The sequence below is a fragment of the Typopeltis vanoorti genome, chromosome 13, assembly GCF_054136105.1.
Source record: "Typopeltis vanoorti isolate ZY-2024b chromosome 13, IOZ_Tvanoo_1.0, whole genome shotgun sequence".
NCBI classification, from domain to species: Eukaryota; Metazoa; Arthropoda; class Arachnida; order Uropygi; family Thelyphonidae; genus Typopeltis; species Typopeltis vanoorti.
Window position 1 is genome coordinate 91,021,567 of NC_143561.1, and position 1,096,360 is coordinate 92,117,926.

General features: G+C 36.1%; 5 protein-coding genes across 10 annotated transcripts; 4 read left to right on the forward strand and 1 right to left on the reverse strand.

The window, feature by feature from the left end:
- Positions 1-8,728: 8,728 nt before the first annotated feature.
- On the forward strand, positions 8,729-220,090 carry schlank (ceramide synthase schlank). Of its 3 annotated transcripts, XM_090402722.1 has the most exons (10): positions 8,729-8,971; positions 29,177-29,297; positions 40,742-40,854; positions 50,583-50,640; positions 100,098-100,148; positions 129,842-129,934; positions 145,750-145,878; positions 184,924-185,030; positions 204,055-204,211; positions 218,543-220,090. In XM_090402722.1, exons 1-10 carry the CDS (start codon positions 8,787-8,789, stop codon positions 218,636-218,638), a joined length of 1,110 nt encoding a protein of 369 aa, XP_090258848.1. In that variant the 5' UTR covers positions 8,729-8,786; the 3' UTR covers positions 218,639-220,090. The 3 variants fall into 3 exon arrangements, with proteins under 3 accessions (XP_090258848.1, XP_090258849.1, XP_090258850.1); XM_090402723.1 differs by lacking the exons at positions 204,055-204,211; positions 218,543-220,090 and adding an exon at positions 194,507-197,032; XM_090402724.1 differs by lacking the exons at positions 204,055-204,211; positions 218,543-220,090 and adding an exon at positions 194,253-194,465.
- Positions 220,091-374,039: 153,949 nt separating this feature from the next.
- On the forward strand, positions 374,040-380,050 carry LOC150100362 (actin 403-like). Its single transcript, XM_090403143.1, has 4 exons — positions 374,040-374,194; positions 375,068-375,225; positions 377,284-377,770; positions 379,240-380,050. The coding sequence occupies exons 2-4, from the start codon at positions 375,100-375,102 to the stop codon at positions 379,755-379,757; spliced, it is 1,131 nt and encodes a 376-aa protein (XP_090259269.1). The 5' UTR covers positions 374,040-374,194; positions 375,068-375,099; the 3' UTR covers positions 379,758-380,050.
- Positions 380,051-401,769: 21,719 nt separating this feature from the next.
- Positions 401,770-516,244, reverse strand: LOC150100363 (prostaglandin E synthase 3-like). Its single transcript, XM_090402875.1, has 8 exons — positions 516,099-516,244; positions 489,789-489,905; positions 464,187-464,256; positions 461,307-461,405; positions 451,209-451,295; positions 428,431-428,487; positions 421,293-421,320; positions 401,770-403,574 (listed from the first exon to the last, which is right to left on the reverse strand). Exons 1-8 carry the CDS (start codon positions 516,122-516,124, stop codon positions 403,555-403,557), a joined length of 504 nt encoding a protein of 167 aa, XP_090259001.1. The 5' UTR covers positions 516,125-516,244; the 3' UTR covers positions 401,770-403,554.
- Positions 516,245-516,516: 272 nt separating this feature from the next.
- On the forward strand, positions 516,517-915,321 carry LOC150100364 (nostrin-like). Of its 4 annotated transcripts, none has more exons than XM_090402920.1 (14): positions 516,517-516,743; positions 555,310-555,395; positions 583,998-584,078; positions 599,286-599,348; positions 651,330-651,411; positions 678,935-679,108; positions 696,852-697,076; positions 727,031-727,147; positions 755,135-755,237; positions 804,744-804,817; positions 821,068-821,202; positions 860,727-860,853; positions 867,278-867,394; positions 915,061-915,321. In XM_090402920.1, the coding sequence occupies exons 1-14, from the start codon at positions 516,711-516,713 to the stop codon at positions 915,111-915,113; spliced, it is 1,470 nt and encodes a 489-aa protein (XP_090259046.1). In that variant the 5' UTR covers positions 516,517-516,710; the 3' UTR covers positions 915,114-915,321. The 4 variants fall into 4 exon arrangements, with proteins under 4 accessions (XP_090259046.1, XP_090259044.1, XP_090259045.1 ...); XM_090402918.1 differs by lacking the exon at positions 915,061-915,321 and adding an exon at positions 884,728-885,380; XM_090402919.1 differs by lacking the exon at positions 915,061-915,321 and adding an exon at positions 884,728-885,380 and having other exon boundaries at positions 804,747-804,817.
- A 28,703-nt stretch (positions 915,322-944,024) lies between these two features.
- Positions 944,025-1,074,873, forward strand: LOC150100365 (ras-related protein Rab-18-B-like). Its single transcript, XM_090402412.1, has 7 exons — positions 944,025-944,392; positions 968,889-968,944; positions 999,882-999,943; positions 1,024,755-1,024,827; positions 1,042,288-1,042,406; positions 1,044,165-1,044,290; positions 1,073,997-1,074,873. The coding sequence occupies exons 1-7, from the start codon at positions 944,322-944,324 to the stop codon at positions 1,074,105-1,074,107; spliced, it is 618 nt and encodes a 205-aa protein (XP_090258538.1). The 5' UTR covers positions 944,025-944,321; the 3' UTR covers positions 1,074,108-1,074,873.
- The last annotated feature ends 21,487 nt before the right edge of the window (positions 1,074,874-1,096,360 follow it).

The window sequence follows — 1,096,360 nt, forward strand, 5'->3', positions numbered from 1 at the left end:
AATCTCTTCTGGTCATTCACCACTCTCCAAGCATAAAGTCCAGTCTTCACTTTCTTACTGACCATACACTTACTCAATTTTCATGGATGACCTGTAGTTTGCCTCACATTAATCAATTACTGAAACATTTCGTACCCACGAATCCTGCAAACTCCCTAAGAAATTTATGTCTTCATCATATTCCCCAATCCACAGACTTCCAAAACTCACAAATCTTCAATATCGCGTATTATTGAGCATTACACGGTCCTTGGGCCATATTAATTACATTCTTCTGAGTCTGCTCTACCTCATCCACATCTCCAAGAACCCAGGTGGCCAGATCTGTTTGCAATAATCCAGGGAAGATTAATGAAAGCCTTATAAAGTGGAATAATATCCTTCTTATCTCTGCATGTCAGGGTATACTTTAATAACTAGGCAGTCCTCTAAGCTGTTTTAGGCAGATTTGCAATATGCCCTGTGAATTTCCACTCCCTGTCCACCAGAACCACTCCCAAATTCCAGGGCTCATCAAGTTCTTATACAGTTCAGACGAATTAATATGCTAGTACACAGATGGTAATCTCTTCACTCCAAAATGCATACCTTTACACTTTAACCCATTAAATTGGCATCTGTTCTTCTTTCCAAACACTGCCAGTCTATTTAAATCATTCTGTAAAATATAAAGATCATCCTTATTGACTGTACCTAATTTTAAATAATCAGCAAACAACTGAATATTTCCCTTCAAATCATTTCCTGCACCATTAATAAATAAGTTAAATAGCATGGTTCCAAGTACAGATGCTTGTGGCATGACATTAATTACAGGCTTTCTACAGAACTATGCATCTATATCCACGTCTATCTGGTATTTCTCAAACTGATCTATTCTGCACATCCCCAGCTTCATGTTATTTTGATGTAAATTATGTATCGGGATTCCATGCGGAATCCTGTAAAACACCTTTGCGAATTCCAGCAGTATGACTGTATAGCTGTTAACTTTATCCAAGTCAACTATCACCTTATTATAGAAAGTGAGTACCGGTAAGTTACTGAAGAATGACCAACCCTTCCCAAATCCATGATTCCCTACATACACTATCCCACCCTCTCCACCCATTCCTGAGAAGTTGTCATTAACGAACTTTTCCAGTACATTGACCACCTACTCCTGAAATGCTAATTGGTCTTTGAACCACCTTTAGGCAATGGAATTCTTTTTACATCCTTCCATTCCCTTGGGAACATGTGTAGCCCAGTAGAAGTGTGTTGGCACTCCTCAGCACTTTAAACCGCCCATAAAATAAACTAAAGTTCAAATCAAGTCGCCGACTAAAGGAAATTTTTCTAAACCCTTAACAGACCGGTTCCCGAGTTAGTCGATCTCTGTCACGGGCAATCAGGATTTTTCTTCTGAAAACTCGAGTTTTTCGTCCAGAAAACTTAAGAAAATTGACCATAGAACACACTATTTCAAACATGAAAAGCATTGTGTTAGGGTTATGGACCACGAAATTGCGCCACTTGTTGAGCAGTCTCTCCACTGCTGGCTACTTAACTTAGTGATAGCCTTGGGCCAGCTATCTATGGTTGGCTACCAGTGGAGATTGCACAGTCCAAACAGTCTCCAAAAGTTAGATAGGGCTAAAACAGCCTCGCCTACTCCCTATACGGGAATAAAAGGTGGTCGATAATTTTCTTATTATTCCCTTGGGACATTACATAAGCTAGCAGTCATATTAAACAATGTAGTCATAGGGACTATGAATTGCCTAGCACATTCTCGTAATACACGAGCTGATATGCCATCCATACTCATAGCTGTATTGACCTCCAGATTCCGTAATGTTCTATGCTCTTCGACTTCCTCTATACTTACTTCCATCTTAATCTCTGTCATATCTATTACTGTAATATGAGTGGGATTAATCAATAAATCAACAATAGTTAATCAATGAATTAATCAATAATTCAAAGAGTTCATCTGCTTCAGTCAGTTGTTTACCCTCTGCATTCGTTAAAACCATTCTATTGGGGTCATTCTTTCTTTTCTCTGTCGGATTACTCTTAGCTCGTTATGCCAATCTCCTCTCATCCTCCAATTTTCGTTTCACCTTACCATATAAGTCACACTTCTGTCCTGTGCTTTACGTTGCTCATGGGCTTGATGGTGTCCTACATCTATGGATCTCTTAGACATGCTTCTCTTTCTTTTTAACTTCTGCTTAATTCTGTACCTCATCCATTTAATTCCTAGTTTATCAATTCTCTTACTTCTTGGTATGCAAGTAGCTATTTGTTCCTTCAAACATCCCTTTACCACAAATTTTGAAAGAAACTGTTTCGGATAACTCTTGGCTCGTATGGCTAATCTCCTCTCATAATCTTATTTAGGGATGGTGGCAGAGAGAAAGTTAAAGGTTAGAGGACATATTGCTATGGTTTATAAGGTAGTACATAAGATCACTTGACTAGTGAAGAGCACTTTAACAATTAGAGATAAGGAATTTGTAATTTCAGTTTATAAGACCTTGATACGCCCATGTCTGGATTATTGTGCTCAAGTCTCCTGTGGAGGAGAAGGTTCAAAGGCGAGTGACCTGTGGAATGTGTTCTATGAGGATAGATTTAAGATGTGTGGCTTGCAGAAGTTGGTTGATACGAGAAAAAGAGGGGATTCGATAGAAACATTTAAGTTGCATAAATGATTTTATAGGATTCAGGGGAAATATCTGAGCATTTGACTAGAGGAAGGGATCATCATAGAACAAGGGATCATCCCTGGAAGTTGAATAAAGGTGTGGTCAGTAGCCGTGTGAAGAATAGATTTCTTGCTTGGAGAGTGGTAAATGAGGAATCGGTTGCCTCATTCAGTTGTGAGTGCTTTTTCTGTTAATGGGTTCAAGGAGAGGTATGATAGAGAGTTGGGGTCTCCAGTGATGCGTCTTCGAACTCCAATGAGGTGCCCGTGTCTTCTTCAGGTGTGGTAACACTTAAACAAATTAAAAAACATAAAAAAAACATAAAAAATCGTGCTCATAGCCGTGTGAAGAATAGATTTCTTGCTTGGAGAGTGGTAAATGAGGAATCGGTTGCCTCATTCAGTTGTGAGTGCTTTTTCTGTTAATGGGTTCAAGGAGAGGTATGATAGAGAGTTGGGGTCTCCAGTGATGCGTCTTCGAACTCCAATGAGGTGCCCGTGTCTTCTTCAGGTGTGGTAACACTTAAACAAATTAAAAAACATAAAATAACCATAAAAAATAGTGCTATTATAATAACAGACTTGTGAACTGAAGTTAAGTTTGAATTGCCGTTATAATCCGTTTTGTAGTTCTATTGTTGGGCAAATACGAGCGTATGAGTTCACACATACGCCAGTACCTGGACAAAAAACAAGCCTCACCACGACCCACACCAGTCATAGTTCGTCTGACAAACAAGGCTACAAGAGACAATCTCATAAAAGTCAGCAGACTGAAAAAACCAGTAGTCAAGGATTTAAATGCATCACAAGACAATACGCCATTCTTTCTATCTGAGTATTTAACATCTTTCAATCAGAATCTTTTGAACCAAGTAAGAAAATAAAAAACAGAAAAAAGTATCAATTTTTATGGATCAAAGACGGCAAAATATTCTTGAGAAAGTTACAGACTTCAACGTCCATACAAATAAAAAGCTCGGAAGATATAGACAGGCTGCCAGAGTGAAACAAAAGACTCCAACTTAGTTGTTCAATAAGAAGATCTCAACACAACAAAAATGAATGTGAACAATCAGACAGATGTAATTACACCAGAATATCAGTAATTGTATTTTCGAATCGCTTGATGCATGGAAACAACACACAGTGCAAGCGAGAGGTCTCTCATTCTTGCATATTAACATCAGAAGCATCCGAAAACATTGATTATTGTTACAGGCTCTGAGGAATTACACTGATATTATTGATATATTGATTCTTACAGAAGTATCCATAATTAATGACGAAGCGACTGTTTTCCAAATTCCAGGATTCCAACAACATAGATCATGCCGGCAAACAAAAAGAGAGGGTGGAATATTAATATTTATAAAACAAAAATTAATAGCAAAAGAAACGGCCTATCAGTTTGAGCATGCTGAAACCCTTTGCCTCGAAATCACTAATACCACCAATAGACATCATCCCATAATAAAAATACTACTTACAGGCCACCAAACCTAAACATGATAAAATTCTTGCACGAACTCAATTGCTGGCTTTCATGCCAAGAAATATGTTCAACCGAATACCTAATGATAATTGGCGACATAAATATAAATATTGCAAACGAAAACCAGAACAACACTGTACAATACCTAGACCTACGCTATCCATGTATAATCTAATATCAACAATAACATCATGTACTAAAAAAGATCGGAAATACTATCACTGCCTCCTGTCTAGATCATATAAACATCCGAGCACCACAAAACAGTTACAATGCATCAGTCATAAAGTGGAAAGTGGCAGACAATTACTTCACCGCTTTCAACCTGCACACCAAGACAATATCCATGCAATGTCCCACAGAAGAAAAGCAACAGAAAACTATAATAGACGAAGAAATAGTTAACCACGAAATAAGAAAAAAAGACTGCAAACACCTGGCATCAGATATCTTATTCAACAACATTAAATTCACACTGGAGGATATACAGTATAAGAAAGCTACAAAGAATGTCAGAATTCGTTCAAAAACAACACAAAATCCTTGGATAACACAAAACTTAATCCTAGAAATACAGAAAAGACGCTTTATGGAAAGAATTAAAGCGATATCCAAATAACACAGATCTAAAAACTGAATATAAGATAACAAAGAATCGCCTTACAACACAAATTAGAAATGCAAAAAGAAGCTACTACAGAGACAAACTAACCTCTGCACAAAACAACATGAAACAAACCTGGCATCTGATCAATGAGATGCTAGATTTTGTTTCCATCACCACCGCCTCAGAAACCATAAAACAGCTTCATGAAAGACGCAAAACCTATCCAACAATGCAAATGACTTTAACCAATACTTTGCAGACTCCATCCAAGAACTGCACAGAAATATTCCCCCAATCACAAAACGAGACCCTCCACTTGGACCACAAACAAAACAGACATTATGGTTCCCAACCATAAAAGAAGCAGAACTTCTCTATGCAATACTTCAAATCAAACCAAACAAAGGCCCAGGAATTGATGGTATCAGACCTAAAGTTATAAAGAAACATGCTACTAGTTTAAGTCCTATCCTACTAAAATTAATAAATAAAATATTTAAAACAGGACAGATACCAAGTATGCTAAAGACCGCCATAATCACACTCATATACAAACATGGAAAAATAAATTTAATCAGGAATTACAGATCCATAGCAACATTACCAATTATCAATCAAATTATGGAGCGGATTATACTGAAAAAACTCACAGCATACACTGGGATCTTTCATATTATCCCCAATACACAATATCGTTTTTAGAAAAATAAGGGAACAACACCTCTCTTGGAATACTTTACAGATGTAATTAATACCGCCTTAGACAAAAACAAATTTGCCATTTTAGTCTTTATTGATCTAACTAAAGCATTCGATACACTTACACATCAAACTTGTTAGAAAAGCTGGGGCATGTTGGAATAGACAGGCCTCTTCACAGGTGGTTTACAAACTACCTTCAAAATAGAAAGCATATCACACGTATCGGGTCAAACCGAAGCAGAGAGCTACCAGAAACATGTGGAGTACCACATGGAGCTGTACTCTCCCCAACTCTATTCAACATTTACACGCACGATATTAATCAGCTACCACTCAAAGATAAGATATTCCAATACGCAGACGATACAGCAATAATATCCATCCATAATAACGCAAGCATATCCCAAACAAATATGCAACATGACATAAATCTGATCATAGACTTGCTCACGAAAAACTCCATACACCTAAACTCAGAAAAGACAAAATTAATGATATTCAGAAATCCACTGACTCGACCAGTTGATAACAAATATATAACCATCCAATATCCACTTTCCAACATAAAAAATACACAAAACAGCAAAACCACTACAATCACTCAGGTTGAAACAATACAATACCTTGGAATTTACTTCGATGCAGATATGAACTGGAATAACCACATAAACCATCTACACAACAAACTCCGAACAATAAGTGGCAAACTCTACAGGTTAAAAGACATAGTTCCCATACGCTTAAAAACACTAATATACAAAGCACTATGCCAAAATATACTAAGATACGCTATAACAACGAATGATTTTTTTTTTTGTGTACTCTACAAATTAAATAGATTAATGTCGCTACAGTACAAAATGATAAAAATGATCTTTTGGGAACAAAGAGAAAATAACGACCTTATAGACATTGCAATGTCAGAACACAAAATACTGACAGCAAAACATTTATGTCACTATGCAGCTTTGCTAAAACATTATTTCGATGTCAACTACAGGACAGTCAGAAATACATACCGTATAACAAGACCTCAGACTACTAATTATATCACATATAAATACAATAATCACTACGGAAAGGCCATGCAAAACTTCTACATCCCAGACATGATAAACAAATTACCTTCTGAATACAGAAACCTTACAAACTACAATAGCCTGAAAAGAGCTCTAAGGACATACTATGAACAAGAAACACGCACTCAAAATACCATACAAACTTAATGAAACACAATATATTCGTTCAGGCTTCCAGTTCAGTGACGCATCAATACATTCAAAATTATTGTGTGTGTGTGTGTGTGTGTGCGTGCGTGCGTGCGTGCGTGCGTGCGTGCGTGCGTGCGTGCGCGCCCGCGAATTTCTCAATCATAGATTTCGTAGTTTCCCAACACAGCAAAAAAAAATAAAAAATAAATAATAAATAATAACCAACTGGTGTTATCCTCAGATAAGTTTACATATAAGTTTCGAGGATGAAAGCAGAGAAATCAGTTCTCATCCAAGATGTATCATATCTAACCAAGTGCATGTAATGTACGTATCACATGTAAACCAAAGTATTTAATGTATAATTATATGTAAACAAATCTATGTAAAGTAAGTATCATATGTAAACAAATATAAGTAATGTATCATATGTAATCAAATGTATGTAATTTATGTAATAACTGTAACAAAATTATGCCATATAGAGTGATTATATCCATTGATATTGTATATATAGAATGTAGAATTGCAGTTAAACATCTGTAATAATCATCGTTATGAATATTATAATAATATATGTTGTAAACAGTTATTGTTATTATTATTATTTAAAAAAAAACTTTAAGTACGAGAAAGTATTTGTTATGCATAATTGTCTTCATATATTGTATGTAATTTATCTGAGAAATAATAATAATAATAATAAAATTATTATTATTATTATTATTATTATTATTATTATTATTATTATTATTATTATTATTATTATTACGGGCGATTCCAGGGAGTCCTTAGACTCATCGAGGGAGGCCTTAAACATAATGTCCACACAACTATATAACATTCTCACAGTATCTATCATACCTTGCCTTGAACTCACTCACTGTCACAGCACCCACAACAGACTCTGGCAGCTTATTCCACTATTTACCACTCTAAAAGTAAAGAACCCAGCTTTACTAAAAGTAAAGAACCCAGCTCTAACACCCCTGCTAACTACACTGTTGTCCAGCTTCCATAGGTGTTCCCTAGTTCTCCCACCACCAGTCCTGATCTCAAAAAATATCCTCTGAATTAATCCTTTAGAAACCCTTTAGCCATTTGAATGTCTCAATCATATCTCCCCTTTTCCACCTATCAACTAATTTCTGCAACCCACAAATCTTCAACCTGTTCTCATATGGTTCATTCGATAGACCTGCTATCGTCTTAGTCACTCGCCTCTGAATCCTCTCCACCTCCTCCCAATCAAGAAGGAACCTAGGTGACCAAATCTGGGCACAGTAGTCGAGATGAGGTCTTATCAAGGCTCGGTACAGAGGTACAATAACTTTCTTGTCTCTGCTCGTCAAAGTATTTTTCAACAACCAAGTGAGTTGATGAGCTGATTTAGCTACTTTTGCAATGTGCCCCTAAACTTCATCTCCCTATCCACCAACACTCCCAAGTCCCTGGCCTCATCAATCTCCTGGTAGCATTGGCGCACTCGTGGCAGCTCACGCACGTAGTCAGCTTTAATTTAGAACTCAAGCTCGCATTCCTGTTTTTAAAATGTACCATTGTCTTTTATACTCTATCTGTTGATGTAATTTTATCATATCTCTATCATTTTTTGTATAATTCTTTGCCTGTGATACCTGAAGAAGTTGAATCATTCAACGAAACTAGTTGTATCTTAATATTAAACCTTGTTGTTTTGTCATTCTCGGTATATAGTCATTTAAACTAGTTTTATAATATTTTCTACTGAGTAAAGATGAACAATTTTATATATATATATATATATATAATATATATATGATAAATTTCATGATAAATAAAACATAAGAGTTTTGTCGGAAAAATTATTATAAAACAACTATTTCTATTTTTTTATTATACAACTCAGATAACTTGCAAATTTAAGAATGTTTTTTATTTCTTTATTTTAAAGTTTATATGTTTTAAATAGAATAATATGTATTGGTTGATAAAATGCGAGCTTAGTAGCAAGTCGCTGAAGTTGTTGAGTAGCTGTTTAACGGATGTGCGGTTCAGGTTTGATGGGTGTTTGTGTTAGATGTAGGAAAGGAGTACACGATGAGTGACGGTCCGTGGATGAAATTTCATAAATGGTTTTGGAATGATGATGTGTGGCTTCCACCAAATTTTACCTGGGAAGACACAGCAAAAACAGACAAAATACAGTATGCCCAATTTAATGACCTGTATTATGCTCTATTAGTTGCAGTCGTTTTATTAATTATCCGCGTTATATTTGAGCGGTAGGTATTTTTCAAGTGTTTTCTGTTAGTACGTCTAGTTTATTGAAGTTCTAATATATATAAAAAACAACCATGCTTTTTACGCAGTCTAACTTAATGTAAATAACAAAGTCCATTATGGATAAGAAAACAAGCGGTCACTAATGTAAACACTCATGCATTAATATCACCGAGTCTCACCCAAAATTCTAACAGCATGCATCCAAGCATACTTTTGTTTATTATGTAGAGATTCTATAGATGGCCTTTAACGCTACTCGAAATTTATGTTTGTAACTAATTATGTGTAAAATATGTATTGACAATAACATAAAACATCATACTCTTTCATTGCAATATTTTTTTTATTTGTGTATGCCGTGTTTTTAATAGTTGTATTCGGTAGAAAATGTTTTTTTTTTTATCGGTATGAATTATACCAACTATGTGTGTGTTAAGTAAAAATCCAATATTCGAATTTTCTCGGGAACACTACTCTTCAGAAAAGTAGATCTCACATGTGAAAATAAAGTAACATTTGCACTAGCAGCTTGATATCTTCCCCTCGTTGATTACATGCGACACCTGTTAACCGTTGACCAAAGGGTTAGCCAAATTTTTCTCTGAAGAGATAACTTATAAGACGGATTATATATCTTTGCTAAATAATTATGTATGCTTGAGATATATAGGAAATGGCTATTATGCTTGATAGTCAAGCTGAAATCGCGTTCAAAATTGTTTCTGAAAGCAAAACTGATAACTATCCCACACCACTTTATCTAGGTGTAGAAATGAAGGTCTTATTTGTTTAATGAAATTGGAATTAAGGATTTAGAAATAATTTGATTTCAGTTATTATTTAGCATCTGCTTACATATGCAGATAATAAAAACCCAAATCAAAGAAAATACCCATAAGTTAGTGAGGTTTGGTAAATGCCAGATAAAATATGATGAATACAGTAAATCAGAATGAGCTGATGATTTCAAATGAATGCCGTGTAAATGCAAGAAATAAGAATGCATATAGAGATTTACTTTATTAAGAATGAGAACATTTCTTTGGAATATGCCAACCTTTGCAGCCTTTTCTTAATTGGATTTTTGTGAAATCTTTGGTCAAAATGGCTGGTCTAGCATATAAATACTTATGAGGGGAGGGGTTCTGGAAAGTTCTGATATGCACCTAGAACAAACATGATATTAAAGCAACTGATATAACCACAAGAAAGAAAATATCTTAAAACCCTTTAACTCCCATGTTTCATCAAATTGTAATAATTTATTCTTTTTCTTTTAGGATATATAAGAAGAACATAAAATTAATTTTTGTTCTAGGTGTTTATTTATTTGTATTGACACAGGAAATGGTAATTGGCAAAGTGTGGGCTCAGACCTTGTCAATAACATTAGCAACTTTTTATGAGTTTCTTTAAAAACTGAGTTCGGCAATCTCTGACAAGATTGGCAGTTTTTATTTTTCTTCTTAGCAACTTTATTTCCTTGTCTCACAGAAATGAAATATGCCTAATAATATACACTGCTTGGAAAGAAATCAACAGATACCATGGTATGAGGAAGAAACAGCCATGGCCCCCATCTTAATAAGATGTAGGACCCATTGCTACAGTGACTGTAGTAGTCCTACAGGGAATACTTTCCACAAGTGTATGGTAGTGAGTGATCAGTGGAGATTTTGGATCATTCTTCCTGTAGGCATGTAATCAGGTCCTAGACTTGTGGGATGGATGTCCCTTGACCTCACCCGATGCCTCAGTTCATCCCATAGATTTTCAGTTTGGTTCAGATCAGTGCTCTGTGGAGGTCAGTCAAGTGTGGTGTCTACAACCTATGCAGTTATGTAGCAGCTTCATGACATTGTGCATTGTCTCACTGAAAGAGACAATGATCAGTTCTGTAGAAATGCCACAAAGTAGGAAGTATTGTAGTGTCCAGAATGTTCAGATACCTCTTGGAGTTCAGTGCCAATGGCACCAAAAACAGAGATCCTATGCCAAACCAGGAAAAACAGGGTTACCATTGCACTGCCACTTCAAATTTCATAGTTGGGGTTATGCACTCTGGTAAGAAATATTCACCAGGCATCTCCCACACCCGTCTATCTGTTTGATAGAGGGTATAGTATGAGTTATCACTATAGCATAGCTTTCCGAGTTTCCATGTTCCACTGTATATGCTCTTTTCAACACTGCATGTTGATTTTGGGTAACGTGGGGCTTGCATATTGCTGTCCTACCATAGAAACCTATGTTGTAAGCTTTGGTTCTGAAGAATTTTTGTGCAGATAATTGTTCCAGTCGATGCCCACATCCAACATGTTGGCCAACAAATGCTGGTTTCACATATTATCCTTCGTAGTACCATGCAGTCACATTCAGTGAGTGTGGTGGGTCATCCACTGCACTTGCTGACTCTGCATTTTTATCTCAGTATGGTATCACTTTTTGTTAACCATGGATGGCCCAGTTTGTTAACAATTTGCCGAACAGATAACCTTGCAACATGGTATCCTATCACAATGCTCTTTCAAACTCCATCAGTTCCTTTCTTGCAACCATTTCACTTGGACACAGTTGCACTGACTTGGGAGCATCATATTCCTCAATTTATTATTATCTAACACCTCCAAGTATTCCAAAGACTCATCGAGGGAGGAAACCTACTCTATAACTCAACGTCTCTACTAACTACAGCAAACTGCTACTACCATCATCACCTACACCAACACTGTCTCTGCCCACCACCAACACAAGTATTTTTTTGTCTGAAAATTGCATGTATTCTCAATGCCAATTTGTCTGTATGCATGATGAAAAATCCAAGTTTCTGGGAGAAAAAACCTCTACTACCTTCGTATGAGATAAGTGAACTCACCTTCAATTGAAAAAAACCCATATGAAGATTCCGGTAATGATGATGATAATCAAATATAGGCCTTTTACAATCGAAGGGATGTAACATGCCATCATTCTTCTAATTGCACTATGGAAGTGCTTTCTTTATAGAGGCTACAAACACGACTCTCTACGTGGCAGGATGCACCTTGCCCATGGCGGTGTCCATTGACTTCTTTCCAAGCATTGTACATGATTGGTTGTATGTTACCCTCGTATGACTTATCAACTTTGTAAATAATTTAAAGCAACATAACCCCACCTAAAATGTGCAGATTGCATTCATATATATGTGTATATATAAGGGTGGTCTGAAATGTTCTCGGCCTCGACCATAGATGGCAACACTGTCAGCAAGAGTTTTTTTTTCTAAGTTGGTACATCTGTCATAAGCATCCATGTGAAATTGAAATTAATTAACCAGTAGTTTGTTTTATAGAGCTGTCCGAAACAAAAGTGTTGTCTGTATCCCTGTGAAATGGATAAAATTGAGTATCGTGTGGTTATAAAATTCTTTGTAAAAGAAGGTTTAACGCCAAAAGAAATTCATTCGAAATTCATAAAAGTTTATGGGCACTCTTCTCCTTCGTTTTTGACAATTAAGAAATGAGCCGCCAAGTTTAAACATGGTTGTACCAGCCTTGAAGATGATCCATGTGAAGGACATCCAAAAAAGTGTTACAACACCAGAAATCATTGATCAAGTGCATGATATGATATTGGATGACTGGCGAGTCGAAGTGTGTAAAATTGCTGAGACTATAGGCATTTCAAAAGAACGTGTAGGATATATTTTGCACAAAGAATTGCAAATGAAAATGCTTTGTGCAAGATAGGTGCCGTGCTTGCTCACAGCAGATCAAAAACGCACTCTCATGAAAATCTCTGAACAGTGCTTGGAGCATTTTAACAGGAATAAAACTGATTTTGTGCATTGATTTATTACTATGGATGAGACTTGGATTCACTATTACACAACAGAATCCAGACAGCAGTCAAAACAGTGGACAGAAGTTGGTTGTTCAGTACCAAAGAAGACAAAGTCGGTTCCATCAGCAGGAAAGGTCATGTCATCAATGTTTTGGGATGCTAAAGGCGTTTTGTTTATTAATTATCTTGAAAAGGGTAAAACAATAACTGGGGAATATTATTCTGATCTTTTAACCAGACTAGACAAAAAAATTCGTGCGACCCAGTTTGCAGAAGAAAAAAAAATCATCTTTCATCAGGACAATACACCTGCTCACAAATGTGTTTTGGCAGTGGGAAAATTAAGGGATCTGCACTATGAATTGGTGGAATATCCACCCTATTCCGCAGATTTGACTCCCTCTGACTTATATCTCTTCCCAAAACTATAACTCTTCCTCACTGGTCAGCATTTTTCTTCAAATCAAGAGGTGATTGCAGCTGTAGAGGGGTTTGAAGATCTTACTGAGAACCACTACAGGGATGGGATAATGGCACTGGAGCATCGCTGGAATAATGTATTAGTCTTAAGGGAGATTATGTTGAAAAATAAAAATAATTTTGAAATTATAAATTTGTTGCAACTTTTCAGACCACCCTCGTGTGTGTGTGTGTGTGTGTGTACAGACAGAGGCGGACTGGGTTGGTTGCCAAGAGACAAATGGGGCCCACCCACAACTATAAGGCTATAATTTAATTTTTATAAGAAATAAATACAATTTTCAAAAAATACATAAGTGGAAAAAAAAGATACAATTAAAATTTTTGCAAAATAAATGTATATATTTTTTAGTAATTATAGTGTACGAGTACATATATTGTACATATTACTGGCAGTATACAGTAGATACTAAATGTAAATATAGATGGTTATAATTGAATTTTTAAATTATTATTTTTTTAATTTTAAATAAATGGTGGATATTTTAAAATAGTTTGCTTGTACTGAATATTTTACACATTAACAGGTAGTTCAAAAGCATATTTCATGCAGTCCACTATATTAAGAGCAATTCGTTTGAATTCACTAGATCAGCGATTTTCAACTGGTGTGCTGTGAGAGGTCTTCAGGTGTGCTGCGAGATTTATGAAAACAAATTAATTGTAAGAAATAGTGTTGTAATTTGCACATTTATTTATTAGTGTCTGGTCTTCCATCTTCTTGTGTGTGTAAATCAATCAAAGTTATGCCTATTTTTTGCTAGATCATCAAAAAAATTATAAAAATATTTTTAGTGTACCGCAGAATTTTAATAATTAGTCTAGGTGTGCCATGTTATGAAAAAGGTTGAAAATCACTGCACTAGATGATTGTGAGAATCTGCCAATAATTATTTCATGCATCCAATTCATCTAACAATTGCTTTCCATTGGATAGCAACATGTATGATTCCAAGTTCTCCTCAGACAGTGAATTTCTTAGCCTTGTCTTTATGATCTTTAGCTTTGAAAATGTCTTCTCACATTGGACTTGAATAACTGATAGTGTGCAGATAACTTTTATCAACTTTAGAAACTCATCTTATGCCTTGTCATGAAGTCTGTTGAATGCCAGAATTTTTAGTACACACGATGGGCAAGTGCTACAAATTTTACATTTGTTGCAACTGGAATCCATATTCTCACCATCATTAAGCAATAGCTTTAATACATCAAAGTTCGAAGCAAAAGAAAACAATTCCAATATTACTTGATCTTTGCTGATTTGTGGAGACAGCTTAATATCTTCCAATGCTTCATCTTCAAGTCCCTTCTGTGCAATACTTTTAAACTTTGTTGGGTCCAAGCAGGATAAATCTTTATACAACTTTTTGTGTTGTACAAAGCATGAATCTAGTGACTGGACAATGCAATCCATGATTAGGTTAAACACATTTACTTGAAAATCAGCTAGAGAATCTGAGGAATTTCCTTCATCATCTGTAAGCATGTCTGTATTATTTTCTTCTTCCTCTGCCTTAACTGACAATGCCGTTTCCAAAGAGTTAATTTCCAATGTTTGATTTTCATCCATATTCAACTGTGAAATCTTGTCATTACATTTATGTACGAATTCCAGTGCCTTGCCCTGAATGTTACTAAATGTTCTTGTCTGCTCCTTCAACTTTGTTGTATCTGAATCTATTAAACTCCATGCAGTAAACATATCTAAACCACTTGTCTGTAAATAACTTGATAACGCAGCTGTAGTTTCAAATATATACAAGTAAATAAATGCTGTCAATAATGTTTCAAACTTTAGAAGACTTTGAAGTAAAACATTTGCTACTTGTTTTATTTTTGCATCGAACTTGTGTGAATCTTGTATCATTGATAAGCATGTCAATAGATTTACAGAAGTATTGACAGCGACATCATCAAAACATCCAGATATAGTTGTTGTTGCATTGGATTTTCCTGACCATCTTGTCTCACCAATTAGCTTTAATTGTTTCATTTTTTCTTGTCCTAGATGTTTTCCAACAACTTCTATCCATACAGCTATTCTCGTGTATGACGTTTTCACAAAAGTTGCTAAATTCTGGAGCAAATTGAAAAAAATAAACTGTAGGCACACAACATTTTGTTGTTTCAGTTATCACGAAATTCAAGACATGGGCATAGCACCATATATTATTATTATTTTCGTGACACCTCCAAGGAGTCCGAAGACTCATCGTGGAGGACACCTATTGTACAACTCTCCATCTCCACCTCTACACCGAACCTCATCTAATCATCTACATCAGCGCCATCTACTGCCCACCACCACCAAGCTAGTATTTTTTTACTGTAAATTGCACATGTTCTGAAGGGCCGATTTGTCTGTATGCGGGATGAAAAACCCGAGTTTCCGGGAGAAAAAACCCTGCTACCTCCATATGTGATCAGCTAACTCACCTTCAATTGAAAAAGTCCATATAAAGATTCCTCTCGTCATGACGAGACTCGAACTTAGGCCTTTTCCAATTGAAGGGCGCAACGTACCGTCGTTCTTCCAATTGCGCTACGGAGGCACTTGTGTTTATGAACATGTTGATCAGCTGCATCAGTAATTTTACTTTGTAAACCATTATACTGGCCATGGTAGCTTGCAGCTCCATCTGAGCTACCAGATAAGCATTTTTTGGGATCAATTTTAAGATGCTGTAATGTTTCAGTCACTAGATCAAAACGTCCCTGTCCTGTACCATCATTACTTGGCACAACTGAAAGTAGTCGCTCACAAATAACACCTTTAAACACATACCGAATAATAATGCTCAACTGATTGAGGGATGAATTATCTTGTGTTGAAACAACTTGAATAGAATAATATTTTGCTTGAGAAACTTCACGACTAATTCTTTCTTTTATCATTCTCTATAATTTGGATTAACATGTTAATAGTTGTTTTTACTCAGGTATGTAACAAGTCCACCACAGCCTTTACTTTTACCCTTTCCTTGTTGTTCTAATTGTTTGATTCTTTGTGTAGATCGTTTTGTACTGCAGAAACGTGAGGGGTCATATTTTGCCATCAACTGCACTGTAGCTAAAAGTTGCCATGATTCAGAACCTCATTATCCAGAGTGTAGACCGATTCATTTCTGTGACCTCAAAAAGGAATTGCTTGCTTGCCTAACATCTTTATAATGTCTATAATCCTTGTGACAATACTCCTCTGCTTCAACACTGCTTCTTTCTTTTTAATTAGTGAAGATGCAAAAAATTATCTAAGAGGCCATCATTAACCACACTGATAAATTTTTGAACATTTCTGACATGTGTTGTTGTCGATTCATGTAAAGCCAAGCTCTGGCTAATATGCCTGTAGTCACTAAAGCCGTACAAAGGGTGATAGATTACATGGGAGACTCAAAGGCCTAGCAATATGAACAATATAAGCACCTATTTTCTTTGTTGTATGTTAGCCATTTTCTTGGGACTGAGTTCAAAATTTTCCTCTCATACAAATGAGCACCAAATGGCTGAAATGGATGTTCAGCAGAAAACTGTTTCAGATTTGCTCGTGATGGATATTGGAAGATTCCAGCAGTTGGTCTTTCATTTTCTTGTGTAGGTTTATTTATAGGATGTGCTTCAGAAACCAAGTCGGATTTATGCTTGAAGGTATATCTGATTCCCTGTAACTAGTTTAAGCTATGTGTTCAGATGTTGCAACTACAGGTAGTAAAGATACTGGAACAATGAAGCCAGAAGAAGTACTGGGCCTGGATTGGTGAGTAAAGGATGCTGTTGTATTTGTCTCTACATTCAAAGTAGCTATTTCCTCTTCTTGTAACTCACAAGTCATTGCATCATCACCATGAGTATTGTTTCTTGCTTCTGGATTATTTGTTGCAGAACTGTACATTGATGTGGATGGTGGTTGTGGTATTATAAAATCTGTAATAGACCTGCATTGCTTGGCTGATTCCTGCCTTTCTGCTTCTTGTTGCTCTTTGCGTTTCAGTGATCCAAATTTATCCTTTTTCTTTTCCATGCTGGTAGGGGTAATATTTCTGAAATTAAAACTTAATTAAAAATGATCCACATTGGGAAAAATGAACATCTACAATTTTATACAATAAAAGAATATACAGTATATTTAAATTAAAAGGCATAGGGCCACAGTGTATAAAAATATTAATTAAATACATTTTATAAAACACATAAAACAGCAAGCACGAGGTGAACAGCTGACGAAGCACACTCAAACTGATGCCGATGCAGTGAAAAATACTTGCTGTCTTTGCAATGTATGCAATAGCTAGATACAAAGTTGACTCTGGCTGCACGTCACAATCACATGCTGGGATTCCCAGCTAAGCTTCATTGTGCAGTCACAATATTAAAGATCCACGCCTACATAATGTATGGGTCGGCCTCACATAACCCAAATCAGAATTACTTTTTCAGAGCTATTTATTACATTCTTAAACATAAAGTATTCTCGAAAAATTATTTCATTAAAATTTTTTTATTAAAATGGTAATACAACGTAATTTTAGTTGCATACAGTAATAATATTGGAACTTCTATTATATTTTCAAGCTACTAAAAGGTGATTAACATTTTTAACATATTGTCTAAGTTTTAAGAGAGCCCATTTGCCATCGGGCTAGCGGACACCCTGGCAGTCTGCCACTGTGTATGTATATATATATATATATATATATATAAAACTGAAACATATCAAGTTGATTCTAGTTAATTGGATCACATTGGGAATACATAATTTGGCCCAATTAATTGTCTGCACCAATTCTATCAAAGCTGCACATAAAAAGTTTCAAAGGTGTATGTGCATAAGAGAAAAAGGTTGGACAAATTTTTTGTTTATTGAGTTAAAAACAATTGGCTTCAATTAAAGTAAAATAATTGCTTTAAAAATAATTTACTTTATGTATGTATTATGCACCCATGCAATTAATGATGTTCTAGGAACTTATCGATTGTCACCTGCTGGGAATTTTTATTACAAATGAACAAAATCAACAATTACAAATGAATAAACAAAAAAAGGGGTGCTTAAGGGTCAAAGCTGTATAACTGAGAGGAAACCTCCACATAGCCTTTAAAGGAATGCAGAGAACCGACCAGGGCTTCTGACGTAATGTCCAATCCTCACCTTCTCACGGTGCACCCTTTTGGGTATCTACTTGGATACTGAACGAACAAGGATGGGCTGGCAATTTGGGATTTAGCCGACCAAATTGTATTCTTATTGGTTAAACCAAAATAAAAAAATGATGGTACAACATGACAAAATTTCATGCTGGCTGGGGCGTCGCCCAGTTAAACAAATCCCCCCCCGTTGTTTTCGCCAGGGAACCAGGGCGAACAGCGAAAAGTCAGCTACTGGAACAAATCTGAAAACAAACCCCAACTCAACATCACCAGAGTTAAAGATTGATACTATCAACATAAGAAGCCTGAATGGCAAAGAAATGGAGCTAGCTGAGGAATTAGATAAGTACCAGATCAACATAATAGGGGTGACTGAAACAAAAAAGACAAAAACTGGTGAGATCTTTCTGAGCAATAAATACAAAATGTCATATTCAGGCAATGACAATCAAGGAAAAGAAGGAGTAGCCATATTATTCGACATAAAATACGAGGCTAATCTTCTTGAATGGCAGTCAGTCTCAAGTAGAGTAATGTGGGCAAATATGAGAATGATGAACTGGACAATGAGACCTATTTGTGCCTATGATCCCACAGAAGGTTCTACTAAGGTAGAAGTGGAGGTTTTGGGGCTTTAGAAAAAGCAACTGACACAATGAAAAAGGAAAAGTTGGTCCTTGATGGGGATCTAAATAGCAGAGTAGGAAATGATTGTGAGACATACAAAAATATTTTGGGAAAATTTGGAGAAAAGAACAAAGCTAATAATAATGGCAAATATCTGTTGGATTTCTGCTCAGGACATGGACTGGTTATTACTAACACCATATTCCAACATAAAAATGTGCACAAATTCAGATGGAGAGAAGAGGCTAGGAATAAGATAAAGTCTCATTGACTATGTTATTGTTAATAGTGATGTTTTCTCCCTGGTGCAGGACACCAGAATGTACAGACGATTTGAAATTGGAAGCGATCACCATTTAGTCTTGAGCAGGATAGAATTGAATTTCATATTGAAAAGAATAACATGTAAGAAAGTTTTAAAGCGAATAAAAGTTGAGCAGCTCTCAGATGTGAACTGTAGACTAAAATACACAAAGATTATTGAAGAAAAAATGAAAGAGTTTGAGAACAGGAATCAAACATTGGAGATTCAGTGGCAAACTCTGAAGAAAACATTAATTGATTCTGCCAGAGAGGCATGTGGTGAAGTTGTCTGCAAGGATAAAAAAATCAGAACTCCCTGGTGGACACAGGAAGTTAAAGAGACAGTGAAGGAAAAGAAGAAAGCATATCAAAAGTTCCTGTCAAATAAGTCAGCTTGTGCTCTTAGAGAATATAGAGACAAATGCAAGAATGCTATACACTGTGTAAAACTAGCTAAACCAAAGTTATGGGAGGACTGGTAAGAATATAGAAAATAAATATCAAGAAGGTGGCAAAATATTCTGGAGGTTGATGAAGAAGCTTAGGAATGGAGGAAAGAGTGCTGTAAAAGGAGTTAGAGATAATAAAGGTGACATGAAAATGGGAGAAAAAGATATCCTTGAAGTATGGAGTAATTAATTTGAAAAACTGCTAAATGAAACAAGCAGTGATGACAGTACAGTGGTAAAAAACACTGATCAGGCATGCAGGCAGGAATACATATATCCATACTTGAAGTAGAAAAAGCCATCAAAGGCTTGAAATGTGTAAAGGCAGCTGGAGTAGATGATATTCGACCAGAAATACTGAAGTATGGTGGTATAAGAGTCTTACAGTGGCTGCACTGCATAGTTCAGAAAGCCTGGACAGAGGGACGAATTCCTGATGATTGGAGTAGAGCTCTCATAGTACCCATATATAAAAAGGGAAATAAAACTGAATGTGAGAATTACAGAGGTATTTCACTACTGAGTGTTCCTGGCAAGATCTATGCAAGTATACTTGAGAAATGGTTGAGAAGAATTGTGGAAGAAAAGCTTGGTGAAGAACAAGCTGGATTCAGGCCAAACAGAGGCTGTCAGGATCAGATCTTCACTTTACGACAAATAGTCGAGAAAGCTTGGGAATATAACAAAGATCTGTATTTAAGCTTTGTCGATTTGGAAAAGGCATATGATAAGGTGCCAAGAGAGAAGCTATTCAATATGCTGCAGTTGTATAGTGTCAATGGGGCATTATATCAAGCAGTACTTAATCTTTATTTGAGTTGTAAGTCAGCAGTTAGAATTGAAGGAAGTACAGGAAGATGGTTTAATGTTAAATCTGGTGTGAGACAAGGATGTACATTATCCCCTCTATTATTCATTATCTATATGGATCACATTATGAAGGAAAGTGGTATTAAACATGTTATCAAAATTGGAGATGTTAATGTCAGCTCTTTGCTTTATGCAGATGATGTTATACTTCTAAATAAATCCGCTACATGTCTGCAAGATTCTCTGACTAAATTGAATAGCTGTTGTAATAGATATGGTATGAAGGTCAGCAATAAAAAGAGAAAGACAATGAAAATAGGCAGAATCATTGAAAATGTCAACTGTGTTGTGAATGGAGAACCTGTGGAACAAGTAAAACATTTCAGCTACTTAAGCAAGATTTTTACCGAGGATGGTAAATTAAATATAGAAATAGACAACAGAATCAGCAAAGTTTGTATGGTGGGAAGTCAATTGAATAAATTCATATGGAATAAGAGAGAAATTAGTCGGAACACTAAATTAGCTGTATACAAGACAGTGTTCAAACCAGTTTTAACTTATAGATCTGAGAGCTGGGTCAGAAGTAAAACACTTGACCAAAGACTAGACACCGCAGATGTGAGAGTCCTGAGAAAGATTATAGGCGTGAACAGATGGCATCAATGGCAATATCATATTAAAAATGTGGATATTAGGAAAGAAGTTGACATTGTCAGCATCGAGGAATGCGTTAGCAGAGCTAATATCAGGTGGTATGGTCACTTAAACAGAATGGGTGAGGAAAGATTAGCAAAACAAGTGTTCTCTGCCAGGTTGGCAGGAAAACGACCCAGAGGAAGTCCAAGATATAGGTGGATTGATACGGTACAAAGTGCCTTAGACGACAGAAATATAAGATCTGATAATGTTGGAGTCTTGACAAGTAGCAGACTGATTTGGAGGAAAATTGTAGATAGGAAATTAGTAATGATATAATTTTTTCATGTAGTACTATCACATCCTGTACACCCCTTGTGGGTACATGGCAGGAATTTGATGATGATGATGAACAAAATCAGTGCAGGTGTCTAGTAGATATAGAACTGCATTCATTGACTTCCTGCATGAAATAGTTATAATCCAGCACTAAATTTTCATGTCTTGGATAGTCATTTATTCAACTTGTGGATTGTCCTAGTCATCATATCTTGTTCTTCTAATGTCCTCTGATGTTTTGCTGCAATTTCCTCCACAGTTTTGTTCTACAAAATTTTCATTTGTCGCATTGAAGATTGTCAATGGATGCAAACTCTTTGTGTTTTTTGATGTGGCTCATATGTAATGAATTTTTATTTTCACTATCAGCAGAATCTGGCATATCTATGATTGAATGCTTAAAACAACAGTGGCAAGAGAATTTTGAATGGTCTTATCAGCCATAACCTGTAAAATAATAACATTTATGCTGGCTTCCTTAGTAATTTTGTCCCAACTGATAGCCAATTCTTAAAAACATTGGCTATTATTCATTCATTTTTGTCAGCATTGTAGTGAACTGGTAAACCCCCATTCAGATACCTTTTTAAAGCAGTGCTTTCCAAACTTATGAATGTGAAGACCCCTTTGGAAAAATTTAAATATTTCACGGCCCCATTGGAAAAAAAATCGTAATACAAACATATCTTATTATAATATTTATTGTATTTATATTCAATACAAAACATACTTATCAATATAAACATACCTATGAGCCTGTGTAGCTCAGTGGATGTGGCGTTTGCACACCATCGCGCTAGGCCGCACGAAGGAAGTCTTGGTTTCGAGTCTAGTCGGCGACTAGAGGAAATTTTTCTAAGCCTTTTTTCGATCGGTTCCCGAGTTAGTCGATCTCTGGCACGGGCAAGCAGGTTTTTCCTCCCGGAAACTCGGGTTTTTCGTCCTGTAAACTCAAGAAAATCGACCGTAGAACCCACATTATTTCAGACATTAAAATATATTGTGTTAGGGTTAGAGACCACGAGATGGCGGCACATTTTGAGCCGTCTCTCTTCACTGCGTACCGCTTAATTAGTGATAGCCTTGGGCCATCTGTCTCTGATTGGGTACCAGTGGAGATTGAACTGCCCACTCAGTCTCCAAAAGTTAGATAGGGCTAAATGGCCTCGCCTACTCCCATATATACGGGAATAAAAAGGCGTTAGCTGATTTTTTTTTTTTTTTTTTTACAAAACATACAGTGAATATTGTAAAAATTCACTGGATTGTTTTTTTTTAATCCACTTATTTTAGCCACTTATCCATCTTAGGGTTATATTTTTAACATAGAATAGATCAAATAATAGCACCATGTACTGATACCGGCACACCACAGACTAACAAGATAAAATTAGTGAATTACGTGAATAAGGAAATCCCTGGCATTTATAGTTCTGATGCAAGTGATCTGTGCTATCAGCACAGTTGTCCTGCAACCCAAGTGTATTTCTTTCCAGCTCATCGCCTTCATCTGTGTACACTAGCAATAAAACATTAATTTAAAGCTAAAAAAAATTGGCCGTTTAAATGAGTGTAAGATCTATACCGGGTGGGTACTTTGCTGGTTAAACAAGGCCCCCCCCCTCTTTTTTTTTTTTTTTTTTTGCCAGAGAACCAGGGTGAACAGCGAAAAGTCAGCTACTGGAACAAATCTGAAAACACACCCCGACTCAATATCATCAGAGTTAAAGATCGTACTATCAACATAAGAAGCCTAATGGCAAAGAAATGGAGCTAGCTGAGGAATTGGATAAGTACCACATCGACATAATAGGGGTGACTGAAACAAAAAAAGGCCAAAACTGGTGAGCAATAAATACAAAATGTTATATTCAGGCAATGACAATTAAGGAAAAGAAGGAGTAGCCATAGTATTCAACACTAAATACAAGACTAATATTCTTGAATGGCAAGCAGTCTCAAGTAGAGTGATGCGGGCAAATATAAGAATGGGGAACTGGACAATGAGACTTATTTGCACCTATGGTCCCACAGAAAGTTCTACTAAGGTAGAAGTGGAGGAATTTTTTGAGGCTTTAGAGAAAGCAACTGATACAATGAAAAAGGAAAAGTTGGTCCTTGTTGGGGAACTAAATAGCAGAGTAGGAAATGATTGTCGGACATACAAAAATATATTGGGAAAATTTGGAGAGAAGAGCAAAGCTAATAATAAAGGCAAATACCTGTTGGATTTCTGCTCAGGACATGGACTGATTATTATTAACACAATGTTCCAACATAAAAATGTGCACAAATTCGCATGGAGAGAAGAGGCAAGGAATTCTCATTGACTATGTTATTGTTGATAGTGATGTTTTCTCCCTTGTGCAGGACACCAGAGTGTACAGAGGTTTTAAAATTGGAGTTGATCACCATTTCAGTCAGCTTGTGCTCTTAGAGAATCTTCTTCTGGTTCCCATCTGCCATACGGCCGCGGGAGAGTAGCTATATGCTATCATTCTAGGGAGAGATGATTATGAGCAAGGTGGTTTCCCGTTGCCTTCCTTGCCGTAAGTATTTATGACTGTAACCTGTGTGTTCACGGGGCCGGTTTGCCTGCTTGCGGGATGAAAAACCCCAGATAAACTGGCGGAAAAAACCCTGCTGCCCACACCCAAGACCGGCTAACTTGGCTATGGCTGAGGAAGATCCTTCAGCTCCTCACATCGTGGACGAGAATCGAACCTAGGACACTCCTTCCCCAGGCATATGGTTGCGAAGCGCAAAGCCACTAGGCTAACCGCACGGACTCGTAGAGAATACAGAGACAAATGTAAGAAAGCTAAACACTGTGTAAAACTAGCTAAACAAAAGTCATGGGAGGACTTTGGTAAGAACATAGCATATAAATATCAAGAAGGTGGCAAGATATCCTGAGGTTGTTGAAGAAGCTCAGAAATGGAGAAAAGAGTTCTATAAAAGGAATTAGAGATGATAAAGATGACATGAAAACTGGAGAAAAAGCTATCCTTGAAGTATGGAGTAATTATTTCGAAAAATTGTTCAATGAAACAAGCAGTGATGACAGCACAGTGGTAAAAAGCACTGACCAGGCATGCAGTCAGGAATACATATCCATACTTGAAGTAGAAAAACTCATCAAAAACCTGAAATGTGGAAAGGCAGCTGGAGTAGATGATATTTGACCAGAAATGCTCATGTATGGAGTTATAAAAGTATTACAGTGGCTGCACTGCATAGTTCAAAAGACCTGGACAGAAGGATGAATTCCAGATGATCGGAGCAGAGCTCTCATATTATCCCTACATAAAAAGCGAAATAAAACTGAATGTGAGAATTACAGATATTTGTCTACTGAGTGATCCTGGTATACTTGAGAAATGGATGAGAAGGATTGTGGAAGAAAAGCTTGGTTAAGAACAAGCTGGATTCAGGCCAGATAGAGGCTGTCAGGATCGGGTTTTTCACTTTATGACAGATAGTTGAGAAATCATGGGAATATAACAAAGATCTGTATTTAAGTTTTGTAGACCTGCAAGAGGCATATGACAAGGTGCCAAGAGAGAGACTATTCAAAACACTACAGTTATATGGTGTCAATGAGGCATTATATCAAGCAATACTTAGTCTTTATTTGAGTTGTAAGTCAGCAGTTAGAATTGAAGGAAGTACAAGAAGGTGGTTTAATGTTAAATCTGGTGTCAGACAAGGATGTACTTTATCCCCTCTCTTATTCATTATCTACATGGATCATATTATGAAGGAAAGTGGTATTAAACCTTATATCATAATTGGAGATGTTTCTCTCAGATCTTTGCTTTATGTGGATGATGTTATACTTTTAAATAAATCCTCTACAAGTCTGCAAGATTCCCTGACTAAAGTGAATAACTGCTGTAACAGATTGGTATGAAGGTCAGTATTAAAAAGACAAAGACAATGAAAATAGGCAGATACATTGAAAACATCAACTGCATTGTGAATGGAGAACCTATACAACAAGTAAAACATTTCAGCTGCTTAGGCACGATATTTAGTGAAGATGGTAAATTAAATATGAAATAGACAACAGAATCAACAAAGCTGGTATAGTTGGAAGCCAACTGAATAAATTTATATGGAATAAGAGAGAAATCAGCCAAAACACTAAATTAGCTGTATATAAGACAGTATTCAAGTCATGACTAAATTTAACACATATGACCCACAGTAGTAGGTTTTTTATTACATAAATATTTTGTCCTGTGTATTTTAGGACATCATCAGTACAGTATGGCAATTCTAGGAATGACAAAAGAAAGGACGCATACTTACAAAAGAATCCAAATCGCATGCAGTGGCGTGTTGCGGCCTGAACTTAAATTAAAATTAATTACAATTAAGTTATTATTTTACACGATTTTGTATGACAATTTCCCATACTTTAGGGATGGCAAGAACATCATTGTAGTTTAGATTTGGTCTGTGGAGTAGTGCTTGAGCACTTTCTTTATATAAGCGTTCATATTGATATGAAGATCTGTGTAGAAGTTTTGTCTTTTTCCAATGGATCTTGTTGTTTGGGTTTTTTGTGTTGTTTATCCAGTAAGTAGTGCAACACTAAGGCCTTAGTGTTGCACTACTTACTGGATAAGATAGTACAACACTATATTTAGTCCTGAAGATATTTTCAGGCGCAAACTTTGTTTGCTCTCACTGGGATAAAGGATTAAACTAAATCTATTATAGTCTAACCTAGTGATAAATAAATTTTCAACATCTTTCTCTAAATCCAAAGTAATTTTTAAAAAAGGTGATAAACCTTTTGGCAACTCCCATAGGCACAGATGACTTGCTACTGCTTCTGCCTGGTATCTCCAGCTCTGGGCCTGGCTCCCACTGAAGAGACCTCAATAAAGGTCGAAACTAGTCTGGGTAGATGGCCAATCCCTTTAATGCATAACAGTATACATATCCATATAGGAAATGTGTTTTGCATTATGGGAGATACTGGGTTAGAAGTGCCTGGTAGCTTGCTCCACCTTTGCCACGAGTTGCCTTAGTGTTGCACTACTTACTGGATAAGATAGTACAACACTATATTTAGTCCTGAAGATATTTTCAGGCGCAAACTTTGTTTGCTCTCACTGGGATAAAGGATTAAACTAAATCTATTATACTTGGACCATTGTTGTTAATATCTACATTAATGATTGGAAATCACACTGACAGAAGATCTTCAGTTTTGCTTATGAAACAAAGACAAGCAGAGCGATCAGAGATGCTACCGATATACGTTCAGTAGGCTGGAAGCATGTGCAAATGATAATGACTATCACTTCAAAGTTATTGGATGTAAAGTTATACACCTTTGGCTTGATATGATATCCAACACCATATTATATTGATGAGAGTATGCTTGCAATACGCATGAGATCTTGGAGTTATGGATTAAAAGTTGAGAGTCAAGTGTAACTTGGCAAACGTTGCAAATAAAACTCGGAGGATAATTGTCATATTGAACCTAACATTGTTGTGTAAGTACAATGCTTGGAAAGCAGTCATAGTACATCATTGTTTGAGGAACAAATAGCCATGTAGGAGCAAAAATCCTTAATGAGATCCAGGACCTCCTTACACTGCATTCATTATAACAATTGCCGTGAAATATTTATAAATCACCCATGTTAGTCATAACAATTCATATGTAGCTTTGATGTAACTTTTTTTAAATATAAAAAGACAAAATATTGTCCTTTATATTTTGTCTCCAAGCTGCAAAATTTTGCAGCTTATCTTAGAGTATTTTTCCTGAATATTCTAAATTGCCCAGCAATATTGTCTGTGTTCAGCCCAATTTTTGAGAAATTCAGATCACAGACAATATTGCTCAGGTGTGCTTGGAGATCTTAAATGACTCTTCTGCAAATTGTTTTCATCTCTGAATTACATTTTGCATTATCTCTATTTTCCTTTGACCTTATCACTGGTCTAACTATATTAAGATTATGAAGATGGTTTCAGGTATTACACCATATGTTTTTCTTATTATTAGCTTTCCACAGAAATATGGAAAGCTGCAGTTAAAGGCAAAGCATTGGAATATTTTTAACAGTACTAAAGATTGCACATTTGAAAGTCATCCTGGCATTGGGGGAAACATTTCTGCCAGTTCCAAGTCTTGGTTCTTCGTTTGCCAAGCCTGTTTAAACAGGAAGGGGGGGGGATTTCAACTTTGTGATGTTCCCTCTTTACCATATAGCCTACACTGAAGCACACAACTATCTGTGTACGCTGAATGTGACAAAATATAGAAATCTTACCTCCTTCTCAAACAGTATTCTGTTATCTGGTATCTCGTCATGGCCATTGGATGCAACCGCTGATATTTCCATGCTTCTATTCCCATCTCTCACATACACACACAGACCCAGATGGTACCATGATAATTTATTTTGTTATGACACTGCTAACCTGGTATTATTCTTCACCTCCTAGAATAATACATCCTCCTCTCATCAGAATGACATCAGAAAAACTTTGAATAATTGGTCCTGATAGTGTTTCATGAATTATGTCCAAAACTCTTGTTCTAGAATCCAGCATTCCCTCAGCTATAATCAACCCTTTCCAAAAAAATAAAGAGAAATAAAGGTGTACTATCCAGCTGTTTTTTTTTTTTTGGTCTGATTGTCTCTACTGTTGGTTTACTTTTCTCAGAAATAGTGTAGAAAGTCATCACTAGCCAACTTCATCTTAAAGGCCATCCAATTTTGATTCACAGAAGATTTCCATGAAAAGATTTGAAAAAGTTACATAGTTACTATTGACATACTCAATCATTTGATCATTCTTGGAATAGGTAATACTTAGTAAATGGCCATTTTATGATTTCTCTTTCATTCTTTGTGATTGCATGGATGAATTTCTGTCTTCAGATTTACTGCTCAGTGCCACAGTTTTTCAACACTACTTACTGCATCAGAGCTGTGTGTTTTTATCATATGTTCTTCCTAATACATGTTACTTATCACTGAACTCGTCCTGCTCATAGGTATTTGCTGATGACAGTATATTTTTTGCCCATTGCCTTTTCATTTGAAAAACCTTACAGTGCTTAAAAACATTGATCTCCTTGACATTTTTCACTGGGGAGTGAGGACATCATTATGAAGTTGCTATCAGAACACAGCCATGTCTTCTTACCTGCAAGAAAGTTCTCACTTCATTGTCTATTACCTTTGAAACACTTGTCCATTTAAATGATATTTCCATTACAGGCTTACTCCAATTTCTCTCAGATGTTGTGTTACTACATTTTCTACAGGCAGTTGCTTATATTTTTTTGCTGGTTAACATTTATTCAGCATCTAACTTCAAATTCACTAAAGAGGAAGAGTTATTTCTATTTTATTTCTATTGTTTATTCCATTCCATCTATCTCTGCCTTTCACAGTTTGTTCCTCTCCTTTTTTTTTTTTTTTAATCACATCTCATTATTTGGCTAGTTTTATCAGTTAATGTATTCTAAATGCATTATTTTTTCCCCCATAAATTGATATTTTATAATGTATAGCTAATGCATATCATAATGAATTATAGGTTTATCTTTACTCCAATGGGAATATATTTTGGTCTCAAAACGTCACGACCAAGAAAAGCTCCTGAGAATCCATTATTAGAGAAAGCTTTTCGTGCTAATGGAAGAATTGGATACAGACAGGTAAGATTAAACTAATATCTCATCTTCCTTTTCCCCTCTTTTACCTTGCAGCGTTGAGGGTTTATTAATCATTGGACCTCAAACTGTTCACAGGATAAGGTGGTCAGCCTTGTGCCCCAGTGTATCGTATGACCATAGTGTTGAGTTCTCAAGGCCGGTTTGCCTGCTTTGCAGGATGAAAAATCCCAGGGTAAACTGGGGGAAAAAACCCTACTGAACTATTAAATTAATATAACAGGTATATTTTTTTACATAGTGATAATGAAGAAACCAGTGTCATTTCTATTTTTGTAACATGTTTAGATGCTCAACACATGAAAAACTTTTGAATTATTACTCTGCTTCAGCTTTACTATGTTGGCAATATGGACATAAGGCATGAATCATATGTATATATGAACATTATCTGTACAACAGTAGCTATCATGATTATCCTGTATTCTTCACTCAAATATTGTCAGTGAATAAGACATCCATTTGTAAAAACTTCTTTTTTTTATGCATTTAATTGCATTTCAAAAGTTATTTGCCTCTAACAGTTTCACATAAGAGGAAATTAATGATGGGAGATAAATGAGGAGAATTTATCAAAATCAGCCAAGTTTGGGAAATCCCTTGAATTCATCTATAGACAAAACTGTAAAATTTGATGGGAATTAAGGGACATGATTTGACATGTACTATGTAGAGAAGCTGTATTAAATATTTCAGTGATTGTGGAAAGTTAGAGTTATTGCTAGATACTACGGGCCTTCTACACCAGTTATTTTCCTCAGAAAGAACCATTCATCAGGATCGCAAATGAAGAGAAGTGTTTGAAAAGCCAGACATCAGTGTTAGCAAGGGAAAGCAAAATAATTTGGCCCATATAGTCTACTAATTAAAATGAATTAGGTCAAATATATGAGTTGATCTGCACAAAAGCAAAGTACAGACTATTTCTAAAAATGTAGTTTTGTTATATTTATTATACAACATGTGACATGCATCATTGTGTTTGATTAATTCAGCAAGCACAGGAAAATAGCTTTCATTCTCTCATTCAAATGAACAAATTTTTAATATGTGTTTATTTGAATGAGATAATACTATCAGCATTCAGAATAATATTCGGATTATCTTTGGAAATTTTGTGCGACTCTAGTTAGATTTCATTCGCCACTACTCAAATTTCTTTAGTAATATGAAAGTTGTTTCTGTAAGCAGTATTCTTTAGAGCAGTGCTTCCCAAATGGATGCCAAGGCCCACTTTGGAAAAATTAAAATATTTCACTGCCCCCATCGAAAAAAAAAATCATAATATAGACATAATATTATTATAATCTTCTTCATCATGTAGCTTCCTCAGTGAGAGGGCGCAGCACATGTCCTTCCAGTTCTCTCTGTTGGTGGCTTTCCTTTTTGTTTCTGCATAGCCATGTGATCCTATCCATAATCGTATAATTATTATAATATTTATTGTATTTATATTCAAGATTATGAGTTTGTAATCTTTTTTGTATTTTTTTTTTATCAATACCTTTGAAATGAAACTTATATGAATAAGCATATATTTATTAATATTCATTAATCACTGAAATATGCAGCTAAATTTGTGATTTAACACCAGTGTGCGATTTTTTCCATTAAAATTAAAAAAGAACAAAAAAAAATAATAAAAATGAAACACGTTTCTTTTAAAATAAATAAAATCTACTTAGTCTTAAAACATTTTAAATTAGTTTTCATTATTTCACGGCCCCCTCAACAAAACTTATGGTCCCAGCGCTTCCCAAATTGTGGGCCGCAGCCCACAGTTTGGGAAGCGCTGCTCTAGAGAGTCTTGTATGAAAATATGCATAGGTTAAAAGAACATGGTGACCAGATTCATTTATTCATGCTAAAAAGCATGCAGGAAATTAATATGACTAAACTCATGAAAATGATCATTGAGCACTTCCAACTCTATTTACTGCATACAGTTGGTGGCTATACCTTGGCTATTTCTAAGTCCTGAATAATTTCAGGACTTAGAAATAGGTCAACGTTTTAAGAGAAATTGGCTCAAAATAGCATGTATTGAAAGAGTGCACCACACTGTGTAATTTTGTGTACAATGTCATCTCTATTATTATTTTCTTTAAAGAAGTTTACACACAAAAACTCAAGAAAATATTAATTTTTCTTGAGTTTCAAATTTATAGCTTTTGTGATAACAAGCAGTGACTTTTATCTCATACAGGTCTACATTATCTGTTATGCAATATGGATAAACATGCGAATCATGGAAAATCAGCATTTCATGTTTGTTTTCCATGACCTATAACTTTTCATATTCTATTTGTTAATAATAAATTTAGTTTAATTCTTTATCCAAGTGTGAGCAAACAAAGTTTGCACCTGAAAATATCTTCAGGACTGGGGTAAGGTAGTACAACACTAAGCAACTCGCAGCAAAGGTGGGTCAAGCTGTCATCACTCCTTGTCTCAGTATCTCCCATAATGCAAAACACATCTCCATGTGGACATGCATACTGCTATGCATTAAGAGAAGGGCCACTACCCATACCGGTTTTGACCTTTATTGAGTTCTCGTCAATGGGAGCCAGGCCCAGAGGTGGAGATACCAAGGCAGAAGCAATGGTTCTGCCTTGGTATCTTACACATCTCCCTGTTGTATAAGAAATCTTACACCACATGGAGATGAAATCTTACACATCTCCCTGTTGTGTAAGATTTCACTGCCCAGTGAGAGACCACTAACAGTGGTCTCTCACTGGGCTGTGAAATCCATCTCCCACTTAAAGACATTCCCAACAATCTATGCCCACAGCAGGATTTAAATCCTAAGTTTGTTGGTTGGAGAGCAGATATGCTAACCAGGATGCATTGCTGTTTTATGCACCATCTTGCATATTCTCCTAACTTACTTGGTTATTAAACAACAAACACATTGTGTTTTCTTTATTTTGGTAAACAAATACAGTTAAAATTAGAGCATTTTTCCAGAAGCACCATGAATTAATCCAGCCATTTATCTTATTCTGTAAGATGAGGTATACTATACTATACTGTACTGTACTATAATCTTATGATATATCCTAATCTCTTCCACAGTGGCTTAGCTATTAAGCTTTTGTCTGGAAATTGTGCAAGTTGTTTATTTACTTGCAAACTGAAAAGTTCAGTTTTCTAGAGGATGATCTCACATAGTTGTGAGAAATTAACACATCTTTGGCTGAAAAACGGCCTTATAAAGGGTTCTCACATTCCACTCTTTTCATTTCATTCACTTATAAAGGATTCCCACATTTCATTCTCTGTCAGATGAAACCCAGTTTTTTTCCCCATCGAATGGGTGCTATTGCTGCCAGCTGTCTAAATGAGATAACCAAAGATTATGGTATGATAATATCAACAGAAAAATCAAAAACTATGGCCTTTAAAGGACAAGATCCAGGAAGAACTAAAATAGTAATAGATAACAAGATCTTAGAACAGGTGAATTCATTTAACTACCTATGATGTATGATCACATATGAAAAAGATATAAATGTAAAAATTGCAAAATATTTAAAAATAACAGATGTAATTAACTCTATATTTAAACCAAACCTAGTTCAAAAACAAACCAGACTAAAAGTATACAATACATTAGCCCTACCAGTCTTAATGTATGGAAGCGAAATCTGGACAAAAAGACAAAGATTAACAACAGCAGAAATGAAGTTTATGAGAAAAACTGCAAAGTATACCCTATTTGATCACAAAAGAAATGAAGAAATTATGAAAGAATTAAACCAAGAACCAATAATAGAAAAAATTAAAAAATATAAACATAAATGGATGGAACATGTTCAAAGAATGGAAACAGAAAGATTATCAAAACAAGCCTTAAAGTACAAGCCAGTAGGAAAAAGAAAACCAGGACATCCTCTTAAATGATTCAACGATGACTTCTAAGGCTGGAACAGGCCATGCTAGGCCTAAATCCTTGATACTTTTGTTTTGAAGGTTTTGAAGAGACATTCTCTGTCAGATGAAAACCAGTTTTTTCCCCATTGAATGGGTGCTATTGCTGCCAGCTGAGGTATGACTCTGAAATTGTTATATTAATCCGTTACTGATATATATTAAACATAGAAAAGGATTGGACTTGATGTTTGGTGGTAAGTATTCAGGTTTTCTAACCAGGGGAGAAAGTGGGAAAACACGTAATCATTGTAACAATATTGCACTGTAATTGAAATAGCATCTGCTGTTACGAGAAGGGGTATTTCACATAACTGGCACTAGCAACATAACTGTAAAATTCTTTAGGGTTTTGCTTTACTTCTTCTTCTTCTACGCGTTATTCCCGCTTCCCATGCAGGGTCCGCGTGTTACTTTAGATGCGACTTCTTTGTTAGTACTACTCCCAACCGACCTGTCGCCTGGTCTGCCGCTGGGGGGATATATTTTTGACTGTAGAGGCGTATGTTCACGGGCCGGTTTGCCTGTTTGCGGGATGAAAAACGCCAGATAAACTGGCGGGAAAAACCCTACTGACCGCGCCCAAGACCGGCTAACTTGGCTATGCCTGAGGAAGATCCTCAAATTCCTCACGTCTACAACGGGAATCGAACCTGGGACACTCCTTCCCCGAGCATATGGTTGCGAAGCGCAAAGCCACTAGGCTAACCGCGTGGTCGGGTTTTGCTTTACTGCTTCAGCCAATTTCTTCTCATATACCAATTTCTTTCCTTACTACACTCTTCACCTCACTAACCTGCACCTTATACTCCTAATGCTGTTGAATACCTTTTATACAAATTTCATTTCTTTTTATTTAATTATCCCTAGTGTGTGTGTGTGTGTGTGTGTGTGTGTGTGTGTGTGTGTGTGTGTGTGTGTGTGTGTGTGTGTGTGTGTGCAATTGCCATTCTTTTATAAGCAGCCAAGAATCAAACACTAATGCATTGAATATAACTGCTGCATCATCTATTCATTGAACATCATTAAATGCCATACGGTCACTCTGTAGCTCAATGATGTGCCATACCAGTCCTTGCCAGCTAATCCTGTTTTATGCTTTTCTGCAGGCTTCAACTCTCTGATGGTCAGTCACTTCAGACACAATATCTGTCCATCTCATTTAGGGTCTACTCCTTTTTCCAGGAACTTTACCTGCTGTTACTGTTTTGAGAAGTCCTCCTTCTGTCCTTTCAGTGTGTCCAAAGTATTTCAATTATCTTCTGTCAATATTCTTAAGTAGCCTTAAAGTTCTAGCATCTTTTCTAACCCATCCATTTGTCTGCTTTTCAGCATATCATATAATAATCAACAGCAGTGGCAGCTCGTAAGAATTTGTAGTGGTGGGGCTGTAGCAATAAAAGTAAAAAAAAAAAAAAAAAATCAATATGGATTGAAAAAATTATATCGTTCACTTGCTGAGTCAAGTTATACACATAAATACAATTGAATGTAAAAAGTAAAAATCAAAGAAAAACAATGTCAATAGATAATTATCTATTTATATTTAAATTCCATTCTTAGTTCTTGATTTACAAATTTATCTATGACCTTAAAATTTGTCATATTTGTAATCATGTTTTTCTTTATACTTAACATGACTAAAGCAGTAAGTCGATTTTGTGCCATTGAATTTCCTAAAGTTTTAATTCTTTAAGAAATTCAATGGTTGTTAGATATAGTAATTATTATTTGTAGCAATTTAAATACTTCAACGAAAGATTCACAAATTCCTGTCATATACTGTATTTATGAAAGGAATTTATGAATTTCATGCCTAGAACTGCAGGAAATATATGATATAATGTATAATTATATCATATATTTCCTGCAGGAAATATATGATATAATTATACATTATATCATATATTTCCTGCAGTTCCAGGCATGAAACTTTTATGTTTAGCAAATATATCACAGAATTCTTCTCTTCATTCATTTCTATAAAGATATAAATTAAATGCTAGCAAATGCACAATACTTACCCACGATAACAACGTTAATTTGTGTTGTTTGTGCACGTGTAGTATCTTGGGCTGCAATACTATCAGCCTAAACTGCATGTAAATCATTCATTACTCCCCACTTGGTACCTGCTTGGTGCAGTCTGCAATGAATGCAGCTCCAGGGTTCAATATATTAGCCAGTACTGATACTAGCCCTAGCCTACATTTACTATTGCGAAATACAACTATTGCTACAAAATGAATTATATAAAATACTTTCGAGTGGTATTATATTAAAAACAAGAAAGTGATGTTTTTAAGATAAATATAAAAAAATTTAAGAGTGGCGATAATAAAACAGGACCTTTCATTTTGTACTGGAGGGGCTGCAGCTGTTATAGACGAGCCACCACTGCTCAACAGCCTTCTATAATATCAAATCTCAAAAGTAGCTATCCTTTTTCTATCACTTTTTTAGGTTACAAGTCTCACATCCATAAGTCACTGTTGGAAAAGTAGCTACATCCAGAATCCTCAACTTTGTTCTTGTGGAGATAGATTTCAAACAAGTCTCTGACTGTTGTTTGTGCACATGTTTTAGCCATTCCTAATCTTCTTCTGAATTCTTCACATTAATAATGGATCCCAGGTAATTGAACTTGCTGACTTCCTCAGTTCTTTTTCCATTAAGGTACCTTGTTTTTCAAGAGTTTCTCTCTCTGTATTTCCTTTAAGAACCATAATCTTTGTCTTGCTAGGATTGAGCTGAAGTCCTCTGTTCTTCTTACAGATATCATTAACTTTGTCCAGGATTCATCCTACTTCTTCATTATCATTACAGAGGAATACTGTATCATCAGCATACCTCAGATTACTGATCAATCTACCACCTATACTAAATCCAGTCTTAAGCTGCATAACTTCTACTAAATATGAAGGACAGAACTAAATATTGATCATGATCAGCAGACTGATAAGTTAGTTGATTGGCAGTTCTTAATTTTAATAAGAACTTTATTATTTAATTTAATATTTTTAAAGTAAAGTTTTTGTATTAAGTTGCATTTTGCTGCTAGGAAATATGAAGTTGATAATCTTTTCAGAACATAGAATAGATTTTTTTTTTTTTCAAAGAATGCCAGTGGCAGGGAGATAACTGAATCAATCAAACTGGTAGAATTACTAAGTGAACTCTTTGCAAGAGTATATCATCCAGTTGGTGATATTGCAGGAATGAGAGAGCCAAAGGCTTCTATGGGAACTGAGGTAAATGAAATGGAGGTGCATAGCATATTACAGAACCTTATGTGAATAAAACTGTGGGATTGGATGGTATACCAACTCTAGTTTTACATGAAGTGGCAAGGGAATTGTCAGTGCCCTTGACCATATTGTTTAATCTAAGTCTCAGTTCTGGGTTAGTCCCAAGGGGGTGGAAAGAGAGGAAAATAGTTCTATTGCATAAAGGAGACTCCAAGACAGATGTAGCAAATTATCGACTGATCAGCCTATCAGGAGTTATTCTCAAAGTATTGGAAAAGTTGGTCAAGAGCAAAATACAGGAATGGATAGATGGAAATAGGATATTGTATGGGGGAGAGGGGGGGCAGCATGGTTTTGTGAAGGGTAAATCATGCCTCACAAATTTGGTCACATTTTATAATACAGTGACAACTGAGTTGGATAAAGGTAATTGGTTTACACTGATACTGCTGGACTTTGTAAAGACCTTTGACAGAATGCCACATGGAATTCTAATCAGTAAACTGCAGCACATAGGGACGGATATTGGGTTGGTGAAATGGATGGGAGGGTGGTTGATGGAAAGATATCAGAGAGTAGCTTATTCAAGAGTAGAGTCCGCAAGAAGGCCTGTGACTAGTGGCAGGCCATAGGATTCTTGGACCGCTACTATTTAATTTGTTCATTAATGATATAGGAAAGGTTCCGAGAGGAACTGTCAGTTATTTGCCAATGATGCAAAGTTGGGTAAAGGCAATAGTTAATACAGATGATGTCAAAACTTTGCAGGATGATTTGGATAGATTGGCACACTGGGCAAAGGAGAATGGATGTCAGTTTAATGTGACAAAGCATAAGGTTATTCATTTTGGGGTGAAAAGATTACCAACTGAATACCACATTTTGTGGAACTGTACTCCAGGAAATTGATGAGGCTAGAGACTTGGTAGCGTTAGTGGATAGGGAGTTAAAGTTTAGGAGGCACATTGTAAAAGTGGCTAAAGCAGCCATTCAGATCACTTGGTTACTGAAGAATACTTTGATGAGCAGAATCAAGGCTCAATAAAGAATTCCTCTTTATCGAGCCTTGATAAGATCCCATCTTGACTACTGCATGCAGATCTGGGCACCAGGGTTTCTTGGTGATGAAGAGGAGGTGGAGAGGATCCAGAGGCAAGTGACCAAGATAGTATAATAAATTTAGTTTAATCCTTTATCCAAGTGTGAGCAAACAAAGTTTGCGCCTGAAAGTATCTTCAGGACTGGGGTAAGGTGATACAACACCAGGGCAACTCATTGCAAAGGTGTGGCAAGCTACCAACACTCCTGTCTCAGTATCTCCTTTAATGCAAAACACATCTCCTTGCGGATATGTCTAATGTTATGCATTAAGGGATGGGCCACTACCCAGACTAGTTTTGACCTTTATTGAGGTCTCTTCAGGGGGAGCCAGGCCCAAGCTGAGATACCAGGCAGAAGCATTTGCAGGTCATCTCTACCAATAGGAGTTGCCAAATGGTGTGCCACCCTTTTTTTTAATAAATTACTCTGGATTTAGAGAAAGATGTTAAAAGTTTATTTTTCACTTGGTTAGAGTATAATAAATTTAGTTTAATCCTTTATCCAAGTGTGAGCAAACAAAGTTTGCGCCTGAAAGTATCTTCAGGACTGGGGTAAGGTGATACAACACCAGGGCAACTCGTTGCAAAGGTGTGGCAAGCTACCAACACTCCTGTCTCAGTATCTCCTTTAATGCAAAACACATCTCCTTGTGGATATGTCTAATGTTATGCATTAAGGGAAGGGCCACTACCCAGACTAGTTTCGACCTTTATTGAGGTCTCTTCAGTGGGAGCCTTCAGTGCCACACCTTTGCAACGAGTTGCCCTGGTGTTGTATCACCTTACCCCAGTCCTGAAGATACTTTCAGGTGCAAACTTTGTTTGCTCACACTTGGATAAAGGATTAAACTAAATTTATTATACTCCAACCAAGTGAAAAATAAACTTTCAACATCTTTCTCTAAATCCAGAGTAATTTATTAAAAAAAAGGGTGGCACACCATTTAGCAACTCCTATAGGTAGAGATGACCTGTAAATGCTTCTGCCTGGTATCTCAGCTTGGGCCTGGCTCCCACTGAAGAGACCTCAATATAGGTCGAAACTAGTCTGGGTAGTGGCCCTTCCCTTAATGCATAACATTAGACATATCCGCAAGGAGATGTGTTTTGCATTAAAGGAGATACTGAGACAGGAGTGTTGGTAGCTTGCCACACCTTTGCAACGAGTTGCCCTGGTGTTGTATCACCTTACCCCAGTCCTGAAGATACTTTCAGGTGCAAACTTTGTTTGCTCACACTTGGATAAAGGATTAAACTAAATTTATTATACTCTAACCAAGTGAAAAATAAACTGACCAAGATGGTAGCAGGATGGAATGAACCTTATGAGAACAAATTGAAGATTTGTAGGTTACAGAAACTGGTTGATAGGTGGAAAAGGGGTGATATCATTGAGACATTCAAATTATTGAGGGATTTTTACAAGATTAATTCAGAGGAAATTTTTCAGAACAGGTTTGTTGTTGGGAGAACTAGGCCATCCATGGAAACAGAGTAAGAGTGTAGTTAGCAAGGGTGTTAGAACTAGGTTTTTTGCTTGGAGAGTAGTGAATGCATGGAATAGGTTGCCCGAGTCTGTTGTTGGTGTCATGATTGTGAATGAGTTCAAAGCAAAGTATGATAGATGTTGAATAATTGTTGGATAGTTCTTGACATGATATCTAGGGCCTCCCTCGATGAGTCTAAAGACTTCTTGGAGTTGCCCATAATAAGTTTTCATTTTCTGACATGTATCGTGAATGAGTGTACAGGATACTGTGTGTTAGTAATACATAATTAAGTTTGTTTTAACTAGCTTCCTGTAAACAGGATTTTTCTAAATTAATCTTGTCAGTTCTCTGATACTGTGATATTTTACTTTTCAGTCTTCTAAGGTTACTAATTATATCAGCCTGCCTAGATGTCAGTTTTTTACCATCAAGCACATGTTTGTTAACTTTCCTCCCATTTTATTTAAGTAACCATACGTATTGTACCTCTGCTTCATAGATTACAAAAAGGCATTTGACAATGTTCAACATAAGCAATTAATTGAAATAATCCTTTCAAAATAGGCATTGATGGAAAAGACATTAGGCTAATAACTAATCTTTACCGGGAACAGACTGTATTTTTGAGCATAAACAGAGAGACCTTAGAAGAATTCGCAGTTCAGAAAGGTATGTGACAAGGCTGTATCTTGTTTCCGATTCTCTTGAACCTATACACTGAAGAAATATTTAATTAAATTAGTAACCTCAAAGGAATCACTGTAGGGAGCAGAAATATTAATGACCTAAGATATGCAGATGACACAATTTTTATAGATGAAACCTTCAAGTGCAGTGAACAGTATGGCCTCAGTTTCAGCTTCAATAAGACAAAAATTATGATAATTTCAAGAGAAAAGGAAATACCAAAAATATGCATCAATATTAAAGGAAATAAATTAGAACAGGTGCAAACATACACATACCTCGGACACTTGATCACAGAGAATGACAGTACAGAAGATGAAATTAGATGGATTGAAATCTCAAGGTCAGCTTTCAATAATATGAAAAATCTACTGAAATCTAGAGAATTAAATCTGAAAACAAGACTAAGAATCTCCAAATGTTACATATGATTCATATTGTTATATGGAGTAGAGACATGGACACTCAGATTTGAGCATGAAAAAAACTGGAGGCCTTTGAAATGTGGATGCTGTAAAGAATTATGAGGATATCATAAAAAAAACAAATGAGGAGTTGCTAGAGATCGTAGGCAAAAACAGAAGCCTGATAAATTAAAAAGAGAAAAGTCAGCTATTTCGGACATATTCTCAGTCTCTTGTACGAGGAATGCAGCAAAGGGGCACAGAATAGGACATGTTGGAGACGCATGGTAGTCGATCTCCTGGAGGGAGAAGACACCTAACAGGAGAGGAAATGTTATTGATGCCAAGTTCTTTATAAATGCATTTCAGCTATTTCAATTGAGAATGCATTTTCTGTCTTTATCTTCCTTCTTAATTTTTGTACTTTGTTCTTGTTTTATGACTTATTTTCATACCAGCTTTTTTATTTTTTATATCTTTTGTATCATTTATTTATATTACCAATATAGAATTTTATATCTTTCCACAATTATCAAGCTTATTGAACTTTATTTCCTTAACCAGATTCAAGGGTTAGCAAAGCAGCTTGATTGGACCGAAAGAAAAGTTGAACGGTGGCTCAGACAACGGACCTTACAGGAAAAACCTACAACACTTACGAAATTTACAGAGAGTTCGTAAGTAAATTTGGATTAAATTGAATAGTAGTGACTAAAATCTTAAGATATCAGTATTATATATCATAATCAACATTCAGAGTAAAATGTATCAGAGAAAGATATATAATTTCTTCTTGAATTTTGTGCTGACCATTAAACGAAAATTACTTTGTGGTTTATTTAACTCAGTTATATATAGGAAAAGTTAATATTTTAATTATTTATTTATAATATTAAGATGCTTACATGATATGTTTCAAAATATGTATAGGTTAAATAAAGAATATAAAAATATAACAAAATATCCTGTAAATGGTTATTGAAGTTGTTTTAAGCACTCAGTCCAAGATATTGTGAGTTACCAAGAACACAGATGCCGGTGTCAGTTAATTATTTTGAACTTAGAAGAAAGCTGAAAAGAAATACTGAATTTACATTCAAATACCGTGAATCAGTAAATTATAAAAAAAAATCAGGAAGAAAAGAACATCTACCCTGGATAATTTTTCCATAATGTTCAGCACAGTATTATATAGGAGAATTTGGTCATAGGCATTTTAAAACAGTTTTTCCGAATCCCTTGTTTTGCAGTTTGAGGATATTGATGATGATTGGTTCCCCATTCCTGAAATAACCATTATTAAGTAGGGTGCTATCAGGATTGGTTAAGAAGCAAAGATCCTCAAAAGTTGGATAACTAGGATACCTCTAAATTTCATAAAGAATTCAAAAAATTGAGACCAGGATTATCCACTATCCATTTCTCTTCCTTATTTTTAAGTATCTATATCTATATATATATATATATATATATATAGATTAGTAAAAGTGTACTCCTTCCTTCATTAATATATATCTGTTTTGGATATCATTATGCAGAGATGAGTATGGACTAGTAATTTGGAACTTCTGTTCTGCATTCTGCAAATCTATTTTATGCCATGGTTTATGCTCACTCCTTTTTGTTGTCTGGTAACTAGGTAAGTAATGAAAAGTCAGTGACTACTTTCAGTGGGTAAATTGAAATCGTTAAATTTACGCAACTTACTACAATTGTTCCTTTGAACTCTAATAGTGTGATATCATATACTTCAGTTGCAACCAAGACGAGCTAATACACGATTTATGACTTATTATTTTGATTCATCTTTTGAATGTAGTTAATGGTCTATCTCCTTGATGATGTCCACGTACGTTGGATGAAATTGTATTGGCATTTTTGAACAAATTCTGTATAATTTTTGTTACATGGGTAAGCTGTGAAACTTATTTTGATGTCTAATGCACATGTACCATTAAAGTTATTAATTACTGAAAGTAGATGTCAGTAATTAGAGCATGAAAAATTTTCTGCTAGCTCACAGTCAGATGTTGACTTAATGCACTCTATCCACAGTTGTCTAATCTATCATAGTTGCATTGTCAATTCCAGATCTAAAAACTTATATTTTATTGGTGATACATGACCATTTATTATTTATTAATGATACATGATCATTTTCACACATGCTTTCAAATCATTCTAAATCTTCAGCAAAACCTTGAATCAATCACTCTTATGGGAAAAAAAAGTCAATTTTCTTCTCTGTAATTATAAAAATAATCTCGAAGGTGAAAACATTCATAAAAACCCTCAATGAAATAAAACTCTTAGATCTGTACACATGTTAACTACATTAGTGAATTTTATGAATTTTGACTGGGCTCCAAAACATTGTCAGAGAGAGAGAGAGAGAGAGAGAGAGAGGGCCAACAGTGTCATGTGACACCACAGCAACCGAGAAAACAGTTAAAAAACGTTTGTGAATTTTTTTTCGAAAGAAAATTTTTTTTCCTTTGCTTCCCAAGTTGTCTAATGTTTAATATCTACAATTAATAATTCAAATTCTGCATAACCCAATGAAATAAGCTAATAAGAAATACAAAATATTTCTTATTAACTTATTTCTGTTATCTGTTTTCTGCTCATTTATTTTAGGAAATCTATTTTACATGATTAGTTGTTTGGTTCATGGTATGAGTGAGTTCCTTCTAAGATTCCTCTTATTGTCTGTGTGTAGAGGCTTAAGTGCTGTGAGAACATCATGTTGGAGGCTTAATGGATTGTATACAGCACTCAAAGGATTAAAAACAGAATTTAATACTTCCTATATTTCGTCTCAGTCACTGAGACATCTTCAGGGATTACAAAAAACTAATGTAACATAAAAATAAATAACAAACAATACTAAGCCCAACCACGTGGGAGACACTAAAGTCCTATCTAGGTGGAGTGCCCTCTAAGGGCGGTTGTAGGTGGCCTGGAATGTAAAGTGGGACCTCTAGTGATAAGCGTTTCCCAAATCTTAGGAAGCTTAATGCAACCATATTTGTTAAGATTTGGTTGATTCCTAAGAGCTGTTGCTGATTCTAAGAATAGTCTCTCTTTTTTGAATTTGCTGTGGTGGAGCATGGTGGTTTTTTCCATGAGATCCTGTGGGTTGTATCCAAGACATGGTCAGCCAGGCCTGACTGACCATAGTCGTGCTTGCAGATGCATGACTATGGTCAGTCAGGCCTGGCTGACCATGTCTTGGATACAACCTACAGGATCTCATGGGAAAAAAAAACCACCATGCTCCACCACAGCAAATTCAAAAGAGAAAGACTATTCTTAGAATCAGCAGCAGCTCTCAGGAATCAACCAAATCTTAACAAATATGGTTGCATTAAGCTTCCTAAGATTTGGGAAACGCTTATCACTAGAGGTCCCACTTTACATTCCAGGCCACCTACAACCGCCCTTAGAGGGCACTCCACCTAGATAGGACTTTAGTGTCTCCCACGTGGTTGGGCTTAGTATTGTTTGTTATTTATTTTTATGTTACATTAGTTTTTTTGTAATCCCTGAAGATGTCTCATTGACTGAGATAAAATATAGGAAGAATTAAATTCTGTTTTTAATCCTTTCTGAGTGCTGTATACAATCCATTAAGCCTCCAACATGAAGTTCCTCTTATTGGTTGTAATGTCCAGCATTCTTCCTGGACACAATAAGTAAAAATACAAAATACTATTTGATATAAAACATGAAAAGAATGAGCATTATGTAAATGAAATTGGCAGTTAAACAAAAGTCATCCTCTGATTTTTTTTTTACTCGTCAATGTCATAGGTGAATACTTTTTTCAAGTAGTGTATAAAGACCAAATTCAGTATTAATCAACTTCTTTTTAAATATCGCCTCCTCCTTTCCCACAACTTTCACCCACCCACCCACACACACACACACACACACGAGAGGCTACAAAACCCATAGCACAATAATGCCAAGTATATATATATGATTATAAAAATAGAAAGGAACCTGTTGATGGATTTCTTTAACAGCTGGTGGTTGTAGTCCTGATTAACTCTAGAGGGCCAGAGGTGTTTGGTTCTTCCCATGTTTCTAGTGCTTGATTGTTGATATCCATGTTTATTGGGTATCAAGAACCAAACACCCATGATATTGGTGTTTCTGTTTGTGATTGGATGTATGTTGGTTTCATTGACTTGAAATGGTGAGGTTAGTTCTCAAGGTATTTGGTTATTGGTATGCATGTTTCTGACACTGGATTCATGTCCATGATGTTTGCATTCTGTTTATGATTGGGTGATATGTTGGTTTCTCTGACTTTAAAGGTTGCGTTAAGGGCAGGCCAGATGTGTTCAATAGTGTTGTTGTGGTGGTGGTGCTTGGTGTGTGCATTTCTGATTATGGGCTTTTTTTTTTATATTAATTTTGCTGTTTTTAAGGGATGATATGTTTGTTTCCATGTTGCATTCTATAAATTGTTTTTTCTTGTATTTATTGTTAATGCCATTGGTGTTTGTCTTTTTTCCGTTAAAGTTTGTGTTGGGATTCTTGGTATTCCTGGTATCTCTTCATTTGAAGGGTCCTTCCCCCCATTATTTATGCTATGTTTATGTGGATATTGTTAACATGTTACCTCTCCCTGTACAAATTAAACATCTTATATTGTTTGCTGTATTAGCTGTTGTTTCTTCATTTTGTAATTGGGAGTGGTGATATTGTTCATGCATTTGTGATTTGTTTTGTTACTATTATATTATTTTTTATCATATGTTGTGTGATTTCATTAAACATTTTGTAGTTTGATTTAGTTTTCTTATCTGTCACATTTTTTTAATCTTTTTTTTATCTCCTTAGTGCAGTAGCACATGATTAGTGCAACTTCTGGCAATATCAGTCATATGATGTATATGCATATCACATGGTTTAATTTCTCAATTATCAGAAGCAGTAGCAGTTGTGTACTTGTACCTAAAAGATTGTTTTCCATATTTAGTATATTACAGTTTGTGAATATTACTTTCAGATTATTGAGATTTTTGGTTGTTCACTAATAAGTATCTAAAATATAAACAGCTGAATGTTGCAATTTGTAGGGATTATACTTGAAAATTGCTGTAAAAGCAGAGTGAAATTTTTATGATTGTGGGTGGCAAAGGGAAAAGTGTTAACATCTTTCTATTATTTTGTACGATTTTCTTAATGCTTAATCAAAAGGAATACAAAGAAATAAAAAAAATGTTGTATATTATTCATAATAAAGTCACACATGAAATAGCAGGCCCATACACCATTGTTTCAGCCTTAAAAGAAAAAATGTAACAAGCATTAAAAAAAATTAGAAAATGATCTAAAGATTTACAAAAAATTTCACTGCTAGAACTTAAACCTCTCCCTATATGTTTATTAAAGATTCATAAAGATGATTATTCTGTGCTCCAAGGCCTTATTTTTTAATGCTATGTTTTTTCCCAGATATAGATAATCTTTAAAAGTAAGTGGAGGTTTCTGTGGTTTAGAAGTTCATAAGGCATATTCCGGTAATTGGACCACATTTTTTTATTTAGCTAAAAGCACAATAAAGAAATAAAACCCGACAAGTTTTGTAAGTACTTAGCACTGCTTTGAATCTGCACTCTGATTTTTTAATTTTATAAACAGTCAGACAGCTACAACTGTATAGTATGAACTATTAATTTCTCTTTTTTGTTATTTTAACTTTCAATTACCTTTTACCCCTGAAGATGTAAGTCAAACAACTTACGAAACTTGTCGGGTTTTATTTCTTTATTGTGCTTTTAGCTAAATAAAAAAATGTGGTCCAATTACTGGAATATGCCTTATAGATAATCTTTATTCTTCAGCATGAGACTACTCTGTTTCTTATTGATATTGGAGGCCTGAAGTGGCCTCCAATATCTTACTTGTCTATTTTCTTACTTGTCACATAACAAAAGAACTTTTTTGGGATTTCCTTTTTCTTTCTTAGTTAGATTCTTCTCATAATCTGATTTTGCCTTCCTTGCCATGTTGGTCACCTTTCTCTTTATATATCCTCCACACCATTTTCTTCTTCTGTAGCTCATGCTTAATGATAATGATTTCCTTTCAATTTATATCTCCATAGTTGAAGTCCCCCCCCCCATAATAATCACTTGACCTGCGCTCATTTTCTAATTTGGTGATGCATGTCTTCCAGATCATCTGCGGAACTCTCTGGCCTATAATGACAACCAACTGTATAAGTTGTCTTACTGGCCTCGATTTCACACCAGATTGTTTCAAATGAACAGCCATCCTCCCACCTGGCACCTATTCTTTTTGGCTGCAGTTCATCTGCTATCATCACTAGTATTCCTCCCTCCATACTATCTTCTCTATCTTCCCTGAAAATACTACACCTAAAAGTTAGATGACAAAAGATATGTTTACACTATACAAGCTAGCCATAACGAAATCAACAGTTAAAAAAAGATTTAACAATAGACATGATATCACATGTACTTAGTAGGAATAGTTACATTTAATTTTTTTGAATTTCCTGATAAAACAGTCATGATCTGTGTAAGGCATTTCAATTTTCTGTGATAGTTAAAAATGACTATAAAGCTTTCTGGGACCAAGATTTCTGAAGGAAGCTTTAGATAGGTTATGCACGCCTGTCAGTGCCATTAAAAAAAAAGGGGGGGGAGGCATTCATTGAAAGCTTGATACATAGGCCTTGGATATTATGCTCATCATGTTTTTAAACACAGCTGTTTAATCAACACTTGACAGATTTTATACTTTACCGTTAATCATTAATCATCTGAAAACATTGACTATCAGCAACTGCAATACATTACAAATATTACACATACATTTTTAAAAGTTTATTGCATAAAATTAAACTTAATTTAATACAATAAATTTAATTACCTTGTTGTGGAGGTAAGGTTAAATTTAAGATACGAGGAATGCTAATTGCTTTGAATACATACCAGTCTGTCTCAAGTGATAATAAAAAAAAAAGGTTAGATAATTGCATGCATTTACTTTTTATCTTTTCCTTTTAAAATAACACCAAATGCATGTGCACACATGCAGTTTGTTCGAAGAAATTAAGTCAGATGAGAAGATTATCAATTGTCTGAAGTAGTACATTGCTTTTAGGTCAGTGTTATATAATTTATGATATTCCATATGTCTAAAACTTATAATCTATAATTCTGAAATTCAAAAGTAATCTATGGTGTAGTGAGGATACCACAGGGATCTGTATTTGGGCCATTCTTGTTTATTTTGTATATCAATGACATTGGTATAGTCTCATTAGTAATATACAATGATTTGTTAATGGCAATGCAAAATTAGTTAGCATGATGGACATTTCCAATATAGTTTCCTTGCAGGTTCATATGTACAAACTGTTTGAGAAAGGCTTAGGTATTACTGATTATTCATAATAATGCCGCATGGTATAACAACACCATGGAAAAATAAGTTTATTTAACATTAATATTTCATTGTTTTTTCTACCTAATGTTGTCAGAGCACAATTATAACTGTGACAGACACACACCATTGAACTAAGTAATTGTGAAAATCAATTCAAATTGTAACTGAAAACAGAACTATTGTTCTTACATGGCATCCACTATGGGCCGGATAACCATAAAGTTAATATAAAAAAAAGTCAGGATATCAGCTCGCAAAATGACATTCTCACAGATCTTTGGTAAATTCATGCAACCATACTTATTGAGGTTGAGAAAGTGCTTCATAGCTGATTCTGAAAATAGTCTCTCAGACCTATAACATCTTCTATGTAATACAATGTTTTCCTCTATCTAATCCTATGTGAAGGGGTATTCAGAGCATGGTCTGCCAATCCTGATTTGATATACAGATGATCTATAATAAGTTTAGTTTAGTTTAATCCTTTATCCAAGTGTGAGCAAACAAAGTTTGCGCCTGAAAGTATCTTCAAGACTGGGGTAAGGTAGTCTCCAGACTACCTTACCCCACCCTACCTAGACTCTCTCCAGACTCTCCACCTTTGCAACGAGTTGCCTGGTGTTGCACTACCTTACCCCAGTCTTGAAGATACTTTCATGCGCAAACTTTGTTTGCTCACACTTGGATAAAGGATTAAACTAAACTTATTATAGTCTAACCAAGTGAAAAATAAACTCTCAACATCTTTCTCTGAATCCGGAGTAATTTAATAATAAGGTTGCACACCCTTTGGCAGCTCCTATAGGTTAAGATGACCTCTCATTGCTTCTGCCTTTGTATCTCCACTACTGGGCCTGGCTTTCACTGACGAGACCTCAATAAAGGTTGAAACCTGTATGGGTAGTGGCCCTTGCCTTAATGCATAGCATTACACATATTCGCAAGGATGTGCTTTGCATTATGGGAGATACTGAGATAGGAGTGATGAGACTTTCTCCACCTTTGCAACGAGTTGCCTGGTGTTGCACTACCTTATCCCAGTCTTGAAGATACTTTCAGGCGCAAACTTTGTTTGCTCACACTTGGATAAAGGATTAAACTAAACTTATTATAGTCTAACCAAGTGAAAAATAAACTCTCAACATACAGATGATCTATATGGCAAGGACATTAGTTCTGTTTTCAGTTACGATTTGAATTGTTTTCCACAAGTACTTAGTTCAGTGTTGTGTTCCTGTCACTGTTATCATTGTGCTCTGATGATGCTGGACCAGTGAATTATTAGTGAGTTTAATAAAGGTGTTTTTTCCTCTCTTGGTTTGTACATTCATAATAATGCTTCATGCATTATTATGAATGTTCAAACTGGTTCTTTTTGCAAATGATAATGAATGTCAGTTTCTAAGAACATGGTTATGCATTTTGGACTGAGGATGTTGCAGGCAGACATTATGTTAATGATTTTTACTACACTTGGTCAGTGAGGTTAGAGATGTAATGGAAAATAGTTAAAATTTAATCAGTGTTGAAGAGAACTAACTTGTATAAGACCACATATTGAATACTCTGCTCAGATATAATCACTTGGGTTCAGAGGAGATAATTGCAAAGATATGAGGTGTGATCAAAAAAGTACAGTGAATGTAGTCACTGTGTTTGATCTATCAGAGGGAGAGCTAAGTTGAGAGGAATCACATGATCTTGTATTCATCTGTCAGTCGTGATATTTTTCAAGTTGATTGGTTCACTTGCTTAGTTGTACATACAGTTTTTGTGTACCTGTGTTTTGCATTATTGTTGCAAAATTGGAAAGTAGTGATTGTGTGACTTCAGATCCAAACTTTTTCCATAATGCCATAACAAGAGACAAATCTCAGGTGCAGTTATGATCTTGAGACCAAGATTCAGAATTCACAGCAGGAAAACATCCAGTCACATTGGCCAAAGAATGCACAACAATCGAAATCCAATGTCAGAGTCTACTGTCTTTTTCAGTGGCAGGCAGAGTTTGTATCTAGAGGTGCTATAGTGAACTCTTATAAAGGAGTACTGGAATGTTTTGCAGAAATGTGCATCAAAGAAAAGCACAGAGGTGAGCAAATGGTTTTTCATGACAACTCTCTGTGCCACACATTTCTTCTTATTCAATAGTTCTCGTCAGACAGAAAAAATTGTTGTGTGCCCACATCTGTCATATTGACATGATTTGACACCCTGTGACTTCTGGCTCTTTCCTAAGTTGAAATCAATGAGGAAGGAAAATATTTTGCATCAGTAAAAAGAAATTGAAATAGCCATGACAATGCACCCAAAAGAACTAAAGAAAGATGACTTTTCCAGTACTGTTTCAAAAAGTGGCTGGAACGTTGGGACAAGTGTGTGTGTGTGACAAGCCAAGGAGACTACTTTGAATGAAATTAATTTATATTTAGGTTAATAAACTTTTTTGAATTCTAACATTCACTGTACTCTTTGGTCACACAGACACCTCATAGCAGAGGGTAACCCAGATATCTGACCTTTGAATTTTGCATGTGAGAACAGACTAAAGGAATGTGGTCTTAGTTTGAGTAAGAAATGGAAGAGAGGAGATATGATAGAAACATACGAATTGGAAAGTGGATCTCATACTTTAAACAGCTGAGCTTGTGCAGCTCTTAATGTGAGAACAGAGTTATTAAGTGTGGATGTGGTTAGGAAGTATGTGAGGTACAGGTTCTTGTCATGGCATGCGATGCATTTGTGCATGAATGTGTATGAAATGGGCTATCAGTGGATGTTGGGAGTGCATCTTTGGTGAATTTTTTCAAAGAAAGATATGATAGGTATTTTGGCATTATACTACCTGGAAAAAGCCCTCCCTTGATTAGTTCTTGACTTCTTGGAAGAGCCTGAATAGTAGTTATAATAATAAAAAATAAGTCAAAATTGTGCATGTGTTTATATACATTTAATAGTATTGTTTTGGTTTCAGATGGAGGTTTACATTTTACTGTAGTGCATTTGCATATGGCTTATATACTCTGTCTGATGTAAGTATCTAAGTATCATTGTCATTATTAAGATAATAATTTTAACATAGAAAAGAAACTTTTGAGTGAGCAAAACATTTTATAGTATAGTGATTTTATGATTAACAAGTTCCTGGATAATGGGGAAAGGTGCTTTTAAATCAGACAAATCCATTTAAAATAAGTTGTCCTAATTTGTTTTGGTTTGGAGGATTCATTAAATAATGTAAAAAAAGTTCATTTATATTGTTTTAAGATTATGTTTGATATAAACAGAATTCCATGCTCCAAATTGATACATAGTGAACTCAAGATACAATGTATCCCTTTGGAGCTTGCATGTTTTACTCATAGCAATATACACACACACACACACACACATACACACAGTGGAACCTCGGTTGTTGAACTTAATTCGTTCCCGAAGGCTGTTCGGAAACCGAAACTATTTTCCCATAAGAATTAATGTAAAATGGATTAATCCCTTCCCGAACCCCAGATAATTGTTTATTTAAACCATTACAACAGTACTTCATGCATAAGATCGTATACAAACATAATGAAAATGCATAAAATCTTACAAAAAGAATAAACACAATAAATAGATAAAATAAAAATTTAACTTCACTTTAACTATACATACAGAGGAGAGTTGATGACATGAGTGGAAGGAGGTGAGTAAGGGGAGTGCCCTTCCATAAAAACATTATTTATTTTTTATTTTATTTATTTATTTATTTTTGAGTATTGTGCATTATCGTTGATTTCGCCATACCTCAAACTGCATAGCAAGATTCGAGACACGAACACCGATTTCATGTTTGGATATGATTTATTTTTTCATTTCTATCGTGGTTCTAACAACTTTTCTTTCTGCTTTGCTGCTATCCCTATTCTTCTGCAGTCCCATGGTGGCTTAATTAATAATAATTTATGAAAAAAAACAATAAAACAGAAAGAAAACTCACTGCAAATTCGAGCAGGCATCTGCACTGAACAAAGGCTGACGCTTTCCCGCTTTACAGCTCAGCACGTATAGTGGACCAAAATTCTGTTCGGAAACTGAATTGTTCGAGAACAGAGACGTTCGACAACCGATGTTCCACTGTATATATATAATTTTTTTTTTTTTTTTTACTTTGTATATTTATTGCATTTTTTATTTTATACTAAATACCAACTAGATACAGTGGTTAAAAATAAAGAAAACCTACTAATAACATTTTATTATCAAAAATATCCAGTTTCCTTTTGAATATTTTCTTCTTTCCAACAAGATAAGCATATTAGGCTGCTTATCAGATCATCATATTTTACATCAAATGTTTCATAAATTCATGTTTAATTTTTTTGTATCAGCAAAACATGAAAACATCAACTTATGAGACATGAAAAGAAGAAGATAGCTGCATATCTTGTTTAAGAATATGACAATTCACATTTTTTTTTCATCTCTAAAACAATGCTTTGATCTATGAGCTGTCCTTTGCTCACCCTACAGAAAAGAAATAATGCCCTTATTTTATAAAAACACAGGTATGTGTGTTTATATATATAGTACAGAATATAAGAACCCTTTATAAGGGACTCCAAGTGAAGGTTGATCTTTTACAAGAGGTAGAGGGATTTCTTTGAAACTCAGGATTTACTTCCTGTAAATTAGCCAGAGAATGCATAGACTGTGCAGATACGATTAATAGTCCTATCATGGCATTAGTTGGATTTATACAATGCCAAGTTACCTAACTATGACAAGTTATTGATCCTAATTATTATGAATACTGTGGCTGACACAGGAACCCTGAAACAGGACTTCTTGTGTGCTCACATGTGTAAATCAGGAATCCTATTAATAGATGCTTTTGCTTTTGTAATCACTGTCCTATTAAATTAATATAAGTAACTTCATTTAGTATAAGCATATAGTAATCTCCTAGTGGTGGTGTTGTGTTTACAGAATGGATGAATTTGTAATAGCACACACAACTGAAGTGCCGGCCTGTTTGGCTGAGTTGTTAGTGTATCCACTCTCCAGCCAAAAGGCTGCATGTTCGAATCCTGCCATGGGCATGGATGTTTATGATTGTCTGTGAAAATACAAGTGGTGGTGGGCAGTTCTCTGTAGTTGGTGGATTGAGTGACAGAGAGCTGTAGAGCAGGTGCTCTCCCTTGATAAGTCTTTGGACTCCCTGGAGGTGTCACATAATAATAATTAGCAGAATCTGCTACCATCATGTGATACTTGTAGAAATTTTGTCACTTGATTAGAAAGTAAATTATACTAGGCAAGAAATTAAATTATTGTTTTTATCCTTTACCCATGCATGAGAAAATGAAGATAGTTCAACTGTAAAAGCACTTGAAGTATCTTTATGACTATAGTACTGTATAGTACTGTACGCACATCTGAAAAGAAGTGTGATGTGCATTATGGGATACTGAGGTAATTGATGTGAAGTCAACAATTCTATATACAAATAGCCCAGTCTTAATGATATTTCATGTACAAACTTTGTTTATTCAAAGTAAACTTATTAAAAGATTAAAAATGACTAATATCTTGTCTAGCATAATTTATTTGTGATAATTAACAAGGGAATCTAATACTTGGCAGCTATAGAAGTAAGAATTTACTTATTGACAGCCACAAAGCTGTCTCTGCTCAGGTGTGCCTTACAGTTGATTGATTAATCATATGACATAGCTACCATATGAAATAAGCATATAATTAAAATTATGTGAATTTATGTGATGCACAATTGCTCTGAAATCAAAAACTTTTGTTCAAGATGCATGCAATGATCCTAATATATATTGCATCTATCTTGAACCTCAAACACCGTAAGAGAAAGTTTTATATAGTTTTGGACTATTTCCAAAATTGATATTAAGAGATTATTCCATGAATTGTGTTTACTCAGTCATACCTTGTAATTTATATATTTAATCATAAATAATTCATTTACATAACCATGCATTCACTGGGAATTAGGTGACAACAATAAAACCTTCTACATATTGCATTAGGAGAGTGATAGTGTTATTCAAGTTTAAATCATATCATATCACATTGATTGAAAGTTGATATAGCTGGTATGACTATTCTTTTGGTTATATAGCATGATTACTTCACCTGAAAATTGCAAGTGACCTTAATCATTTGTTTTTGTGGGTCATTGTTTGTTGCAGAATCAAATGAACTATTATCGGTTTTTTTTTTTTTTTTTTTTTTTTTTTTTTTTTTTTTTTTTTTTTTAAGAATATAATTGCTTGTAATAACCTTGCCATCTGCTTTTTAAATTCTTCCACTCTCGATCTCTTTGTTAGACATTCTGATTTTCAAATCATTTCCTCTGTTTTAATGAATAATTAAGTTTAATTTGAATGTGCACTGAAAGGTAAATACGAGAGGCCAGTGTTGATGGATTGATTATCCTGGCTTATTCCTGGTTATTGCAACTTATTAAATGTAAGAAGGAACATTTGGCATATTGTGAGTGCCCAAGCATTTATTTTGTGTGTATGATGGAGTCATTAGCAGACTATCTGGTATGTAAAGAGGCTGTGCTGTAATAACTCATCAAAAATGATGTTATTTCTTGTGTCAGTTCATTCTTATTTTTGTGAATGGTTTTCATAATACATCAGGCATTCATCCAACATTACACCTAAATACAGACCTTAATGTTTAATTGCATAGTTTTCATGAATTTACTTAAACTCATCAAAACAGTTAGTGATAATACTTCTTCTATAAGTGCTAAGTGATGCACAGTGAGTTTTTAAATTAACATCCAATTCCACTTAAATGAACTTGTGTAGTATTGAAATCAAAACATTCTCAGTATGAAAATAGCTAATACTCTTTTCATTATCATCAAATTCCTGACGTATTTTTAAAGTGTACAGAATATTATGTTAGTACTATATAAAAAAGTTACATCATCACTAACTTCCTATTGACAATTTTTCTCCAAAAATTTCCTCTGTTAACTGTCAATTATCCAATGTTTTCAGATTATATATTTCTGTCTTCTAAGGCACTTTTTACTGTATTAATCCAGTCAGATCTCTGTCTTCCTCTGGGGCTTTTTACTGCCATCCTTGGAAATAACAGTTTTTTTTTTTTTGCTAATTTTTTCTAACCCATTCTGTTTGAGTAACCATATTAGCTGAAATCATTCCTGAATGCTGACAATCTCAAGTTCTGTCCTGTCTCCATTTTTAAATTGATACTGCTATTGATGCCATCTCTTCACTCTCCTAATCTTTCTCAGAATTCTCATATTTGTGGTCTCCATTCCTTGATCAGTTGTTTTATTTCTACCCCATCTCTCAGATCTAAAATTAAAATTGGTTTGAAATCTGTCTTGTACACAGCTGGTTTAGTTTTCGACTGATTTCTCTCTTATTCAATATAAACATGTTAAGTTGTTTTCCTATCCAGCCTTGCTAATGCTGTTGGTTATTTCCATATTTAATTTGCACATCTTTACTAAAAATTGTGCCTAAATAGTTGGAATGTGTTACGTGTTGTATAGGTTCTCTATTCAGGATGCAGTTAATGTTTTCAGTGTTTCTTTCTATTTTCATTGTGTTTTTATTTTATTGCCAACTTTCATATTGAATTCATTATAGAAGTTATTCAATTTAGTCATGGAATCCTGTAGACTTGTACTAGATTTCTTAATAAGTATAACATCATCTGCATAAAGTAAAGAGCTGAGATTAACATCTCCAAATTTGATAATCATCAGGTTCAATACCAGCTTACTTCATAATGCAATCCATACAGATGATGAATAACAGTGGAGATAATGTACATCCTTTCTCACACATGGTTTAACATCAAACCGTCTTTCTCTACTTCCTCCAATTCTAATTGCTGATGTACCACTGAAATATAGACTAACTATTGCTTGATCTTGTATCTTATTTACACCATGTCTGTAGCATTTTGAACAGCTTTTTCTCTTGAGCATACGAATTCTCCAAATCTACAAAACATAATGCAGGATGATTTAAATAAGCTGGTAAAATGGGCAAAAGATAATGGATGTCATTTCAATGTGGAAAAGTGTAAAGTCATGCATTTTGGGATTAAAAGATTACCAGCTGTGTACTACATTGATGGAAAGGTACTCCAAGAGATTGATGAGGCTAGGGACTTAGGGGTGTTGGTAGATAGGGAGATGAAGTTCAGAGGATACATTGCTAAGGTGTCCAAGATTGCACATAGGATTACTTGGTTGTTGAGGAACACACTGACATCCAGAGATAAAGCGGTTATTATTCCCCTTTATAAGGCATTGAAAAGTGTAAAGTCATGCATTTTGGGATTAAAAGATTACCAGCTGTGTACTACATTGATGGAAAGGTACTCCAAGAGATTGATGAGGCTAGGGACTTAGGGGTGTTGGTAGATAGGGAGATGAAGTTCAGAGGATACATTGCTAAGGTGTCCAAGATTGCACATAGGATTACTTGGTTGTTGAGGAACACACTGACATCCAGAGATAAAGAGGTTATTATTCCCCTTTATAAGGCATTGATACTTCCACATTTGGATTACTGTGCTCAGGTCTGGTCACCTGGATTCCTTGGAGATGAGGAGGCTGTGGAGAGGGTTCAGAGAAGAGTGACCAAGTTGGTGAGTGATATAAAAAATGCCCCCTACATTGATAGATTGAGAGCTTGTGGATTGCAGAGATTGGTTGATAGGCGAAGAAGAGGGGATATGATAGAAACATTTAAATTACTGAAAGGTTTTTATAGGATTGATGCAGGGGAAATGTTTCAGCTGTGTGATAGTGATGGAAGAACAAGAGGTCATCTCTGGAAATTAAAAAAGAGTGTGGTTAACAAAGGTGTCAGAACAAGGTTTTTTGCCTGGAGGGTGGTGAACGAGTGGAATTCATTGCCTGACTTAGTTGTGAGCTCTTCGTCTGTAAATGAATTCAAGAAGATATATGACAGATATTGTTTTGCTAGTTTAGGTCTCCCGCGATGAGTCTACTGACTCCATGGAGATGCCCGTAATAATAATAAATATAAGCCCTTGTTATATTTATATGATTTCTCAGCTATTTGTCTTAAAGTGAAAATCTGATCCTGACAACCTCTATTTAGTTTGTATCCAGCTTGTTCTTCTCCTAACTTCCCTCCCACAAATTTTTTTAACTGTTTCTCAAGTTTACTTGCATTGTTCTTAGTAAGATTTATGCAAGTAAACTTGAGAAACTCAGTAGGGAAATTCCTCTGTAATTTTCACGATCAATTTTATTTTCCTTTTTATAGATGGTACTATGAAACCTCTACTCCAATCATCTGAATTTCTACCCTCTCACTAGGTCTTCTGAGTTATGCAGTGTAGCCACTGTAAAACCTTACACCTCCATATTTCAGCATTTCTGGTTGAATATTATGTATTCCAGCTGCCTTCCCACATTTCAGGTAGAAAATCGTGGATTTTCTACTTCAAGTATTGATATGTATTTCTGATTGCATTCCTATTCAGTGCTTTCTACCACCATGCTGTCACTACTTGTTTCATTTAGTAATCTTTCAAGGTAATTACCTCTGACATCTAGATTTTTTTTTTTTTTTTTTTTTCTGGTTTCACGTTGCCTTTATCATCTCTGATTCCTTTTACGGTATACTCTTTCCTCCATTTCTAAGCTTTTTCAATAGCCTCCAAAATATTTTCAACCTTCCTGGTGTTTACTTTCTGCATTCTTGCCAAAGTCTCTCTATGACTTTTATTTAGCAATTTTGAACAGTGCTTCACTTTTTAATAAGCTGACTTACTTGCCAGGAACGTTTGATACACTTTCTTCTTTTTCTTCACCGCCTTCTTTAACTTTGAGTCTGCCATGGAGTTCTGATTTCTCTATCCTTGCAGATAACCTCTTGTGTGACCATAGGCACAGATGAGGCTCATTGCCCATATCACTCTACTTGATATTGCCTGCCATTCAAGAAGATTATCTCATATTTAATGAGATAATCTTAATAACATATTAATGAATTAATATGTTAATAATATATTGAGTACTATGGCTACTTCTTCTTTTCCCTGATTGTTATGGTCCAAATATAACTTCTTGTATTTGTTGCTTGGAAAGATCTCACCTATTTTTGTCTTCTTTGTTTCAGTAACACCTATTACATCAATCTGGTACTTGTCCAAATCTTCTGCTAGTACCATTTCTTTTCTGAACTTCTTATCCTGATAGTGCCAACTGTATGGTTACTTTAAGTATAACTTTACGGTTTTCACTCTGTTTCCCTGACGAAAACAACAGGGGGGGGGGCCTTGTTTAACCAGACAATGCCCCATCCAGCATGAAATTCTGTCATGTTGGACAATCATTTTACTTTATAGTTTAAGTCAGTACAATAAGAATACAGCTTAGTTGACTAAATCCCAAATTGCCAGCCCATCATCATTCATTGAGTATCAAGTAGATATCTAAGAAGGTGGGGATTGGACAGAAGTCTGATCAGTTCTCTATATTCCTTAAGCTGTGGAAGTCTCATCCTGGTTATCTAGCTTTGACTCTTAAACACCCCTTTAGATTCTTTTATAGATCTTCTGCATGTATTTATTCTAGAATTACCACAGTTATTGAAGTAAAATGGTACCATCAGAGGAACCATAACTGATTTAATGAGTCATTATTGGTTTCAGCTTTGTTTAGCATGTATTTAATGTACTTAGACATTAATGCATGGTTTAATCTTTGAAGCAAACATGGCTACTAGCAGGATCAACCAGGTTGCACTCGACGAACGAATGCAGCACAGTGTTGCCATGGTTCACTTGGTTTCCACTGCTTTGCAGTTGTGGTATATTGTCTTGCAGTGCGTCACATAACTTAACATTGCAGATATCTCTGCAGGACACTGACCTGCAGAGATAAGAGGGTTATCATTCCGTTGTATAAGTCTCTGATCAGACCACACTTGGACTATTGTTCTCAGATTTGGTTCCCAGGATTTGAAGGGGATAAATTAACTGTGGAAAGGATACAAAGACGGATGACAAAGATGGTTTCAGGACTGTACAAGCATAGTTATGAGGATCGGCTGAGGAAATGTGGACTGCAGAGTTTGGTGGATAGAAGGAGGAGAGGTGATATGATTGAGACTTTTAAACTGTTGAGAGGTGGTTACAGGGTTGACACTGGGGAGTTCTTTCGCTTGGTTGAACAGCGGGAAGGAGTGATGACAAGAGGCCATCCCTGGAAGTTACGAAAGGAAACTGTGAGCAAGAGGGTAAGGAGTGGTTTCTTTGTGTGGAGGGTGGTTGAACTGTGGAATCTCGCTCCCACCACTCCATCAGGCAATGTGGAATGCATTGCCTGATGGAGTGGTGGGAGCGAGAACGGTCAATGAGTTTAAGGAGTGGTATGATAGACTTTGTGTTTCTTAGAGGGGGGACCTCCCCCTCAATGAGTCTTGACAGACTTTATGTTCTTAGGAAGGACCTCCCACGATGAGTATTTTGACTCCATGGAGGCCTGAATAATAATAATAATCTACATCTGACCTCGTATTAAGGAATGTTTTTATAATAAATTTAGTTTAATCCTTTATCCAAGTGTGAGCAAACAAAGTTTGTGCCTGAAAATATCTTCAGGACTGTAGCAAGGTGGTGCAACTGTTAGCAACTCGGAGCGAAGGTAGACCAAGCTCTCATCACTCCTTGTCTCAGTATCTCCCACCATGCAAAGCACATGTCCTTGCAGACATGTGTAATGCTATGCATTGAGGTAAGGGCCACTACCCAGACCAGTTTCGACCTTTATTGAGGTCTCATCAGTGGAAGGCAGACCCAGAGGTGGTGACACTAAGGCAGAAGCAATAGAGAGGTTTACCTATATGAGTTGCCAACTGGTGTACCATCTTATTATTAAATTACTCTGGATTTAGAGAAAAATGTTTGAAGCTTATTTTGCACTTGGTTAGACTATAATAAATTTAGTTTAATCCTTTATTCAAGTATGAACAAACAAAGTTTGCACCTGAAAATATCTTCAGGACTGTAGCAAGGTGGTGCAACTGTTGGCAACTCGGAGCAAAGGTGGACCAAGTTCTCATCACTCCTTGTCTCAGTATCTCCCACCATGCAAAGCACATGTCCTTGCGGACATGTATAATGCTGTGCATTGAGGTAAGAGCCACTACCCAGACCGATTTCGACCTTTATTGAGGTTGCGTCAGTGGGAGGCAGACCCAGAGGTGGTGACACTAAGCCAGAAGCAATAGAGAGGTCATATTTACCTATATGACTTGCCAACAGTTGCACCACCTTGCTACAGTCCTGAAGATATTTTCAGGCACAAACTTTGTTTGCTCACACTTGGATACAGGATTAAACTAAATTTATTATAGTCTAACCAAGTGCAAAATAAACTTCCAACAATAGGAATGTTTCACCTTGACCTCAATCGATGAAGTGTATGGAAATTGACTTTGAATGAAATCTTTGACTCACTCACAGAAGCAGCAAACTTGTTGAATTGAAATGGAACTCTAGAGCCACTTGCTCTTTTTTTTTATGCACTTTAAAAAAAAAAAAAAAATCAGTTTTTGTAGTGATTTTGCAATTTTCTCGCATACTGTTTTCGAAATGATGTAAGAGCAGAATTTCATGTAACATGGGAATATGAGTATAATGTGTTGTATTATATTGCAGGCATTTACATTACAGTCATACCCCGACTTATGCGAATCCGGAGTTACGCGGTTTCATATATGTACCTATTCATGTCCTGCTTTACGCCTCACCACGAGTCATATCTTTCCGGCGCCATCTGCATTTGCCAGTGTCACACATGCTGTGAACAAGCACTGACATGTTTCGTGTGGTCTCCATTCATACACGATTTTTATAGTTTACAAACCTTGCGATTGTTTAATGTTATGTTCTTGATAAAAATTTTATCACATAAAAAATAATAATGTCGTCCAAAGGAAGCAAGTCCAATTCTTCTACAGCTAGCAAGAAAAGAAAAACATTGACTTTAGAAACAAAACTCAACATTGTTAAGGATTTTGAAGGCGGAATGAAAATTTGTGAGCTAGCAAAGAAGTTTGATCTACAGGAATCCACAGTAAGAACAATCATAAAAGAAAGGTTTACAGATTTTGGAGGACATAGATTCTAACAAGGAACGAATTGTAGCCACGAGGTAAGGAATAAAAAAATCATTAGCTTGCTACGAAGAAATTCTGCGTGACAAGAAAAAGACATTATGCCGTCAGACGAATCTATTAGATTTTATGAAACTATTGACATCGAAATAACTTTCTTTTTTTTTTATGTACAAAAAACTACAATTATGATTATATTTCTTAAAAAATATAGGTGTTTTTGTAAACCTTTGGTCCCAATTAACTAATATTTTGTATGTTTGTATGCAAAATTATACCCGAGTTACGTGAATTTGACTTGCGCATTTTTTGTTGGTCCCACCTACTGCTTAACTTTGGGGTATGACTGTATTTGTCTTCATAGGAAACTTCAAGAACCAGCAAACTGAAAAATTCTGAAGATTTATGAAGGCATATTTTTGAGGGGGGAAACTAATCAATCACTGCATAATATGATAGAAAATACAAAATCGACTCAAATACATTAAAAGATATTATGTGTGAATATGTGTTATGTGCTTCATTGGCCAAATTTATAATAGAAATATAAATTACAACTTTTACTTTATGCAAATAAGCATTATGTAATTAAATACGAATCAGTTCACGTATTTTTGAATACATTATGTATTTATAAGTACATGTTTTCTTAATTATTATTATTTCACATATTTTTTACTTTAATTCAATAACAAAGTAATAATGGTGGCAAAGCACTCTTTTCGAGAGAAGGAGTAATATGCAGTTTTGATACACAATTTTTTTTTCTTTAAATAACTCAGTTCTGAATTTTGTATAAAAATGAAACCAAATCCAATTTAAAATTAAAAACAATACCCATTAAAGTTAGTAAATATTAGCTTCCTTTCCACTTTGATTGTTTCTTGAATGGTTGCATAGGAATCGTACCATCTCTTGTCACATGGCTACATTAAAAAAAAAAAAAAAAGGCCAATAACCATTTTAAATGTTAATGAGCATAAGAACATCAGATAGATTAGAAATTATGAATATATAAATTATAAATATATACTATATAACACGATATAACTGTGGTTGTGGTCAAGGTGTTGGAGAGATTGGTTGAAGAATAAAATACAGGATTGGGTTGGTAGATATAGCATTCTTTATAATAGTCAGCATAGATTTGTAATGGATAGGTCATGTTTTATCAATTTACTTGTATTTTATGATAGGGTAGCAGGTGTGTTAGTTCTTGGACTTTGCAAAAGCATTTGATAGATTATCACATGATAAAGATAGTACAAGCAGACATTCAAAAATCCGGCCATCAATAATCCGGTTCCTTCAGATCTCCGGCATGGATTTCGGAGCGCACATTTTCAAATTTACCGCGTTGGCACGCCAGTGTTTTCTGTTTATGTTTATGTTTTGATGTCGCTGTAGTCGATAAGCATTGGGATAACCTGCTTATTCCTTTTCATTTTATCATTTATTTGCGCTGTATAGCCCCATTATGGATTCAGCAAAGAAAAGAGGTGGCGTGAAACGTAAACATCGTGCGTTGTCAATCGCAGAGAGAGTGGAAGTGCTAAAAAACTTGATAGCGGCGTGTCTGTGCGAACCATTTGTGAAACATACGACATTGGCTCTTCAATAGTGCATGATATTAAAAAAAACTTGAACAGAAAAAAAACTGTTAAAGTTCTTTTCTGACAGTGTATCAAAAAAGCAAATGTTTGTAAGGAAGTCAATGACGGAGGGGAAAAGTTCAGAACTGGACTAAGTTCTCATAGCCTGGTTTAATTTTCATGTAAGTGAAGGTGTGGAAATTTCTGGTGATTTATTAATGGAACAAGCCAAAATGTTTCATGAAAAGCTGGGATTGCAACACAAGTGTGAATATTCAGAAGGTTGGCTGCATCGTTTCAAGTCGCAACATGTCTTATGGTTTCGTGCAGTGTGTGGGGAAAAACATTCAGCAGACAAAGATGCAGCTAATGCGTATGTGGATGAATTTGCAAAGTTAGTTAGTGATGAACATTTAAGTCCTGAACAAGTGTACAATGCTGACGAGACCGCCTTGTTTTGGAGATGTACACCAAATAGAACTCTAACAACTGAGGATGCAAAATCGCCATCGGGGTTTAAAGCTTTGAAGGATCGCGTCACGGTAATGTGCTGCTCTAATGCTGCGGGTACCCATAGATGTAAGTTGCTCGTTATCGGAAAAAGTTTACATCTGAGGGCCTTCAAGAGTATGACACAGTTTCCTGTCCATCACCGTGCCAACAAGAAGGGGTGGGTTACCACTGATATTAAATTGGATTGGTTTCAAAACTGTTTTGTTCCTGAGGCTCTAGGGCTCAGTGTAACTCGGTTGGATTAGACCCTAATTGCAAGATACTTCTTATTTTAGACAATTGTTCGGCACATCCAAAAGCCTGTCTTCTAGTGAAAGATATTGTTTTTGTTATTGATTTAGTGAAAGATAATGTTTTTGTTGTCTACTTCCCACCCAATTGCACATCACTAATTCAACCACAGGACAATGGTATTATATGTTCTATGAAGTGTAAGTATCGATCCCTGTTAATGAGGCACCTAGTGAGTTCAGTTAATTCAGGCATCCCAGTACAAAGTTCATAAAAGAATTCAACATTAAGGATGCAGTGTACTGTGCTGCCGATGCGTGGAACTCTGTGAAAACATCAACACTGAAGAATGGATGGCATAAATTGTTTAATGTTTAATGTTTACTTCTAATGAAGACACTGAAAATAATATAGCAGGGTTTAGGGTTCCCAAAGAAAAGTAGCTTATACAGGAACTTCTTGCTTATGTTCAAGATATAACTAATCCTGATGCCAAGGAGCTTTCATCAAGGATAAATGAAGATGTTTTAACAGAATGGATGAATGTCGATAATGTGCCTACAGTTCATCATTACACTGATTCTGAAATTGTAGATATGGTTAAAAGTCTGGAGAGAAATGCCTCTACATGCAGGTAGTGATGAAGATGAAAGCAGTGACGAAAATGATGAAGATGTGAGAGAAAGAATCTCTTTTGACAGGTTAATTACGTTGACAACTGAACTGCTGGCTGGACTAGAGCAACGAAGTTTTGTAAGTGAACAAGAAATCATGAATGTTTACTTGCTCCGAGATAAACTTATTAGAGAAAGACTCAAATACATGAAGCAGCAGACACTGCATGATATATTCAAGAAAATAGCAGGGAAGCAGGAAGAAACAGCAGTGGTGTCCACACTTGATAATCTGCTGCCATTAACTTCAAGTCAACCAGATGTGCTGTCACCACCATCAACATTTTATTAATTAAAGTTCTGAGGAACTATTTTATTCAGTTGAACTAAAATTCTGTAGAACCGTTATATTTAGTTGGTGAACATTAAAATTTCATAAGTTTTTCATTTAGTGTTTAATTTTCTTTCTTTAAAGGACTGTACAGGTAGTCATTTTCTGTTAAAAATATACATCATATATAACCATCCGAAATCCGGCACCCTTCAGGTCCAGAGGTTGCTGGATTTTTGAATACCTATGTGTATATCATATTTGATAGATAGTATATTGGTTAGATGGATCAGAGATTGGCTCTCTGGACGATACCAGTAGGTGTATTTAGTTATCGTATGACATATACACATAGTTAAAAGGAAATAAAATAAAATACATATGAATATAGATAAGATACAATATATAAAATTACAAATAAGAAGTAAAACATAAGCAGATAAAATCATCATCATCATCAAATTCCTGCCATGCACCCACAAGGGGTGTACAGGATATGATAGTACTACATGAAAAAATTATATCATTACTAACTTATCTACAATTTTCCTCCAAATCAGTCTGTTACTTGTCAAGACTCCAACATTATCAGATCTTATATTTCTATCATCTAAGGCACTTTGTACTGTATCAATCCACCTATATTTTGGTCTTCCTCTGGGTTGTTTTGCTGCCAACCTGGCAGAGAACACTTGTTTTTGCTAATCTTTCCTCGCCCATTCTGTTTAGGTGACCATACCACCTGAGATTAGCTCTGCTAACGCATTCCTGGATGCTGACAATGTCAAGTTCTTTCCTAATATCCTCGTTTTTAATGATATTGCCATTGATGCCATCTGTTCACGCCTATAATCTTTCTCAGGACTCTCATATCTGCGGTCTCTAGTCTTTGGTCAAGTGTTTTACTTCTGACCCAGCTCTCAGATCCATAAGTTAAAACTGGTTTGAACACTGCCTTGTATACAGCTAATTTAGTGTTCCGACTAATTTCTCTCTTATTCCATATGAATTTATTCAATTGACTTCCCACCATACCAGCTTTGCTGATTCTGTTGTCTATTTCTATATTTAATTTACCATCTTCAGTAAAAATCGTGCCTAAGTTGCTGAAATGTTTTACTTGTTCCACAGGTTCTCCATTCACAACACAGTTGACATTTTCAACGATTCTGCCTATTTTCATTGTCTTTGTCTTTTTATTGCTGACCTTCATACCATATCTATTACAACAACTATTCAATTTAGTCAGAGAATCTTGCAGACTTGTAGCGGATTTATTTAGAAGTATAACATCATCCGCGTAAAGCAAAGAGCTGACATTAACATCTCCAATTTTGATATCATGTTTAATACCAATTTCCTTCATAATGTGATCCATATAGATAATGAATAACAGAGGGATAACGTACATCCTTGTCTCACACCAGATTTAACATTAAACCATCTTCCTGTACTTCCTTCAATTCTAACTGCTGACTTACAACTCAAATAAAGACTAAGTATTGCTTGATATAATGCCCCATTCACACCATATGACTGCAGCGCATTGAATAGCTTCTCTCTTGGCACCTTATCATATGCCTTTTCCAAATCGACAAAACTTAAATACAAATCTTTGTTATATTCCCATGCTTTCTCGACTATTTGTCGTAAAGTGAAGATCTGATCCTGACAGCCTTTGTTTGGCCTGAATCCATCTTGTTCTTCACCAAGCTTTTCTTCCACAATTCTTCCCAACCGTTTCTCAAGTATACTTGCATAGATCTTGCCAGGAACACTCAGTAGGGAAATACTTCTGTAATTCTCACATTCAGTTTTATTTCGCTTTTTATATATGGGTACTATGAGAGCTACTCCAATCATCGGGAATTCGTCCCTCTGTCCAGGCTTTCTGAACTATGCAGTGCAGCCACTGTAAGACTCTTATACCACCATACTTCAGCATTTCTGGTCGAATATCATCTACTTCAGCTGCCTTTCCACATTTCAAGCCTTTGATGGCTTTTTCTACTTCAAGTATGGATATGTATTCCTGACTGCATGCCTGGTCAGTGTTTTTTATCACTGTGCTGTCATCACTGCTTGTTTCATTTAGCAGTTTTTCAAAGTAATTACTCCATACTTAAAGGATATCTTTTTCTCCAGTTTTCATGTCACCTTTATCATCTCTAACTCCTTTTACAGCACTCTTTCCTCCATTCCTAAGCTTCTTTAACAACCTCCAGAATATTTTGCCACCTTCTTGATATTTATTTTCTATATTCTTGCCAAAGTCCTCCCATGATTTTTGTTTAGCTAGTTTTGCACAGTGTTTAGCATTCTTGCATTTGTCTCTATATTCTCTAAGAGCCCAAGCTGACTTATTTGACAGGAACTTTTGATATGCTTTCTTCTTTTCCTTCACTGTCTCTTTAACTTCCTGTGTCCACCAGGGAGTTCTGATTTTTTTATCCTTGCCGACTACCTCCCCACATCATACCTCTCTGGCAGAATCAATCAATGTTTTCTTCAGAGTTTGCCACTGAATCTCCAAGGTTTGATTCCTGTTCTCAAACTCTTTCATTTTTTCTTCAATAACCTTTGTGTATTTTAGTCTACAGTTCACATCTGAGAGCTGCTCAACTTTTATTCGCTTTAAAACTTTCTTACATGTTATTCTTTTCAATATGAAATTCGATTTTATCCTGCTCAAGACTAAATAGTGATCACTTCCAATTTCAAATCCTCTGTACACTCTGGTGTCCTGCACCAGGGAGAAAACATCACCATCAACAATAACATAGTCAATGAGACTTTTCTTATTCCTAGCCTCTTCTCTCCATGTGAATTTGTGCACATTTTTATGTTGGAACATGGTGTTAGTAATAACCATTCCATGTCCTGAGCAGAAATCCAACAGATATTTGCCATTATTATTAGCTTTGCTCTTTTCTCCAAATTTTCTCAATATAGGTATTAAATATATGACAAGCAAAAAATTTAGCCATATTTTTACATTTAGATTTTTAATTCAATTGATTGCTTCTGGGGATAAGTCAAAAATGTCCTTTAGTTCACCTGAATATGCCATTAACTCACATTCCTGAACTATATAACGAATGGTTTGGGTCTCAGCTCCACAAGGGCAGTGGGGGATTCGGAATCTTTCCCCATTTTGATAGTAAATCTCTGCATATACCATGACCTGTATGGATCCTGTTAGCAGTCTTCCATATATTCCTGAGCAGGTCAAATCCAGATGGTTTTTGAAGAATATTTATGTAGCTGCAGACGTCAGATGATACTGCTCGAGTCCACAGTGCATCCCACTTATTCATCAAGCTGGTATTTTGACTGAGAAGATTACAGGCAGTTTTAATGGCAGGTCTTCTGGATTTTAATCTATCAGATAAAGCATCTGGAATAAACTCATGTATTGGGAGATTTTGGTTATTTAGGATTCTTTTATATTCATGAAGCAGAGCTTCCTGTCATCGCAATTCTGTAGGAGAAATATGGCTCAGAATGGGGAGCCATTGTAAGGGTGTGCTTGTGATACAGCCTGTTATTAAGTGCATAGTGAGATTAAGTTGAACATCTAATTTGTTGACGTGATGGCTATTAAGCCAGACAGGGACACGATACTCAACTGCAATGTAGACCAGTCCCAAAGCGGTGCACCATAGAGTTGTTGCACTTGAGCCCCATGTAGTACCACAGAGCTTCTGAACTATATTATTTCTAGTATGTACTTTAGAAGCTATATTAATCATATATTGTTTATATGACAGAGTTCTATCCAAAGTTATCCCCAAGTATTTAGGTGTTGGATTAAATGAGATTAATGTCCCATCAATATATATCTCTGGTTTTTGATTTGCAAGTCTGTTATTAAGATGAAAACAAGAACACTCAATTTTACCAGGATTTGGTGTTAATCTCCATTTTTTTATAGAACTGTCATAAGGCCGAATATCATTTATCAATATTTCTTCAGTTTTTTCTATAGATTTATCACTGATTACCAAAGCTAAATCATCTGCATAAGCAAACTTTCTACTAACTGTTTCAGGGATGTCTGCAATGTAAAGACTGAAAAGCAGTGGTGCTAGCACCGAGCCTTGTGGTAGCCCATCTTTAAGCGCACTCTGTTTACTGATACTCACCCCATTTACCACTCTGAAATATCGATCACATAATAATTTGTTTATGAGTTTGCCCCAGTGTTTTACATGGGATGATCTTAAGGAATTTGTATATGAGTCCCTCTCTCTCTCCAGACAGTATCGTAGGCCGCTGTCAAGTCAACAAAGACTGCAGTAGTCTTCAAGGTTGTGTATAATGGGCAGTATCATGAAAAAGGAAGGTAACCAGTGGCATGCTCCAGGGTTCTAATTTTTGGGCCCCTGTTGTTTAACTTGTTTGCAAATGATATATCATGTGAACTGACTGGGATCTTCAGTTGTTTGCTGATGATGCAAAGTAATAATGATAAGAAGAATTATAAGTAGCAATGCTGATGTTAATTCCCTTAAGGAAGATTTGAGTAGACTTTTTACTTGGACAAAGGAGTAGGGTTGTAGTTTTTATATCAGTAAGTGCAAGGTTGCATTTTGGAGTGCAGAAATATAATGCTGTGTGACTGTGCTGTACTGCAGAAAGTGGATGAGATTAGAGATTTGGGGGGAATGGTTGACGGTAGACTGAAGCTTAGAAGGCATATTGCTAGTGTTGCAAAGGCTGCACATTGTAGTGCTGCTATGAAAAGTACTACTCTAACATGTAGGGATAAGGAAGCAGTTGTGCCACTGTATAAAGCACTGGTCAGGCCACTCTTTGACTGTTATGCTCATGTCTGGTCACCTGGTTTTCAGTGTGATGTGGAGACATTGGAAATGGTCCAGAGGCAAGTGACTAAGAAAATATCAGGACTTTGGACTGCTGGCTATGGAGAAAGGTCGAAAAAATGTAGAGTTTGGTAGATAGAGGAAAAGAGGTGATGTGATAGAGACATTTAAGTTAGTGAGAGGAGATTATTAAAAGAGTAGAAAGCGAGAGGGGGGGGGAAACAGAGGTCATCCCTGAAAGTCATTTCCCCTCCTCACTTTGTAAACAAAATTAAGGACATCACACTTGAAAAAAGTGATTTATTAGTCAGTTTTGGCATTTCTGCCCTTTCACAAATGTCCCACTTCTTTTACAGGACAAATTCCCATCCGATATCACAGCTCTCTTTGCAAATGTACTATGTTTGGGCTATTTTTTGTGGCAAAATACTTTTTAGCTGCAAAAAGAAGACACAGCCATGGGCTCATTGTTATTCCCCCCCCCCTCCAATTGCTAACTTTTATATGGAAGCTTTTATACAACATACTCTAGATTCTTTTACTTTAAAATCTAAAGTCTGATATATGTTGCCGATGTTTTTGTTAACTGAGAAAATGCCGTCAAACATTAGACACTTGACTCAGCCATCTAAACAGACAACATAAATGCATACAATTCATGATTGAAATTGAATATTTGAATGTTAGAACACACTTCCTTTTCTTGATACACTTTTCTTCATACGTCTTCCTTTCGGCAGTCTTTCCTTCACTGTTTACCCGAAGCCTACACAACACACTGGCCAATATATACACACACACAAACTCTTAACCACCCAACACCAAAACTAAGTACACACTAAAAAACGGGGCTTTGAAAATTTGCTCCAGTGAACAAGTACTTAAACTTGAATTAAAAGTTATCAGCAATACCTTCCTGAAAAATGGGTAGAGGAAAAATAATAAAATTCTTCACAAGACTCCACTTAAAAACAAAAATAAACTAGATTACAGTTAAACTGTAGCCATTCCATACACTAATATCAGATAAAATAAACAGAATACTACAGAAATACAACCTTAATGCCACCTTTAAACCTTCTGCAAAATTAAAGAATTGATGAATTGGAGGAAATGGATCCTTGGATGAGTTGATGACTCAACTCATCCAAGGATCCATTTCCTCCACTGGTCCACCCTGGAGTATACCATATTCGTTGCACCTGTAATCTTCCCTATATAGGTGAAACAGGACACACAATCCCTATCCAATGGAACATAAAACAACGTATTAAATTTATGTAATTTAATGTAAATCTGGCCTTTCTGATCATGTCCTGAACAGTCTACATAGGACTGAGAAATGCGCCTGTTAATTACATCATGCCAAAGCATGTACAAACATAAATTTAAAGAGGCCTGCACAATTCTTATCAGCTGCTACCCTAATCTTAACAATAATGATGGTCTAAAAATTCCAAAAATATGGATGGCACATTCTACCCATTTTGGTGTAAGAGTTAATTAGGACGGAAATTATTTAGGATCTCATCTTTAATATAACAAACACCTATGTTGCATTATTGATTAAGCCACCAATTTTGCTGTATTAAAAGTATTTATATGAATTGTTCTATGATGTTATAAATAGGGTATAGCTTTGACTTTGATGTAGGTTTTTTGTTACTTTGGCATACTGTTTGAATTGTAATATTGCTTTCTTTCTATATATGTGTGTGTGTGTGTGTGTGTGTATATACTCCAGATGACCTTCAATGTGAAGGTTGAAACATTGGGAAATTAAAGTAACACTAAAAAGAAAGGATTACAGGCCTTTAAGGCACATAACCTGTCAAGATTAACTTTCGTAACCATAATTTTAAGATAAGGTATACCTGTATATATAATTTATGTGTAAATTGCTTGCTTGCAAGAGGAAAAACCCTGCCATCTCTGCATGGGACCAGCTAACTCATCTTCAACTTGAAAGCCATGATAAAAGTTCTTCATATCCTATATTGAATTCTAACTCTGGTCTTTTCAACCAAGTGGGAGCTTCATTGAAACCGACTGAGGAGGCTCATATCATTATTACTAGATGAGCATCTTGATGAAGCCCAAAGACTAATCATGAGAAGCCCACTAACTATTATTAATGCAGTGCTTATAACTTGTTTACTGACAAGGCACCGACTACTTCTGGCCACCAATTTCACTAATTTTACCAAATCTTATCCTTACACTGTTACTGACTGCACTCTTTTACAGTTTCCAGGAGTGATCCTTGTTCTCACCAATCATTGTATTGAAATATTCATTTTGAATATATTTTGTAATATCCTTTTTAACCCTTTAACTGCTACGGTCGAGTTAACTTGAGCATGGAAAAAAATGGTGCCCTTGCTACGATCGAGTTAACGCAATTTGAATGGTTGGCGCGCCTCCCATATTCAGACAATTTTTTTGTGTGGAAAGAATCATCATAAGATATTCAAACTTCGTGGGTAGGTTCCTCCATCTATTGCCAACCAATTGAAGTTTATTTGACTTGGGTTTCTGTCCTTGTATGATATCTAAAGAGAAAAATTTGAACTGGTGCAACTAATCATATTAAGCATAGCGCAATTGGAAGAACGATGGTACATTTCGCCCTTTGATTGGAAAAGGCCCAAGTTAGATTCTCGTCGTGATGGGAGGAATATTTATATATGGACTTTTTCAATCGAAGGTGAGTTAGCCGATCTTATACGGAGGTAGCAGGTTTTTTTTTTCCAGTAATATCTGCGTTATCTTATTGATGATCAAATTGATGAATTATTAACAAATGAGTCGGGAGAAGAATTATCTGAGTTAAGTGAATTGTGTACTTCAGATGATCCTAGTGATTCTACATAAATTAATGTGTGTAATTTGCATAATCAAGTGGACACCCCTTGATTATACAAATTTAAAGAACACTATTGCTATTTTTGTGAGTGAACAAGTGTATATCAAGAATATATGATGCTGTTTGGACTTCTTACTTCAGTAAGAAATTTAATTGATTTTATTCATAAATTTTTTGCAAAAGTAAATCAGCATATGGGACAATGTCAGTAGAATATAAAATCGGCAGTTAAAGGGTTAATAAAACTGTGTTTCTATCCCCTCCTCTTTTGTGCTTATCAGCTAAACTTTGTAATCCACATATTTTCAGTCTGTCTTCACATGCAGCATTCCACAAAGCCAATTACTGTTTTGGTCATTCATCTCAGTGCTTTCCACCATTTGCACATGTGCAAAAAAACTCAGCAGCCAAATGTGTGTGTGCACTGTGCAAATCTGTGTGCAGTAGTTCTGCAGATGTGAACTATTGTAAAAAGTCATATTACAGCCTTATAAAGAGAAATAATAACTTCCTTATCAGTGCTTGTTAATGTATTTCTTAGGATCCTAGTTATCCTTTGAGTTATCTTACCCACTTTAGTAATACATTTTCTGAACTGTCCATTCCCTGAATCCTTTATCAGTTTTTCTATGTGATACCCATCACGAGTGCTTTCATGAGGTGTATCACATAATCATGCATAGTAGGTATTGGGATATTAAAACTAAAGAAGCTGAGTAAAAGGCAAGTTTTCTTTTTTTCAGCACAAGGTCTTTACATATGTTGATTTAGATGTGTTGGTTATTTAAAGATATTGCAGGCTGAATTATATGCTGATTATTATGATTAATTATATACTGTGATAATTATATATTATAATAAGTTATATACTATGTTAATTATATAAATCATTATATACTTGTTTAGACGACACATAGTTTAACCAAGCAAAAAAACTTTCAATATCTATCTCTTATTCCAGAGTAAATTAATAATGTGATACACCTTTTCACCATTTGTATGTGGGAAATATAAGACTTCTGCATTACTTCAACCTTGGTATCGCTTCTGGGTCTGGCTCCCACTGATGAGAACCTCAATAAAGGTTAAAACCAGTCTGTTATGTGAAATGTAGTGGCCCATCCTAATAATGCTTATTCATTGCTACCTTGAATCTAAAATTAAAATGCACACCCAAAAGGATGGGTGTGTGCATTGCAATATGGGATACTAAGGTAAGTGATATGAAGTCATTAGCCCAGTTGTGAAGAAACTTTACATGCAAACTTTGTTTGCTTACACTTGGATAAAGGATTAAACCAAGAATATTATTTCTTGGCATCTTTAACTTACAGTTTAACCAAGTGAAAAAACTTTCAACATAAAACATCAGTTAACTTTCCTAAGACTAGATGTCTTCCGGGAGCTGATATTGGGCAGTAACCACAACATGCTCGTTACAACCTTGAATCTAAAGTTAAAACAAATAAAAAGTAACCAAAAACAAAGAAAAAGATAGTGTTAAGAAGTTGGAATCACCTTATATCAGAGAACATTAAAAATCTCACATTATTAAGTCTTTGAATACTTTCCTAGAAGAATTCAGAAATATTGAAAATTAATACAAACTATTTTCCAAAGCAATTTTAGAAATAACTGACATCGTCATAGGAAAATCTTGCAGGATAATCAAACCCTGGATTACAGAACACATTTTACAACAATGTGATCAAAAGAGACTCCTAAAATCCAATCTAAACAAGGATAATGATTGCGGGATAAAATATAAAGAACTAAACAAAATAATGAGAAATTAAATTAGAACAGCTAAAAATTAACTAGCTTCTGAATGAATGTGGAAAGAATCAAGAGGAACTACAAAGAAACAACCCTAGAAGTGCTTTCCAAATGATAAGTACAGGGTGGCCATAAAATAACTTTCCTTCTTTGGATGTAGCTAAAACCAATAAATGGAATGAGACAAAATTTTATATTGAGACTTTTGAAGGCATGGAGAGATGAATTCCGTGAAAAAAAGATTTAGTACCAAAAGTCGCCGACAGGGGAAATTTTGGCCTGGCAGAGCCAAAAACAAGCGGATAATTACATTAAAGGCAGATAAAATGGAATAATAACATTTCGACAGTGTAAGCGACAGCCGCGTCTCTCATTCCAGCTGGACATGTGGTGCGTTACAGTGATAATAATAATAATAATAATAATAATTAAACTAAAACAACTTGCGAGACACAGAAATTAACTCACAGGAAATAAAGTTTTATTCATCAGAATCATGGTCCCTTAGACCACATACACTATTTTCAATGTGCTAACCTTTCTTGTGTACAACAAATTGCATCCGGTGTGCAACATGCTCTACAGCTGAGTGTAAGGAGTCGGATTGGATGTTCATAACAGCCTGTTTTATGTTCTCTTTCAAGACATGCAAGTTGGGAACGCTACCAACATACACAACGGATTTCAAATACCCCCACAGCCAAAAGTCACATAGAGTGATGTCTGAGGATTGCCGTCGGAAAGAACTGACTGATAATCCTCTCGTTACTGAAATGCTGGCATAAAAGGCGCTGTACTGAACGTCAATGTGTGGCCGTGCTCCATCCTGCATAAACATTATGGAGTCCAAACATTGTCTTTGCTGCAATGCAGGAATGACAATTTTCCAGCATTCGTCGATAAATCTCTCCAGTAATGGAGCAGGTTACAGGACCTATAGGGGTAATATGCTCAAAAAAATATGGCCCTATTATGAAATTGGCTGTGAAGCCACACCACACGGTTACTTTTGGAGAATGCAGTGGTACTTGCTGGATCGCATGCCTAAATTCTGCAGTTGTGAGTGTTGACCGACTCATTCAGATAAAAATGAGTCTCATCACCCCACAATATTCTCCAAGGCCAGTCATTGTTGACCTCCATTCGGGCAAGAAACATTAGCACGAAGGTCATGCGCCTATCATAATCTGCGGTAGTTAGTGCTTGCACACGACTGAACTTATACGGATAGAAGTGAAGCATTTTCCGGACTGTACCATAAGCCATATCAAGTTTGAGAGCTATGGCATGAGCACTTGGACCAGTACTGGTCCCTGTGTCATCAAACACTGCAGTAGCAATGTCTGTTACTGTCTCTTCTTGCACTACTTCCCATTCTCTGTCAGGTCTAACTCCTAGTGATCCAGTTTCTTCAAACTTCTTAATCATAGCTCAGTGCTACAGCTGACATAGGACTGTATGCAGGTTATGAAGCCTTTCTAAATTCCTGAAGGGCTGCTATGGCATTGCGCTGTTTAAGGTAAAACAACTTAACAAGAGATGAAAGTGAACAGAAAATTCAAGATGTTTTGTGTTATGAAATGTTGTCGAGCGTGAAACCTGCGAAGCTGAGGCCAGGTAGGACGCATATTGAGCACAATTCGTCAGTCATTCGAATAACTGCCTGAACATTCCCAATCCCTTTTTATGTGGAATTGGTGTCGCTGCTGTCACGTACGCACAGTAAAATTTGCATAAACCTTTTTACCTGTGTTTACTACAAATATTTGATTGCTTTCGGCTCTACCTGCGCCAAAATTTCCCCTATCAGCGACTTTTAGTACTAAATCTTTTTTTTTTTTTTTGCAAAATTCATCTCCCCATGCCTTCAAAAGTCTCAATATAAAATGTAGTCTCATTCCATGTATTAGTTTTAGCTACAGGTACCTCCAAAGAGGAAAAATTAATTTATGGCCACCCTGTAGATCATAGGTTGCCAAACTTTTTCGGGCCACCAACCACTTTGCAAGACATAAATTTTGTAATGTCCCCCCATTATAACAGTTTGAATAAAACCATATTTCAAATATTTGAGACGGAATAAAACCATATTTCAAATACTCAATACTGTACTGTCGACATTTCTTCTTATATTCAGACATAATGAAGTAATAAAATTTACAAAAATATTCACAAAATAAAAGATTTAATTTACACTTTGTATGACTCCACTTATCTATCACACTTTCGTCTGATGATTGTTGGCAAAGCACACAAAAAATAATGAAACTTATTCCTAAACCACTGGTATTTATAGATTTGAAATCTAACCCGAATCGACTTGCATGCATTGACTTGTTTGCGATACCATCATACTTGTGCTTTGAACAAGTCACTGCAAGCACCCACATTCCTGTCAAAACACGCTGAATTGAGTGAATTACCTACGTAATAGTTGACCGACATACTACTAGTTAAGACTTGTCTGCTGCGTGGATAGACTAAAGTCTGTATGGCACGATCAATTTTTACAATAGCAAAAAATGAATAAATTTTTTAAGTATATAAAAAATAAGTTAAAATATCCTGTATGACACGTTCAATTTTTTATTTTGCATGCAAGCACATTTTGTTTGTCCAACCACGACATTGTCCGAATAATTATAAATAATTAATAAATAAAATAATTACACAAGATATAAACAACAAACCTACAAAAGTTAACCACAGAAAACAGTATAATAAGTTTCGAATAATATTTGCTTTGTTTTTTCCCTCTAGTTAGCAATATAAGTTAGTACTAACTAGTTTAACTAAAATTTACGATTTTATTTCTTTCCTACCATTATTATTTTTACTTGTAATATTAAGTTATATAAAATTGGGTTTATTTTTCTATAAATCAATTAGAAAAGTGGTTTTATATATTTTATATATATTTTGAAATGAAATATAACGAATATATTTGCTACTGTAAACATAACCTATTATACATATATACATGCTCTATTTTCTCATTGACATAGAAAATCTATTTCTATCTGACATGGTAAATTTTCAAATGATTTGATAAAAAAAAATTGATCGTGTAAGACGGGCATAAGATGAATTAAAATGCAATATTTAAATTTTAAATGATTATCTAATCGCAAAATCACGAAAATAATTAATTTTTAAATATATATTATTAATTTCTTCTATAAAGAGCTACCGACCGCTGAACGTCCCCCAAATGCTTCTGATCCCACTATAGTCCCCCCCCCCTAGAGGGCTTCAGCGCCCACTGGGGGGGGGCAGTACCGCCCACTTTGGGAACCTATGCTGTAGATTAACAAAACCCTTCAACACTGATTGGTCATTGAGGATGAAAATGGTAGGCTTTTGACTGAAAAGGATGAAATCTTATAGTGTTGGCATGATTACTCAGCTAACCTTTTCTCAGTAGCATTAATGTAGTGTACATAAATAGTAGCATTAATAATCAAAGCCTTGAAGACAATACAAATGACACTGGATGAAGGAGACTTCCCTATTAACATTTCTGAGAACTGTAAAGGGCTTTAATTACATATATTATTTTATTATTCATGTTAGAGGTTTAATGGAATGTTAACAGCACTGAGAAAGGATTGAAACTAAATTTAATATTTCCAATATTTCGTCTCCGTCACTAGACATTTTCAGGGATTACAAAAACTTTTTGTAACAACACACACACAAATACAATACAAAGTGAAACTAAAGGCCTATCTAGGTGGTGTGCCCTCTATGGGCATTTGCAGGCCTGGGATTTTACATCCCAGGCCACCTGCAAATGCCCATAGAGGACGCACCACCTAGATAGGACTTTAGTTTCACTTTGTATTGTATTTGTGTGTTGTTACAAAAAGTTTTTGTAATCCCCGAAGATGTCTCTGTGATGGAGACAAAATGTTTTAAGTATTAAAATTTTTTAATCCTTTCTCAGTGCTGTTAATATTCCATTAAACCTTTAATACAGCACTGTGAAGTGTTAAGTGCTGTGAAGAACAAAATCTTCACAGCACTTAAGCCTCAACACACAACTATTTTATTATCTATTCAATACTGAATCAAAGGCCTTCTGTATATCTATAAAACTGTAATATAGTCTTCTATTATGTTTAATATATTTTTTTCCAATGAGATGTAGTGTAAATAAACAATCTACTGTACTTTGTTTTATTTTGCTAGATTCTCTGAAAGTATACTTTCTATTTTCCTCTCAATCCTAGAAAGTAAGATTTTCAGGAAAATTTTGCTTGGATGACTGATTAAACTGATAGTTCATAATTATAATTACCAGGTATAGATAGTTTCATCTATGCTAGGCAATTTTCCCATTTTCAAAGAATAAATTGCTACGTCTACTTCCTCTCTTAAAATAGGGAAGTCTCCTTCATCCAGTGTCATTTGTATTGTCTTCAAGGCTTTGATTATTAATGCTACTATTTATGTACACTACATTAATGCTACTAAGAAAAGGTTAGCTGAGTAATCATGCCAACACTATAAGATTTCATCCTTTTCAGTCAAAAGCCTACCATTTTCATTTTCATCCTCAATGACCAATCAGTGTTGAAGGGTTTTGTTAATCTACAGCATAGGTTCCCAAAGTGGGCAGTACTGCCCCCCCCCAGTGGGCGCTGAAGCCCTCTAGGGGGGCAGTACTGCCCCCCCTAGAGGGCTTAGGGGATTTGAGATATCATGAAAGATAAAGTCTCTCATTCCAGTAAGGATATTTCTATAGAAATGAAAATGTGGATCATGTTATAATAAGAGTTACCTAGAGTAAAATGGACATATAAGTAGTATATTTAGAAGGAACCACTAAGAAAAGGTTTAGTGTTGGGAATTTGTGGAAAATTATCTGCTATTAACTGGATTGATGGACAATTTGTGTTAGTCATTGCTGACAGCATCTCTTCGAGCTTGATCAGTGGACTTGGAGAAGGGTTGGAAACCAGTTTTGAGTTGCCAACATTGATGTTCCCAGGGAAGATAATCACATTTGGGTATTTAGACTGCAAAAATTATGTTATGGATATGTTAGATATTAATGAAATTGATTTCGAGCTGCCTATCATGTTCTAATGAAGCAAATGAATGTTTACATTGTCTTTCTCAGTTTATCAAAATCCCACTTTTACAGAATGGTATATACAATACAGTATATTTAATGTACTAAATGTATTAACATCTTTTCCAAAAAGTAGAGGTTTAGTAAGTATGGATTTATTATTGCACAGAGCTTATACCACACTTTAATCTTCAGTGTTTGTCAAATACGACAGATGATTGATAAGTATGCACCCTCCACTCCTCTATCTAATGACAAAAGGATTTCTTTGTATCTGAAAAATATTCTAAGAATACTTACATTTCTGTTTCTCTATCTTTTATATCTTCTGTCAGTAATGCTGTTATATTCTTAGTACCAACTGCTTTATATGATTTGTCTTATTATATAAGAACAAATAACATGTTTTATTTTTTATAGCATGTTTTGCTGAGGTTTTTAAAATATCTATACATTAAACAATGTACGTGCACTTTTTGCAATCTGATAAAACTGGCATGGCCAAATAGGAAATTGGCATTTAGACAAGCCACAGGATAATCAACAGGATGGAAAATGCCACTATTTTACTATAAATTTTAATGCTTGTTCAAGGAAAGTTGTGAAGCGCTTCTGCATCATTTTGATCTTAGGAAAGATTACCTTTGTTTGTCAAAATTCAGAATTGTTATCTTAAAACCATCTTAATTGTTTAAAATAATTATGTAAATAAGTGTGTATTAGTTCATTTCTCTTGTATTTAGCTGGCTTGGAATTGTATCATTTGCACAAATTAATTCCTTGTCTTTTTTTATTCAGCTGTCACACATTTTGATGTCAAGCAGTTAAATTCAGTTGTTAATATACTGATGATACTTCCTGAAACAGGAAGTAAAAGATCAGTATTAATTTAAGGAAAACTGTTTGTCTGCTGCTGTTGTGATTACAGATATATTTATACTAATAATTCAGTTCATCTGCCTTGAGGTAAACAAGAAATGTTATATGTCTCGTTTGCCAGAAAGAGATTGGAAAATCTTAAATAACAGAGATACCAAAAATTTTACAATTTCTGATGGTATCAGAGTTGCTAAAAAGAATTGTGCTCAGAACTAACATCAATCCTGTATGGTCTGTGCATCTTATTATATTCAGATCTGGCCACCCTACCTCATGAAAGTGAGCATGTATTCAGTCTATTCCAAATAAAGAGAGATAGTCTAGCATCAAACTTTCAATCCATTGCTTTCACATGAGTCTTCTTGTTCTCTCTAAAACAGATACTAGAGGTCATCAACAGTCAACTTCTTTACTACTCTACATGGAGACTCACCAGTTAATCAGTGATGTTCAGTATAGAGTCGATTACTTTAGAACAGTGTTTCCCAATGATTTTTGGATTATGCCCTGCCTCAAAGATTTTGATGCTCCACCTTAACTCTGATAGTTGACTATATCAGTGATGAGGTGACAAATGCAACATATTTTCTAATTGCCCCCACATTAAGAAACACTGCTTTAGAAACATTGTACATCTCCTAATCTATATCACATACCTCTGGACATCTGCCATGGAAAGGTTTGGAGAAACCTAAGTTGTTACTTTTAACTTTTCCATTGCATTTGGTTGAGCCTGCTCAGCAAATTGCTATCCTTTGTACCTTACACTTCCTGTACTTAGGTAGCCAGGTTTCTGTCTTGTTAATCATTACATGAGTTGGTGACTTCCTTTCAGACTTCACCACCAGTACTCTGTTCTACCTACCTTCTTTCTCCTATATATTAATGACCTTCTCTCACTAAACAAAACATTATTTGGAAAATTTTGCAAGAAAGATTGTTCTGTTCTGGGATATGTGGCAGACAGAATGAAAGAGGAAAGGGAGAAACGGATTCAGTGGTTTGCAGTTGGACTATAAAAAGGATGTTAGATTGCTGTTGCTCACATATTAACAGGCTTAAGTTCTGCAAACTAGCCACCTTAATTCATCATTTTCTTCCAAGGCTCTAAGAACACAAGCAGCTGCTGTTCACCATTCATTTACTGCTCAGCTTGAAACTTTCCAAGTCAACTTCTGTTCCTTTCCTCTTTCATTCCATTTTCCTTTGTCTTTTGAAACAGCAACTAATATATCAGACTTTACATACACACAGAGAAAATTACAATATCTATAGCACATCACTGTTGTGTGTGAGAGTGAGAGACATGTTTCTTGAACAACTGAAGGTATGAAAAAAAAAAAATATGTATATATATATATCTACCCTATATATATAAAATGATAAGCCTTTTTTATGTCACGTTTTTTGAAATGTTTTGAAACTCGGGCTACCCTGAGTGTCGAGTCATCAGAATTCAAGGAGAACCGGCCTACTGGTCCGGAACTTGGGGGTTGAGCGCCAGGGTGGGGGAGCATAATCCCCCCCCCCCTTCAAGTCATCAGAATTCAAAGAGAACTGGCCTACCAGTCCAGAACATGGGGGGGGGGGGAGCCCCCTAATGTGTATATATACACACACACACACACACATAGAGAAAAAAAAAAGTAAAATGATATACATGCCAGTTTAAAAGTGACATGCTGGCACTTTAAAAATATAAAGCATAAACATTATCCATAAGATAGTGATTAAGGAAAGAAACTGAAATGGGAATTATTGATGAGATATTTCATGCACCATCCCCTAACATGAAAACAGTATTCTATGTTTGTGTAGATTTGTAATTTGTACAGAGCTAATAACTTGATTGGAGAAAAGTAGCATTTTCAGGAAAATAATACTTTTTTTTTTGAGGCTGAGAAGGCTATAATTACAATAAAAATAGCCTCAATACTAAGATTATGAGGCTAGTGCATTATGTCTGTTAATTTTTTATATTCTTCTGGCTGGTTTGTCCCTTTTGCAGGATGAAAAACTCATGTTTCAGGAAGAAAACTCTGCCACTACTACTACATAAGACATCCGACTCACCTCCATTTGAAAAGACTTTTCATCCAAGATGGGATTGCCTTTGATTGGAAAGGGGCAAATTTTTTCAATCTAAGGACATCATTGAACTGACAGAGCTATAGAGCCGGGTAAGCTGTTGATATGATATTTATGCCAAGAAAAGTTAGAAGTAAATATCAGTCTAAAAGAAGAGAGCGATCTGATCCTGTTTGGTGACTGTATGTATCAAAAGTAAGAGATGACATTCAGATGCTTTTTATGAGAACAAAAGGAGACTGAGTTTTGGTAGTTGAAGAATGGCATGAAGGGTCTATTTTAAGTCTCTAGTTGTAGAAAATTTTGAAACTTAGGATGTTTGTACAGTGTAGGGTTTGTCAAATGAGTTGCAAGAATGAAGTGGACTTACTATCGTTAGCTAAACTAAGGATAGGATTATTTGTCAGTGAGAGAAGGTCATGTATGTACACTGGCTTCCATAAATTAAGGAAAAAAACATAACTCAAAAATTGTGAATTTCTTTCATATTAATTTTTGAAAAAATGAATTTTACAATTTTCAGCCTTCACAACAATGTCTCATACTGTTTAGGTATGATGTCTCTTTTTGAAGATTTTGGTCCACAAGCTTCACTCAACGAGGAAGAGCTTTGTCACAGGATAAATGTGTCTCTCCTATCACACCTGTATATGGAAGAACACAAGGCTCCAGGACCTCATCTCTGAATGTTGCAACATTCATGGTTTTGTTAGGAAACACATACAGATTGGTGTATCCACCCAACACGATTCCTCTCCAAACCATCATGCTACCATTACCATAAGTGTCCTTTTCATGGCTATCAGAGGATTGATAATGTGTTCTTGATTCTCTCTACAAAGTTATACAAGGCATGCTCTAATCAGGAGAGAACAAGGACACATTATCATCCTCTGATATCCATCCAAAGGATGGAAATTTGCTAAGCAGACCTCGATACCAGATTGGATCAAATGCTATGGAAGATGGTATGTGATTATAGTACACACACACCATTCCTCCTCATTTCACAAATCTTTGTATTGCACAAACATCCCTAGCTTGAAGATCTGTAGCAGCACCTTAAACAAAGAGCTCTTCATATCACAAACCTTCATATGCCATTCTTTAGTGAGATGGGTTATCCTTCAAACCAAAACAGTTTGTCCTACCTTCTTTCTTTCAACAGGGTCTCAATTTGCATTTATCTTTAATATACAAATCATCAGAATCAGCTCTCTCTTTTTGAAGCTGATATTACCTCTAGTCTTTACTTGCATAAACGTGTTATTTGTTGTGGTTATAGCCTTTCAGCTATTTAGGGGCAGTTATATATGTGCCACCATCCAGGAAATGACTATGAGCAAGGTGGTTTCCCGTTGCCTTCCTTGCCGTACTATATCCTATGTGTTCATGGGGCTGGTTTGCCTGCCTGCTTGCAGGATGAAAAACCCTAGATCAACTGGTAGAAAAAACCCTGCTGTCCACGCCCAAGAACATATTTTGAGGAGCTTAAGGATCTTCCTCAGCCATAGCCAAGTTAGATCCTTAAGCTCCGTCATTGGCAGGAATCAAACCTTGGACACTCCTTTCCCAGGCATATGGTTGCAAAGAAGTGCATAGCCACTAGGCCAGGGGTGGACAACATTTTTAAGTGTGTGTGTGTGCCAAAATCGGCAAATCTTTTATGCAAAATTTTCTCACATGCCAACCGAAATTTTGGGGAACATATTATTTGGTGTCATATAAGTATTGGGAAAACATTTTTCAAATAATCAAAAATCGCACTAGAGCTGTAAAATCAAAGAATATTGTAAGTCGTAAGATTGAATGAATATAAAAATTAGTGATAGAATTTTTACTTAAAAGTCCTTCTACCCTGTTGATAGTGTGGATTTTTTTTTATTCGCCTTTAAATGTAATTCTAGCTGCCATACAATTTAAAGATGCAATTTTTAACATCAGCAAAAGAGTAAACAATAATTCTGAATTTTTTGTTTTTGTTTTTCTTTTTTTTATAAAGAATAATCAGATAAGTTTTTTCAAGTTTTTCCAATATATTACAGTGCACAATCTCATGATCATTTTACTTGACTAAAGCACAATAAAAGAAAATAAAAGTAAAGATATTCTTTTATTAATTCTTAATCCCTTACGAATAATGCATAAAATTACAGATAAAAATATTATTTTACCTACATAATATAATAAACAGAAGTTAATCATTACACTTTTTAGCAGAAAACATCAAATCAAAACTAGAGAAAGAAAAATAGTGGAGGTTTTATTTATTTAGCATCAATGAGACCTGCTGCTGCATCACTGATGGCAGATAATTTATATGAGGTTTATATTTTGTAGCCTTTAGAGATATGCATGCGCTACTAGTTTCATCTGTAAGGATACTCCTATTACGAGACGTAACAAAGTTCATCACTGAGAACAATGATTCACAAGAATATGTAGATGAAAAATGGATAGTAATGCTCTTGCAAGGGTTTTTAATACATACAAAAGTTTCTGGAATAGCATTCCAAATCCTTATTACCTCGTTTTCTGCACTTCTCTCTGTTGCTCCTGTCTCTAATCGCTCCTTTTCAGTATTTTCCAAGTCAACTCTGAGGTCAACAAATTTCTGCCTTCAAACCAATCAACTGCATTTCAAAATCATCCATATTTATCCACGAAAGCATCTGCAAATTTAATTCATCCAGTTTTACAGTGTCTGGAAACTTAATGAATTTTGCAGTCTCTTCTAATTCTCTGAACTTAACAAATTTGAGAACTATTCACCAGTTGACACAGTGATGTTTAAAAATAGCTTTTGAAGACATTGGCAATCTCTTTTGTCATCCTTTTGGAGATCATTGATGTATTTCTTTAGGTTTGGAAAATATCTAAATCTCTCGCTGTTTCTGTTTACATCCCTCTTAAAACTTCCTAGTTTCATTTCAAATGCCTTTATGTCATCAAACATAACATCAAGAATCTTACCAAAGCCCTATAGGTTCAAGTCATTTAAATGTTTGCAAAAATCTGCAAAAACCATCAGTTTACAAGCTCACATGATGTCATACATTTCTTTATAAGACATTTGCTGTTTAGTCAAAAAGAGATTTATCTCATCCAGTCATTCAACCAATCATTTCAGAACATGACCTTGACTAAGCCTATGTACATTATTAGTCCTTTTGTACACCAAATCCACCTCATTTAATAGATTCTGAAATTGTCTTTTATTCAAAGCACGTGAAGATATGTAATTAACAACATTGATTACTCTTTGCATAACTTCTTGAAGTTCCTTTAGTCCTGCTTTTGCACATAGTCTCCTCATGTATGATGCAATGAAAACCTATCAGTGAATGACCATCATGTTTTGCAAACAGATTTACAAATCCTGCTTCCTTACTAATCATGCTGGGTGCACCAACTGTTGTGATGACTGATACCACTTTTGAAATATCAATTTGCTGAATAGATGATTTGTTCATAACCACTTTACATATTTCACACCCAGTGATATGCTCAGGTAGTGTTACAAGGTTAATCATCTCTTCGCATACTTTGTCAACCCTACAAAATCGAGCAAAGATTACTAGCCTAGCCTAGCTGATGATGTAATGTCTGTGCTCTCATTAACACAAATAGAAAAGAACTTGCATGAAACCAAATCTTTTGTAAATTGTTCTCCTGTATTCCTTTCCAACTTCAGTATCCTATCCTTAACTGTTTTTCTACTCACAGACAAATCTTTAATGCGCTGAATAATTTTTACCTTTTCTGAAAGATTGTCAAAAAGGAAAGGAGCACATTCTAGTCATGCTTCTTTAATATACTCCTTATCACTGAGTAGTTTTCCATGTTGGGCAATAACTTTTGAAACCTCAAAACTAGCAGCAACTAAGTTGGAACTAGGCCCACCTGGAATAAATTTAATCAACGTATCGGATGTTTTTTTTGTCTTGCTCACTTCACAAGAAATTAATTCTCTTTGTTCTTGCAGCATCACTTTTATTACTTAAGTTCTTATGAGCAGTTTCTCTTTACAGAAGTCTTACACACAACTGATTTGGAACATAAAATGCATGATGCTTTATTATCTTTCTTAATCGTACCAAATTTTTCAGTCCGGTATTCTTCAAATTCTCTAATATCTTCTTCATTTGAATGTCTACCGGTATGTTTCTTTGCTGGTGGTTGTGACATTCTCTACAATCTGTAAAGGGCAGGATGCAAATAAAAATGTATAATAATGGTATATTTATATATATAGCATAAATATGAATAGAAAAAAGGAGGAAGAAAGAAAGGAAGTCAAGAAGGGAATAAGGCAAAAGGAAAAAAGTAAATTATAACTGAATGACCAAAGTTGTACAACCATGAGGTACATACAAAAAAAAAAAAAAAAAAAAAATGCTTTCTTCATACAGCTTCTGACTTTAATGAAAATTGAGTCATGAGGTGTAAAAATGTAGACAGAGACATATGGACACTGACAAGAATTATAATTTGGACTCAGAAAATCTCATCATAATCACTCTCTACATACACTTACCAGGTTTAAGCAAACCAAAACTTAGTACAATTACGAGTCTACCTACACATGCAAATGAAAGAGAAGAGTACGCATGCCATCTAATCACGTGCAGATAACACTTTATAATCCTGAATATTGATAATACATTTCACATAGCTTTAACAATAATTTAGGTTTATGGCAATGTAAAGAAAATTTGCATTTATATCTAATAAATTAAACATATTAATTGACAATAAATACTTCCAATCCATATTTTAATGACTTATGATTTAATTAAATCCAAATCCACATATACACACTTTAGAAAACCAATAAATTCTTTATGAAACACGAAAAAATATATAAAATGATGCTAAAGGATCACCACGTCTGGCTGCCTGGAGAATGACGCAACAACTGATCGGGACAAAACTTGTAGGTCAGTATATTGCAGAGATAGATGGCTTGGAAATAGAATGCTTGTGTCATTTTCTTATTACTAAAACAGTTGATAGTATTTGTTTCTTTATTACATTTTTATTATTGGTATTGCTCTACTCAATAAAATTGTATTCTCTTAAGTTAAAACATACAACTCAGCGAAGCTGTTGAATATGTGTTTGTTTATTTAATTATTATTTAAGGTGAGCCCTGGGTTGTGTGCCGGAAAAAAGTCATTGGGACGCTTGCCAAGGGTTCCCCACCCCCTGCACTAGGCTAACTGCGCAGACAAACATGTTATATCGGTTGCTAAAAAATTCCTAAGCATCCTTTCCTGTGTTTTATGTCCTTCCTGCCATAAAAATGTTCTCATGTCATTAGCTTCCTCAGCATGTCAAAAACTTGATATTGTTTTCTACTCAAGATGTTACTTTTTCACCCATCCAGTTATTAACTTTACACAAATCTCAAATCCACCTAACCTTTTTTCATATTTTGGATGGTACATCAAAAATATTTTTAAAGATTGCATTATTTTCCAAAAGAGGACAATTTAGCTAATTGATAATCTCTCTCAGTGACTCACCTCAGTTGCTCTCCATGTTTCTGATTTATCTTATCTACATTTTTCCAGAGCACAGTTTTTACACTGAGCTGGTATCCTATTTAAACACAAGTGGTAGCTACCCAGCATCCTGCAAACTCATCTGAACCTGCTTCTTTTCTTCCTTTTTCATGACGTTTGTCTCTTTGCTTTCCTCATAAAGTGTTCCCCAAAAACTATAATATCCATCTCTTCAAAACCTTTGCCTTCCCTATGCGAAAATGATATTTTTTTAAAAAAAGAAAAAAGCTTCTGAGCCACTTCATGTCATGTGTCCTAGTTCAATCCTGTCATTACATTATTAATCCACTGTATAATACTGCTTTCCTCTGCTGAATGTTGCATTTGCTATAGAATAGCCTCTTTGATGGATACCATTTCCTTCCAAAACTGCTTTATGTTTTTAATAAGCATGCTGGTATAAAGAATTTCTCTCTGTATGCTATGAACTACTATAGTTACAGTATAACATAAAAAAAAAATAAAAAAGTATATAATTCTGGTAATTATATATATATATATATATATATAGATAGATAGATGGTGATATAATTCCAAATATGTCATATTGATACATCATGTGCAGGAGGTATATCCTTTAAACTAGAGTATAAGTAGGACTTAAAAATTTTTTTGCATGAACATGTCTTGAATCATTTCATCAGAGGATGTAATTGTGAGTGATCGAAGTGAACATATGGGTTGTGGCTAGCCATATGAAGATTTCTGTGAGGAAAAGATATATGGGAAGTACAAGTCTGGTGATTATGACATGCTTAGGAGGCAGCTTGGCACTATAGCATGGAATGAGGAGTTGAGCAGTAAGGAAATAAATGCTGCTTGGGAACACAAAGAAATACATGACAGCATCAATGTACGAACATATTCTGAAGGTTAAAAGGCTGAATAAGGTAGGTGTAAAATGGATAAACAAGGGGATTTAGCATGGAAGAAGGCTATTTGGATGCAGCACAAGATGAATAATGGTAATAATCAGTTGTACAAAGAGTATAAAGAGCAGATCAGGAGAGCGACTCAAGTTGGTAAGGACAACAAAAGTGCAGTACGAGCGCAAATCAGACTAAGAAAAACCCTGATGAGTTTTTTGATTTATTATGGTTAGATGCTGTTAATGGATGAAAGTGGGAGATTGGTGACTGCTGCAGAGGACAATTGAGGTGTTCAGTGAGCGGTTCATCAGGGTGTTTCATTCTCATTGGGAAATCATAAGCTCAAGTGTAGAAAATGAAATGAAAGAAGACTTAATGGTGAGAGAAGCTAAGTAAGCTAGATGTCACTAAGGCAATAGGACTTGATGACATATCACCACATCTCTTGAAATGAGATGAGAGAAGACTTAATGGTGAGAGAAGCTAAGTAAGCTAGATGTCACTAAGGCAATAGGACTTGATGACATATCACCACATGTCTTGAGGGAATGTTCCAGTGGTATGAATCAGCCTTGGCCAACCTGTTTAACAAGAGTCTTACAACAGCACATCCCAAAGGAGTGGAAGAAAGGCAAAATCATTCCACTTCACAAAGGTGGTGGTGATAAGGCTAAGGTAACATATTATAGGCTGATCTGTATATCTGGAGTTGTAGTTAGGTATTGGAGAGGTTGGTGAGATATAGGATATAAAAGTGGGTTGATAACTGGTATTCTTTGTGCTTGCCACTATGAGTTTGTTAAAGGGAAGGTTGTGTTTTACAAATTTACTTATGTACTATAACAAGGACAAGGGGGATGCATATGCAGGAGTATACTTATATTTTACAAAGGTTTTTGATAGATTGCCACACAAGTTGGTCACTAAACTGAAGCAGATGGGATCGGATGATAGACTAATGAGTTGAATAGGTGAATGGCTATTTATTTATTTATTTATTTATGCTTATGACTACATGAAACTGGTAAGTGAAGAGTACAATCACAATTTCCAGCAACAAATGACAAATGATGAAAATCTTAGGTTGTGTAACATAAAAGGCACAACCAGCTTTCTAAATATCTTTTTTTTTTTTTAATATATAGCAAAAGTAACTTGTCATAATCAAGCTAGGGGCAATTATCACCCTACTGTAACATGTATGACAAGACTGCATGTTCTCACAACATAAATGTAGCTGTATCCTAGGTTTAATTAGAGCAGTTGTGTCTTGCGTAAGAAAACTTGATCCATTAGAGGGGGCCCGTTTTACATTACATCTAACATGAGGAGTTCTGTTGATACCATGACGAGGACTATGAGAGTGACTACGAGAATAACGTCTTCGTGGTGAGACGGGACCGTGATCTTCTGTTTCCTCCATAACCACCGCCACATCAACTACAGGTCGAGGTCCAGGCTGGAAAGCCAATTTAAGCCTCATCCGCCACTTTGTGATGTCCAGTAGGCCACCACCATGAAATTGGCGCCTTGGGCAGTCGTACACAATATGAGTAATTGAGCTCATATTGTGTATGACTGAGCCACGGGAGAACAATCACAATAAGGGTGATCTGACAGCCTCCATTTATGTAGAAGGTAGCCACATCTGCCCTGACTAGTTCTGATCCTGTTTATTGATGACCAAATCTTCATAGGAAGATCAAAACCAGGCTGCAGAGCACAGGGATCTTCTACCAGGAAGCCGTTTGTTGGTAGATTGCTGGACCAGTGTTCTCTCCATATGTCAGATATTGATGGCAATGTATTGATGTCAGATATTGATGGGAGCTGAAGAGAGTTCGTCCATGGACCAGAGAGGCTTTCTAGATTTGAGGCGTAGACTAGGGTTTATGAGAGTCTGATATAGGGGCAGGAGTGGGTTGCTCACTGCTTTATTAAATTCCTTAATCGAGGCTTGTCTTCTCTGTATGTGTGGTGGAGCAATGTTAGAAAGAACAGGCAGCCAGGAGAGAGAGAGGGGGGGGGTGCTTCTCACTGTCCCACTAATTGTGCACATGGCAGAGTTTAGCTGGGTGTCTATAATGTTAGTGTGTGTACTTCTTTCCCAGACAGGGCACAATATTCTGCTGCAGACAATGCGAGGGCTAGTGCAGGCGACCTTAGGACTTCTGCACCACAACCCCAGGTTGTTCCAGCAAGCCTTGAAATGATATTATTTCTGGTTTTAATTTTATTGGAGAGGTTGATGATGTGCCTTTTATAGGTTAGGCTTCTGTCCAGGCTCACCCCAAGGTATTTTGGGTGAGACTCGTGTTCTACCATTTTTCCACAGAAAGAGAGGTTGAGTTGTTGATTTGCCTCTGCATTGTACAGATGGAATACTGAGGACACTGTTTTCGTTGGATTTGGCTTCAAGTACCACTGCTTAAAGTACTCTTCCAGGGTGTTCAGGTCTGTATTCAAGGTTGATTCTAGGTTGGTAAAGGAGGTGGATTGATGTCAGATCGCTAGGTCATCAGCATACATATACTTGCTTGATCTGGTATGAGGTAGATCATACACGTAGATGTTAAAAAGTATAGGGATAACACAGAGCCCTGAGGAAGACCGTTGTGAAGGAATCTGGACCTACTCTTTTTTCCGCCAATACAGACCCGGATCTTTCTGTTGGAGAGAATAGAATCAAAAAGTTGTAAAGTTTTTTTGCACTTTATAATATTTCCTAGTTTTAGGAGGAGGCCTCTGATCCAGACAGTGTCATAAGCAGATGTTAGGTCAATGAAAGTGGCTCCAGATTTAAGTTTCTTCTGGAAGCCTGCTTCAATTTGAGTTGTCTGGGCCAGGACCTGGTCACAGCAACTTCTTCATGGTCTGAAGCCAGCTTGTTCAGTCGGAAGTGCTCTTTCGATGAGTGGTGAAATTCTTTTAAGGAGAATTCTTTCAAAGAGCTTAAAGGTGGTGCAAAGCAAGGAGTTAGGTCACAGGTTTTTCACATCATTCGGATCTTTCCCTGGTTTGGGCACGGCAATTATTTGGCAATGGCTATTAAATAGGTATCAGTAAGTTGTGGGGGGGGGGAGACTATCTTGACAGAGGAAAGTCACTAATGATGTGCTGCAAGGATCGAATTTGTTATTATTGTTATTTACTTTGTATATTAATAGTGTTGGGAAAGATGCTGAGATACAACCTGCAGTTAATGCAAAACTGGGGAGAGTGATGATGAATCAAGCAGATACAGGAGGACTTGAATAGATAACAGTGGGCAACAGAGTATGGAACTGTCAATTCAATGTTGCCAAGTGGTAAGGTTCTGAAATTTGTTAGGAAACAATGGGATGCAAAGTATACACTTGGCAAGGAAATTTTGGAGGAAGTTGAGTAAGAGACCTTGGAGTGGTGGTGGACAACATGAAATTCAGAGGTCAAGTTGAAGACATCACATCAGATTATGGCAGTGATTCGGAGGATCTTGTAGAAACAGAGGGTTCTGGTTCATTGTATAAAGCCTTGATCAGGCCTCATGGATTATTTGTACAGATTTGGTCCCCCCAGTTTTCATGGTGAGGCGGATATCTTGGAAAGGTCCAGAGAAGACTAAGGTTGTTAACTAGTATTTGGGATCTAGGATATAAGGGCAGGTTGATGGATTTTGCATAGCCTTGTGAATAGGAGGAAGAGAAGAGATATGATTAAGACATATAAGTTGGCAAAGGGTTGGTACCAGAATTAATATGGAAGAATTTTTTCTTAGAATGGGGGGAAGGGGTTAGAACAAGTCGACATACCTGGAAGTTGTATAAGTAGGGTGTAAGCAAGGACATGAGCAGTAGGTTTGTTGCACGGAGAGTTGTTGGTCAGTGGAATACTTTGCCTGACACTGTGGTGAATGTAAATACATTGAATGAGTTTAAAGCACAATTTGATGGGCTTTGTGTATAATAGTGTTTGTCTCCCATGGTGTATCTTTAGACTCCATGGAGGACTGGTGTTAATAACAGCGTGCAATACAAACATTTGGAGAAATCTATGCTGTTGCTTTTAACCTTTTCTGTGCATTTGATTCAGCTTGCTGAGCAAATTGCTCAGCAGGCTGAATCAAATTATCCTACAATTATGTAGTCAGTTTTCTATCTTGTTGATCATTAAATGTTGGATATATTAGGGTTGGATGACTCCTTATTTGAGACTTCACCAATGCAGAAGTGTCCCTGCATTGGTGGAGAAATCCTCAGTTGATAGTAACACCCCCCCCCCCCCTCCTGAAAAGGGATTTGCTGCCAACTGAGGAAATTTTCTGATGCCCATGCCAGAAATATTTTTCCTGTTACTGCTAACCCTTATACATTTCACTCCTATCATAAATCTTATAAAATTTCTACTGTACAACTCAGAACTAATGAAAAAATTCCAATAAACATAATTCTGAAAATCTCACATTTCCAAGATGCATCCCTTTATAGTGGCAGGCCAAATATGGACAACTTGCAATGTAGAAAGAAGGCAAAATGTCAGGAAATAAGCATATATCCTTTGGCAACTGGCATAAAAAACACTGTAGGATAAACAAATCTCACAGCAAATGATAGGTGTTGAAAATGACCTTCATTGCCAGCCAAGCAGCTATTGAGATGTCTCTCTATTCGCAGCCTCATGTGCTAGAGTTTGTCTGATGGTCATGCATGAGCTTTGAATGCAGTTCTCAAGTTCATTAACATTTCCCAATCAGGTAGAGCACCAATGATTTCAAATGATCATATAAATAAAAATCCAGGAATTTAGCTCAAGTGCCATGAGGACGTGTGTTGGTATATATTAACCAATTCATCATTCAGAAATTCATTGATCAATATATCCTTGGGCCTCTGAACTTAAGTATGGAGCTTTTTCATTCATCAAGTGCATGTTTCCCCTCCGTGCCAAGGGAACACCATCAAGCACATTATGGAAGAGAGATTTTCTACCAGATTTTGTAAGAAGTTATGTTACAAAGGATCTATAATCCTGTTGCAAAACATATGGCCCTGTTAAGCTGTCTCCAAAAATAACTGCCCAACTTTTGAGATTTGCTGCTGATTTTAATTGATCCACATAAGATTTTTGGGTTAATTGAAAATCTCATCTTAAGAGAACATTGGTATTTCTTACATGCTGTTCATGATGCAATTAGCAGCTATGATTGTCTGATAATAATGCTTGAATTTGCAGAAAGTCTTTTTCGTTTTTAATCTGAATCCCACACACACACGAGAAGTTGCATGGCATGTTTGGGTAAGTGAACAAGAAGAAACACCCTGGTCAGTTTTTTGAACTGAAGATTGTAGTGATTAAGGAAAATGGTGTTGGGAATTATGATTTCCAGAGTACAGAGTGAATATATGAAAGAGTAGGACAAGCAGTTGATTTAGTATGTTTGAAGCTGGACAGTGAATGAATGTTGATCACCTGTGTTTTTGGGTTTGAGGAATGGTGTTAGCCAGTTCAGCAGAACAGTGCTCATGAAAATACCTCAGAAAAGGCACAAAGTGGAAACAGTCAATTTGAGATAGTGGCTGAAGTGAATTTGTATGAGAAGCATCGCCAATCAAATGAATCATCTTCTGGACACCACCAAGAATTTTTAGCTTTCAGTGCATCATCCCATTTGTAAGAACAGTATTCTAAGGTAGGGTGGATTTGTATACGGTGTTAGGAGTTGTACAAGTGAGAAATGATGTCTCAAATGGAAAAGTATACACTTAATTTTTTGGATGCAAAGGAGGCTATGGATGTAATGCACTAATGCATCACAAGGTTTTCAAATGAAAAAGACAAATGGAGTTTTTACTGTCATTCATCAGAACTTTGGATAGGTTTGAAGTTAGTGATAAAAGGTCATTTATGAATTGGAGAAGAGATGGAGGTAAAGGTACAGAGCCCTTAGGGTCTTCTGTCGTTGGTGGGGAAATTTGAAGAAAGTACACCATGACATGCACTTAAACAGCCAGACTGGAAATTGGCAATCCCGTTACAAATAATGAGTGACAGACTATACAGTGGTAATTTGTTAAGTAGGCCTTTGTGCCAGACCCAGTCAAAATTCTTGGAAATACAGTATCTAGAGCAACCACATAGATTTCACCAAATCTTCCCACAACCTTGAGTCCAAAGATAGTTGAGTTGGCATGGAAATCTAATAAAGTGGTACTGGTAAAACTGATTTACATGCAGGATTCTCCACACAACTGCTTTGAAGATATCCCCTCTTCCATTGAATCCTTTGTATACTAGCTGTTTTCCCTCAATTTCTGGTTTCATGATTCTTTGTTTACCTTTTTTATTTCATGGTGCAGAAATTATGCCATGCTCACAAAAGCGATGATATTGAAGATACATGAACATTACAGAGCATTAAATTTGAGGATCAGGAAAAGTCATGTGCATTTCCATTAACATATACATAATAAAAGTGCCTGTGAACTGAACATCAACTTATCCTTCAGTACACACCAGTGTATGATTTTTTCAAAAGCAACTACCACTTAATCAAGGTGAATCAAGGAAAGGGCGTAAGACAGCGAGGAGCATAACGAAGAAAAGGTAGTGAGGCAGTAAGGATATTGGTAGTATTAATCAGAAGTGTGTGAGAGAGAAAATAACGTTAAGAATGTGTGCAGAAGAGATTGACCGAACAAAAGCTAGTGTGAGAGATTATAGGAATAAAAGAGTATGACAAAACAAAAGCAAGTGTGATTGCCAGAATGCAGAAGATGAGGGTGGAATGAAAATAATACAAGATTTGAAGTACATATTGATCAAGCAAAAAGATGAGATATATGCACAGTGGGATTAAATGTTTGGTGGATATGAATGAAAGCAGGAAAATGAGTGGAGAGTGGCATTAAAAGTGTGTGAATGAGAGGGATCACATGGTCTATTTTATAAGAAGGAGAATGAAAAGAGTGATTGATGCTTTGGATATGAGAAGTAATTGAGCAAGAAGGCTAGTAGTGGTTGTGAGAACAAATGATTTAGTCAGACAGAAGGAGAATGTGAGGTGGATATTAGGAGGTTATTGAGTAAGATGAAAGACAATAGTTTAAAAGGAATGGTTGTCGGTATATTGTCACAGTGATGGAATTGTACAAAAAAGTAATGGAGTGCATTTAAATGGATTTGGTGTGAGTCAGCTGAAAAGACTACTAGAAGAAAGTGTCATGACAGACATGAACCAGAGATAACAGCAAGAAAAAGGTCTGTGTGGGTGTGGGTGATTAGGATGGCCTGGGACGTATGAGGAATAGTTGAGTCTGAGGAGATATATAGGATAAATGGTGATAAAGATCATTGGATGGGTGTGGACAAATCACAGCTGAGAAATGCCATGGGTACGGCTGGTAAAAATGCTTATATAGTTACTGTGTTTATTTAAAAATGCCAAGAGCATCAGAAATAAACAGAGATAAAATTGTTTCACATATTGAATTTATTTTTACAAAGAAGTGTTGGAAAATGAATCATGGCTGGATTAGGATGGCATCCTTATGGGAATAGAAAAGTATATGTTTAATGTTTTTCATGAAGATAGAAAGGTCAAGAAGGGAACACGAAGTCTGTTGATGATAGCAGAAGAATTTTCTCTCTACAGTGTGGAGGTTGATAGGAAGAGATACTTAGTTGGATGTTGTTGTAGGCCAGGGAATGTGGGGGATGGTGATGAAGAAATGTATAGGCAACTTGGATTAGGAAATGAAGAAAAAAGAGTGAACATTATGGGTGATTTTAATTAGGTTAATATACATTGGAATGAAGAGATATCTGGGAATAAGGAAAATAAATTTCTTGTTCTTCAGGGACAACTCTGTTAGGCAGTATGTAACAGAAGACATAAAAGATTGAGTGATTGATCTGATCGCATAATCAGGATGTGATTGTTAATGAAGACATTTCCTTTAGGTTGAAAAGTGTTTCATGCACCATGTCTTTTATATATTCACTGAAAAAGCCAAAGATCACAAACTTTGTTATAACATTAATAGTCTAGGTGATATAATTGTATTCAACTAGTGTATTCAGAGAGCTGTTCGAATATTGACTGAAAAGAAATGTATGAAGTAATCTATTTTATAATTTTTATTTGATAAAAATGTTTGGTGAAAATAAATCATAAATTGCTAAAGTTGTCTCAGTATTTGATACAGTTACTTGAAGATGATGGAATATTTTAGGAAGGAGGAAGTTAAGATTTGGGACATGCATTTCTGCAAATATTCTGATGATAATAAAGAAAGTTTCAATAAATTTGATGAAACAGTGATATGAATTCACTGTTTGTGAATTCATATGAATACAATTTTTGAAAGAAAAATTAGTAATAAGGATTTAAGGATAATAAATTAGTAACAAGTCATGTGAATGAGGTTTTAGCTAAATAAAATCTAATACGAGGGAAGTTGGGATCATCAGTGAATCCCTCTGCTCTGAATGATTTACTGATGATGCATATAAATGGCTCTTCTCTGCAGGGCTTTATTTCAGATAAATCAGTAGGTACATGATATTTTCTAACCAAAAAAAAAAAGACACACTAGATAACATAGGAAGCCCTTGTGTAAATGAACTCTTAAGTGTTAGTGGCATACATATTAAACCCATGTAAAGGAAAGGATATTTTTGTATAATTATATGCAAGCTGTAAAAAGAATTAAAGCATGCATTAGTTTTGTTTTAGCATTATAATATTTGACATTTAATTTTTTTAAATCACCAATAAAATATTTATATGAATTAGACCAGTACTATCAGCGAGTGATACTGAAAAATAAAAGAAAAATAAAATTTTTCTTGTGACTAGCAGATTTCAGTGGTATTTTTGGAGCCTTTTCATAACTGACATGAGAATGTAGAGAGAGAGAGAGAGAATGGGGGAGGATTTATTATTGAGCAAGTAAGAGGAATTCAGTAACCTTAATGTCAGTTAAACAATAGAACTTGACATATCACCTTGTGTCTTAAAGGGAATATTCTACAGGGTTAATGGCAGCCATGGTGTACTGGTTAACAAGTCTTGAAAGGAACGGAAAGAGGGTAAAATTGTTCCACTTCACAAAGGTGGTGATAACACTGAGGCTATATATTATAGGTCAATCTGTATGCCTGGAGTTGTGATTAAGGTTTGTGCAAACTAGGATATAGAATTGAGTTGATAATAGCAATGCTCATCTATGATGAGCAGCATGGTTGATTTGGGACATGAGCAGCTTGTACATAAACAAACAAACTTTGCACATGAAGTAACTTCATGACTTGGCTACTCATGTACAGAGGCTAATGACTGCACATCAGTTACCTTGGTATCCCATAATGCATTGCACATATCCTTACAGACATGTATAATGCTATGCATTATGGGAAGGGTCACTGCCCAGACCGGTTTCGACCTTTATTTAGGTCTAATCAGTGGGAGACAGACTATTGGGTCTGTCTTCAATAATGCAGCAGTCATATTTCCATATACAAGTAGCCAAAAGGTGTCACATCTTATTACTAAAATACTCTGAATTAGGGATAGATGTTGAACGTTTTTTCACTTGATTATATTATAAATTAAAGATGCCAAGAAATTATATTCTTGGTTTCATCCTTTATCCAAGTGCAGTAATGCAGAAGTCAAATATGACTTCTGCATTACTTCAACCTTGGTATCATTTCTGGGACTGGTTCCCACTATGAGACCTCAATAAAGGTTGAAACTAGTCTTAGGTAGTGGTCCTTCCCATAATGCATGTCTGTAAGGGTATGTGCAACGCATTATGGGATAATAAGGCAATTGATGTGAAGTCATTAGCCTCTATATACGAGTTGTCCAGTCATGAAGTTACTTCATGCGCAAACTTTGTTTGCTTATACTTTGAAAAAGGATGAAACCAAAAATACAATTTCTTGGCATCTTTACTTTATAATATAAAAGTGGAAAAACTTTCAACATGTAAAGGCTTTTACCGTTCAAATTGGTAACTAAATTAAAAAAAAAAAAAACGTGGGGGTTAGATCACTATCATAGGTGATTAGCTGTCAAACAGGCATCAGCAAGTTGTGTATAGGGTGCACCATCCTAAAAAAGAGTAAAGTCACTAGTAGTGTATTGCATGGATCTGTTTTGGGGGTCTTTATTGTTTAACTTGTATATTAATGATAAAACATGTCCCAAGATATTGGGACGTTTTACTGTAGATTTGCAGATGATGTAGGGATGGGAAGAACATTGAAGAGTCAAGCAGATGTATCCCTACAGAAGGATCTGATTAATGTATAAGTGGGCAAGTGATTGGAGCTACCAGTTTGTAGCAGCATGTAAGGATTTGGAATTATTATTACATGACACCTCCAGGGAGTCCAAAGGCTCATTGTGGGAGAGCACCTACTCTACAACAACTCGCTGTCTCCACCACTCATATCCACTAACTACAACTAAGCGCAACTACTCCAACACCATCTACCACCCATCACCACTCAAACCTGCAGCCTTTTGGCTGGAGAGCAGATACACTAACACTACTCAGCCAACCAGGCCAGCGATTAAGTAGGCAAGGATGGCATGCAAAAAAATTGGTTGGGAAATTTTGGTGATGAGACATCTGGGAATAACGGTGAACAGGGATCTGGTGTTCAGAGATCACATTGCTCAAGTTGTGAAATCATGATGTTGGATTATGACAATGATGAAGAGGAATATGCAGAAGTAAAGAGATTATGGTTTCATTGTATAACACTTTAATTAGGCCTCATGTCAATTCTTATGTGCAGATTTGGGTTGCCTAGTTTTTAATGGGAATGAGGATATATTGGAAAAGGTGTAAAGGAGATTGACTACATATTTTCTGTGCTTTCGAATGTATGTAGGGAGGGTATGAGTATAGATTGAAAGAAAAAGTGCTATATTTGCAGACCCTCATGAAAAGAAGGAAGCCGGGGAGCGGTAATTGAGACATAAGTTGCTGAGGGGTTGTTACTGGGTTAATGTGGAAGATATTCATGGAATGGGGGGGGCAGGGTTAGAACAACAGACATCCTTTCAAAATATATATGGAGCATGAACAAGAGAATGAGGAGCAGGTTCTTTGCATGAAGAGTGGTTGATGAGTTGAATGCACTGCCTGATAGTATAATGAGTGCAAATGTTGAGTCTTAAACTCCCTGGAAGTCTGGTGATAATAACAATAATTGCCATTTTTAATGTATATGAGGATTGAAGGGAATGGATGTTTTTAGCCTATTCTTTTCAGGTTGGACAATATATTTAACAAGTATATTAATATTATTGTGTATTTCTTTTGTATGTGAAACCCATATATGACAGACTGTGATATAGTGCAACACTACTGTCTACAGATAATCTTAAAACTCTATACTCTAGATCAGGGCTGTCCAAAGCACTGCCAGTGGGCCAGATGCGGCCTGCAGTGCAATTATGTGCAGCTCAGCTATGGATTTTGATTTTCACGAACGAAAAAATAAAATAACAATTTGAACTGAATGCGTATTAGATATTCTATCACTAATCAATAATCTCAATGTTGGTAATTTTATTCGGTGTTTTTATATCAGTATATACCATGTGTTTTTCAAATATTGGATGTATCAAAGAAGCTTTCTTATAATGTTTTGTTCCAACGCGCATGCCCTGGGTGCTCACGGGAACATGAGAGCACGATTAGTGTTGTTCACTTGTTTGCTGCTGCTCACCAAATTACTGGATACACATTATGATGCGGCCCTTGGATAATTTTTTTTTTTAATGCTGCCCTCAGATTACCTAAGGTTGGACAACCCTGCTCTAGATACAAATAATGGATTCTCCCCCCAAACTACTCGAGGCTGATGATAAGCAGAAGTTGTTGCCTCATACAGTGGGGGCAATCTTCTACCATGTAAAATCTTTCACAAACTTTTAGCCGGGTCAACTTATGGATGAAAATAAGAATATAAATTCCATTATAAGAATATAGATTCCATTTCATATCAAAATGATGTTTGTGTTCAGTAACCCTTACTACAACCAATCTTGTTTTAATAGAGATTATTATTATTCTTTTTTTTTTTTTTTCAGAAACCTTGGCTATGGGATACTAAACATTGCTGGTATAATTATCCACATCATGTATGTATTATTTATTTTTATATTTGCATGTTAAAAAGATTAAACACTGTATAGAGAAAGAATGTCTCTTACAAAAAATGAGCTCATGTTCAGAATGTACATTTATTAAAAAAATTACATTAATAACGTAATTAGTTGTTACATGATTATAATCCTTATGCATTCAATTTCTTTTTTAAATTTTGTTATGCAGTTTTGATGGTTTGTAGAGTGAGAACTCAAGTTTTGACTATAGTGAATAATGCAGTCACATAAATCCAAAAAAAAAAATAATAAAATAAGTAATGCACTTTATTTATTTATTTTTTTTATTTAGAAGTTTACAAATGTTTAGCATTATTCTTAAATGTAACAATTGGCTCAACTGTTGGTGGTTATTCATAAGTGCTCTTGGGTATAAACAACACTCTAAAGAACAAAAATAACTAATTTATTGAGTTACTAATATTTGCTGGTTTTCCAACCAGCATCTTCTGAGCACAAATTTCAACCATGTAACACCCCAAAACCTGGGGTGTTACATTTCGCATCACACGATCACTCTCCTATTTACTAACCTCTAGGTTGTCTGGACCCATGCTCACCTTCATCCCCTCTAAACATTCTAGTTTCCCTGAGTCTGCACTTCTGAATGCTGACTGAACAACACGCTCAAGACTCCTGACATCCTTCCTTCCATCACACTCACTCATCACATCCACAAACTTCATACCATTTCTCCACATATGCCATCTCAACTCATCTCTGTCATACTGTAGCAACAGACTCGCAACTTTTATTTTCTCACTCTTCTTTTTCACATACACTAGCAACTCTCATGTCTTCTCCCATACCACACTTGCACCACCTTAACTCTTGGCATCCTTACAGCATCACTGATATCCTTAATCATAGCTTCAAGAAAGCATCATTTCATCACACTAATGGGTAGGATTGCACAATATACAGCCTCTCCCTGTCAAGTGAACCACGCCTTCTTGCAGTGTGGCCTGTTTTTACAAAAGGGGCTCTGACAAAACTAGCCATTATTCCTGCTACAAAGGATCTAGTTTAAGAAAATGCCAACTAGACAATAGGTGTTAGATGTTCTTCATTGCCTGGTGAAATACCACTGCTTGGCTCTTGGAAGTCTGAAGTTGCATATGCCATGTTTGGTCTCCAGAGCAGGGATTCCATTTTCTGTCCCCCCCCCCTCTTCTCCATGCATTATGAATGATACCCTTCAAGATCATGACAAACATATACTTAAAGATCCATAAACTCCTCCATTTCCAGGTACATCAGTTAAAATGGTGGTGTTGCATGGTCCCGAAGCTGTCATTAATGAGTCGGGAGGCTTCTAGATCATCTGGTGCATAATCTTGTTGCTATATACTCTGCCAGGTCATGCCTAGGAGAAGGAGTCAAAGTAGTGGTATGGGGAGATGACACTGTCAAGGTCATATCATGGCATGGAGACTGGTTCTCTTTGTGGATGTTATGTCCAAGAGTATCTTCTCTCACCGTACACCCCCACTATATCCTTCCATTTAATCAAGTTTATGAAGACTTTCACAAACAATAACAGTGACACCCCAACAAAAACGAATCTCCCTCATAAGCTAATCCTATTAAAAAAAAGTCGCATCACAACCAGCCACAACATACAAACCATACTAGAATCTCTTCACTAAAAACTCACTTTCACATCCATGGCATTAACACAAACATAAAGTCCACCATCACATGCAGTTTTCTAGACCATACATCTTATTTCTGACAGAAATTCAGATTTCAGTTATGTCTACTAATGTCCCTCTCCAGTGCCCAAACTACACACTTCACAATTCTTTTCACCACAATGGTGGCACCTGTGTATTTGTGAAATCTGACATAGCCTGTCAGAGACTAGCTAATTTAGAATCCTCTACCTTTGACCTTCTCTGGCCCAAGGTTTCCTTGCCCCATTTAGTAACTTTCATTTGTTGCATTTACTGGTCTCCAAACATTAATAACACTCAGATCTCTTCGCATTCCTTTCTGTGAAACTTGACTACTTCAATCCAGTTATCCAAATAGTGAGGTTATCTTCCTGGACAGGATGAGAAGAGAGATCTTTTCTATAAGTAATGACCTAATACAAATTGTACATCTACCCACTCAAATCCCTGATAACCCTTTTCACTCTCCAAATACTCTGGATCTCATTTTGTCTAGTTCTCCTTCCAGATACACCATACACCATAGAGGTCACTTCTCCTCTCGGCAACTCATAAGACCACAATCTCATAAAAGCCTTTATCACAGAATGTCCCTCCTCTAATCACTCTCGACCTTGCATCCTCTAGCACTACGAAGGAACCAATTGGAATGACTTCTGGAATTTTTACTCCTCCTTTTCTTGGTCTGACTATTGCTTCCACTCGCCTGGCCCTAACAACTGCTGTGAATGAGTCACAGAAATTGTTCTCATTGGTATGAAGGCCTTCATTCCCCTTTCAATCCATAATCCACATCTGCTTTCCAAGCACTGATTCACCCGAAAATGTGTCAAAGCATTCAAAGAAAAAAATTCAGCTTGCTGCATGTGGCATGCATCAAATACTCCAGCTCCATAGTCCCTATGCTAAAACACACAACATATGCATATCAGTCATCATTAGATCCAAGTCTGATTTTATAAAGGTTGCCAACATAAAACGCCAATTACTTCACCCAAAGATAAAGCTGACCTCCTGGCATCACTTTTTTTCCTCAAATTGTGCATAGATGGGCAAGGGAAATCACCTCATACCATACCAGAATCTAAGCACTGCATGCCTCCTATAGTTTTTTTTTTTTTTTTTGGATAAAAAAAGTCATCAGAAAACTACTAAATAACTTGGATAATGAAAAGTCTTCTGGTCTTGATGACATCTCCCTAATTGTTCTCAAACATTGTGCTCTAGAGTTAACACCTGTCCTGTATTATCTCTATAAATTATTATACATATCACATAGAAACAGCTGAGTTAGATAAAGGAAATGGCTACACAATGAATTTGTTGGATTTTGCAAAGGCATTTGAGAATAAAACATGGTACACTGTTACGCAAATTAGAACAAATGGGGATGGATATGACATTGGTTAAGTGGATAAGAGGGTCACTGCCGAACAGATATCAAAAATTGGTATACGGAGGAACAGAATTGAGCCAAAAAAAATGGTGACTAGTGGTGTGCTGCAAGGTTCAGTGCTGGGGCCATTGCTGTTTAATTTGTACATAAATGATTATAGGAAATAACCTGAAAGGAAATATTCAGTTGTTTGCAAAATTAGATAGAGCAATAGTTAATCAAGGGTAATGTGGAGAACTTGCAGGAAGATTTAAACAGACTGTCAGTATGGGCAAAAGTTAATGGGTGTCAGTTTAATGTCGAGAAATGTAAAGTTATGCATTTTGGAATAAAGAGATTACATGCTGTGTATCACATTGATGGCACTGTACTCCAGGAAATAGATGACGCTGGAGATTTAGGGGTACAGAGAGAGAGAGAGAGTCTAGAGGATATATTGCTAAGGTAGCCCATAAGATTACTTAGCTATTGAAGAACACATTAACAAGTAGCGATAAGGAAGTTATTATTCCTCTTTATAAGGCCTTGATGCACCCACATCTGGATTACTGTGCTCAAATTTGGTCCCCTGGGTTTCTAGGGGATGAAGAAGCAGTGGAGAGGATTCAGAGTCGAGTGGAGTGGTCTGTGGAATGTTCCCTGTGAGGATAGATTGAAGGTGTGTGGATTGCAAAAGTTGGTTGATATGAGAAAAAGAGGGGATGTGATAGAAACATTTAAGTTGCTTAAAGGGTTTGATAGGATTGATGCAGGGAAATGTTTCAGCACTCAGCTAGAGGGACCAGAACAAGGGGTCATCCCTGAAAGTTTAATAAAGATGTTGTTAGTAGGGTGTGAAGACTTTTTTGCTTGAACAGTTGTGAATGAGTGGAATGGGTTGCCAGAGTCAGTTGTGAGTGCTTTGTCTGTTAATAGGTTCAAGGAGAGGTATGATAGATTGGGTCTTCCACAATGAGTCTTTGGACTCCATGGAGGTGCCTGTATAATAATAATATCTGGTACTTATCCCAGTGCATCATCCTATTCCAAAAAAGAGTAATAGAAGTCTACTACCAAACTACCGACCAATTACGATCATCTCTGTCCTCTGACCACACCTTTATTCAACTTCCAGGAATGCCCCCTTGTTCTGGTCCCTCTAGCCAATTGCTGAAATATTTCCCTTGCATCTATCCTGTAAAATCCTTTAAGCAACTTAAATGTTTCTATCATATCCCCTCTTTTTCTCCTCTGAACCAAATTCTGCAGTCCACTAACCTTCCATCTATCTTCATAGGAAATATTCCACAGGCCACTCATCATCTTGGTCACTCTCTTCCGAATCCTCTCCACTGCTTCATCATCCCCAAGAAACCCAGGGGACCAGACTTGAGCACAGTAATCCAAATGTGGGCATATCAATTCCTTATGAAGAGGAATTGCAGCTTCTTTATTTGTACTTGTTAATGTGTTCTTCATTAACCAAGTAATCTTATGGGAAGCTAATGTAGCAATCTTAACAATATGTCCTCTAAACTTTAACTCTCTGCTACTACCACCACCACACCTAAATCTCTAGTTGTGGTGGTAGACAGAGAGTTAAATTTTATCTTCATATATTTCCTGGAGTACAGTGCCATCAATGTGATACATAGCTTGTAATCTATTTATCCTAAAATGCATAACTTTACATTTCTTGACATTAACTGACACCTGTTAACTTTTGCCCATACTGACATCCTATTTAAATCTTCCTGCAAGCTTCTCCACATCGCCTTGATTAACAATTATTCTACCTAATTTCGCATCATCAGCAAACAACTGAATATTTCCTTTCAGGTTATTTCCGATATCATTTATGTACAAATTAAACAGCAATCATCCCAGCACTGAACCGTGTGGAACACTACTAATCATCTGTTTTTGCCTCAGTTCTCCCCCCCCCCTCCATATACTACTTTTTGATATCTGTCCAGCAGCCATCCACTTAACCAGTGTTATATCCATTCCCATTTGTTCTAATTTGCATAACAGTGTACCATGTTTTATTCTGTCAAAATGCCTTTGCAAAATCCAGCAAAATCATCATGTAGCCATTTCCTTTATCCAAATCAGCTGTTACTCTATTATAAAAAGTTAGTAAATTACTAAGGCATGACTGACCCTTCACAAAGCCATGTTGACCCTCACAGTATCATATTTTTATCTACCCATTCTTGAATTCTTTTTTTTTTACCAATTTTTCTAATACTTTTACCACCATGCCTGAGATGCTGATTGGTCTATAATTTGCTACTGTAGTCTTAGAACCTCCCTTATGCAAAGGAATAATTTTGCCCTCTTTCCACTCCCTTGGAACTCTACCACAGCTGAGACTTAAACAGCTTAGTCAAAGGCATTGCCAGTTCCCTTGCATATTCTTGCAAAACCCTAGCTGATATCCCATCTAATCCCACAACTGTATTTACATTGAGATTCTGCAATATTCTAAGTGTCGTGACGTGTTTTCTTCATGTTGTGTTCGAATCCACCATCTTGCTAAAAGTCACTTTCATAAAATAAAGGAAAACTAATTGCAAATTAATCACTGATCTAAGGGTAGAGAAATTTCTATTATACTGTGCCACTCTATCCTTAGATAAGTCTATATGAATTAGTAGGATCAATTCAAAATTAGTTAGCAGTCTTTTCATTCATTCAGGCCGAAGTATTTATTTTCTTTCTGGGATTCCCGCTAGATTCGAATTTTTGTGAACGGTGCAGTAAAAAGAAATTCAGGCAAACACAATATTTAAATTAACAAACAAAACATTTAATATATGGTTATATAACAAATACATGAATTCCACTTCTAAATATGACAACTCAGTCAAGTTAGTACATCAGGTCAAGTCATTCATATTAATTCAATCTTCCAAACTTTCACATACAAATTCACAGTTTCAGAATCACAAAGTTTCTTTACTCAATTTATTACAATAGAATTTCTTATTTAATCAGTTTCTATGTATCTCTCAGCTACACTCTATGATTAACTCATAACAGGCACTAACCACGGTAGATATCATTTCAATGTAACTATATTTTCAACTCTCAGCCTCGATGATATGCTACAGTTAATGTTAGAAACAGCGCAACGGAACTAATACTTAAATCTTCATACACCGAAATAAACTAATATGACTGTCCTTACCAGAAATAATCTTCAGTACTTCCAATATTTTGTGAGCACACTTTCAAATTATATTTATTACACTTGCGAAACACATTTATAAGAATTCTCCAAGGTTATAACTAAAACATTATTAATTGCGCTTTATAACTCCAGACAACAACTATAGGGTACATTAATTATTCTTGTTTATCACTCATCAACTAGTTAAACTCCGTACAATACCTTTTATGGTAGTATAGAAATAAGTCGTAATTCTAGACTGACTGGATTTATTCAGAATTCTTCCTGATTATCCGATTATGGCATTAATTTCCTTTTATTACCACTGCTGATTTTGCTTTCAGCCAACTATAAGATTCACTTATAAAAAAATATCCACTCAACTCCTACCCTTAAGAACCTTTTATTTACTTCTACTTCTCTAGTTTATCTCCTTGTTACCTTTTAGTTCCAAAATTCCGTTCCGACTCCCCTACTACGTATATATTTTCTCTTCTTATTTTGCCCACGCTCCCTTCACTCGCGCTCGTTTATTTCACGCGTCTCTATGACAACCGATAAACGTAAACATTCTCGCGAATGTTACATTAGGCTATATAACTACATTCAGTTATTACATAAGGTTAAACTTTCACAAAAAGAATAAACAGAATATTTGCATTTCAATAAATGCGTAGTTAAATTACAAATACAAGTTCTTATAATATTGACATAACAATAAATAAAATAACTTATTAATACTTAATACAGTCTTTTCATTATTCATACATATATCTTTGATTAAATAATTAAATATTAGACAAAATTAAGGTAGTTATATGAATATTAAATTTTAAAATAAGTTATATACATTAAATAATATTTACAAGTCTAGCCTTTGTGATGGAAAATCATGTTGGATTCTGAATCAAATAACATTTATTCTATTTTCTACATAATTAGAATCCAACATAAGAACCTCTAATTCATCCACCTCTGTTTCCACATTAGTGTCTGTCACATAGGTTAAAACAGTAACCTCACTAGGACAATATATGTTTGCAAAGTGGTCACTCAGTAAATCAACTATTTTATCTGCTTTTGTGTCCTTGTGACCATCATCACTCATTAAGGTTAATCTTCCATAGTTATTCTTTCTCTTACTTTCCACATAACGAAAAAACTCTTTGGGATTTCCTTAGGTTTACTTGGCTAAATTCTTCTCATAATCTGATTTTGTCTTCCTTGCCATGCTGGTCACCTTTCTAGCCTGAGCCTTGTACTGTTCATGAGTTTGCTGATCACCTTTCTCTTTATATACACTCCACAGCATTTTCTTCTTCTTCTGCAGTTCATGCTTAATGTTATTCATCCATCTGATTCCTACCTGATTGACCCTCCGTTCCCTAGGTATACAATTTAATACTGCTTCATCTAGATGAACCTTAACTATATCCCATGCACTACTAACATCCTTACCCTGTAGTGTTTTATGCTATGGTACAGATTTAAGCTTTTTCCTAAGCATGTCATAATCACCTGCCTTGTAGTTCCAAAAATATCCCTTCTTGATAGAATATTCCTCATGTTTTACAATTTCCCAAGTCAAGACTGCATGGTCACTTTCACCAATTGGAGGCATTGTTGTCACCTTGGTTATGGATAGCTCTTTTGATCCTATGAGTAGGTCCAATACTCTCCCATCATCACATTATCATGCATTTTGTCTTTCCACTCGTCACTGTCGTTCTTCTTACTCTTTTCACGCTTCTGGCATTCACTCACAAAACACTTGTGACAAACACATTCTCCAGTTTCATTCTTCTTCCATAAATCTCTTCTGCAAAGGCCATAGATTTCACACATGCTGCAATAAACACAATCATGCACGTTATATTTGCTTACCATTGTTTTGCACTTCAGCGCCATGATGCACAATACAGCTTACAAGAAAACAAATATTAAAACTTTGAAAATTAGAAAATTAAGAACACTACCCTGGTTGGCCGAGTGGGTAGTGTGTTTGCTCTCCAGCCAAGAGGCAGCAGGTATAAATCGTACGAATGTTTGTAGGACAATCACAAACATCCATGCGCATAGATGTTTGTGATTGTCCTATAAACTCTGTGTGGAAAGAGAATCTGCAACCCTACCACTTATTCTAACAGCAGACTTCACTTCCAAAACCCAGTGAGGTATGGGAGTGACCATTATGGCATCTACGAAAATCACCACCTACATGTGGTGATTTTCATCACTGAAAATCACCACATGTAGGTGGTGATTTTCAGTGATGAAAAAAATATATATATCCATAGCATAGTAGTTGGCCAGTTCTGATTTGCCATATAGATAAGTGCAAATGTTGTAAGTCAGCAGTTAGAATTAAAGGAAGTACAGGAAGATGGTTTAATGTTAAATCTGGTGTGAGACAAGGATGTACATTATTCATTATACATTATTCATCTGTTATTCATTATCTATATGGATCACATTATGAAGGAAAGTGGTATTAAACATGATGTCAGCTCTTTGCTTTATCCGGACGATGTTATACTTCTAAATAAATCTGCTACAAGTCTGCAAGATTCCCTGACTAAATTGAATAACTGTTGTAATAGATATGGTATGCAGGTCAGCAATGAAAAAAACAAAGACAATGAAAATAGGCAGAATCGTTGAAAATGTCAACTGCGTTGTGAACGGAGAACCTGTGGAACAAGTGAAACATTTCAGCTACTTAGGCACGATTTTTAGTGAAGATTGTAAATTAAATATGGAAATAGACAACAGAATCAACAAAGCTGGTATGGTAAGAAGTCAATTGATAGATTCATATGGAATAAGAGAGAAATTAGTCAGAACACCAAATTAGCTGTATACAAGACAGTGTTCAAACCAGTTTTAACGTATGGATCTGAGAGTTGGGTCAGAAGTAAAACACTTGACCAAAGACTAGAGACTGCAGATGTGAGGGTCTTGAGAAAGATTAGAGGCATGAACAGATGGCATCAATGGCAATATCATATTAAAAACGAGGATATTAGGAAAGAACTTGACATTGTCGGCATCCAGGAATGCATTAGGAGAGCTAATCTCAGGTGGTATGGTGACTTAAACAGAATGGGCGAGGAAAGATTAGCAAAACAAGTGTTCTCTGCCATGTTGGCAGGAAAACAACCCAGGGGAAGACCAAGATATAGGTGGACTGATATGGTACAATGTGCCTTAGACGACAGAAATATAAGATTTGATAATGATAATATTGGAGTCTTGACAAGTAACAGACTGATTTGGTGGAAAATTGTAGATAGGAAATTAGTAATGATGTAAATTTTTCATGTAGTACTATCATATCCTGTACATCCCCTTGAAGGTACATGGCAGGAATTTGATGATGATGATAATTGCAAATGTATTTTTTATGTTCAAGATGTTACAAGATATATCATTCTGTCCAAAAATAAGCTAAGTTGCAGTCTATAACAAGGAACTTTATACACTTCAGAATAGGATGAAGCCGATCCTTGGAAAACAGATGAAGGTTGCTAGCTGGATGTGTAGTTTGGCATAGAGTTTATATTTATGAAAAAACTTGGTTATCTTAACAGATATACCCCGGATATAGAGAATTGAATAGTTATATTGTGATCCTGTGTGTCAGGTGTGGGGAAATTAGGCAGGGCATGCAGTATTTTGTTTATTTTAGAGATTGTAGCTATTTGATAAAAATGTTTAACGAGTATAACAAAATTCACAAAATCAATACCTTCCCCTTCATCTTATAGTTAATATCATGGACACCCTGCCTAAAAACTTATCAGTTAGCAAAATTACTCTTTCCCCTATCACAAGCAAATCTTTCTCCTTCATTAAATATTCTATTCACTTCAAAACCTTAATTGAAAAAAATAAAAATAAACAAAAATTCTTAGCCTAAAAAAATCAGATACGATCAGTTTTGATATTGCTTCATTATTTGTATTACACTGCATGCCCCCCCCCCCCACACACACATATTGACATATTGGAGAATGAGGGGATCAAAATTGCATTTCTGCAAGAAAGGAGTCAAAACCTCTACCCAAGTGTATCAAGACACCATGCTGGAACCTGTGATATGGCCCCCTGAACCATCTTGCTTCACAGTAGGCAGTGGACCTTTCAACAGGACTCAGTCCCTGCACAGTAGGTAAGGACCACGCAACAGTGGTTGGAGGTGAATGTGCCTGCACACATATCACTATCTGATTGGCCATCTGGAAGTCCCGATCTGAATTCGTGGGACTTCAAATTGTGGTCGAAACTTGAGAGAGTAGCCTGTAAGAAATGACACCTTAGCATCGTCAGCCTGAAGGTGGATTTGGGACGTGTAGTGGCAGCGTTTCTGATGGATGTTGTGCATGCCTTCAATATGTGGCCTCACAGACTTCAGGTGTGCATGATGGCAAAAGGGGGGACATTTTGAACATTGAGTGCTTGCTATATGCACATTATACATGTAGTTTGTATGTGCTGAAAGCTGTAAGTGATTTACTGATAGATTGAAGGGTTATGCTCTCTTCAAGTTGTAGCAGTATTTCTGACTGCGCTAAGTATATATAGGACCCTTGCTCATGTTTGGGATGCTTTATTAAACACTTGTCAAAAAAACTACATAAGCTTGGGAAGAACAGAGCTACATACACACATAGGACAACATGCATGTGTATGTGTATTGCTTATTGTTTCTCTGTAGCACAAAGCTTGTTCACCTTGTGAAAAGTTGTATGATAAACCAGTCCCTATTATCTCTGAAGTTGCTTAACACTTTGAGTCCTAGACCTACTGGGACTTAAAGAACCCTGTGTCCTGACCATTTTCAGCTCTATTTAAAAAATTGTATGCAGTATTTCTATAGAATATCCAAATAATTATTTTTGTCTTTTAGTTAGCATCTTTGACAATTAATTGGAACAAAAATTTTAGTTAAACATGTATAAACATGTGGCATGGCTTCAGAAACAGGTTGTAAGAAATCAAGGTTTTTGAAAAAAATAAAAAGTTAATTTTTTATTAGTTTCTACTCATTTACTTGTTTAGTGTTCAAAATTCAACAAATTCAGTCAAAATATTGCTTAGATGTTACATAAATAATGAAAATTATAAATAAAATTTGTGTGTGTTATTATTATGATGAAAATATCATTTTATATAGGGGTGTACATCACTATAATTATCCACTGTTGGCCACAAAAGTCGAGTGGTAAATTATTGAATTAGGCCATTCAGTTTTTGAAATGCCACAACCTCACATATGATCATGATCACAACTCACTGGATGACCTCGGATTTGGTCACTCCTCATTCGAAGTTCTGCATCACCGTCATTGACTCAGAGCTCACATTTGTGGGAGATCTGCTTCCTCTTGTTCTGGATCACTGTCTGCCCAATCATCTAATTCAGATCCTTCATTATCGAGTATTTCCTCGAGCATTTGTTCTAATTCGCATTCAGTCAAGAACCGTTTTGCACCCCTGCTTTGGGCACCACTGGGTCTTGGTCTGTCGATGGTGACAGAGAAATTCAACCTGATCTCTCAGATCACAAGAAGAGAGTCATGAATCCCTTATGTTGTTTAGATTGGAACAGCCAGAGTTATGACGGCACGATGTAATATAAACATGAACATGTGCGATCGTACGTGATGCAGCTGATGGGCAGGCATTACAATATACTAATATAAATTCCCTTTTTTAATTGATAAGTCAACCATCCTCATGGATAATGAAGCTAAAAGTGCAAATTTAATTATAGTCTGATAATGAATTTCAAGCATATATTATTATTTTTGGAATTTTTAATTTAGCGAAGTAAACATACATCGATGGGATTTTGGGTTCACACACGATCAATATATGTTTACATGGATATGACTCAAAGTGTTAATGCTATAAAAGTTAGGTATACCCACCAAGTCTTCAAAGAGAATTTTTACCACTGAATTAGATAAACTTATACAAGCATGTAATCTTTTAGTCATCCATCTCTCATTCATAATAAAGCTTAATGGTATAACTAACACTAAGAGGAAAAAATACATTTTTTAAACTCGCTAATATTTTACTCGTCTACTTCCCAGCATCATCAGAGCACAGTGATAACTGTGATAGGCACAAAAACTAAACCAAGTAATTGTAGTAATTGTAAAAACTGCACTAAACCAAGTAATTGTAGAAACGATTTAAATTGTAACTGACACCTAATATTCCTTACATGGTACCCTTTATCGGGTCGTTTGTAGTTATCGGGTCAGATAACTACAAAGTTAATTCAGTGAAGTCCAGATATTAGGTCTTAAAATGATAGTCTCCCAGATCTTTGGTAAATTAATGCAACCATATTGTGCTCTGATGATGGGTAGAAAACCAGAGAAATATTAGCAAGTTTAATAAATGTATTTTTTCCTCTTCGTGTTAGTTGTACTGTTAAACTTTATTATGGATAAGGAACAACCAACATCTAAGCCTTTCTTTACATCTTCTCTCATCTTCTTCTGCTATTAGAGATCCTGATAAAATCATTATTAATTGACATATCCAAAACTTCTGATTTTAGTATTCCTAAAAGGTTCCAGTTATGGAACCTCCCTCCACCCCACACACACAGTAAATAAAGGTCTATGTAACATTCCTTCAGACACAAATAATAGATTTCATTTCAAAGTTGCACAAATTTGTGCAAAGTTGCAGAGACCAAAGAGCACAAGCAGGAGTCATGACTTGGATTCATAACTCCCTTTCAAAACAGTTAAAACATTATAAATTATGGAATGAAAGAATAATAGAAGCTAGAATAAAAATAGATAGAGGCTATTTAACAATAATTGGTTTATATGCCCCAGAAGAAGGAAGAGAACAGGATAATATTGATTTTTATAATCAGCTACAAAACATATATAATAAAATAAATAAAAATGATTACATAATTTTAGCAGGAGACTTAAATGCAAGAATTGGAAACACGAAAATTAATAATAATATAGGAATACATGGAGAACACACTCTAAACAGAAATGGTAAAAAATTGATTGACTTTGTAGTTTATAATAACCTAAAAATAATGAATTCCTTTTATAAACATAAAGACATACATAAATATACTTGGGCAGCAAGAGGATGGAAATCAATATTAGATTACTTCATATTAAATGAAAAGACATCAAAATTTTCACTAGATGTTAGAGTTCACAGAGGATATGAAATAAGCAGTGACCACTTCCTTGTTAAAATAAAATTAAGATTACCACCTAAATGGCTACAAGTAACAAGAACAGAAAGAAAAATTGAAACATTTGTTTATAAAACTAGACTATTGAATGACACAAATGTACAATGGCTATATGAACAAAGAATTAACCAGTATCTAGATAAAATAAAACAAAATGAAGAAATAGAAATAGAATGGCTTAATATAAAAATTATACTAAATGCAGCAGCAAATGAAATCTTAGGAAAGAACAAAAAATTCAATAAAAGAAAAAAACTGAAGATCTGGGATGATACAATCAAAGAAATAATCAAAAAGAAAAAAGAAGCCTATCACAAATGGTTAAGCAGTAAAAGATTAGAAGATGAAATAGAATATAAAAGAATAAGAGCCATAGCTAAAAGAGAAGTCAGAAAAAGACATAGAGAATCATGGAATAAATTTGTTTCTAATTTAGAACATGATTTATATAAAATAACACCCAATGTATATAAGATTTTGAAACGCCTAAATGCAGATACCAAAGAAAACATAAAATTAAACACTGAATTGAAATTAGAAGAATTTCTAAATTACTACACAGAACTGTGGACTGATAAATATTTTAAAAATGACAACTGGCAAACAATTAACGAAAATGAAAAGGAAATAACTGAAGAAGAATTAGAAATCAGCCTGAAAGAAACAAGAAACGGAAAATCACCTGGAGAAGATAAGCTAGGTTCAGAACTATATAAATACGCAGGAACAAGATTCAAAGGAAGACTCTTATTATTTTTAAATAAAATTTACTCAACTGGTATCCCCCCCAATAGAATGGAAAAAAGCAATTGTGATTCCTATCTTTAAGGAAGGTAATAGAGATGACCCTAAAAACTATAGAGGTATCAGTATACTAAATTCATGTTACAAAATATACAGCAGAATCTTAAATAACAAACTAATGAAATATTCCGAAAACTTTATTCTAGAGGTACAAAATGGATTTAGAAAAGGACAATCATGTATAGACCCAGCCTTCTGCCTAAAATTAATAATAGAGAAAAGAAGAGAATATAATTTAGAAACACATATTGCATTTATTGACTTTGAAAAAGCATTTGACAAAGTTAAAAGAAATATATTATTTAACATATTAAAAGAAAGACGAATACCAAATAATATCCTAAAAGCTGTCACAAGTATATATGAAAATAATCAAATACAAATAAGATTAAATCATGAGCTATCATATACAAGAGAGATAAACCAAGGGGTCCGACAGGGATGTCCCCTCTCAGCAACTCTTTTTAATATCTACTTAAATGAAATAATAAAATGGAGTAAAAATTTACATCAAGTAATTAAACTTTCACCTACAGTTAACTTAAACACTCTCCTCTTTGCAGACGACCAAATAATAATTACAAATTCTGAAGATAACTTACGGAAAACTATTTTAAATCTAAATGAGATATCCAAAAATTATGGTATGATAATATCAACAGAAAAATCAAAAACTATGGCCTTTAAAGGACAAGATCCAGCAAGAACTAAAATAGTAATAGATAACAAGATCTTAGAACAGGTGAATTCATTTAACTACCTAGGATGTATGATCACTTATGAAAATGAAAAAGATATAAACATAAAAATTGCAAAATATTTAAAAATAACAGGAGTAATTAACTCTATATTTAAACCAAACCTAGTTCAAAAACAAACCAGGCTAAAAGTATACAATACATTAGCCCTACCGGTCTTAATATATGGAAGCAAAATCTGGACAATAAAACAAAAAGACAAACAAAGATTAACAACAGCAGAAATGAAGTTTATGAGAAAAACTGCAAAGTATACCCTATTTGATCACAAAAGAAACGAAGATATTATGAAAGAATTAAACCAAGAACCAGTAATTGAAAAAATTAAAAAATATAAACATAGATGGATGGAACATGTTCAAAGAATGAAAACAGAAAGATTACCAAAACAAGCCTTAAAGTACAGGCCATTAGGAAAAAGAAAACCAGGACGTCCTCTTAAACAATTCAACGATCACTTCTAAGGCCGGAACAGGCCATACTAGGCCTAAATCCTTGATACGTATGATGATGATGAAGTTGCACAAATTTGCTATAAGTTTCAAGCTTCATCACCTGAGTGTCTTATCCAGAACTCAAAAGCCAATAAGTGAAAAGTATTTGCGATTCAAGAGAGGAAAGAGTACTATAGAAACTTACTCTAATGCTTACATGACATGGGTGAGATGGAATCTATCAAGATCAAATACATAGTGGGGGTGTTATTACAAACCTGGTGAATCACTTACCACTGATGAGAAATGCATCATCAAATAAAGACTATGGATGTGAAAAGAGTAATCATAATGGATAATTTTAATTATCCAAACAGTGATTGGTAGCAGTAACATTTAATGAGAAGAATGAAATTGAATTTATTGAACCGTTGTGAGACAACTTTGTGACAGAAGGAACTCGTGGTCAAAGAGTGTTAGATTTGATGATAGTACCAGAGGATGTTTCATTTATTAAAGATGTAACTATCCTGCCTCTGGTTTGTGACAGTGATCATGCGGTGGCCAAGTTCAGGAATGTTCCATTCAGGAAAGGTTACGTGCTGAACTATAAAGCAGGAAATTATGACCAACTGAGGAATATACTGAGTTCAGTGCAATGGTATCGGTTGTTGGATGGGAAGCATTTAAAAAATACTTAAATGATGCAATATCAGAATGCATCCCGAGTGTTCTAAGAATAAATAGGCTAGGAGTCAAATGGATGTGTAATCTTATCAAGCAAGAGATTTGTAAGACAAGGAATACCATGTGCATAAGGATGATGTCAGTTATGAAAATAGTAAGCATCAGGCCAGAAGAGTCAACTGTTTTACAGAATGCGAAGTCTGAGTATGAAAAGAAACTGGCTTTGCAAGCTAAAGATTACCCCAAAGAATTCTATCTATATGGTAGTTAATTTTTTCCTATCTGATAAGTATTCAAGTGTACACTTATGCATGTGCTTAATTTTTTTACCGTTGACCTGTTATCATATTCCTGATATATACACTTCTTAGAAGAACAGAATATAAGATCTGACAAATAACAGACTAATTTAGAGGAAAATTGTTCGTAGGTTTCTAGTAAGAATATCAACTATTTATGTGGTTCTCTCATACTATAATTTCATTAACTTTTCCTCACTATACTGACCACATCACCTGAGATTAGCTGCTCACACATTGCTGATTGCTAACAGTGTCGAGTTCCTTCTAACAGCATCATGTTTAATATGATTCTGCCATTGTCTTCATGTCTCTAATTTTTCTCAGATCTCTTATATCTGTGGTCTCCAGTCTTTGATCACATATTTTATTTTTAAATTAATTCTCAGATCCATAAGTTAAAAATTCATTTGGACATTGAACACTTTCATGTATACAGTTAGTGTTTCAATTAATTTCCATTTAAATTTATTCAGTTAACTCCCCCACAAAAACCAGCTTAGCTTATTCTGTAGTCTTATTTCCATATTTAATTTGCCATCTAATCTTCACTAAAAATTGTGCCTAAATAGCTGAAATGTTTTACTTGTTCTGTAGATTTTCCATTCAGTACATTATTTTGTCACATAACAATAAGTTAGTGACGTAGTAAGGCTTTTCTTGTTTTATATGTGATCCTTCCAAATGAATTTATGCATATTTTATTGCCAGTCCATGCTAAGCAGAAATCCAGCAGACTTACTATCATTAGCTTTGATCTTTATCAAAAGAAAAAAAAAAGTTTGAGATTTGTTTCATACTCTACTGCAACAAGTCTCCAGAAAGATAGAATCATTTTTATATCTCTCCCACTCCACGAAATATTTTTGTAACTTACAGTACAAGGGTGGTCTGAAAAGTTCTTGTGTTAAATTCTGAATGAGAACATTTATAAGACAATATTATCTCATTCAGATTTTAACAAGATCTCCCATTCCCAAAGCCAATTTTGTTATTCAGAATTAATGTGATGTGTCACAAAATTGTAAAATAAGTGTAAATATTTCTAGTTATAAATTGTGCTATTCTTGCAAATTCTTGGTAATAAGTATACACGCAGACCTTGGAACTTAATCCTATTATTGCCTAGGGCAGGATACGTGAGCTTGTAAGCTAGTCATACATGTAACAATCTGAATTTTCACTAGAGTTCTATTTGGCACTGATAACCGACGATACTCATGGAGACATCTGCCAGTGCATATTTTGGCGCCAGAGGTTAGGGAGACATGCGCTGTTGGAAAGGAACTAATGGGAAATTAGAGCGCGAGATACAAAATGGGATTGCAGAGCCTACATCGCTCTCTTCTCTCTTGTTTCCTGACTCATGACTCCGGGCTCATGCCCTTGATCTTCGATGATTCCGTAGTCATAGAAGCTCAGCGGAAGCTTCGGAAGTATCCAGCATTATGGTCGTCAATTTTGCCAGATATATCTGTTCCAGAGCCAGTCAGGTGAAATGAGGCAGTACAGGGCCATGCTGTACTAAGAAGACCAGTGAAACTGATTACTCTTGCTAAATCTAATTCTAAATCTCATGAGAAGATTCATGCTAAAATCCGTCTGCCTGAATTTGGATTAAATGTCCAGCAGGAACTTCTAATCCTTCCTATATCAACTAATTCAAGTTCTGACATTATTTTAGGTACTAACTTCCTAGAGAGTCACTGTTTTTCCTGTGACTTCTCAAAAAATCTAATTTCTTTAATATGCAGAAGAAGGGAAAGCAGCTGCCACATTAGATCAGCATGGAATAGGAGAGATCCACTAGGTGAAGTTACGCATCTTTCTGGAGAAACGAAGTCAAAAGATGTACAAGGAAACTCCCAAATTAAGGCAAGTATAAATTAATCGAATCCCATCTTTGAAGAAATTAGACAATATGAAGCTCAATGCGACATTGAAGGAATTGGAAGCAACCTGTCAAACCAGCTGGGCCCAGTATTTTTTTTTTAAGAAAATTGAGAATGGTGAGGCAAATTTTGCGCAAGCATTGTGCCCACAAAAAGAGCCAAATAAGTCATCTAATGAGAGCACGAGAAGAAAGGCGCAGTATGATCAAAATAATCTCTTGTCATTGAGAGATGAACGTGACGCAGAACACGTCAAGGAAGCTCATTTAGAAGGAAAGTTCGGCAAATGTGCTGCTGGACCCTATGAAATAGTAGGAAAAAACCTCCCCAGTCAATTATAAAATTAAAGAATTATCAGGATGGAAGAGAACTGCGATTGTCCACTCAAACCGACTGAAAATAGTTAAGAGCAGGCCTGACCGTCTGGTGTGCCTGGGTGATTCCATTGAGAGATTCTGGGTGAAAGAAGGGAAGTTTCAGCATAATACAACTGACTGCAGAAAGAGTGGTAAATTGCCAAGACGAAGGAACACTGAGCATTTCAGGCATAACAATGGAGACTGTCAGAAGGATTATTATTCTGAAGAGAATCCCCATGACTATCAGCTCAGTTGATACTCTACTCCGGTGCGTGAAACCCATACGAATCTAAGTTGTGAGGAAGGCAAAGAGACCAGCCCTATGAAAAATGCGGAAAACGCTTTGTCCAGACAAGAATTAATCTAAGGCCCCGAAAGAAAAAAAAATGGGAGTAGGAATGAGAAACCCGCCCCCTTTCCTTAACCTTAACGAGGACAAGCAACCTAAGAACAAAAATTTTTTTTTTCAAAAAAATTTTAAGAGAAAGAATAAGCCTTTGTTAAATCATGCATAAACGAATTCATGAATTAATTGCTTATCATTCTCAATTTAACAAGTTCACCATACTCCTAAGACAAAGTGTTAATCAGGAAAGATACTGTTAAATTAAATAATGTGTTATACACTAAATCTATAAATTTCACTTACGTCTTAAAAGTTAAGAATGTGTATTATTTGACAAATTTTGTACCTTAAGCAAATGGATCTAGATACTTTGTTCGGAACTTAGTCCTATTAACAGTAAAGCTGCCTACGGCGAATATTGCAAGTCATGTTCGTGGCATGTAGATTGTCCACCAGACGTATTGACAGCGCTGCACTTTGCGCAAAATTAATATCTCGGCCACCAGAGTACTATTTGGCGCTTGTGAAGATACGATAGGTGATTTGATATGTGAGCATATCCAATGAATGAGAATGGCGGAAGATATAAAAGATTATTACCTGACCTGGGAGCACTCTCTCTTGTTCCTGATTTTTCATCCAAGCAATTCACCCGGATGAATTGCTGATGTTCATGATTCGGAGTTCTAGGCTCGAGCCATCGTGCTCTAAGACACAAAGTTGGTACTTCTGAAATTGTACTTGAACGAAAACTACGTTCGAGTAGGCGATGTCCGAGAAGTCCAAGGACATGCAGCTTAATAATCCAGAAGTCTGTAATGAAAAAAAGACCATGCTAACAATGAGGAGGCACTCATGCAACGTATATCCAGAAATTGCTGTGTATGCCAGAACTAAAGAGACTATTGAGGGACACTCGTTTTTCTTCTGAGGAATCGCCCTAGAAAATTGAAGTAATCCACAACCAAGATGTTTCGTAAGCTGTCAGAATGCAGTAAGAGGATTTTGATTCCATTTTTTTTATTATATTAACTGTGTGAATGAATAGTGATTTTTGTACAGACCCTATTTTGAAAGGAAGTCGAGGCGTCAATTTGTTCCTAAAGAACGTGTCTAGAACCAGAGGACATTAAATGAAAAATTAATTATCTTGTGGAAATGTGAGATCATGTTTTCCATAAGGGATGTTGTGTCTAATCTTGAAGTATAATATGTTCCTAGAAATTTCGTTTTAAAAGGGTAATTAAGAAAGGTTTGTTCCTTGTGAACATGTTATGCTAATGGGATATTAGTTCTGAATTAAATGTATTATATTAAGAAGCTTATGTATATGAATAAATAGTTTAAATTGAACAATAGATATATGAAGTACGTAGTGTATACAATAAGTTTTGTCTTATGATAAGGCTTCTTACGTAAAGCCAAAAGAACGTTATAGTTTCTGAGTAAAGTAGAAGATTGAATCCTAATCATATAATGTGCTGGGATATTGAATTGGAGTTTCATATTGTCTTTATATGTGCAACTTAAAATTGAGAGAAGCGATAGAATTGGTTCTGATATTATTGTAACTATATAACTTAATCTAAGGAGAAAGTAAATTGAAAGAGGTATTTTATTCTCAGTATAGATAATATTTTGTATTGTGTTAATTTAGAATAATAAATGTTTTTTTTTATATTGTGTGAATTCATGTGCTTGCCTGATTTCTCCTCACTGTACCATTCATTAAACTAAACGGGTCTTTGCGGGAAAACCAAAAGCAAAGAGAGTGACTAATTAACCACGGTCACTTCTGTATAAGAGAAACTTATAGAGAAATTTAGGGGATTCTTTTCTTAAGGAAGTTGAGTGTTATTGTGCTTATTAATTAATTATTCCTTGAAGTTATATTTAATATCATCTAGAGTGGTGCAGGGTAAAAATAAATTTTCTCTGTTGATAAGGGAATAAACAGATTAATGAGAACCTGTAGAATAATACAGATAACATGATGTACTTTCTACTAATATCTGTTAGGCAGAATTCCACTTGAATAAGTAGTGACTGCAACTTATCTTAACGCTAACTATAAGGATAGAGTAAAGGTACTAATTGAGATACAATAAGACTCCCCAAGAGATTAATGCCGGTTACCTTTAATAAAAATAACAATCAGACAGAAAAGAGACCTATCAGACCAAGCTAGGGGGTCACAACAAATGGTGCAGCCGACAGGATGTGATTCGTGTGATTTAATTAAGTTCAGAAATAGTAGAGAAATCATCTAAGGCATTGAATAAGTTAAAGGAAATTAATCCTGAAACTTTCGAAGTGAATTTAAGTGAATCACAGTAAGTAGGTAGTGAAACAACTCAGGCAAGAATTATATCAAGTTAAATTTAGTATTGGAAATTTTGTGTATTAATTAAGTGTGACTGATTAACCACAATGGCTTTAACATCAAGCATGGGAATGGAAGACAGTGAATTCTTCCGCACTGTCAATCCCCAGCAGGTCTTTCCTCAATATTCAGAGGAAGAGTCGGATGATGTTCTGTCTTTCTTCTCATTTGTGGAAAGGCTTAGAGAGATGGTGAATTGGACTGACTTCCAATTACTAATTTTACTTCGTAGTAAGCTAATTGGAAGGGCTAAAACATATATGTATTCATCACCAGTCCTTAAGGAGACATTAGAATATGGAAAGTTTAAAGACGTACTGATATCCCAGTTTTCTAGCCAAGGAAGTGTAGGTCCAAATCTTTGGAAACTACAGAGGATTACACAAAAAGACAAAGAAAGCAGTAGTGACTTTTATAATCGCCTACTAATGCTTTCTGATAGCCTTGGTGTATCCGATGTAGATAAGCCTCACCTAGATTGGGCGGTATTTCAGCAATTCCGCCAGGGCCTAAGGCCCGAACTCAGAGAGAGACGGCTTACAAGAAGAAGTTGACAACACTGGAAGAATGTCTCAAAGCAGTAAAGGAAAGGGAACAGATGATTGGAGACATTTGGCCCTCATCAAGTATAGGCAATGTGAATATTTTAGTAGAGACTAATAGTTCCCCAGATATATGTAAGCCTGGGAATGGTAGTAAGAGGAATAAAGGAGGGAATGAAAGTATTAAAGAGAAAGCTGTGAATTTTAATCTAATGGCTGAGAATGAAGACCAGTCCACTAAACGGAAAATTATGGAGGAAGTGCGATCCTTCGTTTGCCAAGAAGTAAAGAGATTGCAGCAACCAGTGATGGATCATCTTGATGCAGTTTTACAACAGCTGGCGGCCATCACTGTGAGGTCTTCTGAAGGCAGTAACCCTCCAACAGAAAACATTAATGAAGTAATAAGCAGAGAAGTAGAGAGACAAAGTCAATCAGTGCTAAGACTCTTAGAGGAAGTCATGGAAAAGCTGGATGTTGTTAACCAACAAGTAACAATGACCTCTCAACCCCAGGCCAGGAGGGAACAATTCACTAGCAGTAGAAAACCTCCTAGGTGCTTCAAATGCAACAAAATTGGGCATATTGCCCGGAATTGTTATGTTGATAAGATCCATTCAAACAATAGATGGGACTGGAAATTTGGACATGTTACACACGAAGGAGGCAGAAAGGTTAAAGGTTCTTTAAAGTCAAATCAGTCTATGATGAACATTATGGGAAACATCCACGGTTTTGACTGTAAGCTGTAGTTAGACACAGACTGTAATGCCTCCATTATAGGTAGAAAGTATTTTGAGCGCATTAAACATAAAGTGTGGAAGGGTATCATCCAACTAAGAAGGCCTGTGAAACTATATACTGTTTCCGACTCAAGCTGTAAGGCACATGAGAAAGTTCATGCCAAGATTTACCTGCCTGAATTTGGACTATGCGTCTAGCAGGAATTATTAGTTTTCCCTTTAGCGCCCAACTCGAGTTCTGAAATCATTTTCGGAACTGACTTTCTGGAAATACACCATTTCTTCTGTGACCTTTCCAGAGGTCAGATTTCCTTAATGGGAAGAAGGAGGAATGCTAGCACCCACAATAAGTCCATGTATGATAGAAAGAGGCATCAAAGAAGGAATTCACAATTGCCGGGCAACTTAAAATTGACCAGTGAGGAACGGAATGACCGAAATGAGTCGATCGAGAGTCAAGGTGATCCCAACTCAGGATTAATTAGTCAGCCTGAGGCTCAAAGTAGCATAAGTGAGACTGGAAAACCACAACCTAGCAATACAGAATCAGAAAAACTTATCTTCAGAGTATAGGGACAGTTGAAGCAAACTATACTAAAGTAATTTATCATCCAAGAAGGTCACAAGGATTTATAAGAGAGAACACAGTGATCAAACAGCGAAATATTGGAAGCCAATCCCCATCAGTGGAGTGTAATCAGAATGAACAATGGGTCAAAGAAAATCAATTAAGGAGGAAATATAAGAATAAGCAAGTTCACAAGTTGACAAAATTGCCAGCAGCATGGGAAAGGCAGACAACCCCCCCCCCCCTTTGAACTTGACGGGAATGACCGGGCTGAAAAATTTTTCTATGAAAAATATTTAGAGGAAGAATAAGCCTTTTGAATTCTGAATGAGAACATTTATAAGACAATATTATCTCATTCAGATTTTAACAAGATCTCCCATTCCCAAAGCCAGTCTTGTTATTCAGAATTAATGTGATGTGTCACAAAATTGTAAAATAAGTGTAAATATTTCTAGTTATAAATTGTGCTATTCTTGCAAATTCTTGGTAATAAGTATACACAGAGACCTTGGAACTTAATCCTATTATTGCATAGGGCGGGATACATAAGCTTGTAAGCTAGTCATACATGTAACAAACAATCTGAATTTTCACCAGAGTCCTATTTGGTGCTGATAACCGAACGATGCTTATGGAGACGTCTGCCAGTGTATATTTTGGCGCCAGAGGTTAGGGAGACATGCGCTGTTGAAAAGAAAAGGAACCAATGGGAAATTAGAGCACGAGATACAAAACGGAATTGCAGAGCCTACATTGCTCTCTTCTCTCTTGTTTCTTGACTCGTGACTTGTGCCCTTAATCTTCGATGATTCCGTAGTCATGGAAGCTTCGGAAGTATCCAGCATTATGGTCGTCAATTTTGCCAGATATATCCGTTCCAAAGCCAGTCAGACGAGATGAGGCAATACAGGGCCATGCTGTACTACGATGACCAGGAAACTGGGTAATCTTTCCGTTATGCTGTAGAAGACTAGATGTATCCAGAGCTGACTGAATGTTTCCAGGTAGAAGTCTTAGGAAAAAAGATAGGTGCCATCCAAAGCACATGATGTCAAGAAAAGTATGTCTACTGTTCCGGTAAGATCTCCAATTCTCTATCTTACGAGCGTGTGAAAGGGGACGTGTAATGTATATGAGAATATTCTTAATTGAACTTGTAGTGATTCAGAAATTGTTCCTAAGGAACGTGTTCAATTTAGATTAGGATGTTTGTTCCAAGGGAACATGTGTAGTATTGAATTTTGTTCATAGTGGACATGTAAGAATATAACAATAGTTCCTAGAGAACGTACGTATAAGAATTAACAATTGTTCCTCAGTAGACGTAAAAGATATTAATAATAGCCCACAGAGAACATGTGTGTAAGAATTTAAGAGTTAATGTTAGTACCTGAGGAATATGTTCTGATTTAGATGATTTATGTAGAGTTATGTGACAAGATTGAGGAACCTTAGGAACTCTAAATGTTAGATTGTATAATGTACCATATGTTGAATTGAAAGTTAAGTAAGAGAGCAGCTAATTAATCTAGGGTTCAGATTTTTTTTGCCAATGATTATTCCTTAATAGAAAAGTCGTGAGCAGAGTATGAGCTTATGTTTTACATAACTTAAAAATGTTTTTGATAATTTAAGTGTAGCTATATATCCATTGAAATCAGTTGAAAGATCTTAATTCATGTTTTATTCAAGTTTGTAATTTCTTGTCTTAGTATAATAAATGTCCTTGTTTGATTGTAATTACATGCTTACCTGTTTTGTTCTCATTTCACCACTTGCTAAAATAGAATTAAAGTGGGAAACCGAAAATTTATATAGAAGTATTGAATAGAGGACCACAATTGCTGTATGTTTAAAATTTAAGATAAATTATAGATTTAGAGAACCTATATTAGGTAAAAAGTGACATTATACTTACTGATTGTTATTTCCCTGATGTTATGCGTGCAACCATCTAGATGCGGAGTGGTGCAGCGTGAACAAATAAATTTCTCTGCATTGAAAAGGAATTAATAAGTGAGAATTAGAGAAGTTAACCTTTTTCATAGATTACTTCCTTACCATCCTCGTATAAGTATAATGTCAATTTGATTGAAGATTGCATGTTTAAGATATATAAGAGAGATAAAGTAATAAGTAAAGACGATACCTTGATATAAGTTATATACGAGTCATTACGGAAGCATCACAAAATAAAATATGATTAAAAGTAAAAATAAGAAAGTAACGACGTATCACTTGGCCTAACAATGAAAAAACAAATAATTTCAAAATTATTTTTATTTTTCAACATAATCTCTCTTAAGACTAATACATTTATTCCAGCAATGCTCCAGCGCCATTATCCCATCCCTGTAGTGGTTCTCAGTAAGATTCTGCAAAATACCCCTCTACAGCTGCGATCACCTTGATTCGAAGAAAAACACTGACCGGCGAGGAAGATTTTTAGTTTTAGGAAGAGATAGAAGTCAGAGGGAGCCAAATCTGGGGAACAGGGTGGATGTTCCAACAATTCATAGTGCAGATCCCTTAATTTTCCCATTGCCAAAACACCTTTGTGGGCAGGTGCGTTGTCCTGATGAAAGATGATTTTTCTTCTGCAAACCAGGTCTTTTCTCACAAATTTTTTTGTCTAGTCTGGTTAAAAGATCAGAATAATATTTCCCGGTTATTGTTTTGCCCTTCTGAAGATAATTAATAAACAAAATGATTTGTTTATTAATTATCAGTGGACAGAAGCTGGTTGTTCAGTGCCAAAGAAGACAAAGTCAGTTCCATTAGCAGGAAAGGTCATGACATTGGTGTTTTGGGATGCTGAAGGAATCGACTTTGTCTTCTTTGACGCTAAACAACCGGCTTCTGTTCACTATTTTGACTGCTGTTTGGATTTTGGTGTGTCATGGTGAATCCAAGTCTCATCCATAGTAATAAATCAATGCAAAATCTCATCCATAGTAATAAATCATGCAAAATATATCCTACATGTTCTTTTGAAATGCCTATAGTCTCAGCAATTTCATGCATTTTGACTCGCTGGTCATCGAATACCGTATCGTGCACTTGATCAATGATTTCTGGTGTTGTTACACTTTTTGGATGTCCTTCACATGGATCATCTTCAAGGCTGGTATGGCTATGTTTAAACTCGGCAGCCCATTTCTTAATTGTCGAAAATGAAGGAGAAGAGTGCCCATAAACTTTTATGAACTTCGAATGAATTTCTTTTGGCGTTAAACCTTCTTTTACAAAGAATTTTATAACCACACGATACTCAATTTTATCCATTTCAAGGGATGCAGACAACACTTTTGCTTCAGACAGCTGTACTCGTATAAAACAAACTTCTTGATAGAATGACTTGCAGTTTCACATGGATGCTTATGATAGATGTACCAACTTAGAAAAAAAAATCTTGCCGATAGTGTTGCCATCTATGGTCGAGGGCCGAGGACTTTTCAGCCCACCCTCATACATACTAAATACCAGCCTGTTTGTCTGAGATTGATAGCATCTCCACTCTCCAGCCAACAGACTGTGGATTTGAATTTCACTATGGGCATGTTTGCTACTTATTGCTTTTTCATCGCATTGTTTTGAGAAAGTCACTCTGCTTATTGGAGACTTTGAGGGACATTTCTAGATTTCTTAACTCTTAGTCTACCCATGATGCTTGAATCATTGGTGGGATAAGAGATGAAATATAAGTTGATAACGTCATGAATGAGATTAACATAATTCAAAATCATTATGAACAGTACATTTTTTCATTACAAATGAAAAAATTTCTTGTTTTTGCAGGGTAAAGGATCATCGATTCATATTCAACTCAAATCCATTACTAATTCTGTATGATCACTCATTAAAAAAAAAAAAAAAATCTTTAACATTAGTTATAGGGAAGTGTCAGTTAATGATGATTTTTCTGCAATTTATTAAGAACACATGGCCAATCAGAAGGGACATTGTGAAAGTAATAAGAAGCGGTTTGATTCACCTTGACATACATTTGCATGGTGTACTATAACAATACATTATCTCTTTTTTTTTTTTTTTTTTAATACTCCTTCCAATTAATATCCACATATACACTCTTAAAATAATTATTAACAGTTGTCAAAATTATTCTTTCTTTCTTTTTTGATTTTACTTCTTACAAGTCTGGTGCTTCAATGACTAAAATGAAAGAAGGATGTGTCCCTTTAGTTGAAATGACTCAGGTTTAGATCCCTTCAGGGATGCAATAAATGTTCTATAGGCCATTTTTCGATCAAAGCACTCAGTTATTATCACTCTGACTAGACTTTGTCTGCTCTAAAATTTCCTTTCAAAGCAACTGGTGAACAACAAATCTAGGCCATTTCATTCAAAGCACAAATAGTCTCACATGCAGTGACTCTGCTTATTCTGCCAATAACTTCCTTTGCAAAACAACTAGTGAAAGCATACACTCATATTAATACATCATACATAATTGATTGACAGACATACTACAAATTACCTTGTGGCCTTAGTTGCCTTTTCATTGAATCTAAATAACCATTACGTATCTATAAACACTGTCAGAACTGATCTTAACATGTTAGCTATGTGTAATTTATGTTTAGCCTCTTTATTATTAAAAATTAGCAGAGTGATTTGTAGTTGTCATTTATATTCGTGTTTGCAGCTAATGTATCACATCTGTACTATTTCATATTGATGATGTGTTTCTTTGAAAACTTACTCATCCAGCTGATTCCTGATTATATTATTATTATGTGACACATCCAAGGACTCATTGTGGGTTGACACTCTGCACCACACAACTTACCTTCTATACTACTTAATCCTCCATTTACACACTATGCCATCTACCACTCACTAATAGAATATTTTTAACTCATCTTTAACTGAAAAAAAAGACCATATAAAGAGACCTCTCGTGATGATGAGAATCAAAGGGTTCATGTCCTATCTTTCATCTACCTTATGCTACAGAGGTACTTTATATTCTTCTTTACATCCATATTATGTCCAAACAGATGAAATGAAAACAAATGTTTTCATGCTTTAAATTATATATGCATATAATTTCATTAAAACTGATTTTTTTTTTAAGCATAACTGAATTTATTACAATTAGCTAAAAATTTTCTAGTGCATTGAAAGGCATAGTATCATTAGGAATTTAGATTTATTACATAATATAGTGAGGAGACATTTGTTTAGTGGTCACCCAGTGATACCACATGTGAACTCAGTAGCATAAGTCATTTGTCTACATATAAAGAATAAAATGTAAAGAAAGAAAAGGATATAGACGAAAACAGGAATAATTTCTTGTATAATATAAACCTAAGGCAGAAAACCATACATCAATTTCTTATTTTTTAGTTAAAATGTTATGGTGCTTGAACACCTCACTTAACTTTTTGTTATTGTATTATTATAATATATGTAAAATGTGATTGATCACCAGAGATATGCCAACTTATCAGATTTGAACTACAGTATAAGTTACATGACATGTGATCATTTCAAACTCTGAAATAACTGAAAAATTGATTATTCTAGTGTCTATTATTTGTAGTTTTACTGATTATATAAACATTGAACACCCCTACCTCCCCCCCCCAACACATCTACAAAGCATGAACATTTATCATTATTATGCTGTTATTTGCAGTTTCAACAGGTATGCAAATATTGTGCTTCTGTTTACAAATACTGTGTCCTCTCCTAGAAAAGAAAAGTCTGAACATTGCAACCCTTATGTAATACTAAGTTATTTGTTGCCTATTATTTGCAGTTTTAGTGATTATTTCAATAACACACCCTACCTAGCATTCTGAAAGTCGGTCAATCTGATGTCTGTTATTTGTAGCTCTAATTATTTCCACATTGAAACCCTGCTAACATCAGAAATGTGAAAGTTGATCATCTGATGTCTGTTGGTTGATGTTCTTTCAATAAATGTTAAACCTGCAATTTCCCCTCCTCTTCATCATATCTAATTATTCCAAACAAGCAACCTCTCCCCCCCCTACAGCCAGTGGAGTTAGGTGTTAAGTGATTCCCTGTTGTAGATATGGATTGTGTAGTGAGTGGCCTCCAGTGATGGCTACTCATTTTCCATGGCGGTGTCATGTAATTGCAGTAATGTACAAAGCATTCATTCAGTAAAGAAAGGGCAGTTCATGAAACAGTTCAGAATCTCCCCCTCCTCTTCTCTGAAAAAATGATTTCTCTTAAGTGGGTCAGTTTTCTTTTATAGAATAGACATTTATACACTGTCTGTTCTGTTTTAGTTTCTGTAAAAGTCGCAATTTTAATAATTTATTTAATTTTTATTAAAGAAATTACAACATAAAATAGTTAATTTTATTTCTTATTACAGTCTGTAACACGAGATGTATGGTGGTACTATATGGTAGAACTGGGATTCTACTGGTCCCTTACTTTTTCTCAATTTCTTGATATTAAGAGAAAGGTAAGAAAAAATTTTCCACTGTATGAAATTTAGATCAGTTTTTGATTTTTGAACTGTTTTTGTTAATGTTTCATCTTGCACATATTTGCTTTATATCTTTTATATGGCAGGGTAATGTTGGTTAATGAAAATGGTAAAAGGATAACCACTGCAGAGGATATAGTTGAGATATTAAATGAAAAGTTCATAAAGGTATTTCATCTTCATGAATGTGACATCGTGCAGAGTGTGAGCGCAGTTAAAAGTGAGCAGAGGAGACTGACTGTGAGTGAGTAGAAGGCATATGGAGAATTAAGTAAACTTGATGTTAATATGGCTGTGGACACAATGACATATCGCTCACTGCCTGTTGCTTGGTTTGAGGGAAAGTGCCAGGGAGTTATTAACCTTCCTTGATATACTTGTTTAATATGAGTCTTATAGTGACCTTAAGTTCCAAAGGAACAGAAGGAATACAGGATTGTACCATTTCATAAGGGAGGTAATAAGATTCAGATTTCAAATTACAGGCCAACCTGTCATGTGTTATGATTAAAGTATTGAAGTGGTTAATTAGGACCAAGATCCAGAATTGTCAACAGTGATATTCTCTTTGATGGACATCATGGGTTTGTTAAAGGAAGATCATGTTTTAGTAATCTGCTTACTTATTACAGTAAGCAGATTACTAAAACATGACAGGTGCATTGGACAAGGGAGATATATACATGGTTATACTTAGTTAGCAAAGGCTTTTGATAGATTGCCACATGATAAGTTGCTAGTTAAATTGGAGTGGATGGAATTGGATAATAGATTAGTGCATTGGATTGGAATCAGCTGTCTGATGCATATCCTGAAGTTATGTATGGGGAGAGCAATATCTCAGAAAAAGAAAGTCAGTAATGGTGTGCTTCAAGGGTCTGTTTTCAGGAGCATTGCTGTTTAAATTGTGTGTTTAATGATATTAGAAAAGGTTTGAATGTGGATGGTTGTGAGGATTCAGAGTTGGAAAGAACTATGAAGAGTAGAACAAATGTTATGGCTTTACAAGAGAACTTGAATATGCTGTGTGCATGGCCATGGGAGTGGGGTTATCAGTTTGATGTTGAAAAGTGTAAGGTTTTAAAATTTGGGAAAAGAAAGATGGGGTGCACAGTATACAGTTGGTAGTGATATGTTTGAGAGAGTGGAGGAAATGAGATCTGGAAATAATGACGGATAGGAACCTAAAATTTAGAGGACACATTAATAAATTGTGAAGACAAATTACCAAATTTTGGCAGCAATGTGGATAACACTGAATTGTAGAAGTAAGGAGATTCTGGTTCCATTGTATAAGGCCTTGTTTAGGCCACATATAGTGTGCATAGATTTGGTCATTCAAAAGAATGAAGATATATTGGAAGGTGTTCCAGAGGCAATTGACTAAGGAGGTTTCTAGTCTCTGTAATGTTAAGGATGAAGAAAGGTTGAAAATCTGCAGTCTGGTGGGATAAGGATGTGTATTGGGGGGGGGGGGTATGATGGCCATATAAGTTGGTAAAAAGTTGCTGGAAGCTGTTTAAGGAGGTAGTGAGAAGCAGGTTTCTTTCATGAAGAGTGGTAAATGATTGGAATGTATTGCTTGAGCATGTAGTGACTGCAGAGAATGTGAATGTATTTAAGACATGGTATGATGATCTGTGTGTTTGACAGAAGGACCACCTGTGATGATAATGTTGTTGGTTTTAAATGTCCTGATATTTTATTATTTTTTGGATGTTATTAATATTTTACTTTCTTTCTCATATTTTTCTGTTAATTTTTTTTTTTGAGATTTAAATTACATTCTTTTTTTCATATGTTTCCTTTTAGTTTCAGTTACATCTGGGTTTGTGCATTTAGCTTTGTTATTATTTGCACTATTGAGTTTTCTGTATTAAAACTGTACTCTTAATTTCTTTCAAATAACTGCAAGAAATTAAAATGACTCTTGGAGACTACAGTAATCCCTCGATTAATGCGTCATGTTTTTTCGATACCCAAATTCGATTAGTATGCTTCTAAAATTCAATTAGTGCGCCTATATACATCTTAAAAATAAATGTTACAGATTTTAAAAATTTTCTGTCTATACATTTTTATGGCTAACTATTTTAAAAAATCACTCACCAGAATGAAATAATTTAGTTACCGATTTAAAACATTTTATAAAGTTCTTTTTAATGGCATACTACATTACTTCTATGTATACTATGTTCCAAATTTTTACAGCCAAAATTTATGTCGTCTGCTATAGTACACCCACAGATTCGAGACCCTTCGACACTTCTGCGCATGTCACAAAAAGGAGAATCCATTCCGATAATAGGGTAATCAATCTGTCTTCTGGGATGAGTTGCTTATTATTACACGTCGGAAAATTAACTTCTCTTTTATGATCATTGTAGATTTTAAAGTGGCAACTATTTTGCTTGTATAATAGTTGGGAAATTTTATCTATAAAGCACGTGATTTCGCATGTTGGCGACTTCATTTCTTTCTCCCCTTCAATGATTTAATTAATCATTGAAGGGGAGAAAGAACTCCAAGGGTTAATTAAATCTCATTCTGAAGAATTGAGTGATTTCGACCTGCTAAGTTTAGATGCACAGCTGAAAGATCCCGAAGAATATGAAGAAAATTTAACCACTGATAGTCAGCCAAAAGAGATTTCACAGAAACAATTTGAAAATATTTTTTGTACAATCAAAGTTTTTAAGCAGCAATGCTTAGAGGCTGACCCTGATGAAGAGAGAGAGAGAGAGAAGCAGTAAAATTTGCAGAAGAGTAGAAGAGGCAATAGGGCCATACTGTCAGTTGTATGAAAAAAAATAAACAAAATGCCTGCCAAACTACATTAGCTCAATTCTTTGTTAAGAAGCAGAATAATAAATTTATATTCTGAATATGTTTTATTGTCTTTTCAGCTTCATGGTTTTCCTTTAACTAGGCCCTGAGACATATCTTAATTCTTTTATAAAAAAAATTAAGGTTCAAAAAAGAAATTTGAGGAATGAATTATACTTTTTCCCATAGGTTATTATATTCGATTAATGCACCTGTTTTAAAGAATGCATTAGGCATTCTTTAAAACACACTAATCGAGGGATTGCTGTATGTTTATTTTCTACACGTAACATTTATTCCATTCAGTTTTCATTTCAAATTCTGTTATTTCATCCATAAGTATATTAAATATAGATGGACTTAAATAACTCTGTTTATTTCCTTTTTCTCTAGGAATTTTTAGTATACATTCATTTTTTGTGTATGTATCTATAATAATTTCATTAATTTGCAGTAGTATATATCTTGATGTATATTTCTTCAAAACATTCTATATTTGATTCTATCAAGTCTTTTAAATCAGTGAAGAATACCGCTGTTTTTTCTAATTGTTTTATAGCAAATATAGTTCTGTTGCAATTCTAATTCTTCTTATATAATTTTTTTCACCTTTTAAAGGTACTGCATAAAGTAAATTTATTATTACTATTGTTGTTGTTTTATTTTCTTGACCTCTGTGGAGTCACTAGTAGTCATAATGAAGGCTCTCATACTACTCCTTAAACCCATCCATGTTTGCACTTTCACCCTTCTCCCTCTTAGGCACTGCATTCCATGCTCTTACTTCTAACCACTTTTTGCAACTTCCAGTGCTCCTTGTTTTACCATATGAAAAATCTCTCCAGTGTTAATTTATAATAACCCTTCAACAGCTTAAATGTCTCTATTATATTATTATTATTACTGTATCTCTATTGCATTGTTGTTATTACAGTAACCTCCATGAAGTCAATAGACTCATCCTGTTAGGCCCACACAAACAGCAACATGTCTGTCATATTGAACTTTGAAATTATTCACATTCTTCTTCTTATTATTATTATTTTATTATTTTGCATATGTTAAAGATACCAAGCTATTTTAAACCTGGTTTTAATCCATTTCCCTAGTAAGCAAACAGATAAGTAAGTCAAGTTTGCACCTGCAAGTAGTACAAGTCTGGGTGACCCACAAATTAGTGCAAGTCTTAGGCAACTCGTGGTAAAGGTGGAATAAGCTCTGATCGCTATTCTTAATATTTATCCTTGCAAAGCACATCTCCTCGAGATGTATGATGCTATGCATTACAAGCAAGGGGCCACTACCCAGACCGGTTTCGACCTTTATTGAGGTCTCATCAGTGGGAGCCAGGCTTAGAAATACCAAGAATAGTGATCAGAGCTTATTCCACTTTACCACGAGTTTCCTAAGACTTGCAGTACTTTGCAGGTCACCCAGACTTGCACTTCTTGCAGGCGCAAACTTGACTTACTTGTCTGTTTGCTTACTTGGGAAATAGATTAAAACCAGGTTTAAAATGGCTTGGTATCTTTAACATATATTATACCCAAGGTAAAAAACTTTCTACATCTATCTCTCATCCTGAGATTTTTATTTAATAAGGTCAAAGCACCTTATGGTAACTTGTTTTGGTAAAATACTTATAAGCTCTGTATTACTTAACCTTGGTATTTCTAAGCCTGGCTCCCACTGATGAGACCTCAATAAAGGTCGAAACTGGTCTGGGTAGTGGCCCCTTGCCTGTAATGCATAGCATCATACATCTTCTCAAGGAGATGTGCTTGCATTAAGGGTAAATATTAAGAATAGTGATCAGAGCTTATTCCACCTTCACCACGAGTCACCCAGACTTGCACTACTTGCAGGCGCAAACTTGACTTACTTGTCTGTTTGCTTACTTGGGAATTGGATTAAAACCAAGTTTAAAATAGCTTGGTATCTTTAACATATATTATACCCAACGTAAAAAACTTATTATTTTGCGGCATATCCATGGAGTCCAGAGACTCATCGCACGAGACTCGAATCAACCACCATACACACAAATCCTATCACACCTCTCCTTGAATCCATTCACCGTCAATCCATTCCACTCACTCACAACTCTCCATTCAAAAAGTCATGGATGGCCTTTTGTTCTTCTCAATTTTCCACTCTTTATAATTCCTTTTGTAATAATCTGGTACAATCCCTTAACCAAGTTGAAGGTCTCTATCATATTTCCTCTTTTCGTACTATCCACTCAACTCTGTAATCACATTCCCTCAACCACTCTGCATAAACAATGCACCACACTCTTTATTTTGGTCATTCATCTTTGGACTGTCTCTAGTGTTTCCACATCACAATGAAAACTAAGCAACCAATTTGAGCAAAGTAATCCATGTGCAGTCTGACTATTGTCTTATTTAGAGGTGACACTACCTCCTTACCAGCAATACAATGTGCAGTCTTTGTAACACTTGCAGAGTGCCTTCAGACCTTTAGTCCACTGTCTACCATCACTCCAAGATCCCGAATCTGATCCACCTCCTGTAGTACAGCTCCACGAATACGGTACATAGCTTTTTATCTCTGCATCCCAAAGCGTAACACTGTGCATTTATTAATATTAAAACTAACCCCATTCATCTGCCCAAGCTAAAAGTATTCAAATCTTCCTGTAGAGAATTAACATCAGCAATACTTTTGATAATTCTATCTAACTTGGAGGAGGAAGTGATTAGCTCAGCTGGTGTGAATATTGTCCGATCACACATTCGAGAACCCTGGGTGGCCGGCACAGTGCCAAGAAGAGTCAATTCATGTTGAAGGGAAGAAAGGAACAAGGTGATGTACGAATTCATCAGCAACACATGAGATCACGTACTTTATATGTAAAATTTTCCAACTGTTATACAAGCAAAATAGTTACACTTTAAATCTAGAATTTTCATAAAGGGAAAGCTAATTTTCCAACATATAATAATAAACACTGATTACTGTATTATCAGAATGGATTTGCCTTCTTCTGCTATACACAGAAGTGTCGAGGGAGTCTCGCACAACAAGTTGTAACTAAATTTGAAGAAATTGGATTAGGTACTAGATTAGCAATTCAGACAGGTGACCAGCTATCAGATTGGTATCAGCATGTTGTGTATGGGGTGTGGTGTTCTGAAAGAGAAAAGTTACTAGTGGTTGTTTTGGGGCTATTGTTCTTAATTTATATATTAGATATTGGGGCAAGTTTAACTCAAAATTCAAAATGTACAGATGTTATGACCTTACAGGAGGACTTTAATAAATTGTGTGAGTGAGCAAGTGAGTGGAACTGTCAGTTCAGTGTTGCAAAGTGTAAAGTTCTGAAATTTAGTAGACAATGATGGGTTGCAAAGTATACACTTTATAGGGAAATTTTGAAGATAGTAGCAAAGACAAGAGATCCATGAACTGGTGGTGGAGCTGAAGTGCAGGGGTTACATTGCACAAGTTACAAAGTCATCACATCAGATTATGGCAACGATGCAGAGGACCTTGACATGCAGAAATAAAGGAATTATGGTTCCATTGTATAAGGCCTTGATCAGATCTTTGGAATGTGAAGTATTGAAGGAATGCAATTTGCACAGCCTTGTGAACTGGAGGAGAGGAAATATGATTGAATGTATAATGTCTCTGGAAGCTATATATTAGGAGGATATGAGCAAGGGAGTAAGCAGCAGTTCTTTGCATAGAGAGTGGTTGCTTGGTGGAATCCATTGCCTGACAGTGTGGTAAATGCAGATTCATTGAATGAGTTTTAAACATAGTTTGATTAGCTTTATGTATGATGCAATGTACCTCCCATCGTGAATTTGTATTCACCTTGGAGTTTGGTGTTATTAATAATAATAATAAGAAGAAGAAGAATTCACCATGTCAATGGTGAATACAAGAAAATGAAGCTGTCCATGAAAAAAAGAAATCATAAATTCTTACCTAGTGAATTAGCAAGTGCTCTTAGTGAAAAGAGCACATGCCAGAAAAAAATGTAGGAGAATTTAGTTCTGTAAAAGGAGCTTAACAAGTCATAGAAGATTTCGGAAAAAAATAAAGAAAATAAACATCGTTCATGATATTTGTTATGATAATCATCGCAAAATATTTTGGAGGCTACTAAGAAAGCAAGTTATTTTTTCTGACCTCCATGCAGTCATAAGACTCACCATGGCCAGTCAGTACTAGACAACACAAAGTATCCTACCACTGCTTAAATTCATCCATTTGCACTTTTCTCTCAGGCAGTGCATTCCATGCTCCTACCAATCTCCATGCATAAGTCGCTCTGATAATAGCAGCTTAATTAAATCTTAGTTATATCCTCCTCCCAGTCAAGTGACAACATTAGTGGCACCATCATATTAAGAATGGAGATATCAGAATAGAAGTTGACATTAATTAGTCACTAATATGTAAACGCAACTAATCTAAGATGCTGTAGTCATGTAACCACTAACATCATTATGTGTTTACATAGCAATCTAAACATTGGTGCAAAGTGACCACCAAAATTAAAATTGCATTTGGATGCTATTGAAATAACATAGACACCAAACATAAAATTTTGTATATATTTCCATGTATGGACAGATGGGTGGTTAAACGTAATGGGAAAATGAAAGATTAGTAAATGAACTTTTTCAAGGGAAAAAAATGGCAGGAAAATAATGTATTCTCAAGAATTGAAACCTGTCAAAATGGACTGATTGTATAAAAAGTTGATTAGAAACTTGACATGAAATGCTGTGTTACTTTATCAAACAAACGGTCAGAATTATTGTCACTGTATAAGTTTTTATTGTGTTCACCAACTTCCAACATGCTTTTAACCTTCTGTTTGCTTTTTTGAAATTGCACAACTGATATTTTACATCTCAAAAAAAAAAACAGAATTATTTCAGAAACACATCAAAAACTGATTTCATACTAAAAAATAAATAAATAAATAAATAAACAAATACACAAGTAGTACAGGAGATAAACTTCACCTTTTTGTGTGTGTAGGGAGGGTCTTAGTTTATGCTGGGATTAGGTTGCTGAAGGTAGTGGCATAAATAGAAGATGCATGACTCATTTTCATATTAAAGTAAGTTTCACAGCTTATACTTGCACATGTAACAAAAATTATTTTGAAGTTATTCAAAATCTTCAATATTCAACCAATTATGTGGACAATGTCATAGTCATAGGAGATACACAATGTCCTAGGAGATACTATTCATCATCAAATTCCTGATGTAAATTTTTCATGTAGTACTATCATATCCTGTACACCCTCAAGGGGTGTACAGGATATGATAGTACTACATGAAAAATTTACATCATTACTAACTTCCTATCTACAATTTTCCTCCAAATCAGTCTGTTACTTGTCAAGACTCCAATATTATCATTATCAGATCTTATATTTCTATCATCTAAGGCACATAGTACCGTATCAATCCACCTATATCTTTGTCTTCCTCTGGGTCGTTTTCCTGCCCACCTGGCAGAGAACACTTGTTTTGATAATCTTTCCTAGCCCATTCTGTTCAAGTGACCATACCACTTGAGAGTAGCTCTGCCAATGCATTCCTGGATGCCAACAATGTCAAGTTCTTTCCTAATATACTCGTTTTTAATATGATATTGCCATTGATGCCATCTGTTCACACCTCTCATCTTTCTCAGGACTCTCATATCTGCATCTCTAGTCTTTGGTCAAGTGTTTTACTTCTGACCCAGCTCTCAGATCCATACGTTAAAACCGGTTTGAACACTGTCTTGTATACAGCTAATTTAGTGTTCAGAGTAGTTTCTCTCTTATTCCATATGAATTTATTCAATTGACTTCCTACCATACCAGCTTTGTTGATTCTGTTGTCTATTTCCATATTTAATTTACCATCTTCAGTAAAAATCGTGCCTAAGTAGCTGAAACTTGTTCTACTTCTTTTTTGAAAATTGTTTTACTTGTTCCACAGGTTCCCCGTTCACAACACAATTGAAATTTTCAACAATTCTACCTATTTTCGTTGTCTTTGTCTTTTTAATGCTGACATTCATACCATATCTATTACAACAGTTATTCAATTTAGTCAGAGAATCGTGCAGACTTGTAGTGGATTTATTTAGAAGTATAACATCGTCCGCATAAAGCAAAGAGCAGACATTAACATCTCCAATTCTGATATCATGTTTAATACCACTTTCCTTCATAATGTGATCCATATAAATAATGAATAACAGAGGTGATAATGTACATCCTTGTCTCACACCAGATTTAACATTAAACCATCTTCCTGTACTTCCTTCAATTCTAACTGCTGACTTACAACTCAAATAAAGACTAAGTATTGCTTGATATAATGCCCCATTGACACCATATAACTGTAGCGTATTGCATAGCTTCTATTTTGGCACCTTGTCATATGTCTTTTCCAGATCGACAAAACTTAAATACAGATCTTTGTTATATTCCCATGCTTTCTCAACTATTTGTCGTAAAGTGAAGATCTGATCCTGACAGCCTCTATTTGGCCTGAATCCAGTTTGTTTTTCACCAAGCTTTTCTTCTACGATTCTTCTCAACCGTTTCTCATCTATGCTTGCATAGATCTTGCCAGGAACACTCAGTAGGGAAATACCTCTGTAATTCTCACATTCAGTTTTATTTCCCTTTTTATATATGGGTACTATTAGAGCTCTATTCCAATCATCGGGAATTCGTTCCTCTGTCCACGCTTTCTGAACTATGCAGTGCAGCCACTGTAAGACTTTTATACCACCATATTTCAGCATTTCTGGTCGAATATCATCTACTCCAGCTGCCTTTCCACATTTCAAGCCTTTGATGGCTTTTTCTACTTCAAGTATGGATATGTATTCCTGACTGTATGCCTGTTGAGTGTTTTTTACCACTGTGCTTTCACTGCTTGTTTCATTTAGCAATTTTTCGAAGTAATTACTCCATACTTCAAGGATATCTTTTTCTCCTGTTTTCATGTAACCTTTATCATCTCTAACTCCTTTTCAGTAGTCATTCCTCCATTTCTAAGCTTCTTCAACAACCTCCAAAATATCTTGCCACCTTCTTGATATTTATTTTCTATGTTCTTGCCAAAGTCCTCCCATGACTTTTGTTTAACTAGTTTTACACAGTGTTTAGCTTTCTTAGATTTGTCTCTGTATTCTCTAAGAGCACAAGCTGACTTATTTGCCAGAAACTTTTGATATGCTTTCTTCTTTTCCTTCACTGCCTCTTTAACATGTTCAATCACGCGATGCGAGTTCTCACCAAACGGCCGATCACACGTTATCGCGTGGACCTCGATAACTAAATAAAAAAATAAATAAAATTTGGCCACCACACGAAATTCCAATTTTCAGCTTGGCATTGAAAGTATTAACTTCCTGTGTCCACCATGGAGTTCTAATTTTTCTTTTGGCTTGCCACTGAATCTCCAAGGTTTGGTTCCTGTTCTCAAACTCTCATTTTTTTTTCAATAATCTTTGTGTATTTTAGTTCACATCTGAGCTGCCCAACTTTTATTCGCTTTAAAACTTTCTTACGTGTTCTTCTTTTCAAAATGAAATTCAATTTTATCCTGCTCAAGACTAAATAGTGATCACTTCCAATTTCAAATCCTCTGTACACTCTGTTGTTCTGCACCAGGGAGAAAACATCACTATCAACAATAACATAGTCAATGAGACTTTCTTTTTCCTTGCCTCTTCTCTCCATGTGAATTTGTGCACATTTTTATGTTGGAACATGGTATTAGTAATAACCAGTCTATGTCCTGAGCAGAAATCCTACAGGTATTTGCCATTATTATTAGATTTGCTCTTTTCTCCAAATTTTCCCAAAATATTTTTGTATATCTCACAATCATTTCCTACCGTGCTATTTAGATCCCCAATAAGGACCATCTTTTCCTTTTTCATTGTGTCAGTTGCTTTTTCTAAAGCATCAAAAAATTCCTCCACTTCTACCTTAGTAGAACCTTCTGTGGGGCCATAGGTGCAAATAAGTCTCATTGTCCAATTCCCCATTCTGATATTTGCCCACATCACTCTACTTGAGACTGCCTGCCAGCCATTCAAGAAGATTAGCCTCGTATTTTGTGTTGAATACTATGGCTACTCCTTCTTTTCCTTGATTGTCATTCCTGAATATAACATTTTGTATTTATTGTTCAGAAAGATCTCACCAGTTTTTGTCTTTTTTGTTTCAGTCACTCTTATTATGTCAGTTTGGTTCTTATCTAATTCCTCAGCTAGCTCCATTTCTTTGCCATTCAGGCTTCTCATGTTGATAGTACCGATCTTTAACTCTGGTGATGTTGAGTTGGGGTGTGTTTTCAGATTTGTTCCAGTAGCTGGCTTTTTGCTGTTCGCCCTGGTTCCCTGGTGAAAACAACAGGGGCCTTGTTTAACCGGGCGACACGCCCAGCCGGCATGAAATTTTGTCATGTTGTACCATCATTTTCTATATTGGTTTAAGCCAATAAAAATACAATTTGGTCGGCTAAATCCCAAATTGCCAGCCCATCATCATTCGTTCAGTATCCAGGTAGATATCCAACAGGGTGCACCACGAGAAGGTGAGGATTGGACATTAGGTCAGAAGCCCTGGTTGGTTCTCTGCATTCCTTTAAAGGCTGTGTGGAGGTCTCCTCTCAGTTATACAGTTTTGACCCTTAAGCACCCCGGAGATACTGTTAACTACATTCAAAAGATGAATCAAAATAATAAACTGTTATTATTTGTTGTTATTAGAGTTCAAAGGAACAATTATAAGTTGGATAGATTAAGAAAATAAAATAATTATTAATTAATTAAAAAAAATTAATGACCAATCTATTCACATATTACCTAACATACCTTCCTTGAATCCATCAACAGATAAAACACTCACAACTGACTCTGGCAACCCATTCCTTTCATTCATCCCTTTCTGAGTGAAAAATCTAGTCCTCGCATCCTCTACTAAGCACTTTTTTACTCAACTTTCAGGGATGACCTGTTGTTATTCCACCCCCCCACATCAATCCTATAAAATTCTTTAAGTAACTTAAATGTTTCAATCATATCCCCTCTTTTTTGTCTATCAACAGACTTCTGTAACCCACAAACCCTCAGTCGTCTATCCTAATAGGCAGGGCTTGACAAATACACTTGCTTGTGGTGAGTCGATTTTGCCAGTGAAAGAGTAGCTACAGAATGGACAAAACAGAATAATATTTTTATATTTAATAAAAAAAAACAAAAAACTTTCTGAACAATTTTTTTTAAACTTCTAAAAAAAACACAAAAGAATATGCATAATATAAAGGACAACTCTAGTTTTAAAAAAAATTAATGTAACAAATTATTTCTCAAAATATAAAAAACAATGTTGCTTTTACTGTTCTCCCTGTTATCATTATTTATTGATTTCTTCTGGAATAGTTCTTACACAAAGGAAATTCCTATAAACGATGATAAAGTACCACTAATCAGTTCATGAAACTTTTTTTTTGACTTGTTAGGGAGTCTTGGGCGAGTACATTTTTATCATGGTGAGTAAGTTTGTAAATTTGCAAGTCCTGTTCATAGGGAGCATTCCACAGATCACTTACCATCTTGGTCGCCCACATCTGTATCCTTTTTACTATTTCCTCATCTCTCTAAGAAACTAAGACTCTAAGACTACCTGAGCACAGTAATCCAGATGTGGATGTATCAATGCCTTATAAAGAGGAATAACAATTTTCCTTATCTCTATTTGTTAGTGTGTTCTTCAATAGCCAAGTAATCTTATGAGCTACCGTGACAACCTGAGCAGTATGACTTCAGATCTCTATCTATTTGCACCTCTAAATCGTTAGGTTTATCTATTTCCTGGAGTACAGTTCCATCACTGTGGTACACAGCTGGTAATCTGTTTATCCCAAAATGCATAACTTTACATCAGTAAACTGATACCCATTATCTTTGGCCCATACTGACAGACTATATAAATAATCCTGCAAACTCTCTATATAGCCTTGATTAATAGTTACTCACCCAATTTTGTGCCAGCAAACAACTGAATATGAAGGGGTACCCAAAAATAACCGAAATTATTTTATTTTATTTTATTAAATTTTATAATACCATATTCTAGTCTCTTTCAAAGTACTCTCCATGTGATTCAATGCACTTGTCCCAACTTTTTTCCACTGCTGAAAACAGTTCTGAACTGTTCAACTGGAATACTGTTTATGGCCTCCAACAACATTTCTTTCACTTTGTCCACATCATTCAATCACTGCCCTTTCGTGATTTTCTTTATCCATGGAGATAAAATTGTTGATTGATTTGCTGACAAATCTTTTCGATGTTTTCATCATTTCTGCTTGTTGAAGGTTGGCCAGATCATGGTTGGTCTTCAACTGACATGTTCCCATTTTTCAAACGGGGAAAACCACTTGTAGACCTGTGTTTTACCTAAAGCATTGTCCTTAAAGGCTTGCAAAAGCATAACAGTAATTTTAGCTGCAGAAGAAAACAAAATTTCATGCACCACACTCTCTGTCCCTTGTGGTCAGCCATTACAAACTCGCCAAACTTGCTAGTAAGCACTAACAAAAAAGCAGCCAGAACAATGAACCAGTTCATCACGCACCACTTGTCAAACTGGTGCAGAAAACTGCACACTCATGATGCTTAGCAGTAGCATCTGTACTCCCCCCTCATATTTCCCTTCAGATTACTAACTATATATCATTTATGTACAAATCAAAATTCAAACATCATTATCATCTGTGATGGACAGAAATTCATTTTTTTGCAAGGCTAAAATAGCATGTCTTTGAGATATAAGGGTTTCCCCCCTCTGCAAAATACACACAAACCTACTTACTTGATATAATATGCAGTTTCTGCCACCATCATTTCTTCAGCAGATGGCTAGGATAGGCCAAATCAACATTAACATACTTATCCCTAAAATGATCAGTAAAAAGCATAATAAAGATAAGTATACACTGGGCTAAAGATGAGAAAGCAAATGTAACATTGCTTTTTTATATGCAACTACTGTCCTTCCTTCAGGAAGTAGCAAGTTTAGAGTGTTATGGTCTTGGTTTGTTTACTTTTGAAGAAATATCGATATTATTTGTAATGTATGAGATAATCAAGTAGTATGATATTGATCTTACCTTGTTATTGAATTTAATTTACATCTTCACAGCATATAGTTTGTAATCAGAACAGATGCTCTTCGTGGAATTGAGTGTGCCAGAGCCCCGTTAGCCAGCAATTTTCAGGGTTCTCTGCAGAGTTTGATGTAACAATCCAAGTAGGGGGGGAAATTTTTATGCTACCATGACACTCAAAACTACATATACAGCACTGATACGACCCACTATGGAATATGCCTCATCAATCTGGGCTCCAGCTTCTACTGGTTCCAAAGAAAACCTTGACAGAGTACAATCAAGAGCAGCAAAAATTATCATTGGTGCAGTCTCATTCACAAATAATTTAAAAGCTCAACAAGAATGTGGGCTTCACATGCTAGAAGACAGAAGAAAACTCTCCACAGTTAAATTCACTAACAGAATCAGGAGCCACCAACAGGATCACATCTCACTCAGGGCTTTCGATGCCTGGACAAGAAAATCTATACTAAAGAGATTATCTACATTACAATATGATTCATGAAATTAGAAAACAGATTGACTTAGAGCATCTATTCATTGAAATAAGCAAAGAGCCATTCTTCTCCACTATTCTACCAAAAAACACAATGATAAACTTAAATCTCCTCAAACCTTGTTCAAAAAAGTATTCACAGCAAGAAAAGAAAAGGACTTGACACTATACATCACTTAAGCAATCTAAACCATGTCATTGCCTACATTGGTGGATCATCTGATGAAGCATTCAACCAAGGAGGAGGTTCAGGGGGGAATCTCCTTTTTCTAACTCTACCTGGAGGCGAGGAAATGCAAATCAAAACCACAGCTGGCAAAATAGCTTCAAACTTCACTTGTGAATTAACAGCCATACAAACAGCTCTCAAATTCTATCTCTCAAAAATCCAGTAATAAACATAGAAGGAATAATCATCTACAGCGACTCACAATCTGCACTTGAGGGATTAAAAAATGGAAAAACAAATCTCGCACGGGAAATTCATGAACTACTAACAACCTTAAATTTGAAAAATAAGAACTGCACACTGCGATGGATACCAGCCCATGTAAATATTGAAGGCAATGAAAGAGCAGACAGACTAGCCAAAGAAGCAAGAGACTTATCTCAAAAATTACACCCACTATCACTAACTGATGCTAACTCTGTTGCCAAAATAAGATTGGTAAAACAAACTATCAAGAAGAAGAATGAAATCAGTGAAATTAATGAAAATAGAGAAATAACTATAATCATCACCAGACTAAGGATGGAACATTTTAAAGGCATGAAAATTCAGCCAGATGGTAGTAAGAGCTATGCAACATGCAAATACTGTCCAGGAGTTGAACTAACACCTGTCCATATTTATTCTTGTCCAGCAACTGCTGCTGCCCTACAGAAAAGCTCTACTCCATCAAAGGTCAACAGATTGCCAAAGCAGTTCTACAGATCCATGGTCATATCTAGAAGCTCTTCAATGGACTCAACAACAACAACAGCATATAGTGTTTGTAAAGCACTAGTTTAAATTTTTACACCAACAAACTATTTCGCAGAGTTTTGTATAGTGAAAAGATACCGATAAGATATAGGTAAGGTAATGTGCTGTTATCAATCCTTGCTTTCTCAATCTTAGATATTTTGTGTGTTGTAAGCGAGTATGCATTACCTAGTATCATATTAAGAATTTAAAAGAAAAATTGCTTAAATGATTTTATCCTCCACGTCTATTATTAGTTCAGTTTTGATGTACTCTCAACTCTTATGTTCTTTAATTTTCAAAATTATTCCAATGCTAGGATTTCCTTCAGATGTTTGTCCACCACATTGTGACTATTCTTCTAATGGGCTTTTCTTGGGCTTGCAATTTAACACGTATAGGCACAATAGTTCTTATTGTCCATGATTTTGCTGATTGCCCATTGGAGGTATGTATTTTCAGTTTTATTTTTAATAATTAGCAAACTGCTATAGTTATTATTGTTACATAAAAAATATGCTGTGTTGTGTGTGTGTGTATACATACATATTAAATAAGTATGATAAGAAAGATTATAATATATACTTATTGAGAGTAAGAAACAGTATTTATTGTCACAACAAAATCCTTAGTAAAAGGATACTGTATGAATTAGGAAATATAAAAATACAAAATGAGATATATGTGAGGCAAGTTGGGTAACAATAAGTTACATTAATGTCTAGATTTCTACAACAGACATGTTTTAGTTATTTAAACTAGCATGTGTGTGTATGTACAATAACACTATGTGTAGACAAACAAGTTTCTCTGGTTGCTTTAGTTAAAAATTAATATTAAACAATTTGAGATTTTCCCAATTTTTTAACTTAAATTAAAATTCACATTTTTACTAGAATCTTGAATAGATAAAATAAAAGCAGTTTATTCTGTCTTGTTCTTAATTGCCAGGCTGGTTGGCCATGTGGTATGACCACTCTCCAACTAACAAACAGGCTGTGGATTTGAATCCTGCCATGGGCATGGATGTTTGCAATTGTCATTAGGTGGAGATAAATGACACTGCCTGATGTGAGACCACTGCCCTGTTTATTGGAGGCCTGAAGTGGCTTGAAAAGGTTCCATGTTTGGTCTCTAGAGCAGGATTTCTGAACTATGTAAAAATATAAATTAAAAATAATATATATATAAAATTGTTAAAAATAGAAAATTGTTAGAAATAGCAACATAAAAAAAAATAATTAAAAATCAAAATCTTGTTTTATAAATCACTCAAAAAAATCCTTTTATTCTTATCAGTAGTAAAATTTATGAGAAACGATTCACCAAAAGTTCAAATAAAATATAATATGATAATTTTGATATGAATAAATGTTATATGATCAGATACAAAATAACAATTCACCGTAGAGAAGTTTAAATATATATATATATATATATATATATATTATAAAATCCTCAGAAGTCACTTTCTTCACATCTTCAAGAAAATGCCCAAATTAATTTTAGAGAACTGCATTTACACCTGTCAGATCACCAATCCAACTAAAATCAAATGATGAAATTTTTAGTTTGGAAAATGCTTGCATGCAATTTATTCTTTCTAAAACATAGTAATTCCAACCAAGCTCATTTAGTAGTTTCATAAATTTAATTAAAATCCTTCACAAGAAAATATTTTTTCTTCTCTCATCAAATTCTTGATGTATGCTCTCAAAGGGAGATGGGGGGGGATGAATCTACGTGGGCTGTTCAATAAGTAATAAGACTATTTTTACTGTGGCGAAAACCACTCATCACAATATTAATTTCTGTGAAATAAAGAAATGTTGCTGTATGTATTAACAAAAGAGGTTGATAGATGGCGTATACGGGCTGATGTGCCAGAGTGTCACGTGACTGAACGCAAGTGCTCATCGGCGCGCCTACAAGGTGCGACCAGTCTTCGAAATGGAAACGTCCTTGGAACAGCGTTATGCAATTAAATTTTCAATAAGTAATAAGACTATTTTTACTGTGGCGAAAACCACTCATCACAATATTAATTTCTGTGAAATAAAGAAATGTTGCTGTATGTATTAACAAAAGAGGTTGATAGATGGCGTATACGGGCTGATGTGCCAGAGTGTCACGTGACTGAACGCAAGTGCTCATCGGCGCGCCTACGAGGTGCGACCAGTCTTCGAAATGGAAACGTCCTTGGAACAGCGTTATGCAATTAAATTTTGTGTGCATTTGCAAAAATTGGCATCGTACACTTTTAACATGATACGCGAAGCTTTCCACGATGAAGCAATGTCGAGGGCAAGTGTTTTTCACTTTTAAGGAAGGAAAGCAAAATGTGGAAGATCGTGAACGTGAGGGAAGACCTTCAACGTCCATCACAGAGACAATGATCAACACAGCAGCGATTATCATCAAGCACGTCAAAAGGAAGCATCCATTGCTGAAGAATGGCTTCTTATTGCACCACGATAATGCAAGGCCACATATTGCTGGTTGTGTAGTGGACGTTTTGCAAAAGAACAACACAGATATCCTACCACACCCTCCATACAGTCCTGATCCCGCACCGTGTGATTTCTGGCTGTTTCCTCAGCTCCAGAAACCACTAAGAGGCCGCCATTTCGAAAGCAACAAAGCATGTGTAAAAGCTGCAGATGCGGTTTTGAAAGAACTCTCAAAAAACAGACTCTCACATGTGTTTAAGAAGTGGACGCAACGTTGGGACAAATGCATCGCATCTCACAGTAGTTACTTTGAAAAAGACCATGTAAATGATGACGATTAAAGGTAATCTGTTTTCTGTATAAATATAGTCTTATTACTTATTGAACAGCCTACGTATTATTATTAGACTTTCAGGGAGTCAAGGACTCATCGAGGTAGGCCATATATCACCTCACTAGCTGTCATACCTTTTAAAGACTCATTCATACTAGATGCACTCACTACTGCAACAAGAAAACCGTTCCATTCATGGTTCTATGAAAGAAAATCTAGCTCTCATCCCTTTCTTAACTGCATGCAAACTTAACTTCCACAGATGCCCTCCCCTTGTCCCTCTCCCCACCTTCCATATAATGAAAAATTTTATCAACCGATATCCTGTAATGCCCTCTCAAAAGTTTCTAGATCTCTATCATATCATCCCTCTATATCCTGTCTGCCAATGTCTGCAATCCACATACTTTCAATCTATCCTCATAATCTACATTCCATAAACTCAATATTATCTTTGTGACTCTTCTTTGCAACCTTTCCACAGCTTCTTTATCTCCTCAGAATCCAGAGGCCAGATCTGTGAACAGAAGTAAAGATGCAGTCATATCAAGGTCTTGTAAAGAGAAAAAACGACCCCTATCCTTACATGTATAGCCTGTTCATTTCAACATCTCAATTATCATCTGAATTGTATTGGCAGTTTTTGGCATGTTATCTTTGAATTTCAACTTCCTGTTCGTAACTCCAAGATCTCAAGTCTCTTATTCCAACCAATTCCAAGCATAATCCCACCAATATGGCATGCTATTGGTGCTTGACAGCTCAAAATGCCAGAGTGCATAACTTTACACTTACTAACATTGAATAATTGATGGCCAATATTGTTTGCCTACATTTCCAGCCTATTCAAATCATCCTGTAAGTGTTGTATATTTGTAGCATCTCTGATTGCTTCCATGTCCTATGCATCATAGTATATAGATTAAACAATGATAGTTCAAGGACTGGTCACCTTAAATCTGGCAGATTCACACCCACCATATACTAACTTTCTGACACCTGTCCACCAGCCACTCACTTATCCAAGCTTATGGTTTATATTCCAATCTCATATTCTGCAGTTGATGCAACAGTGTCTTTCATGTGGCATTCTATCAAATATTTAGCAAAGTCCAACAGTATCACAGTGTATCCATTTTATTTATCCAACTTAGCCATAACACTCAGCTCAAAGTATGAGCAAATTGCTCAGACATGACCTCTCTCTCATAAACCATGCTTTTTTCTTGTGAAGTATAGCCTGTTTGTTCACCCATTTCTGACCAACTTCTCTAAAATCATCACAGTCACTGCAGAGATGCTGATGAGTTGATAGACACATCAGTCTTTGCATTCCTTCCCCTTGTGCACTAGGATAATCATTCATTCTTTTCATTTCTTTAGGATCTTTCCTATGCTAAGACTCATACTATACATACATGTCAGTGGCCTAGCCAGTTTAGTTGAACATTTCTTTAGCATAAATGCTGATACCCCATTTGTCCTTATTGCTAAATTCTTATCCAATTTATGCTGCAGCTCTAAAACTTCCTGCTTGTGCACCTCTATCTCTTCATCCAACATGATGGTAGCACCATCATGTTACATGCACAGGTTGATAGATTTTAGTGAAGTGAGTAGTTATTATTGAACTATTACATTTGCATCTGATATAAAGGAACCATTTGCATTCAGTAAAGTTATTCTTCTCCATACTTTTTCTCTTTTACTTGAAGTATAACGATAAATTTCTTTTGGGTTACCTTTACACTGTTCAGCCAATTTCTTTTCATACTCCAACTTATCTTTCTCTACAATACTCATAACTTTTTTTGACCTGAGCTTTATATATTTCATAACTTGTCTCACTGTTATTCTCATGACATTCCTTTCACATCATTTCAAGCATCTTTTTAAAGCTTCCCATTTAGCAACTGATGCCATGGAACCAAAGATAGTATTCTCCTAATTTGTCGTAATTTCCATATCTGTAGTTTAGCACGTAACCTGTCTTGATTGAAACAACCATATATTTGGCTACTTCATAGGTCAGTAAAGCATGATCACTGTCACCAACTGGTGGTAAAATAGTCATATCCTTAAGTGGGAGATACCTTCTGATACTGTGATAATGTAACACTTTGTGATATGTTTACAGTAATACTAATTTACTATCTACAATTTTCCTTCCAATTCTCCTGCTGTCTCTCAGGATCATGTTATTGTATAACAATACTATGATCCTGAAAATAGGTCTTATATTTTGGGTCTTCTAAATATATAAATCTACCTAGATCTGTTCTGCTAACCTAACTTTTCCTCACCCACTCTGTTTTAGTGACACTTGCACCTTAGATCAGGCATATTCCTAAATATTAACAATGTCAGATTCCTTCCTAATATCTTCATCATTCACAAGAGATGCTGTAAAATATTGTATGTATTTATATCATTGATCTTATGCTTTAATTTTACTTGTAGTTCTTCTATAAGACGTTTCTTATCTATTAATTAATTTTTTCTCAGTTGCGCAATCAATTCTTGGCCACCACTTAATTTACTGATAGTGTGCAAACTTAGCTGACAAAGGGATTTACTCTGGCAAGAGCCAATTCCTTTGTTTCAGTTCTAGTGCTAATCCTTCTTCAAATTTAGGAAAAATTTATTTGATTATGCTGTATTATCCAAAATTCTAGACAAGAGGAAATTTCATTGTCAAGGATCTAGCAATCAGAAATGCACACTATTTCTTAAATCTATATTTTCTGTTCAAAACTTTAATGCCATGCAAATCTTAAATTTCTCTGCAGTCGTAGCTATCTTTAAATGTTAATTTCGCACACATTCAAATTTGCATGAGTGGTGCATTTGAGACCAAGATCAGGCAGGCTATTTAATTGACAAAAAATGGATTTATTCATAGAACACTTAGTGTGCTATTTGTATCTTACTTAGTAAGATACAAATAGCAACATTTATGTGGTTAAAAACTAAAGCTATCAAGCAGGCTAACGTTAGTTAACAAAACATCTCCAGGTCATTCTTTACATCTCATTACACAATTCTATATCTCTTATAAAGCTAAGTTTAAACTCCTAATTGCTTAACATTTCCAGCTAATCATTCAACAATTCTCAGAACTAGGAACTAACAGATTATACATGCTATAATTCATTTAACACAATTCCTTATAATTCTCAATCCTATAAGTTTACGGCTCCCCGTTATGATTCTGGTTTTCTGAAGTCCTGTCACGCACTGTAAATCTAGTAACTAATCAGTTCTTTTCTCAGACTCCTATTACTCTTCTCAGTACACAAGTAAATTGAATAAGATTCTACTTTACCGGGGATACTGGAATTCCTTGGCTTCCTCCTTGATCATCTGTAGGATGTCTGGGTCTTGTTGATCCTACATCTGCATAACTCTTCCTAATAAAACGGACTTGCTGGTTCTGTCACGACTCAGTTCCTTCGGTGCATGCAAATCTGGTCTGCCACGATCGGATCAAGTGGTCCTGCATAACTTCTCAGTCTGCGCTATATTTTCCGCACAGCCGAGGTCTGTACTCGAACTGGATTTCTGCCGGGCTGCCTACCGACATTGCTTGCTTCGATCATACTCCTACCACTGTCCACGGGAACTCCGGAACTAGATGACCAGCACATTGGGAAAAAAGGAAGAAAAGGCTCCGAGTTTGCATCGCCCAGCTCTATATATCTTTGTCGCGATGTTCCACCTCTTATGTCACGTTTTTTTTTTTTTTTTCTTGGCACCTAAATTTTCTTGCACCCAGTGCTATCCCTCCTTCTAGAATGTACAGGTAACTTCCACGTGCAATTCAGTCCTTGTGGACATGACTGCCTGAGGCCTTCATTCCTAATCTGCTTAGTTCGCTAGTAGTATAACTCAGATATTCGCACACTAATATAATCCTTACATATTTTCAAGTTCTGATAACTTCACAAGAACTAATAACAGTACAAGGCATAAGGAAAATATTTAAGCTATGAACTTTATCGATAATTCACAATCAACTTTAATTTTATTAATGTACAAATATTGCTCCTGGAATTTTGTTACTTGTTAGATCTGGATGAAATAATTTAGAAAAAGTTCTCTCTCATTCAAGATTTAACAATACTTGTGGCATGATAGGTTTCTTTAAACTAACATGAAAAACACAAGGAATAAGTAATACAATTTATTTAAGGCTATATATTTGAACTTGAATATCATACAATCATTGCTGGTCATAATAATTAATTACAAAATAGAATGCAAACTATGGATTGATTTGAAAAAGTAAGAGCCAAATGATGTCATAAAACAATGAAATTATATTACTGAAGGAATGCTGCAATATTAATTATTCATTAACTATTTAAAAAAAAAAAAGTGTGATTAGAATAAGACTTTTCCATATAGAGAGAGACAATCATTGCGATTTAAGTTTGGATGGCAAAATAAACCCTAGATGCTTTAACACTTTCAGTCTTAGACCTACTAGGACCTGTGTCATGACCATTTTTAGCTTTATCTAAAAAACAGTATTTCTATGGAATATCCCAATAATTATTTTTTGTCTTTTAGTTTAGCATCTTTGACAATTAATTGGAACAAAAATTTTAGTTATACATGTGGTATGGGCTACAGAAACGGGTTACAAGAAATCAAGGTTTTTGAAAAAAATAAAAAATTAATTTTTATTAGTTTTTACTTATATATACTCCTTTAGTGTTCAAAATTCAACAAATTCAGTCAAAATATTGCTTAGATGTTATATAAATAATGAAAATTATAAATATAACTTTTGTGTTATTATTATGATGAAAATATCATGTTACGTAGGGGGTGTATATCATTATAATTATCAACTATTGGCCCATAAAAGTCGAGTGGTATATTATTGAATTATCCATTCAGTTTTTGAAATGCAGCATATCAAAAGTTCCTGGCATATAAGTCAGCTTGTGCTCTTAGAGAATGCAAAGACAAATGTAAGAAAGCTAAACACTGTGTAAAACTAGCTAAACAAAAGTCATGGGAGGACTTTGGCAAGAACATAGAAAATAAATATCAAGAAGGTGGTAAGATATTCTGGAGATTGTTGAAGAAGCTTAGAAATGGAGGAAAGAGTGCTATAAAAGGAGTTAGAGATGATAAAGGTGACATGAAAATGGGAGAAAAGGATATCCTTGAACTATGGAGTAATTGCTTCGAAAAATTGCTAAATGAAACAAGCAGTGATAGCAGAGTGGTAAAAAATACTCAACAAGCATACAGTCAGGAATACATATTCATGCTTGAAGTAGAAAAAGCCATCAAAGGCTTAAAATGTGGAAAGACAGCAGGAGTAGATGATATTCAATCAGAAATGTTGAAGTATGGTGATATAAAAGTCTTACAGTGGCAGAGGGACAAATTCCTGATGATTGGAGTAGAGCTGTAATAGTACTCATATATAAAAAGGGAAATAAAACTGAATGCGAGAATTACAGAGATATTTCCCTACCGAATGTTCAGGGCAAGATTTATGCCGGTATACTTGAGAAATGGTTGAGAAGAATTGTGGAAGAAAAGCTTGGTGAAGAACAAGCTGGATTCAGGCCAAATACAGGCTGTCAGGATCAGATCTCCACGACAAATAGTGGAGAAATCATGGGAATATAACAAAGATCTGTATTTAAGTTTTGTGGATTTGGAAAAGGCATATGACAAGGTGCCAAGAGAGAAGCTATTCAATACGCTACAGTTATATGGTGTGAATGGGCATTATATCAAGCAATACTTAGTCTTTATTTGAGTCGCAAGTCAGTAGTTGGAATTGAAGGAAGACAGGAAGATGGTTTAATGTTAAATCTAGTGTGAGACAAGGATGTGCATTATCCCCTCTGTTATTCGTTATCTATATGAATCACATTATGAAGGAAAGTGGTATTAAACATGATATCAGAATTGGAGATGTTAATGTCAGCTCTTTTGCTTTATGCAGACGATGTTATACTTCTGAATAAATCCACTACAAGTTTGCAAGATTCCCTGACTAAACTGAATAACTGTTGTAATAGATATGGTATGAAGGTCAGCAATAAAAAGACAAAGACAATGAAAATATGTAGAATCGTTGAAAATGTCAACTGTGTTTTGAATGGGGAACCTGTGGAACAAGTAAAACATTTCAGCTACTTAGGCACGATTTTTAGTGAAGATGGTAAATTAAATATGGAAATAGACAACAGAATCAACAAAGCTGGTATGGTAAGAAGTCAATTGATAGATTCATATGGAATAAGAGAGAAATTAGTCGGAACACCAAATTAGCTGTATACAAGACAGTGTTCAAACCAGTTTTAACATATGGATCTGAGAGCTGGGTCGGAAGTAAAACACTTGACCAAAGACTAGAGACTGCAGATATGAGAGTCCTGAGAAAGATTGGGGGGGGGGGGGCGTGAACAGATGGCATCAATGGCAATATCATATTAAAAGCGAGGATATTAGGAAAGAAATTGACATTGTCAGCAGCCAGGAATGCGTTAGCAGAGCTAATCTCAGGTGGTATGGTCACTTGAACAGAATGGGCTAGGGAAGATTAGCAAAACAAGTCTTCTCTGTCAGGTTTGGCAGGAAAATGACCCAGAGTAAGATCAAGATATAGGTGGATTGATACAGTACAAAATGCCTTAGATGATAGAAATATAAGATCTGATAATATTGAAGTCTTGACAAGTAATAGACTGATTTTGAGGAAAATTGTAGATAGGAAGGTAGTAATGATGTAATTTTTCATGTAGTACTATCATATCCTGTACACCCCCTTAAGGGTACATATCAGGAATTTGATGATGATGAGTTTTTGAAATGCAAGGCATATTATATGAAATTATAATTTTGGGTAATATTCAGTTACCTTTTAGTATCTGCAACCAGGATTGTTCATTATATAAGCACAATACTGTTTAATAAATAAATATTGCAATATGAATGTTGAGAATGCAGATGATTAGAACACAAAAATTGCTAGAAATATGTAGTAAAATAATGAAATATGGACTGTTGTATACATCAGTGCATGTGCCAGTATCTTTCCTTGGTGTGGAAATCTTCAAAACACCCTCCTAGACAAAGTGGGACGTCACACTGCTTGCAGTATACAGTTGTGTACTTTCTTTACTCCAGATGTTCGTTTTACTTTTTCTGCATACAATTTGCATTTCCTCTATCCTCTTCTTCCTTTACTTCCTGGAGTGACAGGAATCACATATGGAAAACGATTTCTTTCAATTAGACGTCCACTTTCCTGAGGAGCTGCAGATTTTTCAGCATCATCGTCTAGTCCAGCTGATATCACAAAATCTTCAACTACTGCTTCAACATATTGTTGTAGTCAGATATTCCTGTGGGTTTTGTTATATGTATATATATGAGTTCACTGTTGTGAGATCTAGGATATGGATGAATAGTTTCTTCCACCATTTCAATTGACGGCGATGGAAGGAGTAATATGACAACAACTGATCACTATGATCCACTCCAACTTTGAATTTATTGTAGTCAGCAACAGCAGCTGGTTTTCTCTTCTGGTGCTGTCCTCTCACATCAGTCTCCACTATCTCATCAGTTCAGTATGTTTGGTGGACAGAATGTAGACATCTCAAATCCCTCCATTTCACTGCTAGTAGGTGTTCTCATCATCTTGATTTTGCTCTCCTTTCTTCGGTTTTTGTTGGAAAGCCTGTTTTGGCATTTCACATCTATTTGGCATAACTGTCCCAACAGCTTTGGTGCCATTTTGCCATAAATGGATCAGAGAATTTTGGACTTGAAAACAATCTATCCATGTAGGTAGTGTAGCCTCTGTTGTAATATGGATTTGCGAGTCTGTCCACAAGATTGAAAGCAGAATTGAAATCTTCCTTATCAGTGCTCCCTGTATAGACTTTAGCTGTACACATATTTCCAGATTTCTGCTCACACAGCTCAAAAGGTTTCATGTGATATTTCTCAGGTTTCCCGTTTATGAATACTCTGAAGTGTACTCTTCCTGTGAAGCCACAAATCCCTTCATCAACAGTCAGTTCTTCATCTGGAGTGTAGAAAGTTTGAAAATCATTGAGAAGTTTATTGAACACTGGACAAAGTTTGTACAGAGGGTCATGTCCAGGATTTCCCCTAGGAATGTGTCTCATTGTCCTTCATCTCAATAAAAAAGAAGCGAGATATCCGGAGGGAAGAGGCAAATTTTGAATCACAAACAAGTTTGATAGACCAGTAATCTCTAATTCTGGGTTTCCTAACAAGGCCTATGTGCAAAATAATTGCCAGAAAATGTTTCATTTCGGATATGGTAACAGTTTCCATCTTGAGAAGACTGAATGTTTAGGTAATGGCCCTTTTCTTTTTCTGCTGCAAGTTGTTGTGCAGTATATCTGTTGGTTTCAGTTTTCTTATCAGATATAACATTGTTATTAATAATAACAATGTTATAATATTGTTAATATTCGTAAATAACAATGTTATTTACGAATATTTCAAAAACTTGAAAAGGGGATAAATTTTCATTAGTGTTGGATGTATAAGATACACCAGGTACTGATGAAAAAGGTGTCTTGCATAGTATCCTCATTTTTCCAGTTCAACTGTGCATCATTTTGTTGTTGACTGCCACTTCACCCCGATACTCATATAGCATGACCTCACGTGTGATTGCGAACATGACTTGCTGAACGGCCTCGAATTTGTTCATCCCTCATTCAAAGTTCTGCATCACTGTCACTTGACTCAGAGCTTACATTTGTGGGGAAATCTGCTTCCTCTTGTTCTGCCCAATCATCTAATTCAGATCCTTCGTTATCAATATTTCCTCGAGCATTTGTTCTAATTCGCATTTACTCAAGAACCATTTTTGCACCCCTGCTTTGGGCACCACTGGGTCCTTTTCTATCCATGGTGATAGAGAAATTTAAACTGATCTCTCAGGTCACAAGAAGAGAGTCGTGAATCCCTTATATTGTTTAGATTGGAGCAGCCAGAGGTATGATGACATGATGTAACATAAACGTGAACACCTGCGATCATACTTGATGCAACCAATGGGCAGGCATTACGATATACTAATGTAAATTCCCTTTTTTAATTGATGAGTCAACCATCCTTATGAATAATGAAGCTGAAGGTTCAAATTTAAGTACAGTACAGTCTGATAAAAGAATTTTTCATTTAGCGATGTAAATATACATTGATGGGATTTTGGGTTCACACGCGATCAATGCATATTTACATCGATAGGACTCAAAGTGTTAAACAAACATTCAAATTTATACCAACATTTATGTCATGAGCGTTTTTCAGACCATAGGAGATTGTAGTCAGCCTATTCCATGCTGTTCCAAGCCAGATTTCTCAGATTTACTGTTGCTAATGTAAAATTAGTGTTCTTGAATTCACTTTTCTACAAATCTTCCAGTTTGTCCAAAGTAAGAACGATGACAGTCACAAGGAACTTGGTAGACATCTGGGAGAGGAGACCATTTATCTTTCGAAGGTGGAAACCATGCTGATAATCTGTTGGTAGGAAGAAAAGTAGCTACTGAATTGTATTTCTTAGGAATTATGGAAATACTGATATGACATGGCTTCCATCTTTTGAAGATGGAAACCATGCTAATAATTTGTTGATAGGACAAAAAGTAGCTACTAAATTGTATTTCATAATAATTCTGGACATGGGTTCCGAGATGCCAGAAATGTATGGGATTGGAACTCAATGTACTGTTTCCTTATTATCTGAGCTAGGATTATAGGAATTAGAATGCTGTTTCAAGGTCCTTTCTGAGAAGCTATTGAGTTTCATATATTATTTGATGTTTAAGAGTTCCTGCGGTAATAGTTGAGGTGTAGAACAAATAATATGACTATGTCGCAATAAAATTTTTATAACTCCAGTCTTCGGTGATGGATGGTGAGCCGGCTATATAATATCCAGTAAAAGTAGGCTTTCAATAAACGAAAGTAATTAATTCACCTAAAAGTAAGCAGAGGAGTAGAATATCTAAAAAGGACAATTCTTTTTTTTCTAATTTCATAATAAATTTAATTAATGGAATGTATGTTGTTTATATTAGATTAATTAATAAATAAATAAAATAGGTAATGTGGCTTCATTATGGAGCCATATAGCAAAAACGGCTATATAATGCAACATTGAGCTCACTGTTACCTCTTCACTAGATGAAGAAACACAGGTGTGTGAAGCCGAGGTATTAGAGCTGTTGCACAAACTGAATAAGAATTCAGCAATAGAGACTGATGGAATATCAGCATGTGTGCTAAAAGCATGTTCAGCTGAACTGGCTATTCCTTTGACCAGAATGTTTAATATGAATATCAGAACAGGGAAGATTCCGCAAGAATGGAAGGAATGTATGGTAATTCCATTGCACAATGGTGATGCAAAGACCGATCTATCCAACTATCGACCAATTAGTATCAGTAAAAGATTTTGGAAAAATTGATTAGGGCCCTGCATTCAGAAATGGGTTGACAGTGAATCTCTACTTTGCAATGAACAACATGGGAAGGTCGTGTTTTAGCAACTTGCTCACATTCTATAACAATGCTACCATTGAACTAGAAAATGATACTTTTGGATTTTGCTAAGGCTTTTGACAGAATACAGCTTAGCAGACTGCTGCATAAATTGGAGAAAATAGGTTTGGGTTATACAATATTAGCATGGATAAGAGGATGGCTGACTGACAGATATCAAAAAGTGGTATACGGGGGATGTGAGCCTGCAAGGTTTAAGGTAACAAGTGGTTACCTTAAACCTTGGACCACAAGGAAGTGATAACCAGTACAAAGATTAATAAATAAATTAATTAATTAAAAAAAAAAAGTGGTATACCAAAGGATCAGTGCTTGGTCCACTGTTATTCAATTTGTACATTAATGATATTGGGGAGGATTTGACAAGCGACATACAGTTATTTGCTGATGATGCAAAGATAGATAGGGTAATCAGGAATTCTGCTGATATGCAGTCTTTGCAGAATGATTTGAATAGACTGGAATTGTGGGCATTGGAAAATGGGTGTCAGTTCAATGTCAGTAAATGTAAAGTCATTCACTTTGGCATGATTAGATATCCAATGTCATATTATATTGGTGGGATTACGCCAGAAGTAACTGATGAGGCTAGGGATCTTGGAGTGTTAATAGATAGGAAGTTGAAGTTTAGGAGCCATTTGGCAAAGATTGCAAATACAACTCAAAAGATAATTGCAATACTGAAATGAACGTTCACATGTAAAGATAAGGATGTTATTTTGCCTCTTTACAAGGCCTTGATAAGACTTCACTTGGACTATTGTGCACAGGTCTGGTCTCCTGGTTTCCTTTGTGATTCTGATATATTGGAGAGAGTACAAAGGAGAATGTTAAAAATGATATCAGGATTCTGGAATACTGATTATGAAGCCAGATTGAGAATTTGTAGACTGCAGACTAGCAAACAGGAGAAAGAGGGGTGATACGATTGAGACTTACAAATGTCTGAAAGGGTCACACAAGATTTCAGTGGATGGAATTTTTCAGTTTATGGAGGGTGAGAAAAGGACGAGAGGGAAGCTGAGAATGAAGGCCGCCAAGAAGGGTGTAAAGGCTAGATTTTTCTCTCAGAGGGTGCTGCGTGATTGGAATGGGTTACCATTGGATGTTGTGAGTGCAAGCAGTTTGAATGAATTTAAGAATAAGTATGACAGCTGGTGTGTGTAGGATGTGGCCTCCCTCAATCAGTCTCTGACTCCCTGGAGGTCTCTCTTAATAATAATAATAATATAATGAGCCCAAATTCTTCTAAAAGTTAGCAATTGCAGGTGAGAGTAGACTTCCCATTGCAGTTCCTTCAGCTTGACTATACAACTTATTTTGATAAATAAAATATCCAAAATTCATGCCAAAGTCAGATAATTTCATTATCCTGTAGAAATGTTTCTGATAGATGTGGTATATCCTCAAGAGGAACATTTGTGAAGAGAGAGAGAGAGAGATTCTATATCAATTGGATGAAGAGGAATGTCTTTCTTATGTACCTTAGGTAAAACATAAAACTTAGTGGTTCTAGCAAAATAAGTTAAGTTTTTCTATGGTGTCTCTATTGAAGCCTAACCTTATCTAGTAATGAGTTCAGTTTTCTGAGTTGTCTGTTAGCGGGATTGTAATTGAATAGACAGACATTTGCAATAAGATACGCAGGTGACAAGGCATTATTATCAAATACTGAAACAAGACTACAACATCTGTTGAACAGATTACTGGAATTCTGTATCAGTTATGGAATGAAAATTAACATCAGAAAAACAGAGGTAATGAAAATAGCAAGGAAAGAGGCAAATATGGATATCAGAATAAATGGGAGAAAATTGAATCAAGTAAAGACATTTAAATATCTAGGAAGTGTTATTAGCAGTGATGGAAGATGTAAAAGTGACATAAAAGCAAGAATAGTGATGAGAAGAGCTGCCTTTAATAGAAAATGGAATTTATTCAGAAGTAAAATGATAGAAACCTAAAGAAAAGACTAATAAAATGTTATGTGTGGAGTGTTGTCCTCTATGTAGCTGAAACTTGGACATTGAAGAAAGAAAAAATTAAGATTTTGGAAAGCTTTGAGATGTGGATTTGGAGAAGGATGGAAAAAATCAAATGGACAGATAAAATAACTAATGAAGAGGTCTTAGAAAGAGTAAAAGAAGAAAGAAGTCTGTTAAGGAGGATAAAAAGAAGCAAGGGAAACTGGATCGGACATATTCTGAGAGGGAATGGAATCATCAGAAATGCCATCGAATGAAAAATAGAGTGAAAAAGACCCAGAGGAAGAGTAAGGAAAACAATAGTAGATGACATGCTGAATGGAGACGGGTACACAACCTTGAAAGAGAAGGCTCAGACCAGAAGAGTTTCTGTTCTGTGGAAGAGAAGAAAAGTGGAGGGAAAGTTTCTGCCACTAAAAGAAGAACCTGCTCAATTGCAGAATACTTGAGAAGAAAAATAATCGAATTCTTGGTATGTTGATTGATCACGTTATAAAAGAGTGATGTTTCTTTTATAATAAGCAGCATCCATAACTACTGTAGTGTTCCTCTTGTCAGACTTAGTAATTATGAGATGACTGTTGCATCTTAAGGATTTGTAATGCTTCCATTTCAGCTAAAGAGATTGCTTGTAAGTGGAAACTTGGATTTCATTAGGATGAATGAAATTTCCAAATGAAGTTTATTAGTATTCTCACTGGATAGTGTGAATAAGTTCCATTCAGTGTTGAAAAGCAAATCTTAAGTAAAGGTATCCTTTTAGGAATTATGGAGAAATCATGTCCTTTTGAAAGAATCAGGATTTCACTTTCAGTTAAAAGGTTGCACTTTGCTTAGTGGCAAGGGAGTGTTTAGTAAATGAACAGCACAGAGAACATTTACATGCAGTGAGAAGTATATTGGAAAGTTGAGGGTCTAGAGTTGAAATAATATAATTCTGGAGATCAGAAATAAGACTCATATTAATAGTTAATTCAGCATACCAAGAAATGAATTACAATCCCACTAACAGACAACTCAGAAACCTGAATTCATTACTAGATGAAGTTTTAAGCCTCAATAGAGACCATACAAAAACTTATTTTGCTAGAACCACTAGATTTTATAGTTTACCTAACATATATAAGAAAGACATTCCTCTTTGTCCAATTGTCAACTGCATAGATTCACTTACTAACTGAATAGCCATATTTTTAGCACACCTGTTGAATGCTCAGATTGGCATCTCCTGCTCATTCATAAAAATATTTTTCCAATTTTCTAGATAAAATGAAAATTTTTTCATTACGTCCTGCTGATATAATGGTTAGCTTTAGTATAGAATCTCTCTCCCTACAAATATATCCTCTTGAGGATACACTACATCTACTTTCAGAAGCATTTCCATAGGAATATAGTGAAATTATGCCACTTTGTTATGCACTCTGGATATTTTGTCAAAATAAGTTAAGTTGTAGCAACTGCAATAGGAGGTCCACTCTTGCTTGCACTTGCTAACTTTTATTTGGAACATATAGAAGACATCATTTTCTCGTCCATACATTCTCAGCCTTCATTTTGGGTTTGTTTATGGGACCAGATAGCATATGTTTTTTGCTATCTGGTCCCATAAATCTAATATTGTCGTTTTTAGATATTCTACTCCTATGGTCACCAGATAAATTAATTACTTCCGTTTATAAAAAGCCTATTTTCATTGAATGCTAATTCAAACAGCAGTTGGCTTACCATCCATCACAGAAGTCTGGAATTATAAAAACTTTATTGTGAGGTGCTCATACTAATTGTTCTACACCTCAACTATTACCACTGTGTTTGCCATTTGATTGCATGGCCTGGATACACTCCACAATTTTTTGACACACTTAAACAATCAAACCCCAGGATCCAGTTTACCAGTTTACCTTGGAAAAGGAAAACAACAGTCTCTCTTTCCTGGACACTTTGATTACATGCCAGCCTGATGGATCCCAGGCTTTCTCTGTTTACGGAAAACCTACACATACTGGTAGATACATTCACCAGCAATCACCCCCCCCACACACACACACACAATGGTATGGGATTATACTGTTGTGTGAGGTATAATCTGATATAATAGGGCAAAATTAATCAGTTCAGTTAACAGTGCCCCTAACTACTGAACTTAACTATATCATTAACACCTTCTTGGCAAATGGCTACAACCCCCAAAAAATATTAAACCAGTTGACCACAACCCCTTCATAGCAGAGATTACTCTAAATCTATCGCCATTCGACATATCCCAGGTATATCCGAAAATTAACAAAAATCCTAAAAAATATGACATCACAAGTAGTTACAAACCACATAAGAAATTAGCATCTCTTATCTGCTCCACCAAACACCAACCACTTTCCCTAGACCTACCCGGAGTATACCAGGTCCCTTGCAGTTGCATATTTTCCACTCAAGACTTGCTGGAAGAAGGCCACTTTATTACACCACAGCAAGTACAATTACAAAAGATTATTCCTTGAATCAGCATCAACTCTAAAAAAAAACTTCTCAAACCTCAACAAAGTTGAGTGCATCAGACTGCCCCAAATTTGGGAAGCATGTATTCTAAGATTGTCTTAGATCTTAGAGGCAGGTCTAAGATAATGCTGTGTGTAGGTTGTACTACACACAGACCACCCTGTTAGGTATCTACCTGGATACTGAATGAATGAGGATGGACTGGCAATTTGAGATTTAGTCAACCAAATTATATTCTTATTGGCTTAAACCACAATGTTGTTTTTGACAGGAAAAGCAAAAAAGTCAGCTACTGGAACAAATCCTGAAATACATCCCAACTCAACATCAACAGAGTTCAAGATCAGTACTATCAACATGGAGCTATCTGAGGAATTGGATAAGTACCTCATGTTGGAAGCTCAATGGATTGTATACAGCACTCAGGAAGGATTAAAACAGAATTTAATACTTCCTATATTTCGTCTCAGTCACTGAGACATCTTCAGAGATTACAAAAAAACGAATGTAACATAAATACAAATAACACACAATACTAAGCCCAACCACGTGGGTGACACTAAAGTTCTGTCTAGGTGGAGCGCCCTCTAAGGACTGTTGTAGGTGGCCTGGAATGTAAAGTGGGACCTCTGGTGATAAGCGTTTCCCAAATCTTAGGAAGCTTAATTCAACCATATTTGTTAAGATTTGGTTGATTCCTAAGAGCTGTTGCTGATTCTAAGAATAGTCTCTCTTTTTTTGAATTTGCTGTGGTGGAGCTTGGTGGTTTTTTCCATGAGATCCTGTGGGTTGTATCCAAGGCATGGTCAGCCAGGCCTGACTGACCATAGTCGTGGTTGCAGATGTATGACTTATGTTCCTCCAAGCAGATAGTAGCTGATCTGCCTGTCTGTCCAAAATATGCCAGTTTACAGGAACAGGGTATTTTATAGACTCTGGGCACTGAGAGAGGAGGGAGCTGATCTTTTGTAGAGCAGATAAGGGTAGCAAGTTTGCTGTGTGTAGGTTGTACTTTTTTAAAATCTTGGCTATTTTTTCATATGTGCCATGGATATAGGGTATAGTGACAGCAATTCTAAACTCTTTCTGAAGATAAGACCGGGGAATGGGTGAGGACCTGATTATATTTTTAATACTGTGATCGCTGTAGCCATAGGAAAGTGTTGTGTATGTGGTCAAGCTCAGTTGTAAGGGCAGTTCCACTGGAACAAAGATTGTGGGCTCTCTTGGTAAGAGTTTTAATAATGCCATATTGTTGAGCGGGGTGGTGGTGGGAGAGTTTGTGAATGTATCTGCCTGTGTGCGTGGGTTTTCTATATACCACAAAGGAAAGTGTACCATTGGGAAGGTGCGTAACTAAGGTGTCTGGGAAGGGTAAACAATTGTTCTTTTCCTTTTCCATCGTAAACTGGATTCATGGATGTAGGCTGTGTTGAGGTTGACTGAGGAAGGAGTTTAATCTGTCCTTGAAGATGTCTCAGTGACTGAGATGAAATATAGGAAGTATTAAATTCTGTTTTAATCCTTTCTGAGTGCTGTATACAATCCATTAAGCCTCCAACATGATGTCCTCACAGCACTTAAGCCTCTACATGGGAATAAGTACCAGATCAACTTAATAGAGATGACTGAAACAAAAAAAAATATATATATATATATATAAAAACTGGTGAGATCTTTCTGAACAATAAATACAAAATGTTATGTTCAGACAAGAATAATCAGGAAAAAGGAGTAGCTATAGCATTCAAGACTAAATGTGAGGCTAATCTTCTTGAATGGCAGGCAATATTGCCTGAGTCCTGAAGATACTTCAGGACTTTGTTTGCCTACACTTGGATAAAGGATTAAACTAAATTTATTATAGTCTAACCAAGTGGAAAAAAACTTTCAACATCTTTCTCTAAATCCAGAGTAATTTAATAATAAGGTTAGACACCTTTTGGCAACTTGTATAGGTAAATATGACTTCCCCATTGCTTCTACCTTAGTATTACCACCTCTGGCTCCCACTCACGAGACCTCAATAAAGGTTGAAACTGGTCTGGGTAGTGGCCCTTCCCTTAATGCATAACATTATACATGTCTGCAAAGAGATGTGCTTTGCATTAGGGGAGATACTAAGACAAGGAGTGATGAAAGTTTGGTCCACCTTTACCACTAGTTGCCTCAGTCCTGAAGATACTTCAGGCACAAACTTTGTTTGCTTACACTTGGATAAAGGATTAAACTACATTTATTATGGCAGGCAATACCAAGTAGAATAATGTGGGCAGATATGACAATGGGGAACTGGACAATGAGACTTACTTGTGCCGATGTTCCCACAGAAGGTTCTACTAAGGTAGAAGTGGAGGAATTTTTTGAGGCTTTAGAGAAAGCAACTGACACAATGAAAAAAGAAAAGTTGGTTCTTGTTGGGGATCTAAACAGCTGAGTAAGAAATGATTATCGGACATACAGAAATATTTGGGGAAAATTTGGAGAAATTTGAACAAAGCTAATAATAATGACTAATACTGTTGGATTTCTACTCAGAAGATGGACTGGTTATTACTAACACAATGTTGCAACATAAAAATGTGCACAAATTCATATAGAGAGAAGAGGCAAGGAATAAGAAAAGTCTGATTGACTACGTTATTGTTGATAGTGATGTTTTCTCACTGATGCAGGACACTAGTGTAGAAATTCTCGTGGAAAGGCTTAGATGTTGGTTATGCATTTTCACTATATAATTTAAAGAAATTACAACGTACTAGGATATACGTTCAAATAAATTTTAATATATTTCAATATTTCGGCAACGTCACGTTGCCATTTTCATGAACTTAAGAACAAGACACGTGCACGCAGGCACAATAAAACAGTAAATGAGGAAGAAGTCTGAAGCTATTATTTCTCCTAAAGTCCTGATGGTGCCCTCTAGCGGGCAATGTTGGTATTTTGGGGCGATTGGGCTGAAGGTCTTCTGATGTAGGTTTCCCAAATTTGAGAAAGTCTCATGCAGCCAAATTTGTTGAGGTTTAGATCGTTTCTTAGGGCTGAAGTTGATTCCATGAAAAGCATTTGCTATGGTGTATTATCCTGGCTTTCTTCCACCGTATTCTATGGCAGGTATCCAGCGCATGGTCAGCAAGACCAGAGTGGCTGTATTGGTGAAACCGGATGTAGTCCTTGTGTTCTGAAATTCTGATATTTGCTGTCCTGCCTGTTTGGCCAAAGTAGGACAGCTTACACCAGGTAGGTCTGGGGGGGGGGGGGTCTTTAATAGAGCGGATCAGGGATGTTTTCCGAGGTCCCTTGGATATAGGGTATGGTGATGGATTTAGAGTATTCCTTGTTGTGAGGGGGGGTTCAATATTTTTTGGATTTGGGGGGGGGGTGGTAGCCATTGGCTGAGAAAGTGTTGAGAATGTGGTTTAGTTCTGTGATTAGGGCATTGTCATTCGAGCAGATAAGTTTAGCCCTGTTGTGTAGTGTCTTAATGACTCCATATTGTTGTGAGGGTGTGGGGGGGATTGTTGGTGAATGTATGGGTGGGTTTTCTATATACTGAGAAAACCAAGGTTCCATCAGGCTGGCGGGTGACTAGTGTTTCTAAGAAAGGAATGCAGTTGTTTTTTTTTTCCTCTTCCAGGGTGAATTTGATTCTGGGGTGTTGGTTGTTTAAGTGTGTTAAGAAGGAGAGGAGTGCATCGGAGCCATGTGGCCAATTAGCGAATACATCATCTACATAGCGAAGCCAAATGGTTGGTTTTTGTGGGGCAGAGTTTAAGGCTTTCTCTTCAAAAGTCTCCATATAAAAGTTAGCCAAGGGTGGGGAGAGTGGATGTTAAAACCGGAGAAAAAGATGTCCTTGATGTATAGGGCAAGGTTTCCCAACTTTTTTTTTTCCCCGTGGCCCGGTTATTTTAATACTTCATCTCATCTTTGTGACCCACTAAAATTTTTATGGCCAGTAGGTAAAATAAAACAGATTCGAATGTTTATAGAGTTTTCATTTATTATTATTATAATAAAGAAGCATTTACTCTTATAAAAATATAAAGAAATTAAACTAAAGCCAAGTAATTTATTAATGAGAAGTGTGATACTGTTGTTTATTAACTAGAAACTTCAGGTTTGGAGGAAAAGATAACTTCATTCTTAAATCCGGTTCATCTTCCAATCAGTTTCTATATTTATTTTTTAGAAAAACCAGTGTTGAAAAGCCTGTTTCACACCTATAGGTTGTGACCAAAGGCATTAGAAATTTTATCACTTTTTCTGCTAAAACTGGATACTCCTGATGGCAAGACAGCCAAAAATCCATCAGTGGTATTGTGTTGAAGATGTCTTTGAGTGCCATATCACATGACAGTTCAATTATAGATTCAATATCTGGATCTGGCAATTCTGTCTCAGATTCTGCGTTCACTGTAAAAGGGTTCCTTATCCATGCTTTTGTTGATTGGGAGAAAATATTCCTTTAGACTTGCCTGCAGTCCAGCATATGTTCCTTGATAACAGCTGAAATTTCATCCGGCATGGAAACTCATATTATACTCTTTTTTGTAATTCTGTTAGCTTTGTAAAAGATTTGTAATTCCCTGCTTCCACACGACGGGACCATAAATTGAGTTTTTTTTTTTTGTTGCAGCTTCCACCTTTTCTTGCACTTTAAATACAGTTACATTGCTACCTTGTAATGTCAGATTTAAATTATTCAAAAAATCAAAAATGTCACAATGGTAGGCAATCTTGATTAACCAATTGACATCATAAAAACTGTCTTTGAATTCAAACATTACATCCCTAGCCATTCTGTCCTTGACCGTCATGATGTTGGTCTAAGAACATTAAAACTTCATCCTTCATTTCAATAAGTCTTTTTAAAATATTCCCTCTTGACAGCCATTGCACCTTGCAGTGTAAAAGAAGATGTTCATGTTCACTTCCCATTTCTTTGTACAATGCAGAGAATATTCTTGAATTTAATGGACGAGATTTTATAAAGTTTATAAATTGTACACACTCTTGCATAGTTGCATTTAAAAGCGATGGCATTCTTTTGATAGCCAATGCTTCTCTGTGAATGCTACAATGCACCCATACACAGTCTGGTGCTACGGCTTTGATCTTCGGAAAAAGTCCAGTACGTGCACCTGCTATTGTGCGGGCTCCATCGCTACTCAGTCCCACACATTTCTTCCATTCAATGCCCTTTTCACTGATGTAATTTGCAATCAAATTAAAAAATTTTTTAGCTGTTGTTCTTGTTGTCAGAGATTTACAATAAAGAAATTCTGTGCGAGTTGTATTGTCACAATCGTATCTCACAAAACACATTAAATTGGCATTGTCCAATATGTCTGTACTTTCATCGACTTGCAAGGGTAAAAAAATTTTCACTCTTTTAAGTGACCTACGACAGTTTCTTCGATATTATTTGCCATCTCCATGATTCTACTCTTCACTGTGTTATTTGATAGCGTCAGTATATTTACTTGGCTGTCCTGTTTTTTATCACATATTCGAGATGCTAACATTTTCATTGCTGGAACTATTAATTTCTCGGCAACTGTGTGAGGATAACCAGTTTCAGCAATTAATTTTGATATTTCATAAGAAGCCATTACAAGGTTTTCAGACTGAGCTCCCTGAGAAAAATTCAAAGATATAGTCTTCTTGGTAGCTATTGGTTCTCTCTTTTTATTTATAAAGAAATCTATTGGCTTGTTACTGTAGTTCGGATATTTCAATTCCAAATGTCGCTTCATGGAATCGGTTGAAAATGCCGCACAACAAATAACGCATAATGGTTTGTTATCAGCACCCTTGATGAAACCGAATTGTATGTAATCCTCAAAATACTGTTGGGGCCGGTACATCTTCTTTTTTGTAATAATAGTAGACAACACATCGTGAGGCCGTTTGTTAGTACTGTTCTCAGAACTCATGTTCGGCTGCACGTCACTCAGATTGTTCATTGGTGCTAATCGAAGAGTTTGTAACCAGCACATTGTTTGTTGTTTTATTACCCATTTATTCATCGTTAAAGTAATGGCAGGCAAGATGAAGAAAGAAAGAATGAAATAAATTATTTAGAAACAATTATAATAATTACGGTTGTTCAGCCAAACTCATTGGGAAAGGTATACGTAATCAGTAAATACAAAAAAAAATACGCTCTCTCTCTATGCTTAACTCAGACTGAACAAGCAGAGTGAATACGTGGCAGGTGAGTAAAACAAACACCAGACTGCCAAACGATTCGGCTGGTGGCGCAGTTGCCTCCGCTCAGCCTCGCCATTAGTTGAGCTACTTTACAACGAACAAAGAGACTGTGAAATGGCGACGTAGGCAGAGCGCGTTTTTCGTCTCTATTAATTCAATTATTTATTCATTAGTTCTGATTAAATGCTATTTACTTGTATTTTAGAGTTTCCTAAAAAAAAAAAAAAAAAAACCCAAAAACGAAACACCTAGGTTTTTGAGAGTTTTTTTAGGCGACCTGGCATTTAGCTTTCGTGACCTGGTGCCGGGTTGTGACCCACCATTTGGGAAACATTGGTATAGAGTAATTACTTCAAAAAATTACTAAATGAAACATGCAATAACAGCACAGTGATTTAAAAAAAAAAAACACTCAACAGGCATTCAGTCAGAAATACATATTATTCTTGAAGTAGAAAAAGCCATCAAAAGCCTAAAATGCAGAAAGGCAGCAGGAGTAGATGATATTTGACCAGAAATGCTCAAGTATGGAGGTGTAAAAGTCTTACAGTGGGCATAGTTCAGAGGGACGAATTCCAGATGATTGGAGTAGAGCTGTCATAGTATTCATATATAAAAAGGGAAATAAAACTGAATGTGAGAATTACAGAGGTATTTCCCTACTGAGTGTTCCTGGTAAGATTTATGCAAGTACACTTTAGAAACAGTTGAAGGATTATGGAAGGGAAGCTTGGTGAAGAACAAGTTGGATTCAGGCCAAATAGAGGCGTCAGGATCAGATTTTCACTTTACAACAAATAGGTGAGGAATCATGGGAATATAACAAAGATCTGTATTTAAGTTTTTGTAGATCTGGAAAGGCATATGACAAGGTACCAAGAGAAAAAACTAGGCAAAACACTATAGTTATATGGTCAATGGGACATTATATCAAGCAATACTTAGTCTTTATTTGAGTTAAAACTCAGAATTTCAGTTAAAATTAGAATTGAAGGAAGTACAGGAAGATGGTTTGATGTTAAATCTGGTGTCAAACAAGGTTGTATACATTATTCCCTCTGTTATTCATTATATATGGATCACATTATGAAGGAAAGTGGTATTAAATCTGATATCAAAATTGGAGATGTAAATCTCAGCTCTTTACTTTATGCAGATGATGTTATACTTCTGAATAATTCCAGTACAAGTCTGCATGATTCCCTTACTGAATTGAATAACTGTTGTAATAGATTTGGTATGAAGGTCAGCAATAACAAAATAAAGACAATGGAAATAGGCAGAAGCATCAAAAATATCAACTGCATTGTGAATGGAGAACCTATAGAATGAGTAAAAAATTTCAGCTACTTAGGCATGATTTTTAGTGAAAATGGTAAATTAAATATGGAAATAGACAACAGAGTGAACAAAGCTGGTATATAGGAAGTCAACTGAATAAATTTATATGGAATAAGAGAGAAATTAGTCAAAACACTAAATTAGCTGTATACTAGACAGTGTTCTAACCAATTTTAACTTATGGATCTAGGAACTGTGTTATAAATAAAACACTTGATCAAAGACTGGACTGGAGACCACTGACATGAGAGTTATTGAAAGATAAGACAAAGTTTTTGAAATTTGTATTGGAATCAGTCACCTACCATTTAATTAGACAACATTACTACCAGTGATATTAACATCAAAAGAGGAGTGAGACATGGATGCATGCTCACACCCCTCTTGTTTAACATATACGCAGAGATAATCTTTAAAAAGGCATTGGAAGAATGTCCAGAGGGAATCACAATAAATGGAAAAATTGTTAACAACCTACGATATGCAGATGACACCGTGCTAATTACAGTTAACATTATAGATCTCCAAAAACTCATTGACAGAGTATACATAGAAAACCAAAGAATTGGAATAAATATAAACATCAACAAGACAAAATACATGGTCATCAGCAAACATCAAACCTCATCAATGAACTGACACTCAGTGGAAAAATATCAATCAAGTGTCAAGATATAAATATCTTGGTTGCTGGCTTAATGAAAGGTGGGATCCTGAAATAGATGTAAAGACAAGGATTGAAGTTGTATGGCAGTCCTTCATGAAAATGAGAACATTATTCTGCAATAAAGACCTAAACATGAAAGTCAGATGCTGAAATGCTACATGTGGTCTATTCTGCTCTATGGAGTTGAAACATAGACATTGAAGGCGACAACTATTAAGAAAATTGAAGCCTTTGAGATGTGGTCATACAGAAGAATGCTAATGATATTATGGACAGAAAAAAATTACTAATGAAGATGTCTTAAAATCCATTGGCAAAGCTAAAGATCTTGTATGGCAGTCCTTCATGAAAATGAGAACATTATTCTGCAATAAAGACCTAAACATGAAAGTCAGATGCTGAAATGCTACATGTGGTCTATTCTGCTCTATGGAGTTGAAACATAGACATTGAAGGCGACAACTATTAAGAAAATTGAAGCCTTTGAGATGTGGTCATACAGAAGAATGCTAATGATATTATGGACAGAAAAAAATTACTAATGAAGATGTCTTAAAATCCATTGGCAAAGCTAAAGATCTTGTACAAATAATCAAAAAAAGAAAAACATCGTATCGTAGCCAGATCATGAGAAACAGCAAATACCAACTTCTACAAACTATTTTGGTGGGAAGAATTGATGGCGAGCTAGAGGAAGAAAAAGAATACCATGGTTGACAACATCAAGACGTGGACAGGAAAGAGCAGCGTACAACTACTCCGATTAACACAAGAACGCAGTTTATTCACCAAGAAGATAGCACCATAAGAAGAAGAAGAGACAAAGTTGAAGCTTCTGGAAAGATGAATATATTTTCATATGTGCTTACAAATTATTGAACTGAAGTTCTTTGTGAGGCAAGTGCTGATGTACTGTTCTTTTTCAGCTAATAAGTTACTGAATTTTTTCTTTGATTTTTCCCTTATTGTACTTCCACAGCTTATTAGCAGTGGAAGTTGAATAGCTTTGTTTGATAAGAGTGTTTTCCATGCATACTAGACTGGTCTACAATTCAATAATTAAGAAAGTCTCTTGAACTCTGAGCAGAGAAAGTCTGCCAAACAATTTGGGATAATTGAAATCTAGTAGTTGTAGTGGTACTTACATGCTTCCTGAGGAGGACAACTTCTGTTCACATGTAGATCATTATCTTTACACTTGATGAGAAATATTAGTCTATTAATGAATATTTTTAACTTGATACATCGACTCACTGTGAGTTTCAATCTTGCTTTTGTGGACTGGGAAACATGTTAAATGTTATTTCATTTAATTATGCCAGTTATTTCATTGAATTTAAATGTTTACTAGTTTTATATGTAATATGGTTCACTTCTTCAGTTAAATGAAAAAAAAAAAAAAAAAAATTACAATCACTGAGGCAAATAACAAGCAAATTTGTTTGTTGCTTACCGTAACACAGTATTGCTAAGAGTAACACGATATTTGAAAAGACTAACAATGATGATTGCATGATTCATGTTATATTATGATGCCTTGTGATATGAGGAAGAGTGTCCAAGATCTGTATGCACCAAGTTTTAGATGAAAGGTGATCAGATGTGATATAGGATCATACCTTCTATCTTGTCATATTGATTTAGCGTTTTTTTTTTTTTTTAACATTTTGACTACAAAAATATTGTAGTCAAAATTCTTTGACTACAATATTTTTGTCAAAACATTCAGTGTGAGCCATTTTTTTGTGTTGCTATCGATGACTGGTCATCATCGTCATGCATATCAAGGATTTAGGCCTAGCATGGCCTGTTCCGGCCTTAGAAGTCATCGTTGAATCATTTAAGAGGACGCCCTGGTTTTCTTTTCTTGTTTTGGTAATCTTTCTGTTGTCATTCTTTGAACGTGTTCCATCCATTTATGTTTATATTTTTTAATTTTTTCTATTACTGGTTCTTGGTTTAATTCTTTCATAATTTCTTCATTTCTTTTGTCATCAAATAGGGTATACTTTGCAGTTTTTCTCATAAACTTCATTTCTGCTATTGTTAATCTTTGTTTGTCTTTTTGTTTTATTGTCCAGATTTTGCTTCTATACATTAAGACTGGTACGGCTAATGTATTGTATACTTTTAGTCTGGTTTGTTTTTGAACTAGGTTTGGTTTAAATATAGAGTTAATTACACCTGTTATTTTTAAATATTTTGCAATTTTTACGTTTACATCTTTTTCATTTTCATATGTGATCGTACATCCTAGGTAGTTAAATGAATTCACCTGTTCTAAGAGCTTGTTATCTATTACTATTTTAGTTCTTGCTGGATCTTGTCCTTTAAAGGCCATAGTTTTTGATTTTTCTGTTGATATTATCATACCATAATCTTTGGATATCTCATTTAGATCTAAAATAGCTTTCTGTAGTTTATCTTAAGAATTTGTAGTTATTATTTGGTCGTCGGCATAGAGGAGAGTGTTTAAGTTTACTGTAGGAGAAAGTTTAATTCCTTGATGTAAATTTTTATTCCATTTTATTATTATTTCATTTAAGTAGATATTAAAAAGAGTTGCTGAGAGGGGACATCCCTGTCGGACCCCTTGGTTTATCTCTCTCGTATATGATAGCTCGTGATTTAATCTTATTTGTATTTGATTATTTTCATATATACTTGTGATAGCTTTTAGGATATTATTTGGTATTTGTCTTTCTTTTAATATGTTAAATAATGTTTCTTTTAACTTTGTCAAATGCTTTTTCAAAGTCAATAAATGCAATATGTGTTTCTAAATTGTATTCTCTTCTTTTTTCTATTATTAATTTTAGGCAAAAGGCTGGGTCTATACATGATCGTCCTTTTCTAAATCCATTCTGTACTTCTAAAATAAAGTTTTCTGAATATTTCATTAGTTTGCTATTTATGATTCTGCTATATATTTTGTAACAGGAATTTGGTATACTGATACCTCTATAGTTTTTAGGGTCATCTCTATTACCTTTTTTAAAGATAGGAATCACAATTGCTTTTTTCCATTCTATTGGGGGGATACCAGCTGAATAAATTTTATTTAAAAATAATAAGTCTTTCTTTGAATCTAGTTCCTGCATATTTATATAGTTCTGAGCCTAGTTTATCTTCTCCGGGTGATTTTCCGTTTTTTGTTTCTTTCAGGCTGATTTCTAATTCTTCTTTAGTTATTTCCTTTTCATTTTCATTAATTGTTTGCCAGTGGTCTTTTTTAAAATATTTGTCTGTCCACAATTCTGTGTAATAATTTAGAAATTCTTCTAATTTCAATTCAGTGTTTAATTTTATGTTTTCTTTGGTATCTGCATTTAAGTGTTTCAAAATTTTATATACATTGGGTCTTATTTTATATAAATCATGTTCTAAATCAATGACTGGTATATTATGAAATACACCATTTGTGAAGATATTTCACGTGTAAACTTTTGTTTGCTGTTTTTTTGGGAAGAGAATAAACACAATAATTTCTTGTCAGGTGTAATTTACTTTGACTGCAGGAAATCTTGCTAAATTATCATTCATGCAACTTGTTTGCAGAACTTTGCCACTGATTTAGCTCTTAGCATCTTCAAATATCTATCTTCCACTGAAGAAACCCCCCTCCCTGTAAAGGTCAAACAGTTTAGGTAGTGGCTCTTCCCAAAATACATAATGATATACACATTGCAAAGGAACTGCACATTATGGGATACTGGGACAGTCGAATGAGAAGTCAGCGCTGCCTCTCTATACAGATGTACATGAAATATTTTCATGTACATCTTTTGTTTGCCATGTTTGGGGTATAGGATAAATGAAATATACCAGAAATTAAACGACAAACAACTTATGCTAAGTGATTTTAGTTCATTTTTACCTATGTATCTAAGCATCTTCAGTACAATTTCAAAATGGAACAGTATACTATAGTGTTAACAGAAATTTGTTATTCTAATTCTTCTTACTTTAATTAGTGCCACCATAGCTTTAACAAGATAATAATCAACCAGTTCCTAATTTTAAATAATTAGGAAAGGCTGGCAGTGCTATCTACTATAAGGAGGTTAAATGTTGGCTGTCAGATCTATTTGTGGAATTTTGCGCATTCGTGTGTTTTTTGACTATTGCACAATTGTAAATGTATGCTTATTCTATTTTCTTATATCTTTCTGTGAGCTATATTTATCTTTGCTCTATACTTAATTCCCTTCTATAAACTGTATTAATACAACTCTTTCTGTTCTCTTTTACTCCACCTTCCGTATTCTTTATTCTTATGCCTGAGAGCACTAGAAATTTATTTTCGTTAACGACTGTGCCACTAGTGGTCTCTTCGTGGTATAAGAATTAGTAATACTTCCAGTAAGTCTCTATCTAATCTATCTAACATAAACCCTTTCTCAATGATTAATATACAGTCGTAGCTTTTATGCACTCCTTATTGTAGCTATCATTTAACTTTCTGCTTACAGGATTGAGTTTATTTGGAAACAGTGCATTGCATATTAAAAATCAGGCAGTACTCCTTGAATATATAACAAGCATGTTTATTGAATAAACAACTCATACAATAGGGAATTGCTTCTTCTAATTTCAGTTTAAGGGACAAAGAATGTCCCTTAACATGACAAAACTTCTATAGCAATTTCCCACAATTATGCAACAGATTTTACAAGAATCACTGCAACAAAATTATAACCCCTAGTTTAAGCTAACTATAGAACAAAACTTCTATAGCAACTTTCTGCTATTATGCAGCATAAAACTTCAGAATTCACTGCGATCAATAATTAATACTTCTAGCCTAATTACTTCTTAGGAAATTATTATGCTCTGGTCTATATACCTATAAATTCCAACTATTAACTTGGATCAATTTACTCTCAGACTATATCTATCTTAGCACTATAAACTTAGCAGTCCACCTAAGATAGTTCTCTTACATCACAAACAATATAATATGTAATAAACAACTCGCATAAGTTCTTTGTCCCTTTAGTGCACTTCTTCACAGTTCGTTCCAGAGTCCTTAGTTTCTTCTCCATCTCAGGTTTTGGATTTCTCCTTAGAGAATCTCGGAGCACCAGTGTCTCATCTGGAATGGTTGGCAGAGTCTGGAATGTGATTTCTCGGCGTCTTGAAACTCGGGCGAAGGGGTTTCAACGATCCGAACATATGCAGATTTGTCTACGCGGCAAAGCAATCTGGTCCTGCGCGGCTACTCCCTCCATGACTAATTGCTTCTGGAGACTGTCTGTTCTCCCTTTAAAATGTTTATTTTGGATGAGAAATTTTTTAAATTAGAAGAGAACCATTCCAAACTGAAAAGATCAACATATCTGTGCCATAGCCTAAGTGGGAGAAATATTTCTCCTAAGTGTATTGGAAGAAATATCTTACTATTTTATTGGAATGCTTTGAACAATTCTTCATTCTTCGAAAGCATTCCATAAAGTAGTTAGCAAGTTTTATCCATTCCCTATATTTTGTCATGCAAAATAAATTGTGTTAGCAGTTTCAAGATACACCCACACTTGCTTGACTACCTTATGTAATGTCCAAACAACATTTCTTTGGCGATATTTTTCAGAACTTGCTTTAGTACAGATATGTCTGTTATCTTAGCAATGCAATTTGGAATGGTTCTTTGTCAGCCAGATGGCAATCTTCAGTTCTCATAGTTTCGGAAAAAGACACACATAAGCTGATTAATACAAAGCTACACCATAATTCTAAACAAAAAAAATTGATGCTATTAAGACCTTAATAAATCACGCTCACTTATGCTTTATTCTACACATGACTTACTATACACAGAATTGCTTTACGTCAAATCAACCTCCTTGGAAAATGGTTTCAGTAATGCCGTTATTAACAAACCTCTCAACAGCTATGAATTTCTTCCTCTTCTACCCAAGAAGAAATTACTCATATTCTGTTTCCCTATGATAAAGGAATATCTTTAAGTATTGTGTAAATGTCAAAGCCTCTCAACATCTATGTAGCATTAGTCCTGTGAGAAAAATTGCACCTTTCTGTCTTCACCAAAAGACAAGCTTCTTTCACTTAATGTTCTGGGTATTTGCCATATCCCTTGTCCTTGGGGGCTTGTTTTATTTTGGACAGTCTGGAAGATTTGCCTTTGTCTGTCATGAGGAACGGTAATCTTGTATCAAGTATCTTGAACTTCAACAATCTTATCTTTGCTGAATCTGCCATTTGTACTTAGTACAGAGTCCTGTGGAATAAGACAAAAATCCTACATAATCCTCGAACCAATCTTTGATTTGTTCGAGGATACATTGTAGTTGGTCAGAGAATTTAACGCTCCTGTAAAATTGTGATTTTTGTCTGTTTTATTGTGTTTTTTTTTCTTTAGAAAATTAGTGTAGATTTTAGTGTTTATGGAGTATTTAGTATTTTATAGCATATTTTTATTAAGATATTTCAACAATAAGTATAAGTTTAAAATAGTGCCAAAAAAATGCACAAGAAAAGTAATGCTAAAAAAGAGCATTGCAGGTGAGAAAAGAAGACTAGCCTTGCTAACAAGGCTATTGGAGTTGTGGTGGAGGTTAATGAAAATGAATTAACCTCCATAATAGCAAAATTAAAGCAGATCATTAGAGAAACAACAAAGGAACTACAATAAGTCGAGAGGTGTTTAAACGAGCATAGGGAGAAACTGAAAATTAAGCAGCAAAATAAGAAACAAGAAAGCACGGGGAAACAGGTAAGTCAGGAAGTAACAGAAATTGGGTAAGTGACGTTGTTAGTAAAACGAAAGAAGTTATATGGTATGGTGACTCTATAATATAATAAAGCTTGCTATTGATGAGCTAGTTATAACTTCTAGTTTACCTGGAGTGAAAATTAAGAATATAAAGGAAGTGTTAAATTGTGAATGAAGATATTTATAATAATAATACTTCATTCATAATTAACATCATCTACCATATAAGCAGGACTTATTTAAATTTATTCTGTTAGTTTCTTGCTTATAAAATATTATTCATGTAATTCCTTTTAAGTTTTGTTAGTTAATTTTATTTATGTGATTTTAAAACATATTATAGATATGAAAAGGCTCTGTATTAAAGTGTCAATTATTTTATTTACTTTATTCCTTTGATAATAATATTAGAAACTGTAATACAGTAAAACCCCGAAGTTATGCGGTAGGTGGGACCAACAAAAAGTGCGCAAGTCAAATTCGCGTAACTCAGGGTATAATTTTGCATGTAATTTATATATACAAACATACAATTGGGACCAAAGGTTTACAAAAACACCTATATTTTTTAAGAAATATAATCATAATTATAGTTTTTTGTACATAAAAAAAAGAAAGTTATTTTGATGTCGATGGTTTCATAAAATCTAATAGATTCGTCTGATGGCATAATGTCTTTTTCTTGTCATGCAAAATTTCTGCATAGCAAGCTAATGATTTTTTTTATTCCTTGCCTTGTGTCTACAATTCGTTCCTCTTTAGAATCTGTCCTCCAAAATCTGTAAACCTTTCTTTTATGATTGTTCTTACTGTGGATTCCTGTAGATCGAACTTCTTTGCTAGCTCACAAATTTTCATTCCACCTTCAAAATCCTTAATAATGTTCAGTTTTGTTTCCAAAGTCAATGTTTTTTCTTTTCTTGCTAGCTGTAGAAGAATCGGACTTGCTTCTTTTGGATGACATTATTATTTTTTATGTGATAAAATTTTTATCAAGAACATAACATTAAACAATTGCAAGGTTTGTAGACTATAAAAATCGTGTATGAATGGAGACCACGTGAAACACGTCAGTGCTTGTTCACAGCATGTGCGACACTGGTGAATGCGGCCGGCACCTGAAAGATATGACTAGTGGTGAGGCGTGAAGCGGGATGGGAATACGTACATATAGGAAACCGCATAACTCCAGATTCGCATAAGTCGGGGTATGACTGTATATGTAATATTTTAATATATCCAGAAGATTCTTTGTGGTATCATTTGATTGGTTGTTATGAGAAAACATGCAAATTTCTCTTAGCGCGTGCTGGAGCGTGAACTACTTTATACGAAGGGAAAGGCAAGTTTAATGTGAGCTAAACCGGTGAGAACCATTTTTTGGTGGTGAAAGGAAGGAATGGATACGAAAACGAAAGTAGAAACAGAATCGAGTAGGGGAGTAGAGAGAACGGTAGTTGGAGACTGGGGGGAATTTTGACGTGCCGAAAACGGAATTAAAAGGACTGGGATTCACTCGGTATTTTAGCTTACCTTTTTCTGAGTTGGATTTATACCAAAACTTCCTAATGCCTAGCAGTGGAATAGTGCAGGAAATGGGATAATATGTATAAGAAAAAGAAGAAATAGGTAGATAATTTAAACCAAGTGCATAAAGGTTATATTCTCCCGAGTCTATAAATCAGTCGTGGAAGTGGAAAATTCTTTTAAGTTTGTGTTACTACAAGGTAAAAGTCAGCAAGGACTTTAAAATTATTGTTCAATCTCCTTATGATGTGATGAAGCTATATCCTGGTAAGATTACCTTTACTATACTTAGTGAGAAGTTACGAAAATTAATTCTGCCGAAAGTAAATTATTCATAGTTGCTGTATTCAACGAGTCAAGATTTAATGTGCAATGTGCTAAGACTTTTCCCTCTTCAAGTGATAAATGCTATATTATTGAATTAAGTGTTCATTGACTCAACGAGAATACTGTGAAGCCTATTTGATGTAATTTAGGAATCTCGAACTTACAAGAACTAATTTTGATTAACTGAGCCTAGAGAATTACAAATGAATGTCTGAATGGTTCATGAGTTGTATTCTTTCTGAATATCTTGAACCGATTTGATATTTAAATGTTTTGAGATGTAACCTTGATCAGAGTAAGGTTATGATAGAAGTTCTCTGTAATAAGAAGAATAAGATCTGTTAAATATAATCTTTAATTATAAAGTTTAAGCTCATCAGAGTAGTATACTAGAATCTTAATGAGATCTTTATATTCATTTTATTATAATATCCCTGTTGGAATACTGTGTTATGATGTAATTTATGTGACACTGCATTAAATAATTTTATTTGAATTGAATCTTGTATTTGCCTGATTGTTTGCACCACTCATTAAAATAATACGAATCTTAGTGGGAACCCTGTGTAGTAAGAATAAAAACCTCTGCCTGAAATCAACTTATAACCTGATACAGTTGAAGGTTGATTTATCTAAATTGCTCTTGCAATTCAGAATATGGAATGGCGCAGTATAATATAAATTTTCTTCATATTCGATTGATATATCAGCCTACAACTAGTTAAATACTAAAGAAAGAGAATTGTAAGATGATGAAACATGATTGAGAAGAAATTACGATCTAACAGAAGCAATTCAAAAACAGAAAAGAAAAGTAAATGAGATTGCAATTCTAGTAGGTACTAACGACTTAACTAGCAATAAGTTCGGTATGAGAGAGGACATGAAATGGTTGTTGGAAGAGGCGAGAGTGAAGAATGAGAAAGGGAAAATCATCAATATTTTACCTTGATATGATAAAACTGAATTAAGAAGAAGGGCTATTTATTGATTCTTATGGCAAAAGGAATACAAAGCAGCTACAGGTCAATGTCCAGGCTAGAAAGCCAATCCAGGGCCTCATCCACCTTGTGGATGTCCTGGAGGCCATCACCATGAAATTGGCACCTTGGGCAGTCATTCACAATATGAATAATCATCTGGGCCATGAGGGAACAATCATAATAAGGGTGGTCTGACAGTCTCTATGTATGTAGTAGGTAGCCACATCTGCCCTAGTTAGTTCTGATCCTGTTGATGGATGACCAAATCTTCCTAGGAGGAGCAAAACCAGGCTGCGGAGCACAGGGATCTTCAACCAGGAAGCCGTTTGTTGGAAGATTGTGGACCAATGTTTTCTCCACATGCCAGGTGTCGATAGTAAGGCAGCTGAAGAGAGTTCGCTCATGGACCAGAATGGGTTTCTTGATTTTAGGCGAAGACTAGTTGGATTTATGAGAAGGGCTATGATGGCAAACAATTTGATATGTAGGCTGTGTATAAGGAATGAATTCGAGTTTTTGGGAAGATTGAATTTTTATAAGAGGGATGACCTACATCAGAATGCATTTGGTATCAGGAGTCTAGAAAGACTAATAACTGTAGTATGAAACCTAACATAGAGAGTCAAGGAAACTAAATTAATAAGGAAGGAACGGTGAGAATGTGAGTGTAAGAGCAATAATGTTATATAACTGTGTTAATGACGGAATGGGCTTTGTCATGGAAATGTTGACGAGGAGAGAACAACTTTGACTTTGTGTTCGTCCAGTTTGGATCCATCAAACGTGTGCAAAGATATCTACACATATAAGGCACTAGAGAAAAATAGAGATCTACAAGTTGTCCAACTGTGTCATGCAGACAAGAGTATACAAAAGAACATGCAGATAGATTATTATGTCTGTAAACGAATGCTAGGGGTATCAGAAACAAAGATGTAGAGTTTGTTGCCTTGGTCAATATGTTGGGACCTTCGATTTTAGTCATTAGTGAGATCTGGCTATCAGAATCAGACATACTAACTAGTATCGAATCTAAAGGGAACACCATTTTTAGGAAAGATAGAGAGGAGGGGGGGGGTGCTGCTAATGATATCAGATGACATGGATAATGTTAGAGTTGAGAATTATGATTGTAGTATTACTACTAACAGTATTTCATGTGGCAGTTAGTTTGAAGCCATCTGGTGTGAGATGGAATCTAACAAGATCAAATACATAGTGGGGTGTTGTTACAGACTTGGTGTATCTGTTGCTAGTGATGAAAAAATGCATCAGCAAATAGACAAGATGATTACAAAAAGAGTAGTCATAATGGGAGACTTTAATTATTCAAATATTGGTTGGGTAGCAGTAGAATTTCGTGAGAAGAACGCAATTATTGAGCTGTTGCAGGACAACTTCATCAAGCAGCATGTGACAGAAGGAACTTGAGGTCAAAGAGTGTTAGATTTGATTATAGTGTCAGGGGTATTTCAGTTAAGACATAACTATTCTGCCTCCGGTTGGTGACAGTGATCATGTGGTACTCGCATGGAAAAGTGACTAAGTTTATGAATGTTCCATTCAGAAAAAGTTACATGCTGACTACAAAGCAGGAAATTATGAACAATTGAGGAGTATAGAGAGCTCAGTGGAATGGGATCGACTGATGAATGGGAAGAATATTGACAGTGTATGGGAAGCATTTAACACCCCAACTGGCCATGACGTCTATAGATGTCCAGAAAAATCTGGATACGATTCCATAACATTTATTGAATAACATGGATAAGAAGTGCAATTTGATCTCACTATTTCATCCACCATGGCCAGTAGAGAGATTAAACAATACTTAAATGATGCGATATCAGAATGTGTCCCGAGAGTTTGAAGAATAAATAGGGTAGGAGTCAAATAGATAGATAATCTTATTAAGCAAGAGATTCATAAAAAAAGGATGATGTGAAAGGAATACCATGTGCATAAGGATGATGTCTGTTATGAAAGTTATAAGCAGCAGGCTAAAATAGTCGCAACTGTTATACGGAAAGCAAAGTCTGAGTATGAAAAGAAACTGGCTTTGCATGCTAAAGACAACCCACAAGAATTATATCGATATTCTGCAAGTAAAAGAAAGAATGAACATGAAAGAATAACTCTCCTAAATATAGATGTGTGAGGGTTACAGATGCAGAAGAGGTCGTTCAACTAATGAGTGCCCATTTTGTTAAAAGCTGTCAACCAGGCATACACACAACATTGAGCTCCCTGCTACTTCTTCACTGGATGAAGAAATTCAGATGTATGAGGACAAGGTATTAGAGCTGTCGTGCAAAGTAAATAAGAATTCAACAATAGGAACTGATGGGATATCAGCATGTGTGCTAAATGATTGTTCAGCTGAACTGGCTATTCCTTTGATCAGGATGTTTAATATGAGTCTCAGAACAGGTAAGATTCCAGAGGAATGGAAAGAATATATGGTAATTCTGTTGCATAAGGGTGGTGCAAAGACCGATGTATCCAACTATCGACCAATTAGTATCTCAGGAGTGGTGGTGGTGGTGAAGATTTTGGAAAAACTGGTTAGGACTCGCATTCAGAAATGGATTAACAGTAAATCTCTACTTTGCAATGAGCAACATGGGTTTACTAAGGGCAGGTCATATTTTAGCAACTTGCTCACATTCTATAACAATGTTACCATTGAACTAGATAAGGGAAATGGATACACCATGATACTTTAGGATTTTGCTAAGGCTTTTGACAGAATACAGCATGGTAGACTGTTGCATAAATTGGAGAATATGGGTTTGGATTATAGAATATTAGTGTGGATAAGAGGATGGCTGACTGACAGATATCAAAAAGTGGTATATGGGGGTTGTGAGTCTGCATGATTTAAGGTAACGAGTGGTGTACCACAAGGATCAGTGCTTGGTCCACTGTTATTCAATCTGTACATTAATGATACTGGGAAGGATTTGACAAGTGACATACAGCTATTTGCTGATGATGCAAATAGCTGTATGATAATCAGGAATGCTGCTGATATGCAGTACTTGCAGAATGATTTGAATAGGCTGGAACTGTGGGCATGGGAAAATGGATGTCAGTAAATCTAAAATCATTCACTTCGGCATGATTAGATATCCAATGTCGTATTATATTGGTGGGATTATGCTAGAAGAAACTGATGAGGCCAGGATCTTGGAGTGCTGGTAGATAGGAAGTTGAAGTTCAAGGCCAGGTAGCAAAGATTGCAAATACAACTCAAAAGATAATTGCAATGCTGAAACAAACATTCACACATGTAAAGATAAGGATGTCATTTTGCCTCTTTACAATGTCTTGATAAGACCTCACTTGGACTATTGTGCACAGGTCTGTTCTGGCTTCCGTTGTGATTCTGATATACTGGACAGAGTGCAAAGGAGAGTGTTAAAAATGATATCAGGATTATGGAATACTGATTATGAAGACAGATTGAGAATTTGTAAACTGCAGACACTAGCAAACAGGAGAAAGAGGGGTGATATGATTGAGACTTACAAACATCTGAAAGAGTCATGCAGGATTTCAATTGATGGAATTTTTCGGTTTATGGAGGGTGGGGAAAGGACAAGAGAGCATCCATGTAAGTTTTCCTATCTCTAATTGCTTGTATTATGCTTGCTTACTTTTTTCCAATGTGAAGACAACCACAATATACTTTGTCAAGTATATTTTACACCTTTATGATTGTTTTGCGCTGATACGTTGTCCTTTCTTGTTTATTTAGCATTTTATAACCCCTCTCTCTCTCTCTCTGTGTTAATTTTTTTTTTTTAAATATTCAATAAGTATTTATTCTTTCTAGGCTGCAAAAATGGCCAAATACCTTCGTAAACAACGTCTAGCTGATTTGTCATTTGTAGTATTTACTTTGGCTTGGATAATTTCAAGGCTTGGACTTTATCCATACAGGTTGGTTGATTTGTTTCAAATTGTAATATGAATAGATTAAAGTATGCATACGTAGAAATTTTTATATATGTTCAACATTTGAATAGCTTTTATGAATATGTGATATATGATTCTAGTAGCAAGACTTATACGTTGGTTAGACATAACTGGTAATTAGTTTACGGAATTAACAACGCATATAAAGTATATTAATTAAAGGTAACTTTAATGAATAACTTCTATATTTCGGCAATGTCACATTGCCATCTTCAGGAACATAAAGATATGGTATGTGCACTCAGGAACTAACACAAAGCAAATGAGGAAGAAAGCAAGAAACTAATATTGTTCCTAAAGTCCTTATGGTGCCCTCTTGCGGGCTAATTTGGTAGTCTTGGCAGTTGGGCTGAAGTTCTCATAATGAAAGTCTCCCAAATTTGGGGCAGTTTCATGCACCCAAATTTGTTGAGGTTAGGAACGTTTTTTAGAGCTGCTGAAGATTCTTTGAATAATCTTTCATATTTAAACTTGCTGAGATGAATTATTTTTGTTTTCTTTTAATGAATTTTATGGTGGGTATCTAAGGCATGGTCTGCCAGCCCAGAGCGGCTGTACTGGTGAAACCGGATGTAGTCTTGGTATTCTGAAATCCTGATATTTGTTGTTCTGCCTGTTTGGCCAAAGTAGGACAATTTGCAGCTGCAAGGGACCTGGTATACACCAGGTAGGTCTAGGGGAAGTGGTTGGTCTTTGGTAGAGCGGATAAGGGATGCCAACTTTTTATATGGTCTGTAACAGGAAGTAAGGTCATATTTTTTGAGGATATTGGTTATTTTCTCAGAGGTGCCCTGGATGTAGGGGATGGTGATAGACTTGGTGTAATCATTATTGTGGATGGGGGGGAGGGGGGTTGTGGTTTACAGGTTTTAGTATTTTTTGGATTTTTTTAGGGTTATAGCCATTGGCTAAGAAAGTGTTGAGGATGTGGTTTAGTTCAATAGTCAGGGCCTTGTCATCTGAGCAGATTAATTTTGCCCTGTTCTATGGTGTTTTTATCACCCGATATTGTTGTGAGGGGGGGGGGGGGATTGCTGGTGAATGTATCTGCACGTGTGGGTGGGTTTTCTGTAAACAGAGAAAACCAAAGATCCATCAAGCTGGCAGGTGATTAAAGTGTCTAGGAAGGGGAGGGTGTTGTTTTCCTCTTTTTCTAAGGTGAACTGGACTCTGGGGTGTTGGTTGTTTAAGTGTGCTAGGAAGGAGTGGAGTGTGTCTGAGCCATGTGGCCAAATAGCAAACACATCATCCACATAACGAAGCCAAATAGTGGGTTTTTGTGGGGCAGAGTTTAAGGCTTTCTCTTCAAATGTCTCCATAAAGAAATTGGTCAAGGGTGGGGAAAGTGGTGAACCCATGGCTGTCCCTTCTATCTGTTTGTAGAACTTTCCTTGCCAAACGAAATAGCCTGAGTTCATTGTGAACTGAAATAGGGCTGAGATATCGGGAGGAAACTTTTCTCAGCCAATGGCTATAACCCCAAAAAAATCCAAAAAATACTAAAACCTGTAAACCACAACCCCCCTCCCCCCTCCACAATAAAGATTACACCAAGTCTATCACCATCCCCTACATCCAGGGCACCTCTGAGAAAATAACCAATATCCTCAAAAAATATGACCTTACTTCCTGTTACAGACCATATAAAAAGTTGGCATACCTTATCCGCTCTACCAAAGACCAACCACTTCCCCTAGACCTACCTGGTGTATACCAGGTCCCTTGCAGCTGCAAATTGTCCTACTTTGGCCAAACAGGCAGAACAACAAATATCAGGATTTCAGAACACCAAGACTACATCCGGTTTCACCAGTACAGCCGCTCCTGGGCTGGCAGACCATGCCTTAGATACCCACCATAAAATTCGTTGGAAGAAAACAAAAATAATTCATCGCAGCAAGTTTAAATACAAAAGATTATTCAAAGAATCTTCAGCAGCTCTAAAAAAACGTTCCTAACCTCAACAAATTTTGGTGCATGAAACTGCCCCAAATTTGGGAGACTTTCATTATGAGAACTTCAGCCCAACTGCCAAGACTACCAAATTAGCCCGCAAGAGGGCACCATTAGGACTTTAGGAACAATATTAGTTTCTTGCTTTCTTCCTCATTTGCTTTGTGTTAGTTCCTGAGTGCACATACCATATCTTTATGTTCCTGAAGATGGCAATGTGACATTGCCGAAATATAGAAGTTATTCATTAAAGTTACCTTTAATTAATATACTTTATATGCGTTGTTAATTCCGTAAACTAATTACAAGTTATGTGATATATGGTAACTTAAATTTCTAAGTCATTTAAATTAGAAATTTTTATGAATCTGTATTTATCGAAAGTCAAATATTGAGAAATAGTTTGGTGCTTCAGAAATTTAAGCTTCCTTCAACCAGTTGAATCTTAGTATTTTGAAGGATCGTAATTCTTGTAGAAAGGCTTATATGTTGACTGTACATGATTATTGAGTTACTTAAGGAATTCACAATGTAAACTGGAATATAAATTAAAATAGACTTTAATATGTACTTCCTATATTTCGGCAACATCACGTTGCCATCTTCATGGGAACTTAAGATTAAGACACGTGCACACAGGCACTAGAACAGCAAATGAGGCTGAAGAAAGGAGAAGACTACTGTTATTCCTAAAGTCCTGATGGTGTGCTTCCCCCCCCCCCCCCAGCAGGCTATATTAGGTATTCTTGGCCGTTGGGCTGAAGTTCTCATGATGTACGTTTCTATACTGGCTTTGAAGTGGGCTGAATTTTTTATGAATGATGGTGTGTGGCACATCATAAACAAAATGTGCCATTAAGTCCCATAGTGGATGGCATTGACTCCTCCACGTACAAATTAGCCAAAGAGCTCATACACTATACTGGCAACACACCATCACACATAAAAAACTCAGCCCACTTCAAAGTCAGTATAGAAAACCTTACACTCCAACATATTGACATAATGGTCAGTTTTGACGTCTCCTCCCTATTCACAAATGTTCCACTCAAGGAAACCTTAGAGCTCATCCAAGCCAAATTCCCTCCCGATATCTCAGCCCTATTTCAGTTCACAATGAACTCAGGCTATTTCGATTGGCAGGCAAAATTGTACAAACAGATAGGGGGACAGCCATCGGTTCACCACTCTCCTCACCCTTGGCCAACTTCTTTATGGAGACTTTTGAAGAGAAAGCCTTAAACTCTGCCCCACAAAAACTTACTATATGGCTTCACTATGTTGGTGATGTGTTCACTATTTGGCTACATAGCTCAGATACACTCCTCTCCTTCTTAACACACTTAAACAACCAACACCCCAGAATCAAGTTCACCTTGGAAAAAGAAGATAACAACATCCTCCCTTTCCTAGACACACTAATCACTCATCTGCCTGATGGAACCTTGGTTTTCTCAGTTTATAGAAAACCCACCCATACAGGCAGATATATTCATCTACAATCCCACCACCCTGCCTCACAACAATATGGTGTTATTAAGACACTACATAACAGGGCTAAACTAATCTGTTCAAATGACAAGACCCTAACCACTGAACTAAATCACATCCTTAATATGTTCTCAGCCAATGCCTACAACCCCAAAAAAATACTAAAACCAGTAAACCACCACCACCCCTCCCCCCCCTCCACACACACACAATAAAGATTATTTTAAATCAATCACTATCCCCTACATCTGAGGCACCTGTAAAAAAATAACCAAAATCCTAAAAAAATATGACCTTACTTCCTGTTACAAACCATATAGAAAATTGGCATCCCTTATCTGCCCCACAAAAGACCAACCACTTCCCCTAGACCTACCTGGTGTGTACCAGGTCTCTTGCAGCTGTAAACTGTCTATTTTGGCCAAACAGGCAGGACAACGAATATCAGAATTTCAGAACACAAGGACTACATCCAGTTTCACCATTACAGCTACTCTGGGCTTGCAGACCATGCTTTGGATACTCGCCACAGAATACGTTGGAAGAAAGTCACAATAATACACCGCAGCAAGTATAAATTTGAAAGACTATTCATAGAATCAGCCTCAGCCAAAAAAGTGTCCAACCTCAACAAATTTGGATGCATGAGACTGCCCCAAATTTGGGAAACACAATCATGTGAACTTCAGTCCAACAGCCAAGAATACCTAATATAGCCTGCTGTGTGTGGGGGGGGGGGGGGGCACCATCAGGACTTTAGGAATAACACTAGTTTCCTTTCTTCAGCCTCATTTGCTGTTCTAGTGCCTGCATGCACGTGTCTTAATCTTAAGTTCCCATGAAGATGGCAACGTGATGTTGCCGAAATATAGGAAGTATATATTAAAGTCTATTTTAATTTATATTCCAGTTTACGTTGTGAATTCCTTAAGTAATTCAATTATTTTGAAGGAGTTAATAATATAATAGATTTTTGTATTTCACATTTCTGTTTTTTTTTTTAAGATCTGCATTACATTTACTTATTGTTCATAAATTAATGTGCAATCTAATGAGATTGATTGATTTAGTCCAGATAACACTTTGTTTCTCCAAGAGCATTGCAAATACAGTAAGTTCCATGGCATTGGACCTCCAACATGATATCTGAAAATCAGTCATTGTTATTTTCATTGCTTACTTTTATCTGACATAACATCAGAAAAGGTGGATTGGGTGTGAGGGGATTCTGTTTACTGTTTGCAGTTTTAGATATTAACTGAACAACTTTTGACCAATAAAAAGCTAATGGTGAATTTTTTTTTTTTTATTTGATTGTGAGGAAGTAAAAAATACACAAAAAATAAAAGAAAACAAATAATTTCTTTACAGGTCACTCTTAGCTTTTTCAGGGTAAAATATATATATATATATAATTGTGTGGTTAACAAATGCAAAAAGTATAAATTAATATGCAAAGTCAGCAAGAACCATTGTAATGTAAATAATAGAAAAACATGAAGACAATGAATGATGACATGAGCCATTCATTGTTTGGAGATGATTAGCTGAAAAGTTGAATTCTGGTGTATGAAGAAATCTAATAAAAGATTTCCAAATACCACTAGAATCAGTCCTTGATTCTTGTTAAGTGAGCTGTTTGAGAAAAGTATTGTGATAGATTCTTTTATCTGATGAGAGAAAATATTCTTCTAGATGAGTCATGGAGTCTTGTTCCAGTCAGTGTCATGATGTGTATGAGAAGCATGATAAGCTAAACCTGATATTTCTTCCTTAATATGAGCTACGTCTTTTATCTTATCTCAAAACTTATAGGCGTCTGACTTGTGTAACAAAGGCCACAAAAACAAGATTTCTGTAAACCCTAGGATGTTTGTAAAAGGAGTTATAAGCTTTGGGAGAGCAGGAGGCTGCATATGATAGGAATAGGTTTGAATGCCGCTCTCATGTTATAAAATTTATAATTTTTGGTGAAAGACTACCGACGTAAGGGATTAAAACTGAGTCGTGTCAGGGTTTGGCCATGGAGTAGGATTAAAGAATAGTACTTAAATTAAGGGGATATTAAATCCCACATAGTTTTAAAACCGAATAAGAAACTCAAAGATTGGAATCAGAGAGTTTCTTGCCGAATATAGTGAACTATAAAGTATCGGCGACACTAGCCTTAATTTAAGTAATGTTTTCATTGCCGAAATGAAGCTTATTAGCTCTTTATACTTAAGTAAGTTAAAGAATAGTATTTTTGAACACTAACTTTCTTGGATATCCATTAAAAATGGATTGATTGAGTAGAAGTTGTAATTTTTCATTTTCCTGAGATAGTGATGGCATATTTTTTAGAGTATTAATGGAGGTAATGTGTCTAGTATGAGCAGGCTTGCATTAAATATATAATGTGAAACCATTCTGAGATATTTTTGAGATAAGAATCTCTAGAAAGAGTAGTTTTCTTTCAACTTCAAAAGTAAAGTTTATTTTCAGGTTGGCTAGAGAACTTTTTTCTCAAATTTCTCCATGAAGAGATCTGTTCATGAGAGAGATACTTATGTTCATACAAATATTGTACAAACATACAATATCAAGAACATACAATCCCTCATATCTCTCTCTCTCTCATACAATATTTGTATGAGAGAGAGAGATGAGGGACCTGATCATCTCCACAAACAACTTTCTGACCTAGCCGATCTTTCCATTCAAAATAATTAGATTGAAAGCAGTGTTTATGAAGTCTTGTGATTAGGTGAGAGAGAGAGTCCTTCAATGAGGCCTAAAAATCCATCAACTTGGATATTCATCTACAGTGAGCTAATGCCAAGACTGGTAAGGATATCAAGTGATGTGATTGAAATGGTTTCTGGACAAAATGTGAAAGGTTTCTGATAAAGGAATATGAATGTTGGATGTAGTTCTCTAGCAAATTTGAGATTTTTTTTGGCTAAAAGGTAAGTGGAGAACTTATTCCATTCACTGTAGGTCTTAAGACAGCCTTGTGGCTCTTTGGAACACCATACAGCAGTGGTGTTCAACCATTTTTACTACGCGAGCTACTTTTCTATAAAAAGTTATTCGGTGATCTGTTCTCTTATATAGATCATGTTCCCCCAACCTGGTATCTGATTTCGCACAAATAAACAACTAAAAACTTTATTTGTGTATTTAAAAATTTATTTATCACTTTTAATTATTTTAATACAACAAATATATATATATCGGAATAAAATATTTATTTCTCTATTTTGAAAAACCAAAGTTAGAAAAAACACCAGATTGATTGCAAATTCATAAGTTACCGGAAATGCTGGTTGATTAAAAAAAAAAAAAAGTTAATGTGAAATTTGGCATTGTTTGGACCTCGCAATATTTTCATAGTCAAGTTGATATGAAGACGTGGCCAATCGCAGACAATCATCCAAATGATCATTTGTAATTTGGTTTCTTAATTGATTTTTTATGACGGTCATATTTGAAAAAGCGGATTCTGACAAGTATGTCGATCCGAAACACGACAGAATTTTTTGTGCAATATCAGTTAATATTGGGAATTTTTCATGTGCATACTTCCAAATGACTTCATTGTTTATTGATTTTAAATGTAAACTATTCTGAATGTTTATTATCCCAAGTTCTACTTCAGCTTGGTTTATATCAAACAGCCCACTAATTTTATTTGAAATTTCTGTGATGTTCAAGTTTTCTTGAAATGGATTATTGATAAAAGATACAATCATTTCAGTTTTATTAAAATCTTTAAATCTTGAATTTATTTCTTCCTCAACTAATTCTAGTTCATGAATAAATTCTTTTGAATCATAGTGAAGCATTTCTTGATTTTGTTCAAAAAATTTAATGAATATGGGAGATGTCTAAATTTGCAGTCATTTATATTTTTCTTTAATAAAAGTAAGTATTAAAAAATATAAGACTTATTGATAAACTGACCATAGATTTTTAATTCGTACTTATGTTCATACAAATATTGTATGAACATACGTACGAATTAAAAATCTGTGGTCAGTTTATCAATAAGTCTTATATTTTTTTAACATTTTACGACCAAAAATAACGTATAATTTAAAAAGTAAGTATTGTTGGAAAGTTTTTATTGAATTTAACATGTTAATTAAATTTTTATCTCTACCTCGTAACTCTAAATTTAAATTGCTTAATTTCGTACAGAAATCTACTAAAAATGATAAGTGTAACAACCATCTTTTATCACTCAATTGTGGATAAATATCTCCTTTTTCATCAAGAAAATTTTTATATCATTAATTAATACAAGAAATCTTTCTAAAAATTGACTTCTGCTGAGCCAGCGAACATTATTGTATAACAGAAGTTCCCTATCATCATCTGCCTGTAATTTAAATAACCACCATTGCAGGGCTTTTCCTCGAACAGAATTTACAATTTTAAATGTAATATCCAAAACATCTTTTGTGTTTATTCTTTTACTGCACAGTACTTGTTGGTGAATAATATAGTGCTACGTTAAAAAATCTGGATATTTGTCATCGTTTTTACATAATGAAATGAAGCCTGATTTATTACCTATCATTGCAGGAGCACCATCAGTAGTAATAGACACAAGTTTAAAAAGCAGAAGTTTGTGTTGTTTAACAAATTCATCAAATACCGAAAAAATGTCTTCTCCCTTAGTCCTTCCGAATAATGGTATAATTTTCAAAAGTTCTTCTTTACTTGAATAATCTTGAAATACCATGTGAATAAATACCATTAACTGAGCAATATCAGTGAAGCCGTTTGATTCATCAAATTGTAATGAAAACGCAACACACTGGTGAATGTCTGACATTAACCTGGCCTGGAAACTTTTCTCCAGCAATTGGAACTCTTCCCTTTGGGAATTTGAAACCTTGTCTGCGGCCTAGACGTAGTCTCTCTCTAGTGACATCTCGAACCGAGAAGCTCCTTTCTGGAAGCAGAAAACTCCTCTCTCAAGCAACGTGGATCCAGTCAGTCTCTCTGACGGCGACTCTGGACCAGGCAGCCTCCTCTCTGATAGCAATTCTGGAACTGGGACCCCTTCTGTTGCTTCAGTCCCTTTTTATTAGGCCTCCTCTGAGACCTCGCATGAAGTTTGGCAACCCCCAAAGAATCGGTATGAGTCTTTCATCTTAAGTTTCAAGTTCGGCATGCCTTTTATTCTCCTCCACTTTCTTTTGATTGTAAGTTGCCAGCCATTGGAAAGTTGTTTGAACTCTTTCTGACTAACTTCGGAGATGTTTACACTTAGAGCCTGCAAGCCTTTCTCATACATACAAGTTTCAATAACAATCTTTCTAATGCCACCATGTACAGCTTCGGCGACAAAAACATTGCCTTTGTTTTTAACACTCTAACATATTCTTATTAAAGCAATATATACAGTTAGCTTCAAAAGAGTTATTTACAAAAACATCTAATACACACTATACCGAGACAAACAAAGTTTATTTTTTTACAATATTCACATGGGACTTAACCTAAGTAAAAAATCGATGTAATGTGCTTTGGAATATTTAATATTTAAGCTACAATCGAGTTTTTACACTTTGCTTATAATCGTATTCACTCGGCTCGCTGTTTGACTTCCACTGATCAAATTAATTCATTTACTTATAAGGAAATTACTGATTTGATAATTTTAATGAAAAATAAATAAACAATAGCAATACACTTAAAGCGAATTAAAATTAATACAAAATAATAATAAATAAAATATTATGTTTTCAGTTTTAATTAAATTTGTAAGGAAGGAGGAATACACAAGAGATTGACCAAAAATCGCTCTGCGATCGACGAGTTGAACACCCCCCTGCCATACAGTCTTGGATGCACTGGCTTAATTTTCCACTTTTTAGTATTTACCAACCATACATGTTTTTTTTTTACTTAATTTTCTTTTAATTTTGTGTGTATTTTTTAATTCCTAATGACCAAATAAAAAGCCCAATTTATTCATCATGGACATTGATTTTGTTTTCCAGAATAATAGGTGCCAAAAAATTTCATGAATGAAATTTACGACAAATAATGGTGAATTAACAATTTACTTATTAGTCAACAGCTAGAAGATATATGGGATTAATTTATATTTAGAACATTATTTTATGAATTCTTCATTTAAAACAAAAAGGGGAAAAAATTCAATAACTTTACTGATTGGTTAATGTTCATGAAAACAAACAAACAAAAAAAAAGTACTTCTTTTTTATGCTGATACAATATTTCTGTGCAATAAATTATTTCAACTCTTCAATGACCATACTTTTTTTTTTCCATTAATAATTCTGAAATATATAATGTGGTTTAATGTAAGTTTCTCATTTTTTCTACCATTGACAATAAAGTTTATTTATATTATCTGTATTATCTCATAACTGGTAATCAGTTTACGGATTGTAAACTTATTACTAGAAGTATCTGTATTATCAAATGAAGAAAACAATAAAAATTGGTCTTAGTTCAAAAGCATGTAAGAATAAGAGTTTATAAAGTTTTTGGCAAGACCTTCTCTACTGTATGGAAGCAAATTATGGGCCATAAACACTGCAGAAGAAAAATGAATAGAAACTGAAGAAATGAAATTACTGCGAATTTCATTTCTCCAGTTTACGTAAAGAAGTAAAAATAAACTCGGTATTGGACAACATACATGAATACCAGAGAAAGTTGACTGCATATATCGAAAGAACAAACAGTTCAAGATTACCCAAAAAAATACTCCAGTACTATCCATTTGGAGGATATAGAAATCAGGGATGACCAAGGAAAAGATGGAATGAGACTGGAACAGGCCATTGGGCCTAAATCTCTGAAAGGATGATGATGAGTAATTCATGTTAGATTTTGTATGTTTGATTAACGTGTTATTCACATGAATGCACAGGATTTTTCACACCTGCTAATGGAGGTTATTCATCGCTTGTACCTCGCATTCATAATTTCAACAATATGATCCATTCTGAGAGAGATTTCATGTGTCCTCAATTGTTAGGGTATAATGTACACATGGACATTATCATTGATTGTAAGGGACAGGGGGTAAGCAGAGGTTTCTGCTTACTTTGATACTTGCATATGTAGCTAGTACATGTTATACACATACATTATTATTTTTTATATTAGTCCACAAATGAGTGGTTTCAGAACCTGTAGCAAATTAATATTTTGTGTGGGCAGAGATTAAGAGAAGGAAATCTGTTCTGTTTGAACAGTCAAATATTGTAATTTTTGTGGAATACTTCATGGGAAAGGCTGTTCCACTGAACAAAGGTAGGTGAAACGAGAGAAGTTCAGTGGGTTAGCAGTTGAACTGTAAGTGTATGGTGGACACTGTTATGTATTTTTTTCCATAGACTTAATAAAAATGAAAGGAATGTTGGATGCCAGTTCTGTGAAATAGCACCCATGGAAAGTGCCTGTAGAAGAGATACTGAAGTAGTAATCAGATTTCCTATGAGATGCTGGAGTGAGTGAGTGAGTTTGTTTGTGTGTGTGAGAGAGAGAGAGAGAAATTGTCAATTAGCCAAACTGCTCTCTTTTGGAAAGCACCAAGAATTTTTATGTAAGTGTTCGGTCCATTACCAAATGCATGAACAGTAACCTAATACTGGACAGGTGAAAAGTACCATCATGAGTTGAAAAAGAATCAAGTTTGTTGGTGGGTACAGATGTCATGTGTTTGTGTGGAGAAACACTAGAGGTATATGTCAGCTCAAGAAGAGAGAGAGATCATGTCTTGTCTTGTCAACTGAGTGTTATCAGAGATAAGGGATAATAAACTGATCTCATTTTTAAGGGGAAAAAAAAGACCAATGCTTTGATAGCATCAAAAGTAACTAACTTGTCATCATCAGTTAATGATGGTATGGAGATATTATATAGATCACTAGCTGTAGAAGATCTTGAAGCTAAGGACAGCTTGTGTTAGAACTATGCAAGATTTGTCAAATGAGTAAGAGGAATGGGCTGTGCTGTCATCTGCAAAACTGGATAGGATTTATATCACTTATATTCTTTATGTATCTTAAGAAAAAAAAAATAGGAGATATAACTGAACCCTAGGGAATTCCTTCATTGGAAGAGAAATATGAAGAGAAAGAGGACCATCTGGTATTCTGGTTTTGCACTAGGTCATTGCATGCAGCAAACACTTCAATTTTCTTTCACTTTTGTCAGTGGAATGGGGGGGGGTCAATAGGTGTGGACATTAAAGTCACACCATTTGGATAATTCATACTATTGAAGCTTCAAGGATAAGATTCCAAAGAGGTCTGTGTGGTTTTCAGAATTAGAGGAGCAGTAGAGACAAAAATTGAGAATGGATGATTGGACAAGAAACTTTAAGGCAGAAAAAAAAAACAGAAAATTCAAAATTTTCCATCTTCTGATGAGTGGCATTAGTCTGTGCAAACTCACATGTGCCAACCTTGTGGAAGAAGGAACCATACAGAGTATGATTTTGCACAGTTAAGATGGGCTGTGGTTATAACATCATTTCAGAATTTGGATAGAAACAGAATCTATAGGTCACGGTGGTTGCACATACACACACACACACACACTAGTGTGCAACCAGACGTTGAACTGATTGTGAAAGATTTCATGTCGTTCTTTGGTAGGATTTTTTGAGAGTGAGGTGTTCATTTTTTAACTGGACAAACGTAATTTGAGTTTCCTATTATGGTGGTGTTTTTGAAGTAATTTGAAGAAGAGACATGAGAGGAGATAGACATGTTGCCCATATAGGAAGTATTCAGTTATATCAGTATTCATTTATATCAATATACAATGGTGGTCTGAAAAGTTCTCGGCCTCGACCATAGATGGCAACACTATCGGCACGATTTTTTTTTTCCCTAAGTTGGTACATCTGTCATAAGCATCCATGTGAAATTGCAAGTCATTCTATTAAATAGTTTGTTTTATACAGCTGTCAAAAGCCAAAGTGTTCTCTGTATAGCTTGAAATGAATAAAATTGAGTATCGTGCGGTTATAAAATTCTTTGTAAAAAGAAGGTTTAATGCCAAAAGAAATTCATTTGAAGTTCATAAAAGTTTACGGGCACTCCTCTCCTTCGTTTTCGACAATTAAGAAATGGGCTACCAAGTTTAAACATGGCCATACCAGCCTTGAAGATGATCCACGTTAAGGACGTCCAAAAGTGTAACAACACCAGAAATCATTGATCGAGTGCACGATATGGTATTGGATGACCGGCGAGTTAAAGTGCATGAAATTGCTGAGACTGTGCTTGGAGCATTTTAACAAGAATAAAACTGATTTTGTGCATTGATTTATTACTATGGATGAGACTCTTGGATTCACCATTACACACCAGAATCCAAACAGCAGTCAAAACTATTGACAGAAGCCAGTTGTTCAGCATCAAAGAAGACTAAGTCGGTTCAGTCAGCAGGAAAGGTCACGGCATCAGTGTATTGGGATGTTAAAGGCATTTTGTTTATTAATTATCTTGAAAAGGGTAAAACAATAATTGGGAAATATTATTCTAAACTTTTAACCCAGTGCTTCCAAAACTTATGGATGTCAAGGCCTCATTTGGAAAAATTAAAATATTTTACAGTCCCCGTCGGGAAAAAAAAAAATACACACATATATTATAATATTTATTGTATTTATATTTAATACAAAACATACACACCAAGTGTATTTCTTTCCCGCGCATCCCCCCCCACCTGTGTACTAGCAATGAAACATCAATTTAAAAAACTTGGCCGTTTTAAATGAGTGCAAGATTTTGCATTTGTAAGCTTTTTTTGTGCTTCTTATCAGTCAATACCTTTGAAATCAAACTTATATGAATAAACATATATTTACTAATATTCATTAAGCACCGAAATATGCAGGAAGAAAATTTTGTGAACCAACACCAAAGTGTGATTTTTTTTTTCCATTAAAATATAAAAAACAAACAAAAAAGAAATAATAAAAATTAAATACGTTTCTTTTAAGATAAAAAAATCTTAGCCTTAAAACATTTTAAATTTGTTTTCATTATTTCACGGCCACCTTAACAAAACTAAATGCCCCAAGAGGGCTGCAACCCACAGTTTGGGAAGCACTGTTTTAACAGACTAGACAGAAAGAGAAAAGACCCGGTTTGCAGAAGAAAAAAAATCATCTTGCATCAGGACAATGCACCTGCCTATAAAGTTATTTTGGCAATGGGAAAATTAAGGGATCTGCACTATGAATTATTGGAACATCCACCCAGTTCCCCAGATTTGGCTCCCTCTGACTTATATCTCTTCCCAAAACTAAAAATATTCCTCTCTGGTCAGCGTTTTTCTTTGAATCAAGAGGTGATTGCAGCCGTAGAGGGGTATTTTGCAGATCTTACTGAGAACCACTACAACGACGGGATAATGGTGCTGTTGCATCGCTGGAATAAATGTATTAGTCTAAAGGGAGATTAGGTTAGGCAAAATTAGGAGAAAAATAATTTTGAAATTCTGAATCTGTTTTTTTCACTGTTAGGCAGAGAACTTTTCAGACCACCCTCGTGTGTGTAAAACAAAAAATATATTTTGTCCAGTCTGCTGCTACTGTCCAGCTTGCAAAATCTGCTCGCCATGGATAAGTGGATGTATTTGTTGAGCCCTCTGTGTGTAAACTTTCACTTTCTTTCTTTTTTTTTATTTCATTTTAATTTTATAAAATAATGCTTATTTTTCACTAGGTTAAAACTGAGGAAATTAATTTTGGGATGGGAGGGGGAGTACATGTTATATATAAGGGGGACCAGAAAGTAATCAATTTTTTGAACTACATTTTTAATATAAATTTTATTAAAGAACAAATTAACATTATTCAGTTCTATAATCGCAATCATTAATTATAACCTTATTCCAACGATCTACTAAATTTAGAATTTCTTTTTTGAAAAAAAGGTTTTTCTTTGGAGGCAAAAAATGATATCAAATTCCTTTGGACATCATCTTGCGAACGGAAGGTTTTATTTCTTATGCTGTGTTCTAAGGACCTGAATAAGTGACAGTTACTAGGGTCAATATCCGGCGAATATGGAGGATGTGGTAGACGTTCCCATCCTAACTGCCTAATTTTTTCTTGAGTCATTCTTGCAGAATGTGGATTTGCATTATCTTGCTGCAAAATTACCCCTTTCCGATTGACAAGCGCAGTACGTTTGATTAACAATGCTTGATGTAGTCGCTCTAATTGTTCACAGTAGATGGCTGCTGTGATAGCCTTACTTTGTTCCATAAGTTCATAATGAATAATTCCACGAATATCCCACCAAACGCACAACAGAACCTTTTGTGGATGAAGTCCATCTTTAGGTATTTGATTTGGAGAAAGCCACTGTTTTTTGCGTTTATTAATCTTATACAGCACCCATTTTTCGTCACCAGTTAAGACTCGTTCCAAAAAGGGGTCATTTTGTTGTCTGGTCAACAATGAATTGCAAATTGCCCGTCTCTATGCTTTATTGTTTTCTGACAGTTCATGCGGTACCCATACACCCTGTTTAAGAACCTTTGCCACTCTTATGTACGTGCTCTTGGACAGTTGACCATGATGAATTAAGTTTCTCTGCTAATTCTTGTATGTTTTATTTTGGATCTGATTCAACGAGTCTTAAGAGCATCATCATCTAGAGTAAGAGGTCTTCCAGATCGAGGACAATAAGAGAGATCAAAATTTTTTTCTGCAAATCTCCTAAACCATCGCTGACATTTGTTAACCTTCAATAAGTTGAGCAAATGATTTTGGTAGCCTCGGTAGCATTCTTTCCTTGGTGAAACAAAAACAGCATACAATGACATAAATGGTGCTCTTCAACTTTAAAGTCCACCATATTTAAAAATAATAATCTAAAATTTAAAAAAAAGATTTTTTAAATAGAAAAGTAATGCTAATATTTAAATAAAAATAAAATTTAATCATTTGTGTTATTTAAGAAAAAACAATCGGCTAAAAATGACCTATTAAAAATAATTGATTACTTTCCAGTCCTCCTTATATTTCCTAGTTTGTGAAAAATTGTTACATGAAAAAAAAATTCATTTTTTTAAAGCAGCATAACAATTATATGTCTTGAATGCAATCCCCATTTAATATTTTTTAGTTTGTAGGCTTGATTGCTATTATCTAGCTTCAGCAAAAATTCATATTTAGTTTGGTTCTTCCCATATTCCATTTATGGATCAGTCAGTTAATGTTAAAGAATATCTTCAGATCTGATATCATCCATAATTGTATCTTTCTAGGTCTTGTTATTCCTGCCATTACCAATCAGATGTGCACCAATATGAATATACATTCTAGATACACTCTTCATGCATGACTCAGATTGCTATTGAGGAACTGCATATAAACAGCTCTAATATTTGTTTCTTTCAATTAATTATACATCTTCTAAAAATAATCTAAAGAGTTGGAAGAGGTATTTATTATTATTATTATTAATGAGGGAAACAGCCTCCAGGGAATCAGGGACTCATCAAGGGAGGCCACATACTACACGCACCAGCTATCATACTTATTCTTGAATTCATTCACGCCGCTTGCACTCGCAACATCCAATGGCAATCCATTCCAATCATGCACCATCCTGTGAGAGAAAAATCTAGCCCTCACCCCCTTCTTAGCGGCATTCATTCTTAGCTTCCAAGGATGCTCTCTTGTCCTTTTCCCACCCTCCATAAATTGAAAAATTCCATCAATTGAAATCCTATATGACTTTCAGACGTTTGTAAGTCTCAATCATATCACCCCCTCTTTCTCCTGTTTGCTAGTGTCGGAAGTTTCAAATTCTTAATCTGTCTTCATAATCAGTATTCCATGATCCTGATATCATTTTTAACATTCTCCTTTGTGCTCTCTCCAGTATATCAGAATCACAACGGAAGCCAGGAGAACAGACCTATGCACAATAGTCCAAGTGAGGTCTTATCAAGGCATTGTAAAGAGGCAAAATGACATCCTTATCTTTACATGTGTTAATGTTTGTTTCAGCATTGCAATTATCTTTTGGGTTGTATTTGCAATCTTTGCTACCTGGCCTTGAACTTCAACTTCCTATCTACCAGCACTCCAAGATCCTGGCCTCATCAGTTTCTTCTAGCATAATCCCACCAATATAATACGACATTGGATATCTAATCATGCCGAAGTGAATTACTTTACATTTACTGACATCCATTTTCCCATGCCCACAGTTCCAGCCTATTCAAATCATTCTGCAAGTACTGCATATCAGCAGCATTCCTAATAATCCTTCCCGATATCATTAATGTATAGATTGAATAACAGTGGTCCAAGCACTGATCTTTGTGGTGACCACTCGTTATTTATTATTATTTTTTTTAATTTAATTTTTTTTTAATCTTTGTACTGATTATGGGCAGTACTGCCCTTATATCATGTCCAGACTTGATATAGCCCTAAGCATTTACAAGTGTTTTACCCTATGCCTGTTCTAGTTATCATTGTAGTCATTCTCTCATGGCAACACATGCCACCAGTGTGCCTTGTAGGGCCCTCGAGAAAAGAACTTTTAAACTCTTGAATCTTGCAGACTCACATCCCCCCCCCCCCCCGTATACCATTTTTTGATATGTCGGTCATCCTCTTATCCATGTTAATGTTATATAATCCAAAGCCATATTCTCCAATTTATGCAGCAGTCTGCCATGCTGTATTCTGTCAAAAGCCTTAGAAAATCCAAAAGTATCGTGATGTATCCATTCCCCCTGTCTAGTTCATTGGTAACATTGTTATAGAATGCGAGAAGTTGCTAAAACATGACCGTCCCATAGTAAACCCATGTTGCTCATTACAAAGTGGAGATTCACTGTCAACCCGTTTCTGAATGTGAGCCCTAACCAATTTTTCCATAATCTTCACCACCACTCCTGAGATATAATTGATCGATAGTTGGATACATTGGTCTTTGCACCACCCTCATGCAATAGAATTACCATACATTCTTTCCGTTCCTGTGGAATCTTTCCTGTTCTGAGACTCATATTAAACAGCCTGGTCAAAGGAATAGCCAGTTCAGCTTAACACCTGTGCTGATATCCCATCAGTCCCTATTGCTGAATTCTTATTCAGATTGTGCAACAGCTCTAATACCTCATCCTCATGCACCTGAGTTTCTTCATCCAGTGAAGAGGTAGCAGTGAGCTCAATGTCGTGTATGGCAGGTTGATAGCTTTTAACAAAATGGACACTCATGCGTTGAACAACCTCTTCTGCATCCACCCACCCTCACACATCTGTATTTAGAAGAGTTATTCTTTCATGTTAATTCTTTCTTTTACTTGCAGCATATTGATAGAGTTCTTGTGGGTTGTCTTTAGCACGCAAAGCCAGTTTATTTTCATACTCAGACTTTGCTTTCCGTACAACACAGTGGTGACTGTTTTAGCCTGCTGCTTATAACTTTCATAACACTCATCCTTATGCACACGATATTTCTTCCACGTCATTCTTTTCTTATGAATGTCTTGCTTCATACAAGGACACATCCATTTTGACTCCTACTCTATTTATTCTTCAAACTCTCGGGACACATTCTGATATCGCATCATTTAAGTTTTGTTTAAATGCTTTCCATGCACTGTCGATATTCTTCCCATCCAGCAACCGATCCCATTCCACTAGACTTGGTGTGCTCCTCAGTTGGTCATAATTTCCTGCTTTGTAGTTCAGCATGTAACCTTTTCTGAATGGAACATTCATAAATTTAGTCACTTCCCAAGTGAGTATCGCATGATCACTGTCACCAACTGGAGGCAGAATAGTTAGGTCCTTCACTGAAACGCCTTCTGACACTATAATCAAATCTAACACTCTTTGTCCTGCAGTTCCTTCTGTCACACATGCTGCTTGATGAAGTTGTCCCGCAACAGCTCAATAAATGCATTTTCATTCTTGTGAGATTCTGCTGCTGCTCAATCAATATTTGGATAATTAAAGTCTTCTGTTATGATTAATCTTTATGTGCCCATATTTTCTATTTGGCGATGCATTTCTTCATCACTAGCAACCGATCCACCAGGTCTGTAACAACACTCCACTCTGTACTTGATCTTGTTGGATTCCACCTCATACCAGATGGCTTCAAACTCATTATTACATGAAATACTGTTAGTAGAAATACTACAATCATAGGTCTCAACTCTAACTGGATTCAAGTCATCCGATATCATTAGCATGCCCACTCCTCTCCTATCCTCTCTATCCTTCCTAATAATAGTGTACCCATTACAATCAATACCAGTTTGTACATCTGATTCTAATAGCCAGGTATCACTAATGCCTACAATCTGCAATCCTAACATATTGACTAAAGCAACAAATTCTACCTGCATGTTCTTTTGTATACTATTTTCTGCATGACACAGTTGGACAATTTATTATTCATTCATAACTTTTCATATTTGCTTTTATGTATCATTTAAAACAAAATTGCTTTAGCTTGTATGCATTATGATTGTGCTTTAAATATATTGTACTCCAAAGTAATGTTTTCTTTAGGGTTATCTACAGTACTATGTTTGAGGCAGTTACCATTGTTGATATGTTTGCGGCATACTATATTTTCAATGGTTTACTATGTGCCCTCCAGATATTGCATATAGTATGGACATGGATGATTGTTCGCATAGCATTACAGGCAATATCCTCAAAAGAGGTTAGTACTGCTTTTAGTACTTTCTGTTAATGAGAATTCAGATTTCAATATGTATACATATAAATTCACACATTGTGTTAATCCAATTTTCAAACTTACATGTTGATTGCTGTTCATATTGATGTTTAGGAAATAAATGATTATGTAGATGGCATAATAAACCGTTTTAATTATTTCCATTATATTTATAAGTCAAATGGACATCATCAGGGAACAATACATTGGTATGAATACATGTGGTGCAATTTAGGATTTTAGGTCTTCTTTGTGTGTCTACTTCAGTCTTGCTTGCCATAATACTTGCATACACCATATATGTCGGTGTATAAGACGACTCTCAAATACCATAAAAACCCCTCGAAATCATGGGTCGTCTTATACGGTGAGTATAAAAAGGAAGCTTAATTTCTTGGATGAACATTTAGGTAATTACAATACATTGTTATATAAGAAAATAGGTAGTGTTTATAAACAAATTAAATTAATTTTTTGTTACATAAATTTATTTAAAATATTACAATAGATGTAAATCTTAAAAAACAAATAATAATTATTAACCTCAATTTTCATGTTAATTTTCTTCATCTGTTGAAAATAGTTCTTCAGATTCATTGTTTAAATGAATGTCACATGGATCCTAGTTCGAATCATGTGAATTGATTTCGTTTTCATCATCAGTGTCCCACAACAGATCATCTTCCGTACCATCATTAATATGATTAGAGATACCACACGTTTTAAATGATTTTATTACTGTCTCTACTTTTACTTTGTTCCATGCTTTGATCACAAATTTGCACAACATATCAAGTGATGTACATGCATAGATCCACCATTTGTAAATGATTTTTTCACCAGTCAACATCCAATTATTCCACTCTTCTCGCATGTGATCTTTAAATGGTTTGTTCAAGCAGACATCTAGTGGTTGCAATATAGAAGTTAAACCACCTGGTATATCAGCAATTTTTGTGTTATTTTTTTCTAGAAGACTTTTAGTATTCTCAGTTAAATGACTACGAAACATATCCCATACTAATCATTATACTGCCTGGTCGCATGTTCCACACATCATTTATCCATAATTTCACACCATTCATGACTTATTTTTCACAATATTAACAACACCACACACACACACTTTTATCACAAAGATGTTTTATTAACGCTTATATTTCGCTGATTTTCAACTCAGCATCATCATCAGAGCACAACACACTTGTATACACGACAGTGAGTGAGTGAAACAATATAATTGCAAAAGACAAAAGATCTAAAGTCCTATTTTTGGCGGCCTCTAATGGGGTAAAAAAAAAAAAAAAAAAGCAGCTATCCAGGAGTTTTTCTTAGGATAACCATCTCCCAAATTTTTGGCAAATTAATGCAACCGTATTTGTCAAGGTTGGGAGAATTCTTCAAAGCCATTACTGACTCAAAAAATAATCTTTCAGATCTATAACGACTCCTAAATAGCACATTCGTTTTCCTCCATCTAATCCTGTGTGAAGGAGTGTCCAAAGCATGGTCTGCCAGTCCCGACTTGCCATAGTAATAGTAGCGAATGTATCTTTCATGTTCTTCCAGGCAGATGTTCACTGATCTTCCTGTTTGCCCATAATAGGCCAAGTCACAAGGAACTTCATACACTCCTGGGTGTGCTAAAGGGTGAAGTTTATCCTTAGGCGAGCGGATCAGAGTTGCCAGCTTGACATGAGGTTTGAAAGTGGTGTGAAGGCCATGTTTCAACAATACTTTGGCTATCTTTTCTGATGTACCTCTGATATAGGGAATAGAAATGGTCATGTTGTATTCTTGTGTATTAGGGGAGGGCAGAGTAATGGGCCTATGTAGTATTTTATCTATTTTGTAGGGATTGTAGCTGTTGGCTAAGAACGTATGGCGCAGGTATTGGAGTTCAGTGGTCAGAGTTGTATCGTTAGAACAAATGGCTCTGGCTCTGTGTGTAAGTGTTTTTAAAATGCCGTACTGTTGGACTGGATGATGATGTGATTGTTTATGTAGGTATCTTCCTGTGTGTGTGTGTGTAGGCTTTCTGTAAATAGAAAAAGATAATGATCCATCTGAAAGGCGGGTGACTAATGTGTCAAGAAATGGTAAAGTTATTTGATTCTTTTTCTACTGTGAAGTGAATTTTGGGGTGTTGGCTGTTTAGGTAGGTGAAAGCATCCAAAGTGTCTTGTCCATGGGGCCAGATGGCAAACACATTATCTACATAGCTTAACCACACTTGTGGCTTGTATGTAGCTGTGATAAGTACTTTGTTTTCAAAGTGTTCCATGTAAAAATTTACTAACGGGGGAGAGAGGGGGGAACCCATAGCAGTACCATTAATCTGTTTGTAGAATTTTCTTCCCCATGTAAAGTAACCTGCATTCATTCATGGTAAATTAAAATAATTCAAAAATATCAGGGAGAAAGTTAAACTTGATTAAATCAAGGATGGAGGAAAACTGATGTGCTATTTAAGAGTCGTTATAGATCTGAAAGATTATTTTTTGAGTCAGTATTGGCTTTGAAGAATTCTCCCAACCTTAACAAATATGGTTGCATTAATTTGCCAAAAATTTGGGAGACGGTTATCCTAAGAAAAACTCCTGGATAGCTTTTTTTTTTTTTTTCCCATTAGGGGGCGCCAAAAATAGGACTTTGGGTCTTTTGCAATTATATTGTTTCACTCACTCACTGTCACCTATACAAGTGTGTTGTGCTCTGATGATGCCAAGTTGAAAATCAGCGAAATATAAGCGCTAATAAAACATCTTTGTGATAAAAGTGTGTGTGGTGTTGTTAATACCGTGAAAAATAAGTCATGAATAACCATCAACACCTAAGCTTATGTGTTAGATTAAATTTCACATCATTTTCGTCCATCCATCCTTTTTTGTGAAAATGTACAAAAACACCTTAAGGAAATTTTACCTTAGGTTTAGTTTTACTTTTGGAGATAATCATTGGTTTTAACTTGTTTCCATCAGCCAAACATGACAACACAACCGTTAACCTTGTTTTTTCATGACATGTACTTCGAACTAGCACACTCTTACTATCTTTAGACTCCACTTTTTTTTTGCTTATCATATCAAAGTCATAGGAGTTTGATCCATATTTCCAATATTTGACAATAGAAATTTATGTTTTCTTGTCTCAACTGAATAATAAATTTATGGAAACTGGTAAGTTTGTGGTCAAGATCTGCTGGTAGTTTTTGAGCAATTTTCATTTTTTGTCGTATTACCAGATTTTGTCTGTTCATAAAACGATTACACCATCCTGAAGTAGCTTGAAATTCTATACTTTCGTCCAGTTTCAATCTTGACCATTTTAGTGCATATGCTCTACTCATATTTCTTGTAACAAGATAACCATTCTGCCTTTGTTCGAATACCCATTCTGCAAGATGATTTTCCAGTTGCTGCCATCGGGTAATCCCTTCTCATCGCACATTTTTTCTTTGGCAATTTTTTTAAAATATCTTCTTTCTTCCTCCAGTCTCTTACCATCTTCTTGGTTATGTCAAAATTTCTTGCAGTAGCACAGTTATTAGTTTGCTTTGCCATTTCAATTACCCTTATTTTAAATCGAGCTTCATACTTTCTTCGTTTTGTTGCTGGTTCCATGATTTTAAATGATAACAATTTTAACAATCCTAAAATTAATTAAAATTGGGGCTAATCACTTTTAATTAGAGTAATTCGCTTAAATACTAAATCTATGCTATGCAAAAAAAATAATGATATACATAAATATAAAAATAATAGATATAACAACAATACCTAACATTGCATTAATACAAGAAAGAAGAAATTGGGTTTCATCTTATACAACCGACATAAACTTAAAACCTAAAAATAGCCTAAAATTTAGGCCTTGTCTTATATGCCGACATATATAGTATATTTTTTCCTAGTGATAGTGGATTTGGTTTAGGCAAATTATTGGAAATAATAATTAAATTTCTTATGATCAACCTTGTTGGCATTTCCTTGTTAGAACATAAAGATGTTCTCCCATGTTAATCATGTTACTATTAGCTTATTCTTTTTTTTTTTTTTAAGAAAGTTTGTAATTCCTACATTCGATCTTTACACTAGTTTAAAGTTACATATTGTATATCTAGTTGAGAGTACATATTTGAATACTTTACACTGTTTTATTATTCTCTTTATTTTGGTCAATTAGATATCTGTTGTCCATGTGTTAATGCTTAAGTGCTGGGAGAACTTCATGTTGGAGGTTTAATAGAGCATTGACAGCACTAAGAAAGGAAAAACTATTTTAATGCTTACAATATTTTGTCTATCACTGAGACATCTTCAGGGAGTACAGCTAACAGTTGTAACACATACACAAAGGAAACAGAATATTGAATGAAACACTTGAATATGACCCTAAAGTCCTATATAGGTGGTGCCCTCTATGGACGTTTGTAGGAAGATTAGGTAAATTGGAACTTGTGACGATTAATGTTTGCCAACTGTTGGGGAGTTTCTTACAACTGTATTATTTTAAACTCATTTGATTTCTGATCAGTGTTGCATATTCCAAAAACAATCTTTCTTTTTTGAAATTTACTGTGATAAAGCATGGTGAATTTTTTTCCAGAAGATCCTGTGAGTGGTATCCAATACATAGTCTGAGAGTTAAAGACCTGGTTTTTTCTGATGTACCCCAGACATAGGGGATGAAGATTGCATTTCTGAAATTCTTGTGAAGGGATGGTGTTAAAGTTTGTGATTAATAGAGTTCCTAAAAAGAATTTATTTGATCACAATTTAACAAGTAGGAACCTTAACCTTTAAAAAATCAAAAAAGGGAAAATATACTTGCATCTAAGTGTGAAATACAACTGAGAATATTTGTTAACTCACATAAGAAAATTTGCATATTCCAATTTCTTATGAAATTTTACATGCAAAATTTCATAAGAATTTTGCATGTAAAGGCTCGTTGTTAAACAATTGAAACAAGGGATAATAAATTTATATATTCTTAGAAAATTTTTTTTGTAAGCTGATAAAGTTTAATAAATGTGACTCATAGGGTTAGCAAGAAACAAGGTAAGGTCAAAGTTCCCGATTTTGGGCTTTGCCACGAGTCAATCCCGTGATCACTGCCTGCTGGAATTTCGGCAGAAAAACGCCACCCTAACTGGTCACAGAAAGCATATCCAGACATTGGGGGGAGGAGGATTAATTGCAGAAGGTGCCGGTAGGGTCATGGTATATAAAAGGGGTTAGGAACCCCCCCCCCTCCCTCTCTCTCTCTCTGGGTTCTCCTATCTTCGTATGGGTTGTCTTATGTGGTTTTCCTGAGTGACAGTCTGGAGATCTCTCTCCTTCCGCCACGACAAGGAACAAAGTAAGCGGGATTTTGGTCCCAATTCCCTATTATAGAAAGGAGGGGCGTCATAGAGCTGAGAAGAAAGGTAACTACTGCATGTTATATCAACCATGTTCTTGACAAAGAAAAGAAAATTTGTGGAGAAGTAGGAGCCCGCATAGTGAATCTCATGACTACAGAATCCCAGATCCATTGTGTTTCCTTGGAAGAAGCTTGATGTGCTGAAGACGTGAAGGCCCACCTTGATCCAAGATCTCAGATTTGATCCACTACAGAAGAATTCGTCCTCAGAAATTATAGACGAGTAAGAACAAAGACTAGCATAGAAGATCCTTATCAAACGGTATCATAAAATCTTATATTATATTTCAAATCTTAATGTAGCTGTGGTTGTAGTTCAGTTACTGATCAGTTGAAAAATTTCAATTGATCTAGAACTTTAGTGCATTTAAGAATAGAAAGAGAATAAGCTTGTCAGTGTTGATAGATAATCGTGTGTCTAGAAACTTATGCATGTCATCTATATTTTGTCTGAGAGCTGTTTGAAGAATTGAATGTGGTTACTATTGTAGCAATAGGATTGTTTAACCCATATTACTCTCGTGAGTTAACGTGTGTAAACTAATTGTGTTTAATTCAGGCATTGTATCATATTATTGTGCTCAGACAGATGAGAAGTTTTAGTCAGTTGTTAACATTTGGGAGGTATCCTTTTATCATATGTGTGGAGTCTTGTAGCCCTTCCCACATAGAATTTTATAACCATCATTTGTGTTTTGTTAGTATTGCTTCAGCTTAGTATTGAATTAAGTTTTGACGAATTTTAATGTATTGTATTGTGCTTATGTGTATAATAAACTTTTGCTCATTGAAAACTCAGTTGTCTGAAATTGCCATTCAATGCCCCGCTTGTAATAACCTACGAATCTAGCAGGGGGGGGGGGGAATTAAGTTGTGAGTTCAAGGTCACGGCTGCATAATTGTTTTGATTCTTTTCATAAACTAAATGTTCTAAATGGCACAGCTAAAAAATATAAATGTTTTAGTACACTAAGGGGAGCAAGAGCTTAGATACCTTGTATTTGGGTGATATCACATATAGTAAGAAATTTGTACAAACAAGATAAAAATAAACTTGTAAGAGTAATTAACAATTATAGGACAGCAAAAGGGGGGGGGACACAACAATGGCCAGGATTGGGCAGAGGAATGATTATTTTTTTTTTAATTCTATAAAAAACTGTAGGAAGTGTAGTCCAAAAACTGTTGGACAGGATGCTGTTGTGTATATGGTTGAGTTCTGTTGAAAGAGAGGTTCCACTGGAATAAAGATAGTAGACTGTATTGGTCAATTTTAATGATGCTTTGTTGAGAGGGGTAGCAGTGGGAAAGTATGTGAATCTCTACCAACTCCTATAGGTAGAGATGACCTGCTAATGCTTCTGCCTGGTATCTCCACTTAGGCCTGGCTCCCACTGAAGAGACCTGAATAAAGGTCGAAACTAGTCTGGGTTGTGGCCCTTCCCTTAATGCATAACATTAGACATATCTGCAAGGAGACGTGTTTTGCATTATGGGAGATGCTGAGATAGGAGTGTTGGTAGCTTGCTCCACCTTTGCAAGGAGTTCCTGGTGTTGTGCCACCTTACCCCAGTCCTGAAGATACTTTCAGGTGCAAACTTTGTTTACTCACACTTGGATAAAGGATTAAACTAAATTTATTATGCCCATACAGGGCACACCACTTAAATAGGACTTTAGTTTCATTCACTATTGTATTATATTTGTGTGTGTGTTGTTACAAAAAGTTTTCTTTGCAATCCTTGAAGATGTTTCTGTGACGGAGACGAAATATTGGAAATATTAAAATTAGTTTTAATCCTTTCTCAGTGCTTTTAATGTTCCATTAAACCTCCAACATGAACCCTGTTCCAGCAAGTTGGCATATTTTGGACAGACAAGTAGATCAGCCACCATCCATTTTGATGATCAAAAAAATGACATCTGCAATATGTTAGTCGTATTCCCTGAAGAGGTCTCAGTGACTGAGATGAATATTGGAAGCATTAAAATGGTTTTTAATTCTTTCTTAGTTCTGTTAGTATTCCATTAAACTTCCAACAAGACATCTGTTGTGCTAACATTATAATTGATGTTAATAAATTTAAAATGCTATATTGTGGTAAGAAAGAGTCGCATAATGTAATGGCAGATGTTAGATTAAGAAGTGTGACAATCCAGACTTAGAACACTCAACCAGATTAATTTGCATTCATAGCTGTATCTCAGTAATTTTGAATAGTTCTAATTTTAGATAGATCTAAATGTACAATATATTTGTATATTTCTAGTTCTTCTTTTATCGTATAATTATTGTTATAACAACAGAACAAAGTAGCAAAAACTTCCATGTTTAGCTTGACAGTGCATTTTTTGTTCTTGAAGAATTGCATATGTCAGCATTTTAAAATGTTTCTTTATTGCTTATTCATAATCTTCATGAGAAATCAGTCACTTCACAGTATGAATGCTTAGTTTCTGTACTTATACAGTTTTTTCCTTTTCAAAACAAAGCATAAAAAGCCTATCAGGAATAAGAGAGAGAGAAAGAGTTTTTGGCATTGGCTAGAGCAACCTCACTAAAAGTTATAGGCATTAGTAAGACTTGACTGACAGTTACAGGGATAGAATGTGATGGATTTAGTATTTTCAGGAAGGATAGAGTAGACAGGACATGGGGATGAGGTACTGCTGATGATAGCAGATGAATGAACTATAGCCAGCAAGAGTAGGAGTCAGTTGGGTGGATTGCAGTTCTTTAGAGTCAATTTGGTGTGAGAGGCCAGTAGGACAAAATATAAAATTAGTTGCTGATAGACCATTGATGATGTGGAATGCATGTATTAGCATATTTAGTACAATGAGTGCAAGTTGAGTAATTATTATGGGGACTTCAACTTTGGAGACATAGATTGGAAGGAGGAAAGATCATGGCACGGGGGAGGGGGGGAGAAAAGCATTATGAACAAAATTGGGTTCAGAACAGATCTTGTTTCATGAAGAAGAAAGTACTATTTATTGGAAAAGAAATCAATTTATTTCTAGCTTTCATGTTATGTAGCATTGTTGAAATAGTTTTACTTTTGCTGTTGTTTTAAACCCACACATAAAATATAGGTATGTGCTCCCAAAGTTTAAGTACATTGTGTTTTCTTCAAAAGGTGATTATCTCAGATCAAAAAGTATAAAGCTGTTTTTATCAAATAACTTATAATTTTACAATAATAAAACTGAAGCTATGATTATTATAAATTAGAAACTATGTTGTCTTTAGAATGAGTAGGGTGTTATGAATTTTGCCAAAAATTTTGTATTGGCCAACAAAATGATATGCTGAACTATAACTTGGAGCTCTTTAAGAAATGTTTATTTTATTTCTAAATAGTAATGAGTAAATCTCAGATTTCAGTATTTGTTAAGATAGAAACTTTAACTTTGGTTACTACTTATTTTGGAGAAAGTAAAAATCACCAATTCTAAACTTTTACTGCAATTCTTACCTAAGACATTGGATCAAGATAGCCATAGATAATAACAAACTATCCCATGCTACTGTGTCATTACTCCAACTGATGAACTTGATGTCAGATTCTACTACTTGTGTAGGAAACATTCCAAATCAGTCTAGGAAACGACAAATAATAAACACAAATTCAATTAAATATAAACTAAATATGTATATGTATGTGTGGGTCAGTGGATGGGTGTGTGTGTGTGTATATATATAAATAATATATACACAGTAAAACCCCGTTTTTACGTTCCCACAATTTACGTTTTCCTGCCATTTACGTCATTTTCCGTTGGTCCCATCTCAAGGCCTATTCTTACGATGTATTGTTTTCCCGCCATTAACAACTTGATCTGGACGTTATTTCCCGTGCTTTGCATTTTTTCCTCAGGTAGCAATACTGATTTTCGAATTGATTGCTGTGGAAATCTGCACATTTCTGTTCCCAGATGGCGTTACTTACTTTCAGCTGTAGTTTCGTTTCCACAATCACAGTGACCTGCACGCTTGCTGCAGTAAAGTAGTGATCAGTGATACCGTGATTTTTCAATCACAGTACAAATTGATATTGCAGAATTTCTGCTACGTAATTTAGAGTGTGAAAGTTGTGGTGGTGGATTATCCATGTTAGTAACGTGGAGAAAAAAGACAGAAAATGTATTTCGGTAGAAGAAAAGATGGCAATTCTGTGACGTGTAGATTGGCATTCCGGAACACGTGTGCATTTAGCAAAAGATCTTGGACTCTCCATGTGCACTTTGAACACGATAGTAAAAAAACATGTCAAGCACTGAACTCAATGCAAAGCAATCTGGCGCGATGTAAAAAAAAAAAAAAAAATCAACAAATAAAGATTATTTTAAATAGATAAATGTAAGTAATTGTAAATTCATTTATTTTCAGTTATTAAATTTTGTAATCTGGTATGTAGACTCACATACTAGCAGTAAGTCATCTTTTAGCCTTATTTAAACGTTTTTTTACATTTCCTGCTATTTACACTTTTTTCCATCAGTCCCCTGAAAAGTGTAAAAAAGGGGGTTTTACTATATTGTTGAAATTAGGATTGGCTTGGATGTATACATTTATAACATTAAAATTTAACTGACTAGAACCCGAGATATAACAAAAACCTTTAATAAATCACGACTAGTATCATCGGTATTCCGACTTCTTCATTTATATATATATATATATATATATATATATATATATATGGTGTAACAATGGCATCTTCAAAATGTTCTAAAATAATAAATTAATTACAAATTATGCTTAAACACACAAAACATCTTTATATATTAACTCATTTTAGTAGATTTTACCTAATGTCCATTCCTCAACTACCTGTAATGTGCCCTTTATTTGGATACTGAATGAACAAGGATGGATTGGCAATTTTGGACTTTAGAAAACACAGAAGTAATACGTAAGCATACGTATTATTGCTGTTATCACTTCTACATATAACATGTGCAGCATAAATAATGCTCAAAACTTCACACAAGGAGAATATATGGCAAAATGTCACATGCTTTTGTGTTACTTTGCTGGATCTAATATTGTCTTTGCACTCTCAACAGATATCATCTTTCTTTCTTTGAAACAATTTTAAAAAAAAAAGAAAATGACTTCATTAACCAGAGAGTCTGTACACGTGAAGAAATGACAGAAGCATGTGAGAATGCTAACAGTAAAAATATTCACTGGAAATTTGATCTAATAAAATGAAACATCTTGGGTCTTTCAGAACATTGATAAAATTTCAGCACAGGTTATTTAAAATATTTATTATATTTATTATAAAGACCTTTGCACATCAAAATGTCAAGCAATTGCTCATCACTTATTTGTGAATAATTATCATGGGAGAAATTCCTTTGCTATTTGGTGTATGTTTCATGCATACATATTCGAAAGTATCATCATCATCATCATCAAATTCCTGACATGTACCCTCAAGGGTGTACAGGATATGATAGTACTACATGAAAAATTTACATCATTACTGACTACCTATCTACAATTTTCCTCCAAATCAGTCTGTTACTTGTCAAGACTCCAATATTATCATTATTGGATCTTATATTTCTATCATCTAAGGCACATTGTACCATATCAGTCCACCTATATCTTGGTCTTCCTCTGGATCGTTTTCCTGCAAACCTGGCAGAGAACACTTGTTTTGCTAATCTTTCCTCGCCCATTCTGTTTAAATGACCATACCACTTGAGAGTAGCTCTCCTAATGCATTCCTGGATGCTGACAATGTCAAGTTCTTTCCTAATATCCTCGTTTTTAATATGATATTGCCATTGATGCCATCTGTTCACGCCTCTAATCTTTCTCAGGACTCTCATATCTGCAGTCTCTAGTCTTTGGTCAAGTGTTTTACTTTTGACCCAGCTCTCAGATCCATAAGTTAAAACTGGTTTGAACGCTGTCTTGTATACAGCTAATTTAGTGTTCTGAGTAATTTCTCTCTTATTCCATATGAATTTATTCAATTGATTTCCTACCATACCAGCTTTTTGTTGATTCTGTTGTCTATTTCCATATTTAATTCACCATTTTCACTAAAAATCATGCCTAAGTAGCTGAAATGTTTTACTTGTTCCACAGGTTCCCTGTTCACAACACAGTTGCATTTTCAACAATTCTACCTATTTTCATTGTCTTTGTATTTTTAATGCTGACCTTCATACCATATCTATTACAACAGTTATTCAATTTAGTCAGAGAATCTTGCAAACTTGTAGCGGATTTATTCAGAAGTATAACATCGTCCGCATAAAGCAAAGAGCAGACATTAACATCTCCAATTCTGATATCATGTTTAATACCACTTTCCTTCATAATGTGATCCATATAGATAACGAATAACAGAGAGTATAATGTACATCCTTGTCTCACACCAGATTTAACATTAAACCATCTTCCTGTACATTCTTCAATTCTAACTGCCGACTTATAACTCAAATACAGACTAAGTATTGCTTGATATAACGCCCCATTGACACCATATAACTGTAGCATATTGAATAGCTTCTCTCTTGGCACCTTGTCATATGTCTTTTCCAGATCGACAAAACTTAAATACAGATCTTTGTTATATTCCCATGCTTTCTCGACTATTTGTCGTAAAGTGAAGATCTGATTCTGACAGCCTCTATTTGGCCTGAAACCAGCTTGTTCTTCACCAAGCTTTTCTTCCACAATTCTTCTCAACTGTTTCTCAAGTATACTTGCATAGATCTTGCCAGGAACACTCAGTAGGGAAATACCTCTGTAATTCTCACATTCAGTTTTATTTCCTTTTTTATATATGGGCACTATTAGAGCTCTACTCCAATCATTGGGAATTCGTCCCTCTGTCCAGGCTTCCTGAACTATGCAGTGCAGCCACTGTAAGACTTTTATACTGCCATACTTCAGCATTTCTGGTCGAATATCATCTACTCCTGCTGCCTTTCCACATTTCAAGCCTTTGATGGCTTTTTCTACTTCAAGTATGCATATGTACTCCTGACTGTATGCCTGTTGAGTGTTTTTTACCACTGTGCTATCACTGCTTGTTTCATTTAGCAATTTTTTGAAGTAATTACTCCATACTTTAAGGATATCTTTTTCTCCTGTTTTCATTTCACCTTTATCATCTCTAACTCCTTTTGCAGCACTCTTTCCTCCATTTCTAAGCTTCTTCAACAACCTCCAGAATATCTTACCACCTTGCTTGATATTTATTTTCTATGTTCTTGACAAAGTCCTCCCATGACTTTTGTTCAGCTAGTTTTACACAGTCTTTCACTTTCTTACATTTGTCTCTGTATTCTCTAAGAGCAAAAGCTGACTTATTTGCCAGGAACTTTTGATATGCTTTCTTCTTTTCCTTCACTGCCTCTTTAACTTCCTGTGTCCACCATGGAGTCATGATTTTTCTATCCTTGCAGACAACTTCACCACATGCCTTTCTGGCTGAATCAATCTGGGTTTTCTTCAAGGCCTGCCATTGAATCTCCAAGGTTTGGAGATTCCTGTTCTCAAACTCTTTCATTTTTTCTTCAATAATCTTTGTATATGTTAGTCTACAGTCCACATCTGAGAGCTGCTCAACTTTTATTCGCTTTAAAACTTTCTTACATGTTATTATTTTCAATATGAAATTCAATTTTATCCTGCTCAAGACTAAATAGTGATCACTTCCAATTTCAAATCCTCTGTACACTCTGTTGTTCTGCAACAGGGAGAAAACATCACTATTAACAATAACATAGTCAGTGAGACTTTTCTTATTCCTTGCCTCTTCTCTCCATGTGAATTTGTGCACATTTTTATGTTGGAACATGGTGTTAGTAATAACCAGTCCATGTCCTGAGCAGAAATCCAACAGTTATTTGCCATTATTGTTAGATTTGCTCTTTTCTCCAAATTTTCCCAAAATATTTTTGTATGTCTGACAATCATTTCCTACTCTGCTATTCAGATCCCCAACAAGGACCAACTTTTCCTTTTTCATTGCTTTTTCTAAAGCATCAAAAAGTTCCTCTACTTCTACTTTAGTAGAACCTTCTGTGGGACCATAGGCACAAATAAGTCTCATTGTCCAGTTCCCCATTCTCATATTTGCCCACATTACTCTACTTGAGACTGACTGCCATTCAAGAAGATTAGCCTCGTATTTTTGTGTTGAAAAGTATGGCTACTCCTTCTTTTCCTTGATTGTCATTGCCTGAATATGACATTTTGTATTTATTGCTCAGAAAGATCTCACCAGTTTTTGTCTTTTTTGTTTCAATCATCCCTATTATGTCGATCTGGTACTTATCTAATTCCTCGGCTAGCTCCATTTCTTTGCCATTTAGGCTTCTTATGTTGATTGTACCGATCTTTAACTCTGGTGATGTTGAGTTGGAGTGTGTTTTCAGATTTGTTCCAGTAGCTGACTTTGCGCTGTTCGCCCTAGTTCCCTGCCGAAAACAACGGGGGGTGGGGGCCTTGTTTAACCGGGCGACGCCCCAGTCTGCATGAAATTTTGTCATGTTGTACCATCATTTTTTATTTTGGTTTAACCAATAAGAATACAATTTGGTCGGCTAAATCCCAAATTGCCAGCCCATCCTCGTTCGTTCAGTATCCAGGTAGATACCCTACAGGGTGCACCACAAGAAGGCGAGTATTGGACATTAGGTCAGAAGCCCTGGTCGGTTCTCCGCATTCCTTTAAAGGCTATGTGGAGGTCTCCACTCAGTTATACAGCTTTTGTGCTAAATATCTGTTTTCTATTCAAAATTTTCAATGTAAAACTATTGATTTACTGTTTTAATTATAATTTACTTCATTAAGTTTGTGTCACTTAACAAATTACATGTACTTTTATATATATGTATATATAATTGTAGGTAAAAGACCTTCGTAGTGATGACAGCAGTGATGCAAGCAGCAGCAGCAGCAACAGTAGTGGAGGAAATAAGAGAAATTCTCATAAAACTTCTTGAGGATCATTAATCTTACAGATTGGTGTTTCATTCCATACTATGTCATAAGTTTTGGTCCATGTATCAGTTTTCAGGAACTGGCCACCCTATTATGATTTATATATATATATATATAAATATATATATATATATAAATTAGGCATTGTTTCATTGACTTCCCATATTTTGACATCAGACGAATGAGACCTTAAGGCTTCAACAATGGGATCACTGCTGAAAGAGAATTATATGGCTCTGGTAAGATTGCATAGTTGAAGGTGAAATATTTACTAGCTTGCTGCAATGTCTGTGTCATGTTGGATGTTAAAGAAGCATTTATAATTTCACAGATGTTAATCCTGTTTGTTTTTCACAAGTAATTTTCAGCCTTACTGTTTTGTCAGTGCATGGTTGAAATTATTTAAAAAAATCCTGGTGAAAAATCTTAATTAGAAAAGTACATCAAAGTGTCACATTCATGGAAGACATTAAAGGATGTGTTTATATTCTGTGTTCATACTCTTTATAGTCACAACATTGTTCTTACCATTTGATATGTCTCAGAATCACCTGAAGTTAGAAGGTGTAACTGATTTGCTGAGGAGAATGTTGTAGTGTACATAAGGAATGTAAAAATATTTTATTCTGCATGAAAGTGGTATTTCTGCTTCACAGAAATGCTGCTTTCTTATTGCTCTTCAATCCTTTATCTGTTTAGTCTTAATGGTGATACTTTGTGAACAAAGACAAATTTTCATCTGCCCATTCCCTTACCTGTTATTATTTGAACATTCAGATTGTGGATAACATTTAAGTTGGTATCAGATTTATTCTAATAAGAGAACCAAATGCTGCATAAAATATTTAAAAGTAAAATAATAAGGTTTTTTGTAAAAAAAAAAAAAAAAAAAAAAAATGAGAACTATGGATGACTGTGATACCTAATGGTAAAAAATTTCACAATTACTTAATAAGCATAATAGACATTTGTATATTTTTGAAATTTTTGGATGCATACAAATGTTATTTAAAAAAAAAAAAATCTGATTTGTTCAGACTTTTATATAACACATTCTTAAAATTTTCCTTTTTATATTCTTTAAACAAAGCAGAAAATGAAAGATTTATTGAAATTGCTTTGTGCATATAGTGATCGGAAAAGTTAATTCACTATAAATATCTCTAGTATGTGTATCACATGGGGAAGATATTTCAGAAAAAAAGGTAGACTAAACTAATTTTCTTAATTTCATTTGTAAAATAAGTTCAAATGTTGTAATACTTGCAGAAGAACATAGTTGTAAGAACAGGAAATAATCCTTGTGAAACTGAAGTTCTGTTTTCTTAAGCTTAGCATAATATTGAAAATCCTGAATATTGAAAGTGTATCTTACCAGTATATTTGGGGGGGGGGGGTATATTAACAAGAAGCAAATCAGAGGAAGACCAATCCTTCCATTTAAATAGTTTATATTCTTAAAGATTTTATTTGTTACCATGCTTGATAAAATAAGTTGATATGAAATGCAGCTCATAAAATGAACATAGTCCTATACTCCTGATATGGTTTAGTTGGTTATTCCATTACCTCGAGTAATAGAATAACCAACTGAACTCTTACCATGTGCTGTAAATGCAAATTTACAGATTGTGGGTTGTGATGAATTGCAGCAGTTTTTGGGTAATATATTTTATTGCATATACACTTCTCTTGTAATTTAAGATATTTAAATATTTGTGTAATTCTGGTCTCAGAGGTTATGGCTATAATTTGTTTTAGCCTTAAAGGTTTGTAAGATTAGCAATTGTACTAAAATGAATCACAATGCAATAAGTCTTTGATAATTTAATTTCAGATATTTGATATTAATATTTGAGGAAACAATTTAGAATTCCTTGTCTTTATACCAGTATCAACTTTTGTATCATGACCTGCTATTGCACAGTAGGTGTGCATTGCACAAAAAGTTTTAATGTAAAAGATTGCTTATTTTGTAATTACTTGCTTATATGACTTTATTGTAGGTACTGGTGAGTGAATATATTCGCTGACACAATTTCTTCAAGATCTCTTAAGATGGTCAAATTGTTGGGAGAGAGAGAATTCCAGTAATATAAGAGTAGTAAAAAGAAAATAAAAATGATCCCCCCCCCCCCTTGGTGTTTTCAAGTATTTCTGATGTAAATTATGTATATAACTTAATGTGCATTGCATGCATGCATGCATGCACACACACAGACACTTAATGTAAAAGCAAATTGCTATGTTGTGTAAGCTGAAATTTTAAAAACTGCAAATTGAAGAATATTATGGTACATTTATCAGTATATATGTATAATTAGCCACAAAAGCAGAACAGAACTCTTGTCTACAAATGACTGAGCAGGATTATTCTTCTTGCTCATTTATTTATTTATTTTTTTTTTTTTTTCACATAAAATTTTTCTATAGAAGGATAAGTTACTTGTTTTGTTGCAGTTGTTTAAGGGTTGTGTACCTCCAGTTTCTTACTATTTGACTGTAAAAGGAGAATGTTCATATAATTTTGAAGTATATTTTCTGTGAACATTGCTTGTGGGGAAAAAGTTTATAGACTGTGGTAGTAATTAGTTTTAAAAAAAGAAAATTATTTTAATGTGTTTGTGGAAATGTTCTCTAACCATTGGAACTTTTTCATTCTCTCATAATCATTGCATTAATAACTAGTAACAATAGTTTTTTTATTTTTTTATGTTATCCCACCCACAAAAAAATTTCAAAATTTCAAACTTGTAGTACATTGCTGTGGGTGGACTAAGAATTTTTTTTTAAATAATAAAATAATGTGCCATTTATTTAAAAAAAAAAAAAAAAAAAAAAAAAAAAAAAAAAAAAAAAACTTCTCTGATGTACCACTTCCTTTTTCACAAAAATTGGATGATTCTTTCTGATCTGGGAATTGAGATATAGTAATCCCTCTGTTATCTGACCATGGTTGAAACACAATTTGCTAGTCAGATAATTGAATGGGCTGTTAACTGAAGATAGTTATATGGTGCTCTATCAGAAGTTGGTTGACACAGTAACTCATTCAAGGGTCAGTTAACTGAAGTTTGCTTATTTGAAGGTTAGATAAGTGAGAGATCACCAGGAGCACATTAAGATCATATTCTGCAGTGTAGTCATAAGTTCCTACTAAAAATCTAGTAGTAATGGCAGTCCAGGCTTGTTAATTAAGCTATTTCAGTATACATATCGTGCATGCATGCGTGTATGTGTGTGTGTGTGTATATATTATATATATATATATATATAAAAGTTAATATATTTGCAAAAAAGAAAGAAAATGAAAATTGTTATATTATACATGTCACTTAAAATGATACATGCAGCTGTTATCAACATAAATGTTATTATTAAATTAAATATAAATCGATGCATTATGTTATTCATATATCAGTACTGACTGTTATAAAGAAATACATGTATACCAAAAAATGTGAACTTTCCACATTGTGCTGACAGAATAAAAAATGGCTGGGGGGGGGGGGGGGTACAAAATAATGAGGTACAGTTACAGTGCATAATATTTGATATTAAATATAGCAATCTATGCATTTAATTATTTCTTGTGTTTATTGATTTTTAGTTTCCTAGATCATAGCATTTTTTTTTTTTTTTTTTTTTTAATGCAGATATATTAATAGAGGTCGCTCGATTTGTATTTTGCTGTGTCTTATTTCCAGCAAACATGATTAGTATATCTATCAAGTCTTAATGTACCAGTTTGCAGGGAAACCAAAGTTGATCACTTATAGTCCTAGTCATATTGTATTCTTATGCTGCTGATTATAGAAATGAATGTGCCTTACCCACAGTTGCCCTTATGCACCTACTTTCTAGCTTGAGAAGAGAAAAAATTTACCTTTACTTCATCTGATTGACCACAGCTTTATAGAAAATGGTCAGTGATCATAAATATTGAAATAATTTGTTTCATTGCCCAAGTATACTGGGTAGGTGCATTAGAGTGAAAATTATAATAGTATTTAATGATGGCTTTCTTAAAGGTATAGAATTTAAACTTGACTCGCCAACAATGTGAAGATATATATTTTTGTTATTTAACTTTATTAGTATTGAAATTTTTGAAATGTACAAACCAAAGTTTGTAACCTAAATTTCGATGCACATTAGCATCAGTCTGAATAACCATCCATTACTATTGTATAAAAATTTCTGTAGTTTGTAATATCTTACTGATAATGGAATAGCATGCTAGAAATAGTTTGAGCATTAATTACATTTATTTCTGGAAAAGTTACAGCTAAGATGTTTTGATTTCATATTTCAGTTTTTTTGCAGATTTGGCTTAGCTGACATTCATTTCCTTCCAGTTATGTTACCAAGAATATATATATAAATACTCTGTTTGCTATTATGATTTTATCACTGTAGAAGCCAATTCATTATTCTCCTTATCAACTTTGTTTTACAAATTACAAGATCTAAATGCATAGTAAGTAAAAAAAATAAAACCGAATACTATAATTTAGAAAATCGAAGCTTTCTCTCACCGCCATGATGACAAAATACATACTCCTTTTACTTGATTTTCTAAATTATACCATTTGGGAATATTTCAGTTTTCAGAAAATGTTAACCATTTTAAATTTTCAAATGGAGGTGATGCAAAAGTGATAGAATTAAAAAGTGGAATTATTAGTTACAATTAACAGATCAAAACAAAGAGAAGAAAAGTAGAGAACCATCTAGCCACCTTAGTGATATTATATCTCCTAAGCAAATGGTGAAGAAGTCAGGCTGGAGCATCAGTGTTGGTTAAAACTGGGTATACCTGTTGTACAGCTTCAGTTATTTAATGAGTAAATGCCAAAATACTTGACTTATGCATTAAACATTTAAATGGGTTATTTCTTGAATAAAAAAAATTATGCTGTATGTTGATGACCATATTTGTAATTTAAATTTATTGCATTTAGATGTTAGTATGCATGCAGTCACTTTTTTTATTTATATATTGTCCTATTTATGAAACTTTACTATATAAATCTCTAATAAACTACAGATTATCTTTGCTCATTGATATTTATTTAGTTCTGTTGTGTAAACAGAAATAGATAATACAAAACTGAATCATACATTATAGGAACCTATCAGCCACACTAACTTGGACCAAGACTTAATATTCCAAAGTAAGTCTCAGACTTATAACAATTGTAATTTTTCTTTACTTTGATATTAAAAGAATTTTACTTGTGCCCAGAAATGTAGCCACTCTTACGATGCATGGCATAATATGTAACTGGAGAGCTGATATTGCTAATGCATCCTATTTGTAAAGCATTATAAATGAGAATCATTCTGCTTTCTCTCTGCCCCCCCCCCCCACAAAAAAAAAAAGTTATTTTAGAAATGGTAAAATCGATTTGTTCCATCTTTAAAAGAAACTTGGACAATAAGGTAATGGTAATTTTTTTTTATGGGTGAGGCGCCTTCAATGGCTAAAAATATCCAGCTTAATTTAGCATTGCTAGTTTTGTAAGATACATATATAATAGCTTATTGGTTACATATACTTACTTGTGTATGAATTTTCTGAGAGCCACAGCATACTTTATATGGTTGATTTTCTGTATATACTGATTGTAGAAAATAAACAGCTGAATTTTGCTGTATGTTTTGCTAGATATAAGCTGGTTTTAATCCTAGATGAACAAAAATTGGCTCAAACAAGGAGGTGACACATTAAAATGCGATGTTTTTTTTTTAAAAAAAAAAAAGAGAGAGAAAGAAAGAATACGTATTGTTTTGCATTTTTTGAGACTGAATAATTAACCTTTATTATAAATATCATACCCTGGTGGGTATCCTCTGTTTGCACTAACAGTTAAGCATATTAAAAACTGAAATCCATACTGTGAATGGAGGTACACTGTAATTTTCATGAGGATCTTTCACCATAAAAAAATAAATAACCAGAAACCAGAATTGCTCTTCTTTTAAAGGAAATGAGTGTTGTTTTTGTTTGATTACAAGAAAATGAAAGGAAGTGATGCTTAGTGAAATTAAGTATACTTTTTATTGGATAAGAAGTCTGCTCTCCCCCTCCAGATTAGATTATACAAAAGATGCTCATACAATCCAAAATAAATTTTGTGTGTGCGCGCGCATGCAAAAAAAAAAAAAAAAAAAAAAGCCATGCAATTGTCTTTTTTGGCTCTGAAGCAGCGTATTTAAAATTATATAACAATTTTAAAATATGACAGACATATCTCTGAAAAGGAGCAAGCAACATAGAAATCAGTTAATTTAAAAAAAAAAAAAAAAAAAATTATAACCTTACAAAGGAAACGAGAAAGAAACAGCTTTTTATGTATATATTTTCCATTCATGTGTTGTCTCCTATCTAGGAGGTTGACTACCATGATGTGACTCATGGTTAACTACGGGCATAATGACATGTGGTCAGGACTATCTCTTCCACATATCGTCATAAGGATTCACGACTGTAATTCGCGCGCGCGTTCACGGGGGCCTGTTTGCCTGTTCTAAGGGACGAAAAACCTGAGTTTCTGGGTGGAAAAAGCCCTCTTCCTCCATATGAGACCGACTAATTCACCTTTAGTCGAAGGAGACCAGATAAAGTTCCTCATGTCATAGTTGGGAATCGAACCCAGGTCTTTCTGACTAAAATGCTTCGTCTATACCGACTGAGCTACAGATGTATATCTTATGCCATCATAATTACTATGCAGTGGCAGTACATATAATATATCTATTAAATGTAAATAAAGTTATGAGAGTAATACATTGTCATAAAATTATTTTGGTTGGTAATTAGCTAATATAGTTTCATGTATTATAATTTCATTACATTCCTTCAGGTTGTGCTCAAGTTGGTGAGAATCTAGTGGTCAAATCAAAATTGCCATAAATAAATGGCTGATCTGATTTCAGGAATGACTGAAAATAACTAATTTCTTAGGATCAAAGAAAGGTTCATTTGCACACCTGCTCATATTTCCATTCCATTTTATATATATGCAGATTTTTGGTAGATATGCAAATGAACTATTATCACATTTGTCATTTGGATTCTGTAATTTTTTTTTTACCAAATTGGCCCAAAAGATGCGATGGAGTTCCAATCTAGGTTGGAACTTTATCGTGTGTTTGTGTTTTAATTTTTATTTTACTTTATTTTTTCTTTTTACTTCTCCAGGATTTTTTGATATTGATATACTTACTATTGCTACATATGCAACATGCTGTTATAATGTTCATACTAGCAACCAGTATGATCTTGATGATATATTCATTCCATGATCAGGATAAAAAAATGTTGAACTTAAAACTGTTTTCTTTAGAATATACAACTATCAAAGATGCAAAAGTGGCTTTTAGACCTTATATTGTCATTAATTTCATGACAACTTCATGTACATTACAGAATAATACTTCCATTCATGGTTTATAGTAATTATCATACACTGTAGCATGCTGCATGTAAATCTGGCCCAGTAAAATATTGAGACATTTTTCATCTCCCATTTCTCCACCATGCATTAATTGCTATCATAATTGAAAACAAAAATTAAAACAAACTTCCCTAAGAAATATAGCTTAAACTTATTTAACATTAAACTAGGCTAAACTTATAAACAACAGTGTGAAAATCTAATAACATTGATGTTTATAAAAAATAGGGAAGAAATATTTTTCAGGTAATAATCCTATTATAAAATCAGTCCAAAAAATTATGCATAAAGTTTTTATATTGTTAATTTGCTTGAAATGACATAGTAAATGTTTTAGTTAAAGAAGGAGAAAGAGCATGAAGATAATGTTACTTGCTCCAAAATCTTGCTGTCCATCTTCTCCTGTCTTGCATGGCACTAAAATGCAGTTTATATCACTTGTGTATGTCATATGGTTTGAACATCAGAAGCTGTTAGGTCATTAATGCATGGCCAAAATATATATATATATATATATATATTAACATTCCAGATAATATTGTGTGAAACTGTTTCATTAACATGATAAATAATACAAAACTTTATTTTTTAACTTTCTGAATCTAATTGAAGTGATTTTTATAGTTGCCACCTGGAATTAAGTTCCTTAGTTTAATTAAATTAAAACTAATAATTTGCACTTTTTATTTTATTTTTTTAACTTTAAAATTAGCTGAACAATCATGTTTGTTCTCCCATTGGAATCTTAAAAATTTCAGTGTTCATCTGTATCTGACAAATTCCAGTTTAAAGTTAAAATTGATGATATTGTAGTTTGTAAGATTTATTGTGATGGACTATTTTCTGGCATGTCTCAATCTTTTATACATTCATTCAGTATTACATTTCATAGGGGAAAAAATCAACACTGCCAAAAGGAAAAAAAAAAAAAAAACTAACACTTTTCTCCAATGCATAAAGCTTAAATAGATAGAAATGTGCTAATGAAAGTTTCCTGTGTTGAAGAATGTTCAGGCTTGTTTATTAATAACAGAATTAAATACTGTATTTGATAGTGTGTAGGACACATCTGAATTTAAAATTATACTGGGAGGAAAAGTAACTTATTAAATCTGACCTCAAATAAGCATTATAGATCATGATGTTTTGCCATATAAAATTGAATATGTATATATTCCTTAAAAATGGATGTGTAATTTTATTTCACTAGCAAGAAAATGATGTATTGTTTAAATCTGCTGTATTATTTTATTATTAAGTTATGATTTCAAGGGTTGTGATGCATTGAAAGTTGAGATACCAGTCCCAGACAGATGTTTGAAACTTTTTTCCTCTCCTGCAAACATACAATCCAGCCTACAAATATATACAAAACATAATTGCGCTATCTCACTTGTTTGCATTAATTCTGAATAGTTCTAAAAGATCATTTAGAATTTTTTGTTAATATAAATCTCTTTTTTTTTGTGTGTGTGATTTTTCAAATTAGAGCACGGAGTCTAATTTTTTTACTGATATTCAGTAGTAGAGGTTTTAGTTTACAGTAAAAAACAAATGTTTTGTATACTTTTTAATTGTAACTGAGAATGTTATATTGTAAACAATGATATGTTAAATTCCAACAATTAAAAGAAAGAGTAAAATGAGTGATAAATAGTTATTGCATGATCACCTAATATACAGGCGCTAGCAATGCAGTATCAAATTTTATTTTGTGTGTGTGTACGCGATAAATTTTGATATTGATACAGGAACTTTGCTAGTTCTTATATAATAAAATATAAACTGCTAATTGAATGTTGTTTAGAAATGTATGCTTATATCAATAACGAATTTAGTTTTGAAAATATGCTATGATTTCTATGATTAAAAGATAAACAGCTGGGAGTCATCTTGCAAAGTGTTTTGCTCTTATAACATACACATCTCATAGATCATTATAGATCATTACCATGTAATACTTGATTTGATAAGTTAGTCATCATAGACACAGAATTGTTGTCATGCACATTCACAATGCACAGAAAGATATTTAAAACTTATAAAAGAAGATATATATTTCATTTTCAATTATATACTTATTTTATATAATTCAGTTTATATAATTAATTTTAACCTTGAACTATCTTCTACTTTCTTTGTCTTTAAATTAGTCATTTAAGGATATAAACCTTACACCCATTATTTAAGAATCCAACAGGAAAGAATGATACCACATGATACATGTACAAATAACTTAAAGGAAAATAATAAATTTAAGTTAATTTTTTCAAAATAATTTCTATTAAGAGTTCAAATGGTTGTGAAATAAAATATTAATGTCTTTTCTGTAGTTCTAAATATTTTCTTGAACTATGTGAAAAAAAGTATGGTCAAGTATAAAAAATATTTAATACATGATTTAAAAAAAAAAAAATTCAGATTAACACATTGTAAGAGTGCTCTCCCCCACCTTCCTTTTTATTCCCAAAAGATCTTCCACAAATCAATCAGACAAGCAATGAACTGTGCTTATTTTTCTTTATGAAATTTTTTTTCGTTCAAAAAAAAACTTATAAAAGTATTCTTCTCGAATACTTTTTTTTACTCCACAACATAGACCTGAATATACTTTTTTACTCCACAACATAGACCAGAAGTGTTAATATATCCTGGTTTCTACTAATGCTGTTCTATCTCATAAAAGGCAAGATACATTTAAAACCTATATCCATGAACTTCAGTATAAGGCACTGTTATAAAATTACTAACAAAACATTTTTTTAAAAGCTTCATCTGGGATCATTGTCATTATTTTTTATATCATTTGATTATCATTGTTTTGGCTGTCTCTCATTCACTGTGAAATATGCGCATACTGCATATTTGAATGCCTTGTGATTTTTAATTTTCACGTGAAATAACCTATGAATTGTCTACAGTTATAGAAACAAACACTTAATTGCAATGTTTTTCCAGTATTGCAACTCATTTTCAAATGAAATATAGCTAGTTATATAATTATTATACTGTTCAATAGTTTACATGTTACATTCTCAAAATATGTGGTACAGTGCATGATGGTAATTCATTATTAATTATAATGTTGCAATTGTAAATTATTCCAAGGTGCAACAAATTAATCTCTGATTTAAGCTAAGCAAGTATAGAGTCATCCATAGAGGTATTCTCTATTTTTTTTTTTTGCTCTTGATATGCTTAAATTGATGATTATCTCCTCTAAAAAGAAGGTTTGACTTATTTGTCTGTTTGCTCACTTGGGAAATAGGATTAAAAACCAAGTTTATATAAAATTACTTGGTATCTTGAATACATCATCTAAAAAGAAGTTTGAGTTCCCTTGAATCATTGAGTCTGCATGCAGAAGGATAATTCATAAGGAATATTATTCCTGTACTATTCTTTACCTTTGCATTCACTTTTTTCTTGGTTTTCTCCTGCATTGCATTTTCCTGAACCTTCTACATATTTAAGAATTATATGTGGCAATTTTTTTAATTTCATCTAAACCTCCTCTGAACTACTAGAATCTTTTTCTTTAAGTCTTTCAAGAATTGTAGTTTGAAGTTCTCCTATATTCAGTTTGTGCCGTTGATTTGCCTCAGACATTTTGCCTTGAATGCTGAATGGCAGAATTCTTATGCTTTCTTTTCTGTTCATAACCCAACTTTCAAACCCTAAAGAATTGTTATTATTGCACCAGGACCTCATGGCGTCTAGACTCATCGTGGGAGATGCAATATCCACAAAATATCTTATGTGAATAAGTGGAACAATAAATATTGTTCTTCTCATTCACCATCCTCCAAGTTAAAAAGCTAGTCATTCCCCACCCTTGCTAACTAAACTCTCATTCAATTCCCAGGGATGGCCCCTTGTTCTGTCCTCTCTAGCCAACTGCTGAAATTTCCTCTATATCAATCCTATAAAACCCTTTAAGTAACTTAAATTTTTATGCATATCAGTCAACTTTTGTAACCTACACACATTCTCAATCTATCAACATAGCAAACATTCCACACTTTTGCTTTTGGATTCTGTCCCCACTTCCTCATTCCCAAGAAATCCAAGTAGTCAGACCCTAGCACAGTAATCCATATGTGGCCATATTAAGGTCTTATAAAGAGGAATGATAACATTCTCTATCTCTTATGAACTTCCTGGTCACCTTTGCAGTATGCCTTCTGAACTTCAACTTGCTTTCCACTAACATCCTCAAATCTCAGTTTTAGGTTTCCTAAACAATGTAGTATATGAGTTGTAATCTTTTCATTCCAAAATGCATAACTTGAAACTTCATCACTCCCTATCTTTTGCCCATATTGTCAACCCTTAAATCATCCTGTATATTCTCTCTACATCACTTGAATAACTTGCTGTACCCAATTTTGCGTAATCAACAACAACTTGATATTTCCCTTCAAATCATTTTCTGTATCATTTATATACAAATTAAACATCAGTGGTCCAAGCACAGAACCTTGTGGCACACTGCTACAAAAGCTGCTAATTGCTAGCTTTATTCTTGATTTTGCTCTATATACTGCTCTTTGGCATCTGTTCATAAACCACCCTCACATTCATATCACCAATTTCATATCCATCCTCATTTGGTTCCAGTTGGCATAAAGTTCCATGTGGTGTCCTGTCAAACCTTTGTAAAACCTAGCTGTATCATTGAGTAATCACACCCTTTATTCAATTCAGCTGTCACTCCATAAAAAGTTATTACAATTACTGAGACATGACCTATCCTTCACAAAGCCATGCAGCTCCCATAGAGTAGCACGCTCATATCTATCTATATATATATATATATATATATATATATATGTGTGTGTGTGTTCCTGAATTCTGCTGTGTAAGCCAACTTTTTTTGGTACCTTCACCAAGATAGATAGATATTGGTCTATAATTTGTTATGGTTTTGGAGTCTCTTTCCACTCCAACTTTTCCAGAGCTGAGACCTAAATTAGATAGCCTAGTCAAGGGAAATGTTAATTTCTTTGTGCATTCTTGTGATATGCAAGAGGGAGAGAAAGTTCAAGATGATAATGGGACTGTGGGATATAGATTATGAGTACAGATTGAGAATTTATGGCCAGCAGACACTAACAAACGAGAAAGAGGGTTAATATTGATAGACTTAAAACTTCAGAAAGGATCATGTGGTGGCAGTAAATGGAATTTTTTATTTTATGTAGGATAAGGAAAGAAAGGGGCATCCATTCACCCTTTTGTTGGCGGTATGAATGAATTCAAGAACAGGTGTAACAACTGGCTTGGGGTAATATGCAGCCTCTCTTTTGATGAATCCCTGACTACTTTGGAGGTCTCTGGTAATTAATAATATCCCATCTCATCCAGTGGCCATATTTGCATTGAGATTGTACAGTATCCTGAGTACTTTCAGTTCATCAGCCTCTATTCTCACATCAGTTCCTGTCATAGGACTATCCTCACTTGGATGATAGACCCCTTGCTAAAGTTGTCACATAGTAATGCAACTATTTTGTCTGCTTTGTCACTTCATTTAATTGTCATTCTTCTTTCTTGCCACATAGCAAAAGAACTCCTTGAGATCTCCTCTGGCCTGATCAGCTAATTTCTTCTAATCTGATTTTGCCTTCCTTACCATGCCAATCTGTTGGCCAAGTGGTTAGTATAGCATTCTCCAGCCAGCAGGCTGCAGGTTCGAATCCTGCCACGGGCATGGATGTTTGTGATTGTCTTTAGATGGGAGATGAATGTCATCTCCTGGTGTGAGACCACCGCCCTGCTTATTGGAAGCTTGAAGTGGCTTGAAAAAGTTCCAGGTTTGGTCTCTAGATCAGGGTTTCTGGACTATGTAAAAAAAAAAAAATATATATATATATATATATATATATATATATATATATTCCCCCCCCCCCCAGTATACAAAATGTACTATAGGTTTGCCAATAACCTTTTGTGGGTGGTTGTACTGATAACAAGCTTGTTGATTGCCTACTTATATATACCATCCACAACTTTTTTTTTCCCTGACTCCTGCTTGATGGTACTACTCATTCATCCAACTCTTACTTCGTATATCCTCCTGATCTTGGATATACAATCTGATATTGTTTCTTTTGGATACCCCATGACCATCTCTCATACACTATTCACATTTTTCACTTGCAGATTTTTATGTCATTGTTGTACTGCTTCAGCCTATCTCCTAAGCATTTTCATAATGATGCACCCTGTAGTTCCACACATATCTCTTCCTAACAAAAAATTGTCGATATTATCAAGCTTTGTATGGCTTGATTTTGAGCTTTTTGTTGAGTCTGTGATTTTCTCTAATCTTAAAATCTCTTGTGACTTTTAGCCTTCTATATTAATTAATATTATCTCTGGTCCAAATTATCATATATTCTTTCCAAAGTAGTTGAAGTGATGAACTTGTTCAATGATTTGTTTCTTGTGAATATTTGATTTGTGATTCTTTTTCTTACTATTACCATAATTTTTGGCTTGTTGAATTTAATATTATATTTTCAGCAAGTTTGAGATAATCTATTTAAAATGTGTTTTCAAGATTTTTTGTTCAGATATGACAGTGTCATTTGTATTTTTTCCACAATTCCGACTCCATTGCTTTTCTTTAATTTGGATCCTTCCAGAACTGATTTTTCCTTCTGCAAAACAAAGAAAGCCAGCCAGAGAACACCCAATTAACAGAGAAACAGCACAACAGATTGTGAATTTTAATAGTGTAGATGGTGGATCATATCATGTTTTGTAGGGGGGTGACTTTCCATGATAAGTCTTGGAATCGAATGGAAATGCCATATATACTTATAATAATACTTTCCATATTGCCTGTTGATATCTCACTTTCATCATGTTGTTATCTGCACTTACAAGCTAAATGGAGAGCATTTAATATCTAAAGGTATCGTATACTTTTACATATTTCATTCACTGTTTTAAAAATAATTTTGGAGTAATGCCAAAACTGCATTATATCATAAAGTAGATCATTTTCTTTTAATGATGGATGTCATCAAATATTCATCATCCATTTATAATTGGATTAGTGCCTCTGTCTAGTTCAATATATCTTTTTTGCCAGATTTCTTCCTTTTTCATATCTGATGTGCTCTTTTATATATATATATATATTCTGTGCTTATTTAGTTTGTTAATATTTATCTTTCAGTTCTTTTTGGTTTTATTACTTTTATTTTGGCTTTTAATAGTTTCTGATTGGTCTCTTAGCATTTAAGAAATTGTTTTTACATTGTTTACTAATGTAAAGTCATCATAATCCATTTTTTCTATCTCCTCTTCCAGGGATGTGTAGATAAATTTGTGACAGTCTATGAAAAAATATTTGTAATGAAAACTTTTTTCTCTGCAAAATTCTGTAATTTTTTCATTCCCTGTACCAAACTTTCTCATCACATCAGTTTTCTAAAAGCATTGAAAACAAGCCATTTTTTGTGCTGATTATTATATCTGTTTTGGGAAAAGGCTATCAGTTGGAAGAAGTTCTGTGAATTTTTAACACTAATATCACTCTTTTGATTTAAATCATAATGAAGTAAGTTATTCTGAGAGTGGCCTTATATCTTTAATCAAATTAATTTTTAACAATCTTGACTCCTCTGTGTTGATAATCATTACTAATAGAGTAAGTAGTATATGGTGCCTCCTTTGAGTTTTCTTCCTCTTGTCCAAAATATTATCCAGTATTTTCATTTGAACTATTTCAGTTTTTGGAAGTTTTTTCCCACTTGGTTAGACTATAATAAATTTAGTTTAATCCTTTATCCAAGTCTAAGCAAACAAAGTTTGCGCCTGAAGTATCTTCAGGACTGAGGCAACTCATGGTAAAGGTGGACCAAGCTTTCATCACTCCTTGTCTTAGTATCTCCCATAATGCAAAGCGCATCTCCTTGATATGTATAATGCTGTGCATTAAGGGAAGGGCCACTACCCCACCCCTTCCCTTAATGCATAGCATTATACATGTCTGCAAGGAGATGTGCTTTGCATTATGGGAGATACTAAGACAAGGAGTGATGAAAGCTTGGTCCACCTTTACCACGAGTTGCCTCAGTCCTGAAGATACTTCAGGTGCAAACTTTGTTAAAGGATTAAACTAAATTTATTATATTTCAGTTTTTCCTCAATCAGTTTTATATTTTTATTTTCCTGACTTGCAGAGAGTTTTGAACTGCTGATACCCAAAGGCAGTCTTAGACTTCCATTTAAGCAGCACACTTCACCAATCAAAAATGAGGATTAATGGCACATAAGCAGCCAGTTAGAATGTCATATAATGTGTACTATTCCTCTACTACATTTCATTGAGATGAAGCAAGTACTACCCTGGGGGTGAGAGAGAAAAGGAAAGAAAGCAGAAGACAGGAGAATACTTTATCCTTGATTATTCTAATTACTTTGGAATCTTAAGCAGGGGGGGGGGTATAAGAGAAGATAAAGCTATAAATAAAAGTTAATAGAAAAATACTCATAGCTATGATTCCAGGATTGCAAATTCCCATACTCACTTTCTGTGGAATTTTGAGGAAGAGTTTAATTTGTCTTAAAAATTAGCTTTAAATTAAACATGCCTGTGGTGTGTAGTTGACTTTCGCTAGAAAGAATATTTTGCTATAGGGAATTTGTTTTAAAAATAATTGTTGCTAAGGCCAGGATTGATTGTATTGCTTCCTAACATAATACAAATGATATTTAACATGGTGGCACTCCACAAATATTATCTAATAATGAGCTGCTATTTTGCATTATACCACATGCTGTAAAATAGTGGAAAACCGTTTTTTAACTGAAGATGTATGTGGTTACACACAGAGGTGGCAGGGTATTCTTCTCTAGAAACCTTTTTTTTGTTCTGCTAACAAATCTCCCATAAAAAACCATCTAATTGCCTTAATTACCTTGATGTTATTAATTGCCTTAATACAGAACAATAGCAGCCTTGAAACTGCAACTTGAAAATATCAAGATAACTGATTATACATGTTATTACTTAACATCCTTATGGAATTCCTGGACTTAACATGGTAGTTGACTCTTGTCTGTTAACTGTGCATGCTCTCCTTTGCTCTGCAGAAGGGAAACCCTACTACCTCTGTATGACTTAATACTTAGGTATGTTGTCACTTAGCTTTAGACTTTACATAAATTTAGTTTAAACAACTTGTCTCTTTTACATGAAATTGAATACCAAATGTAAATAAAAGTTGATTTAAAGAACCCTTTGAAAATATGTTCCAAGAAAATTATCTTAGTAAGTAGGTTATTACAACATTTTCAGTTTCTATGTGTTAAGATTTTATTCTCCCATTTGGCATGTTTTCAAATATAATAAAGCAGGTGTAAGTAGATGGTTATTTGGATGCTTTTAAAACAAATTTATGTCAGTGTTTGTTAAATCTCTTGTCATTATTTGATCCATATAATTTTATTGAATTATAGATATGCTGCTTGCAAAAATAGTACACAAACAGTATTTAAAAGTGTACTATTTGAGTAATCTGGCATCCTGATTAAATATTATCATTGGCATTTTACTTTTAAAATAAAATAACCATAAATATGTCATGAAATGGTGTTTGACATCTTTGTGCTATTTATTGCTAAGAATAAAGCATCTAGATTATTTTTACAATGCAGAATGGGTGCAAATTTTTTATGAATGAATATTTTGAATCTTTAGAAAATATGTTCTACATATTTTAGCAGGTTTTTGATTAGTAAATATATAAATTATATTTGTAAGAGTAATGTCATATTTTCATTATAAAACTCTTTAAAAATAACTTTCCTCCCAATTAAATATTATATTTATCTATCGGCAATTATAATTTTTCATCTATATTAGTCACATTAGCCAGTTAGAGAAATTTCATATGTAATGCAAAAAAAACTTTGAAGACCTGTATTTTTGTCTTGTATTAAATTAAAAAAATTTATAAAACAGTTTTCACTGTATTTGTGTCCACAAGTTTAAAATACAGTAACTAATGCTATTGCTATGTTTTGAAAGAAGAGAAGTTAACATTATTGTATAGAAATTATTGTATGATATTATCCTGATATCATACAATACCAAATATTATCAGTGCACTATTTATTATACTAATGTGCAGTGTTCAATGTTTGATTTCTGACAAACTGACTTTGCATTGCCAAAATTATTCTTATAATAGTATATTTCTATCATAAGAGAAAACTATGCACCTTCTCTTTACTATAATTGCATTTACTTATGCTTTTGAATAATTTCTCTTTAGTCTTTTCTATTTTTTTTATTGTTAATTAAAATTGCCTGTATGAAAAGGTGAATAAATGAAACTGTCAAGTACAATATTTGCCTTATTTGAAAAATTAAATATATAATTCACCACTGTGATCATAATTTAAAAACAGTATAATTTTTTTTATTATTATCTCATCCCTGCAAGGTTTGAAACATTAGAACTGTGAATGGAATGAGGAGTAGATAGTAGGTTTATCTCCACTGTATCGATCAGGGATGGCCAACCCAGTGGTGTAGCTAGAGCTTTTGCCGCTCCTCTCAACACACACACACCAAAAATACTACAAAAAGTCTAAACGACGTATAGGGAAATAAATTAAAACATTGTTTATTTTTGAAGTAAAACTTTAATTTCAACATTCTAAAATGTTATTTTTTTTTTTGCTTTTCTGTTAGCAAAATCGTCGATGACATGGCCGATGTAATTCTTCATCAGTTTTATTTAGAAAAAACTCCTCTCACAACTAGCAAACACTTACAGCAATTGTGAGGAAAATTCATAGTAGTATTACAATATTTGGAAATGAGTTCTCGAGACTGTATTTTAGAATTAACTGCAAAAGTTACGTGCCGCCCGGGGAGGACCCCCCACCCCCAGCTATGCCTCTGGACCAACCTATGGCACATGTGCCAAAAGTGGTGCACTGGATGATTAGAAGTGACACATTGGACCCCAATGATGATAAAAAAAAAACAGCCTATTTATGCAAAAAGTATTAAACGAAAACCGATTTGTAGAGAGAAAAAAAGCTAAAACGTAGTAATTATTTTTAGCAATTTTATTGTTTCATGCACAATTTTTGCACATTTACTTGTTTGAACTGAGGCACCAAGCATTAGCAACAGTGGTGCATTGTAGATTTTTGTCAGTTGGTTTACAATTGATACTCATGCACTTTGGAATTGTGCTTTGTTCATCCTTTGTGAACATTTGCAGCTTTGTGCTTTATCGAAAATTAAGCCTTTTTTTAATATTAAATCAATATATGTCTATATTAACATATTTTTACATGGAGTTTTTAAGGGTACAAGAGTTGTATGAGTTCAGTTGTATGCCACACAACTGAACTCATACGTGAAAAAATTGGCACATGGAACATAAAAAGTTGGCCACACCTAGTATAGATAATGGGTTTGCTATTTGGCCTCATGACCCAGACACATTAGGTACATCTTTCATATATTTAAACAACCAGCATCCTAAAATACATTTAACTATAGAAAAGGCATCATAGATATTCCTTCCTTAAACACTCCAATTACATCTTCCCCCCCCCACACACACACTTATAGTTGCATAAACAGTCATAACATCACCCATCTTAACCATATGTTCTTAAAAAAATGAACGCATGCACAAAGCAAAGGCCATCCAAGGATAGTTCTTTCTATTGAATGCAATCATCTGTGCCCCATGTTTTGAACCCAGTGTCTAAGATGTTAAAAAAAAAAAAAAAAAAAAAAATATTGCTACATTACTCCTTTTCTTCAACACACAAGTAGGAAAACTGAACATTTCCCTAAAGAACATAAAATATACATATATTATCATCAGTGTGGCAAGCTGGGGTTCTAGAAGACTATACTTTGGTTACCCATTTCATGCAGTGCGTTGGAAGGAAATTGTCCTGCAGAGAAACCATTATAAATCTGAAAGGGTAATTTTTGGGTTGAGAGTAGCAAGGAAGCTGAGATGTAGCCCTATCAACGTGGCTGATACTAACTACTCAAAAATTGAAAGATTATAATTCTAAGACAACCTTTAGCCTAAAGGCCAAGGCTATCCTATCTATCCACCAGAGAGAGAGCCTATCAGAACTTTAAATTCCTTTTTTGTTAAAATTCAATAGTTCCATTATATATTTGCAGTCCCTATGTGTTTCTGACAAGTGCTCTGAAGATACTATGTCCATCTGAAGAAATGGACACATTAGAATCAACTTCACTATAAATTCACATAATTTCATCAAACTCATGAAATGTGGGTTTATTTCAGCAGGTTCAGAACTCATTGAAAGAAGCCTATGTTTTGTGAATTCAGTTGTTACTGGTGAGGAGATGAGTTTTCAGTGCAACTCTGAAACTAAGTGGTGACATTATAGCCTTAAGCAGAATGGAAGTGAAATTCCCAAAGTTGATGTTCGTGATTGTCTGTGAAAATACTAGTAGTGGTGGTAGATGGCATTGGCATAGGTGAAGGTAGTTACAGTTGGTGGAGATAGAGAGTTGTAGAGTAGGTGCCCTCCCTCGACGAGTCTTTGGACTCCTTGGAGGTGTTACATAATAATAATAAAAAATCCTCTACTATTTCTACATTTGCAAAAATTTATTGCAAAGAATCATTTGTGAGCTTCAGTATCAAAAAGAAAGCATTTGGTTCCTCTTGCATGACAATTATCATCACTCCCTCCATAGTTAGCACACTCATCATGGGAGGTTCATTCAACTGACAACATATTTTTCATACTGAATCTTAAAATCCTTAACAATCCCTGTATTAACATATTCCAGTAATGCATTTCATTCACCTACAAATCTTCATATAAAAAAAATCTACTCCTCACCAAACACATAACTTCCAGGAATGGCCTCTGGTTCCTTCTACTCCTTTTATAATTCCCTCTGGATTAGTCCAGTAAAATCCCCTCGTTAACTTAAACGTCTCTATCAGATCACTTCTTTTCCTCCTACCCACCAAACTTTGCAATCCACATGCCTTGAGCCTCTCTCCATAGCCAACATTCCAGAGCTCTGATATTGTCCTAATCATTTGTCTCTGGATCCTCTCTAATGTTTCTACATCACAATGAAAACCAAATCTGAGCGCAGTCCAAGTGTGGTCTGACTAAGCTTTATACAATGGAACAACCTCCTCCTTATCCCTACATGTTAGTGTACTTCTTATCATGGTGGCAATAAAATGTGCAGTCTTTGCAACACTTGCAGTATGTCATCTAAACTTCATCCTACTGTCAGCCAACACTCCAGGATCTCAAATCTCATCCACTTCCTGTATAGAGCCATCAATACAGTACACAACCTTATATTTCTGCACACTCAGTGCAACACCTTGCACTTAAAACTACAACCTTGCTCATTTGTCCATGCCAAAAGTCTATTCAAATCTTTCTGAAAGGAATTAACATCAGCAGTGCTACTTATAATTCTCTCAAACTCTGCATCGTCAGCAAACAACTGAAGATCTCCAGTCAGTCCACACAATATATCATTTACAAACAAGTTAAACAGCAAGGGCCCAAGAACAGAAGCATTGGTCACTCCACTAGTTCAATTTTTTTTTTTTTTTATGACATATCACCATCATACACAACTTATTGGAATTGTTCAGAGAGAGCCAGTCTCGATCCATCTAACCAATAACCATTCCCATCTTCTATATGTATACCATGTTGATTAATTGTAACGGTATAGATGAGAACACAGATTGTTAAGAAAATAACTATTTATTAAATTATTGCTGATATTTCACTGGTATTCTATCCAGCATCTTCAGAGCACAAAAACAGTTTGTCACAGTATGTGAGACAATAACAGTGGGACTAGTTTGAACAAATGTGATGTACAATACAAAGACTAAAGTTCTGATTAGGCAGCATCTATGTTGAGAGGGGGGGGGGGAGAAACAGAGAAAGGAGGTATTAATTAGGTCTTAATTAAGATGACTGTCTCCCAAATCTTTGGCAAATTTATACAGCCATTCTTGTTGAGGTTTGGAGTATGTTTCAAAGCTTTTTAATTTAAATTATAACGTATTAACTCGCATAAAATATTATTTATTAGTAGAATTTTTGCCTGAGAATCACAGACAAGTATTTTACATGAATTAATTCCGTTATTATAATTTTGATTAAAAATTCTACTAATAAATAATATTGTACATGAGTCAATTCCATTATTATACTTTTAATTAATATGTTTCAGTATTTTCTTACTGAAACATATTTCTAGGCTTCTGTTGATTCCAAGAACAATCTCTCTGACTTATAACAGCTTCTGTGCAGCACTTTTGTTGTTTTTTTTTCAAATGATCCCATGTCCTGGGATCATTTGAAAGCATGGGCTGATAGACCTGACTTGCCATAGCAAGTCAGGTCTAGCAGCCCAGGTGGAGGTGATGGTTTCAATAGTGCCGGATGTAGTTTTTATGTTTTTCCTCTCTGTCCATAGTAAGCTGGATTGCATGAACAGGGCACTTCATAGACTCCTTGGGTGATAGGATGAGAGTTGCCAATTTCACATATGGTTTCATTATGGTGCGTAGTTGATGTTATTATTACGGGCAGCTCCAAGGAGTCCTTAGACTCATCAAGGGAGGCCCAACATCATGTCAAGAACAACTATTCAACATTCACACAGTATTTATCATACTTCACCTTGAACTCATTTACAGTCATGGCACCCACAACAGACTCTGGCAGCTTATTCCACTCATTTACCACTCTCCAAGTAAAAAACCTAGCTCTAACACCCTTGCTAACCACACTCTTACCAAGCTTCCATGGATGGTCCCTAGTACTCCCACTACCAGTCCTATTCTCAAAAATATCTTCTGAATTAATCTTATAGAAACCCTTCATTATTTTGAATGTCTCAATCATATCACCCCTTTTTCGCCTATCAACCGATTTCTGCAGCCCACAAATCTTCAACCTGTTCTTGTAAGGTTCATTCCATAGACCTGCTATCATCTTGGTCACTCGTCTCTGGATCCTCTCCACCTCCTCCCCATCGAGAAGAAACCCTGGTGCCCAAATCTGGGCACAGTAGTCTAGATGGGGGTCTTATCAAGGCTCGATACAGAGGAACAATAACCTGTTTGTCTCTGCTTGTTAAAGTATTTTTCAGCAAGTGATTTGATGAACTGATTTAGCCACTTTTGCAATGTGCCCCATAAACTTCAACTCCATATCCACCAACACTCCCAAATCCCTAGCCTCATCAATCTCCTGGAGTACAGTTCCGCCAATGTGATATACTGCTGCTAATCTTTTCACCCCAAAATGCATAACCTTACACTTTGCCACATTAAATTGACATCCATTTTCCTTAGCCCAGTCCTCCAAACTATCTAAATCATCTTGCAAAATTTTGACATCCTGTGCACTCACTATTGCTCTACCCAACTTTGCATCATCAGCAAACAAGTAAACACTTCCTCTCAGATCCTTTCCTATATCGTTAATGAACAAATTGAAAAGTAGTGGTCCAAGAACAGAACTCTGCGGCACACCACTAGTCACAGGCCGTCTTTTGGACTCTACTCCTGAATAAACCACTCTTTGATATCTCTCCATCAACCACTCTCCTATCCATCTCACCAACCCTATATCCATCCCCATATGCTGCAGTTTACTGATTAGAATTAATTCCATGTTGTGTCCTGTCAAAGGCCTTAGCAAGGTCCAGTAGAATCACTGTAAACCCATTACCCTTATCCAGTTCAGCAGTCACTGTGTTATAAAACATGAGCAAGTTACTGAGGCATGATCTACCCGTTGCAAAACCATGTCCCACATACAGTATCCTATTTTCATCTATCCAATCCTGTATTTTTTTCTTGACTATTTTCTCTAAGACCTTGACAACAATTCTTGATATGCTGATTGGCCGGTAATTTTCAACAGCAGTCTTGGAACCTCCTTTATGCAGTGGAACTATTTTCCCCTCTTTCCACCCCCTTGGGACTAATCCAGACCCGAGACTTGAATTAAACAAAATGGTTAAAGGCACTGACAATTCTTTAGCCGCTTCTCATACAACACGAGCTGGTATACCATCCAATCCCGCAGATGAGTTGACATTGAGGTTTTGTAATAGACTATTCACCTCTACTTCATTCACCACAATTCCCGTATAAGCTGTTGGTTCTTCCATTTCTGCAATGTCACCACCAGGATGATATACTCTTGCAGTGCTCACTCAGTAATTCTACTATATCAACTGATTCGGTTATATCAGCATTCTTTAAAATCATTCTGTGATATACATTTTTTCTTTTACTTGCAACATATCAAAAAACTGTTTGGGATTCTCTTTAGCCTGCATGGCTAATGTTCTTTCATAATCCGCTTTTGCTTTTCTTACCACACTTGTTACCCTTCTGGTCTGGGCTTTATACCATTCATGTGCCTGCAGGTCACCTTTCTCCTTAAATTCCCTCCACAGTTGTTTATTTTTTTGCAGTTCAAGCTTAATGGTGTTATTTATCCATTTAATCCCTACTTGATTTATTATTCGGACTCTAGGTATACAGTCAGCCATTGCCTCCTGCAAACACTTCTTGACCACCTCCCATGCACTATCAACATCCAGCCCTTATCAAACTCCTAAGCTTGTCATACTTACCAGCCCAATAATTCCACATGTACCCTGTCTTAATTGTAAATTCCACACCTTTAGCCACCTCCCAAGTTATGACCCTATGATCACTCTCACCAATTGGTGGCAATGTGGTCATATTCGTTACAGTTAGATCCTCAGATGCAATTACTAGGTCAAGCACTGTCTGGCCCCTAGTATTTTCCATTTCATGCTGTCGCAGATAGTTATCCCTTAATAACCGCATAAAATCCAATTCCTTCCTCCCATTTGTCCTCTCCTTTCTCCAATCAATGCTACCATAGTTAAAATCTCCCATAATAATTACCCTCCTTCCATTCATTTTTATTTGCTTATGCATACTATCTCCATCATCTTTTCCATCACCTGGTCTATAGCAGCACCCAATTGTATATTTTGTTCTGCTACCCTCAATCTCATGCCAAATAGCCTCAAATGTGCTCTTTTCTCTATCCTGCAATTCACCTTCTATTCTCCTTGGCTGCAGCTCATCAGCTATCATCAATAATACTCCTCCCCCCATTTTATTCTCGCTGTCATTCCTGAACAAACACACTATACCCCTCACATTCAATCCCATTAGCTATATCATCTTCAGTCAGCCATGTTTCACTAATGGCAATAACCTGTAGTCTGAAAGTGCCAACCAAGGCCAAAAATTCTTCCTTCTTGTTCCTAATACTCCTGCATTAGTATACATGAATTGCAGACCTCCGTTGTTCCCATTCCTACCTTGATGCCTTATACTAACTGTCCCATTCTGATTTGTTGTCCTTATTCACTCGGGCATATTATACTCATTCATACACTCAACTGCGTCCCTAAGGTCTGCATATCTACTCCCCCCACCCCTTAATAAACCTAGTTTCCCTGATTCTGCACATCCACTTCATTCAACAACACTATTTCAAGTTTCCTTACACCGAATCCATTCAAATGCAAACCATCCATCTTATATAGATCCTTTTGCCTACCACTTGTCATGCATAACCCACGCATAAAGTCATTTGCAATTATGGCCCTCCTAAACTCTTCACTGTCATACCACGGCAAAAAACTAATCATCCTAACTCTCACTCTTTTCTTTTGCTACTTCAAACAGTTCATTTAGGTCCTCTATCATTTCCATTTTATCTCCTTTCAAATCATTCGTACCTGCCACAACTATCATTTCTTTCACTCTTTGCTTTTGCTCCCTAATAGACTCACTTACGTCCTTAATGGTCGCACCAGGTTGGTACGATTTTGTCAAATTCTCTACTATCAATCCTTGTACTAACGAATCTCCATACAGCACTCGCTGCTTCATTTTGTTTACGTTCACAATCATACTCTAATTTTTCCTATCATACTTTTATTTATTGGCTGGTACACTCAGTAGACATTTGTGCATACGCTCCAGCTGCCGCTTTGCTCTATGTATCGCTCCACTCAACAGCGCAATCTCACTCATTGCATCTATCTCATCTTTTTTATTATCTCTTAAACCATTAATTTGCTCTGTATTAATCCCTTCATTCACACTTTCTACATTCACGCCCTCACAGCTCTCTGGTACAACCTCGCAATTTCTTATCATATCGCTATTTTCTACATTCTGAAATTTGACAAAAGATCACACTCATGACCTGAAACACACTTTAATTCCTCATGTTCCTTGCATTTCTGCACACATTCACTCCACTATCATCATCTTACCATACTCCAACCACTCTCTGCAACGCATACATTTTGCAGATAGTACACTGAATAATCTTTGTTACCATTATTGAACAAAGATGGCGAACCATGTTAAGCACTCTAGATATCTTTTCAGATGTGCCTGTAATGTATGGGATGGTGAAAGTGTTATTGTAGTCTCCTATGGTAGACAGTTGGGGGGGTGGCGATTTCTGGGGAGCATTTCATATTTTGTCTATCTTATGAGGATTATAGCCATTGGCCAACAAGGTGTGACGTGAGTGAGAGCGTTGTCATTGGAACAAATCGCTCTAGCTCTGTGGGTTAGTGTTTTTAGGATACCGTACTGCTGAGGGGTGATGGCGTGATTGTTTGTGGAAATATCTCCCTGTATGTGTGGATTTTCTATAAACTGAGAATGATAAGGAACCATCTGGAAGACCTGTAATCCAGGAAGGGCAGACAGTCATTAGTTTCCAGTTTCATTGTAAAGTGGATTTTGGGGTATATTGGCTATTTAAATGCACTAAGAATGTATCTGATGTGTCTGGGCCAAATGGCAAACACAGCAACAACATAGCATAGCCAAAGCCTTGGTTTGAGAGTAGCTAGATTTTCCAAGTGTTCTATGTAAAAGTTGGCTAAGGGGGGAGCCCATTGCTGTCCCATCTAATTCGTATATTTTCCCTTATCCATGTAAAATAACCTGCATGTATTGTGAATTTAAATAGTTCAAATATATCGGGGGGGAAAGTGACTTGAGTAAATCAAGGGTTTCAATTAATGGTACATTTGTGAATAGTGAGGTGATATCAAAACTCGTTATGTCTGAACTTTTTAAGGTATGGTTTTCTAAAATACTTTTTTAGGTGGGTAGAATTTTTAAGTAAGGAGGGAGAATTGTTTGTGACCATTCATACTGCCCACAATAGGGCGTAAGGGTGTACCTTTTTTTGTGAATTTTTGGTACTCCATATATCCTGGGTGTTTTAACGTGGAAGGGCTTGAGTTTGCTAACTATTTCTTTACGCCAGGAAGCGCCTTTTTTCAATAATTTGCACACCTTATTCTTTTGCGAGTTGGTGGGATCCCGATCTCTCATTTGGTATTTTGACTGATCTTAAAGAAGTGTGGGCATTTTGGTTTCATATTCTGTTGAATCCATCACCACTGTTGCATTCCCTTTGTCTGCTTTGGTTATGAGAATGTGATCATTATTGTGTAGCTCTTTTAGAGCAATGATTTCTTTATGTGAGATATTATTTTTGGGAGGCTTAGACTGGTTTGGGATGTTGGCCACATCTAATTGAATGTTATTGTTGCTGGAGGTAGGTTGTATATTTCCCGTTCAATGGAAGCCATTATTTTGACTTTTGGAACTTGCTTGGGAGTAACAGCAAAATTGTGTCCTCAACTTAATACACTAATGACTTATTTGGTTAAGGTTAACGATGATAAATTCACGACAACGCAATCTTGTTGTGATTGCGTAGCACTGTGTTGTTGGAGAATTTCAAATTTTCTCTGGTGCCAGCTTTAAACTTTGACTAATTCTTCTTTGCATTGGAGATGTTGTCCAGGAAATCCCACAGGAATCTTTGAGAATCTTAGTCAAAAAAAAAAAAAAAAACTTGTTCTTGGAATCAACAGAAAAACCTTGAAACATACTCCAAATCTCAAAAAGTATGGCTGTATAAAATTGCCAAAGATTTGGGAGACAGTCATCTTAAGACCTAATTTCTTCAGTCTTTGTGTTGTACATTACAATTGTTCAAACTAGTCCCATTTGTTATACTGGATTGTTGTCTCGTGTACTGTGACAAACCGTTTTTGTGCTCTGAAGATGCTGGATAGAATACCAGTAGAATATCAGCAATAAGATAATAGTTATTTTCTTATCAGTCTGTGTTCTACCATTAAAATTAATCAACAAGTACGTTCCACAAACTTGTACACCAACTTATCGTGTGGTAATCTATCAAACACTTTTGCAAAATCCAAGATTATCACTGTATACGATTTTCCCTTATCTTAACACACCCATTACCTTATCATAAAATGCAAGTAAATTGCTAAAACATGACATACCCTTTACAAATCCATGCTCACCATCATAAAGAATCTTATGTTCATCAACCTGATCTTGTATTCCATTCACAACCAAGCTCTCCACCACATGACTACAACTGCAGTTATCAAGGTGTTATAAACAGTGCTCCAAATCATTTTTAGTCCCCCTGTCTTTCAAAAAAAAGTTATATTGCATCCACCATATTGGCCAGTTTTGGCTTCATGTGACTTTTTTGCTCTCAGAATTCAAGATACTCTGAAAACGTATTTTGATGATATGGGTACCATTCAGAATCATGAATAGAACTTTGAACATACTATAGCAAAAAAAAAAAAAAAAAAGTGTTTTACAAGTTGTTCCAGACCATTGATTTGAGTGCTGGAGGAAGCTACTTTAAATGACTCTTAGTAAAGTTACAAATACATATCATTGTTGTCATTTTATTGCACCAGCCTTGTTTTTTGCTGCTTGTTTGAATCTAGTCTATGATGCTTGGATTTTTTTTTTATAAGTGTTTTTCAACCAAGGTAAGTTAGCCAGTCTCATGTAGATGGAGTTTTTCTTCCAAGAAACTAGGGTTTTTTTCATCTTACAAAATGGACAGAATAATGCCGGCTAATAATGCTAACCACTCAGTCTTTGGTCAAGTGTTTTACTTCTGACTCAGATCCATAAGTTAAAACTGATTTGAACACTGTCTTGTATACAGCTAATTTAGTGTTCCGACTAATTTCTCTCTTATTCCATATGAATTTATTCAATTGATTTCCCATCATACCAGATTTGCTGATTCTGTTATCTATTTCTATATTTAATTTACCATCATCACTAAAAATCGTGCCTAAGTAGCTGAAATGTTTCACATGTTCCACAGGTTCTCCATTCAAAACACAGTTGACATTTTCAATGATTCTGCCTATTTTCATTGTCTTTGTCTTTTTATTACTGACCTTCATACCATATCTATTACAACAGCTATTCAATTTAGTCAGAGAATCTTGCAGACTTGTAGCGGATTTATTTAGAAGTATAACATCATCCGCATAAAGCAAAGAGCCGACATTAACATCTCCAATTTTGATATCATGTTTAATACCACTTTCCTTCATAATGTGATCCATATAGATAATAACAGAGGGGAATGTACATCCTTGTCTCACACCAGATTTAACATTAAACCATCTTCCTGTACTTCCTTCAATTCTAACTGCTCACTTACAACTCAAAGATTAAGTATTGCTTGATATAATGCCCCATTGACACCATATAACTATAGCGTATTGAATAGCTTGTCTCTTGGCACCTTGTCACACGCTTTTTCCAAATCGACGAAACTTAAATACAGATCTTTATTATATTCCCATGATTTCTCGATTATTTGTTGTAAAGTGAAGATCTAATCCTGACAGCCTCTATTTGACTGGAATCCAGCTTGTTCTTCACCCAGCTTTTCTTCCACAATTCTTCTCAACTGTTTCTCAAGTATACTTGCATAGATCTTGCCAGGAACACTCAGTAGTGAAATACCTCTGTAATTCTCACATTCAGTTTTATTTCCCTTTTTATATATGGGTACTATGAGAGCTCTACTCCAATCTTCAGGAATTCATCCCTCTGTCCAGGCTTTCTGAACTATGCAGTGCAGCCACTGTAAGACTCTTATACCACCATACTTCAGCATTTCTGGTCGAATATCATCTACTCCAGCTGCCTTTCCACATTTCAAGCCTTTAATGGCTTTTTCTACTTCAAGTATGGATATGTATTCCTGCCTGCATGCCTGATCAGTGTTTTTTACCACTGTGCTGTCATCACTGCTTGTTTCATTTAGCAGTTTTTCAAAGTAATTACTCCATACTTCAAGGATATCTTTTTCTCCAGTTTTCATGTCACCTTTATCATCTCTAACTCCTTTTACAGCACTCTTTCCTCCATTCCTAAGCTTCTTCAACAACCTCCAGAATATTTTGCCACCTTCTTGATATTTATTTTCTATATTCTTGCCAGAGTCCTCCCATGACTTTTGTTTAGCTAGTTTTACACAGTGTTTAGCATTCTTGCATTTGTCTCTATATTCTCTAAGAGCACAAGCTGACTTATTTGCCAGGAACTTTTGATATGCTTTCTTCTTTTCCTTCACTGCCTCTTTAACTTCCTGTGTCCACCAGGGAGTTCTGAGTTTTTTATCCTTGCAAATTACCTCACCACATGCCTCTCTGGCAGAATCAATTAATGTTTTCTTCAGAGTTTGCCACTGAATCTCCAAGGTTTGATTCCTGTTCTCAAACTCTTTCATTTTTTCTTCAATAATCTTTGTGTATTTTAGTCTACAGTTCACATCTGAGAGCTGCTCAACTTTTATTCGCTTTAAAACTTTCTTACATGTTATTCTTTTCAATATGAAATTCAATTTTATCCTGCTCAAGACTAAATAGTGATCACTTCCAATTTCAAATCCTCTGTACACTCTGGTGTCCTGCACCAGGGAGAAAACATCACTATCAACAATAACATAGTCAATGAAATTTTTCTTATTCCTAGCCTCTTCTCTCCATGTGAATTTGTGCACATTTTTATGTTGGAACATGGTGTTAGTAATAACCAGTCCATGTCCTGAGCAGAAATCCAACAGATATTTGCCATTATTATTATTTTCTCCAAATTTTCTCCAAATTGTGAGACATACAAAATATTTTTGTATGTCTCACAATCATTTCCTACTCTGTTATTTAGATCCCCAACAAGGACCATCTTTTCCTTTTTCATTGTGTCAGTTGCTTTTTCTAAAGCCTCAAAAAATTCCTCCACTTCTACTTTAATAGAACCTTCTGTGGACCATAGGCACAAATAAGTCTCATTGTCCAGTTCCCCATTCTCATATTTGCCCACATTACTCTACTTGAGACTGCCTACCATTCAAGAAGATTAGCCTCGTATTTTGTGTTGAATACTATGGCTAATCCTTCTTTTCCTTGATTGTCATTGCCTGAATATAACATTTTGTATTTATTGCTCAGAAAGATCTCGCCAGTTTTTGTCTTTTTTGTTTCAGTCACCCCTATTATGTCGATCTGGTACTTATCTAATTCCTCAGCTAGCTTCATTTCTTTGCCATTCAGGCTTCTTATGTTGATGGTACCAATCTTTAACTCTGGTGATGTTGAGTTGGGGTTTGTTTTCAGATTTGTTCCAGTAGCTGACTTTTCGCTGTTCACCCTGGTTCCCTGGCGAAAACAACAGGGGCCTTGTTTAACCAGGCGACGCCCTAGCCGGCATGAAATTTTGTCATGTTGTATCATCATTTTTTATTTTGGTTTAACCTATAAGAATACAATTTGGTTGACTAAATCCCAAATTGCCAGCCCATCCTCGTTCGTTCAGTATCCAAGTAGATACCCAACAGGGTGCACCACGAGAAGGTGAGGATTGGACATTAGGTCAGAAGCCCTGGTCAGTTCTCTGCATTCCTTTAAAGGCTATGTGGAGGTCTATGTGTAATTGTAACCACTCCAATCATTCCTCCCTGGCTTGATTTAATGAAATGTGGTGTTTCATTATTCAAGTCATTTCGTTTGGATTATTTTAATGACAAAATGAAGCAAAACAAAATTGTCTGTTGTACATGAGCTAAAAATGGGTCTAGATTCAATTGTTATAATGAACAGTGTTACTATACTACTGTGCTTTGTAACACCAGCAATTCTCTAATGTCATCTCTCTCTGTATATTCAGTGAATTTCCTATTTTGGTTTTAAAGCAAGAGACAGAGCAGCAGGTTAAAACATTTTAGTGTATTTTTGGGTTTTCTTATATATATATATATATATATTTGTTTTTTCTAATTCTTGGAATTCAGTCAGTAAATAATATGAACATATATATATTGATGTAATTCTACTGATGTAGGTTACTCCTGATGATGGTATTGCTATTTAGCAAAACACTGAATGCACAGCTATTACACAGTAGGCATTGTAATTACCATAAACCTACAATAAGAATGTGGAGGATTTTTTTTTTTCATGATCCTTACTTCTTTTCTAAGAATGGTCTAAATAGTTCTAGTCTTATTAGCATTGCTTTTATTGTATGCGGTTGTTAGTGCAGATAATGTTCCTATGCTTTCTTTCTTGTATGGGCTAGGTTTTCTTTAGACTGCAGAAGATAAGAAGTCACCTTATAGTCGACATGAACATATAGCATATGATATGAAATGTGTGAGGGGAAAGGAGTGCAGTTTGTTAATGTGTGGAATGAGTTTGAAGGATGAATTGAACTATATAAGAGTGATGGGCTGTTTTGGTGTAAGTCATTTGGAGAGACTGCTGCTGGAAGGTAGAGAAATGAGTACAGAAAATGAATCTGATCAAGTAAGAAGTGATGTGAAAGAATAGGAGAGTAAGAAAGGTGAGATTGATGTGGTGGTTATGAATGAAGAAGTGGGTAGCATGAGTATAGAGAATGGGAGAACAAGTGTGCAAGACCAACAGGGGAGGCTCAGTGTGGACAGGGGAACGCAGTGTTAGAACAGTTGATGTTCCAAGAGGATTGTGTGAATGTGTGTGTAGACAAAAAGGGAAGGGGGTGATCTGGGATCAAAGGAAAATAGTTGGATTTGAAGAAGGTTCTAAGATTGAATAAGGCGAAAAAGAAATGGCTCAAGTTAAGTATGGAGAAGTCACATCTAATAATTGATATCAGTAAAATTTGCTATAGATCAAGGAATGAGTTATGTTCGTATACAAATACTAGAAGTGTAAGAAACAAGGCAAATGAAATGGTTGCATTAATTGAGTCTATTCACCCAAGAATTGTTGGAATAAGTAAGACATGCTTGGATGAGGATGACATCCTGACAGGAATAGAGATGGAAGGGTATGATGTGTTTCATGAAGATAGGGTAAAAAGGGAGGGAAAATGCTATTGTTGAAAGAAAAAGAGTTATGCTCATCATACAAGGTAGAGATGCAAGAGGGAAATAATGCCAGTGGTTCTGAGGCAGTATGGTGTGAGAGGTGAATAGAATGAAATACTTAATCGGATGCTATCAACCTGGAAACGTGGGTGGTAGTGACCATGAAATATATAATCAAATTAGCGAAGCAAATAAGAAAAGAGTGATCATTATGGGTGATTTTAATTATGGCAATATATACTGCGAAGATGAGATACCAACTGGAAGTAAAGAAAATGAGTTCCTTGAGTTTTTGAGGGACAACTACCTCAGGCAATATGCAACAGAGGGCACATGAGTATTGAGGAGCTTGGATTTGCTCATCTCATCAGAGGATGTTGTTATAAATGAGATGTCAAATCACCTTCCAGTTGTTGACAGTGACCATGAAGTGATTACCTTGGTGGTTGCCAGCAGTGTGGGTAAAGGATATATATGGATATGGAACTACAAGGCTGGTGATTATGAGAAACTCAGGAGACAGCTTGCAGGTGTTGTTATAAACCTGGCAATCTGGTGCCAGGTTTATAACAACCAACTCCTCATTCCATGAGAAGTTGGCTGGAAAGGAGATCAATGCAGCTTGGGTGATGTTCAAGAACTCTCTAGTAGAAGCAATGTCTAAATGTATTCCAAGGGTCAGAAGGTTAAATAAGGTAGTGTGAAATGGATGAATGGAGAGATTAAGCATGCAATACAAAGCAAAACACATTATAGAGGCAGCATAAGAGTGGTATTAATCAATTCCATGAAGATCACAAAGAACAGGCAAGGAGAGTGACTTGGTTGGTACAGCAGGTAGAAAAAGTTCAGTATGAGCAGCAGTTAGCTAATGAAGCAAGAAGAATCCTGGGGCGTTCTTTCGTATGTAGCCAGGAAAAAAAAAAAAAAAAAAAAAAATGATTATGGAAGGATGATTGGAGAAAATGGTATAAGAACAACAGTTGAGATATTTAATGAGCAGTTCATAAAGGGCCTTCATTCTATTCTTGTGAATGTGACATCATGGAGAGTTTGAGAACAGTTGATGAGGAGGAGAAACTGTGAGCACGAGATACATGGGAAATTGAGCAAACTTGATATTAATAAGACTGTGTGACATGATAATATATCACGACTGAAGGAATGTGCAAGAGAGCATCTGCCTTGACATACGTGGGTGGTCTGAAAAGTTCTCGGCCTCGGCCATAAATGGCAACACTATTGGCAAGGTTTTTTTTTATAAGTTGGTACATCTGTCATAAGCATTGATGTGAAATTGCAAATCATTCTATCAAGTAGTTTTTTATACAGCTGTCTGAAGCAAAAGTGTTGTCTGTATCCCTTGAAATGGATAAAATTGAGTATCATGAGGTTATAAAATTCTTTGTAAAAGAAGGTTTAAACAAAAGAAATTCATTCGAAGGTCATAAAAGTTTATGAGCACTCTTCTCCTTCATTTTCAACAATTAAGAAATGGGCTGCCAGTTTAAACGCGCCCATACTGGCCTTGAAGGTGATCCACGCGAAGGACATCCAAAAAGTGTAACAACACCAGAAATCATTGATCGAGTGCACGATATGGTATTGGATGACCAGCGACTCAAATTGCATGAAATTGCTGAGACTATAGGTATTTCAAAAGAACGTGTAGGATATATTTTGCATGAAGAATTGCAAATGAAAAAGCACTGTGCAAGATGGATGCTGCACAGATCAAAAACGCACTCGAATGAAAATCTCTGAACAGTGCTTGGAGTGTTTTAAAGAATAAAACCGATTTTGTGTGTCAATTTATTACTATGGATGAGACTTGGATTCACTAGTACATCCCAGAATCCAAACAGCAGTCAAAACAGTCGACAGAAGCTGGTTGTTCAGCACCAAAGAAGACAAGGTCATGGCATCAGCGTTATGGGATGCTAAAGGCATTTTGTTTATGAATTATCTTGAAAAGGGTAAAACAATAACTGGAGAATATTATTCCGATCTTTTAACCAGACAAGATGAAAAAATTCATGTGAAAAGACCTGGTTTGCAGAAGAAAAAAAATCATCTTTCATCAGGACAATGCACCTGCCCACAAAGGTGTTTTGGCAATGAGAAAATTAAGGGATTTGTACTATGAATTAATGGAACATCCACCCAGTTCCCCAGATTTGGCTCCCTCTGACTTATATCTCTTCCCAAAACTAAAAATATTCCTCTCTGGTCAGCGTTTTTCTTCGAATCAAGATGTGATTGCAGCTGTAGAGGGGTATTTTGCAGATCTTACTGAGAACCACTACAACGGGATAATGGTGCTGTTGCATCCCTGGAATAAATGTATTAGTCTAAAGGGAGATTAGGTTGAAAAATAAAAATAATTTTGAAATTATAAATTCGTTTTTTCATTGTTAGGCCGAGAACTTTTCAGACTACCCACATATTTGTTGAATTAGTCTTGTACTGGGTCAAGTTCCAAAGGAGTGGAAGGAAGGCAAGTTTGTGCCACTTCATAAGGGAGGTAACAGAACTCAAGTATCAAATTACAGTCATCCCTCGATTTACGTCCTTTCGAAGATACATCCATGATCCCATAATGGAATAAATAACATTTTCGACTATACTTTGGAACTAGATGCAAGCGAGCGTGAAGTAAAAAGGTTTTTATTTAGCAACAAGCAGTGGTAACAACACATTCAACGACAACCTTCCTCAGCAATTGGAACTTGGCTTCAACAGAGGAAGGTTGTCTTGTTTGTGTTTGAAAAATATGTTATTTGTGTATTTATCGTTAAATATTTCACGACATTTTGTGCAACGTGGCTCCTACACACCCAGTTAAAAAACCTAGTTAAGAATCACAGAAAAAGAGGCGAGCAATTGATCTTGAAACGAAGTTGCAGGTATTAAAAAGTATTAAGTTGCAAATATAAAAAAGTATTGTGTGAAAGAAAATGTAGAATTTAAAATTTCATTAATTCTAGATAATGCTCCAGGTCATCCGTCTTATATCGATCTTCACCAAGTTCAAAGTCATATTTCTCCCTCCAAACAATACTTCATTGATTCAACCAATGAATCTGGGAATTCTAGTAGTGTTTAAGGTTTATTATCTACGGAGAACTTTTTCACGAGCCATTTCTGCTAATGAAGGAAACGACCAGACTCTCATGCAATTCTGCAAAGCACTCAATATTTATCATGCTAAAAATATTGCTGTAGTTTGGGACTAAGTGATCTCTCAATGTATGAGTGACATATGGAAAAAGACATTAAAAAGGTTCGTGCACGATTTTGTAAGTTTTGAAAAAAAAAAAAAAAAAAAAAAATGAAGACCTTTGTAAATTGAGTGAAGAAATAGTAGGGCTAGCAAACAACCCGAATCTCAAAATGAATGACGACGACATAGTTCAACTCATAGAAAGTTCCCCTGAAGAGTTGGTTGAACTGGAGGAACAACGTGTTGCAAAAAAGGAAGAGCGAGAAAAGGGAAAAGAGAAGAAGAAATAGTTAAACAATTCACAGTGAAGGGTTTTGCAGAATTAGGACCCCAATATTAAACGCTACTTATTAGTAGAAAGGAACGTGCATAATGTGTTTGCTTGTTATAATAAAAATGTTATAAACAAATTTATGATGAAAAGAAGAAGGGGAATAAGCAAAGTACATCGGACATTTTCATCAAAAAAGCAAAGGTTACACTAGAGGAGTCGTAGCCTGGTCCTTCACATAAGGACAGTAATGAAGATGTGATTATGGAGGAAGATTTGGGTGCTTATTCTCCTGTTTTATAGTGGCAGTAACGCACAGTACAGTTTTATAATAAGGTTTAAAGTTTCCCTATAACTCTATTGATTTAGTGGATCGACTTACGTCCTTCCTGATGGAACGAAACCTGGATGTAAGTCGAGGGATGACTATGTTTTGGAAGTTTTTTTTTTTTTTTTCCCACTTGGTTAGACTATAATAAATTTAGTTTAATCCTTTATCCAAGTGTAAGTAAACAAAGTTTGCACCTGAAGTATCTTCAGGACTGAGGCAACTCATAGTAAAAGTGGACCAAGCTCTCATCACTCCTTGTCTTAGTATCTCCCATAATGCAAAGCACATCTCCTTGCAGACATGAATAATGCTATGCATTAAGGGAAAAGCCACTACCTAGACCTGTTTTGACCTTTATTGAGGTCTCGTCAGTGGGAGCCAGCCCCAGAGGTGGTGATACTAAGGTGGAAGCAATGGAAAAGTCGTATTTACCTAAATTTTTATATCAAATTATAGGAATATCTTTGTGTCAGGTGTTGTGGTTAAAGTGTTGGAGAGGCTGGTGTTATGTACCTATCCACTATATTTGTATCGTATTCTTTAACCTTTTACCTTTATATTTTTATCTACTCTTTTTAGTTATGTATACCCTACTCACTCATAGAAATTTTCCTTTTCTTTAAACAAGCTAAATTTAGGCCGCTCTTAAGTTTAGTCACGTGTAATTTAACTTATGATTAGGGCTTTGTCCAAGTATGGGACGCTGCCATTAAACATGTCCTCTGAGACAGTTCACCTGATAAATATTGACAAATTTATTTTTAACTGCACCAGCCAATACTGAGGATAGATGAGGCTCTGAGAGAGCCTCATCTATCCTCACTCTGAGAGAGCCACCTTATTCAAGGTGGCTCTCTCAGAGTGATACACAGTAATAAACTTACAACAATAAAATGAACTAATTCCTATTCTCTTTATCTTTGCATGCAGTCGTGGCTCTAAATATCAAATTATGTTCGTGGGTCCCTCCCACTAGGTTCGATGGTAATTTTATGAGTGGCTATTTGAATTCATATAACAAGCTGGACTCAGGCAAATGCTATGAAACATATTTATTAAATCAATAAATTATACATGAGAAAATATAAATGCATGGTTAACTATATCGCATTGCTAGCAAGATCTCAATTTCAATATTAACCTTACAATACAAGAACATATTACTTAGACCACTTCTGTATATAATTTAACAAACTTCTAGCATATGTAGCCTATCTCTTATCATTCACGTGGTTACTAGTTATATCTCACAACATATCACAATCATCTCTTATACAAATCCCTTCTAGGGAGACATTTCTTAAACAGGGACAGGTCAATGCCAAAATAGGGATAGTTCCTAAAGTTCTTTAAAATATGTCCATTACACAAAATATCCTAATGAATTCACATATAGAATATGACAATCTACGTTACCGTTCCTGGAATGACTTGCAGTTCTTTCTTCAGCCTTGTCCGGACATCAAGGCTTCTTAAGGTCTACAATTCTCCAGGTCACATAAGATAGCTGCACGACCAGGTTCTCACGAGTTGGAAAGGTGATGTACCGCTCAGGACTTTCACCAGTATCGCAGGCACACATCTGGATTACCGTTGCACGATATAGCATCGCTATCCTAGTCTGAGGAAATAGCTAGCCCTAACTCGCACACTAAGGCAGACGACTCATACCTTCCACAGCCAGCCTAGAATCTTCTCTGCTGGCGGAGACCGAGAGCCAACGTCCACGAGGTCAGGAAACAGGAACTAAAAAAGCCTCGTGTGTGTGGGGGGTTGGCGTTTATATTGCCCACTTCAATCTCGGAGATTCGTGCATTTTACCATGTTTATCGCGCTACGTGCGCGCAGTGTGTTTTCCTAGAAAGCATTCTAGCTTCCTTTTCGTATAACTTCACTTTCCCTCCGTCCATACATTATTCTAGACGGCTAAAGTGTGACCCTTGGATCTTAGCTTATACACTTTGCTTTCTTATACTAGATGAAATGGGATACTTTATATAAATTAATACCTTAAATAAATTTACTATTAGACTTCCTACAAAACAGGTAAAGTCTCACATATTATTCATATTAATTATTTCTTCACTTCTATCTTTCTGTTATTTATATTTATGTACACAGCATTCATTGTCAAAACACAACATTCTCTACCTACAATCAAAGATCAGTTGTTCCTGAATAATTTAATGTTATGTCCCACTTATATTTAGATTATTCAGGACACAGCACTGGTGAAAACCAGGATCCAGAATTGGTTTTACAATAATAGTTTACAATATTGGTTTTACAATAATTTATGATGGACAGCATGGATTTGCTAAAGGGAGATCATGTTTTAGTAATTTACTTTCTTATTACAGTAAGATGACAGCTTCATCGGAAATGGATACATACTTAGATTTTGCAAAGGCTTTGGATAGATTACATGTTTGACTATCAACATATGTTGATAGTCAAACTAGAGCAGATGGGATTCAATATCAGCCTAGTGCATTGGATCAGAGATTGGCTATCTGATGGGTATCAGCAAGTGGTGTATGGGGGAAGCAATATCCCAGAAGCGGAAAGTCACTAGTGGTGTTGCCTCAGGGGTCTGTTTTTTTTTGGGGGGGGGGGCCTTTGCTGTTTGACCTGTATGCTAATGACATTGGGGAAGATCTGGATGGGGATATTCAGTTGTTTGCAGATGATGCAAAGTTAGGACAAACTATGAAAAGTGGAACAGATGTTGTGACCTTACCAGAAAACATGAAGAGATTGAGTGAATGGGCACAGGTGTGGGAGATGCCAGTTCAATGTTGCAAAATGTAAGGTTTTAAAATTTGGGAAACAAAAATGGGATGTAGAATTTATGCTTGGTGGGGGATATGTTGTTGGAGGTGGAGGAAATAAGAGATCTCAAGGTGATGGTGGATAAGGATCTAAAATTTAGAGGAGACATTGCCAAAATTGTGAGGACAACACAACGAATTCTTGCAATGATGCAGAAAACACTGACTTGTAGAAGTCAAGATATTCTGGTTCCATTGTATCAATATAAGGCACTGATTAGGCTACACATGGACTACTGTGCACAGATTTGGTCACCTGGTTTTCAAAAGGACAAAGAGATGTTGGAGAGGGTCCAGAGACAACTGACTAAGATAGTTTCTGATCTCCAGAATGTTGAATATGAAGAAAGGTTAAGAAGATGCAATTTAGAGTCTAGTGGATAGGAGGAAGATGGGGTGATATGACAGACATATAAGTTGGTAAGGGGTTGTTATAGGATCAGTGTTGAAGAGGTTTTCCCTAAAATGGTGGGAGATCAGAGGAGAGCAAGAGTTCATCCCTGGAGAGAGTGAACAAGGGAGTGAGAAGCAGAAAGCAGGTTTTTTGCATGCAGAGTTGTGAATGATTGGAATACCTTGCCTGAGAGTGTGGTGTCTGCAGAGAATCTGGTGAGTGTTTAAGGTGTGGTATGATGAGCTGTGTTTATGACAAAGAGACCTCCTAGATGAGTCTTTGACTCCATTGCATCTTAAGGTAATAATAATAATATAGTGTCCAGCAGTATTCTCTAATTTTTGTAGTCCATGTGCACATGAAAAGCATTTTGTGGGCGAGTTTCCAGTCTCAGGCTCAATGTGTGCAGTAACCTGTGCTCACAATAGCAAAAGTCACAAGCCACAAACTCTTAATTTGATATGCTTAAAATTGATGACAATATGTTTGTTAAATGATCTTGTATGTTCCATGCTAAGTATTTTTTAATAAGAGCAACTTAAACGCTTACTAATTCAGCTACTTTACTTAAAATGGCTAATGTAATATTTCTCATGTTGCCTTTTTTTTTTTTTTTCATCTAGCTCTAACCTATAAAACTAAGCACTAAATTAATTTGCTTAAATTCATCACTGTTTGCACGAGTTCATGATTGCACTGCCTGCTAAACAAATCTTATTAAGACACCTCCAGGGAGTCAGAGTCTTATCAAGGGATCATCTCATACAAATTCTCAATCTGTCTTCATAATCAGTATTCCACAATCCTGATATTATTTTCAATGCTCTCCTTTGCACTTTCTCCACTGTATCAGAATCACCATGGAGACCAGGTCTGTACACAATAGTCCAAGTGAGGTATTATTGAGGCCTTGTAAAGATGCAAAATGACATCCTTATCTTTGCATGTCAAAGTTCATTTTAGCATTGCAATTATCCTCTGAGTTGTATTGGCAATCTTAGCTATATTGCCCTTGAACTTCAACTTCCTATGTACTAAAGCCCCAAGAATTCAAGCCTTCTAGCATAATCTCACCACTTTGGATATCTAATCATGCCAAAGTGCATGACTTTACATTTACTAACATTTGAACTGACCCATTTTTCCATGCCTACAATTCGAACCTGTTCATACTGATTTATTGCATATCAGCTGAATTCCTGATTACAATGCTTATCTTTGCATCAGCAGATAGCTGTATGTATCACCTGTCAAATCCTTCCCAGTGTCGTTAATGTACAGATTGCATAATAGTGGGCCAAGATCTGATCCTTATGGTACACCACTGGTTACCTTAAATCTTGCAGACTTGCATCCACAATATACCACTTTTTGATATCTGTGAGTCAGCCATCTTATACATGCTAATATTTTATAATCCAATCCCATATTCTCTAGTTTATGTAACAGTCTTCCATGCTGTATTCTGTTAAAAGCCTTAGCAAAATCCAAAAGTAACATGGTGTATCCATTCCCCTTTTCCAGCACAATAGTAACATTATTATAGAATGTGAGCAAGTTGCTAAAACATGACCTTCTCTTAGTAGATAGAGATTCTCTATCATCCCATATCTGAATTTGAGCCCTAACCAATCTTTTGAAAATCTTCACTGCCACTCAAGAGATATTGATTGGTCAATAGTTGGATACATGTCTTTTCATAATGTTCATGTTCATAACTGCACTGCCTGGACAGTAGAGATAGACACTAAACAAATATTATTAAGACTCAAATATGCCTCTGCAACTTGCTGATGTCAGTATCAGTTTGCTCACACAGCATAGGCTAAAAGTAACTAATTAGAGGGTATTAATATAATTAATACCCTTAGTCCTTTATCCAAGTGTGTGTGCAAACAAAGTTTGCACCTGAAAGTATCTTCAGGACTGGGGTAAAGTGGTACAACACCGGGCAACTCCTTGCAAAGGTGGAGCAAGCTACCAACACTCCTATGTCAGTATCTCCCATAATGCAAAACACGTCTCCTTGCAGATATGTCTAATGTTATGCATTAAGGGAAGGGCCACTACCCAGACTAATTTCAACCTTTATTGAGGTCTCTTCAGTGGGAGCCAGGCCCAAGTGGAGATACCAAGGCAGAAGCATTAGCGAGGTCATCTCCTCCTATAGGAGCTGCGAAACGGTGTGCCACCTTTTTATTAAATTACTCTGGATTTAGAGAAAGATGTTAAAAGTTTATTTTTCACTTGGTCAGACTTTAATAAATTTAGTTTAATCCATCTAAATTTATTATAGTCTGACCAAGTGAAAAATAAACTTTCAACATCTTTCTCTAAATCCAGAGTAATTTAATAAAAAGGTGGCACACTGTTTGGCAGCTTCTATAGGAGGAGATGACCTTGCTAATGCTTCTGCCTTGGTATCTCCACTTGGGCCTGGCTCCCACTGAAGAGACCTCAGTAAAGGTCGAAACTAGTCTGGGTTGTGGCCCTTCCCTTAATGCATAACATTATACATATCCGCAAGGAGATGTGTTTTGCATTATGGGAGATACTGAGATAGGAGTGTTGGTAGCTTGCTCCACCTTTGCAAGGAGTTGCCCGGTGTTGTACCACTTTACCCCAGTCCTGAAGATACTTTCAGGCGCAAACTTTGTTTGCACACACACTTGGATAAAGGATTAAACTAAATTTATTATAGTCTGACGAAGTGAAAAATAGAGGGTATTAAGTTGGAATGGATTAGAGTAATATTTGAGAAATTACTAAATAAAGTAATTTATGATATAATTTTTCATAGTCCTTTCAAAAGTTATCAACTAAATTGAAATTCTGAAAATAAAAATTTTGTATGTAGTTACTGGGTGTATGCAATCCCCTTCTTGACTGGCGTACATTGGTGTCTAAGAAGGAAAAACTTATTTAATTGTTTAATAAGAAAAATCCTAGAATTATATAAAAATTATATAAAAACTTAATATTGAAGGGCTGTGACAAATATATTTCTAATTTGTCAATGCCATATTTCAAAATTAGAATTTTTCCATGTAACTGCTGAGACACATGTTTGGTCTGTGTGAGTACTGCATCCAAGCCATTTTTTTAACGTTAAAAAAAAAAATGGGATTTTTAATATGGTAGACTAATAATTAAACTCTCTCAATCTCATGGCTAAGACCATGTCACCTTGTCCATAGAGAAGGGAAGGGCACTCTGGACTTAAAATGTATTTTGTTCCACTTTCTTTTTTTTAGTACCTATATGGAAATATCTGTCTTGTAGATTACACCTTGATGTTGCCTTTATGACAAAGGTGAAATATGAGATTAATGATTAAAGTTCAGTTTAATATTTACATTATTATTATGAATGCCTCCTCCAAGGACTTGTTAATGGAGAAACCATTTAGACACACACTTAAAAACAGTTGTCATATTCTTAAAATTATTTATTATTATTATGTAACACCTCCAGGGAGTCCAAAGACTCGTCGAGGGAAGGCACATACTCTACAACTCTCTGTCTCCACCACTCGCAACTACCTTCATCATCTACACCAACGCCATCTACTGCTTACCACCACCACAGACAATCACAAACATCCATGTCCATGACGGGATTCAAACCCGCAGCTTTTTGACAGGAGAGCAGATACACTAACCACTTGGCCAAAATATAAATATAATTTTTTTAATGTGTATAAACTTTTACAAATGTTCCTTTGAATTCTAATAGTAATTCTGTCAACTTAGCTGCGATTTTACATCACTTATTCTTATGTTTTGAATGTAGTTACTGGTCTTTCATCCATGTTACATTGGATGAAAATATCAGAATTTTTGAATAAAATTCTATATTTCTTTTATGTGTGTGTAAGCTGCATAAGCAGGGCCATAATGAGGGGGAGCACAGGGCCTGGGAATGGAGTATCAAAAAAAAAAAATAATCAGTATTATATTTTCATTTTCAAATATTAAATTTTGCCACTGTGGAGGCTAATTCGGTAATGTTTTTGGTTAAAGTAAAAAATTAACCGATCTATTTCTATCTTTTTTTTTTTTTTCAAAAAAAAAAATGAGGGCCATAAATAAAATCTTGCACAGGGCCCATGAGAAGCTAATTACGGCACTGTATATAAAGTATCTATATCAGATTCTTGAACACATTTACTGAAGACTCGCAACACCCAATGTTATCCCATTCCATACATTGGACCTGGACACATGCTTCATAACAACACCTTCGACACTTTCCAGAAGATTTATTAAATGGGATTTATCCAACTGTGTAGAATTAAATAAGAAAAGAAAACTACAAAACCTAACTTCTGTCTATACTGCAAGATCCTCTTTATTAATTTTTATGTATCTATCATATCTCTTCATCCATCTGTTTCTCAGACTTTGAAAACCACACCTCAAGTCTGTCTTCATATGCTTTGATGAAGAGATAACTGTGTGAAATCCACTGAAATTATAAAACATATATCCAAAGTAAGGAACTTTAAAATTAGATATTTCGTTTATCAATACCATAGACATGTCATTCTGGCTTTTTTTCTCTAAGCCATTTTTATAACCATTTTTGGTTATGGGCCTCTCCCCATTTGTCTCCATCTTTCTCTGATGCCAGCATTCTTCAACTATCTCCACTTCTTCATGTGGATGCCAATGGAATTGCCCATCAATTGCTTTTCATCTGCCCATTATGTACAGCCCATTTTAATTTTAAAACACTCTTATTGCTTTGCTTATGTCTTCATTCTTTACTTTATACATTTTACACCATTTTCCTCATTCTGTCCAATATTTGTGTGGTTATTAGCCATGTCTCTGATCTGTATGCTATAATCTGGGATGGCACATCGATTGATGAATTTGGCTATGTTTTCAGGTTTTATTTTACTACATGGGAATTTTTTCAGTTTGCCAAAAGCCACTCAGCCTAACTGAGTTCTTTTTCCTAGTGTAAACATTTTTGCATATATTCTTGTATTTCCTCTACTTTATTATTGTCCATTGTTGTTTGTTTTTCTGCTATTTGGTTTCCTTCAATACTTGCCATTATAAAAAAGAAGAGAGATTTTAATTTGCCCAGAAACACAAGTTTGAAACAGAATGAGCAATGCAAGATATGGAAAATAAAATGCTGGAGAAATTGGAATTACAATAGAAATCATTAAAGCGGGTGAGTTAGCCAATCTCAAACTAAGGTAGCAGAGTTTTTTCTCCTGGAAACTTGGGTTTTTCATCCCGTGTACAGCAAATCAGACATGAGAACACACAGTTTCAGACAAAAAATGCTGATAGTTGTGGTGGTGGGAGGTAGATGGCATCGATGATAGTAGTGTCATGTTGTAAGTGGAGAATAGTCAAGTTGTAAAGTGTTCACCACTTTAATATTTAGGTGAGGTTATGTAGTAGAGTGCTCTCCTGTGATGAGTCCTTGGAGGTGCTATGTACTAATAATGGAATACAAGAGTGGAACTAAGACTAAGCTGATATCCCATCTATTCCAACTGTTGTAACAGTTTTAATACTTCTAACTCATCTACTTCTATGAAAAAGGTCATGCCTCCTTTTACTTGCTGCATATTCTTTGCCCTGTTCAGCTAACCTCTCCACAATTTGATTTTGCCTTCCTCGCCATGGCCATCAACTTTCCTAGTCTGCTTTTTATAGTGCTCAAGTTTATCACTCTTCTTGTGATATTGGATCCATAATATCCTCTTTGTATTCAGCTTTTGCTTTAAAGTATTGCTCATCCATTTAATTCACATGCTATTAATACTCCAAACTCTGGGGATGCTGTCAGATATGGCTACCTTTAGGCACCTTTGACTATATTGCATACCCTGTTGATTCTTCTTCTGTGCAGTTTCTCATGCCAAGGTTTCTTCTTGTGTTCTCTCCTCAGTGTATTATAATCATCTGCATTATAGTTCCACATATCCCCCCCCCCTTGCTCTTACATCACCTTCCAATCAAGTGTCTCCAATTAGCGAGAATAATCATGCAGTCAAAGCTGCATGATTATTCTCACTAATTGGAGGCATAATGGCCAATTTGCTTAGACAGATTCTCAGATGCTATTACTTGATGCAATGCTGTATTGCAAATCCCATCACATGTTACTAATTAAGATAGTTTTGGGGTGAAAAGATTAGCAGCAGTATACCACATTGGTGGAACTGTACTTCAGGAGATTGATGAGGCCAGGGATTTGGGAGTGTTGGTGGACAGGGAGTTGAAGTTTAGGGGCACATCGCAAAATTGGCTAAATCAGCTCATCAAATCACTTGGTTGCTGAAAAATACTTTGACGAGCAGAGACAAACAGCCTTGATAAGACCCTATCTAGACTACTGTGCCCAGATTTGGGCACCAGGGTTTCTCTTGATGGGGAGGAGGTGGAGAGGATCCAGAGACGAGTGACCAAGATGATAGCAGGTCTATGGAATGAACCTTATGAGAACAGCTTGAAGATTTGTGGGTTGCAAAAATTGGCTGATAGGCGGAAAAGGGATGATATGATTGACACATTCAAATTACTGAAGGTTTTTCTATAAGATTAATTCAGAAGATATTTTTGAGAATAGGACTGGTGGTGAGAGGACTAGGGGCCATCCATGGAAGCTGGGCAAGAATGTGGTTAGCAAGGGTGTTAGAGTTAGGTTTTTTACTTGGAGAGTGGTGAATGAGTGGAATAAGTTGCCAGAGTCTGTTGTGGATGCAATGACTGTAAATGAGTTAACGGCAAAGTATGATAGATACTGTGTGAATGTTGAATAGTTGTTCTTGACATGATGTTAGGGCCTCCCTCGATGAGTCTGACTCCTTGGAGTGCCTGTTCTAATAATAATAATAATAATAATAGTTATTTCCAAGTTATCTATGCATTTCATTCCTCTTCATTTGGAGATTTCTATTCTTAGATTTAATACCTCTGCAAACATTGGTAATACTCCCCTGCAACCTTTCCTATATCTTCACTGAATAAATTGAACATATTCCAATTTATTCCTGTAACAATATTCTCACCTGTCAGCAAGGTCTCATTAATGCATATGCAGTAATTCTGAGGGTTACTACAGTTATCAGTGCTAAGAATTTCTCACCTTTATTCCTTATGCTTATTGGCATTAGTGTATACACATGATAGCCAACTACTATGTTGGTAAGTTGAATCTTAAACCAAATCCCTCTTCCTTCCTCAAATGATTATAAAATAATTAACTATGCATAAACTTTAAACAATTGTGCAATGCTAAATATTAAAAGAAAATATCTTAAGAGCAGCAAAAATTTGTTGCAAACAATGCTGAGAGCACCCTATTATATGCAATGTCCTATATATTTACTAAATATCTAAACATTGCTCTATACTGAAAAAGTATAAGGAATAATTGCACTTTTGAGTTCTGATATATGTAAGGAGAGGGGGGGGGGGAATACTTAGAGATTGTCATTAGTGTTCATCTTTGGTAATGCTTTTCTTTTTGTCAATCCCACTTATGAAATAAATCTATAGTACATATTATCACAAATGGGCGATTTTTTCTTATGTTTTTTATTTACTTTTTACATAATCTGAAACTGATTTATCTGAAAAATAAATCACTGGCATTGTTAGATGGAATGAAGAATGTATGGCCAGCAGCTGCACATGGTATATTTTATCGCAAGTATTGTAGATAAGGAGCCCTCTTTCTCTCACCTGCCATATTTTGAAAATTTTAAATCATGAATTTTTCTGATTCAGAAGTTTTGTTGAAGCAAATAACTACAAGATCCAATGAGAAACAAACATTCTTCACAAAAGACCTTTCAAATTTGAGACTTCAATGAAAGTTCTTCACATCTAACTGAATCAAAATTCTGAGAAAATGCCTTTGAGCTCTGATAATTTAATGTATATTTGTAATATGTATATGCAATACCTATGTGAAAAATTTATTTTTATATTTATAGTATACACACACGTGCTTGTATGCAGATATCTATTTCTTTTTTTTAATATGCAATTTTTATGCAAATAGTATATGCACCTGTGTTAGCTAAGTTTGTTTATTGCTGCTAATGACTATGTTTACAGCTCTCATGGGTTTCTAAATTGGCTAGCTGGCCTGCCAAAAAGCAGTAGAAGGAAAGCACTCTATGAAGGGGTTACAAATCCTTTGATCTTTATCTGCCAGTAAGCGAATCTCTAAGAACTAGGACTAAGATCTATGAGTTTCATACCGAAAAACTTCTTTCGGTATGAAACTCATAGATCTTAGTCCTAGTTCTTAGAGTTTCGCTTACCGGCAGATAAACATCAAAGGATTTGTATCCCCTTCATTATTATTAAAGTTGCCAGAAAAATGGCCTTTTGGCTTTTATTCTATGTTATAACACTCTATAATGTGTTTTCATTCCATTCTTGCTTCCTGTTGTCCGTTCTTTTTGTGTATTTGCTCTCAAGGTGGGATGAGATAGTCATTGTGAAATGCACTGATTTTCATAAATTAAGGAACAAAGAGGAAAACTGCGATAACTCAGGAGGGGGGGAGGGGAGTCCAGGTACATTGTGTAAAAAGTGATGCATCATAAATGAATGATGCTGACAGTGGTATATGCAAATCAGTCACAGTAAAAGCAGCAATTATTTTGCAGTGGCTTTCCATTTAGGTCTGGAGTGAGAACAAAAAATTTCATTATAGCAAAATTCTTCAGTATGGTTACAAACCATACTGAAGAATTCGTGCAACCATCTAGCTGACTTTGGCTGTCTTCGTAACACGAAGCCAGCTAGATGGTTGCATGCAAGTTGTTCAGGAGAGGTTAACAGACGAATCAGTTCTAACAGTCACAACAACATCCAGAGATACAGTGAAATGATCATTTCCCTGTGCTATGCACTATATAATCACAGGAACCATGTTTTCCTACATGGACTTACACTGGAATGTATTTTACCATTTTTCAAAATTTAATGGTAAATAAGTCAGCCAAACACCTGCCATGTAACACTATTGTTCAGACAGCACAATTGGTGTGGAGTATATTTTGGAGACATCCACTGCATCAAATGCCATTGCTCAGGCCAAAGCAAGTTACATTAGGCATCATGGTCAAACACAGTGTTTCTGGATTGTATCGCATACAATCCAGAAAATGAACAGCGTTTTTTATTTACCTTTCATCCTTCCTGAAACAAATATTGGATGTTTTGAACCAAAGCAATTATAGACATTTCAGCAGAAAGTGATTGTAATTGCTGTTGTTGAGATTCTAGTTGTTTGCTAGAATATCAGCAACAGCTTCCTATCCTCATGAATTTTTGCTATTGAAAGAATAACAGCAGCTTAATTTTTCTACGAATGGGCTAGTCATAAAATCAGCCATTCGTTTAAGGAGTAACTGAAAATAGAACTTACTCTTTCATTGCCAGTGCTTGCAGGGCTGATGGCATCCATTATGAGATTAGATGAAATATTTCAATCAGAAGAACTCAATAGCCTTGATACTCTTAAGTCATCCACTCTGAGTTATATCCCTTCAGTTGTACTAAAAGCTTGTCTCCAGAATTAACATCCATTCTGTATCATCTTTACAACCTGTCCTAATTTGGTATTTATCCAACAGCATACAGCCTGCTCTTGATATTTCCAAGGCTCTGGAATGGCAGCCTTTCCAAGCTATCATTTTATGATCTCTCTCTCTCTTCTACCCTTAGTGAGTGGATAGCCAGCTTCATCTCTGGAGTTTCACTATGTCATGTTGAATTGAATGGCTCCCTCTCATCTAGTTTTGCCATCAGTGCACAGTACCCCAATGCCATGTTCTTTCACCTACACTTCTGTATATCATGATCTTTCACTAATGTTCAATCCTATTCAGTAAATTCCATTTCTTTTCTGTATCCACAAAAACCCAATAATACTTAGATGACTCATGCTTCAAGATCTGTGGCCAGTGCTTTAAACACCAATCTTCTGGCAATTCTTAAGGGAATGGAGATAGCCCGGTCAATTTTGATGCTATCGAAACAAATCCTGCCTTCTTTCCCAGAAGAAAGATCATTCTCTCCCTTGATAACATTCTCTCCCTGACAAAGATATATTTTCATATGTAGCTTATCCTGGCAGAACACATCAAGTTCATAACCTCTTTAGCCCTCCAAAAAGCTTGATCTCCCCCCCCCCGTTCTGGACTTTACTACTTTTCTACTCAACTTCTAACACTTTATAAGTTTCAAATCTACTTAACTGTAGAATACTGTTCTCACATCTGGGTGCTATGTCAAAAACTGCCCTCAGAAGGACTGGTTTGATCATACCCAGAAGAGAACTCTTCACTTTATACATGACCTTTCTCTCATGATTTCCACTTAATGTTTCTGTATTATGTGCTTTATATAGGCATTTTCATTGAAGTTGCTCTGCTGAACTGGTCATCATTGTTCTTCCACTTCTTATCCTTTTCCTTCAGTTCATATATCCATCCTTTAGAATAGTCTTTTCCATATTGTTTTCCCCAGCTCTTCAAAAAACACACCAACGGATTCCTTTCTTCTACTTAATCACTTCCCATAAATTGCATTGTAGTGTAAAACACTACAATGCAATTTATCTGAGACCTCTGTGGGGCTAATATGTCACGGCACTAAATTTGCTCACATGCCAGCCTGGTTGGCCAGTTAGCATATCCACTCTCCAGCCAAAAGGATGAGGGTTCAAATCCTGAGGTGGGTATGGATGTTTGTAATTGTAAAAATATTAGTGGTGGTGGTGGAAAGTAGATGGCATGGTGTAGTTGTGGTTCGTTTTAGTTGGTAGACTCATCGCGGTAGAGACAGGAGTTATAGAGTAGGTGCCCTCCCTTGATGAGATTTTTGGACTCTCTGTAGGTGTCACGTAATAATAATTATTATATTTCAATGTCCCTGCAATTAGCCGAGTGGCATATGCCTGGGGAAGGAGTGTCCTAGGTTCGATTCCTATCGACGACGATGTGAGGAGCTTAAGGATCTTCCTCAGCCATAGCCAAGTTAGCTGGACGTGGACTGGACAGCAGGGTTTTTTCCCCCTGCAAAGCAGGCAAACCAGCCCCATGAACACACGCTTCGACAGACATGGGATGCCAGCAAAGGTTGGTCGATTGGTAGAGCCTCTGCTACTAATGGCTTAAGCAAGTTTGAGCACGGTTAGTAGTTGAATGGGCATCAATCGTTCGATGCTGTTGGCACACTCTCCCTCGATGAGTCTTTGGACTCCCTGGAGGTGTCACATAATAATAATAATAATAATACCAGGAATAAGGAGCAACCAATCTATTCCACGGGATTATTGGTTATGGAAGCTTACTTAAAATAATATGATTAAGGAGTTCTACCTTCTTCATTTGGAAAATCTTGGGATATTTATTTTCTGGAAACCCACAATATAATTACAACTTGCTAGAATCATTTTTGCACTATAATATTGTGCATGCAATAGAAGCCTGTCACGAAAACGTACTGTTTCGCAACAGTGAATAGAGCGGGGGGGGGGATTAATAAGGCATTTTTCACCAATAACATATAATTCAAAGTTTTGATTTACATTATAATTTAAAATGACATCCAATGAAATTTTGATTTTGCTATTTATTTAATTACCTAAATATTTTTATCTGTTCAACTAAAATTCGTTAAATTTCATTCATTAAATAGAATTCATTAGGTGATTATAAAAATTTATTTAAAGAATAAAATCCAGTTTTCTTTTATTTTTACAAAGCTCTTAAATTATTTCAGTCGTGGTTACATTAATCTCTCTCTCTCTCTATGTGTATATATATAGCAAAGCCAGTCCGTTCAATCGTGCTTGTGTCATGGTAGATCTTAAATAGGTTTTTAAAAGGCGTAAGTTACAAAATGACCTTTCACTGATGCATGTTGTTACCGGGAGCGTTGCAAATATTTTTAATAAGTTATAGATGTTAGGATATATCATTTTGTCACACTTTGAAACTGCATCAACGGCATTTTTGCATGGAGCTATTGCAAACGGTTTTTCAAATTTCTTATACCACAACTTCAAATTGGCGTTCAAAATTGCTGGATTTGTATAAGGCAAATCACCTGTATAAAATTCACATAATTGACGAAAATCTTCCATTGCACTTGCTGTTGGAGCATCTTTTCCATTTGGTAGAAGAGAAAAAAAGATATTTCAAAATGTTGCGGTGCCGAGTGAAACGTTCATGAAGTTGAGTCAATATTTGGTCAATAAATGGAATGAAATAGTTCTCCTGAAATACACTTCTACAGAATCGGCTGGAACATTGGACCATAATGTTTGTTTTGATAAAGTCCTTGGCTTTTTATACATGCATCATCGTAAATAGCTTTAAATGAAGAATCTGGCGTTTCACAAACGGTATTTAATTGAGCCACATCATCATCAACAAAATTTAGGCAATTAAGAGGTCACTGTCAGATTTTTGTATTATTTTAGACAATGGTAAGGTGCATGCGAATATTTTTTTGCAAGCTAAATAAAGATATTATAAATCTTAAAAGATATTAATATTATAAACAAGGACGTCCTGTCTTTTAGGGGTATTGAAGAAATTGTGTACCTTTTCAATTATGCCAATGAAATTTCTTATTTGTCACAGATATAGCATTTCCAAGTGTGTGATGCACAATGAACATATAAAGCTTGTCGATATCATTATTACATAACACATTAAGGTAGTCCAAAGACATATCAAGGAAGGGCACCTACTCTACAACTCTCCGTCTTCACCAACCACAACTACAATCATCTACCAACGCTGTCTATCTCCGACCACTACCACTAGTATTTTCACAGACAATCACAAACATCCATGACCACTGCGAGATTTGAACTCTCAAACTTTTAGCTGGAGTGGAGGCCAACCAGGCCAGATATATAGATAAAAAATTAAACTTTTGGATAAAAATTAAAACAAATTTTAATTTTTATAATATGACATATTAAATAAATAATATGACATAATTATGTCACTATTTACTTTTAATGAGATGATTCAGCTTCTCGCCTCTGCAGAGTTGCTGGATATCTGGCTCAATATTGGTCAACTTCAGTCGAAGATAGGCACACACACTAAGATGAATTCTGTATTTCGTTTTTATTTGAAGGAGCAATGAAAATCGTTTCTCACAAAAATAGGTTGTAGAAAACTGCATGACGATTTTCGACTAATTCAGATAATTCGGGAAATTCACTTCTCACTGAAGGCGAGATCCAGAATCGAGCCAAACCACGATCACGGAATTGCATTTTAAGTCCACTGTCACATGGAAGCTCAATTAGCTTCCAAGTGACAGTGGACTTATCTTTTTTTGATAACGAAAGGTCGTTCTCGTGACTGCAAGCCTGAAATGGATCGTGAAATCACAGAAATTTCTTATAGAAAGTTATTCGGAAAATGTTTCCAAATTCTGTTTCAGGATTTCGAGGTTGACACAAACCCTTTCCCAGTGGTTAAATTCTAAACTAATAAGTTTCGAAGCCCTATACACAATAAGGTAAATTGTATTTACCTTTTGAATACTATCCGGGAAGCTCCAAACCTCCCCGTCCCTTTCATCACGCGTTCGTAATCAGGCTACTGTTCATATTGACTTTATATACACATTTAAAACTGTAAACAATTGTTGAATAATAACACAATAATGTAGGCATAATTACTGTAAAGGGAGAAAAGTCACAAAAAAATGTTCCTACAAACTAACCAATTGTATTTACCTTTGAATGCGATCCACTGGTCGAGTGTCCAGCAAATTTTTCCTTTCATTAAGCGTATTGTTATCACATTGCAACTGATGGGAATTCTGTGTTTCTGCGGATTCGTTACAGACCTCTTTCTCTTCAGAAACTACACACAAATTGTCATTACAAACTCGTTTTGTGTTATCACTGTCATCCGAGATATTTTTCCATTTAAAAAAGATACCAATGTACTTATCCATAATTGAAATACCGTAGTTACTCACATATAACTCTCACCCCTGATTTTACATTTCAAAAAAAAGAAATTAAAAAGTTTCGCATATACCTCGCAAATGAAAAAAAGCTGAAACACATTCAGAGCAGGGCGATAGTAACTTGCTCCCATGGTAAACAACACGCCCTTCCCCAATAGCTACTATATTGCAGAGGCAAGAAAAACAAGTACTTTTATTATGTCAGTGAATAAGGTATAAGCAGTCTGTGGAATATATTTCTCAACAAATAATGCAATTAGAGAAAACTGGGATAAAAACGACACTAATAAATCACATGTCCCCTCATACAGAAACTATGCTGTATATATAGACTCAAGCAAAACCATATGTTGCACCGGCAGCAAACACAGTATAATAAAATTAGTTTAATCCTTTATCCAAGTGTGAGCAAACAAAGTTTGCACCTGAAAGTATCTTCAGGACTGGGGTAAGGTGGTACAACACCAGGGCAACTCGTTGCAAAGGTGGAGCAAGCTACCAACACTCCTATCTCAGTATCTCCTATAATGCAAAACACATCTCCTTGCGGATATGTCTAATACTATGCATTAAGGGAAGGGCCACCACCCAGACTAGTTTCGACCTTTATTGAGGTAGAATGGGAGTTCATGTCTCTCAGCGTTGGCCTTTGGAGAATAAAGCATGCTGAGGGTCAGCAGACAGTAAGAGAGGAGTATGATGTAAGATAGAGTAGGATAGTAGGAGGTAAAAGAGACCTCAGTCAACCTGTTTAGCCGGATTAGGCTAATTGGTCTGTAACACATAATCTCCATTTATCTGTTCAGAAAAAAAAAAAAGTTAAACATAGACTTGTCTAGGGTTCGCATATGATTTTATCCAAATTAATAATTTGCTTAGAGGATCTTTTTGTGTTACTAAATATAATATCCTTATTTGTATTCCGGTAAAAACCTGTAAATTTTGCTGCTGTTATTGAGAAACTGAGGACTTACGGTCCGGGCTAAATATATGAATTGATCATAGAGGTCGAACTTAAGGTCCGGAGAGAAAAAATAAAAAAGGAATTTTTTTTTTTTTTTTTGAATACATTTAAAATATAAATTTTATTATTTAAATTTAAAAAAAATTCAAATAATAAAATAACAGGACTTAAGGTCCGGTGAGTTGAAATGAATAGGGACTTATAGACCTGGTACCATTGGGACTTAGAATGTGGTAGAGACTGGCCCGGGAGATGCCGCTCGCGAGGAGCGGCACCGCCTCGCTGTAAGCCTTCGCAGCCCGGGTTCTCAGCTCTACCCCCCCTTGTTTGGAGTAAAAGAAACCGTGCCAGCGAAAGCTTTGTGGCTAGGGAAGACAGAGTGGTTATTCTTTTTCCTAGAGGGGGGGGTGTTGGTGGGGTTTTGTGGGTTCTAAAGAGATATACAGGGCTTGATGCATCCCTGTATAAGAAAGCATACTGTCGGTGGTTTGCAGTATTGATTCACAAATTTAAAATCTCCTAGTAAGTGCCTTTCTTGTGCAAGAAATTTGGGTAGGTAGATAAAGAAACCTTTCCTTATTCTTGCATACATTAAATTTGCGTCTCGTACCTGGGATTTTATCCGTACCTTCCAAATGTGATATTTTAACACGTTGATTAGGAAGATAGCGAACTTTTGGGTTTTTTGGACTGGTGGTAGGAATTGTAGCCGTATGACCTCTTCTACTGTCAGCATGGGGATTCCCAATGCTGTGCTGAGTCTCCGCCAGATGCTTTGGGCTGGTGGGCAAAAATAAAAGAAATGGTCCACCGTTTCCATGTCCCGGCAGACATCGCAGAAGGGGTCGCACAGGCTAGGTACCGGGATTTCACCTGTTTCACCGGGAGCCGCCCGTAGGCTATTCTCCAGGCTAGATCTCGATGAAAAGACTGTCCCCAGCTGTTTTTGATATTTCTGAAGAGAATTTCATTATTTGTCCTGAGATTGGGTGTATCACGCCTGGAAAGTTGGAAGAAATCCCAGTATACTGCTTTGGGTTTGTGTGTGAGGATTGCTATTCCTCTGTCTCTGAGTGTTGTGATCGATTTAACTAATGTACGGTACCACTTGGGCACCCCCTTTCAGCGGGGGTCCAGCATAGTCCGTGATCCCAAAGAGGGGGAGGAAAAGTCCTATAAAGTATCTAATTAGTAGGCCAGAAATGTGGTTGGAGTTTAAGGCCTTCCGTACGGTTTTGAACGTGTTTGCTTGTAGCAAGCTTTTGTGATCGGGCAGAGCGTAACCCCCTTCTTCCTGTTTGAGTTGTAGGTATTTTTTCATTACTTCGTGTTTTCTCCCATTCCAGAAGAAATCAATGAGTTCTTTTGATAATTTATTTTCTTGTGACAGTGTGATGCCTGTGATGTTGACAGTGTGCATCAGCATTGGGGTGACGATTGTTCTTATTACTGTCGCTCTGCCATAAGGTCTCTTCAGTGGGAGCCAGGCCCCAAGTGGAGATACCAGGCAGAAGCATTAGCAGATCATCTCTACCTATAGGAGTTACCAAATGGTGTGCCACCCTTTTTTTAATAAAAAGGTCTGGTCTGGGTCTGGCTACTCACTGATGAGACCTCAATATCGATATCGACAGAACGCAGCGGATTTCAGAGACAGTTCCCGAGAACCCCCGAGAAAGTTCCCAGAATCGATAAGCAAAGCAGCTTTCGGGCGCTTGTGTTTCCACCTATCGTGTTCGTCATAATTAGATGACTCTTGAATGAGTTGATTTGGATGAACAGCTGCTTTGGCGAAGTAAGCAGCAGCACTGTTTTGGAGGAAAGTGGGAATATCTAGAATATCGGCATCTCGATGTAAGAGAGTATTTCTGACAAACCACGGAGCGTTGAAGATCATACGGAGGCACTTGTTTTGTATAACTTGTAGCTTGTTGATGTTTGTGGGGGAAGTGTGCCCCCAGGCTGGTGATCCGTAAGTTAACGATGGTCTGATAATTGTTTTGTAGATCCGTAGTTTGTTATCAGTGCTGACTTGACTTCTTCTATTGAGGAGAGAATAGAGTTGTGCAATTGCAGAGTTTGCTTTTTTGCATGCATAAACTATGTGGGAGTTAAAGTTTAAACGGTTATCTAGTTGAATGCCCAGATATTTGGTGCTAGATCTCCATGGGATGGCTGTGTTTAAAAACTTTAACTTCTCCAACATGAGATGCTTGTCTTCTTGTGAAAAGAATGGCAGTGCTTTTATCGGCATTTACAGATATTCTCCATTTTTTGAACCAGTCTTCTAAATTTGTTGCTGCAGTTTGTAATCGCTGAGTAGCTATATTAGGCCTGAGAGATCTGCTAAGAATAGCCATATCATCCGCATAACTAGCTATAGTGGTTAGTGATGTGCTAGGAACATCAGAAACAAAGATGTTAAAAAGCAGCGGTGAGAGCAGCGAGCCTTGAGGAACACCAGCAGTGATTTTTTTCAGTGAGGATCTAATTCCACGCAACTTAACCTGAATTTTACGGTCCTGTAGAAAGGAGTTAATAATTTTGGTAAGATAAAGAGGGATGTTGGCTGCAATTAATTTGTAGATGAGACCTTTGTGCCAGACTATATCGAAAGCTTTTGCAACATCTAAAAAGATAGCTCCTGTGTGCTGTTTCCAGTTAAAGCCTGTAGTGATGAACTCAGTCAGTCTGTGAATTTGATGTGTAGTGCTATGTCCAGTACGGAAACCAAATTGTTCTTTCGGAATGATGTTATTTTTAATCACCTCCTCATTAAGTCGGTTGAGAATGACTCTTTCTGCTATTTTTCCTAGGCATGATAGAAGACTGATGGGTCTATAGCTCTGTGGCATCTGAGGTGCTTTACCAGGCTTGAGAATAAGGAAAATATCGGCTTGTTTCCATCTTGAGGGGAAATAATTAATTCTCAGAATTGCATTGATTATGGCTACTAAATGCATGACAGCTTTGTGTGGGAGGGCCTTGATTGTTTTGTTGGTAATTTCGTCTGGACCAGGGGCTTTTTTGTTTTTGAGCTTCTTGATGATTGAATAGACCTCTTTAGGTGAGGTGGGGCAGATATTTTCACAGCTACAAGGTCTCCGAAGCACAGAGCGTACCTTACGGTGTATTTTTTCTATGAAGACTAGATCCGCTTGTGCATAATTAGGACGGCACTGAAGTTGGAGGGATTGAACGAGTGCTTCTCCTTTTTCGTCATCTCTGTAAACAAGACCTCTTTCTCCGTGAGTGGGCTGGATGTTAGAGCGATCTGTACGGAGAGCTTTGATCAACTTCCACAGAGAATTATCTTCGGTTTTGATAGAACTGAGTTTTCTTTCCCATTGCTGGTTTCTGTGATCTTTTAAAGCGTAACGGACGAGGTTGGACGCTCTGTTTAGTTCTTGACGGTCTTGCGGAGATAGCGTGTTGTGATAGCGGCGTCTGAGCCTATTTTTGTTCCTTATCAGAGCAAGGATTTCTGCAGGAAGTAAGTTTACTTGAGCTGGGGTAGAAGTAGAGCAAGCTGCGGATAAGCCAGCCTGTATTTTACATTCAAGATTGTTGACTGCCGCGTCGATTTCTTCACGGGTGGAAATAGTCGGTACTGAGTCTATAATAGTGTTCATTTTAGTCTTGAATTTTGCAAAGTTTGTGTGGGATTGGCTGGGAATGAGCTCAGGTTCCTCCCCTAAACTTAAGAGTACTGGATTGTGATCTGAGCTTAGCTCGTCAACTACTTGAAGTCGGAATTGATGAGAAATATTGTTAAAAATAGCAATATCCAAAACATCAGGTCTGCCGGTCGCTCCGTAATGTGTTGGCTCAATCGGGCCTGCAATAACGATATTTCTCTGCAAGGCAAAGTTGTAGAGGATCATTCCGTTGTTGTTACAGCTTTTGCTGTTCCATAAAGGATGCTTGGAATTGAGGTCTCCTGCTACTATTACTGCTTCATTTGTATCCAGTAGCTGAGAGAGATCAGAGGGGAGTAGAGGTTTGCCAGGGGGGTTGTATACAGAATACATCTTTAAGCTGCCTGCATTGTTGGTAAGAATTTCTATGCCTGTCACCTCGAGGTTAGATGTAGTAATCTTCTTGGTCTCATTATAACGAATGTTTTTTCTGACAAAGATGGCAGTGCCACCACCTCTGGCATTTAGTCTGTCATTTCTAAGTAACGAGTAGTTTCTGAGTTTGGGATTATCGCAGGGACGTAGGTGTGTCTCGTTAATGAGGAGAATATCAATTTGCAAATGATCTGTAAGCTCCTGTAGTTCCAAAATTTTGCTGTTTTAACCCAGCCCACTCAGAACAATATTTTTCTGAGTGGGCTGGGTTAATTCCTGTCTAGGCTTTTGAAGGTTTGATGGGTGGAGAGAGCAACCCTTGTAGTTTGCAGGATGTGGGCCACTGCAGTTCGCACATTTAGCAGGTGTGGTCTTTGGCTTGACGCAAGTGTGCGAGGGATGTTTGCCACCGCACTTCACACACTTGTAGTCTGCTCTGCATAACATTTGAGCATGCCCAAATTTTTGGCAGCGATGGCATTGACCAGCCGATGCCTTTCTTCGTAGTGGCTCGGTCTTGATGACCAAGTTGCAGACTATTTTAAGATCATAAATTTCCCTCTGGTCTTTACTGATCTCTACTAAGACCAGAGGCATGGGGCGCTTGTCTGCGCGATACATTCGCGAAATCTTGACTGGCTCCAAGCCTTGTAATCTGAGGTCAGTAGCTATTTCTTCTATTGTTATATTTTCTACTAATCCTCTGATCACTACCTTGAGGTTCTTTTCACTTTTAAGTTGGTAAGTATGGTACGGAATTTTATGATCGTCCATAAGTCTGGTGAGCTGGCGGTAGTCCGTTGTTCCTTCGGGCTGTATGCGTACTCCGTCATCTGTGTTTTTGGCTGACGAGAACTTTATGTTACTTTTCTTCATCGTCTCTGCGAGTAACGACCATTTTTCCTTCGATCGCAGGACTACTGGTGGGATCCGCTCTTTGGACTGTGTCGGTATATTTGTCTCAGTGCTTGCACTAGATTGTGCTGATGTGTCCATTTCAGGTGCAGATTCAGGTTCTGCAGCAAGAGACCCTTTCTTTCTCTTCTTTCTGCTGACTTCTTGGTAATCCTTAGAATCTATGACAGTTTCTGCAGCGGAGGAATTGACGCTGTCATGTGTGAGGCTAGGAGAAATTTCGGAGGTTTGAGGGTCTTCTGTCTCGACCTCCATAATCTGATGAACTTCTATCTTTCCTGGCCATTTGGTGTGTAGGATGTTACCAATTTGCCGAAAGATAGCTAGAAGTTCTTTGAAGGAGAGATCTTCATATGGTGAATCCATAATCTAGACTTGAAGTGGGGGAAGGACCTGCCTTGTCCCTTCAACACCGAGTGCTGCACAGGGCTGGGAACAGTAGAGGGTCTGGAAAATGTTTTTGAAGATAAAATAAAATAAAAGTCTTACCTGCTCTGATGATCGAGCACGCTGTTGATGCATCAAATAATCACAAAACAAAACTTAACTTCACTCTTAAAAACAAAACTTAGCTTCACTGCTGTAATACTACAAGGAGCGCTGATAAACACGTCTGTACTCTTCACAATTCGTATCCGTCGCCACTCTCTTATTATTACCGTATTTTGTGATAAACTAGTAACATTACTGGCTTAACGGGTGAAGCAAAAGCTTTTCATATTCCCGGCTATCTTAATAGAGACTGTGAGTAGAAAGAGTTTATGAGCTAATTGCTCGCCCTCAGCAGGCTAGGAGATTAATCCTCAGTGAGGGGTTTGAGGATGGCTTTAGGTCTTTTGTGCTTCGAGTAGTCCATAGCATCATAGTCAGCAGCCAGTTGGATCAGTCTGTTAGGGTGCACAGTTGCCTTTGAAAAGAATTTGGTTGCTATAGTCTGCATGAAGGTGTAGATATAGGGGACCTCCGTGTCCCGGTGCAGTCGGACAGTTCGGACGAACCATGGAGCGCCCAGGATCATTCTGAGACACTTGTTCTGAATGCGTTGTAATTTAATGATATTTGAGTTTGAAGTATGGCTCCAGGCCGGTGAGGCATAGGTGAGTATTGGACGAACCATCAGTTTATATATGAGAAGTTTGATTCTGGTGCTCAGCTTACTGTTTCTGTTTATTAGCGGATAGAGCTGGGCTATGGTTTTTGACGTGTTTACACAGAGAGTCTTGATATGGGAGTTGAAAGTCAGTTTTCTGTCCATTACTACACCAAGATATTTGATCTCTGTTTTCCACTGAATTTTTGTGTTAAACAGGAGAATATCTTCATTAGGAAGCACTGATCTTCTAGAGAATAAGACGGCTACGCTCTTCTGAGGGTTCACCTGGAGTCGCCATTTGGCAAAATATTGTTCTATTTGTAGTAGGTTTTCTTGCAGTTTCTTGATGGCTAAATGAGGCTTTAATGATCTGGCCAATATCGCCGTGTCATCAGCGTAAAGAGCTTTAATTGAAGATAATGGGTTGTGTGGGATATCATGCAAGTATAAGGAGAATAAGATCAGTGCTAATAAGGATCCTTGTGGAACTCCAGCCAAGATGTGTTTCTGTGCAGACACTACTCCACTTAATCTCACTTGCATGCGCCTATCGCAGAGGTATGTCTTGATGAGTTGAATGATTCCGATTGGAACACCGGATGATATAAGCTTGTATAGCAAACCATAATGCCAAACCTTGTCAAATGCACTGGCTAAGTCTAGGAAAACAGCCCCAGTGCATTGACGCCAGTTAAAACCTGTAATGATATGTTCCACCAATCTGTGTATTTGTTGAGTGGTACTATGCAACTGTCTGAAGCCAAACTGCTCCTCAGGCAGGATGTTTAAGTGGAGTACTGAATCTTGAAGCCTAGTAAGAATTACCTTCTCAGCAATTTTTCCGAGATTAGAGATGAGACTGATTGGTCTGTAATTTTGTGGCAGAGTGGGATCCTTTCCAGATTTATGAATTGGTATTATGTACGCCAGTTTCCAGTAGGAAGGGAAATACTTGTAGTGAAGTATGGAGTTGATTATGTTTGCTAAATGAACAATAGCTTTGCGAGGTAGAAGTTTTATAACTTTGTTGGAGATACCATCGGGTCCAGGAGCCTTTTTATTTTTGAATTTCTGAACAATAGCATATATTTCAGCAGGCGAGGTGGGTGTGATTTGAGTGGATTGTGTGGGAGCAGAATTGAGCGAATATCTGACATTACGGTGTATCTTGTAAATATGACTAATGTCAAGGTGGTCGTAGGCAGGTTTGCACTGTTTTTCAAGATGATTCGCTATTGCCTCGGCTTTTTCAGCATCAGTGTGGATGAGGCCTAAATCTGTTTGTAGAGGGGGAAGAGGTTTGTTTTTGTTCTTGATCTTACGGATAAGATTCCATACAGAGTGGTTATCAGTGGAGATGGAGGTCAGTTTTTCTTCCCAGAGTTGAGATCTATGAGTTGCGAGTGCATCTCTCACTGCAGAATTTAACCTATTTAAGATCCGCTTGTCTTGTGGTGCCCTAGTGTTGTGGTATCTTTTCCTAGCCCTGTTTTTTTCCCTAATCAGATTCATAATATCTTCGGGCAGATGGTTGGGTTTGTGGGTAGTTACAGGGGTAGTAACTGCTGCACAGGCTGCTGTGATCTGTTCTGTTAGATTTTTGACAGCTATCTCAATTTCCTCTTTTGATTTAATGATGGGAACAGGACCAATATATTTTGGAAGCATCTTGGAGAGCCTTTCCCAGGGAATAAATGAGTGAGGGGGTGGAGATAATTTTTCAAGATTTCCTAATTTTAATCGTATTGGGTTATGATCTGATGATAAATCATTGATTGTCATTAAATTGTATTGGAGTCTAATGTGCTGCAGTATGGCAATGTCCAATACATCAGCCCTACCATAAGTGTTGTGATGGGTGGGATCAGCAGGGCCTATTACGTGAAGGTTGTTGAAATCAGCATAGTTCTGTAGTATCTGTCCATTTTTGTTAGTGGAGTGGCTATTCCAGGTAGGATGTTTGGCATTTAGATCCCCTGCCACAATGGTAGGCTCTCCAGTATCAAATATGGCATTCAAGTCAGAAGATAGTAATGATTTTTGTGGTGGATGGTATGCTGCAAAAATTTTTAATTTGCCTACTGAGCTCGTGAGAATCTCAATGCCAGTGACCTCAAGAGTGGAGGTAGGAGGAAGGTTTATGGAGTGATGTGAGATAAAGTTCTTGATGAAAATTGCTGTGCCTCCACCTCTGTGGGTTGATCTGTCAGTTCTATATGATTGATATCCGTAGATTTTGGGATTGTCTGCTGGTCTTAGATGTGTTTCGTTTAGTAATAGAACATCTGGCCGATGTCTATGGACAAAATTTTTAAGTTCTAGGATCTTATTTCTTAAGCCGTTGGCATTCCAGGCTATTATCTCTAAGGATTCTGGTTTTAATTTTTTACTGTTCATTAGTGAGCGCTGAAATGATGACTTGGGTGTCTTTGAGGAATCTGTTAGTAGAACTTTGTGAAGGATTAGATCTGCTGAAATCTAATAGCATATTTGCCAGGGACGCGGTGATGATAGCTGTCAAATTTGGGCGTGAAGCTGGCTGTTCTAGGGATGTCTGTTTAGGGCGGGTTACATCCGCATATGACCTGGACTGCCTTTTTAGAGTTGTTTTTTGAGGGAACTCAGTTTTCGGCAGATGGGCTTCTGAATCTTTATTCTGAACTTTAGGAGACTGTGAAGTAGCTGCAGATGTAGGTGAGCTAATGGAAGGAGAGAATGTTCCCTCTTCTGACCTCCTATTACGTGGATTATATAAACATCCTTTGTAGTTGGATGTGTGAGGGCCGCCGCAATTGGCACATTTAGCCGGGGTAGATTTTGGTTTAGAGCAGGTGTTCGTTGGGTGACCAACCCCACACTTCAGACACTTGAACTCTGCCCTGCACATTTTCTGGGCATGCCCAAATTTTTGACATCTGTGGCATTGCCCAGTAGAAGCTCTCTTCCTTAACGGTTCTACCGAGATTTTCAATCCACAGATGGTTGTCAAGTCATATATGTGTTTGTGGGCTTGACTGATTTCGATCAGCACCAGTGGCATTGGAGTCTTGTCCCTCCTGGTCATTCTGCTGACCTTGATTGGTGGTAAATCATTCGAGTGCAGATCCGCAATGATTTCATCTATGGAGACATCCTCAGGTACGCCTCTAATTACAATCTTGAGATTTTTTTCGGAGCCGAGCGAATAAGTATGGTACTGGACCCCTCTAGAATTCAGTTCTGCTGTCAACCTACGGTAATCTGAGACAGTGTTGGGGTGGATTTTGACACCATCTGTGATATTCTTTGCATTGTTGTACGAAATCTTTAGGTTGTACATCATGTTCTTTATTGTCATCCATTTTTTCTTCTCACGCAGAATAATCGGGGGGATCTTTTCCCTTGCGGAGGTAGGAGAGTCTGCAGCAGAGCCATCTTCTACTACAACATCCATTATTGGTGATTCAGAGGTCGCGGTTTTTCGCTTTTTGCTTGCGCGAACCTCCTGAAAATTAGCATCAGCATGGTCAGTGCGGGAATGATCATCAGCCGCCGCTGATTCCTCAGCAGCGCCGCCCTGAAGCAGTTCAAGAAGCTGAGCATCGTCAGCATCAACCTCTTGGATTTCATGAACTACTACCTTGCCAGGCCATTTTGTGTGGAGCAGATTTCCAATGTGCTTGAAAATGGCCAGGAGCTGTTTAAAGGTGAGGTCCTCGTACGGTACATCTGTGGTTGGATCCGCAAGTTGTTCTGCGGAGCAGTACATGCTGTCCATTTCCACCGCACTATGGTAATAGACAGTTTCTATAACACAATGGCGATGCTGATGGCAGTAAGCCTAGCGTATCGCCGTTGTTTTAGAAAGAAAAGGTTAACTTACCTACTAGATAAAGCACTGAGGAAAATATGTGACTAATTATGGTAGCAAGCAATTAACTACTAACCCTAATGATTAAGCATAACTATAAATCGCTAAAAACATATCAAACCCGATTATAATTCACTATCAATAATACACGACACTAAACACTACAACACGAGCCGCCATCTTTCCCCCGAGAAAGTTCCGACTTGTGACTTGTGACTTAAACTGGTGTGATGGAGATCCAAGCCCTTGGCTTTTACTCCCTTTGTCTTGTATGTGTGTCTCTTGAGGGAGGGGGGGAGTAGTTATTGAGCAAGTGCTCGCCCTATTCGGGCTGTGTGGTTTATGGTTAGCTTTGGAACAGCAGGATTGTTTTGGGGCGTTTGTGTTTCATTTTATCCTGTTCATTATAATCTGTCGCTGTCCTTATTAGTTGGTTTGGGTGGGTGGCTGCTTGTGTGAAGTAATTTGTGGCTGTTTGTTGGAGGTATTTGAGAATTGTCGGTATATTTGCTTCTCGATGGAGTTGTGTGTTTCGTATGAACCATGGGGCGTCAAATGACATTCTTAAACATTTGTTTTGTATTGTTTGGAGTTTTTTGATGTTGTAAGGTGCTGTGTGACTCCACGCGGGTGATCCGTATGTTATTATGGGTCTTATGATTGATTTGTAGATGAGTAGTTTGTTGTCTATGCTTAAGCAGCTGCGTCTGTTGGTTAGTGGGTATGTTTGGGCTATGACTGTGTTTGCTTTGGCGCATGTGTGTGTAATGTGGGTATTGAAGTGTAGTTTTTTGTCAAGTTGTATTCCTAGGTATTTCGTTGTTGTTACCCATGGGATTATTTTGTTGAATATGTGTACTGCGTTGTGGGGGGATTTTTTCCTCCTTGTGAACAGTATTGCTGCGCTTTTATCTCCGTTTACGTCGACCCTCCAGTTTTTGAACCAGAGTTCGAGTTCATTTGCTGCGGTTTGAAGTCGTTTTGTTATCAGTTTTGGGCATAGTGATCTGGTTAAAATGGCTGTGTCATCTGCGTAGTAGGCAGAAATCGTTGTTTTGTTCTGTGGGATATCAGCCATGTAGATGGCAAATAGTAGGGGGGAAAGTAGTGATCCTTGTGGAACTCCAGCTGTGACTTTGCGTTCAGTGGATATTATTCCTTGTATTTTCACTCGGAATTTTCTGTTTTTTAAGTATGAGCTGATCAGGAGGACTAGGTGTATTGGTACTTTTGCTGTTATTAGTTTATGTAGGAGACCGATGTGCCATACTTTGTCGAAAGCTTTGGCTATGTCGAGGAAAATGGCACCGGTTTGTTGTTTCCAATTGAAACCGTGTGTGATGTATTCTGTGATTCTTTGTACCTGTTGTACCGTGTTGTGCTGTGGTCTGAACCCGAATTGTTCGTCTGGGATGATGTTGTTTTTGGTGGCTGTTTCTTGTAGTCTGGTCAGGATTACTTTTTCGGATATTTTTCCGAGACAGGAGAGGAGACTGATGGGTCGGTAATTTTGTGGGAATTTCGGGTCTTTTCCTGTTTTGGGGATCAGGATTATGTCTGCAGTCTTCCAACGGTTTGGAAAATAGCTAAGCCTGAGCATTGCGTTTGTGATGGCAACTATGTGCATGAGTGCTTTGTGTGGTAGGTGTTTGATTAATTTGTTCGTGATTTTGTCTGGACCCGGCGCTTTTTTATTTTTAAGGTGTTTAATTATTTCGCGTATTTCTTTTGGGGATGTTGGGCGGATATTCGGTTGCTGGTTGTGGTGCCTTAGTACATGTCTTGTCTGTCGGTGTATTTTTGTGATAAATGTTAGGTCTACGTTCTTGTAGTTGGGGCTGAATTGTAGTTCTAGGCTGTCCGCGAAAGCTTCCGCTTTTTCGTCATCGCGGTAGACCGTGCCGTGTTCCCCATGAATTGGTGGTACATAGCTTGACGTGTTGCGAAGGCTTTTGAGGAGTTTCCATAGTGCTTGGTCGTTTGGTTGTATAGAACGGAGTGTGTTTTCCCAGTGTTGGTTGCGGAAATCTCTGATTGCATAGCGGACTAGTTGAGTAACTTTGTTGAGTTCTTGCCGGTCTTGTGGCGCTAGTGTTTTGTGATATTGTCTGCGTATTTTATTTTTGTGTCGAATGAGTTTTCTGATGTCTTCTGGGAGTTGGTTTGGTTTCGTGTTGGATGTAATCGAGGTTACTGCTGCTAGGCTTAGCGTTATTTGTTTTTCTAGGTTGGAGACTGCAGTTTCGATATCTTGTTTCGTGGAGATGATAGGTATGGGTCCTATGGTGTCCTTGATTTTTGTGGGTAGTTGTGTCCAGTTTGTGGTGGTAGGGTTTGTAGTTGTTTCTTCGGGTGTAGCGCCCAGCTGGAGTAGGACTGGGTTATGATCTGAGCTTAGATCGTTTATTGTTATTAGCTGGTATTGATGGTTCACGTTTCTCATGATAACTATGTCTAGTACGTCTGGTCGCCCTAACGTGCCGTAGTGTGTGGGTTCGATCGGTCCTGCGACTACAATGTTCCTGTTAGCGATGAAATTGTGTAGGATTTTGCCGTTTTTGTTTGCAATCCTGCTATTCCATGCTGGGTGTTTAGCGTTTAAGTCACCAGCCATTATTATGGTTTCATTATTGTCTAGTAGCTGTGACAGGTCTGTGGTAGATATGTGTTTGTTTGGAGAGTTGTATGTGGCATAAATTTTGAGGCTGTTTGTGTTGGCTAGGTGAACTTGTAGTCCTGTGACTTCTAGGGTTGTGAGCTGGGGGGGTTTTATTTCGTTAAATCTAAGTTGTTTCCTGATGAAGATAGCTGTTCCTCCACCTCTGGCTGTTGTTCTGTCGGTTCTGAATAGGTGGTAGTTTATTAGTTTTGGGTTGTCTGATGGGCGTAGGTGAGTTTCGTTTATTAGTATTATGTCTGTGTCTATGCGTTGTATGAATTCTCTTAGTTCGTGCATTTTGTTGAGTATGCCGTTTGCATTCCAATATATTATCTGTAGTGAATTGTTGGTGTTGGTTGTGTTATTCATGAGTGAGGGTAGAGAAGATTACTTGTGCGTTTTTCATGAAGTGTTTTGTTGATTCTTGGGTGGGATTTGTCTTACTGAATGCCAGTAACATTTCGCCTAGGGCGGCTGTTATTTTGGCTGAGTTGGGTGGTTGGTTGTGGGTGGTGGGTTCTTGGTTTGTTCTTACTATGTCAGCATATGTTGCGTTTACTCGGGTAGTTGTGGGGGTTGCTGGTTTTGATGTGGGTGGCGTGTGTTTGTTTGTGTCTGTTGTGGAACTTGGGTCTCTTGTTTTCCGTGTTGTCACTTCATTGGTTGGGTGTTTAGGGCATCCCTTATAGTTTGCAGGGTGCGGGCCGTCGCAGTTTGCACATTTTGCTGGAGTTGTACGGGGTTTAGTACAGGAAGCTGTGGGGTGTTTGGCTCCACACTTCAGGCATCTGAACTCTGCCTTGCATCGGCTCTGGGCGTGTCCGTACTTTTGGCATCGGTGGCACTGTCCGGTTGATGCCCTCCTTCGAAGTGGTTCCATTTTGATGATGAGGTCGCACACTGTTCTTATATTGTATATTTCATGTTTGTCTTTATCTATCTCGATTAGTATTAGCGGCATCGGGGTTTTGTCTCCTCTATGCATTCTCGAGACTTTTATGGGTGCAAAGCCCTGTCTTGTGAGGTCTGCTTTTACTTCTTCTGTTGTTATTGATTCGACTACTCCCCTTATTACAACTTTCAAGTTTTTCTCGCTTTTTAATGCGAATGTGTGGTAAGGGATCAGTGAGTCGTCTAGTTTTTTAGTGAGGTTTCTGAAATCTGTTACTGTTTCGGGTTGTATTCGTATTCCCTCCGCTGTATTTCTTGCTGTAGAGAACTTGATCTGGCTGTGTTTCATGATATTTGCTGTCTCCGTCCATTTTTCCTTCGATCGGAGGATAACTGGAGGAATGCGTTCTTTTTTTGTGTTGGTTGATGCGTCCATTGGTGTTTCCTGTTCTCCTGTGTCCGTGACCTTTCGTCGTTTGTTTCTGTTGATTACTTCGAAGTCTTCCGTCTTGTCTTCTGAGTTTGAGTAGTGTTCTTGTGGGGTGGGTTCTGGTTGTTCAGTTTCTAAGTCAGTGGGGCCATGAGGTTCTTCGTCGTTTGGTGCTGATTGTATGAGTGTTACAGAGAAAGTTCCGTCCGAAGGCAGACGTCTACCTCTCAAGAAGATCCAGTTTCAACGGCCGGAAAAGAGAGCTCCATGCTCAGATTCCGCAGTAGTACCCCAGCTTTGGTAAGACCTTTTTTACTTTTTATTGCCTGTTTTATCCGTCTATTCTGGTATCGCTTTGTTTGCGGCGAGGAACGCCCAACGTTCCTCGATTTTGCCCTCCCTTACATCCCCTTTCTACAACCAGTAGTCAGGAATTTCTGTAACCATGTCGCATTTTTTGCCTAGAACTAGGACGCTCGGTATCGAGCTCACGAAGCCCGTAGATCAGCGGGCGTTAGCGAGAGCTCTAATCGAAACAGTAGGGGCTGAAAATATATACGGTTTTATACCTTATGGGAACAATAGATTCCACATAGTGGTCAAAAGCGAACAAACAAAAAAGAAATTATTACAGGGTTTCATTTGTTGTGGACAAACAATCAGACCGTTTCTAGTAGGGAGCCTATGCAAAACGCTAAAAATAACCAGGTTTCCACTAGAATACCTAGAGAACGAACCTGAAGTCAAGAAATTCTTTAGCCAATGGGGGGAAATTCACGAGATTAAAGCAATGGAGTACGCAGACTATAAAGGATGGAAAACAGGAGACGTCGAAATCCAGATTGAAATGAAAAAAGAAGTCCCCAACTTCGTTTTTTTTGGGGGGGAACGAGGGTAATGATCAACTACCCAGGTGTGAAAAGAAGGTGCTTTAGATGTAACTCGGAAGAACACCTTGGAGCAGATTGCCCTCGAATACAATGCAGAAATTGCAAAGCATCAAAACATAAAATAGAAAGCTGTACGGAACCTTGTCTGAAGTGTGGGGATCTGACCCACAAAGTGGACACATGTCCAAACAGGACAAGCACAGAAGCAATTGGAGGGACCATAACACCGATTAGGGCTACACCCATCGGGAAGCCTGAGACAGTAGCAAGGAGCGATTTTCCCGAGCTCTGCCAACAGGCTGAAGAGGGAGCATCAACGGAAATCACAACCTCCACAAAAACCCAAAAGATATCCAAGGCAAGCCGCCACACGCAGGACAACATTGCCAGCATCAAGGTGGCAAACTATGAAATGCGCAGGAAAGAGGAAGAAATCACACCCAGTGCCCCAACAAAGCGCACAAGAGAAACGGAATCAAAAGAAAAGAAAAAAGCGAAACAAAGCAGCCTGATGTCATCGGAGGACGAGACAGAGTATACCCATACTAAAGGTCGATGTCAAACAATAGGCACAAAGCCCCTCGACAATAACTTAACAATAGAGAGCCTACCCCCAGTAAGGGATCAACCGACAGAACCACAAGTCCACGAAATGGACTTTGAAGACGAAGGGGAGAGGGACTCCACAAACAGGCTCGTCATTGACTCGGGTGCTGAATATGAAACCAGCACCGACGAGGAACCAGAACTGGCCTGCATAGAACAACCAACAGATAACGCCCACCCCTCATACTAACACCAACATGGAAGTTAAAATCGCAACCTTAAACACTAACGGACTACGCAACCCCTTTGCGCAAAGCGCTGTCTGGAGGCTAATGTTAACACACAAAATCAATATCCTCCTGATACAAGAAACCCATTTCTATAAGCACTGGGACGTGGAGAACTTCTCGAGAAGCTATCCGGTCACCAGCTACTGGTGCTTCGGGGACGCTCACTCGCGAGGGGTGGGGATACTAATTCGCCCCCCAATCGCGGGGGGCTTCTTCAACGTCCAAAAAGACGCCACAGGACGCCTAGTAACGGTGGACTGGAAGTACGGTGGCCGTACCATCCGACTGGCTGCAGTTTACGCCCCGAACAATCCATACCACAGAACTGGTCTCTTCTCTGCCCTTGAAAACTATCTCCTGGGAGCAGAACACCTAATAGTTGCAGGAGACTGGAACTTCTCGAGAAGCTATCCGGTCACCAGCTACTGGTGCTTCGGGGACGCTCACTCGCGAGGGGTGGGGATACTAATTCGCCTCCCAATCGCGGGGGGCTTCTTCAACGTCCAAAAAGACGCCACAGGACGCCTAGTAACGGTGGACTGGAAGTACGGTGGCCGTACCATCCGACTGGCTGCAGTTTACGCCCCGAACAATCCATACCACAGAACTGGTCTCTTCTCTGCCCTTGAAAACTATCTCCTGGGAGCAGAACACCTAATAGTTGCAGGAGACTGGAACTGTGTGGAAGACACACGTCTAGACAAAATCGGTGGGAATCCAAACAACGGAACTGGCGGCATTGCCGCTTTAAAACGATGCTGTATTAATTTTGATCTCGTCGATATCTGGAGGCGGAATAACCCCTCCAAAGTAGAAACTACGTGGTGCCGCGGACAGATAGCGACAAGACTAGACAGGGTGTACATGTCCCAAAACTTGGAACAATATGTTCAGAGGATACGTCACACTGCAGTGCACAACATGACAACCGACCACAAAATGGTCATACTCAAAATCACGCTCCCAGAGGTTATGGAAACAGCCAGAGGGCCTTGGAGGCTTCCTCCCACCTTTCCCAGTCTTTTTAGCGACCAGCTACAGAACCTCTGTGACAGATGGACAAACAGCAACTGGGACTGGGAAAACTGGCTGAGCTGCAAGTGGCAGGCTAGGGAACTGTTCCAAAAATGCGGGCGCGAAAGGGCCTACCAACAACGCAAACGGCTGAGGGATCTCTACAGGGAACTCGGTTGGTACCGGACAAACGAACGGAGCAGAGTTCCCTGCAGACATCTTATCAGGCAAGTAGAAATAGAGCTGCAGCAAGAGCGGCAGAGTAGAGTCGAAGACCTCGATTTTCGAATGAGACTCTATCTCAGAAATTTGGAAACACCTTCCGCCGCATTCTACAACCAACAACGGGTGGCGGCTAATGATGAGAAAACGATTCACCAGATCGAAGGGGATGGCCAGATTTTACGCTCAACCAACGAAATACTCCGTCACTTTCATCAGCAGTATATCGGTATCTTCTCTGACCGGCAGGGCACGGATGACTTCAGTGAGTGGGACGCAACACATTTTCCCGATCATCTTAGTGCCCTGCAGGACAGGCCGATAACTGCAGCCGAATTAAAGGCCACGTGCAGAATGATGAAAACAAAGAAGACCCCAGGGCCAGACGGACTGGGGATAGAATTCTATAGATCTATCTGGGAATTTGCATTGGCAGCGTTAATAAACATCTTTAACGAATTCCTCACTTCGGGAAACATCCCCGAGGAATTCGTTAAGAGCCACACCATCTTTATCCCCAAGAAAGACCGAGATCGGACTTTGTCGAATAACTGGCGTCCAATCTCCCTAACCAATGTAGACCACAAGATTTTTGCAAAAATTATCTGCACGCACCTTAAGGGCGGTATCCAAAAAATAATCACAAGCTCACAGGTCTACGGGATCCCTGGTAGATCTATGGAATTCAATCTTTTTTTGTTAAGAGACTTGATCAAACTGGCCAAAGAGAAAAAATACCCCCTGGCACTTCTCTCCACCGACCTGGAGAAAGCGTTTGACAGCATCAACCACAGGTACTTGCAGAACATCCTACAAAAAACAGGCATGGGCCCGAGACTTCGGCGTACAATTAAAAACATGTATGCGGAAGCCACGACCCAACTATCTATTAATGGGTTTCTAACAGAACCAATCCACATAAAGAGAGGGGTTAGGCAAGGCTGCCCGCTAAGCCCCCTCCTCTACTCCCTAGTATTAGAACCCCTAATCAAAAGAATTGATAACACCCCCGCAATTAACGGTATTCCACTGCCCCAAGGCTCCAGACAATGCAAAATAGTGGCATATGCAGACGACGTAGTGGCTACACTCAGAGACTCTGAGTCAATCTATATCTAACTGCACACGCTGCAAAAATTCAGCATAGTCAGTGGTCTTCACGTTAACGCACAAAAAACCAAAATCAAAAGTTTCGGAAATTTCCATAGCACTGGACTTCCCTACGGTTTAACGCTAAAGACACAGCCCCTAACTATACTAGGCGTGCCCTTTTCAGACACCCTAGCACTACCAATCCAAAAATTGCAGGAGACAAGCAGGGAAAGGATAAGGCTGTTCAAACCAACCTTCTTCTCCTTTTATGGCAGAGCAACAGTAATAAAAACAATCGTCACCCCAATGCTGATGCACGCTGTCAATATCACAGGCATCACACTGGCACAAGAAAATAAATTATCATAAGAACTCCTGGATTTCTTCTGGAATGGGAGAAAACGCGAAGTAAAGAAAGAATACCTACAACTCAAACAGGAAGAAGGGGGTTATGCTCTGCCTGATCACAAAAGCTTGCTACAAGCAAACACGTTCAAAACCGTACGGAAGGCCTTAAACTCCAACCACATTTCTGGCCTACTAATTAGATATTTTATAGGACTTTTCCTCCCCCTCTTTGGGATCACGGACTATGCTGGACCCCGCGCAAGGGGGGTGCCCAAGTGGTACCGTACAGTAGTGAAATCGATCACAACACTCAGAGACAGAGGAATAGCAATCCTCACACACAAACCCAAAGCAGTATACTGGGATTTCTTCCAACTTTCCAGGCATGATACACCCAATCTTAGTACAAATAATGAAATTCTCTTCAAAAACATCAAAAATAGCTGGGGACAGCCTTTTCATCGGGATCTAGCCTGGAGAATAGCCTACGGGCGGCTCCCGGTGAAACAGGTGAAATCCCGGTATGTACCTAACCTGTGCGACCCATTCTGCGATGTCTGCCGGGACGTGGAAACGGTGGACCACTTCTTTTATTTTTTCCCACCAGCCCAACGCATCTGGCGGAGACTCAGCACAGCATTGGGAATCCCCATGCTGACAGTAGAAGAGGTCGTACGACTACAATTCCCGCCACCAGTCCAAAAAACCCAAAAGTTCACTATCTTCCTAATCAATGTAATAAAATATCACATCTGGAAAGTACGGAAAAAATCCCAGGTACGAGACGCAAATTTAATATATGCAAGAATAAGAAAAGGTTTCTTTTTCTACTTACCCAAATTTCTTGCACAAGAAAGGCACTTACTAGGAGACTTTAAATTTGTGAATCAATACTGCAAACCACCGACAATATGCTTTCTTATACAGGGACGCATCAAGCCCTGTATATCTCTTTAGAACCCAAAAAACCCACCATCCCCCCCACCCCACTGGCACGGTTTCTTTACTCCAAACAAGGGGGGGAGAGCTGAGAACCCGGGCGGCGAAGGCTTACTGCGAGGCGGTGCCGCTCCTCGTGAGCGGCATCTCCCGGGCCAGTCTCTTCCCCATTCTAAGTCCCAGTGGTACCAGGTATACAAGTTCCTCAGTAAGTTCCTATTCATTCCTACTTACCGGACCTTAAGTCCTGTTATTTTAGATTTAAAATAAATATGTAAATAAGTCCTATTATTTACATCTTGTCTTTAAAAAAAAAAAAAAAAAAAAATATATATATATATATATTTACCTGGAATAAAAATAAGGATATTATATCTAGTAACATAAAAAGAACCTCCATTAATACTGGAGTAAATCATTACTTTAGATAAAATAATATGTGAACTATAGACAAAAGTCTATGTTTAACCTTTTTCTGAACAGATAAATTGAGATTATATGTTACAGACCAATTAGCCAATAAGGCTAAACAGGTTGACTGAGGCCTCTTTTAACCTCCTAAGTCTCCTAAAAGTCTATGTTTAACCTTTTTCTGAACAGATAAATTGAGATTATATGTTACAGACCAAACAGGTTGACTGAGGCCTCTTTTTACCTCCTACTATCCTACTCTACCTTATATCATACTCCTCTTTTACTGTCTGCTGATCCTCAGCATGCTTTATTCTCCAAAGGCCAATGATGAGAGACATGAACTCCCATTCTACCTCAATAAAGGTCGAAACTAGTCTGGGTAGTTGCCCTTCCCTTAATGCATAACATTAGACATATCCGCAAGGAGATGTGTTTTGCATTATAGGAGATACTGAGATAGGAGTGTTGGTATCTTGCTCCACCTTTGCAAGGAGTTGCCCTGATGTTGTACCACCTTACCCCAGTCCTGAAGATACTTTCAGGCGCAAACTTTGTTTGCTCACACTTGGATAAAGGATTAAACTAATTTTATTATATTCTAACCAAGTGAAAAAAAATAAACTTTCGGCAAACACAGTATCTAACTAAAAACTATTGTTATTAATTAGATTGTGTGAGTTCGCTGAAAGTGTTAAAACTAAGATGTATATAGTGAATGCTGTTATGGCAGTTTCACATATTATTGGAATTCGGTTGAAGAGAATTAGCATTTAAACTCAATTTTCAGCTTGTTTTTCGCGTGATTTCTGAAAAATATATAAATACTGGAGTTAACTCACAACACATTTTGTCCAAATATTACTTAGCACTTCTGAAGATATATTGAGCCTTGGTTCAAGGAGGAAACCCTTCAACAATAAAAATCAATAAACAACAAACAATTGGTTGAAATGTGGTCATGTGGATAACACATATTCACTTCAAATCTGACAAAACAGCAAGGGAAGATGGGAGAAATAAAACCATATTGTTTTTCGCTTCACCCCTCTTTTATTACTAGTCATTCTGCTGCTACAAATTAAAATAGTGGCAGAATGTTCATGGAATGAACATACTGCCGGTATTTTTTTTTAAATATTCATTTTATTTTAATAATTTTTACTTATCAATTTTAATTTATTTTGTTTGGATAATTAAAATATATAGATTTATTTGGTTAATTTAAGTCTGTGGACCATAGGTTTCGAAACACTGCTATAGAGTTCTCTCACCTTATGTGACCCCTAATTCATAAGTAGTATAGAAATAGAAGACATGACACAATATAAATAAAAAATGAATTTTAATTAGGAAAAGTATTTTGGAAAATTTTCTAGTGTTTTTTAACTTTTTCTTTTTTTGGGGGGGTGGGGGTTCAGGGCCCCTTGGTCCCCCCCTCCCTGGGAGTGCCACTGTGTGGGGAAGTATAATCGTTTCCCCCTACCAGGGATCCACCACTGGCTGTATCTTTGTCTAATATGCCTCAAGCCAGGAAATGCAGATGCATCATCACCATTCAAACATGGAGTCCCATAAGTGTGGTTTTCTGCGTCGCTCACTGTATATGAGAGGGACAGAGAAAATAGTTATATTAATCCTACAGGTCTTGCTGTTAAAACATCTGGCAAAACAAATTAGCAAGTGCGATTAGTAGTGATAAGTGGATTATAGATTGTTTTTTTTTGGGGGGGGGGAGTGAATTTCATCTACAAAAAGACTGGAATCCTATGGCAAATTGGTACCGTAGCTAGATTGCGACTTGAATATCTGAAAGCTATTCTAAAGATGAGTTATATTATATATATATATATATAGAGAGAGAGAGATTATAATGATATATAATACATTTACAAATCCTGAAACACATCCCAACTCGACATCACCAGAGTTAAGATTAGTACTATCAACATAAGTTTGAATGGCAGAGAAATGGAGCTAGCTGAAGAATTGGATAAGTACCAGATTGACATAATAGGAGTGAATAAGACAAAAAAGACAAATTCTGGTGATATTTTTCTAATAACACAAAATATTGTATTCAGGCAATGACAATCAGGGAAAAGATGTAGCTATAGTATTGAACACAAAATACAAGGCTAATCTTCTTGAATGACATGCAATATCAAGTAAAGTAATGTGGGCAAATATCAGAATGGGAAACTGGACAATGAGACTTATTTTTGCTTATGGTCCCACAGAAGGTAGAAGTGGAGGATTTTGAGGCTTTAGAGAAAGCAACTGACAATGAAAAAGGAAAAGTTGGTACTTGTTGGGGATCTAAATAGCAGAGTAGGAAATGATTGTCAGACATAGAAAAAAAAAAAAAAAATATATATATATATATACTGGGAAAAGTAATAATAATGGCAAATACCTGTTGGATTCTACTCGGGACCTGGACTGGTTATTACTAACACAATGTTCCAACATAAAAATGTGCACAGATTCACATGAGAAGAGGCAAGGAATAATAAAGTGTCATTGACTATGTTAAAGATACCAAGCTATTTTAAACCTGGTTTTACTCCATTTCCCAAGTAAGCATTCTACTTTTACCATGAGTTACCTTGGTCTTGCACTCTCTGCAGGGTCAGCTAGACTTGCATTACGTGCAGATGCAAACTTGACTTATTTGTCTGTTTGCGTACTTGGGAAATGGAGTAAAACCAGGTTTAAAATAGCTTGGTATCTTTAATATTTATTATATACCCAAGGTAAAATACATTCTACATTTATATCTCCTCCTGAGATTTTTATTTAATAAGTTAAAACACCTTATGGTAACTTGTTCTGGTAAAATACTTATAAGCTCTGTATTACTAAAATCTTGATATTTCTAGCCTGGCTCCCACTGATGAGACCTAAATAAAGGTCGAAACTGGTCTGGGTAGTGGCCCCTTGCCTTTAATACAAAGCATCATACATCTCCTCCAGGAGATGTGCTTTGCATTATGGGTGAATATTAAGATTAGTGATCAGAGCTTATTCTACTTTTACCATGAGTTACCTTGGTCTTGCACAACCTGCAGGGTCAGCTAGACTTGCATTACGTGCAGGTGCAAACTTGACTTATTTGTCTGTTTGCTTACTTGGGAAATGGAGTAAAACCAGGTTTAAAATAGCTTGGTATCTTTAACATTTATTATACCCAAGGTAAAATACTTTCTCATTGACTATGTTATTGTTGATAGTGATGTTTTCTCACTGGTGCAGGACGCCAGAGTGTACAGAGGATTTGAAACTGGAAGTGATCACTATTTAGTCTTGAGCAGGATAAAACTGAATTTCATATTGAAAAGAATAACATGTAAGAAAGTTTGAAAGCAAATAAAAGTTGAGCAGCTCTCAGATGTGAATTGTAGACTAAAATATACAAACATTATTCAAGAAAAAATGAAAGAATCTGAGAACAGGAATCAAACCTTTGAGATTCAGTGGCAAGCGCTGAAGAAAACATTGACTGATTCTGCCAGAGAGGTATGTGGTGAGGTTGTCTGCAAAGATAGAAAAATCAGCACTCCATGGTGGACACAGGAAGTTAGAGAGGCAGTGAAGGAAAAGAAGAAAGCATCTCAAAAGTTCCTGGCAAATAAGTCAGTTTGTGCTCTTAGAGAATACAGAGACCAATGTAAGAAAGCTAAACACTGCAAAAGTAGCTAAACAAGAGTCATGGGAAGACTTTGGTAAGAACATAGAAAATAAATATCAGGACTATGGCAATATATTTTGGAGGCTGTTGAAAAAGCTCAAAAATAGAGGAAAGAATTCTGTAAAAGGAATTAGAGATAAAGGTAACATGAAAACTGGAGAAAAAGATATCATTGATGTATGGAATTAATTACTTTGAAAAATTACTAAATGAAACAATCAGCGATAGCACAGTTGTAAAAAAACACTAAACAGGCATGCTAATCAGGAATACATATCCATACTTGAAGTAGAAAACGCCATCAATGTGGAAAGGCGTTTGAATCTTGAAATGTGGAAAGGCAGCGGAAGTAGATGATATTCGACCAGAAATTCTCAAGTATGGAGGTATAAAAGTCTTACAGTTGTTGCACTGCAGAGTTCAGAAGGATGACTTCCAGGTGATTGGAATAGAGCTCTCAGAGTGCTCATATATATATATATATATATATATATATATATATATATAAAGGAAAATAAAACAATGTGAGAATTACAGTATTTCCCTACTGAGTGTTTCTGGTAAGATTTATGCAAGTACTCTTGAAAAATGGTTGAGAAGGATTGTGGAAAGGAAGCTTGGTGAAGAACAAGTTGGATTCAGACCAAATACAGGCATCAGGATCAGAGTTTCACTTGACGACAAATAGTTGAGAATCATGGGAATATAATAAAGATCTGTATTCAAGTTTTGTAGATCTGGAAAAGGCATATGACAAGGTGCCAAGAGAGAAGCTATTCAAAACGCTGCAGTTGTACGGTGTAAATGGAGCATCAGATCAAGCAATATTTAGTCTTTATTTTAGTTGTAAGTCAACAGTTAGAATTGAAGGAAGTACAGGATGGTGGTTTAATGTTAAATCTGGTGTGAGACAAGGATGTACATTATCCCCTCTGTTATTCATTATCTATGTGGATCACATTATGACGGAAAGAGGTATCAAAACTGATATCAAACTTTAGAGGTTAATCTCAGCTCTTTACTTTATGCAAATGATGTTATATTTCTGAATAAATCCAGTACAGGTTTGCAAGATTCTCTGACTGAATTGAATAACTGTTGTAATAGATATGGTATGAAGGTCAGCATTAAAAAGACAAAGACAATGAAAATAGGCAGAAGCATTGAAAATATCTCAACTGAATTGTGAATGGAGAACCTATAGAACAAGTAAAACATTTCAGCTACTTAGGCACGATTTTTTGTAAAAATGATAAATTAAATGTGGAAATGACAACAGAATTAATAAAGCTGGTATGTAGGAAATCAAATGAATAAATTTATATGGAATAACAGAGAAATTAGCTATATACGAGACAGTGTTCAAATCAGTTTTAACTTATGGATCTGAGAGCTGGGTTAGAAATAAAACACTTGAGCAAAGACTAGAGACCACAGATATGAGTCCTGAGAAAGATTAGAGGCATGAACAGATTACATCAGTGGCAATATCATTAAAAACGGGGATACCAGAGCTAATCTCAGGTGGTATGATCACTTAATCAGAATGGGAAAGGAAAGATTAGCAAAACAAGTGTTATCTGCCACGTTGGCAGGAAAAAGACCAAGATATAGGTGGATTGATACAGTAAAAAGTGCCTTAGAAGATAGAAATATAAGATCTGATAATATTGGAGTCTTTACAGGTAACAGATTGATTTAGAGGAAACTTGTAGATAGGAAGTTAGTAAGGATGTAAGTTTGTCATGTAGTACTCTCATATCCTCTACACGCCTTGAAGGTACATGTCTGGAATTTGATGATGATAATACATTTAATTTTTCAAGACATTTGGGCCTTTAAATAAGCAGTACGATGACTCATCTACCACCTGTTGCAAGAGGTAAACAGTTTCTTGTGTGGCTGTAGCAAATATAAATATAAATAAACACGTCTGATCTGACCTGCAGATCAGCATTTGTCACCGGTAAATATACAAATATTTAATCCTTTTTTTTTTGCTTATTGTAAATATATATAATAAACTTTTGTTTATTTATCAAACTTATATACCAGTCTTTAAAGAACAATAATTTGATAATATCTAAACATAGATAATATGAATCTGAAAGCTTATAAATTGAAAATCTACAATAATGTGAACTCCTCTGTCAAGATGAGCAGTTTAAAGAAAAAACCTGAAGCTCCATTTGCAAACTATACAGACTGCATGTGTTCAAAGATTGTATCAGGAAAAAAAATTGTGTGTGTGTATATATATATATATATACACACACACGTGGGCTGTTCAATAAGTAATAAGACTAATTTTACTGTCGCGAAACCACTCATCACAATATTAATTTCTGTGGAATAAAGAAATGTTGTTGTCTGTATTAACAAAAGAGGTTGATAGATGGCGTATATGGGCTGATGTGTCAGAGTGTCACGTGACTAAACGCAAGCTTGTTTTGGCATGCCTACAAGGCGAGACCAGTCAGTGAAATGGAAGCGTCCTTGGAACAGCATTATGCGATTAAATTTTGTGTGCATTTGCAAAAATCGGCATCGGACACTTTTAACATGATACGCGAAGCTTTCCACGATGAAGCAATGTCGAGGGCAAGTGTTTTTTGCTGGCATAAAACTTTTAAGGAAGGCAAAATGTGGAAGATCTTGAATGTGAGGGAAGACCTTTAACGTCTATCAGAGAGAGACAATGATCAACACAGCAGCGATTATCATCAAGCACGTCAAAAGGAAGCATCCATTGCTGAAGAATGGCTTCTTATTGCACCACGATAATGCAAGGCCACATATTGCTGGTTGTGTAGTATCCTACCACACCCTCCATACATTCCTGATCTCGCACCATGCGATTTCTGGCTGTTTCCTCAGCTTAAGAAACCACTAAGAGGCCGCCATTTCGAAAGCAACAAAGCGTGTGTAAAAGCTGCAGAGGCGGTTTTGAAAGAACTCTCAAAAAACGGACTTTCACGTGTGTTTAAGAAGTGGACACAACGTTGGGACAAATGCATCGCGTCTCACGGTGGTTACCTCGAAAAAGACCGTGTAAATGATGACGATTAAAGGTAATCTGTTTTCTGTATAAATATAGTCTTATTACTTATTGAACAGCCTACGTATATTATGCAACAAAGAATTAGAAATATTTTAAAATAATACCAGTCTCTTATAAATAGTCGCCTTTGTTAGTCTATATTAGTTTGTATGTTTACACCTGAAGAAATTATTATTATATGGGTATCTCCATGGAGTCAGAACACTCATCGCGGGAGACCCAAACTATCCACATAATATTTATCATACCTCTTCTTGAACTCATTTACAGACGAAACACTCAGAACTGAATCAGGCAACGCATTCCATTCATTCACCACTCTCCAAGCAAAAAATCTAGTCCTCACCCTCTTGTTAACTATACTCTTACTTAATTTCCAGATATGACCTCTTGTTTTTCCATCACTATCCCGCTGCATCAATCTTATAAAAGCCTTAATAAATGTTTCAATCATATCTTCTCCGCCTATCAACCAACCTCTGTAATTAACACTCTCGATGTAAAATGTAGAAATCTTGTGCAATTAGGATGAAATGTTGTCAATTAAAATAAATATTATCATGTTAGCGTATCTGCTCTTGAGTCAGAAGGCTGCGGGTTCGAATACCGCCATGGACGTTTATGATCGTCTCTGGAAATGGCGGTGGTAGATGACGTTGGTGTGGTTGTTGTACTTGGTGGGAGTTGTAGCAGTGCTGTAAAGAGGGCGTGGCGAAAGAGGCGCCCGCCATGGCCACAACTAGGTTTGGGGCAAGAAACGTAAAAAATAAAAATAAATACAGGGTGGCCATAAAATAACCTTCCCTCTTTGGAGGCATCTGTAGCTATAACCAATAAACAGAATGAGACCAAATTTTATATTGAGACTTTTGAAGGCATGGGGGAGATGATTTCTGCGAAAAAAAGATTTAGTATCAAAAGTCGCCGATAAGGGAAATTTTGGGGCTGGCGAAGCCGAAAACAAGCGGATAATTACATTAAAGGCAGATAAAATGGAATAACATTTCGACGGTATATGCGACAGCCGCGTCACTCATTCCACCTGGATATGTGGCGCGTTACAATGATAATAATAATAATACTAATAATAAACTAAAACACAGTAAACTTTGCATAGTCCTTTTTACCTGCGTTTACTGCAAATATTTGACAGCTTTCGGCTCCGCCAGCGCCAAAATTTCTCCTATCGGTACTAAATCTTTTTTTCGCGGAAATCATCTCCCCATACCTTCAGAAGTCTCAATATAAAATTTGGTCTCATTCCAATTATTGGTTTTAGCTACAGATGCCTCCAAAGAGGAAAGTTATTTTATGGCCACCCTGTAGATATAAAATTACGCTATTTTATATTGTATTTTTAAATTTCGGCAATACGCCGCTTTAGACACAAATTCTGCAACACTGCAACTCAATTAGTAAAATGTAACTTGTTACATTTAAATTTTTCAAACTTTTTGGGTTGGGGGGGGGGGGGGGGAGCGCAAGTTAGACACTTACCACAGGCGCTTCATACCCTCGTTATTGTACTGAGTTGTAGAGTAAGTGTCCTCCCTCGAAGAGTCTTTGAACTCCCTGGAGGTGTTACGTAATAATAATAATAATAATAATAATATTATTATTATTATTATATTATTATTATTATTATTCCAGTGTTCTGCCTTATAAACTCTTAGTCACATACCCATGAACCGGCAAAGTCTACATACATTATATATATATATATATATATATATATATATATATATATATATATACACACACTTTTTTTTTTCCTGATATATATCCGAAACATGTTTGAGAATCTAAAGGTTTTATTTTTCTATTACGTAATATATTCTTAGACATCTCTAATTCCCTTCTTTTAACTGTCACAAAAACACTACTCCCCCCCCCCTCTTCCTTCCTATAAACTGGTATTCGTGTAATGGCCTTCCTCTGGGAAGTCAGAAAGTTCTGAAATATTTCAACATATCATTTTCATTACTATTGTCATATTACGACCGAAAATTATAACATAATTGAACGGCCTCAAAATGTAGGCGAAGATTGCTAAGTGGTGCCGCAGAATATTTGTTCTTAATAACAACAGTCCAAGGCATATCGAAATGACTAGCAATGACAATGGTGTACGCAATGTCTAATAGTCAAGCACATTCATCATGATTGTAGCAGCACAGTACGATTCTATAGTAGTTCAACATTACCATAAATACAGACCGTGTAGAAAAAGTCGATGTGTGTCATCGGACAACTGGCACAACATTGTCGGCCTAATTTTTCGTATGCTTGTACTGAGCGGACGAATTTCGATACAATTACGTCAGTAAAACTCATATCGATACCAGCGCAGTCTGCATACTGGAAAAAAATCGTAATATCAGTATTTAATTTAAAAAAAGGGCATGACGTGGACCATGTTCGTGGTTCTAGTCTATCTTATGCTGTAAAATACACCATCCTCACGTTGAAGCGGTGGCACATGAACTCACCAGAGACGCAGAAATGAGAAGAACTGGATCCTAAGAAATTTCAATTCTCTTCTTAAATAAATAAATAAAATAAGATGTTGGTGGAAACTGCGTCGGCTTTGAATCTAAGCTTTCTAATACCACAGACAAAAATAAATTTATGCCTTTCAAAAAAAATAAGTAAATAAAAAGCAATGTTTTGTTTAGCAAATTCTTAAGTCGAAGTCTGAGATAAAAAAATAAAATAATTCTCCATTTGAAATATAATAAAGCTGTGGTTATCAGGAACTTTTTTGGGGAAAATACCTCACTATTTCATTGTAAACTGACAGAGAGGAAATATAGGATGAGTATTTCGAATTAGTTTTGTAAATCGGCGCCTTTATAAACTAGTGCTTGGTAGCAACGTCAGTCATGGAGGTCGCTAGTGAGTTTTCACTGATGCGGTTGTGAACTTTCTTCTCTGTAGAACGTGGTAATTAAATATGATGGTTTTGAAGTGTAGCTGCTAGATTAACTAGCAGAGACGCGTTTAAAGTCATTAAATTGCGGATTATACTGAATCTAAGAACATCAGCAAAGGTAAGTGGACGGTAATTGCAACGAGGGCGATTCGTTAGGCCTAACAGCCGATAGAATCGCCATTGTGAGCATATCTATTCCAGATACGTTTACTTGCGTTTATACGCAAACTGTCAATAATGAATGTGTCAGATTTGGACGCCCTCACAGATTCGCTGGATGAAGAGCCAGCGCTCATAATTGTAAATAAACTTCAAATGAAATTTAAGCTCAAATGGCCATCAAACTTGATAGATCCTGATACAATTATAGACTCTCTAGATAAAGGATTGGCTTTCAGCTTCATAAAGAAACTCCTTAAGAAGTTCGAGCGTGAATGGCCCGGCTTCCTGAATCTTTACTCTTCACCTGAGACTGACGATGATCAAAATGAAGACACTCCTCAAATGGAGGAAAATTTAAATCCAGTCACCTCTGACTCTACTCATTCAGATCAAGGAGAGAGGCACGTGCGTAAAAAACGCAAAACTCTCGCCTCGGAGTCAGCAAACGAAAATGGCATGGATGAAGATGCTCCCAACAGAGATTCCTCTGCCTCCACCAATGAAAAGGTGCCTCCAGTCATTCTTAGGGAAAAACAGATGGACAGCCCTAAGAACCACCATGGCCAACCTGCAAATAAATTACTCCACTGCCAAGAATACAGAGGAGGGCATCAAAATTCAGCCCACTACAGTGTCTGACTATAGAAATCTAACCAAGGAGTTGGACACAGGAGGTATACAATACCATACCTTCACACTTACCTCGGAGAAAAATCTTAAAGTGGTACTCCGAGGAGTATCTGAAGACATTGAAATAGCTGCTGACCTCAACATGCAAGATCTGCCTCCCATCAAAGTCAGTAGAATGTACAGATCTAACAAGACCCCTATGCCTCTAGTATTGGTAGAAATACACAACATCTATAAAGATATTTACAATTTGAAGACAATCTGCGGGCTCAAGATCTCCCCAGAGCCACTTAGGCCCGCAGATTGTCACCACCTCTTCTGGGCAATGCCATAGATGCCAAAAATTTGGTCATGCCCAGAAGTTGTGCAAAGCCCAATACAGATGTCTGAAATGTGGTGACACCCACCCCACATATACCTGCTCCAAGCCAAAAACCACCCCGGCTAAGTGTGCTAATTGTGGTGGCCCCCACCCTGCAAATTACAGAGGATGCATATGACACCCAAAAAACAGACAAACTGAGTTAATTGGTCAGTCTACCTCACTGTCAGAAACGAAAGCCCCAGAAGCTCAAGTTCATCAGGCTCCTATTAGCTTGAACAAGATGACAGGTGTTCACCCACCATCAACTGAGCCCCCTAAGAAAATAAATCTTCAACACCAAACAAGAACATATGCTGATGTGGCCCACCCCAAAAAAGCAATCCATGACCAGAATATGATAAATCCACATTCAAATATAACAGCCATCATCACCTCTTCTCTTGTAAATATGTTACAGGATTTTAGTAACGCAAATCCATCACTGAGCACTACAAAAAGTTTCTTGCAGCAAACTCAGCTCATTTTATCTGCACTCTCCAATGCATAGGAAAAAATTTACCCCAGATTCTCTAATGATTATCTCATGGAATGCCAACGGCCTTAAAAATAAAATACTAGAAGTGCAGAAATTCAATGACAGATATAATCCGGATATATTATTAATTAATGAGACTTATCTAAGACCTGCTGACAGTCCTAAATTCAAAGGATATCAACTCTACAGGAATGACAGACTGGATTACAGAGGTGGTGGCACAGCCATCCTCATCAAAAATCACATCAATCATCATGCTGTAGCCATTCCTACAACCACCAATCTCGAACTTACAGGTATCAACGTCATCACAAACTCTATCGGAAACATAAAAATATATATTTTGCTTATAACCCACCATCAAAAACATTGCTGACCACAGATCTGGATGCTATCCTCGGCATTAAACTGCCGGTTATTATTGCCGGAGATTTTAACGCAAAACATCACGCCTGGAGCAGTAGGTCTATAAATAGGAATGGCCGCATCCTCTATAACTACACAAGCTCAAATTGTGCAATTGTGGCTGGTCCCTCAGTGCCAACTCACCACAGTCCTACCGGCTCATCTGACGTTTTGGACATAGCTGTCCTTCAGAATGTTAACCTACAGTACTCCCTGGAATCATTGAATGAATTATCTTCAGACCACAATCCTATTCTGCTCCAACTGGGTTATCAGAGGGATTTTCCCCATTCGCCTCACACCTTCATTTCCTGGGAAAAACTATCCAAAATGCTTCCAAACTACATTGATCCCATCCCTCATATTAATTCCAAGGAAGAAATTGATTCTGCAGTCAATAAACTTACTGATCAAATCAACACAGCCATAGCATCTATCACCTCAAATTCAGCTGCCTTCAAGACTAAACGATTACCAGATAACATAATGAACTTAATCAGGGAAAAAAATAAAGCAAGGAAAAGATACCACAACACCAGAGCACCCCAAGACAAAAAATATCTCAACAACATGAACAGTGCAGTGAGAGATGCACTCAAAGCCCATAGAAACAAACTATGGGAAGACAATTTAGCATCCATATCACCTGGTGATCAATCCGTTTGGAAGTTCCTGAGAAACATCAAAAACAAAAACAAATCTCTTCCTCCTCTCAAATCTGACCTGAACATATATTCTTTGTTATAGCTTCGGCTTTTTCAGCCGAAGCTATAGCAAAAAATTTAGAAAAACAGTGTAGCCCTTCGTACAAAAATCTAAATTTCAATCATATTTACAAAGTCCACCGCCACGTCAGACACTTGTTAAAACGGCCTGATACATGTACCAGCCAACTCACACCTACTTCCCCAGCTGAAATTTACGACATCATAAAGAATTTAAAGAATAAAAAAGCTCCAGGGCCTGACGGCATCTCCAACAAAGTTATTAAACTGCTACCCCGAAAGGCCATCGTATATCTCACAACAATAATAAATGCTATGTTCAGGTTTAAGTACTTCCCCTCTGCATGGAAGTTGGCAGACGTAGTTCCTATATACAAGCCGGGCAAGGATCCTCAGCAACCTCAAAGTTATCGTCCCATAAGTCTGATTTCTAATTTGGGCAAAATAGCAGAAAAAGCTATCCTTTCCAGAATTCAACTTTCAGTAAAAAAATTAAACATCCTTCCTTCAGAACAGTTTGGTTTTCGCCAATTTCACAGTACCACCCAACAAATTCATAGACTAATAGAATTCATTATCACAAGTTATAATTGGCATCAATACACCGGAGCAGTTTTTCTTGATTTAGAGAAGGCGTTTGACAAGTTATGGCACTTTGGACTACTATACAAGTTGATTTTAGCTGGCATTCCATTAGATCTAGTTCAAATTATAAAGTCATTTCTTAGTGACAGACGAATGCAAGTCAAACTAAATGATATATTATCTACCCAACGACGCATCTTGGCAGGAGTTCCTCAAGGGTCCCTTCTGGCACCGATACTTTTCACGATTTACATGGGGGACATTCCGCACAATCCAATGTCATCCATCATTGCCCTATACGCAGACGACACAGCTATACTAGCCAGATCTATTAAACCGCACCTTGTCACCAAGAAACTGCAAGAAAACCTGCAGAGATTAGAGCACTGGTTCTCGGAATGGAGACTGCAAGTAAACCCTCAGAAGAGTATTGCCATGCTCTTCACTAAAAACTCAATATTCCCCAAAGATGATATCTTCCTATTTAATACCAAGATTCCCTGGAAAGCAGAAGCCAAATATCTGGGTGTACTGCTGGACAGAAAACTAACTTTCAGTTCACATATAAAAGCCTCATGTTCAAAAGCATCAAGAGTCATTGCACAGCTTTACCCTCTTATCAATAGGAATAGCAAGCTAGATACCAAAATAAAACTGCTCCTTTATCAACTGTTGATTCGACCCATTATTACTTACGCGTCCCCAGCCTGGAGTCACACCTCAAGTACAAATATCCTCAAACTACAGAAAGTGCAAAACAAATGTCTCCGCATGATATTAAACGCACCATGGTACGTCAGAAATGTCCAACTTCACCGGGATACAAATATCCCCTACATCTACTCTTTCCTGCAGTCTTCAGCAGTGAAGTTCTTCTCAGTGTCCTCTTCACATCCAAATGAATTAGTGCAACAAGCAGCTAATTATAATGAAACAACTTCTCAAAATATAGGAGACCGAAGGCCATCCTACTTCCAAATGAAGATCTCTGAATCTCACCCACTCAGGCAGAGCTCTTAGCTCATAAACTTTTCCTCACACAGTAATCCTTATCAGATAGCAGGGAATAAAAAAGCATTTTGCTTCGCCCTTATAGTCAGCAACGTCTTGCGTAACGTCAGTCATTTGATTATTTTTTCACAAGCACAGCAAGAACCAGCAGTTCGTTAACTCCAGGTGATAAAAAGTATTTCGTAAATGGGGCGCACTTTCAAAGAAAGAAAGGGGGGGGATATGATTTTTACAAGTGCCGCTTCTAATAGAGCCACATCTCCAGCACAATACCGCATACATGGTATTATAGGTTGATCTACCAACCTCTCGTGTATGGGCTCAACATAAAAAAATAAAAAAATTTAATATACACGTGCAACAGATGGGAAACCTATTTTGAAGATGTCTTGAAAAATGGTCTATTCTTTTACGAATGAAATAAATTACACGTACTTTAAAAGTAGTATAGAAATAAAATTAATGGATATTTTTTCATTCATTTTATGCACTGCTTAATTCTTATGCAGTTAACTGTAAGTAATATACTGTAAATCGATTCTAAGCAATAAAGAGAGAATGAGAATTTTCGCATCGTTAACAGCGAATGCATTTCGAAAACATAGGATTAAAAAAAGAAAAAAAGAAATGCTATCAAACTCATTTTGAAGATTTTTTTTATTTGATTGCAATTTCATATTCCTAAACCTAACTGGTACTATTTTATGTTCGCCGTCTGGGTGGATGTTGGACAATTCTTATGAGCGGGGCGGGGGAAAAAAAACGAATTTCTTCCCATATGGTCCTAAATTGTCTGCACTAAATAATATTTCTATCATAATGTAAAACAAGCCGCAGAAATTTACAAGGAAGAGATAATAAAAAATAAGTAAAATTAAAATTAAAAAAAGACGTGACAGTAATGCTTTTTATGATATATTTTTGTATCTTTAGTTGATACCGGTAGCTCATTCAGGATTTAATTTTTTTTTTTTTTTGGGGGGGGGGAGAGTTGAGTAGGCGATTTGAGAATACACACTACGCATCGCATACGACCTATGACTGAGCATCTGCAATGATCGCTAATTCATAAGTAGAATATATTCTACTTATATTCATAAGTAGTATAGCAATAGAAGACACGATGTAACATAAAATTTAAAAAAAAAATGAATTTTAATTACGAAAAGATTTTGGGAAATTTTTCTAGTGTTTTTTTCCCTTTTTCTTTGAGGGGAGGGTCCCTATATTTTTGTATCTTTAGTTGATACCAGTAGCGCACTCAGGATTTAATCTTTGGGGAGGCCCGAGTTGAGTAAACGATTTGAGAATTCTCAAAAACGATTTTTTGCATCGCATACGATCGATGACTGAGCATCTGCAATGATCGCTAATTCATAAGTAGTATAGAAATAGAAGACACGACACAACATAAATTTAAAAAAAAAAAAATAATTTTAATTATGAAAAGATTTTTGAAAAGTTTTCTAGTGTTTTTTTTTTTTTCCCTCTTGGGGAGCCAGGGCTCCTTCCCCCCCCCTCTGGGTGCGCCACTGGTTGATACTGATTCAATATCCTTTATAACCTGAATAACCTTTTCTAGCATGACAGACTGACTGATTTTCCGACCGTAGGTGACTTTGTAGGCTTTGCCCACAAAGTATTCCTGGTGAGTTTTACAGGGTAGTCACCATTGCTTTCCCCAACCTCCCTATTTTATCCAGACTTGGGAACGGCATATGGCTGAGACGTATTCATGGCTGTAATCCATGTGTGTGTGTGTTCACGGAGGTAGGTCTGTCTGTTCTTGGAGACGAAAAACCCGAGTTTCCGGGTGAAAAAAAAACTTCCTCCGTATGAGGCCGGCTAACTCACCTTTAGTCGAAAGAGACAGATAAAGGTTCCTCACTGACGGGAATAGAACCCACGTCTTTCCGACCAAAGAGCTTCGTCTATACCAGGGATCGGGGCAACCTTTTTGGAGTGAAGAGCCATTTTTAAAATTATATCTGTTAAAAAAAAAAAAAAAAAAAAAAAAAAAAAAAAAAAAAAATTAGGGAGCCTTACAGTAACACGCTATCATACTTGTAAAACACAGGAGGACATGTCACATGAAATTATATGATATTTTAAAATATTAAATAATAAAACATAGATTTCCTTCTCCTTACAAAAGCATATGTATAAAATCCAATAACATACCTATTTCTTTAATTTTTTTTAATTTCAAATATCTTCTTAGTGCGACTTTTGCTGTTGAACTTCTTCGGATAGTTTCTCAATATGCGGCGCGCCGTATTTTTCATTTTCAAACATGACGAAAGACTCACGTTGTTTAGTTGGTTTCTCAACTTACTTTTAATAAAATTCATATTAGAAAATATTTGCTCACACAAATATGTCGATCCAAAAATCGATAGAAGTCCAAATGCGTATGTTTTTAACTGAATGTGAGTGTCCGGTAAACAATTCCACGTGTCAAATACAATCTGATCTTGCTTTTTAAGATCTTCTATTTCAGACCATTTGTGTTCTATTGCAAGGGTAGAGTTTTGTCTTTCCAACTCCTCCATGTCAGCTTTAAGATTTCTAAATTTTAAATTCCACAAATCCTCGGTTTTTAGGTCCTCTAACTCAAGTTGAAATGCAGTCTCATCAATTCCAGCAAAATGTGAAAACTTTAATTCGGCAGGATTAATTTCAAGTGGTCACAATAAAAATGACATAGTTGCCTTGTTCTTTCTAAACTCCTCAAATCTCCCATTAAATTCAGATCGCATATTTACCACAATTTCTTTGAAAAATGTTAAATTTATGGAATTATCAGCTTGTTCTTGTTGATATTTCATCAACGTAGGAAAACGTAATAATGTGCCTTTGTCTAAGTCTGTCGCAAACAAATATAATTTTTGTTCAAACGAAATCACTTCTTCTAAAAGCAAAACTGCTGTATTTCCCTTTCCCTGTAGTTTCTTATTTAGTGCGTTTAAAGGGGAAGTCATATCCACCATAAAGTAGAATTTTTGTAACCATGAGTATCTTCTATTCAAGTGTGCATATTCAAGGTGCTTTTGTCTTAGAAACAACTTAACCTCTCGCAGGTGGCAAATCGCATCAACACCGCACCTCTGGAAAGCCATCTTATTCTGTTATGCAAAAGAAGATCGGAATATTCGCAATTGATTTCTTTAAGTTTACAAAATTTCTGATGATGATGTAGCGGTATTGCCATTATTTTGTTAACAATTTCTACAACCAAATCCATCACTACTGTTATCTCTTTTGGAAAAGTTTGTGCACAAAGTATATCTTGATGGATTATGCAGTGAAAGGAAAACACGTCATGCAAAATTGTTTTTTTAAATAAAGAAACAAAACCTTTTTTTGTACCTTTCTGCTCGGCGCCCCATCGGTCGCAATAGATATTTCTTAATATTAATACCCTTACCTTACAAGCAAGTGGTAACAGCAAATTCAATGTCTTCTCCACGAGTTTGTCCTGTAAGTGGCAGTATATCGAGTAATTCTTCCTGAGGTCCTTGAGAGTTTATGTATCTACAAATAAGTACAATTTGTGCAGTCATCCACATCACATGATTCGTCATAATATATATTATTAAGATATCAAGAAATGTAAATCAAAATGCCAATTAGAATAAGCATTCTATGTACAAATGTATATATTGTAAATAGTTGTATATATATTTATTTTGATTGTACATAGATTCTTTAGTGTTAATAAAATATATCACATGATTCGTCACAGGCAATGGAGAATCCTGGTGTTGAATTTAGATCTGTAACCTTGCTGATTTGTTATATCTTCTGCCATTCATATAGTTCTGTCCCTTACAATTTTAGCAAATAATGGCATGTCTTTTATTTTTATAATTATTTCCGCTTTGTTTTTAAAATCGCAGAAAAGATTTTCGGACATTTTAATAAAACATTCTTGTACATATTCTCCGTCCGTAAAAGATTTTCCTCGTTTAACAACTTCTTGAACAGCCACAAAACTAGCAATAGTTGTATTTCTTGTTCTTTTATCTATTTGGAAAATGAACATTTAGTTAGATTTACTTTGCGTTGCAACTCTTCTACTGCCTTTTTTTTTTTTTTCCATCTCCCCGTGGATATGCTTTGTCAAATGTATCGTGTTTATTTAAAAAATGTCTTCGTATATTCGATTTTTTATTATTTGAAAGCTTTTCATGGCATATTAAACACATTGGAAATCCTGCTGTATTTGCTACAAATGCGTAGGTTTCCGTCCATTCAAACTCCCAATTTTCTTGTTCTGTTTTTCTCTTTGCTGACATTTTAAATACTATAAAAAATATATATATATATATATTTTTTTTTTTTGTTAATATTTAATTAAATGTTACAATATTCACGTTACCTAACACAATCACCAGTAAATAAAAGCACGGCAACGTCCACTACAAAACCTCTACGTATTTTAACAAAGTGAGCAGATTTACATACCACACCTGCACTATATGCGAAGACAATGGGCACGTTCAGACAGGCAAGCGCTAAATGTGCTAGCCTAGTGTGACGTCATGAATGTGTCCGAGCCAACTGCTCGATCGCAGCGCTACCGTAGCGATCACCATTCACTACAAATTGATTTAATTTGTAGCGATTAATTTTCGCTACAAAGCAGCGCTCTGCCTAGCTGATCGCGCCCAATGTAACCTGACGTTTTTTGAGTATTAACATATGGTTAGGGGGTCATTTGACCTACAAAATATTTCTTTTTACTTCTATGTTTAGATAGATAGATCGTTTAATAATGAAAAAAGCCGCAATTATTCATTCAAAGAGCAGCAGTAGGTTGAATGAATAATTGCGGCTCTTTTCGTTATTAAACGAACTGACTGAGCTATCTTTTCTAGCATAACTAAGTAATATCTAGGAACTGTTTGCGAGTAATACTTCTGAATATCTTCGACGAGTAATTAATAGTATGCAAGATGTCCTCTTGGAACCAAAATTGTTTTTCTATAAGAGTCTTTTCATTTTACTGAAAGAGGTCAAAGTCGTACGAAATTAGGTAGTTGATCCAATATTGTTTTTTTTTTTTTTTCTTATTTTCACAAGTTGAGAATTTTCTTGAAGATCCCACCATATAAATAATATTACACGGTCTGGTAATACAATGGATTAGATTGTTTTTGAATTACGATAAAGCAAACAAGGCTGTGAGAAGAGTGTTAATATCTTTTTGAAAACCTGAATCTCTGAGAGAAAATGCACAGACAACTCTGTATAGGACAAGAATATGCAACTGCGTTTTGGAGAGTTGCACTTTGTAAACAGTATGCTGAAGAAGATCCTAGCATGAGCTTCACATCATGGAGCACATACTAGGTTCTTGTGATAATTTTAATTTGATGGAAAGGGGATGGGGGAAGGAGCTCCTTAATGATACTACTTTTTGCTTTCATATTCCAGTTTACAGGACTAATGTTTAATTCAGTGACACCACGTAACGAAACATTACGCCTGGCGTAATGTTTCGAAACCACTGTGTCTGTCATATATGCTTACAAAACTAGAAGAATGGAATATGTGTTATTTGTACCAGTCACACTATTACAAGTGAAGACAGCTTGATTTATAAACTGGGGATATGTATGTGTGTATGTGTGTGTGTGTGTGGAATAGAATATTTTCTCCCCAACATTTTTCACTCGGTATCTTGTTTTTGTGTTGCCTTATGTAGGAAACTTTACGTTTTTGATCATACTCTCATCTCTTTCCCCAAAAATTAAAAAAATATTCTGTATATTTTGACAAAGACAACGCAAACATTTTGGCATCAATTCTCCTCCAACGCTTATTTACATAATTCCCACAAACCAGCCGCAATATGCACCTTTGATCATCAGAAAAATACTCAATAGTTCTGGACCACAAACTCTTAGTACAACTAGAAGATACCATCTGGGTCGGAGGACTTAATATTACCAAGACTAATAAGTATTTTTCTGTAGGCATCTGGCCAACAGCATAAAAGCAATATTTTATTGGCTATTCCCTAAAAGGAGAATAAAATTCAGCCATAAAACTGCCCTTCCACTGCATTCACTTCAGCACTAAAAAGTGGAGGTCTTCACCACTTAGAGACTCGTTGATTAATTATTAATCACCAATATGTATTCCGCTTCGTTCTACAGGAGATCTCACTAACCTTATCCACAGGTTATATAAAAACATTTGAAGAATCTCTCATGTAGGCGCTTATTATTAAAAATTAAATTAAATTTTTATATTTAATGCCCGAAAAACAGCACATATGAGGGTTTGGCATAGTTTTCAGAGGTGCTGGATTGCATCTACGTCTACAAATACCAGGCGTTCACCAGAGAGTTCTTTAACTGGCGCTCAGATTTGACAGAAGAGGACTTTCCTGGATCTGTTTTTCTAACATGTCCCATACATTCTCAACTGTAAGTTGTGTTTACAAGGCAAGCTGGTTTCATTGCTTCACGAGGCCCAGCAAAACTTTCTGCCTAACCGTAGGTACAGAACAAGGTGTTCCATGACTCGTGAGACCGCGACTTTTTTTTTTTCACTCTTCCTGTGTCCAGTCTCGATGTTCCTGATAGTACTAATACTATAGACTAACTTTCCGTTTCTTCACAGAAAGTAGTGGTTTCTGTATGTGCATGCGACTGTCAATACTGATCCTCTTCAAAAGTTCCCTGCGCATAGTTCGGTGAGATATGGGTCGGGAACAGCCTCCATTAAATGCTTCAGTCGCTGCACACAGATACACACACACAAAATTCCATTTGTCCATACAAGCCTCAGACGACGGCGAGCTCGTTCCTGACTGACTGTCTTAGAACCTCAGTTACGCCTCATAGACAACGTGAGTTATTTTTTTCACTGATTAAACACCCAGGATAATGATAATTTCACCTTTTGAGAAACCAGTCAGTTCTGCTGTTTTCAAATTCATTGCTCCAGCTAGACGGACACCAACAATAAGCCGTTTATCGAACTCCAACAGATCCTTTGTTTTTCCCATTGTGATCAACTATTGACGAATACTGACCGGCAACATTCTTAAATAGTTGCCTAGAACACAGTGGCGGCCCGTACATAAGCACTGTGACACTGCAGCACCCCCAAGGAAATAATGAAAAAATTAAATTTTGTTTGTGTTTATAAATAATAACAATGCTTACAAAATTATATAAATGCAGTACAACATGTTAAAGGTCACAGCTTATGTTTCGACATTGATTGAATAGTTAATTGGAATTGTCTGATTAACGCTTTAGATTACGAAACAAATGCACTGCGATCAAACGCCGATATTCGTTTGCTCTTGTCATTGCACGTTACGTCATTCCCAACTGTAACTGCTCAAACGGCAGTGTATTTTCACTAAGCTTAGTCGCCTTATTTCTGTGAGATATGAAACGTTTATTATTGATGCATGTGCCTGGTGAACTATTTTTTGTAAATCTTATTTTATTTTGTTAAAATAACATATTATTTATTTATTATAGATACAAGGTTGAATTGTGACGAGTGTCACTGTTGAAAATATGAAAAAATAATATTTTTTCAATTATCGTTACACGAAACAAATGCACTGCGATCTAACGCCGATATTCGTTTGCACTTGTCATTGCTATTGATACGAAACTTTTATTATTGGTGTTCGTGGTGAGGATGAAATATTTTAAAGCAATTTTTAATATGAAAATTTATTTACTAATAAATTTGTTACTGATTAGGGGGAAAAAAGTGTTTTTTTTTTTTTTTTTTTTTTTTTTTTTTTTGTATATGCAGCACCCCCACTTAAAATTTTCACTGGCCACCACTGCTAGAACACATAGGAACAAACAGCAGTGGCACCCACCTTAATGAGATCTAGGACCTCCTTTTGTTCCGAATATTTTTGTGTAGATTCGTGTTCCAGTCAATGCCCAGAACTCCACATTCACCGTGTAAGCCGACGAATACAGTTTTTACATATTATCCTTCGTAGCATCCTACGGTCACATTCTGTGAGCGTGGTGGATGCACTCACTATTCAAGATGCAGACTGTCCCACTTACTCAGTTCTGTGAGCAAAAAATCTAACTCATACCCCTTTTTGAACTGCAAAAACTTAATTTTTTATGGATTTCCCCCTTGTGCTCTCCCCACCTTCCATATAATGAAAATTTTATCAATCGGTATCCTATAATGCACAATCATATCTACTGTCTACCAGTGTCTGCAGTCCACATACTCTTACTCTCAACCTATCTTAATTTATATTTCATAATTCGGATATCATTCCTGTAATTCCTTCTTGCAGCTTTCCACAGCTTCTTTAGCGCTGCGGAACCTAGGATCTGTGCACAGTAGTCCGGGAGAAGTCATGTCATGGCCTTACAAAAACAGGTAAAATGAATTCCATATCCTTACATCTCAAAGTTAGTTTCAGCATCGCAATTATCCTCTGAGTTGCATTTGCTATGTGATCCCTGAACTTCCCTTCTATCCACCAGAACTCCAAGATCTCTAGCCTCATTAGTTACTCCAAGTATAATATCACCAATACAATATGCCATTGGATATCTCACCATGCCAAATTGAGTAACTTAATCTTGTCTTAAGCTTTTTACGTGCCGTTAAGGCTCTTTAGTTGTGGACTTCGCAACCGTCTGGAGGATAAGGTGGTTGGCCCTATGCGTTCCTCACCTCATGAATGGGACGAGTATTTCCAATGCTCGTGTACGATGTGGTGTGGCACTGTCACCCATAAAAATGAATTCTTCGTCTACATCACCGCGGAACAACCTAACATGATGTTGAAGAACTTTGTTACAATATAGTTCACCAGAGTCCCTTTTCCAGCGTCCATTAAGTGCAATGCATCCCTACACCCAGCACAGCCATATCTATCCCTCTCAAGAACAGTCTCGCGATGGTAAGCAGTACCAATTGCACGCCAGATCACATGTCGTCTAGAATGGGAAGAAAGACTAAAACGACTTTCATCTGTAAAGAGTATATTATATATTAGTTCAGTGGTGTCTTGTCCAATTTTTATGGATACAACACCACTCTCTCAGGGGACCCTGTAACCCCTAGAGAGCGCGTCCCCTGGGTGGCGGATAGGGGAGCCCACCATGTGTGTGTGTGTACATGCGCGTGCGTGTGTGTACATGCGCGTGCGTGTGTGTGTATATATATATATGGTGGGGTGGTCCGAATATACTGAATAAGGACCCGTGGACCAACAGGGCCATAAGGGGCAATCATCTTGATTGTAAGGGAAGCGGCAATCCCATGGACCCCTAGCTGGATCTATCCTCTCCTTCTTCTACTTTGAGGAAGACCCACTTACTTTAATCTTTCCTATAAGGCCTTATCAGCCAACTCTTCTTACTTTATGACCCTTGTGCTATTAGAAAAGACCCCATGGCCCTCGAGTACCATGGGGTCTTTTCATTTCTGGCCTTACAACTATGTCCTCTCTATGAACCTTACTATATTTCTTCTATAATCTACCCTTTCCCCCTTCAATATACCCTGTTCCTCCTATGGGTTTAAATTCGGAAGAAGGCGAGTTCAGAAGCCTTAAGGTAGCAGCCCTACCACTGAACTATTCCATCGTCAGGCTAGTCCCCTGACATGGAGAACATAACCATACTTGTAAGCTGACAGAAAAAGATAATCGGATTGAATCTATGGGAAACGACCCTGGAATGGAAAAGGGAAAACGAAAATGGAAACGACAAAATATAATACACATAGCAAACTGGAATGTAAGAGGAATAGCATATAAAGAAATAGAATTAGACCAGTTATTAAATGAAAGAAATTTTAAAATAGCAGTAATCACTGAAACAAAAAAGAAATTAAAAGGAACTATGAGAACTGAAAATTTTAATGTGATATACAGTGGAGTCGACAGAGACCAAAGAGCACAAGCAGGAGTCACGATTTGGATTCATAACTCCCTTTCAAAACAGTTAAAACATTATAAATTATGGAATGAAAGAATAATAGAAGCTAGAATAAAAATAGATAGAGGCTATTTAACAATAATTGGTTTATATGCCCCAGAAGAAGGAAGAGAACAGGATAATATTGATTTTTATAATCAGCTACAAAACATATATAATAAAATAAATAAAAATGATTACATAATTTTAGCAGGAGACTTAAATGCAAGAATTGGAAACACGAAAATTAATAATAATATAGGAATACATGGAGAACACACTCTAAACAGAAATGGTAAAAAATTGATTGACTTTGTAGTTTATAATAACCCAAAAATAATGAATTCCTTCTATAAACATAAAGACATACATAAATATACTTGGGCAGCAAGAGGATGGAAATCAATATTAGATTACTTCATATTAAATGAAAAGACATCAAAATTTTCACTAGATGTTAGAGTTCACAGAGGATATGAAATAAGCAGTGACCACTTCCTTGTTAAAATAAAATTAAGATTACCACCTAAATGGCTACAAGTAACAAGAACAGAAAGAAAAATTGAAACATTTGTTTATAAAACTAGACTATTGAATGACACAAATGTACAATGGCTATATGAACAAAGAATTAACCAGTACCTAGATAAAATAAAACAAAATGAAGAAATAGAAATAGAATGGCTTAATATAAAAACGATACAAAATGCAGCAGCAAATGAAAGCTTAGGAAAGACCAAAAAATTCAATAAAAGAAAAAAACTGAAGATCTGGGATGATACAATCAAAGAAATAATCAAAAAGAAAAAAGAAGCCTATCACAAATGGTTAAGCAGTAAAAGATTAGAAGATGAAATAGAATATAAAAGAATAAGAGCCATAGCTAAAAGAGAAGTCAGAAAAAGACATAGAGAATCATGGAACAAATTTGTTTCTAATTTAGAACATGATTTATATAAAATAAGACCCAATGTATATAAGATTTTGAAACACCTAAATGCAGATACCAAAGAAAACATAAAATTAAACACTGAATTGAAATTAGAAGAATTTCTAAATTACTACACAGAACTGTGGACAGACAAATATTTTAAAAAAGACAACTGGCAAACAATTAACGAAAATGAAAAGGAAATAACTGAAGAAGAATTAGAAATCAGCCTGAAAGAAACAAGAAACGGAAAATCACCTGGAGAAGATAAGCTAGGTTCAGAACTATATAAATACGCAGGAACAAGATTCAAAGAAAGACTCCTATTATTTCTAAATAAAATTTACTCAACTGGTATCCCCCCAATAGAATGGAAAAAAGCAATTGTGATTCCTATCTTTAAGAAAGGTAATAGAGATGACCCTAAAAACTATAGAGGTATCAGTATACTAAATTCATGTTACAAAATATACAGCAGAATCTTAAATAACAAACTAATGAAATATTCCGAAAACTTTATTCTAGAGGTACAAAATGGATTTAGAAAAGGACGATCATGTATAGACCCAGCCTTCTGCCTAAAATTAATAATAGAGAAAAGAAGAGAATATAATTTAGAAACACATATTGCATTTATTGACTTTGAAAAAGCATTTGACAAAGTTAAAAGAAACATATTATTTAACATATTAAAAGAAAGACAAATACCAAATAATATCCTAAAAGCTGTCACAAGTATATATGAAAATAATCAAATACAAATAAGATTAAATCATGAGCTATCATATACAAGAAAGATAAACCAAGGGGTCCGACAGGGATGTCCCCTCTCAGCAACTCTTTTTAATATCTACTTAAATGAAATAATAATAAAATGGAGTAAAAATTTACATCAAGGAATTAAACTTTCACTTACAGTTAACTTAAACACTCTCCTCTTTGCAGACGACCAAATAATAATTACAAATTCTGAAGATAACTTACAGAAAGCTATTTTAAATCTAAATGAGATATCCAAAGATTATGGTATGATAATATCAACGGAAAAATCAAAAACTATGGCCTTTAAAGGACAAGATCCAGCAAGAACTAAAATAGTATTAGATAACAAGATCTTAGAACAGGTGAATTCATTTAACTACCTAGGATGTATGATCACTTATGAAAATGAAAAAGATATAAACATAAAAATTGCAAAATATTTAAAAATAACAGGTGTAATTAACTATATTTAAACCAAACCTAGTTCAAAAACAAACCAGGCTAAAAGTGTACAATACATTAGCCCTACCGGTCTTAATGTATGGAAGCGAAATCTGGACAATAAAACAAAAAGACAAACAAAGATTAACAACAGCAGAAATGAAGTTTATGAGAAAAACTGCAAAGTATACCCTATTTGATCACAAAAGAAACGAAGATATTATGAAAGAATTAAACCAAGAACCAGTAATTGAAAAAATTAAAAAATATAAACATAAATGGATGGAACACGTTCAAAGAATGGAAAGAGAAAGATTACCAAAACAAGCCTTAAAGTACAAGCCAATAGGAAAAAGAAAACCAGGACGTCCTCTTAAACGATGACTTCCAAGGCCGGAACAGGCCATACTAGGCCTAAATCCTTGATACGTATGATAATGATGATGACAACACCACTGAAAACTGCTTTACGATGAGCTGTGGATAAAGAGATGAAAACTACAAATTGTCGCAGATATCTTGTCACAATTTGTTGAGATATCCATGTACCTGTACTTGAATGGAGCCGAATTGCAAATGGTCGATTACGTTTTGCTCTTATAACCAAGCATCTGGCTTCATGCTCCGCGGTAGAGCGACAGCGACCTCTTAGCAGACGTCTGGAACTCATTCCATTGGTTTGACACGCTGCCCAGAGCCTGTATACAACGCTATGCGAGATTTTCAAATTCCCTGGCAATATCAGTAATTCTGTGCCATTCTTCAAGCTTTCCAAGAATTCTTATCGGTGTGAAATCACCTAGTGATGTCTTTGAGACATTACAGGCATCCAAGTTTGTAACTGTATTCCTTCACGAAAAGTGCCTTCTCGAACACAATTCGCTTAGTGCATTCTTTTGTCTTTTATTCCGTAGAGTGTTAGCACGTGATCCTTTTGCGCGCGATTCGAAAATTTGAATGTACCCGCTTTCTACTCGAAATCGTCAGTTATACAAATTGTTACAAGCTGATTCGTCTGAATTTGTTGAAGTAATCTTCAGAAAGAGTGTTCGTCCTCAGATTTTGGACCCAGCGTATATATTTCAATGATTTCAAAAGTTTATTTCAGTGGTGGAGGTTGACCTAATAATAAATTCTTTCAAGGTCTGAGTGCTGAAATTTTTGAAAATTAAAAATAAAATTAAATTAAAATAAAAAAGTAACTTCTAACTGCTTTTATTCCCCATAGAGGAGCAGACAACACTCATTAACTTTTGGAAATCATAAGCCTCTTCCATGTCGTTACTGGTAGTTGGATTATTAGCTACTGACGATTTCTAAAATTTACAGGTGACGAGGACACAGCAAACAACTGCTCGTGTCCCTTATCTTAACTCGGTTTATTGTCTAAAACAGTATAGTCCTATGGTTTTTTTTTCCTGACTTCCAGGTTAATCCGTATATGGATTAAAAACTCCACTTACTTGGAGCAAAGGTTGATTAACTCAGAAAAAGACGGGGGAAAAAAAGCTGCAAAACGATCCCCTCGTTAAACAAATCACGTATGATGAAACAACGACCATGAGGCCCCATTTACGGGAAGGTAGGTACGGCACCATCTCATGAAACTATTGGCTATATACGTATATATATAATGTATTTTTGGCAGTAAATTGTCCGTGTTCCTCCAGTCAATGACTCGATACATATTTATCAGGGTTCTTTCTTCTCGCAGTCATGTGCTATGGAAACATTCTTACCACAAATCTACAAAGTTTTATATATATCTATATATATCCACTCTATATATATAAAAAGATAAGCCGAAATTTGAAACGTTTTTATGTCACGTTTTTTGTCTCTTCATTGTTTTGAGCCGGGTAAGCCGTTAAGCTGATAAGCCGAAATTTGAAACGTTTCACGTCCAACAATGTGTTTGCCTTCATGAGACAACAATTTGTTGGACGTTTCAAAATAATGGAGAACCGGCTTACCAGCCCGGAACTCGGGCGCCAGGGGGGGAAGATCCCCCCCTAGTATATATATATATATATATTTCTTGGTATCTTTAACATATATATAGTCCTTATAAGGATTGGCTTAAAGGGGCGAAGCAAGAATGCTTTTCATCTTCCCCCGTTATCTGTAGAGGACAGTGTAGGGATAAGTTGTTATTGAGCTATTAAAGCTCTGATCATGGCAAGAGGGTAACAGCAATAGCCGAGCCTCAGTTAGAACTTCATTGGCTACAGCATTGCCATCCATTACCCTCCAAGGGTAATAATCACCGCATCTCACGGTCGATCCCTACTTCCTTTCCATATATATATATATATATATATATATATATATATGGAATTTTTTTAAAAACTCATGTTTACTGATGTTTAGCATGTTTAATATGTGTTATAAATGTAAAAATTTTAAGAGGCAAGCTGTCTAAATTATTTCATAATTTTATTTTCATCTCCTTTCAGAGCCCTAACCCTAATAGTATATCCAAGAAAACAGTTCATAAAATCTTGTGTTCGGCACTGACGAAAAAGGCTTATCACATTCAGGTACTGCATGCCCTAAATGAAGATGATTATTCAAATCAAGGTATGCAGAATTTCTGGATCTGATCGAAAAGCGGAGTTTATTGGATAACATCTTATTCTGTGATGAGACGACTTTCCACACGTGTGGTAAACTCAATCTACACAATTGTCGTATCTGGTCCAATGAAAAACCATCTGAAGTCATAGAATGGCAAAGAGACTCTCCAAAAGTTTACGTGCGGATTTGAATGACTAAATCCAAAATTTAAGGCCCATTCTTCTTTCGGGAAGCATCTGTAACAGGTATCGTCTACGTTGCTCGAATCACAGCATCTTGATGATGGCGTTCTTGATAATGTTGTTTTAACAAGATGGAGCACCATGTTATTATGCACTAATTTCCGAGAATATCTCAACAGACGCTTTCGGAAACGGTAGATTGGACGTGGAGGACCTCGACCTCGGCGATCTCCGGATTTGACATCCTTGGATTTCTTTGCACGGTGTTTCATAAAAACAAAGGTTTATCGCCAAAAGATCAATAGTTTAGCTGAATTTAAAGAACGCATTCAGTTGACAGAGCAGGACATAACTTCTGAAATGCTTCAAAATGTGTTTTGCAACGTTATGGATAAATTTAAAATTTGCAGGGATACAGACGGAGCACATGTTGAACGTTCTCAATAAAGATTTGACTTATGATTTATTAATCTGTTTTTGTATCATAATTAGGAAAAAAACACGAAATTATGTCAGTTTTTAATAGATTTGTCCGATTTCATAGAAACTGATAGCTAATTCTGGGACACCCTGTATATATATATGTATAGATGGACAGATGGATATAAATGAAAGAATGCAACTATTTCTATCATTTTTTTTTTTTTTTTTGGTTATTATTTCACTTTTCCACTCTTAAATATCATTCAGTCCAGTATTTCTTACGTATTATCACAGTTAAATCTCAACAAAAACTGACCTATCTACATTATTTTGCCAAAGTTATCGATGGAGTCCAGAAATACATATAAATATCAAAATTTGTCTTGTGTATGCTCCCATATTTGTCCTCTAGTACACGTTTAATTTGTGTAGTAAATTCCTCATATGTTTCTGACAAGTTTTATAAAAATTGAAGAAACTGACCTCCATTCTTACACAAGACTTCTGAATTCTGGCAGCGACATCCTCCGGGAATAATTCCTCTTATATAGTTACGTTTTATCTAGAACGTGTTTAGATTGGGCTTTGAGCTGTCCTTGCAGCAAGACAAAGCTCTGGAGCTCTGGGCTTTATCGTAATGAAACTTGAATATAAATCTTCACTACATAATTCAATAAGTTCAGAAAGTGCAGCCTTAAACAATACCGTGCAGGTATTTCATAGCAGTATCGTTTTAAAAAATCAATTAATCCTTACTATGATAAAGAAAAACAATCTAATTTTTTTAATGTTGATACTTTCTGTGGAATATTGCTTTTTTTTTGAAGGGCTCAGATTTTTTGCAGGATGTTAATGACACCCAAGGAATAATGATGGCCACCATGAGGGGTAGATTGTAGATCCCACATTCAATGTTCACTGAACGTGAGCTCATGTAATCATTCGTTGGCAGACTATGGACAACGTATGGGTTTGAATCCCATTGCAGAATCGGACGTTTATGAAATGTCTTTAGTTGGAAGGTGAGATTCGTCGCCCAGTGTGAGACCATCACCCTGCTTATTAGTGGCCTGAAGTGGCTTGAAAAAAAAAAATGTTTGGTCTAGAGCTAGAGCTTCCGCATTATCTAACTCATATCCCACGCAGTGTACTAATGTATGAGAGATCACATGAAAAATAACAAAAAATAATAATAATAAATAATGAATATTGAAAGTGGGATCTATGATCTAGCTGCATCCAAGCGAATACTATGGGAAGTTGTTGTTTTGAGCTATAACCGTCTGTTTTGTGAAATGAAAAACTTTAGTGGGAAGGAAACTCTCACTTTCAGTTCAAGAGCTCTTATTAAGGTGCTTCGCATCCTAGACAAGATTCGGACCCAGGTCTTTCTAACTAAAGAACATTGTCGATACAGAATGAGCTACAGGGGACTCCACTAAGGGAGATCGATCATATGCGCCACTTTCAATGTTCATTGAACATAAGAAAATTCAATGCATATTCACACACGTAATCTACGATCTCCTCCCATAGCGGCAACAATATTGTTTGAATATGAATAACAGCCAGATAAAATCTAAATCCAACATGAAGAGGTTATTTATAACCTAAGGTAAGTAATGCTACTATCATAAGTCAAACAGAATACAACTAAAACTGCATAAGTTTCTAAAAAATATCATTCTCCTTACAGATTTTAGATCATGATCCGCCTAATACACAAAAGCAAAGCGTTCTTAAATTAAAATTCGCTAACGCCTTTTATTTCCCTATAGGCAGTAGGCGAGGCCGTTTTAGAATTGTCTAACTTTTCAAGACTAATGGGGAGGGGATTAGTTCAATCTCCACCGGTAGTCAATCAGAGATAGCCAGTCCAAGATTATTATAAATTCTACACAGCATCCGGTGAAGAGAGGCAGCTAACAAGTGCCACCATCTCGTGATCCCTAATCCTAACACTATATTTAGTTTTTGAAATATAATGTTAGGATTCTCTGGGAGAAAAAACTTGCTCTCAAGAGCCAGAGATTGATTAACTCGGGAACCGGTCGAAAAAAGGCTTAGAAAAAGTTCCTCTGGTCGCCGACTAAATTGAACTTAGGTCACCATTCTTCGGGCGACTTAAGTTCAATTTGCTTTGCAGCAAGACAAAGCTCCAGAGCTTTTTCTCTGCAAGGACAGCTCAAAGCCCAATCTAAACAAGTCCTAGATAAAACGAAACGACGTGAGAGGAATTATTCCCGGAGGATGTCGCTGACAGAATTCAGAAGTCTTATGTAAGAATCAGTGGCTGCCGGTGAAAATTTTAAGTGGGGGTGCTGCATATACAAAAAAAAAAAAAAAAAAAAAAAAAAAAAAAAAAAAAAAAAAAACCTTCTTTTTCCTAATCAGTAACGAATTTATTAATAAATAAATTTATATATTAAAAATATTTCATCCTCACCACGAACAAACACCAATAATAAAAGTTTCGTATCAATAGCAATAACAAGCGCAAACTAATATCGGCGTTAGATCGCAGCGCATTTGTTTCGTGTAACGATAATTGAAAAAATATAATTCTTTTCATATTTTCAACAGTGACACTCGTCATAATTCAGCCTTGTATCTATAATAAATGAATAATTATATGTTATTTTAACAAAATAAAATAAGATTTACAAAAAAAAAAAAAAAAGTCACCACAAACACGCTCCAATAATAAACGTTTCATATCTCACAGAAATAACGAGCGCAGGCATAAGATACACTGCCCAAGAGGCAGCGTATCTAATGGCATAACGTGGAACGACAGCAAACGAATATCGGCGTTAGATGCAGTGCATTTGTTTCGTGTAACGATAATTGAAAAAATATTATTCTTTTCATATTTTCAACAGTGACACTTGTCATAATTCAGCTTTGTATCTTTAATAAATAAATAATTATGTTATTTTAACAAAATAAAATAAGATTTACAAATAATAGTTCACCACGCACACCCACCAATAATAAACGTTTCATATCTCACAGAAATAAGGCGCGTAAGGATACTAATAATACACTGTCGTTTGAGCAGTTACAGTTGGGAATGACGTAACATGCAATGACAACAGCAAACGGATATCGGCGTTAGATCGCAGTGCATTTGTTTCGTAATCTAAAGCGTTAACCTGACAATTCCAATTATTAACTATTTAACCAATGTCAAAACATAAGCTGTAACCTTTAACACGTTGTACTGCATTTACATAATGTTGTAAGCATTGTTATTATGTTATTATTTATAAACACAAACAAATTTTAATTTTTTCATTTTTTCCTTGGGGGTGCTGCAGTGTCGCAGTGCTTATGTACGAGCCGCCACTGGTAAGAATGGAAGTCAGTTTCTTCAATTTTTATAAAACTTGTCAGAAACATGTGAGGAATTTACCACACAAATTAAATGTTGTACCAGAGGACAAATATGGGAGCGTACACTAGGTAAATTTTGATATTTATGTGTATTTCTGGACTCCATCGATAGCTTTAGCAAAATAATGTAGATAGGTCAGTTTTTGTTGAGATTGTTGGCCATGCTGTGGAAGTACACACCACTTCCACTAATTTACACGGGCTCCGTTCTTAAATTATTAATTTTAAAAAGTTACATCATACCTCAAATCATTAACATTCTTAAATTATTAATTTTAAAAAGTTACATCATACCTCAAATCATTAACATTCTTAAATTATTAATTTTAAAAAAGTTACACTGTAACTCAAATCATTAACAAGTTGAATCTTTATGTTAAACCACTAAAGGTTTACTGGGTCACAAAACTTTACCAATCCAACACTCTTACCTTCATCTAGTATAACAGGCGTACTACTTACAGACTTACCCAAGTTATTAAAATCAATCTCTCCCACAAGAAAATCCCTCCAGTATAAAAATTCTGATAATTCGAAAACTAATTAAGAATCCTCATCCTCTTCTTCTTCAAGTGTCATCTCCTAGAAGGAGGTTGGCAACCATTCCTCATCCTCAGAAATCGCCAATTTTGATTTTACATTTCGGTTTACTAATGTACACCAATTAAATCTAAGGATTTATTATTATTTGTTTATTTATTTTTACATAAACTGGAAACTCTGCTCTACAGACCAAACTTGGAACTTTTTAATGTTTGTTTTCATGAAATTCATCTCCCACCTAAAGAAAGTCATAAACCACGATGCCCTACGATGGCATTCGAACCGCAGCCTGTGGGGGGTTTAAGAGAGGATAAACTAACTACTCCGTCGTTAAGCCGCCACTTGATCTAGCTCGCACAACGCTTGTCATACACCTTAAACTCCTTCATTGATGTTGCACTCACTACTCTCCCTAGAAACATACTCTACTCGCTCACCACTAGCCATGAGAAAAATTTGCTGCCCATTCTTTTGCTGTTCGAACTATCAAGAATGACATCTGGTTCTTTACTTTTCTAACATGTACTGAAATATCTCTCCTATCTTATAAAGATATTGGCTGCATTTTTATAAGATAGATTTAATCTCCAAGGAAATACCGTGAGTAGACATATTACTAACTATTATAATAACGGAATTAACTCACGTAAATTATTTTTTATTCGTAGAATTTTCACCTGAGTATCACAGGCATCATCAGTACAGGTACAAGGCTAATTAACAATAACTGTTATATTCACAAAGCGCCACCTCTTAGGTGGCACTTTGTGAATATAACAGTTATAAGGTTAAATTTCCTAAATTATTTAATTATTATTGTTATTATTTATTTATTTATTTTATTTATTTTTAAGAATTTAAATTTAATTATTTGGTTATTTAATTATTAAATAATAATTATTTAATTATAAAAAATAAAAAAATAAAAAATTTTATTTTATTTTTTATTATTTTTATTTATATATATATATATATATATATATATATGTGTGTGTGTGTGTGTGTGTGTGTGTGTGTGTGTGTGTGTGTGTGTGTGTGTGTGTACAATTATATGTTAGGAAATATTTGCTGCTTTATAAAGTACTATCTCCCACAAAGGGGAAAGACGTAGACCATCGGATCTGTTTAGGTTAGGGGAGTGAAGTAATGTTTCACATGTTTCTTTGTATAGCCGTTCCATTAGGAACCGACTTTTGTGAATGACTTTTGCCTTTCTGGTGTTGATGGCATGTTCTGCAATTCCAGACTGTTCTTATAAAGATATTGGGTGTGAGTGGGGATATTAATTCGAACCCGAATTAATATCCCCACTCATCTCTTCATATTGCGAGTCTATTCAACTCGCCCTGAAGCACCAGTATATCGTAATTCTAAATAGTTTTGCCCAATTCTGCATCATCTGCAAACAGCTGAAATCTACTCGCAATATCTTCATTAATAAATAATTACTCTAGTGATGGCTTTCTCTCAGAGACACAGCTCCTCAATACACAACCCTTTGATACCTATTAGAAAGCCAGTTTTCTATCCAATCAGCTAACAGATTATCAAAACCCATTTGCCGTAATTTATACACAATCTTATGTGGTAGTACAAATGCCTTTTCAAAATCTAGAAATATCACCGTACATGAATCACCCCACCAATGGAGTAACCCTATTATAAAATGTAATTAGATTACTGAAGCAATACCTTCCTTTAACAAATATGATTGCATAACACTTCTCTGTAGCGACCCATGTCCTCTCATTATTCTAAACTTCTGTTTGGAAGTTTTCCTCTGTCCTTTATATATATATATATATATATATATATATATATATATATATATATATATATATATATATATATATATATATAAAATTCTCACCCAAAACAGGTTGTAAACCTATAGTACATAGGTTTACAACCTGTTTTGTAAACAGGTTATATAATGCTGTTGGTGGGCTAAGGATTTTAATTAATTTTTATAAATTTTCGTATTTTCTTTCTTTATTTTTATTTATTTATTTTTTTACCTAATTCGGAAACCCCGTTTTAGAAACACAACAAAACATTAACCTTTTTCAAGCTACTTCAGGTCTCCAATAAGTGGAGCAGCGATCTCACGCTGGGCGACGAAATTCATCTTGCGCCTAAATGCTCTGTCATATTCGCTGCCTTTGCTTGAACTTCAACCCTTATCCACAATCACTCCTCAAATTCTTTACTCCCTCCGCCTCTTCCAGTGCATTTCCAGTGTTATAAATAGATTGCATTTCATCTCCTTAGCCATTCAAATCCTTGTACTTGCTATACTGAAGAGGTATTCGTTAGTAACGAATCGTTACACTTCTGCTCACAGAGCTCCTATCTAAATTCCTGCTGAGGTAACCTTTCAGTTTATTTTTTATAACTCTGTGGCGTGTATATTTCTAACATGAAAAGGATAGCCAGCAGAACATTTTGGAAAGTAAAATATTACGATCTACAATAAACAGATTAGATATCGATATGTTTGAATTAGAGCCCTATATTTTTTCTTTTCTTTTATATTTCTTCTTTTCTTTTCTTTTTTTTTTTTTTTTGTATCTAACAAACAGATTTTACGTTATTATTATTATTATTCGTTTATCATCATCATCATGCAGTATTTAGTAACACATAACATATTTCAACTTAAGCACCAAAATTCTTTTTGCTGTACAATACAGGATTCAACTGCTACAATCCAACTGTCATCGTATTTAAGTTCAATCTCCACTTTGAATTTGATTCCTGCAACGTACCTTAACCTACATAGCTGTGCCACTATTCTCTAGGTTAGTGGGACAGAAATCAGTAAGGACAGATGGCTAGAATTTTAATTACTTTAAAAAGGTAGGTTAATATGACATCGAACTCAAAAGAAACAGCCCTTGTTTCACTATGCTACTTGAGATCTGAAATTGTACATGTATATTGTCCAGAAAAATGCTAATAAACAATAAATGAAGACTGTTACCACTTGTAGTAAAAAAAAGCATCCTTTAGCAAGCTAAAAGAAGACATCTTTAAGCGTGCTAAAAGATATCTTCTTTTAGCACGCGTCAATGAACGGAATCCAAAATGGTTAAGGGGAGAAGTTGAAAAGATTAGTCATATGATCAGCTCAGTTTCGGCCGTCTTTTGGTTAGATTCCCAACAGAGAAATTACAAAATAAAAAGTTGATGCCTCCAACCCTTATAAAATTATCATTTCGGTTTAGAGGAAGAAATATCTGGTAATCCCAGGATTTATATACAGTCTGCAAGAGATACGCTGCATTGTTACTAAAAAAATATATATATAATAAAATAAAAAAATCCAACAATGCTATTTGTTTACAAACAAAAATTGCAAATCCTGATATCGTTCCAAATTATGAAACTGCTATTATTTATTTATTTATTTTTATAGATGAAGATGACAACAAATTCTATGGGCCAATGGTAATTTCTAAATTCGTTATAATGCTTGTTTTAATTAACTTTAACTTTGGTCAGAAATACGCACACAATTTACAGATAAGAAGTATTCCAACGAGTTAAACTAACCGTCATCCCATCCTGCTGAATTACAATTTCAGTAGCATGATTACTTGGCCGGTTATTGGCTTTGATAAAGACAGATTTGGATTTTTGATACTTGAGAGATTTTACTATATATATATTAAAGATACCAAGCTATTTTAAACCTGGTTTTTTTTTACTCCATTTCCCAAGTAAGCAAACAGACAAATAAGTCAAGTTTGCGCCTGCATGTAATGCAAGTCTAAGGGACCCGTAAAGTAGTACAAGTCGAGGCAACTCGTGGTAAAGTCGGAATTAGTTTACTCCTTGTTTAGTTTACATTAAGTTTACAATTAGTTTACATTAATATTTACTCCTTGAGGAGATGTATGATGCTATGCATTAAAGGCAAGGGGCCACTACCTAGACTGGTTTCGACCTTTCTTGAGATCTCATCAGTGGGAACCAGGCTTAGAAATACCAAGGTTAAGTAATACAGAGCTTATAAGTATTTTACCAAAACAAGTTACCAAAAGGTGCTTTGATCTTATTAAATAAAAATCTCAGGATGAGAGACAGATGTAGAAAGTTTTTTACCTTGGGTATAATATATGTTAAAGATACCAAGCTATTTTAAACCTGGTTTTTTCTACATCTATCTCTCATTCTGAGATTTTTATTTAATAAGGTCAAAGCATCTTTTGGTAACTTGTTTTGGTAAAATACTTATAAGCTCTGTATTACTTAACCTTGGTATTTCTAAGCCTGGTTCCCACTGATGCGATCTCAAGAAAGGTCGAAACCGGTCTGGGTATTGGCCCCTTGCTTTTAATGCATAGCATCATACATCTCCTCAAGGAGATGGGCTTTGCATTAAGGGTAAATATTAAGAATAGTGATCAGAGCTAATTCCGACTTTACCACGAGTTGCCTCGACTTGTACTACTTTACGGGTCACTTAGACTTGTATTACGTGCAGGCGCAAACTTGACTTATTTGTCTGTTTGCTTACTTGGGAAATGGAGTAAAAAAAAACAGGTTTAAAATAGCTTGGTATCTTTAACATATATTATACTCAAAGTAAAAAACTTTTTACACACACACACACACACATAATATATATATATATATATATATATATATATATATATATATATATATATATATATATATATATATATATCGGCAACGTGATTGACGATCGCTTTACACATTTTGGTTCACACTAAATGAATAAAGATGCTGGTTCGGAATAGTAAATTCTGTAAAGAATTTTTTTCTAATCCAAGTTACGCTCCTTTTTCTGGTCGAGTTGAGTCCTGTTTGTTCAAAAAAGCTCTACGAGCGAAATTCGTATAGATTATTCACAGCTTCTAGTAATTAACTCATAGGAAATTACGAAAACTGTAATTATATATAACAATATTATAGAATATTGATTGGTAGCTGTTTAAAAATTAGTCAAATAATTTCCTTTGTAATTATAATCTAGAAAATATTTATTTTTTGGTTATCCATTTGCGAATTACTTTATTTATTATCCTAAACAATATTTCATGTTTCATTTTCAAATAAATATTACAGAAAGATTAATTTCGCACAGAAGCTTGACAGGATATCACATGGAATACGGGTATGCGAATTGGGACAAATGGGGTGGATACGAAACTAGTGATATGGATACAAGAGTGGCTCATGCATAGATACCAAAGAGTAGTATATGAAACCGATCCAGGCGCAAGCAGGCAACTAGCGGTGAGCCACAAGGCTCTGTGCTTGGACCATTACTGTTTAATGTGTACATAAATGATATAGGAAAATGATCTGATGTGAATTCGGTTGTTCGCTAATAATTAGTAATAATTAATCAAGGCCGAAGTAGAAAGTTTGCAGGATGTTATGTAATAGGCTAACAGCATGGACAAAAGATAATGGGAGCCAGGGACGAAGGAACGCTTTGGCATTTGGGGCAGTTGCCAAGGGAGCCAGCAGCAGGATGCTTTAACAACTTTCGAAATGATCACACTGTAGAAGCCTCCTAGCTACGGATTTGCCAAGGGCACTAAAGGTTTAGTTACCGCTGATTGGAGCCAGTTTAATGTGGAAAAGTGTAAAGTTGTGCATTTTGGAATAAAAAGATTACAAGTTGTGTCCACATTGATATGTGCATCACATGGCACTGTCCTCCGGGGAACTCGTGGTGCTAAGCTTTGTGTGTGTGGGGAGGGGCGGCTGATGGAGTCCAGAGAGCATATTGCTAAGGTGTCTAAGGTGGTTCATAGGATTACTTGGTTATTGTAGAACACACCTAATATGCAGAGATAAAGAAGTTATCAATCCTCTTTATAAGACCTTGATATCTTCACATCTCGATTACTGTGCTCAGGTGTGTGGTCACCTGGATTTCTTGGGGGACGAGGTGGTGGAGTAGATCCAATGTCAAGTGACCATGATGGTGAGGAGTTTGTGGAATGTTCTTTATGATGACAAATTGAGAGTTTGTGGTTACAGAAGCTGGCTGACAGGCAGAAAAGAGCGGGACGTGATAGAAACATTTAAGTTACTAAAAGGATTTTTTATGATTAATGCACAGAAATATTTCAGCATTTGGCTAGACGTGATAGAACATGTGGTCATCCCTGGAAATTGAGTAAATGTGTGGTTAACGACGGTGTGAGGACTAGATTTTTTGTTTGGAAGGTGGTGAATGAGTGGAATCGGTTACAAAGTCAATTGTGAGTCCTTGAAAGTTAATGAAATGAAGGAGAGGTTATGATAGACATTGTGTGCATAGTTTGGGTTTCCTGCGATGAATCTTTATACTACATGGAGGTGCCCGTATAACAATAATCACAATAGCTTTCTTATTATTCCGGAAAATGTAGCAGAATGCAAACTGTCTACACGTGCTCCTCAAATTCTTCGAGAGAATAACAACCATCATCTCAACTGTCTAAATTGCGTGTTATAATAGTTTCTACCTAAAAAGTAAGACTCCCCTTTCGAGTCCTCTTTAATTAAAAATTTCCTTGTCTCACCAAATTTATTTGAAGTCTGTCGCTCTCCTAAAATTCTCCGAGAAAAGTGAGGAAGACTGCTAAAAAAATAAAATAAAGTTGGAACGGAGAAGGGTGAGTAGTTAGTTCAGTAAGTTGAAATTGATACATGGATATCGATCAGTAGCGTATGGATGAATTTCGGAGGAACAACACCCATTAAAATGCTTATTTCTAGAAAAGCATAAATCAGAAAATGACTGGAATAAGTCTGCGTGAATGAGGATCATATCAGTCTGCCTCTTCTTGACAGTGTAAAACATTTTTTGGACAGTACACAATATCAAATGCGAGAACAGTGTTCCAAGGGCGAAGATGTGGAATTTATATAGTGTTAGCAGTTATACAAGTCAGAATTAGTACAACAAATTCTCACCTATACACGTAAGAACTAGGACATGCTTTTGGAAGGCTGAAGAGGTTATGTATGTAATGTGGTGAGGAAAGGTTAGGATCAGCCCAAGAACAGAAATCTGATCTTGTCTAAAATTATGAGTATATCAAAGGTAATGGGATGTGAAGTGAGATTTTACTTTTAAGAAACAGAGGACTATATTTTGATACTATTGAAGTTAAATTATATTTACCTTATTCATGGTGGAGAATGCCAATGATTAAGATTTGGTTATGAAAGGTCTCATGGATCAGTTGAACACTACAAATGAAGAAGAGGAAATCAGTGTACTGCCATCATCAAAACTATGGACAAGAGCTGAAGATAGTGAGTAGTTATTTATATCTATGAGGAAAAAAGAGCGTGGATCTTGTTTCTTGGATAACGGATAACTTCGGCATTAGCGGGGGAATCTCATGAAAGGACACCATCCACCATGATACACAGAACTAATAGAGAGAAAGAGCGAACTAGTCATCCTGTTGTAAAGTGTTGCAAGTATATCATAAGTTGGTAGATTCTTCTTCTTGCTCTAAGCTTCAACTTGTTGTATCTATAATACTTTAATAAAGGCAATCTGTCCATCGTTTCTTGGTCTACCAACTGGTCTTTTCATATTTGATTTTCAGTTTCTTGCTAGTTTAACTATTCTTTTTGGCGCCATTTTATAATGCTTATTTCATTCTCTTTTCTTAATCATATGTTTATGGGTTTTAATTGACATTCTTCATAAATCTCCATTTTTTACTCTATCAAGTTTTATTCTATTGCTATTTTTCTTAATGTTTTCATTTCACATGCTGCAGTTATCTATTGTATTTCTGATGTTTCTATTCTTGCTTCAGGATGATTGATTGGAAATAATTCTATATTAGACCTGATAAAGGCCCTGAAAATTTCAAGAACTACATAAGTTTCTCCTTACCTTAACGTAACTTGTGATACAAAGATGTGTAATGTGCTAAAAAATCTGACATGGCGCGTGAGCAGTGGAATACATATTTGTGGTTATTGATTAATTGGAGTGAGCTTCAAGTAGTGAAGAAGTTACGTGTCCTGACCACAGTAATCCAGATGTGACGTATCAAAGATTTATAAAGTGGAAAACCACTTCCTTATCTTTACTTGTTACTGTGTTCAATAGTCAAGCAATCTTATGAACAACATTAGCAATATGTACTCTAAACTTTAACTATCTTTCTACCACCCCCCCCACCCCCTAAATCCATAGCTTCATCTATTTCCTGGAGTACATTTACATGAATTTGGTACATCTTGTAATCTATTTATCCCAAAATGCATACTTTTACATTTCTCCATATTAAACTGATAAATCATTATCTTTTGCCCATACCGACAACCTATTTATATCATCCTGCAAACTCTCCACATCGCCTTGATTTACTATTACTCTACCTAATTTTGCATCATTAGCAAACAACTGAATATATATATATATATATATATATATATATATATATATATATATATATATATATATTATATATATATATATATAGGTGTACCTATCCCTGTCTCAACCAATTCATTTAATCATGATAACTTAAAACTTCTGCAGCTTTAAGTTCCTAATGTCATCGTGATAGTCTTGCACCGATCTTTAAACTATACTCTTTGACATCCTGTCAGGGTCAAATTTCACAAACTTAAAAATCATTCACTGCCGATCTCCTGTTGAGACGATAATAAAAACGCACTTCGTTAATGCGTCGTCGACAGTTAGATACTGTCTCGTGCGACGGCTGCATATGCGCGCAGCTTAGCGGGAACATTCAACCTAGTATATCATGCCTGTTCATTGCGTGTGTTCTTCTGACCGATCTCATACTGAGGTAACAGGATTTCTTCTCACGGAAACTTATCCTACTACAGGCAAATCGGCCATGAGAACACACACAATTTACAGATAACGTATACTAGTAGTGGTGGTGGTGGTGGTGGTAGATGGCGCTGTGCATTGAAGCATCATGCTAGGAAGATGGCGAGTATAGTGGAGTAGTGTTCCCTCCCACGATGAGTCGTCACGAATTAATAATAATAATAATAATAATAATAATAATAATTATTATTATTATTATTATTATTATTATTATTATTATTATTATTAGAAACTGCAATAACATGAAAAACATGAACCTGCAGTAATTACGCCAATTTACAAACATGGTAAAAGAAACGATACTCAGAACTACAGACCAATACCCACCCTACCAGTCATTTCAAAAATTCTAGAAAAAATAACACCCACCAGACTAAAGAACTATCTACAGAAGTACAACATCATCTCGCAAAAGCAATACGGCTTTCAGAAAACAAAAAGCACCATCACTTTATTAGAAGACATCGCCGACGCAATAAACAAAAGCTCTCGACAAAAACAAGTACGCCGTCCTTATACTGCTTGACTTAACCAAAGCATTTGATACACTTGAACATAACATACTACTCAACAAACTATACTCAATAGGTATAAGAGAAACACTGCATACCTGGTTCAGGAACTCTCAAATAGAACACAAGTAACAAAAATAGGTACATGTTACAGCCGGGGTATATAAATAAAAAACGGTGTCCCTCAAGGCGCCATATTATCATCCACTTTGTGCAACATATACATTAACGATGTTCAAAACCTGGCCATAAGAAGTCAAATATTTCAGTACGCAGATGACACCGCAGTACTAGCAATCCACACAGACATCAACACGACTCTCTCCAAAGCACAACAAGACCTAAATGACAACATACGTCTACCAAAACGCAATTGTAATCAACGGCACCAAAACACAGATGTTAATAATACACAACCCGAGAATCATGCGCCCCGCACCACTATCGATACACTGTCACACACATACCGCTGCATTAACAACAAAAAAACCTGCCAATGTCCCGAAATCAAACCTGTAACACAAAATACCTTGGTCCTTACATAGATTGCCACCTTAAATAGACAAAACATATAGAATACCTACATACCAAACTCCGCATCATCGCAACGAAACTCTTCCAAGTAAAAGACATTATTCCATCTAACATAAAAAAAAAAAAATCCTATATCACGGTATCTGGGAATCCCTACTCAGATACGGTATAATAGTCTATGCAAAAACATCAAACAGCCACCTAACAAAATTAGAAATATTACATAAGAAAATTGTGTCAACAGTCATTTGAACACCTTATACACAACAGCCAATATCCGACCAGCACATGGCGATACACAGAATCCTGAGCATTAAAAATCTGAAACACTACATATTACTGCTAAACAATTACTTCAACATCACCTATCGAAACAACAGAAACACATATCGTATAACACGATCCATAACAACTCTCTAAATCCCTACACCCTTCAACAACTCATAGGGTTCTTGGGTGAGATCACATCAGATACCCACGCTACTCAACAACCTACCAAGTAATTTAAAACACAGACAACTACAGAACATTAAAACACGAACTCTAGAAAATATACAAACAAAGTTAATATACCATTAATACTAATATACACATCACAAATCACCAGCATCCAATGCCTACATCCCATCCATAAACAGTAACAACAACATAAATAGTGAAGGCTAATCCCACTCTCTTCATAAAAGCTAACCCAAAGCTTCGAAGGAGGTGGGATTAATCTGCCTCACTCATCCACACCTAATCCTCATAATCAAACACTGCAAATTATGTAACAAAACAGTCAGTACGGTGTATAATAATAGTGAAGATATATATATATATATATATATATATATATATATATATATATATCTTCATTGTTAACATATAGAAAAATTGTTATTTTATACATAATGTATAAACATGCAAAAAAAAATGTCTGCAATAATCATCTGTAATAATCATATGTATGTAATTTATCTGAGACATTATTATTATTATTATTATTATTATTATCCATTATTCAAAAATTCCGTGTAATCTTCATTGTTAATAATAGAAGAACACATGTTGTAAATATAGATGCAAAAAAGTATTATTATCAAAATTTTAATTGAAATGTAATGTAGAAACTGAATCACATAAGCACTTAGTGCTGAATTTTGTAAAAATTACAAGTTGGCATATCACTAAAGATGATTATTGTAATTGTGTAAATATTTCAGAAATCAATCAATAAATTTAGAAAAAAAATTATTATTATCATCATTATTATTGCAAGTTCAAATGTTTTGAGAATGTCGGAAAAAACAAAACAAAAAAACCTAGAGTTGGTTGTGTGTGTGTGTGTGCATGGGGGGTGACATTAATAAGAAATCCGTTTGAAATTTATCGTGATTTAGTCACAAAACGTCACATTTTCCAAGACTCACTCTCTCTCTCTCTCTCTCTCTCTCCCTCCCTCCAATAGCGTTATGTTTATTTAAATAAAATCTCGTTTGATGTTTCATATATATATATATATATATATATATATATATATATATATATATATATACAGTGCATCTCTCAGATATTTCCTGCGTACGCTCATGGCTAATATACTCGAAACACGAAACAGTGATCATATGAAAAAACAGGGTGGAGTGCTAATCTTTACAAGTTCGCATGCTCTGGTTGGCAGTGAGTTCTTTAAAGTAATGTCACATTATTGAAATTGTTTTCCTAAAGTTAGGTTGCACGCATGCCTTTCTTCGAATTGCTGATGGCATTGTATAGTTTCTGTAACATCACATTTCTGATTAATGTTACTGACCAGATTATTAACAGAAAGTCATTCGTTTTGTTTTATTTTATCGAACTAGTTCATGGGAACAGAGACATGCTTCTATAGTGAGCTGGAATTTGTTCTAACCGATTCCCCTGTAATGGTTGTTAAATTTTTAAAACATTTTTAGGACTGACTGTTATTTGTTTATCCATTTATTAAAGAAAAAAGAAAAAATGGAGGGAAAAAAAAAGAACTGGTTGCTCAATTTCCGAATATATAAATCATCCACTTGGTAAATTTTAAATATCTAGTTAAGGATTATTTACTTATTTGGTTTAAGAACAGATTCCTTAAACCAAACGAAATGTTACCACATTTTGGTAACACTTCGATTTTTTATAGAGGATAACAGGGCTTGAGAAAGGCAGATCTTGCTTTACCAATATACTGACATTTTACAATAGAGAAACAGCGGAGCTGGATAGGGGGAATGGATATACAATGATTGTTTTAGTTTTTGCCAAGACTTTTGACAGAATTACACACAGGAAGTTATTATACTAATTCAGAGGTATGAGATGCAGAACAGGTCTGTTGGATTGGCCAGAGCTATCTTTCCTGCAGAAATATCGATGGATCCATGGTATTTATTACACATACACACACCCGCACAGTCTTAGATGCTTTGGTATAATCAAAACAGGCGGCGTACGAGTAGTGTGTCTAAAATTCTCACTTCGCTTATGTCGTTAATACTTTTTAGCGGTAAACTTTTTTGAGCATCTTCCAAAAACAGAAACAATAAAATAACATTCGAAACAAGTGCACTCAATTACGTGCTTCTGTTTATATCAGTGAATAAGAAAATCAGACACAGCCTTATATATTATCATATTTTCATTTATAATTGAAACCAGAAAAGTGATTCGTGAAATACATCTGAAAATATCGTTTATAAAATTTAAAAAAAAAATCATGTTATAAAATTGGAATCATAAATTTCAGAATAAGATTGTACAGTTTTCATATAACTTGTCACAAATGAATACAGAACAAAATTTATTATTATTATTATTACATCAACTCTCCTGGAATCAAAAATTAGAAATGTTTAACACTGAAGTTAATTAATTTCATGCCGCTACGATGAAATTTTATAATGCCCTCCAGTGCATATGAATTCTATTAAGTCATGAAAATTAATTTTATTCTTCATGCTCACATATACTACCAACATAAATATACCCGACTGATTGCAGTCGTTCCTCCCACACGCACACTGCTTCAAGAACATTTATTAGAATTAAGTGGTGTCTCTTAACATAGCGTTTAATTTGGTTCGCAGTCCAATGTTATTTTTTTTCATTCGCTCACCAAATCAGCTAATTCTTTTTTAAAATATTTATTTAATATTTAATATAAATAAGCGAGTTTAATTTTTTTTTAATTTAAACTCGTACCTTAATTCAAATTTGAAACTAAGGTGCGAGTAACAAAAATGTTTACTTTACTGTAACAGCTTACGCCAGATTGATTTATTACACTTTGAAACCATTGTTAACTGAGACAATATACCAGTGCAGGACTATATCTGTTGAGATCTTATCTCATTTATCTTACACTGTTATTACCTTTTAAATCTATCCAGTCTAAGTGTACTCTGATTTCAGCCTTATGCGTTTTAATGTTATCCAGGACAGATTTCGTTTCGAGATACTGTATATTAATCTAATTAGATCTTGATAAGGAAGGAAATAAACGCACTGCTATTTTATATTAAAAAAAAAAAAAAGACGAAAAAGAATAAGAAAAGGGGTATAAATTTTGAAACGCTAGATACAGTAATAAAATCTCACCGTCATATTAGTGATTAGGTTATGCGGTCTCTTTCAAAAAACCTTTTTTGTTTGTTTGTTTATTCACTTGATTTACATGCGTACAATAACACATCACAAAACAATTTACTACCTTCTGTCGTGTGGAGTTCAAATAAAAAATGGCGTTGATAGCGAAGCGACACCACTATTAATTATATCATGCGAGTGAACTAATATGTAATTTAAGAAATACAAAATGTTAACAGTTGCAGATCTGGTATGCTCATATAACATACTCATAACAAACATATTAGGTTACTCTAGAAACTTTTTAGGCGAAATCTTTCAGTTGAAATGTTTATAAATCTTGGATTATTTAATATACATCAGTAATAATAATAATAACAATTATTATTATTATCATTATTATGATTATTATTATTGAGGACGATACCCTGACTCCCAGAATGTCTCTCTTAACCCTCGGGAGGTCGAATCTGATCTGACAGATACATGCTAATTGTTAACATGAATATTCTTTAACCTATCTATTGAAGGTCATGAGTAGCTGCGCGTGAGTATATTATGAGTGCTATTTCGCATTTTTGTTGCTGTCAGTTTGGTTTAACACGTGTTATGCAAAGATTTGTGATATTTGACCTGCGGAGGTCGCGGTAGATCTGGCAGATACTTGCTTATTTTGTAACAAAAATTTTTATTCTTTATATTTCTTTGTTTCAATAATTTCTAGATTGTAACTGAAAATAAATAAACCATCATGTATTACTGAAATAGAGAGCCAAAGGCTTATTTTTATCATACATATCCTCTAGGAGATGTGCTTTATATTTATAGAAAATACTAAGGAACGTCATCAGTAGCGTTGTTCCACATTTGCAACGAGCTGCCTAAAGTTGCACTACTTATGCTTGTGTCCGCCGAAACTTTTAGTTTCTACATTTTCCGCACGAAACTCTTGAAATAATGTTGGATTCAATATTTATCATACATATCCTCTAGGACAGGGTTCTCAACCTTTTCCAGTGGCGTACCACTATATATATCTAATTCAAGATATTAGATGTACCAGTAAGGCAGTGGCTCACGTACCACCAGTGGTACGCGTGCCATAGGTTGAGAATCCCTGCTCTAGGAGATGTGCTGTACATTTATGGAAAATACTAAGGAAAGACATCTGTAGCTTGTTCCACCTTTGCAACGAGTTGCCCAAAGTTGCACTACTTATGCTTGTTTCCGTCGAAACTTTTAGTTTCTATATATATTTTCGACACGAAACTCTTGTAGTTTTTATATTCGGCTATGAAATAATGTGGGATTCAATATTCACTTAATTTGTACCATCAAGTATTATATTTGCAGTGTTTGTTCTTTTTTTTTTTTTTGGATTTTAGCACATACTAGTAATGAATGTGTCTCTGATATACCTCGTCCTACGCTACAAAATTACGACCTCGACCTCCCGAGTGTTAATAATAATAATATTATTATTATTACTGTATGTGTGATTACTGTAATCTTTTGGGGGGGGGGGTGCCCGAGCACTCAAGATTTAATCGGGGGGGGGGGGGGAGTTGAGTAGACGATTTGAGAATTGACATTACGCATTATATTACATACGACCTATGACTGAGCATCTGCAGTGATCGCCAATACATGAAACCCGCGATCTCCTCTGGCCCGGCTCGGCCAAACGAAGTAGCACTCGGTTCGCCCTAGCACTACGTCGTTCGCCTTGCGTTCACAGCGGCTGTGATTCCCGAGAGCTATAGGGTATTCCCATCTTATGTGACCGCTAAATAAATCTATATAAAATAAAAAATAAATAAAAAATATATAATTTTAATTAGGAAAAGATCTTTGGAAAATTTTCTAGTGTTTTTTTCCTTTTTCTTTTTTTGGGGGCCCAGGTCCCCTTCCCCCTCCTGGGTGCGCCACTGCACCTTTGTGTGTACCATTCTGATGTACTGCATAACATTTTATTAATCATATCGTGATCATTGGAAATTTTCATTGTACAAACGGAATCAGGTATTGTTTTCCAAATATAGTAGTATGAGTTTGTCATAAGAAATTTTTCATGTAAAAATAATAATAAAAGGGGGGGGGGAAGAAATTTCAAAGAAAATACTCGGTAGAGGAAGGGAGGTGAATTCGACTTAGCAACAAAAGCTACAGATCTGTGCTGTTTCGTGGTGGGGATGAAGCCATATATAGATTTTATTTGGCTCGTGAATTTATAACTGATGGAGTTGGATGAGTATTACAGGGGATCTTTCTGAGCCTAATCAATATCAGAGATTATCTCTGTGATATTGATCAGGCTATTTTACAATCACTAATTATCCATATTTTATATTCAATAATTCCCAACTAACGATTCACAACTCTATTCCAGTCAAGATCACGAAAAAGGTAAGAGGAACGACATAAATTTCCTGCTTCTTCTTCTTTAAGTGCTATTTCCTAATGGAGTTCAGCGACCACTTTTGCAAATTTACTTCTGTCTTTAATGGCTCTGTGTTCAGTTTAGTCCACTTTTTTATACTGTCTAGCCATGATATTTTTCTTCTTTCAGGTTTTCTCCTTCCGTTGATTTTACCTTCCAGTATTACCTGGAGAATGTTAATATTTATAGTTTCTCATTAGATGTCCTAAGTAGGCAGTTTTTCTTCTTTTCACGATATTGATTCATTCTCTATTTTTATTTATTCTTCTCAATACCTCTTCATTCTTCACCTTTTCTGTCCAATGGGATCTTGAGCATCCCTCTAAATATCCACATTTCAAAGGCTTCCAGTTTTATTATTATTATTATTATTATTATTATTATTTTGTTGTATTTGCCTTCAACTCCATATAGTAAACTTGACGATACGTAGCACTTCATCATCCGTACTCGAATTTCAACTATAATTTTCCTTATTACCCTCAAATTTGAAGTTGCCACCGATTCTGTCACTCTTTGTACACACGTTAATGTGTACAGATTTTCACAGAAAATGTAACACGAGGGCGTTCCTCCCTTGCTTTGTCGTCTGGGTGGTTCCAAAATTACCGAATTCTGCAAATCTTAGAAATTACTGATGTGCATCTTGAACGGGAAGCGGCAATTGGCGATTATTTCGAAATTCGCCTTGCATTTGTTCATGGCATATATATGTTTTAACAAGCGAGGGTTATATAACGTAATCTCACTAAAATAAATCATCGAGATTTTTTTTTAATTGTCCTTTGTGGGCCTTCACCCTTCCTTATGTCAATGACAAAATAGCAACTCATAACCTTGACATCACTCTTGCCATAGGCACGTGCTACAAACCGGTGTAGTGTACGCCCAATAGCATGACGTTTCGACAGGTCTCCACACTAGAAAATTAATCTTTCCGTAAGAGCAACAAGAAAGGAAAAAAACAACTCTGAAAGGATTAAAAATCCATTTTCTGGACTTTTCTATGAAAAAAATAATAATAATAAAAATAATATTTCCGTCACCTTTACTGCAAGTATACTCTAATACGTATGGATAAGAGTATAATTCAGGATTTTTATTAATATTCAAAATGAATTATCGAAATGAGTTATGTAGCTTTCTAATTATTTATCCTCAAGTAAACAATACCCATATTCAAAATATGCAAGAAAAGTGGTATTCTTAATTCAGACACAAGTACACTGTGATTCCATCTATAACCACAACTCAAGAGGTACGATATGCAAAAATTGAATACAAAATAAATAAAATAGGATAAATAAATAAAGAAAATAAAGTTTTATCCTTCGGGTACTTCTTAATCTACTCTGTCTCAATTGCACCAAGCACATATTTATCAAATAAGTAACTACATCCGATTTTTTTTTTTTTAAGTCATTGTTATTTCATTTACGATATTTCTTTTGATATAAAGTAATGCCGAGCATTTTTTTTTTGTTTTATAACATTTATGTGTTGTTTTGTTCTAACGTGTTTGCTGATGTAAATTTAGACAAATCTGTTATCAAACAGTAAATTTAGACAAAAAAAAAAAAAAAAAATCCATTGTGTGTGTGTGTGTGTATATATATATATATATAAAGAAGTCATCTACTATGATATACACACTGAGCATCCCAATAAAGCTATCTTCTCAATTACTATGCAAAGAACCATACGAAAAAAGACAGAAGTTTTTGAGGACCAAGTCCAATACCTCAAATATGTCTATAACTAATTGCATGGATTTTTCTGAAAATTTCCGTTGCGGATATGTAGAGGGGGATGACGTATGCAAGAAGATCGCCTGAACGATCGAGAGTGGCTAAATCCATATTGGTAATTATTGATTAGCTTGTGAGTAAGTAGTGATTGTTGTTATTGTCCTTTAGAATCACGCAAAAGCAACCGATAGGATTTGAATGAATCCTATCTGATAATCGTTATTTTACGAAAAGAAAATCCCCGCTACATTCGTATGAAACCAGTTAATTCAGTTTCCATTGAAAAGCTCTAATGAATGGTCCTAAATGGGATTGATTCGATTTTATAAATTTCCAGCTAATGTGACCAGTGATTTTCATCCAGTTGCGTTTAGGAGAAACGCTTCCAAATGGCAAAATTAGCTGTCGATCATACAATATTTTCCACGATTTGGGGGAGAATTGAAATGAAGTCAGTGCCAATAGTTTTATGGTATTTTATTTGCATTATTATTATTTCTATATTCAGTTAACAGAGTTCACAGTCAAAGAGTAACAAGAAACATGAAATAACATAATGAAACTTTGACTGGCAGATAAGTCTAATTCGGATCTTATCCAAAGACCTAGGAATCGACTTATCGTCGTGAAAAGTGAGATGTCCCTAAAAGTGCGTTTTCAAGAGTTGAGATGATGTTATTTCTGGGAGGTCCAGCTTTTCCAGATGTTTCATAAATACTCTTGGTTTTGATGTAAAGGGGATAAAAATCCCTTATTGTTTTTCAGCCAGTATGTGAAACTCTAAGATCGAAAACTACGATCTAAAAATCGACTGGCTGAAAAACAATAAGGGATTTTTATCCCCTTTACTTATCAACCTCGCCAGAAAAAATAGCCGTTTGGCTTTTCATCTTAGTTATACTCTTGGTTTTGTTCCTAGTGGTGTTATAGCAATGCACTGTTGTCTTTTTGTTCCAAAGTCGTTGAATGTCAATCTCCATATCTGTATATTTGGTCAGTTTTTCCATGCACTATTTCTTCTACTTTGCTGTCTCCCCGGTATTTCTACATCAATGAACCCCACGTGTTGTTGTTGTTGTTGTTCGACTATAGTGATGCCTGGAGTATTATGTTCCGGATGTCTATTCCTGTCTGTCTGTATTTTAAAGTCCCATAAATTTTTTTCATTTTCAAAATCTTTTTCAACGGTGTGTTCCCAAGGGATTTTGCAAGTTGGGAAATCATATTATTAATATTTATTGGATTAGGGTGGATATATACTGACTTCCAAGAAGGTAGCTGTAGAAAGGATAGGTTAATTAGTTATTTTCATTTATGATCGAAGCTACTCGGACTATGAATCCAGAGTATTATGTCTGTTAATTGCGCGTATTCTTATGGCCGGTTTGTCTCTTATGCGAGATGAAAAACCCGGGTTTCCAGGCGGTTTGCATTTTTTTTTTTTTTTAACTAGGTGCCAGAAAGCTGTTCTACTGTTTTCTTCATCATAAAATCTAAATTTTAAAATTTATTCCTACCTTACACTGTGACATCATTTCAGGATTATCCTTAGCGTGATTGTACGCTGTCCGAGAGCATTCAGAAAATAATACTGCCTCCAGGAAAAAATAATTTATCAATACTTACTATAGCAACACTTCCAATTATCAATCAAATTATGGAGCAGATCGTGCTTAGCAAAGTTGAAACATATACAGAGCACTTTCATATCATCCACAAAACATAGTACGGATTTCAGAAGAATAAGGGAACAACATATCTCTTGGAAGATTTTACAGACGTCATTAATGCCACCTAAGATAAAAACAAAATTCTCATGATAGTCTTTATCGACTTGACTAAAGCATTCGACACACTCATATATGAAATCTTATTAGAAAAGCTAAGACATGTTGGAATAAGTGGGCCTCTGCACACGTGGTTTAGAAAATACCTTCAAAACAGAAAACAAATAACACTCATGGGGTCAACTGTAGTAGAGAGTTACCAGTAATCTGTGGAGCGCATATGGAGCTGAATTCCATTCAACATATGTATGATATTAACCAGCTGCCTCTCAAAGGCAAGATCTTTAAATATGCAGACAATGCAGCTATAGTATCCATCCATAATAATGCAAGCATAGCACAAACAAACATGACATAAATCTGCTCACCGATTGGATCACCAAAAACTCCACACCTAAACTCTGATAAGACAAAATCAGTGATATTCAGAAATCTAATGAATCAACCAATTGATAATAAATACAGTATATAACCATCCAACATCCACTCTCCAACATACAAAGCACACACAGAACAGTAAAAGCAATACCATCACTCAGGTTGAAACAATACGATATCTTGAGTTTACTTGATGCAGATATGAACTGGAACAAGTTTGTTTTAAAAGACATACTTCCTACACGCATAAAAACATTAATATACAAAGTACTATGCGAAAATGTACTAAGATACGCTTTAAAAACGTACGCATTTTTTCACACTACAAACCAAAGAGTTTAATATTACAGTAAAATTACAGTAACAAAATAATAAAGCTGATCTTCTGAGAACAAAGAGACGACCGGCTTTATACACACTGCAATATCAGAACATAAAATACTAACAGCAAAACACTTATGTCACTATGCAGTTATACTAAAATATTACTTTGATGCCAACTACAGGATAGCCAGAAATACATACGGTTTTATATGTATTTAAATACAAATTGTTTTACAATACCTCAAACAACCAGTTATATCGCATATAAATATAATAATCACTACGGAAAGGCCGCTCGGAACTTCTACCTCCAGATATGCTAAATAAACTACCTTTTGAAGACCTTACAAACTACAGTAGCCTAAGAAAGGATCCTAAGGACATACCATGAACGAGAAATACGTTCATGGTATCGTGCGTGCGTGCGTGCGTGTGTGTGTGTGTGTGTGTGTGAGAGAGAGAGAATAAATTTCTTATCCTACGGCTATGGTAAATATCAAATCTATCAAGCATCAGTCTACTTCCTACACAGCAATCAAACCAATAAATAATAACTAATCGGTATCATCCTCAGATAAGCTCAATAAAAGCTTCGAGGAGAATACAAATGAAACATTACACCTTAACTAGAATCGACACAAAAGGGAAAAAATTCAATTATTACAACTATAGTTTTTAATTGCATTAGAAATAAATGAACACTTAAAAGCAAAATTTGTAAATGATATCTACCTATCTAAATACACACACACACACACACACAGTGTGTATTGTAAAGAAATTATATGTATTGTTATTGTGTGTGTGTGTATATATATATATATATATATATATATATATATATATATATACTAAAAATCGAATTTTATTCAACTGCAACTGTAAATTACCAATTACAGTTAATATTATTAATCCATATATAATTTCTCTTTCTAATGTTATTAATATTATTGCTAACAGGTATCTCCAAGGAGCCCAAAGACTCATTGAGGAGGCCCAGAAACATTGTTCACAATATACCTATCATGCCTAGCACAATGTAACCAAAGTCACCATGGGAGTAAGAAACTAACCATTATTAACACAATGCCTATTATACTTCTCCTTAAACTGATTCGCCGACGAAGAACTGACAACCACCTCAGAGAACCCATTCCACTCATTCACCACCCTTGTAGAATAAAAAATCTAGAGTTCACATTCTTGCTAACTGAAACTTTACTCAACTTCCAATGATCAGCTCTGTTACCAAGTTCTCATACCTTCATTCTATAAAACCCTTTTAGCAATCTGAATGTTTCTATCATGTCACCTCTCTTCCTTCTATCTGCCAATTTTTGTAACCCACAAATCTTAACATATCTTCGTATGGAACATTCCACAGGCCCATAACCATCTTGGTTACTCGCCTCTGGATCCTCTCACCCATCTTCACATCTCCAAGAAACCCAGGTGACAAAATCTGAGCCCAATAGTCCAGATGTGGAAGTATCAGAGTCTTTTAAAGAGGGATAATGGCTTTTTTTTTATCCCTACTAGTCAGCGTATTTTTTGAACATCCAAGTGATCTGCTGAACTGTTTTGCAATATGATGACCTCTAAACTTTACTTCCTTATCAACCATAATACCCAGATATCTGGCCGCATCAATTTCCAGCAACGAAACCCCGTCAATAGAACACACAGACTGAAACTTTTTTTCAATCCAAAGTAAATAACTTTACATTTTGTCACATTAAAAGAAAAACCATTATTCTTTGACCACAATGATAACCGATTCAAATCATTTTGCAGGATTATTACACATTTTTATGTAATACACTATAAGCTATGTATATGGTTCTTCCCAACTTAGCATCATCAGCAAACAGCTGAATAACACTCTTTAAATTGCCTCCATTATCATTAATATACAGATTAAACCGGCGACCCGTACATAAGCACTGCAACACAGCAGCACCCCCAAGGAAAAAATGAAAATTAAATTTTGTCTGTGTTTATAAATAATAACAATGCTTACAACATTATATAAATGCAATACAACATGTTAAAGTTTACAGCTTATGTTTTCACATTGACTGAATAATTAATAATTGGAATTGCTCGATTAATGCTTTAGATTATGAAACAAATGCACTGCGATCTAACGCCGATATTCGTTTGCGCTTGTCATTGTACGTTACGTCATTAGATATTTCTGTCAGATATGAAACGTTTATTATTGGTGCGTGTTCGTGGCGAACTAGTTTTTGTAAATATTATTTTATTTTGTTAAAATAACATATAATTATTTATTTATTATAGATACAAGGCTGAATTGTGACGAGTGTCACTGTTGAAAATATGAAAAGAATTATATATTTTCAATTATCGTTACACGAAACAAATGCACTGCGATCTAATGCCGATATTAGTTTGCGCTTGTCATTGCTATTGATACGAATCTTTTATTATTGGTGTTTGTTCGTGGTGAGGAAATAATAAAGCAGTTTTTAATATGTAAATTTATTTATTAATAAATTCGTTACTGATTAGGATTTTTTTTTTTTTTTTTTTTTTTTTTTTTTTTTTTTTTTGTATATGCAGCACCCCCACTTAAAATTTTCACCGGCCGCCACTGGATTAAACAAAAATGGATAAGAACAAAGCCTTCTGAAACACTAATCCTGTATCCATTCCCATTAGTTTTAGCTTACTTGACAGATTCTCATGCAGTATTCTGTCAAATGTGTTTGCGAAATCTAATAATATAACATGATAGGCCTTACCTTTATCCAACTCTACCGTTACTTAATTATAGAAACAAAGTAAATTGCTAAGGTATATGACCTTCCCTTACCAAAGCTATGCTGACTTCTAAAAAATATCAGAGTATTTTCCACTCTATCTTGAATTCTGGTTTTAACCAACTTTTCCAAAATCTTAACAACCACCTTCAATATAGTAACAGATCTGTAGTTTCAGCTTCTGTTTCTGACCCACCTTTATGCAATGAAACAATGGAAGCTACTCCTTTTACGCCCCCTTGGAAATGCACCTGAGCTGAGACTTAATTTTAAAAGACTAGCTAAACTAATATATATATATATATATATATATATATATATTACTTACTCAAGGTGAAAAAAGTCTGTCTAATCCTCATTGTTAATATTATAGTAATATGTCTTGTACATATATCTTTTGGTCGGAAAGACCTGGGTTTGACTCACGTCCAAGAGGTCAGGAACGTTTATCTGATCTCTTTCGATTAAAAGTGAGTTAGCCAGTCTCATGAAACACCAGTATGTTAATTGGTGTTTCATGAGAAACATGGAGGCAGTGGGTTTTTTCATCCGAAAACTCCGGTTTTTCGACCCCCACAACAGGCAAACCGGCCCCGTGAACACACACATCTACAAACATAGGACACACCGGGAGGCATAGGACTGACCACCTTATCCTCGATGCAGTCGCGGTTTCGAATCGTAATAGGCTATGCCTAAACGTAACAGGCCACGAGGACTGTTAAATGTGAAAGGAGGAGTTACTCATTGTAAAAAAAAAAAAAAAAATTGTATAATCATCATTAATAGTAATATGTATTCTAAAATATATGTTGTAAATACATAATATATAATCAATATCTAATCATGATTAACGCAGAAGTTGTAAACAGAATTTTACCTACCTTTCATTGTTCACATACACAAGATTACAACACAGATGTATATTGTATATAACTTATGCTTTATGTTCTTGCATGTAGATATGTACATATATACATATATATTGTACATATGCACTAATGAAGTGTCTGTGATTTAAAAAAAAATATTATTATTAATGTAACATTATTTATTTAACATTCTGTAATGAATATTTGTAGTGAACACAAAATGTGATAGTAATATTTCAGTTGTATATTTGTAAATATTCTATATGTGTGATGAGAATAATAAATCTTTTCTATTGTCAAAAAATTATTATTATTATTATTATTATTATTTTATTTACTATCTAATGGGAGTAGGCAGTTTATCAAACCAAAAACGGATATGGTCTTGAACTTAATTCTGTAATTTACGCAGTTACTTCTCAACAAAATCATGATCACTTCTGTTATTCTCATCTTTCAGGTGGTTTCATAAGTCCATCACGATAGACTGAGTGTCAATGAAACCAAATTTTCATTGCGCTGTCTTGAATTCAAGAATTTAAGTATTTTGCGTTTTAAAGTAGTACTCGTAATTAGCGATGATTTTGAATGCACTACGCCATTAACATATCAAAAAGTAGGGTGGAACTTTCTTTCTTGGACACGTATTTTGAAATAATAATTTTGAAAATTATTATTATTATCCCAAGACCCCATGATGTCAAAGACTCATCTAGGAAGTCCCTTTGTCACATAGCTCATCATACCTTGCCCCAAACACACTCAAATTCTCCACAGACGCCACACAATCATTCACAACTTTCCAGGCAAAAAATCGCTTCTCACTCTCCTGCTCACACCTTTCCTATACAGTCCCCAGAGATGATCTCCCGCTCTTCCCCCGATCTCCCACCATTTTATAAAAAACCTCTCCAACGTTAATCCTATTGCAATCCCCCCACCAACCTGTACGTCTCCATCATATCACTCCTCCTCCCCCATCCACTAGACTCTGTAAATTGCATCTTCTCAACCTTTCTTCATATTCAACACCCTAGAGATCAGAAACCACATTAGTCAATCGCCTCTGAATCCCCTCCAACATCTCGTTCCCCTGAAAACCAGGTGACAAAATCTGTGCCTAGTAGTCCATATGTGGCCCAATCAGGGCTCTATACAATGGAACTAGAATCTCCCCACCCTTACAAGTCAGTGTCCTCCGCATCATTCCCAGAACCCACCGTGCTGTCCTCACAGTTTTGATAATGTATCCTCCAAACCCTAGATCCCAATCCACCATCGCTCCAAGATCTCTTATTTCCTCCACCTCCAACAATATATCTCCACAAACGTAAATTCTACATCCCATCTTTGTTTCCCAAATTTTAAAACCTTACACCCAGCAACACAAAATCGGGCATCCCCACTCCCTTATGTGGACTATTTAAATTAAATAATTTCCGGTTTGTGTGTGTGTGTGAGAGAGAGAGAGAGAGAGAGAATAAAAACTGAAATACGGTTTTGCACTCGGATCTTATTTTTGTTAATAGAACGCAAGCAGTTCATTGCAAAGCAAGGCCAACTTCTTAACAGAAACCTTAGTTTCGCTGGAATCAGTTCTTCTTTGCCTCTGCCTGGTGTTTTCTTTTTTCTTTCAGATATCTATTTAATATATTGTGTCATATTTTTAGACGAAGTCTTTATGGCTGTAGATATTTTTAAAGTTTATGCATTACACCAGGGGTCGGCAACCGGCGGCCCATAAAAGGTTGACCATACTTACATGCCATGTGGCCAGTAAAATTTTATCATCAAGAAAAGACGTTATGGACATTTCAAGAGGACGTTATCTACTAGTCAAGTGCTAGATGGTTAAGTAGAGGTGTTGTGCTATTTTTAATTTACGTGAAGAAATAGATATTTTCATGATGGAACACAAAAATACTGTCCCACAACTATCGGATAAAAAATGGATTATGTGTCTTGCATTTATGGTAGACATTACAACTACCTTCATGAACTTAATTTGAACCTGTAGGGCCAAGGTAAATTACTATCAGAACTGTTTTCTGACATAAAAGCTTTTGAAGGCAAACTATGTCTGTTGAAGAAATATGTGATGGAAGAAAATCTACATGATTGCAAATCGGCATCTACAGTTGGATGGCAAACACAAAAGAAAACTTTTGTTGGTATTATTGAAGATTTACAAAACGGAATTTTCAATAAGATTTGTGGATATTGAATCCTTTTAATGTCGACATTGAAGACCTACCAAACCGACTACTGCTGGAAGTTTTGGAATTGCAGCACAATGAAATATTCTTCTTCTTCTTCTTATGGTGCTATCTTCTATCGAAGGTCAGTGGCCATCTTGGCGAACAAACTGCGTTCTTGCGTTAATCGGAGCAGTTGTACGCTGCTCTTTCCTGTCCACGTCTTGATGTTGTCAAACCATGATATTCTTTTTCTTCCTCTAGTTCATTTGCCATCAATTCTTCCTACCAAAATAGTTTGTAGAAGTTGGTATTTGCTGTTTCTCATGATGTGGCCAAGATATGATGTTTTTCGTTTCTTGATTATTTGTACAAGATCATTAGCTTTGCCAATGGATTTTATGACATCTTCATTGGTAATTTTTTCTGTCCATGATATCTTTAGTATTCTTCTGTATAGCCACATCTCAAAGGCTTCAATTGCCTTGATGGCTGTTGCCTTCATTGTCCATGTTTGAACTCCACAGAGCAGAATACACCACACGTAGCATTTCAGCATTCGGCATCTGACTTCCATGTTCAGGTCTTTATTGCAGAATAATGTTCTCATTTTCATGAAGGACTGCCGTGCAACTTCAATCCTTGTCTTTATATCTATTTCAGGATCCCACCTTTCATTAAGCCAGCAATCAAGATATTTATATCTTGACACTTGATCGATATTTTTCCCATTGAGTGTCAGTTTCATTGATGAGAACGCATTTTCGTTAGAAAAGATCCAAAAAATTTATAGATGCTTACCAAAAAATTTGAAGGATTAATCAGTTTCGCAAAGAAGATGATAGTCGCATTTGGAAGCACGTATATTTGCGAACAAGCATTTTCTGTCAAGAGCTTTAGAAAAAATAAATTTTCTTCTCGACTAATTGATGAACATTTGCATGCTTCAATTCGAATTTACATCTCAGGTTATAAAGTGGATCTAGATAATTTAGCTAAGGGAAAACAATCACAAAAGTCACATTAAGTAGAAAGATATACATATTGTGATGCATAAGACTATATTACTTTGTTTTTACATGATAATTTTTCATTGAGTTTCGTTTTAATGCTTGTTTCATATCTCGTATACTTTGAATATTTCTGTGTTTTTTATTAAGATTGATTAAAAAAAAAGTGATACCTTGAGTATTTTTTCCACTCATTATTTTCTATTAATTAAACCTTGCGGCCCGATTATTAAAAATAAAAGTTGAATGCGGCCCGCGAGTCTGAAAAGGTTGCCGACCCCTGCATTACACCATACATCATTTTTATGATGCAAGGTATCTACAAAAATAAATACACATTTTTACGAATACGCTGCGCATGATCGTTTACAGAGTTTACAGAAGTGTAATCTTTCTTCATATATTTATACTCTCCTCTCTCTAAATCAGTTTATGTTCTGGCGGAATCATTTAGAATAATTAAGAACAACTGACTATGTGCAGTGCTCAAACCAATTTAATGAACTAAGATAATAACAAATAAATAAAAATCATCATCATCATCATGCATATCAAGGATTTAGGCCTAGCATGGCCTGTTCTGGCCTTAGAAGTCATCGTTGAATCGTTTAAGAGGACGTCCTGGTTTTCTTTTTCCTAATGGCTTGTACTTTAAGGCTTGTTTTGGTAATCTTTCTGTTTTCATTCTTTGAACGTGTTCCATCCATTTATGTTTATATTTTTTAATTTTTTCTATTACTGGTTCTTGGTTTAATTCTTTCATAATTTTTTCATTTCTTTTGTCATCAAATAGGGTATACTTTGCAGTTTTTCTCATAAACTTCATTTCTGCTGTTGTTAATCTTTGTTTGTCTTTTTGTTTTATTGTCCAGATTTCGCTTCCACACATTAAGACTGGTAGGGCTAATGTATTGTATACTTTTAGTCTGGTTTGTTTTTGAACTAGGTTTGGTTTAAATATAGTTAATTACATCTGTTATTTTTAAATATTTTGCAATTTTTACGTTTACATCTTTTTCATTTTCATATGTGATCGTACATCCTAGGTAGTTAAATGAATTCACCTGTTCTAAGATCTTGTTATCTATTACTATTTCAGTTCTTGCTGGATCTTGTCCTTTAAACGACATAGTTTTTGATTTTTCTGTTGATATTATCATACCATAATCTTTGGATATCTCATTTAGATCTATTTGTAATTATTATTTGGTCGTCGGCAAAGAGGAGAGTGTTTAAGTTTACTGTAGGAGAAAGTTTAATTCCTTGATGTAAATTTTTATTCCATTTTATTATTATTTCATTTAAGTAGATATTAAAAAGAGTTGCTGAGAGGGGACATCCCTGTCGGACCCCTTGGTTTATCTCTCTCGTATATGATAGCTCGTGATTTAATCTTATTTGTATTTGATTATTTTCATATATACTTGTGACAGCTTTTAGGATATTATTTGGTATTTGTCTTTCTTTTAATATGTTAATTAATATGTTTCTTTTAACTTTGTCAAATGCTTTTTCAAAGTCAATAAATGCAATATGTGTTTCTAAATTGTATTCTCTTCTTTTCTCTATTATTAATTCTAGGCAAAAGGCCGGGTCTATACATTATCGTCCTTTTCTAAATCCATTCTATACTTCTAAAATAAAGTGTTTTCGGAATATTTCATTAGTTTGCTATTTAAGATTCCTATATATTTTGTACAAGGAATTTAGTATACTGATACGTCTATAGTTTTTAGGGTCATCTCTATTACCTTTTTAAAGATAGGAATCACAATTGCTTTTTTCCATTCTATTGGGGGGGGGATACCAGTTGAATAAATTTTATTTAAAAATAATAAGAGTCTTTCTTTGAATCTAGTTCCTGCATATTTATATAGTTCTGAACCTAGTTTATCTTCTACAGGTGATTTTCCGTTTCTTGTTTCTTTCAGGCTGATTTCTAATTCTTCTTTAGTTATTTCCTTTTCATTTTCGTTAATTGTTTGCCAGTTGTTTTTTTTTTTTTTAAATATTTGTCTGTCCACAATTTTGTGTAGTAATTTAGAAATTCTTCTAATTTCAATTCAGTGTTTAATTTTATGTTTTCTTTGGTATCTGCATTTAAGTGTTTCAAAATTTTATATACATTGGGTCTTATTTTATATAAATCATGTTCTAAATTAGAAACAAATTTGTTCCATGATTCTCTATGTCTTTTTCTGAATAAATAAAAATAAAATATTATAGTGATATATTTTTAAAACGTGTCAATAAAAAAAAGTAGTCTAACTGCCATTAGATTACTTCCTGGTATTATACATAAGTTATAAAACAGGCGAGAGAGAGAGTTCTCACACTCACACCTTTACATATCCACTAAAGCAAGCATGGTTACTACCAGGATTAATGAACGTATGTGTTGCTTGAGGGGGGGGGGGAAGAAAAGCTAGGTAAGTCCACGAAAACCCTGGTTTCTCCAACAAAGATTCGAAAATTTACTGCTTGAAGACAGGGTGAATATTGTCGATGGCTTATGTTACGTTTCAAACATTGAGCTTTCCCACGACTACCGGTTTCGAACTAATGGCTCTCTATAAAAGATAGCGTTATAATATAATAATGTCATACATTATTCTGGACATTGATTGGGTGGCACGACCTACTTTTCGTTGTCAGTAAAATGTGGTCCTACCGGGATTAATTCAAGTATGTGTTGCCTGACAGGAAAAAAACAAAGATTGCGCATCACTAGCTTAAAACAAAGAACTTCAATCTGGAGTGCTTATGTGTTTAACTGCGTTCAAAGAGAATGCTTTTAAGAGAAATAAACTGTTGCGTTGTTGAAATCAATGCTCAGCTATCCTACTGGCATCCATACAATTATAATTTATGAATTAAAAACTATTACTAAGTTTATTTCAATTATTCATGCATTCTGTACCTATATAAAATATATTTTCCTTTATACTTTTCCCATGTATATAAAATAACTTCATTATTTATAAAAATTAAGAAAATAAGAAGATGAAAATAAGAAAATAATGCTGGATTTAATATCCACTTAATTTTTTATAAATTTGCATCACCGAAATGAAGCCTTTTGGCACTTTATTTTTGTAAATACTTTTACGCACCGACCGAGAGTTTGCTTACGAAAAATACACCTCTCCGATGTTTCAAGTTCCTTAGTACGATGGGGTAGCTTTCTTCACCTAGTTTTCACGATGGTTAGGCGACGAATTTGACTGGAAGGATTTGGCCGTTGGATTCGTTCAGCGCAAGGCAAGGTTCTGGCTTTAATGCAACTTTCCCAGGCCCTCTCCTGTGTCCCTGCCCTGTGCCCGTCAGTAGTCTTCCGCCTCTAGTAGGAGATTTCGACTGCCGGTTTACACTTGGTAGAAAGAAGGGACAAGGCAGGTCCTGAATCACACAGCCCCCATTAAATCACGGGTTGATTTAATTAAAATCATTGCTGCTATTTCGAACGTTTTGCCAACGCTCGGTTTTATGGCAGTCCTTTGCGGCTGCGGGATTCTCTCTGCGAGTAGACTATTGATCGGGTCTACGGGACTTTTACGCGGACTTAAGCTTAAACAGTGCTTTTACACCTCAGTTTCTCAAAATGAGTGAAGTTGATGCTGACGCCCTGGTAGAGTCACTTAACAGAGGGCTAGCCATAAACATACTTAAAAAGATTCTTAAAAAATTTGAAATCAATTTTTACTCTATGTCGGGGGACGACGAAGAGGGTGACGACAATGTCCCAACAGAAGAGAAGCTGGACTTGGTGATCTCCATCCCCTCAGACTTCACAGAGGTCCGAGCGTGTAAGAAGCGAAAAACAATGGCCTCTGAACCACTAAAAGAGGATGGAATGGAAGAAAATGGCCCAGTTTCGGCCTCCTCTGCCTCCAATAGAGAAAAGGTACCTCCGATCATACTCCGCGAAAAACAAAGATGGATGTCTCTTAGGGCCACCATGTCCAATCTAAAGATATCTTATATCACCGCCAAAAATATCACCGACGACATCAAGATACAGCCCACCACAGTGGACTACCGAAAACTGACAGGAGAAATGAATGCCAGAGGCATTCAGTATCACACCTCTCTAAGCTCAGAGAAAAATCTGAAGGTGGTGCTCAGAGAAGTGTCTGAAGACGTATCCACAGAAAAAGTGGCTGCTGAGCTACGCCATCAGGACCTGCCATCCATCAAGGTCAGCAGAATGACCAAAAAAGACAAGACTCCGATGCCACTAGTATTAGTTGAGATCCATCAATTTTACAAACAGATTTATGACCTGATGTCAATCTGTGGACTTATAATCAGCCCAGAACCCTTAAGGAAAAGGGCTTCAACAGGTCAGTGCCACATATGTCAAAAATTTGGCCACACCCAGAAAATGTATAAGGCTGAGTTTAAATGTCTAAAATGCGGGGACAGCCACCCAACCAATATCTGTACAAAGCCGTAAACCACCCCGGCTAAATGTGCCAACTGCGGTGACCCACACAGCCAACTACAGAGGATGCATTCAAAACCCAAAAAATAGAAGTTCGGAGACAGACAGACACTCTTCCTTCCCCAATAGATCCATGTCAGAGGCTCAGCTCCACAGCCTTTCAATGACCAGAAAAAATTGTCAGAAGCAGATCTGCCGCAGTCATAGGCCTTTAAAAGAAGAACTCAACAACGACAGACAAGTGCATATGCGGATGTAGTCCGTTCTAAACAGATAACTCATGAACAGGATCAGCCAGTACCACACACATCAACCTGACACTATCATCTTCTCTGGCAAATATATTTACTAGACTTCAGCAGATCCAACCGTACATGATCTTCTACTAAAAGATTCCTAAAGGATACACAAATCATCCTCACAGCGCTCATTCATGAAGGAATAAACTAAATCCACACTCTTTGCAGATTATCGCGAGGAACGCGAACGGCCTCAAAAAAAAGGTCTTGGAGCTACAAGAGTTCACCCAAAGACATCAGCCGGATGTAGTTTTGATAAGTGAAATGTGAGATCATCGGACAACCCCAAAATCAGGGGATATCATCTGTACAGACCTACACAGACAGGCTGACCCACAGAGGCGGAGACACTGCCATTTTCATCAAGAATTAAATTAGTCATCACTCTGTAAATATCCCACCTACCACTAATCTTGAGGTTACAGGTAGAGGTTCTCACGAGCTCGGCTATTAGACTAAAAATCTATGCAGCATACAATCTTCCATTAAAATCATTATTGTCCTCGGATTTGGAAGCTATCTTGGGCATCAGAGAGCCTGTCATCATTGCCGGTGACTTAAACGTCAAGCATCCCGCCTGGAACAGTTGAACTACCAACAGGAATGGCCACATACTTACTAACTATACAGGATCCAACAATGTGGTTGTGGTAGGTCCCACTGAACCTACCCATCATAATACGTATGGCACTGCTGATGTCTTGAACATAGTCATACTGCAGAATGTGAGACTCCAGTACAGTTTAATGACACTAAATGATCTTTCATCTGATCATAATCCAATACTGCTGCAGTTGGGAAACCAAGAAAAGCTGTCTCCCCCCCCCCCACATACATACACACTCATTCATATCATGGGAAAGGTTGTCCAAAGTACTTCCGAAATATATTGGTCCTGTTCTGCTTATAAAATACAAAGAAGAAATTGAAACAGCTGTTAAAGACCTGACCCAACAAATTAACACAGCCTTTACAGCAGTCACTACTTCCACAACTGCCCTCAGGCCCAACCACTTGCCAGAAGATATCATGAACCTGATCAAGGAGAAAAATAAGGCTAGAAAAATGTTTCATAATACCCACGCACCAGACAAACGAATCCTGAATAGGCCCAATTCTGTAGTGAGAAATGCCCTTAAAGCACATAGAAAGATTGACTTCTCTCCTGACAATCACTCCATTTGGAATCTAATCAGAAAGATCAAAAACAAATCTCTTCCCCCCCCCCTCTCCAAACAGATCTGGGCCTCATCTACACCAATGCAGATAAAGTCGAAGCAATAGGAGAAAACTTAGACAAGCAATGCAAACCCCCACATAATGTGAAATCAGATGTTCATTAAAATCTTCTGTAACCTTCTCCAATCAAGTTGCACCCACATCACCAACAGATATATATGATATAATCAAAAAAATTAAAAAACAAAAAGGCTCCTGGACCTTACGGCATCACCAACAAGGTGATTAAGCTGCTGCCTCGTATAGTTATTGTACATCTGACAAACATAATTAATTCCATCCTCCGTTTCAAACATTTCTCTTCCTGTTGGAAGGTGGTGGATATAATTCCAATCCATAAGATTGGAAAAGACCCACACCTACCTCAAAATTATCGGCCAATCAGCCCCATCTCAAATTTGGGTATACAATCGCAGAAAAAGTTACTCTTACCAGACTCCAAGCCTCCGTACACAAGTTAAACCAGTTAAAATACTACTGACACAAATTCAAAATACTGCATGTTTCGATAGCAAAGTGTTTACTAAATGAATGTGACGTGTTTTGAGATTCATTGTAGTATCAAAAGAACTGTGTTGTTGACTTGCTCAGTCCCATCAAGATATATCAAGTATTTGAATTGTAAGATTTTCGTCATTAATAGTAATTTGCTTTCATGTATAAAGCTGAGGTATTTTCTTTAATGCTGGTATAATTGATCGTTTTCAAAACCCGAGAATAATTGCTAAGATATTCCGGGGATCATCTCGCATTTGATCTACATCAGAGATTGTCTCAGTATCTTCTATTTCGTCAACGAAGAATTTATCTTCGGGCGTATTTACCCTGAAGCATTTACAAGGTATGTGTGTGTGGGGGGGGGAGATACAGCGGATGTTACAAATCTGACTCATGCTATCACTCCCTTTTTTTTGCATCATTTATTTCCTTTTCTGAAATAAAAATAAATAAAATGAAAGCGTAGTTCTCTGAGGTTACAAAGGAGAGTGTTTCAAAATATAAGGTAACAGCACATCACACATGAAACGCATTGTTCACGGAAGGGAAGGTTTGAATAGTGAATGCAACGCATGCATCGTTTGTTTCCTAGTACGATCACGAGATGGAATTATAAGGGCATCGTACTGCCACGCCATTAGTTGTAAAATGCCCAGACGACTGGAAATATAGTCATATGTAGGTGTTCGGTATCATATGGTCGGATTTTTTGCATGTTAAAAGGTACCCCAGGGTCTTGATTATTTGTTGAATAAAACTTTAGCTGTACTTTGGTTTAATGGACAATTTTTGGCCCTACAGTGAAAATGCGTAATCCCGAAACACTTTGCAAACTCATGACCGTTGCTATCTGTAGGAGATGACCGCGGAAAATACGATAAAGATGTCTAGTAACACATCTGTAACTTCTCTGACTTTTCCGGTTTTACACAGATTTTGTATAAACTTTTGTACAAAACTTCACAAAATTTATTTATTCCTTTCAAGATCAAGATAAAACCTTAACAATTTTTTTAGATCTTCAGAATGCTTCTGGTATAATATTTCATGCTATTTCAATGATAATAATAATAACGCAGGCTGTAGGATTTCGAGGTAATGTTGTTGAATGGCTTAAAAGCTACACAAGATTTTGTACTTGAACCAGTTTTGTTTATAATCAGAAAACAATTTCTGTGATTTACAATTATCAAGTAAAATAAATATCGTTGTGGGTGATAGTCACCTGATCACCGCTGCATATCTTTAAATAAAGTGCAAATTATGGTAAATACAAATCTAAAAATAGCAACCAACTGGTTCCACTCTGCTAATATTCTCAATGTTGAAAAAACAAAATTTATAAATTTTAAATTGAGAAATGCACTCATTAGTAAAACTAATTTTTTCATCAATACATATTCCTACTAAGTGAAACAGTAAAAGTAACTTAAATTACAAACTTTATGGCAAATACTATGGAGCAAACATGAATTAATATTAATACAGAATGTGTGTGTATTTAAATTGTGTTAATAATAATAGTATTAATTATTAAAATAGCCAAAAGGCTTCATTAGTAAAACGATTATTAATTATATTTCTCTTGGATACAATCTTCTGTTAAGTATAGAGTACTAATATGGGGCGGAAATCTATCATCACACTTCACTAATACCCCCAATTGCACTAGAGAATAAAGATAAATTGTAAACTGTAAAGAAATTATAATTATCAGAGCATTTGTAAGTACTGTATCAATAATTACAGGGACACTACAAGGACTGCAAATATATTCAATTAAACATCCTTCCACTTTGATAATTATCAATGTATGGAATAATACTGTTCAATAAGCAGTATGAACGTGCAAATTTAGATTACATAAGATGCTTACACGTCTGCATAAAAGTGAACTTGAAACATATAATCCCAAAAGCACAGAAATATATAATACATAAACATGTACATAGTCTCTAAAATCTCTGCCTACCTCTATTAATAGTTCCTACTTCTTTAACAAATAAAATTTGCCGACCTGTATTGATAACAAATTAAGTCAACGTAAACAACTACAGTAATACTCCGCCTTACGACGATTCGTTCATACGACAAGCTGCTTTCCTGAATCAACTGATGCGCAGTTTTCGTAAACTGTTTGTTTGTTTACGAAACTACGGTTGCTCGCTGCATCTCTTTGTGTTTTGTTTATAAGCTGTTTATAACTATTATTTTATTGTTGTAATATTAACAACGGCAGATAAAATTCAAAATTAGTGTGCTGTTGTTTCCAAGATTAGGAAGAAGACGAGTAAACATGTTACATTGCATACTAAGGTTAAAATGTAAAATAACAAACACAGAGATAGGCGGCAGGCGAAACTGCATTCCATTTTGTTACCAAGATAAAGTTCTCAATAAATATAAAGTGCTACACTGGTTAATACTACAGTTATCCGTAAATGATAATCTTATTGTAGAAATTGAAAAACTTTTAATATTGTAGTTTGACGACCAAACCAGGGTGACCACCCAGCAAAAATATTTTGTACCAACTTATGCAAGAAAAAGTACTAGATCTGAAAAAAAAGTACTACATTTTTATTTGCTTTAATTTCACTCGATTTAGGGTATTTTACGTTATTACTACCTTATTACCATAGATGAACTCAATGTAAAACTGCGAGATTAACACATGTACGACAAATATGAAAAGAAAAAAGTCAAACTCACCTCACTGTAGTTATCTATGAGTCCAAGAGCTGCAGTTGTCAATCATCATAACAGAAGTCCCAATTACACTATGTACTTAATATGTGTATTAATTTACCATATAATTTTTGGTCTCATTTTAGTGTTTAAAATAATATAACATTAAATTTTCAGCTATTTAATATGCTATTTACATATATACAGGGGTTCCCACTTACAAGAAAAACTGGAAGTATTTATTCATTATTTTTAGCAAATTTTGCTAAATTAACTCTTCAGAAATAGTAAAATCGGTATCAGATTAATGTTTCAATTTTTCTTTTGTCAAAAGGAGTCCATTCACTAAGGGAGTTTGTAGTTGATTTCTTATTTTATTCCTATTTATTGTCATTGCTGAAAATATTCTTTCAGTTACTGCTGATGAATGAGGGAAGCATAATACAGCTTTAACTAATGTTGTTAAATTATGAAACATTTGTTCTCCTATAGTATTTTTCATTTCAAAAACTTTATTCCAAAGAAACATGAATTTTTGACCTTTTTCAATGCTTCTACAGTCTTACAGTCTTATCAAGCTCTTCATAATGCCCATAAATATGCATTTTCTATGTCTACAAACTGACCATTGTCGGCTGGATTTATCTTTCCCAAATTACGCTGTGCATCAATAAAAGGTGATTACTCATATTAAAGTACAGTGGAACCTCGGTTGTCGGACATAATTCGTTCTTAAAGGCTATTCGGAAACCGATTTGTTTGAAAACTGAAACCATTTTCCCATAAGAATTAATGTATAATGGAATAATCCGTTCCCGAACCCCAGATGATTGCTTATTTAAATTTTAATGGCATAATTTTATCTTGAAGGTATTTTCTCACATTTGCGGCAAAGACTTTATGGATCCACTGAATAGAAAATTTGCTTGGTTACCCAAGCTAACTGTTTCTCGTTTATCCAAATCAGCAACAATTTTCCACTTTTTTAATCGTCTGAGATCTTTGTTTAGTAAGAACTTTAACTCCTTTTGCAACATCAGCTCCCTTGATCGCCTCTTTATTTTTGAGTATTGTACAGATCATTGATATCGCTAGACCGAACTGCATAGCAAGATCCGAGACACGAACGTCATTTTCATGTTTGGATAACATTTCTCGTTTCACCTCTATCGTGGTTCTAACAACTTTTCTTTTCACTTTGCTGCTATTCCTGTCTTTCTTAGGTCACATGGTGGCTTATTTAATAATAATTTATAAATAAAAAAAAACAGCAAAACACAAAGAAAATCAAGAAAAGGCACTGCAAATTCGAACAGATGTCTGGATTGAGAGGAGGCTGCGGCGTAAGTGACGTTCTCCCGCCGTACACCTCAGCCAGTGGATCACGTGGTTGCCGGTTTGCCTGTTCGGGAACCGAGATTCTGTTCAGAAACCGGTGCGTTTTTGGTTTGGAAAATATGTTCGGGAAGAGAAGCGTTCGATAACCGAGGTTCCACTGTTTTTCATTTTCCCACTTGTTTTCATTGTTGTAATGATCTTATAACGCCCGAGAAGTGTTTGAATAGCGAAGAATATATATTCATTGGCTAATGCTAGTCAGATTGATTGAGTATGGGATCAAGAGGAAAGGGAAGGTGGGCAAACAGTGAGACGGGAAGAGGAAAAAAGAGAAATCACGACTGTGTCACTGAATGTGACATATGGGGAGGTGGGAGAAGAGAACAATATTAAATTGGTATGTCTAACTCTCATGTTGTTATTATTATTCAGAAGGAAGAAAGTACTAGATCTGTTGGTGAACGTACTAGAACACTAAGCATTTATAAAAAAGTACTAGTTTGGTCCAGGGTGACCACCACTGGTTGGCATGTTCCCTTTGAAGCCAGGCAATACATTCAGAATTACTTTTTCGTTTACAAAAATTATTCTAAATTTGTTGTTTGTGTATCTGACGTAAATAAATACTTCATGTCGTTTATGCACATATATGAATGCTTGAAAATGTTATTAAACCATTACATGCATCTACAAGTTAATCAGAGGGGGGGGCATTGATTCACTATACGACACTGGTTGTGGAATCTAATGTGTCGTATGCCTGTAGAAAGTATTCAGGGAGTTCTTGTACTACTCCCTACACACACACACACACACACACACACACACACACACACACACACACACACACACACACACACACACACACACACACACACAGGAATCGTAAACAGACAACATAAAGAGTTAACTGACTTACCAACGGAACTACAAAAATACTACAAGCAAATAAATCTTTTTCGAATAAAAAAATGGCATTATTACTGATCAACAATGATATTTAAACGAACACCGAAAATTTTGCTGAAAGAGTTAGAAAAGTTCTAAGTAGCAGCAAGTGTAATGCAAGCATCAGAGTTGCAGTCTATTTTGAGTGAGTAAAAACCCTTCCACCTCTTTTTATTGAAGGTTAGCGAGTCTAAGTATGTGACTGTTAACTCACCTTCAATTGAAAAGTCCTCATAAAGGGTTGTTTTCATTTCACTGGTACATAGCACATAGTCTGTCTGACTGCACTACGAAGATGAAATATCAAGGGTGACAACAAAAATTTGGTTTTCCGTGAGTCGAAACTATGAAATAAACAATTCAACAGTTACGAAGTGAAAAAAAAAAAAAAAACACATACTTACTTTGAACATGTATGAAACTGGAAAAACGAGTTTTGTTTGAAAACATACAGCGAGAGGTTATTTGCATATTTTTATATTCACACAGACTTTTTTATTATTATGATTTGGTTTAAACATGGGTAGCCCAAGGTTTCTGAAGTCCAGGGTAACTATGACTTGCCCTCCTCAGGGCCGTACTTTCACTTTTCCTGAGGCGCTTATTGCTCTGGGGAGCCCCTTCATTGTTTGGGACATGAAATTGGCCCTAATTTTTCGGGTTCCCAGCTAGAGCATTGTGCGCCTGTACATAAATACGGCCCTGACTCTCCTTATCCACGTTTCAGTATAAGCCATACAAATTCACTATACAAATACTTACCGAGGATGATGAATTGCTATATTTTGCCTCTAATCAGCAAACGGAGTGTTCTACTTTCTTTAGATGATATTTGACATAAGCATTGGTAAGCAACAGAGAATTTAGTAACTGGGTTATTCTCGTTCGAACAGTGAGAAACACTTTTTGAGCGAAATAGGCTTAAAACATCATACTGTATGGAAAATAAATTAATTAATTAACAAATAAATAATATCCAAGATGTTATAAGAAACTGAACTAAACAGGAAAAAAGTAATTAGTGAGCGTGATTGGTAGAGTAGATCCTTTCAGAGGCTCACAATAATGAGTATGGGAGGTGGCATTCCCGAGGTACATGAGTTATCCATTTGCTTGCGGTATAGCTGGGCCATCCAACTTCTGCAGGGATTGAATACAGAAGTGTGATCCTCCAGGATAAGAGGTGGACGTGAGACCTAGCAACTCTGCACCGCAAAAACGCTCCTTGCTATGAAACATCAAGAAAAGAAACGCGGACTATGTTGAAGGGTACAACTTGACAAAAGTCTAAACTAATGATCTCAAAGAGTGGGAATGCCAACATTAAAGTGAGTGGGTGGATGAGCAGTAATGCCAGGAGTCTGAGAATCCGAAACCATAGAGTAGATGCATTGAACTCAGATAAGTAGCGGAATCGTCTTTTCAAGACGAGACCCAATGATGGGTTACAGAGCCAAAGACGATGATGTTTGGTGGATATTGTCCTCACTCTCCAGCTAATAGGTTACAGATTCGAATCTCGTGAGCATGGATGTTTATGAATGTTTTCGATGCTTTTTGGAAGCTTGAACTCGCTTTAAAAAATCCCGTTTGGTTTCTAGACCAGAGTTTTCGATTAGGTAATTAAAAAAAAAAAAAAAAAAACCTTAGCCCACTCATGATTTTCTACATTTGTTTATAATTTGGCATCCGTTAAAGTGATATACCCTAGTTCAGTGATGGCGAACCTTTTTACCCAGGTGTGTCAAACTTTTTTTTTTTTAAATATTGACGTTGTTGATGTGCCACTTGCATACATGTATTATAAATGTAACTACATAATCATAGATGGTGACTTATGCATATGATATTAGGCTATTTATTTAATAGTACATTGATATAAAATCTATGAATTCATATTATACAATTAATTTAATAAACTGAAATTACAAACTTACATTACATTTAATGACTTTTCTGTTGCTGACTACTGGTAGAAAGTTCTTTCAATTAACAAACCTACCTTCGCCTTAACTGAGAGCTATCTTACACGATTTGTCGCAGTTTTTTCATTAGAATACCAATATTTTTCAACATCCAAGGTGCGTCACCTGAAACCCTCAAGTGTGTCAGTGCTGGCATGCGTGTCATAGGTTCGCCATCACTGCCCTAGTTCATGGTTAATCAAAATTTTCACATCAAGAACAACTGGCATCTAGAAAGTGGTTGGGGATACAAAAATTTTTAAGTTATATTATAGGGAATACCAGTATGAGTAAAACACAACAACAACAACATAATAATAAACAACGAAGTGACCCCCATATGATCTACAAAAAAAAAAAAAAAACATTACTTGGAACAGTCCACATTTTACGACGCTACCTGACAGACTATTCTGAGATTCTTGGGTAGAATCTGGATTGTTCTGTATCTCCAGTCAAATTGTTGTTTAAATGATATCTTGTTTTGACTGTGTATCAATTATGTGAATAAATAAATAATAATACTGCTAACATTAGATATAGAATTTTCCAAAGTGATTCCGTGTCACCATGACTCTTCAATATTCCTTGAAACCGTTTCTTTTATTATTAAAAAAAAAAAAACTTGGATATGAAATTTCTAAAAATAATATTAAAATGTTTCATTGGCTGTATATGAATGACTAATTATATGGGAAATCTTCACAACAAATAGATTCGTTACCGAACATGATTGCTATAAAATACATAGGAATATTAGAAGCCGTTGATATTCTCCACTCGAGATTTAAATAACAAACAACTGTTTAATACATGAATATGCCAAACGATTCACGAATATTCTGGGAACAAACAAAGGATTTAACACAATTCGAGCAATGAATTTTTGGACTATATCAGTTATCTAATACATACGCAACTGGCATAGTAGACTGGAAAAAAAGAAGACTTGGACAAATTTGTCCCGTGAAATTAAAAAAATTAAGGACTATAGATCACGCATTACATCCACAAATAATGTTGACCAACAGTATCTATCAAGAAGGTAACGGGAGCCGCTGCGAGTGAGACACTTAAAAAAGAAAAAAATTAGTTTTAAAAAATTACATCGATCATAGCATGAGAAAATGATTCAAACCTTTTCACAAGAAGGTCTTTTAAAAGCGATAGGAGAAAAATTGGATTACAGGAAAGAATTGCAAAATAATCGATTTGAGTACTGGAAAATAATCCATGTGGCCAACATTTGCGAGACTCCCGAAAAAATTCACAAGATCAAAATGGGGCAAAGGGTACAGTATGGATATATCAAGAATAATAATAACAAGTGTTCTCTGCCAGGTTGGCAGCAAAACGACCCAGAGGAAGACCAAGATATAGGTGGATTGATACGGTACAAAGTGCCTTAGACGATAGAAATATAAGATCTGATAATATTGGAGTATTGACAAGTAACAGGCTGATTTGGAGGAAAATTGTAGATAGGAAGTTAGTAATGATGTAATTTTGTTCATGTAGTACTATCATATCCTGTACACCTCTTGAGGGTACATAGCAGGAATTTGATGATGATGATGATGATGATAACAAGTTTTAATTCTAGCTGCTCAAGAACATGCATTACAAACTAGTGTAATTAATGCAAGATTGAGAACATCAGCAATAACGTTAATTCAATGAAGATTATGGATCAGAAACACGAAACTGCAGAGTATTTGGTCAGGTGCCTGCAAAAAAAAATTCTTAAAATGGATTACAAATACTGCCAGAAGTAGTCAATTTAATTCATTGGTATTATGAAAAAAAAAAAAAAAATCAGTCTTCCGACCTCTGATATTAGTGGTAGTATAAAATCAAAACAGAGTTAGAGAATGGAACTTCGACGGTAATCTTCGAATCTTGAGTAAAATCTGAACTGAATTGTATCACCAGTCAAATTGTTGAGATTAATATCTGATATTTTGGCTGTGTTTTGAATGTATGAATTGTTATTTCAACTAATATTTTTGTCTGTTAATAATAATAATAAATATACAGGTAACCCTCGCATAACGCGAATGTTAGGTTCCATAGAAATGGCGCGTTATGTAAATCGAGTTATGCGAGGCTCTGATCACATAGAAAAAGTAGGGTTATGTTCCGAAATCGTTTTTTTTTTTAATTATATAAACAACAAGAATAACATATCCAACAAAAAATATTTTTATTTAATTCAGGTAATTCATGTAAGTTAAGAAAACATATAAACTATGAAACAAAATACATAGTGTAAACTTATAAAAATATAAATTGTACGTAAGCTCCATTGGTAAAATGCTTTAGGCAAAATAAAATCAAGTGCATATTATAATCGTCATCACTGTCTTCAAAACGAACATTCCGTAGATGTTCTTTATTTACGAGTGGCCGGACGTCGTCATAAACTTGAAATCTCTTGGACATCATTTGTATAATTCTCATTGCGTACTTCGGCTGGTTTAGTTATCAAGAAGTCACTAATAAGACCTTGCTTCTACTATGCTGCAATTTTTTTATTAAGTTCATAATATGGAGCTAAACAAATATCCAATTGTCTCGTGAATTTTCCGGAGCGCTCCATTGAGAGATCATTATCCGTAAAATAACTTCCTAACTTTCTTGCCAAGCCCAATCCTTCTGCTAATTTCTTTAAACTGAATTCTTTAACGGATTCATCACAATCAGAATCTTCGGCAGAACTTTCCCCGCCATTTGGTTCGACGTCATCTGTTAATTGTACCGGTTTCTCCTAATTTAAATCTATTCCCCATCAATTAATTCACTAATTTCGTTTTCAACCATATCCCAAAAGCCTTCTAAGTAGCCATAACTATTAATATAAGATATTTACATTAAAAAAAAGCATTACATAGTGTATGTAACTCATCAGAAAATAAAGTGCCCAGGTTGAGATTAACACACTTATGATTTTTAATGCGCTTTCCTGGCAGAAAACGAAGACAACTTTCAACAATAAACATTTTATACGGTAAACAATTGACGTACATGCGTGCTAAAGGGTATTTTCCCCTAATATAAATTCACTACTTATAACTACATTCGCGATACGGGTAGATGCAAATTTAACAAAGATAAAATTTGATTTTTAAGTAGCGTAAAAAAAAAAAAAAAAGATAATACAATTTTTATAAAATACCGCGTTGTATAAGTACCTGTATATTCCTATCCCTATCCTATTCCCTCAGCCATGCGGCTGGTGGGGATAGCTATATGCTACCATAGTAGGATGATGATTATGAGCAAGGCGGTTTCCAGTTGCCTTCCTTGCCGTACTATATCCTATGACTGTAGCCTGCTTGCGGGATGAAAAACCGCAGATAAACTGATAGAAAAGACCCTGCTGTCCACGCCCAAGACCGGCAAATTTGGCTATGGCAGATCCTTAAGCTCCGTGATCACGCCGCCAACGGGAATCGAGCCTAGGACACTCCTTCCCTAAGGATTTGGTTTGCGAAGCGCATAGCCACTAGGCTAACCGCGCAGACGAATATATGTTATCAACTATTTATGATATAGTTGAGCATATTCAGATGGCTTTTAACAGAGAGATAATGCAATTAACAGAGACAAAACACTGACCTCGTAGCCTTAGTTGTTTCTATAATTTAAAATTTTTTAAAATTCAGAATCCTTTCCATCTTCGGGTGAATTCAGTCCTTATAAATCCGGTCGTCTGCGAGTAGTTTCTTCATGGTGCGTGTCATAGGGGGATGGCACGGTTCCCTTCCCAGAAACTCGAATTTTTAATCCCACAAAACAGACAAACCGGCGAGAAAAACACGCGCAGTTAACACAGACAAAAACACTAACCTCGTAGCCTTATTTACTTCGGCTATAACTCCAAATAGAATAGAGTGTGCTCAGCACCTGGGAGACTAAAATTAGAAGGAGATAGTTCCAAAGCACAATGTAATAATTATTAGGAAATTTTAAAAATAATATGTTTGTCCTTCTCTGTCATAGGCAATCGTTTACATAATCCTATACTGAAGTTATCTTTGAAACTTTTGGATAGCTGCTGCATTTTATGGAATCCTGTTTGCAGCTAATATTGAGTTATTCTCCTCTCCCACTTAATATTATTCATTTCAAACATGGAAACTAAACAGCGGATTTTGTGCGACACACCATTCTTTTTCATTATTTGCAAAATCAATCCATGTATGTATTATTATTAGTCTTGAATTACACCCACACGGAGTCCCAAGACTCACCACGTAAAGTCACTCTACACTACAAACAATAATATTTTTGTCTGCTAACTGCATAAGTTCTCAGGGCAATTTGATTGTTTTGCGGAGCTGAAAAAAAAAAAAAATTCTACTGCCACCGTATGAGACTGCCTAATTCACCTTCAGTTAGAAAAACTCCATATGAAGATTTCTTGCGTCGTGACGAAAATTGAACCCACGTCTTTTACAATCGGAACATATCCGCCTCGTCATTCAAATACGCTATGGAAGTTTTTTGTTGGTTGTTTTGAATTTACTGCGCAACAACTGAGGCCACTGAATTATGCTAAATTGCGTGTATTCTTCTCTCCAATTTTCTTGTTTTGTGAGATGACAAACTGGAGTTTCTAAGAGGAAAAATTCCTTCCATCATATTCGTATGAGACCGGCTAATCGACCTTCAGTTGACAATTCTGATTCCTAGAGGGAATTCGAACTAAGTTTTTTCCTACCAAAAGGTATCATCAGTACCCGACGGAGCTACGGAGGTGCTATATCGACAATTTTCCCGTGGAGAGAAAATGCTGTGTGAGTGCAGCCTAAAATATTTGCAAGATACTGAATAAGAATCGCGAACGAGCCCTCTCCTGCTCATAATCTATTCTACTGTTCGTTTTGCAACCCAATCGTTACTCATTAAATTAGTGGTATAAAATCCCACAAGACTTTATGCTGTTTATAATGATCTGCTCATTACATCAGCAAAGAAATAAAATGTAGTAACGTATGGAGGAAGGCACATTATTATTATTATTATTATTATTATTATTATTATTATTATTATTATTATTGTATCATCATCATTTTCTGGTGTACATTCTTGTGCATATAAACTAGATCTTAGGACAGTTTAATTCCATATATCATGACTAGTACCTAACAACAAAAAAAGTCTTCAAATAGTGGCCTATTATTTGATCAGCTCTTACATTTCGATCTTCTAAAACATTCCTAACTGTAGTTAGGAATGAAACCACTTATATTTTCGTGGTCCTCTGGGTCTTTTTCATGCCATTTTCACTTTCAAATCACTTTTAAATATTCTGTCTTTTTTAAACATCTTTTTAAATATAAGAATTCAAAGGTTTACATGATTGCTACTGATGTATGTAGTGGAGATTAAAAGAAGGCCTAAACTATATTTATTTAATGTGTGTTGTGAATATGTGCATGTGTGTGAGAGAGCGAGAGAGGTGGCATCTTCTCAGATGCTTCGATAGCTGTGCAATTAAATTTTCAGTTCTGTAATCAAATTAACTTCACTGGCGTTATTTTTTTATTTCTGCATTAACGAAATAAATTCATAAACGAAATAAATAACATAAAGCACTAATTCTATATACACATTTATATATATAATTAGTATTTTATTATTACTAATTGGTGCATATATTAATTAGTAAATACGGCAAGGTAAATGCCAAAGAAAGAAAGAAATTTTTAAATTATCATTGAAATTCCTTAGGAATATTATTTTTTTATACCCCTGTATATTATCAGAACTCTTCTATTTCAATGAAAAGTTTATTTAAGAAATATTTTGAGAATAAATTTAATATCATGGCGATATCAACTGGTATTCGAACTGAATACCAGTTGAAATTCAGTCAGGCAATTATTTTATTATTATTATGTGACACCTCCAGGGAGTCCAAAGACTCATCGAGGGAGAGTATGGCAACAGCATCGAACGATTGATCCCTTCCAACTACTAACCGCTCTCAAACTTGCTTAACTTTTCGCGTGAGCCATTAGTAGCAGAAGCTCTACCAATCGACCAACCTTTGCAGGTTGTTTCGACATAAAAAAAAAAATATTTGGAACTTGGGATACTGTATAAATCTTAAAATTGTGGATTTATGCAGTATTAGCAAAATCTTCCCCCATCTTTATTTTAATGTATGATATTCAGTGGATATATAAAGGCAGCATAAAATCTCTCTCTCTCTCTCGATGAGTGTTAATAAAAATAAGTAGCTTTATTCATGAAAAATAAATATTATTGTTTATTTTTATGTAAATAAACAATAATATTATTGTTTATTTACATATAAACAATATTATATTGTTTATAATATTGTTATAAACAATATAATATAATATTATAAAAACGTAAATGGTGGAAACATAAAAATCACTCTTTGAAAATGAATTACAGAAAGAAAGATTCAAAAGATCAAGAAAGAACTTGTTGTCTTTCTTTCTATAATATTTGGAAATAATTATTCTCGATAATAATTATAATTTGTGCGTGTGTGTGTGGCGCTCTTCCAAAGTCACCACCTTTTTATTATTATTATTATTTTAACGTATTTAGGCTACATCACTTCTTGTAACTATGCATCGTATTATAATATAATATAATAAAAGAGCTTATACAATATCCAGTTTGTTTTAGACTTCCGATTACTATCGCTGTATAAACAGCGATACATCACTATCCATCCTTTTACATTTCAACTTGAATATGGTATCACAACTTTAGTTTATATAATATAATACGATACGAAACTAATTCTAAAACAAAAAGCTTAAAGAAATTATGATATGTATTAGTTCTGTCCTATATAATGCTTAGTTTTTCTGTCAGGTAATACAGGAAAATTTAAAATGAACAGAAAACAAACAAAAACAATTAAATGACCCTGCCATTGTTTTTAACATAAATAGGAACAGCAGTCCGCCATAATCAATACACGTTCTCGTGACGGTAAGTTTCACCGCGAATCGTCGTTTCCTCCGTTCCGACTGAATACACATCGATACACACTGCCGAGAAGTCTCGTTTCGCTTTCCATATAAGGGCAAGAAACTGTTTTATTCTCGTATTGGTTCAGAGCGGTGCACTTCCCAGAATCCTTGCCTAAAATGGAAGCGCAGCCAGTACCGGCGACCAATGAAAAGTCTTTTTAAACTCCTAGTTATTTAGTCGTGTCCAAGGTGGTCTCAAACCATTGCCTTTTATGGTAAAGCCGGGAGAATCTCGTAGTCCAAAGTACAAGTACAATAAAAGCCGGTAAGGGGAATGCTCGGGGCGCAGTGTGTCTTGTGAACTAGCAGCCGGCTTGTGTCGCTAACTGTGTAAGTACAGCTTATATTTCTTCCTATATTCCTGCAATCGTGGGTGGGATAAAATTCAAACTTAAAAAGATAGATCAGTTTCTTGCAAAATACAAAATTTAAGTAAATTTTAGAAATCAGAAAGTCGTATTTTAGTATACAGGAAAAGGTGAGGTGTACGATAATTTTGTAAGACCTATATGGAAATGAAAAATATATTTTTTTAAAAAAAAATCAAACGTTAGGAAGGAAACTGTTTTAGATATTATATCAACTTGCTAATAATTTACCTGTAATTACCTAAGATAATTGAGAATTTTCTTCTATATTGAAGTCCGCCTTCTACGTTAAATTTGAGTGGTTATCATGATAGTTCTACATAAATGACTCCATAAACTTTTGTTAAAAGTGGATATGTTAATAGTGTCTTTATTCGTTTATATATTGTTTCATATGCATAATGCGATTTAAATATACTTGATAATTTCTTGAAAAGAGGTATAATGGGAATTTAGTATTTTTGTGGCATATTTTAAAGGTATTAGCAAATTCACATTTTGTAGCTCAAATAACTACGCGTTACTTTCTAGTCCTCTTCTTTCATGCCCTTAAAATATGTTAATTTCTGATTTGCATTCTTTACGCCTACTGTTTAATCTAAAACTAGCCTTTTAAGGTTACCAAAGTTGGTGCAGCAGGCGTTTTTACAGTAACTTGATGACTTGAAGTAGGGGTGGAGATGGGGGGGGTAAGAGGGAGGGAGTGAATTCTTGCTGATTCACTCAGCAACCGCAGTTCTCCCAGTGTCGCTATTGTAGGCGGAAGTAGCCACTCCTGTGAAGTGGCAAACAGTGGTGTACTACAGGAATATAATTGATGAATTTCTTCCTGCAGGTTGTGTGCAGATTTATACTTAAATAATCATCATGTGTGACGACGACGTTGCAGCTCTTGTTGTGGATAATGGATCCGGTATGTGCAAGGCTGGATTTGCTGGTGACGATGCTCCTCGAGCAGTATTCCCTTCCATCGTGGGACGCCCCAGGCATCAGGTATGTATTTAGGCATGTTTTATTTCAATTAGCTTTTAACACTTCTATCCTAGTTTTCTTAATTCAAAACTAATAATTGTTTACCATAAAAAGGCGCAATCCCCCCCCGCTAGTTTTTAGTGGAAATTTAAAATTTATTCAAACATGGCTCTCAAATTCCTACCTTTTCAAATAACTTTTTTTTTAATATGAAAGAAAATGTAAAAATTATTCTATGGGTTAGGCACCATTTCAGATTGTATTTGCAATCCAGCTGAAAATACGAAATGCCACAAGACATTCTAATATAAGCACTTAATTTCCATCAGTTTCTAAAAGGTGACCAGTCTTCATAGATAATCACATCACACTTCTACACATTTTTGTTTAATATGTAGCCTTTTGCTTTATTTGCACACTGCATTTTGCATTCCTTTTCATGATTTGCTATTCTAGCATTTCTGTACATATTTCTTTTTTTTTTTTTTTAATCATCTGTCAATTTTGGAACTTGCCAATTTATCATTCCTTAAGACAGTTTCCCAAACTTCTTGCTGAAGTGGAGCCCCAAAGCAAGCAACATTTTTTGCGGAGCCCTCAACTCAATCTGTACAATAAAATAAACATAAAAAGAAATCAAACAACCCACCATTTTAAATTTAAAGTGCTCCAAAAATTAAAAATTTGTTAAGTTCATTTTAACAACTACAGTGTAGTTGTTTTGAACTGCAGAGTTTTTAAAAGTGGTATGATGGATGTAACTTGTAGCATCATTTCATTAATTAAAAAAACAAAAATAGTGAATGTTTGTAAACAAAATTCATGGAGCCTTAGAATTTCAGTTGAGGAGTGTTAGGGCTCCCCAGAGCCCGCTTGGAAAAGCCTGCCTCAAGAAACTAAGGCATTGCATTTACACAAATTATGTGAAACAGTGTTCGTTTAATGTCAAATAACAACTTTGGCTCTGCTCTAATGCATTTGTAGTAAGAATCTTAGCCAACACCCTAACACTATCTAGCTTCTGAGAATAAATGATAGATGCTTACACATTGGCCGGAAAGTAAACAATGCTTTATTTCTGATTTAATTTTTGTATTGCATAACATGATCTCTAATAAGACAGTGCATAAATAAACAAATGTAATGTGTTTTATTTATTTATTCACCAGTGATTTAAATACCTTTTTTTTTTTTCTCACTTTTCCAAACACTTTTTGGGATCATTAGGTTGAGGATCTGTTTCTGATCTAGCATAGTGTATTGTGCAATTAGCAGAATGTAATTTTTTTCTTTTCTTTTTTCTCCCTTTTCTTAGTACTAGAAACACTTTGTATAACTCTAGTAGCACAATTGGAGTGCTGCTAGTTGGAGTAAACATGATCAGATACATGCTGATGTCAAAAATAAATGTATTATATGGATATGTACAGTAAACCCTGATTTAATGGACAAAATTCTGGTCTGTATGTCGCATGTGAAAATTAACACCCTGCTAATTTTAAAATGTTTTTAACCAAGATTTGCTTAAAATTAAATTAACAGATAATTTTTGTTATTAATTTCCTGTTATTTTTAACAAATTTTTGCAAATAGGAGATCGTATGTTGAAAAAACACTAGTAATTTAGCCGACATAATGGTATGACTTTCTGCGGCAGTTTTATTACACACATTTTCGTAATTTTAGGGAGTTGATTATAAAAAAAACAGCTGAGTTAAAAAAAAAAAAAAACTTGATAGTTTTTTCAAAGCAGGATTACCTAAACCAAGCGCTTCAACATCAAACATTAACTTATCTAAAAGTTTGAAAATTGCGTGCAAAACAATTGTTTTGTTATTACAGTGCTAATATTTTTATTTTAAAAAATTCTAGATTTAACAGACACCCCTTAGCCCCTATCAGTCCGTTAAATCAAGGGGTTACTGTACTTTGTTTTTAAAAATGCTTTAGAATAAATTAAAGAGCAGGTAAAATTGATTTAATAGAAATTTTGGATATTTTTAACCTTAAATACTATAGCTTATGATTTTCATATTTAACAATCAAAAATAGTAATGAACATAACTTTCTTATTAATAGGGTGTGATGGTTGGTATGGGTCAGAAGGATAGTTATGTTGGTGATGAGGCTCAGAGCAAAAGAGGTATCCTCACTCTAAAGTATCCAATTGAACATGGTATTGTAACCAACTGGGATGACATGGAAAAAATTTGGCATCACACCTTTTACAATGAGCTTAGAGTTGCTCCTGAGGAACATCCAGTGCTTCTGACTGAAGCACCTCTGAATCCAAAGGCAAACAGAGAAAAGATGACACAGATTATGTTTGAGACCTTTAACACCCCTGCTATGTATGTAGCTATTCAAGCTGTGCTGTCGCTGTATGCTTCTGGCCGAACAACTGGTATTGTGCTAGATTCAGGTGATGGAGTATCCCATACAGTTCCCATCTATGAGGGTTATGCATTACCTCATGCTATCCTTCGTCTGGATTTGGCTGGTCGTGATCTTACAGACTATCTTATGAAGATTTTAACAGAGCGAGGTTATTCCTTTACCACCACAGGTGAGTTCTTGTCAGAATTTATCCTTGTCTGTTCAGTTTTTTGTTATGAACTTGCATTTTTAACTGCTAAATGATCAAATCTTTCAATTCATTCACCAAATAATTGAATTTCTTCAGAAGGAACTTTTTTAAGTATTTGATTTTTGCCAAGTAAATATGGAATTAAAATTCAGCCATTTAACCACTGTATCTTTCATAATTGTTCTCCTTTCCTCTAGCTTAGGTATAGATTATCCTTATGTATTTTAGCAACAAGAATATTCTTATTCAGAAACTTGGAACACACCGAATATTATCGGTATCTGTTCGTCCATTTACTTTTAAATAGGCAATGTATAGACATACTTTATGAAGAAGTAAGCTATAATGTAAAGCTTTTATCAAATCAACAGGCCATTGTTTTTATTTGCTTACTCTCTTTAGAACTTTTTTTTTTTTTTTTTGACTAATCGACAATTATCTAAAAGCCTATTTACAACAGTTTAGTAATGCCAAGTTTTTTAAACAGTGATTTCAATATGTATGTCTAATGAGAATTACTGTCTGCATCTGTGCTTTTCTTTTTTCTCTCCTAGACATTAATTGAAATTATTGGCCTATCAAGGCTAGACATCTGAACAGTCGTTGAATTGGTCCTTTCTTGGTAATTATGGCCAATTGCTTTATGTATCCCCCTTTGCAACCAACAGCCTGCTGGTTAGGATTCCATTGTTGGCATGGATGTTTGCAATTTGCCTTCAGGTGGGAGATGAATTTCATTGCCTGCTGCAAGATCACCACCTCACTTATTGGAGGCCTGAAGTGGCTTGAAAAAGTTCCATGTTCTCTAGATAGGGTTTCCATACTAAAAAAAAAAAAAAATCCTTTGCTCACAATATGAATGAACTGCATGCTTACAAATAAACCTTTTATGGGTGGGACAAACAGTTTTTTTTTTATTATTATTTATTTATTTTTATTTAATATATCAGAATCTTGAATTCCTGCTTAGGAGTCTCCTAATTTTGATTTGGCAAATTGCAGCTTCTAAGAGATTAAGCAGTTTTTAATTAAGTACTTCAAGATTTGAAGAAATGAAGTCCTTTTTGTTAATATTTGATTAATTTTTTTTTTTTAAATAAATGAATTTGGTGCAATTTTATATTCAATTCAGTAATTAACTTCCATTGAGGATGGAAATCCAATTTTTAGGAAATACTGGACACAGTGGTGTATTCTGGAATTATGAGATGTTAATTCACTTTAGATATTGTCAGGGTATAGATTCTTGCCTCCTTTTTGTTAATATTTGATTAATTTTTTTTTTTTTTAAATAAATGAATTTGGTGCAATTTTATATTCAATTTTTATAGAAATTCATACAAAAGATTTTAAGCTTGAAATCTGATACTTATTTCTTTATACTGACATAAAATTTCATTAAAAATGTTTTTAATTGTTGTATTTTTTATTTTTTTTTGCTCATGTAGCTGAAAGGGAAATTGTTCGTGACATCAAGGAAAAACTTTGTTATGTTGCATTAGACTTTGAACAGGAAATGGCTACTGCTGCATCATCATCATCGTTAGAAAAGTCATATGAACTTCCTGATGGTCAGGTGATTACCATTGGAAATGAGCGGTTCAGATGTCCAGAAGCTCTCTTCCAGCCATCATTCCTGGGTATGGAATCATGTGGTATCCATGAAACCACCTACAATTCAATAATGAAATGTGATGTTGATATCCGTAAGGACCTTTATGCTAATACTGTCTTGTCTGGTGGTACCACCATGTATCCTGGTATTGCTGACAGAATGCAGAAAGAAATTACTGCTTTAGCTCCAAGCACCATGAAGATCAAAATCATTGCTCCACCAGAAAGAAAGTATTCTGTTTGGATTGGTGGCTCTATTCTTGCTTCTCTCTCAACTTTCCAACAAATGTGGATCTCCAAACAAGAATATGATGAATCTGGTCCAAGTATTGTGCATCGCAAGTGCTTCTAGATAAGTTCATTTAGTTACTGAACTAAACTTATGCAGTGTTGCTGAAAGGCAATACACTGTTCACGAAAGTATCTCCATGTTCCTAGGCCTGTTTTTGAGGCTTGAGGTAATTTGAAAGTATTTATGAAAGAAATACTCAATTCTGTAAGTTTGGCTACAGTGTAGGATTGACAGAATTGATGTACAGCTTCAATAGCAGAAAGCTAGATTTTGATAGTCATGGATAATAATTGTGATGTGTAATTTATAAATGTTGTATACTAAATTGGAAAGAATAAACTCTTACCCTTTTATTTACTTGTAGAATTTTCCTGTATTTCATGTCAGTATACATCTTATTGCAATGTTTATGCTAGAACAGTAATGATCAACTTGTGCAATAGCTAACTTATTCAAATACCTTTTCATTCAAACAGTTAGGATTTTTATATATATGAAAGGTATTTGAATAAGTTAGCTATTGCCCAAGTTGATTATTACTGTTTAGATGAAATTTAAAAAAGTATTGATTAGAAGAAAAAGCTTTTTGATTTTATTCCTGCATTTTTTTTTCCCTATTATAACACAGTCCTGAGATTCTCTTGAGTAAGAGAAAACTGGATAGACTGAACTTTCTCAAATGCAATCATTTAGTTACTACTGCTCTAGAGAATATTTTGATACCAGATATTAGCTTTTCACTTCATTCAAGTAACTTATATAAATTTAAAACTTCCTCACATTTGAAGATAAACAGGGCATACCTCTCAAAATAGGCTCTCCTGTTTCAAAAATAAACTTTTGTAGTTTTGCACATTCTGTAATGAGGCATCACTACTGTGGAAAAGTTATGAATTTAAGATTAAATAAAGGGTAGAAAAGTGTAGCACTAACAACATTAGATCTGAAGTTTTGGCTGCTAGCAGTATTTTCAGTACATTTGTTGCAAAGGCAATCCTGTAGTCGAATATTATCCCTTGATTTGGAAAGTTTAGAGCCGATTTCAAAGTGGCAGTTCCCTTTTCTTGAAACTGCTACTGGGCAACATACACAACTGTCCTTGTATTAACATCTCAAACCCATAGCCACCAATAGCAAAGAATTAAAAAATAATTCAAGTGATAAAAACTACAAATTGATGTTCAGCATCAACATTTCTTGAATGAATAACATCTTGTTTTCAAAAACATTTTAAACATACAAGTAAAATAAATTGTTTTTATTTCCCCAGTTTTTAAGTTGATTAAAAATGCTCACCTGCATTGTAGGTTTACTACTTGATGGTTCTGTGGTAACCAATATAACATGTGAGGAAAACTCATTGAAGAATTCTTCCCCTCTAAATCTGAAAATGAAGAAGCAATGTGCATGCACTGTTTTTTCAGATACAGCTTCCACTTTAATTGTAGAAAAATGCAAGTTATGACCATATATGGTATGCAAGTACAAAATTACACTGAGTACTAATTTTAAGCAGGTTAAGAAATTATGTTGATATTTATGAACTTGATCTCTTGTTTTCAAACCATTTTTCATTTTTAGGTTAGAGATCACTGATTGCTCATATGGGGAGATTTTCAACTAATAATATACAACCATCTTCAAACCCATATGCTATTAAGAATTTTATCTAGGATTTTGGTTATATGGCAAAAGCATTAAAAATGTTAAGAATTTTACATTATTAAATGTAAGTAGAGATAATCTAATGTGGTAAGTCACTTGAATAAGAGGAAAAGTTTAGCAAAGTGGGTTTTAAGTACAGCATATTGGTTCTGAACGAATTTAGACTACCAAGGTTTGTGTTGAATGCAGTTAGTAACACTACATAATCTGAAATGTAAGATCTGAGAACAGGGAGACTGACAGCATCCTTTGTTACTGTGATTGGTATTCATTAGTTTCATGCTACTGCTTTAGAGGGCAATGATATTAACCTAAATCAAACTGATTAAAATAATCTGCAATATGTATAAATACAACATATATGAATATATACAGAAGCATTACTAATACTAGTTTGGTTAACTACTGGTCCTGCTATCCTGTCTGCTGGGGAAGGGGAAATGTCTGTTTGATCTAGGGGATAGTGTTCCTGTTGTCCTACTTATATGTCAAATCCTGTTGGCATAGATGTTTGTAAATGTGGTCTGGTATGAGACCACCCTGCATATTGAGTGTGTGAAGTGGCTTAATTTCCATTCTCTGTAGTGGGGATTTTAGATTTATACCTTAGCCAATCCTGCACTTGCTATAGGTTTATAACTTGGGGGATTTGGGTGCTTGAAAACATCAGTTATTGTCCACTAGTTTAATGGAATTGTTGAAGCCATAAAGACTTCATTTTATTTGTGACCTGGTTTGACTAGTGATATAAATACTATTTGTCTTGAAAACCCCAAGTTATTTTCAGGCCATCATTACTGTTAATTAGGGTGGTAGGATAGATTAGGATCCCACATGTTTCTTTTAATTTGCATTTGTAACAAGTTTTAGTAAGGGTTAGCTATTTTTTTTTTTTTTAAAATCCCTGGAATGTGCTTAGGAAACGATTAGAAAGGCCTGGTTTCCCTTCATTTATTTAAATTTTCACTATTGAAAAGTTTCTGGATGTGCTTGTCTTCTCTAGGAATGCTATACTGTCTACTGCACAACTACTCTTACCAGCCAATATACACTGAAAATGTCTGGGGAATTTGGAGGGCAGGAGATACCTGGAAGTCTTCTCATGTTCTACGAACCATTCCAGGCATGGCACATTATCCTGCTGGAAGAAGGCACAACCAGAAGGAAATACCATTGCCTTAAATGGATGTACTTGTTCTGCATTGAAATGATGTTTAGGTAGGTGGCAGACACTAGTTTTTTGCATATGAATAACTGGACCCAGGGTTTTCCACCAGAACATTGCACAAAGCATTATGCTGGCTTGTTTTTGTCCCACAGTGCATCCTGGTGACACTTCCCCAGGTGAATGACACACACACACGTATAAGGCCGTCCACATAGTGCAACAGGAAACAAGATTAGTCGGGCCACATGATCCTCCACTCATAAAAGATGTCAAAAAATATGAGACAGGCCCTGCAGAAGAAAAGGCACCTAAAAGATCTCAAAAATACGAGAGATAAGAGTTTAAACGAATAACGAATGGTACATGTAATTAAGAATGTACAGATCTTCCCGGAAACGAAGAAATAAATTCTGAAATTGTATCCTGGACCAGATTATATCACTAATTTTTGATTAAAATTTACGAAAATATACCCAAAATAGTTCTTCGTTTTTTGATGTATCATAAATCAACTTATGATTAATTGTTGAGTTCCGTGTAAGAGCCGTATCCTAATTTTAATCGGATTGGATGCATGTGATCCTGCCCTAAAATCGGCATACTAATGGTAACTTATTCTTCTCGATATTCGAGGCTGTTAGGCGGCATCAGCGACACAAAATAATTGGCGAACTCTCGAGTCCAATGCGAAACATTCTTGTAAAATTCTTTTATCTATTTTCGTTGAATCTTCAAAATTTATTGATGTAAAGAATATTTAAATAAATCTCTTAACTTTATATTATTTTGAAAATTTATATAACTTGAAAAAATTTGTATGTATAAGCAGGACTAATCTGTAGATAACATTATACTGTAAAGTGGTTTCATTTGTTTTTCATTTCCTGTTCGTTTTATTATCTTGTTCACACTTTATTCAAAAAAAAACATTTTTGGAAAGGCGCTGAACATTAATCGCAAGAAAAATACTATTCGCTGGTCTTGCTTATAATATAATAATAATAATATTTATAAGGAGATTTATGACGATTTTGTTCTGTTAAGCCATACATAAAATATAAACCGTATGAAGGCTATTAAAAATATGAAACGCAAATCCTGACATCTTTTGTCTGCTCCCTTTGGGGAAATAAAAGATGTCAGGATTTCTGAGGGGGAGATACTTCACCCTCCCTCAAGTTCTATGAAGACAATCTGGACAGCCAGGTTCCAAACCTTCAATGGATCAAGATTTGTTGCGGGGAGAGAGAGTATTTCTGACAACAGCCGCCATCTCATTTTTAATCTCGAAATGTAATAAAAAAATGATCATTTTTTGTATAACATTTCGAGATTAAAAATCTGTTTCCGAAAGATAAATCTTACCATCCTGCGCCAGAGTCGACCAAATTGAGAACTGAAGAAAGTTCAAGAAGGGTTCTTCTAATCGTCGAACCTATAACGGTCTTTGAACGAGTACCTAGCATTACAGAAGCCATTTCCACAGGACTATAGTCTCATTTAAATATTATAAATTAGGTTCACCACTTACTGCAGCTACTTATGAATTCTTTCTCTAATAGTTTCAAAGAACGTTGCCACTCTCCATTGCCATTGTTCACATCGTTGTCATTAGTGAACAACGGTTGTCACTGTGATTAACTATCTTGCCAACAACAGGGACGAAATGATCTCTTACAAATTTGGCAGAAACATAACCATCGCCTGATACTTCCAAGCAAGCTACCGCTTTAATAAATATTGTTGTATAGTTCTTACTTCTTTTATTCGTTAAAAGCTGTGCTGTTGACTTCGTCGAACCCATAACCTTAAAAAAAAATCAGCCAACGCCTTTTTATTCCCATATACGGGGAGTAGGCGAGGCCATTATTTATATCAAATTTTTGGAGACTGAGTGGGCAGTTCAATCTCCACTGGTACCCAATCAGAGATAGATAGCCCAAGGCTATCAATTAAGCAGTACACAGTGAAGAGAGACGGCTCACATGTACCGCCATCTCGTGGTCCCTAACACAATATATTTAATGTCTGAGATAATGTGGGTTCTACAGTCGATTTTCTTGAGTTTACGGGACGATAAACCCGAGTTTCCGAGAGGAATAACCCGCTTGCCTGTGCCAGAGATTGACTAACTCGGGAACCAGTCGAAAAAAGGCTTAGAAAAATTTCCTCTAGTCGCTGACTAGACTTAAAACCGAGTCTTCCTTTGTGCGACTAAGCGCTGTGGTGTGCAAACGCCACATCCACTGAGCTACACAGGCTCATTCCCCATTTATTTATCATCTTTAAATGTTTAGTTTTTAGACGTTTATATATACGAGGGTGGTCTGAAAAACTTCTCAGTATCGACCAGAGATGGCAACACTATCAGCAAGATTTTTTTTACCGCCATCTCGTGGTCCCTAACACAATAAATATATTTAATGTCTGAAATAGTGTGGGTTCTACGGTCGATTTTCTGGAGTTTACGGGACGATAAACCCGAGTTTCCGAGAGGAAAAACCCGCTTGCCCGTGCCAGAGATTGACTAACTCGGGCACCGGTCGAAAAAAAGCCTTAGAACAATTTCCTCTAGTCGCTGACTAGAATTGAAACCAAGTCTTCCTTTGTGCGACCAAGCGCTGTGGTATGCAAACGCCACATTCACTGAGCTACACAGGCTCATTCCCCCTTTATTTATCATTTTTTAATTGTTTAGTTTTTAGACGTTTATATACGAGGGTGGTCTGAAAAACTTCTCGGCCTCGACCAGAGATGGCAACACTATCAGCAAGATTTTTTTTTCTAAGTTGGTACATCTGCATTAGCATCCACATGAAATTGCAAGTCATTCTATCAAATATACTGTATTTGTTTTATACAGCTATCTGAAGCAAAAGCTTTGTCTGTATTCCTTGAAATCGATAAAATTGAGTATTGTGTGGTTATAAAATTCTTTGTAAAAGAAGGTTTAACACCAACAGAAATTCATTCGAAGTGCATAAAAGTTTATGGGCACAATTCCCCTTCGTTTTCGACAATTAAGAAATGGGCTGCCGAGTTTAAACGTGGCCGTACCAGCCTTGAAGATGATCCACATGAAGGACGTCCAGAAAGTGTAACAACACCAGAAATCATTGATCAACTACACGATATGGTATTGGATGACCGGCGAGTCAAAGTGCGTGAAATTGCTGACACTATAGGCATTTCAAAAGAACGTGTAGGATATATTTTGCATGAAGAACTGCAAATGAAAAAACTTTGCGCAAAGATGGGTGCTTGCTTGCTCACAGCAGATCAAAAACGCACTCGCATGAAAATCTCTGAACAGTGCTTGGAGCGTTTAAACAAGAATAAAACTGATTTTGTGCGTCGATTTATTTATTACTATGGATGAGACTTGGATTCACCAGTATACACCAGAATCCAAACAGAAGTCAAAACAGTGGACAGAAGCAGGTTGTTCAGCGTCAAAGTCGGTTCCATCAGTAGGAAAGATTATGGCATCGGTGTTTTAGGATGCTAAAGCCATTTTGTTTATTATCTTGAAAAGGGTAAAACAATAACCGGAGAATATTATTACGACCTTTTAACCCCTTAACGTATCAATTAAAAATCAGAAAGCGGTCGTTTTTCTGCCACTTTTTTTGGGCGAGGGTGATTTGCTGGATCAAATTCATCACTATTTGAAAAATAATGATGAATTTGTGCAAACGAAATAGCCGATACACGCTGTTGGCAACTTTTCTCGACTGAAAGGAAATAGGCACAAGATTGTCTAGTGTCTATATTCGGTTGTATTTATATGTGAAACCAAAATTCAAAATAAATTTTGGTGCAATAAACAAAAGACGTGTCACAGACGTCTTTGTATGTTAAGCAGTTAACCAGACTAGAAAAAATTCGTGAGAAAAGACCCGGTTTGCAGCAGAAAGAAATCATCTTTCATCAGGACAATGCACCTGCCCACAAAGGTGTTTTGGCAATGGAAAAATTAAGGGATCTACACCATGAATTGTTCGAACATCCACCCTATTCTCCAGATTTGGCTGCCTCTGACCTCTATTTCTTCCCCAAGCTAAAAATCTTCCTCACTGGTCAGCGTTTTTCTTCGAACCAAGAGGTGATTGCAGCTGTAGAGGGTTTTTGCAAATCTTACTGAGAACCACTACAGGGACGAAATAATGGCGCTGGAGCATCGCTGGAATAAACGTATTAATCTTAAGGGAGATTATGTTGAAAAATAAAAATAATTTTGAAATTATAAATTCGTTTTTTCATTTTTAGGCCGAGAACTTTTCAGACCACCATCGTATTAGGAACATTTGTGGTTCAATAATGCTATTCTCACAAGAAATACCGTCATAAGTTCGACTTGAGCCGAACTACAACTTTTTCTAGAAGTATTTTTTGCGCAATTCTTTAGGATAAGCGGGGATTCTTTCTCACTGAAATTCAGACTTTTAATCTTGCAACTCAGAAAAATAATTGACGATGAAACTCGCGATATTTCAGAAAATAACTTTGCATATGTATTAGGAGATGGTTTTTAGATGTCTGTTGTACCTCATTCTCAAGTTTTCAAAATCATCAGTAACCACGAATTCAACAATTGATTACTGTGAATTTGGTATAAAGAATTCAAATTTCAGTTTTTATATTATATATATACAAAGAAATAGGTTAAATATTATACTATCATAATTTCTCGGTATGTGCAGGATACAACGGTAATAAAAATGCTTAAGTACTAGCCTTCATGTCTACTTGTTTTTTTCCTAAATTAATCGATTATTTGTCAGGTCCCAAATATTCTGAAATCTTATATTTCAGTCTTGCAATCACTATTAGCAGTATCAATCCACCCAGATCATTGTTTTCCTCTAGGTATTTTTCTTGGAATTATCCTCTTCTTTAACATTTCCTCTCTCATCACACCATTTTAAATGCTAACGAGCAAGTTTCTTTTTAATATCTTCATTTTTAATGTTTCTGCCATCAATACCATTCCCCATCCCCATCTTTTCCGGAACTTTCATAACTATGGTTTCTAGTCTTCTCTCAAATGATTTATTTCTAACCTAACTTTCAGATCCATAAGTTATACACAGTTTAAACACCATTAATAGAGTTTCGGTTAATTTCTCTCTTACTGTATAAAAATTTATTCATCTATGGCCTCGCCATACGTTGCTTTTTCTATTGTCCCATTTCCCACGACATGTTAGGTTCAATGGTCTGTCAAGGCCAAATAACTATGCTTCTTTGAAATCTCATTAATTTTCTGATATGGCAGTAAATCCTATCTGCATAGTTTAATTCACGTGTTCGTTGGACAGTTTGCCTGTTTTGCTGGAAGAAAAACAGGCGAACAGAGTTTCCAGGAGGAAAACCATTCCTGTATGAGACCGGGTAACTCACCTTAAATTGAAAAGTCCTTTTTAAAGGTATACTTCGCGTCCTAGACAAGATTCGAACCAGGTCTTTCCAATCAAAGAGCGTCATAGACTAGTTCAACTACAGAGGATGTTATTCTATTTATTCAAAGATTAATTTGCATATTCACTAAAAAGTGTGCCTAAATACATACAGTAAAACGTCGATATAACGGACTAATTCGAGGGAGTGTCCGTTAAATCCGAAAGTCCATTATATATATATAATAGAGTAGATTTTCCGAATGAGTGTTAAAAAATTGACAAATTAGCTAATTTACATGTTTTTACTTATGTAGAAACTTTTATATAATTAAAATTAAGTACTGTATTTATGAAGTTTTCTATATGTATTATTGCTTATAACCTCACTGTGGGTTTGAAACTCTAAAAAACAAGTCTGCGATCTATATCGAAATAAATAAACGTTTTTCCGAAAATAAGCTCTAATTATATTTAAATAAACAAAACAAAATTTAAATTTTATAAAAACAAAATATTTTTCCTATTTATTTATTCGTCTTCGGATGATGATATAATCCACACTTCCATTCTGGCGAGTTAATCTTCGATGTTGAGGCACTTGGTTTAGCTCAGTGGTCGATATCGACACCCCCAGGGGTCGATTCAGGCTCAGGGGTAGATAGAAAAATATAAGACATCATTGTATGGGTAATATTTAATTCGGTTAACTTGGATTATCTCCATCCTGAATGACAACGCAATTAAGAGTGAATCGTGGGAATAGTTACTCCGTAACTATTCCCACGATTTTGGTTTCAGTTATGTTAATTCCATTTTAACAAAACAAAGAAATAAGCTAGATATAGAATTCCGTGGCGATTTAAGGCTGAAACTTACTAATTTTAAACTCAACATTTCTAATCTTGTCAAGAGTCACGAAGCACACCCTTCACATTGACACGTTAGTAAATTGTATACTAAGTTAATAAAAGTCTTATTTTCATTATTTAAATGAAGGGGGATATTAAATCCCACATTATTTCAAAGCCGAATAAGAAACTCAAAGATCGGAATCAAAGAGTTTCATGCCGAATCTGGGATTTAATATCCCCTTCATTTAAATAATGTTACATCGCCGAAGTGAAGCCCATTGACTCTTTTATTTATGTCTTATTTTCATATATATAAGGAAGATTGTATTATTGCTATTTTGTTATCTAAATTAAATTTTATATTTTACATATTATTTATCCCTCCTATCAAATATGTAATGTTAAGAAGGACGTCAAAAACGTATCCCTTTACCTTAAGCCAATATAATAATATATACTATATTATGCATACAATAAACACTGTAACTATAAAATAAACAATCTAAAAACTCACAATAAGCGTCTTTTTTGCTTGTCCTATTATAATTACGTAATAGTAAAATAGAGGGGGTCAATAAAAAGTCAAGAAACTCTTGAAGGGGTCGACGGTCAAAGAAGTTTGGCGACTCCTGGATTAGCTAATCCTGCTTTGAAAAAACTATCAAGGTTTTTTTTTTTTTTTTTTTAATAATTAACTCCCTAAAATTACGAAAATGTGTGTAATAAAGCTGAATTTCGTTATCTGATGAATTGTCAATAAATGTTATTAGATCGTCGATATGTGATCTAATCAATGACAATTTAACATTTGGGCGTGTTGTTTCTTCTTCCTCATTATCTTCACTCCCATCCTCATGATATTGGCATTAGCGCATTCGGTCATAATATGATATCCAGAATTATCTTCATCAGTTACATTTTCCCCACCAGTATTCTGTATTGTCCTGCAGTAATCACTAACCTCTAGCCTTTCTAAATCCAAGTCTGTCTGCATCTTCGTCGTCAAGCAAATTCTTCCAACCATTCTTCAAATGTTTGAACTTTCACTTCTTTCCATGCTGCCGCAAAATTAAAAATCGCAGATTTTAAACTAACTTTTTTAAGTTTTGTAAGGTACGCACACCTCTTGTAGCTTCATTATCTTCATCCTGAAATGCAACCATTACGTCATCTAAAAACTTTCTGCGGTATATTCGTTTGGTAGATGTGTTTTTTTGGCAAAAACATACATCTAAATTTTCCATCTCCTGAACATAAAATATTTTGGGATGGATGAGCAGGAGCGTTGTCTAAAAACAATAAACATTTCACATCTTCCGGCGGTATTCCAAGCTCTTCGACTTGAAATTTCCTGACTGCAGATATAAATTCTTTAAAAAGTCAGTCTTGAAAAATGTTCGAGTTGAACCATGTCTTTTTAGAGTTATAATACGAAACGGGCAGATGATTCATTATATTTTTTAAAACTGTAGGTTTCCGAGATTTGCCAACAATTACAGGTGTCAGCTTATGCAATCCATCGGCATTAGCGCAAAGCAGCGTCGAGATCCTATCCTTGCTGATTTTTCTTCCAGGTGTCAATTTTTCATTTTTTGGTGCTTATGCGTTTTTTTGGCACAGAAAGCCAGAACAAACCAGTTTCGTCAGCATCATAAATCTAAGACTGTAATAGCATTTCGTTATTTGTACGTTCTATTCATTTTTGCCTAAATGGTTCCATCTCTTCTGTTGGAGCACTTGAAGCTTCACCGTAAATTCATTTGTTCATAATTCTGTGCCTTTTGCGAAAGCGCCAAAATCATCTATCGCTTGCTTTGAATGGTATGTTCGTTTGATTTGCTAATTTAATTGCTGCAGATTTCCATTCAACTGCCTGAACTGGAACTCCACAGGAACGTTGTTGTGCGTACCACTTCAACAATGCAACTGAAGTTTCACGTGCCAATTTATGTTTTCGGGGATTGGTGTTTTCACCTACATCACATATCACAATTTTTTTTATTTTGTCTTCTGAATCCAACTTTTGTATGACTTCTAAATTTTGATTTAACGTTATTATTATTATGTCGCACCTCCAGGGAGTCCAAAGACTCATCGAGCAGTGGGGAAAGTGGGCACCGTTGCCTTACACCTGGTTTTATATCAAACCAGACCATTTATTTCAAACCAGACCATTTATTTTTTTGTCCATCTTACAATTCCAACTGTTGACTTGCAAGCTCATGTTATAGGCTATAAATTTATTACTGTGAAATGTTCCATTTATACAGGTAGTTCTCACTTTACGAATTTTTCGGATCGGAATTTTTATTTTAAATTGTGCGCGGCGAAGGCGATTAGGCGTGTATGGGGAATCACGCAGTATATAATGACCAGTTAGAACGAGCTTTGGCGATGCGAGTGTATTATTCGTGGTTTTCAATTACACCTGATTTTTTTTTTGTCTTCTTTCTAACTATAACCCTTTCACTTTTCCAACAATGTCAAAAAGAAGCAACAGTGCAAAACCTGAAAATGAGGAAAAGAAACAAAGAAAAGCAATTAGAGAAAATATACGAAATTACCAGCCATCAAGCAGATAGCACTGTTAAAGCCCTTTCTGAGAAATTTTCTCTTGCCGCTTCTACAGTTTCCATGACTTTAAAGGATAGAGAAAAATATTCGAAATAATTAAAAAATGCGCAATCTATATATGGTTGCGTAATAAAGAAACGGACAGTATAATTTCCTCATATGGAAAAACTGTTAACTGCTTGGGTAAGCGAACAAACTTAACGATTAAACATGCCTATTACCTAAGTAACGATTTGTACTAAAGCATTAGTAATTTCTAAAATGTTGAAAGACCAAAAAGGAGACGACTGCAGAGAGACTTTTGCTGTTAGTGGTTTGACCGCTATATAAAAAGCGAACTGGTTGACATAACATTAAAGAACAAGGTGAAGCTGCAAAATCTTATGCAAATTAGAAGAAATAATTAAAGAAGGAAATTACTCGCCATCGCAGTTTAACGCTGATGAGACGGGCCTTTTTTGGAAACCGATGCCTGCAAGAACTTACATTGCAAAAAAAAAAAGAGAGATCAATGCCAGATTTTAAAGCATCAAAAGATCGCATCACTGCTGGCAATTGTAAGGTAAAACCCTTATTTGTGCACAGATCAGAAAATCCATGAAGCTTAAAATGAATTAATAAGATACTATACTATATACTATCCTAGTAATACGGCAGATAAGGCGGCTTGACCGATGAAGAGAGGCTTATGCAGTGGCGTAGCTGGGGGGGGGGAGGTCCCCCACCAGGCGGCACTTTGAACCTTTTTGAACTTTTGTAGTTAATTCTAAAATAGTCTCGAGAACTGAGTTCCAAATATTGTAATACTACTGCAAGTTTACCTCACAAGTACTGTAAGTGTTGCTAGTTGTGAGGAGTTTTTTCTAAATAAAATTGATTAAGAATTAGGTAATTACCTAAATCACCTACATGAAATAGACTTCGCCAATATTGCTAACAGAAAAGTAACAAAAATAACATTTTAGAATGTTGAAATTAAAGTTTTACTTCAAAAATAAACAGTGTTTTAATTATTTACCTATACATCATTTTGACTTCTGTAATATTTTTGGTGTGTATTGAGAGGGGCGGCAACACCTCTGGGCTTATGCATCACTTCGTTTTCTTATTTTATATATTCCTACTTTCGGGGGCCCCTGCAACCTCTAGAGTGCGCGTCCCCAGGGTGGCGAATAGGGAAGCCCATCATACATGTGTGTGTGTGTCTGTATATATATGTAGAAAGTATTTTACCTTGGGTATAATAAATGTTAAAGATACCAAGCTATTTTAAACCTGGTTTTACTCCATTTTCCAAGTAAGCAAACAGAAAAACAAGTCAAGTTTGCGCCTGCAAGTGTTGCAAGTCTAGCTGACCCTGCACGTAGTGCAAGACCAAGGCAACTCATGGTAAAAGTAGAATAAGCTCTGGTCACTAATATTAATATTTACCCTTAATGCAAAGCACATCTTCTGGAGGAGATGTATGATGCTTTGTATTAAAGGCAAGGGGGACCACTACACAGATCATTATTGAGGTCGCATCAGTGGGAGCCAGGCTAGAAATACCAAGATTTTAGTAATACAGAGCTTATATTTTACCAGAGCAAGTTACCATAAGGTGTTTTAACCTTATTAAATAAAAATCTCAAGAGTACCTTGGGTATAATAAATGTTAAAGATACCAAGTATTTTAAATCTTGGTATTTCTAGCCTGGCTTCCACTGATGAGACCTCAATAATGATCTGTGTAGTGGTCCCCTTGCCTTTAATACAAAGCATCATACATTTCCTCCAGGAGATGTGCTTTGCATTAAGAGTAAATATTAAGATTAGTGATCAGAGCTTATTCTACTTTTTGAGTTGCCTTGGTCTTGCACTACGTGCAGGGTCAGCTAGACTTGTCTATTTGCTTACTTGGAAAATGGAGTAAAACCAGGTTTAAAATAGTTTGGTATCTTTAACAATATATATATATATATATATATATATATATATACCGGGTGATCCAAACGTAACAGAAAAAGTAAAAATTTAATAATTCGAAAAGTATAGACAGTAGAACGATGTGGTTTTCACTGAAAGACATGAGATTTTTTTTTAATAACGAAAAATTTTATTACCAGAAGCCACATTTTCCACCGACAGGTGGCGCTTCAGCTCGTCTTGAAATTTCACGCGCACTGCATTCCCAATGTGCGGAAGCTGCCGATTGTGTATGTCTTGTGCGCAACTGCAATAGTTTTTTGGGTCTCCCGTTTCTTGTACGCGCTTCCAAATTGCCAGTGTCCTCAAACCTTTTCATCATAGCTATCAGTGAGGAACAAGACATCGGTCCCTTTCCACTTCTAATACCCCGCATCGAACGATAGGTGCGCAAAGCCGCACTTGCACATTCGGAGTTCTGATAATACAGCTTAACTAAAAGTGCTTTATCTCGTAACGATAACATGCCTCACCTTGGCAGAACGTTTAACTTCACTAATAAACGTTAAATATGCTGAAAGTTTAACTTCAGTATTCACTACGTCTGAAATTTACGTACCTCACGGTTTAAATAGCGACAGGTATCAGCTCCTACAGCGCCACCTGTTGGTGACGAATGTAATTATTCTGACAATAAAATATTTCGTTATTAAAAAAAAAAATCCCGTGTCTTTCTGTGAAAACCGCATCGTGCTATTCTCTATACTTTTCGAATTATTGAATTTTATATGTTACCGCTAAAGCTCGAAAGCCGTTAATGTGCATATTTCCTAGCTAATCTGCAGATTAATTGATTTGCTCCGTTAAGGTGCGGAATCAAGGGTTTTCCGCATTTTACCTAGGTAATATGCACATTAACGGCTTCCCTATCGTTAAAGTTCAAAAGTTTGTTTCTCTCATATCCTTTCCCTACTCTCCCTCAACTTTTAATTTCGCCAGTGTCATGTTTTGCACATTCATTTCCTTAATTGTAATAATATTTTAAACCGTTTGATTCTTTGTATTATAGTTTTTGAATTGATTGATTCTATCAACTAATTTGTTGATTGTATTAACTTGATTCTTTAGATATCGAAAAATAAATAACATTATGTTAATTTATTAATTTAAGCGTACAGAAACGTTGCTGTTGTTCCAGCAAAGATCTTATTTTCACTTTAACGAGTGCCTAGTAGGTAATGTGCAGATTATCTAGATAATCTGAGAAATGAAACAATTTTCGGCACTTTAACGGATCACCCTAGTTAATCTGCACAATAATTATATAGATAATCTGTAGAATAACTGATTTCTGCACTTTAGCGGTAACATATATATATGGGGGGAATTGTCCGAATATACTGAAGGACTCGTAGACAAACAGGCCCAATCATCTTGATTGTAAGGGAAGTGGCACTCCCATGGTCGCCTAGCTGGATCTACCCTCTTCTTTGAGAAGATCCACCCACTTTAATCTTTCCTATAAGACCTTACCAGCCAACTCCTCTTATTTTACTACCCTTATGTTATTTGGGTACTCGAGGGTCATTGGGTCTGAATAATGATGATGACGAACGTAATTCTCGCTTATAGCATCATTTCTAAGGTAAATAAACCCCCACTTTGAGAACAGGAGTCAATTAATTCGTAAAGGGGGAACCTACCTGTATTATAAAATATAAATTAAAGACTTAATTCAGTATGTTAGTCAAGTAAATAATTGTTTAATATCCGACATGTTTCACTGACTAATATCTGTCAGCATTTTCATGGATACAGGTAAGCAATGGAAAGTAACAGAAACTAGGAAACTAACCGACAAATGGTAGTTCTCTTCTATGTAGGGCATATGACCCATATCCCATTCAATATTATGGTTGGTAGAGGCGAAGTGGGAAGAAAGGCCTGATATATCCTTACATAGCCTATGTCTTCTTTCTGTCTTGTTCTAGATGGTCTGCCTGATGTAATTGATGCCGCATGAACAGGATATGCTGTAAATTCCAGAGTATTTATAGAAAGGATGGCTATCTTTCGGGGATCTTATAAACTTTTGAATGGTCTCAATAGGTTTGAAGGTTACTCTGATATTATATGGTTTTAAAAGAAGAGCTAATTTTTTGGATATGGTACTAACAAATGGAATTGTTATAGAGCTGATGTATTGGGTTTCACCTCGTTGTCTTTGTGGTATGTCATTAAAGAGAATCTTGTTGATGAGTCTTGTAGGGTAGCCATTTAGGAATAGATCTCTGGATATTTTCGTTAATTCTTCTTGTAAGTCGCCAGGGTCTGTGGTACACTGTACCACAGACCCTGACTTTTTTTTTTTTTTAAGCATATGGATAATGCTGAGTTTCTGGGATATGTGGTGAGACGAGTTGAAATGGAAGTAGCATCCAGTGTTGGCAGGTTTTCTATATACCGACAGGTGGATGCTATTTTCAGTTTGTTTCTTAATAAGGACATCTACAAATGGAAGTTTATCTTTTTCTAGTTCCAATGTGAACTTGATAGTGCTGTGGAAGCAATTAATTTTGTTCAGATAATCCATTAGTTTTTTTTTTTTTTTTTTGTGATTCCAAATGATGAAGATGTCAACATACCTAAACCATGGGGTTGGTTTAGGGGTAATTTGGGATAACATTTGAGTTTCCAAATTTTCTAAGAATAGGTTGGCACAAGGAGAGAGGGCTACCCAGGTAATCCAGTAAGATGGTTGTAGTATAGGTTTTTTGCCATGTAAAATAATTCAAAGTTAAACAATGCTTGAACAACTTGGTGATGTTTGGTGGGAACAAGTTTTCTAAGAGGTTGATGACTTCTGAAACTGGAATATTTGTGAATAGAGATGTGACATCCAGGCTAGCCATAATATTATCTTCAGAGATACAGGTTTTTTAATTTCTCCAAGAAATGTTGCGAGTTCTTGATATATGAATCCGCATTGTGAATGTGTTCTTGTAACATTTTGGCTAGATATTTGTAAGTTTGTAAGTAGGGGAAATGGATACCATATACTATTGGATGTAGTGGTGTACCTTCATGGATTTTGGGAACACTATATAGTCTTGGAGTTAACGGATGCATAGATTTTAGTTTTTTGATTAAATCCACAGGCCAGTTGGTCATATCACGTAATAGTTCACTGGCATCAAGATCGTTTTTGTGAGTAGGATCCGTGTTAAGAACATCATAGACAGATGTGTCTGATAAGAGATTATTGATCTTTTCTTCATATTCCTGAGTATTTAAGATGAGAATGTTGTTGCCTTTGTCTGCTCTCAGTATAATGATTTCTTTGTTGTTCTTTAATTTGAGTAGTACTTTTCTTTCCATAGTGCTAGAGTTGGTGTGAGAATATCTAGAGGGAGCGAAGAGGATAAAGCTGCTTTTTAATCGTAGGTCATTGGCTATTGTGTGTAGAAGTAATGAGAAGGCTTTCTCTAAGTTGCAGATAAAGTCCATTTTTGGAACAGTAGTTGGTTTTAAGGCGAAATTGAATCCTTTTTTGAGAATAGAAATCTCTGGTTTTGTTAAGATGCGATTAGATTGGTTCACAATGACTTAGTTGTCTGGTAGGGAAGGTTTATAGTTGATGTGATTATCATATAGTGCGCTAAATTTTTTAATTTGTGTCTTTTTACTTTGATTGAAAGTTTTTGTATAACTTTTGTGAATAGTGTTGTCCAAAAGTTACCAAGTTTCCTCATCTAGGACAGGGTTTCTCAAACTTTTTCTACAACGAAACACTTCACAAATCCTGAAATTTTCACGGAACACCTTGGTTATTTTGTAATGTATTAATTAATAAATAATCAGTAATTTAGCTGATTTTTATTAATTTAATTAAAGCATCAATAAACCATCATTAAATTAATTTGTGCCGATTTTCATTGACATATCCCATTCTGATCACCAAATATATTTATAATACAAGTACTTACAAGTGAATGCAGACTTTTCCCCTCCTTTTGTACATCCTGGAGATCTTTGTAGGCTTGAGGTGGATGACTTCCCATCTTTTCCGTCACAAACACCTTCAATAAGAGATTTCTTAACACCAAAATTAAACAAAGCGCCTTGTCTCTTATTCATACTAGAATTTAAATCTGTATTCCTATTACTTTAAAAAAAATCACGGCACTCCGGTTTCAGAACAAGCACTTACACACTGCAATATGAACTTGCGAAGAAAGTATTCAGTATTACTAGATCTGAGAACCAGCTACAGACTACTTTGATCTTCAATTTCAGTGTAAAAATTTTCTTTATACTTCCTTGCTGATTGGTCACTGACATTTGCAACACAGATGTTATTTTGTTCAGTTTTGTGAACATGCTGCCCATTGTTGTAATCAGCTTGTAGGCCATTTTTATGATCGGTCATAAACGGCAGTATTCTCTTTACCGATTGTTGATAGATTTCTATGTGTGAAAATTAAACAATGATTCATGAATATTTCCATGTTTAAAAATATGCCGCTTGGTCACTGACATTTGCTACATAAATGTAATTTCCTTTAGTTTTGAGAACAGAGGATATGCCACCATTGTTATAATCCGCGGTAACTTTCTCAAATGTTGAAAGGTTCCGATGTGTGAAAATTAACGATACACAGATGTCATTAGGCGTTCTGGGTCTGAGCTTTGACATATTCATGAATATTATTCTCCTCCGAATATTTCTACTATAAAATATTTATTCATGAAAAATGCTTAGAAAACTAAAATGACAAATTCCAGACCTTCTCGCGGAACACCTATTCAGAACACAGTTTGAGAAACCCTGATCTAGGATATTAGAAACGTCTGTGAATAAGTCATACCACTGAGAGTCTATTTGGTTGAGAATGAATCTCGAATGACAAATTCTTTCTAAGTAGAGCAAATGCTGTATTGTGGTAAATGATATTAGCTTTTTTTTTGACTTTGACAGAAGGAAATCTAGGTGAAAGAGTGTTAGATTTGGGTGTTTCAGTTAAAGACAACTATTTTTCCTCTGGTTGATGACAGAGATCATGTTGTACTCACTTGGGAAGAGACTAAGTTTATGAATGTTCCATTCAGAAAATGTTATGTGCTTAACTACAAACCAGGAAATTATGACCAACTGGGGAGTGAATTGAGTTCAGTGGAATGGGATCGGTTGCTGGATGGGAAGCATTTAAACGATACTTAAATGATGTGATATTGAATGTGTGCTGAGAGTTCAAAGCATAAATAGGTAGGAGTCAAATGGATATGTAATCTTATTAAGCAAGAGATTTGTAAGAAAAGGATGATGGAGAAGGAATACTGTGTGCATAAGTATGATGGCCGTTACAAAAATTATAAGCATCAGGCTAGAATAGTCAACTCTTGTACAGAAAGCAAAGTAAGTATGAAAAGAAACTGGCTCTGTGCGCTAAAGACAACCCACAAGAATTCTCTTGATATGCTGCAAAAAAAATAATTAATATGAAAGAATAACACTTCTAAATGCAGATGGCATGAGCGTTACAGATGTAGAAGACATTGTTCAACTAATATGTGCCCATTTTGTTAAAAGCTATCAACCTGGTGTATGCAACATTGAGCTCACTGCTACCTCTTCAATGGATGAAGAAACTCAATTTTATGAGGACAAGGTATTAGAACTGTTGCACAAACTGAATAAGAATTCAGCAATAGGGACTGACGAGATATCAACATGTATGCTAAAAGAGTGTTCAGCTGAACTGGCTATTCCAATGACCACACTGGTTAATACGAATCTCAGAACAGGGAAGATTATGCAAGAATGGAAAGAACGTATGGTAATTCCATTGCACAAGGGTAGTGTAAAGACCGACGTATCCAACTATTGACCAATTAATATCTCAAAATTGTAGTGAAGATTTTGGAAAAATTGGTTATGGTTTGCATTCGGAAATGGATTGACAGTGAATGTCTACTTTGTAATGAGCAACATGTGTTTACTAAGGGAAGCTCATGTTTTTGTAACTTGCTCACATTCTATAACAATGTTACCATTGAACTAGACAAGGGGAATGGATACACCATGATACTTTTGGATTTTGCTAAGGCTTTTGACAGAATACAGCATGGTAGACTGTTGCATAAACTGAATATGGGTTTGGATTACAGAATATTAGTGTGGATAAGAGGATGGCTGACTGCATGATTTAAGGTAACCAGCAGTGTATCACAAGAATCGGTGCTTTGACCACCGTTATTCAGTCTGTACATTAATGTTGCTGAGAAGGATTTGACAGGTGACCACAGCTATTTGCTGATGATGCAAAGATAAGAGATAATCAGGAATGCTGATAATATGCAGACGATTTGAATAGGCTGGAATTGTGGGCATGGGAAAATGGATGTCAGTTCAGTGTCAATAAATGTAGTCAGTCACTTTGGCATGATTATGCTAGAAGAAAATGATGAGACTAAGGATCTAGGAGTGTTAGTAGACAGGAAGTTGAAGTTTAGGGATCATGTAGCAAAGATTGCAAATACCCGCCAAAAGATAATTGTAATGCTGAAACGAATGTTCATATGTAAAGATAATGATGTCATTTTGCCATCACAACGGAAACCAGGTCTCCTGGTTTCCGTTGTGATTTTGATATAGTGGAGAGAGAGTGAGTGCAAAGGAGTGTTCAAAATGATATAAGGATTGTGGAATGTTGATTATGAAGACAGATAAAATTTGTAGATTGCAGACACTAGCAAACAGGAGAAAGAGGGATGATATATGATTGAGACTTACAAGCTTTTGAAAGGGGTCATACAGGATTTTTCAATTTATGGAGGGCGGGAAAAGGACATCCTTGGAAGCTGAGAAGGAATGCCGCTAAGAAGGGGTTGAGGGCTAGATTTTTTTCTCATAGGGTGGAGCATGATTGGAAGTTGTGAGTGCAAACAGTGTGAATGAATTCAAGAATAAGTATGATAGTTGGTGCATGTAGCCTCCCTCGATGAGTCCCCTACTTCCTGGAAGGCTCTCTTAATAATAATAAAAAATTTGAAAATAAATATATGAGACGGTTTTCAAAGACTGGAAACTAGATTATAGAATTTTGAAAGAATGAGAACAAACAGATTGCAACAATAGCAGAAAACCATATTAAATGCTAAGATATTAAAATAAAAGAACTTGACATCAAAACAAGACCAAGATATCAGTTGGTTAATGCATTTAGCAGTTTAGAAGATAAAAGCAAGAGTTGATCAAATCCAACTTAGTAGAGAAAGTAATTTGGAAAGCTTAATTGGAAAAACCAGTCAAAATCATAACTGTGAACTGAAGAAAATTAGTTGAATGAAAAAGATGGCATCAACTTATTAAGTTAAACTACAAAGTTATATAAAAACAAAACAAAACAAAACAAAAAAAAACGACATGCTATTTAAACAGAATGGAAGATTATCAAAACAGACAAAGCCAAATGCTATTTTGATAATCCCGTGAAAGGTGAAGTTATGGAAGAAATGAAGCAGTTAGAACTTTTTGGAAATGCCAGATCTCATCAATTTAGATGTATAAAATAAGACCAATCTGGAAGAAAACTTAACCCAAAGCTATGTCTTTGAAATATTTTGGATGTATGAGTATCAGCCTGGACATGAGGATAAAAAAAAAGGTTCACACTGGCAATATCACAAAAAACATCTGTTCACCAGGATATACTTCATAACTAGTAAAACACACACACCATATTATTATGCAGTTGAATAACACTGCAAAAGCAGCTGTGAAATCACTTAAGTAAAGACTTATTTTAGATAAAAATCTGAGAGGTATTTTGAGATTGGAAGTAGGTTTTTCATATTAAGAGCCTGCAAATGAAGAACTTCTATATTACCAACTTACAGCAACAAAAACTAAGCATTTAAAAAAAAATATATATACATAATCACTTCAATGTCATGCAGCACTAATGATCATTTCTAAGGGAATGATTTTTATATTTTTCAAAGTGTGCCACGAGAGATATTTCATAAGACTAGAGGAGTCTTTCTTCTGGTTTCACCTATTTTCATTTTTGTATAAGAAGTAAAAGCAGCGGGAGACAGACACTCTGCAATATTATGACTATATGAGATCCATTTTCACACCACTGAAGTATATTTGTTTTAATTACATGAGTTGTCAGCCCTACTGCAACTAATGATTATCAATATGCATATTTTGGTAGTTGATTTCATTAAAGTGAAAGTTAGGAGACAGACTAAGCAAATCCTGTCACAATTGTTTTATTATTATTATTTTTTTTTATTTATTAACACATGCCTTAATACAACTTTTAAACTGTTGGCCTCTTAGCATGAAGTTGTGAATGGTCTATACAAGACTAGTTATCCCATTTAAAAAAAAAAAATAATAATAATTAAAAACATGTTTATCACTTCATATTTTTATATTTTATAATCAAAAAAAGGGGAAGGGGAGAGGAAAAAGCCCATGAGAAAACAAACTAAACTGTGCAAATATTTGCTTTTATTATATGGATATGTAAATCAAAGTACAAGGAGTTGTCTGAAAGCATGAAGATGAAATAGTCTGGAAATGTTAACAGTTTAAACGGAACTTCATGATATGTACACCAAACAAACAGATATTTTCCATCCTTTAAGAACAAAAGCCATTACTTTTATTATTATTCAAGCAACTATTCTTGGAGAATTAATTTGGCATACAGCAAAAACTTTTTTTTTCATTTAAAAAGAATGACCCCAATTTGCAGAATTTCTTAAAACCATTCCATTCATTAGATAAACACTAATAATGCATCTAAAAAAAAAAAAAGCAGCAAATCATAGGCTAAAGATTAACAGTGATGGTATTTTGAAAAAAAATGTAATACTGAAAATCATTAGTCAAATTTGGCAATACAAGCTGTTCAAAATCTGACTGAAAAATGTATATACAAATCAGATTTTGCTTTTAACGAAGAATTTTTTGTTTCTCTCTCTTTAAAATAAAACCTGGTCAGATTTTGCATGCAATTCCACATGTAAAAAAAGTCCTACCTTTCGTTCAAAAGTGTATTTTAAAATAGTAACAGTAGAATAACAATTTAAGTTATATTTAAAGACAAACCTTCTAAACTCATTACTTACTTACAAACCTATAATCAAAAAAAAAATTTAAAGATGCAAATTCTCCTTCTGTACAATGTTTGTTATTACACCCACAACCCAATGAAATTTTTTATGCTGTTTTATAAATCACATGATTACTAATCTGCACCAAAAGAACATGCAAGAAAGGTGACAAATTTAAAGCCATTTGAAATGCAATTTTTTTTAAAGTTCAATAGTTAAATCTGCATTTGGACTACAATAGTTACATGAATAAATGAAATACATTTTTCAGTCAGAGTCGGAATCCCATTTGCAAAAGGGAGACAACTTTGCTAGACAGAAAAAATGCATCTAAATACAGCTTGTCTCAAATTAAGCTATTTAATTAGTCATTTGAATACAAACATTAGAGCAATGCTCTGCCAAGAAGTTGGATGCATCAGATATATAAAGAAGTCTTACATATCTTTTAAGCCATCAAGCCATAAAAACTTCCAATTAATTTCCTTATATAACAATAAGAGATGAGGACAGTTCTACAGTAGAGGTCAACTTAACAAAATGATTTCTACAAACATTAAACATTCTAACAACTGTAACATACCTCAAATGTTATAACCACAGTAGATGCTCTGCACATACAAAATAAGATTTAAGAACAAGGTTTGTACTTCACTAAGCCATACAAGATATCAAAAATGAAGGTAAATGTAAATAATCACAGCACTTATGGAGGACTAGCTACCATAGCAAGGGAAGGCAAAGGGGGAGGGAGGGTAAGCTTATCCAGTGAAAACTTTTTACAAGACATTTTTAAACTTGAGGGAGAAAAAAAGTTACTTAAAGAATGCAGAAGGCTTTCCCCCCTTCTATATTTATACAGGCAATATATATATATTTATAAAAGCAGAAGCTAATAAAATTGCTAAGGAAAAACTCAATACACAAACTTTAAAATGATAATTTACCAAAATTGAGAAGAATTAATTTGAAACAGTCTTCTGGAAAATGTCTTAGTCTGTCACTGTATAATTTTGTTCATGAAACATCCAAAAAATATGAAGGCTGATAAAGCATGAAAAATCAAATTATGGCATATATTTTGGTTATTTTATACCATCTACATGAATAAATGATAATAAGTGGACAAATTATTACAAAAGAGAAGAACTTTGGGATCATCACTCAAGGTCTGGTAACTCTGTAAAAAATTAAAAAAATAAAACTCAAGCATAAAAAATAACATTAAACATAAAAATGCACAGAATATATAAAACAGCACAAAATTTACCACACACACACACACACACTAATGCAGGAAATGTTTACATATACAGTCATCCCATGACTGTTTAAAGATATGTCTGTGATCCCATAAGGTAATAAATAACATTTTCAGCTATACTTTCGAACAAGATGCAGGCAAGCATAAAGTAAAAAAAGGTTTCTATTTAGCAACAATGACGATGCACAGTTACAACACATTCAGTAGATACCTCCCTCAGCAGCTGGCACATGTCAACAGTTCCTCTATTGATTTTGTGTTTGAGAAATAGATTGTGCATTTATCGTTAAATATTTCACAATATTTTGTGCAACATGGTCTCTACATGCCCAATCAAAAAAACCCAGTGAAGAATCACAAAAGAGAGACAAGCAATTGATCTTGAAATGAAGTTGCAAGTTATAAAGCAACACGAAGCTGTCAATGTGATCACACATGACTTTGGAAGGTCTCAATTCTACAGTGACGACCATTTGAAAAATAAGGATAAAATTGTAGAGGCTGTGAAAGGATCTGCTTCCATCAAATCCACGATAGTGATGAAGCAATGACATAGTCTCCCATTGGTGATACGGAAAAGCTACTTGCATCATGGATAGAGGATCTGAACCAAAAGTGTATATCCCTTAGCACTATAACTATTAAGGCACTAATTCTCTTCAACATGTTGAAGGAGAAAGCAGGATCCTGATTACGACTATGAATTCAACGCTTGTGGTTCATGAGATTCAAGCAGCAGTTTGCACTGCATAATGGGAAAATATACGGCATGCAAGTGCCAATGAGAAGGCTGCCAAGGAGTTTGTGGAGAAATTGGATAAAATCATTAATGAGGAAAATTATTTACCACAGCAAATATTTAGTATGGATGAGACCTTGTTTTGGAAAAAAAAAAAAAAAAAAAAAAAAAAAAAAAAAAAAAAAAAAAAAAAAAAAGCCAGAGCAGACATTTATCCACAAAAAGCTAAAACCTATGCTTAGTTTCAAAGCTTTTAAAGACCATATTACGATTCTGTCAGGGATAATGGGGCTGGATATAAACTGAAACCATCTGTGATATGGCACAGTGAGAATCAACGAGTCTTTAAATAGATTAGGAAGCATACTCTTCCAGTTCATTATCAGAGCAATAAGAAGTCGTGGATGACTCCAAAATTTGAGGATGCCTGAATCAACTGTTATGTATGGAAGTGAAATGGAAAGCTATTGTGCGAGAGAAAATGTAGAATTTAAAATTTTATTAATTCTAGAAAATACTCCAGACATCCCAATGGATCAGGAGTTCTTGCAGTGTTTAAGGCTCATTATGAGAAACAAGAAGAGGTAGTTTAACAATTTACAGTAAAAAGTCTTGCAGTTAGTAATGTTCTCGTAACGGCTGAAGACATGGACCCCCAATGTTGAATGCTACTTATTAGTAAAAAGGAAAGTACATGATAAGTTTGCTTGCTATAAACAAATTTACAATGAAAAGAAGAGGAATAATAAAGCACATTTTCATCAAAAAACAAAGGTTACACCAGAAGAGCCAGAGCCTGGTCCCTCACATAGGGAAGGTAATGAAGATGCGATTGTTGAAAGATTTGGGCGATCATTCTGCTGTTTTTAAAGTGGCAGTAATGCACAGTACAGTTTTATAAGATTTAAAAATTAAAATGACAGTATATTTATTATGGTTAAGCCCCCAACCTTTATAACTCTGTTAATTTAATCGACTTACATCCTGCCAGATGGAACGGAGCCTCGATCCAAGTGAAGGGATGACTGTATTAGGCAATATCTTCTTATTGGCAACATGCATTTAACATGTACAAAATTATTACATCTATGTGGAAATTATTTCCACAACACATATCATTTGCAAGTACAAATTAAGCCAGGTATCTAATGATTACAATTCAGTAAGAATGTAGCTGCCATGTTTGCTCTTCTGATGGCAAGACCTGGGTTCACCATGTTTCAATATAAGGAACTGTAAAATCTCTCAAGATAAAGCGACTTCTTAACTTGTATTCTGTTTTACATGTTTTTTTTTTTTAATAGGAGAATGTAATCAGAAAATTGTTAAATAATCCTTTATGTAAAAGTATTGTATTGAACCTTTGTTAATTTAATGTGACACCTGACATCATCAAGTAAAGCTACTAAATAATGTTAAGTGAGTAAGATAATGCTAAGATTAGTGAGAAAATTCTGAGAATTACCATGGATGGAGAATTCCAGAGATTCGCAAAGAATGACATCATCATGTCCAGAGGTCAATATGTGACTATAGTTGCCATGGACAAAGAATTCCAAAGATGCACAAAAAATGATGTCAGAAAGTAAACACGTGACCAATTTCGAGAGATGTGCGCATTTGCACAATGGAGGTTCAGACCTATAAAAGGCAGTTTGTCCAAGAAGAAATTCGGCTCAAGATTCTCTAGGCTTTCCCTTACCTGAGATCACCACCATTCGTCGTTGGGAACTGAAAGAGAAGCGTCGTTCATTGTCTAAATGGATCATTGCCATGTGGGAAAATTTCTGTCGAGTCACTGGGAAAGAAAGGAGCTATGAATCGCCGGTATGTTACGGATCAAATAAAGAAAGGCACAGTTGACTTCTTGAACAAGGTAAGAAATCAAAGGGAAAAAAAGGAGCAAGACAGTAAGCAAAGACAAAGATGATTTTAATGAGAAAGAACAATAGGATAATGTGAAAAACTGTCTGCTGAAAAGGATATGTAAGTAGTTGTATTACTGAAGGTATGTAAAGAATTTGTGAAATGTCTATGGTTGTGAGATATTGTATAGTAATGGTAAATTAGGCTTAACCAACGTGTCTCATAATCAAGTAATGTTAACTCATAAACTAGCTCAGAACCAAAGTTTAGAGTAGTAAGGAAATTGTGACAACTTTGTGCATATACTGTATCATTCTGTAAATATTCCTTTAGTCTTAATTAAATGGTTTGTAAACAACAACAAAAAACTCTAACCTGCATAAGAGAAGTATATGATTTTTATTTAAGCCATGACTAATTAAATGTAAGAATAAATTTAAGCAGGGAATATGAACGATATCTACTTTGTCTCTGGTTTAAGATCTCATACTCTTGCACTCAATATATAGTCTAACTGGCACAGTCATTAAACAAATAAATTTTGTTAGACTATAGAGCATGAGAGATAAGAGAAATAAATATATGGTGGCAGTTCATAGCTTCAGGCTGTCGACCATTAACAATAGTTAAGTCAAAGAAGATACAAAAGGCAAAGTAGGGTAAAGGAAGTACAAAGTACAACAAAAGGCACAGCTGACAAGAATAAAGAACTTAGATATATATAACCACAACAGCACAGTTTGTAACCCTATTCTATAATACATTCGTATCATGAGATACGAATATATTAGAGAATAGGTTTTTTAGATAATCTGAAAATCCAGTTCTAGAGACCAAAACATGCAACTTTTAAGAAGGTACTTCAGACTTCTTATAAGAAGTCTGAAGTACCTTATTAAAATCACCAGGTGAAATTCACCAACAGCCAGTTACACAGATGCATAAGCCTGGTATTATTTCACCAGACAAGGTTTTCATCCTTCCAAAACTGAACAATAAGCTGTGAAGAAGTGTAGCTAGTCATGGTACAATGCCAGCAAACATACAGAATTAACAGGAGTGTCAAACGGGAATAAGGCAAGAGAAGAGAAACATTACTGTATCATCTCAATTACAAGACGACCAGTTGCAGTTAAGCACAACCTAAGATCAACAGCTAGGCAGATGAATAGCCAGAATGGAGAAAGAAGCAACATAATGAGAGAATCCCAACTATCCTGGGTCCTCATGTTACTGCAATTGGATCTTTGAGAAGTGTTGTGTATGTCTGATAAAGCATACCCATTCTAACATTAAAATAAGCAGTAGTCCCTATTTGGTAGGGATTTGCTAAATAAGGAGTGCTTAAGGGTCAAAGCTGTATAACTGAGAGGAGACCTCCACATAGCCTTTAAAGGAATGCGGAGAACCAACCAGGGCTTCTGATCTAATGTCCAATCCTCACCTTCTCATGGTGCACCCTGTTGGGTATCTACTTGGATACTGAACGAACGAGGATGGGCTGGCAATTTGGGATTTAGCCGACCAAATTGTATTCTTATTGGCTAAACCAAAATAAAAAATGATGGTACAACATGACAAAATTTCATGCCGGCTAGGGCATCGCCCTGGTTAAAAAAGGCCCCCGTTGTTCGCCAGGGAACCAGGGTGAACAGCGAAAAGTCAGCTACTGGAACAAATCTGAAAACACATCCCAACTCAACATCACCAGAGTTAAAGATCGGTACTATCAACCTAAGAAGCCTGAATGGCAAAGAAATGGAGCTAGCTGAGGAATTAGATAAGTACCAGATCGACATAATAGGAGTGACTGAAACAAAAAAAGACAAAAACTGGTAGGATCTTTCTGAGCAATAAATACAAAATGTTATATTCAGGGGCAATGACAATCTAGGAAAAGAAGGAGTAGACATAGTATTCAACACAAAATACGAGGCTAATCTTCTTGAATGGCAGTCAGTCTCAAGTAGAGTAATGTGGGCAAATATGAGAATGGGGAACTGGACAATGAGACATGTTTGTGCCTATGGTCCCACAGAGGGTTCTACTAAAGTAGAAGTGGAGGAATTTTTTGAAGCCTTAGAAAAAGCAACTGACACAACGAAAAATTGGTCCTTGTTGGGGATCTAAATAGCAGAGTAGGAAATGATTGTGAGACATACAAAAATAGTTTGGGAAAATTTGGAGAAAAGAGCAAAGCTAATAATAATGGCAAATATCTGTTGGATTTCTGCTCAGGACATGGACTTGTTATTACTAACACCATGTTCCAACATAAAAATGTGCACAAATTCACATGGAGTGAAGAGGCAAGGAATAAGAAAAGTCTCATTGACTATGTTATTGTTGATAGTGATGTTTTCTCCCTGGTGCAGGACACCAGAGTGTACAGAGGATTTGAAATTGGAAGTGATCACTATTTAGTCTTGAGCAAGATAAAATTGAATTTCATATCGAAAAGAATAACATGTAAGAAAGTTTTAAAGCGAATAAAAGTTGAGCAGCTCTCAGATGTGAACTGTAGACTAAAATACACAAAGATTATTGAAGAAAAAATGAAAGAGTTTCAGAACAGGAATCAAACCTTGGAGATTCAGTGGCAAACTCTGAAGAAAACATTAATTGATTCTGCCAGAGAGGCATGTGGTGAGGTAATTTGCAAGGATAAAAAACTCAGAACTCCCTGGTGGACACAGGAAGTTAAAGAGGCAGTGAAGGAAAAGAAGAAAGCATATCAAAAGTTCCTGTCAAATAAGTCAGCTTGTGCTCTTAGAGAATATAGAGACAAATGCAAGAAAGCTAAACACTGTAAAACTAACTAAACAAAAGTCATGGGAGGACTCTGGCAAGAATATAGAAAATAAATATCAAGAAGGTGGCAAAATATTCTGGAGGTTGTTGAAGAAGCTTAGGAATGGAGGAAAGAGTGCTGTAAAAGGAGTTAGAGATGATAAAGGTGACATGAAAATGGGAGAAAAAGATATCCTTGAAGTATGGAGTAATTACTTTGAAAAACTTCTAAATGAAACAAGCAGTGATGACAGCATAGTGGTAAAAAACACTGACCAGGCATGCAGTCAGGAATACATATCCATACTTGAAGTAGAAAAAGCCATCAAAGGCTTGAAATGTGGAAAGGCATCAGGAGTAGATGATATTCGACCAGAAATGCTGAAGTATGGTGGTATAAGTCTTACAGTGGCTGCACTGCATAGTCCAGAAGGCCTGGACAGAGGGACGAATTCCCGATGATTGGAGTAGAGCTCTCATAGTACCCATATATAAAAAGGGAAATAAAACTGCATGTGAGAATTACAGAGGTATTTCCCTACTGAGTGTTCCTGAAAAGATCTATGCAAGTATACTTGAGAAACGGTTGAGAAGAATTGTGGAAGAAAAGCTTGGTGAAGAACAAGCTGGATTCGGGCCAAATAGAGGCTGTCAGGACCAGATCTTCACTTTACGACAATTAGTCGAGAAAGCATGGGAATATAACAAAGATCTGTATTTAAGTTTTGTCGATTTGGAAAAGGCATATGACAAGGTGCCAAGAGAGAAGCTATTGAATACGCTGCAGTTATATGGTGTCAATGGGGCATTATATCAAGCAATACTTAGTCTTTATTTGAGTTGTTAGTCAGCAGTTAGAACTGAAGTACAGGAAGATGGTTTAATGTTAAGTCTGGTGTGAGACAAGGATGTACATTATCCCCTCTGTTATTCATTATCTATATGGATCACATTATTAAGGAGTGGTATTAAACATGATATCAAAATTGGAGATGTTAATGTCAGCTCTTTGCTTTATGCGGATGATGTTATACTTCTAAATAAATCTGCTACAAGTCTGCAAGATTCTCTGACTAAATTGAATAGCTGTTGTAATAGATATGGTATGAAGGTCAGCAATAAAAAGACAAAGACAATGAAAATAGGCAGAATCATTGAAAATGTCAACTGTGTTGTGAATGGAGAACCTGTGGAACGAGTAAAACATTTCAGCTATTTAGGCATGATGTTTACTGAAGATGGTAAATTAAATATAGAATTAGACAATAGAATCAGCAAAGCTGGTATGGTGGGAAGTGAATTGAATAAATTCATATATAATAAGAGAGAAATTAGTCGGAACACTAAATTAGCTGTATACAAGACAGTATTCAAACCAGTTTTAACTTATGGATCTGAGAGCTGGGTCAGAAATAAAACACTTGACCAAAGACTAGAGACCGCAGAGAAAGATTAGGGGGCGTGAACAGATGGCATCAATGGCAATATCATATTAAAAATGAGGATGTTAGGAAAGAACTTGACATTGTCAGCATCCAGGAATGCGTCAGCAGATCTAATCTCAGGTGGTATGGTCACCTAAACAGAATGGGCAAGGAAAGATTAGCAAAACAAGTGTTCAAAACGACCCATAGGAAGACCAAGATATAGGTGGATTGATATGGTATAAAGTGCCTTAGACGATAGAAATATAAGATCTGATAATGTTGGAGTCTTGACAAGTAACAGACTGATTTGGAGGAAAATTGTAGATAGGAAATTAATAATGATGTAAGTTTTTTCATGTAGTACTATCATATCCTATACACCCTTTGAGGGTACATAGCAGGAATTTGATGATGATGATGGATTGCCGCTATCCCTGCACAGCATCATGTAATCTGGCAATTGGTACATGACCACAGGAAAATAACTTAATCTAAGTTCTTAGTTAAGGGAACATGTAAGTGATGAATGTTTCATTTGTATCAAGCTTGATGATCAAGGCAGTCAAGCATTTTGGCACTTGACAAAATGTGTGACTGCTTTGATCATCACTGTGAACAGCCATTTTTAGGATCCACTATTTACTCCAGATGGGAAAGAGGCTAGAACATGTGCTCTGAAAACAGCTTCTCATTAGCACCTGCCTGGATGACTGATTTCAATGCAATCACCAAACAGTTGTAAATAATGCCTTGTGCAACTTGGAATGCAAACTTATGGATAATCCACTACTGGACCTGACAAGCACAGCATTTGTCTGTAAACTGAAGATACTTAATACTTATATAAACACCCACTTCAGAAATTTGCTGCTCTGGAGGTGAACATCTGAGAGCATAAAGAAAGAATACTCCTTTCAGAAAAGGAGAGCAGAAGATGAAAATGGATTCACACAACTGGTTGTGCTATGAAAAATGAAACTGTCATTATCTAAAAAACACCAGCAGAAATTAGCAAGCACCTCCTGAGTATATCTATAGCTAACCAATAGGCTAGAGTTCACGGTGTCTGTATTCTAATCATGGATGTTGATAACTCAGATTTCTAATGCCAATTTGGGAACCTGTGCAACATTACAAAATGATTCATATGACAGGAATTACTGTGAAGGAGTGCTGGAAAATCAAGCTCAAATGAGTTCTCCTGTTTGAAGACTGCCAAACAGAAATCTTGTGATTACAGCAAAGGATTGATTCATCCTTTAAGGAATACATGCTATTGGAGGAAACATTTTAAAGATCTTTTCAACTGGAACAACTGTCATTCACTGATGAATTTCTCCAGGACATTCCACAACCATAGCTGACTTCAGTTCTCTCTTGGCTTAGGTTGAATATGCCACTCTTGCTGAGATTTAGAACACATAAGATCTACATACAAGAAACCAAAATGTCACTCATGGAACAATATATTCTGATTAGTCAACATTTTCAAAGAAGCCTTAAAAAAAAAAAAAAAAAACTCTAAGTGCTCCACTAACTTGCTCTAGCTCAGTGTTTCCCATACTTTTTGAAGTTGCGGCTCCCATGTAGCGAATGTTAATTCACCGCGGCCTCCATAAAATCCAAAATGGAAATTTTTTATATTTTACATATCATAAAGATGAAGTAATAAATTACAATTATACAACACTAAATGTGTCATTTATGACAATGCAATACTGTTATAAATGGAGATATTCAGAAGAATGTGAACATATCAATTAGGCCAGGTGTGAGCAACATAAAATAAAGTTTAATGAAAACAAACTATCTCACTGACCCCCAGATCACAGGTTGGGAACACTGCTCTAGCTAATGCAGCAAGACTCTGCCATTCAGATAAAGGAGAAGCTTCCACTTCTCCCATCTGCTGCACACCTCATAACCTTTTGTCAGAAAGCCACCAGAAAAGTCTTTGTTAGGTTGGATACTAATAACTCTTGATCCTACATTTGCCAGTCTGGGTGGTCAAGTAGTGCCTCACCATCTAACCAAGAGCCTGTAGGATTAAAATCTTGCCATGGATGATTGAAATTTATTTCCCACATAAAGATGATGTGCAGAGTGAGACCAGCACTCTGCTCATTGGAGGCCTGAAGTAGCCCATTTGGTCTCTATAACAGGATTGCTATTCCACGCAGGTATTGCAAGGTTGAGATTTTTTTCATTCATCGTATATCTATTGGTTTGATTTCAAAGCAATTAGATGTAAATTTATGTGGTTTAAAGACTTTTTTGTGACTTCTACAATTATATGATGTTTTCAATCCTTGATCATATTTTTTTTTATATATCTCAACCACACACGAAAAGCTACAAGCCTATAGCACACTAGTGCTGTGTGTGAGCAAGAGGAATAGAAGAAAGGATAAATCTGTTCACATTTTGCTTGAACAGTTGAGGGTTAGGGAAGACCATTCCAAAGGACAGAAGTAGACGGAATGAAAGAGGTGGTAGTGAAGTTGGTTCTGTGAGTTTTAAGATGGACTGTAAAAAAGTGCTGGTTAGCAGTGGCTCCTTTTTTAATGATTTTGGAGGAGAGTGAAGGAATATGCTACCATCATCTGAGTCGTAATGGTCATGGGGGCGTATGGCGCTATAAGAACATGAAACAGGCAATAAGCAAATAGCAGGATTCAACTTTTATATTATTATTATTATCCCAGTCATTTACCAGTGCATAACTGATAACGTAGATTACTAGCCTGCAAAAAGTGATAAAACTAATAACAGCATATTCTATTCCTTTTAATTTTAGAGAAACTTAGAGATTAAGATTAGGACTGTGGCATAAGGCTCACACATAATTCAAGAAATACACAATAAAATTTGAACCTCCTGTAACATAGCATCTTGGTATTGTTCCAGTGAACTCTGCCTAGTGTTGTTGATGGCATGAGAAGCAAGGCCTGAACTTTCATATTCCAAAAATTTTGCCATTATTAAACATTACAATGTCTAATGTGCATATCTATTAGATATGCACCATGTTATCAAGTATGCATAACCACAGTATGCATTTATTCAGTTGCAGCAAAATAATAAATTAATGAAAATATTTGAACAGGAATAATAATGCAAAACATGCATTTACTATGACACTGTATGATAGTTTGTGGTCTGCTACATACTACCTGGCAATTATGTGTGTCATGCTGGATTAGAGAAGACCAGACTTGATGTAAAACCATCCCTTGTTTTTTTGTTACATTGTTGAGGATATTTGACCATTTTAGCTGATTCTTTGAAGGCTCTTGAGAAAAATCTGTAATTTATGCGGAGCACTTTGTTGCTATACATTTGATGTTTAGTTTCAGTTGTATGCACTGCAAGTCCTAGTCCTGTTTTGCACTTTGTTTTGTTTTTGACATGTTTAAATTGGCACTCCTGACCTGCCTGCCTGTCCTATGTAGTGTACAGCTGATATAGACACCCACTTTATTCACATATTTCTCTTGATGTGAAAGAGAATTTTCACATCAAGTTCTTTCTATCTTATACTGAGTGTACAAGCCATTTGTGAACTCCTATTTCCACTTTGATGGCCAACTCATTTTGGCTGAATAGATAATACAAGACAAGTGCAATAGTTTGAACAGCTAATATAGGATGGGGAGGGATACCACATGGTGCAGAAACTTAATTGACATTGTAAAGATATTTCGGATCCGGTTTTAGATATCTAAGCTGCAAGTCAGAAGTGAAGATAGTTTAACTCAAATTGCAAGCAAACAGAGTTGCTACTTAAGATCTATACATGAGGACTGTGCTACAGAATTTTAAACAAGATCTTTAAACAAGGTTATGCAGACAGGGGTGCTTAAGGGTCAAAGCTGTATAACTGAGACGAGACCTCCACATAGCCTTTAAAGGAATGCGGAGAACCGACCAGGGCTTCTGACCTAATGTCCAATCCTCACCTTCTCGTGGTGCACCCTGTTGGGTATCTACTTTGATACTGAACGAACGAGGATGGGCTGGCAATTTGGGATTTAGCCGACCAAATTGTATTCTTATTGGTTAAACCAAAATAAAAAAAATGATGGTACAACATGACAAAATTTCATGCCGGCTGGGGCGTCGCCCGGTTAAACAAGGCCCCCGTTGTTTTCGCCAGGGAACCAGGGCGAACAGCGAAAAGTCAGCTACTGGAACAAATCTGAAAACAAACCCCAACTCAACATCACCAGAGTTAAAGATCGGTACTATCAACATAAGAAGCCTGAATGGCAAAGAAATGGAGCTAGCTGAGGAATTAGATAAGTACCAGATCGACATAATAGGGATGACTGAAACAAAAAAGACCAAAACTGGTGAGATCTTTCTGAGCAATAAATACAAAATGTTATATTCAGGCAATGACAATCAAGGAAAAGAAAGAGTAGCCATAGTATTCAACACAAAATACGAGGCTAATCTTCTTGAATGGCAGTCAGTCTCAAGTAGAGTAATGTGGGCAAATATGAGAATGGGGAACTGGACAATGAGACTTATTTGTGCCTATGGTCCCACAGACAGTTCTACTAAGGTAGAAGTGGAGGAATTTTTTGAGGCTTTAGAAAAAGCAACTGACACAATGAAAAAGGAAAAGTTGGTCCTTGTTGTGGATCTAAATAGCAGAGTAGGAAATGATTGTGAGACATACAAAAATATTTTGGGAAAATTTGGAGAGATTTCTGCTCAGGACATGGACTGGTTATTACTAACACCATGTTCCAACATAAAAATGTGCACAAATTCACATGGAGAGAAGAGGCTAGGAATAAGAAAAGTCTCATTGACTATGTTATTGTTGATAGTGATGTTTTCTCCCTGGTGCAGGACACCAGAGTGTACAGAGGATTTGAAATTGGAAGTGATCACTATTTAGTCTTGAGCAGGATAAAATTGAATTTCATATTGAAAAGAATAACATGTAAGAAAGTTTTAAAGCGAATAAAAGTTGAGCAGCTCTCAGATGTGAACTGTAGACTAAAATACAGAAATATTATTGAAAAGAAAATGATAGAGTTTGAGAACAGGAATCAAACCTTGGAGATTCAGTGGCAAACTCTGAAGGAAACATTGATTGATTCTGCCAGAGAGGCATGTGGTGAGGTTGTGTGCAAGGATAAAAAAATCAGAACTCCCTGGTGGACACAGGAAGTTAAAGAGGCAGTGAAGGAAAAGAAGAAAGCATATCAAAAGTTCCTGGCAAATAAGTCAGCTTTTACTCTTACAGAATACAGAGACAAATGTAAGAAAGCTAAACAGTGTGTAAAACTAGCTAAACAAAAGTCATGGGAGGACTTTGGCAAGAATATAGAAAATAAATATCAAGAAGGTGGCAAAATATTCTGGAGGTTGTTGAAGAAGCTTAGGAATGGAGGAAAGAGTGCTGTAAAAGGAATTAGAGATGATAAAGGTGAAATGAAAACAGGAGAAAAAGATATCCTTGAAGTATGGAGTAATTACTTTGAAAAACTGCTAAATGAAACAAGCAGTGATGACAGCACAGTGATAAAAAACACTCACCAGGCATGCAGTCAGGAATACATATCCATACTTGAAGTCAAAAAAGCCACCAAAGGCTTGAAATGTGGAAAGGCAGCAGGAGTAGATGATATTCGACCAGAAATGCTGAAGTATGGTGGTATAAGAGTCTTACAGTGGCTGCACTGCATAGTTCAGAAAGCCTGGACAAAGGGACGAATTCCCGATGATTGGAGTAGAGCTCTCATAGTACCCATATATAAAAAGGGAAATAAAACTGAATGTGAGAATTACAGAGGTATTTCCCTACTGAGTGTCCCTGGCAAGATCTATGCAAGTATACTTGAGAAACGGTTGAGAAGAATTGTGGAAGAAAAGCTTGGTGAAGAACAAGCTGGATTCAGGCCAAATAGAGGCTGTCAGGGTCAGATCTTCAGTTTACGACAAATAGTCGAGAAAGCATGGGAATATAACAAAGATCTGTATTTAAGTTTTGTCGATTTGGAAAAGGCATATGACAAGGTGCCAAGAGAGAAACTATTCAATACGCTGCAGTTATATGGTGTCAATGGGACATTATATCAAGCAATACTTAGTCTTTATTTGAGTTGTGAGTCAGCAGTTAGAATTGAAGGAAGTACAGGAAGATGGTTTAATATTAAATCTGGTGTGAGACAAGGATGTACATTATCCCCTCTGTTATTCATTTTCTATATGGATCACATTATGAAGGAATGTGGTATTAAACCTGATATCAAAATTGGAAATGTTAATGTCAGCTCTTTGCTTTATGCGGATGATGTTATACTTCTAAATAAATCCGCTACAAGTCTGCAAGATTCTCTGACTAAATTGAATAGCTGTTGTAATAGATATGGTATGAAGGTCAGCAATAAAAAGACAAAGACAATGAAAATAGGCAGAATCATTGAAAATGTCAACTGTGTTGTGAATGGAGAACCTGTGGAACAAGTAAAACAATTCAGCTACTTAGGCACAATTTTTACTGAAGATGGTAAACTAAATATAGAAATAGACAACAGAATCAGCAAAGCTGGTATCGTGGGAAGTCAATTGAATAAATTCATATGGAATAAGAAAGAAATTAGTCGGAACACTAAATTAGCTGTATACAAGACTGTGTTCAAACCAATTTTAACTTATGGATCTGAGAGCTGGGTCAGAAATAAAACACTTGACCAAAGACTAGAGACCGCAGATATGAGAGTCCTGAGAAAGATTAGAGGCGTGAACAGATGGCATCAATGGCAATATCATATTAAAAATGAGGATATTAGGAAAGAACTTGACATTGTCAGCATCCAGGAATGCGTTAGCAGAGCTAATCTCAGATGGTATGGTCACTTAAATAGAATGGGAGAGGAAAGATTAGCAAAACAAGTGTCCTCTGCCAGGTTGGCAGGAAAACGACCTAGAGGAAGACCAAGATATAGGTGGATTGATACGGTACAAAGTGCCTTAGACGATAGAAATATAAGATCTGATAATGTTGGAGTCTTGACAAGTAACAGACTGATTTGGAGGAAAATTGTAGATAGGAAGTTAGCAATGATGTAATTTTTTCATGTAGTACTGTCATATCCTGTACACCCCTTGAGGGTACATGGCAGGAATTTGATGATGATGATGATATGCAGACAGTGTGGAGTTTGATGGGCGAAAGGATTTGTACAAGATGGATGGCTTACATTTGAATAGATAAGGTGTGCGAAAACTGGAAAAAGTGTTGCTGAGTGAAGTGAGAGTGGATGTGCAAAATCAGAGAAACTAGAACTATTAAGGAGGGGAGGAAGTGGATATACAGACATCAGTGAGGCAGCTGAGTGTAAGAATGTATATAATAAGCCTGAGCCAGTACGAAGGACAGGAAATCAGAATGGGATAATTAGGGGTGGGACAAATGGGCCACTGCATTTCATGTATACTAATGCCAGGAGTATTAGGAACAAGAAGAAAGAATTTTTGGATTCGGTTGGCTCTTCCTGGCAACAGGTTATTGGCATTAGTGAAACATGGCTGACAGAAGATGATATAGTTAGTGGGATATAATGTGTTCAGGAGGGACAGAGTGAATAAAATGGGGGGAGGAGTGTTATTGATGATAGCTGATAAACTGCAGTCAAGGAGCATAGAAGTTGTATTGCAGGATAGTGAAAACAGTTAATTTGAAGCTATTTGAATATGAGATTGCGACTAACGGAACAAAATGTACAGTTGGGTGCTGCTATAGACCAGGTGATGGAATAGATGGTGGAGATAGTATGCATAGACAAATTGATGAAATGAGTGGAAGGAGGGCAATTATTATGGGGGATTTCAACTAGGGTAACACTGATTGGAAGGAGGAGAGGACACATGTGAGGAAGGAACTGGATTTTATTCAGATACTAAAGGATAACTATCTGAGACAGCATGTAATGAAAAATACTAGGGGTTTGAGATTGTTTGACCTAGTAATAGCATCTGAGAATTTGAATGTAATGAATATGACCATGTTGCCACCATTGGTGAGAGTGATCATAGGGTCTTGACCTGGGAAGTGGCTAAATGTGTGAAATTTCTGATTAAGACAGGGTACATGTGGAATTACTGTGCTGGCAAGTATGACAAGCTTAGGAGATTGCTTGGTTCAGTGCCATGGCATGTAAAACTGGATGTTAATAGGGCATGGGAAGAGGTCAAGGAGCATTTACAGGAGGTTATGGCTGACTGTATACCTAGAGTCCGAATAGTAAATCACGTAGAGGTTAAATGGATGAATAACACTATTAAACTTGAGTTGCAAAAAAAGAAACAACTGTGGAAGGAATTTAAGGAGAAAGGTGACCTGCAGGCACATGACCGGTATAAAGCGCAGGCCAGAAGGGTAACGAGTGTGGTAAGAAAAGTAAAAGCGGATTATGAAAGGAAATTAGTCATGCAAGCTAAAGAGAATCCCAAACAGTTCTTTAAATATGCTGCAAGTAAAAGAAAAACTGTACACGGCAGAATTTTAAGGAATGCCGATGGTAGGGAGGTCACTGAATCAGTCGATATAGTGGAATTACTGAGTGAGCACTTTGCAAGAGTATATCATCCAGGTGGTGACATTGAAGGAATGAAGGAACCATTAGTTTATATGGGAATTGTGGTGAATGAAGTGGAGGTGAATAGTCTATTACAGAACCTTAATGTGAATACATCTGTGGGATTGGATGGTATACCGGCACGGATCTTGCACGAAGCGGCTAATGAATTATCAGTGCCCTTGACCATGTTGTTTAATTTGAGTCTCGGGTCTGGCTTAGTCCCGAAGGCGTGGAAAGAGGGGAAAATAATTTCACTGCATAAAGGAGGATCCAAGACTACTGTTGCAAATTACCGACCGATCAGCATATCAGGAGTCGTTGTCAAGGTCTTGGAGAAAGCAGTCAAGGGAAAAATACAGGAATGGATTGATGAAAATGAGATACTGTATGGGAGACAGCATGGTTTTGTGACAGGTAGATCGTGCCTCAGTAACTTGCTCAGGTTTTATAACACAGTGATACTACTGGACCTGGCTAAGGCCTTTTGACAGGATACCACACGGAATTCTAATCCATAAACTGCAACATATGGGAATGGATATAGGGTTGGTGAGATGGAGAGATACAAGAGAGTAGTTTACTCAAGAGTAGAAAAGACAGCCTGTGACTAGTGGTGTGCCGCAGGGTTCTGTTCTTGGACCACTGCTGTTTAATTTGTTCATTAACGATATAGGGAAGGAACTGAGAGGAACTGTGCATCTGTTTTGCGGATGATGCAAAGTTGGGTAGAGCAATAGTGAATGCTCAGGATGTCAAAATTTTGCAGGATGATTTGGAGGGCTGTGCTAAGGAGAATGGATGTCAATTTAATGTGGTAAAATGTAAGGTTATGCATTTTAGGATGAAAAGATTAGCAGCAGTATATCACATTGGTGGAACTGTACTCCAGGAGATTGATGAGGATAGGGACTTGGGAGTGTTGGTGGATAGAGAGTTGAAGTTTAGGGGGCATATTGCAAAAGTGGTTAAATCAGCTCATCAAATCACTTGGTTGCTGAAAAATACTTTGATGAGCAGAGACAAACAGGTTATTGTTCCTCTGTATCAAGCTTTGATAAGACCAGATTTGGGCGGCAGGGTTTCTTCTTGATGGGGAGGAGGAGGTGGAGAGGATCCAGAGACGAGTGACCAAGATGACAACAGGTCTATGGAATGAACCTTATGAAAACAGGCTGAAGATTTGTGGGTTGCAGAAATTGGTTGACAGGTGGAAAAGGGGAGATATGATTGAAACATTCAAATTGCTGAAGGGTTTCTATAGGATTAATTCAGAGGATATTTTTGAGAACAGGACTGGTGGTGGGAGGACTAGGGAACATCCATGGAAGCTGGGCAAGAGTGTGGTTAGTAAGAGTGTTAGAGCTGGGTTTTTTACTTTTAGAGTGGTGAATGAGTGGAATAAGCTGCCAGAGTCTGTTGTGGGTGCTATGTAAGTGAATGAGTTCAAGGCAAAGTATGATAGATACTGTGTGAATGTCGAATAGTTGTGATGGACATGATGTTTACGGCCTCCCTCGATGAGTCTAAGGACTCCTTGGAGGCACCCATAATAATAATAATCTTACATTAACTTTAGCTCAACAGCCAAATTAAACATGACAAACAATCTGGATATGAAAATCATCATTAAAAATACAATTAAAACTAACAAAATCAGGAAAACAGAAAATATTAATTGCATTCTCAATTATGAATAGAAAGAACAAACATTTGGAGATAGCAAAGACAACAAAACTATGAAGGAAAACATAAGGGAATTATCAAAGATAATATATTTGGACAAAAAACACCCAATTAACAGCAGATGATCAAAGAATAGGACATGATGAAAGAAAGCAAGAAGAGATATAAATGGCAGAGTCATATTAGATATATTGTATATAGTCATAACAAGGAAAAGGTCCATGGTTAAAGATACAGATCAACTCAATATGCATGTATGCGAGTGTGAGAGATGATCAAATTAGAGATAAATCACAGAATAATCTGACAGAACATTCCTTCACAGTTCATTCCAGAAATTGTTCTCATTCAGTCTAAATATATGAATGTCTTTCATAAGAAAAATTTGGCAAAGTTCTTAGCAAAATTACTTTGTTCTTAAATTAAAATATACCCTTTAAAAAAAAAAAAAAGTTAATAAAGTTGAATGTAAAATGAATAATACATAAAGATTCATCTGTAAATTAAGTTACAGTTTAAGTATACATACCTTCATCATCACTATCTGGTTCACCATCCTAAAGAAGAAATAAACTGAATTAGTCACATTTAAATTATTTAAGGCAGCTTTTTTTAAAAATTATTTTTTTTTTTGTTTATAACATAACAGTCATTCTCCAGAAATGTCTTAACTCATTTTAACTCAATATTATGATAAATGCTGACTGAACTGATTAAATTGTATGGGTGACATTTTCATGTACCAGTAAAGTTAAGGAGCTCTAATCCAGCAAAATGTAAGCAGACTTAGAGCTGCCAACACCTGAGCCTTTTTTGTTTTCTTTTAATTGTAATTCTACACCACAAAGGTCATCCATCCTAACATTCATTAATGACACGGTACTCAATGTCTGTTATAGTACACACCCACATAAATAAGTAACAACTAGAATGGGACCCTGAATTTTTTTAATTACTGTCAGCCACAATACTGACACTGGTGAGGAAATTCAGTGTGATTTGAAGTTTAGCTTTTCACAGTTTGAGATGTGTTAATCAGGACATTCCCTGATGCAATCAAACTTTTGGTTACCTCCCTGCAACCGGCTAGGACGTCTATAGAAGTCCAACTAAATTTTGATACGATTCAGACCACCTGTTGAAAGAACATGAATAGGAAGTGCAGTTTGGCCTTCATGTCGTTTAGAAGGTGTGATAATCCCCCACACTGAAAAAACACTTAATCAAATTATCTCATGTTCACAGCTGCATCTCAGTTGCCTATAACAAGAAACATAGTTCCTCGTTCTATGCTGGGTAACTGGATCTTAGTTATATTGGATAGACTAAAGATATAGAAATTATTTTTATTTTCTGTTTTTATTGTACAATAAAATTTTAATGCCTGGACAAAATAATCTTACATAGTTTCTTTGCTTAAATATTGCCTTACCTTGGAGAATCAATTTAATTTTGTTTGCTCGCAGTAATTTTTTCTAATCGTTTACTCGACAAAACATTTTCTTTGTTCTCGAAGAAATTAATCCATGATAATTATTTGAAATATTATAAAAACCCTCACTGCCGACATTCCAGATTATGTTATTTTTATTTTTGTTCAAAATCATATTTCGAAGAATACTTCACAAATTTCCTGAAGCATGCGCTTGGGCGACTTTGCTTTTTAGAGAATAACATGAATTTCTTTAATCATACCACTAAATTTTTTTTCTTTATATCATAATTTACTGTTCTTTGCACTTTCACCTCCTTGGTTTCTCTGTATAATTGGTCATTACAAAATGAAATTAATGGTTATGATTTAAATTGATATGCATATTTTCTGCTAGTTCAGAGATTATGCTCCAATTTTAAAGTAAGTGATACTTTTGCTTATATTCTATCATTCAAAATATACGTATTATGTGCATTCATCAAATGTGAAATTTCATTTCCATATTTTTACAATAGAATTGAACTTTATTTCACCTTTGATAGTTTAACCCCCCCCCCACTTCCCTGCTGCATCACTACCAAACGGTAAAATGTCACTCTTATAATTATATATGATGTTATAATGGCAAAAATAGTAAGAAAAAAAATCATTTGCACTTTCTTTTCAAAACACAAAGGAAGAACATTGTAAATTCATCCATTGAAAAAGAAAATACTACATATTTTTCTTGTGGTACAAAGAAGAAATCACTGCATATAACAACATGGGAGAATGCAAGAGGGCAAAAATCTGTAAATTGATTTCATTAATAACTAATTAAAAGAAACATGCATTAATCACAGTGAAAATTATTTAATGTAAATATTTCATCCTAAGTATCTTAGGACATCATCAGTACAATAGTTTAAACAATAATAGGAATAACATACAGTTAGGGCACAAGATTACAATAGAATCTCATTAAATGTGCTACAGAAGTTATGCGTTTCTGAACAGACCTACCTGCCTGTTCAAAGTAAGACAATTTGCATGGAATCTTATAAACGCCAGGCAACATCAAAGGTGAGAGTTTGTCCTTAGGAGAAGGTAACAAGTTGTAAATTTGGTTGATAGGTTTGTAAGTAATGACAAAATTGTATTTCTTCATAATTTTAGAAAGACGTTCGGAGATGCCTTTGACGTAAGGGATGGGAATCATATGGGCTTCTTCTTGTCTGGTTTGATGTGTGGGAAAGTGACTGATGATTTTTTGAGAGTTGTTTTAGGATTATATCCATTTAGGATGGCTGTATTTTTGATTACTTCTAATTCTTGGTTTAGAGATTCTTCAGAGGAGCAGAATTTGTGTGCTCTGGAAACTAGTGATTTAATAATGCCAGATTTCTGAGATAGATGATGAGCGGAAGAATTGTGAATGTAGCGACCTGAGAATGATGGCTTGTGAAAGACAGACATGGCGATGGAACAGTCTTCTTTTCTTTGAATGTGTAAATCCAAAAAGGAGACCCTGTGGAGATTCTTTTTCTAACGTAAAGTTGATGCGATGATGAAGAAGGTCAATTTTATCTAGAAACAGTTGTAATTCATGTTCGGGATGATCCCAGACTGTAAATACGCCGTAGACATATCTTAACCAAATTTTTGGTTTGGGTTCAAAAGTGAATATTTTTTCCTCAAGGTGTTCTAGAAACAAGTTTGCTAGGTTTGGTGATAAAGGAGATCCCAATGCTGTTCCTTCTTCTTGCTTGTAAATTTGACCTTTCCAGGTGAAGTAACCTGATGCATTAACAAACTTCATCTTATTGTTTCTTTATGGGGAATGTTTGTGAAGAGGGAGACAACATCGAAGCTGATTAACAAGTCAGTTTTTGATCGAAGACTGAGTGGCCTATGTGAGGACGGAGAAGGTTAGATAAGAATCTTGATAATGTAAGTTGAACTGCTAATACAGTCTACGATGGGTCTGAGTGGAACATTAGTTTTGTGTAGCTTAGGTAAGCCATAAATTCTAGGAGGTCTGGCATGGTATGTCTTAAGTTTTTTGATTGTTTCTTCATCTAAGGAGGAAGTTTCATTAAGTAGCTTATTTAATTTTCTGAGTTGACGTTTTGTAGGATCATAATCCAATTCGGCGTAAGTATTACGATCTCGAAGAAGTAAATTCATTTTCCGGTCATATGAATTGGTATCAAGAACCACAGTGGTATTTCCTTTATCAGCTCTGGTAATGATTATGTTTTTATTACATTTTAAGGATATAATAGCTTTCAATTCTGATGGTGGGATATTTAATTCCGAAGGTTTGGCATTGTAGATACTTTAGCTACCTCAAAACGAAGTCTGTTTAAATGAATTAAATGTTCTAGCAAGAGGCAATAAATTTGCGATTTCACCAAAACGTTTACCATATTTAGACTTCATACATAATATAGAAAGAAACGTCAACCATCTCTCCAGTATTGAAGCCAACAGACTTCGTTTTGAGGTAGCTAAAGTGATCTACAATGACAAACCTTCGGAATTAAATATCCCACCATCAGAATTGAAAGCTATTATATCCTTAAAACGCAATAAAAACATAATCGTTACCAGAGCTGATAAAGGAAATACCACTGTGGTTCTTGATACCAATTCATATGACTGGAAAATGAATTTACTTCTTCGAGATCATAATACTTACGCCGAATTGGATTATGATCCTACAAAACATCAACTCAGAAAATTAAATAAGCTACTTAATGAAACTTTCTCCTTAGATGAAGAAACAATCAAAAAACTTAAGACATACCATGCCAGACCTCCTAGAATTTATGGCTTACATAAGCTACACAAAACTAACGTTCCATTCGTTTAATTTTTAAACTGCAAAAATCTGGCCTCTCTCAATACGGAATTGAAAATCCAAGCCATAGGATCCATTGGGAAAAGTCTAAACTTTTACATAGATCTTTATATAAACATGAACATTTATATAAAGGAAGTTCTGAAGCTCTACTACACAGACCAAATTTAAACTGCAACGACGTTCTTACTATTCATAAGTATGGAAAATTGTCATATAAAATTGTGTAAAATAATATTTTTTTTTTTACTTCTGTAACACATGTTGAATGAGATTCTATTGTAATCTTGTGCTGTATGCTGTAAACTGTATGTTATTCCTATTATTGTTTAAACTACTGTACTGATGATGTCCTAAGATACTTAGGATGAAATATATACATTAAATAATTTTCACTGTAGTTAATACGTGTGTTCCTTTTAATTATGATCTCACCACAGGTTTTATTTAAAAAAATAATAATAATAACTAATTGAGAAATCATGCCAGAGTTCTAACATCAGCAGATATAACGACATTTTCTTATAGTTTAGATATGTGACATTGTTGAAGCAGCTAAACCTTTGCTACTATTTTACACTAAAATGAATGGGCATGTTCCCCAAGTGATTGAAGTTTGTAACAGCTGTCTTGCGAATGATTTATAAAATAAATTCTCTGAAATATCTGCAGTTTGAATAGCAGATATTTCAGACAACCCCCCCCCCCCCAAAAAAAGATTATGTAATGCATATGCTCCTTTTCTTTATTTTTACTAGAGCTTGAGACACTTTAGTATGACTTCTGGTGAAGTGTTCTCTCTTTTTTTTCTCAATAGCAGTGAGAGTAATCATCTAAGCAGTTAGCTTTTCCTCGAGCTAAGAGGGCTATTATCAAATATTTCTAAGTTGTAGATTATTTCAGAAATAGCAACCAGCAGCAGCAGTAGTAATATTTAGATTTTTTCAAGAAAAAGAAACAAAAATAATAGTACTGAGCTTTCTTTTGTGTGGTATGCATATAAACAGTTTTACATGGTGAAAAGATAGAATAATATGTCTAAAATTTCAAATAATTTCAGCAGACAGTAGAACAGCTGTTTTAGATTGTAAATAATAGGTACAGAATGAGAAGTTTCAGTACAACAATAATATTGCCTTATTTCTTTTGTAAATATGGTAAAATGAAATAATAGATTTTGAATACTGTCTGGAAAAGCTTTCAAACCTGTAGAAATTTAAAGTAGTTATGTAATATAGTTCCAGGAGAGGATAAGGGAGGGGGAAAGTATTGAAAATCTTTAAAATGAGCATAAATTTTGAATCATTCCATATATGATATCTTCAAGAGTCCCTGCTAAAATATCATTGGATATAAATTTTTGATACTAAAAAGACTCATAATCAGAAACAGAGTAATGCAATTTAACATCATTTGTTGTTCATGAAAACAAAACAGAAAAGTTTATAAACTGAAATGTGATGATCCATATAATGGTATTTTGCCAGGAAAGAAAGCAAAAGGTCATATTTATTTCAATGCAAACATTTGAAAATTCGCGAAAATTTTTTTTTCTATATTGTAAGTAAAGTGAACTTTACTTAAAGTGCAATGGAACAATGCTACTGTTCCAGTGCACTGATTTGAAGAATAAAAGCACAAAATTTACTATTACTAAATGGATTTATTGCAAAGGCTGATCGGTGGTCATTTCAGGCTTGATTACTTTTACATATATGAAATTCATTACAATTTTTGGGAAGAGACAAACCAATTGAGTCAAAAAAAAAAAAAAAAAAAAAAAAAGTCAAATAACGTATGACAGTGAAGGAAATTCCAAGTAACACAGTGCACGTAAAGACAGGTGACACAAAGACCATTCACCAACAGTTAACCCACTAATGGCTCTAAAACAGCTGTAAAGGGATTAATGGCATGATAAAAGGTAATATGCCAATGAAGATTTGATCCATGAAAAATGTTGGAGTGGTCTAGCTATTAATATGACCTTTTGCTTTCTTTCCCTATGATATCCCTATTAACCTCCCAACCTCAGCCGGTTGGGAGGTTAATAGGGATATCATCTTAACTTTGCAGTATGGTGTGAATGTGGACCACATATGGAAGGCACATTAGGGAAAAAAAAAAAAATTAAGAGTCAATACGGAAGATTCATTGGAAAAAATACTAACACCAGTATTCTGACTTGTGTGGAAGAAGTACTTGGAACTGTCCAAGACATAAAAACGAAATTAATGGTAGCAATTGAAGCACAAGAAAACTTCAAGCATGAAAAGCACAGTATCAAGCAATACTTAGTCTTTATTTGAGATGTGAGTCAACAGTTAGAATTGAAGGAAGAACAGGAAGATGACGTCAGATAAGGATGTGCATTATCCTCTCTGTACATTATCTATATGGATCACATTATGAAGGAAAGTGATATTAAACCTGATATTAAAATTGGTGAAGTTATTTTTAGCTCTTTACTTTATGCAGATAATGTTATACTTCTCAATAAATCCAGTACAAGTCTACAAGATTCCCTGGCTAAACTGAATAACTGTTGTGATAGATTTGGTATGACAGTCAGCAATAACAAGACAAAGACAATGAAAATATCAACCATATTGTTAATGGAGAACCTATAAAACAAGTAAAACATTTCAGCTACTTAGGCATGATTTTTAGTGAAGATGGTAAATTAAATATGGAAAGACAACAGAATTCGACAAAGCTGGTATAGTGGGAAGTGAACTGAATAAATTTATATGGAATAAGATAAAAATTAGTCAAAACACTAAATTAGTTGTATACAAGACAGTGTTCAATCTAACTTATGGATCTGAGAGCTGGATTAGAAATAAAACACTTGACCACAGATATGAAAGCCCTGAGAAAGATTAGGGGTGTGATCAGATGGCATCAATGGCAATATCATATTAAAAATGAGAATATTAGCAAAGAACTTGACACTGCTAGCATCCAGGAATGTGTTTGCAGAGCTAATCTCAGGTAGTATGGTCACTTAAGCAGAATGGGAGAGGAAAGATTAGCAAAACAAATGCTCTCTGAAAGGTTAGCAGGAAAAAGATCCAGGAAGACCAAGTTATAGGTGGATTGATTATAATAAAAAGTGCCGTAGATGAGAAAAATAAGATCTGATAATGTTGGGATTTTGACAGGTAACAGATTGATTTGGAGGAAAAATTGTAGATAGGAAGTTAGTAATGATGCAAATTTTTCATGTAGTACTATCATATCCTGTACACCCCTTGAAGGTACATGTCAGAAATTTGATGATGATATGTAACAATGGCTCATGCAAGTGTCCAAATATTAATTTTTTTTCTCATCAACCATATGTAAATTTCACTACACATACAATATACATACAAAAACAAAACTTACTAAATCTCCCAAGTCACCACTGTTACCACTATTCAGACCTCCCATCTGTCTCATCATCTGTATACATTAAAAAAAATAAAAAATAAAAAAATAATAATATATATATATATATATATATATTTTTTTAAAAATGTAAACAAACATTGCATATCCATAAAGCATTGCTAATACTATCATAATATGATACATATCAGGAGAAATCTGATGAAGACCGAGTGAAATTACAAGTACAGATTTTATGAACTTGTTTCTTTGAATCAAACCTCTTCCGATTTAAGTGCCAAGAAAGTTATAATTTTGCCTTATTGGTTAGCTCACTTCACACAGCTTCAGTAGCTTGGGCCACTACATCTATGAGATAAGTATGTTATGTTTGTAAATTCCGTATTCTCAAGCAGGATTCCACATTTTGAGGTATGAAAATCTGGCCAGCTGAACGAAATCTCATCCAACTTATTTCCCCCTCTTCCTAGTAAATATGAAGGTTAAAGAAAAGTGGCAACAACAGTGACATACATTGTATTTTATGCATGGGTTCAACCTTTCCCTGAATTTTGTAATTTTAATTCTCGGATAAGATGGTTAGACATATACTTTGTAAATTGTGTGTTGTCCTGGCCTGAGTGCAGAGTGAAAAACCAGCGCTTTTGGAAGAAAACACTGTGACCTCCATATGAGACTGGCTAACTCACCTTCAATTGAAAAGCTAAAATCTTTGCATCCTATACTGAACTTGAACTGAGGTTCAAATCTAATCTAGGATGCAAAGATGAAGGTGACTATTCAGTGAATGGCCAAATAATCACTGCTGCCAAACAAAGCAAAATGTGAACAGACTCCTTTCTTCTATTCCTCTTGGCATACACATGACATGTGTGCTATAGGTCTTGTGATCTTTCATGTGGGGATCAGATATATATATATATATATATATATATATATATATATATATATAATATACACACACACACCCACAAATAAATAAATGCAGTGTACATGAATTCTGTGGAACAGAATTCATGTACACTGCATTTATTTATTTGTTTACTGAGTAAAAGCTGTATACAAAATGGCTATGACAGCAAGCCCTGTTGAGTATCATCACTGAAGAATGAAAGTGCAACTTCTCACTTCCCTGCTGAAATGCCAACAGGGTTAGAAGTTGGGATAGTGCAGAAAACTGTCAAGTGTTAAAAGGATGTCCTGAATGTCTACAAGAAAAAGATATTTCACATGCTATCACACAGTTCTTTCTCTGGAGATATTCAGAAACACTGTGTTCTAGATGGAGTTTCCTAGCTGAACAAGGCAATAGTTACCCGGACAGCCAGTGACTGTGCTTAAGCATTATAAGCAGGAAGTACTAATATAGTGAAGGTCCTTATTAAACCTGAGCAACATAAGAATGTTGCTAGTTCTTTCGTACAATGTTTTTTTGGATCACTTTATTTCCATTTACCAGCTAAATTCTGTGAACCTTTCATTCTCTTATAAATATTAAGTACTGATTTGTTTACATTTTGATGGCAAACATAAGCAAGAATAAAAAAAACGATCCTTGCAGCTACAGAAGGTCCCCGACTTATGTAAGTAATGTTCCACAAACTTTGTGCAACTAATTTTAAATTCCTCGACCATTAATAATGCCCTATCGTTTACATGGTGAATGCAGTAGCACATTAATGTGTTTCAAATTCAAAGGTTGTTCCTGTTAGTTTCATTCACCTGATGTACACAAATTAGATTTCAATATGTAATTGTTAATGCAAAATAATATAATAAATAATATGAGGGAAAAAAAAAAGTTTAACGTAGTCATTCAACCTTCAGTAAGATTTTATCAAGAATGACTAAACAGTGGCTGTTTTCTTCTTTTAATAATGCTCTTGATAACAGGTAAAGCCATCTATTTCTCTTCGGACTTAAAACCACGAAACATCAGGTTCCATCCTTCAATTGCTTTGTCCATCTCCATATCGATTTAAAAATTGTCTTTATTGGCATTATCCAGAAATTTTTCATGAAAATACATTACATCACAAACACTAAAGGAAAACTGCTTAAAACTATAAAATTGTGTGGTCTAAGATGAAGCATATACAACCTACATGTATTTAAAGTAAAAATAAGAAGTTAAAATTTGGTCATTCTAAGTGAAGAAAATATTTCAGATTTTTCCTGGCACTTGTTAATTATGGGGCCATTTTTATTCAGCAGATCAGAATTTTCACCATTTCAGGATTTAAAAAAAAAAATCATTGAAATTTGCAAAAAATTAAGCGATTTAACTTTGAAGTCCAAAAAGTTAAGTGGGAGGCAAAATTAAAAATTTGGTATTTTTTATGAGATTCTATTGACAGATAGCAAATCAGTCTTGTTCCATTATTTTCAACCTGTCAGGCTAGGAAAGATGCTTGAAATTAAGAAATCTGCAACCCCCCCCCCCAAATGGTGTGAAATAAGCAAATTATGGTCGAGTTTTGATCAATAATATCAAAGTAAAAATAAAAGTTAAAATTTGGTCATTCTAAATGAAATCATGGGGGAAGGTTTTAAAGCTGAGGTGCATAATTTGAATGATGAAAGCAAGTTGATGGAAGAAAATATTTTAGATTTTTCCTGGCATCTTATTAATCTTGGGGCCATTTTTATTCAGATCAGAATTTTCACAAGGATTTTTTTTTTTTTTTAAAGAAAATCAAAAAATTAAGGTGCTTTAAAAATTAAAAGCTGCTAACAGATAATAAAATCAGTCTTGTTCTGTTATTTTCAATCTGTCAGGCTAGGGAAGCTCTCTGAAATGAAAAAATCTGCACCCCACCCCCCCCACTCTTGAATGGTGTCAAATAAACAAGCTATGGTTGAGTTTTGATCAATAATATTAATATAAAAATATAATAAAAAAAAACACATTTTTTTTGAAACTTTTATGCCAGTAACCTGGGGATAAAAATCCGAGTCACACCTCCTCGTGGTGCCCCTGGGTAAATTCCCAGTAGGCTAACGTGACTGGTAAAACATTAGGGCCAATCACCCAATATGTGGATATTTGATGATTATGAAAGGAAACAAGATAATATCAGCTACTTCCACACAGACTTGTGCTTCAACTGCTGATACAGTTACTAATGCATACTAAGGATCAAAGCCTTCCAGGAAGTTCTTGGTTGAATAAAGGTACAAGAAAGTGTGATCAAATTAAATTATGGAAATCTAATCTCATCTTCTCAATGTACAATGGGCACTCAAGAAAACTGGAAAAATTTTTGAGCTACTTAGAGGAGCAGAAAAAGTCAACATAGACATTATACATATACAAGAACATAGATGGAGAACTGACAATCATGAAGTGAATGAAACATCATCCAGCTGACATAAATAAATGGAGATTTATTTATAACTCAGCAAACAATGATGGTACTGGAGAGATTGGAATAATGATAATGCTCAAGAAGGAACTAGCAGAAAAAGTAACATCAATTGAAAAAGTGTCTGAGAGAATTCTCCTCCTAAGTACCAACCCAAAACTGACAATAATATCCACATATGCTCCTACAGAAGACAAAGACACCTATTATAAAGATCTTTCTGAAACTGTCATGAACACCCCAGTTCACAATGTTACTCATTGGTGGTGATTTTAATGCCCAAATTGGTAAAGACATTGCCAATACTACTAAAAACATGGGTTAATACACTTATCATGAAACCACAAATAACAATGAACATTCTCTTATGAACTTCTGCAATAGCCATAACATTGTAATCACCCAAACTAAATTTCCCCATCCAAAAGGAAGACTATGGACCCAGGAACATCCAAATGGTTCTCATTCCCAAATAGGCCACATACTAATCACTGGAAAGTGGATCATATCAATAAAGAACTGTTGACCATATAACACAGTTGAACTAAACTCTGATCACAGAATAATCAGTGCCCACATTAGACTTTCACTTAAAAGCCTCTAAAAATAACAAGCCTAAAAAGAAACAATACAACTGGGAGAAACTAAATAACACACAAATTGCACCATCTTTCCACAGCACATTGGAAAACAACATGGAAAACGTTCTTAAAGATCCAGTTAATGAAAATTTAAGGGTATCATTAAAGCAATAATCATAACATCCAACAATTCTTGGAAACAGTAACAAAAAAGACTTGGAAAACTACATAGATGAAAGAAATAAAGCAAATAAACTCTACCACTTAAACAGGAATAAAATAAAGATAAACTAGACATTTTAAATAACAAAGTCAATGAACTAATGAACAGAGACAAAGAAAATCAAATAAATAAATACTGTGAAGAACTTGAAAATTATAATAAAACTGGGGATACTATAAACATTTTTCAAATGATGTCAGCTAGCAGACCTGCATCTAACTACCACTCTACCAATAAATTGTGAAGACTTTACCGAATAGGAACTAACAATAGCAATTCTCGTAGAAGGCTTATACGTTGATTATACTGAAGTTTCCATGATTATTAATTAACTTAAAATAAAGACACGTGCACGCAGCCACTATGCACAGTAAATGAGGACGAAGCTATTGTTTCTCCTAAAAGTCCTGATGGTGTCCCCTAGCAGGCTATGTAGGTATTCTTGGCCGTTGGGCTGAAGGTCTCCTGATGTACGTCTCCCAAATTTGGGACAGTCTCATGCAACCAAATTTGCTGAGGTTTGCCATGTTTCTTAGGACTGAGGCTGATTCCATGAAAAGTCTTTCAAATTTGAACTTGCCATAATGTATTATTGTGGCTTTCTTCCACCGCATTCTGTGGCGTGTGTATCCAGAGCATGGTCGGCAAGACCAGAGTGACTATACTTGTGAAAATGGATGTAGTCCTTGTGTTTTGAAATTCTGATATTCGCTGCCCTGCCTGTTTAGCTAAAGTAGGACAGCTTACAGCTGCAAGGGACCTGGTATACACCAGGTAGGTCCAGATAAGGGATGCCAATTTTTTATATGGTCTGTAACAAGAGTTCAAGTTATGTTTTTTTAAGATTTTGGTAATTTTTTCCGAGGTGCCTTGGATGTAGGGAATGGTGATGGATTTAGAGTAATCCTTGTTGTGAGGAGGGGAGGGTTGTGGTTTACTGGTTTCAATATTTTTTGGATTTTTTTTTTTGGGGGGAGGGGGAAGAGGGGTAGCCATTGGCTGAGAAAGTATTGAGGATGTGATTTAGTTCAGTGGTTAGGGCAATGTCATTTGAACAGATTAGTTTAGCCCTGTTTACATAACAGGGCTAAACTAACCTGTTCAAATAACACCATATTGTTATGAGGGAGGAGGATTGTTGGTGAATATATCTGCTTGTATGGGTGGGTTTTCTATAAACTGAGAAAACCAAAGTTCCACCAGGCTGGCAGGTGATTAGTGTGTTTTTTAAGGTGAACTTAATTCTGGGGTGTTGGCTGTTTAAGTGTGTTAAGAAGAAGAGGAGTGTATCTGGGCCATGTGGCCAAATAGTGAACACATCATCAACATAGCGAAGCCATATAGTAGGTTTTTGCGGGACAGAGTTTAAGGCTTTCTCTTCAAAAGTCTTCATAAAGAAGTTGGTCAAGGGTGGGGAGAGTGGTGACCCCATGGCTGCCCCCTCTGTTTGTAGAATTTTCCCTGTCAAACGAAATGGCCGGAATTCATTGTGAACTGAAATAGGGCTGAGATATCGGGAGGAAATTTAGCTTGGATTACCTCTAAGGTTTCCTTGAGTGGGACATTTTTTTTTATGTGCGATGGTGTGTTGCCAGTAATAGCCTGAGTTTATTGTGAACTGAAATAGGGCTGAGATATCGGGACTCCCAAAAATACATAAAGAAAATATGCCATTACTTCTCATAGTGGATGGCATTGATTCTCCCACATACAAATTAGCTAAACATTTGGCCAAAGTGCTCACCCACTATATTGGCAACACACCATCACACATAAAAAAACTGAGCCCACTTCAAAGCCAGCATAGAAAACCTTACACTCACATACTGACTTTGATGTCTCCTCCTTATTCACAAATGTCCCACTCAAGGAAACCTTAGAGCTAAATTTCCTCCTGATATCTCAGTCCTAATTCAGTTCACAGGGAAAATTCTACAAACAAATAGAGGGGGACAGCCATGGGTTCACCACTCTCCCCACCCTTGGCCAACTTCTTTATGGAGACTTTTGAAGCCTTAAACTCTGCCCCACAAAAATCAACCATATGGCTTCGCAATTTGGCCACATGGCTCAGATACACTCCTCTCCTTCTTAACAAACTTAAACAACCAACACCCCAGAATCAAGTTCACCCTGGAAAAAGAGGACAACAACAGCCTCCCTTTCCTAGACACGCTAGTCACCCGCCAGCCTGATGGAACCTCGGTTTTCTTAGTTTATAGAAAACCTACCCATATAGGCAGATACATTCACCAACAATCACCCCCCCCCCCACCCACCTCACAACAATATGGAGTTATTAAGAAACTACACAACAGGGGTAAACTAATCTGTTCAAATGACAATGCCCTAACCACTGAACTAAATCACACCCTCAACACTTTCTCAGGCAATGGCTACTACCCCCCCCAAAATATTGAAACCAGTAAACCATAATCCCCCCCCCCCCCCATTTACAACAAGGATTACTCTAAATCCATCACTATTCCCTACATCCGAGGCACCTTGGAAAAAATTACCAAAATCTTAAAAAAATGAATTGATCTCTTGTTACAGACCATATAGAAAATTGGCATCCCTTATCTGCTCCACTAAAGACTAACCACTTCCCTTAGACCTACCTGGTGTATACCAGGTCCCTTGCAGCTATAAGCTGTCCTACTTTAGCTAAACAGGGAGGGCAGCGAATATCAGAACACAAGGACTACATCCATTTTCACCAGTATAGCCACTCTGGTCTTGCAGACCATGCTCTGGAAGAAAGCCACAATAATACACCATGGCAAGTTCAAATTTGAAAGACTTTTCATGGAATCAGCCTCAGCCCAAAGAAACACGGCAAACTTCAACAAATTTGGTTGCATGGGACTGGTCCAAATTTGGGAGACGTACACCAGGAGGCCTTCAGCCCAACAGCCAAGAATACCTACATAGAAAGAGAAAAAGTCCTGATAGTGCTCCCCTGCTAGGGGAGCACTATCAGGACTTTTAGGAGAAACAATAGCTTCCTCGCTTCGTCCTCATTTACTGTGTATAGTGCCTGCCTGCATGCATGTGTCTTTATTTTAAGTTCCTTTGAAGATTGCCGAAATATTGGAAATATACATTAAAGTTTAATTTATATTCTAGTGTACGTTGTGAATTCCTTAAGTTAATTAATAATCATTAAAAATAGCAATAGACCAAACCAAAGCAGGAAAGTCCCGAGGGATTAACAGAATTAGAGCAGAAGCTTTCAAAAATGCTAGGTATAATACACATTCCAATCTCCTTGCCATAATGAATTAAGCTTTAAACACTGGAATAATACCCCCAACAATGAAAACAAGGCCTTATTGTCCCTATACCCAAAAAGGGCAGTCTTAATAGAATAGATAACTACAGAGGTATTACTTTGCTATCAACTACAGTCAAAATCTACAATAGGATGATACTCAATAGAATAGAACCTTACTTAACACCACTCTTAAGAAAAAACCAAGATGGATTTCTAAAAAAACGATGTACAATAGAACAGATACACTGCATCAGAAGAATCATAGAAGATTCACATGATAAAAACTTACCACTCATTTTAACTTTTATAGACTTCAAAAAAGCCTTCGACTCCATTAATAGAGAAGCAATGTTTAAAATTCTCAGCTTCTATGGTCTACCCTCAAAAACTCATACAAGTAATCCCAGCGCCTTATAAAGATTACAATGCTACAGTAATCTTTAAAACAGAAACATTGAATCATTTCCAGTGACAACAGGAGTCCTGCAAGGTGATGTACTAGCACCTTATTCGTTTTTAATATGCTTGGACTACATCTTCTGGACCATCAACACAGAAGATCTTGGTTTTAACATTAAAACATCCACCCACACCATCCAAATAACCGATCTTAGCTTTGATGACGATGTTGTACTTATTGATACAGAACCAACAAATGCACAAAAGCATCTGTCTACTAGAGGCACAGGCTAAACTTATTAGCCTGCAGATCAACATCCAAAAGTTCAAAGTATTCTAAATAGGTTGTGAAAACTTTATACTTCATAAGAAACCCTTAGAAAGAGTAAAGGACTTTCAATAACTTGGATCGTACATTAGCAATACAATAAACATCAGCATCATCATCATCATCAAATTCCTGCCATGTACCCTCAAGGGGTGTACAGGATATGACAGTACTACATGAAAAAATTACATCATTACTAACTTCCTATCTACAATTTTCCTCCAAATCAGTCTGTTACTTGTCAAGACTCCAACATTATCAGATCTTATATTTCTATCGTCTAAGGCACTTTGTACCGTATCAATCCACCTATATCTTGGTCTTCCTCTGGGTCGTTTTCCTGCCAACCTGGCAGAGAACACTTGTTTTGCTAATCTTTTCTCTCCCATTCTATTTAAGTGACCATACCATCTGAGATTAGCTCTGCTAAAGCATTCCTGGATGCTGACAATGTCAAGTTCTTTCCTAATATCCTATTTTTTATATGATATTGCCATTGATGCCATCTGTTCACGCCTCTAATCTTTCTCAGGACTCTCATATCTACGGTCTCTAGTCTTTGGTCAAGTGTTTTACTTCTGACCCAGCTCTCAGATCCATAAGTTAAAATTGGTTTGAACACAGTCTTGTATACAGCTAATTTAGTGTTCCGACTAATTTCTTTCTTATTCCATATGAATTTATTCAATTGACTTCCCACGATACCAGCTTTGCAGATTCTGTTGTCTATTTCTATATTTAGTTTACCATCTTCAGTAAAAATTGTGCCTAAGTAGCTGAAATGTTTTACTTGTTCCACAGGTTCTCCATTCACAACACAGTTGACATTTTCAATGATTCTGCCTATTTTCATTGTCTTTGTCTTTTTATTGCTGACCTTCATACCATATCTATTACAACAGCTATTCAATTTAGTCAGAGAATATTGCAGACTTGTAGCGGATTTATTTAGAAGTATAACATCATCCGCATAAAGCAAAGAGCTGACATTACCATCTCCAATTTTGATATCAGGTTTAATACCACATTCCTTCATAATGTGATCCATATAGATAATGAATAACAGAGGGGATAATGTACATCCTTGTCTCACACCAGATTTAACATTAAACCATCTTCCTGTACTTCCTTCAATTCTAACTGCTGACTCACAACTCAAATAAAGACTAAGTATTGCTTGATATAATGCCCCATTGACACCATATAACTGCAGCGTATTGAATAGCTTCTCTCTTGGCACCTTGTCATATGCCTTTTCCAAATCAACAAAACTTAAATACAGATCTTTGTTATATTCCCATGCTTTCTTGACTATTTGTCGTAAAGTGAAGATCTGATCCTGACAGCCTCTATTTGGCCTGAATCCAGCTTGTTCTTCACCAAGCTTTTCTTCCACAATTCTTCTCAACCGTTTCTCAAGTATACTTGCATAGATCTTGCCAGGAACACTCAGTAGGGAAATACCTCTGTAATTCTCACATTCAGTTTTATTTCCCTTTTTATATATGGGTACTATGAGAGCTCTACTCCAATCATCGGGAATTCGTCCCCCTGTCCAGGCATTCTGAACTATGCAGTGCAGCCACTGTAAGACTCTTATACCACCATACTTCAGCATTTCTGGTCAAATATCATCTACTCCTGCTGCCTTTCCACATTTCAAGCCTTTGATGGCTTTTTCTACTTCAAGTATGGATATGTATTCCTGACTGCATGCCTGGTCAGTGTTTTTTTATCACTGTGCTGTCATCACTGCTTGTTTCATTTAGCAGTTTTTCAAAGTAATTACTCCATACTTCAAGGATATCTTTTTCTCCTGTTTTCATTTCACCTTTATCATCTTTAATTCCTTTTACAGCACTCTTTCCTCCATTCCTAAGCTTCTTCAACAACCTCCAGAATATTTTGCCACCTTCTTGATATTTATTTTCTATATTCTTGCCAAAGTCCTCCCATGACTACAATAAACAGTACAATACAATAAACAGCCATCTGGAAATCATCATTAGTATCATTAAAGACAAAATTAAGACTATACCATGCAACCAGTAGATCCATCTTCTTGTATGGTTCTCAAACCTGGACAATAAGCACCAAAAAACTACAGATCTAATTAATTCCTTTGGAACTACATGTCTCAGACTGATCCTTGGATACACCTGGATGGATCGCATCACTAACCCTGTTGTGCTAAATCTGGCTAAGCAAGAACCACTTGTCAGTATAGTCAAAAAACAACAACTCAGACATCCTGAAGTCTTGCCGTTTTTTGGAATCCCTCATCCTATACAAACCAGAAGATGGCAAACGTAGTAGAGGAAGACCATGCAAACAATTTTGGCAATATATATGTGAAACCATCAGCAGGCTGAACTGCAAAACTCCATCTGACATCTACCAGTTAGCTCAAGATAGAGAGACTTGGAAGACCATAATTTACAATATTTAATTTTTAATATAAATCACTTTTTCCTTTTCACATTGTAACATATTGTGAATAAACTATGTATGTATATACATACCAGTAAGCTAGCTATAATGATAACAATTTCATATGTTGCTATGGGTTTGAAAACAGCAACTGTACTGCAGTTTGCTGTGTATATACTTTAAGCAATTTTATCTAGCCAAGTAATATAAATAATGAGTACTCAACCACTTAGATATACAAAAGGCCAATAACATTGCTAGAAGGAGTAGAATATGTTCATAGTAACAACATATGGATTTTCAATAAGCCTTTGTGACCAGCTATTTGATAGTCACAACAGGCTCTTACCATGTGATTTGTAAGGAAAAAAAAAAAAAACCCACTTAATGAAATTTCCAGGTTTTTTTTTTTTTTTTTTTTTTTTTTTTTTTTTTTTTTTTTTTTTTAAGGCACTCATTCTCAAAAACTGTTCATATAAGAGGATGGACTACTAAACATGCAACAAAAAATACTGCAGTTTCTTCATTTTGAAAAAAGCTGTTTAGGCCAAAAGTGACAGGAGACCAATTTTGCCTTATAGCTATTTATCAACAGTAGCTTAAAAAAAAAAAACTATTTGGATGCCCATTTAATTTTTTTTTTTTAAAACTTAGAGGCAAATTTTTTCATAGTAGAAAGCTTAAATCAATGTAATTTTGGGCAAACATACCCCACAACATGCATATGTCACCATCATCATCGAATTCCTGATGTGTACCCACAGGTGTACAGGATAATCATGACAGTACTACATGAAAAAGTTACACAGTTACTAACTTCCTATCAACAATTTTCCTCCAAATTAATCTATTCCCCTCTATCAAGATTTGAACATTATGAGTTCCTATAAGTCTTTTAAGGCACTTTCTACTTATCAATCCATATACATCTTGGTCTTCCTCTGATTCCCCCCCCCCCTGCCAAAAAACACTTATTTCTGCTAATCTTTCATCTCCCATTTTTTTTTTTTTTTTAAGTGACCATACCACCTGAGATTACCTTTACTAACACATTCCTGAATGCTAACAATGGCAAGTTTTTTCCTAATATCCTCATTTTTAATGTGATACTACCATCTGTTTGACTCCACTAATCTTTCTCAGAAAAAGGTCTCCAGTCTTTAATCAAGTGTTTTATTTGTAACCCAGCTGTCAGATCCACAAGTTAAAATTGGTTTGAACAGTGTTGTATACAGCTAATTTAGCGTTTTGACTAATTTCTTTCTTATTACAAGTAAATTTATTCAGCTGATTTCCTGTCATACCACAGTTTTATTAATTCTATTGTCTATTTCCATATTTAATTTGCCATCTTAGTAAAAATAGTGCCTAAATAGCCGAAATGTTTTACTTGTTCTTTAGGTTCATTATTCAGGATAAATGTTTTTCAGTGTATTTTTCCTTTTATTGCTGATTTTCATGTCAAGTTACTAGAACAGTTATTCAATTTATTTAGAAGTATGATATCACCTGCATCAAGTAAAGATGCTAAGGGATATTAGAATAACAAGTTGCACATTATCTTTGAATAATCAGATAATGTGTACCCTGTCACACTGATTTAAAACCAAACAAACAAACAAACTTCCTGTGTACCTCCTTCAATTCTAACTACTGACTTACAGCTTGTTATACATTGTATATCCCATTACACCATAGAACTGTAGTTTTGAAGAGTTTTCCTCTTGGCACCTTGTAATATGCCTTTTTCAGATCTATGAAACTTAAAGTGAAAATCTGATGATGTTGACAACTATTTGCCCGAATTCAGCTTGTTCTTCATCAAGCTTTCCTTCTACAATTTTTCATAGAGGTTTCTCAAGAATAACTCTTAACTTATTACCATGAACACTTGGTAGGAAATTTTCTCTGTAATTCTCACATTCAATTTTATTCCCCCCCCCCCTTTTTTTTATAGATGGATACTATGAGTGCTCTGCCAAATCATCCAGAATTCAATCCTCTGATCAGGCCTTTTGAATTATGCAATGTAGCCAATGTAAAACTTCAAGGTGTACTGTGAAAGGATGTTGCGTGCCAGCTGTATGTGTTTCAATGGGCTTAGTACTGAGTGGGGGAATTATTGATGCTATTTCAGATGAACATTTCCCATAGAAATATTTATAGAATACACAAATTGTAGAGACCAAACGTCAGTGAAAGTGAGTTGGTAAGAGATGGGTCATTTGTCAGTCTAATTGATCTCCTCTGTATTGAGTCAAGCATTTTTGAGGAACCCTTAGGAGCTCCACTCCAAATGAGAGAACAGTATTTGATAGCTGGGCAGATTTGCGATTTGTATAAGGTTAACAGCTATTTAGAGGTGGAGTAACATCTTGAGCGAAAGAGAAATCCTAGTTTTTAGGAAGCTGAGGATGCAATGGTGTGATGTGTTTATGCCAGGAGAGGCTTGATGTCAGGGTAATTCCGAGAGTAGAAATCTCATCTTTTCTGAGAATTTGAGTGTTATCAAAAACAATGCGGGAGAAAAATGGTTCATTTTGTAAGAAATAAGGCAGAACTGGGTTTTACTAGCATTGAAGGTGACGAGGTTATCTGAGCCCCATTGGAGGATGGCTTGGGGGTCAGAATTAAGGGCAGTGGTGGTTCATGTTCTGTGGGTTGAAGTGAGCTGTGTAGAGTAGGGTTTTGTCAAATGAAAGGGAGGAGTGTAATGTGCTGACATCTGCAAAACTGTGTATTGGGTTTAGAGGTCAACTGAAGAAGGTCACTGATATACAGAAAGAAGAGGGTTGGTGAAAGAACTGAACCTTGTGGGACCCTTGTAGTTGGATGGTGAGAGGATAGGGAGCCTACCATCACGCATGGTGTTTGTTCAGACAGGAAGCTGTCAATCCACCTGCAGAAGTCCTTAGACAGTCCAAATGATGGGAGTTTGCTTAGTAAGCCTTTGTGTCTGACCTGGTCAAAGGCTTTAGAGATATCAAGTGCAACTACTTGGGATTCGCCGAATTTCTCCAGCGAAGGGTGATGTATGAGAGAGTAGATCTCGTGTTGATCAGCTTCGACAGAATCCATACCGATGGTCACTTAATATCTGGCTACCTTTAGGAGTTGAGAGTTGATGGTTTTCTCCATCACTTTAGATAGGACTGAAGTGAGAGAGAGATAGGGTGGTAGTTAGATGGCAGTGATTTGTCACCCTTTTTAGAAATGGGTTGAATATAGGCCAGTTTCCAGGCTTTGATATATACACTAGTGGAGTAAGAGTGTGTACTGACAGCATAGGATAGGAGTCAGTTCTGGTGCACAGACCTTCAGGACAATTGGAGGAATGCCACCAGGGCCAGGAGACTTTTTTGTGTCTTATTTAGACAATAGGTTTCTGACAAAAGGATATAGGGGGCATTGTATGTTGGGCAGCTGGAATGATTGTAGGGGCATTTGCCATCGTCAGGTATGCATGCATTGGAGACAAAGTGTGAAGCCAGGAGGTTAGCTTTTTCTGTGGGTGATGTTGCAATTGAGCCATCTGGGTATGATAGAGGTGGGAACAGTGTAGGGCAACAGTTACGACCAATTGCCTTGGCAAGAGACCAAAAGGCACGGCTACCATTTGGACAGGCTGTAGGCTTCCTGCTTTTTGCCGGTTCAAATTCTGTTTTAGAAGCATTTATGATTTTCTTGTATCTGTTTCGGGCTTCAGTATAGGCATTGAAGGAGGATGGGTTCTTGATTTGAGCCAGTTGTGATATGCCTGATTTTTCATTTGTACAGCTTTGGCCTTTGGCACATCTTTTGGAGAACCAGGGTTTAGTTAAGAGATGGCAGTTCAGAGTAGTGTGGGAAATGTATGTTTTCATGCCAGTGAGGATTACTTTGGTGATATGTTCAGTACATATGTTTGGACTGGAAGACTGGAAACAATAATCACCATTGGAATGAAGCATAGTAGTCTCGGAGACTTGAGGTCAAAGAGTGTTATATTCAATTATTATAGTGTTAGAGTGTGTTTAAGTTAAAGACACACCTATTCTGCCTCCAGCTGGTGACAGTGATCATGATGTACTCACTTGGGAAGTGGCTAAATTTATGAATGTTCCATTTTCAGACAACGTTACATGCTGAACTACAAAGCAGGAAATTGTGACCTAATGACGATACTGGGACAGCAGCATGGTATCGGGTGCTGGATGAGAACACTGAGAGTGCATGGAAGGCATTCAAAAATGATGCAATATTAGAATGTGTCCCAAGAGTTCGAATAAGAAATAGGATAGGAATGAAATGGATGTGTAATGTTATCAAGCAAGAGATTTGTAAGAAGGGGATTATGTCTGTTGTGAAAATTATAAGCAGCAAGCCAGAAGAGTCAACTGCTATATGGAAAGCAAAGTCTGAGATGAAAAGGAACTGGCTTTTCAAATTAAAGACAACTCCAAAGAATTCTATTGTCATGCTGCAAGTAAAAGAAAGAATAACTCTACTGAATGCAGATGGTGTGAAGGTGACAAATATAGAAGAGGTTATTCAACTAATGAGTGCCCATTTTGCTAAAACTTACCAACCTGGTGTATGTAACATTGCACTCACTGCTACCTCCTCACTGAATGAAAAAACTCATATGAGGAGGTGGTATTAAAGCTGTTACACTAAATAAGAATTCAGCAATAGGGACTGATGGGATATCAGCACAGAGCTAAAAGTGTTTAGCTGAAGTGGTTATTCCTTTGAGTCTCAGAACAGGGAAGATTCCACAGGAGTAGGAAAAATGTATGGCAATCCCATTGCACAAGGGTGCAAAGATTGATGCATCCAACCATCGGCAAACCACTATCTCTGGAGTAGTGGTTAAGATTTTGGGAAAGTTGGTTAGATTTTCTATCAACCCATAGCTCGAATTGAGCTATGGATTGACAGAAAATCTCTACTTTGCAATGAATTTGCATGGGTTTACTAAGTGAAGGTCATTTTTTAGCAACTTGCTCACATTCTATAACAATGTTACCACTGAACTAGATGAAAGGAATGGATACACCATGGAAAATGTTGAATAAATTGGAGAATATGGGACTGAATTATAAAATATTGGCATGGCCAACTGACAAATATCAAAAATTTAAGGCAACCAGTCAACCAGTGGTGTACCACAAGGACCAGTCTTTGGTCCACTGTTAGTCAATCTGTACATTAATGATATTAGGAAGGATATGACAGGCCACATACACTTTGTTGATGTAAAGATAGGAAGGATAATCAGGAATGCAGCTGATATGCAGTACTTGCAAAATGATTTCAATAGGCTAGATTTGTGGGCACGAGAAAATGAATATCAGGTCAATGTTAGTAAATGTAAAGTCATGCACCTTGGTGTGATTAGATACCCGGTGTTTGTATTTTAGTAGACAGGAAGTTGAAGTTCAAGCATGATATAGCTAAGATTGCAAATACAACTCAGAGAATAACTGCAATGCTGAAACAAACTTTGATATGCAAAGATAAGAATGTCATTTTACCTCTTTACTAGCCATTGGTAAGACCTCATTTGGATATTGTGCGTAGGTCTGATCTAGTTTTTGTGGTGATTCTGATACAGTGGAGAGAGTGCAAAGGAGAGTGTTGAAAATATCAAGATTGTGGAATACTGATTATGAAGACAGATTATTAGATGTTGTGTGCGCAAGTGGTGTGAATGAATTCAAGAACAAGTATGACAGTTGGTGCCTGTGTGGTATCTCTTGATGAGTTCCTGACTCTCTGGAGGTCCCTCTTAATAATATCATCATTACATCCTGAAACACATTTAATAAACAAATGTTTTTAATATTTAGTAGATTAAGGTTGACTGAGTTAGCAGAGCTCTATGTCAAACAAGCCTTGCTAACAAATTTTATCCTTATCTTCAGTTATTTACGTTATCTGCATCATTTCTGATTACCCCCCCCCCTCTTTCAGGGTACATATAAGGAATTCAATGAAGTTAAAAAATTTAACCAGATTCAAAAAACATTTTAAGACAGATATGACAAGGAGGAAGAAAGGCAAATCTGATCATGCTCAGTGGCAGAGGGGAAAGGATGTTTTTCCTCACGCAAAAGTGGCATTATTTAAGGATGGCACTAGATTTTTTTTGTTCATTCCTTCTTATGTTACAGTTAGCAGCAGTAGCATACACAGCAATGTAAGAAAGTTATTGTCTTATTACTGTATGCTCAACCTGATCCATTTTCTACAGTGACCTACAAATTTATATTGAAATTCAAAAATTTTACAATAAATTTTCAATAATTTTTAACACATAAAATCAATAAAGTTGTCTATTAATGCTTTTTTTTTTTATCTAATTATAATATCACAAATTTATCAATTCTTATCCACTGTATGTCTGTTTTATTTATCACCTTCCCCCCACCCCTTTTTTACGTACAATTATTTATAACATATAACACACGACCTGACATATCAAGAAAAAGTTGAAGCGTGTTTGGTCCATATTAAAGTTTATGAGCATCCCTGCCATACACTTTGCACAAAGAACAAGAAATTGTGATGACAGAATGGACATTAATGACAATGATGGGGATAGCCAAGCAGAAAGCTGAGAGTTTATAAAGTGGGAAAACATGCAAATAAGTCAAGATCACTAGCATTGATAGTGAACTTCACATTAGTATAAGTAAACAAAATCATGATGCCAAGTGCCTTTTAAGCTGACAAGAAAAAAAGAACATTCTGGAAGTTTGATAATATCGAAAGGAATTCAACCAGACAGCACTTTTTTTTGTGAAGAAACACATTGCCTTATGGAAGACAATGCTTTTCTCCACAAAATCATGTATGGGAAAAGTTGGGTTCATCATTGATCCCAAACTGAAAATTTAGACTATGGAATACTGCTATGCTGATGGGCAAAAAAGTTCAAACAATTAGCATGTGCTTTCTGGTAGAAAGCACATGCTAATCGTCTTCTGTAACAGCAAAGGTATCATTCATCAGAACTATATAGCAAAATGGATGACAAAATTGCAAATCTACATGAAGACATTGAGAAAGTTGAAACAATGAATTAATCACATTTGAGCCCAAGAACACCCATTGCTTTTGCAACACAATAATGAGAGACTGCATATGAGTGTATTTACTTTAATGGCTATCAAAGATAACTGAATTCAAAAGTCCTGGAATATTTTCACTACAGACTTAAAATGTATTAAGAGAGAAATTATGTTGGGAAGCAGATTATGAAAATAAAGTAGACTTCAAGCTATTCTTTATTTTTTTAAAAAATTTCACTGACATCTCTTTTGGATGGAAGGTAAGCTATCAACAATGGAGACATTAATTTCATAATTCACATAAAAGCATATCTAAGACATTTACAAAAATGTGCTATAAGTCAAGCCCAGGCATTTCATTTTACACAATGAACAAAACTAACTCAATTAACCACCTACTTTTTGAATGGCTATATTCAAAAAGTAGGTGGATCTCCAAAAAGCATCAAACAGGGTAACTTTAACTTTCATCACTCTATACATAAGCCCCGGGAAAGAACATCTTTCAGAGCCTTATGTAGCTTGATCTAACAACCAGAATGCCGCAAACTTTGGTACAAAGATTAATCAAGATATGGGAAGGATTTAGCAAAAAGTTTTGAAAAGTTGCCAATTGGTGGTGAAACATGGCACTGTACAATGTATAAAAAGCATTAAAATGGAAAGAAAAATGCATAACAAAAGATTACCTTTGTGTGTTGCACTTATAACACAGCAATAAAACATTATTAATTTCATTTAGCACAGTAATTATGTTATTAGTTACTGGAGTGTTGTCACAAAACCTGTTGTATAACTCAATCACATTGGTTTAACCAAATGAAAGAGGATCTAGTTCTTGTGGACCAGAAATTGCATCCTGTACACAGCATTCTCAATAGCAGAATGTAACATGTCTGAAGGAATGTTCATCACAGCCTGTGATATGTTGTCTTTTAAGGCTGCCAAGTCAAGACACCGCCATGATAGACGGCCTTCAGGTAACCCGACAACCAAAAATCGTATGGAGGCAATATCAGGGGAGCAAGGTAGCCATGCAACTGTAAAGAAGTGACTAATCACTCTTTCTTCTGTGAAATGATGTCATAGAAGCTACTCCATCTTGCATAAAGCTGGTCTCATTCAGACATCGATGTTGTCGAGTTGTGGAATGACGAAACAACATCTATCATATCATGATATTCCCATGTGGTAATGGAACAAGTTACTGGTCCCATAGTTATGTCCTCCAAAAAAAAAAAAAAAAGCCCACAGCGGTACTGGCATCTATTCTCTACCAAGTCGAACTTCCTAAGAACCTACTTCTTCACTTTTCCTAATCATTGATCTAACTGAGCTAGTTGACAGAGAAACTTTATGTAAGTTCTGGAGGGTTTTAAACTCATGAGGAGCAGCTGCTGCATTGCACTCATTGAGGTAAAATAACTTTAAAGCAATGCGTAATAAGGTGAAGTGAGGCACATGTTCAACAGGACTACCAATAGGAATGCATTTGTGAAATTTTCCCTTTATAGCTTTCATGATGCGAGCAAAACAGGTCTTCAACTTTGTTTTATGTAATTTTTTGACTTCTTGGCCCACAACAGTACCATATTCCCACTATCGACGACTCTTCAAACTACCCCCCCACCACCACCACACACACATCTTGATTAGTCTACTTACCAAAATTTGATGACATTCTGGTTGTTAGATTAAATTATTTAGGTGGGATATGAATTTCATCACCCAGTGTTAGACACCACCCTGCTTATTGGAGGCCTGAAGTGGCCTGAAAAAGTCCCATGTTTGTTCTATCAAGGTTCCCAGAGAATGTAAAAATAAAATTACAAAAAATATATAAAAACTGATTAAAAAAAACATCAACCTGTCCACAGTATAAATGTACTATAGGTTTATTAATAACCTTTGTGAGGTTGGAACAACATATTATACAAAAACGTTTTATAAATTTTGTACAAATTAAATTGCAAACTTTTTTTTTTTTTTTTGACAAAAGTTAGAGAAATTTTAGTATGGAATACATCCACCTCAAACTGCAATACCATGCTTAGCATCACGTGATTCAGGCATTCTTGATACAAATTGGCCCACTCCTCATTCAGGGCAAGTATAAGGATTTGTTTTTTGGAGGATAATTTCAAGCTGCAACATGCTCCAAAGTGTTCCATGGGGGTTGAGATTTGGGGAATGTGCTGGCCACTTGATTCAATTAATATCCTTGGTCTCCAGAAGTATCTACACTGCTCATGTATGATGTGGCATTATCATCATCAAAAAATCTTTCCTCACGGTACCACAAAGCAATCAAACATGACATTGAAAAACTTTATTGCAATATCATTCACCAATTATAGTCCCTTTTTCCAGGGCTTGTAGCTTGGTGCGTCCATTAAGCATAATGCCTCCCCACAGAAAGCAGAACCAGTTTCATGCAAGATTGTGTAGTCTAGAATTGGAGGAAAGACTAAAACAGCGCATCTGTAAGGAGTACATTAAGTAGTCCATTGGTGCCTTGTCCAATTTTTATAGATACAACACCACTGAAAACATGAGCTGTGGATAAAGGGACACAGACTACAGGCCTACTTATTCCAGATGTCTTGCCACAGTTTGTTGAGATATCTGTTCACCTTAACCTCTGCTTGAATGGAGCTGACCTGCTGTGGTGCACTGATCATGAAATGCAGTTATAACCAAAAATCTGTCATGATCTGTGGTAGAGCAAGGGAGACCTCTTAGCATACATTTGGATACAATGCTTTGCGAGATTCCAAGCTCTCTGGCAATATCAGTAATTCAGTGGCCTTCTTCAAACTTTCCAATAATTCTTCCCCACATGAAATCACCTAAATGATGTCAGAGACATTCAAGTTTGCAACTTTATTCTTTGATGAAAAGAGTTTCTTGAAGCACAATTTGCTCACGCAGCCTTTTATCCTGTTGAGTGCTACCACATAACCACTTTTGCACATGATTCGAAAATATGAATGTGTACCTGCTTTCTGCTTGAAATAATCAATTATAAAAATTTCCATAAGCTGATTTGTCTGAATTTCAAGATGAAATAGTGCCATCCTTAGGTTTTGAACATCAGTGTATAACAGAGTGACAGTTGAGTTGGATAAAGGAAATGACTACACAACGATTCTGGTGGATTTCGCAAAAGGCACTTGATGAATACTACATGGAGGTCTGTTACTCAAATTAGAAATGGGTATGAAATTGACACTGATTATGTGGATAAGTTGGAGGCTGATGGAAAGATAAAAAAGTAGTAACATAGAGAAACAGAATCCAGGAGAAAGCAGGTGACTAAGAGTGTGCTAAACTCTGTGCTTGGACTAGTGCTGTTTAGTTTGTACATAAATGGTAGGAAATAATATGAAAGAAAATATTCAGTTGTTTGCTTATGCAAAACTGAGTAGTGCAGTAGTTAAATGAAGGTGAAGTAGAGAGCCTGCAAGATGACCAGACTCAGGTCGTGACGAGAAAGGAGTGAAAAGCATACAGAAGTGGTGACCAAGATAGTGAGTAGAATTCTCACTATGGAAAGGATTTGACAAATTATGCCAAATCCTACTCACAAAACGTACTCAGCCAAGACTCCCCCACCCCACCATTTTTTCCCCCAATAAGTCCAAGGAGTTCCATATACTTATAAACTTTCAAAATTCTCCAAACATCTAGGATATGTTTTACCCTTCAGTTTTCACTCATCTTTATTGTCCAATTCATTTTACAGTACATTTCCCCAATTTCTAAGCTATTTCAAATAGCATCCAGAATATATGTCACCTGATATTTATTTTCCATGTTCTTACTAAATCCCATGACTTTTGTTTAGCTTGTTATACACAATGCTTTGCATTCTTCTCTGTATTCCTTCAAAGCACACCCCGAATTACCTGTCAGGAACTTTCAATACACTTTTTTTTTTAGTTGACTGCCACTAACACCCGAAGTCCACCCAGACTTGTGATTTTTTTTTTTTTTCAGACAATTTCGCAACAGGCCTCTCTGGCTGAATCAATTAATGTTTTCTTCAGGGTCTGCCAATAAATCACTTCCATCCAAGGATGGGTTAATTTACTCATAATAAACAATCTCAATTCAGGTCCTCCCCTATTTTAAATACTGTTAGCTTTCCATCAACATGTCCTAAGGGTGATGTGTGTTATGCTGGAAGCAACTGTGTCCAGAGGGCCATTATGCCCCCCCCCCCCATTACACCAGCTATCTCACATTAGACTGAAAAGCCTCAACAAAAGTTCTTTGACTAAAAGGTCATTACCAAATGAACTATGAAGGTTCCCTCCCTACGGAGTAGAAGTAACAGATCATATTTTGTTTACAGTTAAAGATATAGCACATAGAATTTTTGTCCTACTGATTCCTGTAATAACAAGAGCAGTTACTGACTAGGTAAAGTAGTTGGACGAGAAGACACTAATGTGATTCTTGATGGACAGGATGATTAAATATATTTAATTAAATGATTCAAAGTAATTGTTTATCATTTGATAATTAATATTAAAGTATAAAAAAAGAAAAAGAAAAAAGAACCACGCATGCTGAAATATTTTTGCAAGCACAACACAAATGAAAAATTTATTTGTATGGCACGTTTTAGTGTGTGTGTGTGTGTGTGTGTGTGTGTGTGTGTGTGTGTGTGTGTATATATATATATATATATATATATATATATAAGTGTACTTTGACATACAAATTATTTTTAAAGTTGGAACAGATAAAACCTACACGAACTTCGTAACGTCTGCAATAGGTCAAAATCAATTTTGGTGAAATAAACAAAAGACATGTCACAGACGTCTTTGTATGTTAAAGGATTAATAAACAATTCTGTGAAAGGAAAAGTTGGAAGAACCACACAAAATTCTGTTTTTCTTTAAACTAACTTCACTGCATTTAACAACCGATTTAAATATGAAAACACCATTATTTTCCTGTTGTAAACTGCCAGCATTATATAAAAAAAAATTAGAATAATTTGTTGAAAAAGTAGATAAGCTAAGTATATAATTTGACCAAGTTATCTTAGAATTTGAATTCTTGATTAAGAAAATATTTCAACCACATTCAAACAAGCTCTTCACCTCTTCAAGATCTGAATTTCCAGTAAAATCATCATCCGAATCATCTTCGTCTTTCCACTTGTTGAAGTCTACTTTTAACCAATGATGCTATAAAAAAATAAAATAAAAATTAAGATAATGATTAATGCTTTTTTAGTATCTAAGTTTTCCTCAAAGTTATTATGCTAAATCCCCAATACCCTCTGCTTCCTAACCACCCATAATTTAATTGCCATTGTAGAGATATAGGTTAGCATTAATCAAATTCTCATCCAGGCTCATGCATTGATTTCAAAATCCATTAACTATAAAGAAAGCTTTAAGCAAAGAAATATTTAAAGTAAAAATAATTATATACTAAGTTATACTTAACTGTAAAGTGAATAATTGTTACCACATGTCAAAAAAGATTTGCCTTTAATATTTTGCCACTTGTAATATGAACAAGAGTATAAAACAGAATGGAAAGCAGAATCCAATAAAGTCACAGACCATACACTTATTACTTGAGAATCGGTAAGTTGTATGAGAAAGAGAACACAGTCCAAAGTTCAAAGGAAACAACTAAATAGCTATGTTAATCCCATACAGGAACTGGTTGGTAGAGTTTTTAACATATCCTACTCTTCAAGAGTAGGATATGTCAGACTGCAGGCTTGAATCCCACTGTGGGATTCAGACCTGCAGTCCATTCACTTAATGGACTACCTGAAGTGGCATGCAAAAGTTCCATGGCCTCTAGAATAGTTTTCAAGCTTATATAAAAAAATACCAAAATATGTATGAAATTAATAAAAAATAGAAAAAAAAAAATTATTAGCCAGCACATGGGATGAATGAATTACACGTTTACAAAAAAACTACACGAGTGGGAATAACATCAGAAAATTCATAATTAAAAAATAAATCTAACGAGGCAGAAAAAGCCATCAAAAACTTAATAGTGTGGAAAGATAGCTGGAGCACAAATTCTATATCAGGGATGCTCAAACATGAAGGCATAAGTTTTGCAGTTGCTACACTGTATAATTCAGAGGGCTAGGTCAGAACGTCGAATTTCAGACTGAAGAAGAAATCTCATAATCCCATCCATAGAAAAAGAGAATAAAGTCAAATGTGAGAATCAGAAGAATTTCTGATTCTCACATGGAGATATCAAACTTTGCTCTCTGCTTTATCCAATGCAAGTCTCCCCTGATTCTCTAATTACATTCCACAATAGCTATAACAAGTTTAGCACGAAAATCCAAACTTCAGCAGCATCCTCAATGGAGAACCTACGGAACAAGTAAAATATTTCACTATTTAGACACAGTTGTCAGTGAGAAGGCAAATCAAATTTGGAAATAAACAACATGAAAAATTTACATCATTACTAACTTCATATCTACAATTTTCCTTCAAATCAGTCTGTTATCTGTGAAGACTCCGACATTATCAGATCTTATATTTCTATCTTCTAAGGCACTTTTTACCATATCAATCCACTTATATCTTGGTCTTCCTCCAGGTCTTTTTCCTGCCAACCTGGCACACAACACTAGTTTTGCTAATCTTTCCTCACCCATTCTGTTTAAGTGACCATACCACCTAAGATTAGCTCAAGGGGTGTACAGGATATGTTAGCACTACATGAAAAATTTACATCATTACTAACTTCATATCTACAATTTTCCTCCAAATCAGTCTGCTACCTGTGAAGACCCTGACATTATCAGATCTTATATTTCTATCTTCTAAGGCACTTTTTACCATATCAATCCACTTATATCTTAGTCTTCCTCCTGGCAGACAACACTAGTTTTGCTAATCTTTCCTTGCCCATTCTGTTTAAGTGACCATACCACACTAAGATTTGCTCTGCTAACGCATTCCTGGATGCTGACAATGTCAAGTTCTTTCCTAACACCAACATTTTTAATATAATATTGCCACCGATGCATCTATTCATGCCCCTAATCTTTCTCAGGACTCTCATATCTGCAGTCTCTAGTCCTTGGTCAAGTGTTTTACTTCTGATCCAGCTCTCAGATCCATAAGTTAAAATGGTTTTAACACTGTCTTGTATACAGCTAATTTAGTGTTTTGACTAATATCTCTCTTATTCCATATAAATTTATTCAGTTGACTTCCTACCATACCAGCTTTGTTGATTCTGTTGTCTATTTCCATATTAAATTTACCATCTTCACTAAAAATGGTGCTTAAAGTAGCTGAAATGTTTTACTTGTTCTATAGGTTCTCCATTCACAACACAATTGATATTTACAATGTCTTTATCTTGTTATTGCTGACCTTCACACAATATCTATTACAACAATTATTCAATTTAGTCAGGGAATCTTGCAGACTTGTAGCAGATTTATTTAGAAGAATGACATCGTCTGCATAAAGCAAAGAGCTGAAATTAACATCTCCAATTTTGATATAAGGTTTAATACCACTTTCCTTCATAATGTGATTCAAATAGATAATAAATAACAGAGGGGGATAATGTAGATCATTGTCTGATAGCAGATTTATCATTAAACCAGGGGTGTCAAACTGGCAGCATCTACAACCCTCAAGGAAAGATTAAAAAAAAAAGAAAAAAAAAGGATAGTTGCTTTTTATAATAAAACAGAAATACCGTATTTACTCGATTATGACCCGCAGCCTTGATTTTACTTTAAGAAAACAGAAATTAAAAAAAAGTTTTGCATATACAGCACACACACAAAAGTAGCTAAACAATAAAGTTTAGCCACTTCCACATTGGGCGATAACTCGCTTCCCACGGTAAACAACAACACGCCCTTCCCAACTGCCACTATATTGGAGATGCAATTAAAACAAGTAGTTTTATTGTACCACTGAATAAAGTACAGACATTTGCTATCTGTGCAATATATTTCTTCAGTGCAATTAGAGACGACTGGGATAAAAACAACACTAACTAATGAATCACATGTTTCCTCCCAAATTAACCATACTGTTTGGATTCAAGCAAAACAATGTGTTGCACTGGGAAACACAGCATCTAACTAAAAACAATAGTTTTTAGTTAGATGTGTGTGAGTGCGCCCACTAACTCAAACGCAAAGCTGCAATAAAATTCGTAAAAGTGTTAAAACTTAGACATATAGAGTGAATATTGTTTTGGTAGTTTCAAATATTATGAAATTCGGTTAAAGAGAATTAGCATTTCAACTCAAAAATTGTCGGCTTGACTGTGTTTTGGTAACGAACTTTTGTTAATACTGCACCAATCATATGCACATCTTCATAACTGCTTTATCTCTATTGGCCTGTGCAATGTTTATTTCACACTCTGCTTTCACCTCTCATTAGACATTTGTGAAGGGTTGTTCATTACATATCTAAAACCTTGTAAATTATTTGTATTTTTACTTGGAATAATGGGAAAGAAGATGAAGCTATTTGCGTAGATGACTTTGAACAATGCACACAAGGAAACCGCTCGAGGCCGGAAGTAGCGATAACAAATAGGAGATTTTTGGAAGTCATCTCCATTTTCAGTTTTTTTCCGAAAACTTTAATTTCTAAAAATCCACGCATATATTTCGCACCACGATTTTTTTAGCTTTAATTTTGGGGAAAAAAAGTGAGAGTTATAACGTTTCATACATATATAGTTACAATATGGATGCAATGACCTGCTATAATATAATTACAATAATAAAAATTTATATTGCAATTTCAATGTTAGATCCGATCCTAATCAACCGTAAACTATATTTATGCTTTCATTGTCAATTTTTAGCATGCTGCGGGTGGCTTGCTGAAAAAATTGAATTCCATTGGCTACCAGCTGTTCACGTGAAGCACAGCATATGCACTCATGTGAATCCAGGCTACAAGTAATTGCCTGCAACAGTCAATCAGTGATTTTTAAAGTCAGTGCGCCGATCACGATTCAACGACAACCTAGTAGTGAGAGAATTCCTTTCTTTTATTTGCAATAGTATCGTGCACTGGTCTACAGTTTTGCATGTTTTTATTCAAACATTTTTATAAAAATTGTTATTAATAATGTATTTATTAACTCAGGCAATGTCGCTTTCTAAGACAACAAGAAAAGAAAAATTGCTGACGAGAGAAGAAAATTTCAAGAAAAATGGTAATTGAATTACTCTGCACTCAAATAACGGACAGAATTGTGTGCATTATTTGTAACGAAACAATTAGTGTTGTCAAAGAATATAATATGAAAAGGCACTACGGTAAAATTCAAAGAACAATATCACTCTTTCAGGGTAAACTGAGAGAAAAAATGAAAAAGCATGAAGAATTCCCTTCAAAGTCAACAACAAAATTTTCAAAAATTATGAAAGACAATGAATCAGCAGTGAGAGCCAGTTATGATATCAGCTATTTATTGGCAAAACATTCCAAACCTTGTTGGAATTTTTTTCCCACTTGGTTAGACTATAACAAATTTAGTTTAATCCTTTATCCAAGAGTAAGCTAACTAAGGTTTGCTCCAGAAGTATCCTCAGTCCTGACGATACTTCAGGTGCAAACTTTGTTTGCTTACACTTGGATAGAGGATTAAACTAAATTGATTATTCCAAACCTTTTAGCGACAGTTCCTTGGTTAAGGAGTGCATGATAAAAGCAGCTGAAAACGTGTCCCAAAAATGAGCAAGTATTTCCGATATTTCTTTGTCCAGAAATACTGTGATCGAAAAATAACCAAAATGGCAAATAATCTGTGTGACCAGTTGCAAGAAATATCCGTAAACCTACAGTGCTTTCAATTGCATTCGACGAGTTTCGATATTCAAGATGTGGATCAAGTTGCTCTGTTTCTTTGGACTTGCGACAACAATATGAATATTACTGAAGAGTTCTTGGAAATGATTCCCACCCATGGAACCACAACAGAGGAACATTTTTGATGCAGTGTGGGGCATTTTGGAAAAACACTAACTTCCTCTGAAGTTAGTATAAGGGGGTCCGGAAAGTAATCAATTATTTTTAATAGTTCATTTTTAGCCAATTGTATTTTTTTAAATAACACACAAATTATTAATTTTGATTAATAATTTATGCGTTTTTTTTTTAATTTCAGATTATTTTTTTTAATATGGCGGACTTTAAAAAGTTTGAAGAGCACCATTTACATCATTGTATGCTGTTTTTGTTTCGCCAAGGAAAGAATGCTACCGGGGCTACCAAAATCATTTGCTCAACTTATGGAGACGTATTGAAGGTTAACAAATGTTAGCGATGGTTTAGGAGATTTGCAGAAAAAAAAAAAATTTGATCTCTCTGATTGTCCTCGATCTGGAACACCTCTTACTCTAGATGATGATCTTAATACTCTCGTTGAATCAGATCCAAAACACACCACAAAAGAATTAGCAGAGAAATTTAATTCATCACGGTCAACTGTCCAAGAGCACTTACATAAGAGTGACAAGGTTTTTAAACAGGGTGTATGGGTACCGCATGGACAATAATAAAGCACAGATGGATGATATGCAATTCATTGTTGACAGACAACAAAATGACTCCTTTTTGGAACGAGTCTTAACTGGTGACAAAAAATGGGTGCTGTATAAGAATATTAAATGCAAAAAACAGTGGCTTTCTCCAAATCAAACTCCAATTCCAACACCTAAAGATGGACTTCATCCACAAAAGCTTCTGTTGTGCATTTGGTGGGATAGTCATGGAATTATTCATTACAAACTCATGGAACAAGGTAAGACAATCACAGCAGCCATCTACTGTGAACAATTCAAGCATTGTTAATCAAACATCCAGTGCTTGTCAATCGAAAAGGGGTAATTTTGCAGCAAGATAATGCAAAACCACATTCTGCAAGAATGACTCAAGAAAAAATTAGGCAGTTAGGATATATCCTCCATATTCGCCGGATATTGCCCCTAGTGACTATCACTTATTCAGATCCTTAGAACACAGCATAAGAAATAAAACCTTCCATTCGCAAGATGATGTACAAAAGGAGTTTGATATAATTTTTTGTCTCCAAAGAAAAAATGTTTTTTCAAAAAAGGAATTCTAAACTTAGTAGATCGTTGGAATAAGGTTATAATTAACGATGCCGATTATATAATCGAATAATGTTAATTTTTTCTTTAATAAAATTTATATTAAAAATGTAGTTCAAAAAAATTTATTACTTTCCGGTCCCCCTTATATTTGGGACAATACAGCTACGAGCTGTGACAACCGATGGTGCTCCAGCCATGACAGGCAAAAATAAAGGTTTTGTGTCAAGACTCGCAGCAAAGTTAAAGGAAATGTATCCAGACATTCCAAAACTGCTATCTTTCCACTGCATCATTCATCAGCAGGTCCTGTACTCTAAAGTGTTGGAAATGAACACCATACTTAAGCCTGTGACAAATACTGTGAACTTCACCTGATCCAGAGGCCTCAATCACTGCCAGTTTGCACAATTTCTTAAAGATTTGGAGAGTGAATTTGAAGGGCTACCTTATTACACAGAGATTCGTTGGTTATCTTGTCAAAAGGTTCTAAAAACTTTTTTTTTTTTTTTTTTTACTTTTAGAGGAGATCAAATTGTTCCTAGAAATTAAAAATCATGATATTGCATTTTTTAATGATCAGACATGGGTTCAAGATCTACCAATCATAGTTGATATTACAGGACGTTTGAATGATTTAAATGTCAAACTTCAGGGGAAAGACCAGTTAATAACACACATGTATGATGCACTAGCAAGTTTTAGATATAAATTAGTTATGTTTCAAAATCATTTAAAAGATAATATTCTCAATTACTTTCCTATGTGTGAACAGGTGAACGATAAGAATCAGTTTTACCATTTCTCAATATTGTCCCAAAATAGAAAAGATTAAAGAATTTGATAGGTGATTTAAAGATTTTAAGGAGCAAGAAGAAGTTTTTTCGCTTTTTACAGATCCTTTTCATTTAATTTCGAAAAATCTCCTATTTGCATTCAAATGAAACTTATTGATTTCCAAAATGTCTTCATTCTAAAAGCGAAATATGAAGAAGTTGGTGTTCCAAAAATATCCAGTTTATTAGGTCAAAAATATCTGGAAATAAAAAAGTTTGCAGCAAATATTCCATGTTATTTTAGAAGCACCTATTTATATGAACATTTATTCTCATGCATGAAAAGTAACAAAACAGCCTACAGATCAAGATTAACCGACTTCAATCTTTCTGCTATAATGAAGGGAAGGTCGTATGCTCACAATCTTGTCAAAATTTTGTCAAGCTAGTTAACAACAAACGTTGTCAAGTGTCGGGTAAAAATAAAATACTACAATTACTATAATTATATTATGCAAGCAGTGGCGTACTACCCAGGAAGGGGGGGGGGGGGGCAAACTTGTACATAAATTCTGTTCTGACAAAGAAAATAACCTGACTGGGTGACCAAGTAAAATAATTTGACAATATCCAGTCGAAAACCTTGTGAGACCAGATGAAGAGAATTTTTTTTAAAAAATATAATATATTTTCTGTTATTCACTTACATTGTTCTATGTACAGGGTGTTCGGGATAAATTTGACATATTTATAATTAATTATATTTTTCCGTAAGTTACATGTATTAACACACACTTCTCTTCATTTAAAAGTTTGGACCCTTCTTCATTCATATACAAGATGTCAGAAAGGATGGATAGCTGGAACCCACCTGAATCATGGAAGAGAATAACTTGTATCATGATGATTCGTGCCCGCCATCAAAATAAGGATATTACGACTGCTGCCCAATGCTCCCTGAATACAGTAAAAACAATCAGGCATGAACTAGAGACTTGCAATGGTGACTACGAGGATGTAGCAAGAAGAAAGATCCCTAGCAGACGATCTGATTGCGTTCGTACAGCAGAATTCCTCGAAAATCTGCAGGAACAGGTGTTGAAGAACCCTGGCATTGGAATTCGGGCTTTGTTCGTGGAGTTGCTAACTGTAGTCAAGCCATGGATAACAAGGGTAGCCAATGGTAGGCCGTATGTATGACAGCAGGATTCGGCCCCTTGCCACACCTCTGGGAAAAGTCAAAAATGGTTGTCTGAAAATTTCTACGACTTCACCAGTCCAAATGTTTGGCCTCCAAACTCCCCAGACCTTAACCCCATGGATTATTTTGTATGGGGCGCAGTTGAAAAAGACACCAATCGCACTTCCAGTAATACAAAAGCCCAGTTAATGGATAAAATTAAAACAGTTTTTGTGGCCCTTCCCAGGGAGACTGTAGCATCAGCTTGTTCGAGGTTCCGAAGCAGAATTGAAGCTGTGATCGATGCTAATGGTGGTTATTTTGAGTAAATCTTGTTGATAGTATTGTAATTAACTCTGCCTGTAATGTTTTTTTGTCAATTCATTAAATTTAATAGATACAAAGAAGATTTTCTTTTTCCTTACGAAACTGTCAAATTTATCCCGAACACCCTGTATAACATCACATTGCTCTTACTATTTTAAACAATCCATTGTTCATGCTCTACTTTTATTCAAACTGCTTGTGCCACTGACAACCACCTGCACTTTTCAGGTTGAAATGCATTGCTGTAATATATTATTCACACTTTTCCTCATGTTATGTTAATTTATGAAACCCTATAACACAAGTATCACTGAAACAAACTGATAAATTTAGATAACATCCAAAATGCAGAATGCACCAAGAGCAGATAAATGGGACATGCTTGAATTTCTTTAAGATCATCTAAATGCTATAACAGAATTTTATACAATAGCTTCTATTTATCATAGTGATATCATTTATATTAATGAAATATAAATTTGAGTATCCTAGAAATTACATTCTTGAATTCAGACAATTAAAGATTTTAATTTCTTGAACCGTCCCTGAAAATTTTGGATAAGAATTTTTCAATATATAGAAAGGTATATCTGCCATGTGATTTATTCTTCATGCAGGCTATTCCAGGTGAAAGAACCTTATATTTATATCGCATCCCTTGCCTATTAGCATTAACTGCACTACACAATTATGAAGGATGTTCCAAAAGTGAGACAGTCACGTAATGCTGAACTGCATTGCTCACGAAATACATTTGCCTGAACACACATGCCACCTTTAGTTTTCTGAGTAATCTCTACCCCTAACTGAGCACTTGATTCAGCAAGTAACAAATGGATTAAAGCTAAATGCAATGAATACTGACCAAAGAATATCAGGCTGCAACATAAAAATAAAATAAATAAATTAAAAAAAAAAAAAATTGGAGCAGTCAATGTACTTTGATTTAAGCACTGTTGCTCATGGAGCTTTGGTGGAGACTTTCAGCAACCTGATGATAAAAGTTTTCTACAGCAAGTCAAGTGCAATGCTGCTACAGTGAGATGTGTTAGATGATTTGGGAAAACTTAAAAAGTCCAGTCGGAATTTTATGTTTTCTTGATTCAACTTACCAGAAACATTCGTTATGACTACAGATGAATGTTCTGTTCTATGAGACTGTCACTATCTTCAAAAGAACTGATTTAAAAAATAAAAATGCTGCATACAAGTCACCTGAATATATTTTTCGCTTGTGAATTATTCCAGAATTCTTCAGTATCCCAAACCCCCACAAATTTGCTTACTGACAAATTTTCTGGATGAAAATGAGCTTTGTTAATCATTGGCAATTTGATACTGTTTCTCGATTCACTGGTTTCAGTTGTTTACAAATGAATTTTGTAAGACAAGATCCATAAGATCCAAATTCAGTTCACACAAGTTTGGAATATTCAACTGAGATAAGTATCTCTGAGTCAATATTGCCACATTTCATTAAAATTTCCCCTACTTGCTCAACAGTCCCTGCAAAACTTGCAATCATAACTATTGTCTCATAATGAAACTAGAAAATAAGCATATTTGCTGGTGCTGTTCAATAGCCGAAATGTCACTGATAAGCATTATGAGTCGACACAATGACAGTACTTTTTAAAGCTCTATGCAGTTTATACTTATTGCTGAATTAAATGCTACATTTAACTATTTACTGCAATCAATATTCCATTATATGCTCTTCTAGGAACAGCCCTAAATCTTACTGAACTGCTGAGAAAATCTTTTATTATAAAGTTATACTCAAATTAAATAATGAAAATATCTGAAGTCTACAAACCTTTTTATCATCTTTTAGAAGTCTACTCCAGTAAGGCCCATGTTCTGTTTTTTTAAGTACAAATTCCGTACCCCTATCTCTGACAACATACTTAGACTCCTGCATATAAATTAAACCATTAATCTTGATGTATAAAAATTATTTTACAGTGATAACAAATATATATAGAGAGAAACTTACTTTTCTGCATTCAATAAATTTTCATTGGCTTTAGCTCATCAGAAAAATTTAGCTTTGTAGTATTTACAAAAACAAGTAAAATAATCCGAGACAATAAAAAAGGGCACAATTCATAATATCATTCTTTCTTATACACTAACATTCATTTCACAACTGAATCCAGAGCCATTTTTGGTCATGTACTACAGACAAAATTTTCTTTTGTCCAATTCTGCCACTAATAATGGTAACACTGAAAAACTTGACTAATTTAACTTACCTACTAAAATTTATTTTATTTTTTTAAAATATCACACATGCAAGCATATGAAATCTATAACATATTAGTGGGCAAAAGAGAGTAAGAGCTAAGGGTTGTTTTTGGGAAAAACAGTGAAAGAGGTCCAAAGAACTGAGGTGGAATGAAAGATCTTTCATTCCACCTCAAGAATGAAAGAACTGCCGAGAAAATCTTTTAATATAAAGTTATACTCAAATTAATTTGAGGCAGAGAATTTGAGTTCAGTGCATTTATAGCGAAAATAAATGGATATTGACCATCAGTCAATATCCATTTATGGCTCATGTTCTTAGTTTTAAAAGAAAGTGGAGAAATAAGATGATGGCCAGTTCAACAGAATAATATTTACAGAAATACCAATAGAAGAGAAAGCAGAATAGAACATATAAGAGACAGTGTGTGTGAGAGGTATCATTTAACCAGGCTGTCCTCTTCTAGACAGCATTAAGCATTCCTAGAAAGGTTTTAGGTACAATACCCCAAATGTACGAGTAATATTTCCGGAAAGATTTAGGGGATTTATAGTGTCAAGTGTCAGCAGTTGTAAGTAGTGTTCTCAGTAGAAAAGCATCCCCCCCCCTTTTTTTTTGAGTAATTTAATGAAACAGGAAATTTCATTAAATTGAATTTTACCAGAAGTCATATCTATCCAGCAAGAGTTGAGAAATAACTTGTAACAGATGGATAAAAATGCACCTAAAAACTAATAATAAAAGAAAATGTGAGAAAAGCGTTCAGTTTAAAAAACAATATTTCTGCTGCTCAGCTTGATTGCGGTCACAATTCCATAACCCCCCCCCCAGAACTCATTGAAGGATACCAAATATAAATACTAGATGTATATCTTTTCTTGTGAAAATAACACTATCTACACTGGCATAGTCATCGAGACATTATTTTGTGTTTTCATATGAATTTATATCTTAATGTTGGACCACATGATGTTGGTTATATGTAGTCCTTGTCTTGAACAGAAATCCAGCAAGTAGTTACCGTTATTTTTAGCGTTGGGTGAGGTGCAAAAAAATATGCTAGATGATATTAAGATTGTGGAATATAGATTGGAAACAGTTTGAGAATGTAGACTAAAGCACTAGAAAATAGGAGAAAGAGGGATGAATTTTTCATTCTGTAGAGGGAGGACATCCATGGAAAGTGAAAATGAATGCAGTATGAAAGGACTGAGATTTTTCTCTATTAGAGTGTTACATGATTCAAATGGCCTGCTTTTGGAAGTGGTAAGGTGCATTTATGATACCTGCACTTCTGCTGGACATAAGACCACTAACTTACCTTGCTGATGGTCAGAAAAAAGCCATATTTAGTTTCTGAAGCAGATTTCTGGAATATCTAACCTTTGGCCAATCACAATACTAAGCATGCAGCCTTTAATAAATGAGTGATAAAAAACTACATGAAACATTCAACTGGATGAATTTTTTTTTTGTAAATAGGTAACTGTACAGCTGAGTTGCTCTGCTTGAGCCTAAAGGTAAATTATTCTTTATTTTTTTTAAAAAATATCTGAAAGAAGAAATGGTGCACGAATATACAGTGGGAAGATTTAATTTTTCCATTACATGGTTGCAACATCTATAAATTTCTGACAAGTGCTTTGGGCTCTACTGTTGGTGGTTTGAATGTGACAAAATATCAGAAGATTACAAAAACATTTTCATCCTATTGTAATGTTGTTAGTAAATGCTATCAAAAAATAGCACCAAGCCTCACTGCATGAAACACAATTTGAGAAAACTGCTGCATGATAAGAGAAACATATCTATTAATAAACAAGAAAACTAGATGAAAAAAATTCATTATTAAATCCCATTCAACTAAAGTGAAACTTTATCAAGGGCATTTCATGCATGGAGTTTTATCAGAATATTTCAATAATAGCTAAAGTGTATGAACAGTAATCACAAGTGGTCAACCACAGACATACAAATGAGGCTACTAAGATTTCTGTGACATCTAGGCCAAATAACTAGTATAACTTATATCTAATATAAGCTATTTGCTTTAGTTTACACAGTGCTTTTATTATGTATGATGGGAATGTATATGCATAGTTTTGTAAGCTGTGAGAATGCCAATGTAGACTATAAAATCACAGCAATGAAATTAATCATATTAAACAGGTCAGTCAGTTTAATAAATTAAAAAATAATTCCAATGTGCAAGTTTTTACACCTACACATAGGAATTATTTTTTTATTTATTTAACCAATGATGTAAATTTAAAAGATGCAACTGACAACTTTCTATTGAGTAGAAGCAGTGGCATTTTTAATTAAACTAGTTTTAAATTTCCATGCACATTTTCATTGTTCAATAAGTATAAGATTATCCACTACATTAAATGTAGTCTAAAAACACAGGTATTAAATATTTCAAATAATTCTATTAAAGTTGCTCACATCTGGCTTGATTTCCCCCAGGAACTCCAATGTGACTTCATGTTCAGTGTTTTCTGTTCCTCCTTTGCCTCTATTTAAAAAAATTAAATTTATACATTATCAAGATAAACAAGCAGCTAAACAACGAAACAAAATCTAAAAATCATAAAACACACGAGTAATATATAATGATAAAATATAATAAATTTAGCTTAATCCTTTATCCAAGTGTAGGCAAACAAAGTTTGTGCCTGAAAACATCTTCAGGACTGAAGCAAGGTGGTACATCTGTTGGCGCCTCGTAGCAAAGGTGGACCAAGGATAAAGGATTAAGCTAAATTTATTATAGTCTAACCAAGTGCAAAATAAACTTCCAACATCTTTCTCTAAATCCAGAATAATTTAATAATAAGGTGGTACACCCTTTGACAACTCATATAGGTAAATATGACCTCTCCATTGCTTCCGCCTTGGTATCGCCACTTCTGGGTCTGCCTCCCACTGACGAAACCGGTCTGGGTAGTGGCTCTTCCCTTAATGCATAGCATTATACATGTCTGCAAGGAGATGGGCTTTGCATTATGGGAGATACTAAGACAAGGAGAGATAAGAGCTTGGTCCACCTTTGCTAGGAGGTGCCAACAAATGCACCACCTTGCCTCAGTCTTGAAGATATTTTCAGGTGCAAACTTTGTTTGCCTACATTTGGATAAAAGATTAAACTAAATTTATTATAGTCTAACCAAGTGCAAAATAAACTTCCAATAATATATAATGAAGTACACAATAGCCTCTCCTAAAAAATCAGCTGTTTTAGGGACTAAAGAGAGTTTCTTAGCAAGATGTGAATATTTGAAACACACACGCACAGGAATAGTTTCAAAATGCCAGCCTGGTTGGCTGAGTGGTTAGCGTATCTGCTCTCCAGCGAAAAGGCTGTGGGTTCGGGTCCTGTCGTGGGCATGGATGTTTGTGATTATCTGGGAGAGTGCCGGTGGTGGTGGGCAGCATTAGTGTGGAGATGGAGAGCTGTGGAGTGGGTGCCCCCCCCTTCAATGAGCCTTTGAACTCCTTGGAGGTGTCGTGTAATAATAAATCTAGGACTGAGGACTAATGTAGTTCTGAGTATTCCCAGAAGATAAACAAGAGCTAAACATACTGGAAATTATAAAAATAAACAAATTCAGAAAAAAAAAACTAAGAATGAAACTTTAATAGTACTGGACTACAATATGATTCTGAACAATCACATGATACAGTTAAGTAATGCAGCAAGATAATTATTTTACACAGGCTATAAAATTAACAATTAGCAAAGGTAACTTTAATTTTAAGGTGAGGTCTTATCTTGAACTCAATGTTACCTGTGCATATTCATTTCTTCAGGATACTGGCGGCTGAGAACTTGGTAACGTTTATATGTGAAAGATTATGCACAGGCATTTCCAACAGCATCTGATTCTGATTTGTCCCTGAAATGTTAGTTCTTTTTCAGGTAAGATCAAAATGACTTCCATGAAAAACTGACATGCACCATAATCAAAAGTTTCCCTGTATTGAATATAATTTAAGAACTGAATCTACAAGAGTTCTTTTAATATGTGCATTCCATGTTTTATATTCACACAGACAGACAGACTCTCCTCTCATCTTTCTCAAACTCATAGTCTTTAATCTTGGATCAAGTGCTTTACGTCTAACCCAACTCTCAGATCTATAACTTAAAACTGGTTTGAGAACTGTCTTGTATACTGCTAGTTTAGGGGTTTGACTAATTTCTCTCATTCCATATCAGTTTATTCAACTTGCTCCAACTGTACCAGCTTTGCTTATTCTGTTGTTTATTTCAAGATTTAACTTGCCACCTTCACTAAAAACTGTGCCCAAATAGCTGAATTATTTTACTTGTTCTATTGGCTCTCCATTCAGAATGCAGCTGAAGTTTTCTATGTTTCTGCCAATTTTCATTTTTATTGCTGATTTTTAGTTAAAGGATCCCAGAGACTTGCATTGAATGTGTTTAGGAGAATATCATCTGCATAAGGAAAAGAGCAAAGTTTCATATCTCCAATTTTGATTAGGTATAATTGTCACTTTCTTTCATAATGTGATCCATATAGATGATGAATAAGAGTTGAGATAATATGAATTTTTGTCTCGTGCTTCATTTTACATCAAACCACCTCCCTCTATTTCCTTCAATTGTAAGCTGATTTAAGGCCTACTTTAAATATAAACCTCATGGTCTATATACATACATCTTCAAGGCCCACCTTTCTTAATTGGGTTGTGGGGGCAATAGCTGCAAGAGGAACTTCCAATGGTCACGATCCTCTGCCAAGCTCAGGTGTTCTGGTGGGATTCCTAAACGTGCCCACCCAAGGTTTTGGATATAATCTATCCAGCGAGTCCTTGGCCTTCCATCCTCTTGGGTGGGAGGCCATGTGGAAGGCCAAGTACTACTTGCATGAGGGAGCCTCTCTTGTGGCATTCTGGCCAGGTGCTCGTACCAACGTAACTGTGATCTCTCAACATGGAGAAGCAGCGGTTGAGTATTGAGGGTTTCCCGAATTGCAGAGCTTCTGATTCTGTCGAGTCTTGTCAGCCCCGCAACCCCTTGAAGGAACCTCATTTTAGCCACTTGGATTCGTGTCCGCATTCTTTCAGTCATTACCCAACTCTCATGACCATAGGTGAGGATGGGGACACAGACTGTATTGAAGACAGTCAGCTTTGCCTTAACTCCTGCTTCAATACTACTGAACGGCCAAGCTCCCGTAATATTGAGCTTGCTAAGCCAATTCGAGTATCTAGCTCTACGTCCCATTTTTCATCATTCGTGAATATGGATCCAAGGTATTTAAACTTCTCTACCTGCCTCATTGGGACTTCACTTACATGTAGAGTGCACTGCAATGGTTGTCTTGAGACCACAAATATTTCAGTTTGGGCCACACTGATCTTCATTCCGGCATCTGCACAAACAGCTACAAACATATCCAGGGTCAGCTGGAGGTCATCTGTGGAAGAGCTAAGCAGAACTAGGTCATCTGCAAAAAGCAGACATCCAATGCTAGATCTTCCAATTCTGACACACTCACTGCCTCGGCTGTGCCTATCAATCCAGTCCATAAATATTATGAAAAGGAGGGGGTGACAGAACACACCCTTGGCGGAGGCCAACGGAGACTGTGCAAGGTTCACACAAAACTCAGGGACTTGATGGCAGCTAATAGTTGGCCATCCACTCCATACTCCTGTACTACTTGCCAAAGCTTATCCCGAGGAACCCGGTCATATGCCTTCCCCAAGTCCACAAAACATGTGTAGACATTCTTGGCACATTCCCAAGATTTCTCAAAGACTTGCCTTAAAGTGAAGATTTGGTCAGTTGTGCTTCTACCAGGACGAAAGCCACATTGTTCTTCCTGGAACTTTGACTCAACTATGCTCCTGCACCGTCTTTCCAAGCACCTAGCATACACTTTCTCAGGCAGGCTGAGCAGAGAGATGCCACGATAGTTATTGCAATCCTTCTGGTCTCCCTTCTTGAAGACTGGTATTATTATGCCTGTCTGCCATTGCTTTGGTGCTTGCCCAGATATCCAAGCAGCCTGACACACTCGAGTCAGCCAGAGAACACCGTCTCGATTTAAAGCTTTTAGCATTTCGGGCTGAATTTCACCATCATCGCCAGCAGCCTTGCCCGATTTTAGCGATTTTATTGCTAAATGGACCTCTTCTGCTGTGAGACTAGCCATTGCCCCAATCTGCACCTCTTGGATGTCCACAACTGCTGGGCCACCTGGGTTAAGATGGCTCTCAAAGTATTCCCCCCCCCCATCTGTGGAGGATATCTTTCTCGGTTGTTAAGAGTGCACCACCAGAGGCCTTAATTGCCCTTGCTGTGCACGATTTCCTCCCTCAAAGGCGGCGGATGGTCTGCTAGAATACTTGTTTGCATTTACATAGGATGAGTCTAATCTTTCTCCAAAGGATTCCCAAGCCTTCTGCTTTGCTGTTTTTACCGCCTCAGCAGCAGCTTTTCGTGCCACAGCATACTGCAAACATATCTCAGGTGACCTGACCCTAAGCCATGTTAGGTAGGTACAGCTGACAATTTGGTCAGTTGTAGCCGAAAGGATTTGGCACAACTGACCAAATCCTTTTTTGGACTTCTTGGTTCCACCAAGCTGTCCTTTTCCCACTGCCCATTGCCACGCCGAGCCGCTTTCTGCCACAGCATGAGAGTGCAGAGGTAGTGACAGCTGTTCTGAACAGCTTCCACTCCTCCTCAACATCTGTAGTATGCTTGGGAATCTCTTTGAACCTGGAGGAAATGTCATCTGCAAAATTCTTCCTCACAGTCTCATTTTCCAATGCCTCCCATTTCATGCAGTATAGCTGCTTAGGCCTACCAGCATTGATGGTAGCATCTGGTTTCTGAAGCCGTAGAGTGCACACAAGATGGTTGTTAGTTGACAGTTCTGCCCCCCTCTTCTCACACGAACGTCCAACACTGAGGAAAATAGGTCTGCTGAGACTATAAAGAAGTCAATCAGAGACCTTTGTTCTAGTGTATCCCTGTACCAGGTATAATTATGGACTTCTCGGTGCTTGAAGAAGGTATTCATTATGGACACGCTGTTAGTACAGGCAGAAGTCCAATAATTTCAACCCAATCGCGTTAAGGTGTCAAGGGTGCCGTTCCTCCCAACCACACCCCTCCATGTCTGGTCATCTCTTCCAACAGATGACCAGATGTAAATCAGCACTTACAACTTAAATATAGACCATGTATAATGTTCAATTTACCCAATGACTGTAGTTTTTACCGCCTCAGCATACTGCAAACATATCTCAGGTGACCTGACCCTAAGCCATGTTAGGTAGGTACAGCTGACAATTTGGTCAGTTGTAGCCGAAAGGATTTGGCACAACTGACCAAATCCTTTTTTGCCCAGACAGTTTTTTGGACTTCTTGGTTCCACCAAGCTGTCCTTTTCCCACGCCAAGCCGCTTTCTGCCACAGCATGAGAGTGCAGAGGTAGTGACAGCTGTTCTGAACAGCTTCCACTCCTCCTCAACATCTGTAGTATGCTTGGAAATCTCTTTGAACCTGGAGGAAATGTCATCTGCAAAATTCTTCCTCACAGTCTCATTTTCCAATGCCTCCCATTTCATGCAGTATAGCTGCTTAGGCCTACCAGCATTGATGGTAGCATCTGGTTTCTGAAGCCGTAGAGTGCACACAACAAGATGGTTGTTAGTTGGCAGTTCTGCCCCCCCTCTTCTCACACAAACGTCCAACACTGAGGAAAATAGGTCTGCTGAGACTATAAAGAAGTCAATCAGAGACCTTTGTTCTAGTGTATCCTACCAAATTGTCAGCTGTACCTACGAGAAGTCCATAAGTATACCTGGTACAGACCAGGTATACTTATGGACTTCTCGGTGCTTGAAGAAGGTATTCATTATGGACACGCTGTTAGTACAGGCAGAAGTCCAATAATTTCAACCCAATCTCGTTAAGGTGTCAAGGGCGCCGTTCCTCCCAACCACACCCCTCCATGTCTGGTCATCTCTTCCAACAGATGACCAGATGTAAATCAGCACTTACAACTTAAATATAGACCATGTATAATGTTCAATTTACCCAATGACTGTAGTGTTTCGAAAAACTTTTTCCTAGGCACCTTGTCACATGCCTTTTCCAGATCAATAAGACTTAAATACATATCCTTGCCATATTTCCATAATTTTTCAATTATTTGTCTTAAAATGAAAATATGATCTCGACAACCTCTATTTGACCTGAATCCAGTTTGTTATTTTCTCAGTTTCTCTTCCACAATTTTCTTCAGCCTCTTTTTTTCAAGCATGTTTGCATAAATCTTATGTGGAAATTCCTCTGTAATTTTCACATTTGGCTTTATTCCCTTCTTTATAGATAGGTGCTCTACTACAATCTGGAATTAGACCTTCTGATCAAACCCTCTGAATTATTTAGTAGCCAATGCAAATTTCTGGTTGTATATAATCAACTCCAGCTACTTGAACACAATTCAAGTTTTTGATGGCATTTTCTACTTCAAATATTGATATGTACACCTGTTTTCATTTAACAGTTTTTTTTTTTTTTTGAAGTAATTACCCCAGACACTTAGGTTATCCTTGTCTAAAGGTTTTCATGTCACCTTTATCATCTTCCTTTTACAGTCCTCTTTACTTTATTTTTAAGCATTTTCAATAGTCTCCAGAACATTTTGCCACCTTCCTGATATTTACTTCCTATATTCTTACCAAAGTCTTCCCAAAACTCATGTTTAGCTACTTTCACAGATAACTTAGCTCTCTTGCATTTTTTCTCTATATCCTTTTAGGGTATCTGCTGACTTATCTGCGAAGAATTTTTTTTTTCCAGGACTGCTTCTTTATCTTCTAGTGTCTACCATAGCGGTCTTATGTTTCTATTTTTGCAGAGAACTTTACCAGATGCCTCCCCAGCTGAATCCATCAGTTTTCTTCAGTGTTTGCCACTGAGATTCCAAGGTTTGTATAGTTGAGTCTACAGTTTACCTGTAAAAGCTATTCAACTGATCTTTTTAAAACTTTTTACATACTATTCAGTTTTATCCTACTTAAAAACTAAGTGATGGTCATATTCAATTTCAAATCCTCTGTACACTCTTGCATTCTAAACCAGCATGAAGATATCAATGAGGCTTTTCTTATTTCTTGTGTCTGTACTATTGAAACATGGTTTTAGTAATGACTAGTCCATATTCTAAGCAGAAATCCAGCAGACACAGGAAAACCCTGCTTAACGCAAATTCGATATGCGCGATTGAGTGAAGTGATACCATTTCCTGCTTTAAGTGAGTGATTAATCAGTTAACGTGTTTTTTTTTTTTACGTTATGTGAAATTTTTTGTCACCAATCTGCAGCTGGAAGTTATTAAGAGACATGAAAGTAGCACTAGAAATACAATGATTGTGTGAAACATGGGCTACAGCGAATCTACAGTTTGGATTATATTAAATAAGAGCACAGAATACAAACAAGAAGGAAAAGTTTCTATTACTTCTTTAAGCATGCAAATCATCCGAAACAGAAGCCATTTACTGATCGAGATAGAGCATCTTCTATCACTCTGAATTCCAAATTATAACAAAAAAAATAATACCTCTTAGTACAGGGAATATTCAGACAAAAGCTATAGATTTTTACCTCATTGAAAGAGACCAAATTTCAAGAGGAATATGAAAACTTTAACTGCGAGTTTAGGATGGTTTGGCCGTTTTAAAAATCGAACTGACTGCATAACGTAAGAATAACTGGGGAATCTGATAGTGCTGATAAAGATTCTGCGGCCAAGTTTCCTGAAGAATTGCAAAGGATAATTTAGGAGGCAAATATTCAACGTCGACAAAATTGGTCTCTTTTGGAAGCGTATGCCAAAAAAACTTTCCTAGCTAGAACATCTCAACCAGAATACAAAGTATCTAAAGATTGTCTTACACTCTTATTAGGAGGCAATGCAGAAGGCGACTTTAAAACTCAAGCCTATGTTAGTTTATCGTGCACAAAATCCAAGATCTAATATTTTGAAGAAATCATCACAATCAGAAAAGAACTTACTTGGATTTAATGAACTGGATAATAAAGATGTTAGAAACCTGCCCGATTCCCATTCAGAACAGTTAAGCGAGCATGACCTCCTTCAACTAGAAGAACAGCGTGCATACGATGAAGATAAGGTGCATGAACAAGAAGAGAATGTTGCGACTAAGAAGCTAACTGCAAAAGAACTTGAGCTAGTTTTCAATCACATTGAGCATGCTAAGGAAATTTTGTTTGATGCTGATCCTGATGTGGAACGAAGCTTCGAAGTCCACTGAAATCTTGATAAAGCGTTCACCAGCTATCACAAACTGGTCAAGATGAAAAAGTCGAGCACGATTCCAACATCTTTACTTAATTTTTTTTTGTAAAAAAAGTAGCTCAATTAAATGTTTAGACATTAAATAAAAATTTAAACAATTGATTTTTATTAACTTTGATGATTTTATCCTCTAATATAGCTCATACTGTAACCCCCCCCCATATTTAATCTAACCGATGGATGAATTAATATTATTCCTATTGTTTATTGCATTCGCTTAGCGTGCATTAATTGATGGATTAATTAACCGTGTTAAGCGAGGTTTGCCGGTATTTTCCATTATTATTAGCTCTCTATTTTCTCCAAATTTCCCCAAAATGTTCCTATATGCCTGGTGAGATTCATTTCCTACTCTGCTGTTAAGATCTCCAACAAGGACCACTTTTCCCATTTTCTTTATGCCAGCTGCCTGTTCTAGTGATGCAAAAAATTCTTTGATCCCTTCCTTAGAAGTTTCTGTGGGACTACAGGCACAAATAAGTTTCACTGCCCATGCCCCCCAAGTTGAAGTATGCTCACATAACTCTACCTGAAACTGCCTTCCAATCAAGAAGTTTATGTACATGTTTAGAGGTTGAATGCCATTGCCACTCCTTCCTATCCTTGATCATTATTGCCCGAATGTAACACCCTATGCTTATTATTTAGTAAGAGCTCACTTGTTTGTCTTCTTCTTTGTTTCACTGATGCCAATTATGTCCACACGGTACTTTTCAACTTCTGCAAGCTCAATTTCCTTTCTATTAATACTTCATATACTAATGGTTGCTATCTCCAGTTTTTCCGATTCTCGGTTTGTTCTTCTTCTAGATGTTAAGTTTAAGTCTGTTTCAGTAGCTAACTTTGAACTGCTCACCCTGGTTCCTAGATGACAGCAGCATGGCTTTGCTGAACCAAGCAACACCCCACCTGACATGAAAGCTTATCTTATGTTGTACCATCATATTATTTGTAGCGTAAGTCAATAGAGAATACAGTTTTGTCGGCTTAAGTCCCAAATTGCAGCCCATCCTCATTCGTTCAGTACCCAGTGAATACCTACTCATAGGATGCACCACATGATGGTGAGGATTAGACATTAGGTCAGATACCCCAGTCATTTCTCCACATTCCTTAAAGGTGATGTGGGAGTCTTTCCCAGTTATTTGGCTTTGACCTTTAAGCAATTTATATAAGACTAAAAAAATAAGCATATTATTTCCTTTTCACAAATCTGATCAGACTAATGAATATCACAAATGGGAATGAACCTAATTAAGAATGTTTTACTTCACTTAATTTTACACTAGATAACTCAATGTGCTAGTAGGGCTGAGCTATCATCTGTAACTTACCGTTCTAGTAGGTACCACCTGGGCAAATAATGAAGTTGGATTGTGTTTTATAAGGTTTTGATTTTTAATTGATTAATTTTCAATTTTACACCATAGAAAAGAGGCTGTACAATAGCAAATTAACAATGGCTTTTACATGGATTAAAAAGTAGTTTCTTTCAATTTACAAAATGCTATCTATTCCTCATGGGGCTCATTTCTCATTGAGCACAGGAGTGGTGAACTCAAAGTACCGATGCTGGATGAAGTCCTACTTCATATAATATACAGAAATCCCTCGATTAATGCGCTCTTTAAAACAGGCGCATTAATCGAAAATAGTGACCTATGGGAAAATGTATAATTTGTTCCTCAGATTTCTTTTTTGACCTTTAAGTTTTTTTTTTATTATAAAAGAATTAGGGTATGTCTCAGGACCTAGTTAAAGGAAAACCATGAAACTGAAAATACAATAAAATATATTCAGAATATAATTTTATTATTTCTGCTTATTAACAGAGAATTGAGCTAATATAGTTTGGCGGGCATTCTGTTTTTCATACAACTGACGGTATGGCCCTATTGCCTCTTCTGCAAATTTTACTGGTTCTCTCTTCACCAGGGTCAGTCTCTAAGCATTGCTGCTTAAAAACTTTGATTGTATGAAAACTATTTTCAAATGGTTTCTGTGAAACCTCTTTGGGCTTGTCAGTGATTAAATTTTCTTCATATTCTTCAGGATCCTTTTTCTGTGCATCTAAATTTAGCAGGTCAGAATCACTCAACTTCTCAGAATAAGATTTAATTAACTTAGATTCATTTGAAAAACCTCTAAAATCATTTGCACAATGTGGAAGAATGTGCTTCCAAACAGCCCACATATTGCTAACAGTAATTTCATTTGACTTTACGACTTTATAACCAGGCTGAGATTTCTCTGATTTGGTTAGGAAAGTCTTGGAAGGCATTCGCTTCCAAAAAAGGCCAGTTTCATCGACATTAGATATTTGTTGATCACAATAGTCCCCTTCTTACACAATTTTCTTCAAAATCTCTGCATATCTTCTTATCTGCAATTGCAGCTTTGCCTGTGATTAGAACATTATGTAGGCAATTTCTATTTTCGAAACGCTCAAATCACCCAGCACTAACATAGAATTATTCTTCTTTTCCATCATTGATAGCCCTTTCTTTCCAGGTTACAAAGAGACAATGCTTTTGATTTAATAAGGCCAGTGTTTAGCGGGTTCCATTTTTGGTTATAATCTTCGATCCATGTAAAAAGAAGTCTGTCTATTTCAATCATTATAATACTTTGATTTTGAGTGCATACATGACGAACTTGATGTTTCAACTCACCAGGATGAAATAACTAAATTATTTCATCCTGGTGAGCGATTTTTTAAAATAGTTAGCCATAAAAAATGCATAGATTGAAAATTTTTAAAATCTGTAACATTTATTTTTAAGATAGGCGCACTAATCAAGGGATTGCTGTATATATGTTATGTTATCTACAGATTGGTCCCTCCTTTTCTTCTTGCTCCTTTTGAAGGCTAGGGTATATCTTTCCTGTTATACTGAATTTTCTTCACAGCAGCAGGAGTCAGCCTTCTCTTCCAGGTATCTGCCTTACCTAAGCAAGTCGTCCTTCCATAAAAGCCTAATCAACAAGATGGATTACACAAAAACTCCTTCAAATGACGGATAATAAATAGAGGGCACACACACAAAGTGCCATTGAATTAGAAATAGCTACCTAGTAATGTGTTGCACCTCCTCTGGCCCCAACAACAGCTGCCACACAAGGCAAAGACTCCACAAGGTTGTGAAAATGTTTCACAGGTATGGCGACCCAAGCATACCCCAGAGCTATCCACAATTTGCTCAAGTTCGGCAGTGATGGGAAATGGGCCCAAACACTCTGCTCGACGGTATCCCCTTCATTGTTTCAAAGCCAACACAGAATGCTCCTGTAACCAAGCAGTAGCTTGCCTGGATGTGAAATGAACAGTTGTCTTGCTGGTAGATGTCATCTCCATTGGGATGCATGATGGACATAAATGGTTGGCCATGAGTTCAATGTACCAGGATGCATTGTTGGTACACATACTAAAGGTCCCAAAGATGTCCAACTGAAGACATCCCAGGCTATCACTGAGCCTCCACGGCATGTACACTTCCAACCTGACATGCAGGATCAATGGCTTTGTGTGGTTAGCCCAAATCCTCATTCTCCCATTGGCGTTATGAAGTTTAAATCATGATTCATCACTCCAGGCTACACATCACCAATTTTCAATCTTCCTGTTTCGATGTTCTTTAGTTCAGACAAGGCGTTCAGCCTGGAGTCACGCAGTTAAAAGTGGGACTCTTGTAGGTTAGTGGCTCCTGAAGCAGAGACAGTGAAGTGAATGCTGCATGGTCATTGCACTTGACTTTCTGGCTGGAACACTTGTTCAGATGGGAGACGATTTGAGATAATGTCTGGCCCCTATTGGTCTGTATGATGCAAGTTAGATGGCAAAGTCCACGATCATTTAAGGCTGGTTACCCTTTGCAACTTGTCCAGGTGCTTTATTTTTTTGGCAGAATTTTCATATACCCAGAATTATAACCAGTTTCGGCCACACACGTGCACAAATACAGGAGTTGTAGTACAGAATTTGCATAATGTCTCCTACTTCAGTGTGTATACACTCATATCTATAAAGCACGAATGCAACACTGTCTCAACCATATGACAGAACTGAAATCCTTTGGTCTGTTCTTGATGAGAAACACTATAAGCACATTAAGAACATAAAATCTAAGAGAACTAATAACAGAAAAGTATATATGTGTGAAACATTAATTGCAGGAAAATTTGAAATATTATTGTGATGATATCCATATATGAAAAACAAATCCAAATTCATTTAGGATATTTTTATTCCATATAGTTATTAATATTCTTCCTTACTTGGATACTTCATGCTCTGTAGATATTAATTTTTACAAAACTGGAATAGGGTCGTTAGGAAGAAAGGGTATCATATTTAAGAATATTTATGCTTCCAACTGTTTGCTATTTTTCTGTGCACATAGACGTGATATTTTTTTTTTATCTGAACTAATTCAGAAGATGAGGTGTTTCAGTTATTGAATACACATATATTTTGAAAATGACTCCACTTTTCCTGCATAGTCAAGACATCCTGTACACTATTATTATTTACAGAGCCAGTTTAGGATCATAAGTGCACTTCTGGTAATTATATTAAAGAAAATTATATAAATCCTATCATCATGATATAAATCAGCATAATCTAAATTGCTATCTACAGCTGCAATACTAGTCTTTAGCTATTCCCCAATACCAGTATTTTATGACACCAAGAAATTTTAAATGTTTTTTTTTTTACAAAAAGTATAGATGCATGCTCCCAAAATTAAATACAGTAATACCCCGACGTACGTGAATCCAGAGTTATGCGATTTCTTATATGTACATATTCCCGCCTCGCTTCACCACTAGTCCTATCTTTCCGACACCGGTCGCATTCGCCACTGTCGCACACGCTGTGAACAAACACTGACGTGTTTCGTGTGGTCTCCATTCATACAAGATTTTTATAGTCTCCAAACCTTGCGACTGTTTAATGTTATGTTCTTGATACAAATTTTATCACATAAAAAAAAAAATGTCGTCCAAAAGAAGCAGGTCCAATTCTTCTACGGCTAGCAAGAAAAACATTGACTTTGGAAACAAAACTCAACATTATTAAGGATTTTGAAGGCGGAATGAAAATTTGTCAGCTAGCAAAGAAGTTCGATTTACAGGAATCTACAGTAAGAATAATCATAAAAGATAAAGAAAGAATTCTTGCTGCTGTGAAAAATGCCCAATTATTGAATTCAAGCATAATTGGGCATTTTCCACTGTAATTTTAAACGTAATGGGATTATTGGTCAGATGGAAACGATGCTTAAATTATGGTGTGATAATCAAGTGAGAGTAAAAAATTGTTCAGTTGATCAAACGACAATATGTAGCCAAGCCCAGCAGATTTTTGAGAGGCTAAAAGTAGAAGCAGCCAAAGAAGAAAATTTCATGGCCAGTAATGGTTGGTTCAACCGATTTAAAAATTGCTGCAACTGGCACAGCATCATGGAGAGTCAGCAAGTGCTGATAAAGAGGTTACGTCTTCTTTTCCTGAGACACTTAAGGCTATCATTGAGGAAGGTAGCTTTAGCAGTCAAACCATATTTAATGTAGACGAGACAGGCTTGCTCTGGAAAAAGATGCCTAAGAAAACTTTCATCGCACGTGAAGAAAAAACGTTTCCTGGCTTCCAAAGACCGGTTGAATGTAATGCTTGGTGGAAATGCAAGTTAAAACTCTCTTAATTTATTGCATCGAACATCCAAGAGCTCTAAAAAAAATCTAAAGCTGGCTTGCCAGTGATTTGGAAGTCAAATTCTAAAGCTTGGGTGACAGCTTCTATTTTCGAAGACTGGTTTGGTCACCACTTTATACCTGAAATTGAGCGTTACTGCCAGTTTAAAAAAATTCCGCTTAAAGTTATGCTCATTATTGATAATGCACCTGGTCACCCTTCTGCAACGAATGCCATGCGTAGTACGCTTTGAATGTTTTGATAAATCCTTGATCCACATGTAAAAGTTGTTTTCTTGCCTCCATATACAACCAGCTTACTTCAACCGATGGACCAAGGCGTTATCAAAACATTCAAAGCGTACTACACATGGCATTCGTTTGCAAGTCTGAATGAAGCTATGAGGCAAAATGAGCAACTGTCTGTTAAAGAGTTTTGGAAACAGTTTAATGTTTTAGATGCTGTAAGGATTATCGGAGATTCTTGGGGTGAAATTTCCCAAAAAACCTTGAATGGTGCCCGGAAAAAAAACTTTGTCCATCCATCCTTTTTTAAATGCACATGACAATTGCAAAATTAACAGAAGGTCTGAGCTTAATTAAGAAAGGTTTACAGATTTTGGAGGACATAGATTCTAACGAGGAACGAATTGTAGCCACAAGGCAAGGCATAAAAAAATTATTGGCTTGCTATGAAGAAATTTTGCATGACAAGAAAATGACATTATGCCATCAGATGAATCTATTAGTCCTTTGATCCCAATTAACTAATATTTTGTTTTTGTATGTCTGTATATATAAATTACATGCAAAACTATACCCCGAGTTATGTGCTTTTTGTTGGTCCCACCCACCGTGTAACTTCGGGGTTTTACTGTATACAATTAATTCTCTTGTGAACTGTTCAAAAATACACTATAATCAGAAATATCGTGTCTTTAACTGACTGGATACCATACTCTCTGAAACCAATGTGTTGCAGATTCGAAACTCGCAATGGATATGGATGTCTGTAATTTTTTTTTTTTTTTTTTTTTTTTTTTTAAGGTGTGAGATCAATTTCGTCATCTGATGCGAGACCACAGCACTGCTAATTGGAGGTCTGAAATAGCTTGAAAAAGTTCTATGCTTGGTCTCTAGAGTAGGATTTCTGGACCAGGTAAAAAATTGCAACAAAAAGTAAATAAAAGATCAAAAATGCTAAAAAAACATTCCCTAGTCAGCCCACTGATGTACAACTATAGTATAATATTTCATTGGTAGTAGCCATAAAAAATATATATACTCCCACCCCAAAGCAGAACAAACGTGCAACGCAGCTGCACTTTTTCTTCCCAAAACGTAATTCATGATTGAAAGGTACAAAACAACTGCTTCAGATAATTAATAATTTTCTGATAAGAAAAGTGATATTATGAATCAGAAATTGTGAGGTTTGAGGTAATTAGGCAGACTTAACTTACAAAATTACTGTATCCATCTAGGGCTGTCTTAAGGCATGGGCACACTAGGCAGTTGCCCAAGGCCCCATGCATCCAAGTTTGTGTTGATTAATCCTCGCTTTACAGTATGTTTTTTATTCATAGTTAAGAATTTATGGAGACACAGATGTGTTAAAATAATTATTTAATATTAGGAAAGTAACATTCGATGTTTTAACCTCTGCATTGAGGTCATCATCATCATGAAAATACATATGTATGAGATGACAGCTACATGTCATTGCACTTTACAAAGGTAAAATGAATCTAACTGCTTATTAATCTTTTACCTAGCCTGACCTCTTGTGGAAAAACTAAATTAATACTATTACATTTAAAAAACTTATAAATATAAAAATAAATTAAAATAAAAAATAAATCAATTCTATGGTATGTTTGGAGTACATGGTCTCATAGGTCTGTTTTACAATAATGGAGGTATTTAATGTGTCGTTTGTGTTTGTCTTTTCTGATTAGGATTGTGAGTCCCGCTTCCCCTATATAGGGCAGGTTACAATGTACACTGGATTTTGTAAACCCCTGGGTGGGCCAGGTATGGAAGAGGATCTTTGGAAGAACTGAGTAAATTTTTTAAATTTTCCTGGGGGCATGAAGGTAGTCTTGATGTTGCATTTATGTAGTGTCCTGTCTACTTTTTATGAAATGCCTCTAACATTTTTGTTTTTAGTGGTATTTTTATGGAGGATCTTGTGAACTGTTTTTTTTTTTTTTTTTATACAAATGTTTGGTTAATGATTTTGAATTCTTGGTTTAGGGCTTGTTGATTCAAGCAAATTGTTAGTGCTTACGACTCCTAGTTTTTGTGTTGGGCGATGGTATGAATTTTTGTGTATGCATTGGCCCGTGTATGTAGGTTTGCAGTAGACAGCCTGAGAGAAGACGTGTGTCTAAAAAAGGAAGAGTGGTTGTTTAAGATTTCAATGGTGAACTGGATATGTTTATGTTGTTTGTTCAGGTGCCTGAGGAATGTATTTACTGTTTCGCAGGTGCCGAATGGTGAAAATATCAGACATATCTGTCGGACTTGGGGATTTAGGCTGGCTAAATCTAGAGCTAGTTGCTCAAAGTCTTCCATGCAAAAGCTAGCTATTGGGGAGAGGAGGAAGTGATGAGCACATGGCCATATCTTCTTTTAAAATTGTTTTGCCACATGAAATACCCAGAGTGGAGTACATGTCCAAAGAGGGCCATGATGTCGGGCAGAGAATAATAGTACAAAATCCAATGTAGATGTAACCTACCCTGCAATAGGGGAAACAGGATGCACAATCCTAATCAGAAAAGATAAACACAAATGACATTAATCAGAACATGCACTCGAAACACCACAGAATTGACTGGAAAGGCACCAACTCCCTACACCGCAGCAAAACCTGGTTTCAGAGAAAATTCAAAGAAGCCTGTGAAATGCTAAAACACTACCTAAACCTGAACAAAAATGAAGGATTAATCATTCAAAGAAAGTGGAGGACCCACCTGCAGCCCTTATAGTAAACAGAATAAGCTCAGAAGAAAATCTCAATACGAGAGGACTTCAGAAATGTTTAATGAAGTTCTGTTTTTAATTAATTTATTTTTATCAGTTTTTTAAATTAAATTTTTTTAATATTGGAATTTGGAAGAATAACTTTACTGAATGCAGATGGTACACGAGTGTTGGAAGGTAAGGAGATTGTTCAGTTAATGAGTGCTCACTTTGCTAAGATATATCAACCAGGTGTATGTAACATGGTGCATGGTGCTACTGCTACGTTAGATGAAGAGTTAGAGGTTCATGAAAATGAGGTTGAAGAGCTCTTGCACAACTTGGATAAGAATTTGTCAATAGGGACAGATGGAATATCTGCCTGTTTGTTAACGGAATATTCAGGTGAATTGGCTAGGCCTTTCACACATTTGTATAACTTGAGTTTCAGCTCAGGTATGATACCACAGGAATAGAAGGAATGTATGATAGTTCCATTGTACAAGGGTGGTGCTAAAACTGATGTGTCTAACTACCAACCTATTAGTATTTCTGATGTGGTAAAGATTTTAGAGAAGTTGGTAAGAACTCACATACAGAAATGGTTAGACAAGCATTGTATACTCTGCAGGGAACAGCATGGGTTTACTAAAGGAAACTCATGTTTTAGCAATTTGCTCATATTTTATAACAATGTTACGGCTGAGTTGAATAAAGGGAATGGATACACTATGATAATGTTAGATTTTTCTAAGGCATCTGATGATACATGATAGGCTGTTGTGTAAACTGGCAAATATGGGATTGGAACAATCTACTGACTTGGATCAGGGGATGGTTGACAGACAGATATCAAAAAGTGGTATACAGTGGGTGTGAATCGGCCAGATTTAAGGTAACCAGTGGTGTACTTCAGGGGTTCAGTCCTTGGGCCATTATTGTTCAATCTATACATTAATGACATTTTGCAGGGTCTATCATCAGATTTGCAATTGTTTGCTGATGATGCGAAGATAGGCAGGGCAATCAGGGATGCTACTGATATTCAGCAATTACAAAATGATTTTTGAATAGACTGGAAATCTGGGCAAATGAAAATGGCTGTCAGTTTAATGTTAGTAAGCATAAAGTTATGCACTTTGGTGTGATTATAGTTCCAGCAGCATATTATATTAGCGGGGTTATGCTACAAGAAACTGAAGAGGCAAGAGATCTTGGTGTACTGCCGGATAAGAATTTTAAGTTCAAAGGTCACATAGCAAAAGTCGCAAATACAACTCAGAGGATAACTACTATGTTGAAGCGAACCTTGACATGTAAGGATAAGGAAGTAATTTTGCCTCTTTTTTTAAGGCTTTGATAAGACCACACTCAGATTACTGTACACAGATTTGGTCTCCTGGGTTCAAAGGAGATAAAGAAGCTGTGGAAACGGTGCAAAGAAGAGTTACAAAGATTATATCTGGATTATGGGATTTAGATTATGAGGACAGATTGCGAGTATATGGATTACAGACTCTGGTTAACAGAAGAAAGGGGGGTGACATGATAGAGGTCTATAAACTTCCTACCATACCAGCTTTGTTGATTCTGTTGTCTATTTCCATATTTAATTTACCATCTTCACTAAAAATCGTGTCTAAGTAGCTGAAATGTTTTACTTGTTCCACAGGTTCTCCATTCACAATGCAGCTGATATTTTCAATGCTTCTGCCTATTTTCATTATCTTTGTCTTGTTAGTGCTAACCTTCATGCCATATCTATCACAACAGTTATTCAATTTAGTCAGGGAATCTTGCAGACTTGTAGCCGATTTATTTAGACATATAACATCATCTGCATAAAGCAAAGATCTGAAATTAACATCTGCAATTTTGATATCATGTTTAATACCACTTTCCTTCATAATGTGACCCATATAGATAATGAATAACAGAGGGGACAACGTACATCCTTGTCTCACACCAGATTTAACATTAAACCATCTCCCTGTACTTCCTTCAATTCTAACTGCTGACTTACAACTCAAATAAAGACTAAGTATTCTTTGATATAATGATCCACTGACACCATACAACTGTAGCATTTTGAATAGCTTCTCTCTTGGCATCTTGCCATATGCCTTTTCCAGATCTACAAAACTTAAAAATAGATCTTTGTTATATTCCCATGACTTTTCAACTATTTGTCATAAAGTGAATATCTGATCCTGACAGCCTCTATTTGGCTTGAATCCAGCTTGTTCATCACCAAGCTTCTCTTCCACAATCCTTCTCAACCGTTTCTCAAGTATACTGGGATAAATCTTACCAGGAACTTTCAGTAGAGAAATACCTCTGTATTTCTCACAATCAGTTTTATTTCCCTTTTTTATATGGGAAATAAAATTCAAGGGTACTATGAGAGCGGTACTCTAATCATCTGGAATTTGTCCTTCTGTCCAGGTCCTCTTAACTATGCAATGTAGTCACTGTAAAACTTTTATAACTCCATACTTGAGCATTTCTGGTCTAATATCATCTACTCCAGCTGCCTTTCCACATTTCAGACTTATGATGGCTTTTTTTTTTTTTTTTAACTTCAAGCATGGATATGTATTCCTGATTGCATGCCTGTCAGTGTTTTTTTTTTTTTAATCAATGTGCTGTCATCACTGCCAGTTTCATTTAGCAAATTTTCGAAGTAATTACTCCACACTTCAAGGATATCTTTTCCTCCAGTTTTCATATCACCTTTATCATCTCTAATTCCTTTTACAGAACTCTTTCCTCCATTTTTGAGCTTCTTCAACAACCTCCAGAATATCTTGCTGCCTTCTTGATATTTATTTTCTATATTCTTGCCAAAGTCCTCCCATGATTTTTGTTTAGCTAGTTTTGCACAGTGTTTAGCTTTCTTACATTTGTCTCTGTATTCTCTAAGAGCACAAGCTGACTTAGACAGAAACTTCTGATACGCTTTCTTCTTTTCCTTTACTGCCTCTTTAACTTCCTGTGTCCACCAGGGAGTTCTGATTTTTCTATCCTTGTAGACAACCTCACGACATGCCTCTCTGGCAGAATCAATCAATGTTTTCTTCAGCGCTTGCCACTGAATCTCCAAGGTTTGATTCCTGTTCTCAAACTCTTTCATTTTTTCTTCAACAATCTTTGTATATTTTAGTCTACAATTCACATCTGAGAGCTGCTCAACTTTTATTCGTTTTAAAAATTTCTTATATGTTCTTTTTTTTTTTTTTTTTTATATGAAATTCAATTTTATCCTGCTTAAGACTAAATGGTGATCACTCCCAATTTCAAATCCTCCGTACACTATAGTGTCCTGCACCAGAGAGAAAACATCACTATCAACAATAATATAGTCAATAAGACTTTTCTTATTCCTTGCCTCTTCACTCCATGTGAATTTGTGCACATTTTTATGTTGGAACATGGTGTTAATAATAACCAGTCCATGTCCTGGGCAGAAATCAAACAAATATTTGCCATTATTACTAGCTTTGCTCTTTTCTCCAAATTTGCCCAAAATAGTTTTGTATGTCTGACAATCATTTCCCACTCAGCTATTTAGATCCCCAACAAGGACCAACCTTTCATTTTTCATTGTGCCAGTCTTTTTCTAAAGCCTCAAAAAATTCCCCCACTTCTACCTTGGGAGAACCTTTTGTGGGACCATAGGGCACATATAAGTCTCATTGTCCAGTTCCCCCATTCTGATATTTTCCCACATCACTATACTTGAAATTGTCTGCCATTCAAGAAAAGGAAAAGAACAACTGTTTACCCTTCCTAGACACCTTAGTTACACGCCTGCCTAATGATATACTTGCGTTCACTGTATACAGAAAACCCACACACACACACGGGCAGATATATTTACAAACCCCCCCGAATATACGGTTTACCAAAAATCCACAAACCCAATTCCCCACTCAGACCTATAGTAGATGCCACCAATGCACCTTGCTACAGACTGTCTAAACAGCTGGCCAACTCTCTGCCCCCCCCCCCCACTGGAAGGTCCACTTCCTATATAAAAAACTCGACCCACTTTAAAGCCCTTATAGAAAATTTAACCTTGAATAACACAGACATATTGGTAAGCTTTGATATCTCCTCTTTGTTTACCAATATTCCCTTAACTGACACCTTATCTCTCTTAGAAAAGGCTTTTCTGTCTGACATCTTAGATCTCTTTTCCTTTGCCATTAACTCTGGGTATTTTTCTTGGAAGAACAAAATCTACAAGCAGATAGAGGGAACTGTCATGGGAACTCTCACCCCCACCTCTTGCCAATTTCTATATGGAAGATTTCGAAAAACAAGCCATAGACACAGCCCCACCCCAACCTTCTATCTAGCTAAGATATGTAGATGATGTGTTCTCTATTTGACCTCATGGCCCAGGCACGTTAGACTCCTTCCTCAGTCATCTCAACAGCCTACATCCAAGAATCCAGTTTACTATGGAAAAGGAAAAGAACAATTGTTTATCCTTCCTAGACACCTTAGTTACACGCCTGCCTAATGATACACTTGCCTTCACTGTATATAGAAAACCCCCACACACACAGGCAGATAAATTCACAAACTCTCCCACCACCACCCTCTCAACAATATGGCATTATTAAAACTCTTACCACTCCCTCCTCCCTCTCTGCCTGGAGTTTACAAAGTACCCTGTTCCTATAAGCTGGCGTACTTTGGACAGACAGGCAGATCAGCATCCATCTGCCTGGAGGAACACAAGTCTTATATCTGTAAACACAACTATGGCCAGTCAGGCTTGGCTGACCATGTCTTGGACACCACCCACAGGGTATCATCGAAGAAAACCATCATGCTCCACCACAGCAAATTCAAGAAAGAGAGACTATTCTTAGAAGCAGCAGCAGCTCTCGGAAATCAACCAAATCTTAATAAATATGGTTGCATTAAGCTTGCGAAGATTTGGGAAACATTCATCACCAGAGGTCCCACCTTACATTCCAGGCCACCTACAACCGTCCTTACAGGGCGCTCCACCTAGATAGGACTTTAGTGTCACCCACGTGGTTGGGCTTAGTATTGTATGATATTTGTGTTCATGTTACATTAGTTGTTTTTGTAATCCCCGTAGATGTCCTAGTTTTAACCCTTTCTGAGTGTTGTAAAAAATTCATTAAGCCTCCAACATGATGTCCTCACAGCACCTAAGCCTCTACACACGAAGTATAAATACGCTAGACATATGAAATCAGTTTTAGATTATTTCCAAATCGTGTGACAAGCAGTTAGCAATTTGATGTATGCATAAAATTTTAGTGCATATTCGATACCTAATCAGTACCTTACTTACACAGATTACACACAAAGCAAATTATTGTTGTTCCAATAAAACAGCAGGTTTCATGTGAGTATTTTTATACTTTTTCTTGTAAAAATAATTTAGTTCAGGTATGTTAGAAATTGCATTCCAGCAATTTTGCAAATTTAACACCAAAACACTGCCAGGTGCAGACTATGGATCAGACCAATTATTAATCTCTAATTTAAAGATCCATCTGAAAGCAAACAAGAATATCAGCAATAAAAGATACGACTTTTCACAAATGACACACCTAAAACAAACCATTGCAAAATCTGCAGCCAAAAACATCCCAATAAAAAAGAATGATAGTCCATGGATTACAATAGAAACCTAGAACTAAATTGAAAAAAGGAAACAAATTAAAACAACAGATTGGCAAAACCTAAATTACTGAAGCTATTAAGAAATCTTGTCATAAAGATAAAAATAGTTACATCCAAAACATCTGTAAAGAAATAGAAAAACACCCCAATGCTAAAGAAATAGATTTATTCAAGAAGGTTAAGGATATAACCAAAAATTTGAAACCAAAACTTAACATAATTTTCAGAGGAAAACAGCAAGATCTTAAATGACACTAATGACATAGCCAGAAGATGGAAAAAGTATTGCACCGAGTTTTACAAGGACTTGGCGCTGTTCAACAAGAAGACGGAGGAGCTGAGGAAAACATGGAAACTGGAGATCCTCAAAATTGAAGTAGAACAAGCAATCAACAAATGAAGGAATAACAAAAGCTTCAGGTCCTGATTCAATACTGGTTGAAATGCTGAAAAACCTTGGAGAGAAAGCAGTCAACTGGAAACATGATTTATGCAACAAAATCTGGAAGATAGCAAAATGATTGGACCAGCTCCAACATTATTCCAATCTATAAAAAAGGTAATCACAACAAATCTGAAAACTACTGCACCATAGCCCTTATCTCACATACCAGCAAGATTTTATTACACATTATTAAGGAAAGATTACAAAATTTTATAGACCATCAGATCTCAGAAGAACAAGCAGGATTCAGAAAAGGTTGAGGAACTAGAGATCATGTACCTAACATTAGACAAATAATCGAAAAAGCAAAAGGAATCCAACTTACGCCTTTATCTATGCTTTATAGATTACTTCAAGGTCTTTGACCATTTGTGGTGGGATATTTTATGGGATATCATGCAAGAATCAGGAATACCAAACCATCTAGTAACCCTCATAAAGAACTTATATCAAGGAAATCAAGCAACAGTAAGAATTGAAAACTCAGTGTCACCTGCATTCCAATTTGAAAAAGGATCAAGACAAGGATGCATACTCTCATCATTACATCAAAACTATAATGAAAAGATCTCTAGAAAAGTGGAATAGAGACATTAAAGGTGGCAGAACAATCACTAACTTACAATACGGATATGACACAGTGATAATAGCAACAGACGAACAGGAATTAAAATCCATCCTAAATCAATTAGAATGGGATAGCTTAAGCCATGGTTTACGAATAAATCAAGATAAAACCAAAATAATGATTTTAAACAATGCAGAAGAGATGGACATAGAAAGAATTGAAATTGTCGACAATTTCAACTACCTTGGAGTGATAATAATAATAATAAAAAAAAAGAGATAAGAAGAATAGCACTAGCTAAGAAAGCGACGACTGATTAAACTAAGATTTGGAAAAATAGGCAAATCCCTCAAAAGACCAAAATTAAGCTTGTAGAAACCTTAGTTTTTTTTTTTCTTTTAAATCTCTTTCTCTATGCTTCTGAGTCTTGGACAATGATGAAAGATGACAGAAGAAGAATTGAGGCGGTCGAGAAACTCAAGTGCTGGAGTTTCTGTCCAAGACACTCTGTTAAGAGTGTCTTGGACAGAAAAACGAACAAACAAAAGTATCCTAGAAGAACTGAATATCCACACAAGACTGATAAACATAATCGACAAGACAACAGCGCAATATTTTAGACACATGTAGAAGGGAAGGCAACTGCCTTCCCTTCTACATATGTGTGGGAAAAGAAAAAGAGGAAAACCCTCCTACAGGTGGATTGACCAAATATCAAGAATCACTGGACTTAAACTAGAACAAGCAATAAGAGAAGCACAGGGGAGAAAGAAATGGCAAAGCATCATCAGAAAGGTTACGAGTCCTCAGAGATGAGGAGATCCGAGAGAGAGATCACTCTCTCAGTACATCATTAATGCACTTACATGAGAATTGAAGAATGCAAACAAAAAAACAAGAACATTCATTGCTGCCATCACATTTTTTCAATGTAGACAACACAAAAATTATATTCCCAAATATATTGATTTCCATTATTCTATCCAACCTTTGTATATTGTCCAGGACACAAGTAATAAATAGGTTTCAATAATGGTAGTGACTACAGATCAGTGAAATCAAAAACTGAGATAGTTATGAAGTTTGTCTTTCCCATCAACAAAAGATGAGAAAGACAAACTAGACCTCTATCAATTTACTAAATCTAGAAAAAAGACAGGAGTTCTTCCAGAAAGAGATAGAAGAACAGTTTCATAATATTGATATGAATGAAGACTTAGATAAAAACTACCAAATAATAACAGACCCTACTAAATAATACTAGACCAGTGGAATCATTCAAAAAAAAAAAAAAAAAATTGTCTGAAGAAACCCTGAACCTTCTCAGAAAAAGAAGAGAAATGAAAAGAGATCTAGACATGAGAAGTAAAATAGAATTCTCTGAGCTATGTAAAACAATAAAGAAAAGAACGAGTCAAAAAGGAATGAAATAAGTTGGTAATAGCACAAAATAAATTCCTGACCCTTATAGATGAAAATGGAGTACTAATTAAAGACAAAGAAGAAATAATAAGAATAGAATTCTTCTATGCCAAATTATGATTTCCAAGACTTGAACTAATATGAAAACAAAAATGTAACAGGAAGAAATATGCACTGATGTTTAAAAAGAAATTCAGTATGCAATGGGTAGAAAGAGTAATGGAAAGTCATCAGATAAAGATGAATTATTAACAGAAGTTCTAAAAGCAAATGGTGAACCATTCATAACTATGTCAAGTAAAATCTATACATCATGCATGAGATAGAAGAGAATACCATAGATTTGGAATAATGCTATCCTTATTATAGATTTCAAAAACAGAAAAAGAAGATATTAAAAATTACCACTGTATCAATCACCTTTCAACAATATACAAAAATCATTAGCAACAGAATACAAAACAAAGTAATTTTTTGCAACCTCCAAGATAAGCAAGGATTCAGAAAAAATTACAGGACTATTCATCACATATGTAATAAGATAAATAATTGAAAAGACAAATGAATACCAAATATCCTTAGGTATGGCATTTATTGATTTTATTGGGTCTAGCTCCCATTGATGACACCTTAATAAACGTCAAAATCGGCCTGGTTAGTGGCTCTACCCACAACACAGTTTATACATATCCAAAAGGATGTTTTGCATTATGGGATAATAAGGTAATTAATGTGAAGTCATTAGCCTTATATACAAGTAGCATAGTCATGAAGATGTTTTAGAGAAAGGATCAAACAAAAACATAATTTCTTGGCAAACTTTAATTTATAACCAAGCGAAAAAAAACTTTTCAAAACTAGGATCCTTCATGGCATGAAGGATCGATCTCTCAGTACTTTTCTAAACTTACCTAAAATACAATTTATCTTTTTCCAGTTTAATTGCTGGATTTTTACAATCTTCTAATGCTATTTTTATGTACAGCAAATCTTTTCTCTGTGCCCATAAAACAGGAGGTGGCAGGAGCCTAAAATACCAAATAAATAAAAATAAGAATTTTAAAAGCCACTAGAAAATTGCTAAAACAATCTCAATACACAAAACTGACATTGACTTTGAATTACATTTCTGTGTGTAGACCCTTTCAACAATGAAAATGTTCAAATAATGAATAAAACTGGTGTTTAAAATTTCCACTACTCCAGTGACCTTTTAACTAAGTTGTAATAATACAAATTAAACTTTGTTTACAGCTCTAATTCAGGAATCAGAAGCAAACTTTTTAAATTTAGCAAATGAAATTTATTAATTAGCTAATTATTTCAACATGAAATTACTTGATTCAGTATGGCTCTTTCCATCATGTACACAATACTTATACCCAAACTTGAATTCTTTCAAATGTAGATGGCATCATACTAGTAACATGTTAAACTTACCTGCCAATTATCCTTACTCAACAACACTCTTATACAGATTTCAAAACACTTGTCTCCTATTACTTAGCACCCTCATAATCAAATTCCTGATATGCAGGATATTATGACAATACTGCATTAAAAGGTTACACCGTCACCAACTTCTTATCAAGATCTTCCTCTGAAATAACCTATTTATCTGCTAGGATTGCAATCATCAGATCATATTTCTATCTTCTAAACCACTTCTTATTGTATTAACCAACCAACCAATGAAAAAAAACTGGATGACTCCCAACATCTGTGTATTAAGACTTAAGCGATGGGAAGAACTCATGTTATAAGTTTAATGGAGTGTTTTAACAAGAATAAAACTGATTTTGTGCATCGATTTATTACTATGGATGAGACTTGGATTCACCATTACACACCAGAATCCAAACAGCAGACAGGGGCCGGAGGTTCAGTGCCAAAGAAGACAAAGTCGATTCCACCAGCAGGAAAGTTGTTTTGGAATGCTAAAGGTATTTTGTTTATTAATTATCTTGAAAAGGATAAAACAATAACCAATATTATTCCGATATTTTAACCAGATTAGACAAAAAAAATTCGTGAAAAAAGACATAGTTTGCAGAAGAAAAAAAAAAAGCATCTTTCATCAGGACAATGCACCTACCCACAAAGGTGTTTTGGCAATGGGAAAATTAAGGGATCTGCACTATGAATTGTTGGAACATCCACCCTATTCTCCAGATTTGGCCACCTCTGACTTCTATCTCTTCCCAAAACTAAAATTCTTCCTCACTGGTCAGTGTTTATCTTCGAATCAAGGTGATTGCAGCTGTAGAGGGGTATTTTGCAAATCTTACTGAGAACCACTACAGGGACAGAATAATGGAGCTGGAGCATCACCAGAATAAATGTATTAGTCTTAAGAGAGAGATTTGAAATTATAAATTCATTTTTTCATTGTTAGGCTGAGAACTTTTCAGACCTCATTTGTCTAGCCATTCTTGGGACAAACGAGCGAGTGCAGAATGACTATGAACAGCTGGGTGCACTTTCCCAGGTTTCGAATCTGAATGGACACATAATGACATTATGTAAGAGTAACCGTGGGCCCAAGTGGATATTGAAATGCACATACACGAATTTCTTGAGAGATCCTTAAACACTGCAAGCTCCTGAAATGTGCTGGTTGATCACATACCCATTTTTGTGACCATCACGCATTCTACAGTGGATGGTCTGCTTCAGCAGGACAATATGCTACCACACTGCACTGCAACAGCCCACACACGGCTTGAGGAACACTCATTTAAGTTTGGGATCATCCAGTGGCCCGAGGTCTCCAGATTAAATTTGATCAATTCTCTCTCTCTCTCTCTCTCTCTCTCTGGGATGCTGTAGAGTGAGACATGAGATCCATGTATCTGGGACTGCCATCTAAGGCACAGTTCTGGACAATGCGTGTTGCAGCATTGTCCAGAACTGCACCTTAGATGGCAGTTCTGGACACTCATGACTGGAATTACCTGTGGCATCACTGTCTTGGAGAGTAGATGCTGTTATTCGTGCTTGAGGAGGACTAACATGCCATTAAGTAGGCATCTCCAATGTTTTGTCCATCGAGTGTACATTTTTAGTTGCTGCTATAGATATGGGGATTCAGAAGATGTTGACAACACAAATGCACAGGCAATGTCAGGAGGATATTTTTTTGCTACATAGCAAGTAAGAGAAATAATTATTATGGAAAGATAATTTTAGTCAGTGCTGATGGTAGGAAAGTGACAGAAGAAATAGTTCAGTTACTAAGTGATCACTCTGCAAGGGTCAGGTGGTGACTTTGCAGTTACTGAGGTGAGAGAGAGAGAGAGGTTGATGTCAGCATTGAGGTATATGAACTGGAGGTCTCAGTATACTGAATTATCAATGCAAATACACAGTGGACTGGATGGTATGTCTACTCATGTGCTATGAGAATGCACAAGTAAACTGGCAGTGCCACTGATGAAGTTGTTTGATCTAAGTCTCAGCTTTGGCAAAGTTCCAAGGTAGTGGAAAGTGGATAATATAGTTCCATTACATAAAAATGGTTCTGAAAAAAACAGAAGGAGCAACTCACAGACCAACTAGCATCTGTGGAGTGGTTGTAACTTTGAAATGCATTTGACAGAATATTTGCATAGGAAAACAATTACATGAGATGAAGCAAATAGGAATGGGCATGAGGTTGGTGGCATGGATGGGGGGGATTGCAGTTAGACATCAGAGGATGGTGTATGATGGAGTGGAATCAAGGCAAATTGAGGGTGACTAGTGGAATACCCTAGTGCTCTGTACCAGGACAACTACTCTTTAATTTGTAGATTAATGATATAGCAGAAGATTTGAAGGCGATGTTCAGTTGTTTGCTGATGCAAAACTAGGGAGGGCAATAATTGATAAAATGTGATGCAGATATCTTACAAGATGATTTAAATAAACTGGCAGTGTGGGCAAAGGACAATGGTTGCCAATTCAGTGTTTGGTACTAGTTTACAGAAGATCAACGAGGCTAGGGATCTGCAGGTGATGGTGGATAGAGAATTAAAATTCAGAGGACATATTGCAAGAGTTGGCAAAATAGTTCAGAGGATTTCTTGGATACTGAAGAATACATTGACTAGTAAAGATAGGGAGGTTATTATCCCTCTTTATAAGGTTATGATTCAGCCATGTTGATTACTGTGCACAGATTTTTTCACCCATGTTTCTTTGGGATCAGAAGGTGGTGCAGAAGATTCGAGACAAGTGACTAAGCAGGTGACACGTCTGTGGAATGTTGCCTATGAGGAAGATTTAGTGCGTGTGTGTGTGGGGGGGGGGGGATGCAGAGTTTAGCTGCAGGCAGAGAAGAGGGGTATGATTCAGATTTATACGTTACTAAAAGAATTTTATAAGATCAACACAAAAGAAAATTTTCAATACAATGAGAGTAGAGAGAAAACAAAGGAGTCACACCTGGAAGCTGTCTAAGAGTGTGGTTAGTAAGGGCATGCAGATTAGGTGCTTTACTTGGAGAGTGAGTGGTAAATGAGTGGAATGGGGGATAGGTGCCAGGAGGGGAAGAACCCCCCTTTCCAGTCTTCAAAATTAGAGTCATCAGAATTCAAGGAGAACTGGCCTACCAGTCCGGAACTCAGAGGGGAGGGAGGGGCGAGTGTTACAGCAACTTAGCATAATTACATATTTAAACATACACAATGAAAAAGGTATTATAATAATGTTATTTAAAAAAAAACATAATTTTCTTGCAAAGAAGAGTGGCAGAAGGGATCACTGACTTAATACAGTCTATTATAAAGCTAAATTCAATAAACCATTCATTTACTGACTTCAAAAACCTTATACACTTAGTAGTAGAAGAGTACCTAAATAACATGAAATGTAACGATTTGTGTCATTAAGCTGATGTTGTTTAACATAAATTAGTTAACGAAATCAAATACTCCATTAGTGAGATACCTTATAGATGGTTATTCAGATATTTCCAATGAGGAGAAACTCATCTGTTATATAAGAAGCATACATAAAAATCAATTTTTTTATTTTTTATTTTTACATCATTCCTCAGCTGCAATGTATTTTGATGAATGAGAATAAAATGAATATACATCACCAAACAACTTCTTGCAACTTTTCAGAAAAACAGCTATCCTAAACATTGTTCGTAAGCTACTTTTTAATCTGCTTGCTCACTATATTGAAGAGAGTACTGATGTAAAAGACTAGGCTTTATGTCTTTACCATATAACAGCTCTGTTTCACCAGTTAGTTAAAATTCTCAAGAATTACTAAGCTATATAACAATAAATTTAATTACTAGAAACCGAGATAGTAAAATAGAAAAAATACTATTATTTGATTGCACAACTAGTTTAATTTTCTTAGAAAACTTCATCGGGTGCATAACATGAAAAGAAATACAAAAATATACATAACAAGAGACTGCTATAAATTAATTTGCAAATGTATTGCTGACACATTTGAAGCCATTCTGGATGCCATAGCATTGTTGGACACATTCATGGAAGCATGATCTCGCGTACGCCAAAGTTGGATAGTTGAAGAGTGACAGTCAGGTTACAGCTAAGGTTAGTATTAAGATGGACTGGAATGAGGACAATCTTTGATTCCACAATTCTTCCTCTCCAGTTCATCGTAATATCTAAATATGCTCGTTCTCTCCACAGTGATAAAGAAGAAATCACCAAAGAACTGTAGTTTCTTCTTGCAGCCTTTCAGAAAAACAGCTTTCCCAAACAGACTGTTCGTAAGCTATTTTTTAATCCACCTACTCACTGTACTGAAGAGAGTACTGATATAAAAGGCTTTACATCTCTATCATGTATCAATTCCATTTCACTAAAGTTAGCTAAAATTCAAGAAATTTAAAATCTGCACTTCTTTTATTTCTCTTTCCAAACTCCACTCCTTACTCAGTACATTTAATGCAAAACATGACAGCATAAAGTATCCAGGAGCTTATCATCTTCGGCATAACTGCAATGTGTCTTATTTTTTCAGACAGAGAAATCCATCGAGTTGCATATGGAAGAACATGTGAAGACATTATATATGGCAGAACTAACACACTATCTAATCATGTTCTTAATTATGCTTGCCCTAAAGAGGAAGAGTCTGTCAATCATCCAGTGATCTGGAACAAATCAGAAAACATTTTACATGCTATGATGAACTAGACAGGTACAGGAAAACTTCGCTTTATCGTGCATATCAAATGCGCGTTATCAGTTAATGCAATTTTTTTTTTTTACGTTACGCGAAATTTTTTTTTGTCGCCAATCTGCAGTGAGCAGAAAAGATGGAAGTCATTAAAGAGACATGAAAGTGGCGCTAGTAAGACAATGACTCTGTGAGACCTGAGATGCAGTGAGTCTTCACTTTGGACTATACTAAATAAGAGCAAAGAATAAAAAAAATTGCTACTGGTTCATTAAGCATGCAGATCACCCGAAATAGATGCCATTTAATGATCGAGATGGATCTTCTATCATGCTGGATTGAGGATTATAACAAAAAACCTCTTAGTACAGGGAATATTCAGACAAAAGCTCTCAATATTTTTATCTGCTAGTGCTGATAAAGATTCTGCAACCAAGTTTCCTGAAGAATTGCAAAGGATAATTCAGGAGGGTGATTATGATAATCGGCAAATATTCAACATCAACAAAACTGGTCTCTTTTGGATGCATATGCCAACAAACACTTTCCTTGCTAAAACTGAAGCATTTCAACCTGGATACAAAGTATCTAAAGATCGTCTTTTATTTTTGTTCTTTTATTAGGAGGCAATGCAGAGGCTTTAAACTTAAGCCTATGTTAGTTTATCATGTCCAAAATCTAACATTATGAAGAAATCAGCACAATCAGAAAAGAACTTGGATTTAATGAACTTGCTAGATTCCCATTCAGAACAGTTAAGCAAGAATGATCTCCTTCAACTAGAAGAACAGTGTATATATGAAGAAGATAAGGAGTACATACAGGAAGAGAATGTTACAATTAAGAAGCTAACTGCAAAAGAACTTGAGCTAGTTTTCAATCGCATCAAGTACGCTAAGGAAATTTTGTTTGATGCTGATCCTGATATGGAATGAATCTTCGAAGTCTGCAGAAATCTTGATAAACAATCGCCAGCTATTGCAAATTGCACAATAAGATGAAAAAGTTGAGCACTATTCAGACATCTTTACTTAATTTTTTTTTTTTTGTAAAACAGTAGCTCAATCAAATGTTAAGACATTAAATAAAAATTTAAGCAAGTGATTTTTTATTAACGGTGATGATTTTATCCTCTAATATAGATTATACTGTAATGTTTTTTCAAATTTACACTAACTAATGGATGAATTATAATTATTCCTATTGTTTACTGTATTCACTTAGTGTGCATTAATTGATGGATTAATTAATTGCATTAAGTGAGGTTTACTGTATTAAATAAAAGTTTATATTTCAGTGGCCAGTATATGTAGAATTGGGGGATCACCTGGAATCAGGCTAGGAGTGTTGTTAGGAATCGTGAAATGGGCTGCCCGTTAGATGGCTGCATCTTCAGTGTGCTCAATTTATGCAAACCCACAGTGCATTGGTACTGTAAATGAGTGAAAAATTTAGCAATTTTTTAAAAATAAAATATTATAAATATTAAAATTATAATATTAATTTTATGAAAAAATTAATAAAAAATGAAAACACTAAAAATAAAATAAATTTTAAAAAAATTAAAAATTCATGTGATCTTGGGTATTTTTTACATTTTGAAAATGTAAAAAACTAAAAAAAAAACAGGCACTCAATAAGTAAGGCAGTAGTCTCATACTGGGCAATGAAATTCATCTCCTACCTGAAGACAATTAGAAACATCCACACTAAAGGCACAATTTAAACTTTCAGCCTGTTGATCGAAGAGAAGTCCAGCAATGTATGATATTATTACGGGCAAACTCCAGGGAGTCATTAGACTCATCGAGGGAGGCCCCAAATCATTTTCATCACAACTATTCGACATTCATACAGTATCTATCATACCTCGCCTTAAACTCATTCACTGTCACAGCATCCACCACAGACTCAGGGAGCGCATTCCACTCATTCACTACTCTAAAAGTAAAGAACCCAGCTCTAACACCTTTACTAACCACACTTTTGCCCAGTTTCCATGGATGTCCCCTAGTCCTCCCACAACCAGCCCTGTTCTCAAAAATATCTTCTGAATTAATTTTATAGAAACCCTTCAGTAATTTGAATGTCTCAATCATATCTCCACTCCTCCGCCTATCAACCAATTTTTGCAACCCACAAATCCTCAACCTGTTCTCATACGGTTCATTCCACAGACCTGCTATCATCTTGGTCACTCGCCTCTGGATCCTCTCCACCTCCTCCCCATCAAGAAGAAACCTAGGTGACCAAATCTGAGCACAGTAGTCGAGATGAGGTCTTATCAAGGCTCGATACAGAGGAACAATAACCTGCTTGTCTCTGCTTGTCAACATATTCTTCAGCAACCAAGTGATTTGATGAGCTGATTTGGCCACTTTTGCAATGTGTCCCCTAAATTTCAATTCCTTATCCACCAACACTCCTAAATCTCGTGCCTCATCAATTTCCTGGAGCACGGTTCCACCAATGCAGTAAACTGCCTCCCATCTTTTCACCCCAAAATGCATAACCTTACATTTTGCCACATTAAATTGACATCCATTCTCCCTAGCCCAGACCTCCAATCTATCCAAATCATCCTGCAAAATTTTGACGACATCTGCATTCACTATTGCCCTACCCAACTTCGCATCATCCGCAAACAAATGAACTGTTCCTCTCAGATCCTTTCCTACATCATTTATGAACAAATTAAACAGCAGTGGTCCAAGAACAGATCCTTGTGGTACACCACTAGTCACAGGCCGTCTAGTGGACTCTACTCCTGAGTAAACCACTCTCTGATATCTCTCCGTCAACCACCCTCCTATCCATCTCACCAACCCTATGTCCATTCCCATATGCTGCAATTTACTGATTAGAATTCCATGTGGTATCCTGTCAAAGGCCTTAGCAAGGTCCAGCAGAATCACTGTAAACCCATTACCCTTATCCAGTTCAGCCGTCACTGTGTTATAATACGTGAGCAAGTTACTGAGGCATGACCTACCCTTCACAAAACCATGCTGTCCCCGATACAGTATCCCATTTTCTTCTATCCAATCTTGTATTTTCCTCTTGACTATTTTCTCTAAGACCTTGATAATGATTCCTGTTATGCTGATTGGCCGGTAATTTTCAACAGCAGCCTTGGAACCACCTTTGTGCAGTGGAACTATTTCCCCCTCTTTCCACCCCCTTGGGACTGACCCAGTCCTGAGGCTCAAATTAAACATAATGGTCAAGGGCACTGACAATTCTTTGGCCGCTTCACGTACGACACGAGCTGGTATACCATCCAATCCCACAGATGTATTGACATTGAGGTTCTGTAATAGACTAGTTACCTCTACCTCATTCATCACAATTCCAGTATAAGCTGTTGGTTCCTCCATTTCCGCAAAGCCACCACCTGGATGATATACTCTTGCAAAGTGCTCGCTCAGTAATTCCACAACATCGACTGATTCAGTTACCTCCCTACCCCCAGCATTTTTAAAGATCATTCTACCATGAGCATTTTTCCTTTTACTTGCAACATATTGAAAAAACTGTTTGGGATTCTCTTTAGCCTGCATGGCCAATTTCCTTTCGTAATCTGCTTTTGCTTTTCTTACCACCCTTGTTACCATCCTGGCCTGAGCTTTATACTGTTCATGCACCTGATGGTCACCCTTCTCCTTAAATTCCCTCCACAATTGTTTCTTTTTTTGCAGCTCAAGCTTAATAGTGTTATTCATCCATTTAACCCCTACCTGATTTATTATTCGGACTCTTGGTATACAGTCAACCACTGCCTCCTGCAAACATTTCTTAACCACCTCCCATGCACCATCAACATCCAGCCCTTGCAGTTTTACATGCCATGGCATTGAGCCAAGCACACACCTAAGCTTGTCATACTTACCAGCCCGGTAATTCCACATATACCCTGTCTTAATTGTAAATTCGACTCCTTTAGCCACCTCCCAAGTCATGACCTTATGGTCACTCTCACCAATTGGTGGCAACATGGTCATGTTCGTTACAGCTACATTCTCAGTTGCAATTACTAGGTCCAGCACTCTCTGCCCCCTGGTATTTTCCAATACATGTTGCCGTAGATAGTTGTCCCTTAATAACTGCATAAAATCCAATTCCTTCCTCCCATGTGCCCTCTCCTCTTTCCAGTCAATGTTACCATAATTGAAATCACCCATAATAATTACCCTCCTTCCATTCATTTCTTCTATTTGCTTATGCATACTATTCCCACCATCCACTCCATCACCCGGTCTATAGCAGCACCCAATTGTATATTTTGTTCTGCTAGATTGTATCTCACACCAAACAGCCTCAAATGTGCTTTTTTCCCCATCCTGCAGTTCAAATTCTATACTCCTTGGCTGAAGCTCATCAGCTATCATCAATAACACTCCTCCCCCCTTTTTATTCACCCTGTCACTCCTGAACACGCTATACCCATCGCATTCAATCCCACTAGCTTTATCATCCTCCGTCAGCCATGTTTCACTAATACCGACAACCTGTGGCCTGGAAGTGCCAACCATGGCCAAAAACTCTTCCTTCTTGTTCCTAATACTCCTGGCATTAGTGTACATGAATCGCAGAAGCCCATTTGTCCCATCCCTACTTTGATTCCTTATACTAATTATCCCATTCTGATTTGTTGTCCGTCGTACTCGCCCGGGCGTAATATACTCATTCATACACTTAACTGCCCCCCCTAAAGTCTGCATATCTACTCCCCCCCCCTCTTAATAAATCTAGTTTCCCTGAGTCTGTACATCCACTTCCACATCATTCATCAACACTCTTTCAAGTCTCCGTACACCAACTCCATTCAAATGTAACCCATCCATCTTATATAAGTCCTTTCGCCCATCGAACTCATTCCACACATCCACAAATTCCACACCACTCTCCATGCATAACCCACGCATAAAGTCATTGGCAATTATGGCCCTCCTTCTAAACACTTCGCTGTCATACCGCGGTAAGATACTCACCATCCTAACTCTCTCACTCTTCTCTTTTGCTACCTCAAACAACTCCCTCACATCCTCTATCATTTCCATTTTGTCCTCTTTCAAATCATTCGTTCCTGCCACTATTATCATCTCTTTCACCCTCTGTTTTTGCAGTCGAATAGATTCGCTGACGTCCTTTATGTTCGCACCCGGCTGGTATGACTTCGTTAAACATGATATCTACCTCAACATTGTCATTTAGATGCACAAGTGAGTATCTAAACTCCCTCGAGTCAGGTGCATTCATAATAGTAACAGCCTGATAGTAGATTGGATCCAACCACCGAAGTGCACCATTTCTTTCGGAAGCAGACTTGAAACTTATAACTGGCTTTTGATCAAATAAGTACATGACGTAAGTGAGGGAATGAACATTGTGTACTTCTCAAGAGGTGGAAGGGAGGGTGTGATGTATATGATGTAGAAGTGAACATTTCATAATACACAAGTCCCAAGATCCTTGCTTCTGTTGCAGTTGAGATTATCATTTATCCTGTTTCTTAGTTCTGGGTCAGGATGAACACATTTGCAGCAAAATGCAAACAGTTGTGGTCAAAGTTTAAATCCATTCACAAACACCTAGTTTGAAAGGTGGCTTGCTTCCACTGTTTCTCTATGATCCTCATGGTGATCTGTTAGATATCAAGTTTTTAATAAAGAGACTAAAGATATGCAAGTCTTTTTCATGTCAAAAGGAATCTGATCTTAAGTGCTTGTGATTTAGGAAAGCAGATCTAATGGATACTTCCAAATGGATTAAATGATCAAATGTTTTCAGAAGTCTGATGGTATATTTTTTTTTTTTGGGGGGGGGGGGGGGTGTTACTTTCTAGAAGCCATAAATCATCTTTTTCCTCTCCAAAAAACTTACACAAAAAGCTGATGTGCAACTGGACAAATAATTTGCTGGTGTTTTTGGATCCTTATCTGACTTTGCAAAGATAATAATCGATTGCTTCTGCCAAGATTCTAAAAATTCTTTCTCACAGAAACTTCAGCTGAATATGATATCCCTGGAAGATGGTAACAAATGTTAAACCATCTCAGAATGAACGTCGCTTGAATCTACAGCAGATGTTTGACGCTTAAGTAAAGCAACTTTTAGTTCTTTCTTGACTGGCCTGTTATAATCTTCTAGTCTTCAAAAATCGAAGTGAATTTTTGGTTTGCTCAAGTGAACAATTCTGCATCCATTTTGTACTATGATTAAAGAGGAATGAATGAAATATCTCCCTTCATTTTCTGGATTTTATCTCATATCTCAGTAGCGTGCCCTCCCACGATGAGTTCTTGGACTCCCCGGAGGTGTCACGTAATAATAACACTCTCTGGTGTTTGTTTTGATAAATGATGAGCATGCACTGTTCCACCACAAAAGGTTATAAAAGGTATTGTTGATGGGCTAAGGATTTTTTTTTTTTAAATTACCGCCCCCCTGGTCTGGAAGCCCTGCTCTAGAGACCAAACATGATACTTTTTCAAGCTGCTTCAGGTCTCCCAATAAGTGCTAGCAATGAAATTCACCAACCACCTAAAGACAATCACCAACATCCATGACAACTGTGTACACCAGATTTAAACCTATAGCCTGATAGTTGGAGAGCAGATATCCAAACCATTAGGCTAGCCAGTACGCCCTACTCTACTCCTACTAAATATTAGGCTATTTAAATCACTTATTTATAAGCATAGGAGTGGCAGCTGCAATGAAGTCATTAAGGAAATGTGCACTAAGTAGCTTGGATGTAGCAAACTAATCAGATATTCTTACTGAGATGATAGCTAGTCTGTCAGCAAATTGAGCTCACATTCAATACCAAAGCAATCTTGTTGCATTTTCCATAAGTGAACAGCAGTTGGTCCATAAGAGTATTATCAAAGAGCCTAAATGTATTCATTTCATGGTCATAAAATAAACAGATTAATCCATTTTTAGCCAAGTGGTTACACACTCCACAACCATATGCCTGGGAATGGGGTATCCTACGTTCAATTCTCGTCGCCAACGTGAGGAGCTAAGGGTCTTTCTTCTCAGACATATCCAAGTTAGCTGGTCTTGGAGGTGGACTGCAGGATTTTTCTCCCCAGTTTATCTGGAATTTTTCATCCTGCAAAGCAGGCAAACCGGTCTTAAGAGCACGACGCTTCACAGACAATTACACATGGTTGAGCATGGGGGTAACGATCTCACCTTGTAGTGAGTTAAGAAACCCAAAAAGGGGAGGCCAAGACCATACATGGGGCTGTAGTGCCAAAGAAGAAGAAGAAGAATCCATTTTTTATGCACTACTTAAGAAACTCAGAAAATTTATAGTGCAACCTAAGGTAACTTCGATGCAAAAGATTGTATTCTCATAAGTTCTCTATCTTTACTGGAAGCTCTCCAGATTTGTATATTATTTGGATACAAAATAAAGCATGCATATCCAATTTTATATTGCCAAAACGAAGACTGATATGATTTTCTTTGATAAAGAGCAAAAATTTCTATAAATATAATTAATAACAGACAAAGCATAGGGCTGAGATGCTTCAATGTGAAATAAATCAAATATTGAAATGAAGGATATTATGAATCCACCCATATTTTATAGCCAAATGAAGAAAGAAACTTTTACTGTATTTCTCACTTTCATTTGTTTCAACACTTTGTTGTAAAATATAGATGAATGTGTATCATACACTATTACAGCATCTTATACAAAACAAATAACATTCTCAACTCTATAATTTGATATTTTATTATGCATTCCACTGAGAGATCACTTACAATGTATTTAACTTTATGACAAGAGCACTGGATGAATTTATCTTCACTTCTGCAGCTCCAAGATTTTTGAATATAATCAATTCGAAGCCTGGTTTTTGATAAGATCCACAGTTCGAAACTGCTGTTAGGCTAGTATAACTTAATCAAGGCACTAATAAAAAGTGAATGTGGTTGCTGGGCAGAGTTATTGTTTAAACAGTGTAAGCAAAGGCAACTCTGATTTTTTAATTACAAATTATGAAAAATATCTTGGGGATGATGATATTCATCTGTGAATATAATTAACACATGTCCCACTTTTGTGTCAAATAGAAAAGTTTTCATTAGGTATGGATGCCCAAGAGGATGGCAATGCCTCCACGAGAGGGTTCATCCACTATCCAGTCCTTGCAGATGACAGACATATAATGCAATGTACGATCCTCGCCAGGTTTCAAATACACCTAAACCTCTTTTTATGCAAATATTTTACGCGACCAACCTAAAGTCTAAGTTAGGAAAAAATCCGTAATTCAAGAAAATTCTGAGATTTTTTTTTTTGCATTCTCATTTCAATTAAGAAAATTCTAAATTCTTACGAATTTCATTTATTGGTAATTCCCTGAACTGACTGCGCATAAAAAAGCGGTTCTTAGCAGTTTGAATAAACAACACAGTTACCGTATTTCTTGCATTTGCATTTTTTAAGTGAAATCAAAATCAAAATTTTAATCCAGCTCTCACATGATGTTGCTGATAACAAAAAAAGAGGAAAGCCGTTTCCTTGGATATAAAAATTCAAATTTTAGATCGTCTTCAAACTGAGGAAGGTGCGACGGCTGTGGGTAAGCATTTTGGAGTCCGTGAATCAACTGTCAGATCTATAAAGAAAAATGAAGAGGCTATTAGAAAAGCGGTATGTTCTAGTACAAAATCGAGTGCGAAATTATCATCATACACAAGAGATGTTCTAGAAAAGGCCGAAAAAGCTTTAGTGATGTGGATAGAAGATAATGTACAAAAAAGAATGCCAGTTGATGTTGAGATTTTATCAACAGATTAAAAAACTGCAGCCAGATACTTCATCTCAATCGAGGAAAAAATATGAATTTCATGCAACCAATAGCTGTTTATTAAAAGACACACTCTTCATAATATAAAAATTAAAGGTGAAATGGCTTCTGCTGATGAAACAGGTGCTAAAGCATTTCCACAAAAACTTGCTAAAATAATTGAAGATGGAGGTTACACTCGTGAACAAGTTTGGAATATGGATGAAACCGGCCTTTTCTGGAAAAAAAAAAAATGCCAAACAGAACTTACGTATCAAAAATGCAAAAAAACTGTTGGTGGGTTAAAGCAGCAAAGGATCGCATAACACTCCTATTTTGTTCGAACGCTTTGGGAGATCTAATGTTAAAACCACTGCTCATAAATCGATCATTAAGACCACGGCCAATGAAAAGCGTAGATTTTCAAAAAAGCTTGGGTGACCATTGATATTTTCACCGAGTGGTTTCACAAACATTTTGTGCCAGAAAGAAGTTTAGACGCTATTTGAATGACAAGGGTCTCAAATTTAAAGTGCTTTTGATTCTTGATAATGCACCAGGTCATCCAGCCATAGAACACCCAAATGTGCAATTTTTTTTTTCTGCTGCCCAATACCACATCACTGCTACAACCTCTAGATCAGGGTATAATTGACTTTTAAAACATTATGTCAGACGAACATTTCAGTACGTTTTGAACAAGCTAAATGATGATGAAACACTGTCAGTTCTGGATGTGTGGAAAAAAATTTTCAATTATGGATTGTATTGATCAGGTTCGATTATCGTTATCTGACTTGAGACCAGAAACTTTAACTATGAATGCATGCTGGAAAGCTATTTGGCCCGCATGTGTTAAAGAGAATGCTCCTGTTCCCTTCAACCATATACTGCAGAATTCCCCAATATAATAAGTTTGGCATGTGAAATTGGCGGAGAAGAATTCGATGATCTTACGTCGGCAGATATCGAAGAATTGTTAATTGATAAACCTGTTATCGAAGACGAAATAGTGGAGTCTCAGAAACAAGAAACTCCTGAAAGCAAAGAAGTTAATGATAATCATCAAGATAATTCTACTTTTACTGCTGATATTATTAAAGAAGGTCTTAAACTGGCCAGTAATTTAGGATAAAATTACTGGCCAGTTTAAGATTATTTTAAGTTTAAGATAATTATTTTGCCTGATATGATCCAAATGAAGAACGTGCTGGTAAGTTTTCATGCGAGCTAAAGTTGTTAACGTCTTCATGCAGAGAATTATATCGCGACTTATCTAAAGCATCAACACAGCAATTAATAACCGAGTTCATGCCTAAAACTACTGAAACAACCAGTGGTACTTTTGTTCAAGACATGACAAGAAAAATTCCACAAGTTGAGGCGGAAGTCGATGACGATAATACCATATCTAGTAGTTCTAGTGATATTACAGTCTCACAAAAACGAAAGCTTTCGTGTTTATTGTCAGAAACTGATAGCGAACAACATAATTTTTTATAGAATCCTTAGCAAACAACTGAAATGAATATGTTTTTTTTTTTAAGTTATTAAAATTCATTATATGTATGTGTGTTCTCCATGAAATGTAAATAAAAATCTTATGATCCTAACGAATTTAATGTTTGTTTTTTTTAAATTATTTTGCTTATATTTCAGGTTTGGAACCACCCTTCACTTTTTCTATGGAGCAGTAGTTCTTTTTGCACGAATTCTATTTACGTGCAATTTTAGGAACGTATCTTTCGTGTAAAAAGAGGTTTAGGTGTATATCTCTTGGCAACAGAAACACTGACTAACATCTCTGCAAGAGGGCATTTGGTCTTGTTCTCATAAGCTCCATAATAAATTTTTGAAACTTCAGTTTCTCTCTACATTTCGCTATAAAATATAGATGGATCCATAATATCCTCCATTTTAGCATAATTAAACTATCAGTTAATTTCACAGATAACATTAACATTGCATTCAGAAAAACAACAGCATAAAAAGCAGGAAACACATATTGTACTTATTTTTATTTATTCAGATAAAAATATTAAGAGGAACTTATTTTAAGATTGGAAACCCATTTATTCAAGCAGTCGGGCAAGAAAAGTGGAAGATTTCCCAATTGGTCACGTTATGACTCGCATAACAGGAATTTTTATGCTTCAGCTGACCAAATACTGAATCTTTCTACTGATTTGGCCAAAGCCAAATATCTGAAGAAAAAAAAAAAAAACATGGACTTTGCCAAATACCAAAACAACTATTCAGTGCATCTCTAATCGAAAAAAACTTAAGTTGGATAACATGCTTTTCAAGCAAACCCATGGATACTATTTAAATTAAGGGGATATTAAATACCACATTGTTTTAAAACTGAATAAGAAACTCAAAGATTGGAATCAGAGAGTTTCATGTCGAATATAGTAAACCATAAAAGTATCGGTGATTACTAGCGTGAGCTAATGCAAGTAGTTCTAGTACGTAGTACAAACTCGGGCAACATGCAAAGGTGGTAAAGTTCTGATCGATATTCTTGGTATTTTCCATAATGTAAAAACACATTTCCTAGGAAATGTATGCTGTTATTACATTATAGGAGGTCTAGTCCTATCTAGTCCTTGCAGATGACAGACATATAATGCAATGTAGGATCCTCACCAGGTTTCAAATATATCTCTTGGCAACAGAAACACTGGCTAACATATCTGCAAGAGGGCATTGATATCATCCACGTTTTGGAAGAATCCAAGACAATTCATTTGAGTGTAGGAAGTTTGAGTTGTGAGGATTTCCTTTTATCAGTCTTAGATTCTCAATCCTAGCAAGACAAAGATTACTATTATGATACCTCCAGGGAGTCCAAATACTCATCAAGGGAGGGCACCCACTCCACAACTCTCCGTCACCACCACTCAACCTACCAACTATAGCTAACTGCAACTACATCAACACCACTAGTATTTCCACACACGATCACAAACATCCATGCCCACAGCGGAATTCAAACCCACAGTCTTTCGGCTGGAGAGTGGATACACTAACTACTTGGCCAACCAAGCCAGCGTGGTTCCCAAAGGAAATATAAACAGGGAAGCCCCTGAGAAACAAGTGTACCTTAATGAAGAAAGAATTGAGGAAGTCAGCAAGTTTGAGTACCTGGGATCCATTATTAATGAGAATTGCTGTTCAAAGGATGCCAGAAGAAGATCAGGAATGGCTAAAACAACAGTCAGAGACTTGTCTAAAATCTGGAAGGACGGATCTATCTCCATGGGACAAAGTGAGGATTTTGGATGCAGTTGTTTTTCCAACAGCAACTTATGAATGTGCAACTTGGAACCTAAAGAAGTCAGATAAGAATACTGAAAGGCATACAAATGAATGAGTATTAAAAGATCAGTAGCACTGTAAGGCTCCTTAAGGATATTGACAGAATACGTGTGTAGAGGCTTAATGGATATTTTTACAACACTTAAAAAGAATTAAAATAGACTTTAATGCTTCCTATATTTCGTCCTAGTCACTAGGACATCTACGGGGATTACAAAAAAATTAATATAACATATGCACAAATAACAAACAATACTAAGCCCAACCACGTGGGTGACACTAAAGTCCTATCTAGGTAGAGCGCCCTCTAAGGGCAGTAGTAGGTGGCCTGGAATGTAAGGTGGGAACTCTGGTGATGAGTGTTTCCCAAATCTTCGGAAGCTTAATGCACCCATATTTATTGAGATTTGGTTGGTTTTTGAGAGCTGCTGCTGCTGCTAAGAAAAGTCTCTCTTTCTTGAATTTGCTGTGGTGGAGCATGGTGGTTTTCTTCCATGATACTCTGTGGGTGGTGTCCAAAACATGGTCAGCCAAGCCTGAATGGCCATAGTTGTGTTTGAAGATGTAAGACTTGTGTTCCTCTAGACGGATGGATGCTGATCTGCCTGTCTGTCCAAAGTACGCCAGCTTACAGGAACAGGGTACTTTGTAAACTCCAGGCAGAGAGAGGGGAGGGAGCTGATCTTTCGTAGAACGGATAAGGGTAGCCAGTTTGCGGTGGGGCTTGTATGCTGTGTGTAGATTGTATTGTTTTAGTATCTTGGCTATTTTTTCAGATGTGCCACGGATGTAGGGTATGGTGATAGCATTTTTAAAATCTTGTTGACGAGAAGGAAGGGGAATGGGGGAGGAGTTGATTATTTTTTTGATACCGTGATCGCTGTAGCCATTGGAGAGGAAAGTGCTGTGTATGTGGTTAAGCTCATAAGGAGGGCGGTTCCACTGGAACAAAGATTGTAGGCTCTCTTGGTAAGAGTTTTAATAATGCCATATTGTTGAGAGGGGTGGTGGTGGGAGAGTTTGTGAATGTATCTGCCTGTGTGTGTGGGTTTTCTGTATACGGTGAAGGTAAGTGTATCATTAGGCAGGCGTGTGACATGGTAACATTGACTGGAAAGAGGAGAGGGCACATGGGAGGAAGGAATTGGATTTTATGCAGTTATTAAGGGACAACTATCTGCGGCAACATGTATTGGAAAATACCAGGGGGCAGAGAGTGCTGGACCTAGTAATTGCAACTGAGAATGTAGCTGTAACGAACATGACCATGTTGCCACCAATTGGTGAGAGTGACCATAAGGTCATGACTTGGGAGGTGGCTGGCAAGGGCTACATGTTGATAATGCATGGGTGGTGGTTAAGAACTGTTTGCAGGAGGCAATGGTTGACTGTATACCAAGAGTCCGAATAATAAATCAAGAGAGTGCTGGACCTAGTAATTGCAACTGAGAATGTAGCTGTAACGAACATGACCATGTTGCCACCAATTGGTGAGAGTGACCATAAGGTCATGACTTGGGAGGTGGCTAAAGGAGTCGAATTTACAATTAAGACAGCGTACATATGGAATTACCGGGCTGGTAAGTATAACAAGCTTAGGTGTGTGCTTGGCTCAATGCCATGGCATGTAAACTGCAAGGGCTACATGTTGATAGTGCATGGGAGGTGGTTAAGAACTGTTTGCAGGAGGCAATGGTTGACTGTATACCAAGAGTCCGAATAATAAATCAAGTAGGGGTTAAATGGATGAATAACACTATTAAGCTTGAGCTGCAAAAAAAGAAACAATTGTGGAGGGAATTTAAGGAGAAGGGTGACCATCAGGTGCAGGAACAGTATAAAGCTCAGGCCAGGATGGTAACAAGGGTGATAAGAAAAGCAAAAGCAGATTACGAAAGGAAATTGGCCATGCAGGCTAAAGAGAATCCGAAACAGTTTTTTCAATATGTTGCAAGTAAAAGAAAAATTGCTCATGGTAGAATGATCTTAAAAAATGCTGAGGGTAGGGAGGTAACCAAATCAGTCGATGTTGTGGAATTACTGAGCGAGCACTTTGCAAGAGTATATCATCCAGGTGGTGACTTTGCAGAAATGGAAGAACCAACAGCTTATACTGGAATTGTGATGAATGAAGTAGAGGTAACTCGTCTATTACAGAACCTTAATGTCAATACATCTGTGGGATTGGATGGTATACCAGCTCGTATCGTAAGTGAAGCGGCCAAAGAATTGTCAGTGCCCTTGACCATTTTGTTTAATTTGAGCCTCAGGACTGGGTCAGTCCCAAGGGGGTGGAAAGAGGGGAAAATAGTTCCACTGCACAAAGGTGGTTCCAAGGCTGCTGTTGAAAATTACCGGCCAATCAGCATAACAGGAATCATTATCAAGGTCTTAGAGAAAATAGTCAAGAGGAAAATACAAGATTGGATAGAAGAAAATGGGATACTGTATCGGGGACAGCATGGTTTTGTGAAGGGTAGGTCATGCCTCAGTAACTTGCTCACGTATTATAACACAGTGACGGCTGAACTGGATAAGGGTAATGGGTTTACAGTGATTCTACTGGACTTTGCTAAGGCCTTTGACAGGATACCACATGGAATTCTAATCAGTAAATTGCAGCATATGGGAATGGACATAGGGTTGGTGAGATGGATAGGAGGGTGGTTTGCGGAGAGATATCAGAGAGTGGTTTACTCAGGAGTAGAGTCCACAAGACATCTTGTGACTAGTGGTGTGCCACAAGGATCTGTTCTTGGACCACTGCTGTTTAATTTGTTCATAAATGATATAGGAAAGGATCTGAGAGGAACAGTTCATTTGTTTGCGGATGATGCGAAGTTGGGTAGGACAATAGTGAATGCAGATGACGTCAAAATTTTGCAGGATGATTTGGATAGATTGGTGGTCTGGGCTAGGGAGAATGGATGTCAATTTAATGTGGCAAAATGTAAGGTTATGCATTTTGGGGTGAAAAGATTGGAGGCAGTTTATTGCATTGGTGGAACCGTGCTCCAGGAAATTGATGAGGCACGAGATTTAGGAGTGTTGGTGGATAAGAAATTGAAATTTAGGGGACACATTGCAAAAGTGGCCAAATCAGCTCATCAAATCACTTGGTTGCTGAAGAATACATTGACAAGCAGGTTATTGTTCCTCTGTATCGAGCCTTGATAAGACCCCATCTCGACTACTGTGCTCAGATTTGGTCACCTAGGTTTCTTCTTGATGGGGAGGAGAGGAATCAGAGGCGAGTGACCAAGATGATAGCAGGTCTGTGGAATGAACCGTATGAGAACAGGTTGAGGATTTGTGGGTTGCAAAAATTGGTTGATAGGCGGAGGAGGGGAGATATGATCGAGACATTCAAATTACTGAAGGGTTTCTATAAAATTAATTCAGAAGATATTTTTGAAAACAGGGCTGGTTGTGGGAGGACTAGGGGACATCCATGGAAACTGGGCAAAAGTGTGGTTAGTAAAGGTGTTAGAGCTGGGTTCTTTACTTTTAGAGTAGTGAACGAGTGGAATGCGCTCCCTGAGTCTGTGGTGGATGCTGTGACAGTGAATGAGTTTAAGGCGAGGTATGATAGATACTGTATGAATGTCGAATAGCTGTGATGAATATGATTTGGGGCCTCCCTCGATGAGTCTAATGACTCCCTGGAGTTGCCCGTAATAATAGTAATAGAAACAAGTGTACCTTAATCGAGAAAGAATCGAAGAAGTCAGCAAGTTAGAATACCTGGATCCATTATTAATGTGAATTGTTGTTCAGAAGATTAGGAATAGCTAAAACAACAGTCAGACTTGTCCAAAATCTGGAAGGATGGATCTATTCCACAAGAACAAAGTTGAGGATTTTTGATGCAGCTGTTTTTCCCAAAAGCAACTTAGGGATGCAAGACTTAAACCTAAAGCAGCCTGATGATAGCTGCTTTTCATATGTGATGTGATGTTATAGAAGGATGTTGAAGATGATTCATATACTGAAAGGACAACAAATGGATGGGTGCTAGAAAGGATAAGTAGAACTTCACGGCTCCTTAAGGATATTGACAGAAGAAAGTTGAAATAGTTTGGACACATTGAAAGGATGACTTCTCAGAACAGTAATAGGTCATGTTGCCATCTTGTGGTCTCTAATCATAACGCTATAAATTTCTGAAAAAAGAGGAAGGGGTAGACCATCAATGATATAGATGGTATGTCTGTAGTGACTGATCTTCAGAGAGTTGAAGCCTCCAGAAAAGCATAAAACAGGAACACATGGCAATGACTGGTGTGGCGCATCAAGCATTTGAGTGACTATACAGCATCCGTTGATATCCAATAAACAGATGGTCTTGCCCAGTACATAGTTTTTTGTACTGGGCAAGGGCTTGTTAAGGATACCAGATAAACTTGATGAAACCTCATTCTCAAAATTAGGGAGACTTCAGCACTAGAGTTCCCCATCCGCTAGTGAAATATGCACAGATGTCCACTATCTGGCAAGCAATAACTGAACTACAATGTGAAACACCAGGGCTACACCCAGGTGCCATACTAGCACCACAGCAAGCTATGGGCCCTGTCACTAGTCCAAGGGAGAAGAGGCATATTGCAACAATGCTAACTCTCAAGCAAACTCACTAGCTGAATAATCCTGGTCAGGCCACTGGGAAGCATCTATCTTACTGAAGCAGTGCATAAGGATCTCCCACACTGCATGGCAAACACAGCAGCAGCATAGTGTTGGATCCCAGTGATGGCAGTCTGTAAAAAAGACAGTAAAAAAACTTTGAAGCACAGCAACAAGTATGGGAAGAAAAGAACAAAAAGATGAAAAATGGCCATTACTAATCCCTAGGAGATCCTCGTCCACCATGAATAGGTCCCACAGGGAGGGACTGGAAGAGAGCAGCATTATGAAGACAATTATCAGTTATATGAGTATTAAAAAAGTAAATTAAGTAATGAAAGAATGCCAAGGAATTCTGTCAATATATAGCCAACAGAAAAATGAGTGATATGGATGATATTAATGCTTAAGGCATACAAAATAGGGGCAAGACCAATACCCAGGAAATGAGGTCTGGACCACCAAAAACAGGATGAACAATGGCTAACATCAATTGAAATAAGATTCACAAACTGCATGATATAAAGGGGGTCCCAAAATTCACGCAAGATTTAAATTTAGCGCCACTTGTGTGGTAAAGTGTTGCCAACAAGAAAAAAAAGACTGCCTGACAGCTGACGTTCAGGGTTATTAAAAATAGAGCGCTACACGAAAGAACAACGCATTTTCATTGTTGAGCAATATTTTAAAAATAATGATGGTTTGGCAGCCACAGTTCGCAATTTTCATACAAAATATGGTCGGAATAGTGATTTAACTTCATCAACTGTGAAAAGATTAATTAAAAAAATTCAAGGAAACTGGATCAATTAGTGATATTATACACTCTAGCCGTCCTTCAACAGAAAAACATCGAAGCAGTTCGTGAGAGTGTTGCTGAGCGTCCAGGAACATCAATTCGGCACCGTGGTCTTGAATTGGGCATTTCGAGAAGCTCTCTACAGCATATTCTCACGAAAGATTTGCATCTTTATGCTTACAAAGTTCAATTGACCCAAGAACTGAAGCCTACTGACCACACACAGCGAAGAGAGTTCGTTGAATGGATTATGGAACAACCACAAGTGGATGCTTATTTTTCGAACAAAATCATCTTCAGCGATGAAGCTCATTTTCATCTCGATGGCTTCGTTAATTGACAAAATTGTCGCATTTGGGGCTCAGAAAATCCACAAGCGATTGTTGAGAAACAAATGCATCCACAACGTGTCACTATTTGGTGTGGATTTTGGGCTGGAGGCATCATCGGTCCATTGTTCTTCGAAAATGCAGCTGGTAAGGCAATAACAGTTAATGGTGCTTGCTATCGCGACATGATAATCCAGTTTTTTGTGCCTAAATTGCAAGATATGGATGTGAACGACATGTGGTTTTAACAAGATGGTGCCACATGCCATACAACCTGAGAAACAATTCAATTATTGCACGAGTCATTTCCTGGTCGTGTAATTTCCCGTTTTGGTGATCAGAATTGGCTGCCCAGATCATGCGACTTAATGCCGTTAGATTTTTTCCTTTGGGGTTTTTTGAAGTCTAAGGTTTATGCCAACAAGCCCACGACCACCCACGCCTTGAAAGAGGAAATTGAGTGCTGTATCAACGAAATTCAGCCACATTTATGCAAAAACGGTCATGGAAAATGTCGACAAAAGAGTGCGCATGTGCCAGCAAAGCCATGGAGGCCATTTACCCGATATGCTATTCCATGCATAACCCTATACTGTATACTTTATGAATCAATAAGAAATTACAATTTTTAATTAAAAACCTGTGTTTTCTATCAAAATTACTTCTTGCGTGAATTTTGGGACACCCTGTATATGAGATGAAAAAAAGATATATTGAATGAGCTAAATATCTATAGATATGAGTATATCCAGCTATATAAGCAAATATGACTACAGATATAAAGAGTGGACTGGACCAGAACACCCCAAAAGATTCTTCAATACATACCTAGTGAAAGACCAAACAAAGAAAGTGACCTGTTATTATAAAGCTTGAGCTTCATAATAACAGGTCACTAGGCCTACTGGATTAGATGATGAAAATGGATAATCACTGTAGATATAGCTAAAGCATTGATTGAGCAGTTCATTAGGATCTCACATTGGTGGCTGATTATTCACACAAAGTGAGTTAAAGAATGAGAGAGGTCAGATTCAAGTGAACAGCAAGATAAGTTAAAATTACTGACCCATTCATACCTGGAATTGTGGTTGTTAAGGTAATGGTAAGAGCCGAGAGTGATAAGAGGCAGAATAAACCATTTCTGACACCTTGCCAACTCCCACTGCTAATCAAGCATTGAAGATTTTTTTTTTTTTTTTTTTTTTTTTTTGGGCTTAGAGTACAGAATAGAGTTTAATGTGTAATTTGATGAACATTGTGTCTGACACTGAGCACTATGAAAGCTAGTTTTGATTAATGGAGGGTTGATAAATTAGTATCAAATCTGTTTAATACCAATAAGTTGCATAATTACTTGAAAAAAAAAACAAAAACATAATGCCTTGCTAGTAATCCTACTGGAGAGGGATACATAACTGTAGACATTCTAAAATATACTCATTACTACTAGTATTCTAAATTCCTTAGATTTATGCAACCATTTCTCCTTGTAATTTGCAACTTTCCTCTAACAATAATTCAGTATTACTTCAGATTGCAAGAAATGCTAACTGGTGTGTGTGTGTGTGTATATATATAGTAGGGTTTTTTTCTCCTGGAAACTTGGGTTTTTCATCCTGCATACAGATGAATCGACCCTTCAGAACACATGCAATTTACAGACAAAAAATACTAGTTGTGGTGGGTGGTAGATGGCGTGGTGGAGATGATTGCAGTAGAGGTTCGGTGTAGCAGTGGAGACAGTTTTACAGTGGGTGTCCTCCCGCGATGAGTCTCCGGACTCCTCGGAGGTGTCACGAATAATAATAATAATAATATATATATATTTAAAATAGTGTTTATTCATCCATTTTAACTGATATCCTTCCTTCCATCAGGGCTGGTTTTATCATCAGGCAAACCTAGGCAATCACCTACGGGCACTAAGACTTATTTAAGATGTAATAATTTTCTTGCTATACAGATATTAGGAGTTATCATATATGTATAGAAATTTATTGGTTTTGATTAATAATTTTTTTTAATGTTCATAATGATATTATTTTTACAAACATCCACATGTGTAGGTGCATGTGTGCTTGTGCGAGTATGACCAAATATATATATATAGAGAGAGAGAGAGAGAGAGAGAGAGAGACAACGTATAGGGGCACCTAAATTTTCTTTACCTAGGGACAGCAGATACTCTCGGACCAGCCCTGCTTCCTATTCATATTTCAGTCTCCCTTTCAAAGAGGTCTTACCCAAAAATTTTATATGAATTTTAAAATGTAATAAAACTGAAATAATTTTCTCTTCATATCAAACATAAATCGCATATCTCAACTGCTAACCAACCTGAACTTTGTGGCTGCATACTTTCACCAAGTTTTAATTATAAGCAGTGTGGAAGGCTGTGCACAACACATCTTGGTTTTAAGAAAAATACATTAAAAATTACTGGTTTTCTCACATAAAATGCGAGTGTTCGAATGTCTCAAAAGACCGACATATGACCCCTTTCTTAAACAGTGGTGAGTTTAAGAAAGGTGCGCCCAGTGATTGCAAATAACTACTTTGGGCAATTTTTTTATCATTTTATTTTACAATCATTTTCATTTTTCAAAATTTCAATAAAATAGTGGACGATCTTTTTAGCTCCATGTTAAAAACACAGCATATCTTTTTTTACAGCGTAATCTTAAGTAGATATTATTCTGAAATATAATCATTCCAAAACAATTACCAGTATTTATACATCAACAAAACTAATTACCCCAGTACACAAATTTCGCAATACAAATTGCGTCTAGGATAAAGCGAAACATTTATTAATACCCTTCTCTCAGACACACACACCAAAGCACAAGTACCAGCAATCGAAAATTTCCCGGCACAGACTTTTGTGTAGGTGAAAGGGAGTAAATCTGCACATTCACAAAATAAATAGAACAAAGATAAAAATAAGATCCAAATACTAAAGTAATATGCAAAGAGAATGAAGGGGATGCATCGAGATTTCTGTTCAGCAGAATAACGGGCTCAAAATTAATTAAGCCTAATACCAAATTTCATTTATCCAAGTTATATAGTAAACCATCTGATTGTTTTCCTTAGAGGCGAGTTATAATACATAAAAATTATCCGAGATTAAATATTTGGCTATTATTTGTAAATTTTAAAAGCATAAGTATGGGCACATACCTTTCTTCGCATTCAGATCCAGGCATGTTTTCTTTACAAGTCACCGCTCCTTCGAACAGAAAGATCACGTCTTCCGAACAACGCAATATCTCCAAACACTCACGACATGTGCCACCTATCCTGAACTTTCTTTCTTTCTTCTTCTTTTTTTTTTTTTTTTTTGATTCTATACATATTTTTTTTTAAAAAAATATTTGAACATCAAATGTAAAAAATAAATGTTATAAAATAATTTTAGCATTAGAAAATATTTCCTATATTTGATTTTTTTAAGTATATTATAATGTATATTATTTGACTGATTGTCATTACAGGAGGCGTGGATTCAAATGTTGGAATTAACAGAAACTGGTTGGAATATGGTTTATATTGTGAAGAGCGTAATTTCTTTCTTGAAATGCATGGGACTACTCTAGCTGTTTCGTTTTCTATAACATTTAAAAGAACAAACTTTAAAGCATGGCCAACTCACTGCAGTATTAAAAAAAAGATTTAAAAGATAAGAATTTCATGTCTTTCTGCCAACATTTTTTTTTCTTTTCATAAAGTAAAGTGTCTTTACTTTTCTTTTTACCAAGGAACAAAATATATTTTGCAAAGATTAAATCAGGGATGTCTAGAACTTCATTTAAAGCTTTTTTATCGGTGAGCAAAATTTTTTATCCCCTTTCAAACAAGTGATAATTAAGTTAGCACTTGTTACCTAAACAAATTGAAACAACACTGTGTTCCGCGCTGCAAATAAACATAGCCTGTTTGACGGCAACAATAATATCAGCATATCTTTAAGGATACAGTACAGAAGAAACAACACACACACACATATATATATATATATAATTTTTTCAATACGTCATCGGTACATATAAATAAGTAATCACATTCCTTTAGCAGACATTTATTTATTATCATTGTTATTGTATTATTATTATGTGACACTTCCAGGGAGTCCAAAGACTCATCGAGGGAGAGTGTGCCAACAGCATCGAACGATTAATACCCGTCCAACTACTAACCGCGCTCAAACTTGCTTAAGCCATTAGTAGCAGAGACTCTACCAATCGACCAACCTCTGCTGGTTCCTACTTTATGAGAAATCCTGAAATGTGTAATACTTTGTGCTGATGCTAGAGCACATTTTTAAGTTAGAAAGAATCAGTGGGAGTAGTACCGTTTGTTAGAAGAAATTGATATACCACATCTAGATTACTGTGCTCAAGTCTGGTCTTCTGGGTTTCTTGGGGGATAGGGAGGCAGTGGAGAGGATTCAGAGGTGAGCGGCCTGTGGAATTTTTATTATTATTATTACGTGAGTATTTGGTCTCCTCCAAGGAATCCAAATACTCATCGAGGAAGGGGACCTACGTCTTTACCACTCAATCGACCAGTGAACTGCAACTACTATCATCATCTATACAATGCAATCTACTGCCCACCACTATCAGTAGTATTTTCACAGACAATCGCAAACATCCATGCCCACGGCAAGATTCAAATCCGTAACCTTTTGGCTGTAGAATGGATACATTAACCGCTCAGCAAATCAGGCTGGCAAGGTATGATAGCATGGATAGATTGGGTCTCCTGCAATGAGTCTTCTGACTCCACTTAATAATTCTAAAATATAATTATATGCCAGAATGTTCCCTATGAAGATAGATTGAAGGTGTGTGGATTGCAGAAGTTGGTTGATAGAAGAAAAAGAGTGGAAATGATAGAAACATAAGTTGCTTAAAGGTTTTATAGGATAGATGCATGGGGAAAAGGTTTCAACACTTGACTAGAGGGACCAGATCAAGGTGTCATTCTTATAAGGTGAATAAAGGTTGGTTAGTAGGGATGAGAGGACTAGATTTTATGCTTAGAGAGTTATGAATGAGTGGAATGGGTTGCCAGAGTCAGTTGTGAGTGCTTTGTCTGTTAATGGGCTCAAGGAGAGGTATAATAGCATGGATAGATTGGGTCTCCTGCAATGAGTCTTCAGACTCCACTTAATAATTATAAAATATAATTATATGCCAGCCTTGTTGGCTGAGTGATCAGCGTATCAGCTCTCCAGCTAAAAGGCTGTGGGTTCGAATCCCGCTGTGGATGTTTGTGATTGTCTGTGAAAATACTAGTTGTGGTGGTTGGCAGTAGATGACATTGGTGTAGTCGTGGTTCATTGTAGTTGGTGAATTGAGTAGTTGTAGAGTAGGTGCCCTCCCTCGATGAGTCTTTGGACTCCCTGGAGGTGTCACGTCATAATAATATAATATAATAAAAGTGGTGAAATAGCATGAAGCATACCCCTCACTCATCTTAGTGTTCTGGTGTGTCTAAAAAGACCCAGTTGAACACTTTTTTTTTTTTTTTTTTTTTTTTTTTTTTTTTTAAATCTTTTGGTTAAAAGAAAGCAGTGGAAATTTAGTATTAATAAAATAGACCTTTTACTTATTATTGATTTTATTGTTATATATAATATATCCAAAAGATCTCTCCAAGTTACCTAAACAAATTGAAACAACGCTGTGTTCCGCTCTGCAAATAAACATAGTATGTTTGACGGCAACAATAATATTAGCATATCTTTAAGGATACAGTACAGAAGAAACAACACACACACACACACACACACACATAATTTTTTCTGTGTCATTTTTCTGCAAGCTGTGTCATTTGGGTGGAATAAGTGAAGCATGTCAGGAGTATTCATATATATTATTATTATAATATATATATAGGCACTTCCATTGAGTCTGTAAACTCATTGTGAGAGGTCCATTTTAAAAGCATTAATTACATTAATTGGCAGTAGCTGTGCAATATTATTATTATTATTCAGGCCTCCATGGAGTCAAAAGACTTATTGTGGGAGGTCCTTTCTAAGAAACACAAGTCTATCAAGACTCATCGAGGGAGGTCCCTCCTAGGAAACACATATTTGTCATACTTTGCTTTGAAATTATTCACTGACAAAACACACACACACACGACTGACTCTGGCAATCTGTTCCACTCATTCACCACTCTCCAAGCAGAAAATCTAGTTCTCACTCCCTTGTTAACCACACTCTTATTCAATTTACATGGATGACCTCTATTTTTCTTCACATTATTCACGTACTGTAATATTTAATCCTATACCACCCCCTCAAGCAACTTATATGTATATCATATCTCCCCTTATCCATTAATTAACCAGCTTCTATAACCCACAAATCTTCAATCTCTTCTTATAAAAAGCATCATACACCTCTGTCACCATCTTAGTTACTCACCTCTTAATCTGTTCCACCTCATCCACATCTCCAAGAAACCAAGGCGACCAAATCTGTGTACAATAATTCAGATAAGGCCTTATCAAAGCCTTATATAGATTAATAATCTTTTTATCTCTGCATTTCAGGGTGTTCCTCGATAACCAGGTAATCCTGTGGGCTGTTTTAGTCACTTTTTGCAATATGGCCACTGAATTTCAGCCTCCCTATTCACCAACACCCCCAAATCCCTGGCTTCATGAAGTTCTTGAAGTACAGTCCTATCAATATGACATAAAGCTTGGTAATTTTTTCGCTCCAAAATGTATGACCTTACACTGCCTCATTAAATTGGCATCTTTTCAAGCAGATTTGAGCATGGTTAATAATTAGGAGGGGGGGGCCAATCATTCGGTGGTGTTGGCACATTCTCCCGCAATGAGTCTTTGGACTCCCTGGAGGTGTCACGCATAATAATAATCTTTTCTCCTTTGCCCATACTACCAGCAAATAAATCATCCTATGAAATATCAACGTCATCTCTGTTGACTGTTGCTCTATCTAATATTGCATAATCTGCAAACAACTGAATATTTCCCATCAGGTTAGTTCTTATATCATTAATGAACAAATTAAGCAGTAGCAGTCCAAGTACAGAGCCCTGTGGCACACCATTGGTCACATCCCTTCTACAGGACTGTGCATCTGCATAAACTACTGTCTACTCTCTTATCCATAATGCCATCTTCATATCCATACCTATTTGATGTAACTTGTGTATCAGGATTCCATGTGGTATCCTATCAAACACCTCTGGGAAGTCGAGTAGTATGACCACGTAGCCATTACCTTTATTCAACTTGGCTGTCACCTTATTATAGAAAGTAAGTTACTGAAGCATTACCTACCCTTCACAAAGCCATGCTGCTCCCCACTCCCCCATACAACATCCCATTCCTATCCACCCAGTCCTGAATTTTGTGTTTAACCAACTTCTCCAATACTTTGACTACCATTCCTGAAATACTAATTAGTCTATAATTAGTTGCTATTGGAACCACCTTTATGTAATAGAACCATTTTTACTTCTGTCCATTCCTTTTGGACTCTACACGAGCTGACACTCAGAATAAACAATCTAGTCAAAGTGACTACCAATTCCCTACCACATTCTCATAATACATGAGCTGATATCCCATAGCCATATCCCCATCCAGATTCTGTAAGATCCTATGTACCTCGACTCCCTCTATCCTTCCACATTAATCCCTGACATATTTATTACTGTAATATCATCATCCCTGGATGACACATTCTTGCAAAATGATTATTCAATAATTCACTACTAGTTTGTCTGCTTCAGTCACTTCTGTACCATCTGCATTCTTCAGAATCATTGTACTGTTTTCATTCTTTCTTTTGTTTGCTACATACTGAAAGAACTCTTGGATTACTCTTAGCTCATTCAGCTAATCTCCTCTCATACTCTGATTTTGCTTTCCTTATATACCAGTCACTCTTCTGGCCTGGACTTTATACTGCTCATGGACTTTTGGTCACCTCTATTTGTGAATCTCTTCCACATTCTTTACTCACTTTTTAACTCCTATTAAATGCTACAACTCTATTTAATTCCTAGTTTATTAATTCTCTTAACTCTTGATATGCAATTAGCCACTTGTTCCTTCAAACATTCTTTTACCACTTCTCATGCACTACTAACATCTTTTCCCTGAATTATATCCTTCCTTCGTACCACTTCAAGCAATTTTCTAAGTTTCTCATAGATATGATTTATCTCATAGATATGATATTTCTCATAGGTGAGATTGTGCCATTTCATAAAGGAGGTGATCGAACTCACGCATCAAACTATAGGCCTATCTGCGTGTCTGGTGTTGTGGTTAAGTTGTTGGAGAAGCTTGTGAGAACTAGGATCCAGAGTTGGGTTGACAACAATGGTATAATCTTTGATGGACAGCATGGATTTGCTAAAGGGAGGTCGTGTTTTAGTAATCTACTTACTTATTACAATAAAGTGACTGCTTCCTTGGACAGAGGAGAAGGATACACAGTAATATACTTGGATTTTGCAAAAGCTTTTGATAGAGTACCTCATGATAAGTTGACAGTCAAACTAGAGCAGATGGGGTTGGATATTAGATTAGTGCATTGGATTGGAGACTGGCTATCTGATAGGTATCAACAAGTTGTGTATGGGGGTGCAATATCCAGGAAAAGGAAAGTCACTAGTGGAGTGCCTCGGGGATCTGTTTTAGGGCCATTACTATTTAACTTGTATATTAATGATATTGGCGAAGATTTGGATGGAGATATTCAGTTGTTTGCAGATGATGCAAAGTTAGGACGAACCATAAAGAGTAGTGAAGATGTTGTGGCCTTGCAAGAAGACTTGAATAAATTGAGTGATTGGGCAAGCAAATGGGGATGTGAGTTCAATGTTGCAAAATGTAAGGTTTTAAAATTTGGAAAACAAAGATGGGATGCAGAATTTATGCTTGGTGAGAATATATTGTTGGAAGTAGAGGAAATAAGAGATCTGGGAGTGATAGTGGATAAGGATCTAAAATTTAGGGGACACATCGCCAAAATTGTGAAGACAACACAAAGACTTCTGGGAATGATGAGGAAGACACTGACGTGTAGAAGTAGGGAGATTCTTGTTCCATTGTATAAGGCTTTGATTAGGCCACACATGGACTATTGTGCCCAGATTTGGTCACCTGGTTTTCAGAAGGATGAAGAGATGTTGGAAAGGGTGCAAAGGCGACTGACTAAGGTAGTTTCTGACCTCTGGAATGTCGAGTATGAGGAAAGATTGAAAAGATGTAATTTGCAGAGTCTAGTGGAGAGAAGGAAGAGGGGAGATATGATAGAGACCTACAAGTAGGTAAGGGGTTGTTATAGGATCAATGGTGGAGAAGTTCTACAGAGAATAGTGGGAGATCAGGGGAGAACCAGAGGTCATACCTGGAAACTGTATAAAGAGGGTGTGAGTAGGGGAGTGAGAGGCAGGTTTTTTTCGTGCAGAGTTGTGAATGATTGGAATGCCTTGCCTGAGAGTGTGGTGTCTGCAAGGAGTTTGAATGTGTTTAAGACCCGGTATGATGAGATGTGTGTGAGATAAAAGGACCTCCTAGATGAGTCTTTGACTCCATGAGGTCTTGTTTTAATAATAATAATAATAATAATAATAATATACCAGCGTTATAATTCAACATCAAACCCTTCTTTACTGAAAATTTTACATGTTCAGCCAGCTCCCAGTTCAAAACTGAATGATTGCTCTCACCAATTGGTGGCAACATATCCATCTTAGTTATACACAAATCCTCAGATGCAATCAGAAAGTCCAACACTCTTGATCCCCTGTGCCTTCTGTTACATGTTGCCTTAGGTAATTATCCCTAAGAAGCTACATAAATTTAATTTCCTTCTCCCCATAATTAAAGTCACCCATAATAATTACCCACCTTCTACTTATTCAATTTATTTGCCAGTACACATCAGCCACATCCTCCTTTGCATTTTCTGACCTATAACAGCAGCCAACCAAATACTTTGTCACTAGCTTGTGTCTCACACCAGACAGCTTCAAAAGCAATGTTTTCCATTTTACTAATTTCCTGTTAGACTAGTACTTTATTGGTTGCAACTCATCTGATATCATCAGTACTACCCCACCCTCCCCATTCTGTTTGTTCTATCTGCCCTAAAAATACTATAACCTTCATTTTCTATGCTAATAATTATATCATCCTTAGTCAGCCACTTCTCACTAACCAATAAATTTTGGCCAATAGGAGCTTACCAGGGTTAATAATTCCTCCTTCTTGTTCCTGATACTCCTAGAATTAGTATACATAAATGATATAAACCTGGTAGGCCCATAATTAACCTTATGCTTTGTATCCACAATCCCATTCTTATTTACAACCTCAGAAACTAAAGGCAGCATTTTCTTTACAATCACATACCCTGCTTTATTGATGTCTGCATACTCTCTCACCTGCTTCCTCCCTAACAACTCTAGTTTTCTTGATTTTGCATATCCAAACCTACTACAGTCAGCAAGAAGTTTCTAAATTCCTAATACCAAATCCATTTAAGTCCAAACCATCTGCCTTATATAAGTCTTCTCAATCATCAAACTCACTTTACAAATCCGGAAACTGCACTCCATTCCTCCTACACAACCTATGCATTCAGCCATTTGCAATTATTGCTCTTCTTTGCAACTCACCTTTATCATACTGTAGCAAGAGACTCACTATCTTTACACTCGCATGCTTCTCTTTTTCTACTGACGGTAACTCTTTTATATCCTCCCTCATGCCATACTTTTCTCCCTTCAGATTATTTGTACCTGCCAAAACAATCAACTCTTTCACGTTAACTTATTCTAATACATCACTTACAATTAATCTTTGCTGGGAAATATGATTTTGTCATTCCCTCACAAATAATTCCTCTTATGATAGAATCTCCATACAAAATTCTCATTCTGCTCTCATTAGCATTCTTCAATGAGCATTCCTTTCTCTTGGTTTGTACCTCTTTTTTCTTTCTTTTCTCAGCAGCACCTCTCACCAAATGCTTATTCAGCCCATCAAACTTATGCTTCATCCTTATGAAAAGACCACATGCATCTAATTCTTCATTCACTACACCATCCAATGCTTTTATTTTGACCTACACTAGCATCCTCCCCTCTCTCTCATCCTCGACACTCTTGGATCATCAATTCTTACATTCATCCCTCCTTCACTTGCTGTCACATTTTTTTTGAACTTTCTCACTTCCTCTCTTACCATTATACTTTTCCTACCCAATTTTTCATCTGATTTCTCATGTTCTTGTTTCTCTCTCTCATTTCCTCTTGAACTTTTTATATTAGCTAATCTTATCTGAAGTGTCCTAATTTCTTCTTTCACTGTCTTCATCCATGTACTCAAAATCTACTTCATTTCTGAATACTTCTATTTCTTTTCCTACAGAATGAAGAGTAAACAGTGCAGGGGCACAAAGAAATAATAGATAATCCTCATGGGTCATAGAATTCAAAACTGAAGAGACATTGTCTTGAATTGTAGATTGATAGAAGAAATAGCCATATTAGATATCTGATTGTTACTTATTCCAGGAATAGCAAGCACCTCAAGAAATATCCTTACCACTGCAATTCAAGACAATGTCATGAATTTTGATTAATCGAAGAAATATCCATATCAGATATATGATTGTTACTTGGTCAAGGAATAGCAAGCACCTCAGAAATATTCTTACCACTGCTACTATATTCTTGGTATAGGGTAGCAACAAAAGGTGAAAGAGGAGGCTTTTCTGATAAGGTGGGAACCCAAGTCTCAAAGTCTTTAATTACAATTTTTACTAGATGGTGAGTTGCTGCAGACTGGACAAAATAAAATGTTTTTACTTAATATGAAAGAAAAAACTGCTCCAGCCATGGTGCAATATCCCTAATCACTTTATGGAACTCCTACTGAATACTGGGACATAATAAAATAATGAGGAGTTATTAGGTAAGTAAGGTTTTGCATAATAACATATGTCTGCACTAATATTAAAATTAATATTAGTGCAGGCATATAAGACTAAGGGACAGCATGGTTTGCTAAAGGAAGAGCATGTTTTTAATAATCTTCTGGCTTATTACAATAAGGTGACAGACACATTGGACAAGGAAGATGCATGCACAGTAGCATACTTGGATTTTGCAAAGGTTTTTGATAATTGCCACATGGTAAGTTGATAATTAAATTGGAATGGATGAGATGTGGATAATAGATCAGTGCATTAGATGAGAGACTGGCTGTCTGATAGGTATTAGCATGTGTATGGAGAAGCAAGCAATATTCTGGAAGAGGAAAATTACTAGTTGTGCACTTCACAGGTTCGTTTTATGGTCTTTGCTGTTTAACTTTTATGTTAATGATATTGGAGAAGGTTTGAATTTTGGTATTCAGTTATTTGCAGATGATGCAGAGTTGGGAAGAGCTATGGGGAATAGAGCAGATATTGTGACTTTACAAGAGGAAAAATGGACTGAGTGAATTGGCATGGGAGTGAGGTTGCCAGTTCAATGTTGTAAAATGTAAGGTTTGAAAATTCGGAAAACAAAGATGGGATGCGGAGTATACTATTAGTGGAAATATATTGGAGTAGATGGAGGAAATAGATCTGGGATGATGGTGGATAGGAACCTAAAATATAGAGGACACATTGCCAAAATTGTGAGGACAGTACAATGAATTCTGAGAGAGATGTAGATCTACTAAAACTCCAAGATCCCTAGCCTGATAATCCTACCAATATAATATGACATTAGATATCTAATCACACCAAAGTGCATGACTATACATTTACTAACATTGAACTGGTATCCATTTCCCCATGCCCACAATTCCAGCCTATTCAAATCATTCTGCAAGTACTGCATATAAGCAGCACTCCTGATTACCCTACCTATCTTTGCATCATCAGCAAATAGCTGTATGTTGACTGTCGAATCCTTCCCAATGTTATTAATGTACAGATTGAATAACAGTGGACCAAGGACCGATCTTTGGTCCAGTGGTGCACCACTGGTTGCTTTAAATTTTGCAGACTGACATCTCCATATACCACTTTTTGATATGTCAGTCAGCCATTATCTTATCCATGGAATATTTTACAATCCAATCCCATATTCTTTGATTCAGCAACAGCCTTCAATGCTATATTCTGTCAAAAGCCTGAGCAAAATCCCAAAGTATCATGGTGTATTTATTCCCCTTGCAAACTGAATGGATACCATGATACTTTAGGTTTTGCTTTATATATATATATATATATATCAGTAGGTTATGTGAATAATATAAAACAACAGGAATGGATGACAGATGAGATTCTTTCTCTTATTGATACAAGAAGAATGTATAAAAACAAAGACCTAGCCAGGTATACAGAAACACATAATATCATCAAGAAAAAAATAAAAGAAGCCAAAGAAAATTGGATGAAAAATTTGTACTGAAATTGAACTACTTCAGAAGAAACATGATAATTTCAATCTGTATAAGAAAATCAAGGAAATTTCCGGAAAACTGAGGAAAAAACAAATAGTGTCTCTAAGAGACGAAAATGGAAAAATAGTTCTAGAAGAAGAGCATAAAGCACAGATTTGGATAAAATATGTAACAGAACTTTTCAATGATACTAGACAGAAGCCTATAAATATAAAAGATAACATTCAAGGACCAGCAATCATGAAATGCGAAATAGAAAATGCTATACGAACAAGTAAAACAGGAAAAGCCAGTGGACTAGATGGTGTGCAAACAGAATTTTTAAAATTAATAGAACCAGATAACATCAAACTTCTTGAAAAACTATTTAATAAAATATATGAAAGTGATGAATTTCCATCAAATTGGCTCAAATCTACATTTATCACTATCCCAAAGAAACCCCAAAGTGAATTCCTGTGGCGACTTCCGACTTATTAGTCTAATGAGCCAAACATTAAAAATATTTTTGAAAGTAATTCACAGCATTTATAGAAAAAGTGAAGAAACTCTAAGTGAAACACAATTCATCTTTCGGAATGGTTTTGGTACTAGAGAGGCCCTTTTCTGTACCCAAATATTGATACAAAAATTCATAGAAAAACAGAAATCTGTCTTTATGTGTTTCATAGATTTTGAAAAAGCATTCAACAAAGCCAGACACACTAACTTAATAGAAGTCCTTCAACAAATAAGGCTAGACGAACAAGACATAAGACTAATAACAAATCTGTATTGGAATCAGTCAGCTACCGTTCAATTAGACAACATTACCACCAGTGATATTAACATCAAAAGAGGAGTGAGACAAGGATGTGTGCTCTCACCACTCCTGTTCAACATATATGCAGAGATAATCTTTAAAAAAGCATTGGAAGAATGTCCAGAGGGAATCACAATAAATGGAAAGATTGTTAACAACCTACGATATGCAGATGACACCGTGCTAATTGCAGATAACATTATGGATCTCCAAAAACTCATTGACAGAGTATACATAGAAAGCCAAAGAATGGGAATAAATATAAACATCAACAAGACAAAATACGTGATCATCAGCAAACATCCAGCCTCATCAATGAAACTGACACTCGGGAAAAATATTGATCAAGTGTCAAGATATAAATATCTTGGTTGCTGGCTTAATGAAAGGTGGGATCCAGAAATAGATATAAAGTAAAGACAAGGATTGAAGTTGCATGGCAGTCCTACATGAAAATGAGAACACTATTCTGCAATAATGACCTAAACATGGAAGTCAGATACCGAATGCTGAAATGCTACATGTGGTCTATTCTGCTCTATGGAGTTGAAACATGGACATTGAGGGCGACAACCATCAAGAAAATCGAAGCCTTTGAGATGTGGCTATACAAAAGAATGTTAAAGATATCATGGACAGCAAAAATTACCAATGAAGATATCTTAAAATCCATTGGCAAAGCTAAACATCTTGTATAAATCATCATTATCATCAAATTCCTGCCATGTACCCTCAAGGGGTGTACAGAATATGATAGTACTACATGAAAAAAATTACATCATTACTAACTTCCTATCTACAATTATCCTCCAAATCAGTCTGTTACTTGTCAAGGCTTCAACATTATCATCTTATATTTTTATCGTCTAAGGCACTTTGTACCGTATCAATCAACCTATATCTTGGTCTTCCTCTTTGTCGTTTTGCTGCCAACCTGGCAGAGAACACTTGTTTTGCTAATCCTTCTTTGCCCATTCTGTTTAAGTGACCATACCACCTGAGATTAGCTCTGCTAATGCATTTCTGGATGTTGACAATGTCAAGTTCTTTGCTAATATCCACATTTTTAATATGATATTGCCATTGATGCCATCTGTTCACACCTATAATCTTTCTCAGGACTCTCATATATGCGGTCTCAAGTCTTTGGTCAAGTGTTTTACTTCTGACCCAGCTCTCAGATCCATAAGTTAAAACTGGGTGGAACACTGTCTTGTATACAGCTAATTTAGTGTTCCGACTAATTTCTCTCTTATTCCATATGAATTTATTTAATTGACTTCCTACCATACCAGCTTTGCTGATTCTGTTGTCTATTTCTATATTTAATTTACCATCTTCAGTAAAAATGGTGCCTAAGTAACTGAAATATTTCACTTGTTCCACAGGTTCTCCATTCACAACACAGTTGACATTTTCAATGATTCTGCCTATTTTCATTGTCTTTGTCTTTTTATTGCTGACCTTCCTACCATATCTATTACAACAGCTATTCAATTTAGTCAGAGAATCTTGCAGACTTGTAGTGGATTTATTTAGAAGTATAACATCATCCGCATAAAGCAAAGAGCTGACATTAACATCTCCAATTTTGATATCATGTTTAATACCACTTTCCTTCATAATGTGATCCATATAGATAACGAATAACAGAGGGGATAATGTACATCCTTGTCTCACACCAGATTTAATATTAAACCATCTTCCTGTACTTCCTTCAATTCTAACTGCTGACTTACAACTCAAATAAAGACTAAGTATTGCTTGATATAATGCCCCATTGACACCATATAACTGTAGCGTATTGAATAGCTTCTCTCTTGGCACCTTATATGCCTTTTCCAAATCGACAAAGCTTAAATACAGATCTTTGTCATATTCCCATGCTTTCTCGACTACTTGTCGTAAAGTAAAGATCTGATCCTGACATCCTCTGTTTGGCCTGAATCCAGCTTATTCATCACCAAGCTTTTCTTCCACAATTCTTCTCAACCGTTTCTCAAGTATACTTGCATAGATCTTGCCAGGAACACTCAGTAGTGAAATACCTCTGTAATTCTCACATTCAGTTTTATTTCCCTTTTTATATATGGGTACTATGAGAGCTCTACTCCAATCTTCAGGAATTCGTCCCTCTGTCCAGACTTTCTGAACTATGCAGTGCAGCCACTGTAAGACTCTTATACCACCATACTTCAGCATTTCTGGTCGAATATCATCTACTCCAGCTACCTTTCCACATTTCAAGCCTTTGATGGCTTTTTCTACTTCAAGTATGTATATGTATTCCTGCCTGCATGCCTGATCAATTTTTTACCACTGTGCTGTCATCACTGCTTGTTTCATTTAGCAGTTTTTCAAAGTAATTACTCCATACTTCAAGGATATCTTTTTCTCCCGTTTTCATGTCACCTTTATCATCTCTAACTCCTTTTACAGCACTCTTTCCTCCATTCCTAAGCTTCTTCAACAACCTCCAGAATATTTTGCCACCTTCTTGATATTTATTTTCTATATTCTTTCCAAAGTCCACCCATGACTTTTGTTTAGCTAGTTTTACACACTGTTTAGCTTTCTTACATTTGTCTCTGTAATCTGTAAGAGTAAAAGCTGACTTATTTGCCAGGAACTTTTGATATGCTTTCTTCTTTTCCTTCACTGTCTCTTTAACTTCCTGTGTCCACTAGGGAGTTCTGATTTTTTTATCCTTGCAGACAACCTCACCACATGCTTCTCTGGCAGAATCAATCAATGTTTCCTTCAGAGTTTGATACTGAATCTCCAAGGTTTGATTCCTGTTCTCAAACTCTTTTATTTTTTCTTCAATAATCTTTGTGTATTCTACAATTCACATCTGAGAGCTGCTCAACTTTTATTCGCTTTAAAACTTTCTTACATGTTATTCTTTTCAATATGAAATTCAATTTTATCCTGCTCAAGACTAAATAGTGATCACTCCCAATTTCAAATCCTCTGTACACTCTAGTGTCCTGCACCAAGGAGAAAACATCACTATCAACAATAACATAGTCAATGAGATTTTTGTTATTTCTTGCCTCTTCTCTCCATGTGAATTTGTGCACATTTTTATGTTGGAACATGGTGTTAATAACCAGTCTATGTTCTGAGCAGAAATCCAACAGATATATGCCATTATTATTAGCTTTGCTCTTTTCTCCAAATTTTCCCAAAATATTTTTGTATGTCTGACAATCATTTCCTACTCTGCTATTTAGATCCCCAACAAGGACCAACCTTTCATTTTTCATTGTGTCAGTTGCTTTTTCTAAAGCCTCAAAAAATTCCTCCACTTCTACCTTAGTAGAACTTTCTGTGGGACCATAGGCACAAATAATTCTCATTGTCCAGTTCCCTATTCTCATATTTGCCCACATTACTCTACTTGAGACTCACTGCCATTCAAGAAGATTAGCCTCGTATTTTGTGTTGAATACTATGGCTACTCCTTCTTTTCCTTGATTGTCATTGCCTGAATATAACATTTTGTATTTATTGCTCAGAAAGATCTCACCAGTTTTTGTCTTTTTTGTTTCAGCCATCCCTATTATGTTGATCTGGTACTTATCTAATTCCTCAGCTAGCTCCATTTCTTTGCCATTCAGGCTTCTTACATTGATAGTACCGATCTTTAACTCTGGTGATGTTGAGTTGGGGTTTGTTTTCAGATTTTTTCCAGTAGCTGACTTTTCGCTGTTTGCCCTGGTTCCCTGGTGAAAACAATGGGGGCCTTGTTTAACTGGGTGACACCCCAGCTGGCATGAAATTTTGTCATGTCATACCATCATTTTTTATTTTGGTTTAACCAATAAGAATACAATTTGGTCGGCTAAATCCCAAATTGCCAGCCCATCCTCGTTCGTTCAGTACCCAACAAGGTGCACCACGAGGTGAGGATTGGACATTAGGTCAGAAGCCCTGGTCGGTTCTCTGCATTCCTTTAAAGGCTATGTGGAGGTCTCCTCTCAGTTATACAGCTTTGACCCTTAAGCACACCTTATAAATAATCATGAAACGAAAAACATCATATATTGGCCACATCATGAGAAACAGCAAATACCAACTTCTACAAACTATTTTAGTAGGAAGAATTGATGGCAAAGGAACTAGAGGAAGAAAAAGAATATCATGGTTTGACAACATCAAGATGTGGACAGGAAAGAACAGTGCAGATCTGCTCAGATTAGCACAAGAGTGCAGTTTGTTCGCCAAGATGGTCGCTGATTTTTGATAGAAGATAGCACAATAATAAGAAGAATATATCAGTGGTGCTGCATGCCCATTTCGGTTGGGTGTGCTGTCGTGGCTTATGCAACCCACCTACACTAAAAGTTTCATGTCAGTTTGACCATGTGATTGCATTTTTATCGATAAACGAAAGTTTTAAGAGTGTATAGCACATCAGTGCTCATCTTAATTGCTCTAATGCAATTAATTGTAGGATAACTTTGAATACTTTAATTTATTGATTAACTGTAATCAAATCTGTGCAGACTGGGGAACAATGTATTCGATTGAAGATACTGTATATTAGAAAACAATAATGAAGGAGAATGCTCTATTTGGTTGGTATATTTGATTTACTCAAAGGTGTAAAATTTGGAAGAGAAGGTTGAAGGAGGCTTACTTCTTTCGACCTTATTTACAATACTGTTTTCCATTGTAAATATGGCCAAATAAAAGTTATAAATTTATTGAAAATTATATATTAAAAACTTCTCTGTATTATATATAAAAACTTGCCTTCCACGTCAGTTCACACTTCATGTATGCAAAACAGATGAAACTCAGAAAACGAAAACAGCAACTCATGACAAATGATGTTTAATTGGATTGGTTGACACAATAACAGATCGCAGCCTCTAGGTGCTATTTTCTCAGAGCTCACCCTGCCTCGCCTTCTGAGCAGTTTAAAACTACTAGAACACTAAGAATTTGACCCGCCGCGCTATCTGTACTTCTTTTCAAAGGGCACTCTTAGACAGCTTCCAAGTGTGACGCCTTGTTTTCTCTCAATCTTATAAATTTCTTTTAGTAACTTATAAGTTTCTATGATATCCTCTCTCCTCTGCCTATTAGCTAAACCCTGCAAATCCCCCCCCCCCACCATCAATTTATTCTCATAGGGAACAGGCCTGTCACCAGCTTCATCTCTGAATCTGTTCCACAACGTCCTGATCCCCAAGAAATGCAGGTGGCCAAATCTGTGCACAGTAGTTCACACGTGGCCGAATCATAACCATATAAAGAGGGATAATAACCTCTATCTTTACTTGTCAGTATGCTCTTCAGCATGCAGGTAATTGTCTGAGCTATTTTGCCAACTTTTACAATATGTCTTCTGAATTTCAAATCTCTATCCACTATCACCTCCAGATACCTATCCTTATATATTTCCTGCAAACTAGTACCATCAGTATGATAAAAATTACACATCAGTATGATGTGTAATTTTTTCATCCCAAAGTGCACTACCTTATATTTTACAACATTGAATTGACAATCAATGTCCTTTCCCACACTGCCAATTTATTAGAAATCATCTTGTAAGATATCTGCACATGGTTAGCCTAGTGGCTGTGCACTTCACAACCATATGCCTGGGGATGGAGTGTCCTAGGTTCAATTCCCATCGGTGACGGGAGGAGCTCAAGGATCTTTCTCAGCCATAGCCAAGTTAGCCAGTCTTGGGCTGTAGGGTTTTTTCCTCAGTTTATCCTGGGGTTTTTCATCCTGCAAAGCAGACAAACTGGCCTTGAAAACTCAACACTACAGGCCATAGGATACACCGGAGCGGATGACTGACCACCTTATCCTGTGAACAGTTTGAGGTCTGATGATTAATAAACCCTTGACACTGCAAGGTAAAAGGAAGATGAGATGATGAGAAGATATCTACATCACCTTTATCAATTATTGCCCTCCCCAGTTTTACATCATCAGCAAACAACTGAAATTCCCCTTCAGATCGTCTGCTATATCATTAATCTACAAATTAAAGAGTAGTGGTCCTGGTACAGAGCCCTAGGGGCACTCTGCTAGTCACCCTTATTTGACTTGATTCCACTCTAATATACACCACACTCTGATGTCTATCAGCCATCCCCCTATCCCTGCCACCAGTCTCATATTCATTATCATGTGCTTCAGCTTATGTAATTGTTTTCCAGTATTCTGTCAACTAACTTTTCAAAGTCCAGCAATATCGTGGTATATTATTATTATTATTATTATTATTATTATTAAGAGAGACTTCCAAGGAGTCAGAGGCTTATCAAGGGAGCCAATATACCATACACGCACACACACACACACCAGCTATCATACTTATTCTTGAATTCATTCACATAGCTTGCACTCACAACATCCAATGGCAATCCATTCCAGTCGATCACCATCCTCTGAGAGAAAAATCTAGCCTTCACCTCCTTCTTAGCAGCCTTCATTTTCAGCTTCCAAGGATGCCCTTTCTACACCCTCCATGAATTGAAAAATTCCATCCGTTGAAATCCTGTGTGATCCTTTTAGATGTTTGTAAGTCTCAATCATATAATCCCTCTTTCTCCTGTTTGCTATTGTCTGCAGTCTACAAATTCTCAATCTGTCTTCATAATCAGTATTCCACAATCCTGATATCATTTTTAACACTCTCCTTTGTACACTCTTCAATATATCAAATCACAATGGAAACCAGGAGACCAGACCTGCGCACAATAGTGAAGTGAGGTCTTATCAAGACCTTTAAAGAGGCAAAATTTCAATGCTGAATGTACATTTCAGCATTGCAATTATCTTTTGAGTTGTATTTGCAGTCTTTGCCACATGGGCTCCTGAATTTCAACTTCCTATCTATTAGCACTCCAAGATTCTTAGCCTCATCAGTTTCTTCCAGCCTAATCTCACAATATAATACTATATTTGATAACTAATCATGCCGAAGTGAATGACTTTACATTTACTGACATTGAACTGATACCTATTTTCCCATGCCCACAATTCCAGGCTATTCAAAATCATTCTGCAAGTACTGCATATCAGCAGCATTCCTGATTACCCTACCTATCTTTGCATCATCAACATATAGCTGTATGTCGCTTGTCAAATCCTTCCCAGTATCATTAATGCACAGATTGAATAACAGTGGACCAAGCACTGATTTTTGTGCTACACCACTTGTTACCTTAAATCTTGCATATACCACTTTTTAATATCTTTCAGTCAGCCATTCTCTTATCCACACTAATATTCTGTAATCCAACCCCATATTCTCCAGTTTATGCAACAATCTACCATGGTGTATTCTGTCAAAAGCCTTAGCAAAATCCAAAAGTGTCATGGTGTATCCATTCCCCTTGTATAGTTCAGTGATAACATTGTTATAGAATGTGAGCAAGTTGCTAGAACATGACCTTCCCTTAGTAAACCCATGTTGTTCATTTCAAAGTAGAGATTCACTGTTAACCCATTTCTGAATGCGAGCCCTAACCAATTTTTCGAAATCTTCACCACTCTTGAGATACTAATTGGTCGATAGTTGGTTACATTGGTCTGTGCACTACCCTTGTGCAATGGAATTACCATACATTTCTTCCATTCTTGTGGAATCTTCCCTGTTCTGAGACTCATATTAAACAGCTTGGTCAGAGGAATGACCAGTTTAGCTGAACACTCTTTTAGCACACGTGCTGATACCCCATGAATCCCTATTGCTGAATTCTTATTCAATTTGTGCAACAGCTCTAATAATTCGCCCTTCCTCATACACCTGCATTTCTTCATCTAGTGAAGAGGTAACAGTGAGCTCAATGTTGCGTACACCAGGTTGATAGCTTATAACAAAATGGGCACTCATTAACTGAACAACCTATTCTGCATCTGTAACTCACATGCCATCTGGATTTAGAAGAGTTATTCTTTTATATTCATTCTTTCTTTCTTTTACTTCCAGCATATTGATAGAATTCTTGTGGGTTGTCTTTAGCATGCAGAGCCAGTTTCTTTTCATACTCAGACTTTGCTTTCCGTACAACAGTTGTGACTATTCTAGCCTGCTGCTTATAACATTCATAACAGATGTCATCCTTATGCACACAGCATTCCTTCCACATCATCCTTTTCTTACGAATCTCTTGCTTAATAAGATTACACATCTATTTTACTCCTACTCTATTTATTCTTCTAAACCTCGGGACACATTCTGATATCGCATCATTTAAGTATTGTTTAAATGCTTCCCATGCACTGTCGATATTCTTTCCATCCAGCAGCCAATCCCATTCCGCAGAACTCAGTACACTCCTCAGTTGGTCATAATTTCCTGCTTTGTAGTTCAACATAATCTTCTCTGAATGGAATATTCATAAACTTAGTCACTTCCCAAGTTAGTGCTGCATGATCACTTTCATGAACTGGAGGCAGAATAGCTATGTCTTTATCTGAAATGCCCTCTGATGTTATAATCAGCTCTAACGCTCTTTTCCCTCGAGTTCCTTCTGTCACATGCTGCTTGAGGAAGTTGTCTTGCAACAGCTCATTAAATGCATTTTTATTCTTCTTATGAGATTCTACTGCTACCATATCAATATTTGGATAATTAAAGTCTTTCATTATGATTACTCTTTTCGTGCTCATCTTTTCTATTTGGTGATGTATTTCTTCATCACTAGCAGCCGATCCTCCAGGTCTGTAACAACACCCCAGTATGTAATTGATGTTGTTAGATTCCATCTCACACCAGATGGCTTCATTCAAACTCACTGCCACATAAAATATTGTTAGTAGTAGTACCAGTGGCGTATTTAGGTATTTCCCACCCCTAGGCCTGCAGAAAGTGCCGCCCGTCATATTTAATGAACATGTTGATTTACATGCATAACCTATTTATATCCTAAATTCGTAATATAAATATATATATATTATGACTCACACAAAATGTCCTAGAATATTCTACGTCTTGCAGCTTGCTCAGTGAAGGTGTTTATCATGTCCTCATAGTCCAGTGCCCTTGTAATATTGCTCTCAATTTGTAGAGCTGCCAAGTTGCTGAGCCTTTCTTCTGTCATAATTGTTCTATGGTAGTCATTCAACCTTTTGAGGGTGGAAAACGATCGTTCAGCTGAGCAATTTGTTGCCATCTTACACAGAAAAATCGTAATAGCAGTGTCCAGATTGGGATATATATATATATACATACATACACTGAAGGACTTCCTGTCGAATTTTCTATGAAAGTTGTAGGCAGTGCAGTAGCTAGAGCTGTTGCTGCCTGGGGCTGTTCTTGAGTTTGCCACCCCTCTCAATACACCAAAAATACTACAAAAAATCAAAACGACATATAGGGAAATAAATTAAAACACTGTTTATTTTTGAAATAAAACTTTAATTTCAACATTCTAAAATGTTATTTTTCTTGCTTTTCTGTTAGCAGAATCGTGAAGTCTATTTCATAGTAATGTAGGTAATTCTTAAGGAAATTTTATTTAAAGAAACTCCTCTCACAACTAGCAACACTTACAGCAATTGTGAGGAAAATTCACAGTAGTATTACAATATTTGGAACTGAGTTCTCCAGACTGTATTTTAGAATTAACTGCAGAAGTTTGAAAAGGTTCAAAGTGCCACCCGGGGTGGACCCCCCTAGCTACGCCACTGTTTGCAGGAATGTATTTATTTCTAGGCCACTTGATTTCAAGTGCATTCTGAGGTGCAGACATTCATTTACAAATTCAGTTTCAATATCAGTCGAAAAGTGTTCTTGAAGTTTTTTTTTTTTTTTTGCCCCTTTTATGATGTCCTTTTCACATATCACATACATTGTTGTGAGAAACCATAACTCCTTCGAGAGGTTTTCATACGACACTTTTCTTTGATTCACTTTGAATGAGAGACTTCAAAATTGTGTCATGAATATCAGTTTTGAAACTGACTGATGGATTGTACTCGTCTTCATTTTCGTTACTTTCATCTGCACTATCGTCAAAAAACCTGGTGGGCTTTTTCTTCCTCATACAAGTCAACTCCACTAAGTTTCTTACCCTGTTCTTCACAGGATTCATAGAGTAACTCTAGTTCTTTGAAATATTCTTCGAGACACCCGTACAGTTCCCACACAGTTCCTATATCAATATACACTTTATAATTTTTTGCTTGTGGCATTCATTCTTGCGAGAATATCACCCCATAGGCATGATCCCAACCTCCAATGACTGAAGTTGCCATAGAATCCCACTTGCTTCACATCGCGTAACTTTCTTCTGGGTGGTGTCATGTTGAATGTCGGACAAAGTAGAAATTCCTTCCATCCCTCACGAAGACTCCAACAGGCATCATCACAAGCTGACCAACGAGTAGGTGAAGGACATTTGATTACTTTTGCAGAAGTTTCCAGGTGCTTTCTTAGAACACTCCATCGATGTGTTGAAGATGTGAAAAATACATACAATTGCTGAAGGACATCAAAAAATGCGGAAGAGTACCGACAGGATTCGGCAGCGCAAGTACCAATTAGAGACAGAGAATGTCCAGCGCACGGTGTGAATTCTGCCAATGGATTTATTTCAAGAATTTTTGCTTGACATCCTGTGTACTTCCCTGACATGTTACTAGCATTATCATATGCCTGCCCTCTGCAATTTGCTACATCAATTCCAAGCTCGTCTAGTGAATTCAAAACCACCTCTTGTAACTCTTCAGGTTTGTGACTTATGTTAGGAATGAAAAGATAGGAAACGAAACCTTTTCCTTTTTTTCCTGCTTTTGGCAATGTGCTCGGTAAGAAAGGGATCAAATTCACTAATTAACTCCGGACACATCATTACATTTCCATTATGCACAGAACTGAAAATGTCATCTTTTCCTCTCAAAGCAAGTCCTCTACTGGCCAATATTTTTACAACTGCAACTAGTCGTTTTAATACTGCCTTCCAGTACTTAATTTCTTCTTCCAGTTGCTGAGTTATTTGTAAGTCAATTCTACCTGCAAGATTTGCTCTTTGTTTCAGAGCTATCAGGCAATTCATATGACTAGTTACTTTCTCGTGATGACTCGCTCATGCTTCTGCATTTTTCCAGTCATTAAATCCACTGACAAAGTGACTCTCATAAGCTCCCCCTCCACCAAAAAGGCGACAAGGTGCACAGATATTTCCGGTACTAGGAGAATAAACAAGAAAATCTGTTATTTTTTTTGCCATTAGTCAGATTTCTCTCAGTGAGTTTCTTAGAAACATGTCTTACTTTGTCAGGATGAGCTCTTTGTGATTTTGAAAGATCACTGTCTAAATTTTGTGGAAACCCATTAACTGCGATATACTCGCATGTTACGTCATTTAGAATCCACTTGGTTGGGTCATTATTCACTATCACACTTGTGCTGCCAAATTGTTGGGATTTGTTGTAGGCACGTCATTCGAAACAGATTCAATTTCCGTCTCCTCAACCACTTCTTGTTCTTTTTCCAAATCACAATTACTATTAGCAGATACCGACGCAAAAAAACTGTCCAGTTTTCTTGTCTTTGATACTACTTCGTTAATTTTCACTTCCTTTTCTTTTCTCCTCTTCTTATATTCGCTACCACTAAGTTGCTTTCTACCGTCACTCATGTTTTAAAATTTAAATAGTAATTTAAAACACGCAAGAAGTATCTAAATGTATTACACAATTTATAACTTTTTAAAAGCAAAACAATAAAACAGTATTCCCTCCACTCTGATGACAACATATGACAAGGGCACTGAAAATTCTAAAAATAATTTCAGATTTAGCACGTCTTAACTGCCACAAAGATATGAGGATACTGAACTCAAGAGCTGAAGGAAGGCAACAATTATCAATCTTAATTTGAATTCGAAATAATAAAGAAGGAAAAGTTGTTACAGTTAGTAAGAATAATACCTACACAAAATTAATTAGCATCAATCTCTCCCGACAGTGATCCCTATTGTCTTTGTGTCAAGTTACTGACAACAATACAGTAGCTTTCTGTGCACGTGTCTCGGTCTGTGTATAGTTATGCAGAATCTGATTACATGCCAATATGCTTGCAGACTAAACTTACAATGAAGAAAAGAAAAATATTTCTCTACTTGTGAGTAGATCCGGCATATAAGGAACATGTTATAATTACAAAAATGAGAGCCTGGAAATTTCTGCCACCCCCTCAAAATTTCCTGCTCTAGGCCTGGGCCTATACAGTCTATACCTAAATATGCCACTGAGTAGTACTACAATCATAGATCTCTAACTGGATTCAAGTCATCTGATATCATTAGCAGCATGCCCCCTCTTCTCCTAAAGGAAATGGTATATCCATTTCCTTTATCCAGTTCTGTTGTCATCATATTATAAATGTTAATAAATTACTGAGGCCAAACTCACATTTTGTTGTCCTCCTATAAAGTATCATATTCCTATCCACGCATTCCTGAATTTTACTTTTAACCAACTTTTTGAATGCTTGAACCACCACTCCAGAGATACTAATTGGTCTCTAATTTGCTACTTCTGTCTTGGAGCCTTCTTTATGTAATGGAACTATCTTATCCTTTTTCCACTCCCTTGGAACGTGAAAGCTTAGACTTAGATCAAACAACTTCATCGGTGGCACTGCCAGTTAACGTGCACATTCTAGTAGCACACGAGTAGACATTCCATTTGGCCCACTGTTGTATTTACATTGATGTTTTTCAGTATACTGAGTACCTCCCATTTATCTAACTCATTGCTCACGTCAGTAGTACACTCAGGGTTTAATGTTGGGGGGGGGGTCGAGTTGAGTAGACGATTTGAGAATACATACTATGCATTGCATACAACCTATGACAGCATCTGCAGTGATCACTAATTCATAAGTAGTATAGAAATAGAAGACACAACATAAATAAAAAAAAAATAATTTTAATTAGGAAAAGATTTTTGGAAAATTTTCTAGTGCTTTTTCCTTTTTCTTTGTGGGGGGGGGGAGGTTCCCTTGACCCTCCCGTGAGCCCCACTGGCTCACATCAGCCTCTATCAATTCAGTAACTGCAAAGTCACCACCTGGATGATATACCCTTGCAAACTATTTCTTCTTCTGTCACTTTCCTACCATCAGCACTGATTAAAGTTATCTTTCCTTAATCATTCTTTCTCTCTCTTACTTGCTATGTAGTGAAAAAAACTGTTTTGCATTTACTTTGGCCTGCTTAGTTAATTTTTCCTCGAAATCTGATTTAGCCTTCATTAAAATACTAGTTACCCTTCTTTCTTTTGCTTTATACTGCTCATAGGCATTCTGATCACCTTGTTGTTTATATTCCTTCCACAATGCTTTCTTTTTTTTTTTTTTTCCTCTCATTTTGCAGCTTCTGCTTTATATTGCTAGTCATTCATTTAATCCCTACTCAGTTTATCATCCTGATGACATTTATTCCATGTAGTTTCTTATGCGATGGCACTGCTCCAAGTTGTCTCCTAAGTTTGTCATAATCACCCACTTTGTAGTTCCGCATAAACTCTTCTTGATTTCTTGATCAAGGGACAAATCCCTGGTCCCTTGCATCACATACTGTTTCAGGTAATTATTCCTTAGTAACTGTATAAAATTCCATTTTTCCTCCTCCTTCCTCCCTGTTTCCTCCTCCTCCTTTCCTATCACCATAGTTGAAGTCTCCTATGATAATTGCTTGGCCTGCACTCATTGTGCTTATCAGCTGATGCATGTCATTCATATTTTCTTCTGGACCCAGGTCTATAGCAGCAACCATCTACAATCTTCCTTAACTTCTATATTTGTTGATTGATGTTCTTCAACTGTCATTAATAATACCCTTTCTCCTGCCCGATTTCTTCTATCATCTCTTGCAATACGAGCCTCCATAGCTCAGTCAATATAGACGAAGACTGTGGTTTTCGTGGTTTCGTAGGTTTGATTCCATCAGTGACACAAGGAACCTTTATTAAGTCTCTTACGACTAAAGGTGAGTTGGCTGGTCTCATATAGAGGTAGAGGATTTTTTTTTCACTCGGAAACTCAGGTTTTTTGTCCCCCAAGAACAGGCAAACTGGCCCCATGAACACACATGGATTACAGTTGTGAATACGTCCTCGCCATATGCTGGTCACAAGCCCAGATAAAATTGGGAGGTTGGGGAAAGCAATGGTGAACTACCTTGTAAAAATCTCATTAATAATACCCTTTCTCCTGCCCTATTTCTTCTATTTTCTCTTGCAGTACAAATTCTATCCCTGTAACTATTGTAACTACATCATTCTCTGAGAGCCAGGTCTCACTGATTCCAATAATTTTTTGTCAAGTTGAGCTGACCAAAATGTAAAAAAAAAATAAAAAAAATAAAATAAAATCATGTTCTGGATGCTATATATTTTGCAGATGTGTCCTCCAAATTCTTGTAATTACTAATCCATCATTCTTGTTTAGATTCAATAATGGTTCAGCATTTCACAAGCTTCCTTGACCTTTCTTTCAAGCCAAGTTTTGATGTGGTGTAGGAACTTGGTGCCTTCCAGTTGATTCTATGAAATTTTTGAAGTGCAGGACTGTCATGTCATGCACTTCAAATAAAAGACAAATATGTAGATGCTTGGCAATGCCTATGTCTTAATTTCTTCTATATGGCCCATACTGAGGCAACAAATGAATGCCAGGGGAATATGTATTCCTGTGAGCTCTCTGGTCAACTGCCTTATGAAACTGTCATTGTTTTTACATTTGGCTTTGAAATAATGTTGGATCTAATATCCACTTGGCTTTGGATACTGAACGAACGAGGATGGGCTGGCAATTTGGGATTTAGTCGACCAAATTGTATTCTTATTGGTTAAACCAAAATAAAAAATGATAGTACAACATGACAAAATTTCATGCCAGCTGGGGTGTCACCCAGTTAAACAAGGCCCCCATTGTTTTTGCCAGGGAACCAGGGTGAACAGCGAAAAGTCAGCTACTGGAACAAATCTGAAAACACACCCCAACTCAACATCACCAGAGTTAAAGATCGGTACTATCAATGTAAGAAGCCTGAATGGCAAAGAAATGGAGCTAGCTGAGGAATTAGATAAGTACCAAATCGACATAATAGGGGTGACTGAAACAAAAAAGACAAAAACTGGTGAGATCTTTCTGAGCAATAAATACAAAATGTTATATTCAGGCAATGACAATCAAGGAAAAGAAGGAGTAGCCATAGTATTCAACACAAAATACGAGGCTAATCTTCTTGAATGGCAGTGAGTCTCAAGTAGAGTAATGTGGGCAAATATGAGAATAGGGAACTGGACAATGAGACTTATTTGTGCCTATGGTCCCACAGAAAGTTCTACTAAGGTAGAAGTGGAGGAATTTTTTGAGGCTTTAGAAAAAGCAACTGACACAATGAAAAATGAAAGGTTGGTCCTTGTTGGGGATCTAAATAGCAGAGTGGAAATGATTGTCAGACATACAAAAATATTTTGGGAAAATTTGGAGAAAAGAGCAAAGCTAATAATAATGACAAATATTTGTTGGATTTCTGCTCAGGATATGGACTAGTTATTACTAACACTATGTTCCAACATAAAAATGTGCACAAATTCACATCTAGAGAAGAGGCAAGGAATAAGAAAAGTCTCATTGACTATGTTATTGTTGATAGGGATGTTTTCTCCCTGGTGCAAGACACTAGAGTGTACAGAGGAATTGAAATTGGAAGTGATCACTATTTAGTCTTGAGCAGGATAAAATTGAATTTCATATTGAAAAGAATAACATGTAAGAAAGTTTTAAAGCAAATAAAAGTTGAGCGACTCTCAGATGTGAACTGTAGACTAAAATATACAAAGATTATTGAAGAAAAAAATGAAAAAGTTTGAGAACAGGAATCAAACCTTGGAGGTTCAGTGGCAAGCCTTGAAGAAAACCCTGATTGATTTAGCTAGAGAGGCATGTGGTGAAGTTGTCTGCAAGAATAGAAAAATTAGAACTCCATGGTGGACACAGGAAGTTAAAGAGGCAGTGAAGGAAAAGAAGAAAGAAATCAAAAGTTCCTCAAATAAGTCAGCTTGTGCTCTTAGAGAATACAGAGACAAATGCAAGAATGCTAAACACTGTAAAACTAGCTAAACAAAAGTCATGGGAGGACTTTGGCAAGAATATAGAAAATAAATATCAAGAAGGTGGCAAAATATTCTGGAGGTTGTTGAAGAAGCTTAGGAATTATTATTATTTGACACCTCCAAGCAGTCCAAAGACTCAGTTCGAGATGTTAGAGAAGATAAGGAAAATGATATCCTTGAAGTATGGAGTAATTACTTTGAAAAACTGCTAAATGAAAGAAGCAGTGATGACAGCACATTGGTAAAAAAAAACTGACCAGGCATGCAGTCAGGAATACATATCCGTACTTGAAGTAGAAAAACCCATCAGAGGCTTGAAAAGTGGAAAGGCAGCAGGAGCAGATGATATTTCACCAGAAATGCTGAAGTATGGTGGTATAAAAGTCTTAGAGTGGCTGCACTGCATAGTTCAGAAAGCCTGGACAGAGGGACGAATTCCCAATGATTGGAGTAGAGCTCTCATAGTACCCATATATAAAAAGGGAAATAAAACTGAATGTGAGAATTACAGAGGTATTTCTCTACTCAGTGTTCCTGGCAAGATCCATGCAAGTATACTTGAGAAACAGTTGAGAAGAATTGTGGAAGAAAAGCTGGGTGAAGAACAAGCTGGATTCCGGCCAAATAGAGGCTCTCAGGATCAGATCTTCACTTTACGACAAATAGTCGAGAAATCATGGGAATATAATAAAGATCTGTATTTAAGTTTCGTCGATTTGGAAAAAGCGTGTGCCAAGAGACAAGCTATTCAATACGCTACAGTTATTTGGTGTCAATGGGGCATTATATCAAGCAATACTTAGTCTTTATTTGAGTTGTAAGTCAGCAGTTAGAATTGAAGGAAGTACAGGAAGATGGTTTAATGTTAAATCTGGTGTGAGGCAAGGATGTACATTATCCTCTCTGTTATTCATTATCTATATGGATCACATTATGAAGGAAAGTGGTATTAAACATGATATCAAAATTGAAGATGTTAATGTCTGCTCTTTGCTTTATGCGGATGATGTTATACTTCTAAATAAATCCGCTACAAGTCTGCAAGATTCTCTGACTAAATCGAATAACTGTTGTAATAGATATGGTATGAAGGTTAGCAATAAAAAGACAAAGACAATGAAAATAGGCAGAATCATTGAAAATGTCAACTGCGTTGTGAATGGAGAACCTGTGGAACAAGTAAAACATTACAGCTACTTAGGCATGATTTTTAGTGAAGATGGTAAATTAAATATAGAAATAGACAACAGAATCAGCAAAGCTGGTATGGTGGGAAGTCAATTGAATAAATTCATATATAATAAGAGAGAAATTAGTTGGAACACTAAATTAGTTGTATGCAAGACAGTGTTGAAACTAGTTTTAACTTATGGATCTGAGAGCTGGGTCAGAAGTAAAACACTTGACCAAAGACTAGAGACTGCAGATATGAGAGTCCTGAGAAAGATTATAGGCATGAACAGATGGCATCAATGTCAATATCATATTAAAAACGAGGATATTAGGAAAGAACTTGACATTGTCAGCATTCAGGAATGCGTTAGCAGTGCTACTCTCAGGTGGTATGGTCGCTTAAACAGAATGGGCGAGGAAAGATTAGCAAAAACGTGTTCTCTGCCAAAAAAACGACCCAGGGGAAGACCAAGATATAGGTGGATTGATACGGTATAATGTGCCTTAGACGATAGAAATATAAGACCTGATAATGTTGGGGTCTTGACAAGTAACAGACTGATTTGGAGGAAAATTGTAGATAGGAAGTTAATAATGATGTAATTTTTTTTCATGTAGTACTATCATATCCTGTACACCCACTTCAGGGTACATGGCAGGAATTTGATGATGATGATATATATATATATATATATATACACACACTCACAGAGAGAGAGAGAGAGAGAGAGAGAGACTTTGAAACTTTCAAAAATTGACCAGAGAGCTTTTGAGAATACAATTTTCACCATCAGAGTTGTCTTAACTTGCACTACTTAAAAGATGTGCCCTGCTGAGGCATTAGTTTATTTGCCTTTTATTAGTTCCTTGATTAAGATTTCACTGTCCTGACAGCTGTTTGAAACTGTTGGTTCTCATTGGAGATCAGGCAGAAACTTTAAATTGCACAAATCCTAATTCAATAAATGTATTAATTTTTACATTGTAAAATAAACAGATCAATCCATATTTCATGCATCAACTTAAAAAACTTGGAAAGTTTTTTAAGTAATGCAAGCTAAGGCAACTCCAATGGCAATGATTGCATTTTCATAAACTCTAACTTCTTTATTTGAAACTCTCCAAGTTTTTATGTATATGTATGTTTGGCTATGAAGGAAGCATGTATCCTTAATATCTCCTATTTTTGTCTATTTTACCTTGCCAAAATGAATGATTTTACGATCTTTTTCAATAAAAAGGGAAAATAAAATTTTACTTTTTCCAAATATAATAACTGTTAAATTTTTAACTATAGAGCCAAGATGCTTCAATTTGAAATAAGTGAGATATTGTAATAGAAGATATTATGGATTCATCCATATTTTATGCCAAATGTAAAAAGAAACTTAAAACTTTAAAAAGTTTACTTAAGAGTTGGTAAGAACATAAGCTTTCTAGTAAATTTTAGAAGGTAAGAAAAGTTTTGTATTTTTCTACATTTCTTACTTTTCCTTGTTTGCATATTTTGCCATAAAATATAAATGAATCTGTAATAGTGTCTCTATTATAATATTTATGTACGATAAATATAAGATTCTCAGCTCCATAATTTAATATTTTATTATTATTATTATTATTATTATTATTATTATTATTATTATTATTCAGGCCTCCGTGCAGTCAAAAGACTCATGGACTGTGTGTTTCCCAGGAAACACAAAATCCATCAAGACTCATTGTGGGAGGTTCCTCCTAGGAAACATAAAGTCTATCATACCATTCCTTAAACTCATCGACTGTTCTCACTCTCACCACTGTATCAGGCAGTGCATTCCATGGTTCAACCACCCTCCATACAAAGAAACCACTGCTCATCCTCTTGCTCACAACTTCCTTTCGTAACTTCCAGGGATGGCCCCTTGTCATCACTCCTTCCTGCTGTTCAACCAAGCGAAAGAACTCCCCAGTGTCAACCCTGTAACCACCTCTCAACAGTTTAAAAGTCTCATTCTGACTATTGACTTACAGCTCAGATAGACTATGTATTGCTCGATATAATGTCACATTCATACCATATAACTGTAGCATTTTGAACAACTCCTCTCTTGGCACCTTGTCATATGCCTTTTCCAGATCTGCAAAACTTAAATACTCTCTTAGATACTTAGATCTCTGTAATATTCCCATTTCTCAACTATTTGTCTTAATGTAAAAATCTGATCCTAAAAACCTCTATTTGCCTGAACCCAGCTTGTTCTTCTCTAAGCTTAGCCGTTTCTGAAGTACTTTGAATAAATCTTACCAGGAACACTTAATAAAGAAATACCTCTCTAATTCTACATTCAGTTTTATTTTCATTTTTACAGCCGGATACTATGAGAGCTCTACTCTAATCATCTGGAATTTGATCCTCTGATCAGGCCTTCTGAATTATGCAGTGCAATGACTGTAGAACTTTTATATCTTCATTATTATTATTATTATTATTCAGGCCTCCATGGAGTCAAAAGACTCATCGTGGGAGGTCCCGCCTAGGAACACAAGGTCTATCATACCACTCCTTAACTCATCGACCGTTCTCGCTCTCACCACTCTATCAGGCAATGCATTCCACGGTTCAACCATCCTCGATGCAAAGAAACCACTCCTCACCCCCTTGTCATCACTTCTTCCAACTGTTCAACCAAGCGAAAGAACTCCCCAGTGTCAACCCTTTAACCACCTCTCAACAGCTTAAAAGTCTCAATCATATCATCTCTCCTCCTCCTATCCACCAAACTCTGCAGTCAACATTCCCTCAGCCGATCCTCATTAACTAACATTGTACAATCCTGAAACCATCTTTGTTATCTGCGTCTGTACCCTTTCCACAGTTAATTTATCCCCTTCAAATCCTGGGGACCAAATATGAGAATAATAGTCTAAGTGTGGTGTGATCAGGGTCTTATACAATGGAATATCTCTGCAGGTCAGTGTCCTTCCCAGTATTGCAGCAATCTTCTGTGTTACCTTCACTACCTTTGCAATATGTCCCCTGAATTTCAGGTTTCTATCACTCGTCAAACCCAGATCTCTTGTCTCCCCTACTTCCTCTGTACAACTCCTCCAATAGAGTATGGTGTCCCATCGATGTGTCCCAAACCTCTGTCTAGCTTATTCAAATCTTCTTGCAGGGCTACCACATCTGCACTATTACTAATGACCCTTCCCAGCTTCACATCATCCGCAAACAACTGAATATCCCCCCCCTGCAATCCATTGACAGTGTCATTGATATAAAGGTTAAACAATGTAGGCCCCAGTACTGAGCCCTGCAGGACCCCACTTGTAACCTTCTGCCTCCTTGAAAAACTGCCCCACCATACACAACTGTCTGATGCTTATCGGGCAGCCAATCCTGAATCCAGTTGACCAACCTGACATCCAAACCCATGCTGCAACATAAATATCAGCTTATCATGTGGCACCCTGTCAAATGCCTTCGCTCAATCCAAGAAAATGGTAGTATATGCCTTTCCCTCATCTAATGTTCTTATAACTTTATTATAAAAGGCTAGCACATTACTAAAAACAACCGCACCCCTCTTAACAAATCCATATTGACTCTTACAGATAACATTACCCTCATCTGCCCAATGCTGTATATGGTCCCTCACTAATTTCTCCAAGACTTAACAATTACTGATGAGACACACAAACTGGCCTATAATTAGACACTTCCACTCCGTTACTGCCCTTATTCAATGGCACTATCTTATCTTCCTTCCATTCCCTGGGCACCTTTCTAGTAGCCAGACTTTCATTAAAAAGCCAGGTCAAAGGAGCTGTCAGTTCTTTAGCACATTCTCTCAAAACTTGTGGTGAAATACCATCTAGTCACTCAGCTTTACTGACATCCAGAGTAATCAGTATTTGGAATACACTTTCCTCCTGCACCTCTAAATCTCAAACCTAGCCTATTCCTCTAGTATTAAAATTTACTCCTCCAGGATGAAATACTCCAATAAAGTGTTCATTGAACAATTCGCTATGTCCTCTGCATCAGTCACTCTATTCCCATTTCTTTCTCACAATGTCATTCTTCCACAATCATTTCTCCTCCTACTGGCCACATAGTTAAAAAATTCCCTAGGATTTTCTTTGGATCTTTGGGCCAATTTCTTCTCATATTCCAGTTTTGCCTTCCTTACCATACTAATCACTCTCCTGGCCTGTGTTTTATATTCTTCATGCATCTGCTCTTCACCTGTCTCCTTATATCTCTTCCAAAACCTCTTTTTTCCATGCAGTTCCTGTTTAATGTTGTTTGTCATTCGCTTTGCACCAAATTGTGTCCTCTTCTTCAGTTGTGGAATACAGCTTACTATTGCTGCTAACAAATATTCCTTCACAATTTCCCAAGCACTAATGATATCCCAGCCTTCCAATTCCTCCCTCCATGAAACTTACCCAAGTTGATATCTAAGACTATTATAATCACCTGCCTTATAATTCCTCATATGTTCCCTTTTCTTTGATACTCCTGCATGTCTATTCATCTTCCAAGTCAAAACCGCAAAGACATTTGTCCCTCAAGAATTCTAGAAATTCCATTCCCTTATTGCTATATGCATCTTCCTCTCCCCAGTTTATACTGCTGTAGTTAAAATCTTCCATAACAATCATTCTTCTTGCACTTGCCAATCTCAACTGTCTAAACATCTCCAGGTCCCCACCCTCTGTTCCTTGGTTTGTAGCAACGCCCCACTAAATATCCTGTCTTGCCCACCTCTACCTTGCACCATATGCTTTCAAAATCATTAGTGTCACTGCCTTCCAAGCCTCCACTCTTAAAGGACAGAGGCTGCTTATTGTGATCGCTGATAATATTATCAATGCTATTGTTATGAAAATCATTTGGTCCCAAAACAATCCATTTAAAATGAAATAAAAATAATCCCTCTATTATAATCAAAGTTGCAGTTATTGTTATCAAAATCCTTAAATGTTTAGCCTTTTGCGTCTCAGAATTCTAAGAAATAAGGGTTAATCAGGAAAAAATTTGACAAAGAACATTTGTCGAAACCTAACTTTTTTTGTTAATCTTATTCTTCCTGTTAATCTTATATCTTCCAGGCAAATGCAGGCATGTAATCTTAATCTTTTTTTTTTAATCTTAATCTTCCGTAAAACTTAAATCTTCCAGGCAAATGCGGGGAAAGAGGGGGGAGTATAAATACGGTCTAATTGTGATTTTTCCGAGTTTATTTTTGTGCTCTCTTTCAGTAAGTAAATTTGACTTAAAGTGATCATGAAAACAGCCCTTAGCATTATGACAGAAGCAAATAAAAAACGTAAAGATTTATCTTTTCAAGAAAAGCAAAGAATTTTGGAGTGCAATGATAAGTTGCCCAAAATAAGTTAACATAGTGCAGCTGTACATTTAAAAAATTCACAACCATTCTTGTGTAAGATCTTAAAAAACAGATCAAACATTGAAACTTCAGCTCTTACTAATGAGAACATGGATCAAAAGAGAGCCCGATATGGTAAGGATACTCAAGTTAAATCAGTATTAAAAATTTGGTTTAGTAATGTTCGTGAAAAGAATGCTTTGATTAATGGGCCTTTGATGTGTCAAAAAGCAGAAGAACTTGCAAAAACAATGGGCAAAGAAAATTTCACCGCAACTGATGAATGGTTTAGCAGGAAAAAGTGAGAGAATGTTGTGAATAAGCGTATTCATGGTGAAGAAAAAAGTGCTGATTTTTTATTAGCTGATGTGTGGATTAAGACTGAGTGGCCAAAAATTATTGCTGAATATTCTCTCCCAAGGATATTTACAATGGAGACGAAACTGGACTCTATTTTCGTGCAATGTCTGATCTTACTTATTTGTTTAAAAACAAAAGTACTAAAGGATTTAAATCTTCAAAAGAGCCAGTGACAGTACTTTGTTGTGCTAATATGAAAGGTGAGAAACAAGAGCTTCTAGTGACTGGAAAAAAGTAAAAATCCTCAGTGTTTTAAAGGTCTCAAAAGTTTGCATGTTGACTACTCTTCCAGTGCAAATGCTTGGGGTGACTTATGCCATTTTCAACAATTGGTTAGTTAAGTAGGATCTTAAATTAAAACGAAAAATTGTCTTGTGAGTTGACAACTGCACTGCACAGACACAAACAATTTATCATTAAAGAACATCAAGTAATTTTCTTGCCTTCGAACACTACATTGTTAATTCAACCATGTGATTAAGGCATCACATGAGCTTTTAAAGCTTATTATCGCAGGGAAGTTCGTGTGATAATTATAGCTGAATTTGATTATATAAAAGACCATTCTGATGCAAGTGCAATTATAAAAATAGATTTCTCATCTAAATGCATTGCATTTGGTAGCAATGTCATGGAAGCAAGTCTCAGAGAAGACTATTGAAAACTGCTTCCAAAAAAAGGTGGATTTTTAAGACAAACTGAAACTCCTTCTTCCGAAGAATTTGAATATCTTACAAATGAAATTTTTGATAACGCCAGTGAATAAAACTTTAATAAGATAAAACTTTTGATAAAAAGACAGTGTGTCAAAAGAAGAATTTGAAAATTGGTTGGATATTGATAACAGTGTTGAAGTGGTGGCTACAATAACAGTGTTGGAAATATATCAAGCTGCTTCCAACGAGAACTTTAAACTAATAGAAGAAAGTGAACCTAATGCCAGTATAGAAGAACAAATTTTAGAAGCTCCTCCAACCAATGCCCAGATTCAAGAGGCTGTACGAATACTTCGTCGCAGTGTGCAGCATAGAGCTACAAACTTCAAAAGGCATGTTATGTGAGTATCAGTAATTTATTCATGAACTACTATATTCAAAGACATGACAGACATGTTTTCCTTATTAAAAAATTGTTTATAACAATAAATTAAATTAAATAATGTTCATAACTATAAATTGAAATAAACGATGAAATTTTTTTATATCCGTTGCTTAATGTTATCAGCCGGTTATTGTTATCGAAAAGCGACTGTCCCACAATAAGCATCACAATAAGCAGCGTCTACCATATATTTTAAATTGTTGTCACCTCCAGTGACAGTTCTGTAATTTCATGGAAATTGTATAGTCTGTATTGATCAGTTATTCGGTGAGTGGGCATATGCAACATCACTTTTGCAGGCACTGCAAAAGTGATGTTGTGAACAGGATGGCATTTTGATTTTAGCAATTTCACCAACAGATCTCAGTTTAATATTGCTAAGATTGAAGTGTAATAATGCTACACATGAAATATTTGTTTCATAGTGCAAATATTTCTTTGCTTGTACTTTTTTATGTTATTATTATTATTACACCTTCAATGACTCATTGAGGGAGGGCATTCTACTCCATTCCGCTACATATACATCTAATGCTCCCTACTACTTAATTCTCTTACTATACACAACCACCATCAACGCCATTTTCATTATTATTATTATTATTTTTTTATATATATGTTTTAACCGGCCTGATTGGCCAAGCGGTTAGTGTATCTGCACTCCAGCCAAAGGGCTGCATGAATCCCACCATTTGCATGGATGTATGAGATTGTCTGTGAAAATACTAGTGGTAGTGGTGGTGGTCGGTGGTAGATGCCGTTGGTGTAGATGATGAAGGTAGTTGGGGTTGGTGGAGTGGTGAAGATAGAGAGTTGTAGAGTAGGTGCCTTCCCTCGATGAGTCTTTCGACTCCCTGGAAGTGTTATGTAATGATAATAATAATAATATTTTTTGTTGATCTCATCTACAAAAGGTTTGAAATTTAATATATGTTGAGACACTAGTTCTGTTTGAAATCTTGTAACTCTGTCCAGAGACTAAACATGTCCAGGTCCCCCCCCCCCTAAATCCCTGGCCTCATCAGTTTTCTGCAGTTCATTTCCATCATTATAATCATCTTGTGGTCTCTCCACCTAAAAGTTGCTGACCTTATACTTGACTGTGTTAAACTGGTAGCTGTTACCGTTTGGCCATACTGCCAGTCAATTTAAGTTATCCTTCTTCAGGCTCTCTATTCGTCTTCATTAACTATCACTCTTTTTAGCTCTGTTAGCAGTCATCTGAATATTTGCCTTTAAATCATTTCTTATATTATTGATCACCTTGTACAATGTTGTTGTTTCACATACAAATTAAACAGCAGTGCTCCAGTTACACCACTGGTCACCCGCCTTCTCTTAGATTAATTTCCCCCCATATCCTTTGATGTCTGTTCACCAGTCCTCATATCCATTTCACTAGCTTCATTTTATCACAGGAAGAATTTCCCTTAGAAAAAAAAAATCTTGCCTCTGCTTGAATCACCTTAGACTGGCATTAGCTAATTTAAGATGGAAACTTTAGACTGGCAAAGACTTTTGAAACAAAATAGTTATTAGTAATAAAATAATAGAACAGATAAATACTTTCAGTTATCTTGAATGTGAAATATCATATGAAGGAGAAAAAGATATAAAATGAAAAACTTCAAAATTTTTACAGATTATAGGCCTGATAAATAGAACACTCGACCCAAATATAGTACAAAAAGAAACACGCTTGAAAATATGCAATACTTTAGCAGTGCCCACATTATTATATGGCAGTGAAATTTGGGATAAACAAACAAGATAAACAAAGAATAAAAACAAGTGAAATGAGATTTATGAGAAGAACTGCAAAATACTCATTATTAGATCAAAAAAGGAATGAAGACATTTTAAAAGAACTAAAAACAAAATCAATAGAAGAAAAACTAAACAATTATAAACAAAAATGGATTGAACATATAAACTTAATGGCTAACACCCAACATCCTAAACAAATACTAAAATATAAGCCAATTGGAAAGAGAAGACAGGGTAGACCTCAAAAAAGGATATTGGATGGATAATGAGACCAGAACAGACCAATATGGTCTATACTCGTAATTAGTGTTATGATGATGAACTTTAGACTGGCTAATTTAGCTTCACTAGAAATGTCTGGGGAATAAAGTTCTTTGATACTCTTTTTTAAAAATACATACATCCTAGCAAAGTGCTTCTTTATTCCAAAGAAGCACTTTGTTTTTTAATTTCTATATTGCTATATGCCAAGTCTGAATGAGATATCACCTGAGTAACTTTTGTTTTATGTTAATCACACCATTACAGGTTGTAAATCTGTAGTACATTAGTATTGTAGATGGGATGCGAGTTAAATAATCCAGCAACTTAGCTTTAGAAACCAAACCTGATACTTTTATAAGACCACTCTTGGTTTGGCCTGATTTTCTGTGAGGTTTGGTCTTACACAGTATTCCTGCTAGAAAACACTATGTAAGATAAAAAGATTCAATCATATTGATACATCACAATTAAGCAAAATGCAATAAGGAAGTTTGAGTGATTCAAAAATACAATTTGAAAGGTGTTTCCATCAGTGACTAGTAAGTGCAAACATGCAAAAGAGGCCTAGTTTAAAGATTGAGTTTTATAACTTTGTGTGTGATTGATTGGATCTCTCTCTCTCTCTCTCTTGTAGAAATATGTTGATATTTTTATTATTTAGAAACTTAATCTCCCAAGTCTGTAATGATTTCTTCATTCTTTTAACTCTTGCAAACCTATAATCAAATTTACATTACATCTTGATGGAAAACTCTTCTTTGATATTCCCATCTCTAAAAAATCTGACAATTGAGTTGTATCACAAGCCTACACATATGGGATGTTATCTTCATGCCTCTTCTCTTCTTTCACTATCTTTCCCAAAAATTAGGCATAATCCACACCCTAAAGAATTGAGCACTTCTTTGATATTCCCATCTCTAAAAATCTGACAATTGAGTTGTATCACAAGCCTACACATATGGAATGTTATCTTCATGCCACTTCTCTTCTTTCACCATCTTTCCCAAAAATTAGGCATAATCCACACCCTAAAGAATTGAGCACTTTCTGTTATATCAAACAGTTCATGTTGAGGACCAACTCAAGACGAACTTCAGACCCTCTCAAATAAATTTTTTTGTTCTCAATGGCTATTCAAAAAAAAAAAAAAACAGTTGACAGGATTTTTTATTTTTGAATCCTTCTTCTCCCAATAACTAGAGTATCCAGTATAGAGACTCAATCACGATTCCATATACTGACAGTCTGTCAATTAAAATTTCAACTTTTTTCAGCGATCACAACATCAGAGTTACTTTTAAACCAATACAAAGTGTTTGCAGCTTCCTGAAGTATCTTAAAGATAGCACACTTTTCTGCAAATGCCCAGGGATATATAGAATTCTATGCTCATGTGGTTTATCCTACATAGGACAAACAAGCTATGGATTTGAGAAAGAAGGAGCATGTTGCAGATGTTGAGCATAAAAGAAAAGAAAGATCTGGTCTGTCCAGCTACTTCTGATACTACCCATGCTGTTAATCGGAATGTTTCAACCATGCCTTATGTAGAAGAAAATTTTTATTCAAAACCTCTGAAGGAATCAGCTCATTCACTCAGATCAATGAATAAAAACCAAGAACTGATATTAAGTGACATATGGAAATCACTTATTAAATCTTTTAACATCATAGACTTCAACTTTACTAACAATCACCTTCTGTCGTTAGCTGCAGACAGCTAATGCATACCATGTGACCATGTTATTTGTTAGCATGAATTTATTTATTTTTCTTGTAACAGTTCTTCAGTGTTTAGATAACTTTGTTATTCTACTTATATTTTTGATGTTTATTAAACCCTGATGAAACCATCAGTCCTTTGTAAGTGTGTATAACTAGTAGATGTAATTTTAATGACTCAAAAAAATAAATTTCCTTATTATTACTGGTGAGATAATATGGTCTTTTTTGTGTATATTATATTAGAAACCAAATGAGTTTGAAGATTTACGGGTCCACATTAAAAGAGGTGAGGAATTATATAAGGAACTTGTAAGCATCCTGCAAGAAAGGTATGTATCAATATTGAAATAGTGCTCACATAATAAATCATTTAATGCTTACACAAAAAAAAAAGTATATTTTGAAAAATCACATTATTCTCAGATTAGTAATGCAGTTTCATGATCAGTAACTTATTTATCACATTTACAACTTAGTTTTATTTATTTAAAAATTACACAACAATTTTATTATGAAAAATGCTTGATAACAATTTTGAGATGAAACGTTGAAAATATTTTCCTAATAAATGTGAAAACTTGAATGCAAATTGAAAATCATTGCCAAAAAAACTCCTATAGTTTATTATTGACTAATGTTTTTATAACAGGTTGGCTCCAAACACTCAGCAACAACAGAATATGACAAACAGTAAACTTAGCTGAGAAGAACATGATCATGATTGCAAGTATTAGAAGAGCTAGGTGCATGCTTTTCAGGTTAAATAAAATACGGAGAATGTTCAGTTATGATCATACAAATTATGACATATTAGTAAATATTGCTTGATAAAATATGTTTACCAAAAATTTTGATATGTATTTCAGTTTTGAATGGTTTTGTATTGGAAGTGACACAACACATTTTACTATTTGTAATTACAGTGTTATCACTATTAACGGTAAGTCCTCAACTTATGTAGTTAATTCTTTCTGAAAGTTTCAATGTAAGTTGAAAATCTGCTTAAGTTGAATGGTTCTTAAATACAGTGTATTTTTGACATATACATTTGTTTCAAAGTATTATTAAGCTAAACAGGTACTGCTTATGAAAATGAAAACTTTGAGAAAACTAAACTTTATTCTATATCCTATCAAGTACAGGATGATCAAAATTAAAGTATCCCTGTTTAAGGCCTTGTGGAGCACCATCCAGTGATTCAAATGCTGCGAAACTTTTCAGGAATACATTGTACGCCATTCAGAAGCCATACCTGAGAAGAAAAAAAAAAGTAGTTCCAACATTCACCACAAAATGTGGATGTAGTAATTTTTCTGTCCGAGTTTAAGAAGGAGAAAAGTGACATAAGCATAAATGACATATTTTTATTCATTTCTATTATTCATTCACAGGCTGTACTTGTTCAGCATGCTGCCTTCCTGATATGCCGCAAACTGCATCCTTTGCTCAATGTGTTCAATGGCAAAATACAGTTGGTTGAGACCGATGTTGTGCACATACATTAGGCTGTCTTTCAGTGCTGACAGATTATCAGGATAATCCTGATAAGCCCTGTCTTTGAGAAATTCCCATAGCCAGAAGTTTCTGCAGGTCAGATCAGGTGAACAAAGTGGCTATGCATGGCTGATCGCTCTGGCTTCCATGAAAGGTTCTCGAAGAACCCCCCCCACACACACACACAGATCGACTAATGTATGTAGGGCACCATCCTGCTTGGAAATGAATCCATGCACAGATGCTGTTGTAGCTATAGCACAACAAAATTGTTTATCATATTGTTATATCTCTTGGCGGTAACTGAGCAGGTCACAGGACCCGACTGGCAAATGTCTTCATTCACGTGTTGGTTCAGTGATAAATGAAGCTGTAAACCTGCTCTAGGTAGTAACTTTGGGTGAATGCAAAGGAATTTGTTGGATTGCATGTGGGTTTTGCATATCCCATACTCAGCAAGTGTGGGTATTCACAGCTCCATTCAGGTGAAAGTAAGCCTCATCACCCTACAAAATCATCCATGGCTACACTGCATCCAACTCCACTTGAGCAAAGAATGTTAAATCGAATGTCAGTCGACTTTCAAAGTCCTGTGAGCGCAACTCCTGTTTCAAGGTTATGGGTAGAAATGCTGAATCTTCTGTAGAATATTCCAGACAGTGTAAGGCACATCCATGTGTCTTTATACAGCAGGTGCATTGCAGGAACCAATGCTGTTATTCATGGCCTGTTCCACATGGCAGTAGCAATTTCATTCACTTGTTGTGAAAATTGCAACCTCTGCTAGAGGTTGCAATTTCCTGAGTCTAACTTCTAGTGATCCTGTTTCTTTTGAGTGGCTGATTATTCGTCACAGAACCTTGTCGACATTTGTTCAGGCGACGAAATTTGCAGAGCGTTGCAATGCTGTTGCTGCTGTGGATGGTATTAACAACCAGATGAAGGGATAAATCCTGTATCCATCTTTTTAAACCCTCCTGGTACCTGCTGATTTGCATGATAGGCAGATTTCATGCATTTGGTATTTACAACATCTCTGATGATACATTTCGAAACTACTCTCTCTCTCTCTCTCTTAGATATCACTTCTACATGATGCACAATGTATTCTGCAAAATTTTGCAGGATTTGGATCAAAGCAATACTTTAATTTTGATCACCTTATACATAAATATAAAAACATGCTGTATACAGTAATTTTAAGAAAACTCACTGAACAGCTGGTGAAAGAGTATGGACCAACAGATAATGCACACCATCATCTGTTGGTCCATACTCTTTCACCAGCTGTATCTGAGGCCTTTAAGGCCGTCAATGTTTTATCAATTCATTCTGTTTTCCCATCTGATTAATCTTACAGTATTTTGGTGGTTCACCTTGTTCTCCCTCTAGAACCTCATGTACGTTTTTCTTAATTTAGAAAAAAAAAAAAAAGCTTTATTGCTCAGTTTCTTTGTATGAGTTTGCAAACAATTCAGGAGGTTGTTTTTATTTAAATTTAATTCTAATGTTCTGGTCATTTCCATCAGGTCTAATTACATCTCCTTGTTCTTCAGAACTACTCTAATAATTTGTCATTCTGTCCTTAGTGGCCCTTACTGTCTGTTTGAATATTGTTCATAGATAATATAATACTTTTTGAAAGTCTGTGACATTGTGCTTTACTGAGCCATTAATTGCGTCAGGTTGAATGAGGGAAGTTGCATTTACTGGCATTAATACTATGTTAATGTTTTGATGATAGTCACATATATCTTTTGGTGATGAGGTGCATTATCTATTGGCAGCAATATTTTAAATGGCAGGATGTTTTCCTTGTAATATTTTTCAACTTCGTGTATAAAGTGATGTGAAACCATTGAAAAGTTTCTTGAGTCACCCATACTTTCGATTGGATTTCCATACAACAGGTAGTGATGCCTATGAAATGTTTTTGAACACGCTTGGATTTTGCTATGATAAACTAATAGTGATTTTATTGAAAGTTTTTTCACTTGGTTATAAATTAAATTAAAAATGCCAAGAAATTATATTCTTGTTTATCCTTTGTCTAAGTGTAAGCAAACAAAGTTTGCACATGAAATATCTTCATGACTGAGCTTCTTGTATGTAGAGTCTAATGACTTCACATTAATTGCATTAGTATCCCATAATGAAAAGCATACATCCATTTAAGTGTGTATAATACTAGGCATTATGGGTAGAGCCACTAGTCAGACCAGTTTTGACCTTAATCATGCAGGGACACCTCCCCAAAAACTCGGAGTAATCTACAAGATCACTAATTCTTTCCTTTAGTGTTACACGGAGATCAGCATTCATTTCAGTAAAATTATGGAGACTACAACCATATTAGGAATAATTACTTTAATTTCCTTACGTTTCAACCTTCATATTAAGGTCATCATCTGGAGTATACACATATATATACAAAAACAAGCTATATTACATTTCGAACAGCAAGCCAAAGTGACAATGATTTGATTAACCGTTATTCTAATGGCCTGACCTCTAGTGGAAAAAAAAAACTACTTCAAAGCTATATTCTATTTATAACATCATTAGAGAACAAATTCATATAGATAGTTTTAATATAGCAAAGTGGTGGCCTAATCCATAATTGGCAAGAGTGTTATATTAGAGTTAGGATCCTGGTTTGCTTACAGTCCTAATTATCATTTACTTTTAGATCAAAAAGTTAAGTGAATAGAATATGTGCAATCCATATCCTTGGGATTTTTAAACTACTAATATTGTTAAGATTAGGGTGGTCGATGCGTCCTTAAAGTTACGCTCATACCATGTTTTGGTGTGATGTAAACAACAGTCGCCTTTCCAGTCAATTCTATGTAGAGCATTCAGGGCATTAAATTTATTAAATTTAATTAAATTTAGTTATTAAATTTAATATGTTGTTTATGTTCCTTTTTTTCTGATAGGAATTGTGCGTCCTGTTTCACCTATATAGGTGAAATTACAGGTGCAGTGAATATGGTATACTCCAGGGTGAGCCAGTGAAGGATGTGGATCCTTGGATGAGTTGAATAAGTTTTTTTAATTTTGCAAGAGATTTAAAGGTGGCATTAAGGTTGTAATTCTGTAGTATTCTGTTTATTTTATCTGATATACCTTTAATGTATGGAATGGCTACAGTTTTATTGTAATCTACTTTATTTTTGTTTCTAAGTGGAGTCTTGTGAAGAATTTTGTTCATAGTATTTTGGCTGTAGTCATTTTACAGGGTAAGTATGATAACTTCTAATTCATGTCTAAGTGCTTGTTCATTGGAGCAAATCTTCAAAACCCTGTTTTTTAGTGTGTTAATGAGACCTATTTTTTGTGTTGGGTGGTTGTAAGAGTGTGTGTGTGTGTGTGTGTATATACACAGTCCTACTCCGACTTATGCGAATCCGGAGTTACACGGTTTCATATATGTACGTATTCCCGTCCCGCTTCACGCCTCCCCACTAATCATATCTTTCCGGCGCTGGCTGCATTTGCCAGTGTCGCACATGCTGTGAACAAGCACTGATGTGTTTCGTGCGGTCTCCATTCATACACGATTTTTGTAGTATACAAACCTTGCGATTGTTTAATGTTATGTTCTTGATAAAAATTTTATCATATAAAAAATAATAATGTCGTCCAAAGGAAGCTAGTCCGATTCTTCTACAGCTAGCCAGAAAAGAAAAACATTGACTTTGGAAACAAAACTCAACATTATTAAGGATTTTGAAGGCAGAATGAAAATTTGTGAGCTAGCAAAGAAGTTTGATCTACAGGAATCCACAAGCTCACAGTAAGAACAATCGTAAAAGAAAGGTTTACAGATTTTGGAGGACAGAGATTCTAAAGAGGAACGAATTGTAGCCACAAGGTAAGGAATAAAAAAATCATTAGCTTGCTATGAAGAAATTTTGCGTGACAAGAAAAAGACATTATGCCGTCAGACGAATCTATTAGATTTTATGAAACCATTGACATCGAAATAGCTTTCTTTTTTTTATGTACGAAAAACTACAATTATGATTATATTTCTTAAAAAATATAGGTGTTTTTGTAAACCTTTGGTCCCAATTAACTAATATTTTGTATTATACCCAAAATTATACCCGAGTTACGCGAATTCTACTTATGCGCTTTTTGTTGGTCCCAGCTACTGCGTAACTTCGGGGTATGACTGTATATATATATATGAAAGAATGATCATTGACTCGGTTAACATACATATTTTTTAAAAAGAATTGAATGACTAAAACCGTGATTTAAGTAAAAAGGTTTTAATATTAAAACACGACTAGTTTCGGCTTGTAACAGCCTTCATCAGGTGACATTATAAAAGAAAGAAAAAAGAAAAAACACTAAAACACTGAAGCTTAAATAAACTATGAACAACATAGAGAGTCTCTATACATAATTGACATTAAGACATTGTGGTTGTATTTAAAGCTATTCTTTCGTTTGTTGTATTGTTGGGAAAATTGGGCTGTAATCATTAGGATTAGCCTCCTCATAAGCTTGGAATAATTTCCACTTTGGGACATAGAGCCCGTTCTCTTCTGGATGACTCAAATGAACTTCTTACAGAAATAAACCATCTCAAAACTTCTTTCAAAGTTAATGGATATTCCAAGAGAATCATTGAAAGATTCCTTCTTAATCTTCCTAGACATCGCTCAGAAGAAACAAATACATTCAGATAGATTCTGTTCCTTACATAAGTAAATTAGCAAAAGTTCTAAGAAAATACAATATCAGAACTTTGTTCACTCCACTTCCAAAAATCCGTTTCTTAATAAGCCACCCAAAACCTTGTCATCATCATCTTAAATACCCTGGTGTATATAAAATAACGTGTGATTGTGATATTCCTTATTTTGGGCAGACAGACAAATGTGTCGAATTGCATATGGAAGAACACATGAGGGACATTACTTACAAGAGACAGCGAGCCAGTGCATTATCAAATCATATCCTTTTCTTGGCTAATCCTAATGATGAAAGCCAAAGTCACACAGTCTGGGAAAAATCTACTAATATCTTCCGTTGCAATGATGAACTAGAGAGAAAAATCGTGGAATCTAGGGAAATCATCTTCAATCCTGTTCATCTAAATAATAACTTGAGCTACAACCTTCCAGATAGTCGTTCAGCTGTAATCATGTACTGCTTTCATGAGATGCTACTAGCATGCACTTTCCCAACAATACAACAAACGAAAGAGCAGCTTTAAATACAACCACAACGTTTTAATGTCAATTATGTATAGAGACTCTCTCTGTTGTTCATAGTTTATTTAAGCTTCAGTGTTTTAGTATTTTTTCTTTTTTCTTTCTTTTATAATGTGTTGTGTAACACACTTGTAACAGCCTTCATCACCTGATGAAGGCTGTTACAAGTCAAAACTAGTCATGTTTTAATATTAAAACCTTTTTAATTAAATCTCGGTTTTAGTCATTCATTTATTTAAAAAAAAAAAATATATATATATATATATATATATATATATTGTCCAGTATGTGTTGGCTTAAAGTAAACAGTAAATGAAAGACTGCTGGAAGGAAGACATGTGACAAGTGTATCTAGAAAAGGAAGTAAAATTCTGACTCAATTTCTATTGTTAATTGTATGCGTTTGTGTTGTTTGTTTAGGTGGCTGAAGAAAGTGTCTAATGTCTTGCGGCCAAGGAACCAGATAACGAAAATTTCATCAATGGATCTAAGCCAGACTTTGAGTTTTAAAGTAAAAGAATCTAGAGTACATTGCTCAAAAGCCTGCATATAAAAGTTAGCAATTGGTAAGGATAGCAGTGAGCCCATGACTGTGCCTTTTTTTTTTTTGTAGGTAAAAAGTATTTTGCTACACTGTAATACATGGGCAAAGAGCACTGTTGTAAAATTGTGTATAGAAGGATTTTTATGTAAACCTTATACCGATTTTATTGGTAAACAAGATTCCAATAAAAATGCTTGTGATTGAATAGTGAAAATTTTTATGTTTAATGAATTGGAAATAATAAATTGTGAATTACTGAATATTGTAACCGACAATTGTTTTGTAAAAGGAACAAAGTGTAAAATAATTTGTGTGTAAAGAATCCTCTAGTTAGCAATTGGTAAGGATAGCAGTGAGCCCATGACTGTGCCTTTTTTTTTTTGTAGGTAAAAAGTATTTTGCTACACTGTAATACATGGGCAAAGAGCACTGTTGTAAAATTGTGTATAGAAGGATTTTTATGTAAACCTTATACCGATTTTATTGGTAAACAAGATTCCAATAAAAATGCTTGTGATTGAATAGTGAAAATTTTTATGTTTAATGAATTGGAAATAATAAATTGTGAATTACTGAATATTGTAACCGACAATTGTTTTGTAAAAGGAACAAAGTGTAAAATAATTTGTGTGTAAAGAATCCTCTAGTCAACGATAATTCCAGACAGATTATCGTATTAAGTTATGACCTGGGGCAACTGCCATCACGAAGATCAACATTGCACGGAGGTTTCCCGCCTTAATGCAACGACCGAAAGAGGTGACTGGTGCAGAACATTGAAATACCCAGGGGACGACAATGTAAGTGATCCCAAGGTCATCGGAGCTGTATATATAGAGGGTTGCTGTGACGACCCTCTATATATACGGGTCGTTCGTTCGTTCTTTTTTTCAGGTTTCTCCTCTCGCTATCAGCCGTGCGGTTCTTGGAGTTCGAGTTCATCCCGTTCTTGGGTCGGCGAGAAGTTACAAGGGAACAGAGAGTTCCGATCTAAAGTTACTATATACGCTGTGGCAGCAGAGTTTTGCTAACATTGTGGGAGATGATTTGTAATCGCCATCGGAGACCTGCATTTCAGACAGAAAATGCCAAGAGAGCTACATGGCTAAGGTTAGCAGATTAAGAAGAAATTAGATGACGAGTTTCCAAGCCACCAAGTTCCTGATGGTTGCTGATAATAAAGAGGGATTTCACAAGCCCCAGAAAAGGTACCTGAGATAAGTGCTAAAGTCGAACGATAACTGAAAGGGTTGTTCTTTCATTCTTCTTTACGAGTTTCTCATCTTGCTAGTCAGGCGTGTGGTGCTGGGAGTTCGAGTTTGTCTTGTTCATGGGTCGGCAAGAAGTTACGAGGTCACAAAGAGTTCTGACCTGAAGTTACGATGTAAGCTATGGCAGCAGAGTTTTGCTAACATTGCTAGAGATAATTTGTAATCTCCATCGGAGACCTGCATTCCAGACAGAAAATGCCGAGAGAGCAACGCGAATAAGGTTAGCAGATTAAGAAGAAATTAGATGCCGAGATTCCAAGCCACCAAGTTCCTGATGTTCGCTGATAATAATGAGGGATCCCACAAGCCCCAGAAAAGGTATCCGAGTTCAGTACTAAAGTTGAATAATAACCGAAGGAGATGATTTCTAGAATCATCCAGAGAAGTCTAGAACTCTGTTCAAGTAAGATCTTTCCATTGTTTAGCTAGAGACAAAGATTGTGATGATGTTTTAAGGTTTTTGTTAGAATTGATACCTAAGGACTTTAGGCCTAATACTGATTATCTGAGAGAAAGCCTAGTTTAAGGTAAGACATCATGTGTTTAATGTTGTAATTATTGCATAAGCCTGAAATTGGTTATACGAGAATGATTTTAGTACATCTAAGTTATTGTTATAGACACTTGGTCCTGATGGTATTATCCAAATTGAGGGACTGAATGTAAAAGTAATTTTGAGTTGTCATTTCAAACATAGAAGCAAAGTTTACTTGGAACCTATGTATATTTCATTAGTGATGAATAAATTGTTTTCTTGTTTAAATAACTTGCCTGGTTCATATTTCCAATGCACTATTCATTAAACTCGAATTTGTGTGCCTTTAGATATTTCCATGACTGTAGATCAGAAAGGTTCAATTGTTAGATTTACTTATTTAAGAGAGGATGGTTCTGTGTGTTTTTTCTTCGGAGGAGATTCACCTCCCATCCACGTATTTTGGTGGTGCAGATAGAAATCAAACAAATTTTCCAAAATTCTGTTAGAATAAACACCGGTAGATCAGACAAAAGAGATTAGCTCCTGCCCGAGGCGATTTCTTTGTTCTGTGAACTTTGCACGTGAGCTTTAACATTTGCGGCCTTAGGATAAGAGTATAATCAAAGTTAAGGAGATTAGTTTAATTGAGATGACATAGAATTTTACATATTTTAACAAAGACGTAGATTTAATAAGATTATTGAGTTTAACTAAATAACAATAAGTTAACAATAGCGCAGATTACAAGATTTAATTAAACAACAATATGTTTACACTGTGATATTGGGTAGGAATTTGTCCTGTAAAAGAAGAATTGTGTCATTGATTGGGACATTCGTGAAAAGGGCGGAGATGTCAAAACTGACTAATAAATCACTTTTTTCTAGTGTGATTTTTTTAAATTTTGTTTACGAAGTGTTGTGTGTTTTTATATAGGAGGTGCAATAACCTACCAACTCCTTCAGCGTTGATGCTAGTTTCTTGGCTAGATGATAATGGGGGCTGTCGATACCTTCAACTATTGCCTGAAGTGGTACCTTCTGCTTGTGATTCACAAGCACTTAAACATGAATTAAAAGTTATCATCAATCCCTTCCTGTAAAATGGCTACAGCCATAATCAGACCACTTAAAAACAAAAATAAACTAGATTACAATAAAACTGTAGCCATTCCATACATTAAAGGTATATGTCTTCTTCTTCGTCTATGATCTCCTATGCTTTTAAACGTCGAGATTTTGCCAAAGAGATTTCCATGCCGTCCTGTCCAAGGTTTGTTGTTTTGCTTCTTTCCAGTTAATTCCCTTCTTTTCCAATTTTTCTTTAATTTCCTTTTACCAATCTTTCCTGGGTCTGCCTATGTATCTTTTCCCTATTTTCTGGCTTTCGTGTACAGTTTTTGCTATTCTTCCTTCTTCCATTCGATTGAGATATCCAAACCATCTCATTTGGGCTTGTGTTATGAATTGATTCAGAGGTGCAACTTGAAGGCTGTCTCTTATGGTTTGATTTCTTATTCGGTCTAGTTTTGTTTTTTGTGCCACTTTCCTGAGATATTTCATTTCAATTGTTTGTAGTTTATTTGCGTTTCCTGTTGTTAAACACCAAGACTCACAACTGTATGTTAATGTTGGTAGAAACACTGAACGGTTCACTGCCATTTTGGTATTTTGGGTGACTTCTTTCTTATCTAGGAGTGGGCCTTTCATTGCATAGAATAGCTTTGTTCCCCCTCTTATCCTGTTGTTAATTTCTGTGTCTAGTCTACCATCTTCTTGTATATATGATCTGAAGTATTTAAAGGAGTGGACTTGTTCCAGTTGGTGATTCTCTATTTTTATTATGTGTTTCTGTTGGTTTCTAGATATGATCATTGTTTTAGTTTTATTTATATTTATGGTCATATTCCTTTTCTTTGTTTCTTCATACCAAATGTTGATATTGTATTGCAGATCTTCAGCTGTATTTGCTAGAATCACTACATCATCTGCAAAAGCCATATGTGAAATCCTGGTTTCTTTCAGTTTCCTGTATCTGAAGTGGAACTTTTTTGTTTTTGTTTGGCATGCCTTTAAAATTTCATCCATTACTACGATGAAGAGAAGAGGGCTGAGGATACAGCCTTGCCTCACTCCTACATTTGTTTCAAATTCTTTTGATCTATTATTACAGGTTCTTACATAATTTCTATTACTTTTGTAGAGGCTTTGTTTGGCTGCTATTAAGTTATCTTGTATCTTGTTTTTCTTTAATGTTTGCCATATTAAGTGTCTGGGAACTCAGTCAAAGGCCTTTTCAAAATCTATAAAACATGAATGTAGTTCTTTTCCATATTCCAATGTTTTCTCTGATATTTGTCTAAGACTGAAGATAAGATCCTGTGTGCTTCTATTTTTTCGAAAGCCATATTACATTTCATCCAGTGTGTCCTCTATTTGATTCTTAAGCCTCGCTTCTAAAATGCGGGTATATAATTTTCCTGGAACGCTTAAAAGCGAAATTCCTCTATGGTTTTCACATTTGCGGTTGTCTCCTTTCTTAAATATAGGGATTATTATAGCTACTATACAGTCTTTGGGAATAATTTTCTTTTTCCATACAACATTGAATAGGTGTAAAAGAAATTTTATGGCTTTCGTTCCTAAATTCTTTACCATTTCTGGTGTTATTTGGTCATGGCCTGCTGATTTGCCCAGTTTTATTTTATTTTTTGCTGCTAACAGTTCATTTGCATGAATTTCTTCACTCTGATCTTCTATTTTGCTTGTGTGTCTTGCTCTTAGGGTTCTATTTTTTCCGTGTCCTGCATCTTCCAATAATTCTTGAAAGTACTGTTTCCATCTTTCCATGATGTCTTCGGAATTTGTGAGTAACTTTCCATCCTTATTTTTGATAAACTTTATGGGGCATTCTTTCTCTGACCTCATTCTTCTTAAAACATTATAGAAGAGTTTTTGGTTTCCTTTAAAATTTTGTTCTAAAGTATGTCCGAAGTCTTCCCAATATTTTCTTTTCTCTGCTTTCAGTAAGGTTTTAACTTTATTTCTTTGGTTGTTGTAAAGTTCTCTATCAACCTGCAGCTTTGATGTTATATATCTCTTCCATAATTGCTTTTTCTTTTTAATTTCTTCTTTTAGTTCTTCAGTCCACCAGGGTGTTTTATGTTTCTTCTGTTTATTATTTAATGATACACCACAAATTTCTTTGCTTGTTTCTAGAAGAAGTGTTTTGAACCTGTACCATAGGTTTTCTACATCTTGGTCTTCATATATCTCTTTTTCTACTTCTTTCATCTTCTCTTCTATTTTACTTTTATACTCAATGGCTGTTTCTTCTTTCTTTAGCTTGTAGTTCTTTATCTTAACATTTATTTCCTTGCTACTTTTTCTACATTTTTCAACTTTTATTTTATGGATTGTTTCCAATACTAATAAGTAGTGGTCACTGCCTATTTCAGGACCTCTGTAGACTCTTGCATTTTTTGTATACTTCCAGTATGATCTGCTTATGATAGCCTAGTCAATTATAGATTTTTCGTTTCTATTGGGCTCTTCCCTGGTAAACTTATGGATTTCTTTATGTTTGAACATAGTATTCGCTATTACTAAATTATTTGTAAGGCAAAGATTTATTATTCTTTCTCCATTATTATTCCGGGTTATTTCACCTTGTGATCCCAACACTTGTTTCGTTTCTTCATCTACCTGATTCCCTACCCGGCCATTAAGGTCTCCTAGTGGTATGATATGCCCTTGAACTTCTTCAATTGTTTTTTGTATATCAGATAAAATAAACACTACAGGAATATAATCTTAATGTCACCTTTAAGCCTCCTGCAAAATTAAAAAACTTATTCAACTCATCCAAGGATCCACTTCCTCCACTGGCCCACTCTGGAGTATAACACTCTTGTTAAATTATGGATTAGGCCTTTGCTGTATTAAAACTATCTATATGAATTTGTTCTCTGATGATGTTATAAATAGAATATAACTTTGATGTAGTTTTTTAACCACTAGAGGTCAGGCCTGTAGATGTCACTTCAGCTTACTGTTTGAAATGTAATATATCTTGTCTTTGTATATATATGTGTGTGTGTGTGTGTGTACTCCAAATGACCTTAATATGAGGTAGTGAAATTGGGAAATTAAAGTAATTATTCCTAATGGTTGTAGTCTCTTAATTTTACTGAAATGTATACCAGATCACTAAATCTCAATGGGCAACCCTAAAGGCTCGCTACTAAACTCATCACTCCTGCTCTGATTCACTCCACTGAGCAGAGCCTCTCTATTTTCTGGGAAACAAGCTCCAACATTAGGAGCCAGACCCAGAAGAGATACCAAGATTGTAGTTAAGCAGAAATCATACATCTCAGCATACGTTATTATACATTTCACTATTTGTATATTTCCAATATACAAGTAGTGAGGTGTAACACATTATGATTAAAATATTCTGGATTAGTGTTACTTGTTTAAAGTTATTTTCACTTGGTTATATATTAAATTAAGATGCCAAGAAATTATATTCTTATTTAATCCTTTGTCCAAGTGTAAGCACACAAAGTTTGCACATATCTTCATGACTAGGCTATTATATATAGAGGCTAATGACTTCACATTAATTGCCTTAGTACGTTATGAAAAGATGTGTGTTTATAAAAACACCTGAAAAGATGTGTGTTTTGCATTATGGGATACTAAGGCAATGTGTGAAGCCATTATCCTCTATATACAAATAGCCTAGTTGTGACGATATTTCATATCATTTGTTTACACTTCGATAAAGAATATAATTTTTTGAGATCTTTAATTTAATTTATAACCAAGTGTGGAGAAACTTTCAACAAGTAGCTCTAATCCAGTGTATTTTAATAATAAAGTATTACACCTTTTCACTATTTATATATGCAAAACATATGATTTCTGCATTAAACTTTGGCCTTGGTATCTCTTCTGGGTCTGGCTCTCACTGATTAGACTACAATTGGCCCTTCCCATATTGCATAGCATTATACACACCTGAAAGTATGTGTACTTTGCATTATGGGATATTAAGGCAATTAATGTGGTTATGAATAGGGAAGTGAGTGGTATGAGTATAGACAATGAGAGAATGGGTGTGCAAGAGGAGCAGGGAAACGGGGAGGCTCAGGGTGGATAGGGTACACAGCATGAGAAAGGTGGATGCTCCAAAAGGAGGTGAGCATGTGTAGGCAGGAAAGGAATGGGATGACCAGGGATCAAGAGGAAACGGTTGGAATTGAAAAGGGTTTTAAAATGAAGAAGCAGAAAGGGAAATGGCCCCAGTCGAGCATGGAGAGATCACATCGAGTGAGTGGTAGTATCAGTGGAACTAGCTGTAGATCCAGAAATGAGCTGTTTTGTTTGTATACAAATGCTAGAAGTATAAGAAACAAGGCAGATGAAATGGTTGCACTAATTGCGTCTGTTCACCCAAAGATTGTCGGAATAAGTGAGACATGGTTAGAAGTGGATGACATTCTGACAGGAATAGAGGTGGAAGGGTATGATGTTTTTCGTGAGGACCGAGGGGGGTAAAAAGGGAGGAGGGAGTGCTATTGATGATAGAGAAAGAGTTATGTCCATATAAAGTGGAGATGCAAGAGGGAAATAGTGCCAGTGGTTTTGAGGCAGTATGGTGTGAGATAGAGGTGAATGGAATGAAATACTTGGTGGGATGTTGTTATAGACTAGGTAATGTGGATGGTGGTGATAATGAAATGTACAATCAAATTAGCCAAGTAAATAAGAAAAGGGCGATTTTAATTATGGCAATATAGACTGGAATGATGAGATAGCAACTATAAGTAAAGAAAATGAGTTTCATGAGTTTTTGAGGGATAACTACCTCAGACAGTATGTAACAGAGGGCACACGAGGATTGAGGGTCTTGGATTTGGTTATCTCATCAGAGGATGTAATTGTAAATGAGGTGTCAAATCATCCACCAATTGGTGAGAGTGACCATGAGGTGATTACCTGGGTGGTTTTCAGCAGTGCGAGGACCTCTGTGAGAAAAGGGTATATGTGAAACTAAAGGGGGAGGGATGATTATGAAGAGCTCAAGAGACATCTTGAGGGTGTAGCATGGAATGAGGAGTTATCTGGAAAAGAGATCAATGCAGCTTGGGGGATTTTCAAAACTGTTTAGTAGATGCAATGTCTAAATGTATTCCAAGAATGAGAAGGTTAAATAAGGTGGGTGTGAGATGGATGAATAAAGAGATTAAGCATGCGATACAGAGAAAAAGGGCATTGTGGAGGCAGCATAAGGGAAGCGGAAATAACCAATTCCATGAGGTCTACAAAGACCAGGCAAGGAGGGTGACTTGGTTGGTGAGGGTAGCTAAAGAGAGATATGAGCAGCAGTTGGCTAATCCTAAGGAATTCTTTCGATATGTAGCCAGCAAAAGAAAGAATAATTATGGAAGGATGACATTGATTGGAGAAAATGGTATAAAGACAGCTGATGCAGAATGTGTGGTGGAGATACTTAATGAGCAGTTCATAAAGATCTTTCAATCTTGTGAATGTGACTTCATGGAGGGATTGAGAGCAGTTGATGATAGGGAGGCGAGACTGACTGTAGGTGAGCAAGAGGTGTATAGGGAGTTGAGTAAACTAGATGTTAATAAGGCTGTGGGACTTGATAATATATCACCACGTATTCTGAAAGAATGTGCCAGGGAGTTGATGCCTGCCTTCACATATTTTTTTAATATGAGTCTTGCACTTGGTCAAGTTCCTAAGGAGTGCAAGATTGTGCCACTTCATAAAGGAGGTGATCGAACTCAAGCATCAAACTATAGGCCTATCTGTGTGTCAGGTGTTGTGGTTAAGTTGTTGGAGAAGCTTCTGAGAACTAGGATCCAGAGTTAGGTTGATAACAATGTTATTATCTTTGATGAACAGCATGGATTTGCTAAAGGGAGGTCATGTTTTAGTAATCTACTTACTTATTACAATAACGTGACTGCTTCCTTGGACAGAGGGAAAGGATGCACAGTAATATACTTGGATTTCGTAAAGGCTTTTGATAGAGTACTTCATGATAGGTTGACAGTCAAACTAGAGCAGATGTGGTTGGATATTAGATTGGCGCATTGGATGGGAGACTGGCTATCTGATAGGTATCAACAAGTTGTGTATGGGGGAGCAATATCCAGGAAAAGGAAATTCACTAGTGGAGTGCCTCTGTTTTAGGTCCATTGCTGTTTAACTTGTATATTAATGATATAGGTGAAGGTGTGGATGGAGATATTGAGTTGTTTGCAGATGATGCAAAGTTGGGACAAACCATTAGGTGTAGTGAAGATGTTGTGGCCTTACAGGAAGACTTGAATATATTGAGTGATTGGGCAAGCAAATGGGGATGTTAGTTCAATGTTGCAAAATGTAAGGTTTTAAAATTTGGAAAACAAAGATGGGATGCAGAATTTATGCTTGATGAGAACATATTGTTGGAGGTAGAGGAAATAAGAGATCTGGGGGTGATAGTGGATAAGGATCTAAAATTTAGGGGACACATCGCCAAAATTGTGAAGACAACACAAAGGCTTCTGGGAATGATGCGGAGGACACTGACGTGTAGAAGTAGGGAGATTCTTGTTCCATTGTATAAGGCTTTGATTTAGGCCACACATGGACTATTGTGCCCAGATTTGGTCACCGGGTTTTCAGAAGGATGAAGAGATGTTGGAAAGGGTGCAAAGGAGACTGACTAAGGTAGTTTCTGACCTCTGGAATGTCGAGTATGAGGAAAGATTGAGAAGATGTAATTTGCAGAGTCTGGTGGACAGGAGGAAGAGGGGAGATATGATAGAGACCTACAAGTTGGTAAGGGGTTGTTATAGGATGAATGCTGGAGAAGTTTTACAGAGAATAGTGGGAGATCAGGGGAGAACCAGAGTTCATCCCTGGAAACTGTATAAAGAGGGTGTGAGTAGGGGAGTGAGAGGCAGATTTTTTTTCGTGCAGAGTTGTGAATGATTGCAATGCCTTGCCTGAGAATGTGGTGTCTGCAAAGAGTTTAAATGTGTTTAAAACATGGTATGATGAGCTGTGTGTGTGTGTGTGATAAAAGGACCTCCGAGATGAGTCTTTGACTACATGAGGTCTTGGGGTGGTAATAATAATAATAATAATAATGTGAAGTCATTAGTCTTTATATACAAGCTTAGTTGTGAAGATATTTCATGTGCAAACTTTGTTTGCTTATGCTTGGATAAAGCATTTAACAAGAACATAATTTAATTTTATTTTATTTTTCAGTCTCTAGCGGCATTTCCCACCAAAAGGAAGCATCAGGCTCTTCTTTGATTCCTCACATGCATAGCTTTTTCTTCTTGCAATATGTAAGACTGATCTGGAATATTCCAGATCAGTCTTACATATGAGTTGATAAAATGAATTGATAAAACTAACCTTTACTAGCGTTAAATGTATGCTCACCGTATTTATGTTCTTGTTGTTTCTTTAAATTGCCAAATAGGCTGTATGCTTTTTGTTTGAATCATAAATAAACTGAGAGGAATATTCTTGTTGATTTAATCATCTATCCATATCATTAAAAGCTTTTCCATTTCATGAATCAGCCCTTCTCTTTTTTTCGTTAAAATTGTACATTTCATATTAACTGCCCCTTTAGTTGCCTCCATTATTCTTGATTTATCTTTTATAATGTTGAATGCGATAGTTTTTCTTCTCGTGCTATTTCACCAATTTTCTTTCCTTTATCATATGCTTTAATGACCTTCATTTTAACATCTAAACTTAAAGCTTTCCTCAACTTCTTTTTTATGTTGGAATTTTCATCAGTAGTATTACTTCCCTTACTGGACATGATAAGGTTACGATGAGATACAAAAATTGCAACAAGAGAAATGAACACTTTGACTTGATTAGCAACTAATGTGCCAAAGGCTGTGATAAGTTAGAAGTGGGTGAATCATAGTAGCGGCTATTCGTATTGGTGCTAGGCTTTGCTTGTCGTCTAATGGCGATGCTGCGATGCATATACAAAAGCAATGTGATATATGTATGTATATGCTAGCGGCAAAGTTAAATGAGAGAATTTTTAATAATACATTTTGGCCGTCGTAAGTGCGAATCGTCATAAGTTGAGAACTACCTGTAATAATAGTAAAAAATGTCATCAAACTTATAGAGTTATATTTCTTAACTTCTACAGTTATATTTAAAATAGAAAAGAACAAGTAAAAATCAAAGACATAAGGACAATGTTATTTGCTATAATGCTATTAAACTTCATCTGTATCCATCTTAAGATTTGTATTTCAGTTACCTTGTTCTTCTAAAAAAAAAATGGTTCACTTTATAAAAATAATTTGCCAGAAAAAATGTATATTTTTTCAGTCAAGCTAACGTATTTTGCCTTTCTGTGTTCATAATTAAAAAAAATAAAAAGTTGAAACATTAAACAGTTTTTTTTTTAAATGTGAAAATGCATCTTTGTTTATATTTTATAAAAAAAAATATAAATAAAATTTTTATTATGTAAATATTCTCAGGGTTATGTTTCAAAAAATAAATTTCCATTTCATATATTATATTGGTGAGAGTGATTATACTGTACTGACCTGGGAAGTAGCAAAATGTATGGATGTTTCAGTTAGGACAGGTTACATGCTGAACTACAAAGCTGTCCATAATTTCAAAGACATGTTCAAATTCCAGATGATTGGAATAAAGCTCTCATAGTACCCATCCATAAAAAAGGGAAATAAAACTGAATGTGAGAATGACAGAGGAATTTCTCTACTGAGTGTTCCTGGTATGATTTATGCAAGTATACTTGAGAAAAAGATAAAAAAAAATTGTTGAAGAGAAGCTTGGAGAAGAATAAGCTAAATTCAGGCCAATTAAAGGTTGTCAGGATCAGATTTTTACTTTCTTTATTATCTCCACTGTCATTTATCATCAGTATGAAGCACATTATGAAAGAAAGTGGTATTAAACCTGATATCAGAATTGGAGATGTTAATCTCACCGTTTTTGCTGGTTTAATGGAGTATAGATAGCATTGGGAAGGGATTAAAAACTGTCTTAATTCTTCCAGTATTTCATCTCATTCATCAAGATATCTTCAGGAAGTGCAGACTAACACTTGTAACACAACCACGCACGTGCACACATGCACGTGCACACACACACACACACACACACACACACACACACACACACACACACACACACACACACACACACACACACACACACACACACATTACCAAATGGAATACGTAGTTATAAGACTAGAGTCCTGTCTAAGCGGGGCATCCTCTGTGGGCATCTGTAGGAAGCCTTGGTTGTAAATTGGGATCTTTAAGGATTAATGTTTCCGATATTTTGGGAAATTTCTTATATCCAGATTTATTTAAATTAGGCGGATCCTATGAGTAGTATTCAAACTACTGCTACTTTTTTTTCTTCTTGTATCTCAACCTTGCACAGACATAATTCCCCCTGCTATCACAGCAGCATTTTGCCCTCCTTTCTTACCTTTCCTGTCTTCACGAAAAACATCATATTCCATATCCCACCATCATGGTCTGCAAGGGCAGTTATGTTTGCTGATGCATTTTCTGTGTTCATCTAAGTATCTAAATGGATGCTGGCTAATCTGCCTGTCTGCCCAAAAAAAGTATGCCAACTTGTAGGAAAACAGGGAACTTTATGTACATCAAGAAGTTAGAGAGACAGAGAGAGAGAAAGGAGGGAGTTGATCCTGAATGGAATAGTTAAGGGTAGCTAGTTTCAAGTGGGGCTTAAAAGCTATGCAGAAGTTTTATTTCTTGAACTTGGCTATTTTTTTGGATGTATCTCAGATGTAAAGGATGGTAATAGCATTCCTAAAAAATCTTTCTTCAAACATGGTCGTGGATTGGGGGAAGGATTGATTTTTTTTTTTTCATTCGGTATGAACTGTTGCCATTGGATGGGAAGATGTTGTGTATATGGTTGAATTCTGTTGAAAGACGGACTTCACTGGAACAAAGATTGCAGGCTCTGTTGGTTATAATTTTAATGATGCCATGTTGTCAAGAGAGAGAGAGAGAGAGATGATAGGAAAGTATGTGAATATATCTGCCTGTGTGAGTGGATTTCCTTGTGAAGAAGAGGGTACCATTGGAAATGTGTGTAACTAAAGTGTCTTGGAAGAGTAGACTATTGTTAGTTTCCTTTTCTGTTGTAAACTGGATTCTTGGATGTAGACCAGTGGCGGCGAACCTTTTTATGTGTGTGTGCTAAAAGTTTACAAATCGAGTTGCTAACGTGCAGGGCAGTTTTTAGTAGGGAAAAATTAATAGAAAATCTATTAATTAATTTATAGTAATATATAATATTTTATAAATAATTATTTATAATTTTATAAATAATATTTTATTTTATTTATAATATTTATTTATATATAAATTTATAATATTATTCAGTGTGAAATTGATTATTGTATTATTAAATTGGTTTTAATGTTGGTTTGGAAAAAAAAACAGTAGTGAGAAAAATATTTATGCATTGTAACTCACCATAGAAGTCAGCTGAGCAGGGGAAAGCTCGACTTGTCAGTGAAATGCGTACTGTATTTACTCGAATATAACTTGCTCTCGCGTATAACTCACACCCCTGATTTTACTTTACGAAAAAAGACATCAAAAAGTTTTGTATATTACCTCGCACACGAAAAATGTTTAAACATGTTCACGTCGAGGTGATAGTAACTTGCTCCCCCCCCTCGGTTAAAAACACACCCTCCCCAAAGCCATTATACTGCAGATGCAAGAAAAACAAGTGTATCCCTGAATAAGGTACAGAGGCTTTTGCAATCTGTGTAATATATTTCTCAACAAATAGTGTGATTCATTAGTTAGCGCCGTTTTTATTCTAGCTGTCTCTGATTGCACTTTATTATCCCCTCCTACAGAAACTATGCTGTACAGACTCAAGTCAACAACTGTGTTTCATTGCAACCATATGTTGCACTGAAATGCAGTATCTAACTAAAAACTATTGTCCAATTTTTCAATTACAAGAAATAAGTGTTTGTTTTATTGCATTTGAAATTCAAAAGTTCAGCCCACTGGTAATGAGAAGTTCCGTCAGAACGATAAACAACACCCCATCGTGAATGTGTTGAAACTAGGAAATATATAGTGAATGTTGTTATGACAATTTCAGATGTTATGGAATTCGGTTGAAGAGAATTAGCATTTCAACTTAACACTTGTCGGTTGCCTATGTCTTTGGGTCACGTGATCTTTTGTTAATACCGCACCAAGCATATGAAGAGTATAAAAGGATATCACCTGTAAATCGTTGACATGCAGCAAAATTCTTGGACGTGCTACCTCTGGCACACATGCCATAGGTTTGCCATCTATGATGTAGACTATTGAAGTGAGGAAAAGAGTCTGTGTGTCTCCTGTGGCTAAATAGAGAACAAATCGTCCACATATCTTAGCCTGATAGAAGCATTCAGTGGGGGGCTGAGCCTAAAGCTTGTTTTTTCAAAACTTTCCATGTAAAAATTGGCAAGTGGGTTGACTGGGGAGAATCCATAGCAGTTCCCTCTCTCCCTTTGTAAATTTTGTTTTTTCAAGAAAAATATCCAGAATGGATGATAAAGGAAAGTGTCATTCAAGAGAATATCGGTAAACAGTGAGATGGTGTCAAAGCTAGCCAATATATCTGTATTATTTAACATAACATTCTCAATAGAAGTTTTAAAATGGATAGAGTTTATTATGTAGGATGTATGACCTGTAACTCCCCGCCCCCTGGTGGTATATGTCAGGAATTGGATGATGATGGTGGTGGTGGTAGTATGACGAGTGAGCGGTGGGGAAGGATAAGAGAGCCCTCTGTTTTGATACTTTATACCACAGGGAATCAGTGGCATCTACTATAGTCAGGATGGAATTGGGTTCGTGGATTTTGATAAACTGTATATTTTGGGGTCCACCCAGTTAGCCTAGTGGCTATGCACTTCACAACCATATGCCTGGGGAAGGAGTGTCCTAGGTTCGATTCCCATCGACGATGTGAGGAGCTTAAGGATCTTCCTCAGCCATAGCCAAGTCAGCCAGTCTTGGGTGTGGACAGCAGGGTTTTTTCCACCAGTTTATCTGGGGGTTTTTCATGCCACAATCTGGGAAACCGGCCCCATGAACACACAGGCTACAGTCATAGGATATAGTATGGCAAGGAAGGCAACCACCTTGCTCATAATCATTTCTCTAGTATGGTAGCATATAGCTACCACCACCAGTCGTATGGCTGAGGGAATAGAATAGTATATTTTGAGGGAGGCATTTCTAACTCAGCTCTCATAATCCATAAGTTAAAATTGGTTTGAACATAAGATTCTCAATAGAAGTTTAGAAATGGGTAGAGTTTTTTATGTAGGATGTGGTAGTATGACCTGTACACTTGGATCTTCAGTTTCCTCATATTTGGCTAGGAGTTCCTCACTTTCTCTACTCCAACATGGGATATATTGTTTTCTGTAGCCTCTAGGGATAGAGGCTTTTGCTGCAGATTTGAGTAGTTTAACAAATCTAGGATAGCAGTTAGGAGTGGGTGAATTGCTCTAATGGTTTGCTCGATTTGTTTCTGAAATGTCCAGTTGGACCTGCGGAGATTCCATCTAACGATTGGTATTCCGCTGATGACTGGGATTGATGTTCCTATCTCTATTAATGTAGGACGATGTTGACTTTTAGGGAATCTGTTAAGGATGGTTCTGGTTGATGGAAGAGGGTGGTCTTTGGAGTCTTTAGTGACTATGCACAGATCTGGGGTGTCGGTTCTGTTCCATCTGGCTGAGTAAAGAGTGCCGTCCTGCTTGGCATCATAATTCAAATACAAGTTATATGTATCCATCCAGTTAGCTAGATTATTACCATCCCGGTTGTTAGAGGAATAGCACCACATGGTGTGATGGGAATTGAAGTCACCAACATAGATAGCAGGGTGAGGAGGAGGTCGGTCCATCTGATCAGGCCAGGATTGCGATGGAGGTTTGTAGACATTGTAGGTGGTGATATTTTGAAATTTAATACCTATGGAGTATTCTGTATCAGGAACACTTTGGGTTATATCCTTAAGACCAGGCCGAATATAGGTTGCTAGGCCATGCTTGAGGTGGCAGTTATAAGACACGAGAATGAGTCCTGGGATCTTTAGTCTATTGAGGGCTGTGTCAGGCACATGGGTTTCCTGGAGAGTCAAGATGTCAGTTGCTTTATCTTTGGCTATTTTGCCGATGACTTCAGCTTTGGATTTAGATATCCCTTCTATGTTTAGGGAACATATCTTGAGGTAGTGTTGATTAGGGGACTGTAACTTTTTTTTTCGAAGCTTGCCATCCACCTAAACAAGCAACGCGATCCTTGTTATTCCGGGCGATGATCGAGCCAGCATGAAACTTTTTATGTTTTGTATTCTTCATAATTGTAAGTAGTCCAGGAGGCTTGGAAACCTTTGGATGCCTTGTTTGAGACATTAGCTTCATGTTGCCTTTGATTCATCTCTGGGGCTTCTTTTGTCTGAAGCACCAACAATGTACCACAAGGCAACACTACTGGCAGGGGGGGCATGGGAAGGCTGTCTCAATTCCCCCCACCATACAACGGAATGATAACTCTTTTATCTCTGCAGGTCAGTGTCCTTCTCAGTATTGCAGCAATCCTCTGTGTTACCTTCACTACCTTTGCAATATGTCCCCTGAATTTCAGGTTTCTATCAGTCGTCAAACCCAGATCTCTTGTCTCCCCTACTTCCTCTGTACAGCTCCTCCAATATTATTATTATTATTATTATTGTTCCGGGAAACTCCAAGGAGTCGACAGACTCATCGAGGGAGGCCCTAACATCATGTCAAGAACAACTATTCAACATTCACACAGTATCTATCATACCTTGCCTTGAACTCATTCACAGTTGTAGCACCAGTGGAATAAGCTTCCACAACAGACTCTGGAAGCTTATTCCACTCATTTACCACTCTCCAAGTAAAGAACCTAGCTCTAACACCCTTGTCAACCACGCTCTTGCCCAACTTCCATGCATGGCCCCTAGTCCTCCCACCACCAGTCATATTTTCAAAAATATCTTCTGGATCAATCTTATAAAAACCCTTCAGTAATTTGAATGTCTCAATCATATCACCCCTCCTTCGCCTATCGTCCAATTTCTGCAACCCACAAATCTTCAACCTATTCTCATAAGGTTCATTCCACAGACCTGCTATCATCTTGGTCACTCGTCTCTGGACCCTCTTCACTTCCTCTCCATCACGAAGAAACCCTGGTGCCCATAACTGGGCACAGAAGTCTAGATGGGGTCTTATCAAGGCTCAATACAGAGGAACAACAACTTGTTTGTCTCTGCATGTTAAAGTATTTTTCAGAAGCCAAGTGATTTGGTGAGCTGTTTTAGTTACTTTTGCAATGTGCCCCCTAAACTTCAACTCCCTATCCACCAACACTCCCAAATCCCTGGCCTCATCAATCTCCTGGAGTATGGTTCCACCAATGCGATATACTGCTGCTATTCTTTTCACCCCAAAGTGCATAACCTTACACTTTGCTACATTAAATTGACATCCATTTTTCCTAGCCCAGTCCTCCAAACTATCCAAATCATCCTGTAAAATTTTGACGTCCTGTGCACTCACAATTGCTCTACCCAACTTTGCATCATCAGCAAACAAGTGAACACTTCCTCTCAGATCCTTTCCAATATCATTGATGAACAAATTGAAAAGCAGTGGTCCAAGAACAGAGCCCTGTGGCACTCCACTAATCACAAGACGTCTTTTAGACTCCACTCCTGAATAAACCACTCTTTGATATCTCTCCTTCAACCACCCTCCTATCCATCTCACCAACGCCATCTGCTCCAGTTTACTGATTAGGGTTCCATGTGGTATCCTATCAAAGGCCTTGGCAAGGTCCAGTAGTATCACTGTAAACCCATTACCCCTATCCAGTTCAGCCGTCACTGTGTTATAAAACGTGAGCAAGTTACTAAGGCATGATCTACCCTTCACAAAACCATGTTGTCCTCCATACAATATCCCATTTTCATCTATCCAATCCTGTATTCTTTTCTTGACTAATTTCTCTAAGACCTTGACAATGATTCCTGATATGCTAATCGGTCGGTAATTTACAACAGCAGTCTTGGAACCACCTTTATGCAGTGGAACTATTTTCCCTTCTTTCCACCCGCTTGGGACTAACCCAGACCCGAGACTCAAATTAAACAAAATGGTCAAGGGTACTGACAATTCTTTAGCTGCTTCTCGTGCAGCACGAGCTGGTATACCATCCAATCCCACAGATGTATTGACATTGAGGTTATGCAATAGACTACTCACCTCCACTTCATTAACCACAATTCCCGTATAATCTACTGGTTTATTAGTTTCTGCAATGTCACCACCTAGATGATATACTCTTGCAAAGTGCTCACTCAGTAACTCAACTATCTCAACTGATTCAGTTACCTCCCTACCATCGGCATTCTTTAAAATCAATCTGCCATGTACATTTTTCCTTTTACTTGCTACATATCTAAAAAACTGTTTAGGATTCTCTTTAGCCTGCATGGCCAATGTTCTTTCATAATCCTTTTTTGCTTTTCTTACCACACTCGTCACCCTTCTGGCCTGCGCTTTATACCGTTCATGTGCCTGCCGGTCACCCTTCTCCTTAAATTCCCTCCATAGTTGTTTCTTTTTTTGCAGCTCAAGCTTAATGGTGTTATTCATCTATTTAAACCCTACTTGATTTATTATTCGGACTCTAGGTATACATTCAGCCATTGCTTCATGCAAGCACTTCTTAACTACCTCCCATGCACATAATTTCAACTTCTAGTCCTTGCAGTTGTACATGCCATGGCACTGAACCAATCAAACTCCTAAGCTTGTCATATTTCCAGCCCGATAATTCCACACATACCCTGTCTTAATTGAAAATTCTACACCTTTAGCCACCTCCCAAGTTAAGACCCTATGATCACTCTCACCGATTGGTGGCAATGTGGTCATATTTGTTACAGCCAAATCCTCAGATGTAATTACTAGGTCAAGCACTCTCTGACCCTAGTATTTTCCATTACATGCTGTCGCAGACAGTTATCCCTTAATAACCGCATAAAATCCAGTTCCTTCCTTCCGTGTGTCCTCTCCTCACTCCAATCAATGCGACCATAGTTGAAATCTCCCATAATAATCACCCTCCTTCCACCCATTTCCTCTATTTGCTTGTGCATACTGTCACCACCATTTTTTCCATCACCTGGTCTATAGTAGCACCCAATTGTATATTTAGTTCTGCTAGCCACAATCTCACACCAAATGGCCTCAAATGTGCTCTTTTCTCTATCCTGCAATTCAACTTCTATTCTCCTTGGCTGGAGCTCATCAGCTATCATCAACAATACCCCCCCCCCCATTTTATTCTCTCTGTCATTCCTGAACACACTATACCCATCACATTCAATCCCACTAGTTATATCATCTACAGTCAGCCATGTTTCACTAACACCTATAACCTGTGGTCTGGAAGTGCCAACCATGGCCAAAAACTCTTCCTTCTTGTTCCTAATACTCCTAGTATTAGTGTACATGAATTTAAGACCCCCATTAGCCCCAACCCTACCTTGATGCCTTATATTAACTATCCCACTCAGATTTGTTGTCCTTATTTGCTCTGGCATATTATATTCATTCTTACATTCAACTGCCTCCATAAGGACTGTATATCTACTCCCCCCCCTTAACAAATCTATGTTTCCCTGAATTTGCACATCCACTACATTCAGCAACACTTTCTCTAGTCTTCTTACACCGTAACCATTCAAATGCAAGCCATCCATCTTATATAGATCCTTTCGCCCATCAAACTCACTCCACACATCCACAAATTCCACACCACTCGTCGTACATAACCCACGCATAAAGTCATTTGCAATTATAGCCCTCCTTTTAAACATTTCAGTGTCATACCGTGGCAAAAGACTAATCATTCTAACTCTCTCACTCTTTTCTTTTGCTACCTCCAACAATTCATTCAAGTCTTCTATCATTTCCATTTTATCTCCTTTCAAATCATTCGTACCTGCCACAACAATCATTTCTTTCACCCTTTCCTTTTGCTCTCTAATAGACTCAGTTACGCCCTTTATGGTCGCACCAGGTTGGTACGATTTTGTCAAATCCTCTACTAACACACCTCGTACTAACGAGTCACCATACAGCACTCTATCCTTCATTTTGTTCATGTTCACATTCATACGTCTGTTTTTCCTGTCATACCTTTTATTATTGGTTGGTTCATTCAGTCTACTTTTGTTCATGCACTCTAGCTGCTGTTTTGCTCTTTCTATCGCACTATTCAACAACACGATCTCACTCAATGCATCTATCTCATCTTTTTTATTCTCTGAGAAACCATTTATACTATCATTCACACTCTCACAATTTTCATGTACAACCTTGCCGTTTCTTGTCATATCCCTATTTCCTTCATTCTGAAGGTTGACAAAAATATCACACTCACGATCCGAAATACACTTCAATTCCTCATTCTCCCTACATTTTCTACACACATTCAATCCTTTATTATCATCTAACCGCACTCTGCAAAGCATACATTTCACAGCTAGTACACTGACTCATTTCTTTTATACTACCGTTCTTTGATAAGGATGGTGAACCATCATTACTGGCCGCCATTTTCCTTCGCACAGGTGCCATACTTATTTGCAACGTGTTTTGTCAAATTATACGTTATAACACACCAAAAACAGATGCACTAAAATACGCAAATCAAACAAAACAAAACTACACAATATTAAGTAATTTGTATCGATAACTGAAAATGATACTTATCTTATCTGGAGCTTGCACAAACACTACACATTACGAATTCATCTAGCGGCGACTTCCCGACATAGATTATGTTATAAAACACTTTAGACACTAACCACGCTAATAAAGCTCCAATAATATACCAAAATTACACACTTAAGTCCATTAAATTGAATCCAAAACATCAATAAATCAACAAAAATCACAAATCTCTCAGGAGCTCTCCGATAGCACGTCCGTTCACCAGCTAGCCTCGACACCCGTAGAGTATGGTGTCCCATCGATGTGTCCCAAACCTCAAGACCTTACATTTTGCTGCATTAAACTGATATACTCCATTCATTTGCCAATCTGTCTAGCTTATTCAAATCTTCTTGCAGGGCTACCACATCTGCACTATTACTAATAACCCTTCCCAGCTTCACATCATCCGCAAACAACTGAATATTCCCCTGCAATCCACTGACAGTGTCATTGATATAAAGGTTAAACAATATAGGCCCCAGTACTGAGCCCTATGGGACCCCACTTGTAACCTTCTGCCTCCTTGAAACTGCCCTGCCATACACAATTGTCTGATGCTTATCGGACAACCAATCCTGAATCCAGTTGACCAACCTGACATCCAAACCCATGTGCTGCAACTTAAATATCAATTTATCATGTGGCAACCCTGTCAAATGCCTTCACTGAATCCAAGAAAGTGTCAGTATATGCCTTTCCCTCATTTAATTTTTAAATAAAAAAAAATGAATTTTAAATTTAAATTTAGATTTAAAAAAAATAGAAGAGAAGAAAGCACACACACACACACATGCATGTCGCATGTACATACACAAAACCTTAACCCATCGATGGTGTTAATGTTCTATAGGTTTGTGACCTTTTGTGGATAGCAGTCACATAAAAATAAAATAAAAAAACTAGTCTTTAGAAATAAATAATAAAATTTAGATGAATAGTATAACTTAAATTTATCATTTTTACAGGTCAGAATTGGAAACATCTTTTGCCAAAGGCTTGTCCAAGTTATCGACTCGAGTTTTGAAAGTAGCCAAAGAAATGACTGGGTATATTTATTTTTAGTTATTTTTATTATTATTGTGATAATATCATTTAAGGTGATAGTTTACCACCTCAAATGAATGTCTCTATTTTTAAAATGTTTAGAATTTACTGCTGTTTTGCAGACTTCTGAAATGTATTTTCGCACATACAGATAGGTTGACAAGTATCTTCTTGATTAGGAGTCGGCAAACTACGACTCGCGAGCCACATGCGGCTCTGAAGTAAAATTGAAAATGAAAATAAAACTATCATAGTTTCATTTATAAAATTTTTAAAGGATTTTATTCACATAATGGTGATTTCATTTGTTTTATAGGTCTTGTAAAACTTGGTGGCACTAAGATGAGCGATGTTAGGGAGGGGAAAGCGAGCATGGAGGGGGGGGGTATACAGAGGGAGTGGAAGTAGATGAGTCTTGCAACATCAAGGACACAACCCAAGTTTCCCTTTTTGTGTAGTATGTATCATCTGAGGGTCCGAGAGAAGAGCTTCTGGGATTATTGCCACTCAAGGGCCAAACACGTGGAGAGGACATAGCAAAAGCCGTCATTGAATGCATGGAAAAAAATCATATCCAACTCGATAAAATTGTCAATTGCAACCGATGTTGCAAAAAGTATGACAGGAGTGAAAAAAAATTTTGTTTCAATTTTAAAAGCAAAAATTAATCATGAAGTGATTATTTTCCATAGTATACTCCACCAGGAAGCACTTTGTGCACAAACATTTACAGAAGAAATTGGTAGAATTATGGAATTGGTAATTAAGATTACCAACACCATTATAGCAAGGGGACTTAACTATCTACAATTTAAAGGTTGCTAAGTGAAATGGAGAGCGAGTATGCAGATCTTCTCCAGTACAACAGGGTTCGATGGTTTTCCAGAGGCGACATGCTAAAGTGTTTTGCATCTTGCATAAATGAAATCAAACTATGCCTCGACAACAAGGATGTTCAATATCCAGAATTAACAGAAGATCAGTGGTTGCAAAAATTGTACTTTATGGTGGACGTTACATCACAGAATCAGCTCAATTATAAATTACAAGGCAAGGGAAATACTGCTTTTTCAATGCTAGAGGAAGTTATTTCGTTTGAAAAGAAATTGATTCTGTTCGCTGAAGATTTAGAGAGGGGAACTTTAGTTAATTTTCCAAACTTCTCTCAATATCGCCGAGAAAACAATGCCCTCATTAACAAAGATTATTTCAAGACAGCAATTTTAAATATGAGAGAATCTTTTCTTCAAAGGTTTCAGGAATAATAAAGCCACTCTAGCTTTTATTACAAATCCTCTTAATGCCAATGTGAAGAAATTAAATTTTTCTCTGTTTGATATTGACACGGCTAATTTTGAAATACAATTGCTGGACTTGACAACCAAAGACTTATGATATAGCTCCAAATTTGTACGTCTTGGTACTGAAATAGAAGAACTGGAAAAAGAAAAATGCAGTCTGATTTCACAGTGCAAGCAAACTGCTATAAAAGAACTACAGAAGGCAGACTCAATGATTTTCAATACTTGGAATAGTCTTCCTGACTCATATCATAAGTTGAAAAAATTTGCATTTGATGTTCTCAGTATCTTCGGGTTTACATATTTATGTGAGCAATCATTTTCTAACATGAATTTCATTAAATGTAAATTGAGGAGCCAAATTACTGATGCCAACTTGGCGCCTTAAATTAAAAACGACTAGTTACAAACCGGACATACAGAAACTTAGTAAGGAAATGCAAGCTCATTGCTCACACTGATTAAAACCAACGAGAGCAATTTTTTGTGTGATTTTTTCTTCATTTAATAAAGATATAATTAATATTATAACTTGTTATATATTACTATAAATTTACTATAATATTACTTTAAATTTTCCTTATTTATAAAAATATATTTATGACTCTTGAATAATTTTTAAATTGTTGTGAGGAACAGGTTTGGCTCTTCCGTTTCAAAAGTTTGCCGATCCTTGTTCTAGGTAGTAGATGATTGATTCATCACAAATTGAGTATATGTAAAGGACTTCTTCTACATAGTTTGTAGTTAAGAAAAATGTAGAAATGGTTGCGATTTTGCATACTGATATAGTTAAACAGAACTTACAGATACATAAACGTTTTTAAGAATCAAGTTTTTGATCACTTGATTTAATAATTTGATTGAGTTATACTGTATTTTACTTGTTATATCAACAGGTATCATTGAATTAGAATAATAGTGAAAAGTATATGATTTCATTTTTTAAAATTATGGAAACAACTAATATGCTATAGTAAAACTTAAGGAGTTGGTAGGTCATTCCTCTCCTATGTAAAGAACACACACCACTTCATAAACAAAATTAAAAACATAATGCTTGACAAAGATGATTTATTAGTCTGTTTTGACGTTTCTGCCCTTTTTCAGAAATGTCCCAATCATCAACACAGTTCTTCTCTTACAGAAAAAATTTCCATCTGATATTATGGCTCTTTTTGCCCACATACTATACTCTGGTTACTTTGTGTAGCAAAATAATTTTTACTTACAAAAAGAAGGTACAGCCATGGGCTCTACACTACCCTCCCCAATTGCTAACTTTTATATCGAAGCATTTGAACAATGTGCTCTAGATGCCTTTACTTTCAAACTAACAGTTTGGCTTAGATATGGTTTGCCAAACTTTAAACACTTTTTCTCAGTCACCTGAACAAACAACATGAGCACATACAATTTATGATTGAAATTGAAAATCAAAATTCGCTTCCTTTTTTGGATACAATGGTCACACACCTTCCCTCGTAGTCTATCCTACCGTAAACGTACATGTACTGGCCAATATACAGGTATCCCTTGCTTAACGCGGGATTTGAATAATGTGCCGAAATTAATTGCAGCAATCCCTTGATATACGTGGCAAGAGTTTTGATTAATGTGTCTTTAACCCTGAGGAGCTCGCAGCTGATCTGACAGATAAATGCAAAATGTTTAATGTAAATATTCTTACACAATTCAGTGAATAGCTTGGAGGTCACGAGTAACTGTGCATTCATATGTTACGAGTGATATTCCGCACTGTTTTTTGCTGTCAGTTTGGTTTAACATATGTTATGTAAAGGTTTGTGATATTTGACAGTAAATTGTATCTGAGTGATACCATTCTAAACAGTAATGGTAGCATAAAAATCCCAAGAATTTGGATGGCACACATTCAGCCCACTTAAGTTTTCAAGTTCTTCAGCATCCCTTACTTTAGGACTCTATGCGATAATTTCAGCCCTTTTCCACCATCTATAGTATTTTGTCCAAATTTATCTGTGAGTAATTATACGAGAGCATGTTACTTTATAGCAGCGATTCCCAACCTTTTTCCTGTTGTGTATTCCTTTTAAACCCATTTCTTTAAATTGTACCCCTTGTTTTAAAATAGCTATTTTTAAATACTGACATTTATTGTTCCATAACTAACGTTTTGCATTTTGTTTACTTTACTTGTTTTTTTGCCATTACTGATTATTTTTCATGTACCCCTGAATGGCCCAACATGTACCCCTGGGGGTACGCATGCCACCGGTTGGGAACCAATACTGTATAGTTTAATATATCTATTAAAGATTTGTAACCAAACAAATAATAATAACAACCAACAGGACTCTAGCTTTGTAGTGATGTTTTTTTTTTTTTTCACTAGAGGTCAGACCAGTATTGTTAATGGTTGACAAAATTACTTTGACTTTAACATGCCGTATAGATTGTGACGTAGCTTGTTTCTTGATATATATGTGTATGCTCCAGCTGGTGGCCTTGATGTGAAGGTCGAAACGTCGAGTGATTATTATTATGAAGAGAGTTATTATTATGAAGTTTTACTATAACATGGTAGTTGTTTCCATAATGTTAAAAAATGAATGCTGATCTGCTGCATGGGTTCATGGAGTCTAACAAGGTGCGGTTTATGGTACTGTATATTGTGATTCTTGATAATGCCTTCAGTATCCTTAATTTTAGAAATAGACATGCAGTCATTTTTATTTATCTTGTGTAGACTGATTGTGATATATGTACTATAGTAAAGTTTGAAATAGAAACCTCTTGCACACATGATGGTTTTTCTGTATGAGGTTTATCCATGATTGATGTAGTAAACTATAACTGCTGGCTGGCCAAGTGGTGAAATATCTGCTGTGTATATCTGCGCTTCAACCAAACAGTCTGTGACTTTGAATCTTGCTGTGGGCATGGATGTATGCGATTGTCTTAGGTGGGGATGAATTTCATTGCTTGGTGTGAGATGAACAGGGCCATTTCTACATTTTGCGGGGCCCTGTGCGAAATGGAAAAGCGGGGCCCCTGAAATTTAGTAACTTTTATGGAAATTTTAAATGGATATCTTGTTATTTTTTACTAAATAATTTAAGGAAATTACAACGTAAACTAGGATATACATTAAAATAAATTTTAATATACTTCAATATTTCGGCAACATCACATTGCCATTTTCAAAGAACTTAAGAACAAGACATGTGCACAGAGGCACAACAAACAGTAAGTGAGGAAGAAGCAGGAAGCTATTATTTCTCCTAAAGGCCTGATCGTGCCCCCTAGTGGGCAATGTTGGTATTCTTGGGCGATTAGGGCTGAAGGTCTTCTGAATGTAGGTTTCCCAAATTTGAGGCAGTCTCATGATTTGTTGAGGTTTGGATTGTTTTTTAGGGCTGAAGCTGATTCCATGAAAAACCTTTCATATTTGTATTTACTACGATGTATTATTGTGGCTTTCTTCCACCGTATTCTATGGCAGGTATCCAGTGCATGGTCAGCAAGACCAGAGTGGCTGTATTGGTGAAACCGGATGTAGTCCTTGTGTTCTGAAATTCTGATATTTGCTGTCCTGCCTGTTTGGCCAAAGTAGGACAGCTTACAGCTGCAAGGGACCTGGTATACACCAGGTAGGTCTAGGGGGAGAGGTTGGTCTTTAGTAGAGTGGATAAGGGATGCCAATTTTTTATATGGTCTGTAACAAGAAGTTAAGTCATGTTTTTTTAGGATTTTTGTAATTTTTTCTGAGGTGCCTCAGATATAGGGTATGGTGATGGATTTAGAGTAATCCTTGTTGTGAGGGGGGGGGGGTTGTGGTTTACTAGTTTCCATATTTTTTGGATTTTTTTGAGGAGGGTAGCCATTGGCTGAGAAAGTGTTGAGAATTAGTTCTGTGGTTAGGGCATTGTCATTTGAACAGATAAGTTTAGCCCTGTTGTGTAGTGTCTTAATGACTCCATATTGTTGCAAGGAAGGGTGGTGGGATTGTTGGTGAATGTATCTGCCTGTATGGGTGGGTTTTCTATAGACTGAGAAAACCAAGGTTCCATCAGGATGGTGGGTGACTAGTGTGTCTAAGAAAGGAAGGCAGTTGATTTTTTCTTCTTCCAGGGTGAATTTGATTCTGGATGTTGGTTGTTTAAGTGTCTTAGGAAGGAGAGGAGTGCATCGGAGCCATGTGGCCAAATAGCGAACACATCATCAACATAGCGAAGCCAAATGGTTGGTTTTTGTGGGGCAGAGTTTAAGGCTTTCTCTTCAAAAGTCTCCATATAAAAGTTGGCCAAGGGTGGGGAGAGTGGAAAACCCATGGCGCTCTGCCCTCTATTTGTTTATAGAATTTTCCTTGCCAAACAAAATAGCCTGAGTTCATTGAACTGAAATAGGGCTGTGATATTGGGAGGAAATTTAGCTCTAAGGATTCTTTGAGTGGAACATTTGTGAATAAGGAGGAGACATCAAAACTGACCATTATGTCAGTGAGTTTGAGTGTAAGATTTTCTATACTGGCTTTGAAGTGGACTGAGTTTTTTATGTGTGAAGGTGTGTTGCCAGTATAGTATGAGTGAGAGCTTTGGCCAAATGTTTAGCTAGTTTATATGTGGGGGAATCAATGCCATCCACTATGGGACGTAATGGCACATTTTCCTTATGTATTTTTGGGAGTCCATAAATGCGGGGGGGGGGGGTATGGAGTTAAATGGTTTTAATTTGTTAGTGATTTCCACAGGCCAAGAAGTGACCTTCTTAAGGAGCCTGTGAAGTTTTCTAAATTTGTGAGTTGGTGGGATTGTACTTCATAGGGAGATAAGTAGCCCAATCTAACAATAGAGCTTTCAGCTTACCTGTGTAACCCTTTTGGTTAAGCGCAATGCTGTGGCTTTCCCTTTATCAGCTTTGGTGATTATTATTTTCTTGTTTTTCTTTAATTCTAGTAGAGATTTAATCACATCGGCAACTCTAGTTCCTTTCTAAAAAAACTCCTCAGATTTCTTAGAAAAATTAAAAAATGTCTCATTGCAACCTACAGATCTTATGGTGAGCTTTGATATAGAATCTTTATATACAAATGTACCTCTCAAGGAGACCGTAAAATTACTTGCTGACATCTTTCCAGAAGACATTATAAAACTATTCGATTTCGTAATACACTCTGGATATTTCTTATGTCAAAACAAATTTTACAGCCAAGTAGAAGGAACGGCCATGGGAAGTCCTCTCTCTCCTGCTTTAGCCAACTTTTATTTAGAACATCTAGAAAAAGTCCTCTTCTCATCTATTTTCCCTCAACCATCCTTTTGGGTAAGATATATAGATGACATCTTTACTGTATGGCCACACAACAAAGACTCCTTACCTTCTTTTTTAAACAGTATCAGTTCCTTACATCATCTTATAAAGTTTACTATGGAAATAGAAGAAAACAACCAGTTATCTTTTTTAGACGTTCTCCTCATCTAGTCACCTTCAAATACTCTTACAACTACAGTTTACAGGAAACCAACGTTCACAGGTCGTTATATTTTTAAAGAATCAGCCCATCATCCTTGTTAAAAAACAGGAATCATAAAATGTCTAATCAGAAGAGCCAAAACTGATTGTTCTACTTCTAATTTTCTACAGAAAGAACTTTCTACTATCCAACAACACATGAAACTCAATGGCTTTTCCGAAAAGAGTACTCAACATCTTCTCAATTCTTATAATCCACCACAAAACAACGAAGATTCAATACATTGAGTTCCAATTCCATACATCTCCAGGATTTAAGAACCTATCGCAAGAATTCTGAAGAAATATGAGTTAACAGCTACGTATTCACCTATTAACAAATTATCTTCCCATTTTCCTTCTCCTAAAGACAAACACTCAACTACATCTCTTCCTGGAGTTTATCAAATTCCCTGCAACTATGATCTCTCCTATTTTGGACAAACTGGATGTTCTCTTGAAAAAGAATCCAAGAACATCAGTCCTCCATTCATCACAATAAACCTGAAAAATCTGGATTGGCTCAGCACGGGATTGAAACTAAACACAACATCCTTTGGTCAAAAACTCGTCTCTTACATAGATCCCATTATAAATTTGAACGTTTATTCAAAGAAAGCGTAGAGGCTTTACTCCATTGTCCTACCTGAATCAGAATGACTGTATATCTATATCAAAAATCTGGGAAAGTCTAATCAGGATAACTCGTTAATTCATAATCATTTTATGTTATTTAATATTATTAATTAATATCTTTATTTCAATCATGTCTCTGCTTAAAAATATTCCCTTTAATACTTAGTGATATAACATCACACAGCTTGTTCTATTTTTAAATGATCTATTGTTAGTATTCCACCTTGTATTTTTTTTTTTTAAAACTATTCTTGTAGTGCCACTGAAGATGGTCTGCTATTTCCAGACCGAAATATTTGGTTAATTAAATATCTTTCTTGTGTTTGCGTGCATATATTATTCAGTCTTTATGTCACAAGTATCCTTAAAACATCAAACTTTATTTAACATTACCAATATCCGTAGCATCAGGGGAAATAAGTTTTTCAAAACTGAAACCAGTAAAAAATTATTTGCAGCCAACAATGTCTGGAGAGCATCTAACGGATTTATCAATTATATCAATTGAAAATAATATTATGGATTCATTAGACATTAAAGATATTATTAAAAATTTTGTGGATGCTAAAGCAAGACAGATTAATATGTAAAATAAATCTACTTCTTCTTTCACTACATGTTGTTCTCACTTCCTATGCAGGGTCCGCATGTTACTTAGATGCGACTTCTTGTTAGTACCACTCCCAACTGACTTGTTACCTAGCCTGCTGCTGTGGGGGATATATTTTTGACTGTAGCAGTGTATGTTCACAGGGCTGGTTTGCCTGCTTGCGGGATGAAAAACGCTAGATAAACTGGTGGAAAAAACCCTTCTGCCCCCCCCAGCTAACTTGGCTATGCCTGAGGAAGATCCTCAAGTTCCTCATGTCTTCGACAAGAATCAAACCTGGGACACTCCTTCCCCAGGCATATGGTTGCAAAGCGCAAAGCCACTAGGCTAACCACACGGACATGTAAAATAAATCTACATCTATCTTAATTGTTGTATATTAAAAGCATATCTCCAAATTATCTTTGTTATGTAATATTTCTTTTTATATTAAAATAAAAGTAATTTTTGTTTATATATATATATATTCTGTTGTATTTATATATTAACAAAATAAACATTTTTGAAAATTTTTATTATTAAAAATTCCTTATTAATGAATTTTAGTGATTACAATGTTCTACTATTGTTAAATAAAATTTATTTTTATGTATGCATATAAACTGTTTTGTACTTTTAACATAGTAAAATTTTTCATGGAAACTCATTTTATGTGGAAACTGAAAAAGTTTTGCACAAGGGTGCCTCCTACCCACGGCACGGCACTGCACTCTCATCTTACATTAAACTATCTTCCTGTACTTCTTTCAATTCTAACTGCTGATTTACAACTCAAATAGAGACTACAAATTGCTCAATATAATGTCCAGTTTACACTATATAATTGTAGCATTTTAAACAAGTTTCTCTTGACACCCTGTCTATACCTTTTACAGATACAAAACTTTAATCGTATTTATGTTATATTCTCATGATTTCTCAATTATCTGTTTTAACATGAAAATCTAATACGACAAACTCTATTTCACCTGAACCCAGTTTGTCCTTCTCTTTCTCCTCTCAAGTATGCTTGCATACCTGGAACACTCTGCAAAACAGACAAACTAGCCACAAGAATAAAAGCAATTAAGAGACAATACACTGGCCTCATAGCTTGTGTTGCTTTGGGCATATATTATTATTATTGCACAGGTACCTCCATGGAGTCCTAAGACTCATTCTGGGAGGCCAAAACTATCAACACAATATCTGTCATACCTCTTGTTGAAACCATTAACAGACAAAGCACTCACAAATGACTCAGGCAACCCATTCTATTCATTCACCACTCTCCAAGCAAAAAATCTAATCCTCACACCCCTACTAACTACACCTTTATTCAACTTCCAGGGGTGACTCTTTGTTCTGATCCCTCTAGCCAAGTGCTGAAACATTTCCACTACATCAATCCTATAAAACCCTTTAAGCAACTTAAATGTTTCTATTACGTCCTCTCTTTTTCTCCTATCAACTCAATTCACACATCCTCAATCTATCTTCATAGAGAACATTCCACAAACCACTCACCATCTTGGTCACTTGCCTCTGAATCTTTCTCCACTGCTTCCACATCCCCAAGAAATCCAGGAGACCAGACTTGACACATTAATCCAGATGTGGGCATATCAAAGCTTTATAAAGCAGAATAACAACTTCCTTACCTCTGCTTGTTAGTGTGGTCTTCAGTAGTTAAATAATCTTATGGGCAACCTTAGCAATATGTCCTCAAAACTTTGACTCGCTGTCTACAACCATGCCTGTTGTTATTACTGATTTTCATACCAAATTTATTACAACAGTTATTCAGTTTAATCAGTTAATCGTGCAGACTTGTACTGGAGTCATTTAAAATTATAAAATCATTTGCATAAAGTAAAGAGCTCAGATTAACATCTAAAGTTTTCATAACATGTTTAATACAGCTTTCCCTCATAATGTGATCCAGATAGATAATGAATAACAGAGGGGAATAATCTACATCATTGTCTGACAGCAGATTTAACATTAAACCATCTTCCTGTACTTCCTTCAATTCTAACTGCTGACTTACAACTCAAATAAAGACTAAGTATTGCTTGATATAATGCCCCATTGACACCATATAACTGTAGTTTTGAATAGTTTTTCTCTTGGCACCTTGACATATGCATTTTGCAGGTCTACAAAACTTAAATACAGATCTTTTTTTATATTCCTATGATTTCTCAACCATTTGTTGTAAAGTGAAAATCTGATCCTGACAGACTCTATTTGGCCTGAATCCAGCTTGTTCTTCACCAAACTTCCTTTCCACAATTCTTCTCAACCATTTCTCAAGTATACTTGCATGAATCTTACCAGGAACACTCAATAGGCAAATACCTCTATAATTTTTGCCAGCCTGGTTTTCCGAATGATTAGTGTATCTGCTCTCCAGCCGAAAGGCTGCGGGTTCAAATCCTGCTGTGGGCATGGATGTTTGTGATTGTCTGTGGAAATACTAGTTGTGGTGGTGGGCTGTAAATGGCGTTGGTGTACTTGCGGTTAGAATGAGCTATAGATTAGACAGAGTTGTAGAGTAGGTGCCCTCCCTCGATGAGTCTTTGGACTCCCTGGAGGTGTCAAATAATAATAATAATATGTTCACACATTCAGTTTTATTTCCCTTTTTGTATATGGGTGCTATGAGTACCCATGTACAAGACTATGTAGTGTAATCACTGGAAGACTTTTATACCTCCATACTTAGCATTTCTGGTCAAATATCATCTTTCCACATTTCAGGCTTTTGATGGCTTTTCTACTTCAAGTATGGATATGTATTCCTGATTGCATGCCTGTTGAGTGTTTTTTACTACTGTGCTGTCTCTGATTGTTTTATTTAGCAATTTTTCGAAGTAACTCCATCCATCAAGGATATCTTTTTTCTCCTGTTTTCATGTGAATGTTATCATCTCTAATTCCTTTTACAGCACTGTTTCCTCTGTTTCTGAGCATTTTCAACAGCTCCAGAATATTTTGCCATCTTCCTGATATTTATTTTGTATGTTCTTACTAAAATCTTCCCATGACTTCTGTTTAGCTAGTTTTACACAGTGTTTAGCTTTCTTACGTTTGTCTTTGTATTCTCACAAGCTGATTATTTGCTAGGAACTTTCACTATGCTTTCTTCTTTTCCTTCCCTGCCTCTTTAACTTATGTCATGGAGTTCTGATTTTTCTATCCTTGCAGACAACCTCACCACATGCCTCTCTGGCTCTGAATCAATCAATGTTTTCTTCAGGGCTTGCCACTGAATCTTCAAGGTTTGGTTCCTGTTTTCAAACTCTTATTTTTTTTTGAATAATGTTTATGTATTTTAGTCTCCAGTTGACATCTGAGAGCTGCTCAACTTTTATTTGCTTTAAAACTTTCTTACATGTTCTTCTTTTCAATATGAAAATCAGTTTTATCCTGCTCAAGACTAAATGGTGATCACTTCTGTCTGTGCGGTTAGCCTAATGGCTTTGCGCTTCGCAACCATATGGCTGGGGAAGGAGTGTCCTGGGTTCGATTCCCATCACCGACGTGAGGAGCTTAAGGATCTTCCTCAGCCATAGCCAAGTTAGCCAGTCTTGGGTGTGGACAGCAGGGTCCCCCCCCCCCCAGTTTATCTGGGGGTTTTCATCCCACAAGCAGGCAAACCGGACCTGTGAACAAACACGGATCTACAGCCATAAATACTTAACCACCCCATGAGGGAGGTCAACTTGCCCCGATAGGGACGGGAGAGTAATGGGAGGAAACTCCATATGAATAAATAAATAAATAAACTTCCAATTTCAAATCCTCTGTACACTCTAGTGTCCTGCACCAGGGAGAAAACATCACTATCAACAATAACATATTCAATGAGACTTTTCTTATTCTTTGCGTCTTCTCTCCATGTGAATTTGTGCACATTTTTATGTTGGAACATTGTGTTAGTAATAACCAGTCCATGTCCTGAGCAGAAATCCAACAGGTATTTGCCATTATTATTAGCTTTGCTCTTTTCTCCAAATTTTTCCCAAAATATTTTTGTATATCTGACAATCATTTCCTATTCTACTATTTAGATCTCCAACAAGGACCAACTTTTCTTTTTTCATTGTGTCAGTTTCTTCCTCTAAAGCCACAAAAAATTCCTCCACTTTTACCTTAGTAGAACCTTCTATGGGATCATAGGCACAAATGAGTCTCATTGTCCAATTCCTGATTCTGATATTTGCCCACATCACTCAATTTCTTATTGTCTGCCATTCAAGAAGATTAGCCTTGCTTTTATTGTTGAATACTATAGCTACTCCTTCTTTTTCCTGATTGCTATTGCCTGAACATAACATTTTGTATTTATTGCTTAAAATATCTCACCAGTTTTTGTCTTTTTTGTTTCAGTCACCCCTATCACTGTTACTTTTCCAATTCTTCTGCTAGTTCCATTCTCTGGCTTCTTATGTTGTTATGAACATCAGAGTTCAAGATGTTGAGTAGGGGTGTGTATCAGGAATTGTTCCAGTAGCTGACTTTTCGCTGTTTGCCCTGGTTCCCTGGAGAAAACAACGAGTTGTGTTGTTTAACCAGACGACATTCCATTCGGCATGAAATTCTGTCATGTACCATAATTTTACTTGTGGTTCAGTATCCACATAGATACCTAACAGGGTGCACCACGAAAAGATGAGGATTGGACATTAAGTCAGAATCCCTGGTTGGTTCTCCACATTCCTTTAAAGGCTATGTGGAGGCCTCTTCTCAGTTATAGAGCTTTTTAGCCTTTAAGCATTTAAAATTGATATAAGTCCAAAATATAATCTTGCTTATAAAAATCAATTAATTAAATTAAAAAATAAAAAATTAAATAAAATAACTAACTAAATAAATTAAATTAAAATCCTGTGCAGTTTGGTATGGCAAATTTGATTTTCTGACAAAGAAAAAAAAAAGTTTACCCTTTGTATTAAATCTTAATTTTGTTGAGGATACATAAGAGAAATCTTTACAATTTGCAAAGTAATAATTCCTATTTGTTCAAAAATTTGAGTTCTCACATAATTGTTTCAGATTGATAGAACTGGTGAGAAAACTTTCCTTTATTATTTACTAGCCTTTAAAACATTATTTACTAGCATTTAATTGAATAATTTCACTTCATACAATAAAAGATGCTTCTAATCAAGATCAACAAAATACCTTCTATCATTATGGAGATTCGATAATAAGAGGTGTGGTGAATGAAAATAAGCACATGGTCTGTTTTTTGGCAGGTAGAATGACCAAGGCCATTGTAGCATTGGATAAGAGGAGTATGCAAGAAAAAGAGTTGGTATTTGGCACGAATGATCTGACTGATAACAAAATGTTGCAAAATGAGAAGAATGTAAGGAAGAATGTCATGGGACTGTCAAGGAGAGTGAAAGATAACAGTATGGTAGGTAAGGTATTCAGTGTGTTGCCCAGGTATGTTAGTGATGAGTTTAGAAGGTGAGCAAAGATTTTGAATGGTGTGCTAGCAGAGTTGTGTGAGGAGAAAGGAGTTCATTTTGTGAGTGTGTGAAATGAGTTTGAGGGATGGATAGAGCTGTATAAGATAGATGGGCTACATTTGAATGGATTTGTTGTGAGTCAGTTGGAGAAACTGTTGCTTCTAGAGAGAATGACTGAAGTGAAAATAAGACCTGAGAAAGCAAGTGATGTTGTGTAAGGTAGGCAAGTTTGTGAATGGAGAGGTGAGTGGTGTGAGTGGCAAGAATAATAGAGAAGGAACACGAAGTGGACAGGAAAAGAGGGGGAGGTCAGGGTGGACAGGAGAACACTGCATGAAAAGTATACTAGAACGTATTAAGACAGTTAAGGATGTGTGGGTGATATGTGTGTGTGTGGGGGGGGGGGTCTGGGAAAGGATGTAGTATCAGTGATGATAGACAGGAATTGGGTAGGGGAGAGTATAGAGGAGTCATGTCCAAGAAGTAGGGTTAGTGGGACTTGTTATAGAAACATAAATGAACCAATGTGTATGTTTACAAATGCTATCAGTATTCAAAACAAGGAGAATGAAATTGTAGGGTTGATAGAGTTCATTTGCCCAGAAATTGTTGGTATAAGTGAGACATAGTTGAATGAGGATGACATTCTAACAGGAATAGTGATGGAGGTATATGTAGTCTTTCATGAATACAGACAAAGCAAAAAAAGAGAGCAAGAGTGTTGATGATAGCAGAGGCGTTGTGCCCATCTAGGTTAGAGATGCCAGGAGCAAATACTTATAGTGGTTTTGGAGCAGTATGGTGTGAAGTGGAGGTGGACAGGATGAAATGTCTAGTGTTGCTATAGACCTGGAATGTGGAAGGCAGTGAGCAGGAAATGTCTAGACGTGTTTGTTTAATTTATTCATTGTGCTGTTTTCATACTATTAAATATCCAGCATGAGCTCTAGCTATAACCTAAACATAAACTCATGGTTTTTGAAATTATATATATGGGTTATATGGGTGTTGTGAGAAGGGATGAGGAATAGATTTTTTTACAGGCAGATTGGTGAGTGGAATGTGTTACCCAAATATGTTTTGAACAAGTCAAGATGCATTGTCACTGATATTTAGCTGCTTGAGTTAGTACTTCCACAGTGGGTGTCCAGATTCCTTGGAGATCATTTAATAATAATTATTCTATGTTTTGGAAATTATTCACATTTGAATAGATCTCATGATATTACAAAAAAATTCTACATCAGCATACATGCACACACATATATAAAATTTGGTGAGAGTAAATTACTAGAATAACAAGACATCCTTAAAAGTTGCAAAATGAAGTAAGCGATAGTTTTAGAAATTTTTTATATGGAGATTTAAGAGGTGATTTAATGCGTTTTCAGTTGCAGTGGTAATTGTTCAGACACTGAATGAATTTATGAAGAATGTAGTAAACCAGATGATGCTCTGTATTTTCTTGGAATTTAATCGAAGAGCTGTGCTGTTAATATCACAAATATTATGCGAATGTAGTTTTCATAACAGTTTGGTATCCCTGGATAACTATCAATTTCAGGAGATTTGTAAAGAAAATGATAAGTAATATTTAATGCAACTTGCTTTTCCATGTAAATCCAGAATTATTCAGTTTTCTTTGTTTACTATCTACTTAATTTCTTAATGTCATTCATGAAAATTATAGAATCATTTCTTTTACAGAAGCTCACAAACAACTTGGGAAGAACTTGCTCGTTCGATAGACAATGAAGCCAATCTTCACAGGTGAAATTTTTTACAATTTTTTGTCATTTGTCAATTTAATAAATGTTAATAATTATATATATATATATAGTATTTTAATTTAAGTAAACTGCACAACTGGTTTGGTCTTCTTAGAAGACTTCTTCGGGTGCATAACACGAGGAAACTACCAACAAACATTGCGAGAGAAAAAAATCTATAATTAAAGCATTAACGTATTAATGGTTAAATCTTTTCTGTGTATCTCTTCATTGTTTGATGTGCGCATACATTCAAGGTCTCATGAATGTATGCGCATATCCAATTGGATAGCAATGTAATGACAGTCTGAGAGATTATAGCTGAGGTTAGGGTTGAGATGTACTGGATGGAGGATGATTTCTTTAGATTCTACAATTCTTCTTTCCAGTGCATCATAGCATCGAAAGATATTTTCCGATCTCCCATATGACTGGATGAATGATAGAGTTTTTTATCGTTAGTGTCAGCAGAATTCAGGATGTGGTTCAGCAACACACTTGCTCTGGTTCTGCCATAGGTGTTCCTCTACACATAATTTGATGGATTTTTCTGTCTTACCAAAATAAGGCATGTTACAGTTGCACTAAATACAGTAAACACTGGGATATTTCAGGTTGTTGTGTTTTTGCTTGGGTGTACTGAGCAAGGAATGTAATTTAAGGATAGGAGTGACAGAAGCCCAGATGTTATATTTTTAAAGAACTTTGGCTAATTTTTTCAAAATGGAACTGATATATGGTAGGGATATATAGCCTTTTTCACTATTTCTATCTTGAATATGGTGAGGAGGTGGATTAAATAGTAGCTTATTAACTGTTTGTTTTGAATAACCATTTTGCTGAAAGGTTTTAAGAAGAAATTGAAGTTCTTTGTTAATATCTTCTTCATAGAGAAGGAAGCAAGCATATTTGTCTATCGTAATAATGCCAAGTTTTTGAGGTGAATAGTAATGGAACCGTGCATGGAGATATCTATTGGTGTGAGTGGGTTTCGTGTAAATAGAGATTTTTAATTTCTCAGATACATGAGCGAGTTTGACATCTAGGAAGAAATGGAAGAGAGATCAATCTCTAATTCTACAGTAAATTGGATTTTTGGGAGTTGACTGTTGATATAGATGACATCTTCCTAATCTGGAGTCATGGACATTTTCTAGACCTGCTCAACAGTCAACACCAAAAAATCTAGTTTTCTATTTCTATTCTTTTAACACACTTTTTACTGTATCAGTTCACCTACATCTGGTCTTCCTCTTGTCTTTTTCCTGTCATGGCAAAAAACATTTGATTTGTTAATCTTTCCTCTCCCATTCTATTTAAGTGACCATACCATCTGAGATTAGCTCTGCTAACACATTCCTGAATGCTAACAATGGCAATTTCTTTCCTAATATCCTAATTTTTAATATGATACTGCCATTGATGCCATCTATTCACTCACCTAATCTTTCTCAGAACTCACATACCTGTGGTCTTCAGTCTTTGATCAAGTGTTTTATTTCTAACCCAGCTCTCAGATTCATAAGTAAAACTGGTTTGAACACTGGCTTGTATACAGCTAATTATTCCATATAAATTTATTTAGCTGACTTACCAGCTTTACTAATTCTTTTATTCTATTTCCATATTTATTTCCCATCCTCACTAAAAAGTAGCTGAAATGTTTTACTTGTTCTATATGTGTTCACTATTTTCAGAATACAGTTGATATTTCTGTGTTTCTGCTTATTTTCATTGTCTTTATCTTTTTATTACTGATTTTCATACCAAATTTATTATAAGTTATTCAGTTTAGTCCGGGAATCTTGCAGACTTGTACTAGATTTACTCGGAAGTGTAACATACATCATCTGCAGAACGTAAAGAGCTAATTTTGATATTAGATTTACTTTGTTGTTGGCTTCTAGCTTACATAGAGGCTGTCTATTGCTTGAGATAATGTCTCATTTACACAATATAACCGTAGCATTTTGAAGAGCTTTCCTTTGGGCACATTGTCACATGCCTTTGTAGATCTACAAAACTTAAATACAAATCCTTGTTATGTTCCCAAAATTTGTCAACTCTTATTATTATTATTATTCGTGACACCTCCAAGGAGTCTGAAGACTCATCACGGGAGGACACCTATCGTACAACTCTCCATCTCCACCACTACACCGAACCTCTGCTACCAATCATTTACATCAGTGCCATCTACTGCCCACCACCACCACAGCTAGTATTTTTTGTCTGTAAATTGTGTGCGTTCTGAAGGACTGATTTGTCTGTATGCAGGATGAAAAACCCGAGTTTCCGGGAGGAAAAACCCTGCTACTTCCGTATGAGATCGGCTAACTCACCTTCGATTGAAAAAATCCATATAAAGATTCCTCCCGTCATGACGAGACTCGAGTGTAGGCCTTTTCCAATTGAAGGGCGCAACGTACCGTCGTTCTTCCAGTTGTGCTACGGAGATGCTATTTGTCTTAAAGTGAAAATCTGATCCTGACACTGTCTTTTTTGACTTGAATCCAGGTTGTTCTTTACCAACCTTTCCTTCCACAATTTTTCTTAGCTGTTTCTCAAGTACACTTGCATAAATCTTATCAGGAACACTCAGTAAGGAAATACCTCCGTAATTCTCACATTCAGTTTATTTCACTTTTTATTGATGGGTGCTAGGAGGCTTTACTATTGGGAATTTGACCTTCTGACTATGCCTTTTGATGCAGTACAACCACTGTAAAACTTTTATGCCCCCCATATTTGAGCATTTTTTGTTGAATTTCATCTACTCCAGCTGCCTTTCCACATTTCAGGTTGTTGATGATTTTTTTTTTCATCAGGTATGAATATGTATTTCTGACATTCCTGTTGGGAGTTTTCTACCATCCTGATGACACTGCTTGTTTTATTTAGTGAGCTTTCAAAGTAATTACTCAAGACATCTAGAATATCTTATCTTTTTTTTTTTTTTTTTTTTGCTTTTTTTCATGACCTGTTTATCATATTTGATTCTTTTTACAGTACTTTTTCCTCCATTATTCTAAGCTTTTTCAATAGCCTCCAGAATATTTTGCTTCAATTTCATTTTTTTCTTCAATGGTGTTGATTCCTTTTAAAACTTTCTTACACACTTTTCTTTTCAATATGAAATTCAATTTATTCCTGCTTAAAACTAAATTCTGATCACTTTCGGTTTCATGGGAAAACATTACTATCAGCATAGTCAGTGAGACTGTTCTTATTTTTTGCATCTTCTCTCTGTGTGAATTTGTGCATATTTTTATGTTGGAACAGGGTGTTAGTAATAAGTAATCCTGAGCAAAAATCTAGCAAGCACTTGCCATTATTATTCGTTTTACTTTTTTCTCCAAATTTCCTGAAAACGTTTCTATATGTCTGCTAATCATTTCATGCTCTGCTGTTTAGATCTCCAACAAGAATGAACTTTTCCTTTTTTTGTTGTGTCATCTGTCTTCTCTAATGCCTCAAAAAATTCCTATTTCTTCCTTAGTAGAACCTTCTGTGGAACCATAGCAACAAAAGTCTCATTGTCCAGTTCCCTGTTTCAATATTTGCCCATATCACTCTACTTTATATCGACTGGCATTCAAGAAGATCATCCACATATTAAGTTGAATGCAATGCCTAAATATAACATTTTGTATTTGTTGCTTAGAAAGATCTCACCTGTTTTTGTCTTCTTTTTTAGTCGGGCCTATTATGTTGACCTGGTACTTATCCACTTCTTCTGCTAGTTCCATTTCTTTTTCGTTGATAGTATTAATCTTGAACTCCGCTAATGTCAATTTGGGATGTGTTTTGGGGATTTGTTCTAGTAGCTGAGTTTGTACTGTTCACCCTGGTTCCCTGGCCAAAACAATTGGGGGCCTTGTTTAATGGGGCAATGCCCTAGCTGGCATGAAATTTTGTCATGTTGTACATCATTTTTATTGTGGTTTAAGCCAATAAGAATATAATTTGGTAGGCTAAATTCCAAATTGACCATCCTTTTTCATTCAGTACCTAGGTAGATGCCTAATAGGGTGCACCACAAGAAGGTGAAGATTGAACATTAAGTCAGAAGCTCCAGTTGGTTCTCCACATTCCTTAAAAGGCTACTTGGAGGTCTCCTTCCAGTTATACATATTTGACCCTTTAGCACCCTATCTAAAAAATCTAAAAATGTGTGAATGAATAAAAATATTATTATTATTGTTATGTGTCATGTCCAAGGAGTCTAAGGACTCATTGCATGATGACACTCTGTTCCACTCTGCTACACACACATATCTAACTGTCTTCCCTAATACTTAATTCTTAATTTTCATGCTACCACAACTACTATCAGTGCCATCTGTCACCCGTCTTCACTACAAACAGTATTTTTGTCTGTAAATTGTGTGTTCTGAAGGTCAATTTGCTTGCACGCAGGTTGAAAAACCCAAGTTCTAGGAGAAAAAATCCTGTTTCTTCTTCTGTAGATCGACTAACTCACTTTCAAATGGAAAAGCTTGTATAGATTTTTCTTGTAACGAAGAGAATTGAACTTAGGCCTTTTCCAGTCAAAGTGCAATATGTTATCATTCTTCAATTGCACTACGGTGGGGGGGGGGACACTTAAATATGTTACTGTTCAAAACTAAACAATAATGAGATAGCAGGAAGGTAGCATTTCTATATATGAATGAATATTGCTACACAAAATAATTATCTAAATGAAAATTTGTATTCTAGACGTTGGATAGTGTTATTTTTATGTTGATTAAGATGGACACATGTTTTCTATTTGCACAATGAGAGACAGAGAGAGAGAAGTAGGATTGTAGCAAATTTTTAAAGTGTTTAGATAATTTCAAAAATGTTGTTGTAGTAATATTCTTCATAGACACTGAAATAAAGAAGAGTTATGAGATGGAATGTTAAATTACAATTTAAATATGAATTTTGAATGACTTTTTACTTTTTTTCAAATATGAAGAATTAGAATTGAAGTATCTTAGGTTATGTGAGTAAAACTTTCACAGTGTTGCTGAGGTTGTCATGTTATTCATGCTAGTAATTTGAAAACAAGAAACCATATTGGTTCAACAAGTACATGAGAACACCTGATATGATATAATTAACTAAAAAACTTTAATTACTATTTCCAGTATTTTATCAAAGTGAAATTAACATCGTCAAGGAACAATGCATGCAGACACATATAGTAAGAGAGACTGATAGAGGAAAATATGAAGCCTACAATCCTAAAGAGAGCCACCTGGTGGATGTCATTTGAAGCTGACTTAAATGCAATCACTACTATCAGGCAATGCATTCCAATCACCTATCACTTTCCATGCAAAAAGCCTATTTTACCAAAGTGAAATTAACATTATCAAGGAATAGTGCATGCAGACACTATATGGTAAGAAAGCCTGACAGAAGAAAATATGAATTCATGAAATTTGCCAAATTCATCTAGAGAATTTCATTGAGTTTGTAGTCTTCAAGGCAAGCAATTTGAGAAAAAGTTTTTCAGATATGTTTTTGTTTATGCAAAGTCACATTACTGTTATTATTATCATCATCATGAATCAGAATCTTCATGGAGTCATGAGACTCATCATAGGAGCCCACCTTAGAAAACACAGTCTGTCATACCACTCCTTGAACTTATTCACCATTCATTACCTCTCCACTCTATCATACTGCATTTCATGGTTCAACCACTCTCTATGCAATGAAACCACTCCTTATCCTCTTGACTTCCTTTTTCAACTTTGAGGGATGGTCCCTTATTTCACCAAACCTAAGAACTCCCCGGTGTCAACTCTGTAATTTTCTCTCAACAGTTTAAATGTCTCAATCATAATACCTCTCCTTCTTCTTCTATCTACCAAACTTTGCACTCCTCATTCCCTCAGTCTCTGCTCATAACTAACACAGTCCTGATATCTTTGTTTTATTTGCCTCTGCACCCTTTCCAAAGTTAATTTATCCTCTTCAAATCATGAGAACCAAATTTGAGCACAACAGTCCAGTTTTCTGTTGTCTGATCAGGGCTTTATACACTGGTACAAGAGATAAATGAGTTGTCATACACTTGTATGACAACGCCTTTATCTCTGCTGGTCAGTGTCCTTCTCAGTACTGCAGCAATCCTCTGGGTTACCTTCACCAACTTTGCAATCTGTTCCCTTAATTTCAGGTTTCTATCTATTATCACAACCAAGATCTCTTGCCTCCTCTACTTCCTCCAAAAGAATATGCAGTCTCCCATCGATGTATTGCAAACTTCAAGACTATATATTTAGCTGAATTAAACTGATATTCCCATTCATCTGCCCATCTGCTTAGTTTATTCAAATCCTCTTGAAGTGCTATCACATGTGCACTATTACTAATAACCCTTCCCAGCTTCACATCGTTTGCAAACAACTGAATATCCCCCCTCCCCCTCTGCAGTCTGTTAACAGTGTCATTGATTTAAAGATTAAACAATACAGGTCCCATTGCTGAGCCTTGTGGGACTCCACTTGTAACCTTCTGCTTCCTTGATAACTCTGATATCTATCAGACAACCAATCCCCAATCCAATTCACTAACCTGGCATTCAAACCCATGTACTGCAACTTAAATATCAGCTTATCATATGGCACCTATCAAATGACTTTGTAAAATTCAAAAAAATGTCAGAATATGGATTTCCCTTATCAACTTCTCTTGTCACTTTATAAAAGGCAATCAGATTATTAAAACAAGAATGCCCCTTAACAAATTCCTGCTGCCTATCACCAATAACATTACCCTTATCTGCTCAGTGCTCAATCCCTCATTAATTTCTCCAAAATCTTAACAACTACTGTTGACATACAAACTGGTCTATAGTTTAACATTTCCATTCTAACACCACCCTTTATACATTCTAGTAGCAAGGCTTATACGTTGGTCATACATAACTGGTAATTAGTTTACGGAATTAACAACGCATATAAAGTATATTAATTAAAGGTAACTTTAATGAATAACTTCTATATTTCAGCAACGTCACGTTGCCATCTTCAGGAACATAAAGATATGGTATGTGCACGCAGGCACTAACAAAAGCAAACGAGGAAGAAAGCAAGAAACTAATATTGTTCCTAAAATCCTAATGGTGCCCTCTGGTGGGCTAATTTGGTTGTCTTGGCAGTTGGGCTGAACTTCTCATAATGAAAGTCTCCCAAATTTGGGGTAGTGTCATGCACCCAAATTTGTTGAGGTTAGGAACGTTTTTTAGAGCTGCTGATGATTCCTTGAATAATCTTTCATATTTAAACTTGCTGCAGTGTATTATTTTGTTTTCTTCCAACGAATTCTATGGTGGGTATCCAAGGCATGGTCTGCCAGCCCAGAGCAGCTGTACTGGTGAAACCGGATATAGTCTTGGTGTTCTGAAATCCTGATATTTGTTGTTCTGCCTGTTTGGCCAAAGTAGGACAATTTACAGCTGCAAGGGACCTGGTATTCACCAGGTAGGTCTAGGGGATTTCTAATGGAGAGTTCTAATCTGAGAGCTGGTAGGATTATATTCACTAGGGAGGTAAGTAGTACAGTCTAATACTAAAGCATTAAGCTTATTAAAACATTAAGCTCCACAGACTCCTTAAGAAAGTCACTTCTTGGCCTGTGGAAGTCACTAACAAACTAAAACCTTATAACTCTAGAACCCCCCCCCCCCCCCGATTATATGGACTCCCAAAAATACATAAACAAAATGTGCCATTACGTCCCATAGTGGATGGCATTGATTCCCCCACATATAAATTAGCCAAACATTTAGCCAAAACGCTCACACACTATACTGGCAACACACCATCAGACATAAAAAAACTCAGCCCAATTTAAAGCCAGTATAGAAAACCTCTCGCTCCAACACACTGACATAATGGTCAGTTTTGATGTCCCCTCCTTATTCACAAATGTCCCACTCAAGGAAACTTTAGAGCTAATCCAAGCTAAATTTTCTCCCGATATCTCAGCCCTATTTCAGTTCACAATGAACTCAGGCTATTTTGTTTGACAGGGAAAATTCTACAAACAAATAGAGGGGACAGCCATGGGTTCGCCACTCTCCCCCACCTTGGCCAACTTCTTTATGGAGATCTTTGAAGAAAAAGCCTTAGCTTCTGCTCCATAAAAACCAACCATATGGCTTCGCTACGTTGATGATGTGTTCGCTATTTGGCCACATGGCTCAGACTCACTCCACTCCTTCCTAACACACTTAAACAACCAACACCCCAGAGTCCAGTTCACCTTAGAAAAAGAGGAAAACAACACTCTCTCCCTTCCTAGACACTTTAGTCACTCGCCAGCTTGATGGATCTTTGGTTTTCTCTGTTTACAGAAAACCCACCCATACTGGCAGATACATTCACCAGTAGTCCCCCCCCCACAACAATATGGGGTTATAAAAACACTATATAACAGGGCAAAATTAATCTGCTCAGATGACAAGGCCCTAACTACTGAACTAAACCACATCCACAACACTTTCTTAGTCAATGACTATAACCCCCAAAAAAATCCAAAAAATACTAAAACCAGTAAACCACAACCCTCCCCCCCCATCCACAAGAAAGATTACACCAAATCTATCACCATCCCCCCCTACATCCAGGGCACCTCTGAGAAAATAACCAATATCCTCAAAAAATATGACCTTACTTCCTGTTACAGACCATATAAAAAGTTGGCATCCCTTATCCACTCTACCAAATACCAACCACTTCCCCTAGATCTACCGGGTGTATACCAGGTCCCTTGCAGCTGTAAATTGTCCTACTTTGGCCAAACAGGCAGAACAACAAATATCAGGATTTCAGAACACCAAAGACTACATCCGGTTTCACCATTACAGCCGCTCTGGGCTGGCAGACCATGCCTTGGATACCCACCATAGAATTCGTTGGAAGAAAACAAAATAATACACTGCAGCAAGTTTAAATATGAAAGATTATTCAAGGAATCATCAGCAGCTCTAAAAAACGTTCCTAACCTCAACAAATTTGGGTGCATGAAACTACCCCAAATTTGGGAGACTTACATTATGAGAACTTCAGCCCAACTACCAAGACAACCAAATTAGCCCACCAGAGGGCACCATTAGGACTTTAGGAACAATATTAGTTTCTTGCTTTCTTCCTCATTTGCTTTTGTTAGTGCCTGCGTGCACATACCATATCTTTATGTTCCTGAAGATGGCAATGTGACGTTGCCAAAATATAGAAGTTATTCATTAAAGTTACCTTTAATTAATATACTTTATATGCGTTGTTAATTCCGTAAACTAATTACCACCCTTTATACAGTGGCATTATCTTACCTTCCTTCTCCTCCTTGGGTATCTTTCCATGGCCAGAATCTCATTTAGAAGCCAGATCAATGGAGCTGTTAGTTCTTAAGCATATTCTCTTAAAATCCCTGGCACAAAATCTCATCCAGTTTCATTGCTTTATTGACATCTAGAGTACTCACTATTTGAAGCACATTTTCTTCTTGCACTTCTAAACCTCGAACCTTCCCCATCTCTTTAATATTAAAACCTACTTCTCTAGGATGAAATACCCTAATAAAATGTTCATTGAACAACTCCTCTATGTCCTTTGCATTGGTCACTCTACTCCCATTTTTATTCAACAGTGTTATTCTTCCAAAATCATTCCTCCTCCTCCTCCTACTGTTCACATAATAAAAGAATTCCTTAGGATTTTCTTTGGAGCTCAGGGACAATCTCTTCTCACATTCCAGTTTTGCCTTCCTTATTATATTAGTCAACCTGGTCTGAGTCTTATATTCTTCATGCATCTTCTCTCCATTCCTCTCTTTATACCTCTTCCATAATCTCTTTTTCACCTGCAGCTCCCATTTGATATTGTTTGTTATCCACTTTATGTCAGATTGTGTTCTCTTTTTCATTTATGGTATGCAACTTGCCATTGCTGCTAATAAATATTCCTTCCAGTTCTCAACTAACGATATCTCGCCCTTTCAATTCCTCTATCCATGAAACTGCCCCAATATGAATTTCAGATTTCTTGCAACGCGATTCACACTGCGATGGTGGACACAAAAGACTCGAGTCATTTGTGTCCACCATCGCAATCATCTTAGCCATTCTTTCACCTTGCTTAATTGCCATAGTTGGACTATCTATCTTTCCTCCAGGCAGACACTCCTCTGGCATTCTGTCTTGCACACCATGCATCGAGTCGCCATACATCATACCTCTTACCACTCTGTTTCTTTCTTCCACATAATTCCACATATGATCTTTTCTCTTTGATGCTCCTGCATTTCTATTCATTTTCCAAGTCAAAGCCACTTGGTCACTATCTCCAACCAGAGGCAAAGATGCCATCTCATTTATAATTAAATCTTCTGATGCCATGACCAAATCCAAAGCTCTTGAACCTTGTGTTCCTTGTTCTACATGTTGTCTAAAACATTTGTCTCTCAAGAATTCCAGAAATTCCATTATCTTATTACTACTACATGCAGTTTCCTCTTCTCAATTTATACTGCTATAGTTAAAATCTCCCATAACAATCATTCATTTTGCACTCACCAAGCTCAGCTGCCTGGTTCTTCATCCTATATGCTCCCTGGCTTATAGCAACACCCCACTAAATATCCTGTCCTGCCCACCTCCACCTCACACCACATGCCCTCAAAACCATTAGTGCCATTTCTATTAAAATCCTCCACTCTGACAGGACACAACTCATCACTTATCATAAGCAGTCTGAACCACCATGTTTGCCCTTCCTCTCCTGCCGAAAAATGCCATACCTTGCTACTTCTATTCCTATCAGTATGTCATCTTCTGTCACCCATGTCTCAGTGATCCCAATAATCTTTGGACAGGCTGAGGTTATTAGCATCGCGAATTCATTTCCTTTATTCCGGATACTCCTGGCATTTGTATAAAGAATCATCCAGGCACTGTCACTGTGTGTGTGTGTGTGTGTGTGTGTGTGTGTGTGTGTGTGTGTGTGTGTGTGTGTGTGTGTGTACACACACACACACACATACATATATGTATGTATGTATATATACATACACTTGTCATTATCTCCTCCAGATTCAGCATTTCACAGTGTATTCCCTCTTCTCTCAAGCAACTATTCCCACAAGAGACCACCCTTGATAATTCTAGTTCCCTGCATTGAACACACTGACTTGTTCAGAGGACAACATTCTCTCCAGATGCCCACATCCTTCCTTATTCAAATATAAGCTGTCTCTCGCATACAGTTCCTTTCTGATCTTCAAATGCTCTTCATGTATCCACATAATCCAAGCCTCTCTTTCGACACATTCTGGCTGTTATACTATTCATTATACTATTCATTATAATGTTATACTATTCATTAGCTACAGAGAACGCTGTTCTCTGTAGCTCTGAATTATTATACCTTGGCAACACACTATCTTTCTCTGTCTTCTTCCATACAACCTCAAGTATGAATCCCAGATCTCTTGCGATTCAATTTGCACTGCCTCTCAAGTCACTCTTTCACCTCTCTTAATTGCCATACTTGGTCTATCTATCTCTTTCCTCCAGGCAGACACTCCTCTGGCATTCTATCTTGCACACCATGTATCATCGAGTCACCATACATCGCACCTCTTACCACCATGTTTTTTCCTTACTCACCTCCATCCCTCACTCTCTTTCCTTGTTCTCCCACTTTCCTGCTGTCCTATCATCTGTTCATCCCCAAGTCTTGCCTTTCTCTCATTTCCTCTCTTTCACTGGTTCTCCTATTTTCTCCATTTTTATCATTCTCATAACTCTCTCTCACTCCTACTCTGATTCTCTTTGCATTCATTTTTTTTCAATCTCCTAATCTCTTCTTTCATGCTTCTCAACTCATTCCTGATACATTCCACTTCTTTTTTCAGTATATCTCTCTGTCTCTGCAATCTACCTACTCTTACTCGGCATTCATCCTCCCAAACAACATCATCTTCCTAAACTACACCAACTTTCAAACCTACTACGCTCCCACCTTTTATATTCTTATTCACATGCCGTTTATTTTCCTCACTCTCAATCATGCTACTTGTCTCTCTCTCAGTCAGTCCATGACTTATTTTTCACAACACCACACAATTTTATAAAAGAGATGTTTTATTAACGCTTATATTTCGCTGATTTTCAACTCGGCATCATCAGAGCACAACACACTTGTATACGCGACAGTGAGTTTCACTCACTCACTCACTCACTCACTGTTGTGAGTGAAACTCACTGTTGCGTGTACAAGTGTGTTGTGCTCTGATGATGCCGAGTTGAAAATCAGCAAAATATAAGCGTTAATAAAACATCTCTTTATAAAATTGTGTGGTGTTGTTAATACCGTGAAAAATAAGTCACGAATAACCGTCAACACCTAAGCTTATCTGTTAGATCTCTCAGTCAGTATTTATCCATTTCTGATGAAATGCTGTTCTGTTATGCTAATTTATAAATCACATAGTTCTTCCCATTTTCTATATTTTACATAAACATGCATTCCTTTGTCTCTCACCTGCCACATTTTTAACTGCCAGGATGTGTGTACATGCCACAAGCACTGCATACCACAAAATTCCATAGTATGTCATGCAGAATGTAGTCCTTAAGTGATAAAGGACTCGGTGAAAAGCCATTGGCAAACTGAATTGTGGCTGCCACCATTATTTAAACATTGCACAAAAAATACTAACAAACTATACTAAAATATTACGTTTAAGTACAAATTCCCCAAAGTGCAATCTCTCCACTTCCTGTAAATTTAAAGTAAAACTATAATAAATTATAATGAAAACTTATCTTTTTTCGCTGCTACCTCGTAACACGTGCGACTATAACCTTGCTTTTGGCATACACCATTTGACTGAGTCCTTTATCAAAAAATTGCGTAGTTGATTTTCATATGATGTTCTGTAAGATGTGAATGACTGTTCTGGTTGAACTTGGTGTAATCCTTATGTTTAGCAGTTCCGATTTTGGGTCTCTTGTTTTGGCATAATAAAAGCATGTTTACATTTGCAGGGTATTGGGTAAACTGATCTCGTATGGGCTGAAGTTGATATTTGAAGAGCAGATAAGGAGAAGGATTGCTATTGGGCACAGCAGCCTTGTCAAGGTTTTGTAAATGGGACAATAAACTCTTTATTTCTACTTATCATCCTTTTCAATAATTGCAGCAATCCCTTACACACACTTAATAACTTTTGCAGTGTATCTTATGAGACTAAACTTCCTATCCATCATTTCTATATTTGTTATCACTTTAGGTAGCAAAAGAAAAAATCAAAGTATCTGTAACTTAAATTAAAGATACCAAGAAATTATATACTTGGCTTAATCCTTTACCCAAGTATATAATTTCTTGGTATCTTTAATTTATAGTATAACCAAGTGGAAAAACTTCCAACAAAGTATCTGAAACATTTTATTTAAATTTTATTTGATTGGTCCCATGCTGAATGCACATGCAGTTTTAAATGTAAATTGTTTTTAGTATTTGATTTTCCTTAGTTAGTTGAATATATCAACTAGCCATATAAAACAGTTTGCTCCACTGACTTTAAGATAATCTCACCCACCTATAACATCATGGATTGGCTAAAGCCTAGATCAGTAGTCTCAACTAGAGGGTCAATGTAGGGAATGTTTCAGAATATGGGAATTTGGCTTGTCACACCAACATGAGCATGAAAATCACCTGGAAAATGAATTTTTGAAAACTTTGTTTTTGAATTAGTTTTTTGCATGCAGCATAATTTTGAGTTGAATAGTGAGACCAGTTGACAACATGTTGTATTGATATTTTTATGAGAAAAGTATTCATTTCAAATTTATTTTTGTTAGTGACATTATTGATAGTTGTGTGTATCTCCCAGATATACATGATTCTCACTGTGGCAATCAACATTGTAACAAACTACTGAAAAGTCTTCGTAAAATCATAGGTAGCACATTACTCTTCTAAAGGAAATTAACATTAGCAAACTATCCTTTATAAGCAACTATTTTTATGGTCTCTGTGAATTTTCTATAGTGAGAGGTGACTGTATTCACTGGTATGTTTCAAGGATACTGTAGTTTTCAAAGTGTAAAAAGTGATATTTCTTTGTTAATAAACAAAATGAAGATGAGATTTTATTTGTTGTTGAAAAATCTGGGATAATTTAAATTAGAAAATAAAATATATAAACAACAACCCAAAAGCAATGAAGTTCTTACAGAAGGAAACAAAAGAAGCAATGGATATTGGAGACATAGACAACCGATGATGGACATATTAGTATTATAAACTCTAACAAGGAAATAGTCAGAATTATTATTTAAAAGACATTTTTAAAAATGCAACTAACAATAGTTTCCCAAATAACATTATGTCAGAAGAATTAAATGAAGTACTGAAAAAGAAATGAAAAATGGAAAATCATCAGGATAATATAAAATTCCAATAGAACTTATAAAATATACAGGAATAAATTTAACCAAAGATTTCTTATTTTAATAAACAAAAATATAACACTGGAAGAATACCCAATGACTGGAACCATGCAACTTGATTTCCATATTTAAAAAAGGAAGTAACAATAACTATGACAACTACTACAGAGGGATAAGTTTATTAAGCACAGGTTATAAGATATATGCCAAAATACCAGAGAACAAAATCAACCCTATTAGTAAAAATTATAAATGGAGAACAGAATGGCTTTAGAAAAGGAATATCTTGCATGGATCCTATATTCACCCTCAAATTACTAATTAGAAAATAATTTTATCTTAGAGACCTTACTTTTTTGCAGATGACCAAGTGTTACTTGGAACAACTGAGGACAATCTACAAAAAGCTGTATATAAACTGAATTTAATAATAAAACAATATAATATGTCAATCTTTCAAGAAAAAACTAAACTATGTCATTTAAAGGAAAAAAATGCTCATCTGAACTAAAATAGGAATTAGACAGTAAAACAGTCGAACAAGTCAAGAGTTTTGATTATTTGGGCTGTAAATTAATCAATTAGTTATAATGAAGATTTAGATTCATTGATCTAAGCTGTGGACTCCAAAAGGAAATAAATAGGAGAGTTCAACTTGCCTTGCTTTTCAATTCAGAAAATTGAAAAACATTTTTCAAAACAATGATGTTCCACTCTGTTTAAAAAGGAAGACATTTAAACAGTGTATACTTCTAGTCATCACATATGGTTGTGAAACTTGGTCTCTAACAAAAGCACTGCCAAATAAACTAGCAACAACTCAAAGAAAAATGGAGAAGTTGATGCTAGGAATCACATTAAAAGATAAGAAGCAAAACACCTGGATAAGAAGCCAGACTCACATCACTGACATCATTCTTCACCATAAGTAACTGGAACAAGCTCCAACTCAATATCTAGAAGGAGAAGAATAAAAACAATGTCAGAAGAATGGAAATTGTGAAAGTACTGTTAAATTGTGAATGAAGATATTTGGGAATTATAATACCTCATTCACATTTAACATAATCTGCCATAACTTAAGCAAGACTTTTAAATATCATTTGTTGTTAGTCTCTTGCTTATAAATTATTATTCATATAATTACTTTGAGTTTGTTTATTATTGTTTAATTATATAATTTTGGGATATGTATTAGTAATGAAAGGACTTTGCGTTAAAATGTCATTCAATTTATTTTATTTATTCCTGTGTTAATATTATAAGAAGCTGTGCATATATGTTATAAGAATTTGTATTTATCATATTTAAATGTATTTTATGTGAACTACGGATTATTTTTTTATTTGTTATTTCTGAAAGGGAATTCTGCTGATGTGATTTGATTGGTTATAGTCGGAGAACTGAGTTGTTTTTAGTTAGTGCGTGCTTAGAACGTGAATGGCTATGTTTATGTATATGGAGAGAGGCCAGTAGGATGTAAGCTGAACTGGTTAGAACTGGATTTTGGGCAGGAAAGAATAACCATATTTGATTGGAAAACAAAAGTAAAAAAAAAAGGGAAGCATTGAGGACAGCAAGGAGTCAATAACTGGTGGCAGTAAGGGGATTTGGAAATGCCGTAAATTGATTAAGAAAAAACCGGGAATTAATAGGCATTTAGAACTACTTCTAAGGAAGTAGTTCTAAATAGTGTTCTTATCATACCGTGAAACCTATTACAACATGTCTGACGAACACATAAGCCTATCCACGCGTACTTCTAAGGAGTTCTGATATTACGATACATTCCTAAAGGAGAGGAAGAATAATGCCGAGCTGAAGTCAATACATAGAAGAAGATAAGGAATTAGCAGATAACTTAAATCGAATGTGTCAAGACTTGTGTAGCTCCATATTTAATATCTCAGTTAATATTGTGAAGATTTCTTTGAATTGTGTTTCCTCAAAGTAATAGTTGACGGGAATTTCAAAATATGCCTAAGTGAATTCAGTGTGTAGAAGCTGTAACCCAGTAAGAGTTATCCTTTTTTTACATCCAGTGTGAAGCAAATAAGAGTTAGCTCTGCCTAACATATCTTAACCCTAGCTGTGGTGTTTAACTATGAATAGTCAGAAGAATGAACACTAAAGTATTTCCCCCTTGAATTGATGACTGCCTTGTAATTCAATTAAGTGTTTATTGACTAAAAGTGAATTAGAGAATCCAACTATAAGAATATTTATTGTGTATTCTGGAACCTTGAACTGTGACCACTATTTTCTATTAATTGGCAGAATATAGAGAACTGAGAGTTGAATGTTTGATGCCCAATGCTTTGTATTTGTTCTGGTATTGATGTATAAATGATTTCAGTTATCTCATTGAATAGAGACAAGTTGTGATAAAAATACTTATGACTTGATTTCAGTTATCTCATTGAATAGAGACAAGTTGTGATAAAAATACTTATGACTTGAAGAATAAGATCTGTGAACTTGGCTTTAATCTTACCTATATCTCAAAGATATTTTGGATTTGTTCATGTGGATTATCTTGTATAGAAAGTTATGCTTAGATGTACATGTTATATAACCCTGCATTAAATGTTTTGTTTTATTGAATTCAATTTGGTGTTTGCCTGATTTTCCTTCATTGCACCGCTCATAAAATTAATCGGACCTTGCAGAAGCCTTAAATGATAATATTAACCTCGGCTGTAGAAAAGTGATAATATAAATGTAGTTGATGATTGATTCCTCTATATTATATAGACTAATCTGAATATAGGGTGGCGCAGTATAATATAAATTTCTTTATATTCGGATCAGTATCAATCAACAACTAACAAATAAAAACGGAATTCAAAGAGATAAGGATAAGTTTAACAAACCAACGTAATTAGAACAGTCAAATAGAACGAGGACATTCCAACAAAATTTTGTTAAATTGTGAATGAAGATATTTGAGAATTATAATACTTCATTCACATTTAACATAATCTGCCATAACTTAAGCAACTTGTAAATATTATTTGAATTATTATTCATATAATTACTTTGAGTTTGTTTATTATTGTTTAATTATTTAATCTAGAATATGTATTAGTACTGAAAGGACTCTGTATTATAATGTCACTCAATTTATTTTATTTATTCCTATGTTAATATTATAAGAAGCTATGCATATATATTATAAGAATTTGTATTTATCATATTTATATGTATTTTATGTGAATTACAGATTATTTCTTTATTTGTTATTTCTAAAAAAAGGAATGTAAAATGTGGAATTCTGCTGATACGATTTTATGTAATTCTTCTGATTGAATTTGATTGGCTAGTAAAGGAGAAACAGAGCTGTTTTTAGTTAGTGCGTGCTGAGAATGTGAAATGGCTATGATATGGAGAGAAACCTGTAGATGTAAGCTGAACGGGCTAGAACCAGATTTTGGCGGGAAGAATAAGCGCAGTTAATTGGAAAATGAAAGTTAAAAAGGGGGAGAAAGCTTAGGGACAGCGAGGACACTGGTCGTGGTAACGAGAGGAAAGTTGAGATATGTGGAATAATTGACAAGAAAAGGACCGGGAATAAATAGGCATTAAAAACTACCTCTATGGAATTCTGATATTACGATAGATTCCTAATGATTAGAGGAAGAAAGCTGCAGAGCTGAAGTCAATACATAGTGGAAGATAAGGAATTAGTACATGACGTAAATCTAATGTGTCAACACTTATGTAGCTCTGTGTTTAATATTTCAGTTAACATAGTGAAGATTTCTTTGAATTGTGTTTCCTCACGGTAATTAGTTAGCAGGAATTTTGATAATGTGCCTAAGTGAATTCAATGTGCAGAAGTTGTAACCTGATAAGACTTATCCTTTTTACATCCAGTGTGAAGCAAATGAAAGTTAATTCTGCCTAATATATCTTAACCCTAGCTATTGCCTTTAACTATAAATAGTCGAATGAATGAAGCACTAAAGTGTTTTCCCCACTTGAATTGATAACTTCCTTGTGATTCAATTAAGTGTTTATAGACTATAAGTGTTTATAGACTATAGAGAAGAAAAAGCCTAATTGGACACCATTTGAGGCATGGGGGACTGATTACAGAAATAATGGAGGAGATTGTAGAAGGAAAGAGGCCACGAGGCAGACCAAGAATTTCATATATAAATAACATAATGATGCTAACTGGTGCTAAGAGTTATGAAGAGATAAAAAGGAAGTCACAAGACAGGATTGATGCGCCAAAGAAGAGAGAAGAAGAAGACTAGAAGTGAATTAGAGAACTGCAACTATAAAAATATTTATTGGAATTCTGGAACTTTGAATTGTGAAAACTATTTTCTATTAATTGGCAGAATATAGAGAACTGAGAGTTGAATGTTTGATACCTATTGCATTGTATTTTTTTTTAGTACTAGAACTAAATTGATGTATAGATGACTTGATTTGTCTCGTAGAATAGAAACAAGTTGTGATAGAAATGCTTATGTCTTGAATAATAAGATCTAAGATTTGTAGCTTTAAACTTAAAACCTAACCGAATAGATACCTGTATCTCAGAGATATTTTGGATTTATTGAATTGCATTATCTTGAATTTATCGGACCTCGCGAAAGCCTTAAATGATAATATTAACCTCGGCCTGTAGAAAAAGTAAGATTGCTAACGTTAGTTGATGATTGATTCCTCTATATTATATAGACTAATCTGAATATAAGGTGGTGCAGGATAATATAAATTTCTTTATATTCGGATCAGTAATAATCAATTTCTGGCAAATAAAAAACGGAATTTAAAGAAGTAAGGATAAGCTCAACTAACCATCATAATTGGATCAGTCAGCAAGATAGGACGACACAACAAAATGGCGCAGTTGGCAGGATTCGAACCTGCATGGGGAAACCCCAATGGATTTCAATTGAATTGAAGATAGGAACCATTACTATAAGGAAGTATTAATGGAAAGAAAATTGGACTTGCAGAAGAATTGCAAAAGTACCAAGTGGACATAATAGCATTACTGAGACATAGAACACAAAAAACAGGTGAGATCTTATTAAATAATAAGTATAGGATGTTAAATTTCAGGCAAACTCATAAACTTCTTCAAAATGAGGAAATGGACAATGAAACTTAATTGCACTTATGCAAATAAGTGCAAATAAGTTCTCCTAAGGAAGGAGTGGAGGAATTTTTCGAGTTACTAGAGCAAGCAGAATGAAAAAAGAAAATGGAAAAAGCGGTACTTGTTGAAGATCTAAACACCAGAGTAGGAAGTAAATCCCACCATGCATAAAGAAATGTTCTGGGAAAAGTTGCAAAAAAAAAAAAAAAGCAAGGCTAATAAGAATGGTAAGTATCTGGTGGATTTCTGCTAAGGATATAGACCTGTCATCACTATGTTCCAACATAAAGATGTGCACAAGTTCACGTGGAGAGAAGACACAAGAAATAAAAAAAAAAAACTTATTGACTGTAAAGCTGGTACAGGATACAAGAGTGTACTGATTATTTGAAACTGGAAGTGACCAGCACTTAGTTTTACGTAGGATAACAATGAATATTACACTGAAAATAACAGTATGTAAAAAAGTTTTAAAAAGAATTAAAGTTGAGCAGCTTTTACGGTAACATTGAAAATCAACTATACAAACACTATTGAAGAAAGAATGAAACACTTTGAAAACAAGAACTGAACCATCAAGTCCCAGTGGCAAACCCTGAAGAAAACATTGATTGTTTCAGGTAGGAAGGCACGTGGTAGAATTGTCTGCAAGGAAGGAAAAATAAGAACACCATTGTAGACATGAGAAAATAAAGAAGCAGTCCAGGTAAAGAAGAAAGCATGCCAAAAGTTACAAGCAAATAAATTAGCAGATGCCTTAAAAGAACACAGAGAAAAATGCAACAGTAACCAAACTAAAGTCATGGAATGACTTTGGTAAGAATATAGAAGATAAATATCGGGAAGATGGTAAAATGTTCTGTAGGCTATTGAAGAAGTTTAGAAATGGTGGAAAGAGCACTGTAAAAGGATTTGGATATCCTAGATATCCTAGATGATAAGGATATCCTAGATATCAGGAGTAATTACTTTGAAAGACTTTAATGAAACAAGCAGTGACAGAACTATACTAGAACCTTTTCAAAGGGGAATGTAAAGAGGAGAACATACAGTATATACTTGAGGTATTAAAAAAAAAAAGCCATCAAATTGTAAGTACCAGCTAAAGATAATTCCACACATTTGGCATCTTTAGGACTGATGTACAAAATAACCGTAGAAAACACATATACATAGAACTTCTATGCTCAAACTATATCCTTCTTTCTACTCGACAGTTATTTTTACTCAACAGCTATTTTTAAACCATTATGATGACAAAATTAAAAACTTGTTGCAATGGATTTCACCATTGAGGTTGACAGTCTGATTGTTTTAGTTTGTGCAAATAAGATTTTTAATAGCCTACTGTTTGCAGTCTTTTATTAAGACCTTTAAAACATCTAGTAGCTCATTACTAAATCACTTAAGGAATTGACAACGTAGATACGAATATAAATTAAATTACACTTTAATAAATATTTCCAATATTTCGGCAACGTCACATTGCCATCTTCAAAAGGAACTTACAAAAAAAGGCATGTGCACATAAGCACTACAACACAGTAACTGAGAATGAAGTGATGAAGCTATTGTTCTCCTGAAAGTCCTGATGGTGCCCTCTAGCAGGCTAAGTAGGTGTTCTTGGCCGTTGGACTGAAGGTCTGCTGATGTAAGCCTCCCAAATTCGGGGCAGTCTCATACAACCAAATTTGTTAAGGTTTGGAGAGTTTCTTAGGGCTGAGGCTGATTCCATAAATAGTCTTTTGAATTTGTATTTGCTACGGTGTATTACTGTAGCTTTCTTCCACCGTATTCTGTAGCATGTATCCAGAGCATGGTCCGGATGTAGTCCTTGTGTTCAGAAATTCTGATATTTGCTGTCCTGCCTGTTTGGCTAAAATAAGACACTTTACAGCTGCAAGGAACCTGGTATACACCAGGTAGGTCTACGGGAAGTGGTTGGTCTTTAGTGGAGCGGATATGGGATGCCAATTTTCTGTATGGTTCATAACAGGAGGTCAAGTCATTTTTTTTTAAGATTTTAGTAATTTTTTCTGAGGTGCCTTGGATGTAGAGAATGGTGATGGATTTAGAGTAATCCTTGTTGTGGAGGGGGGGGGGTTGGTTTGTAGGTTTCAATATTTTTTGGATTTTTTTTTGGGGGTGGGGGTAGCCATTGGCTGAGAAAGTGTTGAGGATGTGATTTAGTTCAGTGTTTAGGGCCATGTCGTTAGAACAGATTAGTTTAGCCCTATTGTATAGTGTTTTCACCACTCCATATTGTTGTGAGGGGGTGGGGGAATTACTGGTGAATGTACCTGCCTGTATGGGTGGGTTTTCTATAAACTGAGAAAACCAAGGTTCCATCAGGCTGGCTGGTGACACTAGTTTGTCTAGGAAAGGGAGGCTGTTGTTTTCCTCTTTTTCCAGGGTGAACTTGATTCTGGAGTGTTGGTTGTTTAAGTGTGTTAAGAAGAAGAGGAGTGTATCAGAGCCACGTGGCCAATTAGTGAACACATCATCAACGTAGCGAAGCCATATGGTTGGTTTTTATGGAGCAGAAGCTAAGGCTTTTTCTTTAAAGATCTCCATAAAGAAGTTGGCCAAGGTGGGGAGAGTGGTGAACCCATGGCTGTCCCCTCTATTTGTTTGTAGAATTTTCCCTGTCAAACAAAATAGCCTGAGTTCATTGTGAACTGAAATAGGGCTGAGATATTGGGAGAAAATTTAGCTTGGATTAGCTCTAAAGTTTCCTTGAGTGGGACATTTGTGAATAAGGAGGGGACGTCAAAGCTGACCAGTATGTCGTGTAAGGTTATCTATGCTGGCTTTGAAGTGGGCTGAGTTTTTTATGTGTGATGGTGTGTTGCCAGTATAGTGTGTGAGTGCTTTGGCCAAATATTTAGCTAATTTGTATGTTGGGTAATCAATGCCATCCACTATGGGAAGTAATGGCATATTTTCTTTATGTATTTTTGGGAGTCCATAAATACGGGGGGGGGGGGGGGTTATACAGTTAAACGGCTTTAATCTGTTGGTAACTTCTACAGGCCAAGAAGTGACTTTCTTAAGGAGCCTGTGAAGTTTTCTGATTTGTGAGTTGGTGGGATTGTATTCGATAGGGAGGCAAGTAGCCTGATCTAATAGAAGAGCATTAAGCTTACCTGTGTAGTCCGTTTGGTTAAGTACTACCATTGCATTTCCCTTATACGCTTTGATGATAACTATTTCTTTATTATTCCTCATTTCCTGTAGAGCTTTATATTCCTTGTTGGATATGTTGATTTTTGGTGGTCTAGCTTTGGAGAGGATATAAGCTACATCCAGTCTTACAGTGTTGGCGATTTGATTTGGAAGATGGCAGATTCCGCATTCGATCTGGATCATAATATCCTCACTAGGTATTTTTCTGGTAGCAATGGCGAAGTTGTGGCCACATGAAAGCGCGGTGAGTGCTTCAGGCTTCAGAGTGACTGAAGAAAGGTTGATTATGGTGTTTGGTAGGAAGTTTTGGATTGATGGTCGAATTCTTTTTTAATTTTTCGAATTTTTTCATCTGTTGACCTCGCATTTTTTCAAATTTTTTGTCTGCAGCAGTACACGAGACATCATGTAAAATTGACCAAAGCTCGTGATTTAAAGTGCACAAAAGCTCTTCTTCAAAAGCATGGATAGCTTTGTTAATGTCCGCTAAGAGAAACTGCTGCGTAGCGGCGATTTGTTCCCGAAGCAACGTGTTGCTGGCTTGATTATATATATGGAGAGGTTTTTGTGAAACAAAACGGTGCTTGAATTTTACACAATTCGGGATTACCTGTTTATCCCGGCAGCGTTTTAGGAAAGTTAGACGATTTAATTGTCTGTCTAGACAACTTCAACTTCATTTTACCGTATTGGCAGGTCTTCCATGCGATTGCATCTCCGTGGGTGATGTTAATTCTCATAGACAGGCTTATACGTTGGTTATTTATTACTAAATCACTTAAGGAATTGACAACGTAGATATGAATATAAATTAAATTATACTTTAATAAATATTTCCGATATTTCGGCAACGTCACGTTGCCATCTTCAAAAGAAACTTACAAAAAAAAAATGGGGCACGTGAATGTATGCAATACAACACAGTAACTGAGAATGAAGTGATGAAGCTATTGTTCTCCTAAAAGTACTGATGGTGCCCTCTAGCGGACTAAGTAGGTGTTTTTGGCCGTTGGGCTGAAGGTCTGCTGTTGTAAGCCCCCCAAATTTGGGGCAGTCGCATACAACCAAATTTGTTGAGGTTTGGAGAGTTTCTTAGGGCAGAGGCTGATTCCATAAATAGTCTTTCGAATTTGTATTTGCTATGATGTATTACTGTAGCATTCTTCCACTGTATTCTGTGGCGTGTAACCAGAGCATGGTCTGCAAGACCAGAATGGCTGTACTTGTGAAAACGAATGTAGTCCTTGTGTTCAGAAATTCTGATATTCACTGTCCTACCTGTTTGGCCAAAGTAAGGCAGTTTACAGCTGCAAGGGACCTGGTATACACCAGGTAGGTCTAGGGAAAGTGGTTGGTCTTTAGTGGAGCGGATAAAAGGCCTTAGCCTCTGCCCCACAAAAACCAACCATATGGCTTCTACGTTGATGATGCATTCGCTATTTGGCCACATGGATCTGATACACTACTCTCCTTCTTAACTCACTTAAACAACCAACACCCCAGAATCAAGTTCACCCTGGAAAAAGAGGAAAACAACAATCTCCCTTTCCTAGATACACTAGTCACCCTTCAGCCTGATGGAACCTTGGTTTTCTCAGTTTATAGAAAACCCACCCATACAGGCAGGTACATTCACCAGTAATCCCCCTCTCCCCTCCACACACACATACAACAATATGGAGTGGTGAAAACACTATACAACTGGGCTAAACTAATCTGTTCTAACGACATGGCCCTAAACACTGAACTAAATAACATTCTCAACACTTTCTCAGCCAATGGCTACCCCCCCCCCCCCAAATCCAAAAAATATTGAAACCTACAAACCACAACCCCCTCCCCCCCCCTCCACAACATGGATTACTCTAAATCCATCACCATTCCCTACACCCAAGGCACCTTGGAAAAAATTACTAAAATCTTAAAAAAAAATGACTTGACCTCCTGTTATGGACCATACAGAAAATTGGCATCCCATATCCGCTCCACTAAAGACCAACCACTTTCCCTAGACCTACCTGGTGTATACCAGGTCACTTGCAGCTGTAAAGTGTCTTACTTTGGCCAAACAGGCAGGACAGCGAATATCAGAATTTCTGAACACAAGAACTACATCCGTTTTTCACAAGTACATCCATTCTGGTGTTGCAGACGATGATCTGGATACATGCCACAGAATACGGTGGAAGAAAGCTACAGTAATACACCGTAGCAAATACAGATTCGAAAGACTATTTATGGAATCAGCCTCAGTCCTAAGAAACTCTCCAAACCTCAACAAATTTGGTTGTATGAGACTGCCCCAAATTTGGGAGGCTTACATCAGCAGACCTTCAGCCCAACGGTCAAGAACACCTTAGCCTGCTAGAGGGCACCATCAGGACTTTTAGGAGAACAATAGCTTCATCACTTCATTCTCAGTTACTGTGTTGTATTGCATACGTTCACGTGCCTTTTTTTTTTGTAAGTTTCTTTTGAAAATGGCAACGTGATGTTGCAGAAATATTGGAAATATTTATTAAAGTGTAATTAAATTTATATTCGTATCTACGTTGTCAATTCCTTAAGTGATTTAGTAATGCATAACCAACGTATAAGCCTCTCTACGAGAATCTACTAGTGCAATCCCGTAGTTACAGTTCGAGACATCATATGATAGGATGATCTCTATAGATTCTTTGAAAACTTGCTTATAATAAAAAGTACTTTTTAAATAGAATACACACTTTCCCGGTCCATATTATGGTTTTTAGTAGATGCATTCTTTGTGAGTTCAAGAAGGTGGTGTACAGCCTTGCTCTTTAGTACAGATTTCTGTGGATTAGCCAGAATCTACCACATATGCTCTCTGGCAGTTACAGTATATTTTATATACTTATGTCTATTTTTCAACTGGATATATGTCTTTTGGAGATCTTACTATTAACTACAGTTTCATAAATTGGCTTAAGGTGATATTTATTTCAAAATCTCCAAGCATTGGGAACATTGCATTTTTGGAAATTATGGAGACAACTACCGTGTTTGAATAAAACTTTAGTTTACTATTACTAAAATTTTACAATTCGACGTTTCGACCTTTATGTCAAGGTCATCTTCTGGTGTGTATATTTGTACGCTCCAATTGTGGTAGCGGTCAGTCAGTGTCTTTAACGAACCAGTATGATTGTAGTATAGCTGGTTCGTTAAAGACACTGACTGACCGCTACCACAATTGTTGGCCTGACCTCTGGTGGGAAAAAAAAAAAAAAAATTATACTTCAACGCTAGAGTCCTATTATTTGTGTTGTCTACTATATACATATATTAACATCATTCCAGCCAGTTGGAGTGGAATGGTTTCTAATACTAGCGGATTGGCTAGAGTCCTGACTTATGTTGAATCTTTCATATTAGGTTGGCTGAATATGTGCCATCCAGATCCTTGGAATTTTCATACCATCTTTATTGTTAATATTTGGGTGGTTTATCAGGATTTCGCAAGATTCTTTAAATTTTCTTTCGTACCATGTTTTTGTGCGGTGTAAGGAGCAGGTGCTTTTCCAGTTGATTTGGTGTAAGGTGTTAAGTGCATGATCTGAGAGGCCTGCTTCACCATAATGGTTATATTTAATGTGTCTAATGTGTTCTTTCTTGCGTATAGGGATTGTCCGTCCTGTTTCACCAATGTACGGTAAGTTACAGGTGCAGCGGATGCAATAGACTCCAGGATGTGCTAATGGGAGGAGAGGATCCTTAGAGGAGCTGAATATGGTTTTAAGTTTAGTGGGTGGTTTAAAGGTGGCATTGAGGTTATAATGTTGTAGGATTCTGTTGATTTTTTCTGATAACCCTTTAATATATGGGATGGCTATGGTTTTACTGTAATCTAGATTCGTTTTTGTTGTGGTTTTATAGAGTATTTTATTGACAATATTTTTGTTATAGCCATTGTTTATGAATGTGTCACTAATGATTTTTAGTTCTTGTTTCAGGGCTTGCTGGTTAGAGCAAATAGTTGTGGCTCTGTTTTTAAGGGTGTTTATGACTCCATATTTTTGTGCTGGGTGGTGATATGAATTCGCATGTATGTATTGGCCCGTGTGTGTCGGTTTTCGGTAGACCGTGAAGGATAGACTGCCTGAAGGAAGACATGTAACTAGTGTGTCTAGGAACGGGAGCGAATTTTGGTTTTCGATTTCGATGGTAAATTGTATGCGTTCGTGTTGTTTGTTTAGGTGGCTGAGGAATGTGTTTAGCGTTTGTCGACCGTGCGGCCAGATCTCGAACACGTCGTCAACGTATCTGAGCCAGATTGTCGGTCGAAGCGTGGCGGAATCAAGAGCCCTTTGCTCAAAGGTTTCCATGTAGAAGTTCGCGATTGGGGGGGGGGATAATGGTGAGCCCATGGCTGTACCTTCCTTTTGTAGGTAGAATTTGTTTTGCCACACGAAGTAACTGGACTTTAGTACATGGGCAAAGAGGGCCGTAATGTCGGGCGGAAATTTGTTCTGTAGTAGGAGAATTGTGTCATTGATGGGGACATTAGTGAAAAGGGCAGAAACGTCAAAACTGACTAATAAGTCGTCTTTGTCGAGTGTTATGTTTTTGATTATGTTTATAAAGTGTTGTGTGTTTTTTATCTAGGAGGGGGAATGACCTACCAACTCCTTGAGTGTTGCCGCTAATTTCTTGGCTAGGTGGTAATTGGGACTGTCTATTCCTTCCACTATTGGTCGAAGGGGCACATTTTGTTTGTGTATTTTCGGAACCCCATATATTCTGGGGGGGCGGGCGTAGTGGGGTTTGAGTTTTTTAACTGTGTCTGGTGGCCAAGAAGTGACGGACTTTAGTAGTTTTTCTGTTTTGTCCTTTATCCTCTTTGTTGGGTTATAATTTACCATTTTATATGTGTTGTTATCGGCTACTAGTTGGTTCATTTGCAGTATGTATGTTGACCTGTCAAGGACAACAGTGGCACTGCCTTTATCAGCTTTCGTTATTATTATGTTTTGTTTGGCTTTTAATGATTTAATTGCTGCTAATTCTGTTTTAGTCAGGTTGTTCTGTATGGTTTTCTGGGTATTTTGTCTGCTATGTTGTTAGGTAGGGATCTGATGCCTCTTTCAATGTGGTAGATAAAATCTAATTTGTTTACCTTTTTAGGCGCTATTGCGTAGTTCAGTCCTTTATTCAGCAGCGTGAGTTCGCCGTTGTTCAGGGTGTGGCTTAATAAGTTAATCACATGGTTCTTGCTTGTCGGTGGTTGGTCGCTCCTTGTCTCCCTTGTTTGTTGCTCATTGTTGTTTCTCGGGGAGGATGTCCTCTGATTGGCCGCCATATTTTGCCGTTGTTTCAACCTGTGGAATTTTTTCTTGAGTTTTTCTTTGTTCTTTTCCAGGGTATGCTTGGCCGAATTGTCAGTAATTCTTTCAAGTGTTTGTAGAATATCTGGGTTAACATAGTTCGATAGTTCTGATTGTAATTCAGAAACTAGATTTTGTGTTGTAGCTAGGTTTCGGCGGGCTGTTTGGATCTGTTCTCTAAGCATTGCTTTTTCTGTGCGGTCATAGATACGGAGTGCCTTAGTGGATGTAAATTTCTTTTTTAGCCTGATGCAGATCGGAATGAGGTTATTGTCTCTGCATCTCTTTAAAAAGGCCAGCCGATTGATCAGGAGAGAAATACGAATCTTTAGCTTATCATAGCGATTGCAACGCTTGTGGGTATCATTTCCATGGATGATCTGAATCCTTTCTTTTAGGCTTGCACGGTGATCCGAATGCATTTTTGGAAATTATGGAGACGACTACCGTGTTTGAATAAAAACTTTAGTTTACTATTACTAAAATTTTACAATTCGACGTTTCGACCTATATGTCAAGGTCATCTTCTGGAGCGTACAAATATACACAAGAAACAAGCTATATTACAATCATACTGGTTCGTTAAAGACACTGACTAACTGACTAGTCACTGACTGACTAGTCAGAACTGACTGACTAGAGTCCTATTATTTGTGTTGTCTACTATATACATATATTAACATCATTCCAGCCAGTTGGAGTGGAATGGTTTCTAATACTAGCGGATTGGCTAGAGTCCTGACTTATGTTGAATCTTTCATATTAGGTTGGCTGAATATGTGCCATCCAGATCCTTGGAATTTTCATACTATCTTTATTGTTGATATTTGGGTGGTTTATCAGGATTCTTTAAATTTTCTTTCGCACCATGTTTTTGTGCGGTGTAAGGTGTTAAGTGCATGGTCTGAGAGGCCTGCTTCACCATAATGGTTATATTTAATGAGTCTAATGTGTTCTTTCTTGCGTATAGGGATTGTCCATCCTGTTTCATCGATGTACGGTAAGTTACAGGTGCAGTGGATGCAATAGACTCCAGGATGTGCTAATGGGAGGAGAGGATCCTTAGAGGAGCTGAATATGGTTTTAAGTTTAGTGGGTGGTTTAAAGGTAGCATTGAGGTTATAATGTTGTAGGATTCTGTTGATTTTTTCTGATAACCCTTTAATATATGGGATGGCTATGGTTTTACTGTAGTCTCTATTCGTTTTTGCTGTGGTTTTATGGAGTATTTTATTGACAGTATTTTTGTTATAGCCATTGTTTATGAATGTGTCACTAATGATTTTTAGTTCTTGTTTTAGGGCTTGCTGGTTAGAGCAAATAGTTGTGGCTCTGTTTTTAAGGGTGTTTATGACTCCATATTTTTGTGCTGGGTGGTGATATGAATTCGCATGTATGTATTGGCCCGTGTGTGTCGGTTTTCGGTAGACCGTGAAAGATAGACTGCCTGAAGGAAGACGTGTAACTAGTGTGTCTAGGAACAGGAGCGAATTTTGGTTTTCGATTGGTTTTCGCCTAAAAGAAAGGATATTGGGAACATTGTTAGTAATTGATAACTGCCACCATATAGGTGAATGCTATTATAGCTGCTCATTTGCATGAATTGGGATTTGGTGTGTGATGGTCATCAGACACTATTCTTTTTAGTTTTTGTAGTGACTTAGTAATAAATGTTGTTGAAGTGAATTAGTTCTGCATTTTGTTTATTTTGTTCTTGTAATATCTCGTAGCACCTCTGTAGCTCAATTAGAAGAACAATGGGACACTGCACCGTTCAATTGGAAAAGATCTGAGTTTGATTCTTGTCATGGCAAGAGGAATCTTTATATGGGTTTTTTCAGTTGAAAGTTATCTGATTATCAAGTTATCTGATCTCATACATAGTTTTTTCTTTCAAAAACTCAGGTTTTTCATCCTGCACACAGGCAAATAGGCCAAGAGAATATTTACACACAATTTACAGACAAAAATACTACTGGTAGTGGATAGGAGATGATGTGTGTATGTGTTGGCATTAGTGTATGTTGTGTGTTGGTATTAATATCGTGACTATATAAATTAAGAGTAAACGACTTAATAGATATACAATTTAAATAGAAAAATTATTGTCCATTAGATATAAAAAAATGATGCATCTTTACTCTGGCAGTGCATTCTACTCGCCTCCCATATAACAATTATCTGTATTTCATTGTTTATTCAAATTCTTTAACTTTTGGAAAGTATCCTCTTTTAGGAATGTATGTACCCTCAAGGGGTATACACAACATACTGCGATAGTATTACACTGTTAAACTTGCATTATTATAAACTTCCTATCAAGTATTTCTCCAAATTAATCTGCTATTTGTAAGGACCCCAGGATCTTATATTTCAGTTTTGTAGGGATTTGTAACTGAATTGAACTACTTGATCTTGGTTTTCTTTTGCCAACCATCTTTGCATCAAACACCTATTTCTAACCTCTCCCATTTTGTTTAAGTTACCATACCATTTTCTTCCTAATATCTTCATTTTTAACACGATACTGACATCTGTTCACTCATCTAATTTTTCTCAAAATTCTCATATGCACTGCCTTTGATCAACCTTTATTTCTAACTCAACTCTCAGATCCAATAGTCACCTAGCTTCCAAAGATACCAACTTTACTTATTCTGTTGACTATTTGTATATTTAATTTGCTATCTTCAATAAAAAAGTGTAATCCAAATAGCTTGTTCAGAATGCGAGTGATGTTTTCCATGTGCACTTTCATACCCTTTTGTCTTATTATTACTAATTTTCATCCAAATTTCTTGCAGCTACTGTTCAATCCATTTAATGAATCTTGAAGATAATAATATAATATATCATTATATTATATCAACAGAGCGAGCTGCAAGTGGCATGAAAATCAAATTCCATTAATGATGTAGAGTTTTCAAAAATGGTTAAATGTCTTGAGTGCAACATGTACATGTGGTGAAATGTGAAAGATGTTTGTGGAGAGACTGAACAGAAGACAAGAGAAAGTATGGATTTGTAGCAAGTGCAACATTTTGACTACGAGGTTAGCATAAATGAAAAAAACTGACATGGAGCGAAAGTTAGCGAGACTGAGGGAGTGAAACAATTCAAAAATGAATAAGTAAAAGTAAGTGATAAGAGAGTGTAAGGATATATGAATGAGGAAACAGAAGTAAGCTATGACAGATCAAGAGATAGTGAGAGTGAGACTATGGGAGTGACAGAGAAGGAAATGGCCAGAATGCAAGATTTGAAGAAAGAGTTATTCAAAATGAAACATGAAATGAGGAATATGTAGAGTGATATTAGGTGCTTAGTGAAAACAAATGAAAGTGTGCAAAAGAATAGAATGAAAGAAAAAAGGGTAAAAGAAACAAGTGATTCGAGAACAGCAGCGTATGGAGATTCCATTGTTAGAGGATTGGTTAATGAGAGAGTTCATAAGGCTTGCTATCCAGGAGGGAAAATGAGCAAGATAATTCATGCTTTGGACACGAAGAGAAAATGAGCAAGAGAATTAGTTGTGGTTATGGGGACAGATGAATTAAGTGGACACAAGGAGAATGTAAGGGCAGATATTAGGATGTTATTGAGTAGAGTGAAAGATAACAGTACTAGGAAAGGTTTGTCCTTGTGTTGTTGGGGTATGACAATGGTGAGTTGAGACGGAGAGCCAGAATCACGAATGGTATACTGGCAGATCTGTGAGGAGAAGTGAGGCAGTTTGTGGATGTATGGCATGTATTTGAGGGAAGAAAGAATGGAATTATGCAGACGTGATGGATTGCATTTGTGAATGGCTTTGGAGTGAGTGAACTGAAGAAACTGTTGCTAGATGAAAGTGCAGTATGTGATGAAAGCAAGAGAGATCTGAAGTAAGAGGTGATGTGAAAGATTAGGAGAGTGCTGTTGTAGAGACTGAAATGCTTGGCAATGGAAAGAGTAGTAGTGTGAGAGATGGGAATACAAGAGAAACAGGGGGAGGGGCTCGGGTGGATAGGGAGACAAGCGATGTGGAAAGTGGATGTTGGGAGGAGTGGTGTATGTATGGGGACAATCAGCATAGAAATGGAATTGATTCGGATGTGATTGGGGTAGTTAAGACTAAATGGATATACGAGGTAAGTGGTAAGCAGTAATAAAGGTGATTGGGCAAGGTCAGGGATAGTGGGAAATTCACAACCAACAAGTGGCTTGGGTAGGACTGGTTATAGAGTTAAATGTGAACTGCTGCGTTTATTTACAAATGCCAGAGTATCAGAAATAAGGCAGACGAAACTGCTTAATGGATTGAGTTTATTCGCCCAAAATCGTTGTAATAAGTGAAACATGGTTGAAAGGTACTGGGTTTGTTGCAAGGATAGAAAAGGGAAAAAAGGGGGTGGGGAGTACTGCTGTGACAGCAGGAAAATTATGTCCATATAAGGTAGACATGAAAGAGGGAAAGAGAGCAGTGGTTTTAAGGCAGTGTGGTGTAAGATGGAGGTTGACAGGAAGAGACATTTAGTTGGATGTTGTTTATAGGCTAGGTAATGTGGTAGGGTGGTGATGAAGAATTGTATAAACAACTCTGGTTAGTGAACAAGGAAAATTATGGGTGATTTTAATTATGGCGATATAGATTAGAATGAAGAGATAGCATTTAGGAATAAGGAAAATGAATTTCTTGAGTTCTTCATAGACAACTATCTCAGCCAGTATGTAAAGGAGAGCACAAGAATCGAGAGTTTTAGATCTGATGGTTTCATCAGCAGATGTAATTGTGAGTGGGGTTTCACAAATCCCTCCAGTTTGTGAGAGAGTGATCATGAAATGATCACACGGGTTGTGGCTAGCCATATGATGACTTTTGTGAGGAAAGGGTATATTTGGAAGTACAAGGCTGGTGATTATGACAAGTTTAGGAAACAGCATGGAATGAGGAATTGAACAGTAAGGAAATAAATGCTGTTTGGGAAATACAAAGAAACTACATAACAGCATCAATGTGTGAATGTATTCTAAAGGTCAAAAGGCTGAATAAGGTAGGTGTAAAATGGATGAACGAGGGGATTGAGCATGAAATCTCAAAGAAGAAGGTACTTTGGAGTTAGTACAGGATGAATAATGGTAATACCATATTTACTCGAGTATAACTCACACTTTTTTACCCAAAATTAAGGTTAAAAAATCGTGGGGGTGAGATATGTGCAAGGATTTTTGGGAAGTAAAGTTTTTCAGGAAAAAACAAAATTGATATTTATAATTAAATATCCTCAGTATTCACTATAATAATTTATATTTGCTCACATTATTTATTAAATTAATGCATTTAAATTTTAATTATCGATGTTATTTATGCGATTGGCCGCTCACTTTTATCACACAATATATTTGAAGCTTTTAGCAACAATGCTTCTGTAATCAAATTAGTTATTTCTGGTGAAATCATGTTCCTAGCTGTCAAAATCCCGTTGCATAACAGTTCTAATGATAGTCTCTTATTCTTAATCCACTCCCACGCAATCCCAGATTGAGTAGAAGTCAATGCTCTCACTCCCACATTTCCTCTGCTGGTTGCTTCCATCTCTATGCATATGATTGGTGTGGTATTAACAAAAGATCGCGTGACCCAACGACAAAGGCAAGCTGATGATTGTTGAGTTGAAATGCTGATTTTCTTCAACCAAATTCCAAAATATCTAAAAATTGCCATAACAACATTCACTCTCTATTTCTTAAGGTTTTAAACTTTTTTGTGTGTGCAAACTCTATGCAAAACTTTAATTTTTTTTTTTTTTTTTTTTTTTGTAAAGTAAAATCAGGGGTGCAAGATATATGTGAGGGTGAGAGCTTTATTCGAGTAAATATGATAATCAGTTGCATGAAGAGTATAAGGAACAGGTCTGGAGAGTGACTCAGTAATGACAACAGAAGTGCAGTATGAACAGAAATGAGCAAATCAGGCTAAGAAGCCCCTCTTAATGTTTTTTTTTTTTTTTTTTAATATGCAGCAAGTAGATGGAAAAATGATTATGGTAAGATTCTATTCATGGATGAAAGTAGGAGATTGGTGACTGCTGCAGTCAAGGTGTTCAGTGATTAGTTCATTAAGGTGTTCATTCACTGTATGAAATCAGAAGCTCAAGTGTAGCAAATGAAATGAGAGAAGACTTAACGATGAATGAGCAGGAGTTATATGAGGAAATAAACTTGATGTCAACAAAGCAATAGGAATTAATAACATATCATCAACGTACATCTTAAGTGAATGCTCCAGGGAATTGGCAGTAGTATTGGCATGCCTGTTTAATAAGAGTTTTGCAACAGCTCAAATCCGAAAGAAGTGGAAGGAAAGCAGAATTTTTCCACTTCTCAAAGGTGGTTGTAAGGTTAAGGTAACAAATTATAAGCTGATCTGTATATCTGGAGTTGTAGTTAAGATATTAGAAAGGTTGGTGAGAGATAAGATACAAAAGTGGGTTTTATAACAGTGGTATTCTTTGTTTGTCAGCATGAATTTGTTAAAGGAGGTAGTTGTTATATCCCGGGGGAGGAGTTAATATTTCTTTTATCTTTTGTTTCTCTTTTGTTCTTTCCTTGCAGAAAAAAACAATTGAGTGTATAGAAAGAAGGTGTGTGTATATATATATATATATATATATACACACACCTTCTTTCTATACACTCAATTGTTTTTTTCTGCGTCTATCAACTCTCTATCATGCAGTCTTAGTACACGCCTTTGGCCTACTTAGTATAGTGATATTATATTTCTAGTACGAATAACAGGAGGTGGTATTCTTATGGATGAACCAGCCCCTCTATTCTTCTGATAATTGATTCCTATTTCGACACAGAGAAAATTTATTTGAACTGCGCCACCCTGTGTCTAGATAATCGAAAGCGTAATATCCAGGAATCAATGATCAGGGAACACAATACCACTATTATTTTAAAGACTTACTATATATTTATTTCTATCCTTAGACACATTACAGTCGTGGTCTTATACTCATAAATTGGGTTCCCGCTTAGATCCGAAATTTTATGAGTGGTAAAGATGAAATTAAGTTAGGCAAGCACATACTTCAAATTAACACACAACATTTATTATACTAAAAACATAGAAATTACACACACTTTAAGATCTTAACTCCCATTTAAATATCAAGGTTAAACTCTCTCTTCTAGAACAACACAACTCACACTTCATTAGCTTATCTGGCTACTTAGCAGAATATCTGAGGATTACACCTTAGCTCACATCAGTAGAACATACAATTTTGTCAACTGAGATCAAACATAAACTCATATACATACAAAATATTATTCAACTCGATCATACAAATTAATCTCAGCTCCTTCCCTATAAAATTCCTGAAGTCCTTTTCTCTAAATTTCGTTACTCTAAATAAATCTTATCAAACTTCCTACACGTTCTCAAGGAACTTACATTATCTCAATACACACATTTTTATGAGTTTACATTAACTAAACACACGTTCTCAAGGAACTAATTAAGATATCATAATCTGTTCTCGAGGAACAAAGAAATTACTAAGCCACATTTCCTTGGAACAAATATTAAACTCTCGCATTCGTTCGACAGGAACACCTATTAAGACTACACACATCCCTTCTTTATGAATCCAAAATGGAAGACAAAGAATTTCTTAGTGGGACTGAAGTCATACTTTCCTTCTCAGCTTCCTTTCCTTCTTTCCTTCCTTTCTTTCTTTCCTTCTTTTCCTGTTCCATAAACCCTTATATTGGGAGACCGTACCGCATACCACAGGTGAACGTTGAGTCTTCGTCAGTAACATACAGCATGGCCCTGAGGTTCCTTATCTGGCTTGGCTATCACAGGAGTGCATACTTTCTGACTACACGACATCATTCCATAGGTTTACTACCTTAGAGGTCTCAGCGACTTTCGGCATCTACATACTGGAACACAGGAACACGAGCTGGTGCAAGAGCAAAAACTCAGAGCTACGAGATAAGAGCTAAGAACCGAGAGATAAGAGGGCGTTTTTGACTCTGCTATTCCGTTTTGTATCTCGTGCTTTCTTCTCCCATTGGTTCTTCTCTTTTCGTGAACAGCGCATGTCTCTTTGACAACTAGTGCCAAATTCACTGCCTACTATCGTCCTTGCCACACTGCGTGACGAGCAGAACCAAATAGGACTCTAGCGGATGATACTTCTTTTTGCGTGCATTACTCATACTCGGAATCTCGTGTCTTGCCCTAGACAGGCACTCTAAATAAGGGGATTAAGTTCCAAGATCCCATGCATAGTTTACAGCATACATATAAATTACTAAGAATTAATCCTTTTTGTGAACAGTACTGCTTACAGTTCAAAGTTGTTACTTATATCTTACAATTTATTTTACAATTAAGTGGAGTACAATATTAGACAAAATTTTACTATTTAGTTCTGATTAACAAGAATTTGCTTTAGGAATGGCAGATCATGTTAAACTCTGAATGAGATACTATAATTGCACAATTCTTCTCATTCAGAATTTAACAAAGGCTTCTTCAATTCCACTTAAAGAAATATTTTTGAAAAAAAAAAAATTTTTTTTTTTGCTTAGATCTTCCAATTAAGATTTAGAGAAAAGGGGGGGGGGGGTGTTTGTCCCTTTCTTGTAAATGCTGCAAATTTTTGTTGATGTTTTCTGTGCGTTTTTAGCAGTGATGTTTTGAAGTTGCTCAGGCGAGCGTTTCCTCCACTTATCCCTACTTCTTTGTTCATTCCCTCATTAAGTATTTCAATACAATTTACCTCTACAGATCTCGGACAATCGTCCTCTACCTTTGTCTCCGAGTTGCATGTATCCTTGTGTAATTTTACACTTGAGACACTGCAGTTATCTAATTTACAGCTAACTCAGAACACTTCGGGATCCGAAGTGTTCTGAGTCTCAATTTAAATATTTCTAATACCTTTCTCTTTTTTGCCTGATGGTTCTGTGTCCTTTGCGTCGTGAATTTTCTTTATGAGGTGTTCCCCAACTTCATGATCTAATGCTTTGTTCTTCCTGACTAACCTCTTTCTACCCATTATGAACATTTCACCTTTGTAGAAGTCGCAGGAAAATTGATATTTCTGTAAGAAGTCAGTTCCCAAAATAATCTGTGATCTTGAGCTAGGTGATGAGGGAAGAACTACTAGTTCTTGCCAAACACATAACCCAAACTCAGGCAGGTATATCTTTGTGCGAACCACCTTCTTATATGCATAACAGACTGATTTTGAAATAGTTGACAGTCTGACTGGTCTCCTCAATTCAGTAATGCCCCTCCAGATTCTTGATCTAATACTCCTTCATTTATGATAGAGGCATTACAACCAGTATCTATTAAAATGTCACAAGGGGATCTTTGTATACTCCCTTGGATTATCATCCTTGACTCTCTCGATTTTGTACGGCCTTTATTTCTCCTCTTATTATTACAGGGGACATGCCCGAAATTTGACTGTTTGTTGTTTTTCCAGGAGGGCTTTCTGCCAGAAAAACAGTTCCTGGCAAGATGCCCAATCTTATTACATCTGAAACATTTAGAGGGTTCCCTATGATCTCTTTGAGCATAACTATTCTGGGATTGAGGTTGAGAGACACTGGATCTTTGTTCAGTCATTGATTCCAACTTCAGCATCATGTTATCAAGTCAGTTTAACATAGGCTCATTCTGTCACTCAACTTCTTGTCTTATCGTCACCTGATTAAAATTAATGGACTTCTGTCCATCAGCATTCCCTTGATTTCCTTTATGCTCTTTTTCTGACCTATTATTATTCTCACACTTACTAGTTTCCTTGATTACGTTAATATGGCCTACTGTGGATGCAGGACAGATGTCGCCAAACATCTGTTCTTTCTCTTTAACAGCATTGTAGCAATCCTCTAAGTTTGTCAGCATTTTTTTATATGCTGTTTCCCTCAATTCCGATTTTAATCCCTGCTTGAACTGGTGGAATACTGCCCAGTCTAGGTGAGGTCTATCCTCCTTAGAAACACTGATACGGTTGGCTAGGGTTAGCAGACGATTGTAATATTCTGTTACGCTTTCCCTATCCTTTTGAGCGCTTCTTTGCAGTTTTCCATAAATTGGGTCCAATGCTCCTTAATTTTGAGAATTGCAAAATTAACATTTCCTTAAATTTTGTATAGTCAAAAGTTTCTTTCAGAATCGGGGAGGAGTGTAAGAAATTCTTCACCTCTCCTGTTAACTTGCTCCTAAGCAAAATTAGTAATTGGAGATCTGTCCAGTTTGCCAATTTTCTCAGGTTCTCGATATAGGAAAAAAATCTATTACATCGTCCGATTCTTCGCCAGAATACTGGAGAAAGATTTGCTGGGGGTTTATGGTACAGAAGAACTCGTGATCTTCTGTTTCCGTGCTTGAAGTTAAAGCCATTGTGGTTAATCAGATACACTAATACAAATACACAAATTTCAATGCTAATTCAATTTTATACACAATCTCCTTGCCTGGCTTAACTCATAACCTACTCACTGTGATTCACTTTCTTTTATTGCTAAGAAAAATTTCAGTAACAATCCTTTTTTTTTTTGTGCAGAATCAATATTATAGATGATTATACTATTCTCAATCTTAATTAATCACCTAATTATCGAGAAACACATCCTGTCCACTGCGCCATTGTTATATCCTAAGGGAGGGGTGTTAATATTTCTTTTATCTTTTGTTTCTCTTTCGTTCTTTCCTTTCATATATATATATATACCTTCTTTTTATACACTCAATTGTTTTTTTCTGCGTCTACTTACTCTATCATGCAGTCTTAGTACACACCTTTGGCCTACTTAGTATAGTGATATTATATTTCTAGTGCGAATAATAGGAGGTGGTATTCTTATGGATGAACCAGCCCTTCTATTCTTCTGATAATTGATTCCTATTTCGACACAGAGAAAATTTATTTGAACTGCGCCATCCTACGTCTAGATAATCGAAAGCGTAATATCCAGGAATCAATGATCAGGGAACACAATACCACTATTATTTTAAAGACTTACTATATATTTATTTCTATCCTTAGACACATTACAGTCGTGGTCTTATACTAATAAATTGGGTTCCCGCTTAGATCCGAAATTTTATGAGTGGTAAAGATGAAATTAAGTTAGGCAAGCACATACTTCAAATTAACACACAACATTTATTATACTAAAAACATAGAAATTACACACACTTTAAGATCTTAACTCCCATTTAAATATCAAGGTTAAACTCTCTCTTCTAGAACAACACAACTCACACTTCATTAGCTTATCTGGCTACTTAGCAGAATATCTGAGGATTACACCTTAGCTCACATCAGTAGAACATACAATTTTGTCAACTGAGATCAAACATAAACTCATATACATACAAAATATTATTCAACTCGATCATACAAATTAATCTCAGCTCCTTCCCTATAAAATTCCTGAAGTCCTTTTCTCTAAATTTCGTTACTCTAAATAAATCTTATCAAACTTCCTACACGTTCTCAAGGAACTTACATTATCTCAATACACACATTTCTATGAGTTTACATTAACTAAACACACGTTCTCAAGGAACTAATTAAGATATCATAATCTGTTCTCGAGGAACAAAGAAATTACTAAGCCACATTTCCTTGGAACAAATATTAAACTCTCGCATTCGTTCGACAGGAACACTTATTATGACTACACACGTCCCTTCTTTATGAATCCAAAATGTGAAAACAAAGAATTTCTTAGTGGGACTGAAGTCATACTTTCCTTCTCAGCTCGATATCTGGAATGGGGGTTCTTCTTTCCTGTTCCATAGACCCTTTTATTGGGAGATCGTGTCGCATACCACAGGTGGACGTTGAGTCTTCGTCAGTAACATACAGCATGGCCATGAGGTTCCTAATCTGGCTTGGCTCGGCTATCACAGGAGTGCATACTTTCTGACTACACGACATCATTCCATAGGTTTACTACCTTAGAGGTCTCAGCGACTTTCGGCATCTACATACTGGAACACAGGAGCATGAGTTGGTGCAAGAGCCAAAGCTCAGAGCTACGAGATAAGAGGTAAGAACCAAGAGATAAGAGGGCGTTTTTGACTCTGCTATTCCGTTTTGTATCTCGTGCCTTCTTCTCCCATTGGTTCTTCTCTTTTCGTGAACAGCACATGTCTCTTTGACAACTAGTGCCAAATTCACTGCCTACTATCGTCCTTGCCACATGACAAGCAGCGCCAAATAGGACTCTAGCAGATGATACTTCTTTTTGCGTGCATTACTCATACTCGGAATCTCGTGTCTTGCCCCAGACAGGCACTCTAAATAAGGGGATTAAGTTCCAAGGTCCCATGCCTAGTTTACAGCATACATATAAATTACTAAGAATCATTCTTTTTTGTGAACAGTACTGCTTACAGTTCAAAGTTGTTACTTATATCTTACAATTTATTTTACAATTAAGTGGAGTACAATATTTGACAAAATTTTACTGTTTAGTTCTGATTAACAGGAATTTGCTTTAGGAATGGCAGATCATGTTAAACTCTGAATGAGATACTATAATTGTACAATTCTTCTCATTCAGAATTTAACAGCCGTGTTTTACAAAAGTTAGCTGTATACAAGACAGTGTTCAAACCAGTTTTAACTTATGGATCTGAGAGCTGGGTCAGAAGTAAAACACTTGACCAAAGACTAGCGACTACAGATATGAGAGTGCTGAGAAAGATTATAGGCATGAACAGTTGGCATCAATGGCAATATCATATTAAAAAAGGATATTAGGAAAGAACTTGACATTGTCAGCATCCAGGAATGCGTTAGCAGAGCTAATCTTAGGTGATATGGTCACTTAAACAGAATGGGCGAAGAAGGATTAGCAAAGCAAGTGTTCTCTGCCAGGTTGGCAGCAAAACGACCCAGAGGAAGACCGAGATATAGGTGTATTGATACGATAGAAAGTGCCTTAGACGAAAGAAATATAAGATCTGATAATGTTGGAGTCTTGACAAGGTAACAAACTGATTTGGAGGAACATTGTAGATAGGAAGTTAGTAATGATGTAATTTTTTTCATGTAGTACTATCATATCCTGTACACCCCTTGAGGGTACATGCAGGAATTTGATGATGATGATGATGTGTTTTACAAACTTGCTTATGTACTATAAAAAAGTTACAAATGTTAATAATGAAGGGGATACAAATCCCTTGATGTTTAACTGCCAGTAAGCGAAACTCTAAGAACTAGGACTAAGATCTATGAGTTTCATACCGAAAAACTATCGGCAAATCCAAATGTAAGTAACCACTTAGTAGTACAACACCAAGGGAACTCGAATCAAAAGTGGAGCAAGCTCCCTCACTATCCTTGATATTTTCTCATAATGTAAAAACACAGCCCCTAGGGGATGTAATACTGTAATTACATTATGAGGAGATGTCACTACCCAGACTGGTTTCAACCTTTTTTGAAGTCTCATCAGTGAGTAGGCAGACCTAGAAGATAACAAGGTTTAAGTGAAAAGAACTTACATACCTTCACTGTACAAATGCCATATACAGGCACACCTTTATGGCATTCGTATAGTGAAGGTATGTAAGTTCTTTTCACTTAAACCTTGTTATCTTCTAGGTCTGCCTACTCACTGATGAGACTTCAAAAAAGGTTGAAACCAGTCTGGGTAGTGACATCTCCTCATAATGTAATTACAGTATTACATCCCCTAGGGGCTGTGTTTTTACATTATGAGAAAATATCAAGGATAGTGAGGGAGCTTGCTCCACTTTTGATTCGAGTTCCCTTGGTGTTGTACTACTAAGTGGTTACTTACATTTGGATTTGCCGATAGTTTTTCGGTATGAAACTCATAGATCTTAGTCCTAGTTCTTAGAGTTTCGCTTACTGGCAGTTAAACATCAAGGGATTTGTATCCCCTTCATTATTATTAAGGTTGCCAGAAAAATAGCCATTTGGCTTTCAATCTAAGTTACAAATGTATTGGACAAGGAGATGCATATACAATGGTATACTTAGATTTTGCAAACGCTTTTGATAAATTGACACACAACAAGTTGGTCACTAAACTGAAGCAAGATGGGATTGATGATAGACCAGTGAGTTGGATAGGTGAAAGCTATTGAATAGCTATCAGCAAGTTGTGTATGGGGCAAGCACTATCTCATAAGAGGAAAGTTACTTGTGGTGTGCTGCAAGGAGCAATTTTAGAGCCATTGTTATTTAATTTGTATATAATAATAATGTTGGGATAGGTTTAACTGGTGCTATACAATTGTTTGCAGATGATGCAAAACTGGGGAGAGTGATGAGGAATCAAGCAGACTTAATAGATCATATGAATTGGCAGCACTTATATGGGATACGATAAGTGATATTGTATGGAATGAAAAGTCTACACTTGGTGGGGAAATTTTAGAGGAAGGTGAGGAGATAAGAGATCACATTGCAGAAGTTGTGAATACATCACATCAGATTATAGCAACGATGCAGAGGACCTTAACTTGTAGAAATAAAGAGGTTCTGGTTCCATTGTGTAAGGCCTTGATCAGGCCTCATATGGATTATTGTGCACAGATTTGTTCTCCTGATTTTGATGATGATATGTTGGAAATGATCCTGAGAAGACTGACTAATGTCATAATATGTGATATAAGGACAGATGGAGAGAATGAAACTTGCAAAGCCTTGTGAATAGGAGGAAGAGAAGGGATATGATTGAGAGGGTGGTTGCCAGCAGTGTGAGGACCTTTGTAAGAAAAGGATATATGTGTAACTACAAGGCGGGGGGGATGATTATGAAGAGCTCAGGATACAGCTTGCAGGTGTAGCATGGAATGAGGAGTTAGCTGGAAAAGAGATCAATGCAGCTTGGGGGGATTTCAAAAACTATCTAGTAGATGCAATGTTTAAATGTATTCCAAGGGTGAAAAGGTTAAATAAGGTAGGTGTGAAATGGATGAATAAAGAGATTAAGCATGTGATACAGAGAAAAAGGGCATTATGGAGGCAGCATAAGAGAAGTGGAAATAAGCAATTCCATGAGGACTACAAAGACCAGGCAAGGCAGGTGACTTGATTGGTGAGGGTAGCTAAAGAGAGGTATGAACAGCAGTTAGCTAATGAAGCCAAAAAGAATCCTAAGGAGTTCTTTCGATATGTAGCCAGCAAAAGAAAAAATGATTATGGAAGGATGACATTGATTGGAGAAAATGCTATAAAGACAGCTGTTGCAGATGGTGTGGTGGAGATACTTAATGAGCAGTTCATAAAGGTCTTTCAATCTTGTGAATGTACTTCATGGAGAGATTGAGAGCAGTTGATGATGGGGGAGGAGAGACTGACTGTAAGTGTGCAAGAGGTGTATGGAGAGTTGAGCAAACTAGATGTTAATAAGGCTGTGGGACTTGATAATATATCACCATGTATTCTGAAGGAATGTGCCAGGGAGTTGACACCTTCCTTGACATATTTTTTTAATATGAGTCTTGCACTCAGTGAAGTTCCTAAGGAGTGGAAGGAGGGCAAGATTATGCCACTTCATAAAGGAGGTGATAGAACTCAAGCATCAAACTACAGGCCTGTCTGTGTGTCAGGTGTTGTAGTTAAGTTGTTGGAGAAGCTTGTGAGAACTAGGATCCAGAATTGGGTTGACAACAATAGTATTATCTTTGATCTACAGCATGGGTTTGCTCAAGGGAGGTCATAATCTACTTACTTATTACAATAAGGTGACTGCTTCCATGGACAGAGGAGAAGGATACACAGTAATATACTTAGATTTTGCAAAGGCTTTTGATAGTCAAATAGTCAAACTAGAATGGATGGGTTTGGATATTAGATTGTTGCATTGGATTGGAGACTGGCTATCTGATAGGTATCAACAAGTTGTGTATGGGGGAGCGATATCCAGGAAAAGGAACGTTACTAGTGGTGTGCCTCAAGGGTCTATTTTAGGGCCATTGCTTTAACTTGTATATTAATCATATTGGAGAAGATATGGATGGAGATATTCAGTTGTTTGCAGATGATGCGAAGTTGGGACGAACCAAAGTTGTGACCTTACAAGAAGACACGAATAAATTGAGTGATTGGGCACGGAATGGGGATGTGAGTTCAATGTTGCAAAATGTAAGGTTTTAAAATTTGGAAAGCAAAAATGGGATACAGAATATTGTTGAAGGTGGAGGAAATAAGAGATCTGGGGGGGGGGGATGATAGTGGATATGAATCTGAAATTTAGGGGATACATAGCCAAACTTGTGAAGACAACACAAAGGCTTCTGGGAATGATGCGAAGGACACTGACTTGTAGAAGTAGGGAGATTCTTGTTCCATTGTATAAGGCTTTGATTAGGCCACACATGGAGTATTGTGCTCAGATTTGGTCACCTGGTTTTCAGAAGTGCGTAGAGATGTTGGAAAGGATCCAGAGGCGACTCACTAAGGTAGTTTCTAATCTCTGGAATGTCGAGTATGAGGAAAGATTGAGAAGATGCAACTTGCAGAGTCTGGTGGACAGGAAGGAGAGGGGGAGATATGATAGAGGCCTGCAAGTTGGTAAGGGGTTGTTATAGGATGAATGCTGGAGAAGTTTTACAGAGAATAGTGGGAGATCAGGAGAGAACCAGAGGTCATCCCTGGAAACTGTATAAAGAGGGTGTGAGATGCAGGTTTTTTTCATGCAGGGTTATGAATGATTCGAATGCTTTGCCTGAGAGTGTGGTGTCTGCAGAGAATTTGAGTGTGTTTAAAACACGGTATGATGAGCTGTGTGTATGACATGAGAACCTCCTAGAATCTTGGGTAATAATAAAATTTAAATTTAAATAATAATATTTAAGTTGGTAAAGGGTTGTTACCAGATTAATGTGGAAGACATTTTTTATAGAGTGAAGGAAGGGGGTGGAACAAGAGAACATACCTGGAAGTCATATAAGGAGAGTGTGTGTGCAGGAGCATAAGGCGTAGGTTCTTTGTTGGAGAGTGGTTGGAATGCTTTGCCTGACATTTTGGTTAATGCAGATACACTGAATGAGTTTAAAGTATGGTTTGATGGACTTTGTGTGTAATAATGTTTGCGTCCTGCAGTGAGTCTTTAGACTTCATGGAGGTCTGGTGTTAATAATGATAATATTTCATTTTAGCTAAGCAAGCCAAAGTAAATCCAAAAGAGTGTTATCATTATGTAGCAAGTAAGAGGAAGAATGACCATAGAAGGTTGACTTTAATTAATGGTGTTTTGACAGAAGCAAAAGAAATAGTTAAGTTGCTGAGTGATCACTTTGCAAAGGTTGGAGATTTTTCGGTTGCTGATATGACATAGTTTGATATTGAAATTGAGGTAGAAAAATTGGAGATGCTCAGTATATTGAAAAATATCAATGTGAAAACAGCAGTGGGACTGGATTGCATGTCAGCCTATGTGCAACGTGAATGTATAAGAGAATTGGCAGTACGATTGCTGAAATTGTTCAATCTAAGTCTTAGCTCTGGCAAGGTTTCAAGTGAGTGGAAAGAAGCTAAGATAGTTTCATTTAATCAAGGTGGCTCCAAAACAGAAGTAGCATATTACAAATCATTTAATATCAAGTTTGGTGGTTAAAGTATTGGAAAAGTTGATTAAAGATAAAATCCAGCAGTGAGTGGATGAGAATACAATACAATACTCTCTATGGCGGACAGCATGATTGTAAAAGGTAGGTCCTGCCTTAGTAATTTACTGATGTTTTATAATAGAGTGGCAGCAGAATTAGATAAGGGAAATGTCTACATCATGATACTACTGAACTTTTTAAAAGTATTTGACAGAATACCGAATGCAAAACTGCAAAAGTTGGAGTAAAGGAATGTATATGAAGCTGTTAGCATTGATGGTGTGGGGATGACAGACAGACAGACACCAGAGAGTAGTATATGATGGAGTGGAATCTAGGAGAATGAGGGTAATTAGTAGAGCACCTCAGATTCTGTACTAGGGCTATTGCCCTTTAATTTGTATATTAATGATATAGAGAAAGATTTAGAATTGTTTGCTGATGATGCAAAGGGAGTGCAATAATCAATAAAGATGATTTTGCAGATTGATTTAAATAAATTGGCGTTATGGATTAAGGATAATAAACCAAAAAATTCAATAAAGATGTTTGATGCTATTCAGAAAAAGGTGTTCCAGTTAATAGATCCTTCTCTTGTACCACTTCATTCAGTTTCTCATAGTTGTTCATGTGTGTATCTGTATTATGGGTTTTCTATTTGTAAATTGATAGGCATTGTTCTGTTAAACTGGCTACCGTCGTTCCTCCACTTTTAAGCATGGCAAACACATATGACTACTGGTTAATATCCATATGTAATTCAGCTTTACACCTACTGCATTACATTTTCATCCTCTTATTTCATTATCTCTGTCCCTGTTCTTTGGAGCATTCTTGGATTAAAACAGTTAAAAGAAATTAAAAGATATTTGTTTTAGTAGTCTTTACAAACATACTAATTCTATCAATAGTTGAAAATAGAAATTCATTGTTGATGGAAGTGCATTGGTGATGGCGGATGTGGAATGAAACTTCAGATTATATCACCCAAACAGTGAAGACAACATGGAAGATTATCATCATACTGACATTGACAGAAATCTTCACCGCTTTTCTGAGATGTTTGTCACTTTAGGAGTGGGGGAGGGTGAGAAAGAAGGAAACACTGTAGTGTCCAAACTGATAACTAAAGTAATATCAGGATCATGGAGCATCACTTATGATGATAAACTCTGAAGACATGGGTTACTCACTACTACTAAGTACAAGAATGTACTTAGGAGTAATGAGATCTTTCCTTGCAAACTGCTGCATAGGATTGTAAGGATGAAAAATTGTCAAAAATAGTCAAGTTGTAAGGAAGAGCATAAAATGTTGATTTCCTTTTTTGCATGAAGCATTTATAATATGCTCACCAGAACATATTAAAATTTTCATGCAGAGGATGGGGATCTACTTTAAGGTAGTCTATGAGCTTTTCATGTTCATCACTCCTCACTATTCTTTGATGAGCATGATAAGCATTAAATATAGAGGAGTTGGTTGGAATTGGATCCAAGAAATCTAAGATGAGGAATTGGTATATTAAATCTGTTAGTTTCATTCTTCAGATTGTTGTTTCATATCTTTAATGGGGGGGGGGGGGGAAGAACCTAAGAACTCTGTCATCTCTGTTATGAGACACTGGCTAACTTATATTAGTTGAGAAGCCTTTATGAAAGATCTCACATCATTGATGGGATTTTAAAACGGTTCTTTTCAATCAGTCAACTTAGTTTGTGATGCATTTGTTACTGTGTTACAGAAACACAATCACAAATACATCACAATATATTTAGGAGAGAATGACTACTATTTGGGTTTTTTTTGTCAAATATATTTATTTTAAACTACGTTATACCAACTAGTTTCGCCAACGTGGCTGTTGGCCTCATCAGGGTTAAAATTATATAAATATAAGAACACTTAAACGCTAAAAAATTGTTTGCACTGACCATAAATGGACTAAATACAATTGCATTTTTATAAAAGCAGAAGAACGTATACATCACAGGTATAGCACATATATGGTCCACTAGTTATTATGTAGGAACGTTCTGTAGTTGGCAGCAAAATTTAATTCTGGCATGTTGAAAAATCTAATGAGGGTCTTCCAGATCTCGGGCAGAATTAATCCTTGGTTTCTATTTAGGTTTTCTTCTGAACGGAGAACTGTTGTGGCTTGTTTTATCATTCGGGAGTGGAAATCCTCCTCTGAGTAGAGCATGGAGCTTTTATCCCATTCTATAACATGGTTAGTCCTAGCAAAATGAAAGGCTAACCCTGATTTGTCTTCTCTATTATTATTGACGTCTCCTATGTGTTCTTTTTTTCTGATTTCAAAACGTCTTGAAGTCTGGCCAATATAGTTTAAGCTGCATGAGCAGGGTATGTTGTAAACTCCGACATAATTGAAAAAAGGATGACTATCTTTTGGAGATCTTAAGAATTGGCGAATGGTCTGTGAAGGTTTAAAAGCTACTCGTATTCCATGTGGCTTGAGGAGTTTAGCAATCTTATTAGAAACTGTCCCTGTAAATGGAATCACAATAGTAGAATGGTAATGTATATCTTTTGGTCGTCTTTGTGTGAGGGGGGGATTACAGAAAAAAATCTTGTGGATCAATTTCCTAGGATAACCATTCTTTGTAAGATTATTTGATATCTGGGATAGTTCATCTTCAGGTCTTTATCATCAGTTGTAATGAGAGAGGCTCTATTTTTTGGCATGTGTACAATGCTAAGTTTCTGAGAAATATGGTGTAAAGAAGTGAAGTGTAAGTATCTACCTGTATTGGTAGGTTTGCGATAAACTGTAAGGCTGATTACGTCCATTTATTTGTTTTTTAATTAAAATGTCCAGAAATGGTAATTGGTTAATTTTCTCCAGTTGTAGAGTGAATTTAATTTTGTGATGTAAAGAGTTGATCTTGCTTAGGAAATCGAACAAATCCTTTTCCGTATTTTTCCAAACAATAAAAATATCGTCAACCTATCTCCACCAAACTTTGGGTTTAGGGTTCAGTTGAGATAAAATTTTATTTTCAAATCTCTTCATAAAGAGATCAGCACAAGGTGGTGAAAGAGGGCTTCCCATTACAAGGCCTGATAATTGCTGGTAAAAAGTTTTATTCCACAGGAAAAAGTTAAAATTTAAACAGTGATGGAACAAAGAAGTAATGTCTTGAGGGAAGAAGTTTCCTAAAATGTCGATCACTTCCTCTACTGGAATATTGGTAAATAATGATGTCACATCCAGTCTTGCCAGAAGATCTGTATTGGAGATCGAGATGTTGTTTAATTTCTCCACGAAATGTTATGAATTTCATATGTAAGTATCCGAATTGCGGATGTGTGCTTTGAGAAAACCTGCAAGGTGTTTAGATAATAAATATGTAGGTGAATTAATACCATCAACGATGGGGCGTAACGGTATTCCATTTTTATGGACTTTTGGAGAGCCATATAGTCTCGGCGTTAGTGGATGCCTAGACTTCAATCTCCATTTTAAATCTGCTGACCAGGTATCCATATTACGTAATAAACCGTTGGTATCATTGTGATTCTTTTAAAGTAGGATCTGAATCTAAAACATGGTAAGTAGATGTATCAGATAGTAAGTTGGCGATCTTATCTTTGTAATCACTAGTATTTAAGATCACTGTACAGTTGCCTTTATTGGCTTTTAAGATGATGATTTCTTTATCTTTCTTTAACCTAAACATAGTGCTTCTCTCTAGAGGAGTGATGTTTTAGTGGGGGAGCTCTTGAAGAAGAGAGAATGATACTGCTTTTAAGTCTGAGATCATTAGCTATGGGTTCCGGTAGCAACGAAATGACCTTTTCTATATTGTATATAATGTCCACTTTAGGAATTAGATCAGGAGTAATAGAAAAATTGAAGCCTATTTTAAGTATACTCGCTTCTGGTTTTGATAGAACATGATCGGAGCAATTAAATATAACAGTGTTGTCCAGCAAACTAGGTTTCGACTGAAAATGTTTTTCGCAAAGAACATTGAATTTCTTGATTTGGCTTTGTTTACTGATAGAAAAGGCCTTGTCATAGCTATTATTTATCATTCTATCTAAAAGTGACCATAAGTTTTGGTCTAAAGTACTGGAAATATCCTCGTAAATCTGATAGCATTGAAAGTCTATTTGGCATAATTCACATCTGATATGATGTATCCGCTCACGTAAAAGAGCCAAAGATGTTTTAAAATAAATATGCTTAACTCGTCTTGATTTAAAACAGAGATTGAAGTCTATGCATCCACTAATGCCAAGACTATATGGCTCTCCAAAAGTCCATAAAAATGGAATACCGTTACGCCCCATCGTTGATGGTATTAATTCACCTATATATTTATTATCTAAACACCTTGCAGGTCTTCTCAAAGCACACATCCACAATTCAGATACTTACATATGAAATTCATAACATTTCGTGGAGAAATTAAACAACATCTCAATCTCCAATACAGATCTTCTGGCAAGACTGGATGTGACATCATTATTTACCAATATTCCAGTAGAGGAAGTGATCGACATTTTAGGAAACTTCTTCCCTCAAGACATTACTTCTTTGTTCCATCACTGTTTAAATTTTAACTTTTTCCTGTGGAATAAAACTTTTTACCAGCAATTAGCAGGCCTTGCAATGGGAAGCCCTCTTTCACCACCTTGTGCTGATCTCTTTATGAAGAGATTTGAAAATAAAATTTTATCTCAACTGGACTCTAAACCCACAGTCTGGTGGAGATATGTTGACGATATTTTTATTGTTTGCAAAAATATGGAAAAGGATTTGTTTGATTTCCTATGCAAGATCAACTCTTTACATCACAAAATTAAATTCACTCTAGAACTGGAGAAAGATAACCAGTTACCATTTCTGGACATTTTAATTAAAAAACAAATAAATGGACACATCAGCCTTATAGTTTATTGCAAACTTACCAATACAGGTAGATACTTACACTTCACTTCTTCACACCATATTTCTCAGAAACTTAGCATTGTACACATGCTAAAAAATAGAGCCTTTCTCATTGCAACTGATGATAAAGACTTCCAAGATGAACTATCCCTGATATCAAATAATCTTACAAAGAATGGTTATCCTAGGAAATTGATCCACAAGATTCTTTTCTGTGATTCCCCCCCCCCACCACAAAGACAACCAAAAGATATACATTACAATTCTACTACTGTGATTCCGTTTACAGGGACAGTTTCTAATAAGATTGCTAAACTCCTCAAGTCACATGGAATACGAGTAGCTTTTAAACCTTCACAGACCATTCGCCAATTCTTAAGATCTAAAGATAATCATCCTTTTTTCAAATATGCTGGAGTTTACAACATACCCTGCTCATGCGGCTTAAACTATATTGGCCAGACTTCAAGAAGTTTTGAAATCAGAAAAAAGGAACACATAGGAGACGTCAATAATAATAATAGAGAAGACAGATCAGGGTTAGCCTTTCATTTTGCTAGGACTAACCATGTTATAGAATGGGATAAAAGCTCCATGCTCTACTCAGAGGAGGATTTCCACTCCCGAATGATAAAACTAGCCACAACAGTTCTCCATTCAGAAGAAAACCTAAATAGAAACCAAGGATAAATTCTGCTCGAGATCTGGAAGACCCTCATTAGACCCTTCAACATGCCAGAATTAAATTTTTCTGCCAACTACAGAACATTCCTACATAATAACTAGTAGATTATACACGTGCTATACATGTGATGTACACATTCTTCTGCTTTTATAAAAATGCAATTGTATTTGGTCCATTTTTGGTTTCCGTGCAAACAGTTTTTTAGCATTTAAGTGTTCTTATATTTATATAATTTTAACCCTGATGAAACCAACAGCCACAGTTGGCGAAACTAGTTGGTATAACTTAGTTTAAAATAAATATATTTGACCAAAAAAATCCAAATAGTGGTCTTTCTCTCCTATAGCTCTCATGGTCAAAAATAACCGTTTTATTATCACAATATATTTGTTACAGAAACATGCTGTACTGAGTCATATTGCTATATAATAGTAAATATGAAATTGAGAGATTCATTTTCAGCACAGCTCTGTTCAGCTGTATTTAAAGAATTTTAAAACATCCACAGAGATTAAATTTTCTCTTATTTTGTAATATGAAATATATTCTCTCATTATTTCAGCATGTCAGTTATAGAAAAATTGAATACCTTTGCTGTTAATAATATGCTAGATCAGGTCATTTTATCTGTTACAGAGATATATCTTATGCACTATTTGATGAAATAGTTAAACCTCTAAGAAATGAAGTGGAGCAGCAGTACAAGACTCGTAAAATGGTATGTTTATAATATATTTTGAAGATATCTATATTTAGAAATAGTATAGATAATCTGAAAAACAGTAATGCACAAAATGTACACTTAAAAATATCATCATCATCATGCCTGTCAAGGATTTAGGCCTAGAGTTTTATGTTTCTTCATAGTTTATGGCTTGTTGTTATAGAATTTATGTATCACAATAATGTTATATAACCAGCTATCAAACTTGTTTTTGAAATCATTCACACTGCTTGCACACACAACATTCAATGGCAATCCATTCCAGTCACACATCACTAGAGTTATTCCACTGAATGTTGAATAACCCCCCAAAGAATTCTATCGATATTCATTCTTTCTTTTATTTGCAGCATAATCAATAGAATTCTTTGTGGTTATCTTTAGCTTGCAGAGCCAGTTTCTTTTCATACTCATACTTAGTTTTCCATACAACAGTTTTGACTATTCTGGCCTGCTGCTTATAATTTTCATAACTGACATCATCCTTATGCACAACGCATTCCTTCCACAGCATACTTTTCCTATAAATCTCTTGCTTTATAAGATTACACATCGACTTCACTCCTACCCTATTTATTCTTTGAACTCTCCGGACACATTCTGATATTGCATCATTTAAGTACATTTTAAATACTTCTCATGCACTGTCGATATTCTTCCCATCCAACAACTGATACCATTGTGCTGAACTCAGTATACTCCTCAGTCAGTCATAATTTTTTTGCGTTTTGTAGGTTAGCATGTAACCCTTTCTGAATGGAACATCATAAACTTAGCCACTTTCCAAGTGAGTACCACATGACCATTGTCATCAGCTGGAGGCAGAATAGTTACGTCTCTAAGTGAAACATCCTCTGACACTATAATCAAATTTAACACTCTTTGACCTCCAGTTCCTTCTTTCACATGCTGTTTGAGAAAGTTACATTGCAACAGCTTAATAAATTCAGTTTCATTTTACTCTTTACCCCATCGTCTTTATTTGTTGATGTATTTCTTCATCACTAGCAATTGATCCACCAGGTCTGTAACAACACCCCACTATATATTTGATCTTGCTAGATTCCACCTCACAGCAGATGACTTCGAACTCACTACCACATGAAAAACTGTTACTAGTATTACAATCATTGGTCTTAACACTAACTGGATTAAGACCAATGATTGTAATTGGTCTTAACACTAACTGGATTCAAGTCATCTGATAATATTAGCAGCATGTCCCTCCTCTTCTAATATGTAGACATTAAAGATGGAAACTAATACTTACATGGAATAATTGTAATATTTTCAACTTAGTATCTAAAGCATCTTCAGTCGACAATGAACACAATTAAAATGAAAATAATGGAATTACTTTGAAATGTGCCATATCATGAATAGGACAGCAAATGGTCCACAAATTCCTAATAAAAATAAATAAATAAAATCAATAATGATAATAGTCTGCAAGGTTAGCCTAGTGGCTGTGCGCTTCGCAACCATATGCCTGGGGAAGGAGTGTCTGAGGTTCGATTCCCGTCAGTGACGTGAGGAGCTGAAGGATCTTCCTCAGCCATAGCCAAGTTAGCTGGTCTTGGGCGTGGACAGTAGGGTTTTTCTCCCCAGTTTATCTGGGGATTTTCATCCTGCAAAGCAGGCAAACTGGCATTGAGAACTCAACACCACTACGGACGTAGGATACACCAGGGTGTAGGGCTGACCACCTTATCCTGTGAATAGTTTAATTCCGATGATTAATAAACCCTCGACACCGCAAGGTAAAAGAAGAAAAAAGGAAGATGAGATGAGATAATAATAATAATACTATTTAATAAATAATGTGTATATATATATATATATATAAAAACAATTATGATAAGACAATAATTAAGAATTTATGGAAGATTGATATAGCAATATTTCCCATAAAGGAGAAAACCAAAGGCCATCCAATCTGTTTAAATTCAGGCAGTGCTGAAAGGCTTTACAGCCTCTCTTTGTATAACCGTTCTATAAAGAAACTACTTTTCTGTAAAAGATTGGTTTCTCTCTAAAGTACCTTATGCTTGTTCCAGGTAGCAGTTTAGCAACATCAGACTGCTCAGGTTCATGATACTGGATGTAAGATTTATATTTCTCTAAATGGATGGCTGCAGATCTACCAGACAGTCCAAAGTAAGACTAGCCACAGGAGAAGGAATCTGGTAGATATTGTAAAAAATGGAAGAAGCTTGTCTCTTAGGTTTGGAAAGGAAAGTGAAAATCACAATGTTGAGCGGTCTGTGACCTTTAGCAGTAAATTCAGAAATTCCTTTAATATACAGAAGTGGAATCTGAATGATTTCTTTGGGATGTCAAAATTTTGCTGGCCTATTGGCCAAGTGGTTAGCTATATGCTCTCCAGCCAAAAAGGCTGCAAGTTCGAATCTCACCATGAGCATGGATGTTTCTGATTGTCTGTGAAAATACTAGTGCTGGTGGACGATAGATGATGATCGTAGTTGCTGTTTGTTAGTAGTTTGTGGAGATGCAGAGCTGTAGGGTAGGTGCCTCCCTTGATGAGTCTTTGGACTCCTTGGAGGTGTCACATAATAATAATAATAAAAGCTGTTAAATGTTTTCTCAATAAAGGATTCATTAAAACCATTTTTTTAAAAAAAATCAAATTTGATATAATTCAATTCTTGGCATAGAAGGTCTTTAGTGGAACATAAGCTATGAGCATGATGTAGTAAGATCTTAATGGTTCCAACTTTTTGATTGGGATGATGATGATGCACAGATATAACAATCACATTTGTTTATATACAAAAAAATGAGAATTGCAAACTACTATAAGCTGATGGATGAATCAATAAATCTAGAAAGGCCATCTGATTGTTTTTCTCTTCCTTTAAGATCAGCTGAATTCTGGGATGAATCATATATAATTTTAAGACAAAGTGTTTTAAATCGGAGAACTTTTCCATATCACAAATTTATCATCAATGTATCCTTACTGTACTGTAGGTTTTGGAGAAATATTAGTTATATCAGAAATATCAGGAGACAGTCTTCGAAATGCTAGCTTTGTCTTCAATGTGATGATATAATTTGTCCAAGACACTAAAATAACAACAGTGGTATCATTCAAAGGAATGTTTGTGAAAAGAGATACTATATCAAGACTATTTCACATTACCGGGGGGGGGGGGGTATGAAGATCAAAAATTTTAGTTTTGAAATCAGAAAAGTTCTTAATATGTGAAGTTAATTTTCCAGCGAATGAAGATAATGTAGACAAGTATTTAGAAACCTTATATGTCAATGTAATCTACTACAGATCATAATGGAACATAAGGTTTGTGATTTTGAGAAGATTATATAATCAAGGGCTCACTTTAGTGAGAACGTCAGTGGCAAACCCAAGGTACTTGATGCTGGACCATGCCTTATTTCATGCAGTATGCATTTGTTATATTATCTGTAGATCGTCCGTACTCTTTTTTCTTTCTTTCCTTCTTGCTCCCCCCCTCTCCTCCCAAATCTTTTCTATTTTACTTTTCTTCATCACTTTTAGTTTGTTTAGCCTTATCTAGTAGGCTAAACAAACACAGAGGAAGGCAATGGCAAACCACTTCTGTATATATTTTGCCAAGAAAATCTTATGAACACAGGCTTAAGTTATTGTGATATAGTGCTGGAAGATGGGAAACCTAGGTCAGAAAGCACCGAAATGGCTACTGGGGAAGAGCAAAAAGAAACTTCCAATGAAGTTAACAAGAATGATGAAGTGGAATCAAAGCCTTCTGGAAGTTCAACTTCTGATAGAGTTAATCTCAGAAGAAGATACCTGCCTCTGCTTTACTGATTTATTTATATAAAATAGGAACATGGAATATAGGAAGCATTCATCAAAGAAAATTGGAACTTCTCATTTCTTTCTGTGAAGAAAGAAATGAGAAGAACATGAGTTAAGATGTTAATCACCGAACTGAGATGGACAGAAATGGATCACTTTGATACTGACGATTTCATGATATATTAATCTGGACGTGAACACCTTCGAAGAAATGGAGTAGCATTCAAAGAAGAGAATACAGAAAATACATTTTCTGGATAATACAGAATGTATCGCCCAGAATGTATTCAATGAGCTAGAACTAATTGTTCAACTTCCCATCAGTTACAGGAAGAACTCTCTACTCTCAAACAGTATATGAAACTAAATGGCTTCTCAGAAAGAACTACATGATGTCTTCTTGATTCCTACAAACCCAACCAAACAATCAACATACCGAGTTCCAATCCCATACATCTGCAGCATTTCAGAGCCTATTTCAAGAATTCTGAGGAAATATGATTTAGTAGCTACTTATATTCCCATTAATAAACTATCCATGTATTTCCCATTGTCTAAGGATAAACTGTCAACTATGTCTCTTCCTGGTGTATATAAAGTTCCATGTGACTGCCAACTTTCCTCCTTTGGATGAACTGGATGTTCAATAGAAAAAAGAATATGAGAACATCAGTCTTATATTCTTCACAAAAAATCCAATGTCTGGATTGGTGCAACACAGAATAGAGGCAGACCACAACATTCTCTAGTCTAAAACTCGCCTTCTACACAGATGTTGGTATCAATTTGAACATCTATTCAAAGAGAGTGCTGAGGCCTCACTTCACTGCCCTAACTTGAATCGGAATGACTGCCTATCCTTGTCAAAAATATGAAAAATATGGGAACGTTTGATCCAAATAACACATAATTTTTATTTATTTTTTTAAAGGCCAGTAGTGATATTTACAAAAATAGAAGGTCCTAAGAAACTACTGAATACTACATCTATCTAATGATTTGTTTAGCATGATATTATAAATATAAATAAATTTTTTTTTGATGATAATATAAATTATATAATTATTTTATAATCACTTTTATGATTAACCTTTTCTTCAGTGAAGCATAGTGCTATTAGTGATTTAACATCACTCAGCTTGTACTATTTTGAATAATTCAATTGTTTGCATTCTACCTTGTGAAAAATGTTATTCAGGCCACCGATGATAGTTTGTTAGTTTCAAACTGAAATATTTGCCAGTATATTATTAGCTGATTTAATGCACTATAAGTACTTACACATTGTGCAGAAGTAATCCGTCCTTAGTACCCACTGTTTAGATTTCCGTTTGATGATTAATTTCGATGAAAAATGCAATACCGATAAAATGCTGGAGCACAAGTTTAGGGAAGCTTATTCACTGACGCTGCCTCTTGGACCCTCAAGTAGGAGAGGTGATATGATTTAGACTTTTAAACTGTTGCGAGGTAATATAGGGTTGACACTGGGGAGTTCTTTTGCTTGGTAGGATGGGGGGGGGGAGGAGAGAGGACAAGGGTCCATCCCTGGGAGTTACAAAAGGAAGCTGTGAGTAAGAGGGTGAAGAGTGGTTTCTTTGCATGGAGGGTGGTTGAACAGTGGAATGCATTGCCTGATAGAGTGGTGAGAGCACGAATGGTCAATGTGCTCAAGGAGTGGTATGATAGATTTTGTGTTTTCTAGAAATGGCCTCTCACGATGAGTTTTTTGACTCCATGGAGACCTGAATAATAATAATAATATTTAATAAATAATACTTCTTGTGTTTACATGTAGATAATTTATGATACTATGGCACAAGTTTCCCTCAAAACTATGTTGGAGTTTTGTGTTGAGAATAGTTGCTTTATTACAAACACTTGCTTTCAACAACATAAAAGAAGATTGTACACATGGACTTCATCTAATGGAGAATACAGAAATTAGATAGTTATATTGTTGCCAGCAGAATGTGGAGGAGTGCTATTCAAGCAGCAAAAACGCTACCTGGTGCAGAATTGTGGGAGAGATCATGAATTATTGATACCTGAATTAAATTGAAATTAAGGGCTAATTAGAAACAAAATGACAGTATCAAATAGTAGAAGTAGGAAAGAAAAAGTTTGGAGAAGACAGGAAGAGAATTAGAAGAACTATGGGAAGAAACAAAATATACAGTCATAGAAGCAGCCAAGAAGGCTCTAAATAAAGTAACAAGAAAGAAAGATTGTAAATGGTTGTCAGAAGAAGCTATTCAAATAATAGAAGAACGATGAAACTTAAGAGAAAAAGAATGGGTTAGACAACTGAGTGCAGATTTCCAAAGATAGGCTAGGAAAGATAAGGAAAAACATCCAAATGAAAGGTGCGAGGAAATTGAAGAAGCAGTATTATGGGTAGAATAGGAGAGTGTGTAGATAATTTTAATTTTTCTTTCTTTTTCATTTTTAAGCTTGTTTTTCTGTGAAAATATCTACAAAAATACTTTGAAGGAAAGGGCCTATTGAGAATGAATGTTTGTAAGAAAAGCTTATATTGTGATTCCTCCCCCCTCCCTACAAAAAAAAAGGAATCTTTGTGTAATGAGGACAAAAAAAAAATAACTAGAATTGTCATGAGAACAAAAGCATTGCCATTCATATAAATAAATGGCCCTACTATACATTCTCTGAGCTGCTTAAAAAATTTTTTTAATGAAAAAAAAATTGAAAAATTAATTAAAATTAAAAAAAAAATACTATATTGAGGCATCCACCACTACCACACATACACATAAAAACAAAGAATCATCATGTAATGAAAACAAAAAACTAAAATTATCACATATAACAACAAAAAATATTTGTCATTTAAGTACTGAAAAAAAAACTATTATTATTGAGGATAAAAAATATTGGTACTCAACATAAATAAACAGTAACAGCTCTACCACATATGATCATCACTGCTTTAAAAAAAAAGTAAAAAAGAAAAAAAAAAGTTGAGAACTGATAGCAGTTTTTATTTTATTTTATTTGTGTGAGGTTCCCCCATTTCTTGACCACAACTTAGGACTGGTTGAGCCCTCGTAATGAGGGATTAAGTACTATATCCTATGACTGTAGCCTGTGTGTACATGGGGCCAGTTTGCCTGCTTGCGGGATGAAAAATCTCAGATAAATTGGGGGGAAAACCTTGCTGTCCACGCCCAAGACCAACTAACTTGGCTATGACTGAGAAAGATCTTTAAGCTCCTCATGTCGTCGATGGGAATCGAACCTAGGACACTCCTTCAGGCAAAGCGTTGCAAAAGTTGCAAAGCGCATAAAACACATAAACACAGTTGCTTGCTTTTACGTTTGAAATTGGAATAAGAAGTTATTATTATTATTATTAAACAAGACCTCATGGAGTCAAAGACTCATCTAGGAGGTCCTTTTATCTCGCACACATCTCATCATACCGTGTCTTAAACACATTCAAACTCCTTGCAGACACCACACTCTCAGGCAAGGTATTCCAATCACTCACAACTCTATACTAGCAAGTTGCAGCAAATATACATTATTGTAAACCCAGGGACCATAAAAGCAGTTCATTTTAGCATAAGGTTTGATATAGTGAATTTAAGAAGAAAAACAATCTTCCTTCACCTCACTCAAGATTCTCAGGAATAAATACCTGAAAAAGAGTTGGCTCTATCCTACACAAGGTTGAATAGAACTAAACCTGATTCTTGTATTCTTGATTTTTATGATTTTATACAGATAATTCTCATTATAGCAACACACCATTATAAGAATACTGTTTAGCTTTGAATTACAGAACTTATTCATTTTGATCCTTTAAACTCTAATAGTGCATTCTGCTGATAACTTGCTGTTATTCTATTTTTCTTTACATGTGATAACTATCATAAATCCATCCCATCTTCCCATTCATGTTAGGTTCAGTGGCCTATCACAGTCAAGTAACTTTGAATCTTAGAAACCTGCTTATGATAGGATGGATGGTTTATTCTGCCTGCATTTCTTTATTTGTCTTTAAATTGCATGTATTCTTCTGACTAGTTTGCCTGTTTTGCAGGATGAAAAACCCAAATTTATGGGAGGAAAAATCTTGCCACCATCATAAATATATAACATTATGACTAGTACACATGTTTCTTAAAAATATCTAACCACTATAAGAAATTTATTCACTGCACCAAACTACTGAAGATTTCCAACCAAAGTTCCAAGCTATTCTAAAGAGACTTCATTACAGCAAATTGTCCACCATATCTATACTAGCAATTCCTGGATGTTTGTTATAGTGAGCAGCAACTATATTTAATATTAGTGTTTTCAGTAAAAATATTACCTTGAGCATATTAGTGATCTTCATTTGGGAGTTTTATATTGAGTGAAGTGTAAATCTGATTTATCAATTTTAATGAATCAGCTTTGACACATAAAAGTATCAAATTTTGTTGGTTCTAGCATCCAGAAAGAAAAACAAAATATGAGAGGAGGAGGAAGAGTAATTCAAGTTACATCAGTACAGAACTGACTGCCAACTAGCATCATTTTATGGTATTCTATTGCTTAAAGAAAGAAGCTAAACAGAAAACATAATAAATGCTCATTGATATTTATAGGGAAGTAGGGAAGTGCAGACATCTTGATCTTCTTTTTATAAATGATAATCATATAGTAGAAAATTCAGAGAAAAATTTACACTGAAGATAATAAACAAGGATCAAAATAACTGGAAGGAACCTCCATATTACTTTGTGGAGATCTCCTTCCACAGATTGAGACTTCTGACTTAATTTCCAACCCCATCCTTCACCTTTATCTGGAGTAGATGATATCCAACTAGAAATTGCAGTTCTAGAATGCCATCCACTTTGGCCTCCTTTCCACATTTTAGGCTTTTGATAGCTTTTTCTACCTCAAGTATTGATATGCACTCCTGTTTGCTTTCCCTCTTCATTATTTTCTACTACTGTTTCAGAGATATTCGGAGACATGTATTCTGGATGTGTAATGCACATCTAAGAAATTCAATTCATGAAGAAATAATTTTTGAGCGGTTATTTATTTGAAATAGTCATGAACTGTTACAAAAATGAAGCCATTGAGAATATGACCATAAAATCTGATAAGTCAAGTGTTGCCATTGAAGCACATATTGAGCAGTCTTATATGAAGAGAGATTAATGTGATTCCCTAGAGCAGCATTTCCCAAATTTTTCCTATGACAGAACACTTCACAAATCCTGAAATTTTAATTGAACACCTTGGTTAGAGTCGAGTAGCATCAGTCTCATATTCAGTGTAAAGTTAAGTGCACGCTATCTCTGAAGTAGGTTGTATCGCATTGCAAAAATGTGACAGCACACACACTACAGGCATTGCAATGATCTTGCTTGTGACCGCACATTTCCTAGAATAGATACCTCCATACTTCACTCGTGCTCAGTGGTGTCGACAACCGCTGATGGCTGAGTAAAGGCTATCGTGCTGGCTTAATAGCACAGTCCACATGCAAAATGAGGAGAGCCTGATTTTCAAACCTGTTTGAACTTGTCACAGCATTTAAAACCATTCCAGGTTCATATTAATTTTGATAATTTTTCACAGAACACTTATTCACTTTCCGTGGAAAACAATTTGGGGAAACCCTACTCTAGAGTCTACTGCAAGGCATCGACTTGCATTTTTAATTGTTGCTAAAAGTGAGTGGAGATTATTCAGTGCATATGTGCTGACTGAAATTTGAGTGTGAATTAAAACATGCATGCTCTCAACAGCAACTTAGTTCTACTTAGTAAATTACCTGCAGCTGAGAAGTGCCGTGCAGTTTGCTATTCTTTGTGTTTTCCTGTTAAAGAACAGTGCATTTTTTTTTTTAAAAAAAAACATTTCCTTTTATCCTTCTCAACAATTGGAAACAGTGTTGAAGATATCTTTCATTTTTGAAACTAAGAATGCAAAGTCGAGTTAAACATTGTTAAAGACAGTAAACTATGTCCTCCTCTTCAGAATTTACATAGCATTTACCTCTTAGAAACAAAGGATTGAAGTGATGTATTAATATAATGGTTTTTTGTTATTTGGTTTTTAATACAAATTTAATTTTTATTTTATGATGTTGCATTGCCACAGTGTTGTATGCTCACAGATGCGAGACCCTTCGACACTTCTGTGCATGTCAGAAGAAGGAGAATCCATTCCGATAATAGGATAATCAATCTGTCTTGTGGGATGAGTTGTTTATTATTACACGTCAGAAAATTAAATTTTCTTTTTTATGAACATTGTGGTTTTTAAAGTGGTAACTATTTTGCTTGTATAACAGTTGGAAAATTTCATGTATAAAGCACATGATTTCACATGTTGGTGACCAATTTGTACATCCTTTATTTCTTTCTCCCCTTGACTCTTCTTGGCATGTTGCCAGACTAGGGATCTCGGATCTGTGGTCGGGCAGTACATTCCATTGAATATCCACTGTATGCTACTGCTGGTTAGGAGCATGCCATTTCTCTTGCACTTTCCCATAGTACATAGACTAATATCTTATCCAATCCCATAGTTGCATTTTCATTGTGATTTCTGAATATCCTAAGCACTTCATATTGCTTTCTGTGAGTGAGAGAGAGAAGTGATCTTATCACAGAGACATGATTCCTCTTTAACAGAAATTTTTTCTATTGAAGAGAAATCGTGTCTTTCATTGTCATTTATGAATATCCTAACAGTTCATCTACCTTTGTTCTCATATTGACCAGCCGGCCACTGCATTATTTACACGTGAATGATACATGCTTGCAAAATGATCATTCAGTAATTCAACTATTTCTTCCACCTCTGTTCCCTTCCGGCCATAGTCGTTCATTAAAGTTATTCTTCTATAATCATCCTTTCTTTTGACTACTATATATTTAAAGAACCCTTTGGAATTTCCCTTGGTCTCTGCTTTTGCCTTATCATTCTTCTTGCTTGTGCTTTATATATCTTATCAGTATGCCTTCTTCTTACATTCCCTCCGGAACATTTTCTCTTTTTGAAGTTTGTACTTAATGATGCTACTCGTCCATTTAACTCCTATCCGATTTATCCTTCTGACTCTGGTATGCACTCTCATATTGCTTTGCTTTTCACATCCCTTAAAAGGGATGTGAAAAGCAAAGTTAAACCATTTCCCATGCGCTATTATTACTATTATTACTATTACTATTATTACGGGCAACTCCAGGGAGTCATTAGACTCATCGAGGGAGGCCCCAAATCATATTCATCACAACTATTTGACATTCATACAGTATCTATCATACCTCGCCTTAAACTCATTCACTGTCACAGCATCCACCACAGACTCAGGGAGCGCATTCCACTCATTCACTACTCTAAAAGTAAAGAACCCAGCTCTAACACCTTTACTAACCACACTTTTGCCCAGTTTCCATGGATGTCCCCTAGTCCTCCCACAACCAGCCCTGTTCTCAAAAATATCTTCTGAATTAATTTTATAGAAACCCTTCAGTAATTTGAATGTCTCAATCATATCTCCCCTCCTCCGCCTATCAACCAATTTTTGCATCCCACAAATCCTCAACCTGTTCTCATACGGTTCATTCCACAGACCTGCTATCATCTTGGTCACTCGCCTCTGGATCCTCTCCACCTCCTCCCCATCAAGAAGAAACCTAGGTGACCAAATCTGAGCACAGTAGTCTAGATGGGGTCTTATCAAGGCTCGATAGAGAGGAACAATAACCTGCTTGTCTCTGCTTGTCAACGTATTCTTCAGCAACCAAGTGATTTGATGAGCTGTTTTGGTCACTTTTGCAATGTGTCCCCTAAATTTCAATTCCTTATCTATCAACACTCCTAAATCTCATGCCTCATCAATTTCCTGGAGCAGGGTTCCACCCATGCAGTAAACTGCCGCCAATCTTTTCACCCCAAAATGCATAACCTTACATTTTGCCACATTAAACTGACCAAATCATCCTGCAAAATTTTGACGTCATCTGCATTCACTATTGCCCTACCCAACTTCGCATCATCCGCAAACAAATGAACTGTTCCTCTCAGATCATTTCCTATATCATTTATGAACAAATTAAACAGCGGTGGTCCAAGAACAGATCCTTGTGGCACACCACTAGTCACAGGCCGTCTTGTGGACTCTACTCCCGAGTAAACCACTCTCTGATATCTCTCCGTCAACCACCCTCCTATCCATCTCACCAACCCTATGTCCATTCCCATATGCTGCAATTTACTGATTAGAATTCCATGTGGAATCCTGTCAAAGGCCTTGGCAAGGTCCAGTAGAATCACCGTAAACCCATTACCCTTATCCAGTTCAGCCGTCACTGTGTTATAATACGTGAGCAAGTTACTGAGGCATGACCTACCCTTCACAAAACCATGCTGTCCCCGATACAGTATCCCATTTTCTTCTATCCAATCTTGTATTTTCCTCTTGACTATTTTCTCTAAGACCTTGACAATGATTCCTGATATGCTAATCGGTCGGTAATTTACAACAGCAGTCTTGGAACCACCTTTATGCAGTGGAACTATTTTCCCCTCTTTCCACCTGCTCGGGACTAACCCAGACCCGAGACTCAAATTAAACAAAATGGTCAAGGGTACTGACAATTCTTTAGCTGCTTCTCGTGCAGCACGAGCTGGTATACCATCCAATCCCACAGATGTATTGACATTGAGGTTATGCAATAGACTACTCACCTCCACTTCATTAACCACAATTCCCGTATAATCTACTGGTTTATTAGTTTCTGCAATGTCACCACCTGGATGATATACTTTTGCAAAGTGCTCACTCAGTAACTCAACTATCTCAACTGATTCAGTTACCTCCCTACCATCGGCATTCTTTAAAATCAATCTGCCATGTACATTTTTCCTTTTACTTGCTACATATCTAAAAAACTGTTTAGGATTCTCTTTAGCCTGCATGGCCAAGGTTCTTTCGTAATCCTTTTTTGCTTTTCTTACCACACTCGTCACCCTTCTGGCCTGCGCTTTATATCGTTCATGTGCCTGCCGGTCACCCTTCTCTTTAAATTCTCTCCATAGTTGTTTCTTTTTTTGCAACTCAAGCTTAATGGTGTTATTCATCCATTTAACCCCTACTTGATTTATTATTCGGACTCTAGGTATACAGTCAGCCATTGCTTCATGCATGCACTTCTTAACTACATCCCATGCACTATCAACTTCTAGTCCTTGCAGTTGTACATGCCATGGCACTGAACCAATCAAACTCCTAAGCTTGTCATACTTTCCTGCCCGATAATTCCACACATACCCTGTCTTAATTGAAAATTCTACACCTTTAGCCACCTCCCAAGTTAAGACCCTATGATCACTCTCACCGATTGGTAACAATGTGGTCATATTTGTTACAGCCAAATCCTCAGATGTAATTACTAGGTCAAGCACTCTCTGACCCCTAGTATTTTCCATTACATGCTGTCGCAGATAGTTATCCCTTAATAACCGCATAAAATCCAGTTCCTTCCTCCCGTGTGTCCTCTCCTCACTCCAATCAATGCGACCATAGTTGAAATCTCCCATAATAATCACCCTCCTTCCACCCATTTCTTCTATTTGCTTGTGCATACTGTCACCACCATCTTTTCCATCACCTGGTGTATAGCAGCACCCAATTGTATATTTAGTTCTGCTAGCCACAATCTCACACCAAATGGCCTCAAATGTGCTCTTTTCTCTATCCTGCAATTCAACTTCTATTCTCCTTGGCTGGAGCTCATCAGCTATCATCAACAATACTCCTCCCCCCATTTTATTCTCTCTGTCATTCCTGAACACACTATTCCCATCACATTCAATCCCACTAGTTATATCATCTACAGTCAGCCATGTTTCACTAATACCTATAACCTGTGGTCTGGAAGTGCCAACCATGGCCAAAAACTCTTCCTTCTTGTTCCTAATACTCCTAGTATTAGTGTACATGAATTTAAGACCCCCATTAGCCCCAACCCCACCTTGATGCCTTATATTAACTATCCCACTCTGATTTGTTGTCCTTATTTGCTCTGGCATATTATATTCATTCTTACATTCAACTGCCTCCATAAGGACTGTATCTCTACCCCCCCCTAACAAATCTAGTTTCCCTGAATTTGCACATCCACTACATTCAGCAACACTTTCTCAAGTCTTCTTACACCGTAACCATTCAAATGCAAGCCATCCATCTTATATAGATCCTTTCACCCATCAAACTCACTCCACACATCCACAAATTCCACACCACTCGTCATACATAACCCACGCATAAAGTCATTTGCAATTATAGCCCTCCTTTTAAACATTTCACTGTCATACCGTGGCAAAAGACTAATCATTCTAACTCTCTCACTCTTTTCTTTTGCTACCTCAAACAATTCATTCAGGTCTTCTATCATTTCCATTTTATCTCCTTTCAAATCATTCATACCTGCCACAACAATCATTTCTTTCACCCTTTCCTTTTGCTCTCTAATAGACGCAGTTACGTCCTTTATGGTCGCACCAGGTTGGTACGATTTTGTCATATCCTCTACTAACACACCTCATACTAACGAGTCTCCATACAGCACTCTATCCTTCATTTTGTTCATGTTCACATTCATACGTCTATTTTTCCTGTCATACCTTTTATTATTGGTTGGTTCATTCAGTCTACTTTTGTTCATGCACTCTAGCTGCTGTTTTGCTCTTTCTATCGCACCATTCAACAACGCGATCTCACTCAATGCATCTATCTCATCTTTTTTGTTCTCTGAGAAACCATTTATACTATCATTCACACTTTCTACATTCACACTCTCACAATTTTCATGTACAACCTCGCCGTTTCTTGTCACATCCCTATTTCCTTCATTCTGAAGGTTGACAAAAATATCACACTCACGATCCGAAATACACTTCAATTCCGCATTCTCCCTACATTTTCTACACACATTCAATCCTTTATCATCATCTAACCACACTCCGACCGCACTCCGCAAAACGTACATTTCACAGCTAGTACACTGACTCATTTCTTTTATGCTACCGTTCTTTGATAACGATGGCGAACCTTCATTACTGGCCGCCATTTTCCTACGCACAGGTGCCATATTTATCTGTAACGTGTTTTGTCAAATTAAACGTTATAACACACCAAAAATAGACGCACTAAAATACGCAAGGCAAACAAAACAAAACTACACAGTATTAAGTAATTTGTATCGATAACTGAAAATGATACTTATCTTATCTGGAGCTTGCACGAACACTACTCATTACGAATTCATCTAGCGGCAACTTTCCGACATAGATTATGTTATAAAACACTTTAGTACACTAACCACGTTAATAAAGCTCTAATAATATACCAAAATTAAACACTTAAGTCCATTAAATTGAATCCTAAACACCAATAAATCAACAAAAAACACAAATCTCTCAGGAGCTCTCCGATAGCACGTCCGTTTACCAGCTAGCCTCGACACCATATGAACATCCTTTCTTTCCATTTTCTTATGCCATGACAATTTTGTCCATAACCAGAGGGGGTTACTTTGGATATGGACAGATTTTCTGATGCTGATACAAAATCCGCTGCTCTCAAACCCTGGGACTCTGTCTGAAGTAATTATGTTACAATACTCCATGGAGGTCCTGATTAATAATAATTCAATTTCTTTCTCCCATTGTGCCCTTTCCTTCTTCCCATGTCTCCACAGTTAAAGCCCTCATCACTTACCCTATGTTCATTAAGCCAGTTTAGCTATGCATATCATCCATGTCTCCTTTCATGCTCTCACCCCTCACTGGCCCTGCCCTGTAGAGTAGCCAACAATATATTTTGTCTTGGCTTTTAATCTTGCAATAGTTTCAAATGGACTGCTTCCCTCAATGCTACCATCTTGCTCAACTTCTACTCATGCTGAATGTATTTCTTCCCTACACCATCCTGTTCTCTCTATCTAAGTCAAGATACCAATGCTAAAAACCTGTCATCCCCTATTCCTATTGCTTCTAGAATTAGCTTACATGCATTGCAGTATCTTCTGAGGTGGGGGGGGGGTCACATGTATCCTTACATCTTTTAATGAATGCTGCATTTAGTTTTGAGATCTGCATTTTTGATCTTTATCATTCTCACATTCTTACCTCAGAGGCATCTCCTGCACTCTTCTCTCTAAAAGTCTTAGTTTCCTTAATTTTGTACTTCCATTCTTTCTGAACAAAAATTTTTCTCCATTCACAACTCTAAATCCATTCGAGTTTGATCCATCAGCCATATACTTATGAGCCAAAACATTATGATTATCCAGCCAATTAGACCATGGTTGACTGAACAATTCCCATACCAGGCTAGTGGTGGCACTGTCTCGGTATGAGGATTGTTCTCATGGACACCTCTGACTGCTAATTCTTACCTGAGGATTGTTTCAGAGTAAGTATTACACTAGATGGTGACAATGTGGCCTGATGGATCTGCACTCTTCCAGCTCTTTCAGCAATAATTCCCAGTGTCACAAGGCTCACAATGTATAAGCATCATTTGAAGAGCATATCCAAATATCCCATGTGCTCTCCTGATTCTCTCCTAATTTGAATCCCATCCAACATATGCAAGATCATGTGGAATGCAGTATCTGCCAGTTGACACCATCCAGAACACCTTCTGTGGTGTCCTGAGGTATTCTAAGGGACACCTTCCAAGATAACTGCTTGCACTCACCTTGGACCACTTCCAATATTCCATGTGCTCCCCCTGATTCTCCTAATTTGAATCCCATCAAACATGTGCTAGATCATGTGGAATGCAGCATCTGCTAGCTGACATTAGTGCCTTGCTTGGTAGCTGACCTCTGGGACATTATTTTGTTTAGTTGTCCAGAATACCTTGTGACACCTTCCATGGTATTCTGAGGAATTCTAAGGACACCTTACAAGATAACTGCTTGGATCTTTCAAGTAAACTACAAGGTGGGTGCAGGCAGTTATCTCAGCTGAAGAGGTCCAATATGCTACTAGTTAATTATGGTATCCTGAGGAATTCTAAGGACATCTTACAAGATAACTGCTTGGATCTTTCAAGTAAACTACAAGGTGGGTGCAGGCAGTTATCTTAGCTGAAGAGGTCCAATATGCTACTAGTTAATTAGTCATGTTTTGGCTTATAAGTATTTAAACTCCTTTGTCAATCATATTCACTCTAAAAATCAAAAAATTGCACCTCTCATTGACTCATTTGCAATCATATGCAACCTTCTTCTCACTTTTTTTTTTTTTTTTTGCTTCCTTACTCTTTCATGTTCTTTCACATTTCATAATTAAAAAAAAAAAAAATCAGCAAACACCTTTTTATTTCCTTATAAGGACTATGTGAGACTGTTTAGTCCTATCTAACTATTGGAGACTGAGTGGGCAGTTCAATCTCCACTAGCAGTCAATCAGAGATAGCTGGCCCAAAGCTATCACTAATTAAGCAACACAGTGAAGGGAGATGGCTCAACAAGTGCCGTCATCTCGTAATTTACTCCTTTTAAATCATCCGTTCCAGCCAAAACTATTAACTCTTTCATTTTTTTCTCTCTCTATTCTAACAGCATCACCAACATCTTTAATCTTCACAACAAGAAAGCACAATTTCATCACACATACACTTCATGCTCCTACTCCTGAAATTACCATACAATATTGACTCCATACTTTCCCTTTTGTACTCATTAAAACTCTTCTTGCTCTACCCTCTCACCTCTTCTTTCTTATTCTTCTCTGCTTGCTACCACTTGCTAGGTGCTTATCCAGTTGTGTGCTTTGTCATGTGAAAGACTGCAATTGCAGTATATATTAAAGATACCAAGAAATTATATACTTGGTTTAATCTTTTATCCAAGTATAAGCAAACAGTTTGCTCCTGAAGTATTTTCAGGATTGGGGCAACTTGTATATAGAAGCTAATGACTTCACATCACTTGCCTTAGTATCCCATTATGCAAAACACATATCCTTATGGACACGTATAATTATTATTATTATTATGTGACACCTCTAGGGAGCCCAAATACTCATCGAGGGAGAGTATGCCAACAGCATTGAACGATTGTGCCCCTTCCAACTACTAACCATGCTCAAGCTTTCTTAACTTTTTGCTGAGCCATTAGTAGCAGAGGCTCTACCAATCGACCAACCTTTGCTGGTATAATGATATGCATTATGGGAAGGGTCACTACCCAGAGCAGCTTCAACCTTTATTATGGTCTCATCAGTGGGAGCTAGATCCACTGGTGATACTAAGGTTGAAGTAATGCATTAGTTATATTTTAATATATGAATAGCCAAAAGGTGTCACACTTTATTATTAAAATACTCTGGATTAGAGATAGTTGTTGGAGGTTTTCCACTTGGTTATACTATAAATTAAAGATACCAAGAAATTATATACTTGGTTTAATCCTTTATCCAAGTGTAAACAGATAGACTGTTCCATAATACAGTGGCTAAGTAGTAAAATTTCTTTCCAACTTAATGATGCTGTTAACCTGATTTATAGTGTAACCTTAATAGAAATGACAGAATGAGATTCTGTCACTCTATTAAGATTATTATCATTACCTTATACTGCCCTATACACTGTTAGGGTTTGTTTGTTTCCCTTCCCATTTTTTTTTCTCCCTGAACCACTTATAGTGCCCTCCTTAAGTGCTGTGTCTCCCACCAAATATTTTACTTTAAAACATTTATGCTAAAACTTGGAGACTTTTTTTAGCCAATAGCTACTTCTTTTGCATTTTTAAATAAGCTCCTTCTATTTCTTTTAAAAAGGCTAGTTATTTATGTATCTAAAATGCTTGTAAGAGTCAAAATGAAAGTTCTAGTTTTCTAAAAGCAGTGTAATTCTATAGTATTGCTTTAAGGATTTCATAAATTTCTTGGATTTCATAGGATTCCAAAGTCTCATTATTAATTAATAATGAGACTTTGGAATTTGAGTAATTAATGATGTAATTACTCTAATTGTTAGAATCCTTACATTTAAAGTAATTTGTATCAACCTTTAAAAAATCACTTTCTTTTTATTTATTTATTTTTACACTACTTTTAAAGCTAATATAGTTCGCCCACCGATTAGAGGTCCCTCGACACTTCTGCACATGTCAGAAAAAGGAGAATCCATTCTGATAATAGGGTAATCAATCTGTCTTCTGGGATGTGTTTGTTTATTATTACAGGTCGGAAAATTTAGCTTTTCTTTTACGAACATTATAGTTTTTAAAGTGTAACTATTTTGCTTGTATAACAGTTAGAAAAATGTACGTAGAGTATTAACAAAATTAAAAAAGGGATAGCATAAAACAAAATTTAACTAAGTTTATTTTTAAGAAAGTTTTCTATAAAATAAAAATAATTATGCAGAAAAACAGAAATTTTTTCAAATGAACTTAGATGTTCTAAACTTACACTTGAGAGAACTGAGACACTTTAATGTCCTAAACCGATTAATTATTTATGACTTGTTGTGACTCTTTTAACAAACCCATGCAAAAAAAGGTTGGAAAAAAAATACCATTATCAAATCCTTTTAATCTTCATAGTCATCTGAATCGCCATCACTTCCACTTAAACTGATCACCAAAGGTTCGCATAATTTTTCGATAATTCCGTCTCTGTCCCAATACATATTTTCCAATGAGGTTGACATGAAAGCAATATTTTCCCCAGTTTTGAATTGTAATACTTTCAATTGCCTGTTCTGAAAGCTTAAAAAGTTTCAACATGTCAATATCTCTAGTTACATTGCCATCACTGAATCGCCATCACTTTCACTTAAACTGATCACCAAAGGTTCGCATAATTTTTCGATAATTCCGTCTCTGTCCCAATACATATTTTCCAATGAGGTTGACATGAAAGCAATATTTTCCCCAGTTTTGAATTGTAATACTTTCAATTGCCTGTTCTGAAAGCTTAAAAAGTTTCAACATGTCAATATCTCTAGTTACATTGCGATGCCGAATGAATCTTAGAGGGCCAGGGGAACGGTCGTGTTTTCAGGAAGCTCCCGAAAGCTAAGTACAATTTTGAATGGAAATTAGAATATATGTTAAAAATCATAACGTAATATTGTCTAAATTTGGTAGCTTGTTGTGTCTGTGTGATTTTGGTATAAATTCCGTAAATTAATTTAGTCTTTAACGATATGTTTCATATATTTGAATGTGGCGCCAATGCGACGTAAGATAATGGCGTCCAAAAATACGACGTCATTGTTCAAAAACTATAATGTGAGAGAATTTGTCCAATGTGATGTGTGTGGAATGTATGCATTCCCGAATGAGGCTGGAGTATGGATTGAAAGTGATAGTGGTGGGAGAATGTGTAGAAAGTGTATGCAAAGTGAGGAGTCAAAGTATGTGTCAGGTTGTGAGACAGTTATGGTTGAAGAAAGCCAGAATGCGAGTGAAAATAGTGGATCGATAGGGAATTGCGGTTTACAAGATGGCAATGTGAGCGGTGATCTAAGAAAGAGCGAGAGCAATTATACAGAAAGAGAAAATGGTTTGAATGATAAAAAAAATGAGGAATTATTTGTAGGAAGTGAGATCGCTAGGCTGCGCGCAGTGATACAAGATGCGCAGCGGCAATTAGAGCACCTGCAAAACTCTTTCCAGAGTGATTCGGCTAACGTAAATAAACAGCGTGGGCGAGTTTCCGAAATGAAGGAGAGAGTGTTGTATGGTGACTCGTTATTAAGAGGAGTAATAGATGGGAGTGTAACTAAATCGTACTTACCGGGTGCGAAATTTAAGGATGTAAGTGAGAGCATTAGAGTGCAAAAACAGAGGGTGAAAGAAATAACAATTGTGGCTGGTACGAATGAATTGAAAGGTGATAAATTTTTTATGAGAGAGGACTTGAAAGTATTGTTAAAGGTAGCGAAAGAAAAGAGTGACAGAGTTAGAATGGTGAGTCTGTTACCGCGGTATGACAGAGAGGAGTTTAGAAGGAGGGCCATAATCGCAAATGATATTATGCGCAGGTTATGCGGACGGTGTGGTGTGGAATTTGTGGACGTGTGGAATGAGTTTGATGGGTGAAAGGACTTATACAAGATGGATGGCCTGCATTTGAATGGACTTGGTGTGCGGAGACTGGAAAAAGTGTTGCTGAATGAAGTGAAAATGGATGTGCAGAACCAGGGAAACTAGAACTACCAAGGAGGGAGGGGGGAAGTGGATATCCAGACATCAGTGAGACAGTTGAATGTAAAAATGTATATAATGTACCTGAGCCAGCAATAAGGACAAAAAATGGGAATGGGATATTTAGAATAACGCATCAAGATAGGGGTGGGACAAAGGGAACACTGCAATTCATGTATACTAATGCCAGGAGTATTAGGAACAAGAAGGAAGAATTTTTGGCCTTGATTGGCTCTTCCTGGCCACAGGTTATTGGCATTAGTGAAACATGGCTGACGGAAGATGATATAGTTAGTGGGATAGAATGTGTAGGTTATAGTATGTTTAGGAGGGACAGAGAGAATAAAATTGGGGGAGGGGTGTTATTGATGATAGCTGATGAACTGCAGCCAAGGAGAATTAAAGTATTGCAGGATAGTGAAAGGAGCTCATTTGAGGCTATTTGGTGTGAGATTGATACTGGCAGAATAAAATATACAGTTGGGTGCTGGTATAGACCAGGTGATGGAATAGATGGTGGAGATGGTGTGCATAAACAAATTGATGAAATGAGTGGAAGGAGGGTAATTATTATGGGGGATTTCAACTATGGTAACATTGATTGGAAGGAGGAGAGGACACATGTGAGAAAGGAAATGGATTTTATTCAATTATTAAGGGATAACTATCTGAAACAGCATGTAATTGAAAATACTAGGGGTGTGAGAGTGCTTGACCTGGTAATAGTATCTGAGAATTTGACTGTAATGAATACTACCATGTTGCCACCTATTGGTGAGAGTGATCATAAGGTCTTGACCTGGGAGGTGGCTAAAGGTGTGAAATTTGTGATTAAGACAGGGTATATGTGGAATTACCGTGCTGGCAAGTATGACTAGCTTAGGAGATTGCTTGGATCAGTGCCATGGCATGTACAACTGCAAGGGCTGGACGTCGATAGAGCATGGGAAGTGATCAAAGAGCATTTACAGGAGGTTATGGCTGATTGTATACCTAAGGTCCGAATAGTGAAACAAGGAGGGGTTAAATGGATGAATAACACCATTAAGCTTGAGCTGCAAAAAAAGAAATAACTATGGAGGGAATTTAAAGAAAGGGGTGACCTGCAGGCACACGAACGGTATAAAGTACAGGCCAGAAGGGTAACGAGTGTGGTAAAAACGCAAAAGCCGATTATGAAAGGAAACTGGCTATGCAAGCAAAAGAGAATCCCAAACAGTTCTTTCAATATGCTGCAAGCAAGAAAAAAACTGTACAAGGCAAAATGATTTTAAGGAATGACGATGGTAAAGAGTTCACTGAACCAGTCGATATAGTGGAGTTACTGAGCGCGCACTTTGCAAAAGTGTATCATCCAGGTGGTGACGTTGAAAAAATGAAGGAACCATTAGTTTATATGGGAATTGTGATGAATGAAGTGGAGGTGAATAGTCTATTACAGAACCTTAATGTGAATACATCTGTGGGATTGGATGGTATACCGGCACGGGTCTTGCATGAAGCGGCTAATGAATTATCAGTGCCCTTGACCATGTTGTTTAATCTGAGTCTCAGGTCTGGCTTAGTCCCGAAGGCGTGGAAAGAGGGGAAAATAGTTTCGCTGCATAAAGGAGGATCCAAGACTATGGTTGCAAATTACCGACCGATCAGCATATCAGGAGTCGTTGTCAAGGTCTTGGAGAAAGTAGTCAAGGGAAAAATACAGGAATGAATTGATGAAAATGAGATACTGTACAGAGGACAGCATGGCTTTGTGAAGGGTAGATCATGCCTCAGTAACTTGCTCAAGTTTTATAACAAGGTGACGGCTGAACTGGATAAGGGAAATGGGTTTACAGTGATACTGCTGGACCTGGCAAAGGCGTTTGACAGGATACCACATGGAATTCTAATCCGTAAACTACAACATATGGGAATGGATATAGGGTTGGTGAGATGGATAGCTGGGTGGTTGATGGAGAGATATCAAAGAGTAGTTTATTCAGGAGTAGAGTCCAAAAAACGGCCTGTGACTAGTGGTGTGCCACAGGGTTCTGTTCTTGGACCACTGCTGTTTAATCTGTTCATTAACGATATAGGGAAGGGTCTAAGTGGGACAATTCATTTGTTCGCTGATGATGCAAAGTTGGGTAGGGCGATAGTGAATGCAGAAGATGTCAAAGTCTTGCAAGATGACTTAGATAGATTGGAGTTCTGGACTAAGGAGAATGGATGTCAATTTAATGTGACAAAATGTAAGGTTATGCATTTCGGAGTGAAAAGATTAGCAGCAGTATACCACATTGGTGGAACTGTACTCCAAGAGATTGATGAGGCCAGGGACTTGGGAGTGTTGGTGGATAGGGAGATGAAGTTTAGGGGGCACATTGCGAAAGTAGCTAAATCAGCTCATCAACTCACTTGGTTGTTGAAAAATACCTTGACGAGCAGAGAAAAACAAGTTATTGTACCTCTGTACCGAGCCCTGATAAGACCTCATCTCGACTACTGTGCCCAGATTTGGTCACCTCGGTTCCTTCTTGATGGGGAGGAGGTTGAGAGGATCCAGAGGCGAGTGACTAAGATGATAGCAGGTCTATGGAATGAACCATATGAGAACAGGTTGAAGATTTGTGGGTTGCAGAAACTAGTTGATAGGCGGAAAAGGGGAGACATGATTGAGACATTCAAATTGCTAAAAGGATTCTATAGGATTAATTTAGATGATATTTTTGAGATCAGGACTGGTGGTGGGAGAACTAAGGGACACCCATGGAAGCTGGGCAAGAGCGTGGTTAGCAGGGGTGTTAGAGCTGGGTTCTTTACTTTTAGAGTGGTAAATGAGTGGAATAAGCTGCCAGAGTCTGTTGTGGGTGCTATGACAGTGAGTGAGTTCAAGGCAAGGTATGATAGATACTGTGAGAATGTTGAACAGCTGCGTGAACATGATGTTTAGGGCCTCCCTCGATGAGTCTAATGACTCCTGGAGTAGCCCGTGGTAATAATAATAATAATAATAATCTTTTCACTTCTGCCCAAACATACTCAATAGTATTAATATCGCAATGATATGGTGGTAGTCTCAAAGCTAGAAATCTATTCTCTTTGAGCATCGTGTTGAATTTAAATAGTTTAGTTGTGGGCTAGTTTCTTTTGACCAAATTAAGCAATTCAATTTTTCGCATATCTGGGGAATGAGAAATGTTATTTGCAGAGAGCCAATCCATAAGAACTTGCTTCTTATTAGACCAATTTGGAACTTTGTTTGATCGGATAGAGTGATATGAAGAGGTATTAATTATAACAACAGCATTTTTAGGCAAGTTTGGAATCAGTTTTTCTTCTGCCCACTTTTTGAAGATCGTAGAATTCATTTGCCTATGGTAATTGGCTTTGTATAGTACGTTTGAATTCGGTAAAAAACCCATTTCTCCACCTGTACACAAAATTATTATGCGCCACGAGGCATTTCTGGTTTGTAGTACTCCACATTCTTCTTTAAACTGCCAACATTTTCCATAATTTAAATTACTATCAATCCAAGTTTCATCTAGATACACAGTCGTTTTTTTTCCTCCCTGAAACGTCTTATTGCTCTCAAATACTGCGTTCTAGATAAAACAATGTCACTTCGCTCCATGATAAGTTTCCTTTTATTCTGGGACTTTTTAAAACAAAATCTGATTTCATGAAGTATTTTCCTTTAAAGTTTCTCTTTTCCAAGGAAAATTAATTTTTTCTTTAAGCACAGGAATCAATTTTGGAACAGTTGGCACTCTTTTCTCGACCACGTAAATTCGTGAATAGTTCTTCTTATAACGTCTACATCAAAATCATTCAAAGCTACGGCTTCGATGGTTTCTTTACTTTGGCGCTTTTTTTTAGGAGATTTAAATTTTGGCTTACCTTCACCTTTTGATTCCCTACAAATTCTTTTAACAGTCGACCCCGATATGCCCGCAATTGCGCTTGCACGTTTTATGACTTGAGAAAGGGGAACAAGGAGACGATTCTTTTTTGCAGAACGTCAGCACATTATTTAATATTCTTTTTCAAGAGCTACTGAAACGTTTAACAACAGAACTTGTTGACTGTACTGGATCCATCATAGAAATTAATAATAAAAAAATAATGCAAAAAAGCGACAACAAAAATCAAGCTAATACTAGTACAGCGACAGACAAGAAAGCACATGATTTCGCATGTTGGCGACCAATTCGTACATCATTTCTTTCTCCCCTTCAGCATGAATTGACTATTCTTGGCAAAATGCCAAGGAAAGATCTACAAACGGTGGGCGAACTATAATAGCTTTTTTTTTTTTATGGAGAATTCATCCATGAGAGGTAGGTTGGTCACCCTATAATACATTAATTAGTACCACGGATGAGCAATAAGGAACTTGCTCACATTTGACTTGAAAAGCTGTGGATTGTATTTCTTGGGAAACATGGTGGAAGACTGTTCCAGAGGGCAGCAGTAGAATGGATGAATGAAGAAGAGGACAAATTTGTTCTGTGGGTTTGGAGTTGAACTGTGGAAGGGTGTTGGTTAGCTGCTGCACACTTTTGGATAAATTTGCAAGAGGCTGGGGGATTTATTGATGCTATTTCTGATGAACAACAACCATAGAAGTATTTATAGAAGCAGGCTGTAGAGACTGAATGCCTGTACAAAAGTGGTTTTTTAGGGAGCTAAAAAAAAAAAAAAAAGAGGATTTTAAGGGAGCTTTTAGGGTCACCACCTCAGATGTGAGAGCAGTATCCATTGGTCAAGTGAATTTGTTTAGAGTTAGGATCCATTTAAAGTAATGCCTCAAGCAAAAGAGAGAGCCTAATTTTTTTGGATGCAGAGAAGGCAATATTTCTGTGATATGTCTCTGCCAAGAGAGCTTTGAGGTTAAAGTTATTTCATGAAGGTAAATCTCATCTTGGTTTTGGGTATTGACAAGAGTAAGATTGAAAAAACAGTGTTCTTTTTTTTATGGCAAATAATGCAGAGCTGTGTTTTGCTAGCATTGAATTTCATAAGGTTATCCAAACCCCATAGATGAATATTTTGAAATCAGAATTTAAGGTAGTAGAGGTTAGAGTTCTACAGGTTGTGTTGATTTGTGCTTTGCAAGGTTTGACAGTCTGCCCCATGACTTAATGATGGGAATTTCCTTAATTGACCTTTGGGCCAAACTCGGTCAAAAAGCCTTGGAGGTATCAAGTACAACCACTTGAAATTTGCCAAACCTTTCTATGATGTTTGACTTTGACCAGAGATGAGTGACATAGGTTAGTAGATCTCCTTGTCGATTGGCAGTGATGGAATCCATACTGTTGGTCATTTATTAGATGAAAGGCTTCAAGGTAGCATAGGAGTTGGGTGTTGATAGTTCTTTCCATTACTTTAGAAAGAAAATTGGAGTGAGAGAAATTTGACAGTAGTTTGAAGGTAAAAAATTGTCATCCTTCTTAGGAATAGGTTGTATATGAACTAGTTTCCAGACTGCAGGATAGATACCAGTATAAATAGGCAACATAGAGTAACAATCAGCTCTGGAGTTCTGGCCTTTAGAACAATTGGAAGGATTCCATGAGGACCAGGAGACTTTTTGATGTCTACTTTGAGTAAAATTTTTCTGATCTCTTTCTGGTGAACAGCCAAACACAACATTGAGTGTTGAGTGATTGGAATGGTTAGATGACATTCACCATGATCAGCTATGCAACAATGGGAGGAGAAGCAAGGAGGTTGGCTTTATTTGTGGGTGATGATGCAATAGTACCATCTGGGTTTAATAGTGGCAGGAGTAGTGTTGGGTGAAACTTATGGCCAATAGATTTGCCTAGAGCCTAGAAGGCGTGGATGCAAGTTTCCTGCTTTTAGCTCTCTCAAAATCAGTTTTTATGTGGTTCTAAGTTTCTTGTAGTTATCCTGGGCTTTTGTGTCAACAATATAGGAAGATGGAATTTTGGATGCAATTTAGTGTGCAGTATGCCTGAGTCTTCTTTTGGACAGCTTCGGCATACCTGTGGAAGAACCAATGCTTAGATAAGGGATGAGAATTTAGAGTGGGTGGGGAATAACTGTTTCCATAACAATGAAAATGATTTCGGTGCTTCATTCTGCCCATATGTTTGGCATGGCTGGAAACATTAATCTGACCAAGGAAATGAGGCTTGGTTAAGTTTCTAAGACACTTCATTAAGGAATCGTCGCCATGTGTTCTCTATGCACCTGATGGGATACCATAATACAATAATTGAAACATTTTGCAATAACTTAATGATTCTGTTCTAAAAAAAAAAGAAATGGTGTTAAAGTCCCATTAAATCTTTCAAAAAGGCACAATACAATTATTTCTTTAGCATGTTGTATTGACAGTAAATGTTAAAGCTGACAATATATTCTTTTCTATGAGTGATATTAGAATTATTAACAATGAAGGATATGTTATTTTAACAGTTTATATGTTTATTAAAAGCTTAAAGAGTGCTTTTACTTGTAGATTGAAGCACAAGTACACCAGATCACAAAATCCCTTGCAGAAAGGCGCAGTGAAGAATACAAAGCTAAAAAACATACATTTTCTTGTTCTCGTGAGAATGAAAAACATTATGAGATTATGTTTAATGTGCAGGCAGGAGGAGGAAAAGTGTCCTCAGTTAAAGATATAACAAAGGTTTGTTTGTTTGTTTGTTTTTTCACATTATGTGACAAATTAATTACAAGTCAATAAAGTACAGCATCACCTGGCTCAAAACAGCCATCTTCCTTTAAAATAGTGGTATTTTATTATAAAAAAAAACTTCAAAGAAAGATTGCAAGTCACTACTGCAACATCAGTTCAGATGTGTTAATGAAAACATTATTAACTTGTAGCAGAAAGGAAGTTGTGATATTGTTATACAGATGCCAAGAGATAAGTATGTTTTTTTTTTTTTCGATCAAAAAACTAATGTAATAAAAAATAACTAACACTGGGTTTATGGGTCATAATGATTTAATAAACCTACTAGTTTTGCCACTAGCTTAAGCGGTGAAACTAGTAGGTTTATTAAATCATTATGACCCATAATAAAATTAGTTTAATCTTTTATCCAAGTGTGAGCAAACAAAGTTTGCGCCTGAAAGTATCTTCAGGACTGGGGTAAGGTGGTACAACACCAGGGCAACTCGTTGCAAAGGTGGGGCAAGCTACCAACACTCCTATCTCAGTATCTCCTATAATGCAAAACACATCTCCTTGCTGATATGTCTAATGTTGAAAGGCCACTACCCAGATTAGTTTCGACCTTTATTGAGGTCTCTTCAGTGGGAGCCAGGCCCAAGTGGAGATACCAGGTGAAACTAGTAGGTAAGGTGGTACAACACTAGGGCAACTCGTTGCAAAGGTGGAGCAAGCTACCAACACTCCTATCTCAGTATCTCCTATAATGCAAAACACATCTCCTTGTGGATATGTCTAATGTTATGCATTAAGGGAAGGGCCACTACCCAGACTAGTTTTGACCTCTATTGAAGTCTCTTCAGTGGGAGCCAGGCCCAAGTGGAGATACTAGGGCAGAAGCATTAGCAGGTCATCTCCACCTATAGGAGTTGCCAAATGGTGTGCCACCCTTTTTTTTTTAATAAATTACTCTGGATTTAGAGAAAGATGTTGAAAGTTTATTTTTCACTTGGTTAGAGTATAATAAAATTAGTTTAATCCTTTATCCAAGTGTGAGCAAACAAAGTTTGCACCTGAAAGTATCTTCAGGACTAGGGTAAGGTGGTACAACACCAGGGCAACTCGTTGCCCTGGTGGTACTATTAGTTTTCACTTGGTTAGAGTAGATTATACTCTAACCAAGTGAAAAATAAACTTTCAACATCTTTCTCTAAATCCAGAGTAATTTATTAAAAAAAAAGTAATTTGAATGTCTCAATCATATCACCCCTCCTTCGCCTATCGTCCAATTTCTGCAACCCACAAATCTTCAACCTATTCTCATAAGGTTCATTCCACAGACCTGCTATCATCTTGGTCACTCGTCTCTGGACCCTCTTCACTTCCTCTCCATCACGAAGAAACCCTGGTGCCCGTAACTGGGCACAGAAGTCTAGATGGGGTCTTATCAAGGCTCGATACAGAGGAACAACAACTTGTTCGTCTCTGCATGTTAAAGTATTTTTCAGAAGCCAAGTGATTTGGTGAGCTGTTTTAGTTACTTTTGCAATGTGCCCCCTAAACTTCAACTCCCTATCCACCAACACTCCCAATTCCCTGGCCTCATCAATCTCCTGGAGTATGGTTCCACCAATGCGATATACTGCTGCTATTCTTTTCACCCCAAAGTGCATAACCTTACACTTTGTCACATTAAATTGACATCCATTCTCCTTAGTCCAGAACTCCAATCTATCTAAGTCATCTTGCAAGACTTTGACATCTTCTGCATTCACTATCGCCCTACCCAACTTTGCATCATCAGCAAACAAGTGAACACTTCCTCTCAAATCCTTTCCAATATCATTGATGAACAAATTGAAAAGCAGTGGTCCAAGAACAGAGCCCTGCGGCACTCCACTAGTCACAAGCCGACTTTTTGACTCCACTCCTGAATAAACCACTCTCTGGTATCTGTCTTTCAACCACCCTCCTATCCATCTTACCAACCCTATATCTATCCCCATCTGCTCCAGTTTACTGATTAGGGTTATTAAATTAAATTATTAAATAAATACAAATTTATTTATTAAAACTAGACTTTCTAAAGGCTATTAAAAGGATAGCAAAGAATATTTTCATGCAGATATATATTTTGTAGTTCATTTATGGTTGTTATGGTTGAAAAGTGGTGAATTTATATTCCTTTAAGATAGAATTGGATAAATATTGTCTTAAAGATAGGTCACTTTAAAAATTTATATACAACGAATATCGAATTTAGCATTGTTGAACAGATATGTCAAGAATGAAGAAGAGAGAATATAAACTATGAGTAAATATATTTAAGCTAACCTGTATTGTTCATAACATGAGATTTGCCATCTGTGTGTGGGAGGCGGCATGAATATCGTGTCATGCATATTAGTTGGTTATAGTAGCTTGCTGTTTGTTCCCCCTCTTCCTTCCCCTTCATTTTTCAGCATTGACCTCACAAATAAAAAACTAATTGTGAACACATTTAGTTGTTAAATATATTGTCCAAGTATAAAGATGAAATGTGGATAATTTGTAGAGTTTGTTGCTATCCAAGGGAGACTTAAGTCTCCTTTCATTATTAATCTGATGAAAAATCAAAATTTGTTTTCATTTTCATGAGAATTACTGAAGGCCAATAATAATAGTTCTTATTGGGAAACTTAAAAAAAAAGAAAAAGAAACATGGAGTACATAAGTATTAATACATTTATTGTGAGAAGTAAGGAAAACAGAAGGTAGAATCTGCTGTTCAACCAAAGGTGAATAAAGGAATTATGCTCATGTAAAATTTATATCAGGAGTATGGCATCATTGTCTCAAGAATTTATAATCATAAAAAAGAAAAAGAAAAACAGAAATTGGGACTTAAAATATTTAAAAACTGAATAACTCCTCAAATGGCATTCTCTTCTCCCCCCAGGAAAAAAAAAAAAAAAAAAAAAAAATATATATATATATATATACAGGGTGTTCGGGATAAATTTGACATATTTATAATTAATTATATTTTTCCGTAAGTTACATGTATTAACACACACTTCTCTTCATTTAAAAGTTTGGACCCTTCTTCATTCATATACAAGATGTCAGAAAGGATGGATAGCTGGAACCCACCTGAATCATGGAAGAGAATAACTTGTATCATGATGATTCGTGCCCGCCATCAAAATAAGGATATTACGACTGCTGCCCAATGCTCCCTGAATACAGTAAAAACAATCAGGCATGAACTAGAGACTTGCAATGGTGACTACGAGGATGTAGCAAGAAGAAAGATCCCTAGCAGACGTTCTGATTGCGTTCGTACAGCAGAATTCCTCGCAAATCTGCAGGAACAGGTGTTGAAGAACCCTGGCATTGGAATTCGGGCTTTGTTCGTGGAGTTGCTAACTGTAGTCAAGCCCTGGATAACAAGGGTAGCCAATGGTAGGCCGTATGTATGGCAGCAGGATTCGGCCCCTTGCCACACCTCTGGGAAAAGTCAAAAATGGTTGTCTGAAAATTTCTACGACTTCACCAGTCCAAATGTTTGGCCTCCAAACTCCCCAGACCTTAACCCCATGGATTATTTTGTATGGGGCGCAGTTGAAAAAGACACCAATCGCACTTCCAGTAATACAAAAGCCCAGTTAATGGATAAAATTAAAACAGTTTTTGCGGCCCTTCCCAGGGAGACTGTAGCATCAGCTTGTTCGAGGTTCCGAAGCAGAATTGAAGCTGTGATCGATGCTAATGGTGGTTATTTTGAGTAAATCTTGTTGATAGTATTGTAATTAACTCTGCCTGTAATGTTTTTTTGTCAATTCATTAAATTTAATAGATACAAAGAAGATTTTCTTTTTCCTTACGAAACTGTCAAATTTATCCCGAACACCCTGTATATGTGTGTGTGTGTGTGTGTGTGCTTGCTTACTTCACCCTTCCTTCAGTGAGACTAAATGAATTTTATTTTCCAAAGCTTTCAGTGTATTTTTATATTGAATATCTTTGCTTTATAGTTAAAATAAGCGCTTTATAGTATTTTTATTATAAAGTAAGTACTAAGTTCATTGGAACACATGCAGCTGCTGGTCAACATCCCTTCGTAACCCACAGAACAAGTTTCTTCTCCTCCTCCTTCATCTGTGTAACTGCTACTATGGAACAGTCTTCTCCCCTGATGCATTTCCCAAGGAATACAATATACAGACTTTTAAATCAAATGTCAACAAGTACCTTTTTTCCCAACCCACCACACATACAAGGTACTAACATGCTATAGGTTGATCAACCAACCCTCTTGTGAATGGACTCAACAACAAAAAAAGATGTGATTTTCCTAATCGTAAATAATATTTATTTTCATGTGTGCTTGTGTGTTCTATGGCCAGTTAAAAACTCGTTTTTTTCAAGTAGTTAAAAACACCACATTCTTGCATCAAATATCAACCAACTCTGGAACCTGCTGGGGAAAAAAAAAAAAAAAAAAAAAAAAAAAGGCTAGGGGAAACTCCTCTAGTCAGTGATTAGAGGAACTTTTTCAATAATGGACTTTCTTCTAGAAACCTAATAAACACCTGGAAGGCTGAGTTGAGAAAGCTTACCTTTAGGTGAAGAAAAGAAGGTAAAAATCTTTCTGACAGGATGAAAGGATACTGCAATATTAAGAAGTTTTAGAACTTAGCAATACTTTCAGAAATTCCTTTAATATATGGGAGTGGAGATATATCTTCAGGAGATCTAGAGACCGATGGCCTAAAGATGTTAAAGGCTTTCTTGATAAAGGATTCATTAAAGCCATTTTTCATAAAAGCAGATTTGATATAATTCAATTCTTGCTGTCAAAGATTTTCAGTGGAACATAAGTTTAGGAGAAATGCCTTTAAGGAAATTATCTTCAGAATACTCTATATAGTAACTGGCAAGAGTAGGAGAGAAAGAGAGAGAGGACTACCCATAGCTGTTCCTTCAACTTGTTGGTATAATTTGTCTTTCATTATTATTATTATTAACATCTAGAGCCTCTGTAGCTCAGTCAGTATAGACTGACTTCAGTTGGAAAGATCTGGGTTTGATTCTCATCTATGGCATGAGGTAAAGAGACCAGATAAAGAGACTTTTATCTGGTCTCTTTCGACGAAGGTGAGTTAGCCGGTCTCATTAGATTTTTTTTTTTTTAACCCAGAAACCCGGGTTTTATGTCCCCCGGAACAGGCAAACCAGCCCCATGAACACACAAGGATTACAGCCAGGAATACTTAAGACCCAGCCATAGACCTGATTCAACAGCTATGCCAGTCCTGAGCCTGAATAAAAAGGGGGTGGGTTGAGATGGTGTCATACCTCCCCGTAAAAGGGACTCACAGCCATTGTATCATCATACACTAAAAAAAAGAAAATGGTAATAATAAAAATTAAAAAAATAAAAGAAATTAACATCTGACCTCCATGGAGTTAGAGACTCATTGTGGGAGATAAACACTATTACACACAGTGCTTATCCAAGTGTGCTTTAAACTGATTCAGTGTATCTATGTTCACAACATACTCATGCAGTGCATTCTACTCACCAGCCACTCTCCATGCAAATAACCTGCTCCCCACTCCTCTGCTAACACCCTCCTTATACAGTTTCCAGCGATTTTTCATTCTATGAAAAATCTCTTCCATGTCATCCTAATAACAACCCCTGACTAGCTTATGTCTCAATCATATCTCCCCCCCCCCTTCCTCCTTTCATGAGGCTCTGCAATTCACATTCTCTCAATCTGTCATCGTACTCCACATTCCAAAGCCCACTGACCACCTTTGTGAATCTTCTCTGGACCCTTTCCAGTATATCCTCATCACCATGAAAACCCGGTGACCAAATCTGATGCAAACCAGGTCTTTTCTCACAAATTTTTTCATCTAGTCTGGTTAAAAGATCTGGAATGATATTCCCGGTATTGTTTTACCCTTTTCAAGTTAAATAATAATCAAAATGCCTTTGGCATCCCAAAACACGATGCCATGATCTTTCTTGATGATGGAACCATCTTTGGCACTGAATAACTGGCTTCTGTCCACTGTCCATTATATACACTGGTATGCAATGGTCAATCCAAGTCTCATCCATAGTAATAAATCAATGCAAAAAATCAGTTTTATTTTTGTTAAAACTCTCCAAGCACTGTTCAGAGATTTTTATGCGAGTGCATTTTTGATCTGCTGTGAGCAAGCGTGGCACCCATCTTGTGCAAAGCTTTTTCATTTGCAATTCTTTCATGCAAAATATTATTATTATTATTATTATTATTTCGGGAAACTCCAAGGAGTCGAAAGACTCATCGAGTGAGGCCCTAACATCATGTCAAGAACAACTATTCGACATTCACACAGTATCTATCATACCTTGCCTTGAACTCATTCACGGTCATACCACCCACAACAGACTCTGGCAGCTTATTCCACTCATTCACCACTCTCCAAGTAAAAAACCTAGCTCTAACACCCCCCCCCCTGCTAACCACATTCTTGCCCAGCTTCCATGTATGGCCCCTAGTCCTCCCAACACCAGTCCTATTCTCAAAAATATCTTCTGGATTAATCCTATAGAAACCCTTCAGTAATTTGAATGTCTCAATCATATCACCCCTTTTCTGCCTATCAACCAATTTTTGCAACCCACAAATCTTCAACCTGTTCTCATAATGTTCATTCCACAGACCTGCTATCATCTTGGTCACTCGTCTCTGAATCCTCTCCACCTCCTCCCCATCAAGAAGAAACCCTGCCATCCATATCTGGGCACAGTAGTCTAGATGGGGTCTTATCAAGGCTCGATAATGAGGAACAATAACTTGTTTGTCTCTGCTTGTTAAAGTATTTTTCAGAAGCCAAGTGATTTGATGAGCTGATTTAGCCACTTTTGCGATGTGCCCCCTAAACTTCACCTCCCTGTCCACCAACACTCCCAAATCCCTGGCCTCATCAATCTTCTGGAGTATGGTTCCACCAATGTGATATACTGCTGCTAATCTTTTCACCCCAAAATGCATAACCTTACACTTTGCCACATTAAATTGACATCCATTTTCCTTAGCCCAGTCCTCCAAACTATCCAAATCATCCTGTAAAATTTTGACATCCTGGGCACTCACAATTGCTCTACCCAACTTTGCATCATCAGCAAACAAGTGAACACTTTCCCTCAGATCCTTTCCTATATCATTAATGAACAAATTCAAAAGTAGTGGTCCAAGAACAGAACCCTACGGCACACCACTAGTCACAAGCCTTCTTTTGGACTCAACTCCTGAATAAACCACTCTCCTATCCATCTCACCAACCCTATATCCCTCCCCATATGCTCCAGTTTACTGATTAGAGTTCCATGTGGTATTCTGTCAAAGGCCTTGGCAAGGTCCAGTAGAATCACTGTAAACCCATTGCCCTTATCCAGTTCAGCCGTCACTGTGTTATAAAACATGAGCAAGTTACTGAGGCATGATCTACACTTCACAAAACCATGTTGTCCCCTATACAGTATCCCATTTTCATCTATCCAATCCTGTATTCTTCTCTTGACTAATTTCTCCAAGTCCTTGACAACGATTCCTGATATGCTAATCGATCGGTAATTTACAACAGCAGTCTTGGAACCTCCTTTATGCAGTGGAACTATTTTCCCCTCTTTCCACCCCTCGGGACTAACCCAGACCCGAGACTCTAATTAAACAAAATGGTCAAGGGTACTGACAGTGTTTTAGCCGCTTCACGTATGACACGAGCTGGTATACCATCCAATCCCACAGATGTATTGACAATGACGTTTTGCAATAGACTACTCACCTCCACTTCATTCACTACAATTCCCATATAATCTATTGGTTCATTCATTTCTGCAATGTCGCCACCTGGATGATATATTCTTGCAAAGTGCTCGCTCAGTAATTCAACTATATCAACTGATTCGGTTACCTCCCTACCATCGGCATTCTTTAAAATCATTCTGCCATATAAATTTTTTCTTTTACTTATAACATATCTAAAAAACTGTTTGGGATTCTCTTTAGCCTGCATGGCCAATGTTCTTTCATAATCCTTTTTTGCTTTTCTTACCACACTCGTTACTCTTCTGGCCTGCACTTTATACTGTTCATGTGCCTGCCGGTCAGCTTTCTCCTTAAATTCCCTCCATAGTTGTTTCTTTTTTTGCGGGTCAAGCTTAATGGTGTTATTCATCCATTTAACCCCTACTTGATTTATTATTCAGACTCTAGGTATACAGTCAGCCATTGCTTCATGCAAACACTTCTTAACCGCCTCCCATGCACTATCAACTTCTAGCCCTTGCAGTTATACGTCATGACACTGAACCAATCAAACTCCTAAGTTTATACTTACCAGCCCGATAATTCCACATGTACCCTGTCTTAATTGTAAATTCCACACCTTTAGCCACCGCCAAAGTCAAGACCCCATGATTACTCTCACCAATTGGTGGCAATAGTGTTCATATTCGTTACAGCCGAATTCTCAGATGCAATTACTAGGCCAAGCACTCTCTGACCCCTAGTATTTTCCATTACATGCTGTTGCAGATAGTTATCCCTTAATAACCGCATAAAATCCAACTCCTTCCTCCCATGTGTCCTCTTCTCCTTCCAATCAATGTTACCATAGTTGAAATCTCCCATAATAATTACCCTCCTTTCACTCATTCCGTCTATTTGCCTATGCATACTATCTCCACCATCTATTCCATCACCTGGTCTATAGCAGTACCCAACTGTATATTTTGTTCTGCTAGTTTCAATCTCACACCAAATAGCCTAAAATGTGCTCTTTTCTCTATCCTGCAGTTCCACTTCTATTTTCCTTGGCTGTAGCTCATCAGCTATCATCAGTAACACTCCTTCCTCCATTTTATCCCCCCTGTCCTGAACACACCATACCCTTCACATTCAATATCCCACTAGCTGTGTCACCTTCTGTCAGCCATGTTTCACTAATTCCAATAACCTGTGGTCTGAAAGTGCCAACCAAGGCCAAAAATTCTTCCTTCTTGTTCCTAATACTTCTGGCATTATACTAACATGTTCTTTCGACATGCCTATAATCTCAGTAATTTCATGCACTTTGACTCGCCGGTCATCCAATACCATATCGTGCACTTGATCAATGATTTCTGGTGTCTGTTACACTTTTTGGATCCTTTCATGTGGGGCACCTGTTCGTGGTGGAGGGGACCTCCCAGTTATGGTACTGGCCCTTTTCATTCTTCCTCGTTTTCTTTGCTTTTCTTCCCGTATTCTTTGCTCTACTTCTCCTGAGTCTTTTTCACTATCCTTTTTCCAGACCACCCTCACTGGGATCCAACGCCCTGCCGCCGTGTTTGCCGTGCGGTGCGACCCATGGACATCCGGAAAGGGTGGATCCTGGTAGTCTTGCACTACTTTGGCCCCTGCTTCAGCAAGATGGGTGGTCCTGGATGGCCCAGCCAGGATCAATCGTTTAGTGGGCTTGCCTGCAAGGGTTAATGGTGTTGCAGTAAGTCTCTTACCCTATGGTCCAGGGGTCGGGATCCTAGACCAGCTGCAGTGCCGGTATAGCATCCAGAGTAGCCCTGGCGTTCCACTCCTGAGTGCATTTTTTGCTTGCCGGGTAGTGGGCGTCCATGTGTGGCTCGGTGGTGGATGGGGAGCTTTGGCGCTGAATTAAAAATTCCTTAAAATATGAATTCTTCATCCTCAAATGTTTCAGGGACCCTAACAAAGTCCCATCCAAGTACTGATAATATAGACACAGCATATGGGAACAGAAGTAAGAAACAAATGATATCAGATACTAACAAAAATTCTTGTTAGTATCCGATATATGTTAAATCCTTGAGGTTCCTGATGAGGAGATATGTTCAGAGCTTAAAGATCAAGGAGTGACAGGTGTGAGGCGCATCCTGATACGCAGGGATGGTCGCCTGGTCTCAACCAAGAACATCATCCTTATTTTTGATACACCTAGACCTCTGACATCTGTAAAAGCAGGGTATCTCAGCTGTCCTGTTAGACTATATATCCCTAACCCGCTGAGATGCTTTAAATGTCAAAGGTATTCACATGCCCAAACTGCCTGTCGTGGTTCTACTACCTGTGCTCGATGTGGTAGTAAAGAACATGAAAATAAATCTTGCTGTGAAAAAAAAAGCTAAATGTGTCAACTGTCAGGGTGATCATCCAGCATACTCTCGTGCATGTCAGAAATGGAAAGATGAAAAAGAGATACAAAAAATAAAAACAGAACAAAACATTACATATCAGGATGCAAAAAGAAAGCTAGCGACCATTACACCTGTTCTACGATCCTCTTATGCTGAAAAAGTAACAATTAAAAAAGTGCCAACAGCAACTCAAGCATGTATGTCTATTCCACCATTTGATAATTTCACCATATCTGAACTTTACAATCATAAGTGCTTCTCTGTTGAGCGCATTAATCACAAGACCTATGGCCTTACTCCAGAGACAACTTCAAAAATGGTCCCATTCAATGAAAACTCATCTGTCAAAAAAATTATGGTGGAGACTTCACTCAAAGATAAACCACCAGACACTCGCACAGAAAAAATGGATACCTCGATACCCACTGAAAGCAAACTAAGCATGCCAACTGACCCTAACACATTTGATGTTTTGAACATTACCAGAGGAAGAGATGGACACTGGCCATCCATACTTCCCTAAAACAGTGGATAAATATAAATCTGATAAAGGTAAGCCCTTAACACGTTCGCTGCCACGCTACTTCGGCATAGTCTGTTCCCGTACGCCGAGCAATTTCACTTCTTCAAGGTCAGTACAGTAATCTCGTTGCCGGCGGTAAGCGTCCTACGAGTATACTCGTAGTTGGCTTGTGCAGAGCATATACCTTCTATGAGAATACACAGTTTTGATGCTAGCTTCACAAGCCAAGCATTTTCACTTCTTCAAGGTCAGTACAGTAATCTCATTGCTGGCGGTAAGCGTCATACTAGTATACTCGTAGCTGGCTTGTGGGGCTGGTTTACGAACTACGAGTATACTCGTAGTTGGCAGCGAACGTGTTAACCTCTCGAAAACCAGACAAGTCAATAAAATCAAAACAATAGGAAAATTTTTAATGGAACTGTTGTGGGATCCGCCAGAATATTGATGATATCAAGATGTTTCTGTAACAACATCTTGATATCAAGATGTTGTTGCAGAAACAAAAACCTTTCTGTTTTTGTCTACAGGAAACTTACTTAAAACCCAGTGAGGACTATACCTTTAGGAATTTCACTGTTGTACGTAAGGATAGAACTGGAGATGGTCCTGCTCATGGAGGAGTAACTATCCTAGTGGGCAGTCATACTCCTTTCCATCAGGTCCAACTTAATACTTCTCTGGAAGCGGTAGTGATTCGCTTATCTGTGGGATTCCTTATTACAGTATGTTCAATTTATTTACCACCAAATGTTGAGTTATAGAAGAGGACGAAGCATTGAAAAAATTCTTGATAATAATAACCCTTCCCTTCTAAATAATAAACTCAATACTTTCTTCCATATGCCTACCCGCTCATATTCTGCAATTGATCATACAATCTGTTCCCCTTCCATTCTTCCACTGCTCATGTGGGACGTTGAAGAGAACATATATGGAAGTGATCACTTTCCTATTCTTTGTACAATGTCTTCACAGGAACCATGTTCACCCACACGGATACCTATATGGAAAATCAACGAGGCTGACTGGAACACTTTCTCTCATCTTGCAAAATTTAATGCTGATGTCATCAGTCAAACACCTATCAATGAAGCTGTAAAATATATAACAGAATGCATTGTCCAGGCATCAACAACCTCCATCCCATAAACATCATCTCGATTTCCAGTCTATCCAAAGCCTTGGTGGAACCCAGAATGTCAGGCAGCCAAAAAAGATCAACACAGAGCATGGAGCATATTTCGTAGATACCCCACCACATCATATTTAATAACTTTCAAGCATGCTCGAGCCAGAGCACGTTTTGTAAGACGTCAGAGTCAAAAACAATCATGGATCCAATTTACTACATCAGTTAATCAAATAACCAGTCCAAAAATTGTATGGGATAAAATCTGGAAAATGAAAGGCAGATATAATACACATTGTTTGTCCACCTTAGACTATAATGGAAGTGTTCTTGCTGATCCCAAAGCTATTTCAGATACTTTAGGAGAAACTTTTGCTAAAATCTCACAACAGCTTCATATTCTCGGGAATTTTTAATGCTGAAAGAGCAGCAAGAGAAACAAAGGCCTTAATTTTTCTACCAACATTCTTCAGCCATATAATCAGCCATTTGTCAAGGAGGAACTAAAAAGAGCTTTCCTACAATCTCACCCTAGTGCAGTAGGACCTGATGACATCCATTATGAAATGATAAAACATTTACCATCATCTTCTATGGATCTTCTTCTCTTATTATACAATAGTATACTTGCAGAGGAAGAGTTTCCAAATTCTTGGCATAAGTCAATTGTTATTGCTATCCCAAAACTAGGAAAAGATCCAACACAAGCAAATAATTATCGACCCATTGCTCTGACCAGCTGTCTTTGTAAGATACTAGAGAAAATGGTTAATGCAGACTTCTCTGGTACTTAGAAAGCAACAGTCTTCTTTCCAGTACACAATGTGGTTTCCGTAGACATCGATCAACTTTAGACCATTTAGTTCAATTAGAAACGTATAAGAGATGCATTTCTGAAGTGAGAACATCTTGTCTTGGTTTTTTTTAACATGGAAAAAGCTTATGACACAACCTGGAGATATGGCATATTAAAAGACCTCTATAACCTAGGTCTCAAAGGACACCTCCCTATATTTATTAAAAACTTTCTGTCCAAGTGAACTTTTCAAGTCAGAGTGGGAAGTACGCTATCTCAACCATATCTTCAAGAACAAGGTGTTCCCCAAGGCTCTGTCTTAAGTGTAACCCTTTTTGCTATTAAAATCAACTCAATCATTGAACAGTTTCCTCCCACTTTAGACAATGCTCTGTATGTTGATGACTTCACAATTTACTATCACTCACATAACATGAGGGTAATTGAAAGACAACTTCAGCAAGCAATTGATCATGTCTCTCTGTGGACTCTTAATAATAGGTTTAGGTTTTCAACAGAAAAAAGTATCTGTGTACACTTCTGTCGAAAACGCACTCATCACCCAGATCCTGAACTAAGAAAAGTAGGTCACACTGGAATAACAGTGTGACCTACTGTTATTCCAGTAACTACAGAAACCAAGTTCTTGGGACTCATTTTTGACAGAAAACTCACATTTCTAGCACACATTCGTCAACTAAGAGAAAAGTGCAAAAGAACTTTGAACTTCCTTCGCTCTCTATCCTCTACTGAGTGGGGGTGCTGATCGAGCTTCATTGCTCCATCTTTATCGTACGTTCAAAACTGGATTATGGGTCCCAAGTCTATGGTTCGGCAAGACAGAGTAACCTACGATCGTTGGATTCCATCCATCATCAGGGTATACGGATAGCTACTGGTCCCTTTTGCACCTCACCCACTCCAAGCCTCTATGTAGAAGCAAATGAACTGGCTCTATCACTTCGACGAAAACAGTTGTCTCTTAATTATGCCCTAAAAATAAAATCTCTCCCAGATCACCCTACATGGAATAGTATCTTCTCTCTGTATTGGGAAGCTCAATATCACACACATCAAACTGCTATACATCCTTTTGGTATGCGTATTAAAGAAACTATGCAAGCTGTTAGTATAAATTTTGACAACATTAGCTACACTAAACATAACAGCATTCCTCCATGGTAGGTTTGCACACCATCCTGCAACCGCTCACTTTGTCAGCTACAGAAATCTTATACTCCCATCATCCATCTACCTGCAATTGTTTAATGCACACAGAGCAGCACACGTTGATTTCTTACCCATCTATACTGATGGTTCAAGAACTAACACCTCTGTTGGCTGTGCTTCTGTGTTTCCTGACATTATTATCTCAAATCAGATCCCACCTGACTGCAGTAATTATACAGCAGAGTTACATGCCATTCAGCTTGCACTTGTGCATATAAAAGAAAACTGCTACCAAAAGTGTATAATTTATACAGACTCATTGAGCTCTTTACAGGCTATCTCTTCTCCTATGTATAATCCTCATCCAGTACTTTATGAAGTGCTACACCTGCTTCACAAAATGAAAATCCTTAATTTCAATGTTCAGTTCTGCTGGTTTCCCAGCCACATCGGAATCAAAGGAAATTAGGCAGATGCAGCTGCTAAATCAGCCCATACCTTCTCCACATACTGTTTGACAGTTCTATATACAGACTACAGACAACTTATAAGATCAAAGCTAATTGCTCAGTGGGAGTTAACATGGCAAGAAACATCAACAAACAAATTATATAACATTAAACCTGAAATTAAACACTGGCATTCTAGTCAGCATACAAAGAGAGAAGGGAGGAGGTTGTTCTTGCAAGGCTCTGCATAGGTCACAGTCACCTTACGCATTCTCATTTACTGAGAGCTGATGATCCTCCCATATGTGAAAAATGCAACACACATCTCACTATTCATCATATTCTGGTAGATTGTCAAAAATTTACACGAGAGAGGAATGAAATTTTCACCTATCTAACTAAGCCATATATACTCCGGGAAATGATAGCAGACTCAGGCAAATTGCATGATGTTTTTAATTTTTTAGAAAGAATTAATTTGTACAAACACATTTGACCATAAATTTGTTTATATGTAAATACGTTTTTGCTTAACTTAACTTTTATACATACATATTATTCATTAGGTTAAATCTGACCAATTATGTATTACCATAGGCCTTGATTTTGTATATTTGTATCACCCTGCTGTAATTTTGTTAATATGTAAATACCATAATGCTAAACTTAAATTTTATGCATCAATGCTGTATAATAATGTTTGTTATAATCTTACTAGATGTAGACACTGCTTTCCTTGACTTGTTTTGTATATACATATGTTAACCTATAATTATCTATTTATGTACTGCTGAAACCTCTGCAGTAATTTTGTTTATATGTAGATATTGCATCACTTAACATGCATCTTATTTACTACTTTATTTTTCAAATAATCATGTAGTGCTGTAGAACATCTTACCTATTTGTGTACTTTCTAGAATTCTGTTTATATGTATTCTAAATTCTGTTTCTACTGCATTGCTAAATTTAATTTTCATCCATGCATATTGTATAATAATCCCTTTTTTTTTGCCTATTTTTGTACTGCTATAAAGGCATCTCTTATAATCTTACATATATGTAGATACTGCATTCCTTGGCTTAGTGTTTCATTATTATGTATTAACTTATATTTAACTATTTTTGCACTATAATAACCTCTGACCTTGTGTGTTGCTGTGCCCTCTGCAGCAGTTCTGTTTACCTAGAGATGCTGCTTTGAGAAACTATTTTTCTGTAAATGCTAATGTTATAACCTTTAGTATGGTACAGTATGACCTTTGTAGTTTTTGTACCAAATAAACTATAAACCAACCAACCAACCAACCAACTTTTTGGACGTTCTTCACATGAATCATCTTCAAGGCTGGTACGGCCGCATTTAAACTTGGCAGTCCATTTCTTATTTGTCAAAAACGAAGGAGAAGAGTGCCCATAAGCTTTTATGAATTTCGAATGAATTTCTTTTGCCGTTAAACCTTCTTTTACAAAGAATTTTATAACTGCATGATACTCAATTTTATCCATTTCAAGGGATATAGACAACACGTTTGCTTCAGGCAGCTGTATAAAACAAACTACTTGATAGAATGACTTGCAATTTCACATGGATGCTTTATGACAAATGTTACCAACTTCGAAAAAAAAAAAAATCTTGCCGATAATGTTACCATCTATGGTCGAGGCAAGAACTTTTCAGACCACCCTCATATAAGTTGGTGAGGGGTTGTTACCAGATAAATGTGGAGAAGATATTTCATAAGTAGAGGGTGACAAGGGTAGAACTAGAGACCCTTGTCATGTAGGCTGTATAAGGATGGAGCAGGGGGAGTGAGAAGCAGCTTCTTTGCATGGAGATAGATTGATTGGTGGAGAGTGGTTGGTGAGTGGAATATCATTGCCTGAAAGTGTGATATGTGCAGAAACTGTAAATGGGTTCAAGGCACGGTTCGATGATCTTTTGGCATGATAGAGTGGAGACCTGCTGTGATGAGTCCTCTGACTCCATGAAATTCATCACCCACCTGATGTTAATCGTAAACATCCATGTCCATAGTGAGATTTGAGCTTGTCACCTGTTGGTCAGAGAGAAGTAGATATGCTTACTACCTGGGTGGCTGAGTAGTTAGTGTTTCACAGTGTGCTCCCATAGCATAATTAGAAGAACAACAGGACATTATATCCTTCGGTTGGAATAGACAAGTTCAGTTCTCATTGTGATGAGGAGAAGAATCTTTATTTGGGCATTTTCGATTGAAGGTAAGTTAGCTGATTTCATATGGAGGTAGCAGAGATTTTTCTCCTTGGACTTGGGTTTTTCATACCACATACAGGCATATCGACCAAAGACACACACACACACACACACACACACACACACACACACACACACACACACACACACACACACACACACACACACACACTTTACATACAAAATTAAATTACATCCAGCATTATACTGACTTCATAAGATGGTGCCATACCTTCTCTGTATGGATCTCGCAGTTGTTGTGTCATCATACACTAAATAAATAAAGTGTTTTTCCATTGCCACTCAACATAAATCATTGTCACTCAGTGTGACATCATGTAAATTGCCACTTATTATACAGATTCTTTACTCTTGTGCTTACTTACAATGCTGTTAACATTTGTTTGCTAGATGTAAATAATTTCTAAACACTTCACTAAAACATTAGAATTCCTAACTTTCTTCAATATTTTCCTATGCCTTGTCCAAAATCTGTTTCATACAACAAAAATAATTTATTTTTAGTTTCAGAATTGCTTGGCTCTGTTTAGTCACATATGCTTTTACATTAGTTCTTGACCACTTTATATGATCATATTTCAATACATTTTTCTCAGACTTTTGGAGAGTAAATGTTAATTGCATAAATCTTACCTGGAACATTCAGTAGGGAAATTCCTCTGTAATTCTCACATTTAATTTTATTTTCCTTTTTATAGATACTCCAATCATCTGGAGATTCATCAGAAAAAAAAAATTGACTGACAAGTTAAGGACTACCCAAAGAAAATGGTTAAATCACATCTTTACTTACATCCTTACAGAATGCTGCAATACATGATTGATTAGAGTTTACATCCTAGTAAGAGATGTTGTGATGGCCATTAAAAAATCCCAGTGACAATGAGTTTGAATATTATGTTGCATATTGCTAGAATCAATACTCCAAATTTGACAAATATGATGTCTTAATGGTACCCCCAGAGATGAAACAAGAGCTACAGAAAGACCAAAAAGGCATTGGGATATGATTATTTTTCATTCAAATAAAACTTTTTGTTTTCTAGAAGAATTTTTGCCTCTAGATAAAGCCAAATGTTTCATTTCATCTAAATTATTTGATATTGCTGTATTTTAAAGTACAAAGTTTGTATAAAGTACATAAAGTGTTTTTTTAATTGATTTGTAATTTATATTCCTATATTTATATATATATATATATATATATATATATATATTATTTTTTCATAGTTGGAATCTAAGAGCAAAAAACTTGAAAAAAATCTGTCTAAAGCTGAACATGATTACTTTAATACTTGTTTGAAGGCCGAAAGAACTCATGAAGAGTATGAGCTTGTAATTAGTCATGGAAAAGCAAAATTATGTAGTATACAGAAAGAACGGCTTGGTCACTTTCAAGATATGGTACAAAAATACTCTACACTTTTTATAATGACTGGCCCACATTATATACAGGCAAGTAATTTCTATAATAACATCTGCTTAATGTTTCTATGTAACATATTAAAAATTTTCATATATTATGCTTGCTTGTTTTTTGCTCCCACCCCTCTCTCTCTCCTGACAAAAATATCTAATAAGAAAGTGAACAGACTCTTGGATAAACTTCTGTATTATTGATATTGTGTATGCATATGTGCATATTTAATAGATCCCTATTAAACACTTTGGGAATAGATTCAAACTATTTTAAATAGCATAGCAGAACTAACCGTATTTGTCCAAAAGATGAGGCCACAAATGAACAGATGAAGTGCTATATACAGTTTCTCCTCCTTCCCTTTCCATCAATTTTTAACCTTACTTGGCATTCCAATTGATTTAGTTTATTACTACAGAAAGGACATTGACTAAATAAATATTGCCACTTATACGAGAAAATACCAATTAGATCTTTAGTCATCAGTGATTACAAGTTTTTTTTCTTACTCTCGGTAAGAAAATGTTAAATTACAAGAGTAAACAGTGAGTTAACATCAAGTTTCTTGTGAAACTGAAGAAATCCACAATGGAAACCTTTCAGTTATTGACTGAAGCTTACGATGAAGAGTGCATGTTTTGTGCACACATTTTTGAATGGTACAAACGATTTTCGGAAGGCAGAGAAAGCATGAAAGATGATGATTGCCCAGGCCACCCATGCACAGCAGTTACCGATGACAACATTAAAAAAGTGTGAGATGTGATTCGAAAAGAAGACGATTGGGTGTTCAAGCTGTAGCTGAGAAAGTTCATTTGGACAGGGAAAGTGTTCAATGCATTTTAACAAAAGAATTGAATGTGAAAAAGGTTTGTGCAAAAATGGTTCCAGAAATATCATCAGATGAACAAAAAGAACGTCGCAAGGAACTGTGTGTGGACCTTTTGCGATGCATTAAGGATGAATCAGATTTGTTGAATTTGGTAATTACTTGTGATGAAACTTGGATATTTATGTATGATCTGGAAACCAAGTGACAATCAATGCACTGGAAGTCAGCAACATCTCCAAGACCAAAAATAGTACATATGAGTCATTCAAAGTTCAAGGCCATACTGATTGTTTTCTTATGGCAGAGTGGGTTCCCAGTAGCTAGACAGTAAATCAGCGGTATTACCTTGAAGTCTTTACAAAATTGCACAAAAATATATCTCCACCAATTGTATACTCTGCATCCTATCCTTGCTTCTTGAATTTTAAAACCTTAATACTTTGCAACATTGAATTTACAGCTTCTCTCCTATGCACATTTGCTCAATCTGTTCTAGTCTTTTTTGTAGTGACAGCATCTGCTCTTCACCTTGTAGTAATTCCCAAATGAATATCCCCATTCAAATATTCTGAAATATCATTAGCATACAAATTAAACAGCAATGACCCTAAACTAGATTCTTCAGACACTAATGATTTTCCTCTTCCAGAATATTGTCCCCCCATACACAACTTGCTGATGCCTATCAGATAGTAAATCTCATTTCCAGCACACTCATCTGTTATCCAACTAAATCTGTTCCAATTTAACTATCAAATTATCATGTGGCAATCTGTCAAAATCTTTTGCTAAATCTAAGTATATGGTATACAGGGTGGCCCATAAGTCACGAAGGGGTTTAAACATATTTAATATTTTTTTTATTTATTAATTATTTTTATTCTTTTTTTCTTTTTCCTTTTTTTTTTGTTGTTATAATGACATACAGAACACAGAGATTTTTATTATTACTAATGAAGAACCACATCTAGTAAATTACTATTACTATTATTACGGGCAACTCCAGGAAGTCATTAGACACATCGAGGGAGGCCCCAAATCATATTCATCACAACTATTCAACATTCATACAGTATCTATCGTACCTCGCCTTAAACTCATTCACTGTCACAGCATCCACCACAGACTCAGGGAGCGCATTCCACTCATGCAATACTCTAAAAGTAAAGAACCCAGCCCTAACACCTTTACTTACCACACTTTTGCCCACTTTCCATGGATGTCCCCTAGTCCTCCCACAACCAGCCCTGTTCTCAAAAATATCTTCTGAATTAATTTTATAGAACCCTTCAGTAATTTGAATGTCTCAATCATATCTCCCCTCCTCTGCCTATCAACCAATTTTTGCAACCCACAAATCCTCAAGCTGTTCTCATAAGGTTCATTCCACAGACCTGCTATCATCTTGGGCACTTGCCTCTGGATCCTCTCCACCTCCTCCCCATCAAGAAGAAACCTAGGTGACCAAATCTGGGCACAGTAGTCTAGATGGGGTCTTATCAAGGCTCGATACAGAGGAACAATAACCTGCTTGTCTCTGCTTGTCAACGTATTCTTCAGCAACCAAGTGATTTGATGAGCTGATTTGGCCACTTTTGCAATGTGTTCCCTAAATTTCAATTCCTTATCCACCAACACTCCTAAATCTCGTACCTTATCAATTTCCTGGAGCACAGTTCCACCAATGTAGTAAACTGCCACCAATCTTTTCACCCAAAATGCATAACCTTACATTTTGCCACATTAAATTGACATCCATTCTCCTTAGCCCAGACCTCCAATCTATCCAAATCATCCTGCAAAATTTTGACGTCATCTGCATTCACTATTGCCCTACCCAACTTCGCATCATCCGCAAACAAATGAACTGTTCCTCTCAGATTCTTTCCTATATCATTAATGAACAAATTAAACAGCAGTGGTCCAAGAACAGATCCTTGTGGCACACCACTAGTCACAGGCTGTCTTGTGGACTCTACTCCCGAGTAAACAACTCTCTGATATCTCTCCGTCAACCACCCTCCTATCCATCTCACCAACCCTATGTCCATCCCCATATGCTGCAATTTACTGATTAGAATTCCATGTGGTATCCTGTCAAAGGCCTTAGCAAGGTCCAGTAGAATCACTGTAAACCCATTACCCTTATCCAGTTCACCCTTCACTGTGTTATAATACGTGAGTTACTGAGGCATGACCTACCCTTCACAAAACCATGCTGTCCCCGATACAGTATCCCATTTTCTTCTATCCAATCTTGTATTTTCCTCTTGACTATTTTCTCTAAGACCTTGATAATGATTCCTGTTATGCTGATTGGCCGGTAATTTTCAAGAGCAGCCTTGGAACCACCTTTGTGCAGCAGAACTATTTTCCCCTCTTTCCACCCCCTTGGGACTGACCCAGACCCGAGGCTCAAATTAAACAAAATGGTCAAGGGCACTGACAATTCTTTAGCCACTTCACGTACGACACGAGCTGGTATACCATCCAATCCCACAGATGTATTGACATTGAGGTTCTGTAATAGACTAGTTACCTTTACTTCATTCATCACAATTCCAGTATAAGCTGTTGGTTCTTCCATTCCTGCAAAGTCACCACCCGGATGATATACTCTTGCAAAGTGCTCGCTCAGTAATTCCACAATATCGACTGATTCGGTTATCTCCCTACCCTCAGCATTTTTTAAGATCATTCTACTATGAGCAATTTTCCTTTTACTTGCAACATATTGAAAAAACTGTTTGGGATTCTCTTTAGCCTGCATGGCCAATTTTCTTTCGTAATCTGCTTTTGCTTTTCTTATCACCCTTGTTACCATCCTGGCCTGAGCTTTATACTGTTCCTGCACCTGATGGTCACCTTTCTCCTTAAATTCCCTCCACAATTGTTTCTTTTTTTGCAGCTCAAGCTTAATAGTGTTATTCATCCATTTAACCCCTACTTGATTTATTATTCGGACTCTTGGTATACAGTCAACCAATGCCTCCTGCAAACAGTTCTTTGTGAAGGCAAAAATGCTTTCCATTTTTGCCTTCACAAAAATGGGCCCTTTCTTCCACATTTCCATGACAGCCGTTCTGGCTGCAGCACCCTAATTTCTACAAAAATGTTCTTCTTCAGCCATTGAATTGTCTGGAGTTTGTTTGATACACCTTTTCCTTCAGGTAACCCCCATTGGAAGAAGTCAGGAGCCTTCAGAACTGAAAAATGTGATAGCCAATTAATTGCAGATCTTCACAAAATTATTCACTTGCCAAAAAATGTGCCTTAGGAGTTCCGTTATGGCTCTAGCAGTATGAGCACTGGCTCTATCTTACTGAACCCACATCTTGGGTCTGTCCTCTACTGCAGAGCATACAAAATGTTCACTCATGGCCAAATATCGCTCCCAAGTGACTGTCATTGCATTACTGTCATCATCTTTAAAGAAGTATGGTCTGATGATTCTCTGTGTCTTCACTCTGTACCAGACTGTGTATTGATGGGAAGGGGGGGGGATGTGGTTCATACTGGTGAACAACCCTTGGATTCTCTGACCCCAAATCCTGCAGTTCTGCTTGTTTATGAAACCATTAAAGTGAAAGTGAGCCTAATTGGACATATTATTATTATTACGGGCAACTCCAAGGAGTCCTTAGACTCATCGAGGGAGACCCTAAACATCATGTCAAGAACAACTATTCAGCATCCACACAGTATCTATCATGCTTTCCCTTGAACTCATTGACAGTTATGGCATCCACAACAGGCTCTGGCAGCTTATTCCACTCATTCACCACTCTCCAAGTTAAAAACCTAGTTCTAACACCCTTGCTAACCACACTCTTGCCCTGTTTCCACGGATGGCCCTAGTCCTCCCATCACCAGTTCTGTTCTGAAAAATATCCTCTGAATTAATCTTATAGAAACCCTTCAGTAATTTGAATGTCTCAATCATATCACCCCTTTTCTGCCTATCAACCAATTTCTGCAACCCACAAATCTTCAACCTGTTCTCATAAGTTTCATTTCATAGACCTGCTATCATCTTGGGCACTTGCCTCTGGATCCTCTCCACCTCCTCCCCATCAAGAAGAAACCCTGGCACCCATTTTGCAATGTTCCCCCTAAACTTCAACTCCCTATCCACCAACACTCCCAAATCCCTGGCCTTGTCAATCTCCTGGAGTACAGTTCCACCAATGTGGTATACTGCTGCTAATGTTTTCACCCCAAAATGCATAACCTTACACTTTGCCACATTAAGTTGACATCCATTATCCTTCGCCCAGTCCTCCAATCCAACTAAATCATCCTGCAAAATTTTGACATCATATGCATTCACTATTGCTCTACCCAATTTTGCATCATCAGCAAAGAAATGAACAGTTCCTCTCAGATCCTTTCCTATATCGTTAATGAACAAATTAAATAGTAATGGTCCAAGCTTCACACCATATTCAAATGATGGATAAAGTCATTTTCTTCTCTAGACAGTTGTTGAAAGCTCTCTATGCAAAATTTGTCAAGGTAATTTTGTCTGCATACTGACAAATCAGACTTGAGAACACATGCAATTTATAGGCAAAAAATACTAGTGGCAGTGGATAGTAGTTGGCATCAGTATAGGTGATGACTGTAGTGCTGGTTCACTGTAGTTGGTGGAGATGGGAAGTTGTAGAGTAGCCCCCCCCCTTCCCCTTGATGAATCTTTGGATCCCTTGCAGGTGTTATGTAATAATAATAATAATTTACTTTTCTGATTAATTTCCCAAATATTTCTTAAAATACCTGAAAAAATAAAATGAAAAAATTAATAATCAAAAAAGTTATTCACATTTTATGGACCACCCTGTATATACTTAGATTTAGCAAAGGATTTTGATAGACTGATTATATATATATATATAGATAATGAGATTAACAAACAAATATTTAGACTTCCTACTGGATTAAACTCAAGTTAGGTTTAATGAAATGAATACAACAAAGAATAGAGTTTATTATAGAAAAAGAAATAACAATAACCTGCCTTTTCTAGATGCTCTAATCACACGTCTTCCCAATGGCACCGTTTCTTTCTCACTTTATGGAAAACCCACCACACACAGGTAGATACATACACAAACTTTCCCACCATCGTTCCTGTCAACAAGCTTCCAACCAGGCTTCTTTCACGGCTGAACTATGTTTGCCAGAACTTTCTGCCTGATATTTACAATGCCAAAAAGAATAACAAAATTATTGTTCCTCCTATCTCTTCTCTTCTCATCTCCTTTAACATGAAGATTTCAATAAGGCTGTTACTGTTCCCTATATTCTGGATGTGTCAGATAAAATAGCCAGACTTTTAAAAATATAATCCTTGCACTGCTTTTAAACTTCATTTGAAGCATGCTACCCATATCTGTTCTCCTAAGGATCTAGTACCCCTTCCTCTCTCTCATTCTCTCTCTGTTCCAGGTGTTTACAGGGCTCTGTGTTGTTGCAGCTTTTCATATTATGTTAAGACTGGGAGATTTGTCAATATCTGCCTTGATGAACATAAGAAATAAATCCCTTGCCATGACTATGACCAGTCAGGCCCTACTGACCATGCTTGGGATACTTTGCACCAATGGGAACAAAGTTCTATGCTTCATCCCAATAAATACAAACTTGAATGACTTTTTTTTCTTAGAATTAGCAACAGTTTAAAAACATTAGCCTAATCTAAATAAATATGGTTGTGTTAAACTTTCTAAGATTTGAGAAATATTAATTCTGGGTGGATGGCAGCAGGGGGTGGCCCTCTTGTAGGAATTGGTGCTTGGGGGAAGGGGGACGAGATAGCATCAGCCTGGTCAAAGATTATTAGGATCTCTGAGACATGGTTGATAGAAGATGATATAATAACAGGAATAGAAGTAGCAGAGTACAGCATTTTTTGGCAGGATAGGAAGGGGAAAACGTGGTGGTGGTGTTGGTTTAGTACTGCTTATGATAAGTGATGACTAATGTCCTCTAAGAGTGGAGGCTTTGGAAGGGTTTTGAAAACATATGGTGTGAGGTAGAAGTGGCCAAGACAGGATATTTAGTGGGGGTGTTGCTACAAACCAGGGAGCACAGAGGGTGGGGAGCAGGAGATGTTTAGGCAGTTGAGCTTGGCAAGTGCAAGAAGAATGATTGTTATAGGAGATTTTAACTATAGAAGTGCAAGCTAGGAAGAGTAAAATGCATGTAGTAATAAGGGAATGGAATTTCTAGAATTCTTGAGGGACAAATGTCTTAAGCAACATGTAATAGAGGGAACAAGAGGTTCAATAGTTTTGTATTTGGTCATAGTATCAGAAGAGCTGATAATAAGTGAGATGACATCTCTCCAACTGGTGGGAGAGATGTTTTTGACTTGGAAGATGAATAGACATGTAGGAGTATCAAAGAAAAGGGAATGTATGTGGAATTATAAGGCAGGTGATTATAATAGTCTTAGATATCAACTTGGGGCAGTTCCATAGTGGGTGAAATTGGAAGACCAGGATATCATTAGTGCTTGGGAAATTGTGAAGGAATATTTGTGGGCAGCTTACTATTATATTCCTTCACAATTCCTGTATTCTATGGGTGAAGAAGAGGACACAGTTTGGTGTAAAGTGGATGACAAACAATATCAAACAAGAACTGCAGGTGAAAAAGAGCTATGTTCTGCCCCCGAGGACCTTTTGAATGGGCAAACTGCCTGGCTGGTTTTACTGACCACCCAGCTAATTAATGTTGTGAATTGACATGGCTAAATAATGAGGAAGAATGGAAAAATAATTTAAGATATTTTAAAATGAATAGTGATGAGAAATCAAACCGGAGAGTCTCGATACTCATGAGACCCGCTCAATTTCTTGCATTGCAAGCCAATCTCGAGAACTTCGGATATTCACTTTGATGCACGCGGAAGAAGACAAAAATCACATCTCGAATACAACATTATCAGTTGCAAAGAAGATCTTTTACAAAAGAGACATAATTTTGATGTTTGAAAGAAATAAATTGTGAAAATTGAGCAAATTTGAATCGAAGGCAAAAATCGATGTTAAAAATCTACATTTATTTTTCTTAATAATGGTTTTTGTCTGAAGATCGTGAGTCAAGTATTAAATATAGTTGTGATCTCGGCGAATTCTCAAAACTCTCGAGGACTATGACGTCATTCTCGAGTGATGCCAATTCCCATTCCTAGTAATTAATACTTATAAATAGTAAAATTGCGACATAACGCGCATTATGTGTCTCAGGTATTATTGTCAATGCACAATTCAGTGATTTGTTCTGATTAATTTAATAACGATGATATTTTGTATTTATTAAATTACCCATAATGAGTAAAAAGTCAAGTCAGAAAACCACACTCTTAAATTATTTTAAGAAAGATGAAACCGATAAGCATAGTAGCGAAGACACCAAACCAACAACAGAATTGTCGATTTCTGCAGAGTCTCTTTCAAATGTAAAATGTGCGTCTAAACACCATTTATTGGGTATTAACATTGAGTGGTTTAAAAAATTCCATCGGTTAGTGGTGAAAGATAATGGAATGATGTGTTCCACGTGTATGAAATATGGAAAGAGACAACCCACAAACAAGGAAGTGACTTGGGTAACTATGCCATGCACAAAACGTGGAAAAGAAAGTTTGGTTGACCATGAACAAAGCAAGTTACACACTGATTCTTGTTCAGATATAATTGAAAAACGTATGCTAGAAAAAACTGCAATAGGTCAAATTGAAAAATCAATTTCAATTTTGAATAACTTGCAGAGAGATGCTTTTCTGGGAGCTTTAAGATCTATGTATTGGATAGCGAAAAATGAGTTACCACATACTACATTATTTGAAAAATTGCTTGAGCATTGCAATGCTATAGGCTTTTCCTACTTAGAACAACTTATCATTGGTAAAAATGCCCATTATACCTCAGAAAGAATAATGCAAGAGTTTGATATTTTAGCATCAGAAATTAGATCTGAAATACTGAAAAATATACATTCTGCAGATTATTTCAGTGTTTTATGTGATGAAACTACAGACATCACCGTTTTAAAACAGCTGATTGTGTACATTAGATATGTTTGTCAACTTAGAAAAGAAGTCAGGGTTAGTTTTGTCAACTTGCAATATCATTGATGCAAAGCTGAGACTATAACTAACAAAGTAATTTAACCATTGACAGTCTAGGCTTAAAAACTTGTAATCTGGTGGGCCTAGGATCTGATGGAGTAGCTGTCATGATTGGAAAGCAAAAGGTAGTTGCAAAATTGCTCAAAGATAAAACAGATTGACTCATGGTCGACTGTCATTGTGTAAACTACCGAATGGCTCTTGCTAGTGCCCAAGCAGCTGCTGAAGTGCCTTATTTAGTCATGTTTGATGATATCTTAAGGTAATTGTGTTTCTTCTTCCAAAATTCCTCAGTCAGGATGGCTGGTTTAACCCAAATCCAAAATATACTGAACAGTCCTCAGATTACTCTTAAAATGGCTAGTGACACTAGGTGGCTGTCTCATGATTCTGCAATACAATCTCTAAGAGAATGCATGGTGAGTGTTATAGCTGCATTGGAAAGAGAGGACACCGAACAAAATGATATCACAGCTGAAGGTTTAAGTAAATATATCAAAACATACAATTTTGTAGCTTCACTAATGATGCTTTCAGATGTGTTACAGCATTTATCTAAGTTGTCTAGATAATGGCAAAGGTGAGATGTTGATTTAACTGAAATAGAGCCAGTCTTAGAAGCCAGAAACTATCCATCATGGAATTGAAAGACACTGTTGGCAGTCATTTTCAAAATCTTCATCAGCATCTTTCAGGTGAATGGTCAGACCTTCATATTGATTATTCAGATTCTAATGTTATTACGTTTAAGACTACAATATATGATAAATACATAGGCACAATTAATAAACACCTAGAAGCAAAAATTTCCAGATATGCCAATCATTTACTGCTTTCCAAGACTTTTCAATGCAGAAAGTCATGATCAACGTGCGGCTTCTGAGATTCTTTTTGATTACTATTCTAGAAATGGAAGTCCTGCGGTTTTAAACTATGAAAGTACTAAGAGTCAAAGCTATATAACTGAGAGGAGACCTGAGCATGGCCTTCAAAGGAATGCAGAGAACCGACCAGAGCTTCTGACCTAATGTGCACTCCTCACCTTCTCGTAGTGCTCCCTGTTATGTATCTACCTGGATACTGAATGAATGAGGATGGGCTGGCAATTTGGGATTTAGACTACCAAATTGTATTCTTATTGGCTTAAACCAAATGATGGCACAACATGACAGAATTTCATGCTGGCTGGGGCATCGCCCAGTTAAACAAGGCCCCTGTTGTTTTCGCAAGGGAACCAGGACAAACAGTGAAACGTCAGCTACTGTAACAAATCCTATGGCAAAGAAATGGAGCTAGCTGAGGAATTTTATAAGTACCAGATCGACATAATAGGGGTGACTGAAACAAAAAAGACAAAACTGGTGAGATCTTTCTGAGCAATAAATACAAAATGTTATATTCAGGCAATGACAATCAAGGAAAAGGAGTAGCCATAGTATTCAACACTAAATACAAGGCTAATCTTCTTGAATGGCAGGCAGTCTCAAGTAGAGTGATGTGGGTAAATATGAGAATGGGAACTGGACAATGAGACTTATTTGTGCTTATGGTCCCACAGAAGGATCTACTACTAAGGTAGAAGTGGAGGAATTTTTTGAGGCTTTAGAGAAAGCAACTGGCACAATGAAAAAGGAAAAGTTGGTCCTTGTTGGGGATCTAAATAGCAGAGTAAGAAATGATTGTCAGACATATTTGATCACAAAAATATTTTGGGAAAATTTGGAGAAAAGAGCAAAGCTAATAATAATGGCAAATATTTGTTAGATTTCTGCTCAGGACATGGACTGGTTATTATTAACACCATGTTCCAACATAAAAATGTGCACAAATTCACATGGAGAGAAGAGGCTAGGAATAAGAAAAGTCTCATTGACTATGCTATTGTTGATAGTGATGTTTTCTCCCTATTACAGGACACCAAAGTGTACAGAGGATTTCAAATTCGAAGTGATCACCATTTATTCTTGAGCAGGATAAAATTGGATTTCATCTTGAAGAAAGAAGAACATGTAAGAAAGTTTAAAAAAGAGAATAAAAGTTGAGCGACTCTCAGATGTGAACTGTAGACTAAAATATACAAAGATTATTGAAGAAAAAATGAAAGAGTTTGAGAGCAGGAACCAAACCTTGGAGATTCATTGGCAAACCCTATAGAAAACATTGATTGATTGATTCAGCCAGAGAGGCATGTGATGAGGTTGTGTGCAAGGATAGAAAAATCATAACTCCATGGTGGACACAGGAAGTTAAAGATGCAGTGAAGGAAAAGAAGAAAGCATATCAAAAGTTCCTGTCAAATAAGTCAGTTTCTGCTCTTAAGAATACAGAGACAAATGTAAGAAAGCTAAACACTGGGTAAAACTGGCTAAACAAAAGTAATGGAAAGACCTTTGCAAGCACATAGAAAATAAATATCAATAAGGTGTCAAGATATTCTGGAGTTTGTTGAAGAAGCTCAGAAATGGAGGAAAGAATGCTGTAAAAGGAATTAGAGATGATAAAAGTGACATGAATATAGGAAAAAAAGATATCCATGAAGTATGGAGTAATTACTTTTGAAAAGAAAACTGCTAAATGAAATTAGCAGTGATGACAGCACAGTGGTAAAAAACCACTGACCAGGAATACATATCCATACTTGAAGTAGAAAAAGCCATCATAAGCCTGAAATGTGGAAAAGCAGCAGGAGTAGATGATATTCGACCAGAAATGCTCAAGTATGGAGGTATAAAAGTCGTGTAGTGGCTGCACTGCATCGTTCAGAAGGCCTGGAGACAGAGGGACGAATTCCAGATGATATGCTCTCATAGTACCCATATATAAAAAGGGAAATAAAACTGAATGTGAGAATTACAAAGGCATTTCATTACTGAGTGTCCATGGTAAGATATATGCAAGTATACTTGAGAAACGGTTGAGAATGATTGTGGACGAGAAGCTTGGTGAAGAACAAGCTGCATTCAGGTCAAATATAGGCTGTCAGGATCAGATTTTCAAATTACAACAGATAGTGGAGAAATCATGGGAATATAACAAAGATCTGTATTTCAGTTTTCTAGAACTGGAAAAGGCATATGACAAGGTGCCAAGAGAGAGAGAAGGTATTCCAAAAGCTCCAGTTATATGGTGTTAATGGGGCATTATATCGAGCAATACTTAGTCTTTATTTGAGTTGTAAGTCAGCAGTTAGAATTGAAGGAAGTACAGGAAGATGGTTTAATGTTAAATCTGACAAGGACATACATTATTCCCTCTCTTATTCATTATCTATTGATCACATTATGAAGGAAAGTGGTATTAAACTTGATATCAAAATTGGAGGTGTTATGCAGATGATGTTATACTTCTAAATAAATCTACTACAAGTCGGCAAGATTCTCTGACTATATTGAATAATTGTTGTAATAGATATGGTATGAAGGTCAGCAATAAAAAGACAAAGACAATGAAAATAGGCAGAATTGTTGAAAATATCAACTGCATTGTGAATGGAGAACTTATAGAGCATGTAAAACATTTCAGCTACTGAGCCACAATTTTTAGTGAAGATGGTAAGTTAAATATGGAAATAGACAACAGAATCAACAAAGCTGGTATGGTAGGAAGTCAGCTGAATAAATTTATATGGAATAAGAGAGAAATTAATCAAAACACTAAATTAGCTGTATACCAGTGTTTAAACCCATTTTAACTTATGGATCTGAGAGCTGGGTTAGAAGTAAAGCACTTGACCAAAGAATAGAGACCATAGATATGAGAGTCCTTAGAAAGATTAGGGGCATGAAGAGATGGCATCAATGGCAATATCATATTAAAAACGAGGATATTAGGAAAGAACTTGATATTGTCAGCATCCAGGAATGCATTAGCAGAGCTAATCTCAGGTAGTATGGTCACTTAAGCAAAATGGAAAAGGAAAAATGAGCAAAACAAATGTTCTCTGCCCATTCTAGTTTAGTACTTCATCATCAAATTCCTGATGTCAAGGGGGTGTACAGGATATGATAGTATTACATGAAAAATTTACATCATTTCTAACTTCCTATCTACAATTTTCCTCCAACTCAGTCTTTTAAATGTCAAGACTCCAATATTATCAGGTCTTATATTTCTGTCTTCGAAGGCATTTTTTACTGTATCAATCCACCTATATCTTGGTCTTCGTCTGGGTCTTTTTCCTGCAAACCTGACAGAGAACACTTGTTTGCTAATCTTTCCTCGCCCATTCTGTTTAAATGACCATACCACCTGAGATTAGCTCTGCAGCATTCCTGGATGCTGACAATGTCACATTCTTTCCTAATATCCTCGTTTTTAATATGATATTGCCATTAATGCCATCTGTTCATGCCCCTAATCTTTCTCAGGACTCTCATATCTGCGATCTCTAGTCTTTGGTCAAGTGTTTTACTTCTGACCCACCTCTCAGATCCATAAGTTAAAACTAGTTTCAACACTGTCTTGCATACAACTAATTTAGTGTTCCAACTAATTTCTCTCTTATTATATATGAATTTATTCAATTGACTTCCCACCATACCAGCTTTGCTGATTCTGTTGTCTATTTCTATATTTAATATACCATTTTCACTAAAAATCGTGCATAAGTAGCTGAAATGTTTTACTTATTCCACAGGTTTTCCATTCACAACACAGTTGACATTTTCAATGATTCTGCCTATATTCATTGTCTTTGCCTTTTTATTGCTGACCTTCATACCATATCTATTACAACAAGTTATTCAATTTAGTCAGGGATTCTTGCAGACTTGTAGCGGATTTATTTAGAAGTATAACATTGTCTGTATAAACCAAAGAGCTGACATTAACATCTCCAATTTTGATATCATATTTAATGCCACTTTCCTTCATAATGTGATCCATATAGATAATGAATAACAGAGGGGATAATGTACATCCTTGTTTCACACCAGATTTAACATTAAACCATCTTCCTGTACTTCCTTCAATTCTAACTGCTGACTTACAACTCAAATAAAGACTAAGTATTGCTTGATATAATGCCCCATTGACACCATATAACTGTAGTGTATTGAATAGCTTCTCTCTTGGCACCTTGTCATATACCTTTTCTAGATCAACAAAGCTTAAATATAGATCTTTGTTTATATTCACATGATTTTTCAATGCTCATGAGTTATTTTTCACTGTATTAACAACACCACAAACACTTTTATCAACAAAGATGTTTTATTAACGCTTATATTTCGCTGATTTTCAACTCAGCATCATCAGAGCACAACACACATGTAAACGCGACAGTGAGTGAGTGAAACAATATAATTGTAAAAGACAAAAGATCTAAAGTCCTATTTTTGGCGCCCTCTAACGAGAAAAAAAAAATCGCAGTTATCCAGGAGTTTTTCTTAGGATAACCGTCTCCCACATTTTTGGCAAATTAATGCAACCATATTTGTTAAGGTTGGGAGAATTCTTCAAAGCCATTGCTGACTCAAAAAATAACCTTTCAGATCTATAACGAATTCTTAAATAGTACATTTGTTTTTCTCCATCTAATCCTGTGTGAAGGCGTGTCCAAAGCGTGGTCTGCCAGTCCCGACTTGCCATAGTAATAGTAGCGAATGTATCTTTCATGTTCTTCCAGGCGGATGTTCACTGATCTTCCTGTTTGCCCATAATAGGCCAAGTCACAGTCATGTGGAACTTCATACACTCCTGGGTGTGCTAAAGGGTTAAGTTTATCCTTAGGCGAGCAGATCAGAGTTGCCAGCTTGACATGAGGTTTGAAGGTGGTGTGAAGGCCATGTTTCAACAATACTTTGGCTATTTTTTCCGATGTACCTCTGATATAGGGAATGGAAATGGTCATGCTGTATTCTTGTGTATTAGGGGAGTGCAGAGTAATGGGCCTATGTAGTATTTTATCTATTTTGTAGGGATTGTAGCCGTTGGCTAAGAACGTATGGCGCAGGTACTGGAGTTCAGTGGTCAGATTTGTATCGTTAGAACAAATGGCTCTGGCTCTGTGTGTAAGTGTTTTTAAAATGCCGTACTGTTGGACTGGATGATGATGTGATTGTTTATGTAGGTATCTTCCTGTGTGTGTAGGCTTTCTGTAAATAGAAAAAGAAAGTGATCCATCTGAAAGGTGGGTGACTAATGTGTCAAGAAATGGTAAACAGTTATTTGATTCTTTTTCTACTGTGAAGTGAATTTTGGGGTGTTGGCTGTTTAGGTAGGTAACAAAAGCATCCAAAGTGTCTTGTCCATGGGGCCAGATGGCAAACACATCATCTACATAGCGCAACCACACTTGTGGCTTGTATGTAGCTGTGGTAAGTACTTTGTTTTCAAAGTGTTCCATGTAAAAATTTGCTAACGGGGGAGAGAGGGGGGAACCCTTAGCAGTACCATTAATCTGTTTGTAGAATTCCCCCCCCCATGTAAAGTAACCTGCATTCATGATAAATTGAAATAATTCAAAAATATATGGGGGAAATTTAGGCTTGATTAAATCAAGAGTGTCTATAAGTGGTACATTGGTAAATAAGGAGGTGACATCGAAACTAACCATTATGTCTGAATCTTTTAGGATTAGATTTTTAACCAGTGTTTTGAAATGGATTGAATTTTTTATCTTTGTTGATAAAAGTGTTTGTGGTGTTGTTAATACCGTGAAAAATAAGTCATGAATAACCATCAACACCTAAGCTTATCTTTAAAAAAAAAAAAAAAAAAAAAAAAAAAAGGATGATTTTTCAATATTTGTTGTAAAGTGAAATTCTCATCCTGACAGCCTCTATTTGGCCTGAACCTAGCTTGTTTTTCACCATGCTTTTCTTCCACAATTCTTCTCAACCATTTCTCAAGTATACTTGCATAATCTTACCAGGAACACTCAGTAGCGAAATACCTCTGTAATTCTCACATTCAGTTTTATTTCTCTTTTTATATATGGGTACTATGAGAGCTCTACTCCAATCATTGGGAATTCGTCCCTCTGTCCAGGACTTGTTAACTATGCAGTGCAGCCACTGTAAGACTTTTATACCACCATACTTCAGCATTTCTGGTCGAATATCATCTATTCTTACTGCCTTTCCACAATTGAAGCCTTTGATAGCTTTTTCTACTTCAAGTATGGATATGTATTCCTGACGGTATGCCTGTTGAATGTTTTTTACCACTGTGCTATCATTGCTTGTTTCATTTAGCAATTTTTTGAAGTAATTACTCCATACTTCAAGGATATCTTTTCCTCCCATTTTCATGTCACCTTTATCATCCGTAATGCCATTCAAGAAGATTAGCTTTGTATTTAGTGTTGAATACTATGACTACTCCTTCTTTTCCTTGATTGTCATTGCCTGAATATAACATATTGTATTTATTGTCTTTTTTGTTTAAGTCACCCCTATTATGTCGATCTGGTAGTTAACTAATTCCTCAGCTAGCTCCCTTTCTTTGCCATTCAGGCTTCTTATGTTGATAGTACTGAACTTTAACTCTGATGACGTTGAGTTGGGGTGTGTTTTCAGATTTGGCTATAACAAAAATACTGTTAATAAAGTTCTTCATAAAACTTCATCAAAAAAGAATATAGATTACAGTAAAACCATAGCCATACCTTAAAGGGTTATCAGAAAAAATCAATAGAATCTTACACCATTATAATTCAGGGAACATATTGCAAAGGTGGGGAAAGTAACCTAGAGAATTGCTGCAATACTGAGAAGGACACTGACCTGCAGAGATAAAAGAGTTATCATTCCATTGTATAAGACTCTGATCAGACCACACTTAGACTACTGTTTTCAAATTTGGTCCCCAGGATTTGAAGGAAGATAAATTAACTGGAAAGGGTATAGAGGCAGATAAAAGATGCTTTCGGGACTGTACAATGTTAGTTATGAGGATCAGCTAGGGAATATGGACTGCAGAGTTCGGTGGATAGAAGAAGGAGAAGTGATATGATTGAGACTTTTAAACTGTTGAGAGGTAGTTACAGGGTTGACACTGGGAGAGTTCTTTCACTTGGTGGAACAGCGGGAAGGAGCGATGACAAGGGGCTATCCCTGGAAGTTACGAAAGGAAGTAAGCTGTGAGCAAGAGGGTGAGGAGTGGTTTCTTTGCATGGAATGTATTGCCTGATAGAGTGGTGAGAGCAAGAATGGTTAGTGAGTTAAAGGAGTAGTATAATAGACTTTGTGTTTCCTAGGAAGGACCTCTCACGATGAGTCTTTTGACTTCATGGAGGCCTGAATAATAATAATAATAAATCTTAGGCTTTCCACTCAACAGTTAAGGCTAGCCAACAGCATCCATAGAGATATAGAGCCCTTCATAGGCCTTTGGTCTTCTAGTTTAACTTCTCCACTTGTTGTGTTGTGTGCTTTTGTGTGGTATTAAAATTTTAATATTATATCCCTGACAATGTCTCTGTGACAGAGACAAACTACAGGAAACAATTAAACCTGTGTTTAATTATTTTTCTTTGCTGTATTCATTCCGTTAAACGAAACTATTAGCAGATTACTAAAATATGACCTTGCTTTAGCTCAGGGTTTCTCAAACTTTTCCTACAACGGAACACTGCGTAAATCCTGAAATTTTAATGGAACACCTTGGTTAGAGTCGAGTATTATCGGTCTCGTATTCAATGTAAAGCTAAGCGCACAGTATCGCCGCAGCAGGCTGTGTTGTGGCGATAGTGTGCGCAGTCACAAGCAAGGTCAATGCAATGCCCTGCAGCTGTGCCAGGCCACAGCGCATCGCATTGACCTTGCTTGTGAATGCACGTTTCGTAGAATAGATACCTCCTACTTCACTCGCGCTTGGAGGTGTCAACAACTGCAGGCGGCTGAGTCTGCAGTTGTCGACTGGCCTTAATAGCACAATCCACACGCAAAGTGAGGAGTGCCTGATTTTGAAACATGTTTGAACTTGTTGCAGCATTTAAAACCATTCCAGGCTCATATTAATTTTGATAATTTATTTCCATGGAACATAGTTTGGGAGATGCTGCTTTAGCTAATCTGTGCTTAGTGAATGCTGCTGTCATCATCGCAATTCTGAATCTTGGTTTTCACTCACCTCTCCTCTCCAATACTTTAACCATAGATTTGAAGCTTGACCCTTGTCACTTGCCTTACGAAGCATTATAATCTTGCCTTCCTTCCACTCCTTTTGAACTTGGCCCAATGTATGACTTGCATTAAACAAGTATGTCAAGGTAGTGTCAACTCTCTGGCACATACCCTCAAAATATAGTGATATATCAATTTTCACAGCTTTGTTAATGTCAAGTTTACATGATTCACCATATACCTCCTTTATATTCACGATCAGTCTCTTTGCCCTCCTTTTCACTGTACTCAAACTCTGTATAATGTCACATTCAGTAGGATAAAATATTTTATGAACTGCTCATTCAATATTTCAACAACTCTTAGGTAGTTATCCTTTTACCATTGTCATCGACCAATATAATCATTCCATAATTATTCTTTCATCTGCTGGCTACATACTGAAAGAATGCTTTTTTCATTATTCATTATTCCATAATTATTCTTTCATCTTTTAGCTACATACTACTTAAAGAATGATTTTTTGCTTCATTAGCCAACTGCTGCTCATACTGCACTTTTGTTACCCTTAATAAACAAGTCAACTTCCTTGCCTGTTTTTTGTACTTCTCATGTAACTGATTATTACCACTCATCTTATGCTACTCCCATAATGTCCTCTTCCTCAAGATTGTTTGTAATATTTTTGTTTATCCATTTCACACCCAGCGTATTTAACCTTCTGACTCTCCAAATATTTCTACTAGATAGTCCTTGATAGCACCCAAACAGCATTGATCTCCTTTCTATCTAGTTTTTCCATGATGTGGCTGCAAGCTGTCTAATGAACTTTTCATAATCACCAGCCTTGTAGTTCCACGTATAACTATTCCTCACAGAAGTTCTCAAATAACTGGCCACCACCCAAGGATGTTTACTCCCACAAGCAGAGGGAGTTTAGAAACTTCATTTATAATAACATCCTCTAATGACAGGATCAAATCCCAAGACCATCAATCCTTATGTGGCCTCTCTTACCTACTGTCTAATCTAGTTGTCTCTCAAAAACTCAAGAAATTCATTTTCTTTACTTCCTTGTCATTCTATCTTATCATTATTTAGAATAAATTTAATGCTACTACTTTCAAATCTTCCTAATGGAATTATGGCTGGGGACTTCATTCTGACAGCAATAAAGATGGAAGGGCATGATGTTTTTCGTGAAGAAAAAAGCCAAAAAAGGATGTGAACTGCTGTTGATGATAGAAAATGAGTTATGCCCATGCAAGGCAGAAATGGAGAAGTGAAAGAGTGATAGTGGTTTGTGGCAGTATGGTGTAGTAGAAATCTAGTATGTAGAGATGGATATAATGAAATATTTAGTTGGATGTTGTTATAGATTTGTTTACATGTTTCATTGTCCTCCATATTACCAGGTCTATAAACCCATCCAAATCATTACGAAGTTGTGAAAATTCAGTTGAACTTATTATATTAAGAAAACCTCTTTAGAGGTTCCAGGAGGTGCATAGGAAGATGCCTGTTTTTTAAATGTAGTGCATTTAGTTGTGGTAGGTAGTTTATGACACCTGTGAATTATATTATCAAAAATTATCTGTCGATCTTTCGTAATGAAAATAACAATGCATTATCAAAACAAACAAGCAATTTAAATGAGACATTATATAAGAAGTTGTGAAAATTCAGTTGAACTTATTATATTAAGAAAACCTTTTTAGAGGTTCCAGGTTGGATGAAAACAGGAAACAGCAAGTATACTGCATGTTAAAATAGTAATATCAAAAATAAGTGGTCATTTTTGAAAGTCATTTGTTTGATATTTTGATCCAAAAGTTCAAATGTTTGGGAGATGGGAATCTCCCAAACATTTGGGATTTGAAGGACAATCATTCTGATTTAAATTTGGATGGCACTAAATGAACATTCATATTTAAAACTGCTTCTGTAACTTACACAGGTGCCATTACAAAGGATACTTAGACATAAGGTTCTAATATTTGCATGGGTGGGAATATTTTTCTTACTTACTTTCTTTCTTGTGCATGCAATCCTGTCATTTGCATCATTAGTAAATTACTCCCTCCATTCTGAGTGATTTAACTCTTAACTTCAAAATGAAAAGAAAATACCAGAAACTAAACTACAAACTCAACTTGCACACAGATTGTATCACAGGATATTGCGAACATCTTATCTTCTAAATTAACCCGTTAATTATCAGAATTATCAATTCATTAAGAGACACACACCACCAGCCTGGTTGGCTGAGCAGTTGTGTATCCACCCTTCAGCAAAAAGGATGTTGGTTTGAATCCTGCCTTAGGCATGGATGTTTGTGTTTGTCTGTGAAAATACTACTGATGGTTGCAGGCAGTAGATGGTGTTGGTGTAGTTGCGGCTAGTTGTAGTTGGTGGATTGAGTGGTGGAGACAAAGAGTTGTAGAGTAGGTGCTCTCCCCCTTGATGAGTCTTTGGACTCCCTGGAGGTCACATAATCATTATAAATACAATGATAACTACTCCTAACAGCATGCATTATCAATTCTTACAACATAAACACAGAAGTGTGTTACGACATACAAAAATTGAAACATGTTTTCATGTGCCTAATTATTTTATTTTCATTTTTAGTTTGTTGGATATCGGAATTTTAAAACTGATATCCCACATTCTTCCTTAAAAAATGCCATAATGCTAATATTATTTTGATAATCAGTATATTTTACAGAGACTATTAAGTCACCAGGAGCTCATCAGATTTAAACTCACATCAGTTATGCTTTAGTACTGAATCAACATGACACCACAAAAAAAAAAATTACAATCAGTTTCTAATCTGGAATGAGTCATTTCTGTACTCTGAATACTAATCTACTGAATATTGTTTTGCAGATCTCAAAAAAATCATTAGCTTGCTTTGTAGATAAGCATATTATTATTATTATTATTATTATTATTACGGGCAACTCCAGGGAGTCCTTAGACTCATCGAGGGAGGCTGTAAACATCATGTCCACACAACTATACGACATTCTCACAGTATCTATCATACCTTGCCTTGAACTCACTCACCGTCATGGCACGCACAACAGACTCTGGCAGTTTATTCCACTCATTTACCACTCTAAAAGTAAAGAGCCCAGCTCTAACACCCCTTGCTAACCACACTCTTGCCCAGCTTCCATAGGTGTCCCCTAGTTCTCCCACCACCAGTCCTGATCTCAAAAATATCCTCTGAATTAATCCTATAGAAACCCTTTAGAAATTTGAATGTCTCAATCATATCTCCCCTTTTCCGCCTATCAACTAATTTCTGCAACCCACAAATCTTCAACCTGTTCTCATAAGGTTCATTCCATAGACCTGCTATCATCTTGGTCACTCGCCTCTGGATCCTCTCAACCTCCTCCTCATCAAGAAGAAACCTAGGTGACCAAATCTGGGCACAGTAGTCAAGATGAAGTCTTATCAAGGCTCGGTACAGAGGTACAATAACTTGCTTGTCTCTGCTCGTCAAAGTATTTTTCAGCCACCAAGTGAGTTGATGAGCTGATTTAGCCACTTTTGCAATGTGCCCCCCTAAACTTCATCTCCCTATCCACCAACACTCCCAAGTCCCTGACCTCATCAATCTCCTGGAGTACAGTTCCACTAATGTGGTATACTGCTGCTAATCTTTTCACCCCAACCTTACATTTTGTCACATTAAATTGACATCCATTCTCATTAGTCAAGAACTCCAATCTATCCAAGTCGTCCTGCAAGATTTTGACATCTTCTGTATTCACTATTGCCCTACCCAAATTTGCATCATCAGCGACACAAATGAACCGTTCCTCTTAGATCCTTCCCTATATCGTTAATGAACAAATTAAACAGCAGTGGTCCAAGAACAGAACCCTGCGGTACACCACTAGTCACAGGCCGTCTTTTGGACTCTATTCCTGAATAAACTACTCTCTGATATCTCTCCATCAACCACCCACCTATCCATCTCACCAACTCTATAATCCATTTCCATATGTTGTAATTTACGGATTAGAATTCCATGTGGTATCCTGTCAAATGCCTTAGCCAGGTCCAGCAGTATCACTGTAAACCCATTACCCTTATCCAGTTCAGCCGTCACTGTGTTATAAAACTTGAGCAAGTTACTAAGGCATGATCTTCCCTTCACAAAGCCATGCTGTCCCCCGTACAGTATCTCATTTTCATCAATCCATTCCTGTATTTTTCCCTTGACTACTTTCTCCAAGACCTTGACAACGACTCCTGATATGCTGATCAGTCGGTAATTTGCAACAGTAGTCTTGGATCCTCCTTTATGCAGTGGAACTATTTTCCCCTCTTTCCACACCTTCGGGACTAAACCAGACCCGAGATTCAGATTAAACAACATGGTCAAGGGCACTGATAATTCTTTAGCCGCTTCACGTAAGACTCGTGCCGGTATACCATCCTTAAACTTAAGCAAAATATCCCCAAAGTTAAGCAAAAATTTGATTCATTATATCAGAAACAGAGATTTATCTGAAACCCTCTTACTCACATATAGGTAGTAAGCATCCATTGACTGGTATAGAGACTAACGTTCTTGTTAAAGGACATAATTTTGTGGTTGTCCAAAAAAAATGTTCTCTCTCTCTCTCTCTATATATATATATATATATATATTTTTTTTTTTTTTTTAAATATTTTTTTTAAATGTAAAAATAACAATCTTATGTACAGTATTAACTGGTTTTGGTTCTTTGCAGTCAGGAAGAGAGGTTATGTGCTTATTGATAAATTATAATATGAAAAATTTATAAATTACATAAATACATTTTTCATACCAATAACAGTCATTTTGACATGATACTATTACCTTACACGAAAATAACAGTTGCTATAAGACAATATTAAAATTACATATTTACATTAAAGTAATAATGATCATTATTCACACTATTAAGCACGAAAATCTCTTTCTTTAGGGGGTGGGGGTGGGCAGTGATGTCACTTCTATGTTGGAAAGTGAACTGTGATGCAGTTCTCCTCTTCAGCCAGGCATTGAATCTGTATATTGCATTCTTGGCGGAAAAGGGTTAGGGTGTTGTTCTGCATGTGGTGATGATGCTCATGTAGGATATGACTTCTCACCTTTTGTTTGAAGGCTGCAAGGTGATGGGACTATTGTGCTGTCTGGTTTTGTGTGTTGAAGATAGAAACTGTATATTACCCTTTTGCAGTGATGAAGAGGTAGTTGCAGATTGAATGGTTTTTTTGGCTCTGCATTACAAGATTGAGATATTTCTCTTCTCTATGGAGACAACCTGCTGTTTCCCAAGACAAACGAATTAATTGGGTGTTGATGGGGGCATTCTAAGTAGATATGCCAGACTGCTCCTGCTTAGTAGCAGAACAGACAGTTATCTGAAACATCCAGGTTAAATTTCCATAATATAATTGGGGTGGGTAATGCATTGTGCCACATGATGTTCAATGAACATCTGCGTTGGGTTTGGTGGCTCTTGTGCGATATGGTAGGTCCCAGTGAAATGGAACCTTCTAGGAGATTCAAAATTTTTGGTCTTGGGACGTTTGTAAACAAGCTGATAATGTCGAGACTTGCTAAGATGTCTCTTGGACCAATATGTATATCTTTCACTTTTTCTATGAAATGTTTACTATTTTTTTATGAAGGAAGATGTTTTTCCTATATGTTGTGAGATCATGTTGATGATTCCAACTTCCAACTTGGTGAAATACCTCACCAGCATGATCTCACAACATATAGGAAAAACATCTTCCTTCATAAAAAATAGTAAACATTTCATAGAAAAAGTGAAAGATATACATATTGGTCCAACAGACATCTTAGCAAGTCTTGACGTTATCAGCTTGTTTACAAGAAATTTTGAATTTTCTAGAAGACCTCTTCCCTCCAGACATCTTGAATCTCTTTAAACATTGTATAAACAATACTTTTTTCACCTATAAAGATAGAATCTGGGAACAAGAAGAAGGACTGGCCATGGGTTCATTATCACCGGTATTAGCAAACCTATTTATGGAAAAATTTGAAAACAATGCTCTTAAGAATTACCATAAAAAACCAAAAATATGGCTACGCTATGTGGGCAATATTTTCATCATATTCAGTGGAACAACAGATGAACTTATCAATTTCAAAGATTATCTCAACAATTTGCACAACACCATAAAATTCACTTTAGAACAAGAAAAAAATAAAAAATCTCCTTCTCAGTATATAGGAAGCCGACAAATACTGGAAGATTTCTAAATGCAACCTCACACCACCATCCTTCACAAAAAATAAGCTTAATTAAAACTCTTCGAGACAGAGCATACAATATCTCCAGCACAGAAGAAAGATGTAACGAAGAACTAAAATACTTAACACAAATCCTCCAACAGAATGGATATGAAACAAACTATCAAGAGAATCCTTAAAATGCCTCCAGCTAACAACACAATAAAACAGGATTACAAAAACGCAATCTCGCTTCCTTATATCAAAAATGTTACAATAAGCTAGCCAAATTAATGAACAAACACAACATAAAAGTAGCCTTCCTTCCTATGGAAAAAAATCTCAAGATTCCTACATCCACCAAAACTACCTCATCATCCTCTTAAAAAACCAGGAGTCTACAAAATCCATTGCTCTTGCGGGATTTGCTACGTAGGACAGACAGGAAGATCTGGAGAAATATGCATAGCTGAACACCAAAAAGACGTACAATACAAAAGAGAACAAAAAACGGGTCTTGCTTTCCATACCACTTCCACTGGACACGATATACTCTGGCATAAAACGACGATGTCATACATAGAAAACAACAGTTATATAAGAAAATTTAAAGAAGCTGCTCATATGCTAAAAAACTCAACCCAATGCAATAAAAATCAAGGTTTAATTCTCCAAGTGTGGTCAGCTCTAATAAAAAATCTACCTCAATCTGAGCTCGGATTGTATGAACAAGAACAAGAACACGTGACATTGTCCAGTATTGTTCAATGTCAATAACGTTATATATCTGCATTCTGTTATTTGAGTTTTATGAATAGCCAGACAGTTATGATTTGTATTTATTAATTCTCTTGTTTAAACTTTAAGTTATACTATTTACCCCCTGAAGATGTAAATCCTACGATTTACGAAACTTGTCGGGAACTATTATTTCAGTGATTTATATAACTGAATAATAAAAAAATATGGTGTAATCACCGAAATATATCTTTTGAACCAATTAGCCACAGAAGTCTACGCCTGCAGTGGACAGCCTTGTTTAATACCTCTATTGTATGGTACAGATATGGTAAGCCTGTTGTTTATTTTCATGCATTTTTTAGCATATAACATCTTAATGGATTGAATAATGCTTGAGCCAAAGACTTTCAAGCATTTGAATAGGTAGGGATGTTCAGCGCAGTCGAAAGCGTTTTCTTGGTCTGGTATTACAAGACCCATTGTTTCACTGTTGTCGTCCAGGGATAGAATAGATCTAGTGCCTATTTATTATTTTGTTCAGTGCGAGCTTAAGTTTGTACGCAGTGGCATTTGATATTATTTTACAGTCAGTGTTTATGATGGAGATGGGTTTCCAGTTTCTTAATTTTATAGTGTCTCCTTTCTTTGAGATAAGCTTAACAATAGATGTCATATTGGGTGGGAAGCCACTGGTATTGGCTTCAACATATATTCTGTAGAAGATAAATCCAAGCTGTTCCTAGAAGGACTGGTAATATTCAGTGTTGAGCTCGTCTGTGACTGGAGATGTATCTTTTGATGAGGAAGTGCAGGCAGTTGTCAAATCATGTAGCATGATGGGAAGTTCTGCCTTCTGTTGCATTACTGGTGAGAGAGTCTTTTCATATCAGAGAGAATTATATCAGTCGCATGCATGGATATTGAATTAGCTTGGTATAAGTTTTTGTAGTACTGCAAGGCATATAAAAGAATTTTATTATGATTTTCTATGATGCTTCCGCTATCTGTTGTTGTAGCAGAAATAGTGTGGACTCTTGTTGGTGTTTTTCCAGTGAAAAGAAATACTTTGTGGGTGTGTCTGCAAAGTTAATGTGCCTGTGCCGTGCTCTTATTAGTGCTCCTCTTGCAGAATGTTCTAGATGTCAGCGTATGGTGGCTTCTAGGGACTGGTATTCCTCATAGTCTGGATGATGTAATTGCTGTTGTTGCTGCAGATTATTTCATCATCATCATCTTCCTTATACCCTCTTTTACCTTGCTGTGTCGAGGGTCCATTGATCATCGGACCTCACTCTGTTTACAGGATAAGGTGGTCAGCCTTATGCCGCGGTGTATCCTATGGCCTGTAGTGTTGAGTTCTCAAGGCCAGTTTGCCTGCTTTGCGGGATGCAAACCTCCAGAATAAACTGGGGAAAAAACCCTGCTGTCCACACCCAAGACTGGCTAACTTGGCTATGGCTGAGGAAGATCCTTCAGCTCCTCACGTCACCGACGGGAATCGAACCTAGGACACTCCTTCCCCAGGCATATGGTTGCGAAGCACATAGCCACTAGGCTAACCGCGCGGACTATTTGCAGATTATTTAAGACTGAATATTTATTCCAATTCTTCTGGTGAATATACTTTTGACTAAATAATCTGACTTTAGCCTTAAAGAATGGTCACCAATCAGAAATTGATTGAGAAGTAGGCATGTCTCTGATGCGAGTTGCGAAGTAGTTTTTGGAAGTTTTGATATTCTATATCTCATAGTAAGCTGTTATTAAAGATCCAATATGTTCCTCCTTTGTGTCCAGGAATGCAAATGCTCAGAAGGATGGAATCATGGTCCGATGCATGAGATGGATGGTACGTGACACTCCGTACGAAGGGTATGGTGTGCATGGATCCTTAGTATCTATCGAGCCATGGTCCTACAAGAGCCCTGGTATAGGGCTCTTGTAGGACCACCTTTGACCCTCCAAGAGAACACTTTTTCATGTGGGTGCAGGTGTTTGAAGATATCAGTCAGCTCGTAGTCATTGATTACATCCTGGAGAATCTGAACTAGTGAGAGTCGATGTTCCTAGCATTGATGTCTGTCCATTACAGAATCCAGAGTGTAGTTGAAATCCCCTGCTAGTATGAGGTGGTCCTCATTGACTTTGCTAAGGTGGTTTTGAACGAACTCTAGTACCTGCACTTCAAGTTGCTTGTTTTGTGGTATGTATACATTAATTATATGCATTTTTTTCTTTCCTGTCTGAGTTCTAATGAGTGTATATATTGCACACCTGAAAAGTATCAATGGTACCTAATTTTAGGGTGCTTTTTTGTGGATTACAATACTGACTCCTGATCCATGAAGTTTGAAGCACTTGAAGAACTGGCCATATACCATGCACCACTGTCCTGCCATACAAGGCCAATTCTTCAAATGCTCATCTGAAGCTTTGCTGATAGAATGGAGGTATTTTGCACTGTAGCTATTTCTGGCTGGCAGGCTAGGATATGCCACAGGTCAAGCCTGTTATATCCTGATTTATTTTGTTTGGCATGGTGATCCTCACTTACTTTAGGGATAATTATGCTGCCTCTGGGATTCAAACCTTCTGATCAGGTATTATATTCTTTTCCTGAGATTGATGATTTTTCTTCCTCTCTTTCCTGCCAGAACAATTCTTAATTCTTCCAGTTGGGTAATAAGGCCACTGATGTCAGCAATGTAGTTGTATTCTGTCAGCAGTTTTTGTGAAGAGCCTCAAACTTTCTTAAGAAGCTTCTGAAGCTGCTCATTTGCTAGTTTGAGGAAGATTTGCATTTTCAGTTTCTTCTTCATCATTTGAGGACTCAATAAGCTTGAACCTTCCTGAACCTCCAAACATTCCTGAACCCCTCTATAGAATATTGGAAGGGTTCAGGAATGTATGGAGGCAAAGATTCTCTGTTGCAGCTGTGCTGGTTCATCTTTAGCTGTTTTTCTGCTTTTGTTTCTTGCTCCTCTTCATTATTTTTTTTTAATGTACATTTGTTACTTGTCTATTTCCTTTTTTCTAGGATGGCTTTTAGACGATGTTGGCATAGGTTCTTCCAGAAGCCGAGTTTCGCTAGGGCTACTTGATTTGTGTCTTCGGTATTTGACTGAGAGTTTTGTACGCACTATATATATATATATACTGTCATCCCTCGACTTATGTCCTTTTGAGTTATGTCCGTTTGAAAATACATCTGTGATTCCATAAAATAAATAACTATACTTTTGAACAAGACTCAAGCGAGTGTAAAGTAAAAAGGCTTTTATTTAGCAACAATGCAGTGGCAACTATGCATTCAGCGACAACCTCCCTCTGCACTCGGCACGTGGCTTCAACAGTTCCTCTGTTGATTTCATGTTTAAAAAAAGAGGTTATTTGTGTATTTATCATTAAATATTTTGCGATTTTTGTGCAACATGGCCACTACATACCCAATTAAAAAACTCAGTGAAGAATCACAGAAAAAGGGCAATCAATTGATCTTGAAACGAAATTGCAAGTTTAACGATGGTGACAAGGTCCTATCATTGAATTCTGTTAGGGGTAATGTGGCTGGATATAAACTGAAACCATTTGTGAAATGGCACAGTGAGAATTCATGAGCCTTCAAAAACATTAGGAAGCATACTTGTCCAGTTTATTAGCGGAGTTATAAGAAGCCATGGATGACTCAAAAATTGTTTGCAGATGCCTTAATCAACTGCAATGTGAGTGAAATGGAAAGCTATTGTGTGAAAGAAAATGTAGAATTTAAAATATTATTAATTCTAGATAATGCTCCAGGTCATCCTTCTTATATCGGTGATCTTCATCAAGTTCAAGGTCATGTTTCTTCCTCCAAAACACTACTTCATTGATCCAACCAATGGATCAGGGAGTTCTTGTAGTGTTTAAGGCTTATTATCTACGGAGAACTTTTTCACAGGCCATTTCTGCTACTGAAGGAAATGACCAGACTCTCATGCAATTCTTGAAAGCATTCAATATTTATCATGCTATTAAAAATATTGCTATAGTTTGGGATGAAGTGATTTCTCAATGTATGAGTGGTATGTGGAAAAAGACATTAAAAAGGTCTGTGCACGATTTTGGAAGTTTTGAAAAAAATGAAGACCTTTGTAAATTGAGTGAAGAAATAGTGGGCCTAGCAAACAATCTGAATCTTGAAGTGAATGATGACGACATAGTTCAACACATAGAAAGTTCCCCTGAAGAGTTGACCAACGAAGAATTGGTCAAGCTGAACAAACAACATTGCAGTAAAGGAAGAATGAGAAAAGGTTTCGAACTTTATTGTGGTCTTGTCGGTGGGAGCCAAACCCAGAGGTGGTGATACTACGGTGGAAGTAATGGAGAAGTCATATTTACCTATACGAGTTGCCAAAAGGTGGCTCACGTTATTATTAAATTACTCTGGATTTACAGAAAGATGTTGGAAGTTTTTTTCACTTGGTTAGACTATAATAAATTTAGTTTAATCCTTTATCCAAGTGTAAGCAAACAAAGTTTGCACCTGAAGCATCTTCAGGACTGAAAACTGGGTCTGGCCCCCCACTGACGAGACCTCAATAAAGGTCAAAACCGGTCTGGGTAGTAGCCCTTCCCTTAATGAATAGCATTATACATGTCTGCAAGGAGATGTGCATTATGGGAGATACTAAGACAAGTGATGAGAGCTTAGTCCACCTTTACCACAAGTTGCCTCAGTCCTGAAGATACTTCAGGCGCAAACTTTGCTTACACTTGGATAAAGGATTAAACTAAATTTATTATAATCTAACCAAGTGAAAAAAACTTCCAACAGTATATACAAAATGGTTTGCACCCATTCTGAATCTGAAATATGCCATACCGATAGACATTTCTGGCACATAAAAAAATGTAAACCAGTCATATTCTTCAGTGAACATGTTATTATATATTTTTTTCTTTACTTTCAGATATATGATATGCTTAACCAAAAGATGACTGTTGCCAACTTTTTATCTGATTTGTCTATTACTAATAAATCTGCAGAAGCTCATGGTGTCTCCATACATCTGTTACCGGATTTTTATGTACGTATGATGTATTTATTTATTTTTTATTTTTAATCTGAATTATATACAGGATGATTTTGAAGCGCAGTGCAGTTAACTCTTACATGTAAAGACTGAATACAGGTAACCCTTGTATAACGCGGCACTTATACAAAGCGGTCTACAATTTGTAGTAACCCTTGTTCAACGGTGTTTTGATATAATGCGGTCTACAAATTGTAGTAACCCCTCTATCTTTTCATATACTTCACCGCGTGACTTAAAAATCAAATTTTATCTTCGTAAAATTTGCGTTTGCCCTTATCGCACTTGTAGTTATAAGTAGTGAATTTATATTAGGGGAAATACCCTTTAGCTTGCATGTACATCAATAGTTTATCATATAAAGTGTTTATTGTTGAAAATTGTCTTTGTTTCTGCCAGGAAAGAGCATTAAAAATCATAATTGTGTTAATCTCAAGCTGAGCACTTTATTTTCTAGTGCGTTACATATGATATGTAATGCTTTTTTATGTAAAAAAATTATTTTTATATTAATGGCCACTTAGAAAACTTTTGCAATATGGTTGAAAACGAAATTAGTGAATCAATTGATTGGGAAATAGATTTAAATGAGGAGGAACTGGTACAATTAATAGATGACGTCGAACCAAATGGCAGGGAAAGTTCTTCTGAAGATTCTGATTGTGATGAATCCATTAAGAATTCACTTTAAAGAAATTAGCAGAAGAATTGGACTTAGCAAGAAAGTTAGGAAGTTATTTTACGGATAATGATCCTGCAATAGAGTGCTCTGGAAAATGCACGAGACAATTGGATATTTGTTTAGCTCCATATTATGAACTTAATAAAAAACTGCAGCATAGTGTTAAGCAAGGTCTTATTACTGACCTCTTGATAACTAAACTAATCAAAGTATGCAATGATGCACATATTACTCATTGCACATAATGCATAAATGTTTTGCCCAAAACATTTATGCATTACTTGTATGTGCAATGAAGTTTTCATACAATTTGTAATTTTTATAAGTTTATACTATGCATTTGTTTCATAGTTTATATGTTTTCTTAACTTACATGAATTACCTGAATTAAATAAAAATATTTTTTGTTGGATATTTCACTGTTGTTATATAATAAAAAAAAAACGATTTCAGAACATAACCTACTTTTTCTATGTGATCTGAGTCTCGCATAACGCGATTTTTATAATGCAGCATTTTTATGGAACCCAACATCTGCTTTATATGAGGGTTACCTGTACTTTGTTAAAGGAAAATTTGCAACAGTGAATTTTCTTTCGAATAGTCAATGCTCCGAGACTTTGGCTGTTTTTTTGAGTAAGTAGACTGAATATTCAGAAGCAAATTTTGTTACACTTATCTGAATGACTATAACATGTCCACATTCAGATATAATGCATGTAATTGTAATGTGCTAAAGATACTGGACATGACATTTATTCTGTGCTAAACATATTAAGCCTAAAACACATTTAGATTCAAATATTGAAACATAAGCAGACAACATAATGATAAAATTATTATACAATAATGGAATAGCACTTATGTTAGAATAAAAATATGTATTATTTGTAGAATTTTTGGCTAGGTTTCCTGGCTATTCTCAATACAGTTGAAAAGACATAAAGAGCAACACTTAGATTGCAAGTGCATAACAATTCAGGGGAGAGAGGGGGGGGGGGGCTAGAAAGTTCTTATAAACAAAATTGATATTAAATGATATAACTACAAGAAAGAACATACGAAGATATAAGAACGTAAGTTGCCTTCATAACTCTGCTACTAGTATGTTCTTTCTTGTGGTTATATTAGTTACTTTAATACAATTTTTTTTTCTCCATACACAAGCGTTCTTTAGTGATTCTGCTTTTGGAGTTTCATTGTTATGTATTGTGTTATTTTTTGGTTACTGAGAAGGCTGTCAGCAGCATTTGCAGTGGGAAGAGAAGATAAGTTTTCGCTATTTAGAATAGTTGAATATAGAGTTTTTATATATATACAGTCATTCCTCGACTTACGTCCTTTCGATACGTCCGTGATCCCATAAGGGAATAAATAACATTTTCGGTTATACTTTCGAACAAGACGTAAGTGAGTGTAAGGTAAAGTATGCATAGTGGCAACAGTGCTTTCAGTGGCAACCTCCCTCGGCAGTCAGCACGTGTCTTTAACAGTTCCTATGTTGATTTTGTGTTTGAGAAATGGGTTATTTGTGTATTTATCGTTAGTTATTTAGTGATGTTTAGTGCAATATGGCCCTACACATAAAAAAAAAAAGATCCTAGTGAAAAATCACAGAAAAAGAAGCGAACAATTGATCTTGAAACGAAGTTGCAAATTATAAAGCAACATGAAGCTGGTAAGCCCATCAATGTGATTGCACATGACTTCGGATGGTCTCATTCTACAGTGACAACCACTTTGAAAAATAAGGATAAAATCGTAGAGGCTGTGAAAGGATCTTCTTCCATTAAATCGATGATAGCGATGAAGCAACGATCCTATCGGCGATATGGTGAGAAAGAAAACCCGATTATGACTACAAATTGAATGCTTCTTCCGGTTGGTTCATGAGATTCAAACACGCTTTGCGCTGCATAATGTGAAAATGTATGGGATTCTGCAAGTGCTGAGAAGGCTGCCAAGGAGTTTGTGAAAAAATTGGATAAAATTATTACGGAGGAGAATTATTTGCCACAGCAAATAATTAATATGGATGAGACGTCCTTGTTTCGGGAAAGAAATGAACGAGCGGACATTCATCCACAAAATGCTAAAATCTATACCTAATTTCAAAGCTCTTAATGCCCAAATTACGATTCTGTTATGGGTAATGTGGCTGGATATAAACTGAAACCATTTGTAATATGGCACAATAAGAATCCACGAATCTTCAAAAACATTAGGAAGCATACTCCCAATTCATTTTCAGAGCAATAAGAAGGCCGTGGATGACTCAAAAATTGAGGATGCTTTAATCAACTGTTATGCTAGTGAAATAAAAAACTATTGTATGAAAGAAAATGTAGAATTTAAAATTTTATTCTAGATAATGCTCCAGGTCATCCGTCCTATACGTCTTATAGTGGTAATCTTCACCTAGTTCAAGGTCATGTTTCTTCCTCCAAACACTACTTCGTTGATCCAACAGATGGATCAGGGAAATCTTGCAGTGTTTAAGGCTTATTATTTACGGAGAACTTTTTTACAAGCCATTTCTGCTACTGAAGGAAATGACCAGACTCTCATGCAATTCTGGAAAACATTCAATATTTATCATGCTATTAAAAATATTGCTGTGGCTTGGGACAAAGTGACCTCTCAATGTATGAGTGGCATATGGAAAAAGATATTAGAAAGGTTTGTGGGTTTGTGCATGATATTGGAAGTTCGTAATAGTGGGCCTAGCAAACAATCTGAATCTCGAAATGAAAGATGACGACATAATTCAACTCATAGAAAGTTCCCCTGAAGAGTTGACCAACGAAGAATTGGTTGAACTGTAGGAACAGCTGTTTCAGAAGAGGAAAACTGGGAAAAGGAAGAAGGCAAGAGAGAAACAGGAAGAGATAGTTAAACAATTTGCAGTGAAGGGTCTTGCAGAAGTATTCTCTGCAGTTACGATGTCCTCAAAATGAAGACGTGGACCCCAATGTTAAACTACTTAATAATAGAAACGAAAGTACATGATGCATTTGCTTGCTATGAACAAATTTATGATGAAAAGAAGAAGAGGAATAAGCAAAGCCCATTGGACATTTTCATAAAAAATAAACAAAGGTTACACCAGAAGAGCCACAGCCTGATCGTTCACACAGGGAAGGAAATGAAGATGTGATTATGGAGGAAGATTTGGGTGATTGTTCTCCTGTTTTATAGTGGCAGTAACACACAGTACAGTGTTATAATAAGATTTAAAAATTAAAATGACAGTGTACTTATTACTGTTAAGTCCCTAACTCCTATAACTCTGTTGATTTAATGTATCGACTTACGTCCGATTCGACTTACGTCCTGCCTGATGGAATGGAACCCAGACATAAGTCGAGGGATGACTGTATGTGTGTGTGTGTGTGTGTGTGTGTGTAATATAGTGTTTATATAGCATTTATATATATTTAGCGTTTAGTTTAGCAGTTCCTCAGCAGTAAGGAATGATGGCGGCCGCAACTGCAATCACAAATGGCATGTCACCAAGTCCTCTGCCATTTAAGAATGCTATTATATGTAACATAATAAAGGACTTTGCGGCATGCAGTGCTTGCAGCATGTAGCATCCCAGGAGTTGGATATGTGATTGGTGAGAGAAGGAGGAGTGCATATATGTGCAAAATGTAGGCAATGGGAGGAATTCAATGAATTAGGTATTTCGATAACTGACCTAATTGCATCAGGGACGAGAAATGAATGTCGGGAGACGAGTAGTGTGATAGAAGAGAATGATGAGCAAAATATGAATAAGAAAATAAGAGTCAGGAGTGTGGAAGGCTTGCATGACTGTGAAGTTTTTGGAGATGGTCTTGATTGGGAGAATGAATGGCGAGTAAGAGTGGCCAACCTGCAGAGAGGGATAGATGAGCTGAAAGAGAAGGTGGAATGTCTTGTGAATGAGATGAGAAGTATGAAAGGTGAGATTAGGAGAATCGGAGTAGGAGTGAGAAAGAGTTTTGAGAATGATAGAAGAGGAGAGAATGGAAACAGTAGGAGAGAGAGAGAGAGAGAATGAGAGAGAGGTCTGGAATGATAGAAGAGGAGAGAATAGAAACAATAGAAAAGAGGGAGTGAGAGAGAATTATGGGAATGATATAGGAGGGGAGAATAGAAACTGTTAGAGAGAGGAAATGAGAAGAATGCAAGGGAGTGCTGGAAGAACCAAGGATAGAGTGATGCCAGAACAGCAGGTAAGTAGGGGGAACACAGAGAGAAAGGGTTAGGGGGAGAGAGAGAGAGAGAGAGAGTGAGGGATGCAGGTGAGCAGTCAAGGAACAGAGTGTTAAGTGGTGTGATGTATGGAGACTCGATGATCTGTGGTGTGCAAGATAGGAAGCCAGAGGTGTGTTTGCCTGGAGGGACGATAGAAAATGTGTCTATGGCAATTAAAAGGGGTGAAAGGATGGATGAAATGATTGTGATGGTGGGTACGAATGACTTGAGAGGAAGTGTAAATAGGCGGTGAGAGAGATCTGAGATTTTGCTTGAGGTTGTGCAAAAGAAAATGCAGAGAGGAAAGATTGTGTATGTGTGTGTGTGTGTGTGTGTGTGTGTGTGTGTGTGTGTGTGTGTGTGTGTTGCTGTACGATAGTGATGAGCTGAGCAGAAGAGCAGTAATACTGAATAGCATAATAGCTAGAATGTATCAAAAGAGAGGATTGGCAATGTGTGGATGCTTGGAGGGCATTTGAGGACAGAAGGGAACTGTATGCGAGAGACCACTTGCATTTGAATGAGGAAGGACGAAGGCATCTGGAGAGATTGCTGTTTTCTGAATGAGTCAGTGTGTCAATGCAGGGAAACTGGAATTCCCAGGGTGGATGGTAGCAGGGGTAGCCTCTTGTGGGAATGGCTGCTTGGGAGAAGGGGGATGACATCAAGTAACACTTGAGTCCAGTGGAATCTGGAGGGGATAATGATAGATATAGAAGCAGTGACATTTTTATGCTTTATACTTTGGGAAGGAATATCTGGAATAAAGGAGATGAATTGGTGGCACTGATAGCATCAGCCTGGCCAAAGATTATTAGGATCTCTGAGACATGGTTGACAAAAAAATGATATAATAACAGGAATAGAAGTAGCAGAGTACAGCATTTTTTGGCAGGATAGGAAGGGAAAACGTGATGGTGGTGGAGTACTGCTTATGATAAGTGATGACTTATGTGCTTTAAGAGTGGAGGCTTTGGAAGGCAGTGACACTAATGGTTTTTGAAAGCATATGGCGTGAGGTAGAAGTGGCCAAGACAGGATATTTAGTGGGGTTTTGCTACAAACCATGGAGCACAGAGGGTGGGGAGCAGGAGATGTTTAGGCAGTTGAGCTTGGCAAGTGCAAGAAGAATGATTATTATTATTATTATTATTATTCCTGCTACCTCCAAGGAGTCCGAAGACTCATCGCGGGAGGACATCTTCAACTGTCTCTACACCTTACCTCTACTACGAATCAACGCCATCTACCGCCCACCTCCAACACCACCACAACTAGTAATTTTTGTCTGTAAATTGCGTGTGTTCTGAAGGGCCGATTTGTATGTATGCGGGATGAAAAACGATTGTTATAGGCGATTTTAACTACAGAAGTATAAGCTGAGAAAAGGAAAATGCATGTAGTAATAAGGGAATGGAATTTCTAGAATTCTTGAGGGACAAATGTCTTAAGCAACATGTAATAGAGGGAACAAGAGGTTCAAGAGTTTTGTATTTGGTCATAGTATCAGAAGAGCTGACAATAAGTGAGGTGATATCTCTCCTACCAGTTGGAGAAAGTGACCATGTGGTTTTGACTTGGAAGATGAATGAAGGAAGCAGGCATATCAAAGAAAAGGGAACGTATGTGAAATTATAAGGCAGGTGATTATAATAGTCTTAGGTATCAACTAGGAGCAGTTCCATGGAGGGCAGAATTGGAAGGCCAGGATATCATTAGTGCTTGGGAAATTGTGAAGGAATATTTGTTAGCAGCAATAGTAAGTATTCCACACCTGTATTCCACAAGTGAAGAAGCGGACACAATTTGGTGTAAAGTGGATGACAAACAATATCAAACAGGGACTTCAGTTGAAAAAGAGATTATGGAAGAGATATAAGGAGAGAGGTGGAGGGCAGATGCACAAAGAATATAAGACGTAGGCCTAGAGAGTGACCAGTATTATGAGGAAGGCAAAACTGGAATATTAGAAGAGATTGGTACTAAGATCAAAAGAAAATCCTAGGTATTTTTTTAGCTATGTGGCCAGTAGGAGAAGAAATGATTGTGGAAGAATGATATTATGGAATAAAAATGGGAATACAGTGACTGATGCAAAGGACATAGTGAAGTTGTTCAATAAGGGTGGTAACAGACTGGAAGTGTCTAATTATAGGCCAGTTTGTGTGTTATCAGTAGCTGTTAAAGTCTTGGAGAAATTAGTGAGGGACTATATACAGCATTGGGCAGATAAGGGTAATGTTATTGGTGAAAATCGACATGGTTTTGTTAAGGGGAGTTCTTGCTTTACTAATATGATTGCCTTTTATAATAAAGTGACAAAAGCAGTTGATGAGGGAAAGACATATACTGTCATTTTTTTGGATTTTGCAAAGACATTTGACAGGGTACCACATGAGAAGCTGATATTTAAGTTGCAGCACATAGGTTTAAATGTCAGGTTAGTCAAATGAATTCATAATTGGCTATCTAATAGGTATCAGAGAGTTGTGTGTGGTGGGGCAAAATCAAGGAATCAGAAGGTTACATTTGGGGTTCCACAGGCTGAACCTTTATATCAATGGATTGCAAGTGGATATTCAGTTGTTTGCAGATGATGTGAGGCCGGGAAGGGTTATCAGTAATAGTGCAGATGTGGCAGCCCTGCAAGAGGATTTCAATAAACTAGACAGATGGGCAAATGAATGGGGATGTCGGTTTAATGCAGCAAAATGTAAAGTCTTGAAATTTGGGATCCATCGATGGGAGAATGCATACTCGATTGGAGGAGTTATGCTGGAGGAAGTAGGGGAGACAAAAGCTCAGGGGTGTGATGATTGCTAGAAAACTGAAATTCAGGGAGTATATTGCAAAGATGGTGAAGGTAATCCCCCAGAGGATTGCTGCAATACTGAGAAGGACGCTGACCAGAACTGAGGGAATGTAGACTGCAGCGTTTGGTGGATATTATCACCTCTCCCTCTTCTTATCAATAGAGATAAAAGAGTTATCGTTCCATTGTATAAGACCCTGATCAGACCACACTTAGACTATTGTTCTCAAATTTGGTCCCCACGATTTGAAAGCGATAAATTAACTGTGGAAAGGGTACAGAGGTGGATAACAAAGATGGTTTCAGGACTGTACAATATCAGTTACGAGGATCAACTGAGGGAATGTAGGCTGCAGCGTTTGGTGGATATTATCACCTCTCCCTCTTCTTATCAATAATATCACCTCTCCTTCTTATCGAGACTTTTAAACTGTTGGGAGGCAGTTACAGGGTAGACATTGGAGAGTTCTTTCACTTGGCTGAATGGCAGGAAGGAGCGATGACAAGGGAACATCCCTGGAAGTTACGAAAGGAAGCTGTGAGCAAGAGGGTGAGGAGTGGTTTCTTTGTGTGGAGGGTGGTTGAATTGTGGAATGCATTGCCTGAAATAGTGGTTAGAGCAAAAACAGTCAATGAGTTCAAGGAGTGGTATTATAAACTTTGTGTTTCCTAAGAATGACCTCCCACGATGAGTCTTTTGACTCCATGGAAGCCTGGATAATAATGATAATTTTTGTTCTAGGTGTTTATCAGAACTTTCCAGCTCTTCCCCTCACCCCCTTGTCATATATACTATCACCTGCAGGAGGATAACTTCATCTACAACTGTTACAATATAGAGAAATAATTACATTATTAAGAAACACAAGAATGAAGAGTGTTACTTATCATGACTGTCCAAAATTCAGCAAGTTTAAGGCAAACGTTTTTGTTGATGTTCAAACGGTGAATGTGACTTCACAACTTGCTTTGTGTCATCTTTCAAGAATAAAAAAATAACTTTTTTGTAGGACTTAGTTTTGTTCCAATGAATTCTATGCCTAGTGGATAAAAGCCTAGCTAGCTAAACCAATGTTATCAGACTTTTGAAGTAAAATATACTCTCAATGTTCTTCTACATGAATCTGTGCATAACAGTGAATCTACCCATAATAACAAAGGATTCTTGAACAAGGGATCCTGTTAACTCAATGATAAAAGGGGGGGGAGAGAAAGGGGAGGATGTTTATCTTTTGGAGAGGATAGGTAGGAATTTAGTTTTAATAAAAATAGATGGAATGAACCTTGTAGGTCAGTCTGCTGAAAAATATCTTGCAATTTTCTCTGAAATTCCTTTTACATATGACATTGAAATTCTAGAAACTTCTTCTCGAGGAGGATTAGTATGAAAGCCATAATTATTAGTTTTTGTATTATAACCTTTACTGCGAAAGTGGTACTGATAAATGGAAGTTCATTATTTAAAAGAGAATCAGTAAAACATAGCTTTTGTGCCCAATGAACTCAAGTTTTAATCACACCATGTTTAAATGTTTTTGTAGGGGTGATGATGATGAAAAGCAGCATTAATATATTATTATTATTATATGGGCACCCTCCATGGAGTCCGAAGAATCATCACAGGAGAACCAATCTATCCACACAATCCATCATACCTGTCCTTGAACCCATTAACAGTCAGAGCACTTACAACTGACTCTGGCAACCCATTCTGCTTGTTCATAACTCTCCAAACAAAAAATCTAGTCCTCACACTCCTACTAACCACACCTTTATTCAACTTCCAGGGATGACTTTTTGTTCTAGTCTCTCTCTCTCTCTCTCTCTCTAGTTGAATGCTGAAACATTTCCCCTGCAGCTATCCTATAGAACACTTTAAGCAACATAAATGTTTCTATCATATTCCCCTCTTTTTCTCCTATCAACCAATTTCTGCAATCCACCAACCTTCAATCTATCCTCATAGGAAACATGCCACTCACCTTCTTGGTCACTCGCCTCTGAATGCTCTCAACCAATTCCTCATCCCCCAAGAAACTCAGTGGACCAGACTTGAGCACAGTAATCCAGATGTGGGCATATCAAAGCCTTATAAAAAGGAATAACAACTTCCTTATCTCTACTTGTTAATGTGTTCTTCAATAGTCAAGTGATCTTATGGGCTACCTTAGCAATAATGTCCTCTAAACTTTAACTCTCTGTCTACCCCCCCCCCCCCAATCTCTAGTTTTATCTGTTTCCTGCAGTACAGTGCTATCAATATGATACACAGCTTGAAATCTATTTTTCTCAAAATGCATAACTTGATATTATTCGACATTAAACTGACGCCCATTAACTTTTGCCCATACTGACAGCCTTTTTAAATCGTTCTGCAAGTCCACATTGCCTTGATTACCTATTACTCTACCTAATTTGGCATCATCAGCAAAGAATGATTCCTTCCAGGTTATTTCCTATATTTATATATATTCATTTATGTACAAATTAAACAGCAATGGTGCCATCACTGAACCTTGCGGCACACCACTAGTAACCTGTTTTTTTGCCTCAATTCTGTCCCTCCATATACCACTTTTTTTGATATCTGTTACTCTATTATAAAAAGGTAATAAATTACCAAGGTATGACCGACCCTTCACAAAGCCATGTTGACCCTCATACAGTATCATATTTTTATCTACCTATTCTTGAATTCTCTTTTTGACTAATTTTTCTAGTACTTTTACCATCACACCTGAGATACTGTTGCTACTGCAGATGAGTAATAATATTACTCATCCATCTAATTCCTGCCTGATTAACCCTCCTTACCCTAGGTATACAATTTAATACAGCTTCTGCTAGATGATCCTTAACTATATCCTATGCACTACTGACATCCTTACCTCACACTGTTTTATGCCATGGTACAGATTTAAACTTTTTCCTAAGCATGTCATAATCGCCTGCCATGTAGGTTCACAACTATCCCTTCTTGATAGAATATTCCTCATGTTTTACAGTCTCCCAAGTCAAGACTGCATGGTCACTTTCACCAATTAGAAGCAATGTTGTCACCTTGGTTATGGATAGCTCTTCTGATCCTATATTCTCTCACCCCTAGTATGTTCCATCACATACTGCCTTAAGTAATTATCTTTCAGAGGTGTATAAATTGTATTTCCTTCCTACCATGTGATCTTTCTTCCTTCCAGTCTATATCTCCATAGTTGAAGTTCCCCCTCACTCGACCTGTACTCATTGTACTAATTTGGCGACGTATGTCTTTCAGATCATCTGTGGAACTCCCTGGCCTATAGCAACAACCAACTGTATATTTTGTCTTACTGGCCTTAATGTCACACCCACCAGATTACTTCAAATGAACAACCACCCTCCTACCTGTCTCCTATTCATTTTGTTGCAATTCATCCGCTATCATCAGCAGTACTCCTCCCCCATCCTATCTTTCCTGTAACTACATCATCTGCTGTTAGCCGAGTCTAACCAATGCCAAAAACTTCTCCCTCTTGTTCCTGATACTTCTGGCATTAGTATATAGAAACTGCAGCATCCCTTTAATCCCCTGCCTGCCTTTACTTTTGGATTGACTACCTTATTCAATATTTTTGCTTGATAGACTAGATTCCTCACTTGGTCATTCTCACACTCACTCGCTTCATGAGTGTCTTTACACACATTCACTTGCTTCCACCTTAATTGCTTAAGTTTCCCTGAATTTGCTCTTCACAAGCTCAGTGAACAAAGCTCTCTCCAGACACCTAACACCAAAAATCATTCAGATATAGTCCATTAGCATTGTACAAAGCCTTCTTTCCTTCATACAGAGACCATAGATCCACAAACTCCACATCATTCCTTTTGCACAATCTATGTACAGACTCATTGGCTACCAGTGCCTCCTCAGGTCGCCTCTATTGTAGCATGGTAGGAGACTTACAGTCTTCACCTTCTCACTCTTCAGTTTTGCCTCTTTTAATAACTCCTTTACATCCTCCCTTCATAGCATGCTTCTTGCCTCTCAAATCATTTGTAGCAACCAAGACAATTACTTCTTTTGTTTTACCTTTTTGCATCCAGATGGCAAAGGGAATATTGTGAATTTTTGCACCCAGGAAACACAGTTTTGCTATCATTAGCAAAACAGGAGTTTTACTAATGATAGCAGAGAATTAAAGCAACAAAGAGTTGAAGTACATCAGGTTACAGAAATGCAGAAGGCAGCTCATTTAAGGCTGTCTGGTGTGAGATAGAGGCCAGCCAGACTAAATATGTAATTGGTTGCTGCTATAATTCAGGGGATCTAAGGGAGAATGTAGATGACATGCCCTTGCAAATTAGCATGTGATACAAGTTGAGTAATTATTATGAGGGATTTCAACCATAGGAACATAGATTGGGAGAAGGAATGGTCACAAGCAGGGGAGGAAATGGAATTTATACAGTTACTGAGAGACCTGAGGCAACATGTAATGGAGGGTAAATGAGGTTCAAGAGTGCTGGATCTGATCATTGCATCAGAAAACTTTACTAACCAATCTAGCTACACTGCCTCTGTTTGGGGAAAGTGATCATGTAGTCTTGATTTGGGAGATTGCCAGAGATGCAGAATTTTCTGTTAACAAGGGATATATGTGGAATTACAAAGCAGGTAATTATGACAAACTGAGGAGTGATGTTCAGCAGTGCCATGGCATAAAAATTTAGAGGGAAGCAGTGTTGGTAGTGCATGGGAGGTGATCAAGAGGTATTTGGAGAAAGCAGTATTGACTATATATCCAGAGTCGAAAGGATAATAAAGAAGGTAAAAGGGTAACCTCTATGGTAATGAAGGCCAAAGCTAAGTATGCGAGAAAGCTAGAAAGCTATCAAATGATAACAATTAACAAATTAATTAGTTATGAAAGTAGGATAAATACACGTGTAACATTTATTATATAACTAAATTAAACTATCCCACAATAAGCAAAAACATTTCTCTTTATTCTGGATAAAACAATAGTCTTCTCTGAACCATTTTCCGACCTGTTCTTCCATATATTAACTTTTTAGTAAAACTTTCAATTTTATCTTTTAACATAAATATGTTACAGTTTTTTTCCTTGAAGCAACATGTTTAAATCAATGAGTTTTTCTAAAATATCCAACAAATAACATAGTTTTGAAAGCCATCAGTCATTATGAAAAAAAATTAACAAAATCAGATTTCTGCTCAGTCAAAAATATAACAATTTTATCTTTCAATTTCAATAATTGTTAAAACTTCGTCCTCTTGAGAGTCACCTTACCTCTGCATGTAGTAATAAGCTTTTGTAATCGAAGTCCATGTCTTTGCAGAGGTTTGCAAAATCATTAATGAAGTTAATGATTTTGATAGTATAGGGAAGCACAACATCTAACTCTGGTGATATTTTTTTTGGCTGCGAGTGCCTCCCGTAGATCATGCAGTAAGTAAAAGTGATGTGTTCATTGCCACCAGCAGCTTTAATTTTTGCTACAAATCCAACATTCTCGCCCATCATTGCTCCAGCACTGTCTGTACAGACTCCAATGCAATTTTTCCATTGTAAACCTTCATTTGTGAAAAATTCATCAACTTGTCCCTTCTTGTGTGCCCTTCCAAAGAGCAACAAAACAATAATCCCTCATGTATTCTTCCTTCATAAACATATCTTGCAACATAAAGTAAAAACTGTGCCGTGTTAGAAATATCAGTTGTTTCATCTAACTGAATTGCAAACTTTGAGCTGCACTTAAGCCTGATAATAAGCTGCTGGAATTGGTCCATTACTAATTTCAAAAATTCTCTTGGAAACAGTATCATTCGATAAAGGAAGTTTACGAATTTCATCCCCTTACTTTTTCCCATGAACAATTTCTGAACATTTTAATAGCAGCAGGTAACATAAGATCTTCTCCTTTTGCATAGAGCTAAAAATAGTTTTTGCAATTAAATAAGAAGTTTTGCAAAATGCAAGTAAATACTTTTCACTCACAGTAACAAATTTCTCAAAGCATCGTTTTTTTTTTTATTTGAAGATTTTAAAAGTAGTTCAAAATATTCCTTTGTTTTATTGCAGTACGCTGCACGCTTGGTATTAAGATGTCATTTCAGTTTGGCTGGTTTCATGTTCTCCGCAGCCAAAATTTCATTTCAAATTAAGCAAAGAGGTATTTCCGCACCATCATGATTATTAGAAGTAAATATCCATATTGCAAAAATGATTCGACATATTTTCTTTTTCTTGTCAATTTAGATGTACTACAACCAGATAGCAAAGACTCTGCCTCATTTTCATCAGTATTTTTACCTCTTCTGTCTAAATTTAGCCACTTATCCATAACCAAAAAATATTTTTTTCAATTATGACGGTATGAATGATGGTAGGAAAATATTAAAAGTCTTTATTTTCCATAATTAAACTATTATGTTTCTGTAAGAGCAGAAAAATGTGTATGTACAGTAAAAACACAGCAATTCATAACATACAATAGTCTCGAATCTGAGCAGAGGTGTTTCTGGTAGCTTTGCGTGGCACGACGGCATATGCATGTTGTGTGTTCAGAACCAAGGCTGCAGTGAAGTCGGACAATGCAACAATGCCGAGCGCTGCCAGAAACACCTAGGATTCATTACAGATTTGATTTTGAATTAATTTTTGGTCATTGCACGTTTAAGATGTGACATTGACTGATAGGAGAAGATAGGTTGAAGAAATGGAGATGCTTAAAATATTGCTGTTCCTCAATGGGAACACAGTCATGGGATTAGATGGCTGTGTTCCTATCAACTCCTCTGACCAAGCTGTTTCATTTAAGCCTCAGTAGTGGGAAAGTTCCATTTGAGCCATATGGTCTCATTTCATAAAGGAGGTTCCAAGTAGCAAATTATAGGCCAATCAGCATCTCAGGAGTGGTAATTAAGGTATTTGAGAAATTGGTGAAAGACAGAATTCAGGACTGGGTGGATAGGAACATGATACTCTGTATGGGATAACATGTTTTGTGAAGGGTAGGTCTTGCCTTAGTAATTTGCTTACATTTTATAATAAAGTGACAGTGGAGTTGGATAAGAGAAAATGGATACTCAGTGATATTGCTAGACTCTGTAAAAATGTTTGACAAGATTCCACATAGAACTCTGTTGCATAAATTGGAGGAGATAGATATGAATCTTGTGATTTGTATTGGGGAATGACTGATGGGCAAATATCAAAGAGTGGAGGAGTTGAGTCCAGGAGAAGGCAAATGAGCAGTGGCATACCACAGGATTCAGTACTTGGTCCTTTGTTGTTTAGTTTGTATATCAATGATGTATTAAATGATTTTTAGGAAATATTCAGTTGTTTGCTGATGATGCTAAAGAGCAGTGGAAGAACTTGGAATAAATGAAGGTGATGCAGAGATCCTGCAGGAATACTTAACTAGACTAGCAGTATAGGCAAAGGTAAATGACTTCCAGTTTAATGTGACCAGGTGTAAGGTGATACACTAACAAGCTGTGTACTATATTGATATAACTGAACTACAGAAAATTGAAGAGAGTATGGACTCACATGTGATTGTTGGCTGGAGTTGAAGTTTAGAGTTCAAATTGCAAAGATCACCAAACAGCACATTAGATTACATGGTTGTTGAAGAACACACTAACTAGCAGGGATAGAGAGGTTGTTGTTTCCCCTGTATAAAGCTTTAATAAGGCTATGGGCTCCTGGATTCCTTAGAGATAAAGAAGTGGTGGAGAGTATTCAGTAGCGAGTGACAAAGACTGTGGTTCATGCTTCCTATTAGAATAGATTGATGGGTTGTAGACTACAAAAATTAGCTGATAGGCAAAGAAAGAGTAGACATGATAGAAGCATTTAAGTTATTAAAAAGGTTTTATAGGATTGACACTGAAGACTTTTTTTTTCAGTACATGGCAAGAAGGGAGAGAACATGGGGTCACCAGTGGAAGTTGTGTAAAAGTGTGGTTAGCAAGGCTGTTAGGACTAGATTTTTGTCTTGGGGGGGGGGGGGGGGAAGGTGGTTGTGAGTGCTTTATTAAGTAAATGAGGATTAAGGTGAGATATGATAGTGTTGGAACATCCTACCTAACTGACTGTTCCATTTTTGTTGGTTTGTTAATTTTATCTTTACCTCTTTAAATTCCGTTTTCATTCATTAGTTGTTGATTGATGCTCTCATCTGAATATAAAGAAATTTATATTATACTGCGCCACCCTATATTCAGATTAGTTTAAACAATATAGAGGAATCAATCATCAAATATACTTATTTTACCACTTTGTTTTCAGACCAAGGTTATTAATAGCTTTTAAGGCTTCCACAATGGCCCGATTAGTTTTATGAGCGGTGCAATGAAAGAAAATAAGTCGAACACCAAGTTTAACTCAACAAAAGAAAACATTTAATGTGGAATAGTACAACATATACATTCAACCATAACTATCTGCAAAAGTTATTCAATTGAAAAATTACAAGAATTCATATTCAGATATTAGTAACTTCTCAATTTGGTTTGAGGATCATGACTAATGTTAACCCTTCGTAATTCTTAAAGCATTAGTATTTCTTTCACATAGTTCTCTCTATCAAATTAGATGAGTCATATTACAAATATATTAGCTCAGTTTAAAGTGTTCAGAATAATTACAATCCATTAACCATCAAACATTCACTTTTCAGTTCTTTATGCTCAGTCAATCAAGTTGAGAATAGTTAAAAGTTTAAGCTTCCTAATGTTACAATAACTGATTTTATGACAGGCTACACTATATTCTTTCTCAGTCAGCTAACACTTATTAGAACAACATAACACTTATTATTTTGAAGGGAAAGTACTTCAGTACATCTTACATCCAACCATTAATTATATAACACCACAACTAAGGTCAAAATATATCCGACGGAGTTAACAGTTATAATTTCACAGGTTATAGAAAGGGCAACTCTTACCAGTTACTGCTTCTACACATTGAAGTCGCATAAGCACATTTGAAATTCTCGTTGACTTTTTACTTAATGGCAACACAATACAAAGGTAATCTTCCACTATAATAACTGGATTGTAGACACAGAAATACACAAATCTTGATTCACTTGGTTTAAGTTATCTACTAATTCCTTATTTTCTTCTATGTATCAACTTCAGTTCTGCACTATTCTTCCACTAACCATTTGGAATTTATCATAGTATCAGAACTCCCATAGAAGTAATTTGAAATGCCTATTAATTCCTTGTCCTTTCCTAGTCGATTTATGGCACACATCAACTCCTCTTCTGCCACTCGCTACCAATCTCTATGCTGTCTCTAAGGCTTCTCTCTTCTCTTTTTGTTTTCCAATCAACTACGTTCTCTCTTTCCTGCCAAAATCCGGTTTTAACCAGTTTAGCTTATATCAACTGGCTTTTCTCTTTATACACAGTAGCTCACGCTCTCAGCACGAGCTAACTAAAAATAACTCCGTTTCTCCGTCAGCAGCCAGTCAAATCCAGTCAGTAGAATTCCATAAAATTACTTTCACTTAGAGAAATAACAAAAAAAAAAAAAAAAAAAAAAAAAAAAAAAATCACAGTTCACATAAGGTACATTTAAATTTATATACACACAGTTTTTTAATAATAATTTCACAGAATAAAGTAAATAAAATGAATGACATTTGTATATAGAGTATTTTTTATTACAAATACATATCCTAAGATTATATAATTAATTGATAATAAACAAAACTCAAAGCAATTATATGAATAAGCAAGAGACTAATAACAAATAATATTTACAAGTCTTGCTTATGACATGGTGGATTATGTTAAATATGAATGAAGTATTATAATATATAAAATATCTTCGTTCACAATTTAACAATAGGTATTGTGTGTTATGGCAAATGTGTGGATAACAGATCTCCTGTGATGAGTCTTCTTAATCCATGGATATACCTATATAATAATAAAAACAGATATAGATTTAATAGTGAATATACTCTACCCACTTCTTAATCAAATATGGATGCAGAAGAATGGCTAAATGAATGGAATATTTGGTTACTGATTAAAAAAAAAAAGTAGGTTTAACTGATTGCAGTAATTGGAGAGGAATATCATTATTAAACATTAATAATATTGCAAAATAATATTAATGTAAAATATTAGAAAGAATAAAAAAGAAATAGACCAATAGCTGGAAGAAACACGAGCATGATTTAGGGCCAACAGGTCATCATTATTATTATTACTTGACATCTCCAGGGAGTCAAAACACTCATTGAGGGAGGTCATCTACTCTACAACTCTCTATCTCCACCACCCACAATCCACCAACTATAATGAACCACAACTACACCAATGCCATCTAAGGTCATGTAAAGAACAAATAGCAGCACTAAAAATAATAATATAACAGTCAATAGAATTACAGTCATATCTTTATATCAGCTTTGGCGAATTTGGAAAAGCTTTTGACAGAATTAACAGAGAAGCAATATGGAAATTAATGCCATGTTATGGCATACAATGTAAAATTAACATAGTTAAAAAAAAATTATGGAAAATATAAAATATAAATCTTTCACAATGGAGAACTTTTAGAAAGTTTGAAATTAAAACAGCAGTTAGACAGGGCTGCATTATCTGTCCAAAAGTATTTGTTATTGCTGTAGAGTTGGTTATAAGAAATATCATGAAAAACACAAAAGGAATACAGTGGAATTTAATAGAACAACTACATAACTTGGATTTTGCAGATGATATATGTTTACTGGCACATACACAACAACATATGAAGATAGAAACAATAAAACTCTGTAAAGAAGACTTGACTGTTGGATTAAGAATAAATAAACTGAAAACAAAAATAATGAAATAAATAACAAACAAAAAAGGAGACGGTGCTGAATGGTAAAATTTTAGGAAAAAAGTGGAGAACTTTAATTACCTAGAATCGATAACAACTAAACAGGGAGTATCAGAAGATATAAAATTTAAGGTACAGAGAGCACAGAGAATTTTAACATGTTAGGAAAAATATAGAGATCAAAGGAAATAGATTTAATACACAAAATCAGAGAGAGTATTTAATTGAAATATTACATCAGTTCTACTCTATACATCACAAACATGGACAACAACAAAAGCAATTAAGAAAAAACTGCAGTGCTTTGTAAATAAATGTTTAAAAAGAATTCTACAAGTAAAATGGCCAGAAAAAAATGTCCAATAAAGTAATATGGCAAAAAACTAATCAAAAACCAATAACGTATGATGTCAGTCAGAGAAAATGGAGATGGATAGGGCATGTACTAAGAAAACTTAGACTAACATGTACTAATAAAATGACACAGTCAAACAAGCATTGGAGTGGAATCTGCAAGGAAAGAGGAGGGGAAGTAGACCAAAGATAAGCTGACAGAGAGGAGTAGAAGAAGATTCCGAAAACAATTGGAAAGAGCTGGACACAGATGAAGAGATAAGCACAAAACAGAGTCAGATAGAGATCCATGTTTGAGTCCTTATGCTCCCAATGGAGTGAAAGGGAACAAGTAAGTCTACATAGTATAGCCAGAGAGTAGATTTGAGTTTGTGGAGGAAGGGGGGGGGAACAGAGTTTAAGGCATTCTTTTCAAAAATCTCCATAAAAAGTTTGTTGGGGGGGTGGATAGAAGAAAAGCCATTGCTGTGGCCTCTGTTTGTTTGTTTAGAATTTTTCAAATAAAATAGCTTGAGTTCATGTTGAACTGAAACAATTCTGAGATATGAGGAAATTCTGCTCTGATCAGATCAAAAGTGTCTTTAAGTGGGATGTTCATAAATAAGGAGGGGTCATCTCCTCCTTATTTATGAATATTTAAGCCCACTGAAGTGGGCTGAGTTTTTTGTATATAAGACAGTGTTGCCAGTAATATGAGTGAGCACTTTGATTAAATTTTTGGCTAGTTTGTAAGTGGGTGAGTCTATGCTGTCTATGATTGGGCATAGCATGGTACATTTTCTTTTTGTATTTTCAGAAGCCCATATATCCGGGGTGGGGGTGGGGGTTGGGGTCTGGAATTCATATTGATTGTAGGGTTTTAGTTGGTTGATAACCTTCACCACCAAGAGGTGATATTTTTCAGAAGTCTGTGGATGGGTTTTGATTTTATATATATTAACTCTATATATTAACTATGATCTCACAAACATACAATTCAAGATATCCCACTAAGTATTCCACTCTCTAAACTATTCATGCCATTTCTTTCCAAATTTTCCACTCTGAAAGAAAACAACTCATCATTTATTAAGTAACACTCCACTCTCCAATTTGCCCTTTCTATTCTGCTGAAATATGCTATACTTTTTTTACTTCTGTTCCTATTAGATCTTCTGTCAGCCATGTTCTACTGATTCCAGTAATTTTCAGAGAAGCTAAGGCTCAGTGCCACCAGTTCATTCCCTTTATTATCAATACTTGTCACATTTGCATAGAGAAACATCAGTGCATTGTCAGCATTTCTACTCCTATTATTATTCTTTCCAGATACCATTTGGCTCTGCAGTATATTATATATTCTCCTATTTCTCCAAGTGATAATCCCCAAAAGAGGCTGCCTCTGCTACCATCTACCCTTGCAGATATGCTCTCGATCTTCTCTTTTACTGGTGGAACTTCTGTGTTGGGGTTATCTTGAATGGGAAGAAATGCAGAATCTTCTGTAGAATATTCCAGACAGTGTAAAGCACATCCATGTGTCTTGATACAGCTGGTGTACTGCAATTTCATTCACTTGTTGTGAATGAACTGATTAGGTTGCAACCTCTACCAGGTCTAACTCCCAATCATCCCATTTCTTCAAAACAAGTGATCATTTATCGCAAAGCACATGGAAATAAGGGCCCTCGTTGACATTTGTTCAGGTGATGAAATTTGTGGAGTGCAGCAACAGCATTGAAATTGTTTAGGTAGTACAGCTTCATGAGCAAAGCACTTTGGAATTTTGGGACTATTTTATTTTTTCCTTCAGATATAGCTTCTACATGATGCGCAATGTATTCCTGCAAAATTTTGCAGCATTTGGATCACTGGATGGCACTCCACAAGGCTTTAAACGGGGATACTTTAATTTTGATCACCCTTTATTTTCTTCTAAATAGTCCACTTCAGATCCTTAATCTTCACACCAAGGAGACATACTCAAACAACTTTCTTATGGTCTATTCTCTATAATGTATTTCCAATTTCCTATACCATGGAATCGATGTAAACTAGAATCATGTTGGAAATTACATAATTAAAAAATATCTTCAGTAGATTCTACTATTTCACACCAGTTTCTTCTTCAAACTGAAGTTTTTTTGTCCGTTGATGTTGCTACCTTCCTCCTTCACGTGAATCCCATTTGTCCCTTGTATGTTAAACTTAATGGCCTGTCACTTTCAGGTAACTTCTTTGAAACCTAATTAACACTCTTATAGGCCAGTTAATACTTTCTGTGTGGTGTATTATATCAAATGCTTGTATCCTTCTGGCCAGTTTGCCTGTTTTGCAGGATGAAAAACCTTGCCACCTAATTGTGAAACCAGATAACTCACCTTCAGTTGAAGAGTCTTGATAAAGGACTCTTCACATCCTAGATGGGATTTAAAGCCAAAGGACATCTTTGAAACTAATGCAGCTACAGAGATTTTCCTAATATTAATCATATTAGGAGAACATTTGTCATTTTGGATCTACCAGTTCCTTCTAATTATTTCTCTTCTTCAAATTATTTACATTTAAGTAACTTGCCGTTAACTAATCTTACAAATTTTGCCTTTCTTATCTTCGCCCCCAGATTCTACAGCTATAACACTACGCAGTGCCCGACTTCTTGCTTAAGATATTTGTTGTTTGCTTTACTTCGTTGTTTATATACAACTACTTACAAATATTCATGTAATACGTTCCTCCTCACTATATTCATTATGTTTTCAAATATTCAGCAAAATCTCTTCTGCAACATTTATTGTACATAACTACCTCCTCCTGCCTAGTCTCTGGCTCTTTAGAACAATTTTTGCAAATTTTTCTGAATTATGCTACCAGTATTTAATAATGGTTCAAAACAAAATTTCTATTGTAATTTATTCAGCTGTCTGACTACATCTCTCCATATTTCCACTAAAATTAATATGCTAAAGAGTTCAAAAAATAACAGTTAATGTTTAAGAATAATAGAAGGAAAAATGTAATCATTGATCAGAGCTCTGTAAATCTATGATCACTTACATGTTTTGAGTGTTATCTTATCACTTACATACCATCTCTTACTGGGCCACATATCTCAATATTTAAGAACATAACATCATCTGCATAAAACAGAGAGACAACTTTAGCATCCCTGATTTTGTTATCTGGTCAAATGCCACTATCCTTTATGGTGTGATTCAAATGGATGGATTTGAATAGGCATAGCATGGACTGATTTTACATTATACCAAGAAGCCCACTAAGCCTTTGACCGGATCTGGCACAAAAGCTTACTAAGCAAACTCCCATCATTTGGACTGTCTCAGAATTTCTGCAGATGGATTGCCAGCTTCCTGTCTGGACGCACACTGTGTGATGGTAGACGGCTCCCTATTCTCCCACCATCCAACTAATGCTGGAGTCCCACAAGGTTCAGTTCTCTCACCGACCCTCTTCCTTCTGTATATTAATGACTTACTTCAGTTGACCTCCAACCCAATACACAGTTTTGCAGATGACAGCACATTGCACTCCTCCCTTTCATTTGACAAACCCTACTCTACACAACTCACTTCAACATACAGAGTATCAACCACCACTGCCCTTAATTCTGACCTTCAAGCCATCCTCCAATGGGGCTCAGATGACCTCGTCAATTTCAACGCTAAAACTCAGTTCTGTCTTATTTCTCACAAAAGAAGGACCATTTTCCCCTAGCATTATTTTTGATAACACTCAAATTCTCAGAGAAGATGAGATTTTTCTTCTCGGAATTACCCTGACATCAGGCCTCTCCTGGCATAAACACATCACAACCATCGCATCTCCAGCTTCCAGAAAACTAGGACTGCTCTTTCACTCAAGACATTACTTCATCTCTAAACAGCTGTTAACCGTATACAAATCACAAATCCGGCCAGCTGTTGAATACTGCTCTCACATTTGGAGTGGGCTCCTAAAAGCTCCCTCAAAATGCTTGACTCAATACAGAGGAGAGCAATTAGACTGATAAATGACCCATCTCTTATCAACTCGTTCCCCTCACTCTCACATAGACGTTTGGTCTCTGCAATTTGTATATTCTATAAATATTTCCATGGGAAATGTTCACCTGAAACAGCATCAATAATTCCCCCACTCTGTACTAAGCCCATTGGAACACATACAGCTGCTGCTGCCCAACATCCTTTCACAGTACACCTTGAAACTCACAGAACAAGTTTCTTTTCCTCCTCCTTCATCCCTGCTACTGCTGTACTATGGAACAGTCTTTCTCCCGACATATTTCCCAAGGAATACAATATACATGCTTTTAAATCAAATGTAAACAAGTTTTTCCTTTTCCAACCCATATACAGTACTAATGTACTATAGGTTGACCAGCCAACCTCTCATATAACAAGGCCCAACATTTTAAAAAAAAAAAAAAAAAAAAAATACACTGAAAATTTCTGACAAGTATTTAGCACTGTTTTGACCTAAATTACATGCAAAAGTAGCTAAACCAAAGATGCGAAGACTTCTGGAAAAATAGGAAAGACAAAAAATTATGAAGATGGCAAAATATTTTCACAAAAGCAATTAGAGTTGATTATTGTTTATTAGATTTTATGTTCATGTAAAACCATGGAGTTCTAATTTTGTTATCCTTGCAAACTACTTCACCACATACTTTCCAGATTTAATTCAATCAATCCTTAATTCAGTTTTTTTTTCCATTAGGTCCCTAATTAATATTTAGTTCTTGTTTTCAGAATCATTAACTTTTTTTCTCCAGTAATATTGTATATTTGAGTCTACCTGTGACATATTGCAGCAGCTTGATTAATTTTGAATCATTTTAAAACTTTGTACATGTCTTTTTTTAATGCGATATTCATTTTTATTCTACTCTATACAAATGGCAATTACCTTTTGTTTCATATCCCTACACAGTTTTTGTTTTGAAGCAATCTGAAAACCTCATAATCAACATTAACATAATTTGTGAAAATTTTCCTGTGTTGTGTATTGGAATTTATGCACATTTCTATTTTGATAGAGCTGCCTCTCCTTAGCTTTGATTTTGATGATACCCTTTGATTGAAAAGAACTAAGTTCAAATCTTGTCTAGGATGGAACCTTTATCATGGCTTTTCATCTGAAGGCGAGTTAGCCAATCTCATGGAGGTGGCAGGTTGTTCCGTCCTCCAAAAACTTGGGTTTTTTCATCCTGAAAAACAAGCAAACTGGCCAAAAGATTGGCCAAAAAAACACACAATATACGGATATTAGACACTTTGGGAATAAGAATTAGCCACTCAATTCTGTTGGATTTGGTTTCAACTTCTTACATTGTGGGCCTCCATGTAAGCATAAATCAGAAAGGATACCAATACCCTTTAGCTTGCATATCATATACTCTGTTACTGTATTATCAAGTAGTTTCATTTCACTCCTCTGAATAGGTATACTAAACACACACACAATAGTAGTAAAGAGAATTTAATCAGTAAATTATGATTTTTGTACACTGAACAGGATCCATGTGGTAAATATACTGGACATTAATCTAACATAGTCCCTATTCACAGAAGTGTCAGAAGCAATATAATGTATTTGATATAACTTTGTTTTCTACTATACCACTGAATGCTTAAAAAAAAATATATCATCATCATCATCATCATCAAATTCCTGCCACGTTACCCTCAAGGGGTGTACAGGATATGACAGTACTACATGAAAAAATTACATCATTACTAACTTACTATCTACAATTTTCCTCCAAATCAGTCTGTTACTTGTCAAGACTCCAACATTATCAGATCTTATATTTCTATCGTCTAAGGCACTTTGTACCGTATCAATCCACCTATATCTTGGTCTTCCTCTGGGTCGTTTTCCTGCCAACCTGGCAGAGAACACTTGTTTTGCTAATCTTTCCTCTCCCATTCTATTTAAGTGACCATACCATCTGAGATTAGCTCTGCTAACGCATTCCTGGATGCTGACAATGTCAAGTTCTTTCCTAATATCCTCATTTTTAATATGATATTGCATTGATGCCATCTGTTCACGCCTCTAATCTTTCTCAGGACTCTCATATCTGCGGTCTCTAGTCTTTGGTCAAGTGTTTTACTTCTGACCCAGCTCTCAGATCCATAAGTTAAAATTGGTTTGAACACAGTCTTGTATACAGCTAATTTAGTGTTCCGACTAATTTCTTTCTTATTCCATATGAATTTATTCAATTGACTTCCCACGATACCAGCTTTGCTGATTCTGTTGTCTATTTCTATATTTAGTTTACCATCTTCAGTAAAAATTGTGCCTAAGTAGCTGAAATGTTTTACTTGTTCCACAGGTTCTCCATTCACAACACAGTTGACATTTTCAATGATTCTGCCTATTTTCATTGTCTTTGTCTTTTTATTGTTGACCTTCATACCATATCTATTACAACAGCTATTCAATTTAGTCAGAGAATCTTGCAGACTTGTAGCGGATTTATTTAGAAGTATAACATCATCCGCATAAAGCAAAGAGCTGACATTAACATCTCCAATTTTGATATCAGGTTTAATACCACATTCCTTCATAATGTGATCCATATAGATAATGAATAACAGAGGGGATAATGTACATCCTTGTCTCACACCAGATTTAACATTAAACCATCTTCCTGTACTTCCTTCAATTCTAACTGCTGACTCACAACTCAAATAAAGACTAAGTATTGCTTGATATAATGCCCCATCGACACCATATAACTGCAGCGTATTGAATAGCTTCTCTCTTGGCAACTTGTCATATGCCTTTTCCAAATCGACAAAACTTAAATACAGATCTTTGTTATATTCCCATGCTTTCTCGACTATTTGTCGTAAAGTGAAGATCTGATCCTGACAGCCTCTATTTGGCCTGAATCCAGCTTGTTCTTCACCAAGCTTTTCTTCCACAATTCTTCTCAACCGTTTCTCAAGTATACTTGCATAGATCTTGCCAGGAACACTCAGTAGGGAAATACCTCTGTAATTCTCACATTCAGTTTTATTTCCCTTTTTATATATGGGTACTATGAGAGCTCTACTCCAATCATCGGGAATTCGTCCCTCTGTCCAGGCTTTCTGAACTATGCAGTGCAGCCACTGTAAGACACTTATACCACCATACTTCAGCATTTCTGGTCGAATATCATCTACTCCTGCTGCCTTTCCACATTTCAAGCCTTTGATGGCTTTTTCTACTTCAAGTATGGATATGTATTCCTGACTGCATGCCTGGTCAGTGTTTTTTATCACTGGCTGTCATCACTGCTTGTTTCATTTAGCAGTTTTTCAAAGTAATTACTCCATACTTCAAGGATATCTTTTTCTCCAGTTTTCATGTCACCTTTATGATCTCTAATTCCTTTTACAGCACTCTTTCCTCCATTCCTAAGCTTCTTCAACAACCTCCAGAATATTTTGCCACCTTCTTGATATTTATTTTCTATATTCTTGCCAAAGTCCTCCCATGACTTTTGTTTAGCTAGTTTTACACACTGTTTAGCTTTCTTACATTTGTCTCTGTATTCTGTAAGAGTAAAAGCTGACTTATTTGCCAGGAACTTTTGATATGCTTTCTTCTTTTCCTTCACTGCATCTTTAACTTCCTGTGTCCACCAGGGAGTTCTGATTTTTTTATCCTTGCACACAACCTCACCACATGCCTCTCTGGCAGAATCAATCAATGTTTCCTTCAGAGTTTGCCACTGAATCTCCAAGGTTTGATTCCTGTTCTCAAACTCTTTCATTTTCTTTTCAATAATATTTCTGTATTTTAGTCTACAGTTGACATCTGAGAGCTGCTCAACTTTTATTCGCTTTAAAACTTTCTTACATGTTATTCTTTTCAATATGAAATTCAATTTTATCCTGCTCAAGACTAAATAGTGATCACTTTCAATTTCAAATCCTCTGTACATCACTATCAACAATAACATAGTCAATGAGACTTTTCTTATTCCTAGCCTCTTCTCTCCATGTGAATTTGTGCACATTTTTATGTTGGAACATGGTGTTAGTAATAACCAGTCCATGTCCTGAGCAGAAATCCAACAGATATTTGCCATTATTATTAGCTTTGCTCTTTTCTCCAAATTTTCCCAAAATATTTTTGTATGTCTCACAATCATTTCCTACTCTACTATTTAGATCCCCAACAAGGACCAACTTTTCCTTTTTCATTGTGTCAGTTGCTTTTTCTAAAGCCTCAAAAAATTCCTCCACTTCTACCTTAGTAGAACCTTGTGTGGGACCATAGGCACAAATAAGTCTCATTGTCCAGTTCCCCATTCTCATATTTGCCCACATTACTCTACTTGAGACTGACTGCCATTCAAGAAGATTAGCCTCGTATTTTGTGTTGAATACTATGGCTACTCCTTTTCCTTGATTGTCATTGCCTGAATATAACATTTTGTATTTATTGCTCAGAAAGATCTCACCAGTTTTGGTCTTTTTTGTTTCAGTCACCCCTATTATGTCGATCTGGTACTTATCTAATTCCTCAGCTAGCTTCATTTCTTTGCCATTGAGGCTTCTTACGTTGATAGTACCGATCTTTAACTCTGGTGATGTTGAGTTGGGGTTTGTTTTCAGATTTGTTCCAGTAGCTGACTTTTCGCTGTTCGCCCTGGTTCCCTGGCGAAAACAACGGGGGCCTTGTTTATCCGGGCGACGTCCCAGCCGGCATGAAATTTTGTCATGTTGTACCATCATTTTTTATTTTGGTTTAACCAATAAGAATACAATTTGGTCGGCTAAATCCCAAATTGCCAGCTTATCCTCGTTCGTTCAGTATCAAAGTAGATACCCAACAGGGTGCACCACGAGAAGGTGAGGATTGGACATTAGGTCAGAAGCCCTGGTCGGTTCTCCGCATTCCTTTAAAGGCTATGTGGAGGTCTCCTCTCAGATGTATGTTTTTATTTATTTATATTTATATATTATTTACTTGCAAAGAATTTAATCACTTATTTTAAAATATATTTTCAAATAAATCTTTTCCAGGCAGAAGACTTATTTAATCCAATGCAAAGAGGAAGAAGAAAGGATTCACTTACAAAAATTTTGAAGTTGATAGCATATGGCATTGAAGAAAAGAAAAAACTTGGTAAAGAAATACCTGTCATTTTATATTTAGATATTCTCATGATTTCTTAATCTCATGCGATTCTTTTTTTAAGTGTATTTCACGGAATGCATAAGTGCACCTCTGTGCGATTCTTTTTTTTTTTTTTTTAACTTTTTTTTTCATCCAAACATAGGTTATTCTAGGACTCTAGCTAGATGGATTTTATCGAAATTTGGTATTTGGAACCTTTACAGAAATTTGTCAATTTGTTAATCTGTAATGCTATTCATGCAAAATATTTTTGAAACAAATTGGAATATTCATTTCATACCCCAAGTGTGATATTAATGATATTTTTATCTTTTTTTGGAGAACATGCTTTATAGACTAAAGGGGAAGAGTTCTCTTCTTATTTCCTGCTATTGAAATAAATAATGGAAATATCGATTTTAACTCTCAGCTAACAATAATCTTCAATTTTGTTATCAAGGTATGTGAATTTTTTGAGAATGCTCTTGAATTATTTGGTCTTGATGACATTTGTTATCAAAACTAAATTTAGCTTGCATCTGAAGTTTATCTTCAACTATTTTTCCGATGAAACTTGCTTGGATTTTGGATTTTTTTTTATGACAGTCTCACTCACCCACAAAATTTTGTGGGTGAGTGAGACTGTCATTCACCAGCAAATAAGTTAGTGATCTCACCAGACAGTGAAAATCGTACTATTTAAAGGACATAAGTATCTATTTCACATTGGAATTTGAACATGCAGCTTGCTGTTTGAAGAGCCGACCAACAGGCCAATGAACCTGGAATACTCAGAAGCAGATTTATTTATTTTTTATCATTCCCACACATGAGACATTACAGAATGTATAATACAACAGTGCCATGTGGGCAAGTGATTAGGGAGAAAGAAGAAATTCTAATTTGATTATTGATGATCTGGAGGTTGTATTAATTTGTTTTTTTATTTATTCTGCATGCTGTTCCAAAGAATAGAGATATATAGAATGAAAGGAGAGTTTGAGAAGTGGGTTCAAAAAGTTTGGATCTGAGCTACATACTCAACAGCTGCTTATGTTCTTGCAGCTGCTTTTATAACAAGGTGACGGCTGAACTGGATAAGGGAAATGGGTTTAAAGTGATACTGCTGGACCTGGCAAAGGCGTTTGACAGGATACCACATGGAATACTAATCCGTAAACTACAACATATGGGAATGGATATAGGGTTGGTGAGGTGGATAGGTGGTTGGTTGATGGAGAGATATCAAAGAGTAGTTTATTCAGGAGTAGAGTCCAAAAGACGGCCTGTGACTAGTGGTGTGCCGCAGGGTTCTGTTCTTGGACGACTGCTGTTTAATCTGTTCATTAACGATATAGGGAAGGATCTAAGTGGAACAATTCATTTGTTCGCTGATGATGCAAAGTTGGGTAGGGCAATAGTGAATGCAGAAGATGTCAAAGTCTTGCAGGATGACTTAGATAGATTGGAGTTCTGGGCTAAGGAGAATGGATGTCAATTTAATGTGACAAAATGTAAGGTTATGCATTTTGGGGTGAAAAGATTAGCAGCAGTATACCACATTGGTGGAACTGTACTCCAAGAGATTGATGAGGCCAGGGACTTGGGAGTGTTGGTGGATAGGGAGATGAAGTTTAGGGGGCACACTGCAAAAGTAGCCAAATCATCTCATCAACTCACTTGGTTGTTGAAAAATACCTTGACGAGCAGAGACAAGCAAGTTATTGTACCTCTGTACCGAGCCTTGATAAGACCTCATCTCGACTACTGTGCCCAGATTTGGTCACCTCGGTTCCTTCTTGATGGGAAGGAGGTGGAGAGGATCCAGAGGCGAGTGACTAAGATGATAACAGGTCTATGGAATGAACCATACGAGAACAGGTTGAAGATTTGTGGGTTGCAGAAACTAGTTGATAGGCAGAGGAGGGGAGATATGATTGAGACATTCAAATTGCTAAAGGGATTCTATAGGATTAATTCAGAGGATATTTTTGAGATCAGGACTGGTGGTGGGAGAACTAGCGGACACCTATGGAAGCTGGGCAAGAGTGTGGTTAGCAGGGGTGTTAGAGCTGGGTTCTTTACTTTTAGAGTGGTAAATGAATGGAATAAGCTGCCAGAGTCTGTTGTGGGTGCTATGACGGTGAACGAGTTCAAGACAAGGTATGATAGATACTGTGAGAATGTAATCGCATAGTTGTGTGGACATGATGTTTAGGGCCTCCCTCGGTGAGTCTAAGGACTCCTGGAATCGCCCGAAATAATAATAATAATAATGATTAGAGGAATGGTGGTAGCCTGTTAGGTGGCTCAGTGCTTATGAAAATGCCTATAAAAAACCCATAATGCAAAATTCTGGGTAACATTAAGCATTAATTAGAAAGGTTTTTGGTTCATCCCCCAACTGTAACAGTATTTGTATAATCAAATAGATCTAGGATTTCATAAAAAAAAAAGTATTAAGAGTTTTGTAAGTGAGAAATACTGTTTTGAATGAAAGAGGACACAGTGAACCCTGTGTGTTATCCTAATAGCTTCGGAAATAGCGTCTTGTTAATTTTTCGATATGACATACTACAGATCCCTAAAATGACACTTTCCTGCAATGTAAAAGTGGGTGCCACTATGTGCTGGATATTTGTGTTTTGTTATCATAATAATACTACTCTTGATCACATCACAAATTGCATTTAAAAAAAAAAAACTATTAATTTATAATGCATGCAGAAAAATGAAATTATCAAAAAAAAAAAAGGATGGATGTTCAAGCTTTGCTTTTGTCGCAAATATGGAATATTATTTTCTTAAAATTAATACTAAACACTTACAACATCAAGCAAATATGCACATGCAAAGGAAACAGGTGAAAAAGAAAAAAAAAAGAAAAAAAAACGCATATTGCTTCTATCTTCTTGCATTTAGTGAAGTAACAGCAAACCAGTGTTTGCACTATGAAACGGGAAATTTAAAATTTCCCATTCCATAGTGCCGGGAAGTTTTTCTATACAGTGCATAAATGACAGTTATAGCTGGCAACTCACTGTATTTGGCAATTTAATTTATTTTTGCAAATTAAATGAAATGTAATATGCACTATTGAAAAAGTTTATAAAAGAATAAATATATTTCTTTATCAAATATGAGGAAACTACAGTTTAATCTTTAAAGGTTCTTGTGGCATGACTATAAACAACAAATTACACAATAACTACAATAATTAACTTTCATGAAATGAAAGTACAGATATTTCATACTGAAAATAACAGTGCACCATCAGTGCATAGAAACAAGCAAATCAAATAAAAAGAAACAGGAATACAAGGTACATATAACAAGTGGTGTTGTGTCCATAAAAATTGGACACAATGTCAATTGGCTAACATACTCTTTACAGATGAGAGTCATCTTAGCCTTTTCTCTGATTCTTGATGATGCTTGATCTGACATGAAAGTGGATGCTTAATGGATGCACTGAGCTACAAGTGCTGGAAAAAGGGACTATGACTGGTGAACAATATTGCAACAGAGTTCTTCAACATCATTTTCAATTGTTCCATGGCACTGTAGGAATTCAATGCAAAGAATTCATTTTTGTGGATGACAATACCACACCACATTGTGCACGAACAGCAGAGATACTTCTGGAGACCAAGGATATTAATCAAATCAAGTGGCCAGCATGTTCTCCAGATCTCAACCCCACAGAACACATTTGGGATGCAATAGAAAGATTCATTGCTGCTCAAAATTTCCCTTTGGAAAACAAGCAAGGCTCTGAAGGAGGAGTAGGCCAGTTTGCCTCAAGAACTCCTGAATCACTTGGTGCTAAGCTTGGTATGACATCATGAGAGCAGCATCGCAGTTTGGTGTCTGAAAGTCTCTGCATAGTTTTCCATAAGCACTATACATTAATTCTTTAACTGTGTCCTTAGGGAATTTGTGACTTTTATCAAAAATATATTGCAGTTTAATTTGTATGAAATTTATAATGCATTTTTTGTGTAATATAATTTATTAGTATGCTGGCAATATTCATATATGGCTGTAGCCATGAAAATTTTTTCATATACAGGTAAAATATAGTTTATCTTTTTTTTTTTTTTTTTTTTTTTTTTTATATAGTATATTCAGTGTATTGCTAATCAACATGAAGGGAATAAACAATAAAAAAACATACAAAAAGTTAAAGAAAAAAATCTTGACTCAGCATAAAAAATACAGTTCCAGCAGGAAAAACACTTTTTTTTTCTTTGATATTAGCTATAAATATGGCTATGATGAAATATATTGTATTTTTGCAAATCAATTGTGAAATTGACATAAATCAGAACCATCACAATGTTTTTTAAAGAGTTTCTGCAATGGGAAAGAGGAATGAAGAGTACTGTCATTGGCAAAGCTGTGAATAGGATTTCAAGTCAGAGAGAAAAGATCATTGATGTAAAGGCGGAAGCATGTGGATGAGAGAACAGAACCCTGGGGTACTCCAGCATTGATGGAGAAATCTAATGAGAGGAAGCTGCCCACCATGATACTAATGAATGACCAGTGGGGAAGCTGGCAATCTAGTCACACAGTGAAGGAGGGAGGCCATAAGATGGTAGCTTTTTCAGCTGTTTTAAAACAGGTGTTTTACTAATCTTTTTTTTTTTTTTTTTTTTTGATAACCTTACACACATGAAAGGTCACAGGACCTATAACACTCCAGTGCCATATATGGGTAAGTGATTAAGGAGAAACAGGTAGCCTATTAATATGTTTCTTAAAGAGTTTGAGGTTGTACTCGGTAGAAAAAGCAATTTGGGGAAGATTGTTCCAAAGAATAGAGGTGGATGGAATGAAGGAAGATGATGATGAGAAGTTTGTTCAGTATGTTTGGAGTTGGACATTATATGGCTGTTGGCCAGTGACTGCTCTAGTTCTTACATGGTTAGAAGAAAGTGGAGGAATGTTAGTGGCCAATTTAGAGGAGCAATGCCCATGAAATTACCTATAGAAAAGGCAAAGTGAAGAAACAGAACATGGCAAAGTGACTGAAGGAGATTCTGTGAGAATGGGGTCATCTATTAAGCAGATTGTCCTCTTCTGAATATCATCAAGAGTTCTTAGGGAGGTCTTGGGTGCACCACTCCAAATGTGGGAACAGTATTCCAGGGTTGGTCAGATCTGAGACTTATAAAGTGTTAGGAGTTGAGAGGAAGAGAAGCATTGTTTTACACGGAAAGAACACCAGGCTTTTTAGAGGTCTCCTCAGCCTCTATGCAATATATTTCTGCCAGGTTAAATTTGATGTAATAGGCAATCCAAGAAGAGAAATCTGATCTTGAAAGGAAATTGGAACATTATCAAAAGTAAGCGGGAGCAAGGTTGGATATTTCTTGTGAGTAATAAGACAGGCCTGAGTTTTTATGGCATTGAACTTTACTAACTTAACTTCACCCCATTTGAGGATGTTGAGAAGATCAGTGTTTAAGTCATTATGGAAGATTTTGAGGCTTCTGTCATTTGAGTTCTATAGAGTTTCTGCAATGGGAAAGAGGAATGAAGAGTACTGTCATTGGCAAAGCTGTGAATAGGATTTCAAGTCAGAGAGAAAAGGTCATTGATGTAAAGGAGGAAGCAGAACCCTGGGTTTCATGGAAGAATTTATAGGCGGTGAATGGTTTGCATTTGAATGGATTTGGGATCGGGGATCTTAAGAAAGTATTGTTCAGCAAGAGTTTGGATGTGCAGAGTTCAAAAAAACTAGAAGGTTTTATGTGGGTATGCATGTGAATGTGAATACAGGCAATCTACAAGTTAGTAAGTGGGGGAGAGAGAGATCACATGATGCCGAATGTAGCTCCCCAGGTTTTTAACTTTACAGTTAAAAACCTGTAGGATGAAAGGAGTAATGCAGTTTATGTATACTAATGCCAAAAGTATTCAGAATAAGGTAAGGACACAGATTTTTGCCATTAGTTAGCTCAACATGACCAAAAGTTATAGGCGCTAGTGAGACTTAGTTGACCAAGGATGATATAGAAATAGAATTCAAAAGATACAGTATCTTTAGAGAAGACAGAGGGAAGAAACAACAGGATGTGGGAGAAGAGGTTTTTTGCTAATGATAACAGAAGAATTGAAGCCAAAAAAAGTAGAAGTACATCAGGAGGATAGGGATGCAGAGGGCATTTTATTTGAGGCTATCTGCTATGAGATAGAAGCCAGCAAGACTAAATATGTAAGGAGAATGTAGATGACATGCACTTGTAAATTAGCATGTGAGTACAGGTCAAGTAATTATTATGGGGGATTTCAATTGTGGGGACATAGATTGGGAGGAGAAAAGGGATTTATACAGTTACTCAGAGACCTGAGGCAACATGTAATGGAGGATAAATGAGGTTCAAGAGTGCTGGATCGTTGGATCTGATCTTTGCATCAGAGAACTTTACTGCCTCTACTTGGGGAAAATGATCATGTAGCCTTGATTTGGGAGATTGCCAAAGATGCAAAATTTTCTGTTAAGAAGGGATATATGTGGAATTATAAAACAGGTGACAAAATTAGAAGTGAGTGTTCAGCAGTGCCATGGCATAAGAATTTGGAGGAAAGAGGTGTTGGTAGTGCATGGGTGGTGGTCAAGAGGTGTTTAAATAAATCAGTATTACGAATTATTAGTAATTAGATGAATAAATATCATCACTAAGTAGGAGATGTAGACAAAGAAAAGGTTGTAGAGGGAATATAAAGAAAAAGGTGATTGGTATGCCTATGAGCAGTACGGGATACAGGCAACAAGATTAATCTGCTTGGTAAGAAAGGTCAAAGCTAATTATGAGGAACCTAACTGATGAAATGGAAAGATATCCCAAAGAGTACTTTTGCTGTATGGCAAGTACAAGAAAGAATGGCTTTGGAAAAATGATTTTAATAAGTAAAACTGTAGTAAGATAACAGAAGCAAATGAAATAGCTCAGTTACTGAGTGATCATTTTGTAAGGGTGTACAATCCAGATGGAGATATCGCAGTGCTAGGTGTGACACAGACTGATGGGAGAATATAGGTAGATGAATTGAATCATGATATTGTAGAACCTTAATATGAGCATGGGATCTTTAATTTAATCATGGGATTAGATGGTATATCTTCTTTCTTTTAAGGTTACATGGTGATCAGCATTCATGGTTAAGAATTTAAGGAAACACAACACAAGTGTTAAAATAATTACTTTACTTAATATAAGGAAAGTAACAATTGACATTTCGACCTCTGTATTGAGGTCATCATCAGAAAAATGCATATGTATAAGGAGCAAGCTACATGCTACTGCAGTTTACAAAAGTAAAATGAATCTAAGCTGTTTATTAATCTTTTATCTAGCTTGACCTCTAGTGGAAAAAAAAAAGTTAATGATATTAAAAAAATAAAAAATAATAAAGTTAAAAAAAAAAGTAAATATAAAAATACATTAAAAACAGAACTACATTAAACATTTCTAAAGTCCTCTCGTATTGTGATATCCTTTTGGACTTGTTCTGGTGTTAATAAGGGTTGCAGATGGGGTCCTCCCATCTGCTCTGCAACAAGAGAATTATCAGCTCCTCTGACAGCTGTTTAATGGAAGCCTCAATACTGGGAAGATACCAGTGGAGTGAAAAGAAAGCAGAATAGAGGGCAAAATGTCTCTGCATAAAAAATACTACAAGACCGAAATAGCAAATTACGGGCCAGTCTATCTCGTGAGTGGTGGTGATTAAGGTATCGAAGGAATTGGTAAAAAGACAGAATTCAGGACTAGGTGGATAGGAATATGATATTTAAGAAGGAGTGTGGGGGGTGGGGGGGGGGTGGTTTGTTAAGGGTAGGCCTTGCATTAGGGATTTGCTTACTTTTTTTAGTAAAGTGACAATGGAGTTGGATGATAGAACTGGCTACTCAGTGATACTGCTGGACTTGGCAAAGCAATTTGACAGAATTTCACATAGAACTCTATTACATGGATTGGAGCAAATGGGATGGATAAGAATCTGATGATTCGGATTATTGAGTAGTGGGTGGATTAGATATCAAAGAGTGGTTTGTGGATATGTTGAGTTCTGGATAAAGCAGGTGACTAGTGGCATACCCAGAGCTTAGTACTTGGTCCTCTTACATCAATGATATAAGATGATGGGAGATATTTAATTGTTTGCTGATAATGCAAAACATGGAAATCAATAGTAAATGAAGGCTCTGGAGAGATCCTGCAGGATGACTTAAATATACTGGTGGTATGGCCAAAATAAATTGCTGCCAGTTTAATGCAGCAAGTGTAAGATGATGAGCTTTAGGAAGAAGAGATCACAAGCTGTGCACTCTATTGATGGAACTGAGCTACAGGAAACTGATGAAGCCAGGGACTTGGTGTGTGTGTGTGTGTGTGTGTGTTTGGCAGGGGGGGGGTGTAGGTGGGGAGTTGAAATTTAGAGGGCATATTGCAAGATAAATCTGGTCATTCTTCCCATGCTGTTGAACCAGAGAAAGATTCTTCACTCCAGCAAGTTCAAATTGATTGTCTTTTCCTTTAAACATGTGAAACGCTAAAAATTATCTTAACCTTAACTGTTCAGACAGTATGCCAATTTCTAAGTTTTGAGAAGTTATTACTATGAATTGTTCATAATATTTTTGAAATTATTTTTTATTTACTCAACTTTTACAATTGTTCCTTTGAACTCTAATAGTGTAATCATAATATCACTCCAGCTGCAGCTGAGACACAGCTAGTAGGCACATGCTTCATTGACTTACCATATTTACTCAAATATAACTTGGACTTTTTTTCCCAAAATAAAAGTTAAAAAATCGTGGTGCAAAATATATGCGAGGACTTTCGGAAACTAAAGTTTCCGAAACCCATTTCCAAACTTGGTAAGTGAAACTCATTTTCAGTTTTTTCAAGAAAAAACTAAAAATGGGTTTGACTTACCAAGAATCTCCTATTCACTATCGCTACTGGCCTTGAGAGCGGTTTCCTTGTGTGCATTGTCAAAGTCATCTATCCAAATAGTGCCATCTTCTCTCCCATCCAGGGCATTAGAGATGCTGAAGAATTTTTTTAAAAAATTCTTCGGCATCTCAAAGAATTTTTTTTAAAAAATTCTTTGCGATGATTTCTGGTGAAATCATTTCCCAAGCTCTCAAAATTCAGTTGCACAACAGTTCTAATGATGGTCCTCTATGAAGACGTGCATATGATTGGTGCGGTATTAACAAAAGATTGCATGACTCAACAACAAAGGCATGCTGACAATTGTTGAGTTGAAATGCTGATTCTCTTGAACCGAATTCCAAAATATCTGAAACTACTATATAACAACATTAGTTTTAGTACATTCACATCGAGGTTTCGCCTGTTTATCGTTCCAGCGGGACTTCTCATTACCGTTTGTGTACTACTTCAATATTGCATTGGTGGGCTCAACTGACACAAAGATTTTACTCTTTGGTTGAATTTTATGCAACTTGTTTGTGTGCTGCTTCTGCATTAACTAGCGGGGGGGGACAGGACTCATACATGTGCTTCACGGCATGTTAGTTTCAATTCGCTGGTAGAATTTTATTTGAAGTTAGCCTTTGCAAGAATGTAGTTACCAGTCTGTCTCCCTGATGATTTCCATATAACGTTGGAGGAAATATATTGGAGTTTTTGAATAAAATTCTATATTTTTTTTGCACATGCAAGCTGTGAAAGGTTTTATAAAAAATTTTAGAAAAATATGGTGCCTGTAATCCAGATGACTGCATGAAATTTATTCAGAGTGGGAACTGAGAGATCTGATTTTCATCATCTACTTTTTACAGTATGGCTAAGATGCTATTTCTTGTTTATTTCATTTGATCAGTTTGGCCAGTGAATGCAATAGAGCAACAACTAATCTCAATATACTTCAAGATATTTGTCATTGGGTGACATTGGCAAAGTGAACCCAGCTGTGGTCTTATTAGACTGACTTCTTGTGTTATTAATGGTTATTATTATGACTGTTAACCATTCATATCACTTTGTTACTAGTCTGGTTGGATGAGTGACTGAAGTACCCATTCTCCAACAGCAGGCTGTGGGTGCAAATCCTGCTATGGCATTGATATTTGTTTTGTGATTGTCTTTTTGTGGGTGATGAATTTCATAGTGTGATGAGATTTCTGTCTCATTCATTGGAAGGCTGAAGTGCATTGAAAAACTTCATGTTTGTTCTGTTGACTGCATTTCCAAATTATGTAAAAATAAATACAATATTTTATTTTTTAATTTTAAAGTGATAAAAAATTATTAAGTAAAATTTTTTAATTAAAATTTTAAAAAAAATCCTTACCCCCCCTCCCCACACTATCAGTATAGTATAGGTTTTTTACAACTTTTGTGGGTGGGAGTTGCATTTAAAAAAATCTCTTAAGTAGTATCACAATATCTTTATAATTAACTGTATCCCAGTATCTTTGTTGCTGTATTCAAATGTGGGAGTGAGAGTGGAAGATAACTTTTTCTACTCATGCTTTGCAGTTGACAAAATGCCTGATTTCAGACTCTAAAGGTTGTGAAATTATATATAAGCATTTCTCAATGGGAGTTTTTTTATATGTTAGAGTTAAATTGGTTTTCAGATTTTGATGTGCGAAAGGGAGAATGGGACATCCGTGAAGGGCAGTGTGCTGTTTTTCTCAACTTTAAAGTGAATGATATCAAAGCACTATGCTGTTCAGATTGATTGTGTATGAAGTATTATTCTATACAGACAGTGTACATAGTATATTCAGATTTTATTCACAGCATTATGATGCTCAGATAACATACAAAAGATTATAACAATATCAGATCCAATTAGCAGGCTTTATGATGTTGCCATCCATTCAAACCATTTCATGAACAAGTTAGTTTTGGTGTGTGGGGGGGGGGGGAGGTCCCTACATGGCAATACTAAAATGTTGTTTGTGTATAGATATCCCATATGAAATCAGCAGTTGCCATGCAATAACAGAATAAGGCAGAAGTCTTGGAATGGAGTATCAATCATCCGGTTTCTTCATTTAAAGGACTCACAATGAAGCAGAAGTAGAAAAAATTATGTGTCATCTGCACTTGCAGAGAAAGCAACACATATGACATATTTTCAAGTAGTGGTGAAAGAGAACTAGCTCTCTCTCTCTTTCTCTTGCTTTCTTAGATACTTCTGTATGTAGAAATGTTTTTTTTAGCACATTTTAGCAGTTCTTCAGAGATGTGATATCAAAATAGCATGCTGACCCCCTTCCCCTCAGTATCATAAAATTACTAATGTGTTCACTGAAGATTCCCCAGCTTTAGTATAAACATCTTGGGGGTATATGAGATTAAATGTCGTTGCAGCATCACATACTTTAGTCTGATTTGCCTCTCATGTGTAATATGTGAGAAAGATATATAAAAAGAAAAAATTCAAGTTTCTTAGCACATCCTTTGGATAAGTTTCAGCTGGAACAGGTCCACACCTATAGCCAGAGATGTCTTTTCCTTGAAACTAGGAAGTGGGAGGTAAAAAAGAATATGTAGATTTCCCAATCCTAACAGTGGCTTAAACTTAAGCTTAATCATGTTGTCCAGCTTTGGTCTGTTGAGGAATGAAGGATATAGATTAACTAACCAGTTCATGACTAGAATACAATATGTGGATGTTCTGTTGACATTCCTGTGCTCTGATAGTAACCAGTCTGTTGGAACTTTGAACTCTGATCTTATTTGAATATTTATATTATATGAATCTCTTGTATCTTTATATGTGTGTTTTGTCTAGTTTTAGCATGGGTTGGATGGGTGGATAACACATCAATTTCCTATCTACAGGCTATGGATTTTTCCACTATGGCATGGATATTTGTGATAGTCTTTTAGTCAGAGAAATTTTCATTGTCTGGTGGGAGACCACAACTACTCTGCTTGTTAGAGACCTGAAGTGGCTTGAAAAAGTATCATATTTGGTCTCCAGAGTACAGTCCTCACATTATTTATTCCTTAACCTGTACTATAGGAATTACATGAGATTGTCAGCAACTACTTGAAACAGATTGCCATGTAGCAATGACATTAAGATTTTAAAAGAGATCAATGGTTTGAACATAGTACAAGTTTGAATACATAGATGCAGTGAAAAATAAATTAACATGTACTTGATATTTAAGGTTATTACTAACCTTAAATACAAAGCTGCTGCTCATACAGCAGCAGCTTGGTATAATATAGGAGCCGTGGTCTGGTATAGGAGTCAGACCCAAAAGTGATACCAAACATAAACATAACATCATTGACCAGAAGGGTGAAGCAAGATGCTTTTATTCCCTGTTGTCTGATAGGAAGGACGAATTGAAGGAAAGATTTATGAGCTGTGAGTCATTGTTGCTAGTATTTAGGATGGCTTTTGGCCTCTTGTATTTGAAGAGGTTGGTTTCGTCATAGTTTGCTGCTTGTTTAACTAGATCTTTGGAGTATGTAGAGATCTTTGAGAAGAATTTTTCTGCTGTAGTTAGTAGGAAGGAGTAGATGTAAGGAATGTTCGTATCTCTATGCAGTTGGACGTTCCTTACAAACCACAGTGCATCCAAGATCATACGCAAACACTTATTTTGCACTCTCTGTAGCCTGAGGATGTTGGTGTTGGATGTGTGGCTTCAGGCTGGAGATGCATATGTCACTATGGGGCGGATTGTCAGCAGGTAGAGGAGTACTTTGATTCTGGTATTTAGCTTGCTTTTTCTATTTATTAGAGGGTAAAGTTGTGTGATGGTTTTAGATGCTTTCGGGCATAAGGCTTTGATGTGTCGGTTGAACGTTAATCTTTTGTCTAGAATTACCCCAAGATATTTTGTTTCTGTTTGCTAGGGGATTTTGGTGTTGAATAGATAAAGGTCCCCCTTGGGAGTTGCCAATCTTCTAGTGTGAAAAGTATCGCTATACTCTTTTGGGGATTCACTTGTAATCTCCATTTGGAGAACCATTGTTCTAGTTTTAGTAGGTTTTTCTTGCAGTTTTTTAGTGACAAGATGTGGTTGTAGAGATCTGGAAAGTACTGCTGTGTCATCCGCATAGAGTGATAAGATGGCTTACATTGGGTTGTGTGGGATGTCTGCCATATATATCAAGAATAAGATCGGTGCCAGTAGGGAACCTTGGGGTACTCCCGCAGAGATCCGTCGCTGACTGGAAACTGTACTGTTTATTTTGACTTGTATGTGTCTGTCTTGGAGGTAAGATTTAATTAGGTGGACGATTCTTGATGGTATGCCTGCTGAGATGAGTTTGTGTAGTAATCCGAAGTGCCATATCTTATCAAAAGCTTTCGCTATGTCGAGGAAAACTGCTCCAGTGTGCTGGTGCCAATTGTAGCCAGTGGTGATGTACTCAATAATCCTGTGAATCTGTTGAGTAGTACTGTGATGTTGTCGAAAGCCAAATTGTTCCTTTGGAAAGATATTTAACTCATTTACTGAGGCTTGGAGTTTGGAGAGGATGATTTTTTTCGGCAATTTTGCCTAAGTTTGAGATTAGGCTGATGGATCGATAGCTTTCAGGCAGGTGTGGATTTTTACCTGGTTTATGCACTGGGACCACATCTGCGACTTTCCAATAGCTGGGGAAATAGTTAAATCGGAACATGGCATTGATTATGGTGGTGAGATGTACGACAGCTCTTCGGAGCAGCAGTTTAATTATTCTATTTGTTTTGCCATCTGGGCCAGGAGCTTTTTTTATTCTTTAGCTTCTTTAGAACTTCATAGATTTCTGCTGGTGAAGTGTTTGCAGGTTTGTTGTTGCAGGTGTCGGTGAGTTTTAGTGCATGTTTGACATGGAGGTGGATTTTATAGACATGCTTGATGTCCAAATTGTTGTATGTAGGGCTACACTGTTTTTCTAGGTTCTTTGCTATCTCTTCAGCGTTTTCTGCGTCTGTGTATACTAGGCCCCTGTCTAACTTGAGTGGGGGAAGAGATTTATTTTTGTTTCTGAGGCTTCTTAATATGTTCCAGATGGAGTGTTTGCCAGGTGATATAGAGGCTAGTTTGGCTTCCCATGTTTCATTCCTCTGAGCTTTAAGTGCTTCTCTAACTTCATTGTTCAGTTTGTTAAGGATCTTTTTGTCATGAGGTGCACGGGTGTTGTGGTACCTTTTCCTTGCTTTGTTTTTGTATGTCTTCGGGTAGTCGGTTTGGCTGAAGAGTGATTTTGGTAGAGGTGACAACCTTTATGGCTGTGTTGATTTGCTGAGTCAGGCTTTTGACAGCATTTTCAATTTCTTTTATGGAGCTGATGTGAGGGACAGGTCTAATGTGTTCCGATGGTACTTCTCGTAGTTTTCTCCATGAGATGAAGGAGTGTGGGGGAGGGAGGGGGAGGCAGCAGTTGTTCTTGCTTTCTCAGCTGGAGCAGGATTGGATTGTGATCGGATGTCAGCTCGTTTAAAGAGTCTAGGCTATACTGTAGCTTAATATTTTGTAGGATAGCAATGTCAAGTATGTCGGCTGTGCCATACGTACTATGATGTGTTGGTTCTGCGGGGCCTGTCACCACTGCATAATTTGAACTGGAGTAGCTGAAGTGGGTGTAGTGGTTTCTGTTGGTGGTTTTGCTGTTCCATGCAGGGTGTTTCGCATTTAGGTCACCGGCAATGATGACTTGCTCTTTATTGCCCAGGACGTCATCCAGATCTGGATTAGTAGATTCTTTGAAGGAGGGTTGTAAGCTGCATAAAGTGTTAGTTTCTCCAGCTGAGGTAGTGGGTACTACTATTCCTGTGAGCTCTAGATTTCTGGTTGAGGGGCTGGTTACGGAGTGGTGATCGATGTGGCGTTTTATGAAAATGGCGGTGCCACTTCCTCTGTAGTTTATTCTGTCATTTCTGTGGAGGAGGTATCCTCTAACTTTGGGGTTGTCTGCTGGTCTTAAGTGGGATTCATTTATTAGGATGATGTGTGGGTTGTATCTCACTGCGAATTCTTTCTTGGAGTTCCAGAATCTTGTTTCTAAGTCTGTTCGCATTCCAAGCGATGATCTGTAGGGAAACTGGGGTGCTTTTGTTTTTATGTATTTATGAGAGCTGCTAGGATGGATTGGGTTTCTTGTAGAAATCTTTTTCTGGAGTCCGATGCAGGGTTAGATTTGCTGAAGTCTTGCAGCATATTTGCGAGGGAGTTTGTGATGACGGCTGCTAAATTTGGGAGGTATTGTTCCTGAGTGGCCTTTGTTGAGCGAACTACATCTGTGTAGGTCTTCATCTGCATCGTGTTTTGTCGACCTCTGGTGGGTTGAGGAGCTGGGGCTAGTGCTACTGGTTTTTGTAGATTAGTAGAGGGAGCAGATTGTCTGTTTTTTGGGTGTTGTATACATCCTCTGTAGTTTCCTGGATGCGGGAAACTACAGAGGGATGTATACAACAGTTTGCACATTTAGCCGGGGTGGATTTTGACTTGGTGCAGGTGTTTGTGGGGTGGCTCTCACTGCATTTTAAGCACTTGTATTCGGCTTTACATAATCTCTGGGCATGACCATACTTTTGGCACCTGTGGCACTGTCCTGATGAGGTCCTTTTTCTTAGTGGTTCTGGGCTGATTTGTGGCCCGCAAATTGATGTTAGGTCATATATGTTTTTGTATGCATGGTGGATCTCTACTAAGACGAGTGGCATCGGACTTTTGTCTGCTCTGGTTATTCTGCTGACCTTGATGGGTGGTAGGTCTTGGTAGCAGAGATCGACGGCTATGTCTTCTGTATGTATGTATGTGCTCTGATACTTCACGGAGAACCACCTTCAGGCTCCTCTCGGAGTCGAGAGTGAAGGTGTGGTATTGTGCACCTTTATTGTCTAGCTCCTTTGTGAGTCTGCGGTAGTCCATTATAGTGAAAAAACTTTCAAACATCTTTCTCTAATCCAGAGTATTTCAGTAATAAGATGCGACACCTTTTGACTACTTGTATATGGAAATATGACTTCTGCATTACTTCAACCTTGGGTAGTGGCCCTTCCCATATGCATAGCATTATACATGTGTGTAAGTATCTGTGTGTTGCATTATGGGATGCTAAGTAAATTAATGTGAGTCATTAGCCTCTATATATACATAGTCCTGTCATGATGCTAATTCATGTGCAAAATTTTTATTTGCTTACACCTGGATAAAGGATAAAACCAAGAATAATTTCTTGGCATCTTTAATTTATAATATAACCAAGTGAAAAACCTAGCTCTGCTAAGTAATGTTTTTAATATGTCATATTTCCAAGAAGTTCAGCAAGTGGGATATCTAAGAAGAATAGTTTGTTATTATTTTCTTTCTCCACAGTGAATTTTATCCAAGGAGGTAGGCTACTGTTTTTTTAAAGAAATTAATCAGTTCAGATTCAGAATGGAGACCATATGCCAAAAATATTTTCAACATAGCAGATCCAAAGTAGTGGCTGAGATTGTATAGTTGAAAACATTATTCTTTAAGATATTCCAAATACATGTTAATCAGCAGGGAAAAAAAAATTGAATAATTTATGGAAATAATCCTATTATAATAAAACCAAAATTAAAAAAAAAAAAAAAAAAAAAAAAAAAATTAAACAGTTTTGAGACAACATGTTTGGATAAAATATTAAAATATTTTGGCCCCAACATATAACAAATGATGAATTACAATGGTTTCCATAAACTAAGAAACAAAGAAGAAAAATGCAATAACTTGGGGGGGGGGGGATATGAAATGAGGTACATTATGTAAAACATGACACTGTCTGATTATCATATACAAATGAGTGCTGCAGTCATTGGTATATGCAAATAATCCTTTCCATTTCCTGTCTGGAGGAGACCAAGACATTTCGTGATAGCAAAATTCATGGATATTGCTGCAAGATATCATTTAACCAATGAATTCAGGTAGTAAGCCATCATAAGACCAGAGGCCGGCAAAAGTTAGGTAGAGGTAGTGGTAGCCAGATGGTTGCATGCGAGACTGTGGAACCAATTCCAGTAGTCACAAACAGCATCACTGAGATATAGTGAAGGAAGTACAGTGGGTGACCAATATCTCCAATTATCTGCTCAGCGAAATAGGAGTACTACCCAAATCAGCTATGATCTGACCTTGTTTTGGCTACAGGAACGTTGGTATCTGCTTCCACTGTGTGCACAAAGATTTGGGAGAATGGTCTGACCAATAGTCTACATGCATCTATGGGTCAGTATTGTTTACAGATGAGTTCCCGATTTGCTCTGCAAATAGATATCAGATGCACTCTGATCTGGAGAGAAAACCAGTGACATGTTTGGAGGTAATGTGACAGTTTGGGAAAACATCTTGTTGGGTGGACACACTGACCTATACTTGCCTCCTAGCAGAACCACAAATGCTGCAACTTATAGAAATGAGGTCCTGGATTCCTATGTTCATCCATATGCAGGTGCAATAAGGGAGGCATTTATCTTAGAAGATAATGTCATCTTCATTGAGCAAAGCTTGTGGACCACTATCTTTAAGAAGAAACTATCATATGTGTGGACGGGCCAGCCAAGCCTCCTGAGCCTTAATCCTACTGAGTGTATCTGAGATGATTTAGGTAGAGGTGCCTCTCAATCCTACCCTCCCCAAAACCTAAAGGGACTTAAAGAGCTTTGCAGGAGCAATGGTTGTTATTACCAACTGAGCTCCTGGACATCATTATAAACAGTGTGAAACATTGTTGTGAGCACTGTATTGCTGTGAAGGGTGATCACATTCTTTATTCAGAAACTTTGACAATCTCATTTTGACCTCTGGTTTTTTGACCATTGTCTTCATGTACCTATTTGTTACAGAATCGAACTATTTATTTACAATTTTTGTGGATGTTTCTTTCACAACCTGTATCATATTGTTTTTCACCAGATTGCATATAGATTCATCATACAGTTTTTGAGTTATTGTTATTTTTCTCTTTATTCCTTAATATATGGAAAGCAGCGTACATAAAAAAAGGACTGAGCAAAAAAAAAATTGCCAGTAAAACAAATGGAAGCCGATTGGATTGGGAATGGACAGAAAAAAGAGAGAGAGAGAGAGAGATTTCAAGGTTAGCAAATTTGACAAGGATCCACAAAGGAAAAAGGAAAGACCTGAAAAAACTCTAGCATCGCAGAAAATGGAAAAGGAAAGAAAAATGGCTGGATGAGAGAGCAGAAGAATTAGTTGCACAACACACAGGTAACCAGAGGAAATAGATCTCAGCTTTATGTGCCATGTGGAACAAAGAAGATAAGTAAGTAAGAAAGAAAGAAGCAAAGCCAATGCAGTGCCTTCATTAAAAATGCAGATTCCAATTCAATATACACGGTATGCCCATTAAGTAATAAGATTGATTTTTTACAGGACAACCCTTTGAATAAAAGTAATAAACATGCATGTTTATAGTTTTGACTGCAAGAGTGTGTTGTAATCGCAGGTGCAACTTTTGAGTTGAGTGACACAGCAGTTTTTGTGTGGCAACTTGTGAAGTATGAGTGTGTGAGTGGAGCAAACAGCTATGATAAAATTTTACTCCAAATTATGAAAAACTGCTACAGAAGTGCACAAAGACCTAAAAAAACAAGTTTACAGTGATGACTGTCTCTGAACTATGCACAGGTGTTCCACTGGTTTTCAAAGCAAAAATCAAAACAATGGTTATTGTTTTTTTTTTTTGTTTTTTTTCAGTGCTGCTGAAATTAGTGGTTGTATATTTGTTTAACCTTATTCGCAGAATCAATTGCAGAATAGAGTGGATAAAAATCGGCATGGGACTACTGAAATTAGTGGCATGTATATCAGTTCTAAAGCTGGTACAAAAACTAAAGGGAATCTGCAATTTTTGTATACTAATGCAAGAAGGATTCAAAATAAGAGGGAAGAATTTTTGGCATTAGTCAGTGCAATCTCACCAAAAGTTGTAGGCATTAGTGAAACTTGGCTGTCAGCAGAAGATGTGGTCACTGGAATTGAATGTGATGGGTACAGTATTTTCAGGGAGGATAGAGAAGATAGAACAGGGGGAAGGAGTACTGTTGATGATAGCTGATGAGTTGCAGCCAAAGAAAGTAGTATATCAAGATGATAGTTCATTTGAGGTGGTCTGGTGTGAAATAGTGACCAATGCAACCAAATATACGGTTGGTTGCTGCTATAGGCCAGGGGGTACAGGGGGTGATATTGAATTCATGCATCAGCAAATTACTGCAATGGGGGATTTTAATTATGGTGATATTAGTTGGAAGGAGGAAATATCACGTGGCAAAAAGGAAATGGAATTCGTACATCTTCTACGAGATAATTACTTGAAACAGCACGTAACTGAAGGGACCCGTGGTGTGAGTTGGACCTGGTCATTGGTTCAGAGGATATATGCATAAGTAAGGTGTCCTCATTACCTCCAATTGGTGAGAGCGATCATGTGGTATTAACTTGAGAGGTTGCAAAATTTGTGGATTTCTCTCTTAAGAAGGGGTGTATATATATATATACGGAACTACAGGCTAAGCAATTATAACAAGCTTCGGAGTGAGCTTGCAGTCATCCCATGGTAGAACATATTGCAGGGGAAAGATGTTAGCAGTGCATGGGATAAAATCAGCGGGTATCTGAGGAAGGCAATATCAGATTGTGATCTCATGGTCAGGAAGACAAACAAGGTAAGCATTAGATGGATGAGTAGTAGTATCAAGCTTGATCTGCAAAAAAAAAAAAAAGAAAATGTTATGGAGAATTTACAGGGAGAAAGGTGATCATTACACCCATGAGCAGTACAAGGCTCAAGCTAGGAAGGTTACCAGTAGTAAGAAAAGCTAAATCAGATTATGAGAAGACCCTAGCCAAGGAGATCAAGGGTAATCCCAAAGAATTCTTCCACTATGTGGCAAGTAAAAGGAAGGATAACTTTAGTGGGTGGTGATGGTATTGAGATGACAAATTTAGATGTAATAGTAGAGTTACTGAGTGATCACTTTTCAAAAGTCTGTCACCCAAGTGAGGATATCTCAGTACCTGTAGCAATGAATAATGTGAGAATTGAAGTTAAGAAATCAGAGGTACTTAGTATATTGCAAAATTTAAATGCAAACACTGCTGTAGGTTTAGATGGAATATCAGCTCGGGTGTTGCATGAATGTGCAAAGGAATTGTCAATGCCTCTTACTTGGTTATTTAACTTAAGTTTGAACTCTGGTATGGTCCCTAGGGAGTGGAAGGAAGGCAAAGTAGTTCTTTTGCATAAAGGTGGCTCTACAACTGCGGTAGTTAATTACAGACCAATCACCATCTCGGGAGTGGTGGTAAAGTGTTGGAAAAGTTGATTAAAGACAAAATTCAAGAATGGGTGGATCAGGATATGATACTCTATAGGGGCCAACATGATTTTGTTAAAGGTGGATCCTGCCTTAGCAATTTATTAACTTTTTTATAATAGAATGACATTTGAATTGGACAAAGGAAATGGCTACACAGTGGTACTTCTGAATTTTTCTAAAGCTTTTAACAGGATACCCCATGGAATATTGTTGCGCAAATTGGAGCAGATGGGCATGGGTACCAAACTGGTGATATCGATTGAAGAATGGCTCAGGGAGAGAGATACCAGAAGTGGTGTATGGAGGAGCACAGTTCAAGATGAGGCAGGTGGTGTGCCTCAGGGCTCAGTTGGTAAACTCTCAATATCAAGCTGATATTGAGAGTTTGCAGGATGATTTAAATAAGCTGGCAGAATGGACAAAAGGTAATGGATGTCAGTTCAAGTTATTCATTTTGGGATTAAAAGATTACCAGCTGTGTACTACACTGATGGAATGGTACTCCAAGAGATTGACGAGGCTAGGGACTTAGGGATGTTGGTGGATAGGGAGATGAAGTTCACGGGACACATTGCTAAGGTGTCCAAAATTGCACATATGATTACTTGGTTATTAAGGAACACACTAACATCCAGAGATAAAGAGGTTATTATTCCTCTTTATAAAGCATTGATACTTCCACATTTGGATTACTGTGCTCAGGTCTGATCACCTGGATTCCTTGGAGATGAGGAGGTTGTGGAGAGGGTTCAGAGGAGGGTGACTGTGTTGGTGAGTGATGTGAAAAATGCTCCCTAGATTGAGAGCTTGTGGATTGCAGAGGTTGGTTGACAGGCAGAGAAGAGGGGATATGATAGAAACATTTAAATTATTAAAAGGTTTTTATAAGATTGATGCAGGGGAAATGTTTCAGCTGTGTAATAGTGATGGAAGAACAAGAGGTCATCCCTGGAAATTAAGGAAAAGTGTGGTTAATAAGGGTTAACCACACTTTTAAAAGGGTTTTAAAACTCGTTACAATGAACCTGGGTCCTCTAAGGTGAATAATAGAATCCAGTAATGCTGACTAATTACTGCTGAATTTTAATTAGCGATTGTTCAGACACTGTGTGTATAAGTTCTGAGCAAATCATCACTAAAAATTAATTCTTTTGTTTTGAAAATGCTTCTTTTTTGTTTTCAGACTTTTTGCATGAAACATTACACCAGAAACGATATAATTCCATTTAGAACTTTTGTACATATATTTCTTTTCACTTTATTATAGATGTTTTCAGTATTTACATGTCTGTTTCTGCACCACTGAAAAGGCCACCATTCTTATTTCATTTTCCTATAAGCATGTATAAATATGAGCAGCTACTGAGCAAAGTACACATTTCAGCTTCAAACTTGCTGACTTATTATCCTTGATATATTTGTGAAACATATCACTAGATTCTCTCTTTCTCCTTAACTACCTGCCTACTCACACAACATTGCTTTTGTATTATAGGCTTCGTGATCTCTCACATGTGGGGTTGATGATTAAAAAAAAGTATCTTGGCAAATATGATGCTTTTCTGATGATTTACAGAAGAAAGTCATTTAGTTATAGGAAACTGTAAACAAGCACTTTTACATGCACTATTTAATCAACTTGCTTTGCAAACTTTGTGGATGGAAGACATGTTGAAAGTTTTAGCTGCATCTGGCATGGAAACAGTTTGTTGAACACTTTAAAGTTATACAGTCTCCATGTGATATGTGTATATATATATATATATATATATATTTGTCTGGATACCTTAGCAATTTACAGTTGATATCAGCAGGCAGACCCTATTATCAGGTATGTCCATGTTTAGCTTTGATCACTTCCTGCACCCTTTGAGGGAGGCTTTCCACCAATGTGTGACAGACAGATTGTCTGTCACATATTGTGAGTTCAATGACAGATTGAGGACATGCTGCTCTGGCCTCAATCGCCATTCAAATTCACAGGTGTTCGATGGGGTTGAAGTCAGGCCTCTGCACAGGCGAGGTCAGTCGTTTAACACCCATCTCTTCATATCATTCCATAACAGTTGCAGTTCTGTGGCATGTGTAGGCCACACCTGATTATCCAGAAAGGTTCTGAGCTGTCTTCATGGAACCAGTGACAAACAATGACCAGTGGTCCCACTCCAAACCAGCTGAATGCACCCCACACCATTACTCCTCCACCACCAAACTTTACTGTGGGTACAACACACTGCGGTAACAAGCGTTCACCAGACTGCCTCCACACCCATACTGTGCCATCAGACTGGAAACATTTGAAACTTGATTCATCACTCCAGAATACCATTTTCCACTGGTCAGTTGTCCAGTTCATATGCTCTTTGCACCAGGCCAGATGAGCCACCTTGTTCGTTGTTCTGATTTTCAGCTTGTGTGTTGCTGCTCTTCCATGGAGACCCAGTAAATGGAGTTCTTTTTGTACAGCAGGGGTTTTCAACGCATGGCCTGCAGAGCTCTTTGCTGTGGCCTGCCAGCCATTTTGAAAAAATAACTGATTAACATTAAAACGTGATTAAATAAAAAAAAAATTTCAATGAAGCCTGCAGGCCACTAAGCTATACTGCGGTATTTAGAATTGTAAGATACTTTCCAGCATCTTATAATTCACAAGGAACACTGTAAATTTGATACTTTACATAAAATCCTATAAAAATAAATAATATTAAATAGACATGCTTCTTCAGCCATCTACCAGTGCCAAGCGGTACTTAACTACTAGTACTAACGTCGCAGGTAGATGGCTGAAACAGTAGTTTGTCCATTACCACTGTTTAATCCACTAGAATTTGTGCACGAAAACTATTGGATTTGAGAATGTCGTGAAAGTTATTGTGACTGTCATCAACATTATTAGGGTAAGAGGATTGGATTATCATCAATTCCAAGAGTTTTTGACCCAAGAGTGCGAAGCGGATCACGGCGATGTGGTTTATTATAGTGATGTGCATTGGTTGAGCAGAGGGAAGGTTCTTAAAAGAGTCTTTGATGTAAGGAGCGAAATATAGCAGTTCATGCAAACCAAGGGGAATCTGATTGGAATTCAATGATCCGAATTGGATGACAGAGTTTGCCTTTGTGACAACATCACGTTGCATATGAATGACCTAAATACATGGTTATAATCCAAAGATCAACTGGTGTACACTCTGTTTGATGTTTGATCACATCAAAGCTTTTGTGGCCAAGTTCAAACTTTGGGAGGCACAACTCACAAAAAATGACAACCTCATTTTCATCTTCTCGCTGATTCCAACTGTTTGTGTCTTGATGAATATGCTACAAAATTAGTCGGGTTGCAAATTGAGTTTGAATAGAGATTTAGTGATTTTTATAACCAATAGTCTTCTTTAGATTTATTTTCTATGTGCCATTCAGTGTCAATGCTGCCAAAATGATAGGCTCAGTACAAATGATGCTGCTTGAACTCCAAAACAACTCTTCTTTGAGAGAAAAATTATTCAATGTGACCTTGCTTACATTTTACAAAGACTACATTTCTGAGGATGCATTTCCTAATTCTCGCTGGCATGCTTTGAAGATGTGCACTTTGTTAGGAAGCACATGCTTATGTGAGCAGTTCTTCTCCAGAATGAAGCATGTAAAGTCAAAGACATGAACTCAGATTACGGACCAACATCTCGAGAATACTCTGCCTATAGCGACTTCTGACATTGATGCCAACATCGACAAGCTGGTCAGGGAAAAACATTGCCAAGTTGCCCATTGACATTGTAAAAAATGAATGTTTTCTTCATTAGATTATCTTTTTTCAAGTATTGATTATATTTACTTATCATGAACCTGACTCCTACATATGCTCTTAAAGCTGAGTTTGTTTATTTTTATAGGATTTTATTATATTATATTATTTTATTTTATTATATTATACTAAGTGAACTAAATTCATCAATCGAGAAAACTGCACCTAATAAATCCCCTGGTAATGATCTTATCTTTGGTCATATGGTCAAACACCTTGGCAAAAATGCCAAAGAACAACTTCTGGACATTCTCAATACCTCTTGGCGAACGGGCAAACTTCCAAAAGAATGGAAAAAATCAGTTATTGTACCCATCCTGAAACCTGACAAAAATGCTGCAGAATGTCAAAGTTACAGACCTATCGCATTAACTAGCATACTTTGTAAAATTACTGAAAGAATCATACACTCCAGGCTTATGCACTGGCTGACAAAAAATAAGAAAATCAACTACTACCAAACTGCTTATAGAACTCGTCATTCGACAACAGATCAATTATTCCATTTCTGCCAAACAATAATAGACTCATTTCAGGAAAAACCAACAAAAAAGACAACTGCCATATTCCTTGATATGACTGCTGCTTTTGATCGTGTTTGGATCAAAAAATTAATACAAACAATACATGATATTGGAATTAGAGGAAACGCTTTAATCTGGATTGCTGATTTCATCAGAGGAAGAAAGATCAAAGTCAGAATCAATACAGCAATATCAAAAGAGCGGAGAACCTGGGCTGGTGTTCCCCAGGGCTCAGTACTCAGTCCCTTACTATTCCTTCTATATGTCAATAATATTCATCCCTACCTTACAGAAGACACAAAAGTAACTTGCTATGCAGATGATATAGCCATCTGGCACACTAGTGCTAAAATCAAAGAATCAGAGGAAATTCTAAACAAATCCATGAGAGGATTAGAAAAATGGTCAAACGAACTCAAACTTAAAATCAACCCAGACAAAACAAAACTAAGTACATTTAGTACAGACAGGAAAAATAGACATTCCTACAATCCCAAAGTCATGATCAATAACAAGCTAATTGAAAAAGTCACAAATCCAAAATACCTTGGTATTACGCTTGATCAGGAATTACGTTTTGCACAACACATCTCTAACACTTCCAACAGAGCTCTAAAAAAATTAAATATACTGAAAAGGCTTTGTGGAACAAATTGGGGTGCAAAGCCAAAAATCCTCAAAACTACTTACACTACACTAATAAGGCCAATAATGGAATATGCAGCACCTATCTGGTCACCTTCGGCTTCATCGGTAAAGAAAAACCTAGACAAAATACAAGCAAAAGCATCCAAGATTATCATTGGTGCAGTCTCATCCACTAACAACATCAGAGCCCAACAGGAATGTGGGCTTGACCTGCTGGAGGACAGACGAAAATTTGCCACCATAAAATTCATAAATAATATCAGAAGCTACCAAAGTGATCATGTCTCCCTAAAAACCTATGAACATTGGAACCAAATTTGCAGACTTCACAGATCATCGACTTTACAATATGATGACACTATCAGGAAAGAAATAGGTCTTGATCAGCTAAATGTCCACATAAACAAAGAACCTCTATTTTCCAGTCCTTTACCTTCAAATACCTTCATAAATCTAAACCTTACCAAACTCTGTACAAAAAAAGAACCAAAAGAAATGCTTAAAGAAAAAGGCCTAAATACCATCAACCTTCTTTCATCCTCCAAACAGGTTATTTGTTATACCGATGGATCATCAGACACCAATATGATTAATGGAGGCGCTGGTGTTCTCCTTCTACTCCCGAAAGGTGAAAAACTTTCAATAAAAGTTGGATCTGGGAGAATCGCTTCCAATTTTACCAGCGAACTCTACGCAATAATTAAAGCACTAGAAGCCTACTTAAATCTATCATCATCTCAACAATCTGAAGGAATTATAATTTACAGTGACTCAAGATCAGCTATGGAGGCAATCAAAAATGGCAATACCAAGCTCACACAAGACATCCATAAACTCTTAAATCATCTAAAGTGTTTAGGTAAAAGTTGCATTCTACAATGGATTCCTGCTCATGTAGGCATTGATCACAACGAAGCAGCTGATAAATTAGCAAAAGAGGCCAGAGAACTCAACCAAGAAACTCATATGATAACTCTTGCTGATGCCAATGCACTAGCAAAAGCTAAACTAATTCCATTGAAATCAGTGATACAACATCAAATTCCCGAGATCAATGCTGACAGAAGGACCTCCACTACGATAGCAAGACTACGAACAGGACATTATAGAGGAATGAAGATCAATACAGATGATACGAGAACATATAGAAACTGCAACAACTGCCCCAATACGGAACTGACACCCACTCACATCTTTACCTGTCCAGCAATTACAGCAGCCTTGCAAGAAATAGATCCTAATCCTGAACAACAGCTCTATACAAACAAAATCACAGACATAGCCAAAGCAGTACAAAGAGCGCACGGAAACATCTAAGACTCTTCAAAGGACAAGACAACAACAACAACAACATAGGATTTTATGAAGTATCAAATGCACAGTGTTCCTTGTGAATCTAGAAAGCATCTTGCAATTCTAAATACCGCAGTATAGCTTAGTAGCCCGTGGGCTTCATTGAAAATTTTAATGAGGCCCCCCGCTGTCTGAAAGGTTGAAGACCCTTGTTATACAGTATTAGTGTTTACAGTGATGTTACCGGTGCTCTGGAACTCATCATAGATGGTCTGTGCTGATTGTAGCCGGTTTTTGCATGCCACCTGTTTTAACACCCTCCTGTCCCTGTCAGTCATTTTTAGCAGCCACGCTGGGTGTCTTCCTGCACTAGCGATGCCAGAACATCTTCGTTTGTTGATCACATCACCAACAGTTGATTTTGGATGCTCCAGTTGAGTGGCAGTGGCATGTATGGACATGCCACCATGTGACAGCCCACAATGACACTTCTCTCTCTCTCGATGTCACTGAGTTCACGTCATGTTTCCATCCCACCTGTATTCATCTGCTACGATCAAGTACCTCTTTCTGCTATCTGTACACCAGTTTTTATGCTTTTAACAAATCTGGAATCTTCTATAACTTCAATTAACAGCAGTATCTGGACAGTTATTGGTAGATAGTGTATATATCTGACATAAACTTTCAAAAATATTTATTTTTTTTTCATAGGCTGGATTTTCAAACAAATTAACTCCTCCCCACTGTTTAGATCATCAGTGAGGTAGGGGAGGAAAGGAACTCAATCCCTCATGAAGTCTTGAAAAAGTTCTCCCAAATTTGTTCTTTGAATTTTTTTTTCTTTGCTGATAATACTTTGTTAACTATTATTAATGATAATTAAGATACACTAGTGGCCAAAATTGTGGAATCCTTTTGGAAAAAGTGTATTTTGAGGTTTGATGGTTCATAACACCACTTTTTTGGTGTAATACCATAAAATTATATATCAATGGAAAGATAATTTAATCAAGAATGTAATGCAATAACTTTTATGAAGGATTTTTTTATTAGAACAGCAGTTATAAAGAAGAAAAGTGAAACACATAGAAAAAATGAGATATACAAAAATTCTCACAATGTGAGTTAATACTTAGTTGGATAACCTTTAGCATTAATTACTGCCTTACAATGCCTTCCCATGGAGTGAACCAAGTTTTCTAGTTCTGCAGTTGTTATAATGTGAAATTATAACACAATTATAACCCAATTAATAGAAGCAATTGAATTATTGCTTCTATTAATTGGGTTTTATTGGTGGGTTGCTTCTGACTAACAAGTTTCTTTAGTCGACTCCACTGATTTTCGATTGGGTTAAGGTCTGGGCTATTCCCAGGCCATTCCAGAAGTGGAATATGATTATCTTGAAACCACTGTTTGCACACAGCAGCAACATGACATGGAGCTGAATCCTGTTGAAATATAAATGCTTCACAGTTTGGGCTCAAGTATTTCATTTATGTAATTTTTGGCATTTATATTCCCATTAATCATGCAAATTCTGCCCATGCCTTTTGATGTCATACAACCCCAGATCATAACACTAAGTGGGTGTTTCACAGTAGGTGTAATGCAATCAAGATGCAAATCTTCTCCGATTTTTCTCCTTACGTATTTTATGCCAAACAGGGAGATTTTGGTCTCATCACTCCAAATAATACTGTCCCATTGTTCCGCTGTCCAGTTAACATGTGTTTTAGCCCAGTTTAATCTTTTCAACCTTTGTTTGAGAGATAAAAATAGCTTTTTTCTTGGAATTTAGCATTTAGATCAAATTCCTGCAGTCTGCACCAAACAGTCCTTGCACTCAACTTCACATTCTATTGCGGCATTTCATCTTGTATACACCCAGATGATTTTCTTCCATCACTTAGGCACAGTCTCTCAATTCTTCTATCATCACTTGCTGTTGTGCACCTTTTCCTGCCTTTACCAGTCTAGTTTTGTAGTGACTGAGTCTCCTTATACCTCTTCAAAAATTTAGAAATGCCACCTTTGGTTAAGTTTCCACCAATTTTTCTTCTAATTTCTTCATAACTGTAGTCTTGTTCACTTAATAGTACTATTTTACATCACTTTCTGGGTGACCAGTCAACTCTTTGCACCATTTCTTTAATTTTACAAGCTCACTAAATGAAAGAACACATAAAAAAAAAAACACCAACCAACTTGATTGCAATCACATAACACACTGATAAATGTCCTCCTCTCAGCTCCAATATATGATATCAATAGTTGAATCCTACTGTGACCTTATTGGCTCATTGCCAAAACAAGATGACAACTGATTGGCTCTCTAAACACTCATGCTCATTGGCTATGTTCAAATGAAGGAAAGCTACTTCATATCAACCTAAGCAAGTTGTACTTCTTTTTTCTGGTTATTTGGCTATAACTTTTCATAAGGATACAGATAATTGAACGAACTTTGTTACATCATTCTTGATTAAATTATCTTTCCATTGACATATAATTTTATGGTATTACACCAAAAAAAGTGGTGTTATGAGCCATCAAACCTCAAAAATATACTTTTTCCAAAGGTTTCCTCAATTTTGGCCACTAGTGTATATAAGTTTGCTATGTACTCCCCTCCCTGTGGGGCAACTGATGGAGGGGACCTGCTAGTAATAGTACTGGCCTTTTTTCATTCTTCTTCTTTTTCTTTGCTTTTCTTCCTGCATTCTTTGCTTTACTCTTCCTGAGTCTTTTTTTTACTATCCTTTCTCCCAGACCACCATTACCTGGATCTAACATCCTGCTGTCGTGTTTGCCATGTGGTGCAACCCATGGACATCCAGAAAGAGGGATCCTGGTAGTCTTGCACTACTTCGGCCTCTGCTTTGGCAAGATGGGCAGTCCTGGCTGGGCCATCCAAGATCAATCGACTAGTGGGCTTGCCTACAAGGATCAATGGTGTTGCAGTAAGTTTATCACCCCATGGTCTGGGATCAGGAACTAAAGCTTGCTGTGGTGCTGGTATAGTGTCTGGAGTAGCTCTGTCATTCCACTCCTAAGCACAGTATTGCTTGCTGGTCAGTGGGTGTCAATGTGTGTAGCTCTGTGGTGGGTTGAGAGATCTGGTGTCTAACCAAAAACCTCTTGAGCATGATTTCTTCATCTTCATATGTTTCAGGAGCCCTAGCAAAAGTCTCACCCCAAGTACTGATACTATAGATAGATATAGCATTTGGTAACAGAAGTGAGAAATAAAAGATGATGATACTAGTATAAATGTAGTGTTTTTGATCATCCATACAACAGGTGAAAAGCCATTAGGGAAAATATCACCCTTCCTTATTGAAAAGGGTTTAGAAGGACTGGCAGGATCTCCCAAAACTGTTAAGAAATTACGTTATGGTGATATCACTGTGGAAACCTCATGTCAGCAAATTCTGAGAAACTACTGGGAGCAACATTAGTGAGTAGAATACCAATAACAGTAATGTCTCATTAAACACTCAATTCTTGTAGAGGAGTGATATCAGAATGGGATCTCCTAGATGTTCCTTGATGAGGAGATATGCTCAGAGCTTAAAGATCAGGGAGTGATAGGTGTTAGGTGCATCCTGATACTTAGGAATGGTGCCCTGGTTTCAACCAGGAACATCATCCTTACTTTTATACACCTAATCCTCCAACATCTGAAAAAGCTGGGTATCTCAGCTGTGCTGTTAGAATGTACATCCCTAATCCACTAAGATGCTTTAAATATGGACATGCCCAAACTGCATGTCATGGCTCTACCATCTGTGCCAATGTGTGGTAGTAAAGAGCATGATAATAAATCTTACTCTGCAAAAAAAGATAATTATGTCAGCTGTTAAGGAGATCATCTAGCCTACTCTCGTGCATGTGAAAAGTGGAAAGATGAAAAAGAAATACAGGAAATTAAAACAAAAAAAAATGTATCATATCAAGATGCAAAAAGGAAGTTAACCACCACTACACTTGTTTTGAGATACGATTTATGATCTCGAGTGCTTCTCTGTTGACCACATAATTACATGACCTGGGATCTTACTCCAGAGACAACTCCAAAAATTGTTCCATTCGATGAGAACCCATTTGTCAAAAAAATTATGCCAAATATATCGCTTAAAGATAAACTACCAGGCACCCCTACGGAAAAAATGGATACTTCGGCATCCACTGAAAGTAAATTGAATATTTTACCAGAGGAAGAGATGAATACTGGCCATCCATACTTCCCAAAATTAATTGATAAATATAAACCTGACAAATGTAAGTCCTCAACCTCCTGAAAACCAGACAAGTCTATAAAGCCAAAACAATAGAAAAATTTTTACAATGGAACTGTCGTGAGTTTCACCAGAATATCAATGATATCAAGAATTTGCTGCAGAAACACAAACCTTTCTGTTTCTATCTACAGGAAACGTACTTAAGACCTAGTGAAGATTCTTCCTTAAGGAATTTTACTGGTGTATGCAAGAACAGAACTGGAGGTGATCCTGTTCATGGAGGAGTAGCTATCCTAGTGGGCAATCACACTCCTTTTCATCATGTCCAGCTTAATACTGCTCTGGAACAATAGTGATTTGCCTATCAGCGGGATTTCATATTACATTGTGTTCAATTTATTTACTGCTATGTGCTGAGTTAAATCATATCGATCTTGATAACTTATCTTGCAACTGCTTAAACCCATACTATATAGGCATCCATGTAGGAGACTTCAATGAGTATGCTACTCTGTGGGGTAGTGCCAACACAAATAAACAAAGTCGTATCATTGAATGAATCGTTCACAATAATGATCTCTTTCTTCCATATGCCTACCTACTCATATTCTGCAATTGATCTTACAACTACTCCCTTTCATTCTTCCATTGCTCACATGGGATGTTGAAGAGAAAGTATACGGAAACAGTCATTTTCCTGTTCTTTGTACAATGTTTTCACAGGAACCATGTTCTCCTACATGGATGCCCATATGGAAAATAGACCAGGCTTACTGAACACTTTATCCTATTTTGCAAAATACAGTCAACCAGGCAATAATAGTCTCTATTCCAAGAATATCATCATGACTCTATCCAAAGCCTTGGGGGAACCCAGAATGCCAGGCAGCCAATAAAGATCAATGCAGAGTATGGGCTATATTTAATAGATACCCCACCATCAAACTTAATAGCTCTTAATCATGCTCAGGCCAGAGTGCATTATGTGAGATGCCAGAGTCAAAAACAATCTTGGATCCATATTAGACAAGTAGTCAAGAAAGAAAATCACACTATGAACAGGATCGATGAGATCACTAAGCGAAAAGTATGCAATCTTGAAGGTTTAAAATGCAAAAAGGCTAAGTGTTTAAACCATCTGACATTTTTAAAAAGGTGTCGAGACAATAATGTTATCCCAAAATTTCTTCGTCTCAAACAACATTTTAAAACAAAAAAAAGCTAATATTATTTACCAAAAAACTTCATTGGCCCTTCTCCAAGAAAGAATTAGCCATACGAAAGCTTTCCTCAGCCAAATAGACTCTCACTGCTATGATTTGTTCACAGATATCTCTAATAACCTTGACGTAGATACCTGGCAACTTTAGATAATATGATTAGCAACAGTTATGCCAAAACCTTCAGTTACAGCAAAAAAGACACAAATTGATAAATTCAACTTGCTATATGATAATTACATTAACTCTAAAACCTCTCTACCAGATAACCAAGTGATAATGAACCTATCTAATCACATTTTAACAAAACCTGAGATCTCAATTCTCAAAAAAGGATTCAATTTCGCCTTAAAACACCTACTGCTATTTCTAAAATAGAGTTCATCTGCAACTTAGAAAAAGCCATCTCATTGTCACCACACCCAATAGCTAATGACTTATGATTAAAAAGCAGCATAATCCTCTTGGCTCCGTCAAGATCTCCTAACACCAACTCTAACCAAATGGAAAGAAGAATACTACTCAAATTAAAGAATAATAAAGACATCATCATACTTAAAGCTGACAAAGGCAATAATACTGTTATCTTAAATACAAAAGATTATGAAGAGAAAATTAACAATCTATTATCAGGCACGTCTGTCTATGACGTTCTCAGTACAGATGCTAACCAAAAAAACCATAAAGACACCAATGAACTATTACGTGGAATGACTAACTGGCCTGTAGACTTAATAAGAAAGCTAAAATCCATGCACCCGTTGACTCCAAGATTGTATGGCGTTCCTAAAATACATAAAGAAGGTACACCATTACGTCCAATAGTTGATGGAATCTATTCTCCAACTTACAAACTGTCTAAATATCTAGCCAAGATTTTACAACAACCCAATCTTGGATCCAATTTACCTCATCAATTAATCAAATGACAAGTGCAAAAATTGTATGGGATAAAATCTAGAAAATGAAAGCTAGATATAGAATACACTGATTGTCTACCTTAGACTATAATGGATGTGTTATTGCTGATCCCAAAACTAATGAAGATGCTCTGAGAGAAAATTTTGCCTGAATCTCAGCAACAGCTTCATATCCTCCTGAATTTTTAATATTGAAAGAGCAGCAAGAGAAACAAAGGCTATATTTTTCTACCAATGAGCTTGAGCCATACAATTAATGATTTGTCAAAGTGATTATTCATGTTGTTCTATCATTATGAAATGATAAAACATTTACCATCAACTTCTGGGGATCTCCTTCTCTTATTATACAACAGAATACTTAAGAGGAAGAGTCCAGATTCTGGGCATAAGTCAGTTTGTCATTGCTATCCCACAACCAGGAAAGGATAAGCCACAAGCAAATAATTATCGACCTATTGCTCTGACCAGCTGTCTTGGTAAGACATTAGATAAAATGGTTAATGCTAGACTTCTCTGTATTTCGAAAGTAATGATTTTCTCTCCAATACACAGTGTGGATTTTGTAGACATTGTTCAACTTTAAGCCATTTGGTCTGTTTAGAAACTTGATAAGAGATGCATTCCTTTGGTTACAGTTTTCTTTGATATGAAAAAAGCTTATAACATCCTCGAGATATGACATATTATAAAACCTCTATAACCTAGGTTTCAGAGGACACATTCCTATATTTATTAAAAACTTTCTGTCTGAGTGAGCTTTCCAAGTCAGAGTGGGAAGTATGCTATTTGGCCATATCATCAAGAGTTAGGTGGTGATTGAAAGCTTTTCCACTTGATTATACTATAAATTAAAGATACCCAGTCCTGAAAATACTTCAGGCGCAAACTTTGTTTGCTTACACTTGGATAACGAATTAAACCAAGTATATAATTTCTTGGCATCTTTAATTTATAGTGAGATGTTCCCCAAGGCTCTGGCTTAAGTATGACACTTTCTACAATCAAAGTTAACTTAATCACTGAACATCTTCCTCCCACTGTACACAGTTCTCCATATGTTGATGACTTCACAATTGACTGTCACTCTAAACATGAGGGTAATTGAAAGACAACTTCAGCAAGCAATTGATCTTGTTTCTGTATGGGCTCTTAGTAATCGGTTCAGATTTTCAGGAGAAAAAAGTGTCTGTGTATATTTCTGTCAAAAATGCACTCTTCACCCAGAACCTGAATTAAGAATGTGACAGACTATTATTCAAGTAGCAACAGAAGCCAAGTTCTTGGGACTCATCTTTGACAGAAAACTTACATTTCTTGCACACTTTCGTCAACTAATAGAAAAATGCACGAGAGCATTGAATTTTTTTTCATACTCAGTCCTCTGTGCAGATCAATCATCATTGCTTTGTCTTTAGTGAATGCACTTATACATTCAGTACTGAATCATGGATCTCAAGTCTGTGGTTCTGCAAGGCAGAATAACATGCAATAACATGGTTGGATCTCATCCATCATCAGGGTATTCAGATAGCTGCTGGTGTCTTTCACACATCACCCACTCAAAGTCTTTATGTGAAGCAAATGAATCGTCTCTATCACTTAGATGGAAACAGTTATCTCTTAATTATAGCGTAAAGATAAAGTCTCTTCCAGATCATCCTACATGGACTAGTCTCTCTCTTCTCTGTGTTGGGAAGCTCAATATCACACACATCAGACTGTCATACATCCTTTTGGTATGCATGTTAAAGAGACTGTGCAAGCTGTTGGCATGAATGTTGACAACATTGCTTACACCAAACATTACAGCATCCCTCCATGGCAGGTTTGCACTCCATCTTGCAACCTCTCACTTTGTCAACTACAGAAGTCTCATACTCCATCATCTGTCTACTTGCAATTGCTTAACGCATACAGGCCAGCCCACTCTGATTTCTTGCCCATCTATACTGATGGTTTAAGAACTGACATCTGTGTCGGCTTTGTTTCCTACATTACTATCTCCAACCATATTCCACCTGATTGCAGTAATTATACAGCAGAGTTGCTTTCCATTCAACTTACACTTGTGCATATAAAAGAAAACTGCTACCAAAAGGTTGTAATTTATATAGACTCATTGAGCTCTTTACACTCTCTCTCCTCTCTTTGTATAATCCAAATCCAGTGCTGTGTGAGATTGTACAAAATGAAAACTTAATTTTAATGTTTGGTTATGCTGGATTCCCAGCCACATTGGAATTAAGGGAAATGAAACTCATCAGCTAACCTAATTTTCTTAGATGCTTTGATTTCTTAAAATTGCATCATTCTTGTTCCATCCCCCTTTCATCACTCCAAGAGCTTGGTTTCATTTAAGAGTGCCTCCCCCCTCCAAAGTGCTAATATCATGTGCTATGATTTGGTAAAAAATATCAACATTTTTAGCAAAATAATTTTTATGTCATTAATTTATGTAATAGCAAACATCTGTCTTGAATATCCCATTTAATGAACTTCCATGAATCAGTTTCGACAATGTCCTGTGGTTGGAGAGACCTGGATTGAAATCTCATCTGCTTCATGAAGAACTTTGATAAGGATTTTTTCAGCTATAAGTAAATTAAGAAATATTTTCTGCTTGATGTGCAACTTTTCAAAATTATTCACTTTCTAAAATATGGACTCACTATGAGATCAAAAACTCTGGTTTTAAGACCCAAAAACTCATGTTTTTCATCCTTTTGGTATGCATGTTAAAGAGACTGTGCAAGCTGTTGGCATGAATGTTGACAACATTGCTTACACCAAACATTACAGCATCCCTCCATGGCAGGTTTGCACTCCATCTTACAACCTCTCACTTTGTCAACTACAGAAGTCTCATACTCCATCATCTGTCTACTTGCAATTGCTTAATGCATACAGGCCAGCTCACTCTGATTTCTTGCCCATCTATACTGATGGTTTGCAAAATAGATAAACTGGCCAGAAGAACACATGCGATTTACTGACATAAAGTAATGGCCTCACAGCCTTAACTTCTTCAGGGCAGTAATTTCAAAACAACAACAGCAGCTGTTACTTTTTTTTTAAAAAAAATATGACTCCCACTTACAAAAAGTTATAGTAATATCAGGGTGGACTAAGGGATTTTTTTAATATGATCTAGAACTCTGCTGTAGAGATTTATTAGCAATTTTTGTTAATAATTAGGAATTGAATTACTTCTATCCACAAACACTTACATAACTTAAATTGAACAGTTTTAACTCATAGCAACATAAATACTTAATAATAATTGAAATCTTCAGTTAGATTTGATAAATATTTGTGTACTATACACCCACAAATGCAAGACCCTTTGACACTTCTGCGCATGTCAGAAGAAGGAGAATCCATTTGGTAATAGGATAATCAATCCATCCATCTTGTGGGATGAGTTGTTTATTATTACATGTCAGAAAATTAACTTTTCTTTTATGAATATTGTAGTTTTTAAAGGGGTAACTATTTTGCTCGTATAACAGTTGGAAAATTTTAATCACGTACTTTATTCTTTATACCAATTCGTACATCCTTTATTTCTTTCTCCCCTTCACCATAAATTTGACCATTTTTGGCAATCTGCCAGCCCCGGTTCTATGAACTGTGAGCATACAATATATATATTCACATTATTGTAAATGACTGAATATAACTATAAATATATACATATACTAAATATATGCAAAGTCACCAAGAGAGCCAAGATTAAGATGAATAATGAAATGAAAAGCAATTGCTAGAGTTTACTATCCTCTCACTGGTGAATGATTTCAAGGTAAAGTATGAACTTACTATTCCAGGATTTGTAATGATAATTTCTCTGTGATGAGTCTTCTGACTCCATAGAGGCCAGAGAATAATACCAATATACATTAGCATTCCCCCCCCTCACCACCACCACCACATGTTAATAACTTAGAAATAATCCACTTTAAGTTCAGATTAAGTAGTGATCTCAGAAGTGATAATGAACAAAAAGTTTTAGTAATATCAGGAGATTAACAATTTGCTGTCTTAATATTAAAGCTTCCTCAGTTTGTTAAGATGATGTGCAAAACACCATTCATAATATAAAATACATTCAAAAAATTAATACCTAAAAACCTTTTAGGTATTTCAATTACTCAAGTAAAAGATGCCCTCAGCTGATAAGTAAAGTGTAATGAAGATTAGCAGCTTCCTTACTACATTGCTAAGATCAATGATGTAGTAAGGAAACTGCTACATTGCTGATCTTTAGTGCTGCTACCTGCTATTCAAGATCAGCGATATAGCAGTTTCCCCTTACTATATGTGGTGATATCCCGTCCAGTACCAGAGCCTTATTAACAAATCAAGCTTAAAAATTCCAAACCGAACATTCCCAAACCACCAGTGTACCACCTTGAGAGTGGTGTTGGATAACAGTTGGGAGAAGAAGGTAGATTGGCAGTTCAGGAGTGCAAAGCATTTGGAATTTTTAAGCTGGATATGTTGATAAGGCTCTGGGATTGGATGAAATATCACTATATGGGAATGTATAAAGAAGTTGACAGTGTCCCTGATTTGGTTGCTCAAGGAGAGTCAAACAACAGGAAAGTCCCATAATGGAAGGAAGGAAAAACAGTACCATTGCATAATAAAGAATCTAAGTTTGTGGTGTCAAACTATAGACCAACTTGCATATCAGGTGGTGAAGATGTTAGAAAGGCTGGTTAGAGATAGAATACATTCTTGGATTGATGAGAATGTGGAATGATACAAATGCTGCAAAACTTTGCAGGAATGCATCATGTGTCATGCTGAAGTGATATCTGTGTGTGGGAGGAGGGGGGGGGGGGTTCCAAAATTGACCACCAGGAGTTTTGTAGACACAAAATGCATGGAAATTGCATACCACGCAACTTGGCAGGTGCCAGAAGGATTTAAAAAGATGGATGCAGAATTTTTCCCTTCATTCTAGTTGTTGAGACCATTCACAGTGATGGCATTAGCCTTGCCCCAGTGTGATTTGCTTGCAAAGCATTACTACCTTAACAATTGCAATGTTGTTGCTGCACTCCATACATTTCATCGCCTGAACAAATTTAGACAAGGTCCACTATCTGTATGTTCTCTGCAACAAATGATTAGTCATTTTGAAGAAAGGGATCATTAGGGGTTAGATCTGGCAGAGATTGTGAACCAATCAGTGTTGGTTCCTACAGTGCATGTGCTATATGTGTAAGGCACATGGATGTGCCTTATACAACTGTCTGGAAAATTCCCTCGAAGATTCTGCATTTCTATTCATTCAAGACAACCCTGACACAGGAGATTCACTTTAACATTCCTTGCTCAAGTAGAGTTGAACACTGCATAGCCGTGGATGATTTTGTGGGGAAACAAGGCTCACTTTCACCTGTCCACAATTTCTGGGTATGAACTACACAAAACTTGCATTCAATCCAACAATTCCTTTACATTCACCCCAAAATTACTGTCTGGTGTGAGTTTACAGCTTTGTTTATCATTGGACCAATACTTCTTTCAGGATATTCATTACTCAGGTCCTGTGACTTGCTCAGTTACTGCTGAGAGGTATCACAATATGATAAACAATTTTGTTGTGCCACAGCTACAGCAGCACCTGTGCATGGATTCAGTCATTTTCATGAAGGATGAGGTCCCTCCACACATCTGTTGATCCATGCAGGAAGTTCTTCGAGAACATTTCATGGAAGCCAAAGTGATTAGCCATGTATTTACCACTACATGGCCACCTTGTTCACCTGATCTGACCCCCCCCCCCATGACTTCTAGCTCTAGATATTTCAAAAAGGCAGGGTTTATTGGCATCATCCTGATAGCTTGCCAGCACTGAAAGACAGCATAATGCCGCATGTGTGTAACAACAGTCAACCAGCTGCATTCTGCTGTTGAACACCTGTGCAAAGGATGCCATTTGTGGCCTACTGGGAAGGACAGCACATTGAACAGTACAGCCTGTGATGCATAATGGAAGAGAATACAAATGTGTTAGTTATGCTTGTGTTACTTTTCTCCTTTTTACACACAGAAAAATTACTACAGCTACATTTGGTACATCATACAGCACTCTGATTGGTGAATTTTAGAACTAGATTTTTTTATTATTATTATTATGTGACACCTCCAGGGAGTCCAAGGGACTCATCGAGGGAGGGCACCTACTCTACAATTCTCTGTCTCCACCACTCAATCCACCATCTACAGCGACTACATCAATGGCATCTACTGCCCAACACCACTACTAGTATTTTTACAGACAATCACAAACATCCATACCCACGGCAGGATTCGAACCCACAGCCTTTTGGCTGGAGAGCGGACATGCTAATCACTCGGCCAACCTTGGCTCCACAAGGCATTAAACAGGGATACTTAGTTTTGATCACCCTGTATATTGGATGGAAGAGACATGAAATACACCGAAGAAATATTCATTGAACCTTTCCAACTATACCTTCAGTCGATTTTACTCATATTCCATCCCCAGCATGGAAGACTGACTTTAATTGCTTTTTTTTTCTTCTTTCACACTTTCTTCTACTAACTAGTCGTAGCTTACACTCAATCCATTGGCTAATTTTCATTTTGCTGCTTAGATACACGCTGTTTTTCTCTCTTTTTTCTACCCAGTTTCATACTTGTCATTCTTGCTCAATACAGACCATCTTCAACAGTGTTCTCTCTCTCTTACTTTCATATTTTTCCTTTAAAGGATAAATTGGAGTATACCAATTATCATCATTATACAAACTTTTTTTTTTTTTTAATGTTGGGCTCACACGAGGGGGTTGGGTAGTGGGTTGCGAAAGGAGAAACTTGTTTACATTTGATTTAAAAGTCTGTATATTGTATTCCTTGGGAAATATGTCAGGGGGAAGACTATTCTACAGTACAGCAGTAGCAGGGATGAAGGAGGAGGAAAAGAAACTTGTTCTGTGGGTTTCAAGGTGTACTGTGAAAGGATGTTGGGTGGCAGCTTACTGAGTGGGGGAATTATTGATGCTATTTTAGATGAACATTTCCCATGGAAATATTTATAGAATACACTTATTGTAGAGACCAAATGCCTGAGTGAAAAAGAGAGGAATGGGTTGGTAAGAGATGGGTCATTTGTCAGTCTAATTGCTCTCCTCTGTATTGAGTCAAGCATTTTTGAGGAACCCTTAGGAACCCGACTCCAAATATGAGAGCAGTATTTGATAGATGGCAGATTTGTGATTTGTATAAGGTTAACAGCTATTTAGAGGTGTTAACCTAAATCCTAGTTTTTTTTGGAAGCTAGGGATGCAATGGTTGTGATGTGTTTATACCAGGAGAGGCCTGATGTCTGGGTAATTCCAAGAAGAGAAATCTCATCTTGTCTGGAATTTGAGTGTTATCAAAAATAATACTGGGGCAAGATGGTTCTTTTTTGTGAGAAATAAGACAGAACTGGGTTTTATTAGCATTGAAGTTGATGAGGTTATCTGAGCCCCATTGGAGGATGGCTTTTAGATCAGAATTTAGGACAATGTTGGTGGTTGATGTTCTGTATGTTGAAATGAGTTGCGTAGAGTAAGGTTTGTCAAATGAAAGGGAGTAGTGCAATGTGCTGTCATATGCAAAACTGTGTATTAGGTTGGAGGTCAACTGAAGTAGGTCACTGATATGCACAATGAAGAGGGTTGATGAGAGGACAGAACCTTGTGGAACCCCAGCATTAGTTGGATGGTGAGAGGATGGATGGTGTCCAGACAGAAAGCTGGCAATCCAACTGCAGAAGTCCTGAGATGTCCAAATGATAGAAGTTTGCTTAGTAAGCCTTTGTGCCAGACCTGGTCAAAAGCTTTGGAGATATCAAGTGCAACCATTTCAGATTCACCAAATTTCTTGGCATTTGTCCAGAGATGGGTGATATATGAGAGTAGATCTCCTGTTAATCGGCAGCAACAGAATCCATACTGGTGGTCGCTTAATAGCTGGATGCCTTGAAGGCATCCAGCTTAATATTAAGAAAGTTGAGAATTGATGGTTTTCTCCATCACTTTAGATAGGGCTGAGGTGAGTGAGTGAGATAGGGCAGTAGTTAGATGGCAGTAATTTGTCGCTCTTCTTAGGAAATAGGTTGAATGTAGGCCAGTTTCTAGGCTTTGGGATAGATACCAGACCTTCAGGACAATTGGAGGATGCCATCAGGGCCAGGAGACCTTTTTGTGTTGTATTTAGACAATAGGTTTCTGAACTCTTTCTGACAAAAGGATATAGGGGGGGGGGGGCATTGTATGTTGGGCAGTTGAAATGATTGGGGGGGGGAGCATTTGCCATTGTCAGTTATGCATACATTGGAGACAAAGTGTGAAGCCAGGAGATTAGCTTTTTCTGTGGGTGATGATGCAATAGAGCCATCTGGGTATGATAGGGGTGGGAATAGTGTTGGGCAAAAGTTATGACCAATTGCTTTGGCAAGAGACCAAAATGCACAACTGCCGTTTGGGCAGGCTGCAAGTTTCCTGCTTTTTGCCTGTTCAAATTCTGTTTTGGAAACATTGATAGTTTTCTTATATCTGTTTTGGGCTTCAGTATAAGCACTGAAGGAGGATGGAGGTCTTGATTTGAGCCAGTTGTGGTTTGCTTGATTTTTTATTTGTGCAGCCCTGGCACATCTTCTGGAGAACCAGGGTTTAGTTAGGGGATGGCAGTTCAGAGAAGTGTGGGGAATGTGTTTCTATGCCGTGAAGATTACTTTGGTGATATGTTCAGTGCGTATGTTTGGATTGGAAGATAAGAAACAACAGTCCAACCATGGGAATGAAGCATAGTAGTCTCAGAGGCTATCCCACTTGGTACTGTTATAATGTCACTGCTCTTGTGTGGGAGTGACTGTGTAAGCATTATTGCATGGGGGATGAGGGGATGAGCACTAGATTGTGGTCAGAATTACCCGGGGGGGGGGGGGGCTCACTACATTCACTGTGTATTTGGAAGGGTCATTGGTAAGGAATAGGAGTATTCCTTAAGAGATCCAGGGAATTTGGAGAGTGGTTCGGGTTATCTGGTATTCTGGTTGGCATGCGAACAGTTAGTGATGGCAAATATTTCAGCATCTCTGCCTGCAAGATCCATACACCTGGAGGAGGAAAGCCAGAGGAAAGAAAGTGGCGTTATGGACATGAAAATCTCATAGGAGGATGATTTTGCTGTTAGGAGAGTGGGACTGGAGAAAATCAGTTTTTAAGGATAGGAAATTAAAGAGCTCAGAGTGGTTGGTGGCATTATGAGAGCAATAGAGAGAGCAGATGAATTTGACTGAGTGGGGAAAGGGATATTTTTAACCAAAGAAGGTCAGAGTTGGGTGATTCTAGGTTAGGTACTCTCTGGCAAGGCATGTCAGAGAGGATATATGTGCAGATACCACCCTTGGGTCGAAAGGAGTTAAACAGTGTATAGTTTTAAAGGTTGAAATAGATAGTTCTTTGGGGAGATGAGATTTGAGTTTCTGTTAAAAAGAGTAGCTGGGATTTGGTGGACTGCAGATGGTAGTGGACACTATTAAGGTTGGAGTTGAGGTCACAGATGTTAGTGAAGTGGATGTGCAAGGTTCTGTGGGACATATATTTGACCACAAGGGTCTTACACATTTCCTATGCAGTGCCTGCATACTGGTTTCCATGCTGGCTGCTAGTGGTGTCATCACTTGATTTTTGCACTAATTTGACTTGTTATAGTCGATGATCCAACCGTTGTCTCCATTTTGGCGTTTTTCTTCAAGTTGTCTGAAGTTGGCGTCTTTGTTCCCTCTGGGCAAATGTTAAATCAGGTCAATCACGTATGCGGGATTGAGGACAAGTGTCCTTTAACTTGTTATTTATTGGTGTTATTAATTTGGATGTACTTGTCAGTATGTCACAGGTCACTTTCACGAGACATGGAAAGTTCTTTCCTTCCTTTCTTTTGTTTATGGGTCCGAAACGATGGCATCTGTTGATATTTCTGGGATCGAAATTCCATTCTCCTGCTAATTTGCTGACATCTTCTTTTAATGATTTACCATTTTCCGTCAGAAAGTTCAGAATAACAGCATTGAGTCTTCTGTTTTTGGCCTCAATCGACTAGCATATCGTTGATGCAATTAGATCATGGAGTTCATTAGTGGGCAAGGGTGCGCTTGCAATCGGGTGCTGGTCGTCAAGTATCTCGAGCTTAGTTACCAGCATTCAGATTTTGGAAGAGAAAGATTAGATCATAGTATTAAAGTCTTGTTCGAGGTCTTCGACATGTTTGTCTAAGTTCAGTAGCTGTTTTACAGAAGAAAGGCTCCCTACTATCATACCCTGGTAACATGCTCATGGGTGAAGTATCCAGGGGATATGTTTTGGATCTTGATTAGTAGAATCCATATTAATGATCACCAGCTATTTGCAAGTTCTCCAGGTGTTGAAGAAATTGTCTGTTGATGACCTACTCCATTAATTTAGACAACAATGTGGTGTGGGTAATAAGAAATGAGGTCGATAATAGACATATCACTTTTTATTGGAATTTGCTGTATATGGGATTGCTTCCATGCTGAAGGGTGGATACCACCTGAGTATAATATAGTTCAGAGATTCAGGAGCACATCTGTTGATCATGGTTGTGAGATACTGATAGGACTGAAGCCTTTTAGGTTGTTCAAGGTTAATTTGGCAGAAGGCCACAGGAAGCACGTAATGCAGTATTCCAGATAAAGCAGGAGCGATTTGTCTTGTTAATCAGTCATCTGTGTAGGAATTGGATGAGAATAATTATACCAGATCAACTTTATCTTTAGGCATGTTGCAAATACTGCCATCTGACAAGAGAAAGGTGGAAGCACAGATGTCAGAAGGCATGAATTGCCTATACTATTTTTCTTGGAAAATCATGGCTTGAATATATAGTGGAAATTTTGAACAGAGTGGGAAAGGAAGGAAGGCCCTCATTGCAATATGGATACTTTCTGTAAAAAAGATGACAATAGGTATCTGGAATTGGAGGATGTAAACACTAGCCTGATCACAGAAAGAAGGACAAAAATCTTAGAAATCTTCTGACTTTTGGCATTCCACTAGAGATAAAATTTAGATGAGATTGTGATCAGTTTAATAAGAGCAGGTGGTCACCTCAGCAGTGTATACCTGGAAGGACAACTGGGTGTCACAGACCCCAAAGATATAGAAAGAAATAACTGTGACACCACCAACTTATTAATGCCAGGTTAAGAGAAGATCCAGAGTATTAGGTAAGTGGAGAGGATTGTTGGGTATTGTGGCCGGTAAACAAACAGTTTGCTTTATGCAATTGCTTACAGCAAATACCTCAGCATCTCTTCCAACTTGATTAGTGGAAATTGAAAAAAAAGGGAACCACTTGAAGTTGTGGACATTAAAGTCATGCAGGAAGATGACTTCATTTAGTGTTGTTGCATGGCAGAAAATCAAGCTTCAAGAATAAAAGGCAAAAAGGTCAGAATGATGTTTAGAATTGGAGGAACAGTAGAAACAGCAGGCAAGGATTATTAAATTGCGCAAAAGCACAGGTACCATCCTTGGAACAGAACAAATCATACAGCATGTAGTTTGGATGCTTCATATGGACTGTGCTGTTGTATCAGTAATGTGAGATTTGGTCAAAAACAGGAATTCAGGTTTGGATATCTATAGGTGATGTGTACATCATTTAAGTTGTGTATACCATCAGTGTTGGTGAAGTACAGTGGTATCTCGCTAATCCGAACCTCTTTAGTCTGAACCCACCAGTAATCCGAACTGCGGTTTGAAAGAAAAAAAGTTTTATTTATTACGTATTATTATTTTGTGCTACAGATGAATTTTTTGTGCTACGACACTATAGAATGAATTAGAAGATGATGATGATGATAAAGAACTCGAAGAAAAAAAAGTAAAACATGAAGAGGCTGTTGACAGTTTTAATATATACATAGAATGGGCTAAGCAGAATGATACACCATTCCACAAAATTTTATTGCTAATGTAGCTCTGAGAAGAAGCATTCCAAGAAGCAAAAGAAAATCAGTGACTTTTTTACAAAGAAATAAAAACACCTTTTCTGTGTTGTGTACAAGAAAGTAATATTTTTTATGCAAATTATGTGATATACTGAACTATGTAATTTTATTAAATCAGATTCCTCAATAATACAAGTACATACAGACTAAATTTTTTTATTTTTAAGTTTTACATTACAGTACAGTAGCTTTTTTCTATTAGTTACTTCATTACTTACAATTACTTCATTTATTTACAGAATTAAATTGATGTACCATTAGAATCTGATTATTTTTGTCTTAAGTGCTAGCTATTGTTGTCTCTTGGGGGAAAATTTGCTAATCTGAACTTTTTGCTAATTCAAACGAGCACAGTTTCTATTAGTTCGGATTAGCAAGATACTACTGTATATGCAAAAAATATTTTTTTGTAAATCTTTTCAAGTTTTTGAAATTTCCATGGGATTTTTGAAGGAAGTTTCTTATTTATCTCAACTGCAGTTATATCTGTTTTAGTTTACTATTATGTTAGTATTTCAGAGATGAAGAGAAAAAAAGAAAGGAACATTCTGTGCTGGGATTTAGAAATTTAGACATGTTACCTATATGGAGAGCATCAAATCTCTATGCCATAATATGGCTTTGACAGTGCTCCTCACATAACACTACACAGCTTCCCTCAAGGTATGATATTGCAGTGAGATTATTATTATTATGTAACACCTCCAAGGAGTCCAGAGACTCATCGAGAGAGGGTGCCTACTCTTCAACTCTCCATCTCCACCACTCAGTCCACCAACTACAGCAAACTGCATCATCTACACCAGTGGTTCCCTACCTTTTTCCATGTGTACCCCTTTTAAATCCATTTCTATAAATTGTACCCCTTGTTTTTAAAATATCTGTTTTTAAATACTGACACTTTTATTCAGTTCCTATCTTAAGGTAAATAGTGGCAATGAGGTAACGAATTGGGAAAGGAAAATTACTACACTAAAAGTACAAACCACAGATTTAATTTTACAATATTTGTAAAATTCGTAAAAGCAGTGATTCAAACTTAACATTTATTGTTCCATAACCCACGTTTTGCATTTTGTTTACCTTACTTGTTTTTCCGCCATTGTTGATTATTTTTCGTATATCCCCTGAACAGCCAGCACATACCCCGGGGGTTTGCGTACCACCAGTTGGGAACCAATGATCTACACCATGGGTGTCAAACTCTTGGGCTGCATGTGGCCCACTGTGAATATTTTTGCGGCCCAGCCAAACGTTTGCCAATGTAAGTGATTACTACATATAGCTGTGTTGCATGCATTTCCTTTACACGCAGGTGAACTATTTCTACCAGCTGATTATATACTTACTATCACGTGCCAGTGCCACGCCCATGTCGAGTCGTCAGTCTTGTTTGAACTGACTTCTTTGGTGTGCATAACAGGAAATATTTCACTTTTGGTGAACAAGAAAAATAAGTTTGTTTATGTTATGCTTATTAATTTGTGCAGTTATTTAGTATCTGGTAAGTTGATGTTCAAGAAAAAATATCAGCTTTTATTAAAATATTCAGCATGTCTCTATCGAAACCAAGTGATAGTAATAAATGAATACTTTTAAAGTAAAAAAATAAAATAATCTGCTTAATATGTAATAATGTTATCAGTGTACCAAAGTTATACAACATTAATCGTCACTATGAACAACATAAATCAAATATGATAATTATGAGGGATTAATGAGACAAGAAAAGTTGAAAGAGCTCAAGTCGAGACTGAAAAAACAATAGTTCATGTTTACTAAACCAGAAAGTGAAGCGGCGGTGCATGCAAGCTACATTTTGTCGGAGTTGATAGCTAAACACTCGAAACCTTTTACTGAAGGTGATTTCATTAAGTAATGTCTAATTAAAGCTGCAGAAATTATTTGTCCTGAAAATATGAAGGCTTTTCAAACAATCTCTTTGTCTCAAAATACAGTTGCGGAAAGAATTACTGATTTGGCCGACAATTTAAGTGTTCAGATCAAAGCAAAATCATCTAGTTTCGAAGCTTTTTCCATTGCCTGTGACGAGAGTACGGACATTGGGGCGTAGCTCAATTAGCTGTGTTTCTTCGTGCTTGCGACATGGATTTCAACATTTTTGAGGAATTATTCGAACTAGTACCAATGCATGACACTAGTACAGGACAAGATATATTTAATTGTGTTTTTGAACTTCTGCAAAAATACAATCTACCTCTGTCAAAATTAACTTCTGTACCTACAGATGGTGCTCCTTCTATGATCGGAAAAAACAATGGTTACGTGGCATTACTGCAAAAAAAGAACAAAGTGAAATTTATGACGGATCCAAGATTCATCATATGCATTGCATTATACATCAAGAAGTATTATGCGCGAAAGTAATAAACATGGAAAATGCGTTGACTTCTATCAAAAAAAGTCATTAATTTCATAAAATCTCGAGGCTTAAATCAGCGTCAGTTCTCTGCTTTTTAAGTGAATTAGACAGCGAATATTCCGGTTTGTCCTACAATACCGAGGTATGTTGGCTATCCTGCTCCAAGATTCCTAAACAATTCGGACTTGAAAGAAGAAATATGTCAGTTCTTAATAACTAAAAATCAAGACACAAGCCTGTTTTTTGACACAGTGTGGTTGTAAGATTTATCCTTCCTGGTTGATATAACAAAACACTTATATGATTTAAATTTAAAACTCCAAGGAAAAGATCAGATCATTACGGACATGCAAGTTAAGTCATTCAAATGTAAACTAGTTCTTTGGGAAAAGCAGTTGAAAAATGAAGATTTAACGCACTTTCTGACATGCAACATGAACAAATCAAGTTTAAGTGAAACTGCATTGTATCAAAAATATGCAGAAAAAATTGTAATCCTTAGAACTGAATTTGAAACAAAGTTTGCAGATTTAAAATTTTTGGAAGACAAGTTTTCTTTGTTTTCTTCTATTTTTTCAATAAATATTGAATCAGTACCTAATGAAATGCAAATAGAGGTAATTGAGATCCAGTGCGATTCAGATTTGAAGGCAAAATTCAGTGAAGATGGCGTGCCTGAATTTTACAAATATTTACATGCCAGGTTTAAAAATACTCGAAAATTCGCATATGAAATTATATCCGTGTTTAGAAGTACTTAACGGTGTGAGCAGTTATTTACAATTATGAAGGGAAATAAGTCTCCTGTCAGATCCAGAATTACTGATATTCACCTTGGATCAGTTTTGAAAGTAATCATTGCGAACACAATTTTCCCCAAAGTAGGAAAGAGTAGCAAAGAAGAGATGCCAAGTGTCAGGGAGAAAACATTAATTTTATAATTGTGCTTGTTCTTTTTTTATACTGTACTTTTCAAAATAAACCTGTGTTTTTATGAAACTTGAAGCTTTTGTCTTTTGCAGCCCACATAAACTTAAACCTCATTTATTTGGCCCGTGTTAGCCTATGAGTTTGACATGTTTGATCTACACTAATGCCATCTACTGCCCGCCACCACCACCACCACTATTTTCACAGAAAGTTACAAACATCCATTCCCATGGCGGGATTCGAACCCACAGCCTTTTGGCTGGAGAGCGGATATGCTAACCACTTGGCCAACCAGGCAGCTTATTATGCACCATCTGATCAGGAAGCCTCCTAAATGCATTACCATCAGGCTTGGACCTGTATGTTATCTGATGAGACTAGCCTGCAAAACTAACTGCTTTACCTGCTATACTCTCAAAGATGGGGGGGGGGGAGGATGTTCTGAATTTCTGCAGCATGTTTGTCATACCTTCAAGAGTATCACTCATACTACTTTTTAGAAAATTGGAGGGGAGGAGAGGAGGCACAAAAACTGAAACGTCTTCTGTGGAGACTAAACACGTCAACAACCCCAATAAGGAAGGTCATGGTGTTTCACTAGATGATGAAGTTCATCTTCCACTTGGCAGATCTTGTTTGCATTTTCTTCAACTAGGAAGATATCCTTTGACAGTGGGAATGCTTGCTGAGGGTGCTAAAGCCCATTTGGTGGAAATGGGCTCTATAGCACCGATGATCTACACTAAATCACCGATGATCACAACTCAAGAAGGCTAGGCTGGCTTGACCAGTTGAGGCTGTATATTGCACACCACCAACCTACAGGAGCTCATGGAGAATGTAATTTTATAAAACAGTTAAATTTTCTCCCTTTACCTCTTAAATTTTGTTGTGTGCATCACTTTAATCTTCTCACAGTAAATATGTTCACTCTTACATTTTTTTTTTTTAAATTTTGAAAAGTGTTATGTCTCTTTTATATCTGTGGTCAAAAATCCCAGCAATAATGATACCGAGAATACCAAAGTGCTGAACATTAATTAACATTATTGTATTATTACATTGTAGTTCATGGATTGCACATATAGTGCTTTTTTTTTTTTTTTTTTTTTTTGCAGTGTGCTATATAACAATTTTCCTTGATTTTTCATAGCAGAAAAGAAAAATACTAAAATGCATTCAGAAGATTGTATAACCAGTATACCAGTAGAAAACAGGAAGAAACATGTAAGTTTCTTGATTGTTCTTATCATTTGCTGATATTTTATTGAAATTTATTTGAGTATAATATAATATATTTATGTTATGAAAAAAGATGAAAGATATTTTTCATAATTTAAAACAAAAAATTACATGTAATAACTTAAAGAGGCAATACAAAAGTAATGCCTCTTTTTCTTTTCTTTCTTTCTTTCTTTCTTTCTTTTTTTTTAAATTCAAGCTAGCAGAAAGCTTTACTCATCACTGAGTGAACAGTGATAATCTCTTGTTTCATAACAGTGAATAGCATTGTGATCAGTCACATAAATGCGGTACCCAAGTAGTTCAAAATTGCTGCTGTTATAGATGCATGTACAAAGCAGAAAGTAGTGATTGAATTCCTTACTGCAAAAGATGCGAGTCCAAAGGAAATTCATATACTTATCTGAAACACTCTTATGTTGACAACACTGTTGATGTGAGCACAGTAAGATGGTGGGTCAGATACTTTAAGAGTAGTGAAACCAAGGTTAGAGATGAGCTTGAAAGTGACAGGAGCTACTGATGGCAGTCGGCAAGTCTCCTTGATGTGCTGATCAAGAAGGATTATAGCACCACAACTCATGAATTGTATAGCACATTCAGTATCAGAAAACCAACAGTGATGACCATCATTGATGATCTCAGCTACAACAAGGTATCTGCTTAGTCCCAAAAATACAGAAAGACAAACATAAATAAGTCCAGAAAGTGTTGAGAGAAAAATACAAATAAGCCCATAAAGTAATGAGAGACAGTAAGCCCAGAAAACCATCTGAATAGACCTTTTCCAGCACTACAAGAATGAGGTGGGGAGACTTTCCTGTCATGAATGGTCACAGGTGATGAGACATAGGTTCACCATTATGAACCTGAAATTGATGAGACAGTGAGTGAAATGGAATTATCTTATTTCACTGCATAAGAAGAAGAAATTAAGAAGTCAGCAAAGCCATTGTTCCTATGTTCTAGATAAAGATCGATGGACTGTTTTGGAGAGAGGCATCACAATCAATTTAGAAAGGTGCATGGAGGTATTGCAGAAATTAAAAAAAATGCATCTATAGAGTTTGGCCCTCCAAAAACATGAATGAAGTCATTCTCCATGATAGCGCCCAACCTCAGACAAGTTTGCACATAATAGATTTAGTTGCAACATTTGGACTTGTCTTCCTCATCTTGCCCATAGCCCAGATCTGACATAATCTGACGACCTCCTGTTTGATGCTCAGAAGGATGCAGTCTAATAGTGCATTTTGTAGATGAAGAGTAGATAAGCTGTTTGTGAAGACCTCAGGCATTGGAGTAAAGATTTTTATGGGGTTGTCAAGGATTGCCTTATTGAGCAATCCTTGAAAAATTCCACCAGCTAAAATCCTGTATGACCCCCTTTCAGAAGTTTGTAAGTGTCAATCATGTCACCCCTCTTTCTCCTGTTTGCTAGTGTCTGCAGTCTACAAATTCTCAGTCTGTCTTCATAATAACTACTCCACAATCCTGATATCATTTTAACATTCTCCTTTGTACTCTCTCCACTGTCTCAGAATCACAATGGATCAGATCTGTGTGCAGTAGTCTAAGTGATGTCTTATCAAGGCCTTGTAAAGAGGCAAAATGACATCTTCATCTTTACATGTCAAAGTTTGTTTCAGCATTGCAATTATCTTTTGAGTTGTATCTACTAAAACTCCAAGATCCCTAGCCTGATCAGCTCCTTCTAGCATAATCTCACCAATATAATACAACATTGAATATCTAATCATTCCAAAGTGCATGACTTTCATTTACTGACATTGAACTGATAGCCACTTTCCCATGCCCACAATTCCAGCCTATTTAAATTATTCTTCAAATACTGCATATCAGCTGCATTCCTGATTACCCTGCCTATCTCCACATCCAAGGACTGATCCTTGAGGCATACCACTAGTTGCCTTGAATCTTGAAGATTCATACCCCCCCCCTCCCCAATATATGACTTTTTGATATCTGACAGTCACCCATCCTTTTATCCATGCCAGTAGTTTATAATCCAATCTCATATTCTCCAATTTATGCAACAGTCTTCTATGCTTATTCTGTCAAAAGCCTTAGCAAAATCCAAAAATATCATGGTGCATCTATTCCCCTTGTATAACTCAATGGTAACATTATTATAGAATGTGAGCAAGTTGCTAAAACATCACCTTCCTGTAGTAAACCCATGCTATTCATTGAAAAGTTTCTCTCAACCAATTTCTGAATGCAAACCCTAACCAACTTTTCCAAAATATTCCACCACCACTCCAGAGATACTAGTAGCTCGATAGTTGGATTCATCAGTCTTTGTACCACCCTTGTGCAATGGAATTACCATACATTCTCTCCATCATACATTCTTTCGGCCTGTGTATTACAAGAATGTGCAAGGGTGTTGTATAAGAGTACAATGTGAGGTTGTTAGGACTAGGTGTTTTGCTTGGTGAGTAGTGAATGGGTAGAATGGGTTGCCAGAGGTGGTGATAGGTGCTTCATCAGTAAATGAGTTTAAGGAGAAGTGTCATAGGAATTGTGTGAATAATGGATCTTCCATGATGAATCTTCTGGCTCCATGGAGATACCTGTATAATAATAAAAATAACAAGGTTTTTTAATTTATGACTAATTTAAACACTTGATTGAAGAAATGATGGAAGAGAACTTAACAGAGATTTTTTGAGTACTTCTTTCTTTAATGTTGTAAGCCAGTTTTTTTTTCTTCTTTGTTTGGCAATGTAGGCCCTTGATAAGTAACATATTTAGGAATTTTCAATATAATATGCACTGGATGCCATGAATTACAGTAGCTATTTATTAATATCATATTGATATTTTGATTTTTATATTATCATTTTCAGGATTTTATCATTATTATTACTTAATACCTCCAGGGAGTCCAAAGACTCATTGAGGGAGGACACCTACTTTACAACTCTCCGTCTTCACCACTCCATCAACCGCAACTTACTTCATCATCTACACCAATGCCATCTACTGCTGACCACCACCACTAGTATTTTCACAGACAATCACAAACATCCATGCCCAGGGCGGGATTCGAACCTGCAGCCTATTGGCTGGCGAGTGGATATACTAACCACTCAGCCAACCAGGCCAGCAATACTAACCGCATTGTGCATAATACTAACAGCTTTGCTAGTCATGCAAAGTTGTTACCTTACTTTTTAGTGATACTCTCTATGAGTGACCTATAAAGGTTAAGATAGTTAGAATCATGATGATAATCAGCTTATAATAGGCTTTTGTTCTATTATTCTGTTTTTGTTAGTCTTGTCTACAAATTGCTTGATCCTCTGTTGTATTAAAGAAAGTGTATGGAATCACATCATATTCATTTCTTTGCTCTTTGGTTTGATCTCATAGTTCTGCAGTTTTTTGATTAATTAATTAATTAATTTATTTACTTTTTACATAGAGTCATATTTTTAAAATTTCTTTAACTTGATAAAGAGTACATGGATAGGTCCTAATACATAGATAAACTAGATGGTATTGATCCTTTTGTTTTGTACATGACTGAAGCTCTTTTGGACTGTAGATAGTCAAAGCTGAAATTGATTATTTTTGGATTAGTCCTGTTGATCTCTGAATTTGTGGATTCATAGGCTTTTATGACACTTCAAAGAAATATTGATCATAATTTTGGTAAGAGAGTTTAAAATATTTTCATGCCACTATTTAACATTAAGTTTTGATTTGTGTAAGTTGCTACTACTTAAGGTAACTCTATGTATTTGATAGTCTTTTTTTTTTATGCCTAATTTTTGCTATCCTGTCTGTTGGTATATATAGTAAAATAGCAATAGGGGATTGTTAAAGGTTGTTAAATGAAACAAGCAGCTACAGAACTTTGGTAGAAAACATTGATGAATATGCAATCAGCAATATATATTGATACTTAGAGTGGAAAAAGTTGTCAAAAACCTGATGTGGAAAGGCAACTAGAATAGATGATAGTAGAGTAAAAATTATCAGAATGCAATCAAGAACACATATCAGTGAAAAAGACATCAGAAACTTGAAATGTGAGTGGAAATACTCAAATATGGAAGTATAAAAGTTTTACAGTGGCTATAAAAAACATACAGGCTATTCAGAAGACTGGGAGCATCATTATGGGAACTCTAATCTAGATGATTGGAGTAGATCTTTCATAGTTATTGTCTATAAAAAGGGAAATAAAACAATATGATTTTTTTTTTTTTATGAATTATGAATTATCAAGGAATTTCTCTTCTTGTCTCTTCAGGTAAGATTTATACAACCATACATAAGAAGAGGCTAAGGAAAATTGTGGAAGAGAAACATGGAGAACAATAAGCTGGGTTCGGGCCAAATAGAAGATATTGGGATTAGACTTTCACTTCAACCCAAATATTTGAGAAATCACGGGAATGTAACTTTACATCTTCACTTAAATTTTGCAGATCTTGGAAAAACATAAAGTGCCAAGAGAAAAACTGTTCAAAATACTACAATTATATGGTGTAAATAATAATATTCTATAGAGCAATACATAGTCTGTATTTGTGCTGTAAGTCAGTAATTAAAATTGAAGGGGTATAGGAAGGTGAGTTTGATGTAAAATTAGGTGTAGGATGAAGGTGCACTCTGTGTCCACTATTATTCATCATATACTAGTATATGGTCACGTTATGAAAGAAAATGGCATTAAACCTGATATTATTATTATTATTACATGACATCTCCAAGGAGTTCAAAGAAGACTCATCAGAGGATGGTACCTACTCTACAGCTCTCCATATTCACAACTACAGGGAACCTCAACTACCATCATCAACACCAACGCCACTACTACCCACCACCACCACCACTAGTATTTTTTTTGTCTGTAAATTTGCTTGTTTTCTCAAGGCCGATTTGTCTGTATGCAGGATGAAAAAACCCAAGTTTCCAGGAGGAAAAACTCTACTACCTCCATATGATATCGGCTAACTCATCTTCAATGGAAAAAACTCATATAAAGATTCCTCTCATCACAACAAGAATCAAACTTAGGCCTTTTCCAATCGAAGGGCACAGTGCACTGTTGTTCTTCCAATTGTGCTATGGAGGTACTTGGCTTTTATGCACATGTTGGACTCTTACATGAATCCACTGGAAAAAATTGAAAAAAGGCAAAAACATGAAGATTCACCTGCATTCTCAATGTGAAATGAAATTTACAGAACAAATAAATTGTTTTGGCTATTTAGACATAATTTTTAGGGAAGGTGGCAAATTAAATATAGATATAGACAACAGAAATAGCAAAACTGGTATGGTCAGGACCCAGCTGAGTGAAAAATGCCACCAGGGGCAAAGCTCCTGTTAGTGCTGACAGTGAGGCAAAAAGAAAAAAGATAAATTTTGATATTAATCATTAGAGTATTTATTCTAAATTTAGATTGTATCTTGCCTTATATTTTGTTGGTGTGTATTGTACTGTTTCATTTCATTAATGGCAGTTGCCATGCATCAGTTAATTGATACACAGCCCATCATCATTTAAAGACTATATTCTGCTCAGTATCCTACAAGATTTTGTGGTATGCTGTGCTTGCAGCATGCACCCTTGCAATTAAAAATGTAGCAGATAAGAGATAGGGATTTCATAGCTACATAAAATGTGGGCAGTTAGAAGATCTAAGTGATATCAATATCTCTAGTTTTAGTAAGAATACACTAGAAATGAATGCATGTTGGCAGAGAGATATGAATAGCGTGATTAAGAGTGAGGAAAACAAACATCATGTGAAAATGGATATAACATTAAGAGGCGTGACTGGGAATTTAATAGATTTGGAGGATAGTGTTTATTGTGTAAGGGGGAGGTCAAGCGAGGAAAGAGAGAGAGAGAGAGAAGGAGGTACTGAAAGAGGTGGTAGATATGAAAAATGAGAAACACGAAGCAGGAGATATTAGGTTTAACATCAGTTTGACCTAGCAAACAAGAGTAGGAGTGACAGAGAAAGTTATGGGGAAAGAGAGAAGGGAGAGATTCTCTCTCCCACTCACTCCCCGTCACACTTTTCTGCTGAACAATCTTTAATGTCAGAGATCATCAGAAAATTGTGAGAGGTAAAATATTGTAGTAGATATGAAAAATTAGCTGAGAAACATAAAGGGGGGAGGGGTAGAGAAAGAGAGAGATATCAGAAATTAAATGATGACAGAATGGGTATAAATGAAATCTGGAATTCAGGCAAATCTGGCTCTGCAAAAATCAAATGTAATTAATGACGTGGACTTTTTGGTACATTGTCATGAATGCAACATGTATATGTGGCGGAATGTAAAGTGTTTGTAGTGATATTAAATAGGAGACAAGAGATGGTATGGATATGTCAAAGGGGTTGTGATATAATGACAAATTTGGAAGTTTATTTTGCACTTGGTTAGACTATAATAAATTTAGTTTAATCCTTTATCCAAGTGTAGGCAAACAAAATTTGCGCCTGAAAATATCTTTAGGACTGAGGGAAGGTGGTACATCTGTTGGCAACTCGTAGCAAAGGTGGACCAAGTTCTCATCACTCCTTGTCTTAGTATATCCCATAATGCAAAGCACATCTCCTTGCGGACATGTATAATGCTATGCATTAAGGGAAGGGCCACTACCCAGACCAGTTTCGACCTTTATTGAGGTCTCATCAGTGGGAGGCTGACCCAGAAGTGGTGATACTAAGGCAGAAGCAATGGAGAGGTCATATTTACCTATACGAGCCAAAGGATGTACCACCTTATTATTAAATTACTCTTGATTTAGAGAAAGATGTTGGAAGTGTATTTTGCACTTGGTTAGACATAATAAATTTAGTTTAATCCTTTATACAAGTGTAAAGGAGATGTGCTTTGCATTATGGGAGATATTAAGACAGGGAGTGATGAGAGCTTGGTCCACCTTTGCTATGAGTTGCCAACAGATGTACCACCTTGCTTCAGTCAGGACCAGACCAGTTTCGACCTTTATTGAGGTCTCATCAGTGGAAGGCTGACCCAGAAGTGGTGATACTAAGGCAGAAGCAATGGAGAGGTCATATTTACCTATACGAGCCAAAGGATGTACCACCTTATTATTAAATTACTCTGGATTTAGAGAAAGATGTTGGAAGTGTATTTTGCACTTGGTTAGACATAATAAATTTAGTTTAATCCTTTATCCAAGTGTAAAGGAGATGTGCTTTGCATTATGGGAGATATTAAGACAGGGAGTGATGAGAGCTTGGTCCACCTTTGCTATGAGTTGCCAACAGATGTACCACCTTGCTTCAGTCCTGAAGATATTTTCAGGTGCAAACTTTGTTTGCCTACACTTGGATAAAGGATTAAACTAAATTTATTATAGTCTAACCAAGTGCAAAATAAACTTCCAACATCTTTCTCTAAATCCAGAGTAATTTAATAATAAGGTGGTACACCCTTTGGCAACTCGTATAGGTAAATATGACCTCTCCATTGCTTCTGCCTTAGTACCACCACTTCTGGATCTGCCTCCCACTGATGAGATCTCAATAAAGGTCGAAACCGGTCTGGGTAGTGGCCCTTCCCTTAATGAATAGCATTATACATGTCTGCAAGGAGATGTGCTTTGGGAGATACTAAGACAAGGAGAGATAAGAGCTTGGTCCACCTTTGCTAGGAGGTACCAACAAATGTACCACCTTGCCTCAGTCCTAAAGATATTTTCAGGTGCAAACTTTGTTTGCCTACACTTGGATAAAGGATTAAACTAAATTTATTATAACTACAAATTATTGGTAAATGCGAAACTGGCTGATGATGGAATGAAAAAGTACGTAATTGCGGGAGCAAATGACCATCTGAATCATGGAACAGAATCAGTTGTGGATGCAAATTACTGTAGAATCATGGAACAGAAGCAAAGCTGGGAGCAAATGATTATATAAATCACGAAATGGAAGTGAGCAGAACTACGGAAGTGAAAAAAAGTATAGCTGAAGAAACGAAAGCAAGTGACACTGTGAAAGTGAAGGAATGTTGGAATGAGGAAACAAAAGAAACAAATGATAGACTGACAGATAGTGTAATTGCTAGGATGCAAAACTTTAAAAATGAGTTGATCAGAATGAGTAGTGAAATGAAAAATATGCATAGTGAGATGAGAAGTTTGGTGGATAAGAATGGATGAGTTAGAACGGTTATGAAAAGTTAGAACGAAGGAAAGCAGAGAAAAAGAGGTGACGAATGACTCAAGAATGGAGATTCCATTATCAGAGGTGTGGTCAATGAGAGATCCCATAAGGTATTTTTTTTTCCAGGGGAGAGAATTAGCAGAATAATTGATGCATTAAATAAGAGAAGCAAATGAGCTGCTGGTGGTTGTTGCAACAAATGACTTGTATGGACATAACCTCAGTCTCACTAGTTCCGATCTCCTGATCTCAAGCTTCACTTCTTGCTTCTTCCACTGTCTTGCTCACATCGCTCGTTCCTCCTTGCAGCAATAGTCTCTCTCTCTCTCTCTCTAACTGACTCACACCAAATCCATTCGAATGCAATCCATGTATCCATGTAAGAATGGATATTAGTTGATTGTTGAGGAGAGTGAAAGATAACAGTGTGTTTGGAAGAATGGTCAGTGTATTAACCTAGATATGATAATAGTGAGATGAGACGAAGAGCAGGGATCATGGCAGAGCTGTGTGAGGAGAAAGGAGTGGAGTTTGTGAATGTGTGGTATGCATTTCAAGGAAAGATAGAAATGTACAAAAGTGACAGTTTGCATTTGACTGGATTTGATTTGAATCAATTAGAGAGACTATGGCTGCAAGGAGGAATGACTGATGTGAGTAAGAGAGTGAAAGAAGTAAGAGATCAAGAGATCAGAACTGATGAGATGAAATCATTTCACTACTCATTCTGAATCAACTCATTTTTCAAGTCTTGCATCCTGTCAATTACACTATCTCTCAGTCTATCATTTGGTTCTTTTGTTTCTTCATTCCGACATTCCTTCACTTTCACAGTATCACTTGCTTTTGTTTCTTCAGCTACACTTTCTTTCACTTCCATGATCAGAATGCATCTCACTATGGATATTTTTCATTTCACTACTCATTTTGCTCAACTCATTTTTCAAGTCTTGCAACCTAGCAATTACACTATCTGTCAGTCTATCATTTGGTTCTTTCATTTCCTCATTCCGACATTCCTTCACTTTCACAGTGTCACTCGCTTTTTTTCCTTCAGCTATACTTTCTTTCGCTTCCGAGATCAGAATGCAAGATGGACAGAGAAATGGGGGGGGGGAGCTTCAGGGTAAACTGGGAAACAGTTCATGAAATTGGTTACTTCCACTTCTCTTATGCTGCCTCCACAATGCCCTTTTTCTCTGTATCGCATGCTTAATCTCTTTATTCATCCATCTCACACCCACCTTATTTAACCTTCTCATCCTTGGAATACATTTAGACATTGCATCTACTAAACAGTTTTGAAAATCCCCCAAGCTGCATTGATCTCTTTTCCAGATAACTCCTCATTCCATGCTACACCCTCAAGATGTCTCTTGAGCTCTTCATAATCATCCCTCCCCCTTTAGTTTCACATATACCCTTTTCTCACAGAGGTCCTCGCACTGCTGAAAACCACCCAGGTAATCACCTCATGGTCACTCTCACCAATTGGTGGATGATTTGACACCTCATTTACAATTACATCCTCTGATGAGATGACCAAATCCAAGACCCTCAATCCTCGTGTGCCCTCTGTTACATACTGTCTGAGGTAGTTATCCCTCAAAAACTCAAGAAACTCATTTTCTTTACTTTCAGTTGCTATCTCTTCATTCCAGTCTATATTGCCATAATTAAAATCACCCATAATGATCACCCTTTTCTTATTTGCTTGGCTTATTTGACTATACATTTCACTATCACCACCATCCACATTACCAGGTCTATAACAACATCCCACCAAGTATTTGATTCTATTCACCTCTATCTCACACCATACTGCCTCAAAACCACTGGCCCCATTTCCCTCTTGCATCTCTACCTTGTATGGACATAACTCTTTCTTTATCATCAATAGCACTCCCCCTCCCTTTTTACCCCTTCTATCCTCACGAAACACATCATACCTTTCCATCTCTATTCCTGTCAGGATGTCATCCTCATCTAACCATGTCTCACTTATTCCGACAATCTCTGGGTGCACAGACGCAATTAGTGCAACCATTTCATCCGCCTTGTTTCTTATACTTCTAGCATTGGTATACAAACACAACAACTCATTTCTGGATCTACAGCTCGTTCCACTGATACCACTCACTCGATGTGATCTCTCCATGCTGGACTGGGGCCATTTCCCTTTCTGCTTCTTCATTTTAGAACCCTTTGCAATTCCATCTGTTTCCTTTTGATCCCTGATCATCCCATTACTTTCCTGCCTACACATGCTCTCACCTCCTCTTGGAGCATCCACCTTTCTCACGCTGTGTATCCCTGTCCACCCTGAGCCTCCCCGTTTCCCTGCTCCTCTTGCACACCCATTCTCTCATTTTCTATACTCATGCCACTCACTTCCCCATTCATTTCCACTTCTTCAATCTCTCCTGTCTTACTCTTCTGCTCTTCCACATCACTCCCCTCTCGATCTGATTCATTCTCTCTATTCACTTCTCCACTTTCCAGCAGCAGTCTCTCCAAGTGACTCACACCATAACCACTCAAATGCAGTCCATCGCTCCCATACAGCTCACTTCGTCCCTCAAACTCATTCCACACATTAACAAACTGTACTCCCATCTCCTCACACATTTCAGCCAGAATATCATTCATAATCCTTGCTCTCCGCATATATTTACAATTTATATAAAGAATTTATACAGAATAAATAACTAAAAAAATTACAATTATTATTTCAATAAAAATTTAACAGTAAGTGTTTAATTTACAATTTACATAGGAGCAAACTTAGCTCAGGAAATACAATATATGTTAAATCATGAATGAAGTATTAATAAATCATAAAATTCTTCATTCACAATTTAACAAAGGCTTATTTTTCACACTAGACTTATGAGTGGAGAAAAGAGACTTCTTATCTCCCTTTCGAGATCTTAAATAATATCTAGTTTGAATAAAATCTAATTTATTACTACAGTCAGTATTTTTGTATCTCTCTACATTTTCACTTAGATTCATTCTGCTTTCATTACTGGGAGTAGGTTGTCTCTTATTTTTGTAGTATGGGGATGTCTCATCAGAGCAGAGTCCCTCATTTCTGTCTCTAGCATTATGTCTTGATTGTCTTATGACTGGGTTTTTCATTTTAATGGTACTTCTTCTGTGATCTGTCATTCCCTGATAATTCCTTTTTCTTCCATATGCATTCTCCAAAGAATCTTCTAAGTAGGATAGTCTCTCAGACTTGACCTTTCCTTCCCTTCTTCTTCTTGCCTTATTAGATCTCGGATGTAAACTAATTGCTTTGACAAAGTTGATTCCAATTATCAGTTGATCTGTCTTGCTAACTTCTAATTCAGGTGTAGATATTTGCTCTTGTAATGTTAAGTCTGTGGTAGGTTTAGCTTGAGGTTGATTAGGTTTAATAGAATTTGAGAAATTGAAATCTTCAATTGACTCATTAGTAGTTGGCTGTACTTCACTTGTAGGTTGTATCACATTCTTCTTACCATTCCTTTCTGTTTGTTTCTTCCATCCAATATTTGTAGGTGTATTATTTCCCCAGATATTTCTTCTTTTGTTCATTATGGATATCTCACCCTTAGAAAAGTCACATGAGAAGCAATAATTTTTCATAAAGTTAGTTCCCAAAATGATGTGAGAACTCGAGTTGGTGTCAATGGAATAATCAGTAGATCCTGCCAAACAAATAACCCAAAATTTGGTAGAAAAATCCTTACATGAGCTTTCTTATACACCATAAAAGTAGAGTCAGAGAGAGTGGTAATTCTCACTGGTCTTCTCAATTTAATAATATTTTTCGATATTCTGTGCATGAGGTAGTCTCTACTGATAGTCAAAGCATTGCAATCTGTATCTAGTAAAATATTACATTGATACCCTTGGATATTTCCTCTGATTTTCATCATTGATTCATTCATTTTAAAAGAGTTATCAATTTTACTATGCATATTGTGAGGAATCTGTCCAAAATTCAAATCCCATCTATTGTTTGAGTATGTTCCTTTAGCATCAGAACAATTCCTAGCAATATGCCCAGTTCTCATCGAAATCATCTTGGAGGATCCTTATAGTTGGAGATATCCTCTTTCTTTGCTTGAGGTTGAGAGGTAATAGGCATCTGTAGATTGAGTCTTTCTAATCCATACACCACTTTGTCCAGATTTGCTAATATAAGTTGATTCTGTTTTCTTACTTCTTGTTCTACCATTTTGTTGATTCCATCTGTTGTAGGGTTGTGGCTTTCATGAAAAGTTGTAGTAATCTTTTTACTTCACAATGAATTAAGGTTTTTATTTCTTGCATTAAACTGTTCTTATTGGATGATTCTTCACTCTCAGCTATATGATTAACATTTAAAGAATTTTCTCCATTATTCATCTTCTTTCCTTTTTCACTTTTATTTTCCTTTCCAGTTTCAGATTTGTTTAAGGAATAATCAGTCTTATTTATAACGTTCACATGACCTACATTGGTTAAGGGACAAAAATCCCCTATCATTTGTTCTTTATCCTTGACAACTTTGAAACATTCTTCTAAGGTATTAATTTTCTTCTTGTAGGCAGTCTTTCTCAATTCTGGTCTCACACCTTGGCAAAACTCCTGGAAAACAGCCCAATCCAAATGAGGTTTATCTTTATTAGACACATTCAAACTGTTGGAAAGAGTCAACATGCGATTATAAAACTCTGTAATATTTTCTTTATCCTATTGTGTGATCCTCTGTAGTTTCCACAAGTTGGGTCCAATACTTCTCAATTAGAGAACTGTGAAATTAAGATATCTTTAAACTTCTGATATTCTAATGTTTCCTTAAGCACTGGAGATGAATATAAAAATGTCCTTGCCTTACCAGTAAACTTACTTCGTAGTAATATTAGTAATTGAAAATCGGTCCAGTTTGCTAATTCTCTAAGTTTTTCAACGAAGGAAAAAAAAAGATAGTACATCATCTGATTCTTCTCCCGAAAATTGAGGAAAAACCTGTTGAGGGTTTACAGTGTGGAAAAATTCACTATCTTCCATTCCCGTATTGGATGTAACAGCCATACTAATCTGTTGGCTTCAAATTTAAATCCTATAATCCCAATTCTAAATTAACCTTTTTCTTTGCTTGATTCTGCTCCATAACCTGCTCACTGTGATTCACTTAATTTTAGTATCAAGATTTTAAGGTTTACTTCTTCTTCTACTATCACACAAAAAAAATTTCAATTCCTTAATTTATACTAGTGAATTCACATCCTGTCGACTGCACCATTTTGTTGGAACGTCCTACCTAACTGACTGTTCCATTTTTGTTGGTTTATTAATCTTATTTTTACCTCTTTAAATTCCGTTTTTATTCATTAGTTGTTGATTGATGCTCTCATCTGAATATAAAGAAATTTATATTATACTGCGCCACCCTATATTCAGATTAGTTTAAACAATATAGAGGAATCAATCATCAAATATACTTATTTTACCACTTTGTTTTCAGACCAAGGTTATTAATAGCTTTTAAGGCTTCCACAATGGCCCGATTAGTTTTATGAGCGGTGCAATGAAAGAAAATAAGTCAAACACCAAGTTTAACTCAACAAAAGAAAACATTTAATGTGGAATAGTACAACATATACATTCAACCATAACTATCTGCAAAAGTTATTCAATTGAAAAATTACAAGAATTCATATTCAGATATTAGTAACTTCTCAATTTGGTTTGAGGATCATGACTAATGTTAACCCTTCGTAATTCTTAAAGCATTAGTATTTCTTTCACATAGTTCTCTCTATCAAATTAGATGAGTCATATTACAAATATATTAGCTCAGTTTAAAGTGTTCAGAATAATTACAATCCATTAACCATCAAACATTCACTTTTCAGTTCTTTATGCTCAGTCAATCAAGTTGAGAATAGTTAAAAGTTTAAGCCTCCTAATGTTACAATAACTGATTTTATGACAGGCTACACTATATTCTTTCTCAGTCAGCTAACACTTATTAGAACAACATAACACTTATTATTTTGAAGGGAAAGTACTTCAGTACATCTTACATCCAACCATTAATTATATAACACCACAACTAAGGTCAAAATATATCCGACGGAGTTAACAGTTATAACTTCACAGGTTATAGAAAGGTCAACTCTTACCGGGTTACTGCTTCTACACATCGAAGTCGCATAGGCACATTTGAAATTCTCGTTGACTTTTACTTAATGGCAACACAATTCAAAGGTAATCATTCACTATAATAACTGGATTGTAGACACAGAAATACACAAATCTTGATTCACTTGGTTTAAGTTATCTACTAATTACTTATTTTCTTCTATGTATCAACTTCAGTTCTGCACTATTCTTCCACTAACCATTTGGAATTTATCGTAGAATCAGAACTCCCATAGAAATAATTCGAAATGCCTATTAATTCCCGGTCCTTCCTAGTCAATTTACAGCATATATAAATTTCTCATCTGCCACTCGCTACCGCACTCTATGCTCTCTCTCTATGGCTTCTTATTATATCTTGCTTTCGTTTTCGAATTAACTCTGTTCTCCTCTTTCCTACCAAAATCCGATTCTGACCAGTTCAGCTCATAACGACTGCTTCTCCCCTTTGTATACGGTACTTATGCTCTAATTACGTGCTACATAAAAATAACTCCGTTTCCTTGACAGTGACCAATCAAATCTCATTGGCAGAATTGCTTAAATTTACTTTCTCTTTCATTTGCAATAATAAAAAACATATGTCGCAGTTCATTTAGGATATATTTACAAGTTATATAAAGAATTTATACAGAATAAATAGCTAAAAAAAATTACAATTATTATTTCAATAAAAATTTAACAGTAAGTGTTTAATTTACAATTTACATAGGAGCAAACTTAGCTCAGGAAATACAATATATGTTAAATCATGAATGAAGTATTAATAAATCATAAAATTCTTCATTCATAATTTAACACCTTCAGTTGGTGAGAACGATCATGAAATGATCAAATGGGTTGTGACTAGCCATTTGAAGACTTCTGTGAAGAAAGAATATATGTGAAATTACATGGCAGGTGATTATGAAAAGCTTACGAGACATTCGGGATCTATAGCATGGAATAAGGTGATAAGTGGAGGGAGATAAATGCTGCGTGAGAACTGACCAAAAGTTGTTTAACAACATTGATGTGTGAATGTATTCTGAAGGTCAAAAGACTGCGTAAACTAGATGTCAAATGGATGAATAAAGAGATTAAGCATGAAATTTGGAAGAAGAGGATACCACGGAGGCAGCACAAGATGAATAAAAGTACCAATCATTTTCATGAGGAGTATATAAAGAGCAGACCAGGAAGGTGACTTATCAGAAATTAGCTAATTAGCAATCACCCTTCGGTAACATCACCCTAGGGCGATGTTACTGAAGTGTGCCTGCGTGCACATGTTTGATATCAATGTATTAATCCCTGATGATGCCAATTTAACTTTGGCAAAATATAGGAAATAATAATTAAAATTATTAGTTATTATTTAGTCTGCGTTGCCTATCTCTTGAAACAACACTATGCATGATAATCAGTATAAGTCGAAACACTAGAATCTTGGAGGGAGTATAGAGGTGGATAACGAAAATGATGTCAGGATTGTACAAGGTTAATTATGGGAATTGACTGAGAGCATGCAGACTGCACAGTTTGGTAGATAGAAGGTGATATGATTGAGACATTTAAATTGTTGAGATGTAATTACGACTGACACAAGGAAGATCTTTCATATGTAGAACAAGGGGAAGGAACTATCTATCTACTTATGGTATATTTTACATCTGCAGCCTACTAATTGTCTGAATAGCAAAAATAAAACTCCAGGAACACCATAACTATCCCTAAAATATTTAAGAATAGATTTGGTGTTGCTAAAAATATTTAGGGATAGATTTTTTGTGGAGTCTTATAAATTTTTGTATGTTTGAAATGATATTGCTTTTAATTAAAAAAATTAATAGCATTATTTAATTATTTCTAAATATTTAACAGCAAAATTCCACTCCAATAGACATATACTTTGAGGCATGTCGATATAAAATTAAATGTGTGTTGTGTGATCTTGATGCTTGTAAGCGACCACCACATTATCTTAGTTCCTGTGTAGAGCAAAGCAAAGATAAACAGGTAAGTTTTGCTTATAATTATCTAAGATATTTTTTGGTGTACAGTTTAACCTGTTGGTTTTGTCTTGATCATTAATTGCTCAACCTACTAATAGTTTCATTATTATATCAATTGTAATGGTCTATGATTAATTAATTGTATCACCCTGATGTAGTTATAAAAATTTGCTAATATTGAATTTTTGAAGTTTATTGTTGTTATTTATATTTATTTATTTATGTTTTTAATTTTTGATATGCAGTTTCTGTTGTTTAAATAAAATGATTTTCACATCTTAAATTAAAAATTAATCATATAAGAATTTGCTAATGAAGTCTTTATTGCCATGAACAAAAGAATTCTGCTTTAAAAGGTTAAATTGCACTAACATTTCAAAATAATATTATTAAAAGTACTTACAATGAATTCATACTGAATGCAATAAAAATTAGTTTTACTCACTAATGAATAAGATATACAGATATTTTGCAATGCATGTATGACACTACATCTTATTGTAAGCAACTAGCATTTAAGTTTATATCTACATGTGAATGTTTACTTGAATAACAATCAGCTGCTATTCCATTAACCAGTGAGAACTGTTGATCTAATTGAAATTAGAATGATGAAATAGTTCCTTAGATCTCACCTTCAAAAAACATTTAGATTTGAAAAACTTCTCCATCCACATAGAATCTTATGACCACATTTAACTTCATATTCTGCAAGTCTTGATGTGTTAAAGTGAATATTCAGACATTCAAGTATTTTTCTACCGAATAGTGTTCAGAGAAAAGCCAGACTGCTGAAATTCTGATGCATTTTAAACTTAATTGCTTGTCTCTCTTAAAGATTCAATATGAGATTATTATTATCAGAGACCACCGGGGAATCAAGGACTCCTGTGGGGATGCTATACATCACCTACATCAGCTCTCATACCCTATCTTAATTTGGCATTAGTAAGGTGGTGGTGTCACAGTTATTTCTTTCTATATCTTTGGGGGTCTGTGACACCCCACCTTACTAACACCAAGTTAAATTCATTTACACAAGATGCACTCACTTCTCCATGAGAGAAAAATCTAGTTCTTATCCCTTCTTAACTGCACACCAATTTAACTTTCACAAATGCCACCTTGTGCTCTCCTCAGCTTCCATATAACAAAAAATTTCATCTTTTGATATCCTGTAACATCCTTTCAGAAGTTTATAAACTCTCTGTCATATCATCCCTCTTTCTCTTTTTTACCAGTGTCTGCAGTCTACATACTCTCAATCTGCTCTCATAATCTACAGGGTGTTCGGAATAAATTTGACAGTTTCGTAAGGAAAAAGAAAATCTTCTTTGTATCTATTAAATTTAATGAATTGACAAAAAAACATTACAGGCAGAGTTAATTACAATACTATCAACAAGATTTACTCAAAATAACCACCATTAGCATCGATCACAGCTTCAATTCTGCTTCGGAACCTCGAACAAGCTGATGCTACAGTCTCCCTGGGAAGGGCCACAAAAACTGTTTTAATTTTATCCATTAACTGGGCTTTTGTATTACTGGAAGTGCGATTGGTGTCTTTTTCAACTGCGCCCCATACAAAATAATCCATGGGGTTAAGGTCTGGGGAGTTTGGAGGCCAAACATTTGGACTGGTGAAGTCGTAGAAATTTTCAGACAACCATTTTTGACTTTTCCCAGAGGTGTGGCAAGGGGCCGAATCCTGCTGCCATACATACGGCCTACCATTGGCTACCCTTGTTATCCAGGGCTTGACTACAGTTAGCAACTCCACGAACAAAGCCCGAATTCCAATGTCAGGGTTCTTCAACACCTGTTCCTGCAGATTTGCGAGGAATTCTGCTGTACGAACGCAATCAGATCGTCTGCTAGGGATCTTTCTTCTTGCTACATCCTCGTAGTCACCATTGCAAGTCTCTAGTTCATGCCTGATTGTTTTTACTGTATTCAGGGAGCATTGGGCAGCAGTCGTAATATCCTTATTTTGATGGCGGGCACGAATCATCATGATACAAGTTATTCTCTTCCATGATTCAGGTGGGTTCCAGCTATCCATCCTTTCTGACATCTTGTATATGAATGAAGAAGGGTCCAAACTTTTAAATGAAGAGAAGTGTGTGTTAATACATGTAACTTACGGAAAAATATAATTAATTATAAATATGTCAAATTTATCCCGAACACCCTGTACATTCCATAATCCAAATATATCTTTGTATTTCTACTTTGTACCCTTTCTACAGCTTCTTCATCTCCTTGGAACTCAGGAGAATGAATAACATGATGATTGGAAGCCTAAGTCAGAATTAGATGAATAAAACTCACCATGGATTATATACTGCTTGGAAAGAAGTCAGTGGATACCCCATGGGCAAGGTTCATCATGCCATGTAATCAGTCAGGCATGAGCATGTAGCTTGTTCCTTATACAGTTGTATTCTTCTGATGATGACCTCGATATAGGGGTCGAAACGTCAAGTTTTATTTTATTAGTAATTAATAAAATAATCTGTTCGACATGTGTGTTTTTGTGTCCCTAAATTTACAAATATAATCAGTCAGGTGCAAATTCTATAGCTGGTACAAATTCAAGGAATATAATGCTTCCAAGTCACTATACAACTGTCTCCAGGTGAAATGGCTGTGAGTAGCGAACTGATGGAGTTTGAAAGAGACATTTCATAGGAGGCTGTGTTACAGGGCTATTTGTTTGGCAAATTGTTGACAAATTGGCCATTTCAGATCGACAATCACTGATACCATACTGAGATGAAAGTGCAGGCAGTCAACTGCAAGTGCTACATGCAGTGGATGAATGAGCCACCACATTCACTGAACTTGACCGTAGGGCGCTACAAAAGATAATGTGTAAAAACCACCCTTCATCATCCAACACATTGAATGCAGAGTTCTGAGCATCAGCTGGAACATGAATTTGCACAAAACATTCAGAACTGAGGCTCACCACATGGATTTAAATGGTGATACCACAATATGAAAGTCCCACATTACCCAAACCAACATGCAGCATCGTCTTCAGTGGGACATAGAAACTTGGAAAGCTGTGTTATGGAGTGATGAATACTACTACACCTTCTACTGAGCAGATGGACAGGTGTTGGTGTGACAGATGCCCAGTGAACATCTCTTACCAGAATGCATAACCTCAACTATGAAATTCAGAGGTGGCAGCATGATGATGATATCTTCCTGTTTTTCTTGGTTTAGCCTCAGAGCTCTGTTTATGATACCACAAACATTGAACTCTGAGAGGTATCTGAACATTCTGGACAATGCAATGCTTCCTACTTTGTGGCATTTCTTTGGAACTGACCATTGTCCCTTTCAGCAAGACAGTGCACTGTGTCATAAGGTTGCTGCTGTAACTGTGTGGTTTGTGGATGTCACCACACGTGACTGGCCTCCACAGAGCCCTATTGAGCATCTGTTGGATGAAATAGAGCAGCAACTGAGATCAAGGGGCATCCACCCCACAACAATCCAGGACCTTGTTACATGCCTACAGAAAGAATGGCCCAAAATTCCCATCAATCGCTATCATATGCTTGTAGAAACTATGCCTCATAGGATTGCTGCAATCATTGCAGCAAAAGCCTGTCCTACATTTTATTAAGGTGGGTGCCACAGTAATCAGAAGGTTACAACTTTAATAAGGGATGGTCATGTTTGAGCAACTTGCTCACATTTTATATAATGTTACTTTGGAGTTAGGAGGATAAAGAATACACAGTGATATTTTGAACTTTGCAAAGGCTTTTGACAGGATACCTCATAGAAAACTGTTGCAATAAATTTCAGAATATATGATTGGATTATAAAATATTGGTATAGATAAGAGGATGGCTGAGTGGCAGATATTAAAAAGATTTTTTTGTGTGTGCACGGGGGGGGGGGGGTATGAATAACAATGGGAATGGATAACAATGGACCAAGGGAATGAATAACAATGAATAACAATGGACCAAGGCTTGATTCCACAGGAATCAAGCCTTGGTCCATTGTTATTCATTCCTTATTAATGTCATTGCAAAGGATTTGATAGGGAACATTCAGCAATTTGCTGATGATTCCAAGATGGGTAAGGTAATCAAGATATGCAGTTGCTGCATATGCTGATATGCAGTACTTGCAGAATGATTTAAATAGGCTGGAATGTGGGCATGCAAAAATGGCTGTTAATTCATTGTGTTAGTAAATGTAGCATTATGCACTTTGGTGTAATGAAAGATCCAGTATCATATTATATTGGTGGTATTATGCTAGAAGAAACTGTCACAGTAGAAATCACAGAGGATAATTGCAATGTTGAAACAAACCTGAACATGTAACGATAAGGAAGCACATATTGCTTCTTTATAATTCCTTGATATAACCTCACTTGGACTATTGTATGCAAGGCTTGTCTGCTGATCTCTGTGGTGATGTGGATACAGTAGAGAAAGTGAAAAGGAGAGTGTTAAAGATTATCGGGATTGTGGAATACAGATTATGAAGACAGATTGAGAATTTGTGGACTGCACACATTAGCAGACAGGAGGAATATGAGTAATATGATTGCAACTTAAAAATTTCATTTTATGGAGAGTGGGGAGATAATAATAGGGCATCCATGGAAGGTGATAATGAAATCTTTCAAAAGGATGGGGGGGGATATAAGTGCTAGATTTTTCTTTTATAGAGTGGTGCATGATTGGAATGGATTGCCTTTGGAGGTGGGTACAGATAGTGTAATTGAATTCAGGAAAAAGATATGACTGCTGGTGCAGGTGATATGTGGCCTTCCCTCATTGAGTTCCTGTCTCACTAGAGGTCTCTCCTGTTGTTGTCTTGTCCTTTGAAGAGTCTTAGATATTTCCATGTGCTCCTTGAACCGCTTTGGCTTTGTCGATGACTTTGTTCGTATAGAGCTGTTATTCAGGATTAGGGTCTATTGCTTGTAAGTCTGCTGTAATTGCTGGAAAAGTAAAAATGTGACTGGTGTCAGTTCAGTATTTGGTTTCAGTTCAGTTATTGCAGTTTTTTAATGTTCTCGTATCATCCATATTGATTTTCATTCCTCTAAAATGTCCTGTTTTGGAGTCTTGCTATTGTGGTGGAGGTCTTCCTGTCAGCATTGATTTCGGGAATTTGGTGTTGTATCCCTGATTTCAGTGGAATAAGTTTAGATTTTGCTAGTGCGTTAGCATCGGCAAGAGTTATCATGTCAGTTTCTTAAATGAGTTCTCTGGCCTCTTTTGCTAATTTATCAACTGCCTTCATTGCAATCAATGTCTACATGAGCAGGAATCCATTGTAAAATGCAACTTTTTCCCAAACACTTTAGTTGGTTTAAGAGTTTATGGATGTCTTGCATGGAGGTCTCTCATAATAATTATAATAATCTACAGTTTCTTATTAATAGATCAGCATGTTACAAGTATTTAAATAAAAATTAATACAACAGAACACTTAAGTTTAATTGCATATCATTTTTGCTGGAGTGTTAAGCACCCTCGATATGAATTCAGAAATTAAACAAAAGACAAGTATCCTAAGTGAAGGTACAATGAGAATGTGCCAATTACATGTTCACATTTCAATTTGTGGTAAAATCCTCATAATATTTTTTATATAGATTTAAAAAATTAACTTAGGTGAATGAAGAAGAATTTCACATAAGCTGATTCACAACATTCTTTATCAATCGGCTTCATAAGAAAACAGCTTTATGTAGGCTTTTATCTTAGTCTTTTTTTTCCAACAAATTCTATAATTGTGTTACTGTAAAAGCTCGAAAATTGGTAAATCCTAGGTTTTACCAGTAAATTCTAGCATTTACCATAGTGAGGTGGTAAAAGTCCGAAAAATGCTTGTAAACACTTCCATTTCAGGCTTTTATCAAACCATTTTGGTAAATGCCATCATTTACCAACACCAATTGGTAAAAACCCGAGTACAGTGTGTACAGTGTGAGTATAGAGGTGTGAGCGGCTACAATCTAGAATCAGTTTAGGTTAGGTTAGGTTCCAAAAACCTACTCTCAGACAAAATGTTAGAATAAAAATGCCAGATATTGATAGAGCGAAGATGAATCCAAAATCAATAATAGTTGTTATCACAGACATTAAAGACGAAGAATTTTATGAACTTGGTACTAAGTTGGGTGAACTAAAAGCATTGTACACAAGAAACCAATTTACCTTGTGCAAAGAAAATTTTTTAAGCATCAAAGAAGTTGGAATGGAAGAAATAAGTGCATGTGAAGTGATAAAAAAGCTTTCTTTAGTTGTGTTCCTTGTGATGAACAGCTACAGATCCCCTAGTTTCGTCATGGATTCTCAGCTTTCATGGATATAATAGATTGCAGATGATTTGATAAACACCAAAATAAGCGAAAGGGAGAAGTTTATCCTTTGTATAGCTTGAAAGGAGGTAAGTTTATTAATCTGATAAATGGTCATTCTGAAACCAATGGACTTAAATAATTTAGCGATTCATTTGGACACATTTCTGATGTATGGAATGGCAGTATGGTTGGCAGTTTTTTTTGGGAGTCTGGTGGTGGAAACACTTGATGTTCCTATTGACAGAAGATTCATTGAAGCTATTTGATTAGAAAGAGTTTTGATATATGTTTCTTGTGTTAGTAATTCCTCATTAGAACATCTGTGGGCTCAATGGATAAAAGTTTTTTAATAGTTCCCTATTTTTTACTAGTAGACATGTAATAATATGTCGTGATATATCCACAACATGTAACTAGACATTTAAAAAATTAACAGCTTATTTAAAAATATACTTATGTTTCAGTTTGTTGAAGTGTTACACATATGTGGTTAATTAAATGAACTAATTAAGTATGTTCATTGTGAAAAAGCTCATATTATACTAGTTTCCAAGAAAAATTATTTTTATTACTATTATTTTTTAACTTGTTATTCTTTGTAAAACTGATGGCCTATGTGTTTATTATATATTCTTTCATAGCCCATCTTCTACACTGAAATGATAATGGTAGGTGTCAAGATGTTGTGTGATTATTAAGTAGTTACAAGAATTTTGTAGAATTGTTATTGCCTGCCAGACTATGTTACATTTTTTCTTGGTGGTGTGGGATGAAAGGCAGACCAGAGATTGGTCTGACTTTCATCCCACATTGGCTCAACACCTTGGCTATGTTTTTATATATATATATATATATACAGGGTGTTCGGGATAAATTTGACAGTTTCGTAAGGAAAAAGAAAATCTTCTTTGTATCTATTAAATTTAATGAATTGACAAAAAAACATTACAGGCAGAGTTAATTACAATACTATCAACAAGATTTACTCAAAATAACCACCATTAGCATCGATCACAGCTTCAATTCTGCTTCGGAACCTCGAACAAGCTGATGCTACAGTCTCCCTGGGAAGGGCCGCAAAAACTGTTTTAATTTTATCCATTAACTGGGCTTTTGTATTACTGGAAGTGCGATTGGTGTCTTTTTCAACTGCGCCCCATACAAAATAATCCATGGGGTTAAGGTCTGGGGAGTTTGGAGGCCAAACATTTGGACTGGTGAAGTCGTAGAAATTTTCAGACAACCATTTTTGACTTTTCCCAGAGGTGTGGCAAGGGGCCGAATCCTGCTGCCATACATACGGCCTACCATTGGCTACCCTTGTTATCCAGGGCTTGACTACAGTTAGCAACTCCACGAACAAAGCCCGAATTCCAATGCCAGGGTTCTTCAACACCTGTTCCTGCAGATTTGCGAGGAATTCTGCTGTACGAACGCAATCAGATCGTCTGCTAGGGATCTTTCTTCTTGCTACATCCTCGTAGTCACCATTGCAAGTCTCTAGTTCATGCCTGATTGTTTTTACTGTATTCAGGGAGCATTGGGCAGCAGTCGTAATATCCTTATTTTGATGGCGGGCACGAATCATCATGATACAAGTTATTCTCTTCCATGATTCAGGTGGGTTCCAGCTATCCATCCTTTCTGACATCTTGTATATGAATGAAGAAGGGTCCAAACTTTTAAATGAAGAGAAGTGTGTGTTAATACATGTAACTTACGGAAAAATATAATTAATTATAAATATGTCAAATTTATCCCGAACACCCTGTATATATATATTATAGTTTATACAGGCAATGTGTAAGGTTATGGACTTAGGGATGAAAAAATTGCATACTTGTGTATTACATTGATGGTACTGGACTGCAAGAAGTTGATGATACTAGGAATTTGTGGCTGATGGTAGACAGGGAGTCAAAGTTCAGTAGGCATATTTCAAAATTGCACAGTTGATGACCACATTCACAAGTAGAGATATGAAGGTTTATTATCCCTCTTTATAAGACAATGTTATGGCTGCATTTTGACAAGTGCACAGATTTGGTTACCTGAATTTCTTGGGAATGAGGGTGCTGGAGATGATCCAGAAACAAGTGACCAAGATGGTGACACATGTATGTTTATGGCTCCCTGCATAAATGAATGCAGGGAGCAATAAACAAAGGTCCACAAAATTGACAGGCAGAAAACAGGTAATATGATAGAAACTTATGAGTTACTAAAGGAGTCTTATAGGTTTGATTTTTTTTTTTTTTACATAAAGAAATTTTTCAGTACATAATGAGCAGAGAGAGAGAACTAGGGAGCATCATCCCTCAAAGTTGTGCAAGACTGTCATTTAGTAAGGGCGTTAGGACTAGATTTTGCTGGGGAGTGATGAAGAACTGGAATGGATTGTCAGAGGTGGTTGTAAGTGCTCTGATAGTGAATGAGTTTAAGGAGAGATGTGATAGGTATTGTGTAAATAATAGTTGGTGTGTGCTTCTATGATGAGTCTTTCTGCTTCATGGAGATGGCATGTGTACCAAATGTGCAATATTAAGCTATTTTGACTTCTCTCACCTTACATGAAATTTATGGCATCATTATTGCCTAGACATTGTTTTATTGTGGTGGTATAATCATGAATAAGACCAGATTTCTTTTCTTGTTCTATGCTTTTATCTTGGTGGATAAAAGCCATATGTGCCATGATTAGCCATCATGGCACATATGGCTTACATACTTTTCTTATTAGAATCTCACTGCCAGAAGTGAAAATTCCAAACATGGAACTTTTCTAAGCCATATAAGTCTTCCAGTTAGCAAAGTGGTGCGTGCTCTCATGCTGGGCATCAAAATTCATTACCACTTGAAGATGTTCACAGACGTCACTACCCATGGTGGAATTTGAACCCGCAGCTTCTTAAGTGTGTAAGCTCTCCATTCAGCAAACCTCTGGTTTGCTGAATGGAGGGCCGCTAGAGGGCCAGGGGAATGGTCGTGTTTTCAGGGAGCTCCCAAAAGCTAAGTACAATTTTGAATGGAAATTAGAATATATGTTAAAAATCATAACGTAATATTGTCTAAATTTGGTAGCTTGTTGTGTCTGTGTGATTTTGGTGTAAATTCCGTAAATTAATTTAGTCTTTAACGATACGTTTCATATATTTGAATATGGCGCCAATGCGACGTGAGATAATGGCGTCCAAAAATACGACGCCATTGTTCAAAAACTATAATGTGAGAGAATTTGTCCAATGTGATGTGTGTGGAATGTATGCATTCCCGAATGAGGCTGGAGTATGGATTGAAAGTGATAGTGGTGGGAGAATGTGTAGAAAGTGTATGCAAAGTGAGGAGTCGAAGTATGTGTCAGGTTGTGAGACAGTTATGGTTGAAGAAAGCCAGAATGCGAGTGAAAATAGTGGCTCGATAGGGAATTGCGGTGTACAAGATGGCAATGTGAGCGGTGATCTAAGAAAGAGTGAGAGCAATTATACAGAAAGAGGAAATGGTTTGAATGATAAAAAAAATGAGGAATTATTTGTAGGAAGTGAGATCGCTAGGCTGCGCGCAGTGATACAAGATGCGCAGTGGCAATTAGAGCACCTGCAAAACTCTTTCCAGAGTGATTCGGCTAACGTAAATAAACAGCGTGGGCGAGTTTCAGAAATGAAGGAGAGAGTGTTGTATGGTGACTCGTTATTAAGAGGGGTAATAGATGGGAGTGTAACTAAATCGTACTTACCGGGTGCGAAATTTAAGGATGTAAGTGAGAGCATTAGAGTGCAAAAACAGAGGGTGAAAGAAATAACAATTGTGGCTGATACGAATGAATTGAAAGGTGATAAATTTTTTATGAGAGAGGACTTGAAAGTATTGTTAAAGGTAGCGAAAGAAAAGAGTGACAGAGTTAGAATGGTGAGTCTGTTACCGCGGTATGACAGAGAGGAGTTTAGAAGGAGGGCCATAATCGCAAATGATATTATGCGCAGGTTATGCGGACGGTGTGGTGTGGAATTTGTGGACGTGTGGAATGAGTTTGATGGGCGAAAGGACTTATACAAGATGGATGGCCTGCATTTGAATGGACTTGGTGTGCGGAGACTGGAAAAAGTGTTGCTGAATGAAGTGAAAATGGATGTGCAGAACCAGGGAAACTAGAACTACCAAGGAGGGGGGGAAGTGGTTATCCAGACATCAGTGAGACAGTTGAGTGTAAAAATGTATATAATGTACCTGAGCCAGCAATAAGGACAAAAAATGGGAATGGGATATTTAGAATAACGCATCAAGATAGGGGTGGGACAAAGGGAACACTGCAATTCATGTATACTAATGCCAGGAGTATTAGGAACAAGAAGGAAGAATTTTTGGCCTTGATTGGCTCTTCCTGGCCACAGGTTATTGGCATTAGTGAAACATGGCTGACGGAAGATGATATAGTTAGTGGGATAGAATGTGTAGGTTATAGTATGTTTAGGAGGGACAGAGAGAATAAAATTGGGGGAGGGGTGTTATTGATGATAGCTGATGAACTGCAGCCAAGGAGAATTGAAGTATTGCAGGATAGTGAAAGGAGCTCATTTGAGGCTATTTGGTGTGAGATTGATACTGGCAGAATAAAATATACAGTTGGGTGCTGCTATAGACCAGGTGATGGAATAGATGGTGGAGATGGTATGCATAAACAAATTGATGAAATGAGTGGAAGGTGGGTAATTATTATGGGGGATTTCAACTATGGTAACATTGATTGGAAGGAGGAGAGGACACATGTGAGGAAGGAAATGGATTTTATTCAATTATTAAGGGATAACTATCTGAAACAGTATGTAATTGAAAATACTAGGGGTGTGAGAGTGCTTGACCTGGTAATAGTATCTGAGAATTTGACTGTAATGAATATGACAATGTTGCCACCTATTGGTGAGAGTGATCATAAGGTCTTGACCTGGGAGGTGGCTAAAGGTGTGAAATTTGTGATTAAGACAGGGTATATGTGGAATTACCGTGCTGGCAAGTATGACAAGCTTAGGAGATTGCTTGGATCAGTGCCATGGCATGTACAACTGCAAGGGCTGGACGTCGATAGAGCATGGGAAGTGATCAAAGAGCATTTACAGGAGGTTATGACTGATTGTATACCTAAGGTCCGAATAGTGAAACAAGGAGGGGTTAAATGGATGAATAACACCATTAAGCTTGAGCTGCAAAAAAAGAAACAACTATGGAGGGAATTTAAAGAAAGGGGTGACCTGCAGGCACACGAAAGGTATAAAGTACAGGCCAGAAGGGTAACGAGTGTGGTAAAAACAGCAAAAGCCGATTATGAAAGGAAACTAGCTATGCAAGCAAAAGAGAATCCCAAACAGTTCTTTCAATATGCTGCAAGCAAGAAAAAAACTGTACATGGCAAAATGATTTTAAGGAATGACGATGGTAAAGAGTTCACAGAACCAGTCGATATAGTGGAGTTACTGAGCGCGCACTTTGCAAAAGTATATCATCCAGGTGGTGATTTTGAAAAAATGAAGGAACCATTAGTTTATATGGGAATTGTGATGAATGAAGTGGAGGTGAATAGTCTATTACAGAACCTTAATGTGAATACATCTGTGGGATTGGATGGTATACCGGCACGGGTCTTGCATGAAGCGGCTAATGAATTATCAGTGCCCTTGACCATGTTGTTTAATCTGAGTCTCAGGTCTGGCTTAGTCCCGAAGGCGTGGAAAGAGGGGAAAATAGTTTCGCTGCATAAAGGAGGATCCAAGACTATGGTTGCAAATTACCGACCGATCAGCATATCAGGAGTCGTTGTCAAGGTCTTGGAGAAAGTAGTCAAGGGAAAAATACAGGAATGGATTGATGAAAATGAGATACTGTACAGAGGACAGCATGGCTTTGTGAAGGGTAGATCATGCCTCAGTAACTTGCTCAAGTTTTATAACAAGGTGACGGCTGAACTGGATAAGGGAAATGGGTTTACAGTGATACTGCTGGACCTGGCAAAGGCGTTTGACAGGATACCACATGGAATTCTAATCCGTAAACTACAACATATGGGAATGGATATAGGGTTGGTGAGATGGATAGCTGGGTGGTTGATGGAGAGATATCAAAGAGTAGTTTATTCAGGAGTAGAGTCCAAAAAACGGCCTGTGACTAGTGGTGTGCCACAGGGTTCTGTTCTTGGACCACTGCTGTTTAATCTGTTCATTAACGATATAGGGAAGGGTCTAAGTGGGACAGTTCATTTGTTCGCTGATGATGCAAAGTTGGGTAGGGCGATAGTGAATGCAGAAGATGTCAAAGTCTTGCAAGATGACTTAAATAGATTGGAGTTCTGGACTAAGGAGAATGGATGTCAATTTAATGTGACAAAATGTAAGGTTATGCATTTCGGAGTGAAAAGATTAACAGCAGTATACCACATTGGTGGAACTGTACTCCAAGAGATTGATGAGGCCAGGGACTTGGGAGTGTTGGTGAATAGGGAGATGAAGTTTAGGGGGCACATTGCGAAAGTAGCTAAATCAGCTCATCAACTCACTTGGTTGTTGAAAAATACCTTGACGAGCAGAGAAAAACAAGTTATTGTACCTCTGTACCGAGCCCTGATAAGACCTCATCTCGACTACTGTGCCCAGATTTGGTCACCTCGGTTCCTTCTTGATGGGGAGGAGGTTGAGAGGATCCAGAGGCGAGTGACTAAGATGATAGCAGGTCTATGGAATGAACCATATGAGAACAGGTTGAAGATTTGTGGGTTGCAGAAACTAGTTGATAGGCAGAAAAGGGGAGATATGATTGAGACATTCAAATTGCTAAAAGGATTCTATAGGATTAATTCAGATGATATTTTTGAGATCAGGACTGGTGGTGGGAGAACTAGGGGACACCCATGGAAGCTGGGCAAGAGTGTGGTTAGCAGGGGTGTTAGAGCTGGGTTCTTTACTTTTAGAGTGGTAAATGAGTGGAATAAGCTGCCAGAGTCTGTTGTGGGTGTTATGACAGTGAGCGAGTTCAAGGCAAGGTATGATAGATACTGTGAGAATGTTGAACAGCTGTGTGAACATGATGTTTAGGGCCTCCCTCGATGAGTCTAAGGACTCCTGGAGTAGCCCGTGGTAATAATAATAATTAATATCCCAGGCCAGTAAAGGATATTACTTGTATATTATGTAATGGTGTAAAGGTTATTATGATATTTCATCACAATTAAGATATTTATAATTAAGTTCTTATTCACAATATTCCTTCAGATTGGTACATTTATTGATCTCTTTTTCTCTCTCTCTCTCTCTCATTGGATTATTTTTGTCTTATTAGGGATGCCTAGTTGTTTAACTGATTTAACCCATATCTATATTTTGGTCTGATACTTTTCAGGTAATCATACCATTTTAGATTAGCTTTGCTTACACAGTTTGAATATCAATAATAGCAACTTATTTTCTACTCCTTTCATTTTTAATTGTCTTTTTATTCATGATCCCAACTGTCATATTTGCATGTAAAACAAATTTGAATATCATTTTATATTGCCAATTTCATGTTTCAGTTGGTTTCTTTCTTGTTCCATATAAATTTATTCTGTTGTCTTTTTCCATGGAACAAACTCAACATCAGCAGAATTCAGATAAGTACCATTGCCATAAGCAGTATCAGTAAAAAAGAAGTGGATTAGCAGATGAATTGAAGAAGTACCATGTCAACATAATCAGTGTTACTATACTAAAACAGTGGTTACAAAGAATATATAATTCACTGATGATGGTATGTTATTTTCATGAAATGTCTGTCAAATTTTTTTAAGGAAACATGTGTACTAGACATATTTATAGATACTTATATGGCTTACACATGTAGAAATAATATAGAATATTATTTAAAAATTCCATTATATATTATCTGTAACCTGGGACATCAGGAAGAAAGACCAATAACTACATTCAAAACCTAAATTATAAGTATGAGTCATGTAGCATGTGTTTACTAGCTCATGTCTCACTCATAGCTGAGTTGACAGGATTGCACTATTAGAATTCAAAGGAACAATTGTAAAAGTTTGTGATCATTATTAAAAAAAAAAAAAAATTGAATAGTTAATAGTAATCACTTCATAAAACTTGGAGATTGACATACATTCAGAGCAGTTAAGGTTCGAACACAGATGATTTCGTAGCATTTTGCATGTTTCAAGGAAAAGACGATAAAATTTGAACCTGTTGGAATGAAGAATCTTTATCTTGCTCCAAAGAACTCTGTTCCTAGATTTAATAGCATGAGAAGAAAGATTTTGAAATCATGACAAGGCTGGACTTGTCAGATTTCAAAAATGCAACTTTTTGGATTCTTCACAAATTTGATCTGTATACTTCCTTCAAACCAGCTTGGAAGCTGTCTTCTTTCTTACTGTCTACAAAGGATACATTGTTATCTCTATCCTTACCAGATGTCTAAGCGCCCTGCTCATGTCATCTTTGCAATTGGACAGATTGACCACTCGACTTTGATTAGAATCCAAAAACATCAAGACTATATTGCAATTTTGGAATCCAGCAAGTCCATCCTTGCTTCTCATGCTGTTGACACTAGACATACAGTTCTTTGGAACCAGACAACGATTCTTCATTCCAGGAGATTTTATCATTTCTTCCTTGAAACATGTGAAATGCTACAAAACGTCCACATTCAAACCTTAACTGCCCTGACTGTATGCTGATCTCTAAGTTTTAGGAAGTGATTACTATTAACTGTTCATTTTTTTAATAATCTGCACAAACTTTTACAGTTCTTTTGAACTCTAATAGTGTAATCTCAGTTGCAACCAAGGCATGAGCTAATAAACACATGCTACATGACTCATCGTTATGATTTATGTTTCGAATTTAGTTGCTTGTCTTTCTTCCTCATTATGTCTATGTTACAAGTAAAATATGTCAGAGATTTTGAATAAAATTCTATATATTTTTTCATGTGGAAGCCATATAAGTTTCTATGAAAATGAAATGTATGGGTTTCAGTACCCTTTAATACCATTGATACTGTCTTCTGTATATGAATTCAATACCTCACTACTATGTAACATGTCCTTTCAGCATCAGTCAGAGACATTTTTACATATTCATTAATGTGTAAAATGGCATGTCAGTTTCAAGTTTTTTTGGTAAAATATTTTGTTTAAAATTAATATTTATGAACTGTCTTCATGGTATAGAAAATATCTCAAAAGTAATGTTTTCTTATTTCTCATTTTTGAGTTTATATATATATACCCAAAAAAGACAAAAGAAGAATACCAAATAACCTGGACACTAAAGGAATTCTACTAAAGGTACAATCTCTAATTGTACTCGATATGTGTGCCCCCCGGGCTAACACTTGTCTTCTATCATCATTTCAATCTTGTACACTCAGCTAGTGCTTCTTCCATCACATGGAAGCAAATATACAGTATGGCACAAAAATAACAGTACTGAACTTCGACCCCCCCCTTCAGTAGATGTGCTATGAGATATGCCGTTTCACTAAGTAATGGTATCGCACATTAATAGAACAGCACATGTAATTACATTTAGCTGTAGTAATGGTATTGATGTTGGAAGAAAGGCATTTATTGTTGAGCATTATTTTCATTCATATGGAATTGGTAGAGCAAATAGTCCAAGCCTACAACATGTTTTTGAATAGTTTGTTTGTCATTTCTATAAGTGTGCCCCAAGCAAGAGTATCATCATTACCTTAATCAAGAGGTTCTGACATATTGAGAGTGCTCTGCCACAATGCAAAGGCCATTTAGGGAGACCATGAATTGTTAACATGAATGAGAATCATTGGCTGTATGAGAAGTTCTCATGCAGCCAATACCAAAATTCATGAGAAGTCTCCAAAATGCAGCCAATGCCAAACAGCGGTAAAACTTGGGATACCGAGGTGGTCTCTACAGATAATCCTTAAGAAGCTAGGTGCCTTTTCGCATGTCATTCAGGTGGGGTCAGTGTTTAACAGCAACAGATTATGCTGCACGCCAGGAACACTGTGCATGCATGCATGCTGGTCAATGTCTATGATGATCCATCCTTTCTCCATAATATCTGGTTCTCTGATGAAGTTCATTTCCATCTAAACAGTCATATAAACAGACAAACTTACAGGTTTCTTCATTTCTCGAGACCTGAATTCATCCAAGAGAAACCTCTTCACAGCAAGAAAGTCACCACATGGCATGTCGTTTCCAGCCATGGCATAATTGGGCCCCTGCTTCATTGAAGAGGGTGGTGTAATCATGACCTTGAATAGTGAATGCTATATCAAGAATGTGTTGGTTCTGTTCAGTTCACCCAGGATTTGCATAGGATGTGTCATGCAAAAAAACATTCCATTTTATGCACAGGTATTCCAGCAGGGAGGAGCGACCTGTCACATATCACATGGTTCTAGAGCCTATTTATCAGAACACTTCCCTGGGAGGCTTATTTCGAACTTCACAGAATTCCCATAGTGAATCAAGTGAAGTGAGATCTTCTGATCTCACTTCACTTGATGTCCTCATTTGGAATATGTTGAAGGAATGGGTATTCCACCAGGACCTGCCTTCAAACTTTGATGAGCTAAGGGATAAAATTATGCAATATGTCCAGCAGATGACCCAACCCTTGTTCTCCAAGATGACAGACAGCCTTTACATGCACTATGAAATCTGTCTTGAAAGACAAGGTGCCCATTTTGAGCATGTAATCTACCATTGTTAGTGCTTTCTTTCAGCAAGATTCCACTGATAGTTGTGGATATATATCATCATGTGTAAACATATATTTCTTTGTTAAAAAACCAGTTTGCTTTAATATAACTACAATGATATATATATATCATTGTAGTTATTCAATACTGCTTTTTTTTTTTCACCACACTGTATATATATCCTTCCTATTCCCAAAAATGGAGATAGAAATTTACCATCAAAATACCAACTAATTGCCATTAGTTAAACAATAGAGAATTGGAAGTTTTTTCCCACTTGGTTAGACTATAATAAATTTAGTTTAATCCTTTATCCAAGTGTAAGCAAACAAAGTTTGTGCCTGAAGTAGTTCAGTACTGAGGCAACTCGTAGCAAAGGAGAACCAAGTTCTCATCGCTCCTTGTCTCAGTATCTCCCATAATGCAAAGCACATCTCCTTGCGGACATGTATAATGCTGTGCATTAAGGAAGGGCCACTATCCAGACCAGTTTCGACCTTTATTGAGGTCTCGTCAGTGGGAGCAAGACCCAGAAGTTTACCATGAGTTGCCTCAGTCCTGAAGTTACTTCAGGCGCGAACTTTGTTTGCTTACACTTGAATAAAGGATTAAACTAAATTTATTATAGTCTAACCAAGTGGGGAAAAAACTTCCAACATCTTTCTCTAAATCCAGAGTAATTTAATAATAAGGTGGTACACCTTTTGGCAACTCGTATAGGTAAATATGACTTCTCCATTGCTTCTGCCTTAGTATTGTTAAACTTTGATTGAACAGATTCCTAAAAAATTCTGAATGTATCACAGTTTAACAAGAAAAAAAAAGGGGGGGGAGGAAAATTCCTTAGCAAAATGCTTGCTTCTGAGTGTGTGTACTTCTACTTTATAAATATAGTTGGGAAAGGGAGTTATTTATGCAAAGGTCAGTAATATGGAATAATTCGAAGTTTGTCTATTTATAAAAAAAAAACCTTTCTGCATAAGTGATAAAAGAGCAACTTATGCAAAGCCAGTAGGGTAGAACAAAAAAAGAAAAAAATCTATAAAATGTGTTATGTAGTATCCTGATCAGTATTGAAATTTACATGTTAGCACCATGACTTGCATTTTTCATCACAAACCAAGGGTTGAAGGTCACGTAAGCACCAAATGAAGTAGGGATCAAAGTCCCAATCGGACACGCACACGGGCCATGTGGGGTAGCAGTGAAGAAAATTTAGCATACGCTATTGAGTGAGGGCCACGTGAGTGATGTACTCTAATTCGTTGGACGAGTTACACAGGTAGCAGTGATTTGCCGATACGGGGAAGGATATAAAAAAGTTAGCAACACCCCTCTTCTCTCTCAAATTTTTTTCATCAATGTTCGTGCAGTTCCTGGAGCGGCGGTAAGAGGTCTCATTTTCACCACGCAAAAGTCCTAAAAGGAATCATCGGAGATGAGCGTATGCCTATATCTGGCGGACGAAGGCTGGCAATTATCGGATGAAAGGCTGAAACAAAGATTCGTTCTCCTGATTATATGAAGGAAGAATCAACTTCCTGCCTAGTCCGCATACAGCAGAAAGGGGTTAGCCATACCAGTGTGGTGGAAGCAGTTTGCATGGATCGAAAGAATGCTTCCAGTACGAGTGCTGAACAGTAGAACACCCGATTCAGCTGGAAGTCATCAGGGAACTACAAAACACTGTGTGAAAGCCTTGGTGAATGGTATCATTACAATTTCTTTATTCTTTTATGTGTATGGGTTTTAAACTTGTTATAGGAAGGGTCCAGAGACGTGTTTCTGATAACGGGAAAGTTTTATGCTAGGACAGTAGCACCCCAAGAAAAGGAATGCTTTGTATATCCTACAGAGAACTCAGTAATTGAATTACTGAACTGGCTAAGGCATTGCATAAGGTGTAAGAGAGAGAGAGAGAGAGTTTTAGTTGATATATCGTGCTATGTTATTAACGTTGAATGAATGAATATGTCATTGAAATAATGGAAGAAAGTGTAGTATTGATTTTTGGGGAGTAATTGTTTCCCAAGGAAGGAATATTTGTCTATGTTTAGACTGTAAAAATTTGCCACATGAGTGGGCCTATGTGATAAATTTTAGCTAATAATGATGTTCTTGTGTAATGAATGACTAGTGCTTAGTATGAATTTTATGAGTTGTAAATTATATCTGAGTGTCAATTAAATCCATGTTAAATTTTGAGAATTTGTGTTTTCTGCATGATAGAATCCGATGCACCGCCTGCAAAATGCAAAAAAAAAATTAGCATACGAACCTAAGCAGGAAACAAAGGGGGGTTAGAAGGTTTTAGGCCACGATTGCAGTTCATAGAGTTGTTATTGTAGATCTCTGGAATCATCTCCTGATTAAGACTTCCCAACTTAATATAATTACTTTAGGTGGCGCAGTATAAAATAAATGTTCCTAAAGTAATAGATGTAATTCCACCCACAGAAGTTTCCATGCAGAGTTACCTCTATCCAGGGACAACCCTTATGCTTGGAGGTACCACGTGACTCTTTTGGACAATTTTCCGAGTTCTAAATGTAAATGTTAGTGTAAAGAAAAAATTGGGACACAACAGTATCACCACTTCTGGGTCTGGCTCCCACTGACAAGACCTCAATAAAGGTCTCGTCAGTGGGATTGAAACCGATCTGGGTAGTGGCTCTTCCCTTAATGCAAAGCATTATACATGTCCGCAAGGAGATGTGCTTTGCATTATGGGAGATACTGAGACAAGGCGTGATGAGAGCTTGGTCCACCTTTACGCAAACTTTGTTTGCTTACACTTGGATAAAGGATTAAACTAAATTTATTATAAACAATAGAGAAAGTCACCAACAGTCAACTTCTTCACTACCTAGAGTCCACCACTTAACCAACAACTACCAATGTGGATTCCACTGATCCAAATCCATGGCTAATCTCCTAGCTTATATCACTCAACACTGATCATGTGCCATAGAAAGTTTTGGAGAAATGTGCACACTTTGACCTCCATCTCATAGATGCAATGTTTCAATTGTATCTCTATCTCCTTCTTTTGGGCCTGTTAACAACGGGCAACAGCCACACAACATCTTTTTCAGTACAATTGTAAACACATCGGATCTCCTTCTCCTCTTCTTTTATTCCATCTACCTTTGTCGTCTAGAATAGCCTTCCTCATAAAGTGTTTCCCAACAATTTCTGCTTCCAGTGAACATGTGACATCACTAGCATCCTCAGCTTCTTAAAAAACTAGGCATTCTCTTCTGCTCAAGAAGCTGTTTTACACCGATCCAGTTGCTAACACTGTACAAATCCCAAACTCACCCATTCTTCAACAAAAATGTCAATAGATGTCTTCTTTCTCAGTCTTTACCTGCATCCCACACATGGCTGATGTGCTATAGGGTCTTCTACCTATCATGTGTCAGATAAATATAAGATGAAAAAATAAAATAAATTATTATATATATATATATATATCAGTGGTGTCGCATGCCCATTTCGTTTGGGTGTGCTGTCATGGCTTATGCAACCCATGCTACTAAATTCACCTCAGTTTGACCGCATGATTTCATTTTTTATCGATGTATGAAAGTTTTAAGAGTGTATAGCACATGAGTGCTCATCTTAACTGGTCTCATGCAATGAACTGTAGGATAACTTTGAATATTTTTATTTATCAATTAATTGTAACCAAATCTGCACAGAATGGGGACAATGTGTTTGTTTGTTTTAAGATACTGTATATTAGAAAACAACAATGAAGGAGGATGCTATATTTGGTTGGTATATTTGAATTACTCAAAAGTGTAAAATTTGGAAGAGGACAAGGCTTAACTCCTTTGACTACAATACTCTTTCACATTGTAAATATGGACAAAAAAAGTTATAAATTTATTAAAATTAATTATTAAAAACTTGTCTACCACATCACTTCATGCATGCAAAACAGATGAAACTCAGAAAACAAAAACAGAATTCATGACCAGTGACAAAGTTCAATTCGATCAGTTGACACAATAACCAATCACTGCCTGTAGATGCTATTGTCTCACAGCTCACCTTCTGAGTGGTTTAAAACTACTAGAATGCTAAGAATTTGACCCTCTGCACCATCTGTACATCTTTTCAAAGGGCTCAAAAGTGTATATATTTTAAGTGCACACCCAAGCTATTAACGCAAATGTGATGCAATGTTTACAATGTTTACATGTTGAAAAGTACCCTCTTCTTGAAGCATTAGTATATTGTTATATTATTTACTTTTAGGAATTACGTGACGTCTGGAAACAGTTAGGAGAGTCTTTAACAGGAATAAATGCAAAAATATAATATCGGTGATATTGCTATTCGGTGGATGAGCACCGCACAACTAGTAGCACACCCTGAATATTTGCCGATTTATGTACGAGGGTAGTCTGAATAATATTCCCTGCTTATTGTTTTACCCTTTTCAAGATAATTAATAAACAAAATACCTTTAGCATCCCAAAACATTGATGCCATGACCTTTCCTACTGAAGGAACCAACTTTATCTTCTTTGGCGCTGAACAACCGGCTTCTGTCCACTGTTTTGATTGCTGTTTGGATTCTGGCGTGTAATGATGAATCCAAGTCTCATCCATAGTAATAAATCGAGGCACAAAATCATTTTTATTCTTGTTAAAACTCTCCAAGCACTGTTCAGAGAATTTCATGTGAGTGTGTTTTTGATCTGGTGGGAGCAAGCACAGCACCCATCTTGCACATAGCTTTTTTTCATTTGCAATTCTTCATGCAAAATATATCCTACACATTCTTTTGAAATGCCTATAGTCTCAGCAATTTCAAGCACTTTGACTCGCCGGTCATCCAATACCATATCATGCACTTGATCAATGATTTCTGGTGTTGTTACACTTTTTGGACATCCTTCATGTGGATCATCTTCAAGGCTGGTATGGCTGTGTTTAAACTCAACAGCCCATTTTTTAATTGTCAAAAACGAAGAGAAGAGTAATACAATACTGAATTTTATCCATTTCAAGGGATACAGACAACACTTTTGCTTCAGACAGCTGTATAAAACAAACTACTTGATAGAATGACTTGCAATTTCACATGGATGCTTATTACAGATGTACAAACTTAGAAAAAAAAATATTGCCGATAGTGCTATCTATGGTTGAGGTCGAGAACTTTTCAGACCACCCTCGTACACACACACACACACACACACACACACATGTATATATATATATATATATATATATGAGGGATGTCCTGAAAGTAAGTTATGGGCTGTCAGAGAAAGAAACAAAAATATACTTACAAAAAAACTTTATTGGAAATTAAACTATTATTATTATTACGGGTATCTCCATGGAGTCAGTAGACTCATCGCGGGAGACCCAAACTAGCAAAACAATATCTGTCATATCTCTTCTTGAATTCATTTACAGACGAAGAGCTCACAACTAAGTCAGGCAATGAATTCCACTCATTCACCACCCTCCAGGCAAAAAACCTTGTTCTGACACCTTTGTTAACCACACTCTTCTTTAATTTCCAGAGATGACCTCTTGTTCTTCCATCACCATCACACAGCTGAAACATTTCCCCTGCATCAATCCTATAAAAACCTTTTAGTAATTTGAATGTTTCTATCATATCCCCTCTTCTTCGCCTATCACCCAATCTCTGCAATCCACAAGCTCTCAATCTATCAATGTAGGGAGCATTTTTTATATCACTCACCAACTTGGTCACTCTTCTCTGAACCCTCTCCACAGCCTCCTCATCTCCAAGGAATCCAGGTGACCAGACCTGAGCACAGTAATCCAAATGTGGAAGTATCAATGCTTTATAAAGGGGAATAATAACCTCTTTATCTCTGGATGTCAGTGTGTTCCTCAACAACCAAGTAATCCTATGTGCAATCTTGGACACCTTAGCAATGTGTCCTCTGAACTTCATCTCCCTATCTACCAATACCCCTAAGTCCCTAGCCTCATCAGTCTCTTGGAGTACCTTTCCATCGATGTAGTACACAGCTGGTAATCTTTTAATCCCAAAATGCATGACTTTACACTTTTCCACATTGAACTGACATCCATTTTCTTTTGCCCATTTTACCAGCTTATTTAAATCCTCCTGCAAACTTTCAACATCAGCTTGATTTTTTATTGCACTACACAACTTTGCATCATCAGCAAACAACTGAATAACTCCCTTTAAGCCGTTTCCTATATCATTTATATACAAATTAAACAACATTGGCCCAAGCACAGAGCCCTGAGGCACACCACTGGTCACCTGCCTCATTCTGGACTCAGCTCCTCCATACACCACCTTATGGTATCTCTCCCTGAGCCATTCTCCTATCCATATCACCAATTTAATATCCATTCCCATCTGCTCCAATTTGCGTAACAGTGTTCTATGGGGTATCCTGTCAAAAGCCTTAGCAAAATCCAGAAGTCCAACTGTGTAGCCAGTTCCTTTGTCCAACTCAGATGTTATTCTATTATGAATAGTTAATAGATTGCTAAGGCAGGATCTACCTTTAACAAAACCATGTTGGCCTCTATAGAGTATCATATCCTGATCCACCCATTCTTGAATTTTGTCTTTAACCAACTTTTCCAATACTTTTACCACTACTCCTGAGATGGTGATTGGTCTGTAATTCAATACCGCAGTTTTAGAGCCACTCTTATGCAAAGGAACCACTTTGCCTAACTTCCACTCCCTAGGGACCATACCAGAGTTCAAACTTAAATTAAATATCCAGGTAAGAGGGGTTGACAATTCATTTGCACATTCACGCAACACCCGAGCTGATATTCCATCTAAGCCTACCGCCGTGTTTGCATTTAAGTTTTGCAATATATTTAATACCTCTGATTCTTTAGCTTCAATTCTCACATTAGGTATTGCTATAGGTATAGAGATATCCTCACTTGGGTGATAGACTTTTGAAAAGTGATCACTCAGTAACTTGACTATTACATCTGATTTTGTCACCTCAATACCATCATCACCCACTAAGGTTATCCTTCCAAAGTCATTCTTCCTCTTACTTGCCACATAGCGGAAGAACTCTTTGGGATTACCCTTGATCTCTTTGGCTAAGGTCTTCTCATAATCTGATTTAGCTTTTCTTACTATGCTGGTAACCTTCCTAGCTTGAGCCTTGTACTGCTCATGGGTGTCCTGATCGCCTTTCTCCTTGTAAATTCTCCATAACATTTTCTTTTTTTGCAGTTCAAGCTTGATACTACTGCTCATCCATCTAATGCCTGCCTTGTTTGACCTCCTGACCATAGGGACACAATCTGATATTGCTTTCCTCAGATACCCGCTGATTTTATCCCAAGCACTGCTAACATCTTTTCCTTGCAATATGTTCTGCCATGGGATGGCTGCAAGCTCACTCCGAAGCTTGTTATAATTGCCTAACCTGTAGTTCCGTACATACCCCTTCTTAATAGAAAAATCCACAGATTTTGCAACCTCCCAAGTCAATACCACATGATCGCTTTCACCAACTGGAGGTAACGAGGACACCTTACTTATGAATATAACCTCTGAACCAATAACCAGGTCCAACACTCTCACACCACGTGTCCCTTCAGTTATGTGCTGTTTCAAGTAATTATCTGTAATTTCAAGTAATTTCCGCCATTGTTCAGGCACTTATCATAGGATCACCAAGAGTTGTATACCTTCGTCATAGAAGGTTGCTGCCTGTGGTGCAAACCACGTATTGACTGCTTCTTTGACCTCTTCATCGTCTTGAAACCGCTGGCCTCCAAGGAAAGATACGTACTCCCATTGATTGTGGGGCCTTGACCCAAGAAGCCTACCAGCAAAATTCCTTGTCTGTCCCAAAACACAGTGCACATGATTTTCCGAGTGGAAACCATTGTCTTCAATTTCGTCTTGACTGGTGATGAGGTGTGCCTCCACTTCATGTACTGTTGTTTAGATTCAGGGGTTGCATGCGACACCCAAGTCTCGTCCCCAGTGACAGGTCTGCTAAGGAAAACATCACCATCCTCATGGTAGCGTGTCAAGAATTCCAGCCCACTGCCCAGCTGATTCACTTTGTGTTGTTCTGTAAGCAACTTTGGCACCCAGCACACACAATTTCCGATAATTCAGTTTCTCCGTTTCATGTTCATGTCTTCATGGAATTGTGTCGGAGAAACTGAATTATCAGAAATTGTGTGTGCTGGGTGCCAAAGTTGCTTACAGAACAACACAAAGTGAATCAGCTGGGCAGTGGGCTGGAATTCTTGACACAACAAGAGTGACATCATAGTGAATCCCCTATTCTGTTGATTCTTCTCTTCAACTGAATGCACCAAATCATCAGTCACTAAAGATGGTTTCCCACTCTGTTCATCATCGTACACACCTGTCCTTCCTTCATTAAAATGTCTTACCCATCTTCATACCATTGAATCACTCATTGTGTGTTCTCCATAAACTTCAATAATTTGCTGAGGAATTTCAGCTTCTTTAACGTTCCTTGCATTCAAGAAAAGGATAACTGACTTAATTTCGCATGCAGTGGACGATTCGATTTTCTTAGACATTATAAACACACACACCAAGAAGAGTACACACTGCGAGAATATCTGAGCACCAATGCCTTACTAAGGAATCAACAAACTCAGCATGCATGCGCACCATTGCAATCGCAGCGCTGCAGTGAAAATATTTATATATATATATATAAATATTATGGCTTGAAGAATGCATCCATATGCTCATTTTTGGCAAGTCAAAATTTTTAGTTGACGAGTAAAAAAAATCAGAACAGGAGTTTCAGTTTAATTGTCAGTTTTATTTATGTAGTGCCAATTCTTTTATGTCATCGAAAGTAGCTTTTTGCATGTTTACCTTATTTATTGCATCTATTGGGGAATGCTAGTCATTACATATACTTGTTTTGTTGATTATCACTGATTTGGTTGGAATGGAATATGATCAATGAGAGGATAGGATAGGATATGCATGCATCATTTTATCTAATGAGAGTACCGTGAGGTAACGAGTTAATTGTGATACAATGATCTGAAATAGATACACAGCAGGCAGCAGTAATTAGCTTATTTCTTACCTACTGATAAAATATGCATAATATGAACCATTAATAGCAGATATTAAACTTTGGAAAGTTGAGAAAGAAATATTCTCCAAAAATATTTTGTTTTTTGTTGAAAGTTTTTCACTTGGTTATATTATAAATTAAAGATACCAAGAAATTATATACTTGGTTTAACCACTTTACCGACCATTATGGATCAAATACGCATCATCATACGCTTCTTATCTATCTTATATTTCAATATAATATCAATGGTATTAAAATTTTAATATGCACTTTGCATCCATGATAACCTTGACGTCTGTAAAACATCTTGGCCGGTAGCGGGGTTAATCCATTATCCAAGTGTAAGCAAACAAAGTTTGCACCTGAAATTTGTTTGCTTACACTTGGATAATGGATTAAACCAAGTATATAATTTCTTAGTATCTTTAATTTATAATATAACCAAGTGAAAAACTTTCAACAACTATCTATCTTTAATCCAGAGTGTTTTAATAATAAGGTGTGACACCTTTTGGCAACTCATATAGGAAAATATGACTTCTCCATTACTTCCACTTAAAAAAAAAGATGGCGGCTCATGTGTTAGTGTTTAATGTCATGTATTATTGATGATGAATTGTGAATTGGATTGATATGTTTTTAGCGATTTATATTTATGCTTATTCATTAGTAATAGTAGTTAATTGCTTGCTACCATAATCGGTCACTTTATTTTCCATAGTGCTTTATCCAGGTAAGTCATTTGTAATTACAAGGGCGATACGCTAGGCCTACAGCCGCTAGTATCGCCTTTGTTTGTTTCTTATAGTGACATTTATTGCTGGTAGACACCTAAGAGTGTCTACGGGATTTGCTAGTGGACCCTCAAAAGTCCACAGGATTATCTTTACCTGCTCGGAACACCTCAGAAATCTCTACTCTTTCTCCATCTGTGTCGTGAAATGGCTAAACTTGTGAATGAAACCAAATTCGAGGAAGTATATAAGGAATTCCTCAGACTGGGAAAGCTGCTGAGTGATAATTGGCCGGGAAAAGTGAAATTGTATGGCACGTTTCCCCCCGAATGTGTCTCAGATGTTGCCACTGAAGATCATTTAGAATCGGTGCCTTCTACTCCTTCAGACTTTGTAGAAGTGCACGCACGCAAAAAGCGAAGAACAACAGATGAACCGCACAATGACAATACTGAAATGGAACAGGATTCTCATGGTTCGGACGCCGCTATTTCTCTCAAAGAAAAGGTGCCTCCAATCATCCTTACAGAAAAGCAGAAGTGGACAGCTTTAAGATCCACAATGTCCAATCTGCATATTGGCTTCATTAAGGCCAAAAACATGGATGAAGGCATAAAGATCCAGCCAGCAACAGTGACAGACTATAGAAGGTTGTCCAAAGAACTGGACGACAGAGGCATCCAATATCATACCTTTGCGCTCAGCTCCAAAAAAAACTTAAAAGTAGTCCTTCGTGGTGTCTGTGAAGACGTTGACACAAGAGAAATAGCTGCTGACCTAAATTCTCAGGATCTGCCCCCAGTCAAAGTGAGCAGAATGTACAAAGCTGACAAGACTCCCATGCCATTGGTCCTTGTTGAAATTCATAAAATATACAAGGATATTTACAACTTAAAAACAGTCTGTGGTCTCATCGTCACACCAGAACCACTCCATAAAAGATCATCTTCTGGGCAGTGCCACAGGTGCTAGAAGTTTGGCCATGCCCAGAATCTATGCAGAGCGGAATATAGATGTTTAAAATGTGGAGACAGCCACCCAACCAATACCTGCACAAAGCCGAGGACTACCTCGGCCAAATGTGCCAACTGCAGTGGCCTTCATCCCGTGAACTACAAAGGATGTACTCAGCACCCAAAGAACAGATGGATGGAGGCAATCAATCAGCCCTCCTCCTTCAGCACAAGAACACCAGAGGCCCAGACATCAAAACCGGAGACTCAGCAGCCACAGTCGGAGACCTCCAATAATAGAGACACCCGAAAGCAAACAAGAAGCTATGCTGATGTGACCTGTACAACTAGACCAAATCCAGAACAAAAACAACCAACAGCACCTAAGAACCTAACAGCTGTTATTACGGCCTCACTAGCAAACATGCTACAAAATTTCAGCCTATCAAACCCTACTGAAACCTCCACTAAAAGATTTCTTCGTGAAATACAGGTCATCCTCACAGCTCTCATAAATGAATAGTAACAAACTCATTCCAGCATCTCTTCAGATAGTTGCGTGGAACGCAAATGGCCTTAAAAACAAAATTCTGGGACTCCGACACTTCACATCTAGGTATCAACCAGATGTTATTTTAATCAGTGAAACTCATTTAAAATCCTCAGACAATCCTACAATAAGGGGCTATCACCTATACAGAAATGACAGACTACTCTACAGAGGCGGCGGCACTGCCATCTTTATAAAAAACTACATTAAGCACCACTCTGTGAGCATTCCTTCAACCACTAACCTTGAGATCACAGGAGTGGAAGTAGTCACCAGCTCCACTGGCAAACTGAAAATCTACTCAGCTTACAACCCTCCCCAAAAATCTCTACTTCACTCTGATCTAAATGCCATCTTATGCACCAGAGAGCCCATCATTATTGCTGGGGATCTGAATTCCAAGCATCCTGCGTGGAATTGTACAACCACAAACAAGAATGGTTGCATCCTTTACAATTACTTAGGATCAAGCAACGCTGTTGTGGCAGGCCCCACCGAACCAACTCATCTCAGTACGTTCGGCACTGCTGACATCCTGGATATAGCTATCCTTCAGGATATTAAACTTCAATTCAGCATCATATCTATGGATGAACTATCATCCGATCACAATCCAATTCTATTACAGCTGGGAAATCAAGAATACCTATGTCCTCCTTCTCACTCCTACATTGCATGGGAAAGACTATCAGCAGCACTGAAGGATTATATTCGACCTGTTCCTCACATACGCACAAAAGAAGAAGTAGAAACTGCAGTTACAAATCTCACACAACAAATTAATTCTGCTATAAAGGTAGCTTCCTCCTACAAATCTGCCCGCAAGCCAGATCGTTTGCCTGAAGACATCATGAACTTGATCAGAGACAAAAACAGAGCTAGGAAAAGATACCATAACATGTGTGCACCACAAGATAAAATACATCTAAACAGATTAAATGGGGCAGTAAGAGATGCACTTAAAGCCCATAGAGACTAAGTATGGGATGAAAAGTTATCCTCCATTTCACCTACTGATCACTCCATCTGGGGACTGCTGAAAAATATCAAAAACAGGACAGATCCCTTCCCCCAATATTCTCTGACCAGGGCCTTGCTCACACAGATGTAGACAAAGCAGAAGTTATAGCACACAACTTAGAGGAGCAGTGCAGGCCTTCGTATGGAAACCTTGACTTTGACCACATATATAAGATTCACAGCAAGGTCAGACACTCACTCAAACTTCCTATCTCCAGTACTGACCATATTGCACCAACATCACCTGCTGAGTTATATGACATTATTAAAAAATTAAAGAACAAAAAAAGCTCCTGGGCCAAGCGGCATTACTAATCGGGTGATTAAACTTCTTCCCCGAAAAGCAGTAGTACACCTGACCAGTATAATAAATGCAATTTTAAGATTTCACTATTTTCCTTCCACTTGTATACTGGCTGACGTAATTCCTATACATAAGCCAGGCAAAGACCCACACCTACCGCAAAATTATCGTCCAATCAGTCTTATCTCAAATCTGTGTAAGGTTGCAGAAAAGGTCATCCTCTCACGCTCCAAACCTCAGTAAATGACCTAAACATCCTCCCTAAAGAACAGTTTGGTTTCAGGCAACACCATAGTACTACCCAGCAAATCCACAGAATTGTGGAATATATCACCACCAGTGCACAGGCGCTGTTTTCCTAGACCTATCCAAAGCATTTAACAAAATCTGGCATTTTGGACTCCTGCACAAACTTATCTCAGCCGGTACCTCACTAAAAACGGTTCACTTAATCCATTCATATCTTCAGAATAGATCAATGCAAGTAAAAATCAACAGTTCTACATCCTCCCAGTGCCACATCTTTGCTGGAGTGCCACAGCGATCTCTACTGGCTCCATTGCTGTTCTCTATATACATGTCAGACATCCCACACAATCCGATGACTTCCATTTTGGCCCTGTATGCAGACGATACAGCAATACTAACCAGATCTCTCAAACCCCATTTCATTACCAGAAAGCTTCAAGAAAACATTCCAAAGCTGGAGGATTGGTTCTCTAAGTGGAGATTGGAAGTCAACCCCCAGAAAAGCTTAGCCATTCTTTTCTCAAAAAGGCCAATGTCTCCTGTAGGAGATGTGTTACTATTCAATACTAAAATTCCTTGGCAGACAGAAGCAAATTACCTGAGTGTGATTCTCGACAAAAAGCTATCTTTCAATCAGCACACTAAGTCTGCGTGCACAAAGCATCTAAAACCGTAGCTCAGATCTATCCGCTAATTAATAGAAATAGCAAGCTCAGCAACAGAATCAAATTGCAACTATACCTGATGACAATTCGTCCTATAATCACCTATGCCTCTCCGGCCTGGAGCCACACCTTTAATGCTAACATTATCAAAATACAGCGAGTGCAGAACAAGTGCTTGAGAATGATTCTGAACGCCCCGTGGTATGTTAGAAACAATCAACTTCATAGAGATACAAATATTCCCTATATTTTCTCTTTTCTACAATCCTTAGCATCCAAGGTTTTCCTAAAAATGTCCACACATCCCAACGATTTGGTTCGGCAAGCTGCAGCATACGATCCAACGGACATATTCAAATATAGAAGACCAAAAGCTATATTAGCCTCCTTTAGTGATGCATAATCTCCATGCCCTTTCAGGGCGAGCAATCTGCTCATACATTTTACCTTCACTGTAACCACAACAGATAGCGGAGAATATGAAAAGCATCTTGCTTCACCCCTAAAGTCATAAATGTCAATTGTCAATTTTATTATCACCACCTCTGGGTCTGGCTCCCACTGATGAGACCTCGATAAAAGTCGAAACCGGTCTGGGTAGTGACCCTTCCCTTAATGCATAGCATTATACATGTCTGCAAGGAGATGTGTTTTGCATTATGGGATGCTAAGGCAAGTGATGAGAAGTTATGCCACCTTTCCCAAGAGTTTTCCCAGTCCTGAAAGATACTTCAGCTGCAAACTTTGTTTGCTTACACTTGGATAATGGATTTGTAAAAATAATCATAATTAAAATTCTGAATATTTTTACGTATTGTTTATGTTAGTATGTTTATTAGTTTTGTTTTCATAACACACATTGTCGGCACTTGCAATGTGCCCGTTATGGAAATTTTTTGTTAAAAGTGATATGTAAAGCAGTTCAAAATTTATGTACTTACCGGATTTGAATAGTTGTGTTACTTTAAACAAATTTATTATGGTTTGAAATATTAAGTTTTGTGTTTTATGAGGACATTCTCTTATCGCTAACAGAGACAAAGTGTCAGCTATTATACAGTACTTAGTTTCTCGCTTGCCACGGAGTGCGCATGCTCGCCGAGAAGTTTGATGAGTGATTGACAGCTGACAAGAAAGCGTTCGGTATCAGAGTAACGGCTGTAAACAAGAGAGCGTTCGGAAGGAATTTAGAACACAGGCCGGCGGATTTTTTAGGTTCAGAGGAACTTAAGTTTTATTGTGACAGTCGGAAGAAAATTAATAGTATATTCCGAAAAAGGAATCGTGGAACTATTAAGTTTTAATGCGGATAAATAAAAGGGAAATATTGCTATAGATCGTTTTAAAAGGATTATTGGAGGAAACGCTAATTGGAAAATTTATAGTAGATTCCAAAAGGAAATCGTAGAACTGTAAGTTTTTTTTTTTGGAAGAGTTAAGACTGTCAATAAGCATTTAGTGAATAAAAGAAGAATTTGCTATTTACGTTCTAAAGGAATGTTCGAGAAAACTCTGATTAGGAAGTTTCATCTGTATTAAGGATGCCGGATCCGACTATTATTTCTACTGAAGAAAAGAGACAGGATTGAGTTATGAAGAATTAATGTGTGCTACATGAGTGATGAAAAGGATCCTGTGAAAATAAAGAATAAAGTCACATATCTTCGGAAAAGGGCCTTCACAGAGAGAAAAAAACTGGCTATGAACATTTTGTGATTGTGCAAACAAAGTGTTTAGTCTAGTCTTAAGTGTAAGTTTATTTTTAAAAGGCCTTGGATCCAATTAATTTGTAGTTATAGTGATGTAATATTGTTTAAAGTGTATATATATTGTTTTAGTTTTCCTGGAGTATACTTCCATCACTATGATACATAGCTGGTAATCTTTTCACCCCAAAATGCATAACCGTACACTTAAACTGATATCCATTCTCCTATGCCCATACTGCCAGTCTATCTTATTCAACCTGTAAAAGTTTAACATCATCTTTATAAACCATTTTTCTACCCAATATTGTTAATGTACAAATTAAATAGTAGTGGCCCAAGAACAAATCCTGTGTCATGCTACTAGTCACAGTCCTTCTAACTTCTGAATAAACTACTATCTGGTATCTCTCCATCAACCATCCTTTTATCCACTTCATCAACTTTATAACTATCCCATGCGCTGTAATTTATTGCTTTGAATTCCATGTGGAAACCTGTCAAAAGCCTTTTCAAAGTTCACCAGTATCACTGTAAACCCAAAACCTTTATCTATCTCAGTTGTCACTATATTATAAAAGGTGAGCAAGTTACTGAGGCATGATCCACCCTTCACAAAACCATGTTGCTTCCCATATCCCATTTCTGTGTATCCATTCCATTTTGCTCTTGACCAACTTCTCCAATAACTTGACTACAACTACTGATATGCTGATCGGTCAGTAATTTGCTACCTCAGTCTTGAAGCCTCCTTTATGCAAAGGAACTATTTTCCCCCCTCTTTTGACTCCCCTTGGGACTAACCCAGAGCCAAGACTTAGATTAAACAGCATAGTCAAAGGCACTGCCTTGCTAGCGTCTTCTCATAAAACTCGAGCTTCTATGCTATCTAATCCAATAGCTGTATTATTCACCTCTAGTTCATTTACCTCAGTTTCCATAAAAGCCTTTCCCTCATTACTTCAATAACTCCATTAGGAAAATATACTCTTGTAGAGTGTTCACTTAGTAATTCAACTGTTTCATTTGCTTCAGTTACTTCCCTGCCACCGGCATTCATTAAATTATTGTTCCATAATCATTGTTCCTTTTACTTGCAACATACTCAAAGAACTCTTTGGGATTATCTGGCCTGTGTTGCTAATTTCCTTTCATACTCTGATTTTTGCCTATCCTACCGTACTGTTACACTTCTAGCCTGTGCTTTGTACTTCTGATGTGTGCCTGCTGGTCACCATTCTACTTTTTTTTTATTTATGTATTTTTTTTTTATATCGAGCCATACACGAGAGGTTGGTTGATCAACCTATAGTACATTACTGTCGTATATGGGTAGTGGTTTGGGAAAAGAGGAACTTGTTTACATTTCATTTGAAAGATTGTATATTGTATTCCTTGGGAAACACAACAGGGGGAAGACTGTTCCACAATAGAGAAGTTGCAGGGATGAAGGAAAAACTTGTTTTGTTTGTTTCAAAGTGCACTGTAAAAGGATGTTGAGCAACAGCTGCACGTGTTCTAATAAGCTTAGTACTAATTGGGGGAATTATTGATGTTATTTCAGATGAGCATTTCCCATGGAAATATTTGTAGAATATACATATTGCGGAAACCAAACGTCTATGCGAAAATGGGGGAAATCAGTTGGTAAGAGATAGGTCATTAATAAGTCTAATTGCTCTCCTCTGTATTGAGTCAAGCATTTTGAGGGAGCTTTTAGGGCCCCCACCCCCATATGTGAGAGCAGTATTCAGTAGCTGCACAGATTTATGATTTGTATAAGGTTAACAGCTGTTCAAAGGTGAAGTAATGTCTTGAGCAATAAAGAAATCCTAGTTTTTTGGAAGCTGGGGATGCAATGGTTGTGATATGTTTATGCCAGGAGAGGCCTGATGTTAGGGTAATTCCAAGAAGAGAAATCTCATTTTGTCTGGAAATTTGAGTGTTATCAAAAATAATACTGAGGCAAGATGGTTCGTTTTTGTGAAAAATAAGCCAGAACTGGGTTTTATTAGCATTGAAATTGATGAGGTTATCTGAGCCCCAGTGGAGGATGGCATGGAGGTCAGAATTGAGGGCAGTGGTGGTTGATGTTCTGTATATTGAAGTGAGTTGTGTAGAGTAAGGTGTGTCAATTGAAAGGGGAAAGAGTGCAATGTGCTCTCATCTGCAAAACTGGGTATTGGGTTGGAGGTCAACTGAAGTAGGTCATTGAATACAGAAGGAAGTGGATTGGTGAGAGGACGGAACCTTGTGGAACCCTGGCATTAGTTGAATGGTGAGAGGATAAGGAACCATCTACCATCACATACAGTGTGCATCCAGACAGAAAGCTGGCAATCCAACTTACAAAGTCCTGAGACAGATCAGATGATGGTAATTTGCTTAGTTGCACTTGATATCTTCAAAGCTTTTCATCGGGTCTAGTACAAAGGCTTACTGTTCAGCCATCTCTGGACAAATGCCATGGAGAAGTTAGATTCACCTAACTTCTCTATGGCATTTGTCCAGAGATGGCTGACATACGTCAGCAGATCTCCTGTTGATCGGCAGCGACGGAATCCATACTGACGATCATTTATTAGGTGGGTGAGTTGGGAATTGATTTTTTTCATTACTTTAGACAGGACTGAAGTAAGCGAGATAGGTCAGTAGTTGGATGGCATGACTTGTCACCCTTCTTGGGAATGGGTTGAACATAGGCCAGTTTCCACTGGTATCTATCCAACAACCTGGAAACTGACCTGGGTTTAACCCATTCCCAAGTTCAGCCCGTTTAGTTCTTGTGCACCAACTTTCAGGACAATTGGAGGAATGCCATTAAAGCCAGGAAACTTTTTTGTGTCTAATTTGGACAGTATTTTTCTGATCTTTTTCTGGCAAAAGGATATAGGTTCATTATATGTTGGACATCTGGAATAGATGGGGGGGGCATTTACCATGAATTGACTTCACAAAATCACATACACTCGTATCCAAAATGTGAGGACAAGCACTATTTCTTATGATTTCAATTGCAAATTCAAAAGAATTAGCTTGTGGCAATTTGTATAACTGACAATTTCGAGTAGAAAGTGGGTACACATTCAGATTTTCGAATCACGTGCATAGGGGTCACGTGGTAGCACTCAACAGGTTAAATGACAAAAGCCTGTGCTAAGTGAATTGTATTTGAAGGAAGCTCTTTTTGTGAAGGAATAAAGTTGCAAACTTCGATGTCTTGTAATGTCTCAAAGACATCACCCATATTATTTCACACAAGGAAGAATTATTGGAAAACTTGAAGAAAGCCACAGAATTACTGATATTGCCATTGAGTTTGGAATCTCACATAGCATTGTATCCAGACTCTGGGTAGCATTTCAAACAAATGGAATGTGTTTCAGACATTTGCTAACATCAAAGAGGATACGATGGTAATCCACTCACAAGGTACTCTGAACAAAATCCAAGGGTTGATTTAATTTGGAAATCACTCATTAGATCTCTAAACACATCAGAATTTAATTTCTCTGCTAACTATTGGACACACCTGCTGAACAACAACTGACCATGTGCCAGCATCCACTCCATGTGTTTCTGTTGTACTTGTGCAACAGTTCCTACACATTTGCTATTTTTAGTAATGTATTGATTCATAATTAACACTTGTTGTGTATATTCATCCAAACCCAGATGAAGCCACTAGGTTATGTGGCAAAACTGGTAGGTGATTAGCAGTATTAAATCTTTATGACCAATAAACCCTGTGTTTAGTTATTTTAATGACATTGGGAAGAATATGACAGGTGACATACAACTATTTGCCGATGATGCAAAGGTAGATAGGGTAATCAGAAATGTGGCTGATATGCAGGATTCGCAGAATGATTTGAATAGATTGGAATTTTGGGCATGGGAAAATGGGTGTCACCTCATTGTTAGTAAATGCAAAGTAATGCACTTTGGCATGATTAGATATCCATTGTGCTAGATAAAACTGATCAGGCTAGGGATCTTGGAGGGTTATCCACAAGGAGATGTGTTTTGCATTATGGGAGATACCGAGATAAGAGTGATGTTAGCTTGCTCCACCTTTGCAACGAGTTGCTTGGTGTTGTACCACCTTACCGCAGTCCTGAAGATACTTTCAGGTGCAAACTTTGTTTACTCACACTTGGATAAAGGATTAAACTAAATTTATTATAGTAGATAGGAAGTTGAAGTTCAGGGGCCATGTAGCAAAAATTGCAAATATAATTTAAAATATAATTGCAGTGCTGAAACAAACTTTGACATGTAAAGATAAGGAAGCCATTTTGCCTCTTTACAAGGTCTTGATAAGGCCTCACTTGGACTGTTGTTTGCAGGTCTACTTTTGGTTGTGATTCTGATACAGTGGAGGGAGGTCAAAGAAAAGTGCTAAAAATGATATCAGGAGTAGAATACTTATTATGAAGACAGATTGTGAATTTGTAGACTGCAGACATTAGGAAACTGAAGAAAGAGAGGAGGGGGATATGATTGAGACTTTTGAACTTCTGAAAGGGTCATATAGAATTTCACTTGGTGGAATTTTTCATTGTATGGATGGTGGGGAAAGGACAAGAAGGCATCCTTGAAAAGTGAGAATGAATGGTGGTGAGATCTAGTTTTTCTCTCATAGAGTCATGCATGATTGGAATGGATTGCCGTTGGATGTTGTGTGTGCAAGTAGTGTGAATGAATTCAGGAACAATTATGACTACTGGGGCATGTAGTATATGGCCTCCCTTTAAGAGTCCCTGACTTCCTGGAGGTCTCTCTTTATAATAATAATAATAATAGGAAGGAACTTGAAGTTAGCAGAGCTAATCTCAGATGATATGGTCACGACAGAATGGGTTAGGAAAGATTAGCTAAACAAGTTGCAGGTTGGCAGGAAACAGACACAGAGGAAGACCAAGATGTTGGTGGATTGATACAGTAAAAAGTTCCTTAGAAGACAGAATTATAAGATCTAATAATGCTGGACTCTTGGCAGAGAACAAATTAATTTAGAGGAAAATTCCTGATCAGAAGTTAGCAATTGTATAAATGTTTTCATTTAGTACTATCATAATATATATTCCTGTAAACCTTTTGTTGGTACATATCAGGAATTTGATGATGATTTTTGAAGAGTTGAAGGTTATAGTTGTTTGGGAATACTTAAAGAAGGCTGTTCCAGAGGACAGAGTTGGATGGAATAGAAGCAAGTTTGGTATGTTTGCAGTTCCACAGTAAAGGGGTACTGGGTGGCTGCAGCTCTTGTATTACCAAGTGCAACAGAAAGTGGAGAAATGATGGTTGCCAATTCACTGGAACAGTGACCACGGAAGCATCTGTAGTATAGACACAGTGCTGAGACTAAAGTGAGTATGTAAGAGAGGGATCGTCTGTAAGCCTAATTGCTCACCTCTGGATGGCACTGATTATTTTAATTGAAGTTTTAGGTGCGCCATCCTAAACATGTGAGCAGTATTCTAAACATAGGCAGATTTGGGATTTGTATATAGTGAAGTGTTGGTTGGGTGTAAAATAGGCTCTTGAATGAAAGAGAATGCAAAGTTTCTTGGATGCTGATGTGGTTATTGTTGTGATTTTTTTATGCCAGGAAAGACTGGATGTAAATGTTAGCTCAAGCAAAGAGATTTGATCTTGTCTGGTGATTTGTGTATTACTGAGGGTAATGGTAGGTAAGCTAGGATTTCTTTTGCATGAGAAGAGCCAAGACCGTGTTTTAGTGGCATCGAACATAGCAAGGTTGTCCTCACCTCATTGAAGGATAGTATGCAGATCAGTGTTTAAGGCACTAGTTGTAGACGATCTTGTAGCCTGGGATGTTTGAAATGATGACATATAATTTATTACCCATTTATCACAACTGTTAATTGCGCATTTATTTATATGTTGCAAATCTGTTTGATTTATGCCTATTGTTTTCCTTTGATGTGCCATTCATATGTGATTCATGTTGGTTGAAATATAATATGCCTCTCAGAAATTTAAACATATCGACCAGTTATAGAAATTATCTTAATTATCAGTTACTCATATATCTAGAAAGCAACAAAACCCTTCTATAGAGTGACATTTTCTCAACAAAGCACATAGCAATTTGTTGCATCACACCATCATAGCAAGTATGGCAACAGTAATACAATTTTTATGTTGCCTGGTGTGAACTTGTTAAAATCATGCTTACTCATCCTGCAAGAAGATTTAAGATTTAATCAAAAATAACAGTAGACTTATCAAACTATGTTCAATGAAGCATGCTATATTTAAGGAACTAGCCACAGTTCACTGATGATGGTCTATAATTTTTAGATTAGGACTCATAAAGGGTGAAAAAAAAAAAGAAAAGAAAATTTTTTTTTTTCATTTATTTGTTTTAAAGAAAAAAATCAATTCCTTGATATTCCAAATTTGTCTTTAACCCTTTTCTTTAACTTGAGTGATTTTTTTACTCCCTTCTCAGGAATGCTTGCATAAATCTGGACTACTATAATCAGATCCGAGGACTAAATTTTTTGCTTAGAGAATGATTGAGTGGAATAGATTCCAGAAGCAGTCATCAGTGCTTTGTCAATGAATGTGTTTAAAGAGAGATGTGATAAGCAGTATGTGAATAATAGAGTGAGTCTCCTATGATGATAATTTTCAGTCTCCATGGAGATACCTATGTAATAATAATAATAATGATATATCTTTCCTTGTGTGCACTTGACTGAAAAAATCCTACTACAATTCAGATGTCACAGTTTTTCCTCTTTCTCCTTTTTTGTAAATTGATGCATCAGGAGCACTGCTTCAGTAATTTGGTTTTGATTTTGTAACACCAATACCGCTGAATTATGCAGGTAGAAATGTAAAATTTGTATACTGCATATATTCTTAGCCTTGGTAACTTCCATTTGCAAAACTACCTGTTTGTAAAAAAAAAAAAAAAAAAAAAAAAAAAAAAAAAAAAAAAAAAAAGACATTGGTGCAGTTCTGATCACCAACTTGAGAAATTTTTCTATGCTTCATTAATATTATGTATTTATTTATTTAATCTTTTTTATAATTCTAAAGCATTAAAGAATTTTAATTCCTTTTGATATTCTTTTATCAGAGCTGTATAGTTGATAATGTGGTAATTACCATTTTTTAAGGGAATGATCCAGAGTGTGTTAAAAATGCATCCAGAAATGTTATCAGAGGAGACAAATTCAGATAATTTGGAAGATTCCTTGGTCTTCAATGATAACAGCATTTTACCACAACAGCAAGTATTAGAAGGTAAAAAAAAATAACTATTATCTACATAGCCAATGTTGCAGATTATAGTTTTCTAGTAATCATAGAATTTTTTATTAATTATTAATCATATCTTTTTTATATAATTTTTAATTCACATTAAAAATCCTAGATTTATAATGTGAATTTTCAGAAAAAAAATCACGAGGCTCCTAGAATCATTTATAAATGGTTAAAGTAGTAAAGAAAAAAACTAAGCTATTTATGGCAATGGAATACACCCTATCTAATGACTAGATATAAAAATTAAATTTAATAAGGTTTCAGTTGAAGGTTGTCTATATTAATGCCTACAAATACTCATCTTCAGTTACTGTTTTAAACCAAGAAATTACTCATCTACAAGAGATCTTCATCTCTAGACAGTATCGCATCCCAAGCAACTCGTAGACTACGCTATTCACTCAGTCCAAAATCATGTGCCTTCTTCTCAAAGCCACATATCAACACCACATATCGGTTTAAAGTTATATATGTCCAAAACATCTATAAAGCCATAAAACAAATATTAAAATTACAGAATTGTCTTTATCACTAACAACAAACTACAAAATTTGCTTAAACATAGACCCACAATAACATAGGCTGGCATGTTACTATGTCATAATGTAGTTTATAAGTTTAACTGCAAGTCAGGATGCAACACATGTTATATTGGTTCCACCATTTGTTTTATGAGTTTCTCTAAATCTTTCTTTGGCCTTTGTCCAAAGGTGGATCAGGTTAGGTAGGTCTGCTGTAGAACAAAAATAGTGGAATCCATATTGGTGACCAGTGTTAGGAGTAGCTAGAGAAGAATGCCAGGTTTTTTAAAAGTTGGGGAGACTATTGATGTAATTTGTTTATGACATGATAATCTGGATGTGAAAGGTAGCCCAAGAAGGAAAAACAGATCATGATAGGATATTGGAAAATTATCAAAACTAAGAAGGAGCAAACTAGGAGATGTTTCTCAGATAATAAGAGAGGACTATATTTTAATAGCATTGAAATTCAGTAAGTTGTCTTTACCCAACTTGAAAATGGTGAGAAGATCTATGACATTGGTTATGTCAGAAGCTTCAATTATTTCAGTACTACAGGATTCCTCAAATGAAAGAGAAGAATCTGTGTGTTAAATCTTAATGCTGGAAGGACATCATGTTGGAAGTTTAATGGACATCTTCAGGGAGTATAAATAACACTTGTAACACACACACACACACACACACACACACACACACACACACACACACACACACACACACACACACACACACACACACAAAGACAACACAATACTTAATGAAACATGTTGGTGATGCTAAAGTCCTATCTAGCTGGTGCACCCTCTACGGGCATTAAGTCCCACTGGAAAGTTATGACCCTTATCTGTTCCACTAAAGATCAGCTCCCTCCTCTCTTTCAGTGCCTGGAGTACATAAAGTAGCTTGTTCCTGCAAAATTAAGCTTACTTCGGACTGACTGGTAGATCAGCCACTGTTTGTTTAGATGAACACAAGTTGTACATTTGCAATCACAACTATGGTCAATCCAGCCTTGCAGACCATGTATTGGATACAACTCACAGAATATTCTGGAAGAAAACCACCATACTCCATCATAGTAAATTTAAAAAGGAAAGACTGTTTTTGGAATCTGCAGCAGCACTCAGAAATCAACCCAATTTAAACAAATATAGAAGTATAAAACTTCCCAAAGTTTGGGAAACAGTAATTGTCAGACGTTCTATGTGGGTGGTCTGAAAAGGTCTTGGCCTAACAATGAAAAAACAAATTTATAATTTCAAAATTATTTTTATTTTTCAACATAATCTCTCTTAAGACTAATACATTTATTCCAGTGATGCTCCAACATCATTATCCTGTTCCTGTAGTAGTTCTGAGTAAGATTTGCAAAATACCCCTCTACAGCTGCAATCACCTCTTGATTCACGAATGACCAGCGAGGAAGATTTTTAGTTTTGGAAAAAAATAGAAGTTGGAGGGAGCCAAATCTGGGGAATAGGGTGGATGTTCTAACAATTCATAGTGCCGATCCCTTAATTTTCACATTGCCAAAACATCTTTGTGTGTAGGTGCATTGTCCTGATGAAAGATGATTTTTTTCTTTTGCAAACCAGGTCTTTTCTCACAAATTTTTTCATTTAGTCTGGTTAAAAGATCGAAGTAATATTCCCTGCTTATTGTTTTACCTTTTTCAAGATAATTAATGAACAAAATGAATAGCATCCCAAAACACCGATGCCATGACCTTGTCTTCTTTGGCGCTGAACAACCTCAAATGAAAGAGAAGAATCTGTGTGTTAAATCTTAATGCTGGAAGGACATCATGTTGGAAGTTTAATGGACATCTTCAGGGAGTATAAATAACACTTGTAACACACACACACACACACACACACACACACACACACACACACACACACACACACACACACACACAAAGACAACACAATACTTAATGAAACAAGTGGGTGATGCTAAAGTCCTATCTAGCTGGTGCACCCTCTATGGGCATTAAGTCCCACTGGAAAGTTATGACCCTTATCTGTTCCGCTAAAGATCCACTTTTGTCCACTGTTTGGATTCTGGTTGTGTACTGGTGAATCCAAGTCTCATCCATAGTAATAAATTGATGCACAAAATCAGTTTTATTTTTGTTAAAACGCTCCAAGCACTGTTCACAGAATTTTATGCGAGTGCGTTTTTGATTTGCGCAACACCCATCTTGTGCAAAGCTTTTTCATTTGCAATTCTTCATGCAAAATGTATCTTACACATTCTTTTGAAATGCTTATAGTCTCAGCAATTTCACGTGCTTTGACTCTTCGGTCATCCAATACTATATCATGCAGTGATCAATGGTTTCTGGTGGTGTTACACTTTTTGGACTTCCTTCGTGTGAATCATCTTAAAGGCTGGTACTGCCGTGTTTAAACTTGGCAGCCCATTGCTTAATTGTTGAAAACAAAGGAGAAGAGTGCCCATAAACGTTGATGAACTTCAAATGAATTTCTTTTGCCATTAAACCTTCTTTTACAAAGAATTTTATAACCACACAATACTCAATTTTATCCATTTCAAAGGATACAGGCAACACTTTGACTTCCGACAGCTGTACAAAAAAAAAAATACTTGATAGAATGACTTGCAATTTCACATCAATGCTTTATGACAGATGTACCAACTTAGAAAAAAAAAATATTGCCAAGTGTGTTGCCATTTATGGTTTGAGGCTGAGAACTTTTCAGACCACCCACATAGTTACATCCTAGGCCGCCTCCAAATGCCCATAGAGAGCACACTACTTAGATAGGACTTTGGAGTCACCCAAGTGTTTCATTAAATATTGTACTGTCTTTGTGTGTGTCAAGTGTTATTTATACTCCCTGAAGATGTCTCAGTGACTGAGATGAAATATTAGAAGCACTAAAATTAGTTTTTAATCCTTTCTGCCAACATGACTGGAAACAATTAAACCACCAACATGCAGGAAAGGAATGAAGATTGCTGTCATCAGCAAAACTATGAATAGGATTCAGAGTCATAAAGAGGAGGAGTGTGGCTAAGAGTATGGAAGCCTGGGATACTCTCATTGATGAGGAAGCCATCCACCATGACATGCAAAGAACCACAGAGGAAGCTGGCAATTGGTCACAGAGGCTGGGAGGGAGACCATAAAATGGTAACTTGTTTTAGAAGGCTTCATTGCCAGGCAAATGCTTTTGAGATATCAAGAGCAACCACTTGAGTTTCTCCAAATCTTTCCTTGGCCTGTGTCCAAAGATGGTAAGGTTAGGGAGCCCTACTTGTAGGGCAAAAAATGGTGGAATCCAATTTGGTGATCACTTATTAAATTGTTCTCCAGTTAGTAAAAAAGCTGGTTGTTGGTGATAATTTTCTCTATCACTTTCAAGAGTACTCAGGTGAGAGCAGCAAAACTAGTTTGATGGCTGATTTTTATCATCCTTTTTAGTTACAGGCTAGACAAAGACTTTCCTCCATACTGTTGAGTAGATTTCAGATGAACATGACAGCTTATAATGGAAATACAGGGTGGGTATTAATTCTGGAGGAATACTCTCTAGACCAGGTGGCTTATTAATATCAAGACTAATGAGGATTTTTCTGATATTCTTCTATCAAAAGATCAGGAGGGACATGAAATGGGTAGTTTGTTATATTGCAGAAAGTGATTTGCCTTTATCCCTTAAAGAAGAGTTGAAAGAAAAGACTGATGCCAAGAGGTATTCACTATCTTTGGGTGGTGTTATCATGGTACCATCAGGATGTGAAAGGTGGAAACAAGAAAGGGAAGTTGAACCTTCCTTTTCTTGTTTGAAAATAATATGAACCTCCAGAAGGTTCAAATTAGGGACTATGCTTAAAATATATTTTTTGAATTCTTTGTCCGACCTTCTGTTCTCCTTCATGTTATAGGTCACTTTCTTCTAACAAAAAGGAAATTTTTAAAAAACTTTTTTTAAAGCTAATGGTATAAAATTAAAAGTTAATAAACTGATTAGCTGTATTAATTATGAAACTTTATTTGATAATAATAGCATCATCTCTAGTATATTTTGAAACCATAACAATAACTGGATTGTGTTTCTGCTCAACAGTTTTTAAATTTTTCTCAATGATTTTTAAAGCATGAAATATGCTAATATGCTGTTTTATAATCTGAAAAATACTATTTTTTTTTCTTCTAAAAATTCTTAACACATAATAACCCCAGCTTCACAGTTGAATCATAGATCAAATTATTCTTCTACCTCTGCTGACCTTGGAGTGGCCTTCCTTCTTATGTAATTCCTAAAAAAAAAAAAAAAAAAGAAAGGAAGCACAGTTACAAGTAACATTGACAAGTCCATTCCTGCAACTGTTGGATCACCATAAAAAAAATAAAAAAAAGAAGTAAACAAATGAAATAAAACAATATTTGGTTGATTACTTGCCAACCTGTTTGGCCGAGTGGTTAGTGTACCAATCTTCAACCAACAGGTCACTGGTTCAAATCCTGCTGTAGGCATGGATGTTTGTAATTGTCATTAGATTGGAGATGAATTTCATCCCAGTATGAGACCATTACCCTGCTTACTGGAGGCCTGAAGTGGCTTGAAGAAGATCCATGTTTGGTCTCTAGAGTAGGGTTTCCAGACAATGTAAAAATAAATTTAAAAAAAGAAACATTACAAAAATATATAAAATTGAAGGGAAAAAAAATCCTTAGCCTATCCATGGTACAAATGTACTATAGGTTTACTAATAACCTTTCGTGGGTGGGAACCACATAAAAAAAATAACTAAATATATAAACTTAGTAGAACATTGGACCAGAAACCTATTTAGGACCTCTTCTAATAACAATGAAATTAATAATTTAAAATATTGATAATGCTTGGATATTGATTGTAAGTACTGGTGCCACTATTTAATTTGGATACCAATAATACAGGAAAAGATATAAGGGGGATATTCAGTTTTTGTTGCTGATGCAAAACTGGGAAAGCAATGGTTGATAAAGGTGATGTAGATATCCTGCAGGATGATTTAAATAAATTGCCATTGTGGGCAGAGGATAATGATTATCAATTTAATGTTGCAAAATGTAAGTTTATGCACCTCGGGTTGAAAGGTTACATGTGTTGTATCATATTGATGGTACTGGATTGCAGGAAGTTGAACTAAGACTTTTTTTTGGGGGAGGGGGGTAATGTTGGACAGAGTGTTGAAGTTCAGAGGGCATATTGCAAATTTTGGTAAAATAGTTCAAAGGATTACTTGGATGTTGAAAAGTAAAAATAGGGAGATTATTATTCCCTCTTTATAAGGCTGTGATTTGGCTGCATCTTGACTACTGTGCACAGATTTTGTCACCTAGGTTTCTTAAGGATCAGGAGATAGTGGAAAAGATTCAGAGACAAGTGACCAAGCTGGTGGCAGGTCTGTGGAATGCTCCCTATGAGGATAGGTTGAATGTTTGTAGGGATAGGCAGTAAAGAGGAGGACATGATAGAAACTTATTAGTTTCTAAAGATATTAAAGGGGTTTTTATAAAATTGATGCAAAGGATTCTGACTATTTGTCAATATGTGACAAATAGTCAGAAAACTAGGGTTCATCTATGGAAGTGATGTAAGAGTGTGGTTAATAAGGGTGTGTGGACTAGATTTTTTGTGTGGAGAGTAGTGAATGAGTGGAATGATTTGTTACACTTAGTTGTGAGTTCTCTGATGGTGAATAAGTTCAAGGAGAGGTATGATAGGTTTTTTGTGTAAAATATTTAGTTTGGGTCTCCCACAATGAGTCTCCAGACTACATGGAGATACTGTATAATAATAATAATAATAATAATAATTGCTGATTATGATGTAATTATTTTATATTTATTTCTAATTTAGATTATGCACATGATGCAGTGGTGAGGTCTCAATCTTTACCAATTAATAATTACATTAAGTGTCGTGCTTGCTACAACTATGATGCTAATCTAAGTGATGAACTTACTTTGCAAATTGGTAAGTCTAAATTTGTTATTTTATTTTAAAAGAGACATTATTATTATTACATAACACCCTAGGGAGTCCAAAGGACTCATTAAGGGAGGGCACCTACTCTACAGCTCTCTCCACTAACTACAACTACACCAATGCTATCCACCACCACTAGTATTTTCACAGATAATCACAGACATCCATGCCCACGGTGGGATTCGAACCCGAGATATTAAAACATCTTGCATTATTTTGTGTGAATCTGTACTATAGCTAGTTGCAGTGACCCTCTCCTTCCTTTGTTAGAGAAATATAGATTCAGTTCCTGTCTAGTATGTAAGAAACATTTCAAATGCTTTTCAAATAAAGATGAGTTATCCAGTCTGACATAGAGTGACAAGTGAACATGCATTTTAACAGATATATTAGACTAGAGATAGGACTAGTTTTTATCTTTACTATAACTATGTTTATAAGAAATCGTGTTACTTTTCTGTAATAGGTGACTGAGCCTAATATAATAAAGGAAGATGGAACAGGATAGTAATTTTGAAATCATGAAAATGAGAATTGTGCAGCACTGTTTCAATGACAGAAGTATCAGAGTATTTTGAAAGATATAAAAGATAAAATGTTTACAAGTTGAAATTACTGAATAAAGTAAACTACCAGATAAGCAATCCCCCCCCCCCCCCGAGACATCAAGTTATATGTAGTGTAGAATGTTTATCATTATTATTATTGTTGTTGTATAGAACTTTCCTGTAGTCCCAGGACCATCACTTTGAGTGAAAAGCACTCTCATCAGACTAGAGTCTGATGAGAGTGCAACCCATTCCACTCATTCACTACTCTCCAAATGAAAATAAAGATGAGTTATCCAGTTATGAAAAATCTAATTTTCATACCTTGCTAACCATACTGTTACTCAATTTCCAGGGATGAGCCCTTGTTCCTTCACTAGCCGAGTACTGAAATATTTCTCTACATCAGTCCTCTAAAACTCCCTTTTAGTAAATATTTCTGTCACATTCTGCCTATCAGCTAACTTTTGCAACCCACTAAACCTAAATCTGTTGTCATAGGGAGCATTTCAAAGACCACTGACCATCTTGGTTTCTTTCTTATGGATCCTCTCCACCAATTCCTTATCCTCAAGAAACCCAGGACAAGCTGAGCACAGTAATCCAGATGTGGCTGTATTAAGCTCTTATAAAGAGCAATGACAACTGCCTTATCTTGGCTTGTTATTATGTTCTTCAATAACCAAGTAATCCTATGAGCTACTTTGGCCACCTCTGTAACATACCTTCTGAACTTCAACTCCCTATCCACCAACATCCCCAAATCTCTAACTTCTTCAATTTCCTAGAGTATAGTTTCCTTAGTGTGGCATACAGCTCATAATCTTTTCATCCCACAATGCCTTTATACTCTTTTCCACATTAAACTGGAACTAATTATCTTTTACCTATGTTACTACTTATGTTATTATTTATGTTATGCTATTTATATTATGTTTCTACTCTTTGATATCTGTCCATCAGCTACTGTTGTAGCCATTTCACCAGCTTCATATCCATTCACATTTGTTCTAATTTGCATAACAGAGTTCTATGTAGTATCCTGTCAAATGCCTTTGCAAAATACAACAATATCATCATTTAATCATTCCATTTATCCAACTGAACCATCATTCTATTATAAAAAATTAGTAAAAAAGGCATGACTTACCCTTAACAAAACCATGTCCCTCATACAGTATCATATTCTTATCCAATCGTTTTTGAATTCTATTTTTGACTAACTTTTCCAGTACCTTTTACCACCATGCCCAAAATACTGATTGGTCAATAATTTGCTACCCATTTGCCCTCCTTCCACCCTCTTAATACTGTCAGAGGAGCTGCCAATTCCTTTGCACATCATGCAGTATGCAAGCTGATATCCCATCTAATCCCATGGTTGTATTTGCAATGAGATTATGAGATATCCTAAGTACTTCCAATTCATCAGCCTCTATTTTCACTTCAGTTCCTGTCACATCTGTCATAGCATTACCCTCACTTGGATGATGGATGCTTGCAAATTTTCACTCAGTAACTCAACTGTTTTATCTGTCACCTTGCTATCATCCCCACTCATTAAAGTTATCCTTCCATAGTCATTCTCATTCTCCCTTTTACTTGACATATAATGAAAGAACTGTTTAGTATTTTCTTTGACCTACTTGGCTAATTTCTTTTCATAATTTGAATTAGACTTCCTTACCCTGCTGGTTAAGGAGGTTAAGGTTAAGGAAGCTGGTTAACTTTCTTGCCTGTGCCTTGTACTGCTTGCAAGCTTACTGATCAACTTTATACTTATATACTCTTCACAACTGTTTTTTTTTTTTTTTTTTTTTTTTTTCCAGCTCCTGCTTAATAATACTGCTCATTATCTGACTTTTACCTGATTTATCCATCTGACGTTGGGTATTGTTAGATCTTGAATGATGGTTCTATCAAGAATAGAACTGCACCATTCAAGATTTAACAAGAACAACAATATCAAGCAAAAGAACATTTGTATTCTTGGCAAAACAGACATAATATGTGAAAATGTAGATGTTAAATTTGCTTAAGAAGGGAATTAAAATATAAAGGAAGAAATTGAATCCTAAATTAAAATGAAATCGAAGAAGGAAATAAGTATTAGATTGTACTATGTTTAAAGTATTGTCTAAAATAGATGGAAATATTAAACTTTCAAAAACATCAATATTAAACTATGCCATGTAAAGAAATCGCATATTGTCGTGCGAACGAAAGTTCAAAGGTTGCAGTTTGACCACCAAAGATGACGTAACGAACGATGAGTAGGCATTTGTGGAAGGCGCTCGAATTTTGCGTTCCCCGAAGAGAGCGATCCTCGTTCAGCGAGGTGGTGACAGCAAATAGGAAACGTCAGCTTGTCTACAAGCTTGGAGTACGGAAGAGGGCGCTATAGAAGAGTTTAAAAACGAACTCACAGGGCTCAAGACCCTCTCTCTCTCTTGGCTCCTACTATGTTTCTGGTTTTGGTTCCTCGGTTGTGTTCCCCGGTTGTGTGTAGGCCCCCCCCCCCCACGTGGGTTACTGGCTCGTAGTTCCGAGGCAGGTCAGCATGGCTGATATCCGATAAGACGGCATAGCGGCAACGGGTTTCTGGCTCGTAGTTCCAAGGTGGGTCAGCGTGGCTGATATCCGATAAGATGGCATAGCAGCAACGTGTTTCCAGTTGCTGAGTGGCACGAATCGAAGAAGTTTAGCACGAGATGATGGCAGTGTTACGAGTTTCGGCCATTGGTCTGGTTCTAACCAATGAGAAGGCAGCAAAGGATTCCCCTTGAAGGTAAATTATGTTAAAGGCAGTGACGTGAAAAGTTTGTAAGCTCAGAAGAAAGAATGGGCAAATTCGGGATGAGCATGTGACTCCACGTGGCGGCAGATCACCGTACAGAGGGAAGGATCGAGACATCATCTAACAAGGTGGTAACGTAAAAAATCTTCATTTTATGTATTATCTATTAGTGACGAATGTGTAAAATGGGCAGAGATTAGAAAAGAAGATAGTGAGAATTTAGAGACAGCTTCCTGTGTTATGGTGATTGAATTGGACTGGTAGTCTACGTTCATAGATTGTCTAAACCCAAGTTAATGTGTATGGGCCGTTAGTAGTAGTAATTTAGTTTGATATCGAGATCCATGTTTGTGATTTAGATGAATCATGAGTGTGTATAAATAACTTGCTTGTTTGATTACCACTGCCTTGCTTTACCTGTATTTTAGTATTGATCTTGATTAGCTTTGAATATACATGTTAGTTATATTGGACTAGTAGTCGAAAAGCATGAGAGCATGCAACGCTTAGTTGAATGTGAATTGATCTTTGTTGGCAAGTTTTATTTAGAATTTTGAACTAGTGTTTTATGATGAATGTGTACTTATTTAACCTATAGATGTAAGTTTAGAGTATTTTGATAATTAGAATGTTCCTTATTGTTTAGCTAGTGAATTAGAATTTTGATATGACATACCTTTGATGTGTGGAAGCTTATTGTATGTAATTTTGATAATTAATAAACATGTTTTTTCTATGTAAGTCTGAGTCTGTCTGAGCATGAGACTGAAATTACCACTCGCTAAAGTTCGAACCTGTGAATAAGGGGAAATTAAAGAAAGTTTAGGCCATGACTGCAATGTCGAAGTTTCTATAGGCACTTAATACTTTAATAAGATTAGGTAATACTTGAACTCTGGGAAGGTTTCTTTGTACAAGAATTCTTCTGTACTAGGACTCTGGCTGGTGCAGCTACAATAAACAAATTTTGTCAGAGTTCCAAAAGGAGAAACGGCCCCAGAGAGATAGGTTAGAGATTTCAGGCTTAGTAGGTACGGCAGGGATTTAGGATAGAGAAATAACAGGAAAGTGACGACATAACCAAGATGCACAGAGAAACACACAATATATAACAGTATACACTCCAATATTGCTTCCTTTAGATATTCATGGACCATCTCCTATACAGGATGCTAACATCTTTCCCATGCAGATTCTTATCCCATAGCACTGCTTCAAGTTGACTCCTAAGCTTGTCATAATCCTTTCCCTGTAGTTCCACATATACCCTTCTTAACTGAAAATTCTGCATTTCACAACCTCCCAAGTCAAGGCTACATATGATTACTCTTATCAGTCAGAGACAACTTGGCTGTAGACAGATCTGATCCCCTGTGCAGCACGTTCCATTCCTTCTAGTTATTTACTGTTTTAAGCACTTTTTCTCTTAGTAGATGAATAAATTCCATTTCTTTCCTGCGATGTGATTTTTTTTCTCCTGCCAGTCTATGTCCCCTAGTCAATGTTCTTCCATAGTAATTACTCAACCTGCACTCACTGTACTAATTTGTTAGTATGTCTTCTACATCATCCCTCACACACACATACACAGACCTATAGCAGCAACCAGCTTTATATTTTATCCTACTGGTTTTATCTCAAATGAATTGCTGTCCATATCCCTGATCTACTCTTTTTTGGCTGATTCATCTGATATCATCAGGTGATAGTAAGTACCCTTTCTCCATTTCTGTTCTCTCTATCCTCCCTGAAAATACCATGCTCCTCATATTCTATAACAACATCAGCAAAATCTCACTAATGCCTATAACTTTTGTTTCATATTTCTTTCATGAGGCCCTCTTCATTCTCCTGACCTTTCCCCACTGCACTTTCAGCAATATCCCTGATACTTAATATCATTGCAACTTTTGTCAATATGCTCTATTCCATTATATGTGTGTTTTACTCACTCCACACAACTGGCACTCACGCTCAAGACACTTCCTACATATTTGCTTACTAATCTTGCTTTATCCCCACAAATCTTTCAAATTTTGTAATGACTACATCACACATGCACATTGAACTAAACAAAATCTCAAATTAAACTACCTCAATGAAGATATGTGTTTAGAGGATTTGATTTAAATTTCACTGTTAAAGCTTGCTTATAAAAGGACTCCAGCTCTTCATAGACAATATTTAATTTAATAACAAGGTTTATTAAATATAATTTTAAAAAATAAACTGTAATGAATTCTTATAGATAAACTTATACATTGGTTACATGACTTTAAATTTTTCAGGAAATGACAACATATACCAAAATATTAATTAAAAAACTTTAAACAATACCTTACAGTGGCTGCACTGCATAGTTCAGAAAGCCTGGACAGAGGGACGAATTCCCGATGATTGGAGTAGCGCTCTCATAGTACCCATATATAAAAAGGGAAATAAAACTGAATGGGAGAATTACAGAAGTATTTCCCTACTGAGTGTTCCTAGCAAGATCTATGCAAGTATACTTGAGAAACGGTTGAGAAGAATTGTGGAAGAAAAGCTTGGTGAAGAACAAGCTGGATTCAGGCCAAATAGAGGCTGTCAGGATCAGATCTTCACTTTACGACAAATAGTCGAGAAAGCATGGGAATATAACAAAGATCTGTATTTAAGTTTTGTCGATTTGGAAAAGGCATATGACAAGGTGCCAAGAGAGAAGCTATTCAATACGCTGCAGTTATATGGTGTCAATGGGGCATTATATCAAGCAATACTTAGTCTTTATTTGATTTGTAAGTCAGCAGTTAGAATTGAAGGAAGTACAGGAAGATGGTTTAATGTTAAATCTGGTGTGAGACAAGGATGTACATTATCCCCCTCTGTTATTCATTATCTATATGGATCACATTATGAAGGAATGTGGTATTAAACCTGATATCAAAATTGGAGATGTTAATGTCAGCTCTTTGCTTTATGCGGATGATGTTATACTTCTAAATAAATCCGCTACAAGTCTACAAGATTCTCTGACTAAATTGAATAACTGTTGTAATAGATATGATATGAAGGTCAGCAATGAAAAGACAAAGACAATGAAAATAGGCAGAATCATTGAAAATCAACTGTGCTGTGAATGGAGAACCTGTGGAACAAGTAGAACATTTCAGCTACTTAGGCATGATTTTTACTGAAGATGGTAAATTAAATATAGAAATAGACAACAGAATCAGCAAAGCTGGTATGGTGGGAAGTCAATTGAATAAATTCATATGGAATAAGAGAGAAATTAGTCGGAACACTAAATTAGCTGTATACAAGACAGTGTTCAAACCAGTTTTAACTTATGGATCTGAGAGCTGGATCAGAAGTAAAACACTTGACCAAAGACTAGAGACTGCAGATATGAGAGTCCTGAGAAAGATTAGAGGCGTGAACAGATGGCATCAATGGCAATATCATATTAAAAATGAGGATATTAGGAAAGAACTTGACATTGGCAGCATCCAGGAATGCGTTAGCAGAGCTAATCTCAGGTGGTATGGTCACTTAAATAGAATGGGAGAGGAAAGATTAGCAAAACAAGTGTTCTCTGTCAGGTTGGCATGAAAACGACCCAGAGGAAGACCAAGATATAGGTGGATTGATACGGTACAAAGCGACTTAGACGATAGAAATATAAGATCTGATAATGTTGGAGTCTTGACAAGTAACAGACTGATTTAGAGGAAAATTGTAGATAGGAAGTTAGTAATGATGTAATTTTTCATGTAGTACTGTCATATCCTGTACACCCCTTGAGGGCACATGGCAGGAATTTGATGATGATGATGATAATCAATACCTTCCTGTATTTCAGCAATGTTACATTGACATCTTCTTGGAACATAAAACTATGATATGTGCACGCAGGCACTAACAATGAGCAAAAGAGGCTGAAGAAAGCAACTGAAGTTGGTCCTAGAGTCCTAAAGGTGCCCCTTATCAGGTTAAATTGGGTTGTCTTGCCTGTTGGGCTGATGTTCTTAGGATGCAAGCTTCCCAAATTTGGGGCAGTCTCATGCACCCAAATTTCTTGAGGTTTGGGAAGTTTTTTAGAGCTGAGGCTGATTCCAGGAATTATCTTTCATACTTATATTTGCTGTGGTGTAGTAAAGTGGCTTTCTTTCAGCGTATTCTGTTGTGGGTATTTAGTGTATGGTCAGCAAGTTCTGAGTGGCTGTATTGGTGAAACCGGATATTTGGATATCCTGTTATTAGCTGTCCTGCCTGTTTGTTCCCCTAGACCTACCTGGAGTATACCAGGTCCCTTGCAGTTGTAAACTGTCCTTCTACGGCTAAACAGGCAGGACAGTGTTTGGATATCAGGATATCCAAACGCAAAGACTACATCTGGTTTCACCAATACAGCCACTCAGGACTTGATACTCACCACAAAAACTTCAAGAAATTTGGGTGCATAAGACTACCCCAAATTTGGGAAGCTTGCATCTTAAGAACATCAGCCCAACAGCCAAGACAACCCAATTTAGCCTGCTAAGGGGCACCTTTAGGATTCTAGGACTAACTTCAGTTGCCTTCTTCAGCCTCTTTTGCTCATTATTAGTGCTTGCATGCACATATCATAGTTTTATGTTCCCAAAAGATAGCAATGTAACATTGCTGAAATATAGGAAGGTATTGATTAAAGTTTTTTAATTAATATTTTAGTAAACGCTGTCGTTTTCTGAAAAATTTAAAGTCATATAATGAATTGAGTTTTTTTTTTTTTTTTTTTTTTTTTTTTTTTTTTTTCAATTCAAACTAGAACATCGATATTGGTGAATGTGTTTTTAAGCAGTAGTTGATTTATATCACCTAATGTATGACTGTACCATATTGGAGGCTCTAGAGACCAAACATGGCACTCTGTTCTGTGTTTGGTCTCTGGAGCAGGAGTCCTTGATTGTTTAATTCCTAGCCCACCCAGAGTACTAAATGCTACTATAGGTTTCCAAACTATAGTAGCATTTAGTACTCTGTTTATAAGTTTTTTATTTATTCGTATGTGTTTATGACTGTAGATCCGTGTGTGTTCGTGGGCCTGTTTGCCTGTTCTGAGAGACGAAAAAACCAGAGTTTCCAGGTGAAAAACCCCTCTACTTCTATATGAGGCCAGCTAACTCACCTTTAGTAAAGAGACCAGATAAAGGTTTCTCACGTCATGAACAGGAATCGAACCCAGGTCTTTCCAACCAAAGAGCTTCGTCTATGCTGACTGAGCTATGGAGGCTCTACTATGAGGCTCTATAGGTAGGATTGCCATACAAAGCTTAATTTTGATGTGGCATATAGATTAATTTTATTAATCAACTTTCAAAACCTGTAAAAGAAATTCAGTTCAGCAGCTAAATAATATGGTTCTGGCCAAATTTGTTCTATGTTGAATGACTTGTGATCAATTGATTATGTTTACAGACTGTTTTAACTGAATATACTAAAATTTAAGCAAAAAAAAAAAAAAGAAAAAGAAAACATAAATATTGTGATTTTTTGATAAAATCAGTTATTTTTAAACTACTACCACTCATTTTGGCTGGTTCCAGAAAAAAAATGTGTCATTTACACAAAATGCAAATCACCATTTTAAATTTTAAGAATGTAAAAAAAAAAAACTTCACTCACATAAAAAAAAACAAATCTTTTAATGCTTTTTCATTGCTTAAAGAGATTAGACAGCACTTCTTTATTCTAAACTTTATCCTTAGCATTTGGAAACCACTATGTATTCGGTGTTTGCCATTCTGGCAAGTGAGTACATTTCTTCTTGAATGCTAAACTTGAAGGTAACAAGAATACATCGGATAACTGCTATCATCTCTTAATCCTAACCATAGCTGTTATTTCTGAATTTTTTTTTTCATGCTTCTGAGGTTGATTTTTCCAAATTTTTTCTGAAAATCTCCTGGGTAAAAAACCTGAGTTCTGGGAGTAAACCCTACTTTTCTTCAATATATGTGAAACTAACTTTTTTTTTTTTTTTGAAGAACTGGCTGTAAAAAAAATTTTAATTAAATTTAAAAAATAACTAAAAAAAGTTCCTGTCGCTGATGAAAAGAATTCAACCTACAAGTGTTTCTTATAAGTTCAATTTTATAAATCTTTGTCATTTAGCATCGTGGAAATTAGAACAAGGCCTCATACTTCTACAGGAGGCCTTGTTCGCTCTCATTATAGCAACATTGCGGAGAACACAGGAATAGTTTATATATATATAAACTATTTTAGTAAAATCAGTCATTTTTATACTACTACCACTCATTTTGGCTGGTTTCAGAAAAATATGTCATTTACACAAAATGCAAATATATATATATATATATATAAACTGGATAGTTTACGATATGTTAAAGATAACAAGCAATTTTATAAACTTGGTTTTAATCCTTTTTCTCAAGTAAGCAAACAAGCAGGTAAGTCAGGTTTGCACCTGAAGTATTTTCAGGTTTGAGGCAACTCGTGGTAAAGGTGAAGTAAGCTCTGATCACTTTTCCTTAGTAACTCCCATAATGCAAAGCACATCTCCTTGCAGATATGTGTGATGCTATGCATTAAGGGAAGGGCCACTACCCAGACCGGTTTCAACCTTTATTGAGGTCACGTCATTGGGAGCCAGACGCTGAGATGCCAAGGTCAGGTGCAAACTTGACTTACCTGTCTGTTTGCTTACTTGGGAAAAAGGATTAAAACCAAGTTTATAAAATTGCTTGGTATCTTTAACGTATAGTATTCCCAAGGTAAAACACTTTCTACATCTTTCTCTCATCCTGAGAATAAGGTCAAAGCACCTTGTGGCAACTTGTATAGGTAAAATTTATAAGTTCTGCATTACTTCAACCTTGGTATCTCAGCATCTGGCTCCCACCGATGAGACCTCAATAAAGGTCAAAACCGGTCTGGGAAGTGACCCTTCTCTTAATGCATAGCATCATACATGTCTGCAAGGAGATGTTCTTTACATTATGGGAGATACCGAGGAAAAGTGATCAGAGCTACCTTCACCTTTACCACGAGTTGCCTCAGACCTGAAAATACTTCAGGCGCAAACTTGATTTACCTGTCTGTTTGCTTTCTTGGGTAAAAGGATTAAAACAAAGTTTATAAAATTGCTTGGTATCTTTAATGTATAGTATACCCAAGGTAAAAAACTTTCTGCATTCACAATGTAGTTGATATTTTCAATGTTTCTGCCTATTTTCATTGTCTTTGTCTTGTTATTGCTGATTTTCATACCAAATTTATTACAACAGTTATTCAGTTTAGTCAGGGAATCTTGCAGACTTGTACTGGATTTACTTAAAATTATAAAATCATCTGCATAAAGTAAAGAGCTCAGATTAACATCTACAATTTTGATATCAGATTTAATACAGCTTTTCCTCATGATGTGATCCATATAGATAATGAATAACAGAGGGGATAGTGTACATCACATATGGGCAACCTGCAGGCCAGATCCGGCCCTCTACTTCTTTTGATCCAGCCCTAATCTATTTCAGCGAAGTATGTCTGATTTATGGTGGGAGAAAACATGGTGTGTTCTACTAACTCACATTAAGCTGACATCATATGACTTGTGCAAAACACACTATGTTTTCTCCAACCAAGGTCTCTTTCTCACTTTGACTAGTGGCATGTGTGAACGTGTTACAACGTGTCAGTTCGGTACTTGAATTGGTGTTGTGCTTTGTTCAGTGCCTGCATTGATGTTATGTTCTGTTCGGTGCCTGCGTTGATATTGTGTTCTGTTCAGTGCCTGCAGTGTAGAAGACAGTTTTGTGGGACAGTTCTGAATATCGCTTATAAATTTGGGACAGTGTCAGGGGTTATTGCAAAAAAAAGAAAAGTAGATGCAGAGAATCGTCAATTTCAAAAAAACTGGACGGAGGATTATTATTTTATTCTGAATAAAGGTTTGCCTGTATGTTTGCTGTGCAACGAATCCGTATCTGTCAACAAAGAATACAACTTGAAGAGACACTTTACTTCGAGACATGCGGATCATCCAAAAATTGATGGACAACTACGAAAAGATGAAATACAGAAGTTGAAGAAGAACTTGGATACCCAGCAGAAATGTTCAACAAGCAAAGAACGCAGCACCACAGCATTGTCATCAAAGCCAGCTTTGTGGTAAGTGAAAAAATCGCTAAGCATTCTAAGTCATTTGGTGAAGGAGAATTTATCAAAGAATGTCTGCTGGATGTTGCAAGTATAATATGTCCTGAAAAGAAAAAAAAACTTCGAGAATGTTCATTTGTCGAGACGTACTGTTGTCTGACGGATAGAAATTTTGGCTGATGATATCAAAAAAAGTTTAAAAGAGAAGAATGCTAGATTGGAAGCATTTTCAATTGCTTTGGATGTCAGCACCAATGCCTCCGATACAGCACAACTAGCAATATTTATTCGAGGAGTTGATGCGGATTTCAACATCACAGAAGAATTATTGTTGCTCGGCCATTAAAAGGAACAACTACCGGTGAAGATATATTTGAAACAGTCAACACAGTCTTCGAGAGACTTGGGCTTAAATGGAGTTCACTATCTGGCATATGCGCTGATGGAGCCCCTGCAAATTGGTGCACAGAAGGGATTTATTGGAATAATTCATGAAAGAGCAATAGAACTACAGATCCATCCGGAAAATTTAACAAATTTTCGCTGCATTATTCACCAACAAAATCTGTGTGCAAAATCAATTAAATTCACAAATGTTATGGAAGTTGTAGTAGCCAGTATTAATTTTATTAAGTCACATGCACTTAATCACCGCCAATTTAAGGAGTGTTTGGCAGACCTATTTTCAGATTATGAAGATGTGTCTTATTATTGTGAAGTGAGGTTGAGTAAAGGTAAAATGTTAAAACGATTTTATGATCTGAGACAAGACATTGCAGATTTTATGGACATAAAAGGAAACACAATTAACCAAGTAAAAGATGATGAGTGGGTGTGTGTGTGTGTGATTTAGCATTCCTTGTAGATGTCACCAGATACCTAAACGAACTGAATCTTAAATTGCAAAAACAAGGACAATTGGTTCATGAACTGCATGGACATGTCAAAGCTTTTTGTAATAAACTAAGATTGTTGGAAAGTCAGATAAGAGCTAAAAATTGTTATCATTTTTCCTACTCTAGCAACTCATAAAAATATCCCTTATAATTGTTATGGAGATGAACTGAAGGCACTAATAGAGCAATTTGATACAAGGTTTGCCGACTTCAAAAACAAAGACTTCACATTTGCTATATTTGCTCGTCTGATGGATGCTGATATAAATAATGTGCCAAAAAACTTACAGATTGACGGATTTTTATAAATTTTATTTGGTGGAAGAAAAATATACAAATTTACGCCCCTTTTCAAGAAAAATCATTTGTCTTTTCGGCAGCACATATATATGTGAACAGTTTTTTTTTAGGATAAAATACGATAAATCAAAAATTCGGACAAGAATAACGGCCGAAAACCTCAAAAATTCTATGCAATTATCCTTAAATAATATTAACTCAATATTGAGTCTCGTAGTTGAAGTACAAGGCCAATCTTCACATTAAATTGTTATGTCGTTCATTATATTATAAAATTTTTGCAGAGCTTTATACCAAAGCATTATATTATAAATAAATGAAATATGGAGTAGCAAGTTCTTTTAATTCGTTTAATATTAATTTATTTTATTTAATAAAATAAATTAATATTATTTTATTTATTAAATAAAATATTTTATTATTAAATAAAATAAATTTTATTTATTTAATTTAAATAAATAAAATTTATTTAAATAAAATTTAAATAAATTTTATTAAAAAACAGCCCTTGACGCAGAGACAGAATGATAATTTGGCACCCGAACTAGGAAAGGTTGCCCATGCCTGGTGTACATCCTTGGCTGACACCAGATTTAATGTCAAACTGTTTTCCTGTACTTATTTCAATTCTAATTGCTGACTTGCAACTCAAATAAAGACTAAGTATTGCTTGATATAATACCCCATTGACACCATATTACTGTAGCATTTTGAATAGCTTTTCTTTTGGCACCTTGTCATATGCCTTTTGCAGGTCTACAAAACTTAAATACAGATCTTTTTTGTATTCCTATGATTTCTCAACTGTTTGTTGTAAAGTGAAAATCTGATCTTGACAGACTCTATTTGGCCTGAATCCAGCTTGTTCTTCACCAAGCTTCCCTTCCACAATTCTTCTCAACCGTTTCTCAAGTGTACTTCCATAAATCTTACTAGGAACACTCCATACGGAAATACCTCTATAATTCTCACATTCAGTTTTATTCCCCTTTTTATATATGGGTACTGTGAGAGCTCTACTCTAATCATCCGGAATTTGTCCCTCTGTCCAGTCCTTCTGAACTATGCAGTGCAGCCACTGTAAGACTTTTATACCTCCACATTTGAGCATTTTGGTCGAATATCATCTATTCCTGATCGCCTTTCCAAACTTCAGTCCTTTGATGGCTTTTTCTACTTCAAGTATGGATATGTATTCCTGACTGCATTCCTATTGAGTGTTTTGTTTACCACTGTGCTATCACTGCTCATCTCATTTAGCAATTTTTCGAAGTAATTGCTCCATACATCAAGGATATCTTTTTCTCCAGTTTTCATGTCACCTTTATCATCTCTAATTCCTTTTACAGCACAGTTTCCTCCATTTTTGGCCTTCTGCAACAATTTCCAGATTATCTTGCCACATTCTTGATATTTATTTCCTATATTCTTACTCAAGTCTTTCCATTACTTTTTTTAGCTAGTTTTACACACTGTTTAGCTTTCTTACATTTGTCTCTGCTAAGCTGACTTATTTGCCAGGAACTTTTGATATGTTTTCTCTTTTCCTTCACTGCCTCTTTAACTTCCTGTATCCCCCATGGAGCTCTGATTTTTCTATACTTGCAGACAACCTTACCACATGCCTCTCTGGTTGAATCAGTCAGTGTTTTCTTCAGGACTTGCCACTGAATCTCTAAGGTTTGGTTCCTGTTCTCAAACTCTTTCATTTTTTCTTGAATAATGTTTGTGTAATTTAGTCTTTATTTCACATCTGGGAACTGCTCAACTTTTGTTCGCTTTAAAACTTTCTTACATGTACTTCTTGTCGGTATGAAATTCATTTGTATCCTGCTCAAGACTAAATGGTGATCACTTCCAATTTCAAATCCTCTGTACATTCCTCTGTATATTGTTGATAGTGATGTTTTCTCTGTAGAGAGAAAACATCACTATCAACAATAACATGATCAATGAGACTTTTCTTATTCTTTTGCCTCTTCTCTCCATGTAAATTTGTGCACATTTTTATGTTGGAACATTGTGTTGGTAATAACCAGTCCATGTCCTGTGCAGAATTCCAACAGGTATTTGCCATTATTATTAGCTTTGCTCTTTTCTCCAAATTTTTGCAAAATATTTTTTTGTGTTTGACAATCATTTCTTACTCTGCTATTTAGATCCCCAATGAGGACCAACTTTTCAATTTTCATTGTGTCAGTTGCTTGTCTTGAAAGTCTCAAAAAATCCCTCCACTTCTACCTTAGTAGAACCTTCAATGGAACCATAAGCAAATAAGTCCACATCACTCTACTTGAGACTGCCTGTCATTCAAGAAGATTAGCCTCGTATATAGTGTTGAATACTATGGCTACTCCTTCTTTTCCTTGATTGTCATTGCCTGAATATAACATTTTGTAATTGCTCAGAAAGATCTCACCAGTTTTTGTCTTTTTTTGTTTCAGTTACCCCTATTATGCTAGTCAATCTTGTACTCATTCAGGCTTCTTATTTTGATAGTACCGATCTTCATCTCTGGCGATATTGAGTTGGGATGTGTTTTAGGATTTGTTCCATCAACTGACTTTTCGCTGTTTGCCCTGTTTCCCTGGCGAAAACAATGGGGGGCCTTGTTTAACCAGGCAACGCCCCAGCTCTCATAAAATTCTGTCATTAAGCCAATAAGAATACAATTTGGTTAGCTAAATCCTAAATTGCCAGCCCATCCTCATTTGTTCAGTATCCAGTCTAACAGGGTGCACTATGAGAAGGTGAGGATTGGACATTAGGTCAGAAGCTGTGGTCAGTTCTCCACATTCCTTTAAAGGCTATGTTAAAGTCTCCTCTCAGTTGTACAGCTTTGATCCTTAAGCACCCCAATACTCAAATATGGAGGTATAAAAGTTTTGTAGTAGCTACACTATATAATTCAGAGGGCCTGGTCAGAAGGTCAAATTCCAGTTGATTGGAGTTGAGCTCTCGTAATTCTCATCTATAAAAAGGGAATAAAACAATGTGAGAATTACAGAGGAATTTCTGTACTAAGTGTTTCAATCAAGACTTATGCTTGCATACTTGAAAAGAGACTGAGAAAAATGTGGTAGAGAAACTTAGAGAAGACCAAGCTGGGTTCTGGTCAGATAGAGGTTGTTAAGATCAGTTTTTCATTTTATGACAAATAGTTGAGAAATCATGGAATGCAAAAGAGATCTGTATTTAATTTTATAGGCCTGGAAAAGGCATGTGACAAGGTGTCCAGAGAAAAGCTTTTCAAAACGCTATAATTATATGGGGTAAATGGAACATTATACAAAGCAATACATAGTCTATATTTAAATTGTAAATCATCAATTAGAATTGAAGAAAATATGGAAGATGGCTTGATATAAAATCAGATGTAAGATAAGGTTGCACACAATCTCCACTCTTATTCATCATCTGTATGGTTGCATTATAAAAGAAAGTGGCATTAAACCCGATATTATAATGGGAGATATCAGACTTAGCTCTTTGCTTTATGCAGATGATATACTCCAAAACATATCCAGGGCAATTCTCTGGGATTCTCTAACTCAACTGAATAACAGCTGTAACAAATTTGGTATGAACACCAGCAATAAAAAGACCTAAACTATGAAAATAGGCAGAAACATAGAAATCATCAGGTGCATTCTCAATGAAGAACCTATAGAGTATGTAAAATATTTCAACTATTTAGGCAGTTTTTTAGTAAAGACAGCAATTTAAATATGGAAATAAACAACATGATAAACAAAATATTCTGTTGACCGAGTTGAAATATTCTGTTGAATAGACTGAGTGAATGGGCATGGAAGTAGGAATGCCAGTTCACTATTGTGAAATGTAAGGTTTGAAATTTGGAAAACAAAGATGGGATGTGGACTTTACTCTTAGTAGAAATATATTGTTGGAGATACAGGAAATAAATGATCTTGGGGTTATGCTGGATAAGGATCTAAAATTTAGAGGACACATTGCCAAAAGACAACTTGACGAATTCTGGCAGTGATGCAGAGGACACTGACTTGTAGAAGTAAGGAGAGTCTGGTTCCATTGCATAAGGCTCTGATTAGGCCACATATGTACAACTGTGCACATATTTGGCCATCTGGTTTTCAAAAGGATGAAGAGATGTTGGAGAGGATCCAGAGGTGTTTGACTAAAATAGTTTCTTATCTCTGGAATGTTGAATATCAAGAAATGCTGAGATGATGCAGTTTACATTGTCTAGTGGATAGGAGGAGGTGTAATATGATAAAGACATAGAAGTTGGTAAGGGGTTGCTATAGAATTAACATTGAAGAGGATTTTCATAAAATGGTGGGAGACCAAGTCATCCCTGGAAGCTGTCAAATGAGAGTGTAAGCAAGGGAATGAGAAGCAATTTTTTTTGCATGGAGAGTTGTGAATGATTGGAATGCACTGCCTGAGAGTGTGGAGTCGGCAAGAATTTGAATGTATTTAAATTACGGTATGATGAGCTGTGTGTGTATTACAAAGTAACCATGATGAGTCCATGGGGGGTCTTGAGGTGATAATAATATATTACATTTGTTGTTGCATTCTTTTTTTATTCTTTCCTTAGAATGACTTGATGATTCGCATCTTTCTAGTTATTATTCTGTTTGCTAATTGCAGGAGACATTATTACAGTTCAAGATAAAACTGATCCAGTATGGTGGAAAGGATCCTTGAATGGAACTTTAGGATTGTTTCCAGCATCATATGTTGAAGAAATATCATGATTGTAACTGTGTAATATATTATCACTCTGTAACTTTTATTCCCAGCTGTTTCACATAACTGCATTTCCTTTTTTTACATCATATCACTCTGTGCCTTTGTGTGTGTGTGCGTGCAAGTAAGTGAGAAAGGGTGTGAGAGAGAGATGCGTATTCATCTTTTATGCATGTGTGTGTGTGTGTGTGTGTGTGTGTGTGTGTGTGTGTGTATATGAAGTATCTCTTACCAAAATTTGATTTTATGGCAGCTTTTTGTTTGTATAAATGATACAAAGCACATCTGTGAAATATATTTGGTTCTTTATATATTTAAGAAAATATATTTCTGATATCTCTTACAAATAAATATTTTTATTGATCTACAGTTGTTATGATGGGCGTTGTATGCTGTAATCATGATCATGTTGCCCTTCTGCTGTTGAGTAGTTACTTGAACAATTCATTCTTTAGAAATCTGTGTGCTTTTATTAAATTTGCTTCTATTCTGAAACAGAAAATCATAACAATTATCAGATGTTATTTTTATATTAACTTTAAGTATCATCATGAGTAAAGCCAGTTTCATGGGGAGAGGTTTCCCTTGAAGAGATTCCACATTTTACAAAATGACAAACTGTTTATATTAGTCTTTCCTATCTTTTGCCATGAGTTGAATTTCAAATAAATGTTGCTGGTGTTGTTGTATTTATTTAATTTTATTTAATATGAGTCTTTTGTAACTTTAGTTCCTGTTATTGAATGTAGGCTAAGAAAATATTGTTTTTCACATGAACTTTCTTAATGCATTTTTTTAATTTACTGTAGTTACTGCTGCATATTTTCTTTACTAAGAGAACTATATATATAGTATATATATATATATACAAGGGTGGACTGAAAAGTTCTTGGCCTAACAATGAAAAAACAAATTTATAATTTCAAAATTATTTTTATTTTTCAACATAATCTCCCTTAAGACTAATACATTTATTCCAGTGATGCTCTAGCACCATTATCCCATCCTTTTAGTGGTTCTCAGTATGATCTGCAAAATAACCCTTTACAGCTGTGATCACCTCTTGATTCGAAGAAAAACGTTGACCAGCGAGGAAGAGTTTTAGTTTTTGGGAAGAGATAGAAGTTAGAGGGAGCCAAATCTGGGGAATAAGGTGGATGTTCCAACAATTCATAGTGCAGATCCATTAATTTTCCTATTGCCAAAACACCTTTGTGGGTAGGTGCATTGTCCTGATGAAAGATAATTTTTTTCTTCTGCAAACCAGTTTTTTTTTACGAATTTTTTTGTCTGGTCTGGTTAAAAGATCAGAATAATATTCCCTGGTTATTGTTTTACCCTTTTCATGATAATTAATAAACAAAATGCCTTAAGCATCCCAAAACACTGATGCTATGAACTTTCCTGCTGATGGAACCGACTTTGTCTTCTTTGGCACTGAACAACCGGCTTTTGTCCACTGTTTTGACTGCTGTTTGAATTCTAGTGTGTAATGATGAGTCCAAGTCTCATCCATAGTAATAAATCGACACACAAAATCAGTTTTATTCTTGTTAAAACGCTCCAAACACTGTTCAGAGATTTTCATGCGAGTCCATTTTTGATCTGCTGTGAGCAAGCGCAGCACCCATCTTACACAAAGCTTTTTCATTTGCAATTCTTCATGCAGAATATATCTACACATTCTTTTGAAATACCTATGGTCTCAGCAATTTCACACACTTTGCCTCGTTGGTCATCCAATACCATATGACAGGATACCACATGGAACTCTAATCAGTAAACTGGAGCAGATGGGGATGGATATAGGGTTGGTGAGATGGATAGGAGGGTGATTGATGGAGAGATACCAGAGAGTAGTTTATTTAGGAGTGGAGTCCAAAAGACGGCTTGTGACTAGTGGTGTGCCGCAGGGATCTGTTCTTGGACCACTACTTTTCAATTTGTTCATCAATGATATAGGAAAGGATCTGAGAGGAAGTGTTCGCTTGTTTGCTGATGATGCAAAGTTGGGTAGAGCAATTGTGAGTGCACAGGATGTCAAAATTTTACAGGATGATTTGGATAGTTTGGAGGACTGGGCTAGGGAAAATGGATGTCAGTTTAATGTGGCAAAGTGTAAGGTTATGCGTTTTGGGGTGAAAAGAATAACAGTAATATATCACATTGGTGGAATCGTACTCCAGGAGATTGATGAGGCCAGAGATTTGGGAGTGTTGGTGGATAGGGAATTGAAGTTTAGGGGGGCACATTGCAAAAGTGGCTAAATCAGCTCATCAAATCACTTGGCTTCTGAAAAATACTTTAACAAGCAGAGACAAACAAGTTATTGTTCCTCTGTATCGAGCCTTGATAAGACCATATCTAGACTACTGTGCCCAGATATGGGTTTCTTCTTGATGGGGAGGAGGTGGAGAGGATCCAGAGACGAGTGACCAAGATGATAGCAGGTCTGTGGAATGAACATTATGAGAACAGGTTGAAGATTTGTGGGTTGCAAAAATTGGTCGATAGGTGGAAAAGGGGGTGATATGATTGAGACATTCAAATTACTGAAGGGTTTCTATAACATTAATCCAGAAGATATTTTTGAGAATAGGACTGGTGGTGGGAGGACTCGGGGCCATACATGGAAGCCGGGAAAGAATGTGGTTAGCAGGGGTGTTAGAGCTGGAATATGTGGGTGCTACGACCGTGAATGAGTTCAAGGCGAGGTATGATAGATACTGTGTGAATGTCGAATAGTTGTTCTTGAAATGATGTTAGGGCCTCTCTCGATGAGTCTGTAGACTCCTTGGAGTTGCCCGGAATAATAATAATAATAATAATATCATGCACTCGATCAATGATTTCTGATGTTAAACCTTTTGGACGTCATTCATGTGGATCATCTTCAAGGCTGGTACAGCCACATTTAAACTTGGCAGCTCATTTCTTATTTTTTGAAAAGGAAGGAGAAGAGTGCTCATAAACTTTTATGAACTTTGAATGAATCTCTTTTGGCGTTAAACCTTCTTTTACAAAGAATTTTATAACTGCACGATACTCAATTTTATCCATTTCAAGGGATACAGACAGCTGTATAAAACAAACTACTTGATAGAATTACTTGCAATTTCACAGATGCTTATCACAGATGTACCAACTTGGAAAAAAAAAAAAAATCTTGCTGATAGTGTTGCCATCTATAGTCGAGGCCAAGAACTCTTCAGACCACCCTCATATATATATATATATATATATCTTCATCATTATCATCACTGTCTGTTTGCTAATTATAGACATGATCTATGAAACACAAGGAATTCTTATGTTGAAGAAATAATAATAAGATATAAAGTATGTGTATATAATATTGTCGTGACGTTGTTCTCCTCATGTTCGAATCTGCCATCTTGTTTAAGTCACTTTCATAAAATAAAACACAACTAATTGTAAATTGATCACCAATCCAAGGGTAGAGAAATTTCTATTATACTGCACCACTCTATCCTTAGATAAGTCTATATAAAACAGTGGGATCAATTCAAAGTTAGTTAGCAGTCTCCTCATTCATTCTGGCCGAAGTATTTGTTTTCTACCTGGGATTCCCGCAAGATTCAAATTTTTGTGAACGGTGCAATAAAAAGGAATTCAGGCAAACACAATAATCAGATTAACAAAATGAAACATTTAATATAAGCTATATAACACATACATAAATTTTACTTCTAATTTTAAACAATAGAAACAAGTTAAACATTAGGTCAGTTCAATCACATTAGTTCAATCTTCCAAACCTTTACATACACTTTCTCAGTTTCTGAGTTACGAAGTTCCTACACTTAATTAAACATAATAGAACTTCTTATCTAATCAGTTTCCACACATTTCTCAGCCATGCTATAGCACAAAATTATCGCAGGCACTAATAGCTGTAAATATCTCTCAAGCAATTCTTATCTTCAATTCTCAATTCTTCATGCATTGAAATAATTCAGTATGATAGTCCTTACCAGAAATAGTTCCTAGTACATCAATTACATTGTGAGTATACTTTTAAAATATATTTATTTCACTTGAGAACACATCTATAAGACTTATCCACAGTTATAACTAAAACACTGTTAATCGCGCTTCAGAACTCTAGACATCAACTGTAGGGTACTATAATTATCCTTGTTACCACTCATTGACCAATTAAACACTGTGCAGTTCTCCTTAGGGCAAATTAGAAATAAGTCGCAATTCTAGACCAACTGGGTTTATTCAGAATCCTTCACTGAACGTCCAGCATTTTATATTATCTGATTACGGCATTAATTTCTTTTTATTATTACTGCTGACTTCACCTTCAGCTAACTACTAGATTCACTTCGTCCTTGCTCGCTTATAAATATTATCCCTTCTAACTTCTGCCCTTGAGAACCTTTCAATTATTTCCACTTCTCTAGTTTATACCCTTGCTTCCTTTCACTTCAAAATTCCATCCCAACTCCCTGTGTTACCTCTTATTTCTTTATTATTCTTCTTCCAAGCTCACTCTCTGTTCCACTTGCGCTCGTTTATTTCATGCGTTTCCATGACAACAAATAAACGTAAACATTTTCGTTAATGTTACATAAGGCTATACCACTACATTGAGTTAATAAAAACACAATAAATAGAATATTAGAGCTACTTAATCAACTCTTTCATTTCGTATACAGATAACTAATAGCTGATTAAGTTCAGAATAAATACTTAAATAATAATTCTTAAATAAGGAGTAATAAATAACTTTTATACAAGTCATGATTAACATATAATAAGCTATGTTAAATGTGAATAAAAAAAACAAAATACACAACATAGTTTCATTCACAGTTTAACAATATTATTCAGTACTAGGAATCTCTGTTGCTTTATATTGTTATACTTATGTGTGTAAACTTGTATTCCGAATGACAATACCATGTTAACGAAGTGGATGGCATCTCTGTCCGCTACCTATAGGCTGTGAGTTCACATCCCACTGTGGCATGGATATTTGCAAATATCTTTAGGTCATAGCTGATTACCATCACCCAGTGTGAGACCACTACTTTGCTTGCTGGAGGCATGAAGTGGCTCATTGTTTGGTTTCTGCAGAAGCAAGATTCCCAAATTATAAAGGTTATCTAATCTTTAGTCCACCTATGGTACTGGAGTACCCTAGGTTTATAACCAATGGATCCATCAAGACTAATAGATCCATTACAGGATAAAGATCTTTCCTATTGCTATCTGGGTAAGGTTCTTCCAGTTCTCATCTACCATGTTCTGAAAATTTTCTAATTTTATTAATCCCAGCTCAAGTAAGAGCCACTTCTAGGCTTTGTTGTATTTAGAGATTCATTGGAGATTTTTTTTAATCCATCAATTCCTTTTCTTCTAGTTACATGCCCAGCATTTCTGTTTATATATATACTCTGCTAATGATATATTCAATCTTTGCCATTGATCTAATCTCTCCCATTCCTTATTCCTTTCTCTCTCTCTCTCTCTCACCCTTTAATTCCAAACATACACCTATTTCTCCATTGTTGTTTGAGTCACCAGTAGCTTTTAAATCATTTTCACATTCAGTGTTCATGTTATTCAGTCATATTTTAATACTTAGATGCTCATATTGGTTTATTACTTTTCCTTTCAAGCACAATGTCATGTTTCCTTAAGATAGCATTAAGACTACTAGATGTTCTCTATTCAGTTACCATTTATTGATTTCAACTAACTTATATATGTGTATATTCATTTACTTTTCATGTTTTATGTATTCATTACTTTTGTTTTGTTCAAGATTCATCATCAGAGACATTCCTGTACTTGCCTCTTTTAATTCATTTAATTCTTTATAGTTCTTCATAGGTACTTCACACAAATAAGTCCATATCATCAGCAAGACAAAGGTAGCATAAATTGATCCCATTTTTCTTTCAACTTGCCTCTTCCCAGTTTAGTTCATTGAAAATTTCTTGTAATTTTGCTGCTAACAACAACATTCCTAACATCCAAATGACTGGTTGGAATTATGGTTCAAGCAACCAAGGCCAGTGTATTGTGTCTGTCATTTGAATGCATTTTTTAGTTAGTATGCCTGTTTTGAAAGTTGAAAAACCTGAGCTTCCAGGAAGGTTGATCAGAATTATGGCTTAATCAACTAAGGGACAATCAGGGCATAAATAAGAAATCTGTTCCACTTATTGAATTGGTGAGAGATAAGTCACTGAGTAACTTAACTGTTCTCATCTATACTGTCAAGAATTTTAAGGATGCACTACTAATTCCCTCCATTCTCTTTTAAAGGTGTTTAGTTTCTGTTACATGCATTTTCTAAAGATATTTTCTTAGGTGATAGTTCATCATAATTGGCATTAATGATTTCTACTCTTTTCTAAATCTGTGCAGCAGCTAGATACCATCCATTCAAAATTCACTTACAAACCTAGTGAAAACATGTTTCATGTATGTCCTAAGCCCTGTTCTTTTTATACAGGGCTTCAAATGTACTTTTAACAAATTTCTTCTTTCTCCTCAACTTTTTGTACATCCTTGATGTTTCCATAATTTTCGATTGAACATCTTTCCTCTTATAACTGCTGCTGATACTGAGATATTTGTTATGGGGACCCATTTGTGCATTTTCTATTTTTCATCCTTGAATACCAATTTTTTAATATTTCTGCCCTCTCCTGAAGTTTTGTATGGATAGATGACTATATTAACTTATTATATTTTTATGGGTGTTCGTTCAGCTATTAAAAAAAATGAAAAAAAATGAAATACGGTAACAGATACTGAGATGTATATATTTACAGTAACACATATGCTAGTTGCACTAACATCAAAATAGTTCCAGTATTATTTCAAAAGCTAGTACTGATTTTGCTAGTAAAAGCTTAGTGAAGTTAACAGTCACCAATTTTAGTATTATATAAAACATATATAGTGATGGATCATCCTTGTGTCATCTTTGCTGTACAAGCTGCAGGAGATGAAATAATAGTTTGCAAAATGTTCACACATCATGGATTGAATCTGCTGATATCTCTGAAGCTAGTGCAAAATTCTATCACATATTTGAAAACAGTACTTCATTCTGAACAAATATTATAACAATGTGCTATTTCTGCAAGTGATGGCTACTTTCAGTTTTGATAATGCACTTATGACTAGTACTAGATTGAGAACAGTATAGAGAGAATCATTCATTCATCTTCTCTGGTCGCCTCAGTTACAAGATCCCAATCCAGTTAAAAGTGCTGAATATATTAGAATGTCATAAACGGTACTTAGTCTTCTTTCTTAGTCTACTTCCATTACTGTATCAAGCATAGTTGCCTTTCAACCACTAGTGGAATAAGCTCTGTTCAAGTTCTTAAGAAGCTCAGTTTCAAAAGTAGCAGTTTTGTCTATTTTATTATTATCAGCTTAAACAGATCACTATTTATAACTGGGTATTCATAAGATTTTCTTGTAATCATAAGAATACTTTTGTGAAGCATTCATTCATATGTTAGAAAAAAGTTAAGTAATTCAAATTTTCTTTCAAAATTCAAACAAGTATATCTAATGAGAGAACACAAAACATACACAAATTTAAACATCAGAAATCATCATATATTTAACAGTTATTTCATATTTATGTGCATTAGCAAAACAAGAGCTTTTTTGTTTTGCCAGATTTGCAGGAAAAGACCCCCAGAGGAAGACCAAGATGTAGATGGATTGATACAGTAAAAAGCTGCTTAAAAGACAGAAATATAGGATCTGATAATATTGGAGTCTTGACAAATCACAGATTAATATGGAGGAAAATTATTGATCAGAAGTTAACAATGGTGTAACTTTTTCATATTACTATCATAATTCTCCTTTAAAATCCATGAGGGTAATATCAGAAATATTATGATGATGATGATATGTGCATTAGTCTGTGAACATCATCCTCATGATCAGTTTAATGGTATATCATTCTGCTATGTCATCCAGAACACCTCAAGGAAGTGTTCAGGATGACAGCACTACATGAATGTTTCCATTATTAATAATCTCATATATTAACAATTTTCCTCCAAATTATTGTCTTGTAAGCAGCTTTTTACTGTAATCTATTACTTGTTAGTACTCCAATGTTGTTGTATCTAACATTTCATTCTCCTAAGGCACCTCTGACTAAATCAATCCTAGACCAAAACCTTGGTCTTCCTCTGGGTTTTTTCCTCCCATCTTGGCATCACCTGTTTTGCTACCCTTTTAGTGATCATACCAGATTATCCCTGCTCCCACATTCTTGAATGCAAACAATGTCAGGTTCCTCCCTAATGTCTTCATTTTTAATATGATTCTACCATTGATGCCATCTGTTTACTCCCCTAATCTTTCTCAGAATTCTCATATCTGTGGTCTCTAATCAAGTGCTTTATTTCTACCCACTCAAATCGATATCTTAAAATTGGTTTTAACACTGTCTTGTATACTGATAGTTTATTGTTTTGGTTGATTTCCTTTTTATTCCATATACATTTATTCAATTGGCTCCTAACCATATCAGCTTTGCTTATTCTGTTGCCTGTCTCCCAATTTAATTTTCCATCTTCACTAAAAAAAAAAAAAGGTGCCAAATACCTGGACTATTTTACTTTTTCTATAGGCTCTACATTGAATTCAGCTGAAGTTTTTTATGTTCCTGCCTATTTTCATAGTTTTGGACCTTTTATTGCTGATTTTCATGCCAAATTTGTTACTGCTGTTATTCAATTTAGTTAAAGAATCCTATATAAATGTGTTTAGGAGTATGACATCATCTTCATAAAGCTGAAAGCTAAGTTTGATATCTCCAATTGTAATATCAAGTTTAATGCCACTTTCTTTTATAATGTAATCCATATAGATGATGAATAAGAGTGGAGATAATGTGCATCCTTATCTCACACCTGATTTTACATCAAATCTTCCTGTATTTTCTTCATTTCTAACTGACTTACAACTTAAATATAGACTATGCATTGCTCTGTATAATGTTCCATTTACCCCATATAATTGTAGTGCTTTGGAAAGCTTTTCTCTGGGTACCATGTCGTTTGTCTTTTCCGGATCACAAAACTTAAATGCAGATCCTTGTCATATTCCTTGTTTCTCAGCTATTTGTCTTAAAGTGAAAATCTGATATTGACAACCTCTATTTGGCCTGAACCCGGTTGTCCTTCAATTTTTTTCCTACAAATTTTCTCAACCTCATAAATCATACCTAGACCACTTTATCGAGAAATTTCTCTGTAATTTTCACAATCAGCTTTATTCCTTTTTTCTATACGTGGGAGCTATGCTAGCTCTACTAGAATCATTTGGATTTTTTTTTTTTTTTTGACCTTTTATTGTTGATTTTCATGCCAGGTCCTTTGAATTATGTAATGTGGCCACTGCAAAACATTAACAGCAAAACAGCTGCCTTTCCACGTTTCAAGATTTTGGTGGCTTTTTTGACCTCAATTATAATATGTACTCCTCTTATAATATGTTTGCAATCCTCTTGAAAATTTTCTACATCTGTTCTGTGACTGCTTGTTGTTCAGTGACAGTTGGCTGAGTAGTTAACGTATCTGCTCTCCAGCCAAGAGGCTGTGGGTTCCAATCCCATTTAGGCATGGATGTTTGTGATTGTCTTCCACCTTCATACATTCATTCATCCTAGTATAAATACACTCTCCCAATATGGACTGGGTTAAAATGGGAGAAGTAGATCCAATCCTCCTGTAATGGATAGAAAACAGGCTGATCATCATCATCAATAGACATCTAAGATATCCTTATTTTTATTTTTCATGTCACTTTATCATCTTTGATTCCTTTTATAGTGCTCTTTCCTCCATTTCTAAGCTTTTTCAGTAGCCTCCAGAACACTTTGCCACCTTCCTGATATTTACTTCTATATTTTTACCAGTCTTTCCCTGACTTTTGTTTAGCCACTCTTGCACTTAGCTTAGCTCTGTTACATTTTTCTCTGTATTCTTTTCCTGGACTGTTTCTTTAATTTCTTATGTCTACCTTGGTGTTCTTATTTTTCCATTCTTGCAGACAACTTCACTACATACCTCCTTAGCTGAAATCAAACAGTGTTTTTTTTTTTTTTTTTCAAGACATTTATCTTCATGTTTGCTGTTATCATAAATGATAAATGCTATTGCTACTCCTTCCTTTCCTTGATTATTATTGTCAATATAATATCCTATACTTATTACTTAATAAGATCTTGCCTGTTTTTGACTTCTCTTTTTCAGTGATTCCAATTTTGTCCATGTGGTATCAGTTCTTCAACAAGCTCATCTGCCTTTCCATTAATACTCCTTGTATTGATGATTCTTATCTTCAGTTCTTCTGATGTTACATTTGTTCTTAAGTTTGTAATTTATTTATTTATTGTAAGTAAATTTTCTTCATTCTAAAGTGAAGGATCAACTGTTATTAAAATGTGTTGCCTGGAATAGTGAAAAGAGACTTCACTTTAGATAAACTGTAAACCAATATTTGTGTAGATGTTAGTTAGTATACACATAAGCCAAATTATTTCAGGAATTAGTTTCATCTGCCAGTTTTCATTTTTTAATATATATATATATATATATAGGAAGATTGATATTTACTTGGTTGATATACATTTTTTTAAAAAAATTGAATGACTGGAAAGAAACCGAGAAAAATGAAAACAAAGTTTATTAGCACAACTAGTTTCAGCTTGTATCAGCCTTCTTCAGGTGCACATTAAAAAAGAAATAACCAGTAAAACATAGAGGAAATAATTGTAAACATCACGGAAAGTTTGTGTATATATATATTTAACGTTGAAACATTGAAGTCTGTGCATTCAAAACTGTTCTCTTGTTGGCTTCATTGTTGGGTGTATGCATGCATATAGCATGCATATTGTTGGTCCTGAGAACTACCTAGAAACATACGTCTTTCTCTTTGTTCTCTCCACCCTTATTCCATGATCAGAATGCTTATTCCATGATTATATGGACTACCTAAAATTCATAAGGGAAAATACTCCACTTCGACCTATCATAGAAGGAATTGATTCTCCAACATATAATCTTTCAAAATATCTGGTTAAATCTCTCAAATGTTTTTCCGGTAAATCATCGTCCTTTATTAAAAACTCTACAGATTTTGTTTCATGTATAAAAGATATTATTATTAAGGAAGATGAAATCATGGCTAGTTTTGATATAGTCTCCTTATTTATGAATGTTCCTACAGACAAAGTTCTTGTTAGTACTCAAAGATAAATTATCCAAAAAGATCATGGCCTTACTTACTCATTGCATCCACTCAGGATACTTCAAGAGTTTCAGGATACCATCTATAAACAAAATTATGGCCTTGCAATGGGTAATCCGTTGTCAGCTGTACTTGCGAACATCTATTTAGAAGATCTGGAAGTTAAAGCCATCTCTTCTTATCCTTTAAAACCAAGAATTTGGAAAAGATATATTGATGACATTTTCCTGATTTGGAGCCATGGCCGTGAATCTCTCCTGAACTTCCTAGAACATCTAAATAGTCAACATCCAAACATAAAATTTATGGCTGAGTTTGAAGCTAATGGTTCTCTTCATTTTTTTGGACATCAAACTGACCTGTTCTTCAGAGAAATTAAAAATCTCGATTTACAGAAAAGCTACCCACACCAACAGGTCAATCCCATCATTATCCTCCTCAAAAGTTTGGAATCATTTCTACACTAGGACATTGTGCTTGCTCTCTTCTTGATGATGAGATAAAACTTAATAAAGAACTCAATTTTCTCAGGTCTACCTTTCAACTAAATGGTTATTCACAAAAAACAATTGACAAAGTCCTATTAAATCCACCCGCTCGCCATAATGAAAAGACCAATAGGGTGAAAGGTAATATTTCTATACCATACATAAGCTCTGTCTCACCCAAATTGGCCAAGGTTCTTACAACATAAGAACTTTATTTACTCCTCTTTTGAAAATCCACTCCTTAGTGAGTGGATTTTCGACATCACAACCTTAAATATCCCGGTGTTTACCAGATTTGGTGCAACTGTGATATACCATACTTTGGCCAAACAGAGAAATCGATCAAGTTATGCATTGAAGAACATAAAAGAGACGTCAATTACAGGAGAACGCGAGCCAGTGCTTTGTCTAATCATGTTTTGTTCTTGGCCGATTCGGCCGTACAGCCCTATGGGACAAGTCTAATAACATTTTCCATTGCCATGATGAATTAGAAAGAAAGATAATAGAATCAAAAGAATTCATTCTCAAATCCCCCCCCCCTCCCTACATCTCAACAACAACCTGAGTACCTGAGTTACAATCTTTCAGACTGTCATTGTGCTACAATCAAATACTGGTGTTCGCGAGATGCTATATGCATGTATATGCCCAACAATGAAGCCAATGAGAGAACAGTTTTGAATGTACAGACTTCAATGTTTCAACGTTGAATATATATACACTAACTTTCCATGATTTCCTCTATGTTTTACTAATTATTTCTTTTTTAATGTGCACCTGAAGAAGGCTGATACAGCTGAAACTAGTTGTGCTAATAAACTTTGTTTTCATTGGAAGTTTATTTTGCACTTGGTTAGACTATAATAAATTTAGTTTAATCCTTTATCCAAGTGTAAGCAAACAAAGTTTGCTTACACTTGGATTAAATTATTAAATTACTCTGGATTTAAATCCAGAGTAATTTAATAATAAGGTGGTACATCAGTTGGCAACTCGTATAGGTAAATATGACCTCTCCATTGCTTCTGCCATAGTATCACCACTCTGGGTCTGCCTCCCACTGACGAGACCTCAATAAAGGTCAAAACCGGTCTGGGTAGTGGCCCTTCCCTTAATGCATAGCAGTATACATGTCCGTATGGAGATGTGCTTTGCATTGTGGGAGATACTGAGACAAGGAGTGATGAGCGCTTGATCCACCTTTAATACAAGTTGCCAAGGGATGTGCCACCTTACCTCAGTCCTGAAGATATTTTCAGGTGCAAACTTTGATTGCTTACACTTGGATAAAGGATTAAACTAAATTTATTATAAACTTTGTTTTCATTTTTCTCAGTTTCTAGTCATTCAATTAAAAAATATATATATATATATATATATTATTTAAATTAAGGGGATATTAAATCCCACATTGTTTTAAAACCGAATAAGAAACTCAAAGATTGGAATCAGAGAGTTTCATGCCGAATATAGTAAACTATAAAAGAATCGGCGATTACTAACGTGAGCTAATGCAAGTAGTCGTAGTACAATCTCGGGCAACTCGCAGCAAAGGTGGTAAAGTTCTGATCGCTATTCTTGGTGTTTTCCATAATTTCCATAACAGCACACATTTCCTAGGAAATGTATGCTGTTATTGCATTATGGTGGGAGGTCATTACCCAGGCCAGTTTCAGCCTTTTTTGAGGCTTCATCAGTGAGTAGCTAGACCAAAATAAATACCAAAGGGTATAGTGAAAAGAACTTATTTCTTTCTTTTATAGTTTACTATATTCGGCATGAAACTCTCTGATTCCAATCTTTGAGTTTCTTATTTGGTTTTAAAACAATATGGGATTTAATATCCCTTTAATTTAAATAATGTTTATATCGCCGAAATGAAGCCTATTGGCTCTTTATATTTAAGTATGTATATATATTTGACTACTGTAATAACGCTTGGTTACTTGAGGAACTTTCATGTATGTATGGTGGGGGGGGACTAAAAATTCTTATAAATACCTAAAATAAAAATTAATTATCTTATGTCTTATATATCTTAAAAGAAAATATGGTTCTGCCAATTGAACAAATTATTACAATTTGATGAAACATGGGGGTTAAAGAATTTTATATCTTCTTTCTTGTGGTTATATCAGTTGCTTTAATATCATTTTTGTTCTAGGTGTTAATCAGAACTTTTCAGCCCCTCTTCTCTTTGTATATGTTTTAATTTTAGCAGTGACTAATGTCTGAGAGTACCAAGAATATTATCCACTTATATTTGAATAATATAATCAGAGTACTTTGGTACACTGAAGTGTCTAACTTTCAGCATAGTATGTCATTACTACAATTTTCTGGTGTATGTATACCTGCAAAGATTATTATTATTAATAATATCAGACCTCCATGGAATCCAAAGGCTCATAACAGGAGATAAACGCTGTTACTCAGAAAGCCCATCAAACTGTGCTTTAAACTCATTCAGTGTATCTGCATTCACCACAATGTCAGGCAAAGCATTCCAATGACCAACCACTCTCCATGCAAAGAACCTACTCCCTATGTTCTTGCTCACATCCTTCTACAACTTCCAGGTATGGCCTCTTGTTCTACTCCCTGTCCCATTCTACGAAAAATTTCTTCCACATTAACCTGGTAACAACCCTTTACCAATTTAAATGCCTCAATCATATCCCCTCTCCTCCTCCTATTCATCAGGCTTTTCAAATTACTCTTCCTCAATTTGTCCTCATATCCCAAAAACCACTTACAATCTGAGCCAGTCTTCTCTGGACCTTTTCCAACATATCCGCATTCACCATAAAAACCAGAGGACCGAATCTGTGCACAATAATCCATACAAGGCCTTATACAATGGAATTTCCTTTATTTCTATAAGTTAAGGTCATGTGCATAATTACCATAATCGGATGTGATGTTTTCGCAACTTGTGCAATGTGACCTCTGAATTTCAGATCCTTGTCCACCATCACTCCAAAGCCTCATATTTCCTCAACTTGGTCCAAAATTTCCCTGCCAAATGTATACTTTGCATCCTATTATTGCCTACCATATTTTCAGAACCTTACACCTGCAATATTGAATTGATAGTTTCCACTCTTACAAAAAAAATATGTACCAGATATTATGGCTGTCCAACACAATTGATTTCATAACTAGTTTCCTATCAGACTTTCTTGTAAATGGTTATATTATGCATAAGGTCAGTGACAAATAACAAACAGCTCTTACATTAATGCATTCTTATATCTTATATCTAAGATCTTCCACTGGATCTTTTCCAAATTTTTGGTTTAAACACTTATTTTGATAATCTTTCATTTCCCATTCTGTTTGGTCATACCATCATAGATAAGCACTACACATTCATGGACTATTACTACTGGAAGGTTATTTTCTAATATCTTCATTGTTATATGGTTCTGTCATTGATGCTGTCTGTAGTCGCTGATCAGCTATTTTATTTCTAATCCAACTCTCAAATCCATAAGTTAAAATTGAACACATTTTAGTTTAGTCAATTTCTTCTTATTCCATATAAATTTATTCAACTGACCTTCCACTATACAAGCTTTAATTATTCTATTATCTAATTCCATATTCAATTTGCTATCCTCTCTGTTAACCATTAGCTATTGTGCCTAAAGAACTCAAATGTGCAACTTGTGCCATAGTTTCACTACTCAGGATACATTTGATGTTTTATGCTTTCCTGCTGTTTTTATTTTATTTTATTATTATTATTATTTTTTATAATTTGTCATTTCATTGCTAATTTCCATACCAAAAATGTCACTGTACTTATTTAATTTGGCTAAATATTTTTTGAAGACTTCTTTGATTTATTTAAGAGGATAACATACATAGAGTAAAGAACTAAGCTTAACATTTCCTATTTGAAATTCTGGTTTAATACCAATTTGCATAATAACACTTGTGATAGCATTCAGCTTTACTTTACACCTGATTTAACATCAACTCCATCATTCTGTATATTCTTTATTCTGATCGTGATTTGCAAATCTGTATAAGACTCCATTCACTCTATAGATTTAGCCTTTTAAACAGGTTCGCTTATCATTTACATTTTTGAGATCAAAAAAAAAAAAAAATGTGATCCTTATTTTACTCTCTGTATTTTTTTTAACTACTGTATTTGCCCTAAAATAAAAAATCTGGTCTTGGAAAACCAGATTTGAAGAGAAAATTAAACCTTCTCTCCAACTCTTTTTATTAATCTTTTCTCAATTAGGTTTGCATAAATCTTTTTTGAAACTCTGAGTAAGGAGATTCCTCTGTAATTTTCACATATTGTTCACTAACCCCCCCCCCTTTTTTTTATTTTTTAATTGGTATAGTGAGAGCTCTGCTCCATTCACCACAGATTCCACTTTGAGACCAAGCCTTCTACATTAGTGTAGCCATTGCAAGACTTTTATACCATGTATAGGTTGAATATTGTTTCTTCTAACTGGCTTTTCCCATTTCATGTGTCTGATTGTTTTTCTTCCTGAAATATTGATATATTCCTGATTTCTTCCCTTCAAGGTATTTTCTACCACTTTTTGTTACCTCATTTAATAATTTTTCAACTTTATGATCTTTGATTCCTTTTGTTTACTCTTTCATTCATATGTAAGTGTTTTTATAGCTTCCAAATCATTTTGCCACTTCATGATATTTAAATTCAAAATTCTTTCCAAAATTTTCTCATGACATTTGTTGAGCTACTTTTATGCATAATTCTTTTTAAACTGTTTCACTTTTTTTTTTCAACAATATTTGTATATTTGAGTCTATAATTCACATATCAGAGTTCAACTTCTTTTTATCATTTTAATACATTTTTTTTCTCATTGGAATAATCATTTTTATCTCAATACTAGGTAACAATCACTTCCTATTTCAAATTTCTGTGTACACTCTTGTGCCTTAAACCAGCCTGAAGAAATCACTATCAACAATCAATTATGTAATCTATGACACTTCTTGTTTTGCATATGTGTAAATATCCTCTCTCTCTCTGATAGAATTTATTTACATTTTTATGTAAATACAGTTTCTTATCAATTCCTTATCAGAACGGTAGCAAGTTCCTACCATTATTATTGTCTTGATTGCTTTTCTCCAAAATTTTGTTTAGGTTCTCTAATAACAACCAGCTTTTCCTTTTTTTTTATGTCAAATGCTCTTTCAGATGATAGAAAAAGTTCCTATACTTCTTCTTCACTGCATCTTCTGTGGGCTATGGGCACACAGTTTATGTCTTGTGATCCAGTTTTCTTTTTGAAATTTGCCCACATTACTCTATTTGAAGTTAACTTGCATTCAAAAAGTTTATCATCATGTTTTGTGTGGGATGCTATAGCTCCTCTTCCTTTCCTTGATACTTAATGCCTTAAAAATCATCTTATAGTGATTATTTTGAAATATTTCATCTGCTATAGTGTTCTCAGTCTCAGCTGGTTTGTTGATATAACATTTCTTTTAGTTCTACCTCATTTCCTTCTAAGCTTCCTGTGGTGGTGATGATGCTTGTCTTCACTTCTGTTTAGTTTGAGGTTGTTCCAGTAGCTGACTTTTACCTTGTTTCTTGTCAAAAACAGTAAGAGCCTTGTATAACTAGCCCATCATATAGCTGACATGGTATCTGATTATGCTGTACTACTGTGCCTCCTCTGCCTTCCCAAACTTGTGAACATGAGCAGCTGTTGGTCAGCATCCACTTACTATCCAGCATCAAACTTATCAGATCATATTCTTCTTCTCCTCTTTCATTCCTACTTCTGTTCTCTGGAACAACCTCTCTCTCTTTCTCTCTTTCTTACCCAAAGACTACATCCTTGAGCTGTTCAAAAAACATGTTGGCAATTGCTTCTTTTTCTTACTTTCTCTCTTGCCTATACATGGCACTGATATATAAGCAAGAGATATGCATATGTTTTACAATGTATATGTTATATAAACTTTCATGTGTGGGGCTGATATATAAAAAAGAAAGCCAATATAGTAATCAACTTAGCAGTACCGTCAACAGAGTGTGGCATAGAGGCAGCCTGCCTCATAGCTTGGCTAAATCAGCCATAGGTAGGCAGTAGGTGCCATTGCTATGCTAACAATTCCTGTTAGTGTAGCAAGTGCAGAAAGAAGTTTTTCCAAGCTTAAACTGATTAAAAATTATTTGCGAACAGCAATGACCCAAGATAGATTGGTTGGTCTAGTAACTATATCAATATAGGCAGACATGGCTTATAAGTTAAATTTAGAAGAGCTTATAACCAGTTTTATTGTGTGATATCCCCATAGAGCAAACATTTAATTAATATTATTATGTAATTGTTTTGCATTAATGTTTCTCTTCTAATAAAAACAAAATGGCAATTGGAGATTTTCTTATATTTTTGTCTTATAATCCATCAGGGGCGATATTTAATTGTTTGCCTCAGGGCGCGATCTAATCTTGTGACGGCCCTGCAACTTAGAATTAGGAAATCATGCAGAGGAGTAGATTCAGTCTCCTGTTGAGATGTTGAATATAAGAAGAGCTGCATACCCATCAGCTCTTCTTATAGAGCTGAATACCCATCATGGACATTCTCCTAGACTGTATGATCTTCCCAAGATTCCTAAACAAGGCATTCTGTTGTAGACTGCACTGGTTGTATTTATCTACATGCTTGCCAAACAACTTTTCATATTACTGTCTACTTTTATATTCAATCTCTTCTTATATAAAACAGCACACCGGATTTTAAAAACAAAATATCTGAATTTCATCTTAGTTCAACAGACATACTGATTAATCTGGATGTTGAGGAGATGATGAACAGACCAACAACAGTTCTAATGATGGTCTGTTAATCTTAATCTACTCCCTTCCCCCATGCAATCCAAGATTGAGTAGAAGTCAGTGTTCTCACTCCCACATTTCCTTTACTGGTTGCCTCCATCTCTATGCATATGATTGGTGCAGTATTAACAAAAGATCACTTGATTCAACGACAAAGTCAAGCCGATGATTGTTGAGTTGAAATGCTGATTCTCTTCAACCAAATTTCATGTGTGAACTATATCAGCTCAGCTAATCAGCTAACGCCTTTTTATTCCCGTATATACGGGAGTAGGCGAGGCCATTTAGCCCTATCTAACTTTTGGAGACTGAGTGGGCAGTTCAATCTCCACTGGTACCCAATCAGAGACAGATGGCCCAAGGCTATCACTAATTAAGCGGTACGCAGTGAAGAGAGACGGCTCAAATGTGCCGCCATCTCGTGGTCTCTAACCCTAACACAATATATTTAATGTCTGAAATAATGTGGGTTCTACGGTCGATTTTCTTGAGTTTACAGGACGAAAAACCCGAGTTTCCGGGAGGAAAAACCTGCTTGCCCGTGCCAGAGATCGACTAACTCGGGAACCGGTCGAAAAAACGCTTAGAAAAATTTCCTCTAGTCGGCGACTAGAGGAAATGTGTGAACTATATGTGAAACATTTTTATTTCTTTTTTTGTAATGTAAAATCAAGGGTGTGAGATATACATGAGGGCAAATTATATTCAAAAAAATATGGTAGTAAGATTTTCTTGCAAATATAGTTCATCTTTCTACATAATTGATTTTGGCTCTTTTGCTTGTCAGGACACATTTTATCAGTAAATAGATGGTTTGGCGATAGGAGGTCCTTTTTCCTGTACTACCTAATTAGTTGATAGAGAATTTTGATGTCTATCCATGGTATTTATCCTAATCTAAGCCTTCAGTATAGTACAAGATATGTGGATGACATTTTTTTCTGTTTTTCAAGGTTCAGTGTGAAAACTTAAAGAATTTATGCTATTTATGAACATTTTATTTGAAAATCTGTTGCTATTTATTGCTGTGATATATCCTACAGTGAATATCTTTAGCTCATTAATTGCATTATATATTATAATAATATATAATGCAAAAGCAATATATTATTATTACGTAACACCTCCAAGGAGTTCAAGGACTCATTGTGGGAGTGCACTCTAATCCACTTTGCTACACACACATCTCACTGTCTCCCCTACTATTTAACTCTCCTACTACACACAGCTACCATCAACACCATCTACCACTCATTACCACTACCAACAGTAATGAAAACAAAAAGTTAATTGTATTAAATTGAATATACTGTCCTTTTTTTTTTAAGTTAGCAACTTCAAAAAATACAGTAATTGCTGGCATGAGGGACAGAGAAGTATTGTACTGTTAAACAACATTAGCTTTCGTTCTAGCTGCAAAAATCAGCACTGCAGACTTTACTGTCTCCATTGTGTTTTGTAGACTTTCCAACCTTAGTTAGTATTGTCTGTTAGCAATGTATTTAAGATTTATGTAAAAATGCCTTGTATATTTATATGCATAAGTATAGAAAGAATTACTTGTTTTGTATATATTGAGATTACTAATCACTGAAAATAGTTTCAGAATTTTATCTTCATTATGAATATCATTCATCATTTTATTGGTTATTTTTTGAAGCAACTTGTTTGTTTGTATAATTTGTACAAAAGTATATATAAAGTATATTTCTCACATTTGCAAACTGTTATTTTACAAATAAACATTATGTCTACGTAATCTGTATTTATTGTAAACTAGTTTCAGTAGATTCCAAATTTATTGAGATGTGTACAAGATGTAATTTAAAATAAAAAGGCTAAAGTAAAAACTATAAAATAAAATAAATTCACTAACACTGTTTATTCCTTTATAGGGAGTAAGATCATAGGTGAGATCATTTAGCCCTATTTAACTTTGGAGACCGAGGGAGCAGTTCAGTCTCTACTAGTAGCCAATCAGCTGTGTATAATTAGTGAAGATTATCACTAATTATACACAGTATCTGGTGCCGCCATCTTGTGGCTCCTAATCCTAACACTATATTTTGCTGTCTGCAAGTGTGGGTTCTAGGGTTGATTTTCTTGAGTGTTGACTAGAATTGAACTTAGGTTGCCATTCTTCAGGCAGCCTAGCACTGTAGACACACATGCTGCTTCTACTGAGCGAGACAGGCTCCATATGTATTAGTGTAGTAGATAAAAAAAATCAGAAATGATATTTATTACTAAACTAGACCTCATGGAGTCAAAGACTCATCTAGGAGGTCCTTTTATCTCACACACATTTCATCGTACCGTGTCTTAAACACATTCAAACTCCTTGCAGACACCACACTGTCAGGCAAGGCATTCCAATCACTCACAACTCTGCGCGAAAAAACCTGCCTCTCACTCCCCTACTCACACCCTCTTTATACAGTTTCCAGGGATGACCTCTGGTTCTCCCCTGATCTCCCACTATTCTCTGTAGAACTTCTCCACCATTGATCTTATAACAACCCCTTACCAACTTGTAGGTCTCTATCATATCTCCACTAGACTCTGCAAATTACATCTTTTCAATCTTTCCTCATACTCGACATTCCAGAGGTCAGAAACTACCTTAGTCAGTCGCCTTTGGACCCTTTCCAACATCTCTTCATCCTTCTGAAAACCAGGTGACCAAATCTGGGCACAATAGTCCATGTGTGGCCTAATCAAAGCCTTATACAATGGAACAAGAATCTCCCTACTTCCACACGTCAGTGTCCTCCACATCATTCCCAGAAGCCTTTGTATTGTCTTCACAATTTTGGCAATGTGTCCCCTAAATTTTAGATTCTTATCCACTATCACCCCCAGATCTCTTATTTCTTCTACTTCCAACAATATATTCTCACCAAGCATAAATTCTGCATCCCATCTTTGTTTTCCAAATTTTAAAACCTTACATTTTGCAACATTGAACTCACATCCCCATTTGCTTGCCCAATCACTCAATTTATTCAAGTCTTCTTGCAAGGGCACCACATCTTCACTACTCTTTATGGTTCGTCCCAACTTTGCATCATCTGCAAACAACTGAATATCTCCATCCAAATCTTTGCCAATATCATTAATATACAAGTTAAATAGTAATGGCACTAAAACAGATCCCTGAGGCACTCCACTAGTGACTTTCCTTTTCCTGGATATTGCATCCCCATACACAACTTGTTGATACCTATCAGATAGCCAGTCTCCAATCCAATGCACTAATCTAATATCCAACCCCATCTGCTCTAGTTTGACTGTCAACTTATCATGAGGTACTCTATCAAAAGCTTTTGCGAAATCCAAGTATATTACTGTGTATCCTTCTCCTCTGTCCAAGGAAGCAGTCACCTTATTGTAATAAGTAAGTAGATTACTAAAACACGACCTCCCTTTAGCAAATCCATGCTGTCCATCAAAGATTATACCATTGTTGTCAACCCAACTCTTGATCCTAGTTCTCACAAGCTTCTCCAACAACTTAACCACAACACCTGACACACAGATAGGCCTATAGTTTGATGCTTGAGTTCGATCACCTCCTTTATGAAGTGGCATAATCTTGCCCTCCTTCCACTCTTTAGGGACTTGACCAAGTGCAAGACTCATATTAAAAAAATATGTCAAGGCAGGTGTCAACTCTCTGGCACAATCCTTCAGAATACATGGTGATATATTATCAAGTCCCACAGCCTTATTTACATCTAGTTTACTCAACTCCCCATACACCTCTTGCTCACTTACAGTCAGTCTCTCCTCCCCATCATCAATTGCCCTTAATCTCTCCATGAAGTCACATTCACAAGTTTGAAAGATCTTTATGAATTGCTCATTAAGTATCTCCACCACACATTCTGCAACAGCTGTCTTTATACCATTTCCTCCAATCAATGTCATCCTTCCATAATCATTCTTTCTTTTGCTGGCTACATATCGAAAGAACTCCCTAGGATTCTTTTTGGCTTCATTAGCTAACTGCTGTTCATACCTCTCTTTAGCTACTCTCACCAACCAAGTCACTCTCCTTGCCTGGTCTTTGTAGACCTCATGAAATTGGTTACTTCCACTTCTCTTATGCTGCCTCCACAGTGCCCTTTTTCTCTATCGCATGCTTAATCTCTTTATTCATCCATCTCACACCTACCTTATTTAACCTTCTCACCCATGGTATACATTTAGACATTGCATCTACTAAGTAGTTTTTGAAAATCCCCCAAGCTGCATTGATCTCTTTTCCAGCTAACTCCTCATTCCATGCTACACCTGCAAGCTGTCTCCTGAGCTCTTCATAATCACCCCCCTTGTAGTTCCACATATACCCTTTTTTCACAGGGGTCCTTGCACTGCTGGCAACCACCCAGGTAATCACCTCATGGTCACTTTCACCAACTGGTGGATGATTTGACACCTCATTGATAATTACATCCTCGACCCTTAATCCTCGTGTGCCCTCTGTTACATACTGTCTGAGGTAGTTATCCCTCAAAAACTCAAGAAACTCATTTTTTTTACTTCCAGTTGCTATCTCTTCATTCCAGTCTATATTGCCATAATTAAAATCACCCATAATGATCAACCTTTTCTTATTTTCTTGGCTTATTTAACTATACATTTCACTATCACCACCATCCACATTACCAGGTCTATAACAACATCCCACCAAGTATTTGATTCTATTCACCTCTATCTCACACCATACTGCCTCAAAACCACTGGCCCTATTTCCCTCTTGCATCTCTACCTTGTATGGACATAACTCCTTCTCTATCATCAACAGCATTCCCCCTACTTTTTTACCCCTTCTATCCTCCCGAAACACATCATACTTTGCCATCTCTATTCCTGTCAGGATGTCGTCCTCATCTAACCATGTCTCACTTATTCCGACAATCTCTGGGTGCACAGACGCAATTAGTGCAACCATTTCATCCGCCTTGTTTCTTATACTTCTAGCATTGGTATACAAACACAACTCATTTCTGGATCTACAGCTAGTTCCACTGATACCACTCACTCAATGTGATCTCTCCATGCTGGACTGGGCCGTTTCCCTTTCTGCTTCTTCATTTTAGAACCCTTTGCAATTCCATCTGTTTCCTCTTGATCCCTGATCATCCTATTACTTTCCTGCCTACACATGCTCTCACCTCCTCTTGGAGCATCCACCTTTCTCACGCTGTGTACCCCTGTCCACCCTGAGCCTCCCCGTTTCCCTGCTCCTCTTGCACACCCATTCTCTCATTTTCTATACTCATACCACTCACTTCCCCATTCATTTCCACTTCTTCAATCTCTCCTGTCTTACTCTTCTGCTCTTCCACATCACTCCCCCTCTCGATCTGATTCATTCTCTGTATTCACTTCTCTACTTTCCAGCAGCAGTCTCTCCAAGCAACTCGCACCATAACCACTCAAATGCAGTCCATCGCTCCCATACAGCTCACTTCATCCCTCAAACTCATTTCACACATTAACAAACTGTACTCCCATCTCCTCACACATTTCAGCCAGAATATCATTCATAATCTTTGCTCTCCGCCTCATTTCACCACAATCATACCTAGGCAACCCACTGACTACCCTTCCTGTCACACTATTCTCTTTTATCTTTCCAAGCAGTCTCCTGACATTCATTTTGACATGCTCTTTGTTCTCTCTCAAATCATTTGTACCAATTAATACAATTAACTCTTTTGCTCGCTCCCGCCTCATATTCAATGCCTCAATCACTCTACTCATTTTACCGCCTGGAAAACATGCCTTGTGCATTTTATCCTCTAGCACACCTTTAATAATGGAGTCGCCATACTCGCTCATCTTTCGTTAACTCTTTCATGCCATCATGATTTATTTTAATAGTTTTGACCTGAATTCTCTTAATTTCATTCCGCATCCATTTCATTTCTTGCTTCATCCAATCCAATTCACCTTCCGAACCTCGCGACACATTCTCTCTATCATTAAATCTTTCTAACTCTCAACCCCCTCTTCTCACTTTCCCTCTTATTCATCCTTCTTTGTTTCCGTACTTTCGGTCCAACATACGTCCAACTTTCACTATCATTCTTCTCACTTTCACTCTCATTTATCTTTCTTTGTTTCCGTACTTTCGAACTAACATGCGTCCAACTTTCGCTATCATTCTTCTCACTTTTACTGTCATTCATCTTTCTTTGGTTCAGTACTTTCGTTCCAACATGCGTCCAACTTTCGCCATCCTTCATTCTTTTTTCGCTATCATTCATTCTTTCGATTTTTTTTACTTGCGATTTCTGCATCACGCCATTTCTACTTTCATTCATTCTCTCAATTTCGTTTCTTTCCGCCTCACTTTCGTCCCTTTTAACATCCGTTACAGTTGTCAAATCGCTCATTTTCTTTTTTCCCGATTTTTTAACATTTTTTCGCCTCTCTTTCTCACCATCCTCTTTCAAACGTGCACTCGCGACACAATCGGTACTAGAACTTTCTGTATCAATTTCATATTCGCATTCATCAATTCCTCGTTCAGGTCACACTTCGCACATACACTTCTTCCATCCGCACTAAACATCCACAAATCATTTATGTAATCGAAGGAATACATATAACAGACATCACACTTAACGAAACGACTGAAATCTAAATTAAAATCATGGAATGACGATGCCGCCGCCATTTTTTTTCTCTGCAGGATACCAGGTCTAATAATAACGATTTCGTATTTAGTTTAGGCAAGAAAAAAACCCCCACACTAATAATATCGATAGCGTACAGCCGCCCTTACTTAAACAATTACGCATATATACTTAATTATTCCTAGTAAAACTTATCTGAATCAGGAGCTCTTCAAATCGCGTACGTACCGCTTGGCCCACTCAAAATTTAAAATCATCTTAAGCTATCATTACAATATGCAAAAGATTGGATATTAATATGTATTTTTTTTACTGCTGAATTTAAAAATGGCATATAAAAATTCTGATTTTAAGTCATTTGAAAGTAAAAATGGAATAAATTTAAATAATTCATAACAATAACTTAAATTACACATTGAGCTCACATAAAATTTAGCTAGTGATGATTTTTGCTTGTATTAAACTTCTCAGGAATCGTTATTATTTCTATTAAGTAGCCTTGTAGAAATGGATTTTTGCATTCATAGCACTAAGCTGCCTGAAGAAAGGCATTCTCAGGTTTGAATTCAATTGCCAACTAGAGGAAGTTTTTCTAATCATTTCTTTGACTGGTTCCCAAGTTAGTCAATCTCAGGCATGGGAAAACATTGTTTTTTTTTTCTCTCCCAGAAACTCAAGAAAATTGACAGTTGAACCCACACTGTTCCAGCAAATAGTATATTATGATAGGGACCATGAGATGGCAGTACTTGTGTGCCTCTCTTCATTGGACGCTGTTTATAATTAATGATAGTCTTGGGCCAACTATCTCTGGCTACCAGTGGAAATTGAACTGTCCCTTACTTTCCAAAAGTTAGAGTGGGCTAAAATGGCCCTCGCTTACTATCTATAAGGAATAAAAGGCATTAGTGGATTTTTATATTATCTGTATGGAGACAAGGATTCATCGTGGGAGACTTGTGCTTTATTCACACAATACCTATCATATCTCTCTTTAGAATCATTCACCATTAAGGCACTTACAACTATCACTAGCAATCCATTCCTTTCCATTCCATAACTGTCAATTTTTAGTTATATTAATTTAAAAACTTTAATTAATACTTCCTATATTTTGGTAATGTTACATTACCATCTTCAGGGAACATAAAATTAATTATATGTGCATGCGGGCACTAACACTGAACAAATATGGCTGAAGACAACAACTGAAGTCGGTCCTAGAGTCCTAAAATGCCACCTAGTGAGCTAAGTTGGGTGGTAGTCTTGGTTGTTGGGCTGATGTTCTAAGAATGCAAGCTTATCATATTTGGATCAGTCTCATGCACCCAAATTTGTTGAGGTTTGGGAAGTTTTTTAGAGCAGAGGCTGAGTCCAGGAATAATCTCTCATATTTATACTTGCTAGGGTGTAGTAAAGTAGCTTTCTTCCAGCGTATTTATATGGGAAGCTTGCATTCTTAGAACATCAACCCAACAGCCAAGACTACCACTCAATTTAGCCCACTAGGTGACACCTTTTAGGACTCTAGGACCAACTGCAGTTGTTGTCTTTAGCCATATTTGTTCAATGTTAGTGCCTGCATGCACATTTTATTAATTTTATGTTCCCTGAAGATGGTAATGCAACATTACCGAAATATAGGAAGTATTAATTAAAGTTTTTTAATTAATATAACAGTATACGTTGTCTTTCCCTAAAAATTGACAGTTATGTATCACCAACATATAAGTTTATTTACAAGAATCCATTCCATTCATTCATCAATCTCCAAGCAAAATAGTCCAGACACCCTTACTAATCACAGTTTATATTGACAGTTATGTATCACCAACATATAAGTTTATTAAAAATATATATATTTATGTCAATCTTATAGAATTTCTTTGGTATCTTACAAGTTTCAATCATGTCATCTCTCTCCCTGTCCACTAAACTCTGAAACCCACACCTTCAATCTTACTTCCCCAAGAAACCTAGGTAGCCAAATATGCACAACAGTCAAGATGCAGTCAAATCATAATCTTCCATCTTTGCTTTTCAATGTACTCTTTAGCAGCCAAGTAATCCTTTGAGCTATTTTGCCAACTTATACAATATCCACTCTGGACTGCAAATCTACATAATTCCAAAGTGCATTACCTTACAATATCCACAATGTTTATTTAAATCATTCAGCAGGTTATAAGTACATCACATTTATCAACTGTTGTCCTCCCCAGTTTTGCATCATCAGCAAACTGAATGCCCCACTCCTTTTAAATCATTCATATACTAATTACATAGTAGTGGCTCTGGTACAAAGCCCTGAGGCACTAGACATACACACTCATCTGCATTGATTGCACTACACCATATACTACTCTCTGATGTCTATCAGCCACTCCCCATCCATGCCACTTGCTTCATATCCATACCTGTTTGCTCCAATTTATGTAATAGTTTTCCTTGCAGTATTCTGCCAAATGCTTTTCCAAAATCCAGCAGTATCATAGTGTAACTATTTCTTTTATCCAGTTCTGCAGTCACTTTATAAAATGGGAATAAATTTCTAAGGTAAGACCTACTTTTTATAAGCCATGTTGTCCACTATATCATATTCCTATCCATCCACTTCTGGATTTTACCTCTAACCAACTTTTCCAATACGTTAACCACCACCACTCCTGAGATATTAATTGGTTTGTGATTTGCTACTTCTGTCTTGGACCACCTTTATGTAGTAGAACTATCTTATCCTCATTCCACTCCCTTGGAAATTACACTGCTGAGACCTAGATTAAACAGCTTTGTCAATCATCATCTGCCACTTTTCAGCAGTATTCATCCTATATTTTGGGTCCCCCCCCCCCTCTCTCCATCATATCTTAATAGCATCTTCATATTTATCACTGATAGTGCATACGTTTTTTTGAGGAAAAGTTGTGATGCTGCTCCAAAAAATAATTTTCAGTAACCTTTTTTTCATCCCATGATTATAGACATTGAAAACTTCGACAAAGATGGGTATAATGAACTGACTATACATGTAAAATATAGAAGGAAATATATCATGATGTGTATTTCATTGTGAATAGAAATGAAAACAAATGTCACAAAGCACATTCACTCCGAGTTTAGCTTTATGATTCTATTACAAAACTAGGTAAGAGCAATTTAAATATAATTAACAACAAATGGAAATGTGTAAGAAGAAACTTGCATGCAACATATATTCTTGCACACACACATACACATAAATACAGCGTATACATAAGAAATACAAATACAGGAAACCTCGCTTAACGTGAATTCGATATGTGCGATAATCAGTTAGCGCGATTGTTAAATGATACTATTTCCCGCTTTAAGCGAGTGATTAATCAGTTAACGCGGGTTTTTTTAGCCAATCTGCATCGAGCGAAAAGCGGGAAGTCATTAAAAGACATGAAAGTGGCGCTAGTAATACAATGATTGTGCGAGATCTGTGGTAGACTCGCTGTATCTATATTTACTATAATAAATAACAGCAAACAGTACAAAGAACAAGGAAAGGTTGCTACTGCTTCTTTAAGCATGCATATCACCCGAAATAGAAATCATTTAATGATCGAGATGGAACGTCTTCCGTCACTCTGGATTGTAACCAAAAAAAAAAAGAATACTAACTCTTAGTACAGAGAATATTCATGCAAAAGCTCTCAATATTTTTACCTCATTGAAAGAAACCAAATTTCAAGAAGAATGTGAAAGCTTTACTGCGAGTTTATGATGGTTTGATTTTAAAAATCGAGCTGGACTGCATAACGTAAGAATAACTGGAGAATCTGCTAGTGCTGATAAAGATTCTGTGGTCAAGCTTCCTGAAGAATTGCAAAGGATAATTCAGGAGGGTGATTATGGCGGTCGGCAAATCTTCAACGGCAATGAACCTGGTCTCTTTTGGAAGCATATGCAAACAAAAACTTTTCTACCTAAAACTGAAGCATCTCAAACCAGGATACAAAGTATCAATAAAGATTGTCTTACGCTTTTATTAGGAGGCAATACAGAAGGCGACTTTAAACTCAAGCCTGTGTTAGTTTATCGTGCGCAAAATCCAAGATCTAACATTATTAAAGAAATCACAATTGGAAAAGAACTTGGATGATGAAGATGTGAGAAACTTGTTCGATTCCCATTCAGAACAGTTAAGCGAGCATGATCTCCTTCAACTAGAAGAACAGCGTGCATATGAAGAAGATAAGGAGTGTGAACAACAAGAGAATGTTACAACTAAGAAGCTAACTGCAAAAGAACGAGGTAGTTTTCAATCACATTGAGTATACTAAGGAAATTTTGTTTGATGCTGATCCTGATATGGAATGAAGCTGAATCCACTAAAATCTTGATAAAGCGATCGCCAACTATCTCAAATTGCATGACAAGAGGAAAAATTCGAGCACGATTCAAAAATCTTTATTGAGTTTTTTGTAAAAAAAAAGTAGCTCAATCAAATGTTTAGACATCAAATAAAAATTAAAACATTGATTTTTATTAACTTTGATGATTTTATCCTCTAATATAGCTTTTACTGTAATTTTTTCCAAAATTTACGCTAACTTATGGATGAATTATAATTATTTCTATTATTTATTGTATTCGCTTAGGCGCATTAATTGATGGATTAATTAATCGTGTTAAGCGAGGATTTTCCTCTACAGTATAAGGTTCCTTACAGATTCCTTACCGTATATTTATAACGTTATAACGACATTAATTTTTTTTTTTTAACTCTGCAAAAACTTTATTTAACAAGTAATGGAAGTTTATGGTTACCATTTCGCATGATTTGAAAAATATTTTAAGCCAACATTAAAATCTTAAGTTTGGTGATAGCCAAAGGCTTCATAGCATTTTTGAATAGCCTCTCAAATTTGAATGAACTTCTACAAAGGATTTTTTTATTGTTGTTTATATGATTTTTTTTTCATTTTAGATCTGTTCGTGTCGATTGGGTTTCTGGATATCATTTATTTTTTCAGCCATTAGTTACAACAAAACAGCATTTAAAATCTAATCTGAGAATAAGGATGCACGGCAGAGCACTGTTCATGCAAAAACAGAAGAACGATATGCATCACAGAAATAATAAACAGCTGTGCATTGGAGATTTTAATAATCTTAGACTGATATCAAATTTTGATGATGATGTAATCACTACGTTGAAGTCATAACACAACGATTAACTTATAGTGTATGTTAACGAATGCATTGAAGTTACCGTTCTGCTCAATAGTTTAAAAGAGTGTTCAAAGAAATTAAACAAAAATATAGGCGTTGTTTTACGCCCTGTTGCAGGTAGAACACACTACAGTTTAAAACCACTTTTAAGCAGAATTGTTCGTGCATGTCAAATGAAATCAAAGTGAACAGCTTCTTGTGTGTTTCCACATGTTACCGAAAATTCTGATGTGGACTATTTCCTGTATGTGTCGTGTGCTTTCTGTTTCCTATGTATGTTTTAAACCACAATAGAAGAGATTCTCCAACATAAATGTTGGTTGAACTGTACAACGTTTGGTGTTAAATATTTTGATGTCTCTAAAAAACACTTTAAGTATCTTTTGCTCATAAAGTGCTGTTGACCTCAGGTTCAACAGCCCATTATTTCCCCCTTATTATTATTATATTATTTTTTTCTGTTCGCAAAAAGTTTTGTTGTAAGTGGGCTATTTTTTCCCTATATTAAAAGGTAACGGTCAACAATGAATTCTTGCATCTGAGATGGAACAGCACTTATGAAAAAAAAAAAAGGCTGCCAAATTAATTACCATTAACAGCAAGATAGTTTGTGTGAGCTCATATTTCTTCTTATTTGACACCTCCAGCGAGTCCAAAGACTCATCGAAGGAGAGTGTGGTAACAACATCGAACGATGGGCCCCCTGCCAACTACTAACCGCACTCAAATTTGCATAACTTTTTTTCGCGAACCATTAGTAGCAGAGGCTCTACCAATCGACCAACCTTTACTGCAACTTTTTATGTACATGAAAGAATAATAATAAATATCAACAAATGCAAAACTCAGTCGAAAAGCTTGCACTTATTAACAAAAACGTACGTGGATAATTTTTAAAAGTTTCTGATAAATTTGAATTTTCAAATGAATTTGCACTGGGATTTCCTAAGTACGACATTTTCAACAGCACAGCTTTCGAACTGTATTTTGGGGATTAAATCTCTTGAGCAGATATACGAAATATTAGGAAACAACAGTTGCGAATTCTCTATGCTTGCTGCGCAAGCTCATTAATTGAGAAAGAAGTAATATTTATTTGTTAATAAATGCATGCATTTATAAGCATTCAATTTAGGCTTTTATAGACAGAACCAGTGTATTCTGGTAGGATTTTAGCTAGTCTATCCCACGATATGAAGGTGTGCTGGTGGGCCAGTTGGTCTTGTGTGCCAAGTTTGATCAGGATTGGGTTGTGGTCGGATGATAGTTCACTGAGCGTCTCTAGTTTGTATTGATAACTGATGTTTCTAAGGATAGCTATGTCAAGTACATCTGATCTGCCATGAGGGCTGTAATGAGTGTGCTCAGTGGGTCCTGCTACCACAACTGAGTTAAGTGTTGAATAGTTGTGTAGTATGCGACCACTTCTGTTATTGGTGGTGCTGAACCATGCTGTGTGTTTGGCGTTCAAGTCACCTACTATGATGGTGAGGTCTGTGGTGCCGAGGACTGCATCCAGGTCTGTTGTCAGTAGAGGATTGCTTGGTGAGTTGTAGGCAGCAAATATCTTGAGGCTTCCAGCAATCATCCACAAAAAAGAAGAAATAGATGAAGCAATAAGCAATTTAACAAGCCAAATTAAAAAAGCACTAGAAGCAGTCACCAAAACCACAACCAACCACCCATCTGGTCGGCTCCCAGAAAACATAATGGACCTCATCAGAACAAAAAACAAAGCCAGGAAAAGATACCACAACACAAGAGCCCCACAGGACAAGAAAACTCTGAACAAGTTGAACAACCAAGTCAGAAAAGCACTTCAAATCCACAGAAACCAGGATTGGGACAATAAACTATCATCACTCAACCCAGAAGATCACACAATATGGAAATTTCTGAAGATTCTGCGCACTAAACACAACCTCCTACCGCCCATGCAAACTGCTCATGGAACGGCGCACACTGATAAAGAAAAAGCAGAAGCAATAGCAGAAAACCTAGAAAAACAATGCAGCCCATCGTATGATAATATAAACATCACCCACATATATAAAGTCCACCAGCAGGTCAAGCGTACCTTAAGTCAGTCCGAAAACAAACCAGCCAGCATCACCCCCACTACTCCAGTAGAAATAACCAACATCATAAAACATCTAAACAATAAAAAAGCTCCAGGGCCAGATGGAATTACTAACAGAATCATCAAATAACTTCCTAGAAAGGCTATTATGCACCTGGTTAACATAACCAATGCAATATTGAGGATACAACACTTCCCATCTGCATGGAAAACAGCAGACATACCAATAAAAAAGCCAGGAAACAATCCGCAACTCCCGCAAAGCTACCGTCCAATAAGCCTGCTTTCCAACCTGGGAAAGATTGCTGAAAAAATTATCCTTTCAAGACTACAAGAAAAATCAGACCAAATAGGAATAATTCCAAACGAACAATTCGGCTTCCGCCGTATGCACAGCACAGTGCAACAAATACACCGACTAGTGGAGCATATCACTCAAGGATACAACTGGAACCTTCACACAGCTGCAGTTTTTCTGGATATTGCCAAGGCCTTTGATAAGGTATGGCATCAAGGATTACTCTATAAACTCATTCAGGCCAACATTCCAACAAACCTTACCTGTCTAATAAAATCATACCTCACTGACAGATCCATGCAGATAAAAATAAATGGCACCATCTCAACTAGGCGCAAAATCCTGGCAGGAGTACCACAGGGATCTCTTTTGGCTCCTTTACTTTTCACAATCTACGTGGCTGACATTCCACAGAACCTGAGGACTACCATCACAGCCTTATATACTGACGACACAGCCATAATGACAAGATCTCTCCGCCCACACCTGGCGATCAGTCGTCTCCAGGATACTATCACAAAGCTAGAGAAATGGTTCTCCGACTGGAGGATACAAGTAAACCCCGTCAAACGCTCAGCTATACTGTTCACCAGATGCAAAGCCTTCATCCAAGATGATATTGAACTTCTCGGAAAAAAGATACCATGGCAGACAAGCCAAATACCTTGGAGTACAGCTAGACAAAAAGCTAAATTTCAACAGCCATATCAAGCTCATAGGCACAAAGACATCCAGAACCATAGCCCAACTCTATCCCCTGATCAATCGCAACAGCAAATTGGATAAACGCAACAAGCTGTTATTATATAAGATGGTAATTCGAGCAGTAATCACATATGCATCCCCGGCATGGAGTCACACATCCAAATCTAACATCCAGAAACTACAGAGGATACAAAACAAATGCCTGCGGATGATCTTAGACGCTCCATGGTTCGTCAGAAACACGCAGATCCACAGAGAAACTGGAACCCCTGACATCCGTTCTCTCCTTCATGACCATGCGGAAAAGTTCTTCAGCAAGGCACATTCTCATCCCAATCCACTAATCAGACAAGCTTCCAGTTATAGTGAACATGACTATCAAAAACACAAAAGACCCAAGGCAATCCTGCTTTCAGCAGAACAGAGCTAACTCCATAGTTCACAAAGTGCGAGCATAAGTCTCACAACCTCCCCCATCAAGCTTCTCCACACAGATAAAGGGGAAAATAAAAAGCATTTTATGCTTCACCCAGCAAGCCAGTAACGTTGTTGTTGTGTTTTATAGACAGAAGACGTCTTAAGCTTGCGCGGCAATAATTGAGCTTTGCTTTGTGTATTAAAGGCCGATGCTTGCTCGTCTAGAGCTACCTTGACTTGCTCGGTTGTAGGAGCTTCCAGGTCCTCGCTGCAGCACTGTGATTTAATGCGCGCGCATAGCCATTTCACGTCGTCCCACTCTGTTGCTTAAACCATCGCTTCCCAAACTGTGAGCTGCGGCCCCTTGGGGGCCGTAGGTTTTGTTGAGGGGGGGGGCGTGAAATAATGAAAACAAATTTAAAATGTTTTAAGACTAAGTAGATTTTTTTTTATTTTAAAAGAAACGTATTTAACTTTTATTATTTCTATTTTGTTATTTTTTATATTTTAATGGAAAAATTCACACATTGGTGTTGGTTCACAAACTTTGCTTTCTGCATATTTCGGCGCTTAATGAATATTAGTAAATATTGCTTATTCATATCTTTCATTTCAAAGCAGTGGTTAATTGTATTTACTTCGAATGCTCTACTAGGAAGCTCCAAATCTTCCTGTCCCTCATGCATTCGTAATCAGGCACTATTGATATTGACTTTATATACATATCAAAACTCGTTTTTTATTATCACTGTCATCCGAGCTAGTTTTCTGTTACCAATAAAAGTTTCGCATATACTTCACACATGAAAAAAGCTTAAACAAGTTCATGTGGGAAGATAGTAACTCGCTTGCAGTGGCAAAACGACACGCCCTCCCTAACAGTCACTATATCACTATACTGCAGAGGCAATAAAACAAGTACTTTTATTATGCCAGTGAATAAGGTATGAGCAGTCTATGTAATATATTTCTCAACAAATAGTACAATTAGAGACAACTGGGATAAAAACATTAATTAATTATTATTATTATTATTATTATTATTCCTGATACCTCCAAGGAGTCCGAAGACTCATCGCGGGAGGACATCACATGTCCCCCTCATACAGAAACTATGCTGTATATATAGACTGAAACAAAACCATATGTTGCATGGGCAAACACAGTATCTAACTAAAAACTATTGTTATTAATTAGATGTGTGTGAGTTCGATTTCCCAAGGTAGCAATAAAATTCAACCGAACGTGTTAAAATTCGTAAAAGTGTTAAAACTAAGTAATATATACATAATGAATGTTATGGCAGTTTCATATATGGAATTCAGTTGAAGAGAGTTAGCATTTCAACTCAATTGTCAGCTATGCTTTTATCTTTCGGTTGCGCGATCTTTTGTTAATACTGCACCAATCATATGCACGTTTTAATAACCTGCCTTTGCTGTCTGTTTCGCGTTAGGCTTAATTACCGTAAAGGGAGAAAAATCACAAAAAAAGTAAAATATTCCTGGTTCGGGGATTCCCTTATTCAGGTAATATTCACTAATTTCATGTTGTCAGTCTGTGGTGTGCCAGTATCGGTAAGTGCTGATATTATTTGATCTATTCTACGTTAAAAAATTTAACCCTGAGATGGATTGATAAAAAATAAAAAAAATCCTGCGAACAATCAGAAGCAGAAACAGACCCCCCCCCCAAAAAAAAAGCACAGTATTTCATATTTCACCAGAACAGCCCGTATCGTCTTCAGAACCAAACGGTAAGAGGCAAAAAAATGTAATATATGCGTTTGATTTTTGCAATATTCGCTGTGTATGTTTTGTATTGAATATAATAATATACATGTATCTCTCTATTACGATTTTTTTTCGAGGGGGGCCGTGAAATATTTTAATTTTTGCAAAGGGGGCCCTGACATCCAAAAGTTTGGGAAGCACTGGCTTAAACCACAGGCCATACGCAATCAACGTAATCTAGCCAGTGAGCTTCAGCATCCTTTACAAGTGTGTGTTGCTTGGGAAAATTAAGTTACAACCAACTTTTTATAACGATGTTATTGATCATTCATAAAGAAGAAACGTAAGGTAGAATTTGTATTCAAGTAGCTAAATTGAAAAATATAGAATATCATTTGTAAAATAAATGTTCTATTTGTATGATTAAATGTACATAAATTTCTAAATATATAGTTTTAAATCGTCAGTACAGGTAACCCTCGTATAACGCGGTCTACAAATTGTAGTAACCTTGTTCAACGCAGTACTTAAAAAGCAGTCTAGAAATTGTAGTAACCCTTTATATTTTCATATATTTTTCGCCGCGCGACTTAAAAATCAAACTTTATCTTCGTTAAATTTGTGTCTGCCCGTATCGCGCAGGTAGTTATAAGTAGCGAATTTATATTAGGGGAACACCCTTTAGCACGCATGTACGTCAATTGTATATCGTATAAAGTATTGTTGAAAATTGTCTTCGTTTTCTGCCAGGAAAGCGCATTAAAAATCATAAGTGTGTTATCTCAAGGTGAGCACTTTATTTTCTGGTAAGTTACATACATAATTAATATGTAATGTTTTTTATGTAAAAAAAATATTTTTATAGTAATAGCCACAAATTGCACTGAAAGGGAAAAAATGAATATTGAAAAGGAAATTCGTCTCAAAGAAAATTTCTCTCGAAGAAAAAAAATTAAAATCATGGATCGGGTTGAAAAATGGAGAAAAACCAGTTGTTGTAAGGACTTTGAATTTAAATGAATCAACAATTCAAACAAGCAAACACAATGAACATAAAACCCGAGAAAGTGTTTATTGCTGGGTCGACGGTAAGTGCAAAGCTCGTTTCTCGTGTACGCAATTTTCTAAGAGAAAAATGAAGAAATCTCTAATGATTTTGAAAGAAGATGCACTCAAAAGAAAATTCCTTTTGGATGGAAATCTCAAAGTTTATAAACATTTATAATGCAGACCAGGTGTTCGATGCTGATGAATCCGGGTTATATTGGGAAAAAATGCCAAAACGCACCTATATTTCGAAAAATGCAAGATCAGCTCCTGGATTCAAAGTTTCCAAAACAGAATTTCTCTACTGTTTTGTAGTAATGCACCAGGTGATTACATGACAAAACTAATATTTATTAACCGATCCTCAAAATATGAGAAAAATATGCACTTATTTTTATTTTGCCTAAAACATTTATGCATTACGTGCATGAATCTTAATTACAATTTGTAATTTTTATATCATTTCTTTTAAGCTTACACGGTGATCCGAATGCATTTTTGAAAATTATGGAGACAACTACCGTGTTTGAATAAAAACTTTAGTTTAATATAACTAAAATCTACATGCGACGTTTCGACCTTTATGTCAAGGTCATCTTCTGGAGCATACAACTATACACAGAAAACAAGCTACACTACAATCAAACTGGTTTGTTAAAGACACTGACCAACCGCTACAACAATTGTTGGCCTGACCTCTGGTGAAAAACAAAACAAAAAATCCCATTACGCAAGAAAGAACACATTAGACACATTAAATATACCATTATGGTGAAGCAGGCCTCTCAGACCATGCACTCAACACTTTACACCAAATCAACACCTGCTCTTTACACCGCACAAAAACCTGGTATGAAAGGAAATTTAAGGAAGCCTGTGAAATCCTGATAAACCACCCAAATATCAACAACAAAGATAGCATGAAAATTCCAAGGATCTGGATGGCACATATTCAGCCTACCTAATATATAAGATCCAGCATAAGTCAGGACTAGCCAATCTACAGCTGGTATTAGAAACCATTCCATACCAACTGGCTGGAATGTACATGATGTTAATATAATATATGTATATAGATAGATACTTGTTGTGCCCAATGTATTTCTATAGATAACACCAATAATAGGACTCTAGCGTTGATGTATAATTTTTTTATATTTTTTATTATAATATATATATATATCAGCTAACGGCTTTTTTTATTATTATTCCCGTATACGGGGAGTAGGCAAGGCAATTTAGCCCTATTTAACTTTTGGAGACTGAGTGGGCAGTTCAATCTCCACTGGTACCCAATCAGAGATAGATGGCCCAAGGCTATCACTAATTAAGTGGTACACTGTGAAGAGAGATGGCTAAAATGTGCCGCCATCTCGTGCTCCCTAACCCCAACACAATATATTTAATGTCTGAAATAATGTGGATTCTACGGTCGATTTTCTTGAGTTTACGGGACGAAAAACCCGGGTTTCCGTGAGGAAAAACCCGCTTGCCCATGCCAGAGATCGACTAACTCGGAAACCAGTCGAAAAAAGGGTTAGAAAAATTTCCTCTAGTCGCCGACTAGACTCGAAACCAAGTCTTCCTTCGTGCGGCCAAGCGCTGTGGTGTGGAAACGCCATATCCACTGAGCTACACAGGCTATATATATATATATATATAAATATATAATATATATAATATAATATAATAAATATATAAAAATATAAATATATATATATTTTTTTTTTCACCAGAGGTCAGGCCAACAATTGTTGTATCGGTTGGTCAGTGTCTTTAACAAACCAGTTTGATTGTAGTATAGCTTGTTTTCTGTGTATAGTTGTATGCTCCAGAAGATGACCTTGACATAAAGTCGAAACGTCGAATGTAGATTTTAGTTATATTAAACTAAAGTTTTTATTCAAACACAGTAGTTGTCTCCATAATTTTCAAAAATGTAATTTTTATAATTTTATACTATGTATTTATGTTAGTTTATATGTTTTCTTAACTTACATGAATTACCTGAATTAAGTAAAAATATATTTTTGTTTGGATATGTCGTTGTTTATATAATTTTTTTTATTTTTTAAAAACCGATTTCGGAACATAACCCTACTTTTTGTATGTGATCTGAGTCTCGCATAACGCGGCATTTCTATGGAACCTAACATCCGCGTTATACGAGGGCTACCTGTAATTCATTATTCCAATAATCAGATTTCAATCACGCCTCTCACTCCCTGAATGATAACAAAGGCAAGCGTGAATTTCAAGACCAGCATTCGCCCCTGGGAAACAACAATAGGAAAAGGCTTTAACACTGCTTGGAAAGAAATTAACAGACACCTCCATGGGCAAGGTGCATCGTGCCATGTAACGAATCACATGTTTGTAGCTGGTACTAATTAGAGGAATATGATGCTTCCAAGTGAGTGCAACTGTGTTTGGGTGAAATGGCTGCCAGAAGGGAACTGACAAAATTTGAAAGAGGCATTGTGATAGGATGCCATGTTGCAGGTCTATCTGTTCGATAAATTATTGACATTTGAGCCATCTAAGGTAAAAAATCAGTGATGCCATGCTGAGATGGAAGCGCAGGGAGTCAACAGTAAGTGCTATCCACAATGGGCGACCCACCACACTCACTAAACATGAACGTAGGGTGCTACAAAGGATAATATGTAAAAACCATTCGTCTGCCGACACGTTGAATGAGGAGTTCTGGGTATAAACTGGAACCCAAATCTGCACAAAAACATTCAGTACAGAGGCTCACGACATGGGTTTCCATGGCATTACCACAATATGCAAGACCCCACATGATCCAAACCAACGTGCAGCATCATCATCTTCAGTGGTGCGTGACCAGGGGGGGGCGTGGAAGAGTGGAAAGCCGTGTTATGGAGCAATGAATATGATACACACACTGTAACGAACAGATTCACGGGTATGAGTGTGACAGATGCCCGGTGAACTTCTTTTAAAGTAACCCCAATTATGAAAGTCAGAGGTGATGGTATGGTCCTATTTTTCCTGGTTTGGCCTCAGACCTCTGTGGTGCCACGAATATTGAACTCTGAGAGCTATCTGAACATTCTGGATAATGCAACGTGTCGTATTTTGAGGCGTTTCTACAGAACTGACCATTTTCTCTTTCAGCAAGACAATGCACCATGTCATAATTCTGCTGCAGTAAATGCGTGATTTATGAACATGAACCTATTATTATTATTCTTGATACCTCCAAGGAGTCCGAAGACTCATCGCGGGAGGACACATACAACTGTCTCAAACTCTACTACGAATCAACGCCATCTATCGGCCACCACCACTAGTATTTTTTGTCTGTAAATTGCGTGTGTTCTAAAGGGCCGATTTGTCTGTATGCGGGATGAAAAACCCCGAGTTTCCGGGAGAAAAAACTGCTACCTCCGTATGAGATCGGCTAACTCACCTTCGATTGAAATCGTCCAGATAAAGATTCCTCCCGTCGCGAGGAGAATCGAACTTAGGCCTGTTCCAATCGAAGGGCGCAATGTACCGTCGTTCTTCCAATTGCGCTACGGAGGCGCTTCACCAAACTTCACTGACCACCATGGATCCCTGATCTGAATCCTACTGAACATCTGTGGAATGACTGGAGCATTGGATGAGATTAAGTGATTCCCGCTCCACAACAGTCAAGACTCTCATTACGAAGAATGGTCCAGAATTCCTATTGATCGTTTCGTATGCTTGTGGAAAATATGCTCCATAAGATTGCTGCAGTCATCGCATCGAAAGGGGGGTTGTAGATCGTATTAAGGTTGGTGCCATGGCTGTTTGTCCCTCACACTATGGTGTCCATTAACTTAGTTAAAATGTTAATTAAAAAATTCAAACAAGAATAGTGAACATTGTGGGCATCCAGTTTCTTTGGGGCACGGTTGCAAGATTTAAGAAATTGTATATATTTGTAAAGTGAAATGAAATTCACTTCACTGTGATGGCTCTGAAGTAATTATCTGATTCTGTCAGTGGCATTATTTATGTAGGTTAGGATTAATGAAAATGAAGATGAATGAATCGCGGTGGTATTCTTTGAAACATCATAATCGCCAATATCATTACAAAACACAGTATACCGTTGTAGTTTTTTTTTATCTGAATCATAATTATTTCACACTTATAAAAAATATTTTTATGGCAGAGGCACAATCAGTACAACTGAAAGCAAATTTTTCTACCAGTGGTGCACATCTTAATGTTACATTTATATGTCAGCATCTGGTTGTCCATCTTATTGAAGTTCACTATTATTATTTATTGTTCATCATTGTTATTTTGTTCATTAGGTGTGTAATACTTTATTCTGTTAAAGAATTTTTCAAGTTTGGCTATTTGTTTTTTTTTTTCTGAGCTTAAAAAAGTGCTGCTTTTCCTTTTGAAAATAAAAAAATAAAAATCTCAGTTGTGATGGTAGTTCACATTACATTAATTTTGGAAAAGAAGTTAAGACCTTTTTTTTTTTCAAGATTATTTTTTTCCATAATTTTGTTTTTCAATATCGAAATATTTTATTCGAATACTCAGCCTTATAATAATAAATACATAAATGAATAATAAATAAAATAAATCAGCTAATGCCTTTTATTCCCTTATAGGAAGTAGGCGAGGCCTTTATACCCCATCTAGCTTTTGGAGACTGAGTGGGCAGTTCAACCTCCACCGGTAGCCAATCAAGGATAGCTGGCCCATGTCTATCACTAATTATAGCAGCCACCGGTGAAGCAACTGGCAAACAACTGCTGCCATCTCTTGATGCCTAACCCTAACAAGATATGTCACTGTCTGAAATAATGTGGGTCGAATTTCTTGAGTTTACAGGAGGAAAAACCCGCTTTTCCGTACCAGAGATCGACTAACTCGGGAACTGGTCGAAGAAAGGCTTTGAAAAAAAAGTTCCTTCAGTCGGCGACTAGACTTGAACTTAAGTTCAAACTTCGAGCAACCAAGTGTCACTTCCACTGAGCTACACAGGCCTTCTAAATACATAAATAAATAATAAAAATTCTTGCTTATTGTTTAAAGCCAGCCTTGCTATCAAGTAGTTCCACATCATAGGCAGGGATTTTGAAGCACAAAGAAGATGCTTTTTTTTCTTCAGGGATTACACAATATGTAGGATTTTATCACAAGAGAACAAACGAAAACTGACAATTCCTAACCGCATTATCCAATACAATAACTTTGTCAAGGGGTAAAGCCAATTCCTATGCAGTCTTAGAATAAAACTGACTGAAATTATCCAAGTGGCACGAAAGCACAACTCTTTATAATTGTGAAATCAAGGAAATTTGGGAGTCTACGTGGGGTTCAAGTAAATTATATATGACAACTGAGCTGTTCGTCTAACATAAAATTTCGAGTTGGTTCCTTTAAACCTAAAACAAGATTAACAAGTAAATATCAATGGAAATATAACCAACATCTCCCACCAAAATATGTATATATAAGATAAACTTAGAAAAATATCCTCCAGTCAGCAATTAGACTTGAAGATAGACTTAACTTCAAATCTAGTCGCAACTGGAGGAGTTTATAAGCCTATCTTCGACTGGTTCCAAACTTAGTCAATCTGTGGCATGGCAAAGCGGGTTATACTCCCAGAAACTTGGATTTTTTGTCCCTTAAACTCAAAAAAATCGACCACATAACCCACATTATTTCAGACAGTAACATATCCTTTTAGAGTTAGGTACCAAGAGATGGCAGCACTGGTTTGCTCGTCTCTTCATTGGGTGCCGCTAATTATAAGCTGCAACGGATGAAACGGTTGCTGCTTATAATTAGTGATAGTCATAGGCCAGCTATCTCCTATTTGCTACCGGTGGGGATTGAACTGGCCCACTCTGTCTCCTAAAGCTAGATAGGGTTTAAAGGTCTCCCCATCTCTCTATAAGAGAATAAAAGGTGTTAGCTGATTATTATTATTATTATTATTATTATTATTATTATTATAGAGAGAGGGCGCTGAGTAGGCAGATGGATGCATGCAGACTATTATCACTGCTCCCGTTTTTTTATATGTTTAAAGTAGTTTTACTCATGTTTTTAATTTGAAACTGCTGCTGTTTATTTCTACTAGTCACGCTGAGGACAGGGGCGTTTAAATCATCAAAATCGGCTAAGTAATATCTAAATTTTGTGTGCTGAAAGTCATAGAGTGAACTGCTGTCACCAACCAACAAAGATCAGAGGATGTCTCCATTTTAAAAGTCACACACTATCACTAAAGGGAAGAAATTCCAAAGGTCACTGAGACAGCAAAGGTCAAGCACAATGAGCTGTAACAAGTGCAATAGCTATTAAACGATGAAGGGGACGGGATGCTTGATCTGGATGTGGCCACAGACAACACTACCGATGCTCTGGGATCTCAGAAAGCATGTGGAAAGTAAAAGGAGCCGCGAAACGGACCGAATGGCGCTGTCTACAATACCGTGAGAAAATAAAGAACAGACACTCAAGAAAAGCAACGATGCACATCAAAGTAAGTTCCTTTCTGATCCTAAAAGTACAGACAACGTAGACTCATTCAAACTCATGGTTAAAAATTTGCTAAATACACACATGGAACAAATTTGCAAAATCTTCAAAGAGTATGAACATTGCATACTGTAGCAATAGCATGACTGTTGGAGAAATTTTAGGAACCGTGTGAGAAAGGACAAAATTAACGGTAGCGATCGGAGCAAGAAACACTCAAGCGCAAAAAATGAAGAATTGTGGAAAGAAGTAAACATACTCAAGTGTCAATTGGAGCACATGCTACAAAAAGAAATAAAAAAAACACTTCAAATTCAGGGAATACCAAAAGAAAAGACAGAAGATATAAGCGACAGTGCAACTGATCAGCAGCAAAACTGGCATTCAAGTCGCAACCACAGACATTGCCTCTATTAACTGAGGCCCACAAAAGAGAGAGAGAGAGAGAGACCCCCGACCAATCATCGTTCGTTTAACCAGCAGAAGTCTGAGAGACTGCATTATTACAGCAAGCAAGTAAACAAGACCGACAACATCAATCCTAACTGACAAGAAACTCGCAACACCAATCTACATATCTGAACATTGGACTCCATACTTTTAAAAATCTTTTATACCATGAAAGGAAGACAAAAACAGAGAAAAACTACAAGTTTCTGTGGACTATTGATTCACAGATATTTATGAGAAAGAATAAAAACATTCGAGTTTATATAATTGCAAGAGAATCCGACCTACATAGTCTACCAACATAAAACACTCACTCTTCACATCCTTAAGAAAAAGATTAGATATCACTTAAAAACGATATAATGGAGATCTCAAATATAGGCGATCATATCCAGTCAGACAATATAAACGTCAAGGTGTTTGACTCTGAAGAAATGGTCAGGCAACATTTCCACCAATACCGACTTCACTATCATAAACACAAATATAAGAAGTATAAAACAACACTGGATTATGGTGATAACACTGCTTAACTACACCTTGACAAACATAGATGCGTTAATACTGACCGAAGTTTCAATAAACGACACAGAAATTTACGTATACAACATTAATAATTACCAAACATACAACTTATGTAGACCAAACAAAAGAGGAGGTGGCATCGTGGCAATTATCAAAGAAAAATACAATGTGACTGAAAAACAAACTCATTTCGAACATGCGGAAACACTAATTTTGGAAATCACAAATAGGGACAAATATAGTATCAAATACACAATAAACATAATATACAGACCCCCAGATAATAATCGACTCAGTTTTTTGCATGAGTTAGAAGCATGGCTAAGCGGCACTGAACCCTGTACAACACATAGGTTCATCCTAATAGGAGACATTAATATAAATACTCTTGACCACGCTTCTTCAACCACTAACTCATACCTTGATATACTAAGTCAGCAACATAAACCCTACCATTAACTCCCCAACAAGAGAAGAAATACTCAACAGCTCACTAACAACCATGCATTGATCATATCAACATACTGGCTCCCATCCATACATATATATCATCAGTAATTAACATCAAAATTGCTGATCACTACTTTGTCTCAACTTCGTTTTATTACGTTACCTACCCCTCCTCTCCACTCCCATCACCATAAAAGTAGACAAAACTCGATCATGTTAAAGAGCATTGTCGACAACCTTTTAAAAATACAGACTGTAATTGCCTAATTAAAATAAACGATCCTGTAACATTATATGAGGATTTCCAAATAAAGTTCACAGAAATATACAAAAAAAGCAACAGTGCCTACACAAATGAGGTGACAAACACAAACAATAATCCTTGGATAAATGGCGACATAATAAATAGTATTACTGTAAAAGAAAATCTATGGAAAACACTAAAAAAAAAGTCACCTAGAAACACACATTTACAAACATTATGCAAAATCACAAGAAATCAACTAACAAAAAAAAATTTCGTAGATCAAAAAGGCACTGCTACTTCCAAAAATTCATGGAATATAACGACAACATGAAGCAAACATGAGCTACACTTAACGAATTAGTAACTCGAAAAACGAAAACTTCAGCACAAGATTTCATTGCAAAACGTTTCGGTTAGGATACAAACCAAAAGGAACTAGCAGACTCATTCAACCATATCTTCACAAACAATATTACACAACTCAAAAAAAAAAAGACAATCTACCAACGATCAACAAAAAACTACCGGCACAAAGTCAACAGTAAACTATGTATTTTCCACCCGTAACAGAACAGGAACTGAAAGAAGCATTCTTACAGCTAAAACCAAAAATCACTCCAGGAATACACAAAATAAAACTCTCAGACCTTTTAACACGTTTTGAACAAATAAATTCAATACTTTGAGACTTGTAAACATAATATTCTACACTGGCATTATTCCACAACAACTAAAAACTGCAATAATTACGCCAATTTACAAACATGGTAAAAGAAACGATACTCAGAACTACAGACCAATAGCTACCCTACCAGTCATTTCAAAAATTCTACAAAAAATTACACACGCACACACCAGACTATAGAACTATTTACGGAAGTACAACATCATCATATCACAAAACCAATACAGTTTTCAAAAACAAAAAGCACCATCACTTTATTAGAAGACATCGCCGACGCCATGAACAAAGCCCTTGATAAAAACAAGTTTGCTGTCCTTATACTGTTTGACTTAACCAAAGCATTTGATGCACTTGAACACGACATACTACTCACCAAACTATACTAAATAGGTATAAGAGGAACACTGTATACCTGGTTCAGGAACTATCTCTGAAACAGAACACAAGTAACAAAAGTAGGTACACGTCACAGCTGGGGTATAAAAATAAAACACGGTGTCCTTCAAGGCGCAATATTATCACCCACTCAATTCAATATACATTAACGATGTTCATAACCTGACCATAAGAAGTCAAATACTGCAGTACGCAGATGGCACTGCACTACTAGAAATCCACACAGACATCAACACGACTCTCTCCAAAGCACAACAAGACCTGAATGAAATCCCAACATACTTCTACCAAAACGCAATTGTAATCAACGGCACCTCCAAACACAAATGTTAATAATACCCAACCCGAGAATCATGCGCCCTGCACCACTATCGATACACTGTCACACATACCGCTGCATTAACAACAAAAATGTCTGCCAATGTCCCGAAATCAAACCTGTAACACATACAAAATACCTTGGCTTTACATAGATTGCCACCTTAAAACGTATAGAATACCTACATGCCAAATTTCGCATCATCGTAGCAAAACTCTTCCAAGTAAAAGACATTATTCCATCTAACATTAAAAAAAACTCTCACGGTATCTACGAATATACGAGTTTTTTGTACTGTTATACCGTATCTGTTATACCGGCTCAGATACGATATAATAGTACAGACCTACAGAGCAGCCACCTAACAAAATTAGAAATATTACATAGTGAAAATTGTGTCAACAGTGATTTGGACACCTTATACACAGTCAATATCCGACCAGCAAATGGCGATATACAGAATCCTGAGCATTCAAAATATGAAACACTACATAATATTACTAATGAATTACTTCAACATCACCTATCGAAACAACATAAACACATATTGTATAACACGACCCACAGCAACTCTCTATATCCCTACACCCTTCAACAGCGCATACTGTTCTTTTGTGAGATCATATCAGATACCCACGCTACTCAAAATCTATCAAGAAACTTAAAACACATAGACAACTACAGAACATTAAAACACGAACTCTGGAAAATATACCAACAAAGTTAATATGCCATTAATACTAATATACAAATCACAAATCACCAGCATCCAATGCCTACATCCTATCCATAAACAGTAACAACAACATAAATAGTGAAGGCTAATCCCGCTCTCTTCATAAAAGCTAACCCAAGCTTCGAAATAGGTGAGATTAAACGCCACATTCATCTACACTTAATCCTCATAATGAATTACTACAAATTATGTAACAAAACAGTCAGTACGGTGTATAATAATAATGAAGATACTGATATAAAAAACTGTGTATATGTAAATAGGCTGTATAATAATAAGCTATGATATTGATATTGAAAAAAATTATTTACATTTATATTTAGAGCCTGTGTAGCTCAAGAGCCTGTGTAGCTCAGTGGATGTGGCGTTTGCACACCACCGCGCTACGCCGCACGAAGGAAGTCTTGGTTTCGAGTCTAGTCGGCGACTAGAGGAAATTTTTCTAAGCCTTTTTTCGACCGATTCCCGAGTTAGTCGATCTCTGGCACGGGCAAGCAGGTTTTTCCTCCCGGAAACTCGGGTTTTTCGTCCTGTAAACTCAAGAAAAATCGACCGTAGAACCCACATTATTTCACACATTAAAAATATTGTGTTAGGGTTAGAGACCACGAGATGGCGGCACATTTGAGCCGTCTCTCTTCACTGCGTACCGCTTAATTAGTGATAGCCTTGGGCCATCTGTCTCTGATTGGGAACCAGTGGAGATTGAACTGCCCACTCAGTCTCCAAAAGTTAGATAGGGCTAAATTGCCTCGCCTACTCCCGTATATACGGGAATAAAAAGGCGTTAGCTGATTTTTTTTTTTTTATATTTAAAAAAATCATGGAATCAGTCCTGCTAATGGGAGACTTGAATACACATGTTGGAACAGATGACCCCCTCTGGATGCAGAGGGGGTGTGTGGTTGGGAAGAACGAAGACCCTGACCTTAACACGAATGGGTTGAAATTATCAGACTTCTGCTGGACTAACAGCTTGTCCATAATGAATACCTTCTTTCAGCACCGAGAAGTCCATAATTATACCTTGTATACCTGGACAAAGGTCTCTGATTGACTTCTTTATAGTTTCAGCAGACATATTTTTCTCAGTGTTGGACGTTCGTGTGAGGAGAGGGGCAGAACTGTCAACTGACCACCACCAACTTGTTGTCTGCACTATATTGCTTCAGAAACCAGATGCTACCGTCAACGCTGGTAGGCAAAAGCAGCTATACCGCGTGAAATGGGAGACACTGGAAAATGAGGCTATGAGGAAGAATTTTGCTGATGACATTTCCTTCAAGTTCAAAGAGATTCCCAGGCATACTGCAGATGTTGAGGAGGAGTGGGAGCGGTTCAGAACTGCTGTCACTGCCTCTGCACTCTGCACTCCCATGCTGTGGCAGAAAGCGGCTCGGCATGGCGACAGGCAGTGAGAAAATGACACCTTGGTGGAACCAAGGAGTCCAAAAAGCTGTCCGTGCAAAAAAGGAAGCCTACCTAACATGGCTTAGGGTCAGGTCACCTGAGATGCGTTTCCGGTACGGTGAGCCACAAAAAGCTGCTGCTGAGGCAGTAAAGACAGCAAGGCTTATGAATCCTTTGGAGAAAGATTAGACTCATCCTATGCAAATGCAAACAAAGTATTCTGGTAGACCATCCGACGCCTTCGAGGGAGGAAATCATGCATAGCAAGGGCAATTAAGGCCTCTGATGGTGCACTTTTAACAACCGAGAAGGATATCCTCCACAGATGGAGGAATACTTTGAGAGTTCTTAACCCAGAAGGTACTAGTCCAGCAGTTGTGGACATCCAAGAGGTGCAGATCGGGGGCGATGACTAGTCTCACAGCAGAAGAGGTCCATCTAGCAATAAAATCGCTAAAATCGGACAAGGCTGCTGGGTGATGATGATATTCGGCCCGAAAAGCTAAAAGCCTTAAATCGAGGCGGCGTTCTTTGGCTGACTCTAGTGTGTCAGGCTGCTTGGATATCTGGGCAAGCACCAAAGCAATGGCAGACAGGCATAATAATACCAGTCTTCAAGAAAGGAGACCAGAGAAATTGCAGCAACTATCATGGCATCTCTCTGCTCAGCCTGCCTGGGAAAGTATGTGCTAAGTGCTTGGAAAAAAGGTGCAGGAGCATAGTTGAGTCAAAGTTCCAGGAAGAACAATGCGTCTTTCGTCCTGGTAGAAGCACAACTGACCAAATCTTCACTTTAAGGAAAATCTTTGAGAATTTTTTTTAAATTTATTTATTTATTTATTATTACTTTTTTTATTATTTCTCAGATAAATTACATACATTATATGAACACAATTATGCATAATATTATACTTTCTCGTACATAAAGATTTTTAAATAATAATAATAACAATAACTGTTTACAACGTATATTATTATTATATTCATAATGATGATTATTACAGATGTTTCTTTGCAATTTTACACTCTATGTATATAATATCAATGGATATAATCACTCTGTATTACATACTTTTGTTACAGTTATTACATACATTTGATTACATATGATACATTACTTACATTGGTTTACATGTGATACGTACATTTGGTTACATATGATACATCTTGGATGAGAACTAATTTTTTTTTTTTTTTTTTTATTGTTCTTTCAAATATTTACATATGTACAATGATCATCTATTCAGTATATTATTTTACAAGGTTCTGCACTTTGTGCTACATATAATGAGATTTAAATAGTAATGATGATAACAGTTTTTTTTTATATAACAATCATAATAATAATTTACAATTATATTGTTCAGAGTTACATAAGTTGTATAATATTACATGTTGTGGTTTACTATTTTTTTTTTTTTCAAGTTTGAAAAGGTGTGATTATACAACAGTATTTACACATGCAATCTGAATATTATGTGTCCTTATTTTCACAAACATACGGTGTAAACTCATGATTTACTTCAAATCAGCTAACGCCTTTTTTTTTTTTTTATTCCCGTATATACGGGAGTAGGCGAGGCCATTTAGCCCTATCTAACTTTTGGAGACTGAGTGGGCAGTTCAATCTCCACTGGTACCCAATCAGAGACAGATGGCCCAAGGCTATCACTAATTAAGCGGTACGCAGTGAAGAGAGACGGCTCAAATGTGCCGCCATCTCGTGGTGCCTAACCCTAACACAATATATTTTAATGTCTGAAAATAATGTGGGTTCTATGGTCGATTTTCTTGAGTTTACAGGACGAAAAACCCGAGTTTCCGGGAGGAAAATCCTGCTTGCCCGTGCCAGAGATCGACTAACTCGGGAACCGGTCGAAAAAAGGCTAAGAAAAATTTCCTCTAGTCGTCGACTAGACTCGAAACCAAAACTTCCTTCGTGCGGCCAAGCGCGGTGGTATGCAAACGCCACATCCACTGAGCTACACAGGCTACTTTGATTTACTTTTAAAATAATTTTTTTTTTACATTGCATACATTTGTTACAGTTATTATATACATTACATACATTTGTTATAATTATTATATACATTACATTCATTTGTTTACATATGATACATTACTTACATTTGTTTACATGTGATCTTTACATTACGTACATTGGTTTACATATAGTACATTCATTGGTTTTCTTGTGATACGTACATTTCATGCATTTCGTTACATATGATATATATCTTGGATGAGAACTAATTTTTTTTTCCTTTCATCCTCGAAGCTTAAATGTAAGCTTATCTGAGGATGACACCAGTTGGTTATTATGTATTGTTTTTTTTTTTTTTTTTTTTTTTTGCTGTGTTAGGATGCTACGGAATCTACGATTGAGAAATTCGCGCGCGCGCGCGCACTCACACGCACACGCACACACACACACACACACACACGCGCGCGCTCACTCCCACACACAATAAATTGGAATGTACTGATGCGTCGCTGAACTGGAAGCCTGAGCGAATATATTGTTTCATTAAGTTTGTATGGTATTTTGGGTGCGTGTTTCTTGTTCGTAGTATGTCCTTAGAGCTCATTCCACTCATTTCATCAATTTGCTTACGCATACTATCTCCACCTCTATTCCATCACCTGGTCTACAGCAGCACCCAACTGTATATTTTATTTTGCCAGTCTCAATCTCACACCAAATAGCCCTAAATAAGCTCTTTTCACTATCCTGCAATACAGCTTCAATTCTCCTTCGCTGCAGTTCATCAGCTATCATCAATAATACTCCTCCCTCCATTTTATTCTCTCTGTCCCTCCTAAACACACTATAACCTACACATTCTATCCCACTAACTATATCATCTTCCGTCAGCCGTGTTTCACTAATGCCAATAACCTGTGGTCAGGAAGAGCCAACCAAGGCCAACAATTCTTCCTTCTTGTTCCTAATACTCCTGACATTAGTATACATGAAATGCAGAGGTCCCTTTGTCCCACCTCTATCTTGATGTGTTATTATAACTATTCCATTCTGATTTCTTGTTCTTAGTACTGGCTCTGGTACATTATATACATTCTTACACTCAACTGTCTCACTGATGTCTGCATACCCCCCACGCTTCCTTGATAGTTCTAGTTTCCCTGGTTCTGCACATTCATTTTCACTTCATTCAGCAACACTTTTTCCAGTCTCTGCACACAAAATCCATTCAAATGCAGGCCATCCTTCTTGTACAAATTCTTTCGCCCATCAAACTCATTCCATACGTCCACAAATTCTACACGACACCGTCTACATAACCTGCGCATAAAGTCATTTGCAATTATAGCTCTCCTTCTAAACTCCTCTCTGTCATACTGCGGCAACAGATTCACCATCCTAACTCTGTCACTCTTTTCTTTCACTACCTTTAACAATACTTTCAAGTCCTCTCTCATAAAAAAATTATCTCCTTTCAATTCATTCGTACCCGCCATAACTATCAATTCTTTCACCCTCTGTTTTTGTACTCTAATACTCTCACTTACATCCTTAAATTTCGCACCCGGTTATGAAAGGAAGAACCTCTCAACAGTTTAAAGACTCAATTATATCACGTCTCATATCTATCAAACTCTGCAGTCTGCATTCCCTCTGCCTATAGTCATCAACTGACATCCCCATTCATTTCTCCATTTGTCCAGGTTATTCAAATCCTATTAAAGGACTACCACATCGGCATTATTATTAATAACCTTTTCCAGCTTCACATCATCTACAAATAACTGAATATCTTCTGCAATCCATTAACAATATAATTGATCTAAAGGTTAAACAATACAGGTCCCATTACTGAGCCTTATGAGACTGCACTTTTAACCATCTGCTTCTTTGATATTCCTCTATGGACAACTCTCTGATACCTATCAGATAGCAATCCTGAATCCAGTTCACTAACCCAGCATTTAAACCGATGGGCTGCAACTTAGATAACAACTTATCTGTAGTATCCTGTAAAAACGCCAAAAATGGCAGAATAGGACTCACCTCATCGACCAATCTTGTCACTTTATTATAAAAGGCAATCATATTACTAAAACAAGAACACCCCTTAACAAATGCACTGACTTTCACAGATTGCATTATGTTCCCTCACTAATTTCTCCAAAATCTTAGGAACTACAGATGAAATCCAAATTGGTTGAGTATGTTTCCAGTTGCCAGACTTTAATGAAAATAACAGATCTGTCAGATCTTTAGCACATTTTCTCAAAAGCCATAGCGAAATCCTATCCAATCCCATTGCTTTATTGACATCAAGAGTACTCAGTATGTGAAACACATTCTCTTCTTGCATATCTTTACCTCACATTCCCTATTCCTCTAATATTATAACGTAATTCTCCAGGATGAAATACGCAGGTAAAGTGTTCTTCGAAGAACTCCAGTATATCCTTTGCATGAATAAGTCTATTCCCATTTTTATCCAATAATGTCATCCTTTCACAATCATATCTCCTCCTACTTGCCACATAATGAAAGAATTCCTTAGGATTTTCTTTGGATTTCAGGACCAATCTCTTCTCGTATACCAGTTTTGCCTTTTTTTTTTACCGTACTAGTCAAACTCCTGGCCTGAGGCTTATATTCTTCATGCCTCTGCCCTCCATTCTTCTCCCCATATATCTCTTCCATAACTTTTTTTCCCCTGCAGTTCCCAATTGATATCGTTTGTCATCCACTTTACACCAAATTGTGTTGTCTTCTTCACTTGCGGTGAACAACTTGTAATTGCTGCAACTTGTAATTGCTGCAGATATTCCTTCACAAGTTCCCAAATCACTAATGATATATTGTACTGCCAATACCTCCATCCATTGAACTGACCCAAGCTGATATCTAAGACTATGTACAATGCATAAATAATCACGCCGCTGATGTGATTGCCGAGAGAAAATGGATTGTGGTATGAGAGTAACAGTAGAGAGGAATTGCGTCGTAGGGGATTTCCTGAGATAGAAATGTGAAACTTATCAGAAGCGGAACAATGAAGTAACGAAAGTTAATATTGAAAGTGAAATTGAGAGTGTTGTAGAGAAAGGAGTTACAGGAGTAAATAACAGAGAATGAAATGTCAAAGAGAGAGTATAAATGAGCTGGTAGAAAGTAACGATATCCTATCCAATCCCATTGCTTTATTGACATCAAGAGTGCTCAGTATGTGAAACACATTCTCTTCTTGCATTTCTATACCTATAACATGCCCTATTCCTCTAGTTTTAGAACCTAATTCTAGATAAGCGATAAGGTGGCGCTGCAAAACTTAGTCGAGAGAGAGAGAGAGAGAGAGAGAGAGAGAGAGAGAGAGAGAGAGAGAGAGAGTAAAAAGCAAAGAAAGTAATACAGGATTTGAAAACACTTGGTGGAGATGAGGGAGGAGGTGAAGCGATTGTGAAATGAATTTAGGAGAATAACATATATGTATGGAAGAGAAAGGAAGTCGAAATAAAAGATGGAATGTAAAAGAGGTGTGAAATGATTCGAGAGCGGTCATGTAGCATAATTCAATTATTAGAGGCTTGGTTAATGAGAAAGTGCATAAGACTTGCTCTCCAGGAGTAGATTGACTATCGTGATTGAAGCACTAGATATGAGGAGTAAGTAAGTAGCTTAAGACTTAGTAATGGTAGTAGGAGAATAAAAGTTAACAGTGTGGTAGGAAAAGTGTTCAGTGTGCTGCCCAAGTATGAGTGTTGACTTTATACTGAGAGCGAAGTTTGTGAATGTCACCCTAAAGAGGAGTTGTGTGAGGAGAAAGGAGTGCATTTTTCGGATGTGTCGAATGAATTGAAGATACAAACTGAACTGTATAAAAGAGATTGACTACATTTAATTGGATTTCGTGGATTTAGCCAGTCACCTAGAGAAACTGTTTATTCAAGAGAGAGAGAGAGAGAGTAATGACCAAAGTGAAAGGAAGACTTGAAGAAGCAGGAGGTGCTAGAGGTGAAGTGCAAAATTAGTAAAGAGGGTATGGTAGAAGAGCGCGTGCATAAAGAAGTAAGTGGCATGATTGAAGAGAATGAAAGAGGAAGAAAACAAGACACCAGGGAAAAGGAGAGTTCAGGGAGAAGACTATAGACATGATGTGAGAAGAATGGATGATGGATACAGGAGCACATATGTGAGTGTACAAGAAAGAACTGAGGCGACTAGGGATGTAGGAGAAATAAGCCGGTCTAAGAAGTGATGTAAGAGCAAATATAGAAGTGTAACCAAGGAAGTAAAATGGAGGAGTCAGATCCGAGAAATGGGATCGATGGGACTTTTTCTAACGTTATAGAACCAGAAATAAGCTAATATGAATGTTTACAAATTCCATAATTCGAATTAAAGGAAATTTAATTTCATTTAATTCGAATAGTATTAGTAGTAGTAGTAATAGTAGTAGTAGTAGATTATATTCACATCAAACTAATATAATAATTCATAAATGATTAGATTAGACGATATTTTAACAGGAATGGGGATGGATGGATGTTATGATGTTTCGTGAAGATTGACAAGCAGAAAGTGGAAGCTAATCTAAAGCGGATACGGAAGAAGCAAATATTGACAGTGGTTTTGAAGCATTATGGTGTAATGTGGAGATGAACCAAAAGAAATATCTCGGTGGGTGTTGCTATAGACCTGGTAATGTGGAGGAAGGGCAGTGAGAAAGAAATGTATAGACGAATTGGTATCATCAAAAGATGAAGAGATATTTGTAGAGTTCAGCGTCGATTCACTAAGGTGGTTCGTAGTCTCTGGAATGTTGAGTATGAAGACAGATTGAGGGAATGAAACTTAATAGGTAGGTCTCGTAGGTTAGGTATAACATATAACTTGGTACAAAGCTATTATTGGATTGATGTAGCTCAGATTTTTCATGGAATGGTTGAAGACAAAAGGACAACAAGAGGCAGTCCCTGGAAGCTATATAAGGAGGGTATAAGAAGGCAGGGGATGAGTATGTTTTTGCAAGGAGTGTAGTAAGCGGTTGGATTCCATTGCCTGAAAATGTGGTGGTTGTGGAGACAGTGAATGCATTTAAGTCATTGTATGATGAGCTGTTTGTGTGATACTAGACTACCCCGAATTAGCTCTTCGATTTAATGAAGGTCCGGTGATAATAATAACAACAATATTGTGTTAGCATTAGGGATTATGGCATGGTGGCACTTGGCTGTTGTATCCTTTTCGATGGATGCCATTAAAATCATTGATAGTTTGAGCCAACTGTTTTTGATTGACTAAGGGTGGACACTGACTGTCCTCTTCAGTTAAGAAAATCTCAACAGTGCTAAATCAGCTTTTCCTATTCTCTTTTTTTCAATATAAGGTGTGTTAGTGGATTTATTTATTTTAATAAATTCAATTGGTTGCAAGAAGATCTTGATAATTGTTCTTGGAAATACTTGCATTCGTTTGAATCTTGTCTGGGACTTGAGGAATCTTTATAAGTTCTTCCGTCATGTACTGAGGTAATAATAATAATAATAATAATCGTATGATGATACACGGCCGTGAGTCCCCCTTTACGGGGAGGAATGGCACCATCTGAGTCCCCCCAAATTTTATCCGGGCTCTGGAACCGGCATAGCTGACGAATCAGACCTATGGCTGGGTCAGTATTCCTGACTGTAATGCATGTGTGTTCACTGGACCGGTTTGCCTGCTTGCGGGATGAAAACCCCCAGATAAACTAGTGGAAAAACCCCTGCTGTCCATGCCCAAGACCGGCTATGGATGAGCATGAGGAAGAACTTGGCTATGGATGAGGAGGATCCTTAAGCTCTTCTAGTCGTAGACGGGAATCGAACCTAGGACACTTCTTCCCGAGGCATATGGTTGCGAAGCGCATAGCTACTAGGCTAACCACGCGGACACGTACTGAGGTGTATGTGTGTTTCTCCAGTAAATGCAATATCTGACTTTTAGTTTTCTCACTCGGAACAAATAATATACACTTCTCGTAGCTGTTGTTTACCTGATCCATTATTTGTATTATCAAGGCCACTTTTAATCCATCACTTCCTCTGTCAGGTGATTAAAACTCAGCAAATTAATGCTGCCATAATAACAGTCACCTCTTACACAAATCCACAACAAATCGCTTACTGGAGGATATTATGAGCCTGATCAGAGATAAAAAATAAAGCTAGAAGTGTGCCTCAAGACAAAAGAATTTTTAACAGATTAAATGGAGCTGTGAGAGATGCCCTCAAAGCCCACAGGGATCGACTATGGGAGTATAACTTGGCTTCCTTCTCACCTGAGGATCACTCTATTTGGAGACTCTTGAGAAATCTTAGAAACAAAAACAATTCTTTTCCCCATCTACAATCAGACCTGGGTCTTGTGCACACGGATGCAGAGAAGGCAGAAACCATTACAAAAAATTTAGAAGGGCAGTATCGACTTGTTTATGAAAACTTAAATTTCAACCACTTGTATAAAATTCATCAGTATGTGAGACATGTACTAAAACTTCCTGATGCCTGTACTAATCAAATCGTCCCTACTTCACCAGCAGAAATCTATGAGATCATTAAGAATGTTAACAACAAAAAAAGCCTTTGGTCCAGATGGCATCACCGATAAAGTTATTAAACTACTACCCCGCAGAGCCATTGTGTACCTTACCAACATAATCAACGCGATTATTAGATTCCAATATTTCCCTTTCCCATGGAAAACTGCTTATATAACCCTATTCATAAACCAGGAAAAGACCCACATCTACAGCAAAATTATCGTCCCATTAGTCTGATTTCAAACCTGCGAAAGAATGCCAAAAGGGTCATCCTCACCAGACTCCAATCCACAGTAAATAATCTGAATATCCTCTCAAATGAACAATTTGGATTCCGTCAACATCATAGCACCATTCAACAGATCCATAGACTAATTGAATATATTACCTCAGGCTGCAATTGGCATCAACTTACCGGAGCTGTCTTTCTGGATATGACCAAGGCCTCCAGTTAGGTGTGGCATTATGGTATACTCCAAAATCTCATCGCCTTTAACATCCCACTACAGATGGTACAGTTGATCCAATCATACCTCAGCAACAGATTTATGCAGGTCAAGATAAACTACACTATATCTACTAAACTCCCCATTCTGGCTGGTGTCTGGCAAGAATCATTACTTGCCCCAATTCTGTTCTCGATATTTATGGCAGATATTCCACACAATCCAGTGTCATCTATCTTGGCCCTCAACGCTGATGACACAGCCATACTAACCAGATCTCTTCGCCCACACCTAGTCACCAAAAAACTCCAAGAAAACCTACAAATGATAGAAAAATGGTTCTCTAATTGGAGATTACAAGTAAATCCCTTGAGGAACATAGCCGCTCTTCTCCAGGAGAATAATATCTCCTACAAGGGACATATTCCTGTTTAACACCAAAATTCCTTGGAAACAAAAGTCAGATACCTTGCTGTACTGCTGGACAAAAGACTGACCTTCAACCACCACATCAAGGACTCGTGTGCAACGGCATCAAAAACCATCGCATAGCTATATCCCCTAATAAACAGAAACAGTAAATTACACACCAAAATCCAACTGGTCCTCTACAAACTTCGTCCTATAATCACATATGCTTCGCCAGCATGGAGCCATATTGCTGATACTAATATCCTCAAACTGCAGCGAGTGCAAAACAAGTGACTTCGTATGATTCTGAACGCCCCATGTTTTGTCAGAGATGTTCGACTTCATCTTGACACAAACATTTCTTTATATATACTCTTTCCTTCAGTCTCTTGCAGCAAAGTATTTCCTAAAAACGTCTACACATCCAAATCCACTGGTGCAGCTTGTTGCACCAGTGGATTGGGATGTGTAGACAAACATAAAGTGTCTGGATGAACAAACACAAAGTGTCTGGATGAACAAAAGACCTGAAGCCATCAAGATTTCAAGAAAAGATCCATAATCCCCTTGCTCTCTCAGGGCGAGCATATTGCTCATAAACGTTTTTCTTCACTGTATCCATTCGGACAGCTGAGAACATGAAATGCATCTTGTTTCATCCTTGGAGCCAGTAAAGTTGAAATTGAAGTTGAAGATTTATAGGTACGAAATTGTTATACAAAAATTTAAGATTTGAACTTTCATATAACTTTTTACTAAATAGCTCCATCATTTGTATATCTTTAGTTATTAAAATTTAAAACCCGTGCAGGCCTTCATGACACCTATATAAATATATGAAGTTGCTGACAGAGTTTTCCTTGAACTTCATCAAAAATCAGGTTATTCATTATAGAGTTGTTTCAATGGACGCTGTTATATTCTGGATGAACAAGGGGGGGGGTAGAAGCAAAGATAATTTTCAATACCTTACTCACATAAGCTTTCAAACTTGTTTAAGCAAGGTAGACAAAGCATAACACTAGGTAAGAATTTCGAAGCATAGTCTCATTTATCTCTCTTTTGGCCAAATAACAGTGCTAATGAACTTAAATTTTCAGAAATCGTTAAAGGGTGATGGTTGACATTAAAATATTGCAATTCAGTTTTAAAATAAAAATGTATCTTAAAAATTCTTGAATGTCAGATGATTTTTCCTTTATTTTTATAAAAATTTCGGGATGCTGCAACTCTTCTGATGTTATTATTATCGTGAAAGCGACACCAGTGAAAAGGAAATAACGTGTCCTTTCGAATTACATCATAATTTGTTGAGACCGAAAGAGGTCAAAGTACAGAGAAGTATATATTTTTATTTTTGGTAACCATCTGCTGGAGTTGACGCTATATATCTCTACAGTTATGTTGTCATCGTTATATGACATCACGTCATATTTTACGAACGGAAATGATTACAGCAACGTAAATTGAAAAGTGCGCAGCTGATCGCCAGAGGGATATGAACGGCCAAGTACTGTGTAATGACTCAAAGGTCTAGTTTGTTTTGGGAAGTTTTGTAAAATTAAAGAGATCTGAATCATACTTTGAAATATGGATGAAGACGGCGTGTTAACTACACTGAAAATTCTTATAATTGGCGAAAGTGATGTTGGAAAGTCTAGGTGAGATGTTGGAAACTATCGTTTGACAACATTTGTATAAAGCGCTCTGATATCTTTCATGTGAACGTTTTTGTTTTATGTTGAATTTAGTGGGATTAATTCGTTCATCAACATCTTTTGTTTTAATTTATTATTATTTAAAAAAAATTTTTTTTCTTGCGATATTTGTACCACGATACAATTTTCGTTCGTTATTATGTATTGTATTAAATATTGATTCTCGCACTCTTGGTGATATATAACCATATTTACCCAAAATAATAAAAATTTATATTGAAATCTATTTTTAACATAAGTTTTCAAAATGTTTTATTGCAGCACCAATCGAGCAATCTATTGCTAATATTCATCAGTTTTTTGAAATTAGAATTTTCTTATAAAATGCATTAGCCTAGTGATCCAATCCATTCAGCCGTTCTCTTATAAATCTTTTTTTTTTTTTTTTTTTTTTTTGATTTGGGGGGGGGGGATCATTATGATCAGCATATCTGTTGGGTGGCCACCTTATGGAAGTACTAGATGGGCGGGCACTAGAAGTTTTAATGAAATTTGAATTCTGAACTGCAATAATATCGATAATAATAATAAATATTTGAAATTGGCCAGCACCACAGTCTGATATATAATTTGCACATCGAAATGCATGGCAGTTGAAGAACACACTGACAAGCAGGGTAGGGAAGTAATTGTTCTATGTTATAAGGCATTAATAAGGTCACATCTGGACTGCTGTGCACAATCTGATAGCCTAGATTCCTTGGTTGATGAAGTGGTGGAGAGGATTTAGAGATGAGTGACAAAGATTATTGCAGATCTCTGGAATACTTATTATGAGAATAGATTGAAGGTCTATGGGCCCCAAAAACTACTTGATAGGCTTAAGGCAAGAGATATGATAGAAGCATATAAGTTGTTAAACAGGGTTTATTTCTGTACAGTGCAGCAGGGGAGAGAACAAGGGGTCACACCTGGAAATTGTGTAAGAGTGTCATTAACAAGGTATTAGGTCAAGATTTTTTGTTTGGAAGGTGAAATATGGAGTGCTTTGTCTATGATTGAGTTTAAGGAGAGATATGATAGGTATTGTGTGAATAATGGCTTGTGTGTCAATTTATAGTCTCATGCAATGAGTCTTCTGAGTACACAGAGATACCCATATAATAATAAGAATAAAAGTTATGAAACAATTAATGTTAGAAACTTATGTATTTGTATCTACTTTTCTCTAAAAACAGTTAACACCAAAGCACAATAAATTGGCATGTTTCATTTTGTTTTGTTATAATTCCACTTACTTTCCTCTTCTAGCTTACTGAACTTCTTTAAGGTTCTCTGCTGGAAGTACTGCCTTCTTTTTTATACTTTTCTTAGGTGCTTTCAGTTTAATCCAGGATTCCCATCTCATCTAAGTCTCTTTTAACATCAAATTACATGGTTGTTGAAGAACACACTGACAAGCAGGGATAGGGAGATTATTATTCCATGTTATAATGCATTAATAAGTCCACATCTGGATTACCATGCACAGATCTGGTCACCTGGATTCCTTGGTGATGAAATGACCACATAGAAGATTTAATAAATAAATATTTAATTAATTATGAATTATGATATTTCATAATTAGTTTAGGAATGCAAATTCATAAAGATGCAAATTTAAATTGGCATCAACGAGGGGCACTAGTATAGATTTATGCCCACAAGCACCATATCAGTTAGTCACACTGAAAAAACAAACCAAACCAACAAAATACATAGGAGAATCTATCTAGACAACACCACCACCTATTAAGTGCTTGACAGTATGTTCTTGGCCATTGAATTGATTGCTTGTGGATGAGTTTCCCCAAATGAGAGCTGCATTTTGACATAACCAAATTTGTTGAGATCAGGGCAGTTTTGAGGGCTGAAACGGATTCCAGGAAAAGTCATTCATATTTATACTTGATTTGGTGGATTAAGGTAGCCTTTTATGATCAGATCCTGTGATAGGTATCCAATGCATAGGCTACTAAACTTGAGTGGCCATAATGATGGAATTGGAGTCTTCGTGCTTTAAGATTCTGATGTTGGCTGTCCTACCTGTTTGGTCAACGTAAGCAAGGTTGCAGCTTCTGTTTAGGATTTGTTGTTTGCACACAAAAAATGTCTGTTAACACTTTAACCAATGAGAAGGTATTATTATGGGCTCGGAAATGCACGCCTGCTTTGCTGAGCCCGTATATGTATGGTTGGCATGCTTTCCATATTCAGACAATTTTTTAGTATAGAAAGAATCGTCGTAAGATATTCAAACTTCGTGGGTAGGTTCCTCCATCTATTGCCAACCAATTTAAGTTTATTTGACTTGGGTTTCTGTCCTTGTATGACATCTAAAGAGAAAAATTTGAACTGGTGCAACTAATCATATGCAGCATGATGCATAAACCATGTATCTGCGGGTATTTCAGGGATGTCACAATATGGCGTCTACCAGTAAATATCTGCGTTATCTTACTGATGATCAAATTGATGAATTGTTAACAACAAATGAGTCAGGAGAAGAATTGTGTACTTCAGATGAAGAAGATCCTGGTGATGTAAGTGTTATGAGCGAGCAAGATAGTGACAAAAATCTCGATATGAATGCGAGTAAGTGAATGTGTACCGAAGATGTATTGTTCAAGTGGCGTGATGATGCATTTACTCCAAGTGTACACAAATTTGATAGCAGTAATTCAGGAATAATCACAGGTAATATCACTGATGATTTTTCAGCTTTAGATATTGTTGAACAATTTTTTACCATAGAACTAATGACAACAATAGCTGACGAAACAAACAAGTTTCATACCTTCACCAGAAATAATAAACCATCTAACCATCTTCACGACTAAAGCAGTGAAAAAAACACCACCCCTCAAGAACTTTACATTTTTCTAGCTATTACACTGCTAATGACAAGGGTAAAAAAAACTTAAAATTTCTGAACATTGGGCTACAGATCCTCTCCTCTCAACCCCCCAGTTTTCTGATTTGATGGCCCAGGACAGATTTTTATTGTTACTTTGATTATTGCATTTTAGTGATAATGAAAATCAACCTGAAGGAGACAGATTGTTTAAGTTGAAATCTGTAATTGAAAATCTCAGAAAAGGTTTCAGTGAAATGTTCTACCCCTTTCAAAATTTGTGTATGGATGAAAGTCTTGTTCTTTTCAAAGGTAGATTATCATTTGCCTGGTACATTCCTTCAAAAAGAAGTCAATTCGGAATAAAACTGCTTCTCATCTGTAACTGTGAAACAGATTTCATCACATATTTCATAGTGCACACTGGGAAGGACACAGACATCTTCCCTGAGATGTGTGTGTCCTTCACAACTACACCCAACACACCAGGGTCAAAACACTGATGAAATATTTACATAGGGGTCATACACTATGGATTGACAACTGGTATTCCAGCCCTCTACTTTTCGACTGGTTGCATAAAAACAAGACCAATGCATGTATTACAGTCAGGAAAAATAGAAAGGGAATGCCTAAATTTTCACAGAAACTAAATAAGGGCAAAACATACAGACAGTATTCTTGCAATAAGGTGGCTTGAAAGGAGAGAAGTTTCTATGCTGACAACATTGCATGAAAATGATTTTACACAGACGGACAAAAAAGATCGACAGACAGGAGAGAATATTGTGAAACCACATTGTGCGGTGGATTACAATGTCAACATGGGTGCTGTAGACAGGACAGATATGATGGTCACTTCTGTTGAGTGTATGAGAAAAACTATGAAGTGGTACAAAAAACTATTTTTCCACCTTCTGAATATGACCATACTAAATTCTCACTGTCTTTATAATGTAAAATTTGGAAAAAAATACAAACTTAGCAGATTACCAACTCATGCTGATCAGGGAAATAATTCAAAAAGTACCATATCCCTAGAACAACAGGGAGGTTGAAAGGGCATCCATCACCTGGAGATCAACCACTGCATCTCAAAGAAAGGCATTTCCCTTCTCTTGTACCTTCTACTGAGAAGAAGAAGAATGCAGCTCAAGTTTGTTATGTCAGTTCCAATACCACTCTTGAGCAGAAGAAGCATCGTGAGAGCCAGTGTATGTGCACCAAATGTGACGTTGGACTCTGTGTACAGCCTTGTTTTGAAAAATATCATTCCATGCTAAATTTTTAGGATTTTCATATCCTGGCACTTGGTAGGCTTAGTAATAACTGTGTTGTAAATAATAGTGCTCTTTATATATTTTGATTAATTTCTGCATAAATGAATGTGTGTAATTTGCATAATCAAGTGGACACCTTGATTATGCAAATTTTATAAAACACTATTATTGCCATTTTTTTGTGAGTGAACAAGTGTATATCAAGAATGTATGATGCTGTTCGGACTTCTTATTTCAATAAGAATTTTAATTGATTTTATTTATAATTTTTTTCATAATTAATTCAGCACATGGGCCAATGTCAGTAGAATATAAAATCGGTAGTTAAAGGGTTAATGGGATCACAGTTAAACTATGATTCCACTAATGCACAAATCATAATTCAAAAAAAAAAAAAATCTCCTCCTGGCCAGCAGTGACAGTTAGTAACTAACTAAAACCATGTAATTCTAGATCCCCTTGGATATATCGGCTAACAAAAATTCATAAAGAAAATGTACTGTTACTCCCAATAGTTAGTGGCATAGACTCATCCACATATAAACTAGAAAACACTTAGCCAAAGTGCTCTCTCAGTTTACAAGCAATACTCCTTTGCACACAAACAGTTCTGCCCATACTTCTGTTTAGTATAGAAAACTTCACCCACTAAAGCAATGACTTAATAGTCATTTTTGACAACTCTTCATTATTCAGTAATGTTCCACTTAAAGATACCTTTGACCTAAGGAAAGGTGAATTTCCTTCTGATGTCTCAGCCCTGTTTCAGTTCATAGTAATTCAGGCTGTTTTATTTGGCAAGTCAAGGCAAATTCTAGAGGGCAGCAGAGCTCAGACACTCTAAACACCCTCTTTTCTCAATTAAACACCCAAGGACTGAATTCATTAAAGAAATAAAGCAACAGCAAGCAGTCTGCCAATCCTATATACCCAAGTTAACAACAACCAAATGGATTTTTTGCATTCACTGTCTAAGTCCTGTGGCCAAATAACAAACATGGACAGCAATAAATCTATCACTATTCCATATATCCATTGCACTTCTGGAAAAGTAGTTTTAGTATTATTATTATTATTAAGAGAGACTTCCAGGGAGTCAGGGATTCATCGAGGGAGGCCACATACTACGCACACCTGCTGTCGTTCTTGAATTCATTCACACTGCTTGTACACAACATCCAGTGACAATCCATTCCAATCATGCACCACACTGAGAGAAAAATCTAGCTCTCACCCTCCCCCTTCTTGGCAGCATTTATTCTTAGCTTTCTTCATCCCTTCCCCACCCTCCATAAAAATGAAAATTTCCATCAAGTGAAATCCTTAATGACCCTTTCAGAAGTTTGTGAGTCTCAATCATATCACCCCTCTTTCTCCTGTTTCTAGTGTCTGCAGTCTACAAATTCTCAATCTGTCTTCATAATAATCAGTATTCCACAATCTTGATATAATTTTTTAACATTCTCTTTTGTACTCTCTCCACAGTAGACCAGGAAATCAGACCTGTACACAATAGTCCAAGTGAAGTCTTATCAAGGCCTTGTAAAGAGGAAGAATGACATTCTTATGTTTACGTGTTTATTTCAGCATTGCAATTATCCTCTGAGTTGTATTTGCAATTTTAGGTATATTGTCCTTGAACTTCTACTTCCTATCTAGTAACATTCCAAAATCTCTAGCCTGATCAGTTTCTTCTAGTATAATCCCACCATAATTTATAAGGGTGTTTCATCCTGATCAGGGTGGAATCATGAGGAACTTAAGTGTAGAGGACATAGGAGAGGATAGCTTAATTGTGAGTGAGCAGGAGGTATTTGAGGAAATAACCTTGATGTTAATAAGACAATAGGATTTGATGACATATCACCACGCATCTTAAGGGAATGTTCCAGGGAACTGGCAGTAGCATTAGCATGCCTGTTTAATAAGAGTTTTGCAACAGCACAGGTTCCAAGGGAGGGTAAAATTGTTCCACTGCATAAAGGTGGTGACAAGGCTGTAGCTTCAAATTATAGGCCTGTCTGTATATCTGAAGTTCTGGTGAAGGTCTTGTAGAGATGTAAAGTTGCAGAGCCTCATGAATAGGAGGAAAGGGGGGGGAGATATGATTGAGACATGTAAGCTGGTCAGGGGTTGTTATCAGGTAGACATGGAAGAGATTTTTCGTAGAATGGAAGAGGGGGAGAGTAGAATAAGAGGCCATTGCTAGAAACTGTATAAGAAGGGTGTGAGCAAAGGAGTGAGAAGCAGGTTCTTTGCATGGAGGGCTAGTAAATGTAAAGCACGACTTTACATTTTTTCCTGCATATCTTGGCATCAGCAAATAGCTGTATGTGTATGTTGCTTGTCAGAGAAGATTCACATAGGTAGTCAGTGGTCTTTGAAATGTGGAGTGCGAGGACAGATTAAGAGCATGTAAGTTGCAGAGCCTCGTGAATAGGAGGAAAGGGGGGGGGATATGATTGAGACATATAAGCTGGTCAGGGGTTGTTATCAGAATAGACATGGAAGAGATTTTTCATAGAATGGAAGAGGGGAGAGTAGAATGAGAGGCCATTGCTGGAAACTGTATAAGAAGGGTGTGAGCAAAGGAGTGAGAAGCAGGTTCTTTGCATGGAGGGTGGTTGGTGAGTGGAATGCATTGCCTGAGTGTGTTGTGGATGTGGACACATTGAATCAGTTTAAGACACGGTTTGGATGAGCATTGTATGCAATAGTGAGTTGTGCAATACCTCCCACGATGAGTCTCTGACTCCATGGAGGTCAAATAATAATAATATGACATCAGATATCTAGTCACACCAAAAGTGTTTTAACACTCTTTTTGTTAGTAAATGTAAAGCAAGAGTTTATATATATTTTCCTGCATATCTTAACATCAGCAAATAGCTGTATATCGCTTGTCGAATCCTTCCCAATGTCAGAAATGTACAGATTGAATAACAGTGGATGAAAGACTGAATCCTTGTGGTGCACCTGGTTACCTTAAATCTTACAGAATACTACTTTTTGATATATCATTCAGCCATCATCTTATCCATGCAAATATTTCATAATCCAATCCCATATTTTCCAATTTATGTAACAGTCTTCCATGCTATATTCTGTCAAAAGCCTTAGCAAAATCCAAAAGTATGATTGTGCATCCATTCCTCTTATCCAAATCAGTGGTAACATTATTATAGAATCAAGAAGTTGCTAAAACATGACCTTTGCTTAGTAAACCCATGCTGTTCATTACAAAGTAGAGATTCTCTGTCAATCCATATCTGAATTTGAGCCAAGAGATACTGATTGATCGAAAGTTGGCTATATCAGTCTTTTTCCCTGTGCAACGGGATTACCATTCATTCTTTCCACTTCTGTGGAATCTTCCTTGTTCTGAAACTCAAATTATATAGTCTGGTCAGAGGAGTAGCCAGTTTAGCTGCACTCTATTTTAACATCTGTGTTGATATTCCATTGGTCCCTATTGCTGAATTTTTATTCAGTTTGTGCAACAACTCTAATACTTCCTCATACACCTGAGTCTCTTCATCCAGTGAAGTGGTAGCAGTGCATCCAATGTTGCATACAGCAGGTCGATAGCTTTTAGCAAAATGGGCACGGATTATTGATCTATAAATTAAAGATGTGAAGAAATTATACACTTGGTTTAATCCTTATTTTTAGAGGGATCTGCGGCACAGTATAATTATTAAAAACAACACGTAAGTGTTGTTTTTAATAATTATACTATGCCGCAGATTAATTACTTACTTACCAATTAATTACTTTAATTAATAAATAAGGTAGATATTTCGTACTAAAAATAATAGTACATCTTCAGTGTTACAAACAGATAGGAATAGAATACAAGTAGCGATTATTCGGTGGATCACCCATTAAAATACAATGTTGTCGCAAGCTAGGAAATGAAAGAAATTAATAAATAATTAATATTTAAGATAATTAGTTTTTTTTAATGATTACATAAAATAAGTCTCCCAGATCTTCGACAGAGAGAGGCAATCATTTCGATTTAAATTCAGTCGGTGTAAAAAAGCTTTACAACTTTCTTTAAAGAGGCGTTCATATTTGAACCTGCATCTATGAAGTAGAATAGCTTTATCCCACTGGATATTATGGATAGTGGTAATACTGTGCTGTGCTAGACCAGACTTCTGAGGTTTGTTGTAATCAATATAATATTGATGTTCTTTAATTCTTTTTTCCACAGAACGGCCAATTTGTCCAAAATAAGAAACATCGCATTCACAAGGAATTTTGTAAACTCCAGCCAAAGACAGAGATGACAGTTTATCTTTTGTAGAAGGCAATAAGGAAGACATTTTGTTGATAGGAATATAAGTGGGAATCAATTGGTACTTTTTTAAAATTCTACCTATAGGTTCTGAGATTCCTGAAATGTAGGGGATTGGAACTCTGCGAACTGTTGAAGAAACCTTAGGTATTGGAACATAAGATTCAATTATCTGTTGGATTTGATTAGGGTGGTAATTATTAGATACCATTAACTTTTTAATGATGGAAAGTTCTTGTAAGATTTCTGGAGAAGAGCAAACTTTGTGCCCTATTAATTAGAGATTTAAGAATGCCAAATTCACAAAATTCCTTGTGAATGCGATGTTTCTTATTTTGGACAAACTGGCCGTTCTGTGGAAAAAAGAATTAAAGAACATCAATATTATATTGATTATAACAAACTTCAGAAGTCTGGTCTAGCACAACACAGTATTACCACTACCCATAATATCTAGGGGGATAAAGCTATTCTACTTCATAGATGCAGGTTCAAATGTGAATGCCTCTTAAAGAAAGTTGTGAAGCTTTTTTACACCGACCGAATTTAAATCAGAATGATTGCCTCTCTCTCTCCCTCTCAAAGATCTGGGAGACTTTTATTTTATGTAATCATTAAAAAACTAATTATCTTAAATATTAATTATTTATTAATTTCTTTCATTTCCTAGCTCCTGACAACATTGTATTTTAATAGGTGATCCACCGAATATTCGTTACTTGTATTCTATTCCTATCTGTTTGTAACATGGAAGATGTACTATTATTTTTAGTACGAAATATCTACCTTATTTATTAATTAAAGTTATTACTGTGGACTTACGTGTTGTTTTTAATAACTTGGTTTAATCCTTTATCCAAGTGTAAATAAACAAAGTTTGTCCCTGAAGTATTTTCAGGACTGGGCCAACTCGTATATAGAGGCATATGACTTCACATCACTTGTCTTAGTATCCCATAATGCAAAGCACATATCCTTATGGACATGTACAATGCTATGCATTATGGGAAGGGTCATTACCCAGACCAGTTTTGACCTTTATTGAAGTCTGATCAGTTGGAGCAAGACCCAGAGGTGATACTAAGGTTGAAGTAATGCACAAGTCGTATTTTCATATAAGAATAGCCAAAAGGTGTCGCACCTTGTTATAAAATATTCTGGATTAGAGATGGTTGTTGGAAGTTTTAACAACATAAAAATGTGCACAAATTCACATGGAGAGAAGAGACAAGAAATAAGAAAATTCTCATTGATCGTGTTATTGTTGATAATGATGTTTTCTCCCTGGTTCAGGACACCACAGTGTACAGAGGATTTGAAATTGGAAGTGATCACTTGAGCAGGATAAAATTGAATTTCATAGTGAAAAGAATAACATGCAGGAAAGTTTTAAAGCGAATAAAAGAAATTGAGCAGCTCTCAGATGTGAACTGTAGACTAAAATACATAAAGATTATTGAAAAAATGAAAGAGTTAGAGAATAGGAACCAAACCTTGGAGATTCAGTGGCAAAAAAAAAAAAAAAGAAAAAAAACCCTGATTGATTCAGCCAGAGAGGCATGTGGTGAGGTAGTCTGCAAGGATAGAAAAATTAGAACTCCATGGTGGATACAGAAAGTTAAAGAGGCAATGAAGAAAACATTAAAAGTTGCTGGCAAATAAGTAAGCTTGTGTTCTTCAAGAATACCGAGACAAATGTAAGAAGAGCTAAACAAAAGTCATGGGAGGACTTTGACAAGAACATAGAAAATAAATATCAAGAAGGTGGCAAAATATTCTGGAGGTTGCTGAAGAAGATTAGAAATGGAGGAAAGAGTGCTGTAAAAGGAGTTAGAGATGATAAAGGTGACATGAAAACAGGAGAAAAAGATATCCTTGAAGTTTGGAGTAATTACTTCAAAAAATTGCTAAATGAAACAAGCAGTGATAGCACAGTGTTAAAAAAAAACACTCAACAGGCATGCAATACATATCCATACTTGAAGTAGAAAAAGCCATCAAAGGCTTGAAATGTAGAAAGGCAGCAGAAGTAGTTGATATTTGACCAGAAATGCTGAAATATAGTAGTATGAAAGTCTTATAGTGGCTGCACTGCATAGTTCAGAAGGCCTGGACAGAGGGACGAATTCCTGATGATTGGATTAGAGCTCTCATAGTACTCATTTATAAAAAGGGAAATAAAACTGAATGTGAGAATTACAGAGGTATTTCCCTACTGGGTGTTCCTGGTAAGATTTATGCTGAGAAACGGTTGAGAAGAACTGTGGAAGAAAAGCTTGGTGAAGAACAAGCTGGATTCAGACGAAATAAAGGCTGCCACGATCAGATCTTCACTTTACGACAAATAGTGGAGAAATTATGGGAATATAACAATGATCTGTATTTAAGTTTTGTCAATTTGGAAAAGGCATATGACAAGGTGCCAAGAGAGAAGCTATTCAGTACACTACAATTATATGGTGTCAATGGGACATTATATCAAGCAATACTTACTCTTTATTTGAGTTGTAAGTCAGCATTTAGAATTGAAGGAAGTACAGGAAGATGGTTTAATGTTAAATCTGGTGTGAGACAAGGATGTACATTATCCCCTCTGTTATTCATTATCTATATGGATCGCATTATGAAGGAAAGTGGTACTAAACATGATATCAAAATTGGAGATGTTAATGTCAGCTCTTTGCTTTATGCAGACAATGTTATACTTCTAAATGAATCCACTACAAGTCTGCAAAATTCCCTGACTAAATTGAATAAATGTTGTAATGGATATGGTATGAAGGTCAGCAATAAAAAGACAAAGACGATGAAAATAGGTAGAATCGTTGAAAATATCAACTGTGTTGTGAACTGAGAACCCGTGGAACAAGAAAAACGTTTCATCTACTTAGGCAAGATTTTTAGTGAAGATCGTAAATTAAATATGGAAATAGACAACAGAATCAACAAAGCTGGTATGGTCGGAAGTCAATTGAATAAATTTATACGGAATAAGAGAGAAATTAGTTGGAACACTAAATTAGCTGTATACAAGGCAGTGTTCAAACCAGTTTTAACTTATGGATCTGAGAGCTGGGTCAGAAGTAAAACCCTTGACCAAAGACTAGACTAGACTTCACTAGAGACTGCAGGATATGAGAATCCTGAGAAAGATTAGAGGCATGAACAGATGGCATCAATGGCAATATCATATTAAAAACGAGAATATTAGGAAAGAACTTGACATTGTCAGCATCCAGGAATGCATTAGCAGAGCTAATCTCAGGTGGTATGGTCACTTAAACAGAATGGGTGAGGAAAGATTAGCAAAACAAGTGTTCTCTGTCAGGTTGGCAGCAAAACGACCCCGAGGAAGACCAAGATATAGGTGGATTGATATGGTACAAAGTACGTTAGACGATAGAAATAATAAGATCTGATAATGTTGGAGTCTTGACAAGTAACACACTGATTTGGAGGAAAATTGTAGATAGGAAGTTAGTAATAATGTAAATTTTTCATGTAATACTATCATATCCTGTACACCTCTTGAGGGTACATGGCAGGAATTTGATGATGATGATGATGAAAGTGTAAGAAACTGGGATTAAAAGAGAAGGTATTATATGGGGTTTCGATAAGAGGTGTATTTAATGAGAAAGTGATAGCATGTGAAATAAGAATGAGATTTTGAAAAAAAAAGGGGATGAAAGTAATAATGTGGACGAGGAGATGCCAGTGTGGAGGGGAATACCACGCTTACGTGGACTCCTTCATAGGAAAAGATGTGAGTTCAAGCACATGGAGGAACAATTACTGTGTGGTACACAGCAGTTGTGGATTTGATGATAAAGAGGTGTACTTAATGAGAAAGTGACGAAACAAAAGCATGTTTCCAAAGTGAAAAGAACGAGGTTGTTAGTAAAGATTAGTTTGCAGAAGGAAAGAATTTATTGTTTTGGCTGGCTTGATTGAATGTGAAAGGTGAGAAATATGTAATGATAGAAGATATGAAAGAGTAACTGATTGAAGCAAAAGAAGAAGAGTAAGTAAAGATTGTGAGTTTTCTGCTGCCTCAGTATGATAGGAAAGAATTGAAGGTCCATGATTGCTAACAAGTCAATGAGAAGATTGTGCATGACGATGGTGTTCGATTATTAGATGTGTAGAGTGAATTTGATGGACAAGAGGACCTGTATATGCCTGATGGACTGTATTTAAATGGTTTGGAAGGTTACCAGTTTGGAGAGTGTTGTTTAGTGAGCAGTTAGAAGAGCAAAACCAGAAGTATTATAGGAGATGTAGTCTAGTGTGGGTTCAGCCACTCCTGAGACAAATGACTGTGTGTGTATGTGCAGAAATTATTTTACAATGCTGAATGCAGTTTCACAGTTTTCAAATCTGAATGGGTTAGTAATGACATTTTATGCAAGGATAACTGTGGGTCTAAGGAGATGTTGAAATGTATGTACACAAATGCAAGAAATATTCAGAATATGAAAGGAGTTTTTGGCATTGGTGAGCTTGGCCAAAAGTTATAGGGCATCAGTGAGACCTGGTTGACAGAAAATGATATATTTACAGGCATAGAAAGTAAATGGTATTGTATTTTCAGGGATGATAGAAGGAATGTACAGGAGATGGAGTATTGCTGATGATATCTGAAAAACTATAACCAACAAAAATAGAGGCTAAGAAGGATTATCAGTCTGTGGGAGATTGTTCATTTGAGACTATTCAGTGTCAGACAAACAATAGGACAATACATATTGTTGGTTGCTGCTATAGATCAAGAAGTCCACAGGAAAAGGTAATGCAATGAATTGGCAGATTTGCACAGTGGGTGCGTGCTGAACAATTATAATTCAGTGGTATATTATATTGGCCAGATTATACTAGAAGAAACTGTGACTAGGCTAGGGATCTTGGAGTTTTAGTAGATAAGAAGTTGAAGTTCAAGGACCATATTGCAAAAGGATCTTGTAGTTTTAGTAGACAGGAAATTGAAGTTCAGGGGCCATATTGCAAATACTACTCAAAGGATAAATGCAGTGTGAATTGAACATTGACATGTAAGAATAAGGAAGTTATTTTGCCTCTTTAAGGCTCAGTACAATGTACCTAGACTTTCTTTCACTATGCATTATTCCCAATTCCTATGCAGGGTCCTCGTGTTACTTAGATGTGACTACTTCTTAGTACCATTCCCAACTGACCTGTTGCCAAGTCTGCCGCTGGGGGAGGGGGGGGATATATTTTTGGCTGTAGAAGCGTATGTTCATGGGGCCGGTTTGCCTGCTTGCAGGATGAAAAAAATGCCAGATAAACTGGCAGAAAAAACCTACTGCCCGCGCCCAAGACTGGCCAACTTGACTATGCCTGAGGAAGATCCTCAAGTTCCTCACTTTTTCGACAGGAATCGAACCTGGGACACCCCTTCTTCCAGGCACATGGTTGTGAAGCGCAAAACCACTAGGCTAACTGTGCAGACTACAATGTACCTAGACTACTGTACACAGAATATCGGGACTGTGGAATGTAGATTATAAGGGGAGAGAGAGAGAGAGATTGACAATTTGTGGACTGCAGATGCTTGCAAACAGAAGAGATATGATAGATGCCTACAAAGGTAATGCAGGATACCAGTAGATGGAATTTTTCATTTCATTTTATGCAAGGTGGAGAGAGGATGAGAGTGCATCCATGGAAGTTTGAGAATGAATGCAATCAAGATAGTGGTGAAGAGCTAGATTTTACTCTCATAGAATGATGCATGACTAGAATGGCTTGCCTTTGGAAATTTTGAGTGCAGATGTTGTGACTGAATTTAAGAAACTGTGTAATGTGTGGTGTGAATGATGTGTGGTTTCTCTTGTTGAGCCCTGACTCTCTGGACATCTCTACTACTACTACTAATAATAATTAAACTTCAATGTTGCAAGCACAGAGCTTTCATCAGCTATCTTTATATCCATATCACCATCTTCACATTCATCTGTATTTGTTTGAATTGATGTAACAAAGTTTATGTGGTATTCTGTGAAATACATTTTCAAAATTCATTGTATAGTTATGAGCTTGTGTAGCTCAGTGGATGTGGCATTTGCACTCCACGGCACTTGACCGCATGAATGAAGACTTGCTTTCGAATCTAGTCGGCGACTAGAGGAAATTTTTCTAAGCCTTTTTTTGACCGATTCCAGAGTGGTCGATCTCTGGCACGGACAAGTGGGCTTTTTCTCCTGGAAACTTTAGTTTTTCGTCCCGTAAACTCAAGAAAATTGACCGTAGAACCCACACTGTTTTCAGACATTAAAAATATTGTATTAGAGATAGGGACCACGAGATAGTGGCACTTGTTGAGCCACCTCTTCACCGTGTGGCATTTAATTAATGCTAGCCTTGGGCCAGCTATCTCTGATTGGCTACCAGTGGAGATTGAACTGCCCACTCAGTCTCCAAAAGTTAGATAGGGCTAAATGGCCTCGCCTACTCCCTATATGGGAACAAAAAGGCATTAGCTGATTGTATAGTTATACCCTTTATCTAACTTGAGTGGCACTATTATAAATGACTAAGGCATGACTTATCCTTCACAAAGCCATCTGCTCCCCATTGAACATATCATATTCTTATATGCTCATTCCTAAATTCAGTCTCTGACCAATTTTCAGACAAGTTTACTGTAACTCCTAAGATATTGTCTCTTCCTGATGATATGTCAGTCTTTAGCTGTAGTTCTTTTGTTAGCATTCCAGAACTCCTACCCTGTCTCTCTCAGTCCTTCACATTCTACCCTTGTAACTACATCATCTGCTTTCATCCAAGTCTTTTTTTTTGTGTGTGTGTGTGTCTGATCCAGACGCGAAGGGTCACAAGGCCTATAAGCAGATTAGTGCCATGTGTGGATAAGAAGAAAGGAGAAATCTGTTCACATTTTGTTTGAGCAGCTGAAGGATGTATACTTAAGGATAGGCAGAGTTGGGAAGACTCTTCGAAAGGAATGAAAGAAGAGACAGTGAAATTGCTTTCCAGGTTTGTCAGAGCTCCGTTTGTGAAAACAGGCTATACCTAATTTAATTGCTAGAATCCATATATATATATTGCACATCAAAAGCCCTTTAGTTGCTCATAAGTCTCACTAATATACCTATAATTTTTGGTGAGGTTAGACTAAACAACGCTAAGAACTCCCTGTTATTTTTGATATTTTTGGCATTATTATACATAAACTGTAGTATTCTATTTGACCTTAAGCTATGTTTACATCTTGTGTTTACTAACCTATTCAATTTTTCACTTGAGAGGCTAATTCCTGCAATTTTTGGTCATTCTCACATTCACTTGCCTTATGGGTGCCTGCACACATGCACTCAGTTGCATTCATCCTAATAGTTCTAGCTCTTCTGAGTTGTACATGCTCTCTGTGAAAAATTCTTTCTGGAGACATGTTCATGCCAGCAGTAGCTGCACATATGGAAACAAGCTTTGGTGTGTGTGTGTGTGTGTGTGTGTGTGTGTGTGTGTGCCACTTCTCCACTTAGTGGTTGCATTTTCACTAAGCTTACATGGCATGTTAATTGCAACTTTTTCAGTAGAGTTTTATTTGTAAAATTAGCATTTGGCGAGGGGAATGGTTTTCATTATAAGTATCACTCTAAATGTCTCTAATTACACTAGTTATAGCTAATTGTTAGTACATTGACCTGTAAATGTCTCTGTACTAGTTAGTGATGAACAAAGCTACTTGTTTTTCTAGCTTTTGCAGTACAGCAAAAGTTGCAATGGAAAAGTTGCAAAAGAATGCAATGTTTGTATTGGAGCATTTTATTCCAATCTTCAGAAACATCTGAAATATTATCTATTGGAATAGATAATAGAAATTTATCTATTCCTGAATAAATATGAGTACTTTTATGTATTATAAGAAGTGGTTGATCTACAACAAATTGCATGAGATATCTATTATTGATAATACAAAAAAGCTGCTGACAAAAAAAAAAAAAAAAAAAAAAAAAAAGTAATGAATGTAGAATTCGTGAAAATGTGGATAATTCTGATAATGATTGGATATTGTGTATCCTGTTACTGTGTAAAATGTATACTGATCCTCAGTAAACAAAAGAAAATTCTTAGAAAATGAAGCAAAATATAAATAAAACAGGGAAATAAATACACATAACAAGCACAGCAAATTTTACAAGATGATTTGCTGCTCCATCAATCCCCATGTTTTGTCAGATGTGCTATGGATGTAATAGTTCTCTGTTATGATCCATAGTATGTTTTGACAAAACTCGAGCACAAAATAGAGTGATCGCAACTGAACTATGAGTGATTCAATATGAATGCGTTAAATACAATCTGTCAGCATCACATAAGTCCAGGAGGGGAGTGATTGCATATGAATCAACTTATGCACTGATTCATATGCAATCACTGCCCTCTGCCTAAACTTGTGTCTAACATAGCATGGCAGCAGACTTATAATCTTATAAAGGCCTTTGAAAAAATTCAAGTATACCACTATACATACATCTCTTTTTTTGTTCATTGAATTTCTCATTGTATTTTTGTCAGTGAATTTGTACATAAGTAGATTTTTAAACATGACCTTCATTTTTACAAAAATGCTGACCAACCATCACAAAAAATACTGCTATTATCAACCTAGTTCTGAATTCAAGCTGCCATCAAGCTCTTCAATATCTTAACTACTACTCTAGACCCATAGGCCAGCCTATAATTTTTAGTCATTCTTATCATCCCTTTTACGAAGTGGTAACATTTATCCACTTACCATTCCTTGGGAACTTGCACTGTTGTGACTCCTGTTAAACAAGTACAAAAAATATGCCCTGAAATAAGACATGCAGTTATGTGATCAAGTCCTAATACCTTATTAACATCAGATTTACTTACTAGATTCACTCGAATATAACTCTCACTCCCCCCCCGAAATGAAAGTTAAAAAATTGTGGTGTGCGAGATATTTGTGGAGATTTTTGGGAAACTAAAGTTTTTCAGGAAAAAAACTAAATTGACATTCATAATTAAATCCTCAATAGTCATTATAATTTAAAATTGCTGACATTATTTATAAAATGAATGCATTTAAATTTTAATTATCAACATTATTTATGTGATCAGCCACTCACATTCCTCATGTGATATATTTGAATCACACCCTACTGCTTGATTGCTGTTTTTCTGCAAAATCAATAACTTTGAGTTTAAAACCAGCATTGTAACTTGAATGTTTTTCCATATTTCAAGCATAAAATTATCAGTAATTTACAAAACTTCAGATACATTATGAACAGTCCTTCATGAAGAACTAATGAGAAGTGAAAGTGGAGTGTGAAATGGAGCTAAGTTTTAAACTTTTTTTGTATGCAAGATATATGCAAAACTTTTTAATTTCTATTTTCATAAATTAAAGATACCAAGAAATTATATACTTGGTTTTATCCTTTATCCAAGTGTAAGCAAACAAAGCTTGCGCCTGAAGTATTTTCAGGACTGGGACAACTCGTGATGTTAACAACCTTTCTCTAATCCAGAGTAATTTAATAATAAGGTGTGACACCTTTTGGCAACTCATATGTGAAATGACTTCTGTTATTTCAACCGTAGTATCGCCTCTGGGTCTGACTCCCACTGAAAAGACCCCAAGAAAGGTCGAAACCGGTCTGGGTAGTGACCCTTCCCATAATGCATAGCATTATACATGCTGCAGGGAGATGTGCTTTGCATTACGGGATACTAAGGAAAGTGATGTGAAGTCATACCACCTTTACCACGAGTTGCCCCAGTACTGAAAATACTTCAGGCACAAACTTTATTTTTGCTTACGCTTTGATAAAGGATTAAACCAAGTATATAATTTCTTGGTATCTTTAATTTATAGTATAACCAAGGGAAGAAACTTCCAACAACATATTTTCATAAAGTAAAATGTGGGTGCAAGATATGCAGTAGGGCAAGTTATGTTTGAGTAAATAAGGTAATTTCTCCTTCCTGCTCATCCACCATCAGTTCCTCCTCCATCATTCTTTCTTCTTTCAAATCCCTCATAATGTGTTGATAAAAATACCTTCATAAATTGTTCATTGAATGCTTCTACTATATCCTCTGCTGCAATTACCAGTCTCCCTTCACCTGCTAACATCATATTCCCTATTCTCGTAATAGTTTTTTTTTCTTCTACATTCCGCATTTCAAAAGAACACTCTAGGATTTTGTCCTTATCAGCCAAGTCACCTTCCTGTCCTGGTCTTTGTATTTGTATTGAAGAATGCAACTCATTCTTCATCTTGTGTTGCCCATAATGCCCATCTTTTTTTCCAGATTATTTAATCTCTTCATTCTCCATTTACTATTATCTTAATTAGCATTTCATTTTCAGAATACACTCAGATATTGCTACTGTTTAAATAGTTCTTTATCAGCCCAAGCAGCGTCTATCACCTTTACACCCAACTCCTTTTGTTACCTACATTTTTCATAATTGCCAGATTCGTTATTCCACATATATCCTTTCTGCACACAAGTTATCATATGAATGGGTGATACTCTGAAGCCACCTTATAGCCACTCTTACCAACTGGAGAAAGATTAGACATCCCATTCACAAGCATATTCTCTTATATGATCAGATCTAATATTCTTAACCCTTTGTGCTTCCGTTACATATTGCGTAAGATAGCTGTCCCTCAGGAACTCAAGAAATTCGTTTTCCTCATTTCCTGATACACCAACATTCCAATTAATATTCATCCTCCTCCTCTCCATCTGTCTAAGATGAGTTGAGGCTGCCACGAACAATAGCCTTCCAGGCCAATTTATCTGCAGCCAAAGTATTATTCCATTTGTTTTTCTCCTAAATGTTGCTCATAAGTTACTTTTGATTCTGCTTTGTATAATTCTTATAAATAATTTGAATGACTTACTAAGGTTATTAGCCTAATTAATATTATAATTAAAATCGCCCATAATGGTAACTATTCTCTTGCTCACTAAGCCACCTTTTGTCTCCACTTTTCACATTCCCCTGGCTCATAGCAACATCCAACTAAATATCTCTTCTGCCTTATCTCTACCTCACACCATAATGCTTCAGAATCATTATCTGCAATTTCCCTACTATTTCTATTTCAACAGCGATAATTCTCCTGCTATCATCAACAGCACTCTTCCCTTCTTGATCATTCTATTCTCATGAAAAACGCTATACCCTTCCATTTATATTTGTCAGGATATCCTCATCATCCAACAATGTTTCACTTTTTCACTTCAACTATTTTTGTATAAATGAACTCAGTCAATACAATGATTTCATCTCCCTTCATTTCATCTCTAGAATTTCACCAACAAGCATAGCATTTCATTTATTATTATTATTATTATTACCACCCCAAGACCTCATGGAGTCAAAGACTCATCTGGGAGGTCCTTTTATCACACACACAGCTCATCATGCCGTGTTTTAAGCACATTTAAACTCTTTGCAGATACCACATTCTCAGGCAAGACATTCCAATCATTCACAACTCTGCACGAAAAAACCTGCCTCTCACTCCTCTACTCACGCCCTCTTTATACAGTTTCCAGGGATGACCTCTGGTTCTACCCTGATCTCCCACTATTCTCTGTAAAACTTCTCCAGCATTCATCCTATAACAACCCCTTACCAACTTGTAGGTTTCTATCATATCTCCGATCTTCCTCCTGTCCACCAGACTCTGCAAATTACATCTTCTCAATCTTTCCTCATACTCCACATTCCAGAGGTCAGAAACTACCTTAGTCAGTCTCCTTTGGACCCTTTCCAACATCTCTTCATCCTTCTGAAAACCCGGTGACCAAATCTGGGCACAGTAGTCCATGTGTGGCATAATCAAAGCCTTATACAACGGAACAAGAATCTCCCTACTTCTACATGTCAGTGTCCTCCGCATCATTCCCAGAAGCCTTTGTATTGTCTTTACAATTTTGGTGATGTGTCCCCTAAATTTTAGATCCTTATTCACCATCACCCCCCCAGATCTCTTATTTCCTCTACCTCCAACAGTATATTCTCACCAAGCATAAATTCTGCATCCCATCTTTGTTTTCCAAATTTTAAAACTTACATTTCGCAACATTGAACTCACATCCCCATTTCCGTGCCCAGTCACTCAATCTATTCAAGTCTTCCTGTAAGGCCACAACATCTTCACTACACTTCATGGTTCGTCCAAACTTTGCATCATCTTCAAACAACTGAATATATCTATCCAAATCTTCACCTATATCATTAATATACAAGTTAAACAGTAATGGACCTAAAACAGACCCCCGAGGCACTCCACTAGTGACTTTCCTTTTCCTGGATGTCGCTCCCCATACACAACTTGTTGATACCTATCGATAGCCAGTCTCCAATCCAATGCACCAATATAATATCCAATCCCATCTACTCTAGTTTGACTATCAACCTATCATGAGGTACTCTATCAAAAGCCTTTGCAAAATCCAAGTATATTACTGTGTATCCTTTTCCTCTGTCCAAGGAAACAGTCACTTTATTGTAATATGTAAGTAGATTACTAAAACATTACCTCCCTTTAACAAATCCATGCTATCCATCAAAGATAATACCATTGTTATCAACCCAACTCTGGATCCTAGTTCTCACAAACTTCTCCAACAACTTAACTACAACACCTGACACACAGATAGGCCTATAGTTTGATGCTTGAGTTCGATATCAACTCCTTTATGAAGTGGCACAATCTTGTCCTCCTTCCACTCCTTAGGAACTTGACTGAGTACAAGACTCATATTAAAAAAATATGTCAAGGCAGGTGTCAACTCCCTGGCACATTCTTTCAGAATACGTGGTGATATATTATCAAGTTCCACAGGCCTTATTAACTCTTATTGCAAGTTTATTTTTCACTTGGTTAGACTATAATAAATTTAGTTTAATCCTTTATCCAAGTGTGAGCAAACAAAGTTTGCACCTGAAAATATCTTCAGGACTGAATATGGTGTTGTACTACCTTACTGGGATAAGGTAGAATATTTCATTTCTTGGTTTATAACCAAGCCTACCCATGCCATTCCTCACCTGTGACTTTTCCATATCTTCTTCTGTTCACTCACCTTTAGAACTCTTGCTCTGTATATCTTCTCAGCTTTGACTACTCTTGAATCCAAGGTCATTCCTTTTCTGTGTTAACCATCACCATACATACATTCATTGCTGCTTCCAGAATCTGTTACATTGTCTCCCTGTCCACTCAGACCCTCTCCCCCAAATTTCCTTGTCCATTTTTCATTCCTGTTCTCATGATCTCATCTTTCACACTACTCTCCTCCATTCAAAACACTTCAGTCTCACTGTTTCACTCTTCTGTTCTTTTATGCTGTCTCTGACTTCCTCTGATCCCTTGTGCACGTCACTTGCTACACTACCTTCTAATAAGTCTCTCCATTTAAATGTAAATCATTTTTATACAGTTCGATTTGCCTTTCAAATGCATTCCACACAACAAATTGTACCCATTTCTCCTCACACAATTCTGCTCGCATATCATTCATAATGCTTGCTCACTATCTTGTAGAACACATTCTTAACTACTTTCTTGTAGAACACATTCTTAACTACTTTCTTGTAGAACACACTTAACTACTTTCCTACCACGTTGTTGTCTTTTACTCCTCAATAGTCTCCCAGTATCCATCTTTACATTCTCCCTTTGTCCATTGAAATCGTTTGGTCCCACAACAGCCACTTATTTTCTTGCATGTTTGCTTTTCATATGAAGAATCAGTCACCATGTTCATCCGCTCACCTGGAAAACAAACCTTGTGTGCCCTCCAATTTGCCACACCTTTAATAATTTATTAATAAAACACGTAAAGACCACAGTAATAACTTTTAATTAATAAAGCTACAAATATTTCGTACTGAAATTAACAGCACATCTTCAGTGTCATACGAACAGCTAAAAGAATGGAATACATACAGAATAGTCGGTGGATCACCAGTTAACATTGTTGCCATGTGCTAGGAGATTAATTACTAAATTATTAAATAATCCTTTAAAGATAATTAATTTTTATTGATAGTTGCATAAAATAAAAGTCCTTCAATTTTTGAGAGAGAGAGACAATCATTTTGATTTAGATTTGGCCGATGTAAAATAGCTTTACAACTTTCTTTAAAAAGGCATTCATATTTGAACCTGCATCTATGGAGGAGAGGAGCTTTATCCCACTGGATATTATGAGTAGTGTCAGTGCTGTGTTGTGCTAGACCAGACTTATGAGGTTTCATGTATTCAGTATAATATTGATGTTCCTTAATTCTTTTTTCCACAGAACTGCCTATTTGTTCAAAATAAGGTACATTGCATTCACATGGTATTTGGTAAAACACCCACCAAAGATAGAGGTGACAGTTTATCTTTTGTAGATGGCAATAAATAAGAAATTTTGTTGATAGGAATATACGTGGGAATCAGATGATACTTCTTCAAAATTCTGCCTATCAGTTCTGAGATGCCTGGAATGTAAGGGATTGGAACTCTGCGGTCTGTTGAAGAAACCTGAGGTATTGGAACATAGGACTCAATTATCTGCTGGATTTGATTGGGGTTGTAACCATTTGATTCAATTAGCTTTTTTATAGTGGAAAGTTCTTGTTGTAAAATAAGGGGACCCATAGCAGTACCATTAATCTGTTTGTAGAATTCCCCCCCCCCATGTAAAGTAACCTGCATTCATGGTAAATTGAAATAATTCAAAAATATCTGGGGGAAATTTAGACTTGATTAAATCAAGAGTGTCTAAGTGGTACATTGGTAAATAAGGAGGTGACATCGAAACTAACCATTATGTCTGAATCTTTTAGGATTAGATTTTTAACCAGTGTTTTGAAATGGATTGAATTTTTTACAAAAGTAGAGGAGTTGCCAGTAAGAGGAGCAAGCGACTTAGCTAAATGCCGGGCCAGTTTACATGTGGGACTATCTATGCTATCAACTATGGGGCGTAGGGGAATATTAGTTTTGTGGATTTTTGGTAATCCATAAATACGGGGTGTTTTAACATGAATTGGTTTTATTTTCCTGATGATTTCTTTTGGGCCATGATGTCACTTTTTTCAGTAATTTTCGGACTTTTTTCTTTTGCGACATCGTAGGGTCTCGATGTATAATTTGATATGTGGAACTGTCACATATGAGATCTTGCATTTTTCTGTTATACTCTTCTTTATTCATGATGACTGTTGCATTTCCTTTATCGGCTTTTGTAATAATAATATTTTTATTATTATATAACTTTTTTAGGGCAGTTATTTGCTTACGTGGTATATTGCTTTTTGGAGGCTTAGCCTTGTTTATAATACTTGCTATATCTAGTTGCACGTTATTGGCCATTGCTGGCGGAAGATCGTGGATACCCCGTTCTACTTTCATCATAATTTCTAGTTTAGGAATTTGTTTGGCGTGACGGCAAAGTTATGTCCTAAACTGAGAGCGTTCTTGGCTTCTTCAGTGAGTGTTTCCGACGATAGGTTTACGACCACGTGGTCTCGGTAGAAGCGGGTAAAGGGGTTTTATTATTCTTTATTTCTTATCTGCTCACCAGGAGACCTATTGCAACCTCTAAATTTACCTTGGGTACCAGGTGCCTTTCAACCTTTTATTCTGTGGCTAGACAGGCAGAATAGATATCACCATGAAATAATACCGTGAAAAATAAGTCATGAATAACCATCAACACCTAAGCTTATCTGTTAGAATGAAATGAAATAAGTTTTGAATAAAATTAAGTAGACGTAGAAAAAAAGAAGTTAGTTTCAGCATTAAGATAAGGTATTAATAATATGAGTTTGGAATCATCAGTTTCAAATAAAATATCTCATAAGGCATTCTAGTATATGAGTTTTCATTGTGCTTTTTAGCATGTTTTCCTGTGCACAAAAATATTTAGATAATTATAGGTATTTTTTTTTTATGTATCCTTCTTTATATTTATTTATGTTTTTAGTTTATTGCTGAGGTTCACAGATGATGTATTTGATCAAGGACTGGCAGCAACTATAGGTGAGTAGGTTTTATTAAAATGACATTGAATTACATTGGGTATTATTTTTGCTAAATATTTTAATTACTTTATAACAAAATATTCTGTTGCTTTTTTATATATATATATATATTTTTTTTTTTTAATGTGAATCCTACCCAGAAGAAGTTGCAAATTTTACATTATTACTGTGAGTGGGCTAATGGTTAGATGATCTGTAAGCCCTGTTCTAGAAACCAGACTTGGAAATTTTTTTAAACCACTTAGTTCTCCAATAAGAAAAGTGGTTGTTTACACTGGGTAGTGAACAACCACTTGAGATGGTACATGAACTGGGTTCGTGTACCATCTCAAGCCATTAAAAACCATCCATGTCCACAATAGGATTGAATCTCTAACTTGGTTAGAGAGCATATGCACTGTCTACTATTACTGTTTCCCATATTTCAGAAAGTTTTATGCGACCATATTTGTTTAGGTTAGGCTGATTTCTGAGTTCAGCTGCAGATTCTAAAACAGTCTTTCTCTCCTAAATTTGCTGCAATGGAGCATGGTAGTTTTCTTCCAATTGATTCTATGTATCATATCTGGAGCATGGTCTTCAAGGCACGATTGACCATAGTCATAATTGCATATGTATTTTTTATGTTATAAGCAGATGATGTCTGATCTTCTTGGCTATCCATAGTAGGTCAGCTTGCAGGAACAGGTAACTATATACACCAGGAACTGAGAAGGAGGGAGTTGGTTCTTAGTGGAGTGGATAAGGATAGCTAGTTTCAAATGGGACTTAAGGTTGTATTTCTTTAGAATTCTGGATATTTTTATTGATGTACCTTGAATATAGGGGATAGTGATAACATTACTAAAATCTTTCTGAAGAGAAGGACATGGATAAGAAGAAGGCTTTATCATTATTTTATTTTATTATTACAATAAAATGCTACAGATATATGGAATGGTGATGAATTTGTTGTAGTTTGGAGGGAGAAGTGGGTAAAGGGGTTTTATTATTCTTTATTTCTTATCTGCTCACCAGAAGACCAATTGCAACCTCTGAATTTACCTTGGGTACCAGGTGCCTTTCAACCTTTTATTCTGTGGCTAGACAGGCAGAATAGATATCACCACGACTACATCCATTTTCACTGCTATTGCTGCTCAGGTTTAGCAGGCCATGCCTACCACATGATCTGCTGGAAGAACGCCACTGAAGCAAATTTAAATTTGAGATGCTTGGAATCTGCTTCTTTTCTCACTAACTATTCTAAGTATGGATAACAACTATGGTTGCATTAAACTGCCTCTTCTTTGGGAAACTCATCTGCAGACAGTCAGTCAAATGGCACATAACACTCAATGGCACTACTTCCTTATCTCCAAGAAACCCAGGTGACCATGCATTACTCAGGAGTATAGGCATCTGTATTTCTCCTGTTCATTCTCATTTACTGATATAGTGCCTTTATGCACATATTGACACTATTGCATTATTCCCTTGATGATGCCAATTTAACTTTGGAAAAATATTGGAAATAATGAGTAACGTTATTTAGTTATTATATCATTTACATTGCTAATTTCTTTAAACAACATATGAGCAATAATCAGTGTATAAGCTTAAACACCAGAACAGTAGGAAATGTGCAGATCTTGTTTATTTTAGGATTACTACTGTGCATAAGTTTTAAAAGAGGTATACCGTGAGTAGACATATTGATACAAAAATAACGGAAAAAACTCGCGTAGAAAGATTATTTAATAGTATAATTTTCGCCTGTGTGTCACAGGCATCTTCAGTACATTAAGCTCAAAATTAAACACTAACTGACAATTCCAAAAAGCGCCACCTAAGTAGCTGGTGTAAGATAACTAAAAAGGTCAATAACTTTCCTAAAAAAAAAAATTAATACAATAAAAAATTAGGAAAGATTAGCTGATTTGTAAAGTACTATCTCCCATAAAGGGGATAGACGTAAGCCGTCAGATCTGTTTAAGTTAGGAGAATGAAGTAGAGTTTCACATGTTTCTTTATAAAGGCGTTCCATGAGAAACTGACTTTTGTGAAGAACTCTTGTCTTTCTCCAATGAACTCTGTGTCTAGTGAAGATGGCATGTTCAGAAAGTCCAGACTTTTCAGGTTTAAAGTATTCAATATAAGATTGGTGTTCTTTTAGCCGAATAGAGGCAGATCTTCCCGTTTGTCCGAAATAAGATAATCCACAAGAGCACTGAATCTGGTAGACAGCTTAATGTACTGAAGATGCCTGTGACACACAGGCGAAAATTATACTATTAAATAATCTTTCTACGTGAATTTTTTCCGTTATTTATTTTGTAACTACTGTGCATGTCTGTACTTTCATTGTTTTCCAAAGTTATTTTATGCTTCACAAGGTAACTTAACTAAACAAACACACGTAATCACAGTAATGTTTTAATATAAGTAAATATTTTATCCTAAGTATCATAGGACATCGTCAGTACAGTTAATTCAAACAATACTAGGAATAACATAGGGCACATGATTATAATGGAATCCCAATATGTGCGTAGTAGCATGTTATAGAATTAAATTAAAATATATTTGGAGAAAAAAAAAGATTACATTAAAATAAGATAACATATATAAAAAAATTACTTTACATAATTTTGTATGACAATTTCCCATACTTTAGGGATAGCAAGAACATCATTATGGTTCAGATTTGTATGGGAAATTGTCATACAAAATTATTATTATTATTATTATTTGACACCTCCAGGAAGTCAAATAATAAGAATTTATTATTATTATTATTAGTGTATCTGCTCTCCAGCCAAGCTGCAGGATTCGAACCTGAAGCTTGGCTGGAGAGCGGATACGCTAACCACTCGGCCAACCAGGCTGGCAAAATTGTGTAAACTAATTTTTTATATATGTTATCTTATTTTAATGTAATCTATTTTTTTTTTCTTCTCCAAATATATTTTAATTTAATTCTATAACACGCTACTGCACACATTGGGATTCCATTGTAATCATGCACCCTAACTGTATGTTATTCCTAGTATTGTTTCAATTAACTGTACTGATGATATCCTATAATACTTAGGATGAAATATTTACTTATTAAAACTTATTACTGGGGTTATGTGTGTTTGTTTAGTCATGAATACTCCATAGTATTCACTGTACAATAAAAACAAGTTAACTTATGAATTAAACTTGTGTTTAAAAAAAAAGATGCTGAAACGGGTGTACTGGTATAGTTTTTAATTTGATCTAAAATATCATTTCCAGAATTTTTCAAGGCCTGGTTGGCTGAGTGATTAGCATATCTGCTCTCTGGCCAAAAGGCTGTGGGTTTGAATCCTACCATGGACATGGATGTTTGTGATTGTCTGTGAAAATACTAGTGGCTGTTCTGGGTGGTAGATGGCATTGGTGTAGATGATAATGGTAGCTGCAGTTCATTGTAGTTGGTAGATTGAGTGGTGGAGACAGAGAGTTGTAGAGTAGGTGCCCTCCCTCGATGAGTCTTTGGACTCCCTGGAGGTGTCAAGTAGTAATAATAATAATATTAATTATCATCATCAACTGTTCACAATCCACTGCTGGATGAAGTTCTTTCCAAGATTTCTCCATTTGGTCTTGTCCTGGGCTATTTGTTGTCATGCCATCCAACATGTTTCCTGATTTCATTCCTCCATTGTCTAAATTCACTTGATTTACAATTTCTGGGGGTCCAGTTTATTATTTATGTAGTCCATTGTTAATCAGATCTTCTGGCAATGTGGCCTGTCCATTTCTGAATGATATATGCATGTAAACACAAGAAAGATATTTAATTAACCAAATATTTCGGTCTGGAAATAGCAGACCATCCTCAGTGGTATTACAAGAACAGTTTTAAAAACATACAAGCTAGAATACTAACAATAGATCGTTAAAAATAGAACATGCCGCGTGATGTTATATCACTAAGTATGAAACGGAATATTTTGAAGTAGAGACATGATTGGAAAAAAAAAAATTAATGATTCCTGTTTTTTGACATGGATGATGGGCTGATTCTTTAAGAATATAACGACCTGTGAACGTTGGAATTATAAAATGCCTCATTAGAAGAGCCCAAACTAATTGTTCTACTTTTGATTATCTACAGAAAGAACTTTCTACTATCCAACAACACATGAAACTCGATGGCTTTTCTGAAAAAAGTACTCAACGTCTTCTCAATTCTTATAATCCTCCACAAAACAACAAAGTGTCAATACGTCAAGTGCTTATTCCTTATATCTCCGGTATTTCAGAACCTATCGCATGAATTTTAAAGAAATATGATTTAACGGCTACGTATTCACCTATTAACAAATTGTCTTCTCATTTTCCTTCTCCTAAAGACAAATGCTCAACTTTATCTCTTCCTGGAGTTTATCAAATTCCTTGCAACTGTGATCTCTCCTATTTTGGACAGACTGGACGTTCTCTTGAAAAAAGAATCCAAGAACATCAATCCTCCATTCTTCACAACAAACCTGAAAAGTCTGGATTGGCTCAACATGGGATTGAAACTGACTACAGCATCTTTTGGTCCAGGACTCTCCTCTTGCATAGATCCTGTTATAGGTTTGAACGTTTGTTCAAAGAAAGCGTGGAGGCCTTGCTCCATCGTCCCAATCTGCATCGTAATGACTTTATATCTATATCAAAAATCTGGGAAAGTCTCGAAATGAAATTAATGAGTAATCAAGATCACTCAATTTTTTTTTCCCCAATCATGTTTCTACTTCAAATTATTCCGTTTCATACTTAGTGATATATAACATCACACGCCATGTTCTATTTTTAACGATCTATTGTTAGTGTTCTAGCTTGTATTTTTTTAAGACTGTTCTTGTAATATCACTGAGGATGGTCTGCTATTTTCAGACTGAAATATTTGGTTAATTAAATATCTTTCTTATGTTTATGTGCAATCATTCAGTCTTATGTCACAAGTATCCTTAAAACAGCAAACCATGTCCATTTCATTCCATCTATGTTTTTCTGACGACATCCTTATTTTTGCCGGTACTCCATCTGAATTACAAGACACAATTCAATGACTAACATACAAAAGTAAAGAAGTGAGACTGAAGATGAACTTAGAGGAGACTAAAGTAATGTACAACAACTTCACAGATCAATCAGATATATATATGTTGAAGATGTAATGCTGGAAAATATAAATAACTGCATCTACCTGAGTGAAAAGATTACATGTGATGGCAGGATCCAGGGAGAAATAGACTTGTGAAACTGGCATGGAGTGCATTTGATAAAAACCATAATATTCTTAGGAGTGTCCTACCCTTATGTCTAAAAAGAAAGGTGTTTAATCAGTGCATCCTACCAGTTCTTACTTATGGATTGGAGACTTGAGAGACATCCAAAGGCTGTAGACCACTCAGAGAAGCATGGAGAGATGCATGATGGGGATCACAAGAAGGAACCAGAAACGGAATACATGTAATGTTAATGTACATTATTATTATTATTACATAGGCATCTCTGTGGAATTCAAAGACTCATTGTGGAAGATCCCACCTATCTATGTAATATCTATTGTACCTCTCCTTGAACTAATTATCAGACATTCACAACAGATTCTACAAACCTATTTCATTTATTTACCACTCTCCAAGTGAAAAATCTAGTCTTTGCATCCTTGCTAACCACACTCATACTCAATAATTTCCAGAGATGAGTACCTTAAATGTTTTTATTGTATACCCCCCCCCCCCCCCCCCCCAGTGCACTTTCTTTTTTCCTCCTATCAGCCAGCTTTAGCAATCCACAAGCTCCATTCCTGTAGGGAGCATTCCATACACCAGAGGTCTTCAACGCATGGCCTGCCAGCCGTTTTGAAAAAAAAAAAACTACTTAGCATTAAAGCACGATTAAATAAAAAATAATTTCAATGAAGCTCGCGAGCCACTAAGCTATACTGCGGTATTTAGAATTGCAAGATGCTTTCCAGATTCACAAGGAATGCTGTACATTTGATACTTTACATAAAATCCTATAAAAATAAATATTAAATAGACATGCTTCTTCAGCCATCTACCAGCGCCAAGCAGTACTTAAGTACTAGTACTAACGTCGCAGGTAGATGGCTGAAGCAGTAGTTTGTTCGAGTGCGCTGTCTAGTGCTTTCCAGATACATCTTGAAGGTTCTTGATACTTCGTTATTTTCATAAAAAAAATATAAGAGGATCTCATCCACAGTCAGTCAGTTGTGAACAGTATGATATTCATTTATAAGCGCATGCAGGTTTGTCCTGTCAGCCATAGCCTATTGTGGTTTTATATTGCCAGACATTTTTCATTAGTGTGAGACATATTCAGTGGATAATAACCATTACACAGCCATTTTGGATCATTTTTTGGGTTTACTTTCCATCACTATGGCATCTACGAGTAAAAAGCGTAAATCAAGTGATTCTTGTCGAGTTTTTAATGACAAGTGGACCAATTTGTATTTTTTTTGTGCTGATTGACGATAAGCCAGTGTGTTTAATTTGTCATGAGTCAGTGTCAGTATCAAAAGAATACAGTATAAAATGACACTATGAGACAAAAGCATGCGTCTAATTTCAATCACCTTCAAGGCTAGCTTCGTGTGGACAAAGTGAACCGTCTCCAAATAGATTTAATGCCAGCAGATAACGTTTAAAAGGCAGAGGGAAGAGAGCGAAGCGTGTGTCAAAGTTAAATTTTTATGTAATAGCTAATAAAATTGCTAAAAAATAAAAGTCTTCTTGGACGGCGAGTTTGTGAAAGAGTGTCTCATCGCTGCTGGGGATATTCTGTGCCCAAATAACAAGGAAGTGTTTAAAAAATGGAGTTTGTCTGGGGTAACTATAGTACGATGTGTCAAAGAACTTGCCAATGGCATTGAAGGAACTTTTAAAAAAATCATCAGATGTGAAGGATACAACACAACTGGCTATCGTTGTCTGTGGCATTGATGAACAATTCGATGTGACAGAAGAACTGCTAGCATTCGTACCTATGAAGGGAATGACGAAAGCACTGATATTCTTGGAGCCACCAAGAAAATGCTCCAGTGTTTCGACCTCAGCGTAACCAACTTCGAGGGTGTGTTAACTAATGGTGCCCCTGCTATGGTGAGAAAGAACGAAGGGTTTGTTGCACTGCTACGGAAACTGGAACTAGAAGGAAAAGATTTAGTCCATTATTACCACTGTTTAATCCCAGGAGAATTTGTGCACGAAAACTATTGGATTTGAAAATGTCATGAAAGTTATTGTGACTGTCATCAACATTATTAGGGCAAGAGAATTGAATCATCATCAATTCCAAGAGCTTTTGACCCAAGAGTGCGAAGCGGATCATGGCAATGTGGTTTATTATAGTGATGTGCATTGGTTGAGCAGAACGAAGGTTCTTAAAAGAGTCTTTGACTTAAGGAGCGAAATACAGCAGCTCATGCAAACGAAGGGAAATCTGATTGCAGAATTTAAAGATCTGAAGTGGATGACAGACTTTGCCTTTGTGACCGACATCTCATTGCATACAAAAGACCTAAATATGCAGCTACAATCCAAAGATTAACTGGTGCATACTCTGTTTGATCACATGAAAGCTTTTGTGGCCAAGCTCAAACTTTGGGAGGCACAACTCGCAAAAAAAGACTTAACTCATTTTCAGCTTCTCTCTGAGTCCAACTGTTCATCTCTTGATGAATACGCTACAAAATTATCTGTGTTGCAAAGTGAGTTCGAAGAGAGATTTAGTGATTTTTGTAACCAGCAGTCTTCTTTAGATTTATTTTCAATGCCATTCAGTGTCAATGCTGTCAAAATGCCAGGCTCAGTACAAATGGAGCTGCTTGAACTCCAAAACAACTCTTCTTTGAAAGAAAATTTATTCAACGTGCCGTTGCTTACATTTTACAAAGACTACATTTCTAAAGACGCATTCCCTAATCTTCGTCAGCATGCTTTGAAGATGTGCGCTTTGTTAGGAAGCACATACTTATGTGAAGTCCAAGACAAGAACTCGGATTAAGGACCAACATCTCAAGAATACTCTGCGCATAGTGACTTCCAACATTGATGCCAACATTGACAAGCTCGTGAAGGAAAAACATTGCCAAGTTGCCCATTGACATTGTAAAAAATGAATGTTTTCTTCATTAAACTATCTTTTTTCAAGTATTGATTGTATTTACTTATCATGAACCTGACTCCTACCTATGCTCTTAAAGCTGAGTTTGTTTAATTTTATAGGATTTGATGTAAAAATATCAAATGCACAACATTCCTTATGAATCTGGAAAGCATCTTACAATTCTAAATACTGCAGTATGGCTTAGTGGCCCGTGGACTTAATTGAAATTTTTTATGCGGCTTGCACTGCCTGAAAGGTTGAAGATCTCTGCCATACACCATTTACTTCTAGATCCTTCTTCATTACTTCATCCCCAAGAAACCCAGGTGACCAGACTTAGCACAGTAATCAAAATATGGATATATCAAGGCCTTATAAAGAGGACTGATAACTTTGTTACCTCTTCTTATCGGTATTTCTTGTAGAAAGGCTTATATGCTGGTTAAACATGATAACTAAATACTTAAAGAATTGACAGCGTAGTTTTGTCTCGGTTTTCTCAGTTTATAGAAAACCCACCCATACAGGCAGATACATTCACCAACAATCCTCCCCCCCCCCTCCTCGCAACAATATGGAGTTATTAAGACACTGTTCAACAGGGCAAAACTAATCTGTTCAAATGACCAAGCCTTAACTACTGAACTAATCACATCCTTAACACTTTCTCAACCAGTGGCTACCCCCCCCCCCCCCTTCACAAAAAAAGATTACTCTAAATCCATTACCATTCCCTACATCCAAGGCATCTCAGAAAAAATCAACAAAATCCTAAAAAAAACATGACTTGACCTCTTGTTACAGACCATATAGAAAATTGGCATCCCTTATCTGCTCCACTAAACACCAACCACTTCCCCTAGATCTACCTGGTGTATAACAGGTCCCTTGCAGCTGTAAATTGTCCTACTTTGGCAAAACAGACAGGACAGCAAATATCAGAATCTCAGAACACAAGGACTACATCCGATTTCACTAGTACAGCCACTCTGGGCTTGCAGACCATGCTCAGGATACTCTCCACAGAATAAGGTGGAAAAAAGCCACAGTAATACACCGCAGCAAGTTCAAATATGAAAGACTATTCATGGAATCAGCCTCAGCCCTTAGGAACATGCCAAACCTTAACGAATTTGGATACATGAGACTGCCCCAAATTTGGGAAACATATATCAGCGGAACTTCAGCCGTAAGGCCAAGAACACCTAATATAGCCCACCAGGGAAAACGATAGCTTCCTCGCTTCGTTTCTCATTTGCTATTATGTAGTACTTGTGCGCACATGTCTTTATCTTAAGTTCCCATGAAGATGGCAATGTGACGTTGCCGAAATATCGAAAAGTATATATTAAAGTTGATTTAATTTATATTTTTAGTGTACGCTGTCAATTCCTTAAGTATTTAGTTATCATGCTTATTGGTATGTTCTTCAATAACCAAGTAATCCTATGATCTATCTTGGCAACCTTAGCAATATACCCCCAAAACTTCAACTCTCTATCTACTACCATCCTCCCCATATCCTTTGCTTCATCAGTTTCTTGGAGTACAGTTCCATCACTGTGGTACACAGCATGTAATCTTTTTATCCCAAAATGCATAGCTTTACTCTTCTGCATTAAACTGATACCCATTATCCTTTGATCATACCATCAGCCTATTTAAATCATTCTGTCAGCTCCCTGCTTCACTGTTACTCTAGTTATTTCAAGGGCTTGAAAAAGCATTTGTCTGCTCAATAAGTGAGAATTTTTAGTGGGAAAAAAAAAAGAAAAAAAACAGGAAGTTTGATTTAATCATCACTTTTATTTACTAATGGCGATTCTGTTTGATGTTCTATGTTATAAATAGTTTTTTTGTATGTTTACCTTACATACTGCAAAATCTGTTGGTGAATGTGGTCATTATAAATACCTGTTTTGCTGATAATCACTGATTTTGTCATAATGGAATACAACCAATAAGAGGTAGGATGTGCCTCATCATTTTATCTTTAGAGAGCACCCAGTCATATCATGATAGAACAACCTAAATTAGATATGCAGCAGATAGCAGTAATTAGCATATTTATTTCCATGTGATGGATTATGCAAAATTTAACCATTTAATAGTTGATATTAAAAGTTGGAAAATAAGTATTTATTTTCCCAAAATCTTTCATTATGTTGATTCTAATCTAAATGCTTTTCGATTGTTTATGAGTTGTCGCTCTATCATATGGCATTACTACTCTTTACATCTGACATGTTTCAGAGCCAATCAGAATTCAGAAGTGCAGGAATGTAGTTGTCTAAGAATTTTAATATTGATATTTCCTGAAACTCAGTTTCATATTGATCCTAAGAGTTTTATTTTATTAAGAGTTAGGAGTACCACAAAACAAAGTACTGATGTAGTTAAACATTGTAAGATCAAATGCTTTCAGCATTTGCTTATAATGGCAGAGAATAAATTGTTTGCTTTTTTCATAAAAGCAATTCAAGATATAATTGCACTTAGTGTTAAAAGCAAAAATGTAAAGGAAAATGGTATTATTAAAAAAAAAGTTTTGTATTAATTATGAGCATGAATTTTTCCTTTACAGACTTATAAGCAAACTAATCCATAAGTACTTAGCATATGTGCTTCAATATTGGTAGTTATATAGAGTTAAAATTAGCATTAACAACAAAAGCTTATAAACTGACTGGATCAAGGAATAAACACATGAATATGATATGACTATCGTCACCATGGTTGATTGCACCTAGATTAACATCTGAACAGTGAGATATTTACCTGATTGGTCAGCCAGCACAAAATTTTTATGCTCCACCTATATTTTCTATATGCAAATTAAACAGTAGTGGTCCAAACATAAAGCTTTATGGCACACTGCTAATGACCTGCTTTCTTCTGAATTCTGCTCCTCTAAATTCTTGGATGTGATAAAGGATGGAATTATTCCTTAGATGAATTGATGACTGTTACTCTTTGCTATGTTGGTCAAACCACTTTCATATCCATATTACTGATTTCATACCCAGAGGGAGGGTGCTTAAGGGTCAAAGCTGTATAACTGAGAGGAGACCTCCACATAGCCTTTAAAGGAATGCGAAGAACCGACTAGAGCTTCTGACCTAATGTCCAATTCTCACCCTCGTGGCGCACCCTGTTGGGTATCTACTTGGATACTGAACGAACAAGGATGGGCTGGCAATTTGGGATTTAGCCGACCAAATTGTATTCCTATTGGTTAAACCAAAATACAAAATGATGGTAGAACATGACAAAATTTCATGCCGGCTGGGGTGTTGCCCCAGTTAAACAAGGCCTCTGTTGTTTTCGCCAGGGTGAACAGCGATAAGTCAGCTACCGGAACAAATCTGAAAACACACCTCAACTCAACATCACCAGAGTTAAAGATTGGTATGAACGAGGATGGGCTGGCAATTTGGGATTTAGCCGACCAAATTGTATTCCTATTGGTTAAACCAAAATACAAAATGATGGTAGAACATGACAAAATTTCATGCCGGCTGGGGTGTTGCCCCAGTTAAATAAGGCCTCTGTTGTTTTTGCCAGGGCGAACAGCGAAAAGTCAGCTACTGGAACAAATCTGAAAACACACCCCAACTCAACATCACCAGAGTTAAAGATCGGTACTATCAACATAAGAAGCCTGAATGGCAAAGAAATGGAGCTAGCGGAGGAATTAGATGAGTACCAGATCGAAATAATAGGGGTGACTGAAACAAAAAAGACAAAAACTGGTGAGATCTTTCTGAGCAATAAATACAAAATGTTATATTCAGGCAATGACAATCAAGGAAAAGAATGAGTAGCCATAGTATTCAACACAAAATATGAGGCTCATCTTCTTGAATGGCAGGCAGTGTCAAGTAGAGTGATTTGGGCAAATATCAGAATGGGGAACTGGACAATGAGACTTATTTGTGCCTATGGTCCCACAGAAGGTTCTACTAAGGTAGAAGTGGAGGAATTTTTTGAGGCTCTAGAAAAAGCTGCTGACACAGTGAAAGGAGAAAAGAGCAAAGCTAATAATAATGGCAAATACCTGTTGGATTTCTACTCAGGACATGGACTGGTTATTACTAACACCATGTTCCAACATAAAATGTGCACAAATTCACATGGAGAGAAGAGGCAAGGAATAAGAAAAGTCTCATTAACTATGTTATTGTTGATAGTGATGTTTTCTCCCTGGTGCAGGACACCAGAGTGTACAGAGGATTTGAAATTGGAAGATCACTATTTAGTCTTGAGTAGGATAAAATTGAATTTCATATTGAAAAGAATGACACGTAAGAAAGTTTTAAAGCGAATAAAAGTTGAGCAGCTCTCAGCTGTGAACTATAGACTAATGTACAAAAGATTATTGAAGGAAAAATGAAAGAGTTTGAGAACAGGAGCCAAACCTTGGAGATTCAGTGGCAAGCCTTGAAGAAAACCCTGATTGATTCATCTATTGGTGTGTTAACTTTAACTTTGTGCGTCCACCATTCCATGGTGGACACAGGAAGTTAAAGAGGCAGTGAAGGAAAATAAGAAAGCATATCAAAAGTTCCTGGCAAATAAGTCAGCTTTTGCTCTTAGAGAATATAGAGACAAATGTAAAAAAGCTAAACAGCGTGTAAAACTAGCTAAACAAAAGTCATGGGAGAATTTTTGGCAAAAACATAGAAAATAAATATCAAGAAGGTGGCAAAATATTCTGGAGGTTGTTGAAGAAGCTTAGGAATGGAGAAAAGAGTGCTGTAAAAAGAGTTAAAGGTGAAATGAAAATGGGAGAAAAAGATATCCTTGAAATATGGAGTAATTACTTTGAAAATTTGCTAAATGAAACAAGCAGTGATGACAGCACAGTGATAAAAAAAACATTGACCAGGCATGCAGTCAGGAATACGTATCCATACTTGAAGTAGAAAAAAGCCATCAAATGCTTGAAATGTGGAAAGGCAGCAGGAATAGATGATATTCAACCAGAAATGCTGAAGTATGGTGGTATAAAAGTCTTACAGTGGCTGCACTGCATAGTTCAGAAAGCCTGGACAGAGGGACGAATTCCCGATGATTGGAGTAGAGCTCTCATAGTACCTATATATAAAAAGGGAAATAAAACCGAATGTGAGAATTACAGAGGTATATCCCTATTGAGTGTTCCTGGTAAGATATATACAAGTATACTTGAGAAACGGTTGAGAAGAACTGTGGAAGAAAAGCTTGGTGAAGAACAAGCTGGATTCAGACCAAATAAAGGCTGCCACGATCAGATCTTCACTTTACGACAAATAGTGGAGAAATCTTGGGAATATAACAATGATCTGTATTTAAGTTTTGTCAATTGGGAAAAGGCATATGACAAGATGCCAAGAGCAAAGCTATTCAGTACACTACAATTATATGGCGTCAATGGGACATTATATCAAGCAATATTTAGTCTTTATTTGAGTTGTAAGTCAGTAGTTAGAATTCATGGAAGTACAGGAAGATGGTTGAATGTTAAATTTTGTTTAAAACAAGGATGTACATTATCCCCTTTATTATTCATTATCTATATGGATCGCATTATGAAGGAAAGTGGTATTAAACATGATATCAAAATTGGAGATGTTAATATCAGCTCTTTGCTTAATTAGGACAATGTTATACCTCTAAATAAATCCACTACAAGTCTGCAAGATTCTCTGACTAAATTGAATAACTGTTGTAATAGATATGGTATGAAGGTTAGCAATAAAAAGACAAAGACGATGAAAATAGGCAGAATCGTTGAAAATATCAACTGTGTTGTGAATGCAGAACCCGTGGAACAAGAAAAACGTTTCATCTACTTAGGCAAGATTTTTAGTGAAGATCGTAAATTAAATATGGAAATAGACAACAGAATCAACAAAGCTGGTATGGTCGGAAGTCAATTGAATAAATTTATATGGAGTAAGAGAGAAATTAATCAGAACACTGAGTTAGCTGTATACAAGACAGTGTTCAAACCAGTTTTAACTTATGGATCTGAGAGCTTGGTCAGAAGTAAAACACTTGACCAAAAACTAGAGACTGCAGATATGCGAGTCCTGAGAAAGATTAGGGGCGTGAACAGATGGCATCAATGCAATATCATATTAAAAACGAGAGTATTAGGAAAGAACTTGACGTTGTCAGCATCCAGGAATGCGTTAGCAGAGCTAATCTCAGGTGGTATGGTCCCTTAAACAGAATTGGCGAGGAAAGATTAGCAAAACAAGTGTTCTCTGCCAGGTTGGTAGGAAAAATGATCCAGAGGAAGACCAAGATATAGGTGGATTGATACAGTACAAAAGTGCCTTAGACGATAGAAATATAATATCTGGTAATGTTGGAGTCTTGACAAGTAACAAACTGATTTGGAGGAAAATTGTACATAGGAAGTTAGTAACAATGTAAATTTTTCATGTAGTACTATCATATTCTGTACACCCCTTGAGGGTACATGGCAGGAATTTGATGATGATAATTTCACATCCATCCCCATGTTCCAGTTTGTGTAACAGAGCCTCCATTTGGACAGGATACCATTTCAAAATCCAGTAGCCCTTTATCCCATTCAGCTGTCACTATTATAAAAAGTTAGTAAATTACTAAGGTCTGACCAACCCTTTCAATAAGCCATGCTGTCCCCAATAGAATATCACATTCTTATCCACCCATTTTTGAATTCTGTCTTTTGACCAACTTTTCTTATGATTTTACTGCCACTTCCATGATACTGAATGGTCTGTAATTTGCTGCTGTAGTCTTAGTCTCATTTATGCAAAGGAATGATTTTGCCCTCCTTCCACTTCCTTGGGAAAGAGCTGAGACAAGTTAAACAGCCTAGTTCAAAGCATTGCTAGTTCCTTTTGCATGTTGTGCAAATGCACAGCTGTATGTACATTGGGAAGTAGATTGAGTTGATGTGATTACAGTTCATCAATTTCTATTCACACATCACAAAAGATGATATACCTTTACGATGTGGTCAGTTTGTGACATCAGAAACTGCTTAAGAAAACTGCTCAATGCATAACAGCTGTTATGCATTATGGTATAAGTTGAGTGAGAAACTTGAGTTTTTGATTCAAGCTATTGAGTGTACTGAAATTTTGTGTTGGATTGAGCATGTTGCAAGGTCAAGGCTGGTGGAATATAGGTCCTCATTTCAGCATGATGATCAGTAATCGATTACTTGATGAGCATGCACTTGATTCAGGAGAGAGACAGAGTGTGTCTGGAAACAAAAATTACACCATAGAAAAGAGGCACAGAAATCTTGAAGGGAGAATGACTATCTGGTATTCTGGTAGGTGAACAATTTATTAGGTCATTACTGATAGCAAATAGTTTGGCTTCTATTACAATTTGGTTTGTGAGGTTAGATAATGTTATTTACATGGGTCTTTGAAGTTAGGTAAGAGATCTAGTTCGAATTATGAATTTTGAAGTGTTTGAGGAAGCTTATGTTGCTCGATGGCATGTCATCACCTTTCAGAGTAAAATAAAGAGAACAGTACAATCATCTGAATTGTGAGAGCAGTAAGAGGAGAATATGAAGACATCAGGAAGTGAGGTAAATAAATTTTCAGCCAGAGCACATAATATAGAGAAGATTCAAGGTTCAGTAACTTTTTCACATAATATCCTGACAAAAGCATATGTTCCACCCTTGTTACAGAAGGTGTGATATGATTTGAATGTGATATGATTCTGCCCTTAACCAATCTGGAACAGAAGCCATCTTGGTTAAGGTATTCCTCACTCTTTGAACTCCTTTCTTTAATGAAACTATTTTTCCAGAACTTTTTCTATTCCCTTAGCAGTGTCAAGTGCTGAGATGTGAATTCAACAGTCTGAGTAAAGACACTGCCATTTCTCTTGCTCTTTCTCTTATCACAAGTAATGATATCTCATCCAACCTGTATTTGTACTGAGATTTCTTAATATCCTAAATACCCCCAGCTCCCGTACCTCTATTCTGATATTGATTCTGAAATTAAAAAGCTTACTCAACTCATCCAAAGACCCACTCCCTCTGCTGGCCCACCCTGGAGTATACCTTATTATTGCACCTGTAATCTACCATATATAGGGGAAACAGGACACACACAGTTCCTATCAGACAAAAGGAACATTAAACATAATAACTATGGTGAAGCTGGCCTTTCTAATCATGCCATGAACACTTTACATAGAATTGATTGGAAAAGCACCAGTTGTTTACATCACACTAAAGAAGGTATGAATGCAAATTTAAGGAAACCTGTGAGATTCTTATCAACCACCCCAATCTGAACAATAATGATGGTCTAAAAATCCCAAGCATATGGAAGGCACATATTCTACCCACAGAACCTTTCTCTCTAAGAGTTAACTATAAACAGGACTGTAGATAATCCAGAATCCTAAATCTAATATAACAATTGTAATTTTAAAAATAGGACATCATTGTTACTGTAAGAAAACTAATACGAAAGATGTTATCTTGAACAGAATTTATTTTTGATGTAGTTTCTAAATAATTAATTTTTAATTTTATCTGTATTTTTTTTTTTTTTTCACTAGAGGTCATATTTTTTTTTCACTAGAGGCCAGTAGAATAACCAGTGATCAAATCATTATTTCTTTAGCTTACTGTGTGAAATGTAACTCAGCTTGTTCTTGTATATTTGTATGTACTCCAGATGATGACCTTAATATGAAAGTCAAAACGTCGGGAAATTAAAATAGTTATTATAACATGGTTGTAAAGTCCATAATTTCTAAAATGAATGGATATTGATCTCTATCACATTATCAATCTAATGTGATAAAGATCAGTATCAGAAGAGACTGATATTAGGATACACTCATAAAGTGATCACTGTAACTCAGCTGTTTCTTCTGCTTCTGCCACTTTTTTATCATCAGAATTCATTATAGGTATTCTTCCATAGTTATTCCATAGAATCTATGGAAGGCATATATATATATGTTAAGAATACCAAGCAATTTTTAAACCTGGTTTTACTTCATTTCCCAAGTAAGCAAACAGACAAATAAGTCAAGTTTGCGCCTGCAAGTGATGCAAGTCTAGCTGATCCTACAGGTAGTGCAGGACCAAGGCAACTCGTGGTAAAGGTGGCATGAGCTCTGATCACTAATCTTTATATTTACCCTTAATGCCAAAACACATCTCCAAGAAGGAGATGCATGATGTTTTGTATTAAAGGCAAGAGGCCACTACCCAGACCGGTTTCGACCTTTATTGAGGTCTCATCAGTGGGAGCTAGGCTAGAAATACCAAGATTTAGTAATACAGAGCTCATAAGTATTTTACCAGAACAAGTTGCCATAAGGTGTTTTAACCTTATTAAATAAAAATCTCTGGAGGAGATATAAATGTAGAAAGTATTTTACCTTGGGTATAATAAATGTTAAGAATACCAAGCAATTTTTAAACTTGGTTTTACTCCATTTCGCAAGTAAGCAAACAGACAAATAAGTCAAGTTTGCGCCTGCAAGTGATGCAAGTCTAGCTGATCCTACAGGTAGTGCAGGACCAAGGCAACTCGTGGTAAAGACCCAAGGTAAAATACTTTCTACATTTATATCTCCTCCAGAGATTTTTATTTAATAAGGTTAAAACACCTTATGGCAACTTGTTCTGGTAAAATACTTATGAGCTCTGTATTACTAAATCTTGGTATTTCTAGCCTAGCTCCCACTGATGAGACCTCAATAAAGGTCGAAACCGGTCTGGGTAGTGGCCTCTTGCCTTTAATACAAAACATCATGCATCTCCTTCTTGGAGATGTGTTTTGGCATTAAGGGTAAATATAAAGATTAGTGATCAGAGCTCATGCCACCTTTACCACGAGTTGCCTTGGTCCTGCACTACCTGTAGGATCAGCTAGACTTGCATCACTTGCAGGCACAAACTTGACTTATTTGTCTGTTTGCTTACTTGGGAAATGGAGTAAAACCAGGTTTAAAAATTGCTTGGTATTCTTAACATTTATTATACCCAAGGTAAAATACTTTTATATATATTGTTAAAACCCTTTGGAATTTTCTTTGGCATGCTCAGCTAATGTTCTTTCATAATCAGGTTTTGCTTTTCCATCATAATGCTAGTTAGCCTTCTTGCCTGTGCCTTATATTGCTCATGAGCTTGCTGATTATCTTTTTCCTTATATACTCTCCGTAACATTTTCTTTTTCATTCCCCTGTTTAATTATACTACTCATCCATATAGTTGCCACCTGATTTATCCTCTTTACTTTAGGCATCTAATCTGTTACCATTTTCCTTAAATACTCCTTCCCATGCATTATTAACATCCTTATCTTGCAGTTTCTTGAGCTATAGCATTGCACCAATCTGCCTTCTGCATTTATCATAATTTGTAGTTCCACATATATGCCTTCTTAACCACACTACCGGCCAAGACGTCTATAGATGTCAAAGTTATTACGGATGCGAAGTGCATATTAAAATTATAATACCATTGATATTGTATTGAAATATATGATGGATACGAAGCATATGAGGATGCATATTTGATTCATAATTGCCAGTAAGGTGATTAATTGAAAATTCTACATAATGCTTAGTCAGTGCCCAGGTCAAGACTGCATGATCACTATCCTCAATATGAGGCAAAGTGTGCTTACTTTGTTATAAACAAATTCCATGATGCTGTCTATTACCAGATCTGTTACTCTCAAACCCCTGGGTATCTTCCATCACGTGCTGTTTCAGGTAATTATTTCTCAGTAGATGCATAAATTCCATTTCCTTTCCTCCAATCCTTTGTTCCTTCCAATCTCTGTCCCATAGTTGAAGTCCCCCCCCCATAATGATTACTTGCCCTTTGAGCTAATTTGCCAATACATGTTATCCACACCGCTTATTGTTATACAACATCCCACTATATGTGTCCTAATGGCTTTTATCTTACAACAAAACTTTAAATGTTCTTCCTTCAATTCTACCTTCTTGCTGAACTCCTTTTGATAGTTACATTTCTTCAACTATCATTTCATCGTACCCTTTGCTCAGTCCTGTTCTCTCCCCCCCCCCAAAATATAGCATCCTTATCTCGTAATAGTATCTTCCTTTGTAAATCAAGGCTCATTAACATACATAATTCTTGCCCAGTTCAAGCTAACTACTGCTCAAAACTCCATCTTTTCCCCTGATATTTCTATTATTTCAATTATTATTATTGCACAGCTGAACGTGAAAAAGTGGTACTATACTGTCTGCCCACAATTGAGAGAACCGTAGCTGGCAGGGTGCCAAGACGAGTTCATTCATGTTGAAGGGGAGAAAGAAATAGGGGATGTATGAGTTTGTTACCAACATGCGAAATCATGTGTTTTCTTATCTGTCGCTGTACTAGCTTGATTTTTGTTGTCGCTTTTTTGCATTGATTTTGTTTATATTTATTTGTATGATGGATCCAGTACTGTCAACAAGTTCTGGACTAAATTAAGTAGTGCTTGCAAAAGAATATTGCATAATGTGCTGACATTCTGCAAAAAAGATTCATTAGAAGTGCCTCTGTACTGCAATTGGAAGAACGACAGTTCAATGTCCTCTTCGATTGGAAAAGGCCTGAGTTTGATTCTCTGACAAGAAGAATCATTATATGAGATTTTTTAGTTGAAGGTTAGTTAGCTGATCTCATATGGAGGTAGTGGGGAGTTTTTTCTTTTGAAAACTCAGGTTTTTCATTCCACATACAGGAAATCAGTCATCAGAACACAATTTGCAGACAAAAAATCCTGTTGTTGTTGTGGTGATGGGTTGCAGATGGTGTAGTTTGTCTAGTGCGAGATGGTGAGATGTTTGTAGTGGAGTGGATTTTAGTGTCCCTCCCCCTCCCCCTCTTGATGAGTCCTTGGACTCCTTGGGGGGGGGGGTGTCATATAATGATAATAAGCAGTCTCCGTGTTTCAGTTTCTCAGGCTACAAAACATGCAAGTGAAATTGCAGGTGTATCAGAGATGACTGTTAAAAGAATTTGTAGGGAATAAAAGGAGAAGATAAGCCTAAATTTAAGTCTCCTTAAAACCACCAGAGAAAGAAAATAATGGAAAACATAGCTTTGAATGATTTTGATGTAGACATAAGAAGAACTATTCACGAATTTTACATGGTTAAGAAAAAAGTGACATCTGTTTCTAAATTGATTCCTGTGCTGAAGGAAAAGATTAATTTTCCTTGGAAAAGAGAAACTTTAAGGGAAATACTTCATGAAATCTGATTTTGTTTCAAAAAAGTCGCAGAATAAAAAGAAACTTATCATGGAGCAAAGCGACATTCTAGATAAAGTTTTATCTAGAATGCAGTATTTGAGAGCAATACGATGTTTTAAAGAGGAGAAAAGACCAATTGTGTATCTAGATGAGACTTTGGAAAATGTTGGCAATCTAAAGAAGAATGTGGAATGTTATAAAATGTTAGAAATGCCTCACATCATATAATAATTTTGTGTGTAGATGGAGAAATGGGTTTTTTACCATATTCAAATTTACTTCAGCTCAAAAAATCAGCTAACACGTTTTTATTCCTATATAGGGAGTAGGCGAGGCCGTTTAGCCCTATCTAACTTTTGGAGACTGAGTGGACAGTTCAATCTCCACTGGTATCCAATCAGATATAGCTGGTCCAAGGCTATCACTAATTAAGCGGCACGCAGTGAAGAGAGACAGCTCAACAAGTGCCACCATCTTGTGGTCCCTAACCCTAATTTAATGTCTCGTAAATTTAATAACTCGTATTTAATGTCTGAAATAATGTGGCTTCTATGGTCGATTTTCTTGAGTTTACGGGATGAAAAGCCCGAGTTTCCTGGAGATAAAACCTGCTTGCCCATGCCAGTGATCAACTAACTCGGGAACCAGTCGAAAAAAGGCTTAGAAAAATTTCTTCTAGTCGCTGACTAGATTCGAAACCAAGAAGTCTTCCTTCGTGCGGTCAAGCACCGTGATGTTCAAACGGCACATCCACTGAGCTACACAGGCTCTTAATTAAAATTTACTTTACAAAGCCAATTCAACAACTGGAGATTAAAATGGGCAAATGAGTTCTATGATCTTCAAAAAGTGGGCAGAAGAAAAGCTGATTCCAAACCTTCCTAAAAAATGTGGTTGCTATAATTGATAATGCTCCGTATCACTTCATCCAATTAAACAAAGTTCCAAATTCTTCTAATAGGAAGGAAATCTTTATGGATTGGCTCTCTGCAAATAACATTTCTCATTCTCCAGATATGCAAAAAATTGAATTGCTCAACTTGGTCAAAAAAAAAAAAAAATAACTCTCCCAAAACTAAACTTTTTAAATTTGACAGTATACTCAAAGACCATGGATTCCTAGCTTTGAGACTACCATCATATCATTTTGATTTTAATGCTGTTGAATAGTATGTTTGGGCAGAAGTGAAGAATTTTATTTATCATTGCAACGTAACTTGGGATATTGATATGTTGTACCTTTTTTAAGTTTTCAGAACAGGTGATTAAAAGTATTACAGTTCAAAACTGGGAAACATATTGCTCTCATGTCACCTTATTGGAAAATATGTATTGGGATAGATAAAATTATCGAAGAATTATGCAGAAACCTTTGGTGATTAACATAAGTGAAAGTGATGGTGATTCGGACACTGAATCAGTGTCCGAATTGTTGTTTTATGGTAGCCTAGTGGAATTGATGCAATTGCTTCGGGGTAGCCTAGCCTATACCCTAATGAATCGTTATAAAATTTTATTTTGTTCTAATTAAACTATTTAACTAATTAATAACAGTTAATTTAATGCAGTTTTGATTTAACAGTGCTTCTTTATGCTTGTTTACATTTCTCTGGACTGCAAATGGCATGTTAGTGTGTACGTGAGTGTGTGTGTGTGTTTTGATAAATTTTAAACTTTTTATATGGTAGTAAAGAAATAGAAATAGACTAGTATCTACATATATTTTATACATTCATGACATCCCTAACTTTTTCTTACTTTTTTCGATATTTCTAAGCTTTTTTCAAGGGTCAACTGTAGTTACCACTTTAAAAACTAGAATGTTCATAAAAGAAGAGCTAATTTTCTGGCGTGTAATAATACTTATCCCACAAGACAGATTTACCCTATTGTTGGAATGGATTTGCCTTTTTACATACATAGAAGTGTCCAGGGTTCTTTCATTTGTGGTTGAACAGATAAGATGTATAGTACCTTCTGAATCATTTATCGAGGATCTCATTCATGTTTGTGACCTGAGAAACTACATTCAGCATTCTGTTGGTCTTTCTTGGTTTCACTTAGTCACCTTAAGTTTCATGCTTACCTGCTTCCATCCTAACTTTCCTTGATTTTGCACATACATTCTTTCACTGAGCAAAACTTTCTCGACATCTAATCCCAAATCTATTTAAGTGCAGTCCATCAGCCATATAAAAGTCCTTTCATTCATCTAAGAACTTTACTCCCATTTCCCTTGTATGCAGAGTACTTCTCAGTTTACTCCAATTTTATCTTGGCAAAGAAATAAACTTTATCCACTTACTCACTCACTTTTTTGTTTTGCTTTTTCTAGTAACTGTTTTGTATTCCATACTTTTCTTACTTGTATTCCATGCTTTTCACTTTTAAACTGCTCATCTCAACTGCAATTATTAACTTTTTTTTTTTTTTAGAGAAGGTAAGCTAACCACACAGCCAAGCAGACTGGCATTGTCGTAACATTCCTCCAAAGTACAGAGAATTGACGCTTTTCATCTCATCAACAAAAGTATCAAAAAAGCTAATGGATTGTTAATAGATAATAGCTCATAGATTCTAGGAAAGATAAGCTGATTGTAAGAGTACATAAGATTGTAGAAGTAGATAAGCTGATTGTGGAAGTCACTGGGTCTGGTTGGTTGATTGGTTAGCATACCTGCTCTTCAGCTGACAGGCTGCAGGTTCGAATCCTGCCACATGCATGAATATTTGTGATTGTCTTTAGGTGGGAAATGGATTTCATTGCCTGGTGTGAGATCAGTGCTCCACTTATTTTGAGGCCTTAAGTGGCTTGAAAAGTTCAATGTTTGGTCCCTGGAACAGGATTTCCAAACTATGTAAAAATAAATTAAAATGCAAAAAAGATATATAAAATATATACCTTTTTAAAAATCCATAAATATCTTAAGCAGCATGTGACTGAAGCAACTAGAGGCTTTAATGTTTTGGATTTAGTGATAACTTCATAAGATGTAGTTGTTAATGAGGCGTTGAAACTGCCATAATTGGTGAGAGTAATCAGGAGGTGATTATTTGGGAAGTGATGAAACAAGAAAAGGTTACTGCCAAAAATGGATATATGTGGAAGTATAAAGCCAGTGATTATAGGAAGCTCTGTAGTCAGTCAACATCAGTACATTGGGTAGATGAGCTGAGCAGAAAAGATGTTGACAATGGATGCAAACTTACCAGGCAGTATCTGACAAAAGCAATATATAACTGCATACCAAGGATTAAGTGAGTAAATAGAGTAGGAGTGAAAATGGTTGAACAGTGAAATCAAACAAGCAGTGCTGGAAAAGAAAATGCTATGGAGGAAATACAAGACAGTTGTGGTGATTGGATCCATGAAGAGCATAAAGTGCAGGCTAGAAAGATGATGAGCATTGTGAAGGAAGAAAAGGTACAATATGAGAGGAGATTGGCTGGTGAGGCCAAGGTTAATCCAAGGGAATTTTTCCACTATATGACAAGCAAGAGAAAGAATAATTATGGCAGTTTGACACTGTTGGATAGTCATGGCAGCAGAATAACAGTTGCAAAAGATATAATGGAATTATTGAATGAGCACTTTATCAGCATATATCATACTGGTGTAAATGATGTGGTGCAATATATAGGAGACAACTATTAGGAGAATTGGAAGTGAAAGAATCAGAGGTATATCAAGTGTTGGTTGGGTTAGATGGATGACATATCACCACACATTCTTAAGGAATGTGTACCTCAGTTGGCTATGCCTGTGACCTGGTTATTTAATGAAAGTCTTGCAGTGGGTAGGGTTCCTAAGGAGTGGAAAGAAGGCTTATTAGTACTAGTTCACAAGCATGGTTTTAGGACAGAAGTTTCCAATTATAGATCAGTCTGTATAACTGCAGTCGTGGTTAAGATGTTGGAAAGATTGGTTAGGAATAGAATACAAGATTGGGTCGATGGACATAGCATTCTTTATGATGGTCAGCATGGATTTTTAAAGGATAGGTCCTGTTCTAACAATTTACTTGCATTTTATGATAGAGTAATGGGTGTGTTAGCTAAGGAAGAATCACATACAGTGATGTTTTTGGACTTTGCAAAAGCGTTTGATAGATTATCACATGATAAGTTGGTGTACAAGCTGCAGAGGATAGGAATACATAATGGTTCTGTTCTTGGCCCCTGCTATTTAACTTGTTTGTAAATGATATATCATGTGGACTGAGTGGCAATTTTCAGTTGTTTGCTGATGATGCAGAGTTGGGGAGAATTATAAATAGCACTGATGTTAATTCCCTTCAGGAAGATTTCAATAGACAGATACTATTAGAATCTTGAACAAAGGGGTTGTAGTTTTAATATCAATTAGTGCACGGTGTTGCATTTTGGAGTGCAGACATATAAGGCTGTGTACTATATTGACGGTGCCGTACTGCAGGAAGTGGATGAAATTAGAGATTTGGGAGTGATGGTTGACAGATTGAAGTTTAAAGAGCATATTGCTAGTGTTGCAAAGGCTGCACATTATAGTGCTGCTATGAATAGAAGTACTCTAACATGTAGGGATAAGGAAGTGGTTGTGCCACTATATAAAGACTGATCAGACCACACTTGGACTGTTGTGCTCAAATCTGGGCACCTGGTTTTCAGTGTGATGTGGAGACATTGGAAAGGGGTCCAGAGACAAGTGACCAAGACAATATCAGACTTTGGATTGCTGGCTATGGAGAGACGTTAAAAAATATGGATTGCAGAGTTTGGTGGATAGGAGGAAAAGAGGTGATATGATAGAGACATTTTAGTTATCGAGAGGATTTTATCAGATTAATCCAGAAGAGATTATAAAAAGAGTAGAAGGTTGAGAGGGGGAAAAAACCAGAGGACATTCCTGGAAGTTATGTAAGAGTGTGGTGAAGAGGGGAAGTGTGAGGAGTAGATTTTTTACATGGAGAATTGTGAGTGAATGGAATGCATTACCAGAATGTGTTATTAATGCAAGGAGTGTTAAGGATTTTAAGATTTAGTGTGATAAATATGTTGTTAGTCAAATGAACCTCTCGTGATGAGTCTGCTGACTCCATGGAGGGTGAATTAATAATAAAAATAGAAAAAAAATCCTTGGCCCACCCACAATACAAAATGTACCATAGGTTTGCAATTAACTTTTTTTTTTTAAACTAGGAGCAACATAAACTAATAAGGAATCGACTCCTGTGGAATAGTTCCACCAAGGTATAAACTGTTCATTAGAGGTGATGTTTCTCAATGCCTGAATGTTCATATTTACAAAACTTGATATATATTTTATGTTCCTTATAGCTAAAAGATGCATATCTTCTATATTGTCCAAAATATCTGACAGACTACAAGAGCAAAAAATCTGGTAGATGTTTAGAAGGTTAAATGGAAGAGGATGTCTTTAGATGCTGATCTTTCAGATCTGTCCTTTTCATTACAAGGAACATAAAATGTATGCTAAGTTTCATGAACCTGAACAGCAGGACCGTGCCATTTCCCTTAAAAACAGAATGAATGATTGGTCTTTTTAAGGAGTCTGGTAATGATTTTTTTTTTTTTTTTTTTTTTTTTTTGTTATAACTATTTTGATCAAATGATATGAGTAGAGCTTATTGTTCCAGATGAGGTGCAGACTCGGAGGATGAAATTTGCTCTGTTCTGGATTCTAAAGTTTTGAAAATTCCAGTTTTGGGGCAGGATGAGGGAACCATCCCAGTGCCTTGTGAGTAAGATATCCGAGAAGGCTAGAGTCCCTTCTCTTTTTTCTTCAGCAATAAAAGTAATTAGCGGATTAATACTGTTGAGGAACCATAAAAAGTTTCAAAGTGGAAAGCGTTGCTATACCTTCAGTTTGTTCAAAGAGCTGGTTATTCTAGCTAAAATACTCCAATTTAAATCTTAGAGGTTTGTTAGGGGATGGAATAATTTGGAAAGGAGCTTTACTGCATTGTTCACTAAAACATTACTGAAAAGCAGCAACACCATTAACGCTCACTATGTGATCAGTCTCTTCCAATTGAATGTTCTGCATAGAGTTTTAAAAGTGTGTGGAATATTTTATGTAAGACAATGTTTTGTTCATATGTTTTTTAAGAAAAGATTGCAAATGTTTAGCAAGTTCATAGGTGTGACAATTTATGGCATCCATGATGAGGCACATTGGGGCTGGCCCCAATTTTTTGGACCTTAGGTAGTCCATGTAGCCTTGGTGTGTGCAAGTAAAAAAATTTTCATTTGCAGAACATTTTCATTGGTTAGCTGGTAAGATTATCTAACTATAAACACCAGATTACACAATAATAACCACAGTAATTAATTTTGGGGTCCTTCACTGTGTTCATCAACAGAACACATGTTGATGAATCTGATAATTCTTTTATTTTATTATTGTATTCTTCTTCTGTATCAGTCTTCAGCCTTCTGTCTTATTATAGTCTTCTGTATAATTATCTGATATGCCAACATATTCCAATAGTGGAGGATCCCACATGCGTGCGCGTGCGCACACGCACACACACATAAAAATAAATAAAATAAAATAAAGTCATAAGCCTGTTTGATAATGTTACAAGCTGTCCAATTGAAATGCTGTGCAAATTTAATATTTTTTTCACCCGACACCTTGAGCCCCATTGTTGCTCATCATGGATGTCATAAATTGTCCCACCTATAAACCTGCTTAACATTTGACATTCCAACTCAACAAATTATGTCAAAACTTAATCGTGTGGAAAGGCCAATGTGTTTAGTCACACATGTTGATTGGATTTTCACTGTATAGATGTGAACACAGATTGATAAGAAAATAACTATTTATTAACTTAAAATGCTAATATTTCGCTGGTATTATATCCAGCATCTTCAGAGCATACAAACAAAGTTTGTTACAGCAGCGAGACAACCGCAATATGGTGTAACAGTGAGACTAGTATGAGTAATTGTACCGTGCAACACAAAGACTAAAGTCCTAATTAGGTGCTGGATATAATACCAGCAAAATATTAGAGTTTTAAGTTAAAAAAATAGTTATTTTCTTATCAATCTGTGTTTGCATCTATACCGTGAAAATTCAATCAACATTGTCAGAACATTCTTACATAACAAAAACATACACGTTTCAAATGTATGTTTTTGTTATGTTTTTGGGGTGTGTCGGCTCTTCATTAATGTTCCTTTGATATACTAGAGCTCCTTTTCAAAATAATCCTTTCCTTCCCCTCCCTCACATTTGTAGTCTCTTTAAGCACTGCCTTAAATCAGAGTATTTTTAACTGAAATAATCAGCTCTTTAAACAAACAGAAGTATAGCAATGCACTCCCTGTTGCTAACTTATACATGAAATCTTTTGAAATTTTGGCACTAAATTTACCTCTTCCCCCTTTCTCAAGTCCAAAGTATTAAGTATTGCTGATTATAATCAGCAATTATATATTTTATTATAATTGTTATAATATACAATCATCTTATTATATATTATATTATGCTGATAACAGTGATTTTGCCATTTGGCTGCATAGCCCACAGGCTTTTTCTAACTTTCTTGCAGTTTCTCAACAGTATCCAGCCCTTGAATTTTACTGAAAAAAAAGCACTATAGCCTTCTTAATGCTTTGTAATAACTAACATTCAGTTGGGTCCTTAACTTGTTCAGTCTGTCATAAGCATGCACACACACACACACACACACACACATAGAAAGATACCCACAAGCAACTTCATATCATCATCATCCTGTCCAAAAATGTGGAATTTCAAACCTTTAGCTATCAGGGTAGAGTGAATTTTTAGGCTCTACTTGTGCATTTTGAACAAACTGGTTACAACAACAACAACAACAACAAAAAAAAAAACCTTTGTTAAACTCCTGAATCCCCTTCCCCCTCAGTCAAACTATACATACACCATATTCATACTCTACATGCAAGGTGCAACAGATTGCTTATTTCAATAACGAACAGCATTCCATATATATCTGGACAAAGTCTCCTCCTTCCTGAGATAAATCAGTCACCTCCAGGATCCTCTCTCCTTCCCAGGTGTGTACAGTATCTCCTGTTAGGGATGAATCCAGTATTTTTGGACAGATAGGATGGGACCACCACGGTGAGGAGAAAACAATATAAAGTTTGTTTGGTATAGGTAACTTAAGTGCAGACTGGAAGAATATGCCTTGGAAGGAGACGATTTCATCAGATGGAAGAAGCCAGGCTACTATACAGATCCTGTTTCAAATCATAGAGACTGTTCCTGGAAGTGTCTCATGTTCTACAGAACCCAGTTTGCAGTTCACTGTGAACCACAAAGAATTGATGATGTAATCCTGCACAAATTTTGGTATCCTCCCATCACCAGAAATTGCAGAAGATTACCATGGGAGGGAGCCACTGCTACATTCTGTACACGATTGTCCTTGCTCTCAAGGTCATTTCATTCTGAGTCTTCACTGACTGTGTCTTTAAAGTACCTTTGATAATGCTAGCAGGAGCTAGCGAAACTTCGATGTGTAAAAATTTTTTTTAGTTAGTAAATTATTTATTTTCATTTCCACATAATTTTTATTCCAAAAACTCTGTGATTCTCTACAATAGCTACAGCAATTTGAATATGGAAATATGTGCTATCTAGTTTATCCCATTTTGAAAGTGATATCAGATGAGGGTCTTTGAAGTGTTTATTATTATTATTATTACATTAAACCTCCAGGGAGTCCAATGACTCATCAAGGGAGGACACTAACTCTATAACTCTCTGTCTCCACCAATCACAATGAACCGCAACTACACCAATGGCATCTACCACCCACCACTAGAATTGCCACAGACAATTGCAGACATCCATACCCACGGCGGGATTCGAACCTGCAGCCTTTTGGCTGGAGAGTGGATACGCTAACCACTCGCCCAACCAGGCCGGCATTATTGTAGTCTTTTTCATTCTTGATATGTCTTGTGATTTTTTTACTGCTGGAGGTGGTTCTAACGTCCCTGTTTGACAGATCATATCACCAGGGTCCTAACCTGAATAGTATTTCACTTTTCCTTTAAGTGTACTACTATGGTGTTCTTGGAATAATACATGGTAGGGTTCCAGGTCCTTACATGAAGGATGCACATATGACTAACAGATTTTGTCTCATATGGACCTGAGTGAATCATCATCCTTTGTCACACTGCTTTCACTGCCATTTTGTTCTTCTCAGGAACTTATTTGCTTCCAATGATGTAATCATTTTCAGTTTAGATATTATCAATTTTTCAGGGTTCCTTGTTGGTCTTTATAGCTACTGTAGTAGCTTGGGGTTCAAAGTCTCTGCCATCCTTTTCCATGCAAGGTATTTCAATACGTTCATTGCTTCTCCTCCAAAACATAATGTACTAAACTGGATTTGGAGAATTTGGGTAAACTATAATAATCCCAATGTCTAGAATAATATTGGACAGATGTCACCACTGGATAAATAAAACAATAGCTGAAGAACCATATGAATTCAGAAGTGGAAAAGCATAAGCAATGCAGTAGTAAACCTCAGAATGATATGCTAAAGATAAATTGCTGTACAAAGACAGGTCTACTTCTACTTTATAGATTTTTAAAAACATTTCACACTGTATCTCTCAGTAAATTTATAGTAATCTTAGAAAACACAGCTATGAATTCAAAAATATTTATAGAACTTCATGCTTACATTTTGGAATATCTAGAAATTAAAGCAACATGTGACTATCTTTATTGCTTCATTTCAAGTGATCCATTCCTTTTTTTAGAGACAGAATTTCTGTTTCATAACCTCTTGGCACACATGGTAATTCTGCTGATAAGATCTACTAGTGTGGTCTAGTATGTATGCTTAGACATTGATTATCACTCATGTTAATGTTTAGTAGAATAAAGACATCTATAGATATTATTAATAAATTATTAACTTTATTTAGTTGATAAATTATTATGTCAACATTTTGCATTGGTCATCAAGGCAAAGTGTTCATATTATTTATTAACTAAATAAATTTAGTTAGTATTTATTATGTATAGATGTGTTCATTAACATGAATTATAAGCTTTACTATTTTATCACACATTAGTAAAGATTTTCTTAAGTTAGTTTAAAGCAGAGTTAAGTTTTGAAAAAGAGTTAAAGCAGTCTTAATCCTATGAACAGTTTTTGTGAAATATTGGAAAGGAATTATAACAATGTACTGTTAATGCAAAATATTTTAATTAAGAAAACACATGATACATAATTTTACAGATAATAAAGTAACATAACCCTTCTAAAATCAGTATTTTTCCAGTTCACTGAAGGCTTGTTCATAAACTGTATATTTTGGGGAACCGTAAAAGATTTTCCAAAAGTAACTCAATTACTCTATCACATTATTTGTACAAATAAAAATGTTTTTTTTTTGTACTTTTTGTTCTTCCATGTTCTGTTTGGAGAATGAATTTCTTTATCTTTATGCATATATAGAAATAACTGCAAAGAAATGTATAAAATATGCCTTTTCTTTTTTATTTATATATAGGGGTTGACTTTAAGGTGAAGACTGTTAATATAGATGGGAATAAAGCCAAACTAGCTATATGGGTGAGTAATATATATTACACACTTGGACACAAATCTCTCTCTCTCTCTCTCTCTCTCTCTCTCTCTTTTACTCATTGTCTCTTTTCTGAACATCCACATCTATAAAGACAGAGCACTTTGCTTGAAAAGAATTGGGTTTGAATCACTTCTAGAACCATTATAATAACTTTTAAACTCTGGACTCATAAGTTTTTCATCTTGCAAAACAAGCACACTGGCCAGAGAATTGATTAACATTACAATTTCACTTGGTGACAATAAATTAAATTATTCTTTTTTATTCTTATTTTCCCCAAGCATGAGCAAATAAAAATTTGCATGTGAAACATTTGTCATTGGGCTACTTGTATATAGAAACAGTCGATATCAAGTTGCCTATCATAAAGATATTTAAATATCTTTACATGATTTTGTTTATGGAAGATTTTACTGTTAGTCGATTAGAATTGGAATAAATGATGTGTAAAAATATTATGTTGATAAGATTTTCTTTATCAAAATTATATTCTGCTATAATATGAACAATGCAGCAGTACTTGTATTTTCATTATTAGTAGTTGACTAGTGAGCCCATTAAGCCTAACCATGCCTCACGGTCAGTCACCTGTGGAAATAATTTTCCAATTTAGCAGCAACAGGAAGAATTGGAAAGATGTGCATACCTTCTTATATCATTGGAATTGAAATACATATAAAAGTTTTTTATACTGAGTGGATGAAATAGTCATCAAATGGAAAAGACTCATGCTATCAGCAAATGTATCCAGTCTGCCATTACTGAAAACTTCTTTTTGCTATTTGTGATGCCTGGCTATCATGATGTCATTTTTGCATTCACAAATTGGATAATACAGTGTACCTCTACTGTGATATAGAAAAAAATACTAATATGGAGTCATGAGAAAAAGAACAAGAAAAAAAAAAGAGCAGATATGAGAGTAGGAAAGTAGTAACTGATTTCCTTAAATACAGAAAATACATATAAGGAACAAATGATTATTTTCAGTAGATTTCTTATTTGTTTGAGCTCCTATTGAGAAGTTAATATATCTTTACTGTTGGGAATTTTATTTGTGATTGCAGATTAGAAAGAAAGCCATATCTGTGTTTATGGAACTGACAGCTGTCAAGTAAAAACACAAGAGCATTTCAACATAATTGTATCTTTTCATTAGAAAGAAAGCCATTATCTGTTAGAAGTTTTTTCACTTGATTATACTATAAATTAAAGATACCAAGAAATTATATTCATGGTTTAAGATTATTTTATTCAAATGTAAGCAAACAAAGTTTGTGCCTGAAGTATTTTCAGGACTGGGGGCAACTCATATATAGAAACTATCATTGAGATTTCACTGGTGGGTGGGGATTTGATCTTTCGATACCAGAGAAATGACTCCTGTTTCTTTCCATATACATTATCAGAATGGTATATCACCATAATGCTGGATTAGAAGTCATTCTAAGTTTTTCCTGGAAGAAAAAGTAAATTAACATGCCAAAATTTCATATTCTTGTTTACAAATTCTAAGCATGAGCAAACAAAAGTTTGTATGAATTATCTCTGAGTATTGTGATGCATCATATTGCTACTTGGTAGCATATAATAGTAGCAGTGCTGCATTGTGGTCTTTACAGATAAGTCCTTTTATTTTAGTAAATATTAGTAATTTTAGTAATTATTGATAGTATTTTACTAGATTGTGTGTGTGAGTGAATTTTAATAATTGGCATAGTTCAAAAAGAGTTTTTGATGCCACTGCTGCATATGAGGAAAATGGTGGCCAAGGCTTCTTTGTTCCTAGAGGCATGAGAGCTTTCATATGATGTAATATGTGATCAATGTACTTATTGCCAAGAAGAATGGTTTTTAGTATGAAATCGAGAGTGGATGGAATCACAAATGTTCCAATTTGCAAGTGCAATAAATGAGTTGTGGAAAGTGAGAAAATGAAGTAACTAATATAACAATGTGAGTCAGGACACTGAAAGCATCATAGAGAATGTGGAAGGAATGAAAAGATAGTGGACAAAATATGAATTGGAATATTGAAAGAAGTAGATGACGAAATGACAGTGAGAGAGAAATAGCATGCTTATACAAGGTTCATGCTTAAACTACGTTCATCACAGGACAAAATGTGAGCCCAAATGACTGGGGAAAAGATTGGTGTGTAGTACATCAGGAGGAAGAATGAAAGAAAAAGTAAATGAGAAAAATATAAAAGTGTGAGAAACTGGGAGAAAGAAGAAAGTATTGTATATGAATGGTTATGTGAGATATGAGAATAATAGGTTCACTTAATGAGAAAGCGACTTAAGCATGTTTCCCAGCAACAATCAAGGATGTTAGTGAAGCTGTTAGTTGGGAGAAGAGAAAGAATTGATTGTTTTAGCTGGTATGAATGATTTGAAAGGTGAGGAATATGCAGTGAGAGAAGATATGAAAGAGTTGCTGATAGAAGCGAAAATGAAGAGTGAGAGTGTAAAGATTGTGATTCTTCTGCTTTGGTATGATAGCACTGAATTGAAATGGATCATGATTGCTAATGAAAGGGAAAAGTGAAATGAAAAGATTATGAGAGAGGAATGTTGTGCAGTTTATAGATGTATGGAATAAATTTGATGCACAAAAGCAATTTTATATGCCTGATGGACTGCATTTGAATGGTTTTAGAGTTTGATGTTTGGAGAGCACGTTGTTCAGTGAACAGTTGGAAGAGCAAATTCAGAGAAACTAGAATTATTATGAGGTATGCAGTCTCATGTGGGTTCAGCCACCCTGACACCAGTGGTGAACTGGGTCTAAAAATATTGGTTGTCAGGAGACAAAGGGGGACCCACCTACAACTATAAGGCTATCATTTGATTTTTATAAGAAATACATAAAATTTTAAAAAAATACATGTGGAAAAAAGGTACAATTAAAATTTTTTCAAAATAAATGTATATTTTTTAGTAATTACAGTGTACATATATTGTACATATTACTGGCAGTATACAGTAGATACTAAATGTAAATGCAGATCGTTATAATTGAATTTTTTAATTTTTTTTTAGTTTTAAATAAATGGTGGATATTTTTAAATAGTTTGCTTATACTGAACATTTTACACATTAACAGGTAGTTCAAAAGCATATTTCATGCAGTCCACTATATTAAGAGCAATTGTTTGAATTCATGAGATGATTGTGCGAATCTGTCAATAATTGCTTCTGCATCTAGTTCATCTAACAATTCCTTTTCAATGGATAGCAACATGTATGATTCCAAGTTCTCCTCAGACAGTGAATTTTTTAGCCTTGTCTTTATGATCTTTAGCTTTGAAAATGTCATCTCACATTGGACTTAGTAACTGATAGTGTGCAGATGACTTTATAAAGTTCATAAAGATTATCATATGCCTTGTCATGAAGTCTGTTGGATGCCAGAATTTTTAGTACACACGATGGGCAAGTGCTACAAATTTTACACTTATTGCAACTGGAATCCATATTCTCACCATCATTAAGTAATAACACCTCCAGCAAGTACAAAGACTCATTGAGGGAGGGCACCCACTCTACAACTCTCCGTCTCCACCACTCTGCCCATCCACCAGCTGCAACTACTTTCATCAGCCACACCAACGCCATCAACCACCGCCACCACTACTAGTATTTTCACAAACAAACATCCATGCCCAGAGCTGGATTCAAACCTGCAACCGTTTGGCTGGAGAGCAGATATGCTAACCACTCGGCCAACCAGGCCGGCCAAAATTGATCTTTGCTGATTTGTGGAGAAGCTTAATAATACCTTCCAATGCTTCATCTTTGAGGCTCTTCTCTGCAATAGTTTTAAACTTTGCTGGCTCTAAGCAGAATAAATCTTTATACAACATTTTGTGTTGTACAAAGTGTGAATCTAGTGACTGGACAATGTGTTCCATTATTAGGTTAAACACATTTACTCAAAAATCAGCTAGAGAAGCTGAGAAATTTCCTTCATCATCTATAAGCTCATCTGCCATTCTTTTCTTCTTCCTCTGCCTCTTAACTGGCAATGCTGTTTCCAAAGAGTCAATTTCCAATGTTTGATTTTCATCCATATTCAACTGTGAAATCTTGTCATTACATTTATTTACAAATTCCAATGCCTTGCTGTGAACATTATCAAATGTTTTTGTCTGTTCCTTCAACTTTGTTGTAGCTGAATCTATTAAACTCCATGCAGTAAACATATCTAAACCACTTGTCTATAAATAACTTGATAACAGAGCTGTAGTTTTAGTTTCAAATATATATGTAAGTAAATGCTGTCAGTATTGTTTCAACCTTTAGAAGACTTTGAAGTAAAACATTTGCTTCTTGTTTTGTTTTTGCATCAAACTTGTCTGAATCTTGTATCATTGATAAGCATGTCAATAGATTTACAAAAGTACTGACACCGGTATCATCAAAACGTTCAAATATAGTTGTTGCTGCATTGGATTTTCTCGATCATCTTGTCTTACTAATTAGCTTTAATTGTTTCATTTTTTCTTGTATTAGATGTTTTCCCAACATTTCTACCCATACAGCCATTCTCGTGTATGATGTTTTCACATAAGTTGCTAAATTCTGGAGCAAATTGAAAAAAGAAACTGCAGCATGCAGTTTCTTTTTTCTGAAACTGAAAAGAAACTGAAACATTTTTGTTGCTTCAGTTATCACCAAATTCAAGACATGGGCATAACACCATGTTATTATTAAGAGAGACCTCCAGGGAGTCAGAGACTCATCGAGGGAGGCCACATACTACACACACCAGCTATCATACTTATTCTTGAATTCATTCACACTACTTGCACTCACAACATCCAATGGCAATCCATTCCAATCACGCACCACCCTCTGAGAGAAAAATCTAGCCCTCACACCCTTCTTGGCGGCCTTCGTTCTCAGCTTCCAAAGATGCCTTCTCGTCCTTTCCCCCACCCTCTATAAATTCAAAAATTCCATCACTTGAAATCCTGTATGAACCTTTCAGAAGTTTGTAAGTCTCAATCATATCATCCCTCCTTCTCCTGTTTGCTATTGTCTGCAGTCTACAAATTCTCAATCTGTCTTCATAATCAGTATTCCACAATCCTGATATCATTTTTAACACTCTCCCTTGTACTCTCTCTCTCCAACATATCAGAATCACAAGGGAAACCAGGAGACCAGACCTGCACACAATAGTCCAAGTGAGGTCTTATCAAGGCCTTGTAAAGAGGCAAAACATCATCCTTATCTTTACATCTGAACGTTCATTTCAGCATTGCAATTATCTTTTGAGTTGTATTTGCAATCTTTGCCACATGGCCACTAAATTTCACCTTCCTATCTATTAACACTCCAAGATTCCTAGCCTCATCAGTTTCTTCTAGCCTAATCCCACCAATATAATATGACATTGGATATTTAATCATGCCAAAGTGAATGACTTTACATTTACTGACATTGAATTGACATCCATTTTCCCATGCCCACAATTCCAGCCTATTTAAATCATTCTGCAAGTACTGCATATTAACAGCATTCCTGATTACTCTACCTATCTTTGTATCATCAGCAAATCACTGTATGTCACTTGCCAAATCCTTTTCAATATCATTAATGTACAGATTGAATAACAGTGGACCAAGCACTGATCCTTGTGGTACACCACTTGTTATCTTAAACCTTGCAGACTCAGAATCCCTGTATAAAACTTTTTGATATCTGTCAGTCAGCCATCCTCTTATCCATGCTAATATTGTATAACCCAAATTCGTTTTCTCCAATTTATGCAGCAGTCTGCCATGTTTTATTCTGTCAAAAGCCTTAGCAAAATCCAAAAGTATCATGGTGTATTCATTCCCCTTGTCTAGTTCAGTGGTAACATTGTTATAGAATGTGAGCAAGTTGCTAAAAACATGACCTTCCCCTTAGTAAACCCATGTTGTTCATTGCAAAATAGATATTCACTGTGAACCCATTTCTGAATCCGGGTCCTAACCAATTTTTCCAAAATCTTCACCACCACTCCTGAGATACTAATTGGTCTATAGTTGGATACATCAGTTTTTGCACCACCCTTGTGCAATGGAATTACCATACATTCTTTCCATTCCTGCGGAATCTTCCCTGTTCTGAGACTCATATTAAACATCCTGGTCAAAGGAATGGCCATTTCAGATGAACACTCTTTTAGCACACGTGCTGATATTCCATCAGTCCCTATTGCTGTATTCTTATTTAGTTTGTACAACAGCTCTAATACCTTGGGCCTCACACACACACCTGCGTTTCTTCATCTAGTGAAGAGGTAACAGTGAACTCAATGTTGCATTCACCAGGTTGATAGCTTTTAACGAAATGGGCACTCATTAACTGAACAACCTCTTCTGCAACTGTAACCCTCATGTCATCTGAATTTAGAAGAATTATTCTTTCATATTCATTGTTTCTTTTACTTGCAGCATATCGATAGAATTCTTGTGGGTTGTCTTTCGCACGTAGAGCCAGTTTCTTTTCATAATCAAACTTTGCTTTCTGTACAACAGTAGTGACTATTCTAGCCTGCTGCCTATAACGTTCATAACATATGTCATCCTTATGCAAACGGTATTCCTTCCACATTGTCCTTTTCTTACGAATCTCTTGCTTAATAAGATTACACATCCATTTGACTCCTACTCTATTTATTCTTCGAACTCTCGGAACACATTCTGATATCACATCATTTAAATATTGTTTAAATGCTTCGCATGCACTGTCGATATTCTTTCCATCCAGCAACCGATCCCATTCTACTGAACTCAGTATACTCCTCAGTTGGTCATAATTTCCAGCTTTGTAATTCCGCATGTAACCTTTTCTGAATGGAACATTCATAAACTTAGTCACTTCTCAAGTGAGTACTGCATGATCACTGTCACCAACTGCAGGCAGAATAGTTACGTCTTTAACTGAAATGCCCTCTGACACTATAATCAAATCTAACACTCTTTGATCTCTAGTTCCTTCTGTCACATGCTGCTGTAATAACACCCCACTATGTAATTTGTCTTGTTAGATTCCACCTCACACCAGATGGCTTCAAACTCACTGTCACATGAAATATTGTTAATAGTATTACTACATTCTTAGGTCTCAAATTTAACTGGATTTAAGTCATCCAATATCATTCGCAGCACTCCCATCCTCTCCTATCTATCCTTCCTAAAAATGCTGTACCCATGACATTCCATACCAGTTAGTAGGTCTATTTCTTATAGCCAGGTCTCAATTATTCCTACAATCTCTGAGGTCGCAAGATATTGACTAAGGCAACAAACTCTACCCCTTTGTTTCTGATACTCCTGGCATTCGTGTACAGACATAATAATCTACCTGCATGTTCTTTTGTATACTCTTGTTTGCAGTCTGCCTGACACAGTGGACATCTTGTAGATCTCTATTCTTCTCTAATGCCTTACACATGTAGACATCTTTGCACACATACGATGGGTCTGAACCGGATAAACACAAACACGAAATCGTTCTTGCCTCGTCAGCATTTCCATGACAAAGCCCATTCCCATCATTAACACAGTTATATACCATTATCACTCTTACATTCACACCATTCCTTCCTTTATAAATTAGTTTCCCTGACTCTGTGTTAGGTCTCATACCAGTCATTAATTTTTCTAGACTCCTGATACCAAATGCATTCAAGTATAGGCCATCCCTCTTATACAAATCCAATCTTCCGTCAAACTCACACATCCAAAAACTCGCATCCTTCCTTCTACCCCTACACATCGAATTGTTTGCCATCATAATGGTCGATTAATTCATTTTTATCATAACGAGGTAAAGTACTAATGATTTTCACTTCTTCCAGCAACCCTTTCATGTCCTCTCTCATACTAAACATATATGAACATCTTGATCAGCCACCATGGTAGCTTGCAGCTCCATCTGTATGATCAGATAAACATTTTTTTTTGGGATCAATTTTAAGATGCTGTACTGTTTCAGTTAATAGATCAAAAAAGTCCCTGTACTGTACCATCATTGCTTGCCACAACTGAAAGTAGTTGCTCACAGATAACACCTTTAAGCACATACCAAAAACTAATGCTAAACTGATTGATGGATGAATTATCTTGTGTTGAATCAACTTGAATAGAATAATATTTTGCTTGAGAAGCTTCATGACTAATTCTTTCTTTTATCGTATTCTTTATAATTTGGATTAATGTGTTAATAGTTCAAAAGATATATTTCGGTGATTACACCACATTTTTTTATTATTCAGTTATACAAAATACTGAAATAATAGTTCCCGACAAGTTTTGTAAATCATAGGATTTACATCTTCAGGGGTAAATAGTATAACTTAAAGTTTAAACAAGAGAATTAATAAATACAAATCATAACCATCTGTATATTCATAAACTCAAATAACAGAATGCAAATATAAAACGTTATTGACGTTGAACAATACTGGACGATGTCACGTGTTCTTGTTCTCGTTCATACAGTCCGAGCTCAGATTGAGGTAGATTTTTTTATTAGAGCTGACCACACTTGATGGAGAATTAAACCTTGATTTTTATTGCATTGGGTTGGGTTTTTCAGCATATTAACAACTTCTTTAAATTTTCTTATATAACTCATTTTCTATGTATGACATCATCGTTTTTTGCCAGAGTACATCTTGTCCGGTAGAAGTGGTATGGAAAGCAAGACCTGTTTTTTATTCTCTTTCGTATTGTATGTCTTTTTGGTGTTCAGCCATGCGTATTTCTCCAGATCTTCCTGTCTGTCCTACGTAGCAAATCCTGCAAGAGCAATGGATTTTGTAGACTCCTGGTTTTTTAAGAGGATGATGAGGTGGTTTTGGTGGATGTAGGAATCTTGAGATTTTTTCCATAGGAAGGAAGGCTACTTTTATGTTGTGTTTATTCATTAATTTTTCCACCAGACATCTTAGCAAGTCTAGACATTATCAGCTTGTTTACAAACGTCCCGAGACTAGAAATTTTGAATCTCCTAGAAGACCTCTTCCCTCTGGACATATTTTTAAACATTGTATAAACAATACTTTTTTTCACCTATTAAGACAGAATCTGGGAACAAAAAGAAAGATTGGCTATGGGTTCATCATTATCACCGGTATTAGCAAACCCATTTATGGAAAAAGTTGAAAACAGTGCTCTTAAGAATTATCATAAAAAACCAAAAATATGGCTACGCTATGTGGACGATATTTTCATCATATTCAATGGAACAAGAGATGAACTTATCAATTTCAAAGATTATCCCAACAATTTGCACAACATAAAATTCACTTTAGAACAAGAAGAAAATAGAAAACTTCCTTTTCTGGATATTCTATTAGAAGTTAATGAAGAAAGTAAACTCTTCTTCTCAGTATATAGGAAGTCGACAAACACTGGAAGATTTCTAAATGCAACCTCACACCACCATTCTTCACAAAAATTAAGCTTAATTAAAACTCTTTGACAGAGCATACAATATCTCCAGCACACAAGAAAGATGTAATGAAGAACTAACATACTTAACATAAATCCTCCAACAGAATGGGTATGAAACAAAAACCATCAAGAGAATCCTTAAAACGCCTTCAACTAACAACAATAAAACAGGATTACAAAAATGCAATCTCGCTTCCTTATATCAACAATGTTACAGATAAGCTAGCCAAATTAATGAACAAACACAATATAAAAGTAGTCTTCCTTCCTATGGAAAAAAATCTCAAGATTCCTACATCCACCAAAACCACCTCATCATCCTCTTAAAAAACCAGGAGTCCACAAAATCCATTGCTCTTGCAGGATTTGCTACGTAGGACAGACAGGAAGATCTGGAGAAATACGCATGGCTGAACACCAAAAAGACATACAATACGAAAGAGAATAAAAAACAGGTCTTGCTTTCCATACCACTTCTACTGGACATGATGTACTCTGGCAAAAAACGATGATGTCATACATAGAAAACGAGTTATATAAGAAAATTTAAAGAAGTTGTTAATATGCTGAAAAACCCAACCCAATGCAATAAAAATCAAGGTTTAATTCTCCATCAAGTGTGGTCAGCTCTAATAAAAAAATCTACCTCAATCTGAGCTCGGACTGTATGAACGAGAACACGAACACGTGACATCGTCCAGTATTGTTCAACGTCAATAACGTTTTATATTTGCATTCTGTTATTTGAGTTTATGAATATACAGATGGTTATGATTTGTATTTATTAATTCTCTTGTTTAAACTTTAAGTTATACTATTTACCCCTGAAGATGTAAATCCTACGATTTACAAAACTTGTTGGGAACTATTATTTCAGTATTTTGTATACCTGAATAATAACAAAAGATATATTTCGGTGTAATCACTGAAATATATCTTTTGAACCAATTAGCCACAGAAGTCTACGCCTGCAAGTGTTAAGAGTTGTTTTACTCAGGTATGTAACAAGTCAACCATGGCCTTTATTTTGAATCTTTCCTTGTTGTTCTAATAGTTTGATTCTTTGTGTAGACTTGTTTTCTACTGCAGAAATGTGAGCTGCCATCAATTGCACTGTAACTAAAAATTTGCCATGATTCAGAACCTCATTATCCAGAGTGTAGGTCGATTCATTTCTGTGACCTCAAAAAGGAATTGCTTGTTTGCTTGCTTAGCATCTTTATGATGCCTATAATCCTCATGACAATACTCCTCTGCTTCTACACTTCTTCTTTCTTTTTAATTAGTGAAGATTAAAAAAAAAATTATCTAAGGTGCCATCATTAACCACACTGATAAATTGCTGAACATTTCTGACATGGTTGTCAGTTTGTGTAAAGCCAAACTCTGGCTAATACACTTGTAATCCATCACCTACAAAGTGTGATGGATTACAAGTGTTGGGAAACTAAAAGGCCAAGCAGCATGAACAATATAAGCGCCTATTTTCTTTGTTATATGGTAGCCATTTTCTTTGGACCGAATCATTCATATTTTCCTCTCATACAAACGAGTATCAAATGGCAGATCATCAAGCGACTGAAATGGATGTTCATCAAAAAACTGTTTCAGATTTGCTCGTGATGGATATTGGAAGATTCCATCAGTTGATCTTTCATTTCTTGTGTAGGTTCATTTATAGGATGTGCTTCAGAAACCAAGTCATTTATGCCCGAAGGTATATCTGATTCCCTCTAACTAGTTGAAGCTATGTGTTTAGATGTTGCAACTACAATAAATTTAGTTTAATCCTTTATCCAAATCCTTTATACTTTCAGGCATAAAGTTTGCGCCTGAAAGTATCTTCAGGACTGGAATAAAGTGGTACAACACCGGGCGATTCCTTGTAAAGGTGGAGCAAGCTACCAACACTCCTATCTCAGTATCTCCCATAATGCAAAACACATCTCCTTGTGGATATGTACAGGGTGTTCGGGATAAATTTGACCATTTCGTAAGGAAAAAGAAAATCTTCTTTGTATCTATTAAATTTAATGAATTGACAAAAAAACATTACAGGCAGAGTTAATTACAATACTATCAACAAGATTTACTCAAAATAACCACCATTAGCATCGATCACAGCTTCAATTCTGCTTCGGAACCTCGAACAAGCTGATGCTACAGTCTCCCTGGGAAGGGCCGCAAAAACTGTTTTAATTTTATCCATTAACTGGGCTTTTGTATTACTGGAAGTGCGATTGGTGTCTTTTTCAACTGTGCCCCATACAAAATAATCCATGGGGTTAAGGTCTGGGGAGTTTGGAGGCCAAACATTTGGACTGGTGAAGTCGTAGAAATTTTCAGACAACCATTTTTGACTTTTCCCAGAGGTGTGGCAAGGGGCCGAATCCTGCTGCCATACATACGGCCTACCATTGCCTACCCTTGTTATCCAGGGCTTGACTACAGTTAGCAACTCCACGAACAAAGCCCGAATTCCAATGCCAGGGTTCTTCAACACCTGTTCCTGCAGATTTGCGAGGAATTCTGCTGTACGAACGCAATCAGATCGTCTGCTAGGGATCTTTCTTCTTGCTACATCCTCGTAGTCACCATTGCAAGTCTCTAGTTCATGCCTGATTGTTTTTATTGTATTCAGGGAGCATTGGGCAGCAGTCGTAATATCCTTATTTTGATGGCGGGCACGAATCATCATGATACAAGTTATTCTCTTCCATGATTCAGGTGGGTTCCAGCTATCCATCCTTTCTGACATCTTGTATGTGAATGAAGAAGGGTCCAAACTTTTAAATGAAGAGAAGTGTGTGTTAATACATGTAACTTACGGAAAAATATAATTAATTATAAATATGTCAAATTTATCCCGAACACCCTGTATAATGTTATGCATTAAGGGAAGGGCCACTACCCAGACTAGTTTCGACCTTTATTGAAGTCTTTTCAGTGGGAGCCAGGCCCAAGTGGAGATACTAAGGCAGAAGCATTAGCAAGGTCATCTCCTCCTATAGGAGCTGTCAAACGGTGTGCCACCTTTTTATTAAATTACTCTGGATTTAGAGAAAGATGTTGAAAGTTTATTTTTTCACTTGGTCAGACTATAATAAATTTAGTTTAATCCTTTATCCAAGTGTGTGCAAACAAAGTTTGCACCTGAAAGTATCTTCAGGACTGGGGTAAAGTGGTACAACACCGGGCGACTCCATGCAAAGGTGGAGCAAAGTTTTGCATTATGGGAGATACTGAGATAGGAGTGTTGGTAGCTTGCTCCACCTTTGCAAGGAGTACGCCCGGTGTTGTACCACTTTATCCCAGTCCTGAAGATACTTTCAGGCACAAACTTTGTTTGCACACACTTGGATAAAGGATTAAACTAAATTTATTATAGTCTGACCAAGTGAAAAAATAAACTTTCAGCATCTTTCTCTAAATCCAGAGTAATTTAATAAAAAGGTAGCACACTGTTTGGCAGCTCCTATAGGAGGAGATGACCTTGCTAATGCATCTGCCTTAGTATCTCCACTTGGGCCTGCTCCCACTGAAGAGACCTCAATAAAGTTCGAAACTAGTCTGGGTAGTGCCCTTCCCTTAATGCATAACATTATACATATCCACAAGGAGATGTGTTTTGCATTATGGGAGATACTGAGATAGGAGTGTTGGTAGCTTGCTCCACCTTTGCAAGGAGTCGCCTGTGTTGTACCACTTTACCCCAGTCCTGAAGATACTTTCAGGTGCAAACTTTGTTTGCACACACTTGGTTGCAACTACAGGTAGTAAAGATACCAGAACAATGAAGCCAGAAGAAGTACTGGGCCTGGGTTGGTAAGTGAAGGAAGCTATTGTATTTGTCTCTACATTCCAAGTAGCTCTTTCCTATTGTAACTCACACGTCATTGCATCATCACCATGAGTGTTGTTTCTTACTTCTTGATTATTTGTTGCAGAACTATATGTTGATGTGGATGTGGTCGTGGTATTATAAAATCTGTAATATACCAGTTGCTTGGCTGATTGATGCCTTTCTGCTTCTTGTCGCTCTTTGCATTTCAGTGATCCAGATTTATGCTTTTTCTTTTCCATTCTGGTAGGGGTAATATTTCTGAAATTAAAACTTAATGAAAAATAATCCACTTTGGGAAAAATGAAATCTACAATTACAATTACGCTGCAAGGACACATCAACGAAATATACTTTATAGATGCATCTATTATTAACAACAATTTTAACAATCACAGTAATTTTAACTGTAGAGTAAATAAGAGGTATCGTTATTTATTGAACCTGCATTTTGTGTGTGTATATTATTTTTTGAGACTGCAGCTTAAATATATTTACTATCTAGCATTTTTATACTAATTTTATACAATGAAAGAAAATACATTATATTTAAATTAAAGGTCAGAGGGCCACATTATATAAAAATATTAATTAAATACATACCAATTCTATTTTTTCAGCCACCGACTTTAATTCAATAATAAAATTAGACTGGGATATATTGGTTGAAGATTTTAATAACAAATTAAGCAGACTAGTTTCACTAACTTGACTGTTGGCTTTGTCTGGGCATACATAAGGTGATAAAAAACAGCTTAAAACAGGTCAAAAAAGAAACGTATACAAGTACTAAACATTATACAAATTCAAAAGACGTGTTATATGAAATGCATGGAGCCTTGAAAAGCTGAAAAACATCTCGATCTCAGAAACAGATATTCTCGCTAGCCTAGGTGTGGTGTCCTTGTTCACCAATGTCCCAGTCGATGAAGTGATCAACATTTTGGACAACCTATATCCTCAAGATATTACCTCTCTTTCAGACATTGTCTAAAATTAAATTTCTTCAAATGGAATGAAACAAGATACAAACAATTAGCCGGTCCTGCTATGGGTAGCCCTCTATCCCCCCCCCCCCCTTGTGCAGACCTGATTATGGAGTAACTAGAAAAAAGACATTCTTTCATAATTAGACCCAAAACCAGTTATTTGGCAGGGATATGCTGAAGATATTTTCATCATATGGAGAAACACAGAAGCAGCACTTTTTGATTTCTTAACTAAGATAAACTCTTTCCATTAAAAAATAAATTTCACCTTAGAAATTGAGAGAGATAGAAAATTACTTTAATTACAAAACAAGTGGATGGACATGTTAACCTAACAGTTTACTGCAGACGACTCGCACTGGCCAGTATCTGCACTTTTCTTCTTCACACTATATATATCTCAAAAGTTGAGTATCGCATATGCTCAAAAATAGAGCTACTCGCATCACAACAGAAGAGAAAACTCTCAAGGATGAATTAATTCGCATATCAGAAACCTGAAAGACAATGGCTATCCCAAAAAAATTTAATTCAAAAGATACTTTTCTCCAACCTCTCCCAACAGTAACCCAAAGAAACTCGACACAAATCTTCCATTGCCATTCCTTATGCTGGGACAGTCTCGCAGAAGATTGCAACACTTCTCAAACCATACGAAATAAGAGTATCTTTCAAACCATTTGGTGATCTTAACAAGTTTGCAACTTGTTAAGATCACCAAAGGATAACAATGCATTTTTCAAACATCCTTGCGTTTACAACACCCCTTGTTCATGTAGTTTTAAATTACGTAGGACTAACTTCCAGAAGTTTGGAAATAAAAAAAAAAAAAAGAACACATCGGAGACGTTGATAATAACAGAAAAGATAACTCCAGGTTAGCCCTTCATTTCTCAAATATCAATTACAACATTCAATGGGACAAAAGTTCATGCCATATCTAGAGGAAGACTTTCGTAACCAAAACTTCAAAGAAGCAACTGTGGTAATCCATTCAAAAGGCAGCCTCAATAGGAACCAGGGGATAATCCTTGCTGACATATGTAAGACCCTCATAAAATCACTTAGCACACCAGAATTCAATGTCGCTGCAAATTACAGAATATATTTGCATAACAATGTCTGACATCACACACGCTTCATGTGTTTGATGTAATGCATCTTTTGAATTTGTATAACTTTTAGTACTGTATGTTTCTTTCTGGACCTATTTTAAGCTGTTTTTTATCACCTTATGTATGCCCAGATGAAGCCAATACGCAAGTTGGAGAAACTATTCAGCTTAATTTGTTATTAAAATCTTTGACCAATATATCCCAGTCTAATTTTATTATTGAATTAAATAAATACCATTTATAAAACACATAAACACAGTAAGCATGAGGTGGAGAGCTGATGAAGCACACTCAAACCGAGGCCTACGCAGTGAAAAATATTACTGTCTTTGCAGTGTACGCAATAGCTCAATACAAAGTTGACTTCGATTGCACGTCACGATTCCAGGCTGGGATTCCCAGCTAAACTTCATTGTGCAGGTGCAATATTAAAGATATCTGAGCCTATGTGATGTATGTGTTAGCCTCACATAACCTGAATCAGAATTATTTTTTCAGAGTTATTTATTATATTCTTAAATATAAAGTATCCTTGAAAAATGATTTTATTAAAATATTTTTATTAAAATAGTAATACAATGTAAATTTTAGTTGCATAAAGTAATAATATTGGAAATTCTATTATATTTTCAAGCTACTAAAAGATCATTGACATTTTTAACATATTGTCTAATGTTTAAGGGGGACCCACTTGCCATCGGGCTAGCTAACACCCTGGCTAGTCCACCACTGCCTGAGACAAACGTGCGTGCATGTGTGTGGTTTTTCAAAAATTATTTCTCAATGCTGAATGCAGTTTTACAGTTTTCAAATCCAAATGGATTAGTAATGACATTTTATGCAAGGATACCTGAGGGTCTGACGAGATGGTGAAATGCATATACACAAATGCAAGAAATATCAGAAATAAATGAGAGGAGTTTTGGGCATTGATCAGCCTTGGCCAAAAGTTATTGGCATCAGTGAGACTTGGTTGACAAAAAATGATATAATTACAGGGATAGAAAATAAAGGGCATTGTTTTTTGAGGTACTATAAACAGAAATAGGAATGTAAATGAAATGTAAATTTCAACCTGTGGATTTACAGATAGCATATGAGTGTATGCCGAGCAATTATGCGGAACTTCAACTATGGGAATGTAGATTGGAAGGAAGAAAGGGGTGACATGGCAGGATGGAAATGTAATTTATACGGTTGCTAAGGGATAATTATCTGAAAAAAAGCATCTCATGGAGGTGGGGACCAGGGGGTTTGAGAGTGCTGGATCTGGTAATAGCATTGGTTGTATCCATCCCCAAGGTATACACTGCCTCCATTTGGGAAGTGTCATTCAGTCTTGTTCTGTGAGGATGCTAAACAGGTGGAATTCTTTGTCAAGAAAGTTTATTGAACTAACAGTCCATTACTATGTATGCAGTCTGACAGTGCTTTTCTCACTGTCGGACATATTTACTGTCAGGAGGATAAACCAAGTGGGAGTTAAATGGATGAGTACAAATATCAAGCAGGAGCTGCAAAAAATAAAACATTGTATGTGTGTGTGGGGGGGGGGGATATAAAGTAAAAGGCAATCAACACATTCATGAGAAATACAAAGTGCAAGCAAGGGTGCCTAGTATAATAAGATAGACCAAATCAGATTATAACAGAGAATTACCCAATAAAGAAGTAAATTGAGAAAAGTGTTTTCATTATGTAGTGAATAAGAGGAAGAATTATTATGGAAGGGGTCGACTTTGGTCAATGCTTCCAGGAAGATGATAGAAGCAGAAGAAATAGTTGAATTGCTGAAAGGTCACATCATCCAGGTGGAAATTTTGTAGGTAATCTGACATACTGATTTGACATTTGAAGTAGACACATAAGAGGTACTCATTATATTGAAAAATATCAATGTGAATATAACAGTGGGACTGGATGCTATGTCAGCTAGTATACTATGCAGATATGCAAGAGTATTAGCTGTGCCTTTGATGAAATTTAATCTAAGCAAGATTCCTAGGAAGTAGTGTCAAAAATAGTAAAATAGTTCCATTACATTAATGGCTCCAAGATGGAAGTAGTAAATTACAGATCAATTAATATTTCAGGGGTGATGATTAAAGTATTGGAAAAGTTGGTTAAAGGTAAAATCCTGCAGTGGGTGGTTAGGAATATGATCTGCTGGCATCATGGCTTTGTAAAAGGCAAGTCTTGTTTTAGTAATTTACTTACATTTTATAATAGTGACAGTAGAATTAGATAAGGGAAATGGCCGTGTCATAATATTGCTGGATTTTGCAAAAGCATTTGACAGAATACCTCATGGAAAACTATTACAAAAGTTGGAGCAAATAAGAATAAATATGAAGCTAGTAGTTGGTTGTGGGAGGACTAGGGGACATCCATGGAAACTGGGCAAAAGTGTGGTTAGTAAAGGTGTTAGAGCTGGGTTCTTTACTTTTAGAGTAGTGAATGAGTGGAATGCGCTCCCTGAGTCTGTGGTGGATGCTGTGACAGTGAATGAGTTTAAGGCGATGTATGATAGATACTGTATGAATGTCAAATAGTTGTGATGAATATGATTTGGGGCCTCCCTCGATGAGTCCAATGACTCCCTGGAGTTGCCCGTAATAATAGTAATAGTAGCATGCATGGGAAGGGGGGGGGGTTGCTTGTTCACGGACACCACAGAGTAGTATATGGTGAAGTGGAATCGAGGAGAATGAGAGTTTCTAGTGGATTATCCAGCGTTCTGTACTACAGCCACTACTCTTTGCTTTTTATATTAATGATATAGGGAATGATTTTAGTGGCGACTTTCAGTTGCCAATGATGCAAAACTGGGGAAGCCAATCATTAAAGGTGATATAAATATCCTGCAGAATGATTTAAATAAATTTGCATTGTGGACAAAGTATAATGGTTGTCAATTTAATGTAACAAAATGTAAAGTTGTGTTGAAAAGATTATATACTGTGTATAACATTGATGGTATTGGATTGCAGGAAATTGTCAAGGTCCAGTAAAGATAAGGAGGTTATTAATCCCTCTTTATAAGGCTATGATTTGGCCACATCTTGACTACTGTGCACATATTTTGTCACCTGAGTCTCTTGCAGATCAGAAACTGATGGCAAGAATTTATAGACTAGTGATCAAGCTGATGATGGGTATGTGGAATGCTCACTATGAGGATAGATTGAAGATTTGTATGGATTGCAAAGTTATTTTTATTTACACACATACACATTTGAAGTAGATTAAATGACTGGAAGCCAAGAGATAAAAATAGAAACACTATTTTTTATTTAATTAAAGCACACAGTTCGTTTTGTCTTCCTAGAAGGCTTCATCAGGTGCATTACATGAAAACAGAAATACAAAGAAACATTGCAAAAGAATAGCTATAAATTAAATTGCCAACACATTATTTACATTTGAAGGCATTCCAGATACCACTGTATTGTGCATGTACACATGGTCATCTTGTGACTGTCAAAGTTGGATAGCTGAGCAGTGACAATCAGAGAGATTACAGCTGAGATTAGTGTTAAGATGTAATGGATGATTTCCTTTGACTCCACAGTTTTTCTGAGTTCATCATAGCATCTAAAGATGTTCTTTGATTTGTTCCGGATGATTGGATGAGTGATAGCATTTTAGTTGTTAGGATCAGCAGAATTAAGGACATGATTAGACAGTGCGCTAGCTCTAGTTCTGCCATTTGTGACACCTCTCATATGCTCTTGAAGTTCAGAGATGAAATTTGATGAATTTTTCAGTCAGACCAAAATAGGACATGTTGCATTTGCACCAAAGGCGGTAAATGCCAGGATATTTTAAGCTGTTATATTTTTGTTTATGTGTACTGAGTATGGAATGGAGCTTGGGCAGAGGAGTGAAAGAAGTCCAAATTTTATTCTTGAGAACTTTAGCTAACTTAGGAGAACTGGAGCTGATATGCGGTAGATATATAGCTTTTTACATCATTCCTATCATCAATATGTTGAGGAAGTGGATTAAATACTAGTTTTCTGTCTGTTTAGAATAACCATTTTTCTGAAAGGTTGTAAAAAGAAACTAGTTCTTTGTTGATATCCTCTTCTTCACAGAGTAGGGAGCGAGCAAGCACATCTTAGCATCATCTCTACCTAGTGTAGAGATGATGCTAAGTTTTTGAGGCAGATAATGATGGGATTGTGTATGAAGATATCTATTGGTGAGAGTTTTCTATAAATTGAGATTTTTAATTTTTCAGACGCACAAGTGAGTTTGACATCCATGAACAGGAGAAAGCCATCAACTTCTAATTCCGAAGTAAATTGTATTTTTGGGTGTTGACTGTTGAAATGCTTTGGGAACTCCTTTAAGGAATCAGGTCCATAACTCCAGATTAAGAACATATCATCTATATATCTCTTCCATAACCTAGGTTTTAATGAGAATGAAGTGATAGCATTTTTTCTCAAATGCTTGTAAGTATAAACTTGCTAGTATGGGAGATAAAAAGATTGCCATGCCCAAGCCAAAGTTTTGTTTGTAAATAGTATCTTTAAAAATAAAATGACCAGATTTAATGCAATGGGTCAGGAGAGAGAACTTTTTTTGAGAACTTATCCTTTAAAAGAGTTGAAACTTCCTCTGTAGGTACATTAGTAAAGAGGGAAATGACATTGAACCTAGCTATAATTTCATTTTTTTGAATATGTAAGTCTTTGACACTCGAAACAAAATCTTCAGAATTCTTAAGGAAAGAGGAGGTCGAGCCTGAAAAACAATTTAGAGTTTTGACCAAATATTTTGAGTGTTTATATATAGGAGAATCAATGCCTTCTACATTCTAAATTCTATATTCTAAATGGACAATTAGAAAGCTACTGTTTAATCCACCTCCTTATCATATTGATGATAGGAATGATGTAAAAGGCTATATATCTCTACTGTATATCAGTTCCATTTCTCCCAAGTTAGCTAAAGTTCATTCTCCGGAAATTTAAAATCCGGACTTCTTTCACTCCTCTGCTTACGCTCCATTCCTTACTCAGTATACACCTAAACAAAAATATAATAGTTTAAAATATCCTGGCATTTACCGTTTTTTGTGCAACTGCAACGTGCCCTATTTTGGTTTGACATCACATGTCAGAACTAGAGCCAGTGCACTGTCTAATTACATCCTTAATTCTTCTGACCCTAACGATGAAAATTCTATCACTCATCTATCAGAGAACATCTTTAAATTCTATGACAAACTCGAGAGAAGAATTGTGGAATCTGAGGAAATCGTCCTCAATCCATTACATCTTAACATTAACCTCAACTGTAATCTGTGTGATTGTCACTGCTCTGCTGTCAACTTTGGCATTCACAAGATCACGACCACGTGTACATGCATACATACATACCAGAACACCTTCAAATGTCAGTAATACATTGCCGATTTAATTTATAGCTATTCTTTTGCAGTGTTTCTTTGTATTTTTGTTTTCATGTAATGTGCCTGATGAAGCCTTCTAGGAAAACGAAACTAGTTGTGTGCTTTAATTAAATAAAAAATAGTGTTTCTATTTTTACCTCTTAGCTTCCAGTCATTTAATCTTCTTCAAATATGTTCATCAGATATGTTAACGAGTAAATCCGTTATATCATAGTTATATATATATGAAGTTAGTTTAAAGGTTTGTATGGGCTACAATGTTTTTTCTATTTTTTTCCCTTATATATATATATATATATATATATATATATATACACACACACACACACACACATATATATCTCGTCTTCCTTTTACCCTCTTTTACCTTGCGGTGTTTTTTAATAAACCCTTGAGGGTTTATTAATCATCGGACCTCAAACTGTTCACAGGATAAGATGGTCAGTCCTATGCTCCGGTGTATCCTATGTCCTGTAGTGTTGAGTTCTCAAGGCCGGTTTGCCTGCTTTGCTGGATAAAAAAACCCAGAATAAACTGGAGAAAAAACCCTACTATCCATGCCCAAGACCAGCTAACTTGGCTATGGTTGGGGAAGATCCTTCAGCTCCTCGCATCACCAACTGGAATCGAATCTAGGACACTCCTTCCCCAGGCCACTAGGCTAACTGTGCAGACATATATACAGGTATCCCTCGATTAACGTGGTTAATTAATCTCTCGATGTCACGCGTATATCAATCGCATTAATCAAATCTAATAATCAATGGTAAAAAGTACAATTCGTCCCTGATCGATTACTGTACTAATAGTTCATTTTATATGGCACTCTTTTAGGAAAGATAAAAAATGAATGCAAAGTAAATGTTTAATAAATACTTGTATACCTACATTAGTTACTGCAATTTTTTTTAATCAAAAGAAGTTATAAATAGTCGTTTGAACAGTTTTAGTTTTTTTTTTATCGGCATAAATTCTAAGATAACAAGCGAAATGACTCTCCAAACCTCTGCAAACAAGCATTCTTCGATTAACATATGATCCATATCCATTACTTGCTGCTTAAGCGATTCTAAACTGTGAAATATTCCATCTAGTTCTTTGACTGTTATTTCCTTTGGAACCTCATCTTCACATTCCATTTGTTCGTTGTCTTCATATGTGCGTTGTTCAATTTCAAGAAGGTCATTGTCACTGAAATCTTTTGAATTTGAATCCAATAATTCTTTAACATCATCTGCATCAACACCATCAAAACTGAGGTCTTCACCAATTGCAACGATTTCTTTGACCACGTTGTTCACAGGATTTTGAAAACAACCTGTCATTAGCGCATTCTGGCAGAAGGTTTTCCAAATAGATTTCATGTAACTAGAAGACACTTGTTCCCACGAGTCACAAATGTTCTCAATTGCGTGTTTAATGTTAAATTTTTTCCAAAATTCGTGGAGCGTAATCACATTTTCTCCCGTTGTTAAACAACAGTTTCTACTGCCTTTTGAAAATGTCTTTTTAAGAAAATAGGCTTTGAAAGTTGTAATGACGCCCATGTCCATGGGTTGTAGCAATGATGTCATATATTGGTGGGAAAAATAAAACTTTCACATTCTCACACAGATCATTAAGAGAATTTGGATGACCACTAGGCTAGCAGCCTCATGGCGTGAGCATGATTTTGCGTAGTAAATTTAAAGGCTCGCTAATCAAAACTCTTGCCGCGTATATCAAGGGATTCTGCAATTAATTTCACCATGATAATCAAATCTGTGTTAAGCAAGGGTTATTTGTGTGTATATATATATATACACATATATATATATGTGTGTGTGTATGTATGTGTATATATATATATATATATATTTTATTTTATTTTTTTTTCTTTTAATGGAGAACACATTCATGAGAGGTTTGTCAACCTGTAGTACGCTAGTACTGTGGTGGGCAAAAAGAAAGTGGTTTATATTTGACTTGAAGAGCTGTGAATTGTACTTGGGGAAACATTTGTTTCAGCTGTGGAAAGGATGAACAAAGAGGAGGAGAAATTTGTTCTGTGGATTTGGAGTTGAACTGCAAGAATATGTTGATTTGCTGCTGCTGCACATATTTGGACAGGTTTGACAGAGAGTGGATGATTTATTGATGCCAATTCTGATGAACTGTGACTGGTCAAAAAGTATTCATAGAAGATGCAGGTAGGAGAGAATGCCTGTGCAAAAGTGAATGGAGTGTATTAGTGAGAAGGAGGGGTAATTAATCAGTCTAACTTCCCTTTTCTACATAGAATCCAATATTTTTAGGGAGCTCTTAGGGAGAGACCACCCCAGATGTGTGAGCAGTATACAATGTTTGTATAAGTAGAATGAGTGGAGAGTGCTAATATCATCATCAAATCAGTGAATAGGATTTGAGGGCAGTGAGGGCAGGTCATTTATAAGGAAGAGTGTTGGTGAAATAACAGTGTCCTAAGGAACACTTGCATTAGAATGGAAAATCTGAAGAGAGAGAGATAGAGAATACCTTCCACCATTACACATAATGAATGACATGACACTCTATCACATGCCTTGGAAATGTCAAATGCATTTCTCCAAACTTTTCCAAGGCATATGTGTCCAGAAGTGGGTGGCACGTTGTAGATCTTAATTGGCAAAATCCATATTAGTGATCATTGATTAGTTGACACTTCTCTATGTGTTGAAGAAGTTAACTTTTGATGACCTCCATTACGTTGGATAACACTGAGATGAGAGCCATAGGCTGGCAGTTGGATGGTTTATACTTATCAAACATCCAACTTATTTTTTGGAATTGTGTATGGACTTACTTCTATACTGTACAGTGGATGACACCTGAGTGTAATATAGTGTAGCAATGATAAAGAACAGGTGTTAGTTCAATAACACATTTCTTGAGAACAACTGGCATTATTCTATCAGGACTGGATGGCTTTTTTTTGGTAGCTACTGTTCAAGATTCTTCTAATGTCTTTATAGTAGAAGGTTCCAAGAGGCATGCTATGCAATGTTTTAAGTTCAAGCAGGAGTTGATTTTATCATCTGTGTAAGATTTGGATGAGAAAAAGAATGCCAGGAATGCAGTCTTATGTTTAGGGGATGTTGCAATGCTTTCATTTATCATTATTATTATTATTATTATTATTACATGACACTTCCAAGGACTCTCACAAAGACTCTACTCTGCTACATGAATCTATCTCCCCTACTACTTAATTCTCCAATTACAGCAAAATGACACTACTACCCTCAACACTGTTTGGAGATGAGAAAGAAGTGGACAGCCAGTAGCTTTTGCAAGGGACTAGAAGGCACGACCACCATTGCAACGTGGTTAATTTTTCTACATTTAGTGCTGTCAAGTTAGACTTAGCACCTTCAGTGATGGTTTTGCGAGCTTCAATATAGGCTGTGAATGAAATAAGTTAAGTAGAGGTATGATAGGTATTGTGAATAATAATAAATTGTGAATAATGAATCACAAATAATAATTGTGAATAATAATCACAGTACCTATTATACCTCTACTTAAACTTAAGTAGAGATATGATAGGTATTGTGAATAATGGTGAATATTGTGTGAATAGATACCAGTATATAATAATAATACAAATATAACATAACATAATGGAAATGCTTATATAAAATGAAAGTGCACATTTTAAGTCTAATTTTTATTTTCCAATCTAACAAATTAGCAATTCATAATTTATGAACAGTTCATTCATTTATTACAGTTTATTGTGGATATGCTTTTTACATTAAAGTAGGTTTATGTATAAAAAGGGTGGTCAATATCCCAGCTGTGTAGTTAGAAAAATGGTGGTGGTGGGGGGGATAGTGTTGTGCAGTGCAGGAGAAATAGGTATGTATTTTATTGAACTGCTTTAATAATTATAACTTTTAGTGGATCATAATCCAATTTTTATGATTAACAGTAAAACTTTCTGCTTACAGGATACAGCAGGTTCTGAAAGATTCAGAACACTAACTCCTAGCTATTATAGAGGTGCACAAGGTGCAATTTTAGGTATGTGTTTTGTAAAATAAAAGTCAGTACGAGATACTCTTTATTAAATAAATATTTATGGTGGTAGTTCTTGTTGGAGAATTAATCTGGTATAAATTGAACTTATGTCTCTCCTTTCTTTGATTTAGTCATTAAGATATTTAATTCCATTAAACATTCAGAAAAGCTGGAATAAATGCAGGATAAAATGTGATCACAGTATATATTGATAGCATATACAATGAGTTAGATTTTATCCAATCCCCATCCAAACTAGTAAAATCAGCATATTGATGTGCCTCAACTAATTACATGTAGATTTAAAACAAAAAAATGCTTTCAAAATAATGACCAACAGGTTGCAAATTTCACACCTTCTAGGTAGTGATTTAAATAAATATTTATAACCGAACTTTAGGAACTAAATGGCATGATGTTAAGTTAACATGTTTTGACTCAGCCAGGGTTGGTGGTAAAGTTGTATGAAATGATAGGAAAATATCTATCTGTATAGAGAAGCTAAAGAGGCAGTCCACAAAAAGGTGTGTGTGTCACCCATGAAAGATTGCCATGAAAGCTAAGAAATTTTTTACTCATTTTTTAAGAATTTTTTTTAAATTTATTTTTTACATAGTCTGAAACCCTGCTCTCTAGACACTAAATATGGAATTTTTTTCAAGATATTTCAAGCTATTTCAGAATTTCATCACTCAGTGAGACTGCAGTCTCACTGAGTGATGAAATTCATCTCACACCTAGGAACAATCACAAACATCTATTCCCATGGTGGGATTCAAATGTGCAGCCTCTTGGTTGGAGAGCAGATGGGTTAACCACTCAGCCAACCAGGCATGCAAACATGAAATATTCCTGGCTAATAAGTCAGCATGTACTCTTAGAGAATATGTTATTATTAATGGATGGGCATCAACGTGTAGTTTGAAGACTCATCATGGGAAGTTCACACTAACCATTATTGACACAGTACCTATTATTCTGCCCCTTAAATTCATTCACTGAAAAAAGCACTTGCATCCACTCTTCTCTGACACTCTGTTCCACTCATTCACCATTATCCAGGCAAAAAAATATCTAGTCTGTACACCATTGCTAATCACTCTTACACAATTTCCAAGGGTGTTCTTGTTTTCTTCCATCCAGTCATGTATTGAAAGAATTCTTTAGTACTACTTTATAAAATTCCTTTCTTAACTTCTATCTTTCTATCATAACTCCTCTTTAGCAGTGCTTATCATCTGAATTCATAAACCTTCACTCTGTCTTCATAGGAGCACTCCACAAATCATTCACCATTTGGTCTATCACCTCTAAGTTCTCTCCACCACTTTCACATCTCTAAGAAGCCCATATGATTAACCTGTGCACGTCCAGATGTGGCTATATTAAAACTTTATAAAGGTGGATAATAACTTCCTGCTCCCCACTTGTTATTGTGTTTCTTAACATCCATACGATCATTTGAGCTATTGTCAACTTTTGTGATATGTCCTCTGAAACTCTGTCTCTGGCTACCATTGCCCCTAAATCTCTAGCCTCATCAATTTCGTACATCTAGTTCCATCTATAATACACAGCCTGTAGTTCAATGTATCAAAATGTCATTACTTGATATTTTGATACATTGAATATTTGGCTGTTATTATCTTTTCTTCAAATTGCCAGTCTATATAGATCATCCTGCAGGATCTCTACATCATCATTATTAACTATTGTTCATTTTATCATCATCATTGGAATCTGATGATGCTAAAATGAGGTTAGCAATAGTTAATCTCTCCCTCCTCCCCACATGATTTCCAGTATCATTAATATACAAAATATTATTTTATTATTGGTAAGTGGGTATCAATATGTAGTCCATTGAGCAGCAGCAGCCTAAGTAGAGTATCCTGTGACACACTGCTGGTTACGTGCCTTCTCTTTGATTAATCTCCATTGCATACTCTCTCCATTAGCTACCCTGTCATTCATGTAACCAACTTCTTATTCATCCTCATTTGCTGCAATATACTTTTCAGTGTTTGACATGGTATCCTCTCAAATGCATTTGTGAAGTCCAGCAGTATCATGATGTATTTATGTCACTTTGTTATGGAAAGTGAGTAAATTACTAAGATGGGACTCCCCTCCACAAATCCATGCCCTCCCCCCCCCCACCCACCCAGAGCATCATCTTGTCTTGAATTCTATCCTTAACTAGCATTTCAAATACCTTAACCACTAAGCTACCAGTTCACCTGTAATTTTCTGCCTTTATCTTGGAACTTCCTTCTTCTTTACATGATGGACTGTCTTATGTTGCACCATCACATTATCACCACTTGGATTATAAACACTTACCAAATGATCAGTAATTATTAAGTTTCGACTGTATTTTCTGCTTCTATTCCCTCCCTCCCAATGATCAACATTCATTAAAGTTGTCTTGCTTGTGAGCCTGTTTATCACATTTTTTCTTATATATCTTGTACGTTTCTTGCCTTTTTGCAGATCTTGTAAATGATGTTACTCATTAATTGAACTGTTACTTGATTTATTCTTCTAATCCTAAGTATGTTGTCTTATACTACTTCCCTTAAATATTCTTTGACTGTTTCCAATACACTACAGACATAATGTTTGTCTTATACTAATCCTAAGTATGTTGTCTTATACTACTTCCCTTAAATATTCTTTGACTGTTTCCAATACACTACAGACATAATGTTTGTAGTGTATGCCATTTATCCCAAGAATGCCATAACAAAGAACTTTACAGTTCTTTATGGCATTCTTGGTTATGATATTGTGATGCGGTTACGATATTGAGTATTCTCAAATGATGGATATCTTTGATCACATGTTGCTTTTTAGTACTTATCTCTTCAAAGCTGTGTATAAATTCTATTTGCTTATCCCAAATATGCTTTTTCCTCCTTCCACTCTATGCATAATAGAAGTCCACCATAACAATTATTTACCCTGTGCTCATTGCTCACAGGGTAAATAACATTTACCCTGTGGTCAATTTTTGTATCTGAAACTCTTACTTATCTGAATGGTTAAAAGTTAATTTAACCGATCAGATAAATTAAAATTAAAATTAAATTACCACATTATATTGCTAGTTGTTCTCATCCCAAGACGACTTAATGGTAATCTTCAATTTTCCTATTCAGAAAGAAAACAAATACAGGTAGTACATCATTCTTCCTCTCATTGTTATTCATATCAGGAACTCGGGCATTATCAAAACTTTAGTACATCATTATGCACATGCATATTTTATGTTCTTCCCCTGGTTCCTTTGTAAAAACAGAGCTGTCTTTTATTATTAGAGCTACTTTCATCTCTAATGACTACAACATCACAAAATAATAGATTACTATACCTTTATCCTGGTTCTTCTGAGGACATTTCTAGAGTTGCCATTCCATATGTCAAATGTTTGAGAATATTGCTAGACTGCTATCCAGATTAATTTTTTTCTCTCCATCCAATTCTTAAATTCATTCTTATACTTTCCAAAAGATAAATATCCTCCTGTTTCCTATTTAAGAGTTTACAGAAGTCCTTGCTCATTTGTCTTTTGTATTATGGGCAGACACTCAGTTTGCTGAAATACATTTAGAAAAATACCAAGAATGCATTATTCTGATAATTTGTATATTTTTTGTGGACCCTATGAGTTTGCCATAGTGGGATTAACTGTATGGATATGTACTACTGAGCGCATTCTCCCTGGATATAATAAATTTAGCTTAATCCTTTATCCAAGTGTAAGCAAACAAAGTTTGCACCTGAAGTATCTTCAGGACTGAAGCAACTCGTGGTAAAGGTGGACCAAGCTCTCATCACTACTTGTCTTAGTATCTCCCATAATGCAAAGCACATCTCCTTGCAGACATGTACAATGCTATTAAGGGAATTAATGCATTGAGGGGTATAATGCATTAAGGGAAGGGCCACTATCCAGACCAGTTTTGACCTTTATTGAATGTTCAAGTACAGGTCAAACTCTATAAACTCTGCATTGTTCCCCTCAGTAACAGGCTCACCCTGCCACTGAGAAGAACTCTCAGCGTTGGCTCTACCCATAGCAGGCTCACCCCACCACCGAGCAGAGCCGCTCATTTTCTCATATGTCATCTGAGGGATAACAGCAACAGCCGTGCCTCAGTTAACTTCATGGGCTACAGCATTGCCATCCAGGACCTGGGTGACAGCAACAGCCAAGCCTCAGTTAAAACTTCATGGGATACGGCACTGCCATTCATCACCCAAGCTTCCAACTGGTTTCAACCTTTATTGAGGTCGCGTCAGTGGGAACCAGACCCAGAGGTGGTGATACTAAGGCGGAAGTTTTTCCCTGGATAGTTTTTGTGACTCTGAAGATGCTAGGTAGAAAACCAGTGAAATATTAGTAAGTTCAATAAATTAATATATTTTTTCCACTGTACTGTGAAGGCATTATTATGGGATTCCTTTGGTATTTTTAACTTCATTTCAAACTTTCTAGTAGACTCCAAAATATATTCTCTTCATATTTATATTCTGTATTCTTTCAAAAATTTTCTGTATTTTCTAGGGCACGTGTTGATCATTAGTTTGAAACAAGTCCAAACATGCTCTTGAGAATATAGACAAAAATATAGGCAACTCAGCTATTCCTTATACGATCTCTTCTTTTCTTTTCATGGACTGCTTCTCTAACTTCTTTCATCTGCTGTAGACCTCTCATTTTTCTGTCTTTGCAGAGAGTTTCATCACATTCTTTTCCTGGCTGAGTTATGCAATGCTGATTTTGCTAATTGTTCTGCACAATTTGTTTTTTGTTTTCAAACTCCTTAATTTTCTGTTGATATTTATATGTTTGTTGTTGTTGTTGTCTGTTGGTTGTTATTATTTGTATGTTCACATCCAAAAGTTTTTCAGCTTTATGTTCATCATCATACTTACTCTTATCATGCTTACCACATGTGGAGGTCACTTTTTGTTTCAAATCTCCTGTACACTTTTATCTTAGATTTGACATCACTATCTGCAATAATGTGATTGATAAGGCTGGTCTTATTTTTTTGTGTGCATGTTTCTCTACTTTTTTACTTGTGTGAATATACACATTCCATGTGTATAAATTCACATCAAAATTATGACTATTTTATTTTTTAGTAAGTTATGATTTCATGTGAAAAACATGACCACAAAATAGTCACATTGATAGTGACTAGTCTGTGTCCTGAGCAGAAATCTAGCAGGTATGCCATTATTGTTAATCCTATAAATTATAGATGCCAAGAAATTATATTCTTGTTTTGTCTTTTATCCAAGTTTAAGCAAACAAAGTTTGTGTGTGAAGTAACTTCATGACTTTACATCAGTTGCCTTAGTATTCCATGATGCAATGCACATATCCTTACAGACATGTATAATGTTATGCATTATGGAAACCTCTACCACCAATCAACTGCATCAACACCATCTACCACAACAACAAATATTTTTATCTGTAAATTGTGTGTTCTGAAGGGCCGATTTGTCTGTATGCAGGATGAAAAATCCAAGTTTCCGTCAGAAAAAACCCTGCTACCTCTCTCTCTCTCCATATGAGATCGGCTAACTCACTTTCAATTGAAAAAGTCCATATAAAGATTCCTCCCATCACGACAGGAGTCGAACTTAGGCCTTTTCTAATCGAAGGCGCAACATACCGTTGTTCTTCCAATTGCACTACGGAGGTGCTAAAATGTTCCTCTAGTCGGTGACTAGATTTGAACCCAAGTCTCACTTCATGTGGTTAAGTACCATGGAGTGCAAACGCCATTTGCACTGACCTACACAGGCTCCATCATATTATTATTAAAAGAGCCCTCCAAGGAGTCAGAGACTCATCAAGGGAGGCCATATTATATGCATCAGCTATCATACTTATTCTTTAATTCATTCACACTACTTGCACTCACAACATCCATGGCAATCCATTCCAATCATGTACCACCCTATGAGAGAAAAATCTAGTCCTCACCCTCTTCTTAGCAGCATTCATTCTCAGCTTCAAAGGATGCCCTCTTGTCCCTACCCTAAATAAATAGAAAAATTCCATAAACTGAAATCTTGTATGATCCTTTCAGAAGTTTGTAAGTCTCAATCATATTGCCCCTCTTTCTCCTGTTTGCTAGTGTCTGCAGTCTACAATTCTCAATCTGTCTTCATAATCAGTATTCCATAATCCAGATATTATTTTTAACACTCCTTTGCACTTCCTTCAATATATCAAAATCACAACGGAAACCAGGAGACAAGACTTGCACAAAAGTGATCTTATCAAGGCCTTGTAAAGAGGCAAAATTACATCCTTATCTTTGCATATGAATGTTCGTTTCAGCATTGCATAATTTATTTAAGTTAAGGGATATTACATCTCATATTGTTTCATAGCCGAATAAGAAACTCAAAGAGTTTAATGCCGAATATAGTAAATATATAGAGTTCGGCGAGTCCAAGCGTTAGCAAATACCTGGAGTTACCAAGCGTTAGCAAAAGCCTTTGGTTCTTCATATAATTAATAAATCTTTTGTTGCATTTGTTATCTTTGCTACATGGCCCCTGAACTTCAATTTCCTATCTATGAACACTCCAAGATCCTTAGCCTCACCAGTTTCTTCAAGTATAATCCCACCAATATAATATGACATTGGATATCTAATCATGCCAAAGTGCATGACTCTACATTTACTGACATTGAAAATGACATCCATTTTCCCATGCCCACAATCCAGCCTATTCCAATTATTCTGCAAGTACTACATATTAACAGCATTCCTGATTACTCTACCTGTCTTTGCACCATCAGCAAATAGCTGTATACATCACTTGTCAAATCCTTCCCAATATCATTAATGTATAGATGTATAACAGTGGACCACTGGTTACCTTAAATCTTGCAGACCCATGTCCCCCCATATACTACTTTTTTGATATCTGTCAGTCAGTCATCCTCTTATCCATGTCAGTTTTTATAATCCAAACCCATATTCTCCAATTTATGCAACAGTCTACCATGCTGTATGCTGTCAAAAGCCTTAGCAAAATCCAAAAGTATTGGTGTATCCATTCCCCTTGTCTAGTTCAATGGTAACATTGTTATAGAACATGAGCAAGTTGCTAAAACATGAACTTCCCTTAGAAAACCCATGTTATTAATTGCAAAGTAGAGATTCACTGTCAACCCATTTCTGAATGCAAGCTCTAACCAGTTTTTCCAAAATCTTCACATCACTCCTGAGATACTAATTGTTTGATAGTTGGATACATCGGTCTTTGCACCACCCTTATGCAATGGAATTGCCATACGTTCTTTCCATTCCTGCAGAATCTTCCCTATTCTGAGACTCGTATTAAACAGCCTGGTCAAAGGAATAGCCAAACGTGTGGATAGACTTATGTGTTCATCACACATGTTGAATTGGATTTAAATGGTATTGATGTGAACACAGATTGATAAGAAAATAACTATTTATTAACTTAAAAGCTAATATTTCACTGGTATTATATCCAGCATCTTTAGAACACACAAAACAGTTTGTTACAAATACGAGACAACCACAATTCGGTGTAACAGTGGGGCTAGTATAAGTAATTGCAGCGTGCAACACAAGACTAAAGTCCTAATATGGGGCCATCCAAGTTATATATATATATATATAAAAGTCAGTGCACTACGTGATACACTTTCTGACATTTTGAACCTGGAGCTATGGGATATCCTGGAGAGAATCTCAGACTCTACAGCCAATAAAGATTTCACTAAAGTTAAAAACTGGCACCAAAAAGAAATTTGAATTCCTCCAATAATGCAGTGCTACGCAGCGGCCGCAATTACATCAAGATGACGTCGTTGTGAACTTATCATTGTTAACCTTAACTAAAGAAGCCACGAGTGCATTAAGTCATGGACACAATTTTGCCATTACCCCTAAAGAAGTTCCAAAAACCAAAATAATGGCTTCTGTTGAACGTGGAATATGCGACCTTCCTCCAGCAATAGCCAATAATATTAGATTAGATGTGGCCAATATCCTAATCCATTCTAAGTCTCCCAAAAATAATATCCCACATAAAGAAATAATGGCTCTAAAAGAGCTATGCAATAATAACCACATTACAATAACCAAATCAGACAAAGGAAACACAACTGTACTAATGGGTACAACAGAATATGAAAGCAAAATGCACACACTTCTCCAAGATCAGTCAACATATCAAATCATAAATCGAGATCCCACCAACTCACAAAAGAATAAGGTGTGTAAGTTATTGAACAAAGTCACTTCCTGGCCAAAAGGAACATTAAAAAACTCAAACCCTTTCATGTTAAAACACCCAGAATATATGGAGCTCTAAAAATCCACAAACAAGGTATACCTTTATGCCCTATAGTAGATAGTATAAACAGTCCTACATATAAACTAGCTAAACATTTAGCCAAACTACTAGCCACTTGCACAAACAATTCTCCCTCTTTTGTTAAAAATTCTACCCACCTAAAAAGTATTTTAGAAAACCGCACCTTAAATAGTTCAGACCTAATGGTGAGTTTTGATATCACCTCACTATTTACTAATGTACCATTGACTGAAACACTTAACTTACTAAATTCACAATTTCCCCCTGATATATTTCAGCTATTTAAATTCACAGTACAGGCAGGTTATTTTACATGGAAAGGGAAAATATACAAACAATTAGATGGGACAACTATGGGATCCTCCTTTCTCTCCCCTTAGCCAACTTCTACGTAGAACATCTGGAAAAGCTAGCTATCAACATAGCCACTCTCAAACCTAGTCTCTGGCTATGCTATGTTGATGATGTGTTTGCTATTTGGCCACATGGTCCAGACACATTGAATACATTTTTAGTCATCTAAATAGCCAGCACCCTAAAATCCACTTTACAATGAGCTAGAAGCCAATGACTGCCTGCCCTTCCTTGGCACACTAATCACACGTCTTCCAGAAGGTTCCTTATCATTTTCGCTTTATAGAAAACCCACACATACAGGGAGATATTTACACAATCACACCATCACCCTTCTCAAAATATGGTATCTTAAAAACACTAACCCATAGAGCTAGAACAATCTGTTCCAATGACATTGCTCTCACTGCTGAACTTTCTCACCTGCACCACATCTTCCTAACCAATGGCTATAATCCTCATAAGATAGGTAAAATACTAAATGCTACACAGAAATCCCCCACACTATCTACTACAGAAGACTACAACAGAACTATCGCCATCCCGTACATTAAAGGCACATCTGAAAAGATATCTAGGGTGCTTAGCAAACACCAACTGTGCACTGTATTTAAACCTTATGTGAAATTGGCAACTCTCATCCGTTCACCTAAGGACAAATTCACTCCTTTATCACATCCAGGAGTCTATGAACTGCCCTGTTCTTGTCATCAAGTCTACTATGGACAGACAGGAAGAATTGTGGACATCCGCCTCAGTGAACACAAAAAATATATCCAGCACTTTCGCTATGGCAAGTCGGGTCTGGCAGACCTTGCTTTGGATACCCCAGCACACAGGATCAATTGGAAAAAAACAAAAGTACTGCACCGAAGCTTCTACAAGTCAGAGAGGTTGTTCCTGGAATCAACAGAAGCCTTAAAACATACTCCAAACCTTAACAAGTAGTATGGCTGTATAACTCTACCAAAGATTTGGGAGACAGTCATCCTGCAATTACTTTTACTAGCCCCACTGTTACACCGAATTGTAGTTTTCTCACATTTGTAACAAACTGTTTTGTGTGCTCTGAAGATGCTGGATATAATACCAGCAAAATATTAGCTTTTAAGTTAATAAATAGTTATTTTCTTATCAATCTGTATTCACATCAATACCGTTTAAATCCAATTCAACAAAAGGAATAGCCAGTTCAGCTGAACACTCTTTTAGCACATGGCACATATGCTAATATCCCATCAGTCCCTATTGCTGAATTCTTATTCAGTTTGAGCAACAGCTCTAACAACTTGTCCTGATGACCTGAATTTTTTCATCCAGTGAAGAGGTCCCATTGAGCTCAATGTCGTGTACACCAGGTTGATAGCTTTTAACAGAATGGGCACTCCTTAGGTGACCAACCTCCTCTGCATCTGTAACCCTCACACTATCTGCATTTAGAAGAGTTATTCTTTCATATTCATTATTTCTTTTACTTGCAGCACATCGATAGAATTCCTGTGGATTTTCTTTAGCACGCAGAGTCAGTTTCTTTTCATACTTGGACTTTGCTTTCCATACAACATTTGTGACCATTTTAGCCTGCTGCTTATAATTTTCATAATGCACATCATCCTTGGCTTACGAATCTCTTGCTTAATAAGATTACACATCCATTTGACTCCTACCCTATTTATTCTTCAAACTCTTGGGACACACTCTGATATTGCATCATTTAAGTATTGTTTAAATGCTTCCCATCCATCACCGATCCCATTCCACTGAACTCAATATTCTCCTCAGTTGGTCATAATTTTTCCTTCTTTGTAGTTCAGCATGTGGCCTTTTCTGAATGTAACATTCATAAACTTAGTCACTTCCCAAGTGAGTACTGCATGATCACTGTCACCAACCAGAGGCAGATAGTTACATCTTTAACTGAAACTCCCTCTGACACTATAATCAAATCTAACACTCTTTGACCTCAGTTCCTTCTGTCATATGATGCTTGAGGAAGTTGTCCCCTGCAACAGCTCAATAAATGCATTTTCATTCTTCTCATGAGATTCTACTGCTACCCAATCAATATTTGGATAATTTGGATAATCATAATCTCCCATTATGATTACTCTTTTCACACTCATCTTTTCTATTTGGTGATGCATTTCTTCATCACTAGTAACTGATTCATCAGGTCTGTAACAACACCCCACTGTGTAATTTGTCTTGTTAGATTTCACCTCACACCAAATGGCTTCAAACTCACTGCCACATGAAATACCGTTAGTAGTATTACTACAATCATAGGTCTCAACTCTAACTTGATTCAATTCATCCAATATTATTAGCAGCACCCCCCCCCTCTGCTATCCTCTCTATTCTTCCTAAAAATAGTGTACCCTTTACACTCAGTACCAGTTAGTATGTCTGATTCTGATAGCCATGTCTCACTAATGCCTACAATCTGAGGTCCCAGCATGTCGACTAAAGCAACAAACTCCACCTCCCTTTGTTTCTAATACTCCTAGCTTTTGTGTATAGACATAATAATCTACCTGCATGTTCTTTTGTATACTCCTGTCTGCAGTCTGCATGACACAGTTGGACAACTTGCAGATCCCTATTCTTCTCTCATGCCTTATACATGTAGACATCTTTGCTGGGTCTGAACCAGACAAACACGAAGTCGAACGCGTTTTATCCTCATCAACATTTCCATGACAAATCCCATTCCCGTCATTAACACAGTTATATAACATTGTTACTCTTATACCCACATTCTCACCATTCCTCCCTTTATAATTTAGTTTCCCTGACTCTCTATGTTAGGTCTCATACCAGTTATTAGTTTTTCTAGATTCCTGATACCAAATGCATTCAGGTGTAGGCCATCCCTCTTATACAGATCCAGTCTTCCCTCAAACTCATTCCACACATCCAAAAACTTGAATCCCTTCCTTCTACACAGCCTACGTATAGAATCTTGCCATAATAGCCCTTCTTAATTCATTTTTATCATATCGAGGAAAAAATACTGACTATTTTCACTTTCTCATCTCGCCTCTTCCAACAACCCTCTCATGTCCTCTCTCATACTGAACTTATTGCTAGTTATATCATTAGTGCATACTTTAATTACTACCTCTTTTCTTTTCTGTTTTTGAATTGCTTCCTTTATATTCTTAATTTTTGCTTCAGGAAAACTCAGTTATAACTCTCTCATCAATAGCATGTTTTATTATAGCGTCACCATACCAAATAACTTCTTTCTTTTTACTAACAACGTCACTTACCTGATTTCCATTACTTCCTGACTTACCTGTTTCTGTGCGTTGTTGTTTCTTATTTTGCTGCTTAATTTTCGTTTCCTCTCTATACTCATTTAAACACCTCTTGATTCTTTGTAATTCCCACATTGTTTCTCTGATGATCTGTTTTAATTTTGCTATTTTTTAGAGGTTAGTTCATTTTCATTAACCTTCTCCACAACTCCAATAAACTTGTTAGTGGGGCTAGTCTTCTTGTTCTCGCCTGCGGTGCTCTTTTTAGCATTACTTTCTTGTGCATTTTTGGCACCATTTTAAACTTACACTTATTGTTGAAATATCTTAATATGTTATACTAAATACACTAAAATCTACACTAATATACTAAAAAAATAAAATAAATAAGCTAATGCCTTTTTATTCCCTTATAGGGAGTAGGCGAGGCCTTTAAACCTTATCTAGCTTTTGGAGAATGAGTGGGCAGTTCAATCTCCACCAGTAGCCAATTAGAGATAGTTGGCCCATGTCTATCACTGATTATAGGTGAAGAGAAGATGAAGAGAAGAGCAAACAAGTGCTGCCATCTCTTGGTACCTAACCCTAACAGGATATGTTACTGTCTGAAATAATGTGACTTCTATGGTGATTTTCTTGAGTTTATGGGATGAAAAACCTGAGTCTCCAGGAGGAAAAAACCCACTTGCCCATGCCAGATCAACTAACTCGGGAAGTCGAAGAAAGGCTTAGAAAAAGTTCCTCCAGTTGGCGACTGGACTTGAACTATAAGTCTTTGTGCTGCCAAGCAGAGGATGCAAGCGCCACTTCCACGAGGTACACTGGCCTCCACTGAGCTACGCAGGCCTTACTAATATACTATAAAAACTAATTTTCTAAGAAAAAAACATGGTAAAACAGACAAAAATCACCAATTTTACAGGAGCACTAAATTCATCGACCAGCCACAATGTCTCCTTGAACCCAATTCGAATCCATATTTCTGATATATATCTCAAATGGTGTTCAGGATACTAAGATAGTACTACATGATTAAGTTGACATTATTACTAGCTTGATATTAGTGATTTTCCTCTAAATTAATCTATTTGTACTCTAATATTATCCGATATTACATTTCAGTAATCTAGAACACAACTAACTATATCAGTCCACCTACATCTTGCTCTTTCTCTGGGTCTTTTTTCTATAATCCTATTGTATTTAGCTAACCTTTTCTTTTCCATCATGTTAGATTAGCTTTTGTCATGTATTCTTAAATACTGCATTATTAAGTTCACTTCTAATTTAATTTTTTAATATAATTCTACCACTGATGCTATCTGTTCATGTTCTTATTTATTTATTTTTTTTTTCTCAGAGCTCCCATATCTCTGGTGTCTTATTTCTAACCGAACTTTCATATCCATAAGTTTGAAAAAATTGTAACACTTTTATATGATTTCCTCTGGATCCTCATCACCAAGAAACCCAAGTGACCAGACCTGAGCACATTAATCCAGACGTGGTCATATCAAGGCTTTATAAAGAGGAATGATAATTCTCTTATCTCTGCTTTTTAGTATATTTTTCAATAACCAAGTAATCCTGTGAGCTAATTTGACATACTTTAACAATATGTCCTCTAAACTTTAGCTCTCTATCTACTACTACTACCCCTACTCTGAAATTCCTAGCTTCATCAATTTCCTAGAATGCAGTTCCCTCAATGTGGCACATGGTTTGTAATCTTTGTCAGTCAAAACGCATGACTTTGCACTTTTCTACATTAAATTGACATCCATTATATTTTTCCCATACTGTCAGCCTATTTAAATCATCCTGAAAACCCAGCTTTGCATCATCAGGAAACAACTGAATATCTCCCTTCAGATTATTTCCTATATCATTTATGCACAAATTAAGCAGCAGTGGTCCAAGCAGAGAGTCCTGTGGCACACCACTAGTCACTTACCTCCTCCTGGACTCTGCTCCTCCATATACTACTTTTTGGTATCTGTCCATCTGCCACCCTTTTATCCATATCACCAGTTTCTTGTTCATCTCCATTTGTTACAAAATCCATGACTATCTCGATATCGTCATGTAGCCATTCCCTTTATCTAACTCATTTGTCACTCTACTATAAATAGTAGATTACTAAGCCATGCTGCCTCTCATAGAGTATCATATTCTTATCCACTCATTCCTGACTTCTCTTTTTCACCAACTTTTTCAGTACTTTTTCCACCTCTCCTGAGGTACTAATTGGTTTATAATTTGCTACCACAGACTTAGATCTTTCTTTATGGAATTGAATTATTTTATCCTCCTTCCACTCTCTTGGGACTTTGCCAAAGCTGAGACTTAAACATACATCCTAGTCAGTGGCATTGCCAGTTTTATGAGAATATGCCCTGCATATTCTCATAAAACATGAGCTAATATCGTATCCAATCCTACAGTTGTGATTGCATTCTGATTCTGCAGTACTCCAATTGCAGTACCTCCAATTCTTCAACCTCTGTTCTCACATCAGTCCATGTCATTTATGTTGTAACAATGTATGTTCACTTTAATGATATACCCTTGCAAAATGATCAGTCAGTAGTTCAGCAATCTTGTCTACCTCTGTTACCTCTCTACCATCTGCACTCATTAAAGTTATTCTTCTTCCTACTTGCCAAACAGGCAAAGGAAATTAGAATTTCCTTTTGCCTGTTTGGCTAATTTCTTCTCATAATCTAATTTATGGCATGGTACTTCAGATTGCCTCCTAAATGTATCATAATCACCTGCCTTGTAGTTTCACATATACCCCCTTCTTAACTGGAAGGGATATATGTGGACACATAGGACACATGCTTTGTTACCTCCCAAGTTAAGACCACATGATCACTTTCCCCAGTTGGATGTAATGTAGCCACCTTGGTTATGGACAGGTCTTCTGATCCTGTAACAAGATCCATTGCTGTTGTATTTTAAGTCCTCTCTGTCACATTCTGCTTCAAGTATATGTATATATACCTTCTAATCCTGTAACAAGATCCAATGCTGTTGTACCCCCAAGTCCTCCATTACATTCTGCTTCAAGTACGCACGCACACAGGGTGATTCCAAAAGTCACACACATTCTAATTATTCATTTTGCCTAGAACTAATGGCCACTATGATGTAATCGCCACGTTTCAAGTATTGGGCATTCATCATGAAGTTTTATGAGGAAATCGAAATGGTACAAAGGAGCACCGAGATGTTAATTTGCCTGTCGTTCTTATACAAATGTTGTGAAGGAGTTTCATCAGAAGTGTCCCAACTCAACAGAAGTGTTCCTCAAAAATCGGCAGTTACAAGATTAATCAAATGCCTTGAGGAAATTGGATCAGTTGTAGACAAAGGCATGGAAGACCTTCCATTTTGACTGAGGCCAAAGTGACTGCAGTACACAATGTGTTACAATGTTCACCTTCAGAGAGGCTTAGAAAAACTCTGCATTGATAGGTATGTCATATGACAGTACTTGGAGAACTACCAAGCAATTGAAGCCACTGAGTAAGGAAAAACGTGTTGTGTACTTTAGGTGGTTTCAATTATTTGTTGAAGAAAATGGAGTTCATGAGCTGGACAATGTTTTTTTTCAGTGACAAAGTGTGGTTCCACCTGTCAATAGCCAAAATAAAAGAATTTGGTCATTTGAAAATCCTCATGTTTTCCATGAAATGCCCTTGCATTCTCTGAAAATCATAGAGATGTTCATTATCATGATGTCACATCGTTGGACCCATTTTCTATGAGACAATATTGAACAGTGTACTGTACCAAGACATCTTCACCCACTTTATGGCTCTCCTTGAGATTGAAGAACACAATTGCTGTTTTCAGCAGGACAGTTGCCACTTGCCATACAACAAATGAAGGAACTGAATTTTAGCAAGAGTTTTTTGGTGACAGACTGATTTCTAAAAGACTTTGGCCTCCAAGGTCACCAGATTTGTCACAAGGTCCATATTTCTGCTTATAGGGTTACCTGAAATGTAAGGTGTGTAAAGAAATAATCCTCACACAATTGATAAACTGAAGATGAACATCATTGAAGCAATCAGAGCAGTCAGTAATTCCATGCTTTGAAGAGTTGCCTCTAATTTAGTAAAAAGATCATGTGCCTGCATTCACAAACAAAGTGGCATTTTGAACTTTTGCTTTAGTAATGTTATTTGTTTTTGCCTTTGTAAAGTATGGTTATAAGCTTTGTAGCAATTTAGTTCTATAAAGTTTGTCACTAATATTCAAGTTTATTTTATGATGAACGTGACTTGGATCACCCTGTATATAAACGCGTGCGCACACACACACACACATTAGTGTGTTTATTGGTCTCTGAAGAAAAATTTCAGTATGTTTTATAAGTGATGCAAGACCATTTATTAATGCATGATCATTTTCTCACACATTTTCTCTTCAAACACTTTTAATGTCTATTTTAGGTTGCTGTGTTGCATTTCATTGGTTACCTCACAGTATGACTGAGTGCTCTGTAAAGGTACAATAATGCATGCATATCCTATCCTCTTACCAGTTGTATTCTAGTATGATGAAATCAGTTGTAATTGATGATTTGTAATGGCTAGCATTCCCCCAATAGATATAATAAGATAAACATACAAAAACTGTTTGCAACATGAAACAGAATTGTTATTACATAAATAAAACTGATGATTGAACAAAACTCCTTTTCAGATTTTTTTACTTGTCAACTAAAAATGTTGACCAATCAACGAAACTTGTCATGGATGAGCGGATTGAGCATATTTTTATAGCCTTGATCTCTATGTAATGGCACTTTCTTTCATAAAGTGAACCACATAGTGAATAACAGTGGAGATAATGTGCATTCTAGTTTCATTCTTAATTTTACATCAAACAGTCTTTCTTTACCCCTTTCAATTCTTCTGCTGTCTTAAATATACACTACATATTGCTTGATATAATGTACCATTTATCTGCCATTGCTAAATTTAAAAGATGTAAAAAAATCTATCACTAAATAGTTGATATTTTCAAGGAGTGTAAGTATACACTCAGAGGAAAGACCATTTGGATACCATAGGTTGTGTATTCTCCCTTGGATATCATGAGAATGATATCCAAGGAAGAATACACTATGGTACTGAATTAGTCTTTATTTGGATATCATGAGAGTGATATTATTATTTTTTCCCCCCCTTCAAGCTTAGAAAAGTAGCAGTGGGCATGCTTGCTGTTTTTGAGAAATTTAAAATTTTTGAAAACAGAAAATTTATAAATTCCAGACAACTGGAATAGGTTCTGGAACATTTCTTTGTACATAATTTTTCGTATCTTTAGAAAACTAATAATTTTAATATTTAAAAAATAAATTGACAGTTTTAACACTACAGAAGACTTGTAACTTAAATTGCATGATTAATAAAATTGCAGCAACTTGAACATATTTTCTTTACAGTATATGATGTCACTAACAGGGCTAGTTTTATGAAGTTGGATCAGTGGTTATATGAATTAGAAACCTATTCAACCCGAAGCAATATAGTCAAGATGTTGGTTGGAAATAAAATAGATAAAGTAGGTTTATTTAAAATTTTTATCCAATTTTATCTAACTGGTTATTTGAAAACTATATTAATTGTGTTATGTTGCATTCAGTATGTTATATGCAGTGAAATGAAATCTGTTAACATTTCTCAAAAAAAATTTACTCACGTAATGCTTGTTTTATATACCAATATATTTTTTATACCAATAACTTTTACAGATGAAGCTTTTATCCATGTAACAATTTTTTGTGACCATCTCAGAATAGTAATCAAAACATAAGATGGTTGTTTGAAGAGCTCAATGAAGATTAATTTTTAATAGCCTCATACTATTTTTTAATGAACTGATTTTGAGTTTTATTGATCATAGGAAATTGTGAATCTTGAGATTTAAAAAAAAATTAAATGTTATTTGAAAGCCTAATAACTAAATAAAAATTGAAGCAGGTTTAGTTGATAGTAATGATAAAAAGAAAATGTTATTAGTATATTTTGAGGTGTTTCAAACATTATGAAAGATGTTCTAAAAAGATCCTTTGAAATCAAAATATTGAAATTAGATATTGGAATTTAAAGCAGACTGTTCTATATACTAATGAAAATAAACAATAGAAATAAAAGTTGCATAAATTGCAAATTTTTCCACATGAATAGTCATGTGGATAAAGGCGATTCAAGGGAAACAATTTGAGGATTCAGATAATTTGTGATGGATATTTAACTGTCTATATAATGTACCTGAAAAAGAGTGGGACTGTGTGCCCTTGCCCTTCAGTCAGAAAAGACTCAAGCTTGCTTCTCATTACAATGAGAGGAATCTTTATATCAAAGTTTTTAGACATTCTGAAGCATTAGAGAAAATTTCAGAAACTAGGGTGTTTCATTCTGCATAGAGAAAATTGTCCAGAGAACATATTTGGTTAACAGACAAAAATGCTATTAATGGGCAGAGAATGGTACAGTGTAGGAGGCAGATGGTGGATTGTGTAGTATAGTATAGTTTAGAATGCCCTCCCATGATAACTATTTGAACTCCATTGAGGTGTCATGAAATAATAAACTAATAATGTTGATAATAAAAAAAATGGAAAAGAGAGAGAGATGATTACTTCCTTTTCACATGTAACCATGTCCAGCCAGTCAAGCAGTAGGAAAGTTAGGGAAGCGCATTTCTCTACACCTCTCTCTCTCTCTCTCTTAGTTAACTCTTAGACAACATTCAAATAGTCAGTCCTTTCCTTTGTGCTTACATGGTGATCAGAATACATTTTAGAAATTATGGAAACAACTAACTTGTTAGAGTAAAATTTCAGTTTAATATAAACCAAAATAAAAGTCATCATCTGGAGTATACATATATGAGGTGTGACAATTTAATTCTTGGAACAGCAATTAACAGTTGGACTAGTTTGAAAAACTAGTCCCATTGTTACTCTGAAGATGCTGGATAGAATACCAGCGAAATATCAACAATAAGTTAATAAATAATTATTTTCTTATCAGTCTGTGTTCTCATCTATGCCGTTAAAATTAACCAACACTCATTAGCCAGACGAGCAATCTTTTGCCTCTTTGTTACATTGTTTTCTGCATTTGAGTTGCTACTGTCTTTTGACGTGGTATTAAATGATTCATTATTTCATAAAACTGCTGATTTCAAATTCTTCTTGTTGAATTTTTAAATAAACTTAGCTGATTATTTTAAGTGTATATTAATTATTTATTAATAATTAGATTTTTCTGTGTATTTTATTTATGATATCTACATATTAGCTATAACTTTTAGGATGGACGAGAGGTTAACCGAGAAGAAGGAATGAAATATGCACGAAAACATTCCATGCTGTTTATAGAGGCCAGTGCCAAAACAAAAGATGGTGTTCAGTGTGCTTTTGAAGAGTTAGTCGAAAAGGTATGATGTAATTAATCTTAGAAATGATAACTGTTGTGCTCAAATACTCCTCTTTTAAATTTTGTTCCAGTTTGTTGTAATATCTGCATTCCAGTTCCAGCAAATCTCCAGTTAAATTTATTTTTATCTTCCAGTTTTCATATACATGGAAATATTAAAAAGCAGTAATAAATATCTCAAACAGGAAAGAGGCTGTTACTTTCTTGTACAGAGAATAGATTAATTTTGATTGCATCCATTTTTATTTCTACGGATTAAGGGTTGCATATTCCATGATATAGAAAATTGGGATTGCTTAAGGATTGAAGATATGTGACTGGGCAAAGCCTATAAATAATGTAAAGAATCAATTTTTGATCCAGTGCCCATTCCTCATCTTCCTATGCTGTATCATATTATTAGTTATTAATCTGGATGCTAAACAAAGGATAATGGACTGGCATGTAGCTGGCCAAAGTGTTTTGTATTGCCATAAACAAAACATGCATTATGATTGTACAACATAGTCATGTCTACTGGACCATCACCTGGCTATTTAAAAGCAATGTGTGGTTGTTCTCTTTGGAAAAACTGAAGTGAACAAGGAAGAATCAGCTTATTGAAACAATCTCAACTTCAGTAGAATTGAAGATAGGCACCATCAGTATAAGAAGTGTCACTGGAAAATAGGTAGAGTTCGTGGAGGATTTACAGCAATAGTTTGTCAGCAATTGGAGTTACTGAGATGGAGAAAAATACTGAAACAGTTCAGATACTTCTAGAAAATAACATTTATTTGGGAGCTTTCACAGCTCATTCGTTAATGATGATTCCTTTTATAAATAGATCATTACATAAATGGCAGTCAGTTTCAAGCAGATTTATGGTTGGTCGATTGGTAGAGCCTCTGCTACTAATGGCTCAGTTAAGTAAGTTTGAGCGCGGTTAGTAGTTGGAAGGGGGCCAATCGTTCGATGCTGTCGGCACACTCTCCCTCGATGAGTCTTTGGACTCCCTGGAGGTGTCAAAATAATAATAATATTCATTGCCCACAGTGTTACCACAGGTGCTGTAGTTGAAGTACATGAATTCTTTGAGAAGGCAGTTGATATAAAAAAGAAAAAAAAAGCCAGTTCTTTGAACTGGTTTTTTTTTTAGAGACCTAAACAGCAGAATATGAAATTAATCACATGCATACAGAAATGTCTAGGAAAATGGGAGAAATAAAGGCAGAGCTAATTAATAATGCTGAGTATTTGCTAGATTTCTGCTCAAGGTAATGAACTCTCATTACTCATTTCTCATTCCAAAATAAAAATCTCGTGTTAATTAATTCGCAATGTATATAGATGCGAAATATGAAGTGACCTCCCACTTGTGCTTTAAAGATGGATAAAAATGAATATTGTAATGAAAAGAAAAATGGAAAAAAAAAAGTTTGGAAAAGAATAAAGTTGAATAAATTGAAGAGTGAACAATGGACACCAGTATGCCCATAGTACTTGGGGAAACAATGAAGGTATTTGAAAACAAGAACCATTAGAGACTGTCGCAAAATCTTAAGAACAGATTGACTCATATAAGAAAGCATATGATGAAGGTGTATGTAAACATAGAAAAAAAAAAGATTTTTTGTTTGCAAGAAGTTAAAGAATTGGTCCATGAAATGAATTGTAGGATGTACATGGAGTCAGTTTGGTTAGATCAGACATAAGGGGCCATATATGTCATCTTGTCTATTTATAATCTGTGTGGACAACATCATTAAGAAAGCAATGTCAAAACTGATATTCAAAGATATTAATCATAGTTCTTTACAAGTCTTTAAATCATTTCTACAACAAATTTAATATGAATAGTTGTAATGGAGCATGTAGACATTTATGGAAAATTCTATATTTTTCTCACACATGTAAAAAGAAAAAAATAGAATTAAAAAAAAAAAAACTCCAATATATTTCATCCAACATATTACATAGACATCATCAGGTAGACAGATTGGTAACTACATTAAAAAAAAAAAATCATAAGAATGAGTCATGAAGTATGTACCTGCTAGTGCATGCCTCAGTCGCAGCTGGGATGATATGATTTACATTATTAGAATTCAAAGGCACAGTTGCAAAAGTGGTATAGATTGGGAAAAAAAAAAAAAAAAAAAAAAAAAAAAAAAATATATATATATATATATGAACAATTAATAGTTAATCACCTCCCAAAACAGAGATTGACATACAGTCTGAGCAGTTAAGGTTTGGATAATCACGTACCTATCATGCTAATAAATTCACAATGGAAAGAAGTAGAAAGGCTTATTGGTGTTAGTAATATCTTTCTTTAGTTTGGTTCTGGATACAAGAATGCACATAGATGTGAGAGATAGGTCAACATACAGTAGGGATCCAACAAAAAGTCAAATTGATAAATAAATTATTGGACAATGTGCAATTTGGGATGCCACTACTATTGACAGGTTAATAATTCATCATGCCTGTTCACCTTGTCTTTACCTAAAATTAAAGATCTTTGTCTCTCTAATAACAAGATTATGCTTTTGTTTGATGTAGTCCCTATTCACCAACATCCTTTACAAGAGACTTTTCAGTTTTTGCAGTTTGATTTCCCAGAAGACATTGTTAGCTTATTTATATTCATCATCAATGTAGGCTTTAAAGAGTTTCTGTTTTAAACTGAATTTCCTTCCTACCATCTACAAAGGATACTTACACTTCTTTCCTTACCAGGTGTCTCTCAAGTACCCTGCTCGTATCATATTTTGGACAGCCTGACCATTCCTTTTGGATTAGAATCCAAGAACATCAGGACTATATTTCATTTTTGAAATTCAATAAGTCATGAGAAGAAAGGCAATGAATCAGTCTTGACCTTTCTTCTCATGCTATTGACACTAGGCACAGAGTTCTCTGGACAAAGATTTTTCATTTCGGCAAGTTAAAATTTGATATTCTTTTTCTTGAAGCATTTGAAAACTACAAAATCAAAGCATTCAGACTGTATGCCAATCTCTAAGTTTTGGAAAGTGAATGCTAGTAATTCTTCTTTTTTTAAAAAGAAATATTTTTTATCTACACAACTTCTACAATTGTTCCTTTGAATTCTAATAGTAATCATATTATATTAGCTCTGACTTAGACATCAGCTAGTAGGCACATGCTTCATGACTCTTATGATTCATGTATTGAATGCAGTTACCAGTATGTCTCCATGATGTCCATGGATGAACTGTATTGGAGTTTTGAATTAAATTCTATATTTTTTACATGTGTAAGTGTGAACATTTCTATAAAGTATGAAAATCAGCTTTAACAAGATATTCAGGAAAAAAAAGCTTGAATTGCACTTTCACTAAAAAAAAATTACATAACTGGTGACACCTTCAAGCTATTTAGGCATAATTTTTAGTGAAGATGATTATTATTGTTATTATGGGCAGCTCCAAGAAGTCCTTAGACTCATCGAGGGAGGCCCAACATCATGTCAAGAACAACTATTCAACATTCACACAGTATCTCTCATACTTTGCCTTGAACTCATTTACAGTCATGGCACCCACAACAGACTCCGGCAGCTTATTCCACTCATTTACCACTCTCCAAGTAAAAAACCTAGCTCTAACACCCTTGCTAACCACACTCTTACCAAGCTTCCATGGATGGCTCCTAGTCCTCCCACTACCAGTCCTATTCTCAAAAATATCTTCTGAATTAATCTTATAAAACCCTTCAGTAATTTGAATGTCTTAATCATATCACCCCTTTTCCACCTAACAACCAATTTCTGCAGCCCACAAATCTTCTACCTGTTCTCATAAGGTTCATTCCATAGTCCTGCTATTATCTTGGTCACTCGTCTCTGGATCCTTCCACCTCCTCCCCATCAAGAAGAAACCCTGGCGTCCATATCTGGGAACAGGTCTAGATGGGGTCTTATCAAGGCTCTATACAGAGGAACAATAACCTGTTTGTCTCTGCTCGTTTAAGTGATTTGATGAGCTGATTTTGCCACTTTTGCGATGTGTTCCCTAAACTGCAACTCCCTATCAACCAACACTCCTAAATTCCTGACCTCGTCAATCTCCTGGAGTACAGTTCCACCAATGTGATATATTGCTGCTAATCTTTTCACCACAAAATGCAAAACCTTACATTTTTCCACATTAAATTGACATCCATTCTCCTTAGCACAGTCCTCCAAATCATCCTGCAAAATTTTGACATCCTGAGCATTCACTATTGCTCTGCATCATCCGCAAAACAGATGCACAGTTCCTCTCAGATCCTTTCCTATATCGTTAATGAACAAATTAAACAGTAGTGGTCCAAGAACAGAACCCTGCAGCACACTACTAGTCACAGGCCGTCTTTTGGACTCTACTCCTGAATAAACCACTCTCTGATATCTCTTCATCAACCACCCTCCTATCCATCTCACCAACCCTATATCCATTCTCATATGCTGCAGTTTACTGATTAGAATTCCATGTGGTATCCTATCAAAAGCTTTAGCAGGGTCCAGTAGAATCACTGTAAACCTGTTACCCTTATCCAGTTCAGAAGAATGGGATAAGGGTAACATATAGAACATGAGCAAGTTACTGAGGCATGATCTACCCTTCCAAAACCATGCTATCCTCCATACAGTATCCCATTTTCATCTATCCAATCTTGTATTTTCCTCTTGACTATTTTCTCCAAGACCTTGACAACAATTCCTGATATGCTGATCGGCCGGTAATTTTCAACAGCAGTCTTGGAACCCCCTTTATGCAGTGGAACTATTTTCCCCTCTTTCCACCCCATCGGGACTAACCCAGACCTGAGACTCAAATTAAACAAAATGGTCAAAGACACTGACAATTCTTTAGCCACTTCTCGTACAACACAAGCTGGTATACCATGCAATTACGCAGATGAGTTGACATTGAGGTTTTGTAATAGACTATTCACCTCCATTTCATTCACCACAATTCCCGTATAAGCTGCTGGTTCTTCCATTTCTGCAATGTCACCACCTGGATGATATACTCTTGCAAAGTGCTCACTCAGTAATTCTACTATATCAACTGATTCGGTTACCTCCCTACCATCAGCATTCTTTAAAATCAATCTGCCGTATACATTTTTTCTTTTACTTGCAGCATATCGAAAAAACTGTTTGGGATTCTCTTTAGCCTGCATGGCTAATGTTCTTACATAATCCACTTTTGCTTTTCTTACCACACTTGTTACCCTTCTGGCCTGGGCTTTATACTGTTCATGTACCTGCAGGTCATATTCGTTACAGTCGAAGCCTCAGATGCAATTACTAGGTCAAGCACGCTCTGATCTCTAGTATTTTCCATTACATGCTGTTGCAGATAGTTACCCCTTAATAACTCGCATAAAATCCAATTCCTTTCTCCCATGTGTCCTCTCCTCCTCCTTCCAATCAATGTTACCATAGTTGAAATCTCCCATAATAATTACCCTCCTTCCACACATTTCTTCTATTTGCTTATGCATACTATCTCCACCATCTATTCCATCATCTGGTCTATAGCAGCACGCAATTGTATATTTTGTCCTGTTAGTCTGAATTTCACACCAAATGACCTCATATGGCCATTTGGTGCTCTTTTCTCTATCCTGTAATTCAACTTCTATTCTCCTTGGTTGCATATAATATACTAAATGATAATATACTGCAGATAAACTAAATGTAGAAATAGATAATAGGATAAGTAAGGCTAGTGTGATGGGTTTTCATCTATCCAATCTTGTATTTTCCTCTTGACTATTTTCTCCAAGCCCTTGACAACAATTCCTATTATGCTAATCGGCTGGTAATTTTCAACAGCAGTCTTGGAACCCCCTTTATGCAGTGGAACTATTTTCCCCCTCTTTCCACCCCCTCGGGACTAACCCAGACCCGAGACTCAAATTAAAAAAAATGGTCAATGGCACTGACAATTCTTTAGCCGCTTTAGCCGAGTTGTTAGTGTATCTGCTCTCTAGCCAAGAGGATGTAGGGATTCGAATCCCATCAGCAACATGGATGTTGTGACTGTCTTACTAACTCTGTGGAAAGTACATCTGCGACCTGCCACTTCTAGCAGAAGACTTCCCAAAACTCAATGAGGTATGGGAGTGACCATTATGGTATCAAAATGATGCTACATGCGAATATCTAAGTATGGTAGGTAGCCAATTGAATAAATTTATATGAAAATAAATTGAACTCTGCAAAAAAATGAACTGGTTTGAATATCTTCTTAAAACTAATTTTAACATATGCATCTGAAAGTTGAACAAAGAATAGAGACTACAGATATGAGAGTAGAGAAGAAAATTAAGGGAATGAATAGTTCTAATTGCAGAATTATAGCAGAAATGAAAACATAAGAAAAGAATTTGATATTAATATTCAAGAAAGTATATGCAAACCAAATCCACAATAGCATGGTCATTTGAATAGAATGAAGCATGAAATAGCAGAAGTGTCTGAAGGAAAAAAAAAAAAAAAATTATTATTAAGAGAAACTTCCAGGGAGTCAGGGACTCATCGAGGAAGGCCACATACTACATACACCGGTTATCATACTTATTCTTGAATTCATTCACACTGCTTGCACATACCAACCAATGGCACATTCCAATAACACACCAGTGAGATTTAAAAATCTAGACCTCACCCCTTCTTATCAGAATTCATTGTTGATGAAAAATTCATCAACTGAAATTCTGTATGAACCCTATCAGAAGTTTGTATGTCTCAATCGTATCACCCCCCCATTTCTCTTGTTTGAGTATTTGTGTCCTCAATGCAGGACAAATACTCGATCTGTCCTCATAATTAGTATTCCACAATCCTGATATCATTTTTAATACTCTCCTTTGCACTCTCTCCACTGAATCAGTAGTCCAAGTGAGGTCTTATCAAAGAGCCAAAATGACATCCTTATCTTTACATGTTAAAGTTTGCTTCAGCATTGAAATTATCTTTTGAGTTGCATTTGTTATCTTTGCTACATGGCACCTGAACTTCAACTTGCCATCTGCTAACACTCCAAGATCACTAGCATGATCAGTTTTTTCTAGCATAATCCCACTAATATAATACGGCATTGTATATTTAATCATGCCAAAGTGCATACCTTTACATTTGCTGACATTGAATTGCCATCCATTTTCCATTGTCCACAATTCCAGTCTATTCAAATCATTCTGCAAGTACTGCATATCAGCAGTATTCCTGATTACTCTACCTGTCTTTGCACCATCAGCAAATAGCTGTATGTCACCCATCAAATTCTTCCCAATATCATTAATGTACAGACTGAATAACAGTGGACCAAAGACTGATCCTTGTGATACATCACTAGTTACCTTAAATCATGCAGACTCACATTCCCCCATATACCACTTTTTGATATCTGTCAGCCAGTCATCCTCTTAACCACACTAATATTTTATAACCCAAGCCCATATTCTCCAATTTATGCAATAGTCTACTATGCTATATTCTTTCAAAAGCCTTAGCAAAATCCAAAAGTATCATGTGTATCCATTCCCCTTGTCTAGTTCAGTGGTAACATTAATCTAGAATGTGAGCCAGTTGCTAAAACATTACCTTCACTTAGAAAACCGGCTGTTAATTGCAAAGTAGAGATTCACTGTCAACCCATTTCGGAATGCAAGCCCTAACCAATTTTTCCAAAATCTTCACCACCACTCCAGAGATAATGATTAGTCGATAGTTGGATGCATCAGTCTTTGCACTACTCTTGTGCAACAGGATTACCATACATTCTTTCCATTCCTGCAGAATCTTCCCTGTTCTGAGACTCAAATTATATAGCCTGGTCAAAGAGTTCAGCTGAACACAATTTTACCACCTGTGCTGATATCCCTTCGGTATCTATTGCTGAATTCTTATTCACTTTGTGCAACAGTTCTAATATCTCCTCTTTATACACCTGAGTTTCTTCAGAAGAGGTAGCAGTGAACTCAATGTTGCATACAGCAGGTTGATAGCTTTTAGCAAAATGGGCACTCATTAGTTGAACAACCTCTTCTGCATCTTTCACATCATCTACATTCAGAAGAGCTATTCTTTCATATTCATTCTTTCTTTTACTTGCAACATATTGATAGAATTCTCATGGGTTATCTTTAACTTGCAGAGCAAGGTAAAGATAACCCAAGTTTCTTTTCATACTCAGACTTAGCTTTCTGTACAACAGTTGCAACTCTTCTTGCCTGCTGCTTATAATTTTTATAACTGACATCATCCTTATGCAGATGGTATTCCTTTCACATTATTCATTTCTTACAAATCTCTTGCTTAATAAGATTATACATCCATTTCACTCCTACCCTATTTATTCTTCGAACTCTCAAGATGCATTCTGATATTACATCATTTGAGTATTTTTTTAAATGCTTCCCATGTACTATCGATATGCTTCCCATCCAGCAACCGATACCATTCTGCTGAATTCAGTATGCAATATATATATAATTCAGATGAGTTATATATTGAATACTGATCTATATCAGGATATAGATTTAAATGATAGAAAGTAAGAGGTGATCAGATCAGAGACCTGAAAAATAATGTTGAAATTTGCATAGCCAAGCGTAGTTGATTTTAACAGAATTATATATGCTGAATACAAAAATTACATCCATATGTTCTTTTACCATTTGTTTAAAAAAAAAAGAGCATCTTTTGTTTCTGGGATGTCAAATCAAAGGGTTATTTCACTTTGAATCAGGTCAAAGTCATAACTTCCCATGACATGCTAGTACATAAGGATTACATCACGTTTATTGGCACTGTAACTGTTCAGAGAAATAACTTTGGTTATATGATATGATATGATTGCATAACCATGACAAGTGTGAGGGATATATAGCTACGACTTTGATTTTGCATTTGTATTAGCATTTCCATTCTCTTAACTGGTGTTGTCTGTTTAAAGAAATTGGAGTATATTTTGAAACTGCAAATATAAATTGTGAACTATATTTAAGAGAATTCTTGGATTACTTTACGGATCTTTGGACAGATAATGCTAACATCAAAAAAATTATACCAAAAGCTTACAAAATGCTTTAAATGATATAATAACAATGAAAGAATTAAAGGGCAATCTAAATTTTAAAAAAAATGGTAAATCAGCAGGAGAAGATGGGATAAACTCTGAACTGTATAAATTTGCTGGAAAAAATTTCATCAGAGATTATTATCATTTTTAAATAAAATATGTACAAATACCAATAAAATGGAATACAAGTATACTAATATCTATATGTAAAAAGGGGGATAAAACCAAACCTGCTAATTACAGAGGTATTAGTTTATTGAATACATGCTACAAAATATATAGTAGAATACGTAATTAATAATTGAAAATATACAGTGAAAAAAATATTATTGCAATGTCAAAATGGATTTAGAAAAGGATGCTCTAAAATGAATGTAGCTTTTCTTTAAAACTGCTTTTAGAGAAAGATAATTTAATTTAGAAATTCATCTTTTGTTTATAGATTATACATATCTTTTTATTTTGTTAAATGCTTTTTCATAATCTATAAACAAAAGATGAATTTCTAAATTAAATTTAGAAATTTAATTTTTTTTGATATATTTTAAAGAATAAATATACCTAATATTTTACTACATGCAATATTGAATATATACAAAGATAATGAAATAAAAATAAATGAAAAAATGTCTGAAACCAAGAAGTAAGACAGGGATGCCCCCTGTCTCCAAACACTTTTCAATATTTATATTAATAAAGTATTAATACAGTGGAACACCTTAAACAATCCAGGTATAGACATTTCCCAGAGTAACAAAATAAATATGCTATTATTTGCAGATGAGCAGGTAATAATATCAGATAAGGAAGACAATTTACAGAGAGCAATATATAACTTAAAATTATAGTAGAACAGTTTGGAATGGAAATATCTATAGATAAAACTAAAACAATGGCATTTTATAGACAAACTCCAGTTATACATAAAATAGTTATTAATAATAGAACAGATAAATACTTTTAGTTATCTGGATGTGAAATTATGAAGGAGAAAAAGACATAAAATTAAAAACTTCAAAATTTTTACAGATTATAGGCCTGATAAATAGAACACTCAATCCAAATATAGTACAAAAAGAAACATGCTTGAAAATATATAATACTTTAGCAGTGTCCACATTATTACATGGCAGCGAAATTTGGGCAGTAAACAAACAAGATAAACAAAGAATAAAAACAAGTGAAATGAGATTCATGAGAACTGCAAAATCCACATTATTAAACAAAAAAATGAACAAAGATATTCTAAAAGAAGAAAAACTAAACAATTGCAAACAAAATTGGATGGAACATGTGAACTGAATGTCCGATACCCGATATCCTAAACAATTAATAAAATATAAGCCAGTTGGAAAGAGAAGCCAGGTAGACTTCAAAAGAGGATATTAGATGGATGAGACTGGAACAGACAGTACCATCTATATCTGTAATTAGCATTACAATGATGATGGTGTATATTTTGGTGTAATTGCTCATTTGTTTGCACAAAGGGTAGGCCCAATTTTGCTTTTGGTGGAGAGACATTTGTGTAAAATCTAGTTACACCCTCTGTCCAAAAAGAAACTGAACTTTTTGAAAATAGAAGAAACTAGTGGCACCACCTGTTGTATCTTTTTGTTGTCAAAAGCAGCAACCTTCATTAGTGTTGTGTCAACTGTTTATGACATTTGTTTCATTAGAAGCCGAGTTATAGTGCCAAGAGTGACAGTGTGTTTTGACAAACGGTCAGAAGATGAGTTTCAAACAGAGAGCTGTGATTGACTTTTGTGTTAAACTTGGTAAATGTTTTACTGAAACACATCAAATGCTTCAAAAAGCATATGGTGATGAATGCTTATCCCATACTCAAGTTTACAAGTCGTTTAAGCAATTTCAAAGTGGTTGTGAGATGCTTGAGGACAACAAAAAGCTGAGCCGTCCAAACACTGGACTGAGCGAAGTTAACATCCAAAAAAAGTGTGTGATTTCATCAAAGAAAACCCGAAATTGTCCGTGAGATTCATTGAAGATGAATTGGGGATTCCAAAATCAACTGTGTATAACATTTTGACTGAGAGTTTGGGCCTTCAGAAATTGAATTCGCAATTTGTTCCCCACAAGTTTACCGATGACCAAAAAATGTATTGAATCGAACACTGCAAGGACTCATTAAAACCGCTCATAAGGACTCAAACTTCTTTGAAACAATCGTTACTGGTGACGAAATGTGGTGTTTTGAGTATGAGCCCGAAACAAAGTGCCAGAGTGCTGAGTGGACACTACCAGAAGAGGGCCATCGGGAAAAAAGTTACTTGGAGAAGTCAAAAGTAAAAACAATGCTGATTTGTTTCTACTATTCCAAAAGCATTATCCACAAAGAATTTGTTCCGCCTGGCCAAATGGTCAATAGTGACCATTTGACCAGCCGGAATTCGAAAATTCGTTGCTTATGGCACGAATATTGTGATGCAGGCAGCTGGGCATGATAATGCACCATCTCATCGTATGAACATTGTGACACAATGTTTTGAGCAAAAACCAAGTTTGTGTGTTAAATCACTTGCCGTATTCACCTGATTTAGCACCCTGTGACTTTTTTCTCTTCTCCCGACTTCATTCGCCGATGAAAGGAAAGCAATACGACACCATTGAAAACATTCAAGTAGCAGTGACCATGATCCTCAACAGTATCCCAAAAACCAATATAAAAAAAAAAACTCATTTAACGAATTAATTGACCATGCCAAACGCTGCATCGAAGCTGAGGGAGAGTATATTGATTGAAATAAATGATTTGAATAATTATAATTGGCCTATGTTTTATTTTCTATCAAAAGTTCGGTTTCCTTTTGGACAGAGGGTGTAAAAACACAAAGATATAATAAAATTGAATTGTTAACATACAGATATTTCAATTTGTGTATGTAGAATAAACAATGGAAAATTCAAATCAACATAGAAACTATGTGGTATAAACAGTGTTTCTTATATGCAGTCATAAGAGCACTAGGTTACAAACCATTACACTACTAGAATAAAAAAATAAACAAATAATAATAATTACAGCATACAGTTTCTAATAAGTTTTCCAGATTTTGGGGTTTGCCATCGAGGTTTAAGCTGGTATAATGTAGAAGATTCTCTTCTGTAAACAAGAATTTGAATATGTAGATATACCGCTGTGGCAACTTTGCATCATTTCAGTGAATCCCATGACTGGTGTTGTTAATCATGTCTGCAAAGGCTAGACTTGTTATGTGTAATCATTTGATATATCAGTTAACTGATCAGCTCATTTGTTTAAAATAGTATAAGTTACAGATACAATGAAATTTGATAACAGCAGTGGAGAAATGTTATCATTATGAGACACAAAAGTAGGCTGATTTGGTGATAAGTTGTATGTGGCAAAAAAAAAATTTAATATCTTAGGAAAACAAGACACATGCTTTGCAGTGTCCTTAATGTATGGCAGTGGTGTTCAACCTTTTTTACTATGCGAGCTACTTTTCTATAAAAAAGTTATTCGGCGGTCTACTCTCTTATATATAAGTTATTCGGCGATCTACTCTCTTATATAGATCACATTCACCCAACCTGATATCTGATTACGCGCAAATAAACAACTAAAAACTTTAGTTGTGTATTTAAAAATTTATTTATCACTTTTAATTATTTTAATACAACAAAAAAAAATATATTGAAATAAAATATTTATTTCTCTGTTTTTGAAAACCAAAGTTAGAAAAAACAACAGATTGATTACAAACTCACAAGTTACAGTAAATGCTATTTGATTTAAAAAAAAAAAAAAAAGTTAATGTGAAATTTGGTATTGTTTGGACCTCGCAATATTTTCATAGTCAAGTTGATATGAAGAAGTGGCCAATCGCAGACAATCATCCAAATAATCATTTGTAATTTGGTTTCTTAATTGATTTTTTATGATGGCCATATTTGAAAAAGTGGATTCTGACAAGTATGTCGATCCGAAACACGACAAAATTGTTCATGCAATATGGGGAAATTTTCATGTGATGTGCATGCTTCCAAATGACTTCATTGTTTATTGATTTTAAAAGTTTATTTTTCACTTGGTTAGACACTAATAAATTTAGTTTAATCCTTTATCCAAGTATGTGCAAACAAAGTTTGCGCCTGAAAGTATCTTCAGGACTAGGGTAAAGTGGTACAACACAGGCAACTCCTTGCAAAGGTGGAGCAAGCTACCAACACTCCTATCTCAGTATCTCCCATAATGCAAAACACATCTCCTTGCGGATATGTATGGCCTGGATTCGACCTTTATTGAGGTCTCTTCAGTGGGAGCCAGGCCCAAGTGGAGATACCATGGCAGAAGCATTAGCAAGGTCATCTCCTCTTATAGGAGCTGCCAAACGGTGTGCCACCTTTTTATTAAATTACTCTGGATTTAGAGAAAGATGTTAAAAGTTTATTTTTCACTTGGTTAGACTATAATAAATTTAGTTTAATCCTTTATCCAAGTGTGTGCAAACAAAGTTTGCGCCTGAAAGTATCTTCAGGACTAGGGTAAAGTGGTACAACACTGGGTGTGTTGTACCACTTGTACAACAATAAAGTGGTACAACAATAAATATGAGAGATGTCTAAATTCGCGGTCGTTTATATTTTTCTTTAATAAAAGTAAGTATTGTTGGAAAGTTTTTATTGAACTTAACATGTCAATTAAATATTTATCTCTACCTTGTAACTCTAAATTTAAATTGCTTAATTTCGTACAGAAATCTATTAAAATGATAAGTGTAACAACCATCTTTTATCACTCAATTGTGGATAAATATCTCCTTTTTCATCAAGAAAATTTTTTATATCATTAATTAATACAAGAAATCTTTCTATAAATTAACTTCTGCTGAGCCAGCGAACATTATTGTACAACAGAAGTTCCCTATCATCATCTGCCTGTAATTTAAATAATCACCATAGCAGGGCTTTTCCTCGAACAGAATTTACAATTTTAAATGTAATATTCCAAACATCTTTTGTGTTTAATCTTTTACTATATAGTACTTGTTGGTGAATAATACAGTGGTATGTTATCGTACCACTGTATTATTCACGATGACAAAAATCTGGATATTTGTCATCGTTTTTACATAATGAAATGAAGCCTGATTTATTACCTATCATTGCAGAAGCACCATCAATAGTAATAGACACAAGTTTAAAAAAGTGGAAGAAGAAGAGATCAGAAAACTTGATTTCCTGATCCTGATGGCATTCTTCTGTTTGTGCTTCAGAGTCGACTATTATTCTACAGGGTGGCCATAATTAAAGAAGTGTTCAGAGCCCTGTAGCAAAAATATATTGGATGAAATTCAACCATACTTGGTGTAGGTACATTCTGGAACATAGGGTTTGATTTACAGAAGATAAAAAATAGATACAAAATTCTGTCACCAGGGGACATTTGGCACTATAAGTGCATGGTTAATTAAACAGTAATGCTAGAAGAGACACAACAAATCAATTTTCGTGTTTGTGTAACTTATAGATGTAGTTCAATATCGCTTGCTTTCAGATGTTCTAAGAACTGCATTCTGTGAATGATATTTTCTACAGCAGAATGTAACTGATCTGCATTTATTTGCCTCACATGCTGTGTTATTCTGTCTTTCAAGGTTGCTAAATTGGAACATGTCCTTCAGGCACCATGCATTTTGGATGACCTCACAACCAAAAGTCACGGGGGTTGAGATCAGGCGAACAAGGTGACCATGCTGTGGACAATGCACGACTATTCACTCTGTGTTCTGTGAAGTGTTTTTGTAACATTCGCTGTACTGGCAATCCAATGTGAGGTGGTGCTCCATTATGCATGAATATGGTAAAGTCAAGGCATCTTCGCTGCTGCAGTTGCAGAACAACAAGGTTGTGCAGCATCTCTCGATATCTAACAGCAAAGACAGTACAAGTCATTGGTCCTGTTAGGTGCGGTTCTTCGAAAAAGTATGGACTGATAATAAATGATGCAGTGAAACCACACCGTGACTTTCAGTGAGTATAATGGGGTATGATGGACTACATAGGGTTTATTCACAGCCCAAATGTGGCAATTGTGTGAGTTAACGCTACCTTTTAAATAAAAATGTGCCTTGTCACTCCACAAGATCTTCCATGGCCATGCATCATCCACCTCCATTCAAGCTAAGAATGTTACGGCAAACTACAGTCGAGTTTCCACATCACCATGAAGCAAAGCTTGAGTTTGGGAAATCTTGTAGGGGAGAAACTTCAGCATTTGATGCAGGATTTTGCACATAATTCAGTATAGTATGTCCAGTTGCCTTGATATTGCCCGAGCACTGCTGGACCCTTGTGCATTATTCATTCTATGTTCCACGATGGCAGTTGCAACTTAATCAACTTGTTGAGGAATAATCCTTTTGCACCTTCATCCTGGCCTCACTGCTAAAGATCCACTATTTTCAAATTGTAAAATCATTTTTCTAAGATTTATTATTGTCACTGGACCTTTTCTCCCTTCAAATATCGGAATTCTCAAAGTGCAGTGTTATCACGTTGTTGATAGTAAAGCTTGACTAGCAATGCACATTCCAGTATGATAAAATCCATATCACTTCAGTCTTATGAGAATGATGTGAATCTGTTTCAGTCATCCTTATATCCACCAACTTGTCAGTAGAAACTAAGAGATTATGTAAATATCACGTGAATTTAGCACTAATTGTCTCCTGGTTGTACTTTTTCCTGTAAATCAAAACCCCATGTTCCAGAGTGTGCTTACACCAAATTTGGTTGCATTTCATCCAAAATACATTTTTTGCTACAGGGGCTCAGAACACTTCCTCTTTAATTGTGGCCACCCTGTATATCACCCTTTTACACTCCCTTATGCACTGGCAGAGAATGTATGCAATGCAATGGCAATGGCAGAGAAGGAAAATATTTGTCTCCCCTTTTTTTAGGAATGGATTGAATGTGGGCTAATTTCTAGTCTGTACAATAGATACATAAGTATCTATTGTACAGACTAGAAATTAGCCCACATTCAATCCATTCCTAAAAAAAGGGGTGACAAATATTTTCCTTCAAACTACCATCTAATTTTTCTCTCCTCAAAAAAAATAGAAAGAACCATCAACACTCAGTTGCTATGCTACCTTGAAGACTCAACTAATAAATGACTGCCAGTATAGATTCTGTCACTGTTGATCAATAGGTGATTTACTCACTTATGTCATTCTTATCGATCAAATACATGGAAAAGTTTGGCGAGTCTCAAGTGGTTGCCCTTGATATCTTCAAGGCTTGACTGAATGCTCACTTCGTGTAATGGTGGATGGGTCCCCTAACTATATAACCAATGTAGGGGTTCCACAAGTCTGTTGTCTCACCCACCCTATTCCTTCTATATATAAATGATCTACCCCTGATGACAGCATGCTGCTTTCCTCCTTTTCATTTGACAAACCTGGCAATAGACAAATCACCACAACCTTCTCTTCCTACCTTATGTTTGACAACACCCAAAATGAGACTTAGCTTCTTGAGATAACACTAATCTCAAATCTCTCTTGGCACAAACATATTACAAGTATTGCCTTCTCTACGTCCAAAAAAATTAAGTTTCTTTTCACTTAAGGTGCTATCACTCAGCTTCTAATTTTACACAAATCACAAGTCTGTCAAATCACTGAATATTGCTTTCACATCTGGGATGGTACCCATAAGACTCCCTAAAGATACTGTACTTTGCACAGAGACTGATTAATGACTCCTCTCTTACTAACACACTTCACCCACTTTCACTTTGTTTTTGCAGTTTGCATCTTCTACAAATACTTCTATGGCCACTGTCCACCAGAATTGACATCAGTAATATCACCACATTCTCACAGTTCAAACCCACGAAACAAATTTCTCCTCCTCTTTGTTCATCCCTTTCACTGCTGCCCTTTAGAACAGTTTTCAACACATATTTCCAAAAAAGTACAATCCATAGCTCTTCAGATCTAATGTGAACAAGTCCCTTCTTGCCCATCCATGGTACTTAGTGTACTAGGTTGACTAACCTTTCATGGATGGGTTTCCCCACTAAAAAACACTTCACTTGGAATGACAAAGTATATATAGAGGAAAGCTCCTATGTGCTTGCTGTTATCTCCAGCTTTTATCTAGAACATACAGAAGAAAAATATATTTCCTAAACCTTTACTTTGGATTTGCTACATGAATGGTGCCTTTGCTATTTGAAATCACATACCAACTGCAAAGAACTACTTGCCTTCCCACAAAAAAATTGATGACCTGCATCTGAGAATCAAATTAACCTGGGAAAAAAAGTCAAATGGAATACTATCCTTTTTTAGACATCCAAATCAAGCAAGAAGCATATGGCTCTCTCACCACATCAGTAGACTTTATATACCTAATTTTTTCTGGAAGTTACATATTACTTACATCATTCTTCCCAAATATACAGAATAATTAGATCAGTACTCAAGAAATTTTGATTCTTAATGTCTACAATCCAAAAATCACCAATAGATTATTAACTATTTCTCTTCAAATTCTACAAGAAAAGATGACTATAGAATTTCATTTCACCATATATTAAAGGTACTTTAGAGCATGCCTATTAATTTTTTTTGCTACATATAAACTTATCAGCCTACATTTGCCATCTCATAAAAATAATATTGCTCTGCTGGTTGCTAACCAATACTGTCAAATTCCACATACTTGCAACTTATACTGTTTGGGGCCAATGAGCTGATTTGTTAATTGATTAAATATGTCTATTAAATATAAGCCTAACCTTACAAAATGTGTGATTAAACAACACCAGCCATAGGATTTTTTGGAATGATTTGTTACATAGAAGTAGCTTCAAATTTCTCTTTAAAGAATGTGAAGAGGTTCTTCTACATCATAAACTTAAACCTTAAAAAATTTCTCTTTAAAGAAAGTGAAGATGTTTTCTACATCATAACTTAAACCTTAACAATGGCCTGTCAGTGTCCAAAAACTAAGAAACTGTTATTAGTAAACTGTATGTTGGTATTTAAAAACATTTTTTTAGGATCCGAATAGTGTAGTGGTTTAGTACCCTTGCACAGGATAACATAACCATTGTTTATTGCATGTATTTTTTGTGTTTGAATTTTATTTGTTTATTCTGTACTGAAGATGGTTTGTGATATATAAACTGAAATGTGTCTATGGTAACAGTTTAATTTTAATAAAGTATCTTTGGTTATAACTGTAGATATGACTGTTATGTGCATTTTTGTTTTTAAACTCATTCTTCATTGTGTGTGTGTATGTGGTCAAGTGACATTAAAATCTACAAAACAAAATTCACATTTCTAATCAAGAAAGTATGAGTTGTGCTTTGGATGTGAAATGACAGGATGCTGGACTGGATTTAGGACCCCCCCCCCCCAATTGAAATAGGTATGAAATAGGTATATCAAGTGTTTAAGAAGATGGTTAAAAGATACACATTCATCAGTGCCATATCATAAGCTAAGTATACATGATTAATCCTGTGTGTTGTGATAAGATTCACAACATAAGATAAAATCTTATAATCTAGAATACAAGGTTAGATTTTCTGTGAGCAGGATGGTTGCGCTAAAGATCGCCATTATGAGGTTAAAAAAATAAACATTTTGACAGTTTAGTGTAGGACAAAAAGCTCTTTATTCTGTTGTAAAAAGTTATCTTGTTTCTGTTCCACATTTATCAAACTCAGTTTGATAAATTTTTGTTGACTTGAGAAAAAAGAATCATAATGGTTTTAAGACAAGTTCCCAAGAATGTGATACCACTATTAAAAAAAAAATTATTTATCCACAAATTTGTTCAGTTGTAAAGGACAATTCCTTTGAAAGATATATTAAATGATAAATTCAATATATCATTTACTCCAGTTTTTAAGCGCAGATTCTAGGATTGGCATTCTCTGATATGGAATATCAGATCTGATGAATACGTATATATTATTGCCCTTGTGAATGAATGATGCAGTAAGCATGTACTTAGATAGTTCAGATGGACAAGACTTGCTTACCAGTTGTGGTTCATAGGTAAGGTTGGACCTTAAGATCAGCTGTCAGTTGCAGAAAAAGTTTCATGTTTATACTTGTTGCACTGAATCATAATATTCTTTTCTTCCATTTGATTCTATGGGCAGCATCCAACAGTCTGCTAGATCTAACTATATAGTTGTCAGATCTAGATGTGGTTTTCCAGATTATGTTTTTGCAGAATGTTTTACTGGATACATAGAGGATCTAATCTGTTTTTAATAGGCTATCTCAGGTGCAGGGAACTTTGTATATATGTGGCAAGGGTTGATCTTTAAGGTAGCAGATAAGGAGCAAGCTTGATATGGAGTTCAAAAGCCATACTCTTTAAAGTGCTGGCTATATTTTTGAAGTGGCTGGGATATAGGGACATAGTAATAACTAGTGCTTGTTTTGTAAAACAATAGGTGCTGGTATTATTATTATTATTATGTGACACCTCCAGGAAGTCCAAAGACTCATCGAGAGAGAGTGTGTGTGTGTGCCAACAGCATCAAATGATTATTCCCTTTCCAACTACTAACCACACTCAAATTTGCTTAACTTTTTGCATGCGCCATTAGCAGCAGAGGCTCTACCAATCGACCAACCTTTGCTGGCATGCATTCAATGCCAGCAGGAAAATTTGAAAAAACAATATCACATCTATATGTCACTGTTAATATACGTTTCAAGCCCAATGCTGAAAAACCATAATGGTAGAACATGCTGGACTTGAGCAGAAGTTTCTCAGTTACACATTTGTTTTCGTACTGAGCATACACGAAAGCAAAAAAGAACATTAACAAATGTTGCTAGGCATTCAACTGTCCATGGAGTAGTAAAGGAACACAGCAGGAGTAAAGCTGTGGAGTTTCTGTATCTTCAGTATATGAAGACTGGACAGAAATTAGAACAAAAGTTAGAAACAGAAAACAGAGAGGATATCCTTGTATGAAGAGATAAGTGTAAAGTTTTTAGTAGTTATTAATCCATATAGGATTTATTTTAGTTGAAGCTGAAAGGAACTTTATTAATTTCCAGTTCATATAGAATGAGTCCAGCTAAGTGCTTTATTTAGGATTCTCAGTGTGATAGGTGATTTCTAAGTGTTGGCATGTTTTTGTTATTTCTACAGAGGCTTTCAGATAGAAGACAGTTGTTCTGAAGTGTGAAAGTCACAACATTCTTCTTGTTGACAATTGTAATAAATGGGAATCCATACTACAGTAATAAAAAAAAAATGAAAAAGCAAAGGGAAGAAATTGAGAATAAATCTTGCAAACATGTAAGTCTACCTGTACCTTGAGTGATATTATGTGAACTATTTTGAAGGGTATTTGAATGAATGAATGAATGAATAGCATCACTATTCTCTAACCAATAGGCTATGGGTTTTGAATCCCACTTTGGAACCTGAACTACAATACATATAATGACTATAGTATTTAACCATCTTACCAGCTGATGTGTTGAGAATCAAAACATGGATGCAAAGCATACCATAGATATGAAGTATAAAATGCATGTATACATTTCATCCCCATGTCTATTTTTGTACAGGTAACTCCATCAAGTCCAAAAAACTCATTGCAAGCAGACCAAACTATCCATTATTCACACAATTATACCCTCTTTGAGCTGATTTATTGATACAGCACCTCTGACAACCAATTCCACTGTCATCACTTTCAAAGTAAAATATCTTGCCCTTATGTAATGTGAACCACATTTACATTCCTTTAGAAACTTATGTTTATGTTTCTATCAATCTTACTCCACAGACCATTCACCATTTCAGATTACTTGCCTTAGGATCTCACCACTATTTCTACATAATCAAGAAATCTGGTTGAACCAATATTTAACAGTAGTCTAGCTGTGGTTGTATTAAATCTTTATAAAGGGGGATAATTTCCTTATCTCTACTTGTGGGCATGTTATTAACAACTAAGTGGTCAATCTTCTGATTTATCTGCCTACACAATTTTGCAGTATATACTCTGAACTACAACTCTGTCCATCATCATACTCCAAAAACGTAGTCTTCTCATCTCAAAGTTCATAATCTTACATTCTGTCTCATTTAACAGATACTCGTTATCCTTTCTCAAACTGTCAGTATGCTAAAAATCATCCTACAAGATCTCTACATCATGTTTATTTAATTATTGCCTTTCCCAGTTTAGTATCATGATCAGTATGCAATTAGATAGTCCTTCCCAAATCATTAATGCGTAAATTAAACAGCAGCAGCCTAAGTATAGTACTGTACACCACTGATTACTTGCCTTCTCCTTGATTCAACTCCATCATATATTACTCTTTGTCCACAGCCATCCATCCTCAAATGCACACACATATATAGTGGTACCTTGGATTGCGAGTAACTTGGTCTGCGAGTGTTTTGTAAGACGAGCAAAAATTTTTAATAAATTTCAACTTGATAAATGAGCAAGATCTTGCAATATAAGTATTACCTATATGCTTTGTCTGCCGAGCGTCACGTGATCACAAGCTGCTCGGGATTGTGAGTAATCGTCTCGCATGCTTGGTCTCAGTCGGCATACCTCATTCATATATTCAACATTCGTGCTAGCATTGTGACCATGTGTGTGCGTAAAGCATTTTTTTATTTTGTGTCCAAATGTAGTGACTGTTCTTTATTAACTGTACTACGAAAATGGCCCCCAATGAAGAAAAAGGTTGAAAAGGAAGGCAGTAAGAAGAAGGAGATGATTACGGTGGAAGTTGAGAAGGAAATCATCGGGAAGCATGAACAAGGTATACAAGTGGCCGCCGTCACAAGATTTTATAAGTCTACAGCAATGATTTGCACAGTATTAAAGAAGAACTAAGGGGGTTAGATGTAGCAAATGGAGTCACCAGAGTATCAAAGCAATGGCCACGTATTCTGGAAGATGTAGAAAAGTTGCTTTTGATGTGGATAAACAAGAAGCAACTAGCAGGTGATACTGTGACCGAGAACTTGATCTATGAGAAGGCAAAGGCCTTGTACACTGACCTCGTAAGTAAACTGCCCAGTACGTCTACAGAAAACGAAGAAGGCTTCAAGGCAAGCAGGGGATGGTTTGATAACTTTAAGAGAAGTGGCATCCATAGTGTTGTGAGGCGCGGAGAGGCTGCTGGTTCCAGAAGCTCATGGTTTCCGAGTGTTACCTGCCGCAGAAAGTTTTTAATTGCGATGAGACGGGGATTTTTTGGAAAAAGATGCCAAACAGCAGAAGAGAATGCAATGCTCGGTCACAAGCCCATGAAAGACCGTCTCACCCTCTTGCTGTGTGCTAATGCAAGCGGTGATTTCAAAGTCAAGCCCCTGCTCATGTATCATTCTGAGAATCCACGAGCCTTAAGAAATGCAAGGCACAGAACAGCCAGTTAAACGTTATGTGGAGGTCCAACAGCAAGGCTTGGGTCACTCGTATCTTGTTCGTTGAGTGGATTAACGAGGTCTTCGGTCCTGCAGTGAAGAAATACTTTTTAGAAAAAAAAATTGCCACTCAAAGTCTTGCTGGTTATGGATAATGATCCTGCTCATCCTCCAGGCCTTGAGGACGACTTACTGGAAGAATTTGAGTTCATTAAGGTCAAGTTCCTTCCTCCCAACACTACTCCATCACTCCAGCCCATGGATCAGCAGGTCATTTCAAACTTTAAAAAGCTTTACACCAAGGCACTATTTCAGCGATGCTTCAAGGTGACTGAAGAAACTAACCTTACCCTCCGAGAGTTTAGGAAAAATCATTTCCACATCGTAAACTGCGTCAAGATCATCGATAAAGCCTGGGATGGGGTTACCAAGAGAACCCTTAATTCTGCTTGGAGAAAACTGAGGTCTGATTGCGTCGAGGGGTTTGCTCATGAACAGGAGCTGCCAGTTGTCGATGAAATTGTGTCCTTGGGGAAGACCATGGGACTGGACGTGAATGAGGATGACATTTAAGAGCTGGTGGAGGAACATGGCCAGGAGTTTACCACCGACGAACTGATGGATCTGCATCGTGAGCAACAGCAAGAGGTTAGGGAGGTGTGTAAAATGTGGGAAACAGTGCAAAAAAAGCACCACCCGAGTAAGGCTGTGGCAGTGTGAGTGATGAATCTGTTTAACGACAATGCAATCTCATATTTCCGTGAAATCCTCAAAAGGAGGCAAAAGTAAGTGTCATTGGATAGGTTCCTTGTTAAAGTCGCACAGAAAAGAAAGAGTCAACAGATAGCAGTGATTCCGTTAGTGACAATGAAAGTCGTCCTACCCAATACAATTACTGTAATGTGTAATTGTAATGTAATTAATAAATTCGATTACTTTATGTACATTACATTTAAATAATAAAAATATAAAAAGGTATACATATATAAGGCATACGAAGGTATATGTATTTTGGATTAATCATTTTTATATGAATATTTTTGAGTTTTAGAACGAATCATCTGAGTTTCCATTATTTCTTATGGGGAAATTCGCTTTGATATACGAGTGCTTTGGATTACAAGCACATTTCCAGAACGAATTATGCTCGCAAACCAAGGTACAATTGTATTTATTTTTATTTTTTTTTGTAAACCTGTACCACGAATATGTAGTCCCATTTATTACAGTTGTCATTGTAATTAACATTAACATGCTAATTAAACAAGCATTAGAAATGCCTTTGGTTGCCTCATTATTTTTCTCAGTTTTATTTGGTTAAAACTATGTTAGTCATAAACAGTGATGAATATTTCTTAGAGCTTTTATTGTGGCTCATATCACAAAAACTGGCAGCATTATTAGCTCCCACTGTCATTCTTGCTTGGCACTTACTGTGTTTCCAGCTGTTTTCTCTCTACAAATCAGTTAGTGGTATAGCCAGGCTGTATCGAATTATTGTAAAGGAGAATCAAATAGCAGTGGAAAGAATATTATATGTCTCAGAAATGCAAATAGTTTGAGTACAAAAAAAGTGAATTTAGAACATAGAATCCATTTAAAGGGGGAGGGGGGGGGTAAAAGCATTTCAAGTTGACATTTGTCCATGATTGAATGCTGAAAAAGCATCTTTCTCTTTTAATTTACTACCTTGTGTACCAGTACAGAGTAAACAACAGATATAGTAAATATTGTCTAGGCAGTAAGTAATTTACTATGGGTAATGCTACATTGATAGGTCCAGCATCATGAATTGAACTGTAGTAAACAGTTGAGTAGTAAATAGTGTTCTGGTGATAAATAATAGAATATAAATATATTGTAATATATTTATATTCTATTATTTATAATAGAAGAGTTTATAATAAATCTTTGTGCAGATTAACAGTTTAAATGAAATTTTATCATTTATAGTAGTTCGTTTGAAATGAAAAAAAAAAGTGACAATAAATAATAATTTACTGTTGGTAATTTCACATATTGATAGCAGTCTGTGTATGTTGATAATCTGAAATAGGCTGTATTTAAGAATTAAGCACATATCACTTTCAATCTTCCTTTTCTATCTATACTAAAGCTTGAAATAGTTACATGCAAATTATCAACAGAGTATTGATTTTAAAAGAGTGAATTAAACAGGGAAACTTGTATTGTTGGCCACATGCTTTCTGGTTTCCTTGCAGTGTTATTTGCTGTAACACTTATTCAACCCTGCTTTTGCCTCTTTTCTTTCCCTCTGATTCTTGCACTGATGATGGATAAATGTTCTCCTACCACTTCAAATACATTAAATGGTCCCTTTCTCTTTTCACAGTAAGAAAGTAGAACAATCTTGTCCAAACTAGATACTAAAGAATCTCATTAGTTATGATATAGTTGTTCTGAAGGGCCATTGGCTATTTTTCTAAGTTACCTTTTTTATTCTCTCATGTTTCACTGGTATCTTTGCTATCAAATTACTGCCCTCTTTCCCCAAATGATTCATCTCTCAGATCACTTAAGGGCCAAAGCTAGACAACTGAGAGGATACCACCACATAGTTTTAAGGAATGTGGAGAACTGATTTATTGATTTTATATATATATATATATATATATATAAAATCAATAAATCAGTTCTCCACTCACACAGATATATATATATATATATATATATATATATATATATATATGTGTGTGTAACTGTAATATTCCTTATTTCGGGCAGACAGACAAATCTGTCGAAATGCGTATGGAAGAACACGAGAGACATTACTTACAAGAGACAGCGAGCGAGTGCATTATCAAGTCATATCCTTTTCTCGGCTAATCCTAATGATGATAACCAAAGTCACAGTCTGCTGGGAAAAATCTACTAACATCTTCCGTTGCAGTGGCGAAATAGAGAGAAAAATTGTGGAATCTATAGAAATCATCTTCAATCCTATTCATCTAAATAACAACTTAAGCTACAACCTCCCAGATAGTCATTCAGCTGTAATCATGTACTGGCGTTCACGTGATGCAGCAAACACGCACTCTCCCAACAATGCAACAAACAAAAGAACAGCTTCAAATACAACTACAATGTTTTCATGCTAATTATGTATAAAGACTGTCTGTGTTGTTCATAGTCTTTTAACCCTCAATGTTTAGTGTTTTTTCTTTTATAAAGTCACCTGAAGAAGGCTGTTACAGGCCGAAACTAGTAGTGTGTTTATATTAAAACCTTTTTACTTAAATCTTGGTTCTAGTCATTTAATTCTTCATAAAACTATATATATATATATAATTTTTTTTTTTTTTTACTTATTTTTTGCATTGTCTGTAAACCCTGCTCTAGAGACCAAACATGGAACTTTTTTCAAGCCACTACAGCCCTCTAATAAGCAGGGTGGTGGTCTCACTCCAGGCGATGAGATTCACCTTCCACCTAAAGACAATCAGAAACATCCATACCCATGGTGGGATTCGAACCTGCAGCCATTGGTTGGAGAGCAAATATTGTACATTAGGTCACTGCTGGTCAACCAGGCCAGCAGTGACCTAATGTACAATCCTTACCTTCTTGTGGTGCCACTAGTAGGTTGTTATATTTTAGAGTTTGATTTGCTCCATCCACGTTATTCCTCACCTACATCTCCAACTTATATATATTAGTCGGTCATGGACTATAGATAACAATATATTTAATTTTTAATTAAATATATTGTAATTATTTTAATTAAATATAAAAATAATTTTATTTTTAGTTGGCTAAAATGTCTCAGATTCATATCTGTGATGATGCATTGACTTAAAGTTCAAATCTTGCTGTGGGAAATAAATTTTGTTGCCTAGTGTGACCACTGCACTGCTTATTGCCTGAAGTAGCCAAAAACTTCCGTGTTTGGTCTTTAGAGCAGAGTTCTGGACTGTGTAAAAAATAAATTTAAAAAATACAAAAAAAATTCTTAGTCTGCTCGTGGTACTAATGAGCTATAGGCTTATGACCTTTCATGAGTAGGATTCACATATAAAAATAGATAGTTAACTGAATAAATTTATATGGAATAAGAGAGAAATGAATCAAAACAACAAAGCAACTGGATCCATAAGTTAAAACCATTTAACACCGTCTTATTTTCACTTACACTAAACTATTGATGAATGACTGGAGATGACAGATATGAGTTTTTAGGAAAATTAGAGTGAATAGATGGCTTGAATAGCAGAATCATATTAAATTTTCACTTACACTAAACTATTGATGAATGACTGGAGATGACAGATATGAGTTTTTAGGAAAATTAGAGTGAATAGATGGCTTGAATAGCAGAATCATATTAAAAATGAAGTTATTAGGAAAGAATGTGACATTGTTAGCATTCAAGATATGTGAGCAAGGTCAATCTCAGTTGATATACTCACATAAACAGAATAGACAGGAAAGGTTACCAAAACAGGTGTTTTACTAGCATGGCAGGAAAAGATCCAGAGTAAGACCAAGATCTAGGTGCTTGGTTCTAAGGCACTTCTACTTATGAGTGTAAGTAGAAGTGCCTTAGAACAGTGTTTCTCAAACTTTTCTGGCTGTGACCCACTTGGAAAAGCATATAACTGGGCAGTCTACTAGCACTCATGTCCCACCCTTTAGCCCAATAGGTCATATTTTACCATCAGTTGTGAGATCATGTGTCCCTTCTGAGTGTAAAATTGTTGTAGTTTGCATAACATACACAATTTTCATATTTTTCAGTGGAAAATTAGGATAGGAATAAGCTATATCATGAAATAATGCCAAAAAGTGAGACATTTGTAAAGTATTTAATTGTTCATTTAAGTTTAAGTTCACAACTAGGCTACTTGTATATAGAAGCTAATGACTTCAGTGACTGGTATCTTTTCTGGGTCTGGCTCCCACTGATGAGACCTCAAAAATCAAAACCTGTCTGGATAGTAGCTTCCCATAATGCAAATGGGAAGTTACTTCCCATTTGTTTGCTTAGGATAATGGATTAAACAAGAATATAATTTCTTAGCATGTTTAATTTAACTTATAACCAAGTGGAAAAACTTTCTACAATATTCATGCAAAGAATAGACTGGCTTTCTTTCTTTCATATGCCAGTAAACATGTCAGGTTCCAAGCTGGAAAGTTTTTTGTCTCATATTCAGTTTAGCTGATTTCTGTTTTTTGTTTTCAGAAAAAGAAGGCAGACTGCACATTTCTTGGCATACAGTAGTGATACAGCATATGTCAGTGAATACACTAGAGTTTTGAGATATACAGTATGTGGCAAAACAAAATATTATGCATATTTTTATATTGATTAAAATGAATTATGAAAAAAAAAAACAATTGTTTAGGAGTTTAGTATTATATTCTAAACTGTAGCTGAAAATTTAAAATTAAGATAAATATGTATTTACTAACAAACTCTCGTGGCCCTCTAGGAAAACTAAACTTAGAGAAAAGTCCTTAGAAGACCGATATATAATATCTGACGATATTGGAGTCCTGACAAGCAACAGAGTAATTTGCAGGAAAATTGTTGATAGGAAGTTCGGAATAATGAAAACTTTTCATGGAGTGTTATCACAGTATCCTGTATAGCCAACATGATAGGTATCCCTGAAGGGATACCTATCATGTTGATGATGACTTAGCTCTCAATAATTCATTCTTTCATGTAGATAATCAGTTTCTGTTTCTTGCCTAAGTCAGTAATAATGCTTTTTGAATCTCTTCTAAGAACAACCTTCATAAAATCTTTTAATCTGAATGAGAGTTAGCCAGTTTCATGGCAGGAGATGACAGGAGTTTATTATTCTCCTGGAAACTAGTTATTTATCTTGCAAAATAGGCATAATACAATTACTAGCCTTAGTTGTTTTGACAGTAATTCCAAATTACTTCAACTCTGTTGCTTGTATTTTGTTCAAATAAGTCACTGTTCATTAGATTTGACATTGGAAATTCCTTCACACGCTCCTCTAAATCTGTTAAAACACATATTCACATTGATGATGACTTTTTAACATGCAACATTCTTTCATTTAAAGTCCAAACTTGCAGAACAAATTTTTCCTTCTCTTTATTTCTTTTACTGCTGCCTTTCAGGAATAGTTTCCCATGTTATATATATATCTTTTCTAATGAATGTAATCTGCATATTTTCAAATGTTAATTAGTTTTATGAAATATTAACTAATTTCTTTCTACATCTCAACTTTCTGCCCATTCACAGTACTAATATACTATAAATTGAATGGCCAATTAGGTGTATGTAGAATGAGGAGTGATTCAAAGGATTTTAGTTTATTTATATTGTATATTTGAAATATTTTATGTGCAAATGTCAACACTCATGTTAAGTGCCATGCCATGAAACCTAATTGCCTTTTTTATGGACTAGAAGATCATCTTTCTTTCAGTCCATATGCCATTCTCTTCAGATTTTTTTTTCTGGAGGGGTGGGGGGTATAATTATCTTGTACAATACACAGTTTGAAAACTTGTTACTAGGAACAGCTGAAAAGTGATGATCTATCTACAGTGGATGTCATAGTTTTGAAGGTATTTCTGAAAAACATTTTCTGGTAAAATATCAATCATGGAGGATGAATTTACAGGGTCAGAAATTCAGAGCTAAAACAGTGATGCTGCAAGTAGGGAAGAAGATTTGTGAATGTCTCATTAAAACTACTCAAATAAGTTAAGTTTGGAAGTTATAGTCAGTTTTCTTAGCCAAGAAAATGGAGGTTAATTCTTAAACAGAAAAGCTCTCTGTTTAGTTTATCTTTATTTGTTATGGTTTGTAGTCTTATTATCATGGGAAGTTTGCACACTTATGATTCAAGTGAACTGCAGTGTAAGCTGTACATTGCTATAGCAAAATTCTGCTCTGTATTAGTATAAGACCCTTCTGATTTTCTCAAGAATTCCAACTCTTTAAATTAAAGACGAATTCCATACAGTTTTAAGTTTGTAGGTCTATAGTTCAGATGTAGATGTCACTTTGCTGTATTCACAGTGCAGTTGCAGTACAAGTGAGTAAAGATTGTTAGTTCAGTAATTGACATCTTCTTTAATTTAAGTAGATAAGATATATTCTGTCAGCAACTAGATGTTCATATGAAAAGTTAAAGGCTTATAATCTGTTTTTATTTCAGATTTTACAGACACCAGGACTCTGGGAAACTGACCATCCACGTGGAATAACACTGAAAGAATCTACAACAGAGATGAATGGATGGTGTTCGGGTTATAAGTGTGTACTTTAAGATCATGTGATTAGGTATAGACTTCATACTATATGCTAGAAACATTGCCAGCAGGTTCAGCTCGCCATCTGAATGAAAAGATTTTCTTTCTTGAATAATTTGTTATTTGGGATATAAGCTTAAATCAATGTGTATAATAATTGGGTTCCATGAAAAATTATACACTTGCTTGAGAAGTGGTTTACCCAGGATAAGATGTTCCAACTTCCATCTATTTAATGAACAGTTATTTCATTGTGGTTTCCAATTTATTATTATTCAATTTCTAGTTCTTTAAGTTCCTGTTCCATAAAAAATGAAATCCATCTTGTAATGTGAATAGGTGTGTAGAGGTGTGTGTCTGCATATGTCAGTAGTTCTTTATATATACATTTTATTAATTATTAAAGTTTAATTTTCGATTTATAATATTTAATAACTTTATATTAAAATTATTTATTTTTTCCATAATAATTGTTAAAATGATATCATTTTTCATTCGCTGATGTATCAGATTTCGAGAAACTATGGAAATTGCACAAGTGGACGTTGTGATTTATCAAATTATGTTGAATTTTGAAATATTAAAATTTCTTTATTACTGAAATTTTGATTCTATATTTGAAATTTTAAACCATGAAGAATTTTAATGACTCAAACTTTGATGCAGATTTGCACATTTAAGAAAGTATTTTGTACTGTGAATTGTGTATAAAACTTGTAAATTTTAGATGGTTTGTAACCGGCTATATTTGCACAATGAAATAAAAATTAACCACCTTTTAAATGTGTAGCATTCCCCATTCAGATAAACATTAATGCATAATGTGTTTAATATATCCTGACACTGTGTTTAATGTGTTTAATAATCCAAGAAGACACTGTAATATATTGTGTCTTGCCTGATTAATTACAACTTTTGGAATATACTAAATAGATGGAAAGACAACTTTCAGGATAGTTATCATTTTGTATTCTTTCATCTTTAATTGAGGAATCAAGATAGTGAAATAAACAGTTTGTTTATAATTTTATGATATCTAACAGTTGTAACATTGTGCTAATATCTGCTTTGTTTTTATTTAGTAGTAAACTGTTTAAGTTACATCCAGGAATGGCAGAATTTGATTGGGAAAGAATAAAGCTAGTATGCACTGTGTTGCAATTATAGTTGAGTATTTTCACACTTTCTGTATGCCATTAGCCTCAATACAGATGTCGTCTGGATTGACTCCAATAATTTTGACACAGATATTTTTGTCCACTGATTTATCCACATGGCAGTCATTTCCCATTGCCAAGTTGGAGATATTGATTAATTTCCAACATTTGCACTCCCAAGTGATGCTACCATGGTCCTTGCCACATGGCATGACATTGTCATGTGGATGTTCAATTAGGTTATTTCAGTAGGAAATATAGAATTGTCCAGAATGTCAGTGTAATGTTAATCTGTTATAGTGGATGGTTTGCTAAATTTTCTTCAGCTTAGCCTGTTTTAATGTCCATGCTGAAAACATCATGTGTGAGACTGATGGGCTGAAGTAGGATAGGCCAGCAATCTCAGATATGCTGATAATATAGTACTCCTCTGTAATGACAGAAAAGAATTAAGATGAATCTTTGACAGCTATCATTCACTCCTAGTTAAAACAAAGATTATAGTTAAAGAAAATATGGACAAAGAAACAAGTGTACTTTAATCAAGAAAGTCAGCAAATCTGAGTACTTGGGATCCGTTATCACTATGAAGAATTTCAGAAAATAAGATTAGAAATAGCTAGAACAATAGACTTCATTCAGAGACTTCTCTGAATGAAGTCTGGAAGGTAATCTTATTATTACAGGAACAAAGCTGAGGATTCTGGATGCAGCTATTTTTTCAGTAGCAACTTACAGATTTGAAACTTGGAACTTAAAGAAAAGCTGAAAGGAAAAGCTGCTTGAGATGTAGTGTTACAGGAAACTACTGAGGATTTGAATGGCATGGTGAAGGAGGCAGCAGCCATACATATAGTCTCAGCAGGTGACAATGTTTGCAGTCTGTTGGCTTCATAGAGCAACTGCCTTGTAACAATACAAAAGCAATTCCATTTATTTTGCTGCCTTTCAACATGCAGAACAAAAATGGTATTGTTGCAGTGGTTAGACAGGATTCGTGCATTTATGACCTAGAGGTGTTCAAGTCCTCAACGTGTATAGTACATGAACCTAAAAAGATCAGCCATACTTAGCCACTATTATATATTGAGATTATCATTAGATTGTTCATAACCTTGCCACATTACTCGAACCAACATGTGGTGTCATCTTCAGTGGTGCAAAGAATGTGTACAGTGGTATGTGGAAGCTTGGAAAGGTATGTTATGGAGCAATGAATACGGTATACCGTCTACCAAGCAGATGGACAGGTGTGGCAGATGCCCAGTGAACATTTCTTACCAGAGTACATAACCTGAACTATGAAATTCGGAGGTGGCAGTGTCATGGTATGGTCCTGTTTTTCCTCATTTGGCTGTGGTACCATGAACAGTGAGGTATCTGAACATTCTGGACAATGCAATGTTTCCTACTTTGTAGTGTTTCTATGGAACTGACGATTGTCTGTTTCAGCAACTGTGTCATAAGGCTACTGCTGTAACAGTCCAGGACCTCATTACATGTAGGAAGAAAGGTCCCAAATTCCCATTGACTGCTATCACACACTTGTGGAAAGTAGGACCCATAGGGTTGCTGCAGTCATCACAGTGAAATGAGATCCTACATTTTATTAAGGTGGATACCATGGCTGTTTCTCACACTATATATAAAGAAGTTAATGGACTACTATATTCCATTAATTTCTTTTCAAGCAGTTTGTGTGTGTGTGTGGGGGGGGGGGGAATTCTTCCAATGCCAATCTCATCTTTTATGGACATAAAGGGTATGATTCTACTGTGATCTTACTCAGTAATATTCACTGATACTGGAATCAGTAAAACAATTTTGATATCTTGCAAATACATTCCACAGCAGATGTGAAAACTTTTAAAAAAAGTTGTAGACACAATATAGAGAATCACAATAATCATATTTAATTTTCTTTGCCTTTGAAGGACTTTTAGAATACAGGGAAACCTTTACTTATGAACTTTCAAGACAGAAACAGTTTATATTTATGAACAGGTCGTGACAGCTAATTTATCTAAAGAATGAAGAACTCGTGCATTTATGTTACTTGAAGTTCCCTAACGTGCAAAGGAAAATGTTTAGTCTAGTAGTTGAATATATTCCATCTGTCAATGGTAATAAAATGGTATATGTAAATATACTGTGTTTTTTTTCACCTCTCTCTCTCAAAATATGGCAAACAAGCAGAAAATATCTACTGATTGTAATATGTATAAATACAGCCCAAAAAAAAAAAAAATTTTTTTTAAAATCAATTTCAATAGAAACTAAACTGGACTTGTAGTACAAACTCTGTTCAGTCTGTGGTTCTTTGTAGAAAAGTAAATATCACCATTGAAGAAATGAAAAAAAAAAATGATAAGAATTATTAATATTATGTACTTTTACAGGGAGTGCTTAAGGGTCAAGGCTGGATACATGGCCTTTAGGAATGCAGAGAACAAACCAGGTCTTCTGACCTGATGTCCAATCCTCACCTGCTCATGGTGCATCCTGTTGGTTATCTACCTGAATACTGAATGAACGAGGATGGGCTGGCAATTTGGGATTTAGCTGAACAAATTGTATTTTTATTGGCTTAAACCATAACTCAAAATATACTGTGTTTTTTCACCTCTCTCTCTCTCTCTCAAAATATGGCAAACAAACAGAAAATATCTACTGATTGTAATATGTATAAATACAGCCCAAAAAAAAAAAAAAAATTTTTTTTTAAATCAATTTCAATAGAAACTAAACTGGACTTGTAGTACAAACTCTGTTCAGTCTGTGGTTCTTTGTAGAAAAGTAAATATCACCATTGAAGAAATGAAAAAAAAAATGATAAGAATTATTAATTTCAAATTATGTACTTTTACAGGGAGTGCTTAAGGGTCAAGGCTGGATACATGGCCTTTAGGAATGCAGAGAACAAACCAGGTCTTCTGACCTGATGTCCAATCCTCACCTGCTCATGGTGTATCCTGTTGGTTATCTACCTGAATACTGAATGAACGAGGTGAACGAGATGGGCTGGCAATTTGGGATTTAGCTGAACAAATTGTATTTTTATTGGCTTAAACCATAACTCAAAATAATAGTACAACATGATAGAATATCATGCCGGTTGGAGTATTGCCCGGCTAAACAAGGCTCTGCCCCCCCCCCTCCTTTTTTATTATTCCTCATCAGGAAACCAGGGCAAACAGCAAGAAGTTAGCTACTGAAACAAACCCAAACTCAACATCATCAGAGATCAAGATTGGCACCAATATAAGAAGTATCCATAGAAAAGAAATGGAAGTAGCAGGTGTTACTGAAACAAAGATGACAAAAACAGGTGAGATCTTTGTAAGCAAAAAATACAAAATGTTATATCCAGGAAATAACAATTAGGGAAAAAAAGGAGTAGCTATAATATAATGTTAAATGCTAAATATAAGGATAATCTTGAATGGCAGACAATATCAAGCAGAGTGATGTGGGCTAATATCAGAATATGGAACTGGACAATGAGACATACTTGTGGTACCACAGAATGTTCTAATCAGGAAATGGAGGAATATTTCGAGGCATTAGAAAAGGCAACTGACACAATGAAAAAGGAAAAGTTGATCCTTGTTGGAGATCTAAATAGCAGAGTAGAAAATGATTACCAGACATATAAGAATGATTTTGGAAAATTTGAAGAGAAGAGCAAATAATAATGGTAAGTACCTTCTAGATTTCTGCTCAGGACATGAACTAGTTATTACTAACACTTCTTCTTCTTACCTTCACGTATTAGGGTTTGAAGGGCTCAAGTTAGTCCTTCCAAGCCGCACCTGTCCCGAGGATAAAGTGGCTAGCCCTATACCTCCCGGTGTTTCCTATGTCTGTAGATACATGTGTTCACGGGGTCGGTTTGCCTGCTTGCGGGAGGAATAACCCCAGATAAACGGGAGAAAAACCCTGCAGTCCATGCCCAAGACCAGCTAAGATCCTTAAGCTCCTCATGTCGGCAACGGGAATTGAACCCAGGACACTCCTTTCCCAGGCATATGGTTGTGAAGTGCATATAGCCACTCAGTTAACTGCATGGACATTACTAACACCATTTTCAAATATAAAAATGTGCACAAATTCACATGAAGAGAAGCAGCAAGGAATAATAAAAGTATCACCAACTATGTTATTGTCAACAGTTTTCCCATCAGGACACGAGTATACAGATTTGAAATAGGCAGTGATCACCATTTAGTGTTGAGTAGGATAAAACTGAATTTTATACTGAAAAGAAGGTTATGTAAGGAAGGTTTGAAACGAATCAAAGTTGAACAGCTATCAGATGTCAACTGTAGACTCAAATACATACATTATTTAAGAAAAACTGAAAGAGTTTGAAAATAAGAACCAAACCTTGGAGATTCAATGGCAAACCCTAAAGATAACTTTGATTAATTCAGCTTATACTTAAGTCTATATCATATCACCTCTTTTCCTTCTATCTACCAAACACTACCATCACATTTCAACCTTTCTTCATAGCAAGTATTTCAAAGCTTGATATTGTCTTAGTCACTCATCTCTGGATCCTCTCCAATGTTTTGACATCACCTTGAGAACTAGATGACCAAATTTGAGCACAATAGTCCAAGTGTAATCTGACCAATACTTTATATACAGTGGCACAACTGCCTTCTTCTCGTTACATGTTAGTGTACTTATCATAGCAGCACCATGATGTGCAGTCTCTGTAACACTTGCAATATGCCCTCTAAACTTCAGTCAATCATCACTCCCAAATCTTGAATCTCATTCACTTCCTGCAGTACAGCATCATCAATATATTACACAGCCTTATATTTCTGTACTCCAAAATACAGCATCTTGCACTTATTAATATTAAAACTACAACCCCAATCCTTTGTCCAAGTCAAAAAACTATTCAAATCCTACTGAAGGGAATTAACATCAGCAGTGCTACTTATAATTCTCTGCAACTTTGCATCATCAGCCAAAAAACTGAATATCTCCAGTCAGTTCACACAATATATCATTTACAAACAAGTTAAATAGTAGAGGCCCAAGAACAGAATGCTGGGCTCACTACTGGTTACCTTCCTTTATTCCCTGCTATATTCTTGCAATATACTATCCTGATCCTCTGCAGTTCATGTAATTCTCCCTGTGTGCTATCCTGCACCACAAATACCATATGATCATTAGCTACATTAACTTCTTGATTCTGTGCCTTTTCAGAAAACAATTTTCTAAATGCCCAAGACCAAACCCATTCAAATGCATTTCATACAATTCAAATATTATTGATAATTATCATCCTTCTACACATACAGACCACTGAATTGGAAACTTTTATTTAATACTGGGTTGGACCTCCTTTAGTCCAAATTTCAGCACATATGTGGCTTGGCATACTTTCCACAAGGTGCTGGATCACCAGACTATCTTTAACTAGCTCAGATTTGATGGAAGAAGACTTTGCTCCCAGATCTGTTTTTCTAACATGTTCCATACATTCTTAATGGAGTTCGGATCTGGTGGCCAGGGAAGATGGCATGTCACTGAACCACTGCTGAGTATTTCTTGTGCGATGAGCAGTAGCACTGTTGTCCATGAAACAATCATCACCTGCTGGATAAAAATTCAATTGCAGGATGGACTTGATCAGCAGCAATGTTCAGATATTCCTTGGAAGACACCCAATCTTTCAGTGATATCAGGGGACCTGTTCCATGCCATATCACCATCTCCAGAACCTTGAATTGTGTTTACAAGGCAAGCTGGCTCATTGCTTCATGGGAGACTCCTGCCAAATTGCCTACTGTCAGTACAGAACAAAGTGTACCATGACTCGTTGGTGACTATTTTCCAGTCAGTTTTCCTAACACTACTGCAGATAAACTTTCTCGTTCCTCACAGAAATCAGTGGTTTGCTGAAATAATGTTCAGGAACAGCCTTCATACCATTAACAAAGGATACATTACCTTTTTCCTTATCATGTGTCTATCAAATACCCCTGCTCATATCATGTTTGCTATTTTGGACAGACTGGCTGTTCTGTCTTGATTCGAATTGAAGAACATCAAGACAATATTACATTTTTGTAATCCGAGAAGTCTAGACTTACTTTACACATTACTGACACTAGGCACAACAGAGTTCTTTGGAACCATACAAAATTTCTTCATTCCACCAAGTTCAAATCTGATCATCTTCTTTTCCTTGAAACATGAAAAGCTACGAAATCATCTGAACCTTAACTAATCAGATTGTATGCCAATATCCAATTTTTGAGAAGTGTTCTTTACAATTGTTTTTGAGTTGTTTTTTTAAATTAACTATTTAATTATTTATTTTATCTACTCAACTTTCAACAATTGTTCCTTTGAACTCTAATAGTGTAATGTCATATACTGCAGCTGCAACCGAGACACTAATTAATTTACACATGATTTATGATTCATGTTTTGAATGTAGTTAACAGTCCATCTCTCTGACAATGTCCACGTAAAGTTGGATGAAATATACTGGAGCTTTTGAATGAAATTTTATATAATTTTTATTAAATGTGTAAACCATGAAAGTTATTTAAATATGTCTATGCACATGTTCAATTAAAACTGTTTACTGAAGTTATAAGTCAGCAGTTAGAAATGAAGGAAAGATGGTTTGATGTAAAATTAAAACTAGGATGCACATTATCTCCACTCTTATTCATCATTTATATATATGGATTGTACCATGAAAGAAAGTTGCATTAAACCTAATATTAGAATTGGAGATGTCAAACTTAGCTATTTGTTTTGAGCAGATGATGTACCTAAACACATCCAATGTATGGTTCCAGGATTCTCTGACTGAAATGAGCTGTAGCAAATTTGGTATGAAATTCAGCAATAAAAAGAGAACCTATAGAATGAGTAAAATATTTCAGCTTCAGGTACAGTTTTTACTGAAGGTGGCAAATTGAATTTAGAAACAGACAAAAGAAAATGCTAAGTTGGTTGGTTGGTCAGCAGCCAGATGAATAAATTTATATGGAATAAGGAAGAAATTGCCTAAAACACTCAACTAGCAGTATATACAAGACAGTGTTTAAACCAGCATTAATGGGTAGCAGGTAATCTAAGGTTGTATGGTCAAAACAGAATGAAATAGGAAAGGTTAGTAAAAGAGCTATTTGATGCCAAGATTATAGAGTAAAAAAAAGTATCAGAGGAAGACCAAGAGCTAGATGTCAAAAGTGCTTTAGAAATCCAAAATGTTATATATGACAGTATTGGAGTGCTGAAAAGTCATAGACTAATTTGGAGAAAATTGTTGATAGGAGATTAATAATATAAATTTAATCATGGAGTGCTGTCACAGTAGCCAGTACACACCTTGAGAATACCTATCAGTAAATTGATGATTTTAATTAAAAAAAAAACTTTCCAAGGCTACAAATACTTCTTTCTACTTATACAGATGTGATTTTGAAAAAATCTTGAAGAAAAGAGAGCAATGCTAATAATAATGACAAATATCTGCTGGCTTTCTATTCAGGACATGGGCTAGTCATTACTAACATCATGTTCCAACATAAAGAAGGTGCAGAACTTTATATGAGCTAGAGAAAGAGTACAGGAAATTAAAGTCTTATTGACTGTTGTTGTTGACAGTGATATCTTCAGGATAGAAGAATACACATGAGTAGTGTTGCCAATTTAGCTCTTTTGGAGCTAGATCTAGCTCCTTTTTTTTCTTCCCTAACTCCTTTAGAATTTGTTTCAGCTCTTTTTAGTTGTTTTTATAACTACTCTTAAAGAAATTGTTTTAAAAGTTTTCCAGATTCACATTTGATAGAGAATTGTATTGTATGTTTGGTGCAAATTTTGGAAATGAAATTGGAAATGAAAATTTCAGCTTGCTAATAGATGAATCAAATGATATCACAGTGAATAAGATTTTAGCAACTTATATGCAAGTATCATTTCAACTTGAATAAAGTAACTGAAAAGTATCAGCTACTATTTCTAAAATTTTAGCTTCAGATTTTTTTTTTATTTTTAACCCCTTAGATTTAGTTGTTTTAGTAATTTTCATTTGGCAACAGTACACATGAGGATTGAAATCAAAAGTGGTTACCAATTAGTTTATACTTGTTTTTCTTTTCGAAAAACAAGTATAAACATCTTAAAAAGGAACTATGTAACAATAAGGACCTGAATAAAGAAACAGTAGAGTGCATGAGGATTGAAATCGAAAGTGGTTACCAATTAGTTTTGAGCAGAATAAAAATAACTATCACATTGAAAAGAAAAACAAGTATAAACATCTTAAAAAGGAACTATACAACAATAAGGAACTGAATAAAGAAACAGTAGAGTGCATGTATTAAATTGGTTACAACTTTTGGGCTGAAAATAATTAAAATTAGTTAAAAATAAAATCTAAGAGATTACAAATTTATTTAATACAGTTGAGGTTAACAAATTCCCATGCTTTTGAAATAGTGAGTCCTCATTGTTATTTGTACAGATGATGTCTTACGATATATACAATGAAATATCTGCATAAAAACAAAAAAATGTAATTTTTACTGTGGTACATGTGATTTCTATATTTATGGATATTGCATAAGTCTCATTATGCAAGAAAGTTTTGAAAAAGAATTAACACAGCAGTGTCAGAAGGTAAAAATAAATAAATACTATTACAAAAAATATATATGTATATGATTTTTTATGGAGAATAGTGGTCAAGTGAACTTGACCACTATTCTCCATGTAATTATGATGTAGATGAAATTATTTAATGCACTCTGTGTATTTCAAAATGATAAGAGTGATGATGGAATCTAGAAATATAGGGACTAAGAGTATGTTTTTTTGATCATCTGTGGCAAGTAGAAAGAAGAATGATCATGGCAAGATAATGGATAAATTAGCAAACATGATATGGATTATGGAAAGAACGAGAATTTCAGAAGAAAGTATTCATCTTTTTTTTAATTATAAGAAAGCTTTAGACTGTGTGGATCACAACAGACTGTGAATTGTAATGAGATCAATGGGAATAAGAGGGTGGTCTGAAAAGTTCTCGGCCTAACAATGAAAAAAACGAATTTATAATTTCAAAATTATTTTTATTTTTCAACAGAATCTCCCTTAAGACTAATAATACATTTATTCTAGTGCCATTATCCCATCCCTGTAGTGGTTCCCAGTAAGATCTGCAAAATACCCCTCTACAGCTGCAATCACTTCTTGATTCAAAGAAAAATGCTGACCAGCGAGGAAGAGTTTTAGTTTTGGGAAGAGATAGAAGTCAGAGGGATCCAAATCTGGGGAATAGGTTGCTGGTTATTGAATACCATATCGTGCACTTGATCAATGATTTCTGGTGGTGTTACACTTTTTGGACATCCTTTGCGTGGATCATCTTCAAGCTGGTACGGCCACATTTAAACTCAGCAGTCCATTTCTTAATTATCGAAAACAAAGAAGAGTGCCCATAAACTTTTTTGAACTTTGAATGAATTTCTTTTGCCGTTAAACCTTCTTTTACAAAGAATTTTATACCAGCACGATGCTTAATTTTATTCATTTCAAGGGAGACAACACTTTTGCTTCAGACAGCTGTATAAAACAAACTTCTCGATAGAATGACTTACAATTTTACATGGCTTATGACAGATGTACCAACTTAGAAAAAAAAAATTTTGGCAATAGTGTTGCCATCTATGGTTGAGGCCGAGAACATCTAATTCTCTTGATAAGAGAGCTGTATTACAACCAAGAAGCCTCAGTAAAAAGGAGTCTGGCAGGGCTGTATACTGTTGCCCTACCTTTTTAATAGTTATACTGAATATATTATGAGAATGGCTGATTTAGACAAATATCCAGCTGGAATTAAGATTAGTGGCAGAAAAATAACACAATATGCAGATGGTACAACCCTCATAGCAGAAACTAAGGCAGATCTGGAGAAGTCGATTCTATTGGTTAAGACAGAAGGTTAAATGAATTTATAATAGAGGGAGATAAATTAGAAATTGTTGAAAATTATGGTTTACTGAGATCCAAAATCAGAAATGATGGTAAATGTGAAAATGAAATTAAAAGAAGGCTAGTCATGGGGGGGGGGGGGGACGATGTTAAACCTGACCAAAATTATGAAAGATAGAGGTGTGAGTAAGGCCATGAAAGTTAGAATTGTCAAAGCAATGGTATTTCCAGTAGTGATGTATGGATGCGAAAGCTGGATTATTAAGAAGACAGACAGAAATAAAATTGATTCATTTGAATTATGGGTATGGAGAAGACTACTAAGAATTCCATGGACTGCAAGAAGGTTATAGAGAATATAAAGACAGAATGCTTCAAGGCAATGATCACTAAACAGAAATTGATGCACTTTGGACATGTTATGCGAGCTGATAAATCATTGGGAAAAGGCTGTTATGTTGATGAAGAATGATGGAATAAGAAGAGGAAGACCACAAAAGAGCTGAATGGACAACATAAAAGAACTTACAATTACTGAAAGAAAGGACAAGAGACCAGGTGAGATGGAGAGCCTTTGTTCACAGGATTACTAAGAGTAGAAAATGACTGGATGGCACATAAGAACAACAACAATGGATAAAAGTGGGAGATTGGTAACTGCAACAGAGGATAGTTGAAGTATTCAGTGAGCAGTTCATCAAGGTGTTTCTTCCTCTATGTGAAATCAGAATCTCAAGTACAAAGAATGAAATGAGAGAAGACTCAATGGTGAGCAAGCATGAGCTATAGAAGAGATTAAATAAGCTAGATGTCAATAAGGCAATAGGATTTCATGACATATATTATTGTGTCTTTAAGGGAATTAGTCACCTTTATCCTGCCTATTTAACCAGTCTTGAAACAGCAGAAGTCCAAAAAAAGTGGAAGGAAGGTAAAATTGTTTCATTTTGGGCAAAAAGCAGGAAACCAGCAGCCTGTTCAAATGGCAGCCATGCCTTTTGGTCTCTTGCCAAAGTGATTGGTCATAACTTTTGCTCTACATTATTCCCACCCTTATCATACCCAGATGGATCAATTGCAACCGCCCGCAGAAAAGGCTAATCATTTCCTGTCTTCACACTTTGCCTCCAGTGCATGCATACCTAACAATGGCAAACACTCTCCAGTCATTCCAACTTCCCAACATACAATGTCCCCTGTATCCTTTTGCCAAAAAAAGAGATCAGAAACCTATTGTCTAAATTAGACACAAAAAGTCTCCTGGCTCTGGTGGTATTCCTCCAATTGTTCTATCTTATGCTGCATGTACATGCTCTCTTACTCCACTGGTGTGTATGTATATATATTCCAAATCCTGGAAATTGGCCTATATTCCTAAAAAGGGTGACAAATCACCACCATCCAACTACATCCTATCTCGCTCACCTCAGTCCTATCTAAAGTGATGGAGAAAAACCATCAATTCTCAACTCCTACTATACCTTGAAAGGTACTCAACTATTAAGCGACCAACAGTACAGAGTCTGTCAATGCTAATCGACAGGAGATCTCTCATATATATCACCCATCTCTGGACAAATGCCATGGAGAAATTTGGTGAATCTCAAATGGCTGCACTTGATATCTCTAAAGCCTCTGACGGGTCTGGCACAAAGGCTTACTGAACAAACTCCTATCATTTGGACTGTCTCAGGACTTCTGCAGATGGATTGCCAGCTTCCTGTTTGGATGCACATTATGTGTGATGGTAGACAGATCCCTGTCCTCTCACCATCCAACTAATGCTTGGGTCCTACAAGGTTCATTTCTCTCACCAACCCTCTTCTGTATATCAATGACTTACTTCAGTTGACTTCCAATCCAATACACAGTTTTGCAGGCAACAGCACATTGCACACCTCCCTTTCATGTGACAAACCTCACTCTACACAACTCGCTTCAACCTACAGAACATCAACCACCGCTGCCCTCAATTCTGATCTCCAAGCCATCCTCCAATATGGCTCAGATAACTTCATCAACTTCAATGCTTGTAAAAGCCAGTTCTGTCTTATTTCTCACAAAAAAGAACCATTTTCCCCCAGTATTATTTTTGATAACACTAATTCCCAGCCAAGATGAGATTTCTATTCTCAGAGTTATCCTGGCATCAGGCCTCCCCTGGTATAAACACATCACAACCATTGCATCCTCAACTTCCAAAAACTAGGATTTCTCTTTAGTTCAAGACATTACTTCTAAAAAGCTGTTAATCTTATACAAATCACAAATCTGCCCAGCTATCAAATGACCACAACCCTGTGGTCATTAAAGCAGCAATAAAATTAAAGAAAATAATGAAATCCATAAACATAGAAAAATATGATCTTGGCTCCCTTAAAAATCAAGAAATACAAGATAAATTTTTAAAGGAACTGGCACAAGCCACTGCTGTTAATGTTCCTGATTCCACCAAGTATCCTTACCCTAAAGATGAGATTGAGGATAGATGGCAGAAATTTAAAGAGTAAGTAAAACCAACAATTCCTAAATTTGAGAAGAAAATGAGTAAACTCTGGATGAATGACAAGATACTGAAAAACGATGGAGAAAAGAAAGAGACACAAAAATCGCCCTGAATACAAGCACTTAAACAAGGAGATCAGGAAGGAATATAGGATTGCAAAAGAACTATGACCGACTCAACAACAAATGCAAGGAAATTGAACTTCTGGACAAAAAGTACAAAACCAGACAACTTCATGAAAAAGTTAGGGAGCTAACTAGTAAATCTTGCAAAAGGGTAAGCTCTCATTGCATTGAAGATACCAGTGGAAACATCCTAATGGAGAAGGACAAAATAAGGGATAGATGGGTGGTATTCAAAGGAACTCTACAATCATGATAGAATAGATAAGCCAATGTAAGAAGATTTGGAGGGGCCTCCTATTCTTACCCAGAAAGTAACAAATGCTATTAGGAAACTAAAACCAGGAAAAGCTCCAGGAATGGATGGAATCATGGCAGAATATCTAAAGGCCTTAGATAACAAGGCTATAAGATCACTGACTGACATATGTAACAAAATATATGAAATATATATATATATTTCTGGACACCTGCCAAAAGATTTCAAGCATTCGACATTCCTACCAATACCTAAAAAATTGAAGACAATCAAATGTGAAGAGTACAGAACAATCAATCAGATAGCAAAAGTTATGTTATATATCATGGGTGGCCAAACTTTTAGACATTGGGGGCTACTTATCTAGTGAAAATATCTGCGGGCAACTATAGATGCGATCGAAAATTGTGGAATATTTTTGAGATTTTTAAAAGTTTATAAGGCAATAAATATAACAAAAAAAGAAAATTTATTGTTCATAACTTTATTAAAAAAATAATAACAATAAAAAATACAAAAAACTAAATAAAATTATACAAACAAAATTGAATATTTTAATTTAATTGGACGATACCTGACATTGCATAGATAGAGCTAAGTGATCATAATCTGGATTGTACGAACTTAAAGAAATTTGTAAACACGATTCCAGACATTGATCACTTAGCTGTGATCTATGCTTTGTCTTAATAGCATTCATACATGAGAATGCTGATTCGCACAAATAAGTTGATCCAAAAAATGCGTTAAAATAAGCGGCGATTCTCCAAATATTTGGATATTTACTTTTGTGGACCAACTTCCAAAAACTATTATTTGAAGCAATTAATTTGAGGTGGATATCGCATTTCATATTTATAATTTCTTCTTCTAAATCTACTCTATTTGTGTCGAGAAATTCATTCAATTTTGAAGCAGCATTCTCAACATTAATATTTTCATTGAAGGGATATGATAAAAAAGTAGCAATATCATCGAGCTTACTGATTCCTACAAATCTTACCTCAAATTCGTTCATTGAAAGTCTTATGATTTCAGCATGTTTATTAAAGGTGACGTTTTGTATATATATCCCTTGACTGGTTGGCCAAATTTTTAAAATGTTTCAATTTGCACCGCTTTAATTGTATTTCAAGCATGTTTAATTTTTCCATGAATGATTTTAAGGAGCTTATCATATCAATGACTGTTTTATTTTTTCCTTGTAATTCTAAGTTTAGGTTGCTTAGTTTTTCTGTAATGTCACAGAAAAAGGCGAGGTCAAGTAGCCATTTTTTATCAATTAATTCTGGATGTGAATCATCTCTGTTTTACAAAAACGAATTTATTTCTGGAAGAAGTTCTCTGAATCTTGCTAAAAGTGTGGCGCAGCTTAACCATCTTACGTTAGTATGTAACAATAATTCATTATGTGCACTTTCGCATTCTTTTAGCAAAGCCCGAAATTGATGACGCAGCAAGCTATTTGATCTTATTGAATTAACAATTTTGAAAGCAACATTCATAACATGATTGAATTTCAGTACTTTTGAACACAAGGCCTGTTGATGGATGATGCAATGATAGTCCACAAAACTTGGTATATCTTCATCGTTTTTACAAAGAGTGACAAAACCGATTTTATTACCTACCATTGCAGGCACTCCGTCCGTAGTTATTGACACTAACTTATGAATTGGAAAACTTGTACGTACAATGTAATTCTTAAATAAATCATAGATATCTTGACCTCTTGTTCTTCCTTGAATTGGAATAATGGTTAATAATTCTGTGGCCGACATATCCTCAAAAACCATTCGAATAAAAATACATAATTGTGCAGTACCAGCATAATTCGTCAAACTGTAGTGACAAAAAATTGCACTTGTTTATGTTTTCATGCAGAATCTCTTCAAGGTTCCAGCTGGTTTCCTCTGCTCTACGCATAATTGTGTTTCGTGATAATGACGTATTGTTAATAGCAGTTATTATTTCTGATTTATTCTTAAAATTTTGAATAATATTTCACCAGCTTTGATGAAGGCTTCCTTCCATAATTCCATAAAGCTTATTACGTTTAATTAAAGTTTCAGCAACTTGAATGATGCAACTGTAGCAGCCTTTGTGCCTGTATTGTACTTGATGAAAATATTTTGTTGTGCTGTCAGTAGTCTTCATTTGATGTACCTTTGCTTTTCTTAAGGCAGTGGATAATCCCTGTGGATAATCTTCTTCGTAGTTTTTATGAACAGTTCAATAGTGTCTTTCAACGTTTGCTTTTTTTCGATAAAGCCACATTCGCGTTGCAAATTATACATACGCATTTGTCTTTCATCATAATAAAGAAAAAATCTTCCCATTCTTTATGATAGTGATAAAAAAAAAAAAAATTCGTTAACGCCTTTTTATTCCTGTATATAGAGAGCAGGCGAGGCCATTTAGCCTTATCTAACTTTTGGAGACTGAATGGGCAGTTCAATCTCCACTGGTACACAATCGGAGATAGCTGGCTGACAGCTATCACTAATTAAGCAGCACACAGTGAAGAGAATGGCTCAACAAGTGCCGCTATCTCATGGTCCCTAACACAATATATATAATGTCTGAAATAGTGTGGGTTCTATGGTCGATTTTCTTGAGTTTAAGGGACGAAAAACCCGAATTTCCAGGAGAAAAAACCTGCTTGCCTGTGCCAGAGATCGACTAACTCAGGAACCGGTTGAAAAAAGGCTTAGAAAAATTTCCTCAAATCGGCGACTCAAAATCAAGTCTTCCTTCGTGTGGCCAAGCACCGTGGTGTGCAAACGCCACATCCACTGTTCTTGGCTCACTCATTGTTATCCTTAATTGTTTTTTTATTTTTTAACAATACTAATAGCATTCACTTGCGTAATTTAAAATAATACACACTAAAGATCGATAAACGGAAAACGATTTCATGGGATTACTTGGTCCTAAAATACTGGATAATCGGGACACTTTGGCTGCAAGAGTCTTGATCAAGAACAATACACAGATGGGCTGTCAACTGCTAGTGTACATATCATCAAACGTGTTACCATTGGGCACGTTCAGAACTGTCAAGCGAACTTTCTGGATGAAGCGAATCATGTGACTGCTGTAAAGCGATGGCTTCGTTGTTAACTGTTAAATTATAAACTTTACATCAGATTAGAAATAAATTAGTTTGACATGTTTGACAATTTTTTTTATCAATTAATAATTTTGATTATCATTTATCTATTCATTTTCAATCTATTTATTCGTTTAATTTGCTACATTAGTTAAGAAACGAATAATTTGCTACATTCAGGTGCCTTGCAGTCGACCACGGTCAACGTCTTGGCCACCCCTGTTATATATCATCCTAGAAAGAAATAAACAAAATCAAAATGGAAATTAATGAAACACAATCTGGCTTTCAGGAAAATAAAGGAACTAGAGAAGGACTGACTCTTCAACATTCAAACTATTATAGAAAGATATCTGGAGAAGTAGAAAGAAGTCTACTTATGTTTTATTGACTACACAAAGGCCTCTGACAATATACAACATGAACAGCTAATCAAATGCATCAGAAATTTAGGAGTAGATGGTAACGATACCAGATTACTGATAAATCTATATTGGGAGCAAACTGCCTCAATAAAAATATCAGGAGAGATCTCGGAGGAATTCCCAGTAAAGAAGGGTGTCAGACAAGGCTGTGTTCTTTCTCTTATATTGTTTAACCTCTATACTGAAAATATCTTCCAGTAATTAGAAAAATTTAAAGGAGGCAGGAATATAAACAACTAGATATGCAGATGATGATTCACTACTGCTAGCTGAAAATAAAAAAGATCTCCAAAATCTACTAGAAGAGATGCTGAAGCTAAGTGAAAAATATGGACTTAATTTCAACTTCAAAAAAAAACCAAAACCATGCTGGTAACAAGAGAAAAAGGGAAAATAACCGATATAAATATTAAGTTCAGAGGAAATACTTTAGATCAAGTAGAGTTATATATATTTGAGTCAACTAATTACAGAGAATGGAAAGTGTGATAAGGAAATATTAAGAATAGAAATTGCTAGATCAACCTTGATCTAGCAATTTCTGAAAAACATGATGAAAAAAATTTCTGAAAAAATTGATGAAAAACATTCTGACCTCAAGGAAAATTCACACAAAAACAAGAATTAGGCTGTCCAAATGCAATGTATGGTCAACACTGCTATATGAAGCAGAAACCTGGACAATATCAAAATATTGTGAAAATAAACTAAAAGCCTTTGAGATGTCGATCCTTAGAAGAATTCTTAAGAGTCCCGTGGACTACCAAGAAAACTAATTTAGAAATATTAGAGATGATTGGAGAAGATAGGACTCTGTTGAAAACCATTAAGAAAAGGAAAACCACCTACCCTGGTCACATACTAAGGCATGAATCCGTACAAAAAACACTTCTAGAAGGAATGATATAAGGAAAAAGAAGAAGAGGAAGACAAAGAACAGATTGGATGGGAAATATGAAGGACTGGACCTTTTTGTCCTATGAAGAATGAAAAAAAGAAGTATAAAACCATACGTGGTGGAAGCTCATGGTAGTCAACTTCCTGGAAGGAGATGACATCTGACAAGACATCAAATACTCTCACGTTTGGAGTGGGGGGACCTAAAAGCTCCCTCAAAATGCTTGACTCAATACAGAGGAGAGAAATTAGACTGATAAATGATCCATCTCTTACAAACTCACTCCCCTCACTTTCAAACAGACGTTTGGTCTCTGCAATTTGTGTATTCTATAAATATTTACATGGCAAATGTTCATTGGAAACAGTATCAATGTACTAAGCGCATTGAAACACGTACAGCAGCATGTTGTAATAGGTTTCACAGTATGATAAGAACACAGATGGTTAAGAAAATAACTATTGCTCTCACTGCTGAACTTTCTCACCTACATCAAACCTTCTTAATCAATGGTTATAATCCCCATAAAATATATAACATACTAAATGCTACCCATAAATCGCCTCTATCTACCACAGAAGTCTACAACAAAACCATCACCATCCCATACATTAAAGGCACATCTGAAAAGATATCTAGGGTGCTTAACAAACACCAACTACGCACAGTATTTAAACCTTATATAAAATTAGCAGCTCTCATCCGTTCACCTAAGGACAAATGCACTCCTTTATCACATCCAGGTATCTATGAAGTGCCCTGTTCTTGCCATCAAGCCTACTACGGACAGACAGGAAGAAATGTGGATATCCACCTCAGTGAACACAAAAAATATATCCGACACTTTTGCTATGGTAAGTCGGGTCTGGCAGACCATGCTTTGGATACCCCTGCACACAGGATCAATTGGAAAGAAACAAAAGTAATGCACAGAAGCTTCTACAAGTCAGAGAGGTTGTTCCTGGAATCAACAGAAGTCTTAAAACATACTCCAAACCTTAACAAGTATGGCTGTATAAATCTACCAAAGATTTGGGAGACAGTCATCCTAAGACCAAATTAATATTTATTACTTTTATTTTTTAATTTATATTTTTTCAAACTTTCTAAGACTATCATTTGGACTACTATTTCAAAACTTGAATTTTTAAAAAAATTTTTTTTTAAACCTAGATGGCGCCATATTAGGACTTTAGTCTTGTGTTGCACGCTGTAATCACTTATACTAGCCCCACTGTTACACCGGATTGTGGTTGTCTTTCATTTGTAACAAACTTTGTGTTGTGTGCTCTGAAGATGCTGGATATAATACCAGCAAAATATTAGCTTTTAAGTTAATAAATAGTTATTTTCTTAACCATCTGTGTTCTTATCATACTGTGAAACCTATTACAACATGTCTGACAAACACATAAGCCTATCCATGCGTATAAGGGATATGCAAATACTGTGGTATACATAGATTTTGAGAGGGCTTTTGATAAATTGCCACACCACAAGTTAATAATTAAACCGGAGTAGATGGAGTCAGGTGATAGATTAGTGAGTTGAATAGGCAACTAGCTATCAGATAGGTATCAGCAATTTGTGTATGGGGGATGCAATATCCTAGAAGAGGAAAGTCACTAGTAGTGTGCACAGGGGTCTGTTTTGGGATGATTGTTTAATTGGTGGGTTTAAATGGATTTAACTGGTGATATACAACCGTTTTCAGAAGACTGAAAAACTGGGAAGAGTGATGAGGAATCAAGTGGATACTGTTTCCTTACATGAAGACCTGAATAGACTGTATGAGTGGGCAATAGTATGGAACCGTCAGTTTAATTCTGCAAAACGTAAGGTTCTGAAATTTGGTAGGCAACAATGGGATGATACTTGGTGATATGTTTTTATTTTACATTTTACACGCTTGAAGAAACTAATCATCAGATCATGCTTGGAAGATATTTCTTAGGATAGCACATGTTAGCTACATTCTGCTGTTTGTTCAATAAAGGTGTCCACTATTATTTGAGATAATCCCTGAACATGTCATCTCATTAATCTTATAACACATCTGAAAATAGCTCTCAGTTTCAGGAGATTAGATTTATTGGGAACAACTTCTCTTCATGAACACCCATTAAAACTCACTACCATAACAAACAAACAAAAAAAAAAAAACCTTCCACATAAAGAGCATAAGAAAGAAATAAAAAAGGCATATAGGATCGAGTGTAAAAATTTGTTATATACTGGGTGATTATAAAATAACGTCAAGTGTTCAGAGCCCTCTAACAAGTAATGTATTGGACAATACACACCTATATTCGGTAGACGTACACAGTGGAACATGGGGATTCGATTTAACGAAAAAAAAAAAATAGCACCAAAAGTCGCCGACAGGGGGAAATTTTGGAGCTGTTTACCGAGTAAAATACATTAATTTGCATTATCGCGTTTCTTGTGAGTGATCATGCAATAAAAGGAAAGCCTGTGAGATTTCTTATCATTCGTAGACGAACTGCTTTTCGATGCCTCTTACCTTACATGAGCGTATTTTGTTAGTCAAACTCTATTATCAGCGGAACTATAATGCCAGTGCTTGTCTTCGTGATTTTTGGTGTATGAAAAATTTACGAAAAGGATCGATTAGCGTAACAAACTTATGGAAACTGATTCGGCGATTTGAAACTATTGGAACTCTAGCAGTGCAGGTAGGCAAGGGACGCAAACCAATCAATCACCAACAAGTTGAACAAGTTGCAACTACTATTGTGGAACAGGAGATGACGAATGTGCAGGGTACCAGCAGTGCACGAGCAATATCCCGGCAAACGGATATCGCATACACAACGGTGTGGAAAATCCTACATCAGATGTTGAAGTTTAATCCCTATAAAATCAGTCATATTCAAGAATTGCGCCCTGGTGATGCAACCATACGAATCGACTTATCTTTGAGATTCCTAGCATGCATGATGTGGATGATACATGGCCATGACAGATTTTATGGAGTGACGAAGCGCACTTTTATTTGAACGGCGATATTAACACGCAACTGTCGCATTTGGGTGCTGCAACTAATCTGCACGTGTGTCTGCAGATGCCTATCCACTCACCTAAAGTCACAGTGTGGTGCGGATTTATGCCATCTTTTATCATCGGTCCATACTTTTATGAGGAAAATCGCCAAAATAGACCAGCGACCTGTTCTGTCAATGCTAACAGGTATGCCAATATGCTACAGAACTTTGTGGTTCCACAACTGCAGCAAAGAGAATGTCTCGATTCGACTATCTTTGTACAGGATGGTGCACCACCCCCACATTGAACTTCAGGTACAGCGTGTTTTGCGACATTTCTCTGACAGAAGAATCATTAGTCGTGCATTTCCCACGCCATGGCCACCGAGATTGCCTGATCTCAATCCTTGTGACTTTTGGCTGTGGGGATTTCTTAAAAGCATTGTGTATCAAGGACATGTACCCGATATTCCAACAATAACATTACACGTGAGACAAATCAATTCCAATATGTTGCGAGCCACTGTGGAAAATGTCGTGCACCGTATGCAGTTCCTGGAACATCAGAATGGTGGTCATTAATTACAAATGAACCTCATTTGTAATTAACAATAAATATCATGAAATTGATGTGTGCTGTCTCTCATTTGCCATTTAGTCATTCATTAGTCACACCTACTAAAATTAATTTGGCAGTGCCAAAATTTCCCCTGTTGGCGACTTTTGGTACTATTTTTTTTTCGTTAAATCAAATCCTCATGTTCCACTGTGTACATCTACCGAATATCGGTGTGTTTCTTCCAAT

Bases quoted from the DNA above. Each gene is read 5' to 3' on its own strand.
- LOC150100364 (XM_090402918.1), top strand. From the start codon at position 516,711: ATGTCTAGAACTTCATTTAAAGCTTTTTTATCG. The intron at 599,349-651,329 runs GTGAAATTTTTT...TATCTGTTACAG, and splicing joins AATGAAGCCAATCTTCACAG to AGATATATCTTATGCACTAT. The intron at 697,077-727,030 runs GCAAGTAATTTC...CTTTACTTTCAG, and splicing joins CTGGCCCACATTATATACAG to ATATATGATATGCTTAACCA.
- LOC150100362 (XM_090403143.1), top strand. From the start codon at position 375,100: ATGTGTGACGACGACGTTGCAGCTCTTGTTGTGGATAATGGATCCGGT. The intron at 375,226-377,283 runs GTATGTATTTAG...TCTTATTAATAG, and splicing joins TGGGACGCCCCAGGCATCAG to GGTGTGATGGTTGGTATGGG. The intron at 377,771-379,239 runs GTGAGTTCTTGT...TTGCTCATGTAG, and splicing joins TTATTCCTTTACCACCACAG to CTGAAAGGGAAATTGTTCGT.
- schlank (XM_090402722.1), top strand. From the start codon at position 8,787: ATGAGTGACGGTCCGTGGATGAAATTTCATAAATGGTTTTGGAATGAT. The intron at 129,935-145,749 runs GTAAGAAAAAAT...TTCCAATGCTAG, and splicing joins TTCTTGATATTAAGAGAAAG to GATTTCCTTCAGATGTTTGT. The intron at 185,031-204,054 runs GTTGGTTGATTT...TGTTTTCTTTAG, and splicing joins CTTGGACTTTATCCATACAG to GGTTATCTACAGTACTATGT.
- LOC150100363 (XM_090402875.1), bottom strand. From the start codon at position 516,124: ATGCCTGGATCTGAATGCGAAGAAAG. The intron at 464,257-489,788 runs GTAAGTTTAGAA...TTTTTTAAATAG, and splicing joins AAAGATAAATTGTATTTTAG to AGGCAAAGGAGGAACAGAAA. The intron at 428,488-451,208 runs GTGAAGAGCTTG...TAATGTATACAG, and splicing joins GAAATTCAGATCTTGAAGAG to ATGATGAGACAGATGGGAGG.
- LOC150100365 (XM_090402412.1), top strand. From the start codon at position 944,322: ATGGATGAAGACGGCGTGTTAACTACACTGAAAATTCTTATAATTGGC. The intron at 999,944-1,024,754 runs GTGAGTAATATA...TTCTGCTTACAG, and splicing joins AAGCCAAACTAGCTATATGG to GATACAGCAGGTTCTGAAAG. The intron at 1,044,291-1,073,996 runs GTATGATGTAAT...TTTTTATTTCAG, and splicing joins TTGAAGAGTTAGTCGAAAAG to ATTTTACAGACACCAGGACT.